The sequence below is a fragment of the Hemiscyllium ocellatum genome, chromosome 7 (genome assembly GCF_020745735.1).
Source record: "Hemiscyllium ocellatum isolate sHemOce1 chromosome 7, sHemOce1.pat.X.cur, whole genome shotgun sequence".
NCBI lineage: Eukaryota > Metazoa > Chordata > Chondrichthyes > Orectolobiformes > Hemiscylliidae > Hemiscyllium > Hemiscyllium ocellatum.
The window spans coordinates 18,748,105-19,901,537 of NC_083407.1; the positions used below are offsets into that span (position 1 = coordinate 18,748,105).

A 1,153,433-nucleotide genomic window follows, 5' to 3' on the forward strand; every position below is an offset into this window, starting at 1 on the left:
GACGGATTAGAGGAAGGAGTTGTAAATAGTTGTTAGTTAATTATTATTTGTTATACTTTAAGAAATAAAGTTGTTAATTTTTACTTTAAGTAGTTCTTGGTCTCTTAAGTTTTCACAGATAACTGCATGGGATAAATCTTTGTTGTGTTGCTGGGTTAAAATAAGCAGAGGGGTTTATCTGGTATCATAACAGTCGGTGTGAACTTGTTGGGCTGAAAGGCCTGTTTCCACACTGTAGGGATTCTATGAATTCTATTCTATGAATAATACCAACATGGATAAATGGAAAGGATTATGGACATGAATTAAAACAATCCAAAAAGTAAAAGGTGGTTGATATGAAAGATGGTTGTCCAGTATTGCTGCATCCCCAGTTAGCGTAGGCAAAGCCAAAAGGAAAAGGAAGGAAAGCTTGTAGGAGATAGTGAGCTTTAAAAAATAATGAGAAGAAAGTTCTTGAGGAGGACAAATATCAGAGCATAGTGTATTTTCCAGAGGATTGGTTTTCTGACAGACCACTTAATTCTGCTCAAAAAAGGGCAGATAAATGTTTGCACCAAAGGGAGAATTACATATCTGGGAAAAAGCAATGCCATGAGGTTAGTTTTGGATTTCTCCAGCAATATAAAACAACAGATGACACTTTTAAAAAGGTGTCAGGAACCTGACCCCACTGGTCTCTGTGATTCCACCCTTACTGAAGTCTAACAGGAGGTGAACAAAATAGGGAACTCCTCTGCCTCTGCTATCCTGGCTAAGGACTGAAGGGCAGAACAGATGTGCAGCAGTCCCAGTCAGAGGGGCGACAGCACCAGATAGCTGGCAACAACATTAGGTAATGTGGCTGATACAGAGGAACATGAGGATGGCAAAAAAATGGAGGCTCTCTCAGGTGCCTGCAGAGAATTTGAAAATAAAGAATAGCCACATCTGTATGCTTTAATTCATTCATAGAATATAGACATCGCTGGTTGGGCCAGCATTTTGTTGTCTATGCCTTTGTGAAGGTGTTGGTGAGCTGCCTTCTTGAATTCTGCATTTCATTTACTTCAGGTACATTTGCAGTGCTGTTCAGGTCAGACTTCCTGCATTTTGACCGAGTGACAATGAAGTACTGTGACATATTTCCAAGTCAGATGGTTCACAGTTTGGAGAAGAAGTTGTAGGTGGTGGATGGCGTTCCAATGTGTCATTTGTCCTTGTCACTCTGGATGGGCATGGTTGGGGGGTTGAAAGCTACTGTTGAAAGAACTTTGGGAAATGTCTGCTGTGCATCCTGCAATAGTACACACTGCTGCTACTGAGCATCAGTGGTGAAGTGAATGAATGTTTGTGGATGTGGTGCCACTTAAGTGGGCCAGTTTGTCCTGGATGGTGTGAAGTTTCATGAGTGTTGTTGGAGTAGCATCTGCCCAGAGAAGTGGAGAATATTACATCACACTTCTGATTTGTGTCGTGTAGATGGTTTTTGGGAGTCAGGAGATGAATTAATTTCTTCAGGATTTTAAGCCTCTGACCTATACTTGTAGCCATTTTATTCATATGACTAGCCCAGTTCAGATTCTGGTCAATGACAACCTACAATGTTGATCCTGGGGATTTCAGCAATTATAATTACATTGAGTACCAAGGGGTGAGATTTAGACTCTTGTTTTTTGGAGTTTGTAATTTTTTAGTGCATGTGTGGCACAAATATTTCTTGAAACTTGTTTCCCATGTCTGATATTGCTCAGGTCTTGCTGCATTCAGACATGGACTATTCCAGTATCTGAAGAGTCATGAATGGATAATCTTCCGAAACAATCACCAACAAATATGCCCACCTCTGACTTTGTGACAAAAGGAAGGACACCTGCCAGAAGCTAAGAAAAAACAAGGATGGATGTTGTGAAACTTGAAAGGGTTCAGAAAAGATTTACAAGGATGTTGCCAGGATTGGAGGGTTTAAGCTATAGGGAGAGGCTGAATAGGCTGGAGTTGTTTTCCCTGGAGCATCGGAGGTGGAGGGGTGACCTTATAGAGGTTTATAAAATCATGAGGGGCATGGATAGGTTGAATAGACAAGGTCTTTTCCCTGGAGTGGGAGAGTCCAGAACTGGAGGGCATAGGTTTAGGGTGAGAAGCAAAAGGGATCTAAGGGGCAACTTTTTCACACAGAAGGTGGAACGTGTATGAAATGAGCTGCCAGAGGAAGTGGTGGAGGCTGGTACAATTACAGCATTTAAAAGGCATCTAGTTGAGTATATGAACAGAAAGGGTTTAGAGGGATATGGGCCAAATGCTGGCAAATTAGTTTAGTATGTCTGGTTGACCGGAATGAGTTGGACAAAAGGGTCTGTTTCTATGCTGTACACCTTGACAACTCTGATGCTAAATGCAACAAAAATACAAATGGACTTTCAATTAACAGTTAGGCTGAATTCCAACTCAGTGACTCAGTGGCTAAAGCCAACTATGGTAATCTCTGTTGATTACCTTTTGTTAAACATTCTATGTCATGTAAGAGTTGTGCCTCAGCTAGGATAGCAAATAGGAGCATAGGAAAGGGAAGGAAAGCTTCAATATTCCTTCTTGTTACAAATCAAATATTACCATATACTGGGAGTCTATGGCAGTCAAATGCAATTGGCCAGCTCATTCATAGTTGAGGCTCAATCTTGAGGAAAGATCTCATTATCAAGATACAGAAAGGCCGTAGTATCTGTGGAACCATCTTCCAGCATTAGGCAGAATCTTCTGGATTCTCTCTTTGATCAATATTAAAGTAAGCAAGGATAATACATCTTAACAGTTGATATTTATCATGACTCAATCCTATTTACAGAATCACAGAGTCCCTACAGTGTGGAAGTAGGTCATTTGGTCTATCAAGTCTACACCAACCATCCCCCTACCCTATCCCTGTAACCCTGCATTTCCCATGGCTAACTGACCTAACCTGTACATCCCTGGACACTATGGGCAATTAAGGACAGCCAATTCACTTAATCTGCATATCTTTGGACTTTAATAGGAAACCCAGAGCGCCTGGAGGAAACCCACACAGACCCTGGGAGAATGTGCAAACTCCATTAAGACAATCACCCAAGGTACAATTAAACCCATGTCCCTGGCACTGTGAGGCAGCAGTGCTAATTACTGAGCCACTATACGGCCCGTTTACGTGAAGAAAAACAGAAATGCTGGGAAACACTTAGCAGAGCATAAAGAAAAGAACAGAGTTAATGCTTTAGGTTGGTGACCTTCCATCAGAACTATAGCATTTCATCAGAAATTGCTATTTAGGCACATCTGGCTAATCCTGCTCGGAAAGGCAATAAAGGCAGTAATTTTATTTGTGCTATTTATATCGACACAGAAGCTCAGTGTTAAAATTCAATTCTATTCTGTGGCACTTAAGCACACTTGTGCTGTTGAATTATTTATTATTTAATTAATTTAATTTCCAGCATGCTTCTACCTTGACTTTAGCAATTACAACCAAGTACCAAGCAAGAAACAATTGAATATGGCAGTAGAATTTTAAAGTCGCTGAAGATGGCAAGAAACAGGATAAAACAAACAAAAAGCAATCTAAAAATAGTAACACTGCTTGAAAAGAACATAAAAACTAGGAGCAGGTGTAGGTGCCTCATCCCCTTGAACCTGCTCCACCATTTATGGGGTATTTGTTTTTTGGAAGTTGTTAAGTCATCGTTGCCTACATGTTGATTGCCATGAATCACGATACCTTTTGGTTCTTGAGTTCTGCAAGGACCAGACTCTGAAGTGCTAACTGAAAATGATGCAATGTGATGGTGCTTTCGCTACTTCAAAGAGTTGTTCGCAATGGAATAACCAATTACTAAAGTACAATTTGCTGAGAATAGATTCGCTTCAGAAAACCTCAGGATATTGATGGGCGGGGTGGGGGGGGGGGGTTCCTTTTGGAGATGGTCATTATTTATCACTCAAAAGACTCGAGTGTAACTAACCACTTAAGAGAACAAACATGGATATTATCCAGGTCTTATGACAAAGACCTGAACTGTTCAATGTTTCAGAGTCTGACTGGCCGTGAATTGTATTGTACATTGCACAGTCATCAGCAAATATCCCCACTCTTGACTTTCTAATGGAGGGAAGGTCATGATGAAGTGGCTGAAGACACTAAATTTTGAGGAATTCCTGCATAGTTATTATGGAGCTGGAATGACTGACATGCAAGAATCTCAACCACCTTTCTTTGTGCTCTGTATGAGTCCAACCAATGAAATGTTTTCCCTTTGGTTCCCATTGATGTCAAGGGTGGACAATGTCTCCTCGCTTCTGGAATTAAGTTCGTTTGTTCATGTTTGAACCGAAGCTGCAATGAGGCCAGGAGCTGAGTGGTCTTGGCTGAACCCAAATTGGGCATCTATGAGCTGATTATTGTGCAGCAAAAGCCATTTGATAGAACTGTTGATGACGGCTTCCATGCCTTTGCTGATGATCAAGAATAGATTAACTGAATGGCAATCAGTTGGGTTGGAATTATCCTGCTTCATGTGGAATAGACATCCTTGTACAATTTTCCACATTGCTGGCCAATGCCAGTGTTGAAACTGAAGATAACATTATCTGTGGGTGACATTGCACACCTACTTTGTTGCAACTTGGCAGTTCTGTATCACTGTCATTAGTTAGGATTTCTACAGTTTTCTCCATCCACCCAAAAGTCCAACCCTACAGTTGATGAGGGACAGTAAATGCTTGTGGCACTTGTGAGTTGTTACGGATATACAAATCATGACAGCCACCTGAGTAGTGCATATACCTGAAACATTTCTTTCCCATGACCATAGAGCAGCTCTCTGTTCAGAGAGTGGAGCCCTTTACTAATAGATCTTGCTGCTGATCACAGGGAGCTCTCAATGCCATGTTGCAGTCAATTTTCCCATTTATATGCATAAACCATGCAAAAGCAGCATATCTTGTAGCTGTAGCAGTCTGTCAGTCAGTCATGTATCTTATAAATAAGGTACTTGTGTCCTCTCTGATGCCTTTGTGGGTAGCTGGCAGTATTCCACTCAGGTGGAAGCTTTGGAGAGGGTGCAGAAGAGGTTTACCAGGATGGCTGCGTGGAATAGAGGGTATGAGAACTAATAAAACCAGAGTTGTTTTCTCTGGAGCAGCGGAACCCGAGGGGTGTCTTACTAGAAGTCGATAAAATTGTGTGATGCATAGATAGGATTGACAGTCAGAATATTTTCCCTCGAGTCAAATATAGAATTTGAGGAGGCATGAATTTAAGGTGAGGGGGGAGAAGTTCAAAGGAAATGTGAGGTGTAGGTTTTTTACACAGACAGTGGTAGGAGTCTGGAATGCACTGCCAAGGGTGGTGGTGGAGGCAGAAAAGATAGGAGGTAAAAACTGCAGATGCTGGAAACCAGATTCTGGATCAGTGGTGCTGGAAGAGCACAGCAGTTCAGGCAGCATCCAAGGAGCAGCGAAATCGACGTTTCGGGCAAAAGCCCTTCATCAGAAATAAAGGCAGTGAGCCTGAAGCGTGGAGAGATAAGCTAGGGTGGGGGTGAGGTGAAAGTAGCATAGAGTACAATGGGTGAGTGGGGGAGGGGATGAATGTGATAGTTCAGGGAGGAGAGGGTGGAGTGGATAGGTGGAAAAGAAGCTGGGCAGGTAGGAGAAGTCCGGACAAGTCATGATGCAGAAAAGAAAGGGACATTCAAGGGACTTTTAGATAAGCACATGAATATGCATGGAATGGAGGATAGGGGCCAAGAGCAGGCAGGAGGGATTAGATAAATTTGTTATCATGTTCAGCACAAAAGCTTGGGCTGATGGGCCAGTTCCTGTGCTGTACTGTTCTTTTTTTCTTTGATCTATGCTGCATTCTGCATCACAACACAAGGCAGTATGGCATTATTTTTTGTGAGGTTCTTTCCAATAGTACTTCCTAACTTCTAATCTCAACCAACTAGTAAGACAAGGGTAACATATGCCATATCACTGCCTCCAAGTTTCCTTCAAATTACACACTGTCTGACTTGGAACTATTTTGCTGTTGCCAGGTGAACATTTGGTCAAAATCTTGGAATTCCTGAGCTAGGCACATCATGGGAATAACACCACCACACTGACTGTCATAGTTCAAAATTGTGGCTCACCACCACTTTATCAAAGGCAATAATTGTAAGTCAGGCTAACAACACTCCCTTAACATAAATGATTCCAAAACAAAATCAAAACAAAACCTTGCAATCAATTCTTCAAATGGTGACAATATGGAGTGCTACTGTATAATCATGCAATATTTCAACACAAACAATTCAACAGCTTTTGTGTAATTATACAATTCAGAATTACATCTTAAATTCTGCCATTATTGGGGCTATATTCAAAATCTACGATGCCATTTCAAAGCTTTTCATTTCAAATTGTTGTAATCAAACCAAATTGTAACAAAGCTGTACTAAATATTATGAAATTGCAGCATTATACTTCAATGCCAGTGTCTTACAGTAATAGTTATTTCTATTTGTGTAACCATCAAACAGAATAAAAAGGAGGCATTCTCTATAATTTTATGGTATTATTCACAATGGTAGCAGTCTGCATAAACATGCCTCATATATACTTTCAGTATTGTTGATCCTCAAATTTCTTCATAACATGCAGTAGATTTTAGTGACTGCTCCAGTCAGTTTGCTGACTGTATATTCAAACCTACGCATTCTGGTTTCATGTGCTTGAAATGTAAGTTTAAATTCAACAGCACCAATACAGAATCAGAAAGTAAAATGGAAATGCTTGAAATTCATTAGTAAACTTCCAAAGGAATCTGCCGCATTAGAAACACACCATTCAGCCCATATGAATAATTGTATTCCACATATTCCCTTCTTACTTCATCTCACCCAATATCGTCTCACCTCTGGGACGATGGCTCGAGAGACACGGTTCAAATCCCACCATATTGGGAAATATAAATTCAATAAATAGCTGGGGTTAAAAAGTAGATGAATAACAACCATGTAGATATTGTCAATTGGCGTGAAAAAAAAACCTGTTTTACTAATGCTGTTTAGGGAAGAAGATCTGCTTTCCATGTCCATAGTGCCCTATATGTGAGTCCAATCCCACAGCAACGTGACTGGCGCTGAACCGTGAATTTTAACTGGCTCTGAAATGGCCTAACAAATCATTCAATTGTATTAAACTTTAACAGAAACAAAACAAGGGTTTGACATCAGGTGATTCCATCCAGCTAGTCCAACACCATTCTTTTGCATATTTTGTCCCACTGTTATGGACCAGGTCAGGCCAGTTCACAATAGTTTAAGAAGATAGCCTGGACAATAACTTTTCTTACTTTAGAAGTGGATGTGAAGTGAGTGTTCCAAATATGATGCAACTGGTCAAACCACTCAATATCAAGTAAAACATAATTTATTTAAATACTAATAGTTAAAATACAAATAAAAAAAAGGAATTTAGAATAACTCAACTAATGGAAAACTTAGCCAAATAATACGTACAGTACCTATTCCCAATTAACTGTTCCAATATAGTAACATTCCATAAACACACCCTTGACAAAAAGGTAAAATCATAAACAGATTCTTACATCTAGAGAGATTTAAGAGGAAGTCACAGTTCAGAATCATTGACTGAAGCTTTAACCCTTCTGGGACCCAAACAGTTTCTAACTGCTGCAGCTAAAAACAAACTAGAAAGCTTGATCTGAAAGAACTGCCACAACTGTTTTAAAAAAAAACTAAAGGTCCCTTAAATTATTGACTTAGACCAGTTCCAGGAGACATTTTTACATCTTTGCCTTTACAACCATTCTTTGAAAAACCCAAGACAAAATAACTTTTTTAAAAAAAAAGTGACAGCATTGTGACGCCAATGGTGGGTTGTACTCAATAAATGTGACAGTATTGTGGTGTTAATTGAGAGTTGCCCTTGGCTTTCTCACCACCAACTCCAAACTTCTTAAAGTCTCATGTCATCAGGTCAAGTATGGGCAAAGAAACCTCCTGGCAATTAAAATATATTATGTCATGGGGAACAGCATTTAGGGGAAGCACTGAAGGTGGAAAGGACACAGAATGGACTCCAGGTGGGCAACTTCAATATTGATAAGATGATAAGATGTAGGAGCAGAAGTAGGGCCATTCAGCCCATTGAACTTGTTCCACTATTTAATGAGATCATCACCCTCAACATCACTTTCCCCATAACTCTTGATTCTCTAACAGATTAAAATCTGTCTGTCGTGGCTTTGACTATATTCAATTGCCCAGCCCTGACAGTCCTCATTGGTAAAGAATTCCGGAGCTTCACTGCCACTAAGAGAAGAACTTCCTCCTCCTCTCTGTATTAAATGTGCGGCCCCTATTTCTGAGATTATACCCTGCAGTCCTAGACTCTCCTACAAGAGGACAACCATTCCAAATCTAGTTCTCAAAACTTCTGGTATACTTGTATGTTTCAATAAGGTCCCTCATTCTTCAAATGTCTGATGAGTACAAGCCCCAACCTACTTAACCTCTGCCCGTAAGGAAATACCTTCATTCAAGAAATAAAATGAGCGAACATTCTCTGGACTGCATCGAATACCAATATATTTTTCATTGGATAAATTGTTAACAGTATTCCAGCTATGGTCTGACTGGTATCTTGTACAGTTTTAACAAGGCTTCTCTATTTTTATACTTAACTTCCTTTGAAATAAAGGCCAACATTCCATTTGCCAGCCCTGGTAAACTTATATACAAGCTGTAGTGATGATACTGAGGTCAGCCAGGTGGGCCTCAGAGGATATGATTCCCAAACAGGGAGCCTTGGCTGACAGATAAGAATAGGAGTGTCAGATACCCTGACACGCTGAGAGTTGGCTCCGAGGAAGTTGGATTAGTGTTAAGGATTTTCCATATGTAAATAAAGGGTGACTTGGTAATCGGATACCAACATCTGTGGAGATATTTCGCGAGCTTCTTAGTGATTCATGCACAAAGGCTGCCAATCATTTTGCACAAGGGCTTTCTGCTGTTATTGTCAATTTAAAATGGCAGCAATAAGCCTCAACATGACTGTAGCCTGTCTCTGCCTCTGGTGCTAACATCACAAGTGGAAAAAAAATTTCAAATCAAGGACAGTAGGCATAGGCCAAATAAGTACAGGCTAGTTTGTCTGACATCAGTGGTATGGGAATTATTGGATAAAATTCCGAGGAACAGGACTATTCAACACTTAGAAATGCATGGATTGATCAGGGACAATCAGCACAGAGTTACTGGAGGAAGACCATGTCTGACTAATTTAAATGAGATTTTTTTTGAAAAGGTGACTAAATGCATTGAAGATCCCTGAAGGTGTCAACACAGATAGATAGATTGGGGAGGAAAGAGTATGGGATGCTTGCCTTCATGAGCTGGGAAGTAGAATATGGAAGCATATTTGCTGTGACTTACATGGATTTCAGTAGCTTTTGGCCAGGTTCCACATGGAAAGCTGGTCTAAATGTTAAGGGACCATGGGATCCAAGGCAAGATGGTTTCTGGATCCAAAATGAGCTTCCAAATAGGAAGGAAAGGATGATGGGAGAGTTGGTTTTTTTTGTTTATGGAAGCATGTGACCAGCAGTGGACCAGAAGTGGATTACAGACATTAGTGCTAAGGGGCCCTTGCTGTTTGTTGTGTACATTAACAACTGGGATATGAATATGGAAGGCACAATTGGTAAGTTAGCAGGTGACATGGAAATTGGTGGTATTGTTGATAGTGAGGAGGATGGTCTCAGGCTACAGTCTGATATTGATCAATGGTAAATTAGGTGGAATTTAATCCTAACAAAAAAGTTGATGCGTTTTGGGCTTTCCAATAAGAGAAGGATAATAGAATCCACAGGAGTGCTGATGAACAAAAGAGGTTGGTATAGAAGTCTGTAGATCCCTGAAGGTGTCAGCACAGATAGATTGGGGAGGAAAGAGTATGGGATGCTTGCCTTCATGAGCTGGGAAGTAGAATATGGAAGCATATTTGATGTGATTTTAAACACCTTGGTTAGGCCACAGGTGGAATATTGTGTGCAGTTCTGGTCACCACACTAACAAAATAACATGATTGCACTGAAGAGGGTACAGAGGACATTCACCAAGATGTTGCCTGGGATGGAAAATCTCAGTTATGAGGAGAGACTGGATAGGCTGAGTTTGTTTTCCCTGGTGCAGAAGAGACTGAAAAGGGATCAGATTATATTAGATTAGATTACTTACAGTGTGGAAACAGGCCCTTCAGCCCAACAAGTCCACACCGATCGGCCGAAGCGCAAACCACCCAGACCCATTCCCTTACATTTACCCCTTCACCTAATACTATGGGCAATTTAGTTTGGCCAATTCACCTAACCTGCACATTTTTGGATTGTGGGAGGAAACCAGAGCACCTGGAGGAAACCCACACAGACACAGGGAGAGCGTGCAAACTCCACACAGAGAGTCGCCTGAGGCGGGAATTGAACCCAGGTCTCTGGCGCTGTGAGGCAGCAGTGCTAACCACTGTGCCAAAATTATAAGATAATAGTCCAACAGGTTTATTTGGAAGCACTAGTTTTCGGATCGCTATTCTTTCATCCAAAAGCTAGTGCTTCCAAATAAACCTGTTGGACAAAACGTGTGATTTTTAACTTTGTAAACCCCAGTCCAAAACCAGCGTCTCCAAATCAAAATTGTGGGAGGCACAGATCGGGAAGATTTTTCCTATGGTAGATGTGTCTGAGACCTGAGGGCTTAAGTTTCAGTGAGGAATGGTTTAGGAAGGATCTGAAGGTGTCAGAAATATGGAATGTGCTGCCTGAGAGGGTGGTGGTAGCACCTGTACTCTCGCAACATTTAGGAAGCATCAGAATGACCACTTAAAATGCCAGGGCAACAGGTTATGGACTAAGTGAGGATAAATGGGATGAATGTAGTTTAATATTTGTTGGTCAGTAAAAAAAATGTTGAGCCGAATTGCCATTTTAATGCTGTATGACTATAGCATTCCAGGAGGAATGCATGGCATTTCTCTGCTAAGTTTATCTGAAAGCAAATGAGTTTTAATGATCTAAGCAGTAGTTTCTAGATTTGCATTCAGAGTTATTAGCTCATTTGATGAGAGCTTCATATTTTACACTTTAACTATTATTATGACTTCATGACGCACCTGGCAGAACAATAAGGTGGCTGATTCACATTGTGTAGTAATCTATGCACTCAATTGTCTACTGTTCTGTACTAACACAAAAATGTAAGCAGATATGACAAACAGAAACATTTGTGTCAACACAGTTGTGCATTGCGTCTTTTTAACAAGGAGCTCAAGGTGTCAGGTTTGACTAGGATACTGATTGCTGATGAGTCAGGCATAGATTTGGAACTGTTGCAGATTTCTGTTTTAACCATTTTATAAGGATATGCCAGGGTCTTTGCAGGCTCAAGCACACAAGTGTTGGCTGAAATATATCTATACTGCAGTGTAACTCAGGATGGAGCAATAATGGTCTTCATAAAGCACAGGAATGGTAGCTATATTCAACTCCAAAACTGCCTCAAAATAATGAGAACCCTGTGGCAGCCAGTCGTAGAGTCATAGAGATGTACAACACGGAAACAGACCCTTCGGTCCAACTTGTCCATGCTGACCAGATATCCTAAATTAATCCAGTCCCACTTGCCAGCATTTGGCCCAAATCCCACTAAACCCTTCCTATTCATATACACAACTTTATGGAGTTCAGCAAGGGGTTCAATAAAGTTCCTCATGGGAGACTGGTTAGCAAGGCTAGGGCTCATGGAATACAGGGAGAGCTAGCCATTTGGATACAGAACTGGCTTGTAGGTAAAAGACAGAGGATGGTGATGGAGGGTTACTTTTCAGGCTGGAGGCCTGTGATCAGCAGTGTCCCGCAAAGATCAGTACGAAGTCTACTGCATTTCATCACTGATAGAAATGATTTGGATGTGAATGTAGGAGGTATAGTTAGTAAGTTTGCAGATGACACTAAAGTTGGAGGTGTAGTGGACAGTGAAGAAGGATACCTCAGATTACAATGGGGTCTTGATCAGATGGGCCAATGGGCTGAGAAGTGGCAGATGGATTGTAATTTAGATAAATGCAAAGTGCTGCCGTTTGGAAAAGCAAATCTTAGCAGGACTTATACACTTAATGGTAAGATTCTAGGAGTGTTGAGGAACAAAGAGGCCTTAGAGTACAGGTTCATAGCTCCTTAAAAGTAGAGTCTCAGGTAGATAGGATAGTGAAAAAAGATTTGGTATACTTTCTATTATTGGTCAGAGCATTGAGGAAAGGAGTTGGGAGGTCATGTTGCGGCTGTACAGGACATTGGTTAGGCCACTTTTGGAATATTGCATGCAATTCTGGTCTCCATCCTTTCAGAAAGATGGAGCAAAACTTGAAAGGGCACAGAAAAGATTTACAAGAATGTTGACAGGGTTGGAGGATTTGAGCAAGAGGGTGATTCTGAAAAGGCTGGGGCTGTTTTCCCTCTACTGTTGGAGACTGAGGGGTGACTTTTATAGATGTATATAAAATCATGAGGGGCATGGATAGGATAAACAGACAAGGTCTTTTTCCTGGGGTGTGGGAGTCCAGAATTAGAGGGCATAAGTCGAGGGTGAGAGGGGAAAGGGACCTCAGGGGCAACTTTTTCACATAGAAGGTGGCACATGTATGGAATGGCTACCAGAGAAAGTGGTGGAATCTAGTACAATTACAGCATTTAAAAGGCATCTGGATAGGTATACAAATAGGAAAGGTTTGGAGCAATATGGACCGGGTGCTGGCAGGTGGGAATAGATTGGGTTTGAATATCTGTTCGGCCTGGAAGGATTGGATCAAAGGGTCTGTTTCTGTGCTGTACATCTCTATTACCATCTGATTCTCACTACTGTAATTGTACCACCCTCCACCACTTCCTCTGGCAGCTCATTCTATATACGCACCACCCTCTGTGTGAAAAGGTGCCCCTTCGGTCCCTGTTAAATCTCTCCCCTCTCACCTTAAGCCTCTAATTCTAGACTCACCCAGCCCAAGGAAATTCCCCTGTCTCTTCAATCTATCCATGCCCCTCAGTATTTTATAAATCTCTTTATAGTCATTCTTTAGTCTCCAAAGCTCCAGGAAAAATAACCTCAGCCTATTCACCGTCTCTCGATAGCTCAAACCCTCCAGTCCTGGCAACATCCCTGTAAATCTTTTCTGAACCCTTTCAAGTTTCAGAATTTCCTTCTTATTGCAGGGAAGCAATCATCCCAACATCCACAATCAAGGCTGCATTAGAACATTATTTCAATGGGCCACCGCACACTGCAGTACAGAGGAACTATGAAAAGCAAAGGAAAATCACCTTTTCAGTGTATTCAAAAAGAACAGGTACTCAATGAACACAGTCCACCAATTTCTCAGCAACAAACCCCAGCAAGCAGACAAAACACATCCAGAAACCCTAGCCACTTTCCCCTAAATCAAAGACATCTCAGAAATGACTGCCAGACTACTCAGACCTCTTGGCATCATGGTAGCCCACAAACCCGCCAACACACTAAAACAGCAGCTAATAAACCTGAAAGACCCTATAGAGACAACAATCAAAACTAATGTCATTTAAAAAATACCTTGCAAGAACTATAACAAGCATGACATTGGACAAACAGGCAGAAAACTAGCCACCAGGATAATGAACATCAACTCGCCACAAAAAGACATGACCCTCTCTCACTAGTATCATCACATATGGATGAGGAAGGTCATCACTTTGATTGGGATGACACATCCATCCTAGGACAAGCCAAACATAGACATGCACAAAAATTCCTAGAAGCCTGGCATTCCAACCAGAATGCTATCAACAAGCACATTGACTTGGATCCCATTTACCACCCCTGAGAAAAAGAACACAGGAAATGACATTACCAACCCAAGGAAACCAAAACACATAAATACAAAGAGGGCCATGCCACCAGTGCCTCATCCGAAGGCTCACTGATAATGTTAACTAGTATGATGACAAAACATCTGAAAATGAACCTTTCAGCTTAGCGAGCAAACTTACATCCAGAACCTCAACCTGAGCTAAATCTTCTCAAAAGCATAGTTAATGATTTGGATCCATGGTTCTTGTAATTTATGCTTATCTCAAGTGGGACGTTGGCCTGTGAGTAAAATCTATTTACAATCATTGCCTTAATAGTTGAGATGGCACTGTGGCTCAGTGTTTAGCAATGCTGCCTCACAGCACCAGGGTCCTGGGTTCAATTCCAGCCTCAGATGACTGCCTGTAAGGAATTTGCATGTTCTCTCTGTGTCTGGGTGGGTTTCCTCTGGGTGCTCTGGTTTCCTGCCACAATCCAAAGAGTGCATGTCAGATGAATTGGCCATGCTAAATTTCCAATAATGTTTGGTGTATTAGTCAGGGGTAAATATGGGTCTGGGTGGGTTACTCTTTGGAGGGGCGGTGTGGACTTGTTGGGCCGAAGAGAGAGTCTAATCTATAATGAAATTCTTATGATCAACATGCTGGGGGTAATCATTGACCAGAAACTGATTTGGAATAACCACATCAACATTGTAGCTACAAGAGCACATTAAGAGTTAGGAATCCTGCAGCGAGTCACTGACCTCCTGACTCCCCAAAGCCTGTTCATTGCCTACAAGACACAAATCAGGAATATGATGGAATACCCCCATGTTCCTGGATGAGTGCTGCTCCAGCAACATTGAAGGTACTTGACACCAACCAGGACAAAGCAACCTTCTTGGTTGCAAAACATTCACTGATATCCACCCCCCTCTACTACTGACGCTTAGTCGCAACAGTGCGTACCATTCACAAGATGCAGTGCAGAAATTCATGAAGTCTCCATATATAGCACTTTCCAAAATCAAAAGCATTTCCATCTAGAAGGACAAAGGCCCCAGCCTAATGATGGAACATCACCACCTGCAAGCCAATCACCAGCCTGACTCAGAAATATATTGCTGCTCCTTCAGTTTCACGAGGTCAAAATTCTAGAACTCCTTACCTATTGGCATTGTGGGTCTAACTACAACAAAAGGAGTGGAGTAGATTAAAAAGACAGCTCACCAGCACCTTCTCAGGGTGACTAGAGATGCCAACAAATGCTGACCCAGCCAATCATGCCCACAGTCAATGAGTGAGTAAAATAATAAAAATTAATTGTTGAGCTCTTAGGCTGATGCTTGTGAGGATTTAAGTTAAGACTGGGCTAATTCATTTTGCCACAGGATCATAATAGTTTTCAGAGATTAACATGTTCGTTTGGTTTAGCCTTGGTTTCATTATTCTTCTCAGTTTCCTTTCCCACAAATCCCTACCAATGTGTTAATAAAAATGAATTGTGAACTATACAACAGATAAGCTTTGGGAGATTATGGTTGACCTTAAAGCTGGTGACATCATTGTCCAAATGTTTAATATTCCCATACTAGATCCAGTTTTGCATTCCATCAAAAGAGCAGAAGAATTTGGTCTGTCAAACAGAATTACATTGCATAGAGTAATGTCTATCTGATTATCTGTTTCCTCTGAAGATGTGGGGAGACACCATTTTACAGATGAGATAAAATTGAAAGGTTAACTGATTACTTTGTAAAAACCACTTGATATATAATCACTTGCACATCTCTGTGAATCATCAACACATCAAGCAGAATTTCTACTTTCCTCTGTATTTGTGTAACTTGGAAGTTTTAAATTAGACAGGCTAACCTCTTGATATTCTTACTGGTGACATTTCAAGGCAAAACATATTGAACAGTGATGACAAAAATCTATCTTATGAACAAGAGTCATGGATTTTAGATTTTATCAATTCTATTCAGAACGATAACTTCTCCCTACTGTTAAGAAAGATCTTCATTCACATTTCAGCTTTCTTGGCCGTGGCAACATCCAAATCATTTTACAGTCAATGAACTGTTTTAAAAATACAGTCACTACAGTTACATAGGAATCACAGCTGGTATTTTAGGAACAACAAGATTCCACAAACAATGTGATAGCTGTTTGAAAATATGTTGTTTAAATATGTGGATTGTGATTTAAAAATGCAATTAATTTCAACAAAGTAAGGCAATAGAGGGATTTGAAAATAAGAATGAGTGTTTTAAATTTCAGGCATTGCTAGACTGGGAAGCAATGAAGACCAATTGTCCCAGGGATAATGGATAAACAGGACTTTGTACAGTCTTGGGATAGAGACATGACATCACCACCACCACTTACAAGTTCACATCCAATTCACTCACCAATCTAACTTGGATCTATATCACCGTTTCTTCACTGTCATTGGGTTTAAATCCTAATGTTACTTCCCAAACACACACTGTACCCATGTGGACTGTGCCAGTTCAAGGAAGCAGCTTCTCAAGACCAATTAGAGATAGTCAATAAATGTTGTTCGGACTGATGCTCACATCCCATGAATAAGTAATCAAAAATCAGAGGCTAATTAAGAGTCAGCCATATTGCTATGGATCGGCTACATTAGCTACAGGTAAATCAGATTAGGAAAAGATGGGAAATTTCATTTTTAAAAGGACATAACTGAGCCATAGATGTTTACAGCAATCAATGATAATTTCATGGCAACATTCCATTCAAAATGTATTATTTGGATTAAAATTTACCAGTTAACATGGTGAGATTTGAATCTTTGCCTACCCAGAATAATGGCTTGGTTCTCTGGATTACCAGCCTAGTGACATTTCCACCTTCCCACCATCATAAGGTCAGAAGTAGGGATGTTCACCAATGGTTCATCACCGTTCATGACTCCTCACTTACTAAACCAGTCCATGTTCAAATGCAATTGGCAAGGCCACTTTCAGAATACTGCACTAATTTCTGGTCTACCTGCTGTAGAAAGGATGATGTGGAATTTGAAAGGGTTCAGAAAAGATTTACAAGGATGTTGTCAGGTTTGGAGAGTTTGGACTATGGGGAGAGGCTGATTAGGCTGGGGCTCTTTTTTTCCTGGAGCTTTGGAGGCTGAGGGGTTTCTTTATAGAGGTTAATAAAATCATAAGAAGCATGGATACACTGAATAGCCAAGGTCTTTTCCTCAGGATAGGGAAGTCCAAACTGAATGTTAATGGCTTAAAAAAAGAGGGGAAAGATTTAAAAGGAACCCGAGGGACAACATTTTTATGCAGAGGGTGGTGCGTGTATGGAACAAGCTGCCAGAGGCACATGTGCTGGTGGGTACAGTTACTACATTTAAAAGGCATCTGGATAAGTACATGAATAGGAAGGGTTCAGAGAGATATGGGTCAAATGCTGGCAAATGGGACTAGATCAGTTTGGGATATCTGGTCAGCATGGATGAGTTGGACCAATGCATCTGTAACTGTGCTGTATAACTTTTCGACTCTGTTGCACATAAACAAGATCTGGACAACATCCAGGCTTGGGCTAACAAATAGCAAGTAATATTCATGCCACACAAATGTCAATAATAGATAATCTAACATCCACCCCTCAACAACAATGGTGATACCATCATTGAATACCCTATTATCAGACTTCTAAAATTTTAGATTTTACCATCATGTGTACCCAAATACAGAGGCATAAGAGTACAGGGAAAAGTGTAAAATTTCATGTCACATCTTAGGTATCAAGGTAAAAAAAAGTTACAAAGTAGAAAGAGAAACGAGAATTGAAAAAGGTAAGCACTACTTCATAGAGTAGTAGAAAAATAAAGAAATAGGTAATAGTTTATGCTAAAGTCTTTTGTTGTTTAAGTTAGGAAAATAGAAGGAATGTGTTAAAAGTTCAATAGCCTTTGATGACTCCTCCACTTACCGCGCTCCCTGGGGAGACCTCAGCTGGCTGTACCCACCCACTGCTGCTGGAACAGCTGCCTCTTCAAACTCCCTCGGTAGCTCAGGAACATACCCCCACAAGCAGCTGAGAGACCAAGCCAGGACCTGTCACAAGCCACCGAGAGACCAGGCCGGGGGTGGAGCCAAAATGTGAACACCAAGAGTGGGTAATCACCAAAAAGAGGGAAAAAAGAGAACACAAAGGGGAAAAAAAGAGAAGGAAATGGGAAATAACAAAAGGAGTGGACGAGTTCTGTCTGGAGTATCCTACTGCTATCATTTGACTGGAAGTCAACATCCTGGGAGTTACCATTAATCAGAAACTCAACTGGATTAGTGTATTAAAACAATGGCTACAAGAGCAGGTCAGAGGCTAGAGATACTGCAGTGAATAACTCACCTCCTGACTTCGCAAAACCTGGGCGGAATCTAGTCAGGAGTGTGATAGAATACAATTGACACCAATATGTTTGAGGTCTGGGTATAGGTAGAATGTCCCTTGGTGGGGCAGTGCAGATTCAGTGGGCCAAATGGCCTATTTCTGTGCAGTAGGGATTCTGTGCTTCCACAAAATTGTCTCAGCTGAATAAGAATGATAGAGCATTTGGGTGGAGGAAGATGGAATTTACCTGACAACCCAGGCCAATCCTTTCCCTGTCCTAACTATTAACAAAACCAAATTTTAAAGGACACACTGTAGGTCAGCGATCAAATAGCTTCATGTTTCAGATTAGAAATTTTGAAGTGTTGCATTTTCCCAGAAGCTGATTGACCTTCTGAGCATTTTCAGCAACATATGCTGGATGTAAAATGTTTTAATTGCTTGTCTTTTTAACATTAGTATACAACACAAGTTGTATAATAAAATCATGTTACCCAAGCTTATTTTAAACGTTTGATAATGTCCCACAAGGCTTTACCGAAAGATTATGCCACTTATGAATTGATGTTCTACCATGACATATAAGCAATTCCTGCATTAGTTTGCCTTAAATAAGTAAATGCTTTTTTTTAAAATAAGCTAGTACCTATTCTGAATTATCCCTTTGAAAAGTAAATGTTTTTGAAGGAAAATTTTGAATCCTAATAGATTAGCATATACATTAAATAAGTGTAATGAAGTTGATCAGATAATTTTTACTTCTGATCAATTCACATGATATAAGTATCACTGGTGAGGCTAACATTTGTTGCCCATCCCCAGCTAGTTTTCGAGAATGAGGAGGGGAGAAGCAAGTTTAAGATATGTTCCTAGTACTGTTAAAGAGTGACTTTCAGTATTTTGGCAATTTTATAGAATCTTAGAATTCCTACATTGTGGTAACAGGCTATTCAACCCATTGAGTTTGCACTGACCCTCTGAAGGACATCCCATCCAGACCAGCACCTTGACCCTATCCCCATTACCACACATTTACCATGGTTAATCCACGTAGCCTGCACATCTCTGGAAACTACGGGTCAATTTAGTATGGTCAATCCACTTAACCTTGGAGGAAATAATGATATATTTCCAAATCAGGATGGTAAGTGACTTAGAAGTAAAAGTGAACAGTACTGGTGTGTCAATGTGCCTACTGCCCCTTGTCCTTCTAATACAAAAGGGATTGTGAGTTTAGGAGATGCTTTTGAAGGAACTCTGGTGAATTCCAGCAATGTATTTTGTGGCTGGTACATGCTGTTCCCACTGTGCACCAGTGTGGAGATAGTTTGTTCAAACTGGTGGAAAGGGTGCCAATCAAATGGATTAGGTTTGACCTGAAAGCTTTTTAATAAGTGCGAAAGAGGAAAACCAGGCAATTGCAGACCAGTTAGATTAACATCTGCATTGGGAAAATTGTCTAAAATCAAGGATGGGATAACTGATCACCTTGAAAACTTTCAGTTAATCAGGGACAGGCAGCACGACTTCATGACAGGTGGATCATGCCTGACAAAACTCATTGAATTTTTTGACAAAGTGACTGAGTTAAAGAGCAGGGAAATGGCTATCTATGGACTTCCAGAATGCATTTGATAAAGTTCCCCATAAGAGACTGTTAAATAAGGCAGAAGCCCATGGAATTGAAGGCAAATTACTGATATGGTTGTCAAATTGGCTGAGGGGAGGGTTCTCAACAGGTGGGTTCTCAAATTGGCAGGGTGTGACCAATAGTTTCTCACATGATCTGTGTTAGGGCATTAATTAGTGTTGAGTTCAAACTTTGTGCACCTTGTATTCAGCCATAGTATTGTATTCCTCGCTCTGGTCTGTTACCCCTTATGCACTTTGTATGGTATGATCTTCATGTGTTGCATGCAAACCAAAACTTTTCACTGTGCCTAAGTACTTGTGACAATTATAAATCATATCAAATTAAATCAATTATTCACAATATTTGTCAACAACATGGATAAAGATATATGAGATCATCTATTCAAACTTATTGATGACACAAAGTTGGAAGGCATTGTAAGCAGTGCAAATGATAGCATAAAATTACAAAGGGATATTGACAGACTAGTTGCATGGTCAAAATTGTGGCAGATGGAGTTCAATGGCAGCAAGTGTGAGGTTATCCATTTTGATCTTAAAAAAGGATAAATTAGAATACTTTCTAGATGGCATGAAGATATTTTCTAAACAACCTATCCGGAGATATTTTTACACACCATTCGAATAGGTGGGACATGAATTTGGATCTCGTGGCTCAGAGATAGGAACACTACCATGGATCCATAGTGCCCCTACATGTTAATTTCAGTGGATGTCCACACAGACTTGAGGGTTCAGGGACAGTGATCTTTAAAATGCCAACTTGGCCATTGCATTGACATGGCTGAACCAAGGCAGATTGTTGGTCATCATCACTCCCAGGATCCTGAAGCTCTCCACCATGTCTAGCTCAGCACCATTGATGCAAGCAGGGATATGCCCTCCACCATGCTTCCTGAAGTTAATGCCAACTCCTTCATTTTGCTGAATTTGATGAAGAAAATGCTGTCTTTATACCAAGAGATTCCATCTCTTTCCTGTATTGCCTCGTTTCTGTATGAGATCTGACCTACAATGGTGGTGTCGTTAGCAAACTTGTAAATGGAGTTGGGTGGAATTTGGTCACACAGTCATGGGCCAACAAGGAGTAGAGTAGGGGCTGAGTTTGCAGCCCTATGGGGTAACGGGATTGAAGATTATGGTGGAGGAGTTGTCACCTATTCTTGCTGATTGTGAACTAAGGGTCAGGAAGTCAAGGATCCAGTTACAGAGGAGAGAAACCTAGGTGTTGGATAAGTTTGTTTGGAATTATGGTGTTGAAGGTGGATTGAGGTCAATAAGTAGGAGCCTGACATAGGTATCTTTGTTATCCAGATGTTCCAGAATGAGTGTAGGGCCAAGGAGATGGTGTCTGCTGGGATGTGGTGCACCGATAGTCGAATTGCAAAAGATCAAGACAATTTGGTCAGCTAGAGTTGATGTGAGCCAAGACTAACCTTTTGAATAATTATGGAGGTCAGCGACATGAAGCTGTAGCCAGTAAGGCAGACTGCACAATTTTTCTTTGGCACTGGGTGATAATGGCCTTCTTGAAGCAGGTGGGGACTTCAGATCATAGTAAGGTGATGTTAAAGATACAAAACCAGACATTTCTGGAAAAGCTCAGCAAGTCAGGCAGCATCTGTGAAGAGGAGTGACGAAGGGTCTCCAGACCCAAAACACTGATTCTGATTTCTCTTCACAGAGGCTTCCTGACCTGCTGAGCTTTTCCAGCGACTTCTGCTTTTGTTTGAGATTGATAGCATCCGCAGTTCTTCTGATTTTTATTAAGGGATTAAGGATGTCTGTGAATACTCCCACCTTCTGGTCCGCCCTGAATTTGATACATGGCCTAGGACCCTACCTGGGAAAAAGTGAGTACTGCAGATGCTGGAGATCAGAATCAAAGAGCGTGGCGCTGGAAAGGCACAGCTGGTCAGGCAGCATCTGCGGAGCAGGAGAATCCATGTTTTGGATATAAGCCCATCATCAGGAAAGCAGGAAGAGTCAGTTCTGTAGGCAGTCATTCTTGATGAAGGGCTTATGCCTGAAACATCAATTCTCCTGCTCCTTAGATGCTGCCTTTTTCAGCAGCACATTCTCGAATCTGATCTCCAGCATCTGCAGTCCTCACTTTCTCCTGGAGGTGAGTGAATCAGTGTTTTGCAAACTTCCAATTTTTTAATATCAGATATGAAACTGAGAAAACTGTTTGTTGAGTTGATGGATTCTACATTCGATATAGAATAGTAGACATCCTCCACACGTTTGGGAAAGGGAGGCCTTGAGCTGGGTTACACCAGAAATGTTGACTTCTCCATCTCCTGGTGCTGCCTGAGTTGCTGGGTTCTTCCAACTTCCTGTTTGTCTACCTTGGAATTAAGCAGTTTCTTTGTTGCAAACCGGACTTGAGGGGCTGAATGGCCTATGTTCTCAAGCATTGGTGGATCTGTCCTTTTCCAAATAAGAGTAAGGTATTCCATCATACTCCTAGTCTTCTGTATAGTAAAAACTCTTTGTGAAGTTAGGAAGTGAACCATACATCACAGAATTAGTCCGCTTCTTTTATTTGTATCTGCAGTTTTCATGTACTGCCCCAGATTAGTTTCTGGTCAACAAGAACTGTGATGATATTAATTATGGAAAATTCAAGGAGAGGTGATATGATCCTACCTAATAGGAAATAGTAATTATCTGTTATTTGAATGGCACTAATGTTACATCCTATTCTTCAGCCCAAATTGTTCAGGTCTTGTTTCATGAGAGTCCTTGAATCCGACAGTGCAAAAATAGGCCTTTCAGCCCATTGAGTATGCATTGACATTCAAAAAAGCATTCCACCCAGACCCATTCCCATAAACCCATGTTTACCATGGCTAATCCACCGAGTCTGCATATCCTTCAATTTTATGGGGCAATTTAGCATGGCCAATCCACCTCACCTGCAAATCTTGGACTGTGGGGGAAAACTGGAGCACCTAGAGGGAACCCTTGCAGACATGGGGAGAATGTGCAAATGCTTCAGTGGCAGCCACTCAAGGCTAGGGTAGGACCCAACTTCCTGGCACTCTGAGGCAGCATTGCTAACCACTGTGCTACCTTACTGCCCTATTGTCCAGATTACTTTTTCATCAGAAGAATTATGGATGGTACTGCATACTGAGCAATCAATGATAAGCATCCTCTCTTTGGATTTCATTTTACAGGGAGGTCATTGACAAAACAATTGTTGCTGATATTGTCTTAAGGCACTCCTACATCAGTGCTTAACAGCTACAACAATCTCTTTTGTCATAGTCAATGAGGAGTTTGCTCTGATCCCCATTATCTTCAACGTATTAGCATTGCCTGATGGTACTCTCAGTGAAATTGTGCTTTGCCATTAAGAGCATTCATTTCTGGCATTCTGATAATTTACCTTTTATTTAGGTCAAAGCCTAAATGAAAGGTAAAAGAAAATTAGCTCTAAACCTAAGAGATTCCAGCAGAACACAAATTTGATAAGTAGTTTATCGATCAGTATTGATAACACTGTTGCTGAACAATCACACATTTGCTGATTAAAGAGAGTAGACGAACTGGATTTGTCGAATATGTTTTGTGAACAGGACATAGCCAAGTGATTTTGGCTAATAGATCATCCATAGATTCCAGTTTTCTAGCTGTGCTGGAACAGCTTGGCTAGAAGACCGAGGAGACATTTACACCATTACAACTGGGATTGTCAGAGTCATAGAGTCGTAGAGATGTACAGCATGGAAACGGACCAACCTGTCCATGCCGACCAGATATCCCAATCTAGTCCCACCCGCCAGCACCTGGCTCATATCCCTCCAAACCCTTCCTATTAATATACCCATCCAAATGCCTCTTAAATGTTGCAATTGTTCCAGCCTCCACCACATCCTCTGGCAGCTCATTCCATACATGTATCACACTCTGTGTGAAAAAGTTGCCCCGTAGGTCTCTTTTATATCTTTCCCCTCTCACCATAAACCTATGCCCTCTAGTTCTGGACTCCCCGATCCCCGAGAAAAGACTTTGTTTATTTATTCTATCCATGCCCCTCATAATTTTGTAAACCTCTATAAGGTCACCCCTCAGCCTCTGATGCTCCAGGGAAAACAGCCCCAGCCTGTGCAGCCTCTCCCTGTAGCTCAAATCCTCCAACCCTGGCAACATCCTTGTAAATCTTTTGTGAACCCTTTCAAGTTTCACAACATCTTTCTGATAGAAAGGAGACCAGAACTGCACGCAATATTCCAACAGTAGCCTAACAAATGTCCTGTACAGCTGCAACAAGACCTCCCAACTCCTGTACTCAATACTCTGACCAATAAAGAGATATTAAACTGAAGTCCTTCTTGCTGTCTCAGATTGACATAAAATTATTTGTGGGATTCATCAAAGAGGAGTCAGAGAGTTCTCCTCTGGTGTACTTGTATAACATCAACCTTAAATTAATAACTATAATCAGATTAGCTATTCATTTACACATTGCTGTGCATAATTTAGTTGCCTAGTTGCATATAAAGTACCTCATTGAGTGTAAAGTACTTTGAAATGTTTTGATGTTATTAAAAGCACTTTTCTTTCTTCAGTCAGAAATTAAATTAGACTTGAAAATATCCTGATTGCCCTTATATATGCCACCATTCAAAGGAGAACAGGTAATCTTTACTTGCATCTTGAACAACATTCATACCAACATTCGCAAAACAGATAAACTAATCATTTATTTTGTTTTGTTGTTGTATTTTGCATCGAAAACAATAGTGACTGTTCTTCAGAAATAATTATTGGCTGTTAATAATTTGTTACCTCCAGCATACAAAGAATCTGCGAGATGCAGTGCTTTTTAAATACAAGAACCTTTCTTCTCTCCATTGCAATCTTTAAGTTAATGTTAAATCTATTTCATGTATCTTAAAAGATTTACTTCTCTAAATTTTTAACATGTGCAATCATTCAATTATCTTCTATGTGCGACATACCAAGCTAAGCCATTTTGGAGGACAGATGGGAACATGGCAGATTGGAGTTGTATCACTTGACCACTCATCCTGATGCCCAGGCGAATTGTCTGGTGAAATGGAATTAAATCCCACCAGGGCGATTGGTGGAATTTCAATTCAATTAATAAAGCTGGAATATGCAGCTAGTTGCAGTGATAATGACCATGGCAACTATCGTTGGTTTCAATAAAACCCATTTGCTTTAGTAGAAGTAGATAGGTTCTTGCTTAGTAAGGAGATCAATGTTTACAGGCAGAAGGCAGCAGAACAAAGAACAAAGAAATTTACAGCCCAGGAACAGGGCTTTCTGTTTAAACCTATCGCCCAATTCCTCAGGAACTGTATCCCTCTGCTCCCCACCTACTCATTCATCTGTCCAGATGCACCTTAAATGAATCTACCATGCTTGCCTCAACTACCTCTGCTGGCAACGTGTTCCAGGCACCTACCACCCTCTGTGTAAGATACTTTCCACGTGTATTCCCCTTAAACGTTTCTCCTCTCACCTTGAATGAGTGACCTCTCGTTATTGAATCCTTCACCCTGGGAAAATGCTTATCTCTATCCACCCTGTCTATGATTTTGTAGGCCTCAATCAGATCCCCCCCCATCTCCTTTTTTCTCATGAAAACAATCCCCATCTACTCAACCTCTCTTCATAGTTAGCACCTTCCATACCTGGCAACATCCATACCTTCTCTGCACTCTTTCCGAAGCGCCCACATCCTTTTGGTAATGTGGCAACCAGAACTGTACACAGTATTCTAAATGTGGCTGAACCAAAGTCTTGTATAATTTTGACATGATCTGCTAGCTATTATACTCAATACCCCGTCTAATGAAGGCAAGCATACCATATGCCTTCTTGACCACTCTACCCACCTGTGCAGCCATCTTCAGGGTACAATAGACCTGAATTCCCAGATCTCTCTGCTCATCAACTTTTCCCAAGTTCTTCCGTTTGCAGTATAGCTCTCTCTAGAATTAGCTGCAAATGTGTTGCTGGTCAAAGCACAGCAGGTTAGGCAGCATCTCAGGAATAGAGAATTCGACGTTTCGAGCATAAGCCCTTCATCAGGAATAAGAGAGAGAGAGCCAAGCAGGCTGAGATAAAAGGTAGGGAGGAGGGACTAGGGGGAGGGGCGATGGAGGTGGGATAGGTGGAAGGAGGTCAAGGTGAGGGTGATAGGCCGGAGTGGGGTGGGGGCGGAGAGGTCAGGAAGAGGATTGCAGGTTAGGAGGGCGGTGCTGAGTTGAGGGAACCGACTGAGACAAGGTGGGGGGAGGGGAAATGAGGAAGCTGGAGAAATCTGAATTCATACCTTGTGGTTGGAGGGTTCCCAGGCGGAAGATGAGGCGCTCCTCCTCCAGCCGTCGTGTAGTTGTGTTCTGCCGGTGGAGGAGTCCAAGGACTTGCATGTCCTCGGTGGAGTGGGAGGGGGAGTTAAAGTGTTGAGCCACGGGGTGATTGGGTTGGTTGGTTCGGGCGGCCCAGAGGTGTTCTCTGAAGCGTTCCGCAAGTAAGCGGCCTGTCTCACCAATATAGAGGAGGCCACATCGGGTGCAGCGGATGCAATAGATGATGTGTGTGGAGGTACAGGTGAACTTGTGGCGGACCTTCCAAAATGCATCACCTCACATTTGCCCAGATTGAACTCCATCTGCCACTTCTCCACTTGACTCTCCAGTCTATCTATATTCTCCTGTATTCTTTGACAGTCCCCTATGCTTTCTGTTACTCCACCAATCTTCGTGTCATTGGCAAACTTGCTGATCATACCAACAGTGCCCTCTTCCAGATCATTTATTATATCACAAACAACAGTGGCCTCAGAACAGATCACTATGGATCATTGGTCACATTTCTCCATTTTGAGAAACTCTCTTCAACTACTGCTCTCTGTCTCCTGTTGCTCAACCAGTTCTTTATCCACCTAGCTAGAACACCCTGCACACCATGTGACTTCACTTTCCCCATTAGTTTATCATGGGGAACCTTATCAAACATCTTACGAAAGTCAATGTACATGACAGCTACAACCCTTCCTTCATCTATCAACCTGGAACTAGGTCACTTCCTCAAAGAACTCTAATAAGTTGGTGAGGCTCAATCTCCCCCGCACAAAACCATGTTGCCTATCACTGATAAGCCCATTCCCTTCCAAATATAAATAGGTCCTATCCCTCAATACCTTCTCCAGCAACTCTCCCACTACTGATGTCAGGCTCACTGCTCTGTAGTTACCTGGAATATCCCTATTACCTTTCTTGAACAGGGGGATAGCATTAGCAGCTCTCTAGTCCTCCGGCATTTCACCTGTATTTGAGGATGCTACAAAGATATCTGTCAGGGCGCCAGCTTTTTCCTCTCACGCCTTCCTCAGTATCCTGGGAAAGATCCTATCAGGTCCCAGGGATTTGTCCATCTTAATATCCTTTAGCCTCCCAAACACATCCTCCCTCCTTATGTCAATATGTTCCAGAGTAAACAAACTTCTATCTCTCATCTCAACATTCATCATGTCCCTCTCCTCAGTGAACACTGATGCAAAGTAATCGTTGAGAATCTCACCCATTTTCTCAGGTTTGACATACAACCTTCCTTCCTTATCCTTTAGTGGACCAAACCTTTCTCTACTTACCCTCTTTCTTCTTATATATGTATAAAGCCTTGGGATTCTCCTTAATGCTGCTTGCTAACGTTATTTCATAACCACTTTTAGCCCACTTGATTCCTCATTTAAGATTGGTCCTACTCTCCCAATATTCCTCAAATGCCTTAGCTGACTGGAACTTAATTATGCTTCCCTTTCCCTCTTGGCTAGTCATACGGTTTCTCCTGTCATCCACGGTTCACGAATCTTGCTTTAACTATCCCCTGCTTTCAAAGGGCCATGCCTATCCTGTACGATCTTCAACCTATCTTTGAAAACTTCCCACATATCAAATGTCAACTTCCCTTCAAATAGCTGCCCCCAATCCACATTTCTCAGCTCCTGCCGAATTTTGATCTAATTGGCCTTGGCCCAGTTTAGTACTCTTCCCTTCGGACCACTTTCATCTTTGTCTACGAGTATTCTAAAACTTACAAAATTGTGGGCACTATGCCCAAAGAAATCCCCCACTGCAACTTCTACCACCTGGCCTGGCTGATTCCCTAACATTAGGTCCAATACGGCCCCTTACCCAGTTTGACCATTGACATACTGCTCTAGAAAACTTTCCTGGACACTCCTTACAAATTCTGCCCCATCCAGCCCTCTGTCACTAAGTGTATCCCACTCAATGTTGGAAAAATTAAAATCTCCCATCACCACCTCCCTGATGCCTCTACATCTTTCCATAATCTGTTTACCTATTTGTTCTTCTACCTCACACTCACTGTTGGGAGGCCTGTAATACAGCCCCAACAGTGTAACTGCACTCTTTTTGTTTCTCAGCTCCACCCATAATGCCTCACTGCTCAAGCCCTCCATTGTGTCCTCATTTAGCACGGCCGTGATATCATCCCTGACCACCAATGCAACTCCTTTCCCTCCTTTTACTTCCCTCCCTGTCCTGTCTGAAGCATCTATATCCTGCAGCACTTAGTTGCCAATCATGCCCTTCCTTCAACCAAGTCTCTGTGGTTGCAATAACATCATACCTCCAGGCACCAATCCAAACCCTAAGTTCATCTGCCTTTCTCACTACACTCCTTGCATTAAAGCAGATACACTTCAGGCCACCAGTTCCTTTGTGTTCATCTGCTCTCTGCCTATTCTTCCCCTTGGTAATGCTAACTTCATAATCCTGTTCCTTACAGTCTCTAGCTTCCACCTCACTGTCTACTAGTCCTCTCTTCTGGTTACCAACCCCCTGCTACATTCGTTTAAACCCTCCCCAACAGCAGTCGCAAAAACTCCCCCAAGGACATTAGTTCTAGTCTGATTTAGGTGTAGACCATACAATTTGTAATAGCCCCACCTTCCTAGAACTAGTCCCAAAGTCCCACAAATCTGAACCCCTCTCTCCTACACCATCCCTCAAGCCACATGCTCATCCTGCCTATTTTTAAATTTCTACCCTGGCTAGCACATGGCACTGGTAGCAATCCCGAGATCACTACCTTTGATTTCCTCCTCGATAACTTCTCTCCTACCTGTCTGAATTCTGCTTTCAGGACCTCATCTCATATTTTACTTATATCATTGGTGTTTATATTCACCAAGATAACTGGCTGTTCACCCTTCCCTTTCAGAATGCTCTGCAGCCGATCAGTGACATCCCTGATCTGAACACCTGGGAAGCAATATACCATCCGGGAGTCCCATTTTCAGCCACAGAACCGGCTATCTACTCCCCTTACAATAGAATCCCCTATGACTATGGCCATACGAGTCTTTTGCCCACCCTTCTGTGCAGCAGAGCCACCATGGTGCCATGATCTTGGCAACTGCTGCCCTCCCCTGGTGACCCATCTCCCCTAATAGTATCCAAAACGGTGTACCGGTTTTGGAGGGAGCTGACCGCAGCGTACACCTGCACTGCCTTCCTACTCTTTCTCTACCTTTTGGCCACCCACATATTGTCTTCCTCAGCAATTTTAACCTGCGGTGTTACCAGTTCACTAAACTTGCTATCCATTGCCTCCTCAGCATCGCAGATGCTCCACAGTGAGTCCATCCGCAGCTCCAGAGCCGTCATGCAGTAAATCAAGAGCTGCAGCTGGACACACTTCTTGCAAGTGTAAGAGACACGAATGTCAGACACATTCCTCAGCTCCCACATCAAGCAAGAGGCACATGCTATGGGTCTGAGGTCCCCTGCCATTGTAACCTTAGCTTTAACTCAACTAACTAATATCAAACAATGTACTTAAATATATAAAAGAAAATGGGATTGAGAAATGTATCAGCCCTTATAAAATGACAGAGCAGACACAGCCAGCCAAATGGTCTAATTCTGTCCTCTGTCTCTGGTCTAATGCCTTTCAGGGAGAAAGAATGACATTTTCATCTGTTTTTACCTATGTGTGACTCCACATCAACAGCAATGCCCTATGAAATGGCTTAGGAAGCTAAATCCGTTCCAAGGGCAATTAGGACTGAATGATAAATGCTGACATTTTCTAGCATCACTCATATCCCATAAAATGATACTGTTTTTAGCAATAAGTAAAGCACATTTCTATGTGCCTTGGGTCATAAGATTTGGAAAGAGCTGATTTCCTTTCCTAAAAGTAAGGGTAAAGCATTAGATTAACCTTATTGATAATTGGATGGTCTCATATTTACCATTATTGACATTAGCTTTTAATTCCAGGATGCTTGAACTGGCTGAGTTTAAATTCCATCTCTGGTCTGGTTGGAATTGAACTCATTCATCTAAGTGACAAATCCAGAAATATATCCATTATTGTACATGCCCTGCAACCCCCATTTATACATTTGTTTGTTAGACAGTGTAGTTGTAAGATGAATAGCTTACCAAGATGTAATTATCAACTTGTGTATATCATTTTAAAAAAATATTTCATGGAATGTAGTGGAGAAGGTGGTGGTGGAGCTGCCTTCTTGAGCCACTGGAATCCATTTGGTACAAATACATTCACTTGGAGAAAATTCCAGGATTTGACTTAGGACCATTAAGGAAAGGTGATAGAATTCCAATTTTATTAATGTATAGTGTGGAAGGAAAATTATAGGTGATAGGGATCCAACACATCTGCTGCCCTTCTTGATGGTCCAGATCCTGGGCTATTGAAGAACCCTGAGTGTGTTATTGTAATACACCTTATAAATGGTAAACTATGCTCTGTGTATCAGTGGTGAATATAATGAACTTTGAAGATTGTGGATGTTGTGCCACTCAAGGAGGATGTTTAGTCATGGATATTGTCAATTTCTTTAGTGTTGTTCAGGCTGCATCTTGGCAAGTGGAGAAAATTCCATTATGCTCCTGAGTTGTGCCTTATAGATGGTGGACAGGCATTAGTGTGACGGGAGCTAAGTTGCTTGTCATAAAATTCCAGCCTGTGCCCTCCTCTTGTAGCCACATTATGCAAATAGATAATCCAGTTCACTTTGTGGTTAATGGTAACCCCAAGAAGGTTGATGGTGCAGGAATCAGAGATGGTCCAGCCAATGAATGTTGAAGGGTGATAGTTTTGTTCTTCTGTTGGAAATACTCATTGTCTGGTGCTTGTGTGGCATGACTATTACTCAACACTTTTCAGCCCAAACCTGTGCTTTATTTAAGTCATCCTGCATAACAGAGACTGCCTCAGCATCGGAGGATTCACAAATGGTGCCAAACATTTTGCAATCATCATTAAACACCCTGAATTTTGATTTCAAATAGGAAGGAATCTTTGATTTGATTTGATTTATTATTGTCATGTGTACCAAGATACAGTGAAAACTATTACTTTGCACGCTAACCTGACAAATCCGAACAGAATGCAGAATATTGTGTTACAACTACAGAGAAGATGCAGAGAAAGATCTAGTATCTGAGGGGTCCATTCAGAAGCTTGATAACAGTTGTCCTTGACTCTGTCGGTATGGGTTTTCAAACTTCTGCCCAATAGAAGAGGGGGAAAGAGAGTATTGTTGATGTGGGAGGGGTGTCTAATTATGGTAGTTACTTTCCCTTGTTCATAGCCAGCTGAAACAATTGATTTGCTTTTATTCTTGCGTGGATTGCAGACATTATTGATTAAGCCCACATTTATTTACCATTCCAAATTGGTTCTGGATTATTTGCTCAGTGATATTACTACATAGAGTCATAGAATCATACAACATGGAAACAGACCTTTTTGCCCATATGGTCCACACCGACCATGTTGCCAAACTAAATTAGTCCCACTTGCCTGTGTTTGGTCCATATCCCTCCAAACCTTTCCTATTCATGGACTTGTCTAAATGTCTTGTAAACATTGTCACTGTACCTGCATCCAACACTTTCTCTGTCAGTTCATTCCATACATGAACATTGTCTACGTAAAAAAGTTGTTCCTCGTGTCCTTTATAAATTTTTCTCTTTTCACGTTAAAAGTATGCCCCAATCTTGAACTACCCCACTGTAGGGGAAAGACCCTTGTCATTCATCTTATCTCCGCTCCTCAAGATTTCGTAAACTTTTACAAAGCCATCCCTCAACTTCTTACACTCCAGTGAAAAAAGGCCCAGCCTATCAAATCTCTCCTTATCACTCAAACCCACTGTTGATGGTAACATCCTGATCAATCCTTTCTGAACTCTCTTCTGCTTGATAATACTTTTCCTATAACAGGGTGCGCAGAACTGCACATAGTACTCCAGAAAAGGCCTCACTGACGTCCAGTACAACCTCAACATGACATCCCAACTCCCGTACTCAAAGGTCTGAGCAAAGAAGGCAAGCACGCTGAACATCTTCTTAACTACCCTGTCTGCCTGTGATACAAGTTTCACAGGATTATGTACCTGAACCCCCAGCTGACTGTGTTCTGCAACACAACCGAGGGTCTTATTATTAATTATATAAATCCTGCTCTGGTTTGTTTTACCAAAATGCAACTCCTCACGTTTATGCAAATTAAGCTTCATCTGCCACTCCACAGTTCAACATAATTCACCAAACTAATTGGTCAGTTTAAATTGTGCAGAATGAGTTGAAAATTTTATAGGTCAAAAAGGTTTGTCACCTTTGTGTCTCTTGTACAGCCAATATGTATATGGAAACAAAATCCCTGTGAACAAAATTCCTATCATACATATACAACAGCTCATTGCTTTCTCAGTAGTGTTGTGACTATTTTTTTAAACTTGCTTTAGAGTCATAGAGGTGTACAGCATGGAAATCGACTCTTCGGTCCAACCCGTCCATGTCGACCAGATATCCCAACCAAATTTAGTCCCGCCTGCCAGCACCTGCCCCATATCCCTCCAAACCCTTCCTATTCATATACCCATCCAAATGCCTCTTAAATGTTGCAATTGTACCAGCCTCCACCACATCCTCTGGCAGCTCATTCCATACACATACCACCCACTGTATGAAAACGTTGCCCCTTAGGTCTCTTTTATATCTTTCCCCTCTCACCCTAAATCTATGCTCTCTAGTTCTGGACTCCCCCACTCCAGGGAAAAGTCTCTGTCTATGTATCCTATCCATGCCCCTCTTAATTTTGTAAACCTCTATAAGGTCACCCCATAGCCTCCAATGCTCCAGGGAAAACAGTCCTAGCCTGTTCAGCCTCTCCCTGTAGCACAGATCCACCAACCCTGGCAACATCCTTGTAAATCTCTTCTAAACCCTTTCAAGTTTCACAACATCGTTCCGAAAGGAAGGAGATCAGAATTGCACTCAATATTCCAACAGTGGCCTAACCAATGTCCTGTAAAACCACAACATGACCTGCCAACTCGTGTACTTAATACACTGACCAATAAAGGAAATCATACCAAATGCCTTCTTCACTATCCTATCTACCTGCGACTCCACTTTCAAGAAGCTATGAACTTGCACTCCAAGGTCTTTTTGATCAGCAACATTCCTTAGGACCTTACCATTAAGTGTATAAGTCCTGCTAAGATTTGCTTTCCCAAAATGTAGCACCTCGCGTTTATCAGAATTAAATCCATCTGCCACTTCCCAGCCCATTGGCCCATTTGGTCCAGATCCTGTTGTAATCTGAGGTAACCCTCTTCGCTGTCCACTACACCTCCAATTTTGGTGTCATCTACAAACTTACTAACTATACCTCTTATGCTCACATCCAAATCATTTATGTAAATGACAAAAAGTAGAGGGCCCAGCACCAATCCTTGTGGCACTCTACTGCTCACAGGCCTCCAGTCTGAAAAATAACCCTCCACCACCACCCTCTGTCTTCTACCTTTGAGCCAGTTCTGTATCCAAATGGCTAGTTCTCCCTGTATTCCATGAGATCTAAGCTTGCTAATCCGTTTCCCATGGGGAACCTTGTCGAATGCCTTATTGAAGTCCATATAGATCACATCTACTGCTCTGCCCTCATCAATCTTCTTTGTTACTTCATCAAAAAACTCAATCAAGTTTGTAAGACTTTGTGGAAGCTTTGTGGATGTAATACATTTGGCTTTTCAGAAGGCATCTGATGTGTTGCCACATATTAGTCCACCTAATGAGACAAAAGCCCATGGCACTTTGAGTAGTATATAAGCATGTTAAAGGATTGGCTAGCTAATGGAAGATGGAGAGTTGGGATCAAGTTGGCATGTTCAGGATGGCAAACTGTAATCACTAGAGTGCAACAGAAACTAGAGCTGTGACTACAATTACTTACAATGTATATTCATGATTTAGACAAGGAAACATTCCTGATGAAGGGCTTATGCCCGAAACGTCGAATTTCCTATTCCTTGGATACTGCCTAACCTGCTGTCCTTTAACCAGCAACACATTTTCAGCTTAGACAAGGAAACAGCCAAGTTTGCAGATGAGACAAACATAATTGGGAAGACAATTGGTGATAATGACACAAAGAGGTTAAGTGAAAGGATAAGAACTTGATCGATGGAGTACAATGTGGTAAATTGTGAAGTATGTACTTTGGCAGGAAGAATGGAGGAGTTGAATATCTTTTAAATGGAGAAAGACTACAGAAAGCTACAACACACCAGGATTTGGGAATCCTTGTACATAACTCACAAAGCTAGCATGCAAGATCAGCAGATAATAGGTAAAGTAAATAGAATGTTGGCCTTCATTTCAAAAGGGAACAGAGATAAAACTAAGGAGGTCTTGTGAAAAATATTCTTGGCTTGGCTGGAATACTGAGAACAGTTTTGAATTCCTTACCTAACACAAGATACATAGGCATTGGAGGCAGTTCAGAGAAGGTTCACTTGGTTGATCCAAGGTATGAAGGTACTGCCTCATGAAGAGACATTGAGTAGGTCAGGCCTGTACTTATTGGAGTTGAGAAGAATATGACATGACTTTACTGAAACATACAAAATTGTTAGGGGATTTGACAGGATAGATACAGAAAAGTTGCTTCCCCATGTGAGAGATTCTAGATCCAGGCGGCATAATCTCGGAATGAGGCATCACCTATTTAAGACAGAGGGTTTTCTCTCTGAGGATAGTGATTTTGTGGATTTCTTTCACTGCAGAAGACTGTCATGGTTGGGTCATTCGTATGTTCAAAGTTGAGACAGGCAGATTTTTAATTAGTAAAGGAATCAAGAGTTATGGGGAAAAAGCAGGAGAGTTGAGTTAAAGATTATCAGATCAATCGTGATCTCATCAAATGGCAGAGAAGACTCAATGGGCTGGATCACCTGTTTCTGCTCCTGGAGTTTGTGGTCTTTCAAATAAAACTGCTTAATGGCAGGTACAATGGATACATGCTTGGACTTTTCAGAATAGTGTGCACTTTGTTGATAAAGTCATGCTTGCTAACAATGACCATTCCAAACTCTTAATCAGGTTTAGTGATATGTCCATAATGCAGTCAGATAGTCAAGTAACATATAAAAATTGGACAGGTCATTTGGAATCCCACAATGTGCTCACATTTGATCAACTCAGTGCACCTTCAAGGATTCACTGTCTTCTGTAGACACTGTTTTGTTGTCGGGTAGTTGGGAGCAGAGAACCTCAAACGCAGCAAAATCTGTTCCCTTTGATTTGGAATGAAGGCACACCAGTCATAACCAGGCATAACTTCTTGTTTTCAAACAGTACATGGTCAAAGAAAATTACTACGTGTTCAGTAGCATTGTTAACTGAGTTACCAAACTGCTTCTAATTAAGTGAGTCTTTGTGCATGCCTGTTTTAAATGGATACTGTTTCAGGTGTAGTTGTCTATTAACACAACAAAGAACAGGTGTGAATCAAATTATAAAAATATAGAAATTGGCACTCGTCAAACCATTTCAGCATAAGGTAAAATGTAAATTAGTTATCCTATTACCAATCTAATCAATCTCATCTCACTTAAACATCGATTCAATCATATGGCTGTATCTCAGTTCATCACTACTTATATATTTACAAGTTAAAGTTGACAAAACCTTGGGCTGAACAGGATTTTGAACAAAATCAGTAGAAAACGCATCTGTTTATAAATTACAGGGCAACCCCTGTATCTGCGGAATTGGTTTCCATGGTTTCAGTTACCCGCAGTTTATCGTGGCCCAAACATATTATACAAATATTCCAGAACCAGGGACCAGGAGTCTGCCGGGAAGGTATGTTTCTCATTTAAGTGGTTTGCACCCACCCATAGTTTTGGGCTTCCACAGTAGGTCTTGAAACATAACTCCCTCCCTCCTCCCGCGGGTACAGGGGTCTACTGTACTTGGAGTTTAAAGCTGCAAGTATTCCATCTATGCATTTTACACTGATGTGGCTTCCTCATTATTGAAGATAGGGACATATATGGAGCTGCCTCCTCCTCCTGTCATTTGCTAAATTGTCCACCATGATTTACATCTAGATTCAACAGAGCTTAGATTTGAAAAATTTATTGAAGACTCACATAACTCAGTCCATCACTTGCTGCACTTGCTGTTTGCAATGCAAGTAGCCCTGTATTACAGCTTCATTAGGTGGACAGTTCACTTTTAGGTCCTGGTATGACCGTCTACACTCTTCATTGAGTAAGGGTTGCTTTCCTGCCTTGATGGTGATGATCAAATGGACGATACACCACTTTATTGTTCTCATTTAATTGCTGCCTTCTCTATTTCCAATATCAAGATATGCAAAGAATCTGAATTTCTTTGACCCAATTATAGGCAACCTACCAATCAGCATCGGAAGTACTGACGGTGTGGAAAGACGTCATTTAGCCTATCGAGTCTGGATCAACGGTCCGAAAAGCATCCCACCAAGATCCACCAACCCACCTCCGTAATACTGAATTTACTATGGCTAATCTCCCTGGCCTACGCACTACAGACAATTTAGCATGGCTAAGTCACCTAACCTGCACTTCTTTGGTCTGTGGGAGGAAACCAGAGCATTGAGCAGAAACCCACACAGACACGCGGAGAATGTGCAAACTGCATACAGTCACCCAAGGCTGGAATCAAATCCAGGTCCCTGGTGCTGTGAGGCAGCGGTGTTAACCACTGAGCTACCATTCCACCCCCGAATGTTTGATCAAATAAAATAGCCTCACCGTTTTGGAATTTGCTTACATGAATTACAATACAGTTTGCAACAAGCAACCAGGCATGGAGTTTGAGAGCCAGTGTGACACTTGAGACTGTCACAAGGGTACGATTTTCTGCAAAGGTTGGTTTAATTTCAAATAGATTATCTCAGTTGAACGAGTTCTGTTGATTTATTGCATGTGTGGACCCATGTGTTAAGCCCAGTAATGATCATAACAAAATTGCTTCACTGAAAAGGTTATAGATGTCATATTCTTTTGTTTTCATCTTATTAGTTTAATCGTAAATGTAAGAGATAACTTGTAGATGTAAAATACAAGGAGAAGGACAACTGTTTAAATTTACACTTGATCACTTTGAATCCAGGATGAGTGTTAACATGACATTGGATATTCCTTTTTTTTACAAAAGAGTTGTAAAATTTTCACACAAGGAGGTACTTCAAGAAGTTGTAACACAGAACACTTTTACAAAGCACTTTTATAAATATATGTAAGGCTGCAGCAGTTGTTTTAAATTCAGCATCATAGCACTTCAGTCACATTATAGAAACAAAAAAAAGGTTTTGATTCTTATAAATTAGTCTGTTGTTGGTTTTAAATGTTGCTGATCGTATCTACTAAAGACACACTGAATAATAAAAGGGAAGATTATATGTTCAAATGAAAGGGTTTAATTAGAAAACTACCTACTCAGAATGGACTACTGTGCTCACTATCTCTGGACCATATTATGAACAAACACATCTTTTATAACAATGTCACATTTATTTGCAGGATGTTAGTATTTGGGGAAAGGAACACTTCCCATTTTGGAAACCCAGTATTAGCATCAAGCAGACTCCGTTCAAGTATAAGATCATTCAGTTTAGGATCAGGGTGCTTTTGCTCTGGCAAAAGCACTGTGTAAAGTAGACTGTTCCTGCAAAGGTGAGATTTTCAAGAAGAAATCCTTATACTGTCTACAACGCAGCATCTCTGGTAAGATTGCTAGTCTACTACCAAGAGGAACAGAGCAGCTTTGTGTTACGCAATCTGTGTTGATACAAACAAAAAGCAGTATTGTTTATTCAAACTGTATGGTGGTCCATTTGCTGTGGTCTTACAGACTACAAGTTGAGCTATGAATGAAATACATGCCAAACAGATCCATGTTTGCCTGAGGCTATTTAGGTCACAATGCACTTTATAAACTTGGTGATCTAAACTTCTTTTGTTTTGCCTGTTCCAAAGTCAAATTTATAGGAAATTAGAATCTGTCTCCCTTCATCTCTCTTGTGCAAACCACAGTCCCTGGTGTATCCCTGTACAATTACAAGTGTGTGCAAAAATATTGCAAAACCAACTTAAGCACAGGAGGAAGAAATCAACTGACTCCTCGTGGATGTAATGAATGGAACTGATCACTGAATAAAAAAAGATGATTTCTATCAAAGTTGCATTATTTAGTCAATATTGAAGTTCCACTAATCAGAATCTTGAGTGAATCTGATTTAGTTTGAACTTTTTTCTATATCACTTAACTGCTTCAGTGGACATGTGCCCCATCTTTCCCCAGCCAGATTTTAAATAATGCTATTGAAATAAATGGAATATCTGCTTCGGGCCACTTAAAGTAAAAGATTTCACCTTTTGATAGCTGTTTATAAACATTTTTCGAATTCGATAGAATTTGTATATCTATTCTGCTAAGCTCATCCACAGTTAACAGAAAACAACAAATTCTGCCCCATCTGATCATGAAAACCAGTCCTATGCCATGTATAGTACTTTGTGCTAACTTTTGGCCATTTTGGCTGCAGAGTCTATTGTTAACTCATTGTACAGTCAGTGAGTCCCAGCTGTTAGTGTTATTAATCTTCTGCTGTAACTGAGGTAATGAGAAGGGCTTGTATCACTGTCAGATGAAATATTCCTTCTTGCCTTCACTAATGGAGTCCTGATAATTGGCATTGTTCTTCAGGGTGGTGTCAGTATTTTCAGCATACTCAACCCCCTTTGTTTCGTTGGTGCGATACGTGCCTTTGTGCCTGTACAACAGGCGTCCTGTTACAGCAACGATGCAGAGGATGACAAAGATCACGATTGCTATAATACCTGTGGGTGAGAAAAAGAACTGAGTTTGAATAAGAGAGTGAGGAGTAGACCCTGCAGTAGCAGCATCAAGTTACAATGACTTTCCAGCATCTGCGGTCCTCATTATCTCCAAAATGAAAAGTAAAGCCAGCAATCAATGGGATAAATAATCCCCTGAATTCTTTCTGCATCATCTTCATTACTACCAATATTTGTACCATCGGCAAACCTACAAAAATAACAAATACGAGTTCTGATGAAAAGTCACCAAACTTGAAACATTAATTCTGCTTTCTGTCACATGCTGACAGACCTGCTGAGTTTCTACAGCAATTTCTGTTTGTCTTTCAGATTTTCAGCGTCTGAAGTTCTTTGTTTTATCGCAAATATGATTATTGGGCCCACAGTCAAATCATTGTGAACAGTTGTGGCCCAAGCACCAATTACTTTGGCATCCCACTGGGCACAACCTGCTAACCTGAGAATGACACATTTACTCTGAATCTCTCCTTTCTGTCAGTCAATTAATCCTCAATCAATATTGCCTCCAATTCTATGTGCTTTACTAACCTGTTTACTAATTTGTCTGGGATTTTAGCAGAAGCTTTCTTCCTAAATATACTACATTTCTGAGGTCCCCACTATCAACTCTGCTAGTAACATCCTCATAAAACACTATGAAGGCAGTCAAATATGATTAACCTTTCATATATCCTCCTGAATTTCTCCAGCAATTTCAATTTGTTTTTCAAATTAACATTTCAACTCCCCCTCCCACTCTATCAAGGTGGTGGGCAGCACGGTGGCACAGTGGTTAGCACTGCTGCCTCACAGCGCTTGAGACCCGGGTTCAATTCCCGACTCAGGCGACTAACTGTGTGGAGATTGCACATTCTCCCCATGTCTGCGTGGGTTTCCTCCGGGTGCTCCGGTTTCCTCCCACAGTCCAAAGATGTGCGGGTCAGGTGAATTGGCCATGCTAAATTGCCCGTAGTGTTAGGTAAGGGGTAAATGTAGGGGTATGGGTGGGTTGCGCTTTGGTGGGTCGGTGTGGACTTGTTGGGCCGAAGGGCCTGTTTCCACAATGTAAGTAATCTAATCTAATCTAATCTAATATATCATCTCAGTTATGCAGGTCCTGGGCCTCCTCAAATGCCACATCCTAACCATCGACACCTGCAGGAAGAACGCCTCATCTTCTGACTAAGGACCCTCCAACCCTAGGGCATCAATGCGGATTTCACCATTTTCCTCATTTTTCCACCCCCCCCCCCACCTTATCCCAGTTCCAACCTTCTAACTTTGCACTGCCCTCATGACCTGTCCTACCTGTCCATCTTCCTTCCCACCTATCCACTCCATCCTCCTCTCTAATCTATCCCGATTACCCCCACCTCCATCTACGTATCACACTTTCAGCTACCTTTCCCCCAGCCCCTCCCTCCTCCCCTTTATCTCACTATCCCCTCGGCTCCCAGCCTCATTCCTGATGAAGGGTTTTTGCCTGAAACATTGATTCTCCTGCTCCTCGGATGTTGCCTGACCTGTGGGCTTTTCCAGTACCACACTCTTGACCCTGCACTTATCCATGTTGACTCTGTCCAATTAAACAATCATGTTTCTAAGGATCCAGTAATCATATTATTTATATGGACTTCCAGCTACTTATGTCAGACTAACATGTCTGTCATTCCTCATGTTCTTTCTCCTTCCTTTCTTAATCATTTGCAACCTTCCAACCTGCTGTAGATTTACTAGAATTCTGAAAGGTGATCACCACTGCATTCTTGTGGCTATCACTTTCAATATTCCAGGGTGAAGCTCATCAGGTGAACTGAACCCTCCTCTGACAACTCAGTGTATTCAGCCATTTACTATGTGAGAAAAATTGGCCATTGTCCCAATTTACAGCCAGATAGTTGGGAAATTCATGGAATCACAAAAACCCTACAGCGCAAAAAGAGGCCATTCAGCCATTCAACTCCACACTGACCCTCTGAAGAACATCTAAGTCATACTCAGTCCCTACCCTCACCCTGCAACCCTGCATTTACCAAGGATAATTCACATAGTCTGCCTACCCTGGACATTATAGATAATTTAACATGGCTAATCCACCTAACCTCCACATTTTTGGTCTGTTGGAGAAAACCGAACCATTGGCAGAAACCCATGCAAGTAAGGGGAGAACGTTCAAACTCCACACAGACAGTCACGCAAGGTTCAAATTGAACCCAAGTTCCTGTGACTGTGAGGCAGCAATGCAAACCACTGAGCCAGCATGCCACCCCACTTGCCAGACTGATGAAATAAATGATTAGTCAATCACTGGTAGGTTGACTTTAATAAGCCAATTGTTGCTAAGTCCCAGCACCATGAACCAACTGACCAATGAGCTATTGTAAAGTTAGGTCTGCATTCTTGGGATTGAACTGTAGCAGGTCTATTAAAGAGAAATGTATAGAAGGGGTAGTAAGAGAGGACACCTTCTTTAACCTTTCTACTCAAGTTCTAGACCCCCCTTGATCTGATGTAACAATGACATAATGTCTTGTAGAAATGCTCAGTAATGTTTCTGAGATAAAATGCATAATTACTCCTGTAGTCTACTTAATCAGCCACTGAGCCACCATCCGATACTTAAGAGTTATCAAATTTCTGTGCAGTAACCATTTCTGGGTCTCAATCTCAGGTTTTAAATCTTCATCCTTGCTTTTGAATTTTTCACATCTCTTCCCACGATTTTCTTCAGTACAATGACCATCCTGGAGATCTGTGCTTCTCTAATTCTGTCTTCCTCTGCCTATGTGATTTCTATCACTCCATCTTTGGCACTCAGCCTTCAGCTGCCAAGGTCTTTAAGGACTAAATTTCTTTCATAAATCTTTTTGTTGTGAAGCCATGAGGAGAAATTTCTTCAAGCAGAGACTGGTGAGCTTTCTGAAATTACTTCCACAAAAAGTGGTTGAGGCCAAAATATTGAATGATTTCAAAAAGGAGATAGAAATAATTATAGAGTTAAAGGGACCAACAGGTGTGGGAAGAAAGCAGGAACAGGGTACCAAATAGGAGGATCAGCCATTTATGTACTAAAAGGCTGAGGTGGCTTGAAGGGCTGAATGGCCTACTTCTGTTGCTATTTTCTATGTTGCTCTATAGGACTGAAGTAAATTGTTCATTGAGGTCAGTGCCCATGTTTTCTGAGTTTGCACAATGATTATCTCGATGGTATTACTGGGCCCTACTTTTCACCCTAATTACTTTCCTACTCTTTATATATTTATAACAACCATTTGGGTTTTTCTTTAGTTCAGTTTAGTGCTTTCTCATACACTGCCTTTCCTTTCCTACTTCTGTTTTTAGGTTTCCCCGCACTTTTAATACTTTTCTAGGGACTCTGGTCTCTTGGGTTAACTCTAAAGCTAACTCTAATCCCATTTTATCTGCCATAAATTTCTCTCATCATCTTAATCCTGACCTTCATACCCCTTAACAAGCAGGGGTGTCCAGTCTTATTGCTGCATTCTTTCACTATTTCCTCTTTGAATGACTCCCACTGATCTGACAATTTTACCTGCAAGTAGTTGCTCCTAATCCAATAGGGACAGACTGCATGCCTTCAATGTACCCTCGATCATTATATCATGCCGATGTTGCTGTGTAAATCACGTAGCATGTACCTCCTTAATACTTCGCTTCATCACGTGTTTATTTCGCTTTTGAACTCCCAACCACATAAAAGCTTGTTGCAACACCATTTCCCAACTGAGGTGCTGCTTATGTGCATAATCGTCTTGTGGGACCAGAGGGAGAACCCATCCAGATGCACACATCAGTCAGTCACCATAAAATAATGACATACACATGACAGAAACAGCAGGTAGTTCTGCTCTCTCAGCTTCAGAGGCAGGAGATAGCGATTAGCGACAAGTAATCGAATTGAAGCGTTGTCAGAAATGGAAGAGAGAACAGAAGCAAGAGCCAAATTATCAGTTGAAGAGAGAAAGTGATAATAATTATCCAGTGCCCTCTTTAATGCTTCTGTGGGATCAGCCTCCAACATATTTCCAGGCAATGCATTCCACATCCCAACCACTCACTGAGTGAGAAAAAGATTTCCTCACTTTATCTTTGCTTCCTTTGCAGGTCATTTCAAATAAACAACCTCTTGTTCTTATTCCTTTCATAAGCAGGAACATTCACTCCTTATCTACGCTATCAAGCCCACTTATGATTTTGAAAATCTCTGTTAGATCTCCTCTCAGCCTTCCTCTCAGCAAGGAGAATAGTCCTAATTTCTTCAGATCTATCCTCATAACTGAACTTTCTCATATCTGGTACCATTCTTGTAAGCCTTTTCTGCACTCTCTCCAATCTTTCCTACAACATAACACTCAGATCTGTATAAAATACTCCACTTGCGGTCTAGCAATTGCCTTTTACAAGTTCAGCATCATCTCTTTGCTCTTGCACTCTATGCTCCAATTAATAAAGCCAAGGAGACTGTCAACTTTACTCACTGCAGCTCTATGTGTTTTATTGCTATCAATATCTCTGCATGTATACCACTTGGTCCCTTCACCCTTGCACCCTTTTACAATTGTACCCGTTATTTTATCTTGTCTTTCAATATATACACTTCCTCCACAGGGCACCACCTCATATTTCTATGCATTAAAATCATCTGCCTTCAATCTGCCCACTCCACCAACTTGTCAATATCCTGATAGAGTTTATGCTGTCCTCCTCACAGTAAACAATTTGTACTTGCAGAATTACATTTTACTTCGCTCAAAATCTGCATGAATTCTTGTAAGATTCAGCAATTCCATTTTTTAGATTAGAATCAGTCTGACATTGTGGCACAGACAGCCTCAAACAGGCAAGCTTACACCTTCAATACACTATCTGGGCTGACATGACACCAATTGTTAAAGTTCACTTGAAAATGTAACTTTTAAAAAAAGTTTTGCGATTTACATATGAAAGAACTGAAACCAACATGGTCATTCTAAAAGATAAGATTCTTAACAAACAATCCAGGTCTTTTCCAAAATGTAATTTCAATTACATCACACTGTAAACTTTTGCTATAAATTCTGTGTCTTACAATTTTATTCTCCACAACTATCTGATGAAGGAGCAGTGCTCTGAAAGCTAATGCTTCCAAATAAACCCATTGGACAATAATCTGGTATTAGGTAAAAACAATGACTGCAGATGCTGGAAACCAGATTCTGGATCAGTGGTGCTGGAAGAGCACAGCAGTTCAGGCAGCAGCCAACGAGCAGCGAAATCGACGTTTCGGGCAAAAACCCTTCCTGATGAAGGGCTTTTGCCCGAAACGTCGATTTCGCTGCTCGTTGGATGCTGCCTGAACTGCTGTGCTCTTCCAGCACCACTGATCCAGAATATTCTGGTATTGTGTGATTTTTGACTAGGATTCAGTACGTTTGCTTTGAAGCTTTAGATCTTACAGTAGTTCCTTTCAATTTCGTTGTCTTTTTCTTTTTATTATTGTCATAAAGCTCGTCCCTTTTTTACTCTAAAAGCTGTTGCTTGACTCAAGGAGATTCTGTCCTTGATTTTTTTCAGAGGGGCAATAAACCAGGCCGGGCTCCGATCAGTCTGGTTTGGTACAGAGATGGAAAGGATTTTGAGAGTCCTTTGGTTTTTAGGTAAACAGATGAGACTTCAGGCCAAAGTGGTCATGTTTTAGAAGTGATGTGTATAATGAAGGCCAGTGGTCAGCTCTCTAGCTGATCAGTTTAGTTCAGACCTGAATGGTGAGGAGTTCAAAAGGGAGTTGTGTGGAAACTCTCTCTCTCTCTCTTTCTGCCCTTCAACTTCAAGGGGGAGTTTGCTTATTGGGACTGTTGTGTATATTCAGAACAGCATAATGAAGTCTAGTTTGGATAGACTGAGTTCTATAGGGTTTCTGTATTCTGTTCTTTGTGTTTCATGGTTTAATTTTGTGATTAAATTTTCGTCTGCTTTAAAATTTAGTAGTCAACCTAGCTAAGTTACTCCAGGTAATTTTCACTGTACGCTTACCGAAACAAATTGCAAAGTTATGGTCTGGGTTTCCTGCTTAAAAATGTTTTGAGTGGTTTGGCCTAGTCCATACATTATACAAGACTAACTTGGCAGATTCCTTGCAATAACTATGCTTCTTAATGACAAAGCAGCCTAAATATTGACTGGCAATTAAGGTGGAATTAGCATTCTGAGAACAGTTTAAGTGATCGAAGAAGAGGGCAACATGGTTTGTCATAAAATAGCCTTTTCAATGTTTCACATAACTCAAAGTAAACAAAAAAAGTCCGATTAAGTTATTCTGGTCATTCTTAAACATTTATGGAGATGTACAAATGCATGCCTAATTTAAAAATATGTGGCTCATGCACATTTTCGGAAAGGAAAGGTGTAACATCATCAATACAGTGAAACATGTTAAGACAATTTGCAACAGAGGTCATCAAACAAAATTTGATTTAAGAACCATAGAATCAGATATTAGAAGAAGTAACCAGACGCTTATTCAAGGAGGAAAGTTTTAAATTTGTAATGGTGGAGCCTTGAAAATCAAGGATATGCAAGAGACTAGAATTGGAGGATCACAGAGATTTTAGAGGATTTAAGCACTGATGGAGGTTACAGAGATAGAGAGGGCAAGATAATGGAGGGATTTTACAACAACAATCTAAAATTTATAAAATGGGAATGTTATAGTCCAGTAGCCATTTCAAACACTTACCTCCAATGACTGCTGAGTCACCTCTGACTGAATTTTTTAATGGTTGACCCACATCTATCGTCCCAGAATGATCTGCAATTAAATTTAAAAAGAATCAAAGTCAGAATTATCAGCTGATAATGCATTATAATATATTTATTGATATTTTTGTATGTTCTGCATCTGTGTTGTATAATCTTTTCTATTCATTCGTGGGATATGGGCATCCAATGCCAGCAATTATTGCCCATCATATGGTGATGAACTGCTTTCTTGAGCCACTGAAGTACTTGGTGTATAAGGATACCCACAGTGTTACTAGGGAGTGCCAGGATCTCGACCCAGTGACAATGAAGGAAAAGAAGGATATAGTTCCAAGTCAGGATGGTATGTGTTTCGAAGCAGATGTTGCTGCAGGTGAGATTAGTAAGTATCTGCGACCCTTATTCTTGAGGTGGTAGAGTTCATGGTTTTGGAAGATGCTTTTGGAGGAAACTTGCTAAGTTACCTCAGTATATTTTGTAGATGATACAAGTGTGTGTAGTTGATGGTGAAGGGTGTTAGGTGCGAACCAGGCAAGATAACTTTCTTTTGAATGGTGTTGAGCTCTTTGAGTGTTGTTAGATCTGCATCATCTAAGCAAATGGAGAATATACCATCAGACTTCCGACTTGTGCCTTGTAAATTGTGGACAGTTCTAATCCATTCTCATAACACAGTATTTGTATGGAAGATCCAGTTCAGTCTCTAGTCAATCGTAACCAAATGTTGATCATTAGGGCCTTCAGTCATGAATATGCCATTGAATATCAATGATCAGGGTCTACTTTGTTGGAGATGTTGTTGCCTGATGTAATTGTTACTTGCTACCTAGCAGCGCAAGCCTGAATATTGCTTAGGCCTTACTGCACATGGATGTGGATTGGTTCAGTTAAATGCTAATAGCTTTATTGATGCAGTCCTCCATCTGTTCATTTTTCACTTGCATTTGAACTGCAGCTTACCTACATATGGATCCAGAAGAGGAAACTGACCACTAAATATGATCAAATTAACTGCCTGTCCCTCACATTATTTCCCAGTAGTTTGTTTCGTCAGACACGTCCTGGAAGGTACAAGCCTGATCTTAAATTCCATTAAAATCCTTAACCTTTAAAAAGGAACTGAGCAACCTATACTCTGAAAGCTCATGTCAACCTGTGAGCATTTGTCCAATAAAGTAAAATAATGAAAGAGACAAAAGTTGTTCTGGACAAAGATATGTAGATCCTTGGAAATTTTTGCAACGTTACAGGGTGAAATGTCTATTTGTTCCAAAATTTAGAATTCATTGATGATTTGAAGGAAAGATGCCAATCAGTGGAAGTAAAATTTAAATTGGATTTTTTTCTTTGGAGGTGGGTGGATGTGGGATGGGGAGGTGGAATTAAGAATTGTGCTTTTCATTGATCCTTTCCCAATCTGGCAGCTGAGTCTCAACCCATATCTTTTTTGGCAATAATCCACTCTCATGAACACCCTCAGAAGAGGAAATCTCTGCCATATTTTGCAACCTTACCTCGCAAATTGACACCTTAACTATGCCAGCTGTTAGCATCGTTCTTCACCCTGACTATTATAATTAGAAAAATGCTTGTAAATCTCCAAACTCCTGCTTGATCAATGCTAAATGTTCCCATCACGTGGATCTTGGCATTTATACAAGGATTATAGACCTGTGATTCTCAAATACCATTTTTAGAAGTTGTGAACACCGCTTATCATTTGTAACACTTGAAGTAGTTCACTAAACATTTAAGAGAGGAGATTAATATATTGTATAATAGCATAAAGTGTTCTGAGTAATTGCAATATCAAGGACTTTATCCATTAACATAAGCTCTCAAGTTTCCATAACAGTTTACTTTGTTAGAACAAAATACTGATGAAATATCACCGTTGACAGGTGATCTTCCATGCATTTTAAGTGAAAACAAGAATCTATTTCAAAGCTTAGTACACTTGTGCATATACAAGAATCTAGCAAATGATGTAGTAAATGTACCACTCAATCCAGACTTTCTAAACTCCCTGCAAAAGATGTTTTGAACAATATGCATAAACTCCTTTGTTTTCTGGAATTGCTTGTTTTTCTCTTTTTTAATAAATTCAAGCAGCCCAGTTGCTGAACATAAAAATTTTAGATTAAAATGAAAGATAAATAAATAGATAAAAGATCCAATGTCCTGAAAAGCTGCAAGCATTTGAAAGGTACTCAGGAGTGCAAACAATTGAAATTCAGATAATCAACATTCTACACTATATATGTTTCAGTCCACACCAGGATATGAAATGTTGAAAAGCATTCATCCAAATAAAGCAGTTTGCAACAAAGCAATGGAGGTGTTCATCACTGGCTTCAAGGAAAGGCACAATTAAAGTCAAAACTCATGACAGGATGGGGATTTTAATGTTAATTTGAATCTAGCACCAAGTGAAATAGATCTTCCAGCCTTTCATGATAGTGAGGCCAAAAAGCAGAGTGAATAGCCAATTGCACTGAAGGATTTTCACAGATCAGTATGTTGAAAGCATTGATTATCTTTCAGCTTCTAACAGAACACTGCAGAAAGAAAATCAAGATTGAGACACACATATGGGATGAAGAGAGAAGACAAAATATCATAAAGAAATGCAAGGTTGTCATTTTGCTTTAAGTGTGCATTTCTCTACCATCATGGAGAAATTTCATATTCCATAAAGACCATGTGTCAAAGCAGCACAAGTAAGCCATTCGGCCCATTGAGTCTCCTTCATCATGCAATGTGATCATGGCCGATCTGATAATCCTAAATATAAAACTGACTTTCAGGGCCAAAGAGATTTTCTTGCAATAATTGCGAATTTAGTATATGGTTTAAACCCAGTGATATCTCCAGCAACAGATGTAGTTTTCCAAGAGGTTTTACAACCAGAGAAATTATGAAAAAGCAGAAGTTCTCATGTTCAATGATTTTGAATTGCTTACAAAGTGAATAACACCAACACTAAAACCCTTAGAGAAGCACAATTCACTACAAACAATTCCTATACTTCTTCATTCACTTGCACATGTGGACTCCAGACAAGCTATGACAGTCAATGCTGACAGTTTCACCATCTACTCCTTGTATTCTCATTAATATATCCAAATTCAATCAAATCAACCATCGTATCCTAAATTCCATGAAGTACAACTGTTGTTTGTTAATCTTTCTTTGTGATTTGACCCTTGAATTCCAGACACTATAGAAAATTGAAAGACTATGTTCATGGTACTGCATCTTCCAGGAGACAACTGCTACATTGTGTAATCAAGGTTGAAACTAGCCTGAGTCTTCAACTGAATGATTGGAGAACCCCTCACTATCATAACATCCGAAGTGGGGATGTGCGATGATTACACAGATACCATTCACATCACCTCAGATAGTGAAGTTTATGTGGCACGTAATAAGATCTGGACAACATTCAGTCTTGGGTTTATAAACATCTCAATACAATTGCACCATGTAGGTGCTAGATAGCGACCAGCTCTAACTTCAGCGAGTCTAATCTATCTCTCTTGAATGTTGAACACTATAATTCTTGCTAGAGGCCCACCATTGACACTTGGGAGCTATGATTAATGACAACCTTAACTGGACAACCTGATAAATATTGGGGCTACATGACCTCATCAGAAATTGAGAGTATTTCACTCCTAACTTGATCCATCGAGTCTGCACTGACCCTCCAGACAGCATACCACCCAGACCTCTATCCGATCCCCATTACCCTACATTTATCATGGCTAATCCACCTAACCTACACCACCCTGGAAACTATGAACAATTTAGCATAGCCAATTCACCTAATCTGCACATCTCTGTATTGTGGGAGGGATTTGGAACACCTGGGGAAAATCCGCACAAACGGGAGAATGAACAAACTCCAAACTGACAGCTCCTGAGGCTGGAATCAAGTCCAGATCCTGGCACTGGGAGGTAATAGAAACCAGTGAGTCACCACATTGTCCTCCATCAGCAAGAAGTATAAGGGAACATACATTTGGGAAAAACTCAACTGCAGGTTATTCTTCAAGTTATATCCCATCATGAACTGGAAATACATTCACATTCATTCAGCGTCACTGCGTCAAAGTCCCGTAGTTCCTTCTTAGTTCACAGTGGGACTACCTGCATGAGACGGACTGCAATAGTTTAAAAAGTAGGTCCACTACCACCTTCTTCAGAGCAATTAGGGATGGATATCAAATTCTGTCCCCACCAAAAATGGCCACGTTGATTTAAGTAAGCGAAAAGTTGCATAGATGTTGTATCTCTCAATTATTGCTTATGGTACCAAATTCCACAGTCAAACCATTTGCTGGATAAGGAGCATACTCCTTAATTCCCTGTGGGATTAGCAATGATTATTTATAGTTATGACTATTTATCTAAAAGGAATACACAATGGAAGAGATATAAATTAGTTCTTGACCTTTCCTTCACTGTCAGTTTCTGCAGGTATCAGGATGAAATCTGTGTTCCAAAAGTGAGAATGCGTCTGCAAACTGACCCACCCAGTCAAAGGAAATAGCCCTATTAGTGGAAATAAAAAATAACTTGGGGTGAGTACAGGAAACAGCAAAGATTGTGCATTATGTTTCGGGTCTCTGCCACATCTGGCAGAGAGGGCACAATCCATATCTTTTCTGGCAGCAGTCTCCTCACATACATCATCAGGTTTTGTTGCCACTAGTTTACATCTCAGATAGGATAATTCTTCACCCAAAGTAGCTTTCTTTTTTGGGAAACTTTCATAAATCTATGAATTCCATTTGGATCAACACTAGATGTTCCACTCAGGTGGATCTTGATACAGGGATGTTGGCTGATGATTCTTAAAGACCATTTTATAACTGTGAACACTTAACCATCTGTAGCATTTGAAGTAGTTCATCACACATTTAAAGAGAAGAAATTAACAAATTGCATAATGAGCTAGGGTAGTCTGAGTAATCGTAATTTCAAGGTCTTTATTGATTCCAATCAGGTACCGCTTTTGCATATTCTGGGAGTAATGTCGCTGTTCCTAATAGGTAGGTGACCTTTCAAACATTACAAATGAAAATAAGAATTCATTTCAGAGCTTGATACATTTGTGAATGAACAGAAATCTCACAAATGATGTAGTCAATATACCAATCAATTTCATGCATTTAGAATCTGTGGAGATGACAAAACCAGGCCTGTGCATAGTTAACTTCAAAATCGAGTGGCGAGCAACAATGGATGAGAGCCTCTCATCAACCAAAAGTGAATGTGTCTGCTTTTGAATGCTAATACAGAGTGCAGACAATTGAGAGTTTCTACATTCCTGGCAATAGATGCTTTGAACAAAATCTATGGACTCTTTTGTTTCATTTGACTTAATCATTATATCCCTTTTTTTCTTAAATTTTGAAAGGTCATTTTGTCTTGACTGAAATTTAATATCAGATAGCCCTGAAACATGCAAGCATTCTAGAAGATACTAAGGACTGCAAGTAATGTAGACTCAATGTTCTATGGCATATAGTACTCAATCAATCTCATCACTTTTAACCTTGGTTTGCAGCAAGACAATGACATACATTACGCATCACAGCAAAGGGTACATACAAAAATCTAATCATCAACAGCTGGCAATTTTCCCCTTGCATTTTGTTAATGTGAATCTAGTGCTAAGTCAAAGGAATTTCCAACACTCTATGTGTTTATGAAGTAGGGGAAGCAGTGAATTGCATTCAACAATTTTCACAGGCAGCAAGTGTGTAAGTTGAAAGTCTTGATTATCCTTTACTTTGCAATTTCTTTCACAGAGAACAAAATAAAGATTTGGGCATTATGTGGAGGTGAGTGTTTTTAATAGTATTGTCATTGAACTAGTAATTCAGAAACTCAGAAAATGTCCAGCAGAACCAATATCATGGCCAACAGAAAAACTTGAATTCAAATAAAGTTTGGAATTAAAATTCTAGTTGACACCATGTAACTATTGTCATTTGTTGTAAAAATCCATCTGGTTCACTGATGTCCTTTAAGGAAGAAAACTGCTATCAACACCTGGTCTACATGTGATCAAGACCCACAACAATGTGGTTAAGTCTTAACTGACCACTGAAATGGTCTAGAAAGCCACTCAGTTGTATCAATATACCAAAATGTCTCAGAAAAAGAACAGAATCAACAGAACCAGCTGACATCATCCGGGACATTGGTATTGACAACAGTGGGGAGGTAATGACCTATGGTATTATCACTGGACAGTTAGTCCAGAGACACAGGTAATGTTTTGGGGACCCAGGTTTAACTCTCACCAAGGCAGATGGTGGAATTTGAATTCAGTAAAATTAGATTAGATTACTTACAGTGTGGAAACAGGCCCTTCGGCCCAACAAGTCCACACCGACCTGCCGAAGCGCAACCCACCCATACCCCTACATTTACCCCTTACCTAACACTACGGGCAATTTAGCGTGGCCAATTCACCTGACCCGCACATCTTTGGACTGTGGGAGGAAACCGGAGCAAACCCACGCAGACACGGGGAGAACGTGCAAACTCCACACAGTCAGTCGCCTGAGTCGGGAATTGAACCCGGGTCTCAGGCACTGTGAGGCAGCAGTGCTAACCACTGTGCCACCGTAAAATCTGGAAGTAAGAGTCTAATGATGACCATGAATCCAGCGTCGACTGTTGGAAAATCCCATCTGGTTCACTAATGGCCTTTAGGGAAGGAATTTGCCCTCCATACCCAATCTAGCCTACATGTGACTCCACACCCATAGCAATTCTGGCTTGACCAGCAGTGCCCTCAACCCATGAATGAATTTTTTAAAAACTCAGCCCTGTCAACCCTCCAAAGTCCTCCTTATCAAAATAGTGTGACTGTTATCAAAATTGGGAGAAGTGTCTCATAGACTAGTCAAGCAACATCCTGAAATAGTCATATTCCAAGAATTATACGGGGTTAGGTTTAGGATGTCCCCAACAATACCCTGAACATCCCTGGATATGTTCTATCCCACTGAACACCCAGCCAATAGACGTGGTAGAATAATGGTATCCAGTTGAAAAGGGGATTGCCCTGGGATTCCTTAACATTGACTTTAGGCTACATGAGGTATTAGGGCATTAGGGCAAACATGGTTGAGGAAACCCTCTGCTGCCTAGCATGTATCACCTTCACACAGTTGATGAGCCAGTTCACTGTGATGGATAGCACTTGGAAGGAACACTGAGGACAGGAAGGGTGCAGTGTATTTTCAGGTTTAGGATTCCATCACCAAGAGTGGTTTGACAGCACCACCACTAATCAAGTCCTAAATGGCATAGTTGCAGGAGTGGTCGGAGTCATATCTGGCACATAGAAAGGCGGTTGCAGTTGTTGGAGGTCAATCATTTTAGCTCCAGAATTGGTAAGGCATAGAAGGGTTATGCCCTTAATGTCAACTCTCTTGCTCCTCAGCTGCTTCCTGACCTGCTGTGCTTTTTCCAATGCCGCTTTATCAACTCTAACTCTCCAGCATCTGTAGTCCTCACTGTCTCCATCTCAGCTCCAAGCTAGCTCCTCAGGAGTTCCTCAGGGTAGGGTCCTAGGCCCAGTTGCTTCCTCAATGACATTCGATTCATCTTCAGGTCAGAAGTGGAAACGTTCACCAACAATTTTACAATCTTTAGCACCATTCATGAAGCATCCAGTGCCAAAGCAGTCCATGTTCAAATTCAACAAGACCTGGACAATATCCAGGCTTGGGCTGACAAGAGGCAAGTAACATTCCTGCCACACAAATGCCAGGCTATGACCGTCACCAATAAAAGACAACCTTATTGACATTCAATGGTATTACCAGCAATAAATCCCCACTACCAACATCCTTGTGGTTATCATTGATCAGAAACTCAACTGGAGTCACCACATACATACAGTGGCTACAACAGCAGGTCAGAGGCTAGCAGTACTGTGGTGAGTAACTCACCTTCTGACTCCTCAAAGCTTTTCCACCATCAACAAGGTTCAAGTCAGGAGTGGGATGAAATACTCCCCAATTGCCTGGATCGATGTTGCTCCAACTACACTCAAAAAGCTTGACAACATTCAAGACTAAGCAGCCCACCTGATTGACACTACATCCACAAGCATCTTGTCCCTCCACCCTCAAACTTAGTAGCAGCAGTGTGTACTGTCTACAAGATGCACTGCAGAAACTCACCAAAGATCCTTGGAAGCATCTTCCAAACCCATAACCACTTCCATAGAAGTGCTAGGCATTGTCCACCACCAACATGAAAGAATCTAAATCTGCTTCTTCTGAATTTAACAACAGTACCATCACTGAATCTCACGCTATCAATTCCCTGATTGTTTCTTAACTGGCCAGCCTTACAATTATCGTCATTACAAGACATGGTCAGACGCTGGGCGTAACTCATCTCCTAACTTTCCAAAATCAGTTCATCATCTACAAGGCATAAGTGAGAGGTTGTCTGGATGGGTGCAGCTCAGAGAAGATTCAAGTATTTTGATATAATTTGTAACAAACCAGTCCACTTCAAGAGCACCATCTTAAATATTTATTCTCTTGATCATTGGTACATGGTGGCAGTTGTATGTGCTGTGGGTAAGACTCAATGTAGCAACTCAGCAATCCTTGGTTTACAGTGAACCTGTACTCCTCACAATCTAAAAGGTCAAAGGCAATAGAGATCTGGAAACACCGCTACCTGCAGATTTCTCTTCAAGCCATATTCCATCTTATCTTGGCAATATAATATTATTCTTTTGCTGTCAGTGGATCAAAAACCTTTACCTCTCTCTCCAACATCACTATTTGTCTTCTAACACTGGATGGGCCACAGCACATCATGTTTATCCCTACCACCTCAAGGGATTTCAGAAAGAGGAAAGAACAGATGACCTTGTCAATGATGTTCATGCAGAATGAAAAAAAATGCATCTATGCTATTTCTTTCAACAACTCCTGTGGCAGCAGGTTCAACAATGTTATCACTCACTGGGTGAAAATGTGTCTCTTTGATTCCCTTTCAGATTTTATTTACTATTATTGTTTCACTTTTGCTGTTTTACATTTATAACTTTTCTTGCAAGTGAAAATAGCTCCATATTTGCCCTACTAAACTGTTAGATAATCATGCCTTCAGAGTATCCATGAAAGTAAGAGTTTGCCCTCAGTTAGTGGTAGCTAGAATTATGCAATTTATAAGATCTTTTTGATCTATATGTTTTCATTTATAAGATTGCTAGATTTTGAAAATGAAGCTATAAATATAGGATGAAAGTCACATAGTCTATGACTGTAATAATGAGTACACTCAATTTGATTTGATTTGATTTATTGTTGTCACATGTATCTGAGTACAGTGAAAATTTTTATTTTGCAAGCAGGACAGGCAGTTTATAACAAACAAGGACAGATAAATGCTAGGGCATTTAGACAGAGCAAGACCTATAAGGTGGTTGCTGCACAAGAAGTGCACAAAAGCAAGATCAACTTTAGATTTGAAGTTAGATCAGCAGTCTAACAACAGCGGGAAGACACTATTCTTGAACCTGTTGCTATGAATGTTCAAGCTTCTGTATCTTCGGTGTAGAAAAGAGTTGCACTAGAAAAGCACAGCAGATCAGGTAGCATCTGAGGACCAGCAGAGTCGATGTTTTGGGGGACATAAGCCCTTCATCAGGACATTCCTGAAATGTGGACTCTCCTGCTCTTCAAACTCTGCCTGACCTGCTATGCTTTTCCAGTGCCACACTTTTTGAATCTGATTCTCCAGCATCAGCAGTCCTCACTTTCTCCTTCTGTATCTTCTGCCTGATGGAAGAGGTCGGAAGAGAGCATGAGGGGTGTCTTTGATGATTTTGGCAGCCTTTCTGCAGTAAATGGAGTCCATGGATGGGAGGTTGGTTTTTGTGATGGTCTGGGTTGTGCCCAACTTCCGCGTACACAACCATCCTGGTTGGGTGGTTTAACATTTAGTGACCTGAGGAAAGTTTGGATTGTTTTATTGAGAGGAAGGTGTAATGTTTATGCTCAGGATCCAGGTCAGTGATTAGGAGAAGTCCTAGAAAGTTGCTATCATATTAATATGCAAACAACTGTGTTGAAAATTACCACATTATTTCTCCAGTGAAAAATAGTCAGGATCAAGGATAATTAGCTTTGAATCGAAGTTGGAATTTTAATTAATGCGTTCTCTGTTGCTTAGGGAAGAAGGTAAAGGAAACTATTTTGAGATCAGATTACAAGCTTTTCTTTAACCTCAATGTTATCATAGATGGGCAGCAGTTGCAATTTTGTCTCTCGAGGTGTGGTAGCCAACTGAGAGGGAGGGGTAAGTGATAGAACCAGCCAAGTCCGCATCTCAAGCTGAGAAAATTCAATCCTACATCCCTGCTGGAGCCAGCTTCGGGAGATGCAAAATCTCCAATATAAAATGGTACATGCTGTGTATGAATTGAAAAGGGCCCGAAAGGATTAATACTCAATTGAGTGCACTAGCACCATCCATTGTGATGACAACAATTGAATATCATCAGAGCAAAGCAGGAGCTGGCCAGAGATAGACCTCAGGCTAGTTTGCATCACTGTGGGTCATAGTCATGTGCTTTATAAATAGTTCCACTAATACAATAAACGCCATACTGCTTACTCAACATGACTCTTCTAGTTATCTTCATCCACACAACAGGACTGGAAGGAACTAACACATAAAATAGGAAGCCAGCAGTTAACATGAGGCATGCCCTTTCTGACCCAGATTAGACAATCTGGCTAAATGTATCAGACACCAATAAATTGCAAAAAAAAAGTTTTAGTATTTTCCATTTGTTTCTTTCTCATGCAGGACAATTTGCAAATCAAGCAATTTTTTTTTCCATAACATAATCACAATCTGTGAAATGGTTAATTTTGAAATGATTTTGAGAGTCCCCATGTCATTTGGTATGACAAATAATTTGCAGTAATAACAATTTTTGATTTTTCTCTAATGGTAAACTGTACACGTTCTTCATAGTATTCCCACTAAGCTGGGGAGCATTCCCAAAGATCCCTGTGAAGATCTTACATGAGTCATCCCCTTTAAGTTACATCGCACTCATGTTCACACAAAAATAAATCAAAGGAGGTGCTGTGTTCTTCAATCAGTTCCCAATGGATTCTGGAGAACAAAACAGTTAAGAAATTTTAGTTGCTAACCCTTGATGCTCCTTTGCTGGCACTGTCTTTGGGCACTGTTCTGCTGTGACAGCAGCATTGGGCAGGAGACTTTGATTTGACATCAAAACATCAGATAGAGGTAAATCTAATCACAATTCTATGATCAGTGAGCTTTGCAGAGTTTACAAATTCGCTTGACGAATTCAGGAGTTTACGAAAATGAAAGGATTTAGAGTTATCAATTGGGGAAGTTAGAACAGAATCTTAAAATTAAAGCTGGGTGATTTAGGATTGAAATGAGGAAACACATTATCCGCAAAAAATACAATGAAAACGCAGGACTCTCACCTCCAAACGGTTACGCATGCTGGTGAACTGAAATCTTCAAAATGAAGGCTTTTCCAATCTTTTGTTCAGTAATGATCATGGAACAAGGTGGAAAAGTGGGGTTGAGGAATAGATCTGCTGTGATTTAATTATTTGAAGAATGGTTTTATAGTGTTGGTTAGGGTATGTTGCTATGTGCAGAATTTTAGCTTCACTGAATGCTTGCAAATGCACATTTTCCAAGAAGGATAACTGCAAGTTATTTAGGGGCACTTTTCCTTTACTTAATATGTTGAATGAACCCTACTTTTTCTTGTTGAAACCAGTTACTCCAGTAAATCTGTGAGATTTCAGCTCGACAGATACAAATGCAGAAAGTCTCCAAATTACGAATGGAGCCTTTAAGATGCTTATGCAAGTATGACATGGTTCAGAAACCAACTCCAGATAATTGAATAAAACAAAGAACTGCAGATGCTAGAGTCACAGAGATGTACAGCACAGAAACAGACCCTTTGTTCCAACTCATCCATGCCGACCAGATATCCCAAACCTCTCTCATCCCACCTGCCTGCACCTAGCCCATATCCCTCCAAACCCTTCCTATTCATATACCCATCCAGGTGCCTTTCAAATGTTGCAATTGTACTAAACACCACCACTTCCTCTGGCAGCTCATTCCACACACGTACCACGCTCTGCGTGAAAAAAATGCCCCTTAGGTCTCTTTTATATCTTTCCTGTCTCACCCGAAACCTATGCCCTCTAGTTCTGCACTTCCCCATCCCAGGGGAACATGATCTCCCAACTCCTGTACTCAATAATCTGAGCAATAAAGGAAAGCATACCAAAAGCCTTCATCACTATCCTATCGACCTGTGACTCTATTTTTAAGGAGCTATGAACCTGCACTCCAAGGAGTCTTTGTTCAGCAACACTCCACAGGACCTTACCATTAGGTGTATAAGCCCTACTAAGATTTGCTTTCCCAAAATGCAGCACCTCGCATTTATCTAAATTAACCCCCACCTGCCACTCCTCGACCCACCGGCCCATCTAATCAAGATCCTGTTGTAATCCGAGGTAACCTTCTTTGCTGTCCACTACACCTCCAATTTTGTTGTCATCTGCAAACTTACTAACTATATCTCTTATGCTCACATCCAAATCATTCATATAAGTGATGAAAAGTAGTGGACCCAGCACCGATCCTTTTGGCACTCCACTAATCACAGACCTCCAGTTTGAAAAACAACCCTCCACAACCACTTTCTGTCTTCTACCTTTTAGCCAGTTCTGTATTCAAATCGCTAGTTCTCCCTGTATTCCATGAGACCTAACCTTGCTAACCAGTCTCACATGGGGAACCTTGTCAAAAGCCTTACTGAAGTCTATATAGATCATGTTTACTGGTCTGCCCTCATCAACCCTCTTTGCTACTTCTTCTAAAAACTCAATCAAGTTTGTGAGACATGACTTCCCACGCACAAAGCCATGTTGACTATCCTTAATCAGTCCTTGCCTTTCCAAATACATGTACATCCTGTCCCTCAAGATTCCCTCCAACACCTTGCCCACCACTGAAGCCAGGCTCCCTGGTCTATAGTTCCCTGGTTTGTCCTTACAATCTTTCTTAAACAGTGGCATCCACGTTAGCCAACCTCCAGTCTTCCAGCACATCACCTGTGACTATTGATGATACAAATATCTCAGCAAGAGGCCCAGTAATCACTTCCCTAGCTTCCCACAGAATTATAGGGCACACCTGATTAGGTCCTGGTGAATTATCCACTTTTATGTGTTTCAAGACATCCATCACTTCCTCCTCTGTAATATGGACATTTTTCAAGATGTCATCATCTATTTCCCTACATGCTATATTTTCCATGTCCTTTTCCACAGTAAACACCAATGCAAAATATTCATTTACTATCTCCCCTACTTTCTGTGGCTCCACACAACTAAAGAAATTAAGGGTTTGGTTAAGAAAAAGAAGGAAGCACATGTCAGGTATAGACAGGATAGATCGAGTGAATCCTCAGAAAAGTATAAAGGCAGTAGGAGGTACCTAAGAGGTAAATCAGGAGGGCAAAACGTTGATATGAGATAGCTTTGTCGAATAGGGTTATGGAGAATTCAAAGGGTTTTTACAAATACATTAAGGACAAAAGGGTAATTATGCAGAGAATAGGGCCCCTCAAAAGATCACAGCTGCAAATGTGTTGCTGGTCAAAGCACAGCAGGTTAGGCAGCATCTCAGGAATAGAGAATTCGACGTTTGAAGGGCTTATGCTCGAAACGTCGAATTCTCTATTCCTGAGATGCTGCCTAACCTGCTGTGCTTTGACCAGCAACACATTTGCAGCTGTGATCTTTTGAGGGGCCCTATTCTCTGCATAATTACCCTTTTGTCCTTAATGTATTTGTAAAAACCCTTTGAATTCTCCATAACCCTATTCGACAAAGCTATCTCATATCAACGTTTTGCCCTCCTGATTTACCTCTTAGGTACCTCCTACTGCCTTTATACTTTTCTGAGGATTCACTCGATCTATCCTGTCTATACCTGACATGTGCTTCCTTCTTTTTCTTAACCAAACCCTTAATTTCTTTAGTCATCCAGCATTCTCTATTCCTAAGACCAGGGTTGGGTGGGATTGGGGGCAGCGGGGGAGGAGCTGTTGAATGGAGTTGAGGGGGAATGAGGAGGGTAGGGTTGGAAGGAGTTGGGGAGCAGGCGGGGGGCGGGTTTGGACAGGGTTGGGGGCAGAGTTGTACGGGGTTGGTGGACGGTGTTGGATGTGGTTGTGGTGGGCGGGGACAGGTTTGGACGGGTTTGGGGTGAGTGGAGGGCTGAATTGGAGTTGGGAGCGGGCAGGCACATGGGTGTGCTATGCTGCTGCCATGTCTCCTAAATAGGGAGCACACTTAACTGACAACTCTGAGCCCCAGAGGAAAGGCATTGAATCGATTAACCGAATAATCAATTATCTGAACAAAATAGTGCCTGCCCATCTTGTTTGGATAATTGGGGTTCATCTGTATTAGGGGATATTTAGTAAAATCTCAATAAGGTGATCATCCCTTTCTTATTTCTCAGTTCTCAGTTCCACACAAATAACTTGCTGAGATATTTGTATCATCGATAGTCACAGGTGAGGTGCTGAAAGACTGGAGGTTGGCAAACATGGTGCCACTGTTTAAGAAGGGCGGTAAAGACAAGCCAGGGAACTATAGACCAGTAAGCCTAAGTTGTTGGAGGGAATCCTGAGGGACTGGATGTACATGTATTTGAAAAGGCAAGGACTAATTTGGGATAGTCAACATGGCTTTGTCCTTAGGAAATCATATCTCACAAAATTGATTGAGTTTTTGAAGCAGTAACAAAGAAGATTGATGAGGGCAGAGCAGTAGATGTGATCTATATGGACTTAAGTAAGGTGTTCAACAAGGTTCCCCATGGAAGACTGATTAGCAAGCTTAGATCCCATAGAATACAGGGAGAACTAGCCATTTGGAGACAGAACTGGCTCAAAGGAAGAAGACAGAGGGTGGTGGTGGAGGGTTGTTTTTCAGACTGGAGGCCTGTGACCAGTGGAGTGCCACAAGGATCGGTACTGGGCCCTCTACTTTTTGTCATTTACATAAATGATTTGGACGTGAGCATAAGTGGTAAAGTTAGTAAGTTTGCAGATGACACCAAAATTGGAGGTGTAGTGGACAGCAAAGAGGGTTACCTCAGATTACAACAGGATCTGGACCAGATGGACCAATGGGCTAAGAAGTGGCAGATGGAGTTTAATTCAGATGAATGCAAGGTGCTGCACTTTGGGAAAGCAAATCTTAACAGGACTTATACACGTAATGGTAAAGTCCTAGGGAGTGTTGCTGAACAAAGAGACCTTGGAGTGCAGGTTCATAGCTCCTTGAAAGTGGAGTCGCAGGTAGATAGGATAGTGAAGAAAGCATTTGGTATGTTTTCCTTTATTGGTCAGAGTATTGAGTACAGGAGTTGGGACGTCATGTTGCGGCTGTACAAGACATTGGTTAGGCCACTTTTGGCATATTGCGTGCAATTGTGGTCTCCTTCCTATCGGAAAGATGTTGTGAAACTTGAAAGGGTTCTGAATAGATTTACAAGGATGTTGCCAGGGTTGGAGGATCTGAGCTACAGGAAGAGGCTGAACAGACTGGGGCTGTTTTCCCTGGAGCATCAGAGGCTGAGAGGTGATCTTATAGAGGTTTACAAAATTATGTGGGGCATGGATAGGATAAATAGGCAAAGTCTTTTCCCTGGGGTTGGGGAGTCCAGAACTAGAGGGCATAGGTTTAGGGTGAGAGGGGAGAGATATAAAAGAGACCTAAGGAGCAACTTTTTCACGCAGAGGGTGGTATGTGTATGGAATGAGCTGCCAGAGGAAGTGGTGGAGGCTGGTACAATTGCAACATTTAAGAGGTATTTAGATGGGTATATGAATAGGAAGAGTTTGGAGGGATATTAGCTGGGTGCTGACAGGTGGGACTAGATTGGGTTGGGATATCTGGTTGGCATGGACTGACGGGTCTGTTTCCATGCTGTACATCTCTTTGACTCGATAACTTCCCTGGATGTATTTCTGGGAATATCCTCCATCAGTATAGCTATAATGCTGTCTCTTATCAAAAATGCCAATGTCCCCCTCTCGTGCCTCCCTTTCTGTACTTCCTATCACATTTGAGATCTGAAGCAAAAACAGAAATTGCTGGAGAAAGTCATCAGCTCTGGCAGCATCTATGGGGAGAATGCACAGCTTTCATTTTGTGTTCAGATAATTAAGTGTTTTGTGTGCTTTTTCCTCTATTAAAGTTTGTTTTAAGATGTTGCACACATGAGGTTTGACCATTTGATTTCTATGACCTTCAACCCCCCAGTACTCTGCTATCATGTGTCATTAGTAAGAGCAAGTCCAATTCTCCAATCACCCCTTTGCTCCCATGGTCAAGCAAGTCTTCATTTTCAAATGCTTTTAAGGCCTTGCTCCTCCCAATCTCTGTAATCTCCTTTAGTTCAACAGCCCTCTGAGATACCTGTGCTCCTCTAATTCCGACTTCTTAAGCATCTCTGACTTTACTTGCTGCCCCATTGGCCATGCCTTCAGTTACTTTAGGTCTAAGCTGTGGAATACCAACCCTACCTTGCTTTTTTTCATCTTGCTCCAGACTTTTAAGACATTATCTAAAACCTACCTCTTTGGCTAAGCTTGTGGTCATCTGATTAATATTTCTTTATATAGCGTATTGTCATAACCTGCTTTACAATGCTCTTGTGAAGTTTCTTGGGATGTCTTTTCCTTCAGGAATAATACCCTGAAAGTTAAATGATGCCCAAAGACTTACAATGTGCAGTTCATGATCATGTTTGGCGAGATAATGCAATGGTTTTCCAATGCTTTCTGTGATTGAAATAATTCTTCAGAGGCTGGCATCCTATCACCAATCATTCTTTACTGAGACATATATACCCTTTGATAATACCATTGCCTGCTACTGAGTCAAGCATTCAAGGACTCATTCATGACATTCATCCTTCTATATCAGTCAGGTCTCTCTGATTGGACCAGATTAACAGCCCCAATCAGGGAACTGTTATTTTATGATATCCAGCTAGCTGACCTCATTACAATCACGGCAGTGAGTTTCATGACTGCGCAGGAATCTTTCCTAGTCTTGCCACCCATCACTGACATACTTTGGAAGGATTTATAAATTGATAATTAATATGTTTAGCGACATTACGAACACACTTCCTTTGACCTTAAGTCCTGGAGTGACAATTGACCATAGACCTTCTGGATTTGAGACCATTTTATCACAAGACATTCAGATTTTGATTAAAGGTGCTATATTGATAATTTCCATGTATTATTTTCACAGTTGTCCTGACAGATTGGAAGAACTGCTGGGGAACCTCATCCCACATTGCCAGGTGACTAGCATTGTCTTGCTGTGGAGCTATTAAAATCTGTGTGGTAACTGCAAGAGGATCTTTAGATAACAGGAAATTTAAAATTTTGGAGTTTAAGGTCTTTTATTGGTGAACAAAAGAGAACTCCAATAAAAGAATCTCATCTGTGTAATTCCATGCATAAAGCTCAACTGTGAAATATTGTTTTATATGGATGTTTCATTCCCCATATAAGAGGTGAAAAACAATGATCCATTTCAGTCAGGAAAGCATATGTGCAACATATCATGTTGCATTCCTGACATTGTCAACCATCCTTAAGGCCAGACAAAAAAACTTGGATTGTCAAATTTTCACTTCCAGCTGAAAGTAATACATTAGTTAATTATTTCTTTGATTCTCCAGTTGCCTTTCTTTTTGCAAGACTTCAGTAAGTTAACAAGCTTATTTTCAAAAGTTGCATGTGTTAATGAATCTTGGATTAATTATAAATGTTATCAGTTTCAAATTCTTCGTCCTTAGTCGATGGTGTCGGGTATTATAAAGGGGAACAGGCTGCGTGGGTGGACTTTTGTGCATCAAAACTCCTACATCCATAGAGAGGCCAAGATGTAATTACAAAACAACTTTGCAAATGACTAATTACTTTTCAATGAAGAGTTTAGTTTATGAACAAGTTCACTTGGTGCCTGTTTCGACAAAGTCTTCTAATTACTGCTGTCATATAATTCTGCCTGTTTAGTCTGGCACATCACTGATGGACAAGACTCTATAACACTACTTCAAATATTTCAGAAAAAGACAACTTTGCTGCTTTTGTCTATGGCGTTGATTTGATTCTCTCATGGGTGTGTGCATTGCTGGCTGGACCAGCATTTATTGCTTGTCCCTAGTTGCCGTTGAGAAGGTGGTGGTGAGCTGCCTTCTTGAATGCTGGAGTCCATGTGTAGTAGGTAGACCTACACTGCCATTAGGAAAGGAATTCCAGGATTTTCACCCAATGAAAAAAAATGAAGAACTATGGATGCTAGAAATCAGAAACAAAATCAGAAATTGCTGGAAAAACGCAGCAGGTTAGGCAGCATCTGTGGAGAGAAATAAAGAGTTAACGTTTCAGGTCCAGTGACCTTTCCTTAGAACTCTTCAGTTTTTCTGGCAATTTCTAATTTTGTTTCTTAACCCAATGACACCAGGGAATGACATTTTATTTCCAAGTCAGAATAGTGAGTGGCTTGGAGGAGAATTTGCAGATGGTGGTGCTCCTATGTATCCATTGTCCTTCTAGATGAAAATGGCCATGGATCTGGAAGGTGCTGTCTAAGGATCTTTGGGGATTTTCTACAGTGTATTTGTAAATAGTCTGCACTGCTGCTATTGAGTGGTGGAGTTACTGAATGTGTATGTGATGCCAAATCAGGCAGATTGCATTGTCCTGGATAGTGTCAAGCTTCTTGAGTGTTGTTGAAGGTGCACTCATCCAGGAAAATGGGGAGCGTTCCATCATACTCATGACTTGCATCTTGTATATGGTGGGCAGGTTTTGGGGAGTCAGGGGGTGCGTTACTCGCTGCAAGACTCCTAGCCTCTGACCTGCTCCTACAGCCAATGTGATTATATGGTGAGTCTAGTTAAGTTTCTGATCAATGGCAACTCCCAGCACATTGGTAGTGGTGAATTCAGTGATGGTGACAACATGGAATATCAAGGGCCAGAGGTTCAATTGTCTCTTTTGGAGATGGTCATTACCTGGCTTTCTGTTTGCTTTATTTTAAGTCTGGGATGTGCAATAAATTCAAAAGGCAAATGACGCAGGGTGTCTGGAGTTTCAGGCTCGAAATAACGCTTCGGGAATATTCCTGAAATCACTGTTCCAGAAATCAATATTGAATGCATTCTCTATATTGTCATGTTAACAGTCTCATTAACAGCACAATGAGGTGAAACAAGAAAGAAAGAATTTTTTACAGTATTATCAGAGTGTCTTTTACGTGTGGCAGCAGGTCTGGAGTGCAAATATAGTTAACGTTTTGAGTCCAGTGACCCTTATTCAGTTTACTCTATTTTCTCTCCACAGATGCTACCAAACCTGCTGAATTTCTCCAGCAACTTCTGCTTTTGTTTGCTTCAGATTGTCAGCATCCAGTGCTTTGCTTTAATTGTTTGCCCTAAGTTGGCTCAGAAATTTGAGCATGCCTGTTCAATTAAGGTTTAGATCATTGTGCCCAGCGCACAGGAAGAGATTGCAGTCTGAGGATGGGTGATTTGTCATACAAAGTGATGCCAATAGCACGGATTCAGTTCCTATACCAGTTGAAGTCACCATGGAAGTGCCCTTCTCCAACCTTGCCACCACTCCTTCCTCACCTAAGGTGTGACAACACTTATGTTAAACTGGCATCCTGTCATCTCTGTCTAAAATCAGAGAGCAGTCTGTGGTCTTCTATAATCATAAAACATTTCACTTTCACACCTGAGGTTGCTCAGTACTAATAGCTGACAGTCCTCAAGGGGGAGCTAAGTAGCTCTCTATTTCTCTTCATCATCTCACACAATAGGCACTAAGAATAGGCATCTCGGAGGACTAGGAGATAGGACTGCAGGTGTTGGAGAGTCAGAGTTGATCAAGTGTGGCACTGGAGAAAGCACAGCAGGTCAGGCTGCATCCGAGGCAGCAAGACAGTTGATGTTCAGGCAGCATCCTTCTGCTGTGAAGCGTCTTCCAAGGATGCCCATGTTGAAGAAGTTCTCCTCCACCCTCTACAAAGATCTCAGCAAGTCTCCCTCCCACTGCAACCCTGGTCACCTCAGAGCACCACCACAGGTTGGAAAACAAGCATGCAGGATGGCAACTGAGGTTTTGCATGAGTACACTGATCTATTTTCTTTTTCCGAACATAGAAATGATAAATTGTTACTGTTGTGCTGTATTACTCTTGTGATGGAGTAAGAGTGAGACCCCAAGGTTTGATGTCAAAGAAGAGAAACTAATGGTGTTTGTAAGAAGTGTGGCAAGTCTTTGTTGACTAGTGTTAAATGGCTCAATGTTCACAACTATGTACAGAGAATAGGAAGATATGACATCTTACTTGGAGCCCTACATATTCAGGTTCGAGTTCTGTGTGGTTTGACATTATAATTGCATGGCTTGATTTGCAACTGTTTGTTTAGTAACTATACTCAGAGGAAAGGGCTGTTTGGTAAAAGCTTCCCATCAAAACCTTGATATGAGGAGCTGAGGGACCATTGCATCTCTACTTTCTTTTACTCTTCTTGTGCCATTATAGAGTCATCGAATCATTTGGCACGGAAACAGACACTTTGGTCCAACCAGTCCATGCCGACCATAATCCCAAACTGAACTAGTCCCACCTGCCTGCTCCTAGCCCATATGCCTCCAAACCTTTCCTATTGAAGCACCTATACAAATATCTTTTGAATGTTATAATTGTGCCCACATCCACCACTTCCTCAGGAAGTTCATTTCACATGCAAACCACTCTCTGTGTAAAAATTGCATCTCTCATAGCTTTTTTTAAATCTTTCTCCTCTCACTTTAAAAATGTGTCCCCCTGGTCTTGAAATCACCCATCCTAGGGCAAAGAAAATTACCATTAACTCTATCTATGTCTCTCACTATTCTTAAACTTCTATCAGGTAACCTCTCAACCTTCTACGCTCCAGTGTAAAAAGGCTCAGCCTATCCAGCCTTTCTTTATAACTCAAACCTTCCATACCCAGCAACACCTGGTAAATTTCTTTTGAACTCTCTCCAGCTTAGTAACATTCTTTCTATAAATGGGCGACAAGAATTGGACACAGTATTCACTGTCTAATTAATGGTTAGCTCTGTACTTGTGCATGGTATCCTGACTGAACTATCAGAGTCGAGATGGGGATATCCTTGTTGTCCACCTTCTAATTTCACAGTTTGTTTGAAATAAAGAAGGCATTGATGATTGGCACAGGTTGAATGGACAGATGCTGTCAGACCTATGCTGGACCTGCAGAAAGCACGACTGTGAGGGCAAAGCAGCTTCATGTTGAGGGAATGGATTCAATTGCGATGAGTTGGTATTAGGGAGCTTGGAAAAGGATAGTTTTACAGCCATTAGATCTGTACCTGGGACAGTGTGGCACATCACGATGGTGAAGAAGATGTACATATTCCTCCTGATGGCCTCCATGATACCAAAAACAAAGAAGTTGGTGTCACCTAAAGCAGACCAAAAAGAACCATGTGGCATAAAAGTTGAGGGACATGATGCCCATGACAGACAAAAGCAGTGCTGCCATTATGTCCTAGTTTTCAGGCTGTATAATTCTGTGACAGGCTTCTTGGTGAAGTGATGATACCTCCTCCAGTGTTCCTGAGTAGAAGTTGTACTGAAATAATCTCTCTTTATAGGACAATGCTTTGAGCAAAGGGATTCTCTATAGACAAAATCAATTCCCAGACAGCTGCAGTACTGCAGAAAACAGTAACAAATTATGAAGTGATGATAAATAATAAACTAGAAATGACAATATAAGTACAACATGCTTCCTTTATGTAGCACCGGCGAGAGGGCCTTCATGCCAGTTACTGATTTGACTTTTTATGAGGATAGCACATAGAGAGTGAAACGCTGTGACAAACAAACATGAGGCAAAAAGGTCCTGTACTATTTCAGGACCTTAATTTGCATGATACAGGCAGGGGAGTTGGAGTTAAGGATCATCAGAGCAACTGTGATCTCATCGAATGTTGGAACAGACTCGTTGGGCTGAATAGCCTGCTTCCGTTCTTGTCTTATGGTCTTATGAATACAGAGTTCTGAATGCTGTTATTGACCTTAATGCCGGTTACTAGATCAGTCTGTTCAGGTCTAAATTGCAGATGGCACCCTTACAACCAAGGTTTTGATTGGTAGATCATCTGGCATCTGGAATATGGATTCTGCACAATCAGATTTACAATCCATTCTATTTACTGGGTCTCAAGAAATACCTACAAACATCATTATAGCCATTTGTACAGCAGAGTTTGCACTTAATTTTCAGGATACTTTCATAAAAAATATGAATTTTACAGATGTTGAAGTCTAGAGTTTATTTTGAATAATGTGACTTTTTTCAATTGCTTTAAGAATGTGCAAGAATCATTGCTGCAAGTACAGAACCTTGCTACTTTCCCTGGCAGCCTGGAAGAACATTCAGTAGAAAGAATCTTAGTCTCCAAAATATCTCACATAAACGCATATGAATTATCATAGAATCCCTATAGTGTGCAAGAAGGCCATTCAGCCCATTGAGTCCACACCCCCCCCCCCCGCAAAGCATTCCACTCAGCACCTGTAACATTGCATTTCCTATGTCCAATCCACCTAATCTGTACATCCCTAGACACTGTGGGAAATTTAGCATGGCCAATCCACATACCTACACATCTTTGGATTGTGGGAGGAAATCCACTCAGACATGGGACAAATGTGCAGACTCCACACAGATGGAGTGTGGTTGGAATCCATCCTAGGTCCCTGGTGCTGTGAGGCAGCAATGCTAACCATTGAACCACCATGCTGCCTAATGATGAGCAGAAGTATGCCATTTGGCTCTTCAAGCTGGCTCTGTCTTTCAGTAAGTTTATGACTGATCTCCTTGAGCACTAACTATCCTTGATAGCCTCCAATTCCCCCATCTACCTTGAATCTATTTGTTTCCAACTTAAAGATATTCAAGAACTTGCCTCTACAACATTCTGAGGTACAGACTTCCAAAGTTGCATAATCTCTAACTGAAAAAAGTGAATCCCCTTTTTGTAACCCCTAATTTTAAAACAGTATCCCCTATTTCTGGGTTCGTTCCCAAGACTAAACATCCTTTGCACATCCACCACGTGAAGTACATTCAGGAGCTTATAAATTTCAATCAAAACAACCCCTACTCTTTTGTTGTGGTTGTTTCTGCTGCAGTTTGGAATTATTGCCTCTTATAGATCTGCTGTCAGGGGATGTCACACCTGTCTGTCTCAGGTGATCCGCACAATGCCACTGTAGCTACTCTTCAACAACTCTGTGGCATCCATTATCCACCTATATCAAGTCTGACTCCTCTTTCCCTGGCCACTTTGACTTCTAGAAGGTTAGTTACTGATCTTAGGCATGATGGTCATTGCTTTCTCTCCACAGATGCTGCCAGAACTGCTGAGTTTCTCCTGTAATTTTTGTTTATGTTTCAGATTTCCAGCATCCGCAGTTCTTTGTTGTACAATTACTTATCCTCTTGATTGATTGAAATTATACTCTCTTCATTGGTAAAACAGATTACGTTTCTTCCTAGGGGCCAGTAAGATGAAGTGTGTATGAGTCAGTAATCCATGTATTCTTATTTGCAGTCCATGACCTTAACATAAAATTCCATTTTGACTTAAATTTGAAGCCTATTTTTATGTGAATTTATAATCAAACAGCCAAAAATTAAGCTTTAAACTATTTTGCTACTTCTGTGTTGAAAATGATTGCATTCATTTATCCCATTGTTAAAACTCAAAGAAGCGCACTTTTAGTTTATGAATTAACTTGTCAAAATAGAGTTGTAAGAATAGATGCCTTATAAAAGTTGACTTTGGCAAATGTACCATTCCTGATCACTAATGGCTGTTCACATCTGTATTTACTCAATTGCTGTTCCCTTCCTCAATATTTTGTCATGATCTGAAGTATTTATTTCTTCCACTACTGTAAGGTTATCTACTGTACAACATATTATGAACTGTATTTATAGATAACCCACACAAAGGGCTGGCAGCAGAATTCTCTGCCCTCATGTCTCGCCCTTCACTACTCTCAGAAGCTAAGACCATGAACAGTGAAGCTCCTAAATTATTGACCTTACTCATGGGTTGAATTGCAAAGATAGCAAGAAAGGAAAAAAAGAGCAATTTGCATTTATATCGTGCCTTTAATATGACTAAATGCCTCAAGGCACTTCACAGGAGTGCTATCAGACAAAATTGGAAACCGAGTCACAAAAGATTATGTTAGGCCAGATGAATACAATCTGTTCAAAGAGGTTGGTTTCTAAGTTTAAAATGAGGAATTAAATATGGAGAGGTAGGCAAGATCAATGAGGAAATTCCACAGCGACCATTAGTTTAAGGCTAATTTTTGGGTGACTCAACCTCAAGGGTTTCAGTCCACGAAAATTTCCACTGAGGTGAGTTGTCTTTTTGCTAACATCACTAGCAAAGGTAGCATTTCTATGCTTCCTTAATTGCCCTTGCAATGAGTTGTTTGCTTGACCTATTCAGAGGCCAGTTAAGAGTCAAACACATTGCTGTTGGTCTGGACCCCAATGTAAGAAAGAGCAGACAAGGATGGCAGATTTCTTTCTCTAAAGGACAGCAGTGAACTAGATGGGTTTCCACAATAATCAATGATAGTTTCATGGTCACCATCACTGAAACCAGCTTTTGATTTAAGATTCATAATTTGGATGAAATTGTACCAGTTGCTCTGGTGGAATTTGAAACCAGATCCCAGACCATTAGCCGAGACATCTGCATTACTCATCCATTTCTTATTCTGCACAAACACTGATACATTTTATAAAGAAATGTAAAATAATCTTTTTGACGCTAATATTATAAATAATCCGGAGTATAAATTCACACTCACAGCACATATACATAGTCAGGGTTGATACCAAATAATTATCTGTAAAATTGTGCCATTCCTTTTAGAATTGGCCTCTCTTAGTGTATTTTTTTTTTCCAGTCTCTGTATTAATTTGGCTCATTACAAAATGATTTGTTCTCAGAGCTAAGCAATGGGAATTTCACAATAGAGCCAATGATTATTTTACCTGTAAGAACTTAAACCATTAATGATTAACGATTTTGATCTCTCTTCCATATACTCTGTCTGAAATTGTTTCTCAAGAGGTTCAAGCAGTGATTTAGTTCTGTGTACTAATTTGCTCTCAAGGCTTTAACCTGAGGCTATATTTAGGTACACCAAAAAAAATTGCAACGGAAATTTAATTAATGTTTGAACTTGCCCAATTTCCACAAAAAATCATTCAATATAATGCACAAGGGATAGTTAGCACAGGTGAAATAGTATATTTATAGCATGCTGGCAGCAGCCAGTCATAACCCAAGTTTGTACTGAAATTCCTCCAAACTTTTTGCCTCTTGTTCACATCAAGCAACAAAGTACTTCTGCCAATTGTTCTGTTTTCTAAAAGGGCTACTTACATTTATCATTATAATTGATATCTATGTTGATGCCCTTCATTTCCTCTCATTCTACCACCAACAAATCGAACTGTATCTCATGTGCAGGCTTAATCTTTGGGCCCCAGCACATTTCTCCCAATTCCAGCTTCATATGACAATATTCACTGGATTTGTCTTTATTGGATCTCCACGGTGACAGTTCTGATCTTTGTTCAATCTTAGAAAAAAAGACTGAGAGTCATTCAGTCATCAAGATGCACAGCATGGAAACAGACCCTTTGGTTTGACTTGCCCATGCTGATCAGATATTTTAAAGTAATCTAGTCTCATTTGCTCCATATCCCTCTGAACCCTACTCATTCATACACCCCTCCAGTTGCCTTTTACATATTGTAATTGCATCAGCCTCCACCAATTCCTCTGGCAGTTTCATACATCCTCTCCATGAAAATGTTGTCCCTTCTGGACATGATTGGATAATGACTGGCTACTGCAGGCATGTTTTAAATATCCCATTTGAACCTGTGCTAACTATCCCTTGTGCATTATATTGAATAGTTTAGTGTGGGAATTAACCAAGTTCAGACATTAATTAAATTTCTGTTGCAATATTTCCCCTCTCACCTTGCATTCACGTTGTGCATTTCTTGACTGATCAACGTTTCAAACTGCTTTTCAGCCACATACTTTTGAAGTGTAGTCATCGTAATTCAGGAAACACAAAAAAGCCAGTTTGCAGACAGTAAGCTCTTAAATTCAGCTGTGTGATAATGGCTAGATAATCCGCTTTTGTGTGATGTTGGCGTGAGAGTTTGAGAGGTCGCAGTCTAAGAACTTAGGGGAAATTATTTGAGACTGAGATGAGGAGAAATTTATTCACCTGGAGATGGTGAGCCTATGGAATTTCATGGCAATTGAGGCCAAAACTGTGAATGGTTTCAAGAAGGAGTTAGATATCATACTTTGGGCTAAAGGGATGAAAGAATATGAGGAGAAAGCAGGAACAGAGTAATGATTCAGTTGATAGCAACAATCATTTGGTTGAGAGGGGGACAAGACTGGCAACTTAACATTTCCGAATTTAGATGTTTCAAATGAGATAGAAAGGGATGTAAAATAGGTGGGGGAGTTGCATCACCGATAAAGGAAAATATCACAACTGTACCCCTGGAGCTCACCTTGAAGGGCTAATCCAATAAGGCCATATGGGTCAAGGTTGGGAATAGGAACAGTCAAATCACTTTGATGCAATTAAACTAGAGGGTCACAACAGGTAGCAGGAGTTAGACGGATAGACATGTGGACAGATGTGGGGCAGCATGGTGTTTCAGTGGTTAGCATTGCTGCCTCACACCACAGGGTCCCAGGTTCAATTCCAGCCTTGGGTGACTGTCTGTGTGGAGTTTGCGCATTCTCCCCATGTCTGCCTGGGTTTCCTCCCACAGTCCAAAGATGTGCAGGGCAGGTGAATTGGCCATGCTAAATTGCACATAGTGTTAGGAGCATCATTCAGAGGGAAATGGGTCTGAGTGGGTTACTCTTCAGAGGGTCAGTGTGGCCTTTTTGGGCTGAAGGGCCTGTTTCCACAATGTAGGGAGACTAATCTAACATACAGGGGACCTCAATTATCTGAATGTCGATTATCCATACAGGATCGCAAGCTCGAAATGCTTGGCTAAACTGTATTTTCCGGCATTTGATTATCTGAACAAAATACTCCCCATCTATGTCATTCAGATAATCGAAGTAGTGGTGCTGAATTTTAACTGCCCCTATATTGACTTAGATTTGTTAGGGAGGAATTTGTTGGATGTGTCCAAGATACAAATAGTCCACCGAGGGAAGAGATCATTCACGACCTGCTATTGGCGAAGGAGCCTGTCCAAGTAATCGAAGTTTCAGTGGGGGAGAAGTTTGGAAGCAGTGACCATAATTCTGTAATAGGGTTACTTATGGAAGAGGATCAAGTTAGTCCTTGGGGGAAAAGTACTAAATATGGGGGAAGGATAAGTATAACAATGTTAGGCAGGAACCGGAGAATGTAGTTTTGGGGGTCAGCTGTTACAGGACAAATTCATATTTAGCATGTGGGAATCTATTAAATGCCATTTGATTAGAGTTCAGGACCAGCATGTTCCTGTGAAAATGAAGGGTAAGGATGGCAAGGTTCAGAAATCTTGGATGACAAAAGAAATTGAGAGCTTAGTCAAAAAGGAAAATGAGGCATATGGAAAGTTTAGGAAACTGAAGACAGAAGCATCCCACCCATCCTCCTCCTCTAACCAAAATAAAGGTTCTGTGTGCCGGATTGGTAAGATTGCGAGTTTTTCTTTCAATAGTCTCTTTGAGAATACAAAGTGGGAATGGATGTTAGGGCAGTTGAATACTCCTCCTGTCAAATGTGAGAAGTAATAGGCACCACTAGTGTCCCCACTGACTTCATCTGTGGGAAGTGCACCCCACTCCAGCTCCTGCATTAGGGAACTAGAGCTGGAGCTGGATGAACTTCGGATAATTCAGCAAGCTGAGGAAGTAATTGAAAGGAGTAACAGGGAGGTAGTCATACCTCAGATACAGGAAAAAGGAAGATGGGTTAAAGTCAGGGGACTGAAAGGGAACAGGCAGACAGTGGAGGATCCTCTGTGGCTGTTCCTCTCAATAACAAGTATACTGGTTTGGATATTGTTGGGCGGGATGACTTACCAGGAGTATAGGTCTCTGGCATAGAAGCGAGGGGGGGAAGAGGAGTAGAGTATTAGTCATTGGTGACTCAATAATTAGGGGGATAGATCGGAGTTTCTGTGGGATCGAGGGAGACTCATGGCTGACGTGTTGCCTCCAAGGTGTCAGGGTCCATGATGTCTCAGATTATTAAGGAGGGAGGGAGAGTAGCCCCAACTTGTGGTCCACATTGGCACCAGTAACATAGGTAGGAAAATGGATGGGGATTTAAGGCAGAAATTCAAGGAGATAGGGTGGAAGCTTAGAGCTAGAACAAACAGTTGTTATTTATAGTTTGTTACCCGTGTCATGTGCTAGTGAGGAGGGTAATAGAGGGAGAGAGGAGTTGAACATGTGGCTTCTGCGCACGAATGATTGTCTGTGTAAAAATGTTGCCCTTCATGTTCTTTTTATTTTCTCCTCCCAACTTAAAAATATGCCCCCGGTTTTGCACTCCCCAACCCAAGGGAAAAGATGCTTGTTAATCACCTTAATTGTGCCACTCATGATTTTAAAATCCTTGATAAGAACTCCCCTCAACCTTCCACACTCCAGTGAAAAAAAAAATTCCAGCCTTTCCGGCCTATTTTTATAACTCAAACCCTCCATTTCCAGGAATGTCTTGTTTTTTTCTCTCTGAACCCTCTCCAATTTAATAATATCTTTCCGGTAGCAGGGTGACCAGAACTGCGCACTGTGCTCCTTGCTGAATGGTGAGTTTCAAGAGGGGCATATTGATATTCTGGAGTACATCAATATAAAAAAGGAGGTGGCGTTGGGTGGTCAGAAAACCATTAAGGTAGACAAGTTTAAGTGCATTTAAGTCGTCATTGGACAGGCAAATGGACATACATGGAATAGTGTAGGCGGGATGGGCTTAAGATTAGTATGACATGGCGGTGCAACATTGAGGGCCGAAGGGCCTGTACTGTGCTGTAATGTTCTATGTTCTATGTTCCAAATCCCCAGGACCTGATGGGATCTGTTCCAGAATGCTGAGGCAGGCAGGTGAGGAAATTGCTGGGACTTTGTATGAAACCTTCCTATCTTCTACAGTCACAAATGAGGTCCCAGAGGGCCAGTGTAGAGCCAACATTATTCCTTTGTTTCATAGGACATCGAACTTAGAACCAGGAGAAAGTGAGGACTGCAGATGCTGGAGATTAGAGTCAAGATTAGAGTGGTGCTGGAAAAGCACAGCAGGGCAGGCAGTATCCAAAGAGCAGGAAAATAGACGTTTCGGGAAAAGCAATCTGATGGAGGGCTTTTGCCTGAAATGTTGATTTTCCTGTCCCTCAGATGCTGCCTGATCTGCTGTGCTTTTCCAGCACTACTCTAATTTTCACATAGAGCTTAGAACTGTACAGCACAGAAATAGGCCTTTCAGTCCATGATGTTGTGCCAAACAGGAAATAAAACTAATCTCTTCTGCCTGCCCTTGGTCCATACTCTTTCATTCCTTACATATTCATGTGCTTATTTAAGTTTCTTAAATGCCCCTATCGTTTCTGCCTCTACCACCACCCTTGGCAGCATGTTCCACATTTCTACCACTCCCTGTGTAAAAAACTTGCTTCCCACATCTCCTTTGAATTTTCCTTTCTCATCTTAAATGTATGCTTCCCTAATTGTAGACATTTGTTTCTAAAAGGTGACAGGGATAATCTAGGAAATTACAGGCTACTGAGCCTTATGTCAGTTTTTGGGAAATTACTGGAGAAGGGTCTTGAGGATAGGATCTACTCATATTTGGAAAAAAATATAGACTTTAGCAATAGGCAACATGGCTTTGTGTGAGGAAGGTCATGTTTCACAAACTTGATTGAGTTTCTTAAGGCAGGTGACAATGGTGATTGATGAGGATTATTGCTTACCTTGATTTTAGCAATGCCTTTGACAAGGTTCTTCATGGCAGGCTGATACAAAAGGTAAAGTCACATGGGATCCATGATGAGCTGGTAAGATGGATACACAACTGGTCAGAGAAGAGACAGAGTAGCAGTGATCGGGTGTTTTTCTAATTGTGACCAGTGATGTTCTGCAGGGATCAGGGCTAAGACCCTGTTTATTTGTAATATATATATAAACGATTTGGAGGAGAATGTGGGCAGCCTGATTAGTAAATTTGTGGAAGGTAAAAGATTGGGGGAGCAGCAGATATTGATGAAGATTATCAAAGGATATAGCAAGATATCAATAGACTGGAGACTTGGTCAGAGGCGTGGCAGATTGCGTTTAATCTGGGCTACTGCGAGGTGGTGTATTTTGAAAGATTTAACACAGGAGGTAAGTGTACAGTGAATGGCAGAACCCTTAGCAGCATCAACATGCAGAGATATCTCAGCATACAGATTCACAGTTCCCTGAGAGTGGCAGCACAAGTGGATAAAGAAGGAATATGGCATGCTTAACTTCATCACTCAATGCATAGAGTATAAAAATTGCAAGTCATTTTGGAGCTGTATAGAAAATTAATTAGGCCACATTGAAAATTGCATACAGTTCTGGCTACTACACTAGCAGAAGGATGTGGAGGCTTTCGAGAGGGGACGGAAAGAGTTTAGCAGAATGTTGCCTGATTTGGGCGGAATTAGCTATGAGAAGAGATTGGACAAAGTTGATTTGTTTTCAGTTGAAAGTAAAAGGATGAGGGGTGGCCTGATAGAAGTTTACAAAATTATGAAGTGCATGGGAAGAATAGATAGTCTGAGTCCTTATCACAAATTGGAAATGTCAATTATGAGGAAAAATATGTTTAATGTAAAAGGGGGTAAGTTTAAACAGGATGTGAGAGACATGGTTTCTACACAGAGAGCTGTAAGTGCCTGGAATGCAGAGATACAATAACAACATTTAAGAGGCATCTTGACAGAATAGACAGAGAATGGAGAGATATGGACAGAGTAGAGGCAAAAATGTTTTAGTTTAGAAGGGCATCATGTGTTGGTACAGCCTTGGTTGTCTGAAGGGCCTGTTCCTGTGCTGTACTGTTCTTTGTTCTTTGAACGACAGAGCAGGCTTGAAGGGATGAATAACCCACTGCCAAATTTCTATATTAATTCACAAAAATTTAAAATTTCTGCTCCACACTTCATTCCTGGCCTTCAGCTCTTTGCACATCTTCGTCTACCTTTGCTTGAGCACATGTTCAGGCTTAAGCAATTGAACACAGTAAATATCAACAGTAGGGAGCCTGGTATAAACATAGACAATTGAATAAAGCATAAGTTCGAAACCCATCCTTAAAACTTGTGAAATTTAAATTCAATTAATGAGTCTGGAACATAAAGCAAGTCTCAGTGAAACTATTATTGATAATTATTGAAACTCGGATGGTTCACTGCATTTTGAAGGACAGGTGAGTCATTTCTTGTTTCCTGATCAATATATATCTCTCAGCGAAAATCACAACCACAGAGTAAGTAGTCATTGTCCCAGTTTTGTTTTTGTAAGCTTGCTATGTATAGCACGGCTGTCATTTTCCAACTTTATGACATTGACCATATTTTATCAGTTGCAAATCCTTTGGGACAGCTGATGGTCATGGAAAACTCCGATCAAATACAAGATGTGTTAGAATGTGACTTGACCACACGTGCAGTTGCTGTTATTTGTTTGGAAGTAGAAATCAGAAACGTTTCTGGTCACATTTAAATCTTGGTGAAGCATTTTATCTCAGAATGTTTCTCACACTAGGAACATTGGACAACGCCATTATTAGTCCTTTTCATGAAAAATTGGATCACTATTTAAAGCAGAAGCATCTATGCAGAAAGAAGAGCAGAAGAATTAGTTTCAGAATAAAAACCACAAAAAATTATGTGACCTTCTTCTGTGGTCTAAACCCATTTGGTTTAGCATGGGTGGTTTCCTGAAAGACTAACATTATTTCTGCTCTCTTAAGCTTATTTTTTCATTTAATAATCAGAGAATTTGATTGAGTTTAATGTCCTTTACTGAGAATAATATATTGGAGGACTGACTATTTTTAATGGAGGGAGATGGTGGCAAAATGTTTATATCGCTGAACTAGCAATCCAGCAATGGTGTTGACAATAAACCCAACTGTTATGGCAACTTAAATGAATTCTGTTAAACTTGTGAAAATATACTTGCAATGTGAATGGAAGATTGCACTAATTAGCCTATACTCAGTCTATAATTGCAATTGAGGAAGCTGTTGTGTGCACTGATAGAACAGGAAAGCCCTAGTTCAACTCTCTCCTGCTCCAGAGGTATGTCTAAATATGTTGATTGAACTTTACTCAATTATCACAGTTCATATTTCAATTGTGAAAATGAATGTAAAATTATACAGCTGAGTGATGATGGAGGCACAGCGATCAAGGTTCACGACCTTGCTGTGCTGAGCAAAAAATCTACAGAATCCCTGTGGAAATAGGCCATTCAGCCCAACAAGTCCACACTAACTATTCAAACAGCATCCCACACAGACTGAACCTCCTACCCTACCCATGCATTTCCATGGCTAATCCACCTAACTGCACACGTTTGGACTGTGAGAGGAAACCAAAGCACCAAGAGGGAGTCCACACAGACATGGAGAGAATGTGCAAACTCCACACAAATAGTTGCCTGAGACTAGAATTGAACCCAGGTCATTGGCACTGTGAGGCAGCATTGCTAACCACTGAGCCACTATGTTGTGTTGCTGGGTTATGCTTCTATTGAAATTAAATAGACTGAAAAACTGGATGGCTTCTATAACAGACAGGCAATTTTCACCCTCATTTTAATAGCAAACAGCTTCATAATAATGTTCCTTTCTTCCAAAGGATGTAATGAAGAAGAAAGTGAAAAGATAAAAAATAATCTTAAAAGATTATTAAATTTCAGGTCAAAGAAAATTACAGATAATTAAATACAACCAGGTGACTGTCGAGAGATTGAAGTCATATTTTCATAATAAATATTTGTTATAAAGTGCATCTGTTTACGTTGACACAAAGATCTCATAGGGTTTCATTTTAATATTCAGTGTACATATATGCTTGGTCTTTCAGTTTTTGGAAAAAAGAAATCGTTCAAATCAAATATTTTACTTGAATAAAGAAAAATAGTACTTCTGGGAGATTAAAGCATCTAGTTTTATTTCACCATTGCATGTACACATATCTCTGATTATTAAGAGTTGTAAAATTTCAGGCAAGATCAATGCAGTGCTTTTACTTTTGCGAACAATATTGCTTCATATCTTCGGCAAGCTGACCAAGTTTTACATGCTCACTCTACGTAAACAGTCAAACTGGAAGCAACGTTTTGCAATATATTTTCATGAATAAAGCAAGGAAGCTGCACTGACCCTGAATAAATCATCCATTATGACTCAGCTAGAGTGAATGTGGACAAAGTTAAAAATCACACAACAATAGATTATAGTCCAACGGGTTTATTTGGAGGCAACATCAGATGGAATATGGCATTCTGCATACTAGGATGGATATGAATGCCCTAAACTGGGAGAAGAAGAGATTTACTAGTATGGTGCCAGGAATGAGGAACCTCAACTATTTTTAGCGACTACAAAAACTGGGATTGTTCTACAGAAAAGGTAAAGGAGACGTTGATGGGAGATTTTGGATTTATGACTATATCTGTGGCCTGAAGATGACATCTGAGATATTCAGATTCATTCATATTCTAGATTTTGTATCAATCCTTTTACCCTGATTTTTTACATTGTCTGATGACGAATCCATGCGGCAGCTGAAAGATAAAAAGCCTATTTCTATCATTTATTAAAATACTCTTAATTAAAGTCAATCCAGTCTTTTTTCTGACTTTAATTTCTAAATAAACACAGCATGATGCAATTTAGTTCTGATAAAAAGTCATCTCAATCTAAAGCATTGGGCAGAATTTCCCCAATCTCTGCATGTTCTAGCATCTCATTATTTTCTAATCTGCCTTCATTTATATCTTTCCAAGTAGCAGAGAAAAACTCGACTGTAACAAAGGATTGTACCTAGGTACCTCTGTACTGAAAATGGTGCTGTCAGGAGCAACTTATAAACTTTTCACAATAGTCATTTGAGCACATGTGACAATAAAGCGAATTCAGTAAAGCTAATTCAATTTCATAGGTGATATATCAACAGTATCATAACATCTGTTGCATAATAACCTGCATACAATGTCTAGATCAAAGACTGTGCTTTTTAAAAGGTGAAGGCAAGCGCAGTATATCTGAAAGATTTAGCATGGTGCACCCTTCCCAGTCCTCACAACAGATATCTGTGACATCATTCAATGCAGGTACAAAGGAGGTGATCAAATGCCTCAGTTATTACACCACTTAATTATTGGTACACCTGTATTTACTGACCTCTGGCTGGTTTGTGTTGTCATGAGGCTTGTACTTCAGAGTTTGTTTTGCGCATTGGAGAGATTAGATTATTTGTAGTGCTTCGCCTGTTTTCTCCTTACCTAAGTGTGACTGCTCTCTGATACTGGCAGGTTTTAGAAAAATCCTTTCTTTATACTATGATCCATAACACTCTTCTCTGCAAGCCCATCTCTCACTTGTACAGACTATTCCAACCTTTCTTCACAGTTTCTTATAAACGGTGGCTGATATCACTGACACATTACACTGCACATTACCATATAAATATTACGTCCAACATCATTGTAATATGTCTCCAAATTCCTACTCATCTAAGTTACAAAGACTCTTTCAATATAGTGACACAGACACAACATATCTCATGGCTACCTTTTGTTTAAGATACTATGGATCAAATGGGGATAATTTTAGGACACTCATGGAAAGGAATGGTAGTGAAATTACTTGGTCAAAAATCACAACACACCAGGTTAATATCCAACAGGTTAATTTGAAAATACCAGCTTTTGGAGTGCTGCTCCTTCATCGGGTGTCAGGTCGGACTATAACATGGTTTGGTATGATTTTTAACTTTGTCCACCCCAGTTCAACACCTGCACCTCCACATCCTGAAATTATTTGGTTAGACAAGTTCAGGAAAATAAGTGTTTTAAAGATGAGAAGTGAAGACACATTAGGTTTGTTATCTCATAGAGTCATAAAGTCATAGAGATGTTCAACATGGAAACCGACACTTCGGTCCAAACCTGTCCATGCCGACCAGATATCCCAACCCAATCTAGTCCCACCTGCCAGCACCCAGCCCATATCCCTCCGAACTCTTACTATTCATATACCCATCCAAATGCCTCTTAAATGTTGCAATTGTACCAGCCTCCACCACTTCCTCTGGCAGCTCATTCCATACATGTACCGCCTTCTGCATGAAAAAGTTGCCCTTTAGGTCTCTTTTATATCTTTCCCCTCTCACTCTAAACCTATGCCCTCTACATTTGGACTCCCCAACACCAGGGAAAAGACTTTGTCTATTTACCCTATCCAAGCCCCTCATAATTTTGTAAATCTCTATAAGATCACCCTTCAGCCTCCGATGCTCTGGGGAAAACAGACCCTGCTCACCAAAATTTCAAATCTGTCTAAAGGAACTGGAAATATCAAAGGTAACAAATCCAGGCTTTGACTTCTTAATTGAGTATCTAAAACCAGAGGTCATCAACATGAGAAAGTCACCAAGAATTCATAGAAGAAATTTCTTTACTAAGAGTATTGAGAATGTAGAATTCCCAACACAGGCATGAGGAGGCTCAAATAGAATATATGAATAGGTGTTCTCAGCAAGGTCACTGGACCCGAAACGTTAACTCTGATTTATCTTCATAGACCTGCTGAGCTTTTCCAGCAATTTCTGTTTTTGTTTCTGATTTACAGCACCAGCAGTTCTTTCAGTTTGTATCAGAATAGGTGTACTAGACCAAATATGCTCTATATTTTGTGCAATTCTACACAGTGTCAAATTTGAAAAGTTACGGTACACTTGGCTGATGGGCTTTTGAAGATTAAAGTTGAAGGAAAGTTACAAATTGACAGAAAATGAGTAAGGCAAAGCTTTATTGCTTTCCCTACGAAATCCATTTCTTTCTTTTGAATCAAAAAATGTCTTCATTTTGTGATAGGTTCTAAAGTACATTGGTCTAAAAGAAATTCTGAAACTGTTAACAAAATATACATGAGGTACATCTCATATCATCATTAAGTCAAAGAGATACAGCAGAGCTTGTTCCTTGTAGTAATATGTGTAAATCTTTGAGCTATGGTGCCTTGATGCTGAAAAAAATAAATCTATTTGCACTACAGAAAATGGTCCACAGAAGCAGCTTACTCAATGATGCAGTTAAATGGTTTCATTGCTGGTTGTGGCCTTATAATACATTTCACTAATGCTGAATTAAACTTTCAGTCTTGGGCAGGCAAAATGAATAGATATTTAAAGTGATCCGATATTTCAAATAGCAACATTTCACGAATTAAAAAATGGCAAAATCATTCTTACTCGATGATTTTTAACTTAATGATCCTACTGGCTGTCAAACATACTGACAATGTTCTATCTAGTAGCATCAGTAACTAACGCAAAAAAATGACTTAGTCATCATAAAATGTGAATGCATTAATAATCTAATAAATTAGAAAAAAATGCCCATTTTGAAAAGAAATCAGCCCTCAAATAATTTATTTACTGGCTAGAGTCTTGAAGAAGATGCACTCAAGCTGTTAGGAGGAAGTAACTGACCAAAATATATAACTATTTATTTCAAAACGATAATGACTGATTGGCTGTTTCATCTCTATATATTGTGAATAGATATTGAAAAAGAAATTAAGATCATACAGCTTGATAAAACTAAAAGGGACATTATTCCTGTAAGATAGAATTCCATGCTCAGCAAATAATGGGAAAGATGTAGAACAACAAATTTTCCAGGAAATTATAGAGTTGCAAAAACAATAGCATTGTTAAAATGGGATACTGCAATTATCTTCATGCAGACTGTGATACCAACTCTGTAAAGAACAGTGAAGATGGACAAGTTTATGAAGTGTGCAATCAGGAATTTTCTGATCTGGAAAGTAGCATGAAAATCTGAAGAGTATAGAAAGGGGCCAGTTGACCCATCGAGTCTGTACTGATTCCCTCCAAAAACTATCCTATCCAAAACCACCCCATCCCTGTAATCCTGCATTTAGAACGGCTAACCCACTTCACCTTCACATCCCTGGACACTACATGGCCAATCCACCTAACCTGCAAATCTTTGGACTGTGAGAGGAAACTTGAGCACCCAGCAGAATCCCACATAGGCATGGGGAGAACATGCAAGCTCCACAAAGACAGTCACCCGAGGCAGGAATCAAACTTGGGTGGGCAATGATTCCACTATCACTCACATTGCTGCGGTCTATTCATGTGAAATGGTGGGTCGAGTTGACCAAGTGACAGTACAAGAACTTCGAGGGGACAGTGATAATTGTATCATAAGGTTTGGTTAGCTATGAAAGAAAGACAAGGAGCAATTTAGGACAAGAATAATTACTTGGGGATGGACCAATTTCAGCGGGGCAAGAACATATTCAGCCTAAGCAAACTGGAATTGAAAAATTAGCAGGCAAAACCATAATGGAACAACGGGGTGCCTTTAACAAAGAGGTAGCTGTCAAGGTAAATTCCCACAAAAGGCAAATCAATTTAGAGATGTCAGAATGACAAAAGAGAGAAAGGCCAAGATGAAGCAGAAATAGAGTCCATGGAACAGATTTCAGGTTGAAAATATAATTGAAAGTCAGCTTAAATATAGAAAGTTCAGAGGAAAAATGAAAACACGATGACAGAAGCAAAGAGAGAATAATATGAACAGACTGACAGCTATTACAAAAGGGAATCCAAAGGTCTTATATAAGGACATAAATATTCAAATGTTAGACAAAGAAGGAGTGGTGTCAATTTGAATGTAAAAGTGAGATCTACTCACGAGGCAAAAGGCATGGTTGATGGACTTAATGTATTAAACTTTGCATTGATCTTTACCAGAGAAACAGATTCTGCTAAGGCCACTGTGAGAGAGGAGCTACTAAATGAGCTAAGAATTGACAAACAGGAGAAAGGCTGACTGAAGTTAAAGTTGATAACATACCAGGACTGGATGATATGTATCCCAAGATACCAAGATCCTTAGAGGTAGTGCCAGAGGACTGTAGAATTGCAAATATCACAAACAGCCAACTCCTGCTTCTAAGTTGAATGTTCATCTGGCCCAATATGCAGTAAATGATGGGAAACAGAGAAGTGACAGGCCTTTGTTTTTCACGCTGGAGGAAAATGAATGGTGGGGTTCCAGAATGATCAGTGTGAACTTCACTTTTTTCATCAAGATCAGTGGTAGACTTAGGAATTCCCATCACAATTTCAAAATATGTGATTGTCATAAATCCTGGAAACACCATGAACTGTGAAAATGATAGCGATAGACTTCAAAAGGACATGGACAAACAGATGAGCAGGAGCATAGCAGATATAATACGTTCCAGGAAAGAGTGAAATTATACATTGTGGAAACAAGGTGGAGGATAGACAACATGAAATCGAGGAATATAATTCTAAAACTAGTGTTAGAGCAGTGTAATCTGGCCACATGGAATATTATATATTGTAAGTCTTCTGAGGAGGAGCGATCAGTAACCCTTCTTGAACTTTTTCCTATCTTGATACTGTTTTTGACAGATTTCTTGACAGTTTTTCCAAACCCAGCTGTCCCAAAAATCTGGAACACGTTGTCTATCAGGGAGCTCCATTACAGTGCTCCCTTAGGGGGCATGGGCCAGGAGTGCGGGGTGAATATAGGTATTCACTTTACAAGTTTCAAAATTATTGTGCCATTCCCATCTGAATTCCTTATGCCATAGAAATATATATATAAAAGAGTAGAGGAGGCTATTCAGCCCAGTGAATCTGCTTCATCAATCAACATGGTCATGGCTGATCCTCTATCTCAACATGATTCATGTGCTCTCTTTGGATTGTCTGTGACTCCTTTAGCCTCTAGAAATCCATTTCTGTCTTAAATACATTTAGTGACTTGGCCTCCATAGAATTCAGTGGTACAAAATTCTACAGGTTCCCCAACCAGGCAAAAAGAAATCTCTCCTCAATCCAGTCCAAAATGGCCCATCCTGAGACCATGACCATTGTCTTGGATTGCTGGCTGTGGGGAGTCATCATTTCTTCATCCAGGCTGTCCAGTCCTGTCAACATGTTATCATTTCACTGAGACCCCACTCATTTTTCAAACTCCATTAAACACAGACCCAGGCTGTATATATGACACATATGCAATCCCAAGAGTCAGTCTAGTGAAGCTTTTCTGTCCTTGATTTACAGCAAGTATATACTTTATTAGGTAAGAGGGCTGAAACTGACATTATCAGATTGGATGGATCTTAATGCAGTCTCAAACCTCTCAGAGCTATTGTCATATATAATACAGCATGGTAGGTGGATGATGCACAAGTTTGTAGTCAGATGGTCATGATGCTAGTCACATGATCCTTTGGGGTCATATGAGGGTAGACATTAGGTCAGGAGAGAGTTAGTTGGCTGGCCAGCATTGTAGTTAGTAGTCAGGACATTGTTTAAAGCTGTGAGGGGGGACAGTTGTGGTAAGGGTAGAAATCAGAAGGAGGACTGGGCTTGAAAGGTAGTTGAAGGCATCAGTTGGGATTCTGGGTTAGTTAGGGGAATGAAGATGGCATGGTGATTGCATTATCTTGGGATAGACAAGGTGTCAGTGTGAGTGAGCGGGGTGTTGAATCTATAGCTATCCAGGAGTTTGACTGGATTTTAATCTGCCTAATGTTCAGGATAGGTGTTCAGGAAAGTCTTCAACTCTAAATCAGAATCAGAGATATTCAGAGGAGGTCCTGGAAAGAATCATCAGAAGTTGAAACATTCCAGGCAATTGCCATGTAGGTCAGCAGATCAGGACCTCCTTATCGTCTGTGAGAGCCTTAGATTTTGGGAATTATGGATATTACACTTTAGGTAGTGGGAAAAGTCATGAGAGAGGCAACAGAAAATATTAGTCAAACCAGGGATCTAGGGATGAGGGACTTTATTTATGAGGATACCATGGAGAAGCTGGAGTGATCTCCTTAGAAAAGTGCTTTGGGAGGAGATGTGATATTGGCTCAAACTCAGGTGGTGAGGATTGAGTAGTCATCAAGAAAATGTTCTCCCTCCCTGAAAGAGCTAAGAACATCAATTTAAAGTGATTCGCAATAGAACCAAAGGCCGCAAGACAAAATATGTTTTACCTAACAAGTGTTTGGATTGGAAATGGACTACCTGAGAAGTATATGGAGGTCAATTCAACTAAGATTTTCGAAAGGATTATTTTCTGACAAAAGATGGCAGTGGGAAATGGGCAGGAAATGAGATGAGGTAAAAACAATGACTGCAGATGCTGGAAACCAGATTCTGGATTAGAGTGGTGCTGGAAAAGCACAGCAGTTCAGGCAGCGTCTGAGGAGCAGGAAAATCGACATTTCGGGCAAAAGCCCTTCATCAGGGGAGACTAGCTGTGCTACTCTTGTAAAGGGTTGGTACAGAGCAAAAGGCTGAATGGTTGCTTTCAGAACTGTATGCATTTGATAGGTCTTTGATACATTAATCAAAAAATAATATACAGATCTACTTAACATATGGAGATCAGCTAATTCTTTCCTTCATACAGCATCCAGGGGAATTTAAATCAAATGCACCATTACTAACATTGTCAATGATATACTTCAAGTTTGAAGCCAAAAGGAAGATGTAACATGAAGAAAAAATATGGAGTAAAATATAAGCATTTGTTATCTCCTTTGAGAGAATGAAGATTATTCATTTTTATAACTTCAATAATTCGAGTGAAATATACAGTTTTCCTATGATCCTGACTGGTGGCTTTAGTCAGGACTCTAGTTCTAATATTGAACTATTTCTACAATTTTAGCAGCAGAAAATATGATTGAATAATGAAACATTCATTTAATTTTGGCATCTTAAAGAACAGACAGCTGTCACTATTCCTTTGTCACAACAATGATTTTCTAACAGGTTCATTAATAAGTTTAAGAGTGGGAGGAATTTAGGCAATTGTGGAATGATCTAACACAAAAGGAGCCTCTGCAGATCATTGTTGAAAAGTGTGACGTTGGAAAAGCACAACAGGTCAGGCAACATCCGAGGAGGAGAGTCGACATTTCAGGCATAAGCCCTTCATCAGGAATGCCCGAAACATCGACTCTTCTGCTCCTCGGATGCTGCCTGACCTGCTGTGCTTTTCCAGCGTCACACTTTTCCACTCTGATCTCCAGCATCTGTAGTCGTCACTTTCTTTAGATTTCTGTCAACCACAGAATTTTGTGAAAATGGCAATTAGAGTTAGTTTCCTTTGTTGCTAATGGGTAGTAAATAAGTAGAGATTTAGTCAACTTTCTCATTACAGTCACTAAAGGTTGGGTTTTCTCTATATGTAGTTTACAGGGAGGTAGTGATGGTGGTGTCATGCTGATATCACTGGGCTAGCTATCCATGACCACAAGCCAGTGTTCTGGGGCTTGGATTCAAATCGAAATTTGAATGCAATAAAACCTGGAATTAAAGAACAACCATTAATGACTGCTGTAAATACTCATCTGCCCTTCCAGGAAGGAACTCTGCTCTCTTTACCGGGTCTGGACTCTATGTGACTCCAGTTCCACAGCAGTTTGGCTAAATCTTAACTGCTTTTTCGGCAGTTAGAAACAGACAAAAAATGCTGGGCTTGCCCAATAATACCCACATCCAATGAATGAATGAAAAGAGTTAAAAGTATTGAACACCATAAACACACTTAAACATAGATTTGAAACTAATTGCCTAATGCAAAAACATTCAAACAATCATGGTGTGCAGCCAAAGGTTTCTCCTGTGTTCTTTGAAGTGTTAACCTACTCTTCACACCCACTGTTCTTACCCAATATAAAAAAACTCGGTTCTAAGCCAGTTGAAATGTAGGCAATGTTATTGAGACCCAAACTGCTATTTTTTGGTGGAGACCTTTAGCGGCACGGTGGCACAGTGGTTAGCACTGCTGCCTCACAGCGCCAGGGACCTGGGTTCAATTCCCACCTCAGGTGACTGACTGTGTGGAGTTTGCACGTTCTCCCCGTGTCTGTGTGGGTTTCCTCCGGGTGCTCCGGTTTCCTCCCACAGTCCAAAGATGTGCGGGTCAGGTGAATTGACCATGCTAAATTGCCCGTAGTGTTAGGTAAGGGGTATATGTAGGGGTATGGGTGGATTGCGCTTCGGCGGGTCGGTGTGGACTTGTTGGGCCGAAGGGCCTGTTTCCACACTGTAAGTAATCTATTCTAAAAATGAGTAATGGATGTAGCAGTCAATATTGCCGCAATCTGAAAGAAGCTTTAAGCTTCTACTGTGTATGGCAGATGCAGAAGTCTAAAAATTGCTGCCACAACTCTGCTGTTAGCTTTACAAAAAAAAATGGTAAATGGCATTTCACTCTTTGCTTTGTATTTGACATGCATTGATGGTATGAAATTGCTGTATTTAGACACTGCTGGATTGAATCCTGTAAGATCCTGAGTGGTCTGAACAGGTTGGATATGGAGATAATGCTTCCTGAAGTGGGAGAATCAGAAGGGATCTCCAGAAGGGAACAAAGTAGTATAATTTGTAAATGACACATAATAGCCTGACTTGTTTTGTATAATCACAACAATGCTCCAATACAATCAGTACATTTCTGAGCAATATTGTTCTTTTTCCTCTCTAGGTCATTGAACAAAAACAAACTATTTCAAGCAAAGATTAGGGATTGGGGAAAACAGAGTCGTTGAATATTTTTAACAGTCAGGTGGACAGATTGCTGTTAATCAAGTAGGTGAAAAGCTCGCAGGGGCAAAAAGGAATGTGGAACTAAGGTTAAAATCAAGTTTTCCAGAAGCTGACCAGACTCGGATAACAGTCTCTCATAAATAAGAAGAAACTATTAGAAACTCCAGTAATTGCTTTAGAGAGAGTCCAGAGGAGATTTAGAAAAATGCAGCCAGGGCTTGATAATTTCAGCAGTGAGGAATGAATCAAAGGATCAGGGTTACCTCCTTAGAATAGAGAAGGTTGAGGAATGACTTAATTCATGTAGAAACTAATGAGGGGATTGGATAGAGTGGGACCTGATTCACATAGCAGAGAGATTAATTCTGTGTTCAACACATTCAAGTGATTAGTAGAAGGATTTGAGGAAATGTGGGGAAAATCATTCATCTTCTAAAGGATAGTGAGTGTCTTGAATTTAGAGGGATTTGTATCCACACCTGAAGTTCTGTAATCTCTGAGGCTTCGAATTCAGGTATTGGACAATAGGATTAGAATGGGTATTGAGACCTTGACTTCCCTATCTCCTGATGCTGCCTGGCTTGCTGTGTTTTTCCAGCCTCCTGCTTGTCTACTTGGATTCCAGCATCCGCAGATTTGTTTTGGTTCTGTCTCGTTTATTCAGCCGGTGCAGACATGCTGGGCTGAATGGTCTCTTTTTGCGCTGTAACTTCCAGCATAGTCAAGGGCAGTCATGCCCTTGGTTATAATACTGAAGCCAAGTGTCTTGGGGCTACACAAATTCATTATGAAAAGGTCTAAAAGGGTAGACATAGTGAAGATGGGAGTTTCTAAGATGAGGATCATAAATAAAATATAATAAATACACAATGAAATCAGGATGACCTTCTTCACTCAGAAATAAGAATGTGAAAGTGTAGCAGCTGTGGTGAATGGCAAAAATGAATTGCAGTAGAAACTAAATATATGTTTATTTATTCACAATATATGCTCACAGGGCCACATTCCTTAATTTCCCCTGAGAAGGCAGTAATGATTAAAGTTAGATAATACATATTATCATTCACTACCATTTGGTAATTTGGAATTTTAAAGTAAAGGCAGAAGGAAGTTCCAGTTCTGTTACTTTTTTAAAGGTCAGGAAGTCATTTTGAACAGTAACCTAATACTTTATTTCCAAGAAGTTTTGAGATCTGCTGAAATGCCTGACAGGACACCTTAGGATGGTTACAGTTGAAATTATTTTATTCGTGACATGATGGCACAGTGGTTAGCTTTGCTGCTTTACACCACTGGGGACCTGGGGTCAATTCCAACCTCAGCTGAATGTCTGTGTGGAGTTTGCACATTCTCCCTGTGTCTGCGTGGGTTTCTTCCAGGTGCTTCAGTTTCCTCCCACAATCCAAAGATGTGCAGGTCAGGTGAATTCGCCAAGCTAAATTGTCCATAGTGTTCAGGGATGTGGAGGTCAGGGGTAAATATAAGGTGGGTGAATGGGTTCAGTTGGGTTGCTGCTCAAAGGGTAGGTGTGGACTTATTGGGCTGAAGGGCCTGTTTTCACACCATGGGGATTCTAAATTCTAAGATCAGAAGCAATTAATTTAGTTCAGAATCAGAATATCCTTTGTTGTCACTTGTACTCCAGTATAAAAGTATCCTGTCCTACCTGTCCATCTTCCTTCCCATCTATCTGCTCCACCCTCTCCACCAACCTATCACTATTACGCCCCACCTGCATCTACCTATCACCTGCCCAGCCACCTTCACCCAGCCCCTCACCCATCTCACTTTATCTCTCAGCCCCCTTCCTCCTCCATATTCCTGATGGAGTGCTTACACCCAAAATGTCAAATTTCCTGCTCCTCAGATGCTGCTCTCCTGAGCTTTTCCAGTGCCACATTTTGTCAATTTGGATGCTCCAGCCTTACTTTCTCCATAAAAGTTTGGGAGTACAGTGAAAAATTTTACAATGAAAGCTTCACTGCAACAGTTTGTCTTTGGCAGGAGAATCAAGTTTTTGGTTTGAGGCAACTCGTCACTCAAGCAGAAGGATGTACTCTTTGTAAAGGATGTACTGTAGGTGATGCTTCAAGCTCGGAGAGTTTGTACAGAAGTCTTTGAGTTGTGGGAGCTGAAAAGAGGCTCAAGCCATCAGAACAGAAAAGAATGATTATAACAGCAGACTCAAAAAAATGTAAAACTGTTGCAATAATCCACTGAGGAGAGCAGTTAACCGTCACTCCCTCACCACCCGACACCTGGAGGAAGAATGCCTCATCTTCTGCCTCGGAACACTTCAACCCCAGGGCATCAATGTAGACTTCACCAGTTTCCTCATTTTCCCTCCCCCCACTTTCCCCAGTTCCAACCTTCCAGCTCAGCACCATCCTCATGACCTGTCCTACCTGCCAATCTTCCTTCCCACCTATCTGCTCCACCCTCCTCTCTGACCTATCACCTTCAACCCCATCTCCATCCACCTATTGTACTCTTTGTTACCTTCTCTCCAGCCCCACACCCCTCTCCAGCCCCACCCCCCTCCCATTTATCTCAAGCCCCGGAGGCTCCCTGTTTTCATTCCTGATAAGTGCTTTTGCCCGAAAGGTTGATTTTTCTGCTCCTTGGATGCTTCCTGACCTGCAGTGCTTTTCCAGCACCACTCTAATCTAGACTCTGATTTCCAGCATCTGCAGTCCTCACTTTTGTCTCAGTCAGTTAAGTAATACATTTAAAAATTAGAGTGCTATTTCTCTGGGATTTGATGATTTCTATTGCTGTGAAATACTTTGAAATTTGCTTTGCTACTTATGTTAAAATCTTTCTAAAGTGTATAGGTTTGTTTTTTTATATATCTTTTATGGAATATGCTTATGTTCTGTTGTTAAATGTTATTTGCACCCTTGTGTGAATATATTTCAGTGATGGACTAGCACAGTAACCTACTGAAATAAAAATTAAATTATCATGCATCAAGTCAGGATTTATTCTGGGATCTGACTTCTAGTGCATCATCAGCTCCAATCATATAACGCTGGTGAAAAATCTCCTTAAACACTTTGTGGCTTGCTACACCCCATCAAAGGCAGGTATTTGTCAAAACGTTGCTGAGTCTGACATCGCATACAGGTCAGACTAAGTAAGGATGGAAAATCTCCCCAAAAGGATTGGTGAACCAAATATTTTTTCTTTGACTTCTCTCTGGTGAGAATTGCTTCGTATTTTCTGCCATCTTTTAGTAGTGTTTCAATGTCTTGACCTTTTCTTTCCTTGTTAAAGGATCTTTTTTGAAAGCAAAGCCAACAATTGAAGGTACAAGTTTCTATTATTGATCCAGACAGTTCATTCTCTGAAAAATCACAGTCATCACCCTTGTGTGGCACTTGATGACAAACTGATCAATCTTGATGCTGTGAACTGTAAGGCACCAGCTCTAGTCATTGAATTCTCAAGTATACTTTTACACGTTGATTTTACAGTGTGCCATAGGTGAGCAAGATATCTCTCATCTGATACAGAGATGACTAAAGTGTCAACTCTGTGTGACACCCTCTTTCCAATGACTACTTTTACTGTTTACTTATCTGGTTTCATATGAACACAAACTATTAGCAGAAGTAGATCACTCAGCCCTTCAAACCTGCTCCATCTTTCAATAAGACCATGGCTGCTGCTGCTTCTGTTCTGATTTCACATTCCTGTCTACCTTCAATAATCTTCGATTCCCTTGTCTACATGTCTATCTACTTCTGCCTTAGAAGTATTTAATGATCTTACTTGCAATGCCTTCAAAAACAGAGTATTCCAAAGTTGCACAACCCTTTGAGAGAAAGTATTTTCTCATCTCCGTCCTGAAAGGATGACTCCTGATTTTAAAACAGTGCTGCAAAGTTCTAGGATCACCAAAAAAGATGATAGAATCCCCACAGTGCAGATAGAGGCCATTCTGCTCAATGGGTCTGCACCAACCCTCCAAAGATCATCAAACCGTATCCTAACCCAATTACCTTCCATGTGGCTTTCATCCTATAGCTAATCCATCTAACCTGGACATCCCTGAACACTGTAGGACAATTTAGCAAAGCAAGTCTACCGAACCTGCACATCTCTGGGAGGCAACCAGTGCACCCGGAGGAAACCCACACAGACACAGTGCAAGCTCCACACAGGCAATCATTTGAGGATAGAATCAAATCTGGGTCCCTGGTGCTGGGCGGCAGCAGTGCCACCACTGGAAATATACTATCCACATTCCACCTTTTTGAGGCATTCCACAATCTTAGTCACTTTAATTGAATCATCCCTCATTCTTTTAAGCTATATTTTAACAATAAAACAGATGCAATAAAGCAAAATAAACAACAATGATCTATTTACTCATAACAAAAATTCCAAGACATGGTAAAATTATAATACCATTAATCCAAAAACAGTGGTTTACAAGTTTCAAGAAAAGAAAACCACATTCCTTGTATAGTTCCTAATGGCATTCCATGTACAGTATTCACACTAGAATCCCTTTCTACATCACTTCGACAGTTTCAAGGTAATTGTGACTTTAGCTCCTGGAGTAGAACCTCTGCTGTTTATTACAGAAGCCATTATTCATCTAAGCTTAAACAAAATCAACTTCAAGTCCTCTTCAGGGTTTAATGCCAACTTCCTGTCTGGGACCATTATTAACTCCTCACTCTAAAGTAATCTGGGTTCAATACACTGTCTCCTTCTCAGGAACAGTGCTACGGACATACATTTCCATGCAAAGATCTCTTTCTCTTCTAGGGTCTTTTCCCGAAACTTCAGCAAAATCCCCAGTCAAGAAAGTTCAATCAAAAATTTTGAGACAATTTTCTGCCTAAAATCCAAAAGTAAACAAAACTTTCTAGGCTGTTGTGGTTCTGCTCGCCGAGCTGGAAGTTTTTGCTGCAAACGTTTCGTTCCCTGGCTAGGGAACATCATCAGTGCTGTTGGAGCCTTGTGTGAAACGCTGCTTTGATGTTTCTTCCGGTATTTATATTGGTTTGTTCTTGCCGCTTCCGGGTGTCAGTTTCAGCTGCAGTGATTTGTATGTGGGGTCCAGGTCGATGTGTCTGATGGAGTTTGGGGATGAATGCCATGCTTCTAGGAATTCTCTGGCTGTTCTCTGTCTGGCTTGTCCTATGATAGTGGTGTTTTCCCAGTCAAATTCATGTTGCTGGTTGTCTGAGTGTATGGCTACTAGAGATAGCTGGTCGTGTCGTTTTGTGGCTAGCTGATGTTCATGGATGCGGATTGTTAGCTGTCTTCTGGTTTGTCCTATATAGTGTTTTGTGCAGTCCTTGCATGGTATTTTGTAAACTACGTTAGTTTGGCTCATGCTGGGTATTGGGTCCTTTGTTCTAGTGAGTTGTTGTCTGAGCGTGGATGTTGGCTTGTGGGCTGTTTATGAGTCCTAAGGGTCGCAGTAGTCTGGCTGTCAGTTCTGAGATGCTCCTGACGTATGGTAGAGTGGCTAGTCCTTTTGGTTGTGGCATGTCCTCGTTCCTCGGTCTATCTCTTAGGCATCTGGTGATAAAGTTGCGTGGGTATCCGTTTTTGGCGAATACCTTGTATAGGTGTTCCTCTTCCTCTTTTTGCAGTTCTGGTGTACTGCAGTGTGTTGTGGCCCTTTTGAATAGTGTCCTGATGCAGATTCATTTGTGTGTGTTGGGGTGGTTACTTTCATAGTTTAAGACTTGGTCTGTGTGTGTTGGTTTCCTGTGTACCCTTGTGGTGAATTCTCAGTTGGGTGTTCTCTCTACTAACACGTCCAGGAATGGGAGTTGGCTATCCTTTTCCTCTTCTCGTGTGAATCACACTCACAGGAATCTGATTCACATGAGAAGAGGAAAAGGATAGCCAACTCCCATTCCTGGACGTGTTAGTAGAGAGAACACCCAACGGAGAATTCACCACAAGGGTACACAGGAAACCAACACACACAGACCAAGTCTTTAAACTATGAAAGTAACCACCCCAACACACACAAACGAAGCTGCATCAGGACACTATCCAAAAGGGCCACAACACACTGCAGTACACCAGAACTGCAAAAAGAGGAAGAGGAACATCTATACAAGGTATTCGCCAAAAACGGATACCCACGCAACTTTATCACCAGATGCCTAAGAGATAGACTGAGGAACGAGGACATGCCACAACCAAAAGGACTAGCCACTCTACCATACGTCAGGAGCGTCTCAGAACTGACAGCCAGACTACTGCGACCCTTAGGACTCATAAACAGCCCACAAGCCAACATCCACGCTCAGACAACAACTCACTAGAACAAAGGACCCAATACCCAGCATGAGCCAAACTAACGTAGTTTACAAAATACCATGCAAGGACTGCACAAAACACTATATAGGACAAACCAGAAGACAGCTAACAATCCGCATCCATGAACATCAGCTAGCCACAAAACGACACGACCAGCTATCTCTAGTAGCCATACACTCAGACAACCAGCAACATGAATTTGACTGGGAAAACACCACTATCATAGGACAAGCCAGACAGAGAACAGCCAGAGAATTCCTAGAAGCATGGCATTCATCCCCAAACTCCATCAACAGACACATTGACCTGGACACCATATACAAACCACTACAGCTGAAACTGACACCCAGAAACGGCAAGAACATCCATCAACAGACACATCGACCTGGACCCCACATACAAATCACTGCAGCTGAAACTGACACCCGGAAGCGGCAAGAACAAACCAATATAAATACCGGAAGAAACATCAAAGCAGCGCTTCACACGAGGCTCCAACAGCACTGATGATGTTCCCTAGCCAGGGAACGAAACGTTTGCAGCAAAAACTTCCAGGTCGGCGAGCAGAACCACAACAACGGATACCCGAGCTACAAATCTTCAATCAGATTTTAAACATTTTAGGCTGTCATAGTAGCCCTCACACAAACTATTTTACAGAAATCACCATTGTTACAAAGACGTTTACAAGTTAATTATTTTCAGATAAACAGAAAACCTATATGATACTAATTCAAAACCCAAGTCTAAAATAAGTCATATTAAAATATGTATCAATCAGGCAGTTTAATACGACACCATCCAATTACACATTATGCAGTGTTCTATAACTTACTCCTGATTAGTTCCAGAACAGGCTTTTCTAAGAAATTATCTTGATAGCATGCTTTGAGGGCACTATCATATCTACTATTGCCAATAATATTTTTACAGCTTTCATGCAGATTAAAGTCATTCACAATTATTGTCATGTCTTTATCATAAGCACCCTTTTTTTCGTATAACTTTTCCTACACTATGGCTTCTATTTGGGTGCCTAAGATCACTCCCACTGCAGAATTTTTTCTCCTGCTTTTCCTCAGCTCCATCCAGACCAATACTACATCTTGACATCCTGAACCAACATCAACACTATTTCACCAATGCAATCATTGATTAACAAGCAGACCTATTTTCTCCTTGAATGTCACGTGCTCCTCAACAGTGAGCTCAAACAGTTGGATAGCTGGTTTGTCAAGCAATGTGATGTCAACATTGTGGGTCCAATTTGGTAAGAGACACTACACGTGCAGTGTTTCAGGTTTAGTCATGCCTGAATACATTAGTTCATTTACCCAGCAGTCCCCATGTTCGCTCCTGTTCAGCCTTCGGGTCGCTGATTCATGAATTAAGTATTTTATATTCAAATTTACCTTCCTGACTGGCCCATCATTTGTTAGAAAGCAGACCTCTCCCTCTTTCCTTCTTCAATGTCATATACTCCAACATTGTGGATCCAATTCCCACAGCAGCTGAGGTTACTAGGAAGGACTCTCCTTCTTGACCTTGTCCTCATCTGAGGCATGGTAACCTTCAAGTTAAACCACAATCAGTTGTCCCAATCTAATCAGACAGCAGGCCTATGATCTGGCAAGATTGCGGTCACTTTACACTTCAATATTCAAAATCCAATTCTTATTGTCTTTCAGCCACATCTACAGAATGACTATAACATCATATTTATTCACTTCAAAGTACAGTATCAATTATTTAATTAATTATGGATGTAATGTGCATTCAGATACTGAGCTGTAAGTGTATTTTATTTGTTATCTTTATTGCATCTAGCATTGACTGTTGGTATCATCTTGTATGTTTTTCTTTCGTTTTCTTCTTGACATTCTCTGACCTTCATGTTCCATGCTACAACTAAATCAGAAAATGGAGCTTCATCCTTTGGTTCAAAACATTCAAGTTGTTTAGGATGTTTGTTGGCTTCTAATTCATTCTGTGAATGCACCTGCGATTTTACAAATTGTCAATGTCTGGGGTTTGATTACTTTCTTTAAAAAGAAACTCTGCCATGTGCTGTTTTTCGCTACTGCTCAAGTTTAACATTTTTTCTGTTATCAGCTGTTCCTGTGGCAATTCACTTTTCTGGTTATATGTACAATTTCTGATGCCATGCTTCTGCAAGATGCAAAGGACACTGGGTGATGTACACATTCTGATCCTTGACTTATTATTTATATCAAGCTCTTAAAACAACACAGCAGTTAATACACTTACAGGAAAGTAATTATAATGGCAGTTTTTTGCTTAAATTCCAGACTTAGTAAGTTAATAACAGGGGTGGCATGGTGGCTCAGTGGTTAGCACTGCTGCCTCACAACGCCAGGGACCCGGGTGTGAATGTAGAGTTTGCACATTCTTCCCGTATCTGTGTCGGTTTCCTCTGGGTGCTCCGGTTTCCTCCCACAGTCCAAAAGATGTGCAAGTTAGGTGAATTGGCCATTGGAAATTGTCTGTTGTGTGAGGAGCATTAGTCAGGGGTAAAGGTAGGGGTATAGGTCTGGGTGGGTTACTCTTCGGAGGGTTGGTGTGAACTTGTTGAGCCAAATGGCCTGTTTCCACACTGTAAGGAATCTATTCTAATCTAATCTAATCTAAAATCTCCAGTCACAATGAAGGGCTTCGAGTCCATTGTCATGAGGGGTAGCATGGTAGCTCAGTGGTTAGCGCTGCTGTCTCATAGTACCAGAGACCTGGGCTTGATTCCAGCCTTGAGTGACTATCTGTATGGAGTTTGCATATTCTGCCCATGTCTGTAAGTTTCCTCCCACAATTCAAAGGTGTGTAGGTTAGTTGAACTGGTCATGCTAAATTAACTATAATGTTGAGGGATGTGTAGGTTAGGTGCATTAGTCAGGGGTAAATATTGGGTAGGGGAATGGGTCTGGGTGGGTTACACTTTTGGAGGGTTGGTGTGGACTTGTTGGGCCAAAAGGGCCTGTTTCCATACAGGGATTCTACGATTCTATTACATCCATTGTTCAGGCCTGTTAATTAGTAACACAATCAGTATGATATAGTTCCCAGTAAGCAAGGAATGGAAAAACATGTTAATAGGGTTAATGTGGGTTGTAGTTTACATGCAACAACAGCACAAATCTATGCAGTGGAAAGCTGAATATCCTTGTACTATAAATTCTTTGTAGTAGTATATTAGATTACTTACAATGTGGAAACAAGTCCACACCGACCCACCGAAGCACACCCACCCAGACCCATTCCCCTACACCTAACACTAGGGGCAATTTAGCATGGTCAATTCACCTAACCTGCACATTTTTGGACTGTGGGAGGAAACCCACTCAGACAAGGGGAGAATATGCAAACTCCACACAGTCAGTCACCTGAGGCAGGAATTGAACTCTGGTCTCTGACACTGTGAGGCAGCAATGCTAACCACTGTGCCACCATGTCACCCACAAATATGTTTAGGATTTTCATTTGCTTTACAATCATCTTGCAGCATGTTTCTGTGGCACTATTAAAAACAAAACAGGGAGGGAGTTATCCATAGTATCCTAGTCAATATTTAGTCTTCTTCCAAGACTACAAAGGTAGATTATTTCCTCAATGTCATTTTTTTGTTTTATTTTGAGTCCTAGCTGAATTAGCACAGTGATATTTTTTAAAGCACTTTGTGATCTCTTTGGAAGACATTATATAAATGCAAGTTTTCCTTTGTATTAAAGGTATAATATAAGAAATAAAGAATTAAAAATGGTGGATTTTGATTTATATCATCTGCCATGTCAGTTTATGCATATTTCTAGATCTCAATAACATAAAGGGGAAAAAAACCTGATTAAGTATTGAAGAAAAGTATTCAGATATGACCTATTTAGGAAGGAAATAAATTAAATCAATTTACTGACCACAATATTATTTATGTACACACTCTTGATAAGATGGCCACTGTCTGATAGAGGTACAAAATCTGATCCATTTGTCATACTGCTGCCAATAAAACAGTCCATTTCATAAGCTTGCTACATATGTATAATAAATGGCTGTCATCTCATGGCCTACAAATTAAATTTAGCTATTTCCTCATCACATTTCTCTGTTCTATAGATTACGGTTGCAATAAGAAGCAGATATGTCTTCAGGTTACTGCATCATAAAAATAAGTCAAAGGTTACATTGAAAATACTGTTAGACATTATTGTGTGTGTGTGTGTGTGTGTGTCCCACTTCCTTGATGTTCAGTTTAGGCAGGTACCAGCTCACATTGCCAAAATTGTGTTGCATCTATACTCAACTCAACAGATTCACCCCAACATGTGGGAATGGACAAATACAAAGCCTGGATTGGAAGCTGTATAAACATTGGATAATATGTTTTAACCTAACTTGAACATATTTACTAGGCTTGTCTTTTTGTTTCAAAGGGAAAGGGATGATTTGAGTTTCAAGCATTGTTGGGTTATAGAATTCTCAATTTGATAAGCTGGTGCAAGTTGATTTCACAGGTGGTTTTAAAACAAGTCAAATAGGTTCTTGAGAATGAAAAAAAGAGGGATAACAGACAAAACAGACAGTGGAGATTTACAAGAATTATCCTTGGAATGGTAGGTCTAACATACGATGAACGGCTGAGGATCCTTGGATTGTATTCGTAGAATTCAGAAGGTTGAGGGGAGATCTAATAGAAACTTACAAGATAATGATGGCTTAGAAAGGGTGGATGCTGGGAAATTGTTTCAGTCAGGCGGGGATACTAGGACTTGTGGGCACAGCTTTAGAATTAGAGGGGGTCACTTTAAAACGGAAATGAGGAGACATTTCTTCAGCTGGAGAGTAGTGGGTCTGTGGAATTCACTGCCACAGAGCGCAGTAGAGGCCGGGACATTAAATGTCTTCAAGGCAGAGATTGGTAAATTCTTAATCTCACAAGGAATTAAGGGGTGCGGGGAGAGTGTGGGTAAGTGGCATTGAAATGCCAATCAGCTATGATTAAATGGCAGAGTAGACCCAATGGACCAAATGGCCTTTCTTCCACTCCTATGTCTTATGGTTTTATGGTCTAAAATGTGAGAACTTAGGATTAAGCCCAACTGCTCTTTCTAAGAACCAACACAAGCATGGTTGGCTGAATGGTCTCCTGTGCTACATGTTCTATTAAACTATTCAATCATTAATGCAGCCTGGAGACTCATAATGAGGTCAAGTTGATCACTGAAACATTTGCTTCTTAAAAATTTGATGTTCTAAGTATAAAGGCACATTATATGCTTTCAATCATTCATTTTTCTAATTTAAGTGGATTCAAAAGATATGCTTTGTTCCTGTCTTATCAGAAAACTGGGAACAAGTAAGAAAACAAAAATGCAAGCTATCTCATTTTGTGTGATATTATCCCAGTTTTAAAAGTTAGGCAAAGCAAATTTTATTAATGCTGCCTGTTGCTGCTTTAATGTAGAGGTGCCGTTGCTGGACTAGGATGAACAAAGTCAGAAATTGCATGACACCAGGTTATAGTCCAACAGGTTTATTTGAAATCACAAGCTTTCAGAGAGCTGTTCCTTCATCAGGTGAAGTGCTCTTCATCTGATGAAGGCAAAGTGTTCCAAAAGCTTGCGAATTCAAATAAACCTGTTGGACTATAACCTGGTGTCATGCGACTTCTGACTTTATTGCTGCTTTACATATTTGTAAAATACAAACTAATTTAAATTGTAATGATTCTGTACTGCAAGATAAACCTGGTGCTCCAGTCACAGGCTTCAAAAACACGTTATTTCATTCATCTCTTGATGATAGAAATGCTGGGTAGACATTTGTGGGGAGATAAACCAATTGAATATCTCTGTCTCCATAATATGTTCGATATTAGCATAGACAATTCTGAATAGAACGATACCCAAAAACAGAGCAAAAGTGAGATGCTGGAGATCAAAGTCAAGATTAGAGTGGTGCTGGAAAAGCACAACAGGTCAGGCAGCATGCGGGGAGCAGGGCTGCTGAAGGGCTTTTGCCCGAAATGTCAATTTTACTGCTCTTTGGATGCTGCCTGACCTGCTGTGCTTTTCCAGCACCACTCTAATCTTGACTCTGATACCCAAAAACGATTGCTCATCATGCATAGTGACAATGCCACACCAAACCCATTCTGCAAGTGCACAGCAAAGAATTCACAGTACATCTGATTAGATTTTTCGTTGTCACAAATGTGTCATCAATGCTCTTCAGCTACTCATTGTAGCAAAAACAATATTATGTTCTGTTGTATCAGTCTTCGTACGTCATAATTTAAATTCAATTTCCTTGCCTCTTCATCCTTAACAAAGAGAAGTATTTTTATTGCTATTGTTTGGATACACAGCTTGATAGCTGTAATATTTTAAAGTATTCATATTCTTCAGTTTTAATCATTTTTGTTGCTTTAGAAAATAGTCTTGTCAGTAATGAAGAATAAAACAGATGTACTTTTAAATATTTCAAATTCATAAAGCTGAATAGTGATAGTATTATTAAACAAAAATATTCACACATAAGTCATGTGTAAGGAATTTCAGTGAAATTGCCAAAATTTAGATTTTTCAAAGGAGACAAATACGTGTGTATCGTGCATAATTATAATTAGAAATTGGCCTTTTCTTAAATATTCTGAGATATACCACCATAGTGAAGAGTCTGAGCTCCCTCGAGGTTGGTAGAATTCCTGACTGAATCAGAAGGCTACGGGTTTAGGTTCCCCTTCCTATGGAGTAAACATGCAAAGCTGATATTTATTTTGGGCTGTGGAAGTGTTAGGTAAATAGAGATGACACAATCGTCATATGTGTCGGCAAAGTTCCACTGTCTGGTCAGAAGGATGTAAAAAGAATCCTGAGTGATATTAAAAGAAGGTTGGCGAGTTCCCCACATCATGCCAATACTCTTCACAAAGCAATGTCAATTGCACAGACAAAAAGACTGAATTTTCATTCATTTGCATCTTGTGAAATGTTGCCAATTGCAAATTGGCTGTTCTCTTTATAACATGTATTGGAAACAATATAAGATATCACCATTTACAAACCTCATCAACAATATTCCCAGAAACTACAGATCTGAGTTTATGAAGATATCCCATGAGATTTCAAAGTCTGTCTCCTTGATCTTCCAGATCTGACAATTTTCACATATTATATATTCCCATTCCTTTCTTTTCCCCAAAATCAATTTATCTCAAACCTATCCACAGTAAATTTCGTCCATCATTTGTTCAACTATCATTGTAACTTGCTGTATACTCCTGTAGTGTTTTACAATTGGGTTTTTATGACAATCCAATAAGGTCACTTTTATCAATATCAGCTTTACTATGTACAAACTGAATTTGCTATTTCAAACTCGTGGAAATAAAACTCATGTTATGGGGATTAATAGTCTATGCCTCTGGAAAATATTTATATTTGAAAACTTACTAACATCTGTGTGACGCAAAATATACTGTACAGGAATTGCACACACAGTATAATCAATATAGTTTTCTTTCTTTCCATTGACTTCAGTGAAAAGTAAAATTGGGCAGGTTTTATGGTGTCTGGTGTTGAGACTGAGTGAGTTCTGCAGAAAGAATCATACCAATCTCAAAACATTAATGCCATTTCCCCCTCCTTGGATGCAGCCAGAATTGCTGAGTTTCTCCAGCATTCTGAATGACAACTGCCTGTTTTGCATATGTATCATGTTTAATTTCACTGTGTTTATGCCTAATCCTTCTATGGGATGAAGAAATTTCCAAAGTAAGTCATCAAACAATGCAAATTCAAAGTGAAACATGATGACCAGAAGGACCCCAGTGTGCAAAGCAGCACAATGGCTCAGTGGTTAGCACTGCTGCCTCACAATGTCAGGGTTCGATTCCAGCCTGGACTGACTGTGTGGAGTTTACACAGTTGCCTCCAAGTGCTCTGGTTTCCTGCCACAGTCCAAAATGTGCCAGTTGGTTGAACTGAACATGCTTAATTGCCCTGCAGTGAACAGGGATGCATGGGAGAGGTGGATTAGCCATGGGAAATGTACTTCACATGGATAGGATGGGATGGTGTTAGGGGGTTTGATGCAGACTCAATGGGCTGAATGCCCTCATTCCACACTGTAGGGGTTCTATGTTTAAAAGAAAAGAAAACAAAGAACTGTGGAGGCTGTAAATCAGAAATTGCTAAATAAAAAAGCTCGACAGGTCTGGCAGCACCTATGTTCTGAAGGAAGATCATGGAATGTTAAGTTTGCTTTCTCTCCACAGACTGTGACAGACTTGCTGAGTTTTTTTTACAGGAATTCGGAGATTCTATTCATTTTGCCTCCACTTAAAAAGTTGAATGACCATTGACACCATGCTGTCAAATTGCATCAAGATTCCCCACTCAGGATTATGACAGAGTGATTGCAGTAGTACATTGTCTGCCAAGCAAAATTCTTTTTTGTTTACAAAACCAAGTTTTGACAACATAAGTGAGGTCCCTGGTGGTGTTATATAACCTCAGATTTGATATCAATTTTTGGAAATCTTACTGGCAGGCAGGCAGGCAATGCCATGGGCATTATCTGTTTGCACAATCAAACTTTGATTTAATGTTTTGAGGAGATAGGGAGAGGAGACAAATGCAATGCCTTGCTTATTATACTCGGCTGTGACATTTTTTTCTCTGCCGGTGACATGTAGATTACATCCTTCATTGTCTGTTTTATGAGGCCCAAGTTTTGTCTTATACTTTATTTGCCAATGACACAGATTGGAGATACAGTAAGCAGTCTAGACAGCAGCATAAAATTATTGAGAGATATTGATAGACTGTGAGTGGGTGAAACCGAGACAGATGAATTTTAATGTTAAGGATGAAGTCATCCATTTTGTGTGGAAAAATAAGAGAAATCTAGATCTTATTGACTTGAAGAAAAGGAAGAAACAGTGGGACTATTAACATGTAGTTTATAAAATAAAATAATCAAATCAACTAATAGACAATTCCATTTTAGCAAGAGGGTTAGAAAATGAAAGTGCTTTTTTTGCAGTAGGTTTGCTAAACACCAGTCAGAAATCAGCAACCATATTAGTACAGCACCTGAGAAAGTGGTGGCACGGTGGCACAGTGGTTAGCACTGCTGCCTCAGTGCCAGAGACCCGGGTTCAATTCCAGCCTCAGGCGACTGACTGTGTGGAGTTTGCACATTCTCCTCGTGTCTGCGTGGGTTTCCTCCGGGTGCTCCGGTTTCCTCCCACAGTCCAAAGATGTGCGGGTCAGGTGAATTGGCCATGCTAAATTGCCTGTAGTGTTAGGTAAGGGGTAAATGTAGAGGTATGGGTGGGTTGCGCTTCGGTGGGTCGGTGTGGACTTTTGGGCCGAAGGGCCTGTTTCCACACTGTAATTAATCTAATCAAAAAAAGAATCTATTAGCATTTGACTGAGTGCACAAGTGATTCATCAGAATGTTAATTGATTTCTCTTGTGTTTTAAGTCAATATTACTGCCTGCACTTTGAGAAACTGATCAGGAGTACAAGTGCAGGTTACTGCATATGACGATGCTGCCCCTTTATTTTGCCCGCGATCTTTTTCAAGAGGGCTCGTAAAGGCAGAGGCGCCGATACGTCTGATCTGGCTACTTAGATTATGGCTAACAGATTCTGCCTAAAGGAAAAAAGCTTTTTGGTTTGGCTTTTTTTAAAAACACTTGTACAATGAAAGAATAGTGGCTAGTTCTCCCCAGTCAGAGATTTTTCTCGTTTGTTTTAGTTTGAAGCTGTTGGTCAAAGAAAGCTGCTGGGGGAAAAGTTTCCCTTACTCAACAGAGGTTTTCTGGCTGACTCTCTCTTTTACATCTCTCTCTCCTGTAAGAACCTTTATTTGAATTTGCCTTTTTGCCAAGGGGTGTGTTTATGGGGATGTTGCAAGAACAGCTCTTTGTTCAGTTGCGTTGTTGTGTCGCTTCAGTTTTCAAATTGTAATGTTAGTTGAAACTTTGTTTTCTGTTGTTCATGTGTAAAATTAAATTCTGTTTTGGTTCAAGCTGAGTGGTTGGGCTAGCTGCATCATGCCTGGAACATCCACTTCGCATCTGCCTAAAACAACTCGAAAAGTTAGAGTCTGCGCTACCTTAAAATGTTTTGAGGGAAGTCTGGCCTGGTTCGTAACAGTACACATACACCAATACTGAGGCTGCTTGCTTGTTAACTCTCAGTAAGGATCTTTACTGTCTTATTCCTTCCTGCAGAGTCAGGACCCTCTTGTAAAACTGGTGAGGATCTGAATGTCAGGCAGCACACCATTTGTTTTCAGTCATTCTACCCTACTGTGCGCTGACCTCTACCACAAAGAGAGAAGCAGGTATTACTGCAGCTGAAAGTGGGTGGAACAGCTTTTACCATCTGTGCAGGTGGGTAGTGTCTGAGCAGGCAGTGCAGAGGTCATACAGGAATAATGGTGTGAAGGTTTTGTGGTTGAAGCGAGTGACAGGACATATTGCATGTGATAGTGAGCATGGTAAAGCATGAGACTTGGTGCACTAATCAAGATAGAGTGAATGGGAAGTTTTGGGAGAGCCTGGTAACACTTATCCTGGCAGAGTGGAGCAGGGCATTGACCTTCTTCCAACAGTACTGCAAATTCTTCCAGAATCAGCTCTAACATTGGTACCATTTTTGGACTGGTATGGCATGGTCTAGTGTGGTGTTCCTGGGAGAGGAGGAAGTCCTGCACTGGCATCACCTTGTCTAGCAGGGTTACCAGATTCCTGCCCGCAAAGTGGGATGACAATATCCTTCTGTCTGCCACATCCTAGGCAAATGTTAGGACCATATACGGCAGCTCCAGCCTTGCCCGGGTGCACTGTGGGCTTTCAAAGAGGGCACAATGAATGCTGGTCTTTGGGTGGATATTTATTGAGTAATGGGGCAGGATCATGATAAGATGGAGTGGAAATCAGATGTGAGACATGTCACAGGGGCATGGAAAACAATAAATTAAGCTACCTTGGGAAGATACATTGAAAGAATACACTCAACTTCACAACCACAGACCCTCCAAAAACCACAAGGCAACTTGGACCTGGTCAATAAAACATTAGATTTATCCCTATGATTCAATGATTGTACATCAGGAAACATCTATGGAGAAAGAAACACAGTTAACATTTCAGTTCTTTAAGTTCCATGAATTATAATATCACAGATGCTGCCTAACCAGCTAATGCTTCTCAGTGTCATAATATGGCATAGATTCCAGACTTGAAGGCAATTGGACAGCACTATGAAATGTGAACTTTTGATATAAAAGTTCCTATCGTGCCTTCAAGTATCCTTACTGTGTCATGGAATCAGTGTAGTCAGTCAATTATTTTTTCGACAGTGACATTAGAATCATAGAATTCCTACAGTATGGAAGCAGGCCCTTCAGCTGAACAAGTCCACACTGATCCTCCAAACAGTAATCCACCCAGACCTATTCCCTGAATCTATTATTCTCCGTTTACCCCTGACCAATGCACTGAACCTGCATATCCCTGAACACTATGGGTAATTTAGCACGGCCAGTTCACATAACCTGCACACCTTTGGATTGTGGAAGGAAACTGGACCACCCAAAGGAAACCCACACAGACACAGGGAGAATGTACAAACTCCACACACAGTTGCCTGCACTTGGAATCGAACCCAGGTCCCTGGCACTGCTAATCACTGAGTCACCATGTCATCATTAGTAAGTACAGAACTCAGACTGTGCACGTAAGTTCATAATATTGTAGCTTTTTTTAAGTAGCCAGCATTGTAAATAAACTTCAAGTTATCTGACTCACAACAGTCTGACTGTTTGTGGTCTATATAACATAGGTGAATGTGTAGTAAACCAGAAACTGCATCGCCCAGCATTTTTAGTTTTCAGATTTTCAACATCCTCAATATTTTGCTTTTGGCAATTCTTGCAATGAAGGAAGGTACAAAAAATACAATATGCAAATTATTAAATGTGTGACTACCAGGGGTGAAGAAAGGAGGCTGCTTGGGCATATTGAAATTGTTCTTTTCTTAAAATTTATTCACATGAATGTCATTTTTTGTGAACTTAGAGCCAGAGGGTGGTGAATGCTAATATAATTTGGCCTGTTCTTTGTCACTGACCCAATATATTATTCATGCCCATTTACATTAACTATTCCTGCTTTGAAGAAGGCAATGAAGGTTTCGTCTGTGATGTTATTGATCCATAGTTATGGCATGTGTGCTCAAATGTTCCATCCTAATGCTTATATATAAAGTGAGGAGGAAAATCTGTGGAGGCTACCCTATCATATCTGATTTGTTGAATGGAAAATCTGTAGAAATTTCACTAAATTTGTGTAGACATCACATCTGTCTAAACTTTAGTTTTGTGCTTGTAGTTTCAAGAGCACTGCACTGATTTAAGTGCACACTGTAGGCTCATAATCAAGTGCAGTTTTGTAAGAAATGCTGGACTGTCTGAAGGGACATTGTTATGTGACTACATTAAAACATAATGTGGATGTAAAACAAAATCTCATGGCACTATTTGAAGAGCAGGGAAACCTCCTGAGGTCTTGGCCAATATTTGTTCCCCAACTAACATGACAGAAACAAATTATGTGGTCATTATTATTTAAATTATTTTAAGCATGCTGATTCACATTGAAGTGAAAAATTTATTCAGTAATAATTCTGCATGCTTGGAGACTCAGCTAAAATGTAATTTATTATGGTGGGTTATCTCGGATATATATGGTTTAAAATTTGGACTGTAAGCTTCTTTGAAATGGAATAACATATGGAAATTTCCTTAGTATTCCATCATGGGATGTGTCCATCACTGACAAGATCAGCATTTATTGTTTACCCTTAACATTCCAGAAGGCAATTTTGGTAAGCCTACTCATTAATCAATGGTGAAGCTATTCTGATTATTAAGAAAGGACTCCCAGGATTTTTATCCAGCAACACTGAGAAAACGGCCTGATGTGCATGAACTTCTACTCCTTAAACTTCCAGGTGATTGTATCATGGCTTGAAGAGATTTGATGAGTTGCTGCTCACTCCTGTTCATGTTCACTCCTGCCATTGTGCCTCAGTGTGGAGAATATGAGTATTAAGATAATGGTTGGACTGCTGATCAAAGGGCTTAGTTGACTTGGTTTTCATCAGGCTTCTTGAGTATTGTTGGTGTTATACTCATTCAGGGAAATAGAGAATGTTCCATCATAGGCCTAACTATCAGGAATAGAGGAACATGGAGGGGTAGAAAGATGTGCAAAATTTGTTGGTAGCTGAATAAGAACTAAGGCTTTGGCCCAAGAGGATTCAGAGAGCAGTGGCTCAGTAAAAAGTACAGGTATGCTCAGGTAAAGTCCTTTTAACTTTCTTTTAAGTTTTACAGCAGTTAAGATGGCAAATTGGACAGTCGCATGTTCCTCCTGCAGAATGTGGAAGCTCAGGGAGACTTCCATTGTCCCTGATGACTATACCTGTGGGAATTGCACCCAGCTGCAGTTCCTGGGAGATGGTGTTAGGGAGCTGAAGCTAGACCTGGGGCTGGATGCATTCAGGATCATCCGAGGTGAAAGTGAGGACTGCAGATGTTGGAGATCAGAGCTGAAAAATGTGTTTCTGGAAAAGCTCAGCAGTTCAGGCAGCATCCAAGGAGCAGGAGAATCGACGTTTCAGGCATAAGCCCTTCTTCAGGAATGAGCCCTTCCTGAAGAAGAACCTATGCCCAAAACGTCGATTCTCCTGCTCTTTGGATGCTGCCTGACCTGCTGCACTTTTCCAGGATCATCCGAGATGCTGAGAACTTCCTAGATAAGAGTTTTAGTCAGATGGTGACACCCAAGGTGCAGGCAGAGAGTAGCTGAGTGACCACCAATAGAGGCAAAGGGAGTAGGCAGAGAGTGCAGGAATTCCTGCCGCCATTCCCCTGAAAAATAAGTATACCGTTTTGGAAATTGTTGGTGGAGGGAATGACCGTTAAGGGGAAAGCAGCTTGGTGGCACTATAAGACCATAAGACCACTATGACTGACTCTGGGGCACAGCGGGAAAGGGTAAAGGTAAACAGGACCTTAATGATAGGATACTTGATAGTTAGGGGGACAGATAGGAGATTCTGTGGTTGCACATGGGAATCCAGGATGGTGTTTTGCCTCCCAGGTGCTAGGGTCCAGGATGTCTCAGAGGCTGCAGAACATTCTCAAGGGGGAGGGGGAGCAGCCAGATGTTATTGTGCATGTTGGCACAAATGACATAGGTAGAAATAGGGATGACATCCTGCAGAGTGATTATAGAGAGCTAGGAGAAAAGTTAAAAACCAGGAGCTCATTGGTGATAATCTTTGGATTACTTCCAGTGCCACGTGCCAGCAGAATATGGCAGACAAATGTGTGGCTAAAGAATTGGTGTATGGGGCAGTGATTCAGAATTTTAGATCATTGGAATCCTTTCTGTGGCATAGATAACCCGTTCAAGAAGGATGGGTTGCACCTGAACTAGAATAGATTAGATTCCCTACAGTGCGGAAACAGGCCCAACCAGTCCATACCGACCCTCCGAAAAGTAACCCACCCAGACTCATTCCCCTCTGACTGATGCACCTAACACTATGGGCAATTTCCCATGGCCAATTCACCTAACCTGCACATCTTTGGACTGTGGGAGGAAACCCAAATAGACTCGGAGAATGTGCAAACTCCACACACACAGTCGCCCAAGGCTGGAATCAAACCTGGGACCCTGGTGCTATGAGGCAGCAGTGCTAACCACTGAGCCACCGTGCCACCCAGTAGAGGGAGAACCACTACCTTGGTGGCTAAATTTGCTTGTGCTGCAAATGATGGTTTAAAAGATTGGCGGGGGTGGGGGGAGATTTGCAACAGCAGGGAGGCAAGTGAGAGGCTCAAAAGAGATTCAGTAATCAGAAATAGTAAGTTGAAGAGACAGGTCAGGATGGAATAAGACAGGGAGCAAGGAATGCCTGTTAGATTAAACTGCATTTGCTTCAATGTAAGAGGGCTGACAGGTAAGGCTGATGAACATAAGAAGTAGGAGCAGGAGTAGGCCATCTGCCCCCTTGAGCCTGCTCTTCCATTCAATAAGACCACAGCTGATCTTTTCGTGAACTCAGTTCCGCTTACCAGCACTCTCACTGTATCATTTAATTCCTTTGTTGTTCAAAAAAAAATGTCTCTTAGCTTTAAGAATGTTTACTGAAGTAGCTTCAACCACTTCACTGTGCAAAGAATTCCATAGATTCACAACCCTCTGGGTGAAGAAGTTCCTTCTCAATTCAGTCCTAAATCTGGGCCCTCTAATCTTGAGGCTCTGCCCTATTGTCCTAGTTTCACCCTGCAGTGGAAACATCCTCTCTACTTCTATCTTATCTATTCCCTTCATAATCTTATATGTTTCAATCACCCTTCTGAATTCCAATGAATATAGAACATTACACAGAACATAGAACATAGAACATAACAACGCAGTACAGGCCCTTCAGCCCTCAATTTTGTGTCAATCTATGAAACCAACCGGAAGCCCATCAAACCTATTCTATTCCATTATCATCCATTTGTTTATCCAATAACCATTTAAATGACCTTAAAGTTTGGGAGAAGATTTGTAGTTCGGGTGCTCGTTGTTGTGGTTCTGTTCACCGAGCTGGGAGTTTGTGTTGCAAACACTTCGTCCCCTTGCTAGGTGACACCCTCAGTGCATGGGAGCCTCCTGTGAAGCTTCACAGGAGGCTCCCAAGCACTGAGGATGTCACCTAGCAAGGGGATGAAACGTTTGCAACACAAACTCCCAGCTCGGCGAACAGAACCACAACAAATGATCTTAAAATTGACTCTACTACCTTGCCGGCATGACATTCCATGACCTTACTACTCTGAATAAAGCTTATACTCTCTGAGAATAATCCCAATCTACTCAGTGTCTCCTGACGAAACAACTCGCTCAACTCCAGAATCAACCGAGTGAATCTCCTCTGCACTCCTCTTGTGTCAGTACATTCTTTCTCCAGTAAGGAGACTAAAACTGCACCTTAGACAGCTGCAATAGAACCTTCCTCCTTTTAAACTCAATCCTTTTAGCAATGAAGGACAAAATTCCATTTATCTTCTTAATTACCTGTTGCACCTGCAGACCAACCTTCCGTGATTCATTCACAAGAAAACCCAGGTCCGCCTGCATAGCAACATGCTGCAATTTTTTACCATTCAGGTAATAAGCCTTTTTACTGTTTCTCCTACCAAAATGGATGACTTTACATGCATTAACATTGTATTCCATTTGCCAGATCTTTGTCCATTTAAAGTGTTTATGTTCTTCTGCAAAGTTTCACGATCCTTTGCACATTTTGCTCTGCCATTCATGTTAGTGTCATCTGCAAACTTTAATACATAACACACGGTCCCCAACTCCAAATCATCAATACAAATTGTGAATAATTGTGGTCCCAACACAGATCCCTGAGGCACACCACTAGTTACTGAGTGCTAACCCGAATAGCACTCATTTATGGAGAAAGTGAGGACTGCAGATGCTGGAGATCAGAGCTGAATATGTGTTGCTGGAAAAGCGCAGCATCCAAGGAGCAGGAGAGTCGATGTTTCGGACATGAGCCCTTCTTCAGAAATGAGGAAAGAACCCCGAAACATCGACTCTCCTGCTCCTTGGATGCTGCCTGACCTGCTGCGCTTTTCCAGCAACACATTTCCAGCTAGTACATTTATCCAGACTCTTTACTTCCTGTTAGTTAACCAATCCTCTACCTATGCTAATACTTTACTCGTAACGCCATACATCTTTTTCTTATGCAGCAGCCTCTTGTGCAGCACCTTTCGAAGTTCTTTTGGAAATCCAGGTACACTGCATTCAGTGGGTCCCCATTATCCACCTTATTCGTAATGTTTCATAGAATTCCAAAGGATTTGTTAAGCATGACCTGCCCTTCATGAAACTGTGCTGCGTCTGCCCAATAGGACAATTTTTATTGAGACACCTTGCTGTTTTTTCCTTGATAACAGACTCAAGCATCTTTCATACTGCAAACGTTAAGCTAACCAGTCTATAATTCCCCATCTTTTGTCTACCTCCCTTTTTAAACAGTGACATCACATTTGCTGTTTTCCAATCTGTTAGAACTGCCTCAGAGTCCAGTGAATTTTGAAAACTTACCTCAAGTGCAATTGCTATTTCTCCCACTATCTCTTTTAGTACCCTAAGATGCATTCAATCAGGGCCAGGAGACTTGTCTACCCTTAGCTCCATTAGCTTGCCCAACACTACCTCTTCTGTAATAATGATTGTTTCTGGGTCTAGATTACTTACAGTGTGGAAACAGGCCCTTCGGCCCAACAAGTCCACACCGACCCGCCGAAGCGCAACCCACCCATACCCCTACATTTACCCCTTACCTAACACTACGGGCAATTTAGCATGGCCAATTCACCTGACCCGCACATCTTTGGACTGTGGGAGGAAACCGGAGCACCCGGAGGAAACCCACGCAGACACGGGGAGAACGTGCAAACTCCACACAGTCAGTCGCCTGAGGTGGGAATTGAACCCAGGTCCCTGGCGCTGTGAGGCAGCAGTGCTAACCACTGTGCCACCGTGCCGCCCCCTCACCTACCTTCGTCTCTTTGTCAATTACTGGCATGTTATGAGTGTCTTCCACTGTGAAGACCAATACAAAAGACCTGTTAAATGCCTCAGCCATTTCACCATATCCCATAACCTAATGCCCATTCTCATCCTCTGAATGTTTACTTTAGCCACTCTTTGTTATTTTATATATTGACAGAAAACTTTGCTGTCTTTATATTCTGGACATGGGTAGGTACGTGGGACTGGGATATTATAGCCATTACAGAAACACGGCTATGGGAGGGACAGGACTGGCAGCTTAATATGCCAGGATACAGGTGCTTTTGGTGGTACAGAGTTGGTGGAAGGCACGGCGGTGGGGGTGTTGCATTTTTGATTAAGGCGAGTATCACGGCAGTAGTCAGAGATGATGTAATTGAAGGACATCCAGTGAGGCTTTGTGGGTGGAGCTTAGAAATAAGAAAGGGATGGTAGCATTATTGTGGTTGTACCAAAAGTCAACAAGAATTAGAGGAACAGATATGCAGGGAGATTGGGAAGACTTGCAAGAGCAATAGGGTTGTCATAGTAGGAAATTTTAATTTTCCTAATATAGACTGGGACTACCTGAGCCTGAAAGGCATAGATGGGATGGAATTTGTTAAGTGCATTCAGAAAAGTTTCCTCAAGTGAGAGGGTCCCACTTGTGAAGGGGCAAAACCTGACATACTCTTGGGAAATAGGGCAGAACAGCTGACTGAGGTGATAGTGGGGGACACTGTCCACACCAACCCTCTGAAGAGTAATGCCCCCGCCATTTACCCTTGACTAATGCATCTTACACTATGGGCAATTTAGCATGGCCAATTCACCTGGCCATTACATCTTTGGATTGTGAGCCAAGAAACTGGTGCACCCATAGGAAACCCACGGGGAGAATATGCAAACTCCACACAGACAATCACCTGAGGTGGGAATTGAACCTGAGTCCTTGGTGCTGCAAGGCAGTAGTGCTAGCCACTGAGCCACTGTGCCACACCTTAGAGGGTGTTGGACATATTGGCATGTATGAAGGTGGATAAATCTCCAGATCCTGAGCAGGTATATCCAAGAACACTGCAAGAGGCAAGAGAAGCAATTGTGGGGCCCTAGCTGATACGTTTGCATCAATTTGCCTCAGGTGAAGTCCTGGAAGACTGGACAGTAGCTAATGTTGTGCCCTTATTCAAGAAGAGCTGCAAAGAAAAGTTTGGGAACTATAGATCATTAAGCCCAACATCTACAGTGGGTAAGTTACTTGAGAAGATTCTGAAGGGTAAGATATACATGCATTTCAAAAGGTATGATTTGATTAGGAGTAGTCAGCATGTGTATGGGAGATTATGCCTCACAAATTAGTTAGAGCTCTTTGATGAAGTGACCAGGAAGTTTGACGATGGTAGGGCAGTAAGTGTAGTCTCTACGGATTTCAGTAACGCATTTGGTAAGGTTCCACATAGTCGGCTGCTCTGGAAGGTCAGGTCACATGGAATCTGGGGGCAGCTGGTAAATTGGATACACAATTGGTTTGATGGTAGGAAGGAGAGGGAATAGTAAAAGGACGTTTGTTGGACTGGAGGCCTGTGACTAGTGGAGTGCCTCAGGGGCCAATGCTGGGCCCAGTACAGTCTGCTTTCCATAGCAATGATTTGGATGAGAATGTACAAGGCATGATTCAGAAGTTTGCTGATGACACTAAAATAGGTGGTATTGTGGACAGTGGGGAAGGTTCTCAGAAATTGCAGCCGGACCTTGATCACCTGGGGAAGTGAGCCAAGAAATGGCAAATGGAATTTAGTAGAGATGAATAGGAGGCCTTCCATTTTCGATAGTCAAATCAAGGCAGGAGTTTAATCGTGAATGGTAGGGCCTTAGAGTGTAGTGGAACAGGTTCACAATTTTCAGAAAATGGAGTCACAGGTAAACAGGGCAGTGAAGAAGACTTTTGGCACATTGGCCCTCAGCAGTCAGGGCATGGAGAATAGAAATTTGGAAGTCATGTTGCAGTTGTACAGGACATTGGTAAAACCACACTTGGAATATTATGTTGGTTTTGGTCACCTTGCTATAGGAAGGATGTTATTAATCTGGAAAGAGTGCAGAAGCAATTTATAAGGATGTTGCTTGGACTCAGTGGTCTGAGTTATAGGGAAAGGTTGGAAAAGCTAGGACTTTTTTCTTTAGAGCACAGCCGAATGAGGGAGGATTTTATAGAGGGGTACAAGGTCATGAGAGGCATGGATAGGTGAATGCCTAGGGTTGGGGAATCAAGGACTAGATTAGATTACTTACAGTGTGGAAACAGGCCCTTCAGCCCAACAAGTCCACACCGACCCACCAAAGCGCAACCCACCCATACCCCTACATTTACCCCTTACCTAACACTACAGGCAATTTAGCATGGCCAATTCACCTGACCCGCACATCTTTGGACTGTGGGAGGAAACCGGAGCACCCGGAGGAAACCCACGCAGACACAGGGAGAATGTGCAAACTCCACACAGTCAGTCGCCTGAGGCAGGAATTGAACCCTGGTCTCTGGCGTTGTGAGGCAGCAGTGCTAACCACTGTGCCACCGTGCCGCCCAAAAGACTAGAGGACAGCAGTTTAAGGTATGAGGGGAAAGAATAAAATGGAACCCGAGGGGCAACTTTTTTTACACAGAAGGTTGTATGCATATGGAATGAGCTGCCAGTAGAAGTGGTTGAGGCAGGTACATTGACAACATTTAAAAGGCAAATGGACAAATACATGGATAGGACTAGATTAGAAGGAAATGATCCATGTGCAGGGAAATGGGGTTAGCGCAGATGGACATTTTGTTCGGCATGAACCAGTTTGGGCCAAAGGGCCTGTTTCTGTGCTGTGGGACTCTATGATTCTATGACTCTATGACTATATTAATATGATGATTAAGGTACTGGATGAGTAACCCAGAGTCCCAAATTCATAATAAAAGCAGAAACCAACCAAGCACTGAACGATGTGTGCATCAGTTGGGAGAAAGTTGGGAGGATTGCTTGAGTTTGGTGGTAAGGAGCTTCCAACATCAAGAACAGAAATTTTAGCCAGATTCTGTATGGTGAGATCTAGTGCATGTCAGGGACTTCTCTGCATTAGCATGCATTAATATCATCATGCTTCATTCATATGTAGTTTTCCATTGTCTCACACCCACATAGGAACTAGGTGGTAAGAATTCCTGACTTGAAAGTCAGAGTTCGCTCCTGCAGACTTTCATAAGTAACCAACATACCTGGGCATGCTTCATGGGCAGTGGCTGCATGTACCCCTCTCCAACCCAACATCCAGTTGCCTGGTGGCAAAGCAGAGTGCAAATTCCCTCTGTCCCTCATAATGGGATTAATTGACAGGAACTGTGCAGGGCACCTGTAGACTGCCAATGCTTAACCAGGTGCATGGCTGGGCTTTAAAGATGGTTTCAATGGCAGTGATCCTGAAAGTTCTGGGCAGAGGTCAACACATTCTGTCTCATAGAGAGAAACTCTCTATGAATCTGACTAAAACCTATACTTAGACAATTTCTGATAGGATATAGCCATTGTAATTGAAATTTCAAATAGAGCTGGGTATTTGAAATGAACTTAACACAATAAATATGGAATGAAAAGCTTGTGTTATTAATTATGATCACGGAACAACTGGTTTGTCTTGAAAAACCCAACTAACTGATTGACAGGTGTCATTTGGGAAGGAAACTTGCTGTCCTTATCTACTGCTCCTCCAGATTCATAGATATGTGGTGAATTCTTAATTGCCCTCTGAAATAGTCTCACAAGACAATTATTTGAGCATTCTTTTGTCAAATGTACACTTTCTGAGAAAGCAGAAAAGTTTACAAAGAGGAGAAATGGGGGTTTAGCAAAAAGGTTTTGTGTTAGAAAGATGGCAGTCTCGTATATAGTTCCATACAACATAAAATGAACGTGCACATATTTTCATAATTGGCCAATTAATACTGAGATAGTCGAGGTATACCAGATGATTGGTAAATCATAGTTGAATATTTGATTCCAAATCATTACCTTCAAATTATTGGTTGTTCTTATTTAAGTTACCTGTTAGAGAGTATGATGTGGTGATTGCTGTTGATTCACTCCTGAGGGCAGATCCACAACTTGATTCAACAAAACGCCCTTTTATGGAGACTAAAGGAGAACCTGAATTTTGTAACGCAACTTTCAGAGGAGTAATCCCATTGAACTGGACTGCTGACAGGCAGCCAACGAAGCCTTCTGTGTTCGCTCTGTGTGTCTCTTTATCTAGATTATCACTGTCTGCAACATGAATTAAACATCATGTGAAATTAGTCAGTTGCAGGACATGATAAAAGTCGACAACAAGTTAATTAAATGCAAATTAACACTTATAACTGCCCACACATTATGGATTGCAATCAGCTACAGCATTCGTTAAAATACATTTTGTTTACCCATATGATCCTCCTACATATAACGAAGCTAGAAGTTGCAAAGATTTAAATAAATACTATCTTAACAGTCAGTATTGTTAACCATTCCTTAAACTATTCATGCACAGCATCAACCCTTGCATTGATTCATTTCACGTCCTAAGTGCAAAGTGCAGCGAGAAATTGATTGTTAATTAGACTTAAGGAGGAATAGAAAATGTTGAAGTCAATTTTTCACAGGCTGCAGTCCCTTAATTGTAAATTCATCAGAATTTTAATCAAATTTGCTTGTGTGTCATTCTAACTTTCTCAATGACACTCTGAGGCCATTGGCAAGAAAAGCTCATTACTATCAAGAGAGCATTTATCATCAGGTTTACGACCAGAAGATCAATATTGAAAGCCATACATTCTTGAGGAATCTAACACTGCTCCTTAAATGTGCAAAAATTAGGAGCCCTGAGACCACACTTGACTGTACTTAGATTTCCAGTTTGCCCTCCGTAAGGTAGCCTTTTAACTGTCTGTCTATGAACACATCACCATAACCTGAAACACTAACTGTTACTCTCTCCAAAACTGTAGTCTGGTCTGCTGAGTAGTTTCAGAATTTTCGCTGATTATCACATATTTCCAGCAAATGCAATATTTTGCTTGTGGAAGAAAGATTTGGAACAATTATTTAGCCTAACAAAACTTATCAAATGGCATTTACCATGTGTCTTGGATCACAGGATGTATCCAAGCGGTTCTTTTGAGTTAAATGCAGTCTAAAGAAGACTTGCTAACATTAATTTACTCAGATAGGAACATTTGTTGAGTAATAATAAGAGATGAAAAAGGAAGAAAAACAAAGGACTGAAATATGAACAACTGAAGTAATATAAAAGATGAAAAAGGAAAGATGAGACAGCAATGAGCTTCACATCCTTCTGCAGTTTGGGAGCCTTCGATTGACAGCTGCTCTAAAAGCTTAGGTTTGTTCCTAGCACCGTTCGTGATCCCAGTCAGAGGTGAAGTCCAAAAATGTGGAACAAAACTTTCTCTTATTCAGTGTAACAAACAGCCAGCACAGAAAAACTGATACAGGAAACAAGCTGCTTACGAGTATAGAAAACAAGTTTAGATTGTGCCATTTGTGGCACGTACAGGAATGTTCATAGGACTCATTCAAGGTCATGCAGATGTTGAATATCACCAACATTTTCAGCCCAACCTATACACGATGGGAAGGTGTCAGGACCTAGTCAGCATTTACCAAGGTAAATTGGACTTCATAGTAAAAGCACAACTTGTTGTTGACAGAAAGCAGGATACTACAGCTCTAAAAACAACAGTGAATCCACCACTATCAATATCCTGGGGGTTACCATTGATCAGAAATCTGGGGGTTTACCAGATAAACGGAGTGGCGAAAAGAGCAGGTCAGAGGTTTGGAATACTACAGCAAGTAACTTACCATCTGACTCCACAAAGCCCACAGGCACAAGTCAGGAGTGTGACAGAATATTTCCCATTTGCTTGGATGGGTAGAGCTGCATCAACCCTCAAGAAACTTGACACTATCCAGAACAAAGCAGCCCGTTTGATTGGCACCACATCCACTTCCTCCACCACCGATACTCAGTGTGTACTATCTGCAAGATGCATGGCTGAAATTCACTAAATATCCTGAAACAGCACCTTCTGAACCCATGACCACTTCCTTCTTGAAGAACAAGAGCAGCAGATACATGGGCCTTCCATCATCTGCAAGTTCTCCTCTAAGCCATTCATCATCCTGACTTGGAAATATTTTACCATTCCTTTGGTGTTGCTGGGTCTAAATCTTGGACTTCCCTCCTTTAAGAGTATTGTGGATTAATCTACAGCACGTGGACTGAAGCAGTTCAAGGAGGCAGTTCACCAACCTCTCATGAGGAGCCAGGCATGGACAATAAATGAAGGCCCATTTCCCACAAGTGAAGATTTACAAGGATATTGCCAGGGTTGGAGGGATTGAGCTTTAGGGACAGGCTGAATAGGCTGGGGCTGTTTTCGCTGGAGTGTTGGAGGCTGAGGGATGATGTCATAGAGGTTTATAGAATCATCAGGTATTTTCCATGAGGTGGCGGCATCCAAAACTAGAATACATAGGTTTAAGATGAGAGTGGAAAGATTTAAAAGGGACTTAAGGGACAACTTTTTCATGCAGACGGTGGTGCGTGTTTGGAATTAACTACCAGAGGAAGTAGGGAAGCTGCTACAATATTTAAGCATCTGAATAGGAAGGGTTTAGAGGGGTCAAGTGCTGGCAAATGGGACTAGGTTAATTTAGGATATCTGGTTGGCATGGATGAGTTGGACTGAAGGGTCTGTTTTCATACTGTACATCTCTATGATTCTGTAATAAAAAAAATTAGCTCATTTATCACAGGGAAAATATTGAAAGATTAGATTACTTACAGGAAACAGGCCCTTCGGCCCAACAAGTCCACACCGACCTGCAACCCATCCATACCCCTAACCTAACACTACGGGCAATTTAGCATGGCCAATTCACCTGACCCGCACATCTTTGGACTGTGGGAGGAAACCGGAGCACCCGGAGGAAACCCACGCAGACACGGGGAGAACGTGCAAACTCCACACAGTCAGTCGCCTGAGTCGGAATTGAACCTGGGTCTCGGACGCTGTGAGGCAACAGTGCTAACCACTGTGCCACCGTGCTGCCCACATAAAGCTTTTATAAAATATTTATAAAAGGGCATTTGAAAAGTGCAAGGTAATCAGGCAAAGGTAACATAGTTTTCTGAATGGGTAATCATATTTAACCAATTTGTTGGCATTCTTTGAGGATGTAACGTGTTTTGAATGAAGGGAAACCAGTATGTGTACTGTGCTTAGATTTCCAGCAGGTAGTTGTTAAAGCGCCACATAAAAGATTATTGCATAAATAAAAGGTCAGGATGGAGAATATTGACATGGATAGAAGGTTGGCTGGCTGACAGGAAGCAGACAGTTGATATAAATTAGTCTTATTCAGGTTAGCAAGGTTAATGAATAGTTTACCACATGGATCAGTGGTAATCCTTGGACATTAATAGTTTGCCATTTATCTAAATTACTTGCATGAGGGTAGTCGATCTGCAGAATTCTTTCCTGCTGAGGACGGGAGAGAGAAGGTCGCAAAGTGCTTTAAAGATGGAAAGAGAATTTTTTTAATCAATACAGGAATCAAGGGTATTGGGGAAAGGCAGGAAAGTGGCATCAATTGAATGGCAGAGCAAAAAGATAAGCCAAATGGCCTACTTCCATTCTAAAGTCTCATCATCTTAAGAAATGGACTAAAGGCATAGTTGCCAGTTTTGCTGGTGACACACAGATGGGTCAGGAAGTAACAGCAAATTTTTGTGGATGCTGGAAACTGTACTGGAAACAATAAATGCTGGAGATCCCAGCGGGTCAGGCAACATCCATGCAAAGAATGTAAGCTCTTGTTTCGAGTCTCAATGATTCTTGATCGGAGCTAAAGTGAGGTGTGGAGTGGGCAGCATTTGTGCAGTGGTGGGAGGGGTTAGAGTGCTGGATGGGAAAAGATGTTGATAGTTCAGATTAAGTGATCAGAATGTGCGAAAGGCAGAGCAAACATGTGTCAAACTGCCAGACATAAAAGAACAATCAGTCCTGCTGGGGTGACGGAAAGGGAAAGAGGGTGAAAGAGAAGGTAACAAGTAAAGCTAAAAGAAAGGGAAGGAATGGGTTCACAAGTTGAAGGTGTTGAATGCAATATTGAGCACAGAAGGTTGTAAATTGACTAGTTTGAAGCTGAGATGTTGCTCCTCTGGTTTGTGCTATGCTTCGCTGGAATATTGCTGCATGCCAAGGACAGATAAGTGGGCATGTGAGCAAGATGCTGTGTTATAATGACCAGCCATGGGAAAGTTGGTTTCACTGATAAGGCTATTAAAAGCTATAGAGAGGTTAAGCGAGTGGACAAAAATCTGGCTCATGGAATTGGATGTGGGAAAATATTAAATTGTCCATTTTGGCATGAAAAATCAGCTTGGGGCTGTAGAGCTGTGAGATAGAGAGGGACGTGGGTGACCTAGTTTGTGAATCTCAAAAGGCTAGTATGCAGGATATCTTCAAGTAATTATTGTGAGGGGAATTTAGTACAAAAGTAGAAATATTATTCAACATGACACAGGGCGTTGGTGAAATCATATCTGATGTACTGCACATGGTATTAGTGACCTTATTTAAGGAAGGATATGAATGTAATCAAAAGTGGAATGGCTGGATTGTCTCAAAAGGAAAGGCTAGACAGGCTAGGTGTTTCAAAGAATGAAAGATGATTTGAGTAAAACATTTAAGATTCTGAGTGGTGGAAATGGATATAATTTTCTTCTTTTTTGAGAATCTAGAACACGAGGTCACAGTTTAAAATGAGATGTCACCCAATTAAGTCAGATGATTTTTTTTTCTCTGACAGAGGGTGAATTTTTGATTATCTTTTCCTTAGAAGGCAGTGGAAACATAGTCCTTGGTTATTTTTAAAGTGGAAGTACACAAATTTTTATTAAGCAAGTGACTGAAAGTGACTGATTAAGCAAGGGAATGTGGAGTAATCGGATAACCACAAACATATTAAAGGGAGGAAACTCAAGGGGCTGAGTGGTTGATTTCTGTTCCAAACCTATACACATTTGTACATGTAATTTTATACATTTATATATAAATTTGGAGGTATAGTTAATACTAAGGTATAAGTTACAAAATAAAAGTTTATATTAAAATAAACTTACAGAATGGGTGTGAGTAGGCACATAAGAGGAACTGCATGTTGGAATGAAGGAAAAGGAAGCTATATGTTATTTCAACATTATGACCAAATGTTGGAAAGGAATGAAAGATCCTCACATATGGAAAAAGGAAGATTACTAAAAATGGTGGGCTTAATTTTCTGATGTCCAGATAGTCAACTCTGCAGCATGGAGAACCTGTGGAATCCCCAACACAGTAGATGCTGAGGGAATTGCCCATAAACTGAATTTAACAACTGGCAATGCCCTTGCCTTGGAAATCTCTGCAAGTGCCCATTTAAATCAGCCAGCTAAGTGGGTTCTGCTGCAGTGAAGTTAAATGCCTTGGAAAAGTTGGACAATTAAAAACTCAGTGTGATTTCTGGGTTACTTCTTTTATGTTGATACCCCCAGCTTGCCATGTACACTTCCAACTACACTTTCCACAAACTTCTTGGAACACCTGGATCCTGACCAGACAATCCTGCACGCCCCCCCTTCCACCCCCCACCCACACTCTGCTAGTTTCCTAACTCCCAGAACCCAACATGCTTCTCCTCCACTGGATACGGATCTATAATCTTCACTCAGCACTCCATCCCCTATCTGAAAGCCTTATGTCTTGAAACTTGAACCATCTAATCCCCTACCCACCTGGCACTCTGTCCATCCAGCATCCTGCCCATCTGGCACCCTCACTTCACATATCTTAGATACATTCCTATCACCGTTAAATTAGTGGCTGCCTGTGTTGTTGGACATTTAATTAACAGAATGCATTAAATAAACCCACTGGAAAATGGCACAGCTTGACATCCCAGATGACCCTCAAACAAAGGGATTTGTTTGATTTAATGAATAGTCTTTCTGGAGAAGCCAAGATAAAAAATTTCCAACCAGGAATGCGGAGCTCTTTCTTAACAGAGAAAAAAGTAGAAGCAGAGTGGCAATATGATTGTCATTGTGATTCATTGGAAAATAAAGTCCAGTGTGGTGGCTAAGAAGCCCACAAATAATGCAAATAAGCAGAAAGGGTATTTTGCAAGGAAAAAGAATTGAAAAGCCATGTAATTATGTTTAGACCGAATTAAACATTGATTCGACCACAATTGGAATATTGTGTGCAGTTGTCATATCAATATTGTCTACAAAAACATCAGAAGGTATACAAAAGAACCACAAGGCTGACAGCAAAACTACAAGAATATCCTCATCAGAAAAGGCTGCACATGTTCTTGTACAGAAATTGAAAGCTTGGTGATTGATCCCATAGAAGTCTTTATGATCATGAAATGGCTTTATAGGATAGAACCAGATAAGTGTTTCCAATTATGAAAGACTCCAGAATCAAAGTAGATGAGTAAAGATTGTCATCAATGGGGAAACTTAGGACAAACTGTTTCATATATAGAATGGCAGCAAATCGTTACCACAAACATGAACGGTTCAATAGAATCAGTTCATTTAATGGGAAACTAGATAAGTTGTATCAGAAAAAATGAATAGTAAAATATGCTGATAGAAGTACATGAATAAAGGTAGGAGAAGGCTTATACAGGGCCAACAGAAATCTGTTCAGCTGGATGGTGTGTTTTAATGTTGCAGACCCAATGCAATTGGAAAAGTTAATTATGAATTTAGATAGCAGAGATCCTGCTGTATACTAGGTGCTATGTACAGGAAATTTTGTTGACCATTAAAATGATGCTTGTCAAAACTTAACTGTTACACTAGTTGCACTGGCATTAGGGGGATGGTTACCTCAGTTGGCTGGATGAGTGGTTTACGTGTAGAGTGAAGTTGACAGTATTGAATCAATTCCCTCACTGAATGAGGTTACCCATTAAAGGTACCACCTTTTCGTCCTCTCCCCTTACCTGATCCTTAGGTTAAACTACCACCAATCATTTCTCTCCCTAATGACAGAACAGCCCTATCTTCTGATAAAACTAAGATGACGTACCAAATTTTACCTTTGCTACCATTAACGTAGAATTGAAGGAGAAAATTGTGAGAATAAACTCATTTTAAGTTCATCCTAATGTAAATTTAGAACAGTTTATTGGAGAAGCCACTGGAATGGGCCTAATATTTTGTCTTAAGCCCAATTTGACACCATCCAAATGCCTGATTATAACTGTATGAATGACTTGATTTTGAAATAATTAAAATCTTACTCATTGTAATAAGGTGATATGAAGTCTCATGTCAATGTAAATGTAATGTCTGGTTTCCAATATCCAAACTCACAATAAGTCCCAATCAATCATCACTTCTGGATTCACTGATCCACGCTGACTCACGGTCTGACTCAAAACTTCCATTGCTAGATTGAAATCCCTCCATATCCTTCCCCTTCCCCATCCCTGTAACCTCAGTGCCACAAGTGCTCTGCACTCTTTCATTAATGGTCTCTTGGTAGTCATGCTTTCAGTAGAGTCTGAGATTTGATCATTACGTTTCCTCCCTTTCTTGACTTCCTTTTTTATATTAAGATTTAAAACATATTTCTTTGTTCAATTAGGATAAGACTCCTTGGTTTTGCTGTGTGGAAGATTCCACCCTCGCCATTTCTGTGCCCAATAGTGTCATGAGGTCCACTACATGTACAGCACGGGTGCAGTTTCTGAATCAGATCATGCCTCACAAACATTATTGAGCTCTTTGAGAATGTAACAAAACACATTGATAAAAATGGAGCAGTGGATGTGGTGTACATGGATTTTAGCTAGGCGTTTGATAAGGTTTCCCATGGTTGGCTCATTCAGTAGTATGGAGGCATGGGATACAATGTAACGTGACTGTCTGGATAAAGAATTGGCTGGTCCATTGAAGACAAAGGCGATAATAGATGGAAGGTATTCAGCCTGGAGCTTGGTGACCAGTGGTGTTCTGCAGGCATCGGTTCTGGGACCTTTGCTCTTTGTGATTTTTATAAATGACTTAGATGAGGAAGGATTGGTTAATAAGTTTGCTGATGAAACAAAGGTTGGTGGAGTAGATAGTTGGTGTAGAGGGCTGTTGTAGATTGTAACAGGACATAGACAGGATGCAGAACTGGGCTGATAAGTGGCAGATGGAATTCAACCTGGAAAAGTGTGACATGATTAATTTTGAAAGGTTGAATTTGAATGGAGAATACAGGGTTAAAGGCAGGATTCTTGGCAGAATGGGGGAACAGAGGGATCTTGCGGTCCATGTCCATAGGTTTCTCAAAGTGGCCGCCCAAGTTGGTAGGGTTGTCAAGAAGGCATATGGTGTGTTGGATTTCATTAGCAGGGGGATTGAGTTTAAGAGCTGTGGGATTATGTTGCAGCTCTCTAAAGCCCTGGTTAGACCACATTTAGAATATTGTGTTCAATATAGGTCACCTCATTATAGGAAGGATGTGGAAGCTCTAGAGCAGGTACAGAGGAGATTTACCAGAATCCTGCTTGGACTGGAGGGCATGTCTTATGAAGAAAGGCTGAGGGAACTAGGACATTTCTTATTGGAGTGAGAAAGGATGAGATGTGACTTGATAGAGGTGTATAAGATGATGAGAGACATAGATAGAGTGGATAACCAGAGACTTTTTCCCAAGGTGGAAATGGATATCATGAGGGGTCATAATTTTAAGGTAGTTGGTGGAAGGTTTAGGGGAGATGTCAGAGGTCAGTTCATGGAATGTCGGCAGTGGTAGTAGAGTCAGATATATTAGGGACATTTAAGCAACTCTTGGAAAGGCACATGGAAGATAGTACAATGAAGGGTACATAGGTTATTCTGATCTTCAAGCAGGATAAAAAGTCAGCACAACATCATGGGCAAAAGAGCCTGTACTGATCTATGTTCTATGAATCCATTCAAGTCAGAATGAGGTTCAAGCATCATTTCATTGAACCCCACTACCCATTCAGTTAACAGATACAACCAGAAGCTCAACCAACTCACTCCAAAGGAGTTTTAGATTGCGACATCATCAGGCATCTTGTAGTCCAAAGCTGTGAGTACTGATGCTGGATGCTCGCATTTTATTGCATGGTTGACCAAGCATTGCAAATCACTAGTTATTGATATATGTTAGAAAGATATGCAAGTTGATATTGAGCCTGTTATCAATATGCATTTCTTGTCCATCAATTCTGGAAAAAGACTTGAACATCAAGTTTCAGCATAAGGGCTTAAAAAAAAACTACCCACTGCACCACAGGAACACCAAAACACCGTGTATGTTGCTATTGCTTTTTATGTCATGACCGTGAGTTTGTCTTCTTTACAAAACAGCTTCCAATCACTGAATGAAGGTTGAATAGTTTCTCCATTACATCGATATTGTAGTACTGAAGAAAATGAATGGGTAATTGCAAGAACCTAGAGGACAATTCAGTGACTGTCACAAGGTAACAACACATTGTGGTGATTAAGTCATTTCACAGAAAATATCCAGAATGCTTGAATGATTCCAAACCACAGAAAAACTCAAAACTCTGGAAAACTGAAATGAGAATAGAAATTGTTGTTGTATTTGTGTCACAGTTTATCAACCTTGAAATATGTTACATCTTTGAAATGCATTTCAACCTGCAGTATTCTGTATGATATAAATGGAATTTGGGGGTGGGTGCAATTTTCTGCTGTTTGAAGTGAGTTATTTTGTACAGTGAGGGAAGGTGGTTCGATGTCATCACAACTGAATCCTGTGATTTGAAGTGAGGTGGTATTAAACTTTCATTTTACTGCAGTGATGTTGGATTTTGTTTCTCGATGTATTATAGGACAATATTGTACTTTGTACACATTTTAGAATGTAATGCTCAGGGAGAAATAAGAGCTTTTTCCATCGCTGAGAGAAAATCTCAAAGAATGATGAAAAACTATACCACTGGAATAAATAGAAATTAGGACTGGGGTAATAGTTCCAGTCATCAGCACTGCATCACAACAAACTCAAAATGAACAATCAGTGCTTCTGATATTTGCTCTTTGTTGCAAGCGTATCAATCAATCAGAAGGATTTATGATAAAAATGCTCGGGTCAGGGATGTCACTGATCAGCTGCAGAGCATTCTAAAAGGGGAGGGTGAACAGCCAGTTGTCTTGGTGCATATAGGTACCAACGATACAAGTAGAAAGCGAGATGAGGTCCTGAAAGAAGAATTCAGGGAGCTGTGAGAGAAGTTAAAGGGGAGGGCCTCAAAGGTTGTGATCTCAGGATTACTACCAGTGCCATGTGCTGGCCAGCATAGAAATGAAAAAATAAGCAGGATGAACATGTGGCTTGAGATGGTGTAAAAGGGAGGGGTTCAGATTTGTTGGACATTGGGACCGGTTCTGGGGAAGGTGGGACTATTACAAGAGACAGTCTACATCTGAACCATCCTTGGGGGAGTTTTTGCCACTGCTGTTGGGGAGGTTTTAAACTAATATGACAGGGGGCTGGGAACCAGAAGAGAAAACAAGTAGGAAGCAATGTGGTGATTGGAGACTGTAAGAATTATGAAGATAACATTAATAAAGGGAAGAATAGGCAGAGAGTAAGTGAGCGCAAAAGAACTGGTGGCCTGAAATGCATCTACTTTAATGCAAGGAGTATAGTGTGTAAAGCAGATGAACTTAGAGCTTGGATTGGTGCCTGGGAGTGTGACATTATTGCCATCACAGAGACTTGGCTGAAGGAAGGGCATGATGAGCGGCAACTAAATGTTCCAGGATATAGAAGCTTCAGACAGGACAGTGAGTGAAGTAAAAGAAGGGGTGGACTTGCATTGCTGGTCAGGGAAGATATCACGGCTGTGCTACAGGAGGACACTATGGCGATCTTGGGTTGTGAGGCATTATGTGTGGAGCTGGGAAATACGAATGGTGCAATTACATTGTCGGGGCTGTATTACAGACTTCCCAACAGTGAGCGTGAGATAGAAGAACAGATAGGTAAACAGATTATGGAAAGATGTAGAGGCAATAGGGTAGTGGTGATGGGAGACTTTAATTTTCCCAATATTGACTGGGCTACACTTAGCGTCAGAGGTCTGGATAGGGTAGAATTTGTAAGAAGTGTCCAGGAGAGTTTTCTAGAGCAGTATGTCAATAGTCCGACGAGGGAAGGGGCCATATTGGACCTGGTACTGGGGAACAAGCCAGACAAGTGGTAGATGTTGCAGTGGGGGATTTCTTTGGGAACAGTGGCTACAATTCTGTAAGCTTTAGAACACTTGTGGATAAAGAGAGTGGTCCTAAGGGAAGAGAACTAAACTGAGCCAAGGCCAATTATATCAAAATTAGGCAGGAGCTGGGAAATTTGGATTGGATTACAGCTATTTGAAGGGAAGTCCACATTTGAGATGTGGGAGGCTTTCAAAGATAAGTTAACGGTAGTGCAGGATAGGCATGTCCAGTTGAAGGCAAAAGATAGGAAGGGCAAGATTCATGAACTGTGGATGATAGGAGAAATTGTACGACTAGCCAAGAGGAAGAGAAAAGCGTTCTGTTCTTAACTGCCTTGACCTTAATGGGTCCTGGATGAATATCAGAAGAGTAGGACGAGTCTTAAGCAAGGAATCAAGTGGGCTAAAAGGGGTCATGAAATAGCTTTAGCGAGCAGAATTCAGGAAAATCTCAAGCATTTTATTCTTCCATAAGAAGCAAGCAGGTAACTAGAGAAAGGATTGGTCCACTAAAAGGTAATGAAGGAAGGCTGTGTGCCGAACCTGAGAGAATGGGTGAGATTATGAATGATTACTTTGCATCAGTGTTCACTGAGGAGAAGAACATGATGAATCTTGAGATTAGAGAAAGAACTTTGATTAGTCTGGATCACAATGGCATTAGTAGGGAAGATGTGTTGGATAGGCTAGAGGTTATTAAGGTGGACAAATCCCCAGAAATGGATGGGATCTATCCCAGGTTACTGAGGGAGGCAAGAGAGGAAATAGCTGGGGCCCTGACAGATATTTTTGTGGCATCCTTAAATACAGGTGAGGTGCCGGTGGACTGGAAGTTTTCTCATGTTGTCCCCCTGCACAAGAAGGTAGTAGGGATATTCTGGGTAACTACAGACCAGTGAGCCTGACGTCAGTGGTGGGGAAGTTGCTGGTGAGGATACTGAGAGATAGGATCTATTTATATTTAGAAAAGAATGGGCTTATCAATGATAGTCAACATGGTTTTGTGCAGGGGAGATCATACCTTACCAATTTAATAGAGTTCTTCAAGTAAGTGACCAAGTTGTTAGATGAAGGAAGGGCTGTTGATGTCATATACATGGACTTTAGTAGGCATTTGATAAGGTTCCCCATTGTAGACTAATGGAGAAGGTTAAGTCATATGGTGTGCAGGGTATTCTAGCTAGGAGGATAAAGAACTGGTTGAGCAACAGGAGACAGTAGTAGTTGAAGGGTGTTTCTTGAAATGAAAGAAAGGTGACCAGTGGTGTTCCACAGGGGTCAGTTTTGGGGTCACTGTTGTTTGTAATATACATAAGTGATCTAGAACAGGGCACTGTTGGTACGACCAGCAAGTTTGCAAATGACACAAAAATTGGTGGAGTAGCAGAAAGCATAAGGGCCTATCAGAGAATACAGGAGGATATAGATAGACTGGAGAGTTGGGCGGAAAGGTGGCAGATGGTTTTCAATCCAGACAAAAGTGAGGTGATGCATTTAGACAAGGCTAATTCTGGAGCAAAATTATACAATAAATGGAAGAGCCTTGGGAAAGGTTGTTGGACAGAGAGATCTGGGAGTGCAGGTCCGTTGTACCCTGAAGATTGCTGAACAGGTGGATAGAGTGGTCAAAAAGGCATATGGTATGCTTGCCTTCATTGGACGTGGTATTGAGTATAAGAGCTGGCAAGTCACGTTAAAATTATACAAGGCATTGTTTCGGCCACATTTAGAATACTGTGTACAGTTCTGGACGCCACGTTACCAAAAGGATGTGGACACTTTGGAGAGGGTGGAGAAAGTGAAGACTGCAGATGCTGGAGATCAGAGCTGAAAATGTGTTGCTGGAAAAGCGCAGCAGGTCAGGCAGCACCCAAGGAACAGGAGAATGGATGTTTCGGGCATAAGCCCAAAGAAGGGCTTATGCCCAAAACGTCGATTCTCCTGTTCTTTGGATGCTGCCTGACCCACATTGGAGAGGGTGCAGAGAAGGTTTACGAGGATGTTGCCTGGTATGGAAGGTGCTCGCTATGAAGAGACGTTGAGTAGGTTAGGTTTATTTTCACTAGAAAAAAGGAGATTAAGGGGGGACCTGATTGAGGTTTACAAAATCATGACAGGGTGGATAGAGACGAGCTTTTTCCCAGGTGAAGGATTCAATAACCAGAGGACATGCTTTCAAGATGAGAGGTGGAAAGTTTAAGGGGGATACATGCGGCAAGTACTTCACACAGAGGGTGGTGGGTGTCTGGAACGCTTTGCCAGCAGAGGTGGTAGAGGCAGGCACGGTAGATTCATTTAAGATGCGTCTGGACAGATGCATGAGTCGGTGGGGAGCAGAGGGATACAAATGCTTAGGAATTGACTGACAGGTTTGGACAGTACATTTGGATTGGCTCAGGCTTGGAGGACCAAAGGGCCTGTTCCTGGGCTGTAAATTTTCTTTGTTCTTTGTTCTAATTCTTTATTGAAGGATAAAACGAAATACAATGTCTATTCGAGCTAAGTATAATACATGGGATGGCTACCATTGCACTTTAAACTGCCAGGAGAAAATGAGGACTGCAGATGCTGGAGATCAGAGCTGAAAATGTGTTGCTGGAAAAGCGCAGCAGGTCAGGAAGCATCCAAGGAGCAGGAGAATCGACATTTCGGCATGAGCCCTTCTTCAGGAAGAAGGGCTCCTGAGCCATTCCTGAAGAAGAGCTCATGCCTGAAACGTCGATTCTCCTGCTCCTTGGATGCTGTCTGACCTGCTGCGCTTTTCCAGCAACACATTTTCAACTTTAAACTGCCAACAAATCTTATCTGTAGCTCCCCTAACTCCCAACCTCAGTCTCAAAGAAGGGTTACAGCCGAAACATTGACTTCTCCACCTCCCTGATGTTGCCTGGCTTGCTGTGTTCAGGAATGTGTAGGTTAGGTGTATTAGTCAGGGGTAAAATATAGGATAGTATGGTTGGGAAATGGGTCTGGATGGGTTACTTTTTGGAAGGGCGATGTGGACTTGCTGGGCTGAAAGGCTTGTTTCCACACTGTAGGGATTCTATGGTGTTCTTCCAGCCTCCTGCTTGTCTACCTTGGATTCCAGCATCTGTAGTTTTATTTTGTCTCTAACAAATCATGGGACTAGTTGTCATCATCTTTAGCAATCACTCATTAATACGAATGTGATTGTTCACCTAAGAAATTCTGTGTCACTGGGCATTCGTTCTGTGGCTCCTTGCATGGTTGATCAGCCCAAATCTGAAGCTGAGTCTCTGACAATAGGTTTGACCGGTGTTTCCAGGAAGTGGAATTGGTCCTGAGCCTTGAGATCACTGGTGTCCCTTTCCCTTGTTCACTTATTAGACTTTCTCTTGCTGAGAAGTCTCAAAAGAATTATGTCCCTTCATACAAGTCACAACCTCATCAAGATACATGCACCTCAGACCACAACAGCATTATTCTGTTTCAGTTGGACCAAAGTTCTCTTATATATTGATGGAAAACACTTTTGAAAATTGTCAGTTAATGAAATTCTAGACAGACTGGATTAAAAAGTTAAGACCATAACACCTATTCTGAGTAAGAGGCACGAGTATCACATGAACATCCTCTGGAGGTTAGGTGTTTGCCTCTGAATTCCCTGACTCTGACCTGTTACAGTAGCGACAGTAGTTATGTAGCTGGTCCAGCACATATCAGGTTGATGGTAGAAGCAAATGTGGGCCCTTCAGCCCATTGAGTCTGAGTCACCATTCAATGAGGTCATGGTCGATCAGATAATCCTAAACTCAGCAAGGGAGGCCTAGTGGTATTATCGCTAGACTGTTAATCCAGAGACCCAGGTCATGTTTTGGGGACCTGTGTTCAAATCCTGCCATGGCAGATGGTGGAATTTGAATTCAACCAAAACCTGGAATTAAAAGTCTAACGATGACCATGAATCCATTTTTGGGAAAAACCAGCAGGTTCATTAATGTCCTTCAGGGAAGAAAGTTGCCATCCTTACTTGGTGTGGCCTATATGTTACTCCAGTAATGTGGTTGACTCTTAACTGCCCTCTGGGCAATTAGGGCTGGACAATAAATGTTGGCCTAGCCAATGATGTTCTCATCCCATGAATGAATAAAAAATCTTAACTTTCCTGCTTTTCCCCCATAATGTTTGATTCCCTTACAGATTAAAAGTCTATCTCAGCCTTGTCAACTCTTTGAGATAAAGCATTTCATACGTTTGCTACCTTTTAAAAGAAGAAATTCCTTCTCATCACTATCTAAAATGGGGGACCCTTAAGCTATGTGGTCACAGATTCTCCCAAAAGGGGAAACAACCTTTCTACGTCTGATCATATTAGATTCCCTACAGTATGGAAACAGGTCATCTGGCCCAACAGGTTCACACCGACCTCCAAAGAGTAACCGACCCAGACCCATTTCCATATAACGCACCTAACATTATGGGCAATTTAGCATGGCCAATTTACCTGACCTTCACATCTTTGGACTGTGGGAGAAAACCGACGCAAACACGGGGACAATGTGCAAACTCCACACAGACATAAGAAGTTTGAATGATTGGAAAGATCACTACTCATTTTTCTAAACTCCAATGTGTTTTGGACTAGGCCAGACCACTCAAAAGATTCTTGAGCAGGCAACCCACAGACCATAACTATGCAATTTGTTTCGGTAAGTGTACAGTGAAAGTTACCCGGAGTAAGTTAACTAGGTTGACTACTAGATTTTAGAACAAACAGAAATTTATTCACAAAATTACACAATGAAACACAAAGAACAGAATAAAGAACCCCTACTGAACTCAGTCAATCCAAACTAGGACCTAATTACTGCTGTTCCGAATATACACAAAGGTCCTAATAAGCAATCCTCTTAAAGACCAGTTTAAAAAAAGGAACAGCTGCTGACAGGTGAAACTAGAAGGGCAGAAAGAGAAAGAGTTTCCACACAGGTCACTGTTAAACTCTCAACTAGTTCTGAACTGAACTGCTAGAGAGCTGACCACTCCCCTTTCATGACATAGGTCACTTCTAAAACATGACCACTTTGGCGTAAAGTCTCATCTGTTTACATATAAGCAAAAAGGTCTCTCAATGCCCTTTAATCTCTGTACCAAACCAGACTAATCTGTACCGGGAGCAGTTTATGACCCCTCTGGAAAAAAAAAGCAAGGACACAGTATCCTTGAGAATAAGAATAGCTTTTAGAAAATAAGGGACCAGCTTTGTGACAAATGAGTATGATCCTATCGGAGATAACTTCTCTTCATAAGACAGTCCCTTCACAACACAGTATCAGCTAAGTGAACCTTCTCTGGATTGCCTCCAATGCCAATATATCTTTTCTTGAAGATATCATATGGGGATGATGTGTCTAGCTTGAGTGCTACCTGACTTTAGTAGTCCTCAGTTAAAGTGCTGTCCAATGGTGTCAGCATGGGAAAGCTCTGCAGCTGCTACTGCTGTGGCACACTGTAGGGTTCACATGTGTAGTCGGTGGTCATCTTTCCTTTTAATTCACATTGAGTGCAAGCAATGAATAGCACCACAATAGACAGAAAATAGATGTGATACCTTGAGATATTGTGAAGTTCTTCCAATTGTTAGACTAGCTAATTTTATGCTTGTGTAAGAATGTGTCAGGATGAAACTAGATGAAGTTGAATTTCCTCTTCAATCACGTGGTAATCATGTCTCTTATTCAGAATGTATTTGACCCCTTCTTCTTTTCCCTCACCTCTTTTTCTTCCAAATGTTAGACTGTGTTGACTCCACCTCAACATTAATAGACTTTGCCTGGGAGAATCAACATGTTTAATTCCAACTACATGATGCCATATAGAGCTAAGGGGCAACATTCTTGCTGATCTGTGGGAGCACTTCTGTAGAAGATGTTATGGACCATACCATACCTCTTAAAACATATTAAGATGATAACCTAGACCCCAACCTTTTCATATTTTTAAAAATAAATGTAAGGCATTCTGTTCTGGATGCCTTCAATTGGTCAACATATTAGGCTTGATGCAAAGCACACTTCATTTTTACACTGTAGTTTAAATACAAAGAAAGAAGAACTGGAATAATTTAACTCAATTGGAACATTTAACAGAATAATAGATTATTTAACTACAAAACAACGTCAGCTCCAACATTATAACATCCCATAAACACACCCTTGGCAAAGGTAAATTCAATAAAATAGATTGTCTCGTATGCAATTCTAGCAGCAGGAAGAGAACCCCAACTTTTAGCTGTAACAGAGAGAGGAATAAGAGCTTCCATATCCACCTTCATGACTCCAGCAACTGCTGAAAGCTGAAACTAAAATCTTGGTTCTGTGGGAGCTTGGCCCCATCCCTTCAAGCTGCTTCTATTGTTCCAACTTCATTAAAAAAAAAACTAGCTGGAGTCAGAGTGGACAGCTCATCTCCAAATTTTCAACACTTGCTTTTAAAAAAAGTGACAGAACAAATCCTTCTTAAAGACACATCTCATAGCAGACACCTGTGATTGATTCAAAATTGTCATTCGTTTGGTCTCCCAAATGGTCCAAGATGAAAAAACTAGTTGAGATGAGAGTTCTGTTTTCCTCAAGACAAACATTTGTGAGCAATACTCATTCTGTTGCCATGGATTCCTGCAAGAAAGATCCAACTGTAACATCCACTTTGGTATTAATAGATGTCTGCAAAGTCCTTCAAGCTTTCCAGTTTGTTGCAGATGCTCTCAGGCATGTAATCCATTGAACTCACCTATTGATGGAATACAGAAACTGTCCTTATTTAGAATCACCTCTGTTCTCTTCAGTAGAGTTATGACATTAACTTGTCTTTTTGTGATCTGATTCCTCGGGGATCCTTTCCAATTCCAATCCACTGCAGTTCAATCAGATGTCCAATCGCCTTGTTGGCATGCCAGTTGTAAAATGGCAGATCTTAGAGGTTGGCTTGATGAATAGGAGTTAAATGTGCCATCAGGTCGTCACATTAAGCAAGTGACTTATTTGGTGAAAGAAAGAAAAGATGCACTAACACGTTTCTAGATGATCTCCAAAGCTCTTTGTTAATGATATCAATGCCTCTTCCATGGGTCTCATTGTTTTCTGCATGGTAGAACCTCCTCCCTGCCCTGTTCTCCAAGATGAGGTGAGGGAAACTAATATGTGTCTAGTTTAAGAGTTTTTGAGATGACCACAGCAGCTCAGCATCAATTCCCAACAAGTGTGCGTAGTTATCTCAAACAGCAGATAATAAAGCAGGCATATAGAATTTTGGCATTTATTGTGAATGGAATATATAAGCACTTGGGAGTATAATGTCCAATTTTGATATTCTTACTTGAAAAGGGTTGTAGTTGTACTGGAGGCAGTTCAGTGGAAGTTTCACTAGATTTTTTTCCAAACATGAAGAACTTGGCTAACAAAGAGCGATTGAGCAGTTTAGGCCACCCTCTTGTGGAGTTTAGCAGACGAGAGGAAATCTACTTGAGTTAAGTAACTAAAGAGGGAATTGACAAAGTAGGTTTGGAAAGATGATTCCTCGTGTGGGGCAATCTGGAAGGAGAGGATAAGGGGTAGCAGATTTAAAACAAAGGTAAGGACACATCACTTCTCATTGTGAATTTGGAATTCACTATTTTAGACTGCAGTGGAAGCTAGAACATTTAAGGAGGAGATAGACAGATTTTTAATTAATAATGGATTGAATAGTAATGGAGAACAAGCAGGAGAGTGGAGTTGAGGCTTAGATTAAATCAACCGTGATGATATTAAATGGCAGTGCAGGCTCGAGACATGAAATTGCCTCCTCTTATTTCTAGTACTTATGTCCTTATGTACACACTCCTAGCAGGATTCAGGCCACAACAGACATTGTTAATTGAGATGAATATTATTCAATTTTAGGCATCTACAAAAATATATGTGTACCTCCGTGACTGTGAACCTTATTTTTTTGTAAGGTTACCAAGGGTAAGAATATTTGAACTACACTATCTAGGTTTGCTCAGCTTCTGTTCTTAAATACATTCAAAATAAATTAAGTTAAATCAGAAATTTAGTATGATGTTGTCCAACTGGATTGGAAACTGCAGCTTTCATTGTGAATCTGCTCATAGTTGCTTGCTTTAATTCTCTGATTTTAATACTTTTGGGGATAAGAACATACAGAAACATCAAATCCTCTCAGAGTTTTGAACTCAAGTGTTATCTGCAAAGTCTCTTTAAAGCGCCTACAGCTTAAAGAGCAGACAACAGCAAAGATTGCCATAGCTGTACCAACTGAAAGGCATCACACATAGGAACAAGAACATGGAGAATTTGGAAGAGAAGTAAACTTAAAAAGAAAAGTAAGCTTGTTTTCAATCCGCTTGAATTGTCAAGTTTTGGGATGAAACAATATTGACTATAAGGTGTCCAAAAAAAACCCTTTAAAAATGACAATTCAACTGTGAGGAATGTCCCCATTTTGAGCCATAACGATGTTTCATGTGGAATGTAACGATGTGTTTAGATACAGCAACACTGTAAGACCATTCATTAAATCTGTGATTATACGAACACCCCTCAGGATGTGTGTTACTTGCCTCTGGATCCCCAAACCATGACCTCTTACAGCAGCCATAGTATTTGTATAGCTGGTCCAGTTCAGTATTGAATAAAAATCTGGAACAACTCCACATGCTGGAAATTAGAAACAAAAAACAGAAATTGTTGGAAAAGCTCAGCAAGTCTGGCAGCATCTGTGGAGAGAAATTACAGTTAACATATAGGTCCAGTGACACTTCTGATTTGTCTCCACAGATGCTACCACACCTGCTGACCTTTTCCAACAAATTCTGTTTTTGGTTCCAATTCAATATTGGGCTGACAGTCATCCTCATGGTGTTAATAGTGGTGTCATACTGACACTGGCTTATCACATTCATGACTGAGAGTGAGGAATGGGGGAAACTGCAAAGGTAGAGCTGGATTGATACATGGGAGACAAGGTTTTTCCAAGGACGGCCAACTATTATACAATACATTAAGACTTAATCAAGAAGAAACATGAATGAATTATCACAAGTGGTGTAACTTTGAAATAAAAACAAAAATGATGCAGTTATAGAAGTACTTGATGCAACTGGAATCTTTACTGAGTTAGTTGATCTCATTGTAACATAGCAATCCTCAAAGTTGCGTAAGCATTTAGGGGGAGGTGATGAGGACTAAGATCAGCCAGTATTCCTACTCCTGATGATGACAAAATGACTTCATCCAGAAAGTCCCTGTGTGCATTTTTATCAGCGTTAAAAATCACACGCCAGGTCATAGTCCAACAGGTTTATTTGGTAAGCACTAGCTTTCAGAGCACTGTTCCCTTATCAGGCAGCTATCTGATGAAGGAGCAGAGTTCTGAAAGCTAGTGCTTCCAAATAAACCTGTTGGACTATAACTTGGTGATGTATGATTTTTAACTTTGTCTACTCCAGTCCAACACTGGCTTCTCCACATCATTTTAATCAGGAGAAGGCTGGGTCTTACCTGTCCCCATCTGTCTTCCTGCTCAAATTCAAGCTCTGTTTACATGTACATTTGAAAATACTGTGAATCACAAGATACAAGGAATTGTAGCAGAAATGGGCATTTGGCCCATTGAACTATCACCACCATTTAATACATTCATGGCTGATCTTGGATATGTTTATTCAGTCCCAGGATCCAACAAGCCAGTGGAAGAGGTGGAATGGAGGTGAACAAGCAACCCAGAAGAAAATGTATTTTATATTAATGACATCAGGAATAAGAACAGAACAGACCAATTTTCCTTACCCAGAGAGGGTGGTGAAGGCAGGTAGTCTCACAACTTTAAAGCTGCAAATGTGTTGCTGGTCAAAGCACAGCAGGCCAGGCAGCATCTCAGGAATAGAGAATTCGACGTTTCGAGCATAAGCCCTTCATCAGGAATAATTCCTGATGAATAATTCCTGATGAAGGGCTTATGCTCGAAACGTCGAATTCTCTATTCCTGAGATGCTGCCTGGCCTGCTGTGCTTTGACCAGCAACACATTTGCAGCTGTGATCTCCAGCATCTGCAGACCTCATTTTTTACTCACAACTTTAAAGACCCATCTGGATGAGCGCTTAAAATGCCAGTTCATAATAGGCTACAGACCAAGTGCAGGTAAATGGGATCAGTGTAGTTTGGTGCTTGCTGGTCAGCACAGGAGTGGTGTACCAAAGGGCATGTTTCTTTGCTGTATGGTTCTATGACTTCATGAAAAAGTAGATAATTTTACCCCTCAAGCCTGCTTCACTGTTCAGTATGGTCAGGGCTTATCTGCCAGTTCAAATCCACTAGCCTGCCTACTCTCATGTTCTGTGATACCTTGAAAGAGCAAAAATCAACTAATCTTAGTCATGAATAAAGCTACTGACACAGCATCCACATCCCACTGACAGTGGCAATTCCAAACACTCGCGTCCTGCCAGTCAGACAATGACTCAGATGAGGAGAAATCTTTTCATTTTGTCTGAATCATTTGAGGATGTATTGAGTGGGGACCCAGAGGCTGCATGATCTAGACATTGAAAGAAAATTTCCTTGTGTAGGCCAGTCCAGCGCTTGGGACCTCTGTTTTAAAATTAGGAGTTGAATTTTCAGGACAGAGATGAAAAGAAATATTTTCTCTCAGAGAATTGAGCGACTTTGGAACTCTCTGACTCAAAGTAGTAAAGGTGGGGCCAGTGAATATTTTAAAATCAGAGGTGGATAAATTCATGGGGTCAAGAGTGTGGTGCTGGAAAGGCACAGCTGGTCAAGCAGCAGGAGAATCGACGTTTCGAGCATAACACTTCATCAGGAATGAGGCCAATCCACCTCCCACATCTACTGCATCCGTTGCTCTCGATGTAGTTTCCTCTACATTGGGGAGACAGGACGTCAACTCACAGAGCATTTCAGGGATCATCTCTGGGACACACGCACCCAACAACATCACCGGTCTGTGTCTGACCACCTCAACTCCCCCTCCCACTCCGCCAAGGACATGCAAGTCCTGGGCCATTCCGACCTTAGCTCCTGCCTTCAGACCCTCCAACCACATGGCATTAATGTCAATTTCACCAGTTTCCTTATCTCCCCTCCTCCCCCCCAACTCATCCCAGATCCAGGCCTCCAAACTGGCACTACCCTCTTGAAATGTCCCACCTGTCCATCTTCCTTCCCACCTATGCACTCCACCCTATGCTCTGACCTATCACCATCACCCTCTACCTTCATCTACCTATCGCCCTCCCACCTATCTGCCCCCAGCCCCATCCTGTCTTCTATTTGTCTCTCACATCCCCCTTCCACTGCCTCCCCACTTCCACATTCCTAACGAAGGGCTTATTTCTGAAACGTTGATTCTCCTGCTCCGCAGATGGTGCCTGACCTGCTGTGCTTTTCCAACACCACACTTTTCGACTCTGATCTCCAGCATCTGCAGTCCTCACTTTCTCCAAGTGGATAAATTCTTGTTTGACAAGGGAATCAAGAATTATCAGGGTAAAGCAAGCATTATTTTAAATATAAGCAGATCAGCTACAATCTTATTGAATGGCAAAGTAATCTTGAGAGCTCAACAGTCTATTTCTGCTGCTATTTTGGATATTTGTATGTTCATAATTGATTGCCCCTTTATCTTCAGACTATTCTGCCTTGTTCTAAACTTCCCAATCGGGGAAGACAACCTCTCATTATTCACTTCGTCAAGCCCCTCCACTATCTTTTATGGCTTCAGTCAGGTCAACGTCTCATCTTTTTCAAAAATTGGTTCACAGGATGTGGGTGTCACTGCCTGAGCCAGCATTTATTACCCAATCCAAATCACCCAGACGGCAGTTAAGAATCAACCACATTGCTGTGAATGTCGAGTCACATGTAGGTAAGGATGATGGTTCTCTTCCCTAAAGAACATTAGTGAACCAGAGGAGTGTGTTGTCCAACAATCAATGATGGATTCATGGTCATTGTTAGACCTTTAATTCCAGCTTTCTATTGAATTCAAACATCACCATCTGCCATTGTGGGATTCAAACCCGAGACATTATTTGGATCTCTGGATTAACAGTTCTGTGATAACACCACTAGGCCATTGCCTCGCCTGATATGACAATCATCTCTTCCCAGAACTAATCCAGGGAACATTGGCTGTACTTTCCAAAGCAAGTATATTCTTCTTTAAGTAAGAAACAAAAACTGTGCACGGTATTCCAAGAGTGTTCTCACAACATTCTAGACAATTGTAGCAAGACATTGCTTTTGGATTCCAAATAATAAAAGCCAACATGTTAATTGATTGCCGTACTTGCATGCTAACCTTCTGTATTTCTTATACAATTTCAAGCAGGTTATTCTGAACATCAATATTTAAATGTTTTATGCTTTTTAAAACAGTATTGTTTTTCTGTTCCCACCCCAAAGTGAACAACTTCATGCTTCCCCACATTATATTCCACCTGTCATCTTGTTGAGCACTCACTTATTCTGTCTACCTCTCCAACCCTTTGTGGCCAGCTCACAACCTACACATGGCGGCACGGTGGGCGGCACGGTGGCACAGTGGTTAGCACTGCTGCCTCACAGTGCCTGTAGACCCGGGTTCAATTCCCGACTCAGGCGACTGACTGTGTGGAGTTTGCACGTTCTCCCCGTGTCTGCGTGGGTTTCCTCCGGGTGCTCCGGTTTCCTCCCACAGTCCAAAGATGTGCGGGTCAGGTGAATTGGCCAAGCTAAATTGCCTGTAGTGTTAGGTAAGGGGTAAATGTAGGGGTATGGGTGGGTTGCGCTTCGGCGGGTCGGTGTGGACTTGTTGGGCCGAAGGGCCTGTTTCCACACTGTAAGTCTAATCTAATCTAACATCAAACGTAGATGTATTGCTCGCAATCTCATCATAGTGAAATACCAAAAATTTCAAATTCTGCTCCTGAACACAATATTTCCCATTTTCACTGAGGCAGGAGGAGGGTCAGGCTGGGTTTAGTACATTTTTTTAACGGAGGTCGGTGCCCAATCAAATCACTAGCTGCGCTCACTGAAGTGGGCTTTTTTCTATCCCTGCAGTACAGAACCCAGAGTAAGCACATTGAACCTGCTGATGGCAGGTTGGCACTTGGTTGATCAATTTGGAGGTACCCCCATGAAAATGATTTGGGAGGGTGGGAGCCTGTAGTGGTGTTATATTCCTTGGGAGAGGGTGATATACTATTCTTTGGGATTATTATCAACAGAAAAACAGTGTCTAAAAAGCCCTGGAACTGCAGAGACGTCAAAGCAATGCATAATCTGTCAAGGCCTGTGAAGAAATCTCACGTTTGTCAAGAACGGCAGAGCATTCTGAAAGAGACAGTGAATAATTATGGTGCTGAAGACTTGGCCAAAAAGAAATGTTGCTGCAATGTGAATTTGGAGAGTTAGGGAGCATATTAAAAGGGAAAGATGACTAAAGATGTAAGCTCCAGATTACTTCCACTACCACGTGCAATTGAGTGTAGGAATAGGAAGACAGGTCAGATGAATGCATGGCTAAAGCAATGGTATAGGAGGAAGGGCTTTAGCTTTTTAGATCATTGGGACCTGTACAAGCTGGAAGGTTTGCACCTGAACTGGAATGGGTCCAAGCAGATGAGAAAATCATGGTCATGATGAGCACATGATAGGTCCAGAAAGTTAATTTCTATCTATTTTAATGAAAAGACCTTGACTAATAAGGAAGATGAACTTTTGAGCATTGGGAATATGATATCGTTGCACTCTTTGAGATATGGTTGAAGGAAGGGCAGCAAGCCCAAGCTCAACGAGGTTGAGGGGCGATAGGAGTTTATAACATTATAAATGGCATGGATGGAGTGGAAAGTGAGGCTTTTGCCCAGAGTGGAGGGGTCAATTACTAGGGGAGACAGGTTCAATGTGCGTGAAGGCAAGTGTAAAAGAGATGTGCGAGGCATGTTTTTCACACAGAGTGGGTGAATGCTTGGAACGTGCTGCCAGAGGAGGTGATGAAAACAAACACAATAGCAGCATTCAGGAAACACCTGGACAAAAACACGAATAGGAAGTGAATAGAGGGATACAGAACCTATAAGTGAAGACCATTTAAAATGAAAGAACAAAATGTGTTGGCACAGGCTTGGAGGGCCAAAGGGCCTGTTTCTTTGCTGTATTGTTCTTTGTAACCCTGGATGTCCAGGAATATCAAGACTTTGATAAAGAAAAATAAGGAAACATTTATCACTGACAGAGCATGAAAAAGAGGGGAGGCCTTTCAGAAGAGTGGAGAGAATGTAGGGGGTAGTTACAAAAACATTAGGAGGGTACATGAGTTATTTTGCAATTGGAAGCCTGTGACCAGCAGCGTACCATACGGATCAATGCTGGGACCCTTGTTGTTTGTTATGTATGTTAACAATTTGGATGTGAATGTAGAGAAGGTATAATTAACCAGTTTGTAGATTACATTTGGTGGTGTTGTTGATAGTGAGGAGAATGGTGTCAGTTGACAATGTTATATTGATCAGGTGTGCACAGCAATGATGAATGGGATTTAATCCAAATAATGTGAGGAGATGCATTTTCAAAGATCAAATGAAGGAAGGATATACACAATGCATGGTCAGTCCGAAGAGAATACTGAAGAAAAAAGGGACTTTGGTGTACAAGTTCATAGGTCCATGTAGGTGCCAATACAAATTGACAGGGTGGTGTAGAAGGCACATTAGACATTGGTCTTCATTAGCCAGGGTGAAGAATATAGGAGCAATGAAGTTGTATTACAACTTTTTAAAAGCATTGCTTAGGCCATAAATGGAATATTATCTGTATGTTTGGTAGCCACACTATCAGAAGAATATCGTCAGACTGGAGAGCGTGCAGAGAAGATTCACAAACATAGAAAAAAAAATACAGCGCAGTACAGGCCCTTCGGCCCTCGATGTTGCACCGATCCAAGCCCACCTAACCTACACTAACCCACTTTCCTCCATATGCCTATCCAATGACTGTTTAAATGCCCATAAAGAGGGAGAGTCCACCACTGTTACTGGCAGGGCATTCCATGAACCCACGACTCGCTGAGTAAAGAATCTACCCCTAACTTCAGTCCTATATCTACCACCCCTTAATTTAAAGCTATGCCCCCTCGTAATATCTGACTCCATATGTGGAAAAAGGTTCTCATGGTCAACCCTATCTAAACCCCTATTCATCTTGTACACCTCTATCAAGTCACACCTAAACCTTCTTTTCTCCAATGAAAACAGCCCCAAGTGCCTCAGCCTTTCCTCATACGATCTTCCTACCATACCAGGCAACATCCCGGTAAACCTCCTCTGCACCCGTTCCAGTGCCTCCACATCCTTCCTATAGTATGGCAACCAAAACTGCACACAATACTCCAGATGCAGCCGCACCAGAGTCTAGTTTCTTTGGAGCAGAGGAGGACTGGGGAGGATATTATTGGGGTATACAAAATTATGAGAGCCATAGACAAAGTAGATCATGAGAATATTTTCCCCATAGTGGGTATGTCTAAAACCAGAGGACATTAGTTTAAGGTGAGTAATGAGTTGTTTATTGGAAATCTGAGAAAAAAGAACTTCTCAGAGATGGTTGAAATTTAGAGAGGGTTGCCTAAGAGGATGATGGGACCAGGTACTCTTACAGCATTTGAGAAGCATCTGGATTAGCATCTAAAATGCCAGGGCACAGTAGGCAATGGGCCGAATGCAGGTAAATTGGTTTAATGCAATTTGGTGTTTGTTGCTGGACATGATGATGGGCCGAAGGGCCTGTTACTGTGCTGTATGACTCTATGACTGCAACTATCAAGAAGTAACAATTCTGTCAAAAGCTGACAAATTTGTTTATGAATTAAAGTGCTTTTATCCCTAAAATATACTGTATAATATTGAACTTTATGTAACTGAGCTTTGTTTCTTCTATGTGCATGTGTATTTGTAGATAAAAAGATGAGTTGACAATGGGAAGTGAAGTGGGAAAGGGTAGAATGATTGGCTGCTGACAGCTGAACTGTACTGGCATGTACTGTACCAGGGCAAACAGGTAGGAGCTGTTAGGTAATATGGGTTTGCATGGATCAGGAATGGGGAGAGAGCATGAGGGCTTAAGGAATTCCCCATATGGTATATTTCAGTTTTAATATTTGGACACAGTGCAGGATCACCAAGGCAGGTCACCCATTCGGCCCATCTCAGAACCTAATAAAATCCTCAGTGTTTGCTGATGTTGCTGGCCTGATTTTCAATCCTGTCTGACTTTTCCTGCACCAGATTGTGGGGGGTCATTTCTAAAGGCTGGATTCACATGGACCATCTCTGCACACCTGACTAATGAACAAGAAGAGGGCCGAAGATATGAATATAAATCCTAAATAGCTGTGACCCCAACACCGACCCTATTGCATTCCACTAATTATAGCCTATCTACATGACTTGTTTATCATTACTCTCTGCTTCCTCCACCTGAACCATTTCTCCAAGCTTGCTTATACATAGTCAAACTCCAACTTGCAAACTGACCTTTTATGTAGCATCTTAAGTATTGTATCCGGAAGCAAAGTACACAACATCTATTGGTTCCCTTTTAACTATGCCACTAGTTATAACCTCAAAAATAATGAATTCATTTCTCATGCTCTTTCACAAAAGCATGGTGTTGTCTGATCATGCTGTGATATTCTTATAATTAAGACTGCTTTAAAAATTCATTCCAGCACTTTTCCAGATTTTTCTCTGGATGTCAGCTAATCCATGTTATTTTTCTCATTCTGGGATGTAAGAAAATATTGGACAGTTACAGAAACAGTGGACCATCGCTTATAATCCTTTAAGTTTCTCCAATGTTTTTTCTTTGCTTATACAAATATCTTCAGTTCCTGACTCTAACTCGTCTCTTCGTGACCCTCTATTTTTGGTTTGCAACTTGTTCCAATTGTTCCTAATGCAAAGATGGACTGAAGTATTAGTTCAAAGTCTCAGCTTTTTCTTCATCCCCAATGATAATTCCTATTGTCTTGACGTCTAAGATCAAAATTTACTTTAGCTACTCTCCTTTCTATAAGCCTATAAAAGCTCTTACAATCCGTTTTGACATTTATGGCAAGTTAAGTTCCACATTCCTCTTCTTTCCTCCATTTTTTAATTGACTTTGCGGTCACCCTTTGCTGGTTTCTGAATTATCCAAATCTTTAGTTTTACTTCAATTCTTAACTACATTATAAACTTCTTCCTTTAGTTAAATTGTTTCCTTAACTTCTTCAGTAAGCCTGGAATGAGTCTGTCTTGCTAAGTTTTTAAAATAATCATTAATGTACTTGTTGAACATTTTGAACAGTTTCTTTAATTGTTTCCCTCTGTCTATTTATTGTCATATCTTTTACTTTATTTACCAACCCAATCTTAGGCTGTTTTCTCTCAAGCCTAAATAAATGATGTTGTTTAAGGTTAAGGTTCTTGTTTGACATTGGAGTATGCTTTCAAACTTAAAATGGAATTCCATTTTGTTATGATCATTTTTTCCAAGAGGATCTTTTACAATAAGATAACAAATTAATGCTGACTTGGTGGAAAATATTGGATCTAAAATATATTTAGCCTGTACTACCTTCGCAATTGATTTATCCAATCTATACGAAGATTAAAGTTATCACATTGTCTTTGTTACAATACATATCACAGAGATTGCTGAACTACTTATGTCACATAAATGTTTTAAATCAATGTTTGAAACATGATTGCGGAGATTTCTATCATGTAAGAATTCCCCTGCCATCCCTCCACTTCTCAAAGACCTTCTTTAATTGATGGCAACCAAAGCCAATTTCATTTGAAAGAAATTCATGAGAACATGTCTCTGAATGACCTTAGTTAGATGCTATAGAAGTTCTTCAATTTCAAGGTTAGATGGAGGCAACATCAATCTGATTTCACATTTGGCTGAGATTTGATGCATGTTGTACCCACTAATTCATTCTTCTGAGTGTAATTTAAGAATTTGATCATTAATTGAAGTAACAAAGAATAAGCCAAATGACTAACAATATTGCTGTTCCTATTGATTTTTACACGTTACAGCTGGTTATGTTCTCATTAGCAGATTGTCTTCTGGTTTAACACTCACGAGGACTGAAGTGAATTGGAACAATTTAAACCACAAAAAAAAAATGAAATACCAGTCCTCGAAGCTTAAGAAGATTCCAGCCCTCACAAATTGTGGATGTGAGCTTATTAAGCCCTTGAACTGCTCTCAATTGAATTGAGAATGTTCAAGAGTGTAATTGCATTTCTATGAAAACTCCCCCAGCATACAAGAGACATCAATCCCATTTGCTCAATGTTAGGTGTTAACTTACAAGAAGAGTGCAAGCGCTCAGATATATTGTGAATAACAACTTGTCATTTAAGCTATGCTGAAAAATGTGTTGCTGGAAAAGTGCAGCAGGTCAGGCAGCATGCAAGGAGCAGGAGAATCGACGTTTCGGGCATACGCCCTTATAGTTGATTTAAGCTAGTGCCACTGTATCCTAATGTAGATATTGGGCTGGATCTTACAGGAAATCATCTTGGTGTTATTTTTAATGCAATTCTCTCCATGAGGCTGAGTGGGTTCTCTCATACGATTGTTGCCAACTCATTGATGATGCACCATGTCCCAGTGGCACCCCTCCAGCCCAATTCTCCCATTCACCAAGTCATATGTGTTTACAGTTGTTGGGATCCCTTGTGACAGAACCATGGACAAAAGGCTGTTGTGCATCTGGACAAACACAGGCAGTCTGGAGCTGCCCTACACAATTGGACCCAATTTCTCCAGGCATGAAAGACAAAGGGAAATTGGAGTCTTGCTTTGCAGATAGTGTTCTGGAATAATTGGTGGAAAGTGTGGTACAGAGGAGAGCAGTCCTCATTCCCCAAGACTGGCAGAGCATGTTAAGACACCACAGCCCACCAGCTTGATCTAAGGTTGCTACTCTCAGGAGTCAGTAGTCTCAGTCATCTGGAGAAATGCCCAACAGTGTTGGTTGAAGGTCAGGGTAAGTGCCACAATCCCCGCTCTGATACATCTCACTCACTCTGCCTTTGCATCTGCAAGAACCGCTCACCGAGTCTCATGTTCTACAACTCTCTGTATTGCATACAACATCTTCCCTGTTGCAGTTCTGTTCGCCGAGCTGGAACATCTTCCCTCATTCTCTAGCAACAGTCCCAACCTCCAAACCTGGCGTACTGTATGTGCTGCCTACTTGTTCAGAACATCTGACCAACTTTCCCTCCACATCTTTCAGCACAAACAGCTGTGCCACACACTTACCAGCACACTCAGTCCCTTCCTTTCTGTCATTCCAATAGAAAATGGCTCAACAAAAGGACACCAACAGTCATAAAAACAAAGAACTGAAGATGCTGAAAATCAATGACAAAAGCAGAAATGGCTGGAAAACCTCAGCAAGTCTGGCATCACCTGTGGAGTGAAAGCAGAGTTAATGTTTCCATTGCAGTGACCCTCCTTCAGAACAGAAAGAGCAAGGCAGGTGATGGACTACCCAACGTTTTAACCATAATGCCAAAGAATCCCCATAGTGCAGAAAGAGGCTATTTGGTCCATTGAGTCTGCATTGACCCTCCAAAGAACATCCCACTCTATCCCCGTAACCCCGCCTTTACTATGGTTAATCCACAGAGAATTATATACATCACAGTAGAGGGGGACTTCATATTAATAGGTTTAAGTAATAATGAGGATAATAATGAGCGATAACCCCTATTAATAGGCATCTTGCTCCTCACTTGCAAGAATCTCACCTTGATATCCAGACTTAGTTGGACTTTATAGTCTCAATAATGGGAATTGCTTCTGACTCCTGATTTTCCAAAATTCCTGCTGTAGTTAAGTTACTCGAAAAATTCTGTTGACAACTCATTTTTCTAATAGGTGTTTCCAGAGATTATGGAAGTAAATAAGTCACAGCTGGTTTGTATATCTAGAAACATTTCACCTCTGGCCAGTCACATAATTTATCCATTGTTGATTGGATGATTAGACTCATAAACATACAGATAGGTGTAAATGTAACTGTGATAAGTTTGCCGTCTTGCAAAAATGTCTATGAATAATCAATATGATGACAATTTAAAGAACTGCTTAAGGCACTGCTAGGAATTTTTAATGACTGCCTGTGGATACACTGAACACAGCAGAATCACATGTGTTTTAAAGACTCCTGCACAAAAACAAAGTATATGGGGATTTAATTCCAATGTGATCAAAGAACATCTGAGGAGGAAATCACTTTCTCCTGTGGTAAGGTTCTCGTTTAAACAGAGCAGACAAAGTAATGATGAAGATATATATCTCTATTACTGAAAGAACCTGTTCAGATATGAGCCTGGATTTTTCAACAATGCAGTTTGAGGGAAATGTCAATACTGAGAAAACTGCTGACATCAATATTGTCTACCAAAGCTCTTGAAATAGCAGTCAGGGTAGAGAGAACTGCCAGGTAAGCTAGTGCATTACAGATCAATAGGTTCAAGTGAATAGCTGCTCAACCTGCTTTTTTTTATGTTTTGTTGGGCCATCAGCATCACTGGATAGTCTAGCACTCATTTGTTATCTCTAAATGTCCCTTGAAAAGGTTGTGATGAATCATCTTCATGAACAGTTGTAACCTGGGGACATCCACATTGCTGTGGTGAGGGAGCTCCAGGATTTTCTTCAGCCACAATGAAGGGCCAGGGATATAGTTGGGATGGTGTGTGTCTTGATGGAGGACTTGCAGGTGAATGTGCTTCCATACATCTTCTGTCTTTGTCTTTCCTGGTGCGAGAACTCACTTGTTTGCAAAGTGGTATCAATAAAGGTTTGGTGAGTTGCTATATTTTGTGCATTGCACACTCTGGTGCTGCTATGGACCGAGGGTGGAGGGAGATAATATTCAGGATAATGGATAGATTGCATTCCAGTCAGATTCTTTGTTCTGCAAGGGATGAACACCTTGAATGTTGGTGAAGGTGCAGTGCAAATGGAGGGGATTCTACTATAATCCTCAGTTGTGCATTGAAGAATGCAGAAGGGGTTTGGGAAGCCTGAAAGTTGGTCAGTCATCACTTCTAACCTATTTCTGGATTAGTGGTGCTGGAAGAGCACAGCAGTTCAGGCAGCATCCCAGACTTCTAACCTATTGTTGAGCCACAGTATATAAACAGTTTGTCCAGTTGAGTTTCTCATCATCGGCAACCTCCAGGAAGTTGAAAGTGGGGTATTAAGCAATGGCAATGCTGTTGAATCTCAACGGAGATGATTAGACTTTGTCTTGCTGGAGACAGAGCCTGACATCGAGGATTATGCAAGGGCTCAATAACTGTAGGGGCCTGCTCTGCTCAAATTGAGTGTATGGGGCCACTGTGCTTGACTCAGGGGTTAGGAGTGGGCCAGAGTCTTAGGCCAGGTGTAACAACTTGACCTGGGATTTTTGTCCCTGGCCATGGCTAAAAATTGGCAATTGTCTAACATTAATGTTACTAATCAGTACAAGTCTGAAAGTTATGCAGATCTTGCTGTAGTTGCACATGATTGGATTGAGATTCAGGGATGCAAATCAAATAGTACTGAACAACGTTTAGTGCCGGAAGAATTGGTGAGAGCATTAATGAGTGCCTTGCATCAGTATTCACCAAGGAGAAGGACATGGATGATTGTAAGTTGAGAAAAAGCTATGTTGATATTCTGGGTCATGTTGATATTAAGATGGAGGAGCTGTTGGGTGTTTTGAAACCATTAAGGTAACTAAATCCCAAGCCTGCTGGGACCTATCCCAGGTTATTGACGGAGGCAAGGGAGGAGACAGCTGGGTCCTTGACAGAGACCTTTGTATCCTTTAGCCACAGACAAGGTTCCAGAAAACTGGAGAATAGCTAATATTGTTCCTTTGTTCACAAAGGGCAAAAGGGATAATTCAGGAAATTATAGGCTAGAGAGTCTTACATCAGTGGTAGAGAAATTATTATAGAAGATTTTTATGGACAGGGCTTACTCACATTTGGAAAATAATGGTCTTATTAGGGATAATCAGTAGGGGTTTTTTTGCTGGTAAGTCTTATCTCACAAATTTGATTGAGTTTTTTGAGGAAGTGACAAAGATGAATGATGAGGGTAGAACAGTGGATGTATAGTAGGCTGAATTAAAAGACTAAGTCACATGGGATCCATGGTGAGTTGGTAAGTTGGATAGAAAATTTGGCTTAGTCATAGAAGACAGAAGATAGTTGTGGAGTATTTTTCTGACTGAAGGCCTGTGATCAGTGGTGTACTTCAAGGATCAGTGCTGGGACCTCTGTTGTTTGTTTTATATATTGCTATGTAGGTGTTCTGATTATCAAATTTACAAACAACATTAAAATTGGTGGAGTTATTAAAGGATACAGAAGGACATAGATCATTGGAAATTGGACAGAGAAATGGCAGATGGAGTTTAATCTGAACAAGTGTCAGGTGATGCATTTTGGGAGTTTAAATACAAGAATACACAGTAAATGGCAGGATCCTGAGAAACACTGAAATACAGAGGAATCTTGGAGTGCAAGACCACAGTTCCCTGAAAGTAACAATACAAATGGATAAAGTGGTACAATGGGCATTTGACATGCTTGCCTTCATTGGTCAAGGCATTGAGTGTAGAAGTAGGCAGGTTATGTTGCAGCTGAATAAAACTTTAGTTAGGCATCTTTTGGAGCACTGTGTGCAGCTCCAGTCACAATACAGGAAGCATGTGCATGCTTTGGAGAGGGTGCAAAAGAAGTTGAGATATCGGACTAAGCCCCACTCTCTGCAACTGGATCCTCAGTTTCCTGACCCACAGGCCACAATCAATGAAGATTGGGAATGATATTTCATTCTCACTAACACTCAACACTGGAGCCCCTCAGGAGTGCAAATTCAGCCCCCAACTGTACTCACTGTATACCCATGACTGCATTGCCAAATACCAGACTAATGCCATTTATAAGTTCACTGATGACACCATCACAGTCAGTCGAATTCAGATGATGATGAAACAGACTACAGACAGGAGGCTGAAGACCTGGAAAAATGGTGCACTGAGAACAACCTAGCTCTCAATGACAGCAAAACCAAGGAACTCATTATCGACTTTTGGTGGGATGTTACTCATACCCACCTATACATTAACAACACAGAGGTGGAATGAGTGGAAAGTGTTAAGCTCCTGGGAGTGGTCATCAACAACAAGCTTTCTTGGACTCTTCATGTGGATGCACTGGTTGCAAAGGCCCAACAACGTTTCTTCTTCCTCAGACAACTGAGGAAATTTGGCATGATGGTGAATACCCTTGCCAACTTTTATAGGTGCACCATCGAGAGCATTCTGTCTGGATGTATCACTACCTGGTATGGCATTTGTACCATTCAAGATCAGTGACGGCGACAAAGAGTGGTGAACTCAGCCCAGACAATCACAGAGGCCAACCTCCCATCTATAGAATCCATCTACCAGGCCCGCTGTTAAGGAAAGGCCGCCAGCATTCTCAAAGATCCATCCCACCCTGGCAATGTTTTTCTACAACCTTCATCAGGGACAAGGTACAGAAGCCTGAACACACACACACACACACACCAGCTGGTTTCATAACAGTTTTTACCCTACTGTTGTTAGAATACTGAATGAACTCACAAACTCTTAGCATTCGCCTGTACCTGTGTTTTTGTTTTTGCCACTGTTTACCTATTATTTACCTATCTATGCTATTTAATTATGTGATCTGTTTGTATTGCTCACACGACAAAGCTTTTCACTGTGCCTTGGTATACGTGACAATAAATTCAACTCAGTTCAATTCAATTCAAAACTAACCATTCTCTTGTGTGCATCCTTTTTATCCATATTTGGATCAAGGCTGTAATGAAATTAGAAGTGGTGTGTCATTTGACAATGCATAAGTGGTCGATGATCGCACTACTAATAACAACTTGTATTACTTTGCCAATGACATTGCTATATTGATGGGATGGGATGGTAATTGGTTAAATTTGATGTGTCATTTTCTTTTAATGGAGAGCAGATGCCACACTTAGAAGTCAGTTTGCAGCTATGCAGGAAATACTTGACCAGGTATGTGCCTAGTTCAGCAGCAAATCTTTAGTGCTGTTATTAGGATTTTTTTCAGGCTCCATAATCTTTGCTGTTTCCAGTGTTGTCAGCCATCTCTTGACGTCAAATCAACTTAGGTGAAGACCGTCGGCTGTCATGATGGAGATGTCAGGAGAAAGTCAAGAGGAATTATCTAGTCAGCATTTCTGCACTAATATAACGGGTTCATTTATCAGTTTCTATCAGTATCACTCATAATTCACAACTGAAGGATTTCAGAACTTTGATCTGATCCATTAGTTGAGAGATCATTTAGCTCTGCCTATCATGAGCTACTTTCACTGTTCTATACACAAGTAGTCTTGTATTGTAGCTTCCCAAGGTGAAATATCATGTATAAGTGTGCTTGGTAGAGCTCCTTGCTTTCCTACTTGTTCTGAATTGATTATGTTTAGAATGGTAGCAATGTAATACAACATGATGGGTCAAAGCAAATTACTGTGGATGCTGTAAATCTGGAACTAACTCAGAAAATGCTGAAAATACTCAGCAGATCCGGCAGCATCCATGGAGAGAGAAACTACATTAACATTGTGAGTTTGGTATGAGAACAGAAAGATGTTAGAGAATAGCTTCTTTTGTGTATGTTTAACTGAGGCAGAGGAGAAACAAAAAGTGTACTGTTTTGGTGCAAAAGACAAAGGGCTTGTTAATGGAAGAGAAGGGAGAAAAAGATATTTAAATTGATGTAAAGTGTGAAAGAAAGATAGTAGTCTCCTCTTCAACAGAATGACCTGTGATCTCACTGTGAAGACTTTATCTGTGCAATGTCTGTTCTTTCTAACCAATACAAATATATTTGTGAGACATAGATTGGCGAGGATAAGGTCATAGAATCCCTACAGTGTGGAAACAGTCCATTTGGCCAAACAAGATCACACCGACCCTTCAAAGACTATCCCATCCAGACCCATTCCTCTACGCTATACATTTCCCCTGACTAATGCACCTAACCTGCACATCTCTGAATGCTATGGGCAATTTAGCACAGCCAATCCACCTAACCCACACATCTTTGAATTGTGGAAGGAAACCGAAGCACCCAGAGGAAACCCAAGCACCACACAGTTGCCCGAGACTGGGATTGAATCCCAGTCCCTGGTGCTGTGAGGCAGCAGTATTAACCACAGAGCCACTGTGCCACTCAAAGAGAATCTTCCATTTTTGTAGTTCTTTCACCACAAATCACATTCTAGTTTAGCCAATACATCCTGCATTCCCCACTCAGTCAGCAGATGAAACTTTAAGCTACCCTTGTTGATGGACAATAAAGTCATCCAAACATTACATATTCCATGCCCCTGCTACTCTCAGATTTTCTTCCAAGTGGAGTTCAACATAAAAGAGGAAGGGCAGAAGATGGTAAATCGATGAAATTCTCTGAACATCTATTTCTAATAGATACTTTTATTGAAAATTTAACATGTTTTTACAAACTTACAAAATAAAAACACAAATACAAACATTAATATACAATTAATATTAAATAAATAATAAACAAAACCTATCAAACAAAAAAGATGAAGAGAAAAAGAGAAAACAAAACTCAACTAACTTCTAATCCGACCTATACCTATCCAGAGCTTATAATAAAATATCTTACATTACTCAAGAGAAAAAAAGGATAACATAGTAATTAAATAGTAAAGTACATACTCTGAATGAATTAACATCAAGTCATAATAAAACCCATATTCATGTGGGATTCCTCCCCCAGGGGTCCCCAGACCAGCCAGAACCACTACCACAACTAGATGAAAACCTTGGACAAAATGGCCAAAATATCTGTATCTATATAATTCAGGAAGGTCTGCCATATTTTATAGAATAATTCAGATTTTTGGTGCACCATATTTGTAAGGAAGTCAAAGGGAATACATTCCATGATTAACCTGTGCCAATTTGTAAGTCCTGGAGGGTCCTCAGCCACCCAGTTTACTAAGATATTTTTCTTTGCACAAAAGGAGAGAATGGAAAATAATTTCCTCCTGCGTACATCCAGAGAAGGCAAACTCAAAGCCCAGGAGAAGAGATCCTGGATCTCCTCTAATTTCTGTTCCCAAGATTTCTGTCAGGATTTGCTACTCTGACCCAGTATTTGCGGATCTTATGACATGTCCATAAGCAGTGTGTGAGTGCCCACCTCTATTTTACATTTGGGACACATTGGAGATGCTCCTGCCCTAAATTTTGCCAATCGTTCTGGTGTATGGAGTATCTTTAACTGAATGACCTCGGTTCTATTACAGATGGAGATTTTTCTGGGATGACATCTGGGAAAATGCCACATTTCTGTGGATATTTCCAACCCCAATTCCTGATCCCATGTTCTAAGAAAACGTTCCATGTCTTCTGACACTTCATTATGTAATAAACGATTGAGTGCTGACTGAGGGTAAACCCATTGGTCACAACGCTCTACATTCTCTGTCTGATTTATAAAGGCTATCTACTAACGTATGTAATCTACTATCTACTAACTTCTTCTGTATGTAATCTCGAATTTGGAAGTATCGAAAGATGTTTCCATTAGGTCATCCAAATTCTGATGCAGCTGTTCAAATGACATCAAGACCCCCTCAGCAAACAGATCCCCTAAACAGGAGATACCTCTGGACCTCCAGGATTTAAATGTGGTATCTGTGAGACCCGGTTGAAAACCCCATGCCCCCACTATAGGAGTATAAGAGGAGGTTTTATGTGAATTACCCTCGTTTTGCCGCATTATCTTTCAAGCTTTAATTGTGTTTAATACTATAGGGTTTTTATAATGGTCCATAATGACTTTCATCTTATCTAAAAATAAGAAGTTAATAAGAGGACACTTTACTTGAAAAGCCTCAATGTCCAGCCAGACTGATTGCGGGTCAGGTGAGACCCAATAGGCTATATAGCTTAATAGGGAACTCAGCTGATAATTCCTAAAATCTGGAAAGTCCAGCCCTCCCCTTGGTTGGAGATCCAAGATGGCGGCGACCCAGCAAGTCTGAATCTGTAGTGCTCTGCCCAAGACTCAGGCAAAGTGGGCTGCCCGCCTCCACCATTCAAAATAACTTTTATTCAATAGAGTTAGTCATTTTGCATCAAACTTGAGTAGTTTGGTGCTTTGTTAAAGTGACCAAGCGAAAGAATGCCCTCAGCTCTCAGCAGGCAGGAACTCCTCCCCCACCCTCCCCAGCGACAGCAGAGGCGTTCGCAGCTGCCCCGGGGAACTTACCTACGGTGGCGAGCCTTGTTGCAGTAATTAACAAGCTGGAAGAGAAGATTGCTGTCTTCATAGAGGAGTCCAGGGGCAGGTAGGAATCACTGTCAATTGCGCTGCAAAAGCACGACCAAGATATTGAAAAAAATCAAACATCAAGTTGGAGGGGCAGAGCTAAAGGCTGTGACCTTCGAGGCTGCTGTAGAATCGGCCGTGGGTTGGGTCCGGACGCTCGAACAGCAAGTCCGGACCTTAGAAGATCACATCGACGATCTTGAGGACGCGTGGTCCTGTTCCGGCTTCAGTATTATAGGGAGAAGCAAATGCTCCTGGAAGCATCCAGAACCCTCAGGAAAGATCCCCAGGCCATGACACGTAAGGGATCTAGGATTATGCTGTTTGTGTTTTTCCCCAGCTTTGGTCCGCAAGAGGAGGGTGTTTGATGAAACAAAGAAGCGTCTAAGGGATTTAAACATTCAGTACTCCCTGCGCTACCCAGCGACGTTACGTTTTAACCACGAAGGTTCCGTCTATAACTTTGGATCTCCGGAGAAGGCCAAGGAATTTTTGGACTCTCTTAAATAGATTGTAAGAATTAATCCATGTGGTTATTGATGCTGTTCTGCACCATATCCACGCCCCCTCCCCCCCCCCCCCCCCCCCACACTCCTGTTTACCCTTGTTTAATCCCCCTTATTTCCTTTATTGTTTAATATCATCTCTGGGGGGGTAGGGAGAAGTGGGGGGGGGGGGGGGGGGGCTTATTTGTTTTCCACTATGCGATTCTTTTTTTTATATATAGGCTGGGCAGTTTAGTTGATTCAGGTTGTCTTGTCCTACCTTATTTCTTTCTTTTAGAGCGGGGTTTTTCCCTCTTTTTTTGTGTTATTATACTTAATTATTACCTGCTGATACTGTAACTTTACAATTTTATGTTTATACGTGGTATTAACATTACTAAATGCATCTAGGTGTTGGTGTGGGTGGGGGAGGGTAGGGTAGGTAACTTTAGCTTCATAGTACACTTGAATTTTTCTATTTTATTATGGGGTGCCTGGGTCAAGGGTGGGGCATTGGTTGGGAGAGGATACGATGGGTTTTTGGATAGGAAGTGATGCCCCCTGGAAGCAAGAGGGAGAATCTCCTTTTAAATATGTTTTTTTTATTTAGGAATTTTCTTTTATTATATTGGCGTGAATGTATTAAAGAATCTCTATTTTTGTGAATTTTCTTTGGTCTATACTTGGGGTGTTTTGGATGGGGTTCTTCCTCCCGGGGGGTCTCGGACTTGCCTAGATGATTATGGTTAGTCATTCTATTTAAATGGTGCACCTGGAATGTCAAAGGGAGTAATCTGCCAATTAAAAGGAAGAAAATACTATCAAACCTCAAAAAAGAAAGGATTGATATAACTCTCTCTTACAGGAGACAAATTTACTGAATAACGAGCACTTGAAATTACAACAGGGTGGATTTGATCAGGCCTTCTTTTCATCTCTCAGTTCAAAAAGTAGGGGAGTAGTCATTCTCATTTGGAAGAATCTCCCTTTCAAAATCTTAAGTCGGATAAAAGATGAATCTGGATAGTACATACTGATTATAACCCTTATAAATGGAGAGGAATATGGGATTTTGAATCTTTATTGTCTCCCGGTGCATCCTTTCAAATTTATAATGGAAGCTTTTTCCAAACTGATGTCTCTTGGAGTTCATCACACAAATATAGGGGGAGATTTTAATTGCATTATGGACCCGGAGATAGACAGGATTCCCAAGAGTACTGCGGGTATATCCCCCAGATCCAGGCAATTGGCAGCTTTGAATAAAGAGCTAGGATTAGTAGATGTGTTGAGGTGCCCCCACTCGCAAGGCAGAGGTTTCCTTTTCATTCTAATCCACAGAAGTGTCACATTAAAATTGATGTGTTTTTTGCCCCCTCAACGTTTTTGAATTCCATATTATCCTGCAAAGTAGGTAATATAATAATTTCTGATCACGCTGCAGTGTATATGGAAATCAAGACTCGGAACAATGAGACGGCCTCCCGACATTGGCGTATGGATTCTTTCTTAATGGAGGATAGTAAATTCAGAAAATATTTCTCTCAAGCATTCAAAACTTTTTGGAAATTAATTCAGGTATGGATAGTAACCCGTGAATGATGTGGGAGACCATTAAGGGCTTGCGTGCGAGGTCTGATCATTTTAAACTCGGCAACCCAGAAAAAACTGAAGGGAGAACATCAGTGTCTACTTGAGGCTCGATTTAAAGGTAGCTGAGACAGCGTATGTTGATAGGCCCTCTGTTGCTAAATTACAAAGGATTATGGCCCTTAGGACAGCCCTGAATACCGCGCTGACCCAAACGGCAAAGAGGGAAATATTATTTGCAAAGCAAAGATTAGATGAATTTAACGATAAGTCTGGTAAACAACGTTTCTTGCAAGGGAAAAAAGAACCCTCAAGCTATCATGTCCATCAGGGAAAGCGCTGGTACTCTGACTCACGATCATAAAAGGATCAACACAATCTTCAGAAAGTTTTACTCTGATTTGTATGAATCGAAAGATTGTGAAAATAGACCCAGGAAGATGGAGTCCTTTTTTAAAAGCCTGGCCTTTCCGGACTTAACCCCAGAACAGGTGTCGGTTCTGAATGCTCCCCTAACAACCCAGGAAGTATTTGACGCAATTAGGCAGCTTCAGAGCGGTCCAAATGGATTTCTGGTTGAATTCGACAAAGAGTTTACAGGAGTATTAGCTGGTCAACTGATGGACATGTACAACTACTCGCATAGTCAGGGCTGCCTTCCGCCTTCGTTCAGAGAAGCGAATATCTCTCTCATTCTCAAAAAAGGAAAGGACCCAGAAGATTGTGCATCATACAGACCAATATCTTTCTAAATGTAAATTTTAAAATTCCTTCTAAAACATTAGCATTGAGGCTGTAGAGGGTAATACCATGTATCATAAAAGAGGACCAGATGTGGTTCATCAAGGGCTGTAGATTATCTAAAAATATTAGACAGGTTTTGAATGTGATTCAAGTCTGAAATCAGGAAAGAATACCAGGAATAGTAGTCTCGTTGGACACGGAGAAGGCATTTGACAGGGTTGAATGGTCATACGTGTTCTATACACTGGATATGGCACCACTAAACGTCAAAAGGTTGAAGGTCAATGTTGACTCCCATTGGCAATGCCTACCTGCCTGTATGCCACTGTGCTACAATAGTTGTGCCTTTTGTCACAAAGCTGGTTCCTTTTTTTTCGAAAAGCTGTTCCTTTTATCAAGGATACTGTGTCCTTGGTTGTCTTTTTCAGAGGGGTCAGAAACAACTCCTGGCTCCGAGGTGACTAGTTTGGTACCGAGAAGTAAAAGGATATTGAAAGGACTTTTGTTTATATGTAAACAGATGGGACTTCAGGCCAAAGTAGTCATGCTTTAGAAGTGACCTTTGTAATGAAAGGGGAGTGGTCAGCTTTGGAAGCAAAAGTTAAGTTAGAAGTTTAGCAGGGGACAGTGTGAACAACTGCAAAAACTCTCTCCCCTTCGGGCTCTTCTAACTGCAGCGTGTAAGGATTTGTTTCATTTTTACTGTTTTTTTAAGGAGGTTTGCTGATTGGGACTGTTGTTTATACTGGATGTAAGTTTGCTCGCTGAGCTGGAAGGTTCATTTTTAGACGTTTCATCACCATACTAGGTAACATCATCAGTGAGCCTCCTCTGATGCACTGGTGGTATGGCCTGCTTTTTATTTATATGTTTAGGCTTCCTTGGGTTGGTGATGTCATTTCCTGTTCTTTTTCTCAGGGAGTGGTAAATGGGATCCAAGTCAATATGTTAGTTGATAGAGTTCCAGCTGGAATGCCATGCTTCTAGGAATTCTAACGTTTGTCTCTGTTAGGCTTGTCCAAGGATGGATTTGTTGTCCCAGTAGAAGTGGTGTCCTTCCTAATCTGTAGTGTTTTGGACTACATTGGACAAATAGGCAGAACACTAGCCACCAGGATATCTGAACATCAATTAGCCACAAAAAGACACAACCGACTCTCACTAGTATCTTTACATGCAGATGAGGAAGGACACCTTTTCAACTGGGACAACACATCCATCCTTGTCAAGCCAACCAAAGACATGTGTGAGAATTCCTAGAAGCATGGCACTCCAGCTGGGACTCTGCCAACTTGAATCCCATTTACCACTCCTTGAGAAAAAGAACAGGAAATGACATCACCACCACAAGGAAACATAAACACATAAATAGAAAGCATACCACCAGTGCTTCAACGGAGGCTCACTGATGATGTTACCTAGTATGGTGATGAAAAGTCTGAAAGCAAAGCTTTCAGCTCAGTGAGCATCCTTACATCTAGAACCTCAATCTGAGCTACAAATCTTCTCAAAACTCGCTAATTGATGTGTATATTCAGAGTAGCATAAATAAGTCTAGTTTGGATAGACTGATTTCTGTAGGGGTTCTTTGTTCTGTCCTTTGTGTTTCATTGTATAATTTTGTGAATAAATCTTGTCTGTTTTAAAACCTGGGCACTAACCGAAACAAATTGCAAAGTTATGATCTGGGCTGTTTGCTAAAGAATGTTTTTAGTGGTCTGGTCTAGTCCATAACACTTTTGACAATATAGCATGTCTATTCTTCTAATTGACAGGATATACACACAGATATTAATGGCAATGTCTAGGAAATTGCCTTCAGGTATGATTTGGTGAGCATGACTGTGTCAAGCTGCTCCTTGACTCGTTTTTAAAGACAGCTATCCCAATTTTGTTTCAAGTAATAAGGTGTTAGTAAGCTTGTTTATATTATTTACCAATATACTACTCAAAGAAGTTTTTGACATTTTCACAATATCATGACAATCCAGAGAAGCCGTTGGTGTCTGAATCTGTGATCATGAACTTGGTAACTCAGCAGCTAAAATCAGTTTCAATGATGATACTGATACCCATAACTCCTGAAAGATTGGCAACATAATCCATTTTTTCCCCTTGGGTCATGCTCATTGAACCTCAAATTACCTGCAATGGGAAAATGCCTGAACATTTGAGCAATGGATGCAGGTAGCTGTATCGTGCTTGGTACCATGCAGTAAATTGTCGAGTGGTATCCTCCTCAAACAGCATGCTGCACTCAGACTTAAAGGATGTTTCTCCTGCTACGTAAATAAATAACTTGATGAAAATATGGGAGGCATGGCTAGTAAGTTTACAGTTAGCACCAAAATTGGTGATATAGTGGACAGTGAAGAAATTTATCTAAGAGTACAAAGAGATCTTGATCACAAGGGCCAATGGGCTGAGAAGTGGCAGATGGAGTTTAATTTTGATAAATGCGAGATGTTGAGTTTTGGTAAGGCAGGACTTACACAATGGTAGGGCCTTGGAGATTGTTGTTGAACAGACAGAGCTCGGGGTGTGGGTTAATAGTTCCTTGAAAGCTGCAGGGTGATGAAGAAGGCATTTGTTATGCTTACCTTCATTGGTCAGAGCACCAAGCACAGGAATTGGGACATCATGTTGCAGTACAAGACATTGGTGAGGCCACTCTTGTAATACTAAGTACAATTCTGTTCACCCTACTATAGGAAGAATGTTGTTTAACTAGAAATGGCACAGATAAGATTGACATAGATGTTGTCCAGATTGGAGAGTTTGAATTAGATGAGTTTGAGTTATATATTGGAGATACTGGGACTTTTTTCACTGGAATGTTGGAGGCTGAGAGGTGGCCTTATAAAAGTTTATAAAATTATGAGAAAGGAGGTTTAGATTACATTCAATTCCTTACAGTGTGGAAACAGGCCTTTTGGCCCAACCAGCCAGACAAACCCCCCAAAGAGTAACCCATCCAGACCCATTTCTTTCTGACTAATGCACTGAGCACTAAGGGCAATGTAGCATGGTGAATTCACCTGACCTGGAATGTGGGAGGAAACCGGAGCAACCAGAGGAAACCCGCACAAACTCTGCACAGTCGCCCGAGGCTAGAATCAAACCTGGTTGAGCAGTAGATGTGGTCTATGTGGACTTCAGCAAGGCATTTGATAGAGTTTGCTATGGTAGGCTCATTCATAAAGTTAGGAAGTATGGGATACAGGGAGATTTGGCTATCCAGATTCAGAATTGGCTGGCTGACAAATGGCAAAGAGTGATTGTAGATGGAAAGTATTCTGCCTGGAGGTCAGTGTTGGTCCCACAGGCCTCTGTTCTTGGGCCTCTGCTCTTTGTAGTTTTTATAAATGACTTGGATGAGGAGGTTGAGGGGTGGGATAGTAAATTTGCCGATGATACAAAGGTTGGAGGTGTTATTGATAATATAGAGGGCTACTGCAGGCTGCAGCGTGACATAGACAGGTTGCAGAGCTGGGCTGAGAAATGGCAGATGGAGTTCAACCTGGATAAATGTGAAGAGATGCATTTTGAAAGGTCAAACTCGAATGCTTAATATTGGATTAAAGACAGAATTTTTGGCAGTGTGGAGGAACAGAGGGATCTGGGGTTGCAAGTACATAGATCCCTCAAAGTTGCCACCTATCTGGATAGGGTTGTTCAGAAAGTATATGGTGTTTTGGCTTTCATTAGCCAAAAGTACAATTTGGGGATCGAGTTTATGAGCCACAAGGTTTTGCTGCAGCTCTACAAGTCCCTGGTGAGACCACACTTGGAATATTGTGTCCAGTTCTGATTGCCCTACTATAGGAAAGATACAGAGGCTTTGGAGAGGGTGCAAAGAAGGTTTGCCAGGATGCTGCCTGGATTGGAGCAGGTTGAATAAGCTTGGACTTTTCTCTCCGGAGAGAAGGGGAAGAGAGGAGACCCGATTGAGGTGTACAAAGTAATGAGAGGACCAAATAGCCAGAGACTTTTCCCCAGGGCAAGATTGACTGGTACGAAAAGTCAGAGTTTGAAGATATTAGGAGGAAGGTATAAAGGAGACATCAGAGGTAGGTTCTTTACGCAGAGAGTTGTGAATGCATGGAATACATTGCCATTGAGGTGGTGGAAATGAATTAATTGGGGACATTTAAGTGACTGCTGGTCATGCACATGGATAGCAGTGAATAGAGGGGTGCGTAGGTTAAGTTATTATATTTTATATTAGGATTAAACCTTGGCACAACATCGTGGGCCAAAGGCCCTGTTCTGTGCTGAATGGCCAAGGTCTTTGTTCAAACGTTGGGGAGCCCAAAACTAGATGGCATAGGTTTCTGGTGAGAGGGAAAAGATTAAAAAGGGATCCGGGGCACTTTTTTCACAGTGTTCATGTATGGAATAAGCTGGCAAAGTGGTGGAGGTGGTTACAATTACAAGACTTTAAAGATATTTGGATAGGGACTTGAATATGTAAGATTTAGAAGGACATGACATGAGCCAAACACAGGCAATTGGGACTAGTTATGTTTGGGACACCTGGTTAGCTTGGACGAGTTGGACCAAAGAGTCCATTTCCATGCTGTATGATTCTGACTCCATGACAAGACATTCATATTGTCACATGCAAATACATATGATTAATTTTGTATAGGCAAAAGAAATTTGCACATGCTTTGCACCGTTTTCAAAACTGGAGATCGCAGAAACAGACAATCTCTGCTACAGTGGCAACACTTTGACCAATCAGAATCTGCCTGCTTGTCTGAGCATTAAGATTGACAGTTAACTCTTCTTACACATTCTAACGTCAATGTTGCTCCAACCAATTAGTGCCATCTTCTCATGTTATAGAAAAGTGTTTCTATTTTCAGTTCTGTTTCTTGCATTGTACTCTGAAGGAAGAAAGATGAAAATAAGCAACTTCTTCTATGTGTTTTGCAATGTTTAAGTTCTGTAGTACCAAGCAATTATTTATCGCATAATTCTGGTTTGTTGATAACTTTATGTTTATGCCTCTGGCGAAATTACAGATGGTGTGTATTGTAGCAGGAAGAGAGTGTTGATCTGTTTGCGTTGGTGCACCTCACTTATATATTCTATTCAATGAATACCCAAGTTTAATGTGATTTTGATTTTTTTGGTGGGATGTGGGCATTGTTGGCTGGCCAGTATTTATTGCTCATCTCCAGTTTCCCTTGAGAAGGTAATGGTGAGCTGCCTTTTGAACCATTGTAATCCATTAGACTCAGCATGTCAGTCAGACCTTTTGGGGATATTTTCACATTTGTGTTTTTAATTCTGACATGCTAAGGCTGTGCAGACCTTTGTTCCTACTTGCTAAGGAAATGTTCACGGCATGATGTTTTGCATCAGTCACAAGCAAATCTGGAAGCCATAGCTATGAACACTGTTTGAATATTTTGCACTCTTTTAGGAGTTCTGCTGTGGCACAATTTATTCGAGGATAATTTATGGATATTCTGACAATATATTTTGACCTTCCATTGTTTACTGGTAATCTGACACATATCCTGATCGCTTGCCATTCTCAAGTGAGCTAAACTAGACAGTGATTTGTCTGCTTATTAGCAAGCTGTGTTTTCAACACCCTTTGACACAATAACAAAGACATTAAAGGTTGTCTCATGGGCTTCAGTATGATTTATGACTGTCAATCATGATTCTACCTGTAGATTAACTTGCTGACTGTTCAAGTACAATATGGCTCATCAACATATTGTTTTCTGTCACCATGTCATGATGATGATAATGGACTGGGAATCAATTATGCATCAGGGTTTAATTAACACTGTAGATTTAACACAGTAAAATGCACCACAAGTTATGAAGCAGATATTGCAGCAAACCAGCGGAGTTCTTTCTCTGTGTAGCATTGAGTCACACAGTGGATTGACTGCTAAGAAGAGTCCCTTCCCACTGCCTTAACCTCGGTCCCCCCAATCCCCCAACTATTTATCTCTCAGCCCCCTTCCCCCTCTAAATTCCTGATGAAGGGCTTATGCTCAAAACATTGACTGTCCAGTTTTTTGGAAGCTGCCTGATATGCTGTGCTTTTCCAGCACCACTCTTTTTCACTTTGTACATATATAGCAACTGGAGTCCTTAAAAATGAACTTTCTTTAATGCAATGAGGTTTTAGTTCAGCTTGTCAATGACAATGAGTCATCTTGCCCAACGTTGCAATTCTTCTCAATCAAAATGTGTTCTTCATTTTTCTTCCTTACTTCTGCATCCATAGTCAAGTGGGAAAACTGAGAGCGCTGCATTAAGGTCTTTTGTGTGGATTCTGACACTGTAACAGAAATCAGTTGCAATTGGCATGGTCTTACCAAGTTCATTAAATAACCTGCAGGACATCTGATGATTTCTTCATTGGAAGAAAGTTGCACAGTCATTTTGACACTTTCAAACTTGACGTGAAGAAGTCCATGTCAAAAAGAAAATTTGGAAATGCCTGCTTGTTAACTGTCGAGGTGTTAATTAACAGAAAATTAGAGCTGTACTGTTTTTAGTTTCAGTGGATAGAGTGCTGTTGAACTGGTGTGGGGCAATTTACAGTCTTGCATCAATCAACTGCTTACGATGTATATTGATGTATTGTGGGACTTAGTATTAAATAACCATGATAGCTCCTCAGACATCTTCAGATGCTTTGCCTAATCAAACATATCATGAGTCAGCCACTCGTTTTCAATTTTGGTGTGAACTCTTGAGGTTATTTTCTGAAGGAAGTTGTGAATCATAACAGCGCCCAAACTAAACTTGTGAAGTTCTGCTGTTTATGACATTGGCTTCAGTGTTAACACTGCTTGAAAATATTCACAAATGTCAGGGAAATCTCCAAGTCATTTGATCACTATGAGCAGACATATTTTTTGTTTTAATTCAAGTGTTGATATAAATAATCTTTTCACGGTGTCCCTGATGTTAAATAGATCAAGGTCAGAGAGTGAAGTCCATAATAAGACATGTTTTTTTTATTTAATGGGAGGTTTTCTTTAAAATTCATTCTTGGGACTTGGGCATCTCTGTCATTTATTGCTCATCCCTAATTGCCCCAGAGGGCAATTGAGAGTCACCCACATCACTTTGGGTCTGGAGTCACATGTAGGCTAGATGAGGTAAGAATGGCAGTTTCCTTCCCTAAAGGACATTAGTGAACCAGATGGGTTTTTCTGATAATTGGCAATGGTTTGGTGGTCATCATCAGACTTGTAATACCTGTTTTTTTTTCACTGAATTCAAAATCCACCATTTACTGTGACAGGATTCAACCCAGGTCCCCAAAATATTACCTGGGTCTCTGGATTAACAGTTCAGTGATTATACCACTGGGTCTTTCCCTCACCGATATCAGCCTCCTGATCATTCTCAATGTCTCAGTTGAGCCTCTTCATATGTGATCATAAAGAAAATACCCATTACTGTTTATGTAACAAACCATCAACAACTGGATGATTTTTTTTTTACATTTCTTTCATGAGATGCGAGTGCTGCTGGAAAGGCTAGCATTTAATGACCTTAGCAGGATGGTGGAGTTGCACTTTTATGGATTCACTGAGAGGTTTGTTGGATCATTCCAGAGATCAGTTAAGAAGCAGTCACATTGCTGCAGGCCTGGAGTTATGTACAGATAAAGACAACAGATAGGCTTCACCAAACAGAAACAGTAAACCAGGTGGATTTTTTTTCCCAATAATCTGTTAGTTTCCTGCTCATCATGACTGATACTTGCTTTATTTCCTAGAATTATGTCACTGGATTTATAATACGAAATTGTCATGATAGCAGTTGAATTTGTATGTCTGGATGCACTAATACACCGCTATTTGTTTCTGAATTCAATCACGGGATGTGGGCATCATTGTATAGATCAGCATTTATTGCCCATGTCTATTAAGAATCACACGCATTGCTGTGTGTCTGGAGTCACAAGTCGGCCAGACCGAGATAAGGATGAAAGAGTTCATTCCCTGAAGGACATTTCTGAACCAGGTTACAATCAACAATGTTTCATGGTCTCCATTAGACTGGCTTTTTATTGAATTAAAATGTCACTACCTGCCCTGGGAGGATTTGAATGCATTAGCCTGGGGTTCTAGATTACTAGTCTGCTGACATTACCATTACATTATCATCTCCCCATAAGGAGTACTTCTGCATTTATAACATAAAAGCTGCACCTTTTTAAAAAAATGTAATTATAAGATGTATCTATTGACTTTTTTCCTGGTTTAAGATGTTAATCAGGCATTATATTGAAGATCATTATTGTGCACATTGTAAATTCAAAAGTACATTGTGAGTTGAATATTATCTGTCCATCCGATGGGAGTAAACATGACAACAGTTTTTTGCTTCTGTTTGACAGATTATACTAGCATACCTAGAAGTTTCAGCAGCTTGTTATCATGCTCCTCTTCTTTAAGATATTCCTTCAGAATAATTGCTGTATGTGATGCTGATGCCTTTCTCTGTCTTGTGACCCAGTTTTCTTAATTATGCTTCTCCGAACATGGGGAGCATGCTGTACGTGACTTCCTTACTCAAGCAAGGACAGTCATAGTAACCACCGGAAAATTAGTTTCACATATCGTAGGTGGATAAAAGTTTAGAAATAAGAATCAAACTTGGCAAAGCCTGAGTTAATTAGGAGAATCAACATAGATTTGTAATTTGATCAAATTGACCAATTGGTCATCTGATGAATATGACTGAATACTTCTAATGAACAGGAAAGATTGATGCCCTCTATACAAAATCTAAGTAATTTTTAAAGTAGCATTTAAAAGCTTGGTTCGCAAAATTGAGACTTGTGACATATAAGGCAAGATTGGATCAACTAGACTTGTATTCACTGGGATTTAGAAGAATAAGGAGAGATTTCACAGAAACATATAAAATCCTGATGGGACTGAAGAGGCTAGGTGTGGGCAGAATGTTCCCAACATTAGGGAAGTCAGAACTAGGGGTCACAGTCTAAGGATAAGGGGTAATCCATTCAGGACTGAGGTGAGGAAAAAAACTCTCTAATCAGTTGTGAACCTGTGAAATTCTTTCTCACAGGAAGCTGTTGGGACCGGTTCATTAGATATATTCAAGAGGGAGTTGAACGTGGCTATTGTGGCTAAAGGGGTCAAGGGGTATGTAAAGAAAGTGGGAATGAGATACTGAGATTGTGTGATCAGCCATGACCTTATTGAATGGTGGTGCAGGCTCCACCACCTATTTTCTATGTTCCTACATAGCAGAGCCAGTGTTACGTTGATGAATTGAGAAAAATACAATGGCTTAAGGAAAGAGAACAGTGAGCCATGGTGTATGATTTTTCTTCAGTCAGTAGAATGGTAGATTGCGTTTTCCAAAGAGTCAGTGCGAAGGTGACTATACAGAGCAAAATTTGCTAATGATACATAATTTGAAGGAAAGGCCATACAATGAAGATGATACAAATTATTTACAACAGGTTAGAGATAGGCTAACAGAATAGGCAAATAAATGGCAAAGGAGAAAGTGAGGACCGATGAAGGACTTGTGCCTAAAAATACAGATTCTCCTGCTCTTCAGGTGCTCTTGAAATAAATGGCAAATGCAATTTGAATTGGAAAGTATGAGGCGATGAATTTTCTAGAGAGGGTGAACATAGAACATTACAGCGCAGTACAGGCCCTTTGGACCTCGATGTTGCACCAGCCTGTAAAACCAATCTGAAGTCCATCTAACCAACACTATCCCATTATCATCCATGTGTTTATCCAAACATCCTTTAAATGCCCTTAAAGTTAGTGAGTCTACTGCTGTTGCAAGGAGTCATGGAGCCATACAGCACAGAAACAGACCCTTCAGTCCAACCAGTCCACGCTGACAATATTCTGAAACTAAATTAGTCCCACCTGCCTAAACTTGGACCATATCTGTCCAAACCTTTCCTATTCAAGATCTTATCCAAATGCCTTTTAAACATTGTAACTATACCTACATCCATCACTTTCTCTGGCAGTTCATTCCACACACAAACTGCTGTCTATGCAAAAACAAAAGTTCCACCTCATGTCCTTTTTAATGGGGGTCACTTGACACATAATGGCACAATTCTAAATCAAGCGTAGGGACAGAGGGACCTTGGAATCCATGAACACTTAACCTTGAAGTTGGAAAGCCATGCTGAGAGAGTAATTTGCAATGTCTCCAGGACGTCAGGCCTCTTAGATAGAAATATTGAGCACAAAAGCTGAGTAATCAAAATAATCATCTTGAATGTCTCCATTGAACCTGCTTCTACCACATTTCCAAGCAGTGCAGTCCATACCCTGTGTACTCACTGAGTGAAAAAGATTTTCCTCACTTCATCCTTGCTTCTTTCGCTTCAAATAAGTATGTAAACTAGCTTACATACTTATCATCAACTGCTGAAAATGTGTTGCTGGTCAAAGCACAGCAGGCCAGGCAGCATCTCAGGAATAGGGAATTCGACGTTTCGAGCATAAGCCCTTCATGAGGAATGCATTCCTGATGAAGGGTTTATGCTCGAAACGTCGAATTCCCTATTCCTGAGATGCTGCCTGGCCTGCTGTGCTTTGACCAGCAACACATTTGCAGCTGTGATCTCCAGCATCTGCAGACCTCATTTTTTATTTATACTTATCACCAACCTGAACTACAAATCTTCTCAAAAATAACTATCACTTCAAATCTATGCTCTCTTGTTCTTGTTCCTTCTCCGAGCAGCAACAGTTTCGCTCTATCGACTCATCCCAGCTTGCTTATGATGTTGAAAACCTCTATCAGACTTCCATTTAGCCCTCTTCTCTCCAAGGAGATACCTTTCAACTTGTTTGCCTATCCTCATCCCTGCAGTTCTCAACCTTCAACCATTTTTGTAAACAGTTTCTGCACTCTCTCCAATGGTTTCACATCCTGACTATAATGTGCAGTGAATCACTTTGGCAGAAAGAGTAGAGGATTTGCATGTTATTTAAATGGATAAACACCGCAGTAAGCTGCAGCAGTGTAGGATTGCAAAACTCACAAAAAGCTAACATCCAAGATCAGCTAATAAACAGCTAAAGCTGTTGTATTTGCAGTTGTGGATTAAATTTTAAAATTTAAAGCTGATGGGGAAGGCAAATAGAATTTTAAACTTTAATTCAAAGGGAATGGAGAATAAAATAGGAAGGTTTTGCTAAAACAGTACAAGGCACTTAATCGGACCACATCTGGAATATTGTGAATGGTTTGTTAGCTGTTTATCGAAGGAAAGATATACCGGCATTGGAGGCAATTCAGAGAAGGTTCATTAGGTTGATCCTGGTTCTGGAAGGTTTCTAATGAGGAGAGTTTGAGTAAATAGAGTCTGTAATCAAGTGGACCTCACAGCCTCACAGTAAAGTGGTAACCCTTTAGAACAGAGATGAGGAGGAAAGTTCTTCAGCCGGAGAGTGGTGAATCAATAGAACTCATTGCTATAGAAAGCAATGGAGGCAAGTCATTGAGTATCTTTAACACAAAGACAGATAGGTTCTTGATTAGTGAGGAGATAAAGGGTTATGGAGAGAAGGGAGGATAATGAGGTTGAGGAACATATCAACCATGCCCGCATGGTGGAGCAAACTTGATGGGCCAAATGGCCTAATTCTGCTCATACATCTTACAGTCTTATGAGACTTATTGATGTTTAGAAAGATGTGAGGCATCCTTTTTGAAAATTTAAGATTCTAAGGGGACATGACATGGTAGATGCAGCCTGGTTGTTTCCCCTTGTGGGTCAGTCAAAGACCTGAGGACATAAATATCAGACTATGGAGTCACCTATTTAAGACAGATGCGGAGGAATTAGCTCTCCCACAGGGTAGTGATCAATAAAATTCTTTACCACAGAGGGCTGTTGAGGCTGGGTAATTAAGCATATTCAAAGCTAAGATTGACAGGTTTTTTAATCAGTCAGAGAGTTCAGGGCTATGGAGAAAAAGGCAGGAAAGTGGATTTGAAGAATATCAGATCGGTCGTGATCTCACTGAATAGTGGGGCAGACATGTTGGACCAAATGGCATATTTCTGCTCTTATGTCTTATGGTCTTCAAGTCTCACTGGTTGAAAGCATGGCACCAATGGTGGAGCAGTTAAAACGAAGGTCAAGAAATGGACTAACATTTGCACCACTGCAATGCTGGATGGCAGTTCCCTCCAAGTGTTTGGTACAGTTAGTTCTTCTCTAATGCAATGGTTGTCTTCTTGTGCAACTCTGCATTATAGGAAAATCACACTTTAGAAATAGTGCTTAAAGTGTTGGTAATGTAATCGTATTACAGCCAACACATGTTTTAAAAGTTTGTGCTTTACAAATTGCGTCCGCAATTCGTCTATCACATTACAGTGAATTCACATTGAGGAAATGTGCAGAACGACCTGTACTTCTCTATCAGTCTGAGCAGCTATAATTAAAGTACCACCAATATCTATGTAGTTCATCACTCAAAGTGCCTGCACATATTTAAGATGGCAAAACCATTTTTTAATTTTTATTTTCATTTGCCATGGGGAGCATTGGATTGCCTGACACAATGGAACCAATCTCTTCCTCCATTAGAGACTCACTTTACTTGTTGATGTCAACATTCAATGCCAAAGGTTCTTCTTTGTGGCAGATTCTGCCATACAGAAGGTTCAGCCCAGCTTTTGCAAAGCAAATCATCTCGGCCCCTGTCTTTCAACATGTATGCCTTAGCCCAGCACCTCACTGAAGGTAATCCTCATTCCCTTCACCACTGAGCTATAGACAGTCAATTTATTTCTTGCCCATATATTCACAAACACACCACTCGCCAGTGCGCACCATTAAGTACGCAATGATTAATCAATTTGTACGTTAACATCCCATGCTAATAGATCTGCTGATGGAATAAGCTAAACTCATGAATCACTGCAGTCTGACAATCTCTTATAAAGTATTAGAATTTGCTTGGTAAGTGTACAGAAATCTTGCTGCCATGAGAAGTGGAGGAATTATTCAACTGAAAAGCCAAGAGCTTTTTGAATATTTCATTCTGTCTTCCTGACACAAGGGCAAAAAAAATGAAGGTGGGATATTCATTTTATTTTACATACTCTTGTCCAACTGAAGACAGCAGAAAATAAATTTACATATTAGAAAGCACAGCTTTAGAATGATTATTTTTTAAATTAATTGTGCCTTGGAACTAGTTTAAGTGTGTATGATGTCTCTATTTATCACATTCCCAGGTAGATACCTGCTGCTTGCATTAACTATGCCGCATTTAAATTTGATTTATTTATAGAATGAATGGCAACTTAAAATAATGAAAAAAGAAACCCTGTGCCTTTTCTACCTGTGTTGACAGTAATTAAATTTGTTTAAGAATTGTCTTGGGAGGCTTAAAGTAGCAGCAGGTATAATACCAGAAGTCTTGTCATGTTAAGAGAAAGCAAGGCTTTGCATTAAGTCTAACTGTTCCATGACATTTTTTCTTTTAGTTGACAGTAACAGGTTAATATAATTGTTTCAAACATCAGAAGATAAACAGCTGATTTACTAAGCTTGTCATCGTGGCTATCCACTTTTTCCCTTCTTTCCACACTGTCCCTCCTCCTACACACACGCTCACCACAGCCATGGAAAGACAGGTGAAAAACAAACTAAAATCTAGCCTCAGCGAGCTAATGTAAGAACTGTGATGTGTAGATTCATTTTAACATTAGGTCTGAGGTATGGTAGTGATTTCACTGCATTTGTTTAGGTGAGCAATATACAGTGTTGAAACAAGTAGTGCAGCTCTCAAAGATACTGGTTGAACTGGTCAATAGTGAACCCTTGAGATTGTTGGTGAGGGACAATTACAAGTCATGGTGCCAGTGAAGACAGGGGCTACAGGTCAAACCTTTATTTGGAGGAGACGGTCATTGCTGAGCATGCAACAGCTCCCATCATAATTTCTAACTCTCAGGAAGTACTGCAGATCTTCGGAGCTTGGTACACCAAGAAAAATTATATAGCTCCTTCTTGAAGCAAAGCAAAATACAGCTGGAAATATGAAAAAAAATGGAAGACATTGGAGAAACTCAATAGATCTGGCAGCATCTGCATAGATAGAAGCAGAGTTCCTATCTCGAGGCCAGTATGAATATACAACAGTAAAGCACGGGAAGTGACCCATCGGCCCACCATGTCTGTGCTGGCCAGGATATTATTCAATACTAATCCCATTTTCCTGCACGTGATTTGTATCCCACTATTTCCTGTCTGTTCACATGCCCATTGAATGTTTCTTAAATGTTATTATTGTATCTGCTTCTACCATCTTCCCTAGCAGTGGGTTCCAGGCACCTACCACACTCTGAGGAAAAAAAACATGCCTTGCATATTTCCTTTAGACTTTACCACTCTCCCTTTACACCAGAGTCCCTAGTATTTGACATTTCCATCACAGGAAATGGACTCCAATTATTCACTCTGCCCATGCCTCTCATAATTTCATGAGCTTCTAGCAGGTCACCCGTCAGCCTCCAACCTTTTCTTTTTTGTGAGGCAGCATCCTAATAAACCTCTTCTACACCCAATGAAGACAAGCATGCCATAAGCCTTCTTTGCCATCTTCTCCATTCTTGTTGCCAATTCCAGGGAGCTATGCAATTGCACCCCAAGATCCCACAGAATAGCAATAGTAATTGGATCCTGCCATTTACTGAATACTTTCCTCTTGCATTCAAACTGCATCACTTTATGATCCTCTGGATTAAACTCCATCTGTCATTTCTCCACCCAACTTTCCGACCAATCCATATCCTGCTGTATCCTTTGACTATCTTCCCCACTGTCCACAACTCCACCAATTTTCATGTCTTCTGCAAATCTACTAATCAGACCACCTACATCTTCATCCAAATCAATTGTATAGATTACAAATAACAGGGATCTTTGCACTGATCCCTGTGGAAAACCACTGACCAGAGACCTCCAGTCAGAAAACACTGCCACAACTGCCCTCTACCTTCTGTGACTGAGCCAGTTTTGTATTCAAATTATCAATTCATTGTGGATTCCCTGCAACTTAATCATCTGAGCCAGCATACCATGAGGGAACTTGTCAAGTGCTTCAGGCAAAGCCCAAGTAGAACAATATCCGCTGCCCTACTTTCACCAATCATCTTTCATCATTTCCTCAAAAGAATAAACAAAAAAACCTCTTGATTCCCTTGATAATTAAAACATTGTTCTAAAGAAGAATCATGCAGGGCTTGAAACATCAAGTCATTCTCTCTCCACAGATGTTGCCAGGCCTGTTCAATATCATGGCATCATAGAATCCCCAAAGTGTGGAAACAGGCCCTTTGGCCCAAAAGATGCACAACGACCCCCCTGAAGAGTAACCAGTTCCATCTTTGTTTAATCTCAGTACACCAACTTTGTAATATATCATTTAATTGGAGGCAGTTCAGAGCAGGTTCACTTGGATGGTCCACATAACAACATAGGGATTGTCTTCTGAGCAAAAGTTAAACATGTTGGGGCCATACTCACTGGAGTTTAGGTGAGCAAGTGGTACTCTCATTGAAACATGTAGGATTCTTAAGGGGCTTGACAGGGTAAATGTTGAGAGGATGTTTGCTCTCATGGGAGAGACTAGGACCAGAGGGCATGGTCATAGAATAAAAGGGCACCAATTCAAAACAAAGATGAGGAGGAATTTATTTTCTCAGAGGGTTAAGAGCCTTAGTAACTCTTTGCCATAGATAGCTGTGGAGGTAGGGTCCTTGTGTTTATTAAAGCTGAGAAAGATTGATTGAACAGTCAGAGAGTCAAGGGTTATGGGAACAAGGCAAGCAAGTGGATATGAGGAATGTCAAATCATCCATGATCCCACTGAAGGGGGCTCAAGGAATCAAAGGCCTACTTCTGTTCCTATTTTCTCTGGTCTTATGGTCTTTATGGATGATTAGACAGGCACACTCAGGGTGTTTCAATGGGGACACAAGACACCTTTCTCATTTAAATCTTTCCTGATACTCTTCATTTCACAAATTCACTTTAAAGATGCTAACACATTTGTCCAACACAGGTAACTGTTCAAGGTAACTGTTACATCGCATTCAACATTCCACTGCTCTTTGTGTCAGATGTTCCTTTTCACAGAATTCACCCAAGCTTAAGCATCTGTCGACAATGCAGAGTAAAAATAATTAATAATACTTTTCCACTCATGGTAGTTTCTGACTAGGAGTAAAGGAGTTATATCATTAATGGTATCAGATCTCAGGAAACTTCAGTTAAGATGTTCTCACTTATTATTCACCCCATATAGTTATTTTCAACACAGCCTGTTAATGTTCACCTTAATCAGTGTGGACCTCATCTCTGACAAACAGTAGTAGTACAAATATCTAACAACATAGCTGAGTCCATAGGCGCAAACTCATATTTAAGCATAGAGATTAATGGAACTATACAGCACAGGAAGAGGACATCCGTTCACTATGACTCTGACTCCACTTTCAAAGAGCTATTCAAATAGCTCCTCATCTCATTATCATGGAGATGCTCTCATTTTGAAATACTTATCCCATTCTATTTTGAAAATTGTGACTGAATCTGCATCCATCATACTTTCAGGAAATGCAATCTGGGTCAAATACAATGCTGGAATCAAGGTAAAGAGAATTGTTCACTTGCTTACCCACAATCTTGCCCAGAGTGAGAGATCTAACAGAATTAAATGTGAGATCCATATCTGAAGGGAGGCTATACTCCACAGTTGTGAATTGATCAATCTGTAAATACAAAGTAGAAATTTGAAAGGTCACATTATTTCCTGTTATACACTCTCAGTTTATGCTGTATTTTTAGCATTGGTCAACTTATGTATTCAGACAATAGGTTTTGAAGGAGGAATCATTTCCACACAGTTACAAGTACTTTGAAATGAAACCAAACATGGTAAGAAATTAGTTCATCTATTTCTCCCTGAGTTTGGTCAATTTTAGGTGCAGTAACTCTGTAACAATATCAGATCACCTGTGGTTAAAATTGCAAACTATTTACATGGTCAAACTATACAGGTCTGGGAGTCAACAAGTTTTGGATTGATTTCAGGCAGGGTGCTCTGAGAAATACTAAATAAAAACCAAAAGAACTGTGGATGCTGTAAATCAGAAACAAAAACAGAAATTGCTGGAAAAGCTCAAAAAGTTAACATTTTGAGTCCGGTGACTTTTCCTCCAAACTGAGTTCTGAGGAAGGCTCACCAGACCTGAAACATTAACTTTGATTTCTCCTCATAGATGTTACCAGACCGCCTGAAGATTTTTCAGCAACTTCTGTTTTTGCTCTGGGAAATATGGGTGGTCTCAGTTGCGAACTGTAACTTAGCAGTTTCACAAATAGTTTGAAGATTCAAAGTCCCTCTCTCGACACCAGAGTACAGAAACCTAATTTAACACTCTAGTGTGGAGTCAAAGGGGTTGGATTCTGAATCACTGATGGGGATAGGGTCAGGTGTGAGTGTTTTTGAAAAGAGCATTCTCAAACAGGATGACAGTCTTTTTTATGTATTTGTGATGCACTGCAATTTTCAAAGGTGGGGAAGGAAGCAAACTGATAACTTGCATACCTCCAATTAACTGGTGTTTGAAATAACTCCACCAAAGCTGGTATCTCCCTTTTATTTACACATGAACAGCCCTTGACTTCAGTCCTATCTCATTCCGCATCAGGTATCAGAGTGTTTCTTTCTATTAATCTATTAATCTATTATTTCAAATAAACCTGTTCAGCAAAATTATGATGCAGGGCACCCTGATTGGATAAGGTTAACAGCCCCAGTCAAAGAGCCCATACTCTATGATGTCCAACTGGCTGACCTCCTTACAATCACTACAGTGGTTAAAAGCTTGTTGAAGAGCTTGTTAACAGGCTGGAGAAAGCCAGAATCTAGGAGACCTTCGTTCAAGTTCTACCTGTTCTGGAAGTGCATTAAAAAATATCCAGACAGAGTGATTAAATTAATTAAGGACAGGAAGATCACATGATTGGGATGTTATAGAATGTAGTGGGGAGACATGTCTACTGGGACGGCTGATTTGAAATCTCAAAGGAAAGAAATTCAAATGAGCCAGCATGATGTTTCTCTTGTTTGAGAAGTTTGGGTGAAGTTCCTTATTAGTGAGTAATTGAGCCATGAAACCCTCTGCTGTCCTGCTCCAGGCAACAGCTATTCCTTTCATTGGCTGCCATGTGAAAATTGACCACTGACCATAAGACCATAAGGGTCATCGAGGGCCAAAGGGCCTGTACTGTGTTGTACTGTTCTAAGACATAGGAGCAGCAATTAGGCCATTTGTCCCATCAGATTTGCTCCGCCATTCAATCATGGCTGACAAGTTTCTCAACCCCATTCTCCCACCGTCTCCCTGTAACCTGTGATCCCCTCATGGAACTGCTTCTCACCTCTCGGCCTTGCCAATTGGTTGCCAAGCCACTTCGAGCTATTTCGTACCAAAATCACATTATTCCACTGTTGTTGATGCAAGGTGGGGTCAGAATCCAGCAGTTATTTGAATATTGGGTTCTTGGCCCTGGATAGAAAACTCAGCATGGTCCCACCCCTCCCTTGCATCCATCTGCCCTTACACATGGACAAAAAACAGAGCTCAACCCACAATTGTATTTGATAAAATGATAAACATAGATGCTAAAATCAGAGGGGGAATAGGTCATTCATCTCTCCAAGCCTGTTCCATCAGTCAATATGATCATGGCTGATCATCCAACTCACTTTCTCCCCAGACCCTTGATCCGTTGAGTCCCAAGAACTATATCCAATTTTCTTTCAAAAACACTCAAGGTTTGACTTCAACCATATTCTGTGGTAGATGGTTCCACAGGCTCACCACTCTCTGGGTGAAGAAATTACTCCTTATATCAATCCTAAGTTTACACTTGGGCCTGAATGTTTCTGTTGATTAGGAAATGATCTTTGAGCATAGTGTCATAGAAAACAGTACGCTAATATGCACAATAGTGTTTTGCTGTGAAGAAATATAAATCACTTCTTGAAACCTTAAATCCTTAACGACAACAAAAACAGAAAAACTCAGCAGGTCTTGCAGCATCTGTGGAGAGAAAGCAGAGTTAACATTTTGGGTCCAGTGACTCTTCTTCAGAACTGAATGTAGCTGGGAAAAGATTGGAATATCTGCTGAAGAAGGAGTGGGGAAAGGATGAGGAATAAACAACAGGTGGCGATGGAGCCCAGAGAGTGAGACAGAAACAGTTGAACAGTTAAAGGGCAAAGGTCAGTTTGAGAAAAATCAGTAGCTGTTAATTTGGACTATTCGGCACTGAGTAGCAGACCATGTGATGACAAAGCCTGATGTCTAGAAGTTGGAGTAAGGACACGGAAGAAGCTGATCAGTCCCTAAAATGACTCAACTCAATATTGAGTCCTGATCGTTGCAGAGTTTGCAGCAGCAAAATGAGATGTTGTTCTTCCAGCTTGTACAGAGCTTCACTGCAGCATTGTACCAAGCCTGAGACAGAGACTAAATTAGATTAGATTAGATTTTAGATTACTTACACTGTGGAAACAGGCCCTTCGGCCCAACAAGTCCACACCAACCCACTGAAGCACAACCCACCCAGACCCATTCCCCTACATTTACCCCTTCACCTCACACTACGGGCAATTTAGCATGGCCAATTCACCTAACCCGCACATTTTTGGACCGTGGGAGGAAACCGGAGCACCCGGAGGAAACCCACGCAGACACTGTGGAGAATGTGCAAACTCCACACAGTCACCTGAGATGTTGGCCAGCAATCACAACCGTATCATTTTGACCAGATCTGCCTATCAGAGGGAGCTGTTCTCTCCTCGTTTACTTGAAAACAAGTATTGTAACTTGTAGCTGAACTGTCTGCTCTATGCCCAGCAGTATAACATGCTTTTTTCTTAAAGTCGACAAGAGAAGCATGAGTGGATGGAGTCAAGTTCACAAAGATTCAGGGTTTGCAGATTGTGCTTTCAGTTGGTGAAGTTAAAAGTTTGGAAGAGGTCACAGCTCTCTCTGTGCAAAAGAATATGTTCTCTCCTTAGTGTTGGGTTCACGTTTTCATTTCTATTTGCCTTTGCTCAGGGTGTTCATGGGCAGCTGTTATATTGGAACAGCCGATCAGTAGCAGTTTATATCTGTATGTTATTTTGTTCAGCATTTTGATAGAACTACACTTAATCCAACTCTTACTTTTTATTTTTATTTTGTATGTGATTTAACTGTAGTGTAAGAATAATGTGTGTTTTGTTTAAAGCCTCATATTTTTCACCAACCAAATCACATCTGGAATGCAACACCTTACACTTGTCGTTAAATAGGTAAAAGTTAGCATCTCAGACTATCTCCTTGACATATTTTGAGGGGGTTTGGTTTGGTTCACAAGTGAGAGACAACAGGAAACTTAGGGTTAGTTCTGCAGATACAACTTAAGTGTTCTGCAAAGCAGTCGCCTAGTGTGCATTTCATCTCCCCAATCTTGAGCAGATTCAATGCATCAGCCTTGGAGCTGGTGTCAGATGAAACTCAATTGCCTTACTCTTGCCACTTTCTCAGAAAGTTGGGGACTGAGTTCCCACCCCAAGAGTTGGATTCAATCCAGGCGATGGGCATCTCCTCCCCCTTCCTGGGGAGCTGGTGAAAGCCCAAGTCACCTCCTGTGGAAAGTGCCAGTTGGGCAGTGACAGGCCTTTTCCCTGAGATTGGAGTACCTAAGGGCTTCCAGTCATTCAGAAGTTGGCATCTATGCATAGCAGATAGTGCCAAGGAGCAGTGTAACCTCTAGCAATACAGCCACACAACAGAACCAAGATCAGCATGGAGCCCAAGTCAGGTAAGTGAGAGTTAGATAGGAGCTACAGAAAACAGCGCAGCAGAGTTGGCACCTTGGGCAGAGGGGTGATAGCCCCACCATCCCTGCCAAGTGATCATTTGCCGAGTTAAAAGTTGTCAACAAGACTTTCTGCCCCGTATATAATTGCAGCAAAGGCAGGTAAACAAAGTGGACTCCATACTCCAACCTCTCGCACAATTGCATGCCAGCTTCACTTCCAGACATGCATCGGTGAGTGGGAAGGACATCAGGTTCCTCGCCAGGACTTCAACACAACAGGACTTCTAAACCAACATTCTGGTGGGAAATGTAGCTTTATCAGACATGTGTTTCTTTTCTGGGGAAGGTTAAGTAGATAAGAGCAGAGGAATTATCCACAATTTCTGACACATTTTCTCTGCACAATCAACTCACAAAAACAGATTAGGTGAAAGTGTGGACTGCAGATGCTGGAGATTAGTGTCGAGAGTGTAGTGCTTTTGCCCAAAGCATTGAATATCCTGCTCCTCAGATGCTGCTTGACCTGCTGTGCTTTTCCAGCATCACACTTATGACTCACAAAAACATTGTCTATTCATCATCTATTTGCTTTTTTTGTGGGAGTTTATGGTGTGCAAATTTACTGCTGGGTTTCTTATTTGACAACAAAGACTAAATTTCACAGGTAAGTCGTTGGTCGCATAATGACTGAAGGAATCCTGAGGTTGTGCAACGGGCAAGCCTTTCTTCTTCTAATTTCCTCCCCTTTCCTGATGATTAGAAGCAAACAGGAAAATCAAGAAGTAATTTGATCTCGGGACAGGTAGAAACGGGTCACTTACTGCTCGATATGGGCTGTCCTCAGATTGTGAGCAGATTCTGTTCTGAAGTTCATTTGCAAGTTGATTTGTACACAAGTCAGAAGACAATGCAGGACAATATTAAATAGCCATTTGTATGTGTAGTAAACACATTGCTGCCCTGTACGGGGATCATGTTCATAAGCACAAGCGTTCATAAATGGAGGACTCCCTATATATATATTTTTAACCTTTTATAGTTTCAGGTAGTGGTAAAAAATGTAGATCATTGGCACTCATCATGCTATACATTTATGAGAGCATTTGTTGTAGCACAAGTTTGGTTTAATTTCCTTAATAATTTTTAAAACTCTGCTTAAAATCTTTGCACAATTTCTCTGCTGGGCTATTTAAACATAGCAATTATTTCCAAAAGATTAATAACTGTATTTAAGTCCCCCACGCAGGAGTCCATGCCAAACTGTTAATTGGTTGTGAACAAAAGTGCAATCAAGAAAAACACTGGTTAGACCAACAGGCAATTTGTTGAAGATAAAATATTGCATTTCACAACAGATCAGGCTACTTTGTAATACTTAAGATTATGTAAAACAAGGTATTCTGTTATCTGGTTTTACTGGTGGATTAGTCATGGAAGTTTTCCTGCTTAATCTTTCACTGAAATTCCGTGAAATTTTCCATTATTTTCTTGTGAAAAATTGAGTCGAGAAACTGATGAGATGTAACAACAATAATTAGACTGGTTCAGTATTTCTTTCTGAATAAGTTATTGTGCGGTACCCACTGGTCATGGTCAGAGTTATTCCCTTCTTTAAAGTTATGCTGCTGGCTGCCCATCAAGTATGAAAAGTGTCAGGATGACTGCTCAATCAAACAAGCCTGACAAGTCTATAAATATTTAGCTCTCGCTGTCACTACACAAAAAAATGTTGAATACCCACACTGAGTAAATTAGTGTCCACTTCCAATGAGGTGTATCTTCCTTTTTATTAAACTATTTTTCTAATGAACCTGTTCAGCGATGTTAACACCCAGGTGGGACTTGAATCTAGGTCTCTCAGTTCCAGGGTAGGGACACCACCAGTGTGTCAGAAGATCCCTCATAAGGTCTGTCTTGCCTGTTTTTCTTCACTCAACCGTGATGGCCAGTATCATTTGAGCACCTCGTAGCTACATTGTTCCAAATGGGAAGGCAGGGAATGAGTCTCTCATTTGGAGAATTTAGAGGCACACATCTCGATTGGTGGGTGGCTAATTTTTAAGAAAGGCTGTAAGGAGAAGCCTGGGAACTATAGGCCTGTGAGTCTGACATCATTGGTGGTTAAGTTATTGGAGCTGCTTCTGAAAGTTAGGATTTACATGCATTTAGAGAGGCAGGGACCAATGAGGGATAGTGAGTATGGTTTTGTGCAAGGAAAGCTGTGTCTCAAAACTTGATTGAGTTTTTTGAGGAAGTAACCAAAAGGATTGATGAGAGCAGAGTGTTAGATATTGTTTACATGGATGTTAATGAAGCCTTTGTTAAGGTTCCACATAGTAGAATAATCAGTATAGTCAGATCATGTGGGATTCAGGGAAAGCTTGACAATTGGATAGAAAATTGGCTTGATGGTAGGAGACGAGGTAGTGGTAAAAGGGCTGTTTTTCCGATTAGAGGCCTGTGACCAGCTGTGTACCACAGGGATTGGTACTCAGTCCTCTTTTGTTTATCATTTATATGAATGATTTGGATATAAGAATGTAGGAGGCATGCTTAAGAAGTTTATGGATGACACTGAAATTGGATGTACAGTGGACAGTGAAGAAGGTTGTCTAGGATTACAAAGAGATCTTGATTAATTACATCAATGGGCTGAGAGTGGCAGATGAAGACCAATTTGGATAAATGTGAGGCACTGGATTTTAGTAAAACAAACAAAAGAGGACTTATACAATTAATGGTAGGGTCCTGGGTAGTTTTGTAGAACAGAGAGCTAGGAGTTCAGGTACATAATTTTTTTGAAAGTTGCATCACAGGCAGAGCAGGTGGTTAAGAAAGTGTTTAGTTTCACTTTCCTTCATTGCTCAGACCTTTCATTAGAGCAGTTGGGAAGTCATGTTGAGGTTGTAGAGAATGTTGGTGAAGCCTCCTCTGGAGTACAGAGGAATCTCAATTATCTGACATTTGATTATCTGAATATTAGATTATCCAACAAGGTCCCAATGCTTAACTAAACTATATTATCCGGAATTCGATTATCCGGAATTCAATTAACCAAATGAAATACTCCCGCCCGTGTCCTTTGAATAATCGATGTTCCTCTGTATTGTAAAAAGTTCTTCTCTCGCTGTTTAGAAAGGATATTATTAAATTGGAAAGAGTTCAGAAAATATTTATCAGGATGTTGCTGGGAACAGAGGGTGTGAGTTATAAAAATAGGCTGGGACCTTTTCACATGGAAGCATAGAATGTTGAAGGGTAACATTACAGAGGTTAATAAAATCATGAGGGGCATAGACAAGGTGAACAGCAAGGGTCTTTTACCTAGATGGGGGAGGTCAAAACTAGAGGCTAGATTTTTAAGGTGAGAGAAGAAAGGTTTAAAAAGGGCATGAGGAGCAACATTTTTCTACAGAGAATGGTTCATGTGTGAAATGTACTGCCAGGGTAAGTGGTGGATGCAGGTACAGTTACAATATTTAAATGACATTTGGATAAGTACATGAGTAAGAAAGATTTGGAGTGTTACGGGCCAAGTGCTGGCAAATGGGATTAGTTTGGGAACATGGTCGGCATGTATGGTATGTTCCCATGCTATAAGACTCCATGACTCCTCATGGTTTCCATGGATATTTTTGATAGAGTGCAGATTTAACCCTCCCAGAGGATTAATCTGCTGTCTCCATCTGTCAGATACAATTTCAGATAAAGCTTCATTTCATTCAGTAGCCACTAAGAAGGCCTTCCAAGAACTCTGCACCTGCACCATTAACTCCATCCCTTTTTCCTGGCAACATTCTCCAGTAGAAACAAATTAGCAGGTCAAAGGCTGGGAGTGAGTATCCCACTTTCTGTCTCCCAAAAGCCTGTCCAGCTTCTGCATAAGTCAGGAATATTATGGAATATTCCCCACTTGGCTGAGTGATATTATCGCTAGATTGTTAATCCAGAGACCCAGGTAACATTCTGGGGACCTGGGTTTAAATTTCACTATGGCAAATGTTGGAATTTGAATTCAATGAAAAGTATCTGGAATTAAGAGTCTAATTAATCTATTATCAATTATGGGGAAAAGTCCATCTATTTCACTAATGCCCTTTAGGGAAAGAAACTTCCGTTCTTACCTGGTCAGAGACAGAAAAGCTGCAGATGCTGGAATGCAAGGTAGATAAACAGGAGGCTTGAAGATCACAACAAGGCAGGGTGCATCAGGAGGTGGAGAAGTCGATGTTTCAGGTGTAACCCTTCTCCATCTCCTGATGCAGCCTGGCATGCTGTGTTCTTCCAGCCTCCTGCTTGTCATCCTTCCCTGGTCTGCCCTACATGTGGCTGCAGACCCACAGGCAATGTGGTTGACTCTTAACTGCCCTATGGCATTTAGGTATGGGCAATAAATGCTAGCCTAGCAAGTGATGTCATCATCTGTGAATAATATTTTTTTTAAAAACTGGCCTGGTTGAGAGCAGCTCAAACAACACTTAAGAGGCTTGGCACCACCTTAGGCAAAATACTCCACTTGATTTGCACTGCATGTGCAAACATTAACTCCTTTCACAACTGATGTTCAGCAGTAGCAATGTGTACCATCTACAAGGTGTACTGCAGAAATTACTAAGGGTCCCAAGACAGCACCTCCCAAATCCATGACCATTATCATTGAGATGATATGTCTCCTGTGTGAATAAAAAATAAATTCACAACTGTACCATCACCTTCACCTTTGATACTACATTCACTTTTAAAGGCATTAACTCATTCCTTTCGCACACTGGTATGGTTCTCATCTCTGCTCACTTAAGTCCAAGTGATGCAGATTTGTAGCAATATTGCAGACATCTGTATTTTTTAAAAATACATTTCATGGGATGTGGACTTGTTTAACCGAGTTCAGAATTAGGGGCTAGTTCCTCTTGAGAAAATGATGATAAACTATTCATCATCAATAGTTTAGTTGTTAGAAAAGCACTATCAATGTTACTCTCACCTGAAGTACAGAGAGAGGGTGCAAAATATGATGCATTAAGATACAGAGAAAACATAAAATACAGTGCGGCCAAAGTCAAAGGGGAGTAGTAAATAAATGCGTACAGAAATGAGATCTTTGTATAAAGGATGTGCAATCACGGAAAAATGAACAGCTGCCACAATGAAGCTAAATGAGAATTAATCCAAAACCTACAAGATAAAAGAAAACAAAATGGAGGCTGATGTTCTGGTTGGAAAGTTTTGAACTCAATGTTGAGTTCAGAGGGCGGTAAAGTTCTGAATGAAAAGATGAGGTGGTGTCACATGAGTTTATATTGAGCTTTATTAGAAAATTGCCTGCCCCCACCCAAGTCCTTGCGACATCATCAGATTAGGCAGAACTCAATGAAGTCTCCGATGTTAACTCTTTCAGATCCATTACTTTATACAATGAGATAAACATGAGAAGAAAGTGGAGAATGAGAATGACAGGCAAATGGAAATTCAGGTTAATACTGCAGGCCAAATGCTAAAGTAAAAGCAACCCAAAGAATTTTATGGATGTGTTGTCACTGAAGATTGAGACCATCCAAACAGCTGCACCTGCTATTTCATTACCTTTTTAGTAACTCATCAGATCAACTATCTTGATGCCTCCACTGTTGCAAAGTTATCAGATTGTTTTGGAATATTCAGGGCTAGCTGAACAGAAATTTCCTCCAACTAAATATTGGGGAGACTGAAAATATTTTTGGTTCACTGCTGCAAAATCTGAATCCTAGTCACCAGCTCCTTCCTTGGCAACAGTCTGAGGTTAACTCTGTTTGTTCAGCACAACAGTGTCACATTTGATTCTAGGATTAACTTCTAATCTCATATTCATTACTCACTAAAATCACCAATTATCACCTGAGTAACATGGCACAACATCACCCTGTCTCAGATTAGTTGCTGCTAAAACCCTCACTGTTTTTGTCTTTGTAACCTATATTCAACTATTCCACTGCACTCCTGGCTGCCTCACATGTTCTATCCTCCAAAAGCTTGAGATCATCTAAAACCTCACTGCCTATGCTTTAAAGAATTCCCACAGTGTGGAAACAGGCCTTTTGGCTCAACATGTCCACACCAATTCTCTAAAGAGCATCCCACCCACACGCCTCCCCTATAATCCTATATTTCCCATGGCTAATGCACCTAACTTACACATCCCTGAACACTATGGGCAACTTAGCATGGCCAATCCTCTTACCTTGCATACCTTCAGACTGTGGGAGAAACCTGGAGCACCTGGAGGAAACCTACACCGGCATAGAGAGAACATGCAAACTCCACACAGACAGTCACTCAAGGCTGAAATCAAACCAGGATCCCTGATGCTGTGAGGTAGCAGTGCTAACCATTGAGCCACTGTGCTGCCTTTTAGTTTGCTGCAAAACCTGTTTCCCTCTTAGACCCGTGTTCACTGATCAACATTGGCTCCTGGTTAAATAATGCCTTGACTTTAAAATTCTCTTCCATATTTTCATGACTTCCCTCCCTCTATATCTCTTTGTCATGCTCCAGCCCCTACATTCCTCTGATCCAGCCTCTTGTGTATCTACAATTCTAATTGCTCCACTATTGGTGGCCAAACCTTTAACTGATTTACCCCAAGCTTTGGAGTAATGTCTGTCCACTGCTCCTCTTCTCTACTTTATTTCTTCCTTTTGAGACAATCCTGAAAACCTAGTTCTTTGATCAAGTTTTACAACACCTCACCTAATATCACTTTACAGGGCCCAATGGCACAATTTTGCTTTGTTCAGTGGTTATGAAGCACTTTGAGAGATTTTATTACATTCATGGCACTATCTCATATAAATTGTTTTTGTTGCTGTTGTAAAGATGCCCCCACCACCCATCCCTTTGTTTTCCCTTACCATTTCTCAGGGCTAGCTGAACAGAAATTTCCTCCAACTAAATGTTGGGGAGACTGAAAATAATTTTGGTTCACTGCTGCAAAATCTGAATCCTAGTCACCAGCTCCTTCCTTGGCAATAGTCTGAGGTTAACTCTGTTTGTTCAGCACAACAGTGTCACATTTGATTCTAGGATTAACTTCTAATCTCATATTCATTACTCACTAAAATCACCAATTATCACCTTCTTTTGTGCATGAGAGCAACTTTCTGTTCACTCAAACATATTCCCACCAAATTTCCCATCATCCAACATCCCCTTGTTTCCTTCTTCAGGTATTGTCAGTTAAACTTGCAACCAGCACCCCTACCTGAAACCCAATCCCCTTTGCAACTGTGGTTCAATCTGAGTCATGGCAATTTTTTTTTAGCTGGCTGCATGGGTCATTACTTGCAGCGGTTAATACTTACAAATACAAAGAAAATATCATGGTGATTTGGTGGTGGGAAAGTTGTTCAGCTGCGTGTTTGAAAAAAACTTGCAAAGCTTTTTTTTAAAAAGCATACAGGGCTCTTATGGCATAGTTGTAATTTCCCTACTTCTAGAACATTGAACATAGAAAAGTACAGCTCAGAGCAGGCCCTTTGGCCCACGATGTTGTGTCGAGGTTTAATCCTAATGTAAAATATAGTAACAACCTACGCACCTCTCAACTCACGGCTATCTGTGTTCATGTCCAGCAGTCGCTTTAATGTCCCCAGTGACTCTGCTTCCACCACCACCACTGGTAATGCATTCCATGCATTCACAACTCTGTGTAAAAAAACCTATCTCTGACGTCTCCTTTACACCTTCCTACTAATATCTTCAAACTATGACTTCTCGTACCAGTCAATCCTGCCCTGGGGAAAAGTCTCTGGCTATTGACTCTATCTATTCCTCTCATTATTTTGTACACCTCAATCAGGTCTCCCCTCTTCCTCCTTCTCTCCAGAGAGAAAAGTCCGAACCTATTCAACCTTTCTTCATAAGGCAAGCCCTCCAGTCCAGACAGCATCCCGGTAAAGATAATCAGAGGGTTAGATAGGGTGGACATGAGTGCTTTTTTCCAAGTATGGGGATGGCAAACATGAGGGGACACAACTTTAAAGTGAGGGGAGATAGGTATAAGATAGATGTCAGAGGTAGTTTCTTTACTCAGAGAGTAGTAAGGGTATGGAATGCTTTGCCTGCAACGGTAGTAGATTCGCCAAGTTTAAATGCATTTAAGTTGTCATTGGACAGGCATATGGACGTACATGGATTAGTGTAGGTGGGATGGGCTTCAGGTTAGTATGACAGGGCAGCGTAACATCGAGGGCCGAAGGGCCTGTACTGCGCTGTAATGTTCTATGTTCTATGTTCTAATCCTTCTTTACACCCTCTCCAAAGCCTCTGTATCTTTCCTATAGTAGGGCAATCAGAACTGGACACAATATTCCAAGTCTGGCCTCACCAGAGACTTTTAGAGCTGTGGCAAAACCTCACTGCTCTTAAACTCTATCCCCTGTTGATGAAAGCCAAAACATCATATGCTTTCTTAATAACCCTCTCCACTTGGGTGGCAACTTAGAGGGATCTATGTACTTGTACACCCAGATCCCTCTGTTCCTCCACATTGCCAAGGATCCTGTCTTTAATCCTATAATCAGCATTCGAGTTCGATCTTCCAAAATGCATCACTTTGCATTTATCCAGGTGGAACTCCATCAGCCATTTCTCAGCCCAACTCTGCATCCTGTCTATGTCGCACTGCAGCCTGCAGTAGCCCTCTATACTACCGATGACACCTCCAACCTTTGCAGATGACACAAATTTACTAACCCACCCCTCAACCTCCTCATCGAAGTCATTTATAAAAATTACAAATGAGCGAGAAAACCCAAGTTGAAGACTCTAGAGACGTGTAATAACATCTCTGAGCAGGCTGATTTATAAAAAAAAGCGGACCCTGATGAACATCTGATACTATAATTCCCCCACCACTCCATTTTGATTTAACTCCTTCCCCATCTCCCCACCTCTCCCTCACTTTTGATTACTTGCAGTTCCCATAACGCATTTTGCATGTAAGTATCATAATTGGCTACATGGGTGATTTGCTGGAAAAGCACAGCTGGTCAGGCAGCGTCCGAGGAGCAGGGGATTCGACGTTTCAAATATAAGCCGTTCATCAGGAATGCTTTTCCAGCACCACGCTCTTCCACTCTGATCTCCAGCATTTGCAGTCCTCACTTTCTCCTGCATGGGTGATTTAGTGGCGTTAGTTAATAGTGGGGAATAAAGTCATGGTGATTTGGTGGTGGGAAAGAAAAACATTCAGTTGCGTGGATATGCAAAAAAAGCAGACCCAATGGAAGGCACTCTTGGTGCATAGTAGGGTTCTTACTTCTAAATCAGGAGACCCAGGTTCAAGTCTCAATTCAAGCTTTGTAATAATATCTCTGAGCAGGTTAATTACAAATGAGCTTACTCAGAAAATAAGATAAAGCAGATGTAGGGAAGGTCTGCAGAAATGTCTGCCCTGATTTGGGACTTGTCTATACACGTCAGTACAAATGGCTCTATTTTTGGTGTTCAACAATAAATTATGTTCCTTTCCTGTTGGGCTTCCTGAGTTATTTCACCCATCTGGGACAGAGATAGGGAGCATTTGTTTTCTTTCAGAGGGTTGTGCAACTTTGGAACTCTGCCTCAGAAGTGACAAGGTTGTTAAATATTTTTAAGACCGAAGATTCTTGTGTGGTAGGGGAATGGAGGGTTTTTAGGAATCGATGAGAATATGCAATTTGAAAGTAACAGGCCAGCCATGGTCCTGTTGAGTCATGGAGCAATCTTGAGGGGTTGAATGGTCAACCTCTGCTCCTATAGTGTGAGCTTGTAGGTTCTACACAAAGCCAGGAGAGTTTCTCCTCCTGCTCCCATATTAACTTTGATATCCATTGAGAATCTATCCTTGCACCCACTAATTCTCACTTACAAGAACACCATCGGAAGGCACAACATTAGTTCTCACATATATGCTGAGCAGGACAGCTCTACGTCACTACCTATACTGTATTTAAGTTATCCAAGTGCTTGTCTGAATTTACATCATTCATGAACAGAAATATCTATTAAATCATAGAATCCCTACTGTGTGGAAAGAGACTATTACACTGATCCTCCAAACATCACTCCACTCAGACTCACTCCATCACTTCCTATGACTAATCCACCGAGCCTGCACATCCCTGAACACTATTGGCAATTTAGCATGGCCAAGCCACCTGACTTAAGCAACTTTGGACTGTGAGAGGAAACTGGAGCACCGAGAGGAAACCCACGTAGACACAGGGAGAACATACAAACTCCACACAGACAGTCAAGATCACAAGGCTGGAATGAAACCCAGGTCCCTGGCATTGTGAGGCAACATGCTAACTACTGTGCTACTGGTCCAAATCCATTAAATGTGATATCCAGAAATATGCTCATCAGTTCCTGCTACAAACTTCAGACTTATCTCTTCGGCCTACCTGTCATTCCAACAACCACAAGAGGCATTTTTGTTTCATTTGCTTGGAGGTTGGTGGTGTTTTGTGGAGTACATTTGTGGAGTAAAGCAATATATGACACTTGATACCATTCATTCTTACTTGCACATATGTCAGTTTATACCTTTTGATGATCATTAATTCTGAAGGAGCTGGAGCATCTCTGTATGTTATCACTGTAACAAGCATCATTGAAGTGATGCTTCCCACAAGCATGGTAGAAATAACAGATGACTAGCAATTTCAGTAAGCCAGGCTGTTTAGATTTCAATGGGGAGAAAATGCAGACAGAATTCAGGTGACTATAGGCATGATAACTATAATGGTGGGAAATTATACAGTGCAGGCGACTGCAGGTAGTGTCATTAGCCTAGACACCCTCAGGACATAGCAAGTCAAGTCAGGAGAAATGCAAGTACTCAGCATCAGCACCTACACCAATTAAACTGGAGTCACTGTCCTCATTATTTAAACATTAGTTTGACAAAGCCATGGGGAAACTTTTACCTAACAGCTTTCAGGAACATTTTTTCCTGATCTATCTCAAAAGACCCAGAACCTCCATGGCAAACAGAAATGTAACAGCAACTAACAAAAGCAGGATGACATTCTGTCAGGATGTGGAACAAGCAACATGCAGGACCTCTGAATACCCTCTTGCAAACTGAGGCACACTCTCTATAAGGATACATCAAGTGACATTGTCTGAAGTGCTTTGGTTTAGAGAACACTTTCCAAATTAGATGTGTCAACATTCATTTCAATTATTTCAGGTTAGAAAATCGGACTGGTAGTCCTCAACAACATCCAGCGTTGGAAACCTCTTTTTTTAATCCACAGAAAATCAGTCTCCCTATTAATTCATTCCCTAAACCTTAACTTTGCTTTTCAAAACCTTCAATGTGTTTGACACATCTGGTACAATTGTATATAGTTTATATTTAATATAATATCAAATGTCCTATATTCAGCCTTAAAGATCAAATCTTTGTGTTGAACCTCAAGAGTTGGGAAAGATATTTAATGGATACTTTGCATCAGTGTTTACTGGGGAGAAAGAATTGGAGGCCAGACAACTGAGGGACATAAATGTTGATGTTTTAAAAACAATTCACATTACAGAAGAGGAAGTACTGGAATTCTTAAAAAATCTAAAACTGGAACACCTCAGAATGTTATGGGAAGTTAAGGAAGAAATTGCAGGGTTCCTTGCAGAAATATTTGCATCATCTATAACTAAGGGTGAGGTGTGGCATGATTGAATCATGGCTAATGTTGTGACTTTCTTGAAGAAGGATGTAAGGAGAAGCCTTTCAATGGTGGGTAAGTTAGAGTCATAGAGTCATAGAGATGTACAGCATGGAAACAGACCTTTCGGTCCAACCCGTCCACACAGACCAGATATCCCAACCCAGTCCAGTCCCACCTGCTAGCATCCGGCCCATATCCCTTCAAACCCTTCCTATTCATATACCGATCCAAATGCCTCTTAAATGTTGCAATTGTACCAGCCTCCACCACTTCCTCTGGCAGCTCATTCCATACATGTACCACCCTCTGTGTGAAAAGGTTGCCCCTTAGGTCTCTTTTATATCTTTCCCCTCTCACCCTAAGTCTATGCCCTCTAGTTCTGGACTCCCCGACCCCAGGGAAAAGACTTTGCCTATTAGTTCTATCCATGCCCCTCATAATTTTGTAAACCTCTATAAGGTCACCCCTCAGCCTCCAACGCTCCAGGGAAAACAGCCCCAGCCTGTTCAGCCTCTCCCTGTAACTCAGATCCTCCAACCCTGGCAACGTCCTTGTAAATCTTTTCTGAATCCTTTCAGGTTTCACAACATCTTTCCGATAGTAAAGAGACCAGAATTGCATGCAATATTCCAACAGTGGCCAAACCAATGTCCTGTACAGTCGTAATATGACCTCCCAATTCCTGTACTCAGTACTCTGACCAAACGCCTTCTTCACTATCCTATCTACCTGTGATTCCACTTTCAAGGAGCTATGAAGCTGCATTCCAAGGTCTCTTTGTTTAGCAACATTCCCTAGTTGTTGGAAATGATTCTGAAAGATAGGATTTATATACATTTGGAGAGGCAAGGAATGATTAGTGATAGTCAGCATGATTTTGTGTGAGAGAATTTGTGCATCACAAACTTGATTGAAGTTTTTGCGGAACTAGCCAACACGATTGATGAGGGCAGAGCGGTGGATATTGTTTACTTGGACTTTTGTAAAGCCTATGACAAGGTTCCACATGATAGACTAATTAGTAAAGTCAGATCACATGGGATTCAGAATGAACTTGCAAATTGGATGCAAAATTGGCTTAGTGTCAAGAGACGGAGAGTGATGGTGGATAGTTGTTTTTCAGACAGGAGGCCTGTGACCCACAATGTTTAACAGTGGTCAGTGCTGGATCACTTTTCATTGTCATTTATGTAAATGATTTAGATGATAATATAGAAGGCATGGCTAGTAAGTTTACAAATGACACTAAGATTGGTTGTGTAGTGAAAAAGATTATCTAATATTACAAAGAGATCTTGATCAATTGGTCAATGGACTGAACTGTGGCAGATGGAGTTTTTGAACAAACAAACAATGGCATCATTTACACAATTAATGATAGGGCCTTGGGTAGTGTTGTAGAACAGAGAGAACATAATTCTTTGAAGTTTGCATCACATATAGTTCGGAGATTAAGAAGGCATTTAGCACACTTGCCTTCATTGCTCAGAGTTTTGACTATAGGAGTTGGGACATTATGTGGAGGTTGTACAGGACATTGGTGAGGCCTCTTTTGGAGTACTATGTCGAGTTCTGGCCTCTCTGTTATAGAAAGATATTACAGAGGAACCCCAATTATCTGAACATCAGTTATCCAAATTTTGGATCATCCGAAGAAAATCTCAAAGTCCCAAGAGAAACATTACATCAAAGACATGTTTCCACCAGCGGGTCAGATGGGGGGAGGGGGCCTGGAAGACAGTCATATGGTAGGTGGGGGCAGACGGGGAAGCGGTGTTGGGGTTGGAGGGCAGATGGGGGCTGGCTGGGGGCGGTGTTGGATGGAGTTGTAGGCGGATGGGCGGTAAATGGGTGGGCTGTGATGGATTGGGTTGGGGGGCGGACAGGGATTGGATGGGGATAGATGGGGGGTGAAGGGGGGGTGGTGTTGGATGAGGTTTGGGGGTCGGGGGGGAGGGGCTCGCATGTGGTATGCTGCTGCCTAGTCTCATGAAAGGGGAATGGACTTAACAGAAAACTCCGAGCCCCAGAGGAAAGGCATTGAATCTATTAACCAAATAACCAATTATCCAAACAAAATAGTGTCTGCCCATCTTGTTCAGATTTTGAGGATCCTTTGTATTAAGCTGGAGAGGGTTTAGAACAGAATACCAAGATGTTGTTTGGGAATGGAAGGTTTGAGTTATAAGGAGAGGCTGGATAGGCTGGGAGATGTTTCACCTGAGCTTAGGAGTTTAAGGGTGACCTTATAGGGGTTTATAAAATCATGAGGAGTATTGATAAGGAGTCTTTTCTTGAAGATATGCGATTTCAAGACCTGGGGGCCATAATTTTAAGCTGAAAGGACAACGATTTTAAAAAGATATGGGGCAAATTTTTAAACAGAGCATGATTTGTGTGCAGAATGAACTTCCAGAGAAAGTGGTGGAAGTAGGTACAGTTACAACATTGAAAAGACACTTCCATAAGTACATGAATGAGAAATGGAGGGATATGGGCCAAATGAAGGCAGACAAGACAATGTTAGTTTGGGATTATGATTGGTATGAACTGGTGGGACCGAAGGGTCTGTTTCTGTGATGTACAACTCTAAGACTCTATATTATTCCAAAGTGTAAATTAGTTAAAAGTTCTCCATCAAAAACTGGATAAATGGATTAGATTAGATTAGACTTACAGTGTGGAAACAGGCCCTTCGGCCCAACAAGTCCACACCGACCCGTCGAAGCGTAACCCACCCATACCCCTACATTTACCCCTTACCTAACACTACGGGCAATTTAGCATGGCCAATTCACCTGACCCGCACATCTTTGGACTGTGGGAGGAAACCGGAGCACCCGGAGGAAACCCACGCAGACACGGGGAGAACGTTCAAACTCCACACAGTCAGTCGCCTGAGTCGGGAATTGAACCCGGGTCTCAGTCACTGTGAGGCAGCAGTGCTAACCACTGTGCCACCGTGCCGCCCCATTAATTGCCCATTTTCTCAATTGGTAATATTCGTAAACATTTTGTGTAGGTAAATATCCTCGCCCATTTTAAGATAGTTCTTTCTATCAGTGTGGTGCTAAAGTGGGTGGGGATGTGTTGATTCAAATCCTCGCTCCTGCTTATCCGACGAAATTTGAACAGTTGTTCTTCTGCTGTTAATTAAAAGGACTGCTTGACCTTGAAGTGAGCAGCTGACCACTTATCTGAGCCGTTATGATGATAGGCTGTTTCCAATTCTATAAGATCACCTGACACTAATCCGTTTCAGTTCCTCTGCTGCTGAAATCTTCAGCCTTGTCTTTGTTACTCTTAAACTCAACCTTTTCAATGTTCTCACTGCCACTCTCCCATGTTCTACTCTTGAGGTAATCCCAGAATTTGCTACCTGTGTCCTTACTCATTGTGTGTTGCTGGAAAGGCGCAGCAGGTCAGGCAGCATCCAAGGAGCAGGAGAATCGACGTTTCGGGCATGAGCCCTTCTTCAGGAGAAGGGCTCATGCCCGAAACATCAATACTCCTGCTCCTTGGATGCTGCCTGACCTGCTGCTCCTTTCCAGCAACACAATTTCAGCTCTGATCTCCAGCATCTGCAGTCCTCACTTTCTCCTTACTCATAATATCAATCCCAATGTACCTATCATTTCTATACTCATAATATCAATTCCAATTCACCGATCATTTCTATACTCATTGATTTACATTAGCTCCAGCTCAAGCAATATATTGATTTTACAATCTTCATACTTGCTTTCAAATCCTTCCAAGACCCCATTTTTTTTTTCAAAATGGATCTATTTCATCTATTAATGTCCTTTTGAGCATTTCACTTTTAAACATTATTCCTACACAGTCTGTGCCTTGATCTACTTTGCATATTCCTCACCTAAAGCTCTCCATTTCTCCACATTTTTTCCCTTCTTTAAAGTGCTCCATGAAATCTATTTCCTTATCGAGCTTTTTGACATATGACCTAATATCACCTTATGTTGCCGAGTGTCAAAATTAATTTAATAAGTTCCTATGAAGTTCCTTAGGACTTTCATGATGTTAAAGGTGCTGTACAGTACACAGTATTATTGTTGAATACAATGTGAAAATTAGGCAGGAAGATGGGGAAAATTCAAACTCCAGTATTAGCTTGCAATGCACTCAGTCTACCTGTCTTCACACGTCTGCACTTCACCACCCTGCTCCCACCCCACTCCCTATATATGCGGCTATGGTTACTGGCCCCAGTCCTGAAGAATGGTTACACTAAAACGCTGACTTCTCCACCTCCTGATGCTGCATGGCTTCCCGCGTTCTTCCAGCCTCCTGCTTGTCTGCAATGCATTCAGGGTATGCAGAGGAAAGTTGTGGGCCTGAAATAGTTTGTTCCATTACCTGATAACTGGTTCTAAGATCTCCTTAAATCCCTGTCTCCCTGCTTCACTCATCAGTTTTCAACAGTTCCTTAAAACCTACAGCTTTAATCGAAATGTAGATCCTGTAGTCTTAATATCTGTACATGGCTCAGTGTCAAATATCATGTGATAAAACCTATGCAAAGTGTCTGAGGATGTTTTCTTACATTGGAGATGCTTAACAATGCAAGTTCTTGTCACTGGTGTTCCAGCAACTTCCATTCTCAAACTTCTGATTTTCAAATGTTCTAATTTCTAAACAATCACAGAGATTGTCAAAGTAATGCCAATTTATTGGAACTTTACTTGTTGTACTCTTAACCAATCATAAGAAACTGGACTGATAATATTCATACTCATGAATGTAGAATTTTTAAAACCAGTCTGTGATGAATTTAAACCTACAGTCAACAGAATAGAGTATTACTGTATTCTTTACACTAACCCATTGGGCAAGTCATGACAAAGGAATACATCTCCATCTAGTGGCAGCTGCTGTTCCTGCATGATAGCATCATGAGAGGCCACGCAGTTTGTTGCATTTCTTCATTCTGGTGTATAAAGTAATCAAGAAATTGCTGAGGCCAGTATCACTGCTCCTCAACAGCTGATGGAGCAGTAAATTCAGTACACAGAAGTATCTGAAATGCTGCCGGAATCATAATTATAAATGTGTCTCAGACTCCAGCTGGCTGCTGTTTTACCAAATATTGGGTATATCTTCCATCTCTTTTAGATGGATGGGGAGTGGCATAGTGGTAATGGCATAGACTAGTAAACCAGAACACCACCATGGTAGGCAGTAAGATTTGTATTCAATAAACATGTGGAATTAAAAGCTAACATCAGATAACAATTTTCGATTGCCGAGGAACCAATCTGGTTTTCTAATGACCTTCAGAAAAGGTAATCTGCCCGCTTTATCTGGTCTGGACTACATCCACAAAAATGTAGTTCATTGAGTAACTGAGGATGGGCAATATATGCTAACCTAACCAGCAATGTTCACATCCCATGGACAAAGAAAAAATAAATGCTTTCTCTTAGGAATCTATAGGGGTTTAGATAGGGTTGACCATGAGAACCTTTTTCCACATATGGAGTCAGCTATTATGAGGGGGCATAGCTTTAAATTAAGGGGTGGTAGGTATAGAACAGATGTTAGGGGTAGATTCTTTACTCGGCGAGTCGTGAATTCATGGAATGCCCTGCCAGTAGCAGAGGTGGACTCTCCCTCTTTATGGGCATTTAAACGGGCATTGGATAGGCATATAGAGGATAGTGGGCTAGTGTAGGTTAGGTGGGCTTGGATCGGCACAACATCGAGGGCCAAAGGGCCTGTACTGCGCTGTATTTTTCTATGTTCTATGTTCTACATTCTATGAATGGAAAGAAGAATGACTGAGGATATACTATAGGTATTCTGTACTTTAGAAGAACATGACGGTGGTGGTATACTTATAATGTTACTGGTCTAATAATCCAAACCCTGGTCATGAGGTGAAATCCCCTCATGACAGATGGAAACATTTGATTTTAATATAAATCTGGAATCAAAAGGGAGCCTAAAGATGACCTTCTAATCACTGTTGTCAAAGAATCAGAGAGATGTACAGCACAGAAATAGATCCTTCGGTCCAACTTTTGCAAATGTTTGCAAAAATGAAATTGATTACAGTTGTGCCAACTGAACAAAAAAATTTAAGGGAGAGTCAGGGTGGTACTTCACTGAAGGCTTGAGTATTTTTGAGGTTATTGCTGAGGTTTTAAAAAAAGTATGACATTTCAGATAAAACCATTTGAAGTAGCTTTTGTATGATAGTTCTCAGTTCTCATTTTTTGTATATGTAACAAAGTTTGACATTTGTTTGTCCAAAGTACAACAGCAGCCTCTTCCGAACATGTTCATTGATTGACCACAATGGAAGCGAATTGCTAAAATAAAACCTCTGGCCTATCAAGGGCGGCACGGTGGCACAGTGGTTAGCACTGCTGCCTCACAGCACCTGTAGACCCGGGTTCAATTCCCGACTCAGGCGACTGACTGTGTGGAGTTTGCACGTTCTCCCCGTGTCTGCGTGGGTTTCCTCCGGGTGCTCTGGTTTCCTCCCACAGTCACAAAGATGTGCGGGTCAGGTGAATTGGCCAAGCTAAATTGCCCGTAGTGTTAGGTAAGGGGTAAATGTAGGGGTATGGGTGGGTTGTGCTTCGGCGGGTCGGTGTGGACTTGTTGGGCCGAAGGGCCTGTTTCCACACTGTAAGTCTAATCTAATCAAAAGTTTTGCTTTGGGATCTAACTTACCCACTTTTGCAATATACAGGAATGCTAACGGCAAGATCAAAACTCATTGAACTTAAGAAAGATCAATGAATCTTTAAAAATAGTATGTGGATGTTGCCTGCACATCTTTGGATGGGGGAGGAAATTAGAGCACATGGAGGAAATCCACACAGACACAGGGAGAATGTGCAAACTCCACACAAGAAGTTGCCCGAGGTTCGAATTGAACCCAGTGTTGTGAGGTGGATGCGAGCATAACAGGTACAGTTAGTAAGTTTGCAGATGATACCAAAATTGGAGGTGTAGTGGACAGCGAAGAGGGTTACCTTAGATTACAACAGGTACTGGACCAGATGGGCCAATGGACTGATGGAGTTTAATTCAGATCAATGCGAGGTGCTGCATTTTGGGAAAGCAAATCTTAGCAGGACTTATACACTTAATGGTAAGGTCCTAGAGAGTGTTGCTGAACAAAGAGACCTTGGAGTGCGGGTTCATAGCTCCTTGAAAGTGGAGTTGCAGGCAGATAGGATAGTGAAGAAGACGTTTGGTATGCTTTCCTTTATTGGTCAGAGTATTGAGTACAGGAGTTGTGAGGTCATGTTGCGGCTGTACAGGACTTTGGTTTGGCCACTGTTGGAAAATTGCGTGCAATTCTGGTCTCCTTCCTATCGAAAAGATGTTGTGAAACTTGAAAGGGTTCAGAAAGGATTTACAAGGATGTTGCCAGGGTTGGAGGAGTTGAGCTATAAGAAGAGGCTGAACAAACTGGGGCTATTTTCCCTGGAGCGTCGGAGGCTGAGGGGTGACCTTCTAGAAGTTTACAAAATTATGAGGGGCATGGATAGGATAAATAGACAAAGTCTTTTACCCCGGGGTTGGGAAGTCCAGAACTAGAGGGCATAGGTTTAGATTGAGAGGGGAAAGATATAAAAGAGAGCTGAGGGGCAACTTTTTCACACAGGGTGGTACGTGTTTGGAATGAGCTGCCAGAGGATGTGGTGGAGGCTGGTACAATTGCAACATTTAAGAGGCATTTGGATCGGTATATGAATAGGAAGGGTTTGGAGGATATGGGCTGGGTGCTGGCAGGTGGGACTAGATTGGGTTGGGATATCTGGTAGGCATGGACAGGTTGGACTGAAGGGTCTGTTTCCATGCTGTACATCCCTATGACTCTATGAGGGACATAGCTTTAAACTGAGAGGTGATAGATTTAGGGCAGATAATAGTGGTTGTTTCTTTACTCAGAGTAGTAAGGGTGTGGAACAGCCTGCTGCAGCAGTCGTAGTCTCACCGATATTAAGGGCATTTAAATGGACATTGGACATACTTATGGATAATAATGGAATGGTGTATGTTAGATGGGCTGAGATTAATTTCACAGGTTAGCCCAACATTGAGGGCCAAAGCGCATGTACTGCACTGTAACGTTCTATGTTCTGTGTTCATGTCAGTCTGCTCTATCTTCCTCACTGTCTGAACCACTGTTCAGCATCAACATTCTAACAAGTCCTTTGTGAATTAGTCTCTTAGAGACATGGTGTATTTGTTGCGTCCTGTGCAGATCTATCTGATATGAAGGCATGAGAAGGCAATCTACCAGGACTAAGCTCTCACAAGCACTTACAAATCAACTGAGACATATATTAATGTTTGTACAGCAAGGGCTTCTCAGCTCAATTCTTTAAGTCTCCTACAATGATGACCTTGCCTCCTGGCCAAATATTTAATCGTAATGTCAAGCTTACAAAATATGTCAACCAGCACAATCTCTGTTTGTTATAAACAATTGAACATTAATAGACAGTGGTACTTATGCTAGGTGACAGGAAACATAAGAGAAGAATAGACCCGATATGGTCTTAGAGAAGGAATCAAACTGGACAGATGACAACCTAGGAACTAGAAATGACAACAGCATTTCTCAGCCTTACAAAATCATCCCAGGTTTTATCTAAGTATTTGCACAAAATTGCAGGAGGTATCCCACAGACCGTCAGGATGTTGCTTGACCAATCAAATGTCCATGTAATTGTTCAAACTGAGACTGGAGGAATGCACCATCACTCAATCTGACTAGTTCTTGAGTCATAACGTTTCCCAGTGAATGAGATGGTTAATTATCAGCCCCCTTCCCCCTCCCCAGTCCTGCATGAAATGTTGGCTTTCTTGCTTCTTGGATGCTGCCTGACCTAGTGTGCTTTCTCCAGAATCACACTTTATCGACTCTGAATCTCCACCATCTGCAGTCCTCACTATCTCCTAATTAAATACGCCGTCAATCACAGTTTTAAACAACACAATCTATCAACTCGGTTTCTTAATAAATACAAAATAATTAGTTCATTATCAGAACAAAAATGTTCAACTAAAATGCAAGTGGCTAAAATAGACAGTCAATGATATCACTCAAAATGTGCAACACACGCACACACAGATCTAAACAAGAAGGTTATAGAGAATGCGCGGAAATAACGAGTTTTGAAAAATGTCCATATTACAGAGGAGAAGGTGCTGGATTTTGATGAGAACCTAGGAGGTATAGAACATAGAACAATACAGCGCAGAACAAGCCCTTCGGTCCTCAATGTTTTGCCAACCTGTGAACTATTCTCAGCTCGTCCTTCTACACTATCCTATCATCATCCATGTGCTTATCCAAAAATGTGCTTATAGTTAGTAAGTTTGCAGATGACACCAAAATTGGAGGTGTATTGAATAGCGAAGAAATTTACCTCGTAGCATAATGGGGTTTTAATCAAATGGGCCAATGTGCCAAGGAGTGACAGATGGAGTTTATTTTAGATAAATGTAAAGTGCTGCAATTTGGAAACGAAAATTAGATCAGAACTTAGGCACTTAATGGTAAGGTCCTCGGGAGTGTTACTGAATTAAGAGACCTTGGAGTGCAGGTTCATAGTTCCTTGAAAGTGGAGTTGCAGGTAGACAGGATAGTGAAATAGGTGTTTTAAAGGTCAGTGCATTGAGTATGGGAGTTGGGAGGTCATGTTGCAGCTGTACAGGACATTGGTTTGGCCACTGTTGGTTCTGGTGTGGTTCTGGGTCTCCCTACGACAGGAAGGGTGTTGTGAAACTTTAAGGAGTTCAGAAAAGATCTACAAAGGTGTTGCCAGAGTTGGACGGTTTGATCGATAGGGCGAGGCTGAATAGGCTGGGGCTATTTTCCCTGGAATGTCAGAGGCAGAGAGGTGACCTTTCGAAGTTTATAAAATCATCAGGGGCATGGATAAAGTGAATAGACAAGGTCTTTTCTCTGAGGTGGGGGAATCCAAAGTCAAAGGGTATAAATTTAAGGGGAGGGGACGACAACATTTTCACGCAGAGGGTGGTACATGTATGGAAGAGCTGCCAGAGGAAGTGGTGGAGACGGGTATATGGATGAGTATATGGATAGGTATATGGATAGGAAGGGTTTAGAAGGATATGGGCCAAGTGCTGGCAACTGGGACTAGATTAATTTCGGATATCTGGTCAGCATGGACGAGTTGGACTGAAGGGTCTGTTTCTGTGCTGTAGTGCTCTGTGACTCCATCAGCTGGACAGTCCCTCCTCACAGTTTTCTTGTTCCCCAACTAATTCCAGATACCAAAGCATTCTCCATCCAGTTCCTATTTGAACATATTCAGCAAGGGTTTATAAGAACAAGTACCTAATCTCAGTCATTTGATTTCTCAGAAGTCTTGTGAAAGAAAACTCCAATATCCACACTGACCTTTGAATGACAACTTTTAAAAAAACCACTTCAGATACTCCAACTAATCATAAAATAAGCCATTCTTTTCACAACCTTTTGAAATATAAGTCCTCCAAGAAAGATTAAATATGATGTGTCAATGTCCCTGGCATTGTTATCAACCTCTTAGCTGTCTCTTCTCCTACCAAAAGAACCAGGAGAGGCGGTAACACAGCCTCATATAGTTGGGAGTGATTTGCCCTGGGAGTCCTTACATTTTACTCTAGACCTCATTAAACCATATGGCATACGGTAAAATCTGAGCAAGGAAATTTTTAGCTGCTTATCACTCCCCCTACCCTTTTGGCTGATGAATCAGTACTCCTCCATATTTAACACCAATTAGAATATACACTAGATATGGCAAGGACATAGAATGTACTCTGGATGGATGAATGTGCTCTGGATGGATGAATGTACTCTTGATTTCAAGGCCTATTACAAAGAATGGCTCAGTAGCACCATGACTAACTAAGCTACCTGAATTCAAAAAGGCATACCTCATAGAGTAGCTCTGTGGCAGATGGAAAGAGGACCAACAAATGAGAAAAATCTTCTTGACCATGAACTCACCAATCTCCCTGTCATAGATACATCTCTTCATGACAGTATCAGTAGGAGTGTACATTCTGGAGATGAAGTTTTTCTCCAATGTGCTGTTTGGAACTATTACCATGGTCATTGAGAAAGATTGCAAACAGATGGTACAATTCAAAACTGAGCACAAAGAGTTTTGTGGGCCATCATCAACTATAGATTTAAATCCAAACACAAGCTTTAACCTTATGGCCTGGCAAATCCCCTACTTGACCATTACCATCAAACTGATGAGCCAACAATGGTTTAATATAAAGCTCTAGGAGTGAATGCCAGGAGCAGCACAAAACAAACTTGAAAATGAGGCATCTAGCTGGGAAGTTACGTTAGAGTATTTGTGTGCCAAACAACAGAGGCAGCAAGTCAATCACATCTAAGTTTTGCAGTCCTGCCATAAGCATTTGTGAGTAGTGCTGGGCACTTAAACAACTATTATGAGGGAGAGAAGGCTCAGTATAGAACTAAGTCCCAGCACATCAGTGTAAAACATAAGGTGAAGCATATGAATCTACATTCAGCCAAAAGTGCTATGTGGATGATACATCAAAGTCTGCTCCAAGGATCCAAGCATCACAGATGTCGGTCTTCAACAAATTTGACTCATTCCATTTAATATCAAAAATGGCTGGAGGCATTGGATACTGCAATAGCGTTGGGTCCTCATAATACTCTGGCAATAATACTGAGTACTGGTGCTCCAAAACTAGTCATGCTCCATATCGACATGTTCTAGTGCAACATCATCACTGCTATCGATCAGGCAATGAGAAAATTTGTGGGCCTCCTCTGCCGCTAAACTCTAGCCACCTGATGCCTGGATGAAGGATGCCTCATCTTCCGCCTTGGAACCCTCCAACCACACAGGATCAAAGTGGATTTCATCAGTTTCCTCATTTCCCCTCCCCCACCTTATCCCAGTTCCAACTCTCCAACTCAGCACCACCTTCATGAACTGTCCTACCTGTCCATCTTCCTTCCCACATATCTAATCCACTCTCCTCTCTGACCTATCACCTTCACCTCACTTATACCTACCTATCGCATTCCCAGCTACCTTCCCCCAACCCCAGCCCCCTCTCGTTTATCTCTCAGCCCCCTTGAGCCACCTCCTCACTCCTGACAAAAAGCTTATGCTTGAAACATCCACTCTCCTGCTGTTCGGATGCTGCCTGACCTCCTGTGCTTTTCCAGCACCTCACCCTTCAATTCTGATCTCCAGCATCTGCAGTCATCGCTTTCTTCTGATTGTCTAAATAGGTCATGTTCATAAAAGCTGTACAAATCAAAGTGTTATTGGTGTACATTCAATTATCAGCAAAGTAATGGAAGAGGTTGTTGATAATGCGATCAACCAGTACTTGCTCGTACCTCACTGATGCTCAACTTATGTTCAACCAGGGCCCTCACCTTAGGCTTGATCTAATCTGGACAAAAAGGCAGAACTCCAGAGCTGAGATATTGTTCTTGACATCAAGACTGCATAAGACCTGAATATGGCAATCAGGTGGCTTCACAAACCATGAGTCCATCAGAATTGAGGAAAAACTCTTCATTGGTTAGTATCCTACCTAGTTGTTGGAGGTCACTCATCTCAGTCTCAGGACCTCATTGCAGGAGTTCCCAAAAGTAGTGCCTGAGACCTGACTATTCTCAGCTGCTTTATCAGTGATTTTCCTTCCACTGTATGATCAGAAGTGAGATTGTTCACTGATAAATGCCCAGCACCATCTGTGACTCCTTAGATATTCAGTCCATGCCCATATACAGCAAGAGCTGGATAATATCCAGACTTGTGTTATTAAGTTGCAAGTATATTTTGCAAGATACAAATGCTGGGTAATAACTGTCCCCAAGAAGAGATAATTTAACTATTTATCCTTGACCGTTAACGACATTAACAGATGGATACCTACATGTATCTTTTAAAAAATTAACTAAAATCAGCTAATTGTCTCAGTCTCACCTTTGTCTCAGAAATTTGTGGACTCAAGTCCACTTCTGGAGTTGTATTTAATCCAGGTAATGGGCATCTTACACAGTGCTTCAAGGTCCTCCTTTGGGGAGACCGTAGTGTATTAAAATAAACATAAAATGCCAAATACATTCCCAGAGGCTTGACATCATTTCCGACAGAGCATCCCATTTCACTGACACCCCATCCACGAAATTCAGCATTCACTTACTTCAAAACCAATACAGTGTGTAGTCAATCCATCAATACGTTTCAGTGTAACTTGCTATGACCTGTTTGCACTGCTCGCAAAGCAAAGCTTTTCATTGTACTGGGTGCATGTGACTACAATAAATCAATCAAAGTGTTTTCCCTTTGCTGGCGAATTGTCCTCATGAGTGCAAGCTAAATTGTGTATTCATTTTCTGTGGTACATAATTTACTCAAGCAAATGTGAATTGAGCTGTTCTCGTTCACAGGACACCCTGACTCAACCTCAGCATTCGATGTAATCACTTCCAGCAAAGATCTCTGGCTAAGAGAAGGGATTGCAGCTATAACTTAATCAATTTACTACTGCAATAAACTAGCTACAGTCATGCTTGTATTCCTAGACGGTCAGAGGAGGACAGTCATGCGGCAATTCAGGTAACCATTTATGTGTTGAAACACTGGGTTCCTCTATAGAACAGCAAAAGCACACAAGACCTAAAGAAGTAAGATTGCTTTGCAGGTCACTGTCCCTTTGCAGACAACTTGAAATGGCCTTGTCAGCTGTTTTGATTTTCCAAGTGCTGAAGATGGAGATTTTAAGATGAACTCAATCCCATGACTATCATCTTCAGAACAGAAACAACATTAAGATAGATTGCTAAACCTCATCAACACTGATCCAAAAGGGCAACTGAGTCCAGTTAACTTTGTTGGATTTTAAATTGTTTAATCCATCCTTTCACTCTGTACTCTGGTGTGTGTGTGTGTGTGTGTGTGTGTTCTACCTCTGAGAGAGAGGTCAAGAGACTGAAAGAGAAAATGAGAGAAAGAGGAATAGATAGTGAGAGAGAAAGAAAGGAAGAAAATCAGAAAAGGTATTATTTATCTTGGATCAAATAAATAGCATTCTATTTTCTTTTAAGAAACTCCTGAAAGCCTAGAACTAATGAAAGCCTAGAACCAAACAGCTAAACACTCACTGATCACTGATTTGGTGCTTTTAAACAAAGCCCTGTTGTTGTCAAATGAGGAGTATGAAATGTGACTATACTGTGGTTTTAAGAAATTTATTTTGTACTTTTTTTACGAAGAGAGGTTCAGACAGAGATGAAGAATGGTCTGTTCCAAGCCAGTAAAGTGAACAGTTTGTGAGACCTTGGGTTTTGTTTTAATATAAGTTTGGAAAAATAGAGGTGGCATTAATGGGTGGGGTGAGGCTCCCACAAAACCAAGGTTTTAGTTTAGCTTTTAATAGTGGTTGGAATTTTGAAGCATGATTGTGTAAGCCACCATACCTCCCTCTCTCGGTTACAGCATTGCATGTGAGTCAATCTGTTTTACTGAATTTTTCTTTGTTAAGGGTGGGATAATGGGATATTATTATATTGGAATAGTTGATTTTTAGTAATTAAATAATCTTATTTTTCTGTTAGGTTTTCCACTAAAAATATACCAACTCTTCTTTTTTTTTGTTTGTATTTTTTACTGTATTGTAAGAGGTGTGTAGGTGTGTTTTGCTTCAAGCCTGGTACTGTGACCTTACGAATTATATTTTGAATCCAGCGACTGAGAGGTGCCTTTAAATAAGAGTTAGAGTCTTGGCTATTTTCTTGATAAGGTTCCCCATGGTAGGCTCATTCATAAAGTCAGCAAATATGGGATACAGGGAGATTCGCCCTATTATAGGAAAGATACAGAGGCTTTGGAGAGGGTGCAAAGAAGATTTACCAGGATGCTGCCTGGGCTGGAGGGCTTGCCTTATGAAAAAAGGTTGAATAAGCTCAGACTTTTCTCTCTGGAGAGAAGGAGGAAGAGAGGAGACTGATCGAGGTATACAAGATAATGAGTGGAATAGATAGACTCAATAGCCAGAGACTGTTCCCCAGGGCAGGATTGACTGGTACGAGAAGCCATAGTTTGAAGATATTAGGAGGAAGATATAAAAGAGACATCAGAGGTAGGTTCCTTACGCAGAGAGTTGTGAATACATGGAATGCGTTGCCAGCGGTGGTGGTGGAAGCAGAGTCATTGGGACATTTAAGTGACTTCTGGACATGCACATGGATAGCAGTGAGTTGAGGGGTGCATAGGTTAAGTAATTATATTTTACATTAGGATTAAACCTCGGCGCAACATTGTGAGCCAAAGGACCTGTTCTGTGCTGTACTTTTCTATGTTCTATGTTGTATTTGAAGGGGATTTGGTCTGGTCCACAACAAGAAAGACAGAGGTCTTACTAATCCTGCTCATTTGGCCGTAACCTCAGAGCTGCACAGAAAAGCTCAGGAAAACCAAGACTGACTAAGAATTGAAAATTGAGTTCACTCAGAGGATTTAGAAATAATTTTTAAAAGCTGATGTAAAGAAGTTGCATTCTAGTGAACACCCACCACTACTCTGTCAAGTCTCCACCCACACATATTGTACTGTTATTCAACAAATTCAGAATTAGCCAATTTTGTCTCCATAAAATTTTGTATTCCTTAGATCAAAGGATGAAGCTTAAATGATTGGCAAAATAACCTGAGGACTCTGAAGTGTTTTTTTCTTTGAGGTCTGCAAAACAGGAACAAGAAAATGTTAAAGGAAATGAAAATAAATTATGGAAATAAAATAGCAAGAAACATAGAACAGATTCCAAATGCTTGTGTCAGTGTGTAAAATGGCAATATTAGCGAAGATAAATGTGAAAAAAAAACAATAGGGATTAGAGAAATGGCAGGGAAGCTAAATCAGTTCTTTGTGCTTGTATTCACAGAGGAAGGCATAAAAACTCTGCATGAAACAATTAAGATCTCAGTGTCCAGAGAGATTGTGGAAGAAAAATAAATTAGTATTAGTAGCATAATCATTTCAGAGAAATTAATGGGATAGACAATTGACAAATCCCCACCACTGGCTGACCTTCATTCTAGAGTTTTGATAGAGCTGGTGCCAGAGATAGTGAATGTATCGGCAAACACCTTTCACAATTCAATTAATTTTGCAATCGTACCTACAGTTTCAAAGGCTGAAAACGTAACTGTACCATTTACAAAAGGAGGGAGAGAGGTAAGGGGAACTGGAATTCCAATAGCCTGATGCCAGGAGTAGGAAGAATAGCAGAATTCTTTTTCGTTCATTCATGGGAAGTGGATGTTGCTGGTTGGGCCATAATTTACTACTCATCCCTAGTTGACTTCGACAATTAAATCACTGATATAGATTGTTAAATCCCTGGACCCAAGTGTTGTTCCCTGCAGCACCCCTCTTCCAACCTGAGCATAACCCATTTGTTGATATTCTCTGTCGATCCTCAAATCATGCTAGTGTATGACTCCCAATCCCATATAGTAAACTTGTTTATAAACTTATCGAAAGCATTCTGAAAATTATAGTTGTCCTGGAGAAGATCGTGGTGAGCTCAAACAAAAACAGTCCATTTTATGTAACTAACACACAATGCTATAAGAGAGGGAGGTCTAGGATTTGGACCCAATGACAACAAAGGAACAGAAATGTATTTCTGAGTTTGGATGATGAGTGAGATCATGAGGATGAAGGGGGAACCAGTGGTTATGTATTTGAATTCTTACAATACTTTTGGCAGAGGAGAAAAAAGTGGGGACTGCAGATGCTGGAGATCAGAATCGAAAAGTCTGGTGCTGGAAAAGCACGGCAGGTCAGGCATCATCTGAAAAGCTAAAGAATAGACCTTTTGGGCATAAGCCTCCTGATGAAGGGCTTATGCCTGAAAGACCGATCCTCCTGCTCCTCAGATGCTGCCTGACCTGCCGTGCTTTTCCAGCACCACACTTTTTGACTTTTGGCAGAGGAGGTTTAACAAGGTGATGCACGTGAGAATGCTGAATAAGAAAAGAGCCGATAATAGTCAGGGCAAGGTACTGGCATGGAGAGAGGATTGGTGAACTAACAGATAACAGAGAGTGGGGATAAAAGAGTCTTCTTTAGAATGACAGCCAGTGACTAGTGGTATTCCACAGGCATCAATGTTGGGACCACAACTATTCTTGTTATGCATTAATGATATGGACAAAGGAACTGAGGCTATTGCTTCTATATTTGCAGGTAACACATAGATAGGTGGAGGGACTGGTCTTGTGAAGGAAGCAGGAAGGCTGCAGACTGGGAAAATGGTCAAAGAAGTGGCAGATGGAATACAACGTGGGAAAGAGTGAGGTTATGCACTTTGGTTTAAAAAATAGAGGTGTAGATTATTTTTAAATGGTGAAATAGCTATTAGGAAGGCAAATGCAATGATAGCATTTACTTCAAGAGGGTTAGAATACAAGAGCAGAGATGCATTGCTGAGGCTGAGTAAGGCTATAGTCAGACCACATTGTGAGCAGCTTTGGGCACTGTATCTAAGGAAGGGTATGCTGGCATGGAGGGGGTCCAGAGAAGGTTTACAAGAATGATCCCAAGGATAAAGAATTTGTCTTATGAGGGGTGGTTGAGGACTCTGGGTCTACACTCAATGAAGTTTAGAAGGATGAGGTGGGGGAGGATCTCATTTAAAATTACAGAATGCTGAGAGACTTGGACAGAGTTGATGTGGAGAAGATGTTTCCACCAGTAGGACAGACTGGCACCTGAAGCACAGTCTGAAAGTGAAGGGACAGCATTGTCAAACTGAGGCGAGGGAAAATTTCTTCAGCAAGACGATTGTGGAACTCATACTGTGTGTATACAAGACAGGTGTATATATAATTTATTGATAGGTAAGGGATCAAGGGTTAGAAGAAGGCAGGAGAATGGGATTGAGAAACATATCAGCCATGATTGAATAGCGGAGCAGACATGATGGCTGAATGGCCTAATTCTGCCCGTATATCTTTATGGTCTCATGATTTTGTGGTCAGAATTAAGAGATGCCAATTTAAGACTGATATGAGGTGGAATTTATTCTCTCAGAGGTTTGTGGCCCTTTGGAACCCTTTACCACAAACAGCTGTAGAAGCAGAGGCCTTGACTATATTTAAGACTGAGATAGATAGATTCTTGTTCAGTGGGGGAATCAAGAGTTATGGGGGAAAGGCAGGAAAGGAGATGTTAGAAATGTCAGATTGGTCCTGATTCTATTGAATGGCAGTGCAGGAGCCAAACGGCCTTGTCCTGTTCCTATTTTTTATGATCCTTTGGTGTTACAGTCTCGAGCTCCATTTGTTTGAGTGGCACAGATTCAATGGAAGCAGGCTTTTCTTTATTGGAACTCCTATCAGGTACAATAATGGCCAGGTTAACCTGCAGCCTGTTAAGTTTGTGGCTGACCTTCTGTTGCTGGTGATGGAGCCTTTTGGTTGCTATTTCAGAGTGGTCATTAGAAAATTTCAGCCTGTTTATCTTCCAACCAGCCCAAAATGTGACTCATTACTGTGGGAAGCCCTCAGGAAATCCAACAATAAGGCAATTGTCGTAATTGCCAATTTTAAATCTTTAAATCTGACAGAGATATTTTTAAGCAAAGGTATGAAGGGGTATGAATCAAAGTTAAGTATATAGAGTGAGGTCACATGTCAGCCATAATATATAATTGAATGGTGGAAAGTGTTTGAGGGGCTGAATGGCGTCCTCCTGTTCCTATGCTCCTCTGTCCCAATGAAAACTAATAGATTAAATCTGCCATTTTATCCCTTCCTGGCTCTGCCAGTGAAATGAGCAGTCCCCAGGTGTCTCAAAACAGAAAAACCATGAGCTGTCATAAAATCCTTTTAATTAGATGAAAGGTGCAAAGTTATTCATATAAATAGCACTGGAATGACATTTAAGTACTCTATAATGTTGCAAATATTTTCTAGTTGCCAACTCTTGTGATAACATTCATAAACTTGCATTTTAAATTTGAACTGCCATCATTTCATGTGTTAGAACAACACCTCCTGCTCCACCTCCGTTCAGGAATGTTTCCTTTCCCAACAAAAATTGGCATCCCCATGAGAGATTATGGAATTACATTTACAATTCCTACATCAAGTTCATGAATAAATATTGTGGTAGGAATAATGGCCTGAGACCTGAGCTTCGGTAGACTTTGCTGATCATAGCTATTCTATAATAGAGCTATTACCGTTGGTAAATACTCGCTGGTTGCTGTTATCTAACCAATCAGTATCAGTTCACAACTTGCCTCTTTGGCTCCCGAGTTCTACACTGATTTCTGACATGAGATCTCATCAAAAGCTTTTCAAAAGTCAAGGTGTACCAGACCAATTATATTACCACTATTATTTAGCACTTTCACATTCTCAAATGTTCTCAAGAAACTTGCTTGGCATATTCCACCTACATACTGCAACGCCTTGAATTTATGAGCATAATTCTCATTAAGTCTGAAATGTTTTCATTCTGTAATAACATAATTGTAGTGCACATTTTAGATATCAGGCAAACAGGAGTATAATTTCAAGGAACATGGTCCTCACCTTTTCAAACCTGAAATAACAAGTTCATTTTCAGCCTTCTGCTGCTGTCTGTAATCAACAAACCATGAAAGGTATGCCCAAGGCTCTTTATTTTTCAGTTTAATTCTTTCAAAGTATGCCTGAATGAATATTTGGGCTGTTGAATATCCATCTCTAAAAACATAATTACCTTATTGTATCTAAAGGTACTCATGCTATTCAAATCATACTTCTCATCTACTGAAGTCAGTGGCTTTTAAGCATTTCTTGGAGGATGGCCACCTAGAAGTATTGGCACACCTCCAGAACTCCAGATTCACAGCTTTTCAAAGGAACACATGAGCTACCATTCTTCTATGTACTTTTATTTGTGTACATGACTCCATTAGAGTGTGATAATAATAACTTATACTCATGTGAAATAAAATGATCCAAACAGATCAGTGCAGTGTTATAATGCAACATTAAATTTTGAATCCTATCGAAAGCTATTACATTAGATGACCAAAAATCTTGGCCAAGGAAGCAGGTTGTTATTATGGTCTCAGTTGAGTCCAGTAACATTTTTTTAAGAAGAGACATGAAATCCCAGTTATTTACTGAAAGACTCATGCCACAAACTTTCACACTCTAAAACGTTTACTTTTACTATACAAGAGCCAATCAAAACAATCAGGAAACATTATGTTGGTTAACCACCTATATTTGCAAGCTAAGAATCAATGCAATTTAATTATGAATTAACTGAAAAATTGTGGTTGATTATAAATTATAACGTTGCCATTGAATGACAAAACAACTAAAACAGATCTCAACACTTAATTCGGCAGTCTACTCACATATATATCATCAATCTCAGTCACAAAGTCTTTCAAAGCTATGTTTTCTTTGAAATGAATTTCAGTTTCTCAGTTTTGAGGGCTTAGCCAAATCTCCAGCAAACAACATTGCAGGAATGGACTGAATTTCACTGGTATGATTTTCACAAATGATCCATGTCTGCTGAAGCTCAGCAACTCTCCTCGGTATGGTATGATCCACCTGTGTTACCTTAAAATAAAAGAAATAGCTGCAGCAACTGTGTATTTGTCTTCTGTCATCGTCTGAATTTAACCTCTGTATTCTTCAGGATGCATGGACTAGAACACGAGGATAATTCTCATCATCTCAGCCCTGATGGCCTGGTGTCTTTCTTACATCATTTCAATCATTTCCATCACTCTAGTTTTGGGTTCCAACTTCAGTTTCAGTCTGAACTGAATGGAGGAAAAAAAATCTGCAGAAAACTGCAACAGAAGGGGACTTGGGGATGCTTGTGCATGAAATACAGAAAGCTAGCACACAGATGCAGCAAGTAATCAGGAAGAATTGAGTCAGGATGTAAGAGTAGGACAGTCTTATTGCAACTATACAAGATACTGGGGAGACTATATCTCGAGTGCTGTGAGCAGTTTTGGTCCCCTAATTTAAGGAAAGATATTATTTCATTGAAAGCAGTTCAGAGCAGATTCACTCGGATGATCCCCAGTATGGAGGGATTGTCTTAACAGCAAAGGTTAATTAGTTTGGGAATCTACTCACTGGAGTTTAGAAGAATGTTTTCAAGAGCTTGGAGCCAGGTTACTGAAGGAACAGCCACTAAAGACCGATCAACTCAAGTTGAGGATGAACAGCATCTGAGGTAAGTCCACCAATAAATAAAAATAAATTGTGAACAGTTTGGGTGCCACATTATAGGAAGAATGGGAACACTTTGGAGAGAGAGTTGCAAAAGCAGTTAACAGGAATTGTTCCAGGAATAAAGAACTTCAGTTATGACCATAGATTGAAGAAGTTGGGACTGTTTTACTTGAAGGGAAGAAGGCTAAGAGGAGAACTGACAGGGGTTTTCAAAATCATGAGTAGGTGGATAAAGTAGAGAGGGAGAAACTGTTCCAAGTGCTGGATGTCTTGAAACGGTTAAAGGTGGATAAATCCCCAGGACCTGATCAGGGGTACACGAGAACTCTGTGGGAAGCAAGAGAAGTGATTGCTGGGCCTCCTGCTGAGATATGTGTATCATCGGTAACGAACCGGGACAAGTGATGGGCTTGTTAGTGGGTGAGCATTTTGGTGATGGTGACCACAATTCTGTGATTTTCATCTTGGTTATGGAGAGAGATAGGTGCGTGCAACAGGGTAGGTTTTACAATTGGGGGAAGGGTAAATACGATGCTGCAAGACAGAATCTGGGGAGCATAAGTTGGGGGCATAGGCTTTCAGGGAAGGATGTCATTGAAATGTGGAACTTTTTCAAGGAACAGATACGACGTGTCCTTGATATGTATGTACCTGTCAGGCAGGAAAGAGATGGTCGTGTGAGGGAACCTTGGTTGACGAGGGAGGTTGAATGTCTAGTAAAGAGGAAGAAGGAGACTTACATAAGGTTGAGGAAACCAGGTTCAGACAGAGCATTGGAGGGATACAGGATAGCCCGGAGGGAGCTGAAGGAAGGGATTAGGAGAGCTAAGGAAGGGCATGAAAAATCTTTGGCAGGTAGGATCAAGGCTAACCCCAAGGCCTTTTATGCGTATGTGAGAAACATGAGAATGATGAGAACGAGGGTAGGTCCGATCAAGGACAGTAGTGGGAGACTGTGTATTGAGTCAGAAGAGACAGGAGAGGTCTTGAATGGTTACTTTTCTTCAGTATTTACAAATGAGGGGGGCTGTATTGTTGAAGAGGAGAGTATGAAACGGACTGGTAAGCTAGAGGAGATACTTGTTAGGAAGGAAGATGTATTGGGCATTTTGAAAAACTTGAGGATAGACAAGTCCCCTGGGCCTGACGGGATATATCCTAGGATTATGTGAGAATCAAGAGAGGAAATTGCAGAGCCGTTGGCAATGATCTTTTCGTCTTCACTGTCAACAGAGGTGGTACCAGGGGACTGGAGAGTGGTGAATGCTGTGCCCCTGTTCAAAAAAGGGAATAGGGCTAACCCTGGGAATTACAGGCCAGTTAGTCTTACTTCGGTGGTAGGCAAAGTAATGGAAAGGGTACTGCGGGTTAGGATTTATGAGTATCTGGAAAGACACGGATTTGTGAGGGTTAGGTCTTGCCTTACAAGTCTTATTGAATTCTTTGAGGAGGTGACCAAGCATGTGGATGAGGGTAGAGCAGTATATGTAGTGTACATGGATTTTAGTAAGGGATTTGACAAGGTTCCCCATGGTAGGCTTATGCTGAAAGTCAGGAGGCATGGGATAGTGGGAAATTTGGCCAGTTGGATAGAGAATTGGCTTACCGGTCGAAGTCAGAGTGGTGGTAGATGATAAATATTCAACCTGGAGCCCAGTTACAAGTGGAGTTCCGCAGGGATCTGTTCTGGGTCCTCTGCTGTTCGTAATTTTTATTAATGACTTGGAAGACGGAGTCGAAATGTGGGTCAGTAAATTTGCAAACGATACGAAGATTGGTGGAGTTGTGGATAGTGAGGAGGGCTGTTGTCGACTGCAAAGGGACTTAGATATGATGCAGAGCTGGGCTGAGGAGTGGCAGGTGGAATTCAACCCTGTCAAGTGTGAGGTTGTCCGTTTTGGAAGGACAAATAAGAATGCGGAATACAGGGATAACGGTAGGGTTCTTAGTAAGGTGGAGGAGCATAGGGATCTAGGGGTCTATGTTCATAGCTCTTTGAAAGTTGCCACTCAGGTGGATAGAGCTTGTAAGAAGGCTTATGGTGTAATAACGTTCATTAGCAGAGGGATTGAATTCAAGAGTCGTGAGGTGATGCTGCAGCTGTACAGGACCTTGGTCAGGCCACATTTGGAGTACTATGTGCAGTTCTGGTCACCTCACTTTAGGAAAGATGTGGAAGCCTTGGAGAGGGTGCAGAGGAGATTTACCAGTATGTTGCCTGGAATGGAGAATAGGTCAAATGAGGATAGGTTGAGAGTGCTAGGCCTTTTCTCATTGGAACGGCGAAGGATGCGGGGTGACTTGATAGAGGTTTATAAGATGATCAGGGGAATAGATAGAATAGACAGTCAGAGACTTTTTCCCCGGGTACAACAGAGTGTTACAAGGGGACATAAATTTCAGGTGAAGGGTGGAAGGTTTAGGGGGGATGTCAGGGGTAGGTTCTTTACCCAGAGAGTGATGGGGGCATGGAATGCGCAGCCTGTGGGAGTGGCAGAGTCAGAATCATTGGTTACCTTTAAGTGGCAATTGGATTGGTACATGAATAGATGCTTAAGCTAGGACAAATGTTCGATACAACATCATGGGCCGAAGGGCCTGTTCTGTGCTGTACTGTTCTATGTTCTATGTTCTATTGATAGTTACAGGTGAAGTGCCAGAAGACTGGAGGTTGGCAAACGTCCTTACCACCCTTCTTAAACAGTGGCACCACAAGCCAGGAAACAATAGACCGGTGAGCCTGACCTTGGTGGTGGGCAAATTGTTGAGGGAATCCTGAGGGACAGGATGTACATGTATTTGGAAAGGCAAAGACTGACTTGGGATAGTCAACATGGCTTTGCGCGTGGAAAACCATGTCTCACAAACTTGATTGAGTTTTTTCAAGAAGTAACAAAGAAGATTGATGAGGGCAGAGCAATAGATGTGACCTATATAGACTTCAGTAAGGTGTTTGATACGGTTCCCCATGGAAGGCTGATTAGCAAGGTTAGATCTCTTGGAATACAGGGAGAGCTAGCCATTTGGATACAGAACTGGCTCAAAGGTAGAAGACAGAGGGTGGTGGTGGAGGGTTGTTTTTCAGACTGGAGGCCTGTGACCAGTGGAGTGCCACAAGGATTGGTGCTGGGCCCTCTACTTTTTGTCATTTACATAAATGATTTGGATGTGAGCATAAGCGGTACAGTTAGTAAGTTTACAGATGACACCAAAATTGGAGGTGTAGTGGACAGTGAAGAGGGTCACCTCAGATTCCAACAGGATCTGGACCAGATGGACCAATGGGTTGAGAAGTGGCAGATGGAGTTTAATTCAGATAAATGCGAAGTGCTGCATTTTGGGAAAGCAAATCTTAGCAGGACTTATTCACTTAATTGTAAAGACCGAGGGAGTGTTGCTGAACAAAGAGACCTTGGAGTGCAGGTTCATAGCTCCTTGAAAGTGGAGTCGCAGGTAGATAGGATAGTGAAGAAGGCGTTTGGTATGCTTTCCTTTATTGGCCAGAGTATTGAGTACAGGAGTTGTGAGGTCATGCTGCAGCTGTACAGGACATTGGTTAGGCCACTGTTGGAATACTGCGTGCAATTCTTGTCTCCTTCCTATCGGAAAGATGTTGTGAAACTTGAAAGGATTCAGAAAAGATTTACAAGGATGTTGCCAGGGTTGGAGGATCTGAGCTACAGGGAGAGGCTGAACAGACTGGGGCTGTTTTTCCTGGAGAGTCGGAGGCTAAGGGGTGACCTTATAGAGGTTAACAAAATTATGAGGCGCATAGATAGAATAAATAGGCAAAGTCTTTTCCCTGGGCTGGGGGAGTTCAGAACTAGAGGCCATAGGTTTGGGGTGAGAGGGGAAAGATATAAAAGAGACCTAAGGGCAAACTTTTTCACGCAGAGTGTGGTACGTGTATGGAATGAGCTGCCAGAGGATGTGGTGGAGGCTGGTACAATTGCAACATTTAAGAGGCATTTGGATGGGTATACGAATAGGATGGGTTTGGAGGGGTATTGACCGGGTGCTGGCAGGTGGGAGTAGATTGGGTTGGGATATCTGGTCGGCATGGATGGGTTGGACCGAAGGGTTTGTTTCCATGCTGTACATGTCTATGACTCTAAGAAGGCACAGTTTTAGTGTGATCTCCGACTGAAGCAAGAATGAAGAAAACATTTCCACTCAATGAGTAGTTAGGGTGAGGAATGGGCCACTTGGAAGTCTGGTGCTGGCAGCTCAACTGAGGCATTCAAGAAGGCACCAGATGAATATGTGAATAAAAATAATGTCCACGCGTCTGGGGAAAAATATCAGCAGCTTTGCATTAGGTGCTGATGCTCATTTAACAAGCACAGCGTTGTCTTTCTGCGGCAAAAGAATTCTGCGATTCTGTGATGTACAGAAATCTGATGTCTATTAGATCATCTAGTCTATAACTACACAATGAAGTTCTCAGTCCAAACACCTTCCCTCAAAACAAAGATGTGCAAGTGAGGTGAATTGAGCATGTTAAATTGCCCATTGTGTTTAGGGGTGTGCTAGTTAGGGGTAAAGGTAAAACAATGACTGCAGATGCTGGAAACCAGATTCTGGATTAGTGGTGCTGGAAGAGCACAGCAGTTCAGGCAGCGTCCAACGAGCAGCGAAATCGACGTTAGGGGTAAATGTAGAGTAATTGGGTAGGGGAATGGGTTTGCGTGGGATACTCTTCAGAGGGTCAGTGTGGACTTATTAGTCCAAAGGGCATGTTTCCACACTGTGAAACTAGTACACTGTGCTTTTATTCATTGTCACTGAGTATTGAACATCCCAATTAAAATAAATCACAGCAGCTACAGGATAGCATTCTGGTTTTAATAATTCACACTAGTCTTTGAGCTGTACAAGCAATATCAAACTAAATCAAGTCTCTCCCATTAATTACCTTACTTCAGAAAAGTGGTATAATTAGACTTTGCATTCTAAAAGAGCCATGATTTGATGAATTATTAAGCATTTTTTCACTCCAGTGACTTAAATACCAGAATCTGCTCACAGGGCTTTCTCAGTCATACGGCTTTCTTGCTACAGATGCACATCTAATTATGCCATCATGGTTCTCTGAACTAGCACAGCCACATAGAATTAGTAGTGGAGCTGTTCAATGTATTATCCCACAGCTCTTCAAATTTAAAAAGTAGAACATGTTTCCAATACTTCTCCATACAGTTACTATGCGCTAGTAGAACTTATTATCGTGCATTTTTTAAAAAAAATACATTGACAGAATGAGTGTGTCGCTGGCTAGGCCAACATTTATTGACCATCCCTAATTGCCCAGAGGACAGTTTAAAGTCACCCACATTGCTATGAGTCTGGAGTCACATGTCAGCCAGAACAGGTAAGAATAGCAGTTACTTCCCAAAATGACATCAGTGAACTCGGTGTGTTGTTTTCCCCAACTATCAGCAATGGTTTCATGGGTCATCATTAGACACTTGATTCTAGATTTTTATTGGATTTAAAATTTACCACCTGCCATGGTGGGATTTGAACACAGGTTCCAAGAACATGATCTGGATCTCTAGATTAATCACTCAGCAATAATATCCACCAGGCCAATGCTTCCCCATAATGAATGTCAGAAAACTCTAACTCATTTCCATCCTCCATACAATGGATGATTATTCTCATATGAACAATCATCTCCACATTAAGCATCAAGGCTAGGGATCTAATCTGGGCTCTTTCTTGTCTGTGAGGTTTAGAGATTGTGGTCTTTCCTCTGAACCTTCATGAGAGTCTCTTTTTGTGTCTTTTCTAACACTATGTAGCATGGCTACAGCATGCAAGCAGCTAAAGGTAACTGTCACAATGACAAATGTCTTGGCAAGACAATTTTGGCTGTTGCTGAAAGCACAAAGACTGTGAGATTGAATATTTGGGCACAAAGTGGTAAAATATGAGCTTTTCTACAATTTAATCATTGCTTGGATCAACAAGTCTGGATCAGCAGGTACTGGTTAATTCTATTTCTGAAGTTCAGATCACAAAGAACTCCTGGCAAGCTGCCCAAGAAAAATTTTGATTGCCTTAAAGAGAAAAGGAGTGGAAGAAAAACAAGCACTTGTATTTTTATGACGTATTTCACAACCTCACTATATCACAAAGCATAAATTCTCTGGATGTAATTACTTTGAATGCACTGACTCATATATTCAACTAACTATATTCACTGACTATATTCAAGATTATTACATAGCCTAAACCTTTAGGATCTGGAATTTATACAGCATTTATATTATATACATGGCCACAGAGTTGCTCCTATGAAATTAAGTACTATTTTATAAGTAAACTACTTAATGCTGTATATTACCTGAATGTAGATGGCTTGCCCTTCTCGATCGATCTTGACACTATGAACCTGGCCATTTGCCCAGTTTCTGGTGTCAATACTCAAGAAAACAGGATCGTTATCGCCGTCCAGTTTGTATCTTATTTGAAAACTCCCTGGAAGGAAAGAATTGATCGATTTTAATTGGAGAGATATAATCTGGTTAAGAAGCTAAACATAGGTCAAAATTCAAATATCAGATGTGTACTTGTATTCAGAAAAATATAATTTTGTAAAAGTAACACATTCAAGTATTCAGGTTAGTCCTAATGTGAAAATTCTACTATGTCTAACACTATAAGTTAGTTAGATTTTGTATTTGTCATTTATTTTCATCTGTGTGTTTATATTTTCTATACAAATGATACTTCACACTAATAGCCTACCATTCAATATTAATGTGTTCAAAAGTAAAATGCTCAATTAGCTCAGCAGATTTATTATGCTGTGGAATGTAACGCAGTGTAATTGTATCTACCTCTTTAAAGTATGGGATTCACAACAAAATATCTACTTCTCATCTGTCTCAGGAAGACAAAAGTAGAATCGTTAGGGATGCCTCAAGACAGAGCAATATTTTTAACATTTTTTTAAGTGCTTGTAAGTTTGAAATAATTGGTGTAAATTAGTACAGCATGGAAATCCCAATGTGATCCAGGTTTGGGTGCTCAAAAGTTCAAGAAGGTTCAAAATCATGCTGCTTGAGAGTTTGTCCTTTTTTTTGGAAACAATACACAAATGCAAAGATATAAAATGGACTTTTAATTACTTGTGCATCATTTTCCCCTCTCTCATCTCATCAATGGAATGTACAAATGTATAGCTAATAGTATCTAACAAAGTTCAGGAAGGATGTGATTGAGAGTTGAGTTGCACTACTAAAAGGGAAATTCTTAGAAGTGTCTTTGTTGGGGACAACTTTTTGGAAAAGTATGTTTTAAGATTAATCTGCAAAATCAGCTCTCTCAGAGGATGGGGACTCAAGTCATATTGCCATATTCTTAACAGGCCATAGGTCTTCTCTTTCATTGGAAAGGGGCAATTGGTAGTGATTTAACTGGAGGATTGCCACACCTCAGGGGAAGGGAGAGGTTGAGAAGGAAATTCCTTCATGGTAACCTCAGGAGGTGTGTGATTTGAACCCATGCTGTCGGCATCACATGACTTTGCAAACCAACCGTGCAGCCAACTGAACTGACCATCCAGGGAATGTAGTTCTCAATGAACTGCAAAACTTCAAAAATTGCTGGCCAATTTACAGCATTCGGGAACTTTCCTTATACAAAAAACAGCTCATCGATTGCCTTCCCTTGAGCTTGCTGATTTTGTATGTTAATTTTCCATGAAACCAATAAAGACTATTACAAGTCAGAATTAGTGTGGCAAATACCCTGCTAATTATGCCAAAAAACCCTCTCCTTCACAGAGAAAGGGAACAATTTAATCTCAGAGTAGGCTAAGAGGCTGGCACAACATTGAAGGCCGAAGGGCATGTACTGTGTTGTTAGATTAGATCCTCCACAGTGTGGAAACAGGCCCAACAAGTCCACACCAACCCTCTGAAGAGCAACCCACCCAAACCAATTCCCATATATTTACCCCTGACTAATGCATCTAACACTATGGGCAATTTAGCATGGCCAATTCACCTAACCTGCACATCTTTGAACTGTGGGAGGAAACCAGAGACAACCCATGCAGACACAGGGAAAATGTGCAAACTCCACATAGACAGCTGGCCGAGATGGGAATTGAACCCGGGTCCCTGGTGCTGTGAGGCAGCGTGTTAACCACCGAGCCACTGTGCCGCTCTAAGTGTTCTAAGTTCTATGTTCTTTAAAGCTGTTAGATCTCCTGACTGCAAGGAGCAAGTTATTCTTATGTCATTAAATAGTCATATGTTAATCATTAAAAGGCTGTAGGTTAGATAGATTTTTGATCAAAATGTGAGTAGTTTCTGGAGGACAGGTGTGAAAGTGGAAAGAGACCACAAGCAGATGAATTATTGAGTGGCATAGCAAGCTCATGTGGCTGAATGGCCTACTCTTGCTCCTATTCCTTACCAATAACAACTTTAAGGTTACTTTTAAATTAAATTTAGAGGGTTCAATTTCTTCACACAGTTAGGAAAAGTGCCTATGATTGAAATATGCGCCATCTAGAAACCAGACTGGCAGAGGTACTAATGCATTGGCACAGCAATGATGTAACATCCAGGAATGCAACCAACCTGACAATATAACACTCAACTGTGAAAAACACATCAGCCAAACATCCTGTGAGGCAGCTGGTGACACCACTTGCTGTCAACAACTTAACATAAAAAGTGTTGCATAACATTAAGTAGAAGCAGGCTAGTTGGCATTTGAATTGCTTCTTGTATAGATGGACAAAAAAGCATGCCTTATGACTAAGTAAAAGTCAACATCACCTGAAGTAACTCAATGTGCTGAAACTTGGTGCTTTGGAAATATAAGACTTCAATTAAACTTGTTTTAAAGAATTTGATCATTTATTCTTCCTTTTCTTGGATTAAAAACCTATTAAATGTCTAATACTAGGGGGCATGCATTCAAGGTGAGAAGGGGAATGGTCAAAGGAGATGTGAGGGGGGTACGTTTTTTACATAGAGAGCGGTAGGAGTGTGGAACAGGCCGACAGGGGTGTTGGTGGAGGCAGATACAACAGGGGCAATTAAAGGTACTTTTAGATAAGCACATGAATATGCAAGAAATGGAGGGATATGAACCAAGGGTAGGCAGAAGGGATTAGTTTAATTTGGTGTCATATTTGGCACAGCATCATGAACTGAAGCGTTAATTCCTGTGCTGTATTATTCAAGGTTCTTTGTATTAGGATTAAATTCTGATGTTTTTGGACCTGTGAAGTATGATTTTAAGAACATAGAACTTTACGATATTCATTTCATCGTATCCATAATATAAAGTAGAAATGAACTAATTGAGAGGATTTTGCATCAATCTGTCAGGCCATATTTAACATATCAATACTATGATGGAAAACAGATATTGCAAAATTACACAGCAATAAGAGAAGAGTTAGAGACAAGAATGCAGAGAATAGTATGACTGACAAATCATTCAGAATCAACTGTGTTTCAATGTTAACATTTACACCTCTGAGTCAGAAGATTGTGGATTTATTTCCCAGTGATACCAAAGCTAAGCGAACACTTCAATTGTGGTGATACAATTAAAAACAAAGACCTTGGATGCTGGAAATCTGATATAAAAAGAGAAAGTGTCAAAAAAAAACCTCAGCAGGTCAGGCAGCATCTGTGGATAAAGAATGAATGCCTCAGGACATTGATCTTACATCCTGGACAAAGATAGAAGTGAAAGAGTGTTTTTGGACCAGTGGAAGAGAGGACATTGCAGGAAGAACAAAGAAGAACACTTTGCCAACAAAAAAAATTCCCTGAAGTTTTTATTTTGCCCTCAACATGACAATTCGTGCGGATACCAATGTAAATGGGAACATGCTTACACTGTATCTGAAGAGAGAGAGAAAGACAGAGAGAGACCATAAGATGATAAAACTTTAAGCTGTAGGGGTAGGAGTAGGCCCATTGAGTGCATTCAGTCTGCTCTATCATTTAAAGAGATCATAGCTAACCTAATAATCCTCAACTCCATGTTCCTGCCTTTTCCCTGTAACTCTTAATACCACAAGTGCTTATAAATTTGTTTACCTCATCCATGAATGCATTTAAGACCCCAGTTCTCGACAGCCCTCTATAGTTTGCCTGGATTGGAATGGAACGAGTTTCCTACTGAAGATGTGTCCAGTCCATCAGGAAAGATACATTATTGGACCTGGTTCTTAGAACTGATGTGGGCCAAGTAGATTAAGTACCAGTGGGAAATATTTAAGAGACAGTGCTCACTGCGTGATACGGTTCATACTGGCGTTGGAGAATAAGATCAATAAACCAAAGTTAAGAAAAATCAATTGGCAGAGAGCTGACCTCAGGGGCTAGACAGAGTTGAATATGATAGATTAGAATAGACTGTTGGGAGAAGATCAGTAACTGAACAATGAGCCATCTTCAAAAAGCATATTGGGAGTAATGAGGAATTTGTAACAGGAACAGTATGTGATGGATAACAGTTATAGGAAGGGGGGAAAAGTCTCAGATACAGTCACATAGATGGGTTAACTCCAGGAAGGGTAAGAGAGGTGGCACTTCGGGCAGGAGTCTTTTGTGGATATACCCATTTCAAACAGGTATGCTGTTTTGGAAAATGTAGGGGTGGTGGATTCTCAGGGGAATGTAGCACAAACTGCCAGGTTTCTGGTATTGAGACTGGCTCTAATGCAATGAGGGGTACGTTGGCTTCCAAGAAATCAATTGTGTTAGAGGATTCTTAGCCAGAGGTACAGACAAATGTTTCTGTGGCCAACAGCGAAAAAGCAGAATGGTTGTTGCTTCCCTGGTGCCAGGATCAAGGATGTCTCAGAGAGGGTGCAGAATGTTCTCACAGGAGAGAGGGGCCAACAAGAGGTCATGGTCCACATTGGAACCAATGATATAGGAAGGGAAAAGGTTGGGATTCTGAAGGGAGATTACAGAGAGTTAGTCAGAAATATAAAAAAAGAAGTCCTCTAGAGTAGTAATATCTGGATTACTCCCAGTGCTACAAGCTAGTCAGGGCAGGAATAGGAGGATAGAGCAGATGAATGCATGGCTGAGGAGCTGATGTATGGGAGAAGGATTCACATTTTTGGATCATGTGAATCTCTTTTGGGGTAGAAGTGACCTTCACAAGAAGGACAGATTGCACCTAAATTGGAAGGGGACTAATATACTGGCAGGGAAATTTGCTAGAGCTGCTCGGGAGGATTTAAACTAGTAAGGTGGGGGGGGGGGGGGGGTGGGACCCAGGGAGATAATGAGGAAATAGATCAATCTGAGACTGGTACAGTTGAGAACAGAAGCGAGTCAAACAGTCAGGGCAGGCAGGGACAAGGTAGGACTAATAAATTAAACTGCATTTATTTCAATGCAAGGGGCCTAACAGGGAAGGCAGATGAACTCAGGACATGGTAAGGAACATGGGACTGGGATATCATAGCAATTACAGAAACATGGCTCAGGGATGGGCAGGACTGGCAGCTTAATGTTCCAGGATACAAATGCTACAGGAAGGATAGAAAGGGAGGCAACAGAGGTGGGGTGGGGGGGGAGTGCATTTTTGATAAGGGATAGCATTACAGTTGTGCTGAGAGAGGATATTCCCAGAAATGCATCCAGAGAAGTTATTTGGCTGTAACTGAGAAATAAGAAAGGGATGATCATCTTGTTGGGATTGTATTATAAACCCCCCAATACTCGGAGGGAAATTGAGAAACAAACTTGTAAGGAGATCTCAGCTATCTGTAAGAATAATACGGTGGGTATGGTAGGGGATTTAAACTTTCCAAACATTGACTGGGACTGCCATTGTGTTTAGATGGAGAGGAATTTCTTAAGTGCGTACAAGACAACTTTCTGATGCAGTATGTGGAAGGTGCAAAACGTGACCTACTCTTGGGAAATAAGGCAGGGCAGGTGACTGAGGTGTCAGTGGGGGAGCACTTTGGGGCCAGCGACCATAATTCTATTCGTTTTAAAATAGTGATGGAAAAGGATAGACCAGATCTAAAAGTTGCAGTTCTAAACTGGAGAATTTTGAAGGTATTAGGCAAGAACTTTCGAAAGCTGATTGGAGGCAGATGTCCGCAGGTAAAGGGATGGCTGGAAAATGGGAAGTTTTCAGAAATGAGATGACGAGAATCCAGAGAAACTATATTCCTGTCAGGGTGAAAGGAAAGGATGGTAGGTATAGGGAATGCTGGATGACTAAAGAAATTGAGGGTTTGGTTAAGAAAAAGAAGGAAGCATATGCAAGGTATAGACAGGATAGATCAAGTGAATCCTTAGAAAAGTATAAAGGAAGTACGAGTATACTTAAGAGGGAAATCAGGAGGGCAAAAAGGGTATATGAGATAATTTGGGCAAATAGAATTAAGGAGAATCCAAAGGGTTTTTGCAAATACGTTAAGGACCAAAGGGTAACTAGGTAGACAATAGGGCCACTCAAAGATTAGCAAGGCGGCCTTTGTGTGGAGCAGCAGGAAATGGGGGAGATACTAAATGAGTATTTTGATTAGATTCCCTACAGTGTGGAAACAGGTCCTTCGGCCCAGCAAGTCCACAGCAACCCTCCAAAGAGTAACCCACCCAAACCCATTCCCCTACATTTACCCCTTCACCTAACACTACGGGCAATTTAGCATGGCCAATTCACCTGACCTGCACATCTTTGGACTGGGGAAGAGACCAAAGCACGCAGAGGAAACCCACACAGACACAGGGGGAATATGCAAACTCCACACAGACAGTTGCCCGAGGCAGGAATTGAAACCGGGTCTATAGAGCTGTGAGGCAGGAGTGCTAACCACTGTGCCACCGTGCCACCCCATTTTGTATCAGTACTTACAGTGAAAAAGGATATGGAACATATAGACTGTACGGAAATAGATGGTGACATCTTGCAAAATGTCCAGATTACAGAGGAGGAAGTGATGGATATATCAAAATGGGTAAAGGTGGATAAATCCCCTGGAGCTGATCAGGTGTACCTGGGAACTCTGTGGGAAGCAAGGGAAGTAATAGCTGGGCCTCTTGCTGAGATATTTGTGTCATCGATAGTCATAGGTGAGGTGCCAGAAGACTGGAGGTTGGCAAACGTGGTGCCACTGTTTAAGAAGGGTGGTAAGGACAAGCCAGGGAACAATAGACTGGTGAGCCTGACCTCGGTGGTGAGCAAGTTGTTGCAGGGAATCCTGAGGGACAGGGTATACATATATTTGGAAAGGCAAGGAGTGATTAGGGATCGTCGACATGGCTTTGTGCGTGGGAAATCATGTCTCACAAACTTGATTGAGTTTTTTCAAGAAGTAACAAAGAAGATTGATGAGGGCAGAGCAGTAGATGTGATCTACATGGACTTCAGTAAGGTTTCAACATGGGAGGATGATTAGCAAGGTTAGATCTCATGGAATACAAGGAGATCTAGCCATTTGGATACAGAACTGGCTCAAAGGTAGAAGACAGAGGGTGGTGGTGGAGGGTTGTTTTTCAGACTGGAGGCCTGTGACCAGTGGAGTGCCACAAGGATTGGTGCTGGGTCCTCTACATTTTGTCATTTACATAAATGATTTGGATGTGAGCGTAAGGGGTACAGTTAGAAAGTTTGCAGATGACACCAAAATTGGAGGTGTAGTGGACAGTGAAGAGGGTTACCTCAGATTACAACAGGATCTGGACCAGATGGACCAATGGGCTGAGAAGTGGCAGATGGAGTTTAATTCAGATAAATGCAAAGTGCTGCATTTTGGGAAAGCAAATCTTAGCAGGACTTATACACTTAATGGTAAGGTCTTAGGGAGTGTTGCTGAACAAGTGACCTTGGAGTGCAGGTTCATAGCTCCTTGAAAGTGGAGTCGCAGATAGATAGGATAATGAAGAAGGCATTTGGTATGCTTTCTTTTATTGGTCAGAGTATTGAGTACAGGAGTTGAGAGATCATGTTGCGACTGTACTGGACATTGCTTCGGCCAATGTTGGAATATTGCATGCAATTCTGGTCTCCTTCTTATCGGAAAGATGTTGTGAAACTTGAAAGAGTTCAGAAAAGATTTACAAGGATGTTGCCAGGGTTGGAGGGTTTGAGCTATCAGGAGAGGCTGAATAGGCTGGCACTGGTTTCCCTGGAGTGTCAGAGGCTGAGGGGTGACCTTATAGAGGTTGACAAAATTATCAGGGGCATGGGTAAGGTAAATAGGCAAAGTCTTTTCCTTGGGGTCGGGGAGAACTAGAGGGCATAGGTTTAGGGTGAGAGGGGAAAGATATAAAAGAGACCTAAGGGGCAACTCTTTCATGCAGAGGTTGGTACGTGTATGGAATGAGCTGTCAGGGGAAGTGGTGGAGGCTGGTACAATTGCAACATTTAAGAGGCATTTGGATGGGTATATGAATAGGAAGGGTTTGGAGGGATATGGGCCAGGTGCTGGCAGGTGGGACTAGATTGAGTTGGGATATCTGGTTGGCATGGACAGGTTGGACCGAAGGATCTGTTTCCATGCTGTACATCTCTATGACTCTATTTGAGTACATTGAGGTAGATTTTGCATCATGCAAAAGGTAGGACAAACAAATCCAGAAATTCTTGGATAACAAGGGAGGTAGAAATTAGCACTGGAAAGGAGAGGTGTGCTTATGACAAGTGTAAGGCAGGAATACAATTTAGAATCCAAAGAAATGCTAAAGGCTGAAAAGCGAATAGGAAAATCAAAGAGGAGCTGTGACAAAGGTCTAGTAGCTAACATGAAGGGAAACCGCAAATTATTCTCAACATATAAACAGCAACAGTGGTTCAAGGAGGAGGAAAGTCGATATCAGAAACCAAAGGGAGAATTTACAGACAGAAGCAGGGGAAGGATCAAGAGTAGAGTGCTGCTGGAAAAGCACAGCAGGTGAGGCACATTCAAGGAGCAGGGTAATTGACATTTCGGGCAGGAGCTCTTCATTGTTTTCCTGATGAAGGGCTCCTGCCCAAAACGTCGACTCTCCTGCTCTCCGAATGCTGCCTGACCTGCTGTGCTTTTCCAGCACCACGCTAATCTTGACTCTGATCTCCAGCATCTGGAGTCCTCACTTTCGCCTGGAAACAGGGGTAGGGTTGAGTTATTTAGGGAATGCTTTGCACCTGTCTTTACGAAAGTGCTGCTCGGGTCATAGTGACAGCGAAAGGAAGTCTGTCATGAAAGATCAAAATTAAGAAGGGATAGATTGCTGTTTTTTAAAATTAACAAGGAACCAAGACTGGATGAGATGCTTTGAATGATTTTGGAGAAAGTAAGGAAATGCAGACTGTTATGGGTCAGGCCAGGAGCCTCAAAACCTTTCAAGAAAGTAGCCCAGATGCTGACTTTGCTAATTGTTTTAAGCAGGTGTAATGCAGATATTCCAGGAGAGAATCAGCTGGTCAAACCATGAGTTTTAAACATAACAGATGTGTTTATAAGATTACCAAATGACATACAAATAGAAAACAGAATACTGAATACTTTTCCTGTCCAAAAATCCAACAGACTATCCCAACTTAATGATGTTTTTCCAAATACTTACAACAATCCCGATAAAGACCCTTGGCATAAAAGGTAAAGTCAAACCCAAGTTCTTACAGGATAGAAGTCAGAGAGAGAGTACCAGCCTGGACCTGCTTCTCAGTCCAGCAGCTTTCCCACACTACTACTAAAAAACAAACCAGAGAGAAGCTGAGCTGGGAGAACTGACCACACCCCTTTCATTGTACTTGGCCCTAAAACCCTTCAACCCTCAGACTTTTTGGAGTCTGTCATTTACAAACTCCCCGAAAGGAAAAACTAAGGACAGCATAACCATGTTAAAGTAGCAGATGTTTTACAAGACAAATTGTCCATAATCGTAAATCCTTCCCTGGATTCTGGAAGGAGGACCGTTGAATGCCGAAAGACTACCAACATTATGTCCTTGCTTAAATACTGGTTGTAAAGATAATCCAAGTAATTATAGAGTGTTCGTTTAACCCTAGTAAAGGAGGACATTTTGGAAACCATAATTTGGGATAGAATCAGTCTTCAAATGGAAAAAGGTGTAATGATTAGTGTAAGTCAGCTTGGATTTCTAAAAGACAAATCATGCTTTAGTAACTTGTGGCATTTCTTGATATAGTAATGGATAAGCACCGTGATGTGTAGTATTCATAGATTTCCATAAGGAATTTGATACACAGCCTCACAAAAGACTTGTGAGGAAAGCTGTGTGTCATGATATAAGAAACAGTGGCAACATGGATATAAATATGTCCAAGCGATAGAAACACAGCAATGGTCAATGAATATTTTTCTGATTGGATGAAGGTTCGTAACAGAGTTGCCCAGAAGTTGATGTTGAGAGAACTACTTTTCCTTGCTTGTATTAGTGATCTGGCTCAATGGTTAGCGTTGCTGCTTTATAGCACCTGGGACCCGGATTCTATTCCAACCTTGGGTGATTGTCTATGTGGAGTTGGCACATTTTCCTCATGTCCTCCAGGTACTCTGATTTCCTCCCACAGTCCAAAGCTGTGCATGTTGGGTGGATTGGCCATGGCAAATGCAGTATGTCAGGGATAGGGTAGGATTGTGGGTCTAGGTGGGATGCTGTTCAGAGGGTTAATGGACTGAATGGCCTGCTTCCAAGCTATAGGGATTTTTTAATGATTTGCTGTGCTGGGGACAATTTCCACATTTACAGATGACACTACACTTGGAAGAATAGTTAACTGTGAGGAGGATCGTGTAGAACTGCAAAAAACACTGAGCAGTTGGTGGAGTGGGCGGATAGGTGGCAGATGAAGTTCAATGCAAAGAAGTGAGGTGTTATGCATTGATCAGAAGTTCATTGAAAGACAATATAAAATTGGACGTACAATTCTAAAGTGTGTGCAAGACCAGAGAGCCCTGACTGTCTTTATTTTTAACGTTTAATAACATGCCAGATCCATGAGTCAGTTCTTGCACTGGCCCTCCTCATCTAACAACCTCTTCCACTTTACCAAGATCTTTAATTCAGTCCACATTCCCTCAACTGAAAATCTAACACCCAGGCAGCCACTTACTGCAGGTCCTGGGCCTCCTCCACCGCCGCTCCCTCACCATCCGACGCCTGGAGGAAAAATGCCTCATTTTCCACATCAGAACACTTCAACTCCATGGCATCAATGTGGATTTCACCAGTTCCCTCATTTCCCCTTCCCTCATCTCACCCCAGCTCCAGTCTTCCAGCTCAGCACTGCCCTCCTGACCTATCCTACCTGCCTATCTTCCTTTCCACCTATCCACTCCACCTTCCTCTCTAACCTATCACCTTCTTCCCCACCCCATTCACCTATTGTACTCTTTGCTACATTCCCCCACCCTCCTCTCTGACCTATCACCTCCATCCCCACCCCATTCACCTATTGTACTCTATGCTACTTTCTCCCCACCCTCACCCCCCTCTCATTTATCTCTCCACTCTGCAGGCACCCTGCCTCTATTCCTAATGAAGGGCTTTTGCCCAAAACATCAATTTTCCTGCTCCTCAGATGCTGCCTGACCTGCTGTGCTTTTCCAGCACCACTCTAATCTAGCCACTTATAAAAGTTGAGTTTGCAGCATTCAGAATATCCCAATTTCTTCTCACTGGACCCCATAGTGAACATCTGGTCCTATACTTAACACTTGTTTACAAGTTGGGATTGCTTCAGATATGCCAACATAACACATATGATACTTTCTGTCGGAGCTCATTAATTAATCAATCACTTTGTCTGAAGTCCAGAAAACCACCATGAAACAATGCCTACACATGGCAGAAAAGACATTTCTATCCCTTAGACTCAAATCTTACTTAGCTCTTATTTCGATTTACTGTTTGAGTAATGCTCCAAAGAGAGAGTGGATTAACAATGAAGCAATAGGAGCATGCTGATCAGGAAACCAACTTGGTTCCCTACTTAGGAGCTGGGATCTCTAACAAGAAGGTTCCTGGTGTACCTAACTCGAAAAATGACAAATTATTTGAGAGAAGGTGACTGGGGTGGGAAGTCATTACACCAATGGATGTGACTCAACCAGTCAAAAGAATGTCTTACTACCTACCAACATGGAAAGGCATAAGGTCATCAGACCCCAAGAGCCTTCTACTGACACCAGAAACCAGTCAGTTCCTTTGTTCCTGGCAAGAGAATCTCTTAAATATACTAAGCATGCACTGGCACCAGAAATACCCGAATAAAAAAACCATAGCCCCACACACAATCAAAGTAAAATAAAGAGCTATGAATACAAAGAGAACAAAGAACAAAGAAAATTTACAGCCCAGGAACAGGCCCTTCTGCCCTCCAAGCCTGTGCCAATCCAAATGTACTGTCTAAACCTGTCGGTCAATTACTAAACATTTGTATCCCTCTACTCCTCACCGACTCATGTATTTATCCAGACACATCTTAAGTGAACCTACCATGCCTGCCTCTACCACCTCTGCTAGCAACCCGTTCCAAACACCTGCCACCTTCTGTGTGAAGTACTTGCCATGTGTATCCTCCTTAAACTCCCCACCTCTCACCTGGAAAGCATTACCTCTCGTTATTGAATCCTTCACCCTGGGAAAAAGCTTGTCGCTATCCGTCATGTCCACCCTTCATGATTTTGTAAACCTCAATCAGGTCCCCCCTCAAGCCCTATACCCTTCATGATTTTAGCAACCTCAATTAGGTCCCCCCCTCAATAAATGTTGAAGATCTATTAAAAAAAACAGAAATTGCTGGAAAAAACTCAGCAGGTCTGGCAACATCTGTGGAGAGAAGGCAGAGATAATGTTTCGAGTCCAGTGACCCTTCCTCAGAATTGAATTCTGAAAAAAGGTCTCTGGACTCAAAATGCCAACTCTGCTCCCTTTCCAGAGAAGCTGCCAGACCTGCTGAGTTTCTCCAGCAATTTCTGTTTTTGTTATGCAGTTAAGATTTTGGCTACTAAATGAGTTTGCATTCCAGAGCTTATTGGGCACAGACAGATAACATTTTGTAAATCATGGGTACACAGCACAATATTTCCATCTGTTTAACATTCAATAGCTAATATTAGGACTGAAGGAATGGTCCTTTTAATTCTAAACATTTCAGGGGATGGCTTGGAATAAGCTGTCAGCAGATATTGCCATGAATGGAGGGTTTGAAATATAAAAATAGACTGGAAAGGCTGGCGATCTTTTCATTGGGCTATGGGAGGTTGAAGTGTGGCTTTATTGAGGTTTATAAAATCATGACGGGTATAGATAAGGTGAATGACAAGGGTCTTTTCGTTATGGTGGGTGAGTTCAAAACGAAGGGGCATGTTTGTATGGTGAGAGGAGAAAGATTTAAAGGGGATGTAAGGGACAACTTTAATACACAGAGAGTGATTTGTGTGTGGAATGAACCGCCAGAGAAAGTGATGGATGCAGGTACAGTTATGCTTAAAAGACATTTGGATAAGTTCATGAATAGGAAAGTTTGGAGGTATAGTGATTGGAATTGGGTGGATCCTGCTGATTACGAGATCCTTGATTAGGGTTGTTAACCTGGGCCAATCAGGGAGCCCTGGCTGACCAATACAAACAGGGGATACAAAGGTTTTATAAAATTAAAATAAATGTGCATTCATAAGAAACTGCAGGACCTGTATTTGCCAGTCTTGCACTGAAGCAAGAACTGATGTAAAACTTGATTGGTTGTTGAAATAAAAAACAATTTAAAAGAAAATACATTTATATCATCCCAGCTAAATGTATGGTTCCTTTTTTTTTAATCTGTTGGAAAAAAAACAAAAAAACAAACAAACAGGGGATTTAGAATCCGCTCAGTTGGAGGGACTGACTCCGAGCTGGTGGGTCACAGCCAGTGTATGCTCACAAGTAAATAAAGGGTGACTTGGTGACGGGATCCCGGCCTCTCAGCAGTTATTTCAGAAGGGATATGGGCCAAGGGCAGGCAGATGGGATTAGTTTAGTTTGAGAACATGGTTGGTATGGACTGTTTGGAGCAAAGGGTCTGTTTTCATGCTGTATGACTCTGCTACTCTGTGACAGGAATGGAGAGTTGAATTGGGAAAACAAAAATTGCTGAAAGAAGAAATACTGAATGAGTCAACCCTCACGAGCCTAAACTAAAAGAAAAACTATAATAAATGCTCCAAATTCAAAATGTAGATGATCTTTCTTAAAATCAAAATATTGTGTTTATTTTATAGTTTACATGGGTGATCTTCAAATTCTTTTGTTCTTCAAAGCTATTCTGTGAGAAAATCAAGAAATCTTGTCTTTGTCAATATTCAACTCATTATAATTCATAAAATGCAGCTTGCATGCAGTTTGTGAAAGGGCACTTGAAAATACTTTGACACCAACTAGCTGTGCTGACCAGAAAATTGACAGTAATTTCTAGGTTTGAATGTCTTGTAAAATGCAACAAGTCAGAACATTTATTTGGAATTATACTACATAACTATCAGAGAAGATATCACATATCAAATAGATCATGAACACATGGATTTCTGATCTCACATTGTGATGTTCTTGTCGGTTGCACAATCCAGTAAACTCTCTAAGCAAAAAGGTCAATATTTGCATATTATGCACTGCAGAATTAGGAACAAAAATTCCACAACAAAACCCCTTTTGGGTTTGTTTAGCTCAGTTGGCTGAACAAGTGGCTTGTTCAGATGCAGAGTGATGCTATGGTTACCGTTACAACTCTCCTTCTCAACGTCACCCTTCACCTGAAGCATGGAGAACCTCAGGTTAAACCAACACCTGAGAGTCTGTCTCTCTTTGTCCAATAAGAGAACAGAGCTATTGTCTGGTAGGACTATGCCAATTTTACCTTTAAAACATTATTATGTAAAGCAACTGATTATCTTAAAGAGGACAGTTGTGTTAAAAAGAAATGGATACTCACAATGAACGTTCTGAGTTATATGTGTATTGGTGAAGTGAAAATTTGGATGTATAATTATTGCCTACAAAGTGAAACAGAGCAATCTTTGTTGTTGAAACTTTGAGGGAAATATATTTTGCCAGCTTTCACAAGTATTGGCACCTAACCTCTCTACAGTTAGCCCTGCCTCAGCTGAGGGCCACACTCTCTCAGAATTGCAAAGGACCCACTCTATACTACATCCTCAGGAGAATTCATACTCTCAACAAACAGTATTTCAATTCCATCTCAAACATCAAAACTGTAATTACAACAAGCTTTTATCCACCCACCTCCATAACCAGCGCTCCTCAAACATTCCAGAAGATTCCCCCGGCCTCGGAAATGCCATTAGCCATGCGGCTGATGCAGCTTCCACCCCCACGCTGATTGATGATGTCACTTCCGCCCCCATCACGGCCACTCCCAAAGCCACTTCCGGCCCTCACATCATCGCTGATGCCACACGTTCAGTGACTTCCGCCACCTCTACTACCGTGTCTGCCACCACTCCCGCTCCCACCAGCGCCACTCACCTGCATTCAGCTGACACGCCCCCCCACAGACCCCACTGTCACTATCCCCACCCCCCAGAACCCTGAGGGAAACATTACCCCTGCTCGTGACTCCACCCTCATTCCCCCCACCATCACACCCACTCCAGGTACTGGCTCCGACCCCACTCCCAGCTCCACACCCACACCAGATCCCAGCTCCCAGCCCTGCCGAGTTTTCACCATCCCTCCAGACCTTCCCCTCACTGAGGATGAACGATCAGTCCTCAGCAAAGGACTCACCTTCATCCCCCTCCGTCCACGCATCAATGAATTTAATATACGCCGTGACATCGAACAATTCTTCCGTCGCCTCCGCCTCCGAGCTTACTTTGACAATCAGGATTCCCGCCCACCTTCCGAGGACCCCTTCGCCCATCTCCAACACACTGCATCCACCTGGACACCCCGCGCTGGCCTATTACCTGCCCTCGGCCTCTTCATTTCCAACTGCCGCTGGGACATTAACCGCCTCAACCTGTCTACCCCCTCCCCCACTCTAACGTCTCACCCACACAACGCGCAGCTCTCCAATCCCTCTGCTCCAATCCCAACCTCACCATCAAGCCAGCAGATAAAGGGGGTGCACTGGTAGTCTGGTGCACTGACCTCTACACCGCTGAAGCTAAACGCCAACTCGAGGACACCTCTTCCTACTGCCTCCTAGACCATGACCCCACCCCCCATCACCAAACCATCATCTCCCAGACCATACAGAACCTCATCACCTCAGGAGATCTCCCACCCACAGCTTCTAACCTCATAGTCCGGGAACCCCGCACTGCCTGGTTCTACCTCCTTCCCAAGATCCACAAGCCTGACCACCCTGGCCAACCCATTGTCTCAGCATGCTCCTGCCCCACTGAACTCATCTCTACCTACCTCGACACTGTCCTATCCCCCCTAGTCCAGGAACTCCCCACATATGTTCGAGACACCACTAATGCTCTCCACCTCCTCCAAGACTTCCGTTTCCCCGGCCCACAACGCCTCATCTTCACCATGGATATCCAATCCCTCTACACCTCCATCCGCCATGACCAGGGCCTCCAAGCCCTCCATTTTTTCCTCTCCAGACGTCCACAATAGTACCCTTCCACCGACACTCTCATTCGTTTGGCCGAACTGGTCCTTACCCTTAACAATTTCTCCTTTGAATCCTCCCACTTCTTCCAGACCAAAGGGGGAGCCATGTGCACACGTATGGGCCCCAGCTATGCCTGTCTCTTTGTTGGCTACTTAGAACAGTTGATCTTCTGTAATTACACTGGCACTACTCCCCACCTCTTCCTCTGCTACATTGATGACTGCATTGGCGCCACCTCGTGCTCCCGTGAGGAGGTTGAGCAACTCATTAACTTCACCAACATATTCCACCCTGACCTTAAATTTACCTGGACCATCTCTGACACTTCCCTCCCCTTCCTGGACCTCTCCATCTCCATTAATGATGACCGTCTTGACACTGACATTTTTTACAAACCCACCGACTCCCACAGCTTCCTGGATTACACCTCTTCCCACCCTATCTCTTGCAAAAATGCCATCCCGTATTCCCAATTCCTCTGCCTCCGCCATATCTGCTCCCGGGAGGACCAGTTCCACCATAGAACACACCAGATGGCCTCCTTCTTTAGAGACCACAATTTCCCTTCCCACCTGGTTAAAGATGCCCTCCAACGCATCTCGTTCACATCCCGCACCTCTGCCCTCAGACCACACCCCTCCAACCGTAACAAGGACAGAACTCCCCTGGTGCTCACCTTCCACCCTACCAACCTTCCACATAAACCAAATCATCCGCCACCTCCAAAAAGACCCCACCACCAGGGATATATTTCCCTCCCCACCCCTTTCCGCCTTCCGCAAAGACCGTTCCCTCTGTGACTACCTGGTCAGGTCCATGCCCCCCTACGACCCACCCTCCCATCCTGGCACTTTCTCCTGCCACTGCAGAAACTGTAAAACCTGTGCCCATACCTCCTCCCTCACCTCTATCCAAGGCCCTAAAGGAGCCTTCCACATCCATCAAAGTTTTACCTGCACATCCATTAATTTCATTTATTGTATCTGTTGCTCCCGATGCGGTCTCCTCTACATTGGGGAGACTGGGCGCCTCCTAGCAGAGCGCTTTAGAGAACATCTCCGAGATACCCCCTCCAATCAAATACACCGCCCCGTGGCCCAACATTTCAACTCCCCCTCCCACTCTGCCGAGGACATGGAGGTCCTGGGCCTCCTTCACTGCCGCTCCCTCAACACCAGACGCCTGGAGGAAGAACGCCACATCTTCCGCCTCGGAACATTTCAACCCCAGGGCATTAATGTAGACTTCAACAGCTTCCTCATTTCCCCTTCCCCCACCTCATCCTAGTTTCAAACTTCCAGCTCAGCACTGTCACCACGACTTGTCCGGACTTGTCCAACCTGCCTATCTTCTTTTCCACCTATCCACTCCACCCTCTCCTCCCTGACCTATTATCGCCTTCATCTCCTCCCCGACTCATCCATTGTACTCTATGCTACTTTCTCCCCACCCCACCCTCCTCTAGCTTATCTCTCCATGCTTCCAGCTCACTGCCTTTATTCCTGATGAAGGGCTTTTGCCTGAAATGTCGATTTCGCTGCTCATTGGATGCTGCCTGAACTGCTGTGCTCTTCCAGCACCACTGATCCAGAATCTGGTTTCCAGCATCTGCAGTCATTGTTTTTACCTACACGGCTGTTTTACACAACTCTGGAGCAGTTGGCTGTGGAACTCAGGCACCCTGGACCAGAAGTAGGGACGCTACCACTGTGTGACAAGAGCCCATAAAAATGGCATTGGAATCAGAGGTGAACACAGAGCATTCACCAGGCTTGTAACAGATTTGAATGGAGGAAGAATTAAGTTCTGTTATGCGAACTCGGTTTTGTCTTCTTCAGGAAAAGAAACATTTTTGCTTGCAATTGGTGTTCACATTATTAAAATTAACTCATCTCAAATGGACGCTCTTCCTTGCACAAATTCATACTTCCAGACAGATTTAGATGAACATAAGTTGGAAGTCATAAACAGCATTATCAAGTAGAAGTAGTCAAAAGGCTTCGCGTGGAGTTATTGATGGGTAGATCATTACTGACGAATGATGTTAAATTATTTTAAGTTGTTCTCTGATCAGATATTAATTGTTATGCCATGGCTGAAGGCAGGTCCTTGGCCAATTGCTTTTTTTTTTCTGATCTGTTTTCTTGGCATCAATTGTCAGTACTGGTTTGTTATTACCTTGTGCAGTTTGAGGGAATCAGTTCCATATCTACCTCAACTGGAATGGAGATCAAACCCAAACTGTTGGTGCTATTTTAAACTGCAGGTTAGCCTCATACACAAATCAGATTGGGTGATACTAATGCATTCTGCTATATTAACACATTCAGAAGCATTACCTTATCATATGTCATATGTGGCTCAATGATTAACACTGCTACCTCACAGCACCAGGGACTCAGGTTTGATTCCACCTTCAGGTGGCTGTCTGTGTGGAATTTGCATGTTCCTCCCATGTCTATGCAGGTTTCTTCTGGGTGATCTCTGGGTGCTTTGTGGATTGGCTGTGCTAAATTGCCCATACAGTTCACAGATGTGCAGGCCAGGTGGATTATCAATGGGAAATGCAGTGGTTACAGGGATAGGGTTTGGTGGTGGGAAGGCTAATTCTGGGTAGGATGCTTTTTGGAGGGTCGGTGTGGACTCAATGGATCAAATGACCTGCTTCTAAGGTGTAGGGACTCCATTAAAATTATAGTTGTGAAACTAACAGTGTCTTCTAACATTGACTCACACAATAGAAATGGGAAAATCAAGCATTTCTGTCAGCACTTCCCTTTTGTTCCACAGGATTCATTGTTAAAGTGCCTAGTTAGAAGCCTCTAGCTATCCTTTGAATTTATGCCAACATCCACATTTATTCTAAGTTGACCTTTCTAAATTGCTGTGAAAACTGCTGCAATTTTTTTTTGAATGAAGTCCAATTGGATTTGTAACATTGTATTAAATAATATTTACTGAGTGAACAGCCTCTATAGTTTGGAAAAACTGTCAAGTCTTTTTGTTGTGATAAACACATAAAACATAGAACATTACAGCGCAGTACAGGCCCTTTGGACCTCAATGTTACACCGACCTGTGAAAATGATCTGATGCCCATCTAACCTACAACGTTCCATTAGTATCCATATGTGTGTCCAATGCCAATTTAAATGTCATTAATCTCATCAAGCCTACTACTGTTGCAGGCTGGCTGTTCCACGCGCTTACAACTCTGAGTGAAAAAACTACCCCAGATATCTGTCCTAAATCTATTACCCCTCAATTTAAGCTATGTTCACCATCCAAGGAAAAATGCTGTTACTGTCCACCCTACCTAACCCTCCGATTATCTTATACGTCTCGATTAAGTCATTTCGCAATCTTCTTCTCTCCAATGAAAACAGCTTCAGTTCCCTCAGTATTTCCTCATTAGACCTTCCTGCCATACCAGGCATCATCCTAGTAAATCTCCTCCAAACCCTTTCCAAAGCTTCCACATCCTTCCTATAATGTGGTGACCAGAACTGCAGGCAATACTCCAGGTGCGGTCTTACCAGTGTCTTGTACAGCTGAAGCATGACCTCATGGCTCCCAAACTTAATCTCCCTACCAATAAATGCCAACAAACCATATGCCTTCTTAACAACCCTATAAAACTGGGTGGCAACTTTCAGGGATTTATGCACCAGGACACTGAGATCTCCCTGCTCATCTACTACACTGTCAAGAATTTTACCATGAGCCCAGTACTCTGCATTCCTGTTACTTCTTCCAAAGTGAACTATCTCTCAATTTTCTGTGTTAAACTCCTTTTGCCACTGCACAGCCCATCTCTGCATTTTATCTATGTCCCCTTGTAAATCACAACATCCTTTGGCACTATCCACAGCTCTGCTCACCTAAGTATCATCTGCAAATTTACTAACCCATCCTTCTATGCCACATCCAGATCATTTGTAAAAATGACTAACAGCAGTAGTCCCACAACAGATCCTGTGGCACAACACTGGCAACTGCGCTCCAGGATGAATATTTCCCATTAACCAGCACATTTTGTCTTCTTTCAGCTAGCCAATTTCTGACCGAATTGCTAAATGACCTTCAAACCCAAAACTCCATATTTTGTGCAACAGCTTACCATGTGGAACCTTGTCAAACACCTTATTGAAGTCCATATCCACCACATCAACCGTTTTACCTTCATCCACCTGTTTTGTGACCTTCTTGAAGAACTCAATAAGGTTAGTGAGGCATGACCTATCACTTATAAAACTGTGTTGACTATCCTTATTCCTTCCCAGATAATTATAAATCCAATCTCTTCTAACCTTTTCCAACACCTCACCACAACCGAAGTAAAACTCACTGGCCTTTAATTACCCCTTCTTAAAGCGACCTTGTAAACCTATCCCTGACCTCACCATCCTCAACATTCTGTACAGTGGTCTGAAATGGCTACAACATCAAAATCCTAGATACCAAACCATGCTGCAAGTTCATCCACCTTATTTCCGATTTTCCTTGAATTGAAGTACACACATTTCAAACCAACATCCTGATTACCAGTGACCTCTCGCGACCTTGTAAACCTAACCCTGACATCACTACCCTGAACCTCCTGTACATTGATTATTAAAAAAATTTAAGATGTTGTTATGGATTTTCCAATGGCTGGAGAAGTGTTTATGCAGGGTAAATGGGATTTGCACATGGAAAGCTAATAATAGCAGACTGAAGGGACCGTCAGGAAATTACACATAGGAATTCCTCAATATTAGAACCCTCAGAATACTCTGAATGGCTACATTCAATTGAAAGTAAGAAAATAGTTACTCAGGAAAAGTTAGACTATGAGCTACCAAACCTAACTCCTGAGTAACTCTTTAACTGACTCCCAACTTACCTTGCACAAATCCAACTACAGTATTCCTTCCCCTGACCCTCTGTATGACAGAAGTCCTACCCTAACAACCCCATCTTCCTCAGGATTTAACATACCCTGCCACCATTTGCAACTTCTCAGAAGACCCAGGACCAGACAATACCCTCCAGATTTTAGGCTTCCCTAACTTCTTTTCCTACCATCAAATCCAACATCCTTTCCCCACATCCTTTCTCCCCGTGTCTGTGTGGATTTCTTCCGGGTACTCCGGTTTCCTCCCACAGCCACAAAGATGTGCGGGTCAGGTGAATTGGCCATGCTAAATTGCCCATAGTGTTAGATAAGAGGTAAATGTAGGGGTATGGATGGGTTGCACTTCGGCGGGTCGGTGTGGACTTGTTGGGCCGAAGGGCCTGTTTCACACTGTAAATAATCTAATCTAATCTAATAGACCCTCCCTTTTCTAGCCTGCCACCAGAGCTATGCTGCCCCCACTCTAGCCCAGATACTTCCTTCTCTGTTGCTGATCCCAATTCCCTTTTTCCTAATTTGGAGCTGACAATCCCTTTCCCTGCGAATGAACTGGACATCCTCTGCCCCACCCACTGCAGACTTGACAGTCTTTTCCCAACACATGATCCAAACCCTCAACTCCCTGCTGCAACTATTAACATTCTCTGCTCCCAACCCCTGAACTTGGCCCTCTTCCCCTGCTTCTGACCCAACATATCCTCCATTCATCACCTGACTTGATCCCTCTTGGCCCAGATTTGACATGCTTCACCTGTCATCACACCCAATGTCTCCTGGGACCTGACAGCACCCAAGACTCAACACTCTTCCGGAATCTGAATTCCCTCACCTGCCTGTAATCTGACATTCCCTCTCCAGACCCTATATTTATGACTAACCTGAAATAACTCCACAGAAGCCAGTATCCCATCACCAAATCATTCTTTATTTACATGCATACAGTACACTGCTGGGGCCAGCCTCAGAGCCAGTCCCGAGAATGAGGAGGCTCTCTGAATTCCTCTTTATATCTGTCCCCCAGGGCTTCCTGATTGGCTCAGGATAACAACCCTAATCAAGGATCTCATAGTTAATGAAATCCAATCACTGCACCACCCTAAACACTTTGACAATCTAATGCTACTCCCTCCCCATTTGAAAGTAGGTCTTAATGTGGTTGTGATTCTGGATGCAACGGTGATTTCAGAATGCAGCAGTGGTGTTTCCACTCAGAGAGCACATTCAGAACCAAAGTATGGCTCCACATTTCTGAAGGAGTTCTTATTGGAATCCCCTGTGAGAAATGTGATGCTTTCTCATTGTGTAAAAGAGAAGGAGCTGGGTGGTTATCTGCGTGAGAAACAATGACCCATTGCTTCGAATGATTCTTTTACCTTTCAAGTTCAATTTTAATCCCACCTGTATGCTTAAAAAGTGAAGGATAAATTTGTGCATTTAACGTCCTCTTTTCCTGTTTGAGAATTCTTCAAAGTAATTGGTTACTTAGGCCAGTATTGAAGAAGGGCCACTTGACTTGAAAGGGTAATTCTGCTTTCTCTTCAAAAATACTGCCAGAGCTGCTAAGTTTCTTCAGTAATTTCTGTTTTTCTTTGTTTCAGATCCTCAACATTTCCATTTCTAGATGTAGTTATGCTCACTGTGCTGGAAGGTTCATGTCCAGACGTTTCGTTAACCTACCAGGTAACATCTTCAGTGGGCCTCCAGGAAGCTCACTGAAGATGTTACCTGGTAGGGTGACAAAACGTCTGGAAATGAACCTTCTAGCTCAGTGAGCAAACTTACATTCAGGATCTCAACTTGAGCTACAAATCTTCTCAAAATTCGCTCTTTCCATTTCTTTATTTAAGTGGCTACTGAGGCTGCTTATCCATATCACTATAGCTGGACACTGACATAATAGAATGCAGATAAATTGTTGACCATAGTTCAATGGGTAAAGAAAAACACAGCAGGTTAGGCAGCATTCGAGGAGCAGGCAAATCAACATTTCAGGCATAAGCCCTTCATCAGGAAGGGCTTATGCCCAAAACGTCATTGCTGTGCTTTTCCAGCACCACACTTTTCAACTCTGACTCTCCAGCATCTGCAGTCCTCACTTTCTCTTAAACCAGTGGGGCATTATGATGTCAGTAATTCTTCATATGCTACAATTTTGTAAAGTTAATTAAGTTGCAATCGCCTTGTCTTGGTTGCATGTCAAATTAACATCAGCAAAGAAGGAATCCACATCAAAGTTGTTAGCAATGAAAATTCTCACTTTGCCAACTGCCACAGAATACCTGGGACATTTTGATGAAAAATAAATAAACGGCTGTGTTGATGGTGATAGCCTCGCACACAGCTGCTGGTTCCATCGTCACCTTAGGTCCCACATTCGTATCCGGATGATGTTAACTTGCTTAAAAATGCTTCCACAGCCCTAGAGTTTCACTTATAACATAGTGAGAGTGCTGCAAATTGGGAAAACAAACTTCTTCTCTGTGAAATCCAACAAAGCCACTTGAGTGACAGAAAGAACCTGAACAGTAACGACATCCAAATAAAATTACATTCTGATAATGCAGAATTCCCTCTAAACTTCACAGAACTATCAGCACATCACTTATCCTTTTCAGAAACAATTTTACTAATTGGTAATGTCCTTGCCTCTGAATTATGTGGATTCAAGTCCAACTCTAGGACCTTAAGATAAAAATCAAGACTGACACTTCAGTGTAGTCTAGAAGGCATGGTGTAACATTTAAAGAAAGGGATCTGGGAATTACGCTTGGTGTATTCCCCAAAACATTAAGTCAATGCAGTGAAACTCTACAGAGATTCAAAGATCTGAAAGGTGCTTTTTAATAACTGCAAGTTCTGACTTTCTTGATAAAATTTAAACTATATCAAAGAACATCTCTTAGTGTCTAGTGAGTAAAGTACATAATATTCACAGTAATAAAGTGTTTACAATTCTGTTTTTCTTTAGCATGCCCTTTTCCATATCACTGCAATCTCTTCCAACTGTTCAGCCTTGTAAGAAACCTGTGCTCTTCTAATTCTGGCCTCTTAAGCATATCTGAATGTCATCAATGGTTGTGCCTTCATCTGCCAACGCATTTCAAACATTGCTCCTCAACATCCTTTTCCTCCTTCAAAAGACAGCTAAAAACTGACCTCTTTGACCAAGCTTTTGATCACCTGCCCTGATTTCTCCTTACATGACTCAGTATCTATTTTGGCTTACGATGTGTCTTGGAAATGCTGTAAGGCAATGTTTTCCTTTGTTAATAGCACTACATCAAGACAAGTTACTATTGCTGATTTGTTTAAGAATATGTCATCCTCACTTTTTTTGTTATCATGTGCAGTGGACAAAGTTGAAAGTAACACAACACCAGGTTATAGTCCAACAGGTTTATTTGGAAGTACCAGCTTTTTTTTTGCTGTGTAGCCTTATCCTCAGTGAGAATTTCAAACTGACTCAGAGTAGGAATGGAATGAGTACTTGACAGTCAGCTACAATCCACTAACAATTTCTTGAGCTGCCATGAAAAGGGTGAATAAAAATTGATCGCTGTGGAATGCTGAATTATTGAGTTGTACAGATGGAATTCCCTGGTGTTTGAAAAGTGACACAATGTCTATTTATTCTGTAAGCTTGACAACCTCACTCAGCTTGATGGGTCATGTTCAAGCCTTCAGCTGGTGTTTTAACACCTTCATTTTAACACTTCAGTTGAAGCATGTGGTTGAAGCTTGGCTGAAATTCTGAGTATCGCATTAATTGCAATTCAAAAGTTTTCTTTGATCAGGTTGAAATTTTCTCTGGAATGCTGTTCCTCAAAATGTGTGGAAGACCTTGCTTTGTAGCCTTGTTGGCATATACCTGATATATAAACTTCCACAGTACTGTCAGTGTACCTGACGCCATGCATTGCAGCAATTCATTAAGGTAGTTCACCACCACTTTCTGAGTGATTATTATGGATAGGCAATAAACAATAGTCAGCAATCTCCACCTCTTATGAGTGAGTGCAAAATAATCCTGACTAAACTACTGCCACCAATTCTTCTTATTGATATTATTCTAAAGTTACTGATATCATGAATGTCAATTTTAATGAGTATTATGGAGGGTGTCTATCCATAAGCCAGAGCATAATTTCTCAAATTATCTCCCCAAGTTTGCCTCATGACCAATACATCACACTTCCACACTGCTCCGTTAGTCACATTCTCCCACTTACGACAGATGGAAGCAATGACCACACCCAGGCCCTTCTGGGACTCCTGGTCCCCGTCTTTATTAAAGTCAAGCCATGCATATGGTCAAGACCTAGTGATCTGTAATTTCCCTGCAAAGCTCCCATCCATTGCCCCCAACGCATTGGACAGAGGGAAATTGGGTCTCTGTTTTGCTGATGGAGGCCTGCAAGTTCTGTTGGATGCGGGGATGGAAAGTTGCATGTGAGTCCTGTAGCATGCCTGAGATGCTGCTGACTGATGGGACACCAGAGCAAGTGGCGTGATAAAATCAGCAGACTGGTTATCCCGACTTTCAGCTCAGGAATTATTGCAATCTCTATGGCAGATAAAAGAGTGGGAAACTGGATCTAAAGGAGATGAGGTAACATCGTTATGGGAATGTTAAGACATCCAAATAGGCCCCTCAACCCTCACTAGTAAGAATCCCATCTCACTATTCAGCACAGTTGGAAATTGTGCCATTTTGCTTCCAACTTTGGGAAGCTCCTTGCTAGAAATCGCAAGTAATCCTCCCAATGGTTTTGCCATTGCCATCTCTGCTCAGAGTGGGAAGATTCCACCCAGTGTCTGAGCTAAGATTAGCAAACAATGTTTATTCTTCAGAGTTTGTAGGAATAGGGTGGGTTGATCAAATAATAGAGGAAGCAGCAATAGAATTCCTAAATTGTGAAGTTGATTAAACAGCAGCAATTGTATGTTAGTGAGCCAAGGGTTACTTCCTGAAAGCAAATTGGAGCATGTGTGAACACGGAGGGTGCAATTTATCCCATTTTCAATGAAGGCGTTTGGTCAAGAGACAAATGTGACACACAGTGCACAATGGCATTTTTCTGATGCAATGTTCCACTCTTCACTGATTTAGTTCTGCATCTGGGGTCCTCAACAACCGTCTCATGCAACTGAGGGGCAGGAAAGGCTGAAGAATTCATCACTGCCAGCAGCTTACGACCTTTATATCATTGGTCAGAGTCATGTCTGAAGTCTACCTGCAAACGTGAGGACTACAGATGCTGGAAATCAAAGTCTAGATTACAGTGGTGCTGGAAAAGCACAGCAGGTCAGGCAGCATATGAGGAGCTGGAAATTCAATGTTTCAGGGAAAAGCCTTTCATCAGGAATGAAGGCAGGGACCCTCCAGGATGGAGATGTAAATGGGAGGGGGGTGGGGCTGGAGATAAGGTAGCAAAGAGTACAATAGGTGGATGGAGGTGGGGATGAAGATGAAAGGTCAGGGAGGAGGGTGGAGCGGATAGGTGGGAAGGAGAATTGGCAGGTAGGACAGGTCATGAGGATGGTGCTGAGCTGGAACATTGGAACGGAATAAGATGGGGTTGGGGAAGTTCTCCTCCTCTCTCTATAAGAATCTCAGTGAATCTCTTTCTCACTGCAAACCCCAGTTCAATACCTCTGCTGTGAAGCTCTTCAACCATGTACTGAACAGACCCACCTCAGAACACTTCAACCCCAGGGCATCAATGTGGACTTCACCAGTTTTCTCATTTCCCCTCCCGCACCTTACCCAGTTCCATACTTCCACCATTCCCATGACCTGTCCTACCTGCCAAACTTCCTTCCCACCTATCCGCTCCACCCTCCTCTCTGACCTATCACCTTCATCCCAACCCCCATCCACCTACTGTACTCTATGCTACCTTCTCCCTAGCCCCACCCCACTCCCATTTATCTCTTCACCCCGGAGGCTCCTTGCCTTCATTCCTGATGAAGGGCTTTTGCCCGAAACATCGATTTTCCTGCTCCTCATATGCTGCCTGACCTGCTGTGCTTTTCCAGCACCACTCTAATCTAGACTCTGATTTCCAGCATCTGCAGTCCTCACTTTTGCCTAGTTGATTTTAACCTTACTGCAAATCCTATTGCAAGGATGCCTCCCTTGAAGAAGTTCTCCTTGTCTCTTGACAGGAATCTCAGTGAGTCTCTCTCTCACTGCAACCCCTCTGCCCTGAAGCTCTTCAACCATATACTGAAACAGACCCACCTCAGAACACTTCAACCCCAGGGCATCAATGTGGACTTCAAGAGTTTCCTCATTTCCCCTCCCTCCACCTTACCCCAGCTCAGCACCATCCTCATGACTGTCCTACGTGACAATTTTCCTTCCCACCTATCTGCTCCACCCTCCTCTCTGACCTATCACCTCCATTCTCACCCCCATCCACCTATTGTACTCTTTGCTACCTACACAGTGCCCACCTCATCCTCCCAAACTGTGAAACCTTCCAGCCTGCTCACTCACTGGCAACACATCATCATCTCTCCTGCATCTTCACCACCATTAAATCCTCACCCCCCAATTGTATAAATCCCAAACATCATGCACTTGATCTGCAGGACTGACCCTGGGCTTATCCTGAGGCAAGGACATAAAACTGCAGACTCCAGTAGGTCCATGTGTCTGATTGGAACATGGCCAACCCATTGGACCAGACTCAGAAAAGACCCTTGCCTACTTTGTTGCTCCTGACTGACTGTAATCTCCCTTGACTCCACAAAGGCATCTTCACTTTCAGACATGGACATTTGGCTCAAGAACTATGTTTGTCATCGATGTAGCGCACTGTTATACAGCAACATGGCCAGCTCATTTACTGCTTTGTGCTCCGCACTGTGACACGCTGCTTGTCTGTTCCTCCGCACTAAAACACAATGCAAGCCACGCAGGTCAGCATCTTCCAAGGACACAGGAATGTGAATGAGCTCTATGAGATGAAGCAAAAAGCCAGAGGATGCATCCTGTCTCCGTGCGTGACATACATGCGTGTCTTTAACAAGGGTAGAATTCCCCCAGTCCTCACCTTCCACCCAACTAATCTCTGGATACAGTGCATTATCATCCAACATTTCTGCCACCTACAGTCAGACCCCTCCACCAAGGATATATTTCCTACTCGAACCCTATCTGCATTCATCAGATACCATTCCCTCTGTGACTCCCTTGTTAGGTCCATGCCCCCACCGAGACACCCTCCACACTCAGCACCTTCGCTTGCCACCACATGATGTGTAAAACCTGCGCCCACACCTCCCCCTCATCTCTGTCCAAGGCCCCAAAGGATCTTTTCACATCTGGCAGAGATTTCCCTGCACATCTATCCACCTCATTTACTGTGTCCGCCGTTCTCGATGTGGTCTCCTCTACATCGGGGAGACAGGATTCCAACTCGTAGAGTGCTTCAGCGAACATCTCTGGGACACACACCAAACAACCTGACCATCCTGTGACCGACCACTTCAACTCCCCAATCCAACTCCACCAAAAACATTCAAACTGTGGGCCTCCTCCACTGTCAAATCAAAGTCGCTTGAGCACTGGAGACCTGTCAATGAACATTCGTTCACTAGTTTCCAAGCCTCCCCTCCCCCCCCCATCTCATCCCAGATTCACCCCTTCAACTTGGCACTGCCCTCTTGACCTGTCCTACCTGTCAATCTTCCTTCCCACCTATCCACTCCACCTCCCTCCCACCTATCACAATTACCCCCACACCTGCATCTACCTATTGCCTCCGCAACTACCTTCTCCCGCTCTCAGCCCGACTCCTCTATTTATCTCTCAGCCCCCTTCCTCCTCCACATTCCTGATGAAGGTCTAATGCCCAAAATGTCAACTCTCCCACTCCTCAGATGTTGCCTGACCTGCTGTGCTTTTCCAGCTTCATTCCTTTCGACTCCGCGCACAGAGCAGCCTGGCTGAAACATGTAAATCCTAGGTGCCTGTGAGCTGCAAAGTGGCTGAAGTATTGTGGGAGTTGAACAAGGAGCAGTCGTGATGAAATACTGAGGTTGGTCACTGGACTCAAAACAGTAACTCTGTTCTTCTGTGTTTACAGATGCTGCCAGGGTAGCTGTGTTTCTCCAGCAATTTCCACTTTTATTTTCCATTTCCGGCATCCACAATTCTTTGTTTCATTTTATTGGCTATTTGCACCATGTAGTTTAGAATCATAGAGTCATACAGTATGGAAGCAGACCCTTTGGTCCAACCAGTCCATGCTGATTATAACCCTAAAGTAAACTAGTCCCGTCCGTCTGAGTTTGGTGCTTATCCTTCCAAACATTTCTTACTAACATACTTATCTAAATGTCTTTTCAATGTTGTAACTGTACCCATATCCACCACTTCTTTGGAGGTTCATTCTGCACAAGAACCACTTTCTGTGTAAAAAAAATTGCCCCTCATGTCTTTTTTAAATCTTTCTCCTCTGACCTTAAAAGCATGTCCATAAAATCTTCCATCCTAGGGAAAAAACACTCACCCTTCACTTGACGAAAGTGATGAGAATTGGAAACAGTTTGTAAATAAGACCAATTGCGCTATTTGTGAAGTACAAATTCATGGAAGTAAGTTACTCACCACTCAATAGTGAGATTGTGAAGTTTCTATTTACAGCTTAAGGCAAAATTAGGGATTTTTTTTCTTCTTGACATTCAGAGAGAGAGAGAGAAAGGTTTTGAGTCTAGATGACTCTTCATCAGAGCTGACATGAAGTGTGGAGGGGGCAGTGTTTATGTAATAGACTTGGGGAGGAGGTGGTTAGAGTGCTGCTTCCGTGAATCACAGTGGAAACTGGAGAAGCAACATCACAGCTTCAGATTAGGTACTCCACAACCCTCTAGGCTCAATATTGAGTTCAATATCTTCAAACTGTGAACCCATTTTTTTCCTTTCTTTTAGCTTTACTTGTTACATTCTCTCATCATAAAGTGTGGCATTGGAAAAGCACAGCAGGTCAGACAGCATCCAAGGAGCAAGACAATCGATGTTTCAGACATAAGCCCTTCATCAGGAATGTTGCATTCTCTGTCACCTTGTCTTCTCTTCCATCCTCCCCTCCCCCACCACCCCCCACCCCACCCCCACTCCAATGGTACTGTCTGTCCTTTCCATTCCAGTCTGGTACTTAGGCACACCATTGTTCTGCCATTCTCCCATTCTGATCACTTTATCTGAAACATCGGCATCCTTTCTCCACACTCCACATCAACTCCAATGAAGTGTCATCTAGACTTGAAACATTAGCTTGCTCTCTCTCTCCATGGATGCTGCCTCACCCGTTGTGATCACAAGCATTTTTTTTTTGTTTTCAGAGGGATGGAGTTAGTGGATGGAAAGGGAGAAGTATTTATGTTGAGGACCAACATAAATACTTAATCTTCCTGATGGAAAAAAATTTCCCTCATCAAATATTGGCCGTGGGACAGGCAAACTGACAGCTTAGAGACAAAGGAAGGATTAAGAAGGTGAAGGTGAGATAGAGCTCAGTTTTACCAGTATGCACATGGAAAAACATTGGGGGAGCTTGAATCTTAAGTTCTACTGCATTACAAAGAGTAAAGTGGCAAAATTCTCGGCAAATTACAAGATTAATACTGTATTGTAGACGTCGATTAATATCTGTACCTTCACAAGAAAATAGTCAAAACAATCTCAAGACTTTGACTGAAAAGTGTGAATGTATTTACATAGTATCTTGAAACTTCTATGTTGGATATGCTGAAGATTTTGCTTTAATGTTATTAATGTTTGCTTACGGCATAAGTGTAAAACCTCCAGCAATTTGCATTAGATTGCAAAATAATAATTTGATTCATGCTACTAAATAATTCAACTCTTTTATTAGCCTTTAATAGAGATTATTTAGTGCTTATGTTTAAATGTAGTAGTGAAATCCAATAACCAGACATTTCTTTAAGCTTTACACAAAGTTTGAAAATGGCAATAGGTTTATTGGCAAGATGTTGACTGCAATAATAAAAGGAAAATTCACAGCAATATTTTGGCACTGGCAGAAATAACATTTTAAATTAAATTTTGTCAGGATACTGGCTTGAAATAATAATATAGTTGTTTTAATATATGTAAACTAAAGAAAAAAAATTGATGATGATTGATTAGGTTTTGTTTTAATACCTTAACATTCAACAATGCCATGTAAAGGGTTAGATTCTGTATAAATTTTGTATAATTCTACATGATTTTGAAAAAGAGTACAGAAATGTCACTAATTAATTCTGTACTGCGATACTGAACAGTGAACCTTCACATTTGCCAGGGTGCCGGGGAATAACTCAGGTGGCTGGCATTTTTTTTTACTTAAAATGTCACACTTTAATTGTTTATAAGCTCAAACATGAATGGAACATATCAGCTTCTTTGAATCTGTTAGATATATGTCTGAACATCCAAATCTAGAAAGCAAGCATTCAGTTCGCTTGCTGTCTCATGCACCTCTCTTGGTATCCATGGAAATGTGCACAGTAGATTCATAGAAGTACATAATTCAGACGAGGCCCTTCAGCCCATTGAGTTTGCACTGACAGAAATGCTCTAAATCTGCATTAGTCCCACTTTCTAGCACTTGGTCCAGAGCCTTGGATGACAGGATAATTTAAGTGCTCACACCTTCTAAAGGTTGTGAGGTTTTCTACCTCAACTATCATCCCAGGCAGGATATCCCAGATTCCCTCCATCTCTGGGTGAAAAAGGTTTTCCTCAAATCTCCTCCTAAACCTCCTCCCTTTCATCCTAAAGCAAAGTGTCTTATTACTGACCCACAACCAAAGGAACAGCTGATTTCTATTCACCTTGTCTGTGTCCCTCATTATCTTATACATCTCAATCTGGGACTCTCTCAGCCTTCTCAGCCGAGCTTATCCAGCCTCATAGCTAAACTGTTCCACCCCCGGCAACACCCTGGTGAATATCCTCTGCACCCTTTGCAGGTCAATTACATCCTTACTATAGAGCAGTGACCAGACTTTTAGATTAGATTAGATTACTTACAGTGTGGAAACAGGCCCTTCGGCCCAACAAGTCCACACCGACCCGCCAAAGCGCAACCCACCCATACCCCTACATTTACCCCTTACCTAACACTGCGGGTAATTTAGCATGGCCAATTCACCTGACCCACACATCTTTGTGACTGTGGGAGGAAACCGGAGCACCTGGAGGAAACCTACGTAGACACGGGGAGAACGTGCAAACTCCACACAATCAGTCGCCTGAGTCGGGAATTGAACCCGGGTCTCAGGCGCTGTGAGGCAGCAGTGCTAACCACTGTGCCACCGTGCCGCCCACTCACAGAGGAAAGATGTTGTTAAACTTGAGAGGATGTGGAAAAGATTTCCAAGTATGTTGCTGAAACTGGAGGGCTTGAGCTACAGGGAGAGGCTGAATAGGCTGGGGCTTTTCTCCCTGGAATGTTGGAGACTGAGTGGTGACATTATAAAGGTTTATAAAATCATGGGAACATGGATAGGGTCTTTTTCCTAGAGTGGGGAAGTTCAAAACTAGAAGATGGGGGTTTAAAATGGGATGGGAAAGATTTTAAAATTACCTTTGGGGTAACGTTTCCATGCAGAGGATGGTGCATGTGTGGAATGAATTACCAGAGGAAGTAGTGGAGGTGAGTACAATTACAACACTTAAATGGCATCTGGATAGGTATATGAATAGGAAGAGTTTAGAGGGAAATGGGCCCAATGCTGACAAATGGGCCTATGTCAAATTGGGAATTCTAGTCAGTGTGGATGTGTTGGACTGAGAGGTCTGTTTCTGTGCTGCATGACTCTGTGACTCTATGTTCTGAATTAATCCATAAATGCTCAAAAGCAGTAGTTTTAGCTGTGTGTGTGAAGAAAGAAATTTTCGAGTAAAAAATGAGGTCTGCAGATGCTGGAGATCACAGCTGCAAATGTGTTGCTGGTCAAAGCACAGCAGGTTAGGCAGCATCTCAGGAATAGAGAATTCGACGTTTCGAGCATAAGCCCTTCATCAGGAAACGTCGAATTCTCTATTCCTGAGATGCTGCCTAACCTGCTGTGCTTTGACCAGCAACACATTTGCAGCAGAAGAAAGAAATTTCAATTGCTTAATTTTTTTCCACACAATGGAACTGATTACTTGTAATGTTGTTCGAGGCAAAACCCATCGTGACATTTGAAAAATATTTAGATGTGCACTTGTGATGCGAAAGCATACAAGGCCAAATGCTGCAAAATGGCATTAGAATAGTTAGGTAGTTGTTTCTGACCAATCCAGATCTGATGGGCCGAGAAACCTTTTACTGTTCTGCAGATCTCCCTGACTTTAATAGCTCCTTCGGGACTGGAGTGATTATACAGAATGGGTATTACATGAATGGCCATCTGCCAATGTGAAGATGGGCCAATGACCAACATTCCCGCAGCTGTATGCATGCACAATAGCTCCGACGGTCCACAAACCAGCATGCTGAAGTGCATTGTGTCATTGCCTTCATGCTCTAGAGGTCACTGCTGTGTACGGACCTCAGAGGTGCAGGTTGAAGTCAAAAAAAATCAGAGGGAGCAATCCCATGATGCCAGAGGAGAAGATAGCCCACTGAGGCATCTGCATTGCGCCACTGACCTCAGCGCTTTATGTCACATGATCTTGTCAGCAGCAGTGCATACATAGATGACCTACACTGAAAATCAGTGCGATGTTCCAAAGTTATGTGTTCACCACTCACTCCCATTCAGCCAAACTCCTCTAGAAGCAGGCAAGACTGTCACTTGAATCTTACATTGTAGTTAATATTAATCAAGACACAATCAAAATATCATACCATATGCCAAAAATGTGCTTTATCTAAAAGGAACCGGCGATGTGCTAACACACCATTCTGAACGAAATGAAGCTTTCAAGGAGAATTGTAGAATTTGTGATGTGAGAACAAGAGCAACATTCCTCTTCGACTGTACCAGTACACAGGTGGGGCCAGGGATGTATGTGTGTGGTTTTGTCATCGCTGGACATAATGCAAGTAGAATCCTCACAGTAATGAAAGAGGCCATTCAGCTCATTGAGCCTGCTCTGACCTACCTCATCTCCTTAATCCCAAACAGGGATTTTTCCACAGTTGATCCACATAACCTGCACATCCCTGGACACTGCAGGGCTACGTTTAGCACATTTAACTCGTCTAACATGGGGAGAAACCTCACACAGTCACCTCGGGCATTGACCTTTAATGGAAGATTGCATAAAGGTGGTCTTTATTCCTGAGAATTTAGAAGCGTGGAGGGGGATCTCATTCTCCATTTAAAGGACATTGGGTCTTTGGAATCCTCTCATCCAGAAATCTATGAAAAGTCACTGATTGAGAACACTTTTGAGCAATAAAGAAATGAAGGATGGTAGCAACTGTGCCACCTGCTGAGGCAAATGATCGTGTGGTCATATTAAATGGCAGAGCAGGCTGAAAAGTCCCAGCAATGCTCTTCCCTACTTTGTTCTGATGTTTGATTACATGGTGTATTAAAGGGTTGCATTGTCAAGTGCATTTGTTTGCAGTCTGATGGACCTTAACGGCCAACGTGGCAAAATTTATCAGAGAAGTGGAAATACTTATACGCTTCGCATGGAACACTGCAGCAGCTGAGGACATGCACACAGAAAGTTATGTGTGACCTTAACCAAGTAACATTGATCAGATAATCTTTTTTTTTTGTGATGTTGATTGAGTGGTGCATATTGCCCAAATAGTTCACAAGGGATAATTCCACTGCTCTTCCATGGGATCTATTTGAATTAACAGATGTGATCTCAGCTTAAAGTTTCATCCCAAAGATGGATTTTTGAGCGTGGTCAGATTAATTTCAATTGTTGCCATTTGTAACAAGTGATGTAGAGCCATAGAGGTCTACAATACACAAAAAGGCACTTCAGCCCATCACATTTGCGCAGTCAAAAACAACCCCTAACTACAATTGGTTCCCAATTGTTACTGAGTTAAGACGAGGTAAAAACAATGACTGCAGATGCTGGAAACCAGATTCTGGATCAGTGGTGCTGGAAGAGCACAGCAGTTCAGGCAGCATCCAAAGTGCAGCGAAATCGACGTTTCGGGCAAAAGCCCTTCATCAGGGCTTTTGCCCGAAACGTCGATTCTGCTGCATTTTGGATGCTGCCTGAACTGCTGTGCTCTTCCAGCACCACTGATCCAGAACTGAGTTAAGACGGTCAGGCAACATGATTTAGGTGCACACGTAGCTTTGCTGAAGGTGTGCAGCACTGCTTATCTCTGTGCTACGAGGAGCAAGAGGAGGAAGAGTAAATATTGTATGTCAGACAGTTAACATTGCATGGCCAACACTGCTCAATCCAAGCAACTCAACAGAGATCGACTTAACTGCATTGCTTTGAGGAATCGTGTCTGTACGGGGCTGCAATTCACAAGGGGGTGGGGGGGGGGGTATGCCACGTGCTGCAATTTGACATCCAGCCAAATCCTCACAGCAATGCCAGAGGCTTTCAAGGTCATCACAGCCTTCAGCTTGCATGCCTCAGGCTCTTTCCTGTTATGTCACAGAAGACATCCATCAGCAACGCATTGATGTATGAAGTGTATAACTGGTTCACTGTAGCAACATGGGAATACAAGGGTATTTTGAGGCATCAGGCATCACAGGTGTTAAAATGACCCCAATCTTTTCTTTAAAGCCAAATTCTGCTGGCACAGTATCACGGGGTTTGTTATTGTAATTCCAAATTAATTTTGCAAAAGGAGAAGGGGGAAACTAAAAACATGAGACCTGGAGTCAACAACAACCTCTGATCCCAAGGAACCTGACTCCAGATGAAAAGCTAAAGATTTCCCCAGAACTGACTGATTTACAACACAAAGGTCAGTTCTGCTTTAACGTGGTAGTTCCATTCTCATGTGTTATCATAAAATCATGTAATAGCCACACAAGTTGTGAATAGAATTTAATGCTTGCATTGAGTGTCTAAAAACCAACAGGAGCCCCATGTATTCATGTCTGGGGAATGCCCACCATATTGGCACTTAAGTGACTAACATTGTACCTTCCATGGGATTATAGACCTGGAGAGCAGAAAGAACAAAACCCATCCCCCACCCCAAATGGGGGCGCCAGTTAATCAGAGCCCACAGCTCTCTGGTGCCACTTTGGGAATGGTGGCAGCTGCCAGTATTGCAACTCTCAGTGGTACAGGATCAAAGAAGGACTGACGGCCAATGGTGCGTGAGGGCAGAGGGGAGGTTGTGGGATGGGGTTTGATGCAGTGCAGTCATAGTCACAGGCAGGGATGTTGAATTCTTGTAGCCCTCTCTTTCTGATACCAGGTCCTTTGATCCAACCTTTGAAGAACAGACTTCTCAGCAACCAGCAATTAAACTTGACATGGTTTGGTTTGTGTGGTTTTTGTCTGGCAATTCTTTCACATATTGCTGGTACCGGCATCGTCACAACCCTTCAGAACCTTTTATGTTTCATAGGACAATCTTCTCATCCCAGGGACGTCTCTGATGAATCGTCACTGTACAGGGTAAAAATAATGACTGCAGATGCTGGTAACCAGATTCTGGATTAGTGGTACTGGAAGAGCACAGCAGTTCAGGCAGCATCCGAGGAGCAGTAAAATCGACGTTTCAGGCAAAAGCCCTTCATCAGGAATAAAGGCAGAGAGCCGGAAGTGTGGAGAGATAAGCTAGAGGAGGGTGGGGGTGGGGAGAAAGTAGCATAGAGTACAATAGGTGAGTTGGGGAGGGGATAAAGATGATAGGTCGGGGGCGGTGGGAGGGTGGGGTGGATAGGTGAAAAAGAAGATAGGCAGGTCGGACAAGTCATGGGGACAGTGCTGAGCTGGAAGTTTGGAATTAGGGTGAGGTGGGGGAAGGGGAAATGAGGAAACTGTTGAAGTCCACATTGATGCCCTGGGGTTGAAATGTTCCAAGGCAGAAGATGAGGCGTTCTTCCTCCAGGCATCTGGTGGTGAAGGAGGCCCAGGACCTCCATGTCCTTGGCAGAGTGGGAGGGGGCGTTGAAATGTTGGGCCACAGGGCAGTGTGGTTGATTGGTGCGGGTGTCCCGGAGATGTTCCCTAAAGCGCTCTGCTAGGAGGTGTCCAGTCTCCCCAATGTAGAAGAGACCGCATCGGGAGCAACGAATACAATAAATGATATTAATGGATGTGCAGGTAAAACTTTGATGGATGTAGAAGGCTCCTTTAGGGCCTTGGATGGAGGTGAGGGAGGAGGTGTGGGTGCAGGTTCCAGTGGGTACAGTGCAAGTATATCCAACTGGAAGGTCAGACTCAGCAGAGGTGGTGGCACAGTGGCATGAAATTGGGAAGCAGTTGCCTTAGGAGTCATTGACTCTGGACCTCACAAAGTCTCAAGACTTCAGGTTAAACTTGGGCAAAGGAACCTCCAGCTAACAGCCATGTACCAGCCTCCCTTGGCTGATGAATCGGTTCTCCTCCATGTTGATTAGTAGTTGGATGAAGCGCTGAGGGTGGAAAAAGTGCAAATGTACTCTGGGTGGGGGATTTCATTTGCAACCTCCAAGAATGGCTCAGCTGCAGTACTAATGATTGAGCTGGTTGGGTCCTAAAGACATAGCTGTTAGACTGGGACTGCAGCAGGTGGTGAGGGAACTAACAAGAGGGAAAGATATATCTGACATTATCCTTGCCAATCAGCCGGCTGCATCGGTCCATGATGGAATCAGAAAGAGTGACCCACTGCACAGTCCATGTGGAGACAAAGTCCTGCCTTCACATTGAGAATAACTTCCCTTGTGTTTTGTGACACTATCACTGGGCTAAAAGGAACAGATTTTGAATGTGGCTTGAAATCCAAGACTGGGCATCTATGAGGCACTTTTGGGGCTATCAACAGCAGCAGAATTGTACTCCAATACAATCAGTAACCTCATGGCCTGGCATATCCCCTATGCAAACATCACCAGCAAGCCAAAGGATCAACTCTGATTCAAAGGAGAGTGCCAGAGGGCATGCCAGGACAGCACTAGGCATACCTGAAAATGAGGTATCAACTTGGTGAAGCTACCAAATAGGACTATTTGCATGCAAAACAGATAAGCAGCAAGCGATAGGCAGAGTTAAACAATCCCAAAACTAATGGATCAGATCTGAGCTCTGCAGTCTTGCCATATCCAGTCATGAATGGTGGTGGACAATCAAACAACTCACTGGAGGACGAGGCTTCACAAATATCCCCAGCATCAATAAGGAAGGGCCCAGCACATCAGTGCAAGAGGTAAGGCTGGAGCTTTTGCAGCACTCTTCAGCCAGTAGTGCTGAGTGGATAATTTATCTCAGCCTCTTCCAGTGGTCCCCAGCACTATAGATACTAGTTTTCAGCCAATTCAATTCACTCCATGTGATATCAAGAAATGGAGGCACTGGATACTGTGAAGGCTATGGGTCCTGATGTCTTCCTGGCAATAATATTGAGGTCTTATGCTCCAGAAGTTGCTGCTCACTTCGCCAAGCTGATCCAGTACAGTTACAACACTGGCATCTCCCCGACAATGCGGAAAATTACCCAGGTCTGGCCTGTACATAAAAAATAGGACAAATCCAACCCAGTCAATTATCGCCCTATCAGTCTACTCTCGATCATCAGTAAAGTAATGGAAGGTGTTGTCAACTGTGCTATCCAGCAGCACCTGCCCATCAATAACCTGCTCAGTCATGCCCAGTTTTGGTTCTGCTAGGGCCACTCAGCTCCTGACTGTATTACAGCCTTGATTCAAACAGGGACAAAAGAGATGAATTTCAGAGGTGAGGTTGACATCAAGGCCTCATGTAATTAAGTGTGGCATCAAGAAGCCCTAGTAAAGCTGGAATCAAGAGGTACCCAGGGGCAAACTCTCTATCAGTTGGAGTCATACTTGGCTCATAGAAAGATGGTTATGATTGTTGGAGGTCAGTCATCCCAGCTCCAGCACATCTCAGGAGTTCCTCAGTTTAGTGTCCCAGGTTCAACCATCTTCAAATGCTTCACTAATAATGTTCCTTCTATCATAAAGTCAGAAGTGAGAAAGTTCACTAATGACTGCATAATGTTCAGCACTTTTTCTGACTCCTCAGATACTGAAGCAGTGCATATCCAAATGCAACAAGTTCTGGACCATATCCAGGTTTGGGCTGACAAGTGACAAGTAACAGTCATGCCAAGCACTCTAATCACTGTCCCTTGATATGGCAATGATGCTACCATCACTAAATCCCCAATATTAATATCCTTGGGATTACCATTGACCAGAAGCTCAACTGGATTCACCAAACAAATACAGTAGCAATAAAAGAAGGTCAGAGGCGAGGAATGCTGTGGTGAGTAACTCACCTCCTGACTCCTAAAGACTGTCCAGCATCTAAAAGGCATAGGTCAGGAGTGAGGTGGAATATTCTCCACTTGACTAGATGCGTGTAGCTCCAACAACACTCAACAAGCTTCTCATCACAACAAAGTAACCCAAAGGCACAACATCCACAAGCAATCACTCCCTCCACCACCAATGCTCAGTGGCAGCAGTGTGTTATATCTGCCAGATGCACTGTAGAAATTCACCAAACAGCACCTTCCAAACCCATGACCACATCCATCTAGAAAGACAAGGACAGATACGGGAAAACCATCACCATCTGCTCCAAGCCATCCATCATCCTGTCTTGGAAATATATTGAGTTCCTTTATTGTTACTGGGTCAAAATCCTGGAATTCCTTCCATAAGGATCAATCTATAGCAAATGAATTGCAGTGATTCAAGAAGGCAGCTTACCATCACCTTCTCAAGGGCAACAAGGAATGGGGCATTAATTGCTGGCCGAGCCGGTGATCCCCATGATAGAATTTTTTAAAATCCTCTGGAGATCCAGAGTGTAAACAGTGATCCAGGTGTGGTCTCATCAAAGCCATGTAAACTTGTACTAAGACCTCTTCCTTCCTGTACTCCAATCTGTTGACATTAAAAATTAATGTGACATCTTTTTAGTTGCTTGCAACAATTGCAGCCGACCTTCTGTTTAAGCACACCCAAGTTCCTCTGAAATCCCACATTGACATATTGGATGTCTTTTAAAAATGCTCTTTTGGTAAACCAACGCAGACACGATGGTCTGAATGGTCTCCTTCTGCACTCTCACAGTTCTGTCATACTCTGATATTCTGCTTTGGCATTTTTTGACCAAAATAAATCACTTCACACTCCTTTACATTCTATTCTGTCAGCCACCTTGGTGCCTCTCGGTTAACTTATCTAGGCTTTTTTGTGATCTCTTTGAGTCCTCCTCACAGTCTGCTTGCCCTGAGCATCTTGCAATTTGTACAGGCTAAAAGACGGAGAAGGGAGGTTGAAGGTCTGTGCCTGAATGGAATGCCATTCAGCAGTTGTGGCTTTTAATGCGCATAGGTGCAGACAGGCTTACTAGTACAGAGAAGGAGGATTGACCATGCTTTGGTCAACTCATTCCCAACTTCACAAATCATTGCTTGAGCAGTAAGCTGGATAATGTATGAAGTCTCACTTAAACTCATATCTGCTGTTCATCTAAGGTTAGCTTCAAATTCTCAAACATATAGTCCATGGGAGTTTCCAGTTTATTACAGCACTGTTTGCAACTGCAAACCAGTTTCTCACTTCACTTTTGGGCAACTTATACTAACATAGGAAGGTTTTGCATTTGTTCCAAATGACACCATTCCTCGGATGGTTCCCTGCTCACAAGAAACCTTGTGGTTTGCTATGGGCCCCAAGAATAATTTTGCGTCTCTGTCCATCATGACTGTGACCATCAGGAGAATCAAGAGGATCAATACTTGATTCCAGCTGCAATTATACTCTGTTTTATCTTTAGATATTCCAAACTGTTTACCCTTCACTCCTCCCTACAACATCTTGACACCAAGAACAGCTACCTAAGAATCCTACTCATTGACTACACTTCAGCTTTCAACACTATTATCCCTGCAAGACTGATTACTAAACTTAGTGATAGATAGAACATAAAACATAGAACAGTACAGCACAGAACAGGCCCTTCAGCCCACGATGTTATGCTGACCATTGATCCTCATGTATGCACCCTCAAATTTCTGTGACCATATGCATGTCCAGCAGTCTCTTAAATGTCCCCAATGACCTTGCTTCCACAACTGCTGCTGGCAACGCATTCCATGCTCTCACAACTCTCTGTGTAAAGAACCCGCCTTTGACATCCCCTTTATACTTTCCTCCAACCAGCTTAAAACTATGGCCACTCGTGTTAGCCATTTCTGCCCTGGGAAATAGTCTCTGGCTATCGACTCTATCAATGCCTCTCATTATCTTGTATACTTCAATTAGGTCCTCTCTCCTCCTCCTTTTCTCCAATGAAAAAAGTCCGAGCTCAGTCAACCTCTCTTCATAAGGTAAGCCCTCCATTCCAAGCAGCATCCTGGTAAACCTCCTCTGAACCCTCTCCAAAGCATCCACATCTTTCCTATAATAGGGAAACCAGAACAGGACACAATATTCCAAGTGCGGTCTAACCAAAGTTTTATAGCGCTGCAACAAGATCTCATGACTCTTAAACACAATCCCCTTGTTGGTGAAAGTCAAAACACCATATGCTTTCTTAACAACCCTGTCCATTTGGGTGGCCATTTTAAGGGATCTATATACCTGCACACCAATATCCCTCTGTTCCTCCACACTGCCAGAATCCTATCCTTAATCCTGTACTCAACTTTCAAATTCGACCTTCCAAAATGCATCACCTTGCATTTATCCAGGTGGAACTCCATCTGCCACTTCTCAGCCCATCTCTGCATCCTGTCAATGTCACGCTGCAGCCTACAACAAGCCTCTATACTGTCAACGACACCTCCAACTTTTGTGTCATCTGCAAACTTGCTGACCCATCCTTCAATCCCCTCATCCAAGTCATCAATAAAAATTACAAACAGTAGAGGCCCAAGGACAGAGCCCTGTGGAATACCACTCACCACTGACCTCCAGGCAGAATATTTTCCTTCTACTAACACTCGCTGTCTTCTGTTGGCCAGCTAATTCTGTATCCAGACCGCTAAGTTCCCCAGTATCCCATTCCTCCTGACCTTCTGAATGAGCCTACCATGGGGAACCTTATCAAATGCCTTGCTGAAGTCCATATACACCACATCCACAGCTCGACCCTCATCAACATTTCTAGTCACATCCTCAAAGAACTCATTAAGGTTTGTGAGGCATGACCTGCCCCTCACAAAGCCGTGTTGACTGCATTTAAACAAGCCATGCTCTTCCAGATGATCATAAATCCTATCCCTCAGAATCCTTTCTAACACCTTGCAGATGATAGGTGTGAGATTTACTGGTCTGTAATTGCCGGAGATTTCCCTATTTCCTTTCTTGAAGAGAGGAATTACATTTGCCTCTCTCCAGTCCTCAGGTATGACTCCAGTGGAGAGCGAGGATGCAAAGATCTTCACAAGTGGCAAAGCAATTGCATTTCTCGTTTCCAAAGCGGCCGAGGACAAATCTGGTCCGGGCCTGGCGACTTGTCAATCTTAATGTTTGACAAAATTTTCAGCACATCAGCTTCCTCTATCTCTATCCACTCTTTGCAAATGGATCCTCAGTTTCCTGGCTCACAGGCCACAATCAGTGAAGATTGGGGCAATATTTCATCCTCATAACACTCACCACCCGAGCCCCCCAGGGGTGTGTACTCAGCCCCCTACTGTACTTACTGTATACCCATGACTGCATCGCCAAATACCAGACTAATGCCATCTACAAATTTGCTGATGACACCACCATTGTCGGTCGAATCCCAGATGGCGATGAAACAGATTACAGATGGGAAGTGGAAGACCTGGAAAAATGGTGAACTGAGAACAACCTAGCTCTCCATGCTGGCAAAACTAAGGAACTCAGTGACTTTCGGCAGGATGTTACCCATGTTCCCCTACACATTAGCAGCACAGAAGTGGAACAAGTGGAGAGTGTCAAGCTCCTGGGAGTGGTCATCCACAACAAGCTTTCTTGGACTCTTCATGTGGATGCACTGGTTACAAAAGCCCAACAACGTCTCTTCTTCCTCAGGTAGCTGAAGAAATTTGGCATGACGGAGAATACCCTTGCCAACTTTTATACGTGTGCCATGGAGAGTATTCTATCTGAATGTATCATTACATGGTATGACAACTGTACCATTCAAGATCAGAGACAGTTACAGAGAGTGGTAAATGTGGCCTGGACAATGACAAAAGCCAACTTCCCACCTATAGAACCAATCTACCAGGCCCGCTGTGAGGAAAGGCTGCCAGCATTCTCAAAGATCCATCCTGCCCTGGCAACGTTTGTCTACAACCTCTACCATTGGGGAGAAGGTGCAGAAGCCTGAACACACACACACACCAGCTGGTTTCATAACAGCTTCTACCCTACTGTTGTTAGAATACTGAATGGACTCACAAAGTCTTAGCATTCGCCTGTACCTGTGTTTTTGTTTTTGCCGCTGTTTACCTATTATTTATTTACCAATGCAACTTAACTCTGTGATCTGCCTGTATTGCTCACAAGACAAAGCTTTTCATTGTGCCTCAGCACACATGGCAATAAATTCAATTCAACTCAATACAATTCAATATTTCAAAATGAGAGAAAAATAGAAGACCTCAAGTGAATATGCTGCATACAAAAGCTATGGTTTATGACACCTCTTAAAGATTGCAGACATGAGACAACTTCAGTCAAGCTTTTCCTCTAAAACAACATTCATTGGGATTTAGAACATTACGAGTCACCGGGCTGTACATAAGTCATAACTTTGTGTGACAGAACATAGAAACATAGAAATTTGGAACAGGAGTCGATCATTCAGCCCTTTGAGCCTGCTCTGCCATTCACTAAGATCACAGCTGATCATTCAACTCAGCACCCTGTTCCTGCTTTCTCCCCTTATTCTTTGATCCCTTTAGACCTAAGATCAATACTCAGCTCGTACTTGGATCCATTCAATGTTTTTGCCTCAACTGCTTTCTATGGCAGAGAATTCCATGGGTTCACCATTCTCTCGGTGAAGAAATTTCTCCTCGTCTCAGTCCTAAATAGCCCACGTCCTTAGTCTGTGACTCCCCTGGTCTGGATTCCCTATCTGCAGGGGTATCCTCCTGCACTTACTCTGTCTAGTCCTGTTAAAATTATGTGGGTTTCTATGAAATCTTTTATTCATTCCAAATTCCAGTGAATATAGTCCTAACCAATCCAATCTCTTTTCGTCCGTCAGTCCTGTCATTCCAAGAATCAGTCTGATTAACCTTTATTATACTATCTCCATAGACAGAACACCCTTCCTTAGATAAGGAGACCAAAATTGTACAAAATACATGAGGTGTGGTGTTACCTAGAGCCTATACAATTACAGCAAGAAGTCCCTGTTCCTGTACTTTAGCCCTCTTGCTATGAAAGCCAACATACCATTTGCATCTTTCATCACCTGCTGCAGTTGAATTTTTACTTTCAGCGGCTGTGAATAAGGAAACCCAGGTTTCATTGGACCTTTCCCTTTCCCAACCTATCACAATTCAGATATTAATCTGCCTTCCTGTTTTTGCTACCAGGTGGATAACCTCATATTTATCCACATTGTACATCTTCTGCCATGTATTTTCCCACTCATTTAACTTGTTCAAATCACGGTGTAGCATCTCTGCATCCTCTGCTCAGTTGACTGTTTTACCCAGTTTTCTATCATTTGCAAACTTGGAGACATTACATTGAGTACCCTCATCTAAATCATTCATGTATATTATGAATATCTGGGGTCGAAGCATTGAACACTGTAGTATCCCATTAATCAATGGCTGCCACTCAACAAATGACCCATTCATTCCTAAACTTGAAGAACAAGTTTATTTGGCTTATAAAACTGCACCAATGTATTTTCTCCATGGAAACACGACCAAAATATTACTTGCCTACTCCAGTTCAGTCTCATAAAAGTATCTTATGTCACTGTTGTGTAGTTTGCCCATGCACAAGGCATCTGAATGGAATAGTTGAACATTAGCGTAATGAATGGGAAGAATCAAACAGCTGTCTGAAGAGGAACATTTATGAGAATATAGGAACAGGAGTGGACCATTTAGCCTTTCAATTCTGTATGGCTATTCAATAACATTACAGCTAAATCCATAATTGGTCCATAGTCCCAAGATATATTCAGCTAACAGAAGTTTATCATTGTGAATTCTAAAGTTAACAATTAATTTCTCATCAATTGCAATTTGTGGAACAGTGTTACAATTTTACAATCATCCTTTGTTTCCTGATGTCTCTCTTTAAAGATCTGGCATCAAAGGTAATCTGATGTCTAACCGCCCAACTCATACAAATCAGCAACTGCTATCTTCACACATTGACAGCTTTTCATCTCATACAACTACACAGGCAACTGTTGGATCTAAACTTCTCTGGATCACATGTTTTTGCTTTGTGAGATGTTAAGCTGAATATAGTAGAGCTCATGGCTGATCCAACTTTCTTTTGTACTCATCCATGGGATGTAAGCTGGCCAGGCCAACATTACTGCTGATTCCTAGTTGCACTTGAGGAAATGGTGGTGAACTGCTGCAATTCATTTGACATAGATAGATCACAATGTGATTAGTGAGAGATTTCAGTGTTTTTGAACTAGTGACACTGAAGGAATGGAGATACATTTCCAAATCTGAATCCAGGTTGTTGGAAGGTGACTTTTAGATGGTGGTATCCCTATGTGACTATTGCCTTTATCTTTCTGGATGATAGTAATCATGAGATTGAAAGGTTCTGTCTAAGGAGCCTTGGTGAACTTGTACTGCCACTACTGAAGAGTGTGGATGTGGTGCCAACCAAGCAGGCTGCTTTGTCCTGGAGTCTGTGCTCTGTTCTCACAACCTAAGTAGATATAAGATGCAACACAGAGGTCAGAGAAAGAGAGAACTTATAGCTTTTAGATATACAGACAATCCCAAAAGCTTCACAATGTAGTCACTGGTAATGAGTATATTATGGGAAAATACAGCACACAATTTGAGTAAAACTAAATCCCATAACTGGAGGTGTGATAAAAGACCAAATAATCTGGTATGAGAGATAATTACAAGCCAAGCCACCACAAAATCTCCCCTGTACATCTTCAATTCATATCATCTTCATTCACCCTGATAATCCAGGTTTGTTTATAGTCATAGAGTCATTGAATGTACAGCATGGAAACAGACCCTTTGATCCAACCTGTCCATGCCAACCAGATATCCCAACCCAACCTAGTCCCACCTGCTAGCACCCAGCCCATATCCCTCCAAATCCTTCCTATTCATATACCCATCCAAATGCATATCAGTGGAATTCCAATAAGTCTGCTCCCAAAGTTCTAGCAGGATAAGCACAAAATCAATGCAGCACATGCAAAATCTGCCCATGGACTGAAAAACTCCTCATGCAATTGTACCAGCCTCCACCACATCCTCTGGCAGCTCATTCCATACACATACCACCCTCTGTGTGAAAAAGTTGCCACTTAGGTCTCTTTTATATCTTTCCCTCTCACCCAAAACCTATGCCTTCTAGTTCTGGACTCCCCCAACCCAAGGAAAAGACTTTGCCTATTTACGCTATCCATGCCCCTCATAATTTTGTAAACCTCTGTAAGGTTACCCCTCAGCCTCCGATGCTCCAGGGAAAACAGCCCCAGCCTGTTCAACCTCTCCCTATAGCTCAAATCCTCCAACTCTGGCAACATCCTAGGAAATATTTTTTGAACCCTTTCAAGTTTCACAACATCTTTCCAATAGAAAGGAGATCAAAATTGCATGCAATATTCCAACAGTGGCCTAACCAATGTCCTGTACAGCCACAACATGTCCTCCCAACTCCTGTACTCAATACTCTGACCAATAAAGGAGAGCATACCAAACACCTTCTTCACTATCCTATCTACCTGTGACTCCACTTTCAAGGAGGTATGAACCTGCACTCCAAGGTCTCTTTATTCAGCAACACTCCCTAGGACCTTACCATTAAGTGTATAAGTCCTGCTAAGAGTTGATAAAGTGCACTACTGAGAGTGCAGCCCACCCTTTGTACTTTATCCACGTGGTAAACTCGGTTACACATTCAGGTCTCTGGTGTATCTTGAAGCTTTAATTTTCTGATTGAAGTTTAATTGTTTCCTGCCTTTGCTGCAGCAAAACTTCCATTTGAAGCATTTTCAAGCATATGATGTTGTCATTGCCATTCTAAAGTTTTGAAGTGATTATTGATATTTGCAACTACAAATATTGCAGTTTCCTTCTTTGTTGCAGAGTACAGAATGTACAGTCAGCAAATGTCCAGATTGTGCTTCTATGTGTAGCATATCAGGGGAATTCCAATAAGTCTGCTCTCAAAGCTCTAGCAGGATAAGCAAAAATCAATGTGGTGCATGCAAAATCTGCCCATGGACTGGAAAATTCCTCATGGAATAGCTGGGAAAAGAAGCCGACTGCTTGGTTGGCTGGAATATATTATGCTGGAAGTTATATCCTACTGGGTAGCTGGACTATAATTAACGGATACCCGAGCTACAAATCTTCAATCAGATTTTAAAGGACTATAATTAAGATTGTAAACCATAAGAAGGGTCACTGAACCTAAAACATTGACTCCGCTCTCTGTCTCCACAGATGCTGCCAGACCTGCTAAGTTTCTCCAGCTATTTTTGATTCTGTTCCCAGCATCCTAAGTTCTTTGCTTCTTGATGTTCAGAGTCTTGTACAGTTTAGCACGAATTCTCTGTTTTGAGAATTCAAAACATTCATTTGCCTTCCCTATTCTCTGCTAATTTTTTATGCTAGCTTTTTTTGTGATTAATTCATGAGATCTCCAAAATCCCTCTATCGCAATAGCTTTTACCACATAAATAATATTCAGCTCCTTTAATCTTACTGCTGAAATGCATTTTTCCACATTATATTCCATCTGTCAAGTTTTTGCTCACTCACTTAACCTGTATACAGTTCCTCTACAAATTCTTCGGATCATCCTTGCCACTTAACCTTACATTTGTGTCATTCACACAATTGACCTTACTATATTCACTTAATGTGTATGTTTGATGCCAGCAGTTGTTCAGTGCATATCACTTTTGGTTCTGAGTCAAAAGGCTGCAGCGCAATTTGTATTCCAAAAATATATGCTCAGATGTCAGTGCAGTACTGAAGGAATGCTACCCTCCAGGAGATGCTGTCTGTTGGATAAATCCCCCTTGGCAAAAGTGAGGACTGCAGATGCTGGAAACCAGAGTTTTGATTAGAGTGGTGCTGGAAAAGCACAGCAGGTCAGACAGCATCCGTGGGGCAGGAAAATCGATGTTTCGGGCCCTTCATCAAGAATGGAGGCAGGGAGTCTCCACGGTAGAGAGATATGTGGGGGGATTAAATCCCCCCTCCCAGTTCAGGCAGCTGTGACAATTTGAAGATGAAGAAGGGTGTTATCTGGCCATTATCTATCCTCCAATAAACATTACAAAAGCAGTTTTCCTGGTCATTGTCACAATTCTGTTTCCGAGAGTTTGCTGTGTGCAGATTGGCTGCTGCACTTCTCACATTGCAATAGTTGCTACATTTCAAAATACTTCATTGGTTTTGAAGTTCTTTAAGATATCTGATGGATATGAAAGGGGCTATATGTAGGTCTGCTTTTAATAGAAAGAAAGCTCATCAGCAAATTATATCTGTTATACCCATGTTAAGATGTAATAGTATGAATGAATTGTGTTAGCCTTTTAAAAAGTGTCACTCTTAAGCACAAAGGTATACAGGAAAGCCACACACACAGACCAAGTCCTGAACTATGAAAGCAACCACCCCAACACACACAAAAGAAGTTGCATTAAGACACTATTCAAAAGGGCCACAACACACTGCAGCACACCTGAACTGCAAAAAGAGGAAGAAGAAGACCTATACAATGTATTCGCCAAAAACGGATACCCGCGCAATTTCATCAACAGATGCCTAAGGGAAAGACAACGGAAGGAGGACATGCCACAACCCAAAGGACTAGCCACACTACCATACATCTAGAGCATTTCCGAACTGACAGCCAGACTACTGCGACCACTAGGACTCATAACAGCACACAAACCAACAGCCACTCTCAGACAATAACTCACCAGAATGAAGGACCCGATACCCAGCATGAGCGAAACCAATGTAGTGTACAAAATCCCATGCAAGGACTGCACAAAACACTACATAGGACAAACAAGAAGACAGCTAACGATCCGCATCCATGAACACCAACTAGCCACGAAACAACACGACCAGCTATCCTTAGTAGCCACACACGCAGATGACAAGCAACATGAGTTCAACTAGGACAACACTACGATTATAGGGCAAGCCAAACAGAGAACAGCCAGGGAGTTCCTAGAGGCATGGCACTCATCCACAGATTCTATCAACAAACACATTGACCTGGACCCAATATACCGGCCACTGCAGTGGACAGCTGGAACTGACAGCCGGAAGCGGCAGAGACAAACCACTATAAATGCCGAAGGAAACATCACAGAAGCGCTTCACAGGAGGCTCCCAAGCACTGAGGATGTCACCTAGACAGGGGACGAAACGTCTGCAACACACATTCCCAGCTCGGCGAACAGCAACGAGCACCCGAGCTACAAATCTTCTCCCAAACTTTGAGTATCACTCAGGATAAAATCATCCCACCATATACAGAGTAAGAACTTCTCACTTTACAAGTTGGCAAGAATCTGCATTTTCTTCAATCTAGCAACATAAACTTGGTTATTGTACAGTTTAGCAAAAATTCTCTGTTTTGAGAATTCAAAACATTCATTTGCCTTCCCTATTCTCTGCTGAATTTTTATGCTAGCTTTTTTTGTGATTTATTCATGAGGGCTCCAAAATCCCTCTGTCACAGTAGCTTTCACCACATAAATAATATTCAGCTCCTCTAAGTTTATTGCTGAAATGCCTTTTTCTACATTATATTCCATCTGTCAAGTTTTTTGCTCACTCATTGAACCTGTATACAGTTCCTCTACAGACTCTTCCTTAGACTACAATAAACTTAGACATCTCCTTACGATTAAGCCTCAAAGTCATCTTGGTAATTCCTGAGCAGTTATTATCCTTGGCTCTCACTCCACTTCTTGCTCCTCAAACAGACGTTTCTGCAATACTGGACATTTCCTTGACAGGTATGATAATGAACAGGGTGCCCGCTTTATTCTTGTATGGCTCATCAGCAAAATATCAGTAAGGTACCTGTTTGGACTGAACAGCACCACCAGCCATCCTCTTCCGCTCCCTTGCTAACAGGGAGGAGCAGTCAAGATGTTCAATCACAACCTGAATGGCTGCCAGCTTAAAATCTGTCCCTGTGTTTTGTTGCGTTCAAAAGCTTTTCAAATATGATGCAAATTATGCCCATGAAATATTGTCAGTTGTTATTCTCTCCTTGTCAGAGCAATCTGTATTAATCACAACAATCTCACTTCAAATGCTGAGCTTGCCCTGAATCCAATTCGGCAGGACGTGAATTAGTCCAGGACACCCAACCCCCTAGGTCTTGCATGAAAAGCTTTATTGAAGTTCCAAGTGAACTGCATCTATTTAATTACATACCTGAAGTGGCTTAATTATCTCGTCAAAGAGTTCTGGTGGATTTGTAAGTATGATTTGCCAACTCTAAAGTCATGTTGATTATACTCTATGATAGCAGCATTCTTTAAATATTTATTGCCTTGAATGACTGCAAGCATTATGTCCACGATGAATATGAAGCTAGTTAGCCTGTAATTAGGTGATAATATGGTTTACATTCCAATATAAACTCGCTAATAAGTGTACAAGAAGTATCTCTTTGCAATAATTACTTCCATCTGTAATTAAGATTGAGCTTCACTTTTGAGGGCAGCACGGTAGCTAGCACTGCTGCCTCACAGCACCAGGTATCCAGGATCAATGTCACCTTCAGGTGACTGTCTGTGTGGAGCTTGCACTTTAGTCTGTGTGAGTTTCCTCTAGGTGCTCAAGTTTTCTCCCACTGTCCAAAGATATGCAGGTTAGGGTGGATTGCCCATGCGAAATTGCCCATAGTGTCCAGGGATGTGTAAGGTATGTAAACTGGACATTGGAAATGTCCAGTTCTGATAATCCTCAACTCCATTTTCCTGCGTTTTCCCCATAATCCTTGATTCCCTTACAGATAACTCAATGTCTCAGTCTTCAATATATTTAATCTGCTGTTACTAGCCCTCTCTGGTAAAGGATTCCACAGATTCACGATCCTGTAGGGTTACAGGGCAAGGGTAGGGGAGTGGGATTGAATGGGATTCTCTTTGTCAAGGTGATGTGGAATTGATGGGCTGAATGGCATGCTTCCACACTGCAGGGATTCCATGTCTCTGCCAGAAAGCAGACAAAGAACAGTCATGATGAACTCAAAACATTAACTCTGTACATTCCACTCCATAAATGCTGACAGACCTGTTGAGTCTCTTCAGTACTGTTTATTTTTATTATAATAGAACAATCAATCTGATGAAACTGATGAAAGGTCAACCCTCTTGAAATCTTGGGCCAGGTTTTCTTAGAGTAAAAAGTGAGGTCTGCAGATGCTGGAGATCAGAGCTGAAAATGTGTTGCTGGTTAAAGTGCAGCAGGTCAGGCAGCATCCAAGGAACAGGAAATTCGACGTTTCGGAAGGGCTTATGCCCGAAACGTCGAATTTCCTGTTCCTTGGATGCTGCCTGACCTGCTGGGCTTTAACCAGCAACACATTTTCAGCCCAGGTTTTCTTAGCCCTGGGGTGCAAGTCTGGAGGGCCAGGAAAATTGTACAGAGATAGGTGATCAGGTTGAATAAGTACAGTGCCTTAATGGTGAAGTTTCCCCATGACAGACTGTGTACGTCAGACAGTTTGAAACATCACTAGAAATTCAAACACTTAAGGTGTTGATCAGGGTGTTTTTTGGGGGGGCTGTTGGCATCTGGAACATTGAGAGTGAGCTCCAAGGACCATTGAGGGACAGATATAAAGTTCATTCTTTGTTGGACTACAGAAGAATGAAAGGCAACATATTGAAACGTGCGAGATTCTTAAAGGATATAAAAACTGAAAGAACAGCAGATGCTGGAGATGAGAAACAACAATAGAAATTGCTGGAGAAGCTCAGCAACTCTGGTGGAGAGACATCAGAGTTAATATTGTGGGTCTAATGATCTTCATCAGATTCTTAAAGGATTTGAGAAGGTAAAAAGGTCGTTTTCCCTTGTGGGACTGTCCAGGACCAAAGGACACAGTCCTAGATTAAGGGGTTTAACACTAAAGATGGAGATGAGATATAATTGTTTTATTCAGAGGATCGTGGATCTGTGGAATCCTTTACCAGAGAGGGCTATTAACAGCACATTAAATATATTGAAGACTGAGATATTTAGAGTTATCAGTAAGGGAATCAAGGATTATGGGGAAAACGCAGGAAAATGGAGTTGAGGATTATCAGATCAGTCATGATTTTATTGAATAGAGGAGCAGACTCGATGGGCTGAATGGCCTAGTCCTGCTCCTATGTCATATTCTCTTTAAGGAAGCCTAAACACTTCACTCAGAGAGCTTTATCCTCTATCCCAGTGGGGCTTTTCACATTCAGTCTTGTGATCTTTTTTTACTTTTATATGCCTTACCAAGAGAGCCTTCAATTCCAGACTACCTTCTGCAGCCGTGCCCACCTCTCCTCGTGGGGCTGCCAAGATTGTGAGCTGACAGCTCTCTATTTCACAGGCTGCATATGAGAATATTCTGGTCAAACTACATCCTGATAATATAAATCTGCCATTTATTCTATGGCAAGGATCATTTACTCAATGCTCTGAATTCAAGACCTGCTCCATACTGCATGGTTAGAGATGCCCATTTTAGACATTAAACCATAGCCTCATCAAGCTGCTTTGTTGAATGTAAAAACAGTGCTGTTTTCAAAAAGCAGGGGAGTTATCCTCAGTGTCCTAGCCACATTCATTCTTTAATCACCATGACAATGAAACAAATTCTTCAGAAACCGAATGGCGGTAGAGGGAACAAAAGATGAACTTTCTCTTAACATCATCTCAATTATTTCTTTATATAATTCATGTCATTAAAATGGCACCAGATTACGGCGAGTTATACATTTTCCACTGGACTTTCATAAATACAAGCGACAATAGACTCATGGAGTTGTACAGCAAGGAAACAGCTTCTTTGGTTCAACTTCCCCACGCCGATCAGATAGCCTAAATTAATCTAGTACCATTTGGCCCATATCCCTCTAAACCCTTCCTATTCATGTACCCATTCAGATGCCTTTTAAATGTTGTAACTGTAGCAGCGTCCACCACTTCCTCTTGCAGCTCATTCCATACATGCACCACCCTCTGTGTGAAAATGTTGCCCCTCAGATCCCTTTTAAATCATTCCCCTCTCACCTTGAACCTATGCCCTCTAGTTTGGACTCCCCTAACCCAGGGAAAAGACCTTGACTATTCACCCTGTCCATGAACTTCATGAATTTATAAACCTCGATATGGTCAAACGTCAGCCTCCGATGCTCCAGGGAAAATAGCCCCAGCCTATCCAGCCTCTCCCGATAGCTCAAACCTTCCAATTCTGGCAACAATCTTGTAAATTACCATTTTGATCTTTTCTATTCTGGAAGTCTGTGGTGCACAAATGGACTTCTGCATTTCCTGCACTACAGTACTGACCATGCTTCAAAAAATGCTTTGGCTGCAAAGTGCCTTGTGGCATCCAGTAGTCGTAAGAAGTATTATATCTCTGCATGACTTTTTGTTTTGGACACATTTCCTAATGCCTGTTTTGAGATGCAAACAAAATGAGGGGAAAAGAGTGATTTCTTGGGTCAGGTCTGGCTCACATAGAGCCATAGAGTCACAGAGATGTACAGCATAGAAACAGACCCTGTGGTTCAACTCTAGTCCCATTTGCCAGCACGTGGCCCATATCCCCTTATACCCTTCCTATTCATATACCCAACCAGATGCCTTTTAAGTGTTGCAATTGTACTAGCCTCCACCATTTTCTCTGGCAGCTCATTACATACACTCACCACCCTCTGTGTGAAAAGGTTCCCCTTAGGTCTCTTTTATATCTTTCCCCTCTCACCCTAAACCTATGCCCTCTAGTTCTAGACTCCCCTACCCAGGAAAAGACCTTGCCTATTTATTCTATCCATGCCCCTCATGATTTTATAAACCTCTATGAAGTTACCCCTCAGCCTCCCACACTCCATGGCAAACAGCCCCAGCCTGTTCAGCCTCTCCTAATAGCTCAAATCCTCCAACCCTGGCAACATCCTTGTAAATCTTTTCTGAACCCTTTCAAGTTTCATAATATCCTTATGATTGAAAGGAGTCCAGAATTGCATGCAAAATTCCAAACGTGGCCTAACCAATGCCCTGTATAGGTCACAACATGACCTCCCAACTCCTATATGCATAGCTCCCAAGTCTGTGAAGCTTCTTGGCATATTCTTACAATGTTAAAGGTGTTATTTAAATACAAGTTGCTGTTATTGCTGTGAACAAGTTTACAACGCATCTGATATGGGCATTTAAATGTGGTCAAGGGTACAAGTCTCACTGTCAATCAAAGTAAGGGGCAGAAATGTCATTCTTATTGAATTACTACAGGTACACGTGACTTGAAAATCTACCACTACAGAGAAAGAGCAACAAACTATTTGAAACGAATTGACAGTGGGTTGGGAATGAAGTTCAAACAGGAGAAAGTGTTCAGTGCTACAGGGGTAGGGGTAGGGGTAGGGGTAGGGGTAGGGGTAGGGGTAGGGGTAGGGGTAGGGGTAGGGGTAGGGGTAGGGGTAGGGGTAGGGGTAGGGGTAGGGGTAGCCTAGTGGTGTTATCAGCAGGCTATTCAGCCAGGGACACAGCTAATGCTTTGGGGACCTGGGTTCAAATCCTGCCATGTCAGATGGTGCGACTGCGATTCATTAAAAATCTAGAAGGAAGAGTTTAATGATAGTCATGAATCTGTTGTTGATTGTCAGGAAAAACCCATTGCTCACAGATGTTGTTTAAGAAAGGAAACCACCATTCTTATTTAGTTTGGCCTACATGTGACTCCAGAACCAAGCAAGTTGACTCTTAACTGCCTTTTAAGGAATTTAGCATTGGGCAGGAAATGCTGGCCTAGCCAGTGAATGAATGAAAGAAAATTAAACCCATATTATTGGCTTGCTTTGCTCATTTTGCGATAACATGCTCTGCCTGGCATTTTACACAAAAGGAAAGTAAACAAAGGAAACCTTGGGTAGTTAGAGAGGTTTTATTCACTGCAGATGCAGAAGTTTGAATTGCATGAGCTAAAGTAAGTAACCATTGTTTCCACAGGTAGCATTCTCTGCAGGCTTGAATAAATATCTGCTGTTTAGGTGAAAATATTCTTATTGATGGAAATACATTCCATAAAAAACTGTGGCATAGCATGGAAACTAATTTTTATGAAGATATATCTTGGAGGTACCAGTATTGGACTGGGGTGGACAAAATTAAAGATCACACAACACCAGGTTACAGACCAACAGGTTTATTTGGAAGTACTAGCTTTCAGGGTGCTGCTCCTTCAATGAACGGTGGTGGCACAACCACCTGATGAAGGAACAGCTTTGAAAGCTAGTGCTTTCAAATAAACCTGTTGGACTATAACATGGCATTGTGTGATGTTTAACTTTATGAAGTTAAAAAGACTGAAAATATAGACAAACTGAAGTTAAACTTTACAAGTTGAAAAGACGCATATTAGTGTGCTAGTTGTCAAAAGGACAAAGCAACCTGTTGAACCAGAAAAAATATGATTATATTTCCTTGGACTTCATAAGACAGAGACCTTTCTGATCTGGATAGTTCATCACTAAAATTTAGAGAGCACTTACACACTAAGTCAGTGGTTGGACAGCTTGGAAAATCTGAAGTAAAGCCATCTAGAATTCAATTTTCTCGTGTTTAACTTTTAAAAAGAAATGGATCACATGCAAACTTTTGATACAGTCTTACTCTCATCAACATATGCAGAGAAACACTTTTGAAATGCATTAGTGCATTGTTCCAAACCATTCATTAGCATATCAGTGTATCGGACTTACCATTTCTCGACAGAGTTACAGCCAAATATTCCCCATTAAGAGAACTAACATAAAGGAGAATACAAGGTGCATGTGTAGTTCGAAAACTGAATGCAATATTCTCCTTCAAGAGAGTGATATCAGAGGATGTGAAAGATGAAGGACCACTTAAATTCTTGACAATGGTGGAAGATCCATCTAGTGTGTAGATCAGTGATGTTCCAGGCTCAAAGAGTGCAGAAATCTCTGAAAATAAACAGAAGACCCCACAAAAACTTGTCAGGTCACATGTATTCAAGTACATGACAATAAAATCTAAATCTAAAATCTAATCTAAATCTAAATCAATACAACTCAGGCTGATGACATATCAAATACATGAACAAGAAACAAATTGTGTTTGTACAATTATAATTTAGACGAGGTTAGATCAATCAAAAACAAATTGTGTGTTCAATTGACGCTCTTTGGAGTTAAAGCATAACACATACACTGATCAAATATTTTACGTTAATTTAGTTTGTGTGCCTTATAAGGTGTTTCAAATCAAACATTTTTGGACAGATGCATGTTTGTTTTAGGGAAATGATCTATAACTGCAGACACCATGAGTTATTGGAATCAAAAACTGAAGGCAGCTTTCTTGAAGTTGCAGATAAAAAGAAAGATGGACAATGTTTGCCAAGTGCACAGGTAAAATATGGAATAAACATGAGACTGTGACAACAATTGAGCAGATGCTAATTTGACAGCAGCCTCTCCAGCCTGAAATGTTTGGAATAACATTTCTAGAAATTGAAAGGTTCTGGGTTGGAGCATGACATCAGAATGTCTGAGCAAAAGTATGTGAACCAGATAAAAATATGAACCTGAGACATAAAACAGTGATTAATTAAATTTTTAATTTATTCATCCACTGATCAGTTGCCAAATTCAATGGAACTGAAAATAAAATAAAAGGTTTTGTTTACCCTTTCAGCATTTTGGTTTGTTTCCCTGTTTTCCATTTTCAGTGCTATTTGGAGAATGCAATCTGCCTTTCAAATGTGTCCCAGAATTATTCAATCAGGAATATTATTCAAATAGTTGCTTGATATGGAAAATCTTGAATGTTGTTGCAAAAAGAGGCAAGCAAACAAAGATTTTGTCATGCACTTTTCAGGACAGTTTCAAGAATGTTAGATGTTAAAGGGAGTTACTCATATACTGCATGATAATGAGGTACTGACTGGTCAGCAAGTTAATCATGTATTGCCATGGAGACTGATTTCATTTATGTCAAAGTAGGCAGAATCTGACTGCTTTAGTGACTACTAATGTACATAAAGATTACTTATGAATAAAATATATTTTTGAAATTGTAAAAAAACACTCAGCTAACATCACTGAAGTTACATCTAAACAGGAACAGAACTAACATCCTCATAGGGTGGTTTGCTGATGTTGTTGGGGTGGATTTCAACTAGACTGGCAGTGGGTGGGATCTGGGCAAGCTGTTCAGAGAGGAGGGAAGCTCAAATGCCACCAGAAGTTAAAATGGGAGTAAATGAGTATAGAAGGCAGAAGTTATTCTACGTAGATAGGAAATAAGTAAATTTAGCAAGGCCTTTTGGAATATATTTTAATGCAAGGAGTTTGAGGATTGAGAGGGATGAGGTGAGAGCATGGATGGGCACCTGGGAGTATGAAATCATTGCTGGAATTGAGTCTTTGATGGAAGATAAGCAGGATTGGTAAAGGTCCTGGTGATTGTGTATTCAGATGAAATAGAATGGGAGATTGAGGTGGGGGGTGGGAGTATTGCAATATTGATCAAGGAATCAATTATAATAATGAGAAGGAATGATATTTGGGAGAATCATTAAAGGGGGTCATATAGACAGAAGTAAAATCACAAAAGGGCAAACATGATGTCAACTGTGATTCAATCAGGGGTGATAGAAGATCAAATATGTAATCAGATTTCAGAGAAGTATAAGAATAATGAGGCAGTAACAGTTGGGTATTTTAACTACCCAAATATTAACTGAGATAGTTTCAGTGTGCAACGGAAAGAAGAAACAAAATGTTTAAATTGCAACTGGGCAGAATCCTTTTTTAAGCCAAAATGCAGAAACCCAAATAAGGGAGGAAGCAGTTCTGGACTGAATATTCAGAAATAAGCCCAGGCAGGTTTAAAGATATCAGTGATGAAGCATTTCAGAAATTGTGACCATAACTCAATTGGCTTTAGGAGAGTTATGGTAAAGCATAAGGAGAGGTGAGGAATAAAATTTCTAAACTGGAAAAGGCAACTTTTGCCAAATAATCTTCAATTTGACCCAAGTGAACTATGTCTATTTGGATACAGAACCGGCTTGAGGGTGGAAGACAGAGGGTGGTGATAGAGTTTTGCACTTCAGAATGGCCTGTGACCAGCAGTGTGCCACAAGGATCAGTGCTGGGTCCATTGTTTTTCATCATTGATCAAAATTATTTGGATGAGAACACAGGAGGTATGGTTAGTAAGTTAGTAAGTTTGCAGATGACACCAAAATTGGAGTTGTAGTGGACAGTGAAGAAGGTTACTTCAGAGTACAACAGGATCTTTATCAGATGGGCCAATTTGGCCAAGAAGTGGCAGATGGATTTTAATTTAGATCAATGTGAGGTGCTGCATTTTGGAAGGGCAAATCAGAGCAGGATTTATACACTTAATGGTAAGGTCTTGGAGAATGCTGCTGAACAAAGAGACCTTGAAGTGCAGGTTCAAAGTTGAAAGTGGACCGCAGACAGATAGGATAGTGAGGGAGGTATTTGGTATGCATGCCTTTATTGATCGGTGCCTCTATTATTTCCTTGATTACTATTTAGATCTTTATATATTTATGAACACTTTTTGTGTTATCCTCTTTTTAACTTCCCAATTCATTCTCATGCACTGGCTTTCCTGATTTCCTATCTTAAGCTCCCCCTGTACTTTTTATCCTCCTCTAGGGACCCTGCCAAGCTGACCACTCAGTATCTGGCAAAGGCTTTCTGTTTTAGTTATAGGAACTGGGAGGTCATATTGCAGCTGTACAGAACATTACTTAGGCCACTATTGGAATGTCACATGCAATGGGAATCAGTTTCGTTTAGTTGACTGGATTGTTGGCTTGCAAAGCAGTGTGACGCTAATAGTGAGGGTTCACTTTCCATCACTTGGTCACCATGAAGGTCTCCTTCTCAACCTCAGAGTAAATCTCTAATGAGAGAGTAGTCCCTATGGTCTAGTAAAACTATGGCAACAAAAGATTAAACCACATGCAATTCTGGTCTCTGAGGTAGAAGAAGGTTGTTGTAAAACTTGAAAGGGTTCAGAAAAGGTTTTTGAAGGATTTTGTTAAGGTTGGAGGGTTTGAGCTATTGGAAGAGGCTGAATAGATGGGGCCTATTTTCCCTGGTGTGTCAGGAGGATGAGGGGTGACCTTAGAGAGGTTTATAAAATTATGAAGGGCATGGATAGGATAAATAGACAAAGTCTTTTCCCTGGGGTGGGTGAGTCCAAAACGAGAGGGCATAGGTTTAGGGTGAGATGGGAAAGATATAAAAGAGACCTAAGGGGCAACTTTTTCATGCAGAGGGTGGTGCGTGTATGGAATGAGCTGACAGAGGAAGTGGTGGAGGCTGGTACATTTACAACATTTAAAAGGCATCTAGATGGGTATATGAATAGGAAGGGTTTAGAAGGATATGGGCCAAATGCTGGCAAAGGGGACTAGATTTATTTAGGGTATCTGGTCAGCATGGACGAGTTGGACTGAAGGATCTATTTCCGTGCTGTACATCTCTCTGACTCTATGAGATACCTGCAGAAATAAACTGTAACAGAGACATTAGGGAGGCATGAAAGAAGGGCATAATGAGAGTTAAGGGGCAAATGTGTTCCCACAAAGACAAATGGTCAGGACAAGACTGAAGAACCCTGGATGTGAAAGAACATAAGGGTTAGTATTAACTAGAATAGAAAACCTATGTCAGATACTGAGTGGTCAGTTTGGCAGGGTCCTTAGAGGAGTATCTCCCATCCACCGCCTCCAACCTCATAGTCCCATAACCCCGTACCGCCCGTTTCTACCTCCTGCCCAAAATCCACAAACCTGACTGCCCCGGCCGACCCTTTGTCTCAGCCTTCTCCTGCCCCACCGAACTCATCTCCGTGTACCTCGACACGGTTCTGTCCCCTTTAGTCCAAGAACCCCCACCTACGTTCGGGACACCACCCACGCCCTCGACCTCCTCCATGATTTTTGCTTCCCCGGTCCCCAACGCCTTATCTTCACTATGGACATCCAGTCCCTGTACACCTCCATCCCCCATCATGAAGGACTCAAAGCCCTCCGCTTCTTCCTTTTCCGCCGCACCAACCAGTACCCTTCCACTGACACCCTCCTTCGACTGACTGAACTGGTCCTCAGTCTGAATAACTTCTCTTTCCAATCCTCCCACTTCCTCCAAACTAAAGGAGTTGCCATGGGCACCCGCATGGGCCCCAGCTATGCCTGTCTCTTCGTAGGATATGTGGAACAGTCCATCTTCCGCAACTACACTGGCACCACCCCCCCACCTTTTCCTCCGCTACATCGATGACTGTATCAGCACTGCCTCGTGCTCCCACGAGGAGGTTGAACAGTTCATCAACTTTACCAACACCTTCCATCCCGACCTCAAATTCACCTGGACTGTCTCAGACTCCTCCCTCCCCTTCCTAGACCTTTCCATTTCTATCTCGGGCGACCGAATCAACACAGACATCTACTATAAACCGACTGACTCCTACAGCTACCTCGACTACACCTCCTCCCATCCTCCCCCCTGTAAAAATGCCATCCCATATTACCAATTCCTTCGCCTCCACCGCATCTGCTCCCAGGAGGACCAGTTCCAATACCGTACAGCCCAGATGGCCTCCTTTTTCAAGGACCGCAGACTCCCCCCAGACGTGATCGACGATGCCCTCCACTGCATCTCCTCCACTTCCCGCTCCTCCGCCCTTGAGCCCCGCCCCTCCAACCGCCACCAAGACAGAACCCCACTGGTTCTCACCTACCACCCCACCAACCTCCGTATACAGCATATCATCCGCCGTCATTTCCCCACCTCCAAACGGACCCCACCACCAGGGATATATTTCCCTCCCCTCCCCTGTCAGCGTTCCGCAAAGACCACTCCCTTCGTGACTCCCTCGTCAGGTCCACACCCCCCACCAACCCAACCTCCACTCCCGGCACCTTCCCCTGCAACCGCAGGAAATGTAAAACTTGCACCCACACCTCCTCCCTTCCTTCTCTCCAAGGCCCCAAGGGATCCTTCCATATCCGCCACAAATTCACCTGCACCTCCACACACATCATCTATTGCATCTGCTGCACCCAATGTGGCCTCCTCTATATTGGGGAGACAGGCCGCCTACTTGCGGAATGCTTCAGGGAACACCTCTGGGACGCCCGGACCAACCAACCCAACCACCCCGTGGCTCAACACTTTAACTCTCCCTCCCACTCCACCGAGGACATGCAGGTCCTTGGATTCCTCCATCGGCATAACATAACATGACGGTTGGAGGAAGAGCGCCTCATCTTCCGCCTGGGAACCGTCCAACCACAAGGGATGAACTCAGATTTCTCCAGTTTCCTCATTTCCCCTCCCCCCACCTTGTCTCAGTCGATTCCCTCGAACTCAGCACCGCCCTCCTAACCTGCAATCTTCTTCCTGACCTCTCCACCCCCACCCTACTCCGGCCTATCACCCTCACCTTGACCTCCTTCCACCTATCACATCGCCATCGCCCCTCCCCCAAGTCCCTCCTCCCTACCTTTTATCTTAGCCTGCCTGGCACACTCTCCTCATTCCTGATGAAGTGCTCTGGCCCGAAACGTCGAATTTCCTGTTCCTTGGATGCTGCCTGACCTGCTGTGCTTTAACCAGCAACACATTTTCAGCCTTAGAGGAGTATAAAAGGTACAGGGGGACCTTAAGATAGGAAATCAGGAAAGCAAAGCCAGTGCATGAAAATAAATTGGTAAGTTGAAAAGAGGACAACACAAAAGGTGTTTATAAATATATAAAGATCTAGAGAGTAACTAAGGATAGAGAAGAGGCCATTAGGGACCATAGAGGTAATGTATGCATGGAGTAGGCACACATTTGCATAGATGTCAATGAGTATTTTGTTTTGATCATCACAACAGAAAAAGAAAATGCAGGGATAGACATGAGGGTAAGCAGAGAAGAGCGGCACGGTGGCACAGTGGTTAGCACTGCTGTCTCACAGCGCCAGGGACCTGGGTTCAATTACCGCCTCAGGCGATTGACTGTGTGGAGTTTGCACGTTCTCCCCGTGTCTGCGTGGGTTTCCTCCGGGTGCTCCGGTTTCCTCCCACAGACCAAAGATGTGCGGGTCAGGTGAATTGGCCATGCTAAATTGCCTGTAGTGTTAGGTAAGGGGTATATGCATTGTCATATATATATATGACATATATATATACCATATGTAGGGGTATGGGTGGGTTGCGCTTCGGCGGGTCGGTGTGGACTTGTTGGGCCGAAGGGCCTGTTTCCACACTGTAAGTAATCTGATTAACGGCTTTAGCAAACTAAAACATTGTTAGATCTTTAGGCCCAGATATGGTGAATCTCATGCTATTAAAGAAGGCAAGGAAAGACATAATAGGGACCATGGGAGTAATTTTCAAATCCTCCATGGTTACATGTAAAATGCTAGAGGATGAGATAATATTGTTAATATTGTCACATTATCAAAAGAAAAAGGAAGGGACAGCTCAGGAAAATACAGGGAGATCATTCAAATTTCAGTGTTTTGAATGTAATTAGTAAGAATTCTGAGGGACAGAGGTATCTGCACTTTAAGAGCCAAAGAACAATCAGGGATAGTCAGCATGAAATTCTTAAAGAAAGGTGGTGTTTAACAAATTGGATTGAATTTTTTGAGGAGGAAATCAGGAGAATTAATGAAGATTCTGCATTTGTGTAATGATTTGACAAAGCGTTTGATAAGGTTCCTTGTGACAGACTTGTCAAGAAATGGGTTCCAACACAAAATGGCACACTGGATCCAAAATTGGCTGTGAGACAGGAAGCAGAAGCTGATGGTCGGGGATGATTATGTGACCAGAGGTTGGTTTCCAGTGGGGCTCCACAGGGCTCGGTGCTGGGACAATGTTGATTGTGGTGTTCATTAATAATTTGGACTCAACTGTAGGGGGAATGATCAAAATGTTAACAGTTGACAGGAAAATTGGTAGGGTGGTAAAAAGTAATGAGCATTGCTATCAACATCAAGGGACTGGTCAAGTGGTCAGAGCAGAAACAAATGGAATTCAGCTTGGACTGGAAAATTGTAAGGAAATACACTTGGTGAGGCAAATGATTATCCAATGAAAGATAGAATCCTGGAAAGTAGAGATAATCAGAGGGACCTAAGCATGCACATGGATAGCAGTGAATTGAGGGGTGCGTAGGTTAAGTTATTATATTTTACATTAGGATTTAACCTCGGCACAACATCGTGGGCCAAAGGGCCCATCCTGTGCTGTACATTTCTATGTTCTATGTTCTATGTATATCCAAAGACACCCGAAGGTAGCAAGATAGATAGATAAGGTGATTAAGAAGGTCATGCGATTTATATTTTTATTAGCTAAAGCAGAGAATACAGGAGCAGGGAGGTGATGCTAGCACTATACAAAATGGTAGTTAGGCCACCACTGCACTACTGCATGCAGTCCTATTCACCATATTATAAGAATGATGTGACTGCAGTAGAAAGGGTGTGAAGGAGATTTAGCAGGAGGTCTGGAGGTCCTGAGTTATGATAAAAAATTGTATAGACTTCCAACTGCCAAGCCTGAAGGTGGGACTTTACAGAGGAGTATAAGATCATGAGGGACATTTGGTTGTATAAGCAAGCACTTTTTCCATTTATAGAGGGTTCAATAACAAGAAGGCATAGATTTGATGTAAGAGGTAGAAGGCCGAGAGGAGTGTTGAGGAAACTGTTTATTAGGTAATGATGAAGTTGCTGATTAGGTCCTGATGAAGGGCTTTTGCTCAAAACGTTGATTTTGCTGCTCCTCGAATGCTGCCTGACCTGCTGTGCTTTTCCAGCACCACTCTAATCTAGAAACTGTTTATTACCAGGGAATAGTGGAAGTTTGGAACTTACTGCCTGAAAGAGAGATTGTGGTGAAGGACAATAGGAAGTAAAGTCATTTAAATAAATTGTGGTACACATCTCTTTAGAGAACATATATTGAATGTTCCTCATAAAATAGGCTCTATGTCAAAAACTCTTGCACATTTTTGCAGTATTTAGCAATTCACATGTTTCTATAGCCTCAAGGATTATGAGTCAAAGGCTGGAAAGTGGAATTAGAGTAGACATATCTCTGTTGATCAGCACAGCACAATGGGCTGAGTGGTTGTAAACATTTATCAGTCGAATTAAAAATAAAATTATTCAACATAAATATATATTGTTCATTGTGCTTGTTTAAAAAGAATAGCCTCTAAGATTTAGACCTGGTGTGATTATGAGAACTTTTTTCCTAGCTAGCTGACTTAATTCTAACATTATAACATGTTATTCTGTGAATAAAGGTAATAATAAACATAAGAACATGCTTTCCATTGTAACCACACACCATTGCACAATGTATTACATTATTTGTCTCAGAAGTTTGATTAGAACATAGAACATAGAACAATACAGCACAGAACAGGCCCTTCGGCCCACGATGTTGTGCCGAACATTTGTCCTAGCTTAAGCACCCATCCATGGACCTATCCAATTGCTGCTAAAAGGTAACCAATGATTCTGACTCTGCCACTCCCACAGGCAGCGCATTCCATGCCCCCACCACTCTCTGGGTAAAGAACCTACTCTTGACATTCCCCCTATACCTCCCACCCTCCACCTTAAATTTATGTTCCCTTGTAACACTCTGTTGTACCCGGGGAAAAAGTCTCTGACTGTCTACTCTATCTATTCCCCTGATCATCTTATAAACCTCTATCAAGTCACCCCTCCTCCTTCGCCGTTCCAATGAGAAAAGGCCTAGCACTCTCAACCGATCCTCGTACGACCTATTCTCCATTCCAGGCAACATACTGGTAAATCTCCTCTGCACCCTCTCCAAAGCTTCCACATCTTTCCTAAAGTGAGGCGACCAGAACTGCACACAGTACTCCAAATGTGGCCTTACCAAGGTCCTGTACAGCTGCAACATCACCTCGTGATTCTTGAATTCAATCCCTCTGCTAATGAATGCTAATACACCATAGGCCTTCTTACAAGCTCTATCCACCTGAGTGGCAACTTTCAAAGAGCTATGAACATAGACCCCAAGATCCCTCTGCTCCTCCTCCACCTTACTAAGAACCCTACTGTTAACCCTGTATTCTGCATTCTTATTTGTCCTTCCAAAATGGACAAGCTCACACTTGACAGGATTGAACTCCAATTTCCACTCCGCAGCCCAGCCCTGCATCATATCTAAGTCCCTTTGCAGCCGACAACTGCCCTCTTCACGATCCACAACTCCACCAATCTTCGTATCGTCTGCAAATTTACTGACCCACACTTCGACTCCCTCTTCCAAGTCATTAATAAAAATTACAAACAGCAGAGGACCCAGAACAGATCCCTGCAGAACTCCACTTGTAACTGGTCTCCAGGCTGAATATTTACCATCTACCACCACTCTCTGACTTCGACCGGTTAGCCAGTTCTCTATCCAACTGGCCAAATTTCCCACTATCCGATGCCTCCTGACTTTAAGCATAAGCCTAACATGGGGAACCTATCAAATGCCTTACTAAAATCCATCTACACTACATCCACTGCTCTACCCTCATCTACATACTTGGTCACCTCCTCAAAGAATTCAATAAGACTTGTAAGGCAAGACCTACCCTTCACAAATCCATGCTGGCTGTCCCTAATCAAGCCGTGTCTTTCCAGATACTAATAAATCCTATCCCTCAGTACCCTTTCCATTACTTTGCCTACCCACCGAAGAAAGACGAACTGGCCTGTAATTCCCGGGGTTATCCCTATTCCCTTTTTGAACAGGAGCACAACATTCGCCACTCTCCAGTCCCCTGATATCACCCCCGTTGACAGTGAAGACGAAAAGATCATTGCCAACGGCTCTGCAATTTCCTCTCTTGCTTCCCACATAATCCTAGGATATATCCCATCAGGCCCGGGGGACTTGTCTATCCTCAAGTTGTTCAAAATGCCCAACACATCTTTCTTCCTAACAAGTATCTCTTCGAGCTTACCAGTCCATTTCATACTCTCCTCTTCAACAATACGGTTCCTCTCATTTGTAAATAGTGAAGAAAAGTACTCACTCAAGACCTCTCCTGTCTCTTCCGACTCAATACACAGTCTCCCACTACTGTCCTTGATCGGACCTACCCTTGTTCTCGTCATTCTCATGTTTCTCACATACACATAAAAGGCCTTGGGGTTATCCTTGATCCTACCCGCCAAAGATTTTTTATGCCCACTCTTAGCTCTCCTAATCCCTTCCTTCAGCTTCCTCCTGGCTATCCTGTATACCTCCAATGCTGTGTCTGAACCTTGTTTCCTCAACCTTATGTAAGTCTCCTTCTTCCTCTTTACTAGACATTCAACCTCCCTCATCAACCAAGGTTCCCTCTCACGACCATCTCTTTCCTGCCTAACAGGTACATATATATCAAGGACACATCGTATCGGTTCCTTGAAAAAGTTCCACATTTCAACGACATCCTTCCCTGACAGCCTATGCTCCCAACTTATGCTCCTCAGATCCTGTCTTGCGGCATCATATTTACTCTTCCCCCAATTGTAAAACCTACCCTGTTACACACACCTATCTCTCTCCATAACCAAGGTGAAAGTCACAGAATTGTGATCACCATCACCAAAATGCTCACCCACTAATAAGCCCATCACTTGTCCCGGTTTGTTACCAAGTATCAAATCCAATATGGCCTCCCCTCTAGTCGGACAATCTACATACTGAGTTAGAAAAGCTTCCTGGACACACTGCACAAACACCACCCCGTCCAATCTACTTGATCTTAAGAGTTTCCAATCAATATTTGGGAAGTTAAAATCGCCCATGATTACTAACCTGCACCTTTCCAAAATCTGTTTCCCTATCTGTTTCTCCACATCTCTGCTGCTATTGGGGGGCCTATAGTAAACACCCAACAAGGTGACTGCTCCTTTCCTATTTCTAACTTCAGCCCATACTACCTCCAAAGGCAGATCCCCCTCGAACTGCCTTTCTGCAGCCATTACACCATTTCTAATTAGCAACGCCAACCCCCTCCTTTTTTACCACCCTCCCTAATCTTACAGAAACATCTGTAACCAGGAACCTCCAACAACCATTCCTGTCCCTCTTCTATCCACGTTTCCGTGATGGCCACAACATCGTAGTCCCAAGTACCGATCCACGCTTAAGTTCACCCACCTTATTTCTGATACTCCTTGCGCTGAAGTATACATACTTGTCTGTGTCCGCAAGTATTCCCTGTCAGTGCTACCTTCCTTCATCATTGTTTAACCAGAAGGTTTTTGTCAATTGTAAATTAAGGGGTAAGTATTTGTACAGCTGAATATCTCATACAGACTTTATAGGTTTCACTCGATTGTGCAGGGACAGTGGGAATCTTGACTGAAACTACTCCATGCTTGCAAATTTACAACCTCCTTCCATATATATCTTTAAATTATAGTGAAGGACGATAGGAAGCAAAGCAATTTAAATAAATTATAGTGCACATCACTTTAGAGAATATGTATGCAATTTCCCTCCTAAGAGAGGAAATTTTAAATGTATTTCCTCAGATGTGGCCCTTGCTGTTAAAATAGACTGGGACCTGTTGGATGCATGGAGGTTGTGTGAAGAAAATTGCCTAAAGCAACCTTGAAGCATTATGTTTTCCATCCCAATGTGTGTAAAATTATAATTAATGATAAAAGATACATGTAATATAAATGTACTTTGTTGCTTTATATCATAGAAGTTCAAATGAAGTTTGTGAAAAGAAAATATCAGAAGGCCTTGTCACATCATTAGCCAGAGGCATCATTTCAGTGTCAATAAATATTCATATTATTGTTAATTGATGCTTGTTGTAGCATTTGTTCATGCAATGTAATATTTAACTAACTGTTAATGTGACATGAGCTTTTTACCCAGGATCTATTGATGAAAATAATATAACCCTACATGAATTTAAATGGACTTCCATGTGGGTTTTGATAAAGCAGAATGCAGTTGCTTTGTTTATTTTATTATTTAATTTCAGAACAGCATCTTGCTGGAACAAAGTCACTTTTTGAATAACTTTAACATCAACATAAGCATGTGTTTATTTTTTTTCTCTGGTACACTGCATGCTATCTCCAGAAATTAATACTCATTTGGTCACAAAGGAGCCAGCCCTGGAATATTACAATACCGCTCAGCAATGTGGAAAAATGTCAAAATGTGTGGTGCTGGAAAAGCACAGCTGGTCAGGCAGCATCCGAGCAGCAGGAGACTCAACATTTCAAGCATGAGCTCATGCCTGAAACGTCGATTCTCCTGCTCCTTTGTGCTTTTCCAGCACCACACCTTTTGATCTGATCTCCAGCATCTGAAGTCCTCACTTTTTCCCTTCCGATGTGGAAAAATGCCCAGGTACATTCTGTAGATTAATAAAACCAGGCAAATCCAACCTGGTCAATTGGCACACTGTGAGTCTATTGTTGGTCAAAGGTAAAGTGATGGAGAAAGTCAGTGACAGTGCTCTCAAGTGGCTCTTGTTCAGTCATGATCCACACACTGACACTTAATTTAGTTTCCACAGGTCCACTCAGCTCCTCACCTCATATTCAAAAATAAAAACTGAAATCCATAGGTCAGTATGAATGATTAGCCTTATCATGCGGCAAGATGGCACAGTGGTTAGCACTGCTGCCTCAAAGCACCAGGGTCCCACGTTCAATTCCAGCCTTGGGTGACTGTCTCTGTGGAGTTTGAATATTGTCCCTGTGTCTGTGTGGGTTTCCTCTGGGTGCTCCAGTTTTCTTCCACAATCCAAAGATGTGCAGGTCAGGTGAATTGGCCATGTTAAATTGCCCATAAGGGTTAGGTGCACTAGTTAGAGGGAAATGGGTCTGGGTGGGTTACTCTTCAGAGGGTCAGTGTGGACTAGTTGGGCCGAAGGGCCTGTTTCCATACTGTAGGTAATCTATTCTTACAGGATGTCAAGGTGGCATTTGACTGAGTATGGGGTCAAGAAGCCTGAGGAAAACTGGAGTCACCGGAATCAGGGGGAAATCTCTCTGTTGGTTGGAGTCACATTTGCACAAAGGTAGCTGGTTATTGAACGTCAATCAGCTCAGCGCTAGGGAATCACTACGTAGGTTCCTCAGGATAGTACCTTGTGCCCAACTATCATCATTTAAATGTTATCTTCTTAAAGGTTCCCACATCTAGACATTGATTCACGATTTCTTGACGGTCCATGAACATGAGTCCTTGGGAACTAGGAAAGTTGTGGAGGTGCTGGGAATGGCCTAAATCGGGCAGTGGAGCCAGACAGCAAGCTCTAACATTCTCCTGTGTCCGCACACATCAGAGGTGCGGAAATGCTGGTGAAAATCTTACACTCGATGCTACCCCCACTCTGTTTATAATTGATCACGAGGTCTCCTAGACTCTGCACAAATTTGGCCAAATAATTTCCTTATGTGGATCAGTGACATGGTCTATTTTATCTGTGTTTAAACCAGATAGTAGGAAGAGTAGCTGGAAGAAATGGGACATAAAATCTAGCCCCATGTTTCATTATTCGTTCCAATAAATCTTTGCTCTGTTCACATTTGGTTGATTTGAATTTTCTATTTTACTCTCCTCTCTCCATATCCAAATTGCTATTGTTTTCTCTTATGTAACATCCCCTTCTTGCTGTTTCTCGTTACTTATCTTCCTTCTCCCTTCATTCTAAAGTTAAATAATTAATCATTTGTTAGCACAGAATTTTAGTATGAAGGAAAAATGCTGCATTTTCTCAAATACTTTTGTCTTGTACTCATTAGTACAATTTGCAATTTAAGGAGAAAAACCACAATCTTGCGATATGAGAGGAGCGCACTGATTAGTTAGAATCATAGAATCCCTACAGTGTGGAAAGAGGCTATTTGGTCCATCGAGTCTGCATCAACCCTCTGAAAAGCAACACATCCACACCCAACTCCTATCCCTGCATTTACCATAGCTAATCCGTCAGCCTGCACATTCCCTGGCTACTAAGGGGCAATTTAGCATGTCAAAACCAGCTAACCTGCAGACACAGTCATAGCCATACAATTGTAGTGTCATACAGTATGGAAATAGACCCTTCAATTCAGCCAGTCCATGCAGACCATAATCCCAAATTAAACTTGTCCCACCTGCCTGTGCTTGGCCCATATCCATCCAAACATTTCTTGTTCATGGACTTGGCTATTCTTGTATTTAAATGTTTTAAATGTTGTAATTGTATCCACATCCACCACTTCCTCTGGAAGTTGAGTTCACACAATAACCACTCTCTGTGAAAAAAAATGCCCCTTGTGTCTTTTTAAAATCTTTCTCCTCTCATCTTAAAAATATGCCCCGGTCTTGAAATCCCCCACTACAGGGAAAAGACAATTGCCATTCATTGATATCTTTAGACTGTGAGAAGAAACCAGAGCACCCAGCATAACCCCACACAGACCCAGGGAGATCATGCAAACTCCATACAGACAGTCGCCCAAGGCTAGAATCAAACTCGTGTCCCTGGTGCTGTAACGCAGCAATGCTAACCACTGTGTCACCATGCTGAAGATAGCTAGAAGGCTAATGGAAAATCTGACACATAGTCAGCCAGTCAAAAAGAACCAACAAAATCACAGAGCAGTCAGGAAAGAAAGTTTCAACAAATGTTGTTGTGGTTCAGAAGCACTACTATTGGGAGGGGGGGTTACCAAAACATATATTTTTGTGATGATCAATTTCTTCACATCAGAGAGAATCTAGACACCTGGATTTCATATTATTTTTGTTTGTAGGGTGCTGGCATAAAGGTTAAGCCAGCATTTATTTTCATTCCTAACTGATTGATTGATTGATTGATTGATTGATTGATTATTGTCAAATGTACTGAGATATAGTGAAAAGTGTTGTTATGTGTGCTATTCAGGCAGATCACACCAAACAAAGTGCATCAGGGTAGCAGAACAGAGCCCTCGAAACAATTTGTAGCATATACTGAAGATGGTCCATTATTAATTCTTTTTAAGAATTCATGTTAAAACATAGTGGACTGGGGACCGTTTGTTTAAACTTGTTTTATTTTAATTTGAAGGTGCCAGTGTTGGACTGGGGTGGAGAAGTTTAGAGTCACATATCACCAGGTTGTAGTCTAACAGCATTATTTAAATCACAAGCTTTTGGATAAGCAGTGCTCTGAAAGTTTGTGATTTCAAATAAACCTGTTGGACTATAGCCTGGTGTTGTGTGACTTCTAGCCCTGTTTTATTTTAAACAAAGGACAGTGGCTCAGTGGTTAGCACCACTGCCTCAAAGCACCGAGAACCTGGGTTTGATTCCAGCCTTGGGTGACTGTCTGTGCGGAGTTTGCACATTCTCCCTGTGTCTGTCTGGGTTTCCTTTGGGTGCTCTGGTTTCCTTCCACAGTCCAAAGATATGCAGGCCAGGTGAATTGGCCATGCTAAATTGTCCATAATGTTCAACAATATGTAGGTTAGGTACATTAGTCAGGGATAAATGTAAGGGGGGGGTGGTGTTACTCTTCAGAGGGTTGGTGCGGACTTGTTGGGCTGAAGGGCTTGTTTTCACACTGTCAGGATTCTAAGACATTTAATACATAGCAACAGGTCAGGCAGCATGCGAGGAGCAGAAGAATTGACATTTTGGGCATCAGCCCTTCAAGAGGGCTGTAGCACCATTCCAATATTAACCGGAAACGCAGAGAGTATAGAAAGGGACACTCAGCATCATTAAGGGAAAAAGTACTGAACAAACTATTGGGATTGAAGCAAGTAAGTCCCCAGGTCCTGATGACCTACCTAAGGTCTTAAAGGAAGTGGCAGCAATTGTGGATCTAATAACTATAACATTCCAAAATTTCCTGGATCTGGGAAAAGGATTGAAGAAGTGTTAATATGTTTATTTAAAAAGGTAGGCAGAAAATAGGGAACTAGAGACTAGTTAACTTAATGCGTTATTTGGAAGTTGTTAGAATCTATGATTAAGGAGGCAATAACAGGACATTTGGAAAGCCAAAACACAATCCATCAGAGTCAGTAGTTATTTTTATGAACTGTAGGTGACTGTTTAACAAGTTTGTTAGAATTCTTTGAAGATGTAACAAGGAAGGTGGATAATGAAAATTCCATAGATGTGGTGTATCTGGACCTCCATTTGTGAAGGATTCACACAAAAGGTTAACACACAAGGTAAGATCGCATGGAGTTAGAGCTAACTTATTTGCTTAGACTGAAGATTTGTGAACCAACAGAAAGCAGAGAGTTAGGACAAATGGGTGTGTGCGTGCGTGTGTCTGTGTTTTGGGGGTATGGAGAGGGGAAGGTGAGAAAGAGGCTGAAACATAATCAGTGAAAACTGTTGAAGCACTGATTTATCAAACTTCATCCAGTATCTATTGTCAGCCAAAAACAAAATTTTATACCTGTGAAAACACCGTACTGGTCATAATTTCTATGAATCCAACAGATTGGATGAATTGCAAGAAGTCAGAAGGCACTTTCATTGAAAATTAGTTAGACTTTGCTAGTAACGCATCCAGATGTACTGGATCTTCCAGGCACAGTTAATACAGAAAATTCATAGTGTGGGGAACAGAAGCCCAGGAAAGGGTCTGCATGACTTTTCAGCCATAATCAGTTTTAATTCTTTAGACGAAAGATACACCCAACAGCAGAAAGATGGAACAGAGTGTTATTGCTAAGTGTGAATCCTAATTTTCAGGGCCTGCACGTTTACTTATCAGATTTATGTATCTGAAAATGTGTTGCTGGTTAAAGTGCAGCAGGTCAGGCAGCATCCAAGGAACAGGAAATTCGACGTTTCGGGCATAAGCCCTTCATCAGGATTCCTGATGAAGGGCTTATGCCCGAAACGTCGAATTTCCTGTTCCTTGGATGCTGCCTGACCTGCTGCGCTTTAACCAGCAACACATTTTCAGCTCTGATCTCCAGCATCTGCAGACCTCACTTTTTCCTCGAAGATTTATGTATTTATCAAATATGTCCTGTCTTCACAGTATGTTAATAATTTTGTTGCCTATTAAATAAAGCGTGTTTTTAAAAATTCTAAACATAGCATAGATTAAGTACATAAGTAGCCAATTCAGTAACGAGGTGTTTAAGTTTATGCTGTGACCAGTTGAGAAATAGGTTAAGAGAGAGACAACACATGCCTCAAAAATCAGTTGTAACATGAAACATGACTATTAAAGAAAAGTCTTCCCATTATTTTATTTGAATAAGGAAAAAGCAGGACATGTTTACTTACCTTTTTTACAGAATGGCCCATCATAAGCAGAGTGACTACAGTTGCATGAATAACCATTGTACTTCTCTATACATCTCCCTCCATTGTGACACAGGTTACCATAACTGCTACAATGTCCCAGGCATCCTGGCTTCACCCCAGGGGTAATTTTGGCTCTTTCCTCAAGATCGAGGGTGACTCCATTTAACCTTAAAGAGCGAATACATCCAAGGAATCCTTTCTGCCTTGAGGCAGTTCCACCTGAAAATAAATGAACTAATTGTAAATAAATTAAAAGAGGGATGAAATCTGAAAAGCTCATGTCCTATTCCCTTTGTTTGAGGAGTAGACATTGTTAACAGTCAATGAATACTTAGGAAAAGAAAGCTCTTTAAAAATAAATGCATGGGAAGACAACATTCTTGGTTCACATAGTGTAATTCTTTTTGCTACCATGATTAGTGCAAAACTAATCAAAGTAAACACATGAATTCACCCAATGTATAAAACCAATTCTCATGCAATTGTATCTAATAAGTAACATGTTCTTGTTCCAGCTTTTCATCTATTAGGGTAATCAGGCAGTGGCTAAATGTCACCTACAGTATATTTTGAAATAAACATTTTGCATGAAATGTGTAATGTATAGCTTTTTAGTCATCGGTCAAATTATGCAATAGAATATAAAGTACTCATATTTGTTAATTGGAGGACTGTCAAGTGATAAAAATACTGCAAAAATATTTATTTTAAAAAAGTTCTCTTGAGCAAGAGAACTGGAAATAATTATTGCAAGTAAAAGATAAAAGATTAAGTTCACACATACAACATTCCTGTGAATTATTTTAATATATTTGTCAACCCATTGATTACAAATTATTTAGCCAGATCTTAAAATAGCAGCTAGCAGAGGGTCACGTGAATGTCTTAAATGTCTTTGCACCCTTATACCAGTAACAAACTAACGTTGACCTGTACTTTTTAGAAACAACTATTTGTTGAGGGAGTGGGGTAATGTTAAACATTACAATAACATCTTCTATGAACATCTTTAAAGACTTTCCATTGCTTTTGTCCTTCCAATTGTTCTTTAATAGGGTTTGGAGAAGGAACAGTTTGGCAAGCTACTGCAAGAACTCCTCATTGTCCGAATGACCTGAGGAGATTATTAAGGAAGACCGAAGTTTCAACTCCAGACCAAAATGGGTTTTGGTTAGGTGAGAAGAGGGAGAGTAAGAAAACACACTGACTGGACTAAACTTCAGGTCTTGGGTGTTTTAACCCTCAGATTACACTGAAATGGCACCAGTTCACTTTCCACCAGAACAGGCAAATAGATAATTCAGAAGACTTCCTGGCAAGTGAGGTTTGGGTCCACATCTCAGTAACTGGTGGAAATGGGTCCTTGAATCAATGAATCACAGAATTGTTATGGGGCAGATAAAGGCTATTCTGTCTATCATGTCTGCACTGGTTCTCTGTGCATCATAATTAGCCTCATTGTCACCTTCCTTCATTTTATCTCTAACTCTCCACATTATTTCAATTCAAATAATCATTTCATGCCCTCTCGAGAGCCCCAACTGAATCTGCTGTCACCACATTTCCAGGGAGTGCATTCTAGATTGGCATTACTCACTAAGTGAAGAACACTTTTCTCATCTCCAATTTGCTCATTCTGCAAAACATTTAAAAATTGTAGCCTCTAGTTCTTAATCTTCCCATATGTTGAACTGTTTATCCCAATCTCCTCAATACAGATGTGTCCTGATTTTCAAAACATCCATCAGATCTCCTTTTTGCTTTCTCCTCTCCAAGGAAAGTAACCTCCAATCTATCCTCATAACAAAGATTGTCATCATGAACGATTTTTGAAAATCTCTTCTGTATTCTCTAAAATGCATTCACAGCCTTCTTAAAGTGGGCTGCAAAGAACAAATACAGTATTCAGCTCTGATGAAGAGTCATCTAGGCCTGAAACGTTAGCTTGCTCTATCTCTATGAATGCTGTCAGACCTGCTGTGATCACCAGCTTTTTTTGTTTTCAGTACAGATTCCAGCATCTGCAGTAATTTGCTCTTCCACTACTCAAGCTGATGTCTGATGATTATCCTATATAAATTCAGAATATCTTCTCTGCTTTGTACCATCTGCTCTTACTAAGAATCCTTGATACTTTAGTAATTGCTCTCTTTATCTGCCTTGCTATCTTTGATGTCTTAAGCACATAAACACCTATGTCTCTCTGTTCCTGCACCCCCTTCAGAATAGTACTCCTTATTTTGTACAGTCTTTCTGTAAGGAGTTAAAAATCACACATCACAAGGTTATAGTCCAACATGTTTATTTGGACTATATTTTTGCTCCTTCATTAGGTAGCTGTGGAGCAGCTGATGAAGGAGCAACATTCCAAAAGCTAGTACTTCCAAATAAACCGGTTTAACTATAAGCTGGTGATGTGTGATTTTTAAGTTTCCTACTCCAGTCCAAAACCCGCATTTCCACATCATTTCTGTAAGGAAGCATTTCTGTCTGGCACCATTCCACACTAACTTGACTGAAATCAGTAACTTGGTCTGTAACCTAATGTACTGATGAGGCACAACACCACCTGAAGTAGCAATCCATAATTGCATGTGTAATCATAATGGTCGTAGAGATAAAGTTGATTCAATTAATTGTACCTCCCAACATAAAGACACTACTGTAAAACTTAAAAAGCACCATCACTTCTATTTTTACACTACATCTGCAAACAGTGGCATGCTTGAAAAAATTGGATCCAATAATATTTAAGCCACAATGCTTCAATTTTAATAACATTTAAAAGTATAGTGTTAAAAGCCTCCACAGAATTGCAGGAATAACAAACTATGCATTGAAAGAAGTAATAGTACCTTAAGAAAAAAGCTCAATTCCCTTTCTGTTTTGTTGATGTATGCAGGTATTTATAAAGCTTAAGAAAGGCAATAAAACTGAACAGCTAAAGCTCAGTGATTAATGCACTCTATTATAAATACTAGTTGCAATAATCCCTTCAGGCATCCAGTGCTTTACAAAATATACTTCAACTATTTACTTCTCTGAGGCATTGTACTTTCAGCTCCTTTTTTTGACATCGTTTGACCTTAAATAAAGCTGTATAAATGATGTATTTTTTAAAGTAAGTATGTCATTATAAAAATACAATTGCAGATTAGTTTATTTTGTTGATTTGCAAATAAGCCTCTTATGCAGCTTTACTGCATTGAGTTAGTACTGTGATATATTATCAGGATGCAAGCTGGTGATTTTTTTTGCCAGCAGATATCAGTTGAATAGATAGCGAAAGAAAACAGTATCACTTGTGTTAACCTTGTCAACTCTACAGGGGCTTTGCTTCTTTCAGATGCAATGCATTCATGTTAATTAAGTAAATTCCCATCGTTTGAAATTTCTTATCTGGAGTATCCACTTCAGAGGATAAAACATGAAAAATATCATGCTGAATAAAACAATCTATCTGAAAACATGCTTTGAATAAAGGGGTAGTGTTGGACTACTCTGAGAACCGCTAAGTTTACAATGGGAAAGCTCTTGAATATAGATAAGCAATTGGGAGAGTAGTTTGAACTAAAATTGAAGAAACAGTGCTGTTATTTTAGGCATTTGCACTGTGATCTCAAAGGCTCAGAAGATAAAACTTTATATGTTTAAAGATAGATATGCCAAAACTTCGTTTTGCCACTTAGAATGAGACTGATGTATACCTACAGGACCGTGGTGGCATGGAGGCAGTGCCACTACATTTGTAATCCAGAACCCCAAGCTAGGGTCATGAATGCAATTGGAAAAAGGGGTTTTGTGGTCCTGATGTCAAGACAGGCTTCACAGGACATCTTAGAGACAAAACAAAACTGCAGATGTTGGAATCCAAAGTATAGACAGGAGATTAGAAGAATACAGCAAACCAGGCAGCACCAGGAGGTGGAGATCATGTTCCAGGTGCAAGCCTTCTTCAGGACTGGGGTGGGTGTAGGGGGAGCTGCGGATAAATGGGATGGCGGAGGCAGGGTGGTGAAGTGGGGATAGGTGAAGACAGATAGAGGGTATGACAGGGTTGGTCAATGGGAGGAATGAATCTGGTTGGTGGCAGAGAGGGGTTGGGAAGGGAAGGGTTGGGAAGGGGGTCAGGGGTGGGAAGAGAGGTTATTTGTAATGGGACAACTCAATGTTGAGTCTTCCGGGCTGTAGGTTGCCTTTAATTTGTGGTTTGGTTCATTATGGCAAAAGAAGAGGCCAAGGGTGGACATTTTGGAAAAGGAGTGCGAAGGGGAATTAAAGTGGGTGGTGACTCAGAGGTCCAGCGGCCCTGTTGGCCTGGCTGAGATGCTCAGTGAACCGTTCCCTAAGTTTATGTTCGGTCTCTCTGCTGTAGAGAAGACCACAGTGGACATATCTGATTCAGCAAACTAAGTTGGAAGAGAGGCAGGTGAACCTCTGTCTCACCTGGAAGGCCTGTTTGGGGCTCTGCATGGAGATGAGGGAGGTGGTACACCAGTAGGTTTTGCATTATTTCCGGTTGCAGGGGAAGGTACCTGGGGGTTCAAGGGGGTGGGTGGGGAGAGTGGCGTAAACCAAGAATTGTTGAAGAGAACAGTCCTTGCGGACTGCAGAGAGAGGTGGGGAGGGGAAATTGTTCTTAGTGGTGGGGTCTAGTTGGAGTTGGCAGAAGTATTTAAGGATGATGCGTTGGATGCAGAGACTGGTGGATAAGGGCAACTCTGTCTTTATTGCATGGGGGGGGGATTTAGAGTAATAGAATGGGGAATGGAAGTGGTGCAGTGGAGGGTTATCTGGATGACAGACGGCAGAAAAACATGTTGTTCAAAATAGATGGATATCTGGGATGATTGGGAGTGGAATGTCTCCTCGTCCAAGCAGATGCAGCAGAGGCGTAGGAATTGGGTTTTGTCAAAGAAGAAGGCATGGCTCTAGGGCAAGTAAAAAACTCCCAACCTCCCTCTGAGGACCCCTTCACCCACATCCAACCTTCCTCCTCCACTTGTTCACTCCTGCCAGCTTTGTTGCCCCCAGATCTCTTCATGGCTGACTGCCATGGCTGACATCGACCACGTAAATTTCTCTGCCCACCACCCCACACACACCAACCTCAGCCCCTCCAAACGTGTAGTGGTCCCCTATCTCCACACCAATCCCCAGTTCACTATCAAACCCACTGATAAAGGTGAGGCAGTGGTAGTCTGAAGAACGGACCTCTGTTGTAGAGGCCATGCACCAACTCTCCAACACTAAGTTCTACCTCCCCCTTGCCCACGACCCCACCACGACCCATCAGGCCGAAATCACTCACACTGTCCATGCCCTCATAGTCTACGGTGATTTCCCCTCCATTGTCTCCAAACTCATATCTCCCAGACCTGGACGACCCGGTTCTACCTGCTCTCCAGGATCCACAATTTCAACTGTCCTGGCTGATTGCTCTTGCCCCACTGAACTTATCGCATCCTGCATCAACTTTATCCTCTCCCCCATGGTTCAGAGACTTCACACTTATATCCGCGATACCAACCACGCCCTCGATCTGCACGTCCGTTTCCCTGGCCCCCCAGTGCTTTATCTTCACTACCGACGTGCAGTTCTTATACATGTCCATATCCAACAAGGGTGGCCTCCAGACCCACCGCTTCTTCCTCTCCAATAGATCCATCCAGTCCCCCTTCACCAATACCCTACACCGCCTCCCCAAAGTGGTCCTCACCCTTATAAATTTTTCCTTTAGCTCCTCCCATTTCCTCCAAATCAAAGGGGTGGCCATGGGCACCTGGATCTGTCCCAGCAATACCTGCCTCTTTGTCGAGCAGTCCATCTTCAGTGCCTACAGAGGCACTGTGCCCTAACTCTTCTACATGGATGATTGCATCAGTGCAATGTCCTACACCCAGGGCTGATCTGGAATAATTCATTGACTTCACTCACAACGTCCATCCCACCCTCCAAATTCACTAGTTCCATCTCAGACACCACCCTCCCCTTTCATGATCTTTCCATTTCCACCTCCGGAAACAGTCTCCAGATGGACCTTTACTACATACCCACAGACTACACCTCCTCCCACACAGTATCCTGGAATAACTCCATCACATTCTCCCAATTCCTCCTCCTCTGCCACATCTGCTCGGACGAGGAGACATTTCACTCCAAAGCATTCTAGATAGCCACCTATTTTGAACAACGTGTTTTTCCTCCCTCTGTCATCTAGTGCACCACCTCCATTCCTCATTCCACTGCTCTAAGCCCACCCCCTTCAAACGCAATAAAGACAGAGACTCCTTGTCCTCACCTACCACCCCACTAGTCTCTGCATCCAACGCATCATTCTTAAACATATCAGCCAACTCCAATTAGACCTCACCACCAAGAACATCTTCCCCTCCCCACCCCTCTCTGCCTTCCACAAGGACCATTCCATTTGATAGTCCTTGGTTTGCGCCACTCTCCCCACCAACCCCCAAACTCCTGGTATCTTCCCCCACAACCGAAAAAGATGTCAAACCTGGCTTGCTGTGTTCTTCCAGCCTCCTGCCTGTCACAGGACATCTTAGCTGATATTTCCAAAGTTATCACTTTGGTGACAATAATCACTCAGGTCCACTTTGTTCAAGTGCAGGGAAGATTCCTCCTGATGCAAACGTTGCCGATTGTCACAAAACCTCATTGTGCTTTGAGGAAGGAAATCTGCCGTCCTTACCTGTTCTGACTGAGATATTATTTCAAGTGCACAGTAATATGGTTGAAACTTAACCAGCCTCAGGGCAGTACGGATGGGCAATAAATGATAGCCAAGCTAACTACAATCACATCCTGTGAATGAATTTTTAAAAATAGCTAAAAGGAGCAGTTTATATATTCACCATAGTGTTTGAATATTGGGATACTTTGTTTAGAAATGCATAGGCTGTAGACCACTCAGGATAACATGTACATTTCCCATTTCACTGTCAAAAACATCATCTTACTTACTCCTAATGAAAAGGTGGCAGAGCTCACCTGCTCGCCAGTTCCTTTTCATTTTTCTTTCTTTCTTTTATTCTTTGCAGTGGCTTTTCTCCCCTCATTCTACCTGGAGAATGGATGAAGATGATGGAGTCACGGCTGGACCCCACGCAGGAGCAGACCACATGGACCAAGTCCCGGAGTGGGCAGCAGAGTGAACATGGGCCAAGTCCCGGAGTGGCAGCAGAGTGAGGGTGGACCAAGTTCCGGAGTGGCAGCAGAGTGAGCATGGGCCGAGTCCTGGAGTGACAGCAGAGTGAGCGTGGGCCGAGTCATGGAGTGGCAGCAGAGTGAGGGTGGGCCAAGTCCCGGAGTGGCAGCAGAGTCAGCATGGGCCAAGTCCCGGAGTGACAGCAAAGTGAGCGTGGGCCAGTCCGGGACTTGGCAGCAGAGTGAGCATGGGCCAAGTCCCGGAGTGACAGCAGAGTCAGCATGGGCCAAGTCCTGGAGTGACAGCAAAGTGAGCGTGGGCCAGTCCGGGACTTGGCAGCAGAGTGAGCATGGGCCAAGTCCCGGAGTGACAGCAGAGTGAGGGTGGGCCAAGTCCTGGAGTGACAGCAGAGTGAGCGTGGGCCAAGTCATGGAGTGGCAGCAGAGTGAGGGTGGGCCAAGTCCCAGAGTGGCAGCAGAGTGAGCGTGGGCCGATTTCGGAAGCGTGGAAAAGAGCAAGTCGCAGCCAGAGCAGGCGGCAGCAGAACGAGTCCTGCACAGAGGCCAACGTGTGGAGGAAGCGTGATCTCATGTTCTGAAGCCCAGCAGGCATTGACTCGTGTTAGAAGGGACTATAATCTGAGTACTTTGTATTCACTTTTCATTCTCATTCTGGACATTTAAAGGGTATATTCCCATGCTAATCTCTTTTTATTATTTCAATTCTGTAACAACACTTATCTAGGTACCCTGGACCTAAGATGGCTTCCAGAGACGACATTACAAACTCTTCACTGCACTCATTCAAGTGGTCAAGAATCCACCACTGCTTTAACAATATTTAAGACTGGTTAAATGTTGCAAAGAGATGATTTTTGCTATTCAGGTGATGCGTTTGGGGTATCATATAATTGTCAAGAGGTCAGAAACCCAGGCAGAATCTTGCTGGGATAACGATTCAAGTGACGAGCTTTCTCTAAGTTCCCAGGAGGGAGATATTTCTCTCTCTGCAGGGTGTCAAGGTATTCAAGGGCTGTATCATTGGAAAACTAAATGACGAAAAATGTGATGCTCTTCAGCTAAAAAATTTGCAAGGCTCAGCTGTTGGTACTGGATCTCAAAAGATTTCTTTGAAAGGGATAACGTATCCTGATACGTTAATCTTTTAATTGGATAGTTATTAACAGCCTTTGCATGGTAAGTAAGGGAGATATTAACTGAATTCACACAATTGTACCTTGCTGAATTGTTTTTGTGGATAGTGTATTCATCCTGTAACTCAATTAGGACCGTCTGTTGAGAATTACTGTGCAGGAAACTGTTTTAGATTTATAAAGTTTAGAGGTAGAAAATTACCAAGGAAAGCACTTGAAAGTCAAGTAGTCACATGGGGGGTGGGGAGCGGGTGGGGGGTGGGCAGGGTTAGAGGGTCGGATTTGCTGTTGCAGGCAATCTGAGGCTGTAAATATTGAAAAAGCATATTGAATAAAACAGTGGTAATGTGGGAATTATAAGTAACTAGGAAAGAAAATAATACAGAAAACTGAGAAATAGTGCTGAATTTTCATTGCGGAGATGGGAAGCTTGTGTGAGGACAAGTTCCACATTCCAATACTCCACCTCCAATAGTAAGTGGCACCGTGGCACAGTGGTTAGCACTGCTGCCTCACAGCACCAGAGACCTGGGTTCAATTCCTGCCTCAGGCGACTGACTGTGTGGAGTTTGCACATTCTCCCTCTGTCTGCATGGGTTTCCTCCCACAGTCCAAAAATGTGCAGAATGGGTGAATTGGCCATGCTAAATTGCTTGTAGTGTTAGGTGAAGGGGTTGGTGTGGACTTGTTGGGCCGAAGGGCCTATTTCCACACTGTAAGTAATCTAATCCAATGTCTGTTCCAGATGTGCCTTAAAGGATTGGCCAGATATGTTCAAGCAGGTGGACTGCAATAGTTGAAGACAAAGGCTGCTCACCCCCACCTTCTCAAAGGCAACTAGGATAAGAAATAAATACTGGCTAACCAGCAATGCCTACATCCCACAAATGAATATTAAAGAAAGGGAGACCATCCAGCACTCATAGATTGGCAGCCTTGCTGCCTGAAGCAGGAGTTGGTTATCTGAATGTGGAGAAGGAGAGAGGGGAGGCCATGTAAGTCTTTTTAAAATCATTTTACAAATGTCCTCATCAACCTGGCTTTGATCTCCAGAGCTGCCAATCCCCCATTTGTCTAGCAGCTTGGCCTGAAGACTATCACGTGTGTGGGGATATCTTGCAGTTACAATACAGCACAGAGACAGGCCACTGAGATGATTACTATAGCAGCCAGAAGCTGATATCACTGGTACATCATCGATACCTGGTTTAAGCAGCATTAGAGGAAACATTCCACTTGAAGTCACATGAAGATATGAAAAGGAGCCAAATAGGTTGAATCATGGCTAAATAGAGATAATTAAACAGCATAGAAATAGTACTGTGCACAGTTTCAAATATAAGATAATCAGTGATAAGTCCATTAGAGAATTCAGGAGAAATGTTTTGACCAACAGAATGAGTGGACTGTGGACCTTTACTGCAGGAGATTGATTCATTCATAAGAACATGCAATGATCACATGAGGGACCAAGAAGTAGATTGATATCCTAATAAGTTTCAATAAAGTAGATTGAGTGAGCACAATAGAGCACAACCACTGGTCTATACCTAGAGACTGAATGGTCTGTTTCTGTATTGCAATTTCTGCCTCACTTTCTACAGATTAGTTTACGACCTCCTGCAATGACTACCATACTGCTGCCGTCCTCTTAGGTTAGGAGTTATAGAAGAACACCTGTGACATTCATCCTCGTGACTCCATCTTGCAATAACACGGTTTAGTAATTTGCAAACCAACAGGTTTTAGTACCTTTGTCAATACTCTGTGGACTGAACCAGGGTGGAAATGTCAAATAGATCAAGGGGATCTTCAGGAATTCAGTAATAGTGATGTCAGCAGTAGACAGGCAGGAGGCTGAAAGAACACAGCAAGCCAGGCAGCATCAGGAGGTGGAGAAGTCAACAGTTTGGGTGAAACCCTTCTTCAGGACTAAAAAAGGGTTACATCTGAACCATCGACTTCTTCACTTCCTGATGCTGCCTGGATTGCTGTGTTGTTCCCGCCTCCTGCCTGTCGACTTCAGATTGCAGCATTTGCAGTTTTTTCTGTCTCTATAGTGATGTCAGCAAGCAAGGTAAGCAACCAATAACACTGAAGTATTCTCAAACCTGCAGGCAGATAGGTCCTCATCAGCACTGACAAGAAGGGCTGAAGGGTTTCTTCCTGTACTATTCTATGTTCTAGGTTCATGATGATTCCTTGTTGCCTTCCCATCCTTTTCCACTCTGATCTGATAACATGGAGGGTGAATAAGGTCCTCACTAGCCTGCCCATTCTCAGGCCTATTAAGTCACTTACATGGCCTTATGAGGTTTGCAGTAGTAAGTCCATGGACTAGTAACACAACTCCAGGCTAACATTCTGGGTAAAATAAAAACACAAAGAACTGCAGATGCTAGAGGTGAAACAAAAACAAATTTCTGGAGAAACTCACCAGATCTGGCAGCATCTGTGGGGAGAAAGCAAGATTTAACAATTGAGCCCAGTGTCTCTTCATCCAAAACTAAAAGCAAACAGCTAACCTGATGGTGACCATGCAACCACTGTCAATTGCTATAAACACCCAACTGGTTCACTAACATTCTGGAGAGCAGGCATTCTGGTGTCCTTACCTGATCAGGCCTACATAGACCCACAACAATGCAGTTCACTCTTAACAGCCTTCTGAAAATTCTCAATTAACCACTCAGTACAAAGCTAATTAGGGATGGGCACCCGTTGACACCCAGATCCCATGGATGATTTTTTTAAAAATAATACATGAGGTGTTAGATGAAGAGTGTGATAGAGGCAGATTGAATTATAAATTTCAAAAGGGGTTCATATGGTTATCTATAAAAAGAATACAGAGCCTTGGGAAAGGGGCAGAGGAGGGGTATTAAAACATAGAAACAAAGAAAATAGGTGCAGGAGTAGGCCATTTGGCCCTTTGATCATGGTTGATCATGCTCTCACTTTCACTTTATACCCCTTCAGCTGCAAGGGCCACATCCAGTTCTCTCTCAAATCTATCAAATGAACCGGCCCCAATTGCTTTTCGTGTTAGAGAATTCCACAGGCTTACAACTCACAACTCTTCATCATCTCCATCTTGAATGGCTTACCCCTTATCCTTAGATTGTGACCTGTAGTTCTGGATTTCTCCAACATTGGGAACATTCTTCCTGTATCTAGCCTGGTCAGTCCCATCAGGATTTTATGTGTTTCTAAGAGATCCCCTCTCATTCTTCTAAATTCCAATGAGTACAAGCCCAGTTGATCCATACGTTTGCATGCCATTCCAGGACATGCAGGTCCTGGGCTTCCTCCACCGCTGCTCCCTCACCACCCAACACCTCATCTTCTGCCTCAGAACATTTCAACCCCAGGGCATCAATGTGGACTTCACTAGTTTCCTCATTTCCCCTATCCCCACATCACCCCAGTTCCAACCTTCCAGTGCAACACCGCCGTCATGACCTGTCCTACCTGCCTATCTTCCTTTCCACCTATCCATTCCACCCTCCTCTCTGACCTATCACCTTCATCCCCACCTATTCACCTATTATACTCTCTGCTACTTTCTCCCCAACCCTGCCCCCCTCTCATTTATCTCTCCACTCTGCAGGCACCCTGGCTCTATTCCTGATGATGGGCTTTTGCCCGAAACATTGATTTTCCTGCTCCTTGGATGCTGCCTGACCTGCTGTGCTTTTCCAGTACCACTCTAATCCCAGAAATCAGTCTGATGAATCTTTGCTCAACTGCCTCAATAGCACGAATGTCTTTCCTCACACTAAGAAACCAAAACTGCACAAAATATTCAAGGTATAGCTATACCAAGGTCCAGTATAACTGTAGCAAGACATTGCTACTCCTATGCACAAATCCTCTAGCTATGAAGGCCACCATGCCATTAGCCTTCTTTACTGCCTACTGCACCTGCATGCAAACCTTAAGTGACTGTTCCACTATGACACACAGGTTTGTTGCATCTTACCTTTTCCTAAACTGCCACTATTCAGATAATAATTCGCCTTCCTGTTTTTGTCACCAAAGTGGATTATGTCACATTTACTGACATTATATTATATTTGAGGAGAAAGTGAGGACTGCAGATGCTGGAGATCAGACCTGAAAATGTGTTGCAGGAAAAGCGCAATAGGTCAGGCAGCATCTAAAGAGCAGGAGAATCGACATTTCTGGCATGAGCCCTTCTTCAGGAATGAGGAAAGTGTGTCCAGCAGGCTAAGATAAAAGGTAGGGAGGAGGGACTTGGGGGAGGGGCATTGGAAATGCGATAGGTGGAAGGAGAGCAAGGTGAGGGTGATAGGCTGAAGTGGGGGTGGGGGCGGAGAGGTCAGGAAGAAGATTGCAGGTAAGGAAGGCGGTGCTGAGTTCGAGGGTTGGGACTGAGACAAGGTGGGGCGAGGGGAAATGAGGAAACTGGAGAAATCCATGTTCATGAGGAAACTGGAGAAATCTAAGTTCATTATATTGTATTTGCCAAGTATTTGCCCATTCAGCTAGTCTGTCATGCTCACAGAGAGCAGGTACAAAGTAACAGGCTGAATGTATGCCCTGAGTGTTCCATGTTTCTATAATACTAACAATCAAAATAACTGAACAAGCACCTAAGAGAGAGTAATTTGAAGACGTAAGGGAAAAGGACATGTGACATATCAGTTAGCTCTTTCAAATCCCACATGATAAGTGAAAGGGGCTCTCCATCTGCCCTCCATGACACTACAAATGACACTACAATTTGAAATGATCAGACTCCTACAGATTGGAGTCCAAGGTTTTCCCCCCATTCCTTCTACAGCAACAGCTTCAGCCTTCATGAGGTATTTTTCACTGGTGCTTTGGATTTCTGTTACATGGGCACCATGAAAAGCACCACTGTCAATACCACACATTCAATGCTATGTTGCTCCACCATGCACAACCTTATAGACATGTGTAATAGTCACCTCATCCAAAACTGATGTCTGACTGGAAAATGTATCAATTCCCTGATAGTATCCATCTTCTAAGTACAAGGCTCCATGACCTCTTGTTCCACTCTGTCTCATCTTTTAATAAACTTCTAATTTGAGCTGTACCAGCAGTTCAGACATAAGTCTGAAGTGAGCTATTCATTGAATCCTAAATGCATCAATCTGACCCTGTTGGTGCTGAGCTGAGCTAGAAATGAGTCTGGATCAGAGAAGAAATACAATACTAAAGCCATGAATCTTCTGATAGCTCACCTTAAGCTGTCAGTCCAACTAAAGGTCAGTTTACAAATGTCATGGGGAAATAAAAACATAGTCCAAAAATTTAATTTTCATGGGAAATCATGTCTCACAAACTTGATTGAGGTTTTTGAAGAAGTAACAAAGAGGATTGATGAGGGCAGAGCAGTAGATGTGATTGAGTGCCACAAGAATCGGTGCTGGGTCCTCCACTTTTTGTCATTTACACAAATGATTTGGATGTGAGCATAAAATGTACAGTTAGTAAGTTTGCATATGACACCAAAATTGGAGGTGTAGTGGACAGTGAAGAAGGTTACCTCAGATTACAAAGAATCTTGATCAGATGGGCCAATGGGCTGAGAAGTGACAGATGGAGTTTAATTTAGATAAATGTGAGGTGCTGAATTTTGGGAAAGCAATTCTTAGCAGGACTTTTATAATTAATAGTAAGGTCCTCGGGTGTGTGGTTAAACAAAGAGATCCTGGCGTGCAGGTTCATAGCTCCTTGAAAGTAGAGTCGCAGGTAGATAGGATAGTGAAGAAGGTGTTTGGTATGCTTTCCTTTATTGGTCAGAGTATTGAGAATAGGAGTTGGGAGGTCATTTTGCAGCTGTACAGTATTTTAATTAGGCCAGTTTTGGAATATTGCGTATAATTCTAGACTCCTTCCTATCGGAAGGATGTTCTGAAACTTGAAATGGTTCAGAAAAGATTTACAAGGATGTTGCCAGGGTTGGAGGATTTGAGCGAGAGGGAGAGGCTGAACAGGCTGGGGCTGTTTTCCCTGGAGGGTTGGAGGTTGAGGGGTGACCTTATTGAGGTTTACAAAGTTTTGAGGGGCATGGATAGGGTAAATAGGCAAAGTCTTTTCCCTGCGGTCAGGGTGTCCAGAACGAGAAGGCATAGGTTTAGGGTGAGAGAGGAAAGATATAAAAGAGACCTACAGGGCAACTTTTTCACACAGTGGGTGGTACATGTATGGAATGAGCTACCAGAGGAAGTGGTGGAGGCTGGTACAATTGCAACATTTAAGAGGCATTTGGATGGGTAAATGAATAGGAAGGGTTTGGAGGGAAAGGGGCCAGGTGTTGGCAGGTGGGCTATCTGGTTGGCATGGACGGGTTGGACCAAAGGGTCTGTTTTCATGCTGTACGTTCCTATGACTCTATGACTCTAAAACATGAAGATTCTTGGAATCCCAGGTCATAAATATGGGGATTGGCTGATGTGTCTCAGTCATTCAGCATCTCATGGCATCCAATTCCAAATCCAAAGGAATCACATCATAATGAAAGCAACAATAGATTGCAATTACTTAATGCTTTCAGAATATAACTGGATATAAATAGTACATTTCATGGTCATTGCACGTCCAAATTGCTTTACAACCAGGAAATTACTTTCAAAGTGGAGTTATTGTTATGATGTACAAAACATGGTAATAAATCTGTTCAGAGCTAGCTTCCATAAATGGTAAAGTGTTAATGATCAGACAACCTGATGTTTCTTATGTTAATAACAGATTAATATGAGCTAAGGAGAGCCCTGTTGTGGTGCAGTGGTAGTGTCCCTACCCCTGGACTGGGAGGTTTGGTCCAAATGCAATCTGCACTAGTGGTGTGTTCTAATATGTTTGAACAGACTGATTAGAAAAATAGGTTACTTTTTTTGAAAGGTGGCTGAGAGACAGGGGAGAAACCTTTCTTTCAAATACCAGACAGGGTAGATGGAGCCCCAGTTTAATATCTCATCCAAAATGCAACTTTCCCAACAATGCGGCACTCTTTCCTTACTGCACAAGAAATATCAGCTTTGATTTGTAGGCTCAACTTCGGGAATGGGACATCAGCTTTGTTACTCAGTGCTGAGAGTGGTACCAGCTGAGTCACAGGTTGAACATGTAAATTCACAGGAGTTTAGTTAAAAACATATACTACACCATTACATCGACAGTGCAGGTGGATAAATGTGGGGGACAAGCAAATATCCCCTTGCAACGTCTATTTATGATTGCTGACCTCTATCAGGTAGAAAGCATGTGATATGATAATTATATCTGAGGGACAATGGATTCAAATACTGATATGTCCTTGATTAGAATAGTTTGTATTTGTCAAGGTAGACTAATTCAATAATATGAAACAGGTTGAGAGGTAAGCATATTTATGCTTGTGTGTTATGGAATATAGGAATAGATTAATCATTATGCTTCTTTATCCAGAGAAACGTGGGCTGACTATATAATATGGGAGTTCATGCTGGGAGTGAGGACACGTTTTACACTCATGCATCAAGTTTCTGACTGAGACTGAAGCATTGGCTTATAAACAGCAGATAAGATGTTGCACTGATTTTTTTTACTGAGGATTGAGTAGATCTTCACCTTAGCCTAAATGGGACCTGAGCCCCATTTCCAGAGTTCTGCCAAAGCTGATGCTTGTTATCTTTGCAAGTTTGCAATTTGCAGATCCACTGGTCATGGATGGAGCTGCAATTGTTAAAGTGCAGACATCCTGAAACAGACTCCATGCCTATTAGTTGGATCCCACAACATGATTTCTGGGCTTTACACTTTTCATGATTGGGTCAATATTTACCAGAGTCATGCGAGAGGCAGGGTAACATTTGCTGAGGTAAGAATTAGGAGAAAAAAAGACATCAGTATGTTATTTGAATGGAGAGAGATTGGCAGTTGGATCTTGGTATTCAATTCCATGAAGCAGATAGGATGGAATTTTTTCTTCCTTGGAGGGAGCAAGGAAAGGGGACAGAAGGGAAAACAGTTTGGCAATTCGCTTTGGAGAGGCACTTATCTCTTCTACTCAGCTCTGCAATTAAGTATGAATTGAGAAGCTCCATGATGACCATCTCAACTCACCAGTAATTAAGCCACTGAAGCAGTCAATTAATTGGTCACTCAAGGGACTCAACACATCACTCCCTGATCATGTACTTCCTTGCAAGTGAGAAAGGTGACTAATTTCTCATCTGTAAAGTTATGGAGGGTTGCCCGCTAGGTTAGGGGTCAATCCAATGGCCCCAAACTGAAGCAGTCATGTTCAAATGCATCAGGACCTGCACAATATTGAGGTTTGGACTGAAAAATGGCAAATAGCATTCATGCCACTCAATTGTCAAGCAATGAACATCTCTAACAAGAGAAAATCTAATCATCGCCCCTTAACGTTGAATGGCAGCAACATCACTGGATCCCCTACTATCAACATGCTGGTGATACCAATGTCCAGAAACTGAACTGGACTATCCATGAAGAAGAGCTTATGCCCGATTCGTCGATTCTCCTGTTCCTTAGATGCTGCCTGACCTGCTGCGCTTTTCCAGCAACACATTTTCAGCTCAGTATCCATGTAATACTGTCGCAACAAAAGTAAGTCAGTGAGTAACTCATCTTCTGACTCCATAAAGCCTGTGTACCATCTATAAAATATAGTCAAGAGTGTGATAGAATACTCCCTACTTGCCTGGACAGTGCAGTTAAAAACGTGTATGAAATTTAACTGGCACCAAATCCATGAAACATTCAGTCTTTCTGTCACCAATGCTCAATAGGAAATGTGTGTATCATTAAGCATCTGCAGTTTTGGTTTCCTATTTGGAAAACCAATATAATATATTTGGAGCAATTCAGAGAATGTGCACTTCTCATTCTGGGTTGAAATGGTTACCTCAGGAAGAAAAGTTGAAGATGTTAGGTTTAAATTCATGGGAGTTAAAAAGAATAAGAAATGATATTATTGAAATGTATAAGCTCTTGAGAAGGTAAGAAAGAGTAAATACCCAGAGGATGTTTCCACTTTTGGGTTGGACTAAATCTATGAGGACATAGTCGAAGATTAAGAGGTCTCCCTTTGAAACCAGAGATGAGGAAATATTTTTGTTTCCCTCAGAGGGTTGTTAGAGTGTGAATATCTCTTGCCTTACAGTAGTAGAGAAAGGCTCTTTACAGGTAATTCTGTAAAGGCTGAATTAGACAGATTGTTGACAGAGATGGGATGAGTGCAGACAAGAAAGAGGATTAGATTCCCCACAGTGTGGAAACAGACTCTTTGGCCCAACAGGTCCATAGCAATCCTCCAAAGGGTAACCCACCCAGACCCATTTCCCTCTGACTAATGCACCTAACACCATGTGCAATTTAGCATGGCCAATTCACTTTACCTGCAACATCTTGACAGTGGGAGGAAACCGGAGCATCCGGAGGAAACCCACACAGACACAGGGAGAATGTGTAAACTCTACACAGACAGTCGCCGAAGGCTGGAATCAAGCCTGGGTCCCTGGTGCTGTGAGGTGATACTGCTAACCACTGAGTCACCGTGCCGCCCAGAGTGGAGCTGATATCACAACCAGATCAGCTGTGATTATACTCAAATGTGGAGTAGGCTCGAAAGACAAAGTATCGTAATCCTGCTCCTACTTCACAGGTACCTATAGTCTTATCTCAGCAGATAATCCATTGGTAAGACTCCCTGCTTGTAAAAAAAATGATTAAGCAATTCCACAGTGTCTCACCAAAACAGAGGCCAGTGTTAAAAAATAGTCAAATAAGAGCAAAATGCCATGTATGCTAGAAATCTGAAATTTAAAAAAAGGAAGTATTGGATAAATTCAGCAGGTCTGGCTGTATCTATGACAATAAAACCAGAAGATCTGAAGATATGGGAGCAGAATTAGGCCATTCAAGCCACTGAGTCTACACCATTTGATCATAGCTGATAAGTTTTTCAATCCCACTCTCCTGCCTTCTCCCCATAACCCTTGATCTCCTTACCAATCTGTCCTTGTCTTAAATACGCACAAAAACTTAGTCTCTGTAGCCCTCTATGGCAATGAGTTCCAAAGATTAGCCACCCTCATCCTCAGTTCTAAAGGGATATTCCTACCCTCTGAGGTTGTACACTTGGGTAGTGTGGGGAGAGAGAACTAGAGGTAATGTTATAATGGACACGAAGCGTTCACTCAGTTTCTCTCGCCACAGATGCTGCCAGACCTGTTGAGTTTCTCCAACACTTTAGTTTTTTTTTAGTATTTTATGTTTCATTGACTTTATAACTGTGCTATTTGAGTGCTCACTGGATCAATGCAACCAGTTTAGATTAGCTTTGAACTGTGTCTAGTGATACTATCGATAGGATCCATAATTAGCTTATTTAAATCATTAAACCTAAAGATTTTTAACACGATCTACCTTAATGTTGCACACATAACACGCAAAGGTGTCTCACTCTGCTTTGAAGATTCTTTTGTACATACTATCACACATGCTTCAATCACACTATAGATAGAGTATCTTCAGGAATAGCATCTCTTTCCATTTCTCTGTTGATGCCTTTGAATTCCGACAAATTCCAGGCCTGCTTCACTTTCGTGTCTACAACCTGTACAGTGTTAATATATTTTATAGATAGGTACTTAGCTTTCACAGATATATTGGTAATATCCACCCCTTTTTTAAATCACAATTTGTTATTCTTCCACTGCCTCTATGTGGTTTAACTACATGGATGCATTTCCAGCTTGCACTGTTGGTCACTTGCAGAAAACTATCTTGAAGCTCAGTGTCAAAGCCTGGAAACGGACCCACTAATCCAATTCATCCATGCTGACCAGATATCCCAATCTGACCTAGCCCCATTTGCCAGCATTGGCCCATATTCCTCTAAACCCTTCCTATTCATGTACCAATCCAGATGTCTTTTAAATATTGTTATTGTACCTGCCTCCACCACCTTCTCTGGCAGCTCATTCCATGCACTGTTTGAAAAGATTACCCTTCAGGTCCCTTTTAAATCTTTACCTTCTCACTTTAAACCTATGTCCTCTAGTTTTGGACTCACCCACCCAAAAAAAACTATGGATATTTACCCTATCCATCCCCCTTACGATTTTATAAACCTCTATAACGTCACCCCTCAGCCTCCAATGATCCAAAGAAAATAGCCTCAGCCTATTCAGCCTCTCCCTATAGCTCAAACCATCCAACCCTGGCAACATCCCTGTAAATCTTTTCTGAATACTTGCAAGTTTCACAACATCTTTCCTATAGCAGGGAGACCAGAATTGCATGCAGTATTCTAATAGTGGCCTAACCAATGTCCTGTACAGCTGCAACAAGACGTCCCAACTCCTGTACTCGATACTCTGACCAATAAAGGCAAGCATACCAAATGCCTTCTTCACTATCCTATCTACTTGCGACCCCACTTTCAAGGAGCTATGAACTGCACTCCAACGTCTCTTTATGCAGCAATACTCCCTCGGACCTTACCATTAAGGACATAAGTCCTACCCTGATTTGCCTTTCTAAAATGCAGCATCTTACATTTATCTAAATTAAACTCCATCTGCCATTCCTCAGCCCATTGGCCCATCTAATCAAGATCCCGTTATAATGTGAGGTAACCTTCTTCGCTGTCCATTGCACCTCCAATTTTAATGTTCATTTACAAACTTACTAACCATACTCCTATGTTCAATGCTAAATCATTTATATAAATGACAAAATGTCAGCGATCCAGCACCGATCCTTGTGGCACACCACTGGTCACAGGCCTTCAGTGTGAAAAGCAACCCCCCACCATCACTCTCTGTTTTCTACTTGTGAGCCCATTCGGTATCCAAATTGATAGTTCTCCCTGTATTCCATGTGATCTAACCTTGCTAACCAGGTAAAATCAATGACTGCAGATGCTGGAAACCAGATTCTGGATTAGTGGTGCTGGAAGAGCACAGCAGTTCAGGCAGCATCCGAGGAGCAGTAAAATCGATGTTTCAGGCAAAAGCCCTTCATCAGGAATAAAGGCAGAGAGCCTGAAGCGTGGAGAAATAAGCTAGAGGAGGGTGGGGGTGGGGAGAAAGTAGCATAGAGTACAGTAGGTGAGTGGGGGAGGGGATGAAAGTGATAAGTCGGGGGCGGAGGGAGGGTGGAGTGGATAGGTGGAAAAGAAGATAGGCAGGTAGGACAAGCCATGGGGACAGTGCTGAGCTGGAAGTTTGGAACCTTGCTAACCAGTCTACCATGAGGAATCTTGTCAAATGCCTTATTGAAGCCCAAAGGGCTCACATCCACACTCCGACCTCATTAATACTGTTTGTTACTTCTTCAAAAAAGTGAATAAATTTAGTGAAGCAAAGTTTCCCATGCACAAAGCACAGTGCCATGTTGATTATACCTAATCAGTCCTTGCCCTTCCAAATACATATAAATCTTGTCCCTCAGGATTCCCTCCAACAACTTGCCCACCACCAATATCAGATACACCAGACTATAGTTGCTTGGTTTTTCCTTAACATATTTCTTAAATAATGGCATCACATTATCCAACCACCAGTCTTCCAGCTCCTCGCCTGTGGTTATTGACCATACAAATATCTCACCAAGGAGCACAGCAATCACTTCCCTAGCTTCCCACACAGTTCTCGGTACATCTGGTTAGATGTAACATCCAACTTTATGTTGTTTTTAAGATGTCCAGCACCTCCTCCTCTGTGATATGGACATTTTTCAAGATGTTGCTATCTATTTCCCCATGTTGTCTGTCTTCCATATCCTTCTCCAGAGTAAACACTGATGCAAAATACTCCTTTAGTATCTCCTCCATCTCCTGTGGTTCCACACATCTGTGACCTTGCTGATCTGAGAAGCAGGAGAGTCAATATTTCGGAGATGAGCTTTTCATCAAGAATGAAGATTCCTGATGAGGAGCTCATGCTCAAAACATTAACTTTCCTGCTCCTCGGATGCTGCCTGATCGGCTGTGTTTTTCCAGCACCACACCTTTTGACTCTGATCTCCAGCATCTGCAGTCATCACTTTCTCCTAATCTTTAAGGGGCCATATTCTATCCCTTGGTACTCTTTTGTCCTTCGTGTATTTGTAGAATCCTTTTGGATTCTCCTTGATCCTATTTGCCAAAGCTATCTCATTTCCTGTCCTTGCCTTCCTGATTTCCCTCTTCAGTATACTGCTTAGCTTTCCAAATCCATGTGAGTCCTGCTCCTCAGAATCCCTGTAACAACTTACTCATCACGAATGTCAGGTTCACTCATCTACAATTTCCTGACTTTGTCTTTATAGCCTTTCTGAAGTGATGACATCACAGTAGCTAACCCCCAGTCTTCCAGCATCTCACCCAGGGTGTCGATGCTATAAATATCTCAGCAATCTATTCCCTAGCTTCCTGCAAAGTTCTGGGAAACACCTGATCAGGTCCCGGGGATTTATCCGCCTTTACGTCACTATAAAAAGTAAAGCATTGTAAAATAATCCTTTCAAGCCTTGAATAATGCTGAAAGTGAGACATTTTCCAAAGTTTATTGTCTTGTACTCATCAGAACAAATGCAATTGTGATGAGTTTCTAACAAAATTAACAATTTTTACTGCAGGAAAATATTTCGACAACATGTTTCTTCAAATCCCAAATTTTGGAACAATTGACCTAATTCTATGTACGCCACTGTGAATTGCTCTGAAGACTGTAACACCATAAGAAATAGAGACAGGAGTAGGCCATTCAGCCCCTCGAACTTGCCTGCCATTTAATAGTATCAAGTTAAACAATATGGCAGTGGAAAAGCACAGCAGTTCGGGCAGCATCCGAGGAGCAGGAGAGTCAACATTTTGAGCATAAGCCCTTCATCAGGAAAGTTGGATTGGGGGGTTGTGAAGGGGGCTGAGAGATAAATGAGAGAAGTGGTGGGGTTGAAGGGTGGTAACCAGGAAGGTGATAGGTAGATGCAGGTGGGAGTGATTGTGACAGGTCGTGGGGAGAGTGGAATGGAGAGGTAGGAAGGAAGATAGTTAGGTAGGACAGCTTATGAGGGTGGTGCTAAGTTGGAGAGTTGGATCTGGGATGAGGTGGGGGGGAGGGGAGATTTGGAAACTAGTGAAGTCGACATTGACACTGTTGTGATTGGAAGGTCCCAAGGCAGAAGATGAGGCGTTCTTCCTCCAGGCATCGGTGGCTTGGATTTGGCAATGGAGGAGGCCCAGGACTTGCATGTCCTTGGTGGAGTGGGAAGGGGGAGTTGGAGTGGTCAGCCACAGTGGGGTGGGGTTGTTGGGTGTGTGTGTCCCAGAGATGTTCCCTGAAATGACAGAATGCCAACTCACTCAGCCTTAAACATATAAAAGAAATTTATATCTCTATGTAACAAGGCGCTCAAAAGATTCACAATCCTGAGAGAAGACATTCCTCCTCATCTCTCTCATAAATTAGTGCCCTCTTTATTCTGAGATGATACCCCCGGTCCTAGATTCTCCCATGAAGTGAAACAACCTCTCAGCATTTACCCTGTCAAGTCCTTTAAGAGTCCGAAAGATAAGTAAATGCTTCTAAGTGGGAAAATCTGTTCCCTTTAAGTTTCACAAGTCAATAAGAAGTAAGTTATTCCTCAATCATGTTCAATTCAAAGGCTTTCACACAAAGACTTTAAAACCATTCTTTGAACTATTATTGCTAACAAGTGTAGCTGCACCCATGCAACATTGATTCCCTAGTTATTTTTATCATGATGCTCCTAATCTTATAAAATATACAGCGCAATCAAACTTTTGAATCATGTCATTAGAAAATTCTTCGTATATGTTACTTGTTCAAAAGCCATTAGCATGTTTTATTCAAGAATGAAAACTCTGCTGTCATTGCACCATGAAAATTGATTCACTCAAGTGTTTTGCATGTGAGAGTCAATTTGCATTGAGTACACTTTCCAGATTAATGCATTTATTTTTCCTGAAGAATTAATAGGACACCCTACAGCACACAAATAGGTCTAAGATTTATTCAAAAGGACAATGCATGACAATTCAAAATATGATATATGAAAAAAAATCTCCTATCTCAAAAGATTGTTCATGTAGTGTTAGGGAATGAGGAAGTGCAGGATATAATTAGTATCTATCAAGAGTTAAAAATCACACATCACCAGGTTATAGTCCAACAGGTTTAATTGGAAGCACTTGCTTTTGGAGCGCTGCTCCTTCATCAGGTGGTTGTGGTCATGACTGTCAAGAGTTGATATGGTGACACGAGGGACAAATGGGACAAATTTGATAAATTTGTCCTTCTGCATGTGGTCTAATTGTATAGATCTATAACCTAATTAAAACAAAAGTGAAACGAGGCACTGCCGAGAATGAGGAGTTGTGAATGAAAGGGACATTTCAGTTCTTTCATATGGAGAGAAAGTGATGGATAGAGCCCAGCTGAAGTAATCAAGATCTTGGCAATCCAGTACTCACAAGAATAATTATTTGAGAATGTTGAAGATAATTAAAAACAATTCCTGTTTATTTTTGGGGTTCAGGCAAAGTATGTATGTGTTTGGATCCGCAGGTTGTGTTTTGCAAGGTCTCCCTCAGGATCACATCATCACAACAGATTCACCTTCAACACAGCTGTACAGGAGAGCTAGTCCACACTCCCACTCCTTGTCCAAATTTCAGTAATTATAGGAGAAAGTGAGGACTGTAGATGCTGGAGATCAGAACTGAAAAATGTGTTGCTGGAAAAGCGCAGCAGATCAGGCAGCATCCAAGGAGCAGGGGAATCGATGTTTCAGGCATAAGCCTTCTTCAGGAATCCCTGAAACTCGACCAGCACAAAGCACTGTGCATATATAAATAAAGGGTGACTCGGTGACAGGATATCGGCCTCTGTGGAATTACTTTTAACTCACCACAGCTGACTGCACATTTGGTGCCTGAAATTGGCCTGCAATGTTTAAGTAAGCCACAAGATTAACTTTGTGTCTCACTTTGCAAATTAAATCGCTCAGCTTGAACACCAGTAGGAGTTATTGAATATTGCAATGTGCAGAAGATATGAGAGGACATATCATCTGGAGTTACAGTGACTCAGGCTCCAGTTCATAGAATCCCTACAGTGTGGAAACAGGTCATTCAGACCCTCACCACCCCTCCAAAGAGCAGCCCACCAAGACCTATCCCATTCTGTAACCCCACATTTCCCATGTGCTAACCTCTACATCCCTGGACTCTACAGACAATTTAGCATGGCCAATGATTTGATGATAGCTGAATAAAAGCAAAAAAAAAATTAAGTCCATATTCATTCACATAACTCTTTTGAAATAAATACTGGCAAAGTAACAGTCCTCAGTTCTGCTTTGAATCAGTTTTTCCTGGATTGGTCTTCATTGCTGTGACCTTCAAAGTCTTCCTAAGTGTTACAGCCCAAGAATAAGCAATCATCAGAAAATGGCATTTCATTCCACCATTGTGCTTGCCTTCCAAGGAAACAGCAAGAGAACAAATATGACTTATACTTTGTCCAAGAGAATCAAAAATTGGAGATTAATTCATTCAAAAGAAATATGTGCAGGGATGAAGGGGTGTAAACGGTTAATTGTTTATGATTAAATATTAATTACAAATAGGAGTAACAGAAAAGAATTTGAGAAAAGTTGTAAAGTAAATAGAATTAGACCTGTACTCTAGTGACATTTCCTAAATCAATGCAAAAGGAACTTGAAGGGATGCTGAATCACGTGGGTGACATGATGGTTCAGTGGTTAGTGCTGCTGCCTCACAGTCCCAGGGGCCTAGGCTCGATTCCAATCTCGGGTGACTGTCTGTGTGGAGTTTGCACATTCTTCCCCTGTCTGTGTGGGCTTCCTCTGGGTGCTCTAGTTTCCTTCCATCATCCAAAGATGTACAGGTTAAGTGGATTAGCCATGCTAAATTGTCTGTAGCGTCCAGGGATGTAGAGGTTGGATGGTTAACACTTGGGAAATGTGGGGTTACAGAATGGGATAGATCTTGGTGGGCTGCTCTTTGGAGGGGCGGTGAGGGTCTGAATGACGTGTTTCTATGAACTGGAGCCTGACTCACTGTAGCTCCAAATGATAAGTCCTCTCATATCTTCTGTACATTGCAATGCTCAATGACTCCTACTGGTGTTCAAGACAGCAAATCTCAAATTACCTTTAACATTTCGGTCGAAGCATTCCGTGAACCAAATTTTCAAACAACAGTAAGAGTTTTGTGGTCACCATTACTATGATTAGTTTTTTTATTCCAGATATAACTCATTGAATTAAAGTTTCATGAGCTGCACCAGTGATATTACCAGTATGCCACAGTGACTCATAGTGACTTGGATGAATCAGTCACATGCTATCATTTATACTAACACTGCAGTGATCCAAGCTCCAGTTAATAGAATCTCTACACTGTGGAAACAGTCCATTCGGCCCCTTATGACCACACTGCCCCTCCAAAGAGCAGCCCACCAACACCTACCCGAGAAACATATCAATTGCATCTTACAGAAGACTGGTGTTTCTTTGGGAGAGTGCAGATTCAGATACTGAGTACAGATTTGAGAAGTAACCATTTTACTCCTTTTAGTTCTCCTCATAAAATCTTTAGTGTGTGGAAGCAGGCCTTTCAGCCCATCAATTCATCACGTCCATAATAACTCTCTGAAAAGCATCCCACCCACCTCCCTACCCTGTAGCCCTTGATTCCCCATGGGTAACCCATCTAGCCTGCATATCCCTGAACACTATAGGGCAATTTAGCATGGCCATTCCACTTAACCTGCACACCTTTCAACTATGGGAGGAAACTGGAGCACCCAAAGGAAACCCACGCAGACACTGGGACAATATGCAGACTCCACACAGACAGTCGCCCGAGGTCCTGGCGCTGCGAGGCAACAGTGCAAACCAAGGGGGCAGTGCACGCCACAACAGCCTCATAAACAGTCAGTATCTCATCCACAAATAATCCTTTCAAGATAAACCTTTCAAATTGCAACCAAGCTGAAATAATTCAGGAACTCATCCATTTAAAGTGAGTTCACATAACCTTCAGGCAAAGTCTGCATACTGATACTTGGTTAGGTGCTCATGATGCATTATGTAACTGTCACCTGATTAAGTACTTCATCTAAAATGGTTTCCACGTATTTATAAACCAAAATTAATTCTGATTGAGCTTCACTAGTTTGCAAAGTGGCATGGGAATTTGGTAAGCCAACAGAAAGCAATTTGTCTGAAGCTTGATTGAGATGGAAAATGTGCTTTCTCAAAGCCAGTATGGATAGAGAAATTTATAATCAAATTGAGAAAAGAACCTGAAACTCCTGTCTGTGTAAATCTGCTGTGCGACTGCTGTTTTCTTTTGGCGCAGCAGCTTTTATTACAATCAGCATCTGGAAATTACTGCTTTAGGGGAAGCATTTCACTTAATGCATTGAAGGAATTTAGTTCAAAAGTCCATCCAGAAATCAGGCGTCATTTTCGTCAAAGGTCACGAAGAGTTTCTCTCCATGAGGCAGTGAGTTTTTCACACTGTCACCTCAAGCTCAATTTACTAACTGTTGTACCATGCCGCTATGGCACCAGGTTCATTCAGTTCTAGCCCAATTTTCCCACTTGCTCAAGACAGAAGTACTCATGATTGTCAGGATATCCAAGAATCCCTAACACTGGTGCCAGATTTAAAAGACTGCTGTGCCCGGCAAAGTGCTGTCATGCTGAACTATGCCCTGCAAGGTTCACGACATTCATCCCAGATGTGGGTAAATGAGGAGTAATTGGCATCTCATTACATGAATAGAGATCTGGAGGTCCTGGTGGAAGCAAAGGTGCAAAGTAGTACCATCTACATCTCCAGGACAGGCAGAGGAGGCCATGACACCAGACACTGGAAGCCTGGTATGAGGTCACAACCCAAGTTTTCCACCACCAAAAACTACTGCCTCACACCCACTCCATCTCTGCTACTGTACCCACCTCCCAGCAGGGTTCATGCTCTCCCACTCTCACTGTTGCCTGCAACATCATTCACTCACCGTCAGTCCCCCAAACACTAGCACTATTATCCCTTCATGACCTCTGCTCTTCCTCACCCTGGACACCCCACCATTTTTTCTCCATTTGCACCAGTACCAACAGATGTGCCACTCACTTTTATCTCACTCAACCCCTCCCTTTCCCTTATTCTAGGTCAAAAGAGATACAACAAATGCCCAATGATCAGCTCATCATCACCTCTAAGAAGAGCACTTTGGACTTTAGTAGTGAGAACCAGAATTGGTCCTTTGCAGATACAGAAACATGCATTTCTTGGCAACCGTTTAAGAAGAATTACCCATTGCTGTGCTACTCTTCCATTATCCCAACCATGAATGGATTGTTAACGTGTCATTACATCTACCCCTTGCTCACAATGCATTACTGAGCATCAATGGTAAGAGAATGAAGACCCTTAACTTCGTCCATGGTGCATCTTCCCCACAAACAGACAGGACAGAGCCAGTAAGGTCCCAGCTTGAGGAGGAATTGCATGCAGGTCCCAAAAGGTCTCCTCTCAATGTGCCTGAGAGATGAATTGAGAGTGGGTTGCTGGAAATGCATAGCAGGTCAGGCAGCATCCAAGGAGCAGGAGAATTGATGTTTCAGGCAAAAGCCCTTCGTCAGGAATGACTGAGAGATAGCTGAGCCTCCTACCTCCACCTCGCCTGTCAACCACGATCTTGTGGAAGATCAATTTGAAGAGAACGCACCTACCTCATTGTGCACTTCTTATTTACAATGGAAGGAAACAGCAGTCGCTCCTCAAGCACTGAGTTTCAGGCTCAGCCTCTTTGTATTCATGGAATTTACACATTCCCTTATGGGTGACCATCCCCATTAACAGTAGATGCTTCCCCAAGTCCCTAACCAACCTACCTATCTAAGTCCTCATCTCACCACTTTATTACCCCCCACCTCTTGGGGTATCAAGTAAACATACCAGATCTATGAACACAAATGCCACCCAATGAAGTCAGTCTGTGACTGACAGTTGACGGCACCTCCATTTCACATTGCACCTTACCATTCAAAGCTCTATTGTCTCACCCATCCTTAGAAATTCAGTTCACCTGCATGCTTATAATATCCTTTGCATCTGAGCATGTTACCTCCAATCCCCACAATGATGTTCCCCAGCTTCCCTCCTGCAGCAGTGGTGTCTGATAATATCCAGGACTGACCGTGACACACCCTCTTCAGGCAGCCCAGAATGATAAGCGAACCGCATCCTGATCTTACCCATCCATTTTGCCTCCCCCCATCCACTCCACACACACACACACACACACACACACACACACACACACACTCAGTGGTTAGCACTGCTGCCCACAAGTTCGATTCCAGGTGCGGGTGACTGTCTGTGTGGAGTTTGCACATTCGCCCTGAGATTGCGTGGGTTTCCTCCCACAATCCAGTGTTAGGTGCATTAGTCAGGGGTAAATACAGTGTAGGGGAATGGGTCTGCAGAGGGCCAGTGTGGACTTGTTGGGTAAGTGGCCTGTTTCCATAATCTAGGGAATCAAATCAAATCACATACACACTTCTGATGAAGGGCTTGTGCCTGAAATGTCGATTCTCATGCTCCTCAGAAGCTGCCTGACTTACTGTGCTTTTCCAGTGCTGAAAATGCATTGCTAGAAAAGCGCAGCAGGTCAGGCAGCATCCAAGGAGCTCTTCTTCAGGCTCATGCCCAAAACGTCGATTCTCCTGCTCCTTGGATGCTGTCTGACCTGCTGCGCTTTTCCAGCAACACATTTTCAGCTCTGATCTCCAGCATCTGCAGTCCTCACTTTCTCCGTGCTTTTCCAGTGTCACACTTTTCGACACAGCATCCTGACTCATATCAACATCTCTTTAAATCTCTTCCTATAACTCCTTGGCCAAGTTGCACTGGGCTGACTGTGGCCCATTTCCTGGAATGTGGAGGCATAGACTCCCTGACTTTCACTGAAATGAGTGAATGACTGACCTTATCTAAGGCACTGGACTGACATTAGAGACTGTCCTTGACTTACTGCACCAAGACCTCCTGACAGAACAATGTCTCCATTGACTTTACTGAGGACTGCTTCTTGGACAGTCTACCTTACTGGCATAGCTACTCAGCTGGTGCACATGTACACAGTTGGCACAAGCTATAGGTATGTGATTGACATAGTACTACATGACTTTAAATTTTGGCTGAAGTGGCAAAGCAAAAAAGGCAAGGCAAGGCTGCTTCGATGTCAAAGTAGGCACAAAGTGAGTGAGGATCCCTGAGGTGCAGCTGGGTGCAATCTATAAGCTGGGTGATTGTGTGCACAAAGTGTCTTGGCAGCAGCCTTTCAGTGAGAGGGGTCAGTGTGCTGTCAAGTGCAGCATTGAAGTGGAACAGCACACTGCAAATCAATCAAAGATGCATCATCAGTGTGTGGAGAGGTTGGTACATATTGGATGCCAGTGCCCATAGACATTGGGTTCATGCAGCCACTGCCTTGGTGCCAGACATCAAAGATAGAAGTACACTGGAGCAAGTAGTGACTAGAAGTTACCAGCTAACAACCCTGACTTTCAGGTCATGATTTCTCAGTACCTAGTTTTTATCGGGTCTCTGGGAGAATGAGAAATCGAGTATCAATGAAGCATAATTAGGTAATGAGGGTGATAATGAACAATAACGTATGTAAATAGTTCTCTCATCACTCACTAGTGAGAGTTTCATCATGCTGTCAAACACTTGGCTGAAAAATGGGACTTCTTGGTCTCAACATTGAGAAACATTGCTGAGCACCTTACCTAATGTTTCGAGCTTTCTCGTCATAGCAACGTCATTCTAAGGCTGAGAAGATTCCATTCCAAGTGTTGCTTTGAAACATAACTTTAAAATGCAACCTTTGATGGGAATGCTTGGATTATTTTGTCCTAGATTTATTAATGTAATTTATTGCAGCACTTGTGTTTGGTTTTCACCTAATGTTGTCAGTAGCAAGAGTGAAAAAGCACACATTGAGGTAGATCAGAGCCCAAGAGTCAACATAGACAATAAACACAGTGTAAGACAAATTGTGGCAAATTATCACACATTCTTAATTCTTGAACTGAGTGCCTTGTTAGAACCTTTTCAGGCAGTTAAGAGCTAACTACATAGCTGTGGGACTGGAGTCACATGAAGGCCAGATTAGGTAGGAATGACAGATTTCTTTTAAAAATGGAAATTAGTGAATGAGATGGGATCTCAAAACAATCGTTAGAAAGTCACCATGGCAATAGGCTTTGATTTCAGATTTTTATTGAATTCAAATATTACCATTTGCTTTTGGGGTTTCAAACCCAGAACATTATGTGTGGGTGTCAGTTAGCTCAGTTGACTGGATGGTTGGTTTACAACACTGAGTGCTACCAACATTGTGGGTTCAATTCCTGCATTGACTGAGGTTCTTTCTCAACCTCTCCATTTGCATGGTGCACCATAGATTTAACCACCACTACTGAGAGATTGGCTTGGTTTGTCTGCAGTGACTTTGCTTTTAGTCTGGAATCCCAGATTGCTTGCACCATGACAGAAACACTGATGGTTTTAATGTAGAAGCCATGGCAGCCTGTCTGCACACAGCAGACTCCCACAAACAGAAATGGAATCAAATGATTTAAGGATGTTGGTTGGGAGATATATAACAAAGACAACAGGGAGAACTGTTTTACTCTCCTTCGAATTGTTGCTAAGGAATCTTAGATCAGATCTGGACAACGAGAAGGTAGAATATTTTATATGAAATTATCCTGCTGGAAAGCTAAAATATTTGACTTCCTATAAAGAAGGAAACATAGTAGTCAATTTGTACACAGCAAGCAAACTAGAATGCACTATTTTCAGATAATGATGTTAATTGAAGGACTGGGATTATTGACTTAGGCTCTAGATTCCAACTCTTCCTCCATATCGAGCCATGAGATCTTTTACATTCACCCAAATGGGCATTAGTTTAACATCTCACCTGAAAGATGGAACCTCCATCAGTTCAGCACTTCCTTGCGACTGTAATGGAGTGTCAGACTTGGTATTGACAAATGAGTCTCTGGAATTAGACTTGAATTAAGGACTTTCTGATTCAGGCATAAGTGTGATATTAGCTGTCTGATACCCTTACAGAACTGCACTCCATAAATGCAGCTTTAATCTTTGTTCTTTGTCCTTATCCCCTAGGGATGGAAGCCAATTGTAGTGTTACTGGTACAACCCTAATTATGATAAATGAACTTATTATCCTTCTGAAATATGATCTAGGGACTTTTCTTTAGGGTCACTACACCTAAAGGAACTAAATCAGTCAGTTCCTTCTCTTGTGCACTATTTTATAATCCGTGCTGAAAACAAATTGAAAATGAACAAAAAAAATTATATTTGTCAGTTGAGATGTTGCCGTTAAGTAACTAGCAAAGTTTGTTTTATCAACTTACAAAAGTAGACAGTCACTCTACAGCAGACAGTAAGATAATGGGGATCTGCTGCCACCGATCCCACAGTGTTTCAATATGAGTGAATGTCTTTAAAAAGAGCTGAAAGACAGCCCTGTATCAAACTTTTAACACTGGTGCCATTTTATTTATTTTCCTGTCATTGGCATCAAATCATAAGACAATGACATTTATATAATTTATATTGCGGGTCAATCAGAGTCCAAGTTACTGTGCATTACATAGATCTCATAATCTGGAGTGATAGAAAGAAGAAACCTCAACATTATTTCTATCAAATGTTTGACCAAGAATCTCTGCTCTGCTCTTACTGGCAGCCATTGGCATGTGTGTTGGAAGCATCTGAAGGTGAACACAACGTATTTGGCTGTGTAGTGAATACATTAACCCATGCCATTAACCCTTGCTTGGGACTGAAAACCAGAACACTTGAGTCAGGGCCAGGAATGTTGACTACTGCATCACGGAAACATGTTTAAGACTCTGTGTGGAGTTTGCACGTTCTCCCCATGTCTGCGTAGGTTTCCTCCGGGTGCTCCAGTTTCCTCCCACAGTCCAAAGATGTGAGGGTCAGGTGAATTGGCTATGCTAAATTGCCCGTAGTGTTAGGTAAGGGGTAAATGTAGGGGTATGGGTGGGTTGTGCTTTAGTGGGTCGGTGTGGACTTGTTGGGCCGAAGGGCCTTTTCCACACTGTAAGTAATCTAATCTAAAACTAATTAATTGTTATTTTACCTTTTTGTCTCACATTCTAAATAATGCAGGTAATTTCTGTGGGAAATTATTATTTTTAACGTATTAAAAATCTAATACCTATACATGTGTGCACACATATACATGGAAACAGTTCTATACTAATGTATTTTTGAGAGATAAAAAGCCAAATATGTGATTCTATTTTCTATTCTCGAAATGTTGTCTTATTTCTCCATATGTTTTCCTTACCAAGATTTTCTTTTAAATTACTTCAGGCATTTCAATTAAATTGTCAAATAATGCAAAGCAACCCAGATGCCTTTTCTTTCATGATTTGCTCTGTACCCCACTAATGACAGCTTCTCAGTGTGAGCAAATTTCTGTTCAAAGATTGATTGCTCTGTTATGATTAAAAATTGCATAACAATTAGATCAAACATCAATTGTACGTCAGCATGTGGCACTTTATTAAGAAGTCAAATATAATTGACCACAGTCTTGTGTCCTGCAGTGAAGATACCTACTTTACACATATATGTTAATAAATGTCAAATACATTGAACTAAGACAGAAGTCAAACAAGTACGGTGTGTGACTTCTCTGCCATCCAACAGCTCTCTCAGGAGAAGCTCTTTATTTATTTCATCAAGTAAGTTTTTATTCATAAGTTAAATGTACTATAGCATAACAGTTTTCTCTCTTTAGATTTTATGCAGGATGTTAATGATTACAACTATTTTAGAATTGAATATCATCCACATATTTAGTTACTGAAAGAATCATTGAGCATCCAATGTTCAATCATATGGCAAAGTGCAGTCTAAATGGGATAGAGTATGTCTTTCGAAAAATTTATATGCTCAAAATCCGATTACCTGTGACTTTAATCATCTTGTAAGGGAATACAAATTGATTAATTAGTTTCAGGCTACAAGAAGTAATAAAGTTTCATCTTCTTCCCACTCTGAAACCAATTTAATCACACATTCATGAGTCAGCCATTACACTCCAGAAACAGCCCATTAGTAAACAGCCAGCAAGAACAACCCATTGCCTTGAAACATTAATTTTCTTGATGGTATTTCTTATTGCAGCTCATTTTCTAGGTTTAAATGCAGGCTGGGACCATTGCTTTGTCTGCCTGTTTGCAGACAGAGCCCAAACATGTTCTTTTTTAGAGTATTCTAACATCTCAGTCTGCACATGTCATAAGAGTACCAATGATAAATTGTTTAACTGTATGGGACAATTTGTATCATGTGTGAAATATAATGTAAATAAGAGTATGTTGAATTATTCTATGTATGTTTCTAAGTGTTATTAATAATATCAAAATCCATAATAAAAATTCCAATAATTCATCAATTGACTGCAGTCATACATCATTGAATGGTACATAACTATGTGTAGGGATAAACCATTTGCCTCACATCAGGGAATCAATGTTAATTAAATAAAGGAAATGAACCAGTTTGATCTTTTAAGCAAATGATATCAACACTGCAAACCAATTTTGTCACCAGGGAGTTCAACTCCACTATTTTTAAACACATCCAGCAGGTAACCAATAACAGTTCCAGAAATAGCTCAAAATATCCGTTTCTTATGACCCAGCGGCCACATTTCAAACAGAAGCTTTATGCGTTTCCAATAGCTGGACAAAATAAATTGCAAAAATATTTGCCTCTGAGCATCTTCAGAGAATGAAAAGCATTGAAGTGTATAGGGAACATTTTCCCTAAATGGCTATGAAGCTCCTATTGCTATTACCGAAGGTAGCATTTGGGATTGTGGGGGCGGGGGAAGGGAGGTTGGTAGCAATATCTGAAGAATTATTATGAAGCCCTGATGACTCTACATAAAGAACCCAACCTGTAAAACCAGGTTAATGCAAAAACTTAGACAAGAGCTCCTTGATCCTGGAGTTGCTGAGATCTTCAGCCACATGCAGCTGCTTTCTTGTCTCCCCATTATTATGGAGACTGAAGTGTTTAGATAGAATTGTATTTGTATCAGTTACAGTTTGTCTAGACAAAAAAAATCAAGGAAACATCTTCTCCAAATTTGTTGCACTTCAAATCTTGGGAAATTTTGAAAATTAAGATAATACTTTATACTCAAAATAAAGTGAATACGATTTGTTGGTGATCTGACAAAGAAACCCTTTATTTATATTCATAATTCTACTTCATAAATATTTAAAACAACCAAAAGGAAGTAAGACCATAAGATGTAGAAGTAAAATTAGATCATTGGGTAAATTGAGTCCACTGCACTATACAATGACATCTTGGTTGATATGATAATCATCAACTGAAAATGTGTTGCTGGAAAAGCGCAGTAGGTCAGGCAGCATCCAAGGAGCAGGAGAGTTGATGTTTCGGGCATGAGCCCTTCTTCAGGAAGGGCTCACGCCCGAAACGTCAACTCTCATGCTACTTGGATGCTGCCTGACCTGCTGTGCTTTCCAGCGACACATTTTCAGCTCTGATCTCCAGCATCTGCAGTCCTCCCTTTCTCCTGATAATCCTCAACTCCACTTTCCTGCTTTATTTCCATAACCCTTGAATCACTTAATGATTAGAAACCTATCTATCTCAATACCCAGCCTCGACAAGCATCTGCAGTAAAAATATTCCACAAATTCACTACTCTTTAAGGGCATAAAATACCTCTTGGTTTCTGTGATGCCTTTGGTCAAATATTGATGTCTAAGTTTCATTTAGTATGAAGTTGGTCAAAGATTAGTTCAATTCATTGCTCAATCAGTTCACTCAGGATAAATATTTTGTATTGCTCATCAAGATCAGTGTAAAATAAATAATAAAAAAGTGGTAATAACATATTTGTGGTTCAAGTAGGTCTAAGCTATGAGAAAGCTTGGAGTCAATGAGGCAAAGCCTGCTCTTTTATACTTTCACTTGCTGAAGATGGTCGGAGGTAAATATTTTTCAATTTGTTCAGCATGACTGTTGGGAAAAGCATAAAGTTCCTGTTTGTAATATGGCCCCTAGGTCACAGGGAAATAGGTTATTTAAAACTATTTCTGGAAATATTATTAGTTTCCTATTGAATGGATGGTAAGCTGTGAATAAAGGCAGCAAACACATACAGCCATTTGCAAAGAAGAGTGATTGATGCTCGCTCAGCTTTTTATGAAAGATTTCAGCGGTGAAAAGGACCCAAGATGTCTCGGTAGCTTGTTAGCTGCATTAGTTTAGACTGAAGCAAGAAGTTACCTGAGCTGTGAGGGGGATTGAAGCCAGGATACTGGGCATCATTCTGCACCACACTGCTCTAAACTGAACTAATCAGCCCCTGATAAAAATAAATTTCTTGCATTTATATGGCATCTTTTCTGGCATTGGGTCGTCCCAACTTTCTTTACAGCCAATGAAGTACTTTTGATATGTCACTGCAATTTTAATGTGGATTTAGTCGTCAATTTGATCACCACAAGCTCCCTCTGGCAACATCAGAAACACGACTTTTGTGACATTGGTTGAGAGATTAATATTAGTGAAGTGACCAAGACTATTCTTCAAATTGAGCTCTGGGAACTTTGACATTTAAAAGAGGATAGACTAAGCCCTAATCTTTCAAATGTCTTACATTTGGATTTTTAACTTAAATGGTTGAAAATGTTACTCGAATGCAGTAGCTAGCACATGCTCAGATTTGCACATTTCTGGAACCAAATTGGAGATTCATATGTGCACTGTTGGTGAGCTCGCACATTAAGAACAATGCATTCTAATACACTGCCTGAAGGTACCAGGACTGATCGACCCACAGGAGATTTGAATTTGCTGGTTGAAAGAGTGAGTGTGCAAAGCCTTTCTCCCATAAATAAGATTAAGGCAATGAGTCTTTGCCTATTGCTTGCCAATTGCAGCAATTTCTTAACCCACAGACTAACTTAATCTCAGTGCATTTACATCAGTGGGTGCAAATTTTCTGCGTCCTTAGGGGCTCCAGTGAGTCACAATGCACTGCTCTGGTAATTTGATGATCAACACCAGCAACTGAGCTGGAGGCAACAAAGTTCTGATATTTGCTCACTTCTTCAAATGAGAGTAGGTCTAATGTCCCAAATGAGTGCATCATATGTCCCAAGATCAATAGTGGGAAATAGTTTTGGGGAAGAATCACAGAATCCCTGCAGTGTGGATGCAGGCCATTCAGCCCATCAAATCCATACCAGCCTTCTGAAGAGCATCCCACACAGATCCGACCCCCTACTCTACCTCTGTAACCCCAATGAATAATAATCCACCTAACTGCACATCTTTGGATTGTAGGAAGAAACCGGAGCACCCAGAGGAAACACGCAAACGTGAGGACAATGTGTAAATTCCACACAGCCAATCGCCCAAGGGTGCAATCTAAGCCGGGTCCCTGGAACTGTGAGGCAGGAGTGCTAACCACTGAGCCACTGTGCCACCAACTGTTTTTTTTTCTGATCTTCCTAACTTAGTACCTAATATGTTCAATTAAATTAAAAATTTGAAAATTTATTTGGGGCCTATGATTTCTGGATTTTAGAAGAATGAAATGTCACCTCATGGTACAAAATTCCTGAAGGGCTTGTGAGGGAAGGTACTGAGGGGTCCTGATATAATTGCCTTTCCACTGACTGAAGTGTCTGAAGTAAGGGACGTAGTCTCAGAACAAGGGGTTGGAGAATTCGCTTCATTTACAGTGATATATATTTTTGGAATTCTCTCACTTAGAAGGGCAAAAGAAATGTTAGGTCATTGAACAAGATGGAAATCAAGCAATTTTGGAATAATGCAGAAGTAAAGAGTTGAAGTTGGCAACTAACCATGATCTTACTGAATGACAGAATAGACTTACATGAAGGGCCCTGTGACCTATTCCTGCTTCTATTTCTTATGTTCTTGCACAGCACCCTTCCTGATAAATCCTGATCAGCTTGTAAAGTGTCTTCTGAAGTGCAGTCATGGCTGTGAACTGGGGAAATGAAATACTCCAATTTGAAAACAAACAGCAATGACATAGAGGACGAATAATTTATTTCAGTAACATTGGTTGAAGAAATTGGGAGAGCTTCCCTGTATTTCCCTAAGCATATGCCGACACATTCTGGCTTAAGGATATCTGATACCAGTAACTGACACCATCGGACGTGTGTGGATTTATGTAGGTGGCCATTTTTATGTCCATCTTTTTTGTGCCTGGACCAATTATTCCAACATCATAAGTAAATACAGTTGCACTGCTAATGCTCTGCAACTAGGTGTCACCATCACATTTGGAAAATAACGTACTATGTAGCAGTTATAAAGAATTTCTAAAGACTGATCATTAAAAGTTGACTAACATTTTAAAATAGCAACTGCATCACAACTCCTATATAATGGGCTACGAAATATTGAACACATTATTTAAAATAGATTAGTAGCATTGTCAGAATTATAGTCACTCGCCAAGTGCTGTATTGTAGGGGATAAAGCTGTCCACCTGATATAATGGTCTTTACATTCAGCATCCAGCTGTCAGATTTTCTTTTCTACTGCTGTGGTCTCTTTTTAAATGTCTTTCTATCTTTAACATGCATATTTGCTGCTTGATCCTTCTAGTCATCTATCAAATGGACTTTAAATTGACTCCATGTGTGTCAATATCTGGGACTCTTCCCTGGAGAGTTAAACAGCTCCTTCAGCAATACACTTCAATCTTTCTCACCCAAGAGAACTTAAGGCCTTTGTGAAATAATGTTTGTCGAAAAGCTGATTGAACTTTAAATGTTCTGTGTGTACTTTGATCACAAATTATAATCAGATGTAGTGTCATCAGCAGTGCACAAAATCTATTAGATAGCAGATTGGATGGGCCTTACCAAAAAAAATTGCAAATGAGCAATGGGCCAAATTCTATAAAGAGTCCCACAAAGTGTAGCTTTCTTTAATATAACTTACAATCAATAAGAAGTTTGCATGATATCCCACATATTGAGATCAATTGGAAGAACCATTTATTTGCATAGTGGCGGCTCTAGTGACAGTGAGTAGATTTACATTGATTTTCCTGAGAATTCTGCACCATGGGTTGATGTGTGCAGAGCTTCTATACTGTTTTTCATTGATATCTCTTAAGGACTGTTTGAGCAAGTGGCCATAAGGCTGCATATAGTCACTTGAAACAATGCTGTGCATGCCCATGCACAGTTCTCCCCTAGCGGGGCAGAAACTCCTTGGTGCCCTGATCTGTGCCCAACTCTGGCACAGAATAGCCAACTTGGGATTAAATTCATCCTTGGGCCTTATCAGAATGAATCAGGCCAATTACAACCATCAATCAGGACCCAGAGCTCTACCACACAATCTTTCAGCCAAAATCACAATGAGTAATGAGCTGACTATACCTGGGACAGAAGCAGGATCATAACACCCTTCGCTTGAAGGAATAATGCTCCTTGAACAAAGAAACTTGGATGAATTTGTCGTTGAATGTCACCAGAAGAATAAGAATACTTCAGACAAATTGCAAAGTTCCTTTCAAATTTTACAAATTCCACTTCCAAACCTTGAAAAAATTACATTCAACAAAGTCTGCTGACATGGGCATATTACATATTCAAAATGGTGGCGAGGTATAGTGATTGTAATGAGGCCAGCTCAACTCATAGAATATGAGTTCCCTCACTGGGGCTGTTAACCTGGTCCAATCAGGGAGCCCTGGCTGACAGAAACAAACAGGAATGAGAGACATCCTCACACTCTGAGAGCTGGATCTGAAGAGGCAGTATCAGACTCAAGGACTCTTCATATGCAAATAAAGGATGGCTTGGCGACAGGATACTGGCCTCTATGGAGTAATTTCAGTGGTGATGAGAATAAAGCACATTTCTGAAGAAATTCACTTGCAACAATTGTCTTTAGATGTGGTAAGCATTTCTTGCCTCATGCCATTATTTCAGAACCTTGACTCATATGACCCTGCTGTCAAAGACTGGACCCAGTATGTGGAAAGAATGCACTATTTTTTCAGGGCAAATAATGCTGGGGCAAATGAAAGGCAATGAGTAATTCTCCTGACAACATGCGGACCCGTTTTTCTCGTTTTATTAGAAGCCTGACTCTCTCTGAGGCACCAGATACTAAAACCTTTCAAGAGTTGACAGATTTAGTTAAGAAATATTATGACCCCAAGCATCCTATAATCTGATACGCTATCAGTTTTAATCAGCAACTGAAGGACCAGGGGAACTGGTGTTGGGATTTTTGACTAGGTTAAGATGACTGGCAGAGGCCTGTAACTTATCCCTTAATACGATGCTGAAGGAGCATTTGATATGAGGGATTAATGATTTAATCATGCAAAAGTCCCACTAGCCAAAGCCCAACTAGACTTCAAACAGACACTACACCTGCTTTATCATTAGAAAATGTGGAAAGTGGAATATACGAGTTGCAGGGTATTCCAATGGATATGAACACCCTTGCCAGTCTGACTGAACTTAGGGAACACCACTTGAGTGCAAGCATTTGCATAGCCTCACTCAGGACATACCCTATTCAGAGGGACTCTAGGTTGGCCCACAGTATAATCCCAAAATAAAACTGCGCCTCTGCCAAATGGTTAAAATTTTCTTAAGGATCCAGACTGGCATGCCACTACGGTTGCAGTTGGTATGCAGATTCAAGACAGGAACACAATCCTACCAGACCTAAATTGAGTAAGATAACGCATTAGCTGGTATTGAGGAGAATGCATACCCTGGAAAGGCCACCTACATCTTGGTTAGAACAGTTAATTTGCTTAGCAACAGAACAAATCAATATAAATGACTGGTTAAATACTTATCCGGTTCTATTGGAGGCCAATTCTATCATGCCCATATCAGTGACTTCAGAAGCAGTCTCTAACAAAGTTAAAAATCACACAACAACAGGTTATAGTCCAAGAGGTTTAATAGGAAGCACACTAGTTTTTGGAGCGTTTCTCCTTCATCAGCTGATAGTGGAGGGCTCAATCCTAACACACAGAATTGATAGCAAAAATTTACAGTGTGATGTAACTGAAATTATACATTAAAAAATTGATTTTCTGTTAAGTCTTTCATCTGTTTGAATACCATGATAGTTTCACTTCTTTCATGGTATTCAAACAGATGAAAGACTTAACAGACAATCAATTTTTCAATGTGTAATTTCAGTTACATCACGCTGCAAATTTTTGCTATAAATTCTGTGTGTTACGATCGAGCCCTTCACTATCGCCTGATGAAGGAACAACGCTCCAAAAGCTAGTGTGCTTCCAATTAAACCTGTTGGACTATAACCTGGTGCTGTGTGATTTTTAGCTTTGTACACCCCAACAGTCCAACACTAGCAACTCCAAATCAAGTGTCTAAAAAAGTTTGCTCTGGACTGTTTGCATAAGACCTCAGCTAAACTGAGAACCCAAACCAAGGAACCTTTACAGATTCAAGGTACAACCTCAGTTCTGGCCTCTTATGAAAGCAGCAACCTGGTTCAGTTACCATTGATTGTAGTAAAAAGCTCAGGCCTAATCAAATTGGTTGAGGGAGATTCACTGGATTGACTCAGCATTTTTCAATTAGAAAATAGCTGCCTGAGTGAAGTCCTAATGACAAACAAGGTCTTCCAGGAAGGTTTTGGGATTATCAGAGGAGCCAAGGCCACATTACATGTTGACCAGGAAGCAGCTCCATGATTCTGCAAGGTCTGCCCATTGCCACTTGCCCTCCAGGTAAACGTAGATGCAGAAATCAGAAGTCTAACACGTGAAGTCAAACCAGTCCAATTTGTGGAATGGCCAGCACCAGTTAGACTGATTTGAAGCTTGATCATTTGGCTTAGAGTTGTGGCAATTTTAAACAAATGGTAAACCACTTTTCACAGCTGGACATGTTCTCAATCCCTTGGATAGAAGAGTTATATGTGAAGCTGGCAGGGGTGCTGTCCTTCACAAAGGTGAACATGAGTCATGTGTGTTTTCTATTGCATTTAGATGAAGACTCCCAAAATTATACTGCAATTAATACCCATTATATATTGTACCATTTTACGAGGCTGCCATTTGGGGTATTGTCAACTTGTTCAATATTCTTATGGATAATTAAGAACATTTTACTAGGTCTACTCAAGTTTCTTGGGTTGGTAAATTATTATGGAATGTTCATACATAGCCTGGTCTCCAGCTTGGCACCTTTGCATTAACTCTTAAAGTAAGTCAGCCTTAGAAATGATCATGTAGCCAAACCAAAGCTTTCAGTCAAATGAAGAAACAGCACTCATTCTCTCAGGTTTGGCATGTTATGATTCCAAGCAAGATCTGGTATTGACATACAATGCCTCTCCAGGTGGCATCAGTGTCGTATTAAGACCATAAGACCGTAAGACATAGGAGTGGAAGTAAGGTCATTCGGCCCATCGAGTCCACTCCGCCATTCAATCATGGCTGATGGGCATTTCAACTCCACTTACCCGCATTCTCCCCGTAGCCCTTAATTCCTGTGACATCAAGAATTAGTTCATAGGTAGACCAATGGAGAGCAATGGCCAAAACGCAGGACTTTGGCTAATGCAGACCGAACATACGCCCAAATTGAGACAGGAGGATTGGTGATCATATTTGGCAGCAGTAGGAACCAACAATATCTTAATGCACAAAAAAAATTGTGAAAATAGCAGACTATAACCCCCTACTATGGCTGCTTAATGAGGACATAGCTTCAGACTGAATGTAGTGGGGAGCTCTAGTTGTAAATGCCTCTAATTACAAGTTGAAACTGTCCAGGTGAGCAAGTAGAGAATATGGATGAATTGAACTAACTCCCATTGGCGGATACATCACTGGTTTTAATGTAATATAATGGTTTCAAAACATACATCAAAACACTTTCCTGTCATAGCTGATGACATCAGACTTTGGACGCTGAAAGCTGTAGCCCTGGCAAAACTGAAGCAGCTGGGGGGTGATGGGGAATCAAAGGGCTGCCACAACCACAAAGTGAAACCTTTTTGGGACTGGAGAGACTGGGTAACAGTAGATGATGGCATATTATTATGGGCAACAAGAGTAATTGCTCTTAAAAAACGTTGCTGCCAGATACTAACTGAACTCCTCCAGGGTCATCCAGGGGTCTCCAAAATGAAGTTGTTGGTGAGATGTTATGTTTGGTGGCCAGGCATGAAAGCAGACATTGCCACATTGGTGGGGCTGGACTTAGAGGGCCAACAAAGACAAAAATTACTGCCAGCAGCACCCCCACATTCGTGGAAATAGCCAGGTAAACCCTGAACTCAGTTACACAGCGACTATTTAGGTCCTTTCATAGAATCAATATTCTTAGAGATTGTGGACACCCATTCTACAAGAATGATGCCAGGGTTGGAAGATTTGAGCTGCACGGAGAGGCTGAACAGGCTGGGATTGTTTTCCCTGGACCATCAGAGGCTGAGGGGTGACCTTATAGAGATTTACAAAATTATGAGGGGCAGGGATAGGATAATAGGCAAAGTATTTTCCCAGGGGTTGGCGAGTCCAGGGAAATAGAGGGCATAGGTTTAGGGTGAGAGGGGAAAGATATAAAAGAGACCTATGTGGCAACTTTTTCACACAGAAGGTGGTATGTGTGTGGAATGAGCTGCCAGAGAAAGAGGTGGAGGCTGGCACAATTGAAACATTTAAGACGCATTTGGATGGGTATATGAATAGGAATGGTTTGGAGGGATATGGGCCAGGTGCTGGCAGGTGGGACTAGATTGGGTTGGGATATCTGGTCGGCATGGACGGATTGGACCGAAGGATTTGTTTCCATGCTGTACATCTCAATGACTCTATGACTCTATGACTGGGCAAGCGTAGATTCCATTTGCCCAACACTGGGACCACGATAGAAAAACTGCGTGCATCTTCTCAGTACACAGAAGTGTTGGTCATAGATAATGGGCCATTGTTTACCAGCATAGTACTTGTGTATTTCTGAAAGTTGGATGGAATTCAACTTATAGGGAGAGCTCCACACAATCCATCATCCAATGGTTTAGCAGAAAGAACAGTCTAAACTTTGAAGGCAGTCTTGAAGGAACAGCCGGACTGGACCACAGTAACAGCCCCAATCAGTGAGCCCTGGCTGGCAGACGGAAAGAGGAGTGGCAGAGATTCTGACAGTCTAGCTGCTAACTCTGATGAGACAGTGCCAGAGTCAAAGACTTTCCACAAAGGGAGACTTGGTAATGGGCTACCGGTCTGCATGGAATTATTTCACAGAGACGAATCCCCAAGCCTTGCACCATTCCAACTTGGCAAAAGCAAAAAATTCAGGAATCACAGCACTCAGGTGAAAGCCTGGTTTAACACTCTGATGTGACATCAATATTTTAATTAAGAAAATGGGGAAGCCCATATCGCACTGTAAACACCAGAAAAGAAAAATTACTGGAACTAAGTAAAGTTACAGAAAGTTAGATATTGAAGGTTACTGAGTGTTAAATACTTGTTATAATTTCTGAGAAGTTTTCTTGTGGGCTGGAAACACCACAGATGCTCCACTTACTTTGGGAATGGCCCTTTTGGGAATGGTCCTTTCAGCCTCCTCACTCCTATTCCCCTCCACCTGTCCTCTTCTTCACCCCACTAGCATCCCTTTGCACTAAATTTGTGCTTGGCAACCACTCATTGGGACTTCTGTGGCTTTTGGCCCAGAGAAAGTTCCTGCTCCTGCTTCTTGGCCATTGAAGACCAAATAAGAGTTAAAATAACCCAGGTCTCATGTTCAAAGTTCACAAATACGCCGGCCAGCCTTGCATCCCAACTCACTGTGAATTAAAGTCAGGCGTGATCATAATGCACCCAACCTGAACTTCATGAGTATTCTTCTTCACTCACAAGGTGTGAGCTTTACTGGCTGGGCCAGCATTTATTGTCTATCTTTAGTTGCCTGAGAGAAGATAGTGGCCAGCTCCCATCTTGAACTGCTGCACTTCATTTGGTGTGGGTAGATCCTTCATGCCATCAGTGAGGATGTTCCAGGAATTTGACCCAGCAATATTAAGGAACGGTGATATATTTCTAAGTCTGAATGGTAAGCAACCTGGAGGAGTGTTCTCATGTATCTGTTGCCCTTGAGCTTCCAGATGGAAGTGTTTGGAAGGTGCTGATTAAGGAGCCTTGGTCAATTTTCACAGTGCAATGCAGTCTAGGGTGATTTCTGCTGAAAACCATACAGACCACTCAATCTATTGGACCCTTTGCTAGTCCAACTAACGCCTATAGCCTAAACAATTAATATTGTATAGATTTGTTTGCATTACAATGCACAGCTGCATCACAAAACAATGATTGCATTTTTAAAAAAAGTTTTTTATCGATACATTTTAATTTAGTTTTTTTTAGTGTTTGTGCTTTGCTTGAAGTTAAATCTATGCAACAAAATTAGGTTTATGTAAAATCATTATTATCACTAAGTCAACAATCTTGTTGGATCACTTGTAGCCAATATTCACTAGAGGCAGACAATGAAAAAAAATCTATTCACGGACAACATCAGAAACTGATGGCACTATTTGTTAATCAATGATCACCATTTAAGCAGTGAAAATGGAATTTGTTTTCGTCTGTGTGATGTACAAAGCAATTTTGAGGGAATATCCTCTCAAGGGAACTGATTTACATGGGTGTTTGTGTTAGCTCTTGTTTGTGTTAGCTCAATACCTAGAACATGAATGGATGGAGCAAACGTCGATGGTGTTGATCCTCACCTATTTTTGATTTAAATCTGTGAACAAATGAAATCGGAGCAACCATACACCTGGAGGCTGCTCCTGCCATGATCTTATTGAATGGTGATCTGTTATTTGATTGATTAATTTACTTATTGTTAGGTGCACCAAAGTACAGTGAAAAGCATTGTTCACATGCAATGCAGACAGATCATAGAATGTACAGATCAAAAATACAGGTTACATTGTACAGGGCATGCACTAGGTGAGATCGATGTTCACAAGATCAGTATTATTTGAGGCTAGAGAGTTTATTCAGCAGTCTAATAATGTTTGTGTGTTGAAATCCACTTTCTCATCTACCCCCCAAAAACCTTAATACCCTGCCACATAAGAATGTACCGATTTTTGCTTTAAAAGTGCTAATGTCTTGTTTGCACTGCTTTCTCAGACAGTGAATTCCAAAGAGGTATAACCATCTGAGAGAAAAACACATTTCTCCTCATCTCCATCCTGAAAGTAAGATGCTTAATTTTAAAACAGTGCTCCCTAGTTCTGGATTGTCCTATCAGTGGAAACATCCTTTCTGTATCCACCATGTCAAGACCATTCAGAGTTATACATACCACAATTACGTTACCTCTCACTTTTCTAATATCCAGTGGAACAAGCCCAGTCTATCCAACCTATCTTGAGAACACAACCCACTTATTCCAGATATCAATCAAGTAAACCTCCCAAGAAACTTTTCTAATGCATTTACATCCTTATTTAAGTAAATAAGGAGACCAAAAACTGCACACAGTATTCTTGATGTGGTCTCCCCAATGCCCTGTTTAACTGAAGTCTGATGTCCTCACTTTCATGTTCAATTCCTTTTGTAATGAACAGTAGCATCCCAAAAGCTCTCTTCATTGTGCGTTGCACCTGCATACATGAGAGATAGGTTTCATTGGAAAGCAATAGCATTTATTGTCAATTCCTCGTTGCACTTGAACTAATTGATCACTGAGGACAATTCAGAGGGTAGTTGTTAGGCAGCTATAAACCAGGTAAGGATGAAAGATTCCGTCTACAAAGACTATTAGCAAACTAGATGAGTTTTCCAGGACAATCGACAGTTTCACAGGCACCAGTACTGAGACTATCTTTTAATTACAGACTTATGAATGGAGTTTAAGTCACATAGTGGGTTTTGAACATTTGCCCCCAAAGTGTCAGCATAGGGTTCTGGATTACTTGTCTTGTGACAATCATGAGAAGCAGGGCTTCTGTGACAGGTCTAAGAATTTGAGTAATGCTTTCCGCTGTCTTAGTATCCTCAGCTCTTACCTATGCCTCCAAATAGTGTATAAGGTACTCCAGAGAGCAACCTACCCAACTTAGGGTGAGTGTTTCAACAGTTGGTAGAGTACATTACCCTTCCAGAATGAAAACGCAAGGCTTTTCATTTTTGCAATAAAAGCAAATTACTGCAGATGCTGGAATCTGAAACCAAAAGAGAAAATGCTGGACAATCTCAGCAGGTCTAGCAGCATCTGTAAGGAGAGAAAAGAGCTGACATTTCAAGTCTAACTGACCCTTTGCCAAAGTTAAAAAAGGGGGAAATAGGGAGGTATTTATACTAGGCTACGAGAAGGTGAGTCATGGCTCCAGAAGCAAAGGTAGCAATGAAGTGGTAATAATGACAGTGCATGGAGAGATTATAGGGAGAGGAGCAGTGAATGACCAAGGCTGAAGCCAGTGCTACGTGACAAAATATGTGGGGGATGGAGGGGATGGGTGAAGCAGAGGCAAAATGGAAAATAGGGGAGCAGAATGAAAACAGAGTGGTCGAGATGGGATAATCATCTGTAGTTGTTGAATTCAATGTTGAGACCGGCAGGCTGTAACATGCCTAGTCGGAAGATGAGATGCTGTTCCTGATTGTGTACAGGTCCCGGATCTTCCTGTGGCTTGTCACTTCAACACATTATCCTGCTCCCATACCCACATGTCTGTCCTTGGCCTGCTGCAATGTTCCAGTGAAGCTCAACGCAAACTGGAGGAACAGCATCTCACCTTCCGAGTAGGCACGTTACAGCCTGCTGGTCTCAACATTGAATTCAACAACTTCAGATGATTATCCCATCTCGACCTCTCTGTTTTCATTCTGCTCCATAATTTTATTTCATTTATTTTAATTCCCCCTTTTTTAAATACAATTTTTCACTGTTCTGTACCTCTTATTTCTTGATTGTCTCTCTTTCTCTTGCTCCCCACTCTCTCATCATCTTTTTCCTCTCCTCTTGCCTCTTTGCTACCCTTCTCCCCTGTTTTCCATTTTGCCTCTGCTTCACCCATCCCCTCCATCCCCCACATATTTTGTCACATAGCACTGGCTTCAGCCTTGGTCATTCACAGCTCCTCTCCCTATAATCACTCCATGCACTTTCATTATCATCTCTTTATTGCTACCTTTGCTTCTGGAGCCAAGACTCACCTTCTCTCAGCCTAGTATAAATACCTCGGGTAAAAAATGAGGTCTGCAGATGCTGGAGATCACAGTTGAAAATGTGTTGCAGGTTAAAGCACAGCAGGTCAGGCAGCATCCAAGGAATAGGAAATTCAACGTTTCGGGCATAAACCCTTCATCAGGAATGAGGAAAGTGTGTCCAGCAGGCTAAGATAAAAGGTAGGGAGGAGGGACTTGGGGGAGGGGCGATGGAGATGTGATAGGTGGAAGGAGGTCAAGGTGAGGGTGATAGGCCGGAGTGGGATGGGGGCGGAGAGGTTAGGAAGAAGATTGCAGGTTAGGAGGGCGGTGCTGAGTTCGAGGGAACCGACTGAGACAAGGTGGGGGGAGGGGAAATGAGGAAACTGGAGAAATCTGAGTTCATCCCTTGTGGTTGGAGGGTTACCAGGCGGAAGATGAGGCGCTCTTCCTCCAACCGTCGAGTTGTTATGTTTTGCCGGTGGAGGAGTCCAAGGACCTGCATGTCCTCGGTGGAGTGGGAGGGAGAGTTAAAATGTTGAGCCATGGGGTGGTTGGGTTGGTTGGTCCGGGCGTCCCTGAGGTGTTCTCTGAAGCGTTCCGCAAGTAAGCGGCCCGTCTCCCCAATGTAGAGGAGGCCACATCGGGTGCAGCGGATGCAATAGATGATGTGTGTGGAGGTACAGGTGAACTTGTGGCGGATATGGAAGGATCCCTTGGGGCCTTGGAGGGAAGTGAGGGAGGAGGTGTGGGCGCAAGTTTTACATTTCCTGCGGTTGCAGGGGAAGGTGCCGGGAGTGGAGGTTGGGTTGGTGGGGGGGTGTGGACCTGACGAGGGAGTCACGAAGGGAGTGGTCTTTGCGGAACGCTGATAGGGGAGGGGAGGGAAATATATCCCTGGTGGTGGGGTCCGTTTGGAGGTGGCGGAAATGAGGGCGGATGATACGTTGTATGCGGAGGTTGGTGGGGTGGTAGGTGAGAACCAGTGGGGTTCTGTCTTGGTGGTGGTTGGAGGAGCGGGGCTCAAGGGCGGAGGAGCGGGAAGTGGAGGAGATGCGGTGGATGGCATCATCGATCACGTTTGGGGGGAATCTGCGGTCCTTGAAGAAGGAGGCCATCTGGGCTGTGCGGTGTTGGAACTGGTCCTCCTGGGAGCAGATGCGGCGGAGACGAAGGAATTGGGAATATGGGATGGAGTTTTTGCAGGGGGCAGGATGGGAGGAGGTGTAGTCCAGATAGCTGTGTGAGTCAGTCGGTTTATAGTTGATGTCTGTGTTGAGTCGGTCGCCTGAGATAGAAATGGAAAGGTCTAGGAAGGGGAGGGAGGAGTCTGAGACAGTCCAGGTGAATTTTAGGTCGGGATGGAAGGTGTTAGTAAAGTTGATGAACTGTTCAACCTCCTCGTGGGAGCACGAGGCAGCGCCGATACAGTCATCGATGTAGCGGAGGAAAAGGTGGGGGGTGGTGCCAGTGTAGTTGCGGAAGATGGACTGTTCCACATAGCCTACGAAGAGACAGGCATAGCTGGAGCCCATGCGGGTGCCCATGGCAACTCCTTTAGTTTGGAGGAAGTGGGAGGATTGAAAAGAGAAGTTATTCAGGGTGAGGACCAGTTCAGTCAGTCGAAGGAGGGTGTCAGTGGAAGGGTACTGGTTGGTGCGGCGGGAAAGGAAGAAGCGGAGGGCTTTGAGTCCTTCGTGATGGGGGATGGAGGTGTACAGGGACTGGATGTCCATCATGAAAATAATGCGTTGGGGACCGGGGAAGCGAAAATCCTGGAGGAGGTGGAGGGCGTGGGTGGTGTCCCGAACGTAGGTGGGAAGTTCTTGGACTAAAGGGGACAGAACCGTGTCATGGTATGCGGAGATGAGTTCGGTGGGGCAGGAGCAGGCTGAGACAATGGGTCAGCCGGGGCATTCAGGTTTGTGGATTTTGGGCAGGAGGTAGAAACGGGTGGTGCGGGGTTGTGGGACTATGAGGTTGGAGGCGGTGGATGGTCGAATGAGGGTGTCAAGGAGTTTAACTTCTCTTTTCAATCCTCCCACTTCCTCCAAACTAAAGGAGTTGCCATGGGCACCCACATGGGCCCCAGCTATGCCTGTCTCTTCGTAGGATATGTAGAACAGTCCATTTTCCACAACTACACTGGCACCACCCCCCACCTTTTCCTCCGTTACATCGATGACTGTATCGGCGCTGCCTCGTGCTCCCACGAGGAGGTTGAACAGTTCATCAACTTTACTAACACCTTCCATCCTGACCTCAAATTCACCTGGACTGTCTCAGACTCCTCCCTCCCCTTCCTAGACCTTTCCATTTCTATCTCAGGCGACCGACTCAACACAGACATCAACTATAAACCGACTGACTCCCACAGCTATCTGGACTACACCTCCTCCCACCCTGCCCCCTGCAAAAACTCCATCCCATATTCCCAATTCCTTCGTCTCCGCCGCATCTGCTCCCAGGAGGACCAGTTCCAACACCGCACATCCCAGATGGCCTCCTTCTTCAAGGACCGCAGATTCCCCCCAAACGTGATCGACGATGCCCTCCACCGCATCTCCTCCACTTCCCGCTCCTCCGCCCTTGAGCCCCGCTCCTCCAACCGCCACCAAGACAGAACCCCACTGGTTCTCACCTACCACCCCACCAACCTCCGTATACAACGTATCATTCGCCGTCATTTCCGCCACCTCCAAACGGACCCCACCACCAGGGATATATTTCCCTCCCCTCCCCTATCAGCGTTCTGCAAAGACCACTCCCTTCGTGACTCCCTCGTCAGGTCCACACCCCCCACCAACCCAACCTCTACTCCCGGCACCTTCCCCTGCAACCGCAGGAAATGTAAAACTTGCGCCCACACCTCCTCCCTCACTTCCCTCCAAGGCCCCAAGGGATCCTTCCATATCCGCCACAAGTTCACCTGTACCTCCACACACATCATCTATTGCATCTGCTGCACCCGATGTGGCCTCCTCTACATTGGGGAGACGGGCCGCTTACTTGCGGAACACCTCAGGGACGCCCGGACCAACCAACCCAACCACCCCGTGGCTCAACACTTTAACTCTCCCTCCCACTCCACCGAGGACATGCAGGTCCTTGGACTCCTCCACCGGCAAAACATAACAACACGACGGTTGGAGGAAGAGCGCCTCATCTTCCGCCTGGTAACCCTCCAACCACAAGGAATGAACTCAGATTTCTCCAGTTTCCTCATTTCCCCTCCCCCCACCTTGTCTCAGTCGGTTCCCTCAACTCAGCACCGCCCTCCTAACCTGCAATCTTCTTCCTAACCTCTCCGCCCCCATCCCACTCCGGCCTATCACCCTCACCTTGACCTCCTTCCACCTATCACATCTCCATCGCCCCTCCCCCATGTCCCTCCTCCCTACCTTTTATCTTAGCCTGCTGGACACACTTTCCTCATTCCTGATGAATGGTTTATGCCCGAAACGTCGAATTTCCTATTCCTTGGATGCTGCCTGACCTGCTCTGCTTAAACCAGCAACACATTTTCAACTAGTATAAATACCTCCCTATTTCCCCCTTTTTAACTTTTACAAAGGGTCAGTTAGACTCAAAATATCAGCTCTTTTCTCTCCTTACAGATGCTGCCAGACCTGCTGAGATTTTCCAGCATTTTCTCTTTTGGTTTTTAATTTTTATGTCTTTTTCAAATTGTGAACTAAAATGAGAAAAGCTGCTTTAAGGAATTGCTGAATGTTTTAAAAAGCAAATAAACTGGCAAGTATCATATTAAACAACACTTTGAACAAGCAGTAATTGAAGGTTGGGCTGTAGACAAAACAGAGCTTTGGGAGTTATGTGTAGAGATAAAAGTGGATAAGAACAAGAAGTTGATTAACTATAGAATCACAGACAAGGCAGAAGTCTGATTCCTGATGAAGGGCTCCTGCCAGAAACATCAATTTTCCTGCTCCATGGATGCTGCCTGACCTGCTATGCTTTTCCAGCACCACTCTAATCTTGATATAGAATCATACAGTCATACAGCACATATATTCCACAACCACCTGATGAAGGAGCATCGCTCCAAAAGCTTGTGTTTTCAAATAAACCTGTTGGACTATAACCTGATGTTGTGTGATTTTTAACTTTGTACATCCCAGTCTAACACCAGCATCTCCAAATCAAGAATGAGAAATTTAAATTCTGAGGAAAGGTTGAAGAATCAGGGGCTTTTCTCCTTTGAAAGAAGGGTGAAAGGAGATTTGACTGAGGTTTTCAGATCACAAGCTAGCTGGATAAAGTAGATCAGAAGAAGCTGCTCTTGCTCATAAAAAAAGGGCACAGATTTAAAATAAGACATAAACAAAACAAGAATGATGAAGCATTGTTTTCCAAACAGTGAGTAGTTGGGGTATGGAATACCCTTATTTCCATGACTAATCACCATGATAACCAACTGGAACAAATAAAAATGTGATCTATTAAGCCAGGCTTCATTCTGAAATTTGACCTGTTCAATATTGCCACCAGTTGAAAACATTCAAGAGACATACTATGTCAGTTTATGTTTCAGAGATATGCTCATACATTAGACTGTACACAGCACATAACCCGAGAATACAAAAAGCGCACACTCCCTCTTACCTCACATCACTTGAGGTATGACATGCTATTGGAAACATGTTGCTTTATTTAACTTAATATATTAATGTTAGCCCAGACACAGATGTGCCTGATAATGTTTCTACATAATAGTAATAACTGTCTATTAGATTCTTTAATACCACAATATCTATGTCCAGATCCTTGTGTTACTGGAAATAATAAAATCAATACTGCAACAGGTCAAATATCCTGGAGACAAATGCACACCAACTGGGGAGAGAATTGATTGTCAGCTTTTGCTCAGACAATCTGCCAGTGCTTAACAACTTAAGATAAAAGAGTTTCAAGTGCTTGCAGTTTCTGCTACTGATTCTTTGAAGAGTCTACATGATTGACACTTAATCATTTTTCAAAATTCTATCGTCACTTATGATTCATTGGTTCCATTGTATGGATCTGAAGTGTCATACCTTAGAATGGAGGGTATCAGGATCTTGGGTGAGGTGAATAGAGAGCCACAGCTTGGCATAGAGATTATGAGGGACCATAAACCATAAATCCTTCAAAGCTGACCTGACTCCATGAAAACTGCAGAGCACAATACAATGCTCATTCCCACAGTGGAACAAGCTAAGCCGGAAGTGCTGGGTGTGAGGTCGTGCTGTGAAACATCCTGCTGAAACTTCAACAGTGAACTGGTAGAAATTAGGAAATCAGGGAGTGAGATCAGGAATCCTGGAATCAGATCCTGCCTGCCATTTTCTCACCTCTATGAAACGCCATGAAAATGCAGCTCCTAATAACCCCAGGAACTACTAGGAGGCCACAAAAATGTTTTTGTAATTGTAGATTCAAACAAAATCTTAATATTTTTATGCTTTATGGCTGAACAGTACAGATTGTGTGCATAGTTTTGAGCTGGTACTCCCTGTTTACATAGGGCCACATTCCCAGTTACTTCACTTATTGTCACCCTTAAATTACTCAACATTTTATCTGTTAAATTTTAATCCATGCATTAATCATTCCCAGAGTGTGATGTATTTAATGTGGGAATACTGCAATATGGCAACAAATATTAAAACCATTAACGTTAGCTCTTTATGTAAATTGTCAGTGTTATTTTTGGTCAGATACACACAAGTTCATTTCTTGGTTATCACTTGTTACGACAATTAACTTGGGTCAGTGACCTACATGTGCTCACCTTTTATACTGTACATTCTTAAACAGTCTAAATCATGCAAAGAAAAAACATGGTCTTCTGAATTGAATGGACCTTGACATCGATATGTCACTGTCAGAAAGGATGACAGGCCAATAGCAAACAATGAGCTCCTACCGACAAACAGCTGACTACTGAGCTGCAACTGGATATGTCCGTCAGAGGGGGCCTCTTGAGCTTTCCTTGGCAGGTGATCCACTTGAAGGGAGGCCTCTCTGATGTTTCGTTCTGCTTCAACATAATGCCACTGATTGTCGTTCAAATGCGTAGGTGATTTCACAGTCACCTCAAATGGTCCATTACCCACATCAAATGAAAGAACCACCTCAGATGGAGCTGAAAAAGAAATCACACAGCATGCAAACAAAGGTAACTAGCTTTGACCTGAAGAGAAGGTTCCTGAACTGGACAGAATAATGTATTTATGTTTCTTTTCTGACAAAATGCAATTAGGCCCCACTGTATTAACAATGACCCATCCTTGGAAAATAGCAGAAGAAATAGATTTATTTTTCATGTCTAATTTGGGTCACTTCACATAACACAAATAGAACCTGAGCGGAATATGTTATGAATGGAGAGTTAATTTTAATTTATTTTCTCCTAGTAATCTTTTAGAGGGCCAAATATTTTTGTGTATAAAAACATGTATTTTTTCGGTGAGCAGAGAAAGAGTGAATTCTTCTCTGTTCAACTTGCTGGGTTAGTCACAAAAAAAAGGTTTAAGTTCTTTTTGCATAAGGTTATGCTTCTGTTGATTAAAAAATGTAGCTTGCAACTTTGCTGTGAGCAGTATGGAGGCAATCAATAAGATTTTCTCGAGTCAAAGATCAACTTTATTCGCAACTAAACCAAGAAAAGTAATTGAAAAATACAACATTAAGTAAACACTTCCATAAGCTTGGGCACACATGCAGATGTACAATATAAAACGAGAAACAACATATTCTTGAGGGTTCTTTATTTGTCTTAGAGATCTAAAGTTTTAATTTGAAGCCACTGTGGTTTAGGCTGACCATGTTTGCACAATCAAGCATCAAAGATAAAAATCACACACCAGGTTATAGTCCAACAGGTTTATTTAGAAGCACTAGCTTTTGGAGCACGGCTCCTTCATCAGGTGGTTGTGGAGATTAAGAACAGAATTTATAGCCAAAGGAGTCCAGTGTCATGGAGATGTGATACAGTTAATAATCTTAGATTAAAACTTTCATCTTTTATACTGGGATATGCTGGTTTCTGTTATTTGATATGTAAATCTTTTTTAAAATTACATTCTGAAGATAGCTCAACTTTTTAAACAATAGGTGCGAAGTCTGTCTGTGCTCCAATGCTATGTCAGACTGACAAACCCGTGATATAGTTTTACAGAGTTCTACGTGGAGTCATGCTGTTCTTGAGCAGAATAAAATAGAATTCTGCAAAAACAAATTTAGTCCATAAGCTCATATGTGTGCGCATCTAGGAGTGACAGATTGTGTGTGATAGAGTGTGTGTGTGTGTGTGTGTGTGTGTGTGTGTGTGTGATGAACCTAAAGTCCTGGTTGAGGCTATCAGCTTCTGCTCAGCCACTCTGCATTGCCGCTTGTCCCATGTTCCGGACCAGTGAAGTTTTCACCTACTAGGAGGGAACACTCCTGCCTGGTGATTGCTGTGTGGTGCCCTTTCACCTGTTGACATAGCATCTGTTCAGACTGGCCAATGTACCATACTTTGGGGAAACCTCGCCTGCAGCAGATGAGATAGATCACATTGGTCAATTCACATGCATACTCGCCGCGTACATGGTGGGCGATGTCCCCACGTCTGAAGGTGTTGCCCGTGTCAATACTCTGACACGTCATGGAGTGGTTGTTGTGGCAGAGTTGCACACTGTTTTCCTGAAGTCTGGTCAGTTTGCTATAAATCATGATCTGCTAAAGGTTTGGTGATTGTTTAAAGGCGAGAAGAGGAATCGTGGGGAAGGTCTTGGCGAGGTGTACATCCTAAGAGATAATATGTTGCAGGCTGCGAAGAATCTGGCATAGTCTTTCAGCTCCTGGGGAGTACTGGACAATGAAGGATATCTTGTCTGTTCCAGCCTGTGCATATCTCCTGAGGAAGTCATTCTGGTTTCTTGCTATGGCAAGTTGGAACTGGCAGTTGTTGAGGTGAGCATCATACCCCGTTCTTATGAGGGCATCCTTGAGCATTTTCAAGTGTCTGTCACGTTTCTCCTTATCTGAACAGATCCTGTGTATGCAGAGGGCTTGAACATAGGGGATGGCTGTTTTAATATGTTTGGGTGGAAACCATAGAAGTGTAGCATTGTGAGGTTATCTGTGGGTTTGCGGTAGAGTGAGGTGCTGACAGGTCCATCCTTGATAGAGATGCATGTGCCCAAATATGAGACAGATATTGAAGAGCAATTGATGGTAAGTCTGATGGTGGGATGAAACTTGTTGATATCACTGTGTAGTTCTTTCAGTGACTCCTCGCCTTGGGTCCAGAGGACAATAATGGCATCAAAATATTTGGTGTACATAGTTGGTTGGAGGTCCTGTGCAGAAAAAAAATTCTCATTCAAACTTTTGCATGAAGGTATTGGCATATTGGGGTGCAAATTTGGTCCACATGGCTGTTCCGTGTGTTTGGATGAAAAACTGGTTGCCAAAGGTGACAATGTTGTGGCCGAGGATGAAGCGGATGATTTGTAGGATGATACTTGGAGATTGTTGTTGGTACTGAGTACTGAGGCTGTTGCAGCGATGCCCTCATTGTGGAAGATGCTAGTGTAGAGTGCTTTAACATTCACTGTGATGAGGAATGTTCTCAATTCAACTGGTCTGTGGGTGCTGAGTTTCTGTAAGAAATCTGAAGTTTCAGGACAGAGGCTGGGGAATCCCCTGAACAATGGGTTTCAAGATGCCTTTGACATAGTCTGAGAGGTTCTCACACAGCATCCCATTGCCTGATACGATGAGACGTCCTGATGTGCTGGCTTTGTGTATCTTTGGAAGGCAGTAGAAGTTGCCTACGTGAGAAGTATGTGGGATGAGGGCACTTAGGGAATTCTGAAGGACTGGATCAAAAGTCCTGATCAATGTTTTGAGTTCACGGGTGTGTTCTTTGGTTGAATCAGCTGGGAGTTGCCTGTAGTGTTCCCGGTTGTTTAGTTGTCGGTACACTTCCATAATCTGTTCTATCCTGAACGACATTGGCTCCTCCTTTATCTGCTGATTTGATGACAATGTTGTGAGTTATTTTGAGAACATGGCTGACATTGCATTGTGATTGGACATGTTTTGTTCTATCTTGTGGGTGCAGCTGATGAATCTGGCATTCACATATTTCCTGACGGTTTGAGCATATATGTCAAGCCCAGGATATGGGGACCAAATTTGCACCCCAATATGCCAACATCTTCATGCACAAGTTCGAACAAGACTCCTTTGCTGCACAGGACCTCCAACTAACACTGTACACCAGATATATTGACAACATTTTCTTCCTCTGAAGCTATGGTGAGGAGTAACTGAAATAACTACACAGTGATATCAACAGGTTTCATTCCACCATCAGACTTACCATAGATTACTCTTTAGTATCTGTCTCATTCTTGGACACATGCATCTCCATTAAGGATGGGCACCTCAGCACCTCACTCTACCGCAAACCCACAGATAACATCAAAATGCTACACCTCTCTAGCTACCATCTGAAACAGCCATCCCCTATGGACAAGCCCTCTGCATACACAGGATCTGTTTGGATGAAGAAGACCATGACAGATACTTGAAAGTGCACAAGGATGCCCTCATAAGAATGGGGTATGATGCTCAACTCATCGACTGCCAGTTCCAACGTACCATAGCGAGAAACCATAATGACCTCCTCAGGAGACAGGCTGCAACCGACAGGGTACGCTTCGTTGTCCAGTACTTCCCGGGAGCAGAGAAACTACGCCAAGTTCTTCGCAACATGCAACACATTATCAATGAGGATGAACACCTCACCAAGACCTTTCCCATGTCTCCTCTTCTCACCTTCAAACAACCGCCAAACTTTAAACAGATCATGATTCGAAGCAAACTGCACAGCCTTCAGGACAACAACACCATACAAACCCTGCCACAGCAGCTGCTGCAAGACATGTCAGAGTATCAACACGGATACAACCATTACACATGGGAAGACCTCCCACCACATATGCGGTAGGTACTCATGTGGCTTGACCAAAGTGGTCTATCTCATACACTGCAGGCAAGGATGCCTTGAGACATGACACATTGACAATACCAAGCAGATGCTGTAACAACGGATGAATGAGCGCTGCACAACAATCATCTCTCAGTCGGGGAACCCTTCAGTGATCTGGGACATTCAGCCTCGGACCTTCAGATGACCATCCTCCAAAGCGGACTTTGGTACAAGCAACAACACAGAGTTGCTGAGCAGAAGCTGATAGCAAAGTTCGGTATCCATGGGAATAGTCTCAACCGGGACCGTGGCTCACTGTACAATGCACACGCACACACACACTTACATGCTCACAAACCCACACAGACCCTCCCTCATACACAAGCTCTCTCTCACATGCACACATACCCTCCCACACTCACACTTACACATGCACCCTCCACAGATACCCCAGCACACTGACACACACGCTTAACCAAGCTTACTCACACACATACATACAAACACACTCTATCACGTGCACTCACATCCATCCGCACACACTCATATGCACACCCAATCTGTCACTCCTACATGTGCACACATATAAGGTTATGCAATGAATTTGGTTTTGCACAATTACATTTTATTTTGCTCAAAAACTGCACGAGTCCATGTTAAACTCTGCAAAACTGTGCAGAGGGTTTGTCAGTCTGGCATTACATTGGGGTGCAAACAGACTTCACACCTATTGTTTAAAAAGCTGAGTGAACTTGAGAATGTAATTTGAAAGAAATTCTGAGATTTACATATCAACAGAACAGAAACCAGCATATCCCATTATAAAAGATGAAAGTTTTAATCTAAGATTGTTTACTGTATCACATCTCCACGACATTGGATGCCTTTGGCTATAAGTTCTGTGAGCACGATCTTAACCTCCACAACCACCTGATGAAGGAGCATTGCTTCAAAAGCTAGTACTTCCAAATAAACCTGTTAGATTATAACCTGGTGTTGTGTGATTTTTATGTGGATGACACCTTTGTAATCATTAAAAACACAGAAATAGAAAACACACACCGGATTATCAATGCCACACTCACAGGAATCCGATTCACTAGAGAGGAAGAGAAGGACAACCAACTCCCATTCCTAGACGTGATGGTACAGAGAAAATCGAACAGAGAATTCACCACAAAAGGTATACAGGAAAGCTACACACACAGACCAAGTCCTGAACGACGAAAGCAACCATCCCAACACACACAAAAGAAGTCGCATCAAGACACTGTTCAAAAGGGCCACAACACACTGCAGCACACCTGAAGTGCAAAAAGAGGAAAAGAACATCTCTACAATGTATTCGCTAAAAACGGATACCCCTGCAATTTCATCAACAGATGCTTAAGGGAAAGACAACGGAAGGAGGACATGCCACAACCCAAAGGATAGCCATGTTACCATACATCATGAACATTTCTGAACTGACAGCCACACTACTACGACTAATAAGATTCATAACAACACACAAACCAACAGCCACTCTCAGACAACAACTCACCAGGACAAAGGACCCGATACCCAGCATGAGCAAAACCAATGTAGTGTACAAAATCCCATGCAAGGACTGCACAAAACACTACGTAGGACAAACATGTAGACAGCTAACGATCAGTATCCATGAACACCAACTAGCCACGAAACGACACGACCAGCTATCCTTAGTAGCCACACACACAGATGACAAACAACATGAGTTCGACTGGGACAATACTACTATTATAGGACAAGCCAAACAGAGAACAGCCAGGGAATTCCTAGAGGCATGGCACTCATCCACAGATTCTATCAACAAACACATTGACCTGGACCCAATATACCGGCCACTGCAGCGGACAGCTGGAACTGACAACCGGAAGTGGCAGAGACAAACCGCTATAAATGCCGGAGGAAATAACACAGAAGCACTTCACAGGGGCCTCCCAAGCACTGAGGATGTCACCAAGACAGGGGACGAAACATCTGCAACACAAATTCCCAGCTCGGCAAACAGAACCGCAACGATTTTTAACTTTGTCCACCCCAGTCCAACACTGACACCTCCAAGTCAAAGCATCAGAGAGAGTGAGAGAGAGAGGGAGAGAGAGAGAGAGAGAGAGAGTCATTATACTTAACGTCACTGCACATTCTTGGATGTTACTCCATATTCCTGGATGTATCTCCTCTGTAGCAAAAACTACAGGCCTGTAATCAATGCTTCTGATGGGTTGAGAATGTCATAATTGGGTGTTGGCCCACAATGGAGTTATTCCATTTCTGCAACATATTCCAATGCCAGAGTTCCCTGTGATCCTTTGAAATTGATGGTGGGGATGGTGGATCATGGGGGGGTGGGGGTAAGGTAGTTCGGGAGGGGAGGGAATGATGTCAATCTCCCTTTTTGTGGAACAAATTTCAGAATTAGGTCTTCAAGTAGTTCTTGTCCTCCAGGCAGAGACAATTGACATTCTCACGATGACATGTACATTCCAAGCAAATCACTTTTTTTCGCATGTAAATAATGATATAACCTGGATGTAGGTTTGCTCGCTAAGCTGGAAGGTTTGTTTTCAGACATTTTGTCACCGTACTAGGTAATATCATTAGTGAGCTTCCAGATGAAGCACTGGTGGTTGGCCCACTTTCTATTAATGTGTTTAGGTTTCCTTGGTTGTTTTTGTCATTTCCTATGGGACCTCATTTCCTGTGGTGATGTTATTTCCTGTTCTGTTTCTGAAACATCTGAAAATGAACCTTTCAGCTCAGCGAGCAAACCTATATCCAGATCCTCAACCTGAGCTACAAATCTTCTCAAAACTCGCTAATGATATAACCTTTATAGAGCCGGGTCAATTTAAATGCCCCATCTCGTTTCTCTTTTAACCTCAAAGTCTGAATCTTTGAAGTTAACCGACGAAACTTTAAAGATGAATAGATTACATTAGATTACTTACAGTGTAGAAACAGGCCCTTCGGCCCAACAAGCCCACACTGACCCGCCACCCACCCATACCCCTACATTTTACCTCTGTCCCTAACACTATGGGCAATTTAGCATGGCCAATTCACCTGACCCGCACATGTTTGGACTGTGGGAGGAAACCGGAGCACCCGGAGGAAACCCATGCAGACACGGGGAGAACGTGCAAATTCCACACAGTCAGTCGCCTGAGGCGGGAATTGAACCCGGATCTCTGGCGCTGTGAGGCAGCAGTTCCACTGTGCTACTGTGCCGCCCACGATAGACTGCATTTTATCAGCATGACAACATTGTAACAAAAGGCATTGTTGGCAAAGCTGGTATTTGTGAGCCATGGCTGAGATGCCTTGAGAGAGTGGTGGTCAGTTGCTTCTTGAATATAACCAAATGGTCTGTTTGGTCACATCAGAGACAACAAATACCCTGAAAGTTCTGGAATCCAAAGTAGACAAGCAGGAGGCTGGAAGAGCACAGCAAACCAGGCCGCACCAGGAGATGCACAAGTCAACGTTTCTGGTGTAACCCTTCTTCAGGACGGTGGATGGGTGTGGGGGGAGCATCTCAGCTGGGTCCGCAGGGGCTGACCGCACCTCCCAGTCACGGCCTATTTCAATTGCCCCAACCACTCCCTTTCCGACATGACCATCCTTGGCCTCCTCCATTGCCAAAACAAACCACAGCTTCTATTGGAGGAATAACACCTTACCTTCAGCCTGGGCACCCTACAGCCTGGTGGATTCAACACTGAGTTCTCCAATTTCAAATAGCCTTCCTCCCCTCCACCCGACTCCCTTTCCAGCCCCTCCCTCTCGCTTCCACTGCTGCCTGCCACCAAACAAATTCATTCCTCCTATTGGCCAACCTAGCCATGCCCTCTACCAGTCTTCACCTATCCCCACTTCACCATCCAGCATTACACCGTCCCCCCCAGCTCCACCTTTATCTACAGCTCCCCCTACGCTCAACCCTAGTCCTGAAGAAGGGTTACCTCTGAAACGGTGACTCTTGATGCTGCCTGGCTTGCTATGTCCTTGCAGCCTCCTGCCTAGTTACATCAGAGAGCAGTTAAGATTCAAGAACTCTATTTGCGGAACAGGGATAATGTATTGGCAAACAGGATAAGGATATCATTCCCTGATGAGTGTCAATGAATCATTTTAGCTTTTTGGAGAATCTAAAAGCTTTGTTATCTTAATATTTCTTTATTTTCAATTTTTTGAGCTCACATGCCCTATTGCTGTGATGGGATTTTAATATACATTCTTCCAGTTATTTCCTCCAATAGACTGTTGTATACAATATAAACTGTATTTTGGCCCAGATTTCCAATGGTTGGATACTCATTTCTACAGCAACGACGGGAACTGTGGCTCAGGATCCTGTAAATCACTGATGTACCAGATTCCGAGGGAATTGACCTGGAAGTTGAAGATTCCGCTGGGTAATTCCATTGCACTTGCAACCTTCCAAAAGTGTCCGTTTAAATCAGAAAATTTGGAGTTAAGTAGTTATTACAAACTTGGTCTAACTCTTGCACTGACTTGTCAATGTACCACAAAAATCCCAATTAAACCTCCTCCAGCTAACTTAACTTACCTCAGAGCCTGACCTGAAACCTGTCCTTAATGCCTAGAAATCCCCAGAACATGACATCCACTATTCCAATGCCAGCACCCACCCATCACCAGAACTGACATCCCCGTGATCAAATTCTACCCTCTAGGAACCAACAGCTCACCTCAACTCCAGCACTTTAAGCTCCTGTCTCTTAACCATGCTCTCTAAACCCTGCCAACAGACTCAATACCTACACCCCTCCCCATGGCTGGATACAATAATACCACTGCCCATCACCTCCTCTCCCAATGCCCCAGGACTCTACACTCCTCTTTCTACCTGGAATCAGACATTCCACTTTCCGGCTGGCGCCGGAAAGCTCTTGCCTCTGCCTACTAGACCCTACCCACCTCCACACCACCCTCAACCCTCCCTTCACCCCTCCCCATCCTGCGACACATCAACTACTCTCCCCACCCAGGACTAGCCACCCACCCCATCCCCAACACAGCACTGTCAACTCATCATTGGACCTGATATTTCTTGCCCACCCAACCTTACCCTAAAAACTCCATCACATACATAGCCTCCTTTCCACTTCACACCCTGGGACCCTTACCTACCTGGTGCACCAGCTCCATACACCCCAACCTCCCTGGATTTCAGACACCTAGCATTCTATCTGCCTGGCACCATTAATACTAGGCACTCTGCTTACCCAGCATCCTGCCCTCCTGGCAACCTAACCTCTTGCTTACCATTACATATTCATCTATCCAAAGGAGCTGTTGGATTGGCTGTCTGTGATACTAGTCTTTAAAATCACAGAGCACATTGGCTGACTGCTGTGAGAAAGTGCCTGTAGTTTTCCTTCCCTTACATATCCTCCCCCATCAGGGACTGCTCAGATTTAAAATATGCTCCATGATTCTGAATGAACTTTGATTGAAATCTCCCCAACAGAAATGCAGAGCTCTTTCTGAATATAAGAAAAGGAGACAAGAGACAATTTGAGTACAATTACCAGCCCTCAGAAAACCCAGCTCAGTTTTGCATTGATGGGAACAATGCATAGAATTCTTCTTCTCTACTTTAAAAGGCATATATTGCGAAAATATATTTTACTCCCCCTGTACACAAGGTTACAACACACCTCCATGGACAGGCGAGACTTGAACCTGGATCTCCTGGTAGAGAGATGAGAATGTTGTTATAGTACTACAGAAGCCTTTAGAAGGCTCATCATGCTCTTTATTTGATTAAACTGGGGTTTAAATTGCCCTTAACTGCATTTCATTCCTTTAGAACAGACTTATGAACAATGATATGACTCTGAATTGGATTTATAGACTTAATTAACAGCTTTTAATAGGGCTCAGCATGATTTCAGAGTTGGTTGAGAATACATCACAACAGATCACTGCCCAACCTATATAGGCTTCACACAATAGCAGCTCTGGGGAACATGCGGTCAAATCCCACCAGTAAATACAATTTTGAAACCACAGTTATTCAATCTGCAATGTAAAGTTAGTCTCAGACCATGAAGCTATTTGTCATACAAACCCAGCTGATCTTTAGGGAAGATAACCTGTCATCCTTACCTATCCTGGCCAACTTATGACTTCAGACTCACAACTAAATGTGGTCGACTGTCAACTGCCCTCTGAAATGGCCAAAGGAACCATTTAATGAGGGACAGGTAACAAACACAGGCATTGTCAGTAATACCTACTTACTGTGAAAAAAATAAAATGGAAAATGACCTCTCAGAGGAAGCGTGAGATGGCTGTCAAGTGCCTCTAATTCATACCCCAAGATGTGATAACATGTCCGGGAAAGTAGGAGAAGGATTTGATTAAAAAAGCTCAGTTTGAAACTTTATTCCATCCTGTTATTTATTCTCATATGGGTACCTGTCAACAATTGAATATAGAACATAGAACATAGACCATAGAATGTTACAGTGCAGTACAGGCCCTTTGGCCCTTGATGTTGCACAGACCTGTGAAAACAATCTGATGTCCTCCTAACCTACACCATTCCATTATCCATTCATATGTCCAATGGCCATTTAAATGCCCTTAATGTCAGTGGGTCTACTACTGTTTCAGGCAGGCCGTTCCATGCACCTATTACTCTATGAGTAAAGAAACTACACCTGATATCTGACCTAAATCTATCATCTGTCAGTTTAAAGCTATGTCCCCTCGTGTTAGCCTTCACCATCTGAGGAAAAAGCCTTTCATTGTCCACCCTATCTAACCCTCTGATTATCTTACATGTCTCAATGAAGTCACCTTTCATGTTTCTTCTCTCCAATGAAAACAGCCTCAGTTCTCTCAGCCTTTCCTCATGAGACCTTCCTTCTATACCAGGCAACATCCTAGTAAATCTCCTCTGAATCCTTTCCAAAGCTTCCCCATCCTTTCAATAATGCAGTGAACAGAACTGTATGCAAGACTCCAGGTGTAGCCTAACCAGTGTCTTGTATAGCTGAAGCATGACACCGTTGCTCTGAAACTCAATCCCCCTACCAATTAACGCCAACACACCACATGCCTCCTTAACAACCCTATCAGCATGGGTGGCACCTTTCAGAGATTTATGCACCTGGACACTGAGATCTCTCTGTTCATCTACACTGCCAAAAATTTTACCATTAGCCCAGTACACTGCTTTCCTGTTGCTTCTTCCGAAGTGAACTACCTTTTCACATTAAACTCTATTTGCCACTTCTCAGCCTAGCTCTGCATTTTATCTATGTCCTCCTGTAACCCACAACATCCTTCAGCACAATCCTCAACTCTGCCTACTTTAGTGTCATCCTCAAATTTACTAATCCATCCTTCTACGTTCATATCTAGATCATTTATAAAAATGACAAACAGCAGTGGCCCCAAAACAGATCCTTATGGGATACCACTGGTAACTGAGCTCCAGGATGAACATTTCCCATCAATCACCATCCTCTGTCTTCTTTCAGCTAGCCAATTTTTGATTCAAATTGCTAAATCACCTTCAATCTTGAAACTTCATATTTTATGCAATAGCCTACCGTGTGGAAGCTTGTCAAATGCCTTACTGAAATCCATATACACCACATCAACCACCTTAACTTCATCCATCTGTTTTGTCACCTTTTCAAAGAACTCAGTAAGATTAGTGAGACACAACCTATCCTTCACAAAACCATGTTGACTACACCTAATCAAATTATTTCTTTCCCGATGATTAGAAATTCTATCTCTTTTAACCTTTTCCAAGACCTTATCCACAACAGAAGTGAGGCTCACTGGCCTATAATTACCAGGGTTGTCCCGACTCACCTCCTTAAACAAGGGAACGACATTTGCTATCCTCCAGTCTTCTGGCACTACTCCTGTCGATAATGATGACATAAAGATCAAAGCCAAAGACTCTGCAATCTCCTCCCTAGCTTCTCAGAGAATCCTAGGATAAATCCCATTAGGCCCAGGGGTCTTATTTATTTTCAGATCTTCCAAAATTGCTAAAACGTCCTCTTTGTCAGCCTCAATCCCATCTAATCTAGTAGCCTGTATCTCCATCTTCTCACTAACATTGCCTTTTTCCAATGTGAATACTGATGAAAATTATTCATTAAGTGCTTCCCCTATGTAGTCAGATTCCACACACAACTTTCCACTACTATCTTTGATTGGCTTTAATCTTAATTTGGTCATTCTTTTATTCCTGATATACATATAGAAGGCCTTATGGCTTTCCTTGATCCTATCCGCCAACAACTTCTATGTCTCTCCTGGCTCTTCTTTGTTCTCTCTTGAGATCTTTTCTGGCTAACCTATAACTCTCAAGCCCCCTAACCAAGCCTTCATGCCTCATCCTCACATAAGCCTTCATCTTCCTCTTGCCAAGAGCTTCAACTTCTTTAGTAAAACATGGCTCCCTCTCTCGACAACAACTTCCCTGCTTGATTCGTATATACTTATCAAGGACATGCAGTGGCTGTTCCTAGAATAAGCTCTACATTTCAAGTGTGTCCATCCTCTGCAGTTTCCTTCCCCAACCTATGCATCCTAAATCTTGCCTAATTGCATCATAATTGCCTTCCCCGCAGTTTTACCTCTTTCACTGCAGTATATACTTATCCCTGCTCATTGCTATTGTAAACATAACTAAATTACAGTCACTATCGCCAAAGTGCTCACCTACCTCCAAATCTAATACCTGGCTGGGTTCATTCCCCAGTACCAAATCCAATATGGCATCTCTCCTTGTTGGCCTGTCTACATACTGTGTCAGAAATCCCTCCTGCACACATTGAACAAAAACTGACCCATCTGAACTACTTGAACTATAGTATTCCCAGTCAATATTGGGGAAGTTAAAGTCCCCCATCACAACTACACTGTTACTCTTGTTTCTTTTGAAAATCATGTTTGCTGTCCTTTCCTCTCCATCCCTGGAACAATTTAGACACCTATCGAAAACTCCCAACAGGGTGCCGTCTCCTTTCCTGTTTCTAACCTCAGCCCAAACTACCTCAGTGGATGAGTTCTCCAACGTTATGTCAGTTGCTGTAAAACTTGATTAACAATACTACCCCCTCCCCTCCCTTTTGCCATCATCTCTGTTCTTGTTTAAGCATATAAATCCTGGAATCTGCAACAACTATTTCTGTCCCTTCTCTAGCCATGTCTCTGAAATGGCCACAACATCGAACCAGGTACCAACCCATATTGTAAGTTCACCTACTTTATTCTAATGCTCCTGGCATTGAAGTACACACATTTCAAACCAACATCCTGATTGCTGGTGCTCTCTTGCGACTTTGTAAACCTATCCCTGCCCTCACTACCCTCAATCTCCCTGTACACTGGAATGACAATTCAGGTTCTCATCCCCCTGCTGCATTAGTTGAAACCCCCGAGGAGCATTAGCAAATATCCCCCCCAGGATATTGGTACCCATCCGGTTCAGGTAAAGACCATCCTATTTGTAGAGGTCCCACCTTCCCCTGAAAGAACACCAATTATCCAAGAATCCAAAACCCTCCATCTTGCACCATCCTACAGCCAAGTGTTCAGCTCTGCTCTCTCCCTGTTCCTTGCTTCACTAGCATGTGGCACAGGCAACAAGCCAGAGATAACAACTCTGTTTGTTCTAGCTCTAAGCCTCCACCCTAGTTCCCTAATTGTTGCCTTCAATCCTCCTCACCTTTCTTCCTACTTATGCAAGCTTTCTGATACTGTGAATACTGATACTTTCTGATGCATTCCTATTCATTTTGCCTTACTCCTGTATGAAGACAGTTTTAACAAGGCTAAAGACTGTACTTTTCTACATTCAACATCCCACATAAATGCCTCCTTACTTACAGTTCAGCTCAATTCTTATGAAGTCCTTAATTCCAAGATTCTCCAGGAAAACGCCTGAGGAAGCTGTCGTTTTGAAGAAAAATGAAATATCCGCACTGAGCTCACCGTGGAAGGTGGGGAAGTGGAGATAGAAAGATTCAGTGTTGAATGATGCCGCATTCCAGTAATGTCCTGGACAAGCAAAAAAGAAGTTTAAAATTTGGGGATTTTAAATAAATATTTAATTATGACTTGGAAGCTGTTTTAATTGTTTGCTTGCTCCTGTTCTCTTCTCTCCTAAACCGAACCTTTCACATCTTTAGGATGTCTTAAAGCATGTTGCAACCCATGAAGTTCTTGTTTCTTTTGAAGTGTGGTTACTGTTGTAATGTAAGAAACTATTGTAAAGGATTTAAAGGGGACAGTGTGGGAAGTGAAGTTCGGGTGGTAGAGCAGCTAAATCTTACTGAATGACAAAGCAGGTGTGAAAAATTCAAGGTGAGAGACAAAAAAAAAATTGCAGATGTTGGAATCCAAAGTAGACAAGCAGGAGGTTGGGAGAACACAGCAAGGCAGGCAGCATCAGGAGGTGGAGAAGTCAATGTTTCCGGTGTAACCCTGAAATGTTGACTTTTCCACCTCCGGATACTGACTGGCTTGATGTGAAAAATCCAAGGCCTTTTCCTACCCTGTTCTTACCTTTTTATGGAACACAGTATCCAAATTACACAGCATTTTCTTATGGCCCTTGATTACAGGGAAAGCTTCAAAACAAACATTGTCTTTCACTGACAAAAATAGAAATTGCTGGGAAAGCTCACAGGTCTGGCAGCATCTTTAGAGAGGAATCAGAGTTAACATTTCTGGTTGAGTGACCCATCCTCAGAACCACTTCCTAGTTTGGGGAAGGGTCACTCGACCGGAAAGGTTAACTCAGAACTCAGCCCCAGATGCTGCCAGACCTGCTGCGCTTTTCCAGCAATCTCTGTTTTTGTCTCTGATTTACAGCATCCACAATTCTTTCAGTTTTTATTGTCTTCTCCTGCATCGCTAACGTGATCTGAAATTTTAAAGACAGACCAAGCTACAAAGTTGGATAACAAGTCTTCTTATCACCTTTTCTCGACATTTCGGTGAGCAATTTCCCCTGCACTGCACCTTTGACCTCCTGCTGAGAAAATTATACTACTGACTCTCCTTATCATTTCAGTCATCTGGTATGGAGCAAACATTGACAGAGTTCTGTTTTCAGCTGCTAGCAATGTTTAACCACTTCGAATGGCTTTCCTATTTCACAATGAAGTCATTTGTATTCATGTAACTACTTTGCACCCACAAGCCCTAAGCCCTCACCTTGCTGTGTTGTTCTTGCTCAGCAGGAAAGTGCTGCACACATCTGAATGACCAGTCACTTATTCTCTCTGAGGCTGCAGGAAGATCTGTGTGATACTCATGGGAAGAGGGCTAAAATCAGAGGGGAAATGGCTAATCTCCATCTTCACTAGCTTATAGGAGGACACCACTGGCTTCAAGAGGATAGGCAGATCAAGAATCTGTACTGTTGGCAAGGCAACAATTTGCCCACCTATTGCTTGCACCATTTATCCTCCTTTGAGCGCTCAACCTGGCACTGAAGTGTGTTGGCAACCAGCTGCTGCTGTCTCGCATTTCTCTGCCAATTGACCTTTTATCTTGCTAGGTATTTCTTCACTGGCTGTAGCAATCAGGTATTCCAACCAAAACACTCCTTGTGTGCATTCAGCGCCAGTCTCAGAGAAATCCAGCACTGATGTATCCAAGTGTGAGGTACATAACAGTGAAAGACAAATGATACAAGGTGGCACACAATAAATCATAGGATTCTCGAAAGCATAAAGAGTGACAGATGAACCTTGTCAACACATCCCTGAAGGAAGTTGGATAGAGAAGATGGTCAAGAAGGCATATGTGATGCTTTCATTCACTGGCCAAAGCCTTGATGATAAGAGGAGGAGTTTATGCCATTACTGTAGAGAATTCTAATTAGGGCACAGCCAGAATAATGCCTACTGTTCTGGTCACAACATCACAGAAAGGTTGTGATAGCACAAGAGGATACGGTTTACAAGGATGCTTCCAAAGATGAAGGATTTTAGTTAATTAGTAAAGGCTGGGGTTGTTTTCCCTTAAACTGAAAAAATGAGATTTAATCGACACACATGGAATTCTGACAAACCTAATTAAAGTCAATCAGAAGGACATAATTCCTTTGACTGAGATATCAATCGCCATCATCACCATCATCATTGAATCATACAATCCCTACAATGTGAAAGCAGGCCATTCGGCCCATCGAGTTCACACTGCCCCTTCAAAGAGCATACCACCAGCCCCACATCCCCACCCAGCATTTCCCATGGCTAATCCACTCAGCTTGCACATCCCTGGACACCATGGGCAACTTTGCATAGCCAGTCTACCTAGCATGCATGTCTCTGGACTCCAATGATCCCTTGCAATACTAATGAAGAGGCATAGATATAAAGAAATTCATCATAAGATTAAAAGAAGGTTCAGTAGCAACTTTTAACTCTCACAATGATGGTGTCTAGAACTCACTGATAAATCGGGTAATGGAGGCAGAAACTCTAAACACTTGAAGCTCTATAACTTTCAAGACTCCAGGCAAAAGTAGAAGATGGGATTAGCTGGGCAGCAGCTCGGACAGGAAGGTTAATGTGCTGTAAGTTTTGTAAAATTCTGTGTTTATAATCAATGATGACATTTGAACACTTTGGATTGTTATCCTGTTATAGGTACAAAGTGTTGAATACTTTCTTCATGCTTAATTATATGTAGCAAAATATATTCAGAGTTTGAAAAATAGATACTGATAAGAAGCAATAGGACAAGTTCAGTTTTAGAGACGTTATCAAACAGGAAATTAACATGAGGCATTGTTGACTACTATCAACAGTTTATGAACTGTCATGAATCTGTAACAAAAACTGAAATTGCTGGAAAAGCTCAGCAAGTCTGGCAGCATCTGTGGAGAGAAATCAGAGTTAATGTTTCAGGTCCAGTGACTCTTCCTCAGTACTGATGGTAACTAGGCAAAAGATAGTCTTTGTACAGAGGATCAGGTGGGGCCAGGGAGAGGAGAAAAACATTGGTGGAGATAATCCCAAAGAGAGAGAAAGGTAGTTGGACAGATAAAGGATGGATGAAGGTCAGCCTGGGAGAATGGATAGATACTAATGAGAATGAATAATGGGGTGGGTATAACAGCAGTCAAGAGTGTGTTGCTAGAAAAGCACAGCAGGTCAGGCAGCATCTGAGGAGCAGCAAAATTGATATTTCGGGCAAAAGCCCTTCATCAGGAAAGAGTCTGGGAGTCTCAGGGTGGAGAGATAAATGAGAGTGGGGGTGGGGCTCGGGGGAAGGTAGTTGAGAGTGCAATAGGTGGATGGAGGTATGGGTAAAGGTGATAAATCAGAGTGGAGGGTGGAGTGGATAGGTGGGAAGGAAGATGGACAGGTGGGACAAGTCATTAGGATGATGCTGAGCTGGAAGTTTGGAACTGGGGTAAGGGGTGGGGGAGGATAGTGAGAAAACTGATGAAGTCCACATTGATGCCATGAGGTTGGAGTGTCCCGAGGGGGAAAATGAGGTGTTCTTCCTCCAGGCATCAGGTGGTAAGGGAATGGCGATGGAGGAAGCCCAGGGCCTGCTTGTCCTTGGTAGAGTGGGAGGGGGAGTTCACGGGACACCACACCAATCATCCCCACCGCCCCGTGGCAAAACACTTCAATTCCCACTCCCACTCTGCCAAGGACACACAGGTCCTGGGCCTTCGCCTTGCCACCCCCTAACCACCCAATGCCTGGAGGAAGAACACCTCATCTTTCGCCTAGGGACCCTCTAACCCCATGGTATCAGTACGGACTTCATTAGTTTCCTCATTTCAGTTCCAACCTTCCAGATCAGCACCATCCTCATGACCCATCCCATCAGTCCAGCTTCCTTCCCACCTATCTACTCCACCCTTCCCTCTGACCAATCACCTTTACACCCACCTCGATCCACCTATCTCGCTCTCAGCTACCTCCCCGCGAGCTCACCCCCCTCATATTTATATCTCAACCCCCGATGCTGCCAGCATCATTCCTGATGAAGAGCTTTTGCCCGAAACTTCAATTTTCCTGCTCCTCGGACGCTGCATGATCTGCTGTCCTTTTCCAGCACCACATCCTTGACCCGAGGCTCCAGCATCTGCAGTAGTCACTTTCGCCCTGTGTATAATAGCAGACCATGTCACAGCAAGGCCTGGTTTGTGGGGTTGGAAATAAAAATTGTTGAACTTGATTTTGAGTCCAGAAGGCTATAGAGTTCTCAAGCAGAAGATGAGGTGCTATTCTTCAAGCTTGCACTGAGCAATGCTGGAGCACTGCAGCAAGCCTGAGACAGAGATGTTGACCAGGGAACAGGGCGGTGTATTGAAGTGGCAGGTGACTGGAATCTCAGGGTCATTTTTGGCTGACAGAATCTAGGAGGTGTTCTGTGAAGTGATCACCCAGTCTGTGCTTTGTTTCCCCAATGTAGAGGAAACAACACGGTGAGCAGTGAATCCAGTAGACTTAATTGAGTGAAGTGCTGATTCACTTGGAAAGTGTGTTTGGGGCATTGGATGGTGAGGAGGGAGGAAGTAAACAGGCAGATGTTTTACAATCTGCAACTGCATAGCAAATGCAATGGGAGCATGAGGATGTGTTGGGAGTAAAGGAGGAGTGGACCATGGTGTCCCAGAGGGAACAGTCCTTGTGGACAACTGACAATGAAGGGGAGGGGAATATATGTCTGGTGGAGGCATCCGTGGAAGGTAACGGAAACGGCAGCTTATGATCCTCTGGATGTGGATGCTGGTGGGATGGTAGGTGAGGACAAGGGATACCCTATCACCATTATGGGAGGGAGGAGAGGGGTGAGGGCTGAAGTGCAGAAGATGGGTCAAAAACTGCTGAGGGCCCTGTCAATTATTGCGCTGGGAAATCCTCGGTTGAGGAAGAACATAGACATTTTGGAAGCTCCCTTTGTTGAAGTTGGCATCATCAGAACAGAATCTGTTCCGGAAATAAAAATTGAGACTTACTGTCACCATAGCAACGAAGTGGTCCAACCCTATAGGCAGCTTCTGAATGTGTTCTGTCTGTGTCCCCAATAACAATCTGCGTTACAGGTAAATCATCTTTGTACGAAAGATGTCCTGTGTCATTAGCCCTGCCAATAAGTAGAATGGGACAAATATATTTCAATTAAAGATACATCAATATCAATAACACAAGCGGGATCAGATTTAGCAGTGACTGTAAAAATAGTGAAACAGAAGAGTCACTTATTACAGAAATGATCTGACATTCATTGTCATTGTCCTGAATGTAAGTTAATATCTTCCAATTTTTTTGAACAAGAGACAAAACATCAAAAACATGACAGTAAGTTCAAAATATACCTACCTTCCCTTGTATTTGTTATGGCCTGTGTGTTGATAAAACAACATAAATGCAGACAGTGTAAATAAAATAATGAGTTTCGAGATCTGTATTTTTATGGATTGGACCATGCAGTTGTAGACTTTAAAATGCATTTAAAGACAAGTTAGAAGTAAGACTTTTTAGTAACTTTCACAATTAAAAACATGTATACTTTCCAATCTTAGTTAAATGAGGTACTGAGTAATCTTTGCGTAAAGAAATACAAAAGTATATCTCAGATAAAAAGAAAGATGAGTTCTTCTGAACGGGTTGAGAGTTGCATCAATAAAGGTTGAGATATAACTGATTTTATAAATTAATTTATGAATATGTTTATTCACATACTATAGACATTTACCTAATGATATATCTATTTATTAATGCCCCAGATTTGAGCTATAGTGCGAGGCTGAATAGACTGGGACTATTTTCCCTAGGCTGAGGGGTGACCTTTTAGAGGCTTATAAAGTCATGAAGGACATAGGTAGTGTGAATAAACAAGGTATCTTTCCCAGGGGTGGGAGAATCCAAAACTAGAGAGAATTGGTTTAAGGTTTGAAAGGAAATATTAAAAAGAGATCTAAGGGGCAACATTTTCATGCAGAGGGTGATGCATATATGGAATAACTGACAGAGGAAGTGGTGGAGGCTGGTACAATTCCAACATTTCAAGGCATCTGGACAGGTATATGAATAGGAAGGGTTTGGCGGGATATGGGCCAAATGCTGACAAATGGGACAAGATTTATTTAGGATATCTGGTCGGCAAGGATGGATAGAACTGAAGGGTCTGTTTCTGTGCTGTATATCTCGCTAACTTGATGACTCCGATAGAATAATAATTAAGTCATATGCAGAAAATTAAGTAGAAGTTGAAATGGCATAAACAAACTTTTTAAACAGTGGTTTTAAAAATAAAGGGACTTTTTTGTAATCATAATGGAGAAATTTAATATTTCACAAATATGAAATTAGCTTTTCAGGGCTATGCAGTTATTGTTTGGTAATAATTGTGAACCTGTTGCACTTTTAGAATCCCAGTTGCATGTCATTCAACACCATGTGTTTTCAAGATTTTCAGAAAGAATTGCAGCATAAGAGGGCAAGTTTTTCTTGTTAGTTCAATGATTACAAATTGATCACAAACCTGGGTGTTTACCAGAACAATTTATGAGAAGGTTAAAATTCCTGTTAGAAAATTCTAGATTTTCAGGTTTAATGATACACCTGCAGGCTCCATGCGTTTCTCTCAATTTCAATACTGCACTGAAGACAAACTATGACAGTTTGTTGTGGTCACGATTGTTAAATTCTGAACTGCTAACCTGAATAAACAAAGATGTCTTATTTAGTGGAATTACCTGAACTTTCTGGAAAACAGTTGTACACCCACTTGTTAATTTGTTAATACCCGAGCTGGAAGTGATTTGAGTTGCTGTGAACTTCCAGCATGTAGACCAGGCCTCACCTTTGCTTCACATAAAAACAAAATACTGCAGATACTGGAAAGCTGGAGCAAAAAGGAGAAACTCAGCAGCTGTAGCAGAATCTGAGCAGAGAAAAAAAATGATTTGCCTCTTTTTAAGAACTGAACCAGTTCAGAAGAAGAGCACAGCAGACCAAAAACTCTAACTCTGCTTCTCTCTGAATATCGGTTTGCTCGCTGATCTGGAAGGTTCATTTCCCGACGTTTCATCACCCTACTAGGTAACATCTTCAGTGGGCCTCCAGGCGAAGCACTGCTGCTGATTACTGCTTTCTATTTATATGCTTGGGTTTCTTTAGGTTTGTGATGTCATTTCCTGTTCTTTTTTCTCAGAGGGTGGTAGATGGGGTCTAACTCGATGTGTTTGTTGATAGAGTTCTGGTTGGAATGCCATGTTTCTAAGAATTCTCATGCATGTCTCTGTTTGGCTTGTCCTTCCTAGGATGGCGAAACGTCTGGAAATGAATCTTCCACTCAGCGAGCAAACCTACATCCAGAACCTCAACCTGAGCTACAAATCTTTTCAAAACATGCTCTGCTTCTCTCTCTAAAGATGTTGACAGACTTATCGAGTTTCTCCAGCCTTCCTGAATTTATTCCTATCATCTACTTTTTAAAATAGTTTTCTTTTCATATTTTGCAGATCTTCTTTATATTTGATTTGAGTTAGGGTGACACAGTGGCTCAAGAGTTCGTACTGCTGCCTCCCAGTGACAGGGACTCTGGTTCAATTCCATCATTGAGTGACTGTCTGTGTGGATTTTGCACATTCTCCCCGTGTCTGTGTGAGTGTCCTCTGGGTGCTCTAGTTTCCTGTCACAATCCAAAAGATATGTAGGTTAGGTGAATTGACCACGCTAAATTCCCCTTAATATCCAGGGATATGTAGGCTAGATGGATTAACCACAGGAAATGCAGGGTAAGGGGGATAGGATCTGGATGGGATGCTCCTCAGAGGATTTATGCATACTCGATGGGCTGAATGGGCTGCTTCCACACTGTAGGGATTCTAAGATAATTACATTGAAATTTAGGTTAAGCACTACAAAATTCTCACTAATTTGTATTAACTTCTGACTTTTGAATCTCACTAAACATATTGAACATCATAGAAGCATACAGCATAATAAAAGACCATTTGGTCAACTGTGTCTTTGGCAGTTCTTTGAAAAATATTACCCATTGGTTTCACTTTTACCTTGCAATCCTGTCAATTTCTCACATTTAAGCACATTCTCAATTTGTTTTTGAAAGCTACTGAGGAATTTGCTTCCGAAAACGTAACAGGCGCTGCATTGAAGGTCATAACAACTAGAGATGCTAGGTTAAGAGTAGATTTACTAGACCTGTACAAAATTAAACACAAATAGAAATTACTCTGGGGTTTGGCAGAGTAGGTAAGGAAGGAAATACTGTTTTCACTGGCAGGAGGGTCAATAACAAGAGAACAAGGATTTAAGATAATTGGCAATAAATCCAGTGGGGATTTTCTTTTTATTTTGGCTCCATTTCCTGTCTGGTTAGATTGAGGTTTCTCCTGTGCTAATTAAGATACTGTCAACAATTTGGCTACCTTTGTTTAAAGGTAAAATATATATATCCTGACAGAATTTGCTTATCTACCGATTGGAAAAATGAAATTCTGTTTCAAGTGTCACAACAGAGGTGTGACAGACAGGAAGAGTGACATGTTTTCCCAATAGCATTCCTCTTGATGAGCCCTAGGGGACTTCATACAAGTCATTTGCGATACATTATTTATCATCAGGGTTACTTATGGAATAAGTCAATTTGTGTTTTTGTTGCAGACAATTGTCAGGGTGCAAGTGATATTTTCAGCTGAATTTTCTTGATTTAAAGGGTTCAGCAATGACTCTGTGGTGACCTATAGGTCAGAAGATTTCAGGTTCAAGCCCCACAAACTCAAGAACAAAACCCAAGATGACACTGAGGGATTCCATCACAACTAAGCTGAGGGTTGGATTTTGCTTCTCTTTTCCAACCTCCACCACTGAATGTTTATAATGGAGTAGGTAAAGAGCTCGTAAAATTCGGAGACTGGCAAGGAAGTGTTCTCACTCATTATTTTTTCTGCTGTGCAGATCTCCAAGGTCCATATGTGGCAGCAGCTCCCAAGTAGCATTGGGACATCGAACCAGCATATGTGGAACCTTCCAGCAGCTGCACAGCTACAGAACGATGCCACTGTACAGCTACAGGGAATATGGATGAAAGTCCATCTTCTGCCCACCCTCTGCCAATCTGTCCGTATAATGCAAAAATTGGGTTGGTGCTAACATTGGTAGCCCCAACACCATTTTAAAACACTCAGTTAAGCTTCCTATTGTGTAAGGGGATGAAGAGCCTGGAGCAATCCTGTGGCAATGTTCACAAAGTGGCAAATCACTGGTTATAAATATCACAGTGTGGGCACAGCTGGTACTTTCTGAATGAAGCATGTGGCAAGGCATACTAAAATGTCAGAGGAGACTAAATTGGCTGTATGGCCTACTTCTCCTCCTTCATCTTATTGTTTAATGGTCTTAATGTGTGATTCTCAAGAACAGCCACAGACATGAGCAATCAGAGTCGTTCAGCACAGAAACAGATCCTTCAGTCCAACTTATCCATGCTGACCAGATGTCCAAAATTAATCTTGTCCCATTCAGAAGATAAATAAGATATTACATTGTATAATTATAAGTCAGAGCCTCATGTATGTTTATCATGTATAATATTAGTTAGTACAAAATACAATAAATAGTGTTGCCTTCTCATCAAGTCTGGATGCAATCTAACAGTGTGGTACCAATCATATGACAACACTTGATACCCACCAACAATATTTAACCAATAAAAATATTGCATTCAAGCCAATGGATTCAATTGTTAAGCTGCCTATACCATAATAATTAGCATGGGAATTGACAGTTTTCTTAAAGTATGAATACATAAAAGGGAGGAGAAATGCAACAAACTTGATGGATTGCCCTGCGTGTTATCCTCCTCCTGCTCCTCCCCAACCAACCCAAACCCACCACTCCCTCGACTGTCTCAATCCACCAAAACTAAGGGAGTCACTTGACTTCAGGAAATATTGAAATTCCTCCCATCGTGTCTGCAGTGTTGGCAGCTCCCTCTGTTCAGTGTTGCTCAGATTCTGGAGCTGCAGGCCAATTTGGTTGCCCAATCACTCTCGAGAGCAGGAATCCCTTGCGTTGAGGGGCAGAAGTCCCACAACTTGTGCTTTCAACTCACAGTCTGGTTCCAGGACAGGTTTCTTTCAGGTGCAATGGCTGCTGGCCAACTTTTGCAACAGCAGGAGTGAGCAACTGGACTGCCTGACATCCAGCCCTAAGTTAATTAAATGCTGTCTTTCATATTAAATGTTGCACCAAGACCCAGTCCAACCTTTGAAGTAAATTAAAATACGCCTTTGCACTGCTTCAAAGGACAGCAGCAGACTTCTCTCCAGTGTTGCAATCAAAACTCATAACCAGCAAATACCACTTAAAACCACATTCAGAGAATCAGCACAGTGCTGTTTTGGGTACCAAGCTGTCTGCAAATGATGTATATTCCAACAATGATCACTTTCCAAAACTGTGACATTGATTGGACAATGCTTTGATATATCCTGAGGGTTTGAACGGTGCTATGTAAATGCAAGATTTCTTTATGTTAGTGCGTATGTCGTTTGATTAAAAGGGACAGATGGGTAGCTATTGTATTGCATAATTTGGTGGAAATGCTGGAGATATTGCTTATAAATTAAGAAAAATGAAACAAATAATTTATGGTACAAAAATATACAACCACATAACAGTTTTGAGTTGGACTTGGCTATTTGGCCCATTGCACCCACTCCATCAATAAGTAAGATCATGGCTGATCTGACTGTAGTCTCCAATTCACTTTTCTGCCTGCCTCCATAATTCTGGACACATCTGTTGATTAGAATTACACTCAAACAGTTTCAAATATATTCAATGACCCAGTCTACACTACTCTCTGTGGAAGAGAATTCTAATAACTATCAGCCATTTGAGAGAACATAAGAAAACTCCTCATCTCATTCTTAAATGGGAGATTGCAATGAATTAATGCCTTTCTAAGCTATGTTCGAGGGAATGCAGTGGTAAGTCAGTGAGGAGGATTGGACACTGTTTGTTACAGCAATGAGCATGGATCCAGGCTGTGTTGCAAGCCTGGTGTCAGCTTTAGAATATCTGCTCAGAGCTGAAGAGGAATTTTCAGTGGGAAGGGGATGATCTATTGATCATGGTCATGAAGCTAGCAACAAGATAAACAGGACAAATAAGGAGATTCTGTGCAGTCAGTAGGTAGTGATAGATGCCAAATTAAGACACAACCTCAAAAGTCGTGATTTGTGCACTATTATTGAAATCATGAGTACATGGGCATAGAACCATTCAGTTTGAAGAGACAAATGTGTGGTTCAAAGACTGATGTAGCAAACAAAATCGGAAATTGTTCAGAGACTCAGCGGGTCTGAAAGCATCTATGGGGAGAAAGCACAATTAAGGTTTCATATCTAGTGGTTTAAAAGGAATCTGGCTAGGTATATAAATAGGAAGGTTTAGATGGATATGGGCCAAATGCTGGAAAGTGGGGCTAGATTAATTTAGAATATCTGGTTGATATGGATGAGTTGGACCAAAGGGTCTGTTACCATGCTGTGCAGCTGTATGACTCTAAACCCTCCTTCAGAACCCTTGTGGGAGTGTTATACAGGCCCCTGACAGTAAGCACACGATTGGAGCCTATTTACTTGGTCTGCCTGTGTTGATTTTCTATCTTTTTAATAATAGATGCTGGTATTTTCACTGTGGCAGACGCAAGACTAGCAAGCATGCTGTTTCGTGCTTTTGGACACTTTCCTTGAATTACGTTTGTAATTTTCCAATCTGCCAGTAGGGAAAATTAATTAGGAATTGAATTTTTTTTAAAAAATGAAAAAGAAGATAAAATTAGAAGTTCAAATATTGTAGAATTTTTTAATACAGTGAATGAATGTGAAATACATTATATAATGTAATGAAACATATTAATATATACTGATTGGATTGCTGTAGTAGTCTCAGCAATAACAAAAAAATTCCTTGGGGTTGGAATGATAGGGTTAAAGCAATGTAGAATATCCCAAATCATGAAAAATATAAAACATTGCCAAATTAATTAAAATAATTCATTATTAATGAGTAAAATCATTAAACATAATGCAATCAAAGCAATTTTTGAACATCATTTAATATAAAAATTATTTGTCATATCTCATTCAATAAATGATCATTCAAAATCAGGACTTTCTTGAACAGTGCACTTGTTCCAGTAGGCATCTAACCCATTATTCATCCAATTTTACTTGACCATGTCTGAATCAGATAATTTAGTTAAATATTTAGCATATTACATGTCATTATATATTAATCATAATACTAAAATAACTACTTAATAAATTTCATTGAAATATTACATGTTAAAACTATTTTGTATAGAATTTAATTGAGTTAAATGCATAATTAATTTCATGTTACTTAGTATGTTATTAATATGGTCAACCAACTAATTTAACTTAGGAAAAATCAAAAACATGACTTTTAAAGTTAACTGGAAGACAAAAAATGCTTGGAATGTATTCAAACCTGGCTATTAAATTATTTTAATCACAAAGCTTTATCAGCAACATGATTATGAAGTATGTTGAGCAAGGGGAGGCATGGTGACTCAGTGGTTAGCACTGCTGCCTCAAAGTGTCAGGGTCCCAGGTTGATTCCAGCCTTGGACGACTGTCTGTGTGGAGTTTGCACATTCTCCCTGTGTCTGCTGGGTTTCCTCTGGGTGCTCCGGTTTCCTTCAGTTGAATTGGCCATGCTAAATTGCCCATAGTGCTAGGTGTATTAGTCAGAGGGAAATGGGTCTGGGTGGGTTACTCTTCAGCAGGTTGGTGTGGACTGGTTGGGCTGAAGGGCCTGTTTCTGCACTGTAGGTAATCTAATCTAATCAAAAACAAATTTCCATTGAAAAATAGAAAGAAATATTTTGTAATTACTCAGAAACTGCTCCTGCTCAGACAAGTGGGGCTTGGGTTCAATTTTGACTGTGCTGTAAGGATTATGAACCTTATACAACTCAATCCAGTAATAGAACCATGTTGATCCTCAGAGACATAATTTATCATAGGGCAGATATTAATTTTTATCTCCGGCATCAATGAATTACAGGCACTCATTTTACTCTCAAAACACGACCACCAAATTCTGGTTCTGCAGTGCACTTCCTTCAGGGACTTGTCTAAATTGCTCAGACCACTTTGTGAGAAACTGAGATAATTAATCATTGGTAGAGTATATTATAGGGAATACGACTGAGGAGACACCGAGAGACATGACAATGAATGCGGCAGTCAACTGTTGACATTTTAACAAGCCACAGCTCCACATGAGGATATTCATTTCTCTGGAAAATGAAGGTCACGACACATGTACCCACAGCAGGATAGAGAGATTGTCACAATTGTGCTCAATTCCTCTCTGGCACTTAGGAGAGAATTGCACAGTAATTCTGTCATTGTTTCCTATTTGGCAATTATCAACTCTTGAAGTGAACATTTCAAAAAACCTGGATTGCTTATCATATTTTGAAATCCTATTTCAGTATCAGCAATGTACAAAGTTCCACCATCAACATTCCCCAGTAAAGAAAAACTCTTCGATCTTCTCACTCCACTCTAATTGAAAACTGTTTTCATGCTTGATCCCAGAGGTAATGGGTGAGATAGGGATATATGATATACACAGAACTCAGACAGTAAAACAGGCCATCTACTCTTACAAGGCGCTACCATATATATATATACATACATAGAATCATAGAGTTATACAGCATGGAAAAAAAGACTCCTCAGTTCAAGTAGTCCAGCTGACCATGTTTCCAAATTAAGTTAGTCCCACTTGTCTGCACTTGGCCCATATCCCTCCAAACATTCTCCTATTCATTTACTTAGCCAAATAACTTTTAAATGTTGTCATTGTACCTAAATCCACCACTTCCTCTGGCAGTTCATTCCACCCATGAATCACTCTCTGCATAAAAACGTTGCCTCTCATGTCCTTTTTAAAGCTTTCTGCTCTCACCATAAAAATATGTAATCTAATTTGAACTTCGCCACCTGAGGGATAAAGATCCCTGCTATTCACTTTTATCTATGCCCTTCATGATTGGGGCACCGCAGTTTATGTTGCATACTTACGTCTTCACTCCCTGGAAAGACCCACCAAACGTCTATTCCTTTCAATTCAGAAAGAAAGAATGAATGATGGTGGGGAAATGGATAGTTCTGCGGGATTCATGAGATGAACACTAAGGACTCTATTGATTTTTTTGATCAAGTCAATCAAAATGAGGTAACAGTTTTGTACAGCAGTGAGTGGTAGTTGTTCTGATTCAGAGCTCAATAAAGTTTGCACATTGAAGAATGGAGCAAATATTATGGTAGAGATTAAAGGTATAATGTTGGTTATGCATATCTATGTGTTTTCCCTGGGCTAGGTGGTCATTTGGGTTACCACCTAATGAAGTTGCGCTTCACCCTTCATTCATACCCCACAGGGAGCTTTCTGTACTTAAGACTGGAAAGTTTTCCATCCAGTCCATTTTCCAATGAAAATATTCTAGTTGACACATATAAATGTCTGATGGGCTTGACGGGGCACAGACTGAGTTTGTTTTTCCCCTGGGCTGGGGAATCTAGAACATGACAGCATAGCCTCAAGATAAGTGGCTGACCATTGAGAATGTGAATGTGCAGAATTGTTTTTTCTACAAGGGATTATGAATCTTTGAAATTCACTATCTGAGATGATTGGGTACACCATCATTGACTATATTTAAGGTGAAGACCAATAGAATCTTAATATGTTAGGGAATCAAGGAATTTGGAGAGTGAACAGGGACATGAAGTTGAAGCCACAATCATATTGCACAGACTCAATGGACCATATGGTCTACTCCTGTCCCTATTTCTTATGTGCTGTGTTCATATTAGATACATTTATAACTCTAAGGCTGTCACAACATATCTTATCACATTTGTCGTTTCAATGTTAAGACATGGACAAGTTATTAAATTTGCAATTACATGTCTAAGTAGTGATTGTGCCAATGCAATGCTGGTTAATCTGCCTGTATTGTTCACAAGACAAAGTATTTCACTGCACCTCAGTACATGTGACAATAAATTCAATTTAATTCAAATATATATCCCAGTGACTGGCTAATTGAATCAAGTATGTCCCTGTGTTTTTTTTCCCAAATAGGCAGAGTTCAAACCATGTTCAACCATCTTGTACTTGCAAAAGTCAAAGCACAACATCTACTGTTAAGTGTGATTCCAAGAGGTGCCCAAATTGGACAGCACTTGCTGAATAACCCAAAGTAGGATAATAGCTACACTAACAACTAATTTATAATAATCAGTTCAGCTTTCAATGTGGTTCATATACACTTAATAAAAGTGACATACATTCATAGACAAGGATTTGTGATAGCAAACAAAGAAATACGTTCAAGACTTCTGCTTATTTGAATTACATGGGAACCTATATTTCTCCATTGCTTTCTCCATGGTGATAATTTGACAAGCTAGAGTTGACTTCCTAACCAAGCGAGATTCTTTTCTTCAGTAGCATGAATTGTTCTTTTTATATGAAATTTGAGATTCTTTCATTAGTTCTGAGGCATGCAAGTTTTGACAACATGTCTCTCCCTCCAGTAATACATTTAAGAGTTATTGTCACTCAAGCAAAACACAATAAGCTGCAGTTATTTTCTCAAATTAAAGTCTAACTTACCATTTATCACTATCAGCGTCACAGTTGCAGTCATAGTTTGTATCTAAACAGTCCCCTGCCAATCCACAGGCACATTTTTGAACTCCTGGCGATGAACCGCCCCAGTAAACTTGCTTTTCATTGGCTCCCCCGATCCACCATGTGAATGGTACACCATCTGAGGGACATACAGTAACAGCCACTATTAGGCATGTTGTGGACTGAAAGTTTTGTTAAGCATTTGCTTCAAGTCATTTTAAAAAGCTAGTTATTCTGAAGATTATTCTGATTTTATCTCTTTTTCAAATCAACATAGGAAAGTGAAATAACTTGAGAAAAGCCCTCTGATCAACTTAAAAGTTCATTTAGCAGAAACAATACAAGGCCACCTCAAGAAATAATTTGATACAGTATTGGTATCACTTCACAGTCTCTCTAATTTTGATGCAAGGTGAAACTTCTAGAAAAGACTTCAAACCATTTTGTAGTTTTTAGTGCTGTGAAGGACCCAAGCCGAAATCACCATTTTAAAACTCACAAGCACTCAGTTGCTGTTGTGTAGACCTCTGTATAAATGTTAACCACTTCCCATGAGAATGATGAACAGCAGCAAAAGCTCAGTGTTCCTCAAACATCTTTTTTTGTGAAAATGAAAGTGACTATGATATGAGTTGTGTCATTTATAAATATTTTAACATCATTTATTTTAGAGTTTGGATTTTTAACAAGTGGCATGCGAATTTGGTCTACGTCTTGAATGGATTTAATGATTATCTTGTAAGTTTCTGGGAACCGATGTGGATTTCTTTAAACACACAGTATAAGGGAGAGAGAGACTCTATGGAGTGCAATGTTTTTTTTTAATTGGGTGAGTTATACATACAAACAAGATAAACAGTGCAGAGTTGAAAATGCGTTGCTGGTTAAAACACAGCAGGTCAGGCAGCATCCAAGGAACAGGAAATTCGACGTTTCGGGCATAAGCCCTTCATCAGGAATGAGGAGAGGGTGGCAGGCAGGTTAAGATAAAAGGTAGGGAGGAGGGACTTGGGGGAGGGGCGATGGAGATGTGATAGGTGGAAGGAGGTCAAGGTGAGGGTGATAGGCCGGAGTGGGGTGGGGGCGGAGAGGTCAGGAAGAAGATTGCAGGTTAGGAGGGCGGTGCTGAGTTGAGGGAACCGACTGAGACAAGGTGGGGGGAGGGGAAATGAGGAAACTGGAGAAATCCGAGTTCATCCCTTGTGGTTGGAGGGTTCCCAGGCGGAAGATGAGGCGTTCTTCCTCCAACCGTCGTGTTGTTATGTTTTGCCGGTGGAGGAGTCCAAGGACCTGCATGTCCTCGGTGGAGTGGGAGGGAGAGTTAAAGTGTTGAGCCACGGGGTGGTTGGGTTGGTTGGTCCGGGCGTCCCTGAGGTGTTCTCTGAAGCGTTCCGCAAGTAAGCGGCCCATCTCCCCAGTGTAGAGGAGGCCACATCGGGTGCAGCGGATGCAATAGATGATGTGTGTGGAGGTACAGGTGAACTTGTGGCGGATATGGAACGATCCCTTGGGGCCTTGGAGGGATGTGAGGGAGGAGGTGTGGGCGCAAGTTTTACATTTCCTGCGGTTGCAGGGGAAGGTGCCGGGAGTGGAGGTTGGGTTGGTGGGGGGTGTGGACCTGACGAGGGAGTCACAAAGGGAGTGGTCTTTGCAGAACGCTGATAGGGGAGGGGAGGGAAATATATCCCTGGTGGTGGGGTCCGTTTGGAGGTGGCGGAAATGACGGCGGATGATACGCTGTATACGGAGGTTGTTGGGGTGGTAGGTGAGAACCAGTGGGGTTCTGTCTTGGTGGCAGTTGGAGGAGCGGGGCTCAAGGGCGGAGGAGCGGGAAGTGGAGGAGATGCGGTGGAGGGCATCGTCGACCACGTTTGGGGGGAATCTGCGGTCCTTGAAGAAGGAGGCCATCTGGGCTGTGCGGTGTTGGAACTGGTCCTCCTGGGAGCAGATGCGGCGGAGTCGAAGGAATTGGGAATATGGGATGGAGTTTTTACAGGGGGCAGGGTGGGAGGAGGTGTAGTCCAGATAGCTGTGGGAGTCAGTCGGTTTATGGTAGATGTCCGTGTTGAGTCGGAGAGTGTCAGATTCGCATTAGAAGTTCCCAGGTTTTTTTTTGCTTGGGGTAACAGTCATAGCTGAAAGAAAGCCATTTGTCGGTCTCCCCACATCAGAACCCCTCCCTTTCAGGAGTTCCTGTGGTCCAACCATTCAACAGATTATGGATCATTCTCAGCACTCTTCAAAGATCGGCACGGTGGTTAGCACTGCTGCCTCACAGCACCAGGGTCCCAGGTTCATTTCCTGCCTCAGGCAACTGTCTGTGTGGAGTTTGCAGATTCTCCCCTTGTCTGCGTGGGTTTCCTCCCGCAGTCAAAGATGTGCAGATCAGTGAATTGGCCATGCTAAATTGTCCGTAGTATTAGGTATTTTTGTCAGAGGTAAGTAAGTGCGGGTGGGTTAATCTTTGGAGGCGGTGTGGACTTGTTGGGCTGAAGGACCTGTTTCCACACTGTAGGGAATCTAACCTAATCGGGAAAACTATCGCAGAGGCAAGTCTGCCAATAATTCATTAAAACCAAACAAACTACAGGTGCTGTAAATCTGAGACAAACATAGAAATTCCTGGAAAAGCTCAGCAGATCTGGTAGTATCTGTGCAGAGAAATCAGAGTTAACGTTTCTGGTCCAGTGACCCTTCCTGAGGACTCAATCCAAAATGTTGACTTTGAATTCTCTGCACAGATGCTGCCTGACTGGTTAAGCTTTTCTAGCAATTTCTATGCTTCTGTCTGCCAACAGTTCACTATGAGAAATCTGCCATTATCATGATCCTCATCACACTACATATGCAAGAAATAATGTTTTGAAAAGAGTTCATTCACGGAACGTGGGCATTGCTGGATAAACCTGCATTTATTGCTCATCCTTGCTTTTGCTTCTCTTTTACATTCAACCACGTCTTCCATATTTTCAGAACTGCATTGTCATAACTTGTGACAGGTTTGTGCCAAAGCCAACGTACAGGCATTCAGGACTGTCGAAGGATTTTAATATTGGTTAATTAAACCAACCAGATTAGAAGATACCTGTGAAGTGCAAACTGAATTCTTAGTTTCTAATGGGAGCAGGCATGAATGCAGCCAAACACAGAATTTGTAACCTTGGCCATTCACCCACAGGAGGAATGGGATGGGTTTGGGGGAATTGGGGCGACCTTCCTGTGAACTACAGTTAGGCAATTAATGCACTTCAGGTTAACTGTCTAAGACAGTTTCCTGTAAGCACCAGGGAACAGTTCTTCTACCCTGAGGCAACGTTCTAGGGGCAGCGCTGAGGGCGTATGTGGGAGAGAACAAGACAGTCTCAGAGACCCTTGCTGTTTGCCTGAATACAACTGGAAATGCAGGGCATCCTGCAGATGAGTTTCTCTACTCTCCCATTCCCAACTTCCAGCAATAATGCCCTGGCTGCAAAAGCCTTACAGAAATAGAGTCCAAAAGACAGCACAGCAGAAGGTCATTCGGCCCATTGAGTTGGTGCTGGTCAAAAACAAGCAATTAACCAATCTAATCCCAATACTTATTCCATTTTGAATTCGACATTTGAAGAGACGACGGCTCCATCTTGGGGGATTCTCTCTCTCTCATCAGTTAAAATGACAGCACTAAAACTGGGATATGTGTTTGTCATATCGGAGCCAATTTTCAGGTATCAGTTAAATCAGTTAGTGTCATTTCCAAGTTTATCGTTGCTTCTATAATGAAAAGCCTCCTAGTTATCCTCCATCTACCCATTATTCTTAATTAGATGTCAAGCCTGTCCTCTGGCTATTAATGAACCAGTGTGGGTTCATTAGCTATATTTCTGACTCACACATACAGTCCAGGCTCCCCACTTCTCCCATTCAAATATCATGTTAGGCTGTGACAGCACATTGCGAGCATTCTATCTTCTCTCTCAGTGGTGAAATCAATTCGAAGATTTTTTAAAAAATTATTCTTTTTACTTTAGGACGTATGAACAAGGAACAAAATAGGCCACCTGACCCTTCAAGCCTCTTTCACTATGCAATAAGATCACAGCTGATTGGGTTTCAACCTCACCTCGACATTCCTGCCTATCTCCAAAAAACTTTTATCTCCTTGATAATCGTTCTACCTCTGATTTGAGAAGCATGTAAAAATTCAGCATCCCTGCCTTTTGAGGAAGGGAGCTTCAAAGACCCACAACCTTCTGAGACAAAAGAAATGTCTCTGTATTAAGTGGCCACTTATTTTTCAACTAAGTTACTTTCTTAGCTCTATATTTTCCCACAAGAGGAACATCCTTTCCATATCCAGCTGCTGTAGTCCCCTCATGATCTTATATGATTCAAATAAGTCACCTTGGAGTATTCTAAACTGCAGGGAATGCAGACCCAGTCTGTCTAGCCTTTCCTCATATGCCAATCTACTCGTTCCAGGTTTTTTTTGATCCAGCCTGGAATCCCCTGCTGGAATACTCTCCATCAGAATCTAAAAACATTAGCCTGGTTGCTGTGACTTATGCACAAATGCTAAGTAGGCAGCACAGTGGCACAGTGGTTAGCACTGCTGCCTCACAGCGCCAGAGACCCGGGTTCAATTCCTGCCTCAGGTGACTGACTGTGTGGAGTTTGCACATTCTCCCCGTGTCTGCGTGGGTTTCCTCTGGGTGGTCTGGTTTCCTCCCACAGTCCAAAGATGTGCAGGTCAGGTGAATTGGCCATGCTAAATTGCCAGTAGTGTTAGGTGCAGGGGTAAATGTAGTGGAATGGGTGGGGCAGGTCGGTGTGGACTTGTTGGGCCGAAGAGCCTGTTTCCACACAGTAAGTAATCTAAGCTATATCTGGAGATCCTGGTTTGATTATTTGTGCAGAGCAAACTCAGCTTGGAACAAAATGACAATAGGAGCACTGCACTTAGTTTTAATACCAAAGAGGGAAAATTAACAATGTAATAAGTATGAGTTGTAAAATCCTTCCATCCAGCTAGCTTGGAATGCAATATTTTCACGGAGATACTTGCAGACAGTTGAAATATTTTTCGTGTATACAATGTGCATAGTTCTTCACAGATCCAAAAACATTTGTCAATCTCAGACTAGTAGTTGCAGAATCTGAGCAATGGTACAGATGATGAGAAATGTCAACAGACAGAAGACAAAGACCTTTGCTTGAAGATAGTGGTTGTGTTTCTTTCAACATGTGGGACTGTAAGTGCTGCAATTATAGCCACTACAAGCTTGGAATTAGGGTAGTTTGCTGCTGCCATCCTCTTTTCTTGCCTTGATTTAACAGCCCATTTGGTTAATAGTGAGAGAGGAAAGTCTTAACACGAAGACAATTTCTTGTCTGAAACATGGTGCAATTTGTTGCAAAATAGCAATCAGTATGAGGTAGACATTATTACTAACGCTGAGGCGGCATGGTGGATCAGTGGTTAGCATTGCTACCTCACAGCGCCAAGGACCTGGGTTCGATTCCAGATTTAGGACACTGCCTGTGTGGAGTTTGTGTGGGCTTTCTCTGTGTACTCTGGTTTCCTCCCACAATCCAAAGATGTGTAGGCTCAGTGGATTGGCCATTGGAAATGCAGGATTATAGGGTATGGGGGTGGGATGCTCTTCAGAGGGTTGGTGTGGACAGAATGGGCTGAATGGCCTGCTTCTACACTGTAGGAAGACTATTGCAAGCCATTTGAATAAAGGTCTTCACCATATAAGGTCCTTGGAGGATCGAAATGTTGTCCTTATAATTTTACAGTTCCTGATGCTGTCTTCAATTAGGCGGAGCTCTCTCCAACTCCTTCAAACCTGTTGCTCTATATAACATAGAATCATTCATTTTCTCCAAATATTAAAGGTCTCTGATTATATTCATAGATGCTCACAATGCCCCAGGTTATTTCTCATTACATCCAGCTGAACGTTCCCTTCCAATTATATTCCTCACAGCCTGAGGACAAATGTCAGTGGTTTGAAGGTGACCTCAACAAAGATTCCTTACACCACTATGTTCTGGAGGTAAATTGGTGCATGGGTCAAGAATTGTACTCTCACTGCATTGTCACTTGAAACCAAAAATAAATCAGAAAAGTAAAAAAGTATCAGCAAAGCAATATTCTAAATTTTTTGTAACTAAAGAAGTACTAATTCTCTTTTAATTTGAACATCTGTTCTGTGCATTAATTCAGCTTCTCATTATTAACTGAAGTAAAATCCTTTTGACTCAGTAATTTGTTTTAACTCGAAGTTGGGCATTGTTGAGAGATCCATCTGCCTACATGTCCTTGAGAAGGTACTGGGATTCTACCGCTGGACTCATGACCATCCATGTGACAAAGATGCTCCCACAATGTTGTGAAGGAGTGACAATGAAGGAACTGCAATAAAAGTTCACCTGAGGAAAATGTGTGACTCAGAGATGAATTTAGTGGCAATGTTGATAATGCACCGTTATCCTTGTTCTTCAAGGAGGAATTGAGGGCTCTGACATCTGAGGTCTCAGCCATCAATGGTGGAGTAAAATGAAATCAAGAATGCTTAAAGAGACTAGATTAAAGGTTTGCAAGGGTTATGAAGACATTATGTTCGACTGTTATGCACAGGGGAATCGATGGCCTAGTAGCATGATTGCTAGACTGTTAATCCAGAGACAAGAGTATGTTGCTGGAAAAAGCACAGCTGGCCAGGCAGCATCTAAAGAGCAGGAGAATCAATGTTTCAGGCATAAGCCCTGCACCGGGAATGAGGCTTGTGGGTTGGGGGCTGAGAGATAAATCTGAGAGGGGGGGGGGGCTGAGTGGAAGATGCAATAGTTAGATAAAGGTGGGGGAGAAGGTGATAGATCAGAGATGGGGGGTGGAGATGGGAAAGATGATGGACAGGTCAAGAGGGCAGTGTCTTGGGACTGGGATAAGGTGAGGGAGGAGAAATGAAGAAACTGGTGAAATCCCATGTGGTTGCAGGGTCCCAAGGCAGAAGATGAGGCTTTCTTCCTCCAGGCATCAAGTGGTTATGTTTTGATGCAGGAGGAGGCCCAGTACTTGCATGCCCTTGGTGAAGTGGGAGGGGGAGTTCAGCCACAGGGTGATGTGGTTGGTTGGTGCTGGTGTGCCAGAGATGCTCTCTGAAATGTTCCACAAGTTGGTGTCCTATCTCCCTGAAGTTTAGGAGACCACATCAGGTACAGAGGATATAGTAGCTGACAATTGTGGAGGGTTAGGTAAATTTCTGTCAGATGTGGAAGGATTCTTTGTGACCTTGGACAGAGGTGAGGAGGGAGGTGTGGGCGTAGGTTTTGCACTTCCTATGGTGGCAGGGGAAGGTGCTGGGAGTGGGGTGTGGGTTGGTAGGGGGCGTCGATCTGAGAAGTGAGTTGCAGAGGGAAATGTCTCCCTGAAACACTAATAGGGGTGGGGAGGGAAATATATCCCTAGTAGTGGAGTCTGTTTGTAGGTGGCAGAAGTGGTGGAGGGATGAAATGATACATACAGAGGTTGGTGGGGTTCCTTCCACATCTGAACACTTCAACTTATGCCTTACCATCTGCCTTGTGACCCTGCAACCACATGGGATTAATGTGGATTTCACCAGTTTCCTCACTTCCCTTCCCCCCACCTTATCCCAGTGCCATGTGTCCAACTTGACACTGCCCTCTTGACCTGTCCAACTTATTTCCCATCTATCCGCTCCACCCTCCTCTCCAACCTATCACCTTCTCCCCCACCTTCATCTACCTATTTGCACTCTCAGCTACCTTCCCCCCCCAGCACCACCCCCTCCCATTCATCTTCCAGCCCGCCGGCCCACAAGCTTAATTCCTGATGAAGGGTTTATGCCCAAAACATTGACTCTTGTGCTCCTCGGATGCTGCCTGACCCGCTGTGCTGTTCCTGCACCACACTCTCGACTCTGATCTCCAGCATCTGCAGTGTTCACTTTCTCCTTCTCTCTGTTAACCTAGAGATCCAGATAAAGTTCTGGGGATCTGGGTTTGATTCTTGCCATTGCAGTTGGTGGAATTTGAATTCAATAAATGCCCTGAATTAGGAATCTTGTGGTGACTTTATGTCCATTGTCAACTGTTGGAAAAACCCATTTGGTTCACTAATGTCCTTCAGCGAAGGACGTCTGTCATCCTTACCCAGTCTGGCCTACATGTGACTCCAGACCCATAGCAATGTGGTTAACTCTCAACTGCCCTCTGGACAATTAGGGATGGGCAATAAGTGCTGCCTAGCCAGTGACACGCTCACCCCGTGAATGATTAATGAAAGAAGAGTAAGTTGTAGGAATAGGAAAAAAAGCATGAAAGGGCTGAAATCAAAGATGAATTTTAAATCACCACATTGCAGGACCTTGAAGACTGGAATGAAATATTAGCAAAGTCCTATCAGTGAGTCTAGTTATTGTATGACATTATTCTAGTCAAATATCTAATAAGTTTCCAGATTGTGTCAGTTGAAGGGTCAATAATGGGAAGGCATAATTTTAAATTAAAAGGCAGAAAATTTAGAGAGGATGTGAGGGCAAATATTTTCACCCAGAATATCTGGGAGGGTGGTTGAGGTACAACCTTTAAAAATTACTTGGACGAGTACTTGAAATGTTATAACATTTAAGGCTGTAAGCCGACTGCTAGAAAGTCAGAGTAGTGTTGGTTTGGTGTATTTTAGGTGGGAGCATTCAATAGGCCAAAGGCCTCTGTATCGTACGATTATGTAATTCTATAATTTATCTACAGTGTCAAAGCACTTATTTGTATTGGAAATGGTTAGTATTTTACGGGGATGTATTATCTGACCCCCCCCCCCCCCGCCACCAGCAACAAAAAATCTGCAATACCCCAAACAGAAACCCTCACTCAATATCAACGGGCATCCTGGCAGACCCAATGTGTGTGCATCTGTGTGTGTATATGTGTACATGTTTCTGTGTGGCCTATGTGAACATGTGTGTGCACACATGTATGTGTTTATGCATGTGTTCATGCATGTGGGGGGGGGTGCGTGTGGACACATGCATGCATCTGTGTGCATTTGTATATATGTGAGTGTGTGTGTGTGTTCATGCTTGTGTGTATATATGTATTGTGATGTGTCAGTGTCTGTGTGCACATGTCCAACTGAGTGTGTACCTATGTGGATGCATGTGTGTATGTGTGATCACATGCACATGCATGTGTGTATGTGCATGTGTGTGTGTGTGTATGTCTGTCGGCGTGTGAATGTGACCCTTTGTGTACCAAGAATCCTGAAAGAAGATTATTCCACCCACCTCTTTCTGTCTGACAGCAGCCTACATAGTGAAAGTGACTGTGAGTCTGCCTTGTTTCAGTCTTTCTCTTTAATTGGTCATTCTAGGATCTTAATAGGCCCAAGAGCACACAGGCTGCCAGGCGCCTTCCCCATTCACCGTAATGTGTGCAAGGAGAGTGGGCAAGTCATTTGTTCTATTTGACACCATTCCCCTGACACCTCCCCCCCCCCATAGACTTCAATTTTGACAGGCAGCCTGTCTCAAAGACCTGAAGTGTTTTATGATATTTCAAAGTCCCTCTGTAAGTGCAATTCTCACTTTGATCTTTTACAAGGTTCAGTATTTCTTAGCATGGCTTGAAATTACATTCAAGCATGAATAATGAGAATTGGGCAAACTCATTAATCCCTTTGAGTGTGCTCCATTCATCTTTTTTGTTTAATTTTGTCTTAAATTTGAAGCACTCCCCCCCCACCCCCACAAAACAATGCATTTTATTGTGGTCTTTTACTTCACGCAAGGGATCTCTTCTCTGCACAGAAAGGTTAATGAGAGAGTGTAATATGGCACATTGCAGTTAGGCTATTTGCCCTTGTGGTATGGAGGAAATAAATAGATAAATAGATAGCAAGATCAAAGAGACTCACATCAAAGAATCGATTCGCTGTTGCTTATTATTTTGGATTAACATGCTACCTAGAAATGAGAACATTCAAGATAACTTCCACTTTTAGCATGAAGCAATTTTTAGTGTTCAGTGTTCTCATATTCTCAAAGCGAATTTAGCTAAGCCCACGCATTTCTCAACACAATTTGCAAATATTGTTTTCATGTAAGTAAAAGGCATATAGTTTAAAACTTTGAAACAACTGTTAAAGATGGGGCAAAGGTAAAAACAACTAAAGAGACACAACAATTGGATAGATTTCATTAAGTTCCACATGAAGTCCAAAAACACTCATTATATCTTTCTCACATTCCTATGATGTACGGTGAGCAGAAGAGAGAAAGGTAGGTGATCTGTTAATAAAACATCAATATGACTGATTTCCCCATGTTAGAATACTCAAATAAGAAGACTGTTCAAAAAAACTCAGGCACTCTAATTTTGAAAGAAGTTGAATGAGAAAAGGGGTGATTATTGCAGAAAGAAGATTAAATGGAATAGAAAATGTTAGCTGCATCACTGCAGTAAAACATTAATATTTTTTATGTCAAAAATATTATTTACTGATATAAAATCTCTTTGTATGTATACATTGTCACAAACGCAGTTCGGTTCTGTACAGTTGCATATCAAGCAAACAAACAAAACATTGGTCTTTGACTCTATCCAAAAAAAAATGTTAAAATGTAATTGAAGAACAAGAGTTCATAATGATAAACTGGAAAAGTAAGTTTGGGGTTAACATCAGGAATCGCTTATAGTACGAGGAGTGTGATGGAAACTGAGGAGGAATTTTTCCAGAAGGAGAAGGGAAATGTTGATGACTTTCCCTGATGGCAAGCTGGTGGGAATCCAGAGAAGGAAATATAAGGAGATGGCCAATTAAGGAGAGTGGACTGGCATTACACTCTGTTGGAGCTCTGACTGGGTCAACGGCACTACAGTGCAACCTCATCAGTGCCAGCACGAGTTAGCTGCTGCTGAGGCAACAAGGAAAATGTCAAGGTATCTCCATTTTGATACAAAAGAAACAGTTTCAGTTCTTTCCCATCGTTAAACATCTTACAAAAAGCTAAAGAGATCAGCAAGAACAGAGCTGATGATTCTGGAAGAGGCTTTAATGCACACAGCGAAAATAAATACTTAAGTACTTAATGTAACTCAAGATTAGAGTTGCTCACTCTTAAACAGGAAGCAATCTAATTCACAGAAAAGGATGAGGGGATAGTAAAAAAAATCAATCGGTAGACTTCAGAGTAAATTTTTTGAAACCATTTACAGAATTGGAAAGGCAAAAAGCGGTGTATCATATAACAATAAGATCAGAAGGGAAACCAATATGCTTACATACAGCCAGAAAATGTCCACACATTTCACTTCCAAAGGTTAAGAGAGATTACCTTAATGGTCAGACAAGGAGACACTTCACCAGTAAATGAGCCAATAAATTAGAGTTCAGGAAAGGTATTGATTCCAATGTCAAACCATTCTGCAAAAATACATGTTGGTTTCACACAACAAAATAAAGCTGTGAAAGGAGAAGTTATTGTTATCAGTAGATGAAGATTTAAGGAAAGTTCTAATGTTCCCTAAATCCACACCCACAGAGGAGTTTGGCAAATAATACAAACAGTCCAAGCTTCCCTCAACTTCCATTACACCATTTGGAACATTCTGTTTTAACAGGTTACTATTTGGGGTAACATCAATGCTGGAGAATTTTCAAAGAATACTGACAAATCTTTTTAGAGGACTTGTACAGGATTATTTGCCACATAGGTGGCGTGTTCATACATGGTGTTATGCTTCACTGAAAACCAAGTCCCTCTATACCTGGATTCAAAGGAGAAGTTAAAAACTTTATAAATGTGCACCAAAATCCCTGATTTGCCAATCGTTTTGACCCAAGTTGACAGAGAAAGGACAGTTCCTTCATTCTGAGAGGTCTAATGGGTTTTGCCCAAACATTCACATTTACAAGCTTTTCAGCTACCCGAGAACCAATCATTTAGATGTTGGCAGGCAGAGGCCTTTATCATTGACAACTAGTCATCATTCTCCAGACCAATCAGCTACTGGTTTCTGGCTGAATCTTCCTTTCATATGCATTCCTGGCCCCACTTCATCTGCAATAACCACCCCACTGCTTGAGCAAGCAGCAATGTAAACAGAACTTACAATGAGTAAGAGCTAACAAGCTTTTTTCTTAAAAATTTGTTTTCAGCCCCATTCAAGCCAAAGCTAGACAGACAAACACACGTAGTTAAAGGATAGATAAAATAAAATAACAAAACTGGCCAGATTATTTAAATAGCTTTGATGCTGTGTTGCTTTATAGGCAAAGATGTGGACTTGAGCTGTTTTTCTGGAACCGCTGATCAGGGTCATTAATACTTTCAATTTAGCTATTTGAGCTTCCACAAGTTGGTGTGGGAGTTTTCAAATTTCCATGTTGCATTATCAGCAGCCATAAGACCATAAGACAAAGGAGCAGAAATTAGACCATTCATCCCATCGAGTCTGCTCTGCCACTTAATCCATGGGTGATAAGTCTGTCAACCCCATTCTCCGGCTTTCTCCCTGTAACCCTTGATCCCTTTGATATTCAAGAACTTATCTATCTCAATCTTAAATGCACTCAATGAAGATCATCTCCACCAGAAACCACAGTTCAAATACAACTCCAACTTTGGTTCCACCCTGAGAGACTGACTGTCCTTTCCAAGGCTTCAATTATGATGCAACATCTGTTTGAACACCTCTTTAGTCTTTGTAGAAACCAATTCTCTGGTACTGACTCTTATTAATAGCCAACTTCTGCACTCTGTTTAACGATAGTGCTTTTTTTTGGGTCACTGTGTCTGTCGGAACCTTCTTAATCAAGAATCAGCCTGTAATTAGCTTCCAAGCCTGGCATCACAAACAAAACCTTGTTTTGTGTGTTCTTTTCGGACCAGAAACTGTTTTTAAAAGGTTCCTAAGTCATCTGTAGCTCCAAACCAAAATTGCTTTTTAAAAAAATGAAAAATCAGTAAGGGTTCTAACTCCATGTCAGTAGAAACTATAAATCCATCAGTCTCTATCTGGAATTTACTAAATTGCAGAGCTTCTATCATACTCTGGGGTAGAGAATTCCAAAGGGTCAACATTCTGTAAATTAAAAGGTCCTTCCTCATCTTAGTTCGTTATAATCTTCTACACCACAGGCACCATTGCTGAATTAATTGAATTTTGAAATCTGGTCACCAAATGCAGCCACTAACTCAGTTACCATTCCAGTGAGAATATCAACAGGTCATGAGGATATGTCAAATGTCAATCCCATTCATTTCTCTGATACAATAGTTTTCACGATATTAATTTGTTTCAGTTCCACACTCCATAGAATCTGGGATTTTAATTATTTTGGCAAGTTTTCCTGTGTTAACCTCTGTGAACCACACACAAAATTCTTATTTAGCTTCTCTATCTTTTATCTACTTCTGAATATAAATTCCTCTCTCTGTCCCTGTAATGGATCTCGATATGTATTTTCTATTATTTTCCTTTTAACACACCCATAAAGGTGTTTGAAATCCATTCATTATGTTTCTTGCGATGTTACATTCAGGTTCTGTGCTCTTTTTCTTCATCAATTTCTGGATCCCCCTTTGTTAAATTCTAAAATTCTCCAAATTCTCAGGGTTACAGCTTATTTTAGCACATGTTAATCCTCCTCCTCAAAGACTATCTTTAACCTCCCTTGTTCACCCTGTTTGTGTTTTATGTCATGCATTTTTGTCTTAAAATATACTTGCTGAAAACAAAGCGTCAAATCTTTAAAGACCAGCCATTCCCTATCCACTATCAAACATCATAACATATTTTTAAAATTCACCACAATCCACTTCATCCTCATAGCTTCATCACTCTTTTTGAAAAATTCTAACATACCATGGTCTCTATTCTCTGAAGATGTTTTTTCACAGCAAGATTATCATCTAATCCTTTCTCATTGCATAATGTGTCCTAAATGTTTCCTCAACATATTGTTTCAGAAAATAATGTCAAAGACATTCCAAGAATTCCTCTTCCATAGCATTAACTTCACCCAATCTATAGGTAGATTGAAGAGGTGCATTAATATTGCACATCCCTTGCTACTTGTGTATCTAATTTCCTAATTCTACATTTTCATTATGATTTCGTGACCTATAAATCATGCCCATTAAGTCTTACCAACCCTTCCTGTTTCTTAGCTCCGAACTCACAGATTGTATATCCTAGTCTTCCAATCAGAAATTCTCTCTTTCAATAATAAGCTGATCCCATCCCTTATTATCAGCATGGCCCTGCCTCCTTTTCCATTTTCTTTATCCCTTCTAAATGTTGAATGATCTTGAATGATCTCTGACCTCACACCTTTAATGCATTGCCTGAGCTGAGATGTCACCTTTTCTTTATATAAAACTTTAAGTTATCTTGAGAATGTGACTTAAAATAAGTTCTGGAATTTACATATTAATGAATAGAAACCTATAATGCATTTGAAAAGATGAAAGATTTAACAACAGTCTAAGTTTAAGTATATAATTTTACTTGCATGGCACTGTAATCTTTTGCTATAAATTCTGTGTCTTGTGGTCCTGCTTTACGACCACCTAATGAAGGAGCAGCGCTCCGAAACTTAGTACAGTGGTGACCCCAGAATCCGAACGCCCTATTGTTCGAACAATTTGGAATCCGAACAATTATTTCGAGAATATTTTGCCCTAAAATCCAAACACATTTTCAGAATCCAAACACCATGTTCAGGTTGCGCATTGTTTGTTCAGTTCGTTCTGGGAAGTAGTCGTGAAAGCATCTCTCATGTGTCCATCACTAGTTTACTCGTGTTTTCACTTTGATTTGTGCTTTTTTTTAAATTATCACCCTTGTGCATTCACCATGGCACCCAAGAAGAGCAATGAAGCAAATAAGTGCATTCACCATAAGCACTCCTCACTAAGATAAATGAAGTTATTTTCATGTTAGTACATTTATTTCTTGCTTTTATTATTATTACTTGATATTTAGGTCATTTACTCAACTTATTTTACCTTAACTATGTGTATTTCCAGTTAAAAGTGTCTTGAACATGTTTCATTTTTGGGTCCAGAAACGGATTAATTCACTTTCCATTATTTCTGATGGGGACAATAGTTTCGGAATCCAAACTTTTCACAATCCAAACAGTCTCCTGGAATGAATTAAATTTGGATTCCGAGGCACCACTGTATTTCTGAATAAACCTGTTGGACTATAACCTGGTGTTGTGTGATTTTTAACCATTTGAGAAGCATCTGGATGAATACTGTAAGTACCAAGGTATAGAAGGCTATGGACCAAATCCAATTAAATGGGATTAGTATAGTTTCATATTTGTTGATTTGAATAGACATGGTCGGCCATCAGGCCTGTTTTCAGACTGTATGACTCTATGTCTCCATAACTCTCAGATAGATTGAAGAAAGTGGCACTTTTCTTTAGGGAAGGAAGACTGAGCGGAGAGCTCATGGTGGTTTCCAAATCATGAGTGAGCTTAGATTAAGTAGGGTGAAACTGTTTCCACTTGTAAAAGGAATAAGAAAGAGAGAGAAAGATTTAAAGTGATTTGCAACAAGGCAATGGTGATGTGAGGGGAAAAAAAATCACAGTGAATTGTCCAGGCATGGAATTTGCTGCCTGGAAGTGTAATGGAGGTAGATTCAATTGAGGTATTCAAGAGGGTATTGGATTTTTTTTTGGATAGTAATCATGTGCAAGAATATGGGGAAAAGCAAGAGATTGACACTAGATAGTAGAACCAGTGCAGGCATGATTAACCTCCTTCTGCACTGTGATAACTGTGATTCTGCGATAGCAGTAGATTATGACTCAAATGTAGATAGAAGTGAAATCCTTCCATGGTCACAAATCAGAAGCAGTGATAAGATCATTGAAATAAATATTTGCCAGACCATGGGATTACTGATAATGTGCTATCAGATAACAGCCTACAATTCTCAAACATAGAGTTTCAAAAGTTTACAGAACCATTTAGACTTTCTTACTTAAGTTAATCAAAGTTTTCTTGGGCTAATGGAGAAGCTGAGAGAGGCAAATGAAATGTAAAGGGATTATTGAAAAAGAATAGGAATTTTCAGCTTGCACTCCTGAGTTCCAGGCTCTCACCCTTGCAGAATAGATTGGCTTTATGTGAATTATGAACAGGAACAAAGTTACAAACAAGCATACATCGCCTTTCACATGCATTGACGTCACAGGTAGAAGATACAAACTTAGAATAAGCATGAGAAAGAGAGGTAACATCTTGCAGTATCAGATGAATCACTGTGCTAGAGTTCAGAGGAAAGAAAAAATCACATTTTCAACAGAGAGACCAGCTTTGAATCAGAAATCAATTGAGATTTGGAGAAAGAGTGGACGAATTACCACACCCAATTATTTACACTGTTCAGATGGAACAGAGTACAGTCAGAAGAAATGGAAGAGCTTTGACTGCAAGTGAGTAAGAAACTGAAAACCAGAAACCAGCAAATAAAAATGAAAGAAGAAACACTGAAGCAGATGATGTTGAAACATCTTCTAAATCCACTGGACCTTGTTCAACAGCATTCAGAGGACCAATGGCAGAACAAGAACAGTATATTCCCGACAAACAACAGAAGAATGAAACATGATAGACTAGTGAAGACACCGCAATGCTGAGTGGAATAAGAAAATATGTGAATCACATTAAGCTGAAAGAAAAGTGAGAACAAAAAGAAAACATGGAGAAGGAAAATAAAAATGATATATGTCCAAGCAAGCAAAGGAAGTTAAATTCCCTACAAAATGTTAAAATACTAATTATGTTCAGAATAGCTAGGAGGCTGCAACATTGGTCCTCCAAGAATGCCACAGATCATTGATGTCTGAACAGAGATGCAGTATAGTGGACTATGTTGGATTAAGTTTCTTAAAAGGATACTTGTGTGTTAAATCATGGAAAGAAGTGACTCATGATCTGAGAAACAGTGATTTTATGGAAAGAAACTCACGCAGCTGATTATTCTCAAAACTGTAAATCTGTTATGTTGCATTTTTTAATCTAGTAGTCTTTGAGAATTATTGAAACAACTCCAAGCAATATGATAATATGGAGTCTAGATGGTTAAAATGGCCTTTTTGCATCTTAGTTTAAATGTTTTCAGTGGATATCTTAGTTAGCGATGCAATGGAAATGGAGTAGCAGCATCTTGAAAATGCTGAAAACTGTGGTCCTGGGCTATCATTACAGCAGCAACCATCTTCTCCTAAACTCTCTGTCTGGGTCAGGCACAAATCTACTGAAACTAGGTTCATTTTGACTCTGATTTATTATTACTTTGGATATGAATAATTCTTTATCATCAGTTTGTTTATTCACCTCAGTGTCATATTCTTTGATATCTTTGCCTATAAAAAAAATTACCAATACATGATAATGCCACCACCTGTGAGTTTCTCTCCAAGCCACTCACAGTCCTGACTTGGAAATAGACTACACTGTCACCATGTCATAATCTAGGAATTCTCTCCCTAAGAGCATTGTGGGTCAAATTGATTGGAATGATTCAAAAAGATAGCTCACCACCACCTTCTCTAGGGCAACTAGGGATGGACAACAAATGCTGGCCAGAGACAGCCACATCCAATGAATGAGTTCAAAAAAGTCAGTGTTCAATGAAAAAAAAATATATAGTAATTGACCCTTTGGGATATGCTAAAATAATGTCCTTGCTTTTGTTTTATTGATTTTATGTCTTAATTGAGCAAAGACACTGGACATTGTGCTGTGCACAAGCCCACTGATCAGCTCAAGCCATCACTCTTAAGAACATGATATATCTCAGAACTCAACAAATTACCACATGACATAATACAAGTTGTTAGGGGGAAGGGAAATAAAATGCATTTATCTGGCATTTTCCAGAAAACCAGGAAAACTCACTTGCTTTTCTTCAAATAATACCATAATATCTTTTTTTTTGATTCTTCGAATAGTTAAAGCACATAACAGTTGAATACTCCCTAGATACTTCCCAGTGTGTCAGGAGAATTCCCCTGCATTTTCTCAAATTGTAACCAAACATGCAGCATTGAGGGAAACTGCAATTTCGGCTTAATAGCTCACTCAGAACATATCACATTCAAGAGTGAAGCATTCCCTCCATGGCAAGATGGCTTGTATTTTCAAAAATCCAGAGTAGTACTTAAACCATAGGACTCAGAGTTGAAAGTATTACCAATGAATCATGGTTGACATTTCCATAGTAAAGCAGTTATTGGTCCAGAATTTGATGCAAAACTAATGATGAATTCATTTGACATGAAGTTATCAATGTGCAAGCAATCCAGCAACTATGCCAAAGTACAAAAAAATTGGAAGTTGCAAATTGTCACAGATTGCTATCCAGAGACATATGTGATGCAGCCAGCTTGGAATTGTTAAATTATCAATTTATGCCACAGTTTCCAAGGTTTTGGAATAAAGTGCCTATAATGTGGAATCAGGCCATTCAGACCATCAAATCCACACCAACTTCCCAAACAGCATCCCACCCTGATGTACCCCACCACCTTATCCTGTACCCCTGTATTAGTCATTGCTAATGCACCTGTCCTACACATCCCTGAACACTCTGGACAATTTAGCATGGACTTTCCACCTAACCTGCACATCTTTGGACTGTGGGAGGAAACTGGAGTATTGGAGAGGATCCACTTAGATAGGGAGGAACGTGTAAACTCCATAAGGACAGTTGCCTGAGGGTGGAATTGAATCCTCAGCAGTAGTGCAAACCCCTGAGCCAAATTGTCACCATTTTAAGACCATAAGACCATAAGACATAGGAGTGGAAGTAAGGCCATTCAGCCCATCGAGTCCACTCCACCATTCAATCATGGCTGATGGGCATTTCAACTTACCAGCATTCTCCCCGTAGCCCTCAATTCCTCGAGACAACAAGCATCTATCAATCTCGGCCTTGAAGACATTTAGCATCCCGGCCTCCACTGCACTCCGTGGCAATGAATTCCACAGACCCACCACCCTCTGGCTGAAGAAATGTCTCCGCATTTCTGTTCTGAATTGACCCCCTCTAATTCTAAGTCTGTGTCCACGGGTCCTAGCCTCCTCGCCTAATGGAAACAATTTCCTAGCGTCCACCCTTTCCAAGCCATGTATTATCTTCTACGTCTCTATTAAGTCTCCCCTTAATCTTCTAAACTCCAATGAATACAATCCCAAATGCTAGTGGCAATCATGTCATTTGCTTTGGTTATTATTTCAACAAATTACAAGTTTCAGCAAAACTTGACTTGTACCCTTTGTAGGACAAGACTTTATCACATACTAAAATGGGAACAAAGGAATTTCCTTTGCTGGTACTGGGTTCAGGTGTAAAAGGGATATGGAGCAAGAGGGCACTATGCTGCATGTGTCCAAAACTTTAGTTAGGCCACATTTGAAATGTTGCATTCTGTTCTGATCGCCACACTACCAAAAAGATGTGGATATTTTGGAGAGGGTGCAGAGAAGGTTTACTAGGATGTCGCTTGGTCTGGAGGGTGTTAGTTATAAGCAGTGATTGGATAAACTCGGATTGTTTTCACTGGAAAAATGAAGGTTCAAGGGCGACCTGATAGAGGTGTACAAAATTATGCGAGGCTTGGAGAAGTGGATGGTCAGAGGTTTTTCCTAGAATGGTAAGGTCAACTACAAGATGGCACAGGTTCAAGCTAAGAGGAAGAAGGTTTTAGGGGAGAAGTGCAAGGAAAATGTTTTCGCATAAAGTGGTGGGTGCCTGGAACGCACTGATTGGAGCAGGCATGTTAGCAATGTTTAAGGCATACCTTGATAGACACAAACAGAAGGTAAACAGAGGAATAGAAATGCCTTAGGCAATAAGTAGCAGATCTAAGTAGGGAATAAGAATTCACACAGACTTGGTGGGCTGAAAGGCCTGTACCTGTGTTGTATTATTGTAAAACAAGTTGAGAAGCCCCAATCTGTTTAAATTGCAGCGCAGGCTGGGAGTAGGCGTATTGAAAGATCCAGTTCTGCTCCTAGTGTTCTGAACAAACTGCTCAGTTTGCATTATGTGTGGCTAATATTGATACTTTATAGCATCTGCTGTTATGATGTACCATCAGGGAGCAGAAATCTCCACTACCTAACAATCAAGGAATTTGGTCATTAAACTTAATAGCAACACATATGTTGTAGCCAGACCCAATGCACAGTGCTGATCATGTTAGGATAAACTAGCCCAGATATGGGACAAAAAAGGCTGCAAACAACTGATGTAATAAGGAAGGGGCTAAAAGGTTAAATTGCTTGGCATGTGACTTAATGGGGATTTGTTTCCTCATTAGTGCCAAGGTTACAATAACCTAGGAGGAATTAATATATCAAGGTTGGTATTTATACTTACGTGGGACCACAGGACATCAAAATGCCTTGTGGAACAATTAATTACATTATACAATGATTTTCCCAATGGTCACATTTCCAAATATATGTTTTAATCTTTATCTCTACTGTTCTTTCTGCAAGGAATGATATCTTTTTTTTATTAGATTATACCTGAAGGATTGCTCGCCAGTTTTGTTTCAGTAAATTCTCCATACAGAATGAGAAGTAGGTGAATTACAAACACAAAGTTTTGAATATACTCAGGATGTTAGGCATCATCGTGAAGAGCGATAGCCTTCCAGTCATCGTCAGATCGCCAGAATTGGACAAGTACAGACACATGACTGGTTTTAAGTGGGTCAAAGTGTGATGCTGGAAAAGCAGAGCAGGTCAAGCAGCATCTGAGGAGCAGGAGAATCGATGTTTCAGGCAAAAACCCTTCACCAGGAATGAGGCTGGGAGCCTCGGGGATGGATAGAAAAATGGAAGAGTGGTGGGGCTAGGGGGAAGGTAGCTGAGAGTGCGATAGGTGGACGGAGGTGGGGGTAATGGCGATAGGTTGGAGGGGAGGGTGAAGCGGATAGGTGAGAAGGAAGATGGACAGATGGGACAGGTCATGAGGACAGTGCTGAGCTGGAAGGTTGGAACTGAGGTAAGGTGGGGGGAGGGAATGAGGAAACTGGTGAAATCCACATTGATGCCATGGGGTTGGAGGATCCCGAGGCAGAAGATGAGGCGTTATTCCTCTTTCGCACTCTCAGCTGCCTTCTTCCTACCCCCATTCCCTTCCCATTTATCTCTCCACCCCCCAGGCTCCCAGCCTCATTCCTGATGAAGGGCTTTTGCCCGAATCGTCAATTTTCCTGCTCCACGGATGCTGCCTGACCTGCTGTGCTTTTCCCAGCACCATACTCATGACTCTAATCTCCAGCATCTGCAGTCCTCACTTTTGCCTGGTTTTAAATGGTGCAGAGACAAGGGAAATGGAGTAGGGCAGGCCTCAGCTGCCAAAGCTGCCTAATTCATCAAGATAAAAGGAAAATAATGTTGATGTTGCAAATCTTAAGCAAACACAGAGAGTGCTGGCGAAATTGAGTAGGTCTGATAGCAACCAGTGCATCCCTTTATTGCGATGCAAGTTTGTGGTCATGACTCTATGATTCCCATTTTTAAACCCACCAGACCCTTTTTTAGTTGCATGTTATCCTACTACCATCTTGCTTTGTCTTTCATCATCACCCTTTTGCTCTATCCTCAGTCTTCCACCATGCAAGCATACTCCCTTTACTTTATTCCCCCCTTCTTCTTTTTTCCTGTCTCCATAATTGCCTAAAACCTGTTACCTCTCAAAATTTCTTTGGCTCTGCTAAGAAGTTCATTGACCTGAAATATCCGCGGAAGGTTGTGGCACTGCCCACTGGCTGAAAAGTTGGTCTATGCTGCACCCAAGAAGCCACAAATTAGTTTTACAACTACCAGGCCTTGAGGTCACCCCTTCTGGCCCATAGGGGCAGCATGTTTCACTCACACCCCACTACCCCTGAACCCTGCAGGAGCTGCCAGCTATCAGAAAACCAGCAGCTCTCCAGACCCAGCAGTGCTGGGATTGCAGTCAGTCCCCGACTAACACCATAGAGGAGGCCAGATGGCAAGGTAAGTTGAGATGGCTGCACCAAAATTAGTCAGGCAGGTGGCAGTGACATTGGGTGTTCATGATGTGGGTTTTTATATTCAGTGAATCTACCAACACCAGTGACACCAGGAGGAGGCAGCATGGGAGTGGCCAATTCTTCCAAGGAATATGGGTGCGACTAGTTGGGTTGACATATATTATCCATTTCAAGTCACCCTCGAGAAGACTTAGGGTGGCACGGTGGCTCAGTGGTTAGCACTGCTACCTCACAACCCCAGAGACCAGGGGTTGATTCCAGCCTCTGGTGACTGTGTGGTGTTTGCACATTCTCACATATCTGCATGGGTTTACTCCAGGTAGTCTAGTTTTCTCCTGCAACCCAAAGATGTGCAGGTTAGGTGAACTGGCCATGCTAAGTTGCCCATAGTGTTGGGGGATGTGTTGGCTGGGTGCATTAGTCGGGGTAAAGATAGTATAATAGAGTAGGGAATGGCTCTGGGTGGGTTACTCTATGGAGGGTCAGTGTGGACTTGTTGGACCAAACGACCTGTTTCCACACTGTAGGGATTCTATGTAAAATTCTAAGATGGTGTTGAGCTGCGTTCTTCAAGAGTTGTGTTCCATATGGAGTAGGTGCTGAGTGCTAACCTGCCACCCTATTTTATATCCCTTATTATCATCTTCCTCCTGGGGATGAAGTGTGAACTCAAGCGATGGGCTCTGATTTCTCACCACAAATGCTGCCTGACGTGCTGGGTATATCAAGCAGTGTGTGGAAACTTTGTTTTATAATTCAGGTCTCCATCACCCGTACTGGGCATTTCTTTTATTCATTTGTGGGATGTGGCCATCGCTGGCTGGCCAGAATTTATTGCCCATTCTTAGTTGTCCTTGAGAAGGTGGTGACAAACTGCCATCTTGAATTGCTGCAGTCTACGTGCTGTAAGTTGACCCACAATGCCGTTAGGGAGGGAATTGCAGGATTTTGACACACTGAGTTGACCCCCTGACTTAACTGTAATGGTTTAATTGGGGATATGCCGGGCTATAAGATTGCAGATTGTGCTGGAGCACAATTCTGTTGTGACTGATGGCCCACAGCGCTTCATGGAAGCTAAGTCTTGAGTTGATAGATCTGCTCAAAGTCTGTCCCATTTAGAACAGTAATAGTGCCACAGAACACAAAACAGGTTATTTTCAATGTGAAGTTGGGACTTCATCTCCACAATGACTGTGTGGTGGGCACTCTTACCAATATGGTCATGAATAGATGCATTTGTACTTGTCAGATTGGTAAGCATGAGGTCAAGTATGTTTTTCCCTCTTGTTGGTTTCTTCATCGCCTATCATAGTCCCAGTTCCTTTCAGACCCAACCAGTTCATTCAGTAGTACTGCTGTTGAGCAACTCTTGCTGGTGGACATAGAAATCCCCCACTCAGAGTATACTTTATGGCATTACCATCCTCTGTGCTTCCTCTACGCATTGTTCAATATGGAGGATTATGGATTCTTCAGCCAAGGGAAGACAGTACATGGTATTCAGCAAGAGGTTTCCTTACCAATGTTTAAGCTGATGCTGAGATTTCATAGCACTTGATTTCATTTTGGACATCATGGGTTTGGTTTGGATAGTTTAGTAAGCATTGAATTTAAGGGAAGAAATGTGTTTTATTATTAATTCCATGGAACTGCCTATCCCCCCCAGGCACAATAATCCACAGAAAATCTTTCTTTGAGTTATTTCCTGTGGGGTATTAAGGCAGGAATAGTAATTTAGTGAAAGTATGAACACATAGCGTCATGGAGAAGTACAGCATGGAAACAAACTCTGCAGTCCAACCCGTCCATGCCGACAAGATATTCCAACCCAATCTAGTCCCAACTGCCAGCACCCAGCTCATATCCCTCCAAACCCTTCCTATTCATATACCCATCCAAATGCCTCTTAAATGCTGCAGTTGTACCAGTCTCCACCACATCCTCTGGCAGCTCATTCCATATACGTACCACTCTCTGCATGAAAATGATGCCCCTTAGGTCTCCTTTATATCATTCCCATCTCACCCTCAACCTATGCCCTCTAGTTCTGCACTCCCCCACCCCAGGAAAAGGACTTTTCTATTTATCCTATCCATGCCCCTCATAATTTTGTAAACCTCTAAAAGGTCACCCCTCAGCCTCCGAGGCACCAGGGAAAACAGCCCCAGCCTGTTCAGCCTCTCCCTGTAGCTCAGATCCTCCAACCCTGGCAACATCCTTGTAGATCTTTTCTGAACCCTTTCAAGTTTCACAACATCTTTCCAATAGGAAGGAGACCAGAATTGCATACAATATTCGAACAGCAGCCTAACCAATGTCCTGTACAGACACAACATGACCTCCCAACTCCGCTACTCAATACTCTGACCAGTAAAGGAAAGCATGCCAAACGCCTTCTTCACTATTCTATCTACCTGCGACTCCACTTTCAAGGAGCTATGAACCTGCACTCCAAGGTCTCTTTGTTCAGCAACACTCCCTAGGACCTTACCATTAAGTGTATAAGTCCTGCTGAGATTTGCTTTCCCAAAATGCAGCACCTCGCACTTATCAGAATTAAACTCCATCTGCCACTTCTCAGCCCATTGACCCATCTGGTCCAGATCCTGTTGTAATCTGAGGTAACCCTTTTGCTGTCCACTACACCTCCAAATTTTGGTGTCATCTGCAAACTTACTAACTGTAACTCTTATGCTCGCATCAAATCATTTATGTAAATGACAAAAAGTAGAGGACCCAGCAACCGATCCTTGTGGCACTCCACTGGTCACAGGCCTCCAGTTTGAAAAACAACCCTCCACCTCCACCCTCTGTCTTCCACCTTTGAGCCAGTTCTGTATCCAAATGGCTAGTTCTCCCTGTATTCCATGAGATATAACCTTGCTAATCAGTCTCCCATGGGAAACTTTGTCGAATGCCTTACTGAAATCCATATAGATCACATCTATTGCTCTGCCCTCATCATTTTTCTTTGTTACTTCTTTAAAAAACTCAATTAAGTTTGTGAGACATGATTTCCCATGCACAAAGCCATGTTGACTATCCCAAATCAGTCCTTGCCTTTCCAAATACATGTACATCCTGTCACTCAGCATTCCCTCCAACAACTTGCTCACCACCGAGGTCAGGCTCACCGGTCTATGGTTTCCTGGCTTGTCTTTACCGCCCTTCTTAAACAGTGGCACCACGTTTGCCAACTTCCAGTCTTCTGGCACCTCATCTGTGACTATCGATGATACAAATATAGCAGCAAGAGGCCCAGCAATCACTTCTCTAGCGTCCCACAGAGTCTTCGGGTACACCTGATCAGGTCCTGGGGATTTATCCACCTTAACCGTTTCAAGACATCCAGTACTTCCTCCTCTGTAATCTGGACATTTTGCAAGATGTCACCATCTACTTCCCTACAGTCTATATCTTCCATATCCTTTTCCACAGTAAATACTGATGCAAAATATTCCTTTAGTATCTCCCCCATTTTCTATTGCTCCACACAAAGGCTGCCTTGCTGATCTTTGAGGGGCCCTATTCTCTCCCTAGTTACCCTTTTGTCCTTAATGTATTTGTAAAAACCTTTTGGATTCTTCTTAATCCTATTTGCCAAAGCCATCTAATGTCCCTGTTTTGCTCTCCTGATTTCCCTCTTAAGTATATTCTTACTTTCTTTATACTCTTCTAAGGATTCACTCGATCTATCCTGTCTATACCTGACATATGCTTCCTTCTTTTTCTTAACCAAACCCTCAATTTCTTTAGTCATCCAGCATTCCCTGTACCTACCAGCCTTCTCTTTCACCCTGACAAGAATATACTTTTTCTGGATTCTTGTTATCTCATTTCTGAAGGCTTCTAATTTTCCAACCATCCCTTTACCTGCAAACATCTGCCTCCAATCAGCTTTCAAAAGTTTTTGCCTAATACCGTCAAAATTGGCCTTTCTCCAATTTAGAACTTCAACTTTTAGATCTGGTCTACCCTTTTCCATCACTATTTTAAAACGAATAGAATTATGGTCGCTGGTCCCAAAGTGCTCCCCCACTGACACCTCAGTCACCTGCCCTGCCTTATCTCTCAAGAGTAAGTCACGTTTTGCACCTTCTCTAGTAGGTACATCCACATACTGAATCAGAAAATTGTCTTGTACACACTTAAGAAACTCCTCTCCATCTAAACCTTTAACACTATGGCAGTCCCAGTTGATGTTTGGAAAGTTAAAATCCCTTACCATAACTACCCTATTATTCTTACAGATAGCTGAGATCTCCTTACAAATTTGTTTCTCAATTTCCCTCTGACTATCAGGGGGTCTATAATACAATCCCAATAAGATGATCATCCCTTTCTTATTTCTCAGTTCTACCCAAATAACTTCCCTGGATGAATTTCCAGGAATATCCTCCCTCAGCACAGCAGTAATGCTATGCCTTATCAAAAATGCCACTCCCCCTCCTCTCTTGCCTCCCTTTCTATCGTTCCTGTAGCATTTGTATCCAGGAACAGAGAACTCTGTTTTGTTCAATAATAGGACGTGGGCGTCGCTGGCTGGGCCAGCATTTTGTGCCCATACCTAAGTTCCCAGAGGTCTGCTAAGAGTCAACAACATTGCTGTGGTTCTGGAGTCACATGTCAGGCAGACCAGATCAGGATGTCAGTTTCCTTCCCTAAAGGACATTAGTGAATCAGATGGGTTTTTCTGACAATTGTCAATGGATTCATGGTCATCATTAAACTCTTAATTCCAGATTTATTTTTCATTTTTGAATTAAATTCTGCCACAGCTGGATTTGAACTTGGATCCTCAGACTTCTAACTTTAATGTCTAACTGCTTGCCATTTGAAATCATCCTACTCAATAGGACATTGCAAGGTTTTAAGATTGTAAGGTTTGCACATGATAACTTGTGGATTGATTGCAATTGGATGCATACAATCAGCGTTTGGATCACAACTTACAAACTCTGGGATTCAAATGAATGGGTCTACCTTACCCACCTAGATGCTTCCAGTTTCCAATTTGATAACCAATACACAAATTCGAAGTGGGGGACTTGGCAGTGGGCTAAGGGTGAGAGAGTAAGACATTAGAACAGAAGAGTCTAAACTCAAATTACAACCCACTCCCAGGTTTTGCTTTCATTATACCACATAAAGAACAGGTGAAAACATTTGAAGTTTCACTCCCCTGAGCTCCTCTAACCTCCAATCTTACTTAATTGTCCCTTTGACATGTATACAACCTTGATGTGGATGAATCCTGCTCAGTAGACACAATGTGATTGTGGTCTGAAATTCAATCTAGTCACACTGTGTGAAATGCTAACATCTCAGCTTAGACTTCACCTGGATCATTCAAACCTTTTAGAAGTAGCAAGCCGAGAGGAACAAATGCTGACAAATAGCATACTGAAGAAGAAAAGCTGTTTATTTGTTTAAGTGAAGCCTCTACTTTTAGATGGTTATTGATATTTTACAAAGGAGTGCGTTTAAGAAAACAAAACGCAGAAAATTGATTCCACTGACTTGCAATCAATGGAGCTCGGTTCCAAAAGCATGCCTGTGATGACAAGATTAAAAGCTCCATTGCACTTATTCCTTGCTCTGTTTCGTAATCAAATGAAATCAAGTCAAGCTACAAGCCCTTCAACACAACCTTGAACTTAAAGCACTTTAAAATATGTTGTGCAATTTGTGCTGAAGGATTATGGTTAACAACATAAATACTTAGCTGCACTTTCTTTACTTGTGAAGGGAATATCACATTGCTTGGAAGACCAACATTTATTGCCCATTCCACCTGATATGAGAGAACCAGTCAGCCACCTTCCTGAAGCAGCACAGGAAACGCCATGTTGTGTGGGAGTGGAATACAGGATTTTGATTCAGCATATAGGATTGTAGAAATTTATGGCAGTGATTTGCTCCACGGCAAGATTCATGACTGTGTAGCCACATTTCGTACATGCACCATCCAGAATGTTTGCTGACAACAACACTTGGCCAGATCTCAAACAATCATGAATCAGAATACAGGAAGGAGGTAGAGTGCTTCGTGTCATGGTACAATGATAACAATTTCTCTCTCAATGTCAGCAAAACTGAAGAACTGATCATTGACTTCAGGAGGAAAGTAGGAGGACATGCAACAGAGTTGAGGCAGAGAGGTTCGAGAATGTCAAGTTCCTAGGAATGACAATCACCAACAATCTGTCCTGGACCTCCCATGTAGGTACGGCGGTCAGAAAGGCACAACACTTCTTCTTTGTCAGGAGGCTGAGGAAATTCAGCAAATCCATCAAGACCCTCACTGACTTTTACGGATGCGACATAGAAAGTATTCTAACTCATCTCTAATGTATCAAAAGCATCCAAAGGTCCAAACAAATCACATCCACTTGCCCCACTTCATCAACTCTATTAGATACATCCTCAAAGGATCACAGTAGTTTTGTCAAGTACATTTTTCTTTTCATAAATCTATGATGACTCTTTTCAATTCTATTTTCTATTTTCCAGTGGTCAGCCATTAATTGTTTTACTTTGGAATCTGAGTAAAAAGTGAGGTCTGCAGATGCTGGAGATCAGAGCTGAAAATGTGTTGCTGGTTAAAGCACAGCAGGTCAGGCAGCATCCAAGGAACAGGAAATTTGACGTTTCGGGCCAGAGCCCTTCATCAGGAATGAGGAGAGGGTGCCAGGCAGACTAAGATAAAAGGTAGGGAGGAGGGACTTGGGGGAGGGGCGATGGAGATGTGATAGGTGGAAGGAGGTCAAGGTGAGGGTGATAGGCCAGAGTGGGGTGGGGGCGGAGAGGTCAGGAAGAGGATTGCAGGTTTCTCCAGATTCTTCAGAACTCAGATTTCTCCAGTTTCCTCATTTCCCCTCCCCCTACCTTGTCTCAGTCGATTCCCTTGAACTCAGCACCGCCCTCCTAACCTGCAATCCTCTTCCTGACCTCTCCGCCCCCATCACACTCTGACCTATCACCCTCACCTTGACCTCCTTCCACCTATCACATCTCCATCGCCCCTCCCCCAAGTCCCTCCTTCCTACCTTCTATCTTAGCCTGCCTGGCACCCTCTCCTCATTCCTGATGAAGGGCTCTGGCCCGAAATGTCGAATTTCCTGTTCCTTGGATGCTGCCTGACCTGCTGTGCTTTAACCAGCAACACATTTTCAGCTTACTTTGGACTCTGGCATGATACCCATTACCGACATCAGGCTGACTTATCGATAATTCCTGGCTTTCTTTCTGTCTGCGCTCTTAAATAGAGAGGTCACATTAGCTCCACTCCAAATTGTAGGAACTGTTAAATTTTAAAGAATCTTGGAAGATAACCACCATCTATTTTTTCTAGGGCTATCTCCTTAAGTACTTTGGGGTGTAGATTATCAGGTATTTGGTTTTATTGATCTTGAATCCAATCAACTTCGCCAACACCATTCCCTTACTAATCCAAATTTCCTTCTGTACTGTCTCTCACTAAACCCAGTATTCCCCAACATGTTATTGAAATCCAATAAAATGTAGCAGCTGTGTCAAGCAGAAGGAGGGATTGTTTTTAAGTTAGATAGTGAGAATCTTTTCCCTTTGGCAGATGTGTCTAAGATCAGAGAGTATACGTTTAAGGGAGGAGGAAATGGTTTAAAGGGAACCCAGAAAAGACTTTTTCACCCAAAAGGTGGTAGATGTATGGTACGTGCTGTCTGAGAGAGTGGTGGAGGCAACTACTCTCTCAACATTTAAGAAACATCTGATGAGCATTTAAAATGCCAGAAGATAGTGGGCTATGGATCAAGTGAAGGTAAATGGGATCAGTATAGTTTGGCATTGACATGGTGGCTGAAGGGTCTGTCTCCATGCTGTATGACTGTATGCTTCCATGTAGTTTAATGCATTATTGTTCCACAAAATAATGCAAACTCTCAACCTTTGAACACAGATATATAATATTCTCTGGAGCCTAAAAGGTTGTGCAATGACAGAATAGAGGTTTATAACATCACAAGAGGCATAGATAAGATAAATGTCAAAGGTCTTTTCCCAGGAGTGGGGGAATTCAAAATGAGAGAACACATTTTTAAGGTGAGAGGGCAAAGATCTGAAAAGATCATGAGAGCCAAATATTTTACGTGGAGAGAGGCTCATTTGTGGATTGAGCTACCACAGAAAGTGGTGGATGCCAAAGTTTAAAAGATATTTAGATAAGTAAATGAATAGAAAATGTTTGGAGGAATTTGGGTCAAATGCAGGCAGGTGGAACTAGCTTAGTTTGAGAACATGGTCAGCATGGACTGGTTGGACCAAATAGTCTGCTTCCGTGCTGTATGACTCAATGACTCTCATCTAAAGATGTGCAGTTTCGGTGGATTAACAATATTAATTTGCCTATAGTGTCCAGGGGATGGATTCACCCCTTGCTGTGGTTCTAGAATCACATAGAAGAAAGTGAGCATGGCAGACGTGGGTGGGTCAGAAACGAAAAGTGTGGCACTGGAAATAAACAGCAGGTCAGGCAGGACCCGGGAGCAGGAGAGTTGATATTTTGGGCATATATTCAGGAATGATGAAGGACTTAAGCCCAAAATGTCGACTCTCCTGCTTCCAAAAGCTTGCAGACCTGCTGTGCTTTTCCAGCATCACAGTTTTTGAGTCCAGAGTCACATGTAGTCCAGACTAGGTAATGAAGGCAGTTTCCTTCCCTAAACGACATCAGTGAACTAGATGGGTTTTACCAGGCAATCAATCAATTCATGATCATCATTAACTCTTAATTCAAGATTTTTAATGAACTCACGTTCCACCATGGCAGGATTCAAACTTAAGTCATAGATTCATAGAATCCCTACAGTGTGGAATTCAGCCCAACAAGTCCACACCAACTCTCTGAAGAGTAACCCACCCAGACTCACTTCCTGAACTCATTACTCTACATTTCCCCTGACCAATGCACATAGCCTACACATCCCTAAATGCTGTGGTAATTTTGCATGGCCAATTCAACTAACCTGCACATCTTTGGATTGTGGGAGGAAACCAAAGCACAAGCAGACACTGGGAGAATGTGCAAACTCCACACAGGTAGTAGCCCGAGGATGGAATTGAACCCGGGTCCATAAGACCTTAAGACCATAAGACATAGGAGTAGAAGTAAGGCCATTTCGCCCATTGTGTCCACGCCACCATTTAATCATGGCTGATGGGCATTTCAACTCCACGTACTCGCACTCTCCCTGTAGCCCATAATTCCTTGCGAGATCAGAATTTATCAATCTCTGCCTTGAAGGCATTTAATGTCCCGGTCTCCACTGCACTCTGTGACACCACTCTCTGGCTGAAGAAATGTCTCCTCATTTCCATTCTAAATTGACCTGCTCTCAGTCTAAGGCTGTACCGACGGATCCTAGTCTCCCTGCCCTAATGGAAACAAATTCCCAGCAGCCACCCTTTATAAGCCATGCATTATCTTGTAAGTTTCTATTAGATCAACCTTCTAAACTCTAATAAATACAATCACGGGATCCTCAGCTGTTCGTCGCACATTAGGCAAATGCAGGGTCCCTGGCGCTGTGAGGCAATAGTGCTAACCACTGAGCCACCAAGTCCCCAGACTATTACCTGGGTCTCTGGATAAACAATCCAGTGATAATACCATGAGACCATCACCTCCTCTATCACTGCTACGTCACCAAAATTACATGAGTGGTTGCATGCTCTGATTTATAGGGGCAGATACCTCTAAGCATCAAAGAAGCATAATTTACAACCTAGCACATCCACCCCTTGCAAAAGTGGTGAAAGACAGGTTTTGTAGAAGTTTGGGGTTTGCCCTCACTCAGATTTTAGTGCAGCTTGAGAGGTTTTTTTTTATCTGTGCAAACATTTAAGCTACATAGTGACATAGATGTTTAGGAATTTATTTAGTTTTAAGATGAAAAAACCTTCAATATCTTAGGTATTTCCATTTTATTGTTATTTGTCAACTTGTTACAGGTTGAAGGCGAAATTTCACCTGTAGTCATTTCATGTTTCATTATATGTGCCAATTAAAACAAGAAGGTAATTTCACATATCATAGAGATGTAAACCACTGACAATTTGCAAAGTTATGGACATGAGAAGCACTGAACTTGTTGACCTCATCTTTCATGCGTACAGATGGCAGAGAGAAGGTTACCACTGAAGTGCAGGGAGAAAGGGAAAATCATAACCTGATCTGACAACAATGATTTTAACCATATGTCATAGTTTATGACTGGTGTTTTATTATTAAACTGCTAATATTCTGCATCAGCAAAGCACTTGGAATGAATCCAGCTGTTGAGATATAGTTTGCAACTGTTTCTGTTGACCTTATGTTGAAACATAGGGTTATTACCATTAACTAATGGCACATCTCCAACTGTCTCTACTTTTACCCTTGAAAAGTAATTAAAGGACAATGTCAATATCAATGAAACATTAAAAAATTTGTGCAATGTCTTTAGGCATTTGTTGAAAACATGCCAAGCATCACTTGTGTTCCATTCAAGCACAAATCAAAGAGAGAGCAAGGAAATGAATTATCTTCAGCTATTTGATTTAGTGTATGAAGATCAATAAAGGACTTTAGGTCTTTAATATAGCTTCAAGTTGAATGTTTCTAAAATAACCAGAGTGAATGCTTTCAATACTGTTGGCTATTGAACTAATCCTTCTTGATCTCTCTGGATGAAAGCAGCAAGGCCTCAGACGAAGCATTGACAATGCCACCAGCTCAAAGACTCAGTAATAATGTTAGCTATTGATACTGTGGGAGCAGAATCTGGTTAGCACCTTTGTGCAACAGCTCTGTAACTGGCCAAAGAAGGAATACTCCAGGTTGCTGGCACTCAGGGGTCTGCTGGAGAACGGGCACCTCTTCAAGCCTAGGTATGAAAGGACCCTGTGGAGTGGACAGTTGGCAATTTCATCCGGAGGAGCAGACAGGCATATGGAACACATTGGCCCTCAACTGCCCAGATGCTGTAGCAATATAACAAATCATGATCTGTCTGCCTCCATAGACAGGTTTGTAGCTGCCATGAACAGCCTGATCAGCACCCTTACACACACACCTGCACACCACCATCCTAGCAAATCATCCCCAAGATTGAAGACATGGTGGAAACGAGATGGTGCCAGGAGGCACCCAACCAGAGAGGGAGTAACACTCTAAACAGGACACTCTAGAGGTGGCTGCTCCCTCTGCTGTGCCAGGCACTCTCCTTGGAAGTTCACAGTGAGGATGGTCAACTTATTTCTGGAATGACATGGTCGGTATGTCTGGAGATTCAGTACCCTCCCCATTTCACTCAACCAATACTTCAGAGCCAACAGGCTCCCTTTACCCCAGCTGCAGAACCATGGAGTGTACTAAAATGTAAAGTGAGAGATAGGAGGAAGAAGACAGACTGAGGGCACTTTGGTGACATGGGTAACAATGCCTTGTAAATTATTCAATATTTCAGTATACATGTAGGCAGTTTGACCGAATATTTAGTTTTAGAGTCGTACAGCCATAGAGATATACAGCACAGAAACAAATCCTTCTGTCCAATTTGTCCATGCCGACCAGATATTCCAATCCAATCTAGTCCCGCCTGCCAGCACCCGGACCATATCCCTCCAAACCCTTCTTGTTCATATACCCATCCAAATGCCTTTTAAATGTTGCAATTGTACCAGCCTCCACCACTTCCTCTGGCAGCTCATTCCATACACATACCACCCTCTGTGTGAAAAGGTTGCCCCTGAGGTCTCTTTTATATCTTTCCCCTCTCACCTGAAACCTATACCCTCTAGTTCTGCACTCCCCCACCCCAGGGAAAAGACTTCGTCTATTTATCCTATCCATGCTCCTCATGATTATATAAACCTCTATAAGCTCGCCCCTCAGCCTCTGACACTCCAGTGAAAACAGCCCGAGCCTATTCAGCCTCTCCCTATAGCTCAAACCCTCCAACCCTGGCAACATCCTTGTAAACCTTTTCTGAACCCTTTCAGGTTTCACAACATCTTTCCGATAGGAAGGAGACCAGAATTGCACGCTATATTCCAAAAGTGGCCTAATCAATGTCCCAAACAGCCACAACATGAATTCCTAACTCCTATTAGACTTCAGAAACTAAGTTCAAAATTGAGAATATGAAAGAGGTCAAACAAATTGGTATATGTTCAAAGGGGAGTTTCAACAAGATTCCAGAGCCCAGTTTCGAGAATGACAAAGAGCAAAGATTGCAGATTGTAGAAAAGACTGAGAGGTTCCATGCGCAAGATTGGGCAAGTGGTCTATTTTATTCTGACTGTCATCAACATTGCCATCACTTTGTTTCCACAGGTGATGCAGATCAGGTAGGAAATGAGAGTTGAGGATTATCAGAGCAGCCGTGATCCTATCAAACGCTCGAGCCGACTTTGGTTACTACAACTTATGGCCTAATGGCAAGGCAACTGTTGTGATAATTTTTTCAAAACTGCACAATATGCATTTGCATGATTTCTAGGATAGAGGAGCTTATGAGAGGAAAATGTTTTCCCTGCTAGCCTGAGACAAACACAGATTGAAGAAATTGTGTTAAATTAATAAACCATGGACAAAAATTTAAGTTTTGGCAATACTTCATTTGCAAATATGTTAACACAACCAAGTTTAACAAGCTCAAAAACAAAAAAAAACACTGCTCCACAGGGAGTTCGATATGCACAGTTAATTACCAGCCAAATATTTCCTTTGTATATTTATGGTTATTTCTCTTCTATAGCTCATAACAAAAATTTTCTCCAATATGCTCTTTCAACATGACAAGCTGTCAACTGGGAAGCCAAATGTTACCTTTCAGTTATTTGCATGTTTATGTAAACATATGTTTCCTTTCTTTTTGAGAGAGAAATTCTCAAGGGGACACACTTTACTCAAAGCACATCACATTTTCTGCATTTTAAGCCCAGCAACAAATATTTCAACACTAGGCAAAGAACTGTGGGTGCTGGAAATCTGAAACAGAAACAGAAACAGAAAAAGCTGGAGAAACTCAGCAAGTCTGACAGCATCTGTGGAGAGAAAGCTGAATCAACATTTCAAACCCAGTGACCCTTCCTCAGAACAAATATTTGATGTCTAAATTTAACACGTAAATAACCTAAGAACTTTTACGAGCAGTGTGATATGCTTAAGGATATTTACAATGTCAACACTTGTCTGGTATTAGATAGAAAAGTAAAAGGTTCATATTCAATTCAATTTTAATCATAAGGACCGCATTGAGTTCGAGAATCAGACAATTGTTACAGTGCAGAAGGTCTTTTGGCCCACTATATCTGCACCACATTCTAACTTATTGCCAGTCACCTGTCTCTCCACCAAAATCGTGACAATTTAAGTAATCATCTGCTACCACTACACTTCCAATCAGTGCATTTCAGACCTTAACAACTCACTTTATGAGAATGATATGGACGTGCTGGTGGTGGACTGGGGTGTACAAAGTTCAAAATCACACAACACCAGGTTATAGTCAACAGGTTTATTACAATTGTATTAATTGCACTCCATAGCCACCTGATGAAGGAGCAGCGCTCAGAAAGCTAGTGCTTCCAAATAAACCTGCTGGGCTATAAACTGGGGTTGTGTGATTTTTAACTTTATGAGAAAGTTGTTTCTCACCTCGCATTCACTTATTTCGCGAAACATTTTGAAACTATTCTGAAGTTCTGAAGAAGACTCACTGGACTCAAAACATTAACTCTGATTTCTCTCCATGCAAACTGTTAGACCTGCTGAGATTTTCCAGCAATTTCTGTTTTTGTTTCCTGAGTTCCAGCATCCACAGTACTTTCAGTTTTCATATTTTAAAACTGTGGTCTGGTTCTCAATCCTATTGTAAGCTGAAACAGTTTCTCTCTATCTACAGTGTCCTGATCATGATTTTGAAAACGTCTATCAATCTCTTCTCAACCTTCATTCAATGGAAAATAGTCCTGACTTCTCCAATCTTTCCTCACAACTGGAATGTCCTGGAACCATTCTCTCACATTTTCTCAGCATTGACTCCAATGCATTCACAACCAGTCTAAAGTGTAACTCTGTATTTCAGAGAAAAGGGTTACCCATTTAAGACAGTGATGATGAGGAATGTTTTCTCTAAGAAAGTAGACCATAAGACCATAAGACATAGGAGCAAAAATTAGGTGATTCAGCCCATTGAGTCTGCTGCACCATTCAATCATGGCTGATAGGTTTGTCAATGCTTTTTCCCGCTTTTTCCCTGTAACCTTTGATCCCCTTGGCATTCAAGAAGCTATCTATCTCTGTTTTAAATATACTCAATGACCTGGCCTCCACAGTCTTCTGTGGCAATGAATTCCACTGATTTACCACTCTCTGACTAAAGATTTCACCTTATCTCCGTTTTAAAGGCTGTGCCTCGGTCTTTGTCTCTCCTTCAATGGAAAACATCTTCCTAATGTCACTCTGTCCAGACTGTTCAGTATTTTATCAGTTTTAACCAGATCCCCTCTCATCCTTCTAAATTCCTGTTGCAGGACCTCATTTCTTTTTTGACCTGTTTTGTTGGTACCAATGTGACCAAGACTACTGAGTGTTTACCTTCTCCCTTCCGAATGCGCTGCAGCCACTCTGAGATATTCCCAACCCTGGCACCAGGGAAGCAACAAACCATTCAAGAGTCTTGCTCACTGTCACAGAACCACCTGTCAGTTCTCCTTTATAATTGAGTCCCCTATGACTACAGCTCTCTCAGGCTATTTTCCTCTCCTGCTGTATGACAGAGCTCGCCATTGTGTTACAAACTTGGCTATTGCTGCTTTCCCCTGAGAGGCCATCCCCACTCAACAGTATCCCAAATGGTGTATCTGGTGGATGTAGGCACTTCAGCAATGTTTAAAGTGCATGTTGATTGACGCATGAACTGGAGATGAATAGAAGAATAGAACCACGTACAGGCAATAAGTAGCAGATCTAAATAAAGTGGCGTGGTGGCTCAGTGGTTAGCGCTGTTGCCTCACAGTGCCAAGGATCTGGGTTTGATTCCACACTCGGGTGACTGTCTCCATGGAGTTTGTACATTCTCCCTGTATCTGTGTGGGTCTCTGCCGGGTGCTCCTGTTTTCTCCAACTGTCCAAAGATGTGCAGATTAAGTGATTAAGTGACTTAGTTACCCATAGTGTTCAGGGATGTGTAGGTTAGGTACATTAGCCATGGGAAATGCAGGGCTATTGGATAAGGGGGTGGGTCTGGATGGGATGCTCTTTGGAGGGCTAGTATGGAATTATTGGGGCAAATAGCCTGTCTCCTATACTGTAGGAATTTTAAGAAGGATTATGAATCAGCACAAACTTGGTGGGCAGAAGGTGTGCTGTATTGAATTGCATTGCATTGTTTGAGAAAGGTATGTCTACAGAGGACTCATGTACTATTTGCCCATGCCTTTCACTTCCCTGGTAGTCTTCCAACACTTCTCTGCCTGTGTAGCCACTAACATGTGATGTGATCAGCTTGCTTGATGTGGTATCCACAACATCCTCAGCACCATAGATGCTCCATAGTGAGTCCACCTGCAACTTCAGCTGCTCCATATGATCAATCAGGACCTGCAGCTGGACACACGTCCTCCATTGAAAGTGTCCCTGTTTCCTCACATATTGCAGGAGAATTTCATGTGGCCATGTTCTCCTGCCATTGTGATCCTTTCGAACGACAAGCAACAAACTAGGAGTTAATTACTCAACCGGACTTAGGTATCAACAGGACTTTAAGCAACATGACACTGCGTTCTTCAAAAGGTGTGTAGGTTCTCTGTGACCAATGTTAAATTCCACCAATTATTTCATGATGACATCTTCAGAACTGGCAAACGATGAAAACATAACTGCTGTTAAGCATGTACTGGGGCTGAGAAAGTGGTGGGAGAACAGAAATCTGTTATGGTGGAGGGCAAAATGAAATAAGTAGTATGAATACGGTGGCTCAGTGGTTAGCACTGCTGCCTTACATTGCCAGGGACCTGGGTTTGATTCCAACCACGGGCGACTCTCTGTGTGGAGTTTGCACATTCTCCCTGTGTCTGCATGGATTTCCTCCAGGTGCTCCAGTTTCCTCCCACAGTCCAAAGATGGGCAGGTTAGGTGGATTGCCATGCTAAATTGCCCATAGTGTCCAGGGATGTGTAAGTCAAGCGGATTTGCCATGGTTTTCAAGGATCGGATAATGGGGTGAGTCTGTGTGGGATGCTCTTCGGAGAGTCTGTGTGGGTTTGTGGGCTGAAAGATCTGTTTCCACTGTAGGGATTTTGTGGGATAGATTATATGGCCTGTTGAGTCAGCTCCATTTTCAATTCAGTCAAGGCTGTTCTTCCAATTTGACTCCATTTGCACAGCCATTTTCACAAAGATTTGTGTCCATGATTTAAAAGATGATTATGATTTGGACTTTTTCTTTCATTCAGGTAAAATGGAGGAATGGAGTGGGTCATCTGATCTGCTCTAAATTCTGCCCGATACCAGCCCTTTGTGGCTTGATTACGATTGCGAGAGGGTTTCCTTAGGTTTTAAGCAATTGAATTCTACATGCCATATTACACAGGTGACAACAGATGCAGGAGCAGCTGGACTGAAAATGAACAGACCTTCAGTATTCAGGTTTTGTACAGGCAGAGACAAAGAGAACAGTCGCGTGGAGACTGAAAAGGCTGCAGCTGGCATAGTTAGCAAAAAGAAGGCAGCTGGAAGTTTCCTGAAAGCTACCAGGCAGAATGGAGGAATGAGGATGGTTTCTGGTTGAAGTGAAGAACCGCTGGGAACCAAGAGACTGTGCAAGGTTTGCTATGGTGAGACCAGGAGGAGAAAATATTCTAAAGTGAATCTCACTGCTGGTAGGCATTTTAGAGTTTCCCCAAAAACTGAAGGAAGCAACTTTTGATGGTCATATGACATTACTATTTGGTGAAATGGAGAGACAGGGACTTACTGGAGTTGGGAGTTGTTTTCTATGAAGACATTAATCCTGTGGGGAAGGTGCTGTAATGTGTATGTATGCAGCATGAGTTATTTGTCATGTTAAAGGATTAATATGTGTTGCCTTTTCTGTAGTATGGAATATTAGTTGTTTAATAAGTAATAAGAACTGCATCAACTCATTTTCCCTGAATAGGGTGAGAGAGTCCTATAGCATGGTGACAAACCTTTTGGCCTAAACTAGTCTGTGACGACCAGCATGTCCATCCACGTTAACCCTATTTGCCTGCATTTGGCCTATAAACCTTTCCTATCCATGTGTTTGTCCAAATGCTTTATAGAATGTTTAATTAATGATGATTTTAGTTGATCTGTTTCAATAAAAGACTTAAAACTTGAAATACTATCATGAAATTTCTCCATGTTGGTCACTCAAAGTTCAACTTCCTTGTTTCTCTTGATTTTTGAGAAATTAAAAATCTGTTTATGAAATTGTACATCAGTCCTTTTGTCATTGCATCACTCCTGCTTTCTACTCTATCATAAACAATTTATTTTGGTAATTATTTTTCCACACCTCTCTTTTCCCTGTATCAACACATGGTTAAAATCTGTAGAGTCTCTAAATTTCTCTTGTTCTTATGGAAAGCCATAGAATCCCTACAGTGCAGAAAGAGGCCTTTCAGTTCATTGAGTTTGCGCTGGTTCCATGAAGAGCATCCCACCCAGATTCAGCTCCCCCTACTCGATCCCCAAAATGCCTACATTTACCATGGCTAACCTTCCTTGCCTACACATCCCAGGACACTATGGGACAATTTATCATGGCCAATGCACCTAACCTAATCTTTGGACTGTGGGAGGAAACCAGTGCACCCAGTGAAAAAACACACAGACTCTACACAGTTACCTCAGGTTCCTGGTGCAATGAGGTAACAGTGCTAACCACTGAGCCACTGGGTCGATACAGGAGGAAAATCATTTTCATGAAGTATGAAACATTTTTCTCCCCACAGATCCTGCCTGGCCTGTTGCATTTTTATTACTCCTTCAGACTTTTGCATTTGTAATATTATCATTTTTGTACTAGGAGCATGGGTTATGCACTTGCACAGACCATTTACGAATTTGGGCAATCCCAAGGGAAATATGTTTCCAAAAGAAATGTGAAGCAAATCTGTAGAATTACTGAGAATTTTACAAAATGTTGATTAATAATATAGTACTTTAATATGACTGAGAAACAAAGACATGGTACCAAAGCTTTTCATCTTGCCTCATCAGATTAAAAGCAAGGATGCCAAATTTCAAACAATCTATACAGGAGGAAAGGGAATGAATTCAATGGCAAGTTGCTAACTGACAGATTGCCTTGGAAAAAACAATGGAGATCTTTGGACGTCCAATCTCCAAGAATTTTATAATGCAAAAATGTTCATGTGACCCAACAGGTTCACAATGGTGTTTATACTTTACTTATATCTCCTCTCACTCATCTTCATCTCACCCTATCAGAATATTCTTCTATCATTTTCTCCTGCATGTACTAACTACCCTTAGTTGATGTGAATGCATGGCTTAAATGATAGACATGCATAAATGGTCCTGGAGATGGTGTGCATAAGAGACACTGGAGTGTTTTCCTGTACAATGTTCCTATGCAATATATCATGTTTCTATATTATAAATTAAGTTGAAATTAAAGATGGGATGATTTAAAAAAAAGACTGACTTGCTTCTTCCAGGTTTCTCATCATGAAGTCCACAATCAGCAAGGGATAAATTTAGAAGAGGTACAATACGTCCCTATGATTGCACTGGCTTTATTTCAGCTCATCTCAAACAAAGATGGTGGACCAGAGGCTTACCCTTTGTTGCATTAGTTTATAATGATTTATTGGTTTCTAAAAATTGTTTATTGTTCAAGTAGAGGATTTCTAATATCATTATCATGTAGAACATTTTTACTACTTCAGTGATTTGGTTCACTTTGGGATTTCAAACAAATTATACCATTTCAAACTGTTCTCTCCAATATGCTTAAGACTTGGGGCAAATGGGTGAATGACAAATTTAAAGGTATGATAATAACATTCATGCAGCTTGTACAATGTTCTATGTTACAAGTACTGGGCATCTAATTCACTTCAATGTAGAAACATGGTGCCTTCAAGCTGTGGCATAATTTCTTTCACAAAATGTGAATTAAGTTTTCCATGCAAGCTAAAATGACAGAACTTCATTCAGAATACAGGTTCATCCAGCTATGCTCATTTTCTTAAAAAAAGGAAAATAGTTTGAAACTGCACCCTGTGGATGTGAAAGGAAAAAAAGAAACACAGCCTTGCTGGCAGTATGTTTTCAAGAACAGTTAGGGGTGAGTCAGTGATTGTCACATTCCAAGATCCCAAAGGAGATGGTATCGATTAGGCTAACATCTCGGAGAGGTAGATGAGTATTCCTGTTTTGATACTGGTTTTTAATTGGCTGTTGTTGTAACAGGCAAAAGTGAGGACTGCAGATGCTGGAAACCAGAGTTTAGATTCGAGTGGTTCTGGAAAAGCACAGCAGGTCAGGCAGCATCCGAGGAGCAGGAAAATCGACATTTCGGGTAAAAGTTCTTCATCAGGAATACCTCTGTTATTGTAAAATCCCACCTGGGACTTCACACTGCACGCACATAGGCTTGAAACCTGATTCCTTAGGGGCACTTGTGGTGCAGCGGTAGTCTCCATACCCCTGAGTTCAAGACCCTACTCTAGTGATGTTTAATTGCATCTCTGAACAGTTTAATGGTAAATATCTGAGACCTGATTCCTGAGTCTCAGGTTTAATTCGCCATTAGTTATCTCACTGTAATGAGAGAGATATGGTCCTCTCCATGGTCCTTTGGGACTATGTCTACTTTACCTTGGCTATTGGTCAACATCTAAATTTCAGAACTAGCTAAGAACAATTCATTTGTTTTCTATCTAAAAGGTGTTTGAGACATGCAATCTAAAAGTAATATACCTACCACTGATAAATACAAATAATAGAATCTTGCCTATTTTCTTTTTCTTCATGCTTAATGCCCCCACAGATTTACATTTGTAAGATAAGATACATTCAGAACATGACATTGTCATATCTACTCAGCATCAAGAAATCTACGAGAGAAAATAATTTAACTTACAGTTCATTTCATGTTTCTGAAGAATACAGAATCCACAGTATCTCTGATTATCACACTGAATCATGTGGTGCCTACAGAGTTGCATTATGGCCACTCACTGAAAGATCACATCAGCTAATTCTGCTCTCCTGTCTTTTGCCCGTAGACCTGAAGAGAAATAAAGAATACAGATCTATGTGGAAAAAAGCCAGGGAGCAGAACTAGCTGATGTATTCTTGGAGCGAGCGGCTGGGTTGAGAAGGTGAGTCCAAAGAACAAAGAACAATTCAGCACAGGAACAGGCCCTTCAGCCCTCCAAGCCTGTGCTGACACATTTTGCCCTTTCATACTAAAACTGTCTTCACTTACAGGATCCATCCATATCCTATTCCTTTCCTTTCCAATCCTTTCCTATTCACATATTCGCTGAAAATGTGTTGCTGGAAAAGCGCAGCAGGTCAGGCAGCATCCAAGGAGCAGGAGAATCGACATTTTGGGTATGAGCCCTTCTTCAGGAATCAGGAGGGCGCTTTTCCAGCAACACATTTTCAACTCTGATCTTCAGCATCTGCAGTCCTCACTTTCTCCTATTCACATATTGGTCCAGGTGCTTCTTGAATGCTGCCATTGTGTTTGCTTCCACCACCTCCTCTGGGCAATGCATTCCAGGCATTCAATATCCTTTGTATTAAAGATCTACCTCACACATCTCTTTTAAATGTCCCCTCTCATACCTTGAACGTGTGTCCCCTTGTAATTCACCTCTCCACCCTGGGAAAATGCCTCATGCTGTCCATTCTATCCATGCCACTCACAATCCTTTAAACATCTATTAGGCCACCCTTCAACTTCTTGTGTTCCAGCGGAAACACACTCAGTCTAGTCAATCTTTCTTCATACCTAAAATCCCCCATACCAGGCAACATCCTAGGCCCAACAATCCTCAGCTCCTTCATCAATGACCTGCCCATAAGGTCAGAAGTGGGGATGTTTACTGATGATTGCACAGTGTTCAGCAACATTCACAACTCCCCAGATACTGAAGCAGTCCATTCTCAAATGCAACAAGATCTGGACAATATCCAGGCGTGGTCTGACAATTCCTGAAGAAGGGCTTCTGCCAGAAGCGTCGAATTTCCTGCTCCTCAGATGCTGCCTGACCTGCTGTGACTTTCAGGCACCACTCTGATCTAGACTCTGATTTCCAGCATCTACCATCCTCACTTTTCCCACTTCAACCGCAGGGCATCAATGTGGACTTCACCAGTTTGGCCAAAGAGGATACAAAGATGTCTGTCAATGCTCCAGCAATTTGTTCTCTTGCTTCCCTCAATATTCTGGAACAGATCCTGTCAAGACCTGGGGACTTATGTACTTAATTCTTTGTAAGACACACACCACCTCTTCCTTTTTTATAGTAACTTGGCTTAGAAGTTCAACACTTCCTTCCCTGAGATCATCCTCCACCAATTCCTTCCCCAAGATGACCTTAGCTTATATGGGAACTGAACTCTCATCACTCGGCCTGACAATCTAGTCAACTGAGTTAACAAGGGAATAATGGCAATTCAATATTGACACAATTTTTCTATTTTCAATATTACTAATCATACCACTTTTTCATTGATTTAATGAAATATATGCTCAGCTGCAGTGGAAGCATTCGCCGGTCAGGTTCAGAAAAACCCTAAGTTCCAACCTCCTTTGCATTGATTTGACCACAGAATGTAGGCTTGCATCTGAACACAATACTGACAGAATGCTGCAGTATCAAATATATCAAACATGAATCATTCAATTAAAACATTATACTGAGAGCTTGACTCAGGGGTGACATGGTGGCTCCGTGGTTAGCACTGCTGTTTCAAAGCATCAGGAGCCTGGGTTCAGTTCCAGCCTCAGATGAGTATCTGCATGAATTTGCACCTTCGGCCCGTGTCTGTGTGGGTTTCCTCCCACAATCCAAAGATGTGTAGGTTAGGTGAATTGGACATGCCAAATTGCCCATAGTGTTCAGGGATGTGTGTGTTAGGTGCATTAGTCAGGGGTAAATGTAGGGCAATAGCAGAGGGGGAATGGGTCTGGGTGGGTTACTCTTTGGAGGGTTAGTGTGGATTTGTTGGGCCAAAGGGCCTATCTCCACACTGTAGGGATTCTATTCGACCTGCTTATAAATGAACTTAAAAGATACTGCAGCATTTATTTCATAAAATGTTGATCTTCCCAATATCAACTCCACATTATTAAAATAGATTAGGAAAGAAAACTGGTATGTCAAGGGCATTCAGGATTGAAAGGTATATGTGTGACCCAAGCTTTATGTGCCATTGATATTACTGCAGGAGGCAACATTGGCTTCCTGCCCCACAAAATGAAGTTCCTCCATGTTGCTTAGTCAGTTACTGCAATGCTGTTTCTAGGATTTTGCTTAGGTTAAATTGATTAATTTGTTGACAAAGCTATAGTGATTTTAATACAAACTATCATGGATGTTGGAAATCTGAAACAAAAACAAATTTCTACTCAACAGAACTGTTCTGAAGAAGTCAATATTAACACTGTATTTTGTGCACAGGAGCTGCCAGGCATGTTTATACAGCCATAGTGTCACAGGGCACTCAAACAAAACCCTTCAGTTCAACTCATCCATGCTGACCAGGTTACCTAAACTAAACTAGTCGCAGTTGCCAGTGTTTGGCCTAAATCCCTCTAAATTTTTCCGAATTATGTACCTGTCAAGATGTCTTTTCAATATTGTAGTTGTACCTGCATCTACCATTTACTATGCCTACCTTGGATTCCAGCATCTGCAGTTTCTTTGTCTCTACCATTTACTCTGGCAGTGCATTCCATATATGCACTAAATTTTGAGTGAAAAAGTTGTCCCTTTTTAAACTTTCTCCTCAACCTTAAAACTCTGCCCTCTAGTTTTGAATTTTCCTACCACAAGATAAAGATTTTTGCAATTCAGCTAATCAACGCCCCTCATGATTTTATAAACTTTAATAAATTTCTGTCGCATTTTCTGGTATTATAATGGTAATTTATTCCAGGAAGCATTTCTATCCTTTGAACCTCAACATATAATATGGAAGAGCAGACATAAATTTCCTCGACAAGGTTAACCAAAAACTAAATATCAATGTGCCTTGCATTTATACGATGTGTTTTGCAGAATAATTATAATTTACATATGTAGAAAAAGCAGTGAATAGCCACAGGTGAGATATCAGTTGAGCCACAATTGACAAAGAAGGGATTGAGAAGGCTTTGAAAGGTTGGTCAAAAACAGATGAAGCCAGAAGATTCCTGGACAGTATTGAATGCTATGTGCACTCTTATATGCCTTGTGAATGCCTTGTCAACCAAAAAAAATGGATACTAAATTCAAATGGACTGAGGGCTAATAGATATTTGGCAAACACAAGAATGGGAGGTAAGCAGGGTGGGCTGAATTGGTGTTCTTTGCTGTAGCCATTCTTTTATTGCACTCTTCCAGCATGGAAAAAACCCTATTGACAAACATTGCTTTTAAAATGCTTTCCCTTTTCCTTCCAGAACATTTGTTTCTTCACTTCTTGTTTGGAATCAACCTTTTGGCAACGAACTTTAACGTTCTATTATTTCAATGAGGAGGACAATGTGAATGCAAGTTGTTAAAACTCGCAGTGTGCAATCTTGCCATTAAGAAGAAATGTAAAGAAAAATTGATTCAGATTTTTTTCAATTCCCTATGTGTCAAAGGAAAGAAGAACACATGTTGCAAAGCTGGAATTTACAACTGATGAAATAAGGAAAAGGTAATTAGATAATTAGCTATAGAACACAAAGGACAATAGACATTTCTTTCTGTTTTAGATTAGATTAGATTACTTACAGTGTGGAAACAGGCCCTTTGGCCCAACAAGTCCACACTGACCCGCCGAAGCGCAACCCACCCATACCCCTACATTTTACCCCTTACCTAACACTACGGGCAATTTGGCATGGCCAATTCACCTGACCCGCACATCTTTGGACTGAGGGAGGAAACCGGAGCACCCGGAGGAAACCCACGCAGACACGGGGAGAACGTGCAAACTCCACACAGTCAGTCGCCTGAGGCGGGAATTGAACCCGGGTCTCTGGTGCTGTGAGGCAGCAGTGCTAACCACTGTGCCACCGTGCCACCCACAAAGGGAATTTTCTCTTTAGGAAGAGAAATTTCGCTATATAGCTTTAGGAACAATTGATGTGGAAAACAAAAGCAACAGAATATTCAAAATATCAGCCACAAGAGTAATTTAAACTCCAAGAGTAATTTACATGGAGTACATTTTAACTAAATCTCAAGTAAAATAGTCTAAATAATTGCTTTTTGTAACCCTGGTTCCCTGCAGGGAATAATTGCTGCTCTTGAAATCTTTAATGATTTCAAATTATTTAATCTTAACTGCGTTTGCATCCAACTAATGATGCAATTGGATAGGGGGAATGCAGTAACAGATTGAAAAAAATAGCCTGGAGTTGGGCTAATCCATTGTCAGATCTTTGCTTACATCATTTGCACATGGTAGGGGACATTTTGACTTTTTGTTTGCATAAAATGAAGTGGTAGCGATTTGATAGTCTGTTTTCTACCTCTAAATTGAAAGCCAGTATTAAAGTCATAATTTATCACTCAACCATCTTCTTTCTCGAAGCTTTGTTTTTTTCTTCTCTCCACTCAATTCTTCTAGTAACTCACTACACTGTATTCCATAATACTCTCTCAGAGCATAAAATGTAGACAGTTAGTGCTACATTTTAAGGTCTTTGAGGCCTCTAAGACCTCCTTAATATCATTTGCAAAATGCATGCATACTTTTGGAGTGAGGTGTGGCTGATGCAAAAATGTATCAATGAGTACTGCATCAGCTATTTGGGTGATCTGTGCACCATGGTTCAAGACAAGCATTGTGGCAAAGTGCTAACACACATATAGTAAATGACTGCTGAGGGTGTGCAGAACAGGAAAACATGGCATCATCAGTATGCAATGCTAATTACTTGCTAGCGCTGTCATTTTGGAAGCTCAATATTCAAGATTGCACCTTTGAAAAAGAAGCAAGAACACCTCCATGCTATGTTTTAAGGGGGTAGTTAACTGCTTAATGCTTAGTTGCAGCTGACTTTGTTGGACTCTTGCTTCAATTTTGTAAGCGCTTGATCCCATCGATAGTTGACTAAAGTTTCAAAATATACAATGAATGATGTGGCTGGTGTGGAAGGAGTTTTCACTGCCTTAAAGGCTTCTCCTCAAACTGTCTATTGCTAGATATAGCTGGGCAATTAGCAATACCTCTTGGAATATAGTTTGGAGAATGAACAGCAATGTCACAAATCCGGATAAGTTGCTGGAAGAGACAGGAGGATAAATGGGGAGAACACTATCCATGACACTGTGTGGGGGCTCCTCATACAATTCTACTTACTGAACCTCAGTGAGGTTCAATATGCGTGACATTTACTCTTAGAAAATGATATCTTCCATTTTCTGTAGTCACAACATTAACCACAGAACAGCATAAGGAATATACTATCAATGACCATGGTGATGACCATACAACGAAGCCAGTCAATACCCATTGTCCTGCCAATAGTCCATTGTAATATTTGATCACCATAAAAAATAAAAGTGTGGCTATTAGGTGACAAAAACTATCATAACAGCACAACTATAACTCTGATGTACAATCCACATAGACCTTAAACTATCTGTCGTTAACTGAGTTGCAAAATAGACAATGAATGATGTAGCAAGTGTGGAAGAAGTTTTGTTTTTGCGTTAAAAGGTTCTACTCAAACTAGTTTGACTGAACAATTAGCAATGCCTCTTGTAAGATACCTTGGAGAATGAACATTGTCCTGCCAAAAGTCCACAACATTGTTATACAAATTTTTAAACAAAATTATTCTGCACTGCCGACTAAAGTCAGTAATTCACAGCTGGTGAAGTTGCTTGATGAATGTTAATCTTCTGAGTTTTGCCTGTCCTTGTCATCACTATCATGGCTGGTGCAGGGCTGCTAACCATCCATCAGAAAAAGATAGCCGCGAGTCTTGGAGATTGGACTCAAAATGAATGTTGTGTTTCTGAGGGAGGGTAGCCAGTTCCTGCTCCATGTACTCACAGGAAACTGTATGGAGACAGTGAAAGCCTCCTTTCACAGGTACATATGGAGACAGTGAAAGCCTCCTTTCACAGGTACATATGGAGACAGTGAAAGTCTCCTTTCACGGGTACATGGATAGGAAAGATTTAGAAGATATGAGCCTAGTCCAGACATTCCCTCGATGGTTGTGGTTTGTCCCTGCACGGCAAAAGCCAAAGTTTCAATGCTGTCATCAGGCATTGGTTGGCTGCCAAAGCTGCTGCAGTCGAAACAATAATACCAGCCATTAGGCACTGCCTGGGTTCCCGATGTACAAATAGACTTAGCCACAACCTCTTTGTTACAAAGGATGAGATTCCAGGTTCCACATAAGATCCTAAACCAAGTAAATACTGAATTTCTGGCTTTTACACATTGTCCTCAGGCTTTCTTGCAGACTAACCATTGCACCAAGCATTGTGCTGCAGTCACCCATCATTAGTCTTCTGTAAGCTGTCCTACTGATGTGCCAGTCAGACTCCTTTGCAGCAGAATTCCTGCTGGCATTTGTGTTTCCTTGACCCTGGTCCTGCTGGTAGGCTGCACTCACACAGTGTCTTACATCGTGGATGTCCTACCTTCTAAATTCCACACAGCATCAAATTTAAGATGGTACCTGTCATTGTAAAAATCAAGTGAAAGTGTTTCTTCATCCTTATTGTCTTCTTGTGCAGCTAGGTGAGAGTGTGGGTGAGAGATAGAAGGAATGTGAGAAATTTGATTAAATATAAGACTAGTTTTATGGTTTCATGACTCCTGATAGCCACAGTAACAGCAGTGATCAGTCAAATAATGGCCAGGAACAGCTCCTCCTATCAGAATTATGATATATAGGCTTTCATTGGCTCCTATTGCCTTCTGTTGGTGTGTCCACTTATCTTGCAAGAACGTATCAATGAGTACCACACAATCTATTTGGGTGATGGTTAAATACACAGCATTGTGTTCAAGTTATGAAAAGTGCTTTCAATGTAGTTTGCAGCTGTGGCATATCTGTGAGGATACAGACAGTTCATGATTACCTGGGAAATGTTAGGAAGTGAGTGATGAGGCGTGGTGTTTCATCAATGGCTGAGGCTTGTAGTGCATGGGTTAGGTTATAGCATTCGAAGATGTGTTCACTGATATTGGCCACTTGAGATCAATGGACTACTTACAACATTGAATTCAGCTCCTCGAGTCTTGATTCTTTTGTCAGGTCTGTGCTCCCACTGTCTTCAGAGCGTGTATTCTGAAGGTCTCTAGCTCATGATGGGGACAGGACATCTCTCCTCTTTACCTCTCCTCCAGCAAAGCCTCCAGTCCTGGATCTGAAAATGTAGGGGCAGCACTGTGGCTCAGTGGTTAGCACTGCTGCCTCACAATGCCAGGGACACAGGTTCTATTCCAGCCTCGGGTGACTGTCTGTGTGGAGTTTGCACGTTCTCCCTGTGTCTGTGTGGGTTTCCTCTGGCTGCTCCAGTTTCCTTCCACAAACCAAAGATGTGCAGATTTGGTGAACTGGCCATTCTAAATGGTCCACAGTGTTAGGTGCATTAGTCAGAGGGAAATTGGTCAGGGTGGGTTACTATGGAGAGTCGGTGTGGACTTGTAGGGCCAAAGGGTCTGTTTCCACACTGCAGGGAATCTAATCTAAAAAAAAAACTCTTTCCCATCTTGTGTAGTTATTCAATGTTTCCCAGGTCTAGTTCATCTCTCACACAGAGTCTGCACCAGCCACAATGCAGCTCTTCATTAAGAGGTGTAGCCTATCTCATGACTTGCTTTAATTCTTCAAGGCACTCACTGTACTGACCTCCTGCTCAGTTGTCTTGCCAACCAACAGCATTGATAGAGTTGGCTGGAATCTGTTATAATTGAAATACAATATCTAGCACAATGTTGTCATGTTGCAAACAATTATGTGCATTCCCATTCCTTAGCGAACAAGTCTAGGCCCCTCCGTCTCTACATTTTTATTCATTCCAACTCCAGCTGATCATTTGATTCAATCTAAAAATTCAAAGGCAGGAAGAACATTCAAAGATAAAAGTACACAACATGAAACAAAAGCAAATTTAGTAAGATAAAAAGGGAACTTCTAAAAAAAACAAATTGGAATGAGAAATTGGCAGATAAAACAGTAGATGAACAATGAAATATATTCAAACAGGAGAATATATTGAACATGGCCCAGGCTCCCACATGTAATTGCAATGCAGCAGAATTGACTTCTCCAGATGAGTGGAGAATTTAAATTTCAAATCAGGCTAAAAGACACAAACCAAATCTGGCAGTACTTAAGGAAAAGAAAATTAAGTGCAGCGGATGAAGAGGAAAAAGTTAAAAGGGAGATTAAAGGATTATGAAGGGTTTGAAGAAAGCTTGGCCAAAAATATAAAAGGAAATAGTGAAAGATCTCGTAAATGCAAAATATGCTAAAAAAAAAAGCGAATAATCGGTAAGACCATCTGGAGACAAAAACATCATCTCATTCAGGATAATGAAATACTTTACCAAATGAATACTTTACCTCAGGTTTATCACAAGACTGGTTCACAAGAATTAAACAATTCAAAAGGAGATGGAGTCAGTACAAAGGATAAGCTAACGAACAATAGCATTTGCTGGAATTCAAAAAAGGAACACAATGCAGTGTTATAGCTACACTACAAAAGGAATGTGATGAAATTCTGTATAGAAGGCTATTATGTACCTATAGGTGCATCTGGTAAGTAATGGCCAGTATGTGCATGATGAACATACAGCATTGAATTTTTTGTGGTTGGCACTCATTCAAATACAGTCAGTGAGTTGCCAGCATGTTCTCTAGAAGCAACTTATCAATTTGCAGAAGGGATATTCTAATTTGAGTGCAAAGCATGGGAGACACAAAGAAGCATTATTGTGAAAATAACAAGCATTCAATGCAGAAACTTGCCCATGAGATTGCATTCATATTGAAGATGGGAAACCAGGAAAGACTGTTTGGAAGACATCACTTTAACAGCCCTTGATTTGACAGCAGTTTAGACTGCTTTAACAATTGCTTTTAGTGATTGCTTATAGCATGTACAGGTAGTTGATAAAACCAGTAACTGATGGTAGAGGGTGAGCAGAGGCAGAAATGGCACGGACCTAAATGATGTCACTTAACCCCAAAATACTGGAGAGAGAGGAATTCATAATAGCACTTGAAAAGAAAATCAATAAATATTTGAAAAGAGAATAAAAGTAGAACTGTAGGAGAATGAGGTTACATGAATAGCATCTTCAGACTGCCAGCACAGATATATGAGATAAAATATCCACCCTGTCATCATTATTGATCTGCCTTATACAGGTTTCAGACCAATTTTCCTTCACTAAGCCTTTCATTCTTTTTTTTTCTTCAATTCTCCCCATGATCTCTTTTTCATCCATGGATTCAAAAGCATCATTCTTTTCCTCCCTCTTGGCTTCTTTCCTCACATTCAGTTTACTTCCACCTCTCTGATGATCTCAGTTCACACTCAATCTAACTGATTTGCCTTTTCCCTAAAAGGATAAATCAATCATTGCCAACATCTCTTCCTTATTTTTCTTGTCTATTGACCTCATTTTCTCTTGGCATTATTGACTCTTGAGAAAGTTGTCCTTTGTTTCCTTCATAAAATGTGTTTTATTGAGAATACATGATAGAAATCATCTCTCTATCAGACTCGTTGCTATTATTTTATGGCCTCTGTTCCATTGTCTACTTAATATCCACTTTCTACTCTTCAACAGAACATTTCTGTTGTACATCTAAATCTCACCTTTTTTGGCACATCTGCCATCTTTTGTTATTATTCTTTGCAATGCATTAACATTCTCTTTCATATACCCTTCACTAGCATTCCGAGACACTTCATAGCTTTGGGTGTTACTAATGATTCTTGTGAAAAGTCCCAAGGATTCATGTTGGCTGGAGGGACTGTTGGTCATGGATTTACAAGCCTCAATGATGTCCCCTGCCTTGCAATTGATATACACACAAGTTGTACAAGGTAATGCTTCTGAAGAGGTAAATGTTGCTGTTATGTTTGATCCACCATTTCACTGAGATCATACAAAGTCACTACATTTCGACAAAGAGTTCCACTCAAGATTTTGGAGGGATCAGATGTATCTGTACCAGCTCCCCTGTGCTCTCAGTAATTAAAAATACTGATCAAACACAGTTGTACTTATTGCTAATAAGCAATAAACCTTCTTGATATCTTAGAACAGTGCCTCTTCTGTTAGCATTCTATGGTTCTGTATTCTCTACCACTAATGCCTACATTGGCCCAAAACAAAGGAAACACAAAGGAAGATAAGTTATAGAGTCATAGAGCCGTAGGATATAAAGCACAGAAATAGACACTTCTGTCAACTTGTCCATGCCAACCAGATATTCTATATAAATGTAGTCCTATTTACCAGCACTTGGCCCATATCCTTGTAAACCATTCCTACTCGTGTAAAAAATGAGGTCTGCAGATGCTGGAGATCACAGCTGCAAATGTGTTGCTGGTCAAAGCACAGCAGGTTAGGCAGCATCTCAGGAATAGAGAATTCGACGTTTCGAGCATAAGCCCTTCAGCCATTCCTACTCATCAACATGTGCAAATGCCTTTTAAATGTTGGAATTGTATCAGGCTCCACCAGTTCCCCAGCAGCTCATTCCGTACATGCAGGATCCTCTGTATGAAAATGTTGCCCCTTACATCCCTTTTAAATCTTTCCCCTCTCACCTTAAATCTATGCCCTCTAATTTTGGACTCCCCAACTCCAGGAAAAAGACCTTGGCTACTCGCCCCTATCCATGCCCCTCATAATTTTATAAAGCTCTATGAGGTCACCCCTCAGACTCCGATACTCCAGCGAAAATCACCCCAAGCTATTCAGCCTTTTCTGATAGATCAAACCCTCCAACCCTGACAACGCCTTTGCAGATCTTTTCTGAACCCTTTCAGGTTTCCCAACATCCTTCCTATGACAAGGAGACCAGAATTGCACATAATGTTCCAAAAGTAGCCTATCTGATGTCCTGTACAGCCACAACATGACCTCCCAACTCCTGTACTCAATGCACTGACCAATAAAGGCAAGCATACCCTATCTACCTGCAACTTCACTTACAAGGAACTATAAACCTGCACTCTAAATTCCCTTTGTTCAGCAGCACAGCAGGCTTTCTCAAACTCACTACCAAATACTTGTAAAGGTGGAAAATTCTACAGTAGTGGTAACAAACAATGAAATACAAAAGCACAATGGCTCTTGTGATGGAAGGCATTCAATAACATTCTGACATCAATGAGATGATAATCTTTTGGATATAGGTCATTCGTGTACTCAGGTGACATGTTGTGGAATGACAGACTCTCGCACTTCTCTGTCTTTGAATAACTGTTGCCTCTTGGTTTCAGCATGCTGGCTGGCCTGAATTCTTTTGTTTGTTCTCAGAATGCTCCTCTGACTTATCATTCAAATGTGTGACACCATCCTGGAAATCCTCTTCTGCTGGGGTCTTTCTTCATTGGATGTTATGAGGGCAGCAACGTGACAATTAGTGAGACTACAGGTGAGCCATATTATCATGGGTTTTCTACATGATTCATGCATCCAAATCTCATTATGGATAGACCAGTGGTCGATTCAATGATGGCCCTGGTACATGTGCTGCTCTCACCGTCACACAGCTCAGCATCTGCCCTCAGGTTGTTGTGATTCTGTTCGCCGAGCTGGGAATTTGTGTTGCAGACGTTTTGTCCCCTGTCTAGGTGACATCCTCAGTGCTTGGGATCCTCCTGTGAAGTGCTTCTGTGTTGTTTCCTCCGGCATTTATAGTGGTTTGTCTCTGCAGCTTCCAGTTGTCAGTTCCAGCTGTCCGCTGCAGTGGCCGGTATATTGGGTCCAGGTCGATGTGTTTGATGATAGAATCTGTGGATGAGTGCCATGCCTCTAGGAATTCCCTGGCTGTTCTCTATTTGGCTTGTCCTATAATAGTAGTGTTGTCCCAGTCGAATTCATGTTGTTTGTCATCTTTGTGTGTGACTACTAAGGATAGCTGGTCAAGTCGTTTCATGGCTAGTTGGTGTTCATGGATACTGGTCGTTAGCTGTCTTCCTGTTTGTTCTATGCAGTGTTTTGTGCAGTCCTTGTATGGGATTTTGTACACTACGTTGGTTTTGCTCATGCTGGGTATCGGGTCTTTTGTCCTGGTGAGTTGTTGTCTGAGAGTGGCTGTTGGTTTGCATGCTATTATGAATCCTAATGGTCATAGTAGTCTGACTGTCAGTCCAGAAATGTTTTTGATATATGGTAACGTGGCTAGTCCTTTGGGTTGTGGCATGTCCTCATTCCGTTGTCTTTGCCTTAGGACCCGATACCCAGCATGAATAAAACCAATGCAGTGTACAAAATCCCATCAAGGACTGCACAAAATACTACATAGGACGAACAGGAAGACAGCTAACGATCCGTATCCATGAACACCAACTAGCCACGAAACGATACGACCAGCTATCCTTAGTAGCCACCCACACAGATGAAAAGCAACATGAGTTCGACTGGGACAACAATACTATTATAGGACAAGCCAAATAGAGAACAGCCAGGGAATTCCTAGATGCATGGCACTCATCCACAGATTCTATCAACAAACACATCGACCTGGACCCAACATACCGGCCACTGCAGCGGACAGCTGGAATGGACAACCGGAAGCGGCAGAGACAGATCACTATATATGCTGGAGGAAACAACACAGAAGCGCTTCACAAGGAGGCTCCCAAGCACTGAAGATGTCACCTAGACAGGGGACGAAACATCAGCAACACAAATTCCCAGCTCAGCGAACAGAACCACAACAATGAGCACCCGAGCTACAAATCTTCTCACAAACTTTGATCTGCCCTCAGGCTTCTCATACATACCGTGAGGCATCTCTTCAACATGTAGTCCTGTTTTACTTCCTTATGAGACATAGGCATGGCTGGTCAGACCAGCATTTATTGTTACCACCAGTTGCCTTTGAGAAGGTGGTGATGAGCTGCTTTCTTGAACAACAGCATTTTGTGTGTTGCAAGTAACCCCACAGTGCCATCAGGGAAGGAACCCCAGGATTTTGGCCCAGCGACAGTGAAAGAACAGTGATACTTTTCAAGCCAGGGTGCTGAGTGGCTTGGAGAGGAACATGCAGGTGGTGCTGTTAGACTAGATTAGATTCCTTACAGTGTAGAAACTGCCCTTCGGCCCAACAATCTATACCGACACTGCAAAGAGCAACTCACCCAGATCCATTTCCCTCTGACTAATGCACCTAAAACTATGGGCAATTTAGCATGGCCAATTCACCATACCTGTACATCTTTGGATTATGGGAGGAAACCGGAGCACTTGGAGGAAACCCCGCAGACACAGGGAGAATGCGCAAATTCCACACAGTCACCCGAGGCTGGAATCGAACCTGGAACTCTGGTGCTGTGAGCCACCGCGCCAAGCCATTGTTACCAAAAGCATCTCTCCAAAAGTTGTGATGTATCAAAAAACTGTCGTGCTGGAAGTATTGAGGAATCCACATGTTATGACAACTCCTGGGATAATGTTTACTATATAATCATCTTTCTCTGATCACTCACCATTTGGATACTTAGTGTGAAATCCTTTGCAGTGTACAACTTGTCATGACTCACTGGTATAATTTACTACAAATCAAGGCCCACTGTGTCTGAAGTAGCCACATATAGAGTCATAGAGATGTACAGCATGGAAACAGACCTTCGGTGCAATCCGTCCATGCCGACCAGATATCCCAACCCAATCTAGTCCCACCTGCCAGCACTCGGCCCATATCCCTCCAAAACCTTCCTATTCATATTAAAAGATGCAATTGTATCAGCCTCCGTCACTTCCTCTGGCAGCTCATTCCATACACATATCACCCTCTGCATGAAAAAGTTGCCCCTTCGGTCTCTTTTATATCTTTCCCCTCTCACCCTAAACCTATGCCCTCTAGTTCTGGACTCCCCCAACCCAGGGAAAAGACTTTGCCTATTTACCCTATCCATGCCCCTCATAATTTTGTAAACCTCTATAAGGTCACCCCTCAGCCTCCGATGCTCCAGGGAAAACAGCCCCAACCTGTTCAGCCTCTCCCTGTAGCTCAAATCCTCCAATCCTGGCAACATCCTGGTAAATCTTTTCTGAACCCTTTCAAGTTTCACAACATCTTTCCGATAGGAAGGAGACCAGAATTGCATGCAATATTCCAACAATGGCCTAACCAATGTCCTGTATAGCTGCAACATGACCTCCCAACTACTCAGTGAAATTACTACAAATCTCAATTTGTCTCTGACTCACTGCTAGTTAGGGTAAAAGCGAACCACACCAAGATTTCTTCAGTAATAATAATGCAACTCTTATTTTTTCATGTGAGACTCAACTTTACTAAGAACACTAAAAGAACAGGTTTACTAATTCACATAACTTAAAATTTACCCTTTAAGTTAAAAAAAATCCTCCCAGACATTCATCCACAGTCAGACCACAAAACGTAGACTGAATACAAGTATTATAAATGGAAGGGGGAAGAATTAGTCAGCGGAACACAGTCATGCATTACTAGTCCAAAATTACAAAGCTGGGTGAGTTGATTCTGCAATCCTTTTACTTTCTTTAATAACAATTTGGCGCCTTTTGTGCAGTGACTATCAGTCTGTTATTCGCTGGTTGTTTGCTTGGAAATGGAGACTTCCTTGTTTAAGTTAGGATGATGAAATGATAGATCAGTATCTGTGATTATCATTTCCACCTGTTTTAACAAAAAAGTGGGGAGACAAATTTTGCAGAGAAAGGCGAAAGAGAAAGATTGATGCAACTAACATTTGGAGCTCACCTTGCTTTTCTCTGACACCCCTCAGAGGTTCTAAGATGAAGTGCCATCTAAACAAATAGAGGCTTGAAGATATGCAGAAGTCTCCCAAACCTAGTTAGGCCAATTTGCTCTTCCAGCACCACTGATCCAGAATCTGGTTTCCAGCATCTGCAGTCATTGTTTTTACCCCTACCAATTTATCTAGACTCAATGTCTTTGAAAAGTAGCATATTGCTGCATACAAACCAGTTGGCTTTGCTTATCTTTTCAAAGCTACAGAAACAATTCTGTGTACACGATCTCTTTTCCCAAACGTCTCCATTATTCAAAATTTCAGCCCACAGTCCAAAAAGTAAAAAGATGTGGTGTCTTACAGAATGCCCCGACTAGCTTGCACCTTCAAGACAATACATATGCAATCTATCACACATTCGACATAATGAGCTTCTGGCTCAAACATTCGGATGTTACCCACAGCACCACATGACCTCAGAGAATCAGTTCTTTGTTGCTTTGTTTAGCTAATTAATCAGTTAACCGTGAAAATGCCTAATTGGCTTATAACTGTGGCACAAATTGAAGATCACTGTTTTCTTGTCAAAATAAACTTGGACTGCACGATATTACTATCACGTCAAAGTCCAAAAGTGCTATGGGAGAAAAATAAACATTGATTAATTACAACTGCACAGTTGTTAAAAGGTCACTGATCATTATGGTAAGTGTTTGTCTGAGTGATTGCAATGGCACATGAGACTGCCTTAAGCCATTTGGGCTTTTCGAAACTTGCTACACCATGCTATTCCCTCTAGTGTCAGCAGGAATAATCTTTATGTATCTTTCCCTCTGCTAGTTCATTAACTTTGTTCAGTGTTCCATTTTGTTTTAATGTTCATCTCCTCAGAGAAACACTAATAAGAAAGTTTAAGTCCAATATTACCTTTTACCACTGAATCCTCACTATCAAAATCTCAGAGATTATCTTTGATCAGAAAATGAACTAGGCTCACCATATAAATAAAGCGATGACAACAGCAGGTCAGAGGTTAGGAATCCAACTCACCTCCTGTCTCCCCAAAGCTTGTCCACCACTAATTGGGCACATGTCAGGAGTGTAATGGAATACTCCCACTTGCCTGAATTAGTGAGTTCCAATACTCAAGAAGTTTGACGCCATCCAGGAGGAAACAGCCCTGTTGATTGGCATCATATCCACAACATCCTCTCCCTTCAGCACTGAAACTCAGTCACAGCAGTGTGTACTGTCCACAAGATGCACTGAAGAAATATTCCAACTTCTTTAGACAGTACATACCAAGCGCATGACTATGAACACCTAGAAGGATAAACCTAGCACATCTCGGGGAATATCACTACCTACAAGGTTCCCTTCTAGCCACTGGACAATTAAGGATGGGCAATAAATGTTGATCTAGCTAGTGATGCTCACGTATTGTAAATGATAAAAAAGATTGATAGCCAACACATCAGATCTAAACTGTTCAGACCTACTACCAAAATGGTGGTGAATGTCTCACAAGAGGAGGAAGGGGAGGAGTCTCAATAAGTGTCCCCCATCCTCAATGAACTATATAAAGGATAAGGCTGAACCATTTGCAACAATCTTCAGCCAGAAATGTGTAGTGGCTGATCGATCTTGGTGTCCTCCAATGATCCCCATCTTCACAGATGCGAGTCTTCAATACATTTCAAGTGTCAAGAAATGTCAAAAGGCACTGTACTTTGCAAAAACAATGGCACCGAATATATTCTGGCAATAATACCGAAGACTTATACTCCAGAACTTGCTGCACCCCAGTGAAGATATTCCAATACAATACTGTTATTTCTCCAACCAAGAGGATGATTATCCAGTTATGCCAAGAACAGAAAAAGCAAGACAAATCCACCGAGCCAATAACTGCCCGTTAGCCTGCCCGACATCATCAGGAAAGGGATTTCAAGGGTTGTCAATAATCTGCTCAGTGTCACTCACTTTCAGTTCTGCCTTGTCCATTCAACTCCTGGACTCATTCCTTAGTCATGGTTATTTTATTCCAGGCAGTCATTGTTATTTTGAATCCTTCTATTCTCCACCTTCACTCCCAGACATAGAGACTTGCTTTTCATGCGTTATCCGTTTATGAGCAAATGGAATTAGCTGCATCACTTAGAGTCGTAGAGATGTACAGCACAGAAACAGAACCTTTGGTCCAACTCATCCATGCCGACCAGATATCCCAACCCAATCTAGTCCCACCTGCTATCACCTGGCCCATATCCCTCCAAACCCTTCCTATTCATATACCCATCTAAATGCCTTTTAAATGTTGCAATTATACTAGCTCCACCACTTCCTCTGGCAGCTCATTCCTTATATGTGTCATCCTCTGAGTGAAAAAGTTGCCCCTGAGGTCTCTTTTATATCTTTCCCCTCTCACTCTAAACCTATGCCCTCTAGTTCTGGACTCCCCGACCCCAGGGAAAAGACTTTGTCTATTTATCCTATCCATGCCCCTCATGATTTTATAAACCTCTATCAGGTCACCCCTCAGCCTCCAATGCTCCCGGGAAAACAGCCCTAGTCTATTCAACCTCTCCCTGTAGCTCAAATCCTTCAAACCTGGCAACATCCTTCTAAATCTTTTCTGAGCCATTTCAAGTTTCACAACATCTTTCTGATAGGAAGGAGACCAGAATTGCATGCAATATTCCAACAGTGGCCTAACCACTGCCCTGTACAGCTGCAACATGACCTCCCAACTCCTCAATACTCTGACCAAGAAAGGAAAGCATACCAAATGCATTCTTCACTATCCTATCTACCTGCAACTCCACTTTTAAGGAGTTATGAACCTGCACTCCAAGGTCTCTTTGTTAAGCAACACTCGCTAGCATTAAGTGTATATGTCCTGCTAAGATTTGCTTTCCCAAAATGCAGCACCTCATATTTATCTAAATTATAATCCAACTGCCACTTCTCAGCCCATTGGTCCATCTGATCAAGATCCCTTTGTAAGCTGAGGTAACCTTCTTTGCTGACCACTACACCTCCAATTTTGATATCATCTGCAAACTTACTAATATACCTCTTATGTTCACATCCAAATCACTTATATACATGATGAAAAGTACTGGACCCAGCACCAATCCTTGAGGCAATTCACTGGTCACAGGCCTTCAGTCTGAAAAACAACCCTCCACCACCACCACCCTCTGTCTTCTACCTTTGAGCCAGTTCTGTATCCAAATGGCTAGTTCACCCTGTATTCCGTGAGATCCAACCTTGCTCACCAGTCTCCCATGGGGAACCTTGTCAAACAGCTTACTGAAGTCCATATAGATCACATCTACTGCTCTGCCCTCACCAATCCTCTTTGTTACTTCTTCAAAAAACTCAATCAAGTTTGTGAGACATGATTTCCCACACACAAAGCCATGTTAACTATCCCTAAACAATCCTTGTCTTTCCAAATACATGTGCATCCTGTCCCTCAGGATTCCCTACAACAACTTGCCCACCACCGACATCAGGCTCACTGGTGTACAGTTCCCTGGCTTGTCCTTACCATCTTTCTTAAACAGTGGCACTTAGTGATTAATTACTCAGCATCATGTGCAATACAATCTGGTAGCCTTAAAATCCCCACTTTTATCATCAAACATAAGCCCCATTTTCAAACACTCTATGTAGCTTCAGCTAGCACTTACTGTATCATTTATCATTGGGCACAACACATGAAATCATATTTTCATCAGCACCAGGTACTCTCTGCATTGATCAACTTACATCAACAAGAAAATTGTTTGAATTTATTTCATTCAGTTAATGACTTTCTGCGTAGTTTCAGTTAATTTGGATCATAATTTTCTAAATGGTCTGAGTTAATACTGACAACAAGCAGTAGGGGTAAAGACATCTCAATGACTTTGTAGATATAAGACAGATAATTGTTCCAAGACAGGTCTCTACTCAATTAAAATCATTCCTCTAGAAAGGAGAAGGAACAGGAAGCATATTACTTTCCTTGAGAAATTAGCTTCGCGATCAATAGCATGAAAGGAAGAAAGTAAATTAAATCAGAGTGGTCGTTTATCTGGTCATGCCGGTCAGAATGACGGCTGTTTGATTTTGAAACAAAAGATAAAAATGTGTGCAGAAAGATTCTGTCCTGTCCTCCCTCTGAAGTGCTGAAAAGGTAGGTTGATAGTGACAGGCTTTCCCTCTTTAATCCTCTCTTGCTAAAAAAAAGCAACTTATCTGAGGAATATTATATTGGCTCATATCTAGAAGCTGATAATTACAAGGGAATGTCATGCGTAAAACAAAAAGACGTGAGATGGTAGCACTACACATATCGAGACGCTCACTTCTCTTCACAGTTGCTGCAAGATCTGCTGAGTTTTTCCAGCAATTTCTGTTGCGATCGTGCAATGCAAGTCCCACAGGGCTCTTCCTTCATTTTTTCTTTAAAAAATTAATAATTGCATTGGTTAAATGCATCTGATATGCGTTTGGTAACTTATTCCAGAGTTAGTAATAGTGAAATTCTTAGGTAATATAGTTGCCACAAACCTATTTATATTGCTTATTATGAACTTGATTATTTTAAACTTTACTTTTTGAAGCAGCAGATATTACATTTTATCCCTTAAAATGTCTTATGAATTAAAATGGAAAATTCTTGAATTTATGCTAAAATGTCACGATGACGCTTTTATACCATATCTAATTTTTGTTGTTATGTGGTTGAAGTATCTGCTTACTTGTCCACTCAGTGCATAGATTTTCTGGTTGGTAGGTAAGTCCACTGGAATAGTTAATGCTAAGTCAAGCACAAGTACACCAATGACCTGCAGCAAATTTATTCAATCCCTTGATTCACACAGTGAATCTGGCCTTAAATGTTTAACCATGATTACACTCCTCAAGGGTAATTTAATCACTCATGGCCCATTAGCCTTTCATGTCTCATAGGTCTCTCCCTTCGCTCGAAGCGATTGGATACTCCACAAAATCTTTCAACCTGATTTGATAAATTCATTGGCAGTAGAATATGAAAACTAAAAATCCAAGGCAGGCGATAGGCAAGAGAAACACTTCTTCTAGGCTGCAGGGTGCAAATGCCAATTGGTGAGCCAATACAATTCCCAGCATTGACTATGGTTTCAGAAGTTACCTTGTAGGTCCACGCAGAAGAAAATAAAATCAAAGAGAATGCAGGGGTGGTGGTAGAATTGTGACAAAAAAGAAGCAGTACTTTGAAGGGCTTATGCTCGAAACGTCGAATTCTCTATTCCTGAGATGCTGCCTAACCTGCTGTGCTTTGACCAGCAACACATTTGGCTGTGATCTCCAGCATCTGCAGACCTCATTTTTTACCTGATGTAATATGCTGCCTTTCTTTCTTGTCACCTAGCAAGGCCATAAGACATTGAAGCAGAAATAGGCCATTCAGCCCATTGAGCCTTACCCTTCACTCAACGAGATGATGGCTGATCCAATAATACTGAAATCTGCTTTCTTGCCTTTTCCCCATAACCCTTCCTGATTATAAATCTATCTACCTCAGCCTTGTTTATATTTAACAAGCCACCCTCTCCCAGTAAAGATTTCTACAGATTACAGAAGAAATTCCTCCTAATTTCTGTCTTAAATGGGGCTCCCTTAATCTGAGATTGTGTCATTTACTCCTGGACTCTCCCACAAGGTGAAACAACCTCTCTGCACCTACTCTGTCAGGTTCCTGAAGAATCTTGTATGCTACAATAATGTCTCTTTTCATCCTTCTAAATACCAATGAGTACAGGTCCAACCTGTTCAATCTCTCCTCAAAAGGAAATCCCTCCATACCCAGGATACACCTAGCAAACCTTCTCTGCACTACCTGTCACGCCAATGCAACTTTACTGCAAGAAGGAATTAAAATTGTTCATCACAGTCCAAATGCAATCCAATTACTGCCTTTTAGAGTTTTCAGAATATTTTCTAATTTTTATATTCAATCCCCTTTGAAACAAAGACTACCCTTCTATTTGCCTTCCCTATAATGGCATATATTGGATTCACACACGTGTAATGACTCAATTTATTCTGAGCCACAAAATGTCAGAATTTTGACATTGAAACAACTCTTTCCATGTTTGGGTCTGGACAGATTGGATTATTTGAGTAGTGTACAAACGGGAAATTTGTATGTCAAGGATTGATAATGAAATATGATTTTTTTCACTGCTTCATTGAAATTAACTAATGAAAGTGAAGCAGGCTGTGTTTTACAAATATACAATATTCCGGGTGGCACAGTGGCTCAGTGCTATTTCACAGCGCCAGGGTTTGATTCCAGCCTCAGGTCATTGTGTGTATGGAGTTTGCATATTCTCCCTATGAGTGCATGGATTTCTCTGGGCGCTTCGGTTTCATCCCACAATCCAAAGATGTGCAGGTTAGGTGAATTGACTATGCTAAAATGTCCATAATATCCAGGGATGTATAGACTAGGGGGATTAGCCATGGGAAATGCAGGTTACATGCTGAGTCTGGATGGGTCAATGTGGACTTGGGCTAAATAGTCTGCTTTCACACTGTAACAATTCTATGATTTTTCTACCTGTTTCTCATTTAAATACTGTGATTATGTAACCTCTACACTCAGCCACAATAATAAGGAAATCATATTTCATTTTGTCTCTTCTGGTCTCTGAGAATGAGCTCACTTTATTCAATTAAGAAACAAGCATCTTCTCAGGTTTTATTTTGTATGTATGTTTGATTCAGTCTTCATGGTTGAGCAAAGGGACTCGTGTTTAAATTTCCTTTAAACCTGTCAAATTTAGAAAATTACTTCACAGTCTGTCTCGTTCAAAACTGGAGAAGTTGCCTGGAGGCAGAAGAGAGAAATAAGTCAGACAGGCTCTCTGTAAAATCAGTAACAGACCACCATGTGAGAGTAAAGATTCAAGGAACTGAATGCAGTTGTTTTGAAGTAACTACTACTGTTTATTTGTGAAATGTATTTTTCTATCCATTGAAAGTTTTAAATATGTTGTTCACTTAAGCCATTCAACATTGAGCACAGCTGCATGGCAGTTTACACCAAAAGTCTCATTCCAATGAAGTGCTTATTCCGACACCTCGCACAGACCAGAAAATATACCCATACAATCCCTGTGCAGTCACCAGTGCTCACTGTCTGATTTGTGATCGTGCTACAAATTCCATAAAATATCAGGTAGGCTAAAACTTAAATTTTAGTGTTGCAAAGGTAGGTTCAATTGAGGCATTCAAGAGACCAATATCTGACAATTTAGATATAAATAATTCACGGGGTTACAGGGAAAGGGCATAGGATGGTACTAAGTCATGATGCTCATTCAGAGACCCTGCGCAAACAAAATGAGTGAAATGCACCAGAAAAATTCTGTGATTCCATATAATATTCTTACTGCATTGATAATGTCCCACTAATACCACGTTGCAAAGCCATTAGTACCTGCAATCACCCCAGCTTATATGCTTGGTGGTAACACAGTGTAATCGCTGGGTTAGCAGTCCAGAATCCCAGTTTAATGTTGTGAGGAGATAGATTCAAATCCAGGAGGTGAAGTTCAAAACCATCTTCCTTTTAAATCTGAAATGATAAGTGCGGGTGGTTTGGTTGTTATGGGGAAGTTGGGGCAAAGTCCAAAGACTGCTGACAAAGTGAAAAATGTCCAAATCTGCAGATAATGGCAATGGCATCTGTATTAAAAATAACTTTTATTTTCCCACTCTCAAAAGTAAGATGTTAGCCATGTCATGTTTTATAAACAGTGATACTTTAAGTTCTCATAAAAACCCATCTGGTTCGCTAATGTCCTTTAGTAAAGAAAATCTGCCATCCTAGCAACCGGGTGAATCCAGACTCACATCAATGTGATTAATTCTTCTAACTGCCCTCCTCTGGCAGTTAGGGATGGGTAATAAATGCTGGCCCAGCCAGGAACACCCACCTCCTGTGAATGAATAATAAATGAAACTTTCACAATGTCCTTGAACTTCAGTGACAAACAGATATTTGTTCAATCGTTGTTTAAAGACTTAACTGAAAAGATATAGCTTTAATAGATGGGAACTATTTCTTAATTGGAAGGTTTTTTTGTCTGATCTTATGCCAACTTTGCATTTTTTTTTTCCTTTAACAATATCAGTTTAAATGAGTTAAGTTACCAAGAAAGCTTGACTTGATGTCATGGAACTCACACATGTTTGTCCTGGACAGTTATTACACATGGATAAATTGTACATAACCAGATTTGCAAAGATGAAACTCACATTTTATCAATGATATTGCTCTTTTTCCAAATTCAGCATTTTTGTCACTTTTCAGTTCATAGATAGGCACGCATTTCACCCCACAGCTTCCCACAATCATTGATCATTCAACAGTTCCAGATTAGGGTAGCAATCTCGCTCCAATGAAATCACCGACATGAATCAATAGGTTGCTATGCAATATCACTTTTATGTTTAGCACTATATAATAATTTTCAAATGTCAATACTAACTTAGAAATGGGTTTATTTTAATGTACCAGAGTGACCACGTATTAACATTGTCATTCAATACAATTTCTCACTTATCAAGTTGTCATGCAGAAGCTTGATTGTTCTCAACACAAAGTGTATAAGATTGTTAAATTTTTGAACTGTTTTGTTAATTTAAGGTAAAAGGAGTGGCTTGGTTGTTATGGGGACAGTTGGGACATCGTCCAAAGACTGCTGACAAAGTGAAAGATGTTCAAATCTGCAGACAATAGCAATGGTTTCTGTATTAATAATAACTTTATTTTCTAAGTCTCAAAGGGAGATGTTATAAACATCAGGTTTTATAAACATTTCTACTTTAAGCTTTAATTTCAAGCAAGAATGGAATTGGGGTACTTAAAGAGAATTGATTAGCATTCCTGATGAAGGACTTATGCCTGAAACATCAATTCTCCTGTTCCTTGGATGCTGTCTGACCTGCTGTGCTTTTCCAGCACCACACTCTCAACTCTGATCTCCAGCATCTGCAGTCCTCACTTTCTCCTCAATAGCATTTCTACTTGGATACAAGGCACATGTGATTCACATTGCCTTAGATGTGGGACTTCAGAGGGAAAGAGTCTCTACACTCCCTTTGTAACATTGAGTTACATTAAGGACAGGGTCAGCCCCTATGAGGAGAGATTCCTGGACCTCCCTGGAAAAGACTGGGACTGCTCTTGCTGAGAAATCCATGACTTGGAGATGCCGGTGTTGGACTGGGGTGTACAAAATTAAAATTCACACAATGCCAGGTTATAGTCCAACAGGTTTATTTAGAAACACTAGCTTTTGGGGCACTGCCCCTGATGAAGGAGCAATGCTCCAAAAGCTAGTGCTTCCAAATAAACCTGTTAGACTATAACCTGGTGTTGTGTGATTTTTTAACTGTGTATTACATCCTCTCTTCAATGCACTGCAACTCCCACCATTACCTTGCTTTCAGTGTCACTCACTGAACATCATTTCTAACCACTGAAAACCACAAGGAACCCACCACCTCCTCAACCTCCGAGGTCATGGGAAGAAGCATCAACAATACTGTCCCACACACCCCATAACAGCTCAGATACTGAACACCTTATTGGGAACGTTGGGCTGAGGAAGATTGGATGCACAATCTGATTAGCAACTCAATTTGACAGCTTCGGACATGGCTGAGAAAGAAATGTCACTGGACACTGGAACTCAGGGGACTGTCTGAGATCAGCCAGCTGCTCAGGCCAAGCAGCGGAAAACCTTGCAGTGTCAGCAATCATATCTACATGCAGAGGGAGGAAGAGGAGAGGCAGACAGGTATATAGGACACTATGGCCCTCATTGATACATCAGGCTAGATGCAGGGAAGATGCTTTCCCTCGTTGGGAAGTCTAAGGAGGATACAGTCTCAGGACATTGTAGACCATTTGGGACTGGGATAAGGAAACATTGCTTCACTCAGAGGGTGGTCAATATGTGGAATTCTCTATCACAGAAGGCTGTGAAGGGGACGCCACGTCACTGAACGTATTCAAGGTAGAGATAGATTTCTTTTTAGATTTTAATTATAAATATCCTTGAAGAGTGGATGAAGTTTACTTCGGCATCGTGATCTAATTTCATGCACATAAAAGACTCTGGCCATCACATGATTTATAGGTATCAAGAAAAGTTTTGGGTAGGTGCAGCATATTACATTTGTTACAGAGTCTGATAGTTTGTCATGCTTCCCCATTAAGGGGTATGGAGAAAGAAAGAATATAGTATTAAAATAAAGGATCAGCTTTGATCATTTTGAATGGCAGAGTAGGTTCAAAGGACTGAAAGGCCTACTCCTGCTCCTAGTTTCTATGTTCGAAGAATATATGCAGCTGTATTTTACAGGTCTAGTGATAGTTGATCCCATTGACAAGGTATTTCACAGAACAAACATGTTCAGTTTGTCCACCAGAAGTCAGAAAGAGCCAAAACTTCTCTGGAAGATCAGCTCAAGGTAAGAATTAATCTCAGGATGAACATACTCCAACTCATTTCATGTAGACAGCAATCCAAGAACCCATTGACCACTTTATCAGAAGACGCCACAGCAAAAGGCATGCATGTGACTTTCTAAAGAGCAGCTGTCAGAAAGGCTCATTGGGTTAGTCATCATTTCCATATCAATTAACTCTTTAAGGAGGATCCTTTGGGCAAATAGGCATAGCAGTGATACACCATTTGCAAGTCTGAAGCCATAATGGCAGGCCCAGAACAATAACAGATTTTCGTTGCAGCCTTCAGTCTTGATACAGTCAGGGAAGCATTATAAACCATCAAATACTATAATAAATGTAATTTGCTGCACCTACCTGAAACTTTCCTTGATATTTATAAATCATGTGATGCCAAGAGACTTTCTTTATGTGCAGGGAATTAGATCAAGATGCCTAAACAAACTTTATCCACCCATCAATAATATTTATGACTAAACTATTAATTTGTGTTTCCTACATTGTGGGTGAGGGTAATTTTGATTTCTGATTTGATGTATTAATGTCGTATGTACCAAAATACAGTGAAAAGTATTGTTTTGCAAGCAGATGCAGAGTAAGATCAACTCTAATGTATGAAAGGTCTATTCATGAGTCTGCTAACAGCGGGGAAGAAGTTGATTTTGAATCTGTTGGTACATGTTTTCAAACTTTCAGACCTTCCCCACAATGGAAGGGGGTGGAAGAGATTTGAATGGTAAAATTGGCCCCAAATGAGTTTGACCACCCTGCTGCAAGAACCTTGTGCTACCCTCTTTCACCAACAGCAAACATTGAATCTGGCTTAATTTATAAATGTCCTATGACAGCTAAATCAAAGCAGGGTTAGCAACATTAATTCCAATCAATCATCTATACCCTTCACTTAGCCCACTAGCCCAAACCTATTCTAACGTACCACCTGGCCTAGTTCTGAACCTGAATCATTCTCCAATTCATCTCCCATCAAAGGCCTTCTCTGAGCTTAGGAGCAAATTACTATAGATGCTGGAATCTGTACTGAAAGCAAAAAACAGTGCTGGAGATTCCAGTGAGACAGGCAGCATCCATGGAGAGAAAGAGTAAGCTTTTTTTTAGTTTACTTGAAGCTTCATCATGAGCTCTCATAAAGAGTCCTCTTGACTCAAAACATTAGCTTGCTGTCTCTCTAAGGATGCTGTGTGTCCTACTTGGATCTCCAGCATTTATTGTTTTCTGTTTCTTTCAGCTTATATTGTTCATAAACCAACCTCCTGCTTCCTCAATCTGGTCACACTAGACAGTTGGTTACCCACCTTCCAATCCTGGACCTATGGTAGCTGATGTTGTTTCCTCTCAGGTACCAGCATCCTCTGCTTCAAGCCTTCTCAAAAAGGTTTGACCTCTCTCTCTCTTCCAATTTGCTGCCTCATCTCTAAACTCACTTTCTTGACCAACGTGCTGAAATATTTATTTCTTCTCAGAACACTGCCCAATTTTTCCAGACATTTCATAAATGAATACCTCTAATTATTTTTACTAGGCCAGGGGGTACTTTATAATAGGTTTGGGCTAGTGGGCTAGGTGAAGGGCATAGGTGATTGATTGGAATTAATGTTGCTACGCTGTTTTGATTGAGCTGTCCTAAGACATTTATAAATTAAGACAGATCCAATGTTTGCTAATGGGGTAAAGGGGCAGCACAAGATTCATGCAGCAGAGTGGCCAAACTCATTGGGGGCCATTTTTACTGTTCAAATCTTTTCCATTTCCATCTATCATGGAGAAGGTCTAAAAGTTTGAAAACACGTAGCAGCAGATTCTTCCCCACTGTTATTAGACTCATGAACAAAGGAACAATGGCTCTTTACAAAGTTACAAATGGCATCCTGTGCAACCCCAATAAAGGTAAGCAATCACTCCCCACCCTTCTTGACCTGTCTCCAGCATTTGACCTGCTTAACGACACTATTCCTGTCCACTGCTCATGCCTGCTGCCTAGCTGCATGGGACTGCATTTACTCTGTTCTTATCCATCTAATCCTAGCCAAAGACCCTGTCTATTACCTTAGATATTCCCCATCGATCTGGACTTGCAAACCACAACTAGCACTCCACCTCATACCATTCCCCTCAGTCTTTCATTTACCCCCTGTTTGTCACGACACCTAATTCCAACTTAACATGAATACTCTCAACCCTGCTCCATCTCTAAATTAGACAGGCAAGCAGCTGGAAGAACACAGCAAGCCAGGCAGTATCAGGAATGGATGTTTCAGGCTTGTCCCTGCTTCAGGACTGGGTTGAGTGTAGAGGGAGCTGCAGATAAAGGCGGTGGCAGGGGCAGTGTGGAATTGGGACAAGGGAAGATAGGTAGAGGGTACGAGCTGGTTGTTCAATGGGAAGAATGAATCCAGTGGTGGCAGGGAGCAGTGGCAGAGAGAAGTGGGGCTGGGAAGGGAGCTGAGGGGATGGGTAGGGAGGTTATTTGAAATTGGAGAACTCAATGTTGAGTCTTCTGGACTGAAGGGTTCGAGGTGAAAGATAAGGTGTTGTTCCTCCAATAGGAGCTGTGGTTTCTTTTGGCAATGAAGGAGGCCAACAATGGTCATGTCAGAAAGGGAGTGGTTGCGGGAATTGAAATGGGCAGTGACTGGAAGGTCCGGTTGGCCCCTGCGGACTTGACTGCGATGCTTGGTGAGCCGTTCCTTAAGTTTACATTCGGTCTCCCCAATGGAGAGAAGACCACACTGGGAGCACCTGATGCAGTAAACTAGTTTGGAAGATCTCTAAATTGGCAGATAAGTGGTTTGATATCAAAAGCAGAAATTTCCTCTGAATGAATGTTGGGAAATTCAATCTAACTGTCAACAGTCCTTGCCTCAAGCTCTATTTCCTCGAAACTTACTTCTTTGACCAACCATTCGATTGCATGTTCTAATATTTCCTGATGGCTGTTGTGGTAATGGCACTAAACTAGTATCCAGAATCCAGGGTAATGTTCTGGGGCCACAGATTTGAATTCCCACTACAGATGATGACTTGACTTCAGTAAAAAGCTGGATGAATGGAAAGCATGTAACAATTTTCATAAAGACTCAGCTCGTTCATTGATGTCCTTCAATGGAGGACATCTGTCACTCTTAGCTGGTCTGGCCAACCCTTGACTCCAGACCCATAGCAATGTGGTTGACTATTAACTCTCCAGTGAGAAATAAATGTTCATCAGTCAGTGACACCCACATCCCATGAATGAATATAAAGAAAATTGGCTCAGTGACATATTTATTGAATGTCCTTTATTGTCACTTGTACTCCAGTACAGGAGTACAGTGAGTTTGACAATCCTCTTGCGGAGTAGCTTGGGATGTACTCCTATTTACAAGCATTATATAAGTACAATTTACAATTTTGTTGTCATATATTACTACGATTGATTATAATTATATATAATAACGTAGTCCAATAATATAAGTTACTTCTATAATAATATAAGCTGACACATTTCCCTAAATCACAAAATCAGACATTTTCATGGCTTTGAGATCCATTTAAACTATTACATCTAATCTTGTTAAAATTAAAAGCAAGGTGTCATATTCATAAGTCAGGAAAAAAAATGATCGTGTTGAAAAGACAAGTGTCAGAAAAACTGACCAAATAATTGGAGGAAGAAAATATAATTGATTTTGACAACCAAAATAATTAAAGGCAATTAGCTCAGATGAAAGATTCCAACTATTAACTATACTACAAAACTGCTACAAGAAAAGAAATAGACAGGCAGCTCAACAATGAAAGAAACAAAGTATCATCCAATCTTGAAATGTCTCCAACCAGCTTCAGAGTAAACCACATTATCAAACCCAGGTGGACCATATGACAGTGATTCATTAAAAATATTCTTTTTCTTGTAGGTTTTAGCTTTAATGGATTAGAATTTCTTTGCGAATTATTTTAAATTTCAACTGGTTGCATTCCTAAGCCAATGGCTAAACACTGAACTATCCAAGCAGAAATACAGCAGCAAATAACAATCAAGTCACCATTTATTATACATGTACCAGCCTTGCACTGTGGTTTGTCTGTCAAAACTGAACAAGCTTTTGTAAGTAACTGTTGCAGGCTCTTTGCATATCATTGTTCTGTGAGTAAAGCTAAAGTTTTCACACCAAATCATTTTTGTCTTTTACACTGTATTGCCGTGGAGCTGGATTAACTACTGAGACTTGTATGGCGATTGTTATTCTTTTTACATAATTTAATTTTCTTTACCACCCAGTGGTGCCGTAGGTGACTAGGATTGATTTCCAATCATACTTTGTAAAATGTAAGAACTGAAAGAACTGGGGACGCAGGAGATCAGAAACGAAAACAGAAATTTCTGTTTTTATTTGCAAAATGTAATTGTTCTCCATTGATTGTACTTTACTGGAAAAATAATCTTCCTTTTATCAGTAGAAATTATAATTGTTGCTGAAATCCTACACATTCATAGATTCATACAACGCAGTAAAGGTCCTTCAGCCCATCGAGTCTGCACCAATGTTATTATCACTAAAAGTGGGCTAATCCCAATTTCTGGCATTTATCCTGTATCTTTGAATGTTATGAGATTTGAAGTACTCATCCACATATCTTTTAAAGTTTGTAAGGTTTCCAGCCTCCACAACCTTCCCAGGCAATGCAATCCAGATTCCCACTGCTAAATGAAAAAAACAATTCCCAAATCCCCTCTGAATCTCCTGCCCCTTTTTCCCAAACCACGCACCCTTGTGATTGATGCCTTGACCAAGGGGAACAGCTGTTTTCTATTCACCCTGTCCATATCCCTCAGAAGCATATACACCTCAGTCATGCCCCCCCAAGACGATTCTCGTCATTTCCGTTTCTTTAAGAACACTTTGTTTGCATTGTTGTTTGTAGACGCAGTAGACTTTGCTTGCGTTTAACTATGCTTATTTTTTAAAAGTCTAAGCAATAAATTTCTCCTTGCTTTCAACTCATCAATTGAAGCACTGATATTCTAATTGTTAATATGGATGCACCAGAATGGTAAGTTATGCAAATACAGCTTTCATGCCTTTCAAATGGAGGCCTTGGTCTGGTCACTGTATTAATGCAGGTCATATGGAAGTTTGGGGGTGAATCTACAGGGATTACAATAAAACAAGCAGTAGACCAAGCTATTGTGACCACAGTAAATCTCATATGCAAGCCTGTGACTGGAAAGGAAATGCATAACACATTTAATCAAACTGGATTTGTCATTTTAGATGTGTCAAAATAGCTAGCACTCATTTAATATCTCGTTGTAAACCAACAAATACTTTTCACTCAATAATTTGCTCATTTCTTATGCTCTCGTGCTATCAAGATTTGTTTTAAGGCAATTATTATGTATCATTTGGAAAGGTTCCCAGTTTCACGGGATAACACTGCAGGACATGACATTCCAGTGTCAAATAGAAGTAATGTCTTTTGACTGAAGCTAATTTTAATATAGGCATCACTTAATCATGTCAATGAGAAGAAAGAGATTGACTTTTAAACCTCAATGCTCCAACATAATTAGTTTTATAATTTGTGGTGCTGGTACCTACTTGGCGTGTTTAAAAGGCGTGACTTCCTGCAGTGGTAGGCCACTTTCTGCTCACAATAGTCCATGCTGTTAATCATGGCTCGAAGCTGTTCCATGCTGGCATTGTAGTTTAGCTGCACTACGTAGGGCTTCTCTACATTCGAACCTCTCACGTTGGTTAGCTCAGTATTGTTGTGCTGAATCACCGTCCAGGTTTTATCTTCTGATGGTGTTTAAGGAAGAAAATACATTCATTAGAGCTCTCAGAACACATGGCTGAGGCATACAGAAACTTGACTTTTAATGGAGCATTTGCTCCACTGCTGTTTCTCTTCGGAGGGTCAGTATGAACTTGTTGGGCCGAAGGGCCTGTTTCCACACCGTAGGGAATCTAATCTAATCTCATCTATGCATTTCCTGTAATGAACATTCGATCTTTACGATGAACAGTAATAGCTCAGATTCTGTGGTGGTAATAACAGTGAAAGTCATCATTGTCAGCATGACTCCAATGAAACAGACAGCAACTATTGGAATGCATAAGTGAATAAACTAACACAGAAAGTGTGTATAGTTCAAGGCAGGAAACAGAAATCTATTTCACAGTTTCATTGTAATAGAAGCAGGAGTAGGCCATTTGGCCCATCAAGCCTGCTCTGCCATGGTTTGATCTATCCATCGTCTCAGCCCCCCCTACCTGCATTATCCCCATAACTCTTAATTCCTCTACCATGCAAAAACCCAACCAACTGTGTCTTGAATATATATAATGAAATTGTCTTTAATGTTTCCTTGGGCATAAAATTCCATAGATTCACTACTCTCTGGGAAAAGCAGTTCCTCCTCATCTCTGTCCTAAATCTACTCCCCCAATCTTGAGACCATGTCACCTAGTTCTGGTCTCATCCACCAGCGGAAACAACCTGCCTGCCTCTATCTTATCTATCCCTTCCATAATATATGTTTCAATAAGATCCCCTCTCATTCTTCTAAATTCTAGAGAGTACAGTCCAAGGCAGCTCAACTTCTCTTCATAGGGTGACCCCTTCATCTCCGGAATCAACCTGGTGAATCTCCTCCTTCCTCAAGAGACCAGAACTGCGCACAATTCTCAGTGCAGTGTTCATTGAACTTGCAGATATTGCTGCCGTGGCCACATTTCAAGGTAAAAGAGTGAGATAGCATGGTCAGCTTTCAAAGAGGAGACAGCAGGAGGTGCACTGACCACCTGACTGTCTATCTATATCTTATGGAAACCAAATAGGCCACAGATTGAGCATTAACTCTTTTTTTTTAACTATTACTGTTGTGTATTTATGGCAGTCAATCAAAATCTAATTATTTGGGCAAATTCCGAGTTTTGAGTCATTGATGCCTAGAGTGAACTTTTGAAACCGACAGAGCGAGGTTTATATTTGGTGGAAAGAGCCTACAACCTGCAAGTCCTGGTTGGTTGCCACTAATTGCTACCATATTTCATCAGTGTTGACTATTTGACCCCAGTAATGATTGGATGAGCTGCATTCAAAACCTTGGATTTTTCTCATGAGTAAAATACATTGAGAAAGATAAAGTTTTGAGACAAGAAGTAATTAAATCTTAATAGGCTACACCTTAGTATTGATTTTCCAAAGTATAAGAAAGGAAGGAGAAATTGTTCTGAAAAAAATGTCTTTGATGCTGTTTATAAGAGACAAAAAAAACCTTCAGATTCAGGAATCCAAAATAGACAGGCAGGCACCTGGAAGACCACAGCAAGCCAGGCAGCAGCAGGAGGTGGAAAAGTCTACGTTTTGGGTGTAACCCTTTTTCAGGACCCTGAAGAAGGGTTATACCTGAAACATTGACTTCTCTACCTCCTGATGGTGCCTGACTTACTGTGGTCTTCCAGCCTCCTGTCTATCTAATTCTGTTTGTAAAACAGAAAATCAGGCCCTATGTGGTGTAATTGTGCAGTTATTATATGAAGCACTAAAGTTTTGGAAGAAATCTGATGAGAACAAATTTAAACATTCCTTAAGACCTACTATCAGAAGGAGATTATTTCTGCAAACCAGCAAACAGTTGTGATCAAAAACTCAGATCTAAACGTAAGACAAAATGAAAATCTGGAAAACAGAAAACTTTGGAAATGCACAATGTGACAAGCAACAATTGAAAGAAAAAGTAAAGATTAATCGAGCATTATTCAGTGATCCTTCCTCCCAAAGGATTCAGGAATTTTTGATGCTGCATGGTAACATCTCGAATCATGTTCCCTGTGAGTGTAGCTTCCTTTGGGACTGCAGTATTATCTCTGATATTGTAATGGAGAACTATTGAAGAGTTACCCTTCTCCCCACCCTCTGCTCAACAACATAATTCTTGTTTCTCCCTTCAAAAGCTGATTGACTTGTTATGCATGCCTTTCATTGTGTGTTTTTGCTTGAATTATCATCTTCCATAAAACTGATTTTTGCTTTGCTAACATTCAGAGTAAAGAATAAAAGTGTTTGGTGGGTGGAGGAAAATATTTTGTTTGTTTCATATGTGTTTTTGACTTCTTGTAGGCTCTCATTTATTGTTTCCTCAAAGCAAAAGTAATGTGAAGCAGCTTACCTGTCATGTTACAGTATACCAGGAGCGGTCCCACTGGACCACTGCCATCTGGATCAATGAAGAAGAAACCTGATGTATTCCCAGTGTGTTTGTAAGCTTCACATGACTGTTCATGCACCGCTGAAATAAGACAAACAAAATAAGCAGAATCTTTTAGTCCAGGTTTTTTTACAATGTTATGAAACCGTGATTATAATGCAGGGAAGCATCCTGGAGCATATCAGAAGAAAAATGCTAATGGAAATTGGAAATCTGAAATAAGAATATAAGATGTTGGAAACCCTCTGCATGTGCGGCAGCATCTGCCAAAGAGACACAAAGTTAATGAGCAGGAACTTCCTGTGCGTTTCAGAATCCTTACATTGGAACCCAATGCCAGCAACTACTGAAGGCCGAAGCTGAAGGGATGTGTCCTCTTCATTAGCACATTTCCATGCTGTTATAGATGCTGTGTGAACTTCCAATGCTGCTGGCCCAACGATAGGGAGGCTGTTTTACAGACACTAGATTAGCGTGGTGCTGGAAAAGCACAGCAAGTCAGGCAGCAACCAAGGAGCAGGAAAATCAATATTTCGGGCAAAAGCCCTTCATCAGGAATGAAGGCAGGGAGCCTCCAGGGTGGAGAGATAAATGGGAGGGGGGTGGGGCTGGGGAGAAGGTAGCAAAGAGTACAATAGGTGCATGGGGGTGGGGATGAAGGTGATAGGTCGGAGAGGAGTGTGGAGCAGATAGGTGGGAACAAAGATTGACAGGTATGGCAGGTCATGAGGACAGTGCTGAGCTGGAAGGTTGCAACTGGGGTAAGGTGGCGAGAGGGAAAATGAGGGATCTGGTGAAGCCCACATCAATGGCCTGGGATTGAAGTATTCCAAGGCGAAAGATGAGGCATTCTTCCCCCAGACATCGGGTGGTGAGGGAGTGGCAGTGGAGGAGGCCCAGGCCCTGCATTTCCTCGGCAGAGTGGGAGGGGGAGTTGAAATGTTGGGCCACTGGGTGTGGGGTTGATTGGTATGGGTGTCCCAGAGATGTTCCCTAAAGAGAAGGCATCTAGTTTCCCCAATGTAGAGGAGAGTGCATCGGGAGCACCGCCTCAAAAATAGCATTGGTGGACATGCAGGTGAAACTTTGATGGATGTGGAAGGATCCTTTGGGGCCTTGCATGGAGGTGGGGGGTAGTTTGGGCGCAGATTTTGAAATTCCTGCGGTGCAGGGGAAGGTGCTGGAACCTCACTAGGAGAGATGGTACAACATAGGAAGGTAGTTGATGTTGAGAGAATGTCCAAATAAAGGCACAGAAATTTGAACCACAAAATCAGAGGGGTCAAACTCACAGATCCCTAAGATCCATGGGAAATCTTTGGGTTTGGCATGCGGATGCCACCCTTTGTGCAATGTCAACCGTTCACCCACTATCTTTGTGAGATGGAGTGAATGGGTGTGATGTACACCCCCCCTCTCCCCCAGCTTTCTGCATGCAAACCACCCCAACTGCAAGCACTTGCTCAATTTGATACTTTAGTTGTTTAAAATAGAAGCCCTTCTCTATCCAGCAGGCAATCGAGCTGCACTCGACCTGCCTCAATAATGGGAAAGCATTGTGGAGATATCGGTGATAATAGGAACACATTGTCCAATCATCCCTAACTCCCAAGCCACCCTGAGTCAGAGCTTATTATCCCAGAGCTGAAACTTCAACCTAATGTCTCAAGATAATGAACTTTTGCCTGTCTGTTTGGAGAACAAAATATTTTTCATTGTCCTTCGGTCATGTGTCAGGATTAAAGTTTTGATGGCTAAAGCCATCGAAAGGAATGGGGAAAAAGCAGTTGCAAGATTCTGAGTTGGATGATCAGCCATGATCATATGGAATGATGAACCAGGCTCCAAGGGTAATATGGCCCACTCCTGTCTCCACTTTCTATGTTCCTATCATTAGCATTTCCAATCAAAAAATTAAATGCATTCAGCAGAAAGGAAAACCAATTTACCCCTAAGGGAGAACAGAATAACCGTATTCTGAATAATGAAGAGTCTTGAACAAGTTAATAGGGAAAGATTACTTGGGGTTTTCAAGTCAGCAGTGAGGAATTACATATTGAAAATGATTTACAAGTGAGTTTTAAAGATGACCAAGGATCAACTTATTTATGCAGAAGATTTTTCGAGAATGAAATTAACTGACTGAGGTAGAGAAACCGTTGTCCTGGGATTAAGTATTTGAACAAAGATATCAGTAATGGAAGAGCAAAGGATCATGAGATTCATTTTGAATTGTTTTAGCTCAGCTAGGATGAACCAAATGGCTTTCTGTGTTAGAACTGCCAATGGCTCACCAAGCCAGTGATGTACAAGCTCCGTGGACAAATATGAAGAAGAAAAGGGATAGCATAGGAATTTGTGTGTGGAGTCTGAGAAGGTAGGGGAAGCCCTAAATAAGTTTTTTTTGCTTCTGTCTTTACGAAAGAAACAAATTTTGTAGTGAATGAAGCCTTTGAAGAGCAAGCGTGCATGCTGGAATGGATAGAGATAGAGGAAGCTGATGTGCTGAAAGTTTTGTCAAACATTAAGATTGACAAGTCGCCAGGCCCGGACCAGATTTGTCCTCGGCTGCTTTGGGAAACAAGAAATGCAATTGCTCCGCCACTTGCGAAGATCTTTGCATCCTCGCTCTCCACTGGAGTCATACCTTAGGATTGGAGAGAGGCAAATGTAATTCCTCTCTTCAAGAAAGGAAATAGGGAAATCCCCAGCAATTACAGACCAGTAAGTCTCACACCTATCATCTGCAAGGTGTTAGAAAGGAATCTGAAGGATAGAATTTATGACCATCTAGAAGAGCATGGCTTGATTAAATACAGTCAACACGGCTTTGTGAGGGGCAGGTCATGCTTCACAAACCTTATTGAATTCTTTGAGGATGTAACTAGAAAAGTTGATGAGGGTTGAGCTGTGGATGTGGTGTATATGGACTTCAGCAAGGCTTTTGATAAGGTTACCCATAGTAGGCTCATTCAGAAGGTCAGGAGGAAAGGGATACAGGGGAAACTTAGCTGTCTGGATACAGAATTGGCTGGCCAACAGAAGACAGCGAGTGTTGGTAGATGGAAAATATTCTGCCTGGAGGTCTGTGATGAGTGGTGTTCCACAGGGCTCTGTCCTTGGGCCTCCACTGTTTGTAATTTTTATTAATGACTTGGATGAGGGGATTGAAGGATGGGTTGGCAAGTTTGCAGAGGACACAAAGGTTGGAGGTGTTGTTGACAGTATAGAGGGCTGTTGTAGGCTGCAGCGGGACATTGACAGGATGCAGAGATGGGCTGAGAGGTGACAGATGGAGTTCCACCTGGATAAATGCGAGGTGATGCATTTTGGAAGGTTGAATTTTAAATCTGAGTATAGGATTAAGGATAGGATTCTTGGCAGTGTGGAGGAACAGAGGAATTTTGGTGTGCAGGTACATAGATCCCTTAAAATGGCCACCCAAGTGGACAGAGTTGTTAAGAAAACATATGGTGTTTTGGCTTTTATTAACAGGGAGATTGAGTTTAAGAGTCGTGAGATCTTGTTGCAGCTCTATAAAACTTTGGTTAGACTGCACTTGGAATACTGCATCCAGTTCTGGTCGCCCTATTATAGGAGAGATGTGGATGCTTTGGAGAGGGTTCAGAGGAGGTTTGCCAGGATGCTGCCTGGACTGGAGGGCTTATCTTATGAAGAGAGGTTGACTGAGCTCGGACTTTTCTAATTGAAGAAAAGGAGGAGGAGAGGGGACCTAATTGAAGTATACAAGATAATGAGAGGCATAGACAGAGTTGATAGCCAGAGACTATTCCCAGGGCAGAAATGGCTAACATGAGGGGTCATAGTTTTAAGTTGGTTGGAGGAAAGTATAGAGGGGATGCCAGAGGCGGGTTCTTTACACAGAGAGTTGTGAGAGCATGGAATGCATTACCAGCAGCAGTTGTGGAAGCAAGGTCATTGGGGACATTTAAGAGACTACTGGACATGCATATGGTCACAGAAATTTGAGGGTACATACATGAGGTTCAGTGGTCGGCATAACATCGTGGGCTGAAGGGCCTGTTCTATGCTGTACTGTTCTATGTTCTATGTTCTAAAAGTTACAAGTTGGAGAAAGAGAGGTGAGTGCTTGCAAGGTAAGGGAAGGGGCGCATATGGCAATGGTAGGGTAAGGGAGGAATTGGAGGTGGGGAAAATCAAGGGCAAAATAGTTGACTGTTCTTGAAATCCATATGAACCTACATATATAATAAAATACAAATTAGGAGCAGAAGCTCTTCAGTATTTAGCTCCTTCAGTATTTCTAACATTTGATAAGGTCTGATTTAATTGTAGCCTCAACTAATTTACCACATTATGTGAGAAAGTGTTTCCTTCTCATCCCATCTTAGATGAAAGACTCCTTATTTTGAAATATTGTCTGCTCGTTCTAATATTGCCCACAAAGGGAAACAATCTTTCAACATTCATTTCAACAAGGTCTTGAATGTTTCAACATGATCACCTCTCATTTTTCTAAACTCTAATCTGTCAAGAGCCAACCCACCCAGCCTTTCTTTCTAAGGTCATCTGAACCTTCTCCCAACTACATCTAATACAAAGATAAACTTTCTTAAGTAAGAGCACTTAAAACTGGTCACAGGAATCCAGATGTGGCCTCACCAATGCCCTGTAAAACTTAAGCAAAACTTCCTTGTTTCTAATACAGCAAACTCTATTTTAACTGGCATCGTGTCAACCAACATACTTCATAAACCAGCAAGTATTCTATTCCTCAAATACCTCAATCTAACGTGATGTTCAAGTATTTCAATAAAGCTGTGAATAAAGTATGACAGTGATGTGTATACCCCCTGCATTATGTTTCTATTACTTACTGTGTGGTTTTACATTGATTTTAGGAGCTATGTTGATGTTTTATAAGATTCTTTGAGGGATGTTAATGTCTCAAAGTTTCACTAGGTCAGGATTTACGGGGGTTAAGCATACCTCTCGATTATCCAGATTATTTGATCAACTGGTGCACTCCACCTGGTCCCATGGGTGCCAGCTAATAAAAAGTTCCATTCCCCTTGCAACAGGAACATCCCATGTGCGCCCCTAATCTCTTGCTGTATCTGATTCATAACCTTTTGTGAGCCATGTTTCTGGAGACCCAGATCCCTCTGACTTGCAACCTCTCTCTATTTAAATAATATATGGCCTCTCTACTCTCCCTGCCAATGTGCACAAATTTACATTTGCCGACATGTAGTAACTGATAAATTGAAGTTACTGATGGAGGTCAGAAGCAAATAGACTGTGACTAATGAGAGAATTTCATGCTGTCACACAAGAAAAAAAAACACGATAATCAGAAATGTTTGTATGAAACAAGTGAATCAAACTGTGACTAGATTAGAGGGCACACAGTCAAAATGATCAGCCTCAAGAAAATAAAACTAGATGTACTGGATGTGGGAGAGGAATTTCTATTCATTAACTCCCTCACAAAAAAATTGATTTGGCACGGATTCAGTGATTTCTGGCCTAGAAAAAGATACCCGAACACCCACAATAGTTTTATTTATGTATTCACAGGAATGAAAGAGGGACAGCTGTCTGCCAATGCTCAGTAATGGAGATGTGGAGATGGATGAATATTCTTGAAGGTGTGTTTGATTTTGTTCAACCATCAAGGAATACTTAAACAGAACTTTTCCTCAGAGGAGTTAATAGGCCATGAAGAGTTCATAATGGAGTTAATTATAGGCTTAATGAGATAAGCAGCCTGTCTTACTCATACCTCCTTACAGTTATAGAAAGTTACACATCGGTATGCTGAACACTACAATAACCAAACATGTTTCTTCAAACAAACAAATAGAACTATAACTTTAAAATAAATTGCCAAGAGTAGGCTGTCTTGGTTTGGCAGTGGCCTGTTAAAAATGAATTATTCACAAACAAGAAAAGGTTCACATTTCTCTACTCACAATTGTGGCAGGTAGCTCCTTTATAGTCTGTTCCTGTACAGTCACAGTAAAAGGTACTCCAAGACTGTGAGCATACTCCGCCATGCTCACAGTAATTTGGCAAACATCTAGTGCACAAAAAAGAAAGTTGACTTAGTAGATATACTTGAATAACAACAACTTCCCTTAGTATTGCACTTTAACACAGCAAACAGTTCCCAAGGTACCTCAGGAGATTTATTGGACTTTAGTTTGAAACGCTAAAGAGACATTAAGAGTAATGACAAAAAGTTTGGTTTAAAAGAACAACTCACAAAAAAGAAAGAGACAGAGAGAGCTTTTAGGAGGAAGTTTCAGAGCTTAGGACCTTGGTAGCAAACGACACGGACACCAATAAATTTGGGAAGTATCCCAACACAATCGATTATAAACAGAACTCACCCGCGAGAATGCAAACTAGTGCTCAGATTGCTTTCAAATAAAGGGAAAAGAAGGGTCAATTTTAAATTGTTGTTCAGACAGGGATGGTCAGTTGCCATGAAGAAAGCAGTATGTGATTATCAAAGCAGCAAAAGTCTAATTTATTTTTATGATTGGGCTCCAACAGCACACAATATATGTGAGTGCTAAAAAGCTAGATAGATGGGGAGACCAGGATGTTTATCATTCCTGAGAAGCCTGTCAGTGTTTAGCTGGAGGACGAATGATGGGAGTGGAAGAGTGGTTGATGGGATGCACTTCCCAATGGGGAAGGGGACTGGCTGAACAGTTAAACTGGACCAGGAGCCAGAAACAGAGCAGAATGTTTCTGTGGGTCTGGACAATCACATAGGTTCACCTTGGCTCCATGAAAATGAGAATAAAAAGAATGGCCAGTTTTAGAGTTCCCAGCATTGATCTCTTTCAGCACCCATTCTTTTGTACTTATTCTATCATGGGGTATGGATGTCTCTGGCAAGACCAGAAATTACTGACCATCTGTAATTACTTTTAAACCAAGAAGCTTGCTAGGCCATTTACAGCAGTGTCATTGAGTCATATAGCACAGATACAGAACCTTCAGTCCAATCAGTCCATGCTGACCATAATCCCAAACTAAACTCACCCGTCTATGCTTGTTCCCTGTCCCTCCAAACACTTCCTATTCATGTACTCATCCAAATGTCTTTTAAATGTTGTAACTGTACTCACATCTACCACTTCCACTGGCAATTCATTCCACACACAAACCAAGTAAAAAGGTTGCTCCTTATATCTTTTTAAAATCTTTCTCCTTTCACCTTAAAAATATTCCCAATAGTTTTGAAATCCCCCATTCTAGGGAAAAGATACTTATCATTCACCTTATCTATACTCCTCATGATTTTATAAATTTCTATAAGAGTACCCCTCAACCTCTTATGCTCCAGTGAAAAAAGTCCCAGCCTATCCAGTCTCTTCCCATAACTCAAACCCTGCATTGCGGGCAACATCTTGGTAAATTTCTTCTGAACCCTCTCCAGCTTAACACTATCCTTCCTACAACACGGTGACCAGAACTGGATACAAAACCCCAGAAGAAGCCTCATATATGATGCAAATTTCAAAGAAATGTGTATCTGAATCCCGAGGTGTCTCAATTCTACAATGTTACCCAAGGCCCTAATTTTAATTGTATAAATCTTGCCCTTGCTTGTTTTACTAAACTGCAATACCTTGTACTTATCCAGATTAATTGCATAGAACAGGAAAAGTCAACCATGTTGCTATGGGTCTGGAGTCACTTGTAGGCCAGACCAGACGAAGATGGCAGATTTCTTTCCCCTAAGGCATACCTATGAGGCAGATGGGTTTTTACAACAATCACTGATAGCTTCATGGTCACTATTACTGAGATGAGCTTTATGTTACAGATTTTTATGAACTGAATTCAAATTTCACCAACTATTATGGTATGACTTCCTTTTTCTTTATCACGTCTGACCATTCCCAGGTTTTGAAATAAAAGAAATGAACCATGAAACTTGTTGTTAAACAGACGGTGCTACAAACTCACAGTGAGCTGTCCAGCACCTGAAAGGGAAAGATAAGGTAATGTTTTACTCTGACACTTTGTTCGAACTAAATATGCAAATAGGCCTTCAGTTTCACTGTCTGTTTGGTAAATTATGTTGGCATGTGTCGTATTTGTCCAGAGCAATGAAGCGTTTACGAATTACGTGCTTTGATTCAGAATTAAAGAATAGATGCCTAATTATCAGAGAAATGGCTCTTGCTAATAAAATCTGTTTGTCAACTTATGATTAGTTGTGTGTAATTGTTCATGAAATACCATTATATACATGTCAAGCAGCTTTCATTGCATTGTACTTGACAGATCTTTTCACTTGTTAGTGTTGCTGCATTCCAAGAGGTGCTGGTTCATGTAAAACATTGTATTGAATTTAATGAGCACTTTCTTTTGGCTCCGATCCTCAAGCACTCCAGAGGACCCAGAAGAGAAGCTATTGCTGGAAATCTCTTGATAGATTACAGCGGAAATAGGCAAAGACAATCTCACTAAGCTGACGAATAGATGTGTGCATTCAAGGAAGGCTGTAAACTCTATTGTCTGGTCACTGACTCCATCCCTCTTACAGGCCTCTGCTTGAGAGTCAAGGGGACTGAAACCAGTGATTTAACCCCACTGCAGAGCCATTGATCAGATATCCACACCATCTCTAGACTAATTACATTCAATTTCATGACATCGACAGACGTGGTCCCTGTCACAGCTCAATTGTTACTAAGAACCCCATCCATGGAGTTGTTACTGATAAACAATCAACAACACATTCCTGGATGGTCTCCCATCTTCCAACCTTGCAGACTTCCACTTATCCAGAATTAAAGAATAGATGCCTAATTATCAGAGAAATGGCTCTTGCTAATAAAATCTGTTTGTCAACTTATGATTAGTTGTGTGTAATTGTTCATGAAATACCATTATATACATGTCAAGCAGCTTTCATTGCATTGTACTTGACAGATCTTTTCACTTGTTAGTGTTGCTGCATTCCAAGAGGTGCTGGTTCATGTAAAACATTGTATTGAATTTGTACAAAGCACAGTGGCCCACTTTCCAAACTTGCAGCAGATCCTATCCTTCCTCAGTAACATACCTGCTCACTTACTTTAGTTAGAGACAGAAAACTGCAGATGCTGGAATCCAAAGTAGCCAGGCAGGAGGCTGGATGAACACAGCAAGCCAGGCAGCATCAGGAAGTGCAGCAGTCAACGTTTTAGGTGTAACCCTTCTGACCTACATTGCCTCCCAGTCCAGCAATGCACTCTTTTACCTTAAGTTTTCAAATCCCTCACTGTCTGACCCCTTAAGTCTGTAACGTCATCTAACTTGATAATCGACTGACATATCTGTGCTCATTAAATTCTGGCCTATGGTGTGTCTGCAATTTTTAAGGGCTTTACCGTTTGTCCATAAATTTAAAAACGTAGGGTTTGTAATAACTCAAGTATCCAGCAGATGGTGCTTATTCAGAATTTTATTTTACACAAGAAAGGGTGACGAGCAAAGCACCTCGTCTTTTGTTTCTGGTCTAGTTCCCTGTGATTGCATAATTACTGAGTAACAAAATGTGGACCCACCTTAATATATCTGAACTGCGTATTTATTAACTTCTAAAAGATTACATTGAAAATTTAACCTTAAGTTTAATTTATTTTTCTTAAACCTTTCCCCAAGCAGCATGTTAACTGCACTTCTAGCTTGTCAACAATTTTCATCAGTGCCTCAAGATTCTTTTCTTGCCCAAGTTATTTATAGGACTGATTTTCCACTTTTAAAGGGGAAACCTGTATAATGTCTGCAGTTGAGTAATTTTTGTCTTGTTTTATGTTTTTAAATGTCCTGTCTTTATTTTGAAACATTTCCTTATTTCTAAATAATTTAAAGTAAAGAATAAAATCCAATGCTGGAAATCTGAACCAGAAACAGAAATTGCTGGGAAATCTCAGCAAGTCTGGTAGCATCTGTGGGGAGACATCAGAGTTAATGTTTTGAGACCAGTGACCTTTCTTCAGAACAGAACGTTTAGAAGAAAGGTCACTGGACCCAAAGCATTAACTCTGATGTTCTGTCCACAGATGCTACCAGACTTGCTGAGATGTTCCTGCAATTTCTGTTTCTGTTTCAGATTTCCAGCCTTGGATTTTATTCTTTACTTTAAATTATTTAGAAATGGCGTCAATAAGGAAATGTGAGGACTGCAGATGCTGGAGATCAGAGCTAAAATGTGTTGCTGGAAAAGCGCAGCAGGTCAGGCAGCATCCAAGGAGCAGGAAAATCGATGTTTCGGGCATGAGCCCTTCTTCAGGAATGAGGAATAAGGAAATATGCTGGGTTCAAGTCTGTTAACTGTTAGCAACAACAGCTTGCTTTCATAGAGTGCCATTAATGCATTAAAATTCCCGAGGATGCTTTATAGACACATTATAACTCAAAACATGACACCCAGCACATAAGGGGTTATTAGTGTGGTATAATGCATTATTTTGGATCCAGTGAGACACTCGTCTTACATACGTATTTTGAGAAAAGATCTGCCATCCTGCCTACCCACAGCATGGCCACACAGAAAGCAGAAATCAAGCCTGTCCAAACAATACAAGAAACACCCAGAATGCCTCACCATTGACCAAACAAGCTGACAAGGGAAACCAGTCATGACCATAGTCACTCGCAGACCGGAGAATGCACTTCCCGAGACAAACTAACAATAAGCTTCCTGGACCTGATCAACACAGCTGTCCCTAAGCCCTAAGGGCAGTCTTGTACCCCAGTGATACCAAAGCCATACAAAACACAGATCAGATGGACAGGCACCAGAATACCTCACTCACACGAGAGAAACAGTGGAAATACCTGACTGCTTTAAAAGGGACAATCTCACTTACCCTCAAAGAGAGATGGAATCTCCTGTTCCCATTAAAAACTGATGCTGCCAGGATGTGACATTGTATCTACAATCAGAACATTCTTCTGATAACAACTCTGTGATTATCATCATCGTAACTGGATGACTTAATTATCAAATACGATGTACTTTCCCTATTTTTAATTAGCATCATTGTACAAGATTTCTATAAAACCAACTTGCTCCTCAGCTCGGGGAAGAGAGTTTCGGTTACCTGGACAGACTGTCTGTGCTGTTTCAGCTCAGTCAATTTCTCTTCCGTGATACCGCTATGTTAATAAACTGTTTGTTAATTTCACTTCAGTCTGTGTTTTGTGATCTCTGCTTTATTGGGCTAATTTCTTTGACACCTTCACAGGAATTCACACAACACCACATATTTTTTGGGGGCTGCTTTATAATGTAATGTAGGCTAATCAATTGATTTTCATTCATACTCATTTAAAAAATATCTTGGGAAGAGAAATCACATCAACATCAGTTTTGCCATTATTATTTTCATTGATTTTGTGTTCAGATGATATCAGTATATATAGTTTTATGCATCTGCAGGCTCATTTTGTTCTCTGTATTAATTTAACTTTACCAAGGATATGATAGTGAGCACAGATAAATGAAGGGACAGGTTTTGTACAGTATCCAAGGAAGCAAGCACGCAAGCTAGTTAGGCAGAAAAGTGAAGGAGGAATTTCCAGAGCTTATGGATTATGTACCTGAAGGCAAGGCCACCAAACAGTGTAGCAATTAAAATCAGGGAAACTGAAGAGGCCAGAATTAAAATGAAAATATCCCCGAGGATAATGGAGCTAAAGAAGATTAGACAGATCAGGAAGTGATGAAGTCATGCAGGGATTTGAAAATAAGGATAAGCATTTTAAAATTCAGTAATAATGAGGTATATTAATATTCTTAACTATCACATGCGATCTCACAAATCAAGTGATTTTATGTCAGAAATAAAAATGTGAATACTGCCACAAAAAGACATGTTGCTTTTGATTTTCATTATGCACATCGGGACAAATGCAAGAACACCAAATTATACTACATGAGGAAAAGGTACAGTTTGTTGAAAATAGACTCAGATTGACTGAGGAACTGCCATGAAGAAAGCAAAGGGGAACGACAGACACCTCAAACTAGCAGGAAATTCACAACATGCAGTAGACTTGAACAGGCTGTTTCTCCTGGAGCATCAGAGGCTGAGGGATGACCTTATTGAGGTTTATAAAATCATAAGGGACATGGGTAGGGTAAATAGACAAGGTCTTTTCCCTGGGGTAGGGGAAATCAGAACTAGAGGGCATACGTTTAAGATTTAAAAGGGACCCAAGGGGCAACTTTTTCACGCAGATGGTGGTGTGTGCATGCGGAATGAGCTGCCAGAAGAAGTGGTGGAAGCTGGTACAATTGCAACATTTAAAAGGCATCTGGATGGGTAAGTGAATCAGAAGTGTTTAGAGGGATATGGGCCAAATGATGGCAAATGGGACTAGATTAATTTAGGATATCTGGTCAGCATGGACCGATGGCTCTGTTGCCATGCTGTACATCTCTATTACACTATAATGACTCTATTCATTTTTTTTTCCAAGAATTAAACCCCTGTTTTATGAAGGTATGCATTTTCTAACGAGTAAATGAGTCACAGTAACAGCTTGATAACAAATTTAAAACAATCGGTCAAGCCTGTGAAATGATTCATTGACATTTAGGAGTCTGGTCTATGTAATCAAAAGGAATATGTAGGGCCATCTGCCCTTTTGACTTACTTAGGAGCATAGTTATTGCTGCCAGAGTGGATCAATCACAAAATTACAAGAGTACAAAAAAAAGGCCATTCACCCCATTGTTTCTGCACTAACTCCAAGAATGTGTCATGGCCTAGTGCCATCTAATGGCCGCTTTAATGCCTCAGTTGAACTTGGCACTGCCACACCTCTAGGGAGTGTATTCCAGATCCCAAGCTCTCGATGTGTAAAAAACAGACATATTTTCACTCCTTTATTTTTTATTCTTTCATGAGTGAGAACAGTTTCTCCCTGTCTATTGTGCCTTAAACCCTCATGATTTTGGAAATGTCTAATCAATTAACCTTCTCCTCTTGAAGGAAAACAATCCCAAATTCTCCAGTGTATCTTTATAAAGGGAGCTGGGTTCGATTCCATCCTTGGGCAACTATCTGTGTGGAGTTTGAACGTTCTCCCCGTGCCTGCATGAGTTTCCTCCGGGTGCTTTGGTTTCATCCCACAGTCCAAAGATGTGCAGGTTAGGTGGATTAGCCATATTAAACTGCCCATCCTGTCCAGGGATATGCAGGCTAGGTGGGTTAGCCGTGGGAAATGTAGGGTTACATGGAGAGGGTAAGGGGGTGGATCTGGGTGGGATGCTCTTGGAGGGTCAGTGTGAACACAATGGGCCAAATGGCCTGCTTCTGCACTATCGTGATTCTGTTCTAAAAAAAAGAGTTTTCCCATCCTGTGGAATCTGTCTTGAAAACATTTCTGTCTTCATATCTTTTGCAAAGTGCATTCCCAGAACTGTGCACTATACTAGAGCTGAGAGACCAACTGATGTTTTATACTCGTTGAGCATTACTTCCCTCCTCTATGCCATTATTAATAAAATCTAGGAACTGTATACTTTATAAACCACTTCTTCACAATCAGAGTCAACTTGCCAATGAATCAGTGTCTTTTTCTCCTGCAATAGAAATTGTGATTGTTTAAATGTTGAAAAATCACACACCAGGTTAAAGTCCAATTGGTTTATGTGGAAGCACGAGCTTTCAGAACGCTGCTCCTTCATCAAGCAGCTACCTGATGAAGGAGCAGTTCTTCCAAATAAACCTGTTGGACTATAAGCTTGTGTTGTGTGGTTTTTAACTTTGTCCACCCCAGTCCAACACTGGCTCCTCCACATCATGTTTGAACTTTGGCATTCTTGCATTTCTCCTGATGGGTGCAAGATGAACAGCTTCAAAACATGTCTATCATTTAGGACATGCACATCATCTATTGGATTGCATGTACTTTCTTGAAACTGCATTCATTCAGCCACTAATTCCTTCTGCCTTCGGTACAACTAGCTGAATTACTAGGCAGAGTTAGTGTTCAGCTCAGAATCATTGCTAAAACAGAAAAAAGAATGGTCTTTAATACATTTTTTTAAAAAAATCATTTTGATTAAAATTACATTTGAACCTGGTTTCTTCATTTTCTTCAACTTAGGTATTAATAATCACTTGGAATCTGCCTCATGATTAACTTTCTTCCCATAATCCTCCAACAAATCCTTTCTATTCACAGAAGAACAATATCTGATTTCTCTTATCCTTCTCCTAATGCTTTGTCTCATTTGTGTGAGCTTAGTTCTTTTTTCATTCTTCCCTTTCCGATGGAGAAAATCCTTGTGTCTCAAAACATATGTTTCATTTCACAAGTTTTCTCACATAATTCTGTTTGTCACGTATTTAATATTCTGATCGCGTAGAAAGACCTGAGTCTGCAAGTTCCCATGCGAGACAGAAACTATCATAACTTGGGACAACATCTCTGTTCCTTTACTGTCACTGGATCAAAATCCCTTCGTAACAACATCGTGGATGGACTTACCTAGCTTAGACTGCATTGGTTCAAGTAGACAACATTCTTTAGATCTGTGAATGCTGAACTAGCCACATCCCATGAAAGAATTTCAAAAACAATTTACAAATTCTCATCATTGAACCATGACATAATAAGGTGCTCTTATCATCTTATCTTCTCAATGTAAACTCATATTGAATGTTACAAAAAAAATGCATTGCACAGATGAGACCATTCAGCCCTGCATAATTGTTACTAGAAAGGTAGTCTTTATCAATACTTACAATGTATACCAACCGTCCGGAGATGATTGGTAACTCGAACATTTTTTTTAAATTTAAAGAACTAAAAATATAAATACACGAGTTGGACCGAAGGGTCTGTTTCTGTGCTGTACGTCTCTATGACTCTATGATTCTAATACCATTAGAAGGCATGTAAACATCTTTAATCTAAAGTTCACCTGAATATACATCAGTCATTATAGTCAGGTGGCAGAAGGCCTTGATATGTTCCTTGAAATTATATTTCAGATTAGTTATCACAGTGGGTAGTAGCATTTTAACATAGACAGCATTGTAGCTGAGCATGATGTCGGCTTCAGCTAATTTCAGCACATCCCCACTTTGCAATAGGAATAGTGAGTAGTAAAGAAAGATACTGACCTTAACCCAGTTTTGTGTTGTTAGTCTTGTGGACATTAATACCAATTATTGTTGTTGCCTTCCTTTGAGATTAGATAATGGTTACATATTTGTTGCATGATATAGACTTAATTAATTCATTGCCATTGTACCTGGATGTTCTTACATTTGAGTACATGTAATAGTTGCATTGAAATGAGAGCTTCTAACAAATGAAATTTTTTGGTTTTTTTGATAGTATGTGTGCAATGCACGACACATTGAGGTAATTAACGATACAAACAAGGAAGATTTCAGACAAAAACAGACATTGTTGTAGAAACTCTGCAGGTCTTCAGAACCCTGAAGAAGGATCACAGGGCCAGAAACATTGATTTTGATTTCTCTCCACAGATACTGCCAGGCCCACTAAGCTTCTCCAACAATTTCTGTTTTTGTTTCAAATTTCCAACATCCACAGTTCTTTGTTTTATTTTGTTGTTGAAGGAAGATCCCAGATCTGATCTTGGTTGTAGTAACCATTATCTGATCTCAAAGGAAGGCAACAACAATAATTGGTGTTCATGTCCAAAAGACTGACAACACAAAACTGGGTTAAGGTCAGTATCTTTCTTTACTACTCACTATTCCTATTGCAAAGTGGGGATGTGCTGAAATTAGCTGAGGCCGACATCATGCTCAGCTACAATGCTGTCCATGTTAAAATGCTACCACCCACAGTGATAACTAATCTGAAATATAATTTCATGTTACATACTTGACTAGGGAACTGGACAGAGCTGATATTAGCATGTCTGCTGGTTCCTCATAATGAGGATGACATGTGCTTATGGCAGGAATCTGTGTGTGAAATCTTTTGATACAGGGTGGATATTAGTTTGCAGCTACAATTCAGTTCTGGTTGACAGAAACATCTCTTACGTGTACCACCTGCCATCGATACACTGGCGGGACTTAACAAAGATAATCAACTTGTTTGTTATGTGATGACTCACAATTCGTGATCCACAAATCACGACACAAACCTGAGCTTAATTGTCCAGAGGGAGAGATACTAACAGCGTGTTAGAGGACCTGATAATAGAATACTACTGTAATGAAAGCTCCATGTCAAATAATATTCTGGACTCAGTGGCACAGTAGCAATGTCATGGAATCAGTAATTCATAATCCCAGGCTTATGATCTCGTGACATGGTTTAAAATCCCACCAACACAGCTGGTCAGAATTCAGTGCAGAGGGAATAAAAAGAGCTTTAATTAAAGTTTACTGCAGAAAGTAAAATCTCCAGAGTGAGAGTTGAGCAGGAGAGGATAAAAGGCACAGATGGAGAGGCTTACTTACAGTGAGACCAAAGGTAGAGTGATGTGACAAACCACACTGTGCATAAATGCTTTGAAAGCAGCTGTTGTTTCAGTCGAATTGGTGAATATTTCCATTGGTTAAAGTAAGATTAAGGTAAATAGCATAAAGAGTCATAGAGCTGTACAGCCTGGTCCAACTTGTCCATGCTCACCGGGTTACCTCAATTCAGCTTGTCTTATTTTCCCAGCACCTGGCCTATATCCCTCTAAACCCTTACTATTCATATACCCTTCCAGAAGCCTTTTAAATGTTCTAAATTTCCCCACCTCCATTACTTTCTCTGGCAGTTCAATTCCTACACACACCACCCTATGTGACAAAGTTGTTCCGTAGGTCCCTTTTAAAGCTTTCGCCTCTCACCTTAAACTTATGTCCTCTAGTTTTGGACTCCCCTACCCTAGGGAAATGAAGTTGGCTAGTTATCCTATCTGTGCCCCTCATGATTTTATAAACCTCCATTAGGTCACCTCTCAGACTCCCATGTTCCATGGAAAACAGCCCCAGCCCATTCAGCCTCTCCCTATAACTCAAACCCTCCAACACCAGTAACATCCTTGCAAATCTTTTCTGAACCTTTTCATATTTAATGGCATCTTTACTATAGCAAGAAGACCAGAACTGAATACATTCAAATCTTATCCCCTATACTCAAAGCACTGACCAAAAAAGGTAAGCATACTAAATGCCTTCTTCACTACCCTGACTACCCGTGCCTCTACTTTCAAGGAACAATGAACCTGTACTCCAAAATCTCTTTGGTTGGCAACATGCCCAGGACCTTACCATCAAGTTTATAAGTCCTGCCCCGATTTGCCCTACCAAAATGTAGCATTTCATATTTATCCAAATTAAGCTCCATCTACCACACTTTGGCCCATCAGCCCATCAGATCAAAATCCCATTGTACTCTGAGGTAACCTTCTTCGCTTTCCACTGCACCTCCAAATAAGGCAAGGAGTTTGTGTTTAATTCGCTATTATTTTTCACCTCTCTTTTTATAAAAATGCTGAAGTGTAAGATTGACAGCTAAAACAATTACAATAAAGGGCAAAAACTAGGGATCCAAATTAATGAAACATGTTGCTGCTGCAGCATGTAGGCATGTTGAATACCATAGCGATCAAAGGCAAGCACATCTGATGATGAAGGGCTTTTTGCTCTTCGGATTCTGCCTGACCTGCTGTACTTTTTCAGCACCAGTCTCATCTTGACTCTGGCCTCCAGCATCTGCAGTCCTCACTTTTGCCAAGCACAACTGTAGTCAAACCATAACATATAGGAACAGAAGTAAGTGATTCAGTCAATATTTTTAACAGCTGGAGGAGTTTTGAATCAAAGTTGAGGAGCCGGAGTCTGAGCTGCAAATATGACACCACATCTGGGAAGTTACCTGGACACTTTGCTCCAGGAAGCAGTCACAACTCTTAGATTAGATCATTAAAATGTGGTCTACGATCAAGGCAAAAAAGGCGGTGTCTGTAAAAAAAGCTGGTATCGAGACCAGGGATTATCATTTGAGCGGCCTTAGCCTGTGTAACAATCTAACAGTAATAAGATTTTTGCAAGCTGGGGATTATGGTAGAGACTGCAAGGATGATGAGGAAACTAACTACGGCCACCATGGTAGAGAGAGAGTCTTGCAAGTCAGGTTAGAAAATAATGATGGGGACAATATAATTAAGCTGTTCTCTGCAGCCATGTGTGTTTGTGTTGAAAGGTCTATCGCCTAGTTGATGCCAGATTTAAAATACATTAAGGACAAAAGGGTAACTAGGGAGAGAATAGGATCCCTCAAAAGATCAGCAAGGTGGCCTTTGTGTGCAGCCACAGGAGATGGAGGAGATATTAAACGAGTATTTTGCATCAGTGTTTACTGTGGAAAAGGACAGGGAAGATATGGAATGTAGGGAAATAGATGGTAACATCTTGAAAAATGTCCATGTTACAGTGGAGGAAGTCTTGAAACACATAAAAGTGGATAAATCCCCAGGACCTGATCAGATGTACCTTAAAACTCTGTAGGAAGCTTGGGAAGTGATTACGGGTCCCCTTGCTGAGATAGTTGTTTCATTGACAGTCACAGGTGAGGTACAGGATGTACATGTATTTTGAAATGTAAGGACTGATTAGGGATAGTCAACATGGCTTTGTGCCTAGGGAATAATGTCTCACAAACTCGATTGAGTTTTTTGAAGAAGTAACAAAGAGTATTGATGAGGGCAGAGTAGTTGATGGGATCTATATGGACTTCCGTAAGGCATTCGACAAGATTCCCCATGGGAGACTGGTGAGCAAGGTTAGATCTCATGGAATACAGGGAGAACAGAATTTGGATACAGAACTGGCTTAAAGATAGAAGACAGAGGGTGGTGGTGTAGGGTTATTTTTCAGACTGGAGGCCTGTAACCAGAAGGGTGCCACAAGGATCGGTGCTGGGTCTACTACTTTGTATCAATGATTTGGTTGTGAGCATAAGAGGTACAGTTAGTAAGCTTGCAGATAACAACAAAATTAGAGGCGTCATGGACAGCGAAGAAGGTTACCTCAGATTACAAAGGGATCTTCATCAGATGGGACAATGCGCTGAGAAATGGGAAAGCAAATCTTAGCAGGACTTAAACACTGAATGGAAAAGACCTTGGAGTGCAGGTTCATAACTCATTGAATGTGGAATCACAGATAGATAGTGAAGAAGGCATTTGGTATGCTTTCCTTTATTGGTCAGAGTACAGGAATTGGGAGGTCATGTTGCGGCTGTACAGGACATTGGTTAGGCCGTTTTTGGAATAATGCATGCAATTCGGGTCTCTTTCCTATCGAAGGATGTTGTGAAACTTGAATGTGCAGAAAAGATTTACAATGATGTTGCCAGGGTTGGAGGATTTGAACTATAGGGTCAGGTTGAATAGGCTGGGACTGTTTTCTCTGAAGCATAGGAGGCTTAGGGGTGACCTTATAGAGGTTTACAAAATTATGAGCGGCATGGATATGATAAATAGACAAAGTCTTTTCCCCGGAGTGGGTGAGTCCAGAACGAGAGGTTTAGGGTGAGAGGGGAAAGATATAAAAGAGACCTAAGGAGCAACTTTTTCACACAGAAGATGGTACGCGTGTGGAATGAGCTCCAAAAGAAGTGATGGAGGCTAGTACAATTGCAACATTTAAAAGGTATCTGGATGAGTATATGAATAGGAAGGGCTTGGAGGGATATGGGCCGGGTGCTGGCAGGTGGGGCTAGATTTTTTTGAGATATCTGGTCGGCATGGATGAGTTGAACTGAAGGGTCTGTTTCTGTGCTGTATACCTCTATGACTCTATGACTGGAGAAAACTCAGAGTGGAAGGCAAGGAATCCAGTTTTCATACACCATATTGGTACCAAAAACTTTGATAAGACCAGAAAGAAGTTCACCTGAAAGAATTTGAATAGGTAGGAGTTAGAAAGCAGAACCTCTAAGATAATAATTCTTCGACTACTACCTGACCCAATGGGCAAGCAGGTATAGGATAAATAAAGTCAAACAGATAAATATATACCTTAAAAGTTGTGGCAAATGGGAAAATTTTCAGTTTGAGGGGCACTGGCACCAGTACTGATTTGATTTAATTGGTAATTGTCATATGTACCAGGATACTGTGAAAAGTGTTGTTTTGCATGCAATATAGGCAATCATAGCTTACATAATTAAATCAGGTAATAGAACAGAATGTAGAATACTGTGCTACAGCTACAGGGAAGTTGCAAAGAAAGATCAACTCCGATATATGAGAGATACGTTCATAAGTCTGATAACAGAAGGGTAGAAGCTATTCTTGAATTTGTTGGTATGTTTTCAAACTTTTGTATCTTTTGCCTGATGGAAGTGGGGTTGGAAGAGAGTATAACCAGGATAGGAGAGATCGTTGATTGTGTCAGCTGCTTTCCCGAGGCAACAGGAAGTACAGACAAGTCAATGGAAGGAAATGGTTTGCATGATGGACTGGGCTGCCTTCATAAATCTCTGTAATTTCTTGTAGTCTTGCCATTCCAAGTCATGATGTATCCAGAAAGGATACTTTCTATGGTACATCTATAAAAATTCTTAACAGTCATTGTAGATTTGCTGTATTTCCTTAGGCGTCTGAGGAAGTAATGGCATTGGTATGCTTTCTTGCCTGTAGTATCATCATGGACATGACATATAAAACATAGAACATAGAAAAGTAAACACAGAACAGACCCTTTGGCCCATGATGTTGTGCCAAGACTTAATCCTAACGTAAAATACAATAACTTAACCTGTACACCCCTCAATACACTACTATCCATGTGCATGTCCAGCAGTCACTTAAATGTCCCCAGTGACTCTGCTTCCACCAGCACAGCTGGCAACGCATTCCATGCATTCACAACTCTCTGCATAAAGAACCTACCTCTGACATCTCCTTTATACCTTACTCCTAATATTTTCAAGCTATGACTCCTTGTACCAGTCAATCCTGCCCTGGAGAAAAGTCTCTGGCTGTTGACTCTAAGTATTCCACTCATTTGTGGGCGACATTCACTCCGAGGAACTTGAAGCTCTTGACCATCTCCACCTCAGCACCACTAAAACAGACAGGGGCATGTCTTTTACTCCACTTCCTGAAGTCAATGACTAACTCCTTCCCTTTGCTGACATTAAGGGAGAGATTACACCATGCCACTAAGCTCTCTATCTCTTGCCTGTAGTCTGTCTCATTGTTGTTTGAGATTCAACCCATTGCAGTGGTGTCATCAGTAAATTTGTAAAATGCGCTATATTGATAGGATTGATTTCACTTGACCCATGCTGGAACCAGTGTAAGAATGAATTGAAATATTAGGGCTATCGAGAGAGATTTAAACTAATTGAAGGGGGAGTGGGGTGGAAGAGTGGAAATGTCGGCTTTCATAGCAAAAGGATATGGCAGTATTACAGGGTTAAAAATGAGGTGCTGGAAAAGCACAGCAGGTCAGGTATCATCTGAGGAGTAGGAGAATCGATGTTTCAGGCATAAGCTCTTCATCAAGAATTACAGGACAGCATTTTGGATAAAGATACCAAAGTGGCAAAATTAATAGCTCTTTATTTCAATTCATATAGCATTCGGAACAAAATAAATAGATGAACAGGAAAAATATTAAATAATCAAGGGGTCCAATGGGCTGGGAAAATAAATACACTAAGCATTGCTGGAGAAAGAAAAATATGGAAACTAATATGCTAAAAAGACTGAACCTAATGAATTGTATCCTATGATATTAAAGGAAGCAGCTACAGTGAAAATAGGGAAATTGGAAAAATCTTCGCAGAATCATTATATTCTGGAAATGTCTCAGATGCTTTGGAAAATGTGAATGTAACACCTGCACTCGGAAAGGATAGAGGTGAAAAACAGTCAATGATAGATAGTTAGTTTGACATCTTGGGAAAAATTTAGAACCCATTATAAAGGATGTAATCACTGAACAGTTAGAAATACATAATTCAATCAAATAGAGTCAACTTGGTTTTAATGAAGCGAAAATCATGCCTGACAAACTTATTAGAATTTGTTGAGGCGATAACAAGCAGGATAGATTAAAGGAATCCAGCAGATATAATATATTTGGATTTCTACAAGGCATTTGAAAAGGTACCACCACCTGAAACTCTGTAATCAGATAACAACCCATAGTATAGGAGTAATAAGCTCAAGCGGGTAGAGGATTAGCTAATTAATAAAGGCAGAAAGACTAGGAGCCAGTCAATTGAGTTTTTCAGAGGGTATTATGTCATGAGGCCCAGTGTATTTTCTCGAAACACCTTACCAAACACAACTTGATAATTAAATACCTCACTCCTATGGGATCCCTTTCATTCAATTTCAGTCCATTTTACCATACATCATTCCCAGAGCAATTTAGAAATATGGGGACATCAGGCCATTCAGCCCCACAAGCTATTCCAATATTCAATGAGAACGTGACTGATCTCCACATACCTGTTTTGAGCCATATCCCTTATTACCTCTGGCCAACAAAAAATTATTGATCTCAGATTTACGATTAATAACTGATCCAGTATCCACTGCCATTTGTGGAAGAGACCTCCAAATCTCTAGCACCAATTATGTGTCAGATCACTTCCTAACATCTCCCACGATCAGTCTGGTCCTAGTTTTTCGGTTATGCGCCCAGGTTGAGAATCTCCAAACAGTGGAAATAGGGGGCAAAAGGGGAGATTTTATTTGTTTTATGTTTTATTTTATTTTGTATTTTTCCGTTAATATCCTGAAGACTTTGATCAGATGACCAATTAAACTTCTAAATTCTAGAGAAAACTGGTCTGATTTGAATAATCCCTACTTGCCACTTAATAACTCTCACCAACAATAGATTCACTTAGATATCACTAATCTTCCACACTCTGTGCTTCCTTTTTGCTTGCTTGAGGTACCTGTTCACCAGCACAAACAGGAATAGCTATAACAATCCCTTTTATTTCACTTAATGCATGTCCTTCTCTCATTCCATGAGAAAAACAGCACAAAAGATGATAGAGTCAAGATGAGTGTTGAGCTGCCTTATAGTCAGTTCCTCACTCCTTGCTCATACATTAGAGTTGATTTTTCACTGCACCTTCTCTGTAGCTGTAACACTATGTTCTGTATTCTGTTCCAATATCCTGATGTATTTATGTAAGATATGATTGGTCTGGTTAACAATGATCCAGTTTTGGATACTGTTTGGGGGAGATGGCTCATCAGGGGAGGGCACCAGTTGCCAAGATCATGGTACTATGGCAGGCATTGCTGTTCAGAAGGGCAGGAAAAAGACTCGTACGACTATAGTCATAGGGGATTCTATTGTAAGGGGAGTAGATAGGTGGTTCTGTGGCTGAAAACAGGATTCCTGGATGGTTTGTTTCCTCCCAGGTGCTCAGGTCAGGGATGTCACTGATCAGCTGAAGAGCATTCTGAAAGAGGAGGGTAAACAGCCAGTTGTGTTGGTGCATGTAGGCACCAACGATATAAGTAAAAAAAAAACAAGATGAGGTCCTGTAAGCAGAATTCAAGGAGCTAGGAGAGAAGTTAAAAAGGAGGACTTCAAAGGTAGTGATCTTGGGATTACTACCAGTGCCACGTGCTAGCCAGCGAGGAAATGAAAAAAAAGGCAGGATTAACACATGGCTTGACGGATGGTGTAGGAGGGAGGGGTTCAGATTTGATGGACATTGGGACTGCTTCTGGGGAAGGTGGGACTATTACAAAAGAACTGGTGGCCTGAAGTGCATCTACATTTATACAAAGAGTATGGTGGATAGGGCAGATGAACTTAGGGCTTGGATTGGTGCCTGGGAGTATGACGCTATTGCAATCACTGAGACTTGGTTGAAGGAAGGGCATGATTGGCAACTAAATGTTCCAGGATATAGATGCTTCAGACAGGACAGGGAGGAAAGTAAAAGAGGGGGAGGAGTTGCATTGCTGGTCAGGAATGATATCACAGCTGTGCTAAAGGAGGACACTATGGAGGGCTCGAGTAGTGAGGCATTATGGGTGGAGCTGAGAAATAAGAAGGGTGCAGTTACATTGTTGGGGCTGTATTACAGGCCTCACAACAGTGAGCGTGAGGTAGAGGAACAAATAGGTAAACAGATTATGGGAAGATGTAGAGACAACAGGGTAGTGGTGATGGGAGATTTTAATTTTCCCAACATTGACTGGGATACACTTAGCATCAGAGGTCTGGATGAAGTAGAATTTGTACGAAGCGTCCAGGAGAATTTTCTAGAGAAGTATGTCAATAGTCCAACGAGGGAAGGGGCCATATTTGACCTGGTACTGGGAAACGAGCCAGGACAAGTAGTAGAAGTTGCAGTGGGGTATTTCTTTGGGAACAGTGGCCACATTTTTGTAAGTTTTAGAATACTCATAGACAAAGATAAGAGTGGTCCAAAGGGAAGAGTACTAAACTGAGCCAAGGCCAATTATATCAAAATTAGGCAGGGGCTTGGAAATGTGGATTGGACACAGCTATTTGAAGGAAAATCCACTTTTGATATGTGGGAGGCTTTCAAAGATAGGTCAAAGAAGTGCAGGATAGGCATGTCCTGTTGAAAGCAAAGGATAGGAAGGGCAAGATTTGTGAACCATAGATGACAGGAGAAACCGTGCGACTAGCCAAGAGGAAAAGGAAAGCATACATAAGGTCTAGGCAGCTCAGAACAGAATGGGACCTGGAAGAGTATCAGAAGAGTAGGACCAGTCTTAAATGAGGAATCAAGCAGGCTAAAGGGGTCATGAAATAGCTTTAGTGAGCAGAATTAAGGAGAATCCCAAAGCCTTTTATTCTTATATAAGAAGCAACGGGTAACTAGAGAAAGGATTGGTCCACTAAAGGATAAGGAAGGAAGGAAGGCTGTAAGTTAAACCTGAGAGAATGGGTGAGATTCTGAATGATGACTTTGCATCAGTGTTCACTGAGGAGAGGGACATGATGAATGTTGAGATTAGAGATAGAAGCTTGATTGCTCTGGATCATGTTGACATAAGTAGGGAAGATGTGTTGGGTAGGCTAGAGGTTATTAAGGTGGACAAATCCCCAGGACTGTTTGGGATCTATCCCAGGTTGCTGAGGGAGGCAAGAGAGGAAATAGCTGGGGCTTTGATAGATATCTTTGTAGCATCCTTAAACATAGGCGAGGTGCCGGAGGACTAGAAGGTTGCTCATGTTGTCCCCCTGTACAAGAAGGGTAGTAGGGATATTCTAGGAAACTACAGACCAGTGAGCCTGACATCAGCAGTGGGAAAGTTGCTGAAAAAGGCACTGAGGGATAAAATCTATTTATATTTAGAAAAGAATGGGCTTATCAGTGACTGACAACATGGTTTTGTGCGGGGGAGATTGAGCCTTACCAACTTAATAGAGTTCTTTGAGGAAGTGACCAAGTTGATAGATGAAGGAAGAACTGTAGACATCATATGCATGGACTTTCGTAAGATGTTTGATAAGGTTCCCCATGGTAGACTAATACAGAAAGTGAAGTCACATGGTGTGCAGGGTGTACTAGCTAGGTGGATAAAGAACTGGTTGAGTAACAGGAGACTGAGAATAGTAGTTGAAGGGAGTTTCTTGAAATGGAGAAAGGTGATCAATGATCCACAGGGATCAGTATTGGGGCCATTGTTGTTTGTGTTATACATAAATGATCTAAAAGAGGTTACTGTTGGTATGATCAGCAAGTTTGCAGATGACATAAAGATTGGTGGAGTAGCAGAAAGCATAGGGGACTGTCAAAGAATAACAGGAGAACATAGATAGACTGGAGAGTTGGGCAGAGAAGTGGCAGATGGAGTTCAATCCAGGCAAATGTAAGGTGATGCATTTTGGAAGTCTAATTTTAGAGCGAATTATACAGTAAATGGAAGAGCCTTGGGAAAAGTTGATGAGCAGAGATATCTGGGAGTTTAGGTCCATTGTACCCTGAAGGTTGCCGCACAGGTGGATAGAGTGATCAAGAAGGCATATAGTATGCTTGGCTTAATTTGACGGGGTATTGAGTATAAGAGCTGGCAAGTCATGTTAAAATTGTACACGACATTGGTTCATCCGCATTTAGACTACTGTGTACAGTTATGGTTGCCACATTACCAAAAGGATGTGGACACTTTGGAGAGGGTGCGGGGAAGGTTTACGAGGATGTTGCCTGGTATGGAAGGTGCTAGCTATGAAGAGAGGTTGAGTAGGTTAGGTTTATTTTCATTAGAAAAAAGGAGATTGAGGGGGGACCTGATTGAGGTTTACAAAATCATGAAGGGTATAGACAGGGTGGATAGAGATAAGCTTTTTCCCACGGTGAAGGATTCAATAACAAGAGGTCATGCTTTCAAGGTGAGATGTGAAAAGTTTACGTGGGATACACACGGCAAGTACTTTACACAGAGGGTGGTCGGTGCCTCGAACGTGTTGCCAGCAGAGATAGTAGAGGCAGGTACGGTAGATTCATTTAAGATGCGTCTGGACAGATGCATGAGTAGGTGGGAGCAGAGGGATACAGATGCTGAGGAATTCGGCGACAGGTTTAGGCAGTAGGTTTGGATCAGCTGAGGCTTGGAGGGCTGAAGGGCCTGTTCCTGGGCTGTAAATTTTCTTTGTTCTTTGTTCTAATAAACCAAACAACAAAAATCCTGAATTTGATTGTATCAATTGGCTGACTGACTTTTGCCAAATCCCTGGACTGGTATCGGAGGCTGTGATATGTGGGGATAGTGCAGCATGATGGTGTTGAAATCAAGGTCTCATTGAATGACAAAGTAGGCTGGGGGGTCAAATGGTTGACTTCTACTCTTATTTTACATGCTTGTACCTTTATAATCAGCACAATAGCCATGAAATAAAAGCAGAAAGTGATGGACAAGCACAGCAGATCTGGCAGCACTTGTGGAGAGTGAAACAGAATTAATATTTTGAGGTTGACATGATACTTCAGGAAAATTTGGCAATGATCTCATTTAATAGTAGAACAGACTGCTGGGACTGAATGGTCTACTCCTATTCCTAATTTTTATATTACTATGACTTCTCAATAACTAATTTCTTCCACTTGTTTTGATGTTTATATAAATCATGGAGTACTATAAGATGGCCATTTTTTGCATCATACCCATGTGGGCTTGCTGGAAGGCCTACCAATTAGTTTCATTCTTTTCCGTTTCCTAAATAATCTTTGAAATTTGTGCCCCTTTGTGTATTCATCCAGTTTGGTTTTAAAAGCTATGACACTCCATCCTTGGTGCTGGCCAGTTCACTGTGGATCTGCCCTCTTGGGAGATTAGCACAAGATCCCGTTGTTTTTTTCTCATTACCTCATTTGTTCTGATCACATAGTCCTTCACGATACATAGAAGAATTACTTTGGAGTGGTATTTATGTTTTTTTTTGTTATCCACAAGGAGTCTGTGCCTCTATTCCACCCACCCCCACCTCACCCCCTCCTACTGATAACATGGACTTTGGAGCTCTTCCTAGTCCCCTTTTAAGCAGTGAGAAAGTGATAATAACCTCCTCATCTCTTTTGCAGTTCCTTTGCTGAATTTGTAATAAATATTTGTAAACGTGGAGTCAAATCTGGAGAGAATATGCAGGAAATTAATGCAACTGAATTAAATCAAGAAAGCAAAAGCCTGAAATGTGTGACCTTGAAAAACTGTAATCACTCCAAAGATTCTGCAATCCAGGGGAATAGCAATTTGCTTTAATGCTTAAACCCAAGAGGACACGAGAAACAGCTGCAGACTGAGTCTCATAGGGCTGGGATGGATCAGGATGCAACTAACAAAGGCAATGATTCACTTGGAACACAGCTGGGCATGATCTGCAGAAACAGCTATTCTAACATTGCCCTATGTGGAGCATCCTGATTAGCAGATTGAAGTAGATCTGTTCCTTAGTGAGGGAGGAAGATAAAAACTGTGAGAAATGTCTCTTAAAGATGCAGCTGGTCATAACTTAAAAAAAAGTTGGCAGACTGCTGGAGATCTGGGGAGTTTTAAGCAGACTTGGAATTCCAATCTCATTTGAAAGTTTGTTAACTTTGCTTCAGAACTACAGACTCTAAAATTCAGGGAATGTTAGTTACCTGCTGAGTAACCACCTGCCACATTTATTATATTTTATGAATATGTTGATGTTGGACTTTATAGAGAGAGTTCTTACTATCCACTCGGAGACTAAAGACACTTGGGAAGGAAAGAAGGAAATATATGCCTTTGAATAGCACATTTCACACACCCAGGCTAACGATTCACAATCATTTAAGTGTTTTATGTTTGGTCACTGTTACTTTAAAAGAATTGTTCGGATTCATGGTTCTAAAGGTTGGGAGCAGCAAATCCATACAGGGATCATTTTACAGAAAGATAAGGTTAAATAATTTATTTAGCCATCTTCATCCAGAGATGTCAAGTGAAAGATCCATCACAGTCTTTTCCTGGAGCCACTAACAATGCAATTGAATTAACTCCACATGATATTAAGAAAGAACTGAAGATATTGAATACCGCAAAGGCTATGGTCCAGCTACATTACTGTACCCATGTGCTTCAGAACTAACCACAGCCCTGATAACAGTGGTATCTAGCTAACAACCTGGAACATTACACAGATGTGTTCTGTGCACAAAAAGCTGGACAAATTCTACAAGGCCAATTACAGTTCTATCAGTCTAATCTCAATCATCAGCAAAATGAGGAAGGGAGTCATTTAGAGTGCTGAGAAATGGCATTTGCAAATTAATCGCCTTCTCACTCACAATCAATCTGGATTCTTTCAAGGCTATTTAACTCCTGATTGAATTGCAGCTTTGGTCTAAGCATGGACAAAACAGCTAACCTCCAGAGGGAAGGTGACAGCAAAAGACCTTGACATCAAGAAAGTACTCAGTAAGTACACCATCTGCAAAATTAGACAGTGAGAAGCTGTGGAAACTCAATCATTGAGCATGTTTATGATGTGGAGATGCCGAAGTTGGACGAGGGTGGACAAAGTCAGGAATCACACAATACCAGGTTTAGTCCAACAGGTTTTATTTGAAATCACAAGCTTTCTGAATGCTCCCCTTCATCAGGTGAAGTGAAGAAGAGCAGTGTTCTGAAAGTTCATGATTTCAAATAAACCTGTTGGACTATAATCTGGTGCTGTGTGACTTCAGACATTGAGGGATTGATTGATTTCTGGAGACTAATACCACCAAACGATATTGAGATAATGGCATTGAAGTAGATGATCACTTATTATCTAAGTGAATGGTGGAGCTGATTCACACAGCCTATTTCTGTTTTTATTTTCTGAATTCTTTTTGTGAACGTTTTCGTCATCCTTCCCTAGCTGCTTGAGCGAGTTATGGTGAGTTGCCTTCTTGAATCAATGCGGACCATAATGTCATCAGAAATTTGACCCAACCATAATGAAGGAACAACAATATATTTAAGTCAGGATGCTATTATGATGCGGAGGTCGAACCCCTCTGCTAATTAAAACTAAAACATCCAGAAAAGCTTGCCTCGCCTCGTAATCCACTAAACGTGTGAATGAGTCAGTGAAAGAAAACCCTGATTTCCACTGTTCAAAGAAACAATACCAATTTATTTTCCTAACAGTGAATACTCAACAAAAACTTTTCACAAACCTGAGCTCCCTCTTTCTTAACTAATCACTGTCTGACCCTAACTGTATTAAAATGCTGCTCCAATAACACAATTATTAAACATTAACTTTATCTCTCAAAGTCCATATAGTCTCTTCTGCTGTCTTCCTTCCAGACTCCAAATCTACTGTTTCCTTCCACCCTTCTGACTCTGCTGTCTTCTCCCTGTGTTTTCGTCTTACTTTTTACTGCAAATATTTTTAGCGATCAAATACTTTGGTACCTTTTAAATAGATGATGCCTTCTTTGAGATTTCTATTGACAGCAAGATGTTTATTTCTTCACATGGCAGTTGGGTCTGACTAATTTTCAAAATGCTCTTCCTTTTTTACCCCAAGACAAGTACCCTTTCATTGATCTGATGTTGTCAATACAATCAAATTCAATTCAATTGTTTTATGGTATCCTGGACATAATTTAAATTAATTGGTGAATCTGGTTGCCTTAACATCTAAACACAACCCCAAACCAATTGTTATATCTTATCAATGCTCAGCGGTCTCTGCACCTGTCAGCTACTCACAGACACATGTGCTGTCACAATCTCTCAGTTCAGAAACAAAACTTTCTGTTTTAAAGTGACCATACACTCTTTCAACTTCAGAACAATTGTGAGTGGCATTGAGAGACATTTATAGGTGCTGGTGCTGGTGTGCTGATGTATCCACTACCATTCCTTCGAGATGGAAATGATAATGAGTTTGCAAAATGTTGTCTAGGAGCCTTGGTGAATTTCTGCAGTGCATCTTGTAGGTAGTATAGACTGCATGTCAGGGTGGAGGGAGTGGATACTTGTTGATGTGGTGGCAATGTTTTTGCATGTTATTATAGCTGCACTCATCTAGTCAAGTGCTGAATATTTCATCACACTCTTGATTTGTGACTTGTATTTGGAGGACAGGCTCTGACAAGGCAGGAAGTTTGTTGCTCCCTCAAGGATTCCTAGCCTCTGGTCTGTTTTTTTTTGTCACCCTATTTACATGGCTAATCAAATTCAGTTGCTGGCCAATGCAATCCACAGCATGCTGGTAATGGGTGATTCAGTGATGGTAACATCATTGAATGTCAAGGAATGATGGTTAGATTCTTTGTTATTGGAAACGGTCAATGCATTGCATGTGTGTGGCAGAAATGTTATTCGCCACTTTTCAGACAGGCCTGGATATTCTCCATGTTTTATTGTACTGGAACACTTACTGCCTCAAATCTGAAGAGTTGCAAATGGTGCTGAGCTCTCCACAACTTCACCATGGAACCAATTTCCATGAGAAACTTACCCTAAATCAAAGGGGGAAATTATTCATCCCATTCTTTAGCAGCCAATCAGCAAATTCAATGCTTTACAACTTCAGAATGTGGAACTGTAATTACAGTCAAAAATTCATTGAATCATACAAGGCCTTTAACTCAACGTGTCCATGCTGACCGAGTTTCCGAAACTGAACTAATCCCATTTGTCTGTGCTTGGCCCAAATCTCTCTAAACCTTTCCCATTCTACTACCTGTCCAAATGTCTTTGCAATGTTATAAGTTAACCTGTCTCTACCTCTTCCTTTGGCAGCTCATTCCATATATACACCATCCTCTGCATGAAAACGTTGCCCCTCAGATCCATTTTAAATCTTTCCCCTCTCATCTTAAATTAATGCTGTCTAGTTTCTGGCTCGCCTGCCTTGAGGCAAAAACCTTACCTATCCCCCTCATGATTTTATAAACCTCTATAAGATCACTGCTCATCCTCCTACACTCCAGCCTATGCAGCATCTCCTTATAACTCAAACCTTCCAGTCTCAGTAATCTCCTTGTAAATCTTTTCTGCTTCCTTTCCGGTTTAATAATATCCTTCCTATAGTAGGGTGACCAGAATTGTATGCAGTGCTCCAAATGTCACTTTAGCAACGTACAGCTGTAATATGATGTTCCCAACTCCTGTACTCAAGGCTCTAATTGATAAAGATAAGCATGCCAAATGCCGTCTTCATCATCCTGTCTACCGCTGATATCACTTTCATAAGACTATGTACCTGCACCCGAGGTCTCTCTCTTTGACAATACTCCCTATAGGCTTCTACCATGAACTGTGTAAGTCCTGCCTTGGTTTGTCTTACCAAAATGCAATGCATCGCATTTATCTGAATTAAACTCCGCTTACTATTCCTCTGCCCACTGGCCCAGTTGTTCAAGATCCCACTGTACTCTGACATAGCTTCCTTCACTGTCCACTTAACCACCAATTTTGATGTCATCTCCAAAGTTACTAACCATGCCTCCGATATTCTCATCTTAAATGTTTATATAAGTGATGAACAAAAATGGATCCAGTACTCACCCTTGCACAGACTGCTGGTCGCAGGTCTCCAGTCTGAAGATGCAACTCTCTATCGTCACCCTCTGTTACTTACTGTCACATCAAATTTGTATCCAATTAGCTGGCTTTTCCTGGATCCCATGTGATCTAACCTTACTAAACAGTCTGCCATGCAGAACCTTGTCAAAGGCCTTGCTAAAGGTTATATAGACATCTGTCTTCATAGTCACTTCTTCAAAAAATTTAATAAAATTTTTGAGACAAAATTGTCCATTCATAAAGCCTTGCTGACTATCCTTAATCAGTTCTTGCCTTCCCAAATGCATGGAGATCCTGGCTCTTAGAATCTCCGCCATCATCTCACCCATCTCACAGACATTAGGCTCACTGTTCTGTAGTTCTCTGGCTTTTCTTTGCAGCCTTTCTTAATAATGCAATTAATTTTTGTGTAATTGAGGGTCCCAATAACTTATCGCTTGACAGTAACGCATCAGCTAAGAGGCAGTCATCCTGATTAAGAAATGTTGAATGATTTAACCAAGAGTAATTTATTGAATCATCACACCTACAGTAATATAAATGTAAATGTACATTACCAGTAAAAATCTGCACTCTACTAAAGATTAAGCGTAAGAAGTCAATATCAAGGAAAAATTGAGTGCACAGAATGATCTGCTGACTTAATCATGCAGAAAACAAGATGTGCTTATGGTCAATTTATGGGAATTATTTGTAAAGATGTGGAAACCCAGATGTTTTAGTTAATGCAAAAGAAAAAATTATCTATTTCCAAAGCTGGGAATAAATTTTTGAAAATAAAGATCCTGCAAATATTAAGAATATAATGTTGGTGACTGGTATCACACTGACAGATCTGGAAAAGGACAGCCACTGGTGGAAAAATGAGAGCTTCCCTTTTGATCAAAGAAAACTGGATAAAGGTAGATATATTGGAGGCTGGCTGTCATGGGATCCTGTGTCCAATGTCGCAAGCTGGTCACTGATTTTTGTCATTTACATAAATGATTTGGATGCAAGCATAAGAGATACAGTTAGTAAATTTGCAGGTGACACCAAAATTGGAGGTGTAGTGGACAGTGATGAGGGTTACCTCAGATTACAACAGGATCTGGACCAGATGGGCCAACGGGCTGAGAAATGGCAAATGGAGTTCAATTCAGATAAATGTGAGGTGCTGCATTTTGGGAAAGCAAGTCTTAGCAGGACTTATACACTTAATGGTAAGGTCCTAGGGAGTGTTGCTGAATGAAAAGACCTTGGAGTGCAGGCTCAAAACTCCTTGAAAGTGGAGTCACAGATAGATAGGATAGTGAAGAAGGTGTTTGGTATGCTTTCCTTTATTGGTCAGAGTATTGAGTACAGGAGTTGGGAGGTCATATTGCGGCTGTATAGACAGTGGTTAGGCCGCTGTTGGAATATTGCATGCAATTCTGGTCTCCTTCCTATCAGAAAGATGTTGTGAAGCTTGGAAGGGTTCAGAAAAGATTTACAAGGATGTTGCCAGGGTTGGAGGACTTGAGCTACAGGGAGAGGCTATACAGACTGGGACTGTTTTCCCTGGAGCATCAGAGGTTGAGGGGTGACCTTGTAGAGGTTTACAAAATTATAAGGGGCATGGATATGATAAATAGGCAAAGTCTTTTCCCTGGGGTTGGGGAGTCTAGACTAGAGGGCATAGGTTTAGGGTGAGAAGAGAAAGATATAAAAGAGACCAATGGGGCAACTTTTTCACACAGAGTGTGGTACGTGTATGGAATGAGCTGCCAGAGGAAGTGATGGAGGCTGGGACAATTGCAACAGTTAAGAGGCATTTGGATCGGTATATTAATATGAAGGGTTTGGAGGGATAAGGGCCGGTGCTGACTGATGGGACAAGATTGGGTTGGGATATCTGGTCGGCATGGTTGTGTTGGACCGAAGGGTCTGTTTCTATGCTGTACATCTCTATGACTCTATAACTCTTACATACTGCCAAGCTGAGCCTGAATGACTGATGTACATCCTATGGGTACCAGTTTGGCAAAAACAGATGGGTCTTGACAAAGGGATTAGGTGGGTAAAGCGTATGATGTGCCAGCAGCAGTTGTGTCTTGAGGAATGGCAGCATGTAAGGGAGGGGTATTTGCCTCTAAACACCCATATCCTCCAAGCTGAAACAGTGTGGATGTGTGAGAGACACATTCAGGAGGATCCAACCTGTGACTGAGGAATACTGGCTTTTTTGGGGGCCAAGTCTATCATTGTCTGGAGACTCATTCTCCTCTTCTGCTTGCAGGAGGAAAGGGTCGACAATACTCTTCATGCGCAAAATGAGTTGCATATCTCTGACCATTAGCAATTTGCCTGAATACAGGTCCTGGGCTTGTTGACTAAGGATTGGTTAACTTAGCAGTGCTGGTTTGAAATTACTGTCCACTCTCAGTGGCAGGGAAAGGAAATAAGTCCCAAATCTACCTCAGCTGGAATGGGACATATCCACACTGTCAACATTATTCCACACATTAACTACTTCATCGACTGAGCTAACCAGACTCCACATTCGTCGGCACAATGTCAGAGGTATCTTATTAGCCTCAAAGTATTTTTTGGATGCACAGAAATGCAATAGTGTTCTACATTAAAAAATGATGAATTATGCCATCATCAACAAATGACCCTATGTCTGACCTTATGATGGGCGGAAGGTCACTGACAAAGCAGCTGAAGATGGGTAGACCTAGGTAACCACCCTGAGCAGCACCAGCTGAGACATGCTTGGACTGTGACAACTGACCTCCAACAACAACAATCTTCCTTTGTGCTTGGTATGACTCCAATCATTCTAGAACTTTCCCGCAGATTGCCACTATTACTCGAGCTCCTTCATGCCATATTCAATCAAATGCTGACATGACATCAAGGATATGCACTGTCACTTCATTTCTGAAGTTCATTTTTTTTGTCCTTGTTTGAACCAAGGCTGCAATGTGATTAGGAGCTTGGTGGTCTTGGTTGAACCCAAACTGAACATGCGATCCCTTTACTATTGCCACTTGAAAGCAGTGTTGACAACCATTTTCATCACTTTGTTGATGATCAAGGCTGACTAAGACATTGGTAATTAGACTGAACAACAACCTTCCCCACCCATTCAAACACCGTAACCCTGTATTTACCTGCTAATCTACCTATTCCAATTGTCCTCATTGGATGTGCCCTGCTTTTGTGCAAGGACATACTTGGTCAATTTTCCAAATTTCTGAGTAGATGCCAATTCTTTACCTGAACTGGAAAAAAATGGCTAGGGCTGCAGCGAATGTTGAATCACAAGTTTACAGTACTATATTTGGAATGTTGTCAGGGCCCATAACATGTGTAGTATTCACTTCAACTAATTATTGACAGCACGTGGAGTGAATTGAATTGTTTAAAGATTGCCATCTGTAATGCCAGGAGTAAATTTTGGTGCAGTGCAGAAAGAGTGCTGTATTGTCTTTGGTGCCAACTTCATCCCAATGCATATTTTGGAAGTGCAGAAACTTTTATCTAAACCATTGCAATGAGGTCAATTCTTCCCCATCTAACCTCCTGTTGTAATAACCACTATGAACAAAAGTAAAAAGAAAATATAAGAATTGCATACAGAAACAAAATGACTTGGGAGCTTCTGTTTTCTTTGAGACCACAGATCATTATAAGGGTAGCTAGATTGACAGAGAAACTTTATAGCATGGCAGACTTGGATCATTACTGCCATATAAGCCACTGGGAGTACATTGACGTCTTTATTGTGCTGGCAGACTGCTGTTTCAGTTGAAGGCATTTCATTTGAAGACAGCAGGGGAAATCGGCCTATTGTACAAGAAGCTGTTTGCATCTAAGCTCAGCCGAAAAAAAAATCATTGTTTTGCCAGTACAGTATTTTGAACACAAACTGATGCTGCAGGTTAGCAGTGAGGGAGTGCTGCACAGTCAGATGTCTTTTGGATGAGACATTAAACTGAAGTTCTGTGTAACTCTCAATCACACACACACACAAAAAAAATTGCTATCGTACCATCTTGAAAACAAACTGGAGAGCTCTTCTTACATCCTGACCAATAATGACCACAACAATACTAAACTCAATATGAATAAATAGGAAACGGGAAGGTTCTGAGATAATTGGATAGAATTGTGAAGAGACTGAGAAGCACACTTTCAGTCTGTTCACATGTAGTAAGTCAAAGAATGAAACTGTCCAAGCATTACCTCGATTGTATTAATGTCCTTTAGTGGATAGAAATAATGAAGACATTTATTAATGTTTGCTAATTATAACTGCTAGTTAAACTCACAATACATGAACCTCTGTTGTTGTGTATCAACAAAAAAATCCAATACTACAAGTATCTATTGGAATAGATTAGATCTATACACATTGGAGCTTAGAAGAAATAGAGGTTGTCTCATTGAAACATGTAAAGTCCGGAAAGATTTAACTTAATTAAAGCTGAGAGGATGAAATTCTAATCAGTGCCAGAAACACTAATTCACTTCTGTTAATAAATAGTAAAGACCAATCCAGGAAACATTGCAACCAGTAGTGTCATCAGCATGGAGATCCTGCCCCTATCAAATTCACTATTAAGGGGGCTATAAGAACTACATATCATATCATAAGTTGTGACGTTGTTATGATCCTCATGGGGATCAGTAACCTTAGAGAACCAAACTTCCCATGACAATTTATTGAAAAAATCTTGATGGATAAGGTTTCACCCTTTAAATTTTTTGCTGTAACAACGAAACTGAAATAAATATAGATTAAACATATATGCACAGGCAAACTGCATTCTGTAGAAATTATAAACTAACCTTTAAATACATGAAATGAAAACATCGATCTCACAAATTATTTCAAGTACCCTTTCACCTCACTGGCCTTGCTGTAAAGTTGCAGGAAACTGGTCTTTGCAGACAGAGTCTAATTTAATATATTTATTCAGGGTCTTTCTGGAGTTTAATGCATAGCTTTAATCACCCTCTATTCGGAAGGACATTCAGGAAATTGCATTGGATGCAATTCAAAGAAGGATCACTAGATCTTGGGATGAGGCGCTGGGCAGGTTAGACCTATACTCGTTGGATCTCCGAAGAATAAGAGGTCAGCTTATTGAAACACTGAATGTCCAGAGGGAGCTTAACATTATTGATGAAATTCTGACCAGAAACACTCATTCTCATTTATTGAGAAATGGTGAAGACCAAGCCAGGAAACATCGCAGCCAACAGTGACATCAGAGGAGATCCAGTCACCTATTTCCGTAGTTAGTGAGCCCTGTTATGTAGTTGAAATGTCTGACATCAACTTTGACATTTACTGTGAAAAGTGAAGCTGTAACCTAGGTGTGGGGGTATAAGCTGGGTAAGCAGGTAAGGTGGCACGTGGGTAAGTGCTCAGGTTGAAAGATGAGGGAGCTGTTAGGGTGTCAACTGGATGTTTGTATTTGATGGGATGGAGATGGGATAGGGTGCCAAGTGAGTTAGGGTATTAAGGTGCCAGCCTGAATGAAGAAACCAGTTTTTTAAAAAAGTAATACTGAGAGATGAATATACTGGTTGCACTGGGCTTTCATTTTGAAGCAGACTAGACAAGTCACACCAGCATGTCTCAATTACTGATTTTTCCATCTGCAAGATGAGTTGAGATGTACAGGGTGCCAGGTGGTTGGCAGCTGGGTAAGAATTAAGGGTGGCAATCAAGTGAGGTCGGGTAGGGAGGCATATGGATATGAGGGTAGGATGCTGCTGTGATTGTAATGAGGTCGGCCAGGTGGACCACATAGAATATGAGTTCCCTGACTGGGTCTGTTAATTCGAGCTGACAGATATAAAGGGGAGTGTCAGAGATTCTGGCACTCTGACAACTGACTCGAGAGAGGCAATACGATAATCAGAGACTGCTCATGTGTAAATAACTGGTGACTTAGTGACAGGATACTGGCCTCTGTGGAGTTATTTCAGGGGTCAGCTAAGTAATTGAGTGCTTAGGCTAGATCAAAGGATTAGGTCGAGGGACGAGGTCAATTTGGGGGCTGTATCAACTTGGAGTGGAAGAGCTGTTTGTTAGAAACTGGAACTTACGAAGGAGGGAGCACATCGGTAGTTAAGACAAGGTCAGGGTGTGAGTGGGGTGGGGTCAGGGATTGTTCAAGGAGTGTCATGAGTTGCAATGTGCAATTGGGACTTTAATGGTGAACCGAGGGTTTAGTTTAATAGTTACCCAGGATTTATACATTTTTAAACCATTAACTTTCTCTGTGCAACTATTGAGCCTTACGTGAATCATAGCTTTTCAAAATATCTGACTCTAAGCAACATTTCAGCGAGCTTTAGAAATTTAAATTTGCCGTGCAGTTTCCACAGTCAACTGCATTGGGATTTCTGCACAGTCCCAATGAAAAACTACAAACTACACTGCAGAAACGATTATTGGGCCATTGAAATTTCTGGGTAACTGTTTCTTCTTCTGGTGGATTTCAGAGTGGGGGGTCGGTTTTCAAAATAAGTGGTCACACCTTTAACATGGAGATGACAAGGGGAATTTCTTCCCTCAGAGAGCAATTGATCTTTGGAATTACCTACTGCAGAGAATGATGGAGTGTGAATATACTGAAATGTTGATCCTCCAAGGAGTCATGGCTTATGAGGTAGCTTGGCAGCAAAGTGGAGTAATCAGGTCAAACTTGAACTAATTGAATGGAGGACAACATTTGATTGGTAGGGTGGCTGACACCTCCACCTACTTCTTACAATCTTGCACTCTTGTGTTCTAGAGCAATATTTCACAACACAAATCTAGATGTCTCAATCTTTTGCATTAGTTTTTAACATATTGAAGGACAGCTTTGACCTCACAAACTGGCCATGGTGCCCAGGTCAAACTGCATCAAAGTGGCATGTTCCCACTCACTTGTGCCCATTGTTGGCCTCTATTCAATCTTTTAAAGGAAATTTTATTTTGGTGCAAAAGCACTATTGGCAACATTATTTTAAAAATATATAATTTACTGGGTAAGTGATCAGGGGACATCAACCAAACGAGCACATAATTATTTTTGTCAACATGTTTAGTTATTCAAAAATGCATTATTAACAGGTGTAGTAAACACATAATTTGTGATGAAAGTACTTTCAGTAGCATTAATAAAAAACAATGCTCAGACCTTCCAATTAGATGACAGTTTTTGTAGCAACACATCCTGAAAAACATGTTATGGGGTTTCTTGGATGATCTGACACACAGTCAGCCAGAAATTCCCCAGGAAGTTTAACTTTCCAAAGGATAATTATTCCTTGAATGGGAACCTCTCAAACAGTCTCCAACTGACATAGGAACAGAGCATCATAGTAACAGGGATAAGCTATTTAGCTCGCCAGATTTAGCCCTTCCTGATGAAGGGCTCTTGCCCGAAACATCGATTTTCCTGCTCCTCAGATGCTGCCTGACCTGCTGTGCTTTTCCAACACCACACTGATTTAAACTCTAGTTTCCAGTATCTGCAGTCCTCACTTTTACCCATTTAACCCCTCATGGCTGTTCTCCCATTCACTGAGAATACAGATGAGCTGTGGTCTAGCCTTTGTCCCTTATCCATCTCAACCTTAATATCTAAACAAAAGTTGCGTTATCTCAGATTTATAATTAATAATCGAGCTATCATCTCTTTGTGGAAGAGATTCCAACTGTAAAATGTTCTTTCTCCCAGCACAGTCTGCTTGAGGGACTCTAATGCTGAACTTTTTTTTATTTCTTTATTTTTCTAATTTATTGTGAAAATCCTGTACCCAGGTACCTTGTACCAAAGATGGCATAATTGCTGGTGTTTTTGTAAACTTTTCACTGGACTCATATGAGCTCATGTGACAATAAACATAATTCTAATTCAATGTTAACATCTTTCTGGAATGGTCTGGTGCTAACTCTTTGAGTTAGGAGTGGAGGCTTCACAGAGATCTGATTCTTTTACCTAGATAGTATCCAGCAATGGGTTGATGGACAAAAATATCTTCTAACTCCTGAGTAACTCTATAAATGACTGAACTGCTTATGTGACTTGCTGTCAAATTTTGTTTGACAGTATCTCCTGTAATGCAGCTATATTGAAGACATAACCTTCAGGCGGTACGGTGGCTCAATGGTTAGCACTGCTGCCTCACAGCACCAGGGCCCAGGTTCAATTCCAGCCTTGGGCGACTGTCTGTGTGGAGTTTTCACATTCTCCCCATGTCTGTATGGGTTTCCTCCCACTGTCAAAAGATGTGCAGGTCAGCTGAATTGGCCATGCTAAATTGCCCACAGTGTTAGATGCATTAGTCAGAGGGAAATGGGTGTGGGTGGGTGACTCTTCGAAAGGTTGGTGTTGACTGGTTAGGCCAAGGGGCCTATTTCCACACTGGAGGGAATCTAATCTATAGTCAAAATGTTGCACCATGTGACAAGAATTAATGTATGCTAGTAACTGAACCATGAAACAATAAAAATGCTTTTTTGTCTGATTGAGGTTATTCAAGTGTTTTATACCTTTAAACAATCTCATTGTGCATTGTGACTCCATGATGTGTTTTGAAATAGAATGGCAACAGTGTTTACTAATAATTGTGTATGTACGCAACAGGGAATCTTTGAAGAACTCATTCATCTTGTTTCTTATTCACATTGTTTTTTTTCTGTCATATTCCATGTGTGCACATTGCTTTCATGCAGGAATATTCTGTGAAATAATGGGACGTGGCGAAGAATTATTATTAATGAATATGATTTCAAAAGAATATGATGTGGACAACATTCAAATTACAAGATTATTTATGCTATTTGTATTGATATAAGCTAATCACTTAGGGACAATTGGCACCAGAACTTTACTATATTCTTCCATGCCAAATAATATATTCTCTACACCTAATATCCCTGGCCATTTCCAAATGTTATTAACAGTGACTGTTGATGAATTATGGCTAGTCTGCTTTGAAAACTGACATTCCTTTGATCTAGATTCAAACAAACTGAATTAATCACACACATAACTTTCACAGGATTCTTCCTGAGTGGAAAATCCAAGGTGACAGAATGATTTTTGTATCCTATATATTGCGCTAAAATTGAAAAAAAAATATAAGGGGCAGGGCAGGTGGAGCGGGTGGTGGGGGGAGAAGGGAGGAGTTGGTTAACACCATGCACACTGTTTCCCATTTTGATTAAACCCTTTTTCTTCACAGGATCTTGATGAAGCCCATTGTAGTCGGCACAAAACTGATCCACTCCAACAGCCTGAGTTGCTCTGGCAACTATAATACTTAAGCTGTAGTGTGCAGCTATGAAAATACATGGATGGTAGAGGCTCCAAATTTCTTTCCATCAACTCTTCTGCACTTACTGCCTGCGTGTTGAAAGGATTGATAGCTGAATACTGAATCTACAAAAGTAGAAATTGCTGGAGAAATTCATGGATAAAAAGGAAAGTTAATGTTTCAGACCTGTAACCCTTCTTCAGAGTGAGTCACTGCATTTGAAACATTATCTCTGTTTTCTCTCCACATATGCAACCAGACCTGCTAATTTTCTCCAATGATTTACATTTTTTTTTGTTTCAGATCTTAAGCATCTGTAGCACTTTGTTTGAGAAAAGTGGATACTCAACATATCTGGATATGTTATGAGTACACCTTCTTGGTCACTAAATCCTTGAATGGGACTTCAACACAGAGCACTTGCGATAAAGCTGAAGTGGCTGCACTATAAGAACAATAAAGTTTTTTTTTATTTGTGCAGATATCAGTGTGCATTTGCTGACAGGTCAAGGAAAAGTGCAAAGCAATTTACAAGATTGCTTAAAACATGGTCCCAGAGCAAAGTGTTATAAAGATGAGGATGTATCTTTAAGTGTTCTCAATAAGGCAAAAATGAATGTAACATTGGATTGAACAACTCGAGTAATGCATTGCCGAGAGACAAAAACAAATTTGAATCTGGCCAATCAGTTTAAATTACATCCTGATAAAAATACCAATTTCCGATCAAGTTTGAATTGAGTATATTGACAATCTTAAATGCCAGTGACACAATCCGATGCTCTGGTGTATAAGACTGGGGGAAATTGAACCGTTGAGAGGAGAACTGCCACAAGCTAACATATAAATAGACTGTTTGAAAATAGCTACCTCTTAAAAGTACCTTTTTTGATCAGTAACCTGTAAAGCCGAAATTCCTAACCAGAAGAAAAGAAGACACAGGAAGATCTGAAGACAATCCTGAAGAAGGGCTTATGCCCGAAACGTCAAATTTCCTGTTCCTTGGATGCTGCCTGACCTGCTGCGCTTTTCCAGCAACACATTTTCAGCAAGAACCTATAGCTGCCTGGTTTTGAGGTAAGAAGTGGGTTTTTTTTGTAAATTTTCATTGGGAGTTTTATCGGACTAGTATTATAGAAGAGAAGCTAAAATATAGAGTAGAGAAAGAAATTGTAAATAATGGTTAGTTAATTATTTTCTGTATACTTTAAGAAAAAAAGTTGTTACTTTAAATAATTCTTGGTCACTTGAGTTTTACAGATTACTGCACAGGATAAATCTTTTCTGTGTTACTGGTTTTAAATTAAGCAGGAGGACTTACCCCATGTTGTAACAGTTTGGGGGCTCGTCCAGAATCTGAACTGGTTTAGACAGATTTGAATAGATTTGGGGGAGTACGGAAAATCCCAGCAGATTTAAACACTTGCAGGTTAGTGTCCTAGATTTTTAAATTAAACATAGGTGAGACAATTTGCTTACTTTTGGTGACTTGTGATTGATTAAATTAAAATTGAGAGAAGTGGCTCATAAAATTGCTGAAGAGGTTCTGGGATTTGAATATGATACTCAAATTTGGCAAGAAAGTTTAGAAGAACAGAAAAAAGGCGATACTTTTAGAATTAGCAAAGAAGTTGGATTTGGATTTAACCAAAGACAAAAGTAAAGCTGAAATTGTAAGGGAATTACTCAATCACTTAAGTATATCAGAGAAACAGGCAAGTGCAGTAGAGGTAGAAAATCTTAGATTACAATTGTGGAAAATGTCATGAGAAGAGAAACAAAGTGAATGAGAAAGAGAAAGAGAGACAGAAGGGGGGGGTGGAGAGAGAGACACTGTTCTTGGCTGAGCAAAGAGAGAGAGAGAAGAAAGGGAGAGAGAAATAAATAAAGAATATGAACATGAGGAGTTGTGACTTAGTCAGCAAAGTCAAGTTAACAGGATGGACATTAAGAGAGGTGGTAGTGATATATATATATATAATTATGTCAAAACTCGGCCACATTTTGATGAGAAAGGTGTTGAAGCTTTTTAAAATTTCATTTGAAAAATTGGCTGAGCAGATGGAGTGTTCCAAGGATTTATGGGTAATGCTAGTTCAGCCTAAATTGGGAGACAGTGCTAGTGAGGAATTTGCCGCATTGTCAGATGAGATGTCAAGAGATTATGAAAAAGTTAAACAGGCGATTTTAAGTGCTTATGAATTGGCACCAAAAGCATATAGGCAGTAATTCAGATGCACAGAGAAGAGCCAGGTCAGACCTATGTTCGAAGGAGTTAAACATAATCAATTTGATCAATGGATGCGCGCTTTGAAAATAGATAGGACATTTGAGGCTCTAAGAGAGATTATTCTGCTGGAGAAGTTTAAAAACTCACTTCCAGAGATGGTAAGAATTCATGTAGTGGAACGGAAAGTTCAGGAAGTGAGAAGAGCAGCAGAATAAGCAGATGTGTACATGATGCAAAAGACAAGCTTCCAGCCAGAATTTCATCCTGTGAGGGAGAAGGGGAGATCCTACACTATTAAACCAAGAATAGAGAGCACTGGTAAGATTTTACCACAGGATAATAAAGAAAGCCCAAGAGCATGGAAAGGAGGTGAAAGGCCTCAGGTGTTTCCACTGTGATAAAGTGGGACACGTAAAGACACTGTGCTGGTCATTAATGAAAGGCGCTGTGGGAAAAGATGTGGTAAAAGAAGCTAAGCATTAGTGAAGGTAGTAAAGGAAACCCCAAGAAGAGCCAAGGAGCTGCAGGAAAGTGCACAGCCTAGGCACAGGCTGGGTATCGAGTTAGTACCCGATCTCTACAAAGAATTCGCCTCAGTGGGTAAAGTTTACTCAAAAAGAACAGGGACAGGACAGGAAGTTATAATTCTGAGAGATACAGGATCTAAACAGTTGCTGATAGTACGGGATGAGTGAATGTGCACTCTTTCTGATCTGTTACCCAAGAGTGTGGTAATTTGTGGGATAGATGGACAAACATTTAGCATTCCACTATGTAGGATCAGGTCGGAGTGTCAACTTAAGACTGGGGATGTTACAGTGGGAATGATTGACAGAGTGTCAGTTCCAGGAATTCAGTATTTTCTTGGGAATGATTTGGCAAGTTCCAAGGTGGGAGAGACACCTCTTGTTGTGGAGAAGCCCAAGGAAAACCAAGAAACTGAGGAGTTAAAACAGAAATATCCTGGTATTTTCCCAACCTTGTGGTAACCAGATCCCACTATCATAAGTCACAGCACCAAACTGAAAAGTAAAGAGAAAGATGAAAGAGTTGAGGTTCAGTTAGCGGTTACCCTGTTTGATGTAATGGTGTAGGAAAAATCTGAACAGACCCTTTCAGGAGGCTAGGCAGCAGCAGACAACAACCCCACCTGCCTCCACCCTGCCTCCTGCCTGCACCACAACCCGCCCCCATCCCATCTGCCCCTACACCGCCCCCACATGCCCCCCAACTATGTCCCCACTTCTTCCCGCCCCCAGTCCCGTCTGCCCCCATCCCACCCCAACCCCATCTGCCCCCACCCTGCCCCCCAACCTCGCTCGTCCCCACCCCCACCCACCTGCCAACTCCAACCCTGTCCGCCCCCCACCCTGCTCCCTGCCCACCCCCACCACGCACTCCTGCCAGCCCCCAATCCCACATGCCCCAACCCTGTCCACCCACCCCCAATCCCATCCACCCCCATCCCGCCCACCATAACCCCATCCACACTCCCACCCATCCCAACCCCTATGTAGAATTCCAGGGAAAGTGTGGTGGGAGAGAGAGAGGGCGGGAGATCAGCCATTTGGAGACGGTGCTTGGACTGTCCAGGACTGTTCTCAGCATCATTTCAGTGAGCTGAGTTCATTTTTAATCATTGTACATGTAAACAAAAGACACGATCAGGGTTGAAACAGCTCTTTGACGTAATGTTTCTATCGGGACTTTGAAATCTCCTTTGGATAATCCAAAATTCGGATAATTGATATTCGGATAATCAAGGTTCCTCTGTATACATGAATGCAAACTCTGAAAAGGAGACAGAGAACATTCCGGAGGATTATTATCTGAAAGACAGCATCTTCAGACTGAAATTGAGACCACAGCAGGTTAGTGCAGTGGAGAAATGGTCCAAAGTACACCAGATTGTGTTGACTGTAGCATAAGAACAGGAAGTATTATGGGTAGCACATGAACTGCCTCTAGGAGGTCACCTAGGGGTACAAAAGATGCAGGCTAAGGTACAAAAACATTTTTATTGGCCTGGAATGCACAAGGATGTGGTTAACCTTTGCTGTACATGTCATACATGCCAAAAGGTAGGTAAGCCACAGGCAATAATAAAACCAGCACCTTTGTTTCTAATTTCCGCATTTGAAGGATCTTTCACGTGGGTTATAATTGATTGTGTAGGTCCCTTCCCGAGAAGTGGGAACCAGTACTTGTTAACCATACTGGATGTGTCTACCAGATCTTCGGAGGCAATTCCATCATGGAGTATCAAGGCAAAAAAGGTGGTAGAGGAGTTAATAGCCTTCTTCACATGGTATGGGCTACGCAGAGAGATTCAGTTGGAACAAGGGTCACATTTTACTGCGAGGCTGTTTAAGAAGGTTATGGACAACTTAGGTATATAGCACTTTAAATCTAGTGCGTAACATCCTGAATCTCAAGCAGCTTTAGAAAGGCACCTTATTTGTATTGTTTGCCATTAGAGATACCCCAAATGCATCTAATCAGTATGCTCCCTTTGAGTTAATAGTTAGGCATGAAGTGAGAGGCCTTTTGAGGTTAATTTTTTAAAAATTGACAGGACCAAAGTCAAAGTTGTCATAATTAGATTTTATATCGGAGGTGAGGGAGAGATTAATTGAATAGATGAGTTAGCTAAGCAGCACCTAAAGAGGGCACAGTGTAGTATGAAGCAGGTGGCAGATAAAAACTCTGAGACTTGGGTGTTTTCCCGAGGGGATAACATATTAGTACAAGGTTTAGTGGTCTCCGGTTTCCTCCCCCAATCCAAAAATGTGCAGGTTAGGTGAAATGGCCATGCTAAGTTGCCCGTAGTGTTAGGTGAAGAGGTAAATGTAGGGGATTGAGTCTGGGTGGGTTGTGCTTCAGTAAGTCAGTGTGGACTTGTTGGGCCGAAGGGCCTGTTTCCACAATGTAAGTAATCTAATCTAAAAAAAATTGAGAAAAAGCTGAATCAGATGAGTTATTTAGTGAAGATGCCAGATAGAAAAAAATGTATCGGGTATGTCATGTGAACATCCTGAAACTGTATTATACTAGAGAGAAAGGAATAAGAAACAGGTGTTAGTTACTGCCCTGCAGAGTGAGGAATCAAATCCAGCTGATATAGATTTTGAGGTGCCTCAAAATAGATTAAAAATGAAGAAGTCCTTGAGGAGTGGGATAGGTTAGTAAGCTATCTGTCTCAAGAACATAGAACACAGCTGAAAGATTCATTACAACAGTACAAAGACATATGTAAGAATCATGTGGGGAGGACTAATGCTATTGTACATGAAGTAGACGTAGGAATACTGCTCCAATGAAACAACATCCCTATCGGCTTAATCCTCTCAGAGCCAGACAGGTCCAGGTGGAGGTGGAGGCCATGTTCAAGGAGGACATCATCAAACCAAGCCAGGGCGAGTGGAGTTTGCCGATCGTCTTAGGTCCCAAACCGGACGGCTCTCAATGATTCTGCGTGGATTATCAGAAGGTCAACACTGTTACAAAATTGGACTCATACCAATTCCTAGATTAGAGGAGTGTATTGAGAAAGTTGGACAACCAGTTACATCATCAAGTTGAACTTAATGCGTGGTTATTGGCAGATATCTTTATCAGAGATGACAAAAGAAATTTCTGCATTTGTAAACCCAGATGGGCTATATCAGTTTAAAGCGATAGCCTTTGGAATGAAGAACGTGCCCGTCACATTCCAAAGACTCATGAACATAGTTGGGTTAACAAACTGTCCAATCTATTTGGATGATGTAGCGATCTTTAGTAAGTCCTGGAAAGATCACATGGTACAGTTGGCAGAGCTCTTTGAACAACTCCAAGAAGCAAAACTGATGATAAACTTAAATAAAACAGAATTCACAAAGGCAGAGGTGATGTTCTTGGGACATAACATCAGCCATAGAAGGTTGACTCCATGGAACACAAAGATGAAGCCCATGGAGGAATTTCTATGCCCAACCTTGAAGAAAGAGATGCTTCGATTCTTAGGACTCAGTGGATTCTATTGGAAGTTTGTTCCAAACTTCAGCAGTGTAGTGGCGCCGTTGACCATATTGCTGAAGAACAATACAAAGTTTCAGTGGACAAAACCATACCAGGAGGCATTCAACCATTTGAAATCAATATTAACCACCAAACCAGTTTCAGCTACCAAACTTTTCAAAACCTTTTCAAATCACCATAGGTGCTAGTGACATTGGAGTTGGAGCTGCACTCCTACAGGAAGTTGAGGATGGGATTAAACTACCAGTTGGTTACTTTTAGAAGAAAATCAACATCCACCAGAGGAAATACTCCACAATTGAAAAGGAACTGTTGAGTTTGAAACTGGCCTTACAGCATTTTAATGTGTATGTCACAATGTGTCGGAAACAATTGTGTACACTGACCACAATCCGCTTACATTCTCAAGATGTATTAAATATAAGAATATGAGACTATTTCACTGGAGTCTTATGCTACAGAATTTTAATTTAGAAATCATACATGTTGCAGGTCAGAATAATGTAATCTGCCAGATGTGTTATGGCGGATTTCACTGATAGAGTATAGATGAGATTTATCTTTATTTAATGTTTCATGTATACATATATATGTATATAAGGGAGGAAGTTAAGTTAGGGTAATGTATTTGAAAATTAGAGAAAATAAATGAGGCCATCTTTTCATTATGATGATTCATTTTTTTCTTAAGGGGGGAGGTGTTACAAAGATATAGCTGTACCTTTAAGAGAGTTAAAAGCAGCAGAACTACTGGCGAGCACTAAGTGTTCTCAATAAGGCAACAATGTACATGGCACTGGGTTAAACAACTCGAGTAATGCGTTGCCGAGGGACATAAACAAATTTGAATCCAGCCAATAAGTTTAAATTATACCCTGATAAAAATGCCAATTTCCAATCAAATTTGAATTGAGTATATTGACTATCTTAAAAGCCAATGACACAATCTGATCCCCTGGGGTATAAGACCAGGGCGGGGGGAAGGGGAGGTAAAATTGAACAGTTGAGAGGAAAACTGCCACTGCCCAGCATGTAAACAGACTGCTTACAAATCAGTTTTAAAAGTACCTTTTCGATCAGTAACCTGTAAAGCAGAAATCCCTAATGAGAAGGAAAGAAGGCACAGAAAGATACGAAAGCAAGAACCTATTGCTGCCTGGTTTTGAGATAAGAACTTTTTCGTAAATTTTAGTTGGGAGTTTTATCGAACTAGTATTATAAACGAGAAGCTAAAAGATAGGTTAGAGAAAGAAATTGTAAATAATGGTTCATTAATTATTCTCTGTTATACTTTAAGAAATACTGTTGTTAATTTTTACTTTAAATAGTTCTTGGCCATTCGATTTTTATAGGTTACTGCATGGGATAACTCTTTTCTGTGTTGCTGGTTTTGAATCAAGCAAGAGCGTTTACCCTGTATTGTAACAAAAGCCAAGAGTAAATGTTATCCTTTGCAACAATATTTAAAAGCAAAAAATAAAAACCTGCATTTATAGCTGAAGTCCTTAGAGTTTACTTTTAAAAGCAGATAAATTCAGATCATTGCAATTTCCATAACTTACTTCATAAGTCTGCTCCTTTCAAAGAGGCTTGAATTCAATGCCCAGATTTTCAATTCTATTCCCTACATTTATTCCTGGACAACCCCAGGCTATGGTTGATTAATTAAGTGTCAAACTGAGGGCAGTTACATATGGAGTGGAATTTGTGTTCAGCGAGATCTGAATACTCTGACCAGAAATCAATTCACTGATCACCCTTAACCTTGTGAGACTATGCCATCATCCCCATTCCCTGTGGAGTGAACTCAAGCCAGTCTCACCAGAAATACAAGCCAATGTATGCAGAGCCTCTGCCAAGTCCCAAAGAAGCCCTGATCATTTTTCATGGGCGCATTGAGTACCTTTTTTTAAAAAAAGCTGATTACTATCCAAACATGTTAATTTTCAAGCTGCAATTCCTTCAACTACATACAGTACAAAGAAGGAAAACAAATTTGACATACTCCAATCATTGGGTATAATACTGTTCTGAACTTGCATTGGAGGTTTGACTTAAACTGATAAACTTAGTCAAACATAAACCCTTTGAGAAATGAAATGTTTGAAAATAAATCTCCCAGTATGTTTGTGAAGTTATGATACAAAGCAGCCTCAGTAACACTTAACCAAAGACACTATACACATGGGAAAGAAAGAATCACAGTTGTTATTTATCTTGAGATTTACAGCAGGTAATCCTTATTTCAACACAAATTTTCTTATTATATCTTAGCTCCGATGATAATCAGTGTGCAATGTGTTAATGATCTCATTTAGCAAACACAGACAGAAATTTCAAAACAAACTCAGCAGATCAGGCAGCATCTTTGGAGAGAAGGGAGAGTTCACATTTCGAGTCTAGTCAGCCTTCTTCAGATCGGTTCGGACCAGTGAGGAAGAACTTCTTCACCCAAAACGTTGTAGATTTGTGAAATTCCCTGCTCACTGATGCAGTTGAGGCTACCTCGTTGAATGTTTTTAAGGCAAAGTTTGATACATTTTTGGGCACTAAAGGAATTAGGGATCATGGTGAGCAGGCGGCTGAGTGGACTTGAGACCATGAAAAAATCAGCCATGATCTTATTGAATGGTGGAGCAGGCTCAAAGTGTCAGATAGCCAACTCCTGCTCCTGTTTCTCATGCTCCTATGTTCTCATGTAAGTGCCACTGGCTGTTCCCATTCTTTGTAAGTCCAATGTTGGGCATTCTTTGGTAAAGAGAGAATCCAAAAACATGACTGTGTGCATAGAATTATTTTTGTTTATACACAAAATCCATATGACTCATACATGTGCATCAGCATATTTTAAAATAGTCAGGAGAGCAATAGAAAAAGCATTGTTAGTATAAAAGAAGTACTGTGAGTTTGCATATCTATAAATATATACTGTATACAAGGGGCTAACAAATAGCTAAGGTAATTCCTCGCTTTATAAAGAAAGATGAACATATTAAGGTAAACATCAATGAGTTAGCTTAGTGTCGTGATGGAAAAGGTGTAGGATTCTTTACTCAAAATTGGATTTCAACAGCATCAAGAAGCAAGATCAAGTGTTGTCAGCATGGATATTCAAAACAGACGATTTAGTGATATTCTTGAATGGATCTATGTTTCACTAGCATGCTATATCATGTTGTGTATCTTTAACTTCCTTCGAACTGAACAGTCCCTGGCGTGGCTATTTCAGACAATCGTTACGAAGAGTGAGTGCAGTCACAGGTGGGTCAGAGTTGGATAGCCAATTTCCTTCATTAACTTATAATAATGAATTCCATGGATTTCTCATCCTGTTAATGATAGTTTAATGGTCACAGTTACTGAGACTGGCTTTCAATTTCAGCTTAAATATAATGTCAAATGTGAAGTAAAAGCATGTAACAGCACAAAGATGGGTGGCAAGTTAGAAGATTAAAATATTAATAAGGAGGGAAATGAAGTAGCCTACCAGTGAAAGCTAACTAGAAATAGAAAAACAAAAGATAAGAAGAGTTTCTACAGTAATTGGAAGAAAAAAATAATTAACATAGTAAAGCTGGTCCTACAGAAAGTGATTCTGGGGAATTAATAAAGGATTTTGCATTGGTTTGGATATTAGAGGACACAAGTAACATTTCAAAGGTAGATGTTAATCAGGAACTGGAAGGGAGAGTGGTATTCAGGAAAATTATAAACACCTGGGAAGTGATCCTGAGCAAAATATTGGAATTGCTAGATGACAAGTCTGACAAGTTCCTGGGTACTAATGGACTTTATTCTGTTATTGTGAGCCTTTGGAACTCTCTTTCTCAAAAGGCAGTGAATGCAAAGGTCTGATTTTTTTTTAAGGCAGTGGTAGATAGATTCTTGATAGGCAAGGAACTGAAAGACCATCAGAGGAAGGAGAGAATATGGAATAATCAGATCAGCCCTGAACTTCTGCAATGGCACAGCAGATAAGAGTGGCTGATTGACCAAAACCAGCTCCAAATTCATGTTGACATGAATGTAAAGTTTATAAATACCTGTGTGACAAAGGAATATAAGAATGTATCAACAGGATTAGATTACAAGATTTGATAGGTACTGTGATCGAAACATATCAATAGAAGTAGACCATTCAGCCCCTTAAACCTGTTTCATGAATTAAGGAAACTATGACTGATCTATGACCTAATTCAACATACATTCCTTTAGCCCATATTCCTTAGTACCTTCACTTAACAAAACGTCTGATTATCTCAGATTTAAAATTAATATTTGGTTAATTGGCCCAAATCATTATTTCTGTGCTGTGCATTCTCTCTAGATTAATTTGAGCCATTCAAGCCTGATCTGCATTTTGCTACTTCCTTGGAAGAATACAATAAAATCCTGTGTAAGCAGTAAAGCATATCAACAGACAACTGATCCACATATTTTAGTTACTGACTCATCTAGTTCTGTCAGATGAGTCAGCAGACTTAAAGCATCCTTCTACAGATCTTTAAAATAAGGCTCCAATAATGGCTGAAATGGATACAAAGTTATCCCACATAGCCTATAATGACATTTCCCTCTACTTAAAACAAATAGAACGGTTGGCACATTTTGACATTTCAAAATTTGCCAAGATGACACAAGTGGGTGAGTTCAGGAGCTGGCAATGCTCAGTATCAAGATGGTGGGTGGGAGGCATATAGTAGCATGTTACTTTGTCGCATTACATGTTAACAATGTGACTACTGAATGAAACAGAGAGCTTTTTGTGCCAGTCCATAGTTAGTCCTACTTGAGATGCAACAGTGTTGGACGTAGTCATAAGCAATGAAGCCAGTTCAAATGGTTGAAGTTTCAGTGTTCGAGCAGTTTGATTAAGTCATTCTGGAAAAGGATAAGTATAGTGCAGAAATCAAATGTTTTAACTGAAAGGAAGGCCAATTATAAGATTATTAGACAGGATCTGACAAACATAGACTGGGAGCAGTTACTTATAGGTAAGTCTGCATTTAGAAAGTGGAAGTCTTTGAAAAGTGTTATTGTGAGAGTTCAGCATGTTCCTTTCAGAGTAAGTGACAAGGGCAGCAAGTCCAGGGAACCCTGGATGTCAAGGGATATCAAGAGTTTGTAAAGAAAAAGGAAGCATATGACAGTTACAACGTATTAAAAAATCAAACTTCAAAAGTATAGAGAGTGGAGACAATTTATTAAAAAGGAAATTAGAAAGGCAAAGGGAAGCAGTGAAATATCTTTGAGTGCTTCTCATCTGTATTCACAGAGGAGAAAGATATTGCAGTTGTGGATTTCAGTGATGATGGTGATGTTCCAGAAGATATTAAGGTTATTGGGGAGGAGGCATTACGCATTTTAACAGGCATACACCTGCACAAATCCCAGGGCTAAATGCGATATGTCCCAGGCCACTAGAGAAAGCAAGGGAGGAGATTGCCAGATGACAAGAAAATAGTTAATGTGGCTCCTTTGCTCAAGAAAGGCAGCAGCAATAGGCCAGATAGTCTGAAGGCTGGTTAAAATAATGTCCGTGGTAATGAAATTATTGGAAAAAATCTGAAAGGCAGGAATTGATCAGAGATACATTTGTTAGATGCAGATCCTGTCTGACTAATTTAATTAGTTTTTTTTTAAAAGGTGATTAGATATATTGAGGGTAGTGCAGTTGATGTTGTCTACATAGACTTCAATAAGGTCGCATCAATGTGGACTTCAACAGTTTCTTCATTTCCCCTTTCTCCACCTCACCCTAGTTCCAAACTTCCAGCTCAGCACTGTCCCCATGACTTGTCCGGACTAGTCCTACCTGCCTATCTTCTTTTCCATCTATCCACTCCACGCTCTCCTCCCTGACCTATCACTTTCATCCCCTCCCCCATTCACCTATTGTACTCTATGCTACTTTCTTCCCACCCTCACCCTCCTCCAGCTTATCTCTCTATGCTTCAGGCTCTCTGCCTTTATTCCTGATTAAGATCTTTTTGCCCGAAATGTCGATTTTACTGCTCCTTGGATGTTGCCTGAACTGCTGTGCTCTTCTAGCACCATTAATCCAGAATCTGGAATCTGCCGTCATTGTTTTTACTTCAATAAGGTCGTTGGCAAGGTCACACATGGGAGATTGGTCCAAACGGTAAGAGCTCATGGAATCGAAGACAAGTTGGCAAAGGATGATGATAGAAGATTATTTTTGTGATTGGAAGCCTGTGACCAGTGGTGTACCACAGGGATCAGTACTGGTACCACTGCTGGTTAATATATACATTAACAACTTGGATGAGAAAGTAGAAGATATAATTTGTGAGTTTGCTGGTGGCAAAGGTTGGTGGTGATATTGGTTACTAAGGAGGATGGTCTCAGGCTACAGTCTGAATTGGTAAATTGGGGAGGACACTGGCAGATGGAATTTAATCCCAATTAACAATATGCATTTTGGGAGGTCTAATAAAAGAAGTTAAAAATCAAACAACACGAGGTTATAGTCCAAAAGGTTCATTTGGAAGCACTAGCTTTATGAGCACTGTTCCTCCATCAGGTGGTTGTGGAGTAAAATTATTCCAACCACCTGATGAAGGAGCAGCACTCCAAAGGCTAGTGCTTCCAAATAAACCTGTTGGACTATAACCTGGTGTTGTGTGATTTTTAACATTGCACACCCCAGCCCAACATCGGCTCCTCCACATCATAATAAAAGAAGGATATACACAATGAATGATGGGTCCCCAGGAAGTACTGAGGAACAAATAGAAGATTGATGAGGGCAGAGCAGTAGATGTGATCTATATGGACTTCAGTAAGGCGTTCGACAAGGTTCCCCATGGGAGACTGATTAGCAAGGTTAGATCTCATGGAATACAGGGAGAACTAGCCATTTGGATACAGAACTGGCTCAAAGGTAGAAGACAGAGGGTGGTGGTGGAGAGTCATTTTTCAGATTGGAGGCCTGTGACCAGTGGAGTGCCACAAGGATCTGTGCTGAGCCCTCTACTTTTTGTCATTTACATAAATGATTTGGATGTGAGCATAAAAGGTATAGTTAGTAAGTTTGCAGGTGACACCAAAATTGGAGGTGTAGTGGACAGCGAAGAGGGTTACCTCAGATTACAACAGGATCTTGACCAGATGGGCCAATGGGCTGAGAAGTGGCAGATGGAGTTTAATTCTGATAAATGGGAGGTGTTGCATTTTGGGAAAGCAAATCTTAGCAGGACTTATACACTTAATGGTAAGGTCCTAGGGAGTGTTGCTGAACGAAGAGACCTTGGAGTGCAGGTTCATAGCTCCTTGAAAGTGGAGTCACAGGGAGATAGGATAGTGAATAAGGCATTTGGCATGCTTTCCTTTATTGGTCAGAGTATTGAGTACAGGAGTTGGGAGGTCATGTTGCGACTGCACAGGACATTAGTTAGGCCACTGTTGGAATATTGCATGCAATTCTGGTCTCCTTCCTATCGGAAAGATGTTGGGAAACTTGAAAGGGTTCAGAAAAGATTTACAAGGATGTTGAGAGGGATGGAGGATCTGAGCTATAGGCAGAGGCTGAACAGGCTGGGGCTGTTTTCCCTGGAGCGTCAGAGGCTGAGGGGTGACCTTATGGAGGTTTACAAAATTATGAGGGGCATGGATAGGATAAATAGGCAAAGTCTTTTCCCTGGGGTTGGGGAATCCAGAATGAGAGGGCATAGGTTTAGGGTGAGAGGGGAAAGATATAAAAGAGACCTAAGTGGCAACTTTTTCACGCAGAGGGTGGTATGTGTTTGGAATGAGCTGTCTGAGGAAGTGGTGGAGGCTGGTACAATTGCAACATTTAAGAGGCATTTGGATGGGTATATGAATAGGAAGGGTTTGGAGGGATATGGGCCGGCTGCTGGCAGGTGGGACTAGAATGGGTTGGGATATCTGGTCGGCATGGACGGGTTGGACTGAAGGGTCTGTTTCCATGCTGTACATCTCTATGACTCTATGACTCTATAAGTCTATAAATCCCTGAATCTGTCTGCAGAAGTAGACAGAAGGCACAAGCGAAGAAGGCACAAGGAAAAGAAACTGTGATCTCTCTGAGGTTTACTCCTTCTTATGTAAGAGTCAAGCAGTGCAATCCATCTCGAATGAAGGTTAGATGCTCAGAAGGTTTAAAAGGGTAATTGACAAATCCAAAACAATCCTTGCTGCAGTTCCATTCTTATTGGAAGAAAACACCTCTTCATAATGCTGCAATGTACTTTCCCATTGACCATATATTTTGAAATGTATCCATGGTTCTAATGAAGGAAATACAGCAAAGATTTGTAGAAAGCACATAGCTGATAATCTGTTTTAATCATAGAATCCCTACAGTATAGAAGCAGGCCATTTAGCCCATCGAGTCTACACTGGCCCTCCAAAGATCATCCCACCCTGAGCACCCTCACTTGTCTTAACTTGACAAAATATGAAATGCCAAAATGTGTACAAAAAAATTACTTCTATGTCCAAAGGACAAGCATGTGAACCAAGTAGTCTTGTCCTCAGTTTCTTTGCACTTGTCATATACTATTAATGGTTAAAGTCCGGTCTTTGACTTAGATTTCAATCTTGAGCTGATGCTGCACTTCACTGTGGTGCTTTTTTGTGTTACTCAATTGTTTTTAACCAGAGCAATGTACAGTTGTCTAGGCCACATGTGTCATGAAATATAGTTACCTGTCTACAATACCGCACAAGTCTAGTTGAAGGTCACTAAAGTTTCCGAGCAAGCCTTGCTGAACCAGAATGAGATCTGCTGGTTGATTGTCTATGAAGATGAGTCGCATGCAGCCATGGAAAGCACCAAAGGGATTTGAACATCCAGCATTTCTGACAGTTTCAGGGCAGCCTTAGAAAGAGAACACATGCATAAAAATTAGCTAAGAATATCATAAGTGAAGACATGCTCAGTGTGCGACAGTAGTCATACATCAAAGACCATGGAATAAGTCATTATTTACTTTTGCATTTGGCAACAAAAACAATCAAGAAACTATCCCTGTAGGTTTCTTTATTGTAATGAGTCCAATTTAAGTAAGAGATAATGATACTCCATTATGATTTCTTGACAATTTCTATTAAAGTCGGTCACGAAGGCATTTAATGGAAAAAGTAAAAGAACAATCAGTATCATACATTTTAAAGTTGGCTGAGTTCAACCAGGAGAAAGGGAGGACTGCAGATGCTGGAGTATCGGAGGCGAGAGTGCAGTGCTGGAAAAGCACAGCAGGTCAGGCAGCATCAGAGCAATGGGAGAATCGACGTTTCAAGCATAAGCCCTTCATCAAGAATGGAGGAGCCATTCTCTAGAACAGAGTGAATGAAGGTACAGTTTCCTTTAATATATTCAAAACCTGAATACATCAGAAAGTTGGCTGAGTGTTCAGTTGCATCATGAACATCATTACTCAATATTTCATAACTTGAATATTGCTGAAAAAATATATGTGTTGCTGAAATTATCACAATGCACTCATCAGGATACGTACAAGAGTGCCACATTTTCAAACAGGCACAACAATTTTCTAGGAGAAAAGGGTATTGATTTACTTGGAGTATTGACTCTAGCCAAATCCTTGCCGGAGAACGTACAGGTTTCCATATGCATACATATCACGTTATATGTTATGCGTATAGATCACATTATATGTTATGCATATAGATCATGCTGTATATCATGCATATAAATCTTGTTATATGTTTGCATATAGATCGTGTTATATGCTATATAAAAATATTTAGAAATGAGTGAACGAAGGTACGGTTTCGTTAATGCATTCAAAAGTATGAACCGGTTTTATAGAAGAAATGCAGACATCTATTGTCAAGAGATGTAAAGGGGTAAGAGACCAAGAGGAGGCTGTTTTAAAGAGTCCACTATGCATGATGGAACTAATGGCTTCCTTCTATGCTTCTGCATGAAGCAAGTTGCATACCTTTGTCTGCAAATACTGAATGGAAAAAAAAAGAGACAATTATTTTAACAAATCTCAAGAGAGGCTAGAGATTATCACAATAGAGCCCAAAAAAAACATGGATGCTCTCCCTATAGAGATGCTGAGCATTTTCATATTTGGACTTTTTTAAAATCAGAGATGATTACATACTTCTCTCCCAGCCCACTGCATGGATTAGTGGATATATGAAAAGATCCCTAGTGGAAATAATGCATTCTAGATCAGCCAGAGTCTGAACAAAAGATAAATATCCAAAAAGGATAAGCATTGACAGAATACTTTTTAGAAATGTGATGTGATAGGACAAATGCAGTGTCACTACAACAATGTATCGGCTAGATGTGAATAATGAAGTGAGAGAATTATTGATTTTATTGCATCTTCTTGGAGTAATGCATTGTAAATCAAGCCTGAGAATTCTGAATTGTCACAAAAATTGAAGATTTAATCAGAGAATGCAGAATTCCAGCAATTTTTCCTATCTTTTTAGACCCAGGTTAAGAGAAAGCATCCACCAGTTATCTGATCTATTGGTTAAAAGGCTTAGCTTACCACAAGTGGTAAAGGAAGTGTTCCTCCTGACAGCTTACAAGCAGGAGTTGAAACGAGAGGACCCAGGATAGAAAGTAGTACAGTGCTGGTCTGAGGCTGTGGAGAGCCTCACCGATACTGCTCGAAATCAGTGAATTCCCCAATTTACCTATCTTTTTAGACCCAGATTAAGAGAAAGCATAGACCAGCTTTCTGTATTTAAGAATGACAATGACTGATTGTCACTACATATACACAGATATGAAGTGTTGCAATGTAACTCCATTTGTTTAAACTCTAAATCTGTTATAAATCTTTCTATGTGAACATATGAAGACAAGCACATACCAAATTTATTTTTGGTGGAGGGCAAAACTGGGAAAGTATTTCGATTGCCTCTGTTCACAATGCTTTCTATCTTGGCTTGAGCAGAATGCCTGTGGTGCAGTGTCATCTGCTCGGGCAATCCCTGATGCATCAGTTCCAGCTGTCCTGCTGTAGACATCAGATCAGCCTTGAGAGTAAACACAAGGAAAGTGACTGGCCCAGACAGAGTCCCGGCTGTGCACTCTGATCCCGTGCAGATCAGCTGTGCAGATTGGTGACGTGGTGCAGTGAGGACAACCTCTCTCTCAATGTCAGCAAAACTAAAGACTGGTCAAAACTAGGAAGAAAGGGTGATGAAATGCTCCTGCCTACATCAATGGATCTGAGGTCAAGAACATTAAGTTGCAGGGAGTGACAATAACCAATAATTTGTCCTGGACCTCCCACGTAGATGCGACAATCAATAAAACACAACAATGCCTCTCTTTCTTCAGGAGGCATAGGATTTTCAGCATGTCTATAAAGACCCTCACCAGCCTTTACAGCTGCACCACAGAAAGCATTTTATCTGCATGAATAATGGCTTGGAAATGAATTGTTCTGCTCAGGTTCATAAGAAACTACAGAAAGTGGTGCACAGAGCTCAGATCATCATGAAAGCCAACTTCCCATCCATGGACTACATCTACATCTCCCGTTGCCATGGAAAGGCTGCCAACATCTTCAAAAACTCCTCTAGTTCGGGTAATATTCTCTTGCAACCTCTTCCATCAGGCAGAGGATTCAGAAGCTTGAACACATGTACCAACAGGTTCCTGAATAGCTTCTTCTCCTCTGTTATTATACTGCTGAATGGACCTAGCTAACTTCAAATCGAATGTTGAGCCTGCTTTTGTGCATCTACTGACGGGGTGTAACGTGACAACAATAAATTAAATCAAATCAAGAAAACAAACAGCCCTTATTCAAGATTTAGTTTTTTTTTGGACAGAAACACCATCTGGAGTTTCAAAGGTTTCTAGTGATCTCATTCAGATCCACAAACTGTTCAGCTAGCTGGCAAACAATTGGATAGTTTTTGACAAGCAGGACGGCTTTGACATTGACAATCGTCTATCATTTCACAGACCAATTAGATACTTGTTGCCAGCTGGACCTGCCATTGTACTACCCCAAATCTGTTTGCATTAATCTGCCTCATTGCTCATACAAGCAACAGTGTTAGCAGCACATCCAATATGTGCTGGTAGCCTACTTTTAAAAAGTGCAGCAACCACTTCTACAATCTTTGGTTTCTAAAGCCGTCCTTTTCCCGTTGCAGTCCACAATCAATAATACAGAAACATTTTTTAAAAGTGGGGGGGCACAGTGGCAAGTGGTTAGCACTGCTGCCTCACAGCGCCAGAGACCCAGGTTCAATCCATTCCCCATTACTCTACATTTGTCCCTGACGAATGCACCGAACCTACACATTCCTGAACACTATGGGCAATTTATCATGGTCAATTCATCTAAACTTCACATCTATAGGGCTGCACGGTGACACAGTGGTTAGCACTGCTGCATCACAGCACCAGAGGCCCAGGTTCAATTCCCGCCTCAGGCAACTGCCTGTGTGGAGTTTGCACATTCTCCCCGTGTCTGTGTGGGTTTCCTCTGGGTGCTCCGGTTTCCTTCCACAGTCCAAAAATGTGCAGGTTAGGTGAACTGGCCATGCTAAATTGCCTGCAGTGTTAGGTGAAAGGGTAAATGTAGGGGAATGGGTCTGGGTGGGTTGCTCTTCGGAGGGTCAGTGTGGACATGTTGGGTTGAAGGGCCTGTTTCCACACTGTAAGTAATCTAAGTAAAAGCAGTCGTCTTCATACTTCTTAAAATCTTATATTGGATAAGGAAGCCACTCTGCCCATTATGTTTGTGCGGGTTCTTTGAAAGATATATCCAATTTTGTTAAATAGTCCAGCATTTTTCCAAATGTCTCCAAATTAGTTTGCTTCAACTGCATTTTGAAAGTTCCTGTGAAAATATGCTTAAATCACTCTTTCAGCAAGCTGAACCCTTTTCAGATCATATGAAAAGGAAATCTGCTGACTTCTTGAATATTTAAATAATGGAAGACAGGAATTGAATTAGTCCTGGGGTTTAAGAAAACTCTTTAGTGAACTTCCCTTTAGATCAATAGATAAATGGATTTAGCTAGTCTGCATATGTCTGTAGCAAGAGTAGAGTCTTTTCTGATGTGAATTTTATGGAGGGACTCAATTGGATGTTGTTGATTCACAAGATTGTAAAGCAATAACATATTAAATAAAATTAATAATAAGCATAATTGATAAATGTGGAGCAAGGGATCTGTCTTACCTCCAAAATAATAACTGTTTCCTGAATTAATCTGCACAGTTGAATGAACCGTTGATGCAGCATCATTGTCCAGTGTGATACTGACATGATTCCTTCTTGCATTGAAATGAATGCAATGCCACTGCCCATCATTCAAGTGCTTACCTGAAAAATGTAAGTGAGGTCATCATAAAATTGAAGATACTAACGTGAGTAGAATTACTATGATAAATGGCCACACTACCCCTCGCACTGAGGTTATGCAGTTGCATTGTCACCATTTGTGATTTTTAAATTTGTGATCTGGATCGTCAACATATTTTCAGCATAACAGAGGATCAGTAATTTAGCTTTGAAAGTTTTATAGTCATGAATTGACTCTGAGCTACTGCATATAGATTCCATCTAATACACATGAGAAAACTTAAATGATTTAATTTCAACAAAGATGTTTTGGTATCCACGGCTCTGTGCTAATACAACATTAGTAACAAACACATAAGTGTATAAACTAATAGCATCTGAGTCCTATTTTACCAAAGGCCATAGCCAATCCCAAAAAAATCACAATTGCTACAATAGATGTGCTCTTTCTGTTTCTGCCAAGCAAAAATAACTTAGTGACAGTGTTTAAAATATAAAGTGAATTACATTTATGTCCAATCAGCCCCGCCACACATTATCTGCTTTCTCAATTCCCTACCTCACCCTGACTCCATCCACCATCTAGATGATCTTTGTAGACCGAGGTCTGTTCAAGCAATGTATTGAGTGCTACCTTGTAAATGGGTTAACATAAAGGTTTTGCTTAGAACAGTGCCAAGAATTTGGTCATTAAAATAGCAGTAGGTGCTTTGCAGTTAAATACATAAATCAGGTTGCCTGACATAAATAGAACATGAGCACATAGGGAATGGAGGCAGTAATAGGGTATTTGGCCCCTTGAGCGAGCTCTACCATTCAACAATATTATGACTAACTTTTACCTTAACTCCACCTTCCTGTAGTACTCTCATATCCTTTGATTTAGTCAGATTTTGGGTCATTGATTACATGTGGATGAGTACTGGTACCAGCTACAATGACAGTGTTGGTGGGAAGAGGTAGGCAGCATGAGCAATGCACCTACCCAATGCAAGAGCCCACATATCACAGCAATAGATTGTCATCCAAGAGGGGGAGCCATGGAGCAAGAATAGGCAGTGAGTACAAACTTACCCAAAGTCTCGACCAAAACGTTATACCCAGATATTGAATATCATTCAATTTCCTTTTCTTTTCGGATATGTGGCCCAGAATATGACCTAAGTCTATGTGTGTATGTAGAAATCTTGAAGTCTATTGGAAGTATATTTGCTAGAATCATTAGGTAAGAACATAGCAAAAGTATTCCACCAACTCTGCCATTTTAAGTGGAACATAGCTGCCCTGAACCACAAGCTCATTGATCCTTTGCCTTAATTCATATTCAATGACCCAATTGCTTCCACTCTTAAAAATTTCAATTGACGCATCATCAAAATTTCAATTGACGCAGTTGACACATTTTGAGAATAGTAATTCTAGAATTTGGTTCTCCTGTCTGTTAGGAACTGTTTCCTGACTTCATTCCTGAATGATCCAACTCTAAATTTAAAATGTCTTCCCATATCATTTCTGGTATCTTTTCCTTCATTCTTTCATAGGACGTGGGCATCATTGGCAAGGCCTGCATCTGTCGCCCATCCCTAATTGCCCTTGAAATGAATTGCTTGCTCGGCCATTTCAGCGGGTGGTCAAGAGTCAACCACATTGCTGTGGTGTGGAGTCACATCAAGGTCAGACCAGTTAAGGGTGGTTAATTTCCTGAAAGATATTTGTAAACTAGATGGGTTTTCATGGCCCTGGTGGGAATTGAACATGTGTTCACAAATTTAAGAGCTTCGACCCTCAGATCACATGTCCAATGACATTATCACTATGCCACCAACCCCTTAGAAGGGCTGACAAGAAAAAAATACATACCTACTTAAATGGAATTTACCACCAAAAAACTGAAGGGGTCAAACTCCAATAAATCCATGTCCCCTTCAGATTCTCAGAAGGGAGGCAGATCAGAGGGCCTTCTCATGGACATGCACTTACTGCCTCAGTTTACAGCCTACTTCACTATCACCTCTTTCAGCTCCCTGACTGTCACCCTGCTTATTAAATACCCATTGCAGGATAGATCTCCTCCAAGTGAATATCTGAAAACCTGGAGACAGTAGTTTTGGCCCTGTCACAAATTATGTTTCCCAATCACCGAATTGATCCCACATTCTGGCAACAGTCTGGCACTAAACAAGATGATTTGCAATCTCGCTTTCATACTTGACTCTGAAATGAATACATCACATCATCTGCTGATTTCTGATAAGAATGTCAATTTCTATCTCCAGACCGTCACCCATCTCTGTCCCCCTTCAGCTCATCTGATGCTGAAACTCTCATCCACTTGTTAAATGTAGCCGTGGTTATTCGAATAAACCTCTGTCTAACCTATAACAACCCACTTCTGTGGACAAGAGGTTCTTTAAAATTCTATTTTCTTCATCATAAGAAGTCCCATTTATTTGGTTAAGCATTGTTTAGATTTTAAAACACTCACCCTACTTCTCAAATTCCTTTGTGGCTCCACTCCCTATTTCAAAACTCTTCTTCCAGTCTACAATCCACTGGAATATCTATCCTCTTCCAGGTCTGAACCCACGAGCATTCTTAATATTAAATATTCGACGTTCAGTGACCATGTCTTCAGTTCTGAAAGTTCTAAACTCTGAAATTCCAAAGCTAAATTTGTACACCTCTCTCTTTTATTGTCTTTTATTTGAAGCTCAAAGCTTATCGATTTAATCATTTTCCCAAGCATTATCTTAAAAATCTAGGCATTAAATTGTTTGATGATGCACCTCTATAGTACTTTGGGATGTTCAAGGTTCTGTATTAAAAGTCAATTGTTAGTCTTACTTTTTTTGTCACAGGAATATTGGCTGCTGATCAATAGATTGAATTTAAATACAATCTCAAAAGATTGACATAATCTTGGAAGGCTTATACACAGCAAAATGATGGGGATTGGAAATATTGGGCTGACATTTATGCTTTTTATTATACTTTCTAAAGTTCTAATTTACAACATAAAAGGTGAAACGTAATTTGTGAATATTTTTGTCTGAGACACCCATCAAGTTTTGTATATTTGACTTTACAGCTGTACTCTTGCATCTGAATATGTAACATGCGCATCAAACTATTGCCTGAAAATAAAAATCAAATCCACAAGAAGGGGACAAAAAAATTCAGGCATTGTGATATGTATTCTATCTCCGATTGACTGTCAGTCAAAAGTTAACCCATTTAGAACACCTTGACACTGAGATCTTTTTCTGACACTAACAAAAGTGCAGTTCAAAGGAATACAGAGAATACATTACAGATCTGACCCTAGTGCTCACAGGAAGGTGAAAACCATCCCATGACTAATGTATGCTCCACGTTTCAAGTTCAGCAATTGAAATTGTGCAAAACCAGTGACAGTGTTACTTCTGACAACACTATCAGGGAGAATGTTGCTGAAAACGTGATCTGGAGGCAAATTCGCCCAAGGCTTTTGGAAGAGAATTGGATCAATATCTGAAGATGAAAACATTTGCAGAAAATAGGAGAAAGGCATGAGGTAAATTGCTCTTAAAGAGAGTTAGCACTTACAATAGGCTGAATGGACTACTTCTGTTCTGTAGCTATTTTATTCTACATAACGCCAGAAGTTAATCTTGATCTTCTTCTGCTGGCATTTTGTTGTTGATTTTTCCAGGTTGATGCAGGACAACTAAACGCATCAACAACAACTTTACTGTTTTTGTTGTATTTGACCCTGAGAGAGGAAAACAAAGTAACAAGGCAGGGAGGTGCAGGGATGGAATTCCAAAGCTTGGGACCAAAGGAACAGCAGGCATAGCCACCAATGAAGCCTTGATACTCAAGAGGTTAGTAGGGGAGGGTCACAGAGAGTTGTAGGACTTGAAGAGGATTTTCTTTCATGGGATTTCAGGGTTGCTGGGTAGGCCATTGCATACTTCTCAACTCTAATTGTTCCAGAGAAGAACATGGTCAGCGACCTTATTTAACTACTATAGTGTAGTACACCCACAGTGTTATTTGTGAATATTGTAGCAAGAGATGAGGGACGGATCTGAAAGCAAAGATGAGAATTTTAGAATAAATTGTTTCTCCGGTAGCCAATAATCTTTGTGTATTGAGATAACTTGGTGTCAGTTAGGACATGGGCGGCAGAGTTTTGGATGACCCATAAGTTTACAGAGTTTTGAATGCCAGGGACTGCATTGGATTATAGTCAAGCTTCGAGATAACAAACACGTGAATGAAGATTTCAGCAGTAAATGAGTTGAGCCAGGGATGAAGTTGGGCAATATTGTAGAGGTAGAAATAGGTAGCATTAGCCATGGCACAGATATCAGGTAGGAAATTGATCTTTGGGTCTAACTTGACACTAAAATTGTGAACTACTTTTAATGCTCCTTGAAAACTACATCCTTAATGTTCTGCTACAATGAAGATTTTTATCTCCTCAACTTTGTTGTTTTTTTCTTCTTATTGAAGGAGCTGTCTAGCTGAAGTGCAATAAATCCTCTACATTATGCTGAAGGAGGTTTGTAAAAGCATTGACATAACATGCTTATTAGAAAGTAGGCATTGCTTGTGACAGGGTCAGACAGAAACATGATTGACCCTGGTGCTTTTTCAATTACCAGCCTCCTTATCTAACCGCCAACCTGACATGTGTCTCCCCAACCTTGAACTGTCCTCCTCAATCATGTATTCAACTTTTTTCCCATGTCAAAATTAATCAGTTGATTCACTAAATAGTTGCAGAAAGATCCTAATGAAATAATAAAGTCCATTGTAGACATTTGGTTGTAAATAAATATCATCTGACATAATGTAGTATTAGTTTTGGTGTACACAATAGGTGATCTCACCATGGCTATTAAACTAATTTAACAGCATCATGCAATACCTATTGTTAATTTGACAGAAGGACACTGTGAGGATGATAACATAGATTTCACTGACCACCTCAGTCCTCATTAAGATGTTGTGCAATTTGCACTGTATGTACGTAGTGACAGCAAATGCATATTTGGTGGAAGATATTTAAATATCTTGTATTATATTTGCTACTCAGGTAAACATTATTTTTCGATCTGTAGAATAGAGAGGTCGAAGAATTTCTCCTGCCTCTGGGTGAATGATATTATTCTGTTTCATAATTTCATACAGGAGGTGGAATTATAGAGTCAGAGAGTCATACAACATGGAAACAGTAGGGTTCTTAGTAAGGTGGAGGAGTAGAGGGATCTTGGGGTCTTCGTTGATAGCTCTTTGAAAGTTGCCACTGAGGTGGATAGAGCTTGTAAGAAGGTCTATGGTGTATTAGCGTTCATTAGCAGAGGGATTGAATTCAAGAGTCTTGAGGTGATGTTGCAGCTGTACAGGACCTTGGTAAGGCCACATTTGGAGTACTGTGTGCAGTTCTGGTTGCCTCATTTTAGGAAATATGTGGAAGCTTTGGAGAGGGTGCAGAGGAGATTTGCCAGGATGTTGCCTGGAATGGAGAATAGGTTGTACGAGGATAGGTTGAGAGTGTTAGGCCTTTTCTCATTAGAACGGAGAAGGATGAAAGGTGACTTGGTAGAGGTTTATAAGATGATCGGGGAATAGATAGTGTAGTCAGTCAGAGACTTTTTCCCCGGGTACAACAGAGTGTTACAAGGGGACATAAAGTTAAGGTGAAGAGTGGAAGGTATGGGGGGATGTCAGGGGTAGGTTCTTTACCCAGAGAGTAGTGGGGGCATGGAATGCGCTGCCTGTGGGAGTGGCAGAGTCAGAATCATTGGTGACCTTTCAACGGCAAATGGATAAGTACGTGGATAGGTGCTTAAGCTAGGACAAATGTTCGGCACAACATCGTGGGCCGAAGGGCCTGTTCTGTGCTGTATTGTTCTATGTTCTATGTTCAATGGAAACAGACCCTTTGGTCCACCACATTCCGACCGACCACATTCCTCAGCTAAACTCGTCCCACCTGCCTGGATTTGGCCCATACTCCCCTAAACCTTTTTTTATTCATGTACTTATCTAAATGTCTTTTAACTTGTCCAAATGTCTATTTTATCAATAATCTCACAGGATAGAAAAGTCCTGAGCAACAATGTAGAATAATTGAACAACATAGGTCATCAATGTCAGTGAGAAGTGTTGAAGCCCTCGAGTGTCTCTGGGGCATACAATGTTTCAGAAGCCAAAGGGCAAGTGCTGAAACGGTTACAATTGTATCTGCACTTCCTTGATCAGCAAGTCAGAAGTCATGGCTGATTGCTGCTTCCCACTGGTAATGCAACTTTCTCAAATTATTTCAATGTCTTAAAAAAACTAATTGAAATTACCAAGATAGGTTAGGTCAGTAGACAAGAGTACAAAAGTGAAGCAAATGGAAAACACTCTTGAGAATCATGAACAGTGTGAAACAAGATACTGATTCACGAAGAGTTCGGTATACACTTCTTTCCTGGCAATTTAATCCCACAAAGTCTGCTCACCAAAAGATTAATAAGTAATTAAATGAATGAGCTCCAAACATGCTTCCGCTGTCTTTTTATAAGATAATGATTGATAATAAAGTTTTGACTAACCAGCCCAGCCCATCCAAATGGCTTATGAAAGTGTATAGCATGAGCAGGAATAGGCTATTCAGCTCCTCCAGTCTGTTCTACCAATTGAATGAATTGCCTGTACCAGTGACTACAACTCAAAGATACTAATAAGATTTGGTATATCATGAAAGGTGTTCTAAATATGTAAGTTTTGCCTCTCTTTGAATAAACCTGCAATTTCTTTATTCGTTCAAGGTTATGGGCGTTGCTGACTAGGTCAGCATTTATTGCCATTACATAATTGCCCGGAGAGGAAGTCACATGCAAGTGAGAGCAAGGTGAGGATGGTAGGTTTGCTTCCTTGAAGGGTATGAGTGAACCAGATGTGTTTTCGTAACAATCTACAAGGGTCAGCACAGCATTGGGGGAATTGAATGTCCTCCACTGATTCTCTATGGATAATTAATCACAAACCCATCAATTCAGTTTAGGAAAGTAACTAAAAAAGATTAATAATGACAAAACACAAAGCAATTCTGTTGCTGATACAACATAACTATTGTGACTTCTCTGGTGCCAACACAATATATTATAAATGACCATTCACATCAGTAACATTTTCCCCAGGGTTGACACCGGAATAAAATCTACGATAATCTGTGATTCTATTCTATGATTCAAAATGTCAACCTGATAGATTATATGTTGATACAAATTCTTTGTTGTGTGAATAATGAGAGCTTTTATCTGTTTAAATCTTGCAAGCTGCTGGTACAGACTGCATTGGACTATGTTGCATTTCCGAGTGGGAAAATCTGCAGTTGTTCACTTTGGCAGGAGGAACAAAAAAAGCAGAATCTTCTTAAACAGCAATCATCTGCAGAATGCTGAGGTGCAGTGGGACTTAGGCGTTCTTGTACACAAGTTAGAAAGTTGCACAAGTTACAAATTGCAAAGATAGCACATAATCACAAAGGCTCAAGAGAAGGTTCAACTATCCCTTAATGTAAGAGGCATTGAACATAAAAGTATGGATCTTGTGCTTCAGCTATACAGGGCACATCTTGAATACTGTGTGCAGTTTGGTTTCCTTCTTTAAGGAAGAATTGCACCTGAAATAACTCCATGAAGGTCAGTAGCCCATCACCAATTCACTCTTTATTTCCACATCCATAGTACGTGGCACCGATCCAGTTAGTTCAGAGCTGGCTCCTACAGTGAACAGAACCCCTGACACTTCCATTTATATCTATCAGCCATGGGTCCCTGACTGTACCAGGCTATTAGCCCCAGTCAAGGACATCATATTTTTTGAGATCCACCTGACTGACCTTGTTCTAATCAATAAGCTGTTCTGAGGAGGCTTACTGGGTTGATAATTGTTTTACAAGGATCGGTGGGACAGGGCTAGGGTTTTAGAAGAGTGGATGGTGATCTGATTGATCTTGACAAGGTTGACATGATTCAGTCCAGAAGTAGGGTACACTGTTTTCAAATTGGGGGTCGCCTTTCAGAACAGAGATGAGGAGGGTTTTTTTTCTCTCTCAGATGTTTGTGCAACTCAGGAACTTGTTGCCTCAGAAGATGTGGAGGCAAGATCACCGAACAGTGTTAAGCCCAAGGTTGATAGATACTTGTTAGACAAAGGAACCAAGTTTACGGGGGTAGATGGGAAAGTGTCAATTGAATCAGACACAAATCAGCCATGACCTGATTTTGTATGTTCATATTTTCATAAGAGACCTTCAGTTCAGACTGTTCCAATCCAGTTCCTAGTGGTTCAGCTAAATATTGCATGTCTATCCAGATGCGACTTTGAAGTGTTCCCAACTGAAATACTCATAAATAACTTTAGTTCCTAGCTATAACATATAACAAAATGTATGCAGCAATATATAACATCCACCAGCTGTGAGTAAATGCGAAAAACTTAGATTGTATTATTGATCTTAATTTTCCAGAAAATATTGGTACATGGTACTATCTTAACTCAAGGATTGAATTAATTATTTCCTGTGGAATTGTCAATCAAATTGTGTTGTACACTGTGAATTTACAGTCTTTCTCCACAAGCTTTATATGATGGTGCATTAGTGCTGATGAAGGGCTTTTGCCTGAAAGATTGATTTTCCTGTTCCTGTGCGTGACCGGCTGTGCTTTTTTCAGCACTACTCTAATGCAGACACAGTTAGTGCATTACATTTGAACTAATTGTATCTGCAAATATATTTTTTAAAAATCTAATTACTCTCTGAGGTGTGAGAGAAACAGAAAAATTAAGTGGGAAAACATAAATTCCATTAGCAAATATGGAAAAGGATGATAGTAATATTATGAAAGAAAGCAGTTTTGAATGTCTTTTCAGTCTTGGAATAGTTACAATAATTTAGAGTTGGATTAACTGAGAATGGAGTAGAGATGTGTAAGATGCAACTTTAATCAATTTCTGAGTGACAAACTGGGATTCAATCCATTCACAAACTTTGCAAGAGGAATAAAACAGGTGATGGTGAGCTACCATGATATTTTGCACCACACTGGGTTTTAAATTTCTCACAATTATGTTGATGAAACCAAAGATTTTCAGACTTCTGGTACAGCAACACAGCACTGTAATCAGAATTGTGAACTTTGAGACTATGATTTATTTGCTAGCTTAAATTCAGAAGATAATTGTGAGAAGAGTAGCAGTACTTCATTTTGTGGTACTCAGACCTTAAAAGCTCCCCTCACATCATTTCATTGCCACTATAGTGATTTTAGCAATGTTACTTATCATTTCTCAACCTAATGTTCACACTTGATGTTGTGACAGCTGCCAGTAAAAATATCTGCTTTGCACCATATTTTCACTCTGCATGTAGACTTACATACAGCACATTCCATCATAGAAACTAGGACTATGAGCAGGACATTCAGCCCCATGTGGCTGTTCAACCATTGAATAAGAACTGCTGCTTTGTGCTATGTTTGCACACACTACATACACACATCCACATTGCTGGATGTTTGACATCATCAAGCAAGGAACATGGATGACACAATGCCAAGTTGATTCCATCCCCACATTTTCCAGCTGGGGACAGATGAATATTATGACTATCGTTAAGGAGCACAACATTTTCTGCAGAAATCCACAAATCCACGAGGTGAAAAATAATTCCAAAATCTTGACTTCCTCTTTTGTGGGAGTGACAATTTTTATGCATCTTTGAGATTTGTGGTGTGATTTCGACACTTCAAACAAAATCAGAGCTGTCAGCTCATGTGTCACTACTTTAAGAGTTGTGTGTGCTAAAAAGCCAAGGCCAGGATAACACCAAATGATCAGCAGACATGAGGAGTTCACACAGTAGCAGAAGGCTGAGACAGGTGGTGGCATAAGGATGATTTCTCTGGTGTAGGAAGCCAACACGCAGGTTAATGTTGGTTCAAATTCCACCTCCACAAATGGTGAAACTTTAACTCACTAAAAATTGAATTCATTTAATTCTGGAAATTAGAAGCTCACCTAGTGGTGACCATGTAACTATTGTCAATTGTTGTACAAAGTCATCTGGTTCAATAATGTACTTTAGGGAAAGAAATTTGCTGTCCTTACCTGATCTGACCATTCACAGCAATGTGGTTGACCATTAATTGCCCTCTGGGCAATTAGGGATAGCCATAAATGTTGGTCCATCCAGTGATATCTACATCCCACAAAGAGATATTGTAAAAAAGGAACGATTTGTGCCTAAGTTACTTTCTCACTGTTGCTTATCAGTTTGAATCTTGATTGAACCTGCTTGAGGTGTGCAAGCAAATTGAACCTACCACTTATTAAGCAAGTATAAGAATGGCGTCTCTATTTTAAGGAAAACCATAAAAGGATAGAAAATCTGCCTGACAGTTCAAAATTTCTTTGCAAAAGCTAGTCTTTCAGTTCCAAAAGACTGGCTAATCAATTTGGATCACATCAAGAAGTCTTGACACCAAACCTGGCAAGTTCTTCCCTATTCCCCAGTGTTTGGCATCACTGATACCTCCCTCTCCCCATGTATTATTTGGCAAACAATGAGCAAACAATTTGAAATATCTGTTGTATAATAGGTGCTTGTATGGGCTTGTATACGCTTGAGTTTAGAAGGCTAAGAGGGGATCTGATTGAGACGTATAAGATTATTAAAGGATTGGACACTCTGGAGGCAGGAAGCAAGTTTCCGCTGATGAGTGAGTCCCGAACGAGAGGACACAGTTTAAAAATAAGGGGTAAGCCACTTAGAACAGAGTTGAGGAGAAACTTCTTCACCCAGAGAATGGTAGGTGTATGGAATGCTCTGCCCCAGAAGACTGTGGAGGCCAAGTCTCTGGATACTTTCAATAAAGAGTTGGATAGCGCTCTTAAGGATAGTGGAGTCAAGGGTTATGGGGATAAGGCAGGAACAGGATACTGATTGAGGATGATCAGCCATGATCATAATGAATGGTGGTGCTGGCTTGAAGGGCAGAATGACTACTCCTGCACCTATTGTCTATTGTCTCTTGCCTTTTTTTGTCAGTTTGAGAGAGCAATAAGTAGAAAATAATCAACTTTTTATAAAAAGGTATTCGATGTAATGTTGTATTATTTTCACAATAAACATATATCACAAATTTGCTTTCCTTTATTTTTCATAGGATATGGACAAGCAGAGAAAATGCAACTTTTAAAAGAAGTAATACTTGGAAATGAACACACTGGTCATTCTCAACCTCCATTTTTGAAGTGTACTGTCTCTGCTATTTGCCAGTTTTACTGATATTTCCTTCTGGTCATTGCCAGTTAGACCAGCACTTATTGCCCATTCCTAATTTCCCTTCAACCAAACAGTTACTTTGAGAGGATAGTTAAGAGTTAACCACATTGCTGAGTGTCTGGAGTTGCATGGAGGTAAAGATGAAAGATTTCCTTCCCTGTAGAGCATTATTAATATAACCATTGCCAACTTATGTGGTTACATGGTCATCATTATTATTATTCCAGATGAAAAATGAAATCACATATCACCATTTGCCCTGGTTGTATTTGAACACATATCCCCCAACAATAGCTTGATCTTCTGGATGTTTTATGGAAGGGTGAAGCTGGTTTCTATGACCATTGGTGAGGTTTGTGTACAGTGGCAGAGTAAGTGTCAGTGTGAGAAAGCAGAGTAGCTAGTCCTACCTAACCTACAAAGTGCAGAATATCATTGACCTTTTCCCTGTACTGTTGTGAATTTTGTCTGACCCTGGTGGCAGCAGGGACTCAGGCCGCTATTCATGTCAGGTTTGATGCCTTGGCTGCTTCTGGTGGTCTGGTAGGTAGAGAGTGGCCCACCTCTCAACCATCCTATCAACCAGGACCTCCTATTTGTAAAGACAGGTGCCAACTTCCCTTTCTGAGATGTTTCAGTTCCCTGAGAGGCTACTTGCAGCATCTGAAGTGACATGTGGTTGGGCCTTAAAGATGAAGAATTCCTGACTCAATATGTAGATAGGCCGACTAGAGAAGGAGCCATATGGATTTGGTGCTTGGCAACCAACCATGCCAGGTTATCATAGAATCCCTAAGAATCAGAAAACCCCGACAATGTGGAAACAGGCCCTTTGCCCAACAAGTCTACACCAACCCTCCAAAGAGTAACCCACTGGGACCCAATCCCCTCCCCTATATTAATGTTTAACTAATGCACCTAACCTACACATCCCTGAACACTATGGGCAATTTAGCACGGCCAATTCACCTAACCTGCACATCTTTGGATTGTGGGAGGAAACCGGTGCAATTGGAGGAAATCCAAGCATACACGGGGAGAATGTGCAAACAGTTGCTCGAGACTAGAATTGAACCCGGGACCCTGGCGCTGTGAGGCAGCAGTGCTAATCACTGAGCCACTATGTCGCCCTATCAGAAATCTCAGTGGGAGAGCATTTCGGTGATAGTGATCACAATTCTCTGACCTTTACTATAGTCATGGAGAGGGATAGGAGCAGATGGTATGGGAAAGTATTCAATTGGGGGAGGAGAATCACAATGCTATTAGGCAGGAACTGTGGAGCATAACTTAGGAACAGATATTTCAGGGAAATGCACAACAGAAATGTGCAGGATGTTTAGGGAGTGTTTGCTGTGAGTGCTGCATAGGTTTGTCCCACTGAGGCAGGGAAGAGATGGTAGGTTGAAGGAACCTTGGGTGACAAGGAAGTGGAACATATAGTCAAGAGGAAGAAGGAAGCTTATGTAAGGTTGAAATAGCAAAAATCAGACAGGGCTCTAGAGGTTTACAAGGTAGCCAGCAAAGAACTGAAGAATGGACTTAGGAAAGCTAGAAGGGGACATGGAAAAGCTTTAGCTGGTATGATTAAGGAAAACCCTAAGGTATTCTACACTTATGTGAGGAACAAGAAGATGGCCAGAATGGGGGTAGGACAGTTCAGGGATAGGAGAAGAAACTTGTGCCTGGAATCTGAGGAAGTAGGGGAGGTCCTCAATGAATAATTTGCTTCGGTATTCACTAGTGAGAGGGAACTTGTCATTTTTGAGGACAGCGTGAAACAGGCTGATATGTTAGAACAGGTTGATGTTAAGAAGGAGGATGTGCTGGAAATTTTGAAAAACATGAGGATAAATAAGTCCCCTGGGCCAGACGGGATATACCCAAGGTTGCTACAGGAAGCAATGGAAGAGATTACTGCAACTTTGGCAATGATTTTTGTGTCCTCACTGTCTCTGGAGCATAGCCAGATGATTGGAGGCTGGCAAATGTTAATCCCTTGTTCAAGGAAAGAAATTGGGATAACCCTGTGAATTATAAACCAGTCAGTCTTATGTCAGTGGTGGGCAAATTAATGGAGAAGATTCTGAGATACAGGATTTATGATTATTTGGAAAAGCATAGTTTGATTAGAAATAGTCGACATGGCTTTGTGAGGAATAGGTCATGCCTCACAAGCCTTATAGAACATAGAACATAGAAAGATACAGCGCAGTACAGGCCCTTCAGCCCTCGATGTTGCGCCGACCGAATCCTACCTAACCTACACTAGCCCAATAACTTCCAAATGCCTATCCAATGCCCGCTTAAATGACCATAAAGATGGAGAGTTCACCACTGCTACTGGCAGGGCATTCCATGAACTCACAACCCGCTGTGTAAAGAATCTACCCCTAACATCTGTCCTATACCTACCACCCCTTAATTTAAAGCTATGTCCCCTAGTAACACCTGACTCCATTAGCGGTAAAAGGTTCTCAGTGTTGACCCTATCTAAACCCCTAATCATCTTATACACCTCTATCAAATCTCCCCTAAACCTTCTCTTCTCCAATGAGAACAGCCCCAAGTGCCTCAGCCTTTCCTCATAAGATTTTCCTACCATTCCAGGCAACATCCTGGTAAACCTCCTCTGCACTCGTTCCAATGCCTCCACATCCTTCCTATAGTATGGCGACCAAAACTGCACACAATACTCCAGATGAGGCCGCACCAGAGTCTTATACAGTTGCAACATGACCTCAGGACTCCGGAACTCAATTCCTCTACCAATAAAGCCCAGTACACCATATGCCTTCCTCACAGCACTATTTACCTGGGTGGCAACTTTCAGAGATCTGTGTACATGGACACCAAGATCCCTCTGCTCATCCACACTACCAAGTAGCCTACCATTAGCCCAGTAATCCACCTTCTTGTTACTCCTACCAAAATGAATGACTTCACACTTAGCTACATTGAATTCCATTTGCCACATTTCTGCCCAGCTCTGCAACTTATCTATATCCCGCTGTAACCTACCACTTCCTTCCTCACTATCCACAACTCCACCGACTTTTGTGTCATCCGCAAACTTGCTTACCCAGCTTTCAAGCCCTTCCTCTAGATCATTTATAAAGATAACAAAAAGCAATGGTCCCAAAACAGATCCTTGTGGTACACCGCTAGTAACTGCACTCCAAGATGAACATAGTCCATCAACTACTACCCTCTGTCTCCTTCCAGCCAGCCAATTCCTAATCCAAACCTCTAATGTATCCTCAATGCCATACCTCCGTAGTTTTAGCATTAGCCTACCATGGGGAACCTTATCGAACGCCTTACTAAAATCCATATACACAACATCTACTGCTTTACCCTCGTCCACTTCCTTAGTCACCTTCTCAAAGAATTCAATAAGGTTTGTGAGGCACGACCTGCCCTTCACAAAACCATGCTGGCTATCCTTGATCACGTTATTCCTATCCAGATGTTCATAAATCTTATCCCTTACCATTCTCTCTAAGACTTTGCCCACCACTGAAGTCAGACTCACTGGCCTATAGTTACTAGGGCTATCCCTACTCCCTTTCTTGAACAAACCTTATTGAATTATTGAATTATTGAATTTTTTGAGGATGTGACAAAATACATTGCTGAAGGTAGAGCAGTGAGTGTGGGGTACATGGATTTTAGCAATACATTTGATCAGGTTCCCCATGGCAGGCTCATTCAGAAAGTAAGGAGGCATGCGATACAGAGAAATTTGACTGTCTGGACATAGAATTGGTTGGACCAAAGAAGATAGAAGGTGGTAATACTTGTAAAGTATACAACCTGGATCTTGATGACCAGTGGTATTCTACATGGATCTGTTCTGGGACCTCTGCTCTTTGTGATTTTTATAAATGACTTGGAAGTGGAAGGGTGGGTTAGTAAGTTTGCTGATGACACAAAGGTTGGTGGAGTTGTGGATAGTGTGGAGGGCTATTGTAGATTGTGACAGGACATTGATAGGATGCAGAACTAGGCTGATAAGTGGCAGATGGAATTCAATCTGGAAAAGTGTAAAATCATTCACTTTGGAAGGTTGACTATAAATGCAGATTAGAGGGTTAAAGGCAGGATTCTTGGCAGTGTGGAGGAACAGAGGGATCGTGGGGCCCATATCCATAGATCCCTCAAAGTTGCCACCTGAGCTGATAGGGTTGTAAAGAAGGCATATGGTGTGTTGGCTTTCATTATCAGGGGGATTAAGTTTAAGAACCACAAGGTTATGCTGCAGCTCTATAAAGCCCTGGTTAGACCACACTTGGAATATTGTGTTCCGATCTGGTCACATCATTAGAGGAAGGATGTGGAGGAAACTTTAGGGAGGGTGTATAGGAGATGTACCAGGATGCTACCTGGACTGGAGGACATGTCTTATGAAGAAAGGTTGAGGGAGCTGGGGTTTTTCTATTGGAATGAACAAGGATGAGGGATGACTTGACGGAGGTGGACAAGATGATGAGAGGCATAGATAGAGTGGATAGCCAGAGACATTTTCCCAGGGCAGAAATGGCTATCATGAGGGGGCATAATTCTAAGGTAACTGGAGGAAGATTTAGAAGGGATGTCAGAGGCAGGTTCTTTACGTAGAGAGTGGTGGGTGCATGGAATGCACTGCCAGCAGTGGTAGTGGAGTCAGGCGGCATTAGGGACATTTAAGCAATTGTTGGATAGGCAATTAGATGATAGTAAAATAAAGGGTATGTAGGTTAGTTTGAGCTTAGAGTAAGATTAAAGGTAAGCACAACATGGAAAGTTGAAAGGCCTACTCTGTGCTATACTATTCGATGTTCTATGCTTTCTGACACCTGCAGCTTATACACTAGCAGCCATGGAAGGTTTACTTCTGCTGCTGCATGACGGATGCCAATGAAGTTGATTGCACAGTTAATGAGGCAAGAAAGACAATGTGAATAATGTTGTGAGCAATAACAGAACACTGTCCATGAAATTCCCTTAAAATAACACTTCAGCTGAAAAATGGGCACTACCAGACCTTTGCGCTTTTTTCCGAGATTAGGACTTAAACCTATAACCTTGTGGCATCAGAAGCAAGAACGAAACTAACTGAACAAAACACTTTCTACAGCTGCTTTTCAATGCCTAGTACATAAAACAATTCAATATAATATTCAAGAATTCCAGAATATCAGCCAAGATGAGTTGCTAGCAATCTTGACACGAGAGATTGCATTTTGGTGACTGATTTCTTGGTAATTGTTTTTAATGACTGATTTGGTTTTACTCATCAGTTACAGACTTTTTCATGAATTTCAGTGAGATATGTGTGTACAGCAGGCCATGTCAACAATAAAGTGATAGCTAAGGTCATAACAAACCAAGTCATCCATCTGGGAATGTTTTGACTGGAAACTAATGTTCACTATTGATCCACCTCAGTGTTTTCACTCACTGCTCTGCCTCTTGGCTTTGTTTATTTTACACCTGCTGAAAATAAGAAATTAAAATTCAGGCATGTGCTTCCCATTAAATCACAGCTGAATCTCAAAAATGTGCCATATCAAAGGACTATGAGGAGCATACATTTTGAATCAATGTTAATAATGTGTGGGGACTTACAAGATTGTATCACCAATACCTCAGTCCAACTCAAGTATTACAATTTATGACATATGACCAGCTAAAGACTCTAATAGCACAAGGGATGGTGATTAGCTCGTCTCTTATTTGCTTTGAAAGGTGTGGCACTGTAAAAGCACAGCAGGTCAGGCAGCAACCAAGGAGCAGAGGAATTGACGTTTTGGGCATAAGCTCTTATCAAGAATGTGGATGACTATCTCCTATTGGCGATGATCATTGCCTGGCATTTGAGTAACATTCATGTTACACAAATGTTAGGCTAAAACAATTACCTGAAGAAGGGCTTATGCCCAAAATGTCGAATTTCCTGTTCCTTGGATGCTGCCTGACCTGCTGCGCTTTTCCAGCAACACATTTTCAGCTCTGATCTCCAGCATCTGCAGACCTCACTTTCTCCTAAAACAATTACCAATCAGAAACAATCTAACTACCAACTCTTGCCATTCAATGATGCTACCATCACTGAATCCCCCACTATCAACATCCTGGGGATTATCCTTGGCCAGAAACTCAACTGGACTCACTACATAAACGCAATGGCTACAAGAGCAGGTCAGAGGCAAGGACTACTGCGACAAGTAACTTAGCTCCTGTCTTTCCAAAGCCTGTCCAACATCTACAAGGTACAAGTCCGGAGTGTGATGGAATACTCCCCACTTGCCTGGATGAGTGCTGCTCCAACAACATTCAAGAAGTTTGACACAATCCAGGACAAAGCAGCCCACTTGATGGCACTACATCCATAGGCATCCACTCCTTCCAAGACTGGCACTCAGTAGCAGCAGTGTATGCTATCTACAAGATGCACTGCAGAAATTCATCAAAGATCCTCAGACAGCACCATCCAATTCCACGACCATTTCCGTCTTGAAGGACAAGGGCAGCGGATACATGGGAACACCGCCATCTTCAAGTTCCCCTCCAAGCCACTCACAATCCTGACTTGAAAATGTATCATCGTTCCTTCACTGTCACTGGTTCAAAATCCTGGAATTCCCTCCCTAATGGCATTGTGGGTCAATGCACAGCAGGTGGACTGCAGTGGTTCAAAAAGGCAGATCACCACCACCTTCTCAAGGGCACGGAGGGATGGGCAATAAATGTTGGCCAGCCAGCAATGGCCACATCCGACAAATGTATAAAATAAAACTCAAAGTTTGGAGACAGGAACGGACTATCAAACCTTCTTCACCATTGAACACAGTCGTTTCTTATTTTCAGCTTCAATCCCAGTTTCCCAGCCACTCCTCAAATCTCTGATCTGCTGAGAGACCAACTTGTACATCTTACCCAAGCCTTAAATATATTTAACGATAGAGCATCAATGCCCTCAATGCATACAGAGTTGCAAAAATACATAACCCCTTCAACTAAAGAAATTGCTCCTTATCTCAATCCCAAGTGATCATCCCTTTCTTCTGAGACTGTGCCCTCATCTTTTGATTCCCCAGACGCGAGAACCAACTTTCAACATCAACCTCTACAAAATCTTTAATGTTTCAGTGGGATTGCCTCTCATTCTTTGAATCACCAAAGAGAATGGGCTCAATTTGCTCAGCCAGTCATCAACAACTCTATCGCTCCAGGGGCCATCCCTTTATTTAATAAAACCCTGGTTGGGGGGGGGGTGGATTTTCGCACAGCCCACCACAAAAGTAAGTCAAGTGTGTCAAGGATTCATAGAAATTGGCCGTTAGCCCTCACAACATATCCTCAGGGCAAAGAAGTCAATTCTGGGCCTTGCAGTTTGGCCTTTGCTGTTAAAGCAATATGCCTGGCACCCATTATATGTTGAATATGGACAGGACCCACTCCAAATTTCTTTCATACATGAATATTTTAAATGGTCATCCGAAAAGTTGATGCTTTTGTATTGAGAGATAAAGTGTGCGCACAACAGTTAGTTTTCCAGTTGGGTTAACTAGATAGCAATTGAGATGGCTTGCCCCCATCTCCATCACTGCAATACTGGAGACAATTATAACAGCTGCCTGAAGTGAAATCTGCTCATACAACACTGAGCAGGTGTTGAACCTGGAATCCACCTGCTCTGTGTGTACATGAGTTTACATCGCATCGAGCTCATTAAATGCAATTTAATTGTCAGATATGAAACAGTTGGAACATTCAAATTGCTCTTTACTTGGAGTAGATGGAAAATTGACCTTAATATGAATTGCCAATGGACTACTCAGTACTTTTGTATCTGTTATAATTAATACTGCCATCTGGAGTCTTGCTCACCAGTTCAACTAAGATTTTGACAGTGTCACCAACAGTTGGTTGAAGTAGCATTATGCGATAAATATTACCAAAATTAGAAATGTGTAGTAATCCATTTCCAGTTTTAAAATAAAGAATATTTGCATTTTTACAGTCATCCATTGTCTTCGGGTGTTCCCAAACAACTTGTAGCCATGTAAGAGATTTTGCAATGTAGTCACTATTGTAATATTAGCAATGAAACAAGCACAGCAAGCTCGCATAATGAAAACAAAACCCTTCAGAATGACTGATTTAACGATGTTCATGTATCTATGACTCTATGACCCATGACCAGTTCTTGTTCTCCAGCAGAATGTTATTTGAGGATGTGTTGGACTGGATTCTCATCTTTGAGACCAGGGTGGGTGTTGGAAAAGAATTCCCCAATCTCCCTGTTTCAAGAAGAAAGTAGCTCTGGACATGGTCTCCATTAGCAGTGATGTGGGCTGTTATGGTTGTTTAAAGGGTTTTTATTGAGGACAATGAAATCAGTCAGACCCTCTTGTCCTCACCTCTCATACAGTTTCACTCTCTCACCTCCACACATTGCCTAAGCTCCACCTTAGTTGCCTCATGCCTCTCCACAGACTCCCATATCCCCTCCCAAGTGTATATTGATATATGGGCTGAAAATGTGTTGCTGGTTAAAGCACAGCAGGTTAGGCAGCATCCAAGGAACAGGAAATTCAACGTTTCGGGCCAGAGCCCTTCATCAGGAATGAGGAGAATGTGTTCTCCTCATTCCTGATGAAGGGCTCTGGCCCGAAACGTCAAATTTCCTGTTCCTTGGATGCTGCCTAACCTGCTGTGCTTTAACTAGCAACACATTTTCAACTCTGATCTCCAGCATCTGCAGACCTCATTTTTTACTTGAATATATTGATATATGTCAGAGCACAGACATCTGTTAGAGTCTTGGAACAGCTGAGTCCAAAAGCAAGCATTGTCTGATTGATATTTCCCAATCACCGATCTATTTCACTAACTTTTTTACACGAGATAAAGAAATTTCAAATGCTTGCAGCTTTTGCTATTTACGCCTTGTCTTAAGTAGCCTGGATGGTTGACACCTTTAATGTCCTGTATTGAAAGGAGTCTTTCTTTTAAGAAATTGTGTGACTGAATGAATAATTTTAATCAAGGTCTTGTCTTAAAAAAAGTTCTTGTTGTTATATTTGGATTCATTCATTCTATTCATAAGGTAAACAGATTTGCCACAGGTGGGCATAGTGGGTTTGAGGACCATAATATGGGTGGGCACAGTTCAGTATGAGGGCCCACGGAGGGGCGGGGAGATTGGTGGGCAGACATAGCTTGACAGTGGGGTAATGGGATCCTTCAACCCTACCTTTCAAAACATTCACTCAGCCAGACTGCAGTTCACAACAGCTCTGATAATCATGAACAACAAATATTTGAAAGGCCTGCAAGGCTCTATGAAAATTATGGGAGGACGAGGCTATGCATACCTCCTCAATGCAGCTCTTCAGCCAATTATGCTGGAAAAGGGGCTGACTGCCTGAACTTGAAAGCCTACACCCTTAAAAGGCACTGCTAAAATCAAAAACCCTGGGAATTAGATCAGGAATCCTGGTGTCAGGTCTTACTCTCCATTTTCACATTTTCACAGTGTTTCCCTGACTCCGTGAATACCCAGTCCTTAGTGTACAAGTTCAACATCTCAGCTTAAAGATAGCACTTGCAACATTTCACCATTCCCTTTGTATTGCTCAGGAACATCTGTCCTGATTTTGAAGCAACTTTCAAAGAAACTTAAGATCCGAACAGCAACTGCAATAATTGAATAGTAAACGAGAAAGACACACACACACCAACAAAATTACAATCACAAGGAAGAAGCTTTATTCCCTTTACTTACAAAGATATGGTGAGGTCAATTATGCAACATCTTTTGCTGAACTAGATAACCGAAAGATCAATTTTAAAACATCTTGAGTTTGCACGAGTCAGCTGCTCACTGAACAAATTTGCTGAGGCATGAGGGGAGAGTTTTGAGTTATGTTTCATGAACATGAATAAAGTGCAATAACAACAATAATTTTGAGAGTTATCGGTTGGTTTGTCTCTCTTGCAGAACAATGATAAACTATCAATCGTTATAACCATGTAATGCAATTCTCCAACATTTTGGTATTTATCTGTCCAAACAGAGAATGAAAAATCAAATTCATGTTGCAAACTGACAGTAAAACCAAAAAAAAAGGTTCTTTTAAGGTTAGATGTCAAAAAACCCTACAAATTGCATTTTGAGTTAAGAGTCAAATACACAAACATCTATCACTATTTGTATTACAGGTATTCCAGACTGGAATCAAATCTTTTATGATAGATCCCACTTTTAACATTTCTATCCTTCCAATTTTAGCTCAAGACAAATGGGAAACTGTATCCACACTAAGATAGCAGCTACATCTACCAACTTAGAAAACATTCATTTCAACCTCATTTTGGATCATTCTATCAAAGTTGGAATATGTCTCCAATGTAAGTCCTCTAGGAATGACCAGATTTAAGTATTTGGCTTTACAATGAAAGCAGCAAGCAATGCAAAGTATAATTTAAAAAGCTAACTATAATTTATATACATGATTTAGATGTGAACAATGGAGATATGGTTAGTAACTTTGCAGATGACACCAAAATTGGTGATGTAATGGACAGCGAAGAAGGTTACCTCAGAGTGCAACAGGATCTTGATCAATAGGCCGAGGAGGTGGCAGATGGAGTTTAATTTAGATAAATGTGAGGCACTGCATTTTGGAAAGGCAAATCAGGGCAGGACTTATACAATTAATGGTAAGGTCCTGGAAATATTGCTTAATAAGGAGACCTTGTAGTGCAGGTTCATAGTTCATTGAAAGTGGAACCCCAGGCGGAAAGAATAGTGAAGAAGGTTGTGCTTGTCTTTATTGGTCAATATTTTGAGTACAGGAGATCGGAGGTCATGCTGCGACTGTACAGGACATTAGTTAGGCCACTATTGGGCTACTGTAGGCAACTCTGGTCTCCTTGCTACATGAAAACTGTTATGAAACTTGAAAGAGCTCAGAAAAGATTTACAAGGATGTTGCCAGGGTTGTAGGGTTTGAGCTGTAGGGAGAGGCTGAACAGGTTGGGACTGTTTTCCCTGGAGGATTAGAGTCTGAAGGGTGACCTTATAGAGGTTTATAAAATCCTGAGGGGCACAGATGGGATAAATAGACAATGTCGTATTCGCTGGGATGGGGGAGATCAGAACTAGAGGACATAGATTTAAAGTAAGAGGGGAAAGACTTGAAACAGATATAAGGGGCATTTTTTTTTCATGCAGAGAGTGGTGCGTGTATGAAATGAGCTGCTAGAGGAAGTGGTGGAGGCTGGTACTATTTCAACATTTAAAAGGCATCTGGATGTGTATATGAACAGTAAGGGTTTAGAGGGATATGGGCCAAATGCTGGCAAATAGAACTAGAGTCATAGAGATGCACAGCAAGGAAACAGGCCCAACTCATCCGAGCTGACCAGGTATCCCAACCCAATCTAGTCCCACCTGCCAGTACCTTTAGGTCTCTCTTATATCTTTCTCCTCTCACTCTAAACCCATGACATCTAGTTCTGGACTCCCCACCCCAGGGAAAATACAATGTCTATCCATGCCCCTCATAATTTTATAAACCTCTATAAGGTCACCCTTCAGACTCCGATCCTCCAGGGAAAACAGCCCCAACTTGTTCAGCCTCTCCCTACAGCTCAAACATGACTGTATGGTCAATGGTAAGCAATTCTATGGACAAACCTTCGTCTTCGTTGGAGAGAAGAAGTTTGAGAGGTGACTTAATAAAGACATATAAGATAATCAGAGGGTTAGATAGGGTGGACAAGGAGAGCCTTTTTCCAAGTATGGTGACGACGAGCACGAGGGGTCATAGCTTTAAATTGAGGGGTGATAGATATAGGATAGATGTCAAACGTAGTTCCTTACTCAGAGAATAGTAAGGGTATGGAATGCTTTGCCTGCAATGGTAGTAGATTCGCCAACTTTAAGAACATTTAAGTCATCATTGGACAAGCATATGGATGTACATGGAATAGTGTAGGTTAGATGGGCTTCAGATTGGTATAGCAGTTTGGCACTGAAGGACCTGTACTGTGCTGTAGTGTTCTATGTTCTATGTTCTCTGGCCTCATGAATGTTTACCTAACACCCTTATCTGAATCCTTGTGCTTTCACAATGCATCTTATTCAATCATTTTCCAATACTGACCATTCCATCTATTATTCAATCCTCCTCTCTGCTCGCAGGATGGGGAACTGTCCTTACTGTCTGAATCTGTCTGTCCATAGGAATTTAATGGAATCTCTTCCATGCTTATTGTGTTTTTTTTAAGTCAACTATTCAAAATCTATAACTATGAATATCTGGGAAACTTAAATAAAGTAAATCTAGATATTGTTGTAAAATAAAGTAGATCTCAGACTTTAAATCAGTGTGAATGGAATTCTACCAGCAGACTGAAGGGTGTACTTATCCAGCTCTCTCTGTGTAAACAACTGCAGCTGTGTATTTGCACCAGGTCCCCTTGTGTACTCACTGTAAGATCCTTTGTGTGCTATCTTAATCTTCTTACCTTGAACATATTCTGTCTACAAAGCTACATTTGTCCTAACTTACAATTTACTTTAATACCACATTAAACAAGCTGTTGCTTCAGCTAATAAACAAATTCTCCACCATTTTATGTCAACAAAAACTCATAGGCAGCCATTTTTACTTCACTTCAGTCAGGGAAGCCCCAGTGTGGGTGAGAAAATAAAATTCCCCATGCCGAGAAAAGAAATTCCAATTTTTCCCTTAAGGTTTAAAAGGCTAGATGACAATCTCATTCGGAATCATGTATTATTATCTCATTATTAATTGTGTTTGCCTCGTTTCTATGCTGGTTGCTATTCATCCAGGATCCATTGGGAAAAGAAACAGTGGTGATTCCCAACTTGAAAGTCAGAGTGGTTACCAGGGATGCAGTTTGCTGGTCTCTCCTTGGGGCCTCCAGGCTGGCTATTACTCCCCAACATCTCAAGGCGTACTCCATGGGCATTGACCACCTCCGGCCTCTATCCACAGAAGTAAGCACTGGCAAAATTCTGCATAGGGAAATGATCTTCATGCTGTTCCATCACATTTATTTTAACTTCTCCATAGAGGCTCAAAATCTACTTCTCTCATTTTTGCATGCAGTATATTCTCTTCCCCATCCCATTCCCCCACAAATATATGATATTCCTGCCCTCTGCATTTCCTACAAACATACTTTGGGCACTATGTTGATGTAGCACAGTACCATACAACAATATGAATGCCCCCTTGACTGTGTCATGTTGGCAAATGTGACAAGTTGCCTAGCCTAATGTCTGCGCTGTAAAGCAAGGTAAGACCGAAGTGCAGTGAGCTTCCAGCTAAGTGCAAGTTGAATGAGCACTAATGTAAAGCACAACGTTTAAAGTGTGTAAGGTGGCTGGGTGATCCAGCACATGAAGAGGCCTAGCTGCAGCATTGTAATGAAAGAACTCAGCAAGCTTCAGTATTAAAGGAGCTGAATTGTATTTTCAGTTTAGTCACGATGTGCCATGATGATGCTAAGACTGGTGTTTTAGATTAGATTAGATTCCCTTCAGTGTGCAAACAGGCCCTTCGGCCCAACCACTCCACACTGACCCTCTGAAGAGTAACCCATCCAGACCCATTTCCCTCTGATTAATGCACCTAATGCTATGGGCAATTTAGCATAACCAATTCACCTGACCTGCACACCTTTGGATTATGGGAGGAAACTGGAGCATGCGGAGGAAACACACGCAGACACAGGGAGAACGTGCAAACTCCATTCAGACAGTTGCCTGAGGCTGGAATCAAACCCACATTGCTGGTGCTGTGAGGCAGCAGTGTTAACCAGCATGCCGCCCCTGGCTCATTTACCTGCTGCACCATTGTTGCACGTTCCTTGGGACCATGACAAATATGCTGAGCCAGGTGGCTAAATGAAACCAGGCCAGCAGGGTCTGGTGTCACGGCCTGAAATTGGCAGTCCTGAGGAAACAGGGTGGCTCACCTCATCCAGTCCAGCAGGACCTTCAAGTCCCTGTCTGTGAAGAAGGGGACCAATTTGGCATTACGACCTGTCTCCTTTGCAAAAATGGTGGAGAAACACACTGTTCAGGCAAGTCGCTGGCTTGCCACATGTGATATGGTGACCAGCTGAAGTTCAGAGATGGCCGGAGGTTCCTGCCACTGGCAAACACTTCCGCCTCTGCTGACTGCAAAGTTGTGCGAGAGGATTCATTGTGGAGGGAGGATTCATAATTAACGTGAGGTGAACCCCAGAGAATTGCCTGAGGAAAGGGATTCGGCTCCCAGAGGAAAACCCGACATGCAGCTCCCTGAAAATGTCACTTAGCCATAATATGGGAAAATTCAACTCACACTGTCTACACAAAGGACTGGTAAGGAAGAAAGAACCAGTGAATTCTGGAACAGAGAGCTGCTTTGAAACAACTATAGCCCCATAGCAGATAGTTGAAGCTGCAAAGTAATTTATCTTCACATAAACTTTAATGTATTTTTTCTTCCAGCTTCTCGCTAATAATGTATCCCACCACCCCCTGCTCCGTCCCTCGCCTAAAGCTTTGTTTTCACTATGGGATTTGGGATTTGGTAAAAGGTGGTAACCCTAACTCTATCATTTGATTTTGTTGCTGTCAACAGAACCCACAGAAGGGCAGCTCCCGTGATGTCTATTTGAGAATTTAATGATTTTCTGTAATGCTCTGATGAGCTGAAGTGCAGCAGCTTTGAAATTCCAGATGGTGCAAGGTTTCCTTGCGACATCTGACTCCGTCATGAACAAATGAGACAAGAATTTGATCTCAACAAACTCCTCAAACAGCAGAGTGAAGGTTATAAATTGCACAACACATGTCTCAAAAAGACAAAGCAGCACTAACTTTTATTTTAACTTAATAAAATAACACAGGTAATAAAGGAAGGCAAAATGTCTGGCTACCACAAGGGAACAATTCATAAACATGTTTCATATCCATTTTAATGGATTATTATTAACAGATGTTTCAGCTGGGGAGTGGTTTTGTTGCTGTGAAACTAAGCTGTGCTCACATTATGGGAATTGCCATAAAGTTGTCACACTTAGAATTAAAGTATTTGTCATCTCTTCCTCGGTTCATTTATTACACTCTATTGATGTTTTTAGTGCAGTTTTAGTTATTGATATTGTGCAAAAAAGCAAGTAGAACTGCTTTGTCCTCAACTCAGCCTGAATTAAACACCCCAGAATAGAAACTGAACATAATAAAATGATAACAATGGGGTCCAATTTTGGAAATCAATATCCTGGACCCCAAGAAAATCCTAAAGACTTTTGACCTGAGATCATTTGTGCCTTGCCAAAAGTAGGGCAGTAGCACAATGAAAATGTAAAAGCAGGTGTTGGAAATACTGTTTTATTCCCCTTCTTCCCTCAATTGACCTGGGAATTTTTGCAAAGAGATGGCAAAAGTATCAGCCCTAATAATTCAAGCTAATGTTAGGATGATATTTATTGGAATTTAGAAGAATGAGGAGTGGAAGAATCTCATGGAAGCCCTCAAAATTCTAACCGGACTAAACAGAATAATTGTAGGAAGACTGTTCCCAGTGACCCAGAGAATCCATAACCAGGGGTCACAGTTTAAGGATACAGGGTGGGCCATTTAGTACTGAGATGAGGAGACACTTCTTCACCGAGAGACAGTAAGCTTTCAGAATTCTATGCCACAGAAATCAGCTGATGCCAAAACATTGAATCTTTTCAAGAAGCAGTTAGACATTGTTCTTCCAGCTAAAGATATCAAATGGTACAACAGTGTAAGACAAGGATTTAGAAGGATGTTGCCAGGATTAGAGTATTTGAGCTATAGGGAGAGGCTGAACAGGCCGGGGCTGTTTTCCCTGGAGCGTCGGAGGCTGAGGGATGACTTTATAGAGATTTTAAAAATCATAAGGGGCATGGATAGGATAAATAGACAAAGTCTCTTCCCTGGGGTGGGGGAGTCCAGAACTAGAGGGCATAGGTTTAGGGTGAGAGGGGAAAGATATAAAAGGGTTCTAAGGGGCAACTTTTTAATGCAGAGGGTGGTGCGTGTTTGGAATGAACTGCCAAAGGAAGTGACAGAGGCTGGTACAATTACAGCATTTAAAAGGCAGCTGGTTGGGTATAAAAATAGGAGCAGTTTAGAGAGATATGGGCCAAGTGCTGGCAAGTAGGACTTGATTAATTTAGGATGTCTGGTCAGCATGGATACGTTGGACCAAAGGGTCTGTTTCTGTGCTGTATATTTCTATGACTCTTTGACTCTATGACAGGGGTGAGGCCACATCTGGAGTATTGTGTGCAGTTTTGATGATCACATTACAGGAAGGATATAACTGCTCTGGGGATGGTTCAGAGAAGATTTATGAGAATGTTGCTAGGGCTGGAGAATTGTGGCTACGAGGAGAGATTGGAGAGGTTGGGGTTGTTTTCCTTGGAACAGAGGAGGCTGAGGGGCGGTGTGCTGGAGGTTTACAAAATTGTCAGGGGTAAAGATAGAGTAGACAGGAGGAATCTGTTATCCCTGATAGAGAGTTCAAAAACCAGGGATCAGAAATTAAAACTAGGTGGCAGAAGGATTAGAGGGCTTGGGAGGAGAAACATTTTTATGCAGAGGGTGGTGGGGTGGGTGGTATTCGCTGCCTGAGTTAGTGTTGGAGGTAGAAACCCTAAACTCTTTTAAAAAGCACCTAGATCAACACCGTAAGAACTGTAAACTGCAGAACTATGGGCTGTGTGCAGGAAGATGGGATTAGAAAGGACATTTGGGTATCTTTGAGTCAGCATGGACAATATGGGCTGAATGGCTCCCTTTTGTGTTGTAACATTTTCGTGGTTCTATGGCTTGAAGAGAAAGTGGGAACAGGATGGTGAGTTGGATGATCAGGATGATCATGTTGATTGGAGCAGCTTTGAAAGGCCAAATGGCTTAAATCTGTTTCTATTTTCTATTTTTATGTAATCTGGGTTCTTCGGTAAAAAGGGCTGACAACTCTCTAGGATATTACTGTAGTGTCTATAAATCGAAAATTACTCCCTAGGAAATTGCTAAAATCAATTGGGCACTGATTGTTTGATTGTTCGATTGATCGAATCAGGTTTGGGAAAAAGAGATGGCGCCTTTAAAAACAAATATTGTGTGGAACTCCTTTCTTGATTCACTTTGAAAAATTATTAACATTAAAAGTTATGAATCCAGAATTTTAAAAGTCTGCCACTCAATTAAGTAATTAGGAAGTTGTTTCAAATTGGTTTAGGAAGACAGGGCATCACAAAAGAAACCTGAATGGTGGGAACATGAAGGCAGAGGTCATGTGATGGAACTGTCAGATATCCAGTGATAATTAACTAGATAGCGTTTCTACTTTGGATGCAAGTGCTGATGCAGTGACAAAATGCATCCATTTTATAAAGTTCATTTATCCCCTGTGTATTTGCTCAAATGTATTTTCATATTGGATGACATGGTGGCTCAATGGTTAGCACTGCTGTCTCACAGCACCAAGTTCAATTCCACCCTCAGGTGACTGTGTGGAGTGTGCACATTCTTGCCATGTCTGCATGGATTTCCTCCAGATGCTCCGGTTTCCTCCCAGACTTCAACGATGTGCAGGTTAGGTGGATTGGTCATGTTATATTGCCCTGTTCATTTCAGGCATGTTCAGGCTGGATGAATTAGCCATTAGAAATGCAAGATTATGGGGATGGGGTGGGTCTGGGTGGGTTGCTCTTCAGACACTTGGGCCAAATAGCCTCTCTCTGCACTGTAGGGACTCCATGATAAACTGTCCTGATGTGTGCAAAACAGAAAGCTTAGGCAAAACCGAGGCTGTACAGGATATTAGTGATGCCACTTCTGGAATACTGCATTCAATTCTGGTTTCCATTCTATAGGAAGGATGTTGTGAAACTTGAAAAGGTTCAGAAAAGATTTACAAGGATGTTGCCAGGGTTATAGGGTTTGAGCAATAGGGAGAGGCTGAATAGACTGTGGGTATTTGCCCTGGAGCATCAGAGGCTGAAGGGTGACGTTATAGAGGTTTATAAAATCATGAGGGGCGTGGATAGGGTGAGTAGATGAATTACTTTTTCCAAGATGGGGAAGACCAAAGCTAGAAAGTGAGAGGGAAAGATTTTAAAGGGATCTATGGGGTAACAGAGGGTGTATGGAATGAGCTGTCAGAGGAATTGATGGAGGCTGGTACAATTGCAACATTTATAAGGCATCTGGATGGGAATATGAATAGGAAGGATTTCAAGCAATATGGGCCAAATACTGGAAAATGGGACTAGATTACTTTGGGATATCTGGTCAGCATGGATGCGTTGGCCATAATGGTCCACTTCCATGCTGTAAAACTCTATGATTTTAAATGTCTCCCTTCTTAGCAACATTCTTTTTTTTCTGATAAAATATGCCTGACATTTCAATTCCATCCTTTCTCAGTTTAATTATTTTACAAATCTCAGGATTACATGTACATAGAGTAACTGAAACATTAGGAGAATGGATTTTTGAAGTAAGTGGCTACTTTGATATAAACGTTCTGTGTTGCTGTGGGAATGTAGATGCCTGGCTTTCTACCAGCACAGTAGTTTAAAAGTTTTCTCACAGTTTATTAACCACACATACACAGGAAGTTCTCCATTTTGTTTTGCAGCTTCAGTCGATAGAGTAATTGTGGAAACTGTCAATGCTGATTCCCCCAAGCTGGGGAATGTGGCCAATTGGCATTGTCAGCTGCCTTGGCAATGTTTTTGAAAAACTAGTGAAAAGGATGGCGGAAATATGAACCAAGCACAAAAACTGAAAATTTGTCATCTTTTGTGTAGTAATGCTAGTTTCATCCAGACTGTGCCAAAATAACCTTTACAAATGAACAGACAAAACCAGCTGCTGAGGCTAATTTCACTGTCTGCTGGAGAAAGCTGGAGAAACATCAAAGAAGGATCATCTAAGGCTAATTGCTTTTGTGAGGAGGTAAAGCAAATAGATCTAGTCTGGAATCCATTAGAACAATATGAGCGACTGATAATCTGGCTCCAAAGTTGCACTGGCTTGCAAGGGGAATTCAATGACTATTCACGTGGGGTAACTTGCTGAGAATATGCCAATGCCCATTAGCACTGTCCCCTGCAAGTTTTCAACTACTTGATAAACTGTTGACAAAGTTACCAGTCACTGGTAAGAAGATCTGATTTTACATTTCTCAATTGGGAATCTACCTTTATTCTATTCTGTGGAGCTGCTGGATTTTGGTTAAAACTCCCAACTGGTTCATGAATGAATTTATTGGGAAGAGGCTGTTGTTAGTCACTATCTATCGTTACAGACCCAGACCAAACCCCTTCAAAACATATTAAGGAGATAGCCTGGACCCTAATATCTTCTTATTTTAAAGGAGAGTACCAGGCATTGTTTTCCAGATGCAATTTGATTGGTCAAGCTACCAGATTTGAAGCAAAACATGCTATATTCACACATGATAGCTAAAATTCAACAAAAAAAGCAATTAGAATAACAACTTTATTGGAAAACTGAACTGAATAGTAGATTATTTCATGACTGAACAGTAATGGTTCCAATATATTAACACGCCATAATAATACCATCGGCAAAAGGCAAATCCAGTAAAACAGATTGTCTCACATGCAATTCTAGCAGCAGAAAATGAACTCTCAGCTTTTGGTTGTAATCAAGAGAGGAGAAAACAGCTTTCACATCTAGCCTCAAGACCTGAGCAGCTGTTAGTGAAAAACTAAAAGTAAAAATCCTGAGGCTGTGGGAGCTTGCCCCACCCATTCTGGCTGCTTCTATTGTTCCTTCTTTAAAAAAAAACAGGACCTCACAAGCTGTTTTCTTTATGGGATTGCAATAGACAGCTCTACACCTATGCCTTAAAACCCTCTGAAGTGGCTTGTTAAGATCATCTCTTTGTGTGAAACTGGTGCTGATGGTCTCAAAAGATGGTTTACTATTAATTTCCAGACCAATTTGGAGTGGGTAATAAATTTCTGCTTTATCAACAATGCTCATACGTTAAAAATGAGCTTTTTTGAGAAAGAATCCATTATACTCTGTGATCGGTATCTCTGATTTTGAGAAGCATTTATGTAAATAACAGAAATTTCAGAATAGGTAGAGGTCAATACGAAACATGCTGAATAAAGCTGACACACTGTGGTATGGAGGGGATTTTATCATCAGCTCTGTGTGATCAAAGGTAGCATCAAAATTAATGCCTTAGACTCGTCTCATGTTTCAGGTTAGGGTAAGGGTAATTGCTTTGTTTCTTTTCTGTTGCACCAACAAGGAAAAGTGCACACTGCCATCACCAATTTTCTGATATAAAAGGGCAAACCATAGCAGAAATCCTGAGCATTGTGCTATCTCCATCATTTATAAGCATGACAGATAAGTGAAGCTGTTATCACAGCATCAGATTCAGTGTGTAGTCAGAATCCATCATTTTTTAAAGTAGGATACGATAGGAAATTTAATTATCTACACCAGTTTACTCACAAAAAAACTATAGAATTGATTAGATTAGATTCTCTACAGTGTGGAAACAGGACCTTCAGCCCAACAAGTCCACACCGACCCTCCGTATAGCAACCCACCCAGACCCATTCCCCCCAACTAATGCACCTAACACTATGGGCAATTTAGCATGGCCAATTCACTTAACCTGCACATCTTTGGACTGTGGGAGGACACCCACGCAGACATGGGGAGAATGTGCAAACTCCACACAGACAGTTGTCCTGGGCGGGAATTGAACCCGGGTCCCTGATGTTGTGAGGCAGCAGTTTTAACCTCTGAGCCGCTGTGGTGGCTCTGAAGATCACTAAAACAATCCCAAAGAAGAGACATTTATTACTGATGTGTTCTGGCATTTTTCCACATTCCCTTTTGATTTCTTTCTGTGTTTGACTGACAACTGTTTATTGCAATCCCTAAATAAACGTCATGAAGTGCAAAATGGGAGATCATCAGGAACTAATTCCACACCCGAACCTTCCAGCTCTCCCACCTATCTTTCCACCAAAGTAAATGTCTCTCTTTTACTAAAAGGACTTGTTCTTCTCTCCCTGCAAATGTCTCACCAATGTTTGGAACTCAATGCAATGGGAGACCAAATCTGTAGCAATGACTTCATGGCAGCAGCTGATAGTTCTCCATGCCTTTCATCTCTGAACATAACATGTAATCTATAACAAATAGTCATATTTAGCACATGGCCAAGGAACTAGTGCAGGGGACACAGTTTCAGGTTCTTAGATCATTGGGACATCTTCTGGAGCAGGAGTGACCTGTACAAGAGGGTTAAGTTGCACCTAAACTGGAAGGGAACCAATATCCTCTTAGGAAGGTTCACTAGTGCTACTCAGGAGGATTTAAACTAGTGTGGGAGGGGGCTGGGAGCCAAAGCAGCAGGTCAGCAAGCAGAGAGATTGAGGGAAGGCAGATGTTAGGACCAGTAAGTCAGAAAGGAAGGACAGGAAGAGAAAGGTCAATGAACACACTGGTGCTAATGGACTAAAGTATGTTTATTTCAACGCAGGGAGTATTGTAGATAAGGCAAATGAGCTTCGAGCCTGGATCAGTGCATGGAATCAAGATGTTGTGACCATTCCAGAGACTTGGCTGAGAGAGGGACAGAACTGACTGCTCAGCATTCCAGAGTTTTGTTGTTTTTGACAAGGTAGAGGAAGGTAAAAGAGGTGGAGGGATTGCATTATTCATCAGGGAGAATATCATATCTACACTGAAGGACTCATCCACTGATGCAATATAGATACAGTTCAAAAATAAGATGGATGTATTCACTCTGATAGCATTATGCAATATCTCCCCTTAACAGCCACCGAGACATTGAGGAGCAAATACGTAGGGCGGATTATAGAAACATGCAATAACAGCAGGATTGTCATAATGGGTGACTTTAATTTCCTGAATATTAACTAGAACTCCTTTACAGCATGAGGCTTTGATGGAGCAGAAGTGGTTAAGTGCAATGAAGAGGGTTTCTTGAAACAGTATGTGGATCATTCAATTACAGGAGGGGCCATACTGGACCTTGTATTGGCTAATGAGCCAGGCCAGATGATTGACTTTTTGGTGGGAGAGCATTTTGGAAACTGTGATTACAATTCCTTAAGTTTTAAAATAGTCATGTATTAGAATAAGTCAAGATATTGTGGTGGGGTAGTAAATTGGGGGAGCGCAAATTATGTTAGTTTTAGGCAGGAGCTAGGGAGTGGCAATTGGGGGAAGCTGTTATTGGGCAATTTCAAATTTGGCATGTGAGAATTGTTTAGACCAACTGATCAAAGTTCAGGACCACCATGTTCCAATAAGGAGGAAGGGCAAGGATGGCAAGGCATCCTTGAAAATGAGGGACGTTGCAAATTTAGTCAAAAGGCAAAATAGCACATATAAAGTTTAGGAAGGTAAAATCAGACAGGGTCCATGAGGAATATAAAGAAACCAGGAAAGAATTCAAGAAGGGAATTAGGAGAGTAAGAAGGGTCCATGAAATGACCTTGGCAAGTAGGGTTAAAAAAAAATCCCAGGGCATTCTACACATACATTAAAAATAGGGGGATAATTCGGGAGAAGGTAGGACCAGTCAAGGATGAAGGAGGGTACTTGTGCTTGGAGTAAGAGGATATGGACAAAACCTTAAATGAGTACTTTGCATTGGTATTCACTCAGGAGAAGGATATGAAGGATAGTGAGGTAATGTGTAGCATGCTAATATGCCTGGGCATTTTGAGATCAAGAAAGATGTGGTGGAGAACATTAAGGGCCCAATGATATCTACCCCAGGTTATTGAGAGAGGCAGAGGAGATTGCTGTGGCCTTGTCCAAGATCTCTTGTATCCTCACTAGCCACTAGAGAGGTCCCGCAGGACTGATGAGTCGCTAATATTGTTCCTCTGTTCAAGAAGAATAATAGGTATAATCCTAGAAACTGTAGATCGGTGAGTCTCACATTGGTGGTTGAGAAGCTATTGAAAAGAACTCTTAGGGAATAGAATTTACATGCATTTGGAAAAGCATGGGCCTAATTAGCATAAACCACTGAAGGGCTTATACTCAAAACATTGATTCTCCTGCTCCTCAGATGCTGCCTGACCTGCTGTGCTTTTCCAGTGCCACACTTTTCAACTCTAATTAGGGACAGTCAGCATGGCTTTGTGCAGGGAAGGTCATGTCTTTCCAACTTCAATGAATTTTTCAAGGAGGTGATGGTTATCGATGAGGGTAGAGCAGTGGATATTGTTTACATAGATTTTAGTAAGGCTGATGACAAAGTCCCTCATGGTAGGCTCATCTAGAAGATGAAGATGCATTGGATACATGATGACTTGGCCACGTGGATTCTGAATTGGCTTGCCATAGAAGACAGAGAGTAGTGGTGAAACAGTGCCTTTCAGGCTGGAGGTCTGTGACTATTGGTGTTCTGCAGGGTTCTGTACTGGGACTCCTGCTGTTTGTGATATCTATAAATGACTTGGATGAAAATGTAGATGGGTGGATTAGTAATTTTGCAGACGCTATAATGATCAGTGGAACTGTGGACAGTGTAGAAGATTGTCAAAGGATACAGTGGGATATAGATCAGTTGCAGGTATGGGTGAAGAAATGGCAGACGGACTTTAATCAAGGTAAATGTGAGGTACTGCACTTTGGAACATCAAATGTTAAGGAAAGGTATACAGTTACTGGCAGGACTCTGAGCAGCATTGATGTATAGAAGGATCTTGGGATTCACGTCCATAGCTCGCTGAAAGTGTCCATGCAAATAGATAGGGTGGTAATGAAAGCATATGGCATGCTTGCCATTATTGGTCAGGTGAATTGTGGACAAGAGTCGAGACATCATTTTGCAGCTTTATAAGATGTTGGTTAGACTACAAATTGGTACTGCGTTCAGTTCTGGTCGCCACACTACAGGAAGGATGTGAAAGCTTTAGATTAGATTCCCTACAGTGTGGAAACAGGCCCTTTGGGGCCAACCAGTCCACACCAACCGTCCGAAGAGTAACCCACCCAGAGCCACTTCCCTCTGATTAATGCACCTAACACTATGAGCAATTCAGCATTGCCAATTCACTAAACCGGCACATCGTTGGACTGTGAGAGGAAACCGAAGCACCTGGAGGAAACTCACACAGATGCGGGGCAAATGTGCAAACTCCACATAGACAGTTGCACAAGGCTGGAATCGAACCAGGGACCCTGAGCCACCATGCCGACAGGGTGCAGAAGAGGTTTATCAGATTGTTGTCTTAATTAGAGGATATGAACTATAAGGAGAGGCTAGAAAAACTCAGATTGTTTTCTCTGGAGTGGCAAACACTGAGGGGAGATAGAAGAGTCTAAAATCATGAGATGCATAGATAGGGCTGACGGCCAGAATCTTTTCCCAAGAGTTGAAATACCTTATACTAGAAGGCATGCATTTCAGGTGAGGAGAGGGGGGTGTTCAAAGGAGATGTGAGGGGGCACCTTTTCAACACAGAATGTGGTAGGAGTCTGGAATGCACTACCATGGTGATGGTGGAGGCAGGTATGGTGGATAAATATATGAATATGCAAAGAATGGAGGGATAGGACCAAGCGTAGCAGAAGGGATGTTTGGCACAACATTATGGGCTGAAGGGCCCCTTTCTGTGCTGTACTATCCTATGTTCTATATTCTAAAAGATGGGCATGGTTGTTAGAGGCCATTAGTCACAGTCTCAGGGCATCAGGAATTTCCTCGGGTCTTAGATACAGATATATTAAGCTGCTTCAAAGATTATCTTCCTTCTGTAAGGTCAGAGTGGAGATGCCCTCTGATGATTGCACAATGTTCAGTACTATTCATACTTAAATCGTCCATGTCTATATTCAACAGGATCTGGACATTATTCTGGGTTGGGTTGCTAAGTGGCAATTAACATTTACACTGCATTAGTTGGATGAAATGACCATCCACAACAAGAGAGAATTCAACTCTTGGTATTCAGCAACATTAACATCTGAATCCCCAATTATCCTGAGAGTTGCAAATTCGAAAGTAAACTGGACTAGACATACAAAATAATATGGCTATAAAAGAGAATCACAGTCAGATAATTCTGAGGTGAAGAACTCACCTATTGACACCTCAAAGCCTGTCCAGCATCTACAAGGCTCAAATCAGTAGGGAACACTCCCCAGCTAGCTAGATGAGTACAGCTTCAACAACACACAGGAATATCATTCAGGATAATAGACCGGCTTGATTCTCATCCCATCCAACAACTTTAACATTCACTTCCTGGACGACTGACATGTAGCATTATGCTCTGTCTGCAAGATCTACTGTAATAACTCACCAAGGTCCCTTAGACAACACTTCCAAACCCATAAAATCTCCCATCTGGAAGGAGAAAGGCAGTAGATGTATGGGGACACCACCACCTGCAAGTCCTCCACCAAGTTTCACACCATCCTGAGTTGGAAATGTACCACTGTTTCTTTTGTGTTGCTTCGTCAATTTGCTACCCCAACAGCATTGTGGGTATTCTTAAACCAAATAGTTCAAGAAGGCAGCTCACTACCACTTTCTCAAAGGAGTAAGACCCTCCCTGGCACCATAGTACATGCCTCCATCTTCAAAAACACCTCCACAACATAACCCCCAAATTGCCATCACAGCACAACCTCATTTATTCTTGAGCTTTGCCCAATTACCTTTGAGTCTCAGGGCTTTGAGATTAACCTTCTGAGCTTGAACCTGCTCTCATCATAAGCATTCTGGACTTATGCTTTTCCAACATTGACCGTGGCTGCTTACTCCAGTGCCCTTCCCATGTTCTCGAAGGGAGACTTTAGTCCTGTTAAATTCTTCCCCTCCTGTCTCCGACAGTCAGCAGGAGCTGTCTCTCAGAGCATTTTCTTCTGCTTCTCCTGACCTCACCGAGATGTCTTGCCTTATTTTGGGAAAGCAACACCACACGAGCTATCCCACAATCAAAGGAGCAGTGCTTGATTCTGTTGAGCCCTTGGAGATATTGTCTTAGAGATCAAAAAACACATGTCCATCTCTGTCAGTAACAGTGGATGGAAGTTATTTCAATCTGAAACTCAATTTACTTCCAAGTGCCCTCCAAATCTGTTTTAATATCTCTAAATATAATTCTTTATGGCTATCTTGTCCATTCTGCAGTTAGAAACTGAAGATTATTCACAGAAGTGTAAACTATGCAAAATAACAGCTATTTTGGTTTGAGAGATGAGTTGAAGGATAGTTGACAGGCAATGTCCCCTACCCATAACACTGAATGGAGGAAATAGAGTCTATTGACTTTATTTTAGAAGACAAAGAGTGCATATAATTGAATTTCAGCCACAATGTTTACTTGCAGTGAACTTGCAAACATCTGTGAGAGACTATTCTATGTAACAACTGAACTGACAGTTTGTTTGTGAAAATCTGGTGACCTGATCCAATAAACTGGAAACATAGGAACAGTAATAGGCCATTCAGTCCATCAGGCCTGCACTGCCATTCAATATGATTGTGGCTGATCAAATTTTTCCATGCCTGGGTGTAAGTTTGCTGGCTGAGCTGGAAGGTTTCTTTTCAGACGTTTCATCACAACATGAGGTAACATCATCAGTGAGCCTCCGCTGAAGTACTGGTGATATGGCCCTCTTTTAATTGATATAGTTATGTTTCCTTGGGTTGGTGTTGTCATTTCGTGTGGTGATTTTGTTTTCCTGTTCTTTTTCTTCAGGGTGGTAAATGGGATCCAAGTCAATGTTTTTGTCGATAGAGTTCCAATTGGAGTGCCATTCTTCTAGAAATTCTTGTGTGTGCCTCTGTTTGCCTTATATCTGGATGGATGTGTAGTCCCAGTCGAAGTGGCATTCTTCCTCACCTGTATGTAAAGATACTAGTGAGAGTGGGCCATGTCTTTTTGTGGCTATTTGATGTTCATGTATCCTGGTGGCTAGTTTTCTGCCTGTTTGTCCAATGCAGTGTTTGTTACAATGTTTGTTGCCACTTCGACTAGGACAACACATCCATCCTAGGACAAGCCAAACAGAGACATGCACGAGAATTCCTAGAAGAAATGCATAAATTAAAAGTGGGCCATACCACCAGCGCTTCACAGGAGGCTCACTGACGATGTTACGCTGTATCATGATGAAACGTTTGAAAATGAACCTTCCAGCTCAGCGAACAAACTTACATCCAGAACCTCACACTGAGCTACAAACCTTCTCAACACTCATTCTTCAATGATTTTTACCCACCCTCTCACCAATGATAATAATAGAATATTAATAGCAACAGAATAAAAATACAGCAATAATAAAAGCCAAAAGAATTATGAATGCTGTATGTCAGAAACAAAAGCAGGAAGGGTCACATGACCTGAAAGGTTAACTCTGTTTCCTCTCCACAGATGCTGCCAGACTTGCTGAGCTTTTCCAGAAAATTTTACTTTTGTTAGAACCATAACAACGTTCCATGTGTCATCTAGATATATCCTTCCAACATGGAAACATATCCTTCAGTCCAAAACATCCACACCAACTGGATATCCTAAATTAATCTAGTCCCATTTGCCAACACTTGGCCCATATCTTTCTAAACCCTTCCCATCTATCTACCCATCCAGATGTTTTTTTCAATGTCAAAATTGTACGAGCCTCTACCACTTCCTCTGGCAGCTCAGTGAGTCTTGCATCAGGAAAAGTGAGATATTTCCATTGAGATGTTGCTACCTAGGCCCTGTGAATATCAAAGACGTCATAGCAATATATGAAGAAGAACAGGGAATTCTCCTGTTATCCTGGTCACCATTCTCTTGAAACTCAAAACAAATTAAGTGGTATTTTTCTCTCTTCCTGTTGGTGGGACCTTGCTGTGAGGAAATTAACTGCTGTCACAACATCAACTACATTTCAAAATTAATGGGATGTGAATCATTTGGGAGTTCTTGGGATCATGATAAGTTACTAAATAATGCAAGTAAGTTTCTTTTTTGAATAGGTTAAGCAGCTAGGCAATTTAATTGTGGAAATGTTACTGATAACATTTGAATGTGCTCAAATGACACTGCTGTCACTGCCAACGTCCTCAATGGCAAATCTTGTTACTGAACCTACACTGAAACATATCATGGATGAGCTTGATGAGAGGAGGTAAATGTAGTGAATGTTTACTGTACTAAAACAAATGTAGCCTTCAATAAAACTCAATCAAAGAAAAAATACAGGGAACATACAAACGTATGATGCATGAACAAGAACTGGCACTCCCCACTTCAAGCATTCACTCCCATTTTATTATGTCCCGACTGGTCTGATTATAGAGAAACCTCGATTATCCGAAGGACACAGGCAGGGAGTATTTTGTTTGGTTAATTGAATGCAAGATAATTGAATGTCACATAACACAGTTAGCCAAGCATTGGGACACTTCGATCCTGTTCGCATAATCTGAGGTTTGGTTAATGGAAGGCTGGATGAGCGAGGCTCCTCTATATTTCACATTCCCAGCCACACATGGTAATCTTTTATCACCCCCATCTTTCTTGTCAAGAATCTATCTATTTCTGCACTGATTTTTCCACTGCCATGCCTCAGCCAAACAAAACTAACCAATCAGTACCCTTTTCTTTGCTACTACAAATTGTAGCGACTGTTTCAAATTTGGCATTCTTGCTTTTATCCTGATGAATACCCAAAAAAAAATCTTCAGGAATGTGTGTGTCTCTTTTCATGAAAGTCAAGAACTGATGCAGATTACTTGCTTGGAATTTAGATTGTGATCATTTTGAACACAAATTGTGGAGTTGTAGTTTTGTTCAATCCTAGTAAAAAGATAACATCATCAGGTTAACTCAAAATCTAAAGGAAAACCACAGAACAAAAAGTGTTCAATGTGTTCATAACTTTTCTTTAAAATTATTACTCATAGGTGTGGGTGTCGCAGGCTGGGCCAGCATTTACTGCCCATCCCTAGTTGCCCTGGAGAAGAGTAGCTGTGGAATTGAACTATGTTCTTGACCTGCAACAGCTCACAAAGGTAGACTGACAAAGCCCTTAGGGAGGGAAATCGTATTTTTCTACACTTCCACTTTAAACTGTAACAGAAAATGTAAGTTTGCATTATCATTTGTGTTGAAGGATCACGTACAGTTCACTGTAAAATATGGTAAGTCCACATTTGGCTCTCTAGAACAGGAATATTGGTCTCATTTGTGACTAAATAGCAGTTCTTTTGCCTGAATCAAAAGATGGTGGGGACATGTTCCAATTCAGTAATTCAAGCACATGATCCAGGTTAACTGTCTGACACAGTATTGAGTGTTTGCTGCCCCACAGCAGGTGTCATCCATCAAAGGAGATGGTAAACAGAGACCTACACTCTCTTTCAGACAAATGTAAATATCTTATGGTACTCTTTCAAAGAAAAGCAGGGAAAATTCTCCCCAGTGACCTGACCAATACTGTTGTTTAGTAAGCATTACTAAAAAGGCAGCATCCCTGTGCTGTTTAGGGGACATTTCTGTGTGCAGGTTGGCTGCTATGTTAGAATTAGAATTCCTAGAGTGTGGAAACAGGCCCTTTGGCCCAAGAAGTCAACACCGCCTCTTCGAAGAGTATCCCAATCAGTTCCCCTGACTAATGCATCTAACCTACATATCTTTGGACCATGTGAGAAAATTGGAGCAACTGGAGGAAACCAATGGGGAGAATGTGCAAGCTCCAAACAGACAGTCGCCCAAGGCTGGAATCGAAGCCAGGTCCCTGGCTCTGAGGCAGCACTGCTAATCCTTGAGCCACCATAGCAACCCCTATGTTATCACAAAGTGACAATATTTCTATCTGTCTGAAACTTGTTGATCTTCCAGGATAAGGAGTTGACCTTGGCTGAGTGTTGTAGGCTGGCACACTCCAGGGTCCAGGACTATGTGCTGAGGGAAATGCTAAAGCTTGATCCAACTGCCACAAAGGGGCAGTGGGGAATGACCACCATCTGAGGCCTTCCTGCAGAACAGTCTCTCCTCAGTTATCAGACTCTCCCATTACTTGAGTCATAAAGTCATAGAGACGTACAGAATGGAAACAGACCCTTCGGTCCAACCCATCCATGCCGACCAGATATCCCAACCCAATCTAGTCCCACCTGCCAGCACCCGGCCCATATCCCTCCAAACCCTTCCTATTCATATACCCATCCAAATGCCTCTTAAATGTTGCAATTGTACCAGCCTCCACCACTTCCTCTGGCAATTCATTCCATACACGTACCACCCCCTGCATGAAAAAGTTGCTCCTTAGGTCTCTTTTATATCTTTCCCCTGTCACCCTCAACCCATGCATACAAATGCCTTCTTCACTATCCTATCTACCTGTGACTCCACTTTCAAGGAGCTATGAACCTGCACTCCAAGGTCTCTTTGTTCAGCAACACTCCCTTGGACCTTACCATTAAGTATATAAGTCCTGCTAAGATTTGCTTTCCCAAAATGCAGCACCTCGCATTTATCTGAATTAACCTCCATCTGTCACTTCTCAGCCCATTGGCCCAGCTGGTCAAGATCCTGTTGTAATCTGAGGTAACCCTCTTCACTGTCCACTACACCTCCAATTTTGGTGCCATCTGCAAACTTACTAACTGTACCTCTTATGCTCGCATCCAAATCAATTATGTAAATGACAAAAAGTAGAGGGCCCAGCACCGATCCTTGTAGCACACTACTGGTCACAGGCCTCCAGTTTGAAAAACAACCCTCCACCACCACCCTCTGTCTTCTACCTTTGAGCCAGTTCTGTATTCAAATGGCTAATTCTCCCTGTATTCCATGAGATCTAACGTTGCTAATCAGTCTCCCATGGGGAATCTTGTTGAACACCTTACTGAAGTCCATATAGATCACATCTATTGCTCTGCCCTCATCAATCCTCTTTGTTACTTCTTCAAAAAACTCAATCAAGTTTGTGAGTCATGGTTTCCCACGCACAAAGTTATGTTGACTATCCCTAATCAGTCCAAATACATGTACATCCTGTCCCTGAGGACTCCCCCCCAACAACTTGCCCACCAGCGAGGTCAGGCTCACCAGTCTATAGTTCCCTGGTTTGCCCTTACCACCCTTCTTAAACAGTGGCACCACGTTTGCCAACCTCCAGTCTGCCAGCACCTCACCTGTGACTATCGATGATACAAATATCTCAGCAAGAGGCCCAGCAATCACTTCTCTGGCTTCCCATAGAGTTCTTGGTTACACCTGATCAGGTCCTGGGGATTTATCCACCTTTACCTTTACAAGACATCCAGCACTTCCTCCTCTGTAATCTGGACATTTTGCAAGATGTCATCATCTATTTCCCTACAGTCAATATCTTCCATATCCTTTTCCACAGTAAATGCTGATGTAAAATATTCATTTAGTATCTCCCCCATTTTCTGTGGCTCCACACAAAGGCCGCCTTGCTGATGTTTGAGGAGCCCTATTCTCTCCCTAGTTACCCATTTGTTCTTAATATGTTTGTAAAAACCCTTTGGATTCTCCTTAATTCTATTTGCCAAAGCTATCTCATGTCCCCTTTTTGCCCTCCTGATTTCCCTCTTAAGTATATCCAACTTCCTTTATACCCTTCTAAGGATTCACTCGATCTATCCTTTCTATACCTGACATATGCTTCCTTCTTTTTCTTAACCAAACCCACAATTTCTTTAGTCATCCAACTTTCCTTATACCTACCAGCCTTCCCTTTCACCCTGACAGGAATGTACTTTCTCTGGATTTTTGTTATCTCATTTCTGAAGGCTTTCCATTTTCCAGCCATCCTTTTACCTGCGAACATCAGCCTCCAGTGAGCTTTTGAAAATTCTTGCCTAATATCGTCAAAATTGGCCTTTCTCCAATTTACAGCTTCAACTTTTAGATCTGGTTGATCCTTTTCCATCACTATTTTAAAGTGAATAGAATTATGGTCGCTGGCCCCAAAGTGCTACCTCACTAACACCTCAGTCACCTGCCCTGCCTTATTTCCCAAGTTATTCACGTGCATGTAAATATAGTCTTTATGTGTAAGTGAGGTCTTTGATTTGTTTAAATAGAGTCAAACCCCAATATTTGTTTATTTCCTTGATGTCATGTTACAGATTTGTCCTGCATTTGTGACTATTTTTAAGTACAAAGATTTTTTTATGAATAATTTTTATGAATATATCTTTGAAATTAAAAAAATCCATCTATCTTTATTAACTATGGGGTGCCCTGAAGATCAGAAAGGTGATACATAAATGCATGTTTTTACTTCTATATAGCTCATGGTATTTCCCATATGAGCATGTTTTTGGTGTTGATAGACCTGATACCAGATGGCTGAATGTTAGTTTTGCTCAGAGCCAGAATTCCTTTGGGATCCCAGCATATATGGTTGAGGTAGAAAATACAAGCTTATCTGATACTTAGCTCTCTGTGCAGATGATGCAAGTTGTGTTCATGATTGACAGTCTAGATCTCCCAAATTAACGCCCCAAATTCCAGGCATTGAAGCTGTGGGGTTCTCTGATAAGTAGCTCTCAAACCTTCACAAAACTCATTTTCTGCAAAGTACTGAAGCATTAATGTAAAACCCATTGACATTTTCACAACCCCTCGGAAGAAAAATAAATTGTCTGCTAAAATGCTTTCCTGAAACCTTGGAGATTTGTCTGACTTTCGGTTTCAATATTTCTCCTCTCACTGAACATGAAGTAATCAACTGTTGCAATTACCTGTAGCAATGTCAGTTTGGGTCCTTGACAGTTTCAGAATGGCTATTTTCAGCTTTCCATCACTTAGATGAATCTGTAGAGTTCCAGATGCTTCACGAAGTTCACTGTGCAGCAAGAGACCATCCTTGTTCCAAGTGCGGAATTGGAAACTGATAGACAGTCCATCCAGTTGAGATGGGCCAGGCAGCAACAAGTAACTGCTGGAACTCATGAATGTGACTGGAATGATATGTGGCTCTGAACATGTAAAAGTTACATTGCCCTAAAGAAATATGAAGAGAAAAATAAACATATAGTAATGGTTGAACATATGTTTAGGATCAAAAGCTTATTGAGTAAATAGATTCCTTGCAAGTCAAAGCTAAATGAAAATGACAAGTTTTTTTTATTAAGCCAGTAAGTTCAATGAGATTGATATGGAATAGCTCTACCGGAAACAATATGGCAAAGGAGCCATATTCCTACTCACTCATGAGAGAGACAACTGGTGGTGATTTTACCAGCAGTCACCACGCCTCAGGCAAGAGGAGAGGTTGAGAAGGAGAGTCCTTCATGGTAACCTCAGCTAGTGCAGGAATTTAACCCATGCTGTTGGTGTCACTTTGCATTGCAGACTGACTATACAGTCAAGTGAACTATTTAGCCCAATATGTAGTCGCCTAAATGTGCCATATTGCTGCATAGCGACAACATTGCTGCTTGCCTCCATTTTTTTCTGGGCTGTTCAAAGTAGCGTTTCACTCCATATAAAATGAAGCTTTATTTCAAGTTGTTAATTGAGATTACCATTATGTACCTGTGACCTTTCAACTCAACTGTTTAAGTACTTGTCACCAGGACCATGCTTTTAACTTCCAACCTCTGCTAGTCCTTTTGTACCTGGACAGTTGAGCCATTTGGCAGCATACTGGAAGTATGGACATGTTTCCCAATACTCAAAATATGTTGGGCCTTTCACTCATCTCGTCCACAAAAAAGTCATACCCGGATTAAAATTTATCTCTGACATGTGCACCAAATTGCGAACAAAATTGTACATCACACACACGTTATCAAATCATGATTGTTGCAGAAATGGGAAATGTCCTTCCATTACAGACTTAACCTGATATAACTTACCAAACGACACACTTAAATAATTATCCAGTATTGATGCAGGCTAGATTCAACCCAACCGACAACTGAGCATGTATTTTAAAAGTACTGTTTAGAAAATAAGTGTGGAATAGCACTGCAAATAACACATCAAATGTTTATTCTTTCATGGGATGTGGATACGACTGGAAATGTCAGATTTTGTTGCTCACCCCTAAATGCCATTGAAAGGAATATCTTGGCAGGCTATTTCAGAGAGTACTTAGGAATCAATCTCATTGCTGAGGACTCTGGAGTCACATGTGGTCATACCAGGTAAGGGCGATGGATTTCCTACCTTAAAGGGCTTTTAATAAAACAGATTCGATTGCTACTGAAATGACTGATTGTTTCATTTCTGAGGCTAGCTTTCAATTCCAGACTTTCCATGAACTAAAAATACATTTTACCATTTGTCATGTGGAACTTACATAAGGGTCCCTGGAGATCTAGCTTGACTCTCTGGATTACTTTTCCTAATTTATTAACACTATTTCGCCATCTCCATAATTCTGGTAATGGTCACACAAAATTAATTGAGAATATCTAACTTTAAATCCTCAAGAAATTGTACAACATATTTGTTGTAGTGGTCTTCTATGCATTTGATAGCACATACAAAGCTCCATTAACATCTTTCATTGGTACAAGTAATGTTTGGTATTTCCTAATGCCAAAATATCTGTCCTTTAATGTCACAGTTCTAAGAAGTTAAAATAGGTCTTAAACATTGCTGGAACCTGTAACTATTATCTTCTCATTCATAAATCACCATTTAACACATTTTAATCCCCTAAAATACTTAATCCCTGACATAAACTAATGTTTTTATTCACTGATCCGCATTAAAAACAGCAGACCTTTTAAAGAGCTTTCAACTAATCCTACAACCTGTTGATAATGATATAGTTTAGGAATCATCTGCCAGTAAACCAGTAAAAGCAGGATCTGTTGGATATTGGAGTGTGACTTCCGGATGTGCAATGGCCACCAGCATCATTTGGATAAGCCTTGGAGGTTTTATGGGTCTGTCAAAGCCTAAGTCAATATCTCCCAGACCAACCAGCATTGACCATTTAGAAAGCCAATGGAAACAAATGCACGAAAATTCCATCACCTCCAAGTTTCTCTTCATGTGTCTTCAAGAGGTTAGTCATAGCTCACATCAAGTCTAGCCTAAGGAGAAAGTGAGGACTGTAGATTCTGGAGATCAGAGCTGAAAAATGTATGCTGGAAAAGCGCAGCAGGTCAGGCAGCATCAAAGGAGCAGGAGAATCGATGTTTCGGGCATAAGCCTTCTTCAGAAGGGGTTATGCCCAAAACGTCGATTCGCCTGCTCCTTTGATGCTGCCTGACCTGCTGCGCTTTCCCAACAACACATTTTTCAGCTCAAGTCTAGCCTCCCAGTCTGCCTCAACACCTTGAAATTTGAATACAGGTGTAACACGTCCATGGCAGACACTATCTCCCTACCTCTACAGTCATCTCTGGAACATCTGGATAATAAGGATAGCTACGTCAGGTTTCTACTTATTGACTATAGTTCAACCTGCAAAACTATAATCCCAATCAAACTGCTTTCCAAACTAATTAATAGGTCTCAGCTCTGCCTTCTACAACTAAATCCTCAGCTTCCTGACCCATAGACTGCAGTCGATGAAGACAGACAATAGCACCTCCTCCACGATAATCCTCATCACTGGTGCCCCAGAACGATGCATACTCAGCCCCCTACTGTACTCTCTGTACACCCACAACTGCGAGGCCAAATTTCATCCAAAGACCCTCTGCAAGTTTGCTGAAGACACCCCCATTGTAGGCCAGATATCAAATCATGATGGGTCAGAAAAAGGAAGGAGATAGAATACTCGGTGTCTTGACGCGAAGATAGCAATCTCTTCCTCAATGTCAGCAAAACTAAAGAACTGATCATTGACTTCAGAAAGAAAGGAGGAGGACACGTCCCTTTCAACATCAATGGAGCTGAGATGGAGATGGTCGAGAGTGTCAAGTTCCAAGGAGTGAGAATAACTAATAATCTGTCTTAGACCTCCCATGTAGATGCAATGGTCAAGAAGGCACAACAACGTCTCTTCTTCCTCAGAAAATTCAGCAAATCCATAAGGGCCTTCACCAACTTTTACAGATACACCATAGAAAGCATTCTATTTGGGTGCATCACATCATGGTATGGTGACTGTTCTTCCCAGGACTGTAAGAAATTACAGACACAGCCTAGATAATCATGCAAGCCAACGTTCCATCCGTGGACCCCATCTACATGTCTTGTTCCCATGGAAAGGCTGACAACATCCTCAAAGACCCCTTCCATCCCAGTAATACTCTGCTCCAACCTCTTCCATCAAGCAGAAGATACAGAAGCTTGAACACATGTACCAACAGGTTCAAGAACAGCTTCTTCCTTGCTGAATAGACCTCTCTAATTTCAAACTTAATGTTGATATTGCTTTTGTGCACCTCCTACACCACTATAACCTTGTGTGCCTCACTCTGCCTAAAACCCTATGATCTGTATGCCCTGTATGTTATGATCTGCCTAAACTGCATGTCAAACAAACGTTACACTAAACTTAGGTACAACAATAAATCAAATCAAATGTCTTCCCTAAGATGCATTTCAATGTTCCTTCATTGCATCTGGTTAGAAACTCCACATAACAGCAGTGTGGGTAGAGACACTGCAGAGATTCAAAAGACATAGCAAATCACCACCTTCTTAATTACAACTAAGGATGGACAATAGATGGCCTTTCCAAATATGTCCACATCCCAAGAATGGAAGAAAGCATCACCACTTCAGGTAAAGGTTATGGGGCCAATGAGGAAATCTGGGATAATACATCCAATGTAAAATTCATGAATCTAATAGGTGAATTAAAAATACATGATTAATTTTTTAAAAGTAATTTGACAATCCGTTTAACACCATTCAATTTGTTTCACGTTATTGAGAAAGTCTTTCGGAACCAAGAATTTTATTTCTAAATATTTTCAGTATGATTGATACCTGATGTAGAATTGAAAAGAACATTCTGTCTTGGAGTGCTATGTTGAAGAAGTCTATAACATTGTCAGCTCACACATATTTATGGAGTTGCCTGTCACAGTGTCCCAGTGATTGATTGCCCTGGGAATTGTAAATCTAACTTCTTATTACTTCTGTGGTGTTGTTCTTTGGAATTAATAGCAAAGTCAGAGTGCTTACTCTATTTAAGAAAATGCCAACTTAATGCTCTATTTAAATTTCTTTGATTAATAGTGGTGCAGGATTTCCGTGGAAATTGGCAATTGGAGAAAATTAGAAGATGAAATAGTAGATTAATTTGATGTCTCAAGTGTACAGGACAGTTTTATTTTGGTTTGGCATTTTTTTTTATACTCAGGCAGGTGAGCAACATCAGGGTTAGCAGTTGAAATATGTTTCCATTTAGCTCCTACTGAGCCAAGACAGGAAAAGTTAGATGCAGAATAAAGCTTCCTAGAATCTACACTTCAATATGCCCTTCCCAATCTCTGAGAACAGGAACACTATCAACATATAATCCCAGGTTCCTAAATGCCAATGACTTGTGAGGGAAAGGAGAATAGGTGATAATTGAAGGGTTTTTAAGAGGAAGCTGATCCTCCACCGCCTTTCAAGAGTAAGATCTATTATACAAACAATATTGAGTCAAAGAGCACAGAAACAGACCCTTTGGTTCAACTCACCCATGCTGACCAGGTTTCCCAAACTAAACTAGTGTTGTTTACCTGCATTTGGCCCATATCCCTCTATTACTTTCCTATTCATGCACCTATCCAAATGACTTAAATGTAACTGTACCTGCGTCTTCGACTGCCTCTGGCAGTTTATTCCACATACAAATCATCATTCTGTGCGAAAGTATTTCCCCTCAGTTCCCTTTTAAATCTTTCACCTTTCAGCTTAAAACTATGCCCTCTAGTTTTGAACTCCACCACCCTAGAGAAAAAACCTTTGCTATTGACCCTAACTATGCCCCACATGATTTTACAAACCTGTATCCTGCATTGAACACCAGAACGAAGCTTGTTCCCTGGCAGTGATCCATTGTTAACAGATTTTTCTACAGCTTTTATTAATATTGAATGTTAATATTGAATATTAAACCAAATTATTTGTAGAATCACAGGAAGAGTTCTTTCCTGGTGGCGATAATGGCCAGATGGTGGAAAAAAGGAGCCCATTGAATGAGAAACACACCAGGCTACCACTCGACCATCAATGTCAAAACTCATAAACCCATTGCTACAACCATACTGGACAGTGTTCTATCCAAACATGACACACACTCTGGGTACCTTGAGATGGACAGATGCCTCACAAACCAACTAGTCCCACTCTCAATTGCCTTTCGCCCTGTGATCCATGTAACTCTGTAAGGCTATAAGAAATAGGAACACAAATTCAGCCCTTGAGGGGAAAGTGAGGACTGCAGATATTGGAGATCAGAGTCAAGAGTGTTGCTGGAAAAGCACAGCAGATCAGGCAGTATCCGAGGAGCAGGAGAATCGACGTTTCAGGCCAGAGCTCTTCATCAGGAATCATTAGGAAAGTCCTGATGAAAGTCTCTGGCCTGAAACGTCACATTCAGCTCTTGATCTGCTCCACTATTGAATATCCTCACGGCTGATCTGACATTCATCAGATCCATTTTCTTGCATCTTTCCCCATAACTTTGATTTCCCAATTGATCAAGAATCTATCTACCTCAGCCTTAGCTATACACAGATTCAGCCATCAGGGCTCTCTGTGGCAAAGAGTTCCATGGACTCACAATTCTCAGAGACAAGAAACTCTTCTTCATCTGAATGCTATAACATTGTTCTTGGTGACGTCTTTATCCAAGTTGTATTTTGAAATTTATTATTTTACCTACATTTACCTTCTAGAGCAGTTTATTTTATTGTACTAATTCAGGACATGAAGAAATTATTCTTATTTTAAACAAAGATGAGCAGTTTAACATTAAACCATTACTGGAAAAGTGGGAATTTAGAATAGTTGAGGTTATAATTCTCAATTTTTCCAATGGCTATATTTACCAGACACAGTTTGGCGAGAGGGATTAAAAGTATAATCATCATTGTCATACAAAAAATCAGGGCCTCTCTCTCATTACAGAGAAAAGAGATAACTGCTGGTGGTTTAACTTGAAGGCCTTCATGGTGACCTCAGCCAGTGCAGGATTTGAACTCACGCTCTTGGCATCACTCTGCTTTATGAGAGGGAATAAGGATGACAAAACAATTCTTTAAGTGGATCCTCTGAACATCTGACAGTGGGCCTAACTGGGACAGCAGCAAGAGATCAGGCAGCATCCAAGGAACAGGAGAATCGACGTTTCGGGCATAAGCCCTTCTTCAGGCTTATGCCCGAAATGTCAATTCTCCTGCTCCTTGGATGCTGCCTGACCTGCTGCGCTTTTCCAGCAACATATTTTCAACTCTGATCTCCAGCATCTGCAGTCCTCACTTTCTCCTCCACAACAGCAAGAGAGTAATGAGATAAAGAGATAAAATGTAATAGACTACTATTTGAGCATTAACGATCACTAAGATCTCCACTGACACATGCACAGATTGCACCATGGAGGGCGCAGAGGAGATTCAGCAGGATGTTCCCTGGGCTGAGTGTTCTAGCCATGATGAAAACATTGATTGGGAGGGCAGGGTGGGTGCAAACTTCCCTCTAAGCTGCATGTCCATGCAGCCACTCAGAAGTTCCTCCAAATTGGCATGCCGACACATTGAAGGCTGATTTCTGAAAATCATGCTGCGGATGAACCTTATAAGTCCATGCACTGAAAGGAAACTGACAGTGAGTATTAGACTGGAGTTGTTTTCCTTAGAGGGGAGATTTCTTTGAGGTGTTAAACAAAAAATCCAAACAAAAAGTGGTGTTTCAATACATAATGCTATAAAGAGAATGGAAATAAAAACAGAATAGAAATAAAGATTTTCCCAATAGTAAAAAGCAATCGAGCAACATTAAAATAAAGCATTGTTGATAAGGGCCATAGAAGTGCCATAGAGTTCTTGAAGAGAATGGACACAACTTAGATGATCAAATCAATATTTCTGGTGATTGGGGACAAAATAAATGGAAGTTTTCTAAGATCTCTCATGTTCCACCAAAGGCCTCCTCCACTGAGCATTGTTACCATTTTTGAAAAATTGATAAACTGCCAGACCCAGAGGAAATATATGTCAAGCTGATGAGAAAAAGCATGGCAATCCCACCAGAGGACTGTGAACATTGTGCCAATTTGTCAAAAGGGGGAAAGGTAATTGAAATAACTCCACCAAGGCTAGTATCCTGTCACCAAGTCACCTTTTATTTACACATGAACAGTCCTTGACTGTCGCACTGCCTCATACAAAGTCAGGTATCAGAGTGTCAGCCATGGCTCCCAGATTACTCAAATTCTACGAGGTCCAATTCGCTAACCTTGTTACATTCATGACATCCTTCTATCCCTCCTCCTCTAAGTCCACAGACATCGGCTGGCCCTTTATCTTGGAGAGCCACCTCGGGTGTTTCAGCACCAGAGCTGAAAATTTGTTGCTGGAAAAGCGCAGCAGGTCAGGCAGTATCCAAGGAACAGGAAATTCGACATTTCGGGCATTAGCCCTTCGAAGACATCTGCAGACCTCACTTTCTCCTCAAAGAGAATTTTCAACTCTGATACTCCAGCATCTTCAGACCTCACTTTCCCCTGTTTCAGCACCAGGTCAGGTTCCTCTAACTCAGCATCTGAGATGGATTGCGTGTAATGCATGGGAGCCAGCCTCTTGTACTAGGAATTCCTCAGTAGAATTTCACTCTCTTCTTCTAGCAGCCAAGGCAGTGAGGTGGCTACTTCCATCATGTCCATCTCTGATTCTGAGGAATTGGCAAAATTTGATGGAGAGTGTGGATTCACACATTCTGGCAGCATTTTCAAAGCTCACTCCGGACAGGGCATGTTTTTCCCCTGCAATGTTGCTAATTCACGGCTTTCATATTATCCAGATGCTTGTTCACACCTACCCAAAGCTTACACATCACTGGTCCTGACCTCACCTTGACCATACCACTTCTTTATGTGGGGTCATTTTCATGAGTCTTACACCAAGGTTCATCCCCTGTATCAAATTCTTGATGAAGGGCTTTTGCCCAAAACCTCGATTTTCCTGCTCCTTAGATGCTGCCTGCTCTGGTGTGCTTTTCTAGCACCACACTCTCAACTCTGTATCAAACCATCTTCTGTCTGGTACTGGAGGGCCTGATGCCATTTCACTCTCCCTCCCAAGTCCAGGAAGATCAGATTTAACTTGGTACGGAGTCTTCTCCCCATTAGCAACTCTGCCAGTGCTATTCTTGTAGTTGCATTTGGGTTGGCCCTAGAATGAAACAAGAATCATAACTGCTTGGTATCTAGCGACGCTGTAGGCTGTTTCTCCCAGCTAACCTTTGGACTGGTCTTTCTGTCAGGCTATTGGATGAGGGCTGGTATGTAGCTGTCCTTATGTGTTGAATCCCAAGAAATAACCAAATTCCCTGATGGTTAAAAATGGTCTGTTATCCATAAGCAACACTTGCGGGACTCTGTGAGTTGCAAAAGATGCACGCAGTTTTTCTATTATCATCCCAGTATTTCAAGAATGGACACTATGCATGCCCAACCACTTTGAGTAGGTGTCTATAATGACTAAGAACATTAAGTTCATGAAAGAACCCGTGTAGTCAATGTAGAACTGAGGTCCAAGGCTTACAATGATCATTGCTGGAAAAGCACAGCAGGTCAGGCAGCATCCAATGAGCAGGAGAATCGACGTTTCGGGCATAAGCCCTTCTTCAGGAATGAGGAAGGTGTGCCAAGTAGGCTAAGATAAAAGGTAGGGAGGATCATGATGGGGGATGGAGGTGTATAGGGACTGGATGTCCATGGTGAAGATACAGCGCTGGGGGCCGGGGAAATGAAAATCATGGAGGAGATGGAGGGCGTGTGTGGTGTCCTGAACGTAGGTGGGGAGTTCTTGGCCTCAAAGACCTCTGCTTCTTCCTTTCCCACTGACTCAACCAATACCCTTCCACTGATACCCTCCTTCGACTGACTGAACTGGTCCTCACTCTGAACAACCTTGAGGATAAGAAAATCTCGGGAGTATATGGACATGAACACCTGAAGATATATTAGGCCTTATATATTGTAATATAACTCACAGGAAAACGTGGTACCAGTTCAGTCAGTCGAAGGAGAGTGTCAGTGGAAAGGTACTGTTTGGTATCGAAGGAGGGTGTCAGTGGAAGTACTGCTTGGTATCGAAGGAGGGTGTCAGTGGAAGGGTACTGTTTGGTATCAAAGGAAGGTCTCACTCTGAACAACTTCTATTTCCAATTCTCCCACTTTCTCCAAACCAGCCTGACCTGCTGCGCTTTTCCAGCAACACATTTTTCAGCTCTGATCTCCAGCATCTGCTGTCCTCACTTTCTCCTTACAATGGTCATTCCCATGAATGTGAGAGACCTGCTGGCAGTAATTTTTGTCCTTGTTGACATTCTGGGTACTGCCCCACCAATGCAGCTGTGTCTGCATCCAGGTCTGGCCACTAGACATAATCTTTTGGCAACATCTTCATGTTGAAGATTCCTGGATGGCGCTGATGGAGTTCAGCCAGCATTTGATGGTGAGCTATGTTCGGGACAATCACTCTTGTTCCTCTGGTGTAAGCTGGTCTCTCCGGATCCAATTTTACCAGTGACCATTCCTCTGTTCCTCCATCAATACCAGGTTTTTCAGTTTAAAAAGGAATGGAAATTTCAGCTAAAACTGGGAGTGAGTTCATAAAATTTAATATCATTACAGACTCTTCCACAGGGGCAGCACTGGTTGTGCATCTGTTAATGGGAGCCAGCTGAATGCATCTGCATTCGCTATTCAACCTCCCAGATGGTGGTCTAACTTGTAAGCATTTAGTAATGGAGACCACTGCTGGATGCAGCCCAAAGCTATGAGTGGCACTGCATTGTTCTCTTAAAGCAGACAAGGAAAGGGTTTGTAATCTGTGATTATCACAAACTTTCATTGATAAAGGTATTGGTGGAACATCCAAAATGACCACTAATCCATCTTTTTCTCTTTGGATGAAATTACACTCTACATTAGCCAAAGTCCTGGATGCATAAGCTACTGGGCCAACCCAGAGTCCCTCTGATCAGGATATGACCTGAGTGAGGCTTTGCAATTGTCTGCACTCAAATAGTGCTTCCCAAGTACAATCGAACTGGCATGGGTGTCCAATTTCATTAGTATACCTTGAATACATTAGAACTTGTATGGTCCACTCGCCACATTTTCCAATGTTAAAGCCAACTGTAGCACGCCTGTTTGACATTCAGTTGGGCTTCAGCTGGCAGGCGTTTTGCATCGATACATCATTAATCCTGCATACCAGATGGTCTCTTGCATCTCATTACAGGTCAAACCAAATCCACAGGCTTCTGCCAGTCATCTTAACCTAGTCAAAAATCCTTTTACGGATTCCCCTGGTTCTTGAATTGCCAAGTAAAAGTAATTGCATCTCCAAATTATAAAAAGTTTGTGGTCATAACATTTCTTAATATGTCCAGCAATTCTTGGAAAGTTTGAATATCTGTTGCCTGAGAGAAAGTTAGGCTCTTAATGACAGAAAAAGCTGCAGCTCCACTGGGTTTCAGGATAATTATTTATTGTCTTTGAACTCCCATAATGTGCTTGCCTGGAAAAGTAGTACATTCTTTCCACATGCTGGGGTCAGTTCTCAACAGCAGGATTGATTGAGTCAAGCTTCTCAAATAAATGCATGATGAAAGAAGTGCTTCCCCCAACTCAAAGCCGACCATTGTAAGCAAGTTTCTTCAGGATCATGCTTTACTCTTATCACCACTGAAATAATTCCACAGAGGGCAGTATCTCATCACCATAGAATATAGAACATTACAGCGCAGTACAGACCCTTCAGCCCTCGCTGTTGCGCTGACCTGTGAAACCAATCTGAATACCTTCTCACCTACACTATTCCATTTTCATCCATATGTCTATCTAATGACCATTTAACTACCCTTAAATTTGGTGAGTCTACTACTGTTAAGTCACCCTTTATTTATACATGGATAGTCCTTGACGAAATACTGCCTCATACAAAATCAAGTTCCAGAATGTCAGCATCTCAAGACACTCAACCTGTCCATGTCAACCAGGACTCCCTGATTAGAGCAGATTAACAGCACTAATCAGGGAACTCATATGCTACGAGGTCAAGCTGGTTGACCTCATTACAATCACTAGATGAATAGGGCATGTGGTTATGAACGGAACCTCGGTGGCGGGCATATTTTTCAGAAAATTTCTGAGGACAGTATTATTTTCTTTAGAATGACACAGATCAGTCAAGGGCAGTCAACATGGCTTTGTTAAGGGAAGCTTGTGTCTGACGAACTTGAATTATCATTGAATTGTAGAATGGTTGTTGCAAAGCCATTTGGAACATTAAGGCCCTGCTAGCTCTCAAGAGCCCCATCGCATAATATCGAAACCATCCATGGAACTGAACCCTCTCATTTCTGGAGCCAATTAGGCCTCTCCATTTCTCTCAGGGAATTTGTTACAAAACCATGTGCTTGGCAGAGTGCACAAAAATAAAGCCTCACTGTTTGCTCACAGTTGAATAATCATGCCACTTGACTGGGCACCATTAAAAACACCCTCCTACCTAAAATCATAAGTATTAATAATTTTACTCATATAGGAAAGACCTGTCAGTCTAAGTGCTAAGTTTTTTTAAGCAATCAATAAAAATTAATGCCTGACAACTATTGAGTTTGATGAATGATATTCTCCTCATTGTGACATGATCCTTTTACAAATTACTTTAAATGAATTAGAATCAGGTGACTTTGTTACAGGCATATGTTCCATCCCAAAACTGATTTGAAAACTTAGCTTGTCTCCTCCACTGCCTCAGCCTAACACTGTTCAAACCCTTATCCATACATATATTATCTCTGGGCTCAAATGTTCCCATGCTTTCCTGGCCAACCTCCCATATTCTATCCTCCATAATCTGAAGCATTTCCAAAATTCTGTTGTCATTTTCAGAGTTTAATTAAACCCTGTGCACTTATTACCACCGTGTTCACTTACATTGGCTCCTAAACCACCAATCCTACAGTGAGCTCCTTCACCCCTCTCTATTTGTGTAACCATATTCAGTCCTAAAACCCTTCAAGAACACTGCTTTGTTCCAGCACTAAACCATTGTGAATACCCCAGTTCACTTGACCCACCACTATCAGTCACATTTTCAGCTGCCGAGATGTGTTGTCTAGTCCCCTCCTACCATCCCTGCACCTTGCAGATGTGTAGTCAGTGTTGTGATGTAGGCAATCCATCAGCCACTTTACACAGTAAGCTGCCATAGCCAGCAATGAGATAATGTCCTGATAACCTGTTCTAATAATGTTGCTTGAGAGATAAATATTGGCCAGGACACCAAAGAAGAGCTTCCCTGCCCTTTGTTCCAATTATTACCATGTGATCTTTTCCATCCATGACAAGACCTCAATTCAATATAACAACCAAAAATTGCCATCTTCCCTGGTAGACTCCATTAGAATATCACACGAATACTCAAGGTCAGAGAATGGGATTAGAAAACACAATGTTCTAATACCCAAGTGAGATGGCTAACAAGTGGAACCTCTTTCATATTCTACATTTTATCAAATGCATACCTGCTTTGTGCTTCAGGTCTTTCAGTCATGTTTTACTAAAGGGCAGTGTGCATGAGACTTTGAAAGATTCGATATTTAATCCCAATATCCCACAGCTTTATTTATTGGATGAACACGTTGCCATTCTTACCATAATGTGTATCTGAGGTTTATGCCTCTTTGCCAGATCAATGATATTCATTCCATTGTAATATAGATTTTCAATGCAGCCATGAAAGTTCTTCCTCCGAAAAGTCACTGATTTTCCTGGAATTGGGATTCCTCCAAAACTGAGCTTTAGTCGCAAAAAAAAGAAAAAAATAATGATTAGTGCAGCATTTCTTCATAGGATCATATAGTAATAATAAGGGCACAGGACACTGTTCAGGCTACAGGTGTTAAAAACATTCTGGCAATAGACTTGAAAATATGTGCTTCGGAACTAGTCATGCCCTGAGCAAATCTGTTCCAATACAGTTCCAATTCCAATTCGTGTGGACTGACAATGTGAAAACTTGCCTGTGTCACTCAAAAAGTATTTTAAACACCTCTCAATCATCATCAAAGAATGGAAGTAGTTGCTGAGAGTGCAATAAAGCCACACTTCCAAAAAAAAACCTCTTCATTGACACTTAGTTGGAGTTCTGCCAGGACCACTTGGATACTTTCCTTATGACAATTTTGGTCCTAACAACTATGACAAATTTGGGATTACGTTCAGCATGGACTGATTAAACTGACAAGTCTGTTTCCATGACTCTATGACCCTACAACAGAAGAATTGAACCCTGGAGATGAATTATGATATCAAGGAGCTCAAGGAAAACTTGAAATTGGGGTCAAAATTATCTGCTAGCTGGAGTAATACCCAACACAAAGCAAGATAGTTAAGGACATTGGTGGTAATTCTCCTCAGTCCCAGGACATCCCTGCAGTTGTTCCTCAGGGTAGTGTCTAAAGTCCAACCATCTACTGCTGCTTCATCAATAGCTTTCTCTCCACCATAACTTCAGAAAGGGGGTGGTTGCTGACTGTTGCACAATGGTCAGCACCATTTACTCAGATGTGAAGTCCTGCGTGAAGATGTGAGCAACATCCAGGCTTGGGCTGATAGGTGACAGACATTACATTTCAACAAGGAAGAAAAATTCCAAGTAATGTACTGTCTATTGTTGCTAACTGGAAGGATTACAGTTGGAATCAAGCTTCAACGAAAAGCATGTAGCTTAGCAAAGATTGACAGTAGGTCAGAAAATTGGAAAGAACACTAAAAAAACTAAGAGATTTTAAGTGTAAGTATATATTAGAGTTTAAAAGAAAACTAGCCAGAAACAGAACAACAAAAAGAGCTTAGATCCTAAAACTGCAAGATGTAGAAGCAATACGCCCTTTGGCACATTATGTCTGCTCCATCATTCAATGGGGTCAGGCTGGTCTGGTAATCTTCTAATCCACTCTTTTGCAGGGACACTTCGCAGACAGACACAACACTCAGTACATGAAACTGACCAGGCTGTACCTGAAGGCAACTAGCTGGCTCTCTCAGCACTCACTTACTTAGCACCAATCTTTACGAACATACCATAAATGATTTGATTTGGAGATGCAGATGTTGGACTGGGGTGTGCAAAGTTAAAAATCACACAATACCAGGTTATAGTAAAACAGGTTTAATTGGAAGCACACTAGCTTTCGGAGCGACGCTCCTTCATCAGGTAGTTGTGGACCACTTGATGAAGGAGCAGCACTCTGAAAGCTAGTGTGCTTCCAATTAAACCTGTTGGACTATAACCTGGTGTTAGAACATAGAAAAATACAGCTAGGAAAGGCCCATCAGACCTCGATGTAGCACCGATCCAAGCCCACCTAACCTACACTAGCCCACTATCCTCCATTTGCCTATCCAATGCCTGTTTAAATGCCCATAAAGAGGGAGAGTTCACCACTGCTACTGGCAGGGCATTCCATGAACTCACGACTCGCTGAGTAAAGAATCTACCCTTAACATCTGTCCTATACCAACCACCCCTTAATTTAAAGCTATGCCCCCTCGTAATATCTGACTCCATACGTGGAAAAAGGTTCTCATGGTCAACCCTTTCTAAACCCCTAATCATCTTGTACACCTCTATCAAGTCACCCCTAAACCTTCTTTTCTCCAATGAAAACAGGCCCAAGTGCTTCAGGCTTTCCTCATACGATCTTCCTACCATACCAGGCAACATCCTGGTAAACTTCCTTTGCACCCGTTCTAGTGCCTCCACATCCTTCTTATAGTATGGCGACCAAAACTGCACACAATACTCCAGATGCGACCGCACCAGAGTCTTATACAACTGCAACATGACCTCAGGACTCCGGAACTCAATTCCTCTACCAATAAAAGCCAGTACGCCATATGCCTTCTTCACAGCACTATTTACCTGGGTAGCAACTTTCAGAGATCTGTGTACATGGACACCAAGATCCCTCTGCTTATCCACACTACCAAGTATCTGACCATTAGCCCAGTACTCCATCTTCTTGTTACTCTTACCAAAGTGAATCACTTCACACATACCTACATTGAACTCCATTTGCCACCTTTCTGCCCAGCTCTGCAGCTTATCTATATCCCACTGTAACCTGCCACATCCTTCCTCACTGTCAACAACTCCATCGACTTTCGTATCACCCACAAACTTGCTCACCCAAACTTCTAGCCCCTCCTCCAGGTCATTTATAAAAGTGACAAACAGCAATGGTCCCAAAACAGATCCTTGCAGAACACCGCTGGTAACTGCACTCCAAGATGAGCCTTTACCATCAACTACTACCCTCTGTCTTCATCCAGCCAGCCAATTCCTAATCCAAACCTCCAACTCACCCTCAATGCCATACCTCCATATTTTTTGCAGTAGCCTACCGTGGGGAACCTTATCAAACGCCTTACTAAAATCCATATACACCACATCTACCACTTTACCCTCGTCCACTTACTTAGACACCTTCTCAAAGAATTCAATAAGGTTTGTGAGCACGACCTGCCCTTCACAAAACCATGCTGACTATCCTTGATCACATTATTCCTATCCGGATGTTCATAAATCCTATTCCTCACAATTCTCTCTAAGACTTTGCCCACAACAGAGGTAAGAGTCACCGGCCTATAGTTACTGGGGTTATCCCTACTCCCCTTCTTGAACAAGGGAACCGCATTTGCTATCCTCCAGTCTTCTGGCACTATTCCTGTAGACAACGAGGACATAAAAATCAAGACCAATGGCTCTGCAATCTCCTCCCTTGCTTCCCAGAGAATCCTAGGATAAATGCCATCAGGTCCAGGGGACTTATCTATATTCACCCTTTCCAGAATTTCCAACACCTCTTCCCTACATATCTCAAAGCCATCCATTCTAATTAATTGTGACTCAATATTCACATCGGCAACAATGTCCTGTTCCTGAGTGAATACTGATGAAAAGTATTCATTCAGTGTCTCCCCAATTTCTTCAGCCTTCACACGCAACTTCCCACTACTATCCTTGACTGGACCTATTCCTACCCTAGTCATTCTTTAATTCCTGACATACCTATAGAAAGCCTTTGGGTTTTCCCTAATCCTAACAACCAAGGACTTTTCATGTCCCCTCCTTGCTGCTCTTAGCTCTCTCTTTAGATCCTTCCTGGCTACCTTATAACTCTCAATCGCCGCAATTGAACCTTCACACCTCATCTTTACATAGGCCGCCCTCTTCCCTTTAACAAGGGATTCTACTTCCTTACTAAACCACGGCTCCCTCACACAACCCTTTCCTCCCTGCCTGACAGGTACATACTTATCAAGGACACTCAATAGTTGCTCCTTGAACAAGCTCCACGTATTGATTGCACCCTTCCCTTGAAGCCTACTTTTCCAAGCCACGCATCCTAAGTCATGCCTCACCGCATCATAATTTCCCTGGCCCCAGCTATAACTCTTGCCCTGTAGTGCACACTTATCCCTCTCCATCACTAGAGTAAAAGTCACCGAATTGTGGTCACTGTCCCCAAAGTGCTCACCTACCCCCAATTCTAACACCTGACCTGGTTCGTTACCCAGAACCAAATCCAGTATGGCCTCACCTCTTGTTGGCCTGTCTCCATATTGTGTCAGGAAACCCTCCTGCACACATTGGACAAACACCGACCCATCTAACATACTCGAGCTATAGCTTTCCCAGTCAATATCTGGAAAGTTAAAGTCCTCCATAACAACTACCCTATTACTTTCACTCTTCTCCTGAATCATCCTCGCAATCCTTTCTTCTACATCTCTAGGACTATTAGGAGGCCTGTAGAAAACTCCTAACAGGGTGACCTCACCTTTCCTATTTCTAACCTCAGCCCAAACTACCTCAGATGGCGAGTCTTCATCCATCGTCCTTTCCACTGCTGTAATATTATCTTTGACAAGCCATGCCACACCTTCCCCTCTTTTACCCCCACCTCTGACCCTTCTAAAACATTTAAACCTTGGAACCTGCAACAGCCAATCCTGTCCCTGTTCTACCCGTGTCTCCGTAATAGCCACAACATCGAAATCCCAAGTACCAACCCACGCTGCAAGTTCACCTACCTTATTTCGTATACTTCTCGCATTGAAGTATACACACTTCAAGCCACCTTCCTGTTTACAGGCACCCTCCTTTGAGATTGATGCCATGTTCATAACCTCCCTACACTCCAGGTCCTGCACCCTAAAGCTACAGTCTAGGTTCCCGTGCCCCTGCAGAGTTAGTTTAAAACCCCCGAAAGAGCATGAGCAAACCTCCCCCCAAAGATACTTGTGCCCCTCAGGTTCAGGTGTACACCATCCTGTTTATAGAGGTCCCACCTTTCCCAGAAAGAACCCCAGTTATCCAGAAACTGGAATCCCTTCCTCCTGCACCATCCCTGTAGCCACGCATTTAACTGCTCTCTCTCCCTATTCCTCGACTCTATCGCATGGCACAGGTAACAAACCAGAGACAACAACTCTGTTTGTTCTTACTCTGAGCTTCCAACCTAGCTCCCTGAAAGCCTGCCTAACATCCTCACCCCTCTTCCTACCTATATCGTTGGTGCCAATGTGGACCACGACCTCGGGCTGCTCCCCCTCCCCTTTAAGGACCCGGAAAACATGATCAGAGACATCACGTACCCTTGCACCTGGGAGGCAACATAATAAACGTGAGTCTTTCTCGCCCCCACAAAACCGCCTATCTGTGCCCCGAATTATCGAGTCTCCAATAACTATTGCTTTGCTCTTCTCCTGAAGAAGGGCTTATGCCCGAAACGTCAAATTTCCTGTTCCTTGGATGCTGCCTGACCTGCTGCGCTTTTCCAGCAACACATTTTCAGCTCTGATCTCCAGCATCTGCAGACCTCACTTTCTCCTCTTCTCCACCCTTCCCTTCTGAGCAATGGGATTAGGCTCCGTGTGATTTTTAACTAAATAAATGATTTGCCTTGCCATGCTGTGCTATGCCTCTTAGCACCTTGTTGTTTAAGCCAGAGGCAAAGTTTAACACTTAGTGGTTAGAGGTGCCCTTCAACACACACACACACACACAGACACACACACACCTCGTTATATTTGTTGGTGTTCAATGGTCAGTTCTGCATAGTGAGCACAAGCATTCAGGGGAATCATATATCAACAGTTGTAGAGCTGCTAATACTGTAGTCAGGCATCTGGTCCATCATGTTTAGGGGTGGTTCATCGAAGTTAATCAGAGATGTGCAGAGAATGCAATCTTGGGAATCCTTCCATCCTTCTTTGAGGGATCAAGTGGATGCTGTATGGGCAGCCAGGGATCAATGGATAGTAGCTGTAGGGAGGGTCAACATTTGGAGTGGGGGGGGTGTAATCAGGTGCATTTGTAGAAATGGGAATTGGGAGTGATGGGTGAAACTCAAGGTGAATGGGGGAAAGTGGAACATCAAATGGCATGGTAGGCTACAGGTTGGGGGGAGCATTGTGCTTTATTTACTGTGACCACCACCATGGCTTCCAGGGCAAGGTGTAATCCTAATATTCAGGCAGCAGGGGAAGGCAATTATTGTCATGCTTTGGGGACATGATGAAATGGGCTGTTAGGGTAGAGCAAGGTAACAGTAGACATGTAAACTGGGGGGGGGCTACCTGGTAACCAGCTGGGCATGGTGTTGATAGCGTCCACCGTGAGCTACTTTCCTAGCCAGTCCTGTCCCTTCTCTGGATGTGAAAAGCTACTCGAAAATGGCTGGAACAACACCACTCAGGATGGGTGAAGTAAGTGCCCATTTGAGGATTGAAAATATAGGATTCAGATTCAGTGGATGCCACAGTATTGTGTCAACAAAATATGAAGCAGCCGTGTGCAAAGTGAAAGCACATTGTGTTTGCAATCATGGCATTGCCTATTTGCTAGGGGTGCAGAGTGGGGCTCTGAGGAGTTAGATGCTGATGAAAAGTGATTTGTTACACTATCATTGGTGACTGCAAATTGTACTTGGGCATCTCAATAATGTGGAAGTTATCAACAGTGACAACACAAGAGAGGACCTCTAGCTGAAGGGGCATCACTATTCAACCAACTTCGTGCGTGTGCCACAAAGTTTTAATTCCTCATTTGTCATATGATGGTCTGTGCTGAAGTGCAAAGTTCAATATGGGTCTAGGATTGAAAGGGTGACATAGTGCTGCAGGCACTCCCTTTATCTGCTTCCAACAGGTCTCAGTCTGGTGAAGTGTGCTCAGCCCTCATCTGCAGAGTTCTGCGGTCTGAGAAAGTATTTTGCACCATCTGTGCCTAATTTGAATCTTTTCTACTGAGAGTGACAGGTCGTGTTGTTGGTTGCTGTGGATGCAGGAGGAGATTAGCTGGCAGCAAGCAGCAGATCCCCATGGAGGACGAAGAGCAACAAGCTCCTATCTACATTCACACACGAAAAATCAGACTAGCATATACCAAAAGCACAGACTAGTTTAAGTTCCTGTGTTCAGGATAGGAAGGAGAAACATAAGCATCTGGAATCTTTTTTGATATACACTGGATCTCTCCAAGTTGGGATACAGGTGATTCTGGTGCAGGTAGCAAACAGTTTCCAGGAATGAACTGAAAATGTGTTGCTGGAAAAACGCAGCAGGTCAGGCAGCATCCAAGGAGCAGGAGAATCGACGTTTCAGGCACAAGCTCTTCTTCAGTTCTGAAACGTTCTGCAAGTAGGCGGCCTGTCTCCCCAATATAGAGGAGGCCACATCGGGCGCAGCGGATGCAGTAAATGATGTGTGTGGTGGTGCAGGCGAATTTGTGGCGGATATGGAAGGATCCCTTGGGGCCTTGGAGGGAAGTAAGGGGGGGAGTTTGGGCGCAAGTTTTGCATTTCTTGCGGTTGCAGGGAAAGGTGCTGGGAGTGGAGGTTGGGTTGATGGGGGGTGTGGACCTGACAAGGGAGCCATGGAGGAAGTGGTCTTTTTGGAACGCTGATAGGGAAGGGGAGGGAAATATATCCCTGGTGGTGGGGTCCGTTTGGATGTCCGTTTGGAATTTCAGAGAACACCTCTGGGACACCTGGACCAACCAACCCAACCATCTCGTGGCTCAACACTTCAACTCCCCCTCCCACTCCACCAAGGACATGCAGGTCCATGGACTCCTCCATCGCCAGACCATAGCAACACGACGGCTGGAGGAAGAACACCTCATCTTCCGCCGAGGAACCCTCCAACCACAAGGGATGAACTCAATATTTCTCTAGTTTCCTCATTTCCCCTCCCCCCACCTTGTCTCAGTCCCAACCCTCGAACACAACACCACCTTTCTAACCTGCAATCTTCTTCCTGACCTCTTCGCCCCTACCCCCACTCCGGCCTATCACCCTCACCTTGACCTCCTTCCACCTATCGCATTTCCAACACCCCTCCCCCAAGTCCCTCCTCCCTACCTTTTATCTTAGCCTGCTGGACACACTTTCCTCATTCCTGAAGAAGGGCTCATGCTCGAAACATCGATTCTCCTGCTCCTTGGATGCTGCCTGACCTGCTGCGCTTTTCCAGCAACACATTTTCAGCTCTGATCTCCAGCATCTGCAGTCCTCTCTTTCTCCAGGAATGAGGTAAATTGAATTGAAGCCAGGATGTGAGGTAATGCATCAATAGGTCCTATAAGTAGGATTTGTTAGGTTTCCAATTATACTAAACAAATGTGGCAGAATTCTCAATTAGGAAATATTGAGCTGTTTTTGTTGTGCTTCCTGACTGCTAAAGCTTATTTTCAATTGTACATGTTAACTAATTGTAACTGTGTATGTTGAACTAAAACTAACTAGTTTAGAACTAATTGAAAATAATAAATTCTTTACCCAGTCTTATTTCTCACAATTCTAGGACCATTATTTTGCTGTAAGTGCTGGTTTGAAAGTGGGACCACATGAGATAGACATATGCAGAGAACAGGTCCACATATAGACTCAGGCTGAAGTCATCCATAGGACGAGGGAAATTTAAATTATCTGTTATTCATTATTGAAATATCAAGTGAATTTTTGATCACCATGGTTGGCCAAATCCGTTGTCTCTCTTTTATTGTCAGCAGGCTTTTAAGCGAGGGTTAAAAATAACTGCTTTAATTTAAACTCTGATCTTGCAATTGCTATAAAGCCAATGGGGCGTAAGATTCCCTCCAGGTGACACAACTTACTTCTATAAATTAAATTCACTGGACTCACAATTAAAGTTGTACTCATGTGAAAGAAAAACCACTTGACATCCAGCAGATGGTAGAGGACAAGTGGGCTGTATTTGAACAACAAAGAAATTGCAATATTAAGTAACAAAGCATCGATTGGGACACCACAGGAATATTAAGTCCAGATCTGGTTACCATATGTTTGGAAGGGATGTCAGGTTCCTTGAGAGGGTGAAGATCAGATTGATCAGTCCCAGTGTTCAGAGATTTTAGCTGCAGGGTTAGGTTGGAGAAGTTGGGGCTGTTCTTATTGTTAGGAGACTTGGGGAAATAAGGGAAATTTATTTTCCTATTACCTGATGGTACAACGGCGATGGGACTTAACCATTTGGGCTAGAGATGAAAGGAGGAGTGAGGGACACCTTCTTCCACAACACATGGTATTGATTTGGAACTCACTCCCACTGAGTGTGGTGGCAACAGAGAAATAAATGATTTTAAAAGGGTGTAGGATGGATATTTGAGGGGGTATAGTTACAGCGTACAGGAATAGAGTGGGGGAAATGGGACATTTTTTAAAAAATTATTCATTAACAGTATGAGGTGTCACTGGCTAAACCAGCAATTATTGTTCATCTCTAATTGTTCAGAAGTCACTTAAGAGACAACCACACTGCTGTGAGCTTGCAGCCATGTAGTCCAGACCAGGTAAGAATAGCAGTTTCATTCCCTAAAGGACATCAATGAACAGGGTGGATTTTTCCAACAGTGGCTTCTAGCTCATCATACAGCTCTTAATTCCAAATTTTTATTGAATTCAGGTTCCACCATCAGCCACTGCAGGATTTGAACCCAGGTCCTCAGAAATTAACTGAATTTCTAAATTAATAGTCTAGCCATATAATGACAAAGCCATTGACTCTTCAGGATAGAGTGGATTGTCAACACAGACTCGATAGGCTGATTTCCCTCCCTCTGTGCCATAATGACTCCAATACCAATGTTATTTAATTCCAGCTCAGAAGTAAGTCACTCGTGCCAGTATGCTACTGGGCATGCTCCACATGAATTTCCTTCCATTCCCCCTTCATTGAACCTTCATCAATATGTCATTCTATTCATCACTTCATCCTGTTCTTATTTTGCTTCTTCTTAAATGAATCAATTCTTCTTTTTTCAGTGACTCCTCGTGAAAAAGAATTTCATATTCTGACCACTCGCTGGGTGTATTATTTCCCCTGAAATCTTTGCCCGATTTATTAATGGGAATTTTTGCTATGATCTCACCTGCAAAAGCAATCAAGCATTGAAACATGCCCTTCCAAAGTTTGACTCATCTTCTTGTCAGTTACAAGTCTCACCTCGTAATCAATATCCAGGTAATCAAAATCTCCTTTGGTTCGAAAGTGCTGTGTGTGCTGATCCACGGTAAAGTTCACTTGCTTGTTGTAGCGCTCAATGGTAATGGAGTGCCAGTGCTGATCGTCCAGCAGACTCCCCAGTGTCACTGAGGTGTGACTACTGATGGAATGCAACTTGGTGTCACCTGAAACATGAAAGGTCCTGTTTTGAGTTACATGTTCCCAAATCAATAAATCACCCAACAAATCAAAGGAGCCACATGAAATTATTGCCTTCGACAGGGAAACCAGCTGAGATATTTAGTAAAATATATGAACTGTTAAATCAATGCAGAAAACTAGCTTGAAATTTTTCAACTGGTGACTATCCACTTGAAACACTGAATTTTACAGGAGGACAGAGACCAAGCGTATGATCAAAAATCCTCAGAACGTAGGAGGAGGCATTTCAGGGTCTGTATAGCTCTTTAAAAACGCTATTTGATTAGACCCCCAACCTCATCTTTTTTTGAAAGTTCCACTGTTGTTGCCTTTTTTCAGTTATCATTTCATTCCCCTTTGCAAGTTGCTATTTTTGCTGCTTCCAGTATCACTGCATTCTTGTGTCATAATTTAATGGAAAAAATATTGCATCTCCACTCCAGCTCATTTGCCAATTATCTTGAATTGATATTCTCTGGATATGGGCCAGCAGTGCAAATAGTTTCTCTCTTAATACTCTCATAATTTTCAACGTCTCAATTAAATCATGTTAAAACTCTCTGCAAGAAAGAGATTAATCAAAATTTCTCAAGTCTCTTCATTCACCAAACTACTTTGTACCTGAAATAATTCTGGCAAATCATTTTCATACCCTTCTGCAAGGATCTAACATCATTCATACGTTTTGGTGTTCAGTATTTCGATACAATAATCTTGTTAAAACCTAAACCAAAAGCTCATTACAGTTTTAATTCATTTCCTTCTTGTTTTCCAAGACTCTATATATAATGCAGCAGATTGCAATTTTTTAATAGTTTTGCCATTTCTGCCAGCACCTTCAAAGATCTTGGTATACGAGACTATTGTCCATCAAACCCCTCCCACGTAAAATTTCAGCATGCAGCTTACTTTAGAGGGCCCCTTGTGATCCAGTGGTAGTGTCCCTACTTCTAAGCTAGGTATCTCAGGTTCAAGTCCCACCTGTTCCAGAAGTATGTCAGAGTATCTTTAAGCTAGTTGATTTGAAAATATCTATAGTTTGTTTCATTTCTTCACATTCTTTCTTCCTTCCAAAATTCATCACCACATATCTGGCCAGTCTTTTGGACATCTGCTTTTATCTGCTTTACCTTTCTCACTGTCTTTTCTCAATGCTGTCATTATCCATAGTCCATTTTGAAGCTATCATGAGTTGTACAGTAAACACTGGGCAGAATTTATTGCCCCTGCAGGAAATGGGATTGATGGTATCGGGGCCATTTGATCAACCACAAAGGTTTACTGTGTTTCGCTGCCTTCCTGACTGTCTCCCAATCCTGTGGACAGGAAGGGGGTGCAGTAACCACACAAGGCCCACTTCAGACTTCATCCCAATGCCAGCTGCAGATAGGAAACCCATCACTTGAGGGAGCACATCAAACAACTCACCTCATCTAGGAACATGGGATGGAATTGGATTTGCAGTAGTGTCAGACCTTTGCCTTTCCTTTCAAAACCCCAACCTCCCCTCTGCCCCTTTCTTGCTGCCTGCATCCTTGACTACACTCACTTCTCTTCAGTGTCCATCCCTGGATGCAGTACCAGCAGTGACCACTTCTCCCAGTGGCACTGCAGTTATTAGGGGGCTGCAAGCATCTAAAGGGGCTGCAGTTCTGAGGAGCCCACCCTGCCTGGTATTTAATCTGATGGGAATCCTGATGTTGTCATATAGATCAGGCTGGACCAGACCCCCTCAAAATATTTTAAGAAGGTAGCGTGGACCCTAATTTTGCTTATTTTAAAGACAAATGTAAAGTGCTGTGTTCTAGATGCAATGCAACTCATCAACTTATTCAGCATAAAGCAAAATTTATTTAAATACTGTAGTTAAATACAACAAAAGAAAGAAGAACTTAAATTAACTTGACTCTATTGGAAAACTTAACGGAATAATAAATACAGTAACTATTACTGATTAACTGTTCCAGTATAGTAAAGTCCCATAAACACATTCCTTGGCAAAATTCAGAAAATAGATTTCTCTTGCAAACGGCATGGTGGCTCAGTGGTTAGCACTGCTGCCTCACAGCACCAGCATCCCAGCTTTGATTCCAACCTTGGGTGACTGTCTGTGTGGAGTTTGCACATTCTCCGGGTGCTCCGGTTTCCTCCCACAGTCCAAAGATGTGCAAGTCAAGTGAATTGGCCATGCTAAATTGCCCAGAGGGTTAGCTGCATTAGTCAGAAGGAAATGGGTCTGGGTAGGTTGGTGTGGACTTGTTGGGCTGAAGAGCCTGTTTTTACATTGCAGGGTGTCTAATCTAATCTAAAAAAAAGAAGAAAAAACATCAAGAGAAAATTCAGAGACTATTTGTCAGGAGTCACTTATTGCAGCTCCAAGCCTATTGAGACTCCAATAGCAATTGCTGAATCTAAAAGCTAAAATACTGAAAAAAACTAGAAATCCTGGTCTGTGAGATCTGGTCACACCCATCCAGGCCTCACAAGTTGTTTATCTTCGCAATCACCTGTCCTCTAAACTCTCTCTAAAGAAGGCTAGGACACAGCAGACCTCTTAAACCCCAGCATCGTCACACTGTTTAGCTATGTGTCTACTGCCTTGAACTTGCGTGTATCTTCATAAGAAAAGGCATTCTGGTTTCTCCAGCCAGTGTGCTGCCCACTATCACCTGTTTTAATTTCTGCCATTTTTCCTAATTTGGGCACTTCATGTCCTAACAGCTAGCTACGTAAAAATAAAAGATTTTCCAGTCTTTTCCTTCACTGTTTTGATCAGGATATCACATTAATTTGTCTCAATCTATCGTATTATGACTTACAATTTTGAACTTTAACCTATTATTCTCTGTCCAATGTAGAGTTTACATAATGCATTTTCTAAACATGCTCTCCAAGCTTTGGGTACACATATAAAATAGTTCCTTGCCATCCACAACCTGTTTTGACGATTGTACAGGTGCATAATCCTTTATCCGAAATGCTTGGGACCAGCTGGTTTTCAGAATTCAGAATTTTTTGCATTTCAAAATAAGTGGCAGTTTGATGGTGAAATTTTAAAAAATCTTTCCAAAGAACAAACTTACTGTGAGTAAAACGGGCCCTGAAACAAAATTGAGGCCTGCCAGTTAAGGGCCATACCCCCACACGTCGCATCTGCGTGATACGCATTGGGTGGGTATCGACTTGGGTTAACTGTTTACACCTGGAAGTGTGTTGCTGGAAAAGCGCAGCAGGTCAGGCAGCATCCAAGGAGCAGAAGAATCGACATTTTGGGCATGAGCCCTTCTTCCTGAAGAAGGGCTCATGCCCGAAACGTTGATTCTCCTGCTCCTTGGATGCTGCCTGACTTGCTGCGCTTTTCCAGCAACACATTTTCAGCTCTGATCTCCAGCATCTGCAGTCCCCACTTTCTCCTTAACTGTTTACACGCCAAACAACCTTGTTAATGAGAAAAAATCCTTCACAAAAAAACTTTCGGACTTTGGAGCTTTTCGGATTTTGAGATTTCAGATAAAAGGTTATCTACCTGTTTTGAGATTCCGGTTTGCCTGAAAATGCTGCTTCAGTTTGATTTGGACAGGTTGAGTGTATGGCCAAATGCATGGCAGATGAATTATAATTTGTTTTATTGACCCGTGATGTGGGTGTCTCTGGCTGGGCCAGCATTTATTGCTCATCCCTCATTGTCCTTGTGAAATTGATGGGGTGGCTTAATGGTTAGCACCGCTGCCTCACAGTGCCAGGGACCCAGGTTTGATTCCAGCCTTGGGTGACTGTCTGTGTGGAGTTTCTACATTCTTCCCATGTCTGTATGGGTTTTCTCCCACAGTCCAAAGATGTGCAGTTTTGGTGACTATGCAGGTTAGGTTAGGTTAGGTTGCTATGCTAAATTATCCATAGTGTTCAGGGATGTGTAACTGATTTGCATTAGTCAGGGGTAAATGTAGGTGAATGGTGTTGGATGGGTTACTCTTCACAGGGTCGGTGTGGAGTTGTTGGGCCAAATGGCCCGTTTCCACTATGTAGGGAGTCTACAATGATGGTGAGCTGTCTTCTTGAACTGCTGCAGTCAAATAGGCTGTAGGTTCACTCCCAATGCCTTGAGGGAGGAAATTCCAAGATTTTGACTGAGTGATAGCGAAGGAACAGTGATACATTTCCAAATCAGGAAGTGAGTGGTTTGGAGCGGAACTTGCAGGTAGTGGTGCTCCCATGATAAAACCTGGGTCGCGATTCTGCTAGAGGAGTATGAACAGCTAGGAGTTAAATTAAAAAGCAGAAGCAAAAGCTAATAATCTCTGGATTACTACCTGTGCCATGAGCTAATTGGCACAAGGTCAGTAAGAATAAGCAGGTAAATGTGTGGCTCAAATATTGGTATGGGAGAAATGGGTTTGAATTCATGGGAGCTGAAAATGTGTTGCTGGAAAAGCGCAGCAGGTCAGGCAGCATCCAAGGAACAGGAAATTCGATGTTTCGGCCATAAGCCCTTCATTTTCATTTGATCTCTAGCATCTGCAGACCTCATTTTCTCCTTGAGTTCAGGGGACATTGACAACTGTACTGGGGAAGAAGGGACCTGTTCCGATGAGACTGTCTTCATCTGAACCATGCTGGGACCAGAGTCTTAGATTAGATTTAGATTATTTAGATTACTTACAGTGTGGAAACAGTTCCTTCAGCCCAGCAAGTCCACACCGACCCTCCGAAGACCAATCCACCCAGACCCATTCCCCTACATTTACCCCTTCACCTAACACTAAAGGCAATTTAACATGGCTAACTCACCTAACCTGCACATTTTTGGACTGTGAGAGGAAACTGGAGCACCCAGAAGAAACCCACACAGACACAGGGAGAATGTGCAAACGCCACATAGACAGTTGCCCGAGGCGGGAATTGAACCCGGGTCTCTGGCACTATGAGGTTCTAGTGAATCACATAACGAGGGCTGCAGACAGGGCTTCAAGTTAAATTGGAGGGGGGAGGGGTCTAAGTTAAAGGAAAAATTAGAAAACCTGAATTAAGGGAGGAGGTAAGAGTTCAGAATTCAGGAGAGGTTATTAAAATCTCCAGCACAGGCACAAATAGGACACAGTGTATGGAAAGGGCTATCAATCAAAGTTCAAGCACACTGGATAAACGAATGATAATGAGAAGACGGGCGGTTAATGCAGGACTGAAGGTATTATATCCGAATGCACTCAGTGTAGGGAGTGAGCTTGTGGCACAGAGTGAAGTTGACAGGTATGATGTGGTGGGCATCATGGAGATGTAGTTGCAAGAAGATCAGGATTGGGAGCTGAATATTCAAGGATATACATCTGATTGAAAAGATAGGCAGGTGGGCAGAGTGTGTGGGGTTGCCCTATTAGTAGGAAATGAAATTAAATCAATAGTAAGAAACAAACTAGGATCAGATAGTGTCGAATCTGTGTGGGTAGATTTGAGGAACAGCAAAGGTTAAAAAAAAGTCATAGTTGGAGTTACGTACAGGCCTCCGAATAGGACAGTGATCATGGGGGATTTCAATATGCAGGTAGACTGGGAAAATCAGGTTGGTAGTGGACTGTAAGAAAAGCGATTTGTGGAATGTCTATGAGATGGCTTTTTTGGAGCAGCTTGTGGTGGAGCCCACGAGGGAACAGGGAACTCTGGATTTAGTGTTGTGCAATGAGGCAGACTTGTTAAAGGAGTTTAAGGTAAAGGAACCCTTCGGAACTTGAATTTACAGTGCAATTTGAGAGGGAGAAGGTCAGAGGTAACAGTACTACAGGTGAATAAAGGCAACTACAGAGGCTGGGTAAAACTGACTGGGAGAGGATGTGATGCCTGTAGATGCTGGAGATCAGAGTCAAAAAGTATGGTACTGGAAAAGCACAGTCAGTCAGGCAGCATCCGGGGAGCAGGTGAGTTGACGTATTGAGCATAAGCTCTTCATCGGGAATGATGAAGACCTATTCCTAATGAAGAGCTTATGCGCGAAACGTCGATTCTCCTGCTCCTTGGATGCTTCCTGGCCAGCTGTGCTTTTTCAGCACCACATTTTTTGACTGGGAGAGGAGCCTAGCAGGAAGGACAGTGGAACAGCAATGACAGGAGTTTCTGGGAGTAATTCAGGAGTCACGACAGAGATTCATCCCAAGGAAAAAGAAGCATGATACAGGGAGAATGAGGCAATCGTGGCTGACCAGGGAAGCCAGGGATACCATAAAGGTAAAAGAGAGAGCATATAATGTGGTGAAGGGCAGTGAGAAACCAAAGGATTGGGAAGCTTACAAAGACCAATAAAAAAAGAAATAAGGAGGGAGAAGATTAAATATGAGCGTAAGCTAGCCAGTAATACAATGGAAGACTGTAAGAGTCTGTTTCGATATTTAAAAGGCAAAACGAGAGGCAAAAGTGGACATTGGGTGACTGGAAAGTGATGCAGGATAAAAAGTTATGGGGAACAAAGAAACGGCTGAGGAAATGACTAATTACTTTGTGTCATCTTCACGATGGAAGAGATGAATAACATACCAAAAATTCAAGAGGGTGAGGGGACAGAGCTGAGTATGGTGACCTTTAGCAAGAAGAAGCTGCTAGAAAAATTGAATGGACTGAAGCTGGGTAAGTCATCTGGACCAGACTGATTACACCTGAGTGTTCTCAGGGAGACAGCTGAAGAGATATTGGAGGCTTTAGAGGTGATGTTTTAGGAATCGCTAGATTCAGGGAGGGTCCCCAGAGGACTGGAAAAACACTTAGGTGACACCCCTGTTTAAAAAGGGAGTAAGGCAAAAGACTGAAAATTTCAGATCAATTATTCTAATCTCGGTTTTGGGTAAGATCCTGGAAGCCATTATGAAGGATGAGATTTCTGAATACTTGGAAGTATTTGGTAAAATGGGACAAAGTCAGCACATGGGTTCATAAAAGGGAGGTCATGACTGACAAATCTGTTGGAATTTCTTGAGGAAGTAATGAGCAGGTTGGACCAAGGAGAGCCTATGGATGTTATCTACCTGGGCTTCAACAAGGCCTTTGACAAGGTGCTGTACAGGAGGCTACTGAGTAACTTAAGGGCCCATGGTATCAGAGACAAGGTGCTAGCATGAAAGAAAACTTGGCTGTCTGGCGGAAAGCAGAGAGTGGGGAAAAAAGGGTCCTTCTCAGGATGGCAGCCAGTGACAAGTGGTGTTCCACAAGGCTGTGTTGGGATCACAACCTTTTACTTCAGACATTAACAATCTAGATAAAGGAACTGAGTGCATCCTGGCTAAGTTTGCAGATGATACAATAATAGGTAGAGGGACAGGTAGCATTGAGGAGTCTACAGAAGGATTTGTTCAGGTTAGGAAAGTGGGCAAAGAATTGTGAATAATGTGGGATAGTGTGAGCTCATGCACTTTGATCAGAAGAATAGAGGTATGGATTATTTTCTAAAGGGGAGAAAATTCAGAAGTCTGAAGCACAAAGAGACTTGGGAGTTCTAGTCCTGGATTCTCTCAAGGTAAACATGCAGGTTGAGTCAGTAGTTAGGAAGGCAAATGCAATGACCACATTTATTTTGAGAGGACTTGAATATAAAAGCAGGCTTGTACTTCTGAGGCTCTATAAGGCTCTGGTCAAATCACATTTGGAATATTGTGCACAGTTTTGGGTCCCATATCTCAGGAAGGATGTACAGACCCTGGAGCATGTTCAGAGGAGGTTCATGAGAATCGTCCCAGAAATGAAAAGTTTAACATATGAGGAACGTTTGAGCATTCTGGTTTATACTTGATGGAGTTCAGAAGGATTAGGGGAATCTAATTGAAACTTACAGAATACTGAATGGCCTGGACAGATGGGATGTTGGGAAGATGCTTCCAGTGGTAGGAGAGACTAAGACCCGAGGGCCTTGCCTTAGAGTAAAGAAAAGACTTTTTAGAATGGAGATAAGGAGAAACTTCTTCAGCCAGAGACTGGTGAATCTATGGAATTCATTGCCACAGAAGACTGTAAAGGCCAGATCACTGAGTATATTTAGGTTAGATAAATAGGTTCTTGAGTACCAAGGGGATCAAGAGGAAAAAGTGGGAAAATGGGATTGAAAATCTTATCTGCCATGATTGAATGGCAGAGCAGATGGGTTGAATGGCATAATTCCTGCTCCTTTGTCTAGTGGTCTTATGGTCTTATGTTTCAGCTGCCTATGTCCTTCAAGATGGAAGTGGTTAAGGGTTTGGATGGTGGATAAATATGAGGTTATCCACTTTGGTATCAAAATCAAGAAGGTGACTATTACCTGAATAGCAATAGATTGGGACAAGTGGAGGTTCAAATAGACCTGGATATCCATGTACTGAAGGTAAGCATGCAGGAGTAACAGACAGTGAATAAGGAAAATGCCATGTTATTCTTCATCATGAGAGGATACAAGTAGAAGAGCAGGATGTCTTGCTACAATTGTACAAGGCCTTGGTGAGACCCCACTCAGAGTATTGTGTGCACAATTCAGTCTCTTTATCTGAGAAAGGAAGGTGATGAGGACGGAGTGCAACAAAGGTTTACCAGACTGATTCTTGGGATGGCAAAATCGATGTATGTACAGAAACTGGACCATACTTATAGAGTTTAGAATAATGAGGGTGGAATCTCAGAGAATAAAGTATTAACACAACTATAAGGGTAAATGAAGGTTGGATGTTTCCAAGGTCCAATACCAATCACAGTCTAAGAGTACAGGGTAGGCCAATTGAACTGAGATGAGGAGAAAATTCTTCAACCAGAGAATGGTGAGCTCATGGAATTGTCTGTTACAGAAAGTGTTTGAGGCCAAAACAATGAATGTCTTCGAGAAGGTGATAGATATAATTCCTGGGACTAAAGGGATGAAAGGGTAGGTCAAAAATGAGAACAGGGTACTAGGTAGGGGTAACCAACCTCGATCATGACCGAACAGGCTCAAAGGTATGATTGGTCTACTCTTGTTCCTATTTTTAATTATTCTTAGTGATGGTTTGTCACTTTGCAGATGCATCCTGTACATTTCCATAAATTTGGGTTTGAATATTATCCATCAGGCTTACTTTCCACCAACATAAGTGAACTTAACCAATGACAAAAATGAGCTCCTCGACAGACAATGAGTAGTGCTAACCCAACTGCACCCTTACCATCATTACCTTCAGCGCTTTCTCAAGGACTGATTCTATATACTTCCACTTCTCCAATCATATATTGCATTTGTGGGTATTATTGGACCATAGTTCATTACTGTTGCTAGTTTAGGTATTTAAATGCTTACCTAAATTGATCTGCAATGAAAGTTTGCCTTTCTTTAGCTCCAGTGTAATACGATCTCCTCGTTGTCCTTCTCCATGCAACATAACTCCATCACTTTGCATTGTCTTGAATTTCAAGGAAATTATGTCCTTGACCGTGCTCATGCTCTTCTGATGGAACCTGTAGAGTAGTGAACTTCTGCCATCAAAGTCGGCGACATCAGATTCTACAGGGGATGAAAAAATATTAACATCACATTTTGAAAAATTCTTCACTGTCTCATAACAAAATTGAGATTAAATTTCCATATGTAATCAGTCACCATAACTTGAGCTGAAAAATCCAGATAAGCCCTGGAGAAACAGCATGAAATACAACCATTTGTATCTCCAGTATAAGTTATAGAAAATTACTTGGAGAACACTTGCAATAAACCATCTCTGAGCATCAGAAATTATTAATTTATTTCCATTGACAGCATCCTGATACATGATCACAATGAGATTCATACACCTTCAGTAACCTCACTCCTCCCCCAGTTCAGATTTGAATATATTGCCAGATAATAGCCATCTCCAACAAGAGAGAATCTAAACACCTCCCACTGGCATTCAATGGCGTTACCATCACCAGATTGCCCCACTGTTAACATCCCATTAACTGTAAACTGAATTGACCAGCCATATAAATGTAGTGGCTGCCTCAGCAGATCACAGCTGGGAATTTTGGGTGAGTAACTCACCTGATTCCCTGATGCCTCTCCACCAGATACAAGATAAAAGCGCGTTGAAATATTCTCCTCCTGCCTGAATGTGCTGCTCCGGCAACATTTAAGTTTGATATTTTTGAGGACAAAGCAGCCTGCTTGGTTGGCACAGCAGCAGCCAGCCACCCTAAATTCACAATGTTGCACTGAGAAGGACAAGGTAGAAGATGCATGGGTTTACCACCACTTACAGTGTCCTTGCAAGCCATAAACTATCCTGATTTAGAACTATATCATCATTTCCTCACAGTCACTGTGCTAAGATCTGGCTCAGTGAGCAGCACAGGTGGACATGCCAGGAAAACCATGAGTTGTTCCAAAATGAGAAGTCAACCTGGTGAAGCTGCAACACAGGATTGCTTGCATTAAACATAGTGTAAGCAGCTTACAATACATAGTACTAAGTACTTGCTCAATTAATGGATCAGACCTCTGCTCAGGAGTCCTGCCACATCCTGCCTTGAATGATGGTGGAAAATTAAACAACTCACAACAGGAGAAAAGTCCACAAATGTTGCAATTCTCAATCAGGGGCTTGCATGACATTACTGTGCAAAGGTAAGGCTGAAGTATTCATATCTATCTTCAGCCAGAAATCCAAAATGAAACATCCATCTTGGCATCTTCCTGAGGTACTGTGTATCACAGATTGGCTTCAGCTAATTCAATTCACTTCACGTAATGTCAAGAAATGACTGATGACACTGGATTTGGTAAAACAACGAGTCCTGACAACATTCTGGTCATAGTACTGAAGATTTCGACTCCACACTAGTTGCACTCCTAACCAAGCCATTTATGAACAGTCACGTAATTTACTAATCAATGTTGATATTTACCCAGGTACGTCCTGTCCGCAAAAAGTAGGACAAATCCAACCCAGCCACTTCAATGCACCTTCAAACATCAGCACACTGAAGAAAGAGATCAGTACCAACCAGCATTTGCTCAACAATGAGTTACCATTGATATTCAAACTGAGTTCCATGAGAGTCATTCTGGCTCTGACCTCATTATGTCCCAAGCCTAAAATTGAACAAAAAAAAACAAGTGAAGTGAGGGTGACTGCCCTTGACATCAAGACTGCATTTAATTGAGTGTTGCATTGAAGATTTCTAGCAAAACTTGGGAATCAGGAATAAAAATGCAACAAGTGGAATCAAAGTAAGATGGCTGTCATTATTCGAGGACAATCATCTCAAACACAAGACGGCACTTCAGGAATATCTCAGGGTAACATCTGAGGCCCAGACATCTTCAGTTACATCGTCAATGACCTTCCCTTCATCATAAGGTCAGAAATGAGGATGTTTGCTGATAATTGCACAATGATAAGCGTCATTTGTGAATCATTAGAACTTGAAGCAGTCCACATCCAAATGCAGCAAGACCTGAAGAATATCAAGATTTGTGCTGACAAATAGCAAATAACACGAACACCACAATTTAACAACGCCATTTTTATTTTACTGGAGAAGTAACATTATCACTTGATCCAGCTGCTATTGATGTAGAAAACACACCAACCTAATTTCCATGTACAATTATATCAATGTAAGATCCTTTAGCAAGTACGGCTCAACCTGACCTTGCAGAAGCCAACAATTGGAAGGAAAGCTCTCCAACTTTATCTCAAGTGCTTCAATATCTATTCAGAGACTTGTCTTATCCACTAAATGCCACAGATGAATCAAGTCAAAGACTTTGAATGATATGGGAAAACATGTATCGCAAACATTGCAAGAAGCAGCAATCTAAGTAACTTATTTGAGAATGTACACTCCAATTAATTGGAGTTTATGATGATGAGAAAAGCTTGGGAAAATGTACAGAGTAAGGGCTTTAGAACCCTGGACCAAACTTGCAATGATGCCACACAGTTGCTCTCCATTACTTTCTGACGGCCCTTGAGAAGGTGAGTATGAGCTATCTTGTTGAGCCGCTGCAGTCCATGTGCTGTAGGGAAAAGCAAAATGCCATTTGGTATAGAATTCCAAGCTATTTACCTAGCAATGCTGAAGGAATGGTGATATATTTCGTAAAGAAGGGTTACGCCTGAAACGTTGACTTCTCCACCTCCTGATACTATCTGGCTTGCTATATTCTTCCAGCCTCCTGCGATTTATTTCCAAATCAGGATGGTGAGTTGCTTGGAGGTAAACTTGCAGGTAATGGTATTCCCATGGATCCCACGCCCTTATCCCTCTACATGAAAATGGTCATGAACTTGGAAGGTACTGTCTAAGGATCTTTGTCACATTTCTGCACTGTATCTTGTAGATTGCACATACTGCTGCTTTAGACCAGGTTTTCATGGACTGATAGACAGACAGGCATCAACGTATGTAAGAAAAGGAAGGAATTATTAAGATATTTTTTGTGTAATGTGATGCCATCTGTGAAATTGTTTTCCATAATCTCGAATTATTATCAATGAATGCTCATTGTGGAAAGCAATATATATTCATTTGATTTGAGCCTTCAAAATATTATTTTTCTTCAGTGTGAGTTTGCATGCATCCTTAATAACTGTCAGCATTAATGGAACTAAAATACTGAAGAAATACAAGTGAATCAGCCTTGCATGCTTCTGATTGTAAGGAAAATATATTGTTATTTTCAAAATAGTTTATTTCACTCACTCTTATTATGCAAAAAACTGACTGCATAAGTTTTATTTGCTGCAGTTTTGTTTCTTTGAAGCTATTCAACTTGAACTCTCTTTTAGGAAATTGACTTGTATGTAAAAAGTAAAGTTGCTACAGTCTTACCAGACCAAAGGGCTGGGCTGAGAAATTGGTGTTGGTTTAACCTGAAGGTCACCGCACCTCAGGTGAAGGGAGAGGTTGAGGATGACAGCACTACACGGTAAGCTTAGCTGGTGTGGGAATTGAACCACACTGTTGGCATCCCTCTGCATACAACCAACCCTTACTTATGTGAATCTTAAACTCTTAATTACCTCAGTAGCTTTTAAGTGGTACAAGAATTTTTTTTTTAAGAATATCCCAGTGACAAATAAAACATGGAATTATATTCCATCAACTTCCAATATAAGTTCATAGAGGTATAGTTCATAAGTTTTGCAGATAACACCAAAATTGGAGGTGTAGTGGACAGCCGGAGAACGTTACTTCAGAGATTTTTCGTCAGTATTTACAATGGAAAAGAGCAATAGTGAGAATATGGAGATTAGATGAGATTGAGGTTGTCAAAGAGGAGGTTTTGATCATAGTGGTGCTTGAAAAGCATAGCAGGTCAGGCAGCATCCGAGGAGCAGGAAAATCGACACTTCGGGCAAAAGCCCTTCCTGCTCCTCGGATGCTGCCTGACCTGTGCTTTTCCAGCACCACTCTGATCTAAACTCTGGTTTCCAGCATCTGCTATCCTGACTTTTGCCAAAGAGGAAGTTTTAGCAATTTTGGAAGATTGGAAAATAGATAAGACCCATGGGCCAGATGGGATTTATCATCGGATTCTCTGGGAAGCCAGGGAGGAAATTTCAGAGCCTTTGGCTTTGATCTTTATGTCGTCATTGTCAACAGGAGTAGTGCCAGAAGAGTGGAGGAGAGCAAATGTTATTCCCTTGTTTAAGAAGGGGAATTGGGACAACCCTTGTAATTATAGGCCGGTGAGTCTTACTTTGCTATGGGTAAGGTGTTGGAACATTTTATAAGAGATAGAATTTATAATCATCTGGAAAGGAATAATTTCATTACGGATAGTCAACACAGTTTTGAGAAGGATAGGTCATGTCTCACTAACCTTATTGAGTTCTTCCAGAAGGTGACAAAACAGGTGGATGAAGGTAAGGCAGTTGATTTGGCGTTTTGTATTTCAGTAAGGCATTTGATAAGGTTCCACACAGTAGGCTATTGCATAAAATGTGAAGTTTCAGGACTGAATGTGATTTAGTGGTTTGGATCAGAAATTAGCTAGCTGAAAGAAGACAGAAGGTGGTGGTTGATGGGAAATGTTCATCCTGGAGCACAGTTACCAGTGGTGTGCCGCAGGGACCTGTCTTGGAGCCACTGTCATTTGTCATTTTCATAAATGATCTGGATGTGGGTGTAGAAGGATGGGTTAGTAAATTAGCAGATGACACTAAGGTAGGCAGAGTTGTGGATATGCCAAAGAATATTGTGAGTTGCAAAGGATAAGATGCAGAGCTAGGCTGCGAAATGGCAAATGGAGTTCAATACAAAGTGAGGTATTTCACTTCGGAAGAAGGAACAGGAATGCAGAGTACTGGGCTAATGGTAACATTCTTGGGAGTGTAGATGAACAGAGAGATCTCGGTGTATAAATCACTAAACGTTGCCACCCAGGGTGATAGGGTTGTTAAGAAGGCATATGGTGTGTTGACATTTATTGGTAGGGGGATTGAGTTTTGGAGCCACGAGGTCATGCTTCAGCTGAAATAGTGCAAGCAGTTCTGGTCACCGCATTATAGGAAGAATGTGGAAGCTTTGGAAAGGGTTCAGAGGAGATTTACTAGGATGGTGCCTGTTATGAAAGGAAGGTCTTACAAGGAAAGGCTGAGGGAACTGAGACTGTCTTTGTTGGACGGAAAAAGATTGAGAGGTGACTTAATCCAGACGGACAAGATAATCAGAGGGTTAAATAGGATGGACAGTGAGAGCCTTTTTCCTCAGATGGTGAAGGCTAACATGAGAGACCTAGATTTGAATTGAGAGGTGATAGTTTTCGGACAGATATTAGGGGTAGTTTATTTACTCAGAGAGTAGTAGGGGCCTGGAACGGCCTGTCTGCAACAGTAGTAGACTCACTGACATTAAGGGCATTTAAATGGGCATTGGACATACATATGCATGATAATGGAACATTATAGATTAGATGGGTATCAAATTATTTTCACAGGTCGGCGAAACATCGAGGGCTGAAGGGCCTGTACTTCGCTGTAACATTCTCTGTTCTGTGTATATAGCGATCTTGCTCAGATGGGGCAAAGGGCCGAGTTGTGTCAGTTGGAATTTAATTTAGACAACTGTGCGATGCTGCATTTTGGAAAGGCAAATCAGAGCAGGACTTATGCACTTAATGGTTAGGTTCTGTAGAGCGTTGCTGAACATAGAGACCTTGGAGTGCAGGTTCGCAGTACCTTGAAAGTGGAGTCGAAGGTAGACTTTCTTCTTTTTATTGATCAGAGCATTGAGTATAGGAGTTGGAATATAATGTTGTGGCTGTACAGGACATTAGTTAAACCACTTTTTGAATACTGTGTGCAATTCTGGTCTCCCTGCTATAGAAAGGATGTTGTGAAACTTAAAAGGGTTCAGAAAAGATTTGCAAGGATTTTGCCAGGGTTGAAATGTTTGAGCTATAGAGAGAAGCTGAATAGGCTGAGGCTGTTTTCCCTGGAGCATCACGGGTTGAGGGGTGACCTTATGAAGGTTTATAAATACATGAGGGTCACGGATAGTGTAAATAGATGGTCTTTTCCCTGGGTTGGGAAAGTCCAAAACTAGAGGACATAGGTTTAAGGTGAGAAGGGAATGATTTAAAATGAACCTAAGGGGCAGAGGGTGGTGTGTGTATGGAATAAGTTGCCGGAGGAAGTGGTGGAGGCTGGTACACTTACAACATTGAATAGGCACCTGTATGGGTATATGAATACAACGGGTTTAGAGAGATATGGGCCAAGTGCTGGCAAACAGGACTAGATTAATTTAGGGTAACTGTTCGACATGGACAAGTTGGACCGAAGGATCTGTTTCCATGCTCTACATCTCAATGACTCTATTACTCTGAAATCTTGAAGCCATTGATTCTAAGTTATTGTAATTAGTTTTGAGCAGGTAACCTAACAGACCATCAGAACAGAGAAGTAATAAACTTTTTAACACATGTATTGCCTTGACAGAGGTACTACACCCCTGATGAAAGGAAATGTTTCATACTTCTTTCCTATTCTCAACTACAATCAGTTTCCAGTCTGCAACTTTCTCTGTGATGAGCTAAGTGTCAAGTTTCAGGTGTATGACCAGAGAGTAGGCCAGGCAAAATCTGATGGCCAACTTTCCTTGGGTTCTGTAGGCAGGTAAAAACATCATTTGTAAAGCGCAAAGGGTGAACTGATAAAAGTGCAAGACAATACAAAATAACTCCATAAAATACTTTGGGCAAACATATGAGAGCTATTAGTTCAGATTACACTATTTAATCAGAAACCTTTACACTGGCCAAATAGCAGTAAAGTCTCTGTTTAATAAATCGTTTATTTTTTGTATTTGATTTTTTTTTGTTTTAGATTATATATTTCACACTGTAAAGCTGTTCAAAAAATTAAATGTAACAGTAAGTGAAACTTTCTATAAAATTTCTGACTTGTTCATGACCCAAACTTTTGAGTAAGCTAATTCCATAAGACATTTTCCGTTCAAATACTACATTGTTGCTTTCTGTCTCCATAACGTCACTTCCTCCCTATTCCCTATTCAAGTGCAATCCTTCCAGGAGAAGCTGCAATTTACTTGGACATCTTTCACTTTAGTATAATGTATTTGCTGCCCTCAATGCAGTCTCCTCTATATCTAAGTGCAGATGAGGTGACGGCTTTGCAGGACTTCACCATTCATTTCAGCAGATTGACTCCTCAGCTACCAGCCATTTGTCATTTTAATTCTCAGTTCTACGCTGGTTTTGACCTCTCTACCTCTGGCCTCTTGAACTGCTCACTCAAGCTCACCATAGAACTGAGGAACAGCTTTGCATGTTTTGATTCGGCACATAGCAACCTTCCATATTCTATACTGGGTTCAATTCTATCAGATAATAATTTCCACTCTTATTTTTATTTATTGTTTTTGTGTGGCAGTCATCTGTTATTTTCAAATTCATACTATTTCTTTTGATTTCATTTTATTTGCCAAGTCCTCTTGTGCCTAGGTTCATCATCTCAGTTCTCATTTAATCAGTTCTATCTTCCACGCAATTACTTTTGCCACTCCCACTCTCGCTGTCTCTGTGTTTCCTTAAAATTGGAGTAGATTTAGCCTGTGCCTTTGCCTTTGATGAGATGATAGCAGCCTGTAATATTAACTTTGCTTCTCATTCCACATTTTACTTAGTGTGTCATCAAGACAATCGGAATCAGAGGGAAATCTCACTGCTGCTTGGAGTCAAAGGAAGATGATAAGGTAGTTTGAGGTCAGTCATCTCAGTTTCAGGATATCCCTCCTGGCATTTTTCAAGGTAGTGCCCTCGGACCAAATATGCTCGGATGCTTCATCTGTAACTTTCCCTCCATTATAAAGTCAGAAATGGGGATGGCCACTGATGACTGAAGAGTGTTCACCACCTTTTATGACTCAGATAATGAAGCTGTCCAGATCTAAATGTAGCAAGGCTTGGATAATAGCAAGGCCTGGATAATATCCAGGTTTGGATTGACAAGTGGTATGAAACATTTGTGCTCCACAAGTGCCAGGTGATGAACTACTCCACTAAAAGAAAATTTCACCTTTTTCACAATGAATAACATTATTCACTGATATCATTGAATTCTCCATAATTAACATTCTGAGGGTTAACATTGACTAGAAATTCAACTGGATTAGTTATACAAGTACTGTGATCACAAGGGCAGATCATGGGTTAGGAATCCCACAACGGGTAACTCATCTCCGGTAGCATTCTAGAAGGTGCAAGTCAGGTGTGTGATGAAATTTTCTTTTATTGGAGTAGTTCATTGCCTGGCACTTGTGTGGCACAAATGTTACTTACCACTTGTCAATCCAAACCTGGATATTATCCAGGTGTTGCTGTATTTAGATATGGATAGCTTCATTTAGGTGGTGAACACTCTGCAGTCATCAGTATCCATCCCCATTTCTGACCTTACCTTGGAGGGATGGTCACAGGTGAAGCAACAGAGCATATTTAGTCCGAGAGCACTGCCTGTCTAGATGGGTGTAGTTCTAACAATCATCAAAAAGCTTAACACCATCCAGGACAAAGCTGCACCACACCCCCAAACATTCACTCCCTCCACCACAGAGGCTTAGTAGCAGCAGTGTGTACTATCTATAAGTTTCATCAAGGCTTCTTCGACAAACCCATGACCTCTACCTACTAGAAAGACCAAGGACAGCAGATACATGGGAACACCACCACTTGCAGGTTTTACTCCAAGTCGCTCCCCATCCTGACTTGGAAATAAGTGTCAAAATCCAGGTCAATGCAGACCTCCATCAAATAAATTGCAACAGTTCAAGAAGGCAGCTCACCCTCATTCCTAAAGGTAATTGAAGATGGGGATTAAATGCTAGCCCAGACAATGACAAATGCACCTGATGAATGAACAAAAAAAAGAAATTTAATCCGGTCTGAGTGCTATGATTAGATCTGCAATCATGTAAGTGAATATGAACAAGCTTTATTTAACTTTCATCTTGTTTTGCCTTTATCAGGATCACGTTGATAGTATATTCTGTAAATATCAAAGTGCCCATCCAGAAGAAGACCTGCCCCTTATTTTTGAAGCCAAAAGTAGATGGATAAGAATAAACATTTAAGAAGTCATTGTTCCTTCAGTGTCACTGGGTTGAAATTCTGGAACTCCCTCACTAATAACACTGTCAGCCTTCCTCCAGCATTTGGGCTTCAGCAGTTCAAGTAAGTAACTCACCATCAATGTTTCAAGGGCAACCTGAGACAGGGGCAATAAATGTTGGCCCAGCCATCAAACACCTGCAGCCCATGAATGATCTTTCTTTTCAAATCAGATCATGAAATGCTATCAGATTTGCACCTCACAATGATCCAGATGGATTTTGACACCAATCAATAATAGTTTCATGGTCACCAAGACAAGCTTTCAGTTCCAGGTTTATGAATTGAATTTTAAATTCCACCAGCTGTTGTGACAGGATTTGAAACCCTGTATGCAGAGCTTTAGCCCAAACCTCTGGATTACTGGTTCAGAACACCACCTTCCACCCTTGCATTACAGTATTGACTCCAGTTGAGAAGTGCCTCAATGGTGCTGAAACAACTTGGGATGTTCTGCCGTCTGACTAGGCAGTGTGTAACCATGATTTTCAATAAAGATACCTAATTATTTTGATACCTTATAAGGTCATGATGGCTGAGCTATTAATCTTAATCACTGTCCTTCACCTTTGAAGGTCAGATTTTAATCCGTTCGGGGATAGGAGATGAATGTCTCCTCTCACTGACAGCTGTTCAGATTCCAAAACAATAACTGGAAGCATCTATGAGTCAATGCCAAGTCTGCAATGACCTTCTGTCCATATAATCTGTCCGTCTCAGGTCTTCAGAGAGTGAATGGTTTGATATGTGATGATGTAGACTGAGAAAGCACAAAAGACAAAATCTGATTAGCTGCATTCCTGGCTGGAGAAGGTGCATAGCATAGTGACATTAAAAGAGATAGGAGAAAAAATATTCAATATTTGACAAAGTAATTAATCACTCTCAGCACTAATAAGAAGAATGGATAATTAATGAGGAGATAAATTCATGGACTCAGGACTCAATGAAGAAGTAAAGAAAGCTCACCAACAAATGATGTGACTCAACTGACTGATTTTTTTTCCCCTTCTTAAGAAATCAATAGAGACTGTCTATCTACTCTATTTATTTTATCATAGCAATTTGTATGCTGACTGTGGATAGATCCACTTTGAACATACCTCAATATGTGAAGATAATTATGTTTTTTCTCTTGAAATATCTGTATGCTGACTCTAAGGTTGCATAGCAAAGTTTTTGATACAAACAGCAGGAAAATGCATCTTATAAAAATATTCTGACAATCAGGGAATTGTTGAAATAATAATAAATATAAATATTTAATCGAATCAGTACTTGAAAAAGAATCACTGTAAAAGCATGCTTTGCACCATTTTTAATGGACATGACTCTCAATATTACCCAGTCATGTCCATTAAAAATGGCGCAAAGCATGCTTTTACAGTGATCTCTTTCAAGTACTGATTCGATTAAATATTTATATTTATTGAGAGTCCTGTTATATCTCATTTGGGAGGACATTAAGTGTCAATCGGGCTCTTAATTGGGTAATAAAGATCCCAAACTGTATTTGGACTTATTGTGGAGCATTGGTAGTGTCCCTACCTCTGAGGTTGGCGACCTGGGTTCAAGTGCTATCTGCTCCAGAGATGTGTCATAACAGTTCAAATTCAAAACAAAATCTATAGCACTAAGATTGTGCCTCTTGGGTTCAGTGGTAGTGTCCTTACCTCTGAGCCAGAATAACCAGGTTCAAGCCCTACCTGTTCAAAAGGTTTGTAATAACATCTCTGAACAGGTTCAAGAAAATATCTGCAAAGCTGAGAATTTTGTTAGGCATGGATACTAAGGACTACAGGACAAAGGTAGATGGATTAAAGATACAGGTCAGCAATGATTCATTTGAATGGCATAACCCTGTTCCATCCTTTGACTAACTGTACTACTTCCTCCCTTGGTGGACACATTGATTTAATATTGCTTCCCTCAGTGCTAGCTGATAGGCAGAATTCATTATGAGCTTGAAACTTTTTTTTCCCTGAAGGTTTAGGGCAGGATATTGACAGAAGTACTTTCTCTTTTTATTTTGAACACTCTGCAGTAACCATAGAAGATCACAGAATGAAAGCAGGACATTCAGCCCATCAAGTCTACACTGACCCTCCAAAGACCAGTCAGACTCACCTCCCCCCATACTCCTTTAACCCTGCATTTCCCAGAGCTAACTCACCTGGCCTGCACGTTATGAGCAATTTGGCATGCCCAATCTACCTAACCTGCACAGGTTTGGACTGTGGAAAGAAATTGGAGCACATGAGGAGGATCCCTGCAGCCATGTGCAACCTCCACACAGACAGTTGCTTGAGGATGGAATTGAACCCAGATCCTGGGTGCTGTAAGGCAGCAGTGCTAACCACTGAGCCACTATGCCACCCATGGTTCTAATGTTTCTGTTTTGGATTCTGCAACCAGGGTGTGAATTGTACTCAAACTTACATCGATTTTCCAAAGGGAAGTTATGGCTCAAGTTTTCAATCAAAGTCAATTAACTACAGTAATCAAAAAAGTAAATTTTATCATGACCCAGTGCAATCAGGCAACATTTTCAAACATCATTGGTGGTCTTCACCCTCACTTTAAGAAATGAAAGGTTAATAATAACAGTAACTCATTCAGAAAATATGTTGAAAACCAAAGACTGAATTGCAATGCAGCTTATGTAAAAAAATGCAACAGATGTGCTTATTCTAATGTAGATATATTTGAAAATGGATTCAACACACTAAATAAGCATTTTAATAAGTGTCCAGTTCATTACCTGTCATGTAACCAGATTATAAGTAACAAAGTATTACTTCAAAAATCTAGAATGAGATATTTAATAGTTTCATCAGTATGCACTGACATTTTCTCAGGAAAATAAATGTCTTGGGTGGAATCATAAAGGTGCCTAAACAAACTTCAGTCAGGAATGTGGTAGAATCATGTGTGAAGCTGAGAGAGGACTATCTCAATATCAGAAACAACTTGCTGCATCTTGCAACTAAGTTCCAGCCATCGATGCAAGATTCTGGCAATACAGCAAGTGACATATTAAGGGGGATTTTTCCTTATTCCTTATGTCTTTAACAACAGATCTCATTTTATTAATGTGCAGCTTTGATATACCATCTGCCACACATAAACTTGACACAAAGAATTCTCAACATGGAAGACAGAGCAGATAGCTGACAACTTAAGTTCAAGATTTGCTTCAAATAACCACAGTATTGGACATGAGGCACAAATAACTCATGGGCATGAATCACAAAAACTCTATGCCAACATGCATTGGCATCCAACATGTGCCAGCCTCCTAGAGGCAGATCTATGATTTACTTCTAGTTTTCTTCTGCACATCAGTATTGCACCCCAGGCTATATGGCAACTATCACTGTGAGGCTCCTGCAAAGACAATTTATGCCCAGAAAATATTTATGCCTGTAGATTAGACCAAACTGCAACACTCACTCACTCACTACTACTCATTCAATACCAAACTGAATGTTCACAGCATCCTTATTTTGCCTTGCCTTGTCTTGTCTTCTTGTGCCTCATTCCTCAATCAGAGATAACAGGCTCACAGTATTGATGTACTGTGTGGCAGTACTGTGCCTGTAAGAGAGGTGTTCTTTGCAGGTACCCTTGCAGAGGGGTATTGTCACGGTCCTGCTGAAATGTCTCCTTCAAAAAGGCAGTTAGTAAACAGCTTTTGAGTTCTCCCTGGGTGTTTTTATTTTAAATGAGACAAACAAATCATGAGTGGGCTGGATTCATACAAACTCAGGAAGGCTTCTAGTTTTGCTTTCAGTTACTGAAGGTTTCTGCTGGCTGCAGAGCTAAAAACTTGAGTTCCAGGCTGCCAGACTGAAGTCTTAGATAAGAGGCTTCCTGATAAATATCACAAGGGGCAGATTGTTTCTTTGCTCTGGTCTGGAGAGCGACAGCACATGAGAATGTTAACCGTTTTGCTGATTTGAAAAATGTCATGCTGGAAAAACACAGCAGTCCAGGCAACATCTGAGGAGCAGGAGAATCGATGTTTCGGGTATAAACCCTTCTTCAGCATCTGCAGTCCTCACATTCTCCTGTTTTGCTGATTTGCATTTTTAATAAAGTGGATGTTTATGGTGTGCAGCTTATATTGGGGGAGTTGATGATTGTTGGTTAAATAATATATTATGTTGTTAAGTATTACAATAGTCAAAATTCTGCCATTTCATCTTTCTTTGTGCATTTTAACTGATGTAAGAATAAAATGTGTTTTGATTAAAGCCTAGTGACAGACTAATTGAATCACATCTGGAACACAGCACTTGTTTCTAAATAAACATAAAAGTTGGGGTCTAGGCTATCTCCTAACAATATTTTGTGGATGCCTGGTCTGGACTATAACAATTGCCACATCATTTAGTACAGAGAGAAATGTCAAAAGCTTGTGATGATTGAGTCCTCAGATAAGTCAGGGGATTTATTTTTAATTTAGGGGTTCCAACACAGTAAACAGGATTCAAGAGGCTTGGGCACTATCAGTCAGATGTTGGAGAGCAGTCAGAGTCAGGATTCTCTCCTCATAAGTCTTGACTCTTTCTGCTTTATTCTGATGATATGGATATGCCGTTATTGGATCAGTTTGGACAAAAAGTCGGAAGTCAGACATTACCAGGTTATAGTCCAACTGGTTTATTTTTGTTTACTATAATTTGGTGTCATGTGACTTGCGACTTTGCCCTATTCTGGGCTGTGTTCCTCCTGCAATGAGAGAGCAAGGCAGATATTAAGAGAGATGAAAATAGGTAATACAGATATTATTGTTGGTGCAGATAGGGAAGTATCCCAAGCAAGTGAGTAGGCTGCAGAGGGGGCACACAGGGAGGCACAGGATTGGGATGGGTGAGGGAAGTGAGGGAAGATGTTGCAGGCAATGGTGAAAGTGAAAGAGCATGAGCCTTGCTGAGAGATGGGTACAGTAGCTGAAATACAGTGAGTGTGAGGTATTGGAGAGAAGATGGTGACATTATGGTAGTGTGGAGAAGGACATTGAGTTTCCTCCTAAATGGTAATGCATTCTCCCAGAAGTCTCAAACGGCACTAACCCAGGTGGAAACTTCAGATTAGACAGAAGTAGTCTGGTGTCATGGCCTCCTTTGCTGATCTTGGGGGATGAGGCTATCCCACTTCTACACCACTCCATGAAAGAGCAACTCCAGGTACCTATGGACACAGGAAGCCATGAATAACCCCTTGACTGCCACGCCCAGGGCTAGAGTCAAGGGCAGCTCCAGAATTAACAGTTCTTATCCTTGTGCATAAAAGCCTTGTAAATGTAGTATCAGTGCGAGGATTGGTGGACCGTCCCAGGATATCCCAGCTGTGGGAAGTGGCTGTGGAACACTGAGTGTTAGAATAGGCTAGAATCAGATGAGAGAACTGGCACTCAACCAAAAAAAATGAGATTGAGCTCTTAATACTTTTTACCTGATAAATTGTGCCAATGTTATAGGAACTGATGAAAAATTACTTACTCTTCAAGTTGTGAAAAAGAATGAAAATAATGAACAGAATTGATTTGATTTGGGACAGTTTTCAAAAATGAATTGGCTTCCAGTACTTTTAAAACCAGTGCAAAGGATGGAGGTAGTTTGGCTTGGGCTTGCTGTAACTTCTGCTTGAAATTCCTTGATGTTTTGCACTGATTTGGCTGACTTCCAGTGAATTGCAATAGAAACTCTAATCCACTCTCTCCAATTTCAGAATGCTTGATAATAACATGCATTGCCCAAAGTGGAAAAAGAGATCCATTGGCCCAGCACTAAAGACTCATGACCTGTGCACAAACTTCATTAATTTTTCAAACCGTAATTTGTTTTCAGATAGCACAGAAATGAGGGCAGGATATTTTTATTCACAGAAATAATGAACAGTGCTGGCATTTGAGGATTTGCACTTCAAGCAGAGAAATAAGCCTCAGATATATTGTTTGTTCATTATTTTTTGAGTGCAGGCATTATTCAGAGTAAGGCGTCAGGTAAGAAGTGGATAGTCACAGTGTTACTGATTTGCAATCCAATTTCAGAAAATGGCTACTTGCTGAATATTAATTAGTATTGCAGCAGTTCCTAGCTCACCCTTAGGAGAAATTAAAACTCCTGAGGATGCCAGAACTACACATACAGAACTGAATCCTCTCTGTTATCATGATAACACTTAAGATCTGTAAATGAATAATTCCATGATGCACTTTTAAAACATGTTTCTCATTTCTGATTACGTGCAATAACTAAAGACAAGCATGTAATAGATCCCCCTTTCATTTGCTTCCATCACATTCTCTTTCATTTCACCTTTCTGCTGCTCATTCCTCTTTCTGTAAACGTTTGCTTCCATCATAATCCTAGAACCTGCCTTTTTTGATTCACCCACTCAATTCTGACATCAACACCTCCAAAAGCAGAAAATTGCTGGCAGCACAAACTACCAGTTGGCCTCACAGCATGTTTAATTTGCAAGTACTACAGGCTATCTTCACATGCAGCCCCCCATTTTGTATATGCAGAGTTATGCTTCTACAGCACCTTTTCCATTAAGGAAGGGTGACGGAAATTGCCAGTTCCTGAAGCATTCCCAGTGGCAATGGCCTCACCATTCAGAGTCAATCCGCACGGCCTGACATTAATCAGCTTGCTGGAGGTTAATAGATTGAGCTGCATGTCTATGCCAACCATGCTCTAAGCAAGTAGACCCCTTTTCTCATGCTGCGTAAATTGGGTACCCTTTCTAAGTCTAGTTTCTCGCATCCCAGACCTGATGAGTGTAAGATTTTATTTTGTATCTTTTTTATCATAAAATTTAAATTCTAAAACAGGTGATCAACCTGCCATTGGTGCAATATACAAAATGGGCCCAGCTCATTATAAAGTTTTGAAATTGTCATCAACTTTCTAAATAAAATGCTTGACGTAAAGCTGCTGTTTGGAAAGTGCTGGTGATAAATTGCCGTCAGTAAAGCTGACCAAATAGCACGAATGTTATCTGCGAAACTGGATAAATTGCAGCTGGTTGACCTCACACAATGTTAACTTAGCCCTCAAACTCACATTTTCAGGCAGAACTTTGAGGCCAAACTTTCCCGAACAGTCTGACGTGTTCAAGCAGAAACTTAGAACGGTTTGTGAAGGTTTGTAGATCAGGTTGAGGTTAAGGGTGTAGGTTTGCTCACTGAGCTGTAGGTTTGATATGCAGACATTTCATTACTTGGCTAGGTAACATCATCAGTGGCGACCTCCAAGTGAAGCGAAGCTGTTGTCTCCTGCTTTCTATTTATATCTTTCTCCTGGATGGGGTTCCTGGGGCGTGTGGTGATGTCATTTCCTGTTCGTTTTCTGAGAGGTTGATAGATGGTATCTAGATCTATGTGTTTGTTTATGGCATTGTGATTGGAGTGCCATTCCTCTAGGAATTCTCTGGCATGTCTTTGCTTAGCCTGTCCCAGGATAGATGTGCTGTCCCAGTCGAAAAGGTGTTTTTTTTCATCCGTGTGTAGGGCTACGAGGGAGAGCGTGTCTTTTTGTGGCTAGCTGGTGTTCGTGTACCTGGTGGCTAACTTTCTTCCTGTTTGTCCTACGTAGTGTTTGTGGCAGTCCTTGCATGGAATTTTGTAAATGACATTAGTTTTGTCCATGGTTGTACTGGGTCTGTTAAGTTTGTTAGTTTTTGTTTGGGAGGATTGGTGGGTTTGTGTGCTCTTAGGATTCCGAGGGGTCTTAGTAGTCTGAATGTCATTTCTGAAACTTCATTGATGTATGGTAAGGCATAAAGTTCACCGAGGAGGAAGAAACCGACAACAAACTCGCATTCATGGATGTCACAGTCCTTGGGGGGCGGTTTGCTAGTGCTCTTTGGGGGGGGTTTAAACTAACTCTGCAGGGGCATGGGAACCTAGACTGTAGCTTTAGGGTGCAGGACCTGGAATGTAACGAGGTTAGGAACATGGCATCAATCTCGAAGGATGGTGCCTATAAACAGGAAAGTGGCTTGAAGTGTGTATACTTCAATGCAAGAAGTATACACACTTTTGAGTGGGAGCAGCGGCTGAGTAAAAACGAACCCAGGAGACTACAGCTAAGGCAGGAAAGTTTGTTTTAAAATTACTTACCTGTAACGGGCAGCGGTGTTTTTTTTCTCTCTTTCTTCACAGAAAGAGCGGGAGCAGCAGGGGAAGTGACGGCTGCCAGAGGGGCAGCCGGGAAGGAAAGCAGTGAGTATACAACTCAGGAAGGCGGCTAAACCCGAGATTCTACACCTGTAGTATCTCCCACCCACCCTCCTCCTCTAACCTTCTTAACTACACTGGGTTTTTTTAAGGTAAGGATTTTTTATTTCTTTCCCAGTGACTGGTTAAAAATGTACTTTGTTTTTGTGTGTGTGTGTATATATATATATAAATTCTTTTTTAGGGAAAGACTATAGCAGAGAGGTATCAGAAAGTATTCTAACTCAAACTTGTACAAAGTAACTAAGTAATTAACTAACTAAGCAGAGATGGCTGGGCAGGTGATGTGCTGTAGCTGTATGATGTGGGAGCTGGCTGATCCCATTGTGAACGGCAGTGACCACATCTGCAGCAAGTGCTGGTTGCTGGAAGAACTCCGGATCAGAGTTGATGATCTGGAATCTGAGCTTCAAACACTGCGGCATATCTGGGAGGGGGAGAGTTACCTGGACGCTTTGTTTCAGGAGGCAGTCACACTTGGAAGATTAAGTAATTCACATTCAGCTAGTGATCAGGGACATCAGAGTGTGACTGTAAGTGAGGCAGGTAGGGGGAACCTGAGTTCAGGAATGGAGGAGCTTCAGCCCTTGACCTTGTCCAACAGATACGAGATTCTTGCTCCCTGTTCGGATGAGGAAAAGGGCTCTGGACAGGATAAGCCAACTGACCAAGGCACCATGGTACAGAAGGCCATTCAAGAGGGGGGAGCTAATAGACAAGTAGTGGTGATAGGGGATTCTCTAATTAGGGGGACAGATAGTATCCTTTGCAAGCTGGATCGGGAGTCTCGCATGGTGCGTTGCCTGCCCGGTGCCAGGGTGCGGGACATCTCCGACCGGCTTGAAAGGATATTGGAGTGGGAGGGGGAGGATCCAGTTGTTGTGGTCCACGTTGGTACTAACAACATAGGCAAGACTAGGGTGGAGGACCTGTTTGGGGATTACGAAGCACTAGGCAGGAAATTGAAGCACAGGTCCTCAAGGGTCATAATCTCCAGATTACTGCCTGAACCACGTGCCAATTGCCATAGGGACAAGAAAATTAGGCAAGTAAACACGTGGCTAAGGGATTGGTGTGGGAAAGAGGGATTCCACTTCATGGAGCATTGGCATCAGTTTTGGAACAGGGGGCATCTGTACCGTTGGGACGGTCTCCACCTGAACCGATCAGGTACCAATGTTCTAGTGAAGAGGATAAATAGGGTGGTCAGTAGGACTTTAAACTTCTGAGTTGGGGGGAAGGGAAAGTGAAAGCGACAGGGAGTATGGCGTTAAATGGAAAGATAAGCAGCAGGATAGCATGTGTCCAGGCGGATTTAAAATTGAGGCAGACTGGGAATGCAGAAAAAAGCAAGGATAACTTAGGACATCTTATGACTTCCAATATCTCTAATGATAAGAAAGTTAGCGTTAAGGCACTTTACCTGAATGCTCGTAGCATTCATAACAAAGCAGATGAACTAATGGCACAGATAATAGTGAATGATTATGATGTGGTAGGCATCACAGAGATTTGGTTACAGGGGGGTCAGGACTGGCAGTTAAACCTCCAAGGATTTTCAGCTTATCGAAAAGACGGAGGTGGGCAGAGGGGGTGGGGTTGCCTTGTTGGTTAAGAATAAAATTAAATCTATGACATTGAATGACATAGCGTCGGATGATGTGGAGTCTGTATGGGCGGAATTGGGGAACCACAAAGGCAAAAAAAAACATAATTGGATGTTGTGTACAGACCTCCTAACAGTGGTCAGGACCAGGGACGCAACATGTACCGGGAAATAGAGAAGGCATGTCAGAAAGGCAAGATCACATTGATCATGGGAGACTTCAATATGCAGGTGGACTGGGTAACTAATGTTGCTAGTGGATCCAAAGAAAGGGAATGCATGGAATGCTTACAGGATGGCTTTTGGAACAGCTTGTTATGGACCCCACAAGGGAGCAAGCTATTCTGGACCTAGTGCTTTGCAATGAACCACACTCTATAAAAGATCTTCAAGTAAGGGAACCCTTAGGAAGTAGTGATCATAATATGGTAGAGTTCAGTCTGGAGTTTGAAAGAGAGAAGGCAAAATCGGATGTAATGGTGTTACAGTTAAATAAAGGTAATTATGAGGGCATGAGAGAGGAACTGACAAAAATAGACTGGAAGCAGAGGCTAGCGGGGAAGACAGTAGAGCAAAAATGGCAGGAGTTTGTGGGTATAATTGAGGACACTATACAGATGTTCATCCCCAAGAAAAGAAAGATTATCCAGGGAGGGATTAGACAACCATAGCTGACAAAGGAAGTCAGGAAATGTATTAAAGAAAAAGAGAGATCCTATAAAGTGGCCAAGAACAGTGGGAAATCAGAAGATTGGGAAGGCTACAAAAACAAACAGAGGATAACAAAGAGAGTAATAAGAAATAAGAGGATCAAATATGAAAGTAGGCTGGTCAGTAATATTAGAAATGATAGTAAAAGTTTCTTTCAGTACATAAGAAACAAACAACAGGCAAAAGTAGACATTGGGCCACTTCAAACTGATGCAGGAAGCCTAGTGATGGGAGATAAGGAAATAGAAGGAGAACTTAACAAGTACTTTGCATCAGTTTTCACAGTGGAAGACATGAGTAATATCCCAACAATTAAAGGGAATCCTGGGACCTGAGTTGAGTATGGTTGCCATTACAAAAGATATAGTGCTAGAAAAGTTAAAAAGTCTTAAAATAGATAAATCTCCTGGCCCCAATGGGATACACCCTAGAGTTCTGAGAGAGGTGGCTGAGGAAATAGCGGAGAAATTAGTTGAGATCTTTCAAGAATCACTGGAGTCAGGAAAGGTCCCGGATGATTGGAAGATGGCTGTTGTAACCCCTTTGTTCAAGAAAGGATCAAGACAAAAGATGGAAAATTATAGGCCAATTAGCCTAACCTCGGTTGTTGGTAGAATTCTAGAATCCATCATTAAGAATGAGGTTTCTAAATTCTTAGAAGAGCAGAGTCTGATTAGAACAAGTCAACATGGATTTAGTAAGGGGAGGTCATGCCTGACAAACCTGTTGGAATTCTTTGAAGAGGTGACAAGTAGGTTAGACCAGGGAAACCCAGTGGATATGGTCTATCTAGACTTTCAAAAGGCCTTTGATAAGGTGCCACACGGGAGGCTGCTGAGCAAGGTGAGGGCCCATGGTGTTTGAGGTGAGCTACTGGGATGGATTGAGGATTGACTGTCTGACAGAAGGCAGAGAGTTGGGACAAAAGGTTCTTTTTCAGAATGGCAGCCGGTGACGAGCGGAGTCCTGCAGGGTTCAGTGTTGGGGCCACAGTTGTTCGCATTATATATTAATGATTTGGATGAAGGGACTGGGGGCATTCTAGCGAAGTTTGCAGATGATACGAAGTTAGGTGGACAGGCACGTAGTGCTGAGGAAGTGGGGAGGCTACAGAAGGATCCAGACAGTTTGGGAGAGTGGTCCAGGAAATAGCTGATGGAATTGAACGTGAGCAAATGTGAGCACTTTGGCAAAAAGAATAAAAGCATAGACTACTTTCTAAATGGTGAGAAAATTAGTAAAGCCAAAGTATAAAGGGATCTAGGAGTGCTAGTCAAGGATTCTCTAAAGGTAAACTTGCAGGTTGAGTCCATGATTAAGAAAGCGAATGCAATGTTGTCACTTATCTCAAGAGGGTTGGAATATAAAAGCAGCAATGTGCTACTGAGACTTTATAAAGCTCTGGTTAGGCCCCATTTGGAGTACTGTGTCCAGTTTTGGTCCCCACATCTCAGGAAGGACATACTGGCACTGGAATGTGTCCAGCGAAGATTCACACGGATGATCCCTGGAATGGTAAGTCTAACATACGAGGAACGGCTGAGGATCCTGGGATTGTATTCATTGGAGTTTAGAAGATTAAGGTGAGACTTAATAGAGACGTAGAAGATAATATGTGGCTTGGAAAGGGTGGACGCTAGGAAATTGTTTCCATTAGGCGAGGAGACTAGGACCCGTGGACACAGCCTTAGAATAAGATGGGGTCAATTCAGAACAGAAATGCGGAGACATTTCTTCAGCCAGAGGGTGGTGGGCCTGTGGAATTCATTGCCATGGAGTGCAGTGGAGGCCGGGACGCTAAATGTCTTCAAGGCAGAGATTGATAGATTCTTGTTGTCTCAAGGAATTAAGGGCTACGGGGAGAACACTGGTAAGTGGAGTTGAGATGCCCATCAGCCATGATTGAATGGCGGAGTGGACTCGATGGGCCGAATGGCCTTACTTCCACTCCTATGTCTTATGGTCTTATGGTCTTATGGAAATAAGGTAGGTGAACTTGCAGCGTGGGTTGGTACCTGGGATTTCGATGTTGTGGCTATTACGGAGACATGGGTAGAACAGGGACAGGATTGGCTGTTGCAGGTTCCAGGGTTTAAATGTTTTAGTAGGGTCAGAGGTGGGGGTAAAAGAGGGGGAGGTGTGGCATTGCTTGTCAAAGATAGTATTACAGTGGTGGAAAGGACAATGGATGAAGACTCACCATCTGAGGTAGTTTGGGCTGAGGTTAGAAATAAGAAAGATGAGGTAACCCTGTTAGGAGTTTTCTACAGGCCTCCCAATAGTCCGAGAGACGTAGAAGAAAGGATTATGAGGATGATTCAGGAGAAGAGTGAAAGTAATAGGGTGGTTGTTATGGAGGACTTTAACTTTCCAGATATTGACTGGGAAAGCTATAGCTCGAGTATGTTAGATGGGTCGGTGTTTATCCAATGTGTGCAGGAGGGTTTCCTGACACAATATGTAGACAGGCCAACAAGAGGTGAGGCCATACTGGATTTGGTTCTGGGTAACGAACCAGGCCAGGTATTAGAATTGGAGGTAGATGAACACTTTGGAGACAGTGACCACAATTTGATGACTTTTACTCTAGTGATGGAGAGAGATAAGTGTGCACTGCAGGACAAGAGTTATAGCTGGGGGCAGGGAAATTATGATGTGGTGAGGCATGACTTAGGATGCGTGGCTTGGAAAAGTAGGCTTCAAGGGAAGGGCGCAATCGATATGTGGAGCTTGTTCAAGGAGCAACTATTGAGTGTCCTTGATAAGTATGTACCTGTCAGGCAGGGAGTAAAGGGTCATGTGAGGGAGCCGTGGTTTAATAAGGAATTGGAATCCCTCGTTAAAGGGAAGAGGGCGGCCTATGTAAAGATGAGGCGTGAAGGTTCGATTGGGGCGATTGAGAATTATAAAGTAGCCAGGAAGGATCTGAAGAGAGAGCTAAGAGCAGCAAGGAGGGGACATGAAAAGTCCTTGGTTGTTAGGATTAGGGAAAACCCAAAGGCTTTCTATAGGTATGTCAGGAATAAAAGAATGACTAGTGTAGGAATAGGTCCAGTCAAGGATAGTAGTGGGAAGTTGCGTGTGGAGGCTGAAGAGATTGGGGAGACACTGAATGAATACTTTTCGTCAATATTCACTCAGGAACAGGACATTGTTGCCAATGTGAATATTGAGTCACAATTAATTAGAATGGATGCCTTTGAGGTATATAGGGAAGAGGTGTTGGAAATTCTGGAAAAGGTGAAAATAGATAAGTCCCCTGGGCCTGATGGCATTTATTCTAGGATTCTCTGGGAAGTAAGGAAGGAGATTGCAGAGACATTGGTCTTGATTTTTATGTCCTCGCTGTTTACAGGAATAGTGCCAGAAGACTGGAGGATAGCAAATGTGGTTCCCTTGTTCAAGAAGGGGAATAGGGATAACCCTAGTAACTATAGGCCGGTGTGTGGGCAAAGTCTTCAACAGAATTGTAAGGGATAGGATTTATGAACATCTGGATAGGAATAATGTGATCAAGGATAGTCAGCATGGTTTTGTGAACGGCAGGTTGTGCCTCACAAACCTTATTGAATTCCTTGAGAAGGTGACTAAGGAGGTGGATGAGAGTAAAGCAGTAGATATGGTGTATATGGATTTTAGTAAGGCATTTGATAAGGTTCCCCATGGTAGGCTACTGCAAAAAATATGGAGGTATGGCATTGAGGGTGCGTTGGAGGGTTGGATTAGGAATTGGCTGGCTGGAAGAAGACAGAGGGTAGTAGTTGATGGTAAAGGTTCACCTTGGAGTGCAGTTTCCAACAGTGTTCTGCAAGGATCTGTTTTGGGACCATTGCTGTTTGTCATTTTTATAAATGACCTGGAGGAGGGGCTAGAAGTTTGGGTGAGCAAGTTTGCGGATGATACGAAAGTCGGTGGAGTTGTTGACAGTGAGGAAGGATATGGCGGGTTACAGCGGGATATAGATAAGCTGCAGAGCTGGGCAGAAAGGTGGCAAATGGAGTTCAATGTAGGTAAGTGTGAAGTGATTCACTTTGGTAAGAGTAACAAGAAGATGGAGTACTGGGCTAATGCTTGGATTCTTGGAAGTGTGGATGAGCAGTGGGATCTTGGTGTCCATGTACACAGATCTCTGAAAGTTGCCACCCAGGTAAATAGTGCTGTGAAGAAGGCATATGGCATACTGGCTTTTATTGGTAGAGGAATTGAGTTCCGGAGTCCTGAGGTCATGTTGCAGTTGTATAAGACTCTGGTGCGGCCGCATCTGGAGTATTGTGTGCAGTTTTGGTCGCCATACTATAGGAAGGATGTGGAGGCACTGGAACGGGTGCAAAGGAGGTTTACCAGGATGTTGCCTGGTATGGTAGGAAGATCGTATGAGGAAAGGCTGAGGCACTTGGGGCTGTCTTCATTGGAGAAAAGAAGGTTTAGGAGTGACTTGATAGAGGTGTACAAGATGATTAGGGGTTTAGATAGGGTTGACCATGAGAACCTTTTTCCACGTATGGAGTCAGCTATTACGAGGCGGCATAGCTTTAAATTAAGGGGTGACAGATGTTAGGAGTAGATTCTTTACTCAGCAGTAGCAGTGGTGGACTCTCCTTCTTTATGGGCATTTAAACTGGCATTGGATAGGCATATGGAGGATAGTGGGCTCGTGTAGGTTAGGTGGGCTTGGATCGGTGCAACATCGAGGGCCAAAGGGCCTGTACTGCACTGTATTTTTCTATGTTCTATGTTCTAGAAAGGACAACGGAGAACTACAAACCTGCGTATACAGAAAACCAACAAACACTGACCAAATACTTAACTACACCAGCAACCATCCCAACACACACAAATGAAGCTGAATCAGAACACTATTCCAACGAGCCACCACGCACTGCAGTGCAGACGACCTTTGGAAAACAGATGAGAACCACCTATACAACGTATTCAAGAAGAACGGATACTCAAAAAATACAGTCCGCAGATTCCTCAAGAACAAACCAAGACAAGCAGACCAAACACAGCCAGAACCCCTAACCACTTGACCATTGATCAAAGAAGTGTCAGAAATGACAGCTAGACTACTAAGACCCCTCGGAATCCTAGTAGCACACAAACCCACCAACACTCTCAAACAAAAACTAACAAACTTAAAAGACCCAGTACATCCCATGGACAAAACCAACGTTGTCTACAAAATTCCATGCAAGGACTGCCACAAACACTACATTGGACAAAAAGGAAGAAAGTTAGCCACCAGGATACACGAACACCAGCTAGCCACATAAAAGACACGGCCCTCTCTCCCTCCTGGCCCTACACATGGATGAAAAAAAAAACACCATTTCGACTGGGACAGCACATCTATCCTGGGACAGGCTAAGCAAAGACATGCCAGAGAATTCCTAGAGGCCTGGCACTTCAACCACAACACCATAAACAAACACATAGATCTAGATACCATCTATCAACCCCTCAGAAAATGAACAGGAAATGACATCATCACAAACCCCAGGAACCCCATCCAGGACAAACATATAAATAGAAAGTAGGAGACAACAGCTTCGCTTCACTTGGAGGTCGCCACTGATGATGTTACCTCGCCAGGTAATGAAACATCTGGATATCAAACCTACAGCTCAGCGAGCAAACCTACACCCCATAAACTTAGAAATAATATGAACCTAATTTTTAAAACATTGATTCATGGGAAATGGGCATCAGTAACAAGGCCAGCATTTATGTATTTATTGTCCATCCCTAACTGCCCAGAGGGAAGTTAAGAGTCAATCATATTGTTGTGAACTGGGAGTCACATGAAAGCCAGCCCACATAAGGGCAGTAGATTTCCGTCCCTCAAGGAAATTTGGGTGGCACCGTGGCACAGTGGTTAGCACTGCTGCCTCACAGCGCAGAGACCTCGGTTCAATTCCTGCCTCAGGTGATGTGTCTGCGTGGGTTTCCACCAGGTGCTCCAGTTTCCTCCCACAATCCAAAAATGTGCTGGTTAGATGAATTGGCCATGCTAAATTGCCCGTAGTGTTAGGTGTAGGGGAACAGGTCTGGGTGAGTGGCGGGTCGGTGTGGACTTGTTGGGCCGAAAGGCCTGTTTCCACTCTGTAAGTAATCTAATCTAGTGAAGTAGATTGTTTTTCGCAACAATCAGCAGTGATTTCATCATTCGGGCAGTTATATTTTTTGAAATTGAATTCAAATTTCACATCTTTCATATCAAACTTATATCCTCAGAACTTTTGCCTAGCATTCAGCCGTCAACAGATTATTTAAATTGATCAGACAAAAATCACCCAAAAGTACATTATTTATCAATATTCTATATCACACTTTTCTCAATTTATTACTCGTACATTATAATTCCCAGGTGTTAAAAACGTTGGATAAGGTAAATAACATTTTATTTTATCTGTATTGTTTTAGATGGTGAATTTTATCCTTTTGTTGAGTGTTGGTCTCAACACTGTTACAGCAAACCTGAAAACATGTTCTATTGACGAGCTTTGGCATTCATTACTCTGTTCAGCTCCAGAAAAAAAACTTGAGACAATGATAGAGTTTGATGTTCTGATTAGATGGTTTTGAATATTGCTGGCTAATTTATCTTGCAACATTGTTCTTTCTGCACATCCATTGATGTTGTCAGGAGTCAATTGAACCGTTGGCATTTACTTATCTTTTCAATTCCAGACATCATCCAAATGAAATTAAGACATCAATTTTTGTGAAGACAGATCACTTGAACTTTTTACAGTGGGTTTTAATGAGTGATTGAATTAACCCCCTGCAGTGTAAAGTTTACTCCACTGGATTGACAAATTATTTAAATTGATCAGACAAAAATCACCCAAAAGTACATGATTTATCAATATTCTATATCACACTTTTCTCAATTTATTACTCGTACATTATAATTCCCAGGTGTTAAAAACATTGGATAAGGTAAATAACATTTTATTTTATTCCAATAATGTTAATTCATATTGAGGAGTTAATGTACAAGAACTAAATATTATATCTTGCACTGAAAAAGATTAATGTGTTGACTCAGAGCAGGCAGCCATTATTGACTGTTATAGAGTTATAGAGATGTACAGCATAGAAACAGACCCTTCAGTCCAACCCATCCATGCCAACCAGATATCCCAACCCAATCTAGTCCCACTTGCCAGCACCCGGCCCATATCCCTCTAAACCCTTCTTATTCATATACCCATCCAAATGCCTCTTAAATGTTGCAATTGTACCAGCCTCCACCACAACCTCTGACAGCTCATTTCATACACGTACCACCCGCTGCATGAAAAAGTTGCCCCTTAGTTCTCTTTTATATCTTTCCCCTCTGATCCTGTGCCCTCTAGTTCTGGACTCCCCAACCCCAGGGGAGTTTACCCTATCCATGCCCCTCATAATTTTATAAACCTCTATAAGGTCACCCTTCAGCCTCAGACGCTCCAGGGAAAACAGCCCCAGCCTGTTCAGCCTCTCCCTGTAGCTCAGTTCCTCCAGCCCTGGCAACATCCTTGTAAGTCTTTTCCGAACTCTGTCATGTTTCACAACATCTTTCCAATAGGAAGGAGACCTGAATTGCACGTAATATTCCAACAGTGGCCTAACCAATGTCCTGTATAGCCATAACATGACGTCCCAACTCCTGTACTCAATACTCTGACTGTTATTTACACCTTCTCCAGTAAACAGAAAGATCAGTTCTACAACATACTGTGTTTGATCCTATTTTTTAAAAAAGTCCTTTAGATTAAAAAGTGGATTATTTCCCAGTTGCAATATGAGTAAACCATTGTCAAGAATACCTAAAATTAACAGGCTGGGCTGCATACTTCCATTTACTGTAATCACAACCAAAGCATATCTGATCAATACTTTGGAGTAATTCAAATAAAAAAAAACACTTTGTTCAATGTGTTTCACAGAAATCTAATCATTAAGCAAGAATTAATGAAAGTATTGCTTTTTTTCTTCCTATTTACTTTCAATTAAGCCAACTGGCTTCTTTATTTTTCTGTGAATTTCCCCTGCATTTCCATGAACTTGACTCTTCTCTCTCAATTTCTCTGACTGTGTAAAATCTGAACTTTGACTGTCTACCAACCCCACTCAACTTTTGGGAATGTGACATTGACTAATTGATCTTAATTAAAGACTTTGATTCACTCTGCTCTCAGGTGGATTAGACATAACCAGCAAACATTTGATTTCATTTGTTCCTGATTTTCACTGGACTTTCAGAGAAATCTGGACTTTGGGAGGTTTCTCGTACTTTGTCAGATATTCTCTTTCAAAAAAATTAACTGCCTAACATTGACGCAGCGTCTCTCTAGTCGGCTCTCACGTTGTGAATCTAAATGTGAATTTGTACAGTGAAATTTGAGGAGGCAAAACAGAATATGACTACTCCTAACCTGAAATGCACCCAGTTGATTCTAGTTGGGAAACTGATTAATTTCATTGGGTAGTGATATCTTCAGAAAAGACAGGACGTGAAATTTGATCTGGAAGATACTCAGATTTTCTCTGTGCACTATAATCAAATAATTTATTGTGTATAAGCACAGTGAGTGAAATCTGCCTTATAGTACAGACCATTGTTAAAATGCGACATCTTTGAGCTTTTTAATTTGCGGCCATTCTGATCATATATTCAGCACAAGTCAGGCAGAACAGCTGGAAACGAGTTAAAGACTTTGGAAGAATCTCATTGACATAGTGGTAATGGATATGGGTTTGCTCGATGAGCTGGAAGGTTCATTTCCAGACGTCTCATCACCCTACTAGTTAATATCTTCAGTAGGCCTCCAGGTGAAGCACTGTTCATGATTCCTGCTTTCTATTTATATGTTTGGCTTTCTTTGGGTCGGTGATGTAATTTCCTGTGGTGATGTAATTTTCTGTTCTTTTTCTCAGGGGGTTGGTAGATGGGGTCTAATCAGATGTATTTGTTGATAGAGTTCTGGTTGGAATGCCATGCTTCGAGGAATGCTCGTGCATATCTCTGTTTGGCTTGTCCTAGGATCGATGTGTTCTCCCAGTCGCAGTGTTGTCCTTCCTTATCTGTGTGTGAGATTATGAGTGAGAAGGGGTCATGTCGTTTTGTGGCTATTGGTGTTCATGTATCCTGGTAGCTAGTTTTCTGCCTGTTCGTCCAATGTACTGTTTGTTACAGTTCTTGCACAGTATTTTGTAAATGACATTAGTTTTACTTCTTGTCTGTATAGGATCTGCTGTTTTAATGTGAGCCTGTGGGCTACCATGATGACAAGGAGTCTGAGTAGTCTGGCAATCATTTCCGAGATGCCTTTGATACAGGGGAGTGTGGCTAGGATATGTTCTGTCTGCTTGTTTAGGTTTGTTGCTGAGAAATTGGCAGATTGTGTTCATTGTTTACAAAATACCGTGGTAGCTGGCTTTCTGCCTGTTTGTCCAATGTAGCGTTTGTTACAGTTCTTGCATGGTATTTTGTAAACCGCCAATCTGGGTTTAATGCTCTTTGGAGAGTCGGTGTGGACGCGATGAGCTGAATGACCTGCTTCCATACTGTAGGGATTCTACACTCTTACCCACCTCAATACTCCTAAGCCACAAATCTTGCACAGGCTGTTCTCTGCCTACTCTCACTCAGGGCACCGGTACAGCTTTCCCCCAGTTGTGTTACCATTTAGAGCTGTACCACTCACTTACATCTCACTCAATCCCTCCCTTTCCCTCATTCCAGGAAATAACAACCCACAGTAGAGCAGTAAAAGCCAAGATGGGGTGTCAGATTTTTCCTTCTCACCCCCATGAGAAAAGGATCTTGACACTGATTGACCCAAGCTGCCAAATGGCTGTTCCTAAGCCCCTGGTCTGATATCTGAGGCTGCCATTGACTAGTGGGCTGACTACGTGTCCTGGGATAAGGTTGTGGCCTCGCTGAAGGATGTCTCCTTTGACTTGACTGAGGATGACTCTCTTTCTCATAACGCAACATGTCCAACCTCTTGATTGCTCCCTCTGACAACCGTGTCAGACTGCCTGGCTGTGTGTCTGCACTAAACGGAAAGGCAATACAGCAGTGCTGCGAACCTTTAAACTCTGGTCGGCATGGGGGTGGGGCAAAGTGTGCAAAGGCACCGCAGGGCAAGGATGCTGTGAATAGCCAAGTAGGGGGCTAAATAAATGAGCATTAAGAAAACGAGCAAGCAACCCTGAGACACAACTTGGTCCAATCCATGAGCTGGGTTTCTGTCCCTGCAATAAACTGCCTTGTAGCAGCATTGAAATGAAAGATGCTGGTGCACTCCAAAGTGCAGCATTACAGCATCCTTGAAATGGATTGGTGCCTTGACGGTGTGGAGAGACTTGCATTTGTTGGATGCCAACATCTGTGAACATAGAGTGCATGTGACTCCTGACAATGGAGCATGCCTCTGAGATTTTGACACGCTCCACTTAAACTCCAGTCAATTCAAACCTCATCTTACTCAGAGCTGTATAAAGGGTGGCCTAGTGGATGAATCACAGAAGATTAATAAGCTAGTAATTAGGAAAGCTAATAGAACAATTTTACTTATTGCAAAGTGAACTGAACCCAAAGGTAGGAACATTGCTCATATTATACAGGACATTGGTGAAATGCTCATCTAGATTACAGTGTTCAGTGTTGGTCAGCTTATTTAATGGTGTAAATGCATGTGGAACAGTCAAGAGAACATTTATCAGGCTAATACCCGGAATGGGGGAATTATCTTATCAAGAAACCTTAAACAGACTAGGTTTGTATCACTACAATAACAAGAAGTGAAGTGATTGAAACAAATAAGATTCTGAAGAGTCTTAACAGGGTTAGATGTGGAGACATTACCTCCTCTTATAGCAGAATCTAGAACTAGCAGTCACTTTAGGGGCAAACACATAAATAATAGTTGTTGTGGTGCTATTTTATCAACAGCTCCCTATTCCTATGTAAAATATGTTAAATGTTTACACATTCTGCATTGCAATTGATGAGCATCTGTCCTCCCTCCCTATCCTTTCAGCACACTGATGTCTGCTGCTAGGATTTATTCCTACTAGTGAAAGTTCCTTTGTACCAATATGCAGTTGTTTGGCAGATGTTAAAGTTTTATTGATCACAATTCTGAACTCTTCAGTTAGAATAACCATACTATTTACTTTGGGAGAGAAAATTGATTGTTGTTATAACATGTTGTTTTATCAAAAGACTTTAATGAAAAATATTGACAAAATAACAAAGGCATTACAACAAAATAATCGGAAACCGCTAGAAATCAGGTATCATAACAAACTCAGCTCAACGCCTTTCCTCACAGTTGGCATAATAAACCTATTTTGCATTGTTCTGCAATATGAGATTTAAATGGTGAATTTACTTTGAATGATTGTTTGTTGCAGGAATGTAGGAAATCAGAATAAAAAGGCTATTCCAGATTGAATGCTTCCTGAAATAAAAGCGGAAATTGCTGGAGAAACTTCAGAAAGCGAATCTGAAGACAGGTCACTGGATCCGAAACATTAATTCTGCTTTCTCTCCACAGATACTCTCAGACCTGTTGAGTTTCTCTAGCAATTGTGGGTGGCACGGTGGCATTAGCAGGTGGCACGGTGGCACAGTGGTTAGCACTGCTGCCTCACAGCGCCAGAGACCCAGGTTCAATTCCCGCCTCAGGCGATTGACTGTGTGGAGTTTGCACGTTCTCCCCATGTCTGCGTGGGTTTCCTCCGGGTGCTCCGGTTTCCTCCCACAATCCAAAGATGTGTGGGTCAGGTGAATTGGCCATGCTAAATTGCCCGTAGTGTTAGGCAAGGGGTAAATGTAGGGGTATGGGTGGGTTGCGCTTTGGCGGGTTGGTGTGGACTTGTTGGGCCGAAGGGCCTGTTTCCACACTGTAAGTAATCTAATCAATTTCAATTTATGTTTCAAATTTCCAGCACCCACAAATCTTTGTTTTAATTTAATGCCTTCTGCCCTGCTTTTCTATCTTCCTCAAGTTGTTACCTGATTTTAGGATTCAGTTCCACAGGCAATGCTAATCCTCCAGTGCATTATTGAAAGACATATTGGTAGATTTCAAGCTAACTAGTAAACCACATGAGCAAGATGACGAATTTGTTTAAACAGAAGAGACTGGGGATAAAACTTTGAGCTGCATTTATTCAATTCTCGTCCCACATATTAATAGCTCCCCATTTAGGAGCAATGTAAAATTCCTACAATGTGGCCATTTGGCCCATCAAGACCACATCAACCCTTCAAAGAGCAACCCACCACCCTACCTTATCCCTGTAACCCTGTGTTTCCCATGGCCAATTCACCTAATTCTGCACATCTTTGGATTGTGGGAGGAAACCAGAGCACCCATAGAAAACCTATGCACACACGGATAGAATATTCAAACTCCACATAGGCAGTAATCCAAGGGTGAAATTGAACCTGGGTCCCTAGTGCTGTGAGGAAGTAGGTGCTAACCACTGTGCTACCATGCCACCCTATGTAAAATATGCAAAATACTAAGTGATATCTGTTATGACGTGGCAGTGAACCCCTCTGTTAATTAAACTGAACACCCAGAAAAACTCACCTCACCTCATAATCAGTTAAAATGAGACACAGATACAAAGAAATTAGTTTCAATTTATTCTTTAACTCTGAAAGTGAACAACAAATTTTAGCAGGATTTATACACTTAATGGTAAGATCCTAGAGAGTGTTGCTGAACAGAGACCTTGGAGTACAGGGTCATAGCTCCTTGAAAGTGGAGTCACAGGTAGATAGGATAGTGAAGAAGGTGTTTGGTATGCTTTCCTTTTTTCATCAACGTATTGAGTACAGGAGTTGGGAGGTCATGTTGCGGCTCTACAGAACATTGGTTAGGACACTGTTGGAATATTGCGTGCAATTCTATCGGAAAAATGTTGTGAAACTTGAAAGGATTCAGAAAAGATTTACAAGGATGTTGCCACAATTGGAGGATTTGAGCTATAGGGAGAGGTTGAATAGGTTGGGACTGTTTTCCCTGGAGCGTCGGAGGCTGAGGGGTGACCTTATAGCGGTTTACAAAATCATGAGGGCATGGATAGGATAAATAGACAAAGTCTCTTCCCTGGGGTCGGGGAGTCCAGAACTAGAGGTTTAGGGTGAGAGGGGAAAGATATAAAAAAAGACCTACAGGGCAACTTGTTCACACAGAGGCGGTACATATATGGAATGAGCTGCAAGAGGAAATAATGGAAGCTGGTACAATTGCAACATTTAAAAGGCATTTGGATGGTATATGAATAGGAAGGGTTTGGAGGGATATGGGCCAGGTGCTGGCAGGTGGGACTAGATTGGGTTGGCATATCTGGTCGGCATGGACAATTTAGACCGATGGGTTTGTTTCCATGCTGTACATCTCTATGACTCTATGACTCTATAACTATTCAAAACTCTAAGTCCCCCTTTCTCTTAACTGCTTATTACCTGCCTCCAACTCTATTACAATAAACTGTTCCAATAAAACATTTATTAAAATTGCATCAACTTAATTTCAAAATCATACCGCAGCTGTCATCTCTGATATCTTTCCTCTTCTTGCTGAAGATCTCTCTGGGTCATCTCCTTTCCTTTACCATGAATATGTTTCATATAATCAAGTACCTTTGATAGAATGTGTGTCAATGTCTTGGGTTTCTCTTGATGGCAGTTAATCTCTTTGATTTTCAACTGCCTGCCTTCATTATATCCCCAACATCAGATCATCTCATTGGTTCGATGTTGGTAAAACAATAAATTCAAACACGATTAGGTTTTAGTATCCTGGGGCATAATTTGAACTGTTTGGTTAAACATGAATTGTTGTCAAAACTGCAACCAACTCAGGTATCCATTTCACAGCCAAATCTTACAAATTTTCAATTTTGAGACTGTTATCTCGTCATATCGCAGATGCTTGTAAGCTCTCAGTGCAGGACAGCATTCACTCTCTCTTAAAGGTACAGTACACACATTTAACGTCATAACATATCTTTCTCAAGTATGTTCTCCATGAAGCATGATTCAGCAACTATCAGGAAAAGGAACTTTGTCTATTGTATCCCCTCCCTAGTTCTTACAACTAATTGTGATAACAACACTCTTTCTTTTCTGAAATTAGTTAATCACTACATAGATAAAAAAAAAACTTGTACCTTGGTGCTGTTTTGAGGTCTTACAGTGAAAGCTTACCATGTTGGTTCTATCAAGGAATGAAGGAATTTGGAAAGGATGTGGAGTAGTAGAATTGAGGCAAGAGTTAAATTAAAATTGTGTTTAAACACTATGTATATAGTCTAATGAGGTATGAATATATTAGTACTGATGATGCTAATCTGCCATCATCAGAGCAGAGCAAAGCAGAAAATAATGTATGAAAGAAATTCGAAAAGAAGCAGAACAGACATTCTAAGGCAGAGTGGGCTAAATTTGGTACCATGTCTACCACAAAATAAATAGCTTACCATATTACAGAGAGTGACAGGGCTTTATTCAAAATTGACAGAAAGCTAGAGATGTAAAGAACAGTCTAGAAAATCATGCAACATTTGCTACAGGGATTCACAAATATTTTCCCATCTGATCTGATTTTTGAGGTTTGAACATTGTTATGATCTCTTAGCAATGAGGGGAAGACCAATAAAATGCAGGAGAAGGGGGATGGTCAGCTATCACTGCCTCAGAACTCACAACTTGCGACTCCGCTTTGAAAAGGCCCACTTTCTGAGTAAGGTATGGACCCCGAGCACCCTGAGAAACAAAGAACTCATAGAATCCATGAAGGGAAACCAGACAGTTTTTGCCTGTGAGAGAAGTATAATCTATCACCATAGTTGCTGTAGACTCAGGCATGGTTATCATAGAGCTCTCAAAATGGTATGACCTACTCCTGCTCCTCTTCCTTATATTCTTAACCACAAAATGACTTTTAATTAATAATTCATTGTAGAACCCATTCTTTATTGCATTCATTGAGGAAACTGTACATGAGCAGTTTGTCTAGAAAATGTTGTTGGTTTGATATTGAGCAATTATTTGATAGTTACCATTGGTTTCTGAGCATGAGAAAGAAAATTACTTAATACATGTTTTTACTGATTTGGAAAAATAACTAGTATATTGATCTAATGCATTTCATTTCATTCCTTTCCCAAAGAGCAATTGACATGAAGCCCCAATCTTATAACGGGAACAATCTATCTTTAAGTCCCTGGACCATGTTCTACTCAACTGTCCATTTTCACACGGATGATCCCTGGAATGATTGGTCTAACATACAAGGAATGGCTGAGGATCCTGGGATTGTATTCATTGGAATTTAGAAGATTAAGGGGAGATTTAATAGAAACTTACAAGATAATACAGGGCTTGGAAAGGGTGGACACTAGCAAATTGTTTCCGTTAGGAGAGGAGACTAGAACGCGTGGACACAGCCTTAGAATTAGAGGGGGTCAATTCAGAGGCGGAGACATTTCTTCAGCCAGAGAGTGGTGGGCCTGTGGAATTCAATGCCTCAGAGTGCAGTGGAGACCGGGGCGCTGAATGTCTTCAAGGCAGAGATTGATAAATTCTTGATGTCACAAGGAATTAAGGGCTATGGGGAGAATGCTGGTAAGTGGAATTGAAATGTCCATCGGCCATGATTGAATGGTGGAGTGGACTCGATGGGCCGAATGGCCTTACTTCCACTCCTATGTCTTATGGTCTTATGGTCTTATATTATACGGATCACTTTATATTCTACATCACATTCTACACAGAAATCTATCATCCTCAATATTGAAACTTTAAATCGACCCAACATGATTAGCTTAAAGGAAGATCCATTTCCAAGTTTTTACCTCTGATTTTGTGAAAGAATCCTTCCTGATATCATTCCTAAATGGCATGGCACACATTTCATTTTGAGAGGACACCCTTGGAAAATCTTGAGCAAGCCTGTGGGATATTGATAAGTGTCAGGTGCACATTGCTAGATTCAGGAACATTTGGAAAACTTGCCACGTTGCATTAATCATACATCAGATCATGATGGAAGAAGTGACACACAACCGATTTCCCCATCAAATTGCACATGATATTTGTGATTGGAAAATTCTTCAGAAATTTTTTTCAGTTCTCAAATAGTGTTGGAAAGATGGCAGATATGAAGCTACATCTAACTAATCTGGTGATTTTCCAGCAGAAAATAAAACAGTAATAAAATGGTCCATTTAACAATGGCAACACCTTGAAATGAAGCACATTCTAAATATTCTGAGGAAGGGTCACTTAACTTAAAATGTTAACTCCAATTTCACTCCACAGATGCTGCCAGACCTGCTGAGCCTTTACAGAAATTTCTGGGTTTTTTTGTTTCTGATTTACAGTATGTGTAATTCTTTCAGGTTTTATTCAACAACTTGAAATTACTTTGTTAGCTGTGGCTGATTCTCACTTCTGAGATTGCAGGTTCAAGCCTCCTCCAGGAGTTGAGCACAGAAATGTGACATGATACTTCAGTGCTTGACAAAGGGAATGCATCAGAGATGCCATTTTGTGAATGAAATGTTAAACTGAGGACCAGGCTCACTTCTCAGTTGAATGTAAAAGATGTGAAATCGACACTTTGAAGTAGAGTGAGGGAGTTCTCCTCAGTGTCTTGATCAATGTTAGTGGGCGGTACGGTGGCACAGTGGTTAGCACTGCTGCCTCACAGCACCAGATCCCAGGTTCATTTCCTGCCTCAGGCGACTGACTGTGTGGAGTTTGCACATTCTCCTTGTGTCTGCGTGGGTTTCTTCCGGGTGCTCCGGTTTCCTCCCACAGTCCAAAAATGTGCAGGTTAGGTGAATTGGCCATGCTAAATTGCCCATAGTGTTAGGTGAAGGGGTAAATGTAGGGGAATGGGTCTGGGTTGGTGTGGACTTGTTGGGCTGAAGGGCCTGTTTCTGCACTATAAGTAATCTAATCTAATCTTATTCCTCGCATTAACCACCATGTTCTGGCTGTAGAGCAAGCCAGACTAATTCCTGGCAGCAGAACTGACATACAAAATGAAATTGGAATGGTTAAGATGATATTCACTGGTGTTTTGAAGAATGAGAGAAGAATCTCTTTAAACCTATAAAATTCTGACCTGACTAGACAGAATAAATGCAGGAAGGATGTTCCCAATGACTGGGGAATCCAGAACAAAGGGTCACAGTCTAAAAATACAGGGCTATTTAGGATTGAGATGAGAAGAAATATTTCACCATGTTGGAATATTGCATGCAATTCTGGTCTCCTTCCTATCGGAAAGATGTTGTGAAACTTGAAAGAGTTCAGAAAAGATTTACAAGGATGTTGTCAGGGTTGGAGGATTTGAGCTGTAGAGAGAGGCTGAACAGGCTGGGGCTGTTTCCCTGGGGCATCGGAGGCTGACGGGTGACCTTATAGAGGTTCATAAAATCACGAGGGGCATGGATAGAGTAAATATACAAAGCCTTTTCCCTGGCATCGGGGACTCTCGAACTAGAGGGCATAGGTTTAAGGTGAGAGGGGCAAGATATAAAAGAGACCTAAGGGCAACTTTTTCACACAGAGGATGGTACGTGTATGGAATTAGCTGCCAGAGGAAGTGGTGGAAGCTGGTACAACTGCAACATTTAAGAGGCATTTGGATGGGTATATGAATAGGAAGGTTTTGGAGGGATATGAGCCGGGTGCTGGCAGGTGAGATTAGATTGGGTTGGGATATCTGGTTGGCATGGATGGGTTGGACTGAAGGATCTGTTTCCATTCTGTACATCTCTATGATTCAGAAAGCAGTAAGCCTGTAGAATTTTCTGCCACATAAGCAAGTTGATGCCAAAATATTGAATATTTTCAAGAAGGGTTTGGATATAGTTCTCAGTGCTAAAAAGGGTCAAAGGGTATAGGGAGAAAACAGGAGCGGCTAACTGTGATAAGTGATGATCATAATGAATTGTGAAGTAGGCCCATAGTGCTGAATGGCTCACTCATATTCCTATTTTCCATATTTCTATTAATTATTTACATTGTAAACCCCATGTCAGCCTTGCCTCTTGCATGACAATGTTTCATTCCATGGCGGTCAACTCTGATATATCTCAGGATGCCCACTGTGCCATCGGGCAATCTCTCCCACATCTGGTGCAGAGGAAGACAGTGGGCTGAGAAGGTGCACAGTTGTATGGTCTCCATTGTCTATTTCAATGCCAATTTCCATATCTGCTCAATTCTCCCAATGGTCTCCCAAACAGTCCTCCAATTGTCATGATTTGTCAGTGACTATCACCCAATCATCAGCATCAATATCCACCTTTTCAAATCTCACTTGCTTCTGTCCTTGCAAAGAAGGAATAGAAGCCTAGGAGGTCATGATCTGGTTACCAATTCATTACACAGCATATCTTTGAGTATGGAGCAATCATCCATCAAATGAACATGACTGAACACTATAATATGAAAAATATATGCCATTATGATTTCCTATGTACTAACAGAGCAGTGAGGTGAAAATAGATCAGACATTTACATTGCATTGTTTAGCCTTGATGATTTACAGTCTTTGTGAATAATCAACTAAGCCAGAAAGAACAAACCAAACCAAAGAATAATTATTCAGTCAGTCCTGATTCTTTTCATGTAAAGCTTTGCTTTGAGACTTCCTTCTGTCGTTATAATTTAATATGGTCACTTATGCGAAGGGGAGTTGAATAATATTTACTGATTTCAGTAGATCTGTGCCAAAGCTGAAAGAAAAATTGCAATTCCCCTGAAACCACAGAGGGAAAATGAAAAGAATCACGAGGTGGTCCATGAAGGCAGCCGTCAACTTGCATGATAATTATAAAATGCCCATAAATCACAACAGCTCCAACTGCTGATAGTGTATAGCAGACTCAGAAAATATCAACCTGAACATGACAATTGCAGCAAAGAAGCAACCTCTCCAGAGGAAAGTCATTTACATTATTGATCACAATTTGCTCTGATTACCATCTGTAAGCATACTTTGATAAATTGAACCTGATATATTTCTTCGGAACTTTCACTTGCCTGTGGCAGGTCCATTTGAAAAAAAAATGCATAAGACACGCATTAAAGAATATATTTAGGATTTTAAGATTATGCCCCAGTATAGCGATGGCTTTCTGATTTGAAATTAACCTCAATAATAGTGACCATGAAACCACTGTTGATTGTCTTTAATACCTTCCCAGTTCAGTAAACATTCTGGGGACCTGGGTTTGAATCCCACCATGGGTTCCACAAAAAGATCAGCCATGATCTTATTGAATGGCGGAGCAGGCTCAAGGGGCCAGGTAGCTTACTCCTGCTCCTATTTCCTATGTTCTTATGGCAGAAGCATTCAATAATAATCTGGAATTAAGAATCTACTGATGGCCATTAACCATTGCTGATTGTGGGAAAAACACATCTGTTTCACTAATATCCTGCAGGGAAGGAAATCTGCCATCCTTGCCTGATCAGGCCTTCATGTGACTCGTGACCCACAGCAATGTGGTTGACTCTCAAGTGTCCTCTGAAATTGCCTTGCAAGCCACTCAGTTGAAAGGCAGCCAGGGAGAGACAATAAATGCTTGCCATCCAACAACACTCACGTCCATTGAGCAGATTAAAAGAATGTCATTGAAGGAAGTAAACCTGCCATCCTTTCCAGGTCTGGTCTGCATTTGACACCAGAGTCACAGCAATATGGCTGACACTTCACTATCCTCTGAAATCATCAAGCTACCCACTTAATTCAAATATAATTCAGGATGCTGGCTTCATTGGGAATACCCAAAGTAAAAATAAATTGAGGCATAAGGCAAGGCGAGAACACTGAACAACTATTCTGTGATTCTATTCCCTAAGGAAGTAGATGCTGACAAATTACCGGTAGAAGCAGAGGTGACAAGGTGAAAATTGATTGGCAAGATATGCTGCAAAATCTTGTGTTAGAAACATATTTTTACGTTTAAGGACTACATGAAAAAAAATTGGAAGACTTGGTGTGCTTAGTTTCTGGATTCAAAAGGTTTGCCATGTGATTTTATCAAGGAATTAAGTCAAGAGCTTAACGTGTTCCATAAGGTACCTGTTGTTTATAGAAAAAGAATCAAGTGACTTGAAGAAAAAGCAAGCAAAGCTTTCAAGAAAATGAGATGTGGGATTTAATTAATGACTAGAAAATTTTGTAAAGACTGTAGGGCCTTTATATGGACAGTTGCCTAACAATACTTTCTTGCTTTATCTTTGTATTTTACAGATAAAAGTAGTCAGTAAAAAAGATATCCCAGAGGCTGTAAGTCTCCCATTTTCTCATTAGAGGCTTTTGAGAATCTAATACAGCTTTCAAATGCCAATATTTCTGACTACCTTGTGAAACCTGAAAAACTGGACTCTGACCACTTTCTGAAGACTCCGATCCACATTTGACTGCAATCAGAACTGAAGATCTTCCATTAACCCATGGCTGGCAGCAATTTGATTAAATAAACAGGAAATCTGATAGACCATGAAGACTATCCTTTGTTTTCAAACCCTTTCCTGGGAGGAATATTTTTTGTTGCCCTCTTATTAAAACCATCATCTCTGCAGACCCTATTGTCTTATTGCATTATTACTTCTAGGAATAATGGAGATACAGTTCCAACTGCAGATCATAGCTTAGATGTTAAACAGTGTTTATTATTTGCTGAAGACTGAGTTTTCATTTTTATAAATAGGTCAGAAGTCACACAACATCAGGTTATAGTCAACAGGTGTATCTGAAATCACAAGCTTTTGGAGCACTGTAAAGTCACTTCACCTGATGAAGGAGCAGGGCTCTGAAAGCTTGTAATTTCAAATAAACCTGTTGGACTATACAAAAACAGAGATTGCTCAAAAAGCTCATCAGGTCTAGCAGCATCTGTGAAGAAAATCAGAGTTAACTTTTCAGGTCCAGTGACCCTTCCTCAGAACTGACACTCCTGATGAAGGGCTTATGTCTGAAACATCGATTTTCCTGCTCCTCGGATGCTGCCTAACCAACTGTGCTTTTCCAGCACCACACTTTTTGACTCTAATCTCTAGCATCTGCAGTCCTCATTTTCTCCTTCCTCAAAACTGTTGGACTATAATCTGGTGTCGTCTGATTTCTGATCTTGTTCCCCACCCCCCCCCGGCCCAACACTGGCACCTACATGTTATATTAGATAGATGCATTTTAAGTATATTAGAAGCCTGGTGAAAGTTTCTTTTCTTCTGGATTATAGTACACAAAGGAAGTAATTGTCCATTTCAGTGATTGAATCAACACATTTATACTAATGGTGTAACTGGTAGAGTATGTGACTTCATTATCAATGCATTTCTCCTAGCACAGTTATAACACTGGCTGCAGTAACAGTCAATTGGCTGGACCAGATATCACAGAACTGTAGTTAGACAAGTGGGATTCACTTGCTCATGAAGAACTGGAAAGACTGTCCTAGTAACTACAGATCAGTCTGTTTAACATTCACAGAAGGTTCAGAGGACAAAAATCAATAGGTACTTGGAGGGGTTTGAGTTAATTAAGAAGAGTTAGCATGGATTTCTGAAAAAAATACAGAACTTGCCTGACTGATTCAATTTCATTTCTCTCAGAAGTAATGGAGAAGATTGATGCAGGGAATGCAACAAATGATATTTATAAAGGTTTAAAGACAGTGTTTGACAATGCACCACATAAAAGACTTATTGACAAAATTGAGGCTCAAAGAATAGGACAGTCAGCATCGGCTTGAATAAGTAATTGGCTTAAGGAGAGGAGACAATGAGTCATGGTAAATAGCTGTTCTTCAGACTGTACAGTGGTAGACAGTGATGCTCCCCAAGGGTTAATGTGGGATCTATATAAATGTCCCATCTAGCGGAATACAGAGCAAAACTTCAAAGTTTGCTGATGATCACAAGCCTGTAGGAGTGACAAACATGGAGGATCATTTCAATTGACCAAAGCAGGGCATAAATCGACCAGCAAAAAGGGCACACCTTCCTATGATTCCTAAATCTTGCCTAATCACATCATAATTGCCTTCCCCCCAGCAATGACTCTTGCCCTGTGTTATGTGCCTATCCCTTTCCATCGCTAAAGTAAACATAACCAAATAGTGGTCACTATCACCAAAGTGCTCATCTACCTCCAAATCTAACACCTGGCCAGGTTCATTACCCAGTACCAAATCCAATGTGGCTTTGCCCCTTTTGGCCTATCTGCATACTCATTCAGGAAGCCCTGCTGCACACACTGGACAAAAACTGATCCATCTAAAGTACTTGAACTATAGCATTTCCAATCAATATTTGGAAGTATAAAGTCTCCCATAACAACTACCCTGTGAACAAGGGGACTGCAATTGCTTGAAAACAACTGTTAACTTGGCCCTCTGGTCCTAGACTCTCAGCATTTACCCTGTTAAGCCTCTTAAGATTCTGATTCTGTTTCAATGAGATCAACTTTCATTCTTCTAAACTTCAGTAAGTAGATTAGCAACTTGTTTAAACTTTGCTCATAAGGCAAACCCTTGATAACAGAGACCATCTTCGTGAACCTTCTCTGAACTGCCTCCAATGAAATGATGCATTTTCTCAAATAACGTAACCAAACCTTACAGAGTTGCAGTAAGACTTCCCTATTTTTATATGCCAAATCCCTTGAAATAAAGGCCAACATTCACTTAGCCTTCCTGATTAGTTGCTGCACCGGTATGCTTGCTTTCTGTGTTTTGTGCAAAAGTATCCCTAAGTCCCTTTGTGTTGCAGTGTTCTGCAATTTTCTCCATTTTAATAGTACTTTGTTTTTGTTTGCTCTTCCTTCCAAAATGAACAATTTCACATTTTCCCACAAGTGGCAGCTTTTTGCTTACTTTCTTATCCTATCAATATCTCTAAACTGTTTGTGTCCTCTCATACATGACATGACATGAATCTTTGTGTCATCAGCTAATTTCATTATAGTACATTTACTTTGGTTGCAGCCCTAGCACTGATCCCTGTGGAACCCGACTGGCCACAGGTCACCTACTTGAAAAAGAACGCCTCATCCCCACTTGCCAATTTCTATACATTTGCCAATTCTCTATCCATGCCAATATACTACCTCCAACACATAAAGGTTATGAGGCATGTTGTTGAATGCTTTCTGGAATTCCAAATATGACACATCCACCAGTTCCCGTCTATCCACTCTGCTTGAGATTTCCTCATAAAGTTCTAATTAATTAGTCAGAAATGATTTCCCTTTCCTAAAGCCATGCCGGTTCTGCTTGATTAGATTATGATCTTTGAAATAATATTCCTTCATAATTAATTCCAATATATTTTCAACAATTAATGCTGGATGAAACTTCCTACAGTCTCCCTACTTTTTTCCTTCCTCTGTTTATCAGTTCCTGTGGATTGGAGGGTGGCTAATGTTGTACCACTTTTTAAGAAAGGTGGGAGAGAGAAAGCAGGAAATTATAGACCAGTTAGTCTGACCTCAGTGGTGGGAAAGATGCTGGAGTCTATTATAAAGGATGAAATTACGACACATCTGGATAGGAGTAACAGGATAGGTCAGAGTCAGCATGGATTTATGAAGGGGAAATCATGCTTGACTAATCTTCTGGAATTTTTTGAGGATGTAACTCTGAAGATGGATGAGGGAGATCCAGTAGTTGTAGTGTACCTGGACTTTCAGAAAGCTTTTGATAAAGTCCCACATAGGAGGTTAATGAGCAAAATTAGGGCAAAGTACTGACTTGGATTGAAAGTTGGTTGGCTGACAGGAAACAAAGAGTAGTGATAAACGGCTCCATTTTGGAATGGTAGGCAGTGACCAGTGGGGTACCGCAGGAATCAGTACTGGGACCGCAGCTTTTTACAATATATATTAATGATATAGAAGATGGTATTAGTAATAACATTAGCAAATTTGCTGATGATACAAAGCTGGGTGGCAGGGTGAAATGTGATGAGGATGCTAGGAGATTACAGGATGACCTGGACAGGTTAGGTGAGTGGTCAGATGCATGGAAGATGCAGATTAATGTGGATAAATGTACAGTTATCCACTTTGGTGGCAAGAACAGGAAGGTAGATTACTACTTAAATGGAATCAATTTAGGTAAGGGGACAGTACAAAGAGATCTGGGGGTTCTTGTACACCAGTTAATGAAGGTAAGCATGCAGGTATAGCAGGTAGTAAAGAAGGCTAATAGCATGCTGGCATTCATAACAAGAGGGATTGAGTATAGAAGCAAAGAGGTTCTTCTGCAGCTGTACAGGGCCCTGGTGAGACCACACCTGGAGTATTGTGTGCAGTTCTGGTCTCCAGATTTGAGGAAAGACATTCTGGCTATTGAGGGAGTGCAGCGTAGGTTCACGAGGTCAATTCCTGGAATGGTGGGACTACCTTACGCTGAAAGACTGGAGCGACTGGGCTTGGATACCCTTGAGTTTAGAAGACTAAGAGGGGATCTGATTGAGACATATAAGATTATTAAAGAATTGGACATTCTGGAGGCAGGAAACATATTTCTGCTGATGGGTGAGTGACCAGCAACACATCTGCAGCCAAACCAGAGGACTCAGCTTAAAAATACGGGGTAGACCATTTAGGACAGAGATGAGGAGAAACTTCCTCACCCAGAGAGTGGTGGCTGTGTGGAATGCTCTGCCCTAGAGGGCAATGGAGGCCCAGTGTCTGGATTCATTTAACAAAGAGTTGGATAGAGTTCTCCAGGATAGTGGAATCAAGGGTCATGGAGATAAGGCAGGAACAGGATACTGATTAAGGATGATCAGCCATGATCATATTGAATGGTGATGCAGGCTCGAAGGGCAGAATGGCCTACTCCTGCACCTATTGTTTATTGTCTATTGTCTATTGTCAATAGAGGTGTCATCATGGCAACTTTTCAGTCCTCTGGTACTTCTCCAGAATCCAAGGATTTTTGCAAAATTACAAACAATACATCCACTGTCTCTGTAGCTATCTCTTTTAGGATCGTGTGTACTGAGTGACAGAAACCTATGCCCTCGTTTTCAGCTGCAGCTAAATTTGTGCTCCTATCCACCAGCCAGTTAGTGAATCTGGCAGGCTCCCAAGTAGGAATCCATGAATGTTTCTTGTACTGAGATCCTGTGGTTAAAAGCAATAGGGTTTCCACATAAAACTAAGTAACTGTGCCAGGGTCGAAGCTCCTGATATTCAAAGGTAATGTTGATACTTCCAAAATAGCTCACTAATACGTGACAGCATTAGTAAAACTTATCATGATAAGTCAACTTTACAGTTGCTTTATATTAGCGTACACTTGGATGAAAACTGACCCTATTCGTATTGAGTGACAATTTAAAATGCAGCGGGTTGGGTAAATTATAAATCAGCAGGCCAGAATGTAGCTTGAATAGCAGATGAATCTCCCCACTCTGCATAATTTTCTACATCTCCACTGCACCCTTCAAAGCTTTGACTGTTGTATTTCATGTTGAGAACTGCCGAACATTTATTGTAGGTTTTGGATCTGAATGTTACTCTTCATTCCTACGAAAAATATTCATTCCAGGTCTTGAAATTATCCATGGCAAGCTCTGGTCATGCTCATTCTGTTTTCGACGCTCAGTATGTTGGAAAATGTTCACAAGAAAATGGGAGGCCCATTAGGTATAAGATCCACAGAAATAATTTGGGCTGTGGCTACCATATTTCCAAAATCCATCTGATCCATTCCTACTCCCATGATGTAAACCCCCTTCAGCCCAAGCAAAGTCTTACTTTTAACATTGTCATCCTTACTTTCAAGATCTGGCCCCAATCCACCTCTGTAACCTGCCTAAGCCCCATAATTCTCTGAGATATTTGCACTTCTCTAAATTTAGTGTCTTGTCCACCTCCATATTTTAATTGCTCCATCATCGATGGCTATAGATAATAGGACATATAAAATAGAACAGTATGCACAGTACAGACACTTCTGCTCTCGGTGTTGTGCTGATCTTTAATCCGACTCTAAGATTAAACTAACCTACACACCCTTCATTTTACTGTCAGCCATGTGCCTACCCAAGAGTATCTGACTCTATTAACACCACTGGCATTCCACATGCCCACCACTCTCTATGTAAAGCTAGGTGGTGGTTAGTATGCCATCAGTTGCCTTGCCTCAAAATTCTGGAATATTCTAGTCACTCTGTTATTGGAAGGATGTTATTAATCTGGAGAGGGATCAGAAGAGATTTCCCAGGGTGTTGCCAGGAATGGAAGGTTTGAGTTATAAAAAGAGGCTGGATAGGTTGGGACTTTTTCACTACAGTGTAGGAGGTTAAGTGATAACCTTATGGGGGTTAAAAATAATGAGGGATATAGATAAGATGTATGGGAGGAGTCTTTTCCCTCGGGTGGGGGATTTCAAGATGAGAGGGTGTACATATAGAGGAGAGGAGAAAGCTATATAAAAAGAGATATGAGGGACAATTTTTTTAACACAAAGAATGAACTTCCAGAGGAAGTAGTGGATGTGGATATAGTTACAACATTTAAAAGACATTTTGATAAGTGCAGGACTAAGAAATGTTTGGATTGACACAAAACAACTGGAAGCAGGTGGGACTGGTTAAGCTTGGGATCATAGTGTCATGGACTGGTTAGACTGAAGGGTCTCTTTCTGTGCAGTATGATTCCGTGACTCACCTTTGTCTCCCTACCTAGCTCTCCTCCTAAAACTTAACACCACAGAATTATAGAAGCCAGAAGTTATAGAAGCTCAGCAGGTCTGGCAGCAACCGTGGAGAGAAAACAGAGTTAATGTTTCCGATCCAGGAACCCTTCGTCAGAACACAAGACACTGGAGAAGGGTAAGTGGACCTGAACTGTTACCTCTGCTTTCTCTCAAGAGATCTTGCCAGATCTGTTGAGATTTTCCAGCAATTTCTGATTTTGGTTCTCATTAAAACTTATCTTTCAATCGGAGTCTTTACATTCTGACATACTGTCATATTTCATTTTATGATGTTGCAGTGAGTGACATTTGGAGACACTTAATCCTGACTGAGGCATTCTAAGGGGAGAATTTTATCCCTTTGTTACTGTCATGGAGTTGTTGAGACATCGAGTATAGTTTGGACCAAAACAGTTGTTTAGTTTATGAAAATGTGAAGTTTATCAAGGTGAGGATAATCAAATAGGTTTGGTGAGGTCTATTGCTCTAACCAGAAGACAGACCATATCCGCATTTTATCAGCCATACACCCAGAAATTAAAATTCCCCTATGGAATGTTCCTCTTGGAATATTACTTGGAAGTTTGTGATTAACATATTAAAGCAATACCAAGAGCTCACAGGTTCCGATTTATGCAAACTAATTATAAAGGTATATTCTGTAAATTTGTGCCAAATTGTTCTGCAAACACGTGACAATCAAAAATATTTATGTCCTTTTAGAAAGAAGCTATGTCATCTCTACTCAATTTGTCTGACAATTAACTCTAGTACAGTTGTTCCCATCTAATTTATTTTAAAGATCCCTTACCAATAGATTAATAATCAAAGTACACCTCAGTTCCCTTGTGTGAAACTCCTGCAGCTCATCTTTACCTTTTCAAGGGCAACCAGGGATGTGTTGGGATCCATTATTAAGGTTAAGCAGTGTAAGAAACTTTATTGTTAGGTAGTGCTCACGTAAGGTAGTATTAGCAAGTCTGGAACTTGTTAGCTTCACTAGACAACAGTAAGCCATTATGTTACACTAAGAACAGACTGAAAAGCTGATGGCATAGCCTGAAGAGGCCCCAGGGAGGGTGAGAGATAACAGGACATTAGAACCGTGTTAGATTGCATGTAGCTCATACTGAGGTAACAGAATGTTATCAGCTTTGGGACCAATCCCATAAGAGTATACCGTATCCTACCAAATAAGGACCGGTAGCACTGGGATGCGAGGGGCTAAAAAGCTAGACAAAGAGAACAATAGATTAGAAGGCGCTTTCTCCAGTGAGCTGTAAACACCTCACTGTATTTTTTGTGTACGTCTCTCTCTCATTAAACCAGCTTATATTTTGAATCAGATCCAGTGTTTCTCTCCTTCAAACAAACACGGGGACGGTAGCCCGTCCTAACAGATGGGAAATCAATGCTGGCCTAGCCCACAATGCCCACGTCCATGAATGATAAAGAAAAATGTAACGGGTCTGAGGAAGTACCTTTTAAGCAAAGGCTAAACAGATTTGGACTCTACTCACTGGACGTCAGAAAAAGAAGAAGTGATCTCATTGAAACATAAGGGATCCTTAAGGGGCTTGACAGGGTAAATGTTGACGAGGTGGTTTTCCTCATGGCAGAGTCTAGGATCAAAGGGCATAGTCGCTGAATAAAGAGGTGCCAATTTAAAACTGACATGAGGAGGAATTTCTTCTCTCAGAGGGTTGTGAGTCCATGGAAGTCCTTGTCACAGACAGCTGTCAGGGGAGGGTCCTTCTGTATAATTAAGGCTGGGATAGATTTGTGATCAGTGGGGGAATCAAAGCTTATGCAGAAAGGGCAGAAAAGTGGATGTGAGGAATGTCAGATCCTCCGTGATCTTTTTGAATAATGGAGCAGGATCAAGGAACCTAATGGCATACTCATGTTGCTATTTCTTATGGTCTTACAGTCTTAAAATTAATCTGGTCTAAGTACTAAAATGAAGTCTGCAATCAAGTAAAAACACATGAATAAGCTTTATTGAATATAACAGTATTTAGATCAGACAGGGCCAGAGTAATCTCCACTGTGACCTGTTACACTTGGGTTGACTTTCATTTTATTTTGCCATCATCAGGGCATCCCATCATCGCTAATTATCTTACTGTCCATCTAGAAGAAGACCTGCCTCTTAATTTTGAGGACAGCAGCAGATGCATAAGAAGAAGCATTAATACAAAGATGACCAGCGTGAGATCTTACCTAATTTAATTCAGATTGGCTCAAATCTTCCGAAAGCACCAACTTGGTGCATTCACACTTTCTTTTTTACCCCACATCTGTTCCCATATTTCTGACTGCAACTTCTAGCATTGGACTCAGCAAGGTCCAATGCATCTTTAATCCAGCCCCAAACACAGATCAGGTTAAATGCTAGAAACTTACAGATTGGACAGTCAGTGGTTAGTACTGCTGCCTCAGTGCTGGGATCCAGGCTCGATTCCAGTTTTGGATGACTGTCTATGTTAGAGGTTACACGTTCTCCCCATGTCCGTGTGCATTTCCAACGGGTGCTCCAGTTTCCTCCCACAGTCCAAGGATGTGCAGGTTAGGTATAATGTCCAGGGATGCGCAGGCTCAGTTGGTTAGCCTGGTAAAAGTGGGGTTGTTGGATTAAAGAGATAGGGTGGGGGTGTGGAATGTGTGTGGGATGCCCTTTGAAGGACTGGTGCAAATTCGATGAGCTAAGTGGCCTCTATCTACACTGTAGAGATTCTACGACACTCTGAGTGTAATTGGGTTGGGTCTGGGGGAAGAAGGGTCAGGCAAGGGCTGAAGCAGATGGACGGGAATTTGTTGTATGGAGGAGGGTGCCGGCAGAGTCAGGTTATGTTAAGTCCAGGGCAAAAAGGAAAGTTGGTTGTCCATGAATAGCCGATGCCAATATAGTAATTCATGGTCAGCGAGGAACTGGCTATGGGAGCAGTTTTATACCTAGACATGACTTACAGCCGTTTTTACATCTCTAACTTAAAGTCAGTTTGTTGGAACCCTCCAAAGTCTCCAACTCACACTCAGAGCCAGAAACTTTTACAGAATTAACCAGAAACTGGATAATTTTCCACCGGAAATTCAAACTTCCTGGGCAATTAGCGCATAGTCAATGCATTGGAACTTTGCAAAGTCAAATGCTTCAGCACGTATATTAATTGATGGGTTATCTTTCTCCCCCCGTTCAATGTACAATATAGTATTACACTATTACTGCCTCTTTCTGGGACAAGAGCTAGAGGGCAGTGGAAATAGTGAATTGCCAGCCCAAATATGGCTCCTGTGACTGCTTTGATGGAACACACAGGATTGGTAATTATATGCACTGCAGGCTATTCCTTGGGAGGGTTTTTGATCTAGAAATATAACTCTCTGATCATTATATGGTATTTTATGAACCTAACAGCAGAAAATGATACCACTGCCAAGTCTCATCATTTTTTAATCAATTCATTATACATGGAAAAGGGAAAAATTGAACTAATTTGCTAAGTCTGAAATGCCTTTTTAGAGCAAGTTCAGTTTCTGATTATTCAGAGACTGGAAGGTCTGGGTTATTGTTGGCGATGTCAGTAAGATTTGAAGATTATGAAGCCATTGAATGTACAAATTGTAAAGCAACATTATCTGCAATGTTCAGAGCAAAAATGAATTAAATCATCAAATTTGGGAAGAAAATGTTCACAAGATTGTTAAAAGACAGCATTTTAGTCTGACACCAGCTGTTCCATATTGCTAAATGTTCTTCGTTTATTTCTTTAATGGTTGAAAGAAATAAGTCATGTCAGATGAAACAATTACAGATTGTATATGAACAGGCAGCTTTTCATGACTTAGCAATTTTATATACCCTATTATGCAGGAAGCTTTAGAAAAGTAGTACTGAGACTGATGGATGATAGCATCTGTGATAAAAATAGAAAATACTGGAAAAACTCAGCAGCTATCCATAACAGTTGTTTTAAATCTCAACCTGGCTTCTTTAATGAAGAATATGTTCACCTATTAACATCAACTGTCACTGTAAGTTGCCCCGAAGAAGATGGCCTCAAAATGTTGCAGATCTGATTAAAACAAAGAAGTGCAGATGTTGGAAATCTGAAATAAAAACAGTAATTGCTTGTGACTTAGTAACTGGACTTGAAACATTAACTCTGCTGCTGCCACTTCATCTGCCTGATGAAGGTGTCAGTGATGCAAGGACAAAGGGAATAGTAATGGGAAAATATAGCAACATCTCCCAAGGAGGTGTGACTGGCAGAATGATGAACAGTTGCCATGGAATAGAGGAGAAAGAGGAAACTATGGAAGCCACACAAAATATGCAAATGTAGAGTCAAAATGGTTATGGTCTGAAGTTAGGTAAAAACAAGGTCTGCAGATGCTGTAAACCAGATTCTAGATGAGAGTGGAGCTGGAAAAGCACAGCAGGTCAGGCAGCATCCGAGGAGCAGGAAAACCGACGTTTCAGGCAAAAGCCCTTCATCATGAATAGAACCTCTATTCCTGATGAAGGACTTTTGCCCAAAATGTCGATTTTCCTGCCCTTCAGATGCTGCCTGACTGGTTGTGCTTTTCCAGCTCCACTCTAATCTAAAAACTACTGTCAGATCTGTTGAACTTCGCCAGTAATTTCTTTTTTTTAACCCAGATTTGAATGGCCCTTGAAATGTCAGGGGAATTGAATGAGTTGTGGGGAAAAGGTGGAAAAGATCAGAGGCTAGTCAGCTTTGATGGGAGAGAATGGTGGGCAGACACAAGCTACAGAATACCACTTCTTTCTTCAGTTTCTAAAAAGAGTGTTGAACAGCAATACACATTATGGTGTAAAATTGGGGTTGCAAACAATCCCATGAGTTTGAAGAAGAGTTGGACTGGACTTGGAGCATTTTAAACGGTTGAGTTTTATAGGGGCCTGTATGATGTAACCGATAGCAAGAAATGTGGTGAACTCACATTAGAAGCCCAGTGAGGCCTATCTCGAAATCAAGAACACAGGGGGCACGATGGCACAGTGGTTAGCACTGCTGCCTCACAGCGCCTGAGACCCGGATTCAATTCCCGACTCAGGCGACTGACTGTGTGGAGTTTGCACGTTCTCCCCGTGTCTGCGTGGGTTTCCTCCGGGTGCTCCGGTTTCCTCCCACAGTCCAAAGATGCGGGTCAGGTGAATTGGCCATGCTAAATTGCCCGTAGTGTTAGGTTAGGGGGTATGGGTGGGTTGCGCTTCGGCAGGTCGGTGTGGACTTGTTGGGCCGAAGGGCCTGTTTCCACGCTGTAAGTAATCTAATCTAATCTAAACAAATCATTGCATTTCTTCACTTGTTATCGAGCCAAGATTCTCACAGCAACATGTTCCTGATTATGGAGGATTATTCTGTGTTAATGAATCTAATAGATCTTTATTAGATACCTTTCTATCATACCATTAACAACAAGCAATCCAAATGTTGACAATTCTCAGCATGGAGGTCCAAGTAGCTATCTGGTGTCTTCAGCTCATCACTTGCTCCAAAGGACCTTCATATTGGAGACCAGGCAATAACATCTCAGGGCAGATCTATATAGAGACCAGTCAATCCATGTCGACAGATATTAATCCTGGTATATCCCATCAGTGACAAGTTGTTCTGGGTATACAGATAAGGTTGCCATAATCATACCAGACCATAGCCCTACTGTCTCATCAGAAAGAGACAACTTATATGAGAGTTTAACCTGAGAGTCAACATGGACATCTATTTCAAACCCACTGACCTCCACAGCTATCAGGACTATACCTCCACTCATACCCCTCCTTTAAAAATGTTATCCCTTACTCCCAATTCCACCGTTTCTGCTGCATCTGCTCACAGGAGGACCAATTCCACTCCAGAACATCCCAGATGGCCTCCTACTTCAAGGGCCGCAATTTCCCATCCTAACTCATCCACTTCCCACACCTTCACCCTTGAACCCCATCCATCCAACCACAACAATGACTGGAGCCTCCTGGCCCTCATCTTCCACTCCACCAACCTCTGGAAACAACAAATCATTCTCCATCGTTTCTGCCACCTACAATCAGAGACATAACACCAGAGACATGTTTCCACCCCTATCAGCATTCTGAAAAGACCTTTCTCTCTACGACTTTGTCGTTAGCTCCACACTCCAACCACCAACCCACCTCCACTCCTGGCACCTTCCCTTGCCGGCACAAGAGGTGTAAAAACCTGCACCCACATCGCCCCCTCACGTCTATCCAAGGCCCCAAAGGATCCTTTCACATCTGACAGAGAATTTCCTGCATATCCAAACACCTGATGTGCTGTATCCAGTGCTCTCAATGTGATCTCCTCTACATTGGGGAGACAGGATGCCAATTTGCCGCAAAGTTTCAGAGAACATCTTTGGAACACATGCACCGATCAATACCACCGCCTTGTGGCCAAATACTTCAACTCCCCCTCCCACTCCACCAAGGAAATGCAAGTCCTGGGCCTTCTCCACCACCAAATCCTAGCCACCTGATGCCTGGAGGAAAACATCGCAGCTTCAGCTTTCAGAACCTCGAACCACATGGGATTAATGTTCAATTCAGTTCCCCCGTCTCCCCACCCCACATCAAACATAGATTCAACCCTCCAACTTGGCATCGCCCTTTGAAACTATCCTACCTATCTATCTTCGGAACAGCACCTCCTATATCTACATCGTGCACAATTAGATTAGTACGTTTATTTCTGCATATCTCTCCACGTGATTGCTGGGCCTCTTGCTGAGATATTTGTATCATCGATAGTAACAGGTGAGATGCCAGAAGACTGGAGGTTGGCTAACGTGGTGCCACTGTTTAAGAAGGGTGGTAAGGACAAGCCAGGGAACTATAGCCCAGTGAACCTGACATCGTTGGTGGGCAAGTTGTTGGAAGGAATCCTGAGGGACAGGATGTATGTATATTTGGAAGGTCAAGGACTGATTAGAGTTAGTCAATGTGGCTTTGTGCATGGGAAATCATGTCTCACAAACTTGATTGAGTTCTTTGAAGAAGTAACAAAGAGGATTGATGAGGGCAGAGCGGTAGATGTGATTTATATGGACTTCAGTAAGGCGTTTGACAAGGTTCCCCGTGGGAGATTAGTTAGCAAGGTTAGATCTCATGGAATACAGAGAGAACTAGCCATTTGGATTCAGAACTGGTCAAAGATAGAAGACAGAGGATGGTGGTAAAGGGTTCGTTTTCAGACTGGAGGCCTGTGACCAGTGGATTGACACAAGGATTGGTGTTGGATCCACTACTTTTCGTCATTTATATAAATGATTTGGATGTGAGCATAACAGGAACAGTTAGTAAGTTTTTCATGCAGAGGGTGGTACTTGTATGGAATGAGCTGCCAGCGGAAGTGGCGGAGGCTAGTACAGTTGCAACGTTTAAAAGGCCTTTGGATGGATAATTAAAAGGAAGGGTTTGGAAGGATATGGGCCGGATGCTGGCAGGTGGGATTCGATTGAGTTGGGATATCTGGTCGGCATAGATGAGTTGGACTGAAGGATCTGTTTCTATGCTGTACATTTTTATGCCTCTATGACTCTATAAGTCATTGATAAATAAAGGTACCTTTAAGAGAGCTGCTCTCCGGGCTGTCTGCAATATGTTGGTGGCTTGGCAGTTGTCCAACTGTTCAATTTTTCCTGGTCTTATACTCCAAAGCTTCGGATCATTTAATTGGTTTTAATATTGTCAAAATACTAAATTTGAACTTGATGAAGGTTAGTATCTTGGGGCATAATTTAAGCTGATTGGCCAAATTTGATTTTTTTTGTCTCATAGCAACTCAGGTACTGCTAGCTGCAGGACCAAATGTTACTTGCAAATTCTCCAGCACTCTGTGTTCTTGCTAAGTCCTTCAACTCTCTTAAAGGTACACTACCCCTTATATCTTCAAAACAATGCTATGCTTTACCACCTCGCAGCTTAATAGTTATCTGAAAATTCATAGTGTAAAAAGTGAGGTCTGCAGATGCTGGAGATCAGAGCTGAAAATGTGTTGCTGGTTAAAGCGCAGCAGGTCAGGCAGCGTCCAAGGAACAGGAAATTCGACAGGAATCCTGATGAAGGGCTTTTGCCGAAAACGTCGAATTTCCTGTTCCTTGGATGCTGCCTGACCTGCTGCGCTTTAACCTGAAAATTCATAGTTGATTGAAAACTCCAAGTGATCCTAAAGTGATCAATTGCTTGATGTGGGAATTAAATGCAAATTTTGTTTTCTCTAAGGGATTAAACACTCGCGTTTGTGTCTTTGTTTTATAAGGAATTCAACATTGAAGAGATTTGAGTGTTATCAATGAACGGGATTTATTTAAATACAGTCAAGTCTGCAAGGGACATTTTAAAATTTATTTTATTTCATCTCACCATAGCTCCTGAGGTCTTCCATTGTTGGATGCTGGGTGAAACGGCATAGTCAATATAAGGAGAACGGGTGTTGGATGCGGACTTGAGTTGGCATGAGGGCATAGATGATATATAGGATCATGGGGCGTGACAGAAGAACATAGGTTGAGATGAAAATGAGTAGGGGTCAGAAGACATTAGTGAATCAGATTGAGAAACCTGAAATTAAGAACATTCTAGATTTTTGAGCTTGTGATTTATTTGCAAAATCGATTCTTTTATTTTCATTTCTTTCAAATTTCTCTTTCTTCCCAAAGATGGTAAATTTTTGCCAGTGCATTGTCATGGTTGGGCACACTTCCACAGCTCCAACCCATTTACCTCCAGCAAGCATTTGTTATTTATGCTTATGCATTCTGTCATCAGTCTGTATGATTCTGAGTACTAATACAATACAGTTTAATCCTGTTCACTTCCTCATAACACTTAAACTTGAAGTTAAGGCTCTCATTGCTGGTTAATGTCCCTCTTTCACAGCTGTTGGTACTGAGGTCAAATATCACAGCATTAGCGTAGATTGGTATCAGACCTGGGATATATGAAGTGGTTACTCACTAACCTGAGAGCAAAAACTAACTTTTCCATCTTTAAATAATACGCTGTATGCTTGTTCTGAATTTGAAGAGCAGAATTTTAAAGTACACTTAAGTTCCGTTCTCAACAAAAAAGTTTGTACCTATGACTTAAACTAAGAAATGACAATCATCTTTCGAGTAAAAAAAAGCAGTTCGGCATTCATGATTCAAAATGCCAAGCATCCCCGGGGGATTCAGATCGATGAAGAGTCAAAAATGAGAAGAGAATAATAGGAGCAAAGCAGATCGAAGGAATGATTTGTAATTCACAAAACTGGCTATTCCAAGGATAGCAATTGGAGATATAAAATGAGGGCAATCAGTGTTCTTTTGTGCACATTTGCAAGTCACTTTTTACAGTGTGATTATTCTTATGAAAACGAAATAACTTAAAAATTGAAAGTAAACGTGTAAATCAGTGAATGTCACTGAGCTTTGTAAAGAAGTACATCTCTGATGCAGCCAATATTCTGTCTCAGGCTGAATTCATTTTGAAGTCTGCAGCTGCACCTTTATAATCTCTAATTCTAACATGCCTGGAGCTGCATCTTAAGTTTTCTTGGCTAAACACAAGTTGTGTCTGTTGGAGGGATTCTCACCACGAGATCTGGTGAGATCTCATGCAATTTGGACAGCATGGTAGCTCTGTAGTTAGCGTTGCTGCCTCACAGTGCCAGGGTCCTGAATTTGATTCCAGCCTTGGATGACTGTCTGGATAGAGTTTCTATGTTTTCCCTGTGTCCGCATGGGTTTCCTTCCACAATTCAAAGATGTGCAGGTTAGGTTGATTGGCCATGGTAAATTGCCCCGTACAGTTCATAGGCATGCAGGCTAGCTGGATTAGTTATGGGAAATGCAGGGTTACAGGGATGGGGTGGATTTGCATGAGAGTGGACTCGATGGGCTAAATGGTCTGCATTCACATTGTAGGGATTCTATGATTTTATTAAACTCACCTTATTTACCACCATCTCTGGCCCAATATTATCTTGCAGATCCAATTTTATCTGCATCTCACAACGAGCTATGTCTGGTGCAGTTCGGCACTTACCAGGTGTCCAGTAATAAAGCAGTATGCTTAGAGCCTGCAGTGTATTTTAAAGGACGCCGTGCACCTGGATGAGTAAACTGGCACTGAAAAGCTGCCCTGCTCAATGATGAACAGAGTCTGAAGATGGTAGAAAAGGGCAGGATAGAGTCACACAGGTAGAACCTGGACGTTCTGGGGATGAGATGGTACAAAAGAGGGGTGTCCTATGCCTGAAGGACCAGTGGATGAGATCATGCCACCTTACCCTGGCAGCCGAGTACAAGATCACCACACAGAACAGTGCTGTGTTAGCTCTGTGGAGAAACAGCTAACAGTTCCTAAACAAGGTCAGACCCGTTCACCACTCTACCAGCCTCTTCGATCTACTAGCTCACTCTCCCATTACCTCTGCTGCTTCATTCACTTACCACAAAGGCTCATGCTCGACCAACCTCACTGTGGCCTGCAACATTGTTCCTGATCCATTCGCATGCCTCACTCAAAACTTCCACAACTCCAATCCTGCACAGCTTCTGCTCTGCCTTCTCAATCCTTTGAGGCACCTTGGGGCACCTTTTGACCACTTGTTCTCGCACTGTCAGCTGTGCCACCTACTTTCGGCACACTCAATTCCACCCTTTCTCTCAGCTAGAGTAGGGTAGGAAGGGTCTGGGTGGATGGGGAAGTACCTAACATTTCAAACCTCAACTCTTACGGGGCAGGAGGGAAGGGGGTTTCTGATTCTTGCAGGGAAAGACAAGGATTGCTCTTGTGGAATATCCCACCAACTGAGTAAGTCCCACTTTTCACTCTTTTGCAACTCTCACAGTATCCATGATACCAGTATAATTCATTTCACACCATTTCCAACCAATGACCATGACGTATTTTCTCTCCTTGTCTTAGAGGTACTGCTGGGGCACCCATCACTTCCATATAGCAGTGACTGGCACTACCAGAAGCTGACTCCTTGATCACTGAGGGCAAGAGGGTCAAGGTTTAGATTACTTACAGTGTGGAAACAGGCCCTTCGGCCCAACAAGTCCACACCGACCCACCGAAGCGCATCCCACCCATACCCCTACATTTACCCCTTACCTAACACTACGGGCAATTTAGCATAGCCAATTCACCTGACCCGCACATCTTTGTGACTGTGGGAGGAAACCGGAGCACCCGGAGGAAACTCACGCAGACACGGGGAGGACGTGCAAACTCCACACAGTCAGTCACCTGAGTCGGGAATTGAACCCGAGAGATAAAACATTTTCAAGGCTTCCCCCTTCACCCTCAAGGGTTCAGATGCAGATGCCTCAGTGTGAGTTGCTAGCCTGAGAAGGTTTGCAAGTGAAATCTGGTGAATGCCTCACTGTGACCACTCATCCACTAGCTGAGGAAGAAATGTTGACAATTGGAGAGGTGCTAGAGACCAGGCTTCTGCTCAGCCCCAGGGAACAGCAGATGAAGTAGTGTCAGCAATCACAGACTTCATCCACATGCATGGTGAGGAACAGGAACAGTACAGACAGGGATGTGGGACATAATGGCCCTCACAACTCAGAAGCTGCGCAAGTGCAGCAACTCTTGCAAATGCCTGAAGCTTCTTGTCGCTATGGAGAACCAGACCTAGGACATACAGGGTCTGCTGCAGACACTGCCCTCTCCTGCCTCCACTACTGATCCTCAGGATTTGAAGGCAAGACAACTGTACTGTTGAGAATCTGACATGTGCTCTATCGGGTCCTTTCCTGACAAGGAGGCAGGGCAGTTCCAGGGAATACCCAGTGGTGTCAGAATTACACACAGGTCTCTCAGAATTCTCCATTCAGGACATTCCAGAGGTAACTGGACCCTCCATTTTGCCCCTACCTCTCCCCTTCCAACTGCTGGGACTGCATGCCAAGGACAGTCCTCTTTTCTGAGGGTCTACCTGGCAAAAACCTCGAGGGACAGCAAGATCCTTCTATGCACAAATAAAAAAAATTGAGGTAATCCAAAACTCCACAGCCCATATCTGAACTCTTTCTTTCTTTCCTGGGATTTGAGTGTCACTGGTGAAGCCATTCTTTTTGTTGCCCATTCCTAATTGTCCTTGAATGGAGCAGCTTGCAAGGGCATTTCAGAGAACAGTTAATAGTTAACCACATTTCGGTGGATCTGGAGCCAAGTGCAGACCATGTAAGGATGCCAGATTTCCTTTCATAAATAGTATCAATGAACGCGATCTGCTTTATGTTTGCAGCAGATAGATGGTTACCATTAGCGCTCAATTCCAGAATTAATAATTGACTTAGAATTCTACCAGCTGCCAGATTGGACCTTCAACTCAGTTGTCCAGTGCATTAGCATGGACCTCTGAATTAGTAGGTCTTGTGGCCTCATTCCTGATGAAGGGCATTTGCCCAAAACATTGAGTTTCCTGCTCCTTGGCACCTGCTGTGTTTTTCCAACATCACACTCTCGACTCTGATCTCCAGGATTTGCAGTCCTCACTTTCGCCCAGTGATATTACACTTTGTAACACCTCCTCTTTAATAAATTCCATTCACCCGTCACACCAGGCTTGTTTACTTACATGGTGAAAGCAATTCTCTTGCTCCTTGGATGCGGCCTGACCTGTTGTGTGCTTTTTTCGACCTTTGTTCACTTACATGACTTCTTTCTTAAGCTATGTAGCAATTTGGAAATGTTCATCCATGTTTTCAAAATCCTCCCTGCCTCTGTAATTTCCACAAGCCACCAGGCTCTCCAAAATATCTGTGCTGCTGTAACCTTGTGCATCCCCTGAATTTAATTGGTCTTAAGTTACTTCACCACACGTTTCCACCTCTTTGCCTTGCATTTTCCTCTCAAAAATGCTCCTTAAAAGCTACCTTCGTGAACAAGCGTTTGGTCATCTCGCTCATATCTCCTTGAGTAGTTTGGTGCCATATCTGGTTTCCTAATGAGAAGCACCTTATTGCGTTGAAAGCTCTCTATAAATACAAGTTCTAATTGTGCAACCTGCTTTCACATTGAAGTTATGAAACTGTGTGGAGACCAGCACGAAGCACAGTTGGACATCTTATAAACAGCTACACAGATGTTTCAGTCCACACACAGCAACACGGGTGAATTGGCAAGTGCGCTGCTACTGAACACAGGAGGAGAAAGAGGAGAACAAACAGTCATGGAGATCAAGAAACAAATATCACCTCCCGCCATTACATCCACAGGCATAACGTAAACTGACAGAAAATGGCAACCTTAATCTCACCAATAAACAGAGTGTCAGGAGACTGGGACTCAAGAAGAAAGCTGTAAGTGATAAGCAACAACATTATGTCTGGCTGATGGTGCGTATGATAATAACACCCAACCGTTCTTTATTTAAAGCCACAGTTTTCTTCCAGGCAACAAAAGGGCAGCAAGAATTTTAGTTTGTTCATTGTGCAGGTATAATGCAAGTTTCAGATGTGCTGTCTCAATGTATCCATGGATACTTTTAAATCAATATTGATGTCTAGCATGAAGAAGAAAGGCACTGGATTTTCTGGAATGCGCAATAACCATTAGTACATCCACATGGATTTTTAAACATCCAGGGACAGCACTGTTGAGTTCCTGTGGAGAATGGGAGTTTTGAGTTACAGATGTGAAGTTGAACTGGAATGTTAACGTCCCGAGCTGGAATTACTTCAGCTGAAATACCCAGCACTGGAGGGGAAGCTGGGAATAGAGGAATGCAGATCAAGAGTAGGCATTGTACCTATCTTGTAGGCTGACAACCTGTTCAGCCATTCAATAAAATTATTGCTGATAAATTCATAGCTTTATAGAGTCATAGAGGTTTTACAAAATGGAAGAAGTTCAATTTCAAGAAGGAGAACTCCATTGTTTCTGCACCTATCATCAAACATCCATCTGTTCTGATCTCATTTTCCAGCATGTGGATGATAGCCTTCTATGCTATGGCGGTTCAAGTGCCCATCCAAATAGTTACGAAATAATTCTTTAAGAATTCCAGCCTTGACTGACCTTTCAGGCAGTGAGTTCCTGATCTACACCATAATGCCAACACTCTCCTTAGCCTCATAATTTTGGATGACCAAAATACAACAATCTCAGATTTAACATGAATTATTGACCCAGTGTTAATGGTCATTAGTGGAAGAGAGCTTCTAATCTTTTGTTTAAGGAATAATTTCCTAATCTAACTCTTGAGAGGTGGGGCTCTAAATTTTAGACTATATCCCCCAGTCCTAGATTCCCTAGCCAATAGACATACTTTATCTCCCTACCTCTTTGTCTCAATATCTTCAAAACCTCCACCTAACATTTGCCAGTTGTCAAACCTCTTTGCCAGCAACATCATACCATGGTCTATTTGACTGCACTTAACGGTTAGTCTAATTAGACATCATACAGTTACTATGAGAAATGAAGGGAGTTAGCATGCAAAATGCATAAAATCACATCTACAATATTGAGCAGTGTGATGGTATGTTGAAGTAGTATTCAAAGACCAAATGGGCAATTCATTAGTGTCTGCAGATAATGGAGACATGAAGAGACAACAAGCAAGAGGTTACACATAAATTCACACATTAGACATGCTTGGAAAGATATTTAATGTTTAAAAATATTGGAAGTAAAGTCCAGCACTAAAGTATTTCAGTTCTGAAGAAGAGTCACTGAACTTGAAACATTAACCCTGCTTTCTTTTCACAGATGTTGCCAAACCTGCTGAGTTTCTCTAGTAATTTCAGTTTTTGTTTCAAATTTCCAACATCTGCAATCATTTCCTTCATAAAAATATTTCAAGTTTGCTCTATGTGACAGCAGACAATAGGATAAACAACCACTGATATTTGTGTCAAACAGTTGTATTTCTAATGTACATTATTCAGACCAATTCACAAATGGAATCTGAAAGTAAAAACCTTAAATGATACGGCTAACAAAGATTGAGAGTTGTCCATAATTAGACAGATAAATGACAAACAATTGCAATGTTTTTAGCTGATTCAAAGATTTGATGTCAAACCATTTACATGCAGTCTAAGGTCACAAATTTGTATTTTCACCAAAAGTATACATTGGCAAATATTTGCTTGAAGGAAGAATAGAACTACAAGGCTATTGAATTAAACAATAGATAAAATAGTTGTACCTTTATCAAAGATTCAGCACAGGCATGGTGGGCTGATAACAATCTCCTGTGCTTATCATTCCAGAACTCAAATCATTGTTCCTTAGAAAAGAATGGCTGTCATATACAACACAAAGCTTAGATGGAAGTCAGCAGGATTTGCTTCACAGAGCACATATTAAGTTCCACAGGTAATAGGGAAGGCAAATGGAATGGAAAAAAAACAGCTTTTTCATGGAAGGTACTCAGCACCAACTTTAAAGGCAAAGGAAACACTTACCACACTTTTAGAAGAGACCATCACACACACCCCAACCATCATCAATCACATTACCAACGAAAACATCATGAAGCTAGTGGACCTCTGCCTCACCACCCACTTCATGTTCAACAACATAATCTACAAACAAACCAACGGCACACCCATGGGATCTCCACTATCAGGATTCATAGCAGAAGCAGAAATGCAAAGATGAGAACAAACAGCCCTACCAATCATCAAACCTAAAATCTGGGTCCACTACGTCGATGACACCTTTGTCATCACAAAACGAAACAAGATAGAAGAGACATTTTACACCATCAACAACACTGTCACAGGTATAAAGTTCACCAAGGAGGAAGAAACCGACAACAAACTCGCATTCCTGGACATCACAGTTGAAAGAACGGACAACGGAGAACTACAAACCTGCATATACAGAAAACCGACAAACACTGACCAAATACTTAACTACACCACCAACCATCCCAACACACACAAACGAGGCTGTATCAGAACACTATTCCAATGAGCCACATCACATTGCAGTGCAGACGAACTTCAGAAAACAGAGGAGAACCATCTATACAATGTATTTAAGAAGAACGAATACTCAAAAAAATACAGTCCGCAGATTCCTCAAGAACAAACCAAGACAAGTAGACCAAACAAAGCCAGAAACCCTAACCACCTTACCATATATCAAAGAAATTTCAGAAATCACAGCCAGACCCCTCGGAATCCTAGTAGCACACAAACCCACCAGCACTCTCATACAAAAACTAACAAACTTAAAAGACCCAGTACATCCCATGGACAAAACCAACGTCGTCTACAAAATTCCATGCAAGGACTGCCACAAACACTACATAGGACAAACAGGAAGAAAGTTAGCCACCAGGATACACAAACACCAGCTAGCCACATAAAAGACACAACCCTCTCTCCCTCATGGCCCTACACATGGAGGAAAAAAAACACCATTTCGACTGGGACAACACATCTATCCTGGGACAGGCTAAGCAAAGACATGCCAGAGAATTCCTAGAGGCCTGGCACTCCACCCGCAATGCCATAAACAAACACATAGATCTAGATACCATCTATCAACCACTCAGAAAACGAACAGGAAATTACATCACCACAAACCCCAGGAACCCCATCCAGGACAAACATATAAATAGAAAGCAGGAGACAACAGCTTAGCTTCACTTGGAGATCACCACTGATGATGTTACCTAGCCAGGTAATGAAACTTCTGAATATCAAACTACAGCTCAGCAAGCAAACCTACACCCTAAACCTCAACCTGAGCTACAAACTTTCACAAACCTTGCAACAACCAACTTTAAAGTCAATCAGGTATTCATCTCCTTGCAGCACATGATGTAGATTATTTATGATTAACTAACATTAAGCACTAAGGGTTGGATTTTCTGCAAACTGCCATTGAGCATCATGCAACATAACAGCATCTGCAGGAACAAAATCAGGCAGGCAGCTGGGTGACAAGCTCAATATTATATCACTGTTGGATGCACATTGCTGCTTGATAAACCAACCCCCAGTTGTGAGTACAGATGCCATTATTCTTAGAAAAGCTGAGTTTTTGCTTCTGCTGTTTTGAACTCGTCATCAAATTTTGGTTACATTTCAGTTTGCATGCACCCATGTTGAATTGCCAGAGGAAAAATGTGAACATTACAAGTGTTTGCTAGGAATATGGCAGAGAAATCCTCAAGCTCACCATTCTCCATATGAAAATATTTTTCCTCATCTTTGGCTTAAACAGCCTACCCCGTATTCTTCGACTGTGAACCCTGGTTCCCTACTTCCCAAACAATAAGAATATCCTTCCTATATTTACCTTGTCTCGATCTGTTAGCATTTCATAGGTTTCTATGAGAATCCCCCATCATTTTTCTAAACTCCAGTGAATATACTCCTAACCAATTTAACCTCTATTTATACATCAGTCCTGCCTTCCCAGGAATCAGTCCGATCAACTATAGGGAATTAAAAAAAAACTCAAGATGTTTCTTTTTATGTGTATTAATGTTTCATTCTTTGCAATAATTTCAACTTACATTTCCATCCTGGTTGAAACCACCTACCATTTCCCAAGCCTTTGTCAGATAATTTAGAGAACTTAACTGTAAATATCTTTCTCTAAGTGCTGTCCCAACCTTTTCCTTTGAAAGCTTCAATCATAGGGTTGAACTTTCTTGACATTTTGCATTTCCCTTTCTGTTTTATGACAATGGGTGGGTGGCACGGTGGCACAGTGGTTAGCATTGCTGCCTCACAATGCCACAGACCTGGGTTCAATTCCTGCCTCAAGTGTGTGGAGTTTGCACATTCTCCCTATGTCTTCATGGATTTCCTCCCACAGTGCAAAATTTTGCAGGTTGGGTGAATAGAGCATGCTAAATTGCCTGTAGCGTTAGGTGTATGGGAAAGTGGGTTGATGTGAACTTGTTGGGCTGAAGGGCTTGTTTCCACACTGTAAGTAATCCAACCTAGCGAATGATAATATTTTATTGTCAATCTCGATCCAGGCCATAGAAAGCAAGATCACTTTCTTTATGCATCGAGTTTAGAGTTTAGTAACTACTCAGTCTTACAGCTCATCTCACAGACTAGCCTCAACTGTTCCCCTTCTATATCAATCCCATCAATTAATTAATCGATTTACATCAATTATTGTTTTAACTTAATGTTTTATTCACAAGTTTAAATGTACATTCAGAATTGAATTGCAATTTCTGGAAACTGGTGCACTTATACTCTTATATAGAACATAGAACATAGAAAGATACAGCGCAGTACAGGCCCTTCGGCCCTCGATGTTGCGCCGACCGAATCCTACCTAACCTACACTAGCCCAATAACTTCCAAATGCCTATCCAATGCCCGCTTAAATGACCATAAAGAAGGAGAGTTCACCACTGCTACTGGCAGGGCATTCCATGAACTCACAACCCGCTGTGTAAAGAATCTACCCCTAAGATCTGTCCTATACCTACCACCCCTTAATTTAAAGCTGTGTCCCCTAGTAACACCTGACTCCATTAGCGGTAAAAGGTTCTCAGTGTCGACCTTATCTAAACCCCTAATCATCTTATACACCTCTATCAAATCTCCCCTAAACCTTCTCTTCTCCAATGAGAACAGCCCCAAGTGCCTCAGCCTTTCCTCATAAGATTTTCCTACCATTCCAGGCAACATCCTGGTAGACCTCCTCTGCACTCGTTCCAATGCCTCCACATCCTTCCTATAGTATGGCGACCAAAACTGCACACAATACTCCAGATGAGGCCGCACCAGAGTCTTATACAGTTGCAACATGACCTCAGGACTCCGGAACGCAATTCCTCTACCAATAAAGCCCAGTACACCATATGCCTTCCTCACAGCACTATTTACCTGGGTGGCAACTTTCAGAGATCTGTGTACATGGACACCAAGATCCCTCTGCTCATCCACACTACCAAGTAGCCTACCATTAGCCCAGTAATCCATCATCTTGTTACTCCTACCAAAGTGAATGACTTCACACTTAGCTACATTGAATTCCATTTGCCACCTTTCTGCCCAGCTCTGCAACTTATCTATATCCCGCTGTAACCTACCACTTCCTTCCTCACTATCCACAACTCCACCGACTTTTGTGTCATCCGCAAACTTGCTTACCCAGCTTTCAAGCCCTTCCTCTAGATCATTTATAAAGATAACAAAAAGCAATGGTCCCAAAACAGATCCTTGTGGTACACCGCTAGTAACTGCACTCCAAGATGAACTTAGTCCATCAACTACTACCCTCTGTCTCCTTCCAGCCAGCCAATTCCTAATCCAAACCTCTAATGTATCCTCAATGCCATACCTCCGTAGTTTTAGCATTAGCCTACCATGGGGAACCTTATCGAACGCCTTACTAAAATCCATATACACAACATCTACTGCTTTACCCTCGTCCACTTCCTTAGTCACCTTCTCAAAGAACTCAATAAGGTTTGTGAGGCACGACCTGCCCTTCACAAAACCATGCTGGCTATCCTTGATCACGTTATTCCTATCCAGATGTTCATAAATCTTATCCCTTACCATTCTCTCTAAGACTTTGCCCACCACTGAAGTCAGACTCATTGGCCTATAGTTACTAGGGCTATCCCTACTCCCTTTCTTGAACAAGGGGACCACATTCGCTATCCTCCAGTCCTCTGGTACTATTCCCGTTGACAATGACGACATAAAAATCCAGGCCAATGGCTCTGCTATCTCCTCCCTAGCTTCCCATAGGATCCTAGGGTAAATGCCATCAGGCCCAGGAGACTTATCTATTTTCATCCTCTCCAATATTCCCAGAACCTCTTCCCTGCATATTTCCAGGCCATCCATTCTAATCATTTGTGACTCCATATTCACGTCAGCAACAGTGTCCTGTTCCTGAGTGAATACTGATGAAAAGTATTGATTTAGTGTCTCTCCAATCTCCTCCGCCTCCACACACAACTTCCCACTACTATCCTTGACTGGACCGATACCTACCCTAGCCATCCTTTTATTCCTGACATACCTATAGAAAGCCTTTGGGTTTTCCCTAATCCTACCAGCTAAAGACTTTTCATGTCCCCTTCTCGCTTCTCTTAGCTCTCTCTTTAGATTCTTCCTGGCTACCTTATAACTCTCTATCGCCCCAACTGAACCTTCACGCCTCATCTTTACATATGCCTTCTTCCCTTTCACAAGGGATTCCAATTCCTTACTAAACCACGGCTGCCTCACAAGGCCCTTTACACCATGCCTGACTGGTACATACTTATCGAGGACACGTAGTAGCTGCTCCTTGAACAATCCCCACATCTCATTAGTGTTCTTCTCTTGAAGCCTGTTTTTCCAATCCACACATCCTAAGTCATGCCTCACTGCATCATAATTTCCCTGCCCCCAGCTATAACTCTTGCCCTGCGGCGCACACTTATCCCTCTCCATCACTAAAGTAAAAGTCACCGAGTTGTGGTCACTGTCCCCGAAGTGCTCACCTACCTCCAAGTCTAACACCTGGCCTGGTTCATTACCTAGAACCAAATCCAGTATAGCCTCACCTCTTGTTGGCCTGTCTACATATTGTGTCAGGAAACCCTCCTGCACACATTGGACAAACACCGACCCATCTAATGAACTCGAGCTATAGCTCTCCCAGTCAATATCTGGGAAGTTAAAGTCCCCCATAACAACCACCCTGCTACCTTCACTCTTTTCCTGAATCATCCTCGCAATATTATCCTCTACTTCTCTAGGACTATTAGGAGGCCTGTAGAAAACACCTAACAGGGTGACCTCACCTTTCCTATTTCTAACCTCAGCCCAAACTACCTCAGATGGCAAGTCCTCTTCCATCGTCCATTCCACTGCTGTAATACTATCTTTGACAAGTAATGCCACACCTCCCCCTTTTTTACCCCCATGTCTGATCCTACTAAAACATTTAAACCCTGGAACCTGCAACAGCCATTCTTGTCCCTGTTCTACCCACGTCTCTGTGGGTAGCCAAAAAGATCCAATTACTTCTTCTTCCTGCCCTGGGTCCGATAGTTTATAGTTGATCACGTGTGTACGGATTTGTCTGTTTGTTCATTTCAAGATGATTGAATGGTGGAGTAAGCTCAAGAGACTGAGTTGAGAGATTTCTGCTTAAAATCTATGATCTTATTATGTTATGATAGAATTTTTAAAACATAGCCCTCGCATTGAAGATGTTGATGCAGTTTGATGCTGAATTCCAACCTGCCTTTCATTTGTCCAGAACCCACTCCCAATTAAAATCCTGCCTACACATTCGGAGTGCTGATTTATTCAAAATTATTTCAATGTAAATGCAAGTTCCTTTTAGACGTTTTAGCCACAAAACTGTAAGAAGTGCCAGACCATTGATTTGAATTATTAGTTATTCTGATAAAAGTTTGCTTTTGAGGTGAATTAACATAAATCAGTTATGTTTCATGACTGTAGGCTCTTGCAGTAAAGCTGATAAAGATTCTTACTTAATGTTCACCAAACTTCATTATAAGACACATCTAATCATGTGTTGTCTGATGCAATGACTATCATTGAATTAACTTTTAATAAGATTGTCCCCAGGACTGCTCATTTAAATCTTTGTAGTGTTGAACTACAAAGCGACAGTGTTCCTCATTTCAGTTTAGCTTAGCCAAACAATAACAGTGTTTGAGAATTGCACTTTTGAAACAGACTCCTTTGTACTTACTGTATGAACAGCCATAAACTTCAACTCTCATCCCTATTCTGCCATGCGGATTCCACTCAAGAGGAACAAAGCGAAGTAGTCTTGCTTTAATGGAGTGCTGCAGCTTGTGTCGCACAACACCATCTGCATTGGCATTCCCTGTGAAAGCCTATGGAAGAAAAAGATAGATAAAAATCTAGGTAAGAAAGCAATAATAGTCTGCTACTGATTTGAATGAGCAAGATCAAAATGAAACTAAATATTTGCAATGGATCTTGAAATCTCCTTCTACGAATCCATGTCAAAAGAATGCTGTACCAACCAGCTCTTGGCAATTAGATATTAGAAGGACCATCAACTTAGTCCTTTATGTGGGTATATGTCCTAGTTAGTGCTTTGTCCTGTGTGAATTAGTAAATGGGAATCGGGCAATTCACTGTGCTAGTTGGAATCACATTGGAGATTGGAAATGATTGTGATTGTTCCAAATACTCAACTCTACCCAGGATATCACAACAGGATTTGCTCAGGTTAATACCCAACATCTTCAACTGTTTTAAGAATGCTCTTCCTTCTATCATTACGTCTAAAATAAGGACACTTAATTTTTTTTATTTTTCTGCAACATTCACAACTCCTCAGACATAGAAGGAATCCACATCCTCAAATAATGACATCTGGACTACTTAGAGACTTGGCCTTATAGGTAATAAGCATTATTTGTGCCACATATATGCCAGACAATAATCATCCCCATCCAGAGAGAATTTAACTATCTCTCCTTGACATTCAACAGTGAGTGCCATTGAATTCCGCACATTCTGTGGTCATCATTGACCAGAAACCTAACTAGACTAGCCATGTGAATGCTAGAGTTCAAGTAGAATATCTCCTGTGTGGAAACAGGCCCTGTGACCCAACAAGCCCACACTGACCCTCCAAAGAGTGCCCCACCCAATCCATTCCCCATTACTCGACATTTGTCCCTGACGAATGCACCAAACCTACACATTCCTGAACACTATGGGCAATTTATCATGGCCAATTCATCTAAACTTCACATCTATAGGGCCGCATGGTGGCGCAGTGGTTAGTACTGCTGCATCACAGCACCAGAGACCGGGTTCAATTCCCGCCTCAGGCAACTGCCTGTGTGGAGTTTGCACATTCTCCCCGTGTCTGCATGGGTTTCCTCCAGCTGCTCTGGTTTCCTCCCACCGTCCAAAAACGTGCAGGTTAAGTGAATTGGCTATGCTAAATTGCCTGTAGTGTTGGGGGAATGGGTCTGGATGGGTTGTGGGTTGGTGTGGACTTGTTGGGCCAAAGGGCCTGTTTCCACACTGTAAAGTAATCTAATCTTTGGATTGTGGGAGGAAACCAGAGCACCCGGATGAAACCCGTGCAGACATGGGGAGAATGTGCAAACTCCTCACAGACAGTCGCCCAATGCTGGAATCGAACCCAGGTCCCGTGCTATGAGGCAGCAGTGCTAAGCACTGAGCCAACGTGCTGTCCACTCTATAGTAACTCACTTCTTGATTCCCTAACTTCTGTGTACCATCTGTTAGGTACAAGTCAAAGATGTAATGGAATACTCATCAGTTTCCATGCAAGAAGCTCAACATCAATATGGCAGGATAACGCACTCTACTTACTTGACATCCTATTTACCACCTTAAGTATTTGAAAATTCTGCAATTTCTGACCTAACAAAAATCTAAGTTTACCTCTACTACATGTTTACTGCAGTTGATGAAGTTGACTCACCACCAGGTTATTAAGGACAATTAGGGACCAGAAATAAATGTTGTTCTTGCCAGAGATGCCCACAACTTACAAAAGAAGGGAAAGTTGTGTGTGCTTGGATTATTAGACAGGGTTAGTCCTGGGACTGATACCTCAATGAAGGGTAAAGCTTATTTTCACGCATAGAGTTCTATGACAGTCAACATGATGAGATACTTGCAAATTCATCGTAAGTTTGTCTTAAACTTCATATTTGGCCATCAAAGCTTAGTGGTACACACACATGGTTTACTCAGACAACATAGGCAGCTCTGTTATAGAATATTGGCTAATAATAAATGATTATATAAAAGGAGTTGCTTCAAAATTGACGTTTTCTTCATTATTCTGCAATTTGTTTGCTTTTGAAGGGAAGTAAGGGGCCCCGTTGACATTTAGTTCTCCATTTATTATCGGTGCAATGTTTCAGTAACCAAGGTTCTTTTTACAGGAAAGACTTCCCAAGATCAGTTTCATAACATAAAAATACAACAAATAACTCCAGGCTTTGTAGACTTGGTTCAGCCAAGGTTCAATCCTGATATGTGCTGAATGTCAGTGATGGACCACTTTCAGCTGGCCTCAATATCACCACCCTGAAAGGAGGAAGACTAGTTAGAAAAGAAGGTAGTTGTAATTGTTGTGAAAGTGATTTTTGAGAAGATTTGTAGCTCAGGTTGGTGATAAGTATGTAACTTATCTCGCTGAGCTGGAAGATTTGTTTTCAGTCACTTCGTCACCATACTAGGCAACGTCATCAACAAGAGTCTCCGGTGAAGTGCTCATAATATGTCCCACCTCTCTAATTATACGTCTTGATTTCTTAAGGTCCAAGACCTATAAATAGAGTGGCTGGACATACCATCAGTGCTTCACCGGAGACTCTCACTGATGATGTTACCTTGTCTGGTGACAAAACATCTGAAAACAAATCTTCAGCAAGCTAACTTATATACCTGTGGTGAAAGTGTTAGTGAAATTGGATTTGAGACAGATCAGCAGCCAATTCTCTACAGTGGTATAATGCTAAGTTTCTTTTTCCTATTTCCTTGGAAAATAATGTTAATATTTTCAAATTTAAACCAAAGTCCAGGACCTCCAATTGCAACAAAACTGTTCTGACTGACACAGTCTCAGGAGAAAACACTCACTTATTAGCCCATCCATCTTATAGCCAGTCTGCCCATCCCCTGGACCCTCTGTCACAGTGAGTTGATACAATCTCAATGCAATATAGGGACAGTGAGGCTGCACATCCTCATTATTCTGGTGGAGGGCTTTCATAGTTAATGGTCACGCTCTGGGGATTGTTGTTGAATACCAAGCCTGTGGGGTGTAGATACATAATTCCTGAAAGTGGCATAACAGATAGACAGGATGGTGAAGAAGGCATTTGACATGCTTGCCTTCATTGCTCACAGCACTGATACAAAACTCGGGGTATCACATTGTGGTTGTACAGCACAATGGTGAGGCCACTTTTGTAGTACTGCACATAGTTCTGGTCCATAAGACCATAAGACCATAAGACAGAGGAGTGGAAGTAAGGCCATTCGGCCCATCGAGTCTACTCTGCCATTCAATCATGGCTGATGGGCATTTCAACTTCACTTACCAGAATTCTCCCCATAGCCCTTAATTCCTTGTGACATCAAGAATTTATCAATCTCTGCCTTGAAGACATTTAGCGTTCTGGTCACTCTGCTATTGGAAGGATATTATTAACTTGTAAATGGAGTGAAGTAACACCACAGAGTATAAGTTTCCGGTCACCATGTCATCCTTTAATTACATGTGAAGAGTCTGTGACACTGATCCAGTTCCCTCAGAGCCAGCTGTCAGAATGAACAGGATGTCTGATATTCCTTGTCTTAACTGTCAGCCAAGGCTCCCTGATTAGATCAGATTAACAGCCCCAGTGAGGGAACTGATATTCCATGATGTCTACCTAGCTGACCTCGTTACAATCATTACAGGGTGCAGAAAAGATTTAAAAGGTTGTTACTGGGGTGGAAGGCTTTAGTTACAAGGAGAGGATTTTGTTTTTCCCTGGAGCAGAGGAGGTTGAGGGGAGACCTGATAGAGGTTTAAGGTGAGGGGGAAAGATTTAAAAGGGACCTGGGAGACAACATTTTCACATAGAAGATGGTGCACATTTGGAATGAACTGCCAGAGGAAGTGGTAGATGTAGGTACAGTTCAAACATGCAAAAAACCTTTGGAAAGGTACATGATTAAGAAAGGTTTAGGGAGATATGAGCTAAATACAAGCTCATGGTGCCAGTTTAGTTTGGGAAACGAAGTTGGTATGGAGGAGTTGGACCAATGGGTCTGTTTCCATGTTGCATGCCTCTATGACACTATGACCTAAGTCTGCATCTTAAATAAAGAAGTCAGCATAGGGATTTAAACAGCAATTAAAAAGAAACTTTTTGTAGTATTTTTAAGGTGCAACATACTTTTTACAATAAAAACATTTTGAGTTTTATTCACTAACTGTAAATGTAGTGAACATTTTAATGTCTTTTACCAATTCTTTGACATTTTGTTCACCATTTATTGTCTGTGTAATGTTTCAGCAACAATGTTTTTTTTACAGGAGAGACTTCCCAAGATCAGTTGGTAACATAAAAATAACAACAAATAACTCCAGGTTTTGCAGACTTGGTGGAGCCGAGGTTCAATCCTGATTCGTGCCTAATGGCACTTCTTTTTAATAATTCTGAGCACAATTATGTTTAATGATTGTCAGTGAATGAGTGTGGTTGAGGAAGGTAAATAGATAGGATGGCTAATTGACAGGTGCCCAGGACGTTAAGGAAGAAGTTTGGGAGGGTAGCAAAGAGACAGGTAAGTGAATGGTTAGCAAAGGAACATGTGAGTTAATGGTTAACATGCAGGTAAGTAAGTAAATGGGACTGAGAGGGTGTCAGATGAGAGAGTAGGGCCAACTGGGTAGGACCCAGTTTGGGTCAGGGGATGCTGTTGATTGGATATATCCACTCAGTAGGGGTAAAGATTAGACTCCCTACAATATGGAAACAGCCCTTTGGCCCAACAAGTCCACACCAATCCTCTGAAGAGTAACCCACCCAGATTCATTTCCCTACATTAATCCCTGACGAACACACCTAACACTATGCGAAAGTGAGGACTGCAGATGCTGGAGATTAGATTCAAGAATGTGGTGCTAGAAATGTAAAGTAGGTCAGGCAGCATCTAAGGAGCAGGGAAATCAACATTTTGGGCAAAAGCCTTTCATCAGGAATGAGGCTGGGTACCTCAGGGGTGGAGCGATAAATGGGAAGGGTTGGGGCTGCGGAAGGTGCAATGGGTGGATGGGGGCAATGGTGATAGATTGGAGAGGAGGGTGGAGCGGGTAGGTGGGAAGGAGGATGGACAGGTAGGATAATTCAAGAGGGCGGTGCTGAGCTGGAAGGGTGGAACTGGGGTAAGGTGGGGGGAGGGGTATTGAGGAAACTGGTGAAATCCACATTGATGCCCTAGGGTTGAAGGTGTTCTTCCTTCAGGTGCAGGTGGTAAGGGAGCGGCGGTGGAGGAGGCCCAGGACCTGCATGTCCTTGGGAGAGTGGGAGGGGGAGTTGAAGTGTTTGGTCACGGGGCGGTGGGGTTGATTGGTGTAGGTGTCCTGAGGAAGCGCTCTGCGAGTAGGCATCCTGTCTCCCCAATGCAAAAGAGATCGTATCAGGAGCAACAGATACAGAAAATGACATGTGGAAGGACAAGTGAAACTTTGACGGATGTGGAAGGCTCCTTTGGGTCCTTGGACGGTGGTGAAGGGGGAGGTGTGGGACATTCCCCGCTACATTTCCACCCACCCCCCAACCCCTCCCATTTATCTCTCCACACTGGAGGCTCCCAGCCTCATTCCTGATGAAGGGCTTTTAACTGAAATGTCAATTTTCCTGCTCCTCGGATGCTGCCTGACATGCTGTGCTTTTCCAGCACCACACACCTAACACTATGGACAATATAGCATGACCAATTCACCTTACCCGAGCATCTTTTGAAATATGGGAGGAAACCCACGCAGACAGGGGGTTGGGGGAATCTGGTTGGGTATGAAGTTGTCTCAGGTCAGAAAACGTTGGCAAAACTGTGTGGAGAGTCAGAATCTGGTCAGGGTATCACGGGGGCTGTCAAGAGAGGAGGGTGAGGTCATCGGGTGAATGTCATGGGAGCAGAATCAGCCTGATTACTAGTGAGTTCCCAGACTGTGATATACAGCCGCATAGTTACATTCATAACAGATTTTAATTCCTTAAACTTTTCCTGGAAAAGGCTCCAGGTAATTACCAAAGCCTGCTGCAATCTCCAAGTCTAACACAGAGTTGGAGACATTTTCGGAGGATTTGTGTTGCCATATATTTGCCCCTTGGAAGTTTAAACTTTGTAGTAATTTCCATGTGGTCAGGTGGTTCATGGACTTCAACATGGACCTGTTGCATAACTCCACTCTGTACTGCTGCAATGACTAGTTTCCAACTAAAAGAGCTGGGTCCAAGTAAAGCTGACAGCAAGATGAGAAAATTTGTCTCCAAAAGATGTTTAAAATATCTTTCTGTGAACTTTTGTGTCAATGAGTTTGGGTATGGTGATAATCCACTGATATAGCCCCTGTTCATGTCCGTGACTTCTTGTACCAGGTTTTGGGTCACACATCAGTGCCTCAGGATTCAGGATAGATTAATTTAATGAAGAGTCTTGCTGCCTATCAGAATTCGATTCCATCCTGCTGTAAATCATATTATTGGGATTCAAGTGTGAATTGTACCAACTCAGCTATGATAGTGTCTGTTCTATTATTGTATGGATTGCACACTTACAGGCGGTGCACGATTAAGACAGTTGGATAATATCATGTGATATTCCAGAATAGAGATCATTATGTTTACCTTCACAGTGCAGTGCAAAAGAATCAGTGCTGTGTATGATAAGTTAGTCATACAATGTAACTGTGAGATCAATTAGCATAAATCCTTGACTATGTATAAATCTCAGATCTTATAACAGTGAAAATAGATAGCGTTATTAATAAACTTCAAGATGTCAGACTCAACAAAATTAGTCTTACTGGTACATGTGCAAGGGCTATCCAGTTGTGAAGCAGTCAGGCCTGATCACTTTGGCAATGTTCAACTCAAGAAATCACGTTTCGGGCAAAAGCCCTTCATCAGGAATAAAGGCAGTGAGCCTGAAGCGTGGAGAGATAAGCTAGAGGAGGGTGGGGTTGGGGAGAAAGTAGCATAGAGTACAATGGGTGAGTGGGGGAGGAGATGAAGGTGATAGGTCAGGGAGGAGAGGGTGGAGTGGATAGGTGGAAAAGGAGCTAGGCAATCAACCACACCGCCCCGTGTCCCAACATTTCAACTTCCCCTTCCACTCTACCGAAGACATGGATGTCCTGGGCCTCCTTCACCGCTGCTCCCTCACCACCAGATGCCTAGAGGAAGAACGTCTCATCTTCCGCCTCGGAACACTTCAACCCCAGGGCATCAATGTGGACTTCAACAGCTTCCTCATTTCCCCTTCCCCCACCTCATCCTAGTTTCAAACTTCCAGCTCAGCACTGTCCCCATGACTTGTCCGGATTTGTCCGACTTGCCTAGTTCCTTTTCCACCTATCCACTCCACCCTCTCCTCCCTGACCTATCACCTTCATCTCCTCCCCCACTCACCCATTGTACTCTATGCTACTCTCTCCCCACCCCCACCCTCCCCTAGCTTATCTCTCCACGCTTCAGGCTCACTGCCTTTATTCCTGATGGAGGGCTTTTGCCAGAAACGTCAATTTCACTGCTCATTGGATGCTGCCTGAACTGCTGCGCTCTTCCAGCACCACTGATCCAGAATCTGGTTTCCAGCATCTGCAGTCATTGTTTTTACCTCAAGAAATCACATCAAACTTCAACAGAAAAGAGAGAAAAAGGACTTGATCATTTCATCTCTGGATGAAAAGTCAAAATGACCTTAAATTTTACCACTGTTTCCCTCCATAGAGAGACTGATCTGCTGAACATTTTGTGTTTTTTTTTCATTTTATGTCAGTTTCCAGCACATTTTGCTTTTGGTATAAAGCAGATCAGAATTCATTTGGACATGCATATTAGTAGAATACCTCATGGAACAACTCATTGTCAAATGCACTCACATTATATTGTCATTCGGTTAAACAATTTTCCAGTCACACAGAATAGAGTACATCAAATGAAAACATCCTTTTTTTTAATCACAAAAGGAATGCAGGTGAAAAGAGAAAATCAGTGACAATTGAAGAGAAACCAAAGATTTTTTAAACTGTGGAATCAGTTCAAATTTCTATCTATGCAGAGAACTTTGTTTTAAGCTATCTTTTAATTGTCACCAGTTTAGTTACACTTCCCCAGCCTCACCATCTTTGCCATATAAATACATTGCAACAGTCTGAGATGTAAAAGGTTGAATTCCATGTGCATATCCCTAGGAAACAAAACATAATTGGGTATAAAGTACAGACCTACTCTAAGACATTGTGAAAACTTGACTACAAATGTGTTCTATGCATAATTGAAAGATATGCAAAATTTATTTTATATTCAGCAATCAATTTGTGCCCTCAACACACCTCAGTTCATTACAATGGCTCCACCCTCAGGCTAGAGAAATACACAGGCAAATCTTTTGCAATTAGGATGGTCCAAAAAAAGGATGTAAAATTAAACCTGAATTTCAGACACAGAGTAATACATAACCAAGTTCTTTATTGCATTATTGCCGTTTTGTGAACATTTCCAGAAAAGTAATTATCCTCACTGAAACTGAGTTTCACTGACAGCATTTTTACGACATTTGTACAAGTCATATTAAAAAAAATTAAAAGCTTTTACATTATTAGTTCTTAAATATGTTGTGCTTAATGTGCATGAATGATATCCTTCACATTATTTGAAAAGTTCAGTGCTTTACTTCAACTGATGCTGCTTGGCATTATTTCTTTTTATTAACAGCCATTTTTTCATACAAGTGAACATCAATGAAATTTTCAGGAAATCTGTGTACAAACAAATTGAGGAACAAATATTGGGCTGGTTGCCACAGAGAACTCACATATTCATCTTAGAAATGATTGCTTGAGATATTTTCTGCCTAGCAGAATGTGAAGAGTGAGCCATCATTTAAAAGGACATAAAACAGATAGTATCTACTCTGAGTACCTGATTTACCACACCATTAAGATTAGCAAGGCCAGAAACTAATTGAAGAGCATTGTTCTCTTATAATTGACCGATAATTTTCATCACATGTCAACATGAATGGCGGTTTCAATGGTCCAGGTTAGATTACAAGAAAACTATATGCTTGATCTTGCAAATGCATCCCACTTTTTATGTTAGATATTATTACCATTCAAAGGAGTAGGATTATCTTCAAACATCTCTTGGCTAAGATACAAGAGAAACGATTCAACAAGATCCTTCATGATATCAATCATGACACAATATCCTTCATGATAGCAATCGTTTTTAAGCTTATGAGTCAATATTAAATCAAGAGTAAGTGTGTGAATATTGTTGATCTTCTCTTGCTTTAGGAATTCTGTCAAATACAAAATCAGAGCTTGAATTGGAAAAATAGCCTCTGCATGCATCAAAATCAGACCTTGAAAGGGGAAAATGGCCTCCCCATGCATCATAATGTTTGTATGATGCTGACAATATGACTTCAGGGTGAAAATTAGTCATACATCAATATGATGTGCTGGCTCAGATACTCATTGTAGAAACTACCTGATTTGTTTCCCTTTATTTGGAAGGACCTATCTTCTCACTCTGCTAAGCAGAACTGACCACATGAGGCAATTTTGGAACAAGTATAGGTGAGTACTCCTTGGAATCCTAGCCAACGTCTATCCCTTACTCCATTTTATTAAAAAATATAGAAATCATGAGAAATGAGAAATCAGGACCCCTAGATAGTTTAATTACAGCATGTATTTTCAAGAATAAAAGGTTATGCAACAAAAAAAACGACTTATCGTGTAAATTGTGAGCAATGTAATCTGATGTAAAGGCTTGCATGGATTATCTCCAACCTTGAGGGAGACCCAGGATGTCACACCTGACAGGAAGTTTCAAAAAGAAAGGCTTAAAAGGGGGAAATATACTTGAATCAGAGTTGTAATCTATGAGTTACTTCAGTCAGTGAACATGATGGGAGAAATGAGAGTATTCTGGGCAAGTGACATGCTTAAGTTATTCCAACAAGAAGACGCAAGAACAAGAGTTTGGACATTCCAATGGGTGAAGGTGTTTGCTGTGAAGGTCACAACTAAGTAAATCCGAAATTAGCTCTCTGCTCGACATAAAACGAAAGGAGGTCTCTCTATTTCTTGGATGCCAGAAGCAAGTGAAACTGCAGTCAAAAGGAAGCACGTCAAAGGACTTGCAACTGACCTGAAAAGCTAAATGTTTTGAAATCAACTACCAACATCAATGTCTAAAACCTGAAATACTGACCACAGCATCTTGTTTTCTACTCTTCATAGACCCACACACTGATCACTGATCTTTTATCTTTTTTAGACTTAACTTTTGTTTCTGAACTGTGTGGATATGTGTTGCTGTGCAAACTTTAATTCTCATGTTTACTAACCAATAATGTAAAAAAAAGCTTAGTTAAACATGGCTCTTCAAAAGTATAAATTGAATTAGTCTGGGAGACACGTATCCACAGGGAAGGGATCCCTTGTAAATTAACCTTGATGTGACCAACTGTGAAGGGCAGGTGAATTTAGAAAAGGGAGCCAGTTCATCCCTCCTCACTCACAACCGTGACATTTTGACATACCTCATCTGGAATCGGAATGAATTGGGGAACCTCAAACAGGAACTGGTCATTGCAATATAGATCTTGGTCTTCACAGATTGTCCATCATATTTCCTACATGATAACAGCTATCATATCTCAAAAGTCCTTTATTTCCTGTGAGGCATGATGGGACATATTGAGGCCATTAAAGGTGTCATATAAATGCAGGTTTCCTTGTATGTTTTGAAATGTAAATTGGATAGCTGCCATCAATGAATGACCAATTCTCACCTAAATTTTAGATCCAGATAGCAAATTGAAAATCCACACTTTTTTTTCCTGAATTTTATATTTATCTTTTTCTCTTTCACTATTTGCATTCTCTTTTTGGGCCCTTGGCTACAGACGTTCTTCTTGGAGTTTGGACTTATGGTTAGGAATGGCAAATCATAAAATCCTTACAATGCAAAAAGAGGCCATTCAGCCCAACGAGTCTGCACTGATCCTCCAAAGTACATTCCACCCAGACCCAGCCCCTACCTTATCCCCGTAACTTCACAGTTACCAATGATTAACCCACCTTGCCTACAATCCCTATCACTATGAGAAATTTAGCAAGGCCAGTTCATCTAAGCTGCATATCTTTGGACTATAGGAGGAAACCGGAGCACCTGGATAAAACCATACAGACACGGGAAGAATATACAAACTACATATGGCCACCCAAATCTTAAATTGAATCCAGGAGGTGGGGGTGGGGGGGTCCCGGCTGCTATAAGGCAGCAGTGTTAACCACACAGCTACCTTGCCATAATTTGTAAAAATTAAATTATCGTAGTTGTTCATCGCTTGTCAGGAATTATCAAAGCCCTTCAAAATTCAGTGGTGTCTGCTTAGAGAGAGATGCAAGGTCAGTTTGTGCAGCAACGTCTTGGGGTTTTCATAAGGATATAAGTTTTGTCTTTGCTTACGTCCTCTTTCAGATGGAATAGATTGCTAATAGATCATCTGAAGAGGTCCATTCATAGGCAAAGGTAAAATCGCCATAGTCCTAGCAGACCATAGGGATGGTCTCTCATTAGAAAGCGACAACTGGTGGTGGTTTAACATGAGGGTCACCACACCTTGGACGAATGGAGAGATTGAGAAGGAGACTCTTTCATGGTAGTCTGAGCCAGTGTGGGAATTGAACCTCACTCTACATCACAAACCAGCTGTCTGCCCAACTGAACTAACCAAATCCCAAGTCCATTCACAAAACAACATAACTCGCTAAAGTGCAGTTAATGGACAGCCAATTTCAACCAACCCACTCATTTGGAAAAAGCATTCTCTCCATCCTCTCCCTACCCCAACCCATCACCCACCTCCACATTGAATTGTTTCAGTTTCACTGCTATATTCAGTGCCACATGTCACAAAAACAATCACTGTGATGCATGGAATGTCAAAGTGCTTAAGTTTGTTTGAATTTATGTCATTCTTCTGCTTATATTAAAACACTGCTAATTCTTAATTCCATAAAAAAGAATTACTGTTTCAATGTGAACAAGGGACCACAGATTGCAAGTTTCATTATATCAATATCTGGCAAAGTTCCAAAGTATTACTTACCAAAAAATAAGGGGTTCCTGTGAGATAAAACAATATTAGTTTTAAGCAGTCTAGATTATTGAGAAAAAAATCCAGTTCCAGAAGATTTATACAATACCTAATTAGAGTGTTGTGATTTATTCATTGTGATCTATAACTATAATCACAAAAATGTTTGCAAAGACTGTGGTTTAACTTGTATTTAATGTGTTCAGCTATTAATAAGACATTAAAGGTCATGTACAAACAGTTTATCTGTGATTTATGTGGAATGTGGGTTATGAAAATATTGAATGTATTCATCATAAAATAAATGAGATTTTTTTTAATTCTTTAATGTAATACACTAATAGGTTGTATCAGACAATTGTGGTGATTTTTTTTCTCTGAATTCTTCATAATAGTGCCTCACTAATGCAACTACAAAACTATTGCCTTAAATTCTATGCAACGCTCAGAGAAATGCCTGCATTGCTTGCAAAATTGATTTTGAGCTAGTTTTAAAATGTTTAATTTTCACTTTATAAGTATAAGCAATCAATTCACCTGTTGGATTGGCAGCTTGCCTAAATGCAGACTGCAGTTTGAGGAAGGGATACAACCATAAATTTTATTGCAGGGCCTTAAAAATGCCCACTGTACACAAAACAGGAGAAATAGAAACTGCCAGAAATATACGACATTGGCATCTGAAAGGGAAAGATTACAAGGTTAACTTTTATTTGTAACACTTTGGCACCAAATGTTAAATCAACATTTTTCAGATGTTGTTTTAAGTTTCTCTTTTTGATGATGTTTGAATTTTCTGTTTTTTTTTTGTATTTTGTCATATTCCAACATCTCCTTCATAAGGGTAAGTTTATTGAGATCATGTTCCATTCTGTGATGCAGAGTTCACTATTCTGCAGCTGAGATGGAGACTTTATGTTAAAATCACGGGGGTGGGGGGTGCTGAAGATAATCAACACCAGAGCTTGAAACATGTTCGAGAACAAATCGGAAGCCCTTTTTTACAACCACACTGGAATTTATTTCCATTGACCAAGAAGATATTGCCTAGACGTTTAAATGTGAAATCAAGTAAAATCAACAGTGAAACCAGAAAATAAATTTCATTGCAAGTTTGAAACATCATTTCACAAATTTCAATAGTTAAAGATAAAATATGGTAATGTCAGGTGAAAAATCAACTGTGAGTCTCTTCATATGTGTTTTGCAATGTTTGCAAGACTTATTAGTCCGCCTGAAAATTTAACCACTGTTGCATAAAGAACAGAGTAAGTACAAGAATTCAAAGTCACTTCAAAATAGAAATCATTTTCAGATAAATGGATAAAGAATGGGTATAAATTACCCGGCATGCCAAAATCTATTTTTAAAAGTTACTTTAATTGTTGTGATTTATCCTTGGAGAAATGAAAGCTATTTCAGTCCAATACAATAGAAAAGAAGCTGTACCCACAGCACTAGGACCAGTGGCAACAGATCAATGCCTTGGCCTTATGAATTAATATGCCTAATTGCTCAGTTTCAGATTCTTCTCATAAACCTGAAGATGGTGTATCATTCTAAGCTGAGAGATACAAATTATATAATTATATCCCATTACTGATAACGCAGTGTAATACAATATCTCAGAGATTAGAAACAAATGAATTTCAGCTGGAGTCATGTAAATCTTCTGCTGTTTACTTTCAAAGCTTGGGAAAAATGCTATTTTGGACTTGCACACATTGCTTGGTTCCTTGATGGGAAATGTTCATCCTGGAGCTCAATTATGAGTGATATACCGCAAGGATCTGTTTTGGGTCCATTGCCGTTTGTCATTTTTATAAATGATCTGGTTGAGGGCATAGAAGGATAGGTTCGTCAATTTGCAGATGACCATTAAGCTCACTGGAGTTGTGGATAGCAACGAAGGATGTTGTAGGTTACAGAGAGACATAGATAAGCTGGACTGAGAGGTGGCAAATGGAGTTTAATGCAGAAAAGTATTGATTAGATTCCCTACAGTGTGGAAACAGGCCCTTCAGCCCAATCAGTCCACACCAACCCTCCGAAAAGTAACACACCCACACTCATTTCCCTCTGACTGATGCACCTAAAGCTATGGGCAATTTAAACAGCCAATTCACCTGATCTGCACATCTTTGGACTACGGGAGAAAACCCATGCAGATACAGGGAGAATGTGCAAACTCCACACAGACAGTTGTCCAAGGCAGGAATCAAACCTAGGACCTGGTGCTATGAGGCAGCAGTGCTAAACACTGAGCCACCGTGCTGATCCACTTTGGAAGGGGTAACAGGAATCCAGAGTACCGGACAAATGGTAAGATTCTTGGCAGTGCAGACGAACAGAGAGATCTCAGTGTCCAGATACATAGATCCCTGAAAGTTGCCATTCAGGTTGATAGGGCAGTTAAGAAGGCATGTGGTATGTTAGCTTTTGTTGGTAGAGGGATCGATTTTTGGAATCATGAGTTAATGCTGCAGCCGTACAAAACTGGTGCGGCCACACTTGGAGTATTGCATGCAGGAAGGATGTGGAAGCTTTGGAAAGGGTTCAGAGGAGATTTACTCGGATGTTGCCTGGAATGAAGGGAAAGTCTTATGAGGAAAGATTGAGGGACTTGAGGCTGATTTTGTGAGGGAAAAGGAGGTTGAGAGGTGGCTTAATTGAGGCATATGAGATATTCAGAGGGTTAGATCAAGTAGACAGTGAGATCCTTTTTCCGAGGATGGTGATTGCTAGCATAAGAGGACATAGCTTTAAACAGAGGGGTGATAGACATAGAACAGATATCAGAGGTAGTTTCTTTACTCAAGAGTAGTAGGGGCATGGAATGCACTGCCTGCAACAGTAGTAGACTCGCCAACTTTACAGGCATTCAAATGGTCATTGGATAGGCATATGGCCGAGAATGGAATAGTGTAGGTTAGATGGGCTTCAGATTGGTTTTACAGGTCAGTGCAACATTGAGGACTGAAGGGCCTGTACTGTGCTGTAATGTTCTATGTTCTATTTTTATTCTTCTGCATTCTCATTGAGGTGTATAATAAGTAGACAGTCTTTTGCACCACCTCTACCTGCATTTTAGCGTATTCCACTCAAACAAAAATTTCTGCCTACAGAGGTAATACTACAGAGATCAGGTAAATTAATTCTGAAATAACATGGCAGAAGTGAACCTACTAGCAAAGTAAAATGAGTCTTAAGACCTAAGCAAGCTATATTTAGTACATTTAAGTCATCATTGGACAATCATATGGACATACATGGAATAGTGTAGGTTAAATGGGCTTCTGATTGGTATGACAAGTCGGCGCAACATCAAGGGCCGAAGGGCCTGTACTCTGCTGTAATGTTCTATGTTCTATGTTCTATTTTCCCATCAGATTGGAAGTAATGAATGGCATGGAGTCATTATAAAGCAATAATCTCATCTCTCAGTTTAAATGACATCTCAAACAGTGAGAGCTAAGTTTTGAGTGTTTTATCACTGCCATCCAAAACCAGACATAAGATTGCAACCTTGAAACAAATTTAGTGCACCTTTTCTTTTCTGGTAATTATATATATATTATTTTAAAAATTGTGTCATTCAACAAGCTTCATTCTGATTTGTCTGCACAGGATTGTAAAAAATCTAATGTCACTCTACTATTCAAAAAAAGGGCAAGAGATGATGGGGAACTACAAGCCAATTAGCCTGACATCAGTAATTGGGAACATACAAATGTCCACGAAACATCAAACAATAAAAATTAGGAGAAAGAGTCGAGCATCTTTGACCACTGTGCCCATTCCTCCTGTCATCATGATCATGGCTAATCTCCAATCTCAAATGCTAATCCTGCTCTTACACGATGCTGCTTGACACTTTTGTGTTCAAGGATTCTAATATTTTATTTCATGAATATGTTCAGTGACTTGGCTTTCACAGCCTTCTGCGGTAGTGAACCCATAGGTTCGCTAAATTCTGAATGAAGAAATTTCTCCTCAGTTCATACTGAAATTGCCAATCACATATCCTAAGACTGTAACCCCTTGTTCCGGACTTCCCACTCAGAGGAAACAACATCCCTGCAGGCAATCTGTCCACTCCTGTCAGAATCTTATACATTACAGTGAGATTCCCTCTCATTTTTCCCAGTGAATATAGGCATAGTTGACCAAACCTCTCCTCATACAACAAACCTGCCATCCCAGGAATCAGTCTTGTGAATCATCACTGCAAGACCTCAATGGCAAATACATCCTTTTTCAGTAAAGAGATCGAAACTGCACACAATTTTCTCGGTGCAATCTCACCAAGATCCTGGGCTCCTGCAGTAACACTTCCTTCTCCTGTCTGATGCCTGGTGCACTTGGTTGATTTGTACAGCAATCTTTCCTAATTGATCATTATTTATTAATATTCGGTCATTCTGTTTTTCCATACAACAAGGACGACTTCCCATTTAGCCACATTATATTGCATGCCCCATTTATTGTGCATGAAATGTGACTGGGTCAAAATCCTGGAGGACATTTGGGAGCTAATTAGGACACAAGGACCACAGCAGTTCAGGAAGGCAGCTCACCACCACCTTCTCAAGGGCAACTAGAGACTGGGGCAATAAATGCTCGCCCAGCGATGCCAACATCCCATGATTGAATTAAAGAAACTCAACTTGCCTCAATTGCCCTGAAATCTCTTTCTCTTCTGCACACTACTCAATCTCCAAACTAATTTTGCATAATCAGCAAACTTTAAAATTCAATTCCCTCATCCAAACAGTTGATATATATTGTGAACAGATGGTAACCAAACACTGATCCCTATGGTACACCAGTTGTCACGGCTCTCCACGCTGAAAATGGCCCATATATTTGTACTCTCTGTTCTTGTCTGCTAATCAATTCTCAGTCCACATCAGTTCATTATTATTTGCAAAATAATTTCTCCTGTGGGACCTGATTAAAAGCTTTTTTTCTAAAAATGGAAATATACCATAAGCACTGGTTTTCTTTCAACTATTCGATTAGCTTTATTCTCATAAGCCCAGTGGATTTGTCAAATACAATTTCCCTTTAATAAATCCACACTGACTTTGTGTAATATAGTTGCTATTTTCAAATTGCTCTGTTGTCATGTTTTAATATCATAGACCAGCATTTTCCCGACTATAGGTATTAGCAAAAGAGTCTGTATTTTCCAATTTTCTGCCTCCCTCCTTACTTCCACAGTTGTGTGACATTTGCCACTCTCCAGAATCTACAGAACTTTGGAAGATGACAATTAAGGCTTTCATTCTTTCCATAACAATGTTCTTTAGTACCTGAGATGCAGGTTATCAGGCCTTAACAATATGAATTCCCTTCAATCTCTCCTTCCTGAAAGACCCTTGCTTCCTTGTATTTTTGGGGAGTTTATCATGCAGTTCTTTTTTCAAGACAAAAATGTAATAGTTTGCTCTGCCAGTTCTTTGTTTTCCATTATGATTTTTCCTCTTTCAGACAGTAAGACTTCTTCTTTTGTCTTAACTAATCTTGAGCTTGTTACATGTTTACAGAAGCTCGTACAGTTTGCTTTTATCTTCCTTAAAATATTATTCTCTACTCTATTTTTCCTCTCTCAATCAACCTTTGGTCTCCTTTTGCTCAATTCTAAATTGCTTCCAAGCCTCAGAATTGGTATGTTATAGCAAATTCATAGAATTGCTCTTCCGATTTAATAATGTCCTTAATTTCTCTTGTTAACCCCAGTGCCTCTTCCAACATTGTGAAAAGGAATTTATAACTGCTACAATACATTCATTCATTTATTAAAAGTTAACTACTGCCTATCCACTGCCATGCATTTTAATGAAATTACTGAGTCTATCACACCAAACCAACCCTGCTTGTTTCAAAATTTTCTTTGTTTAGAGGGTCCATTTTTTTGGATTGAGCTATTTCACATTTTAGCTAAATAAAGAATTCTATCTTTATTTTGTTCAGTTTTTCCTCAAGGACTTCTTATAGTAAAACTATCAATTAATTACTTCTCATTGCATAAAACATCAAATCTAGGATAGAATAACCTAGACTGAATTGGTTCTTCATTACATCAGTCTCAAAATCCATTTTGTTTACACTCCAAGAGTGTAACTTCCACAATATTATTGCTAATGTGGCTGGCACAGTCAATGTGTAGAAGGAAATTATCCATGATTACATTAGCACCCATTCTGCAAGCATCTCTAATTTCTTATTTAATGCCATCGTCTACTTCCTCACTACAGTTTGGCAACCTGCAGACAACTCCCAGTATTATTTGTCACTCCTTGTTAACTCGTGTGTTTGAGATGAGTACAGAAATCTCTCTTTTTCTCCGTCTGAAATGGTCTACTGTGTGTCCTGATACCATAGTCCATTGTTCTGTCTCCCCTGACCAAGGAAGCATCATCCCTGCATCCACCCTGTCCAGCCCAGTCGGAATTTTTATGCTTCAATGAGATTACCTTTTGAGGTTAGGGATAGATGTTTGATTACTCTAGATAAAGTAGGCAGAAGGAGGGAGGAAGCATTGGGTATTCTAGAAGACATTAAAGTGGACAAGTGTGCAGGTCCAATGGGATCTATCCCAGCTGACTGAGGGAAGCAAGAGAGGAAATAGCTGGGGCCTGAACAGATATCTTTGCAGCTTCCTTGAACACAGGTGGGGTCATGGAGGACTGGGGAATTGTTAATGTTGTCCCTTGTTTAAGAAGGGTAGCAGGGATAATCCAGGTAATTATAGACCAGTGAGCCAGACATCAGTGGGAGGGTATATGCTGGAGAAGATACTAAGGGATAGGATCTATTTATATTTGGAAGAAATGGGCTTATCAGTGATAGGCAGCGTGGTTTTGAGCTGGGAAGGTCATGCCTTGCCAACTTAATAGACTTCATTAAGGAAGTGACAAAGTTAATTGATGAGGGAAGGGCTGTAGGTGTCATGTACATGGATTTCAGTAAGGCATTTGATAAGGTTCCCCATGGTAGGCTGATGAAGAAAGTGAAGTTGCATGTGATCCAGGGTGTACTAGCTAGATGGATAAAAACTGGCTGGGCAACAGGAGACAGAGAATAGTAGTAGAAGGGAGTTTCTCAAAATGGAGAACTGTGAACAGTGTTAGTCTACAGGGATTCGTGTTGGGACCACTGTTGTTTGTGATGTACATAAATGATCAGGAGGAAGGTATAGGTGATCTGATTAGCAAGTTTACCAATGACACCAAGATTGTCGGATTAGCAGGTAGTGAAGGGGACTGTCAGGGAATGCAGCAGAATACAGATAGATTGGAAAGTTGGGTGGAGAAATGGCAGATACAGTTCCATCTGGACAAATGCGAGGTGATGCATTTTGGAAGATCTAATTCAAGAGCAAACTATATGCTAAATGGAAAAACCTTGAGGAAAATTGATGTACAAAGAATTCTGGATGTTCATCTCCATTGTACCCTGAAGGTGGCAACCTAGGTCAGTAGAGTAGTCAAGAGGGCATACAGTCATCTGACAGGGTACTGAGTACGAGAGTTGGTACGTCATGTTACAGTTATATAGGACTTTGATTCAGCCACATTTGGAATACTGCAAACAGTTCTGGTCACCACATTACCAAAAGGAAATGGATGCTTTGGAGACGGTGCAAAGGCTGCTCACCAGGATGTTGCCTGGTATGGAGGGCACTAGCTGTGAAGAGAGGTTGAGTAGATTAGGATTATTTTTATTAGAAAGATGGATGCTGAGGGGAGACCTGATTGAGGTCTATAAAATCATGAGAGGTATAGACAGGGTGGATAGCAAGAAAGTATTTCCCAGAGTGGGGGACTCAATTACTCAGGGTCACAAGTTAAAAGTGAGAAGGGAAAAAGTTAAAGAAGATATGCATGGAAAGTTCTTTACGCAGAGGGTGGTGGGTACCGGGAATGCGATGCGAGCAGAGGTGGTAGATATGGGCACAATAGCATCATTTAAGATGCATCTAGGCAGATATGGGCAGAGAGCAGATGGATACAAATGCTTAGAAAATAGGCGACAGGTTTAGAAAGAGGATCTGGATTGGCACCTGCTTGGAGGGCTGAAGGGCCTGTTCCTGCGTTCTTTGTTCTTTCTTTCTTGCTACCATTGAATGCTGCATTTTAATTTATGTTCTTGCTCCCTATATTCTGCTGCCAGGTCCCCATTTAGAATCAGAGAGATACACAGCATGGAAACAGACCTTTCGGTCCAACTTGTCCATACTGACCAGACAGATATCCCAACCTAATCTAGGCCCACTTGCCAGCACCCAACTCATATCCCCCCAAACCATTTCTATTCATATACCCATCCAGATGCCTTTTAAATGCAGTTATTCAAGCCTCTACCACTTCCTCTGGCAGCTCGTTCTATACACACACCACCCTCTTTGTGAAAATGTTGCCTCTGAGGTTTCTTTTATATCTTTCCCCTCTCACCCGAAACCTATGCTCTCTAGTTTTGGACACTCTCACCCCAGCGAAAAGACTTTGTCTATTTATCTTCTCCATGCATTCCATGGTTTTATAAACCTCTATAAGGTCACCCCTCAGCCTCTGACACTCCAGGGAAAACAACCCCAGCCTATTCAGCCTGTCTCTATTCCTGAAACCTTCCAAACCTGACAACATCCTTGTAAATCCTTTCTGAACCTTTTAAAGTTTCACAATATCTTCCTGATAGGAAGGAGACCAGAATTGCATGCAATATTCCAATATTGACCTAACCAATATCCTGTACAGCCACAACATGACCTCCCAATTCCTCTACCTGATGCTCTGACCAATAAAAGAAAGCACACCAAACACCTTCTTCACCATCCTATTCACTATTCACTAACTGTGACTCTACTTTCAAAGAGCTATGAATCTGCACTCCAAGGTCTCTTTGCTCAGCAACAGTCCATCAGACCATACCATTAAGTGTATAAGTCCTGATAAGATGGAAAGATGTAAAGGCAATAGGGTAGTGGTGACGGGGATGCACTTAGTGTTAGAGGTCTGGATGGGACAGAATTTATAAGAAGCGCCCAGGAGAGTTTTCTAGAGCAGTATATCAATAGTCCAACTAGGGAAGGGGTCAAATTGGACCTGGTTTTGTAATAAGCCAGGCCAGTTGGTAAAAGTTGTGGTGGAGGATTTCTTTGGGAACAGCGACCACAATTCCATAAGTTTTAAAATACTCGTCAACAAAGGTGAGAGTGGTCCTGAGGGAAGGGCACTAAACTGGGCCAAGGCCAATTGTATCAAAATTAGGCAGGAGCTGGGAAATGTGGATTGGACACAGCTATTTGAAGGGAAGTCCACATATGTGGAAAGCTTTCAAATATAGGTTAAAGATGGTGCAGCATAGAAATGTCCCACTGAAAGCAAAGGACAGGAAAAGCAAGATTTGTGAACCATGGATGACAGGAGAAATTGCGCAACTAGCCAAGAGAAAAAGGGAAGGTACATTAGTGTCCAGGCAGCTAAGAACAGAACAGGCCCTGGAGAAATAGCTAGAGATAGGACTTGTCTTAAATGAGTAATCAAGTGAGTTAGTAGGGGTCATGAAATAGCTTCAGTGAGCAGAATTAAGGAGAATTCCAAAGCCTTTTATTTTTATATAAGAAGCAAGCAGGTAACTAATGAAAGGATTGGTCCACTAAAGGATAATGAAGGAAGGCTGTGTGTCGAACCTGAGAGAATGGGTGAGATTCTGAATAATTATTTTACATCAATGTTCACTGAGGAGAGGAACATAATGTAATCTTGAGATTAGGGATAGAGGTTTGATTAGTGTGGATCACATTGACATAAGTAGGGAAGATGTGTTGGGTTGGCTGAAGGTTATTAAAGTGGACAAATATCCAGGACCAGATGGATCTATCTCAGGGTGCTGAGGGAGACAAGAGAGGAAATAGCTGAGGCTCTGACAGATACCTTTGTAGCATCCTTAAAGACAGTGAGGTGCCGGAGGACTACAGGGTTGCTCATGGGTTCCCCTGTACAAGAAAGGTCATAGGGGTTTTTTGGGGTAACTACAGACCAGTGAGCCTGATCTCTGTGGTGGGAAAGCTGCTGGAGAAGGTGCTAAGGGAAAAAAAATTACCAACTTAATAAAGTTCTTTGAGGAAATGACCAAATTGATAGATGAAGGAAGGGCTGTTGATATCATAAACATGGACTTTAGTAAGGCGTTTGATAAGGCTCCCCATAGTGAACTAATGGAGAAAGTGAAGTCACGTGGTGCACAGAGTGTTCTAGCTGGGTGGATAAAGAACTGGTAGAGACAGAGAGTAGTAGTTGAAGTGAGTTTCTCGAAATAGAAAAAGGTGACCAGTGGTGTTCCACAGGGATCAGTGCTGGGACCAGTGTTGTTTGTGATATACATAAATGATATGGAAGAGGGCACTGTTAATATGATCAGCATGTTTGCAGATGACACAAAGATTGGTGAAGTAGCAGAAAGCATAGAGGACTGTCAAAGAATACAGGAGGATATAGATAGACTGGACAGTTGGACGGAGAAAGGGCAGATGAAGTTCAATCCAGGCAAATGTGAAGTGATACATTTTGGGAAGTCTAATTCTCGAGCGAATTATACAGTAAATGGAAGAGCCTTGGGAAAAGTTGATGAGCAGAGAGATCTGGGAGTTCAGGTCCATTGTCCCCTGAAGGTTGCTGCACAGATGGATAGAATGGTCAAGAAGGCATATGGTATGCTTGCCTTCATCGGACTGAGTTTTGAATATAAGTACTAATTGTACACGACATGAGTTTGGCCACATCTAGAATATTGTGTACAGTTCTGGTGGCCACATTATGTGGATGCTTTGGAGAGAATGCAGAGAAGTTTTATGAGGATGTTGCCTGATATGGAAGGTGCTAGCTATGAAGGGAGGTTGAGTAGGTTAGGTTTGTTTTCATTAGAAAAAAAGGTGATTGAGGGGGGACCTGACTGAGGTTTACAAAATCATGAAGAGTATAGACAGGGTGGATAGAGACAAGCTTTTTCCCAGGGTGAAGGATTCAGTAATGAGAAGTCACGCTTTTAAAGTGAGAGGTGGAAAGTTTAAGGGGAGATACACACGGCAAGTACTTTAAACAGAGGGTAGGAAGTGCCTGGAACGCATTGCCAGCAGAGGTAATAGAGACAGGCATGGTAGTTTTATTTAAGATGTGTCTGGACAGGTGCATGAGTAGGTGGGGAGCAGAGGGATGCTTAGGAATTGGGCGGTGGGTTAAGACAGTAGATTTGGATCGGCTCAGGCTTGGAGGGCCGAAGGGCCTGTTCCTGGGCTTTAAATTTTCTTTGTTCTTTGTTTGTTGCATTTGCTTTCCCAAAATGCAACACCACACATGTATCTAAATGAAAATCCATCTGCCACTTCTTAGCCCATTGGCCCATCTGATCAAGATCCTGCTGTAAACTAAGGTAACCTTCTGCGTTGTCCACTACACCTCCAATTTTGGTGTCATTTTGGTGGTGGAGGTTTGGTTTTCAGACTGGAGGCCTGTGACCAGTGGAATGCCACAAGGATTGGTGCTGGGTCCTCTACTTTTTGTCATTTACATAAATGATTTGGATGCGAGCGTAAGAGGTACAGTTAGTAAGTTTGCAGATGACACCAAAATTGGAGGTGTAGTGGACAGCGAAGAGGGTTACCTCAGATTACAACTGGATCTTGAACAGGTGGGCCAATGGGGTGAGAAGTGGCAGATGGAGTTTAATTCAGATAAATGCAAGGTGCTGCATTTTGGGAAAGCAAATCTTAGCAGGACTTATACACTTAATTGTAAGGTCCTTGGGAGTGTTGCTGAACAAAGAGACCTTGAAGTGCAAATTCATAGATCCTTGAAAGTGGAGTCACAGGTGGATAGGATAGTGAAGAAGGCGTTTGGTACGCTTTCCTGTATTGGTCAGAATATTGAGTATAGGGGTTGGAAGGTCATGTTGTGGCTGTTCAGGACATTGGTTAGGAATGTTGAAATATTGTGTGCAATTCTGGTCTCCTTCCTATCGGAAAGATGTTGTGAAACTTGAGAGGGTTCAGAATTGATTTACAAGGATGCTGCCAGGATTAGAGGATTTGAACTATGGAGAGAGGCTGAACAGGCTGGGGCTGTTTTCCCTTGAGCGTTGGAGGCTGAGAGGTGGACCTTATAGAAGTTTACAAAATTATGACGGGCATGGAAAGGGTAAATAGACAAAGCCACTCTAGGTACCATGGACTCAGTCCTCCCTGCATTCACCTGAGTTTCTGTTTCCCCCCTAACTGTATCCAGAATGTGAAAATATGTTATAAAAGAGAGATAGCTATCATTATCAGCATTGTGATCACAGACCCCTTAGAAAATATTGATGTGATAATGCCAAAACAACAAAGATCTATGGAAGGGAAACCATTTTTAAGATTTATTGAAGCTTTCTTTTTGAGCCTGTAACTAATAGGGTAGATAACTGAAAACCAGTGAGCAAAGTATATTTTCATTTACAAAAAGAAACATTGCTTTTACAAAAAAAATGTTCAGGGGCTGCAAACAAAATGTTTCCTTCTTAATATAAGTTTGCGGATTTGGGGTAATATATTTTGCATAACCCGCATATCTTTTTTTATAGAGTCACAGAGATGTGCAGCATGGAAACAGACCCTAGGTTCCGACCCTGTCATGCCAACCAGATATTCCAATCCAATCCAATCCCACCCGCCAGCACCCAGGCCGTATCTCTCCAAACCCTTCCTATTCACATACCCATAGCCATATATGCCTTTTAAATGTTGCAATTGTAATAGTCTCCACCATCTCCTCTGGCAGCTCATTCCATACACATACCACCCTTTTTTAAAATCAAAATTTTAGTTAACTGTTATGATACAAAGACTAGAAATAAACAGGTTATTTCAGCTTGCAGAACTTTTACTAGCCAAGCATCACAACTATTAAACCTCTGATTAAGTGTCACCTAGACAGGTCTGGATGGGTTACTCTTCAGAGGGTTGGTGTGGACTAGTTGAGCCGAAGGGCCTGTTTACACACTGCAGGGAATGTAATCTAATCTAATCTAGACTCAAAATGTTAGTTTGCTCTCTCTCCATGGATGCTTCCTGACCCACTCTGATTTCCAGCACTGTTTGTTAACAGCACAGGTTCCAGCTTATGCAGTAACTTGCTCCCACAATGACTGGTCTTCAGGAATTTATTATTTACAATCCATATCAATGAGTTAAATCAGCGGGCCCATTGCAGCATGTTGAAATTTATTGATGTTAGCTGGGAAAGTAAACTGTGTGGAAAGTACTTCAAAAGGATATTGGTAGATTCTGAACACATGTCACTGGAACTGAAACATTAACTCTGCTTATCCACCATGGATGGTGCCAGACCTGCTGAGTTTTTCCAGCAACTTCTGATTTTGATTCTGAAGTCCAGCATCTGACAATGGCAAGAATGCCTGGAATAAATTTGTGAGGGAGTTCCACGAGTCCATTCTCCAGAGCTAGATTAGCTAGCCTAATACTTAATTCAGAAAAGGAGCAAGCAACCACAGAAACAGTATATGTGCAGACCTGAGATACTGCAGACTCGTATCTCAGTGTGCAGGCAGCAGTATTGATTTAAAGCATAAGATAAAGGAAAGCACCGGAGCACTGGACTGGCTCCAAAGCTGAAGAGATTTTCTAGTGATGAAACAGCGAGTCTAGATTTGCTGGAGTTTAGAATGATTTTGTTTTTGTTCATTAGTACTTGCACTACAGTTTATGCCAGTATCCATTGCCCAAGTGATGAGTCGAACCATGACATTCTCAAGGCCTTTACTTGCATAGATGCTGAAAGGATCTTTCCCCTCCCCCATCCCCCCAGGTTAGACAATCCTAAACTAAGGGTTACAATCTCAGAATATTGGATCAGCCATTTCAGAAAGAGTTAAGTGCTATTTCTTCATTGAAAGAATTGTGGACTGAGGAATTCTCTACCCTGTGAGCCTGAGAGGAACAGTCATAAAGTATTTGAGTCCACAGATTGACAGATTTGGATGCTAGTGAAAACCACAGATAAAAAGGTCATGCGAGGAGGTGAATTTTCTTCATGTGATGCGAAAAGTCACTTTCTTTAAGCCCTTACTTTTAAACCATGTGAGTATAACACAGACACAGACACACAGACACACACACACACACACACACACACCATGAATCTCCAAAGCCCTTGCTCATTGACCCACCTTAAACGTCATTGATGTTGTTGGCTCAGTAATATACCTTGGACCTAATTGCTACCGATGAACTATTGAACTCTCTCTTCAACAATGGCTAAGACTGGTTTTCAATCCTGGCTTTGTTGGGATTTGTTATTGGAATTTGAATTCCATCAGCTGGGTCTTTAATAGGCAGAATATGATGACGGGAGATCCACAGGGGTCTGTGGTGGGGGTCTCAGATTTTTACAATGCACATCAATCACTTAGATGAGGGGAGTGAAGTCTTGGTATCTAGACTCACAGACAACACCAAGATAGGTAGGAAAGTAGATTGTGAAGGAGGTATATGGAAGTTGCAGAAATGTATAGCTAGGTTGAGTGAGTGGGCAAAATCCTGGCACATGAAGTTTAGTGTGGAAAAATGTGAAGCTGTTCATTTTGACAAGAAGAATAAAAAGTATTACTTAAATGGAGAATAATTGCTGAATTTCTAGATGCAGATGGATTTAGGTGTTCTGGTGCATTCACCACAAGACTGTTGGTATCCAGGTACAGTACATAATCAAGAATGCTTTATTAACAGAGCAATTTAACATAAAAGGAAGGATATTATACCTTATTTATATAGAGCATTGGTGAGACAACATCGTGTATCCTTGGTACAGTTTTGGTCTCCCTATTTAAGGAAGGACATAAATGCATCAGAGTTTAGATGAGAGTGGTGCTGGAAAAGCACAGCAGGTCAATCTGAGGAGTAGGAAAATCAACATTTTGGGCAAAAGCCCTTCATCAATCCAGTCATGATGCTAGACATGTAAACCCAGGCCTCCAGACAATTAGGCTGAGGAAATCTCTTCAAAGCATTGGGACATGTAAAAGAAATGTAGAACAAGACCATTTGTCTCCTTGAGCCTTCTCTGCCATTCAATAACATCATGGCTGATCGGTTTGCATTTCAGATTCTCATCTACTCTCAATATCCCTTGGTGCTTCTACCTAACCAGAAGCTGCACATCTCTGTCTTAAAAATATTCAGTGACCCCCACCTCCATCCTGTTTGTGGCAGAGAGTTTCAAAGTAGCATGACATTCAGAGAAAAAAGAAAATCTTTTCATCTCTTTCCCGAAAAGCCAAGCCTAAATTTTAAAACTGTTTTCTGCTCTCCCAACCACAGTTCTGGAATCACCCACTAGGGGAAACATCCTTTCCATGTCCACTTTTTCAAGACCATCTAGTATCTATTGGAGTACAATCATTACCTCACACTCTTCTAAACTCCAGGGAAAACAAACCCAGCCTTTCCAACCTATCCTCATTAGACAACTCACTCATTCGGGGTAACAATCTAGTTAACCTCTTTTGAATCAACTCTGACGCATTTATAGGCAAAAGTGAGGACTGCAGATGATGGAAACCAGAGTTTAGATCAGAGTGGTGCTGGAAAAGCACAGCAGGTCAGGCAGCATCCGAGGAGCAGGGAAATCAACATTTCAGGCAAAAGCCCTTCATCAGGATTCATGTCCTACAGTGGCATGTCTCTTGCACTATTTGGAACAGAGCCGCCAGCTTATCAGAATGGCTTGAAGCTCCTATGATTATTCCCTGTCCCTAACAGGTGGCAGTCTCAAATGTCACAAATGAAGGCTAACCCTTCTGTGCTTGTTACTGCAGAGCTGCTGGTTGCTAATTGACTTTTAGATTGGGTGTGGGGACATGACCGGACTCCCTAAGTCTGATTAGGACTCTGAAAATATTGATAGAAACTGAAATTTTGCCTTCAAACTCAGACTAAACTATATTCAATAATGAAAAAAATTCTTAAACATTATTTCATTATTCATCTTTTTCTCTAAAGACTCGAAAACCAAGAGTGAGAATTATAAAATTATGAAGAGGATTGCTTGGATATTCTTAAAGAGAGGTACTTTCACCCTGCATGGGAGAATGCAAAAATAAGGATTATCCAATAGTCACAACAAATACAGCAAATAAAATGAACTAATTCATCCTGAAAGGCAGGAAAGCAGGAAATGTGTTAAGCAACTTGCCCTCTTTAGGTCCATGGATGCCCTTGACTGGACAATGAAGAGGACTGAACAGACTCATTCTGCCACTACTCCAATTTTTCAGTCTATGCAGCAGAGAGAGACCTGCAGTCTAGCAACTTTGATGGTGTGGATTGCTGTCTGGCTGGAGGTGGTGGCAAGATGGGAGGGTGATGGTGTTCATCTTTGGAAAATATCCCTGTACCCATTTGGGCCAATCCAATGTTCCTCTCCCCACCCCTAAGATGACACACACTCTACATTTTCTCTGCCTCCTTCCTTGGCTTCTTTGACCGATACTCCCAACCTTTCTAACCCTCCTCACTGGGGTCTCCCAGCATCACCCACCAAAAGCCCCTGGATTTTCTGAATTACTTTCACTTTCACTTCTTTGTGTGGCTGGTTATCGACATTGGAGTGGTACTATTGGCACATCAGTGGCACATCTCTTGCACTATTTGGAACAACAGAGTTGTTAGCTTATGAGAATGGCTTGAAGCTCCTATGAGTATTCCCTTTCACTGATGGGTGGCAGTCTCAAATGTCACAAATGAAGGCTAACCCTTCTGTGCTTGTTACTGCAGGGCTGCTGGTTGCTAATTGACTTTTAGATTGGGTGTGGGGACATGAATACATCTCCATTTAAAATCTACTTAAGAAATTTGATTGCATTTGAGTCATTGAGTGTACTTATTACAGAGATAAGTGGTATCTTGATGGTAAGGGGATCAAGGGTAGTGAAGAAGGCAAGAGCATGGGGCTGAGGAACATATCAGTCATAACCAAATGGCCAAATGGCTGAATGTTGTTCCTATATCTTACGGTCTTACAGAAATTGTGAATTTACTGGGTACAGCAAATTTTGTTTTAATCAACATCTTATCAACTAGCACTCTTGATAAACTGGCAAAAATTATCCACCTCCAATTCAGGAGGCTGTAGAGGATATTGGTGGAATACAATCTGATTGTTCTTCTGTAGGAAAGACGTTATTAAAACTAGAGATGGTGTAGAAAATACTTTAAAAGATGTTGCTGGGAATAGAGGGTTTGAGCTACAGAGAAAGGTTGAATAAGCTGGGGCCTTTTTTTCCTTGAAGCATCAGAGACTGAGGGTGACCTTGTAGAGGTTTATCAAATAACAAGGGAATAGATAGGGTGAATAGCCAAGGTCATTTTCCTGGGTTGGGGGAGGCCAAATCTAGAGGGCATAGGTTTAAAGTGAAAGGGCAAAAAGCTGAGGGGTAACTTTTTCATGCAGAGGGTAGTGTATGTGTGGAATGTGCTTCCAGAGAAAGTGATATATGCGGGTACAATTAAATGTATGCGGATACATTTAAAAGGCATCTGGATGGGTATATGAACAAGGAAAGTTCAAAGGAATATAGGCCAAATGCTGGTAAATGGGATTAGTTCAGATTGAGATGTCTAGTCACTGCAGATGAGTTGGACTTAAGGGTCTGTTTCCATGCTCAATGACTCTATGACTGGAATATTTGATCAACTAGCACATTTCAGGTCCTATAGGTGCTGGTTAATAAGAAATCTGCTGTAGTTAAATGGGGAAGAAAGGTACAAAATAATATTTAGATCACATTAGATGAAGCTAGCTGCAAAGACTCACAGTGGCTCAGTGGTCAGCACTGCTGGCTTATAGCACCAAGAGACCCTAGTTTGATTCCACCCTTGGGCGACTGTCTATGTGCACATTCTCCCCGTGTCTGTGTGGGTTTCCTCTGTGTGCGTCGGTTTCCTCCCACAGTCCAAAGATGTGCAGGTTAGGTGGATTGACCATAGGAAAATGTGGGGTCACAGGGATAGAGAGGGGGTCTGGGTTGGATGCTCCCCAGGAGGTTGATGTGGACTCAATGGGCTGAATAGCTTGTTTTGCATTGTAGAGATTCCATGACTAGTCTGGAATTTATGAACCAATTAGGCTAAGTAACCTATTTTTGTGATGTTAATTATATGATTCGATGTGGATACTGATTCACCCCTATGTTATCTGTAATAGTCTAACAAGAAAAATCTTATTATTGATTTGAACCCTAAAGAAATGTAAAGGGATTTTTTTTCCCCTCTTTATTCATTCAGGTGATAAGGGCATCACTGGCTGGGCAGCATTTTTTGCCCATCCCTAATTGCACAGAGGGCATTTCAGAATCAACCACATCACTGTGGGTCTGGAATCACATGTAGGTCAGATCAGGTAAGGATGGCAGTTTCCTTTCCTAAAGGACATTAGTGAATCAGATGGTTTCTCCCCTTAATCGACATTGGATTCATGGTCATAAGACCCTTAATTCCAGATTTTTTGCTATTATATTCAAATTCCACCATCTGCCATGGCTGGATTCAAACCCAGAACTTTATCTGAGTCTCAGGACTAACAGTCCAGCAATAATACCACCAGGCCGTTGCATTGTTACAAAAATGACCTACCTGTTCTATTCGTCATGAGTACCTCATCAACATGTGGCCATGGGTTTCTCTGACTCCCACGAATTGGGGTCAGATGATAAATAATAACTTCACTGTAAATATTGAGCACCATCAATCCAGAAAAGACCTGAAGTCAATATCATTTTAATTTAGATTTCTTATAAAAGGCCATGAGATGTGAAATACTGATTTATGCATGCATTCTGCTGCAGGTTCACACACCTGCTTCCCCAGCTCATGATCTGTTAGAGATTACACTGAACAAGAGATTGGAAGATTACATTCTCCCAAGGGAAGGAGAACTAGATCAGGTTTGCTTCACATGACTCTCACCTCAAAGAGACATCTAAAAAAATGGGTTGTACAAAGAAAAAATTGATGTGAAAAGCAATTAATCATTTTAAAATTAACTATGTAGCATATAGGTTGTGCCTGTTTACATGATTCGAAAAGTAATCGGCATACCAAACACTACTAAATAATCAAAAAGCAAAAGAAGGATTTATTTTTTAACAGTTGTTAAGGAGAGCATTAAATATACTTGACTGGCATTTTTAATACCTTGTAATAACCTATCCCTTAATGGAAGATATTTTTCAGTGCCTATGTTTATTACCTGTGCAAGATGAAGAGCTGATAGTAAAGAGGATTGAAGCTTTGCTTGCTGGCACTTATACTTCATATGTTTTTTTGAGTGGTTTTGAGAAGGGAAGAGAAGAAGTGCTGAATGGGTGTTCTTTTGTCTGGCTTGAACATTTCAAAGACTTTCCAGTGTGATTACATGGCTCACTGCTTGAATATCAAGTGACATCCTGGATGGATAAGCACAGAGGGATTGTGGGAGATATAAAGAGTCATGGACAATGCATGGGGTATGGGCTAAGAGCTGGAGGGTCTAAAAACTTATGTAAACAACTGAGCTAATGCCCCAATGAATAAAGGCAGGCCTTCTAATCTGCTGGCCTTACCATCAATCTGCCTCCATTACCTCCCCAAGACATAGACAGGAACACCAATTGAGGGAAAGCAACAAATCACTTGAATTAAAATATGATCATCTACATCACTGCTGCAGCTACTCACATATTCCTTCATATTGCCATCAGAGAAAAACCTATCAATCTCAATTTCAACAATTTGAATCAACCTTATATCTAAGCCATTTGTAGGAGATAGCTGATGATTCCTTCTCATCTGTGTATGAAAAAGTGTTTCATGATTTGACACTTAAATGGATTACTGCTAATTTCAAGATAGTTCAAGATTATGTAATTGGGTTCCAATACTAAACTATACTGATCAAATGTTCCAAACAGAAACTATAAAAGTTTCAGCATTTTATAAAGGAATTCCTCTGGGAAACAGGAAGCAGCCAGGCTTCTGCAGGGAAAATAACTAAAGAATTAAAAGATTCTCTAAAGAATCTTGTCCAAAGGCCAAACCAATCCAAACATGCTCCACTTGAGTCTCCTCCCATTATTCCTTACTTGATTCTGATCAGCATGTCCTGATGGAAACATAGGGCAGAAAATCTAGGACTGGCACTATAAGGTGGCAAGTCAACAGTAATGATTCTTCAAAGGAAGGCCTGCTGTTATCTTCCTCCAATCAGGCAACTCAAAAGGCAGCAACAGACCTTTCTCCAAAATCAGGGGCCCAGGCCAGAGGTCATGCCAGCCAATCAGAGGCTGGCAGACCTTGAACTTAGCAGCACCACCAAGAGGGCTTTGGCTGCTCCTGGAAGTGCAACTAGGACCATGAGGACAAAAATTATTTTTGGGATGAGGAGTTGGAATTAGTTAGTGTGGTTTCTGTGGTATTGGTTCACAGGAAGTGGGTGGCCTGGAAGCAAGAGGCAGGAAGAAAAGTTGTGTGTGTGTGGGGGGGGGGGAGGTTGCAGAGGTGGTGGTGAAGCCCACCACTGGTTCACAAGTCAGGTCAGTCACCTCTTAATTGTCCAACTGGGAGCTGGGATAATTGCAGCCCAGATGGGAATATATTCTCGAGTGGTCATTAAGTGGTCACTAATGGATGACTTGACAGCTGGTTGGGAAGGTCAATCATAGGCTTTCCATACACACACAAAACCACCCTCCCCCAACAACCCCCACCCTTTTCCCAACCTCTGCATGTAAATCAGGCAGGGCAGAAAGGTGACATGGTGCCAGGACACTTCCTTCCTGTCTTGTCTGAGTTCGGGACACTCCATTTCTTTTGAGTCCACCGATGCTGCATGATCCTCTGAGTTTCACCAGAACTTGTGCTCTTGCTTCAGCTTAGCCTTTTATTTTTTTCCCTTTTTTATGTTCATCTAGGTTCCTCTTAGTTGCATCTACAGATTCAGTTATGTTTTACATGTCAGACGCCTCCACTGGTTCTGTGATCAAAGCAGCAGTAAATGAACAAATGTAATATTGGAAGTAGAGGATAACATCTTAGTCAATCCAGCAAAAAATGGAATTTGAAAGCTCTAAACCAAATCAAATCCCCTTGATCTGCTGTATAAATTATGCATCAGATTCTCTGAACATACAGTCAATCAAAGAGATATACAGCACTGCAAAGACTGGACTGTCAAGGGATAAAACTTAAGCATTTTCAAGATATGGCAGATGAATCACCCAACAGCAAATGTTTGACAATGGAGTTTGAATAACAGATGAATCTTGCAAAGGGCAGTTAAGAAGAATTAACGATTCCATCCATTCTCTGAAAGTATACCAAACGTATTTTACTCAAGGGAAAATGCATAACTTCCTGCCAGGTCTATTCACAACCTGCAAATTCTGATTACATAATGATTGCATATCCTTCCAGAATGTAACTAAGATAATTAAATACTGACTGAAGACTTCATTACTTCAGCTCAGCTATATCTTTCCATAGTAATAATGCCCAATGTTATAACATGAAAAGTAAATGTGCCTGACTATACATTGCTTAGAATTCAGGTTTACAAGCTGCATTCAAAAGGGAACTGATTTTATATTGGTGGGTGATCCAATTCATGCTTGGTCTTTTATATTACTTCAATGAGAAGAATTCATATAGTAAGGAGTTGAGCATTTTTTTTTGGTGCAAGGCTGTGGTCACTGCAAAGACCAGTGATTAATTGTAGTGAGTAAAAGCTAAAAGTCCCCAGAGTCCTAAAGGGCCATAGGGCTGCTCACTCATTAGTGAGACATGACTGGTGGAGGCTTAACCTAAGGGTTATCAGGCCTCAAGCAAGGGACAAGATCGAGAAGGTTGGACCTTCAATGTAAAGTACATTACACTGAAACATCCTTTTCCTGAAACATCTTCACCAGTTTAGTGAAAACGATACATGTCTGCCTGCTATGGGATTGTTAGAAAATAACATTTGACACTAAGCTGTACAAAGAGATATTAGGGGAACTGAACAAAAGTTTAGATAAAGTGGTCAGTGTTAAGGAGTAAGTTGAAGGAGAGTGGAGAGAGACAAAGAGATGAAGAGGCAGAGGTAGGAAATTATTAAAGTCAGGACTTTGTCAGTAGATGGCACAACTACCAAATGGAGGGTAATTGAAATCTAGGATACAGATTCAAACAATGAAAAGGTCTCCAGGGTTTCAGAGTTGTCAGTGAAAGTTAAAGAGAGAGAGGTCTCTGAGGACAGTGCAAATAATGAGAATTTTAGACTTGAGGTGCTACCAAACATTATTTTCCACTTGTCTGGATGCCTGTAATTCCAACAATACTCAAGAATCTCAACAACATAAAAGACATATGCAGTCCATTTGATTGGCATCTCACCAATCACTTTTAACATCCACTCCCTTCATCACCAATGCACAGTCGCAGTAGTGTGTACCATCCTCAAGATGCACTGCAGAAACTTAACACAGCACCTTCACCAAAATCGACCAAACCTGCAACCACTACCATGTAGAAAGAGAAGAGCAGCAGATGCAAAAGAATGCTTCCACCTGTAAGTTCCTCTCCATGACACACACCACCCTGACTTAAAACTATATAGTTGTTGCTTCAGTGTTTTTTTTCAAAATCCTGAAATTTTCTTTCAAACAGCACTGTGGGGATCTGTGCACCTCAAGCGCTGTGGCATTCAAGAGGTAGTTCATTACTACCTTCTCCAGGACAATTGGAGATGCACAATAATTGCTGGCCCGGCCAGCAACACAACACCTCAAGAATGAATATTAAACGAAGAACCCAATGCTGGGCAGCAATCATTGTTGCTATAAGTGAAGGTGACTTGTTGTATGTAAGGATACGTGCAGCAGAATTTAGGATAAGATCATATTTACGTGTGCTGGAAGATGGGAGACCAGCCAGGAGACCAAGGGAATAGTCTAGTCCAGAGAGAACAAGTCATTGACAAAGGTGAATATCCAGCTTGCTATCACCAGACATGACCTATTAAATTATCATATCTTTTTCTTAACTGAGAATCTTTAAAGTGACAATAGTCATGTGATTCTAAGCCCAGGACATGAGTAAGGCTCAAATTGGATCCAGGACCCACTGACATCCTTACACTCTCTCTCATCCAAATTCCTGTAACAAATTGATTCTATATTCTTAGTTTCTCTACCTCAAACATACCTGCTCTGATGATGTCACCATCTACATCGATATGCTTTCCTTTGTCTTTGACTCAGGATTCTGCTCCACCGTAGAAATTGACCAGGCTAATTTCCTAATTGGGTATCCCTTGTCCACACCATTAGCTTCTGTAGTGAATGGAGTATCTTCAACTATTACCACTTCTATCCCTATTTCTTTTACATCAGTGGAATACTGTGGTGTGTAACTCACCAAAGCCTATCCACCATCTAGAAGACACAAGTTAGGAGTATGAGGGAACACTCCTCACTTGCCTGAATGAAGCAACTCCATACAGTCAAGAAGCTTGACACCATCCAGAACTAAGCAGCACGCTTGATTGGCAGCACATCCACAAGTAGCCACTCTCTCCATCATTGACGGACAGCAGCACCAGTGTGTACTATGTACAAGATGCGCTGCAGAAATTCACCAGAGATCCTCAGACAGAACCTTCCAAACACATGACAACTTCTGGGACAATACATCCATCCTAGGACAAGCTGAACAGAGACACGGAAGAGAATTCTGAGAGGCATGGCATTCCCACCGGAACTCTATCAATAAACACATTGACGTGGATCCCAATTTTTCACCCCCTGAGAAAAAGAACAGAAAATGATGTCACCACAGGAAATTATGTCACCAATCCAAGGAAACCTAAACACATAAATTGAAAGCGGGCCATGCCATCAGTGCTTCATCCAGAGGCTCACTGATGATGTTCCTAGCATGGTGATGAAACGTCTGAAAATGAACCTTCCAGCTAGCGAGCAAACCTACGTCCGTGACAACTTCTGTTTAGAAGGATTATGACAACAGATACATAGGAACACCACCACCTTCAAGATCCCCTCCAAGTCACTCATCATCCTGACTTGGAAATATATTGCTGTTCCTTCATTGTCACTGGGTCAAAATTGTGGAATTCCCTCCCTAACCACATTGTGGGCTAACCCACAGCAGGTAGACTGTAGCGGTTTAAGAAGGCAGCTCACCATCACCTTCCCCACGGCAACTAGGGGGAACGGACAATAAATGCTGGCCAACCAGCAATGCTCACAGCCGACAGATGGATAAGAGAAACAAAATCAATGCAAAGGGACAATACCCTCTGTGATATCCTGATCCACTCTCGTATAATGACTATTCTGCAGTTGCCCCGACAATGAAGCATTACTGGGCTATTGCTTCCAATCCAACTTATACTTTGACTTCCGCCCTTCCCAAGACTAAAGCAGCAAATGCACCTTCCAGGTGAAACAGTAGTTTCCATGCACTCCTTTTAAACATTGTGGAGCATCCATGAAGCTGAGAGAATCACATATAGAGAGGTGGTCACATTGCAGATTAAGATGTCACATGCAGAAAGGGAATGGGTGACCACTAGGCAGAGTAAAAGGATTAGGCAAGCAGTGCAGGAACTACTTCCCTGAAAAAACAAGCATACTGCTTTGGATGTTGCGGGAAATGGCTCCTGAGGATGACATATTACCTCTCAGGTTCTACGGTCATGGTTGTCTCAGAGTAGCTACAGGATATCTTGGGGAAGGAAGGTGAACAGCCAATGGGCATAGGTAGAAAAAAGAGATGAGATCCTAAATGCAGAATATAGGGAGTGAGCAAGCAAGCTGAAAAGTAGGACCACAAAGGTAATGATCTCAGTGCCAGGTATAAGTCAGAGGAGAAATAGCAGAGTTCATTGGGGAAACACATGGCTAAGCACATGATGTGAGGGGAAGTGTTTCAGATTCATTGGTGCCAGTTCTGGGGAAGGTGGGAGCAGCACTAAATGAATGGATTAGACCTGGGGAGGAACTGCACTGATGCCCAAGGGGGTAGTATTTGTTAGATTGATTGGGGAGAGCTTAAACTAAATTGATAGGGGGATAGGAATCTTTTCAAGGGATCAGAGGAAGGCGAACCAAGAATTAAAAAAAGGACAAGAATAAAAAAAAGGAATGTTTGACTCACTGGTCTGCAGTTCCCTGTTTTCTCTCTACCTCAATTTTTAACAAGTGGGGTTAAATCAGCTATCTTCCAATCTGTTGGAACTGTTCCAAAGTCTAAAAAACCTTGAAAAATGACATCCAATGCACCCACAATTTCTTGGGTCACTTCCTTGAGTACTCTGGGATGTAGGCTATCAGATCCTGGGGATTTATCAGCTTTCAATCCCATTAATTTCTGCAAAACTGTTTCTCTACTGATATATTGCTTCAGTTCCTCTCCCTGACAAAACCCTATGTTCCTCATCCTTTGTAGTATGTTATTCATATCCTCCTTTGTGAAGACAGAAATGATGTATGAGTATGGTGTATGATGTATGAATGAGCACATCAGCCATTTCTTTGTTCCCCTCAAATAGGAAATTGGACTATTCAAATTCTTCAAGGATGTAGCTAGTAGAATTGATCAGGGGAAGGAGACCCCCTGTAATGGCTAATAGGGCAAGCAGCATCTGTGGAACTGGACCCAATGAAGAAGCAGGGAAGAAGGGAAATTGAAATAAACATACTAGGATATAAAATCTCACCTATTGTTGCCTATCGTGTTCTGCTGCTCTATTGAAAACAGATATAAAATTGTTGTGTGTATCATGTATTTCCTGGCATTGCACTGTGCAATACTTCACGTGGGAGACTTTTTAAATATGGAGTCATTGCCTACTTAGTCCAAGAAACATACTTTCACGCTAACGGAAAAATCAGCTTTGTTCTAAGTCTATGAATTTCTGCATGATTACATAAGATAACATTAGTTCCCTAAGACATGACAGCTGCACTTGAGTAGTTGTAGAATTCCATCTATTATCAATAAATTATAATAATGACCAACACCAAAGAAACTGATTTATAAATATGACATATTTAAATTTAGATGCATTCAGACACAAAGCAAATATTCAGTATCTGTAGATTCTATTTTTTTATTATCTTATGCATGCCTGAAGTGATATTTGAGCTTTTTAAATAATTTAGATTTCTCAGTATTGATCTAATTTAAACTGAACCACGTATGTCCAAGTTACTAGCAGTACAGTCATTGCTCTTATTATGCAGGAATTCTTAACTGTTGGACAAACTTAATCTTGATCATGATGACATCTCTCCTCTCGTATTTTCGATGCAAGTTTGAAAATGCAAGAGATTAACGGATGAAGTTTACATTGTGAAAGGAAACCAAACAAAATGTTTCTAAAGAAGCTAATTAGCTAGCCACCAAAAAACATTCAAAGTTCATTAGTTGAGAATATAAACTATAAATATTGGCAGTGTGATTGTTCTCTGCTCTCTTCTCTGAGAATTCGCTGTTCTCTGTGGAGATACTTGCAGCTGTCATTGTTCTCAAAACCACCTTTGTTTAGATATTCCCATAATAGTTAGCAACACAGCCACACAGAGAAGAATAGAGATCTGTGTGTAAAATGTTACTGTTCCCTGAAAAGTGAATGTTATTACAAGATGCACGAGGGGACAGTTAGTACTACCATCAAACCATCTTTCAATCAGGTTGTTCATTCAGTCTGTCCATTTTGTTTAAGAGTCTGTAACCTGTGATCAGTGTGCCATATGTTAAACATTCGCATGCGTTGGCTGTCTTGCAGTTTGCAACACCCGAAGGATGTAAAATGTGTTTTCTGACACACACACACACACACACACACACACACACACACACACACACACACACACACACACACACACACACACACACACACCCTCTCTCTCACTGGCATTCAACAGCAGCATAGTGTTGCCTCATCCATTTGGTGTTTTACCCAAGTCAGCAGTTTGTTTTATTCTAACAGTAATCATCCAGCAAGTCCTTCCAACATTCCCATGGCAAGAAGAAGTGAAGGAGAGACATTGCTGGTTTCCAGCCTTGTTGGAGAGATGTCGCTCAAACTAAAGCTACTTGTCTCACTCTATCAGAGGGAGATATTTATAGTTGATTGCATACCATGGCTAATTATGGATAATTCCATAGTCAAAGATAGTGCATACATGTCACATTCATGAAGAGTAAACATGACGAGAGAGAGAACTTACTCAAATTCAACATGATAGAACAATACAGAATTAATAGCACAGAAACAGGCCATTCAAGCAATTGATCAGGGTTGGTGTATACACTTCACTCAAATATCTTCCATCCTTACTTCATCAAAACCTACACTATGAGTAGAACTGACTAGAGAGAATAGTTTTCCAAAATTACCAATTGTCAGAAATGAGCTATGACTTCATCAATATTTCATGTGCCACTCTTATACTGCTTCTGTTAAAGTGAATAGCATCCTTTGTACCTGGAAGATACGTAGCTTTACTCTCTAACAGCCAACAAGGAGTGGACATTTTGGACATAAAATGTGAAAACCATCATATTTGCATTGTAATTGATTCAAATGCAGCACTGTTTCAGATTACCATGAAAGTATAAGCTATGTACCTACACAAAAATTCAAAGTATATTCACAAAGCATTCACAGAGCTGAATGGTCCCTTTTGCCTGCTGCTGTTCCTTGAAAATATGTTCTGAAGCTCGGTATATTTTAATTTAATTTGTGAATGAAGTAATTAATTAATCAACAGTCATTAAATTGGTCCATCTTTTAAAATGGAAAATAGTTCAAATAAATGAATTTGAGAACATTAAACCACTGATAAATGTTTTTCAGAAATATGTTAGATTGTCTTGTCAGTAAGGACATGAGAAATGGATGAAAAATAGGATCTGCGGCTTCATAATGAAATGTAGTTAGATAATAGTAATTCTGCTTATAATATTCCATTCAAAACTGCATCCAGAATCATAGAGTAGGTACAGCACAGAATTAGGTCATTCAGCCCATCATATCCATGACTATGATGGTACTTTGCAAGAGAAACTTAATCTCATTCACTTTTTTCCTTCAGGAGTATCAATCTCTTTATGTTTCCTTTTGTAAAGAGCACCATTGAATATTCAATGCTGCAGTTTCTTGTCACTCAATTGTAGAAGATACTGACATCAGCACGGTTGCAAGGTTTACAGCTTCCACAATTGTATGCAAATTGCTGCAGGCAAGGGGTGAGGTGTTGTGGGGTATTAGAGGTGTGGATCAGGGTGTCATGAAGGGAACAATTCCCACAGAATGCTGACAGGTGAGTTGATGACAGCATATTGTAGAACGTGGTGGAAATGGCAAGGCAAAAATGTTTGAATATAGAAGCTGTTAGCATAGAAATGAGAATCAGGAAGGGAACGAGTGGGCTGAAGCATGGAAAATTGGTTGGACAAAATTGGGAGTATTATCCACTACAGTAGGGGAAAGGTTGAGGGAGAGAAAGGAAGACATGTCAGAAACATCACTGTGGAAAATGCCTCATCAGACACAGACAGAGAAACTGGAAGAATGGATTGAAGTCCTTACAGGAAGCAAAACATAAAGAAATATAGTCCATTTACTGTTTTATTGAATAGTAGTAGACAGCCTAGCCCCAGAAATAACAAAATGAGATGTCAAGGAGCAGAAGGGAGGAGTCAGAAGTAGAGTGGGTGAAGGTGAGCAGTTATAAACTGGAACCAAAGTTGGTGAATTTTTCCAATTCCAGATGAGAGCAGGATATGGCACTGATGCAGTCATTAACATGTGATGTAAAAGGTAGTGGAGGGGACCCCAGCAGGATTGTAAAAGAAAATGTTCCACAAGTTGCTCAAAAAGTCATACCTAACCAGGACCCATGTGGCTACCTTTAGCCACATTTCAGAACATCGCTGTTTAGAACTGGCTCAAAGGTAAAAGACAGAGGGTGAGGTGGTGGGTTGTTTTTCAGACTGGAGGCCTGTGACTAGTGGAGTGCAACAAGGATTGGTGCTGGGTCCACTACTTTTTGCTATTTACATAAAGTAAGCATAAGAGGTACAGTTAGTAAGTTTGCAGATGACATCAAAATTGGGGATGTAGTGGACAGCGAAGAGGGTTACCTCAGATTACAACAGGATCTTGACCAGATGGGCCAATGGGCAGAGAAGTGACAGATGGAGTTTATTTCAGATAAATGCGAGGTGCTGCATTTTGGGAAAGCAAATCTTAGATTAGATTAGATTAGACTTACAGTGTGGAAACAGGCCCTTCGGCCCAACAAGTCCACACCGACCCGCCGAAGCGCAACCCACCCATATCCCTACATTCACCCCTTACCTAACACTACGGGCAATTTAGCATGGCCAATTCACCTGACCCGCACATCTTCGGACTGTGGGAGGAAACCGGAGCACCCGGAGGAAACCCACGCAGACACGGGGAGAATGTGCAAACTCCACACAGTCTGTCGCCTGAGTCGGGAATTGAACCCGTGTCTCCTGCGCTGTGAGGCAGCAGTGTATTAGTAGGACTTATACACTTAATGGTAATGTCCTAGGGAGTGTTGCTGAACAAAGAGACCTTGGAGTGCAGGTTCATAGCTCCTTGAAAATGGAGTCAAAGGTAGATAGGATAGTGAAGAAAGCATTTGGTATGCTTTTGTTTATTGGTCAGAGTATTGAGTACAGGAGTTGGGAGGTCACGTTGCAGCTGTACAGGACATTGGTTAGGCCACTTTTGGAATATTGTGTGCATCCTGGTCCTTCCTAGCGGAAAGATGTTGTGAAACTTGAAAGGGTTCAGAAAAGATCTACAAGGATGTTGCCAGGGTTGGATTTGAGCTATAGGGAGAGGCTGAACAGGCTGGGGCTGTTTTCCCTGGAGCATCAGAGTTTGAGGGATGACCTTATAGAGGTTTATAAAATATTGAGCGGCATGGATATGATAAATAGACAAAGTCTTTTCCCTGCGGTTGGGGAGTCCAGAACTAGAGGGCATAGGTTTAGGGTGAGATGGGAAAGATGTAAAAGATACCTAAGGGGCAACATTTTCACACAGAGGCTGGTACATGTATGGAATTAGCTGCCAGAGGAAATGGAGGAGGCTGGTAGAATGGTAACATTTAAAAGGCATTTGGATGGGTATATGAATAGGAAGGGTTTGGAGGGATATGGGCCAGGTGCTGGCAGGTGGGGCTAGATTGGGTTGGGATATCTAGTTGGCATGGACAGGTTGGACAGAAAGGTCTGTTTCCATGCTGTACATGTCAATGACGCTATGAATCTAGTCCACAAGAAACACCCCAATGTCTAATCACTTGCCATTTTTAATACAGCATTCCACTCCCAAGCTCACATTTTTAACATTGGCCTGCTGTAGTGTTCCATTGAGGATTAATGTCAGCTGGAGGAATAGAACCTAGTTTTTCCACTTAAGCTTTTTACAGATTTCTGGACTCAACATGCAGTCAACAATGTCAGACATTGGTTTCTGTCCTCCATTTTGTTTTCCTCTCTCCTTCAATGTATTACTTCTAAGGTTTTGTTTTGATGTGTACTCTGCTTTTATTTTAATTAGTGGGATGTGGAGGTCGCTGTCCTTCTGGATGGAAGCAGTCTTAGAGTTATAGAGTCACAGAGCTGTACAGTATGGAACTAGACCCTTTGGTCCAACTTGTCCGTGCTGACCAGATATCCTAAATTAATCTAGTCCTATTTGCCAGCATTTGGTCCATGTTCTTCTAAATTCTTGTTAATCATATATGCAGATGCCTTTTAATTATTGTAATTGCACCAGCCTCCATCACTTCCTCTGGCAGCTCATTCCATACACACACCACCATCTGCATGAAAAAGTTGCCCTTCAGTCCCTTTTAAATCTTTCCCCTCTCACCTTAAACTTACTGTCTGGTTTTGGACTCCCCCACCCAGAGAAAAAACCTGGGTTATTCACCCTATCCATGCCTCTCGTGATTTTACAAACGTCTATAAAGTCACCCCTCAGCCTCTGACACTCAATGGAAAATAACCCCAGCCTATTTAGCCTCTCCCTGTGACTCGAACTCTCCAACGCTGGCAACATCCTTGTCAATCTTTACTGAACTCGCTCAAGTTTCACAAAATCCTTCATATAGCAGGGAGAGAAGAATTTAATGCAGTATTCCAGAAGTGGCCTCACCAATACCCTGTATAGCTGCAACATGACCTCCAAGTTCCTATATTCAATGCACTGAACTGTAAAGGCAAACTAATCAAACACTTTCTTCACTATCCTGTCTACCTGGGACTCCACTTTCAAGGAACTATGAACTTGTACTTCAAGGTCTCTTTGTTCAGCAACAGTCCCCAGGGGTTTGGAATTTGCTTTCTGAGGATCTTTGGTGAATTGCTGCATACATCTTGCAGGTATTACACACTGCTGCTACCGAGAATACGTAATGGAGGGAGTGGATGCTTGTTGATGTGGTGCCAATTGATTGGGCTGCTTTATCCTGGATGGTGTCAAACTTCTTGAGTGTTGTTGGAGCTGCACTCATCCAGGCAAGTGAGCAGTATTCCATCATACTCCTGACTTGTGACTTTTGGATGATGGACATGCTTTGGGGAGTCAGGAAGTAAGTCACTCACCACAGTATCCCTAGCCTCTGACCTGCTCTTGCAGCTATTGTGTTTATGTGGCAAGTCCAGTTGAGTTTCTGGTCAGTTGTAATTCCCAGGATGTTGATATTAGGCGGTTCAGTGATGGTAGCACCATTGACTGTCAAGGGGTGGTCATTAGACTGTCTCTTCTCGATGATGGTCATTGCCTATCATTTGTATGGTGTATGTGTTACTCGCCAAGTGTCAGCCCAAGTCTGGACATTGTCTAGATCTTTTTGCATTTGAACATGGACTGCTTCAGTATCTGAGGAGTTGCGAATGGTGCTGAATATTGTATGATCATCAACAAACATCCCCACTTCTATCCTTATGATGGAATGATAGAAGAAACAAAACTTAGGAGTAAATAATCCTGGATAATGAAGTCAGGCATGGTGAAAATGATCGATGGGGTGGCAACAAAATGGACTGCTTTGTTCTGAATGGCACTGAGCATTTTACTTGTGAAAGATGCTGTCATAGTATCTTCTCTCCGCTATCACTCCTTTAGTCATTAGTTTTGTGGTGCTTTTGATCACCGTGAGCGGCACGGTGGCACAGTGGTTAGCACTGCTGCCTCACAGCGCCTGTAGACCCGGGTTCAATTCCCGACTCAGGCGACTGACTGTGTGGAGTTTGCACGTTCTCCCCGTGTCTGTGTGGGTTTCCTCCGGGTGCTCCGGTTTCCTCCCACAGTCACAAAGATGTGCGGGTCAGGTGAATTGGCCAAGCTAAATTGCCCGTAGTGTTAGGTAAGGGGTAAATGTAGGGGTATGGGTGGGTTGCGCTTCGGCGGGTCGGTGTGGACTTGTTGGGCCGAAGGGCCTGTTTCCACACTGTAAGTCTAATCTAATCTCCCTCACCCTTGTACCTTCCGATAACACTCCCTTCAGTTTCCTTTCTTCTTCCAAAAATTCTATGACAGTATAAAACTTGTCATTTTTCTGGATCTCTCTTCAGTTCCAAAGAAAGATCAAAATGGACTTGAAAAAGTTTTGTTCTCCAGAAAAGCTGCCAAACCAACTGAATTTCTCCAATGATAATTTGATTGCAAACCTCCGAAGTGCAAATAGCTTAGATGGAGTAGATTTTGTCAGGTGTGTACAGAAAGGATTCCTGACTCAATATGTAGATAGGCTGTCTGGAGATGAAGCTATATTGGATTTGGTGCTTGGCAATAAGCCAGGTCAGGTGTCAGATCTCACAGTGGAAGAGCATTTTGGTGACAGCGATCACAACTCTCCGACCTTTACTTTGTCATGGAGAGGGATAGGAGCAGATGGCATGGGAAAATATTTTATTTGAGAGGGGGAATTACAATGTTATTAGGCAGGAACTGTGGAGCATAAATTTGGAACAGATATTCCCAGGGAAATGCAGAACACAAATGTGGAGGTTGTTTAGGGAGCACTTGCTGCAAGTGCTGCATAGGTTTGTTCCACTGAGGCAAAGAAGAGATGGTAGGGTGAAGGAATCTTGGGTAACAAGGGATCTGGAATATTTTGTCAAGAGGAAGAAGGAAGTATACTTAATGTTAAAGAAGCAAGGATCAGACAGGGCTCCAGAGGGTAGCCACAAAGAAACTAAAGAATGGACTTAGGAAAGCTAGAAGAAGGAATGAAAAAGTCTTGACAGGTAGGATTAAGGAAAACCCTGAGGTGTTCTACACTTATGTGAAGAACAAGAGGATGGTCAGAGTGGGGATAGGGCAGATCAAGGATAGTGGAGGGAACTTGTGCCTGGAGTCAGAGGAGGGAGGGAAGGCCCTTAATGAATACTTTGCTTCAATATTCACTAGTGAGAGGGACCTTGTCATTTGTGAGGACAGCATGAAACAGGCTGATTTGCGAGAATAGGTTGTTGTTATGAAGAAGGATGTGCTGAAAATTTCAAAAAACGTGAGAATAGATACGTCCCCTGGGCCAGATGGGATATATGCAAGATTACTACATGAAGTGAGGGAATAGATTGCTGCACCTTTGGTGATGGTCTTTGCGTCCTCACTGTCCACTGGAGTAGCATCAGATGATTGGAGGGTGGCAAATGTTATTCCCTTGTTCAAGAAAGTGAATAGGGATAATCTTGAAAATTACTGACCAGTCAGTTTTATGTCATTTTATAATGGGCAAATTATTGGAGAGGATTCTGACAGACAGGATTTATGATTATTTGGAAACGCACAGTTTGATTAGAGATAGTCAGCATAGCTTTGTGACAAGTAGGTCATGCCTCACAAGCCTTACTGAATTCTTAAAGGATGTGACAAAACACATTGATGAAGGTAGAGCAGTGAGTGTGGTGTACTTGGATTTTAGCAAGGCATTTGATAAGGTTCCCGATAGTAGGCTCATTTAGAAAGTAAGGAGGCATGCGATACAGGGAAAATTGTCTATCTGGATACAGAATTGGCTGGACCAAAGAAGACAGGGGGTGATAGTAGATTGAGAGTATTCAGCCTGGAGCTGGTATTCTGCAGAGCTCTGTTCTGGGACTTGTGCTCTTTGAGATTTTCATAAGCGACATAGATGAGCAAGTGGAAAGTGGGATAGTAAGTTTGCCAATGACATGAAGGTTGGTGGAGTTACAGATATTGTGGAGGGCTGTTGTAGATTGCGGTGGGACATTGACTGCTTGCAGAACTGGGCTGATAAATGGCGGATGGAGTTCAGCCTGGAAAAGTGTGAATTTATTTTGGAAGGTCGAATTTGAATGCAGAATACTGGGTTAAAGGCAAGATTCTTGGCAGTGTGATCAGAACTGTTAGGATATGATGTGAAGGAACAGAGGGATCTTGGGGTCTGCATTCACAGATGCCACCCAAGTTGGCAGGGCTGTGAAGAAAGCGTATGCTGTGTTGGATTTCATAAGCAGGGGGATTGAGTTTAAGAGCCACGAGGTTATGCTGCAGTTCTATAAACCCCTAGTCAGACCACACTTGTGTTAAGTTTTGATCACCTCATTATAGGAAGGACTTCGAAGCTTCAGAGAGGGTACAGGGGAGATTTACCAGGATGCGGCCTGGACTGGAGGGTATGTCTTATGAAGAAAGGTTGAGGGAGCTAGGGCTTTTCTCATTGGTTTGAAGAAAGATGAGAGGTGACTTGATAGAGGTGTACAAGATGATGAGAGATATAGATAGAGTGGAAAGCCGGAGACTTCTTCCACGAGTAGAAATGACTATCACGAGGGAACATAATTTTAAGGTGATTGGATAAAGGTTTAAGGGAGGTAGGTTTGTTACACAAAAAGTGGTGGAGTGTGGATTGCACTGCCGGCATGGTAGTAGAGTCAGATACGTTAGTCACATTTAAGTGACTCTTCGATAGGCACATGGATGATAGTAAAATGAAAGGTATGTAGGTTAGTCTGATCTTAGAGTAGGTTAAAAGGTCGACATTGAGGGTCAAAGGTGCTGTACTGTGCTATGTTCTATGATGTTCTGTCTTTATTTTAGATTTCTCACCTCTAGAGTATTTTATGCTTGCAAATGTTAGGTTCTATCTCAACGGCACATGCTGTACTTACTATGGGTATAATTATTGTATTTTAACATTTTTACATCTTCATTGTAGATTAATTCATGTGTACAATAAAGACAAATATTTTGGAAAAGATCCTACTTCTCTCTGATTGTCACAGTCTGCACCTAAAATATATTACGCATCAAGGATGTAAATACTTTTCTCTCCAAATCATTAGAAATTAATCAATGCCAGTAGTTGATTTTGTGCATGTGCATGTGTCTGTCTGTCAATCTATCTGAATTGCTGTCTGAGTGCAGTTAAAATTTCAGCTCCTTAAAAAAAACTCACAATGCACATGAAACAAAATTACAAATAAATAATCTTGGATAATGAAGTCAGGCTGTAGCAACAGATGGTCTGCAGTGATTTACAATGTAATAATCAAATCAAGTGTTTTTTTATCAAAATGGAGAAAGAAGCTGAAGAATGAAGCAAGTAAAATAGCAGATAGATTTTTCGTTTTACATTTAGTTTTAAATATTTGTATTTTGCTTTTAGTTGCCAATCAATTTTCATTGAGTGTGCCAGTGTGTTAAACCGGGAGCTTCAGAAAATATTCTTCTCCCACTTGATCTGGAATTATTACCTAACCATTCAGTAGGACACACCAGCCTAACATTACATGCATTACTTGCTACATTGCTATCCTGCAACTCATGGGTCACTGGATAATAATGTTCATGATTAGACAGATTCACATAGAAAACTATATTCTTACATGGGATATGGGCATCACTGTGCAGGCCAGAATTTGTTGTCCATCCCTAGTTACTCTTGGTGAGGTGTCTTCTTGAATGGTTGCAGTCCATGTGGTGTAGGAACACTCACAGTTTTGTAGGCGGTTTGAACCAGTGAATTGAATGAATAGTAATTCCTTTACAAAATCAGAATTGCATTTGTCTTGGAGGGAACCTCCAGGTGATGGTATTTGTTGCCCCTTATCTTTCTAGGTGGTTTGGAAGGTGACATTTAAAGAGCCTTAGTGACTTGTTGTGAATGGTAGACATCAGTGGTAAAGGGAGTGCATGTTGAAGATGATGGATGGGTGTCAATTAAATGGACTGCCTTGTCCTGAATGGCATTGAACTTTTCAGTTGCTACAGCTGCTCTCATTAAGTCAAGTGAAAAGCCTTTCCTCATATGCCTGATTTGTGCATTGTAGGCGGTGGGCAAGTTTCGATTAGTCAAGAAATTCTTCCCCAATTGCAGAATTCCCAATCTTTTGCAGACACCATTCCTTTAGACACAGCATTTATATTGTTTGTGCATTTCAGTTTCTGGTCAGTGGTAGGTTCACATCCCACCCCAATATTTATAGTAGGGACTTCAGAAATAGTACTACTATTGAATTTCAAGAGGAGATGGTTAGTTGTTTGGATGGTCATTGTCTGGCATTTGTTTGGGCTGAATGTTACTTGCCATTTCTCAACATAAATCTGAACCTTTACCAGGTCTTTCAGCACATGGACAAAAACTGCTTCAGGTTATGAGAAATTGTGAATGGTGTTGTAAATTATGCACTCATCAGCATACATTCCAAATTCTGACCTTACAGTGGAGGGTAGGTTATTGATGAAGCAGCTGAAGATGTTTGGGCCTCAGATATTACCCTGAAGATGTCCTGGGTCCAGATGTTTGGCTGCCAACAATGACAACTATTTTCCATTGAGACAGCTCCCCCACCCTTCCTGCTAAATCCCACTGAGATCAATTTTACAGGGGTTCCTTGATGCCAAATATCATTAGATACTGTACTCTCACTTCACCTTCACTGTAACCCATTTTAAGAATCCACCTTTTATATATATATATATATATATATATATATATATATCATAATAAGATCAGGACAAAGGATAGCAGGAGACAATTGTTTCCACCTTCAAGTCTGTTCCAACTTAATTTGGCAAAAGTGAGGACTGCAGATGCTGGAAACCAGAGTCTAGATTAGAGTGGTGCAGGAAAAGCACAGCAGGTCAGACAGTATCCGAGGAGCAGGAAAATCAATGTTTCAGGTAAAAGCCCTTCATCAAGAATTTGGTCTTGCCTGCTTTGCAATGTAACTCTATATGCCATCAAAAAGGCATACAGGAGAGGCACTGATTCTCTTCACTTTAACTTAATTGCCCTTACATAAAATTATTCAATGTAGTTAGTTACAAAGCAAGGCTGACCTATTTTCTGCCAAACATTCTTACCATTAACGCCTCATCACTCCTCAACTACCATAAACACTCCCTTTGTCTCCTGCTCTAAGCAACTACATCATCTTAATCCACCTTCCCATTTATCAAAAGAAAACATAATTTTCCGGCACACTTCAGTTCCAGAGAAGAGTCCGTTTGGAATTGAAGCATTAACTCTGTTCCTCTCTCCCCACAGTTGTTGTAAGCTCTGTTGAGTTTCTCCAACACATCTCATCTTTAGATCTCCAGCATCTGCAGAATTTTGCTTTTATAAGAAGATGTGATAGTCATTTCTGACTTCGTCAGCCTGTGACAATTGCCCCATAGCATGGTTTGCTGATCACCTCTTTTGTGTAAGTACTTTGCATGGAAGTCAATGCAAAATGATTAAAATAGCTTGATCTCAGTACTTGTGAAGAAACATTAGCTGTAGTTGGGTAAGTTCCACTGTGCCCTCAAGGTCTCTTGGAATTCCATTTCTTAGTAATTAGTTTCACAACTGATATTAAATTCAATGCCCTGAAGTCACTTTGTTTCTCATTTCTAACGCACCATAATTATCTTTAGTTTCTTGCTCTACTTATTGTAAAACTTTACATTGCAAAATATTGGAAGCAGCATGCGATAAACCAGTCTAAGTGCTCCCAAACTAAGGGTTCAGATCTAAGCTCCTTAATCATGGCATACCCAGTTGTGAATGGTTCTGAGCTCTTCAACAACTCAATGGAGGTAGAGGCACCACAAGTGCCACCCCCACCCTGAATTATGTGGGAGACAAGCGTGATTGTGTAAGACACAAAGCTAGAACTTTGATAACCATCTTTCAAGCTGAAGTGCTGAGTGAAAGATCCACCTCAACCTCCTACTGCAGTCTCCAGCCTGCCAATTGTCATTTTTCAGCCAATTTTATTCATGCCAAGCAGCAGGAGGTAAAGATAAAAGCAATGTATACAATGGCTTTGGGCCCCAACATCATTCCAGCTGTGATGCTCATGACTTGTGCTCAGAACTAGCTGTGCTCCTAACTAAGTATTTACAGACTAAATACAACACTGGCTTCCAGCTGACATTATGGAAAATAGACTATCTGTGCCCTGTCCACAAACAGCAAGGCAAATCCAACCTAAATAGTGACCAGTACATCAATTTATCAATCAGTCCACTTGATTGATACTTTACCTAACACCTTAAATAAACATCCCCTTGATTCCACTGCACTTTAGATGTTGCCTGAACTGCTGTTCTCTTCCAGCACCACTAAGCCAGAATCTGGTTTCCAGCATTTGCAGTCATTGTTTTTACCTCCCCTTCACTACTGACAGAGCGTGATTGCAGAGTGCAACATTTTCAAAACACAGTGAAGCAACTGAGCAAGCTCCCTTCAACAACAGCTTCCAAACTTGTGCTCTCACCCTCCTAAAGGATGAGGGAAGCATAGGGAAACCCGATGTACCCTTCCAAGTTATCTTGGCTTGCAATAACTTATTTCCTTCACTGTTGCTGAGTCAAAACGATTTCCTAATAGCACTGAGTCAAGTGCCTAAAATGTATAAAAGAATAAAATCTCAGACCACCAAATGATCAATTTGACTGAATGACTGCTACTCAGGATAGAAGTAATTCATATCAGGTTCATTCAGGACAAGAAAATAAACTTCACTTTTATATTACATTTAACTTTAATAAGAGCAGCGAAAATAATAGATTTCTATTTTATGCAACTCAAATTACACCCCATCAAAATCCAAAACATCACTTGCACTTTGTCATAATTAAAACAGATAAAACAAAAATGGTTTAACCAATACTATGAGTAGAAAAAATAATGTGTTTAAAGGTAGACAAAATTCCAAAGCTCAGACCACAAAGCAAGAAGTTACTTTTCTCCTGGACTTACAATTTTCCATTCAGACTGTATCATCTCTAAGGTGACATCCTTCAATTCAAAGGCTGATTGGGTGAACTTAGGTTTTTTTTGTGTGTGAATCATTTCTTTTAAACTTTCTCAGATTTTCTACATTTTGCTCCACATGGAGAGAAGGAGAGGGGGATACTTTTTGTCTGTAAACTCTGCATGTTTCTACGCTGCTGTTCCTGGAGCTTTAAGCTTCTCATGCCTTGGAGTTCAATCAATCGGGGGCACTTGTCAGGCAGAATTTCCGTAACTTGAAAGATTCTCAGGCTGTTCAGTCTCAAATTCTCCCTCCTACTGTTTTGATAAAGCAATGCTGTATCGCACAAATCACCAATATGTGATTCTTGAAATACAACTTGCAAAATTTTACTGTATTGTTTTTCAGTTACAATAATCCAACTTCCATTTCAGTTTATCTTCCTTAACTATGAAAAAAAAATTGAACTCTTACAGGACAAAACATCTCATGTCTAGTAATACAATTTAACAACTTTACAGAAAGACAATCGTGAAATTATTGGACATTTTTGGTAGAAAGTGGCCACATATTCTCCTATACACAGTCTATCACTGTTTCACTGGCAAACAATAAAAGCCCAAGAGACTGCACTTCACCTTTCAATTGTGCATCAATTGTTTGTTCAACAATTTCAGACCATTATATAGATTAGAGTGGCACTGGAAAAGCACAGCAGTTCAGGCAACATCCGATGAACAGGAAAATTGACGTTTCGGGCAAAAGCCCTTCATCAGGAATAGAGCCTCTACTCCTGACGAAGGGCTTTAGCCCAAAACACCGATTTTCCTGTTCCTCGGATGCTGCCTGACCTGCTGTGCTTTTCCAGCATCACTCTAATCTAGAAGCTGGTTTCCAGCATCTGCAGTCCTTGTTTTTACCTAACTTCAGACCATAACCATTTTGACTCTGCATTTGCATATTTTGCACTGCTTCCTTAGTTTCCTCTTTCTCTTCTATTCCATGGCAACTGTTCATCATTCTGCCAGTCACACCTCCTTGGGAGATGTTGCTACATTTTCCCATTACTATTCCCTTTGTCCTTGCATCACTAACACCTTTGACATCAACTTGCTGCTGTCTTCCATGTGATTCCAAACATTCCCTTTTGTTTGCTTTCTAAATTGATAATAGATAGAGTCTTGCTAGACATGGGAATCAAAGCTTTTCGGGGGAAGGTGGGAGTGTGGTGTATGGAGTCAGTTGCTCACACAAATCAGTTGAGCTTGTTGGATGGCACATCGGCTTCCAGGGGTCAAATGGCCTACAGGTAATATTATCGCTAGACTACTAATCCAAGGAGCTGAAAATGTGTTACTGGAAAAGCGCAGCAGGTCAGGCAGCATCCAAGGAGCAGGAGAATTGACGTTTTGGGCATGAACCCTTCTTCAGGAAGGCACATGCCCGAAACGTCGATTCTCCTGCTCCTTGGATGCTGCCTGTCCTGCTGTGCTTTTCCAGCAATACATTTTCAACTCTGATCTCCAGCATCTGCAGTCCTCACTTTCTCCTACTAATCCAAAGACCCAGGTGTAGTGACTGGAATGAAGTTGACCAAGTAAATCTTGTTGAGTATGAGATCCCTGATTGGGCTGTCAACCTAGGCCAACCAGGGAGCCCTGGCTGTTGGATATAAACAGGAGTTTCAGAGAGCTTCTTCTCTCTAAGGACTTGCACTGAGCTAGATGGGCAGAGTTCATGTACTGGGGTTGGGTAAATAAGAGGTGACTTGTTGACATGGTGACCAGCCACTGTGCAGTTGTTTCAGTGACCATGAAAATAAACAGTGTGGTCCTGAAGAAAGATCCCTTGTAACAGTTGTCTTTGAGTTGGGGTAAGCATTTCTGGCATAATGCCTTTATTTGGGAGGCTTGACTCATCCGATCCTGCCATCGAAGACTGAGCCCAGCAGAAAGAATGCGGGCATTCCGGGCAAATGACATCTTACAATTGTGGACCCACAGCACTTTTGGTTATTAAGAGCCTAACTCTCCCCGAGGCACCAGACACAAAACCTTTCAGGAGTTGACAGGTTCAGTTAAGGAATATTATGACCCCAAGCATCCTCTTATTCTGAGACACTGTCAGTTTCATTTAGCAGTCCAAGAACCAGGGGAATCCATGTCAGGATTTTGATGAGGTTAAGATGACTGGCAGAGGCATGAGATTTTATGTCAACCCTGACTGAGATGCTGAGAGACCATTTGGTATGTGGGATTAATATGCAAAAGTGCCAACTAGCTGAAGTCCAATTGGACTTCAAACTAGCATTGCAACAGCTTTGTAATTATAAAATGTGGCTAATGGAGCATTGGAGTGATAGGATATCCCCCAAAAAAGTGGACACCCTCAGCTGTCCGACTGAGCTTGGGGACCACTTGAGTGTAGGCAATCGCAGGGCCTCTCGCATGACATAATCCCCAAACAAAACCAAGCCTCAGTCAAAGGCTAAAATGTTCATCAGGTCTGGGCCACAAGCCTCTGTAGTTACTGACAGAATGTAGAGTCAAGACATCAAACGCATCCTATGAGGCCTGACTTCAGTAAATGAACTAATTCTCCAGGAGAATGCACACCCTGGCAAGTCCACCTACATGTGGCTTGGAACAGTTAAATTGCTTAGCAACATGCAAATCAAAACAAATCAAAATAAATATCTGGTTAAATGGAGGTTGATATTGGAACAGTTGTATCAGTGATTGCTGAACCAGTCTTTAACACGATGGAAAGAAGAAGGCGAAGAGGGGATTTCATAGAGGCATACAAGATGACCAGAGAATTAGATAGGGTCGACAGTGAAAGTCTTTTTCCTGGGATGATGATGTCAGCTTGTACGAGGGGGCATAACTGCAAATTGAGGGGTAATAGATTTAAGACAGATGTCAGAGGCAGGGTCTTTACGCAGAGAGTGGTAAGGACATGGAATGCCATACTTGCCAAAGTAGTTAACTCAGCTACATTAGGGAGATTTAAACAATCCTTGGACAAGCACATGGATGACTTTGGGATAGTGTAGGGGGACAAGCTGAGAATAGTTCAACATCGAGGGCCGAAGTCTTGTTCTGCGCTGTATTGTTCTATGTTCTATGTTGATAATGGAGGACTCAGTGATGGAATTGCTGTTGAATGTCAAGGGGTGGTGTTTTGATTTTTTTATTGGAGATGGTCGTTGTCTGGTATTTGTGTGGTGTGCATGTTACTTGCCACTTGTCAGCCCAAGTCTGGATATTGCCTATATCTTGCATTTAAACATGGACTGCTTCAGTATCTGAGGAATCTTAAATGATGCTGAATACTGCAATCATTGGCGAACATTCCCATTGCTGACATTATGATGAATGGACGGTCACTAATGAAGCAGCTGAAGATGGCTGGACCTAGGACACTACCCTGAGGAACTCCTTGGCACTGCTTCTTTTTCACTGATACCATCTGAACTTTGGTGCATTTTCTGTTTCCATATCTGATTTTCAGCTCTGCAGTACTTTGCTTCAGCAATTACTCAAAAAACTGGACCAATTAAATGATCGTTGTGAAGTTGAAAGGACAGTGATTGAATGCATGGTGGCACATTATAACTTTTTCATCACTTGATCGTATACTTCTTCTAACAAACACTGTACTCTTGTTATATTTCAGTACATTTATCAATGGAAAAATTAGTGCAGCTCTCAAGAGTGCAGCTGTCCTCCTTAAATGCCAAAAGTCTAATTCTGCTAAATAGAACATAAAATTATTGACTATCCCTACACAATTTCAGACCTGAGTCATAATAAATATTTTTCCCTCTGATCGCTCCCTGACAACAGCAGTACTTACGCATGTCCAAAACACAAGTAACCTGCTTCAAACTAATTAATGAAAGGTTCTACATCGTCCTCTTTATCAGGACCTTGCGGAATTAAGAAGCCAGCATTCCTGCAAATAACTGTCTATCAGGTTCAAGGACGGTATTTGTTCAGCTTAAGAGTAACGATTTGCAAATTCCAAAAAAAATGAAACTTACATTTGCACCTCGCAAGTGTATTGACGAGCTGTCAAAGTTAAAGAGCGAATGTTGTTAATATTGATTAGTCTTTACTGCTAGCATTAATGGTGTTATTCTTACAGTAAAACATTTACTTGTATGATGAAAGGCGTCTGTCTGCATTTGGAGGCTATATCAGTCGTACGAGTGGGAGCTGATAGCTCACTGTGTAAGGATCAATCTGGAAGACCAATTTGCAGATCATTGAAATTAAAAATGAAAATGCTGGAAATACAGAGCAGGCCAGTTATCATTTCTCAGGATTATGGTGCTCTGGGTATGTACCTGAAGATTTTAATTTCAGATCACTGCATAATTCCAGAGCAGATTAATGTTCTCACTGTCTGTGTACTGATAAATCAAGTATAAAATAACCTTTATTTTAAACTCCATTATCTACTTGCAGTTTTAAAAAGCCATTTGTGGAACATGGACATTGCAGGCTCATACAGCATTTTATTGCCTGTTCTTAGTTGCCATTGAGAAGATAATGGTGAGCTGTCATCTTGAACCACCAAAGTCCATCTTCTGGAGGTAAGCCCACAATGCCATTATTGAAGGAATTCCATGATTTTGACCCAACAATGCTGAAGGTACAACGCTATATTTCCAAGTCAGAATGATGAGTAGCTCAGAGGTTGATGTTGCTCCAATGTATCAGCTGCACTTGTCCTTCTGGATGGTAGTGATCATTCGTGGATTTGGACGATGCTGTCTAAAGAACTTTGGCAAATTTCTGCTGTGCATCTTGATAAAAGAATACCTACTTTCAAGTTTATGTATCAGCAAATGATTTTGCATGGTAGATGGAACCTTGCTGGTATATGTGAGAACCAGCCTGAATGTAGATGGTTCAGAGAAACAAGGAAAACGACATACGCAATACAAAGAGACAGAATGAGCAGAAACTCACAGCTTACATGAAAGGGAATTAATTAATTGTCTCTTCACATATAAATGGTACAAGAGAGGAATGAAATCACACTGGGAATTTGTGTGAAGATGCAGAGAGTATGAGATGAATTTTAAATGAATATTTCATCTCTGTATTCACAAAGGAAAGGGATGATGTGGACAGAGTAATCCAAGAGGAACAGTATGAAATATTCAACAAAACAATTATAACAAGAGAGGAAGTGTTAGAGGAGTTAGAATCTTTGAAAATGGATAAGTCGCCAGGGCCAGTTGGATTGTTCCCTAGGATGTTGAAACAGGTCAGGGAGGAAATAGCAGATGGTCTGGGGATTATTTTTCAATCTTCAGTCGACACAGGTGAGGTGCTACAGGACTAGATGAATGTAATATGGTTCTGTTTTTAAAAAGCATACAAAGGAAATGTCAAACAATTATAGACCAGTTTAGATTCCCTACTGTGTGGCCCTTCGGCCCAACAAGTACACACCAACTCTCCGAAGAGTAACCTACCCAGATCCATTTCCCTCTGACTAATGCACCTAACACTATGGACAATTTTGCATGGACAATTACCTGACCTGCACATCTTTGGACTGTGGGAAGAAACTGGAGCACCCGGAGGAAACCCACACAGACAATTGCCCAAGGCTGGAATCGAACCTGGGACCCTGTGAGGTAGCAGTGCTAACCACTGAGTCACCATGCTGCCAAGTTAGTCTTACTTTGGTGGTGGGTGTTCAGTTGCTGCTGCTTTTCTTCATACGTGTTAGTGACTTGAACTTGAGGTGTACAGTTCCAATATTCAAGCTGAAATGAGGAATAACAATGTGAAACGAGAAATGAAGAGGGCTAAAAGGGTCATGAAATATCCCTAGCGAGCAGGGTTAAGGAAAATCCCAAAGCCTTTTATTCATATATAAGGAGCAAGAAGGTAACTAGAGAAAGGGTTGGCCCACCAAAGAACAAAGGAAGTAAGATATGCGTGGAGTCAGAGAAAATGGGTTAGATTCTTACTTTGCATCAGTATTCGCTAAGGAGAGGGACATAACTGATGTTGAGGTTAGGGATAGTTCTTTGATTAACCTAGGTCAAGTTGCATAAGGCTAGAGGAATTGTTGGGTATTCTAAAAAGGCATTAAGGTGGATAGGTCCCCAGGACCAGTTAGAATCTATCCCAGGTTACTGAGGGAAGTGAGAGAGGAAATAGCTGGGACTTTAACAGATATCTTTGCAGCATCCTTTAAAACAGGGGAGTTCCCAGAGGACTGGAGAATTGCTAATGTTCTCCCCTTGTTTAAGAAGTGTAGCAGGGATAATCTAAGTAATTATATAGACCAATGAGCCTGACATCAGTGGTAGGGAAGCTACTAGAGAAGATAATAAGGATTGGATCTATTACATTTGGAAGAAAATGGGCTTATCAGTGATAGACAGAATGGTTTTTGTGCAGGGAAGGTCATGTCTTACAAACCTAATAGAATTCTTTGAAGAGGTGACAAAGTTGATTGATGGGTGAAGGGATGTAGATGTCATATACATGGACTTTAGTAAGGCATTTGATAAGGTTCGCCGTGGTAGGCTGATGAAGAAGGTGAAGTTGCATGGGGTCCAGGGTGTTCCAGCTCGATGGGTAGAGAACTAGTTGGGCAACAGGAGACAGAGAGGAGTAGTGGAAGGGAGCCTCTCAAAATGTAGACCTATGACCAATGGTGTCCACAGGGTCCACTGGGTCCAGTGTTGTTTGTGATACACATAAAACATTTGGAGGAAGGTGTAGGTTGCTCCATTAACAAATTTGGTGGAGGAGCAGATAATAAGAGGGACTGTCAGAAAATACAGCAAAATATAGATGGATTGGAGAGTTCGGCAAAGAATTGGTAGATGAAGTCAAATGCGAGGTGATATGTTTTGGAAGATGCAATTCCAGAATGAGCTATACAGTAAATGGAAAAGTTCTGGGGAAAATTGGTACTGAGAGATCTGGGAGTTCAGGTCCATTGTTCCTTAACATTGTCAATCGAGTGATCAAGGAGACATATGGCATGTTTTCCTTGATCGGATGAGATATTGAGCACAAGAGTTGGCAGGTCATGTTACAATTGTACAAGACATTGGTTCTGGTAACCAGGATGTTGCCTGGCATGGAGGATGCTAGCTATAAGGAGAGGTTGAGTAGATTAGGATTATTTCCATTGCAAAGAAGACGGTTAAGGGGGGATCTGATTGAGGCCAACAAAATCATACTTTTTCCCAGAGTGGAGGATTCAATTACAAGGGGTCATGAGTTCAACGTGAGGGGGGAAAGGTTTAGGGGAGATATACGTAGAAAGTTCTTTATGCAGAGGGTGGTACGTGCCTGGAATGCGTTGCCAGCCAAGATGGTAGTGGCGGGAATGATTGTGTCATTTAAGATGCATTTAGAAAGATGCACGGATGGGTAGGGAGCAAAGCGATACAGACCCTTAGAAAATAGACAGCAGATTTTGATAGAGGATATAAATCAGCATAGGCTTGGAGGGCCGAAGGGCCTGTTCCTGTGTTGTAATATTCATTGTTCTTTGCTCTTTATATCAAAATTTGCATGAACCCATTGTAAACAGTTAAGAGGAAACTGTTAGAATTCAATAGTACCTGAACATTTTGCAGATGAAGCTTAACACAGAAAATTATAAAGTCATTCATTTCATCAGGAATAATAAGAGTCAACAAAAAAATTACAATGCTAAAGCAGGAGTGGGGAGTACAGGGACATAACACTGTAGGTATATGTGCACAGATCTTTGACTGTGGATTGGCAGGTTGAGTTAGTAGTTAAAAAGACACAATCCCTGAGCATTGTAAATACAGGTGCATTGTACAAAAGCAAAGAAGTCATACTGCCCCTTTGTGAAAGATCGCTTACCCTCAATTGGAGTATTGTGCTCAATTCTGGAGATTTCAATGTAAGAAGAAAATGAACATTTTAGAAAAAGCACAAGAGAGGATTGACAACAATGGTTCCAGAAGAGAGGGACTTCTGTTACATAGACAGATTGGAGAAGCCTGTGTTTTCTCTTGGAGAAAAGAAGATCGAAAAGAAAGTTGATAAAGGGGTTCAAAGTTCAAAACAAAGTTGAAAAAGAGAAATTGTTCAAACTGTTCTCATTGACTAAATGCCAGCAACCAGAGGGGACTGATTTAAAGTCAGTGACATCAGAACAAAAGTTGACATGAGGAAAACGTAACTGCATGATGAATAGTTAGAATTTAAAATAAACTGCCCAAGAATTAGGGTGTAGGTTTGCTCGCTGAGCTGTAGGTTTGATACCCAGACGTTTCATTACCTGGCTAGGTAACACCATCAATAGCGACCTCCATGTGAAGCGAAGCTGTTGTCTCCTGTTTTCTATTTATATCTTTCTCCTGGATGGGGTTCCTGGGGTTGACAGGAAATGACATCATCACAAACCCCAGGAACCCCATCCAGGAGAAAGAAATAAATAGAAAACAGGAGACAACAGCTTCGCTTCACCTGGAGGTCGTCACTGATGATGTTACCTAGCCAGGTAATGAAACGTCTGGATATCAACCTACAACTCAGTGAGCAAATCTACACCCTAAACCTCAATCTGAGCTACATACCTTCACAAACCTTGCCTAATAATTTGATGGAGGCAAGGTATTCAATCATGGCTTTCAAAAGGGAATTAGATAATCCATTGAATAGAATACATTTGGAGGGCTATCATGAAATAGTGGGGAGTGGTAATCACCACATTGTTTCCACAGAGAACCAACATACACTCGACAGACCTAATAGTCTCCTTTTTGTTTTACAACAATCGAAGATGCTCTAATTCAGTGTAGGACACTAATGTGGTAAGCCATAAAGAGATTTCAAATTGTTGTCCAGATGTAAAACTGATACATTGGATCTACCACAGAAGCCACTTGATTTACATTGCCATTGCACTTTCTGTAAAAGTTTTGTCATGTTAAAGCAGAGTGAAAGCCAATTTGGCCCAATTTGTCTTTTCTGGTAAGAAGGTGTTGAACATATATTTGCCAATTAATAAAACTGATTTGAAAACATGGATTGGGGAGAACTAAAGCTAAGAAGGTTATTGTACTAAACAGAGATACTTGCACAGAAAATTGAAAGATAATAATTCTGCCAATCATCCCTGTAGGTGATTGAGTGTACTGGCCTGTTGGAGATAGTATGATCAATTGGAGATCTCTTTATTTGAATGATTCACAGGAGGAACATGTCGTTAATGGTGTAACCCATATTTCAGCTAGAGTTATGGATAATGTGTTCTGGAAGGACTAAGACTGATTAGTACTAACATTGTAGCTCCACAACAGTGCATTTATCATCCCTTGTATGTGTCCATGTGCCTCAGGAACAATAAGATATTTCCAATGCATGGTCATAGAGCGTCATAGAGGTGTACAGCATGTAAACAGACCATGAGGTCCAATCGATCCATGCCGAACAGGTATCCTGAATTAGTCTAGTCCGATTTGCCAGAACTTGGCCCATATCCATCTAAACCCATCCTATTCATGTGCCCATTCAGATGCCTTTTAAATGTTCCAATTGTCCCAGCCTCCACTACCTCCTGTGACAGCTTATTCCATACATGCACCACCCTCTGCATGAAAAAGTTCATTGGTCTTTTCTGGATAATACATCAGCCAATTCACTCAAGGTATGGTCATATAAAGAGAAACAATATGAATTATCTGCCAGTTTGTTTTTCTGCATCACAGAAATAAAAGAAAATTTTTAACTTCATTTTGGGAAGGCAGTTTAATGTCTTTTCAAATGAATGCACCTCACAATACTACTCTGCAGTAAAACAAAGAAGTGCTGATGCTGGAGATTTGAAACATACAAGAACAGAAGTTCTGAAGGGTCATTAGACTCAAAACATTAACTGTGTTTCTCTCTCTGCACGGGTGCTGCCAGACTTGTTGAGTTTCTTCTGAAATTTCTCGGTGTGTGCTACTTTTCTGAAATATCTGCTCAGATCATAAGCTCTGAAGCTGGACTTAACTTCATCGATACCAAAGACAATAATGTTATCCATCACCCAATGTTGACACCAAATGGTCACTTTGTTCAAGGTTTGCACCAAAACCCCTTCATTGTCCTGGTGCAGTTTTCCCATCCTTTATCATGTCAGCTCAGTTATTCTGCCTGCACGCCCAACCATTTTCCATCTCAATGTCTGCTTTTCCTGACTCCCTACAACAGTTTCCTCCTGTTCATTATCTCTTCATCAACCCCCACACCTTGCAGCAACCAACCAGAGTACTTGCTTCTAGATGCTAGCGGTTCAATAATAATAACAGCATATTGCATTTATAAAATGCCTTTAACATAGTAAAGCATCTCACAGTGCTACACAGATAGGTTATTGAACAAAATTTGAAGCTGAGCCAGGTAATAAGATAATTAGACTGCTGACCAAAACCTCAGTCAAAGTGGTAGGTTTTAAGGAACCTCTTTAAGAATGAAACTTAGACAGAGAAATGGGGAATTTTGGGGAGAATATTTCAAAGTTTCAGGCCTTGGCTGGTGAACACATGATCCAGAACAATGATGCAATTAAATTCTGATATGTGCGGACGGCCATAATTGGAGGAGCACAGATATATCTGATCGTTGTGGAGCATGCACTGTGATTGACTTTAACTGCCCCAGAGGCAATTAGGAATGGGCAGTAAATGCTGGTCCAGCCAGCAACATGCACATCTTCTGTATTACTAAATAAAATGAATAAGATACAGATTTAGGGATGGTCAAAGCAAGAACAGGATTCAAAAATAAGATTTTGAAAATTGAGACATTATTGAACGGGGAGCCATATGCAGGTCAGTCAGCCCATAGATGACAGCAGTGATTCAGCAAATTCCTCATGTCGGCAAAAATGAGGACTGCAGATGCTGGAGATTAGAGTCAAGATTAGAGTGGTGCTGGAAACACACAGCAGGTCAGGCAGGCAGCATCCGAGGAATAGAAAAATTGACGTTTCGGACTTCTGCCTGAAACATCGATTTTCCAGATTCCTCATGTCGCCTGAAGTTCTGAAGAAAGAGTCATGCGGGACCTGAAAAGCTAACTTTCTTTCCATCTCCGCTGTATTTTCCCAGCATGTTCTATGTCTGTTCTACATTTCCAGAGGTTGCCTCTTGCTAGTTTATTAGTCCTCCCTTTTGTCTAGCAATTTTTCCTCAGCTCACATGACTGGTGCTTTTCCTGCATCCATGCACACTACAGAAACCGAATCAATCTATTTGCCTGTTCATCAGCACTTGCATTTCCCTTTTTTTGCCCTTCCTTCTCCCAAACATCAATGAACTGAAATTAACTAAAGCCACTGCATCTTAGCTAGTCCAGTTCCACAAAGGTACGATCCGACTTACAATAGATTTCATCTTAGACCTTTAACCTTCAACTTTTCACATGATCATGAGCATCAACAATTTAACCAATATTCTTTAAATCTAGCATTTTCTTTAGTGCTCCCTTCTATTGAGAAGTCAAACTTGTTCAGGTTTTGATGAAAGCCCTTTCATTGCAAAGATTTTTCTTTGTGCTTAAAAAGTCAAAGGATTTCAGGATTGAATGACATATTGTTCCAAGTTCTATGGCCAATGTCACCTTCATTCACCTCTAGAACACTTTGTCTGTAAAGGATGTGACAACACTCTTTGATGATGGAAGAACAAAGGCATTTTTTTAAAAAAAAATCATGCCTTGTGCAGTCTCCTCCATACTGTGAGGTTTCAGTGTTTCTGTATTGGAAAATATTTGGTAGAGACACAATTGTCTACATGGGCAAAAAAATGAATGTGTGTGCCATTGGTGTGGACAACTGATTATACAAGAGCAAAAGCACACTGTTGGTTTGATGTGTTTCCAGCATCTCCATATGACCGCAGTCTTGGTTGAAATTTAAATGGGTGGGAAAATGGACAGGTAAACTTTAAAAAATTGAATCTTACACCCTGAGAAAGAAACCATTTGACCCAACCTGTCTGTCTTGGAAATTTGTAAAAGATGTCCAACTAAATCCCAGACCCCAGTCTCCAGGGAGCACATGGTGGCATTAATCATTGCACATCTCATATTTTTCTCACCGTCTACCCTTAACAGTTTTATCCATTTCAAAGAGATTACCTCTCAGTCTTTACACTAGAAAATGACTGAAACTGCAAGCAATACTCAGAGTGCCTCACCAGCACCCTATACAGCAGCAGCATAACCTCCCCGCTTTTTAAACTCCATCCCTCTAGCAATTAAGGACAAAATGCCATTTGCCTTCTTATTTACCTGATGCACCTGCCAACTAACTGTATGTGATTCATGCACAAGGACACCCAGATCCCTCTGTAAAGCAAAAAGCTGCAATTTTTTTATTGTTCACATAATTATTCCTACCAAATATCTTATATAATACTGCCATTGCCAATTCTAACTGATTGTCACCGATAACAACTGCACGTTTTAAAGAAAAATGTGAAAAGGAGTTTGAAATTGCATGCAAATTTTAATAAAAGAAGCTAACAAATGCCCTGTCTAAGAAGCTAACAAATGCCCTGTCTAAACAATGGGATAAGCTATAGCAATTCAACTTGTTTGATCTTGTTTTATTTGGCTGCCAGATGGAAGAGAACAAAAGTGAATTGGAATTTCCAAGTAGAATTAAATTTTGTGATATTTTATTTACTTTTTAAAGTATAATGTTCAGTGGGTGTAATTCTTTTATCCATTTTCATGCAATGTATTAATCATGCACTCATAATTTATACAAGCTTACTTGTTTATTGGATTAAAGAAAGGTACTAGCCCAATTACAATCACATATACAAATGCATATGTTTTTGTTATCATTTAATCAGCAAATTGTCATTTAAAAATCTTCATTCTCTGGAACTTAAAAGGTGAAGACTGACATCAACACGAAAAGCACAAAATCAGTAGCGGTAAGAGCTGCTTAAAATTATCACAGAAGAAGACACCATGGAATGGGACAATATAGAAGGAAGCCATTTGGACCATTGAGACTATACTGGTTCTGTCAAAGATCAGTTCAGTAAGTCACCCACCTACTCTTTCCCCCATTAAGAGGCAATATAATTTAAGTGTTGCCATTTTAATGATGAGTTTGCAACAGCAGGGGCTTCACAGGTATGTATTCATGTTTGAAGGTGACAGGACAAGTTGCTGATGTGTGTTTCGGGATGTGGTGGCTTAATGGCAACATCACTGGGCTAGGTTCAAATCTCACCATGATTTAACTTCTCTTAATGAATGATCAATTTGACAGCTAGTCACAGTGATACAGCCACCAACTTACATTAAGTGGTCCACAAGGGAAACAAATCTGCCATCCTTACCTGGTTTGGGTGATGTGTGACTCCAGCCACACAGCAATGTCTTAGTTGCCCTCTGAGATGGCCTTGCAAGGCAATCAATTCAAGGCGATGTATTTAGGGATGGGCTACAAATGCTGGCCTTGCCAATGACGTCCCATGAAAGGAAAACATGAGTCATTCTAATATTGATATCCAAAACAAGGAAGGGAGTGGAGTTGATGAGTGAAGCCTTGAGCTGTTTGTCTCTAGCTCAACTTGTCTCTAAACAGTTGGTATCCCATGTTCTATTCTGGACACCATCTGACAGGAAGAATACAAAGGCCTTCAAGAGAGTACAGAGAAGGTTTGCTCAGGACTTTACCAGGAATAACAACTTTATTGAATTAGCAATTCAAGAAGAGGTGTTCTCCACAGAGCCCAGAAGGTTAAAGGGACACGATATTATGAGGAAAACTTTTGATGCAACAAATAGAGACAAACTATTTCTTTTAGCGAGTGCTCGGTCACCATTGCTTAACAAATTAAATTATGGAAGATCACTCTCAGAACACAGAACAATTGGATGCATTTTTGAAGTTATGAGGAAAAGATGGGCATGGATCACACTTCCAAACAGTCAGCACAGACATGTTGGGTGAATGGCCTCTGCTACTCCAGTAAAACTGCATAAACAATATCAGCAGAATTGAGTAGATTGTGATTCCAACAAAGAACACTGCCTCAGGAAAGCCCAGATCATGGCACTCCACTGTATTTGCTAGTTTTTCTTTCTTCACAGAAACAATTATCCTGTCAATTCACCACACACTGTTGCACCTCATTTCATTATATTTGAGTCACAAGACATACTGCTGGTAGAGTCAAAAGCTTAACATGCAAACGTTGAAAAACCCAACAACTGAGACCTTGTACTATGCAGTTATAGAGCATCAGAAATGAGTTTAACTTCACTCATGACCATAACTGATGTTCCTTTAGTAATTCCGAAGGCAACTATTCTCTCATTTGAGCACAGTGGCCATGTTATATCTCACTATGGTGCCTCAATTAATAAGAAGCTCTTTTTTTGTTCACTCTATTATGAAAGGGAGGAACGGAGAACTTACCTTCCATAAGATGAAGCTAAACTTCATTCATTAGACCTCAAAAAGCTCATTCTTTCCTGTTCAAAAGGCATTAATTATCAGTCATATCTGAATCAGGGCACTTTGCTTGTGTTTTGCATCTGTTTGGGTCTCAGACTGTCTAACTTCCATGAAGTCAGATGTTTACATGGCCAAGTTACATTGTTTGTTAACCAGGGTGGTGGGTTTTACCTAAGGGTCAGCGCAGCTCAGGTATCAATGCTGGAATCAAACTTGGGTCCCTGGAACTGTAAGACAGTAGTGCTAACCATTGAACCACCATTCCACCCTGCAAGAAATTCCCTTTCATCTCAGTGTTAAATTGACACCTATTTATTCTGAGACTACGCCCTCTAGTCTGGGACTCTCCCATGAGGGAAAATACCATCTCAGCACTTACCCTGTCAAGCCCCTTAAGAATCCGAAAAGTCTCAATGAAATCAGCTCTCATTCTTCTAAACCCCAATAAATAGAGTATGTGGGCGGCATGATGGCACAGTGGTTAGCACTGCTGCCTCACAGCGCCAGAGACCTGGGTTCAGTTCCCGCCTCAGGCAACTGTCTGTGTGGAGTTTGCACATTCTCCCGTATCTGTGTGGGTTTCCTCTGGATGCTCTGGTTTCCTCCACAGTCCAAAAATGTGCAGGTTAGGTGAGTTGGCCTGTAGTGTTAGGTGAAGGGGTAAATGTAGGGGAATGGGTCTGGATGGGTTGCTCTTTGGAGTGTCGGTGTGGACTTGTTGGGCCGAAGGGCCTGTTTACATACTGTAAGTAATCTAATCTAATCAACCTGCTTAACCTTTGCTCATAAGACAATTCCTCCATACATGGGATCATCCGAGTGAACCTCCTCTGCACAGCTTTGAATGAAATGATAGCTTTCTTAAATAAAGGGACTAAAACTGCTAACAGTGTTCCAGATGTGGTCTTACCAGCATCTTGTACAACTGCAGTAATATTTTCCTACTCTTATACTCCAACTTCCTTGAAATGAAGGCCAACATTCCATTAGCCTTCCTAATTACTTGCTGCACCTGTGTGCTAGCTTTCTATGTTTCATACACAAATACTTCCTAGTCTCTTTGTGTGGCACCTTTCTGCAGATTTTCTCCATTTAAATAAAACCCTGTTCGTTTGATTTGATTTAATTTGATTTGATTTGATTTGATTGATTTATTGTCACATGCACTCAAATACCATGAAAAGATTTTTTTACAAGCAATACAGGCAGATCATAGTACATAAGGATGTACAGATCGTGCGTGAGGCAAGAACAACATTATTAGCATTGTTTGAAGTTAAAGAATCCATTCATCAGTCTAATAACAGCCGGAAAGAAGCTGTTCCTAAACCTGCAGCTATGTGTGTTCAGGTATGTATCTTCTGCCTGATGGAAGGGGTTGTAGGAGATCATTACTGGGCTGCGATTGGTCTTTAATGATGTGGGCAGTGATTCCACGACACTGAACCATGTAAGTGGAGTCCATGGATGGAAGGTTGGCTGCCGTGATGGTCTGGACTGTGCACACAATCTTCTGTAGTTTCTTATGGTCTTGGGCAGTGCGGTTGCCACCCCAGGCTGTCATGCACTTGGACAGTATGCTATCAATGTTTTCACTTCCAAAATGAACAACTTTACATTTTCCCATTTTATACTCTATTTACCAACTTTTGCCGACATATGTTCAATATCTGCCAGTAAACTGTTTGTATCCCTCTCATAATTTGCCTTTCCACCTATTTTTAATGTTGTCTGAAAATTTCACAATAGTGATTTTGTTTTCTTCTTCCAAGTCTCCCTCCTCACTTTTGTGTTTTGGAAATAAACATTCATGGTTTTGTTTGTATTTGTCCAATTGTTTGCCTGTAGGTGATATTCTTCTACTAGACAATGACAAGACATGGCCGAACAATGACTCAATAGGATTAGGTAGTGTTGACCTATACAGTGTCTCGATGAAATGTAGTTAGGGAGGGATGATGTGTGGTGTGGTAAAGTGGTTAAACACCAACTAGTGTGAGAGAATGGGATTGTATGTGCCAGTATTAGCCAAGTTATCTATTTGCCATAGGCAACATTGCTTTGTGGCTATTGTACCGCGACTTTGCTATTGAGGGGCAACATCACCTGGCCAAAGCTTATATTGGTGTATGCTTTCAAAGATGGTGCAATGCAAGGAATGCCTGTCTTTGGGTAGATGTCTGCAGGATAGCAAGTTATTGTGGGAAGGCCATATGTGGTAACGTGATGAAAACCAGACATAAGCGACACCATATGGGACAAGGTAATCAATAAATGTGGCAACTTTGGTAAGATATGGCACTAGACTTTACAGCTACAAACCCGCCAAAACAGCTTGACTCATCCCAAAGTTCGCCAAAAAAATGATTCATCTCCAAGATTATTTGTCAAAACATTCCATTAAAATGAGAGGGCTCTGTATTAATTCAAACATGTTGACTTTGCATGGACATGACATAGATCTGTACCCTTTTGAAGCCACAGTGATGGGTAATATTACTGAAGAAAGATACTTGTTTCACAATGGTTTAGGTCCATGAAGCTTTCAGTTTTGTTTTGTTGAAGGCGGAAGCTCTCTACAGATGAATCAACCCATAAATGAACATTCCTCTGTTCATTTTCTTGATGGTGAGGATGAGGAGCTCAAGCAACTGACAATCTGGAGAAACCTCCAGGAACTTCAGTGACCAGCTTCTTACAGAGTCTAAGATGTGTCAATTTACACAAATTCCCCACAAGAAAATAGGAGCAGAGGGCCTTACAGACACAGCCCAAGAGTTGGCAACAGAGTTTCACATTGAAATTGTGAACCCCAGAGTAGCAGTGAGTAGCAGAGAGTAATCACTTACTTTTGGCTGTGATGATTGTTCACATTCAGGAATGTTTTCACAATGCTTCATCATTTTAATCGACAATGTAACAAATGCAGAGAATTTATGGATGGTTAAAGCTTTGAGTTGGAGTATGTACACTGGAATACATCAAGTCAGTTGAATATGCCCACCACCTGTCAGAAATTGGTGAAGGGATTGCAGAGAGATTCAGACATAAAGGGATTGAGACAGGTTGGAGGTTGCTAGAGTCATGGAGTCATAGAGATGTACAGCATGGAAACAGACCCTTCGGTCCAACCCATCCATGCCGACCAGATATCCCAACCCAATCTAGTCCCACCTGCCCATATCCCTCCAAACCCTTCCTATTCATATACCCATCCAAATGCCTCTTAAATGTTGCAATTGTACCAACCTCCACCACTTCCTCTGGCAACTCATTCCATACACTCACCACCCTCTGCAGGAAAACTTTACCCCTTAGGTCTCTTTTATATCTTTCCCTTCTCACCCTAAACCTATGCCCTCTAGTTCTGGACTTCCTGACACCAGGGAAAATACTTTGCCTATTTATTCTATCCATGCCCCTCATAATTTTGTAAACCTCTATAAAGTCACCCCTCAGCCTCCGACATAAGACCATAAGACATACGAGCAGAAATTGGGCCATTCAGCCTATCAAGTCTGCTCAACCATTCAATCATGGCTGATAAATTTCACAACTCCATTCTGTTTTCTCCCCGTAACCCGGAATCTGGTGCCCCCATGAGAAAGACTGTTTAGGTGATGAATAGTGAAAGTATGATAAGAATTATGGTTAATGATCATATGGTGAAATCAGGGCCAGGTATACAGAGGATGGCAGCCAGAAGATAGACCTAGTAGGTATTCCTGTGTCACTTCCATTACACGTTGTAGGGGCACTGACTTGATGAAAAATGGGACTTCCACCTCTCAGTGGGATGAGGTTCAAACCTCTGGAGCTGCCAACTAATGTGTGACCCTGGCAGTGCCATAACTAAGTAATGAGACCTGATGGAACTGTAACCAATCCCAAACAAAGCGAATCAGATCCATATCCAGGGTCACAAGAGACATTGGGTGGGGAGGATTTAGTCACCCTTTGAGAAGGGAGGGAAGCAGGGAGGGGAGGTAGGGATGCCAGTGTTGGAAGGGTGAATTTTAAAGTACAAGTGGGGAGGAAGGAAAGGAGTTCACTATCATCTGTGCGGTTAGGAGGGGATGTTCTCTTGATGCTCAAAGGGGACCCTCTGAAGATGGTACCTGCCCCACCTCTCACACAGTCTTAAAAACTCTCCTGAAAGCAATCAACTGGCCAACTGCATTATGACAAAGAAAGGGTAATATTACAATCAATTAAGCTTTTAACAAGCTCAATTGACCCTCAATTATTTTATTACGTACGCTTGGCAGGCTGCCAATTTCAGTGCCCACCCACCACGATGATACTTTAAATCAAACATGCTATTAGCCAGTTCACTGTGACCGGGAATCATTGTCCTAGCTAATCTGCTATCATGATCATTGCAAAACAGACCTTATTTTCACACTGCTACTCTTAGGGAGACTTCAAATATGCATTAAAAGGATTACATTAAAATGTACAAGACCACAAAATTGCAATGAGTTGGCTTGAATAGAAAGCATGTATTCATATGAGAATGACGATTGACTATGTGATTCTTAGTGCAAACATAGCTAATACGGAGTAAACACCGTCAAACAAGCTAATCAAGTTACTTCCTCAGACTGCTGTCCCTTTATTCTCACTGCATTGGCTTTATTTCTAAAAAGTAGCAATTTAGATTTTTAAAAATTTGACTAAAACATATGCTGAAAACTAGTGACTAACATAATTATGTGAAATTCACAACACTTCACAAATTGGTTTGCCATTTCACACACCTTGGCAGGTTGTAAGGAAAAAAGCTTGATTAGTTCAAGTCTAAATATTTAGAGTACCTCTGCTCTGTTCAAATTGATTCTGTAAGTTGCAACTCTCAACTTCATATCATAAGAAGAGATTTATTAAAGATTTCAAAATTATTTGTGATAGAGTGAATTCGGAAGAAGTGTTTCCATTGGCAGAAGTGTCATAATAGAACATAAATATTCTCATTGCCAATTGAAGAGATAAAATGAGATTTCTTTTTAGTGCAGTGAGATGTTATAATCTGGAATGTGGCTGAAAAGGTAGTGGAAACAAACTCAATAATAAGTTGCAAAAAGTATATATACCTGAAATGGGAGAAATTCAGTGTCAAGGGCAGGGATCAAGAGCATTGGGTTATGATTAGAGAGTTATTTCAATGAGGCAGTATAGGCACACTAGACTGAATCGCTTCCTTTGTGCGGTAAGACTCTTTGATTCTAGCAAGTCTTACAAGTGTTTAAAAAGAATTCTGACAGGCTTCTGTTGACACTGCCTTTCAAACATATCTGGTTACGTCATTGTGGAACTTCATAAAGTAGTTGGTGCTTTTATACAATTTGGCAATAAGACACTCATCTCAATGTTGAATTAAGGTCTGCATTTACTTAAAGTGGCTATTGAAAGAAATAAGACACTGCTTGATTCACCCAGGAGCATGGACCTTTGCAAATTGAGTGTCAGCCTTCTCACTGAAAAATCTCTTAAATGAGAGCTTAGGCCCATGCACCTTCAAAAAGAACATCAGTCACAATAATGGTATAAGACACGCATAACCTCAATCTGTCACAAATACACTACATTACTAGTCGAGTTATAGAGTCATACATTCGATGATAGATTAGCAACTCAATGTATGAAGCTCCCATTTGATCCTTTGAAATGGTGCCACACAAACTTTCACATGCACTGGGAAAGCAAACGGAGATTTGATTTAAAGTCTCCCCCAAAATACAGGAGATCTGACTGCATAGCACTCATTCGGTGGTGATCTAAACTCATAAGATAATCTAAAATAAAAGTAAAATTCTACGGAATATGATGATCAGAAATAAAAACAGGAAGTGCTGGAGAATCTTAGTAAGTCTGCCAGCATCTGTGGACAGAGAAACAGAATTAACAGTTTCTCAACTTGATTCTTTTTGGAACTGGAAGGTCGTCTAAATTAACTTTTCTCTTTCTTATTAGTTTACTTGGAAGCTTAACCTAATGAGTGGTAAGTAGCATGCATCCACACATGTGCCAAACAATAACTACCTCTAACAAATGACAATTAGTTAAAACAATTTAATCATCTCCCCTTGACATTCACCTGGTGTCACCATCACTGAGCATCCCACTATCAAAATCCCAATGTTCAGAAACTGAAGTGAAACAGCAATATAATGACTGCAACAACAGACAAAATGTCAGTGGTGGGATTGCTGTAGTGTGCAATACTCCAACTAACTGTCCAGTACCCATAAAGCACAAGTCAGGAATGTGACAGTAACATAGAAACATGGGAATTAGAGGTGGGAGTAAACCATGTGGTCCTTTGATCCTGATCAGTCATTCAATATGATCATGGCTGATTGTCAACGTCAGCTGCTTTCTCTTATTGCTTTTAAAATTTAAAAATGTATCTATCTTTTTCTTGCTTGACCCACCTTTCCTTACCTAGTTTGTTTTAAATAGGCAATATTCCACATTCGCCTGGATGAGTGCAGCTCCAAGAACACTCAAAAAGCTCAGGAACAATGAGGTAATTGATTTTTATTAAATTCGTTCACAGGATGTGGCATTGCTGATTATGGGAAGCAATGATAGTTACATGGTCACCATTAGCTTTTAAATTACAGGTTTTCCTTAACTGAACTCAAATTTCGCCACCTGTCTTGGTGAAATTTGAACCCATGCCCTCAGAACATGAACTAGGGTTCTGGATTGACTGCCCATTGATGTTACCATTTCACCTCTACCTCCCCTTTAATTAACACCTCAAACATTATTTTCCTCCATTACTGACATGGTGCCATCTACAAATTGCACTGCAACAACTCCCCGAGTCTTCTTCTAAAGCACCTGACAAGACCTTAGTCTCTACTTTTCAGGGGGACAAGGGAAACAGTGCATAGGAACACAACCACCTGCATGTTGCCCCCTAAAAGTGACACGTCATCCTGACCTGGACCTATTTTGTTGTTCCCTCACTGTCACCAACTTAAAATCAAGGAGCTCCCTTTGTCAGAACACTGTGGTATACCTCCACCACACACACTGCAGGAGATCGTAAAGGCATCTTTATGAGGGCAATTAAGGATGGGTAATTAATCCTGGCCTTGCCAGCAATGCCCACAACCTTTGAAACAGTAAATTAATCAAACTAAATGAGTTTGAATTTGTATCCTGTCCTTACGCCAACTTAGGGCATTCAAATTGTTTCAGACTGAGAATGTGCCGATATGTAATGGAGAAAATTCCCTAGCCAAATTCTGTACATAACAAGAGATAATTAAGAGCCATCACGGCATCTTAGTGTATTCAGCAGCCAGACTTACAAAGATAAAGAAAAAATAGGTGACAGCTTTGCTGCTTAAGATGTAAGTGTCTGAAAGGAGACAGTTAGGACTGCAGATGCTGGAAGCCGGAGTCAATAGATGTGGAACTGGAAAAGCGCAGCAGGTCAGATAGGATCAGAGGAGCAGGAAGAAGGATTTTGGCCCAAAACATTGACTTTTCTGCTTTTCTGACGCTGTCTGACCTGTTGTGCTTTTCCAGCTCCACATCAAGTGTCTGAAAGGGTTAATATTGATTACATCCACTATAATGACATCATATGGACTTTCAAGCCAAATAGCCTTGAAACCCAAAGGAGTCTGACCAAACTTTGACGGCCTCTTCACAATCTCTGAAACAATGTTTCTCCATGTCGATGGAACTTGTAACTAGTTGCGAACATGCAATAAGCTATTTTTTGTTTGATAAAGGCTATCTTCTCATGAAATTGGTAAGTGTTTCCTCTCCCATGCAGGGAACAAGTAGGCCATGGATATAAAAACTGAAAATAAAAAATGCTGGAGATCACAGCAGGTTAGGCAGTATCCATTCGATACTGCCTGACCTGCTGTGATCTCCAGCATTTTGTGTTTTCAGTTCAGGTTCCAACATCTGCAATAATTTGCTCGTAGGCCCTGAATATATCTGCACTTAAACAGGTTGGTGACACCAAGTGTACAACATGAGAATTTCTTAACTTGGTTTCACTGCACAGACAACATGATAAGCAACAGTTTGAAACCTTCACTCCCAGTGAAAGTTATCTGCTCACAAACCAACCAACAGCAAAAAAAGCTGAAGACTAAATAACCTTACAGCAGAAACCCCCATAACAAGATTTAACAAGGAAGAAATCCAATCGATGTTGAAAGCATCTACAAAGAGATGTGCTGTAGCGGGAGAGTTAGGAAACCACTGAAGAAGGAGCATTAGTGGCTTCAAAGCTGCATCACAAGGCGGCAGTCTGAAGGAACAGTCCTCCGTCAGAGTTAGATTGCAGAGCAAATGGTCATCGGAGGATGTGTGAGTAATGTTCAAATTGCCGGTGGACAAAAAGTAAGTTTTGAAAAAGTGCAGCAAGGCACTGCCACAACAGCAGGCACCATGAGGCACAATCACAGCAAGGAAAATCAAAGGCATTGAAAGCAATTTAAACTGAAGCTACAGAAATGGGGACATTGCAAAACCAGAATGAAGTGCCAAAGGTGCAGATTAGAAATCTAAGCAGCCTGACCAAATAGAATACGAAAAATTGGACTTTATCACTGCTAATGAAAAGACAAGAATCCTTCCATGTAATAAAGACACTTTATTCATTTTGCTTGGAGGACTTATGTTTGCAGGATTTCAAATTCTGTGGATGTTTTTTTTTAAAAGGTGCATTTGAAAATTCACTGTGGTCGTTGGATTTTTTTTCCCAAACAAGACTTCCTAAAAATCACTGATTGCAATGCTGTGGACCCTGCAGGTTTGGATCTTTTCAGTTTTCAGACATGTAGATAAAGAACATTCAACCAATGTTTTATAACTGAGAATTCTCACTCTTGTCTTCAAACATTCCAAAAAAATTAACAATGTTAAACAGCAAAGGCTAAAAAGCTGCTTTAAAAGGGAGTTCTCTGATTGTCTTTATAGTTTGGGGAAGCTCAATACTGAAGACAGCAGCACAAGGACAAAAATGTTAATTATGTTTTGATACACCCAGGGAGGCACCACATCCTTTAATTAAACAAATTGAAAACAAATTGCAGAGAGAACCTAAATGAGCACCATTTCCTCTGTTACAAAACCAACCAAGTGGTCCTCAGGTTCATTGCTGAACCAAAATCTGATGATTCCATCTGAATTTGTTTTATCCTTACGCCATTCAACATTATCATGTTGACAGAAATTGTATCTCTACAACTGATGAGAATTTAGCCACACTATCCAAAAGTACCAACCTCAAAAATGGATTGTGGTCGATGCCATCAATCAAGTCATTGAGTTTACAACATTCATTATTCCATTTGGGAGCTCTTCCTTCAGCAGTCTATCATTTGGGTACCGTCTTGGGCTGGGCCCAAAACTTTTTCAGTGGATTATGTTAAATAACTTAGAAGGTCTTAGAGTCATAGGGGTGTACAGGGAAACAGACCCCTCGGTCCAACTCGGCCATGCTGACCAGATATCCTAAATTAGCCTCGTTCCATTTGCCAGCATTTGGACTATATCTCTCTAAACCCTTCCCATTCATATATCCATCCAAAAGTCTTTTAAATGTTGTAATTATTCCAGCCTCCACCATTTCCTCTGGCAGCTTGTTCCATACATGTACCACCCTCTGCGTGAAACCGTTGCGCCTGAGGTCCCTTTTAAATCTTGCCCCTCTTACCTTAAAGCTATGCCCTCTAGTTCTGGACTTCCCTACCACAGGGAAAAGACCTTGTCTATTCACCCTATCCATGCCCTTCATGATTTTATAAACCTCAATTAGGTCACGCCTCAGCCTCTGATGCTCCAGGAAAGACAGCCCCAGCCTATTTACCCTCTGTCTACAGCTCCAACCCTCCAACCCTGGCAACATCCTTGTAAATCTTTTCTGAGCCCTTTCAAGTTTCACAGCACCCTTCTGATACGAGGGAGACCAGAATTGCTTCGAGGGATCATATGCTACATAGATGGCATGGATACATATGAAAACAGATGAGGGACATGAACAGACAATGCTTACAGAAGGGCTCACCCTTAATGATACCAGTGTGAATTCTCCAATTTTTATTTTATTCATCCATAGAATGTAGACATTATTGGTTCAACCAGCATTTCAAAATGTCGATTCTCCTGCTCTTTGGATGCTGCCTGACCTGAAACACATTTTCAACATGAGCATTTATGGATCATCCCCTATGCCCTAGAACTGAACAGCTTGCTAGGCCATTTCAAAGAGCAGGTAAGAGTCAACAACATTGTTGTGGGTTTGGAATCAAAATTAGGTCAGACTAGGTAAGGGATGGACGATTTCCTTTCCTAATGGACATTAGTGAACCAGATGAGTATTTAAAACAATCAACAATGGTGAAACGGCCCCAATAGGTTGTCTGCTTTTTGTTCCAGATTTTTCTTTAATTGAATTCAGATTGCACCACCTGCCAGCATGGGATTCAAACCCAGGTCCCCAGACCTTACCACCACACCATAGCCTCTCCATCCCTTTTTGAAATGCATCCTTTGGTGAGAACATGAAAAGCGAAATGGATCACAAACATCAAGCCTTTATACAGGATGAGTAGAAACTAGCAGGGAAGCCTCCAAAGATAGAGATTTTGGCTCCCACTCATTAAGTGCACCAATGAAACAGTACACGTGCAGGAAAAACTGCAGAAAATAGCAATGCACTCTTGAGAATTTCAGCCAATGGCCTCAGTAGTTATGATATGGAGCTTGTTTACAAAATTAAATCATGAACTCAGTCCATGGTGACCCAATGGCCAGCAAACGTCAATCAGCACTACCAAATATGACAGTAAATGAAAAGGAATATCTCACCATCTGCTGACATAGCATCATTGAATCCCTACAATGTGGAAACAGGCCAGTTGGCCCAACATGTCCACACCAACCCTCCGAGCACCAACCAAGACCCATTCCCCTGTTCTATTACTCTACATTTCCACAGAACGATGCACCTAACCTACACATCCCTGAACACTATGGGCAATTTAGCATGGCCAATTTACATAACCTACACATCTTTGGACTGTGGGAGGAAACCAGAGCACCCAGTGGAAACCTACGCAGACAAGGGAAGAGTATGCAAACTCCACACAGACAGTCGCCTGAGACTGGAATAAAACCCGGGTGCCTGGCGCTGTAAGGCAGCAGTGCAATGTGTTGTCAAATTTTTACCCAGACAACAGGCCTAGTGCAAAACTGAAAGAACTGTAGATGCTAGAAATCAGAAACAAAAACAGAAACTTCTGGGAAAACTCAGTAATTCTGGCAGCATCTGTGGAGAGAAAGCAGAGTTAATGTTGCGAGTCCAGTTCCCCTTCTTCACACAGATATAAAATCATGAGGAGCATGGATTGGGTAAATACCCAAGGTCTTGTTCCCAGTGAGGCCAGAACTAGAAGGCATAGGTTTATGGTGAGAAGGGAATGATTTAAAGAGGACCTGAACAGCTACGTTTTCACAGAGAGAGTGATTCATGTATAGGAATTCATACATGGGATGCAGAGCTGGGTTGAGAGCTGGTAAATAGAGTTTAAAGTGGACAAGTGTGAGGTGATACACTTTGGACAGAGTAATCAGAATGCAAAGTACTGGGCTAATGGTAAGATTCGTGGGAGTGCAGATGAGCAGAGAGACCTAGGCGTCCATGTACACAGATCCCTGAAAGTTGCCACCCAAATTGACAGGATTGTTAAGAAGGCATACAGTGTTTTGGCCTTTATTACATCCTTTGGTAAAAACATGATCAGAGGGATTGAGTTCCGGAACCAGGAGGTTATGCTGCAGCTGTACAAAACTCTGGTACATCCACACTTGGAGTATTGTGGACAGTTCTGGTCACAGCATTATAAGAAGGATGTGGAAGCTTTGGAAAGGGTGCAGAGGAGATGTTGCCTGGTATGGAAGGAATGTCTTACTAGGAAAGGCTGAAGGCCTTGAGGCTGTTCTCGTTAGAGAGAAGAAGGTTGAGAGTGACTTAATAGAGACATACAAGATAACCGGAGGGTTAGATAGGGTAGATAGGGAGAGCCTTTTTCCAAGTATGGGGATGGCAAACATGAGGGGACACAACTTTAAAGTGAGGGGAGGTATAAGACAGATGTCAGAGGTAGTTTCTTTACTCAGAGATAGTAAGGGTATGGAATGATTTGCCTGTAACGGTAGTAGATTCGCCAAGTTTAAGTGCATTTAAGTCATCATTGGATAGGCATTGGACTTAATGGAATAGTGAAGATGGGATGGGCTTCAGATTAGTATGACAGGGCGGAGCAACGTTGAGAGCCGAAGGGCCTGTACTGCGCTGTAATGTTCTATGTTCTATGTTCTACGTGTGTGGAACGAGCTACCAGAGAAGTGCTGGAGGCGGGTGCAATGACTACATTTCAAAGGCATCTGGATGTATACATCAATAGAAATAGAGGGATATTGTCAAATGCTGGCAAATGGGACGAAATCAGTTTAGGTAACCCAGTCATGTAAAAAACTAGGAAAAGAACATTAAAGGAAGAGAACTGAATATTCAATGAAGAATGGGAATTGCAGTATTACGTAGTTGCTGTGAAAGAAAAAATGATGCATTTGCTCTGCAATTCCATAACTGCAACAGTCAGGAAATACGATGCATATCAGCATTATCAACTCATAAGGACCAGAAATATGCTAAACTGGAAGGAGAACACCGAAAGTCTGCACTTAAGAAAATGACAGAGCAAAAGCAGCAGCAGCAAGTATTTGAAACAGTGTCAGGACAAGGGACTGACATCACTGAAGCAAGTTTAAAAAATAGCATATATACTTGGATAAAAAAATAAGCCATTCAGTGATGTGAAAACCATAAAAGAACGCATTGTTGAAGTTGTAGGATGAAGGGCCATGACTGATCAACAAAACAAATATCCCCTTAATGTAATAGAAAAACTTGATACAATATGCCAAAGTAAAGACATTTATTATTCGATTACCTTGGATGAATCTATTGACATTACTGACTCAGTGCAGGTGTTGTTTTTGATTTGGGTTATAACTGTGAATTTTCATTGTCACAACGAGTTACTGGCTTTGGGACCCTTATGGTGAGGACACGTGGAATTAACATCTTCGTTGTCTTCAAAGAAAAATGCAGTGAAACGAAACTGAATTTATGTAATTTCATAAGTGTATGCACAGACAATGCACCATCCATTACAGGAAAACATGAAGGATTTGTCTGTTACTACAAAAAGCATTGCCAGATCCAGATAAGATTACTTACAGTGTGGAAACAGGCCCTTTGGCCCAACAAGTCCACACCGACCCGCTGAAGCGAAACCCACCCATACCCCTAACCTAACACTATGGGCAATTTAGCATGGCCAATTCACCTGACCCACACATCTTTGGACTGTGGGAGGAAACTGGAGCACCTGGGGGAAACCCACGCAGACACAGGGAGAACGTGTAAACTCCACACAGTCAGTTGCCTGAGTCGGGAACTGAACCCGGGTCTCAGGCACTGTGAGGCAGCAGTGCTAACCACTGTGCCACCATGCTGCCCAATTTCCTTTCATTGTTGTTTTGCATCAACAGAACCTAAGTGACAAATCTACTGTTTTAAGTGGCACATTTTAAAAAATTATAGATATTGTAAACTACATTCGAGCAAATGCATCACAGCATTGCCAATGTAGTAACATGCTTCAGTTGATGATGAAACAGTCAGTGAGGATCTGCCATGTCATTCTACAGTGTGCTAGTTGTCACAAGGACAAGTACTTGTAAAACTTTTAACTTTGTGAAAACCATCATAAGATATTTTTGAAGAACTGAATGAACCATGTGAATTGTCGAAAGAGGATTTCTGCAAAAATGATGTATTTTTGTGTGATGAAATGTTAAAGCAAAATGATCTTTTTTTTGCAAGGTAAAACTAAATCTATATATGAGATGTGGTTAAAAATCCAGGCATTTCGGTAAAAACTAACTTTTTTCAAAATTCCCCTTCTCCAATTGGAACTTTCAGCTGAACACTTTCCCAAACTGGCAAAGGTACTTAATGAAAAGGATACAAACAAAACATTAGGGAAATGCACTATGAAAGAATACACAGCTCTTCTAGACTCACTGATTGCAGAATCCAATGAAAGGTTTGCAGATTTTGAGAAACAGTCTGAAACTCGCTTTTCGACCACACCTTGTTGATGCCTCCAAAGTACCTGATGACTTACAGATGGAATTGATTGAGCTTTCAGAAGATAATATTCTGACGGTCTCTATTTGGTGCTAAGAAGGATCCCATTGAAATATGGAAAAATGCCGTTGATAATCCACTTCTACGTCAAGATGCTTGTCGAATGCTGTCTTCTTTAGCACAACCTACTGTTTTGAATCAACATTGTCATATGTGACACAAATTAAAACATGCTTGAGATCTCAGAAGACAGATATTCACTTGGAGGACCAATTACAGCTTCAATCAATGATGTTGGAACCAACTATTCAACTCTTATCTTGCAATAAGTGATCACAAAAAAGTAAATGGTTTGCTATCTAACTTATTCACTTATTGTTAGTTCTAATTGCCAATTTTCCAAAGAAATAAATGTGTCTTTGCTGAATTTTTACTTTGTTTTAAGTCCTCATACAATAGCAGACTTTAAGTGAAATTAGTAAACAGAAATATGACATTTTGTTGTATATGTTAAATTCTCAGCATGCTGCCTAATAGGGTCTTGCTTAAATAAAATGTAGCTTATCAATGTAAAAAGGTTCCCCACCCCGGTTGAAGATATCAGGTTGGTGTGGACCAGTTGGACCAGAAAGTCTATGCTGTATAACTCGGTGATTCCATGTTAACTTTCAAAACATTAATGCTGCTTTCTCTAAACAGATTCTGCCAGACCTGCAGAGTTTTTCCAGCAATTTCTGTTTTTGCTAAAGGCCTGGTTAGTTGACTGTGAAAACATATTTTAAATATTGTCAGCATTTTACATGTGCATGATGAACAACTGATTTTTCCAGCTTTTTAAGAAAATGTCCCGGAGAAGCCATACCAGGGGAGCATTAAGTGCAGAATCAAAGCTCTATCAAAGGTCCTTTGGCTAGAGGTCTCTTAGGATATTGAAGATCTCATAAACAACTATTAAACTTGCACTATTCACAGACCAGAGCAAAGTCAAAATCACACAACACCAAGTTATAGTCCAACAGGTTTAGTCGGAAGTATTAGCTTTCGGAGTACTGCCCCTTCATCAAATAGCTGTGAAGCAGGAGCATAAGACATAGAATTTATAGCAAAAGATCACAGGGTCATGCATGTAACTGAAATGATATATTGAACAATCCTCGATTGCTGTTAAGTCTTTCATCTTTTAGAATGGGTTGCAGGTTTTGGTTCATTAATATGTAAATCTCAGAACTTCTTTCAAATCAGATTCTTGAGATAACTTAAGCTTTTATTTAAAAAATGGTGACATCTCAGCTCAGACGATGCATTAAAGGTGTGAGGGTAGAATCTGTCTGTATCCCAATCTTGGTTCTATGTCCAAAGTAGGAATTTATAAAATGTAACATGGATTGACTGCCTGCATTGACTGCCTGCAGATATGAAGGAGATGTGCTCTGAAAGCTAATACTTCCAAATAAACCTGTGGATTATAACCTGATTTTTAACTCTGTTCACCCCAGTCTAATCCCAGCACCTCACATGACAAACCGGAGCAGTAAGAGTTGCTGAAATCCATCATTTGTCCCTCAGGACCATGGGAATATTTGGAGACAATCCTTTCAGTTCTTGAGGGGCAGTCTTTTACCTTACCTATGTCAATTATTTCTCCCAATGGACAGTGGTTACGAAGCTGCCTACCTTGACTACAAAAGCACATATCAGAGCCTTGCATGAGATATTTAGAGCAATGGTATTCCTGAGGGGTTTGTTTTAAGTCAGTAGATTGCAGCTGGTCAAGAACGCTTTCAACAAATTGAAAATGTCAGAGGCTCACTGAGCTGTCAGCAATTGAATAGAAAGCTCAGTGCGGAGTTAAGCCAGTCAAGTTCCTTTTAAAGAAAAATAGTGACTTTGAGACAGCATCATTAAATTAGAAATCCATCCAGTTCAATGTGATTTCACACCATCAGAATCACTGAACTCTCAGCTTCCTTTCCAAACAAACACGTCCATTCTATATTTATATCTATGAGACCATTGAGATGTATGTAAGATGGAGCAATGCCAACCTGTTCAGCCGGCCACACACTAACGTGAAATGAATGACACATTTGGACCAAGAGCAAGGTATGCATAAGGGAATTTATGATGTGGAGGTGCCGGTGTTGGACTGGGTTAGACAAGGTCAAAGTCACATGACATCAGGTTACAGTCCAATAATTTATTTGAAAACACTAAGTTTCAGAGCACAGCTCCTTCATCGGGTGCTAATGACAGAGGAAGACCTTAGACTCAGAGTTTATGAGGAAAAGATTAAAGGGTCATACAACTCAGACGAATAAATCAAACACACCTAAGATGGCTCTTAAATCTTTAATCAGTTAGAATAGAGGTGCAGATCACTAAAGAATGGTCATTGGAACCAAAACATTAACTCTGATTTCTCTCCACAGATCCTGCCAGACCTGCTGAGTTTTTACAGCAATTTCTGGTTTTGTTTCTGATTTCAGGCATCTGCAATACTTTTTTTTTTTGGGTTCAGCGTACAGTAATTCAAGGAAGTGGAGACCTGCAGAGTGAATGTGTACAGCCAGAGGAATCATTGGAAAGGATGAAAGGATCCTCATCCCACTGCAAACGAATTACTGCTTGTTTGGAATGAACTCACTGAGGAACTCAGATTTTTCTGCTCCTTGGATGCTGCCTGAACTGCTGTGCTCTTCCAGCACCACTAATCCAGAATCTGGTTTCCAGCATCTGCAGTCATTGTTTTTACCTCACTGAGGAATCTGACAACACAAGCAACATACACATCTCAAACTATCAGGAAAGTCAGCAGTTTTCAATTCAGCCCTTCAAATTTGAAGAGTGCATTCTGGTTGAATAGTGAAAGCTCTGAATTTGTGCCATCAGTGATGTGCCATGGGATATGGCAGTGGTAAATGTGGATTCTTTAAGAGGCAACACCAGGAAGGTGGCATCTGCAGCTGTTGCACGACTCGTGTCCTGGTGATGACCCAGCCTGCCACAGGAGCCAGGGACTCTTGATTGCAGGGCAAGCATCAGTGCAGTGGGTCCAGCGGTGAAGGAAAGGTGACTAAAGTGGAGCGATTCCTGCGTTGGGTGGATCCAGCGTTAACAACAGCGAGGTGGTGGAGATCTCCCTTGAGGCTTGGAGTCAGCATAGACTGAATCCGGAAGAACTGAACTTCTTACTTCTTTATTTTTCTAATTTATTCCTATAACCTATAATACTGGACTATTTATTTCTTTACTTTTTTTATTATTGTTTCCTAATAATTTGAACTTAATTATCTGTACCTAGGTACCTTTGTACTTAAGCTAACTCTGTAACGTGGCGACTGTAAACTTTTCACTGCGCTCATTTGAGTACATTTGTCAATAAAGCTATTTCAATTCAAAATTTGAATTCAATGCAATGATATCTTAGGATCTCAAAAGAGTAATAACTAACAAACAGGTCCTTCTCATGGTCTCTGTGACAATCTCTACCATATTATTGTAGCTAGTCACTAATATGCAATAGACATTGTCCTGTTTAATGTAATAGTATCTTCTCATTGGAAAATCAAATAGTTTTCCTTTTCTATAGTAGATGAAGCAACCTCTACAGCTCCCTGCACTTAAAGCTGTTGAAGGCTGCAAACCTTCCAGATGGTGAGGTGCAGACTTAGCTGCACATACAACAAGAATCACATGGAAGGGCAATTTTCATCTTTGCACTTCACATTTCATAGCCTAAGGCACCTGCATATAATAATAGGAAAGGTTGCTTCAATCCATTTTTGAGAATGACTATTATTTATGAAACTACTCTTCTTTCGAGTTCTGGAGAAGAGTCACTGGACCCCAAAAAGTAACTTTGCTTCCTCTCCACAGATGCTGCCAGACCAGCTGTGTTTTTCCAGCAGTTTATGATTTTGTGTCTGAGTTCCAGCATCCACAGTTATTTGTTTCTTTTCTTTCAGGTGTTTCATGGAATTTTATGTGAATACTTAAGCACAACAATCATTGGGGCCTTTGGTTCAGTATTTCTTCTATTGCAGTTCCAGCAGTGCAACTTATAAATGTCAACCCAGAGTACATGTCAAATCATGACAAACAGATTGAAGATATCATTCCCAAGTAGATTGTTAGAGTGTGACTGACTGAGCGCAACATATATCACAACATATTCACTCAAAGTAGTGGCTTTCACATACTAAAGATATCCCAAGTCATTTTGAATCAGTTTTAACTGCACCCCAAATGACAGGATTGAGGATAGGAGGGGAACAAATAAAATAGGTGGAATTAATTTACCTAATTAGAGACAAAACAAATTGCAGATGCTGGAATCCAAGGTAGAAAACAGGAGGCTGGAAGAACACAGCAAGCCAGCCAGCATCAGGAGTTGAAATCTTGGGTGCAACCCTTCTTCAGGACTGGGGGTGGGTAGAAGGGGAGCTGCAGATAAAGGGGAGCTGCAGATAAAGGGGATGGGGAGGATAGGATGGTGAGGTGGGGATAGGTGAACACAGGTAGAGGGCATGACCTAGTTGGACGATGGGAGGAATGAATCCGATTAGTGGTGAGAAGTAAGGGTCTATGAGAGGGATGGAAGGGAGGGGGAGGGGCTGGGAAGGGAGCTGATGGATGGGAAGGGAGGTTATTTGAAATTGGAGAACTCAGTGTTGAGTCCTCTGGGCTGTAGGCTTCCCAGGCAGAAGATGAGGTGTTGTTCCTTCAATTTGCCATCTGATTTGCTCACAACCTCACCGCTTTTCCATCAGCTTCCCCATTTTCATCAGGTTCAACTGATAAAATTAAGCTGAGGCCTGAGGAATTATTCCTCTCAGTCAAACCCTGCCTGAAGACCAGATTCTGAATCAGATGCTACATTTATTTTCAGGTTGCTCTGATCTATATTTGTTTACATCACATTTCACCCGTACACAGACCAGGCTATTTAACAGTCACTGGAAGCATGATTGCTAGCCATTTTTAAAGATTAATTATAATCTCTACCTGTGTTCACCTATTCCCACCTCACCAATCTGCTCCCTCCCCACTCTCTTTACCAGCAGCTCCCCTTACACTCACCCACAGTCCTAAAGAAAGCTTACATCCGAAACGTCGAATGCTGATGGTGCCTGGCTTGTTGTGTTCTTCGAGCCTCCTGCTTGTCTACCTCGGATTGTAGCATCTGCATTTTTCTTTGTCTCTAGCCAGATAAATTAACTCCAGCTATTTTATTTGTTCCCCTCCCGCTCTCAAACCTGTAAGGTCTTACAGCAATTTTACAATTTAACGTCATGTTGGTATGATAACAGTGACATACCTGCAGGGGAGATGATGGAGTCTTGGTATTATCACTGGACAATTAATCCCCAGACTCTGGTAAAGTTTTGGGGACATGGGCTCAAACCATTACATGGTAGATGGTGGAGTTTGAATTTAATAAAGATCTGTAATTGAGTCTAATGATAACTGTGAAATTGTTGGGGAAAATACCAACTGGTTCACTACTAACCTCCAGAGAAGGAATGTGTTGTCTTACCTAGGCTGGCCTACATGTGACCCTAGATCCACAAGAATGTGGGTGACTTGTCACTGCCCTCACTGAGGCATTTGGGGATGGATAATAATTGATGTGCTAGCCAATGACATCCGCAATCCCATGCATGAATTTAAAAAAAAGGTCTTTTCTAAGAATTCTCCGGTCCTTTAGTGGACAGGAGAGTTGTTGATAGTTAACTGACTAGTTTATTTCAAGCTGTGTATGCAACTGGAGTGATCCCACATTGATGATGTCATTAATTATTGGGAATATACAGCAGGAATCAATTTTAGCGACTATGATAGCTGAATCAGCCCCATCCGAAGTTGCCACCCGAATCAGCACGGTGTCCCTTCCTAAGTGAATTGTGGGTTTACTTACAGTACAAGGACTGCAGCAATTTGATAAGGCAGTCCAGCACCTCATTCTCAGTGGCAGCTAGGAACTCAGCAATAAATGCTGACTCAATCAGTGACACTCACATTCTGTAAATGAATAACACAAAAACATTATTTTGTTTGAATGCCTCATTCTGTGCTTGTTTCTTTTTTACTCATAACTCCTTTTTGCCAAAGTGTATGATTCCTCTCTTTCCTGAGTCACCTGGCTTCCAGTTATTGGATGATGTTAGACCATAATCTCTCTTTTCAAAATGGCGACAGAGTAGCAGTGCTGTGTTCAGGCTTCTGGCCCAGGTCCTGTCTGCTTCCACCTGCTTTCTTTGTTTCTTTCTGTTTTCTTCTTACTTTTGCTCTTTTTCTTTTTTTTTGTCTTTCAACTCATTTATTGACGTCTTGGACAGGCTGAGAGTGGGCCCAGTCTCCTGAACATGTGTGGCAGCAGTGACACCCGGTGATTGGTGGGGTCTATCGATGGAACATATCCTCGGAGGAGGCTGACCAAAACTCCAGCCCAGGGTGTGGCCCAGGGAGATAAGACTTCTATATCTAAATGGTTTCCTTTTCTTTTGGAGAAGAACTTTAAGATCTGGACATTTTTCTTTTCCTTTTGGCTCTGTTTCTTTTATTTCATCGCTTGTTTGTTTGAATTCTGGTTTTGCATTCTATATTTTAAGATGGCGCCAGAGATTGGCAGCTTCGTCCACTTTTCACCATACCCCTGTATTCCTGTACTTTAGTAAAATCTAATTTCAGTGCCATTCTGAAACATCCCCGAGGAAGCACAATATTGCAGCCATGATTTAATTTTCTCTTTACCTCTGCCCTATTCTTGTTCAGCTCCAATAAATCATTTAAGGGTCATAATTTCCCACATGCAGAGCTGGTGTAATTTGCTAAAATAAGAAATAACAACACCAAGTCCAGTTTAACAGAATGGAATATTACTTCAGATCATTTCTAGACTGCATAATTTTATATAATGACAGAAAATAAGGCTAGGAGAAAGGATTACTGACAGTCAGATGTTAACTTGCATCAACAAGACACATCATTGACTGGGTATTCTAGAATGTTGACACCACGAGAAAAAGTGACTTGGGCCATCAAGTTTATAGCCATGATTCTCTCCTTGAACTACATGTTCTGCTTACTCACCATAAGCTTCCATGTTTCTATTTTTCAAGGAATCCTGTTTAGACATATGCCCTTTCATTAACAGCTCATTCATCAATCCAAAACATTTTCATCAGTATTAAATCTTAATAATCTTGAGGAACTTTATTATGTTGCCCCTTTAGTCCTCCCACTCCACCGAGGACATGCAGGTCCTTGGACTCCTCCACCGGCAAAACATAACAATACGACGGTTGGAGGAAGAGCGCCTCATCTTTCGCCTGGGAATCCTCCAACCACAAGGGATGAACTCAGATTTCTCCAGTTTCCTCATTTCCCCTCCCCCCACCTTGTTTCAGTCGGTTTCCTCAACTCAGCACCGCCCTCCTAACCTGCAATCTTCTTCCTAACCTCTCCGCCCCCACCCCACTCCAGCCTTTCACCCTCACCTTGACCTCCTTCCACCTATCACATCTCCATCGCCCCTCCCCCAAGTCCCTCCTCCCTACCTTTTATCTTAGCCTGCCTGGCACCCTCTCCTCATTCCTGATGAAGGGCTTATGCCCGAAACGTCGAATTTCCTATTCCTTGGATGCTGCCTGACCTGCTGTGCTTTAACCAGCAACACATTTTCAACTGTGATCTCCAGCATCTGCAGACCTCATTTTTTACCTGAAGGACAGAATTGTTAACTTCAACAATCTTCTACTAAGCTGCAACATTTTTTTTTCCTCCATTATCAATGAATACATGAATGCAAGTTCACCTCATCCATGGTTACACATCTTCCACGTGTTATGGATCAAAGCAAGCCGCCTCCCTATATAGACCCTGAACCCTAACTTTTTTCTTATTTTAAAGTTGTGCAAGATTTCAATTGCAATTTGATTGGTCAAACAACTATATCTGAAGGAAAACACACTTCGTTCATCCGCTATAGTTAAAATACAATAAAAGAAAGAAGAAATTGGAATAACTTAACTCTACTGGAAAACTTAACACAATATTAGATTATTTAATGACTAAACAGTAACTGTTCCAATATAGTAACATCCCATAAGCACATCTTTGAGAAAGGCAAATTTAGTAAAACAGGTGGTCTCACGTGAAACTCCAGTAACAGGAAGAGAATCCCCAGCTTTTAGCTGTAACAGAGAGTAGCAAAATCAGCTTCTACTTCTTCAAGACCCTGCAGCAACTGCAACTGAAAAATTAAAAAACTAAAAATCCTGTCTCAGTGAGAGTTTGCCCTACCAATTCAGGGTGTTTCTGTCATTCCTACTTTTAAAAAAATCCCAAGGCATCACACGCTGTTTAAATTGTTTCAATTGACAGATTGATGTCTCTGCCTTAAAACCTCTCTTTAAAAGATAGGACAAAATACACCTCTTAAAGCTATAGTATCATCATATACATAATAGAAGTCACAAATCTACTGAATATTCCAATTTATAATATCTGTGATTCAGCCAAATTCTTTCTTTTATTGAGGAAAGTGGGTGTTGCTGGTTGGTCAACATTTATTTCCCATCCTGAGTTGTCCTTGCGAATGTGGATGCCATGATGGCTCGGTGGTTTGTACTGCTATCTCACAGAGCAAGGGATCCAGGTTCAATTCCACCCTTGGATGACTGTTTGTATGAAGCTAACAATAAGCCACGATCACACTCCTGTCTGCATTGTCATTCACTTCTTGCCTCTCCACCTTTAACAAGGCACAAGTGATCTGTGTGACAGAATACCCACCATTTGCATTGATGGGTGCAGCTCCAACAACACTCAAGAAGCTTGACACCATCCAGGACAAAGCAGCCCACTTGATTGGCACTGCACCTACTCCATCCATTACTGACACTCAGTGACAAGATGCACTGCAGAAATCCACCAAGTCTCCTTAGACAGCATTTTCCAAACCCATGACCACAGAGTCATGGAGATGTACAGCACAGAAATAAACCCTTCAGTCCACGCTGACCAGATATTATAGAATTCCTATAGTGTGGAAGCAGGCCATTTGATCCAACAAGTCCACACCATGCTCCAAAGAGTAACCCACCCAGATCCATTTCCCTACCCTATTACCCTACATTGGCAAGACCAAACAGAGGCTAAGGCAACGGATGAATGGACACCGCAGAACAATCAACAGACAGAAGTGTTCCCTCCTAGTTGGAGAACACTTCAGCAGTCCGGGATATTAGACCTCGGACCTTCGGATGACCATCCTCCAAGGTGGACTTTGGGACAAGCAACAATGAAAAGTAGCTGAGCACAGGCTGATAGCCAAGTTTTGTACCCATGGGAATGGCCTAAACTGGGACCTTGGGTTCATATCACACTACAGGTGACTCCATTGCACTATACACACATACAGACAGATGAACACAAACAGATAGACAGACAAACACACACACATACACACACTCTCACAGACCCATGCTCATACACTCATACATATAGTCCCACACACAGCCTCTCACAGACTTACACCCCTTTACATTCACACTGACACACATACACACACCATCTCAGAGACACTCATAATGTGCCCCCCTGCTACAACACTTCCCCCCCACCCCCAACACACACTCACATGCACGCATACACGTATAGGTTGATGGGGTGAATTTGTACTTGTAGAAGTACATTTTACTTTGCTCAAAAACTACATGAATCCATGTAAGATTCTGAAAATCCATTTGTTAGATTAGAATCAGTCTGACCATTGTGGCACAGACAGCCTCACAGCGAGTTAATACCTTCAATACCGTATCTGGGCCAACATGACACCAATTGTTTAAGTGCAGTTGAGAATGCAACTTTTAAACAAAAGTTTTGCGATTTACATTTGAAAGAACCGAAACCAACATGGTCATTCTAAAAGATGAGAGACTTGACAAACGACCAGGTTTTTCTCAGTACATAATTTCTGTTATATCACACTGAAAACTTTTGCTCTAAATTCTGTGTCTTGCAATCTTATTCTCCACAATCACCTGTTGAAGGAGCAGCGCTCTGAAAGCTAGTACTTCCAAAAAAACCTTTTGGATTATAACCTGGTGTTGTGTGATTTTTAACTTGGTTACCCCTGATTAATGCACCAAACTTACACATCCCTGAATGCGATGGGCAATTTATCATGACCAATTCACCTAATCTGCACAGCTTTGGACTGTGCGAAGAAGCCCATGTAGACACTGGGCGAACGTGCAAACTCCACACAGACAGTCGCCGAGGCTGGAATCAAACCTGGGTCCCTAGTGCAGTGAGGTAGCAGTGCTAATCATTGAGCTACCATGCCGCCCATGAATCTTACCTGGACTTCCTGCATGGCACGTGAGAATTCTACCATTAAACCACCAATATAACTTTACTGAACCACCAATATCCCAACACAATCTAGTCCCATTTGCCAGCACTTGCCCATATCACTATAAACCCTTCCAATTCATATACCCATTCAGATGTCTTTTAAATGTTGTAATTGTGCCAGACTCCACCACTTGCTCTGGCAGCTTATTCCATACATGCAGCACCCTCTGTGCGAAAATGTTTCTGTTTAGGCCCCTTTTAATTTTTTTCTCCACTCACTTTAAACCTATGCCCTCTAGTTCTGAAAACCCCACCCTATCCATGCCCCTAATGATTTTATAAACCTCTATATGGTCACCCCTTATCCTCCAACACTCCAGGAAAAACAGCCGGAGCCTGTTCAACCTTTCCATGTAGCTCAAACCCTCCAACCCTGGCAACATCCTTGCAAATCTTTTACAACATAAAACATAGGAAAGTACAGCACACATAGGAAAGTACAGCAAAACATAGGAAAGTGCAGACCCTTTGGCCCAAGATGTTGTGCTGAGGATTAATCTAAATAAAATAATCTAACCTGTGCACCCTTCAATTCACTACTATCCATGTGCATGTCCAGCAGTTGCTTAAATGTCCCTAATGAATCTGTTTCCACCACCACAGCTGATAATGCATTCAATGCGTTCACAACTCTCTGCGTCATCCACCTCTGACATCCCCTCTATACCTTCCTACTAACACCTTAAAACTATGACCCCTCATGGCAGTCAATCCTGTCCTGGGGAAAAGTCTCTGGCTGTCAACTCTATCCATGTCTCTCATTACCTTGTACACCTCGATTACGTCATCTCTCTTCTTCCTTCTCTCCAAAGAGAAAAGTCCAAGCTCAGTTAACCTCTCCTCGTAAGACAAGCCCTCCAGTCCAGGCAGCATCCTGGTAAACCTCCTTTGCATCATCTCCAAAGCCTCTGTATCTTTCCTATAATAGAGCAACCAGACTTGGATACAATATTCCAAGTGTGGTCTCACCAGGGTTTTGTAGAGCTGCAGCAAAACCTTGCTGCTCTTCAACTCAATCCCCCTGCTAATGGAAAGCCAAAACATCATATGCGTTCTTAACCACCCTATCCACTGGGGTGGCAACTTTAAGGGATCTATGCACTTGAACACCAAGATCCCGCGGTTCCTCCACACTGCCAAGAATCCTGTCTTTAGTCCTACATTCAGCATTCAAGTTCAACTTTCAAAATGCATCATTTCACATTTATCCAGGTTGAACTCCATCTGGCATTTCTCAGCCCAGCTCTGCATCCTGTCAATGAACAGATCCCTGCAGGGTACCAATCACCACTGACGTCCAGGCAGAATAACTTCCATCTCCAACCACTCTCTGCCTTCTGTCAACCAATTCTAAACCAGACAGCCAAATCTCCATGTACCCCATACCTCCTGACTTTATGAATGATCCTACCCTGGGGAACCTTTTCAAATGCCTTGCTGAAGTCCATCTACACTATATCCACTGCTCAACCTTCATCAACCTGTCCTGTCACCTCCTCAAAGAACTCAGTAAGATTTGTGAGGCATGTCCTGCCCCTCACAAAGCCATGCTGACTGCCTTAAATAGCTATGCTTTTCCAAATAGTCATGAATCCTATCCCTCAGAATCCTTTCGAATATCTTGCTGACCACAGAATTAAGACCAACTGGTCTGCAATTGTCAGGGATTTCCCTATTACCCTTTTGAAAAGAGGAACAATATTCGCCTGCCTCCAATCCTCCGGTACAACTCCTGTGAAGAGTGAGGAAGCAAAGATCTTCGCCAGTGGCTTAGCAACCTTCCTTCTCACTTCCTGGAGCAACCGAGGATAAATCTGATCTGGCACTGGGAACTTAACAATCTTAGAGTTTGCTAAAATTTCCAGCACATCAACTTCCTCAATCTCGAACCGTTCAAGCCAGTTTCCCCACTTCTCAAAGTTCCCATTCACAGCAAGGAGCCTTTCCTTCATGAAAACCAAAGCAAAAACCTCATTCAGGGCTTCCCCTATCTGCTCAAACTCCATGCACAAATTCTCTACCCTATCCCTGATCAGTCCTACCTCTCCCTGATCATTCTCTTATTCCTCACGTATGAATAAAATGCCTTTGGATTCTCCCTATTCCTTCCTGCCAACCCTTTTTTGTGCCTCATCCTTGCTCTCCTCAGTCCATTTCTGAGCATTTTCCTAGTAAACCTGTAATCCTCTAAAGCTGTGCTTCCTCCACCTTACGTAAGCTATCTTCTTCCTTTTGATGAGTAGCTCCTCTGTTCTTGTCAATCCAAGGCTCCTTAATCTTACCCCTTCTTACCTATCTCAGAGGAACAAATTTATGCATCACTCGCAACAACTGCTCCTTAAACAGTCTTCACTTGTCTGTTGTGCCCTTTCTGTGTAATAATTGCTCCTAGTCTGTACTTCTCAACTCCTAGCTGATGGCATCATCATTTCTTTTTCCCTTATTAAATATTTTCCCATGGTAACTGCTCATTTCCCTCTCCATGGCTGTAGTAAATGTGAGGCAGTTGTAGTCACTGTCATGCTTTTCTGAACCCTTTCAGGTTTCACAACATCTTTCCAATTAGAGAGAGCCCAGAACTCCACACAATATTCCAAAATGGCCTAACCAATGTCCTATACAGCCACATCATGACTTTCCAACTAATATGCTCAATATTACCACCTAGAAAGACAAGGGTTACATAGGTGTGGGAACACCACCACTTGCAAGTTTCCCTCCAAGCCACTCGCCATCCTGACTTGGAAATATATCGCCATTCCTTCACTGTCACTGTCAAAATGGTGAAATATCCTCTCTAAAGGCTTTGCAGGTCAACCTACAACACATTGACTGCAGCAGTTCAAGAAGGCAATGTTCTCAAGGGCAAAAGGGAAGCAATGGCCAAGTGGTATGATCACTGGATTGTCTGACTTGTCCACTATTACCATCAGCTGGGATCCTTACATAATTTAATATTTTATACAATAAACACGAGGAAATGAGCTATTTCTAGGATTCAGCAGAGTGAAAATGAACAGTTTACAGATTAAATAAACAAAAAGAAACAGAGACTACATGCAGACTGGGCGCCTGTTTTCACTCTGTAGGAATGATCCTGATATCCAAGTTGCTTGAAAGTTCAATAAACCAAATTTTTCTCATGCTGACATTTTCATCTTGGGCTTGCTGCAACATTCCAATAATGCACACCACAATCTTAAGGTCCAACACCTCATTTTCCTTTTAAGCACTTTGTAGCCCTGAGGTCTCAGCGTTTAATTCCATAACTTCAGAAACTGACTGCAGTATGTCTTCTTCATTTTCATTACATTCCTTCACCACCTCCCTCACTGCCTTCCTCACCACCTCCAATGGTCTTGCCGTGTTTGTGGCTTGCTTACTTTAGTATTAGTAGAAATTATCCATTCTTTTCCTTTCATTCCTTAAATTGTACCTATTCTACATTTCTATGTCTTTGTCACCACCATTAATAGTCCCTTAGCCTTTTGCTCTGGACCTCTGTACCATCTAATTTCTTGATTCTCCTGTTTCTGCCAAAAGTATATATAAACAACATTCCAACATCTTTCAATTCTGAACCCATTCCAAACTCAAAGATTTAGCTTAATTTTTCTCTCCACAAATGCCACAAGACCTGCTGAGTTTCTCCAGCACGCTGTATGCTTGCTTCAGATTTCCAGCATCCATAATATTTTACATTGATTATAGTATTAAATAAGTATTTCCATCAGGATGCAGCTGAGAAAACAGCTTGTCTCTAGAGGGAGATATGAAGAATATAAGACAAACAGAAAGACCGAGAGAGGAAGGAAACTAAATGAAAGCAGAGATTTATAGGAAGGGAGCTTAGAATTTTTGCCCTTCGGCAATAGCTCATAATATTTTAGAAATGTGTGAAATAATTTCATAAAACTATCTTTATATAACTTAAGGAAATATTGACATTTTGAGCCATCCTTAAAGTAATCTATGCTTATCTGTTCATTAGGTAAAATGTTCTCTTCATTACATACACATTATATAAAAAAATACTCAATTGACTGTGAAGTGCTGTGAGACATCCGGAAGTCACGAAAGGGAAGAATATGGATTCAAGGCTTTCTTTTTCACATTATGCAATGGAAATATAAAATACCAAAACATTATGGAAGGGCTATTTACTTCAATCCATGCAGAGTAGCAATTTGCCGTCTCAAGTAAATAAATAAATTGCAATTAAATATCAAGAGCTCACCATAAATCAAATACAGTAACTGTTGGTGCCAATCTGAATGATAGAAACTAATTTTAATTCTCTCTGTAAAGAAAGACAAATTGTATTGCATTGTAAAATGAAAGCCGCTAAAGCTGGGAAATCCATATGTTCAAGTAATTGTTTGATTTTCAATTGGACAGAGTATGCACTGTAATCTTGATAAACTAAAATAAATGACGTTTGTGATATGAATTACAGGCATTTTAACTTTTGATCTCATTACATTTGATATCATAACTTTACAATCATCATTTTCCTCAATTGATATGTTTGAAATTCGTTAAATTTGACACATCTTGAATGTGATCACCACACTCGGAACACTCCACAGACTATTCAGAAAATAGATGTGCTGAATTAGCCATGGCAAATGCAGGGATAGGTTCAGAGGTTGGGTCTGGGTGTGATGCTCTTTGCAGGGTTGCTGTGGATTCGATGGGCCTGCTCCCACACTGTAGGGATTCTATGATGATTCTATGAACATAGATCTGTACATGTACATACCATGGCATGTGATATTCAGTGTCATCCATTGAAGTCTTGCATGTATTTCGAAAGTTGGAAAACCAAAATTGCTCAGTCATTCCAGCATGCCTGTGTTACTGGTTTGAGTGAGACTCACAAGTTTGGATAAGTCAATGTAGCTGGAGGGAAATCAGTTTGGGGCAGAAGGAATTCAACACTCATTTGCTACAATAAAATACTTCAAGCCATGCAATGCCAATTAATACTGGGTTTACAGTCAAGCCCAGAAACTCAACAAGGTGATGTGAAATTTGAAACATGATCTTCACTTTATGGTTTTGAATGATTCTTTTACATTGGACTGTTGAAGCACTGGAGTCAAAAAAACATCTACCTTGTAATTTTAACATTGTCCAGCTAACAATGAATGTCAGAGGCAAAAGGAAAGTTCTATCCGTCACAATAAAGCTTCACCTTGCAAGTGCAAAAAATTCAAAATAAAAGCAAATTACTACGGATGCTGGAATCTGAAACCAAAAGAGAAAATGCTGGAAAATCTCAGCAGGAGAGAAAAGAGCTGACGTTTTGAGTGTAACTAACCCTTTGTCAAAGCTAAAAAAAAAGGGAGAAACAGGGAGGTATTTATACTAGGCTGAGAGAAAGTGAGTCATGGCTCCAGAAGCAAAGGTAGCAATAAAGAGGTGATAATGACAGTGCATGGAGAGATTATAGGGATATTAGGATCCACGAATGACCAAGACCGAAGCCAGTGCTGTGACAAAATATGTGGGGGATTGGGGGGATGGGTGAAGCATAAACAAAATGGAAAACAGGGGAGAAGGGTAGCAAAGGGGGAAGAAAAAATTTATAATGAGCTAACTATATGACATTCTGATTGTATTTTGGAAACTTCTGTGGAAGAAATACAGCACCTGTCATCTGCTGCTAGAATGTCAATTCTTAACAAGATTATGATTGAGTTGGCATGATGAAAACCATTGGTTCTTAAGCCAGAATCCCATTTCCTGTTGCTTCAGCTGCACCTTGAAATTCACAAATCAGGCCAAAATTACACTGGCAGTTCAATTTTCTCCTACTGGTGAAACTCTCTCAAACTTTAAGAATTTAAGACTTTAAATTGTAGGGGAATAAGTAGGTCATTCAGTCCATCATATCCACTCCAACATTTTATGACTGTATGGCTGATATTCCAGTCCACAATTCCACTTTCCTGCCTTAATTCCCTTACTAATTAAAAATCTATCTATTTCTGCCTTGAATACACTTAATGACCTGCCTTCAACAGTATTCTGGGTAAAGAATTCACCACCTTCTGAGAAAAAAACGATTCTTCCTGAATGGATGATGACTTATTGTCATTTATACTTGACAAAAATACAATACGGTAAAAAACAGTGAAAAGCTTCAATTGTCGTCATAATCTGGTGCCATTCGAATCCTTCAAGGATAAAAAGAATAAAAAGACAAATCTGAAAGAAAGTCCATCTTCATTCCACAATGGGTCCCAAGCCCTGAGCCAGCCAACCAATGATACCAGCACTGTCAACTGCGGTGAACCCAATGACATCAGAGTCGCCACTGTTCAGGTGCCACCTCTTCATCACTGGGCCCACCCTGCCGATGGACGCCGCTGATGCCAGGTCCCATGCTGGCACCACACTAGCACCATGACCAGAAGCCCCCAGCTCCACTGCCGCCCATTAACTTGCCAAAACCTGGAGTGGCTGCTCCAAGCCTATCACCATCAGGAGCTGCCCCATCGCCATGCCGATAACCAGGAGTCACTGCTCTGGGCCTACCACTGGAGTCCCTGGCATTGCCTCCAGGCCATGTCACCACTTAACCAAGAGTCCCATTCCGGCTACTCCCCTCCGCTATGCCACCCCCTCTGCCACTGCCGTCAGGAGGAAGACAAAGAAAGAAAGGAGATATAAAATGAATAATGAAAAAAGGGAGGAAGCAGCTGGACCCAAGAGCCTGAACGCTGTCTGTCTTGCCGGTGATGCCATCTTGGAGAGAGCTGTGAATGTGCCTCATTGCTGTCTTAAGTGGGTGACTCTTCATTCTGAGACTATGCCTCCTAGTCCTGGACTCTCCCATGAAGCAAACCTCTCCACATCTACCCTGTCAAATTCCAAAAGGATCTTACATAATCTGACAAGTGTCCTCTCATTCTTCTGAACTCAGGTGACTACAAGCCTAACCTACACAATCTGTCTTCAGAAGAAAAGCCATCCATATCCATGATCAACTTTGTGAACCATTTCTGCCTCCCTTTAATCATGGGGTGAAGGGACCAAAGCTATTCACAGTATTCTAGCTGTGGTCTGGCTAGTGACCTTTATGGTTTAAGACATTCTTCTCCATAATTTTATTCCATTCCCTTTGAAATAAAGATAAACATTTCATTTGCCTTCCCTATTACCCACTGAACTTTGATGCTAGCTTTTTGTGATTCATGCTTAAGGACTCACAAATTCCTCTCTGCTGCAACTTTCAGCAGCCTCTCCCCATTTAAAGAATATTCAGTTCTATTTTTTCTGCCAAAGTTCATAATCTCACATTTTCCACCTTATATTCCAAGTTGCCATCCTCATTACTTGTTCATTCATCTATTTTTGTGTCATCCACAAACTTTATGATAATACATCCAAATTATTATTATCTATTGTAAATAACTGTAGCCCCAGCATGATCCCTGCGGCATTCCAATATTTGTAAGTTGCCATTCTGAAAATGCCCTCTTTATTCCAATTCTCTTCCATTAGTTAGCCAATCCTATAGCCATGCTAATATACTACTCCAAAAAGCATCCACATTTGTCTTATCAAGCAGCCATATGGGTAATAACTTATCAAGTGTCTTCCAGAAATCCAAATTTATTACATCTGCTGGTTCCCCTTTATCTATCAGGAGAAAGTGAGGACTGCAGATGCTGGAGATCAGAGCTGAAAATGTGTTGCTGGAAAAGCGCAGCAGGTCAGGCAGCATCCAAGAAGCAGGAGAATCGACGTTTCGGGCATGAGCCCTTCTTCAGGAATTCCTGAAGAAGGGCTCATGCCTGAAACATCAATTCTCCTGTTTCTTGGATGCTGCCTGACCTGCTGTGCTTTTCCAGCAATACATTTTCAGCCCCTTTATCTATCATACTTGTTGACTTTTCAAAGCCCTGTAATCAATTTTTCAGGCAAGGTTTTCTTTTCATGAAGCCATGATGACCTGAATCAGCCACCCAATTCGGCCCAATCAGCCAACCCTCCCAATCAGTAACCCACCCAGACCCATCTCCCTCTGACTAATTCACCTAATCCTAAGACCATAAGACCATAAGACATTGGAGTGTAAGTAAGGCCATTCAGCCCATCGAGTCCACTCCGCCATTCAATCATGGCTTTTGGGCATTTCAACTCCACTTACCCGCATTCTCCCCGTAGCCCTTAATTCCTTGTGACATCAAGAATTTATCAATCTCTGCCTTGAAGTAATTTAGCTTCCCGGCCTCCACTGCACTCCGCGGCAAAGAATTCCACAGGCCCACCACCCTCTGGCTGAAGAAATGTCTCCGCATTTCTGTTCTGAATTTACCCCCTCTAATTCTAAGGCTGTGTCCACGGATCCTAGTCTCCTCGCCTAAGGGAAACAACTTCCTAGCGTCCACCCTTTCCAAGTCATGTATTATCTTGTAAGTTTCTATTATATCTCCCTTTAATCTTCTAAATTCAAATGAATACAATCCCAGGATCCTCAGCTGTTCCTGGCATGTTAGACCTACCATTCCAGGGATCATCCGTGTGAATCTCCGCTGGACACGCTCCAGTGCCAGTATGTCCTTCCTGAGGTGTGGGGACCAAAACTGGACACAGTACTCCAAATGAGGCCTAATCAGAGCTTTATAAAGTCTCAGTAGCACAATGGTGCTTTTATATTCCAACCCTCTTGAGATGAATGACAACATTGCATTCGCTTTCTTAATCACGGACTCAACCTGCATGTTTACCTTGAGAGAATCCTCGACTAGCACTCCCAGATCTCTTTGTACTTTGGCTTTGTGAATTTTCTCACCGTTTAGAAAGTAGTCCATGCTTGTATTCTTTTTACCAAAGTGCAAGACCTCGTATTTGCTCATATTGAATTCCATCAGCCATTTCCTGGACCACTCTCCCAAACTGTCTAGATCCTTCTGCAGTCTCCCCACTTCCTCAGTATTACCTGCCTGTCCATCTAACTTTGTATCATCGGCAAACTTCACTCGAATGTCCCCAGTCCCTTCATCCAGATCATTAATATATAACGTGACCAGCTGCGGCCCCAACACTGAACCCTGCGGGACACCGCTTGTCATTCCGAAAAAGAACCTTTTATCCCAACTCTCTGCCTTCTGTCAGACAGCCAATCCTCAATCCATACCAGTAGCCCACCTCGAACACCATGGGCCCTCACCTTACTCAGCAGCCTCCCGTGTGGCACCTTATCAAAGGCCTTTTGGAAGTCTAGATAGACCACATCCACTGGGTTTCCCTGGTCTAACCTACATGTCACCTCTTCAAAGAATTACCCTGTGGGCAATTTAGTGTGGCCAATTCACCTGACCCGCACATCTTTGGACTGTGGGAGGAAACTCACGCAGGCATGGGGTGAATGTGCAAACTCCACACAGACAGTCACCCAAGATTGGATTGAACCTGGGACCCTGGCGCTGTGAGGCAGCAGTGCTAACCACTGAGGCACCGTGCTCCCCCAAACATAATTTATAATAGATTTCAGGATTTTAACAATGATTGATATTACACTAACTGGCCTGTAGTTATCTGTTTTTTTTTTGTCACCCACCATCTCCTTTTTGAATAAGGGTGTTACATTGGGTTTTCCAGAAGCTGAGGATTCTGGATGATTTCTACCAGTGTGCCAACAATTTCTGCAGATGCTTTAACTAAAATTCGAAGAATCAACCTGTCTAGTCCAGGGATCTTATTGGCCTTTAGCTGTATTAACTTCCCTTGTAATCTTTCTTCCAGTGATAGTTATTGTGTTTATTTTCTGCCACCCCTCCTTTAAACATTGATTGTTCTGCAATTTTGGAATGGTATTAGTATCCTCTACAGGGAAGACTAATGCAACATATTTATTCAACTCTTTTGCCATTTCCTGACTCCACATTATCATTTCCCTCGCCTCGTTCTCTAAGAAGCCAATGTTCAACATTGCCTTTCTCTTCCTTTGTATATGTTTAAAGAAACTATATTTTTTATGTTACTTGCTAATTTGCCTGCATAGTTTGTTTTCTCCTTCTTTATTTCTTTTGCTAGCTTTTGAAACCTCCAGTCCTCTAGTTTATGACTAATATTTGCCACGTTGCATGGTTTGTTTGCTCTTGTTTCGACATTTTATTGTCTTTAACTTCCCTGATTAACTATTGTCAGTTTATCCCTTTCCACAAATCTTTCTTCCTCATTAGATTTTATCACTGCTATAACCACAAATTATTTTTGACCATTTGCTGAGGTGGATGGGGAGTTGCTGGCACGAAATTAAAAAGGCAGAGGGTAAAGTCATTCTTTCCAACTGGACCTTACGGCTGCTTTTCCATTCAAGAGACAGATGACTGGTGGTGATTTAACCTGAGGGTCATCAGGCCTTAAGCAAGGGGAGAGGTTAATAAGTGTGATATAGGAACAAAGGAATTAGGAGTGGGAGCAGGCAATTCAGTCCTTTGAGTCCATACCACCATTTAATATGATCATGATTTGAAGACGCCTGTGTTGGACTGGGGTGTACAAAGTTAAAAATGACACAATATCAGGTTATTGTCCAAAGGGTTTACTTGGAAGCAGTAGCTTTCAGAGTGCTGCTCCTTCTTTAGGTGGCTGATCTTATCCTGGCCTCAACTCCACTTTCCTTCCTGCTCCCCATTGTCCTTTTTCCCCATTTTCATCAGAAACATTTCTATTTCTTTTTTAAATCTGTTGATTAATTCTGCCTCCACTGCACTCTGGCTCAGTGAGTTCCACAAATTCCTCTGAGAGTAGTAGTTTATCCACGTCTCAGTTTGAACATATCTCCTCTCACTCTATATCTATGGCGTCTTGTTCTAGACTGTGTCCCAGGAGGTGGAATATCAGTTCAGTGTCCACCTTATCAATCCCCTTCAATATTTTATATATATCAGTCAGATGCTTCCTCATTCTTCTGAACTCCAGTAAGTACAAACCCAAACTATTCAATTGTTCCACACATGACAGCCCTTTCATCGTTGGAATCAACCTGGTTAACCTCCTCTGAACTGCCTCCAGTGTCACCACATCCTTCTTCAAGTAAGGAGACCAAAACTGGACACAGTACCAGATGTCAAGGTTAGAGTGGTGCTGCAAAAGCACAGCAGGTCAGGCAACATCCACGGAGCAGGAATATAGACGCTTCAGGCAGGAGTACCAGATGTGATCTTATCAACACCTTTTAAAATTGTAACACTACTTTTTTATTTTTATACTCCCAGTCTTTTTGTAATAAATGCCAGGATTCCATTTGTCTTTCTTATTACATGTTGCACCTGCACACCCACTTTCTGTTAGTCGTGCACAAAGACACCCAGATCCTTCTGCACTTTGAAACTGCTTCTCATTTAAATAATAAATTGCCATTCTATTGTTCCAGCCAATATGGACAACTTCGCACTTATTCACATTAAACTCCATCTGCCAGATTCAGACCCATTCACTTAGTCTATCAATATCCATCTGTAAACGTTTTATCTCCTCCTCATTGCCTACCTTCCCAAATGTTTTCGTCCCTGCTTGCACATCATTTATATAGAGCATACATAGTTACAATTCAAGAACTGAACCCTGCGGCATCCCACTTGTTACAGTAACCTTCATGGTAACCTCAGCTGGCGTGAGAATTAAAAAGTCACACACAAACATGGACCTGACCCTGAAGTATAACAGCAACCACTCAAACACACACAGCAGAAGCTTGCATTAAGACTCTGTTCAAAAGGGCTACAACACACTGCAGGGCACTCCCAATCTGCAAAGAAAGGAAGAAGAACACCTCTACAAAGTCTTTGCCAAGAATGGATATCCCCACAACTTCATCTGCAGATGCCTGGCAAACAACGCAACAAGGACATGCTATGACCAAACACACTAACCACTCTACCTTATACAAAATATGTTTCAGAACTTTCAGCCATACATCTCCAACCACTCAGGTTCATGACAGCCCATAACGGACAGCCACACTCAGACAACAACTCACCAGAACAAAAGACCCAAAATCCATCATGCGCAGGACAAATGTGGTGGGCAAGATTCCATGCAGGGACTGCATGACACACTATACAGGACAAACAGGCAGACAACTAATGATCCACATTCATGAACATCAACTAACCACTAAACGCCACGACTAGTTTTCCTTAGTATTTATACACACAGGCGACAAGGACTGCAAATTCGACTGGGACAACACAGCAATAATAGGACAAGCCCAACAAAGGACAGCCAGAGAATTTCCAGAAGCTTGGACTTATCCATGGATACCATCAATAAACACATAGACCTAGTATACTGGCCACTACAACAAACAACTGGAACTGGCAACTGGAACAAAACCAAATAAATTCCAGAAGACACAGTACAGCAGTGCTTCACAGGAGGCTCCACGGCACTGAGGATATCATCTAGGAAGGGGACAAAACATCTGCAAACCAACGTTCCAGATTGGTGAACATGCCCTCAACTACTGCAATTCAGCCCATAGCTATTGGTATCACTCTGCAAGGAAAACCAGTCACCTAGCCAAATGTGCTAACCAATCCCTGACTGGAAAATAAATCCTGGTTGCAATAGTGAGATCTCCAAATCCTAACTAGTAGACCATCTGGAAATTAAAATATACAACTCTTAAGCCCATCCATCTATGAAAAATCCCAAAATATGGTAGGTGGATGGTTGCAAAACTGGGCAGCCAACCAACTATTTTTAAATCAGTACTTAAAACCAATTGACAGAATATTACTCCACTCACAATACAATGCAGTGATGTGGGCAGTCAGAAGGGAGTGTCTTAAACACAGGAAGAGGGGTGTTCATCATTTGGTGGGTGCCATGTACACATAAAGTGCCTTGATTGATTGATAAATTTATTGTTGTCACTTAAACCGAGATACAGTGAAAAATGTTTTGCATACTAAATGGTCAGACTGCACCATGCCAAGTGGATCAGGGTAGCAGAACAGAGTGCACAATACAGTGTTAGAGCTACAAAGAAGGTGCAGAGAGAGAGAGATAGAGAGATCAGAATTAACATTTGAGAGGTTTGTTCAAAAGTCTGCTAAGAGCAGGGAAGACGCTGTTCCTGAATCAGTGTAATCAAACTTTTATATCTTCTGCCCAACAGAAGGAGATGGAAGACAGTATAACTGAATATCTTTGATTATGGTAATTGTTGCTTTCCAAAGGCAACTGGAAGTATAGATGGAGTCAATGGATGGAAGGCTAGTTTGAGTGATGGACTGAGCTGTGCTCACAACTCTCTGTAGCTTCTGGTGGTGTTGGGAAGAGTAGTTGCCAAACCACGTTGTGATGTATCCAGATGGGATGCTTTCTAATGGAGCAGCTATAAAAATTGATCTACCCTCCACAAGCTGGAAACCCACACTTTTCTGCTCCCCCAATCCTTCCTGTTTGACCTCCAAGCCCAGTCTTTCCAATGCTTTAAATCCAGGCCAGAGTCTCTTCCACTCGCTGCTATCGATACAACCAACAGTTTCAAACTCACTAGATAAATATTCTTGTTGCAGCTCCATCCAGCAACAATTCATTGCCAAACACAAATACTTTCAAGCTCTATGAATATACATAAGATATTCAAAATGGAAAGTTGAGTGCTTCATGGATAATAAGATGTGATAAAAAGATTAGCAGCTTTAAAGATGAAAACACTCAAAAAATGAAATTTCCATTTATGTTATTATATCTAATGGGAAATAACAATGCAATGATTGCAGTTCAAGCTAAACACATTGCTTTTAAAATCTTGTAAAATCATTGTGTTTTATCATGACTCTCGATCCTTCCACTAACAATAACAAAGTGGCTGACAAGAAAGTCACGTGTTATAATTGGGGTGTTCAAAATAATTTCCATGGAATACATAATTACGTATAATTGCAAGCTGTTGATTTTGCTTTTCTGAGGACAGCTTATCAAGAAAGTTCTGATGATTTTATCATGTTGTGTTCATTGCTGTCGAGGATAATTAATCTATTTTCTGCTGGATAAATTGAGGGAGAAATTAGTCTGCATTTCAGGTCATAAAACCACATATTGATTAAGTAGTGGGATGTTTTTGTCGAATTGCTACAAGTATTTGTTGTATTTCCAAATTAAGATGTGGAGGTATTGGACTGGGGTGGATCAAGTTAAAAATCACACAACACCAAGTTACAGTCAACAGTTTATTTGGAAGTACTAGCTTTTGGAGCTCTGCTCCTTCATCAGGTAGCTGTAGAGCAGGATCATAAGACACAGAATTTAGAGTGAAAGATTACAGTGTCATGCAACTGAAACAATGTATTGGACAAACCAAGATAGCTGTTAAGTTTTTCATCTTTTAGAATGGGTTGCAAGTTTTGGTTCATTCATATCTAAATTCCTGAAGTTTATTCAAATCACATTCCTGAGATAACCTAAGGCTTTATGAAAAAAGGTGACATCCCAGCTCAGATAATGCATTAAAAGTGTAGGGTTAGAGTCTGTCTGTATCCCAGTCTTGAGTCAGACTGATTCTATTTCTAAAGTAGGAATTTATAAATGTCACATGGATTGACTGCCTGCATTGACTGTCTGCAGATTGTACACTTTTGAGCAAAATGTAATGTATCTGTAAATACTATTCTGCAAATGCAAATTCACCCTATAGAGTTATATGTGTGTGTTTGCATGAGAGAGAGTTTGCGATTGTGTTCATGTGAGGGTGTGAGTGTGAGTGAGTGTGAGAGAGTGTGTGTTTGTGTGCTTTGTAGACTGTGTGTGTGAGTGTGATGGAGTATCAGCCTGTGAGAGGGTGTGTGCATGGGTGTGAGTGTGAGGGGTGCATGTGTGTGTGTGAGGGAGAGGGTCTGTGTGAGTGTGTGAGTATATAAGAGTGTGTGTGTGTGTGTGTGTGTGTGTGTATACGTGTGTGCATTGTGTATGTATATCGTGAACTGGGGTCACCTGTAGTGTGATATGAGCTTAAGGTACCAATTGAGGCCATCTTCATGGGTACCAAACTTGGCTATTAGCCTCTGCTCAGCCACTCTGCATTGTCGCATACCCCAAAGTCTGCCTTGGAGGATGATCACCTGAAGATCTAAGGCAAAGGTCCCTGACTAGTTAAGTGTTTCCTGACTGAGAGGGAACATCCCTGTCAAGATTAGAGTTGTGCTGGAAAAGCACAGTAGGCCTAGCAGCATCCGAGGAGCTGAAAAATCGACATCTTGGGCAAAAGTCCTTCATCAGGAACATCATTGTCTGGAGATTGTTGCATGGTGTCCATTCATGTAACAATGCAAAGTGGCCGAGCAGAGGCTAATCACCAAGTTGGGTACCCATGAGGATGGCCTTGGGTTCATACCACAACACAAGTGATCCCACTACACTGTATACTTTATACACTATACAAGCACACAGACACACACATTCCTACATACTCACACACTCATGCAGACCCTTGCTCATACACACACTCTTTCTCATGCACACACACACATACATTTCCCACACTCACTCTCACGTGCACACTCTCTCACAGGCTTATATGCCATCTCACTCACACACATCCATGAAGCACACACTCTCTCACACAGATTCACACACACACACTCTATAAACACGCTTGCACTCTCTCTCTCTCTCTCGCATGCACACAAATATGTTTAGGGGTGAATTTGCATTTGCAGAAACATCCTATTTTGCTCAAAAAAGGGCACAATCTGCAGACAGTCAATGCAGGCAGTGAATCAATGTAACATTTTGCAAATTCCTACTTTGGAAATAGAACCAGTCTGACTCAGGATTGGGATACAGACAGACTCTAACCTCAAACCTTTAGTGCATCATCTGAACTGAGATGTCACTTTTCTTTCATAAAACCTTAAGTTATCCCAGGAATGTGACTTGAAAGAAGTTCTGGGATTTACATATTAATGAACCAAAACTTGCAACCCATTGATCACCCCATGACTGGAGCATGCATTGGATCTCCTATCTTCAAGATTCTTCACCAGCCCCACACACATAAACTGAAATCCTGATGAAAGCCTTTTGCCCAAAACATCGATTTTCCTGCTCTTTGGATGCTGCCTGACCTGCTGTGCTTTTCCAGCACCACTCTAATCTTGACTCTAATCCCCAATATCTGCAGTACCCACTTCCGCCCTACATCTGTATAACGTTACAGCAATTATCAGATTATTTCTGGATTGTTTATTTGAGAGGGAAACAAAGTCAATGCTTCAGGGAAGGTCTCAGAGAGGCTGTATATACAGTAATGTCTGCAGTTTTGGTGGGAGTTGGGGGTGCAGTCTTATATCCTTCCAGCTAGATCCCAGTGTCCATCCAATCTGTCTTACAGAGGGGTACACAGCTAAGATGAAAGCAACTCATGATGTTTCTGGTGCTGCTAGAGTAATTAGCAGTGATGTGCTCTCAGCAGAGGTAGACAGTGAAGATCATTCTTATCTCTCTGAAGACTGACAGCAGGTAAGTGTAGCTAAAGGTAGAAACGTGATTGTCACTTAAGGGCCTACCAAGTATTTGGCCATCACCAATCATTCAGTGTTAGCACTCTCTAAGAGATAAAGTGCTTTGAACAGCAATCTCAGACCTGATCATAGCTGGTGTTCTCCAGGCCTCCCCTAGCAAGAAGTCGCTGCAAGAAATTGGGAAAAATTCTTCAGAAATTCAATGCCAATTTCTTCGTGCTGCTCAGCAGCACAGTTTGAATTCTGGCCCCTGGGAAGCACATCTTTGATGGTTGATGCTCCTTTCCTTTCACTAATGTTGTTCTATCTATTATCATTGACCTCCTATGGGAGTCTTATAGCCTTAGGGATGGTTGCAATGGAATTGGATGAAGATGACTCATTGAGGACATGAAGGACATTTGTATTACAAAGTTGTTATTGAAAACATGAGCATGAAATGTAAAGTGATTACTGCAGATGTCAGAAAGTCAAGAATAATTTATGTGACTCAAGGGACTCAAGGGATTACAAAACAGAACCTCACTCATGGAAATCAATTGCATTAAAATTGCAATCATAAACAGTGCTTTTAATTACCCTGCATTACGTACTCAACCAGCCTGATGAGTCTCTGGCAAAGTGTTTTATTCTTCATAAATGGAACTGCTTAGTATTCATGACCAAGGCCAGGTGTGCCATTCTTGTATGATATTTCAAGGTTGACACGTACAGGTCTGGTATTTGCATGTTGTTAACTGAACAGTGGATTTCCCTGATGGGAGAGAGAAAATTTCAGCAGTTTGAATCCAAGATGCCCTCCTGTTGCTATTGTTATTCTTTGACAGAAAATTTTGCTACGTTCGTTTCAACATAACTAATGTTGCACAGTTTAATAAATCTGTATTGACATAAAGCGGGATCTGAGAGTAGTAACACAGATGGATAAGGTGGTCAAGATGGCAGACAGTACACTTGATTTGATTGGTGGGGCCAAACAATATAAAAGTTGGCCAGCTATGTTACAATTGTACAAAACTTTAGTGAGGCCATATTTGGAATATTGTTTGCAGAACTGGTCGCTACACTATCAGAAGGAGGTGAATGCTTTGGAGAAAGTGCACAGATTTATCAGAGTGCTGCCTGGTTTGGAGGGTTTTAGTCATGAGGAGAGGCTGGATAAATTCAGATTGTTTTCATCGGAAAGATGGAAGCTGAGGGGCGACCTAATAGATGTCTACAAAATTATGAGAGACATTAATAGGGTGGGTAGTCAGAGGCTTTATACCAGAGTGGAAAATGTCAACTACAAGACAGCACAGGTTCAAGGTGAGAGGAGAAATGTTTAGGGGAGAAGTGCAGGGAAAATGTTTTACACAAAAGGTGGTGGGTGACTGGAATGCACTGCCAGTGGAGTTGGTGGATGCTAGCACATTAGCAACGTTTAAAGCATATATCTTGATAGACACATGAACAGGTGGAAAACAGAGGAACAGAAACCAGGCAGGGGCAATAACTAGCGGGTCTAAATCAGCGCAGACTTGGTGGGCCAAAGTGCCTATTCCTGTGCAGTATTGCATGATTGTATTGTATTGCATGCTGTGTTCCAGCCTTTCTCTCGTCATTTTAAAATCACATTATCAATTGCTGTAATTGTATGATGCCTGAGGAAATTGAGGAAACATGTTTAATCATATACCAGTGAATGGCTTGGCTCTTATCAAGTACATGAAATCTTTTCTGTGGTCAAAAACCATTTTCACAGGTAGAGACAGAAGACTGCTTTCGGGAAGAGTTGCTGCACAGTGACAGCTTTAAATGAGTTGTGGTCTTTGTGTCAGAAGGTTATTGTTGCGATATTGCTTTGTAGTCCATTTGCTTAATAGACTGATTAACATATTGCTGATAATATAAATGATTTGGTATACATTGTCACAGGAAACTATTGTTGTGAACTTGTGATGCAGTTTTTGGAACATAAATGACCAGTGGCTAACACATCCCAGAATCCTTTCATTCTTAATGACAGAGATGTTTGTTCACATAGCTAATCGTTTTATAATCTTTGGTGACTTTGAGACATCTCAATATGGAAATCAGATTGTGTACTGCTAGATACAAGCAGCAACAACAGCTTCTCTGGTAAGACCTGGGCACACCCATCACCACAGACAGATGTTGACACCCAACATTTGCCAACCCCTTACAACCATCACGGTACCTCTGCAATGCATTTGCAGGCTGCTTAGGAAGCAACTAAATTTGAAAAGCTGTTGCTAGGACACTTTGCACACAGTGACAAACACCCCGCTACTTGAATCATAGAATTTTACAGGACAGAAGGAGCCATTTGACCCATCTTCCAAAAGACCTACCCAACTATCCCATTCTCCAGTCCCATTCCATACTTTCTGAATTCATCACTTTCAAATATTAATCCAGCTCTGTTTGGAAACCTCCTATGAAATGCACTTTCATTACTCTCCCAGGCTGTGCCTTCCAAACTCTAATGATTCTCTGAGTGAAGGCGTTTCTCATCATCTCACCCCAGCTGTCTTTTTGACAATCTTGAAACTGTGACTCCAAGTTACTGACATACCAACTAGGAGAAACAGAATATCCCTCTTTATCCTGTCAAAATTGTTCATAATTTTGAACACTTTTAAATCTTCCTTGCTCCAAGGAGAATAAGCACAATCTCTTAAATCTTTACTTGCATTTAAAATCCCTCATTCCTGGTGTCATTCCAGTAAATCTCCTTTCCATTCTGTCCAGAATTTTAACATCTTTCCATAAATAAGGTGTAGAGAATTGAGCACAATACTCTAAATGTGGTCTGACCAATGGTTTGTAAGGTATAGCATCACTTCCTTGTTTTTGCATTTTATGTCTGTATTTATAAACCCAGGAAACATTCAAGCCTTCTTAACAAGTGTTTCAACTTTCCAGGTCACTTTCAGAGAATCATGCTTGTGAACCTTGTGATCCTTTTGTTCCTGTCCACCCCTCATTGAGCCTATATTTTCTCTCCGCGTTTCTTCTACCTCACATTTCTCTGCATTGAAATTGATCTGTCAGGTGTCTATCCATTTCGTCATCTTGCCAATGTCTCTTTGATGTCATTCAGAATCCTCCTCATGATTCACTATTTTCCATTGTTTAGTATCATCTTAAAATTTAGAATTTTTGCCCTCAACACCCCATCACTAAATTGTTTATATAAATCAGAAAAAAGCAAATGTTACAATATCGATCTCTGAGAATGCCATTTTCAACTTGTCTCCAATCTGAAAAATGCCCATCGATAGCGTCCCTCTGTTTTGTATCTTTTAGATAACTTCTAATCCATGCTGCCAAGGACCCATCAATCCCAAATATTTCTAACTACTAACCAACTTGCTTTGTGGAACTGTATCAAATGTTTTCTGAATGTCCAAAAATACAACATCCACTGCTCTGCCCTTATCCACTGCCTGTGTCATCTTTTCAATGAACTTGTCTGACAAATTCACTTATGACCTACCCTTGACAAAGCCATGCTGACTGTCTAGGATTAACATATTTTCTCTAAGTGTATATTTACTTCATCCCATATTATGGCGTCCATCAGTTTTCCCATTATTGATGTCAAGGTGTTAAGTGTGTAGATTCCTGAGTTATCCCTTGTCTGTTTTTAAACAACAATGTCACATTGCAATCCTCCAATACCCCAGAACTAATCCTGTGTTCAGACAGGCCTGAAAAATGTTTGTCAGTGGCTCTGCAATTTACGCCCTTACCTCTCTCCACAATCTAGTATCCTATCCAAGCCTGGTGACTTCTCTAACTGCAGTACTGACAGTCTTTTTAGCACCTCGACTTTTCAATCACTCTAGTAATTAGTTGCTCAACACCCACATTTTCAACTGTGCCATTGTCACCATCTTCTAATTTGGTAAAGACAGAAGCAAAGTATTCATTTCTTATCTCTGCAATAGCCTTTGTTGCAGTAGGTAGTTTACCAGCTTGTTCCTTATCTTTCACTCGTCTTTTAATATTAATATGCTTGAAGAACATTTTATTATTTGTTTTAGCACAGTTTGCCATCCTTTCCACATGCTTTCTCTTAGCCTGAATTTTTCCAGCCTCGAGTCTCTCCTGCATTTGACATACTCTTCCTGATTTTTATCCTTTTATTATTCTGGTTTGTCTGTTTTTACTTCCTTATTTTCTCATCAATATCCTTAGTCATCCAGGGAACTCGAGCTTTGGATAAATTCATGGCTGAACCAAGCAATATCTCAAGGGAGCTCAATCTCTCCTTCTCTCTCTCTCTTTATTTTCATGTTCACTCATTTAGTGTCAACCTGCCCTCTCACAGCAGTGACGTATTGCCAATTAGTGTAGCCACACAACCAGCCTTGTTGGTCAGCAGCCCACGGTCAAGGGGCATACATGATGCCGTATGGTAGTGTGATATCAATCTCACACTGCCACTACATGCCAGCAGCTTACCCGGCAAACACATGACATGTTCTTGTTTGATTCACTCCTAGGATGTGGGCATCTCTGTCTATGCCAGTATTTATTGTCCATCCCTCATCACATGTAGGCCAGACCAGGTAAAGATGGCAGTTTCATTCCCTGAAGGATCCATGGATTTTTCCTGACAATTGACAATTCCATCACCTGCCATAGTGGGATCTGCACTCAGGTCCCTCAGACATTAACTGAGTTTCTGGATTAACAGTTTGTCAATAAGACCACTAGGCCACCGTCTCCCCAAATTGTGTGAATGTGGAGCAACAAAGTAGTCACCTTTCAAAGCCTGAGGGGAGTAGTCTGCATTGAAGTCCATGGAAGCACCCATCAATCAGAGGATCCCAGTGGAGTAAATCAAAGGCAGCCTCCAATGCAGTCCAAGGGATTGGCCATGATCAGGTGTCCAGTCCAGTTGATCCCTGTCAGGAGGTCCACACATTTACAGTCAAGGAAGTGGGTCATATTAGGCCCATAAGAGACAGTTTAGGAGGAAAGGTCAGGGGCCGCCAGATGAGGTTTCAGGAATGTGGGCCACAATCACTGGACCAGGTCTGTCAGTTGAAACTAAAGGGAAAGGAAGGGTAGTGAGGGGGCCAGTTTAGCTGCCATAGGAAGGAGACTAGGGAACCTGGGATTGGGGTCTGCAGGCTGAGGCAAAAGGGATTGACAATTGTGGAGGGCACAGAAGTATTTGTACACTGGGATATGGTGAAGCATGGATGGGGCAAGTGATGGTCATGCAGGAGGTGGATATGACCACATTGATCAATCTAAATGACATGGAAGAAATGTGGGGCCAAAACAAGTAAGTTTGTGAGTGACACGAAAATTGGACAGGGGGTTGACAATGAGGAAGAAAGTATTAGGTTACAGAAGGATAGAGACAGATTGATCAAACGGACAGATCAGTGGCAAATGGAATTTAACCCTGAAAAGTGTGAGGTGAAGCACTTCAGAAGAAGTAACAACACAAGAGAGTACTCAATGAATGGCAGGACACTGGGAAGCTCAGAGGAACAGAGGAATCTTGGGGTACTTGAATAAGGGAGGTTAATAGGGGAGTTCAAAAGGCATACTGGACATTTGCCTTCATTTTTCATGCCATAGATTATAAAAGCAGAGAGGTTATGTTGGACCGGTACAGGATTTTGGGGAGAACAGAGCTGGAGTACTGTGCGCAATTCTGGTCACTGGACTAAGGAAATCTGTGACTGCATTGGAATGGGTACAGAGGCAATTCACCAGGATGTTGCCTGGGATGGAGACTTCAGTGTGAAGAGAGTCCAGAGAGAAGGCTGAGAGGGGATCAGATTGAGGTGCATAAGATTATAAAGGCCATGGACAGACGGAATAGTTAAACGGTCAATAACAAGGGGCTATAATTTTAAGGTGAAAGGCAGAAGAACGAGAGGGGTTTTGAAGGACAAAAAAAATCATTCAGAGAATGGTGTGAATCTGAGAAGCACTGCCTGGGATGATAGTCGAGGTAGGGAAACCTCACAACTGTTAAAAAGTAATTGGATCAGCACTTGAAATTCAAGGCAACAAGCCAGTATTGGAAAGTGGATTACCGTAGGTTTAGAATAGATTTAAAGTAGTTTTTTTTGTCAGTGTAGACTTGATGGGCTGAAAGGTTTAGGATTGCTTCTGCTATCTCTGATGTTTGGGGGCCAGGCTATTGGAGGTGGCGAATCAGATGGGGTGTGACCGGCCAAGCAACCATTGGTGTTCATAAGGGTGGTGGAGTGATATGGATATCTCAGCTCAAGCGATGGCATGGTCAAGGAAGTGCCAGTAAAAAGAAAGGCCTGTGAATGCTGTAAATCAGAGACAAAAACAGAAATTGCTGGAAAATCTCAGCAATCTGGCAGCATCTGTGGAGAGAAATCACTGTTTACGTTTTGGATCAAGTGACCCTTCCTCACAACAGTTCTGAGGATGTACAAAGTTAAAAATCACACAACACCAGGTTATAGTCCAACAGGTTTAATTGGAAGCACACTAGCTTTCGGAGCGACGCTCCTTCATCAGGCACAATCACCTGGTGTTGTGTGATTTTTAACTTTGCACACCCCAGTCCAACACCAGCATCTCCAAATCATGTTCTGAGGGTGGGTCATGTTGGTCAGCATGAAGGGCTGATCACCATTCTCCATCTCAGAATCACAGAAATTGATACAGTGCAGAAGGAGGTCAATTGGCTGCTCTCCTCCTCTCAGATACCCATTTCTCTTCCAATCCCCCTGCATTTTAACTCTCTAGCCATCATATCTTTCTATCTAATCTCATGCATTCCTTTTCTCCTTTCTGATCGTTCCTTCACTGTCACTCACTTCATCATATTGCTGCTCTCTGTCCCCACAGATGATGGCTCCCACAAATTTCAATTACTCCTGATACACTGCTTCCTGATTTTGTCCTATTTTGTTACATTACACATCCATCTCAACACTGGCATCTTCTTCTCAGCTGATCCTTTGTCTCTTCTTGAAGTTCCCCAAGTTTATGTCACTATATCAAAGGCCAGTCTCACAACTGTCTTGTCGATTCAGCTTTCAATTTCAGCATTTTTTACTGCATGACACTCTTTTCATTTCCTTTAGGTACCCCACAATGCTCATCTGTTGTTTTAAATTCCATTTCTATACATCCATCTCTTGCCTCTATTGATACCAGAGTTTTTAAATCACTCACTTTTATTAAGTCTTCACCCATATCAGTTATGGAACCAGTGCAACTCCCTTCCCAGGGTTCAAACTAGCAGTCCTTACATTGGGTCTTTGTTCCACAGATCTTCTTACCCCTGCCTTCTGGTGTTGTTCCCCAAATATTTGCTCATGTTCTTATCATTCACATCCCTAGCCATCTGAGGTTGAAGTCTCCAGGCAGGATCTGTTTGCCATTTTCAGGGGACTCAGTTTAGATTCCATCTTTCATCATTCTTGGTGCCTCAAGTGTGGGAGTGAATTCACTATTGACCGTGATATGCTGATCCTACATTAAGGGAAGAAAGGTAGTGACGAGGAACTTATTTGTCCCACAACGGGAGTTTGACTGCAGGATATTTGAACTACGAGACAACGATAGATTTAGAAGGGGCTAAGGCTTCTCAATAACAAAGTTATGAGGGGCATGGATAGGATAAATAGACAAAGTAATTTCCCTGGGGTGGGGCAGCACAGAACTAGGGGGCATAGGTTTAGGGTGAGATGAGAAAGATATAAAAAAGACCTAAGGAGCAACTTTTTAACGCAGAGGGTGGTAAGTGTATGGAATGAGCTGTCAGAGGAAGTGGTGGAGTTTAAAATCTGATTGAAGATTTGTAGCTCGGGTATCCGTTGTTGTGGTTCTGCTCGCCGAGCTGGAAGTTTTTGCTGCAAACGTTTCGTTCCCTGGCTAGGGAACATCATCAGTGCAGTGGGAGCCTCGTGTGAAGCGCTGCTTTGATGTTTCTTCCGGTATTTATATTAGTTTGTTCTTGCCGCTTCCGGGTGTCAGTTTCAGCTGCAGTGATTTGTATCTGGGGTCCAGGTCGATGTGTCTGTTGATGGATGTTCTTACCGTTTCCGGGTGTCAGTTTCAGCTGTAGTGGTTTGTATATGGTGTCCAGGTCAATGTGTCTATTGATGGAGTTTGGGGATGAATGCCATGCTTCTAGGAATTCTCTGGCTGTTCTCTGTCTGGCTTGTCCTATGATAGTGGTGTTTTCCCAGTCAAATTCATGTTGCTGGTTGTCTGAGTGTATGGCTACTAGAGATAGCTGGTCGTGTCGTTTTGTGGCTAGCTGATGTTCGTGGATGCGGATTGCGAACCACAACAACGGATACCCGAGCTACAAATCTTCAATCAGATTTTAAACACTTACGGGCGAGAAACGCTGAAACAAGCCAGGAGATGGGAATCCTGCGCTAACTGCCTCAGCGCAACATATGAACAACTCCGGTTCCTCCACGAATGCCGAAAAAATCAAATCCTTCCACAATGTGTCAAGTACAGACCTCCAGTAAATCTCTAGTAGCCATACACTCAGACAACCAGCAACATGAATTTGACTGGGAAAACACCTCTATCATAGGACAAGCCAGACAGAGAACAGCCAGAGAATTCTTAGAAGCATGGCATTCATCCCCAAACTCCATCAATAGACACATTGACCTGGACACCATATACAAACCACTACAGCTGAAACTGACACCCGGAAACGGCAAGAACATCCATCAACAGACACATTGACCTGGACCCCAGATACAAATCACTGCAGCTGAAACTGACACCCGGAAGCGGCAAGAACAAACTAATATAAATACTGGAAGAAACATCAAAGCAGCGCTTCACACGAGGCTCCCACCGCACTGATGATGTGCCCTAGCCAGGGAACGAAACGTTTGCAGCAAAAACTTCCAGCTCGGCGAGCAGAACCACAACAGAAGTGGTGGAGGCTGGTACAATTGCAATACTTAAAAGCATTTGGATGGGTATATGAATAGGGAGAGTTTGGAGGGATATGGGCTGGGTGCTGGCAGGTAGGACTAGATTGGGTTGGGATATCTGGTCGGCATGGATGGATTGGACCAAAGGGTCTGTTTCCATTCTCTTCATCTCTATGACTCTATGACTCTAATTGCACTGGTGGAGCAAGGATAATAGACTGAAGAAGAGACTGTGGATGTCAACTCGATCGGCAAGACAGAGATAGAAATTGATTCTTCAAGTATAGCCAGAATGTTCCAAAGCAGGAACCTCTTCTGAATGTCAAGGTGAACTTACACAACTGAAGCCAAGCTTGAAGTAAATCATATTTATGAAGATATTTTCCAAATCCCATAGATCAAGAGAAAGAAAACTCAGATTCTGGAAGATGAACTATTTTCTTTTAATGTAGACCAGTGAAGAAACATTATCTTGATGTCCAATGATGTTTAGGAAATAGGAAACCAACTTCAAAGTATATCTACAGTCAGATCTTAATCAGAGTTCACAAAGTTATTCAGGGACCTTTGAATCATCAGGCAGGATGCACTGAAATAGGTTCAGTATTTTTATCTATAATATTGACATATTACAGAGCATGTCAATATGGTTTCACTCTATCTGACATAATGTGGTCTTGGACTACAAGTGGACACTAACAACATTACGGTGATACAGAAGATATAACCCCAGGGCAAAGCTTTTTTTTACTGGTAGCAATGAGCAACAAAAATTTAGTGACCTTTACATGTTTGTTTGGTAAAATAGCAATTTTTAATTTAGTTTTAATAAAGTAATATTTACAAAGCATTTTTCACAACTTCAGAATGTCCCAAAGCTTTTTGTAGCTAATCAAGCTCTTTTAAAGAAGCATTGTAGTACAGGCAAAGTCAGTGATGTTGCTCCATACAGCAAAAAAAACCTGAACATGTCTTTCTGCTGTCAGCAAGTGAAATGGTTTCAGCACTTCTGCGTCTGCTACCTCTGGATGCTTCATTGTATTGGATAAATAAAACTGAAAGCATCTATGAGGAAACTAATAATGTGTTCATTCAAGAAGACAGAGTGTTTTCTACTGTACTTCTTATAAATGTACTGCTGAGCTTAGAGTGCAGTAAAATTGTAAGCAGTCAACTTCATTCCCTGTCAATCTAGAGATGTTTGCTATTCATGAAGAATAGGAGGTGAAGACTGGAGATCAGAGTCAAAAAAATGTGGTGCTGGAAAAGCACAGCCAGTCAGGTAGCATCTGAGGAGCAGGAGAATCAACATTTGGAGTATAAACTCTTCTTGATGAAGGGCTTACGTCCGAAACGTGGACTCTCCTGCTCCTCAGATGTTGCCTGACTAGCTGTCTTTTCCAGCACCACACTTTTTGACTATTTATGAATAGTGTCTAAACAAAGTAGTATGGATGAATTTAATGTGGGTTGGGCATGCTAGGGGAATTGTATGTGTGAAAACTGGTAGAAAAGTCAGATCCTCTGATTTTGGCTTGATTGAGTCATTACATTCCTCCTTTTGGATTTTGCATGGCTGGGCTCCACCCCAGAAGGATAAAACAACAAAACTGACAAAGAGACTTATTTGTCCAACATCGCTTGGTACTCTTCGCTAATTCATTAAAAAGATGTGGTCATCTCAAATCTTTCATTCGTGACAACATCTTGGAAAATATTTTCTGAACCCTCTCCAGGTTAACAATATCCTTCTTAATATAGTAAAAAAATCACACAACACCAGGTTATAGTCCAACAGGTTTAATTAGAAGCACACTAGCTTTCGGAGCGATGCTCCTTCATCAGGTGATGAAGTCTGATGAAGGAGCGTCGCTCCGAAAGCTAGTGTGCTTCCAATTAAACCTGTTGGACTATAACCTGGTGTTGTGTGATTTTTAACTTTGTACACCCCAGTCCAACACCGGCATCTCCAAATCATGACTTCTCAATATAGGCCGACCAGAACTCGACACAGCACTTCAGAAGAGGTTTCACCAATATCCTGTATATGACATCCCAAGTGCTACACTCAAAGGTATTGAAAGCAAGCATGCTAAACGCCTCTGAACCACCCTGTCTACATGTGACACAAACTTTAACGAATTATGAAACTGAACCCCTCAATCTCTATGTCCTCCAACACTACCCAAGGCCCCATTTTTAATTGTAAAAGTCCTGCCATTGTTGGTTTTGCCAAAATGCAATACCTCACATTTATCCAAAATAAACTCCATCTGCCACTCTTACACACATTAACCCAATTGAGATCAAGATCACTTTGTAATCTCATATAACCTTCTTCACTGTCCACTATACCACCACTTATGTTATCATCTGCAAACTTACTAATTATGCTTTCTATATTCTCAACTAAATCATTCACATAAATGACAAAAGCAGACTCAGCACTGATTGCTGTTGAGCACTGCTCAATGGAAGGAAGGCTGGCCTACATGAGGTACTGGGCTGTGTGCATGACTCTCTGTAGTTTCATACGGTCTTGGGAAGAGCAGTCATCATAAACCATACTGTGATGCATCCAGATAGGATGATTTATATGGCACATCCTTAAAAAGTGGTACAAGTCCTTGCAGACATGCTGAATTTCCTTAGCTTCCTGAGGAAGTAGAGATGTTGCTGTGCCTTTTTGGCTGTTGCATCAATGTGGGTGGACCAGGACAGATTGTTAGTGATCATCATTCCCAGAAATGAGCACTCTTGGCCATCTCCACCTCAGCGCCATTGATGGCCTCCACTCTGTTTCCTGAACTCAGTGACCAGCTCCTTCGTTTTGCTGATGTTGATGGAGAGTTTTTATCTTTCCATCATGTTGCTAAGCACTCAATCCCTTTCCTGGATTCTGTCTCATCGCTGTTTGAGATCCAATCTAGAATGAAGCTGTCACCAGCAAACCTGTAAATCTAATTAGGGTGGAATTAGCTGCATAGTCTTGCATTTTTAAGGAATATACTAGAGAGGTGAGTATGCAGCCTTGAGGAGTGCCCAGTGTTGAGGATTATGGTGGAGGACATGTTGTCACCTATTCTTACTTATTGTGGTCTATTGGTCAGGAAGTTGAGGATTCAGTTATAGAGGAGAGCTGAGAACAGATCTCGAAGGTTAATTCTTTGGAATTATAGTGCTGAAGACAGAACTGTTGACAATAAGTAGGAGCCTGACGGAGGTATCATTGTGATCCAGATTTTCCAGGGCTGAGTGTAGCACCAGGGACATGTGGCAAATTGCAAAGGATCAAGGCAATTTGGTCAGCTGGAGTTGAAGTGAGTCACGACTAACCTCCTGAAGCACTTCATTATTATGGAGATCAGAGCCACAAGCTGGTAGTCATTGAGGCACGCTGCATGATTTCTCTTTTACAGTGGTGGTCTTTGCAAAGCAGGTAGAGACTTCGGAATATAATAAGGAGAGATGTCTGTGAATACCTCCACCAGCTGGTCCACATACAGCCAGGGAGTCTATCTAGGCCAGTCGCCTACCGTGGGTCCAGTCTTAAGAAGACTGATTTAACATCTGCAGTGGTGACGGTGGGTACAGTTCATCCAAGGCTGATGGGATAGGTGACATTGTTTCACTGACATTCTGTTCAAACAGGCATAGAATGCAATGAGCTTCTTGGGTAGGGATGTACTATTGTCTGTAATTCTGTTCAACTTTGCTTCAAGTGGGAACCTGAACTCAAAACATTTTACTCCAAAGTAAGAATACTACATACTGTGTAAGGGTCTTAGGAACCTGGAACAGAACTTAACATTAATATATCTTAAATACTACATCTTTGAAGTCTGAAGACAGCTCTTGACTTTGTTTTCTCTTTGACTACCATTGGAAATCCAAGCTCTGAGTGTATCATCAAAGCACATGATGGAAGATAGTAGCAGCTATGAAATACACTGCCTACAAAATCAAGGCAACAGAATAAATCGAGAAACAGCACTAAGGTCATTTGAAGAGAAGAATTCAGAAAGTCTTTTTTTTTCAATAAGTCATGACACCAAAAGTGGAGGTGTAGTGGAGAGTGAAGAAGATTACTTCAGATTACAACAGGATCTTGATCAGATGGGCCAATGGCCTGAGAAATGGCAGATGGAGTTTAATTGAGATAAATGCGAGGTGTTGTATTTTGGGAAAGCAAATCTTCGCAGAACTTATACACTAAATGGTAAGGTCCTAGGGAGTGTTGCTGAACAAAGAGACCTTGGAGTGCAGGTTCATAGCTCCTTGAAAGTTGAGTCATAGTTGGATAAGATAGTGAAGAAGGTGTTTGGTATGCTTTCCTTTATTGGTCAGTGTACTGAGTACAGGAGTTGGGAGGTCATCTTGTGGTTGTACAGGGCATTAGTTAGGCCACTTTTGGAATATTGCGTGCAGTTCTGGTCATCGAAAGGATAATGTGAAAATTGAAAGCGTTCAGAAAAGATTTACATGGAAGTTGCCAGGGTTGGAGGATTTGAGCTATAGAGAGAGGTTGAATAGGCTGGGGCTGTTTTCCCAGAAGCATCAGAGGCTGAGGCATGAGGGGTGACCATGTAGATGTTGATAAAACTATGAGGGGCATGGATAGGATAAATAGACAAAGTCTCTTCCCCGGGTTCAGGGTGTCCAGAACTAGAGGACATAGGTTTAGGGTGAGAGGGGAAAGATACAGTGGCTCAGTGGTTAGCACTGCTGCCTCACAGCGCCAGGGACCCGGGTTTGATTCCATCCCTGGGTGACTGTCTGTGTGGAGTTTGCACATTCTCCCTTTGTCTGCGTGGGTTTCCTCCCATAATCCAAAGATATGCAGGTCAGGTGAAATGGCCATGCTAAATTGTCCATAGTGTTAGGTGCATTAGCCAGGGTTAAATGTAGTTGAATGGGTCTGGGTGGGCTACTCTTTGGAGGGTCAGTCTGGACCTGTTGGGCCAAAGGGCCTGTTTCCATACTGTAGGGAATCTAATCTAAACCTAAGAGGCAACGTTTTCACACAGAGGGTGGTGTATGTAAGAGGAAATGGTGGAGGCTGGTACAATTGCAACATTTAAAAGGCATCTGGATGGGTATACGAATAGGAAGGGTTTGGAGGGATATGGGCCAGTTGCTGGCAGGTGGGACTAGATTGCGTCGAGATATCTGGTCGGCGTGGATGAGTTGGACCGAAGGGTCTGTTTCCATTCTCTACATTTCTATGACACTCTGGCTCTAAGTCTTCAATATACATTTTAAGAACACTTAGCAGCCAGAATAGCCTCAGAGCTGAACAGCTGCTAGAGTCATAGAGTCATAGAGATGTACAGCACTGAAACAGAACCTTCGGTCCAACTCATTCATTCCATGGTCTCTTTGTTCAGCAACACTCCCCAGGACCTTACCATTAAGTGTATATGTTCTGCTAAGATTTGCTTTCCCAAAATGCAGCACCTCGCATTTACCTAAATTAAACTCCATCTGCCACTTCTCAGCTCATTGGCCTGGCTGATCAAGATCCCATTGTAATCTGAGATAACCTTCCCTGCTGTCCACTACACCTCCAATTTTGGTGTCATCTGCAAACTTACTAACTATATCTCTTATGCTCACGTCCAAATCATTTATGTAAATGACAAAAAGTAGAGGATCCAGCACCAATTCTTGTGGCACTCCACTGGTCACAGACTGGATTCCAGTCTGAAAAACAACCCCACATCACCACCCTCTGTCTTCTACCTTTGAGCCAGTACTGTATCCAAATAGCTAGTTCTCCCTGTATTCTGTGAGATCTAACCTTGCTAATCAATCTCTCATGGGGAACCTTGTTGAACACCTTAGTGAAGTCCATATAGATCACTGTCCACCAGTCTGCCCTCATCAATCCTCAAAAAACTCAATCAAGCTTGTGAGACATGATTTCTCAGGCACAAAGTTGACTATCCCTAATAGTCCTTGCCTTTCCAAATACACGTACATCCAGTCCCTTAGGATTCCCTCCAACAACTTGCTCACCATTGATGTCAGACTCACTGTTCTATAGTTCTCTGGCTTGTCCTTACCACCTTTCTTAAATAGTGGCACCACGCTAGCCAATGTCCAGTCTTTCGGCACCTCACCTGTTACTATTCAATTCCTCCAAGAAACCTTCAGAATATCATACATTTTGTAAAGCCTTTTACAGTCAGTAATAAGGGAACCCTTTTAAAAAGCTGTGGGAGCTTTAAAAGCCCATTACCAGTGAAGGGGAGAAATATGAGTCATATACACGTGAAAAGAGATTGATTATCAAAGACCTAAGAAGAGTCAATCCCTTGAGGGAAGGGACAAAAGAGTTTGATTTAAAAAAATATCTAACAGTGAGTGAACCAATTTATGAACTATGTACTTGATGACAAAGTTAACAACAGCAAATTAAACTATTTCTTCAGGAACAAACTTAATCAACATCAATTGAAAAAAAAAACAAAAATTGCTGTTGCATTTCAAAATATAAAAGCTCTAGCAATGAAGTTTGTGAAATATTTGTAATTTTGAATGCTTGAATGACAAATTAAATATTTTACTTGGTAATTCAAAAGTTTGTACTTTAATGAATAAACTGATTCTGAAGACATGGTGTGACATTTGGTGTGAAATTATCTCAGACACAGAAAAAGATATCACATGTCTGATGTCACAGCAGTCATCTTTGATACAGTCAAATACAATCTGAATCACTGTGCAAATTTAAGTTTCTATCCACAGTTCTTTTAGAAATTTTTCAACCATCTTGGAAAAGGAATACTTTAATTCATCTCTATTGGTCAAGGAAAACCAATCTTCACACTGTAAACTATATTTAAAACTGTAGAAACATTAACTTTCAATTATGATAATAAAGATTCAAGACTAAATATCCTGAGCAGAGAATGCAACAAGGCAACAAAATGAGTGTCACAAAAGGAGCTCAAAATCCTAACATTCATCCTCAAAATCAAGAAAATGATCAATAACATGGAGTGTCTATGAACAATCAGCCAAAACCACAGCATTGGCCTCTACCAATCTTTCCCACAAAAAAACAAATCAAGGTATCAGATCCATTTGATAGATCAGAAAATTGGCAGATGTGGAAAACTGAATTGCCAAGATTTCAAAGAGCTTCAGTATTGTACATTAAATCAAATGCAGAACAGGTTAGAACACTTCTCTACTACATAAGAAGAGCATCAGCTTTTACAGTAACAACGGATAGATGAGAAATATTCTGTTTTGCACTTCCAAAACAGGTTTCCATCATTATTTCATTTTAAGGCAATTAAGACACTGTTGACATCATGCTTCAAAAGATATCAACTTCCAAAAATTCCATATAGTTTCAGTAACAATCAGTCTGTACTATTTGAACCACTCAGCTGTAGAAACTTCTAACAAGCTGATATGGAACAGAATTGTTCTTCATTGCTCAGATAAATGAGTCACTAAACTTCTTTAATCAAAGGACGATCTACCAATGAAATGAGCAGTACCCCTACAGTGGATACATGATCTGGAAAACTGTTCATTATGCAGCAAAGGTCAATTGAATGCAAACCATTTGATACAGTGTGCTGACTACTTAAAACAAAACAACAAAAATCATTGAAATTACCTGAAGTGGTCTTATACTTAGGTATAGACTTTCCTGATCTATCTACTGATACAAATTAATCAAGTTAATGACTTGGGATGGGAAGGACAGACAGTAAATGTGAAAAAGATGAAACTAGATGGATATGATGAAGAGCCACAATGGGATCTGGATCAGATGGGCCAATTGGCCAAGGAGCAGCAGATGGAGTTTAATTTAGATGAATGTGAGATGCTGCATTTTGAAGGCAAATCAGGGCAGGACTTACACACCTAATGGTAAGGCCCTTGGGAGTGTTGGTGAACAAAGAGATCTTGGAGTGCAGGTTCATTGTTCATTGAAAGTGGAGTCACAGGTAGATAGGATAGTGAATAAGGCATTTGGTATGCTTACGTTTATTGGTCAGTGCATTGAGTATAAGAGTTGGGAGGCCATATTGTGGCTGTACAAAATATTGCATGCAATTCTTGTCTCCTTCCTATCAGAAGGATGTTGTGAAACTTGAAAGGGTTCAGAAAAAAAGTACAAGGATATTGCCAGGTTAGCGGGCTTAAGCTAAAGGGAGAGGCTGAATAGGCTGGGGCTATTTTCCCTGAAGCATTGGAGGCTGAAGGGTAACCTTATAGAGGTTTACAAAATCATGAGATTCATGGACATTCATGGAAATGTCTTTTTCCTGAAGTGGGGGAGTACAAAATTAGAGGGCATGGGTTTAAGGTGAGAGAGGAAAGATTTAAAAGGGACCTAGAGGGCAACGTTTTCATGCAGAGTAGTGCATTTATGGAATGAGCTGCCAGAAAATTTGGTGGAAGCTGGTACAATTACCCCAAGATTTAAATGGCATCTGGATGGTAAATGAATAAGAAGGGTTTAGAGGGATATGGGCCAAATGCTGGCAAAAGGCGGATACCTATTCAGGATAGCAAGCTGGCATGGAATGTGTTGGACAGAAGAGTCTGTTTCTATGAGTCTACACTTCACTTGGGTATGTGCACAATACCAATCAATGGTAATGATTGCAAATTTTTTTTGAGAAGATTTGTAGCTCAGATTGTGGTTCAGGTTGTAAGTTTGTTCACTGAACTGGTAGATTTGTGCTCAAATGCTTCGTCACCATGCTAGGTAACATCATCAGTGAGCCTCCGTTGACATGCTGGTGTTCTATTGCCTTATGTGTCTTGGTCTGTTGTGGTAGGTGATATCACTTCTGGTTCTTTTTTTGAGAGATTGGTAAATGGGGTCCAAATTAATATGTTTGTTGATGGCATTCTGGCTTGAATGCCAGGCCTCTAGGAATTTCTGTGTGTGTATTCGCTTAGCCTGTCCTATAATGGATGTATTGTTGCAGTAAAACTGGTATTCCTCTTCATCTGTACGTGAGGCTACTGGTGGTAGTTGGTCATATCATTTGGTGGCTAGTTGGTGCTCATGTATCCTGGTGACTAGTTTCCTGCCTATCTGTCCAATATAATGTTTGTTGCAGTCCATGCAGGGTATTTTGCATGACATTTGTTTTGTTGGTTGTTGGTACAGGATCCTTTCAATAAATCAAGTGCTGTTGGTGAGTTTGTGGGCTACCATGATGCCAAGGGGCCAGAGTAGTCTGCTCGTGATCTGTGAGATGTCTTTGATGTATGGTAGTGAGGCTAGAGTCTCTTATCTCTTCTTGTTTAGGTTTGTTGTATAAGGATCGGCGGATTGTGCTTATCGGGTACCCATTGCTCTTGAATACATTGTGGAGTGTTTTTCTTTGGCCTCTTGTCGTTTCTGGGTGCTGCAATGTGGTGTGACTCATTTGAATAATGCCTGATGCAGCTCCGTTTGTGGGTGTTGGGATGATTGCTCCTGTAGTTGAGTATCTGGTCTGTGTATGTCACTTTCTTTTGTCATAATGAAACAGAACAAACTAGAAGAAACTCACTAACACATAACCAACATCCTTACTGGTATAACATCACCAAAGAGGAAGAGAACAACAGACTCCTTTCCAAGATGGCACAGTAGAACAAACAGCCAATGGAGAGCTGCAGACCAGCATCTACAGGAAAGCGACACACACAGACCAGACACTCAACTGCAGGAGCAATCATCCCAACACCCACAAACAGAGCTGCATAAGGACAGCATTCAAATGAGCAACACTACACTGTAGCAACCAGAAGCTGGAAGAAGCAGAAGAAAATGATCTCTACAACGTATTCAAGAACCATGAGTACCTAATAAGCACAATTCACTGATTCTTATGCAACAAACCTAAACAAGAAGATGCTACACGCCCAGAGATTCGAGCCACCCTATCATACATTAGAGATATCTAAGAGTTGACTATCAGACTACTCCAGCCCCTTGGCATCATGGTAACCCACAAACCCACCACCACACTGAAACAGCTGTTGATGAATCTAAAGGACCCTGTACCAAAAACCAGCAGAACGAATGTCACATACAAAATACCCTGCAAGGACTGCAACAAACATTGCAGTGGGTATATGGGCATGAAACTAGCCACCAAATGGCATGACCAATTATCACTGGTATCATTTCACATAGACGAAGTGGGCACTAGGTCGACTGGGACAATACATACATCTTGGGACAGGCTAAACAAAGACATGTACAGGAAATCATAGATACTTGGCATTCAAACTGGAACTCCATCAACAAGCACATCGATTTGGACCCCACTTACCAACCTCTCAAAAAAAAACAGAAGTGATATCTCCCACCTTAACAGACCAAGACACATAAATTGAAAGCAAGAGAGAACACCAACATTTCAATGGAGGCTCACTGATGATGTTACCTAGCATGGTTACAAAACGTCTGAAAACAAATCTGCCAACTCAGTGAGCAAACTTACAACATGGTGATGATTGATTGATTCATTCATAAAGGCTTGGTGACGACTGTTGTGTAACAGCCTTAGGATCTGGGAGCAGCTTTGCAATGATGTCACAGAGCTTCACATCACTGGATATAAACAGAGTGACATGCACAGTTAGTTCGATGAGTAACAGAAACAGAAATTACTGGGAAAGCTCAATAAGTCTGGCATCATCTGTGGAGAGAAAGCAGACTTAATGTTTTGGGTCCAGAGACCCTTCTTCAGAACTGATTGTAGTTAGATGAGTGTTGTCAGGGAAAAGAAAGAAACATATGAACATAAAAATGTAAAGACGTACATTAGTCCTGACTTCATGTAAGCATATGTCAGATTCTGGTACATCTCTGATTACCAAGTACAGCAGTATTCATCATTAATGTCTAATAAATATTGTTATTTAAAGTTTTAGCCTGAAGTCAATTATACTGCATAATAAGAAATGGCAAAATTAAAAACATTTTCTTTCATTATGTAAATAGCATGATGGAACATTTGGCATTCTGCATAGTGAGAAAAGGATTCCCAACCTGTGATTATGTGATGCAAAGTAATTATGTGCAGTTTGCCATTGGTTATGAGCAATAATTGTGGGTGATAACAGCATGGATTTGAACTTTCCCTCTGACTAATGTACCTAACACTATGGGCAATTGAGCATGGCCAATTCACCTGAACTGCACAGTGGCAGGAAGCCGGAGCATCCCCACGCAGACACAGGGTGAATGTGCAAACTCCACACAGACAGTTGTCCAAGGTTGGAATCTAACCTGGGATCCTGGTGCTGTGAGACAGCAATGCTAACCACTGAGTCACAATGCTGCAGCAATTAGGCAGGAGATTAAAAAAAAGATTCTTGAGGATAGCAATATCTGGATTACTCCATGTGGTAGTGAGAGTAGGTATATAAGGTTAGAGCAGATGAATGCATGGCTGACGAGCTGGGGGCACGGATTTACATTTTTGGATCATTGGAATCTACTCTGGGTTGAATTGACCTGAATACAAAGGTCGGTTTGTACTTGAATTGGAACGAGGCCTTGTTCTTGCCTGTCTTGACTATTTGACTTGCTTCTTTTCTAAACTGTACCAGCAATTCAATATATTTGCTTCTTATACTCCTGTACTACCTGCCTACCTTGATTATTTGACCTGGCCTAGAGGTAACCCACCTACCTGACTATATCTGTTGTTTTTCTACCTTCCTTAAACTGTCATTCATCACACCCTCAGTTCCCATCAATTCCTCACTGCCTCTAACTGCTGCTCCAATCGATCCATGTGATCCAATTGGATTTGCGACCAAACATAATTTGTAAAGACATAATCCTCAGAAACATTGAAGTTCTTCCTAATCTCCCACATTGGACAGCAAGAGTAAATCACTCCACTGAAGGCAATCACTGCATCTAATCTATAGACCTAGAAAATAACACAGCTTTACGCCTCTAAAAACACTTGCTCTAGGATAACCTGGGCGGCACGGTGACACAGTGGCCAGCACTGCTGCCTCACAGTGCCAGAGACCCGAGTTCAATTCCCGCCTCAAGCAACTGTCTGTGTGGAGTTTGCACATTCTCCCCGTGTCTGCGTGGTTTCCTCTGGGTGCTCCGGTTTCCTCCCACAATTCAAGAATGTGCAGGTTAGGTGATTTGACCATGCTAAATTGCCTGTAGTGTTAGGTGAAGGGGGGAATGGGGGTAGGTGGGTTGCTCTTTGGAGGGTCGGTGTGGACTTGTTGGGCCAAAGGGCCTGTTTCCACACTGTAAGTAATCTAATCTAATCGTAACACATATGCTTTATATTTTATAAAAAAGAGACAGATCTCATTAAAGAATTAAAAATACATTCTCCCTACTCACTATTATATATTTATAAATAAAAGATTAAGATCTATAAGTTTTAAAAACAAACATTTAATTCCTTCAGGCTCTGAAATCTTGACACTCTCAACTGTGAGCCCTTCTACAATGAGGTCTGTTCCAAGGTTAGAGCTGAAAATGTGTTGCTGGTTAAAGCACAGCAGGTTAGGCAGCATCCAAGGAACAGGAAATTCGATGTTTCGGGCCAGAGCCCTTCATCAGGAATGAGGAGAGTGTGCCAGGCAGGCTAAGATAAAAGGTAGGGAGGAGGGACTTGGGGGAGGCGCGATGGAGATGTGATAGGTGGAAGGAGGTCAAGGTGAGGGTGATAGGCCGGAGTGGGGTGGGGGCGGAGAGGTCAGGAAGAAGATTGCAGGTTAGGAGGGCGGTGCTGAGTTGAGGGAACCGACTGAGACAAGATGGGGGGAGGGGAAATGAGGAAACTGGAGAAATCTGAGTTCATTCCTTGTGGCTGGAGGGTTCCCAGGCGGAAGATGAGGCGCTCTTCCTCCAACCGTCGTGTTGTTATGTTCTGCCGGTGGAGGAGTCCAAGGACCTGCATGTCTTCGGTGGAGTGGGAGGGAGAGTTAAAGTGTTGAGCCACGGGGTGGTTGGGTTGGTTGGTCCGGGCGTCCCAGAGGTGTTCCCTGAAGCGTTCCGCAAGTAGGCGGCCCGTCTCCCCAATATAGAGGAGGCCACATCGGGTGCAGCGGATGCAATAGATGATGTGTGTGGAGGTGCAGGTGAATTTGTGGCGGATATGGAAGGATCCCATGGGGCCTTGGAGAGAAGTAAGGGGGGAGGTGTGGGCACAAGTTTTACGTTTCCTGCAGTTGCAGGGGAAGGTGCCGGGGGTGGAGGTTGGGTTGGTGGGGGGTGTGGACCTGACGAGGGAGTCACGAAGGGAGTGGTCTTTGTGGAATGCTGATAGGGGAGGGGAGGGAAATATATCCCTGGTGATGGGGTCCATTTGGAGGTGGCGGAAATGACGGCGGATGATACGCTGTATACGGAGGTTGGTGGGGTGGTAGGTGACAACCAGTGGGGTTCTGTCCTGGTGGCGGTTGGAGGGGTGGGGCTCAAGGGCGGAGGAGCGGAAAGTGGAGGAGATGCGGTGGAGGGCATCGTCGATCACGTCTGGGGGGAATCTGCGGTCCTTGAAGAAGGAGGCCATCTGGGCTGTATGGTATTGGAACTGGTCCTCCTGGGAGCAGATGCGGTGGAGACGAAGGAATTGGGAATATGGGATGGCGTTTTTACAGGGGGCAGGGTGGGAGGAGGTGTAGTCCAGGTAGCTGTGGGAGTCAGTCGGTTTATAGTAGATGTCTGTGTTGAGTCGGTCGCCCGAGATAGAAATGGAAAGGTCTAGGAAGGGGAGGGAGGAGTCTGAGACAGTCCAGGTGAATTTGAGGTCGGGATGGAAGGTGTTGGTAAAGTTGATGAACTGTTCAACCTCCTCGTGGGAGCACGAGGCAGCGCCAATACAGTCATCGATGCAGCGGAGGAAAAGGTGGGGGGTGGTGCCAGCGTAGTTGCTGAAGATGGACTGTTCCACATATCCTACGAAGAGACAGGCATAGCTGGGGCCCATGCGGGTGCCCATGGCAACTCCTTTAGTTTGGAGGAAGTGGGAGGATTGAAAAGAGAAGTTATTCAGGGTGAGGACCAGTTCAGTCAGTCGAAGGAGGGTGTCAGTGGAAGGGTACTGGTTGGTGCGGCGGGAAAGGAAGAAGCGGAGGGCTTTGAGTCCTTCGTGATGGGGGATGGAGGTGTACAGGGACTGGATGTCCATCGTGAAGATAAGGCGTTGGGGACCGGGGAAGCGAAAATCATGGAGGAGGTGGAGGGTCCAAGGTTAGCTGTGAAGTTTCACTTTGTTTGTTTTTCTTGGATTGAACTCAATTTCCAGAGATGCTTGTACTTTCACAGTCAATCAACTGTGAAAGTTCACTGCTTGGTTTTAATCTTTTGTTTCGATTAAATCTCGAGGTATTTTCCGACTTCCCACATGGTCTCTCCAAATATCCTGCTGTCTCTTCTTCCTTCCATTTAAAGCATCTTGTTTTTCAAAAAAACAAAGCAAATCCTTAAACAATCAGCAATTACTGCTCCAAGACTTTGAGGAAATCAGCTTCAGCACTACAAATAAAACTCAATAAACGGAACAGCTCTTACAGCCAAAATTCTCTTCTCATCCAGCATATTTTTACTGAATTTCATTTGACTTAGGTTCCTTCGTTGCAGCTTCTTGTTGCCAACTAAGACATTTCAGGAGTGACATTTGTGCATCTGAAGGTAATATCAACTAGTACATCATTCTATACCAGCATTAATCACATCTTTCCACAGAGAAATAGCATGGTGAGCAACATTGTGATGTCTATTTACAATTCTTCCCATTCAGGTGCAAAATATTGGCCATGTGCTGGAAAAGTTGACACTTGCTCAGCAACAGGAGAAAGTGAGGACTGCAGATGCTGGAGATCAGAGTTGAGAGTGTGGTGCTGGAAAAGCACAGCAGGTCAGGCAGCATCCAAGGAGCAAGAGAATTGATGTTTTAGGTGTAAGCCCTTCATCGTAATCTGCTAACTGATGTTTGGATTTCACCAAGGCCATTGTATTCCTGATCTCATTCCAGCCCTTGCCCATTTTAATGGACAGGATTAGTGACTTGAGAGAATGGGAAGCTATGCTTATATAAAGGAATAAGTATTTGAAATGTTTGTTTACATTTACATTGAAGCATTTGAGTGACATATTTGATCCAAGAGATTAGTTGAAGCATGTTGAATTTGTTTTCTATTAATCTTAAAGGTTTTTTTCAATAGTAATATCATTTATAGACAGAACTGTATTTCTCGTCACAAACATCTCTAATGTCACAGTCATTGAGTCATAAAGAAGTACAGCATAGAAACAGACCCTTCAATCCAACTCATCCATGCCAACCAGATATCCCAACCCAATCTAGCTCCATTTGCCAGCACCCTACATATTCATATACCCATCCAGATACTTTTTAAATAATGCATTTGTATCAGCCTCCACCACTTTCTCTGGCAAACCATCCCACACACACACCACCCTCTGCATGAAAATGTTGCCTCTTAGGTCTCTTTTATATCTTTCCCCTCTCACCCTAAACTTATGTCCTATAGTTCTGGACTCCCACACCCTAGGGAAGAAACTTTGTCTATTTACCCTAACCATTCCCCTCATGATTTTATAAACCTCTTTAAGGTCCACCCTCAGCCTCTGATGCTTCAGTGAAAACAGTCCCAGCCCATTCAACCTCTCCCTTTAGCTCAACTCCCCCAACCCTGGCAATTTCCTTGTAAATATTCTCTGAACTCTTTCAAGTTTAACAACATCCTTCCGATAGGAAGGAAACCAGAATTGTACGCAATATTCCAAAAGTGGCCTAACCAATGTCCTGTACAATTGCAACTCCTTACTGAATACTCTGACTACTAAAAGAAAGCATACCAAATGTATTTTTCACTATTCTATCTACCTGTGACTCTACTTTCAGAGCTATGAACCTGGACTCCAAGGTCTCTTTGTTCAGCAACACTCCCCACTACCTTACCATTAAGTGTATATGTCCTGCTAAGACTTGCTTTCCCAAAAAGCAGCACCTAGCATTAATCTAACTTCAACTCCATCTGACATTCCTCAGCCCATTGGCCCATCTGATCAAGATCCTATTGTAATCTGAGGTAACCTTCTTTGCTATCCATGACACCTCAAATTTTAGTGTCATCTGCAAACTTACTAACTATACCTCTTATGCTCACATCCAAATCATTTACATAAATGACGAAAAGTAGTGGACCCAGCACCGATCTTTGTGGCACTCCACTGGTCATAGGCTTCCAGACTGAAAAACAACCCTCTACCACCACCCTCTGTCTTCTACCTCTGAGCCAGTTCTGTATCCAAATGGCTAGTTCTCCCTATATTTCGTGAGATATAACCTTGCTAACCAGTGTCCCATGGAGAATCTTGTCAAATGCCTTACTGAAGTCCACATCAATCATGTCTACTGCTCCGCCCTCATCAATCCTCTTTGTGACTTCTTCAAAAAACTCAATCAAGTTTGTGAGACATAATTTTCCAGGCACGAAGCCATGTTGACTATCCATAATCAGTCCCTGCCTTTCCAAATACATGTACATCCCGTCCCTCAGGATTCCCTCCAACAACTTGCCTACCACCGACATCAGATGCACTGGTCTATACCTCTCTGGCTTGTCCTTACCATCTTTCTTAAATAGTGGCACCATGTTAGCCAACCTCCAGTCTTCCGGCACCTCATCTGTGACTATCGATGAAATAAATATCTCAGCAAGAGGCCCAGTAATCACTTCCCTAGCTCCTCACAGAGTTCTCGGGTACACCTGATCATGTCCTGGGGATTTATCCAGTTTTATGTGTTTCAGTGTACATGTGTTGGATAGTAGGTGAGTTGATACTTAGATGAAAGACAAAAGGTTGGAGATAGGGGATATTAATTGATACTGAGATGGCATAGGTGCTCCAAGTGGCCATGGAGATCAATGGGTGTTTAGGGAGTATGAGTGCCCATGAAAGATGGTTATAAGACCATAAGACCGAGGAGCAGAAATTAGGCCTTTTGGCCCATCGAGTCTGCTCCACCATTCAATCATGGATGATGGGTTATTCAACTCCATTTTTCTGCTTTCTCCCCATAACCTTTGAGTCCCTTGGCAATCAAGAGCCGATCTATCTCTGTTTTAAATATACTTAGTGACCTAGTCTGCACAGCATTCTCTGGCCATGAATTCCATAGATTCACCACTCTCTGGCTAAAGAATTTTCTCCTTATCTCCATTCTGAAGAGTCTTCTCTTTATTCTAAGGCTGTGCCCTCAGGTCCTTGTCGCTCCTGCCAATGGAAACATCTTTCCAACGTCACTCTGTGCAGGCCATTCAATATGCTGTAAGTTTCAATAGAATTCCACCTCATCCTTCTAAACTCCACTGAGTGATGTCCCAGATTCCTCAAACGTTCCTCATATGTTAAGCCTTTCATTTCTGGGATCAATCTAATGAATCTATTCTGGACCCACTCCAAAGTCAATACATTCTTCTTGAGGTATGGAGCCCACAACTGCTCAGAGTTCTCTAAATATGTTCTGAGCAGAGCTTTATAAAGCCTCAGAAATACAGCCCAGCTTTTATATTCTAGTCTTCTCGAGATGCATGACAACGTTGTATTTGCCTTCCTAACTAGCGATTCAACCTGTAAGTTTACCTTGATCGAATTCTGAACTAAAATTCCCAAGTCCCTTTGCATTTCAGATTTATCAATTATCTCCCCATTTAAAAAATAAGGATGTGGGCATGTATGCTAGGAGGGACCAAGGGAAATAAGTAGATGTGCATCAGGTGCCCTCCATTAAGTTCAATGAAGAAATCCTCTGAAATATGAACATTTAGCCTACAAGGGAACTGTCTCTCATCTAATACTGACATTGATGAGGAAATCCAATATTGCAGCTAATCTTTCAAATGGATGAAATTTTTTGATAACCATGACATCCATGTTGATGCCAAAATCAAATAAATGGAGGTCATCCTCCCAACTTCCGATATGGCTCTGAAACTTCAAGTCCATATAAATGCCATCTTTAGACCCTTGAGACAGGCTTCGAGACAGGTTCTCTGCATCAGCTGGGAGGACAGGTGGACTTGTATTAGTGTCTCTGAAGCAATGAACAAAATCAGCATTGAGACCATGGTCATCTGAAACCACGAGGCTGACCATGTGCATCTGGATGTCTCAGTTCCAGCTACCAAAGCCAGCTCAAGGAAGGCACTCAAATGTGATGAGGACCAAGGAAGTATTTCAAAACTGCCCCCAATGAAGGCTTCCCTCAAGAAATGCACTAGTGATGCCAATGCATGACAGACCCTGGTTCAGGAGAAACCAACTTGGAGGAAATTCCTGAATTCTGAACATCAAAAGTTCAGATCACAAAGAGAAAAGTTATTCATCTCCAAGACCTTTTGATTTTGCAATGATAGTACATATTGTCTGTTGGGTGATTACTGATCCTTGAATTCAGTGTTGATCAGATGAACTTAGGTCTTTGCTCACATAAATGTTTGAAGCTTTCTTGCTATTTTCTGTCTTTTTGGAGAGAGTGAGAAAGTTGGATGCTTTCTGCCTGCAGGTTTTAGATCTTTTTTTTCCACTGTCAGCTGCTTTTGACATTTATATCTGTTTAACACACTGTAGCTCAACTAACCAGAATGCTGTCATCAGGCAGAATTTCGTTAGCTTGAAATATTCTCAGTGCCAAATTCAAACTCAGATTCGCCTTCTGAATGCTTCCAAAAAGCAACATTATGACCCAACAATGGGCAATGTTTGATTTTCAAGTCACCAAATATTCAATTCAAAAAATGAAAATTACGTGGTCCCTCACACATTAAATGCTGGTTTTGCCAGTAATCCTTATAATCCTGAAAATTAATATAGTACCTTTCTAGATATTATCACGAAGCTCTCTCTTTAATCGATTAAATTTTCTTTAACATTAATTGTAATGTTATTACAACTGGATGTAAAATGTTTCCGTTCTAGATTTCTTTCCAATCACTGATAAATAATCTGTAAGTATTCAAATTGTAATGTAGAAAATGATTTCAATTCTTCAAAAAACTCATTTGGGTTATCTCAAAGTAAGAGACAATGAGGTCTGCAAATGCTGGAGATCATAGTCGAGAGGATGTTGCTGAGAAAGCACAGCAGGCCAAGTAGCATCCGAGGAACAGGAAAATCAACATTTCGGGTCTGATTAAGGGCTCCGGCCCAAAATGTTGATTTTCCTGCTTCTCGGATGCTGCCTGACCCACTGTGCTTATCTCAAAGTAGCCCTTGTTTCCATTAACTTTGGAGCTTTCTTCTTCAAACCTAGCAGAAGCAGAGTGTTTAAATATTTTTAAGGCAGAGGTAGCTCCTAGCTAACCAAGGGGGTGAAAGTATATTGGGGCTAGTTGGGATTGTAGAGTAATCAGATAATCTATAATCTTACTAAATGGCAAAACAGGGCAACTGAAGGACTAGTACCTATTCTGAATTGAAAGTTCCCGAAAAAAAAAGATCAAAGCCACTTAATTGTTCCTCAAAAATTAAATTCTTACCATCTGGAGTCACCTTTATGACTCATTTTTCTATTCAATTGCAATCCTGTGATTAGATGAACAAGCCTAATCACAACATCACAAAGAAGATCTGAACAATGCCGTGAGCATGAACAATGCTATTTTACAGAAAAAAAACTCTCTATATACGAATCTAATCTAATCTAAAATCTCTGCTAATATAGTCTGGCAACTATTTTATCTATTTAATTCAACTTTGACATCTGCATTCTTCCCATCAGTTTTCCTCTAAAAACTCTAAATCACTTTCCTCATCACTCTAATGCATTAACATGGAAATCAAAACAAATATGGTACTGAGGTAAGGTAAAGTCATCATAGCCCCATTCTCCTGTTTGAAGGAGATGACTGGTGGTGAGTTTAGCTTGAGGATCACCACACCTCCAGTGAGGGGAGACATTGAGAAAGTAAAATTGCTATGGTAACCTCAGCCAATGTAAGAATTGAACCCGCACCCCACTAGCATTACTATACATGGCAAATCAGCTATCCAACCAACCGAGCTAATAACAAGGGCAAGGCTAACGACCATGTCAAGGTCCACAGAAGGCACAGGAGAGTTAAATCTAAAAGAAGAGTAGAGAATGGCTGAGGCAGAATGAAGAGCATACTAGAAATGTATTCTAACTGAAACCATGCAGTAGAATAAACATACCCGATGTCACTCAGAAAGATTAAAAGCAGATAGATGTTTCCACGTGCACAAGAACTGCAAACAGCAAAAACTCTGGCATGAATTTTCCTGTGGGCTTTGGAAACCATCATCGCGGTGTGTTAGGATTCAGACCACATGAGGAATGGTCACTTGCCTGTGATATTTCCCAAATCGGCCAGTTGGTAGACAGTGAGTGGGCTGGTAAAGGATGGTGTATGGATGCTCAAATTTGAGGTCATTTAACACTCGGCTCACTTTTCAGGTAATTGAGAAAGAGAAGTCCAAAATGCAGCCATCTTCACTCTTCAACCTTTCTTAACTGAAACAAAATGTGGTTTCAGCAGCCAAGCCAAGCCATCCATCTGAAAGCTTCGGGTGGTTGAAAGTAGGTGGGAATGGCCTGAAGCCCTGCCCATCCCATCCTATTCTCCACTGGGAGGAGGTGCCAGGAAACTGAGCAGTTCCCAAATGCTTGGGTGAGATAGTGAGGCTTACTGAAAAATGCCAATCAGACTCTAAAGATTGACCTATCTTTATTCTAGTCAACACCCAACATTCCTGGACAGGTACCCTTGTAGTGACCCTCTCCCATTTCCTTGAAATTACCAATGGGGGAGGATTAAGCCAGCAAATCAGCATATTGTTGGTGCCCTAAACTTACATGCCCACCCATATTCATGCCCGCCCCTTTCAGAGCCTACCAATTCAGACTTAAAGGACATTTAATTTGAAAAGTTCCATTGCAATATGTAAATTTGTGTACACCTACTGCTAACTTCAGCAATGCTTTCTTTGACAGATGGCACATCAAACTGAGCATTGTAAAAACAAATCTTTGTCACACAAACTAACACCCTAAATCTTTATTTTGAATTAAATCCTATGTAATTTTGGCAATTTGCTTTTCTAAGAAGATCCAGAAGCCCCTGTGCCCATCTGGAAAAATTAGTAATACATTCCTTTGAGATTTTTTAAAAGCTGGAGATAAATCTCACTTGAAGAGCTCACTGTCTGTTGTAGGTTCTGATGTAGAGGTGCAGCTGTTGGACTGGGATGGACAATGTCAGAAGTCACATGACACCAGGTTATAGTCCAACAAGTTTATGCAAAATCACAAGTTTTTGGGGGTTGCCCACAATATATTTGGGCAGCGGCTGGTCAGGTGATGTGTTGTAGCTGTATATTGTGGGAGCTGGTGAACACCATTGTGAACAGCAGTGATCACATCTGCACCAAGTGTTGGTTGCTGGAAGAACTCGAGCTTAGAGTTGATGATCTGGAATCTGAACTTCAAACACTGCAGCACATCTGGGAGGGGAGAGTTCTGTTTCAGGAGGCAGTCACACCTGTTGGATTAAGTAATTCAAATTCAGTTAATGATCAGGGATAACAGGATATGATTGCAAGCGAGACAGGTAGGGGGATCCTGAGTTCAGGAGTAGAAGAGTCTCAGCTTTTGACCTAATTCAACGAGTATGAGATTTTTGCTCCCTGTGTAGATGAGGAAAAGGGCTGCAGGGAGAATGAGCCAACTGACCATAGCACCATGGTGCAGAACGCCATTCAAGAGAGGGGAGCAAAAAGACAAGTGGTAGTGAAAGGGGATCATATAATTAGGGGGAACAGAGAGTATCCTTTGCAAGCCAGGAAGGGAGTCCTGTATGGCGTGCTGCCTGTCCGGTGCCAGGGTGCAGGACATCTCTGATTGGCTTGAAAGATACTAGAGTTGGGGGTAGATCCAGTTGGGTCCATGTTGGGAACTAACAACATAGCTGAAAAGTGCAGCAGGTCAGGCAGCATCAAAGGAGCAGGAGAATCGACGTTTCGGGAATAAGCCCTTCTTCAGGAACAACATAGGCAAGGGTAGGATGGAGGATGTGTTTGGGGATTATTGAGCACTAGGAACAAAATTAAGGAACACATCCTCAAGGATCATAATCTCCAGATTACTGTCTGAGCCATGTGAAAGTTGGCCTAGGGACAAGAAATTTGGGGAAGTAAAAATGTGGCTAAGGGAATGGTGAAGGAAACAGGCGTTCCATTTCAAGGGGCATTGGAATAAGTTTTGGAACGGGGGGATATGTACCGGTGGGACGATCTCCACCCAAACCAATCTGGAACCAGTGTTCTGGCGAAAAAGATAAAGAGGGTGGTCATTCGGACTTTAAGCTTATTGGTCGGGAGAAAGGGAACCAGAAAGCTACAGGAAGTATGGTGATAAATAAAAAGGTAAGCAGCAAGTTAGCATGTATGCAGGAGAGTTTCAGTTCAAGGCAGACTATGAAAGAAGCAAAAATGAAGGATAACTCAGGAGATATTAGAGCTGTTATGTATCATGACGGTAAGAAAGCAGGACGGTAAGAAAGCTGGAAGAAAAGCACTTTATCTGAATGATCGCAGCATTCGTAACAAGGTTGATGAGTTAAAAGTGCAAATCATCATGAACAAATATGATTTGATAGCCATCAGGGAGACACAGTTGGAGAATGGTCATGGCTGGGAATTAAATATCCAGGGGTACCAGACTATTCGGAAGGACAGGCAAGAACGCAAAGGAGGTGGTGTAGCTCTGATTTTCAAGGATAACATCAGGACAGTACTGAGATATGGTGTAGGTTATATGGAACATGAGGTCCAATCCATTTGGGTGGAAATTAGGAATTCCAAGAAGAAAATGTCATTGATAAGCGTAGTCTATAGGCCACCAAATAATGACATCACATTGGGGTGGACAATAAACAAGGAAATAACTAATGCCTGCAAAAATGGTACGGCTATTATCATGGGGATTTAATCTACATGTAGATTAGTCGAACCAGCTCAGGTCAGGGTAGCCTTGAGGAGGAGTTCATTAGTGCATCTGTGATCGTCTTTTTGAACAGTCTGTAATGGAACCGACGAGGGAGCAAGCTATCCTTGATCCGGCCCTGTGTAATGAAACAGGAATAATTAATGATGTCAGAGTCAAGGATCCTCTTGGAAGGAGTGATCACAGTATTGTTGAATTTAAAGTACAGCTGGATAGTTTGGAGATAGGGTCCTGTGCTTGAATAAGGGAGACTATGACAGAATGAGGGAGGACCTGACTAAAGTAGATTGGAAACAGCAACTTTAAGGTGTGACAGTTGATGAGCTGTGGAGGACCTTCAAATAAATTTTTCAAAGTGCTCAGCAGTGAGAAGGAAGGACTGTCAGAGGAGGGGATAGCCTGCCTTGTTTATCTTTGACTCCAACGTCAGAGGAGCGGAACTCTGTCATTGGTGTCAAAGGAAATATGACAGGTTATCAAAGTGAAAGAGAAGTCATACAATGTGGCCAGAAACAGCAGGAATCTAGAAGCTTAGGAAAACTTTAAAGGTGAACAGAAAGCCACAAAAAGAGCTATAAAGAAAAGTAAGACAGAGTATGAGAAAAAAAAAACTAACATAGATTATAAAGACAGCAAACATTTCTATAAATATGTTAAACAAAGAAGAATGGCTAAAGTAAATGTTGGTCTTTTAAAGGATGAGAAGAGGCAGTTAGTATGGAATATGATGAAATGGCTGAGGCATTGAACAGGTACTTTGCATCAGTCTTCACAGTGGAGAACACTAGTAACATGCCCAGTAAATGAAGAAGAGACAAAGGTAAACAATTATTATTACAGAAGAGCTAGTGTTGAGTAAGCTAATGGATCTAAGGATAGATAAGTCTCCTGGCCCTAGTGGAATGCATCCCAGTGTAATAGAAGAGATGGCAGGAGAAATAGCAGGTGGACTATGGTGAGTTCTTTTAATACCAGTTTTGAAGCTTGGCTGTAGAATGGATGGCCTTTGTGTATTCTTGGACTTTTGTTTATTTTAGACAGTTTGTAACCCAGCATGGTAAAAATGAGTCCTCAATTGTTTGTTGGAAATTGTGGATTTTTAAACATTTTTCAGGGAGGCACCCTGGACTGAATGAGAGAAGCCTTCTGTTTCAATTAACTTTGGACAGTGTTTCAGTCTTGAATAAGATGGCTATATAGAGCAGCACTCCCTCAAAATAAAGGATATAATGAGTTAGGTCATTCAAGGAAAGAGAAAGCATTAGTTCCAGACCAGATTAAAACCTAGAAGTGATCATTTAAACTGAGTGCAATGGAGCTCAAGTGCATGTTAGCACCAGGAAGAAGCTATCTCAGTTGCAGTTTAAAAGTTGAAATGAATCAAACCTACTGAAGCGTTAGATTGAGGGATATTGGTGTGAGGATGATACGAAAGGTGTTTTGTGAACTGTACCAGGGGTGTCTAAGGTACTATACAAAAGTTGTTTTGTATCTTTTCAATGTATGAAGGAGTGTTGATGGTATTACACTTTTACTTTGAGTTTAAAATCTTTGAATTTGTGTTACATGTCAATAGTTCAGCCAATTCCATTTTATTTTCATTCCTTGAGTATTAACCATTCATTCCATCATTAAAGCAAAGTCTGCATTTATGAAATGATCTGTGTAAAGGTACATGGTTTAGAACATTGTGTGAAATAACAATCCAAGCCTTGAGAAAGAAATGAATTTATGAAGGGGTAAAAAGAAATTCAAAACAGGAAATTTTCTTTTGGGAATACCTATAGCAGTGCTCCATTAACACTGCCATCAGCTAAAAAAATCAAAATATGAACGCTCCATTATCTGACAGCTTGGAAATCCATTTAATTCATTAGCTTCATTGATATGTACAGTTCTCAGGGGTTCTGAGGAAGGGTCACTGGATCCAAAAGTTAACTCTGATTTCTGTTCACAGGTGCTGCCAGACCTGCTGAGCTTTTCCAGCAACTTCTGTTTTTGTTTCTATTTATCTCAACTCCTGCCAAATTTCATGGAGGACATAACCAGCCAGGATGAACTCACAGATCGAGTAATGTTGATGAAGTAAGCAACCTCATTAACACACTTAAATGAAGTAATTAGTCACCTGCATAGCCCATTTCCTTCCCCACTGCCTTTCCCTGGACTTGCCTCCATTAAGTCCAGAAGTAGGCAAGTTGGGGTTGGCTTTGAGTGTTATGATATTATTGAGCTGAATTCACCCATTTTTAAGGGGTTAAAAGTCCACTCCACTCCTCCACCCCTTACTTCCACATGTTTGACATGGTGAAAGTATCACTATAAGACATTGGCTCTGAAGCTGAACATTGGAACAGAATTTTATACATGTCACGGTTTGTAACTTGGCTGAGACAAGTTGGGGAAATATTTTTCTGTGTTCAACACTGACTAAACGCGGACATATATTTGAAACAAATATGTTGTATTAACAATTGGAGTAAAGGCTGCAAATTGATATGGCATTGAAAGGTTGCCTGTGGTCTACTTTGAGCAGGAATGACTGTTCTTTCATGTTCACACAATCCCAGTATGAATGTGGGAAAACCCAAATTCAATGCATAATTCCTTCTTTTTCTGACTTTGATCAAAGCACACAACACTGTCTTCAATGAATGTGAGGAAAAACAGCAGGGTAGATTTTGATTTTGTACTGTACTGAAATATCAATGATAGCAAGTTGGTAACCTGTTTTGAATGCTGAAGTTAAAAGAATGAAATTCTACTCTCCCCTGCAGATGGTTATCAGACACTTTGAAATAAAGGAAAGGCACAATAGCGCAGATACTGGATATCTGTAGTGTAAAAGAAAAATAAAGTGCTGGAGAGACTCATCAGGTTTGGTAGCAACTGTGGAGAGAAAAAATCAGAGGCTCTGACTTTCATTCCCAGGTTTGGTGAGCAGAGGTGGGAAATTCCCCAGCTCCATGAACCTAACCTTTAACAATGTGGGCTGCAGCCCCTGTTTCTGGTCTGAGAGTGTTGGGCAAGACTGACAGTTAAGAGATGTGACCCTGAAAGCGCTGAGATGGCTGCAAATTCCCTGAGGTCAGATGGCACGAAGCCAACACTGTATCCAAAAATCAAAAAAGGACTCAATTTGTAATATTTCTCCAGTCCTCACCGCTCACCTCCCTATATTCAGCATACCCTGTCCTTGCCACCTAATGGCCTCTACCCATTCCCCCATACATCTTCATAGCCCATATTACCTTAATCCCCTCTACTATCTCCTTGATCTCTCATACCTCTATACCAACATAATCCCAACTTCTGCCCACCAGCCTACTCCCCACCAGGACAGCTCATCTAATATACACAAGTAACCAGATACACAGAGAGAAAAAAAATTATGCTACTAAAATTTCCACATTGTTCTAAATTCTATTGAGAAAAGCATACTCATTCACAAAATAAAATACATTTTTATGGGACTCATCTGTTTTCATGATGCTTGAAAGTGCCAGATACTTCTCAATACTTCCTGACACTTGTTGACAGCTCTTGACTTGTCTTTTCTTGACCTTCTTAACACATCTTGGACAGTGGACAGTTGGTCAGTTTCTACAGTTTTGGGCACTTTTTTAGACAGAAAATTCTCTGAAGTTAACAGTCCCAAAGGGCAAATGTGAACTATCTCTGACACCCACACAGAAAAGGTACCAATATGTGCAATTCCCTCCTGCCAAAGGAGTACAGACCTCAAACACAAGGTGTCTTTGGACCATATCCACAGGGCTACCCCAGCCCTACAAAAAGATAACCTCATAATCCAAAATGAATTAGACTTAGAATCCCTACAGTGTGGAAACAGGCCCTTTGGCTCAACAAGTCCACACCGACCCTCCGAAGAGTAACCTACCTAGACCCATTCACCTACACTATATTTACCCCTGACTAATGCATCTAACCTGCATACCCAAGGATACTATGGGCAATTTAGTATGGCCAGTTCACCTAACCTGCACATTTTTGGATTTAGGGAGGAAACCAGAGCACCCGGAGGAAACCCACGCAGACATGGGGAGAATATGCAAACTCCACACAGACAGTTGCCCGAGGCTGGAATCAAACCCAGGTCCCTGGCGCTGTGAGGCAGCAGTGCTTACCATTGAGCAGAGACTCCAAAATCTGGTTTGAGTGGGGGCAGATGGTCATTTAAATGACATACATCAACAATAATGACAAATACTGGGTTTGGGATAGGGTTTAGGATTTTGGACATCTGGCATTTTTGGCACAATGGAGTGACTCTCCATTGAGGCAAAAATCTGGACTTCATTTAACACTTCAAGTCCAAGATGACTTTTCTTTCTAGTTCAATCTGCAAGTGTCATTATGGACTCAAAATAGGCAAGAGGAGGTTTCCCAGCAAGTTCTGCTTTAATATTGTTTATCAGATGCAGTTCCTTGGCAACACATAAGCTGTCTATTGACAGAGCACCATTCTGTAATTCTTTCAAAGAAAAGGCAGTTGGAAGAAGACTTGATTATTTACTGTAACCTTGATTTCTGAAATTTGTCAGTTGCTTTTGGCATATAAACAATGATGCCAGGACAGTTTTCTTTGTTCTTACTGAGTTCCACCTCATGGCATCAAAAGTCAACCATGAAGTATGAGTCCAGGCTGACATGTAGGCTGTAACTGAGTAAAGATAGCACATCCCAACAGGAAAGGACGTAAGTAAATTTGCTGTATTCTCACAGCAGCCTTGCAATGGTCTTTTTCTTTTCAGCCCAGATTTAGTGAATTCAATTTCACAACCTGAATTAACGACCCAATAGATTGCTGGCTCAATTCCTTATTCATTGGACTGTTGTTCTTATTTTTCAAATGACCTTCAAGGTTGAAATGAAAGAATTGCTTCTGCCTTGAAATAAAAAAAAAAGCCAAACTGTTATCCTGGAATACAAATCTAACCTCCACTCAGTCAAAATTACACAATAACTTTGACACTTTTATTCATCAGAAGTAAACAGAAACAAATAAAAATAAATGTTAAAAAAAATCGTCAGTTGATTTTTGCAATGAATATTAGTGCATTGAGTCTCCTTATAGAGAGTTTTCCTTCCACAGATGGTATGTAGGGTGTACTCTTGCAAGTCTGGTCTTGCCAACAGCAACACATACTGTTCTGCAAAGGTCCGTGTCATTTGCTGGCATTGGCATTGGAGCAATGGTTTATGGGGTCAAGGATAAAGAGGGGAATGTTATGTTCATGCTAGCGGGTGTCTCTTTTGTAGGGTGTATGCAGAGGGGCATGTAAAATCTAATGGATGGCCATCTCACTGCTTTCCCATCCATTCCCCCAAGGGTTCATGAAATAGCACTGAAATATACAGCCTACCGTCATTTCCAGTAGCAATTAATAGATAATTGAGCTTTCTAATAAAGCAATGGAACCAAATAATACTCTGCTCACATGTTGTTGGTGTTGGGTAGGGGGACAGACAGATGGAAGTGGGTAGGCCATTTATTTAAACTGATCTGGTTAAAAAATTGGGAAGGAACACACCATTATTGATGTGACCATGAATGCCCCTTGCTTTCTCAAACCCTTGCGTAAGGCATGGTGACCCTTGGGTTCAACTGACTGCAAGTAACTTCTCTCGTTAATGAGAGATCAGCAGAATCCCCTCTAAGGCAATGAGGTAGATACTAAATGAATATTTTGCATCAGTATTTACTGTGGAAAAGGATATGGAAGATATAGAATGTAGGGAAATAGATGGTGACATCTTGCTAAATGTCCAGATTACAGAGGAGGAAGTGCTGGATGTCTTGAAACGGTTAAATGTGGATAAATCCCCAGGACCTGATTGGGTGTACCTGAGAACTCTGTGGGAAGCTAGAGAAGTGATTGCTGGGCCTCTTTCTGAGATATTTGTATCATCGATAGTCACAGGTGAGGTGCCGGAAGACTGGAGATTGGCAAACGTGCTGCCATTTTTTAAGAAGGGCGGTAAGGACAAGCCAGGGAACTATAGACTACTGAGCCTGACCTCAGTGGTGGGCAAGTTGTTGGAGAGAATCATGAGGAACAGTATGTCCATGTATTTGGAAAGTCAAGGACTGATTCAGGATAGTCAACATGGCTTTGTGTGTGGGAAATCATGTTTCACAAACTTGATTGAGTTTTTTGATGAAGTAGCCAAGAGGATTCATGAGGGCAGAGCAGTAGATGTGATCTATATGGACTTCAGTAAGGCATTCTACAAGGTTCCACATGGGAGACTGATTAGCAAGGTTAGATCTCATGAAATACAGGGAGAACTAGCCATTTGGACACAGAACTGGCTCAAAGGTAGAAGACAGAGGGTGGTGTTGGAGGGTTATTTTTCAGATTGGAGGCCTGTGACCAGTGGAGTGCCACAAGGATCAGTGCTGGGCCCTCTACTTTTTGTCATTTACACCAATGATTTGGATGCATGCATAAGAGGTACAGTTAGTAAGTTTGCAGATGACACCAAAATTGGAGGTGTAGTGGACAGGGAAGAGGGTTACCTCAGATTACAACAGGATCTTGACCAGATGGGCCAATGGGCTGAGAAGTGGCAGGTGGAGTTTAATTCAGATAAATGCAAGGTACTGCATTTTGGGAAAGCAAATCTTAGCAGGACTTATACACTTAATGGTAAGGTCCTGGGGAGTGTTGCTGAACAAAGAGACCTTGGAATGCAGGTTCATAGCTCCTTGAAAGTGGAGTCTCAGGTAGATAGGATAGTGAAGAAGGTGTTTGGTATGCTTTTCTTTATTGGTCAGAGTATTGAGTAGAGGAGTTAGGAGATCATTTTGGGGCTGTACGGGACATTGGTTAGACCACTGTTGGAATATTGCGTGCAATTCTGGTCTCCTTCCTATCGGAAAGATGTTGTGAAACTTGAAAGGGTTTACAAAAGATTTACAAGGATGTTGCCAGGTTTGGAGGATCTGAGCTATAGGGAGAGGCTGAACAGGCTGGGGCTGTTTTCCCTGGAGCATCGGAGGCTGAGGGGTGACATTATAGAGGTTTACAAAATTATGAGGGGCATGCATAGAATAAATAGGCAAAATCTTTTCCCTGGGGTCAGGGAGTCCAGAACTAGAGGGCATAGGTTTAGGGTGAGAGGGGAGAGATATAAAAGAGACCTAAGGGGCAACTTTTTCACCAGAGGGTGGTATGTGCACGGAATGAACTGCCAGAGGAAGTGGTGGAGGCTGGTACAATTGCAACATTTAAGAGGCATTTGGATGTGTATATGAATAGGAAGGGTTTGGAGTGATATGGGCCGGGTGCTGGCAGGTGAGACTAGATTGGGTTGGGATATCTGGTCGGCATGGATGGGTTGGACTGAAAGGTCTGTTTTCATGCTGTACATCTCTATGACTCTATGACTCTATGACCTTCACATCCTTCAAGTGGTGACCTCAGGGTAACAGGGGCTACTCCCCACCAAAAGCTTTCACAACCCAACTTGAAAGGTGATAAGATCAACCTCCCCCCACCCACCTCACCCTCCCAATCCCCGCAACCTCCCTACTTAGTCATCCCATCTGGACTCTAATCCTTTCACAACCTAATTTCCCAGGGCTGAACTGAGTTTGGGATCCATTGTTTTTCTTCTTGGATCCTCTTCACAGTCCCAGCAGTGTCCCTTATGAATTCTGTGGCTACTGCAGGCACCCACCAGAATGTCAAATTGTCCATCTGCTCTCGAGGTAGGACTTCTTCTCATTGAGGGAAGAGGCCTCACTCTCTCCTCCTTTAAGCCAACATCTGCTTCTTATGTTTCCATTGGTGAGTGAAACTAGGATGAGAGGGCACTGCCTCAAAATTTGGGGGAGCAGATTTAGGACTGAATTGAGAAGGAACTTCTTCACCCAGCAGGTTGTGAATCTGTGGAATTTCCTGCCCAGTGAAGGAGTTGAGGTTTTCTCATTGAATGCTTTTAAAGCTAAATGGATAATTTTTTGAACAAGAAAGGAATTAAGGGTAATGGTGAGAGGGAGGGTCAGTGAAGCTGAGGCCACGAATAGATCATCCATGACCTTATTGGATGGTGGAGCAGGCTTGAACGGTTAGGTGGCCCACGCCTGCTCCTAGTTCTTCTGTTCTTTTGCTCTTATTGCTATGGGGTGGCCTTTTGGTTTTAAAGATAGTCAGTTTGAAACCAACCACTATACTGTGGTGGGGTTGGATTGATGGTTGAGTAATACATAGCATCTTGTCCATTAAAAATTCAGCCTACAGAATGTTAAAGTGCAGCAACAATGATAAAATTGGGAACCATTTTTGACCAAAGACAATAAATTACAAAGTTGAAATGGAGGTTAAAAATAACAGGGTATTTTTATACATGGAAGTAAAATTATTAATTATTCTAACAATTGTGTGAGCTAATTGCATTACAGATTGTTCTTACTTCACAATTAGAATTTTCATTTTGATCTAACATTTTATACTGAGAAATTGAAAATAACTGTGTAAAAGAGCATACCCAAATACTGTCTTCCTGACGATATTGCTTCCAGTTCCTTCCAGTATCACTGAACATCAGCAGGTAACTTATAACCCAGTCTGAACTACCATATCGACCTTGAGTTGCTATGGCAGTAATCTCTGTCCTCTCACCGAGATCTAACTGCAACCATTGGTGTTTATTTGATTCCAGTGGGGACCAGCCACCTGCTCCTGAAATACAATGTTTTTGAAAGCAATTGGTAACATTGGGTTATTGACTTCAAGTAGTCAAGAAGTTCAAATTATGCATAATATTTAATAAACCAGCATGTTTTACATTCAAATCATATTCCAATTAATAGAAGGCAATAGATACATTAATTTCAGAAGATTTGTAAAGAAGACCTGATTATAATTTGTGAATTAATTGTGCAAGTGTAACAAATGCTTGCACATTCAGTGGTTGAAGACAAGTTAAGTAAATTGGCTCTATATTCACTGGAGTTCAGAAGAATTGAAAGGGATCTCGTAGAAAATTCTGAATAGGCTTGATAGGGTGGATGCTAAAAGGTTTTCTCCTGCTGGCTGTGAAATTGAAAGTGGAGGGGTGGGGCGTAGTCACAGGATAAGAGGCTAATCACTCAAAAGTGAAATGAGAAGTTACTTCACTCGAAGGGTTGTGGAATACTTAGAAATCCCGACCTCAGAGTATTATTGGATGCTCCATCACTGAATACACTTCAGGCAGACAGCTTCTAGGTCTCTTAGGGAGTGAAGGCATAAGGATTGTGGGCAGGAAAGAACAGTTGGAACCCAATATAAGCAATGATCAAAATGATAGGGTGAGCAAGCTCAATGACTTCTAGCCTTGCTCTTATTTTTTGTGCTAAGGCAAATAGGTTCAATGCAGTTAGGGGAATTGAGATAAATACATGAAGGAAACAGTCATTGAAGCACATGATGATTGGGTGAAGTGCAGTAGAGAGCAAAGAGGCTCATGGGGAGCATAAGCAATGGCATATATCTGCAGAGTCAGACCTATTTTTGTGAACTTACATTCACATAATGTGTTTTTCCTTCCAAATGTGCAGCTGAAATGTTAAAGATGGTCACACAGCTGGGACATTACAATTCATAGAAACGCAGAATCCCTACAGTGTGGTAGCAGGCCATTTGATCCATCGAGTCTTCACTGGCTCTCCAAACAGCATCACACCCAGATCCATCCTATCCCTGAAACCCTGCATTTCCCATGGTTATTCACCAAGCCTGCACACCCGCGGATATTATAGGACAACTTAGCATGGCTCATACTCCTAATCTTCACACCTTTGAGAGGAAAGCAGAACAACAATAGGAAACCAATACACACATGGGGAGAATATGCAAATGCCACACAGGCAGTCACCCGAGGCTGGAATCAAACCCTGGACCCTGGTGTTGTGTGACAGCAGTGCCAATCAGTGTGCCACTATGCTGCCCCAATTAGCTCTAGTGTCCTGGGTAAGGAAGAGAAGATTTGGATCAATTTCCCTCCAATCACAATGATTTGAACTCTGACAAATTAGAATGAAGTCAATAAAGAGTGTATTTTTAATTCATTTGTGGGCTGTGGGTGTCGCTGGCTGGCCAGCATTTATTGCTATCCCTAGTTGCCCTTGAGAAGGTGAAGGAGAGCTGCCCTCTTGAACTGCTGGAGCCCACTTGCTGTGGGTTGACCCACAATGCCATTAGGGAGGGAATTCCAGGGTTTTGACTGAGCAACAGTTAAAGGAACAGTAATATATTTCCTAGTCAGGATTGTGAGTGGCTTGAGGGGAACTTGAAGGTGGCAGTGTTCTCTTATATCTGCTGCCCTTGTCCTTCTAGATTGAAGGACAAAAAATAGTTATAATTGGTTTGCTTGACAGGAATTATATTCCAGCACCAAGACAGACCAACATAAATAGGGAGAAAAGCAACCATGCTGTTATGGAGAGTTTCATTGACATAAAACTGATATTAAGTGTCAAATGAACAGGAAGTGGTGAGGAATTGGGAGTTGCTACGCAAAATTGAGCAGTACAAACAAAAAGCAGAGGAAATGAAGCAGAGACATTTGCATCAATGTAATGGCAGCGAGAGGTATAACGATTCTGAGAGAACCATATGGGTCTTAGTACATATATTCCACACCTTTATTTCAAATGTGATTTTATCGCACATGTTTAGAAATGCAATGTGTGCAATTGTTCTCTCACAGGATTAAGACATTGCTGGCTAATCTGCTCTGGAAAGGGTAGTAGTGAACTATGATTAGATTAGATTACTTACAGTGTGGAAACAGGCCCTTTGGCCCAACAAGTCCAAAGCGACCCTCCGAAAAGCAACCCACCCAGACCTATTCCCCTACATTTACCCCTTCACCTAACACTTTGAGCAATTTAGCATGGCCAATTCATCTAACCAGCACATCTTCGGACTGTGGGAGGAAATCTGCGCAGACACAGGGAGAATGTGCAAACTCCACACATACAGTTGCCTGAGGCAGGAATTGAACCCAGGTCCCGGCGCTATGAGGCAGCTGTGCTAACCATTGTGCCACCATGCTGCCCAAGAACTATCTTCTTGAGCCACTTCTAGTCCATGTGTTTTAAGTATACACACACGTGTTAATAGAAAGGGAATTCCCAGACATTGACCCAGCGACAGTGAATGAACTGTGAGGTAGTTCCGAGTCAGGATGACATACAGCTTGAAGGGGCACTTGCAAGTGGTGATAAATGGAACTAACTGGTACTGGATTAGTGGTGCTGGAAGAGCACAGCTGTCCAGGCAGCATCCAAAGAGCAGCGAAATCGACATTTCGGGCAAAAGCCCTTCATCATGAATAAAGGCAGAGAGCCTGAAGATGGAGAGATAAGCTAGAGGAGGGTGGGAGTGGGGAGAAAGTAGCATAGAGTACAATAGGTTAGTGGGGGAGGGGATGAAGGTAATAAGTCAGGGAGAAGAGAGTGGAGTGGATAGGTGGACAAGGAGCTCGGCAGGTAGGACAAGTCCGGACAAGTCAGGGGGACAGTGCTGAACTGGAAGTTTGGAACGAGGGTGAGGTGGGGGAAGGGGAAATGAGGAAACTGTTGAAGTCCACAACTTCAACCCCAGGGCATCAATGTGAACTTCAACATTTTCCTCATTTCCCCTTCCCCCACCTCACCCTAGTTCCAAACTTCCAGCTCAGCACTGTCCCCATGACTTGTCCTACCTGCCAAGCTTCTTTTTCACCTATCCACTCCACTCTCTTCTCCCTGACCTATCACCTTCATCCCCTCCCCCACTCACCTATTGTACTCTATGCTACTTTCTCCCCACTCCCACCCTCCTCTAGCCTATCTCTTCACGCTTCAGGCTCTCTGCCTTTATTCCTGATGAAGGGTTTTTGCCCGAAACGTCGATTTCACTGCTCCTCGGATGCTGCCTGAACTGCTGTGCTCTTCCAGCACCATTAATCCAGAATCTGGTTTCCAGCATCTGCAGTCATTGTTTGTACCTCATTTATCTGGTACCTTTGTCTTTCTCACTTGGAGAGGTCACAGATTTAAAAGGTGTTGCTGATATAATCATGGGATGAGAGGGTTGTCCAATGAGGGGAGGGGAGAAAAATGGGTCTAAGGACCCTTCAGTTTAGAAGAATGGCAAGATAATAGCTTATTTTCCCTGGCTGGAGAGACCAAAATATCTCAGATAAGCAGTCAATCATTTATGACTGAAATGAGGAGAAATTTCTTCACTCAGAGGGTTCACAGTCTTTGAAATTGTCCACCCAAGAATATTATGATGCAGAGGTGCTGATTGAAATGAGATGGACAAATTCAGTGATGAAGGAGCAGCATTCTGAAAGCTTGTGATTTCAAATAAACCTGTTGGACTATAACTTGGTGTCTTGTGACTTCTGATAAGAATACTGTGGATGTTATGCCATTGAACGTATCCTGAGACTCATCTATTTTTGAACTTAAAAGGAATCCAACAATATGGGAATAAAACAGGAAAGTGGATTTGAGGTTGAAGATCAGTCATGATATTACTGAGAGACAGATCTTCATATGCTTTCCTCTTGTTCTGATCTCTGATGCATACGGTGTTCGAGCAATTAAATCACTAGCAAAGGATCTTGGTGCAGAGAATAATCTTGTAAGGAAAGCTTTTGTTTCTGTTTGTTCATGGTGTTTGGACATCATGGACTAGGCTTGCATTTATTGCTTATCCCTAATTCCCCCAGAGAAAGTGGTAATGAATTGCCTTTTTGAATTGCGGCAACTATCAGGATTGGTACCATCATTTATCAGCAAGCAATCAAATGTATTTTTGCCAGTGGATCTATTCTTTCATGCAGAGCAAAGTGTAGTAACATGCATGACTCCCAATGCTTTGTCCTCCTAACAGGTGCTTGTGGGCAGAAATTGAAATTCTGAAATGTTGCAAAATCTCAGGATCATCCATCAATAACGCCAGTGACTATAAAAAGGGAGGTGTAGTTAGAGGGCAACAAGTGTAACAAATGATGGCGTGGCGTATGCGTTCAAAGTTAAAAGAACATTGACTGAAAGCCTCAGGCAAATTAAGGATATTGGTTGGACAATAGGCCAAGGAAAGTCAGAAGAGCGTTTAATGACTTCCATTTATTTTATTTTGTTGATTTCACATTGGCGATTATCCTACTACCGTTTGTGAAAATGCTGACATGCCTCACTCATTTTTCTAAGAAATTATTCTCAGAATGAGGGAGTTGCTGGTGAGACTAACATTTACTGCCTGCCTCTAATTGCCCAGAGGATAGTTAAGAGTCAACCACATTGCTGAGAGTTTGGAGTCACATGTAGGCCAGACCAGGTCAGGAAGGCCGTTTCCTTCTTGAAAGGACATTAGTGAACCAGATGGGTTGTTCCTGACCATCATCAATGGATGCACAGTCATTGCTGGTCTCTTAATTCTAGACTTACCAAATTCAAATTTTCCACCATTTGCAATGATGGGATTCAAGCCCAGGAGTCCAGAAAATAATATTGCTAAGCCATTGCCTCCCTGTTATTGCAAAGTATTATTCAAGGGAGTAATGCAATACTGACTGTGTGCAAAATACATCTCTGAGACAGAAGCAGGATTAAACATTGGCAAGGTTTCCAGATTGCAATACTTCATCGGTGTAAATGAGAAAACTGGACTGTGTTTTTTTATATATATATATAAATTATGCTATCAGTTCTTGTGCTTTTCTCTCAGTTCACAACCTTTCAAATCATTATTTTCGAAGTGCGGTGACTCATCTTAATGGACCACTGTGCCTAATTTGCATTAACAAATTCAGAAATTTAAAATGGTCAAACTTGAAGGTGAAACACAAATGTGTTTGGTTGAATTTGAAAAGTTAGCCTGCAGCCGAGAAAATTTACAAGTGGCTGGAACAGTTGCAAATGAAATTTACCACAGATGATGCAAAAATACATGCATATTGGAAGAGTTACCAACTTTACATTCTCTACAGAGGATCAAATTGAAAGGATTGAGAGATATTACAGATTCTGCGTTTAATTTGTACAATCACCACGAGCCAAGGATTAACAGAGTGGAGCAGCTGAAGGTCCAAGAACAGCTTTGAGGAAGGGTCACTGGATACGGAATGTTAACTCGGATTTCACAGATGCCACCAGATCTGCTGAGCTTTTTCCAGGAATTTCAGTTTCTGTTTCTGATTTACAGCAATCGTTCTTTCAGTTGAGACAGAGATGTGGGACAGGGAACAAGATGGTGTGTTGAAGTTGCAGACAACTGGAAACTCAGGGTTTTCTTTCCCAACAGAAAAGTTAGATTTTTCCAGGTTTGATATGAGATAACTGTTGAAGATCCCATGGATTTATTTTAAAATAATTTTTAAAAACAGGTAAACTCCAAATATCAGTTCAAAGAACAAAAAGCAGAAATATCGCCTTCCCTTTAAATGAGGACTGAATGGTGCCAAGGATCCTGGGCACAAATGAACAAATCATAAGAAGCAGAGTTGCAGATCAGCAAAGTGATTAAAGGTATTGTGAAAGCATTGGAATTTATTTATGAAACTAAAGACTTCAGATGTTCTCAAGCTATGTTAACTCAAAGTCAAGAGTGTGGTGCTGGAAAGGCACAGCAGGTCAGGCAGCATCTGAGGGGCAGGAGAATTGACATTTTGGGTATAAGCCCTTCATGCCCAAAACATCAATTCTCCTGCTCCTTAGATGCTGCCTGACCTGCTGTGTCTTTCCAGCATCACACTCTCAACTCTGATCTCCAGCATCTGCAGTCCTCACTTTCTCCTTATGTTAAACTCATACAGAATCCAAGGGAGGCCACGTTTAAAATCCTGGCCTCCTCAAAGACATGGGGTAAAGAAACTTTACAAGGGTGGCACCAAATCTAAGAGATTATAGGCATTTGATAAGATTGAATTCATTAGGGACTAGAAAAGGAGCAAACTAAGGAAGGCCAGATCGTGATCTTTAAAATTCTGAATGGATCAGCAAAATAGACATGGAGAGAACATTTCCACTTGCGGGAGAATGACAGATGATAAATATTACAGTTACCAATAAATCCATTAAGGAGGTAAAGAAAATTCACTTGCAGTAGTGAGAAAGCAAAGCTCACTGCAACATAATGTTTTTTGGGTGAATATTTCAGATGTTTTCTAAATGACACCATAAAATTACATGAGAGAAAGGCAAATTGACAAATATGAAAGGTTGGGAAGAGACAAATGGAATGGAAGGAAATGAGTGGGGTGCAAGTATCAATTCAAAATAGTTGAGGCAAATGGATTAATTTTCAAGAATTCATTCCTGGGGGTGGGGCGACATTAGCTTTATTGCCTAGCGAGCAGTCAGAAATCTATTACTTTGCTGTGGGACTGGAGTCACATGTAGACCAGATCAGGCAACAACAGCAGATTTCCTTTCCTGAAGGACATTCATGAACTAACTGGGTTTTACAACAAACGATAGTGGTTGCCATGGGCTAGATTTTATTGATTTTTATTTACTGCTTTTTGAACTTCACCTTCTGCAAATATAGGATTCTAGTCTATATCCTGGAACATTAGTCTGTGTTCTGGATCACCAGTCCAGGGATATTACTGATAGGGTCAAGGCACACTCATAGAAACTAGTGAAAAAAAAGAATTACGATGGAGGTGATAAGATTCTTTCCGGATGCTTGGATAGAAAGTTATCCTTCATTGCTTGCATCTCATGGTGTTCTCCCATTGTTACATAAGGAAATGCTACAGGGATTCTGCATTAATAGTCACACTGTTTCTATACAGTGCTGCCTCAGGCAAGAACATTGATCCTGCTATTTTTGCAAGAAAACGCAAAAGTGAGGCGCAAATATAAATTGCTGAGATACATAGACAGGTTAAAGAAGTGTAGTGACAAAGTATAATATGGAGAAAAGTAAGGATATCCACTATGGCAGTCAGAATAGACAGTAGACAAGCAGGAGACTGGAAGAACAAAGCAAGCTAGGCAGCATCAGGAAGTGGAGAGTCAACGCTTCAGGTATAACCCTTCTTCAGGGTTTACTTTGGATTCTAGAATCTGCAGGGGGTTTTTTTTGTCTCAGAGTCATAAGTCATAGAGACTTACAGCACGAAAACAGAACCTTCGGTCCAACTCATTCATGCTGACCAGATTTCCCAACCCAATTTAGTCACACCTACCAGCACCCAGCCCATATCACTCCAATCCCTTTTCCCATTTATATACCCAGCCAAATGTTTTTCAAATGTTACAATTTTACAAGCCTCCACCACATCCTCTGGCAGCTCATTCCATATCCGTACCACCCTCTGCGTGAAAACGTTGTCCCTTAGGTCTCTTTTATATATTTCCCCTCTCACCCTAAACCTATGCCCTCTAGTTCTGGACTCCCCCACTCCAGAGAAAAGACTTTGTTTATTTACCCTATCCATGTCCCTCATGATTTTGTAAACCTCTGTCAGGTCACCCCTCAGCCTCTGATGCTCCAGGGAAAACAGCCCGGGCCTGTCCAGCCTCTCCTTAGAGCTCAAATCTTCCAACCGTGGCAGCATCCTTGTAAGTCTTTTATGAACTCTTTCAAGTTTCACAACATCTTTCCAATAGGAAGGAGACCAGAATTGCATGCAATATTCCAACAATGGCCTAACCAATGTCCTGTACAGCCGCAGCATGACCTCCCAACACCTGTACTCAATACTCTGACCAATAAAGGAAAGCATACCAAATGTCTTCTCCACTATCCTATCTACCTGAGACTCCACTTTCAAGGAGCTATGAACCTGTACTCCAAGGTCTCTTTGTTCAGCAACACACCCAGGACCTTACTATTAAGAGTATAAGTCCTGCTAAGATTTGCTTTCCCAAAATGCAGTACCTCACATTTAGCTGAATTAAACTCCATTTGCCGCTTCACAGTCCATTGGCCCATCTTGTCAAGATCCTGTTGTAATCTGAGGTAACCTTCTTCGCTGTCCACCACACCTCCAATTTTGGTGTCATCTGCAAACTTACTAGCTATACCTACTATGCTCACATTCAAATCATTGATATAAATGATGAAAAGTAGTGGACCCATCACTGATCTTGTGGCACTCCACTGGTCACAGGCCTCCAGTCTGAATAACAACCCTCCATCACCACCCTCTGTCTTCTACCTTTGAGTCAGTTCTGTATCCAAATGGCTAGTTCCCTCTGTATTCCGTGAGATCTAACCTAACTGACCAGCATCCCATTGCTAGCTCTGTTGAACGCCTTACTGAAATCCATATAGACCACTCTATCTTCGTCAATCCTCTTTGTTACTTCTTCAAAAAAACTCAATCAAGTTTGTGAGACATGATTTCCCATGCAAAAAAGCTATGTTGACTATCCCTAATCAGTCCTTGCCTTTCCAGTCAAAATTGAAAAGTGAAATATTTTTTAAACGAGTTTGAAATGTTACATTTTGATGTTCAGACATGCTTATACAAGAATACAAAGTTAGCACATGGGTACCACGATGAATCTTGACAGCAATTTGCATGTTTAAATTAGAATCCCTACTTTGTGGAAGCAGGCTCATCAAGGCATACCAACACTCTCAAGAACATCCCACCCAATCCCCATAATCCTGCACCTACCATGGTGTATCCACCTAACCTGCTCATCCCTGGACAGTTTAGTATGGCCAATCAACATAACCTGCACATGTTTGGACTGTGGGAGGAAACTAAAACACCTAATGTAAACCCATGGAGACAAAGGGAGAACATCCAAACTCCACCAGACAGTTGCTAATGCCAGGATCAAAACCGGTTCCCTGGGTCTGTGAGGCAGCAGTGCTAACCACGGAGTCACCATGCCACATTGCTGACTTGTATTCGAAGAAAATTGTCGAACAGGGATAAAGAAATCTTTCTAGAGGGAGGCCAGATGGCCTCCTTCTTCAAGGACCGCAGATTCCCCCCAGACGTGATCGACGATGCCTTCCACCGCATCTCCTCCACTTCCCGCTCCTCCGCCCTTGAGCCCCGCCCCTCCAACTGCCATCAAGACAGAACTCCACTGGTTCTCACCTACCACCCCACCAACCTCCGTATACAGCGTATCATCCGTCGTCATTTCCGCCAACTCCAAACGGACCCCACCACCAGGGATATATTTCCCTCCCCTCCCCTATCAGCGTTCCGCAAAGACCACTCCCTTCGTGACTCCCTCGTCAGGTCCACACGCCCCACCAACCCAACCTCCACTCCCGGCACCTTCCCCTGCAACCGCAGGAAATGCAAAACTTGTGCCCACACCTCCTCCCTTACTTCTCTCCAAGGCCCCAAGGGATCCTTCCATATCCGCCACAAATTCACCTGCACCTCCACTCACATCATCTATTGCATCCGCTGCACCCGAAGTGGCCTCCTCTATATTGGGGAGACAGGCCGCCTACTTGCAGAACGCTTCTGGGAACACCTCTGGGACGCCCGAACCAACCAACCCAACCACCCCATGGATCAACACTTTAACTCTCCCTCCCACTCCACCGAAGACATGCAGGTCCTTGGACTCCTCCATCGCATAACAACACGACGGTTGGAGGAAGAGCGCCTCATCTTCCGCCTGGGAACCCTCCAGCCACAAGGGATGAACTCGGATTTCTCCAGTTTCCTCATTTCCCCTCCCCCCACCTTGTCTCAGTCGATTTCCTTGAACTCAGCACCACCCTCCTAACCTGCAATCCTCTTCCTGACCTCTCCGCCCCCACCCCACTCCAGCCTATCACCCTCACCTTGACCTCCTTCCACCTATCACATCTCCATCGCCCCTCCCCCAAGGCCCTCCTCCCTACCTTTTATCTTAGCCTGTCTGGCACCCTCTCCTCATTCCTGATAAAGGGCTCTGGCCTGATACGTTGAATTTCCTGTTCCTTGGATGCTGCCTAACCTGCTGTGCTTTAACCAGTAACACATTTTCAGCTCAATAAAGAAATCTTTCTCCAATTCTATTGAACGTTGAGACTATATGAAGAGCTAACGCTTGAAACATCAACTCTCCTAATCCTCGGATGCTGCTTGCCCAGCTGTGTTTTTCCAGCACTACTCCTGACAAAATGAACATATGACAACAGTAAGCCACTCAGTCCTTTGAGCCTGCTTAGGTATTCAATAAGATCATGACTAATCTGATTTTGCCATCAATTCTACATTCTTACATAACCATAATAACGTTTCAGACCACATCTGGAGTATTATGTGTAGTTTTGGGCTCCACATCTAAGGAAGATTATGATCAGTCTGCTAGTGTTACAGTGAAATTTCACTGGATTGGAATCAGAAGGGTGGCCTATACAGAAAACCTCAGGTAATTGGGCTTGTGCTTTATTGAGCTTACAATGGTGAGGAATGATTTCAGTGGAACATACAAACTTCTGGAGGGCATTAACTGAGTTAAAAGTGAAAGGGTCTCTCCCTTGGCTGGGAAACCTGGAACATAGGGTGACAGACTCGTGATAAAATTGCAGTCAGTTAAGACTGAAATGAGGAGAAACTTATTTCCTTTGAGAGTTATGAATCCTTGGTATTCTCTACACCAGAGCACAGTGGATCCTCCTTCATCAGATATATTCAAGCCTCATGCTTTATCTTGTGCTTTAAGCAAATACTGATACTCCACATTGAGCTACTTGTCTGGAGTATCTCTGGGTTATAAACATCTACATGTACACTGTCCCTGAGGCTGCTTGGTCCTTATCTTTACTTACAGCTCTTCAATTCCTTATGTACAATGAAACTCAATTATGTTTATCTCTACAAAGTAAATCGTCAACTAGAGCTCTCTAATGTAATGTCTAAAACTTTTCTCTTTATATGTTCAGTTTTCACTGTTGTCTTCACACTATTTTAAAATAATTCATGGGATGTGAATGTTGCTAGCAGAGTTTGCATTTATTGCCCATCCCTGGACACCATTTGAGAAAGTGGAGATGAGCTGCCTTTTTGAAATGCTGCCATTGACTTGGCGTAGACACACTGACTTCAGGACAGCATTTCTGGACTTTGACCCAGTGACACTGAAGGGAGAGTTTTATCTTCCAAAGTCAGGATAACAGTGGCTTGGTCAGGAAATTGCAGACATTGGTGCTCCCACTTATCTGTTTTCCCTGTCCTTTGAACTGGTACTGGTCATGTCTTTGGAAAAAATGGCCGAAGGAGCCTTGGTGAGTTAGTGCAGAGCAACTTGTAGATGGTACACACTGCTATTACTGAGGGTCAGTGATTGAGGGAGTGAATGTTTTTAGATGCAAGATGGCTGCTTTGCCCTGACTGGCATCAAACTTCTTAATGGTTATGATGCCTCACCCAGAGATGTTGGGAGTATTCCATCACAATCTTGACCTAAGTTTTTTAGATGGTAGACAAGCTCTGGTGATTCAGGAAGTGAGTCACTCACTGCAGGATTTCTTGACTCTGAATTGCCCTTGTAGCTATTGTATTAATATGGTGAATATAGTTCTGTTTCTGGTCAGTTGTAGCCCCCCAGAATGTTGATAATGAGAGATTCAGTGATGGCGATGCCATTGAATGTCAAGGGGTGACGATTAGATTGTCTATTGTTAATGATAATCATTGTGTTATGTGAATTTTAACTGTCACTTGTCAGCCCAAACTATGGATAGTGTCCAGGTCTTGCTGCACGTGGACATGGACTGATTCAGCATCTGAGGAAATACGAATAGTGCCAAACATTGTGCAAGTATGAGCAAACATCCCTACTTCTGGTCATTGATGAAGGAGTTGAATATGGTTGGACCTAGGATACTATCCTGATGATCTCCTGCAGAGATGTCCTGGAGCTGAGCTGACTGGCCTTAACAAATTCAACCATCTTCCTATGTGTCAGGTATGATTCCACACAAAGCAGAATGTTCTCCCCCCTGATTCCCATTGGCTCAGGGTCTCCTTGATGCTACACATGGTCGAATGCAGCCTTGATGTTCAGGGCTACAACTCTCACCTCATCTCTTTTGTTCATTTTTGAACAAAAGCTGTAATGAGGTCAAGAGCTATAGGGCCTAAGCTTTAGTGAGTAGGTTACTGCTAGATAAGTGCTTGATGGCACTGTGCTTGATAGCACTATCAATGACACCTTCCATCATTTTACTGATGATCGAGGTCCTGCTTTTTATGAACAGGACATACCTAGCAAATTTATATATTGTTGAGAGATGCTCATATTGTAGCTGTACTAGAACAGCTTGCCTTGGGTGTGGTAAGTTCTGGAGCACAAATCTTCAGGACTATTGATGGCTTGTTATCAGAACGTTATCTGGATTGCAGTATCCAGTGTCTCTGACATTTTCTTGTGGAGTGAATCGTAGTGGTTAAAGACTGCTGTGGTGGGATTTGAACCCGGTTGTCAGGAACATTACTGGGGTGTGTGGATTACTAATCCAGTGACAATCCTCGAGAACATTGTCTCCCTTCTCTTACTGATATCAGAGTCATGTGATCCATTACACTGTCATGATTTACATGAATCTCACTATATTGCAACCAGAGTGGATAGATTTTAGATATTTCAGCCAATTGAGATGTATGGAGAGTGGAGAGGAAGGTGAAGTTGAAGCAGAATATCAGCCATGACAGTCATTCGACCGCTGTTACTATTTTTTTACCTTTTTTAATATCCTTACATTTATTTTTAAATTCATTTACAGCGTGAGGGTGTCACTGCATGGGCCAGTATTAATTACCTATCCTTTGTTGCCCAGAGGGCAGTTAAGAATGAACAGCATTGCTGTGGGCCTGGAGTCACATGTCGTTCAGACCAGGTAAAGAAGGCAGTTTTCTTCAAGAAAGGGAATGAGTGAACCAGATTTTGTTTTCCCCAACAAACAACAATTGCCATTATTAGAGATTTTCATTGAATTTACATTCCATCATCTGCTGCGGCAGGATTTGAACCCAGGTACCCAAGACATCATCTGGGTCTCTGGATTAACAGTCCCGTGATTATGCCAGTATGTCATCGCCTCCCTCCTCTTCAAGTTATATCATATGCATTTTTAATTTTCATATGAGCTAAAGGAATAGGAAGATGGGATCAAGGTTAAAATCGTACTCTTCAAGTATGAAAATGGTCTTTTCTCAGTGATAATGACTGGATGGATTTGTAAAAGCTCAGTTTAAAATGCAGCCAGATATTATGAGTAAGGTATCTCATGTTGGGTTTTGTACAATTGTGAACAACATGCCTTTTTTCAGCAAAATTTTTAAAAATATGTGAAAACAAAGACAGAAGGAGAAGAACGGCACCATCATTATTATGTTTGCTAAAGGTTTTTTTTTAATTTTGAGAAAGGACTGTGGAGAGAATCATCCACTGCCTGAACTTCTAAAATGAATAGTTTGAAGTGCAAGTTATAGCATCTGACCTTTCACACTCATCAAACTGATGAAAATGAATATGTCTTTTCATTGTTATTCAAGACCAGCAGCATAAACATGAATAGCCTGCATCTTACCATCGCGTCTGTTGAGCTTTGCAAAGCCAGGGCTGTGACTGCTAGACAACTCTGAGGAAGAATCGAACACCGACTGAGGCAAATCAGACACTAAGTGATCATCGCAGTCATCTGCCAGACAAAGAAAAGCATTAAATTTAAATCAATTAGCTGCGCAATATGTTTCTGCCATTTGCAAGTACAGCAGAGAATCTTAACAAAGCCTTTAGAGCCCTCGATGGCTGTTAAGCTAAAATCGCTGACATATTGCAAATCAAAAATCTGTTCAGTCTATTAGATTATGAGCACATAAATAGCTCTCGCACATTCTAAAACAATTTATACATCTGTCTGTTTGCATAGTTTTATAATTTTTAAAAAAATTTTTCAACTCCTTCTTAAGTACCCATCACTGCCACTGTATCCACCCAAATGAAGGATCCATCTGTGGCCGGTTAGCAGTTCATTGCCAAATAAATCATGCAACTTGTCAATATAAGGTAAACAAGAACTGATGAGATTCAATTCATCTTCCTCTTAGTTCCCTCACTGAAGTGTCCATGTCTCAAACTAATGCCTCCCTTTAAGCAGCCCAACTGGGATAGAGAATGCACTACATGAAATTGGGAGCTTTGTCATTACTACACTATAGCTTAACATAGTAATTGAATAAGATGCTAAACCAACAGAACAAGCCTAAAGCGTTTCTTAGCTTAAATGAATAAAGTAAACAGCAATAGCAGGAATGAAGAAATAAAAAATGATTGCCTATCCAACTGTTGATTAGAGATGCACTACAAGAAAATGCACCCATTGACAGGTGTCTCAAACTATTATCCAGGTAGTTCCCATAACATAGAAAAGTTTGCACTGGGAAAATTGCAAACGCTCATTAGCCTAATATACACTCAGGGAGTCCATTAATAACAACGTTTGGAAGTACTGATGTTCATCTGATCATAAATATTCACTATACTCTCAGCTTCTGTCATGACAGATGGTTTCTAGTGTACACATTCATTCAATGAGTAACAGTTTATAAACAAATTATCCTGATTTATTTCATCTGTAAAATTATTCTAAATTGTGCATCCAGTGAAGTAAAAAACATTAAGGAAAGCGTAAATGTTGCTATCTTAGCAAGCACGGACTATCAATATTCAACTTCCATCATCTGATAAAACTTTCTTGGACTAAAGTAACTGCTAAAAAGAACAAACATTGAACGAAAATTGTTACTGTGGTTGCATGACTAGATTGAGCCAACTTAGTGGAGGCTGGTACAATTACTGCATTTAAAAGGCATCTGGATGGGTATATGAATAGGAAGTCTTTAGAGGGATATGGGCCAAATCCTGGCAAATGGGACTAAACTAGGATAACTGGTTGGCATGAAAGAGTTGGACCAAATGGTCTGTTTCCGTGCTGTACATCTTTATGACTTTATGACTCTCTGGAACCATCAGGAAACAAGGAACAGTCTGAGTTCAAATTATCATCATTTTAAAAGGAATTGAAACTCAGATCCATTTCTTCTGGTTCATTCATACCTTTCTTGAACTTACACATTGGGATGAAAGTCACCTCCATGTCATCAAGTTTGAAACAAAACAATGCTACAAATCACTGGAATCCATAGAAGAACCTTGGTTCAGGCAACAGCTTTTGAGTAGCAAATATTAAAAAAAATGCCGGAAGAAAATGAAAAAGTGAATTGAAAGCAACGAGAAGCTCAAAGCTCAATCGCACTGTCTCTCTAAACCTTGCAGTTACTGGCAAGGAGAAAGAAATTTGTAAAAACAGCAATTCACCAAGTACTGAAGGTTATCTGCAAGCATTAACAATACTGAAGAAACAACAGCTAAAGAGTTGTGACTCCAATTATCTTCACAACTAAAAGACTCCAAGAACTGTAAAAGACAATAGCCTTTATCCTTTTGCTGTGCCAAGTACCCTTCCCTATTCATTTTAGCTTATTACTTACGTTTGCCTGTGTATTTGACAATTGCTGAATAAAATCTGAAACAACTGCAGGGGCTGTAAATGAGAAACAACAACAGAAATTGCTGGAAAAGCTTAGTAGGTCTGGCAGCATCTGTGGAGAGCAGAGTTAATGTTTTGGGTCAAGTGACCCTTCCTCAGAACTGGGCCCCAACTCTGAGGAAAGGTCACCTGACCTGAGATGTTAACTCTGATTTTGAGGATTTCTAAGATTCACCAGTTTGAGTATAAACCATTACCTCATGAACGGTGATCTTAGCAAATTCCACACAGAGAAATAGAACTTTTCTTCTAAATATGTATGTGGACTATTTTAATCATTAAATTCATTTGCTTTTTTTAGAGTCGTTCAGGGATGTCACTGGCTAGGCTTTTTAATAGCATGGCGTTAAAAGTCATGCAGGAGATCTGCACCAGTGTAGGAACTTTGTCAAGGTTCATGAGCTGCTTCTTGTGTTGGAGGGCGCATAAGTCCGGGTAAGCCTTGCTGCATGGAGCCATCTTGCCCCATAACCATTTCATGGCTTTCAAGTCTTTCATTAATTTCAGGTTGGCCTTCCACCCCAGTGAAGAGGAACATTCTCATCTAGCAGATTCACGCAATCTGAACACCAGCATTCTCTTATTCCAGAAGCCAGTTCCCAACACTGAGAAACCAGGAGCTCCACCTGAGAGATAAGCATAAGGTCGCACCAATGGTAGACTGGCAGACCCAGGAAAAGTTGGGTGTGCTGCTGCAGTTTGGATTGACAAGGTAATGTCGACTGGAAATGCCAGGAAGGGAGGCAGAGGTGCAGGGTCCTGACCAGGATGAATGCCCAAACCTAAACCCTGCATCCAACAAACTGACCATGATATTGCCGGACTTTACTCAATCATTTTCAAAACACAGAATAGTCTGAAAAGCCTGACATAGTAGATGATTAGAATGATGCTTCCTTTGGTAAGAAAATCCAGAACTAAGATGTACACTTCAGGGGTTCTTTCATTTAAAATGGAGCTGAAAAGGCATTCCTTCTCTGAGTGTAACTAACTATTGGAATTCTCTACCCGAGAAAGTGCAATGGACACTGATCAATGAATACATTCAAAGCTGAATTAGATTTTTGATTGATAATGGAGTGAACAGTTATGGAGGACCAGTAGAAAAATAGAGTTGAGACCACAATCTATGTTGCTACTGAATAGCAGTACAAGCTTGATGGGCTGGATGGCCTATCCCTACTCCTATTATGATTAGTGCTGTGTAACCAAATAATGCCAACAATCTGAGTAGAATTTGCCAGTGGTCTGCATTCCTCCTGTACCATCAAGAACATGTCATGAACCTGCCAGTGGTTTCCTGGTGGCAAAATGGAGTATGTGGCTGCAGCCAGCATTCCAGGCCTGGCCTTAAGAGACATTGCCCACCCAACTGGCCACAACTGCATTTTCCCTCCAGGATGCTGGCAGTGCACTACAATGTGGAGGCATCATCCCTCTTTCCCCACTGCAACAACTTTGCCTGTGCTGGAGGGCTGTTGTTGACTCTTTAGCTTTGAGAACTTGTCATGCTCTCCTTCAATAGATGGAGAGAGTGCAATTTGGGGAAGATCATTAACTGGACTCGATACAACATGAGGTCAGCACCTATGTGGGTCAATTGATGATGATCGATTCTGACAATGGATTCTTGCTCCAAATCCCAAAACTTTGCTCAAAAGTGTCCCAAATTGTAGTCAGTGTCATAAAAAAAGAGCTTTCACATTGAAAGAGTCCCAAACTCTATTTTATTAAATTTGAACATAAATGGGCCAATTTAATCAGGACCAAGCACATTTGTTTTTATTGTTTCTTTGGATATATAGGCATTTGCTGATTACTCTTAAACTGAATGGTTTTCTGGGCCTTTTCCCAGGGCAGTTAAGAATATTGCTATGAGTCTGGAGTCACCTATAGGTCATCCCAGGTAAGGATGGTATAGTTCCTTCCTTGGATGGGGCTTTATGAAAAATCAGCAATAGCTTTATGGTCACCATGACTGAAATGAACTTTCAATTAAATATTAAATTTGAATTTAAATTAAAACAAGAAAATCAGGAATTGAAATCTGAAGCAATTCTGAAGAAAGGTCACTCGACCGGAAACATTAACTCTGCTTTCTTTCCACAGATGCATGCCAGACCTGCTGCCTTTTTCCAACAATTTGAATTGTTTTCTGAGATCTCATAAGATGGCCATGAAATGATCAAGTACAGATCATCAAACAAGTGGAACCTCCCTACAGTTTTGAAATATATTGATTATGGATTTTTTGTGGATTATATATTGAACGCTCAGTTCTACAAACTCAAGATGTACTTTTCAGAATGATTGAGTGCATTCCTTGATTTAGTCAATGGGAATTTCATTTTATAGGATCATCTGTTACTGTAGTAACTCCCGTATTTTTAAGTGAATAGACTCTTCCCCAAAGGTTTTACCAATGTACAATCACAAAAAAAAAATTACAGGAGGAAAAACCCAATGAGCTGCTTTAATCTAGTTTTAATTTTCCAGTTGAAATGGCACTGAATCACAGAACACTATTAATTAGTGTGAAACTACCTAGGGAAGTATGATAAACAATAATTACTCTTAGTGTTTGAGTACTGCCACTTATTTATCACAGCATTATAATTTCTTTGAAAAATATTCATTAATATCAACACAACGATATCTACTCTATTCCATCATATAAGGAACTGAGTGAATGTATTGATGAGAGCTAAATCACAGATGACTGTGTGATATTTTGTTTGAGTCAACATGATCATGCTCCAAGCCTTATCTTTTTGATTAACCTCAGTGCCATATACTTAACTGTCTCATCATATCTTGTAAACCCTTCTTTCAATCTGCTGAACCAATTTACACTGCAGCTTTTTTCTGTTAAATTTGAAGATCCAACAGCCATTGTTAAATCTAACTTCCATTTTTTAAACGTGCCTCCTCCCTACACTCCATCCTCTTTACAATATTTGAAATGTTTATCAGAAACACATTGGAAGAAGCTGTCATTTGCAACAAATAAAGGTGAGGGTAAATGGTAAACCATCCTTAAATGGAGGAGCTGAGATCAGCTTCTTGCGGTCTTCCCAAATTATCATAATCTTAAATTTTATTTATGTTAACTTTAATTCTCCTCTTCTCAAAAATGAAGTCTAATTTCCTTTGTCTTTCTTTCCAGCATAGGTCTTGATGTATAAAATTTTCTTAGATATTTTTCACTTCCAAAGTCTGACTCTCTGTTATAAATTGTTTGAAGTGAATACATGCTCCAGCTTAGGATCTTATCCAGCAATAAAATATGCTTTGATAAATAATTTGTTCCAATGTTAATGCAATGCAACAGCTCGTTTATTTTTAATGTAGCCATGAGATCATCCAAAATTCAGCAAAAAAGCAAATCCTCCTCAGGCTTTACCTTGGTTAAATTGGCACCTCAATAATTCAACTCTCATCCTCACTTTCAAATCTTTCCATGATAACTGCCCTCCCTCTCTATGATATTTCCTTCAATTCCACAGTCCATATGATATTAGCACTCATCAAATTGTGACTTGTTGAACATATCTGATTTTAATAGTTCATCATTTCGCTACGCCAGGAGCAGCATTGGCCTCAAGCTCTGGAATTCATCTCCTGTCGCATTCCTGCTTTTGTATGGGAGCTCAGAACCAGAGCAATGAGGGTTAAACATTTAGATGGCTCCCATTTAAGAAGGAGGTGAGAAGATTTCTTTTTTACTTAGGAGTGTTGTTAGTCAGTGGAATTGTCCACTCAGAGAACAGTCAAGGATGAATCATTGAATGCATGCATAAGATTTTTCATTGATGAGGGAGCTGCTGATTCTACTGGACAGGAAAGTGGAGTTGAGTCCACACCAAGATCAGTTATGATGTTATCAATTTGGCAGATCAAGATAGAGAGGTCTAATTCTTATATTCTCATGTTTTAAGGCAGTCCTTCACTCCTATCTCCACAGTCAAGCTCTTGGCCATCTGACCTAATACCTCCTTGCTGAATGTTAAATCTCCACCCTTTTATACATCAGTAAAATGTTGGAAAGATATATTACTGTTCCTTCAATGTCATGTGGACAAAATCCTGAAATTTCCTACCTAATGGCATCATGGATCTACCTACAGCACATGGACTGCAATAATTCAAGATGGCAGGTGACCACCACCTTCACAAGGGCAACTAGGGATGGGAAAAAAAATGCTTCATTAGCTAGCTACACCCAAACCACACGAATGAAGGCAAAGCTTGGAATGTTTCATTATCAAAAGACAAATAAATGCAACTGGTGATTAAATAGGTTTATCAACAATCATCTTTTGATTTCTTACTAACAAGCAGATAATTTCACAGCCATCAACTGGCCCAATTATCTTAAGTTCCTAAACCTTCTGAATCTGGCTTCACTTTTCCCCCTCAATTCAGAACATGGTTGGACACTTAACAGTCTGGCTTGTAAGATGGATAAAAAGAGAGGAGGTATAACAGTCTAGGTCAGAGATAGTATCATTATCCTTGAACAAGATGTTGTTCCTGAATTAGAATCTATATGGTCTCCATACTTGAGAAAGGATGCATTGGTTCTGGAAGGCGAACAGAGGAAGCTCGCTAGGTTGATTCTGGAGTTGAGAGGGTTGGCTTAGGAGGACAGATTGAGTCATTTGGGATGATAATTATTTGAATTTAGAATAATGAGTAGGGCATCTGATAGAAACATGTGAATTCATTGAGGGAATAGATAAGATAGAAGCAGGGAGGTTGTTTCCACTGGCAGGTGAAACTAGAATGAGGGGGTATAGCCTCAAAATAAGGGGAAGCAGATTTAAGACTGAGTTGAGGAGGAACTTCGTCGGCTCAAAGGGTGAATCTGTGAGATTCACTGCCCAGTGAAGCAGTTGAGGCTACCTTGTTGAATGTTTTTAAGGCAAAACTAAATCGATTTTTGAAAAGTAAATAAATTAAGGGTTATTGTAAGCATGTGGGGAAGTGGAACTGAGTCCACAAAAACATCAGCCATGATCTTATAGAAGCTGCCAGAGGAAGTGGTGGAGGCTGGTACAATTGCAACATTTAAAAGGCATTTGGAGGGATATGGGCCAGGTGCTGGCAGGTGGGGCTTGATTGGGCTGGGATATCTGGTTGGCATGGACGGGTTGGACCAAAGGGTCTGGTTCCATGCTGTACATGACTCTATGACTCTATGACTGAGCAGACTGGATGGGCCAGGTGGCCTTCTCCTGCTCCTATTTCTTATGCTCCTATTGTTGGAGATTAGAAACCAGAAGGGAGCAGTGACCTTGTTGAGTTTCATTATAAAGTTAAAAATCACACAACACCAGGTTATAGTCCAACAGGTTTATTTGGAAGCACTAGCATTACCTTAATCAGGTAGCTATCTTACATCATGATTTTATTACAGACTTCCAAATACTGGGAAGGAAGCAGAAGAAAGCATTTTTGGCAGTTTATGGAAACCTATAGTAGGGTTGTGATAGTGATTTCAATTCATGCTGGCCTAACCAGAGATGCCATCTATTTATGAATTAATGAAAAAAACACTCCAGATGTTGCCAGACCCAGATACATCCCAGATTAGTGACAGAGGTAATCGAGACAATTGCAGAGCCATTAACAGAAGTTTTCTCAGCTTCTCTGAACACACGACTCATCGCAGGGAACTGCAGGATTGCACATAAAGCCATAAAGATGCACAGCACGGAAACAGACCCAACTTATCCATGTCGACCAGCTATCCTAAATTAATCTAGTCCCATTTGCCAGCACTTGGCCCATATCACTTAAAAACCTCTCCTATTCATATATGCATCCAGATGTTTAAATGTTGTAATTGGACCGGCCTCCAACACTTCCTCTGGCAGCTCACTCCATACACGTACCACCCTCTGTGTGAAAACGTTGCCCATTGGATCCCTTTTAAATCTTTCCCCTCTCACCTTAAACCTACGTCCTCCAGTCCCAGACTCGGCCACCCCAGGGAATAGACCTTGTCTATTTACCCTATTCATGCCCTTCATGATTTTATAAACCTCCTTAAGGTCAAAATGTATTACTATTGTTTAAGGAAGGGGCAAAGGAGAACCCAGGAAACAGACGTGTCAGCTTGACATCAATCATGAGAAAACTGATGCAAGCATAATTGAGATAAAATAAATAAACACTGAGAGAAAAATAAGTTTTAGATTAGATTAGATTACTTACAGTGTGGAAACAGGCTCTTCGGCCCTACAAGTCCACACCGACCCACCGAAGCACAACCCACCCATACCCCTACATTTACCCCTTACCTAACACTATGGGCAATTTAGCATGGCCAATTCACCTGACCCACACATCTTGGACTGTGGGAGGAAACCGGAGCACCCGGAGGAAACCCACGCAGACACAGGAAGAACGTGCAAACTCCACACAGTCAGTTGCCTGAGGCGGGAATTGAACCCGGGTCTCTGGCGCTGTGAGGCAGCAGTGCTAACCAGTAATGCTGGACAGACAACATGGCTTTGTTAAGAAAGAGTCACATCTGACAAATTTAATTGACAAGATGATGGGCAATGAATGAGGGTAGTATTGTGAATGTTGTATATTTGGACTTTCAGAAAGTATTAGATATGGTACCAGATTGGTTAGCAGTTAGAAAAGCTTGGGATCAATGGGTCCTTGGCAGCATGGATTAGAAATTAGCTAACAGAAAACAGGGTTTAGGAATAGATGGGTATTTCTGAGATCGGAGAAGAGTTGAAAGCAGAGTTCTCTTGGGATCCAGGTTGGGAGCCTTGATTTTTCTAATTTCTACAAACAATTTGGAGATAGGTGTTCAGTGAAAAATCTCTAAATTTGCAGATGATGTTAAGTTAAAGAGAATAGTGAATTGTGAGGATGATGCTGAGCAAGCATCAGAACAGCATTGAAAAGTTGGCCAAATGGGCAGACATTTAGCAGATGAATTTCAATGTAGAGAAATCTGAGATAATGTATTTTGGTTGAAGAAATATTGAGAGATAATATAGGCTCAATGGTATAACTTTGAAGGGGGGGGGGGGCAAGAGCAGAAAGACCTTGGAGTTGAAGCACTTAATTCTCTGAAAGTGGCCAGGCAAGTTGAAACAGTTGTTAAAAGTGCTTATAGGATCATTAGTTTTATAAATAGAAGCATAAAGTACAAAACAGGGAAATGATGCTTCATCTCTACAAATCAGATCACATTTGGAGTATTGCATTCAGTTCTGGGCACCTTATTTAAATAAGGATATTAAAGAAATAGAGAGAATGCAAAAGAGATTTGCTAGAAAGATACCAGGAATGAGGAATCTGAGATAAAAGGAAAGATTAAGATATTTGGCTTATTCTCCTTGTAACAAAGATGATTAAGAGGTAATCTTGTTAGGGTGTTCTAAAGTATGAACAATTTTGACAGAGTAAAGAAGAATATTCTGTTGCCACCAGTTGGTATGTCAGTAACTAGGGCTCACAATTTTAAGATTATCAGCAAGAGAGCTAAGAGTGAGATGAGGAGAAATTTCTTAACTCAAAAATTTGTTAGGATTTGGAATCATGCTGTCTGGGAGAGTGATGGAAGTGAATTCTATAGGAGGTTTCAAAAGTGAGCTGGATATATATTTGAAAGCAATGAATTTAGAGGGCTATGGAGATCAGGCTGGAGGATGGGACTAGCTGGGTATCTCTTTCAGGAGCTAGTACCAACATGATAGGTCAAATGACCTCCTTTTGTCCTGGAACATTCTATGATTCTGAATAAGTTACAGATATTTTGGGATCATCCCTGAAAATCAATAGTTTGATTATTATGTCCCTTTACCAAATTGATTTTCATGTTTAACACTTCCAAAAGGGTTGTATAATTTATCTAGCAGGCTTCATTCAGTGCACACACTAATGAAAGAAAAATGTTGACAAGGAAAAAAAATATTCTATATTATTAAACAAAGAACTAGGTTTACAATTATTAATGACATGTCTCATTAGGTTCTCAATGAAAATGTCCATGTGACCTGAGTGTAGCATGGTCTCATGCTCCATTTTACCTCAGAAATGTGAATCATGACACTCTCCTGGAAGCATGCTCCTCTGTTGTAAACTAGTCGCTTAATACTAGTCCAAACACTTATGTGCCTGAGGAATGTAATGCTTGTACATAATAGTTATTTGTAATAAACATCTGTTAGATTCTTCAATACAATATTATCCATACACAGTTTCTTATGTGAGGGGAAATAATATAAGCATTGCTGCATCAGGTAAAGCAGCCTAGTGAAAGCAAATTCACACAATGCTGTAAATGACTAGTTGACAAGTTTGGCTAACACCCCCCATCAGCATTCGGCATTAACAACAATAACAACATGCATTTATGTAGCATGTTGAAAGTAGTAACATATGTTCAATTTCCTAGATCATTCATGTCTCAGTTCTAAAAATACCCATACTGCATCAATAGTCTATGCATTTTAAAACTCCAAACAGCTGCCTTTCTCTCCCCTTCTTGTTTCATTGCAATTTCTCAACTTCTCTCAACTTCTGCCTTGAATTCATATTTATTCCTGTCCAATATTGAAATCCCTATAGATGTGGAACTAGGTTTCACACTGAGGATAGCTCCCTGCTCCTCAGTATAAAATTCATGGCCATGTCCTCCTGCATTAAGCCAGCTCACCCCACACTGCTTGTTCAATTTGATAAATTAGCATGAGACTGTGTCTGCATCTATTGCATTGAGGACAACTGGAGGTCACCTCACCGCTCTGCACACCAGCAGTGTCAAGCAAGAATGGTGTCAGGGCTACAGCTAGCTCCCTTGCTTAGGCCAAGGAAATGATGGACCTGGAAATTTAGATAAGTCCAAGATCATACGTTGGACAGAGCAGAGAGGGAGGTTGGTGGGGGGGAAGGTGAAACTATGTGCAGTGAGTGGGGGAAAGAGGTTTGGGGAGCTTGGTGCCTCTAACTTACAAAAGAAACTTGGAAGATGAAAAACTCACACTACTGCCTAGCAGCTGTGGGGTTCAGTCTATCAGGTCTGTGTTAGTTCCAGGACTGTCCTTCCACCCATGATATCAGAGCAGTGGCAGGGAGGTACACTTGTGTGGGCATTACCGATTTGTGAGCTTCAATTGAACATGGGTGAATGGCTGACCTGATTATAGTCTGAATGGGTGGTCCTGCGGTGGGCATTGTGCTAATTCCAATATCCCCTCATTTAAGAGTGTTCACCTATCTGTATTCCTGCTAATAAAAATGTCAAGTAAAGAATCTTGTGTCGAATTCATGCCTGAACAGTTAACTATTTTGATCTCCCTTCTCCCACACCACACTTTCACCATTGGTGGCCAAGCCAGTTCACCTTTACTCTTTTCAAATCTCTCAACTATACCATTTCTTTCTCACTGTAAGTGTAAGTAATCTAATCAATTTTCACAAATTCCTGTCTTTCCAAACAGGTTTATCAGTACCTCACCTCACTGCTCCATGACGGCTATTACATTGACTGTTTTTTTTTCTCCAAATACCTGCCACCCTACCCAGCTCCTCCTATGCTCTGACGGAATTCCAATATTGAAGGTGTTGTCCCTGCACCCTGCAGTTGCATCCTGTTCATGTCTGGTCATGGGCCTGTCTAGGAACAGAGAGCTTAGCCTCAGAATAAAGGGGAACCAATTTAAGACTGAGATGAGGAGGAATTCCTTCCTCAGAGCGTTGTGAGTCTTTGAACCTCCTCTGCCTCAGGCAGCTGTGGAGGCAGAGAACTGGTGAATATTTAAGGCTGAGATAAATAAATTCTTGCTCAGTAGGGAAATCAAGCATCACAGGGAAAAGGCAGGAAATTGAAAGTGAGGAATGTCAGATCAGTCATAGAGCCATAGAGATGTACAGCATGGAAACAAACCCTTCAGTCCAACTTGTCTATGCAGATCAAATATCCAAAATTAATCAAGTTCCATTTCACAGCATTCAGCCCATATCCCTCTGATCCCTTCCTCATCAGACACCCATTTCGATGCTTCTTAAATGTTGTAATTGTACAAGCCCTCACCACTTCTTCTGGCAGCTCATTCCATTCACACACCAATCTCAGCATGAAAACGTTGTCCCTTAGGTCCCTTTGAAATCTTTCTCCTCTGATTTTAAACATATGCCCTCTAGTCTAGACTTCTCCACAGAAAAGACCCTATCTATTTCATAAATCAACTAAATGATGGCTCAGGTTTGAGGGGCAGAACAGCCTATTTCGGACAGTCTTATGGATACTTTACCGCTGTATTGTACAAATGCGTTGTTTAAGCTGTGAATACAAAACAATAACACAAGCATAAGATTATCAAGTTGAAAGATTCAAAGATTTTCTGCTCACGGTGTTGTGGGATACAGTTCCTGCTTATGGTAGGAAATATGAATTCCAGACTTCACCAATCTATTTAGTCTTTTTTTTAATTGCAGGCCCTGTGGTAGATAATGGTCCCTAAGATGTTGAGTTCATTCAAATAGCACAGCAAAAGAAGCCACATAACTTGTAAAATTTAACTCATAAAGAGAAATGGCAAGATTTTGCATATATATATAATGCCTTTCAAAACCTCAGTGTCCCAAAGCACTTTGCAACCAGTTAAGTGTTTTTAATGAGGTTATCATTGTAATTGGAGAAACATAGTTGCTAATTTTGATGTAGCAGAATCTTACAAACAACTGTGGAGAGACTAGAACTAGGGAACACAGTTTAAAAATAACAGATCTCCCATTTAAGACTGAAATGAGGAGAATATTCTGCTCAGAGATATACATTTGTGGAACTCTCTATCCCAGAGAATGGTAATGGCAGGATCACTGAATATTATGAAGGACGTAGGTAGACTCTTGATTAAAAAATGAGTCAAAAGGAATTGGGGAAACAGGAAAGTGATGTTAAGGCCACAATTAGATCTGCACAATCTTATTGCATGGCACAGCTGGCTGAAGGTGTCAAAAGGCTTAGTTAAGTTCTTTAATGGGTTGTGGGCATCATTGGCTCAGCCATCCCTTGTGCAATTAGGCATGAATTGCTCATTCCTAATTGTACTGAGAAAGTGGAGATAAACTGTTCTTGAACTGCTGAATATTTTGGGATGGGATTGGGGTGGGGTGTTGTGGGGAGGCATCTATTGCAGTTGGGAAGGAGTTCCAGGATTTTGGCTCAAAGTCCTCCAACTCAGTTTCTTCTGAGTGAGGGTGCCCTCTGCATTAACATCCATGTTGCATTTCTGAAGGAAACCTTCAGGGAGTCTTTGAAATGTTTCTTGATCTTCATCTCATTCAAGTGCAATTCTTGAGATGGGTGAAGATAGATTTCCTTTGGTAATTTGAACTCAGTTATCCTAAGCCCATAGCTGAACCAGATGAGTTGGTTTTGGATAATTGTGGCCTGGTGTTGTTAGCTACTTCAAGAATGTTGAGGTTAATATGCCTTTCTTCCCAGCTGATGAGGAACATCTGTCTCAAACAGCATTAACAGCACTTCTCCAAGGCATTGAGTTGCTGTCTATGTGTAGTCCCATATAGAAGCATATAGAAATGTCAGAAGGACTAGTATCTTATTCACAAGGAACACAGTTTCAGTACGGGTGTTGCAGTGGAAGATTCTCATCCATCATCATTGAAAGATTGCATGCAGTGTTGGATCTCTGTATCAAAGTCATCTTTAGATGGGGAGGTGATGGCCCCATGGCATTATTGCAGGTCTGTTAACCCAGAGACCCAGATAATGTCTGGGGACCCATGTTCAAATCCCCCCATGGCAAATGGTGGAATTTGAATTCAATAAATATCTGGAATTAAAAGTCTAATGATGACCATGAAATTGGATTGATTGTTGGTAAAACAAAAACTCATCTGGCTCATAATAACCTTTAGAAAAGGAAACTGCCATCCTTACTTCACCTTTCCATACCCACAGCAATGAAGTTGACTCTTAACTGCCCTCTGGGCAATTAGAGATGGGCAATAAATGTTGCCTGACCAGTGGTGCCCTCATCCCACGAATGAATAAAGGAAAAGAAAAGATGAAAGGTGTAGTTTCCAGTTAAAAGAAATGCTTCACATTTGGGAGGATTTTTCTGTTGAGATTAATGCAATGATTGCCTGAACTTGCCTTGTAATGGACTGGTAAAGGAGTCCTTTAGGTAGACAATATTTGAGACGTATCTTTTAACATGAGAATGCTGTTACACATCAGCAGACACAAGGTCCTGCTGGACAGAAGGTGGATCCAGTTTCAGGAACAAGGAAGCCTCAACAACTAGGCATCTCCCTGCTACTGCAGCCTTCACCTGCCATTGTAACCATTAATATCACACAAAGATCTTACACCTGAATTGCCAATGAGACCGTAAGACTTTAATATACTGAAGCAGAATTAGACCATTCTGCCCATCAAGACTGCTCTGCCATTTGATCATGGCTGATGTATTTCTCAACTACATTCTCTTACCTTCTCCCTGCAACCCTTGATGCTTTACTTATCAAGAACCAATCTATTTCTGACTTAAATACACTCAATGACTTGATTTCCACTGTCTTCTATAGCAATGAGTACCACAGATTGGTTGAAGAAATTGTTTCTCATCTCAGTTGTAAAGTGTCATTCTTTCACTCTGTGCCCATGGGTCCTAGTCTCTCCTAGTAGAGGAAACATCTTCTCCACATGCTCTCTATAGCGGTGTGTATACAGACCTTGCAGTATTCTATCATTTTCAATCAAATGGGAAACACGGAAATTGCAGAGGCTCAAACCAATATTTTGTTTCTGTTTTCATAGTGGAAGATAATAATTTCTTCCCAAAATCTGCAGTCACTACAGAAGAACTTGTGAAAATACTATATCTCGGGAGAAGGTATTAAGCAAACTGATGGGACTAAAAGCAGCAAAGTCCCTTTGGATGGATGTTGTTTTGAATCCCTACAAGAAGTAGGACATTCAGCCCATTAACTTCTCACCGACCCTACCCAGACCCACCCCCCCCCCACTATTCTATTCCTGTAACCTTGCATTTCCCATGACTAATCCACCTGGCCTGCATATCCCTGAACACTATGAGCAATTTAGCATGGCTTATCCAACTAACCTGCACATCTTTGGACTGTGGGAGGAAACCGGAGTATCCAGAGGAAACCCAGACAGAAAAGGTAGAATATGTAAATTCCATAGTCACATGAGAATGGAATCAAACCTGGGTCCTTCGCTCTGTGAGGCAGCAGTGCAATAGTTATGATGCATTAGTTAGGATTTTACAAGCTTTCCTGGATTCTGGAAAGGAACCAGTGGTTTGAAAACATGCTAATGTGACACCCTTATTCAAAAAATAAGATAGGCAAAATGTGGAAAGTTATGGACCAGTTAGCTTGATCTCTGGAGTGGAGAAGTTTCCAGAGTCAATCATGAAGGAGAAGATAACTGAATACTTGGAAAAACAAAGCTGAATTCATTGGTGTCAGCACAGTTTCACGAAGGTCAGGCCATACTTGACAAACTTGCTGGAATTCTTTGAGGATATAACCAGCAAGATAGATAATGGGGATCTAGTGGATGCGGTATACCTAGACATCCAGAAGGCATTAACAGGGTGTTGCATAAAATACTGATCTAGAAGGTCAGATCTAAATCTAATGGGGCTAAAGGTAGAGTATTGGTTTGGATAAAGAGTTGGCTGACTAATAGAAAGCAGAGGTCGGGATAAATGGGCCCTTCTCAGGATGGTGAACTGTACCTAGTGGGGTGCTGCAAGCTTCAGCTCTCAGATCTCAACTGTTTATAATTCTGCATAAATGATCTGCTATCAAAATTGGATAGGTACATAGATGGGTGCTTAATCTAGGATAGATGTTCGGCACAACATCGTGGGCCGAAGGGCCTGTTCTGTGCTGTATTGTTCTATGTTCTATGTTCTATGTTCTATGTTCTTTCAAGAACAGAGTGCAACATTGTGAAATACATGGATGATAATAGGTGGGAAATATTGATAGTGGCTAAGATTCTGACAGATTGAGTTTAATGCGGTGGTTGTAAGTGCGTAGTTGGCCAGAAAAACACAAGAGCACATTATTATTCAAGTAGAAGCAGATTCAAAGTGCATCAGTGCAGAGGGATCTGGGTGTCTTTGTGTGTGAATCACAGAAAGTGGGTGTGCAGGTGCAGCATATAATAAGAAAGAAAATTGGAATCCTGGCATTTATTGCAAAAGGACTGGATTATCAAAGTAAAAAAAGTGTTGTTACATTTACATAAGGTGCTGGTGAGACCACACCTGGAATATTGTGTCCAGTTTTGGTCTTCTTACTTGAGGAAGGATGTGATGGTATTGGACAGAGTTCAAAGGATGTTCATCAGGTTGATTCTAACGATGAAAGGGCTGTCTTATCAGGAACAGATGAATGGTTTATGCTGGAGTTCAGAAGAATGAGGGGGATCTGATTGATGTATATAAAATGTGAAAGGCGATTGATAAGGTGATACATTCAAAACTGTGATGTGGAGAAACTACTTCTCTCAGAGATTGAATCTGTGGAACTTGCTGCCCCTCAATGCAGTAGAGGCAGAATCAATCAACAGATTCAAGAAAGAAGTAGATATGTTTGTGATGAAAATGTGCAAAATGTGCTGCAGGGAGCATGCAGAAAAGTGAAGTTGAGACCAGGATAACATTAGCCATGATCCTGTTAAATGGTGGAGCAGGCTCCAGGGCTGAATGGTCTCTTTCTGCTCCTAATTCCAATGGAAAAGATCTTACCTCATTCTTCTAAACTCTTATCAAGTGCAGACCCAGAGTCCTCATATGACAAGCCCTTCATCCCTGGGATCATTCTTGTAAATGACCTCTGGACCCCTTCTAAGGTTATCATATCTCTCCTGAGATTCGGAGCCTGCAACTGTTCACATTATTCCAAATGTAGTCTGATCAGAGCCTTATACAGCCTCAGCTTCTGCTGTTGTAATCTAGTCCTTTTGAGGACTGTTTTGGATTACAGATTGTCTAGTTCTTCCCCTCCAACCTTACCATAATAGGTCATCCTCCCAGAAGTTGAGATTTCCTGCTGGCCTTGCTCTCGAGATGAGTGGAACACCCAAATCTCTCCACTGCAGCAAGGTGCAAGGTGAGGGATAAACTATTGGGCAGAGCACAGGGGAGAAAGGCCCTGCTCCTCATTGAAAGATGCAGTGGGATTCCTACATGTATCCAAGAGATCAAACAGCATCTTCCTTTAAAATCTGATCAGAAAGGCAGCAACCTGTCAATGCAGTATTACTCTGGGAGACTCAGCCTTGACTATTTGGAGTTTTAAGTCTCTATAATGGGGTTTTAATGACAAATCTTCTGACTTAGTGTTAACCACTAAAGCAGAACTTTAGTGAATCGGCAGTTTGGAGCTTTGTTTCAAGTTATCTGAGGAGCTGAATTCTTTGCACTTAGCTTGGACGATTTAATGAGTCAGAACGAGTTTACAATAGTGCTGGGCTTTGGAAGAATACAGCTTGAAAGCTTTAAATATCTACTTCCATTGAACCACTTAAAGGCAATTTTATACTTACCATTTGTATCCTATTAATTGCCAACCAAGTATATTCGAAATAAAATTAAACAATCCATCTTAAACAGCTGAAGAATTGTACTGACTTAAAACATGATCACCCTGCCATTTCCATAATTGATCACAGGTCACCCTGTTTACTGATTAAATACTTAGCACCAGTCAGATGTCATAATAATCTGTGAAGTTATTCAAAAGCAACTCAAAAGGCAAATGTTGAGGATATACTTGGTTTGAAAATATTTGTTTTTGCCGCCATATGCTTAAACAGGTTCTGCGAACTCACTGTAGAGAAAACAAAATAATTTTCACTCAGACCTAGTGTGATACATGCACAAAGTGTGTTTCAATGTACTTGAAAAATTGACTAATGGCATTTATGGTGTATTAGGAGAGGGGCTATGGCAGAGGAATGTAGAGATTTGGATCCTGACATAAAGGGGAGCATTAATTACATCCACAGTAAATGTCATTAACTCAGAAACTCCATTCATCAATAAATACCTGTCTGCCTTTCATCAATAATTGCATCATGTATCTATTAAAAAAACAATTAAACAAGAAGCATAACAATAAAATCATGTGAGCTAAAGCAAAGTGCTGATGATAAATTTTCCTCATTGTCACCCAATAATTGCATCACATTTTCCTCCTATTGACAGTCCTTCTGAAACAAGCTGAAGGGAACCTCATTTGCATTGTTTAATTGAATGCACACAGAGCATTAGGATTATTATTTTGGCCTTAAACATAAAAAGCAGTACATCAAATCATTAACTGTGAGATTAAGATATTTTAGAGTTTAGTTAATACCTTCCTGTAGTATCTTCTTTGCAATCAAGATGCATAAATCAATAGGTTCAGTGAAAATAATTGTGGAAAATGCAGCACACACATCAGTGGCAATGATTTGTTTTTATTATGAAACATTGCTGATCGAATTTCCACTTCATGTCACAATTTTAAATAAAATCAAAACAAATGAACTGCCATTTAGTTTCTTGTTTCCATGTTGTAGTGCCTTTCTTTCTGGGTTTGGGTGAGGAGCGAAGCTTTGGTTTGGGTTTTGCAGCACTGGGTCACAACAGAGGCTGGCATCAATTAAAGTGGTCAAGCTTGCAACTTTGGGAGTTTTTCAGAATGGAAGGCTAATCTCCAGGGCATCAATGCCAGCCCAAATAAATTGCAAGGGTTCCCTTGTCCCCTGTTATATTTGCAAGGTAAAGTCACCATAGTCCTGTTGGATCTTGGGGTTTAACTGTTGGGTTACCTACACCTCAGGTTAGAGAATGGATTGAGAAAGACAGTCGTTCGTGGTAACCTCAGCCCAATGCAGGAAGTGAACCCAGGTTGTTGGCAATACTCTGCATCACAAACCAGCCATCCAGCCAACCAAGCTAACTGACCCCCTGGTAGTGTTCAAGGATTAGTTACTGGATGATGATGCATCAAGTTTCACATCACCTCCATTATATCTGCCCTCCTGTCATAACTGACAGAAGACAGCTATGCTCATCTGTCTTTTTTTTTGATTGTCATGTTCCAGTATTTGCTGAACTTTCAGGCAATTCTGTAAAAGTTTGAACAAAGACAGACTGTTAACTTGGTTCCCTCAAATCAGCAGGCCTTTGGCAGTATCGGCTGTATACTGTCTTGAGATTCAAAATTAACTGTGGACATTTTTAGCCAACAGAGGAATTCACATATCATATTTGTTTAAGGATGGACCATAAACAAAAAAATTCCAGGCAAGTCATTTTTCTGTTCACTATGGACAAAAGATATTGAATCTTAATGTACGTGAGATGAATGTGAATGGGTACTCTTTGAACTCTCACTGAAGTGCGATGTTCCCTCTGAACCCAGCCTGAATAAGTGTCGAATGACAACGCAGATAGTTATCAAACAAACCATGTGCTTAGTTGGTAAAAGGACTTGCAACAGGTCATGTGGGCAAGACAGAGCTTCAGTTGTCTTGCTGTAAAATAGCAAGAAACAACTCTGCTAAGACAGAGACCGTAAGAAAGCCATCAAACCAGCTGCAGTCAACTATTGAAGATAACAAATGGCAACACCTTAAAAGTGAGAAAAGGACTCTCCCCAATCCATTCTATCTTCAAGTTTACCAGTGTAAAAAAATCACCAATTAAGTCAATCACTGGAAGAGGAGCCTCCAAAAATATCTCCATCCTCAATAATGGGGGAGCTGTTCTTTCAGCACCCCCAAAGCCAAAATCCTGGAACTCCCACCCAAATAGCATTATGGGTCTACCCACGTCAGCTCTCCACCACCTTCTCAAGGACAATGAGGGATGGGAATAAATGCTGGCCCAGTCATCGACATCCATATCCTATGGATGACTGAAGAAGAGTCTCCTGCCAATTTAACTTAAAAAGCCACGCAGCTTACTGAATTTTGGGCTCATCATGACATTGAATTTTTTTTCTAACTCCTAAGTCTCCACGTTCACTTCTTTGGGCAGGATCCCCAGCTCCCCTATTACAATGATCCCTTCATCCGGCATCAGTATTACCCCTCCGCTAGCACCCCAATCCCTTGGCCTCTTACCTGACCTCAGTCGCTTTCTTGAAAACTGCTGACAGGCATTGGCCATCTCAACTTTTCTGCTCCTCTCACCCACTCAAACCTGTCCCCTCCTGAAATTGCCACACTTCACTCTCTTGGGTACAACCCAATCTTATATCAAATCAGCCAACACAGGCCAACCTGTTGTAGTCTGTTGCACTGATCCTAAACCTGCGGAGCTCAACACCAGCTCTTGGACACTTCTACTGACCACTACCAGGACCATGACCCCACATCTGAACATCAAGCCATTGTTGCCAGAACTGTCACTGACCTCTGGAGATCTCCCCCCTCTACCCTACCCCCCATACCTTCCAACCCCCTCCAACATTAGAGTCTCCCAATCCCAGGCAGCCCACTTCTACCTCCTTCCCAAAATCCACAAACCAGCCTGTCCTGGTAGGCCCATCATATCAGTCTGTCCCTGCCTCACCAAGCTCATTTTCTCCTACTTTGACTCCAACCTCTCTCCACTTGTTCTGGCCCTGCCCACCTACATCCACAATTCCTCTGATTCCCACTGCTATATTGACGATTTCCAGTTGTTACAACACAGCAACAAACCCTCCTGTTAATGAAACCAAACACCCAGAAAACCTCGAGTGACAGAGAACTCCTAAATTCAACTATTTAAAAAATTAAAATCAATTATTCTTTAACTCTAAAAGTGAACATTAAACAACTATTCACAACTCTGAGCCCCCCTTTCTCTTAACTGCTTATTACCTGCCCCCAACTCTAAAGCAATACACTGTTCCAATAAAACACTTATTAAAATAACACCAACTTAATTTCAAAACCACACAGCAGTTGTCAACTTTGGTGTCTGTCTTCTTCCAGCTGAAGAGCTCTCTGAGTCATCTTTTAATTTTTACTGTGAATGTTTTATACTGAAACGTACCTTTGATAGAGAGTGTTTCCTAATTTCTTGGATCTGTGTTGATGGCAGTTGCTCTGTCTGATTTTCAAAATGCCTATCTTTTTTATATCCCCAACATTGGATCGCCTCATTGATTTGATGTTGGCAAAACAATAAATTCAAACTCGATTGGGTTTTAGTATCCTGGGACACAATCTATGCTTGATTAAATCTGAATTGTTGTCAAAACAGCAACCAACTCCATTTCACAGCTAAATGTTACATATTTTCAATTTTCAGTACACTCTGAGACTGCCATATCATCACATATACAGGTGATGTAAGCTTTCAGTTCCAAACAGCATTCACTCTCTCTTAAAGGTACAGAATACATCTTCAACTTCATAACACAGTGCTCTGGGCCTAATTGCTTCCTGTTCACCATGGACGTCCGATCCCTCTATCTCTCCAATCCCCACCTGAATGGGCTGAGATCTCTCGGCTTCTTCCTTGACCGTACACTCCTCAGCCACCACCACTGTCCTCCGCCTGGTTGAATTTATTATCTCCTTCAATTAATTTTGCATCTGGTTATGGGACAATCATTGTTCTACACTGGCATCTCCCCTCCCCTCCCCTCCCATAATCTTCCTTCAGTACATTGCCACGACATGGAAAACTTTGTTCATTTTGCTTCCATCTTATCCTCTCGATAACTTTCACATCATCCATTGCTGACAATTCCCTTCTTTTCCTTGACCTCTCCATCTCCAATTCAGGGAATAAATTGTTCACTGCCATCCACTACAAAGCCACTGACTCCCCCCAGCTAACTTAATTGCAGCTCTTCACATCCCATGTTCTGCAAGGATTCCTTCCCATTCTCCCAGTTCCTTTGTCAACGTTGCTTCTGTTCAGATGATGCCACCTTCCAAAACAGCTCTGCTGACATGGCTTGCATAACCATGGTTTCCTGCTCAATGTGGTTGACAGGGAGAAAGTGAGGACAGCAGATGCTGGAGATCAGAGCTGAAAATGTGTTGCTGAAAAACGCAGCAGGTCAGGCAGCATCCAAGGAGCAGGAGAGTCAATGTTTCGGGCATGAGCCCTTCTTCAGGAATCCTGCCCGAAACGTCGACTCTCCTGCTCCTTGGATGCTGCCTGACCTGCTGCGCTTTTCCAGCAATATATTTTCAGCTCTCAACCACATTCCACCTATCACTCATGCTTCTGCCCTTGCCCCTTCCTATCACTCACAACATTGTGATCAGGTCCCCCATATCGTCACTTTTCACCCCACCAGCCTCCGCATTCAAAAGATCATTCTCCACCATTTCAGGCAAATCCAGCAGAACGCCACCACCAAACACATCTTCTCCTCACTCCCCCTAGTCCATTCCACAACCAGGAACACTACATCCCCCTTACCACAGTATCTTCTCATGTAACCGTAGAAGGTACAATACCTCCCCCATCACCTCCAACCTGCTCACCACCCAAGGCCCTAAACAGTCTTTCCAAGTGAAGCATCATTTCACCTGTACCTCTTCCAATCTTGTGTATTGTATTCACTGCACTCAGTATAGCCTTCTCTAAATTGAAGAAACCAAACATAGACTGCTTTGCGGAACACCTTCGTTCTGTGCGGAAGCATGAGCCTGGCCTTCCTGTAGCCAGTCATTTAACACAGTGTCCTGCTTGCATGCTCACTTGTCAATTCTCAACATACTCCTGTGAATCACAGTGCAAACAGGAGAAACAACATCTCATCTTCAGACTAGGTACTTTATAGCCTTCTGGACTTAATATTAAGTTTAACACCTTTAAATTGTGAACCAACACCTAATTCTTTCCTTTCTGTTAGATTGTTATATTTGCTGTCAGCATGTCATCTCTCTCCTCCCCCATCCCAGTGGGACTATCTTCCCTTTCATGTCTGGCAGGAGTCACACCCTTGTTCTGCCATTCTCACATGCCGATCACTCAGTTTGTACTATTAACGCATTTTCTCCATCAGCACTCTATCTCCCATCTCTGCTACACCTACTTCCCCTCCTCCACCAACTATTGCATTAATGCTGCCCCCTTCCACACTTCACTCCAGCTCTGATGAAAAGTCATCGAGACGCGAAAACGTTAGCTTGCTCTCTCTCCATGGATGTTGTCTGACTCGTTGTGATCTCCGAATTTGTTGATTTCAGCTTTGTCAAGATCTTTTTCCCAAGTGAATTGTCAATTAAATTAAGGAACTATCGCAAGCAAGATTGAGATAATTATACATTGTAATCATGTTGGACTGAATCTTACATTTTGAGTAAGTGTGAGTTGAGGAGGACTTTTAGAGGGATTTCCACCGTAAAGCTGATTGAGATTTCTCATTATTTATTTACCTGTTGGTACCTACATCCCATCTAAACACACCCTGTAAGTCTACATGGCACTGTTTCCATTTCCCATGGGATACTCACTTTCTCCCTCATGTCTACATGGGTTTTCACTAGGTGGGTGGAAATGGGAATACAGTCTAAAGATGTGCAATTTAGGTGGATTGGCCATGCTAAATTGTCCATAGTGTCCAGTGATATACAGGTTGGGTGCGTAGCCATGCTAAAATCCCGATGTGGGGCTATGAAGAATGGATGGAATGTGGGTCTGGTTGGAATATTGTCCAGAAGTCAGTATAACCTTGATGGGACAAAGGGCCTCTTCCTGAACTGTATGGATTCTATGAGAAAATGTTTGGTGACAATGAGATGGTGTTTGGATTTTTCATCCTGTGTGCGTGGACTATGTACCAGAAGAATGGGTCGAAACATTTCCATCATCCCAAATTCCCAAAGGATAAATGAATCATCATGGCAAGTGCCAGGGTAGTAAGTGAAGATGTGTCAATAACCATAATAAAAGCAAAATACCACAAATGCCTTTGATCTAAAATAAAAAAATAGAAAGCACTGAAAATTTCAGCAGGTCTTACTGCAAGAAATATAGACTACACAGTGAGAGACGAGTGGAGGAAGAAATAAGGTATGGATGGATAGACCAACCAGCTCTGAGACCAGGTGTGATGTCATGCAGCCAAATGGGGACTGTGTTTGGTCAGGATTTCAAAACTTTAAATTGAAAGATGAACATTTGGTTAGTGTTTGCATTTGTAGACTTCATTTCTGACGTTTCTGAGAAATAGCTTGTTAGGTTTTTACAGTAAGTTGTCATACATTTTCTAACGATAAAATTGATTGTTGCATTACAGGATAGCAGATCAGAAGAGTCAAGTGGAGTGCACATTCTACAATATGTAGTAAGCAATAGACACACTGCACGTTTCAGACAAAAACATCTGCAGGAAATGTCACCGGCTGTACAAGCTTGAGATCCCAGCTTCAATATGCGACCAGTGGCTCATGAAATAACTCCACAGAGGCTGCATCCTGTTACCAAAACAACCTTTATTTACCCATAAAGAGCCTTTGGCTCTAGTACAGGTTGTTCTGTTATCACGTGCGTTTCATTAATGCAAATTTGCTATAATGCGATTGATGAATTGGGGACGTCGTTACTAAAGCGCAAACTTTTAAAACATGCAATGGCTTTTACACTTTAACCACTGTTTCTAAAGTGCGGGGTTGCAGAAGAACGCAGCCATCGCATTATAGAGCTATCTGCATGGCCTCTTCAAAGTCAGCTCTCAGAGTGCCAGAATCTCTAACACTGCTCTTTTTATCTGTCAACCAGGGCTCCCTGATTGGACCAGATTACAGTCCCAATGAGGGAACTCATATTCTATGAGGTCCAGTTGGCTGAGCTCCCTACGATCACTGCAACTAGAGTCACTGTTATGTATCTGTGAGGCAGAGATTAGATGGATGGCATGTATTGGGAGGTAGTCATACAACAGGCAATAAGACCATAAGGCATGGGAGCAGAATTCAGACATTTGGCCCATCAAGTGTGGTCCACCATTTGATTTTCAACACAGGCTAGAAGCACACAGCAGAGACGAAAGAAAACACCACAAAGAAGTCTAAGAAAACCGGGCAGGTAGTGCAGTCGTCCTGTGCTTATTATTGAGTATTCCACTTTGGACAGAAATGAGGATGTTGGTTCCTCAGGGGAATGCAGTTGAAGCCAAACCCATGGCACCACAAATTACTCTAGTGCACAGAGGAGAAGGAATAGAACAGAAAATCAATAGTTAAAAGGGATCCCATTGTCAGGGTATCAGACAAATGTTTCTGTGGCATGCAACTTAACTTGGGGATAAAGGATATCATGCAGCTGGACATCCTTCTGGGAGAGGGGAATCAGCCAGAGCTTGTGGTCTGCATTGGTACCGGTGAATTAAGTAGGAAGAGGGATGATGTCCTGAAGGCAGATTTCAGGGAGTTCTGAAAAATTAAAAAGCAGGACCTTAAGAGCAATGAATGCAGGGTTACTCCCAGTTTAATGTACACATGAGCATAAGAACACAAGAATTTATTGATTGATTGAATATGTGGCTGGAGAACTGTAATAGGAGAGAGGGCATCAGATTTTTAAATAATTGGATATGGTTCTGGGTATATCAAACCTGTACAAGCTGAGCAGGTTACCAGTGAACAGGACTGGGACTGATATTTTCACAGGGATGGATTTGAACTAGCTTCTCAGGGCCTGAAGAGTAACACAAATTGGAAATTAGTAAAGATGGAAACAGGAAGTTGAAAAGATGCTAGGGAAACTGGAAGCCAGGAGAAACAAAGGCAAGCATTGAGCACGCTTTGAAAATGATCCATTAATATTCCATTCCATTTCAAACAACTGTAGCAAACCACATTTGGAAGAGACAATGTATTCCAGAGATTGGCACTTCACTGCAAATTAAATAATTTCTGGTGTCTAACTTGACCTTGTAGTTTGTACGGATGCCCACTTGGTTTCAGCTCTACTCTTAACTGAGTTTCTTTTTATCCTGTTGCCTGCCTGTTGTCCTCCAATTGATTATATTAGATTACTTACAGTGTGGAAACAGGCCCTTTGGCCCAACAAGTCCACACTGACCCACCGAAGCAACCCACCCAAACCCCTACATTTACCCCTTTACCTAACACTACAGGCAATGTATTCTGGCCAATTCACCTGACCTGCACATTTTTGGACTGTGGGAGGAAACCTGGAGGAAACCCACGCAGAGACGGGGAGAACGTGCAAACTCCACACAGTCAGTCGCCTGAGTCGGGAATTGAACCCGGGTCTCTGGCGCTGTGAGGCAGCAGTGCTAACCACTGTGCCACCGTGCCGCCCACAAGGTATCATAAGTTTCATGAGCCTATAAATTGAATCTTCAAACTGACTGCATTAAACTAGGATGAACAAACAGTTTGTCAACCATCAAGACTGGGCAATCTGGGCAGTCCAGCATAGAGTCAATGCAGAACCAATGAAGCAAAGGAGGAAGCAATCATTAGTGTTGGGAAACGGATGGCAGCAGTGGGTGGGTGGGGATGTGATGGTAAGTGATGGAGAGAACCATATGGGACAAATGAGAATTTAATAGGTCAGAGCCCTTTTTTTGTCAGCTGTGGTCCAATGAGCTTTATGTCAGAATGCCGAGAGTTCAAGTACTATTCTGGAACATGAATACAATAGTCACTGCAGACTCTGTAACACAAGTATCCAGGGATCATTGCATTGTTAATGGTGGTACATCTTTAATTTTATGTACATCAGCAAAAAGAAACTGATGAAAGGTACCACAAGATAGGTAGTCTGCAATATTCAGTCATCCAAATAAGAGGTTTTCAAGAGTTCTCCAAGACTGTAAGTATGCAAACACATTTGAATGAGCTTTGATTCAAGTTAATAGTAAACCTGGATGAGTCACATTCTAGAGTGAAAACTGGCTTGTTGGACCTTAAGGTTTTTGTTACAATTTGGTTACCATGGAGGTAAGTCACTGAACATATTCTTAAAAGGCTGCTAATGTTCTTTTGACAAAATAACATCAGTTTGTTAGACAGACAACTATAAAAAACTACATATATAAAAAGACAATTTGAAAAGATCTTAATGTAAGCAGCAAAAAGAAAGCCTCAACCTCTTTTCCCAGCAACATCCTTGACAGATACTCAAACTCAATGAAATATCACAGCTACATTCACTCCAATTTCTTTTTCAACTGGAAAATACACTCATATTCCCTTTTGGTGAATTTCTGTACTAACCCAATGAATTCTGAGAAAATGCTCAGGGATTTTCTAAGCCATGACTACTTGGACTGTTAAAACAGATGAAGTCATGCTCTGATGACTTGGAAAGTGCTAAATCTAAACAACACATCTGCCAATATGTATCCTTTCCCCTGAACAGGACCTCTCCATTTGTGTCTCTCTGAGTTGTAAATATTTAATTAGTAAAGAGTATGCCAATTACCTTCAAAGATAGCTTACTTGGGCAATTCGCTTAAGACACATGACTTCTTCGAAAAGTTGTTCTGACCTAACTACCAGCAAAACTGAGTTTCTGACCACTTAAGAAAAAGACAAGTCACCGTTGCAAACTGAAAATCAAATACACTTTTACCTTTCCTTTATTATCCAAGAACCCAAAGAGTAATAACACATTATAAACATTTATTGCAAATACTGTAGTTGGAGTGTATGTGCTCAGTGGTAAGGAAAGAAAGCACAAGGGCAATTTTTGGATAAGAATTTAAACTGATATTCCTTCTCTAGTGCTGGTTGTATGTAAAAGATCTCATGGCACTATACTGAAAATAATTAAGTAAGTAATCAATAGCATCCCAGCCAACAAATATTCCCCAGTCAACATTTCAAAAGTAGATGATCTATTTAGCGTCAAATCCTGATGAGTCAGGAGGTCCAGACACATACATTTGTGCTAAACAGAACTCCAAGATAGTAAAAGAGGATCCTTTGCCACTCGATACCAAATGTGCTCTCTGTCAAAAACAAGGTAAAAACACAGTGACACAACAAATATGTGGAAAATACCTTTATTTTTCAAATTATTCATCAGTTACAATGGCCTGACCTTGCACAGCAAAAGGCTTTGAAAAATACTGTGAGTTAGGCTTGGAAACAAATCAGTCACTTGTTTTTAAATGTGCTGTGAACAGTATGCTATTTGGATAAAACAAAACAAAATTGACTTCAAACACTGAGGTTTAATAAATCTTTAACTACCTTTGATTTTTTTTTATTCTGCTAAGTGAAATTATACTACCCTTTAAATGATTTTCTTAATGAGTATGTGAACTGAGGCCACAGCGGTGGAGGTTGAATGGCTCATTGTAGCTGCTATATAAATGCAAGGCGCTTTGCATTTGTCAGTGAACATGTCACTGAATTCAAATAAGAAATCAACCTCACAAAGACTTTGGCATGGCAATTTACAAACTGTATGCTGGTATATTTCCCCTGGTTGAGAAGTCTAGAACCAGGGGTCACAATCTCAAGATGCAGAACAGGCCATTTAGGACTGAGGTGTGGAAACATTTCTTCACTTAGGTAGTGGTCAACCTATAGAATTCACTACTGCAGAAGGCTATGAAGTCTGAATGACTGAGCATATTTGAGAGAGCAGGAATATGGTGTTGAGACAAAGGATCAGCCGTGATCATATTGAATGGTGGAGCAGACTTGAAGGCCGAGTAGTGTATTCCTGTTCCTGGTTTTTATAAGCTGACTGGGTCTGCTGCTCCTACCTGACTGTCCAGAAGTAAGCTTCTAAGTGCCCACACTGGTAGGTCTGCATATCTTTCATCACTATCATTACATTTAATTGCTGTTATTTCTCTTAATTGATTTACTTGAAGGCTGTCACAACATTTTCTTTTATTTTTATAAATGAATATAATTTTGCTGTTCATTGTTCTTGGATGTATAATCAGTTCAGGTGTATTAATGCTGACTTCTTCAGTTACTTATTAAAATGTTTTCTTTTTCGAATTTGTGTATATTTTTAATTGCTTTCTAAGACTGTAAGAAATTGGAACAGGAGCGGGCCATTCAACCCCTTGAGACTGCTCTGCCATTTATTAGGATGATGCTAATTCCTCATGCCCACATTCCTGCCCTTTCCCTGTAACACTGGCATGTCTCAACAGGCTGGATACAGGGATGCTGCTTTCTCTGGCAGAGGTCAGAACAAGACGGCACAGTCGTAGGATGCAAGGTAGGCCATTGTGGACTGAAATGAGGAGAAAATGCTTCACTCAGAGATGGTGAACCTGTGGAATCATCCACCACAAACAGGTGTGAATGCAGAATTGCTGATTATATTTAAGAAATAAAATGATGGATTTCTAGAATCTAAAAGTATAAAAGGATATGCAGGAATGTGGGAGACAGAGGATCATTTATGCAAACATTGACCAGTGGAGCAGACTCAATCAATTGAACAGCCTACCCCATTCCCATTTTCTATATTTCCATTTCTTTAAGATCATAAGAAATAGGAACCTGAAGTAGGCCACTCAGCCCCTCAAACCTCCTCCAACATTCAATAGGATTGTGTCTGATGTGACACCTGTTACGTCCACTTTCCTTCCTTAACCCCGTAACCCTTAATTCCATGACTGATCAAAGATCTACCTATCTCAGCCTTAAATATACACAATGACTATACCCCCACATCATACCCTCTCGGTATTAAGGAGTTCCAAAGACTTACAATCCTTTGAGAGAAGAAATTTCTCCTCATCTCAGTCTTAAATTGGTGTCCCTTAATTCTGAAGAGGAATTTTTTTTAAAAGCTTTGCATTGAAGCAGTTTTGTTTCTTTATTGAATAATCTTAACATATATGTTCTTATTTTCTTTTTCCAGAAATATAATTCACAAAGTTGAAAAGCGACATAATATTTCAAATTATCCTCCAACTTCTGTGTCAAAATTATTTTAATTTGTTTAAAGATTGTTGAAATGCTTTAAAATGAAAGATGCGTTTTTCTCTCAGATGGAAGATAGATTGTTATTTTGTGTCATTTTCACCTTCTGAATGATTTTAACAAAATGCACAATTTGCACCCATTCTCCTCCTGAGATTTTTGCACTGCTTTTGATTTTTAGTGTGGCATCATGCTGATAGAGATGTAGAGTCATACAGCACGGAAACAGACCCATCGATCCAACTTTCCATGCCAAACATTCCAATCTGACCTCACCCCATTTGCCAGCACTTGGCCCACATCCCTCGAAACCCTTCCTAATCATAAACCCTTCCAGATGCCTTTTAAATGTTATAATTGTACCTGCCTCCGTCACTTTCTCTGGCAGCTCATTCTGAACACACCACCCTCTGTGTGAAAATGTTACCCCTCAGTTCCTTTTTAAATCTTTCCCCTCTCACCTTAAACCCCTTTAGTTGTAAACTCCCTCACCCTAAGAAAAAGACTTTGACTATTCGTCCCACCAGGCAAAAGTGAGGACTGCAGATGCTGGAAATCAGAGTCTAGATTAGAGAGGTGCTTGAAAAGCACAGCAGGTCAGCAGCATCCAAGAAGCAGGAAAATTGATGGTTCGGGCAAAAGCCCTTCATCAGGAATGGCTTTTGTCCGAAATGTTGATTTTCCTGCTCTTCGAATGCTGCCTGACTGGCTGTGCTTTTCCAGTACCACTCTAATCTATTCATCCCACCATATAAAATCATGCACCTCAAGATTTTATAAACTTCTACACGGTCACTCTTCAGCCTCCAATACTCCAGGGAAAACAACCCCAGCCTATTCAGCCTCTCCCTATAACTCCAACCCTACAGACTCAGCAACATCTTTGTAAATATTTTCTGCACCATCTCAAGTTTAACAGTATCCTTCTGCGAGAAGGACAATCAAAATTTTAAACAGTATTCCAGAAGTAGCCTCACCATTGTCTTGTACAAGCACAAATGATGTCCCAACTCCTATACTCAATGCTCTGACCCATGAAGGCAAACATGCCAAATGTCTTCTTCATTACCCTGTTGACCTGTGATGCCACTTTCAAGGAACTATGCACAATGGTCTCTTTGTTCAGCAAAATTTCCCAGACACCCTATCATTAAGTGCATAAGTCTTGCCCTGATTTGCCCAACTAAAATGTAACACCTCACATTTATCTAAATTAAAGCCCATCTGCTACTCCTCAGCCCATTGGCCCATCTGCCCCATTGTACTCTGAGATAAACTTCTTCGCTGTCCACTACACCTCCAATTTTGCTGTTGTCCACAAACTTACTAACCATACCTCCTACACTCACATCCAAATCATTTATGTAAGTGATGAAAAGCAGTGGACCAAGCAGTGATCTTTGCGGCACACTAATGGTCACAGGCACCCCGTCCGAAAACAACTCTCCACCCCCATTTTTGATCTCCTACCTTCAAGCCAATTTTGTATCTAATTGGCTAATACCCTCTGGATGCCATGCGATCTAACTTTGCCCACCAGTCCACCATGTGGAACTTTGTCAGACGACTTGCTGAAGTCGATATAGACAACGCCTACTACTCTTCTGTCATCAGTCTTCTTTGTCGCTTCTTCAAAAAACTCTATCAATTTAGTCAGCCATGATTTCCCATGCACAAAACCATGCTGACAATCCTAAATCAGTCCTTGCCTTTATAAATGTGTGTATATCTTGTCCCTCAGAATAGAGGTTTCAGAAGAGATTTACCAGCATGTTGCTGGGTTTAAGTTATAAAGAAAGGCCAGATTAGCTAGGACTTTTTTTCACTGCAGTGTAGGAGGTTGAGAGGTGACCTTGTAAAGGTTTATAAAATCATGATGGGTATAGATAGGTTTAATGGTAGGTGCCTTTTCACGAGGATGAGGGATTTCAAGACTAGGGGTTGCATTTGTAAGATGAGAGGAGAGAGATTTAAAAAAAGATGTGAGAGATGTGAAACAGCCGGTGTTTGCATGTGGAATGAACCTCCTGAGGAAGCGGCAGATGTAGGCACAGCTACAACATTTAAAAGACACTTAAATAATTACATGAATAAGGACAGTTTGGAGGAATATGGGAGAAGAGCAGGCAGGTGGGACAAGTTTAGTTTATGTTCGGCATGGACTGGTTGGACCAAAGGGTCTGTTTACATGCTGTATGACTCTATGACTCTACACATCACATGGATCAAGCTATAGTTGGTCTATAGTTCCCTGGCTTTTCCTATCCATCTTTCTTAGATAATGGCATCATATTAACCAGTCTCCTTTCGGCACTTTACCTGTGACTACCGATAATGCAAATATCTCAGCAAGGGGTCCAGTAATTTCTTCCCTAGTTTCCCACAAAATTCTGTGACATACCTGATCAGTTCCTGGGGATCTATCCACCCTTATACATTTTAGGACATCCAGCACCTCCTCTTCTGGTAATATGGACACTTTTTAAGATATCACTATTTATTTCTCCAAGTTCTCTAGCTTCTGGAAAATGTTGCATCCTTTCATCTGAACAATAAAAAAAGCTTCAAATACTGAGATTTAAAAAACTTGCTTCTGCCTTTTTAAAATTCTTATTAACCAAATTATACTGCTTTTGGAATCATTTTCTTTACAAGTTCCTTTATTGCAAAGGTTTCTTTTTGAACAGTTTTTCCTGACAATTTTAAATTTGCTTAATATCGCAATTTCACCTTCTGTTATATTCTCAGCTTTAGATTTCTTCCTGAATTATAAAAGCTATTACCCTCCCTCTCCAGGACTGAACTTACTTTAGCTGTATGATATCTACAGCTGTATCCCAACTTTATAATTCAGATATTTTCATTTGCTGCACCAATAAGTCTTGTAAATAAAAGCTTTTTAAATATTTTCATAATTTCTAGCTGTTATAAGCTTCAATGAGCAGGTTTAATACTGCTATTGTTTTTGTAGTGTTTTTAAGAGTCAGCTCCTGCATTCAGAGAATGAGTGACCGTGTGCTCTTCAGTTGCTGAACATTTGAAGATACTCTCACAGTTTTCTGTTTTCTTTTCTCAGATGGCTGTGATTTTTTATGGAATTCAAAATTTGCTTTCATAATATCATCACTGCATGCTTATTTTATGGTACTGTGTTGCCTGACATTGCTACTATCTTGGATAGGTTCGGCTAAAAGGAATCCTCTGTTCTAACCGCTGCCAGCATCTTGGATATGTTGGTTTCTGCTAGAAGCATCATTTCCAACAACGCTTCTTGCTAATACCAGTTGAAGCTACAGGTACCATGTGGGGAAAGATGCCCTCAGCAAGAGAGATTCAATCTTGAAGAATAATCAATAATTTCTTACATGCTATTAATTGCTAGTTACATTATATTTGAGATACATGGCAGTCTCACAAGAGTATCAGGGTCAACTTAAGATTAAGTACATTATTACTTTAGTCAGATGCTGTAAATATATACAAAAATCACTGAAGCATTATACAGATTCTGATGAACACACACGGAGCTGGTTGGACACATGGAGAATATTGAGCTTTGCCCAAGAACAGTCCCTTATATCTTGTTGGGCAGAGCTTAATTCCTGATATCAATTTATCCTTTCAGATTTCAGCTGCAGGCAGTAACTTTTAACTGTAAGCATCCGTGGCCTTGCAGCAGCAAATTACACCCACCTGGATACTCTCACATCATCTCCCTTCACTTGGATACCTGACATACTTCTCTAAATCAACAGAGCGAGAGTTCAACATGAAGTGTATTGACCCTTAAGTATGTTGATAGATTTGAGTTTTCTCTTACTTCAAAAAAGATCACTTATATTGGGAAGAAGGGGCTCAGTTAATTGAAGTAAGACTTACCCTGATGCTCAGAAATATTTTATAATAAGATCACTTCATGATAATACACAAATGTATTGGAGAAAGTCAAGATGTACTGGAATCGTTCATCAGAAAACCTGCATTGATCTATAGTTTCAACAAGATCGAGCCTTATTCTTCTGTTCTAACCAGGCATCATTCTATTCCTGGACCATGAAATTGAAAGTGAGAAACTTTGACAGATTTGCCAAAGGCAGTTTGGTGAACATTTGAAGTGTTGCACAAGTCTTTTCAAACATTTTGAACATGATGACCAAGGGGTACTGATGACTTGTGAGTGGACAATCGGCTTTTATCTGTTTGTAGATAATTATAATCTTTGCTGCTCAGCTATGGAAAAAATGCAATAATTGATATTGAAGAATCTGCATAGAACTTGTTCATGAATAATTATTTCTCATGAGACTATTGTTTTTCACATAAAACAAAGTTGAAACTATATTTCGCACATAGACAAATTAGGAACAGGAGTGGGTGAGCCAGCATTTGAGCATGCTTTATTTCAATAAAATATGATTCAATTGTACCCTCAATCCACATTCATGCCATCACCCTGCTTGCCAAGAAGCTACCTCAAATATAAAAATATTCAAGGGTTCCATGTTTCACATCATGGTGATGGAGCCTTCTATTCCTCTCCAGCCCTGGGTAGATATCCCATTTTCCCATATAGGATGGGCCTCACAATCATCTGGACTCCTGATCTTTGTGCAGAGAAAGGTGTCAATTTCCTTCATTATAATGTTCCCAACTACCACTACCTTCCTTCTTACTGCCCCTCTTTGAAAGGTTTCCTTTACCACTATGCCATAGTCAGCTCGCTCCTTCACCCTGTAGCCCTCCCTTTCATCTAGGTAAGTTGGAAAAACCTCAAGCCTGGTGGAGAATTGCGAAGACCGAGGCTCATGGACCCTTGCCCCTTGCTACAAAGAATCCAGATAACTTTCCCTCTCCCTAACGCATCGCAATGTCTTGAGTTTAGCCACTAGCTTCTGAGCTAATGTTGCTTGAAGTTCAAACAATTGCCGCAGACATGTTTGCTTTGCATTGAACTGGCATTCAGGAACTCCCGTATGCTGGAACTGTGATACATCACTGTCCTGCTGTCCTTAATGTGTTCTAAGGAACTGTGAGTTATTTTATTGAATTTGATGTTTGTTTATACTGTGACAGGGCTATGGCTTTAAAAGATATATTGTGCCTTTCTCTCTTACAGAGGGGCGTTGTCATAGTGGTACCAAAATGTATTCTTTCGACAGGCAGTTGGTAAACAGCTTTGAGTTCTCCCTGGTTGTTTTGTTTTAAGACAAAAGAATCACGAGTGGACAGGGTCCGGCTCACATGGATCTTTTGGATTTTGCTTTTAATTAATCGGTGGTTTTTGCTGGAGATCTCTGCTGTTAGAGTGAAGTCTTAGACAGCAAGGGTGTTTCCTTTCTTCCCAGTGGTGGAATATGAATAAAACAGAGCCCTTGTCAACAAATCACAATGCCTAAGCGATCAAAAAATGTGAAGAGGAGGGCAGGAAATAAATCAAAATAGAATCGGAATGGGAGATAAAACACTCTACACCCCGTGGTGCCCACCTGTCCCTGAAAACTCGAGGGCGTTAGTAGACACCATGTGCTCCTCCTCCAGGGCACCTGGCACAGATGTAGGTGCAGGAGAAGACAGGTAATTGGCCATAGTGACTCCCTCCACGGTGTGATGCCTGAATCTGTTTATGGCCAGTTTGGCCAGGCCCAGGAGCAGACCCTCGAGGAAGTCCTCTGACTTGCCCTCCTCCTCTGTACTGGGTGCCCAAACATCAGGAGCATGGGGCTGAAGTGTAACCAAAAACATAAAATAAGATCCTTAAGGAAACCAAAAAGGGAGTGCCAAAAAGGGAGTGCAGATGCCCACACCCCATATATACAGGATCCATGGACTCCACAGCACCACGGAACAAGCAGTTGAGCTGGGAGTCCGTGAACCCCGGTTGCAGAGAACTGGTGCATGCAACACCTCCATCCTAGATCCCTGAGGGAAATGTGGAGGACTCCCGCATTGAGAGCACTCCACTGGGGATCCCCACCACCCAGCAGTAAATGGGCATCCCAAGGTGTGTCCGGGTGGTGGATTAGGGAGAACAGGTGGATGGTGTGCAGCAGCAGCCAATACAGGCCCCGCCATTGTACGTCCCTGAAGGGGACAAAACTAAAATTCCAGAGGCGGCTCAGGTTGTGGTGCATAGGTTCCCGCAGGAGGTACGGGACCCTGGGGCCAATGTGAAATTCCATCTGGGTAGGGGTACACATGGATGGGATTCCACTGCACACCTGAATATCCTCCAACTGCACAATCTCGGGTCCGAGCACTGCCATTGTAAGGCATTGGAGGCGGTGGCTTCGAACCGGATGTCTACCACTGCCCTGTTGGCTAAATCCTGCAGCAGCATCCAGGGACGTTGCCTATATTATGACAACTAAAGATTAGCAGTTCAATGATACATTACCTTTTGAGTATTCCAATTGAGTAAAGTCATGCCAGTTCTTCTTTTAGTTGTATCTTAATTTTGTCGTAAGAGTTAAGTGTGTTTTGATTAAAAATTAGTGGTGGAGCATTCGATTCATATGTGGAACACAGCACCTTACACTGACATTTCAAAAAAAATAAAGGTTAATAAAAAAAAGGTTAAGGTCTAGGCTATCTCAATAATTCTCTTTGGGGGGTTTAGTTTGGTCCACAACAATGTGAAGTTTAGGAAAATGCAAAAACAACAAAACATCTTTCCCTGTCCCTGACCATCTTAATCATTTAACTCTGACACTCAATTACACGTGGCAGTCAAGTGTAAAGTCAAACTCAGTTGGTTAGTTCTATATGCACCTAAGACAACATGCCTCACTGATTGACTGAATGAAGATGCAGGTACAGCTGCATCTTAATTGAGCTGCTCTTTTACTGGTAGCCATGTTCAAGACCTGTTAATGGTTGGCTACCACAGAATTTAAACTGTTGATTCCAATTTAATGCTTGCAAAAAAAAACAAAATCAGGTTTGCTTCAAAATCAAAAAAGTACTTCAATAACTAGTGAGTGGATACACACAGACCTCATTGCATTAAAAGATTTTTAAGCTGCGAAGTTAATGATCTTTTCTCTCCACACATGCTGCCAGACTTAATATTAGAAGTCACACAGCATCAGTTTATAGTCTAACAGGTTTATTTGCAATCACAAGATTTTGGAGCACTGCTCCCTTGTCAGGAGAAGTCACTTGTGATTTCAAACCTGTTGGACTATAACCTAGTGGATTGTGACTTCAACTTTGTCCACCACAATCCAACACTGGCACTTCCACATCAAGACTTAATAGAGTCATAGAATCCTACAGCACAGAGACAGGCCCTTTGGACCAAACTGGTCCATGCCAACCAAAGTGTCCATCAATGCTAACCCCATTTCCCTGCAGTTGGCCATAAATTTCTAAACCTTCCCTATCCATGCATTTGTCCAAATGTCTTTCAAATGTTGATAATGTACCCACCTCAACCACTTCCACTGGCAGCTCATTCCATTTTATACAGCCTCTGTGTAAAAAGGTTGCTCTGCAGGTTCCCTTTTATTCTTTCCCCTCTAACCTTAAGTGATGACCTCTAGACCTCGATTTCCCAACCCTGGGAAAAAGACTGAGTGCATTCACTCTATCTATGCCTCTCATGATCGTATACATTTGTATAAGATATTCCTTCACTCTCTTAGGCTCGAAAGAAAAAATTCTAGTTTGTGCAACCTCTCCCTATAACTCATACACTTGAGTCCTGGCAACATCCTTGTAATTTTTTTTTGGCATTCTTTCCAGTTTAATAACATCATTCCTATAGCAAGGTGACCAAAATTGAATACAATATACCAAGTGCAGCCTCACTAAAGTCCAATACAACTACAACATAACTTCCCAACTCAGTGCCTTGACTGATAAAGGCCAGTATGCCAAAAGCCTTCTTCACTGCCCTGTCTGCGCTGTCTACCTAGAATAGCAAACATTACAGCTCAGTACAGGCCCTTTGGCCCTCAATGTTGTGCAGACCTGTGAAACCAATCTGAAGCCCATCTAACCTACACGATTCCATTTTCATCCATATGTTTATCCAATGACCATTTAAATGGCCTTAAAGTTGGCGAGTCTATCACTGTTACAGGCAAGGTTTTCCACGCCCCTACTACTCTGAGTAAAGAAACTACCTCTGACCTCTGTCCGATTTCTATCACCCCTCAGTTTAAAAATATGCCCCTTCATGCTAGCCATTACCATCCATAGAAAAAGGCTTTCACTGTCCACTCTACCAAACCCTCTGATTATATTATAGGCCTCAATTAAGTCACCTCTCAAGCTTCTACTCTCTATTGAAGACAGCCTCAAGTCCCTCAGCCTTTCCTGATAAGACCTTCCCTCCATATCAGGCAGCATCCTAGTAAATCTCTTATGCACCCTTTCCATTGCTTCCACATCCTTTCTATAATGCGGTGACCAGAACTGGATGCAATACTCCAAGTGCAGATGCACCAGAGTTTTGTACAGCCGAATAATAAGAATGCAATCTGTGACTCCACTTTCAGAGAACCGTGCACCTGAACTCCAAGATCGCTCTATTCCACTACACTCCTTAAGGCCCTACTATTCACCATGAAACTCCTACCTTGATTTAACTTTTCAAAATGCACGGTGGCACAGTGGTTAGCACTGCTGCCTCACAGTGCCAGACACCCAGGTTCAATTCCCACCTCAGGTGACTGACTGTGTGGAGTTTGCACATTCTCCCCGCATCTGCGTGGGTTTCCTCCGGATGCTCCGGTTTCCTCCCATGGTCACAAAAATGTGCAGGTTAGGTGAATTGGCCATGCTAAATTGCCCCTAGTGTTAGGGGCAGGGGTAAATGTTGAGGAATGGGTCTGGATGGGTTGCGCTTTGGCAGATCAGTGTGGACTTGTTGGGCCGAAGGGCCTGTTTCCACACTGTAAGTTATCTAAACTTCACACTTCTCTACATTAAAGTCCATTTGCCATTTCTCGGTCCACTTCCCCAGCTGTTCAAGGTCCTGCTGCAAACTCTGACAACTTCCTATTTTAATGTTGAGCATTTCCAGCTCTTTTTGTTATTCAAACAGATTTTTAACATCCTCAGTACTTTCCATTTGCTTTGGGTTTGATCAAATTTTGGCTGACAGTGTTGGACCACATTGTTCGATACATGAATGCCTAGTCATGAGTTCCACATACCTTTGAACAAACTTGGTCTTACATTTGTCTTGGGGACAAGACGTGCAACTGAAACCTTCGCAAAAGTTTCACATTACAGATTATTGGCTTTTGACATCAAGATGGAAATGAGTTATGTCATGTTCTAACACATTGCTGTCGCAAATACCATATTAAATACAAGCCTTCCTTTCACATTTCAGAGTACTGGTGGAAAAGGCGTAGCATTGAAACCATTTTAAAAGCAAAATGTATTTTTAAATTCACTTAGGCAGCTGCGGATGTCACTGGCAGCATTTTGTGACCACCCCAGCTGCCCAAGTTACTGAATGAATTAGGGTTGAATCAGCACAACAGAGTGCGGTGTTTGGTAGATCATATCAGAGGACAGTTAAGGGTTGACCACATTGTTGAGGGTCTAAGTTAACATTGTCCAGACTGAATAGGGACAGCAGATTTCCTTTGCACAAGGACATAAGTGAGTTATATGGAAAACAAAAAACATTTTTTTTACATCATGACACTAAAGGACCGCAGTGTGTTGATTTCAAAGAAACAAACTTTTTTCTTTGCAAAATTATTATCTTAGGTTACCTAAGAGCACAATTGGATCTTGACTAACTGGGCCAATAGGCTGAGGAATGAAGTTTAATTTAGGTAATTGTCTGCTGTTGCATTTTGATAAGATGAACGACAGCAGGATTTACACAGTTAATGTTAGGGCCATGGGGAGTCTTGTCAAACAGAGAGATATAGGGCTGTAGGTACATAGTTCCTTGAAAGTGATATCATAGGTAGTCAGGGTGACGAAGAAGGATTTGGCATCTTTGCTTTTATTGGTCAGAACGCTGAGTACACAAGTTGGGACGTTATGTTCTGGCTGTACAAGACATTGCTAGGTCATATTTGGAGTACTACATACAGTTCTCGTTGCCCTGCTGTTGGGAGGATGTTACTAAACTGAAGAGAGCACATAAAAGATTTACAAGGATGTTACCAAGACTGGAGGGTTTGAATTAAAGGAGAGGCTGGATAGGCTGGGACTTAAGTCCCTGGAGTGTAGGAGGCTGAGAGGTGACCTTATAGAGGTTTATAACATTATGAGGAGCAGCGATAAGATTAATAGCCAAGGTTTATTCCCCAGGGTAGGGGAGTCCAAAACTAGAAGGCACAAGTTTAAGGTAAGTGGGGAAAGATTTTAAAAGGACCCGAGGGGCAATGTTTTCACACAGATGGTGTTGTGTTTATGGAATGAGCTGCTAGAAGAAGTGTTAGAGGTGAGTACAATTACAACATTTCAAAGACATTTAGACAGATCCATGTATAGAAAAGTTTAGAGGGATATGGGCCTGACTCTGCGAGTGCAGAAGGAGACCATTCAGCCATTGTTATGTGCACTGGCTGGTGTTTTCTTATATTTCTTTTGCTTCTTTTATCAATGATTTTACACCTGTCTTTCTTGATCCTTTCATAAATGAGATTTGTTTCTACATATCTGCTCTGTTCAGACCCCATATGACTTTGAATGCTTTAATAGAATCTCCTCTTAGACTTCTTTTGTCAAAAGAAAACAATCCTACCTTCTCAACGTATCACCATAGCAAAGTCCCTCATCCCTGAATCTATTCTAAATAATCTTTTCTGCACTGTCTCCATAGCCTTCACATCCTCCCAAATGTGTGGAAGTTAAACCATAATGAGACTGATCTAGGGTCCTATACAAAATCAATATAACTTCTTTGCATTTGTATTATATGCCCCTATTAATAAAGCCAAGGATGCTGTATTCTTTATTAACCACTCTCCCAATATGTCCATCCACATTTAATGATTTCTTCATACAGTTACCTATGTCCACTTGCTCCTGCATCACATTTAGAATTGTGCCCTTTAGGTTATTTGATGCATTAGTAGCAAGGCAGCATTTATTCACAATCCTTCATTGGACTAAGCAGAACTCTCTGAGGAAGGGTCACTCAAACCAAAAAGTTAATCCTGATTTCTCTCTACAGATGCTGCCAGACTTGCTGAGTTTTTCCAGCTATTTCTGTTCTTGCTCTTCAAATAAACTCATGCAGATTCACTGAGCTGAACTGCTGCACCATCCTATAGTTCCACAATGTATAGGATTTCATTGTTGTGACAAATGCAAATATTTAATTAGGGTTCGTGCTGGTATGTTGCAAATAGTCAGACTCCAATTTCAAAAGAAAGTATCTGTCCGACTTGCTTTTGACAATATGAATGGCATTGGGAATATTGCGTTTCTTGCTGATCTCATCCTCCTATGAAGAGATGGTGATAATGGATGTTCTCTTTGCTTGGGGACAAATCTGCTGGAGATCATGGTTGCAGGGTGTTATTCAGGCACACTTACACATAATCTTACACAGTTCTTTCATGGTAAACTGTCTGCTGTTAACCAAATTAATAAACTCACTGGGGTTAAATTCTGACTTTTGAAAGCCTGACCAGCAGAAAGTTTTTGAATCTGAAAGAAAGAGGAAGAAATGCTAATGCTTAGGTTTCGTTAAGGTGTGAACACTGTGAAACTGTCCCACACGCTGAGGCTCCTTCTTCAGATGGGATGTTAAACGGCAAACCTCTCTGTCCTCACAAGTGTACGTAAAGATCACATGACACAAAACAATGGAAGGGGAAGGCTTTCCCTTTCGGCTTGTGGCCAACGTTTAGTCCTCAGACACACTGACTTTAATACCCAGATAACCTGAACTTTTTTTTTCTCATTGTGGAAGCTTGCTGTGCACAAAGCCCCTTCAGAAATTGAGAATGGGCCCACATTTTGGGAGAAGATTTGTAGCTCGGGTGCTCGTTGTTGTGGTTCTGTTCGCCGAGCTGGGAGTTTTTGTTGCAAACGCTTCGTCCCCTTTCTAGGTGACATCCTCAGTGCTTGGGAGCCTCCAGTGAAGCGCTTCACAGGAGGCTCCCAAGCACTGAGGATGTCACCTAGAAAGGGGACGAAATGTTTGCAACAAAAACTTCCAGCTTGGTGAACAGAACCACAACAATGGGCCCACATATTAGATAATAAATTTATGAGACCAATGTACCTTTATGAGGTAATAAACTGCTGATTTTCATTGTAACAGACTGGACAGAACTAAGTTGAAGACAGGCATCTGTTAGAAGGGAAAGGAATAATTAAAAAGCCCTAAAATGGTATTTTTGGTGGAGGAATAGGCATTTTCATTTTAAGAGTGCTTTCTTTTGTTTTATGCATACTGGGATAAACGTATCTCTTATTAGCAGTCCTTTCTCTCTCACCAGACAGCAGGAAGAAAAATGGAACATGTGCAGTAACTGTGATGATAATCCAGAAGATGCTGGCAGGCCATGAATAGAAACCCTGAGATACAGCAAGTAGCAAGTCAAGATGAAGGATAATAGAACTGCCAAAGGCCTCAAAAACATTCATGGTATACAACTGATTTAAATTCACAGCTTATGAATGTGAAAGTCCAGCAAGATACAGAAAAACAGCAAGAACTCAATTGGATTTTGGGCAAATGCTTAAGCTGTTTCAGATACGTGCAAGGGACTGCAGGTCCACTTTAACAAGACAGCAACTAAGGGCAAACATTTCGGAAATGAAAAACTGAATCTGTTTGCAGCAACAGCGTGTCTCTGATTCACTCTGGAGTTTCAATCAAACGAGAATGATTTCTTATTCTAAGATGATTTCATTAAAGCTGCTTTTTTTAGGAACACCCTCCTCTGTCAAAAGATTTTGCAGCATTTCAGAGCTGAATGCATGCTTCACCATGGAATGATTTTCCAACGTAGAGTGAAAATGACTTTCAAAGTTTAGAAAGTTCACCCCTTCAGCCCTCTGACTCATTCCCGAGGAACTCTGGTTAAGTTTTGAGTTCGGGTCACTGGATCCAAAACGTCAACTCTGCTTTGTCTCTGCAGGCGTATTGAGTTCAGCAATTTCTGTTTTTGTTTCTGATTTCCAGCATCCGCAGTTCTTTCAGGTTTTTTTTTTGTAAATGTGAAATTTCCCACTTCATTATGAAAAGCAGAATGGTAGAGTATTATTTAAATAGTAGTGACAAATTACTGCAGATGCTGGAATCTATACTGAAAACAAAATGTGCTGGAGATCACAGGGGATCAGGCAGCATTCAATGCAGACAGGCCAAGCTAATGTCTCGAGTCTATAATTGAGGAGTCGAATACAGGAAAAAGCAAGTCTTACTGATACTTTACGAGAGATTGGTGAGATGACAGCTGCAATTGTATGCAGTTTCAGATATCTGTACCTGAGAAAAGATATACATGCCATAAAGGAATGAAGTGGAAAGGCTGGTTTGTCGTAGGGGCAGAGTTTGCGTTGATTAGGCCAATGTTCCCCGGACTTTCAAAAAAATGAAAGGAGAATTCACTGAATTATACAAAATCCTGACACAGCTGAACAGAATGGGTACAAGGATGCTGCTTCCCCTGGCAGGGGTCCAGAACAGGACAGCACAATCACAAGGTGTAGGGTAGGTCATTTTGAACTGAGCTAAGGAGAAAATTCTTCAGTTACAGGCTGTTAGAATATGGAATTCTTTATCACAAAAAGGAGGCAAAATCACTGATTATATTTAAGAAATAAATGTGGGCGGCACGGTGGCACAGTGATTAGCACTGCTACCTCACAGCGCCAGAAACCCGGGTTCAATTCCCGCCTCAGGCAACTCTGTGTGGAGTTTGCATATTCTCCCCATGTCTGCTCCGGGTGCTCCGGTTTCCTCCCACAATCCAAAAATGTGCAGGTTAGGTGAATTAGCATGGCATAGTCATGCTAAATTGTTTGTAATGTTAGGTGAAGGGGTAAATGTAAGGATGGGTAAATGTAAGGCCTGGGTGGGTTGCACTTCGGCGGGCCGGTGTGGACTTGTTGGGCCGAAGGGCCTGTTTACACACTGTAAGTAATCAAATCAAATCAATATGGGATTTCTGGAAGGTAAAGGGGTGTGAAGGGAATGTGGGAAAATGCATTGGGACAGAGGATCAGTCATGGTCATGTTGAGTGTCGGAGTAGACTCGATGGACCGAATAGCCTGCCTTTGCTTCTATTCTCTATGCTTCTATTACTTTAACTTCAAACTAATGACTGAAATGGTGCAATCACTATTACAATAAAAGTAACTTGCACTAATATAGTGCCTCTAACATAATAAAACATCACAAGATGATTCACAGGAGCACCATTGAAAAAGGCCTAACACAAGCCACCAAAGGACTTGTTTGGACAAATATCCAAATATTTGGTTGAAGAGGAAGGTTTGAAGGGGCTTTGCAAAAGAGGAGAGAGTTAGGGAGAGATTATTTGACAGATAAATGCATGGCTATCAACGCTGGAGAGAATTATAGTCCAGTGTACGCAGGAAGCCAGGAGTGGAGCAACACTATAGTCTTTGAGAGCTATCGGGACAGAATTTATTCTGTAATCAACTTGTTATGACATCTGGAACAGATGAGACTTAAGCCCAGGCCTGCCAGCTCAGAGATGGGGTCATTCCCACTATGCCACAAGAGCCTTGAGAGGGATGGAGTTTTTTTTGTTTATTTAACCTACATTTTTCTAATAACCTGTTGATAAATGCTATTACACACTAAATAAAAACCAAAAGAACTGTGGACACTGGAAACAAGAAACAAATACAGAAATAGCTGGAAGAGAATTCAGCAGGTCTGGCAGCACCTGCAGAGACAAAGCAGAGTTGACATTTTGGATCCAGTGAGTCTGCGTCAGCACTTGTGTAGCAGATAGGGAGCAGGGAGGGAGTAAGAATAAATGATAGATGGATATAGAGCCCAAACAGAAGAACAGTTGGACATAAAAAGGAGTGGATAGTGATCAGGCTAAGAGGGTGAATAGCCATTCAGGAGGACTGTTAGTGGATAACAATGGGTTGTGTGTAATAGCAGACCATGTGATAACAATGCCTAGTGTGTGGTGGTTGGGGTAAGGCCTTGGGACAACCCAAACCTGAAAACCGTTGAACTCAATATTGAATCCAGGAGGCTATACAATTCCTGCTTGGGTACAGTCCCCATTAAAGCGATTCATCCTCCTAAATAGATTATAATTTGCTCCTTTGTTTGTCCAACTGTTTGGGAGTAGTGTGCAGAGATATTTTAGGAAAGTTTGTGCAGAAGTCAGTTTTAAGTTGTGTTATAGTATTAATTAATTCTCTCTCCTCTCCAAGGCAGGAATACCCTGATGACCATCACTATGGTAATGGCATAGGCACATGCAATGCATGTTAGGTATGTTCTCCTGTGATTTAGGTCTTTAATCTGTACGTAGCCAGTGTTTCAAACACCAGCCCTCTTCTCATCCCTGTGGGGACTAATTTTGAGGTGTTTTAAAGATACTTTAATCAACCTATTCAGTTCTGCTAGTACATGGGACTGAAGCACACAAGACTTGAACCCAGGTCACCTGACTTAGAGACAAGGACAATACCATTGCACACAGCCTTAAGGCTTTTTATATGTTTGTGCTAAGTTAGTTGAACAGATGTAAGCTCATTATGTAAAAGAGTATAAAAAAATAATTTGGTGCTGTTAACACTTTTTAATTTTACTTTTGATGGTGGACTGAATTGGGAAAGCAATTCTGTTAAAACAAAGGACTTAAAAATTAAGTTACTGAAACTCACTGTAAATTATGTTTACACTGTTGCCTTATAAGGACTGGGCATGTGTGTAAGAGGAGACAGCATGGCTCCAGAGCGTTTACAAAGTGAGATTCAGTCGGCAGCAAGTCATTGATTTGGTTTCTGTAATTGTGACCAGTCAGAGAAACCGAATATCATCGGCCTGATATCAATTCTCTGACTGGTTCCTGGGTAATTGGGTGAGAACAATACAGAAAGAAACCCTCGGCTCTCTGGCAGAGGGACAGTCTCTTTTTCTCTCTCTCTCTTTTTTTCTCTCTCCAGTAAAATGCCTGAAGCTAAAGAACACCAGTTGTTACCTTCCACCAGTTGCCATTTAGCTAATCGGTTATGGATTTTATAATTTATGAATTAGGTGGCTCTGTGCCTTTTGTGAAGAAGTGAAGGTACCTGAAGGAAAAGAGCAGAAAATAAAGATCAAGGGAACAAAAGGAACACTCCAGTTCTTTTTTCTCTCCACTGTTTTGGGTTTTGGCTCTGTATCTGTATGTGTGTTCCAGGATGGCAGGGGAGGGGAGGACAGAGAGGGGATAGAGTTTTAAACCCCTTCTAAACAGTTTTTATGTGAAAATTTCAAAGTTAGAATATATTTATTTGTCATAAATATTAATTCTTGTTAAGGTTAGAAACTCAATCCATGTTTTTTGTTAACCTTGGTCTATCAGTCACGCAAATTAGCAGCTTTGCGTATTTTGATCGTATTTTTAACTTTTGTGATTACTCCAGAAATAGCAGGGCGTTACATTCAGCAGGCTGCCTGAGTGAAGTGTAGAAACGTAAACAACATACACTAATGCATGCATAATTTCCTGGCTCTGAACTTTGTTCGGTTAAAATTATTGACTGGTTATCATACTGTTAAAAAGGCTAAGCTGCTCATATTTCAGCGATGGATGGATTGAGCTCTTTCCAAGAGCAGATATAATCTTACACATAAGCAAGGCTGTGTAGTAAAAATACAAATTGATTCAATCAATCATCATGAATCGTTGGTTCCAAGTTTAGGGCGGCATGGTGGCTCAGTGGTTAACTCTGCTGCCTCACAGCGCCAGGGACCCAGGTTCGATTCACCCTGGGGTGACTGTCTGTGTGGAGTTTGCAAATTCTCCCCGTGTCTGTGTGGGTTTCCTCAGGTTTCCTCCCACAGTCTGAAGATGTGCAGGTTAGGTGAATTGGCCAAGCTAAATTGTTCAGGGATGTGTAGGTGAGGTGCGTGAGACAGGGGTAAATATAGAGCAATAGGGGAAAGGAATAGGTTTAGGTGAGTTACTCCTCAGAGGGTCAGTGTGGACTTGTTGTGCCAAATGGCCTGTTTCTACACTATAGGGATTCTATAACGATGTAATAAAACAGTAGCGACAGTAGGCAGTCTCACAGTGCCCATTAGAAACTAAGACTGGCACTTCCCATGATATTCTGGCTGAGGCATGAGTAGCATTGTCGCCAACTTTCTGATAAGCCAGCTCATGAGGCCTTGCCAGTGAAATGGGTGTGCAAAGCCAACCCCTACAGCTAACCATTCCAGAGACAAGTTAGAGTCAACAAAATATAAGGAAATTTCAAGTATTAAGAGATGAGAAAATATTGTGCATTTTTTTTCCCCAGGAAAACACCCATGTGGCTAATGAAACATTAACAAGCAAGGCATGTTGAGGGCAACGAAGTCATCTAAAAAGTCAAGGGGAGGGCGAAACAGAGAAGGAGATGACTGAATCAAAATGGAGTTGGAGGGGGAAATAAAGCACTCTGTTCCATGTGGTGCCCAGCTCTCCCTAAAGGCATTCATAGCATTAGTGGGCATGTGTGCTCGCTGTCCAAGGACACCCAGGCTCGAATATTACTGCAGAAGAGGAGCAGGCAGTCTGCAGAAATGAACTCCTCCACAGCCCGCTGCCTGGACCTGTTTATTAAAGCCCATTATACGACTCTGTTCTCTGCAAAGCAGTCCAGCGAAGTTGCTCACAGAGTTTCTGTGGGAGGATCTACCGCAGGTCAGCCCAGGGGTGAAAATATTTTAATCTCTCTGTCATATGGTTCCAAGACATTCCAAATAATCACACCTTTAGACACAAAGATTGTATTTCTTAGATCTCACCAAGTGCTGCGGGCTGATACATTGTTGCTTTGCAGCTTAACTGCATGCAGCACTGAGTTACATGACACTCTGGATACCTGGACTTGGCTGCTGTCTCAGTCACTGCAGAATAAGTGGTGAGATACCCATTCTGAGGCTTAGGAAGATGGTCCACTGTATCTGCTGCAGCCAAGCACCTCTGAGTTTGTACGTTCTCCCTGTGCCTGTGGGGGTGTCCGCCAGGTGCTCCACTTCCTTCTCATAGTCCAAGGATGTCCACGTTAGGTGTGTTAACCATGGAAAATGGAGGTCAACGGGGATAGAGTAAGGTGTGGATCTGAGTGGGATGCTCTTTAGAGGGTTGGTTTGGAATCAATGGGCTATATGGCCTGCTTTCACAATGTAGAGATTCTATGATTCTATGCACGTTGGGCTGTCCACCTGACTGAAGACCTGACTGGGGAATGACCGTGTGCCTGCCTGATCCGAGTCTGGAAGCTCTAGTATTTGGCAGCACAGCTGGAAAGACTGTGGCTGCTGCCAGTACAACACCTCCTGGATTCAGAAGCAATTCAAAGGAAAAGGCAAGTCTGGTTGGGGATGTGGGAGGAGGTTGGGGTGGTGATGTCTGGCACGATGGAGATGGGGATGGGGGTTGCCCTATGGGACTGAAGCAAGGTTTTGGTTCAAGGCACTTGGAGACCACCACTTCTGGGCACATCGTGTCCTTAGTTATGCACAATATGGTACTGACCTCTACAGTCTACACCCCAGCCAATGGCAGCTTACACAGTTTCTGTTGGCAGTATGTCACCAGCATCATCAGGAGCTTGGAAAGTTAAACTCAAGGCAGGAAGAGAGCCTTAAGTGACCATTCATTGACCACTTAAGGGTCTGAAGTGGTGGTGAGACTGGAAGGCTGGCTGTGGGCCTTCCTGCTCAGAACTCACTATTTGGTGAAGGTGCCTGATCTAGACCTGATGCCAACCCTCCTTGTTTTCACACCCTCCGTCCTGTGACACCACAAAGTTCCATCCGTGATTCCAAACACACACTGGAATAATACAATATAACACTCACCAGTGGAAAACCCAATAGTTTGGATGGAATTTCGCCCAATATGCCACTCAACATTACTTCACAACAGGAAGGAAAGGTGGCCACCCGATCCCATCCCGACTGGAGGATGGGGTTAAAATTGACCTTAAATGTTTTGACCGAGGGTTTCAAAGTAAAAAGACTGTAGTTACTGGGGAGTACCAGGGATTTCAACACTGGAAAGATCGAGACAATGGAGAGATTTGAACATCTGTATATTACACATATTCCATTGGTGCAACGGGGCGCAATAGACATAGAGCTAGGATACATTGAATAACTTGTTCACAGACCTGACACTGGTGCATTGAGCCCTGGAGGTAAATATCCTCAAGCCAGCAGTATATGACATTCAGGATTCCACAGGCAAGGCACGAATGAACAAAAACACTGCTGCATATTTGTGCAATACTGGTCTCCCTCCTATCGGGAGGATGTTGTGAAACTTGAAAGGGTTCAGAAAAGATTTACAAGGATGTTACCAGGGTTGGAGGATTCGAGCTATGGGGAGAAGGTAAATAGGCCGAAGCTGATTTTCCTGGAGCATTGGAGATTGAGGGGTGACCTTACAGAGGTTTATAAAATCATGAGGGGCATGTATAGGGTATATAGACTAGCTTTTTTTTCCCTGGGGTGGGGGAGTCCAGAAGTAGAGGCCATAGGTTTATGGTGAGATGTGAAAGGTATAAAAGGAACCTGAGGGGCAACTTTTTCACACATAGGATGGTGTGTGTATGGAATGAGGTGCCAGAGGAAGTGTTGGAGGCTGGTATAATTACAGCATTTAAAAGGTATCCTGATGAGTAGATGAATAGGAAGGGTTAAGATGGATGTGGACCAAGTGCTGGCAAATGGGACTAGATTAATTTAGGATATCTAATTGGCATGGATGAGTTGGACCGAAGGATCTGTTTCTGTGCTGTACATCTCTATGACTCTATGACTGTATATTTAATTTTAGATATTTCAGGTTTCTCAATCCCACTGGGATAGTACGGTGGCTCAGTGGTTAACATGCTGCTCACACTGACAGGGACCCGGGTTTGATTCCAGCCTCAGGTGAGTGCCTGTGTGGAGCTTGCACATTCTCACCATGTCTGCATGAGTTTGCTCTGCTTCTCTCCCGCAGTCCAATGATCTGGCCATGGTAAATTTCCCACAGTTTCCAGATTTGTGGAGGGGTACAGTGGGGTGGACTGCTCTTCGGAGGGTCAATGTGGATTTGATGAGCCGATTGGCCTGCTTTTATACTGCAGGGATTCTTTTTCAAACGTTCTGCACCTACCCTTGTTAATTTTGAGAGGCAGCAGTGAGGAAGTCACGAGTAATATCCCCAAACGTGATGACATTTCGTGAACTGGAATGTAATTCTGTGAATGTGCTATGGGTTTCATCAGAAAATGTGCTTACATAACTTGAAATTATATTCATTTCCTGTATTCACTAAGCAAACAGAAGACAGCTGAATATTTACCTTGATCGTTTCTCCTGAGCCTGGAAAGTTTTTTTTTAATATTCATTGGAATCCAAATTAATTTAGAATGGTAGAATTGATTCTGGAATGTGGATATGGAATTAATGTTGCTATTATGGTATTGGCACAGAACGGGACAATAAAATTATCAACATAAACTGAGTTGAAAACAAATTCATGCAAATACAATATCAGGCAGTTTATGCTGATTATTAATGTTGTGTTGTCACTGTTTTTGAACTCCTGTGTTTAGAAGTCAGCAAAAAAATGCTTATCGCTCAAAATAGTGATTCATGTCTCATCTTTCCTTCCGGGTGTCAGTAATTGATTTTGGCAAACTGATGTAATTGAGAACAGTGCCATGAGTTAAACATATTTCTTCTTCTGATACTCATTATCAGGAATATGTAATCTTATCAACAACACTGGGGAAGAAAGAGCTTTGATCAAGGGAAGGACGGAAGGGAAAGGGAACATACACATTGAGTCATAGAGATGTACAGCACAGAAACAAACTCTTCGGTCCAACATGTCCATGTTGACCAGATATCCTAAATAAATTTTGTCCCATTTGCCAGCATTTGGCTCATATCCCTCTAAACCCTTCCTATTCTTATACCCAATCAATTGCCTTTAAAATATTGTAATTGTATCGGCCTCCAACATTTCCTCTGACAACTTATTCCATACTCAAACCGACCTCTGTGTGAAAATGTTGCTCCTTACGTCCATCTTAAAATTTTCTCCTCTCACCTGAAACCTATGCTCTCTTGTTTTTGACTCCCTTATCCTCAGTAAATGGATATTCACTCTATTAACTATTCACCTTTTCTATGCTCCTCGTGATTTTATAAACTTCTACAAGGTCACTTCTCAGCCTTGATGCTCCAAGGAAAACAACCCAAGCCTACTCAGCCTCTCCTTATTGCTCAAAACCTTCCATCCTGGCAACCTCCTTGTAAATCTTTTCTGAACCCTTTCAGGTTTTATAACATCTTTTCTCTAGCAGGGAGACTAGAATTGAATGCTGTATTCCAAAAGTAGCCTAACCAATGTCCTGTATAGCTGCAACATGACCTCCCAACTCCTATACTCAATACTCTTCTATTTCATCTTCTCTCCCTACCCCCCATTGCTTTTTTAGTTATTCTCTTCTGCTTTGACAGGCTTCCCAATCCTTTGGCTTTCCACTAATCTGCCACACACACTGTCCCTGACCTCCCCCATCAGCCATGGTTGTCTCATCCTCCTCTTAATATGTTTCTTCTTCCTTATGATTAATTTATGCTGTGCTTTGCAAATTATTCCCAGCAACTCCTGCAATTGCTGCTTCATCACTTTTCCTGTGAGATTCCCCTTCCAGTTAGGCAAAAGTGAGGACTGCAGATGATGGAAATCAGAGTTTAGATCAGAGTGGTGCTAGAAAAGCACAGCAGGTCAGGCAGCATCTGAGGAGGAGATGTTTCGGGCAAAAGCCCTTCATCAGTTATTCTGACCTTATCTCGCCCTATTTGACAGTACTTGGCCAATATCCTTCTGAAATCTTCTTATTCACATACCCATCCAAATGCCTTTTAAATATTGTAATTGTGACAGCCTCCACCACTTCCTCTGGCAGTTCATTCCTTATACGCACCACCCTCTGTGTGATAAATGGGCCTCTGACGTAAATCTATCCCCTCTCACCCTCAATCTATGCCCTCTAGTTCTCGACTCCCCCACCCCAGGGAAAATACCTTGGCTTTTACCTGGGGAGGGGGTATCATGGCCCTCATGATTTTATAAACCTCTATAAGGTCACACCTTAGCCTCCTACACCCAAGGATGAGGGGAATCTGATAAATACTTACAGAATACTGAGAGGGCTGCATAGAGTGGGCATGGAGAACATGTTTGCACTGGTAAGAGGGGCTAGGACACAAGAGCATAGGCTCAGAGTGAAGGGAATACCCTTTAGAACTGAGATGAGGAAGAATTTCTTCAGCCACACTGTGGTTAATCTATGGAACTCATTGCCACAGAGGTCTGTGGAAGCCAAGTTAATGAGTGTATTCAAACCATAGAAAGATAAGTTCTTAATTCATCAGGGGATCAAGGATCATGGGGAGAAGGCAGGAGAACAGGGATAAGAAACGTATCAGCCATGACCAAATGACAGAGCAGACATGATGGGCCGATTGGCCTTATTCTACTCCTATGTCTTATGGTTTATGGTCTAATAACAACAAAATACCTTAAGTCACATTCACAACTGTGCCTCTTACTTCACCAGCTTATGGAGCAGATCTTCCTGCTTCCAGATAAACAGAGAAAATTGGCACTACAGATGTCCTGGCACAATTCTCATGAGAATCGCATGGGAAACGTAAACTTCCTATGAGCAATTATCCAGATTCTTTAACCCTCCAAAAAGGTTTCTGGCTCAGAATTCTGAGGGTTCCATGTTGATAATGTGATAATTACTCACGGAAAGGGAGAAGGATTGAAACCTGTTCAAAAGTGGCAAAGTCATCTTCATTCCAGAGGGCTGCTGTCTCTTAAGAGACAGATGACTGGTGGTGAGTTTAGCCGGAGGGTCACCACACCTTGGCTAAGGGGCAAGGTCGAGAAGGCAGAGCCTTCATGGTGAATTTTGCCTTCGCAGTAATTGAAGGCATACGTCACTCGAATCGCAAAACAGCCATCCAGCCAACTGAGCTAACCAATCCCCAAAACCTACACACTTTCCTCACCCACCTTTTTGACTTAAACATTTATGTATTGATCATACCCTCAAACTAAGACAGTGTGAAATTCTGGAACATTTAAACTTTACCAGATTGCTGTAGCTAATGTAAAAAGGGTTTGCACTTCATCAAGATTTGCTAGTTTTCTGCAAGGGAGAGTCCAGGGAGTGGTCAGAATCCAAAATCTGGCCTGAAAAGATGCTGCCAGGTTAGTGTATAATTTTCCTGTAATTAACATCAGTCAGACCTGCTGTAATACTGAACAGAAAATTAGGGCCAATATTTAATTTTCTATGTCATTCATCCCTGAGGCTAACTGTAACTCTGTCGCCTTCTTGTCTTTGACACATTCATAGGTTGTGTGTGTGTGTCAAAGGCTGGGCCAATGTTCATTGCCCAGAGGGCAGTTAAGAGTCAATCACATTGCTATGGGTCTAGAGTCAAAAGTAGGCCAGACCAGGTAAGGACTGCAGTTTTCTTCCCTGAAGGACAGTTATGAAGCAGGTTGGATATCCCCCCCGGAAACAGCAATGGTTACTCAGTCATCATTAGACTTTTAATTCCAGATTTGTACTGATTTAAAATTCTGCCATTTTCTGTAATGTGATACAAAGCTGGGTCTCCAGAACTTTGGGTGGGTTTCAGAATTTTTAAAAAATCTATTGATAATACCACTAGACCATTGCCTCCAGTAAATGCAAACAAATGTATAAACTTACAGCCACAGAGTTCTATAAATTCCACCAATGCATGTTTTAGGGCAAAGAACAAAGAGCATGGTGGCATAGTGGTTAGCACTGCTGCCTCACAGGACCAGAGACCTAGGTTCAATTCCCACCTCAGGTGTCTGACTGTGTGGAGTTTGCACATTCTCCCTGTGTCTGCGTGGGTTTGATCCAGTTTTTTCCCACAGTCCAAAATGTGCAGGTTAGGTGAATTGGCCATGCTAAATTGTCCATAGCGTTAGGTGTATAGGAATGGGTCTGGGTGGGTTGCGGGTCGCTGTGGACTTGTTGGGCAGAAGGGCCTGTTTCCACACTGTAAGTAATCTAAAAACAACATAGCACAGAAACAGGCACTTCAGCCCTTCAACTCTGCGCTGACACATTTTGCCCTTCCATATTAAAACTGTCTTCACTTACAGGATTTATATCCCTCTATTCTCTTCCTATTCATCTACAAGTCCACGTGCTTCTTGAATGCTGCCATTGTGTCTGCTTCCACTGCCTCATCTGGCAACACATTCCAGGCACTCCCCACCCTTTGTGTGAAAACTGTACCTCACACATCTCTTTTAAATACCCCCCTCGAGCCTTGAACCTGTGTCCCCGAGTAATTGACTCCTCCGTCCTGGGAAAAAGCCTCATCCTTTCCACTCTATTCATGCCATTCACAATCTTATAAACTTCTATCAGGTCACCCCCTCAACCACCTGCATTCCAGTGAAAGCAAACCCAGACTATCCAACGTTTCCTCATAGCTAAAATCCCCCATACCAGCAACATCCTCCAAAATGTCCACATCCTTCTGGTAACATGGTGACCAGAACTGTATGCAATATTCCAAGTTTGGCCAAACTAAAATTCTATCAAGCTGCAGCATAACTTGTCTATCCTTACACTCAATGCCCCTTTCAATGAAGGCAAGCACACTATAGGCCTTTTTTACTGCCTTATCTATCTGCCCTGTCACCTTCAGTGATCTGTGGACTTGCACACCCAGATCCCTCTGCATATCAATACTCCTAAGGGTTCTACCATTCACTGCATGATTTCCACCTGCACCTGACCTTCCAAAGTGCATCACTTCATGATCGTCTGGATTAAACTCCATAAGCCATTTTTCTGCCCATGCCTCCAACTGATCTATTACCTGTTGTATCCTCTGACAATCCTCCTCACTATCCACAACTTTACCAATCTTTGCATTGTTGGCAAACGTACTAATTAGACCAACTACATTTCCCTCCAAATCCTCAATCCTAGCTTCTCTGATATTGAGGTCTGTGCCTTCTGGTTTTTACACTTCACATTTTGGAGTTTCCTCCTTAAATTAGGAAGAGGTGGTGACTTAGTGGCAATGCCATTAGACTATTAGACCTGACACTCGTGCTAATACTACGGGAACACAAGTTCAAATTTCACCATGCAGCCAGTGGAACTTCAATTTAAATAATATATGAAATTGAAAGCTCGTGCCAAAATTGAAAGCTCCTACCATTGGTAATTGCCATCAAACTATCATCAATTGTTCAAGGTTTGTGCAAAGATTTGTAGCTCGGGTGCTGGAAGTTTTTGTTGCAAACATTTCGTCCCCTGGCTAGGAGACATCATCAGTGCTCTGGAGCCTCCTGCGAAGCGCTTCTTTGATGTTTATTCGGTATTTATAGTGGTCTGTCCTTGCCGCTTCCAGGTGTCAGTTTCAGCTGTCCGCTGTAGTGGTTGGTATATTGGGTCCAGGTCGATGTGTTTGTTGATGGAGTTTGTGGGTGAATGCCATGCCTCTAGGAATTCCCTGGCTGTTCTCTGTCTGGCTTGCCCTATGATAGTAGTGTTTTCCCAGTCGAATTCATGTTGCTTGTTGTCTGAGTGTGTGGCTACTAGGGATAGCTGGTCGTGTCGTTTCGTGGCTAGTTGATGTTCATGTATGCGGATTGTTAGCTGTCTTCCTGTTTGTCCTATATAGTGTTTTGTGCAGTCTTTGCATGGTATTTTGTAAACTACATTAGTTTTGCTCATGTTGGGTATTGGCTCCTTTGTTCTAGTAAGTTGTTGTCTGAGCGTGGCTGTTGGTTTGTGTGCAATATGAGTCCTAAGGGTTCTGTTCGCCGAGCTGGAAGTTTTTGTTGCAAACATTTCGTCCCCTGGCATACTTAAACCACTGGACTTGTGCCTCACTACACACTTTACATTCAACAATCAGATATACGAACAAATCAACGGAACACCCGTGGGATCACCAATCTCGGGACTCATAGCAGAGGCAGTTATGCAAAGGTTAGAACAAACAGCCCTACCACAAATTCAACCCAAACTCTGGGTCAGATATGTCGATGACACGTTTGTAATCATCAAAAACACGGAAATAGAAAAAACACACCGGATCATCAACGCCACACTCACAGGAATCCGATTCACGAGAGAAGAAGAAAAGGATAGCCAACTCCCATTCCTAGACGTGATAGTACAGAGAACACCGAACGGAGAATTCACCACAAGGGTACACAGGAAAACAACACACACAGACCAAGTCCTAAACTATGAAAGTAACCACCACAATACACACAAACGAAGCTGCATCAGGACACTATTCAAAAGAGCTACAACACACTGCAGTACACCAGAACTGCGAAAAGAGGAAGAGGAACACCTATACAAGGTATTCGCCAAAAACGGATAACTGCGCAACTTTATCAACAGATGCCTAAGAGATAGACCACGGAACGAGGACATGCCACAACCAAAAGGACTAGCCACACTACCATACATCAGGAGCGTTTCAGAACTGACAGCCAGACTACTGCGACCCTTAGGACTCATAACGGCACACAAACCAACAGCCATGCTCAGACAACAAGCAACATGAATTCGACTGGGAAAACACTACTACCATAGGGCATGCCAGACAGAGAACAGCCAGGGAATTCCTAGAGGCATGGCATTCATCCACAAACTCCATCAACAAACACATCGACCTGGACCCAATATACCAATCACTACAGCGGACAGCTGAAACTGACACCCGGAAGCGGCAAGGACAGACCACTATAAATACCGGAAGAAACATCAAAGAAGCGCTTTGCAGGAGGCTCCAGAGCACTGATGATGTCTCCTAGCCAGGGGACGAAACGTTTGCGACAAAAACTTCCAGCTCGGCGAACAGAACCATATCATCAATTGTCACATAAATCCACCTGGTTCACAAAAGCCCTTCAGGGAAGGAAATCTGCCATCGTCACCTGGTCTGGCCTACACATGACTCCAGACCCACAGCAATGTGCTGGACTCTTAAATGCCCTCTGAAGTGGTCTAGTAAAACATTTAGTTCAAGAGCAATTAAGAATGAGCAAGAAATGCTGTTCTTGCCAGCAACACTCACATCCCATGAAAGGAAACATTGAAAAAAAAGTACTTTATCGTTTTGAGATGCTCCTTAAAGCATAACTCTGTGACAAAACTTTTATTTACCTATCTTAAAAATCTTATATGACTTGGTGTACAACATGATTCAGAAACACTCCTGCAAAACACCTTGGTAGTTATAACAAAGCTGCTATATAAAGGCAAATTGTTGTTTTTTTTTAATATTCACGAGGAGCTAGTTTGAATCAAGTGAACCTTATTCAGTTGGCAACTTCACTTGAGGTGCAGTATGTTTTCAGCACCAGATTAAAATTTCCACTTAAAACAAAGCTACAGTAAAATTGCACATGTTGAATTGCAAAAGATCACCCATAAGTTTTTGACAGCCAGAACTTGGATGTAGAATATAGTATAGAATATCCTTTATTGTCATGTGAAACATTTTTACAATGGCTGCCTCCATTGGTGCCATCTTAGGTACAAGTACCTTGGTACAATTCTTGGTACAAGAGACAATTGAAAGGGAAAAGTACTAGCATTACCTACAGCATGTAAAAATTATGTTACAGGTAAGATAGTTCTAACAGAGTTAAAGGATTTATGTTACAGTCCAGTAATGAGTTTCAAATAACAGCTCTGCACGTGGTCTGACCACCCACGCCAGGCACAGTCCAATTGTCCCGCTCCTCTCCAGCTTCCAGTCCACTCCCCACCGGCACTCAGCTGTAAAATTAAGACCAAATGATAGCACAGTAACAGAGTAAATACTCTCTGCTTGTCTGGATGAGTGCAGCTCCAACAACACTCAAGGACCTTGGCATCATCCAGGACAAAGTAGGCTGCTTAACTGGCAACCATCCAACACCTTCAACATCCACTCCTTTCATCAATGAAGCACAGTGGCAGCAGTTTGTATTATCTACAAGACATGCTGCAGTAACTTATCAAAACTGCGTGGACAGCACCTTCCAAATCAGCAACCTTTACCACCTTAAAGGACAAGGGGAGCAGCTACATGGGAACAGCACCACCTTCAAGTTTCCTTGTAATCCACACACCATCTTGAGTTGGAACTATCTCACTGTTCCTTCACTGTTGATAGGCCAATATCCTGGAATTCTTTACTATCAGCACTGTGAGTGTCCTGATACATGAAGGACTGCAACAGTTGAGGAAACAGATTTAGCCACACGGGAAATTTTCTGTTCAAACATGACCTGACTCCTCTATGATAGTTGCTTTGATTCATGACAAGTGTACGCAGGTTCAGTCCAGAAATTCAACTTGTCATAGCATTTTGTCAGTAGATCTCCAATTCTGCCAGCAGGAATATTTAATAACTTTACTACAATCAGAGTTTCCAGTGATCTGAATAGGTTATTTCGCATTGTGACTATAAGCCTGAAATATAGAGATGGGTAATTTTCAGCGTTATGGCCAAAAGGGTTTAACTGCATTGCAGGCAGTTCAGAGACGTTTTACTTGATTAAGTACTCGAGTTCGAGTCATGGTTTGTTTACTGAGAAGAGAGTGAACTGTTTAGGCTGATACTCACTGAAGATTAGAAAAATGAGAGATCTAATAGGGGTACATAAGATGCTAAAGGGAATTGACAAAGTAGACATAGAGCAAATGTTTCTCCTTGAGCAATCCAGAATGAGAGGTTATAGTTTTAGGCTAAAGGGTGGCAGATTTGAATGGAAGTGAAGAAGAATTACTTCTCTCAAAGAGAGCAGCAGATACTGAATAACTTTAATGAGGATATACACAGTTGTTCAGTTAGTAATTCAGTTAGTGGGCGGCACGGTGGCACAGTGGTTAGCACTGCTGCCTCACAGCGCCAGAGACCCGGGTTCAATTCCCCCCTCAGGCGACTATGTGGAGTTTGCATGTTCTCCCCATGTCTGCGTGGGTTTCCTCCGGGTGCTCCGGTTTCCTCCCACATTCCAAAGATGTGCGGGTTAGGTGAATTGGCCATGCTAAATTGTCCATAGTGTTAGGTAAGGGGTAAATGTAGGGGTATGGGTGGGTTGCGCTTCGGCGGGTCGGTGTGGACTTGTTGGGCCGAAGGGCCTGTTTCCACACTGTAAGTAATCTAAAATCTAAAAATCTAATCAGTTAAATAGTTATAGAGACCAGGCAGGAATGTGGAGTTGAAGCTGAAATGAGATTAGCCATGATTGTATAAGAGTCATACAGCATGGGAACAGACCCTTCAGTCCAACTGGTCCATGCAGACCAATTTTCCCAAACTAAACTAGTCCCATTTGCCCTATTTCGCTCATATCCTTCTAAGGCCTTCCTGTTCATGTAACTGTCCAAATGTCTTTAACTGTACCTGTATCTACCACTCCTCTGGCAGCTTGTTCCATACACGTCCACCATCTGCATGAAAAAGTTACTGCTCAGATCTCTTTTAAATCTTTCATCTCTTACCATAAAGCTATGCTCTTCAGTTTTGGACTCCCCTACGCTTATAAAAGACCTTGTCTATTTACCCTATCCATGCCCCTCATGATTTTATAAACGTGTATAAGGTCACCCCCCAGTCTAGCCTATTCAGCCTCTCCCTATAGATCAGATCCTTGAATTCTGGCAACATCCTTGTAATTTTCTTTTTGAACCCTTTCAAGTTTAACATTATTCCTATATCAGGGAGACCAGAATTGAATGCAGTATTCTAAAAGTGGCCTCACCAATGTCCTGTGCATTCACGACTCCTTGCGTCAATGCACTGACTAATGAAGGCAAGCATGCCAAATGCCTTCGTTATCTTCCAGTCCATCTGCAACTCCACTTCCATGAAAATTTTAGATCGATTTGTTCAGCAACACTCATGGCCATACGATTAAGTGTAAAAGTCCTGCCCTGGTTTTCCTTACCAAAATGCAACAGCTCACTCTTATCTAAATTAAAGTCCATCTGCCCCTCGGTCTGTTGGCCCATTTGATCAAGGTCCTGTTTTACTCAGAGATAACCTTCTTCAGTGACCATTACACCTCCAATTTTTGTGTGATCTCCAAACTTACTAAATATGTCTTGTATATTCAAATCCAAGTCATTTATATAAAGGACAAAAAGCAGTGGACCCAGCACTGTTCCTTGTGAGATGCTGCTAGTTACAGGCCTACAGTCTGAAAAACACCCTCCACCACCACTACCTTCAAACCAGTTTTGTTTCCAATTGGCTAGTTCCCCCTTTATTCCATGTGAATTAACTTTACAAACCAGTCTGCCATGTAGACCTTGTCAAATGCCTTGCTGAAGTCCATACAAACAACATATATTGTTCTGCGTTCATCAATCTTCCCTGTCACTGCTTCAAAAAACTCAATCAAGTTAGTGAGAGATGATTTCCCATGTACAGAGCCATGCTGACTATCCCGAATTCATTCTTCCTCCACTGAACCCATGTAGATCCAATCCCTCAGATTCCACTCCAATAACTTACACACCACTGACATAAGGGTCACAAGTCTATAGTTCCTCGGCTCTTCTTTAAAGCTTTTCTGAAATAATGGTACCACATGAGAAAAGTTGCAGTCTTCAGGGACCTCATCCCTAGCTATCAACGATACAAATATTTCATCAAGGGACCCAGCAATCTATTGCTTAGCTTTTCATGAAGTTCTGAGATATATCATCGAATTATACAATCCTTACAGAATGGAAGCAGGCCATTCAGCCCATTGACTGTCTGAAGGGCATCCCATCCAGACTGACCACCCACCCTACTCTATCCCTTTAACTCTGCATTTCCCATAGCCAATCTACCGAGCCTGCACAATTCTGAACACTATGGGCAATTTACTATGGCCAGCATCCAAAGTGCAGCAAAATCGACGTTTCGGGCAAAAGCCCTTCATCAGAAATAAAGGCAGTGAGCCTGAAGCGTGGAGAGATAAGCTAGAGGAGGGTAGGGGTGGGGAGAAAGTAGCATAGAGTACAATGGGTGAGTGGGCGAGGGGATGAAGGTGATAGGTCAGGGAGGAGAAGGTGGAGTGGATAGGTGGAAAAGGAGCTAGGCAGGTCGGACAAGTCTGGACAAGTCATGGGGACAGTGCTGAGCTGGAAGTTTGGAACTAGGGTGAGGTGGGGGAAGGGGAAATGAGGAAACTGTTGAAGTCCACATTGATTCCCTAGGGTTGAAGTGTTCCGAGGTGGAAGATGAGGCGTTCTTCCTCCAGGCATCTAGTGGTGAGGGAGCGGCGGTGAAGGAGGCCCAGGACCTCCATGTCCTCGTCAGAATGGGAGGGGGAGTTGAAATGTTGGGCCACGGGGCGGTGTGGTTGATTGGTGCGGGTGTCCCGGAGATGTTCCCTAAAGCGCTCTGCTAGGAGGCGCCCAGTCTCCCCAATGTAGAGGAGACCGCGTCGGAAGCAACGGATACAATAAATGATATTAGTGGATGTGCAGGTAAAACTTTGATGGATGTGGAAGACTCCTTTAGGGCCTTGGATAGAGGTGAGGGAGGAGATGTGGGCACAGGTTTTACAGTTCCTGCGGTGGCAGGGGCAAGTGCCAGGATGGGAGGGTGGGTTGTAGGGGGCGTGAACCTGACCAGGTAGTCACGGAGGGAACGGTCTTTGCGGAAAGTGGAAAGGGGTGGGTTTGGATGCTGCCTGAACTGCTGTGCTCTTCCAGCACCACTAATCCAGAATCTGGTTTCCAGCATCTGCAGTCATTGTTTTTACCTAATTTACTATGGCCAATCTACCTAACCTGCACATCTTTGGACTGTGGCAAGAAATCAAACACTCGGAGGTAAGTGAGGAGAATGTGCAATCTCCACACAGACAGACACCTGAGACTGGAACCATAGAGTCATAGGGTCATAGAGATGTAAAGCATAGAAACAGACCCTTTGCTTCAACTCTTCCATTCCGACCAGATATCCCAACCCAATCTGGTCCCACCTGCCAGCACCTGGCCCATATCCCTCCAAACCCTTTTCACATACCCATCCAGATGCCTTTTAAATGTTGCAATTGTACTAGCCTCCACCACTTCCTCTGGCAGTTCATTCCATACACGCACCACCCTCTGCACAAAAAAGGTGCCCCTTATTCTCTTTTATATCTTTCTCCTCTCACCATAAACCTATACCCTCTAGTTCTGGACTCCCCCACCCCAGGAAAAGGTCTTGTCTATCTACCCTATTCATGCCCCTCATAATTTCATAAACATCTGTAAGGTCACCCCTCAGTCTCCAACGCTCCAGGGAAAACAGTCCCAGCCTATTCAGCCTCTCCCGATAGCTCAGATCTTTCAAACTTGCCAACATCCTTGTAAATCTATTCAGAACCTTTTCAAGTTTCACAATATCCTTCCAATAGGAAGGAGACCAAAATTGCATGCAATATTCCAACAGTGGCCTAATCAATGTCCTGTACAGCTGCAACATGACCTTCCAACTCCTGTACTCAATACTCTGACCAATAAACGAAAGCATACCAAATGCCTTTTTCACTATCCTCTCTACCTGTGACTCCACTTTCAAGGAGCTATGAACCTGCACTCCAAGATCTCTTTGTTCAGCAACACTCCCTAGGACCTTATTATTAACTGTACAAGTCCTGCTAAGATTTGATTTTCCAAAATGCAGCTCCTCGCATTTATCTAAACTATTCGCCATCTGCCACTTCTCAGCCCATTGGCCCATCTGATCAAGATCCCGTTGTAATCTGAGGTGACCTTCTTCGCTGTCCACTACACCTCCAATTTTGGTGTCATCTGCAAACTATATCACTTTTGCTCCTAGGTTCCTATGGCTGTGAGGCAGCAGTGCTAACCACGTAGTCACCATGCCACCTCTGAACATCTACCACTCTACTCTCATCTACCTTTGTCCATTTATTCTCAAAAAAACTCAATTGAGTTTTTGAGGCATGATTTATCACGCATAAAGCCATGCTGACTGTCCCTAATCAGTTTTTGCCTCTCCAAGTGCATGTACATCCTATCTCACACCAAATCCCTCCCAAACAACAACTTACCCACCACTGACATCAGACTCACTGGTCTATAGTTCCCAGACTTCTTACAGCCTATCTTAAATACAAGCATGACATTAGCCACCCTCCAGTCCTCCAGCAGCTCAACAGTATTGAATGATGGGCAGGCTGAAGAGTATGAATTGCCAACTCCTGCTCCTAATTCTTCTGTCCTTAAATGGTGGGGTGGGTGTGGAATGATGCAACTCAACTCATTCAAAGAGAACCCACCACAGCAGGCCACGAGACTCTTCATTGCCCTCAATTTCTGTGATTAAAGCAATCTCTTCTCACCCTTATACACAGCGTTTGGATAAAGTACTGTATCACCATTCCAATTACCTAAACTGCTCCCAGATTTCAACTAAAGAAAAATCATTTTGTGTAATTAGTATTCAGATGAGATGCAAGCGAACAAGCTGAACAGAAGACAGCAGTCAGGAGGGATTGTCAGTATCACTACAGACTGATAGGTATCTACATGCTGCATTTTGCATAAATAAAAAGAAATGGCAGGCAATTGAAGAGTGTTTAACATTGCCTGTTCCAAGCTCATCAGCATCCGAGCCTGTTAGGAATTACTACTTCTCACATCACCTCCAGACCCTGCTTGACCCTGCAAATCCTCAAACCAGATTAGCAACTTTGCAAAAGACTCAACATTTCAATCTCTCAATGTTTCAGAGATTTACAAATAGAACTGGACATCTTACTTTAGCAAGACCTTGTAACAGAGGCAAGTGTCCACCCTTATCACATTTTTCTTTCATTCATTTATGGAACATTAGCATTATTGACAAAGCATGTATTGCTCACCATTAATTGCCTTTCAGAAGGTGGTGTTGAGCTAACTTTTTGAACCTATGCAGTCGTTTGTTGTAGATAAACCAACAATGCAGTTATGGAGGAAGTTTCAGGATTTTGACTTGGCAACCCTGAAGGAATGGTGATTTATTTCCAAGTCAGGATGGTGAATGCCTTGGAGAGAAACATGCAAGTGGTGTTCCCTTGTACTTCCTGCTCTCGCCTTTCTAGACGGTAATGGTTATCTGCTTGGAAGGTGTTGTTAAGGAAAATTGATGAGTAATCCATTGGAGTCCTGATTTGTAGGTGGTGGGTGGGCTTTGGAGAGTCAGGTAATGAGTTACACACTGCAGCGTTCCCAGTCTCCGACCTGCTCTTGTTAGCGTGGCTCAGTTTCTGGTCCATTATGCTATCCAAAATGATGACAGTGGAGCATTCAGTGATAGTATTGCTGAAGGCATGCCAAGAGGAGTTATGAATAGTGCTAGACATTGTGCATTCATTGGGAAATGCTTCCAACTTTGACCTTATGTTGGAGAGAAGGACATTTTTGAAACAGCTGAAGATGGTTGGGACTTTGATGCTACCCTGAGCAACTCTTGACTTTCTTAAGAAGAGACAAATAGGGCCTGAAACATAATCTCTGTTTCTCCCTCCACAGATTCTGTCAGACCTGCTGAGTTTCTCCAGCCACTTTCTGTTTTTCTTTCAGATTTCCAGCATTCACAGTATCTTGCTTTTATTCTACAGCGATGCACTGGCAATGAGTTGATTGCAACAATCTTTCTTTGTACTCAGTATGACTCCAATCAGCAGCTTTTGCCCAGATTTCCTCTGACTCGGGTTTATATGGCTCCTTGATGTCACATTCAGTTAAATATTTCTTGATGTCATTTTCAATTCATCTCTTGAGTTCTTCACTTATACATATGTTTGCACTAATGCTGTAACCAGTTCAAAAGCTGAGTGGGTCCAACAGAACCAAACTGAGTACATTTATTTTTGTGTAAATGTTGTGTAAAGCATCAGTCCCAAATAGACTGATGAGCAATCATTTACTGGATTGGCTTTATCCTGACTTTGGAGAACATGACATAACAGGGAAATCTTCCACATTGCTGTGTTGATTCCAGTGTTTTAACTCTACTGGATCAGCTTAGCTAGGAGTACTACTAGTTGCTTAGTGCAGATCTTTAGTCCTCCTGCAACAATGTCCTGAATGTTCTCAGATTCCATAGCCAGAACAATATCCAGTGCTTTCAGACATTTCTTGATATCCCATTGAGTTAATGAAGTTGGCTGGAAACTGACATCTGTGATGTTACCAACCTCAGGAGGATTGAGAAATGGATTAACAAAGTAACACTATTAGCTGAAGTCGCTTACCAATGCTGCGGCCTTGTCTTTTGTACTGATGATTGAGGATCCACATATTTATGGAGCCTCCTCCTCCAGTAAGGTTTTCATTGTCACCACCATTCACAACTCAATCAGACAGGATGCAGAACTTAAACTCAATCCAGGAAGGGTTTGGAGGGATATGGGCCGGGTGCTGTCAGGTGGGACTAGATTGGGTTGGGATATCTGGTCAGCATGGACGGGGTGGACCGAAGGGTCTGTTTCCGTACTGTACATTTCTATGACTCTATGACTCTATTAGTTGGAGGATCACTTAATTCTGCCTGCTGCCAGGAATCTGGATTTCAGTCTTTGCTGCTTCTTTTGCTTGGCATACAAGCTGTTCTGCACGATATCTGAACCAGGATAACACCCTATGTTTAGGTCAACCAGGTGCTGCTCCTGGCAAGCCTTCTTCCACTCTTCATTGTAGCGTGTTGCTCCCCTTGTTTGACTGTAATGGTTTGTATGGGGAACTCACAGGAATGGATGTGGCATGTTTGAGACATTGTCGGTCATGACTGAACAAGGTTGACTATGTCAGGCTGAGACTTGGTTTGTCTGTGGGACAGTTCTCCCACCTTTGGCACAAGTTGCCTGATATTAGCGAGAAGGCACTTGTAGGGTGGACAAAGCTCTTCCTCCTCATGGAAATATCATAGGAACAGTAGAATGAGCAGGAGAGCACCTTCTGTAAGAAATATCGCCCAAACCCTTTAGTTTACCCAACATCAACTGCACTGTATGATGCAGGCACACATACATGTTGCACCAAAACTAACTGTAAATGCAAGTTCACCATTGTTCCCTGTGATGATTTGTTGTCATTGGAAAAACATGTATGCTGAATATCCATATTTCTGTGAAGTTTCTGACAATCTTCAGTTTGCACAGTTGATCTCATTTACAGTCAGAAGATTGTGCGGTTATAATCTACATCACAGATTTAGGCATGCAATCTGGACTGACATGTGCAGTACATTTCTGAGGGATTACTGAAGAAGAGCTGGGGTTTTATCCACATTATTTGTCCTTCAACCAAATCAGACTGTTGACTGTCAGATCTTTTTGAGCAAGATACCCCACAAGATTCACAAATCTTCTCCTCTAAAGCAGCTGCCAGGTATGTTCCTATTTTTGGGCAGCCCCTCAGGATTCAGGATAACTTGCTTCAACTCCACTACAATAGGTTTTCGGAGAGTCCAATCAGTCCAATGCATGGTCTTTGGACTCTGATACACAAAAGGTATGTGGTGCTTTAAGGATTGGGTTACTAGGTTATTTGGAGGCTTGTGCTATCCCTCAAATGCCTCAACTTTGCCTCTAGGTCTCCCAAGAAAAGTCTCTCAATGTTTTTGATGCCTTACTGAATGAACCAACTCTAACAAAATGGAATCATCCATTTTGGTTGATCACAAGCAAAAGACTCCACTGAATCAATCATATATTTGGCCTTTTTAGGAATGCTCAGATAACATCATTAAAGTTGGCATCTTGGGAGTGTCCTACCATGACTGAATTCTGAGTACAGCTATTGATTCAGCTGTCAGGTATACGAATGACATCTAATTCAGCAGAGCTGGTTTTGAATGATTAGCACCTCAGTGCTAATCTATGTTATCAATGGTGCAAACATTCATTGCCTACAATCCCTACTTAAGACATGGTCAGGATTTCAGGAATCTGTCATCCAAAGTCTCAGCTGTCATTGGCTGATCCGGATCCTGGAAGTTTCCATTCCAATGGCTATTAATCTTGATTTGGAGATGCTGGTGTTGAACTGGGGTGTACAAAGATAAAAATCACACACCAAGTTATCGTCCAACAGGTTTATTTGGAAGCACTAGCTTTTTAACTTGTGATTTTTAACTTGGTTATTAATCTTTGCAGGTACAAAGGTCCCATGTTTTATCGCCACTCTGCACTAAATTGTCTGGCATCAGTCAGGACAACCATGTGGAATTTTGACTAAGTCTCAGAAACTTAGTCTTGGGGTTAAAATTCTAGTCAAAAGTTTTGTCAACAAAAGCAATTTATTCAATAATTTCCAATGCAATTTGAATGTCAGGCAGACAAAGACAGGGTTGGTTCACTATTGCTAAGTGTCTTGAATATTGTCATCTGTTAAGGCTCAGACAGGACTAATGAAGGCTTGAGTGAAGTGTTGTCTGAGAGTATATCCAATGAAGCAGTCAACAATAAAGCATTTGCTGCAGCATGTCTCATTTGTCAGCTCTTTTGCTTCATTCTTCTGCTTAAATATTTTTCATGACAAAATTTAATAAATATGAACTGAAAACAGCACAATGATGCCAAAGGAGCATCTGGAAGCATCTCATAAACCATGAAGACTTAAAGATAGAAAAAAACAATAGAAAAGAAATAGGGTGAATATGAGACAAATTAGATACAAAAAATATAGAGTGGAAATAAACCATTGGATCATGACAGTGAGTGAAATTGGCATTAAAAAAGTAGTCAGATTTTTTTAAAGCTTATATTTTATATTAAATTTTCTCATTACAATTCTACAAATTGTAAGAATGAAGATTCAGAGTTTAAATAGATTCCTTCCTGCTGAAGAGGTTGATTGAGCTGGCAGGATCAAACTCTGCTCATTAAAAAGTTTCTTAAGCTGTTAAGTGGCAGCTGTAACTTCTGTTCAATTGGTATTTCATGCAGAAGTGTGTCAGTGGTCATACTCTCGCTTGTGCCACCAGGTTCCGTATTCATGTTTCCTCACGGACCCAAATGTAAAAATCAAGGCTGAGAATCTAGTGCATTCTGGGGGATTGTTGTATGGTCGGACAGCCACATCCCTAGTCAAGCTGTTTCAGTACAGCTATAGCATGTGCATCTACTCGACAATGTGAAAAACTGTCCTGGTATGTCCTGTACATTAAAAGCATGACCAAACCAATCAGACCAATTACCACACAAATAGTATACCCTTGTTTGCCAGTGAAGTGATGTAGTGTGTCTTCTTGATATCAAGAAGCACTTGCTCAGGAATGATCTGCTCACAGACGTTCAGTTTGAGTTCAGCCATGTAACTCATGATCACATTACAGCCTTAGTTCAAACATGAAAAAAGAGCTGAATTCCAGATATGAAATGAGACTGATTGCCCTTGACTGAGTGTGGCATCAAGGAGCACTGAGAGACTAAAGTCAATGGGAAGGCAAGGGAAACTCTCTGTTAGTTGCAATTATATTTGGCACATGAGAGGGTGGCTAAGGTCAGTCTTCTCAGCTCCAGGACCTCTCTACAAGAGTTCTTCAGGGGAATGTCCTTGGTTCAACTATCTTCAGCTGTTTCATCGATTAACCTCATTCCATTAAAAGAACAGAAGTGAGGATGTTCATCGATGATTACACAATATCCAGCAGCATTTATCAGCTCATCAAATTTGAAACAATTCATGTCCAAATGCAGGAAGAACTGGACAATATCCGTGTTTGAGCTGACAAGTTGCAAAGGACATTCACCCCACGCACATTTCAACCATTTCAAAAAGAGAGATTCTAATAATTACATTATTACATAATTCAAATACATTATTGTCACTGAATCTGCCACTATCAACATCTGAGTGGTCACCATTGACCAAAAGCTGAATTGGACAAATCACATAAATACAAGAACATGTCAGAAGTTAGAAATTATGCAGTGAGTAATTCACCTCCTGACTCCTCATTATCTGTCCACTATCGATAAGGCACAAGTCTGGAGTGTGATGGAATACTCCACACTTACTTGGATAAGTGCAGCTTCAACAACACTCAAGAGACTGCTCACCATCCAGGTCAAAGCGACCCGTTCGATTGACACAAAATCCACTCTCTCCACCACCTGCCCTCAGTTGCAGCAGAGTGTACTATCTACAAGATGCCCTGCAGAAACTCACCTTCATCGGCATCTTATTTAGATTAGATTAGATTAGATTAGATTAGATTAGATTACTTACAGTGTGGAAACAGGCCCTTCGATCCAACAAGTCCACACCGACCCGCTGAAGCGCAACCCACCCATACCCCTACATTTACCTCTTACCTAACACTACGGACAATTTAGCATGGCCAATTCATCTTCCAAACCCAGAACCAATTCCATCTAGAAAGTTGAAGGCAGATACATCGGAACACCAACATTTGCAAATTCTCCTCCAAGCCACTCATCATCTGGACTTGGAAATATGCTGTCACTCCTTCAGTGTCACTGGGTTAAGATCCTGGAATGCCCTCTCGAACAGCATTGTGGGTCTACCAACGTTAAATGGACTACAACAGTTCAAGAAGATAGCTGATCATGGCTTCGCCAGTGACAACTTGGGGTGGGCAATAAATTGCTAGTGACTCCCACAACCCATGAGTAAATTTTTAAAATGCGTTTCAGATTAAATATTAAATCTTCTGCACTGCCAGGTGGACATGTAAGGGCCAATGCCATGTTTTCATATAAAAAGTGTCCTGGTCAATATATATCCTTCAGTCAACAACAAAAAATGAATAACCTGGTCATTATCAACTTGCTGTGTATTTGCTCTTGCTGTGTCTGAATTAGCTGCAGATTTCAATGTTACAACAGTGACCACATTTCAAAAGTACTTTAATTGTTAAAAATTACTTTGTTACATCTGATGGCCATGAAAAGTGCTGCATAACTGCAAGTCTGTCCTTCAAGTGGGAGAAACTGAGGACTGTAGATGCTGGAGATCAGAGTCGAGAGTGTGGTGCTGGAAAAGCACAGCAGGTCAGGCAGCATCCAAGGAGCAGGAGAAAAGATCTTTTGGGCATAAGCCCTTCCTGATGAAGGGCTTATGCTCAAAACGTCGATTCTCCTGCTTCTTGGATGCTGCCTGACCAGCTGTGCTTTTTCAGCACTGCACTCTCGACTCTGTCTTTCAAGTGCCTAAATTGATTAAACCAATAGGGAGGTTGAACACCATTAAGTTGTTCTACAAGACTAACAATGGAGAAGCTCAAATTAACCAGCAAGTAAAGGTGATTCACAACTTGGAGAATAAAGCTTCCTCATTACATTTCACAGAATAAAATATATGCTAGTAAGTAATATATGCATTCAAGTTTGGCACGAATCTCAGAAGCAGAGAAATAAAAACAGAACACATAAGCAAACGAAAAGAAGATCAGTATTAGTTCCTGACCACAGGCCAAACCTTTCTTAGTATATGTAGACTATTCACTGCTTCAGAGAGCTCCTCACTTATTTTTGCAATAAACTTAGCTACCACGGTTCCTGAGATTATCTACACTTGACTGCATAGCACTGACGAGTAATTTAACAAGAAGGCTTTGCAACAAATCACTAGATACTGCTCCTCTACCAATAAATAATTAGATAAAAAGTAAAAAATGTTTGATGAAAAACGTAATCAATTTTAAGTTATAGGAAACTCTGAAGATGTGAAATGGAATATATATATTTTTCCTCTGATATTCAGAATCTTGACTTGAATAAGGAATGTGAGCTTTTTTTCATATGTTTTGCAGTGAATATTATTTTGGTCTGAAGTCTGTGCATCACTACGATTCGGCGAATGTTCTCTACCATTGTATGACTTTCAGACAGCATTTATATATCTATTTGTGTGTGTGTGTGTGTGTGTGTGTGTGTGTGTGTGTGTGTGTGTGTGTGTGTGTGTGTGTGTGTGTGTGTGTACAGAACTAATTATACGTAACATAAAATTCCATGCAGTTTGTGGTTATATGAAAATCAGTAGGCATTTGTAATGCTTGTTAGATAATAGTTAATATCTATTAGGTAATAGCTTGTGAACTAAAACACCAATCCTGTTTTTTTTTTCTCTCCGTAGGTAGTGTCAGACTAGTTTTGATTAACCAGCATATTATGCTTTTATTGTAACATTTGTAAATATCTAAGACCTCACAAACAGCAATGACATACTGTTGGCATTCTCTAAGTGAGCTTTTGCACTCCCTCACAGAAGGACTTGAAATCCTCCATGGCATATTAACAATTTGAAACTATTTTGAAAGCTCTTCTAACAATTGGTAACTGAATCAAATACCACATGGAAAAATTGCATATTCTACAGGCATCACCTTGCATTTTTATCGTTTCTGCCATTGGCCAGCATAATAGACAATTTCTTGTGGAGAAATGTTAAGTAAGTAATGATTTGACAATAGTTTTTGAAAAGAATTACTAATTCAAGGTACTTTAAGGAACTTTCACCCATGTTTGAACATTGATAAAACCCCTAATTTAGACTTTTCCTGGACCACTCCATCCTGACTATTGATTTTGTCTTGTAAACATGTGCCATTGGGGCTGCTTATTGACTTTTACCAGCTGTAGCTGCAGAAACCAAGCTTGAGATTTGGCTTGCACATTACTTTATTCCTGAGGAATTTTTACATCATCTTCCATCTGTCCAGCAACCGAGATGTAGACTTTCCACCATTCTACTTTGGACAGATTTGATGATCCTGCCCAATGTTATTATGTGTTAACGTTCATTGTTTTATTCATCCACTAAGTACTTTCACCTTTTAATTGAGTCCAGCAATAGCCAGTGTCCAGGTAAAAGTTCCCCTAAGAAACAGAGTGAGACTCTGCACCGTCCCAACTGGAAGTATGATACCTGCAATACTGTGTGAAGTAGTTGCATTGGTAGTGACAGCATAGGTCAGAAACATGAAAAGGTAGGAATTGATTCCACCAACGTGCACCTTGGGGGGGGTCTGCTCACTGTTTCAAAATGCTAAAGGGCTTCACTCACCATCTGCAGCCACGTGGGCAGCGCAGTCCACTTATGAAAATAGAAGTGAATAGCAAAATGGGCTCTGGAATTGGATAAGAAATTATCCTCAACTTGGTGGCTTCCCCTAGTTTTATGAAGGGCCATTCGAATGCATATTTTCCTCTAGATTCCAACTTGACAGTGATCTCTCTTCTATGTGTAATTGGGAAGGATTGGGGTACTCCTCTCTATACGATATCAGACATGCATAGGCTACTCCTTCCCCTCTCCACGGTTTCCCCGATGCATCAATGACCTGAAGATGGATCACAATCCCTTCCAGCTACAAACCTATCCTTTCGCCCATTCCTTTTCCACTTGCTAGAATGGCAACAGTGATAGATTCAATGGTACAGCTGGAACACTTCACAGAAATATGATCCAAGATCCAATTTTAGTGGTAGAAAAGAATCACAAAAAACACAGCTTTCAAGTTCATTGGATAATAAAGAAGGCAAATGCAATGTTAGCCTTTATTTCCAAGGGAATGCAGAGGAAAAAAATTGGGACATTTTGCTAAAACTATACAAGGCACTAGTCAGACCATAGCTGGAAAACTGTGAATGGTTTTGGATTCCTATCTAAGGAAATATATACTGGTATTGCAAGCAGTCCAGAGAGCACTTGCCAGGCTGATCCCAGGTATGGAGGGCCTGTCCAATGAGGAGAGGTTGGGTTGATTGAGCTAGTATGAAAGGAAACCTTATTTAAAAATACAATGTTCTCTGGTGATTTGTTAGGTTGGTGCAGAAAGGTTTATTTTCCCTTGTGGGAGGGTCTTGGACCGGAAGGTATAATCTCATAATAAGGGGTTGCCATTTAAGACAGAGAGAAAGAGGGGTTTCTTCTCTCAGAGGGTTATGAATCCTGGGAATTCTTTACTGCAGGGGACTGTTGAGGCTGGACCATTAGACATATGCAAGGCTGAGACTGACAGATCTTTAATCAGGATGAGAATCAAGGGTTATGGGGCAAAGGCAGGAAGGTAGAGTTAAGGATTATCACATCAGCCACTGAGGAAGTGAGGACTGCAGATGATGGAGAGTCAGAATTGAAAAGCACAGCTGGTCAGGCAGCATCCAAGGAGCAGGACAGTCGACGTTTTCAACATTCCTATTAAAGGGTTTATGCCAAACATCAACTCTCCTGCTGCTCGGATGCTGCCTGACCTGCTGTGATTTTCCAGTGCCACCTTTTTTTACGCATATTTCAGTGGATGGTGGAGCAGATTTAATAGGCTGAATGGCCTACTTTTGTTCCTACATATTTTGGTCTTATGGACCTCACCATCTTTCACAAGGATGGAAAAAAGAAAGACTTGCATTTATCTAGCGTCTTTCTTATTCTCAGCATGATGATGACAATGCCCATACCAACATGTAATTATATAGTGCATGGCACCATAACTCCCAACACCTGGGCTGAAAGGATGGCACAGTTGGTAGTGAGCCACAACCACCCAAGCAAGATCACTCAGCCACCAGCCAATGAACAGAATTGCCACAGGAGGTAATCACATACCAGGTATAGCCGCATGGAATGGGGCTACTGGTGTCATTTTCATGAGACAAACACACCAGTACTCACTGTAATAGGCCAGGGAATGTGAGCATTGGTGTGGACTGTGAAGATGCTGAATTGCAAAATCAAAGAAAGTTTCCACAAGTCATTTTGCCAGATGGAGGGAGTATTCTAAGAGTGAAGGACACATTGAGAAGTGAAGCTCAGCACTTTAGGCTGCCGTTTATCTTTGCCTGATTGTACTTTTCTCAATTGATATAATTCCAATGGAAGTCACCTCCCTGACCTCAATGCAGATCTTTGAAGCAGCTTTAAAGCCATCAGGTTTCACAAGGTGTGTTTGTGCACTCAAGAGAGGTCCCATAATTAAATTTGAAAATTAAAACTTAATCGCTGTCAGAAAGCTGATTAATTACTTTAAGAAGCTCTCTAATGAATTTAATTACCTTTCTACCACAAACAGGCACGATTTACAAATCAACCTTCCCACTTTCATCTTGATTGCGAATGTTTCCTCACTTTTGTTTCCAAGAGGGAGTTATGCAATTTGCTGATGTGCCCAGCGACTATCTTTTACACTGCCACAGAATATATTATACCCAACATCTTTAATGTAATAAAACATTCCAACTTTGCAGAAGCATAATAAAAGAAAGTTTAACACTGAGCCAAAAGATGATCTGAGGAAAGATTGCTTGGAGTATTGTACAGTTTTGATCTCCATATCTAAGAAAAAAATATACGTGCCGTAGAGGAACAAAGGTCTAACAGGCTGATTCTAGGGATTCGCAGTTTGTTATACAAAGAGACACTGGGTTGATGGGGTGGATATTCTCTGACATTTCAAGAAATGAGAGGGGATCTGAATGAAAAGTATAAAATTCTGCTCGGGTTGGCCGGATTGGATGCAGGGACGATGTTTCTCTGGTGTGACTCCAGATCTAGTGGTCATGGACCCAAGATGCAGAGAAAGCCATTTCAGACTGAGATGAGGAGAAATGCCTTCATTCGGGGATGGTGAACCTGTGGAACTCTCTTCCACAGAAGACTATTTAAGCCTAGTCATTGAATACGTTTTAAGTGGTTATGTAAGAAGTTAAAGGGTACGAGGAGAGTATGGAATCATGTAGTTGAGGTACAGCATCAGCCATGATCATGTGAATGGTAGAATGAACTCAATAGGCTGAATTCCCTTTTTCATTCACCCCTGAAATGTGGGCAATGCTGGCTGGAACAGCATTTACTGCCCATTCTCAGTTGCTCTTGAACTATTGCAATCCATCTGGTGTAGGTAGACCCACAACACCATCAGGGGGAGATTTCCGAAACTTTGACCCAGTGATAGTGGAGGAATTGCAATATATTTCCAAGTCGAAATGATGACAGGCTATGAGGGAACATGGAAGTATTGGTGCTCTTCTGTATCTGCTGCCAATGTTCTCCTAGATGTCAGTGTCTGCAGGTTTGGAAGGTGTTCTTCAAAAAGCCTTGGTGAGTTGTTGCAAATAGAAACTATACATTGCTGATCGATAGTGAAGTAAATATTTGTGGATGTGGTGCCAATCAAGCAACCTGATTTGCCCTGGATGAAGTCAAGCTTCTTGAGTTTTTTTGGAGCAACGCAAATGAGGAGTATTCCATTAAACTCTTAACTTGAGTTTTGTAGATGGTAAACAGGCTTTGGGGAGTCAGGAGGTGAGTTATTCACTGCAGGATTCCTAAGCTTTGACCTGCTCTTGTATGCTTTGTACTTATATGGTCCAGTTCAATTTCTATTCAGTGGCCTCTTCCTGTTCCTATCTTTGATGTCTACATATTCTATAGCCAATTTGGAGGTATAGATTTGAAGAAAGATCTTAAAAGAGGAGCAAAAATTAGAGACGTACATGCAGGAACTCATGAAATGGAAGTCATTGGTAGCTAAAATCAGTACGACTGATGGTGGCACAATCAAAATTGAGAATGCTCAAGGGAAGCAGAATTGGTGGAATAAGGATAGAAAACATAAGAAATAAGACTGTCTAATTCAGCTGACTGATCATGGTTCACCTTTGCATTCAACTCCAGAAGCACCCCCGATTCTCCATATCCTTAGACACTCTGAGAGGTGAAAATGTGTTGCTGGAAAAGCGCAGCAGGTCAGGCAGCATCCAAGGAACAGGAAATTCGACGTTTCGGGCATAAGCCCTTCATCAGGAATCCTAATGAAGGGCTTATGCCCGAAACGTCGAATTTCCTGTTCCTTGGATGCTGCCTGACCTGCTGCGCTTTTCCAGCAACACATTTTCAGCTCTGATCTCCAGCATCTGCAGTCCTCACTTTCTCCACTCTGAGAGGTCCAGAGAATATCTGTCTCAGTTTTAAGTATATTTAATGATGGAGTATTTATATCCCACTGGAGGAGCAAATTCCAAGGATCCACAAGCCTTTTTAAGAAATTGCTCCATATCTCACGCTGAAATGATTAACCTTTTATTCTGAGGTTCTGTGTATTTGTTCTAGATTTCCCAGCCCAGGGAAACAATCTTGAAAATTTCCTTCAGAATCTTGTACCTTTCAGTAAGATTCTCGTTCTCCTAAATTCTAGTGAATATCAATATTGTGTAATTAGTGTTTTATCCCAGGGCCCATTTTAGTGAATTTTTGCAGTATTGCCTCCAAAGCAAGGATATCTATCAAAAGGGAAATACAACAGAGGGTTTTAAAAACAATTGTGGAAATTCTAAATTCAAGGTAATGATCAGCAAGGAACCAATGTCCATCAGCGAGCAGGGTGGTGATGACTAAATAGAGTAACAGACCTGTACAGCATGGAAACAGCCCCCTTGTGCATGTTGACCAGAAATCCTAAATAAATATAGTCCCATTTGCCAGCATTTGGCCCATATCCCTCTGAACTCTTCCTATTCATATATCCATCCAGATGCCTTTGAAATGCTGTAACTGTACCAGCGTCCACCACTTCTCTTCCCACTCTCTGTGTGAAAAAGTTGCCCCTTAAGTCCCTTCTAAATCTTTCCCCTCTCACTTTAAACCAATGCCCTCTAGATTTGAACTCCACTACCCCACCCCCCACCCCCCCAAGTGGAAAAGACTGTAACTATTTACTCTATTCATACCCTGCATGATTTTATCAACCTCTAGAAGGTCTCCTCTCAGCCTCCAGTGCTCCAGGGAAAATAGCTTCAGCCTATTCAGCCTCTTCCTACTGCTCAACTCCTCCAAGCCTCGAAACATCATTGTAAATCTTTTCTGAACACTTTAAAGTTTTGCAACTTCCTTCCTATATCAGGGAGATGAGAATTGCATTCAGTATTCCAATAATGGCTGAACCAATGTTTTCTACAGCCACAACATGTCCTCCCAATTCCTATACTCAATGCATGGTTCAACAAAGGCAAGTGTACCAAACACCTTCTTCACTATCCTGTCTACCTGCGGTTCCACTATCAAGGAACTATGAACCTGCCCTCCAAAATCTCTTTGTTCAACAACATTCCTCATTAATTGTACAATTACCATTAATTGTGTAAGTCCTGACCTGATTTGCTTTTCCAAAACGCAGCACCTCCCTTTTATCTAAATTAAACTCCATCTGCCACTCCTTGGCCCATTGGCCCAAATAATCAAAGTCCTGTTGTACTCTGAGGTAATTTTCTTCTCTGTCCACTATACCTCCAATTATAATGTCATCTGCAAACTTACTAACCATAACTCTTATGTTCTCATCCAAATCATTTATATGAATGATGAAAAGTAGTGGATCCAGCATTGATCCTTGTGGTACACCACTGGTCACAGTCCTCCAGTCTGAAAAGCATCCTCTGTCTTCTACCTTCCAGTCAGTTCCATATACAAATAGCTAGTTTTTCCTGTTTATGGAACTTGCGAAAGTCAAAATTAGGACAGGAGTTTCAGATGACCTCATTCTTAAGGAGGGCTAATGTGAAACACCAGCCATCAGATCACTAAAATATCCAAGTCTGCAGGTTATAAAGGAATGAATGAATTGAGACAGGGGAAGAATAGAACAATTTTCAATTTATAATCAACAAAGTACTTTCAAGAGTAGTCACTGAAGTAATATTGGAAATTAAACAGCACATCCTCATATGCCTGAAAATGGTTGCATCTAAATATTTAAACCAAGTTTTGTCAGATATCAAAACAGAATCTTTCATTTTTTCATATGGAGAGGTTATGCATGGTATCTAATTTCTCAGTGCAGCGCAGTTATTATGTTAAGTAGATATATGGCATTATGGCATTGATTTCGCTGCTCGTTGGATGCTGTCTGAACTGTTGTGCTCTTCCAGCACCACTGATCCAGAATCTGGTTTCCAGCATCTGCAGTCATTGTTTTTACCTAGATGGCATTGTATATAATTTCTTGCTTTCTCTTTTAGATTTTTGCCTTACTGACATGTTTATGACTTTGGTCTCAGCACATGCCCAACAGTACGTTGATATTTGTATACATCCTGCATTTTGTGCAAAGCACATTTGCATAGAGTAAGCACGCACCAGATGTGATTAACATCTGTTATTTGTTGCTTGCCAATATGGAAGTAGGAAACAAAAGCTTTGAATGCTATTCAGTTTAAAGAGCAGAGCTGCAGTTTTGATATGAGGAGGTTAATTTAGTGAGTGAAAGAGAGAAAAGGAGCTTGCATATGGCAACTTTCACAACCTTAAAATGTTCCAAAGTGCTTTATAGCCTGTAAATGCTTTTGAAGTATCATCATAGTTTTAATGAAGGGATGACCCTTTCAATATTAATGAGCTTTAATAATAATCTACAATTCCAATTAACATTCTTTCCACAGACAACGTTACAAACTATATTGATAAACCCGTAACCACAATTGATTTTCTTGATTTATCCTTTCTTGACCAATTATATCCCCCTTGTAATGGGTATATTCAAGTCTTTTATTTGTCATTGATATTGCTCATTTATGCATCAAAGACATTCAGCATTTCCATCAATCATGCATTCCTGTTTTCATTCATTTTACTTCCTAGTAACAGTGGAAATCCACTACAAAGCCGGGAGCCAACTTTTGTAAATACACGTTGGTCCATATTATACACAAGAATAGCACTGTGGCTTTTAACACTGGCTGCATTATGGAGAAAATCATCAGCAATTTCCACCACTTAAACATGTGCAATAAAACATGAAAACTGATGGTAAAGTTGTCCTGTTTCTTCATCGCTCACTCACTAAAAGGTTCAGGACTGAAGTGATTGAAGGATTTGACATGGTGATCCTCATAGATTAAGCACAGATGAAAAGGTTGTGACTATCCATTCAAGTACATTTGAATATTTAACACAATTGCATGTTTTAATTACTACCAGCTTTTCTGGTCCAGCAAATTTATATTTACAAGCCTGGAGTCCTATTCCTCCAATTTCAAATGATTTATTTTAAATTTATTTGTGTGACTTTTCTGTTCCATTATTTCTCTTCCTTAATCTCGTCTTTATTGCCCTCTCTTCAATTTGCTTTTGTCTATATTAATTGAATTAAGAGTTACAATTTATAATTTCCTAATTTTGATTTTATAACTGGAATTTATCATTATGCTCAGAGCTCTGATGATGGGCCTAAACCTGATTGGTGGAACAGACACCTTTCTATCTACCCTTTTCAAACAAGGCACAGAGTTTCTGACAAGGGCAATGCGCTGAAAGAAAATCTCAAAATACTGGAAACATTCATGCAAATGCCCATGAATGTAGGTAGCTGAAAGCATAATCCTCTCCTCAATTGCTTGTCAAATCAAAGCTGAATAACAGCTTATTAACAATGTTGACACTGTTACCTTGGTTCTAAACTTGTTGCATTCACTGACCAAGGAATTGCAAGCATTGGAGACTGAGAATTGAAGAAAGAAAGTTGAAGAATTGTATTGTTTCAAAGTCAACATTATCATTGATCAAAATTGAAGTGAAGAGAGGCCAAGAAAGATGGAATTTCAGAACTCCATCCCAATTACTGAGGCCACTGTCCAGACTGATGTTTCATTTTACACTGATTAATTCCATGCTCAAACCATTAGGCGACTGTATTACTTTGCTCTTATTCATCCTTTCAAATGTTTGTTTTCATTACTTGTAAATCAAGGAAATGGCTGAAGCAATCAGTGTGTGGACTGCTTAATCTCTCATCACAAACGATTTGAGCTACCAACCAGTGGATCGATATACCCACTGCCAAACAATTTGTATTTCATTTATACCAGCTCGCCTTGATTCTCCTGCAATAATCACAGGGGCATATTAGCACAAGTAAACATGAACTGTGGTATTTAGAAGTGAAATAAACAATCATGTCACTGTTTGTGGTAAATTGTATAACACTCCTGCTGCTTTTTTCAAAAGTGAAGATTTGTTTCCTGGCCTGTTTGATCACTACTGTGGCCCGCAATTTTGCCTGTGATCTGCATTTTAGATAGAGGAACCTCCCAGGGGAGTCCTTCAATCAACTATTTTAATAATTACTTTTAATTGAGTGCATCCATCTGGGTAAGTAATTGGATTCATCCCTTGACATAAACTGAAGATGTTTTCTTTTCCCCCATACAATTCCAGTTTAAAAACAAATTAAGTTCCATTCTTAGTTCATACAGTTGAGATAAGCATTTCTCACAAGTCCACATTATCTCTTAGAGGGAGAAAAAGTGGATTCAGTTGGTAAAACAACCCTTTTGCATATATCTTTCTTTTAATCAACACATTAGCTATTCACTCTGTTTTTCAACAACGGTGCAGATTGAACCAGTAAACAAACTCAAAGTGATAAGAAGACATGTCATGAATATTACCAAGCAAAATGGAAAGAAGTATCCTGCTGGCCTCCAATACTCTGTATGTGGATCCCTTTCTGTCTCCGTATACAGTGATGTTTTAACTAGAGTCCATGCATCTTTGGTTAAATCTCTAGTGTGAATATTTATGGTGTGAATTAATTGTATCAGCAAAAGCACAAGGTAAAAGTACAAATTGGACAAAGAACATGGAAAGGCATAAAAGAAACATTAGTGAAAAGAAAAGTAAGTAGGACAATGATGACAAGGAGATTATTTTTGTTTGAATAATTCAGCAAAATAGTAATAACTCAACAAAATTATTTGTACCTTTACCCAAAAATAAACATTAGATAGGTTGTTAAGGCTATCTGGAAATGCATTTATTTTCCTTCCATTCAAATTTTAGCCTACAATGTACAAAACTGCACATTTAAACAGCATCTTTAACATAATGAAATTCATCAAAGCATTTCACAGAAGCAAAAATTCAAGACAGGCAAAACCAGAAGAGTTGGAGGATAATGATCCAATGCAAGAAGAAAGAGTTAGGCTTCGTGAAGCCTGTTGGCAGAGGGAAGAGGCAAGTTAAAAACAATGACTGCAGATGCTGGAAACCAGATTCTGGATTAGTGATGCTGGAAGAGCACAGCAGTTCAGGCAGCATCCAAGGAGCAGCAAAATCGACATTTCGGGTAAAAGCCCTTCACTGCCCGAAATGTCGATTTCGCTGCTCCTTGGATGCTGCCTGAACTGCTGTGCTCTTCCAGCACCACTGATCCAGAAAGAGGGAAGAGGCAGCAGAGTATGGTAGAATGATTGAAAAAGAAACATACCATAATATTTACCCATGGCGACTGAAGACACATCGATAAAAAGGAACAGGAAATAGTTTGGAGAAGTAAAGAAGGTGATAAACTGTGGGTTGATTTGTCAATGGGGACAAGGATTTTGAAACTTGGAGCAATGTGGACTTGACGTATTTTAAAGAAGAATGGGTAATACAGAACAAGCTTTATGATAGGTTATGATCTGTGCATGAGTTGTTCGTTGAATGGAATTCGGGGCCATCAGCTATGTAAATCTAGGACGTGATGGATGAGTGATCTTCGGAAGTGAGGTAAATGCTGTGGGGGAAATGATGCCGAGTTCAAATAGAAACCAACACTGATAATGCACTAGATATAGAATTTGAAACTCAGTTTAAGTGAAACAGGACAATGAGATTAGACATTCTGAATCAACGATGAGCAAGTAGCAAAGAATGGAATCAGAGATTTGCGTGCAGAGATGCTGCCAGATAATGAACAGATTGGCTTATTTATTTTTATTTCAACTTTAAGGTGAGGAGCCATTTGTGCTGTTCTTGGAATTATAATGTCAGGCCCAGTTGATTTTATGTATGTCAATGTTATTGAATCGTCGCATTTAAACAAAGAAAAGAAGCTATTGACATTTTTGAGCAACGTATGAAAAGATAAATGCAAACACAGAAGACATCTTGAATCATAACACTTTGCAGAGCAAGAATTTAAAATAAAACCTGGTCAAATTCTGTGATTCAGTGAATGAAGATGAAAATCTAGCCTTGAATATCCATTAATATTTATTATTCAAGAGAGCTTATTAAGCAGAAATGTCAACGAAGCTTCAACAATGAAGTGCCACTGAAGTTACCGAAAGTGGATTTAAGTTAATTCATTAATAAGCTGGATGATCCTTTTTTTTACAGGAGCTCCTTTTTGTAAAATAAGATGCTTTCTGGTGCTTCAACTTTACACTCGTTGATTTTAGGGATCATCGAATTTTATCCTTCAGACCAGAGTAGCAACATCACCCAGAAATATAGATGCCTGATGCACATTTCAATGATTAAAAATATGAATGCAAACCGTGGTTTAGAGACTCAACACGAAGATAGAGCAGTTCAAAGACCACAAAGGAGCAAAAGGAAATCATGAAACAAAGACACACATGCATGTCCAAGTGCATGTACAGGTAAAAAGAGGGACGTGTTTTTGCAGTCAGAATTTAGAGTGCTAGTTGGGAATAGAAATAGCAATCTCTTGATTGCTCCCAGTACCTGGTGTACATAAGAATAGAAATAGAAGGGTAAAACAGATGTGCTCAGGCCAGATGGGTTGTACCAAAACCAAACATGGAATAATTTCCTTGGAGTGAGATCAGTTAATAAGATAAGATGGTAAAAAGACGTATGGTATGCGTGCTTTCAACATTCATGGTGCTGAGTAAAAAAGTTGGCAAGTCATATTGGAGTTGTGTAAAACTTCAGTTAAACCATATTTGGAAAGTGTTGTATGCAGTTCTGGTCACCACACTATAGGAAGGATGTGGAGATTTCAGAAAGGCTGCAAAACAGGTTAATCAAAATGTTGCCTGGATTAGAGTGTATTAGCTATAAGGAGCATCTGAGGCTGAGGGACAACTTAATAGAAACATACACATTTATGGGAGGCAAGGATAGCATGGATAATCAGAAACTTTTTTCCCAAGGTGGAAACTTTAAATTGTAGGGGCTATAGGTTTAAGGTGAGAGGGGGAAAATTTAAAAATGTGCAACAAAAGCTTTTTGTACAAGGATGGTAGGTGCCTGCAACATATTATGAAGGAAAGTGGTAGAAGCAGATGCAATAGTAATATTTAAGAGGCATTTAGACAGAAACATGAAGAGGCAAGGGAAAGAGGGATGAGGGCCGGTGGGATTAGTTTATATTAGCGCAGTACCTGTTCCAATGCCATATTGTTTTATGATTTTGGGAATGGCTCAAATTAATTTAGCCAGAGATAATACCAGAGAGGAATTCAAATGAACATGGAGTACTGGGAAAGACAGATAGCACTAGAGTAGGAAATAGTAAGAGCATTGTTAACCATGTGTGAACTTGTCATGTGAACATACAGGCTTTAGAATCGCAAAAAAAACTTTTCTGGTTCTCGGCCTTACAATAGCAACAACTCTTCTTATTACTTAGGGCACTTTAAAAGGAGACTTAACAAACAAAATTCGATACAGAACTCCGTAATGAGATACTTGGACATGTGATGAAAAGATCAGTCAGAGAGGCAGTTTAAATGGTTGTGAAGTTATTGCAAATTGAACAGTTTGAAAAAGCTATTACAGAGTTTAGGACTTAGTTGCTTGAAGGCACTGCTGTCAATGGTGGGCCAGTAAAAAGAGAGAAAATTCAAGATATCAGAGTTGCAAAGTACCAAGCCAGCACGCATGGGGCAAGAAAGGTTGGGGTGAGAACACAAGAGAAGGATAGATTGGTATGGAGAGGATGTTTGTTGAAGGAAGAATGCTGCAAGATATTCCTTATGAACTTGCCATAGAATGGTATGGTGCATGCGTGCCATTACATCTCATATCCATCTGTAAACCAGTGTTTTGGAATCATCACAAAGTGTAGTTAAGACATCCCTATCTTCAAATGTAACAACAAATTATAGATACATGCCTACAGTTGTCATGAAATATCCCAAGGTTCCCACTGTTCCCAAATATCCCACAAGACCATTATTAGACAAACTTTACCATAAAATTTCATCAAATATCTGCCTAATTCAAACTTGAATATATTCAATAACATTCCTTCACTGTCCTCTGGAGAACTGTAAAATTAACTACCCTTTGAGAGAAAAACGCACTCCGCATTTCAAAATTAATGGGAGACCTCAAATTTCTAAGTTGCTCCCCCCTTGTTCTAGCGTCCCTGATCAGGGGAAGCATCCTCTCAGCTTTAACCCTGTCAGGTCTCCTCAGGATTTTATCTTTCAATAAGATCACCTCTCATTCTTCTAATGAGTACAGGCTCGACCTGTCCAACATCTCCACATTAGTTAACTCTTCTGAAGAGTTCAGAAAATAATAAAACAGCACAAGAAACCCTCAAATAGGTCTACACAACTTATTCATTCTGCTTTTCATCAAATATCACAGTGGTTCTTGAGTGGGCTTTGAAGCCACTGATCAGTTTTGTTCACAAACAATTATTTAGTTTTACCTAATCTGAGAATGACTTCTAAAGTTCATAGAATGTAATGTGCCAGCAAAATATCAGCTAAAAATTGATCGCAGTGATTGCATTTCATTGCTGGTTAAACATCAGTCAAACATTCATTGAATTACTCTAACCACCATTCATGAAGTAAATCTACTGGAAGTATTTTCTTATCTAATTCAAAATGTATAAAGGAATGCTTTTATATTTCAAAACTAAATGTTGACCTTCTTAACTCAATTCTTATGCTTTAATTCCAATTGTGTATCCCATGGTCTACACATTCCTAGCAACTGCAGATCTGAATTAATCAGCAACCAAAGTTTAAATCTCCTCCCTCTGCTGTTCAGTATTCTAAACCTGGTTCATGTGAGTAAAATTCATGGAATGAGATAAAATGCTTACAGAAGGAACTCAAATGTACAGCTGATGGTAGAAGTGAAAACAGTCATATTGACCCGAAATAAGGCATTATGTTGAAACTGCGCTTGAGACAAATTGTTTGGAATGATTGCAGGGGAGTTCCTGAGTACTTGACCACACTACTACAAGGTGGTATTGCGTGGTAAAAGTTACAAAATGCATGAAAAAAAACCTTTTTTATTATTGTCACTTGACGTAAGCAGAGTTAATTTCGTAACATTTTAATCTGCTACTGTGATCTTACTCAACCACAGCAGAATTAAACATGTGACATTATGCAGGAATGTTATGCTTGTTATAAAATTAAGCAGTGAATTAATGTTTTGAATGACAGCTGAAAGTATTCATCTGTCTTATGATTTGTTGCTGGTCAGCGTGGATCATTGTATCATTCTGGAGTTCTTCAGACTTTATGTTGTTGAATCTTTAAGTTGAAGTATTTGAATGGTACTTTCCAATAAAGAGAAGAAAAGAAATTAAAGGACCATGGGCAGCGAGTCCGTCCAGTGTTTTTAATCATTCAAAGGACTTACACTTTGCTGGCTGAGCCAGGGTTTATTGCCCATCTCTAGTTGCCCTTGAGAAGTGATGGTGAACTGTCTCTCGAACCGCTGCAATCCATGTCCTGTAGGTAAACTGACAATGACATCAGGGAGGGAGCTCCAGGATTTTCACCCAGTGCCATTTACGGAATAGCAATATATTTCCATTCAGGATGGTGAGTGGCTTAGAGGAAAGTATACAGATGATAGTGTACTCATGTAGGTGGGGTCCTTGTCCATCTGGGTGGGAGTGAGTTTAAAAGCTGTTTTCTAAAGAGCTTTGGTGAATTTCTTGTACCTTGCGCATAGTACATACTGCTGTTAATGAGTGTCAGTGATATAAGGACAGAATGTTTGTGGATGTGATGCCAATCAGTGAGCTGCTTTGTCTTGGATGGTGTCAAGTTTCTTGAAGACTTTTGGCAGTCCTCCAGTATTCTACCATACTCCTGACTTGGGTTTGTCAATGGTAAATAATAAAGAGTGGAGATACTTGCTGCACGATTCATAACCTCTGACCTTCTCTTAAAACCACAATGTTTAGATGATTATTCCAATTCAACTTTGGTCAATTGCAACCCGCAGGATATGATAGTGAGGGAGTCAGTGATGCCAATGCCACTGAATGTCAAGGAATGATGTTTTGTTCTGTCTTGTTCATTTCCTGGAATTTGTGAGACACAAATATTACTTGTCACTTATCAGCCCAAGCCTAGATATTGTTGAGGTCTTGATGCAGTTAGACATGGACTTCTTTGGCATCTGAGGAATCACAAATGGAGTTGAAGATCATGCAGTCAGTGAACATCCCTTCTGATCTTATGATGGAGGGAAGGTCATTGATGAAGCATCTGAGAATGGCCGGGCTAATAACCCTATCCTGAGGAACTCCTACAGAGATGTTCTGGAGCTGAGATGACTGACCTCCAACAATCACAACTATCTTTATTTGACTCCAACCAGCAGGGATACTTCCCCCCCATTCCCATTGACTCCAGTTTTGCTTCACCTCCTTGACATCACACTCAGTCAAATGCAGCTTTAGTATTGAGGACAGTCACTGTCATCTCACCACAGGAATTCAGCACTTTTAATGTGAACAAGGCTGTAACAAGGTCAGGAGCTGAACAACTCTTGTAGAACCCAAAATGAGCATCAGTGAGCAGGTTATTGTCAAGCAAGTACTGCTTGATTGCATTCTTGATGACCCCTTCCATGACTGAAGTGATGATTGTGGATAGAATGATGAGATGGTGATTTGCTGGGTTGAATGTGTCCTGATTTTTGTCAGCAAGACATATCTGGGCAACTTTCAATGCAGTCATGTAGATGTTAGTGTTGTAGCTGTACAACAATAGTTTGGGAAGGGGTGCACCGATTGTTGGTCTGTAAGCATTCATAATAATGCAGAATTTTAATAAGACTTTCAAAGAAATCCCACATTGTAGGGTCATCAATATAGTTAAAACGCATGGGATCCATGGTGACCTGACAATATCGATTCTGAATTGGCTTGCCCATAGAAGGCAAAGGGTAGTGGTGGAAGGATGTTTTTTCTGGCTGAAGTTCCGTGACTACTGGTGTTCCACAGGAATCCATACTGGGACATCTGCTGTTTGTGATTATATATAAATGACCTGGATGAAAAGGTAGGTGGGTGGGTTAGTAAGTTTGCAGATGATACAAAGAATAGTGGAGTTGTAGATAATGTAGAAGGTCGTCAAAGGATACAAAGAGCTATAGATCACTGGCAGATATAGGTGGAGAAATGGAAGGAGTTTAATCCAAGTATGAGCTTTGGCACTTTGGGAGATCAAATGTTCAGGAAGAGTATACAGTTAATGGTAGAACCCTGAACAGCGTTGATGTAAAGAGGGATCTCGGGGTTAAAGTCCACAGCTTCCCAAAAGTGGTCAAACAAGTGGATAGGGTGGTAAAGAAGGTGAATAGCATGCTTGCCTTTATTGTTTAGGGAACTGAGTACAAGTCAGGATGTCATGTTGTAGCTTTATAAGACTTTGGTTAGACCACACTTACAGTCTTGTGTTCAATTGTGGTCATCACATTACAAGAAGGATGTGGCAGAGGTTTGTCAGGATGCTGACTGGATTAGAGCGTATAAATGAGAAGGAGAGGCTAGAAAAACTCAGGGTGTTTTCTCGAGTAGTAGAGGCCAAATGGAGACTTGATAGAAGTCTATAAAAGTTTGAAATACGCAGATAGGGTTTACAGTCAGAATCTGTTTCCCAGAGTTGAAATGTCTAAAGCTAGGGGGCATGCATTTAAGGTGAGAGGGAGGAAGTTCAAAGAAGAGGTGAGGGGCAAGTTTTTCACACAGAGAGTGGTAGGAGTCTGGAACGTGCTGCCAGGAGTGGTGGTGGAGGGACATTTTGGACATCATGCCTGCACTGGTCATCAAGCAACTATCTACTCAAATCCTGCACTTGGCCAGTAGTGTTGTATGCCAAGACACTCCAAATGATCATCTAAATACTTCCTCAATGTTGTGAGGGTTCACGTCTCTCCCAGCCTTTCAGGCAGTTAATTACAGATATTTTTGATCCTCTGACTGAAAAAATCTTTCCTCACATCCTCTCTCACGCTCCTGCTCCCCAGCTTTCTCCTTCAGATTATTTGACCCTCTACCAAGTGACAAAGGTTTCTTCTGTGCACCCTATCTGTGCCCTTCATATTTTTTTACACCTCAATGGGATCTCCTCCTCAGCCTTCTCTGCTCTAAGGAAAATAACCCAAACCTATGTAGTTTCTTTTCATAGCTGAATTGCTCCAGCTCAGGCAATATCCTGATGAATCTCCTCTGCATCGTCTCAAATGCAATCACATCCTCCCAATAGTGTGGCAATCAGAATTGCATACAATAGCCCAGCTGTGACCTAACTAATATTGTATACAGTTTCAGCATAACCTCCCTGCTCTTGTATTCAACAAGAATAGGCCCTGCCTATAATGGGAATGGTGACAGGATTTGTCCTGATAAATATGAAGTTGGCTGATGGACAGACTTCCTGACCCCCATTTCCCAATGTGACCATTTTAGTGGATGTGGGCTCAGCACCCAGGAAGATCATCCACTGTCCTGAAAAAAGCAGCATCCTTCAGGTAGAATTTGTACAATACCATTCTACATCTTGATCCCTTTTGCATTCACTCCCACTGAGGCATAACAAAACTCTCAAACATCATTCACCAATGTCAATTGCCAACTCTACTCTTGCAATGTCTTTGAAACTATATTTTGACATTTTTTATGGAAGTTCTTTTGTGTATCTTGCCTGACTCAGTGATGATGACCAAATGACTGATAGTTCTTTGTATCCATTGTTTGCCTTCAGCTGGATTTTGAGCTCAGTAAAAGTGCTCAACCCTTTTCTTGGAAAAGGTTGTCACAAAGATGGGAGATATCTGTGGTGCATCTCTTCCCATGTCCAGATGGTACTGAGTAAAGGGATTGTCCAAGGAATGGAATAGCAGTGATGTTAGCAAGCAGCCAATCAAATTGAAGTGTTCACACACAGCAGCAAAGCAGAAAGTCATAAGCACTTCTTTTGCTTTATTTAAAATTTCAAACAGTGAAAGGAATTATAATTGGATTAAGAAATATGTGAAATAGGGATGCACAAACTTTTAAAATAAGACTTTTTTAAAACAATGAATGCTTTTATCATATGGAATAATTTGACACAAAATGGAACATTGGCTTTTCAGGCCCTGTGAAAGTGTTTAAAAGTAATGAGTTAGTATTCTTTCATTGAACGTGGGCATCGCTGAAAGACTGGTACTTATTGCTCATCCCTAATTATCCTTGAGAACGGGGTGGCAAGCCATCACCTTGAACTGTTGCACTCCATCCAAGTACACTTACAGAACTGCTTTGAAAAGGGAGTTCCAGGATTTAATTTTGATTAAAGAAATGGTGGTATAATTCCAAACCAATTGATGTGTGTGTGGCTTGGAAGGCAATTTGCCAGTGTACCTGTAATCTGATGCCCTTGTTCTTTTCAGTGGTACAAGTTTGGGTTTGGAAGGACCCTTTGTGACTTACTGCAGTGTGTCTTGAATACAGTAAATTCTGTTGTTGCTATGTGTCAGTGGTAGAAGAATGAATGCCAAAGATGTAAGATGAATTGCCAAATAAGTAGGCTGCTTTGGCCTGGCTGTTGTTGAGCTTCTTGAATGGTATTCCTGCTGTTTTCATATGTGAAGAACATTCCATCACACTCCTGACTTGGGCCTTATGAGTAGTGGACAGGCTTTGGGGAGTCCAAAGGTGGGTTTCTCACCTCAGTATTCCGAGCATTGGATCTGTGTTTGCAGTCACAGCATTTACTTGACTAGCCCTTTCAACTTATAGTCAATGGTAAACCACAGGATGTTGATAGAGGGTTAGCCAGTGATGCTCATGTCACTGAATGTCAAGAGGGAATGGTTAATTTTGCTCTCTTGTTGGAAATGGCCATTGTGCAGCATAAATATTGTGAGTCCAGTTTCACCTTATTCAACAAGGTCTAACATTTTCAACGATTTTCCAGTCACAATAACTGAAATAAGACCATAAGACATAGGAGTGGAAGTAAGGCCATTCGGCCCATCGAGTCCACTCTGCCATTCAATCATGGCTGATGGGCATTTCAACTCCACTTGCCCGCATTCTCCCCGTAGCCCTTAATTCCTTGTGACATCAAGAATTTTTCAATCTAAAGTGCAAGAGCAAGTTCTTTGAACAGAATGTGTTTCCTCTGTTTGCAGTCTGGGGCTGCTTTAAAAGTGCATGTAGTGGACAAGCATCAGATCACAGCAAACAGCTGCAAGACTTCTAGGTTATTCTATATTATTTCTGTAATTACTGATTCTTTTAGATTCAGTAATATTTTGTGATGTTTAGATCAGAGTTTCTAAATGGTATAAGTTGAAGTTAAAATCTGTCCTCCGAACAGACTGTCCCCTTACACACCACAAGTTACACCTGCCCAGGCCATGCACTCCTCACCATCTTTCCCCAAGCTCCTGTTTAGTCATGACTGAAAGGCAGTGGACAGCCAAGGTCAGCTCTATCTCCACCTGTAGTAGCTTGTTCATGAGCTCTGCATGCTTGTTCCACCAGCATTTAAATTGGACCTTGTGGTTAAAATTACCATGGACTCTGTTGGTGGGAAATCATCTCATCAAAACATTTTCCCTTTGGAATGCCAGTGTGAATTGAAATCCATGTCCCTGAGCAAGCAAGGTTGTTAAATGCAAAATTTGAAGAAAATTTTCCAATCGAAAATGATTGGGTGACTCTTGGTATTTCTTGCATTATGGCACAATGCAAAAAATAAAATAGCATACAGCTGAGTTTTATCATTAAGGACATTACATAAAAATGCCTTCTCTTGCTCTGATTGCATATAATGTACCTGGCAATAATTCCACTAATTAGTATAAACAGCACTAGCTCACTGATCTCACTGAAACTAAAATATGCAGTGTATTAAAGTTGCTCATTATGTTTCCTTTTATAACATGACAATAAACTTCTTCCATAAAAGTCATCCTTTATCTAATTATAGAATCCCTACAGTTTGGAAAGAGGCCATTCAGCTAATCAAGTCTGAATAAACCCTCTGAACAGTATCCCACACAGACCCAACCCCCGACATTTCCCATGGCCAATCCATCTAACCTGGACTTCCCTGGACACTATAGCATGATTTAGCATGGCCAATCCACTTACCTTGTTTGTCTTTGGACTGTGTGAGGAAACCGGAACACTGGAGGAAACCATGCAGGCACAGGGACAATGTACAGACTCCACATAGACAGTCTCCCAAGGATGAAATCAAACCCAGATCCTTGACACTGTTAACCAGCAGTGCCAACCACTGAGCCACCATGCCACCCATTATGTATTACATTCTGATAAAGCTTTTGCATGGAACATATTTTATTAATTTCTCTTCCTCCATGTCCCCCAACCAAATTTCTTCCCTTCTTTTCTGATTTACTTTCAAGACTATCTTTCATATAAGAGGGCAGATGTGCAGTGTTGACTCAACTGTTAGTGATCTTTGTTCTGTGTCCGGAGGTAGAAGTTTAAATCCCAGCAGAAGAGATTTGAACTGCACTTTCAGAGATGCTGTCTTCAGATGCAATATTAATCTGTGCCCTTTTGTGCGGCATATAAGATGCTGTTTTTTTTCTGTATTTCATGGTATATAGATGTTGTTGGCAAGACTAGCTTTGGTCGTCTAAACCCAAATTTCTCTTCTGCAGAAAAATAATATCTGGCCCATATTTATCCCTCAACCACCATCAGGAAAACAGAGTAGTCAGACATTATCACATTAATGTTTGAGGAATCTTGCTGTGCACAACTTAGAACATAGAACATAGAAAAATACAGCGCAGTACAGGCCATTTGGCCCTCGATGTTGCGCCGATCCAAGCCCACCTAACCTACACTAGCCCACTATCCTCCATATGCCTATCCAATGCCCATTTAAATGCCCATAAAGAGGGAAAGTCCACCACTGCTACTGGCAGGGCATTCCATGAACTCACAACTCGCTGAGTAATGAATCTACCCCTAACATCTGTCTTATACCTACCACCCCTTAATTTAAAGCTATGCCCCCTCGTAATAGCTGACTCCAAACGTGGAAAAAGGTTCTCATGGTTAACCCTATCTAAACCCCTAATCATCTTGTATACCTCTATCAAGTCACCCCTAAACCTTCTTTTCTCCAATGAAAACAGCCCCAAGTGCCTCAGCCTTTCCTCATACGATCTTCCTACCATACCAGGCAACATCCTCTGCACCTGTTCCAGTGCCTCCACATCCTTCCTATAATATGGTGACCAAAACTGCACACAATACTCCAGATGCGGCCGTACCAGACTCTTATACAACGGCTACATGACCTCAGGACTCTGGAACTCAATTCCTCTACCAATAAAAGCCAGTATGCCATATGCATTCTTCACAGCATTATTTACCTGGGTGGCAACTTTCAGAGATCTGTGTACATGGACACAAGATCCCTCTGCTCATCCACACTACCAAGTATCTGCCAATTAGCTCAGTACCCCATCTTCTTGTTAGTCTTACTAAAGTGAATCATTTCACACTTACCTACATTGAACTCCATTTGCCACCTTTCTGCCCAGCTCTGCAGCTTATCTATATCCTGCTGTAACCTGCCACATCCTTCCTCACTGTCAACAACTCCACCGACTTTCGTATCATCCGCAAACTTGCTCACCCAACCTTCTAGCCCCTCCTCCAGGTCATTTATAAAAATGACAAACAGCAATGGGCCCAAAACAGATCCTTGCGGAACACCGCTAGTAACTGCACTCCAAGATGAACCTTTACCATCAACTACAACCCTCTGTCTTCTTCCAGCCAGCCAATTCCTAATCCAAACCTCCAACGCACCCTCAATGCCATACCTCTGTATTTTTTGCAGTAGCCTACCATGGAGAACCTTATCAAATACCTTACTAAAATCCATATATGCCACATCTACCACTTTACCCTCGTCCACCTCCTTAGTCACCTTCTCAAAAAATTCAATAAGGTTTGCCATTACAAAACCACGTTGACTATCCTTGATCACATTATTCCTATTCAGATGTTCATAAATCCTATCCCTTACAATTCTCTTGAAGACTTTGCCCACAACCAAAGTGAGACTCACCGGCCTATAGTTACTAGGGTTATCCATACTCCCCTTCTTGAACAAGGGAACCACATTTGCTATCCTCCAGTCTTCTGGCACTATTCCTGTAAACAGCGAGGACATAAAAATCAAGGCCAATGGCTCTGCAATCTCCTCCCTTTCTTCCCAGAGAATCCTGGGATAAATGCCATCAGGCCCAGGGGACTTACCTATTTTCACCCTTTCCAGAATTTCCAACACCTCTTCCCTACATACCTCAAAGCCTTCCATTCTAATTAATTGTGACTCAATATTCACATCGGCAATAATGTCCTGTTCCTGAATGAATACTGACAAAAAGTATTCATTCAGTGTCTCCCCAATCTCTTCAGCCTCCACACGCAACTTCCCACTACTATCCTCGATTGGACCTATTCCTACCCTAGTCATTCTTTTATTCCTGACATACCTATAGAAATCCTTTGGGTTTTCCCTAATCCTACCAACCAAGGACTTTTCATGTCCCCTCCTTGCTGCTCTTAGCTCTCTCTTTAGATCCTTCCTGGCTACCTTATAACTCTCAATCGTCCTAATTGAACCTTCACGCCTCGTCTTTACATAGGCAGCCCTCTTCCCTTTAACAAGGGATTCCAATTCCTTATTAAACCATGGCTCCCTCACACGACCCTTTCTTCCCTGCCTGACAGATACACACTTATCAAGGACACTCAATAGTTGCTCCTTGAACAAGCTCCACAAAGTCCCCAAAGTGCTTCCCTACCTCCAATTCTAACACCTGGCCTGGTTCGTTACCCAGAACCAAATCCAGTATGGCCTCACCTCTTGTTGGCCTGTCTACATATTGTGTCAGGAAACCCTCCTGCACACATTGGACAAATACCGACCCATCTAACGTACTTGAGCTATAGCTTTCTCAGTCAATATCTGGAAAGTTAAAGTCCCCCATAACAACCACCCTATTACTTTCACTCTTCTCCTGAATCATCCTCGCAATCCTTTCTTCTACATCTCTAGGACTATTAGGAGGCCTGTAGGAAACTCCTAACAGGGTGACCTCACCTTTCCTATTTCTAACCTCAGCCCTTTCCACCGCTGTAATACTATCTTTGACAAGCAATGCCACACCTCCCCCTCTTTTACCCCCACCTCTGGCCCGACTAAAACATTTAAACCCTGGAACCTGCAACAGCCAATCCTGTCCCTGTTCTACCCATGTCTCCGTAATAGCCACAACATCAAAATCCCAGGTACCAACCCACGCTGCAAGTTCACCTACCTTATTTCGTATATTTCTCGCACTGAAGTATACACACTTCAAGCCACCTTCCTGTTTACAGGCACCCTCCTTCGAAATTGATGTCATGTTCCTAACCTCCCTACACTCCAGGTCCTGCACCCTAAAGCTACAGTCTAGGTTCCCATGCCCCTGCAGAGTTAGTTTAAACCTCCTCGAAGAGCACTAGCAAACCTCCCCCCAAGGATACTGGTGCCCCTCAGGTTCAGGTATAGACCATCCTGTTTATAGAGGTCGCATCTTCCCCAGAAAGAACCCCTCCTGCACCATCCCTGCAGCCACGCATTTAACTGCTCTCTCTCCCTATTCCTCGACTCTCCAACACATGGCATGGGTAACAAACCAGAGACAACTCTGTTTGTTCTAACTCTGAGCTTCCAACCTAGCTCCCTGAAAGCCTGCCTAACATCCTCATCCCTCTTCCTACCTATGTCGTTGGTGCCAATGTGGACCATGACTTTGGGCCGCTTCCCCTCCCCCTAAAGGACACATAAAACTCGATCAGAGACGTCACGTACCCTTGCACCTGGGAGGCAACATACCAAACGTGAGTCTCTCTCACCCCCACAAAACCGCCTATCTGTGCCCCGAACTATCGAGTCCCCAATAACTATTGCTCTGCTCTTCTCCACCCTTCCCTTCTGAGCAACGGGGACAGGGTCCGAGCCAGAGGCCTGAACCCCATTGCTTACCCCTGGTAAGCCGTCCCCCCCACAAGTATCCAAAACGGTATACTTGTTCTTCAGGGGAACGGCCGCAGGGGGTCCCTGCATTGGCTGCTTCCACCCAGTCCCCCTCACTGTCACCCATCTGTCTGCAATCTTTGGAGTTACTACTTCCCTAAAGCTCCGATCTATGACCCCCTCTGCCTCCCGAATGATCCTAAGTTCATCCAACTCCAGCTCCAGTTCCCTAACATGGTCTTGGAGGAGCTGGAGATGGGTGCACTTCCTGCAAGTGTAATCAGCAGGGATGGCCATGGCATCCTTCACCTCAAACCTGTTGCAAGAGGAACATTGCACTGCTTTCACTGCCATCCCTCTAAAAGTAACCATTAAAAAAAATGGCAGCTACATTTCCTAAATTACAGCAATGACTGCACTTCAAAAGTGTCTCATTGGCTACAAAGCACATAGGGACATTTTCAGATCCAGAAAGGCACTGTGCAAATGTTAGACTTTCACTTTAGCTACTTTCGGAATCACCTTAACTGTAAACCATAGTATGGTTAGAGAACAGAAGGAAATGATTTGGACAATTGTGTCTCTTTCTACAAGCTCAATTCATCAATTGCCAGGATACTGCACACTTTTCCACCTTACATATGAGGACTAATTACCTTTGAAATACTACGATTGAGCACAGATGAGTGAGTGGAGCTAAAATGCCGATTTATAATAATCAAATTGAATAATGAAAAAGACATGAGGGGCTGAATGACCTCATTTCTATCATGGGACAGCATGTAAGATAATGTTGTGCAGTCACTATGTACAAAACAATGAAAAGATTTTTACTTGTAAGCATATAGTAATACATTTACATCAAGCAAATTAGAAAAAGAAACAGAAAATAATCAAAGTCAGAGACAAGATGGGTGGATTGACTCATTTTTGGACTGCAAATTTTGTGTAATTGTGTAAATTCACAGCACATACTGATGGAAACTTAACTTTGATATTTTATCTGACTCCAACTGTTCAATTTGGAGTCACAGTGATGATATATAATCTGTTTGTTCTCTGCAGAGCAGAAAAATGATTTGGCACATTATATGCCTATAGATCTTTCCATGCTCAGTAAGGGTGACCATAATATTCCTCCTACACAACCAGATTCTTTCAATTCTGAACATTGATATGCTCAGATTATTCAGTTGTAACTAGCAAAAGACTACGGAGATGATTTAACTGTTTAGTACCCAAAAAAATCAGCAACTAATTACATAGTTGACCTTGAAAAGATCACAGGCTATCTCATCCCACGATATTTCTATTATAACACTGCCTGCAGTTTGCAAATGATGTTGTACTCACCTTATGAAGCTAGGCTATTCATTTTTCTCAAGCTGTACTTGGCAACAATAGAAAACCCTTGCACTCTGTTTCTCTATGTCAGGCACTTTCCCAAGCAGCCTATTGTATTCACCAAGAATCGCTACTGACTGGTGAGCATTCACCATGTTCCTACCAGATTTATGCAGAAGTTCTAACTAAGAATTGTTCAAAATAACCAGTCAAAAATATCCATACATCTGACATGCATTAAATCTCCAAATTTCTTGATAGAATTAATGAGTTTGGAGAAGATTTCTGGATTTAAGTTTGCTCAGCGAGCTGGACGATTCATTTCCAGACATTTTGTCACCATACATAACATCATCAGTAAGCTTCTGGTGAAGCACTGGTGGTATGGCATGCTTTTTATTTATGTGTTTAGGTTTCCTTGAGTTGGTGTAGTCATTTTCTATAGTGATGTCATTTCCTGTTCTTTTTCTCAGTAGGCGGTAAATGGGATCCAGGTCAATGTGTTTGTTGATATAGTTCCGGTTGGAGTGCCATGCTGCTAGGAATTCTCATGCATGTCTCTGTTTGACTTGTCCTAGGATGGATGTAGTGTCCCAGTCGAAGCAATGTCCTTCCTCATCTGTATGTAAGGATATTAGAGACAGAGTGTCATGTCTTCCAAGTTATTTTGTATATTACATTTGTTTTGCTCGTTGTCTGTATAGGGTCTTCAAGTTCATTAGCTGCTGTTTTAATGTGTTGATGGGTTTGTGGGCTACCGTGATGCCAAGAGGTCTGATTGGTCTCACAGTCATTTCTGAGATATCTTTGATGTAGGGGAGAGTGGCCAGGGTTTCTGGATGTGTCATGTCTGCTTGTTTGCTGAGAAATCAGTGGACTATGTTCATTGGGTGCCCATTTTTTTGAATACACAATACAGATGATTTTCCTCTGCTCTTCATAGTTCCTTTGTGCTGCAGTGAGTGGTGGCTTGTTCAAATAATGTTCTAATGCAGCTTCATTTATGGATGTTGGGACGATTGGTTCTGTAGTTTAATATTTGTTCCGTGTGTGTTGCTTTCCTGTAGCCAAACAGAGACACGCACGAAAATTCCTCGAAATATGGCATTCCAACTGGAACTCTGTCAACAAACACATTGACCTGGATGCCATTTACTACCCCCTGAGAAAAAGAGCAGGAAATGACATCACCACATGAAATGATATCACTACAGGAAATTACATCACCAATTTCATCATAAAAAGTCAGCCATGCCACCAGTGCTTCACCGGAGGTTCACTGATGATGTTACTTAGCATGGTGATGAAACATCTGAAAACAAACCTTCCAGCTCAGCAAGCAAACTTACATCCAGTATTGATAGAATCTTCTCGCTTTCTTCCTAGTGGGATCATTTATGGCTTGGGAATCCTACTGTAAGATTTACATGCCTCTTGGTTGCTCCTTTCTCAAAGCAAGCTAATTATCGTGCAGTGTCCAGGTTCACCAACTGATTCACAGGGGTGGGCAAGAGCACATGCCTGAAAGAACAATATAATATCTACTGAGCAGGATCAGCAATTGCAACAATGCTTGTAGGAAACACTCCATTGTGAAGACTTTCCCTTTGTTTCCAATTGACTTTAATCTAAGCAGGTCTCAATCAAAACCCACTTGGTCACATCTTGCCTCACCAGCAGTCATTTTCACTTCACCACTGGAATTCACCACTTTTTAAAAGTGATTTCAAATTTACAGCAAAGAAAGTGGCCATTTGGCCCATCATGTCTGTGCTGATTCCCTGCAAAAGAAATTCACCTTTTGCTTTGCTCCTGCCGTTTACTGATAGCCCTGCCCTCATTTTCCCCTTTTCAGATAATGATCCAATTGTCCTTTGAATGCAGTGATTAAACCTACCTCCATTAGGATTATACCCATCCACTTCTCAGGGAAAGCTTTCCAAATTCTAACAACTCACTGTGAGAAAATAAATAATTTTCACATTGCATCGCCCATTCACAGATGGGAATAATCTATTCTCAATGTTCTCTCTTCCAAAGAAAGAAGTTCCAGCTTCACTAAACTATCTACCAAATTGAATTTCTTCATCCCTGGGAGCAATCTTGTAAATCTTTTCTGCACTCTCTCAAACACCTTTACATTCTTCCTCTACTGGAACTATTAGTCCATTGAAGGCCAAACCAGTCTTTTATACCAGTTGAAAATATTCTAAGCCTAGTATCCCATAAGTTTTATTGACCACAGAATCCACCTACTTGCCACCTTCAATGATTGATAAAAGTATAACACTCATCCCTCTGCTCCTACACACTACAGAATTGTAGCAATTATTTTGTAGTGTCTTTTCATGTTCTGCTTACCAAAATGAAATCACTTCACACATCCCTGCATTAAATTCAACTTGTCACTTGTCCTCACATATCCCCAATGTTTCTGAGTACAAAGAACAAAGAAGAACAAAAAAAATTCCAGCACAGGAACAGGTCTTCAGCCCAACAAGCCTGCGCCAATTCAGATCCTGTATCTAAACCTGTCACCTATTTTCCAAGAATCTGTATCCCTCTACTCCCTGCTCATTCAAATATCTGTCTAGATACATCTTAAATGATGCTATCATGCTTACCACTACCACCTCCACCAGCAAAGTGTTTCAGGTACTCTCCACCCTCTATGTAAAGTATTTTCCATGCATATTACCCTTATGTTTAGAATTCTGACAGTACTAGATAGGATGTTCCTGATGACTGGGGAGTCTAGAAACAGGTGTTACAGTCCAATGTAATGGAGTGGGCCACTTAAAACTGAAATGAGGAGAAATCAGTCAGTCAAGTGATGGAAGGTGTCATCAACAGTGCTATTGAGAGCATCTACTCAACAATATCCTGTTCAGTGATGCCCAGTTTGAGTACGTCAGGGCCAGTCAGCTCCTCACCTCATGAGACAAAAATTCCAGAGGTTTCATCAGAGTGACAGCCATTGAAATCAAGTCACTGTGTGGGCGGCATGGTGGCACAGCGATTAGCACTGCTGCCTCACAGCGCCAGAGACCGGGGTTCAACTCCCGACTCAGGCGACTGTGTAGAGTTTGCACATTCTCCTCGTGTCTGTGTGGGTTTCCTCCGGGTGCTCCGGTTTCCTCCCACAGTCCAAAGATGTGCAGGTCAGGTGAATTGGCCATGCTAAATTGCCCGTAGTGTTGGGTAAATGTAGGGGAATGGGTGGGTTGCGCTTTGGCGGGTCGGTGTGGACTTGTTGGGCCAAAGGGCCTGTTTTCACACTGTAAGTAATCTAATTTAATGTGACATTCAACTGAGAATGACATCAAAGAGTCAAGAGTGTGGTGCTGGAAAAACACAGCAGGTCAGGCAGCATCCAAGGAGCAGGAGAATTGACGCATAAACCTTTCAGCTTGACTCTGATCTCCAGCATTTGCAGTCCTCACTTTCTCCCATCAAGGACCCCGAGCAATGGAATCACTACTGATTGAAGTCATACTTGGGTCACAGGAAGACAGCTGTGGTTGTTGGAAACTAGGTCTTCTCAGTTCCAGGACATTTATGCAGGAGTTGCTCAGGGTAGTGTCCTAGGTCTAACCACCTTCAACCGTTTCATCAATGATTGTCACGCCATCATAAGGTGGGGAATCATCAGAAGTGAGGTTGTTCGCTGATGATCGCACAATGTTCAGTATCATTTGCGACTCCTCGGATAGTAAAACTGTTTATGTTCAAATACAACAACATCTGGACAGTCAGGTTAGACTGGCAAGTAACTATCATACCACAGAAATGCCAGTCAATGACCATCTTCAATCAGAGGCAAATCTAACCACCACTCCTTGACATTTAATGCTATTACCATCACTGAATCTCCCATTATCAACATTCTTGGGGTTACCATTGATCAGAAATTCAACTGGATTTGCCAAATAAACACAGTGGCTACAGGAATTTTTCAGAGGCTAGGAATCCTGTGGCAAGAAACTCATGCCCTGGCTCTCCAAAGCCTGTCCATCGTCTACAAGGTGGGAGGGTGATGAAATACTTTCCCACTTGCCTGCACAGGTGAAGCTCCGACAATATCCAAGAAGTTTGACATCATCCAGGACAAAACAACCCAATTGATTGGCACCACATCCACAAGTATCCAACTCCTCCACTACCAATGCTCACAGTGGCAGCAGTGTTTATAAATGACAAGAAACTGCAGAAATTTATGAAAGATCCTTAAACAGTGCCTTCCAAACACACAGACTCTTTCATCTAGAAGGAAAAGGACAACAGGTATATGGGAACACCACTACCTGCAGGTTCCCTTCCAAGCCACTCACCATTCTGACTTGGAAACATATTGTCATTCCTTCACTGTCGCTGGGCCAAAAACCTGGAAATCCCTCCTGAATGATATTCTGGGTCAACCCAAAGCATATGGATGCAGCAGTTCAAGAAGGCAGGTCACCACCAACTTCTTCAGGAGCAAGTAGGGGACAACGCAATAAATGCTGGCCAGCCGGTGATGCAATGTCCCACGAATGAATTAAAAAACTCTTTACCCAGAGAATGGTGATCCTGTGGAGCTCTTTTCCTTTAAAAAGCAACTAAGGCCAGAAGTCTGAATATTTTCATGAAGGAATTAAACATGTCTTTAGTGCTAAAGGGATCAAAGGGCTAAAGCTGGAACAGGGTACTGAGTAGGAAGATCAGCCATTTGCATGCTGAATAGTGGAGCAGGCTCAAAGGAACTACTTGTGTGCCAATTTTCTACCTAAGTTGCTTTATCAAATGCCTTTGGAAGTCTGTGTGCAATACATCAACAGCATTGATCTCCTAAAGCTTCTCTGTTACTTCATCAAACACTCAAGCAAGTTACTTAAAGGCAATTTGTCCTTCATAAATCCATGCTGCCTTTCCTCAATTAACCTCTCGACTTTGTTTACCTGTACAGATTCAGCCTCATCTGAAGCGTATTTCCAGTACTTCATGTTGTTCTAGTGTAGTTTGGGTGTAGGGTTAAGCAGAGCCTCGCTCCAGCAGAATGTTACAAAATTTAGTTTGTGATTTTTTTTGCTATCCTGCATTGCTTCTGAAAGCTTGTTTAAATTTCCACAAGAATTGTTTTGGTTTCCAGAATACAGAATACGTACTAATTTTGAATAAGCTAGAAAAATTAATATCAATCTGGTCACAGGACCGCACAAGAAAAAGTAAACTGGATGAATACATTTTCCAGCTGAAGAAAACCTCTCCACGTGAAAGATTGGAATCGACAACTCACTCTGAAATAGATAGGGCATATTCTCTGGCGCTTTGCATTTTGGGTTATCCTACCTACCATTATACGATGTGATCATAAAATATATTCTACTAAATTCAGTTCAGGAGAATCGTGTTTGGAACAGACAATATGAAAGAGAGACAATAAGTAATAGATAAAGAGAACGCAAACCGAATTCCCGGTGCGAATTCCAGGGCTGACGAAAATCTATGTATATCTCAGCAAACAACAACCGATTTCCGTTCCCACTCTGGTAAAACTAAGACATTTGTAGTGATTATTTTTGTAAAATAACAAAATGATATTGATCGATCGAATTCATTATTGCTTGAGTTCCCTGCACCCCAGTCCCTGAAGTGTAAACAATTTGATCACCCTATCAAACACGGACAATGCGAAGTACATTTTTACCTTGACTGTGAACAATATATTCCAGAAAATTTAATTCCCATTCCATATACTCTCCGGCCAATCCCAGAAGACTGACTGTCTTATTACCAGCATGACGTCCAGTGTGTGTCGGCATGGAGTATAACTTCACAGCCAGTTTGCATATTACTTAAAACAACGCCCTGGGCAAAATTAGCACATTAAATTTCAGGGTAAAAGTACAATAGATCCCAGAAATCAGAAATAATCCGAAATAACGACAGAAAATGATATAAATTCCAAGCAAGTCAGACAGCTGCTATGTGGAAATAAACGAAGTTGACTTCTTAGGTCAGTGACTTCATTAATTGATTTATTATTTTAATTAAAAAATGAGGTCTGCAGATGCTGGAGATCACAGCTGCAAATGTGTTGCTGGTCAAAGCACAGCAGGCCAGGCAGCATCTCAGGAATAGAGAATTTCCTGAGATGCTGCCTGGCCTGCTGTGCTTTGACCAGCAACACATTTGCAGTTATTATTTTAATTGTTGGTTATATGTGGTTTTATGGAAATATTAGGATTTTTTAAAAAAGAATTTGAAGTAGTCTGTGTGCGTGTGGATTTGGAGGAAGTACCTCAACTAAATTCTCATCTCCACTTCGACCCACTCCTGGAGATTTGATTATGTGATATTTACTAGCATGGTATTTGATCATGTGGCATTCTGGATCCAGAACAAGCCCTCTCCACCACCACACTGCAGTGACAGCAAGTGTGTACCATTTACAAGGTGTATTGCACCTTCAGTATCACAAAGGCAGCAAAGAACAAAGAAAATTACAGAATAGGAACTAGCCCTTTGGTTCTCCAAGCTTGCGCCATTACAGATTCTCTATCTAAACCTGTCACGTATTTGCTAAAGATTTGTCTGTCTAGATACATCTTAAATGATACTATCATGCCCGCCTCTACCATCTCCACTAGCAATGCATTCCAGGCACCCACCACTCTCTGCATAAAAAAACTTTCCATACATATCTCCCTTTTTCCCCAGTAATTGAGTCCCCCACTCTGAGAAAAAAAAGCTTCTTGCTATCCACTCTATCTATACCTCTCATGATTTTGTAGACCACAATCAGGTCCCCTCTCAACCTCTGTCTTTCTAATGAAAATAATGCTCATCTAAACAATTTCTCTTCACAGCTAGCACCCTCCATACCAGGCAACATCCTCGTAAACCTCCTCTGCACCTCTCCAAAGCATCCACATCTGTTTCGTAATGTGTTTGGTAATGTGATGACCAGAACTGTATGCAGTATTCCAAATGTGGCCAAACCAAAGTCCTATACAAATATAACATGACCTGCCCACTCTTGTCCTCAATACCCTGTCTGATGAAGACAAGTATACCATATGCCTTCTTGACCACTCTATTGTCCTGCATTGTTATCTTCAGGGAACAATGGACCTGAACACCCAGATCTCTCTGTATATTGATTTTCCCCAGGGCTTTTCAATTACTATATAGTTCGCTCTTGAATTGGATCTTCCAAAATGCATCAGCTCTTATTTGCCCAGATTGAACTCCATCTGCCATTTGTCTGCCCACTCTACAATCTATCTATATTTTGCTGCATTCTCTGACAGTCCCCTTCACTATCTGCTACTCCACCAATCTTAGTGTCATCTGCAAACTTACAAGGGAATGTCAAGGGAATACCACCAGCAGCAAATTCTTCTCAAAACCACGCACCATCCTGACTTGGCACTGTAAAACTGTACCTTCATTGTTGCTAGGTCAAAATCTCAGAGCTCATTTCCTAACAGCACCACCTCCCCACCATTACTGCACCCACACCATAGATTTATGTAAAATAGACAGCTCACCACCACCTTCACAACTGCAATTAAATGAACAATAAATGATGGTCAAGACTGGAGCTGCCATATCCCATGAAAGAAAGCAAGATTAATGAGAGAGACCAAATGGATTCCACAAATACATTAAGGAAAAATAGGTAACTAGGGAGAGAACCAGGCCCCTTAAAGATCAGTAAGGCTGTCTATGTATGGAACCACAGGAAATAGAGAGAATATAAAATGAGTATTTTGTATCAGTGTTTACTGTGGAGAAGGATATGGAAGATAGCAAACGTGGGGAAATAAATAGTGTCTTCTTGAAAAATGTCCATATCACAGAGTAGGAGGTGCTGGATGACTTAAAATGCATAAAGGTGGATACATCCCCAGGACCTGATCAAGTGTATCCTAGAACTCTTTGGGAAGCTAGGGAAGTGATTGCTGGGGCCCTTGTTGAGATATTTGTATCATCAATAACCACAGGTGAGGTGCTGGAAGACTGGAGGTTGTCTCCCTTGGAGTCAATATTGAAGAAATGTGTGAATGAAAAGCCAAGTGACTATAGGCTGGTGAACCTGACATTGGTGGTAGGCAAGTTGTTAGAGGGAACGCTGGGAGACAGGATTTACATGTACTTTGAAAGGCAAGGACTAACTAGAGATAGCCAACATGGTTTTGTGCATGGGAAATTGTGTCTCACTAACTTTATTGTGTTTGATGAGGACAGGGTGGTTGGAGTGTAGGAGCTGCACTTTGGTGGGTCAGTGTGGACTTGTTGGGCCGAAGGGCCTGTTTCCACACTGTAAGTAATCTAATCTAATATGGACTTCAGTAAGGTGATCAACAATGTTTCTCACAGTAGACTGGTTAGCAAGGTTAGATCACACAGAATAGGGGGATAATTAGCTTTTTGGATACAGAACTGGCTCAAAGATAGATGACAGAGTGTGGTGATGGAAGGTTGCTTTTCAGATTGGAGACCTGCAACCAGTGGTGTGCCACAAGGATCAGTGCTGAGTCCACTGCTTTTTGTCATTTATATAAATGATTTGGATTTGAACATAGGGGGTTTGGTTAATAAGCTTGCAATTTACACCAAATTGGAGGTGTAGTGGACAGCAGAGAATTTTACTTTAGAGCACAACAGGATCTTGTTCAGCTGGGCCAATCGGCTGAGGAATGGCAGATGGAGTTTAGTTTAGATATATGTGAAGTACTGCATCTTGGAAAGGCAAATCAGGACACGACTTATACACTTAATGGTAAGAACCTGGGGAGTGTTGCTGAAGAGATACTTGGAGTGCAGGTTCATAGTTCCTTGAAAGTAGAGTTGTAGGTGGATAGGAGAGTGAAGAAGGCATTTGGTATGCTTGGCTTTATTGGTTCTTGAATTGAGTGTAGGAGTTGGGGTGTCATGTTGCAGCAGGACAGGACATTGGTTAGGCCACTATCAGAAGACTGTGTGCAATTCTGGTCTCCGTGCTATAGAAAGGGTGTTGTGAAATTTGAACAGGTTTAGAAAAGATTTACAAGGATGTTACCAGGGTTAGGGGATTTGAGCTATAGTGAGAGGCTGCATAGACTTGGGGCTATTTTCCCTGGAGCATTGGAGGCTGAGGGTGACCTTATAGAAGTTCGTAAAATCATGCAGGACATGGACAGGTTGAATAGTCAAGGTCTTTTCCCTGGGGTAGGGGAGTCCAGAACTAGAGGACATAGGTTTAAGTTGAGAAGGGAAAGATTTAAAAGAGATATAAGGGGCAACGTTTTCATGCAAAAGGTGGTGTGTGTATGGAATGAGTTGCCAGATGAAATGGTGGAGGCTCGTACAATTACAACTTTTAACTGGATGAGTATATGGATTGGAAGGATTGAGAGGGATATAGACCAAATGCTGGCAAATGGAATTAGATTTAACTAGAATACCTGGTCAATGTGGATAAGTTAGATCAAAGGGTCTCTTTCCTTACTCTATATCTCTATGACTCGAACTAAAAATTAAACACTGCGCATGGATTGCTTCACCACATGGCAATGGACTGTGTAGCATGTTATTATTATTTGGCAATATTATTGCATTCACCTTTGTTGAGTGTAATGCTTTCTTAACACAGCATGGCTATGGACTGAATATGGATCTATGTCATTTCTGAAGTGAACGTAGTCTATTCTGGCAGTATCCATTCATGCATGACTGTCTCTTCCACAGCTGGCACAGAAAGATAATATTGGCCTGACTTTTCTTTCCTTCTAGCAGACTCTCTTTTCTACCATCTTTTAAATTCCATTCTTCTCTGCGTTTCCTGTCTACATTCTGACTAGTTATCTCCAGGAACTCCAGTCAGCAGCAAAAATTCACCATGCATCAACTCCAATCAGTTATATCTGAGCTCTTGTTTGCAGGCGTCTTTATATTCCAAACATGGGTAAACTTTGGCTTCATGCCAAAAGTCCTTTCAAGTTGAAATATCTGTAAAGTTTGCAATAGACTGCACACTGTAATAACAAGAAAGTAAACAAAAACCAAATATGTAAACCTAATTCATTTCACCGACTCTCCTCAAAGGTTCAGTTTCAGGGAGATAAGTCACAAAGCTATCTAAATATTAAAAAAATCAACGTATCGACAGTGATCATCGCAACTCAAAGTGAACTCTTCCTTCAGCCAATTTCTGTTATTCCAACCTAGAGATTCTTTTACTCTCTCACATACTCATATTCTATTTGAATGTCATTATTTCAGTCCTACCCATTTGTGTGTATCTCTCTCCCTTGTCCAGTTTCCGTGCTTATCTTTTCCTCCAGGGTGGCACAGTGGCTCAGTGGTTTGCACTGCTGCCTCACAGCACCAGGGACTGGGTTCGATTCCTGCCTCATATGACTATATGTGTGGAGTTTGCATATTCTCCCTGTGTCTGTCTGGGTTTCCTCTAGGTGTTCTGGTTTCCTCCCATAACCTAAAGATGTGCAGGTCAGATGAATTATTCATGCTAAATTGCCAGTTGGGGTAAATATAGGGTAGGGTAATGGGTCTGGTTGGGTAACTCTTTGGAGGGTCGGTGTGGACTTGTTGGGCCGAAGGACCTGTTTGCATACTCTAGGGAATCTTAACCACCCACTGCATAGTGATTCTCCCTTTGCTCCATCCCATTAGTTTGCTTAACAGTATCTCTCACTTCTTACCTGCAGTTTGTGTTGATTTCTCAGGACTCTCTTACCTTCTATTCTATTTTCCTTATGGACGGACCAACAGGGGTCACCACAGCCAGTCTTCTGCATATATGTAGAAATCAGCATTGCAGAAATTGATCATCTATTCAGATATATTCCAGTCAAAACAAGTAGACTTTGGCACCATATCTTGAACTTTGGACCTCCCCACCTTGCTGTGAGTTCTTTACATTCAAAAACAGCTGTTCAGTCCAACTGAAAACAAATGCAATAATTGCAATCCTCCAACCATGGCCTCTGGCTACATTTTTCAGCTGCTGGTTCTCCTACCTGTCAGCTGACTGGCTAGTCAACCTGACCGGCTGTCGGGCATGAAACAATTGCTGTTAAATTCAGCAGGAGTTTCCCATTCCTGAGATTTCTAATTCAGAACCTCTTCCACCCAACCTTTGGCTCCCACATCAAACAGCTCTTTAAATATTTGTACCTGCATGTCTGTAGATTATTGGTGCAAAACATCACTTGTAGATCAATTTCTGAGATTTTTGTTCTTCATTGTTTTCACCACCATCATAATGCCATGCCAAACAAAAACACACTGGAAATAATTCATTTCAAAACTCACATTTTTAGAAAGAAAATTTAGAGCCCAAACATTAGAAAAACACAACAGCAGGACTAACCAATTCTGATGTTTTGCTTATGCAACTTGGAACCAGAAATAACAAGTGTTTTTACCATTTAAACATTGAACACAGATTTGATTTTTATATCTATATATAAATTATCTATATGCTGTACATAGAACCTGGTTACATACTATACACATTAGTGCAGTCATCTCTGTATCAGTCAGAGAAATGGTTCATTGCTCACTCTGCAGCAATTCTTTGAAGTCTTGCTTGATATCTTTTGACTCAACATCACAGAAACAGAGTGTCAGCTGTCATACACCAACAGAAGCATTGATATCATGGTAGCAGCATTTCACAGCATCCTTCTCCAACTAAACACACATTTTAATTTGCACCTTCTAAGTGCTAAGAAGGATGAAGAAAAAGAAAGTAAAAGTGGCAATGAAAGGCAGTGAAATCCAAATTATTGACTTACTGAAATTGTATTTTGCCATGTAATTTGGATAAAAATGTCAAATTAATTTGAAACTCACAGCACAGTTCTAATGTGTATTTTGCATTGCTCCAAGGCATCAATCAGAAAGATCCAATATGATTGAAGTGCAAATGACAACGGCTGAGGTTTGGGTGTCAACCTTGTAATCTCACATTAATGTGTGGTGCGTTTACTTCCTCACAGCTTGACTTTGTGACTGGTACAGTGTAATGTGAACTTCAACACTGTAAAAGGTTCAAAAATAATCCATGAAGATTTTATTGTTTGGCATTGATAAAAAACATAGTCAGTCGTCAGTGAAAAAAAGAGTATTTTCTTGTGATGCACCCCAAAATCTAGAGTCTAGAAACTTTTGTTGCCAAAATTAGTGTAATACGACTTAACGACTGGACTTTGTGACATAAATGGCAAAGTAAAACTGGTAGCAAATTCTGAATTCAGTAATAGTGCTGGCCAAAGGGAAATCTATAAGCTGTCATCTATACCACAAAATCCAGACATTAAGTCGTATTGCACTAATTTTGGCAACAGCAGTTTCAAGTGATGTTTTGCTCCAATAATCTACAGACATAGAGGTCCAAATATTGACAGAGCTGTTTGAGCTATTAGTGATTCTACACTTCCACTGTTGAGTTTTTTCATTCCAAACTTCCACACCCTCCTGGCTGCCAGCAATTAGAAATTTTTGAACTAACAAAACATTCATTCTTGTAGTCTTATTATTCGAAATTAGCATATTAGGAAAATGTATACATCCTTGAATGAGGTGTAACAGGGTCTTAGTGACATATTAACTTCACACTTATTATTAAACAGCTTTTGCTGTCACAGAAAGTGTAATTTAGCATATTAAAAATCAAATTTCTCCAATATTATAAGAAATGTTATATTTAAGAGCAAATACATCTTTAATCATGTATGATGTTTTAGCTTCTGTCTTAACTGTAAGTGGAATTGAATAATTGATTGTGATATTCAGAATTTGTTAAATCCTTTCTCGATCTTCTCTACCCCTGCAACTGCCCGACTCCATACTCCAGTTCCTGTACATATGAGAAAACACACAAACACCGTATGAGCATATAAAGTAGGAGCAGAACAAGGCTCTGTAAGATCACAGCTGATTTGTTTCCATTTCAAATTCTACATTCGCATCTACTCCCAACAATCTTTAATTCCCCTTGCCAACAAGAATCTATCTGGTTCTATCTTTGTGACCTATCTATTTAATTCCAAAGAAGATTAATTGGACTCAGCATGTTAATTCTGTGTCTCTCTACACAGTTGATGCCAGAGCTGCTGAGTTTGTCCAGCACTTTTTGATGTTATTCAATAATTTATTCCCCCGTGTTAATAATATTCATGATGTGGAGGTGCCTGTGTTGGAGTGTGGTGGACAAAGTTAAAAATCACACAACACCAGGTTATCATCCATTCAGTATCTTATACACTTCAATCAAGTCACTCCTCAGCCTTCTAAATGCTAGTTGATGCAAGTCCAGTTTGTCCAACCTTATAAGTGAACAGACTTATTTCAGGTATTAATCTAGTAAACTTCTAACTGCCTCCAATGTACCAACATTATTTCTTAAGTAAGGAGAATGCACACAGGGTATTCATGATGTGGTTCTCACCAATCCCCTATAGGACTGAAGGTAACATCCTTACTTGCACATTTAATTCCTCTCATCATAAAATAAAGCATCCCATTTGCCTTTTTGATTAGATGCTATATCTGCATACTAAATAGATTTTTTGTGACATGCAATGGAACACCTAAATCCCTTTGCAGCTCAGTAGTCTGCAGTCACTCTCTGTTTAACTAATACCCTACATTTTATACTTCCCACCAAAGTGAGCAATTTCACATTTTCCCACTCGATATTCCCATCTGCAAAGTTTGGCCCACTCACTCAACCCATCCAGATCTGTCTGCAATTTCCTTATGCCTTCAGCCTTATGCCTTGATTTTCCTAGTTTATATGTAGACTAAAGTCACCCATGTTTATGTTGTCCCTTTATCAAAGCACTAGTATTTGTTATTTGTATACTTTGTCCAACATTGTAATTTCTGTTAAGTGTTTAGACCATTGTATTAGATCAATCCCACTAGCAACTTCTTTCCCAACCTATTCCACATCTCTAACCAAACTTATTCTATATAGAAATCTACTGAATCAAGGTAATATCTAATTATTGCACAAATGCAGGTTATTATTATCTCACTTGCTATTTTTCTTGAAAGTCACATATGGGACACTTGTCAAGCATCATGAAAACAACTGTATGAATAACAAATAACTGAAAGCAGCGTTGTAGAACATTTAAAACCAAGGGGGTGTACTGATGCAGTTTATTACTGGCAACAAGAAGTTGATTGTTCTATGGACTAGTGCCCAATATCAATGACTTCAACATTTTTACTTGCCAATAACTGTGATTGGTTCTGAGGTAACTGAAGCTTGAAGCTAGAAACAATTTACAGAGATACAGAGATGCTCAGTTCTTCCCCAGCTCAGGCATAGTCTTAAAAACAGAATTTTTTGGAGAAACTCAGCAGATCTCACAGCATCTGTGAAAGGAAAGCAAAGTTAAAATTTTGGGTCCACTAACCCTTCTTCAGAACTGTTTTATTTTCTGATTTTCAGCAAGTAGAATACTTTATTTTTGTTAAGAATTGGTCTCTCCATTCTCTGCAGTCAAAACTCCAGTGTAAACCTAAAGAAAATTGGTTTACCTTTCCTGCAACAGTTGTGATACGCTATAACTGATATGTCACCTATGAGGGAGCCACTCACCTTGCATCTCTCACCAACCAGTGGATGTATCCAGAGAAACATGACTGAAGCAATGTGCTGGCCAGCAGCAGAGTCATAAGGACAATTTCAACACTAGATCCTGACAAGAAATACTACTGAATTGCCTTCCAGTTTTCCTCCTTGTCCATGACCTACTTCCCCTGTCTGTTTGTCTCCATGAATGTGGCAATGAGGACCTTATAAGGAAATTCAAATTTTATTATTGATGGTCTCTTACTGTTTATCTGTAATAAACAGTGATTTTTGCTCAGTGCAGAAAATTGTTTCCTGCTTTCTATCAATCTGAATTTGGAACGTCAAGTAAACTATGGACTTTTTCCTCCTTCTTAAAATTATTTAAATTTTGTGCTAATTCCAGGAAGAGCAGGGCTTAATTTCTCATTACCTAACATTACCTCAATTAGTAGTAACAATTTCTACCCAATTGTTTTACAGTTCACAAAAGCACTATCCTTAGCATGGTTCAGACGTAGACTGTTCCAATGGAACAGCCCCCTCATTCCCCAATACTGATGCTGGTGGTCCAACATCCAGAATGTATGTCTTGAAAACCAGTCTGTAAATTGGCACAGATAGGGTGAATAGTCAAAGTCTTTTTTCCCCAGGCTATGGGGTCCAAAACTACAGGGCAAAGGTTTAAGGTGAGAAGGGAGAGATTTAAATGGGACCTGAGGGACAACTTTTTCATGCAGAGGGTGGTGCATGTAAGGAACAAGCTGGCAGAGGAAGTGGAGGATGTGGGTACAATTATATAATTTAAAATGCATCTGGCTAGGCATTAATAGAAATGGTTTAGAGGGATAAATGCTGACAAATGGGACTATATCAGTTTAGGATATCTGGTCAATATGGATGAGTTGGAATGAAGGGTCTGTTTTCATGCTGTTTAACTATATGTTTCAGTAATAATCCAGAGATTAGAAACTTTGAGTCTAAGTTTTTACTTTCGTTCTTAGCTCCTTACACTCTTAATACCACCTATGTCTCTGATACTTACATGGACTGATGCCATTGAATCCTTACTTTCTCACTGCAAGTTCCTGTCCAGGCATGAGCGGATGTACCAACCTCTGGCATTTGACAGGCCACACAGTCATCTGGGCTCTAGCTCTTTGTTCTGGAAATCCCTGTGACTGTATTCCTCCCTACTACTACTACATTCCTTTTTGCACTCCTCACTTGCATAACTTCCTGTACCATGGTGACATTGTTACTTATCAGACCTGAAGCATCCTGTTCTCATCCAAAAAGAATGAGAGAACCTCAAATCTATTGGACAATTGCAGAGGCTGACATTCCTATTAGCTTGCTCTCTGGATCCCCTTACCTGTCTCACTCACATTTATATCCTGTTGTCTCTGACCACTGACTAAACCAGAAAACCTTAGCCGAACAAAGAATCCTGGTATCTTTTAACACTCCCTGGTGCATTGCAGTGAAATTAGTTCAGCCTCCTCCTCATAAACTCTGAGCCAAAGCTACTTGAACTTTAGTTATCACAGATATGCTTTCCACAGAACCTAACAGCATTTAGGAGCACTCAGGTACTGCAGCTTTGAACATCCACCATTATTTACTGACATTATTCACTTATTTATGTCATTTTATGTATATTTCATTATTTTTAGAATGAATTTATTTGCTATATTAAAATTCAAGAGTGGTACAGATCTTACTCACTTATCAAATGTTCAATAAAAACTAGTTCCTTTCGATTGTACAGGAAGAACCGATTACAATCAACACAAATGTATTTATCTATGGATCTGGCTGTCTGTTAAGAAGTCATTTTCTCACTTGCTTCCCTTAGTGATACTGATACATCAACTCCTCTCAGTGTTACTGATTGCCTGACTAGAGGTCGTCACCTTACCTGCCTCTCTTGGTGATACTGACTACCTGACCCAAGGCCATCTTTTCATCCGTTACTCAATGGTTTTGCCCAATGGTTTTGAGCAAAATATATCAGCAGGGGCACTGAGGGCTGAAGGGCTTGCTCCATCTTGTTATTTGCTCTTTGTGTAAGTCAGTTTTCAGCCTTCCCTTTTGACTCATCTAACCTTCAGTCATCTGGAGCCTGAGCTCTACAATTGTATTTTTTAATCTTCTCAATTTTCTTCCTCCACCTCCTCCATTATGATCTTCCTTGACAGTTAACCTCTTTGACCAGTTTCTTGGTAAATTCACCTGGTTTGACTCCACCATTTTATGTGCTCATTCTTCTGCAGAGCACCTTAGAATGTTCTCCTATTGTAAAATAAGCATTGTTTTCATCAAGTTCAAAATTCTTCTTCATCCTTGCTTATTTAAATCTTCAATTTTTTCCATCATGAAAAATTTCTTGGTCCTATACCATTCTCTCCATCTTACCCATTACTATGATCTCCATTCTGGACATGGCTGTCTGACATCGTCATCATCTCCTTTTCTAACATACCTTTCTCTCCACTTTTGGCCAATTTTTTTGTTTATTTTCTCCTTTAAAAAGTTCCCTTAAAACCTCCCTTTGGTTCTTTCTTGCAAACTAACCTGGCCACAATCCTTCCATTTATAATGTTACTTACGTATATCTCAAACTTACCACTCTCCATGGTCCTGAAACACAGATTTCCATTTTAATTGTGCTCTCTCCAAAACTAATATTGCACTGTTAAATTTGCTGTATGATTCTTTGCCCATCTGTCTCTCCTTCATTATCCCAAAGGTTACTACCCACCCTTTAATGGCATACTGATGTGAACACTTGTTCAAACATAATAAATGGAAAATTCATACATGCTCTTTACTTTCCATCAACACCCCCATGTCTTCAGTCTTAATTCTATTAACATTTTTAGGAAGTACTTCAAGTAGACGTAAGAACTAATGAGTCATTACACTCTGTTTACCTCAAGCTCAATCTCTTCATGCAGATCATTCCTATTGCTTTTTTGTATAACCTTTGGTTATTGGCTATTTTTGTCCTTCATTTTCTCAATGTACATCTCACCTTCCTCTTTGTCCTGTTCAGCCTCTACTAGTGCCTCTGTCTAACTTGACAATTCTAAACTTTAAGTTTTGTGAATCTCATAATAACCTCATCCAACACTGATTTTGTGATTCCCTCCTGATTTATAAACACATAAAATATTCAATTCCTCTGACATTCTCCTTATCCCTGAAACAATTTCTCCTCCCCCACTGAAAGCCACTATGCTGTGGTCTTCTGGGACTGTCTCTCACCCACTCCCTCTCACATCACCCTCTCTTCAAAAACATCCCCTTCAACAATTATCTAAGTTTCTCTTCCATACTCTGTTTTGAATTTCCCCTTTCTCAAATTCTTATTATTTCCCTCATGCAACTGAGCCCTTTATTGTAAAAAGCCCAAGTTACCATCCTGAAGATCAGACATTGTTCTCAGAGGGTGAGTTGAACTATAATGGGTAATATGAAAAGAGATTGACAGGGGCCAGTTGGGCTTAGTGGTCCATTCTATGCAGTAACATTTATGAGTCATGCTAGCTAAGTATAAATCATTGTTTTATGAAACAAAAAATGTTTCATGCTGTCTTTTTAGTCTGGAACTCTGACACCATACTGTCAGTTGTGCAGTAAACCTGTGAGCACAATGTGATGAACATAACATTACTTGAATGTGAGTATGAATCTGTATCCAGTGAGCTAACTGTAGTGCACCATCGTCACATTATCTGCCTGTAACCCTCCCAACATGATGAGGTTGAAATAGCATCAGTTGTAGTTATTAACCTGAGATACCTTGGTTTTAATTGTGCAGATCAATTCAGGTACATACAACCAGTTTTGCTTTTTAACACCTCCAGACCAACTTTTAATCATGTCATTAACTTGCTGCACTTAGAAACAAAACCTCCTGCAGAAGGCAAATGTATGTTTCTGACAATCTAATTTTTTAGCATTGTTTATATTCTCCTATTGGGGCCAATTTCTTTCTCCCTTCTCCCTTCTTTCCCTTTTAGATTGCAACCTCACTGTTGAGGTGTTGTTGTAAACCTGACAGATACCTTAATTCAAGCCACCACCCTGCAGGCAAAGGCAAAATACTGCAGACATTGGAAATCTGGAATAGAACAGAAAATGCAAGGAGTACTCAGCAGGTGAGGCACGATCTGTAAAAAGGAAAAAAAAAATCAGTTAATGCCTGACCTGCTTAGTATTTCCAGCAGTTTCTATTTTTCTTTCAGCTATCATTGATGTTTGACCCTAAACAGTGATTCTATCAAACATTTAAGAGGACACATCAAAGTGCAGTCTAACCTTTGCCCAATATATCCCTACATGGGTTCTTTCAGTAGGAATGGCTGTCTACAACCAGGAATGGGGAAAAAAAACCTACTCCTTCTTAGACAGAGAGTGCTTGGCAATCCAACATTTTTTTAACAGCACACATTCACTGAGGAGGGAAATCTGAAATAGAATCTAAACCCTTTCCATATCAAATTGCACAGCTATTCATAGTCTTGTGCATGGGAATCTGTTTATTTTCCAAATAGATATTGATAGCTGCAATAATTTTAAGTTTATCACATATCTACTCTCTTACATCCTCACCCAAGCCCACCCACCTTTTTATTTCCTGCGCACAAATAAGCATATCCAATTTTGCTGAATTAAGTTAAAGTATTGCCCTACCTACACAGTTGTAGATTCATGACTTGAATTCCTGACTTGGTTTAATCATTTCCTAATTGTTATTTCACAGACTTTAAAATTCTCTCTACTTTAGTTGTAACTTAAAGGCCATGAATAAAGAAGAGCAATGTTAAAAATGAATGTATAGAAGGAATATGATATTGGATGAATTGACAAAAGCATAGTTAGATAATAACATAGTTTAAATTACTCTATATCATTTAAACTATATGTTATTATCTAACTATGCTTTTTCTGACTTCAGAACAGACTCAGAATACAGTATATTAAATAAATATGCTACTGTAGCAATTTTAAAAAATGTTAAATCTGACTCAGGAATACAATATTGCCACAAACTTGATAAACCTGAAGGCATGATGAAGGGCTTATGCCCGAAACGTCGAATTTCCTGTTCCTTGGATGCTGCCTGACCTGCTGCACTTTTCCAGCAACACATTTTCAAACCTGAAGGCATGCCCAGAATGAAGACTGGAGGAGGTTCCACATTGTTTGGCTTTAGTCGGTTCAAGTGCCTGATGAAAGATTGACTCTCAATTTCTTTTGACACATTTTCAACGTTGTGCACAGTTTTGCACTGAAGCAAGTAAGGCAGTATAACTGCAGTCTATGAATGACTAGCTATCATCCAAACAAATGAAAAACTAAGAATTTTTCAGCTAAGAAATGGCACCAACCCCATGACTAATGAGCCTGCAGTCAGTACTTGCTTTAAAATCATAGTATTCAAAAGAGGCCCTTTGGCCCATTGTGTCTGCACTGACTTTTGTGATATCCTCAGGATAATAGGGAACTTTTTGATGTGCCAATATTTTCTTATGCATATCTTAAGCAGACGGCAAGACAGCCTGAGTTATGGTATCAATCGGTAACTTAACTCCATGCAGCTCTACCCTTCGTCTGTAGGGTGGCACAGTGGCTAGCACTGCTGCCTCATAGCACCAGGGTCCCAGGTTCGATACCAGCCTTGGGCGACTGCCTGCGTGGAGTTTGTACTTTTTCCCCCGTGGGTTTCCTCCCACATTCTAAAGATGCACAGGTCACGTGAATTAGCCATCCTAAATTGCCCATAGTGTTAGGTGCAGAGGCAGGGTGGGTTACTCTTCGGAGGGTCGGTGTGGACTTGTTGGCCCGAAGGGCCTGTTGCCACACTGTAGGGAAGCTAATCATAAACACACAAATAACATTTATATTAAGGCAGTATGGATATCTTTTTCCATTCTGCAAGCGAATGAATAGAGCTCTCCGGGCCTCATTTAATGAAACTTACTGAGGATTGTTCAAATCGGGTTAAAAGTAATTTCGTAATATTTGTTCAGCCTTTTTAGTGACGAGAAGCACTTTCCCTGCCGATTAAAGTTAGAACATTATCGCGTCGTGTTAAAAATGGCTTTTTGCCAATAGTAACAATGTTTGTAACAAAGATCATATTTAACAGCATAAGTATGTTTTGGGATCAGCCAGTGTATACAGCACCTGACTTAAACCCTACACACAGCGACGTTGCTAACTAGTTTCCGTATGCACAAAGCACCTTTGAGACACTAGCATCAACTATTCTAATGAGTGGCTGTTAAAGTCCAATTCTATTCCCAAACACTGATCTGGTTCCAGATCCAGACACAAGAGTATTGAGGTTATGTTGCATAACCTACATGGAAAGGTAACAATAAAGCTAAACTTGCAGCAAATGGGTAGGATTTGCCCAATAAAAACTTACCCACTCTGGATACGTTATTTTTGGCATTCTAGGCTACAGACTTGAGCAAACTAGGTTCTAAAAGTACTTTGTATCTATGTCGAGTGTCACTGGTCTATTCACGTTGCAGTAGTGCGTGTCTTAAATTCACATTATCATATTAAAAATAGAATGACCACTCTGCAGTACGATGGGAATAGTTCTCGGGGCATTACCTAAGGAAGCCCTATCAGTCAGTTGTTAAAAATGCTCTGTACATCCTCTCTACCAATTCTTCTGCAAATGCACTTTCTCAATTCCCCCTCCCCCACACCCGTCTTTTCTCAATAATAGTAAAGGGGAACTGTTTACTTACAAGAGTGGACTGTTGTCAAGAAAATCCAGAGGCTGATGAAGGAGAGGGAAAAGGAGACGCGTTTGCTACCGGCGTCCGAGTCCATTTTTTTTGTGTGTGTGGAAGCAATTAGATCTTTCAGAGGGCCGAGCTCAGAACTGGTGCTCTCTCGCTGCACTTTTCACCACGTCAATGCACATTGTGCTGTGACTCTGTCTCGCTCTCTCCTTTCCCTATTGCCTGCTCCTCCTTCCCTTCGCTTTTAAACCAGCCGTTCCCGCAACTCTCGCCGCCGCACAACACGTTTTCCTGCGTCCGGCTATTTTTGCACTGGGAAATCCAGACGTAAGAACGGAGGAGTCGATATGTGTGTGTGTGTGTGAGAGAGAGAGAGGGAGAGGGACTGGGAGAGGGAAGGAGCCGCGCTACGACTTGGTGGACCGAGCTCACAAGGAGGTGCTGCACAACGGCTCGTTCCTTCTTGACAGTTCACAAAGATTTGACTGCAATTTATATAGTATGCCTGGTAGCATTTATTCACTTCCAACCCCGTATCACAATCATGTGTGGAAGGGGTGGCACTACATAAATGCTGTTTTCTGCTCACATCCTAACCCACTTTCCTTCAGCGCCGAGCGACCCGAGGAAAGTCAAAACATGATTTACAATTGTCTGTCTGTCTATTTCCGCAATTGCACCGCGCTCTTGCTAATAAATGTGACTGTTAGTTTGATCAATATAGAATGTTGTTACTGTAGTTGCTCCTTCCAGATGTGTTTTGAGTATGGAGAGGGGATGCTGAGGACGTATCAACGCTCGTTGCAACTGTTCCTTTTAACAACATTTCACAATGCGATGCTTTTTTTAAAAAAAAACTTTATTTCGAAAAAAAAAGCAGAAGTTCCATTCCGCAGCACTTCAATGATTGCAAACATTTCGTCTGAACATACCATAATACTTCTCAGCACCAACCTGGAAAATAATAGCAATGAGAATGACAATCTTGCTTCAATATGTATTGCAAAAGTCAATCTCCGTCGCCTCAGCAAAGTGTTGCGATTGATTTTTTGTTGTTGTTGTCTCTGTTTGTAGTCGGTTCGGTTTTGGTTATTCAGCGTTTTTGTTGTTTCCCCTCACATCACCCCACTCCCCCCCGCCCGCCAAGAAAACATGATTGTCCATCCAGTCATAATAGACATAAACGAGACTGGCTAAGACACAGCCAGCTGGTTACACTGGATCCGTCCGGTCTACTCCTCTGAATCAGCGCAAGTGTTAAAACCTCCCTGCTCACCATCCCCTCCCGACAACTTCCCCTTACCCCTAAACACACTCACACACACACGAACACACACACACACCTCTTGTCAGTCCCTCTGTAAAAATAAGCATCCTCCAGTTGCTTAAATACACTTGCAGTCAGTCCCTTTTTCTCTCCGACCAGATTGTTGGTCGTTGACGTCTTTGCTGTCTATTTTTCACAGAAAGCTGGAAAGCCTTAATCACTGAAGATGTACATTTACTTTTTTAAAAAAAATTAAGACATCATGGAGTAGAAACATTTGAAAAGAAACAGGAACAGCTAGTATTCTGTTCTCATTTTCATGCCATACCCTTTGATCCCTTTAACCCTAAAAACTATACCTACATCCTTCTTGAAGACATTCAGTGTTTTGGCCTCAACTGGGTGTTTGGAGAAAGCAAGATTATGGCATTGAGATAGAGGATCAGCCATGATCATAGAGAGTTAGAGAGCTATATAGCATGAAAACAGATGTTTGGGTCCAACACGCCCGAAACTGATCTAGTCCTATTTACAGTCATAGAGCTGAATACCATGGAAACAAACCCTTCAGTCCAACTTGTCCCTATGACCTGATATCCTAAACTAATCTAGTCCCATTTGTCAGCATCTGGCCCATATCCCTCTAAACCCTTCCTGTTCATGAGCCCACCCAGATCCCTTTTAAATGTTGTAATTGTACATGCGCCTCAAACACTTCCTCTGGCAATTGGTTCCATACACGCATCACTCTCTGCTTGAAAAAGTTGCCACTTAGGTCCCTTTTAAATCTTTCCCCTCTTATCTTAAACCTATGCTGTCTAGTCTTGGAGTCCTCTACTGCAGGAGAGAAAAAACTTGGCTATTCATTTTATCCTTACCCCTCATGATTTTATAAACCTCTATAAGGTCACCACTCAGCCTTCGATGATCCAAGGAAAAAGCCTCAGCATATTCAGCCTCTCCCTTGAGCTCAAACCTTCCAATCCCAACGCATCTTTGTAAGTCTTTTCTGAACCCTTTCAAGTGTAACATTATCTGTCCTATTAGCAAGGATGTAGAATTGAAAACAGTATTCTCAAAGTGACCTTACCAATATCCTGTACATCCATACGATGTCCTAATTCTTACACTTGATGCACTGACCAATGAAGGTGAGCATTCAAAATGCATTCAAAACACCTTGTCTACCTATGACTCACTTTCAAGGAACAATGCACCCGCACCCTATGGTCTCTTTATTCAGCAACACTTGCCAGCACCATACCATGAAGTGTATCAGACCTACTCTTGTTTGCCTTACTAAAATTCAACACCTCACATTTATCTAAATTCAACTCCATCTGTGACTCGTCATCCCATCGGCCCATCTGAACAAGATCATGTTGTACTCTAAGATGACCTTCTTTACTGTCCACCACTCTACCATTGGTGTCATCTGCAAACTTACTAGCCATTTCTCTTCTAAATCATTTATATAAATGATGAAAAACAGTGGACCCAGCATTAACATTTGAGACACACCTCTGGTCACAGGCCTCCAGTCCAAAAAATAACCTCTCACCACCACCCTCTGTCTCCTACCTTCAAGCTAATTTTGTGTCTAATTGCCTAGCTCCCCTTTGACTCCATGTGATCTAAACATGCTGAACAGTCTACCATGCAGAACCTTGTTGAATACCTTGCTGAAGTTCATATAGACAACATCTATTCCTCTGCCTCCGTCAATCTTCTTCATCACTTCTTTTAAAAACTCAATCAATTTAGTAAGAAATAATTTCCAAAGCACAAAGCCACATTGACTATCTCTAATCAGTCCTTGCCTTTCCAAATGCATGTCAATCCTGTCCCTTAGAATTCCCTCCAACAACTTGCCCACCACTGATGTCAGGGTCACCGGTCTATAATTCCTTGGCTTTTCCTTACCACTTTTGAAAAATAATGGCAACAAGTTAGCCACACTTCTGTCTTCTGGCACATCACCTGTGTCTGTTGTTAATCCAAATATCTCAGCAAGGATCCCAACAATTTCTTTCCTAGCTTCCCACAAAGTTCTGATCAGGTCCCAGAGATTTATCTATATTTATGCATTTTAAGATCTCCAACATCTCCTCTTATGTTAAATGGGCATTTTAGCTTCCATGTCCTTTTCCCCATTTAATAGTGACATAAAATATTTGTTTCTTATTTCACACAGCTTCCGTGTTTCCACTATGGTGATAATATAGCTTTAAGAGGTGTATTTGGTTTTTATTTTTATGACGAATGGTTGAGACAGAGGTACTCAGCAGCCTGCTTCAAAACCCATACAGTAAATAGCTTTTAAAACCTTGGGGTTCTTTTTAAAATTCCAAACAGTAGAAGCAATCTGAACGGGTGGGGTCAAACTCCCACAGAGCAAGGAATTTCAGTTTAGTTTTTCAGGAGCAGTTGTTGGGGTCTTGAAATTGGGTTTCCTGATACTTGCTGTCTCAGAATTCTCTGTTGATGCATTTTTTTTTCCCTGCTAGACTGGAGAATTGCATGTGAAACAATCTATTTTACTGAGCTTGCCTTTGCCAAGGGTGTGTTTGTAGGATGTTATCACATTGGAACAGGCACTGTTCAGTATTTAAATAATCCACTACTCTGATAAATTTTCCAGTAGAGTTAATTTGTTCCAATTCCTTCTTTCTTTTATTGCATTTTAACTATTCATAAAGTGTGTTTTGCTTCAAGGCTGGTAGTTTGACCAAACAAATTGCAATCAGAGTGCAATGGCTGGGATTTGGACAAAACATGTAAACCACGCTGAGTTTTCTGAAAAAAAAGTCAGAATGGTCACAAGTCCTCAACTCTCCATTATCTCAATATATAGTCATAGATTCATAGAGGAATTTAGCATGGAAGCCGGCCCTTTGGCCCAACTTGTCTATGCCAAACAGTTTTCACAATTAATCTAGTCCCATTTGCCTGCATTTGGTCGATATCCTTTCATCCCTTTCTCAACCATGTACCTGTCCAAATGTATCTTAAATGGCAAAATTGTACTCGCCTCCACCAGCTCATTCCAGATACTCACCACCCTCTGTATGAAAAAAATTGACCTTCTGGACCCTTTGTGTCTCTCCCCTCTCACCTTCAATCCATGACCTCTAGTTTTAGACTGTCCTACCATGGAGAATAGCTATTGGCTATCTATCTTATCTCTGCCTCTCATAGACCACTATAAGGTCACCTCAGTCTGCAGTGCTGTGGGGGAGAAAAGTCTTGTCTCTCCGTTGATGTTGTCAGATTTATTGAGCATTTCCAGTACTTGCTGTTTTTATTTCATAAACACATGGCCACCTCATTTGTTTATATAACAAGTCACAGCAGTTTAAAACAATTTGCATCTACATAGCTTTTTGAGCTTAACTTTTATAAATAATTAATAAGTCCCAAGGGGAATTAACAAACAAACATGCTCACAAACAGCATAAAGATGTATTAGTGATTGATGATCAAGTGTTTTGTTAAAAAACAGAGTTTTTGGAAACAACCTAAAATAACAGACTTGCATTAATGTGGCATCTTACATGACCTGTAATATCTCCAAGCACCTTGAGATCAATGAAGTAATGTGCATCAAATATGCAACGAAGATTCACTGGACTAAGTGATGGCAAGATTGCCTTCTGAGGAGAGATTGAGGAGATTGAGCCTGTATTCTCTAGAGTTCAGAAACATGAGAGAAGTCTTAACTAAAGCATGCAAAATGTTCACAGAGATCGATAGGGCATAGGCAGAAAGGCTGTTTCCCCTGGTCTGGATGTCGAGAGCCAAAGGTCGCAGTCTCAAAATTGTCGTATGTCATTTCAAGGCTGAGATGAGTTTCTCCACTCAGAGAATGGAGGATCTTAAGAGCTTTCTACTCTAGAAGGCTCTGGAATGGCTAAATATGTTCCAGACAGAGATCAATTGGCTTCTGGATACTCAATATATCAAAGGTCCAGGGGATAATGCAGAAAATAGCATTAGGTATCATCTAGTTGAATGGTAGAACAGATTCAATGAGCAAAATGGACTCAGCTTGCTTTGATGTCCTTTGCATCTATAGAGGAATTGCAGTGGCCTGTTTGCATATAATTACAAACAACGTGATAGTGATCAGATCAGAATGTTTTTGTGATGTTGAATGGCCAAGACACTGAGATCGAATCCCTGCTCTTCAGTGGAATATTGTCATGAGGCAGAAATTTCCTGTCCCTTATTTACAGATATAATATTCACCCAGTGGCTTTCCCTCCCCACATGGACACGCTTCACCGTGTAATTTTATATGGGGATAGGAGGGGAGGGGGAGGTGGGAGACTGATGGTGGTCTTCCCAACTTTGCTTTAATTTTGAGGCTAGCAGGAGAAAGAGGTGGATGGAAGTCTAGGTCAGGTCTTTGGCAGGAAGTTTGAAGTTTCCCTTTAAGATTCCCCTTTTCCTATCTGGCGTCCCTCCTGAAGATGTGTCATCTATGGGTGTTTCCACCATTCTCCCACGTCTAAATTCCTGGGTGTCAACATTCCCCCCTCCACACCAACAGACCCTCCCTCACTTTCCACATCTGGAACACTAAGATTTATAACTTGGAATTAATTGTTTTCCCCACACTCGTACTGCTGTTGATGGGAATACAGAGCTGCTAGGTAATTAGTTGGCCGGCATCTACCTGAGGCAACCCTTCAGTTAGGGTGAGGGGACATAATTCCTGTCTTTAGTCAATTACCGTTCTCCAGAGTGAAGCTGTGCCTGTTGAAATCAGCAGTGATTGCTCAGTACAACACTAGATATGCCAGAGTGATGCAGGATTGATGGAATATGTGAAAATGGCCAATTATTTCTGAGGCCCAATGCATCTGTTACAAAAAGACCATTGAAGCCTGGCAAACAGCCAAGCTGCAGAGCTGTGCCATTTACAGCAAAACAATCTGTGTGACCTTGTACAGCTGGCCAGTACAGGGGGAATAATGGACAACAGCAGCTAAATTTGGCGAGAACCAAAGTTGAGAGGACTGCATTTGGGTTGAAAGACTCATTTTCTTATCGTTATTTCTACATTAGCTGCACTTCTAGCTTTTTTTTCTTGGAATCCTTTTTGCTTGGATGGAGGATTTCAAGACTAGGGGACATTTTTTAAGGAGAGAGATTTTAAAAAAGACATGAGGGGCAAATTCTTTACACAGAAGGCAGTTCGCCTGTCCAATGAACTTCCTGAGGAAGTGCTGGGATGTGGGCACAGTTACGATGTTTAAAATACACTTAGATAAATACATGAATAGAAAAGGATTGGTGGGATGTGGACCAGGACCAGGCGGGTGGGATTAGTTTAGTTTGGGATTATGTTCAGCATGGACTGGTTGGAACAAAGAGTCTGTTTCTATTCTGTATGACTGTATGTGTTTGTGAGGACTTCCAAAGGTTCAAGGTGTGTTTATGCAGCCCATTTTTTTAACACATACTTTTATTGATAAAGGGAAATTTAAAAATTTCATTAAACCAGAAATAATGCAAATCAAATCAATGAGAAAAGGCCAGAACTACCCTCATATACATAAATAAATGGCTCAGCATGAGGAAACAATAACTCTCGGTCATCAAGAGCGTTAATTTGCACATTTTCGTATGTTCATAATTCATCCTCTCAGGGTGTTAGATTCATTAAACACGACCATCATGGCTATATAAAAGCCTTTATTGGTGTGATAGGTGAGTCTATGTCCAGGAAATCCAAAAAGGGCTGCCATGTCTTATAAAAGTTCTCAGTGTTTTGGTGTACCAGACTTGTAAGAAAATCCAGAGGAATATGCTCCATGACTAACTTACACCAACCCAACAGACCCGGGGGTTTTTCAGACACCCAACATAGCAAAATTTTTCTCCTTGAGCAGAAAGCAAGGATATTGAGAAGTGTTTTTCTTAGGCGCATCTAAAGGAAGTACACTGGGAGGCCCAGGATAAGAGAGACCATGTTCATCTCCATTCTGTCCCCAAGATCCTCTCTATTTCACCTACCACAGTGAACTAGTATGTTCAGAACCTGTGGCAGGACCAAAGGCAATGAGTGAGAGTGCCCCTACTCGTTGTGCATTTGGAACATGTTGAGGATACTCTTACTTTGAATTTTGAAAGGCCATCTATGGCCATTCAGACACTGTGGAGAATTTTCAACTGTTACAAATTAAGATCTTTCTTGCATTTTTCGAAATATTCTCCCATGTCACAGAAGACATCTCGACTCCTAGCTCTCTCTTCCTGACCTTATAAAGCTGCTTGGTCTCTTCCAAGGGGCCACCTCCAACAGGTAATAGACTGCTGTCAGAGCGTGTGTTCTTAGCTATAAGCACCCTCTTCTCTGTGTCAGATCTATAATGATTGGTTAGAAGTGTAGTTGGTTTTTGGATGAAATCTCTGATTTGGAAAAATTGAAAGCGATATCTGATAGGTAGTTTGTACTTCTGAGTTAATCGATCAAAGGCCATCATTGTTTGTCCTCAAATAATTCACCCAGGAAACACATTTCTAGCTTCCCAGAGATAAAAACTCAGAATTTATTGTCCCTGTTTGGAAGCCTGGTATGCCAATTATAGGAGTAAGAAATAATGTTTTGGTTACATTGCCCTTCATGCTTTAATGGTATTAATATTTATAGGAGTATGGCAATATTCCTTAACTGTCCTTATTTTGCCCAAGAACAGCAGACTAATGAGGGGGCACTTTGCCTCAGAAGTTCTGATGTCCAACTATATTGAAGCAGAGTCCTCACAAGTCCAGTCACTCACATAAGATAAGAGAGAGCATAATTGGCAGTTTGTAATATCTAGGAAGTCTACTCCCCCCAGTCTGTGGGTAGTTGTAATTTGGTTAGTTTGATAAGGGGTCATTCATGTTGCCAGATGAAAGATCTAAGTCAGCCATTCAGTCTCCTGAATGTCTTTCTAGTGAAGATTAAAGGAAGTATTCGCATCAGGTATAATAGGCGAGGGAGAACATTCATCATACTAATGACTATCCGGCCTAGCCAGGATATTGGAAATGCCTGCCCCGCCCCCATCTTCAGAAGTCTTGTTTGATTTTGTCAAATAAGTGGGTAAAGTCAGCTTTAAATATCTGATCAAAGATGGGAGTGATAAATATACCTAGGTAAAGGAAATCTCCCATTACCTTGGTAAAGGAAATCAAGGTCGGTCCTCAAAGTCAGGTATTTTTTGGAGACCTCCCCCCCCACCTCCCGCTTCTAGAGAGATCACTAATCCCTGTACTGCTTGTTGTTGGTACGCTTGGATCATATTGAGCAATCTCCTAACATTGTTGGAAGTTCTGCGGCCCTTTATAAAGCTGTACAGTCCTCTTTGATAATGGAGAGCAGCACAGTTCCAGCCTTAGTGCAAGGGTCTTAGACAGGATTTTAAAATTGACACCTAAAAGTGAGATGGGCCTGTAGGAGACATAGTCCTCTGGGGTCTTCCTTTTCTTAAGAATACAAGAGATATTAGCCTCCCTTAAGGATGATGACTCTACAAGTAATTAAACATGTTGAGCATTGGCCCTGACAGTATAAATTCTTTATGAAATTCATTAGGAAATCCATCAGGACGAGGTGCCTTTCCACTTTGAAGCTGCTTCACAGCCTCCTGCACTTCCTGCACTAATAATTGGGCGTTATGGAAAGATGTTTGTTCGGGGGTTAAACCTGAAAGATCCAGGTCCTTAAAAAAAACTTCATCCTAACCCACCCATTTTCATCATATTCAGGTTGGTATAATTCAGAATAAAATCTCTAAAGTGCAGTGTTTATCTTTTTAGAGTCACAGGTAAGAGATCCTGTTCCTTCCCCAATCAAGGCATGGCTTGGGGCACACTTTTTTTCCTGGCAAGATATGCTAAGTATTTGCCTGATTTATTGCCATGCTCAAACAACCTTTGTTTTGCAAAAGTAAGTTCCCTCTTGGCTGTCTGTGTAAGCATGGAGTTCAGCATAAACCAAAGCACTGTGACCCTCTGTAACTTAGTCACAGAGGGCCTATTGAAGTATCCTGCCTTGGCTGCACTCAACCCTACTTCAAGCAAGCACTACTGCTCTTCCTTCTGCTGCTTCTTACTTGCAGAGTAGGAAGTAATTATCCCTGGGGTCATTTTTAGTGATTTCCCAAAGAATGGACAGGTTGCTGCCCAAATCTGAGTTACTGGCTAGGAAAGCTCTGAATTCATTGGAAAAACACTCAGTCCCTCCCTAAGAATGAGGGAACCATTTTCCAGTGTTCTGAACCTGTTACATTGCCCTTAATCTTAACCAATAAGTATACATCTGCATGATCAGAGCTGTTAATATTCCCAAATGTGCAGGATGTCATCAAATCCAGGGTCCTGCAGGGGTTAGGAAGAACGCGATCTTGGTGTGGCACCTGTGTGTGGGTTGCAGAACGTAAAATCCCTGCCTGTGAAATGGAGGTGCCTCCAAACATCCACCAGTCCTAGTCCTACATGCAGATCCACAATTGTTTAGATTGGAAAGATTAGGAACCTTTGTGCACTCTATCTACCGTGGGGTCCATAAGATAGTTAAAATCCCCTCAAGATAATGTGTCAGGATGTCAGATTAATGAGGTTGGAAAATACAAGCAGCAGGACTTTAAAGGGGTGGGCCAGGGGACAGTAAACATTTAAAATACCGTATTCTTCTCCATACATATAGGCTTTGAGAATTATAAATTTCCCATACATGTCTTTAATACAATCCAGTAAATTAAACGGGAGATTCTTCCTCACAAGCATGACCACTCCCCTACTCCTAGTGTTGAAAGATGAGCAATAACACTCTGTAGAGGCATTTGGATTCCAGAGAGGAAGAACTCAAATCATAAATCACTGAGCCTCACTGAAAGTAAATCCACAGAACACTAAAATTACAAAGGCTAAAACAACTACTACAATTACCAGACCTTCAAAACATAGAAAGCCATATGCAACAGGAACCAAAAAACAAAACAAAGTACGAAGTGCCAATGGCGCTGAATAGGGGAGCTGACCGCCCCCTACCAGCCCCCACCCCACCCAAAGGGAATACCTAAAACCTAAAACCCTGTCTTCTGCCCCGTTGGCAATATGTCAACCAGGACAGTTGAATACAAAAACTGGGCTTGAACTGCCCTTAGATAAGCATCTAGCCATTGCAAATACCTTCCTTACTTTTTCTAGCTAGAGTCACAGACACAAGCAAAAAGAAAAATTACATTGGAGTTAACAAAGGAGTGAAAATTGAGTACTCTATCCATCCCCAAGTACAATTTAATGCTGGTTAGTACCACAGAATTGAAAAAAACAAACAATATTTTCTTTAAAACAAACATTATTGTCTGTGTCCATTACATCGTCCAGGCTAATTTAACATATCCACAAGAGATTTTGCTTTCTCTGGAGAATCGAATGAATGTCTGGATACATTGAATGTAAACCAAAGCAGTGCTGGGTACCTGAAAGAGTATTGGATCCTGTGTTCTCTTAATCTTCTCTTAACACCTTAGATTATAACAGGATCTTGATCAGATGGGCCAATGGGCTGAGAAGTGGCAGATGGAGTTTAATTCAGATAAATGAGAGGTGCTGTTTGGGAAAGCAAATCTTAGCAGGACTTACACACTTAATGGTAATGTTCTTGACAGTGTTGCTGAATGAAGAGATCTTGGAGTGCAAGTTCATAGCTCATTGTAAGTGGATTTGCAGGTAGATAGGATAGTGAAGAAGGCATTTGGTATGCTTTCTATTATTGGTCAGAGTATTGAGTACAGGAGTTGGGAGGTCATGTTGCAGCTGTACAGGACATTGGTTAGGCCACTGTTGGAATACTGTGTGCAATTCTGGTCTCCTTGCTATAGGAAAGATGTTGTGAAACTTGAAAGGGTTCAGAAAAGATTTACAAGGATGCTGCCAGGATTGGAGGATTTGAACTATATGGAGAGGCTGAACAGGCTGGGACTATTTTCCCTGGAGCGTAGGAGGCTGAGGGGTGACCTTATAGAGATTTACAAAATTATGAGGGGCATGGATTGGATAGATAAACAAAGTCTTTTTCCCTGTGGTCGGGGAGTCCAGAACTAGAGGACATAGGTTTAGGGTGACAGGGGAAAGATATAAAAGGGACCTAAGGGGCAACTTTTTCACGCAGAGGGTAATATGTGCATGGAATGAGCTGCCAGAGAATGTGGTGGAGGCTAGTAGAATTGCAGCATTTAAAAGGCATTTGGATGGGTATGTGAATAGTAAGGGTTTGGAGGGATATGGGCCGGGTGCTGGCAGGTGGGACTAGATTGGGTTAGGATATCTGGTTGGCATGGATGGGTTGAACCGAAGGGTCTGTTTCCATGCTGAACATCTCTGTGGCTCTTTGACTCGAAGTTATGGGTCTGCTTTTCAAGGGCTTGGATTCAATCTTTGGATGAATCGATCGTGGTTTCTGCCATTATGGTTCGGCGCTTGACATCATCCGCTCTCTCCTTGAGGTCCTCAAGCTGCTGATTATATTTTTGAAATATGGTGGAGAGCAGATCCAATTTACTGTTCAACCTTTCTTCGATCTTTTCTTGCATCTTTGCGATCTCCGCGATAAGAACCTGGTGAGTAATCGGGTCGCTCGGACTGGTGGCCACAGGCGAACTCGATCCTCCAATGAATGCCCTACGTTTTGGGACTTACTCAAATTTTTTCCATTTTTATGTCATTTCCATTCAACAAAAAAGTGATTGATGGCTATTTCAGTGTTTACATTTAGTGAAGTGGTTTGAGTAGGGTGGGCTAAAGCACCGTTTTGCTTGTGGTGTGGTGCAGAGTCCAGAAAAGCAGTCCGTTCAGATAGCCACCATCTTAGATCCCCCGTAGTAATGTTCTTTTCATGATGAGAATCAGATTTTTACAATTATATCTTTGATAATAGAAGCCAGAAATTTTGTGACTTGCTGTCAATAGCTAAGTTTTTATACCACCTTCCTTGATCTAAAACCAATCCTTGGCTTTTTTCCTGCAACAGGTGAGTTTTTGCAGTGATCTCCTTGGCAGTAGTATTGTTTGTCCTTGACAATAGACTCATTCAACCTGTGCTGCTGAAGCACATTAGTACTTCCTCTAGATTGACTAAATTGCCATCCTGCTCTTTTGGTCTCTGATTGTGTACAGACAAGATTTCCACAGAAATTTAGAACAATGATTGCACCATAAATTGGAATGTGTTAAAAAAAAGACAGACTTGAGTGCTTGGTACTTCAGTGTAACAAAATGATTGAAACTTTATTTTTCTTAATTTTCCACTGACACCATTCAGGTCAATGTACATTTTGTTGTGCAGATTTATTTATACCTTTGATTCTGAAGTGAAGTTAGATATTGCCCCAGCCATAAATTATGGTCAAATTTGACATGAGGTGATTGACTCCAAGTGTGTCATTATGTCTTGGAATTACTTCGTTCATTTAAAACTGCAGAAGCCTGTAATTTTGAGGAACCTTATTTGATCTTATGTTTAGGTGGAAGCTACAGAAGCAACTTGTTTTTGCTCAGAACCAACCAAAATGAGAAGAATGCATTTTTTCAATTTCACAAAGCTGGAGTTTGTGTATTTGTGTCATTGACCAACTCTGATAATTTTAGTTTAATCACCAGCCAAGGAGACAGAACTTGATAGCAAAAGGCAAAGATTAAAAGAGTAAATAAACAAATCTCACATTATTAAAATTTATCTCTAACATATCTTTCTAATGGAATGTATTTTCAACACATATCTTAACTCTTGCATGGAAAAGGAAACTGTGTAAATGTTTCCTCTAAAAATCAAGAAAGAACAAAATTTTAATTTTGAATATAATCACTAACATTTCCAAACCATATTAAATTGTAAGTTATAGTTTAAGCAAAGGTAGGGATTTATTTGGTTTAGTTATTTTTAAAGAAGCATTTGAATGGTCTTATATTTTGAAGGGTTTAGTCATGGCAAGAGAACTCAAAGCTGTGGTTTGCTCCTCTTGCTCCATGTGTGAAGCTGGGCAGATTTCCAGTGCCTGGAGCCAGTATGAATGCACTGTGACCAGCTGCAGCACCTGGAAGCTTGGATTTTCAGAGCTAGAATGGCAGCTGGGCATTACTAGGGAGAGAGGTCAAAGAGGAGCATTGAGTTCTGCGTTTAGCCACACCACCGATCTTTATTCAGAGCTCTTTTACCATGCAGCAGGGAATAGGTTCCTGTAACAGTGTCCAGGGAACCTTCTGGCCCTCCCAGGCAAGTACAGCATTTTTACACATTTTGCATTACAATGATTATGTGCAACATGAATGTCATTGTTAGCCATGCCCACCAATCTCTATGTCCAAAACTATAAACGTATGATCAATGATGGATAACCCTATGGACTGTGTAGCCTCTCCCATGATCTCATGATGCTTATCAGGCATTGTTATTAACAGGCCTTGGAATCTTACAATGTACTCCATTAATTTTTATTCCTATGTTAACTGTTATGCTCTTTTTCAGACATTTCCCAGACTTTCTTATTTCTCAACAATGTTTGAATTCTGTTATTCATTGAATTCATTGCTATCCTTATCAAATTCTGTTACTCATCTTATATTTTCCACTGTATTATTATAGAAGTTACAATGCTAATTCCTACTAATTGCTGTAAAATTCATACTATCAGTTCTAATGTAAGGTTAATTATATATAAATTTATATGGTAACACACAATGTTTGAATTCTTCAGCCAATGACTTGTGAGCGGTTTCTGCCCAACCTAACCTTGGAAGGTTAGGTAAACATTGCCCCTCTATCCTGTAAATGCAACTATGACTTCTTCTATTCATGTGCTGTGTGCAAGTGTTTTAAATTGTAGATTGCTTCTGTGATGAAATTTTCTGTCCTTACTTGAAATGCATCTATACAAACTCCTTTACTTAATAAGACAACATCTATTCAAATTCTATTAATAAGCTTAAAATTTAATCACTTCCAAAATCAGTAAGCTTCTTTGAACTCCTATGGTTTTACAAAATATTTTCTCATTCCCCTTTTAGCTTATGTCCTTCCTACCTTGATCCTTGGATGTATAAATTTATTTGAGCTGTCTCCAACTTTGGTGTTTGGATTTGCTTATTTACCATTGTTTAATTTCTCGAAGTCAAGCTGGTGTCCTTGAGAGGTTGTCTGTTTTCCCCACTTGTCATTCATTCCCTCTCACTGACTGCTTGGGAACTCCCCTCTTCTATCTATCATCCTTTGTCTAATGGGATTCAGCCAAATGTCTTAAAGTTAACGATGATTGCATTTCCTAATTTCTCAATACTCAATAACCTAACACATTTTTATTATTGTGAGATCATACTTTGCTTCAAAGTCTTGTTACAACCTTCAGGTTGTCCATTCCTAGATATTGAGACATTCCTGATGAAAACCTTATGTCCAAATCATTAACTCTCTTGCTCCTCGGATGCTGCCTGATCTGCTGTGTTTTTCCAACACCACTTTTCGACTCTTGACTCTCCAGCATCTTCAAGTTTCAAGACATCTCCAATCAGTCTGCCTCTTACAGACATCTGCAGTTGTAGACTAGTACACCACTCCTTGTATTTTAAGTTGTTAGATTCTTTGTTCAAAATTGACCTTATTACCTTGTACTTATTTTCTTTTCAAGGCCACCAAAGCGAACTTGTGATCTCACTCTAATGTTGAAACAGACATGCTAATTCTGTCATTGCAGCTAAAAATGGCTGCCATATTTATGCCAACTGGCAGCCATATTGTGCTACCTCTGACCATGTGTCCCAATAGGGACATTGTGGAGCATCCGCAAGTCTGAAAGCATTGTGGATAGTACTTTCAGAGATGGTCACACTGCGGAAGAAGGGCCCTGAAGAAGGAAGGGAATGGATGGCCATCAGGTAGTCCAGAGGCAACAGGCAGGTGGTTCAGGAGTCCCTGGGATCCACTCACAAATCGATATTCCATATTGGAGGCTGATGAGGATACTGGGTCCTTCAGGGGTTGCAAACAGAGCCAAACCATCAACACCACAAGCAGCCAAAAAGAACTGGAGGAGAGGATGAGAGGAAGAGCAATAGTAACAGGGGATTCTACAGCCAGGGGGACAGATAGGCATTACTGCAGCCATCAATGAGGCTGCAGGATGGTGGGTTCCTTTCCTGATGCTAAGATCTCAAATATCACTGAATGGCTGCAGGGATCTGAGTGAGAGGATAGTAGTACATGCTGGTACCATTGACATAGGCAGAAAGGAGCTTGAGGGAAGAATTCAGAGAGCTAGGCAATATACTAAAAAGCAGGATTTCTCAAGTTGTAATATCAAGATTACTCCCAGTGCCACATTCTAGCAAGCATAGAAATAGGAGAATAAGGCAGATGAATGTGTGGCTTAACAGTTAGTGCAGGAGAGAGGGTTTCAATTCATGGATACCAGGACCATTTCTGAGAAAGGTAGGACCTATAAAAACGTAATGGTCAAATTCTGAACCAAAGTGAGGCTAATGTTCTTACAGGGTGGCTTGCTAGTGCTGTTGGGAGGAGTTTAACCTAATTAGCAGGGGGAGGGGACACAGGCTGTTAGCAGAATAAGGGCACAGAATCACACAGTAAAAAACCAAGTCTGAGGGAGTTTGGTTGTAATAAGTTTTGAGGGAATAATACAAGCCACAATGGTTTTTACTTTAATGCTAGGAGTTAAGAACAATGGTTGACATGTAAAAGTGTGATATAGTAGCCATCACAGACATGTGGTTGAGGGATTGGCAACTCAACATTCTGGGATATAGAGTCTTCAGGTGAGACAGAGGAAGGAGTAAAAGAGGAGGAAGCATTGCATTATTAGTTAAGGAGTCAGTTACGGCAATAAGGAAAGATAATATCTGGGAGGGGGCATTGAATGAAGTCTGGGGGCAAAGCTTAGGAATAAAAAAGGAGCAGCCACATTGCTATGGTTTCATTATTGACACCTACAGAGTTGGAGGGAAATTGAGATGCAAATTTGTGTACAATATGTAGAAGGTCCAACAAGGGATGGAGCTGCTCTGGACGTATTTCAGGGGAACGAAGTTGGACATTTGGTTGAGATGATGGCAGGGGAGCATTTTAGTGATAGCAATCATAACATAGTACAATTTAAACTTATTATGATCAAAGAAATTGACAAAAAGGTTTCAGTATTGGACTGAGGAAGAGCAGATTTTAGTAAAATAAGGCAGGACCTGGTAAAGGTAAACTGGGAACACTGTTCATGTGGAAATTGTCAGAAGAGCAGGGGAGAGCATTAAAAAAAGAAATGGGGAGACTATAAGCCCAATATTTTCCCTCTAAGATGATAGGAAGGAGTAAAAAGCCCAAGGAACCATGGATGATCAGAGATATTCTGGATACAATGAGAAGCAAGAGAGAGAATTTTAGATAGGAGAACAAATCAGAGATGTATTAGTGGAGTACAGAAAGTACAAAAAGGAGCTTAAGAAAGCAATTAGGAAAGTGAATGCTGATATGAGAAAGTTCTGTCTAGTTAACTCAGGGAAAATCCCAAGATATTCTATCAGTAAAACTGGAAAGAGAATGACCAAGGAAAGAGTAGAGACTGGTAGGGTGCGACACGGTGGCTCAGTGATTAGCACTGTTGTCTTATGGTGCCAGGGACCCAGGTTCAATTCCAATCTCAGGGGAGTTTGCACATTCCCTCTGGGTGCTTCAATTTCCTCCCATAATCCAAAGATGTGTAGGCTAAGTGGATTAGTCATGGGAAATGCAGGGTCACATGGGTAAGGTAGGGGACTGGGTCTGAGTGGGATCTCTTCAGAGGGTCAGTGTGGACTCGATGAGCTGAATGGCCTACTTGCACACTGTTGTGATTCTATGAGGCCCATTAGGGATCAAGGGGGCAATCTGTAGGTGGAATCAGATGACATTGGTCGAGTGTTGAGCCAATACTTTACATTCATCTTCACCCAAAAGAATGAGGTCTAAGGCATAGAACCCAGGGGGAAAGCTACAATGTGCTTGAGCAAATTAACTTAAGGAAGGACAAGGTATTAGGTGTGATGGCACACTTAAAAGTGGATAATTCTTCAATCTGGGTGAATTATGTCTCCGGATACTGTGGGAGGCAAGGGAGGAAATTGCAGGGCATTGACTCAAAAGTTTAATTCTTCTCTGACCATGGAAGTTGTCAAAGGACTGGGGAACAGCTAAAGTGATTCTGATAATTCAGAAGGGTTGTAGAGATAAGGCAAAGAACTACAATCCAGTGGGTCTCATATGAATGGTAGGGAAATGATTGGAGAAAATTCTGAAGGAGAGCAACTATTTCTATGTGGAGAGACAAGGCTTGCTCAGGAATAGTCAACATGGCTTTGTCAGAAGAATGCCAGGTCGAACAAATTTGATTGAATTTTGTTGAGGAGGTGAGTAGATGTGTAGATGAGGTTAGTGAAGTTTGATGTGATTATTTGGTTTTCAGCAAAGCCTTTGACAAGGTCCCATATAGGAGATTAATCAAGAAAGCAAATGCACATGGGAAACAGGGTATTTTGATAAAGTGGACTCAGAATGGGCTCAGTTATAGGAGACAGAGTGATGAGTGAAGGCTGCTTCAGTGATTGGAAGCCAGTGTCTAGTGAATGCCACAGGGGTCTGTGCTGGGTCCCCTATTATTCACGGTGGGCGGCACGGTGGCACAGTGGTTAGCACTGCTGCTTCACAGCGCCAGAGACCCGGGTTCAATTACCAACTCAGGCGACTGACTGTGTGGAGTTTGCACCGGGTGCTCTGGTTTCCTCCCACAGTCCAAAGATGTGCAGGTCAGGTGAATTAGCCATGCTAAATTGTCTGTAGTGTTAGGTAAGGGGCAAATGTATGGGTGGGTTTCACTTCGGCGGGTCGGTGTGGACTTGTTGGGCTGAAGAGCCTGTTTCCACACTGTAAGTAATCTAATTTATACAAATGACATTGATGTCTGTGTATTTTTGGGAGTGGGGGGATGTGCAGGTTGGTATTTGATTGGTATGTTTACATATGACACGACGAGTGAGGTTCAGTGTTTTGGGCTACAAGAAGATGTAAGTGGGATTGACAACATGAGCAGTTAAATGGTAGATGGAAATTAACCCGAGAAAGTGTGAAGTGATATACCTTGGAAGGAGTATTTTGACAAGGAAGCAGTAAATGAATGGGATGGAATGAGGAAGTTCTGCAGAACAAAGGGGCCTTGCGGTGGTTTTGTCCATAGATCTCTGAAGGCAGAAAAGTATGTTAGTTGGGTGGTGATAAAGACATATGTGACACTTACTTGCTCAATTCTCCTGCTGCCTGACCTGCTGTGCTTTTGCAGCACCATACTTGCATTTATCGATCAAGACATAGATTACAAAAGCAGGTAAGTCAAGAGTTGTATAGAACTTTGTTGAGATCGCAGCTTGAATATTGGAATAGAGTTCTAGTCACCTCACTCTAGGAAGATTGTAATTGCACTGGAAGGTGGTGCAGTGGTGTTTCATCAGGATGCTGCCTGGGATGGAAAATTTAAGTAATGAGGAAAGGTCAGATAGGCTTGGGTTATTTTTGCTGGAGCAGCAAAAGCTGAGGGGCAATCTGATTGAGGTGTATTAGTTTATGAGAGGCAAGGACAGGATAGACAAGGAGCAGCTATTCCCCTTAGTTGAAGTGTCAGTAATGAGGGGACACAGGTTCAAGGTGAGGGATAGGCCGTTTATGGGAAATATCAGGAAAAGATTTTTACCCAGGGGATGGTGCGGGTCTGGAATGCACTATCTGAGAGGGTTTGAGAAACAAATTGCTCCACATACTTTAGAAAGTACTTGAATTTGTACTTGGCACGCTATAACATTCAAGGCTATGGGCCTTGAATCATTCAAGATTAGGTTAAAAGTCATATGTTTTTCATGTGTCAGCACAGACTCCATTGACTGAAGGGCCTATCCGGCACTGTATGATTCCACGATTCCAAATGTAAACTTTAATATTTTTTATCACGGGTTTTATACAATTGGAGTTTTAGGAACAGAAAAAGGCCTTGATCTCACGAGGCCATGGAATATGCCAGTATCTTTGGTTAAACAATGACATCCATATATTGAGTTTCAGAATCATAGAATCATAGAATCCTTGCAATGTGGAAACAGGCCAATCAGCCCTACACTGATCCTCAGAAGAATAACTCACTCAGACCCATTCTTCTACGACTCTACCTTTATACCTAACTAATGCACCAAATCTACAAAGAACACTACAGCGCAGTACAGGCCATTCGGGCCTCGACGTTGCGCTGACCTGTCATACCAATCTGAAGACTATCTAACCTACACTATTCCATGTACGTCCATATGCTTGTCCAATAATGACTTAAATGTACATAAAGTTGGTGAATCTACTACCGTTGCAGGCAAAGCATTCCATATCCTTACTACTCTCTGAGTAAAGAAACTACCTCTGACATATGTCCTATATATATCACCCCTCAATTTAAAGCTATGGCCCCTCGTGTTCATCATCACCATACTTAGAAAAAGGCTCTCCCTGTCCACCCTATCTAACCCTCTGATTATCTTATATGTCTCTATTAAGTCGCCTGTGAACCTTCTTCTCTCCAATGAAAACAGCCTCAAGTCCCTCAGCCTTTCCTCGTAAGACCTTCCCTTCACACCAGGCAACATCCTAATAAATCTGCCCTGCACCCTTTTCAAAGTTTCCACATCCTTCTTATAATGTGGTGACCAGAACTGTACACAATACTCCAAGTGCAGCCGCACCAGAGTTTTGTACAGTTGTAACACAACCTCCTGGTTCCGGAACTCGATCCCTCTATTAATGAAAGCTAAAACACTGTATGCCTTCTTAATAACCTGTCAACCTGGGTGGCAACTTTCAAGGATCTGTGTACCTGGACACCGAGATCTCTCTGCTCATCTACCCTACCAAGAATCTTACCATTAGCCCAGTACTTTGCATTCCGGTTACTCCGACCAAAGTGAATCACCTCACACTTGTCCGCATTAAACACCATTTGCCACCTTTCAACCCAGCTCTGCAGCTTGTCTATGTCTCTCTGTAACCTACAACATCCCTCGTCACTATTCACAACTCCATCGACCTTAGTGTCATCTGCAAATTTACTAACCCACCCTTCTACGCCCTCATCCAGGTCGTTTATAAGAATGACAAACAGCAGTGGACCCAACACTGACCCTTGCGGTACACCACTGGTAACTGGACTCCAGGATGAACATTTCCCATCAACCACCACCCTCTGTCTTCTTTCAGCAAGCCAATTACTGATCCAAACTGCTATATCTCCTACAATCCCATTCCTCCCGCCTTTTGTCCAATAGCCTACTGTGGGGAGCCTTATCGAATGCCTTGCTGAAATCCATATACACCACATCAACCAGTTTACTCTCATCTACTTGTTTGGTCACCTTCATAAAGAACTCAATAAGGTTTGTGAGGCACGACCTACCCTTCACAAAACCGTGCTGACTATCCCTAATCAAATTATTCTTTTCTAGATGATTATAAATCCTATCTCTTATAACCTTTTCCAACACTTTACCAACAGCTTTTCCTTGAATAACCTCTACGTTTCCAATATGCCCATCCCCTGCAGTTTCCTTCCCCATCCTATGCTTCCTAAATCTTGCCTAATCGCATCGTAATTGCCTTTCCCTCAGCTGTAACTCTTGCCCAGTGGTATACACCTATCCCTTTCCATCACTAAAGTAAACATAACAGAATTGTGATCGCTATCACCAAAGTGCTCACCTACTTTCAAGTCTAACACCTGACCGGGCTCATTACCCACTACTAAATCTAATGGGGCTTCGCCCCTTGTTGGCCTGTCTACATCCTGTGTCAGGAAGCCCTCCTGCACACACTGGACAAAAACTGACCCATCTATAGTACTCACAGTATAGTGTTCCCAGTCAATGTTTGGAAAGTTGAAGTCGCCCATGACAACTACCCTGTCTCTCTCACTCCTATCGAGAATCATCTTTGCTATCCTTTCCTCTACATCTCTGGAACTTTCGGAGGCCGATAGAAAACTCCCAACAGGGTGACCTCTCCTTTCCTGTTTCTAACTTCAGCCCATACTACCTCAATTGACGAGTCCCAAACATCCTTTCCGCAACTATAATACTGTCCTTGACCAACTATGCCACACCTCCTCCTCTTTTACTATCTTCTCTGTTCTTACTGAAACATCTAAATCCTGGAACCTGCAACAACCATTTCTGCCCCTGGTCTAACCATGTCTCCGAAACGACCACAACATCGAAGTCCCAGGTACCAACCCTTGCTGCACGTTTATCCACCTTTTTCCAGATGCTCCTGGCATTGAAGTAGACATACTTCAAACCAACTACTTGCTTGCTGGTGCCATCTTGCGTCCCTGAAACTTGATTTCGGACCTCCCTACTCTCAACCTTTTCTACACTCGAGCTACAATTTTGGTTCCCATCCCCCTGCTGGATTAGTTTAAACCCACCCCACTAGCCTTCGCGAATTCCCCCCCCCCCCCAGGATATTGGTACCCCTCTGGTTCAGATGAAGACCATCCTGCTTGTAGAGGTCCCACCTACCCCAGAAAGAGCCCCAATTATCCAAGAATCCAAAACCCTCCCTCCTGCACCATCCATCCTTGTAGCCACGTATTCAACTCCTCTCTCTCCCTACTCCTTGCCTCACTAGCATGTGGCATGGGCAACAAACTAGAGTCAACAACACTGTTCATCCTAGCTCTAAGCTTCCAACCTAGCTCCCTGAATTTCTGCCTTAAATCCCCATCTCTTTTCCCACCTATGTTGTTGATGCTTATGTGGATCACAACTTGGGGCTGATCCCCCTCCCCCTTAAGAATCCCCAAAACACGATCAGAGACATCACGAACCCTGGCACCTGGGAGGCAACACACCAACCGTGAGTCTCTCTCGTCCCCACTGAACCTCCTATCTGTCCCCCTAAGTATGGAGTCCGCAGTGACTACTGCTCTGCTCCTCTTCCCCTTTCCCTTCTGAGCAGCAGGGACAGACTCTGTACCAGAGCCCTGTACCCCATTGCTTTCCCCTACACATCCCTGAAACTATGGACAATTTCAGCATGGTCAATTCAGCTAATCTGCACATCTTTGGATTGTGAGAGGAAGCTGGAGCATCTAGAGGAAACCCACAAAAAGGTATTTAACTATAAGAGTATAAGATTAACTGTGAAAATTTTGGATGCATACCAAGAGTGAAGCCACTGTAATCTTTGATCTTAATATAGTACACATTTCTTTTTTACTAGAAGTCATCAAATAACTCCTCTACTTTTCAAATATAGGTCACGCAGGAACAAGAATAGGTCATTCAGCCTTCAAGCCATTCCATCATTAAATTAGATTCTGGTTAGCTGTAAGTCAACCCCAGTTACCAACTTTTGTTCTTTATCCCTTATAGTTGTGCCAACAGAAATCTATTAATCTCAGTCTCCAAAATATAAATCGACTCTACATCCCCCGCCTCAGTTATTTGAAGAAGAGTTCCAGATTTGCGCTATTTGAAACAAGTACATCCTGATTATACTTCTAAATGAATGAACTCTAATCATAACACTCTGGGGTGGGTTGTTGGTCTGCACCTCATGGATTAAAATGTGACCTTTCATTATTTTAAATAACTCACCACTCCAAACAGGCACAAGAGAAGCTGCGTGAGGACCATGTTTAAAAGGGCTACAACACACTGCAGCACTCCCAATATGCAATGGGAAGAAAAAGAACAAGTCTTTGCCAAAAACGGATATCCTGGCAACTTCACCCATAGATGCCTGGCTGACAATCAACATGACGAGGACATGTCACGACCCAACACACTAACCACTCTACCTTATATAAAAACATCTCAGAATTGATAGCCAGACTCCTCCGTCCATTTAGATTCATGACAGCCACATTCAGCCAGCTCATTAGAACAAAAAACCCGATACCCATCATTTTCAGGACAGATGTTGTGTACAGGATTTCATGCAGAGACTGCATGAAACACTCTACAGGACAAACAGGCAGACAACTAGCGATCCGCATTCATGAACATCCACTAGCCACTAAACCAGCTGATCCTAGTATCTATACACACAGACAACAAGGACCACAAATTTGACTGGGACAACACAACAATAATAGGACAAGCCAAACAGAGGACAGCCAGAGAATTCCTTGAAGCTTGGCACTCATTCATGAATTCCAAAAATAACAAACTGACTTCAACCCAACATACTGACCATTTCAATGAACCACCAGGACCGGCAACTGGAAGCAGTGGGAGTGAAACCAATTAAATTCCAACTGACATAGCAATGCTTCACCATGGCACTGAGAATGTCACCAAGAAAGGGGACAACATGTCTGTACATCAAATTCCCAACTCAGCTAACATACCCATAACTACTGCAAACGGCACCTGAGCGGCAAATCTTTACACAAACCTTGAATTCGATATTCCATCTCTCAAACTTTTAAATACATGGAAATGCAAGCCAGACTTGTAGCCTGCCATCAAAATTTAATTTCAGCCCAGGTATCCTCCTGGTGGCAATGCATTCTACACAAACGATGTACATATACAGATATTCTGAGGTCAGTACCCAAAAGTAGGTACAGTGCTTGAGGGGGCAAACAGAATGCTATGTGGGCGGCACAGTGGCACAGTGGTTAGCACTGCTGCCTCACAGCGCCTGAGACCCGGGTTCAATTCCCGCCTCAGGCGACTGACTGTGTGGAGTTTGAACGTTCTCCCCGTGTCTGCGTGGGTTTCCTCTGGGTGCTCCAGTTTCCTCCCAGAGTCCAAAGATGTGCGGGTCAGGTGAATTGGCCATGCTAAATTATCCGTAGTGTTAGGTAGGGGTAAATGTAGGGGTATGGGTGGGTTACGCTTCGGCGGGTAGGTGTGGACTTGTTGGGCCAAAGGGCCTGTTTCCACGCTGGAAGTAATCTAATCTAATCTAGAAGCACTACTTCCACACTCTCCAATTCCATTGTCCTGAAGATAAAGGACAATGTTTTCAATTGCCTTTTTGGTTACTCTTTGGATGAAATTCTATGACTCTTCTCAGGAGTGGGTTGCAATATGAGTGATTCATACAATTGAGAGGAACAAGTGTGTAGGTGTCATGATCATTGTCTACCTACCTTTGCCACCACCAGGGGGTGTGTTGGTTGCATGTCCCAACCTTAGAGTAAAAAATGAGGTCTGCAGATGCTGGAGATCACAGCTGCAAATGTGTTGCTGGTCAAAGCACAGCAGGTTAGGCAGCATCTCAGGAATAGAGAATTCGACGTTTCGAGCATAAGCCCTTCATCAGGAGGGCTTATGCTCGAAACGTCGAATTCTCTATTCCTGAGATGCTGCCTAACCTGCTGTGCTTTGACCAGCAACACATTTGCAGCTGTCCCAACCTTAGGTCAAATGAGATATTTAATTCATGGACATTTTTGATTTACCATGGTGGAACAGTTAAAGAGGCAGCTGTAATTGCAGTCAACAGAGCACCAACAACAGTAAGAACAACAGCCTGCATCTCTAAAGCAGTGGTAGTGTAAATGAATGATCAGAAGCTCAACTCAGACTCAAACATAATATGATACAGAGAGAATTGTTGCTCTTATACTCTGGCAGACTGACCTCTACATTGTAGAGGCTGAGTGACAGCTGTCAGATACCTCCATTCCATTCTCCAGTTCCTCCATCTCTGTCGCATATGCTCCGAAGATGCCAACTTCGACAAGGGAACCTTCAAAATGTCCACCTTCATCCTCAACTGAGGATTCCCCAGCACTATTGTCAACAGGGTTCTCAACCGGGTCCAACCCATTTCCTGCACTTCCACCCTCAACCCCTCTCTTCCCTTCTGCAACAGCAATAGGGTTCATCTTGCCCTTCGCTATGATCCCACCAGCATCCACATGCAGAAAATCATTAGCCACCACATCTGCCACTCCAGCAAGCTGCCAATACCAGACACATATTTTCCTCACCTCCTTTGTATGCTTCTGCAAGGACCATTCCCTCCGGGATGCCCTGCTCCACTTTTCCTTCACTCCTAACTTCTTCAATCAGCCCCACAGCACCTTCCCCTGCAATTGTTGGAGGTATAACACTTGCCAATTTACCTCCTCCCTTCTGAGTATCCAAGGGCCCAAATGTACCTTCCAAATGAAGTAGCACTTACTCTGGAGAAACATTGGAGAAATGAAGCATAGGCTGGGTGACTGATTCTCTGTGCACCTATATTCTGCCCACAAAAATGACCTTGATTTCCGGTTGTCTGCCACTTCAACTCACCACCCTTTTTACTGGCCAACATTTCTGTCTCAGGCTTGCTACAGTGCTCCAGTGAAGTTTATCGTAAGCTGGAAAAACTGCACCTCTTTTCAGCTTGACGTCCCTGCAACCTTCAGGACTTAATATTGATTTCAATGACTTCAGGGTCTGAACTCTCCTATGTCCTATCCTCCACCCTTACACACCAGGCCTTGTACTTTTGCCTGAAACGTTGATTTTCTTGGTCCTCAGATGCTGCCTGACCTGCTGTGCTTTTCCAGCATCACACTCTCGATTGCTATCTCCAGCATGTGTAGTCGACACTTTCACTTTGTAATTCCATAGTCTGCTATTGACCATAATCCATTGTTAACCACTGACAGTCTCAATTAATAGCTATTCAACTTCATTATCCATTCCCTTCTCTGTCCAACTACTCTCTCTCTTTGGGCTGTATCCCCACCTATTGTTTACTCCTCACTTTCTCCCCCACCCTATTCTTCCCCATAAAAAATCCACATTTTCCTGGCTACCATCAGTTCTGGGAAAGCATCACAGGACCCTGAGTGGTAACTCTGATTTCTCTTTGCAGATACTGCCAGTCTTGCTGAGCGTTTCCAGCGATTTCTGTTTTGTCGGATTTACAGCATCTGCAATTCTTCCAGTTTTTTAATTAAAATGACAGAACTGCTTTTGTGAATCTCCTGTGGCCTCACTCATATACAAAGAATGTGATCCTCTGACTGCAAATGATTTTGCAGAAGGAAAGTATGACGACTGAGAAGACAGGCAGAAGTAATGGATGGAAGACTGCAGTCTACCAAAGTAATCATATTTGGTTGTAAGGTGAAGCATTACAGAAAATATGTTCATCACATTGGGAGATGTAGGAGTTGGGCACTTTGAACAATATGTACTACGACTCCAGTGTGGTGTGAGGTGTGATTTCAAAAGCTTTGCAATGTGTTTTTTGAGATTTCACAAGATCTTAAACGAGTGGTTTAAATTACAGTCTAGCTGTGCTTATGTCTATCTGGGTACTTTCAGCTAGGAAAGCAATCTCGGTTTATGTAACAAAGCATCCAAGGAGAGAACTCTGTCGCCAGTGTACCTTGATGTCATTGCAAGGGACCACCGGCTGTATGTCAGAGTCAGCTGCAGTGAAGAAGCATTTTACAGCTCTTACATAATGCTTTGACATACCTGGAAATACTTAATCTATCTCCCTGAGATTTTCTTCACATTATTTCCTTGAAGTGTAGAACCCATTTGGTGTGAAAAAGTTTCAAAAGTGTGAAAAAGTTAAATAACAAAAAGCAGAATCACAGTCAAATACATTTGTGTTGAATGTTCATAGATTAGATTAGATTAGATATTTACAGTGTGGAAACAGGTCCTTCGGCCTAACAAGTCCACACCGACCTGCCGAAGCGCCACCCACCCAGACCCATTCCCCTACATTTACCCCATGCCCCTAACACTACAGGCAATTTAAACTGGCCAATTCACCTAACCTGTACATTTTTGGACTGTGGGAGGAAACCAGAGCACCCAGAGGAAACCCACGCAGACACGGGAGAACGTGTTAACTCCACACAGTCAGTCGCCTGAGGCTGAGGTGTGTTGGGGTTGATCCAAATGTGGGGGTACCACCTTTTGTGTGATTGGCCAGGGCACCTATTCGTAGACATAAAGTCATGCAGCATGGAAGCAGACCTTTTGATCCAACAAGTCCATACCAAACATAATCCCAAGCTAAATTAGTCCCACCAGCTTGATCCTGGCCTGTACCCCTTCAAATCTTTCTTTTTCATGTACTTATCCAAATTCTTTTAAACTTTGTAATTGTACCACATCTATCAATTACCTTTGGTCTATTTTGTAGGAGTTGGCTTCTGGGGGTTAAGGCAGCAGGAGGGGGTAGGGGTGGAATCTTTCAATGGCAAACTGAGAATTAGTCTAATTCAAGTGCACATCTAGATAACAATTTCCGAGCTAGAAGATGGTTGTATCCAAACGTTTGCACAATTCCAGATCTAACTTCAGGCTTAAGAGTTTCTTGGAGGCAATTAAATATTAAGCACAATGTTGTGTCCTCAGGACCATGTTATTTTCAGTTAATTGACACATTGAAGAAATGTCACTGTTCTTGCAAATGTTAATGTTAAATAAATGTTAATGATAATTGTTAAATGTTATTAGCAGTAATCCCTTGTCAAAAAAATTATATTGTTTAATCCTTCATTTGTTAGAGTGCAATGTGGTTTGAGGATCCAGTTTTGCAGATTAGAGAGTAGATTTAATTGCACTGCATTTTGGTTCATGTACAAAAAGTACCAAGACTTCTAATAGTTGTAAGCATGGGAACAAAAGATTATTAGTATTAAAACATGTGTATATCTAATATGTCACGAAATGCAGAGGTGTATGGATAGTAATTCATAAAAAATATCAGACTTCTAACTTTTCTCATCCTGCAGAATGTTAACTATACTGAGATCCTTACTAGCTTACCACAAATGCCTTAAAAAAAAAGAAGCTTCATCAACCTCTCTTAGTGGTTTCTCACCTTCAAGCATTGCTTTCATTTTTAATTTGTATTTTCTGGTGGATTTATTAAAGCAGATGGATATAATTTTTGTTTGTGGAGCTTTTTTAATATCAGGATCAGTGTCAAGCATGCTAGGAATACTTGCACGCTAGGACAGAGTTAGAACCTCAAACACAGGCACAAAATGGATAGATGTAGACCAACTGCATGGATTGACATCCTATATCTGGAATATATTTCAAAGATATATGACTTGAGGTCTAAATATTTGTCAATTTTTATGCCTCTTTAGTACATTATTGAGAATGATGATGCCTGCTTTAGGCCACCTTGCCCATTTTAATTGTTGCAGAGTGGAGATGGCCCATAACAGTTCTGCTCGTGATTCAAAACCAATTAATAGGTAATTTCCACGCAAAAATAATTTTTAAGTGGTGACATTCATGTTTTACTTTGAACGTCTGTGATAGTGCAGACTCACAAGATCTGTAAGCTGTTTACCCTTCCTTAACCATTGAACAAATAACCAGCATATCTCCTTGTGGTAGAAACTTGAGTTGTATTTCTTGGAAGGAAATTCCTGATGAAGGGCTTATGCCCAAAACGTTGAATTTCCTGTTCCTTGGATGCTGCCTGACCTGCTGTGCTTTTCCAGCAACACATTTTCAGCTCTGATCTCCAGCATCTGCAGACCTCACTTTTTCCTCGAAGATTTTAACCTACTTCGAATCCTCTTGCAAGGATGCCTTCCTTAAAGAAGCTCTCTTCCTCCATCTACAAGGATTTCAGTGAGTCCCTCTCTCACTGCACACCCCCAGGTCATCTCCTCTGCACAGAAGCTCTTCAGCCACGTTCTCAAACAGACTCGCTACCCACAGCCACATCTCCTTCCTCAGCACCTGCCTACGGAACCGACTGATCCCACACGGACTCCAGACTACGTTCCGACCAACAAAATTTGGACCCAACCAGGACAACCTGTACCTACAACAAATCCGAAGCCTCCAGCAACAGACCTCCCTCCAGATCCTCCGCTCCACCCTTGCAGCCATGCGACGCTACCTACATTCCCTGCAGTCAGCCCTAGCCCAGCTCAGGACAACACTCTCACAAACTTGTAAAGGACCCCTACTGTTCTTCATCTACAGAAGAATCCATACGCTAAACAAACAGTTCTTCCTAGCCATATCAGAAATTAAAGACAGTAAGTACCAAAACTTTCATGTACTTATTCCCACACTCGTGGTTCCTCAACTGTTCCAGAATCTTCCATCGGCCTCTGTAATCAGTCGGACGCCATTAACCACGCGGCCGCTACAGCGCCCGCTGCACCGACCGCCGCCGCCGACCGTGACGTCACTTCCGCCCCCACCGACCACGCAGCCTCCGCGATCGCCGCCCAGACAACCGCCCTGGCGATCGCCAGCCTCATTCCTGATGAAAGGCTTGTGCCCGAAACATCGAATTTCCTGTTCCTTGGATGCTGCCTGACCTGCTGCGCTTTTCCAGCAACACATTTTCAGCTTGTATTTCTTGGAAGGCTGACAAGAAGGAACAGAGGAAAATGATTCTAGAGCACAAAATGGCTAGATGGCTTTCAGTACAGGAGGAAATAATTGATTGTTTGATTGATTTCTGTTGTTACATGGACTGAGATGCAGTGAAAAGTGTTGTTTTGTGTGCTGTACAGGCAGATCTTATCATTCAAAGTGCATCAGGGTAGCAGAACAGAGCACAGAATACAGTGTTACAGCTGCACAGAAGATGCAGAGAGAGAGAGATCAGAATTAACATTTGAGAGATCCATTTAAAAGTTAAGTAACAGCGGGGAAGAAGCTGTTCTTCAATCTATGTGTACATGTATGCAAACTTTTATATAGTGTGCCTGATGGAAGTCCTTGATTATGTTGGTTGCTTTTCCGAGGTAGTGGGAAATGTAGTTGGAGTCAATGGATAGAAGGCTGGTTTGCGTGATGACTGGGGTGTGTTCATGACTCTCTGTAGTTTCTTACAGTCTTGGGAAGAGCTGGTGTCATACCACACTATTATGCATCAGTTAGATAGGAGTTCTTGTGGGCATGTTAAAATTCTTTAAGCTCCTGAGGACCCAGAGATATTGCTTTGCATTCTTGACCATTGCGTCAATGTGAATGTTAGTGATCATCACTCCAAGCAAATTGATGGTCTTGAGAGATTGTTGTTCTTACACAATTCCACTAAACACTCAATCTCTGTCCTGCGTTCAGTCTCGTTTTTTTAGAATTCTGACTGATGGAAGTGGTGATATCAGTAAATTTGTAAATCATATTGGGGTGGAATTTGGACACAGAGTCATGAATGTAAAAGGAGTAGGGGACTGAGTGTGCAGCCTTGCAGGGAACCAGCATTGAGGATTGTGGTGAAGGAGATGTGGTCACCTATTCTGACTGGTTGTGATCTATGAGTAAGGAAGTCGAGGGCAACTGAGATCTTGATCTTGGAGTTTAGAGATGAATTTGTTTGGAATTGTGATGTTTAAGGCAGAATTTAGTCAATAAATAGGAGCCCAACATAGGTACCCTTGTTATCCAGATATTCCAGAGATGAGTATAGGGCCAGAGAGATGGTGACTGCTGTGGACCCATTAAACCAATAGGCAATTAGTGGGATCAAGGCAATTGGTAGGCTGGCTTTGATGTGAGCCATGGTTAGCTTCTTGAAGCACTTCAAGTTTATGGAGGTCAGAACCATCGAGCATTAGTCAATGAGGCATGACGCATGATTTTTCTTTGACACCACAATGATGGTGCTCTTCTTTAATCAAGTGGGGGCTTCAGATCATAGTGAGAACATGACCAGATGAAACAGGATACAGTTTAGCCCACTCAGGCCACTCAAGCTTGATCTGCTGTTCAACCAAATTAAGGCAGATTTAATTACTTCACATACCACCACTAGCCTTTCACTTTCTTAGGATTAAGAATACTTGTACCTTAAAAATATTCAAAGACTTTGCTGCCACCATTCTTCAAGGAAGGGAATTCCAAAGACTCAATACTACCTAAAATAAAGTCATTTCTCAGTTTTAACTCCTTATTATTAAACCATGACCTCTAGTTCTAGGTTTTTCCCAAAGAAGAAATATCCTTTCTCCTACACCCTGTCAAGACCGTGCAGGATTTTATACGTTTCAATCATCAAGTCATAGAATCATAGAGATGTACAGCATGGAAACAGACCCTTCGGTACAACCTGTCCACGCCGACCAGATATCCCAACCCAATCTAGTACCCCCTGCCAGCACCCGGCCCATATCCCTCCAAACGCTTTCTATTCATAAACCCATCCAGTGCCTCTTAAATGTTGCAATTGTACCAGGCTCCACCACATCCTCTGGCAGCTCATTCCATACACATACCACCCTCTGCATGAACAAGTTGCCCCTTAGGTCTCTTTAATATCTTTCCCCTCTCACCCTAAACCTATGCCTTCTAGTTCTGGACTCCCCGACCCCAGGGAAAAGACTTTGTCTATTTATCGTATCTATGCCCCTCATAATTTTGTAAACCTCTATTAGGTCACCCCTCAGCCTCCGACGCTCCAGAGAAAACAGCCCCAGCCTATTCAGCTCTCTCTATAGCTCAAATCCTCCAACCCTGGCAACATCCTTGAAAATCTTTTCTGAACCCCTCTGGTGAACCTCCTCAGCACCCTCTCCAAAGCATCTACATCCTTTTGTAATGTGGCAACCAGAACTGTAAACGGTATTCCAAATGCTGCCGAACCAAAGTGCTACACGTCTACAATATGACCTGCCAACTCTTGTATTCAATACCTCGTCCATGAAGGAAAGCATACCATATGCATCCTCGACCACTTTACTGACCTGCGTTGCCACCTTCAGGGAACAATGGACCTGAACATCCAGAGCTCTCTGTACGTCAATTTTCTCCAGGACTTTATCATGTACTGTATAGTTCACTCTTGAAATGGATCTTCCAAAATGCATCACCTTGCATTTGCCCGGATTGAACTCCATCTGCCATTTCTCTACCCATTTCTCCAATCTATCTTTATTCTGCTGTATTCTTTGACTGTCCCCTTCACTAAATGCTACTCCATCAATCTTGGTGTCATCTGCAAACTTGCTAATTAGGCGACCGATACCTTCCTTCAAATAATTTATAAGTTGTCCCAGCACAAATCCCTCTGGAACACCACTGGTCACAGGTCTCCATTTTGAGAAACTCCCTTTCACTACTATTCTCTGTCTGCTGTTGCCTCGCCAGTTCTCTATCTATCTAGCTAGAACACCCTGGACCCCAAGCAACTTTACCTTCTCCATCAGCCTATCATGGGGAACCTTATCAAATGTCTTCCTAAAAGCCATGTATATGACATCTACAGCACTTCCCCCATCAACCAACTTTGTCACCTCCTTAAAGAATTCTGTTATTCGCAAAAAACGATTACTGCCCATTACTGATAAGCCCATGTTCTTCCAGATGGAATATATCCTGTCCCTCAGTATCTTCTCCAGCAATTTCCCTACCACTTATATCAGACTCGGTCTATAATTACCTGGAGTATCCCATAAATTTAACTTTACTATGAGATATTGCATTGTAGGAGTGAGTGCTACAACAATCTCATAGTTTAAATTGAAGGCGTATGACATACATTAAGATCATGTTTGTTTCAATTAACTTCTCGCGGAAGCACTAAAATGTCTCATTGGAAAGCTCAAACAGAACCTCTAAAAATGAATGCAATTAATTCATGTCATCTCTTACTAACCTGTCCAATCCAAGTAATTGTCTGGAAAACTTTCTCTGGACATTTTCCAAATCTATTTACATAGAACATAGAACATAAAATATTACAACGCAGTACAGGCCCTTCACCCTTCAATGTTGTGCCCACCTATGAAAATAATCTGATATCCATCTAACCTGCACTGTTCCATTATTATCCATATATATCTCCAATGCCCACTTAAATGCACTGATCATCGGCGAGTCTATTACTGTTGCAGCATGGCCTTGTGGCTCCAAAACTTAATCCCCCTACCAATAAATGCCAACACACCATATGCCTTCTTAACAACCCTATCAACCTAGATGGCAACTTTCAGGGATTTATGCACCTGGCCACAGAGTTCTCTCTATTCATCTACATGGCCAAGAATTTTACCATTAGCCCAGTAGTCTGCATTTCTGTTATTTCTTCTGAAGTGAACTACCTCACACTTTTCAGCATTAAACACCATTTGCCACTTCTCCATCCAGCTCTGCATTCTTACCTATGTCAGTCTGTAACCCACAACATCCTTCAGCACGATCCACAACTCTGCTGACCTTAGTGTCATCCACAAATTTACTAACCCATCCTTTGACACCCACATCCAGATCATTTATAAAAATGAGAAACAGCAGTGGCTCCAAAACAGATCCTTGTGACACACAGCCTTTCAATTTGTAGGCCCTATTCACCATGGATGTGCAATCTCTTTACACCTCCATCCCACACCAAGACGGCTTGAAAGCTCTTCACTTCTTTCTTGAAAAGAAGCCTGAACAATCTCCATCCACCACCACTCTCCTCTGCCTGGCTGAACTTTTCTCTCTCTCAACACCCTCTCCTTCAATTCATCCCACTTTCTCCAAATCAATGTTGTAGCAATGGGTACCTGCGTGTATCCTAGCTATGCCTGCCTTTTCATGGGGTATGTGGAACATGTCTTGTTCCAGGCCTATCCGGGTACCCTCCCACAAGTGCGTTGTTCGTACATCGATGACTATTTCGGTGCGGCTTCATGCTCTCATCGTGACCTGGAAAAATTCATAAACTTCGCTTCCAGTTTCTATCCCTCCATCATCTTCACCTGGTCCATCTCCGACACTTGCCTTCCTTTCCTTGATCTTTCTCCATTTCCGGCAATAGTCTATTCACTAATATCCATTACAAGCCCACTGACTCCCACAGCTCTCTGGATTACGGCTCTTCTCACCCTATGTCCTGTAAGGACGCTATCCCTTTCTCTCAGCTCCTTCGCCTCTGCTGCATTTGTTCCAATGAGGCCACTTTCCAAAGTGATGCTGTTAATATGTGCTCCTTCTTCTCCGACCGTGGCTTCCCACCTACAGTTGTTGACAGGGCTCTCGACAACGTGGGCGGCACGGTGGCACAGTGGTTAGCACTGCTGCCTCACAGCGCCAGAGAGCCTGGTTCAATTCCCAACTCAGGCGACTGATTGTGTGGAGTTTGCACATTCTCCCTGTGTCTGCGTGTGGTTCCTCCGGGTGCTCTGGTTTCCTCCCACAGTCCAAAGATGTGCGGGTCAGGTGAATTGGCCACGCTAAATTGCCCATAGTGTTAGGTAAGGGGTAAATGTAGGGGCATGGGTGGGTTGCGCTTCGGCGGGTCAGTGTGGACTTGTTGGGCCGAAGGGCCTGTTTCCACACTGTAAGTAATCTAATCTAATCAAAACATGCGGTCCATCTCCCGCACCACAACCCTCACCCCCTCCCTCCACTCCCAGAACAAGAAGAGGGTCCCTCTTGTTCTCACCTTTCACCCCACCAGCCTTCACATGCAAAGAATAATCCTCCACCATTTTCGCCAGCTCCAACATGACGCCACATGCATCTATCCCTTCCCTCCCCCTGTCTGCATTCCGCAGAGATCATTCCCTCCGGGACAACCTAGTTCCCTCCTCCATTACACCTAACACCTCTTCCATCACACACAGCACCATACCATGCAATCACAGAAGGTGCATCCCCTGCCCCTTTACCTCTTCCATGCTTACTATCCAAGGCCCCAAAAACTCATTTCCGATTAAGCAGCATTTCACTTATACCTCTTTCAATTTGGGCTATTGCATTCGTTGCTCCCAATGTGGTCTCCTCTATATCAGAGAGACAAAATGCTGACTGGGTGATCGCTTTGCTGAGCACCTTCGGTCTGTAAGCAATCAGGTCCCGGACCTTCCTGTGGCTTGCCACTTCAACACACAATCCTGTTCCCATACCCACATGTCTGTCCTTGGCCTGCTGCAATGTTCCAGTGAAGCTCAATGCAAACTGGAGGAACAGCATCTCATCTTCGGACTAGTCACGTTACAGCCTGCCGGTCTCAACATTGAATTCAACAACTTCAAATGATTATCCCATCTCGACCCCTCTGTTTTCATTCTGCTCCGGAATTTTATTTCATTTATTTTATTTATCTTTTTGTAATTTTTTTTTACTGTTCTGTACCTCTTACTTCTCGATTGTTTCTCTTTCTCTTGCTCCCCACTCTCTCAACACCTGTTTCCTCTCCTCTTCCCCCTTTGCTACCCTCCTCTCCTATTTTCCATTTTGCCTCTGCTTCACCCATCCCCTCCATCCCCCACATATTTTGTCACCTAGCACTAGCTTTGGTCATTCACAGCTCCTAATCTCCCTATAATCACTCCATGCACTGTCATTATCGCCTCTTTATTGCTACCTTTGCTTCTGGAGCCATGACTCACCTTCTCTGAGCCTCGTATAATACATCCCTATTTCTCCCTCTTTTTAGCTTTGACAAAGGGTCAGTTAGATTCGAAACGTCAGCTCTTTTCTCTCCTTACAGATGCTGCCAGACCTGCTGAGATTCTCCAGCATTTTCTCTTTTGGGTCCTTGTGACACACCACTGGTAACTGGGCTCCAGGATGAATATTTCCCATCAACCACCAATCTCTGTCTTCTTTCAGCTAACCAATTTCTGATCCAAACTGCTAAATCACCTTTAGTCCCAAAACTCCATATTTTGTGCAATAGTCTACGTGTGGAACCTTATGAAACACCTTACTGAAGTTCATACGCACCATATCAACCACTTTACATTCTCCCATCTGTTTTGTCACTTTTTCAAATAACTCAATACCCTTCACAAATCATGTTGATTATCCCTAATCAAATCATTCCTTTCCAAATGATTATAAATCCTGTCTCTTATAACATTTTCCAACACCTTACCCACAACCAAAGTAAGGTCCATTGCCTATTATGACAGGTAGTCCTGACTCCCCTTCTTAAACAAGGTAACAACATTTGCTATCCTCCAGTCTTCTGGGACTAGTCCTGTCGACAATGATGACATAAAGATCAAAGCCAAAGTCTCTGCAATCTCCTCCCTGGCTTCCCAGAGAATCCTAGGACAAATCTCATCCAGCCCAAGGATCTTATATATTTTCAGATCTTCCAAAATTGCTGGAAATTTCTCTTTGTCAACCTTAATCTCATCCAATCTAGTAGCCTGTATCTCCGTATTCTCACTAACATTGACCTTTTCCAATGTGAATACTGATGGAAATTATTAATTAAATGCTTCCCCTGTGTCCTCAAATTCCACACACAACTTTCCACTAGTATCTTTGATTGGGTCTCATCTTATGCTAGTCATTCTTTTATTACTGACAGACCTGTAGAAGGCCTTAGGGTTTTCCTTGATTCTATCTGCCAACCGCTTCTCATGTCCCTTTCTGGCTCTTCTTTGCCCTCTCTTCTGATCTTTCCTGGCTAACTTATAAATCTCAAGCCTTCCCGCCTCATCTTCTTCTTCCTCTTGAGAAGAGCTTCAACTTCTTTAGTAAACCATGGTTCCCTCTCCCAACCACTACTTCCCTGCTTGATAAGTGTACACTTATCATGGAACCTCAGTAGTTGTTCCTTGAATAAGCTCCACATTTCAAGTGTGTCCATCCTCTGCAGTTTCCTTCCCCATCCTATGCATCCTAAATCTTACCTAATAGCATCATAGTTGCCTTTCCCCTTGTGGGATACACCTATCCCTGCCCATTGTTATTATAAACATAAACGAATTGTGGTCACTATCGCCAAAGTGCTCACCTACCTCCAAATCTAACACCTGGCTGGCTTCATTCCCAGTATCAAATCCAATATGGCATCTCCCCTTGTTGGCCTGTCTACATACTGAATCAGAAAACCCTCCTGCACACATTGAACAAAAACTGATCCATCTAAATTACTTGAACTATATGTAGTTCAGTCAATATTGGGGAAGTTAAAGTCCCCCATAACAACTATCCTGTTATTCTCACTCCTATCGAGAATCATCTCTGCTATCCTTTCCTCTCCATCCCTGGAACAACTGAGACACCGATAGAAAACTCCCAACAGGTTGACCTCTCCTTTCCTGTTTTTAACCTCAGCCCAAACTACGTCAGTGGATGAGTCCTCAAATGTTATCCTCAGCTGCTGTAACGCTTGATTAACAGTACCATCCTCTCCCCCACCACCACCCCCGCCCCCCAAACTTTTACCATCTTCTTTGTTCTTACTGAAATCCAGAATCTAAATCCCAGAATCTTCAACAACCATCCCTTTCCCTCCTCCAGCCCTGTGTCTGAAATGGTCACAACATCGTCATCCCAGGTACCAACCCATGCTACAAGTTCACCCACTGTATTCCAGAGGCTCCTGGCATTGAAACACACACATTTCAAACCAACATCCTGATTGCTGGTGCTCTCTTGTGACCTTGTAAACCTATCACTGACCTCACTACCCTCAACCTCCCTGTACATTGGAACTACAATTCAGGTTCCCATCCCCCTGCTGCATTAGTTTAAACTCCCCTGAAGAACATTCGGAAATTTTCCCCCCCCCAGGATATTGGTTGCCCTCTGGTTCAGGTGAAGACCAGCCAGTGCGTAGAGGTCCCACCTTCCCCAGAAAGAGCCACAACGATCCAAGAATCCCAAAAACTCTCTTGCCACATATTCCCTTCCACTATCTCCCTGTTCCTCACTTCACTAGTATATGACACAAACAATAAACCAGAGATAACAACTCTGTTTGTTCTAACAATAAGCTTCAACCCTAGCTTCCTGAATTTCTGCTCTAGATCCCTAATTTTCTTCCTACTTATGTCATTGGTGCCTATATGGACCTTGATGTTGGGCTGTTCCCCCTCCCCCTCAAGGAACTCAAAAACATAATCCAAGACCTCATGTACTCTGGCACCTGGGAGCAACACATCAATCATGAGTCTCTCCCGGTCCCATAAAACCTCCTATCTGTGCCCTTAACTATGGAGTCCCCAACGACTAAAGCTCTGCTCCTCTTTTCCCTTCCCTTCTGAGCAGTAGCTACAGACCCTGCGCCAGAGACCTGTGTGCCATTGTTTACCCTGGTAAGTCATCCTCCCCAACAGCTTCCAAAAAGGTACCTTTGTTGTTGAGGGGACCAACCACAGGAGATCCCTTCACTGTCTGCCAGTTCCCTTTCCAACCCCTGACCCAAAGATGTAGAGGAAAGGATAGCAGTTCCAGCGATGTAGAGGAAAGGATAGCAAAGATGATTCTCAATAGGAGTGAGAGAGACAGGGTAGTTGTCATGGGCGACTTCAACTTTCCAAATATTAACTGGAAACACTATAGTACGAGTACTATAGATGGGTCAGTGAGTGTGCAGGAGGGCTTCATGACACAGTATGTAGACAGGCCAACAAGGGGCAAAGCCCCATTAGATTTGGTACTGGGTAATGAGCCTGGCCAGGTATTAGACTTGGAAGTAGGTGAGCACTTTGGTGATAGCGATCACAATTCTGTTATGTGTACTTTAGTGATAGAAAGGGATAGGTGTATACCACTGGGCAAGAGTTACAGCTGGGGGAAAGGCAATTACGATGCGATTAGGCAAGATTTAGGAAGCATAGGATGGGGAAGGAAACTGCAGGGGATAGGCACCTTAGAAATATGGAGCTTATTCAAGGAAAAGCTCCTGAGTGTCCTAGATAAGTAGGTACCTGTCAGGCAGGGAGGAAGCTGTAGACTGCGGGAGCCATGATTTATGAAGGAAGTGGAATCTCTGGTCAAGAAGAAGAAGGCTTATGTTAGGATGAGATGTGAAGACTCAGTTAGGGCACTTGAGGGTTACAAGGTAGCCAGGAAAGACTTAAAGAGAGACTCAGAAGAGCCAGGAGGAGACATGAGAAATTGTTGGCTGTTAGGATCAGGGTAAACTCTAAGGCTTTCTACAGGTATTTAAGGATAAAAAGAATGGTGAGAGTAAGATTAGGACCAATCAAGGATAGTAGTGGGAAGTTGTGTGTGGAATCAGAGGAGATAGGGGAAGCACTAAATGAATATTTTTCAACAGTATTCACTCAAGAAAACGACAATGCTGTCGAGGAGAACACTGAGATACAGGCTACTAGACTAGATGGGATTGAGGTTCACAAGGAGGAGGTATTAGAAATCCTGCAGAGTGTGAAAATAGATAAGTCTCCTGGGCCGGATGGGATTTATCCTACGATCCTCTGGGAAGCCAGGGAGGAGATTGCCGAGCCTTTGACATTGATCTTTACATCGTCATTGTCTACAGTCATAGTGCCAGAACACTGGAGGATAGCAAATGTGGTTCCCCTGTTCAAGATGGGGAGTAGAGACAACCCTGGTAATTATAGACCAGTGAGCCTTACTTCAGTTGTTGATAAAGTGTTGGAAAAGGTTATAAGAGATAGGATTTATAATCATCTAGAAAAGAATTATAATGATTATAATGGTTATAATGATGAGGATAGTCAGTATGGTTTTGTGAAGGGTAGGTCGTGCCTCACAAACCTTATTGATTTCTTTGAGAAGGTGACCAAACAGGTAGATGAGAGTAAACTGGTTGATGTGGTGTATATGGATTTCAGCAAGGCATTCGATCAGGTTCCCCACAGTAGACTATTGGGAAAATGGGATTGTGGGAGATATAGCAGTTTGGATCAGTAATTAGCTTGCTGAAAGAAGGCAGAGGGTGGTGGTTGATGGGAAATGTTCATCTTGGAGTCCAGTTGCCAGTGGTGTACCGCAAGGGTCAGTGTTGGGTCCACTGCTGTTTGTCATTCTTATAAACAACCTGGATGAGGGCGTAGAAGAGTAGGCTAGTAAATTTGCAGATGACCCTAAGGTCGGTGGAGTTATGGTTAGTGACGAAGGATGCTGTAGGTTACAGAGAGACATAGGTAAGCTGCAGAGCTGGGCTGAGAGGTGGCAAATGGAGTTTAATATGGACAAGTGTGAGGTGATTCACTTTGGTCAGAGTAACCAGAATGCAAAGTACTGGGCTAATGGTATGATCCTTGGTAGTGTAGATGAGCAGAGAGATCTCGGTGTCCAGGTACACAGATTCTTGAAAGTTGCCACCCAGGTTGACAGGTTATTAAGAAGGCATACAGTGTTTTAGCTTTCATTAATAGAGGAATCGAGTTCCAGAACCATGAGGTTGTGCTACAGCTGTACAAAACTCTAGTGCAGCCGCACTTGGAGTATTGTGTACAGTTCTGGTCACCACATTATAAGAAGAATGTGGAAGCTTTGGAAAGGGTGCAGAGGAGAGTTAGATTAGATTAGACTTACAGTGTGGAAACAGGCCCTTCGGCCCAACTAGTCCACACCGACCCGCCGAAGCGCAACCCACCCATTGCCCCTACATTTACCCCTTACCTAACACTACGGGCAATTTATCATGGCCAATTCACCTGACCCGCACATCTTTGGACTGTGGGAGGAAACCGGAGCACCCGGAGGAAACCCACGCAGACACAGGGAGAACGTGCAAACTCCACACAGTCTGTCGCCTGAGTCGGGAATTGAACCCAGGTCTGAGGTGCTGTGAGGCAGCAGTGCTAACCACTGTGCCACCGTGCCGCCCTTACTGTGCCACCGTGCCGCCCGAGAGTTACTAGGATGTCGCCTGGTATGGAGAGAAGGTCTTATGAGGAAAGGCTGAGGGACTTGAGGCTGTTTTCGTTGGAGAGAAGAAGGTTCACAGGTGACTTAATAGAGACATATAAGATAATCAGAGGGTTAGATGGGGGACAGGGAGAGCCTTTTTCCAAGTATGGTGACGGCAAATATGAGGGGCCATAGCTTTAAATTGAGGGGTGATAGATTATAGGACAGATGTCAGAGGTAATTTCTTTACTCAAAGAGTAGTAAGGATATGGAATGCTTTGTCTGCAACAGTAGTAGATTCGCCAACTTTAAGTGCATTTAAGTCATCATTGGACAAGCATATGGACGTACATGGAATAGTGTAGGTTAAATGGGCTTCAGATTGGTATGACTGGTTGGCACAACATCGAGGGCCGAAGGGCCTGTACTGCGCTGTAAGGTTCTATGTTCTATGTTCTATGTTAACTCATTTACCTTCTTCACATGGTTGTGGAGCAACTTCCTTCCTGTAACTCCATTCAATAACCCCCTCTCCCTCCTGAATGATCCAAAACTCATCCAGCTCCAGCTCAGTCTCCTAACACAGTTCTTGAGAAGCTCGATTTGGGTGCACTTCCTACATACTGCAGGAGGAACATTCAGTTGCCCTAACCTGCATTATCACTATTCTAAATTCCTAAACAGACTGCTGAAAAAATGAAACATAAAAGAAATCACTTGTCACCTTACCAACTGATGCACAGAATTTCTTTCTTGGTCAGAGGAGGAAGATGGTTAGGAGACACTACCTGAGTAATGTTTGTGGTAAAACAACCACCCAAATATGTAACCTCGTGACCTTGCCAACTGCCTTCAGGAACTGAAAAACCCCCAACCTGAAAGTAAGTAATTTAAACTGATTACTCATGGATCCCAACAGGCTCTGCTGCTTCCTGGTGACCTCGTGACCTCTCTGACTGTCTCCTGAAAGTCTTTCCTTCCACACGAGATCAATATTGTAACAGTCTTCCAAATGTATAACTGAAGCATAACCTCCTTGTGCTTATCTTGAATTCTCCTTCAATAAATTTTAACATTTTAAGAATAATAACATTCTATCAGCTTTCCTAACAACTTGCTTTACCTGCATACTACCCTTTTGAATTTTAAGGTCTGGGACACATAATTGCCTCTATGTTTTTGAGCTTTTCAATCCCTTACAGTTTGGATAATATGCTTTCTTTGCACTTATCCTGCAAAATAAGTTAAAAATCACACAACACCAGGTTACAGTCCTACAGGTTTATTTGGAAGCACTAGATTTCAGAGCACTGCTTCTTTATAACAGCTACCTGAGGAAGCAGCAGTGCTGCAAAAGCTAGCGATTCCAAATAAACCTATTAGACTATAAGCTGGTGTTGTGTGATTTTTAATTTCAACCACTTCAGTCCAACACCGGCTCCTCCACATCATGCCTGCCAAAATAGACAGTGACACATTTTCCTATACAATATTCCATTTGTCAGATCTTTGGTCACCCAATTAATGTTTTCCTTTGTAGCTACCTTGTGTACTCTTTACAAATTACTTTCCTATCTATCATTGTGTCATCTGTGATTTTAATAACCATACCTTCAGCTTCTTTATTCAAATCATGTATACAAAGTTTGAGGCTCCAAAACTGATCTCGTGGCATGCCACTTATTACCTCTTACCAAATATGAAATACCAGATTTATGACTCTTGCCTGTTTCTTGTTATCTAGCCAATCTTCTATCCATGTCAGTATGTTACTCTGTCTACAATGAGATATTATTTTCTGCTATAACCTTTGAAGCAGCAGTTTATCAAATACTTTCTGGTAATCTAAGCATGCTACTTCCATTAGGTCCCCCATTAAGCACAACACTTCCTCAAAAACTTCAATAGATTTGTTCAGCATAACTTCTCTTACATTAATACACATTGACTGTACTTGCAATAATGTCTTTAATAGTAGCTTGTAACATCTTAACTTATGACAAATTACAGTCCAGTTACATGATCTGTAATTTCTTGTTCACAATTCCCTTGCTTTTCTGAACAAAAAAAAAATTGCATTCACTTTTTTAATTTAAATAGATTCTTCTCTGAATCCAGGGAATTTTGTAAAGTTAAAACCAATGCATCTACCCTCTCACTAACCATTTCTTTTAAAACCCTCAGATGAAATCCATCAGAATGCAAGGACTTACTCGTCTCCAACAATTTGCTTTGGAATTTTCTTTGTATAATATTCTTATATCCACTCCTGTAAAGTCAATGTAAATATCTATTCAATTAATCTGTCATATTCTTGTTTATAACTCTTTTTTGTATGTCTGTAGAAACTCAGCTCTTTTGGATTTCTTTTCAGTATTAACTGCAGTAACTAAACAGAACATATTCTTGTTACTGTTCCTATTACATGTAGCATAGACCTTTGAAAGCATTCCTAAAAGTAATCACACTACTGCTCACTACAAGTCATTTCTCAGATTTCCAAGACCAGTGCAGATATTGGAACTTCTGATAGTGGAGTATCTTTTGATCCATGACACAACACGAATAGATGTCGTAACTTTGAAACAAATTAAATCATTTCATATTCTACATGTGTGTTTCGCAAGCACCAGTTCTTGCTTTGTTATAGCTCTGTTTCTGTGATATATGACTCGACAACCCTATGTGCTCTGAAAGGTATGTTGCTACACAAGGGTGCTTCAACTGATGTTGTTCTTCAAAATGAATGTATAGCTCTGTGAGTGCAGGCTACCTGATACTTCAGAGCCCCAATTTGGTGAGATATACAAAATCTGTTTTATGAATTGTTGGCTGCCTGGTGCCAGCTAGATTATGTGTACTGATCTACCTGTTCAGTCAAGTGAAATCATTTGTAGAATTCACAAAAGCTCCCAGTGCAGCTTTGGAATGGTGCTGGAAGCAAAAGAAGTGGAGGAAGGAAAATAGAAAAATCCCAGCAAGCAACTAGCACAGTGGCTCAGTCGTTAGCACTGCTGCCTCACAGTGCCAGGGACCTGAGTTTGATTCTCGCCTTGGATGACTGTCTGTGTGTAGATTACACATTCTCCCTGAGTATACATTCTCTGGGTGCTCAGTCCAAAGATTTGCAGGTTAGGTAGATTGTCCATGCCAAATTGCCCATAGACTTGGAAGATGTGTAGGCAAGGTGGATTAGCCATGGGAAATGTAGAGTTACAGGGATGGGGTGGATCTGGGAGGAATGCTCTTCAAAGGTCAGTGCAGATCTTATGGGTTGCATGGCCCATTTCTACACTGTTCTACAACATTTAAAATGCTGCTACTTTACAATGTCTGAATCTGAGGATATTATTTCACCTCTTCTTGTGCTGTCTTCTTTAAGTATTCTGTCATGAGGATAGGTTATTAGGCACCGTGAATGCTAACCATTATTCAGCATCTGTATTAACTGATTTGTGCTATCTCTTCTTCTCTCTGATTAGATACTTACAGTGTGGAAACAGGCCTTCGGCCCAACAAGTCCACACCAACACGCAACCCACCCAGACCCATTCCCCTACATTTACCCCTTCACCTAGCACTGCGGGCAATTTAGAATGGCCAATTCACCTAACCCGCACATTTCTGGATTGTGGAAGGAAACCGGAGCACACAGAGGAAACCCACACAGACACGGGGAGAATGTGCAAACTTCACACAGAGTCGCCTGAGGCGGGAATTGAACCCGGGTCTCTGGCCTGTAAAGCAGCAGTGCTAACCACTGTACCACTGTGCCACCACTCTGCCTCCCAGAAGAGTCAGGAAAATAGAAGGTAGTACTAATTCAGGAAATCTCCATCAAAGGTAACAATCAGGAGGTGGAGTCTTTTGGCTGTTTATCTACCTCATAACTGTGGGCAATTTCAGTGCCAATCCTGTAGATTGTAATTGACATAGTGATAAACTAAGTCAATGCAAATTGATGGTCTTGTTCCATATTATGTAATGCCTTTGTCAATTGAGCAAAGGAAATAATTATTCACCCTGTGAAAAACACTACATTTCTTCAATTCCCTTGAATCAGCAAAGCATTCGGTGAACTTTTACCTGAAGGAAATTAATTTAAAATTTTAATATGGTGGGTAGATTGAAATAATGTAGAAACGAACTTAAAGGAATAATTAAGAATTTGAGTCAGTGTAATGATTGGAACTAGGGCCAAGTGGATCTCGTTAACAATGAAATGTTCGATTGTGGTTCTTAACCTGGGCCAGTCAGGGAAGCTTGGCTGATATATACAAACAGGAGATTCAGAAGGTCTCCTGAGCCTGGGATCTCGCTTTGGGGTGGCTAGTCAGAGACCATGTACTGTACACATGTAAATAAAAGGTAACTTGTTGACGGGATATTGGCCTCTGCAATTATTTCAGTCAGTAAATTGGGAGAAGGAATCAATGAAAGATTGGATACATGAAATTAACTTACTTTGCACACTGTGTACTTTGAAATGAGATTTGTGAAGGCCATGAACACAGCAAAGAGGAACTTGGACTGATGTTCTCACCAGAGATCAAAACACTGACGTTCATAGAACATAGAACATAGAAAAATACAGCGCAGTACAGGCCCTTTGGCCCTCGATGTTGCACCGATCCAAGCCCACCTAACTACACTAGCCCACTATCCTCCATATGTCTATGCAATGCCCGTTTAAATGCCCATAAAGAGGGAGAGTCCACCACTGCTACTGGCAGGGCATTCCATGAACTCACGACTCGCTGAGTAAAGAATCTACCCCTAACATCTCTCCAATACCTACCTCCCCTTAATTTAAAGCTATGCCGCCTCGTAATAGCTGACTCCATACGTGGAAAAAGGTTCTCATGGTCAACCCTATCTAAACCCCTAATCATCTTGTACACCTCTATCAAGTCACCCCTAAACCTTCTTTTCTCCAATGAAAACAGCCCCAAGTGCCTCAGCCTTTCCTCATACGATCTTCCTACCATACCAGGCAACACCCTGGTAAACCTCCTCCGCACCCGTTCCAGTGCCTCCACATCCTTCCTATAGTATGGTGACCAAAACTGAACGCAATACTCCAGATGCGGCCGCACCAGAGTCTTATACAACTGCAACATGACCTCAGGACTCCGGAACTCAATTCATCTACCAATAAAAGCCAGTACGCCATATGCTTTCTTCACAGCATTATTTACCTGGCAACTTTCAGAGATCTGTGTGCATGGACACCAAGATCCCTCTGCTCATCCACACTGCCAAGTATCCGACCATTAGCCCAGTACTCCATCTTCTTGTTACTCTTATCAAAGTGAATCACTTCACACTTACCTACATTGAACTCCATTTGCCACCTTTCTACCCAGCTCTGCAGCTTATCTATATCCCGCTGTAACCTGCTACATTCTTCCTCACTGTCAACAACTCCACCGACTTTCGTATCATCTGCAAACTTGCTCACCCAACCTTCTAGCCCCTCCTCCAGGTCATTTATAAAAATGACAAACAGATCCTTGCGGAACACCGCTAGTAACTGCATCCAAGATGAACCTTTACCATCAACTATTACCCTCTGTCTTCTTCCAGCCAACCAATTCCTAATCCAAACCTCCAACTTACCCTCAATGCCATACCTCCGTATTTTTTGCAGTAGCCTACCATGGGGAACCTTATCAAACGCCTTACTAAAATCCATATACACCACATCTACCACTTTACCCTCATCCACCTCCTTAGTCACCTTCTCAAAGAATTCAATAAGGTTTGTGAGGCATGACCTATCCTTGATCACATTATTCCTATCCAGATGTTCATAAATCCAATCCCTTATAATTCTCTCTAAGACTTTGCCCACAACAGAATTGAGACTCACCGGCCTATAGTTACTAGGGTTATCCCTACTCCCCTTCTTGAACAAGGGAACCACATTTGCTATCCTCCAGTCTTCTGGCACTATTCCTGTAAACAACGAGGACATAAAAATCAAGGCCAATGGCTCTGCAATCTCCTCCCTTGCTTCCCAGAGAATCCTGGGATAAATGGCATCAGGCCCAGGGGACTTATCTATTTTAACCCTTTCCAGAATTTCCAACACCTCTTCCCTACATACCTCAAAGCCATCCATTCTAATTAATTGTGACTCAATATTCACATCGGCAACAATGTCCTGTTCCTGAATGAATACTGATGAAAAGTATTCATTCAGTATCTCCCCAATCTCTTCAGCCTCCACACGCAACTTCCCAGTACTATCCTTGACTAGACCTATTCCTACCCTAGTCATTCTTTTATTCTTGACATACCTATAGAAAGCCTTTGGGTTTTCCCTAATCCTACCAACCAAGGACTTTTCATGTCCCCTCCTTGCTGCTCTTAGCTCTCTCTTTAGATCCTTCCTGGCTACCTTATCGCCTCAATTGCGCCAATTGAACCTTCACGCCTCATCTTTACATAGGCCGCCCTCTTCCCCTTAACAAGGGATTCCAATTCCTTATTAAACCACGGCTCCCTCACACGACTCTTTCCTCCCTGTCTGACAGGTACATACTTATCAAGGACACTCAATAGTTGCTCCTTGAACAAGCTCCACATATCGATTGCGCCCTTCCCTTGAAGCCTACTTTTCCAAGCCACGCATCCTAAGTCATGCCTCACCGCGTCATAATTTCCCTGCCCCCAGCTATAACTCTTGCCCTCCAGTGCACACTTATCCCTCTCCATCACTAGAGTAAAAGTCACCGAATTGTGGTCACTGTCCCCAAAGTGCTCACCTACCCCCAATTCTAACACCTGGCCTGGTTCGTTACCCAGAACTAAATCCAGTATGGCCTCACCTGTTGTTGGCCTGTCTACGTATTGTGTCAGAAAACCCTCCTGCATGCATTGGACAAACACCGACCCATCTAACGTACTCGAGCTATAGCTTTACCAGTCAATATCTGGAAAGTTGAAGTCCCCCATAACAACCACCCTATTACTTTCACTATTCTCCTGAATCATCCTTGCAATCCTTTCTTCTATGTCTCTGAGACTATTAGGAGGCCTGCAGAAAAAACCTAACAGGGTTACCTCACCTTTCCTATTTCTAAGCTCAGCTCAAACTGCCTCAAATGGCGAGTCTTCATCCATCATCCTTTCCACCGCTGTAATACTATCTTTGACAAGCAATGCCACACCTCCCCCTCTTTTACCCCCACCTCTGACCCTACTAAAACATTTAAACCCTGGAACTTGCAACAGCCAATCCTGTCCCTGTTCTACCCATGTCTCTGTAATAGCCACAACATCGAAATCCAAGGTACCAACCCACGCTGCAAGTTCACCTACCTTATTTTGTATACTTCTCGCATTGAAGTATACACACTTCAAGCCACCTTCCTGTTTACAGGCACCCTCCTTCGAGATTGATGCCATGTTCCTAACCTCCCTACACTCCAGGTCCTGCACCCTAAACCTGCAGTCTACGTTTCCACACCCCTGCAAAGTTAGTTTAACCCCCCCACCCACCCAAAGAGCACTAGCAAATCTCCCCCCAAGGATACTGGTGCCCCTCAGGTTTGGGTGTAGACCATCCTGTTTATAGAGGTCCCACCTTCCCCAGAAAGAACCGCAGTTACCCAGATACCAGATAACTTGCTAGCTATCAAACTGCTTAAGTTTTCAGCTGACCAAATGAGAAACATAATGATGTCCGAAAATAAGTAAATTGCACTCCCCTAATTAGTCTTATTTGGTTACTGAAATGTTCTTTCATGAGCATCTTAATTGAGTAATTACAATACTGATGATCAAAAATGTTACATTGATGTTAGCCATGACTGACCTTAACAAGTTATCCTTCTCCCAGTGCTGATCATAGAGTTATAAAATCATCGAAATGTACCGCACAGAAACAGACCCTTTGGTTCAACCTGTTCATGCCGATCAGATATCCCAACCCAATCTCATCGCACCCAACATATCCCTCCAAACCCTTCCTATTCATATACCCGTCCAAATGCCTTTTAAGTGTTGCAATTGTACTAGCTTCCACCACGTCCTCTGGTAGATCACTCCATATACATACCGCCCTCTGTGTGAAAAAGCTGGCCCTTATATCTCTTTCATGTCTTTCCCCTTCACCCTAAACCTATGCCCTCTAGTTCTGGACTCTCCCACCCCAGGGAAGAGACTTTGCCTGTTTATCCTATCCATAGCTCTCATGATTATGTAAACCTCTTTAAGACCACCCCTCAGTCTCTGACACTCCAAGAAAACAGCCCCAGCCAGTTCAGCCTCTCCCTACAGTAAAAATACTGGCAACATCCTTGTAAATCTTTTCTGAACTCTTTCAAGATTCACAACATCTTTTGTTGATCAATTTGAGGAAATTTTCTACAATAACCCTAACATTAGCTTTAGTGTTGCATTTTTCCATAATCCGCCCTCCTAACCTGCAATCCTCTTCCTGACCTCTCCGCCCCCACCCCACTCCGGCCTATCACCCTCACCTTGACCTCCTTCCACCTATCCCACCTCCATCGCCCCTCCCCCTAGTCCCTCCTCCCTACCCTTTATCTTAGCCTGCTTGGCTCTCTCTCTCTCTTATTCCTGATGAAGGGCTTATGCTCGAAACGTCGAATTCTCTATTCCTGAGATGCTGCCTGGCCTGCTGTGCTTTGAGCAGCAACACAGGATCTCCAGCATCTGCAGACCTCATTTTTTTTCCATAATCTGCTTATCTAGATGATCATGCAGATATTTTCTGATCAACCTATTCCCAAGATGGTTATCACATATATCTGGAGCAAGTGATATTTGAACCTTGATTTCCTGGGTCCAAGGTAGGAATATTACCACTCCAATGCAACATTATCTTCGGTTAATTTCTCATAATTCCTTGCTTAGATTTGACTGTGTTCAGTGTATAAATTTGGAAAGTTTAATAAACATTTTAAGATTACAAAGGGATCTTGATCAAGTTGCTCATTGAGTTGAAAAAATAGAAGGTAGAGTACAATTTGAATAAATGTGAAGCATTGCATTTTGGTACACTAAACAGAGGCAGTACTTACATAATTAATGGTTGGTTTTTGGGCAATGTTGTAGAACAGAAGGACCTAAGAGTTCAGCTACATAATTCTTTGGAATTTGTGTCACATATAGACAGGGGAGTTAAAAAGGAGTTGAGCATGCTTGATTTAATTGCTCAGTCCTCTGAATATCAGAGTCATGTTGAGGTTACAAGAGACCTCTTCTGGCCTACTGGTTCTGGTTGCTCAGTTATAAGAAAGGTATTATTAAGCTGAAGGGCATTCAGAAGAGATTTACAAGATGTTGTTAGGAATGGAAGGTTTGAATTATAAAGAAAGGCTAGATAGACTGGAACTTTATCACTGGAGCACAGGAGGTTGAGAGACCACCCTTATAGAATTTTACATAAATCATGAGGGGTATAAAGAGGGTTAATAGTGGGTATCTCCCCTAGAATGGGGAATTTCAAAACTAGGGGACCATATTTTAAGTGTGAGAAAGTGAGATTTAAGAAAGACACGAGGGGCAAATTTTTTACACAGTCGGTTGTTCATGTGTGGAATGAACTTTCTGCAGAAGTGGTGGAAGTGGGCACAGTTACAACATTTAAAAGACACTTAGATAAGGACAGGTACAGGAAAGGGTTAGAGGGATATGGGCCAGGAACAGACAGGTGCGACTAGTTTAGTTTGAGATTATGTTTAGCATGCACTGGTTGGAAAGAAGAGTCTGTTTCTGTGATGTATGAATCTATGACTCTTTGTGCCCTGAAAGGTATATAGCTACATAAGGGCATAAAATGGGTTCAACTGATGCTGTTCTTCAAAATTAATGTTAGATATTTGTAAGCGTTGCCAAGGTTGGGATTAAATTGTGAGGTTTCCTGGAGAATGTACAAGAATGAATAAGGACAATGACTACTCCATTGCTTTCATACTACAATCTCCTGCCTGCAAACCCTGATACATAACTACCTCCACGCTCTCACTTTGCCTATTTGTGGGTAAGTGTTTTTCCACTTTCTCTATTTCCTTCACAATATAAGTTGAATAGAAATATAATATACTTATGCTCTGAGGTAGACTGTCTTTTAAATACTGTAGGAATGTCAGCCACGCAAGTCCATGTTTAAGTGAGATGCTAATGAAGTAGTAATGGTGAGACAGCATAATGCTTAGGGTCAGCTGAAATAGCTCAGTTGGAAGTATGTTAGAGTGAATCTCTTGAGAAGGCTCTGATGACACAGTGATGCTATGCCTAACTCTGAGCCAGCAGACCTGGGTTCAGGTCCCACTTGCTTCAGAGATGTATCATAACATCCCTGAACGGTTTGCTTTGAAGATGTCTACTGTCCTTTAGTCAAGTTAATGGTTGTTTTGTTCAATTCTAACATAAACCCACCCACTCTGCTTTCTACCCCCTGGTAACCATTAGAAATCAGATGTATAACTTCAATTCCTGAATATTTCTGTACAGTACTATGAAAGACCTGCCCGTCAAGGAAGGTTGAAAAAGGTGATTTTGACTTTCTGAACAGGTCATGATTAAAAATGCTTTCGTCACATTTAATACTTAGAGCTAGATTTTCATCATCAAGATAAGAGCTCAAAAGTGGGGAAATTTCCTAACTTGGCAGATATGCTGCCCCATGAGAATCAGCGCCCCACAATAATGGGGGTGAGTTGCAAGTTGAAGGGAGGTACAGATGTAGATTAGATTAGATTACTTACAGTATGGAAACAGGCCCTTCAGCCCAACAAGTCCACACCGACCCGCCGAAGTGCAACCCATTCATACCCCTACACCTAACACTACGGGCAATTTAGCATGGCCAGTTCACCTGACCTGCACATATTTGTGAATGTGGGAGGAAATCTGAGCAGATACAGGGAGAATATGCAAACTCCACACAGTCAGTAGCCTGAAGCGGGAGTTGAACCCGGGTCTCTGATGCTGTGAGGCAGCAATGCAAACCATTGTGCCACCATGCCACCCACTAGGAGCAGAATCAAGCCATGTCTGCTGATTTTGGAAGTATTTAAAAGGTGAAGGTGGGGTCTGATGAAGACGAAGTGGACCACGTTTCGGGCCTATACTAGAAGTGAAGCCTGCTAAGTTCTTGTTCTGTGATGTCATATCCATTGAGAAATTGGTGCACTCCTCCATCTGAACAAAGTAAGCATCATTGACGATGTGGGAGTGCAATATATCAGCGGAGAAGGGCTCCTGTGCCACAGTTTGTTCTGACCGCTTTCCTATCTCTTATTTTTTACTCCTCTCTTTTCTATTTTTAAGTTACTTACCCTGTCCTGAGTTTGGACAACATCGGCGAGAGACCGGCTCACTAAGCCCAAGCAGTCTCGAACTGGGACCAGGCTGTAGACTTTGGGCCGGCCCACTGTGAACTTTGAGCAGGTCCAGGAGGGAGGACAGTGAGTCCCCACTTGCTTTTCTGGAGCAAGCATATGACCTGGAATCAGCAGCTGCTACATTGGCGAGACAACGTCAGTGAGATAAGCTCAGCAGAAAAGATGGCGTCTGAGGACCGACAACATGTTTGTTGGTTGGGTTTGGCACTGGGGCCAGTGAAGCAGTGGTGGAAGGGCATCATGACAACATTGATGGCTCTGGCCCAGTGGTGAGAGAGACAACACTAATGTTGGTGGGTCTGGTGCAGGAGATGGCAAAGTGGTAGCAGAGGAGTAGGGGCCCAATGGCAAAGTTGACGCATGAGATTCGGCAATTTTGATATTGGCTGCTTCTGATGTAGACGGCGGTGAAGTGATGTTGGAGAGGTGGCAGCACAAATGTTGTTAATGGTGATGAGCTGGCTCAGGACAGGTGGGTTGCCTTCAGGCTATATCTTTCTACTTTTCCACATATGTAATTTATTCAAAATGGCGCCATTCCATGGTGACAAATGAAGCTTTTCACTGTATCTTAACAGAAAGCAAAATCAGGTGGTAATAACCCAGTTCATGGCTGATTAAGAAATGTCCACCTCAGACCCTGAAGAAAGCCAGCTCTCCGAGAATTGAGATGAATGGTAAAATTGAATCGAACAGCAGGGTATGAGTTGATTGGTTGTGCTGCAAGATCTCTCCTTCTGTGTTTATTTCTTTTGAAATCCAAGCTTTCACCTGTGTGACCCATTTCTTGTAGCAGTGTAACTTTTTCTGAAACAGTATACACTCTGCAAAATTATTGACTTTTCCACCTCCTTCCTACTGTTCTCTGCCCTGCATATCCTGACATATTACCACCACTGCTCTCTCTCTCTCTCTCTCTCTCTCTCTCTCTCTAAGATCTACATGTGACGAAGTGTTTCATCTATTTTTTCTTCTTCCTTCGGAACATATACTTCAATCAGCAAGTGTGGCATTCTGCCCACTCTCTCACCTGACTATCTGAAGTGAGGAATAATCCTGAGAGACCAACATCTCCTATTTCTATTCCATAATTCCCTACCTCCCATGGTTTGCAATGCACTACCATCACAGAGGCAGGGCTTCTTTTGTTTAAAATGTTAATTTGCAGAGCTCTGCAATGAGATCTTTCAGATATTTTTACATCTTCACTGTAAATTTATGACTCCCATACTGCAGTTTAAGGCATTTGGAACTTCACAACTGTGTTTGTTTGACCTCAGTTTTATTTTCAAATGATCCAGTCGATTCTTGTTTCAGGCCTGCGTGATTCATGCCCTGTCCCTTTCTCCTACTGGCAAAAAGTGCCATATGATTCCACATCACCTAATATTTTTAAAAGACTCTAGACTTAGCCATACTGCAGCTGAAAATGTGTTGCTGGTTAAAGCACAGCAGGTCAGGCAGCATCCAAGGAACAGGAAATTCGACATTTCGGGCCAGAGCCCTTCATCAGGAATGAAGGGCTCTGGCCCGAAACGTCGAATTTCCTGTTCCTTGGATGCTGCCTGACCTGCTGTGCTTTAACCAGCAACACATTTTCAGCTCTGATCTCCAGCATCTGCAGACTTCACTTTTTACTTAGCCATACTGCACACAAATTCAATCCCTTTGACTTTCTAGAGAGTAAAGCCCAGTGAAATCGTTGCAAAAAATGTTTGTTAAATATAGTGCTGTGTACAAACCTAGACTAATACATTTTAGGAAACCATGTATTAAGCATCTCCCTTATACTATGAGTTGAGCAATTATTCAAGAAAATAGCCTGTGAATACCATCCTCTATTTTGATTATACCTGCTTCCCCACCTTGCTACTTCAGTATATTGTTTGAAAGTATTTGCTCTGAGCAAAGTTGACCTGTTTACTGCTGTTAACAGCTACCATTAAACTCTATTTTTTATCTGTATCTCTCCTCTGCTGTAATGAACACTCTTATTGCTTTTTGCTCTGGATTCCTTACCCTCTGTTCCCCTTGCACCTCCTTCACCTTTGAGCACAGCATATGAACCATGATTTCCAAGAACCCTTCAGTTCCAAAGAAAAGTCATATTGTACTTGAAACATTAGCTCTGTTTCTGTCTCCACAAATGTTGCCAGGCTTGCTGAGTTTCTCTAGCAGATTCTGTTTTTGTTTCTGGAATGAATTGTTGTCTGAAAATTATGTGTTTTTTTTTCCCCTGTGTGCTGCAGTGGTACGCTGAAATACCAGTGAGGTCCCTCATTAGATTCAAATTCCTGCTATTAACCAGAAAGACATCAGGAGACTTTGTCGAGACACTGGTGTCGGCAAATCTATGCAATAAATTGTTGCTCACACTAATCATACCTTTTATCTCATGTTTTGATTGCTTTTCAAAAATCTCATCTGTGAAATGCACTATACAGTATTGTTTGAATCTGTCAGGAGATTCCCGGTTTGTCCTGCATTATCTGAAACATAGCATCAGTCCCTTGGTTGAAGGAAGTTTTGAAAATACTTCCAGAAAAGGAGAGAAATTAGGAGAAAGGTTTGTTACAGTGATTCAATATTCATAAACAGCTAGAACTAATCATTATGTGAGCATCCACCCTGGGTATCACATTCAATGTTACCTGACAACCATGTTCTGAGGAGGAACGGGCTGAATCCTATATGGGTCTGATTGAGATGGGATAGGATAGGAATCTGTGGCAGAATTGAACAAGAAGTCCAGTGAGGCCTGAAATAATCCACAGAGATTGGTATTCCATTACCAAGTCACCCTTTAGTCCACATGCATAATATTTGACACTGATTGGGCTTCCACAGAGCCAGGTCTCAGAGTGAACTAAAATCCTGGCGCTCGTGTTTATCTTCTTTTGATGTGTGTCTGAAATAACTCCACAGAGACCGGTATCCTGTCACCAAGTCCCCCTTTATTTACCCATGGAGAGTGTCTGACACAGACCCAGCTCCTTCAAACTCAACTCCCTCAGAGTGAGCAGAACCTCTGACACTCCTGTTTATATTTTTTTTGAAGCGCTTATTTTTTTTCCCCAGCACCCATGTTGTGTGCGTGTAGGTGTGAGTCACAGGGAAAGACACAAGGTGCAAGAATCTTTATTCAGTTTCCACCACCAGGAAGAAAAGGAACAACCGAGTGGCCCGTGATAAGCAGTGCCCTTCACATCAATGCTGTGTGATCAAACAGTGAAGGGAGGGCAGGGATTAAATCAAAATAGAGTTGGAGGGGGAAATAATGCACTCCACTCCTCACAGCGCCCACCTCTCCCTGAACAACTCCAGGGTGTCGGTGGATACTGCGTGCTCCTTTTCCAGAGACACCTGGGCTCAATCGTAACCACAGAAGAGGGGCAGGCAGTCGGCCTAACGACCCCCTCCATGGGCAACTGCCTGGACCTGTTTATGGTCAGTTTGGCGCTCGTGTTTTTTTTCTTTTAAACACCCACACTACCGCCTAAGTGCGGTAGTGCTTATATTTTTCCCCCAGCACCCATGGTGTGTGTGTACAGGTGTGAACCACAGTGAAAGGCACAAGGTGCACAAATCATTATTCAAATTTCCACCACCAGGAAGAAAAGAAACACCCGAGTGGCCAATGACAATCAGTGCACTTCACATCAAAGGGCAATGCTGTGTGATCAAACAGTGAAGGGGAGGGCAGGGATTAAATCAAAATAGAGTTGGAGGGGGAAATGATGCACTCCACTCCCTGCAGCGCCCACCTCTCCCTGAACAACTCCAGGGTGTTGGTGGACACCGCGTGCTCCTTCTCCAAGGACACCCGGGCCCTAACGTAACCGCGGAAGAGGGGCAGGCAGTCGGCCCTAATGACCCCCTCCACGGTCCACTGCCTGGACCTGTTTATAGCCAGTTTGGCGCTCATGTTTATTTTTCTTTTCTTTTCTAGAGTGTGAGGATGTCTGGCATTCTTTTTCTTTCTTTTTATCCCCCACACTACTGCCTAACTGCGGTAGTGCTTATTTTTTCCCAGCACCTATGTTGTGTGTGTGCAGGTGTGAGACACAGTGAGAGACACAAGGTGTACGAATCTCTATACAATTTCCACCACCAGGAAGAAAGGAAACACCCGTGTGGCCAGTGCCAAGCAGTGCCCTTCACAAAAGGCAATGCTGTGTGATCAAACAGTGAAAGGGAGGGCAGGGAGTAAATCAAAATAGAGTTGGAGGGGGACACAATGCACTCCACTCCCTGTGGTGCCCACCTCTCCCTGAACAACTCCAGGGTGTTGGCGGAGACTGCGTGCTCCTTCTCCAAAGACACATGGGCTCTAACATAACCACGGAAGAGGGGCAGGCAGTAGGCCCTAACTACCCCCTCCACGGCCCGCTGCCTGATACCTGTTTATTGCCAGTTTGGCGCTCGTGTTTATCTTATTTTTTGTGATCAAACAGTGAAGGGGAGAATCCCCCGTTTATTTTTTTCTTCTTTTTCTTTTTTTTTTAAACCCCACACTACCGCCTAACTGCAGAAGCGCTTATTTTACCCCTAGCACCCATGGTGTGTGCGTGCATGTGTGAGACACAGTGAGAAGACACAAAGTGCACAAACCTTTATTCAATTTCCACCACCAGGAAGATAGGAAAACACCCAGGTGGCCAGTGACAAGCAGTGTCCTTCACATCAAAGGGCAATGCTGTGTGATCAAACAGTGACGACGAGAATCTCCTGTTTTTTTTAGTGAAGGGGAGGGCAGGGACTAAATCAAAATAGAGTTGGAGGGGGAAACAATGCACTCCACTCCCTACGGTGACCACCTCTCCCTGAACAACTCCAGGGTGTTGGTGGAGACTGCATGCTCCTTCTTCAAGGACACCCGGGCTCTAACGTAACCGCGGAAGAGGGGCAGGCAGTCGGCCCTAATGATCCCCTCCACGACCCACTGCCTGGACCTGTTTATGGCCAGTTTGGCGTTCGTGTTTATATCTGTCAGCTGGGGCTCCCTGATTGGACCAGATTAACAGCCATATTCAGAGACCTCATTACAATCACTGCCGGCCTATCTCACAGTTGCAAGTATTTTGTTCCATCCTGTATGGTTTTGACAAGTGGTATAATTTGTTCCCTGCCAGGCAGCAGCAACTTGCCAGTTCAAAGGAATTATTGCTTGCTAAATACCTTGCTAATGGTCTAATATACCTTATTAAAAGATAGGTTTTGATCTTAAAAAGTATACAGAACAAGCTAAACAGAGCAGAGTCGGATTAGAACAAGTCAACATGGATTTAGTAAGGAGGTGTCATGCCTGACAAACCTGTTGGAATTCTTTGAAGAGGTGACAAGTAGGTTAGACCAGGGAAACCCAGTGGATGTGGTCTATCTAGACTTCCAAAAGGCCTTGGATAAGGTGCCACACGGGAGGCTGCTGAGCAAGGTGAGGGCCCATGGTGTTCGAGGTGAGCTACTGGTATGGATTGAGGATTGGCTGTCTGACAGAAGGCAGAGAGTTGGAATAAAAGGCTCTTTTTCGGAATGGCAGCCGGTGACAAGCGGTGTCCCGCAGGGTTCAGTATTGGGGCCGCAGCTGTTCACATTATATAGTAATGATCTGGATGAAGGGACTGGGGGCATTCTAGCAAAGTTTGCCGATGATACAAAGTTAGGTGGACAGGCAGGTAGTACTGAGGAAGTGGGGAGGCTGCAGAAGGATCTAGTCAGTTTGGGAGAGTTGTCCAGGAAATGGCTGATGGAATTCAATGTGAGCAAATGCAGGGCCTTGCACTTTGGAAAAAAGAATAAAAGCATAGACTACTTTCTAAGTGGTGAGAAATTTCGTAAAGCCAAAGTATAAAGGGATCTGGGAGTGCAAGTCGAGGATTCTCTAAAGGTAAACATGCAGGTTGAGTCCATGATTAAGAAAGCAAATGCAATGTTGTCTCTTATCTCAAGAGGGTTGGAATATAAAAGCACCGTTGTGCTACTGAGACTTTATAAAGCTCTGGTTAGGCCCCATTTGGAGTACTGTGTCCAGTTTTGGTCCCCACATCTCCGGAAGGACATACTGGCACTGGAGCATGTCCAGCGGAGATTCACACGGATGATCCCATGAATGTTAGGTCAAATATACGAGGAACAGCTGAGGATCCTGGGATTGTATTCATTGGCGTTCAGAAGATTAAGGGGAGATTTAATAGAAACTTACAAGGTAATACATGTCTTGTAAAGGGTGGACGCTAGGAAATTGTTTCCGTTAGGCGACGAGACTAGGACCCGTGGACACAGCCTTAGAATTAGAGGGGGTCAATCAGAACAGAAATCCGGAGGCATTTCTTCAGCCACAGAGTGGTGGGCCTGTGGAATTCATTGCCGCAGAGTGCAGTGGAGGCCGGGAAGCTAAATGTCTTCAAGGCAGAGATTGATAAATTCTTGATGTCGCAAGGATTTAAGGGCTACGGGGAGAATGCTGGTAAGTGGAGTTGAAATGCCCATTAGCCATGATTGAAGGTCAGAGTGGATTCAATGGGCCGAATGGCCTTACTTCCACTCCTATGTCTTAGGTCTTGTCAATAAAACTCTGGAAATCCCATGCAGGCACATGGTACATGCTGTTCACCACCTCTGCCAGTCTACCTCCTCATTACACAAGGTTAAACAGAGCATGATCTACAGGAACGCGCCACATATACTGGCATCCTGTCTTTTGTCAAGCCCTGATACGCATCATAAATCCTCTGCAGTATACTTATTGGTCATTCAGAATGCATAGACATAACAACGCACATACCATCCTCCGCATGAAAAGATTGCCCATTAGGTCCCTTTAAATCTTTCCTCTCACCTTAAACCCATGCCCTCTAGGCTTGGATTCCTGTGCCCCGGGAAAAATGCACCTCATGATTTTATGAACCTCTATCAGGTCCCCCCCACCCTACCCCCCCCATCCCCCCGACTCCTCAACCCCCCCCAACCTCCGACACTCCAGGAAAATAACCCCAGCCACTACTTAAAACTCAAACCCTCCAATTCTGGCAACATCCTTGTTGTGACAATGCTGCTCTTTTAACAATGTTAGGTTGCCCTTGGCTTTTTTTTCAGCAAGATTGTAAAATACACAGACTCCAAAAAAGTCAAAGTTTGAAGGGTTTTAGGTCATAGTTGTTAAATACAGTCTCAGGCGAAAGGCTTTCAAGTTTGAATAAAACACTCGTACAATGAAAGGGGAGTGGCCAGTTCTCCTAGCTCAGCCATACTCTGCTTTGATTTGGTTTTTACCAATGAATTTGGCTATGCATAGAACGTAGTCAGGCAGTTGTGAAGCTGCTGGACATAAAGCAGCAGGTCCATGCTGGTCCTCTCTGTCTGATTTCTGTCCCGCAAGACCCTGTGTTTGATCTTACCTTTAGTGTCACGGGGTATTTATGGGAATTGTTGCAAGTATTAAGTTGGTATAGTCTGTTGGGTTTTCGGATGAGTTACATTATTCGGTATTCTCTTCTCTTTTGTTTGCGTTTCATTCAGTAATCTTTTAAATAAACTCTGTTTTGTTTAGAACTAAGTGGTTTGACCAGCTGCATCCCTCCTGGAATATCAGTGTTACATCTGCTTAAAACAATGAACAAAGTTAGGGTCTGGGCTACTTTCTTGAAATGCTTTGAGGGGGGTCTGACCTGTTCCATAACATTGTAAAATGTTTCTGAACCCTGTCAAGTTTAGCAATGGCTTTCCAATAGCAGAGAGACCAGAACAGTATTACAAAAGTAGTCTAACCATTGTCCTATATAGCACAATATGACATCCCAGCTCCTACATGCAATACACTGACCAATAAAGGAACGCATACCAAATGTCATCTTCACTATTCTATCTACCTGTGACTGTGCTTTCGATAAACAATGAACCTGCACTCCAAGGTCTTTGTTCAACAACACTCCCCAGGACCTTACCATTAAGTGTACAAGTTCTACCCTGATTTATCTTGCCAAAATGTAGTATCTAACATTTATGTGGATTAAATCCCATCTGCCAGTCCTCAGTCTCAATCCAGTCAAGGGTGTGCTGCTATCTCCAAGGGGATCCAAGTACCATTTATCAGCTTTGACAAAGGATCAGTTAGACTCGAAACATCAGCTCTTTTCTCTCCTCACAGCTGCTGCCAGATCTGCTGAGATGTTCCAGCATTTTCTCTTTTGGTTACCATTTATCATGGATGCAGTTGGCACACAGTCAAGGGGTTGACTGAAGATCTATTATCTATTTGGTGGTCTGGGAAGGGGGAAGGAGGGTGAGGGCTAGGTCAGTCCATTGATCATTCAGCAGGATGTAAAGTCTACAGATAGCAGAGAGAATAGGTTGGGGGAAGTCAAGATTGCAAAGGGACAACAGAGGTGTTTGCAGAGATTAAGGGATTCTGAATGAGGATTAAGGGAAGGGATATCTCCAAATGTATGGAGATGTGCAGAACAACATGGCAGGGCATTGTAGACTATATAAGGGAGGTCTGTTGGAAGTGACCACCACCATGGGCTCCACCATGAGTGGATATCATGCAGATATATTTCAATGTGGTGGGTATCAACATGAGGTAGAAATGAGTTATCAGGTAGTGTGAGGTAAAAAAAGGACATGGGGACTCAGTGAGGGGATCTGGTGACAACATGAAGTATGATGCCAATAGTGACCACATCAAGCTACATTCCCTGCTATCACTTGCCATTCTCTTGAAAATGGCTCAGACCACATCCAGGAAGTAGAGCCCAATGTCAGTTTCAGATCCACGTTTACTGGACACTGGGACATTGAAGGAGTAAATACATTAAGCAAACCAATTTCAAACTCCAGCTCCATTTAATTTGCAATCATTTCATTGGCCATTTGCTTTGCATGCAGAGTGGAGATGCTGAGGTGGGGCAGATGCTGATCGAAGGTGATTTTCATCATGCTGTTGTTGCTAAAAAAATTCAATATCAGCACCTCAATGGTGGTGAAGTCAACAGCAACGCCTTAAGAAGGGACTAATGTCAGCCAAAGATGAACTACTTTTTGTGCAATTTTCAAAAGGGCTGTGGGAGGTGCAGACCAGTGCCTCGTTATCTGTCACATAAAGTGTAGCAATGATCTATACTAACATAGTGAGATGGTGACTGTGAGGATTCAGGATGGGAAAGGGTTTGAAGCAAAGTAGGCACTCCCTTAAACTGCTTTTGTGGTTGTGTATGTATACAAAGACTTTTTATGAATCAAGTATATTTTTGAAATAAAAAGTGGCACTCCCTTTTGGTTTCATCTGTTGGTCACTAAACCAGCATGGCATTTTCAACACATTACTGCACAATTTGATGCTGCAGCTGAAGAACTCATAATTAAAGAGTGGCACATCTCACTGTATGGAGAACTGTACTCAACCCTCATCCATCGGACATTACAGTGATGATTCTATTGAGATCTAAAATCCTATTTTATTCCTTGCACTCCCAATGTAGGTCATTTTCACTGAGAATCCTGTGCCCAGATACTGGTGGGATATGGGTTGCTGTCACTATCTCCCTCCTGAAGACCAGGGTTGGCCTCTTACCAGGACTGACCTCCTCTGAGGAAAAAGTTACAATTGTAGGATTGCTCAGGATGCTTGAGACCCACTGACGACACAACAGCTCTTTACCCCACTTGGTTTCTTGTGGATGAGCAAGGTGCAGTGCAACACAGGTCTCGTATGGCTCATTGAATTGGAATGTTCAAAGTTGGAGAGACACAAGTGGGAGACCACCTTTCCTGGGGCCTATGAAGGTGACAGCCACTTTGAACGTCTATGTCACCAGCTCATTCCAGCAAGCGATGGTGACTTGCAGGGTATTTCTCAGTTATGCACGCACATAAACATCAGGATGCTGACTAATCACATCTAGATCAAGACCACACCGGTTTGTTTAGTTCCCCAAGATGAGGTGAGTACTGTAATCCAGGCAGTCGATTCCTGGAGCATAGTTGGCATCTTCCAAGTGTAGGGTGTTGTATATATCATATATGTGATGGGGAGTTCTGAAGAAGGGTTTATGCTCAAAATGTCGATTCTCCTGCTCCTTGGATGCTGCTTGACCTGCTGCGCTTTTCCAGCAATGTTCTGGGGACTACGGTTTGAATCCTGCCATGGCAGATGGTGGAATTTAAATTCAATATAAATGTAAAATTAAAAACCTAATGATCAATCTGAATCTATTTTTGATTGTCATTAAAAAAAATCTGGTTCACTAATGTCCTATCGGAAAAGAAGTCGCCCTCCTTATTTGGCATACATATGACTCCAGACCCACAACACTGTGGTTGGCTCTTAAGTGTCCTGTGGGCAATAAATGCCCAGCTGGTGACACTCTCATCCCAAAAATGAACTCAAAATAAAAATACATATGGCACAGGGAGGGCCACATCACAAACCTGCAGACCTCCTCAGCAGGAAGGGGTTCCAATCATTAATGTTCAGGTGATCTGTGATCACCATTACCACTTCCTGGAGGTGCGTGCCTGCTCACTGGCATCTGTCACAACTCCTACATCCAGGTGCATTCTCGTGTAAGGCCTGTTTGAGGTCCAAGGTGCTTTATGATGCTGATTATTAAGGGACAAAGGACTGCCACTGGACCATGACATCATTGTGCACCATAACCGACATGGAGTCCAGCTACAATGTTATCAACGCATTGACCAGAGTTGTGATGGAGCAGATGTTACAGCTTCTGAAAATTGGTTTGTTATGTAGACCAGTCTTTGCTGGGCAGAATGATGTGGAGGGGCTGCAATAGAGTCTGCAATACAGTGTGCTGCATCACTCTGGCATTCTGTGCTCTGCACTATTAAAATGGGTACTGAAACTAAATTGACATGCTGGGAGCTGATGAACTGAAGGAATAGGAATTGTTTTCTGAGGAGGAGACTGACGAATTAGGGAGGAGAAAACTGGCCTTGTCCGTGACAGACGTCAGCTGTGAGAGATGCTAAAAAGCCCCCAGTTCAGGAGAGGGTGCAGACCATCATGGAATGTGAAAAACTCATTGGTTACAATTCCAGCAGCTGGTTAGATATTTCTCAGTTATGCACGCACATAAGCATCAGGATGCTGACCAATCGCATCTAGATCAAGACCACACTGATTTGTTTAGTTGCTATTAAGCATCGTTGGAACAGATCAGTAGAGTCTAGACTGCCTGATCTAGAGGTAACTGAAAAATGTGTTGCTGGAAAAGCGCAGCAGGTCATACAGCATTCAAGGAGCAGGAGAATCAACATTTCGGGCATAAGCCCTTCTTCACGAATGCCCGAAACGTCGATTCTCCTGCTCCTTGGATGCTGCCTGACCTGCTGCACTTTTCCAGCAACACATTTTTCAGTTCTGATCTCCAGCATCTGCAGTCCTCACTTTCTCCTAGTTAATCCAGAGGTAGGGACACTATCATTGCACCTCAAGCACCCATTTTATTGTATTTGAGACATTTCACGCATCTCTTAATTGACACAAAGTTACTCCTGGTGTCCTGATTGATCAGGAACAATGCGACTTTTATAAATTATTTTTTATGGTTTGCACTCTTTTTACTTTACAAGACAATTGTGAAATTTAATGTCCTAATCCTCATTTCTTGCAGTTAACACCATCTGTTCGAAGAAATAATTTTTTCATTGAATTGTTTTCCAGTTGTAATGAGCTAATGGTTTTGTGTGAAACCTATTAAGAAAGAATTAGAAACAAGTAATTGCTAATTCATGCTCTTCACCCTTCAGCACATTTGAGAACAAATGATGATAGCAAACAATCGTTGTTACTGTTCAAATTTAAATTGTGCAAATGGACTTGCTTCTGTCAACATTAAATTTTAATTTGTAGTGGATGTAATTAATTGCCTTGCATTTGAATGCCACAACAGAATAAAATATGACTTGACTGAAACGATGAATGGACATTTGCACATATATTAATGTTATGCAGATGTTTGAAAGATTACAGCTATATTTTGTAACTAAAATAGACAAAATGAGAAAGCAAATGCAAGGAGGATATAGACAGATTTTTAATTAATAATGGGTTGAACGCTAATGGAAAGTAGGCAAAACAGTGGAGTCGAGGCCGAGATGAGATCAATCATGATCATATTAAATGATAGAGCAGGTTTGAAGTGCTGAATTGCCTACTCCTAGTTCTTACATTAAGCGTAAAATAGCGCAATGCAAAAAGTAACAAATGTGGCAGGAAATGCTCTTTCTTTTTACTGCATTCACTGTATGCTGCCATTCATTGCAACCATTCAATTTTAAAGCTAACATAAGCAGATTGACTGTCCACCAGTTGTCAGTAATTCGTGACCTGTGCTAGGAATGTACAAGAGGGAAGTGAGAGTATGGTTGATAATGGGGAGGGAGAGGTTTTGGAAGGGGTAAGTAACAAATAGTTCCTTTAAAACATGAAGATGCTTTGAATAAGATCATTCCCCAACTGGAAAATTGGGGAAATCATTTAAAATTGCAAATTAAAGAATGCATTCAGTAGATAATAATCTATTTCTAATTCAACATTTGTGATCAGATGGTGTTCTGGTGCCAGCCCTAGGGTTCTGTGGCTATGTAAGGTGATTTGTGTTAAAAGTTACTTTTATTCTGGACCACGTGCTCTGCTGAAAGCGCTCCGTACACTAGTACTAACAGCAACATAAGAAAAGAATCAATGAGCTTCCAGGCAAATCGGCCCAAAATGGCTATCTTAGCATCAACAGCTAATGGAATTAAAATTGTGAGTGGAGTTTTGGAATGCTGTAATGGCAGAAAATACAGCAGGAGAAAATGTTGTCCTTTTTTTGTCAGAGTTAATGGACTTGGTAGTGGACCATCAGCAGACAGTACTTAGATGAATGAGATTTATGAAAAATGAGAACATATAATATTATGCCTAGAAGGAAATAGTTCAGAGAACCAAACTGATCCCCCAAAGTTAACATTCTGTTCATAATATTATAGCAAACCAAGAACTGAGGATGCCACCAAACAAGTGAATGCAAACAGTGTATTGCATAATGTCTATAAATCAATAATGATGGCAAGATGTTACTCTACAAGTATTTATTTAGTTCTGACGAGCTATTTGTAAAGTATTTACAGTTACTTATAAATTTCTTTTGATCATTTATGGGATGTGGGTGCCACTGGCTGGGCCAGCATTTATTGCCCATTCCTGGTGCCCTTGAGAAGTTGGTGATGAGCTGACTTCATGAACCAATGTAGTCCATGTGCTGTAGGTTGCCCCACCATGCTCTTAGGGAGGAAATTCCAAGATTTTGACCAAGCAACAGTGAAGGAACAGTGAAATATTTCCAAGTCAGGATGATGAATGACTTGGAAGGGGACTTGAAAACGGTGGTGATCCCATGTTTCTGCTGTCCTTGTCCTTCTGGATTGTGGTGGTTGTGGCTTTGGAAGGTGTTGTCTAAGGATCTTTGGTGAATTTCTGCAGTGCATTTTGTCGATAATATAGCATTTTAAAAATAAAATTGGAAAGGGAGAAGACAGAAATGTCATGCATATGTGAATTGTACAGCTAATCGATGAAGAGAGACTGCATGAGTTATAAATGATCAGATGTGGTTGGGTGATTTGTGCCACTTTGCCACCAATCTCATAAAGTGGAAGCTTGTCCTCAACCACTCTGTCAGATCATGAAATTGTTGTGTAGATTAACAATTAACGTCACTGTCGAAGATAGAACTGGTATTTAACAGGGGGAGCTTCATGAGAACATTCACTACGTTGCAATGTCTGTGAACCTCCCTATAGCAAAGAAAGAGAAGAACTGAAACACTGAAATTTATACAAGCAATAAATTGAAGGGGAGTTTTTTTAATGGATTACATTTTACAGTTTGTTCCTATTGGTCATAGAACCATACAGAACAGAAACGGATCCTTTGGTCCAACCAGTCCATGTCGAACATAACCTCAAATTAAACTAGTCCCACTTGTCTGCTCCTGGCCCATATCCGTCCAAACCATTCCTATTCATGTACTTATCTAAGTGTCTTTTAGACATTGTAACTGTGCCTACATCCACCACTTCCTCAAGAAAGTCATTCCACACCCACCCTCTGTGTAAAAAACTTGTTATTCATGTCTTTTTTAAATCTTTCTCCTCTCACCTTAAAAATATATCCCCGAGTCTTGCAATTCCCTCACCCTCGGGAAAAGACAAATCCCATTAACCCTATCTATACCCCTCTTGATTTTATAAACCTTGATAGAATCACCCTTCAATCTCCTATGCTCTTGGTGTCTTGTTATCTCTTTCCATATCAGTCTTGACTTCAATATGCAACTCTCTTCAGCACTTTTTCTGTCTCTGTCTAAATTCTGATGGGTATCCTGGTCAACACCTGAGCAGACATTATGTACCTTTAATGCTACAGAAAACTATATTTCAGCCTCAGTAAGTGTGAAACACCTAAATATACACAGAAACACAGCAGCTAGGAGCAGGAGTAAGCCAATCAGCCCTTTGAGTCTGTTCTGTAATTTAATATGGTCATGGTTGACTCTCTATCACAACACCATATCCCTGCTTTCTCCCATAAACCTTGATGACTTTAATATCTAAAAATACATTTTATCTCCTTCTTGAATGCAGTGACTTGACCTCCACAGCCTTCTACGAAAAAAGATTCCACAGGTTCATTACCCTTTAAGTGAACAATTTATAATTCATGCCAGTCTTAAATGTTCTACCCATATCCTGAGACTGCATCCTCGGAGTTTAGACTCATGAACTAAAGGAAGCATTCCCTCTGCACCTCGTCTGTCCAGCCTCTTTAAAATTTCACACATTTCAATTAGAACATCCTCTCATTCTTCTCTCCAGTGATTACAGGACCACTCAGAGGATCTTTCCTCATAGGACAGTCTTACCATCCTCAGTATCAGCATGGGGATCCTCTGCTGCACTCTCTGTTTGGAAAGTCTAACCTTTCTTAGGTAGGGAGACCAAAACTGCAAGCAATGGTCTCACCAAGGCACTGTATAACTGTGTTTGCACATCACTACTTCTGAAGTCAAATCTTCAAACAACAATTTTATGTATCCTGGATTCCTGTGATGAAAGCACTTTCCCATCTGTCTGCCATCCAGATCCCATCCTTTAATGATTGGGGACAGCTCTATTTTCTGTACCTGGCTTCTCATTTCTCTCCAGTTTGTTGCAAAGATATATACCTCACTCTAATCTCTCTTTGCTCTATGTAAATTTTCAGCCTGTCTGAATTTATAGTCATTTGTACTACCTCATAATTGTCAGCCAGAATTGCTGCCAGCTAGGCACTACAAATCTCTGTTCCTTTATATGCATCTGAATTGTATACCTCTTTGTGAGGAGTTACCCTTTGTAAATAGTTTATAGTAAATAGTAATAGTAAATAAGTACAATAGTCGAAAGTGATCTGCTTAAATCAATCCATTTCTATATATGGATGTAAGTTAGCTCGCTGAGCTGGAAGGCTTGTTTCCAGATGTTTCGCCACCATGATGAGGTAACATCATCAGTGAGAGCCTTCGGCGAAGTGCCGGTGGTATAAATAGAGAGGTGGGACATACCATCAGTGCTTCATCAGAGGCTATCACTGATGATGTTACTTAGTCATGGTGACAAAACGTCTGAAAACAAACCTTCCAGTTCAGCGAGCTAACTTACATCCATATCATCAACCTCAGCCACACATCCTCTCAAAAGTTCCCATATATGTTTAATAAGGCAATTTTCAATGAGTACAGAAGTTTTTACTTGTATGCCTCTGGTACTAACTGGTACACATTTGAAGTAACTGATTTTTTCTGCCTCAGAGTCAGAGGCATCTCCCAGGCAAGACGGTGTAAATCTCATGAGATTTCTGGGTCAGATTACATTAGCAGCCACTGTTGGGCTAGTCATATTAACTGCTGTGTGCACTACTCAAAAAAGATGAAAAATGTCTCTATATCTTTTTCATCAAATTTAGACATCAATGGGTGAACAAGAAATGTTTGGTCCTGAAGACTATGTTAAGTGAGGTTCCCTCACTAGAGCCATCATAAATGGAATTCTCCCATCTCAGCTCGATCTGTTCCAGCTTAAACACATTTCTCTTTCCCTTCCCTGAAATCCTCTTGCTTGTTTCCTTTCCTGCTTCTCCCCTTCCATTTCAGCAATTGTCTCTCCCTTATAATGTGGAATTCCAGTTCTATTCTTTGCTGCTCTGAACTTGACCAACCTGTTTCATCACCTAACTCACCAACTCTAGCTATTATGCCATCTAGTTTGCAATTTTTATCTTTCCAGCTTTCTGGCAGAAACTAATTTTCAGTGCCTGGCTATCGATTTTAATTTTTCCAGAGACAATACCTGTTTGATTTATTGTTGTCACATGTCATAGAGTCTTAGAGTCATAGAGATGGGTGGCACGGTGGCACAGTGGTTAGCACTGCTGCCTCACAGCGCCAGAGACCCGGGTTCAATTCCCGCCTCAGGCGACTGACTGTGTGGAGTTTGCACATTCTGCCCGTGTCTGCGTGGGTTTGCTCCGGTTTCCTCCCACAGTCTAAAAATGTGCAGGTTAGATGAATTGGCCATGTTAAATTGCCTGTAGTGTTAGGTGAAGGGGTAAATGTAAGGGAATGGGTCTGGGTGAGTTGCGCTTTGGTGGGTCGGTGTGGACTTGTTGGGCCGAAGGGCCTGTTTCCACATTGCAAGTAATCTAATCTAATCTAAGAGATGTACAGCACAGAAACAAACTCTTCAGTCCAAGTCGTCCATGCCAACCACATATCCTAACTTAATCTAGTCCCATTTGCCAGCACTTGGCCCATATCCTTCTAAACCCTTCACATTCACATGTTCATCCAGATGCCTTTTTAATGCTATAATTGTACCAGTCTTCACCACTTCCTCAGGCAGTTCATTCCATACATGCTCCACCCTCTGCGTGAAAATGTTGTCCTTTTGGTCCCTTTTATATCTGTCCCCTCTCACCTGAAACCTATGCCCTCAACCCAGGGAAAAGACCTTGTCTACTTATCCTATCCATGCCCCTCATGATGTTATAAACCTCGATATCATCCCTCAGCTTCAAAAGCTCCAGAGAAAACAGTCCCAGCCTATTCAGCCTTTCCCTATAGGTCAAACCCTCCATCCATGGCAACGTCCTCGTAAATCCTTTCTGAACCGTCTCAGCTGTCACAACATCCTTCCAATAGGAAGGAGACCGAATTGCCCACAATATTCGAAAAGTGGCCTAACTAATGTCCTGTATGTACTAAGATTCAGTGAAATGTGTTGTTTTTCACTGTATTTCAGTACATGTGACAACAATAAATGAAACTCAAACTTGTTGGACTATAACTTGGTGTTGTGTGATCTTTAACTTTCCAACACCAGCGCCTCCACGTCATGGCCTTTTTTTTTGCAAGTTATCTCATCCAGCTCACATCAGCATCTGATGTAGACATCTTAGCACTTTCACATTACAGACAAATAAATACCTTCCTGCAATTTCTCTTCTTTTTAAACAGGTTTTCAAGTACTAATATATATCCCTCCCATTACTTTGCTGTTTGCCTTTGGGACAATACTGGATTCCATAGCTCCATTTTATTACAGCCATGAGGAAAGGTGAAATGGTTCTCTTCTTTTTAAATTCCACCCATCCTCACAATTTCAATGATAAAGATTATTAATTCATTTTGGCTTGCAGATACACAACACTTCAAGTAAAACCTTGTGTGAGCTAAAATTAAGGAAACAACTGCAAGGTTTCATTGAGAGAAAGAATCAGGATTTTTGTTTGCTTTCCAACTGAGAAAGAACTAACAATGCAATGTAAGGGACAAACACAAACACAGGAATAAAATTTAAGAAAGGGTGAGTGACTTGTCCAAAAACGGAAGATCAATACATTATATCAACATATAACTAGAAATTTAAGAGGAGCAAATGTACAGATGAATGAGCAGCTAAAGGCATGCAAATGAAGTATAATGTGGATAAATTGTTACAAAAATAGGTAGGCAAATTATGATCTGAATAGTGATACACTGGGAAAGGGAGTGTGCGAGAGGGTGTTGAACATCAGTTTAGATTACTTACAATGTGGAAACAGGCCCTTCGGCCCAACAAGTCCACACCGACCCGCCGAAGCACAACCCACCCATACCCCTACATTTACCCCTTTTACCTAACACTATGGGCAATTTAGCATGGCCAATTCACCTGACCCGCACATCTTTGGACTGTGGGAGGAAACCGGAGCACCCGGAGGAAACCCACGCAGACACGGGGGAATGTGCAAACTCCACACAGTCAGTCGGGAACTGAACCCGGGTCTCTGGCGCTGTGAGGCAGCAGTGCTAACCACTGTGCCACCGTGCCGCACACATGGACTCTGGGACTAGTACAGCTGGGAAAGAAAAATATTCAAGAGAATGCTGAAAGGAAATATGCAGGCGTGGCCAGGCTGTAGAGAAGACATTGAGTATGAGAGGATTCAAGTACAGAGCAGGGATGTCTTGCTGCTAGTTCATATTGGTGAGACCACAACTGGAGTATTGTCTGCATTTTTAGTATCCTCCCCTGAGGAAGGGTCTTCTGGTTATGGATGGAATGCAATGAAAGTTTACTAAAACTGATTCCTGAAATGGAAGAACTGACATACGAAGAGCGACTGGTCGATTAGGGCTTTAGTCACTCACGTTTAAAAGAATAAGAAGGGGAATCTCATGGAAACCTATAAAAATTCTAACAGATCTTGACAGGGTGAATTCAGGAAGGATGTTCCTAATGGAATCCCTCGACAGAACCAAGGGTCACCGTCAACATTCCCTCTCATTATCATCCAGCGCCGATAACAACATTGTCCCCTAATTGCAGAAGACACTGTCACACATGGACTCTGGGACTAGTTCAGCTGGGAAAGAAAAATATTCAAGAGAATGCTGGACACAGTTAAAGGATATGATAGCTAAAGGATATGATATTGGTCATTTAGGGCTAATATGAGGAAAGCGTTCTTCTCTCAGAGTGGTGAGCCTGTAGCATTCTTTGCTACAAAACAGTTGAGACAAAACTATCAAATGTTATAAAGGAGTAGTCAGATACAGTTAAGATAAAATATAGAACTGCAGATGCTGGAGATCTGAACCAAAAACCGAAGTTGCTGGAGAAACTCTGACAGATTGTGATGCAGAGTCACCAGAATTAAAACATTAACTTGGCTTTCTTCCCATAGATGTTTCCAGACCTGAAAATGTGTTGCTGGAAATGCGCAGCAGGTCAGGCAGCATCCAAGGAACAGAGTTTCTCCAGCAGTTTCCATTTTTGTTTGAATAGATATAGTTCTTAGGACTAAAGGGATCAATGAGTATGTGTGGAAAGGGGGAGAAGAGTTGGATCACAAGCCATGATCATATTGAATCACAGAATAAGTTCAAAGGGCTGAATGGCCTACTCTTGTTTCTTTGGTGAAAGTGAGGACTGCAGATGCTAGTGATCAGAGTCAAGATTACAGTGGTGCTGGAAAAGCACAGCAAGTCAAGCAGCATCTGAAGAACAGGAAAATCGATGTTTCGGGCAAAAGCTCTTCATCAGGAATGACGAAATTTGCCCATAATGTCGCTTTTCCTGTTCCTCAGATATTGCTTGACCTGTTGTGCTTTTCCAGCACTGCTCTACTCATATTTCTGTCACAGGGCACTTCATAAAGTTCATTTTAATCAGAGATTCAATGTGGTTTTGTGTCAAAGAAATCACGTTTAACCAATTTATTGGATTTTTTTCTAGAAATATCATGTTGTGGACAAAGAAGAAACAGTGAATGGATTTTAAGAAAACAGCTGATAAGATGCCACATCAAATGATTTTGTGGAAAAATGATTGTGGTTTAAAAGTGACATATTGGTATGGATCGAGGACTGGCTAACAAACAGGAAACAGAAATCTTGAATGGATCACATCAGAACATAGGACAGTAAAGCACAGGAACAGGCCCTTCAGACCACGCTGTTGTGCTGAACATGGCACCAAATGAAACTAATCCCTTCTGCCTGCTCCTCATCCATATCCCTCCATTCCTCGCATATTCATGTGGTTATCTAAAAGTCCTTTAAATGCCCTTTCTGTATCTGCGTCTGCCACCATCCCTAGCAGTGTATTCCAGTCTCCCACCAATTTCTGTGTAAAAACCTGCCCTCACATCTCCTTCAAACTTTCTGCCCTCACTTAAAATGCATGTTCCTTAGTAATAGACATTTAAGCTCTGGGGAAAAGATTCAGACCATCAAACTTGTCTATGCATCTTATAATTTTATAAACTTCTATCAAGTCTCCCCCTCAGCCTCCAATGCTCATGAGAAAACAACCTGAGTTTTTCTCGTCTTTCTTGATAGCTCATACCCTCTAATCCAGGCAGCATCCTGTTAAACCTCTTCTACACCCTCTCTAAAGCCTCCACATCCTTTTTGTAATGTGACAACCAGAATTGAACACAATGTTCTAACTATGTCCTAACCAAAGTCTTATAAAACTGCAAGATGATATCTTGACTTGTGAACCCAGTTCCCTAACCAATAAAGACAAAAATGTCAAATGCCTTCTTTACCACCCTATCCACTTCTGTGGCCCCTTTTGGGGAGCTATGGACTTAAACCCCAAGATCCCTCTGCACATCAATGCTTTTCAGAATCCTGCCATTAAGTGTATACTCTGCCTTAACATTTGCTCTTCCAAAGTGCAGCACCTCACACTCGTCTGGTTTGAACTCCATCTGCCTTTATTCCCATCATATCTGCAACTGATTTATATCCTGCAGTATCCTTTGACGAACCTTCTACACTATTCACAACTCCACTGATCGTTGTATCATCTACAAACTTACTGACCAACCCATTTACATTTTTATGGTTGTTAACTCTGCAAATGATGTAAACATTGGGAAGAAAGTTAAGTTGTGAAAAGATCAAAAAAATATACAAGGGATATAAATTGTTTAAGTGAATGGGTAATTAGAGAGTAATGTGGGAATTGTGAAGTTGTTCATCTTTGCTGGAAGAATTTAAAAGCGTGTTTTCTAAATGGTGAGGGAATTCCAAGCTCTGATAAAGAGGGATCTAAGAGCTTTTGTGTATGAATCACAAGATTATATGCAATATGATGAATGATTTTATATTAATTTATTTTTGAGTATGGATTTTAAATGAGTGGCATATGGGCATTGGCCTAGCCTTGTGAAGGAATAAATAATTACTTGAGCTTGTGTATCCAGAAACATGATTTTAAAATAGTGTGTGTACCATATCTCTAATAGATTTTTATTTATGTTTCAGAATTCATGACAAGGGACAGAAAACATTGAATGCTGATAGCAAGAAAAATAAGATGCTGGAGAAACTCAGCAGGTCTTGAAAATTCTGTAGAGAGAAAAATAGCTAACCATCGGTCTTTGTTCAGGTTTTGAATGTTATTGGAATGCTTTTGGCTTTACAGTAATCAAGGACTACAGCAACCCATTTGTTTTGTGTGTAGAACTTGCAAACCCACTGCAGACTCACTGTCAGGCAGAATCACAACACTGTGTACACATGAGTTTTGAGAAGATTTGTAGCCCAAGTTGAAATTGATGTAAGTTTGCTCGCTGAACTGGAAGGTTCATTTTCAGAAGTTTTGTCACATACTAGGTAACATAATCAGTGAGCCTCCGATGTAGTGCTAATGCTATGTCCTGCTTTCTATTTATGTGCTCAGGTTTCCTTGGATTGGCAATTTCATTTCCTGTGTTGGTGATGTCATTTCCTGTTTTTTTCTCTCAGAAGGTAAGACAAACCAGGGCAGGACTTATACAGTTGATGGTAGTGCCCTGAAGAGTGTTGCTGAACAAAGCAATGGGTGGCATGGTGGCTCAGTGGTTAGCACTGCTGCCTCACAGTGCCAGGACCTGTGTTCAATTCCAGCCTCAGGTGACTGTCTGTGTGGAGTTTGCACATTCTCCCTGTGTCTGCGTGGGTTTACTCTGGCTTCTCCGGTTTCCTCCCACAATTCAAAGATGTGCAGGTTAGGTGAATAGGTCATGCTAAATTGCCCATATGTTCAGGGATGTGTAAGTTAGGTGCTTAGTCAGGGTAAATATAAGATAATAGCATAGGAGAATGGGTCTGTTTGGGTTACGTTTTGGAGGGTCAGTGTGGAATTGATGTGCTGAAGGGCCTGTTTCAACACTGTAGAGATTCTAATAAACAAAAGAGACCGAGGGGTGCAGGTGCAAAATTCCTTGAAAGCGGAGTTGCAGGTAGACAGTGATGAGGATGATGTTTGGCATGCTTGCTTTATTTAATCAGTGCATTCAGCACAGGAGTTGGGACTTCATGTTGCAGCTCTACAAGACATTTGTGAGGCCACTTTTCACATACTGTGTTCAACTCTGGAAGAATGTTGGTAAACTTGAAATATTTCGGAGAAGATTTACAAGAATTATGCCAGGATTGGAAACTTCAAGCTATCGGGAGAGGTTGAATAGGCTGGGGCTTTATCCGTGGAGTACCAGAGGCAGAGGGGATGATCTTATAAAAGTTTATAAAATCAGGAAAGATATGGATATTTGTGAGAGCCAAAGTCTTTTCCCTGAGTGGGGGAGCCCAAAACTAGAGGGCATAGATTTAAGGTGTGAGGGGAAAGATTTAAAAGGGACCTGAGGAGCAACTTTTTCATGAAGAGTGTGGTGTGGGTTGGAATGAGCTGCCCGAGGAAGTGGTGGAGGCGGGTACAATTACAACATTTATAAGGCATCGGGATGAGTACATGAATTGGAAGAGGTTAGAGGGATATGGGCCAAATGCTGACAAATGGAAATAGATCAGTTTTGGATATCTGGTCAGCATAGATGAGTTGGTCTGAAGGATCTGTTTCCTTTCTGTATAACTCTATGACAGTGATGCTATAAAATGGACCAGCCTATGTCCACAGACTCAGAGCAGAAGGGATGCAGTGATTGTAATGAAGTCAGCCAGGTAGATGACATAAACTTTGAAATTCCTGATCGAGGCTGTTAATTCAATCCATCAGGGACCCTCAGGTGACAAATAAAAAGGGGAATGCCAGACACTATGACACTCTGAGAGCTGGCTCTGGGGGAGCTGGACCAGTGTCAAGGAATTTCCACGTCCAAATAAAAAGTGAATTGGTAATGGGATATTTCTCCACCATTAGCAGTCATAAATGCAGCATCCTAAACTCTGGACATCCCTTCTGAAATATCTCCATCACTACAACTTTTTCCTCCTTTATATATTCCTTAACACCTATTGTTTCCAAACCTTTGTGTCAGTGAACTCAATGTCAGCTCCTGTGACTCAATTAAACTTTGTTAGATAGTGATGATGTAGAGATGCTGATGTTGGTCACTTTACCTGATGAAGGAGCAGCGTTCCAAAAGCTTGTAATTTCAAATAAACCTGTTGGACTATAACCTGGTGTTGTGTGACTTCTAACACTGTTTGATAATGCTCTTGAGTAGCATCTTCACTACATTAAGTGTATTATATAAATTCAAAATGTATTTGATGATATTATTGTGATGATTGTGGCATGTCCAGATAATTCACCCTGAAGTGGTATTATGCTTCTATGACGATCTGCTGATGAAGGCTGCCAGTGAATGATGCCATTTGCACCATTCACCCCGTCTTTACTTTTCGTTCCAAAGTCATAAAAAAGAAACAAACACTGGCAAAGCTGATTATCCTATAAACTCTGCAGTAGTTGCTATAGTGCCTCTATTTCAACTGAGATTAAAACTGAGGGCTGACAGTGAGCACAGTATTTCAGCATGAAGTGGAGAGCACTGTCTAGTTCTGGCAATTCTGCAGCAATTAGGCCCTAATTGCTTAGTGGGAGTTGACATTGCCAAGTTAAATTTCGCTGCTCTGTACTGAGTTCAGCGACAATGTCAGTGATTGTAGGCTTGAAATCAAGAGTGGAGGACAGGGCTCCTGTGGGCATCCATCAGGGATCAGTCCTAACTGATAATGTTGATCAGTGAGCTTGATAAAGACATCATGCAGTAATTTTATGAATTTGCAGTCCCAATGAGAAGTCTTGCCCATTAATTTTAATGTCCGGAAAAATTGTCAGCAGCAATTTCAGATGCTCAGTGTGTGTTGCTGATAGATACAAATCCTCACTAAGCTGTCTGCCACTGACCAGTGCAAACTTCAGTTGAATTATTCAGGTCAGGTTTCAGGCCAGACTAGCACCTGGCAAATGGAGGGAATAGTCAGTTAAGTGTGCACAGCTGCAGCTCTTAAAAGATTCCTTCTCCATCTTGTATGAAGACTGAGATATTTCTTTGTTATATCTAATCCTGCTGCAATCATTATAACCTGATAATTATCTGCATATTCCCCATAATTGTTTATTCACCTATTTATGGCTCCATAAGGGAAAACTTTGTTTGAAGCTTGTTAATTTTAGTTTTAGTTTATGCAAACAGCCTCAATGTGTTCCATCTGAGGTATTTGTACTTCTCAGCAATATTGTCCCAGTTCAACTCAATTTTGATGATAGTTTAGTCAGACACTGAGTGGTACCAGCTCTCATGAGCAAGGTTAAATTGAGTTCCATTTGGCTGTTAACATACTCTAATGGCATTTCAAAGCGAGCAACAGTGAGTTCTGTAAGTATCTAGTACAAGCTGTAATCTTAAACTGCTCTCCCCTGTCTCCTTTAATTTCCCTTCCAACAATACATAAGGAGCTCATAAATGCACTACCATTAAGACTTCCTGTTCAGCTGCCTTTGTCTTTGAGGATTCCACCATCTTCCTGCCTCAACTTAGCAGTTTTATTAACTGGCACATGAGACGCAGATGAGGGTGACCTTCTTCCACTGTCAAAGTGAGTCCTTCAGTAGCTGTACAGGCTGATGTGACTGCTACAAGCTCTGTTACACTTGGGGAGGAAGGTGGTCATGGAAAGGGTTGGGTGGAGCACTGGTGTGGCAGTGCACGCCTTTCACTGCGATCATCTGGCTTCCACTTTTTCTGACAGCAAGTCTTGAGGTGCTCAATGCCTTTCTGGATGCTCCTCCTCCATTTGGAAACTGTCCCAACTGTTTGGAAGCTGGGAGTGCAGCACCTGCTTGGAAGTCTTGGGTTGGTCATGCAGATGACGTGCCCAGCCCATCGTAGCCGATTAAGGGTGGTCAGTGCCTCAATAATGCGGATATTGGCCTGGTTGAGGATGTTGGTGTTGGTGTGTCTTTCACAGGATCTTGTGCAGGCAGCATTGGTGCTACTGCTCCAGCACCTTGAGATGTCATCTGTAGACTAGGAGTGTTGCCGGTTGATCAAATATTCTGGTTGATCAAGAGGTCCACATAACCAATGTGAAACACACAGTTATGAGTTGGAAATGTAATACAGGAGTTACACAGATCACTGTTATACTTTACTTACAGCATAAATCACTTCAATAATAATGGACCTTTTCCTTAAATAAAATTTAATAACAAAAAGCCTACTCACTCGTACCCTCTGACTGCTCGGATGTCGATAATACAGATAATACTGATTGCGCTAATACAGTAAACTTCCAGCTTTTCAGGTATTAGATTAGATAACCTACAATGTGGAAACAGGCCCTTTGGCCCAATCAGTCCACACCAATCCTCTGAAGAGTAACCCACCCAGACCTATTTCCCTCTGACTAATGCACCTAACATTATGGGCTATTTAGCATGGCCAATTCACCTGCACATTTTTGTGACAGTGGGAGGAAATCGGAGCACCCGAAAGAAACCCACACAGTCATGGAGAGAATGTGCAAACTCCACACAGACAGTTGCCTGAGGCTGGAATTGAAACTGAGACCCTGGTGCTGTGAGGCAGCAATGCTAACCACTGAGCCACCGTGCAAATCATTTTTTCTGGTTTATTGTGAGTGTTCGTTCATAAGGTGTCAGTAAAAACAAAGTTTGCTGTCCCTCTATTTTCTCTCCTATCTTTCCAATGCTCTCTCTGGGGTGATCATCTGCAAAATATCCACCTTTCATTCTCTCGGTGCTAGTCAGACAAAATTCTTGACCACCTAACTAGCCTTTGCAATCCCCAGACAAGCTGAATTTATGAGTGCATATAACATATTCATATGCTACTGTCCTTTTATTTGTCTGTGCAAAAACTGTAAACGTTTCCTCAAAAATATGACTTCTGTGCTTGCAAACCAATATCCCATCCCAGTCCTGCTTTGTCATCATACTTCTGGAATTTGTTCTGAACACTCAAGACATGCCTACCTTTCTATCGCTTTCATGATTTGAATTTGTCTAATCAGGTTTTTATCCCTAACAGTTCTGAAATGGCCCTATGTGAAGTCATAAATGACATCCAGTGAAATTGTGAAAAGTGTGAAAGTGAACTATCTCTCTTTATTTTTCCTTGACCTCTTTGTAATGCTTGACACAGTTGACTGCACCCTCTTCCTTTTGTGCCTCACTCCCATTGTCCAGCTGACTGTGTGATTAAATTCTTGTCTATTCAGTCATTGCTAAAGAATCATCTGCAATGGCTTTCTAATAACTGCAACCACAGAGGTTACATACTCTTAGCACATATAATATTATCCTGTCTAATGGAACACTACTCAACCCTGAGGTCCGGCAAAGCATAACATTGTTCAGTGTGGGATCATCACATGTTGAAAAAGCCTTCAAACAATTCTTAGTGTCATTTATTTTATTGAAGAGCAGAAAAGCAAAGAAACAGCAAACAAAAACGTTACATTCATTTTTGGGAATAAAAAGGGAATGGTTGCCTTTCAAACAACAAGTAGTTTAACGTCAGAGAATGATGAGCTCACCCAACTCACCTCGATTGGAAGCAGATTCAATTAAAGCCTCTCCGATCTGTTGCACCTGATGCTGCAATGCTGTAATGTGCAGAAGGTGCTGAGTTTTTTCCTGCTTAAAGTCTTTAACTTCCTCCTCAGAATACAGTTGACTCTTTCACAGCTCTTCAGAGTCCTTCATATCTCCTCTTTACTTGCTCCAATTATGCAGAACATAGCTTGCAAGGATTCTATGGCACACTCTGTCTGGAATACAGTGTAAAAGCCCAACTCACCCCAAACAGATCCAAGGAACTGAATCTTATTTTCAGGAAGTCTATTGTTTATTTTACAATGGCCCATATTGAAAGATAGTAAATTGTCTTGGCCTGCTCCTACCCCATTGAATCGTCTCGGCCTGCTCCTGCCCCACTGAACCACAAGCCTGACTATCCTGTCCTGGCCAACCCATTGCATCGGCCTATCCTGGTTGGCCTATCCTGGCCAACCCATTGCATCGGCTTGCTCCTGCCCCACCAAACTCATCTCAACATACCTCAATATTGTTCTATCCTCCCGGTCCAGAAACTTCCCACATATGTTTGGGACACCACCCATGCTCTTCACCTCCTCCAAGAGTTTTGTTTCCCCGGCCCCCAGCGCCTTATCGTCACCATGGGCATCCAGTCTCTATACACCTCTGTCCGTCATGACCAGGGCCTCCAATCCCTCTGTTTCATCCTCACCCAACGCCCCCACCAGTACCCTTCCACTGACACTCTAATTCGTTTGGCTGAACCGGTCCTCACCCTCTATAGTTTCTCCTTCGAATCCCCCAATTCCTCCAGACCAAAGGGGTAACCATGGGCATCCGCTTGGGCCCCAGCTATGTCTGTCTCTTTGTCGGCTACATGGAACAGTCCATCTTCCATAGTTACACCGGCACCACTCCCCACCTTTTCCTCCGCTACATTGATGACTGCATTGGTGCCACCTCATCCTCTCACAATAAAGTTAAGCAGTTCATCGACTTCACCAACACATTCCACCCCAACCTTAACTTCACCTGGACCATCTCAGACACCTTCCTCTCCTATCTGGACCTCTCCATCTCCATCAATGGGATCTGACACAACACAAGTGTATTCTACAAATCCACTGACTCCCACAGCTACTTGGACTACACCTCCTCCCACCCTGCCTCCTGTAAACATGCTATCCCATATTACCAATTCCTCCGCCTCCATCACATCTGCTCCCAGGAGGACCAGTTCCACCAAAGAACACACCAGATGGCCTCCTTCTTTAAAGACTGTAATTTCCCCTACCACATAGTTGGTGGTTGATGCCCTCCAGCGCATCTCATCCACTTCCCGCACCTTTGCCCTCGAACCCCACCCCTCCAACTACAATAAGGACAGAACCTCACCCTCCACGGTCCTCATCTTCCAGCCCACCAACCTCCACATACATCACATCATCCTCTGCCATTTCTGCCACATACAAACGGACCCCACTACCAGAGATATATTTTTCTCCCCACCATTATCCACTTTCCATAAAGACCATTTCCTCCACGACTCCCTCGTTAGGTCCACGACCCCACCAACCCATTCTCCCCTCCCAGCACCTTCCCCTACTACCACTGGAATTGCAAAACCTGTGCTCAAACCTCCACCCTCACCCCCGTTCAAGGCTTCAAAAGAGCCTTCCACATCCATCAAAGTTTCACCTGCACTTCCACACATGTCATTTATTGTATCCGTTGCTCCTGATGCAGTCACCTCAACATTGGTGAGACAGGACATTTACTCACAGAGTGCTCCAGAGAATATCTCCGGAACACCGGCACCAACTAACCCCACCGGCAGCAACTAACCCCACACTTTAACTCCCCCTCCCACTCCACCAAGGACACACAGATTTTGAGCCTCCTCCATTGCCATGCCTTAACAACCCAAAGCCTGGAGGAAGAACACCTCACCTTCCACCTCAGTTCCCACCAATCCAATGGTATCAATGTGAACTTAGCCAGTTTCCTCATTCCGCTCCCCCCCCCCCCCAACTTTATCCCAGTTCCAACCTTCCAACTTGGTACTGCCCTCATGACCTGTCTCACCTGTCCATCTTCCTTTCCACCTATCTGCTCCACCCTCCTTTTTGACCTATCACCTTTACCCCCATCTCCATTCATCTATCGCACTCTCAGCTACCTTCTCCCCCGTCCTCCCTGCCTCATTTGTCTCTCCACCCTCTAGGCTCCCAGCCTCACTACTGTTGAAGGGCTTTTGTCTAAAACGTAGATTCTCCTGCTCCTCAGATGCTGCCTGACCTGCTGTGCTTTTCCAGCAACACACTCTCGACTCTGATCGCCAGCATCTGCAGACCTCACTTTTGCCTGGATCAGGTCTACATTTGGTGTCAGTAATGTATCAATTATCAACCAGGTTTGCAAAGGTTAGACCAGGTCTCCCAGTAATCATCTCTGTAAGGTGTCTGGCCCTTGAAATAATTCAAAACATGAGAGTTTGCAACGATATAGACAACATTGCAATTTTCAAGGTACCCAGCATCGACTGCAAAGTGTAGCATTAATGATCAAGGATGACTTGTACATTTTTGGAATAGAACCATTTTCTTTGACTGAAGGCTGTTGTGTTATGATAGGACACTGTCAACACACTGTTGTACAATCCATAGCACCCAACACATGGGGAAGCCAGCTCTGTTAGGAAGGTTTACTGCATGATTGTAGCATGGGGAAATAAGATGAAGTGGTGGGACCTGGCACAAATTGAATCTATAATTGCCTTGACATATCTCTGGGCTAAGGATTACAAGATCTGTCAAAGATCTCTATTGAACTCTCAAAGCAGCCAGGAGGTAGACTCTGGACCTCCTTTGAACCCTGAAGGACATACTGAAATGACATCCTCACATGGAGGTTGGTCAGCTACTGCTGGCGGGTTAATGCTGGTTTGCTGACTTACCTATCTGTCCTCAATCTCTATCTGTGCCCTTATTGTTCCATGACTGTAGTGACAATAAGGAGAAGGTGAGGACTGCAAATGCTGGAGAGTCAAGAGTCAAAATGTGTGCTGCTGGAAAAGCACAGCATGTCAGGCAACATTCGAGGAACAGGAGAGTCGATGTTTCAGGCATTAGCCTTTGATCAGGAATGTTTTGATGAAGGGCTTATGTCTGTAACATCGATTCTCCTGCTCCTCAGATGCTGCCTAACTTGCTGTGCTTTTCCAGCACCATACTTTTTGACACAGTGATGATAAGCCTTCGTCTGGCTGGATCCAGCAGTCACAGATCCAAGAAACCTAACTGTGGAATATCAAACACATCAGGTCCTTAATAATGTAAGCAGTTAGCATTTACATTTCACACAAATGACAGATCGGAATAATGGGACATGAAGGTTCATGTGTACATAGTCTTTTGACATCGTAGTCCATGCTGCGCAAATACAGTAGGAGACTGAATGTGGTATGATGACTGGAACCCTGTTTTCTCCACCCACCATATCATCCAAGGAAGGCAGAATTGAAAATAAGAGAATGTTGTCAAATGTTCAAGGTGCAAGGAAATCAGCTCCACAATTAGTGCAGCTAAAAAACCTCAACTTGTCTTTGTAAATAGTAGCCTAACAGTGACCCTTTTAAAGTCACCTGGAATTATTTCTGCTTAACAGAGATGACTCTGTTCAATCTACAATGTCCAATGATATGGTCAAGAATGCTTGTGGCCAGGGTTTGTGTTTAACCACAGTTGGTTACTGCCTATGTTGTCATGTGTACAATTCTATAATTACACATGTTTTAAACATGCAGTATGTAAGTGTCTGATATAATTGTCCCTTGAAGGGCCTCATGTTGATCATGAATTGTGGTCAAAGTGAGTTGCAGATACATCATGAGCCTGTACTTGTCCAATATTTTCCTCCTTAGATGAAAGCATCAGACAGTCATTGTGCATGGAGAATGCTATGAAATGTTGGAGAATACTGACCAAGATGGAAGCCCACTGGAGATATGACCGAGCTGCAACCTTCGGGTACACACTCGGAACTTTAAGTTGGGATTTTTTGCCATCTACCCTTTCTCTACTGTCATGAGAAAGTAACAAACTGCACATAAGTAAAGTGAAATTAGGCAGTAATGAAATGTTATTACATGCAAATAGGCCTCTTTTTGCATATTAGCAAGATTCTCAACTCACCTCAACCTTGGTTAGACAATCAATTTCTTTTCTTGGATGTTGAAAACATAAATTTTCAAACATTGCCATATTATCCCAATTGATTCACCACTGCCTATGTCATAGAGTCATACAACACAGAAACAGACCCTTTGATCCAAAAGTCTATGTGAACCATAATCCCAAACTGAAGCAGCCCCACCTGTAAGACCATAAAACATAGGAGCAGAAATTAGATATTCAGCCCATCAAGTCTGCCCCACCATTCAAATTCATACTCTCAACAAACAGTATTTCAATACCATCTCAAACATCAAAAATTGTAAGTACAACAAACTTTTATCTACCCACCTCCACAACCAGCACTCCTCAAACATTCCATAAAATTCCCCTGAGCTCCCTCTCACTGAGGACGAACAATCAGTCCTCATCAAAAGCCTCGCCTTTATCCCCCTCCGACCATGCATCAATGAATTTAATATATGTCTTGACATCGAACACTTCTTCCGCCACCTCCGCCTCCGAGCTTACTTTTACAATCAGGACTCTCACCCACCTTCTGAGAACCCCTTTGCCCACCTCCAAAACACTCCATCCACTTGGACACCCGTGCTGGCCTATTACCTGCCCTCAACCTCTTCATTTCCAACTGCCGCCGGGAAATTAACTGCCTCAACCTGTCTACCCCCCTCCCCCACTCCGACCTCTCACCCTCACAACGCGCAGCCCTCCAATCCCTCTGCTCCAATCCTGACCTCACCATCAAGCCAGTGGATAAAGGGGGTGCAGTGGTAGTCTGGCACACTGACCTCTACACCTCTGAAACCAGACGCCAACTCGACAACACCGTCTCCTACCGCCCCCTCGACAATGACCTCACCCCCCCATCACCAAACTATCATCTCCCAGACTATACAGAACCTCATCACCTCAGGAGATCTCCCACACACAGCTTCCAACCTCATAGTCCGGGAACACTGCACCATCCGATTCTACTTCCTGCACAAGATCCACAAGCCTGACCACCCCAGCCGACCCATTGTCTCAGCAAGCTCCTGCCCTACCGAACTCATCTCTACCTACCTCACGGAACAGGAAATTTGACGTTTCGGGCATAAGCCCTTTCTTGATGAAGGGCTTATGCCTGAAACGTCGAATTTCCTGTTCCTTGGATGCTGCCTGACCTGCTGCGCTTTTCCAGCAACACATTTTCAGCTCTGATCTCCAGCATCTGCAGACCTCACTTTCTCCTCTACCTACCTCAACACTGTCCTATCCACCCTAGTCCAGAAACTCCCCAAATACATTCAATATACCACCCATGCCCTCTACCTTCTTCAAGACTTCTGTTTCCCTGACCCCAATGCCTCATCTTCACCATGGATATTCAATCCCTCTGCACCTCCATCTGTCATAACCAGGGCATCCAAGCCCTCCATTTCTTCCTCTTCTGACGTCCCCAACAGTACCCTTCAACTAACACTCTCATTCGTTTGGCTGAACTGGTCCTCACCCTTAACAATTTCTCCTTTGAATCCTCCCACTTCCTCCAGACCAAAGGGGTAGTCATGGGCACCCACATGGAGCCCAGCTATGCCTGTCTCTTTGTTGGCTGCGTAGAACAGTCCATCTTCCGTAATTACACCTGCACCACTCCCCACCTCTTCCTCCGCTACATTGATGACTGCATTGGTGCCACCTCGTGCTCCCATGAGGAGGTTGAACAATTCATCAACTTCATCAACACATTCCACCCTGAGCTTAAATTCATCTGGACCATCTCTGACACCCCCCTCCCCTTCTTGGACCACTCCATCCTCATTAATGATGACCGACTTGACAGTGACATTTTTTACAAACCCACTGACTCCCACAGCTACCTGGATTACACCTCTTCCTACCCTACCTCCTGCAAAAATGCCATCCATATTCCCAATTACTCCGTCTCCTTCATATCTGCTCCCAGGAGGACCAGTTCCACCACAGAACACACCAGATGGCCTCCTTCTTTAGGGGCCGCAATTTCCCTTCCCACATGGCTACAGATGCCCTCCAAACCATCTTGTCCACATTCTGCACCTCCACCCTTGAACCCCACCCCTCCAACTGTAACAAGGACAGAACCCCCTGGTGCTCACCTTCCACCCTACCAACCTTTGCATAAACCACATCATCCCATGACATTTCCACCACCTCCAAACGGATCCCACCACCAGGGAGATATTTCCCTCCCCTTTCCGCTTTCCGGAAAGACCGTTCCCTCCTTGACTACCTGGCCAGGTCCATGCCCCCCCCTTCAACCCACCCTCCCATCCTGGCACCTTCCCCTGCCACCGCAGGAACTGTAAAACCTGCACGCACACCTCCTCCCTCACCTCCATCCAAGGCCCCAAAGGAGCCTTCCACATCCATCAAAGTTTTACCTGCACATCCACCAATATCATTTATTGTATTCGTTGCTCCCGATGCGGTTTCCTCTACATTGAGGAGACTGGACGCCTCCGAGCAGAGTGCTTTAGGGAACATCTCCGGGATACTCACACCAATCAACTCCACTGCCCTGTGGCCCAACATGTCAACTCCCCCTCCCACTCTGCCGAGGACATGCAGGTCCTGGGCCTCCACCACCGCCAGTCCCTCACCACACGATGCCTGGAGAAAGAATCTTCCACCTCGGAACACTTCAACCCCAGGGCATCAGTGTGGACTTCACTAGTTTCCTCATTTCCCTTTCTGCCTTCTCACCCCAGGTCCAACCTTGCAGCTCAGTACCGTCCCCATGACCTATCCTACCTGCCTATCTTCCTTTCCACCTATCCACTCCACCCTCCTCTCTGACCTATCACCTCCATCCCCACCCGCATTCACCCATTGTACTCTTTGTTACCTTCCCCCACCCTCCTCTTTGACGTATCACCTCCATCCCCATCCCCATCCCCATCCCCATCGTCCCTTATTCTACTTTCTCCCCACCCCCACCCCCCTCTCATTAATCTCTCCACTCTGCAGGTATCCTGCCTCTATTCCTGATGAAGGGCTTTTGCCCAAAACATCGATTTTCCTTCTCCTCGGATGCTGCCTGACCTGCTGTGCTTTTCCAGCATCTCTCTCACCTAGACTCTGGTTTCCAACATCTGAAGTCCTTGTTTTTACCCTCAAAAGTTTCTCAACTCCATTTTCCTGCTTTCTCCCCATAATCCTTGATCTCCTTGACAATCAAGAACCTATCTATTTCCCTCTTAAATATATTCAATAACCTGGCCTCTGCAGCTGCCTGCTTCTAGCGCATATCTCTCCAAACATTTCTTCTTCAGGTATTTACCAAAATTATTTTATAAGTGTTGTAACTGTATCCACATTTATCACTTCCTCTGGAAGTTCATTCTCTGTGTAAAGAAGTTACCCTTCATGTTTTTTTTTTATCTTTCTCCTCTCAACTTAAAATTACGCCCGCTAGTCTTTGATTACCCCACCTCAAGGAAAAGATACCTGCCATTCACCTTACCTATACCCTTCATGATTTTAGAAACTCTTATAAATCATCTCTCAGCCTCCGACACTCCTGTGAAAAAAGTCTGGCTCGGTGGTTAGCACTGCTGCTCACAGCACCAGGGATCCAGGTTCGATTCCACCCCTGAGCAACAGCCTGTGTGGAGTTGGCACACTCTCCCTGCGTCTGCATGGATTTCCTCCGGGTGCCCCAATTTCCTCCCACAGTCCAAGGATGTGCAGGTTAGGTGGATTGGCCATGCTAAAATTGCCCATATTGTCCAGGGATGTGTAGGATCGTTGAACTCGCAATGGAAAATGCAGAGTTACAGGGATAGGTAGAGGGTGAGCATCTGGGTGGGATGTTCTTTAGAAGGATCATGTGGACATGATGGACCAAATGACCTGCTTCCACACTATAAGGACTCTATGATCCAGCCTCTCCTTATAACTCAAATCCTCCATTCCTGGCAGCATTCTGGTAAGTCTCTTCTAAACTCTCTCCAGCTTAATAATATCCTTCCTATAACAGGGATGACCAGAACTGGACACATTACTCTAGAAAAGGCCTCATCAACATCTTGTACAACCTCAACATGATTTCCTAACTCCTAAAGTTGAAGGTCTGAGCAGTGAATGCAAGTATGTTGATTGTTGAAGGGCTTTGAAAATTCAGGCCAAAGTAATTCTGATATCTTTGCAGAACAGAAGCAAGAGATGAGTCAACTCATTGAAGTCCAAGTGCCAACTACTCAATTCATCAGACTCATTTGACTCTTCCCAGACATGTTGATCTGTTCCTGGGAACAGTTATGAACTCCAGAATTGTGTATTGAGATGTTGATGAGTTCTATGATGTAACTCATAATTGGAGGCCATCTGCTTCAACAAATAATATAGCTCCATATCTGCCTTCCCACAAAACTAGGCCTCATCGAATTATGGCATCTTATCATGGTAATGCAAGAGCTATAGTTGGCATATTGTGGGCAGAGTCAATACTCTTCTGGTATCATTCTGCATCTCTATTCCTGATCAACAAGAAACAAAAAGAGAAGAGAAGCCATTAAAAGCTTGCACCATTTCTGCAGAATTTGCTTTGCTGCTGGTACCTTCAGATATCTGATGTAAGATTCAGCACAAATATTAATTGTCATTCCATATGGATGACCTTACATATTAAAATGTACAGTGACATAGTCAACCACATACCATCTTGCAGTCAATTTAGTACAATTGCCAAATCTGGATGACCACTCAACACAAGGTTGAGTATATGTCCTGAGATTGATTGCATCCTCACAAGCCCCGTTGCATGCTGTAACAGGTCCTCCATTGGGAAGATTACCTACAAGTTATGCAACCCATGAGAGTAATTTCTAGCCTTGTTTACTTGACACTACTTCACTTATTCAATCTGATCTATGTTTCTGTTATAATTCTTTCTTTCCATCTCTTTAAATTGGTTCCAATACAACTTAATTATTCCGGTTGCTGTTTCAACTTTTAACCTTACCCTTGTATTGGGGTTGACAGAATTACGCATGTGAGCGTGGGATGTATTGCATAGAATTAGGCAGAGAAAAAAAAACTGATAATGCATTATACAATCATTTAATGGTAGCAGACAAAGAAAGAACAACATCCTGCTGAGTTGTTATTGCATTTTGAAGCCCCCCCATTGTCAATTCACTTACCAGAGCATCGCATCACTGGTCAAGAATTTTAAAGACACTCTAATAGAGTTTTCCTAATAAAGTGAAACAATTTCCCTCAAAGAGAATGCAACAATATTTTTGACGATGAAGAAAATATCATTAGACAGGAACTTGTAAATTGAATGTTTTTGAGTTTCACATACATGACATTGCTCACATTGATCTGTTAGTTACTTAACACAAATGCTACTATGTAGTTTATTTCTCTTGTGTCTGTTAGGAATCCATGTATCTGTCACTAAACAAAAATAAATCTGTGAGGAATATTGTTTTAAGAGAGAATTTGTGACTAGAAAATTACTTCTAACTGAATTGATGTACTTTCAGATTGTGATGTTTTAAAAGCAACCAACTTGCCATAAAATGTAAATATAAATAGACAAATGGATAAAATAATTGTTGAAATGACAGTGAATGTGTGGATGACAAGCAGAGAAGAGAAATGTGCTGAATGAAAAATCAAGTTGCAATTTGTAAATCAGTGTGAAGCTAATACTTAGACTATAAAAGAATGTCTACAACAGTAAATTGACTTCAATTATGGTATATTTCCATTTAGATTGGTATATAAAGTTCTAATGTAAGCCAATATGAGACATTTGCGTAAAGTAGATTAATTCTAATGTTTAGTCCAAGTTAACATCATTTTAACCGACAATAAATTATCAATTTCAAGATGTGCAGGAAATTAGAACACCTTGTTCTGTTAATGTGAAATTTCTTTTCATGCAGTAGCATTTTACTCCACTTAATATTTAGATTAATTAGCCACTTGTTAATTAAGTGTCACAGCTAATTGAATGAAGGAGCTTCACTCGTGCGACCCCAATACATTTTCTAACAGGAGATTGCTGCAGCATAACACTAAACAGGGAATGCTTTCTACTCATTCCAAGCGTACTGACCTGAAATAGAAATTGCAGTTGATGTGCTATCCAGACTACATGTAACAAGTAGTAAAAATATTTCAAGATAATTTATTCCAAATGCTCCATCCATCTAACAGGACATGGTGGATAGCTAATTTAAACACCAGAAGATATTCAATCTAGTTCAAGTGTGAAAATATGCATTGTTGTAGGTGCAATGAGATGCTAACTACCTATTACCAGAGCACAAATATTCATGCAAACATTAAATAGCCCAGAGTGTTTCTCCTCCATCTTTAGCAGCTCAGGGTCACTCTTTATTCCTTCCCTTTATATTCCATGGCTTGTATTCTGGATGATTTTCCTGGATTTTTCTTTGACATGGCAGGTTGTCATTCTGATTCATAATGCTGACCAGTAAAATTGCATACATGCTATTTCTTTTACTTGCAAGTGAAAATAAAGTTGCCATAGTCCTGCCAGACCATAAAGCTGCTCTCTCAATAAGGTGAGATGGTGGTGATGATTTAACTCTGATGATCATCACATCTTAGGAGGCAATGGGACAGGTTGAGAAGAAGAAGCCATCATGGTAACCTCAGCCAGTGCAGGAATTGAACCCCTGCTGACATTATCTTTCATTGCAAATCAACTGGCCAGCCAGTAGATTCTCCAACTATCAACCAGCTATTTAAACCATCAGAACTGTCATCTTAACTCACCAGGATTGTCTGGAATGGGCTCAAATCCTTATAAATTTGACGTTTCAGGCACAAGCCCTTCATCAGGAATGAAGAAAGTGTGTCCTTTGGAATTTCCTGTTCCTTGGATGCTGCCTGACCTGCTGCGCTTTAACCAGCAACACATTTTCAGCTCTGATCTCCAGCATCTGCAGACCTCACTTTTTACTCAAAACCTTATAAACACCAGTGAAACTTCACCAATCAAATGAAATCCAGAACGTCCAGTTTCTAGATAATTGGAAAGTAGACACATGAGCTGAGATAATCCAGTTATCATTGGAAGTCCAGTGTATTTATTCCATAGAAATTGCATAGGAAACTTGAATCTTTGATGGGCATTTAGAAGTTTAGAAGACTGAGGGGGGATCTGATTGAGACATATAAGATTATTGAAGGATTGGACACTCTGGAGGCAGGAAACATGTTTCTGCTGATGGGTGAGTGCTGAACCAGAGGACACTGCTCAAAAATACGGGGTAGACCATTTAGAACAGAGATGAGGAGAAACTTCTTCACCCAGAGAGTGGAGGCTGTGTGGAATGCTCTGTCCCAGAGGGCAGTGGAGGCCCAGTCTCTGGATTCATTTAAGAAAGAGTTGGATAGAGCTCTCAAGGATAGTGGAATCAAGGGTTATTGCAATAAGGCAGGAACAGGATACTGATTAAGGATGATTAGCCTTGATTATATTGAATGGTGGTGCAGGCTCGAAGGGCAGAATGGCCTACTCCTGCACCTATTGTCTATTGTCTATTCTATTGTCTATTTCCCCTGCTTCCCCAGACCCACCAAAAAGACCTTCAAGTCTAACTTTCCAGAGTTAGAATTGGAGTCTTTGGACAGTACTACTTTACCTATTAGTGAGTCTTGAGAAGATTTGTAGTTCAGGGTGATGTTCTGGATGCAGTTTTGCTCGCTGAGCTACAAGGTTCATTTTCAGACGTTTCGTCACCATACTAGGTAACATCATCAATGAGCCTCCGCTTAAAGCACTGGTGGCATGGCCCACTTTCTATTTATGTGATTAAGTTTCCTTGGGTTGGTGGTGTCATTTCCTGTGGTGATGTCACTTCCTGTTCTTTTTCTCAGAGTGGTAAATGGGATCCAAGTGTTTGTTGATAGAGTTCCGGTTGGAATGCCATGCTTCTAGGAATTCTTGTGTGTGTCTCTGGTTAGCTTGTCCTAACATGGATGTGTTGTCCCAGTCGAAGTGGTGTCCTTCCTCATCTGTATAAGGATACTAGTTTACCTATGTTGATAGTTACCCAGGAAATGCTAAATTTAAAAATCTATGCTCAGCCTGCTGGATTTTTAAAATTCTTTTCCCTCTAATGACTCTAAACCGATCTGATTAGCTCAACTGCCAACCTCATGCATCTTGAACCTCTGACCCACTTTGAACCCTACCCACTGGCCACGCTACAAAGTTGCCACACTACTCACCTGCCACTCTACTAGCCTGCCAACCCACCCTGAGTTACCCACCCCTTCTCTCATCCAAACCACCTACAACCCAATTACTTCATACCTTACACACCTAGAGATCACAGTCTTACACCACCCACCCCACATGCTTATCTAACCCATCCCACACATTTACAAATCTATACATTCAACCATTCACTCATACATCAACACACTGAAAAGCTGTTCAAATGTACCAGACTGTCTCAGTGTTTCATGATGACTGGCCAGAATATGGCAGCTGATGCTGTTGAAAGAGAAAATGACATGTTTTCCCTCAATGATCCAACACTACTTGTTTGATTTGAGATACTGATAACCTGCAATGAATAAATGACTTATAAATAAAGGCACCCATTTTAGAAGATAACTTAAAATTGAATATTATGTTCAGTATGAGGGAGAGAAGTATAAACCTCAGAATAGTATTTAAACTTAATAAAGGGAATTGTATGGCTAAAGTGAACTTAGAAATTAGGTCATTGAATAAGTCGGTAGAGATACAATGGTAGACATTTCAAGACATATTTTAGAATACACTGAAAATGTGGATAATAGTGAGAAAAGACTGCTAGAGAAGGACATACCATCCCTGGCTAACTAAACCTATTAAAGCTTCAAATTAAATGAAAGGATATTGTTCTGTAAAGATTAAGTAAAAAAAAATGAATAGAATATCAAGAAAAGCAAAGAATGACTAAAATAGTATTGATGTGGAATTACCGATATTGGACTGAGGTGGATAAAGCTTTTGCCCAAAATGTTGATTCTCCTGCTCATCAGATGCTGCCTGACCTGTTGTGCTTTTCCAGTAAAAAAATGAGGTCTGCAGATGCTGGAGATCACAGCTGAAAATGTGTTGCTGGTCAAAGCACAGCAGGCCAGGCAGCATCTCAGGAACAGGGAATTCGACGTTTCGAGCATAAGCCCTTCATCAGGAATGAGAGAGAGTAGCCAAGCAGGCTAAGATAAAAGGTAGGGAGGAGGGACTTGGGGGAGGGGCGATGGAGGTGGGATAGGTGGAAGGAGGTCAAGGTGAGGGTGATAGGCCGGAGTGGGGTGGGGGCGGAGAGGTCAGGAAGGAGATTGCAGGTTAGGAGGGCAGTGCTGAGTTGAGGGAACCGACTGAGACAAGGTGGGGGGAGGGGAAATGAGGAAACTGGAGAAATCTGAATTCATACCTTGTGGTTGGAGGGTTCCCAGGCGGAAGATGAGGCGGTCCTCCTCCAGCCGTCGTGTTGTTATGTTCTGCCGGTGGAGGAGTCCAAGGACCTGCATGTCCTCGGTGGAGTGGGAGGGGGAGTTAAAGTGTTGAGCCACAGGGTGGTTGGGTTGGTTGGTCCGGGCGGCCCAGAGGTGTTCTCTGAAGCGTTCCGCAAGTAAGCGGCCTGTCTCCCCAATATAGAGGAGGCCACATCGGGTGCAGCGGATGCAATAGATGATGTGTGTGGAGGTACAGGTGAACTTGTGGCGGATATGGAAGGATCCCTTGGGGCCTTGGAGGGAAGTGAGTGTGGAGGTGTGGGCGCAAGTTTTACATTTCCTGCGGTCGCAGGGGAAAGTGCCGGGGGTGGAGGTTGGGTTGGTGGGGGGTGTGGATCTGACGAGGGAGTTACGAAGGGAGTGGTCCTTGCGGAACGCTGATAGGGGAGGGGAGGGAAATATATCCTTGGTGGTGGGGTCCGTTTGGAGGTGGCGGAAATGACGGCGGATGATACGTTGTATGCGGAGGTTGGTGGGGTGGTAGGTGAGAACCAGTGGGGTTCTGTCTTGGTGGCGGTTGGAGGAGCGGGGCTCAAGGGTGGAGGAGCGGGAAGTGGAGGAGATGCGGTGGAGGGCATTGTCGATCACGTCCGGGGGGAATCTGCGGTCCTTGAAGAAGGAGGCCATCTGGGCTGTGTGGTGTTGGAACTGGTCCTCCTGGGAGCAGATGCGGCGGAGACGAAGGAATTGGGAATATGGGATGGAGTTTTTGCAGGGGGCAGGGTGGGAGGAGGTGTAGTCCAGGTAGCTGTGGGAGTCAGTCGGTTTATAGTAGATGCCTGTGTTGAGTCGGTCGCCCGAGATAGAGATGGAAAGGTCTAGGAAGGGGAGGGAGGAGTCTGAGACAGTCCAGGTGAATTTAAGGTTGGGATGGAAGGTGTTAGTAAAGTTGATGAACTGTTCAACTTCCTCGTGGGAGCACGAGGCAGCGCCGATACAGCGCCAATGCTTTTCCAGCACAACACACTCGACTCAGATCTCCACATCTGCAGTCCTCACTTTCTTCTGAACAAAGTTAAAAATCACATAAGACCAGGTTGTCATCCAACAGGTTTATTTGGAAGTCCTTGCTTTCGGAGCACTGCTCCTTCATCAGATGGCTGTGGAGCAGTATCAAAAGACACAGAATTTATAACAAAAGATCACAGTGCCATGCAACTGAAACAATATATTCAACAAACCTAGATTGCTGCTGAGTCTTTCATCTTTTAGAATGAGTTGCCAGGTTTCAGTTCATTAATACCTAAATCAGATAAGATATTTTAAGTCACACTCTCGAAATAACTTCAGGTTTTATGAAAAAACAGTGATATCTCAGCTCAGACAATGTATTAAACTGCCAAGCCGTAAACAAACCATTGTTTGCTGCGAACTGCCCAGCCTCATGGACAATATCGACTACAACACTGTATAACCCTGTCACTGCAAGCTGCGTCAGTGTGTTAACATGGATACCACCATTACAGGTGGAGACACCACCCACCATGTATGCGGCAGGTACTCATACGAGTCGGCCAATGTTGTCTATCTCATATGCTGCAGGCAAGGAATAGGGTACATTGGCGAGACCAAGCAAATGACATGACAACAGCTGAATGGACACTGTGCAACAATCGCCAAACAAGGATGTTCTCTTCCAGCTGGGGAACACTTCAGCAGTCAGGAACATTTGGCCTTGGATCTGCGGGTGAACTCAGGTAGACGCTTTCTCATACCCATGCTCACACACACACACACACACACACACACACACACACACACACACACACACACACACACACACACACACACACACACCCAACTCACACCCCATGCACATACTCTCTCACAGGCTTATGCTCCATCACATTCATGTACACAAGCAAACAGACACTCTTGCATATACACATACACATGCACACACACACACACACACACACACACACACACACACACACACACAGTCTGTCTCTCTCTTTCTCTCTCTCCCTCACATGCATGCACACACACATATGAGTCTATGGGGTGAATTTACATTTGCAGAATTGTAATTGCAGATACATGCTATTTTGCTCAAAAAGCACATAATCTGCAGGCAGTCAATCCATGTAATTTTTTAAAATCCTAATTTGGAAACAGAACCAGTCTGACTCAAGATTGGGATACAAACAGACTCTAATCTCACAACTTGATTGCATTGTCTGGGTGGAGATGTCACTTTTTTTTATAAAACCTTAAGTTTTCTCGAGAATGTCACTTAAAAGACGTTCTGGGATTTACATATTAATGAACCAATATCTGTAACCCATTCGAAAAGATGAAAGACTTAACAACAATTTGTTCAATATTTCATTTCAGTTGCACTGTGGTCTTTTGCTATAAATTCTGTGCCTTATGATCCTGCTCCACTGCTAACTGATGAAGGAGCAGTGCTCAGAAAGCTAGTACTTACAAATAAACCTCCTGGAATATAACCTGATATTGTGTGATGTTTAAAACATTAAGAAGGAGAAAAATAATTGAGTATAAGAGAAAGCTTGCTGGAACTTGAAAAGATTGATAGTAAGTTTTTCCGATGCATAAAATAGAAAAGACTGAGTAAAGTGACTGTTTGTCTTCTATGGAGTGAGTTTGGGGAATTAATAAAGTAAAGAAATGGTGAATGAATTAAACTGATATTTTACATCTATCATCACTGTAAATATTGTCTAAGTAGTTATGAACCAAGTGGTGAAAGGTAGGGAAGAACTTCAAGTTCTTCCATTCGCCAAAGAAAAGGTGCTGAGCAAACTAAAAGCTGACTTTTATCCATAGAACATTTTATAAATTCCTACTTTGGAAATAGAACTAGTCTGACTCAAGATTGTGGTACATACAGACTCTATCCTGGTGGATTTCAACTTGAAAGAAATGGTTGCTGAAAAAGTAGATTCATTGATTTTAATTTTATATTCGAGAAGAGTTTATTTATATTGGAAAATAGAGAATGTAACTCATCCATTCATGAGAAAGGGGAGACAAGAAGCATGAAACCATAGGGCGGTTAGCTGTCATGGAGAAAATACTAGAATCGTTTATTAAAGAAATCATAACAGGACACTTAGCAATCTCAATGCAATCAAACAATATAGCTATGATTTTATGAAAAGTAAGTCCTGTTCCTAACATTTTGGTTTCTTGAAAAAACAGCAAGCAATGTGAATAACATCAGTGGTTCAAATAAAATGCAGAAAATATGAATTTGTCCACTATGGAAGGACTCTTAAAGAACAGCATGTTATTGGAGTGACACTGCAGAACCCACATGTACAGAGGGATCTGGGTGTGCTGTAACAAGAATCACATATTATTTTGTCGGTACAGCAAGTGATTAGAACGACAATGAAATGTTGTTGTTTCTTGTAAGTGGAATGCATTATAAAAGGAGGGTGGTGTTGCTATAGTTACACAAGGATTTGGCAGCACAGCATCTGAACAATTTGTTATTTTTATTTAAAAAAGAATATCAATGTTTTAGAAACAGCTCAGAGATAGTTTCTCTTGTCTGATAATTATGGTGGGAATGGGGTCATCTTATCAGAAATGGTTGAGCAGACCGTGCTTGCAGCCATTTGAGTTCAGGAGAAAAGGAGGGCATTATGTTGAGACATTTAAGATTCCTTGTTTCTAGGAGACATGTCAAGATTTTATAATAATATACACCTATATTCTTTTCTTCAGATACATCAGGAAACTCTTTATTTCCTCTTGCACTGCAATTGCTTCCTTAGAAGGATGGCAAAAGTGAGGACTGCAGATGCTGGAAACCAAAGTCTAGATTAGAGTGGTACTGAAAGAGCACAGTAGGTCAGGCAGCATCCGAGGAGCAGGAAGATTGACATTTCGGGCAGAAGCCCATCACCAGGAAAACTTTTAAGGATGGCAACCAAGCAATCAGACTGATTTTGATGCCTTTCCAATAAATAATAGTACCTGTTTTCTGGGCAAACTCATGTAGTGCTTAAGATCTGAAGTTGTTGAACTCAGTGTTGGGTCTGGAAGGTTGTTAAGGAAGTATTCAATAGAATCATCCTTCTTTGAGTTTCTATTCAGCATCTTTGAAAGTTCAGCACTTGAGTCCAAGGGCAGAGAGTTCAGAGTGAGAGTGGAATGAATACATTAAATAGCAAACAAATTCAAGCGCAGGACGATGCATGAAGGCTGAATGGAGGTATTCAGCAAAATGTTGGGTTTAGGTCTTAAATGGGTGAGGATAGGAGGGAGGAAATTAATTGGATATAATCAAGCATTATGTCAACTGTAGTGGAGGGACTTTCTCAGATTTAAGTTATTGAGTGAATGTCAATCCCCCAAGTTAAAAAAAAACGATACCCTCCTCATTTGCTGAATTTAATTTGGTTATGTGGTCTGTACAGGAGACACTGTTCATTAATATACATCATTTGCATCCCTCCACATATACATCAGTGTTTTATAATGAGGCTCCAAAATGGAAGTTTGTCACACAGGAATCATGGCCTGCGCTGATCTGGAAATATTCTCATCGTGGCAGTGAAAAGCCTGCTGTTTGACAAATAGGTTTTGTCACAAAGAATTTGTTAAGGACTCCTTTGTTGCTTGTCAATCCTCAGTTTTGATGATAAAATACCCAGAATCAATATAGGATACTTTGAACAGTTGCAACAGAAACAGGAAACCTGGGAGAATAAAATAGAATAGAGGAAGCGGAGGGTGAGGAAATATTGTTGTTTGAATGTACAATTATTTAAGTATGTGATTTAGGAGCAGGAGTAGGCCATTCACCCCTACAATCTGCTGTGAACATCAATGGTTGATTGGATTCCAACCTTAAATCACATCTCTCTTTATACCTTACTTAACAAGAATCTATCTAACTCTACCTTAAAAATAATTCAAGGTATCCATCCACTTTTTCAAGAAGAGGTTACTAAATACTCTCAACCCTTTGAATGAATTATTTTTGCATCATTTCTGTTTTAAATGGCAACCTTCTTTTTTTAAGTGACCCATAGTTTAGATTCTTTCACTCTATATCTATTCTTTCAAAACCCCTCAGGATCCTATATAATTAATCAGTCTCTTGTTCTTCTAGACTGTCCAAACTTCATTGATAAGACAATTCCCATTCCAAGTATCTACCCACCAAACCTTCTCTGAATTGCCTCCTAAGTATTTACATCCTTTCTTAAATAAGGTGACCACTACTGTAAACAGTACTCAATATGTGGTCTTAACAGTGCCCTGTATATCAGAAATATTACCTTCCTATTTTATATTCAATTCCACTCATGACAAATATTAACACCTTGTGGTTTTTCTAATTACTTGCGCACCTGCATACTAACATTTGGCAAAGTGGGCGGCACAGTGGCTCAGGGGTTAGCACTGCTGCCTCACAGCACCAGGGACCCGGGTTTGATTCACACCTCCAGCAACAGTCTGTGTGTAGTTTGCACGTTCCCCTCATGTCTGTGTGGGTTTCCTCCGGGTGCTCTGGTTTCCTCCCACAATCCAAAGATGTGCAGGTCAGGTGAATTGGCCATGCTAAATTGCCCATAGTGGTAGGTGCATTAGTCAGTGGAATGGCTCTGGGTGGGTTATTCTTCGGAGGATCAGTGTGGACTTGTTGGGCCAAAGGGCCTGTTTTCATACTGTAGGGAATCTAATCTAATTCATGTATTAGGACACCCAGGTCCTCCTATGGGCGGCACGGTGGCACAGTGGTTAGCACTGCTGCCTCACAGCGCCTGAAGACCCGGGTTCAATTCCCGACTCAGGCGACTGACTGTGTGGAGTTTGCACGTTCTCCCCGTGTCTGCGTGGGTTTCCTCCGGGTGCTCCGGTTTCCTCCCACAGTCCAAAGATGTGCGGGTCAGGTGAATTGGCCATGCTAAATTGCCCGTAGTGTTAGGTAAGGGGTAATGTAGGGGTATGGGTGGGTTTCGCTTCGGCGGGTCGGTGTGGACTTGTTGGGCCGAAGGGCCTGTTTCCACACTGTAAGTCTAATCTAATCTACATCTTAAAGCTCTGAAATCAGTACAGAAAAGCCTTCCCTGAGCTGTTTCTAACACATTGACATCCTTTCCTAAATAAAGAAACCAAAATTGTATGGATGCATAATCCTTGGATAACTGAAGCAATGTCACCCTTCACTTCACCTGCAATAAACAAAATAATTCCATTTTCATTCTTCCTACCAAAGTAGACAATTTCACATTTTCCCTTATTGTAGTCTATTTGCCCATTCACTTAACCTACTGATATATTTTTGTAGCCTCCTTATGGCCTTTTCAGAATTTACTTTCCTACCTATCTTTAGCAGTGCATCCACAAATGTAGCAACCAGACTGTTACCTGGGATCATTGAATCATTTGTTGTCATGTGTATTCAATCCAAAATACAATGCAAGTGTGTATCGTTGCCAAATGTAGGGATCATTCACATTAACTTCAAATAAAATTATTATAAAAAAACTTAAAGAGATTCCAACTTTTTCTTCACCGCTGCTTACCAGCCCATGCCAGGCCACAACCAGGGACCCACTCCCCGCATAAGCAAAGGTCCTGCTCCAGGGTTCATAGACCAATGGAGTGAATCAGTGGCCGTGCTGCCTCTGAAGACGCCACCATCTTTCCAGACCCCATCGAAGCTGCCTTCCCATCAAAGAGCTCTGTTTGTCAGGTATTTTCGAGAAAAAAGAAGGGGATGAAGAAAAAGAAGAAAGAACGGAAAAAGAAAGCAGATAAAGAGGACGAGCCCAGGCACAGGAGCCCGGACACTGCCTACTCTGTCGCCTTAGTGTTGAAATAAAATGGTCGGCTATATGAATTGTAAACAGTTGAATTCCCAGCATTGAACCCTGTAGCACATCATGCCGCATCTTGCCGAACAGAAAAAGACCCATTTATGTCCATTCTGTTTGCAGTTAGCCAACTAATATTCAATTATATTCTATGAACTATTTTTATTTCCTACACCATGAGGTGGAACAGCCTTTCTTGCAGCTCCTTATCAAATGCCTTCTGAAAACCAAGGTGCATTGGTAAACCTTTATTCATAACTTGTATGACCTACTCCATTACATTGTTCAAACACAATTTTCCTTTCACAAAGCCATGCGTGTTGTGGAAATGAATGACTTCACTGTGGATATTTTGATAACGTGTGCCTAAAATTGGAAGAGAAGCCAAGAAAGAGAGAAGATGGATCAAGTGAAAGAAGGAAGGGTGAAAATTGTGAACTAGTATTATGAATCTTTACAGTTTGGGGACGGAACCAAGATGCAACACGGATATAGTCAACAATGTGCTGGAAAAAGAGCTGAGTAAAGGACTCATTGTGGATGAGGGTTTCCAAAGGGTTGTGAATCTGGAATTCCCTGCTCAGTGAAGCAGTCGAGGCTATCTTGGGACCAGAGTGAGGGCTTTGGCCTTCATGTTTATTTTCTATGTCTGATTCTCAAGGATCTTCAGGCCATAGACTCAGCCTGCATGATTATGCCCTCTCTCCTCCCGAGATACCTCTAACAGTAAGACTGCCAACATCATCCCAGTGATTTTTTTAAAAAATTCATTCACTGGATGAGGGTGTCACTGGCTCGGTCAACATTTATTGCCCAGAGGCCAGTATAAGAGTCAATCATATTACTGTGTACCTGGAGTCACATGTTGGCCAGACCAGGTAAGGATGGCAGCTTTCTTCCCTGAGACATTAGTGAACTAGGGTGGGTTTTCTTGACAATGGATTCATGGTCTTCATTAGACTCTAATCCCAGATGTCTATTGAATTCAAATTCCACCATCAGGTGTGACATGATTTGAACCCGCTTCCCAGAGCATTATCTGGGTATTTGGATTAACAGTTCAGCAATAATGCCTCTAGGCCATCACTTTCTCTAACCAAGGATCCAGCTCTCTTTCTTGATGCTCCATTTGTGTAGTTCTTACTTGCAGACAGCAGCAACTTCCTTCTACTTACTGCATCTCCTATTTCAGAGGAATAAGTTGCCTTTTAAAAGAGCCAGGATTTCAATGGGAACAGGCACAGGCAGGTCGTGAGTCACAAACTCCATATCAGAAAAGTGGTCTGAATGAATTTTTAGCCATATGTACTTGGTCTATATAAAGTGAACTTCTATTAATCCATTTAATGAGTCTACTGGCAAGCTGTTGAGAAGAATTGTGAAGGTAGTGTCTGTCTCTATTCTCCTAAATTGCTGTCAAGCTGACGAACATCCTAGTACGCTGATATAATTATAGACACTACCAACTCATCTAACCTTTATCTACATCTGGAGAGGATTGTGATGTTCAGATCAGTGCTAATGCAATTGTCATATTCCTATCTCCACCACCATGGAAACAATGCAAAAGGTTAAAAGGGGCCTCATGACTGCTCTAGATAGCAAGTGAAATAGCTCATTACCATTAGATTTAATTAAGACTGATATTAATTAAAAGTATAAATGATGACATTGACAAGCGAATCTTCCAGATTGCAGATGAAAGGGCATGTGGGTTATTTTCAAACAGTTCTTAGAAGCAGCTTTTATCTTTTCTCTATCACATCATCAAGCATGAATACATTACAAATTTCACCAGAGGATGAATATTTCTGCAAATAAAAGCAATCAAACTAATGAGAATTCACACTCTTCAGCAGCCTCAACTACCTTTTTTTACGCACTTGAGTGTTTTCCTATTCTCCATGGTAGTGAACAGTGATAAATGCTTTGTGCACACATAAGTTTACATCTTCGGAGAATGTACTTGTATGTGCTGTTTCAGTCGATGCAAGTGACAACCATGCAGAGCCTAAATCTGATTCTTTATGGGGACCCCCACTCCTAACAAGTGATAACAATTTACACACTCTGCATATTCCTTTATAATTAGGCAGCAGTGAAGAACTCTTCAGATGATGGACAAACAAAAGCTTTATTTCGTTGTAGTTGGTAATATACATGCTCATTTTAACATGAGCAGCCGGATCAATATTCAAATTGTATTGGTTCTCCCAATCCCAATCCTGGTAATCTGATAGTATCATTAGTGAAGGTTAACGTGACTTGATTTATCATATTTACACAATTGGCTTAGAACAGAGAATGGTCAACCTGATTATACCATCATTTGTATTGGGAAAACATTGGTGCAAAGATTACAAAGACGCTGTGTTATTTATAAGCATGAGCACTGGCATCTGACTGTTAAACTGCAGAGTTATTTCAATATCATTTTCATAGCAGTTCAAATGTAAGTAAAAGTAGTAAAGGAGCCAAGAGACCAGCTTCTGTATTTCTGTAATTTTGAAAGGTACTCATGCCTTTTCCTGCTCAAATATTTTGGAGATGCATTTTCTACACTACCTTAGATTTGCAGAGGTACCATAGAATCATTGAATCGCAACCATGTGGAACAGGCCATTTGATCCATTGAATCCATATTTACCCTCTGACAGCATGCTACCCAGTTCAACCCCTCTACCCTATCCCTGTAACCCTGCATTTCCCATGGCTAATGCACCTAGTTTGCACATCCCTAGACACTTTGAGCAGTTTTTCATTGGCCAATCCATCTAACCTGCACATCTTTGGACGATGGGATCAAACCGTAGCACTCAGAGGAAACCCATGCAGGTATATATGCCCTCTCTGAAAGCAATTTTCCAAAATGTTTTATCTCCTGAAATAACCCTATAATTCCATCTCTAATCTTATGCTTCTCCCAGAAAGGCAATTACTTCACTCATAGGGGTGAAGAAGGGGACTGAATGGTGTTGACGTAGGGAATGAATGGAGAACATTACATGCACACATTGCACTGTGTCCCTAATGGCCTCCTCCTGATCTGCTTGTATCCTTGTATATGTCTTTCAGTACTGTTGCACTTCTTTAGCCTGCTTCTCAAGACTAATTCATTGCCTGTGTGAAAAATTACTTAATCAAATGCGAGCACACGAAATGAGAAGAGTAAGCCAATTTGGCCATCAAGCCTCATCACTTTTCATAGCTGATCTTATGTCTCAGTTTTGCTTTTCTGACTATTTCCCATAACCCTTGACTCTCTGAGACCTAAAGTCTAGAAATCCCAGACTTAAATATATTTAATAATGGTTCATCCATAATCATCTCAAATAAAGGATTCCAAAGATCCTTAATCCTTTTGGGTGAAGTTGATTATCCTTCCCTTGTATTCTAAATAATCAGCCCTTTATCCTGAAAATGTGCAGTGCCCTGACTCGTAGAAATAAACTGTCAGTGTTGATCATCCCAAACTCCTTCAGAATCATGTAGCCCTCAATGAAATCACCTCTCATTCTTCTAAACTCCAGTCAATAAAGGTTCAATTTATTCATCCATTTCATCACAGGACAAGCCACTCATTTCGGGAATAAATTCATTGAACATATTTGATGCATGTTCTAGGACAGGACCCCACAAATTACCATGCACCATCCCGAATGATATGCTTATTCCTATTCTCTGCCTTGTAATTTAAGCAATTTTCAATCCGCTTTTATGTAATTGTGTATTGAAACACACTGAAATTGCTGTAGAAATTCAGCAGCTCTGAAAGTATCCACAGAGAGAAAGCAGAGTTAATATTTCAGGCCCAGAGGCTCTTCAGAATGTCTTCAGCTGTTGAACACAATCCTTTTGAGTGTCTAAGATGAGGCGATGCTGAACAATGAAAAAGAATTAATGGATAAGAAATAATGAAAGTGTAGCATTCTCCATTAGCTTACGGTGAGCAATATGAAATTTTTATCTCTTGTCTCTTTGTTCACCCCTACACATGTAATCACAAAAATAGCATGTGTAAAGCAAGCTCTGCCAGTAAGCTCTTCTGGAGCTATTATAGTAACATTAATCATTCTAGGCCTGTCAACATTGCCCCAGGGTCATGATAAGATACAACCCTCCCACTATGTTGTATCCCACTTGCTGACCTTTGCAAGGAGCAACACAACTGTATACATTTTGAAAGGTACAGGTGTTGAGCTTGATGAGAAAGCACTTGATGTCACACAGGGTTTTGGTGAGTAGGAACCTGCTGTGGTGCCAAAGGAGGACAAAGAACATTCTGTCAATCCTGAGTATTCCATTTGAGCAACATAGCAATACAGGGACGCAGGGCAGCTGTGAAAAGTTCCACTTACTATAATGTAGGAAAAATAAACTCAGTCAGTTCTTTCATATATCTATAGGCACAAACATCGATAAGGATTATGATGATATCTACAATAAGTGAACCTACCATTCAAGGAAGGAAGAAGAGGGAGAATAGAGAACTGCAGACCTGTTAGTTTGACATCAACAGTAATAGAATTGGTGGAATCTGTTATAAGGCTGAGAAAACAGAACTTTTAGCAAAGAATGGTGAAGTTGGACAGAGTCAACAAGGATTTATGAAAAAGAAATCATATTTGACAAACCTATTGCTAATTCGGGGACAGACAAAGAGGAACCGGTGCTGGTGGTGCATCTGAATTTTCAGAAAGCTGTTGACACAGTCATAGAACATAAAATATTACAGCTCAGTACAGTCCCTTCAGCTCTCGATGTTGCACTAATCTGTGAAACCGATCTGAAGCCACGCTACACCATTTTCATCCAAATGTTTATCCAGCGGCCATTTAAATACCAGGAGACCGGTAAATAAAAACAGAACAGATGGGGTCTTGGAAATTACACAAAAGCGGATTGAAAATTGTTTAAGTTAAAAGGCATAAGCATGTCATTCAGGATGGCGCACAGTAATTCGTGGGGTACTTCAAGGGTCGGTCTTAAAATCACAATCTGTGTAAATAATTTGGATATGGGGAACTGTTACAATATTTCCAAATTTGCTGATGACACCAAAGTGGGTGGAAACTTATTCGTGAGGAAAATGCAAGAGAGCTTCAAGTGTACATAAATAGGGGAAGTAGATAGGCTAAAACATGACAGATGAAATAGATTGTGACTAAGTATGAACAGTTTTCATTTTGTTAGAAAAACAGAAAAGCAGAGTGTTCTTCTTAAACGGAGAGACTTCGGGAAGTGCAAATGTTTGAAGGGACCTTGTTCACAAATGACAAAAAGTTCACAAATTAGGAAAGCAAATGCAACATTGGCTTTTATAGGAAGGGGATTTGAACATTGAAGTCAAGATGTCTTGCTGCAGTTGTATAGAGCCTTGGCGAGACCTCACCTAGAATATTGTGGACAGTTTTGGGCCCCTATCTAAGAAAGGATGTAATTGCGTAACAAAGAAGTTTGACAAGATTAATCCCTGCAATGGTGGGATTGCCTGATAGAGCCATGCTGTCATACAGTCACAGGGTCATAGATTCTTACAGCACAGACACAAGCCCTTTGGTTCAAACTGGTCCATGCTGACCAAAATACCTATCTACGCTAACCCCAGTTCCCTGTACTTGGACCATATCCTTTAAAGCTTTACTATCCATGTACTTGTCCAAATGTCTTTTAAATATTATAATGCACCTGCCTCAACCACTTCTGCTGGCAGCTCATTCCATTTGTGTACCACTTCTGCTTAAAAAGATTCCTCCTCAGGTTCCCATTTATTCTTTCCCCTCTTACCTTAAACTGATGTCTTCTTGTCCTCGATTTCCAAACCCTGGCGAAAAAAAACTGAATGTATTCATTCTATCCATGCCTCTCATGATCTTACACACTTCTATGAGATTCCCCCCTCAGTCTCCTACATTCAAAAGAAAAAATAGTCTTGGCTTGTCCAACCCTCATTATAACTCAGTCCCTTGAATCCTGGCAATATCCTTGTAAATGACTTCTGCACTCTTTACAGTTTAATAACATCCTTCCAATTAGCAAGCTGACCTGAACTGAACAAAATACCCCAAGTGCGGCATCACCAATGTCCTGTATAACTGCAACATAACTTCCCAATTTCTATCATCAATGTCCTGACTGATGAAGGCTAGTGTGTCAAAAGCCTTCCTCACTGCCCTGTCTACCTGTGACTTCACTTTCAGAGAACTGTCCACCTAAACTCCTAGGTCCCTCTGTTCCACTACACTCCTTAAGGCCCTACCATTCACCATGAAACTCCTACCTTGAGTTAACTTTACAAAATGCAAGACCTCACACTTATCTATATGAAACTCCATTTGCCAATTCTCGGCTCACTTCCCTAGCTGATTAGGATCCTGTTATAATTTCTGACATCCTTCCTCACTGTCCATAATATTGCCTATTTTAATGTTGCCTGCAAATTACTAATCATGCCTTGTACACTCTCATCCAAATCATTGATATAGATACAAACAGTAGTAAGCCCAGTACTGACCTCCGAGGCGCTCCGCTATTCACAGGCATAACAAATTTGTGAGGCATGATTTCCCATGTACATAATAAGGAGCGATTGAGGAAAATTGTTCTGCATTGCGTTAATTCTGTTATTATGTCAAACGGTCTTATGAAGGGTGATTTAATTAAGATTTCTAAATTGTCTGAACCACACTTCTTAAACAGTGGCACCACGTTAGCCAACCTCCAGTCTTCCAGCACCTCGCCTGTGACTATTGATGATACAAATAACTCAGCAAGAGGCCCAGCAATCACTTCCCCACCTTCTCTCAAAGTTCCAAGGTACACCTGATTAAGTCCTGGGGATTTATCCACTTTTATGTGTTTCAAGATATCCAGCATTTCCTCCTCTGTAATATGGACATTGTTCAAGATGTCACCATCTATTTCCCTACATTCTATATCTTCCATGTCCTTTTCCACAGTAAACACTATTACAAAATACTCGTTTAGAATCTCCCCCATCTCCTGCAGTTCCACACAAAGGCCGCCTTGCTGATCTATGAAGGGCCCAATTCTCTCCCTAGTTACCATTTTGTCCTTAATGTATTTGTAAAAACCCTTTGGATTCTCCTTAACTCTATTTGCCAAAGCTATTTCATGTTCCCTTTTTGCCCTCCTGATTTCCCTCTTACGTATACTCCTACTGCATTTATACTCTTCTGAGGGTTCACTCGATTGATCCTGTCTATACCTGACATATGCTTCCTTCTTTTTCTTAATCAAACCTTCAATTTCTTTAGTCATTCAGCATTCCATGCACCTACCAGCCTTTCCTTTCAGGGATATATTGTCTCTAGACTCTCGTTATCTCATTTCTGAAAGCTTCTAATTTTCCAGCCATCCCTTTACCTGCGAACATCTGCCCCCAATCAGCTTTTGAAAGTTATTACCTAATACCGTCAAAATTAGCCTTCCTCCAATTTGGAACTTCAACTTTTAATCTGATCCATCCTTTTCCATCTCTATTTTAAAACTATTAGAATTATGGTTGCTGGCCCCAAAGTGGTCCCCACTGACACCTCAGTCACCTGCCCTGTCTTATTTCCCAAGAGTAGGTCAAGTTTTGCACCTTCTCCAGTAGGTACGTCCACACATTCAATCAGAAAATTTTCTTGTACACAATGAACAAATTCCTCTCCACCTCAACTTTTAACACTATGGCAGTCCAGTTTATGTTTGGAAAGTTAAAATCCCCTACCATAACCACCCTATTATTCTTACAGATAATTGAAATCTCCTTACAAATTTGTTTCTCAATTTCCCTCTAACTATTAGGGGATCTGTAATACAATCCCAATAAGGTGATCACCTCTTTCTGATTTCTCAGTTCAACCCAAATAACTTCCCTGTATGTATTTTTGGAAATATCCTCCCTCAGTACAGCTGTAATGCTATCCCTTATCAAAAATGCCACTCCTCCTCCTCTCTTGCCTCCCTTTCTATCCTTCCTGTAGCATTTGTATCCTGGAGCATTAAGCTGCCAGTCCCATCTACCCCTGAGCCATGTTTCTGTAATTGCTATGATATCCCAGTCCCATGTTCCAAACCATGCCCTGAGTTCATCTGTCTTCCCTGTTAGGCCCCTTGCATAGGACCATAAAACGTCAGAGCAGAAGTTGGCCATTCAGCCCATCAAGTCTGATCAACCATTGATTAAGATCATAGCAGGTCTGATAATGCTCAACTCCACTTTCTTGCTTTTCCCCAATATGGTCTGATTCCCTTCCTGCTTAAAATCTGTCTATCTCTGTCCTGAATATGTTTAATGACATAGCCTCAGAATCCATGAAGGTTCAGTCAGGCATCCTTAAGTCTGTGGGAGAAGGATAATCCATAGGCCATGGTAGGATTACTACAGACTTTACTCAAAGCACAAACCATTTTTAAATACCATTCCTTCAATTTCCTCTGTCCCTCAAATTTCATTTCCAGATTGACTGATTGCCTAATAGATTTTGTCACCTCTATTGACAATAGATAAAAGGACAATCCTATAGAACTGAGATGAGGAGGAATTTATTCATTGGTGATTTGCCATTTTCTTGACCATTTATCTTGACTGCATGAGGGTTGAATAGCTCATTTGGCTGGAGAGCTAGAGTGACACCACCTGCATAGTTTAACTTCCCACACTAACGGAGGTTACCATGCAAGTCCCTTCTTCTCAACTTCCCCTCTCACCTGAAGTGTGGTGACCCTTAGGTTAAGCCAACATCAGTTATGTCTCTCTGTCTCTCTCTCTCTCTCTCTCTCTTTCTCTCTCTTTCTCTCTCCTTTTCAAATAAGAAAGTAGTGTTATCAGTCATTAAACATGAGAACATAAGAACTAGGAGCAGGAGTAGGCTGTCTGGCCCTTCGAGCCTCCTCTGCCACTCAATCAGATCTTGGCTGATCTTTACGAGGATTCAGCTCTACTTATCAGTGTTTTCACCACATCACTTAATTCCTTTGTTTTTCAAAGAAGTATCTATCTTAGCATTAAAAGCAATTATTGAAGTAGCAACGCTTCCCTGGGCAAGGACTTCCATAGATTAACAAACCTCTGGGTGAAGAAGTTCCTTCACAGTTTAGTTCTAAACCTATTTCCTCCAATTTTGAGGCCATGTCCTCTTTTCCTTGTCTCACCTACCAGTGGAAACATTCTATTTCTATTTTATCGATTCCCGTCATAATTTTATATGTTTCTGTAAGATCCTCCCCCCCACCCCCCCACTTTCTTCTGAATTCCAATGAACATAATCCCACTCTACTCAGCCTCTCCTCATAAGCCAACCCCCTCAACTGCGGAATCAACCTAGTGAACCTCCTCTGCACCCCCTCCAGTGCCAGTACATCCTTTTTTAAATAAGGAGAATAAATCTGCACGCCAGGTGTGGCCGCACCAGCACCTTGAACAGTTGCATCATTACCTCTCTGCTTTTAAACTTAACCTCTTTACCAAAAATGGACAAAATTCCATTTGCCTTCCTAATGACTTGTTTACCTGCAGACCAACATTTTCTGCAATTCATGCACAAGGACACGCAGGTCCCTCTGTAATTCAGCAAGCTGCAACTTTTTATCATTCAGGTAATAATCTGTTTTGCTGTGACTCCTGGCAAAATGTATGACTTCACATTTACTAACATTGTATTCCATCTGCCAGACCTTTGCCCACTCACTCACCATATCTATGTTCCTCTGAAAAGTTTCACAGTCATCTGCACACTTTGCCCTGCCACTCATCTTAGTGTCATTGGCAAATTTTGACTTGGTCCCCAACTCCAAGTTATCTGTATAAATTGTAAATAATTGTGGTCTCAACACCGATCCCTGAGGCACATCACTAGTCACTGATTACCAGCCCGAATAGCTGTCATTTATCCTCACTCTTTGCTTCCTGTCAGTCAACCAATCTTCTATTCACGCTAATACTTTACCCCTAACACCATGCATCCTTATCTCATGCAGCAGCCTCATGTGCAGCACCTTGTCTAAGGCCTTTTGGAAATCTAGGTACACCACATTCACTGGGTCGCCGTTGTCCACATTGCTTGAAATGTCTTCTTAGAATTCCAAAAGATTTGTGAAGCATGATCTGCTGTCATGAACCCATGTGACAACAGCGACTTTACCATATATACCCCTTGAATTGTCATTACAACTTAATTTGTGAGACTTGCTATCAGCAAATATTAACTAAGTATGGAATGTCAGGAACATTCCTGCAAATTCACGTGGTACATGGGAAATAGGAAGTTATTGTTACTGAGCGTAATTGATGAAGATTCTTTCTTCATTGTGAGACTTAAGATGGAATGTGTCAGCAAAAAAATTGCATACATGAATCATAGCTGAGAAAAATGAAAACTATTCATTATTATACATTGACAATTTGATATGAGGATTGTAAAATAACATTATGACAACTGGATAGCCTGTTTTAAGACTTCTAATGCATCAATTAACTCAGACCTATGCCACAAATTGCAATTTTTTTTCAAAAGAAATAATTGCTCCCCAGTTTATTTCTATTGAACTAATGCCTCCTGTGCAGACTTGCATGAATGCGGTCAGAGTAAATCATTTCTAACACTAAAATCTTTTGTTGACCTATTCTAATGCACAAGTTAAAAAAAAAATGTCCTGCATACCCATCAAGTGTTTTCAATCATGAAGCCAGTATGAGACCTGGGAAGCTGAAATAGCTTGGAAGTGGTTTGGGTGAAGCAATTTGTGTCAATAATATCACACAATATGTTTCACTGCAAGAAAAATATGTCATAATTTGATAGGAACAGTTTCAAGAGCCACACTGATTGGCATTTTAAAAGGTCCATTCTTTTTTCTAAATTGGGATGATTTATAGAATAGGGCTGGAGAACAAAAGAGCTAATCATTTTTTTGTGTGTGTGTTTAGAAATTGCAAGAGGTGTCTTATTTTAAAGTTGTTTTGTTTCATTGCATCTGTCTGTCTTGCAGTGAGGCAACACTGACTGAGATGTTTCAGGGATTTTTGACACTGAGCTGTCAGTATTTGCAGCCTTTATTCCTTATCTGAAACTGACCACACTATAAAGATTTTGGAAAGCATAGATTGGCGTGGAAATTCTGAAAAAAAGCAGCCTGTCACTTGGGTTTCTAACACAGGCTACACTGTGGAATCCACCACTTTTCCCCCTCATCACCATCCCAGAGCCAACGATCATTGACATGTGCTTTGTGGTGAGCAATTCCCTGTCATATAGCTGTAAGAAACTACATCAAAACATTGTATTCAATCAGTAGTTCTTAGCATTTTAAAAGCAACTTGAATAATAAATACAGCATTTTTAAATAACAGATTGGTCCATTGACTATTTAAACATAATTTTAGATTCGTGGGATTTTTAAAACATTATTCATTTTGTGGGATGTGGGTGTCACTGGTTGGCCAGCATTTATTGCCTGTCCATGCTTCTATGTGAGTGGGGACTATTCTATAACACTCTTGACTTGTGCCTTGTAGATGGTGGACTGGCTTTGGGGAATCAGGAGGTGAGTTATTCACTGCAGACTCCCTGCCTCTGAACCGCACTTGTAGCCACTGCATTTTTGTGGTGCGTCCATTTGAGTTTCTTATCACTGATAACTCCTAGAATGTTGACAGTGGGGGATTTAGTGATGGTAACACCATTGAATATCAAAGGGCGGTGGTTAGATTGTCTCTTACTGGTGATGGTGTAGCCTGGCATTTGTGTGGCGCAAATGTTACTTGCCACTTGTTAGCCCAAGACTGGATGTCTTTGGACACGGACTGCTTCGGTGTCTGAAGAGTTACAAATGGTGCCTAACTTGTGCGATCATTGGTGAACAACCCCACTTCTGACATTATAATGGAAGGAAAGTCATTGATGAAGCAGCTGAAGAGTGTTGGGCCTAGGACACTTGCCTGGGGAACTCCTCAGAGATGTCCTGAAGCTGAGATGACTGACCTCCAACAACCACAACCATCTTCCTATGTGCCAGGTCTGGCTCTAACTAGTGAAGAATTTGCCCTGATACCCATTGATTCCAGATTTACTAGTACACCTTGATTTTATACATTTAAATGCAGCCTTAATGTCAAGCACTGTCATTCTCACCTCACCTCTGGAATTCAGCTCTTTTGTTCATGTTGAACCAAGACTTTAATGAGATCTGAAGTTGAGTGGCCCTGGCAGAACCCAAACTGGGCATCACTGAGCAGGTTATTGCTGAGCAGGTACTTGTTGATAGCAGTGTTGATGACATCATCCATCAATTTACTGATGATTGAGAGTAGACTGAAGGGGCAGTAATTGCCCAGGTTGATTTGTCCTGCCTTTTATGTGCAGGACATACTTGAGTAATTTTCCAAGTTGTCGTTAGATGCCAGTGTTATAACTGAGTTGGAATGGCTTGGCTAGGAGAGTGGCAAGTTCTGAGAGCAAGTCTTCAGCACTCTTACCGGAATGTTGTCTGGCAACATAGCCTTTGCAGTATCCAGTATCTCCAACCATTTCTTAATATCAAGTAGAGTAAATCAAATTGGCTGAAGGCTGGTATCTGTAATGTTGGGAACTACTGGAGGGAGCCGAGATGGATCATCCATTCAGCATTTCTGGCTGAAGGTTGCTATGAAAGCTTCAGCCTTATCTTTTGCATTCATATGCTGCGTTCTTCTATCATTGAGGATGCAGATAATTGTGGAGATTTTTCCTCTAGTGAGTTGCTTAATCATCCACCACCATTTACTACTGGACGTAGCAGGACAGTAGAGCTTAGATCCCGATTGGTTGGTTGTGGGATCACTTGCTCTTATCATTTGCTCCTTACGCTGTTTGGCAAGCAAATAGTCTGTTTGTTGGCTTCACCACGTTGACATCTCATCTGCAGGTGTGCCTGGTACTGCTACTTACATGTCCCTCTGCACTCTCCATTGAACCAGGGTTGATCCCCTGCCTTGATGGTAAAGGCTGAGTCAATGATATGATGAGCCATGAGGTTACAGATTGTGCTGGAGTACAAGTTTGCTCCTGTTAATGGCTCACACCATCTTATGGATGCCCAGTCTTGAGTTTCTAAGTCTGATCTTGCATTTAACATGGTGATAGTGCCACACAACACAATGGAGGTTATTCTCAATGTAAAGGTGGGACTTTGTCTTCACAAGGACAGTGTGGTGGTCGCTCCTACCGATACTGTCATGAACAGATACATCTTCAGCTGACAGATTGGTGAGGATGAGGTCAAGTATGTTCTTCCTTCTTGTTGGTTCCCTCATGACCTGTGGCAGATCCAGTCTAGTAGCTATGTCCTTTAGGACCCAACCAGTTCAATCAGTAGTACTGCAGCCACATACTACGATGGTATGTGCTGATCAGCAGGAGGTTCCCTTGTTCATATTTTAACATAAGAGCATGAAACTTCCTGGGGTCCAGAGTCAATGTTGAGGACTCCATCAACAGCTCCTCTCGACTGTATACCACTGTGTCACCATCTCTGCTGAGTCTGAGCTGCTGGTGGGACAGAGATGGTGATGGCAATGTCTGGGACATTGTTGGTAAGATATAATTCCATGAGCATGATTATGTCAGACTGTCCTTAACCAGTCCGTGAATCAGCTCTCCCAATTTGTACACTAGTCCCTAGATGTTAATGAGGAGGACTTTGCAGGATTGGGAGGGCTATTTCTGCCGTTGTTTTTTATGGCGCCTAAACCGTTGATAAGTGATCCATTCAATTTCATTTCTGTTGTTATACGTCACCATTAAGTTGACTGTCAGGTTTCTTGAATGATTATTTTTAAATGAAAGTATATTTTTGAGGTTTTTTTCTGCTTCTCCATTCACCTCATATGTTTTCAAGTTTGTTTATTTAATTCTACATCAAAATTCTAACTTGATTTCAGTGCTTTTCATGTCCTGGTTGAATGTCTGTCAGAATTCCTTGCAATGATTGGTTTCTTGGGTAGTTTGATGACATGTGATATCTCCACGCTGGAAATCTCATTAAAAAACTATGCAATTGCACTATAAAGTAATGAGATGATGTTTTCCTTACTGCTAACATTAAACCTTTAATCATGGCCTTTTTAGCAGTTAGTGCCCTTGTTTCACGAGTTAAGTACAGGAGTAGGAATATCATGTTACTATGTTCAATACTTTGGCAAGGCTACATTTGAAATACTGTGTTCAGTTCTGATCGTGCTGCTATAGGGAGGATATAATTAAACTGGAAAGGGTGCAAAAACGATGTTACCGAAACTGGAGGGTTTGCATTATAAGGAGAGGCTGGATAAGTTGAGACTTTATTCCTTCAATTGTAGGAGGCTGAGGGGTGACGTTGTAGAGATTTATAAAAATGAAGGGCATGAAAAAGCTGAATAGCCAAAGCCAATTCCCGAGTGTAGGGGAGTCCATATCTATACAGTGTAGGTTTAAAATGTGAAGGGAAAGATTTAAAAGGAACCTGAGGGGCAACCATTTTACACAAAGGGTTGTGCATGTATGGAATAAGCTGCCAGAGGAAATGATAGTGGTGTGTATAATTCTAACTCTTCAAATACATTTGTACATGTACGTAAATAGGGATATGGGCCAAACACAGGCAAATGGGACTAGTTCAGTTTAAGAAACTTGGTTAGCACAGACGAGTTGGACCAAAGGGTTTGTTTCTGTGCTGTATGACTCTACGACTCTATAAAATCAAAAAGGCAAGTCACAGTTATGTGGAACAAAAGAGGAGCTGAATGGAACAGAAGTGACATACATTCTACAACCAGCCAACTTAGAAGGTTCAGATTCAAGAAAGTTATAAAGAAGCAAATAAAATAATCCAGCATTTTCTTCTAAGTAACTCACAGGCAGAGTGTTACTTATTACAGTGTGTCTACTCCAATGTTAGGTTTTATTTCAACATCAGTCCTGGGAGACAGATGTTTTAATGCCAGCTGTTTCATGTTGTCTTTCAGCACAACAGTTAAGTACATTTTCTGTTAATTCAATTGTATTAATCTTTGTAGGTGAGGAAAGGTTATTGTGATGGGGGAGGAAAAGAAACACAATAGGATGCTTTTGGCTCTTCCTGCAGGAAGAAACTGAGCAGGTGGTCAACTAATACCAGTTACCCAATCCTCCTCCAATCTTGTTGCCTTCTTGTGGTTGCAGTTATAACCTGCCAAGCATAGTTCATATGAGGGCTGTGTGTTCTAATTCTACTCCAGGGTAGTGTGTAATTCTGGTGTCCCTCCTACTGGAAGGAGGTGAAACTTGAAAGCGTGCAGAAAAGATTTACAAGGATGTTGCCAGGGTTGGAGGATTTGAGCTACAAGAAGAGGCTGAATAGGCTGGGACAGTTTTCCTTGGATAATCAGAGGTTGAGGGGTGACCTTATAGATGTTTCTAAAATCATGAGGGGCATGGTTAGGATAAATAGACAAGGTCTTTTTCCCTGGGGTGAGAGAGTCCAGAACTAGATGGCAAAGGTTTAGGGTGAAAGGGGAAAGATATAAAAGAGACCTAAGGGACAACTTTTTTGTCAGAATGTGGTGCATTTTTGAAGTGGCCTGCCAGAGGAAGTGGTGGAGGATGGTATAATTACAATATTTAAAAGACATCTGGATGGGTATATGAATATGAATATGGGCCAAGTGCTGGCAAATGGGACTAGATTAATTTAGGATATCTGATCAGCATGGACGAGTTGGACCAAAGGGTCTGTTTCTGTGCTGTGTAATCTATGTCTCTATGACTTCAGCACAGAGTTCAGCTGACATGAAAGGAGCTCTGAGGTGCTGGCTTTCTGATGAATTTCTTCAACTTTGATTCTAATTTCTTGCTCATTTGAATGCAAAATAACAGGAAAAGACCAACACGTCATCTTTAGTGCTCAGGCTAATATTCATTCCTCAATCACAATCACTGGTAAGCAGAATACTGCATCTGTTTATGGGTGCTTACTGTGAGCAGGTTAGCTGTGCAAAGCAACAGTGTCTACATTTCAAAAGTGGATAAAAAGTGCTTTGAGGCATCTATGGTCATGAAGGTTGCTTAAAAAATGCATTCACTCTTTTTGTCCTCTAAGCAAGCAGGAGAGATATCCAAGCGAAGCCAAGGGGCTCCTGTGTTACATGAGTTTATTTGGCTATAGAGACATTATCTGCCCAAACTTTTGTACAATTTCAGCTCAAATCTTTTGCAATCAGTGAATCTGATGACAGAAGAAGACTAGAAAAGGAAGAAATATCACTTTTTTTTTGTTTCGTTGCAGGACCGGAGGAATCTGGCTTCCATCTGACCACCATTCCTTCCTGATGATCCTCCTAAGTACTAAATGTCGGTCTCAACCCACGGTCTCCTAATGCCTCAAGCACCCAACAAGATTTGAGAGAAACATCATTATCACAGGATATTAAGGATGTAAAATTGTAGAAAGTATCATAGTTACATTTAAGGTGCTGCCAGGTGAGTTGCTGAGATACAAACCAATGCAGGCAAAAATCAACAATGTTGGATGAAGAGGGATGTGATTTGGCTTGTGAGGAGAATCTCACTTTAAATTCCAAATATTGCAAGTTAAGTGAATGAACTATGGAACAATTGATGACCTTTAATTTGTTTATATGCAAGTTAATTTGTTTTTAATGTATAATTAATGCATTATTCTCTGAAGGTGACCAGGCAAGTTCGAATAGTGGTTAAAATGTTTTACAGGGTTCCTTAGATTTATCAATAGAGTGACAGTGTATAAAAGCAAAGAAGTGATGCTACACCTCTGTAAGTCATCGGTCACACCACATTCAGATTATTGTGTTCAGTTCTCGACACATTACTGAAGGATACTGAAGGGAAAGCCGTGCAGAAAGTGCAAAGGAGATTTACTAGAATGAAAAGAGGAATGAGAGATGTTAGGAACAGGGAAAGATTAAGCAAAATAGGCTTATTCTCCTTGGAGCAGAGAAGTTTAAGAGTTGACGTTATTGAGGTGTTCTAAAATTATGAACAATTTTGACAGGGTGAAGAAGGCTATTTTGTTTTCACTTGTTGGTATATCAGTAACTAGGGGTCACAATTGCAAGATTGTCAGGAAGTGCTCGGAGCAAGATGACAAGAACTCCTTTACTCAGAGAATTGTTAGGATTTGGAATACTCTCCCTGGTAGAATGGTGGAGGCAGATTCCACAGGATGTTTCAAAGTCAACTGGATGCATATTTGAAAGCTACAGAAATAAGGCTGGAGAGTTAGATTTAGCTCGGGTAGCTCTTTCAGGAGCCACGACAGGCACAATGTGTCAAATTGGTCTCCTGAAACATAAAGTTCCATGATTCTATGAATGGTAGTGCAGACAGGAACAAGAAAAGTGAAATAAACTCACAGTAAAAGGCTGTGTATTAGCCTTTTTGAACTTATTTACTGAAACTTTCTAACCATTGTAAAATTACAGTCAAAAAATGCTGGAATACTTCTCAAAGATACTTGATTAACAGAGGAAATAAGTTGTAACATTTTTACATACGGTGGCACCATATGTTAAACATAAAAGCAAAATGCTCCAGATGCTGGGAGTCTGTAATAAAAATGCAAAGTCTTGGAAATACACAGCAGGTCCATCAACATCTGTGGACAGAGAACAATATTGAGACAAGAATCACTGAACCACTGTCAGTTTGGATGAAAAGTTGTCTTAAAGACAAAACAGTAAGTCATGGTAAATCAGGTTCAAAATGAAGGATGCGAGTTAAGGGTGTTCTTCAATAATCACTGCTTGTGCCATTGTGTTTTTACATGTATAAATTACTTTGATATTCAAATTTGTTGATTGTTATCAACAAACAAAGGACAAATTCAACTGACTGTCACAGTTTGGAAACAGGCCTTTCGGCCCAACAAGTCCACACCAACCCACCAAACAGTAACTCACCCAGACCCAATTCCCTCTGACTAATGTACCTAACACTATGGGCAATTTAGCATGGCCAATTCACCTGACCTGCACATCTTTGGACTGTGGGAGGAAATCGGAGCATCTGGAGGAAACCCATGCAGACACGAGGAGATTACAATTTTACAGAAGAGGTAAAGCGGGGCATGAAACAACAAAAAGTTGTATCCATAAAACACCTTTAAGATAATAAAATGGCGCTAGGCAATTTCCAGGAGGATTAAAAAGCAAAATATGCCACAGAACCACATAACGAGATATCAGCTCAGATGACCAGAGAAAACGGTTTTAAGAAGTGCCTTAAATGAAGTAAGTGAAATCAAGAAAGTGGGATATAGGGAAAATGAGAATATGAGAGCTTAGGGCCTAGGCAACAAAAGAAATTGCCATTAATATGACCCTAAATAGATACAAATAGGTCTAAGACAACTCTGACAGGAGGAATGCACTGCTGTTGAACACCCTCCAATCCACAAGTTATACCAAAAATGTAAATATTTTATTTCATCACTATAATGGTCAATTTGTTACCGTTTCTTACTGTTACCTAGAACAAGAAATGACTTACATCAGGAACCTTCAATAACCTCAACAATAACCCATTTATTAAAATAAACTTAGAGTCAGAGTCAGAAAGATATACAGCATGGAAATAGACTCTTCGGCCCAACTCACCCATGCCGACCAGATATCCCAACCTAATCTAGTCCCACTTGCTAGCACCCAGCCCATATCCCTCCAAACCCTTCCTATTCATATACCCATCCAGATGCCTTTTACATATTGCAATTGTACCAGCCTCTATCACATCCTTTGGGTTTTTTTAAAAGAAAATGCGCATGGGAAAGCATCCATAGAATCAAGTATCTGATCTACAATGACTATAAAAAAAGGTCCAGTTGACTTCCTGTCATCATGATTGCAATGCTGGTAGCTATAAAAATGATGGGATGTTCAAATTATACTTCTCCTCAGGTGATAATTTGAAATCCAGACATTTTACACGACAGAGTCAGAGAGTCATGGAAATGTGCAGCACAGAAACAGAAGTTCCAGTCCAACTCATACATGTTGACGAGATATCCTAAATAAATCTACTCCCATTTGCTAGTACTTGGCCCATGTCTTTCCAAACCCTTCCTAATTATATATCCATCCAGATGCCTTTTAACTGTTGTAATTGTACCATCCTTCACCACTTTCTCTGGCAGCACATTCCATACAGTTGCCCCTTTTAAATCCTTCCCCTCTCTCCATAAACTTAGGCCCTCTAGTTTTGGGCTGCCCCACAGGAAAAGGCCTTGGCTTTGCAATTGATATTGCTTTGGGTTTTTTTCTGATATTGTTTTCAGAGACTGGCCTTGTCAATTGCGACATCTTTCTTCCAGTGACCCAAACAATTTCTTGAAAAACACAGCAACGGCAGTCCAGAGGTAAGTGCAAGACATCCTTAAGCTCAGGGGATATTTGCTACAAGTTTAGGTTGAACAAGCCAGAGTTGTTCATTTTGCAACAAAGGAAATTGAAGAGAGATTTGATGCATTATCTTATGACATGTTTAGAAAAGAAAACGTGATTGCATTAGCTGAGTAAGAGGACTAAAATACATAGTTTTAATATTTTTGCATGACATATGGGTCTGATTCAATTTTTCTACAGACTCAGTATGAGCTCAATGGGCTAATGACCTCCGCCTTTGTAACTCGATAACTCTATATGTCCAGTTGGCAGATACAAAACCCTATTATTTTTTTCTGCGCCTTTCATTCAAGTTTAACTAGAATGTACAGCTGCTGATTCAAGTTGAAAATGTTCAACCTTTTTTCTATGAATTTTGCCTGTAGGTTATGCATCCCCGCTTTTAGTCTATTTGCTCTAAAGACTGTTGACAATTCAATTTCTCCAGAGAGCTCACTAAATGCCTGTGAATACCAGAGAGACCAGCTGTTCAAGTATGACTGAGCTGCTGTTACTAGAAAGCTGGCTATCTGGTTAAAAGCAAATTACTGCGGATGCTGGAATCTGAAACCAAAAAAGAGAAAATGCTGGAAAATCTCAGCAAGTCTGGCAGCATCTGTAAGGAGAGAAAAGAGCTGACGTTTCGAGTCTAACTGGCCCTTTGTCAAAGCTTTGACAAAGGGCCAGTTACATGTGAAACGTCAGCTCTTTTTTCTCCTTACAGATGCTGCCAGACTTGCTGAGATTTTCCAGCATTTTCTCTGTTTTGGCTATCTGGTTAGTCATGCATTCACATGAGTTTGTCAGAAATGGGTCTCGGGTAAGAGTTATAAAAGTATTCTATTCATCCAAATGAAGACTATTTATGAGAGAAATCATTCAGGTTTTTCAGTTTAGATATGACATTTTTTTTTGGTATATTTTGCACTGTCACCTGTTGTACCTGAACATAATGAGCATTTGTGCAGCTTTTTAGAATGGTAACAAATATAAATTTCAATTTGAGAGCATACTGTCACTTACAAAAGCATCATAATGAAAGTTTGGCATACTTGTAATTTTAACAGATATGAATACTACTTTATTCTGCATTTTTTAAAAATTTAGTTATGGTTACAATTCATTCATTTGTGTTTATCATTACAGAAGAAAAGAAACTAGTTTTCTTATTCTATCTTTTCCCCATGTGTCTATCTATGCTTAAAATAAAACAAAGTTGGGTAGTGAAGTGTTTCTTTTACTGGATTAACAATCCATGGCCATATCTTCATGATTCCAAGACAACGAGTATGCTGTGAACCTGAATTGAATCATTCCGATCTGTTGTGAGCTGCCACCTGAAATGTCACAACTTCAGTGTTTATTGCAACACTTAAACTAATGTTCATCAGGCTAAGAAACTTTCAACGCCCTTCTTTAATTTAACTCATAAACATCTGTCATCTTCCGACATTATGAGGTCGATCCTTTGAGGTGAATTCGGTTCTTCTATCCTATCTGAGATGAGCAAGACAGTGGTGAAAAAGGCTGCAGTTGCATAAGGCAATCATTGCACTAACCTAAATTTCATCCCAGCCTGCAGCTGAATGTCCCTTCCTCACCTACTGTTTGCAGATGTTGGTGAGAGAGGGAGCTGGTTGGGGAACATCATGGCTGTTCCCTAAAATGGAATTGGGAATGGCCTTTAATAATCTACATCAGGAGAAGTAGCTTAGAAGGGGGCCACTCTCACACAGACATTTTATGGTTTAATTTGTGCTGAGACAAAGCTGTCAGTGGGCAATACTTTTTTGGAGTCTTCATATTTTGAGCCTCTTAGCTCTTTACTGCTACCAATATCTTCTGAGGAGACTATAGCCTGTGAGAATACTACCAGGAATATTCTGTCACTGGAGAAAAAAAAATGACCCTGAGAAATTGGTCAGGATTTATAGTAGGATTAGGCTGACCAGCAAAAGTGAAATGCTTTAAGAGAAGGCTTCGGAAATATAATGAAGCTTATTCAGAACAGTTATTTATATTCACTTTTTCTTTCTGACAGTGCTCAAGCTATCAATGCAGCTACAAAGGTTATTTCCAATGTGCCCTCAAGTAACTCTTACTTACTTAAAATGTTATGTTTTCCAAATGGAATTAGACTGAAAGGTGCACTATTTGCAATGTCACCTCATGCAAAGACCACATGCCCAATTCCCTAAGCTACTTTCAGAAATTAGTGAAAAGCCAGAAAGCATTAACACTTACACCTCAACTATTGAAAGTTTCAGTTATAATGATGAGGTAAGTCACATGGTCAGTTTTGCCTAACTTCTAACCTGGGCTAAAGCATGAGCAAGTGTTTGCCTCAGCATGAAGACAGCAGGTTAAAAAAAAGATGAGAACCAGATGCACAATCTTGCGGTTGAGGAAGGCTGACCAATAAGATGGAATGAAAAATACATCAGCCATACTGCAGCTTCCTGGCTGCTTCAGACAGGCAATGTCCTCAGTCCTGTAATCTCTACAAACAGATATTAATGAACCTTTCTCGGGTCTTAAGATTTAGAGGGACAATGCTTATAGTGCCAATGGACTTCTGAAGGTGACCAAAATTCTTTATGTCATTGTGCCAACTGCATAAAGAAATCTGAATAATATCAATCAGTCTTCAATATTAAACTTCTGTTAATGAGAATTCAACAAGACAATTTGGAGTGGCAGATTTCTATATTTGTGCATTCTGAAGCAGTAAGAGCTAGTAGCACATGTGTTCCATGTACGTTTTTTATCCCAAAGTTCAAAAAGCCATAAATTGTAGTTCATGCCCAAATTTGCATCAATCTTGGAAATGCTTATTGGTTAAACACATAAACAATTTGCAATGATGGCAATATCTTCACCTGCAAATTTGCTGTTCAATTTACTGTTCAACTGGAATCTTGGCATGACATATGTTCATTCTATTTCAATCAATACAACCCATTCTTTTTGAAACAGAACACTGGAGCTCTCGAACTCTCATTTTTCTAAAACTGCAATTGTGCTGGCTTTTCCTTCTATTTTTGTAATGTAAATATTCTCCACCAAATCCAGATCGAACAGAGTTTCAACTTTTGCATGTTCAGTCCTCTTCTGTATGGATTATACAACACACCATGATGACAATTTATCACATGAACACAATGTCAAATTTGAATAAGGCAGTGTGTTTAGATGAAAAGTAAGTATCTATTACATTTATTTTCTCAACATCATTCATAAGCGTTCTTGCAAATGTTTGTACAATGATTCACTGGTGCATTGTCGCTGAGTTTAATCGGAGTATACTGAAATTTGTACAACTGCTTTTAATGTAATATTGTTTGCATGTCCAGGTTATCTAAGCCTGCTTCACAGAAATTCTGCTGCTTCTTAGTTGTTGTTTGTCTTACAGCATTATGTTGCTTTTGTCACTTTTGAACCTATTTATCTCAGCCCACATTACTTCACAATCTGCCATTTATTGAAATTATGCTTGTATTTCTGGCATCTTATGTTGTGCAGTATTCAATTGCATCTATTCAGTTGCTATATCTGTATAGATCTTATTGAATAGCATCCGTACAACATTGAATGAAATCTCTTCTGCTGCCAGGTCCTTTTGCACCTGGGAAATTGAAGTTTACAGCAATTTCAATGCATGAAGTCTAGACAGCTGCAAAAATAATACACATTGCTTTGATGCCAATATTTATCATTTAATTTTGATTTTCTGTGTCTTGAGCTTTTGTAAAGCTTGACCGGACCTCTCGACTAGAAGAAAATACTAAGTTGCCTGAACTTGTTCCTTTTAGTTTTTCGCCACATTCTTAGACAGTGGTCAGAAAATCATTCCTTCCTTGTCTCATTCTTATCTTTTATCTTATCCCTTATGAGAATGGATAGTCTGGGATCTGGTGCAACATAGAGTTACCTATACTCTGTAAGTGGAAAGTCATTCAATTTAAACACATTCACTTCCAGCAGGAATTCTATCTACTCTTTGAAAGTCTGCTGTGAGGAAGGCAGGATTTTCTGTGCTGAAAGAAATCAAATAGCTTTTTTTAGAGAGAGAGAGATTGAAAGATAACTGCCTGAATATGAAGTTCAGGGGAAGAAACAGATCACAAGAATCACTCTCTAACACAAGAAAAGGCTGCTGACGGAGAAGTGAAAGCCTAAAAAGTAAAAATGGTCAATAAAGTTTCTGGGTAAGTGATGATGCAGAATCTGAAACCCATGTGATAGTTGATGAAGTAGTGTTTGGATTTTTTTAATGATAAACCCTAACAGCTAATTATTCAAAAATGTCCCAACTCATGGCACTGGTTAAACTTTATATAGTGCAAATTCAACCTAATACAATATTATGTTTGAGCAGTACTTTACGAGATATAATTAAACCACACTATTTATTCCTTGGATGAAAGAGATGTTAAAAAGTGCCTTGATGTAACAGCCAAGGTTTGACGAGGTTGATGTGAAGAGGTGGTTTTCCCCTAATGGAAGAATCTCGGACCAGAGGGCAAAATTTCAGAGTAAGAGGTTGCTATTAAAGATGGAAATGAGGAAGACATTTCTTCTCTCAGAGGTCTGTGATTCGGTGGAATTCTTTACTACAGATTGCTGTTGAGGCTGGATTATCAGTTATATTCAAGGCTGAAATAAACAGTTTTTAAATCAGTAAGGGAATCAAAGGTTATGGGTGTTATGGACAAGACCGGACCCCCTCAAAATATATTAAGAAGGTAGACTAAACCGTAACTTTTCTTATTTTAAAGGTAAATGGGAAGTGTGGCATTCCAAATGCAATTTGATTGGTCAAACTATTTGATGTTAAGCAAAACACAATTTATTCAAACACTGCAGTTAAAATACAATAGTAAAGAACTTGGGGTAACTTAACTCTATTTGAAATAATAACAGAATGATGCATTATTTTAATATCAATATTATTATTAAATCCATGGGCAGTGTTGCTGAACAAAGAGACCTCCGAATGCAGGTTCATAGTTCCATGAAAGCAGGGTCACAGATAGACAGGATAGTGAAGAAGCTGTTTGTTCTGCTTTCCTTTATTGGTCAGTGCATCGCATATAGGAGGTGCGAAGTCATGTTGTGGCTGTACAGAACATTGATTAAGGCACTTTTGGAATACCGCTTGCAATTCTGGTCTCCCTGCTACAGGAAGGATGTTGTGAAACTGGAAAAGGTTCAGAAAAGATTTACAAGGATGTTACCAGGGTTGAAGGATGTGGGAAATAGGGAGAAGCGAATAGGCTCGGATATTTCTCTTGAAGTTTCGGAGGTTCAGGAGTGACCTTGTAGAAGTTTATAAAATCATGAGGGGCATAGATAGGGTGAATAGCCCACTTCTTTTCCCCAGGGTAACGTGATAACATAGGTTTAATGTAAGAGGGGAAAGACTTCAAAGGGCCCTAAGGGGCAACTTTTTCGCGCAGATGGTAGTGCATTTATGGAATGAGCTGCCAGAGGGAGTGATGGAGGCTGGTAAAATAACAACACTTAAAAGACATCTGGATGGATGTATGCATAGGAAGGGTTCAGAGTGATATGGACCAAATGAACCAAATGGGACTTTATTAATTTAGGATATCTGGTTGCCACAGATGCGCTGGACCAAAGGGTCTGTTTCTGTGCTGTACAGCTCTATGACTCTGTGATTCTATAACTGTTCCAGTACAGCAACATTCCATTAATGCACCCTTGGCAAAAAGGCAAATGCTGTCTCACATTCAGTTCTCCAATCCAGGAGGAAGGAACTTCGAAAGAAAATTCTGAGACAGAGAATATAGCAGCCAGGAGAGATTCACTGTCTTCCAATCCTGTTGAGACCCCAGCAACAATTACCAAAAGCTAACTAAAAATCCTGGTTCTGTCAGAACTCAACCACATTCACTCAGGCTGCTTCAATTGTTCCAACTTTTAAAGCAAAAATGCCCCAAGGCCTCACAATTTGTTTAGCTTCCCATTGACTGCTCATCACCTGTCCCCCAATCTCTTTCTCTAAAAGAAACAAGGGCAAAACAGAGCTTGTAAAACCACAGCATCATCACAGAGGATAAGGCAGGAGAATGGAACTCAGGATAATCAGACCAGCTGTAATTTCATTGAAAGGCATAGATTGAATAGGCCGAAAGTCGAAGGTCTACTTCTGCTCCTACCTCTTATGGTCATATAAAACTGATGGCAGGTCCTCTGAGTGACCACTGCAGTTTTCTATGCCTTCTCCCTATTTGGAATCCCTTGTTTTACCCTCTGTATTGCAGATTCTATGGTATAGGTCAGGTGGGATGTAAGACACTGCACATCCCAAAACTATTCACCAACCTGAAAACATGGGTGTGAAGATACATAAAAATCCTTCCATTACATAAAATTACTAAATTTCACTGTATTAAACATTTACCTACAACCACCACATTATTGCCCAGTTACAGAAAAATCACACACACCTAACGTCCTGGTTTTGTTCAGAATTTGGACCAATAACCTCTGGAATATCTTGTTTCCTACTGCAAAGGTTGCTATCAGAGCAGCCGTGGCAATATGAAGGGCCCTCTTTTATCCTGATTTAGATGATGTCAGGGCCAAGTGAGACCTCAAGTGAGAACCCCTCTTTTTCCAAGACAAGGTTCACTGCAAAAGATAATTTTGAATTTACTTAACAATTCAGTAAGTGTATAAGTATCTGGGTGCATTAACTATGAAACAGAAATACACAAAGTTTCTTGCAAGTTTTAAAAGAAAAATAATTTAGTATTTATTATACTTAACACCCAAACTATGAAAATAATGAAAACATTCAAACTCACATATGCATCCAAGAAACTTACAAAAGATAGAGACACACACATACACAAACAAACACACACACTCAAAATTAGGGAGGCACATTAAATTGCAAAAGAAAACCAAAGATATACAGATACATTGATGTCTTGGTTTGGAGCTGTTTCTAGATTTTGTGTCAAAATAACTTGAAATATTAATAGGCAATCTCTATCTATTCCTCCAAAGTGAACAGCTGTTCAGTTTACCTTAAAGGAGCAGCTTGCAACATTTGACTAGTTAAAATACAGTTAGGGTGCACAGTTGCAGAATGGCTGGAATGAGATTAAAATAAACAATGGGTCTTCTTTTATTGTTATGCACTCATGGTCTCTTTGCTTCTTCTAATTTTGGCCTTGGAAAAACAGCTTCTTCAAAGGTAAAGGGTTAGCTTGTCCATCACATGACCACTATTCACAAACTGGTCCATTACCAATTATAGTCACAGCATACTGGGGTTCCTTCAACCTGGAATATTGTTTAAAGTGAGTCAGTTGGAAGTTGTAACTAGAGAGGCACATGTTGGAAATGGCCTTTCCTAAGTGTAACAGTACAAACATAAAAACATAGAATTTAGGAGCAGGAGGAGGACATTCAGCCCTTCAAGCCTGCCCTGTCATTCAATAACATCATCGCTGATCATCCAAGCTTGTGCGCAGTTCTCACTTTCTTCCCATCCCCTTTGACCTCTTAATCCCAACAAATATGGATAGGAAAGGTTTAGAGGGATACCAACCAAATGCTGGCAAATGGGACTAGATAAATTTAGGATATCTGGTAGCAACATGGATGAGTTGGACCAAAGGGTCTCTTTCAGTGCTGTACAGCTTTATGACTCTCTGGATGAAGAAATATCTCCTTGTTAAATCATAGAGTCCCTGCAGTGTGGAGGCAAGCCATTTGACCCATCTAGTCCACACTGACCCTCCAAACAGCATACTACCCATACCACCTCTATGTGCATTTCTCTTAGCCACTCCACCTAACCTGCATATCCATGGTTATTCTGGGCAATTTAGCATGGCCAAATCACCTAACGTGCACATCTTTGGACAAAGAGAGAAATCTGGAGCACTCAGAAGAAACTCGTGCAGACACGAGGCGAATATGCGAACTCCACACAGACAATCGCCAGAGGGTGGAATCAAACCCAGGTCCCTTGTGCTGTGAGGCAGCAGTGCTGACCACTGAGCCACCATGTTGCCATCTCAGTCCCAAACAGCCTACCCCTTTTCCTTAAACTGTGATCCCTGGATCTGAACTCCCTGGATATGATGGACATCTTTTGTATGTTTCCCTGTTAGAATTTTACAGGTTTCTATGAGATCTACTCTCATCCTTCTAAATGCTTGTAACCATTGTCCTAGCCGGTGCAACCTCCCATCATGTGGAAGTCCCGCCATTTTAAGGGTCAGGAATCACACTTATAGTCAAAGACTGCTAACTCGTTGATTATCATTTATCACAACACTTGCTAATAATGACTAAGAAGTAGCATTGCTTTGAAGCCTAAGCATGAAGTTAATCCGTAACTTTGCCTTCTCCTCAACCAGCCTGTCTGAAACCCATACATGTAGTGTGGCATCAATAAAGAGGATGTACAGTCATTGCACAGAACATCAAATACAGAAAATGTTTATCTCTCCCACTGTGATTGTACATAAGCTTAATGAGTCTTCAATTCTACTTGGCATTGATATATTGTATCATCGAACAAGAGATTAATCTGGTTGACATGCCTGCCTAAACTCCTTAGAACCACTAGAACAGCTTCTGTTTATTATGTTCATACAAACTTTTAAGGAAAATATGGATAATGTGCAATAAAAAACACCAAGAGGAAGAAATAAGTTAATAACAGTTTGTCCTACATCAAACCATATGAGGTATACAGGATAATGAGTGGAATAGATAGAGTCAATAGCCAGAGACATTTCCCCAGGACAGGATTGACTGGTACGAAGGGTCATAGTTTTAAGATATTAGGAGAAAGGTATAGAGGAGACGTCAGAGGAAGGTTCTTTACGCAGAGAGTTGTGAATGCATTACGAGCTGTGATGGTGGAAACAGCGTCATTAGTGACATTTAAGTGACTGCTGGACATGCACATGGATAGCAGTGAGTTGAGGGGTGTGTAGGTTATCATATTTTATGTTAGGATTAAACAGTGTGGGCCAAAGGGCCTGTTCTGTGCTGTAATTTTCTATGTTCTAGGTTCTAAGTCTGCCCCATCATTCAGTAAAAAGAAGGTTGAACTGATTGTAATCTCAAATTTATATTGTCACCTCCCCATGAATGACCTTCCATTCCCATGCTTCACAAGAATCTACCTACCTCTGTCTTAAAAAATATTTAAGGATCTCTCAGGGTCTTATCTTTCAATTGAGTCATCTTTTCCTCATCTGAACCCCAGCAGATACAAGCCTAGTCTGTTCAGCCTTTCCTTACAAGATCTCCTCCCCTATCCCAGATACTAGTCTAGTAACTCTGCACTGAATTGCCTCCAATGGATGTACTGCTTTAAATAATGTGATCCATACAATTCATTGTGCACCAGATATATTATCTCCAGTAACGTGTGTAACTTAAATATGCCCTCCTTATTTGTTCAGTTCCACTCTCAATAACTTTTAAAATTACTCCCTGTTACCGACATGAACATTTTATAATCTATACACTTGGACACCCTGATCCCTTTGCATCTCAGAGCTTTATCCTACCATTTGGCATTCCCAGAGTAACCCACCATCCATACATGCTGAAAGACTGGCATCCCTGGCAGCCATGCCATCTGTAAAAGAAAAATGTACACCTGGATAAGCATTGGAAAATCTAGCATTGTCCTTCACTAGCGCATCAACCACAAAGTTACTACGCGATGATGGCTGACACTCCCTCGCACATACTACACCATCGTCTCACTCTCACCACTGTTTAACCAGCAGGCAACACTGTTTACCCGTTATTAGCTACAACCCTCATAAGTACCATCTTCTAAGTCATTTATCCTCTGTCCAAGATGCCAACTATAGACCCACACCTTGACATTGTCCAGTAAAGGAACCTTACATGTAGCCAAGAAATGGGACAATTTTAAAGTAGAGCTTTGACTTGCATCCAGGAAAAGTGAACACAAACAAAATGAATAAAGATTAATGCTCACCCTACAATGCAAACCAAAGTATACTATCATGACCAATGGCTATTTTACATTTCATGATGGTCTGATGCATCCCACTGTCATCTATTGGAACTTGGCAACATTCAGCTGACTGACTTATAGTACCTAATACAGCTCAAGTCTCTCAGGTATAGGTAAACCTCCATTCGCCTTTACCCTGATCCTCCTCCTTGGAAGACTGCTCCTGTTCCCTCAGTTTCTCAGCATCCAGGACATCACCTCTGTGATAACCCCTACAAAGCCCATGGAAAAGCACTAATAAATCTCTTTGTGGAGCTCATTGAGTCTGAGTTCCTTTGTAACAGGCAATGGCCTACCAAACTGGAACTCATCAGCTGAGCCCTTTTATAAAGCAGAGTTTGGGATGAGTCTGAAGAAATGTCTGTCCCAGACTGAGACTTGCCTATATACACCACATGTAGTGGCTCTATTTTGGTATTCAACAATAAACAATGTTCCTTTCCAGTCAGACTTCCTGAGTTATTCCAATCTCAATGTCTGTTCAAGTTATGCAGAACAAGATAAAGCAGGATATTGCAGCACACTCTGTCCAGAATATATTGGAGAGACCCCTTAGACTGGCCTGGCCAGTGAGGCCATATCTTCTGCAGAACTTTTTGTCTAAGATAGCCTAGAGACCTGGCTTATGCAGGTGTGGCATTAAACCTGTGCTCCATATTAGTCAGGTGCCATGGTCCTAGTGAGTATTCCTTGTCCCCAGTAAGCAGCTTTGTAAGGCATCTGAACTTCCAAACACTCCAGCTACATGCTCCAGAATGGAGTAGTCATGGCAGTTGCCAGCATAGAGGGCACACACCTCCAGGGATTAGTAACAGTGATTACAGATCTCTTGAACGTTAATCAAATGAAGCCCCTTCTCACTGATGAATTCTGCAGTGTGGCGATCGGGCCCTTTTTCAGTGTCACGTACGTGCAGTCAATGGCACCCTGCATCTAGGGAAAGCCAGCTATATTCCCACATCCTATAGCCCGGGCTACAGCACTGACATCATCATGGAAAGCAAAAAGAAAGCATGTGATCTTGCACATATAGCATCAGCAAATATTCTGCTGCATTTCAGAGAATCCTTATGCTACAGGTAGAGGCCATTCAGCCTGTTGAGTCTGCACTGACCCTCTGAAGAGCACCACACCCTATTCCCATAACTCTGCATTTACTATGGCTAATCCACCTGACCTGCATACCCCTGGACCATACAAGGCAATTTAGCATGGTCAGTCCACCTAACCTGCACATTTTTGGACTGTTGGAGTAAAACAGAGCACCCGGAGGAAACTCACACAGACACAGGGAAATTGTCTGTGTGGAGTTTGCAAAGTCACCTGAGGCTGGAATTGAACCCGGTCTCCTGGTGCTGTGAGGCAGAAGTGCAAACCGCTGAGTCACAGTGTCACCTTCTACCATATATACAGGATGGAGAGATCCCACAAAGGCCATTGCTCCTCAGAAAAAAAATCAGGTACATTGATGTTCATTGCAGCTGACGCATTCACAGTCACTAAGACAGGATGGCCATCCATTCCTTCATGTCGCAGTTGATGTTCCAGCAGTTGGAATAGTTCATGACAGTGTCTCTAGAGATACCCAACCTGCAATGATATTGCAGTGCTTATCTGGAGAAGTGGCATTCAGGATGAAAGACTCTGGTCTTCCTGCACCTGCTAAGGAGACCTTCAACTGTATTTTCCTCATGGGCAGGCTATTCGCTATCTCATGGAGGTTGCTGCTGATCCTGGGTGTGCTGGTGCATTTGTTCCATCTCCATCTCCCTCCATCTTTGTTACTTAATGCGTGCTGTGGCTGGATCCATTGGTCACACTTACAATATATTTATCGGGGGACCTGTATGAAACATAACAGGTTCTTTGTAACATCTTTATACAACTATAAGATCATACAATAAAAAAGAATAGGAATAGGCTGTTTGACCTTTTGAGTTTGCTCTGCCATTCAATTGATTCATGGCTAATCCAACATTCCTCACATCCAGTTTCCTGTCTTTTCCCTGTGTCCCTTGATTCTCCTCCTGATCAAGAATCTATCTTTCTCAGCCTTAAATATACACATGGTTTTTGTTCCACAGTTCTCTGTGGCAAGCAGTTCCAAAGACTCACAACCCTCTGAGAGAACAAATTCTTCCTCATCTCAGTTTTAAATTGGCACCCCTTTATTCTGCTCCTAGACTCTTCTATGAGGGGAAATATTCTCTCAGCATTCACCCTGTCAAATGCCTTAAGAATCCTGCATCAACAAGATCACCGCTCATTCTTCTAACTCTCACGCAAATCACTCACAAAAAATTGTTTAACATATGCCTCCATACAGTAGAACATGGAGCAATCTGACAAGGGAGACTATAGAAAGCCTTTGTATTACCCGTTGACTTTGGATCTTATTCTGATGACTGCAGAAACAGTCAAGTTGCAAAGCAGGAGTAAAAGGATGCAAGTGTTACATGAGTACTGATACATTATGCTCTCGACACCACATCACCCAAAAGTGGCATCATTGCACATGAGGATATGCTGCAGAATGCTTACAGTTCAAGGTGAGAAACATTAGCTCTATATCACTATGTAGTCTGTGCGATTTTGCGTTGTCTTTGTGTTTTGTGGCTCACAGGTGCTACTATTACAGATGACTACAATTTGTACAGTACAAGAGCATGATAGATGTAACTGACCCTTGAAGGGCTTTCTATCACACAGCAGCAGAGCTTACGTGTTAGTATACAGAATTAAATCATTGATTCCACCTTCTCTTGATGTGGTTACAGTCAACCTCCATTTTAAGTTTGCCTTTAGGAGTTGAGGGATTAGTTTGGAAAATCTCTGTTGCACACCCTCTATTGGGAAGAATATCCTTCCTGAGACAAGGAGATAAAAGCTATACTCCGCAAGACATCTTTACTTCTGTACTCAAATCCCCTCATAATGAAGGTCAAAATATCATTTGCCTTCTTACTTGCTTGTTGCACTTGCTGTTAACTTTAACAGCTCATGAACATGAACACCCCACACTCATTTCACATGAACACTTCTTAACATCTCCCCATTTAAGAAATAACACATATTTCTGTTTTTCTTTAAAACAAAATGGTAACTTCCCCCTTACTCACATTATATTCAATTTACCAGGTTCCTGCTTATTCATTTCACCTGTTAAAGTCAAACGTTGTGGTGCTAGAAAAGCACAGCTGCAAATGTGTTGCTGGTCAAAGCACAGCAGGTTAGGCAGCATCTCAGGAATAGAGAATTCGACGTTTCGAGCATAAGCCCTTCATCAGGAATTATTCCTGATGAAGGGCTTATGCTCGAAACGTCGAATTCTCTATTCCTGAGATGCTGCCTAACCTGCTGTGCTTTGACCAGCAACACATTTGCAGCTGTGATCTCCAGCATCTGCAGACCTCATTTTTTACTGCTAGAAAAGCACAGCCAGTCCGGCAGAATCCAAGGAGCAGGAGCTTCGGCGTTTCGAGCAAAAGCTCTTCATCAGGAATTCCTCTGAATTCCAGCATCGGCAGACCTCACTTTCTCCTATTCATTTCACCTGTCCACTTTACTTGAAACCATTTTGCAGCTTCCTCACAATTTACACACCCATCTAGTTTTGTGTGTTCAACAAGTTTAGAAATATTGCAGCTGATCTCCATAACCAAAACAACCATATGAGTTATCAGGAGCTGTAGGCCGACCATGAATTCTTGCAGTACCCCAGATAAACAGCCTACCATCTTGACAATGGCCTGAATATTCCTACTCTCTGCTTTCTGTATGCTCATCAATTCTCAATTCAGACTATTGCCTCAAATTCCATGCTCTCAAAAATTGTTTGCTAAACTCCTGTGTCTGACCTTATCAAGAGCTTTCTGAAAATCTGCATTATTGTATTACTTTACTTACTTTATTGCACATTTTGAAAGCAACACCTGTAGAGCTAGAGCTGATCCCTGTCGCAGAAACCAATTTCTTTAATAATTGGTTTTCACCAAAAGTATTAGAGTTGATAGTAATACTGTCACATTTTACCATCCTTTATAGAGATTAAATCAGGCTTAAAATCACACACTGGATCTGTTCCACTAAGCAGTTTCTTATTATGTTGGATATTCATGATCAATTTGCCAATATTAGATATTTATCATGAGTAAAATCAGATATTTATATATCAAATGAAACCAGAAAATACTGGAAACATTCAGTTGGGCCAGCAGCTTGTTTTTATTCGTTCTTTTTATTCATGCGATGAGGGCATCGTTGGTTAAGGCCAGAATTTATTGCCTGTCCCTAGTTGCCCATGAGAATGTGGTGGGAAGTTGTCTTCTTGAACCACTGGCATCCATTTGATGTTGATTGACACGTGATGCCATTAGGGAGGGAGTTCACTAAACCAACTGGAGGAACAGGATATGTTTGCAAATAACAATGGTGAGTGCCTCTGAGGAAACTTCCGGATGATGGTGTTCCAAAATATCTGCCGCCCTTGTCCTTCAAGACGGTAGAGGTCATTGATTTGCGAGGTGATGTCTCAGAAGCCTAGATGAAATCCCACAGCGCACCTTGTAAAGGGTACACATGGCTAAATCAGCAGTGGAAGAAGTGAATGTTTGTGGATTAAATGGGATGTTTTATCTTGAATGCTATCAAATGTCTTAAGCATTGTTGGAGCTGCATTCATCCAGGCAACTTGCATTTTGTTGACGTTAGACAGATTTAAGGCACCAGAAGGTGAGTTAACTACTTAAGTATTCCTTGCTGCTGATCTGTTCTAATAAACATTGTGTTTCTATCTAGTTCTGAAGAAGACTAACTGAACCTGAAATGCTCATGATTTCTCTCCACAGATGCCACCAGAACTTCAGAGCTTTTCCAGCAATTTCTGTTTTTATTCCTGATCTCCAGGATCCAGAGGTCTTTTGGTTTTTTACTGTATTTGTATGGCTAGCCCAGTTCAGTTTCTAGTCAACAGTAACTCTCTGGATGTTGACAGTGGGGTATTCAGTGAGGGTAATGCCATTGAAGGTCAAAAGTCAGGTGTTAGATTCCTTCTTGTTGCAGAGAATGTCAAACTTACATCTAGCAAAGAACATTGATTTTTTATGACAATCAACAACTAGGCTAGGCTATAATTCTGAATTTCATTCAATCATGTTTCTTCACTTGCTGTTGTGGAATATAAATCCATAACCATTAGTATAGGTCTCTGGATTACTACTCCAGTGACATGACCTCTCTGCCACTGCCTTCCCTGAATTGTGTCAATGTACGTGTTGGTCATCAACCTGAAATGTTAACTTGGTTTTGTTCTCTGTGCTAAAGGGGATAGATTTTGAACAGATCTAGCCACTTCATTGCCTGGCATATTCCCCATACTACCATCACCATCAACCCAAAAATCAGCCCTGGTTCAATGAAGTATGCAGCATCAGGCTTACGTAAAAATGAGGTGTCAGCCCGGTGATGTTACAAAACAGGACTTTTGTTCCAAATGGCATAAACAGCATGTTATAGACGAGCAAAGATATTTCACAACCAATGGACCACAACTAAGTTCCGTAGCTCTCCCACATTCAGTTGTGATGTGAAGGAAATTAAACAACTCACTGCATGAGGAGTCTTTACAAAAATCACCAGCTGGGAGCCCAAACATCAGTGTAAAAGGAAAAGTTGCAGCATTTGTAATAAGCTTCAGCAAAAAGCACTGAATAGATGATACATCTCAGGTCCTTCGGTGGTATTATTGCTGGACTGTTAATCCAGAGACCCAGGTTTCTGGGGACCCAGGTTTGAGTCCCACTGTGGCAGATGGTGGAATTTTAATTCAATAAAAATCTGAAATTAAGCATCTAATGATGACCACAAATCCATTGTCAATTGTAGGAAAAAATACCTATCTGGTTATGCTAATATCTTTAGGGAAGAAAACTGTCAATCTTATCTGTTCTAGTTTACATGTGACTCTGGACTCACAGCAATGGGCACATCCCATTAATGCATTAAGAAAAACCTTTGGTCTGATCAGTTGGTTGTGGGATTGCTTGGCAATGTTTCATTCTTTGCTGCCTTTGCTGCTCGGCATGTCAAATAGTCCTGTGTTCTTTCTTCACGAAGCTGGTCCTCATTTGGAGCTAGACACATGCTGCAATTGGCTCACTCTCCTGTACTCCTCAGTGAACATGGTGGATATGCTGACTTGATGGTAATGGCGCTGTTGGGGAATGTGAGCTCTAAGGTTACAGATTTCAGTTGACTGCTGCTGTTGAGAGCCCAGCTTTGAGTTGTTAGAATGAGAACAGAAAGTGCTGGAGAAACACAACAGCTCTAGCAGCAATGATGAGATTAGGAGAGTTAACATTTTGAGTTCAATATGACTCAACTTCAGAACCAGATGAAATTTTGCAACAATTTACATATTTTAAAAAATCATTACCAACGTTTTAATTCCAAATTTATTAATTCAATTCATATTCCACATCTGTATTTGTGGAAACCATTGGCCCAAGCCCATGAATTTCTGGGCTAATGACTGTATCATGAACTGAATGGGACCATTGCTAATTTATTGTCATTACCCCATTAATTTGCCGAGAGGTGCGAGGGAGGAGCGAAGGACTTCGGGAAAGGTGAGTCTACTGTTTAAAAGACTTACCTCAGGCTTTGGTGCCTCCATTTGCCGAGAGGTGCAAGGGAAGAGCGAAAGTCTTCTGGCACTGTGGCTCAGAAGGGAAGTGGTGGTGGGGGGGGGAATAGAAAAGCACCAGCGGGAGACTCAATGGGGAGATGGATTGACAGGAGATTTTGTGGTCAGGAATGAGACACTCGGAAGGCATGTTGCCTCCCTGGTGCCAGGGCCCATGATGTCACCAATCGGGTTTCTGAAGGGGGAGGATGAGCAGCCAGAAATCATAGTACATATTGGCACCAATGATATAGCCAGGAAAGGGATTGAGGATCTGAAAAGTGACTACAGAGAGTTAGGTTGAAAGCTGAAGAGCAGGACGAGTAGAGTAGTGACCTTAGGTTTGCTACCGGTGCCACGAGATAGTGAGATGAGGAACAGTCAGCGAATGAAGCCTAACACATGGTTGTGAGGCTGGTGCAGGAGGGAGGGCTTCAGATACCTTTACCATTGGGATACCTTCTGTGGAAGGTGGGACCTGTACATGAAGGACAGATTGCACCTGAAATCTGGAGGGGTTCAGGCGGGAGATTTGCTTGTGTGATTCCAGAGGGTTTAAACTAGTTTGGCAGGGGGTGGGAATCAGAACCACATGTCTGCAAGGGGGTCAGTTGCAGACAGGGCAGTGACAAGATATATTGAATCTATCAGGAAGGTTTCTCATGCAATGACACAAAGGAATCGGTTAAAGTGTGTCTGCTTTAATGCAAGGAGTGTCCAAAATAAGAGTGACAAACTTAGAGCATAGATCAGTACTTGGGGCTATGATGTTGTGGCCATAACAGGGACGTGGATTTCACAGGGGCAGGAATGGTTGTTTGATGTTCCAGGGTTTAAAGCGTTTAGAAAGAACAGGGAAGCTGGAAAAAGAGGAGAGGGTGTAGCATTGCTAATCAGAGAGTGCATCACATCTACAGAAATGAAAGTTGTTAAGGAAGGTTTGTCTTCTGAGTCAGTATGGGTGGAAGTTAGGAACAGCAAGGGAACAGCCACCACATTGAGGGTTATCTACAGACCATCTAATAGCAGTAGAAAGATTGAAAATTTCATAGGCAGGCAGATTCTGGAAAAATGCTAAAGTAGCAGGGTTGTTGTTATGGGTGGTTTCAACTTTCCCAATATCGACTGGAACCTCCAAAGTGCAGATGGTTTGGATGGAGCCGTTTTTGTCAGGTGTGTTCAGGAGGGTTTCCTTACTCAGTATGTAGAAAGACCAACAAGGGGAGAGGCCATTTTGATTAGATTAGATTAGATTACTTACAGTGTGGAAACAGGCCCTTTGGCCCAACAAGTCCACACCGACCCGCCAAAGCACAACCCACCCAGACCCATTGCCCTACATTTACCCCTTCACCTAACACTATGGGCACTTTAGCATGGCCAATTCACCTAACCCGCGCATTTTTGGACTGTGGGAGGAAACCGGAGCACCCGGAGGAAGCCTACGCAGACACAGGCAGAATGTGCAAACTCCACACAGACAGTTGCCTGAGGCGGGAATTGAACCCGGGTCTCTGGTGCTGTGAGGCAGCAGTGCTAACCACTGTGCCCCCATACGTTTTGGATGTGGTGCTCGGCAATGAACCAGGACAGGCATTAGATCTTGCAGTGGGAGAACACTTTGGTGAAAGTGATCACAACTGCCTCACATTTAGCATAGCCTTGGAGAGGGAAAGGTGCAGTTTCTGACAGAAGATATTTAATTGGGGAAAAGGAAATTATGACGCTATCAGACAGGAGTTAGGAAGTATAGACTGGGAGCAATTGTTCCACAGAAAGGACACAGCTGACATGTGGAGACTAAGGAGCAGTTGTTGTGAGTGATGCACACATTTGTCCCACTGAGATAGGTAAGAAGGGGTAAGATTAAGGAACCTTAGATAATGAGAACAGAGGAACTTCTCGTCAAAAGGAAGAAAGCAGCTTACGTAAGATGCAGGAAGCAAGGATCCAGCACAGCTTTAGCCGATTACAGGCTTGCTAGAAAGGAGCTCAGAAATGGACTGAGGAGAGCCAGGAGGGGGCACGAAAAAGGCTTGGCAAGAAGGATTAGGCAGAACCCAAAGGCATTTTACTCAAACGTGAGGAATAAGGGAATGATCAGGGAGAAGGTAGGGCCGATCAGGGATAGCGGAGGGAACTTGTGCGTGAAGTCTGAGCAGATAGGGGAAGCCCTAAATGTGTTTTTTGCTTCGGTTTTCACCACGGAAAGGGAACTTGTGGTAAATGAAAACTTAGAGGAGCTGGGATATACTCTTGACCAGATCAAGATTGATGAAGTTGATGTGCTAGAAATTTTAGAAAACACTAAGATTAATAAGTCCCCAGGGCCAGACCAGATTTATCCTAGGCTGCTCTGGGAAGTGAGAAAGGAGGTTGCTAAGCTGCTGGCGAGGATATTTGCCTCCTCACTCTCTACAGGAGTCATACCAGAGGATTGGAAGGAGGCGAATGTTGTTCCACTTTTCAAGAATGGTAATAGGGAAATCCCTGGCAATTATTGGCCAGTCAGTCTTACATCTGTGGTCTGCAAAGTTGTGGAAAGAATTCTGAGGGATATGATTTATGACTATTTGGCAAAGCATAGTGTAATTAAAGGCAGTCAGCATGGCTTTGTGAGGGGCAGGTCATGCCCCACAAATTGTATTGAGTTCTTTGATGAGGTGTCAAGACAGGTCAATGACGGTCGAGCAGTGGATGTGGTGTGTGTGGATTTCAGCATGGCATTTGATAGGGATCCCCATGGTAGGCTCATTCATGAAGTCAGGAAGTATGGGATACAGGGAGATTTGGCTATCTGGATTCAGAATTGGCTGGCTGACAAGAGGCAGAGTGTGGTTGTAGATAGAAAGTATTCTGCCTGGAGGTCAGTGTTGAGTGGGGTTCCACAGGGCTCTGTTCTTGGGCCACTGCTCTTTGTAGTTTTTATAAGTGACTTGAATGAGGAGGTTGAGGGGTGGGTTAGTACATTTACAGATGGCACAAAGTTTGGAGGTGCCAACGATAGTATCGAGGGTTACTGCAGGCTACAGCACGACATGGACAGGATGCAGACCTGAGCTAAGAAATAGCAGTTGGAGTTCAACCTGGATAAATGTGAAGTGATGCATTTTGGAAGGTGGAACTTGAATGCTGAATATAGGATTAAAGACAGGATTCTTGGCAGTATGGAGGAACAGAGAGATCTGGGTGTGCAAGTACATAGAACCCTCAAAGTTGCCACCCAAGTGGATAGGGTTGTTAAGAAAGCGTATGGTGTTTTGGCCTTCATTAACAGAGGTATCAAGTTTAAGAGCCATGAGGTTTGCTGCAGTTCTATAAGTCCCTGATGATATTGTGTCCAGTTCTGGTCACCCTACTATAGGAAACATACAGAGGATTTGGAAAGTGTGCAAAGAAGGTTCACCAGGATGCTGCTTGGACTGGAGGGATTCTCTTATGAAGAAAGGTTCAATAAGCTTGGACTTTTCTCTCTGGAGAGAAGGAGGAAGAGAAGGAGGAAGAGAGACGACCTGATCGAGGTGTACAAAATTATGTGAAGAATAGATAGAGTCAATAGCCAGAGACTATTCTCCAGGGCAGGATTGACTGGTATGCGGAGCCATAGTTTGAAGATATTGGGAGGAAAGTATAAAGGAGACACCAGAGGTAGGTTCTTTACACAGAGAGTTGTGAATGCATGGAATGCATTGCCAGCTGAGGTGGCGGAAGTGAAGTCACTGGGGACATTTAAGCGACTGCTGGACATGCACATGGATAGCAGTGAGTTGAGGGGTGTGTAGGTTAAGTTACTATATTTTACATTTGATTATGTTTCGGCACAACATCGTGGGCCAAAGGGCCTGTTCTGTGCTGTACTTTTCTATGTTCTATGTTCTAATTATTCTTCTTCTGCTTGTTCCTTGTCCTTTTCCATAATAAGCATAAATTTTATGATAGCTTGTGAACTGTCCCTGAAATGTTTCATGACTCGCACCTGGATATTCTGTTTAGGACTCAAATGAAGATAAATTTCTTCATTCAAAATCTAGGGGATTGTGGATGCTTTGCCACTGAATATATTTAAAATTGGAGTAAATCCAGCTTTAGCATCTTGGGAAATGATGAGCTGAGGGGAATGAACAGGAAAATGAAGTGGAAGTTAAAGCTGAAGAGTGATCATGGTGCAGCAGAATTGATTGATTGTGTGATCTCCTGTTCCTATTTATCATGCTTTCACTTGGGACGGAATATAAGCATTGGCTGTGACAGTGACAATCACACTCAAAAATAGACGTTAAAAAAAAACATTGTGTCGTGTGTCTTGCCAAGAAATATGCATAAGATTGAATGTGATCAAGATGTGATCTTGTTGTGTTGATAATGATGAAGTCTCTGTAGGCAAACTGCATGGAGAGATTACATCTGTGGTAGTTGATTGGATTTCTGGTAATGAAAAAGTCTAATTCTTGGGCAGGGTCTTGAGCAGTTGAGCACAAGAACTCTTGGTTTAGAGGGACTCAGGTATAACCAAATCCTTTTTTACTTTCCACTCTTTCCTTCAGCAGCCTTACACTCTTTGTTTCAAATTAACTTGATTTCCTAGTCGTTGTATACCAACGATCTCTGTCAGCAGCTTCCTGTTAGTCAGGAAATGCTATCTTTTCAGTCCATTGCTCACTGGAGCTCCATTCCACATGAAGCATTGCTTCGGAATTTTGGAATCATCCATGTGTAGCACACATCCTTGCTCATGTTGTAAGAGAATTCATGCAATTTTGGACAGATCGGCACTGTTAAGGATTTTATGTCAGATCGTAGGCAGCATTGATAGAAGTACTTCACAGTAACTATGTGGGTTTTCTGTACAGAATTCATCCTTTCTACCCATTCAAAAGGGTGAAGGTTGGAAGCACTCTATAAATCAGAGTTTTGAGAGAGATGTATAGTGAATAGCTTCACAGATATTAAGAGCTGGCCAAAAAGAGCAGTTGATCTTGAATGGTCAATTGTCTGTTGATAGTTGTAGGTCATGCTACCTATAGAGCTGAACTATTTTATTGCATTGAATATGGTTGTGTAAATGTTGATCCACAATAGATCCGCAATGTGGGTACAGCATTTCTGTTTTCTTCAGGCGACAGTGAGGCCCAAGGCATTTGTTGCCTCTCAGAAACAATTTACAATCAGTGGCATTGGTTCTTTCATGGGTATGAGTATTTTAAATCTGACAAAAAAGCTTTTGGATTAGTTAAAGTATGTAGCAATATTCCACAAGGCTGATTTACATTATAATTTAAGTGCAAAATATCTGTCTATAAAAGTTATATTCAATTGGAAATGGGAATACTGTGAGATCTGTTGTCTTTTCATTGCATTGTAAATGTGACATGGAAAATTTAAATACAGTAATTTGTATAGCTTTGAACAAAGAGAAGTAACCTGCTATTTCAGAGCCTAGAAGCTGCTGTCATTTCATGACCGAATTACATGGTAGAACTTGAAATGATAGTGATAAAATATTGAACCCAATTTTTCATTGCTGTGTAAAATGACCAGTAGAGTCCTGCGTATAGCTATGATGATAACAACAGGAGTGCATTTGAATTGCTGAATGTTATGATGTTGTCATTTTATCGTTGTGTTTTAGTCTGAAAGCTTTAAAGCTTAAAATCCTCATTAAAGAGCAATTATAAAATCCTATCCTGACTTATATCTGCTTCTTTTGTTCTGATAATTCACCCACAATTTTAACCTTACGTTTCCTCTCCAGAAAATCCAGCCCACATTTCAATTACTGCTACAGACTAGTCATAGTTTGCCAACTTGCGTTACGACACCTTATACTCTATGCAGTCTATGGTGATAACAATGCGTTTTTTTTGTGGAGAGTTAGGTATGGTTTTGTGTGGAACTTGGTTTTTAATTGTTTGGGATGCATCTGAATGCCCCTAAGATATTTCCAAAAGCGCTTTACTTATGGATGCTTGGTGATTTATACTCTATCACTGCCCCATCGTAATTAATGGTCCTTGGTTATCTCATTGTTCACACTGCATCATGTTTTACGACTAGACTCTGAGCCAAAGCTTTGATTTTTCTTTTTTTAATTTTCTAAAAATTTATGAGAGAGACAAAGTGTTTTAGTTACTGCTGATGAAATATAGTGGATATGAGCACTTGGCTGATCTTTATTTGAGCTTGCATGGAATACAGAGAAATACTTGGATCGATTGCATCTATTTTATTCATAGTTATATTTATGTCTATGTCTTGCAATTCATGGCTGGAAGCTTGGAGGAGAAAGAATAAGAGATGCATAAAATCTAAAGCTGTAGTCAGAATTCTCCATTGGAAACGTGGAGGTTTGGTGAAGTAGGGGCAAGAGAGTCTAAAACTCGAGGGCATAGGTTTAAGGTGAGAGGGGAGAGATACAAAAGGGTCTAGAGGGGCAATGTTTTCACGCAGAAGTTGGCAAGGGTCTATAATGGGCTGCCAGAGGTTGTGATGGAAACAAGTACAATTTTGCAACTTTGTCACTTGAATAGGTGCATGGATGGAATAGATACGGAGGGATATGGACCAAATGCAGGAAAATGAAAACTCGATTAATTGTGAAAACTGGGTGGGATGAACAAATTTGGCCAAAGAGCCTGTTTCCATGCTGTAAACCTCTATGTCTGCATAAGTAAGAGATAGTTGTACAAAAACTGTAAAATTAGAAAAAAAAGCAAACAAGAAGCAATAAGAAGAATCAGCAGCTGAGCTTTGAATACTGAATTAAATACTGAATTATCTGTCTTTATCAAGGAAGGAAATGTTGCATGAATCATGGTCAAATAAGTTCAGACTCTGAAAGAGTTGAAAATTGATAAGCAGGAGGGATTAGTTAGGTGAAATATCTTCACAGAGGCCGATATCACATCATCAAGACACCCTTCATTTACATACGGAGAGTCCTTTCCATTGATCCAACTTCTTCAGAGTGAGCAGAACCTATAAGACCATAGACATAGGAGTGGAAGTAAGGCCATTCAGCTCATCGAGTCCACTCTGCCATTCAATCATAGCTGATGGGCATTTCAACGCCACTTAACCACATTTTCCCCGTATTCCTTAATACCTCGTGAGATTAAGAATTCATCAATCTCCACCATGAAGACATTTAACGTCCCGGCCTCCACTGCGTTCCGTGGCAATGAATTCCATAGGCCTACTACTCTCTGACTGAAGAAATGTCTCCTCATTTCTGTTCTAAATTGACCCCCCTCTACTTCTAAGACTGTGCCCACAGGTCCTAGTATTCCTGCCTGACGGAAACAAATTCCCAGCATCCACCCAGCATCCATGCATTATCTTATAGGTTTCTATTAGATCTCCCCTCAACCTACCATTCCAGGGATCATCTGTGTGAATCTCCACTGGAGATGCTCCAATGCTATTATCTCCTTCCTAAGGTGAGGGGCCCAAAAGTGGACACAGTATTCTAAATCGGGCCTGATCAGAGTTTTATAAAGTCTCAGTAGTACATCAGTTCTTTTACATTTCAACCTTTTTGAGATAACTGATAACATTACATTTGCTTTCTTAATCTGCAAGTCAACCTTTAGAGAATCCTGGACTAGCATTCCCAGATCCCTTTGTACTGTGGCTTTACGAATTTTCTCACCATTTAAAAAATAGTCCGCCCCTGTATTCTTTTTTCCGAAGTGCAAGACCTCGCATTTGCTCAAATTGAATTTCATCAGCCATCAGAACCTTTGATACTCCTGTTTATATCTGTCAGCCAGGCCTCCTTGAATGGACCAGATTACCATTCCCAATCAGGGAACTTGTATTCTATGAGGCACGAAAACAGAAATTGCTGGAAAAGGTCAGCAGGTCTGGCAGCATCTGTGAAGAGAAATCAGAGTTAACGTTTCGGGTCCAGTGACCCTTCTTCAGAAGGTAAGGGACTGGGTATTTATCCAGCTGTGAAAAATAGTTTACTGTTTGCTAAAAGTTCCCATAAAGGTAAACCAATGTGTCAGGCTTCACAATCACTACGACCCGTGCTGCCCATTCTGCAGATTGGACTGTTTCACTGATGATTCCTTTGCTTTCCAAACCTTCTGATTTCTGTCTTTACTTTTGCCCGTGAGGCAAATGGCACTGTATAGGCACTGAATAAATGGCCTTGCAGAATTGTGGAATCGCTTCTGAGTCAACATCCAAGGTGGCCTTAGCTCCTTAGATAGGCCCTAAACCTTCCTGAAAAGTCGAGATATGTAATTAGGACTTCACTCAGGTAGCCATTTTGTAATCAATAAATGTCGAGCCAATCGAGGTGAATCTTTCTCAACCAACTGTTCTAAGCCAGATGCAGGTGGACTTTCCAGGGTATGCACTCTCCTGGATATCGGCCTGTGAGTTCTTTACTCAATTAAGGGCTAGTGGGGTTCTTGCTATCTTGAGTCTGGATACCACTACAATGGACCCGGATCTAGAAAACAATTTTAACCATTTGGTCAAGACTTGGCTTTGTTTGCGGTTTTGCAGTGGGCTGACTGAGAGTCTGTCTGTTCAGGATGTGACTTGAGTGAGGCTATGACAATTGCCAGCACTCATGTGGTGTTCCCCAAGCTCAGACAAACTAGCAAAGGTGTCCACTTCCACTGAAATACCGTGCAACTCAAATGCTCCACTTGCTGCATTTTCCAATGATAAACTCAGGTGTAGTGTCTGTTTGAAGTCCAGTTGGGCTGCAGCTGGTTGGCACTTTTGCATGGTGATATCATTAACCTCACATACCAAATGGTCTGTCAGCATCTCATTATGGGTTAAACCAAAGTCACTTCCAGTCATCTTAATTCAGTCAAAAATCCCGATACAGATTCCACTGGTTCTTCAAATTGCCGAGTAAAACCAATAGAGTCAGAATTAGAGGAATATTCCTGAACCAAATTCATCAACTCTTGAAATGCTTTAATATCAGGTGCCTCGGGGAAAGTTAGGGTCCTAATAATCCAAAAATCTGCAAGTCCATAAGCTGTCAGGAAAATTACTCATTGCTTTTCATCTCCCCAGAAGAAAGAGTGCATTCTTCCCATATACTAGGTCCAGTCTTTGATGACAGAATCAAATGAGTCAAGCTTCCCAAGTTACAGCATGATGCCAGAAATGGTTACCCCAATTCAACGACAACTGTTATGAGCAAATTTCTTCAGAACCATGTTTTCCTCTTATCATCACTGAGAGCCCACCTAACCTGCACATCTTTGGACTGTGGGAGGAAACCCACACAGACACAGGCCGAATGTACAAACTCCACACAAACAGTTTCCTGAGGCTGGAATCGAATGTGGGTTCCTGATGTTGTGAGGCAGTGGTACTAACGGCTGAGATGAGTGGGCATAATAACTCTTAAAGGGTGAATAAGTTGTGTACAACTGATACCATCTGAAATATTTTACATTCAGCTCTTTAAATTAAAAAAAGCTGCAGTTTATCAGTGAGAGTTTAAAATCAGACTCTGCAGGAATGCCTTGATTGACCAACTTAAATTCAAAGTAAAAATATTTAACCAAATTGTGATGTTTAAATAGAGCTTATTGTTACACTTCACCAAAAGCTATCATTGAGTCAGCATGAATGTTTGGCTATGTTTCAAAAGCTACAGTTATCTCAATGGAGTTTCTGAGTTCACAGTATGCTTGACCACTTAACAGACTAATAACAAATTAACTGTCATTTATTTGGAATATGAATAGAAAATCTGTTTGTTTTTGATAGGAATTCACCCACTGAATTGATTTTCTGAATGGGTGTTTTTTTCTCTCGTTATCTAGTGTGTAGGAATGAGAGCCACATTAAATGTTAGATTTATTTTTAAATGTCGATATAGCTCCTGTGGCCTGTCCAGCATGGATACCAAATGACAGGCACTGGAAACAGCATGCAGGATATGAAGGGGCACAAGAAATGGATGGGGGTGAAGGGATATGAGGAAGGAGGGCTGAAAGACCTAATTGCTAAAATGTTTGGAATGAAGCCTCATAGCTTTCCTGCTCATCAGCACATGCTCCATTTTCCATTCACCATTCCCAACATCATGTGAGAAACTATGCCTTTTGGTGCACTTTTTACAAAGGTGAATTTGGTATGTCAGGCAATTAAAATCTGATTGAATATTTGTAGCTCGGGTATCCGTTGTTGTGGTTCTGCTCGCCGAGCTGGAAGTTTTTGCTGCAAACGTTTCGTTCCCTGGCTAGGGAACATCATCAGTGCTGTTGGAGCCTCGTGTGAAGCGCTGCTTTGATGTTTCTTCCGGTATTTATATTGGTTTGTTCTTGCCGCTTCCGGGTGTCAGTTTCAGCTGCAGTGATTTGTATGTGAGGTCCAGGTCGATGTGTCTGTTGATGGATGTTCTTGCCGTTTCCGGGTGTCAGTTTCAGCTGTAGTGGTTTGTATATGGTGTCCAGGTCAATGTGTCTGTTGATGGAGTTTGGGGAAGAATGCCATGCTTCCAGGAATTCTCTGGCTGTTCTCTGTCTGGCTCATAGGACAAGCCAGACAGAGAACAGCCAGAGAATTCCTAGAAGCATGGCATTCATCCCCAAACTCCATCAACAGACACATTGACCTGGACACCATATACAAACCACTACAGCTGAAACTGACACCCGGAAACGGCAAGAACATCCATCAACAGACACATCGACCTGGACCTCACATACAAATCACTGCAGCTGAAACTGACACCCGGAAGCGGCAAGAACAAACCAATATAAATACCGGAAGAAACATCAAAGCAGCGCTTCACACGAGGCTCCAACAGCACTGATGATGTTCCCTAGCCAGGGAACGAAACATTTGCAGCAAAAACTTCCAGCTCGGCGAGCAGAACCACAACAATGTCAGGCAATGTTCAAGGTGTCACTTGTATTGATAATCAAAATCCAACTCTCTATCTCTAGAAGGTTAGAATGTGAGAGAATATGAATGTAAGACAGCATATAGTTGACTAAGCCCCTTGAACCAGCTCTACCATTTCATGAAATCATGGCTAATCTGTTGGGGCCAAAATTCAGCTTTTGCATTTTTTAACCCCATCATCTTTGACTCTCATGTAGGTCAAAAATCCACCAAATACAGCATTACCAATGAATGCACCTCTTCTCCTGCACACTGAACATAGAACATAGAGTATTATAGCACAATACAGGCCCTTTAGCCCTCGATGTTGTGCCAACCTGCAAAACCAATCTGAAGCCCAACTAACCTGCATGATTCCATTATCATTCATATGTTTATCCAATGATCATTTAAATGCCCTTAAAGTTGGTGAGCCCACTAATGTTGCAGGCAGGGCATTCCATACCCTTACTACTATGAGTAAAGAATCCACCTCTGACATCTATACTATATCTATCACCCTTCAATTTAAAGTTTTGTCCCCCTCATGCTAGCCATCGCCATCGCCGTCCACCATATCTAATCCTCTGATCATTTTGTATATCTCTATTAAGTCTCTCTAATGAAAACAGCCTCAAGTGTCTCAGCCTTTCCTCATAAGACCTTCCCCCTATACCAGGCAACATCTTGGTAAATCTCCTCTGCACCCTTTCCAATGCTTCTACAACCTTCCTATGATATAGCAACCCGAACTGTACGCAATGCTTCAAGTGCGGCCACACCAGAGTTTTGAACAGTTGCAATATCACCTCATGGCTCCAAAGCTCAATCCCTCTAACACTAAAAGCTAACACACCGTATGCCTCCCTCACAACTGTATCAGAGCTGAAAATGTGTTGCTGGAAAAGCACAGCAGGTCAGGCAGCATCCAAGGAGCAGGAGAATCAACGTTTCGGGCATGAGCCCTTCTTTAGGAAACTCATGTCCGAAAATTCGATTCTCCTGCTCCTTGGATGCTGCCTGACCTGCTGCGCTTTTCCAGCAACACATTTCCAGCTCTGATCTCCAGCATCTGCAGTCTTCACTTTCTCCTCACAACTATATCAACCTGGGTGACAACTTTCAGGAATCTATGCAAATGGACACCAAGATCTCTCTGCTCATCCACATGACCAAGAATTGTACCGTTAGCCGAGTACTCTATATTCCTGCTGCTCCTTCCAAAGTGAATCACCTCAGACTTTTCCGCATTTAACTCTATTTGCCACCTCTCAGCTCAGCTCTACAATTTACCTATGTCCCTCTGTAACATGTAACTTGCAACGTCCTTCCGCATTATCCACAACTCCACCAAGGTTAGTGTCATCAGCAAATTTACTAACCCATCCTTCTATGCCCTCATCCAAGTCTTTTCTAAAAATAACAAACAGAAGTGGCCCCAAAAATGACAACATAAGGATCAAAACCAAAGGCTAGGCAACCTCCTCCCTAGCTTCCCAGAGAATCTGAGGATAAGTCCCATTCAGGACTTATCTATTTTCACACTTTACAGAATTGCTAACACCTCCTCCTCATGAACCTCAATCCAGTCTAGTTTAATAGCCTGCATCTTAGTAACCTTCTCGATTACATTGTCTTTATCCTGTGTGAATATTGACAAAAAATATTCATTTAGCACCTCTCTTATCTCTTTGGACTCCATGCACATCTTCCCACTACTGTCCTTGGCTGGCCCTAATCTTACTCTAGCCATTCTTTTATTCCTGACATTCTTATCAAAAGCTTTAGGGTTTTTTGTTGATCCTACGCACCAAAGATTTCTTATGTACCCTCCTGGCTCTTCTTAGCTCTATCTTTAAGTCCTTCCTGGCTAACTTGTATCTCTTAAGCACCTTTGCTGAGCCTTCACATCTCATCTTTACATAAGCCTCCTCCTTCTTCTTTTGTAAACCATGGTTCCCTCGCTTGACCACTTCCTCACTGCCTGACAGGTACACGCTTATCAAAGACATGCAGTAGTTGTTCCTTGAACAAGCTCCATACTTCAGTTGTGGCCATCCCCTGTAGTTTCCCTCCCCATTCGATGCATCCTAAATCTTGCCCAATCACCTCATAATTGCCTTTTTGCCAGCTATAACTCTTGGCTTGCAGTACGTACCTATCCCTTTCCATCGCTAATGTAAACGTAACCGAATTGTGGTCACTATCATCAACGTGCTCACCTACCTCCAAATCTAACATCTGACCTAGATTATTACCTAGTACCAACTGCAATATGCTTCACTCTTGTTGGCCTATCTACATACTGTATCAGGAAACCCTCCTGCGCACATTGGACAACAACTTACCCATCTAAAGTACTTGAACTATAGCATTTTCAATCAATATTTAGAAAGTTAAATTCCCCCAAAACAACTATCTTGTTACTTTCACTCTTGTCCAGTACCATCTTTGTAATCCTTTCCTCTACATCTCTGGAACTATTCGGAGGCTGACGGAAAACTCCCAACATGCTGACCTCTTCTTTCCTGTTTCTAACTCAGCCCATACTATCTCAGTAGACAAGCCCTCATCAAATGTCCTTTCTGCCACCTTAATACTGTCCTTGACAAACAATGCCACACCTCCCCCTCTTTTATCTCCTTCCCTGACCTTACTGAAACATTTAAATTCTGGAACCTGCAACGGCCATTCCTGTCCCTGCTCTTTCCATGTCTCCAAAATGGCCACAACATCGAAGTCTCAAGTCCCAGCCCATGCTGCAAGTTCACCCATCTTATTCCAGATGCTCCTGGCGTTGAGGTAGACATACTTCAAACCACCTTTCTGCCTGCTCATACAGGAGAAAGTGAGGTCTGCAGATGCTGGAGATCAGAGCTGAAAATGTGTTGCTGGAAAAGCACAGCAGGTCAGGCAGCATCCAAGGAACAGGAGATTCGACATTTCGGGCATAAGCCCTTCTTCAGGAATGCCTGCTAGTACACTCCTGTGAACTTGAAACCTTATTCACGACCTCACTACTTCCAACATCCTGTACACTGGAGCGACAATTCAGATTCCCTTTCCCCTGCTGAATTAGTTTAAACTGTCCCAAATCTCTCCTGCTCCCCCCACCTCCACCCCGGATATTGGCACTCCTCTAGTTCAGGTGTATGCCATCCTGTTTATAGAGGTCTTACCTACCCCAGAATGCACCCTGATTATCCAAGTATCTGAATCCCTCCTCCCTGCCTCATCTCTATAGCCACATGTTCAACTGCTCTTTCCCTATTCCTCAACTCGCTAGCACATGGCATGGGTAAAAAACAACTCTACTTATTCTAGCTGTAACCTTCCTCCCTAGCTCCTTGAATTTCTGCCTTAAACCTCCATCAACTTTACTACCTATGTTGTTGGTGCTCTCCCCTCCCCTTTAAGTATCCCAAAAACATGATCCAAGAATCACAAACCCCGACACATGGGAAGCAACACACCAATTGCGAATCGCTCTCATTCCCACAGATTCTCCTATGTGTCCCCTAACTATGGAGTCCCCAATAACTAATGCTCTACTCCTCTCCCCTCTTCCCTTCTGAGCAACAAGATTAGACTCTGTGCCAGAGACCTCTACCCATAGCTTACCCCAGGTGAAGAGAATTCCACTTCCCCTTTTAGAGAAGAAGTTCCTCCTTATCTTCATCTGATATGGGAGTCACCTTCATTTGAACTTATATCCTCTAGTTCTACTTGCCCTCAAAGAAAGGAAAATCTACTTAACATCTATGCTGTCAAGCATTCTCAGAATCTTGTATGTTTCAATAATATCATTTATAATTCTTCAAAATGCTCACCCTACTCCACCTTTCCTCATAAGACAACCATTTCATCCTAGGAATTAGCATTGTACACCTTCTCTGAACTGTTTCCAAAGCAGGTATGCTCCTCCTTGAGTAAGTTAGCCAAACCTGTACATAGGCTTCAAGCTGTTCTTGTACCACTGTTGCTTCTGATATATATAAATGATTTGGAGGGAGGTGTAGGTTGCCTTATTAGCAAGTTTGCAGATGACGCTAAGATTGGTGGAGTAGCAGATAGTGAAGGAGACTGTCAGAGAATACAGCAGAATATAGACAGATTGGAGAGGTGGGCAGAGAAGTGGCAGATGGAGTTCAATCCGGACAAATGTGAGATGATGCATTTTGGAAGATGATTTCCAGAGTGAACTGTACAGCATAGGGAAAAGTCCTGGGGAAAATTGATGTATGGAGCGATCAAGTCCATTGTTCCCTGAAGGTGGCAACGCAGGTCAGTAGAATGGTCAAGAAGGCACACGGCATGCTTTCCTTCATCAGTCGGGGTATTGAGTACAAGAGTTGGCAGGTCATGTTACAGTTGTATAAGACTTTGGTTTGGCCATATTTGGAATACTGCATACAGTTCTGACCACCACATTACCAAAAATATGTGGATGCTTTGGAGATGGTGCAGAGGAGGTTCACCAGGATGTTGCCTGGTATGGAGGGTGATAGCTATGAGGAGAGGTTGAGTGGAGTAGGATTATTTTCATTGGAAGGAAGTCAGTTGAGGGGGGACATGCTTGAGGTTGACAAAATCATGAAAGGTGGAGGCAGGGTGGATCGCAAGAAACTTTTTCCAGAAGTGAAGGACTCAATTAGAGGGGAAAAGTTGAGAGGAAATATATGCGGAAAGTTCTTTACACAGAGGGTGGTGGGTACCTGGAATGCATTGTCAGTAGAGGTGATAGGGGTGGGAATGATCGCATCATTTAAGATGTATCTAGACACATGCATGAATGGACAGGGAGCAAAGGGAGACAGACCCTCAGAAAATAGGTGACAGATTTAGATGGAGGATCTGGATCAGCGCAGGCTTGGGGGGCCAAAGTGCCTGTTCCTGTGCTGTAATGTTCTTTGTTCTTTGTTCTCACCAATGCCCTGTAGAGTTGCAGAAAATTCCCTACTTTGATAGTTCACCCCTTTACAATAAAGGTCAACATTCCACTTGCCATCCTCACTACTTGCTCTGCCTGCATGCTGACATTTTTGATTCATTAGTTGTGTGCTCAGTGTCAGATTTTATGTGCAATTGCAGTCATAGCTGTAGGTGGCACTGTGATAGGGCTTTTCAGTTTAGAGCGACTTTGACTTTTACAGCTCTGCAAAGCATTTGCAAGCAAGACAATGAACCCTGTAGGTGATCACAGCTGACTTTGTTAAGGTTATTAATTTACTAATAGTTGATTAATTTAGCAACATGCTATTGCAAGGATAAGATCCTATCTTTGGTAATGCAGTAATCTGAGTGATGCTAGAAATCAAGCTGATTGTCTCTATTCCTGAGATGCTGCCTGGCATGCTGTGCTTTGACCAGCAACACATTTGCAGCTGTGATCTCCAGCATCTGCAGACCTCATTTTTTACTGAAACAATCTCTCCCTATCCAAAGAAGTTGAAGGGCTCAGGGAATTCCTTGTCACTAACAGGTAACTAATTTGTGAGCTTCGACCACAAAATCGATTCAATTCCCACCAAGGCAGATGGTGAAATTTGAATTCAACAAAAATCTGGAATATATAGTGGCACCAAAATCAACCATGTAACCACTGTGAATGGTCACTAAAAATCCATATGTTCACTCATGTTCTTCAGGGAGGTAAACTGCCATCTTTACTTGGCATGGTTTTCATGTGACTCCAGGCCTACAGCAATGCAGTTGACCTTTAACTAAAAATTAGACATGGGAAAGAAATGCTGGCTGAACCAGTGACAAGCACATTCCATGTATGAATAAAGAATTTCTATTTTCTATAAAAGATTGAGGAACAAAGCATCAAAGGTGCTGCAGAACAAATTACAATCCAATCATGGTTGAGATAGAACAGTGCAAAACAGTTCTCCTTGCTGTACTAGGCCTAAGGGCCCATTTGGTTAAGAAGGAAGTCTGGAAAGAGCGTCCTCACGGTTGTCACAGGGAAGCAGTCTTGGAAGAGATGTCCTCACAGTCAGTGTCACTGTCAGCATGGATTTATAAAAGGGTGACATTTGTACTTGACAAATTGCCTGAAATGCTTTAAGTGTGGCATTAGTAGAGTTGATCAGGGGAGGCCAGCAGATGCGGCTTATTTGAACTTTCAGAGGGCTTTCAACAAAGTATGATGTAAGAGATTATGTGTAAATTTAAACTGTGAGAGATTGGTGGAAGTGTATTAAAATGGACAGAAAGTTGCTTCGTAAGCAGAAATCAAAGAATAAGAATAAACAGGACTTTCTTCTGAATGGCAGGTAGATACTACAGGAACCAGTTCCATGAATCAAGCTGTAGTAAAAAATGAGGTCTGCAGATGCTGGAGATCACAGCTGCAAATGTGTTGCTGGTCAAAGCACAGCAGGCCAGGCAGCATCTCAGGAATAGAGAATTCGACGTTTCGAGCATAAGCCCTTCATCAGGAATAAGAGAGAGAGAGCCAAGCAGGCTAAGATAAAAGGTAGGGAGGAGGGACTAGGGGGAGGGGCGATGGAGGTGGGATAGGTGGAAGGAGGTCAAGGTGAGGGTGATAGGCCGGAGTGGGGTGGGGGCGGAGAGGTCAGGAAGGAGATTGCAGGTTAGGAGGGCAGTGCTGAGTTGAGGGAACCGACTGAGACAAGGTGGGGGGAGGGGAAATGAGGAAACTGGAGAAATCTGAATTCACACCTTGTGGTTGGAGGGTTCCCAGGCGGAAGATGAGGCGCTCCTCCTCCAGCCGTCGTGTTGTTGTGTTCTGCCGGTGGAGGAGTCCAAGGACCTGCATGTCCTCGGTGGAGTGGGAGGGAGAGTTAAAGTGTTGAGCCACGGGGTGATTGGGTTGGTTGGTTCGGGCGGCCCGGAGGTGTTCTCTGAAGCGTTCCGCAAGTAAGCGGCCTGTCTCACCAATATAGAGGAGGCCACATCGGGTGCAGCGGATGCAATAGATGATGTGTGTGGAGGTACAGGTGAACTTGTGGCGGATATGGAAGGATCCCTTGGGGCCTTGGAGGGAAGTGAGTGTGGAGGTGTGGGCGCAAGTTTTACATTTCCTGCGGTTGCAGGGGAAGGTGCCGGGGGTGGAGGTTGGGTTGGTGGGGGATGTGGATCTGATGAGGGAGTCACGAAGGGAGTGGTCCTTGCGGAACGCTGATAGGGGAGGGCAGGGAAATATATCCTTGGTGGTGGGGTCCGTTTGGAGGTGGTGGAAATGGCGGCGGATGATACATTGTATGCGGAGGTTGGTGGGGTGGTAGGTGAGAACCAGTGGGGTTCTGTCTTGGTGGCGGTTGGAGGAGCGGGGCTCAAGGGCGGAGGAGCGGGAAGTGGAGGAGATGCGGTGGAGGGCATCGTCGATCACATCTGGGGGGAATCTGCGGTCCTTGAAGAAGGAGGCCATCTGGGCTGTGCGGTGTTGGAATTGGTCCTCCTGGGAGCAGATGCAGCGGAGACGAAGGAATTGGGAATATGGGATGGCGTTTTTACAGGGGGCAGGGTGGGAGGAGGTGTAGTCCAGGTAGCTGTGGGAGTCAGTCGGTTTATAATAGATGTCTGTGTTGAGTCGGTCGCCCGAGATAGAAATGGAAAGGTCTAGGAAGGGGAGGGAGGAGTCTGAGACAGTCCAGGTGAATTTCAGGTCGGGATGGAAGGTGTTAGTAAAGTTGATGAACTGTTCAACCTCCTCGTGGGAGCACGAGGCAGCGCCGATACAGTCATCGATGTAGCGGAGGAAAAGGTGGGGGGTGGTGCCAGTGTAGTTGCGGAAGATGGACTGTTCCACATATCCTACGAAGAGGCAGGCAGGCGTTTTTACAGGGGGCAGGTTGGGAGGAGGTGTAGTGCGTTTTTACAGGGGCCATGAATCAAGCTATTCACAATATAGGTTAAGGATTTTGATGAGGAAAGTAAATGTGGTATCTCAAAATTTCACAGATAACACAAAACTGGAACTTAGGGTGAGCTGTGAGGAGAGTGTAGAGATATTACAGAGTGATTTGGACATAGGAACATAAGAATTAGGAGTGGAGATAGGCAAGTCACCCCTTCCAGCTCACTGTGCCATTTAACAGGATCATGGCTGACCTTATCCTAATCTCAACTCCACTTTCCTGTCTGCTCCCCATCGTTTCTTTTTTTGCTGTTTTTCACCAGAAACATACCTATTTCTTTCTTGAATTTGAAATTGATTGTGCCTCCAATACACTCTGGGATAGTGAGTTGCACAGATTCACAACCCTCTGAGAGTAGACTTTCATCATCTTAGATTTGAACCTTTCTTCCCTCACTCTGTTTCTATGATCTCTTGTCCTAGACTGGGTCACAAAGGGGGGGACCAACTGATCAATGTCCATCTTATCAATCTCCTTTAGCATTTTATACACCTCAAGCAGGTTCCCCTCACTTCCCCCACCCACCCACTCCCACTCCCACCACCATAGGTCTGAACTTCAGTGAGTACAAACCAAAGCTATTCAATTGTTCCTCATACGACAGTCCTTTCATCTCTGGAATCAACTGGTGAACCTCCTCTGAACTGTTTCTAGTGCCATCACATCCTTCCTCAAGTCAGGAGACTAAAACTGGACACAATTTTCCAGGTGTGGTCTCACCAACACCTTATATAATTGTAACACTACTTCTTTATTCTTATGATCCAGTCTTTTTACAATAAATGCTAGAATTCCATTTGCCTTTCTTATTATATGCAGCACCTGCACACCCATCTGCCAGATTCTTGTCCATTCCTTTAACCTATTAATATCCATCTGTAAACTCTTTATCTTCTCCTCACTGTCTGCTTTCCCACATATTAGTGTAATCTGCGAATTTTATGTGATACACTCTGTCCCTGCTTCCAGATCATTTATATAGAGATTAAGTAGTTGAGGTCAGAAAACTGAACCCTGCATCACCTGTGAAATTACAGTTTGTCATCCAGAGAAGGACCCATTTATCTCCATTCTCCACTTTTTATCAGTCATCCAAATGTTTACCCAAGCCCATACTGTATCCTTAATTCCCTGGATTTATCCTTTCGGATCAGTCTTTTGTGGGGCACTTCGTAAAATGCCTTCTGGAAGTCTAAATATACCACATCCACTGGATCACCATGATCCACTTACTGCTTACATCCTCAAAGAATTCCAAGTTTGTCAAGCATGACTAGCCCTTCATGAAACTGTTCTGACATCAGTGAATTGAGCTTTGTTTTTTCAAGGGTTCAGTTAATTCCTCTTTTAAAGTTTACGCCAGCAACTTCCCCACTCCAGAGGTCAAACTAAATTGTCTACAGTTTCCCACTTTTTGCCTATCTCCATTTTTAAATAAGGGTGTCACAGCAGCATATTTGTCATCCACTGATATCTTTCCAGAATCATAAAATCTCTATAGTGTGGAAACAGGCACTTCAGCCCAACAAGTCCACACTGACCCGAAGAGTAGCCCACCCAGAGCCATTCACCTACCCTATTACTCTACATTTACCCCTGATTAATGCACCTAACCAACACATCCCTGAACCCTATGGGCAATTTAGCATGGCTAATACACCTTAACTGCACATCTTTGGACTGTGGGAGGAAACTAAAGCAGCTGGAGGAAACCCACGCAGACACGGAGAGAATGTACAAACTCCACACAGACAGTCGCCCGAAGCTGAGCCACCATGCCACCATAATTGTCTCCCAGGATGTGTTAATGGGCCAGCACTTGCTGGGCCAAATAACTTCCATTTTTGCAGTATGTTTTTGGCACACTCCCTCTACCTGCTCTGTGCTCCTTCAACCTGACTAGTATCACACACGAGTGTTGGAAACAACAGAATAGCATTCAGCCCATTGAGGTAGATCATTGGACATCAGCATGGCCGATGTTGGGCTTCAACACCACCTTTTATTTTGCTCACTCATGGGCCTCGCTGGCTGGGCCCAGCATTTATTGCCTGTCCCTGATTGCCCCCTTCAGAAGGTGATGATGAACTGCCTTCTTGAACCACTGCAATCTGCCTGTTGTGGGTTGACCCACAATGCCCTTATGGAGGGAATTCCAGGATATTGACCCAGTGACAGTAAAGGAATGGCAATATATTTTCAAGTCAGGATGGTGAGTGGCTTGGAAGGGAACTTACTGGTGTCTCTATGTATCAGTTGCCTTTGTCCTTCTAGATGGAAATTGTCGTAAGTTGGGAAGGTGCTGTCTAAGAGTAAATTTCTGCAGTGCATTGAAAGATAGGACACACTCTGCTACCGAGCATCGGTGGTGGAGGGAGTGGATGTTTGTGGATGTGGTGCTAATCAAGCAGACTGCTTTGTACTGGATGGTGTCAAGCTTCTTAAGTGTTGGAGCTGCACCCATCCAGGCAAGTGGGGAGTATTCCAGCACACTCCTGACTTGCCTGCTCTCCATCTCCCATGATTCCTGAGACTGCGCCTCTGCCAGACTTAAAAGTATTCAGTAATGGAGTATTCACGCTACTCTCATGAGGACAACTGAATAGGTTCACAGCCCTTTAAATGAAGTTGTTTTTTCATATTACAGTCTTAAAAAATAGGTCAGCTGAACTGAGCCTGTGCTGCCCATGTATTATAACTGAACATCCATCACTGCCTCAAACTCCAAACACCAACCACTCTCTCTGTAATATGCTCAACAGCCAAGTGTCCGCAGTTCCTGGGGGTTGCAAAATCTACTGGTCAGGATCCCTCTGAGGGAAGTAATTTCATAGAATCCCTACACTGTGGAAGGAAGATGTTCAGCCCATCAACTGCACTGACCCTCAAAGAATCTAGGGAATTTTGGAAAATCATAACTAATGCATCCATTATTTCTGCTGCCACCTCCTTTATGACTGTCAGTTGCAGGCCATTAGGCCCCAGGGATTTATCTGCCTTTAACCTCATCAGTTTGCTGAATACCTTTTCCCTAGTTATAGTTCCTCTGTAGTAACTGCAGTTTTTGGAAAGAAATTATTAGTTTCCACTGTGAAAAGAGAGACAAAATATTGGTTTATTGCCTCTGTCATTTCTGAGTTTCCCATTATGACTTTACCAGCAGATGACACCAAAATTGGAGGTGCAGTGCATAGCGAAGAAGGTTATGTCAGAGTACAAAGGGATCTTAATCAAATAGGCCAGTGGGCTGAGGAGTGGCAGATGGAGTTTAATTTAGATAAATGTAAGGTGCTGCATTTTTGGAAAGGCAAATCAGAGCAAGACTTCTACATTTAATGGTAAGGTCATGGGGAGTGTTGCTGAACAAAGAGACCTAGGAGTGCAGGTTCATAGTTCCTTGAAAGTGGAGTCAGAGGTAGGTTGGATAGTGAAGAAGGTGTTTGGTATGCTTTCCATTATTGGACAGAGCATAGAGTATAAGAGTTGGGAGGCATGTTGCAGCTGTACAGGACATTGGTTAGGCCAATGTTGGAATACTATGTGCTATTCTGGTCTCCTTCCTATCAGAAGGGTGTGGTGAAACTTGAAAGGGTTCAGAAAAGATTTACAAGATTATTGTCAGGGTTGGAGGATTTGAGCTATAGGGAGAGGCTAACTAGGGTGGAGCTGTTTCATAGAGGTTTATAAAATCATGAGGGGCATGGATAAGGTAAATAGGCAAGATATTTTCCCTGGGGAGGAGGAGTTCAAAGCTAGAGGACATGGGTTTACGGAGAGAAGGGAAAAATTTAAAAGGAGCAACTTTCCATGCAGAGTGTGGTGTTTGTATGGAATAAGCTGCCAGAGGAAGTGGTAGAAGCTGGTACAATTACATATTTAAAAGGCATCTGGATGGGTATATGATTGTGAAGGGTTTAGAGCTGGCAAATGGGACTGGATTAGGTTAGATATTTGGTCGGCATGGTTGAGTTGGAGTGAAGGGTCTGTTTCTGTGCTGTATACCTCTATGACTCTATTTATGCCATCTAATGGACCAGCATTTACTTTCACTATTTTCTTCCTTTTCATATGTTTAGAGAAGTTTTGATATTGGTGCTTCTATTTTCTGCTAGTTTCCTTTCGTAGTTCATTCTAGCTCTTTTGATTTAGTTTTTAGTAACCCTTTGCTGACCTTTAAAGTTCTTCCAATCCTACAGAATGCCACTACCTTTTGGAGTATGATATGCCCTAGTTTTTGCCTTTATGTTATCCCTAACCTCCTTATTAATCCCTGGATGATTTTTCACCTTTTAAGAATTCCTCTTCCTCTCAGGAATAGACTTTAATTAAGAGGTTAGTGAGTTTTGAGAAGATTTGTAGCTGGGGTTGAGGTTCTGGATGTAGGTTTGCTTGCTGAGCTTGAAGGTTTGCTTTCAGACATTTCCTCACCATACTAGGTAACATCTTCAGTGAGCCTCTGGTCAAGGCACTGTTGATGATTCCTGCTTTTTATTTATATGTTTGGGTTTCTTTGCATTGGTAATGCCATGTACTGTGGTGATGTCATTTCCTATAATGACGTCATTTCCTGTTCTTTTTCTCAGGGGGTGGTAAATCGGGTCGAAGTGAATGTGTTTGTTGATAGAGTTCCATTTGTGTCGTTGAGCTAATCATCCTCAATTGTTTCATTGATGACCTCTGTCCATCATAGATTCAAAAGTGAGGATATTCATTGATTATTACACAATGTTCAGATATATTTGTGAATCATCAGGTGCTGAGATGATCTGTCAATGCTCATGCGCAGCATAATTTTGACAACATTCAAGCTTTTACTGATAAATAACATTTACTCCAGGCAATGACTATCTCGAACAAAAGAGAATCAAACTTTCTTGACATTCGGTGGCATATCATCCCTGACTTCCTCCCTATTAACATCTATAGGGTTACAATTGAACAGAAACATACCAAGACAAGCCATATAAATACAGTGGCTACAAGAACAAATCAGAGACTTGAAATTACAGTTATAGAGTCGTACAATAAGGAAACAGAGTCTTCGGTCCAACTTATCCATGCCAACCGGATATCCTAAATTACAAAGATGATAAATGAGGGCAGGGCCATTGACATAATCAATATGGATTTCAGTAAGGTGTTCAACAAGATTACTCATGGTAGACTGGTTAGCAAGGTTAGATCACATGGAATACTTGGAGAACCAGCCTACGGATACAGAACTGGCTTGAAGGAAGAAGACAGATGGTGTTGGTGGATGGTTGCTTTTCAGACTAGAGGCCTGTGACCGGCAGTGTACCACAAAGATTGGGAATGGGTCCACTGCTTTTTATCATTTATTTAAATTATTTGGACACGAAAGTAGGAGGTATGGTTAGTAAGTTTACAGATGACATCAAAAGTGGATGTATCATAGATAGCAAAGAAAGTTACCATAAGGTACAATGGGATCTTGATCAGATGAGCTAATGACAGATGAAGTTTAATTTCGATAATTGCAAGGTTTTGCATTTGGGAAAGGCATGTCAGGGCAGGAGTTGTACACTTAATGGTAAGGTCCTGGGGTGTGTTACTGAGTGCAGGTTCATAGTTCCTCATAGTGGAGTCCCATTTGCCAGCATTTGGCCCATATTCCTCCAAACCCTACCCATTCAGATGCCTGTTAAGTGTTAATTGTACCAGCCTCCACCACTTCCTCTGGCTGCTCATTCAATCAATGCACCAACCTCTGTGTCAAAAAGTTGTCTCTTAAATCCCTTTTAAATCTTTCCCCTCTCACCTTAACCAGTGCCCCCTAGTTTTGGACTCCCAACCCAGGGAAAAAGAGCTTGGCTACTCAACCTTTCCATGTACCTCACGATTTTATATACCTCAATAAGGTCACCCCTCAGCTTCCAATGCTCCAGGGAAAACAGCCCCAGCCTATTCAGCCTCTCCCTATAGCTCAAACCCTGGTAACATCCTTGTAAATCTCTTTTGAAACCTTGCAAGTTTCACAACATCCTTCCTACAGCAGGGAGACGAGAATTGAATTCAGTATCCCAATAGTGGCCAAACCAATGTCTTGGACAGCTGCAATATAACCTCTCAACTCCTATACTCAATGCACTAACCAATAAAAGTGAGCATACTAAACACCTTCTTCACTATCCTGTCTACCTGGTACTCATTCTGTGAAATCCAAGATGGAGGACGGGAAAATGGTTGCAGCTGTGAGGACTGTTCGCTTTGAGGTATTTTCAGTGTTGGATCTGATTTCCTCAAATTCTAGGAACAGAAATTACTGTTTAATAAGTTGTTGCATTGTTTTTGAACATTGGAAAAAAAGATCAAAGCAATAGATCTTTAAAAAGGAGGAAAAAAGACAAAGCAGGGACAATGTGGAAGATGAAACAAATGGAGGTAACCCTGCACAGCTGTTTGAATTTTGCAGAGAAAAACACATTTCATGTCAATATAAACCCAGTTCACAATCCATACTGCACAAGTCAGGAGCAAGAGGAGATGTTGCCCACTTGACTGGGTGATGGTAGCTCCAACAACACTCAAAAGCTTGTCAACATCCACAAAAGCAGCCTGCTGGATTGGCACTCTGTTGACTATCCTCAATATTCACACCTTGAGACCTGTACATGAAACACGGGTTACACCTGAACTGGAGGGGCACCAACATCCTGGGCAGGAGGTTTGCTGGAGCTCTTCAGGATGGTTTAAACTAGATTGCTTGGGGGAATGGGAACCAGAGTTAAAGATCAGATAATGGAGTAGGTAGTGAACAGCCAGATACAGCGTGCAGTGAATCTGTGAGGAGGGATGGGCACTTGATAGGGCAAAGGTGCAGTCAATGTGATGGGTTGAAGTGTGTCTATTTTAATGTAAGTAGTATCAGGAATAAGGGTGACAAACTCAGAGCATGGATCAGTACTTGGAACTATAATGTTGTGGCCATTACCAAGACTTAGATATCACAGGGGAAGGAATAGTTGTTTGATGTTCCAGGATTTAGATGCATTAAAAAGAATTGGGGGGGGGGGGGAGGTAAAAGAGGTGATGGAGTGGCATTACTAATCAGGGATAGTATCACAGCTACAGAGCCAGTATGGGTAAAAGTCAGAAACAGGAAAGGAGCGGTCACTTTATTGGGAATTTACTACAGACCACACACCCCACAGGAAACGCAACAGAGACATGGAAGAGCAGATTAGGAGGCAGATTTTGGAAAGGTGCAGAAGTAACAGGGTTGTTGTCATGGGCAACTTTGACCTCCCTAATATTCTCTAATAGTAGCTGGTGAAATATTTTAAAAATGGATGGCATGGTGGCTCAGTGGTTAGCACTGCTGCTTCACAGTGCCAAGGGCCAAGGTTCGATTCCCATATCATCTGTGTGGAGTTTGCACTTTCTCCCTGTGTCTGCGTGGATTTCTTCCAGGTGCTCCGATTTCCTCCCACAGTCTAAAGATGTGCAGGTCAGGAGAATCAATCATGCTAAATTGCTCATAGTGTTAGGTGCATTAGTCAAAGATAAATGTAGGAGAATGGGTCTGGGTGGGTTACTCATCAGAGAGTCAGTGTGGGCTTGTTGGGCCAAACGGCCTGTTTCTACACTGGAGGGAATCTAATCTAATCTAATCTAATCTAAATTGATTGGAACCTTCTTAGTTCAAATAGTTTGGATGGGACAGTTTTTTTTTCAGGTGTGTCCAGAAAGGGTCCCTTACTCAATATGTAGATAGAAAAGCGCAGCAGGTCAGGCAGCATCCAAGGAGCAGGAGAATCGGCGTTTTGGGCATGAGCCCTTCTTCTGGAAATCCTGAAGAAGGGCTCATGCCCGAAACATCGATTCTCCTGCTCCTTGGATGCTGCCTGACCTGCTGCGCTTTTCCAGCAACACATTTTCAGCTCTGATCTCCAGCATCTGCAGTCCTCACTTTCTCCTCAATATGTAGATAGGCCAACTAAAGGGAAGCCGATATTGGATTTGGCACTTGGCAATGAACCATGGCAGGTGTCAGATGTCTCAATGGGAGAGCATTTTGGTGATAATGATCACAACTCCCTGACCTTTACGATATGCATGGAGAGTGATAGGAGCAATCGGTATGGGAAAATATTGAACTGGGGGAGGAGGAATTACAATGCTGTTAGGCAGGAACTGGGGTGCCTAAGCTGGGAACAGATGTTCTCAGGGAAATGCATGACAGAAATACAGAGGTTGTTTAGGAAGCACTTGCTGATAGGGCTGGACAGGTTTGTCCCACTAAGGCAAGGAAGAGATGGCAGGTTGAAAGAACCTTGGGTGAGAAGGGATGTGGAACATCTCATGAAGAGGAAGAAGGAAGCTTACTTAAGGTTGAGGAGGCTGAGATCAGACAGGGTTTTAGAGCATGACAAGGTAACCAGGAAGGAACTTAAGAATGGACTTAGGAGAGCTAGAAGGGAGCATTAAAAAGCTTTAGAGGGTAGGATTAAGGAAAATCCCCAAAACATTCTACGCTTATGTGAGTAACAAGAAGATGGCCAGAGTGAGGGTAGGACTGATCAAGGATAGTGGAAGGAACTTGCGCCTGGAGTCAGAGGAGGTGGGGGAGTCCTTAATGAATACTTTGCTTCAATATTCACTACTAAGAGGGATGTTGACATTTCTGAGGACAGCATGAAACAGACTGATATATTAGAAAGATTAATGCTAGGAAGGAGGATGTGCTGAAAATTTTGAAAAACATAAGGATAGATAAATCTCCTGAACCAGATGGGATGTACCCAAAGTTACTACAGGAAGCAGGAGAAGAGATTGCTGTGCCTTTGGTGATGTTTTTTGCATTCTCACTGTCTACTGGAGTGGTGCCAGATGTTTGGAGAGTGGCAAATATTATTTCCTTGTTCAAGAAAGGGCATTAGGGATAATCCGGGGAATTACATACAAGTCAGTCTTAGGTCTGTGGTGGGCAAAGTATTGGAAAGGATGCTGAGAGACAAGATTTATGATTATTTGGAAAACCATAGTTTAATTAGAGATAGTCAGCATGGTTTTGTGAGGGGAAGATCATGCCTCACAAACCTTATTGAATTCTTTGAAAATGTGACAAAACATGTTGATGAAGATAGAGTAGTGGATGTGGTGTACATGGATTTTAGCAAGGCTTTTGATAAGGTTTCCCATGGTAGGGTCATTCAGAAATAAGGAGACATAGGATACAGGAAAATCTGGCTGTCTGGATACAGAATTGGCTGGCCCAGAGAAGACAGAGAGTGATTGTAGATGAAAAGTATTCATCTTGGATCTCGGTGACCAGTGGTGTTCCACAGGGTTCAGTTCTGGAACCTCTGCTCTTTGTGATTTTTATAAAAGACTTGGATAAGGAAGTGGATGAGTAAGTTTGCCAAGGACTTGAAGTCTGGTGGAGTTGTGTATAGTGTGGAGGGCTGTGGTCAGTTGTAGTGGGACATTAACAGAATGCAGACCTGGATTGATAACTGGCAGGTGGAGTTCAGCCTGGAAAAGTGCAAACTCATTCACTTTGGAAGGTCGAATCTGAATGCAGAATACAGAGTTAAAGGCAGGAGTTTTGACAGTGTGGAGGAACTGAGGGATCTTGGGGTCCGTGTTCATAAGATTTCCCAAGTTGCTACCCAAGTTGATAGAGCTGTTAAGAAGGTGTACGGTGTGTTGGCTATCAGTCACAGGGGTTTTGAGTTTAGGAGCCACAGATTATGCTGCAGATCTATACAGCCCTGGTTAGACCACACTTGGAACATTGTGTTTAGTTCTGGTTGCCTCATTATAGGAAGGATGTGGAAACTTCATGGACGGTGCAGAGGGGATTTACCAGGCTGCTGCCTGGTTAGGAGGGCATGTCTTATGAAGAAAGCTTGAGGGAGCTAGGGCTTTGCTCATTGGAGCTTAGAAGGATGAGAGGCGACTTGATAGAGGTATATAAGATGTTGAGAGGCATAGATAGAGTGAGTAGCCAGAGGCCTTTTCCAACAACACATTCTCCCCACGTCAGTGTGAGTTTCCTCCATGTGTTCTGGTTTCCTCCCACAGTCCAACGATTGCAGGTTAGGTGAATTATCCATGCCAAATTGGTTGGAGTGTCCAGAGATGTGTAGGTGAGGTGCATTAGTCAAGGGTAAATATAGAATAATAGGGTAAGAGAACGGGTCTGGGTAGGTTACTCTTCAAAGGGTCAGTATGGACTTCTTGGGCCAATGGGCCTATTTCCATACTGTGGGGATTCTATTCTATATATGACAGAAATATCTATCATGAGGGCATAATTTTAAGGTAATTGCGGGAAGGATGAGGGGAGATGTTAAGGTAGGTTCTTTTCACAGAGATTGGTGGGTGCCTGGAATGCATTGCCAGCAGTGGGAAGAGAGTCAGCGACATTAGGGACACTTAAGATAGTATAATGAAGGGTATGTAGGTTAGTCTGATCTTAGAGTACGGTAAAAAGGCCGGCATAACATTGCGGACCAAAGGGCCTGAACCGTGCTGTACTGTTCTTTGTTCTATGTCTATGGTCTATGATTAGTTAAAGAAAGGATGATATACACTAGTCTTTCTGGTATTCAAAATATATGTTTTTTTTTTGGGACACTAAATTACAACCTAAATACGATATTATATTAATCTCTGCTGTGTGCTGACATAAGAAATTCATTGCACCCAATTTGTGTCAGGTCTAAATTGCAATAATAATTCCAATTCTTCCCTTGGTTTGCAGCCAGGCTTGCCAGATAACAACAGGCAGTGGGAATCTAACTTTAAATTCCATCCTATGCTCAAGAATTCTGAGGCTAAATGTACCACCTGCAAGCTAAAGTTTTAATACCTTCAATGCAGAATGAAAATACAACTGGCAACTTTCTGCTCTGACTGGCAAAACACTATACTTACTGACCAAGCCACAAGAGCAAAACTTCCCAAAGTGAGTGTCAGGACCCCAATTAAGATCACAAGCTGCAATTGTGGGAATTGCGAAGTCAGAGGAAGCAATAGCTACCATGGAACCTTTGAGAGAGATATTATAGCTGGACCTGCGCTTAAACAGGCTTCCCATCTCATAGTTCTCACAGAGATTGTGACAATCCTCCAGCCATGAAATGGGGTCACAGCGGGGAAAAAAGATTGGGAAGGACTGTGTTAGAGTTAGGCTATTTCTCAAAACATGAAATACGACTTCAGATTTTATCTCACCACCAATCTGAAGAATGTTTTTTGTAACAAACAATCACCTCTGCTCTGACATTATAGATATGCTTTTGAAATTTTTTTTTGCAGGAAAAGTAAGAGTGAACTTAGATTTATGTATAACACCTTTCATAACATTAAAAATCACACAACTTCAAGTTATAGTCCAACAGGCTTATCTGGAATCACTAGCTCTTAGACCACTGGTCCTTCATCAGGTGGTTGTGGAGCAGGACCATAAGACACAGAATTTATTGCAAAAGAATACGGTGTCATGCAACTGAAATGATATATTGAACAAATCTAAGCTGGCGTTAAATCTTTCATCTTTTAGAATGGGTTGCAGGTTTTGGGTCATTAATGTGTAAATCCCAGGACTACCTTTAAGCTACATTCTTGAGATAACTTAAGGTTTAATAAAAAAAGGTGACATCTCAGCTCAGACAATGCATTAAAGGTGTAAGGTTAGAGTCTGCCTGTATCCCAATCTTGAGTCAGACTGGTTCTATTCCAATGTAGACACAGCCTGCAGACTGTGTGCTTTTTGAGCAAAATAGAATGTGTGTGTATGAGAGAATGTGTGCATGTGAGTGTGTGAGTGTGAGTGCATGACAGAGAATGTATGTTTGTGCGTACATGCTTGGTAGAGTGTGTGCATGAATGTGACAGAGAATAAACCTATGAGCGGGTGTGGGCATGGGTCAGAGTGTTGGCGGTGAATGTGTGTGTATGAGAGAGGGTCTGCGTGAGTGTGTGAGTATGTAAGAGTGTGTGTGAAAGAGACTGTGTAGTGCAGTGGAGTTACCTGTAGTATGACATGAACCCAAGGTTCTGGTTAAGGCCATCCTCATAGATACCAAACTTGGCTATCAACCTCTGATCAGCCACTCTGTGTTGTTGCGTATCCCGAAGTAGATCCAAGGCCAAATATTACTGACTGCTGGAGTGTTCCCCAACTGGGAGGGAATATCCTTGTCGAGAGTTTGTTGCACAGTATCCATTCATCCGTTGCCGTGGCACCTGCTTGGTCTTGCCAATGTTCCATGCCTCAGGACATCCTTGCCTGCTGTACATGCCATAGACCATGTTGGCCGAGTCACATGAGTACCTGCTGTGTACATGGTGGGTCGTTTCCCCACGTATAATGGTGGTATCCATGTCGACACTCTGACACGTCTTGGTTTCCATATTGACACTCTGACATGTCTCGCAGTGGTTGCCGTGACAGGGTTGTACGGTATTTTGTGGTCAATGTTGTCCTGAAGACTGGGCAGTTCGCTGCGAACAATGGCCTGTTGCAGGTTTGGCGGTTGTTTAATGGCAAGAAGTGGAGGCGTAGGGAATATCTTGGTGAGATGCTCATCCTCATTGACAATGTGTGCTGGCCGCGAAGAACACAGTGTAGTTTCTCCGCTCAGTACTTGACAATGAAGGGTACCCTTTCAATTGCATCCCGTGTCTGTCTCCTGAGGAGATCATTACTGTTTCTCACTGTGGTATGTCGGAACTAGCAATCGATGAGTTGAGCATCGTACCCTGTTCACATGAGGGCGTCCTTCAGCACTTTCAGGTGTCCATTGCATTATTCCTCATCTGAACAGATCCTGTGTATGCATTGGACTTGTCTGTGGGTGATGGCTGTTTTAATATGTTCAGGATGGGAAATGCAGCATCATGAGATTATCCATGAGATTGCGGTAGAGTGAGGTATTGAGGCGCTCGTCCTTGATGGAGATGCGTGTGTCCAAGAATGAGACAGATACTAAAGAGTAGAGATTGATTAGAGTGGTGCTGGAAAAGCACAGTAGGTCAGGCAGCATCCAAGGAGCAGAAAAATATGGTGTATACTGCTGGTTGGAGGTTCTTGCAGCAAAGACGTCTTGTTCAAACTCATACATGAAAATGTTGGCATATTGAGGTGCAAATTTGACCAAATCATTGTCAACATGGATACCACCACTACATATGAGGACACCAACCACCATGTAAGCTGGCAGGTACTCATGTGACTCGGCCAAAGTTGCCTATCACATATGCTGCAGGCAAGCATACCTTAAAGGATGGTACATTGGCAAGACCAAACAAATGCTACAATAATGGGTGAATGGACACTGTGCAACAATCACCAGTCAAGGATGTTTGCTCCCAATCAGGGACATTCGGCCTTGGATCTACGGTTGACCATCTTCCAAGGTGGAATTCGGGATATGCAACAATTGGCGGCACGGTGGCACAGTGGTTAGCACTGCTGCCTCACAGCGCCTGGAGACCCGGGTTCAATTCCCGACTCAGGCGACTAACTGTGTGGAGTTTGCACGTTCTCCCCGTGTCTGCGTGGGTTTCCTCTGGGTGCTCCGGTTTCCTCCCACAGTCCAAAGATGTGCGGGTCAGGTGAATTGGCCAGGATAAATTGCCCGTAGTGTTAGGTAATAGGGGTAAATGTAGGGGTATGGGTGGGTTGCGCTTCGGCGGGTCGGTGTGGACTTGTTGGGCCGAAGGGCCTGTTTCCACACTGTAAGTAATCTAAGTAATCTAATCTAATCTAATCAATTCTGAGTGGTCAAGCAGTGTAGCCAAGTTCAGTAGCCATGAGGATGGCCTCAACTCGGACCCCACGTTCATGTCACACTACAAGTGACTCCACTATGCTAAATATACACACACAAACACATACACACACTCTCACATACTCACACACACACACACACACACACACACAGATGCTCTCTCATACACACACTCTCTCTCATACGCACACATATATACCTCCCACATTCATACCCATGCATATACCTTTCACAGATTTATACTCCATCACACTCACGTACATGCTCTACCAAGCACGCACACACGCAAATACACACTCACGTGTACTCACACTCACATGCGCACACTCACTCTCTCTGTCATGCACACATACACAAGACAATGCGGTAAATTTGCATTTGCAGAATTGTATTTGCAGCTACATTCTATTTTGCTCAAAAAGTACACAGTCCACAGGCAGTCAATCCATATAACATTTTATCAATTCCTACTTTGGAAATAGAACCAGTCTGACTCAAGTTTGGGATATAGACAGACTCTAACCTTACACCTTTAATGGAGGGATCTCAACTATCTGGCACTCGATTATCCGAATTTTGGATTATCCAAACAAGATCGCAAGGTCCTGATGCTTGGCTAAACTATATCATCCGGCATTTGATTATCTGGCATTTGATAAACCAAATGAAATACTCCCCACCTGATTTGTATAATCGAGGTTCCTCTGCATATCATTTCAGTTGCATGACACTGTAATCTTTTGCTATAGATTCTGTGTCTTATGATCCTGCTCCACAGCTACCTTATGAAGGAGCAACACTCTGAAAGCTAGTACTTCTAAATAAACTTGTTGGACTATAGCCTGGTGTTATGTGATTTTTAACTTTGTCTACCCCAGTCCAACACCAGCACCTCCACACCTTTCATTACTTTCACATATCCCATAGCATTCAAAACTACTTTGAAAGATCATCGCCATTGTGAAAAGTTGGAACAAAATAAACTAGATTACAGTAGATTAATGGATAATTAAATACTGGTGTAATACTGGAAATATGACAGTCAATTTATGCACTTTAAATTGTACAAACAGCAATAAAGTAAGAACTAGATAATCCATATAATGATGTTGGTCAAGAGATATATATCACTCAGGAAGAATGATTGAAACACGATGTTTGCATAAACATCTTTTTGAAGTGTTCTTTGAGGACCAACAGATAACTGGAATTATTACACCTTGGTTTCATCTTGAATTTCCACTTTTATGCGATGTGATCATGCATGAAGCTGCCAGTTTTGTTACAATTTTGGATTTCCAGTAAAGCCATGTACAAGCATAATAATCAATTCCAGTGCAAGTGGGTCCATTCTGCAATGCAAACCATCCATCAACACTAGCGAACTCTCATTATTCAAACTTTACTATACTTAAAGAACAACAAAAGCATTTTCTTTTTTTTATTATTTTGACAGCAATAAGAGCAACAATATTCATTTAAGTAAAGTATCTTTAGCAGAAGAAGATATCGTTATAGGAGAACAAACAATCAAAGGTTGTCACTGAGCTGATGAAATGAATAAGATGGTCAAAGAGGTAGGTTTAATGCTTGTCTTTATCATAGTATCCCTACAGTGTGGAAGCAGGCAATTTGGGCCATCAAGTCCACACCCATCCTCTGAAGACCATCCCACCCAGAGCCACTCAATCCCTGTAAATCTGCAGTTCACATGGCTAATCCATCTCGCCTACACATCCCTGGATGCTATGGGCAATTTAACATGACCAATCCACCTAAACTGCACATATTTGGACTGTGAGAGGAAACTGGAGCACCCGGAGAAAAACCCATGCAGACACTGGAGAATGTACAAGATGATTAGGGGTTTAGATAGGGTAGACACTGAGAACCTTTTTCTGTTAATGGAGTCAGCTGTTACTAGGGGACACAGCTTTAAATTAAGGGGTGGTAGGTATAGGACAGATGTTAGGGGTAGATTCTTTACTCAGCGGGTTGTGAGTTCATGGAATGCCCTGCCAGTAGCAGTGGTGAACTCTCCCTCTTTATGGTCATTTAAGCGGGCATTGGATAAGCATATGGAGGTTATTGGGCTAGTGTAGGTTAGGTAGACTTTGGTCGGCGCAACATCGAGGGCCGAAGGGCCTGTACTGCGCTGTATTTTTCTATGTTCTATGTTCTAATGTGCAAATTCCGCACAGACAGTTGCCTGAGGATTGAATTGAACCTTGTCCGTGACCCTGTGAGGCAGTGTGAGTAACCACTGAGTCACTATGCCACCATTTAAAGATGGAAAAGTGATAGAGAGTATGTTTTCAGGGGGTAACTCTAGAGATCAGTGGCTAGCAAAAAGCAAGGAGAATGAGAGACTTATGAATAATCAGGATTGAATTAATAGAGTTCTGCAAGGATTGTAAGGCTGGAGGAAGTATTGTAGAGAGGAATGAGGCCAGGAAGTTTAATAGCAGATGAGAATTTTACTTTTGAAATTTTGGCTGACCAGAGGCCAATATAAGTACATTGTGGACTAAATTTGAAACAAAATGGACTCAATATATGGAAGATTATAGGAAAGTTTGCAACCTATCATCTTGTCCTTGATTATTTCAGAGTTTGTTCTCTATTGTAAGATTTTGTTAAATTGCAGTACAATGAGAATTTTAAGATGTCTCTAAGGAGACAAGACTTACATTTTGTATGCCATGCATCTAGAAAGCTAAACTCCTCAAAGTGAATTGATTGAGCATACTAATCTACTAAAAGGATCCTGCAGTAACAAATTGTACTTTCTTCATTTCTGGTCAGTGTTGTACTTATTAATTTTTGATGAAAAGTTAAAATGTGATACAAATTCTGCAGTACCTATTAGTCACATACATTGTTTTATTCTGTCATTTAGTTTCTGTTTGAATGTGTAATTAACAAGTAATATTAAAGGTACAGAACACAGACCTATGTACGATTTTAAGTCCGATCATGGTTTGCATTGAATAGTCAATAAGCTTTTCCATTAAATAGGTATGACCATCTAGCTCCATTTCAAGGTCAATCATTCTGAGTGATCACATATCCATTTACAATATATTGAGGGAGTAGACCATAAATTAATTAATGTTGACAACCACAACTAATGGAATGTGTTTATTTATTTTTTTCTTTTGCCTATTTTTCTAATCAACTGTTCAGAGATATTGTTACACTAGTGCAGGTGGGACTTTAACCTTAGGTATCCTGATTCACAGATAGAGACTCCAGCTCTGTTCCACAATAGGCTCCCTTATTATTATTTTCATCCTTTTTGAGGCAAATAGATCACAACAGCTGCTTTCTATTCAGGCTTGTTCAAGTTTCTGATGGACTATAAGTGACGTAATCAGATTTCCTAGGAAAGGCAACTGGACAGGCATTTGAAGGGAGCTAATTTAACAGGTTATTCAGGGAACAAATACTGAGCTGTCGGCTGAATTGGACAACATGTTGAAAGAGCCAGTGCAGGTGTAATAGAACAAATCCTGCATTCTCCCCTTCTTTTTTTCTGTAAGGTTGTATCAGGTTAATAATACTTCATGAAGAAATGTCAAAGCAAATGACCTCCAGATAGATATGGAATTCTGTGCACTTCATCTCTATAATGTTAGAGAGAGAGAGACACGCTAAGCTCAAAAAATGAATGACTCAGGAGTTTGCAACTGTGTAGAATCATGGTCAGTAAAGATGTTTATGAGAATGTAGATTTAATTGAGGAACCCATACTGCATCAAAAGCTTTAAGAGCAATGCATTTGGGATTAATAAACACCAATTAAAACTTGAAATTGGATTACAGCCTCTATTTTAAAGACGTTGAGAAAGGCGAACCAAAGAATTATTAAGCACTTAACCTAACATCTGCTGTTGGCAAGTTATTAAAAGTCTGTAATTAAAGGGAGATTGACACTTTGAAAATGTTTAGCTGAAACCCAGGATGGGTTTCGAAAGAGTAGTGAGGTTTGCTGAACCTGATCGAAGTTTTTGAAAAGGTAACTGAAGTGGAGGAAAGGAAACGTTGGGTGTTATTTCCATGGACGTCCAGCAAGCATTAGAAAAATTCTCACATGAGAGACTGCAGGCCAAAGAAGAATTTAAGGCAACAATTGGCCCAATTAGGAAATCAATGGTGTTGTAACTCTGTATGTGTCTCTGGCATTGATTTTTGTAAACCAGTGAATCCATGCTGTGCTGCTTTGCAAGGACTAGTGCTGTCCCCTGATTTGCTGGAAGGCCCAAGCATGAACAGTGCCTTCAATTGGTACTGTAGTCAGTCTAGTTGACTGCCTTCCCCTTGTGGTCAGGAACCATCACTTCCCAAACACCACCTTCATGAAGACTGGAAGCTTCGTAGGAGCAGATCAGGCTCGAGGGGCCAAATGACCTACATCTGTTTCTATTTTGTATGTTTCATATTTTGTACACTGGCAGACGATGCCAGTTAATAACGAGATTTAGTCCTTCTAAGCCTTCATTTCCATGATGAATATTTTGATTGTCTGTTTTATGTACTGTTAGTTGACGGAGGAATTTTTATCAGGAAGATAATGTTAAACTAGAAAACACCTTATCTTTCCACTGGATATTTTTACATACACATGGAACAGTCAGATAGTCTGTTGTCTCAGCTACATAATGAGAATTTTCTAAATCTCTCAAGACCACACTGAGCTTTGAGCTTCATTTCTCCACTCAGTTCTGATTCAGAAGAAATATAAGCCTAAAACCCAAAACATATTTTACACTAAAAATAACCCGATGAGTGATGGAAATAATATTACTGTTTCTCAACTTTTCTGCACAAGTTGAATAAAAATGATCGCGTATGGCCAGAGGTGCACACAAAATAAATGTGAGATGATAGTGTTTACAAAAACAGTTTAATACAGCTGTACCTGTATTAAATCATGGTCAGTACTTTCAAAAAATTATCTGCATTTACAGTGGGCAAAATGGAATTTTTGGAAACTAAAATGCCCTTATTGATTTGCTGAAATTGGATTGCGTTCTCTGCAGAAAGGAACTTCTGGAAGTCTCCTTTCTTGTGAGATGGTCAGGGTAAACAAGAAAACTAATCAACAGAAGATATAGTTAACACAACAGGGATATTATAAGGATGCCCCTAGTCCAGAACAGATGGCCATGAAGTTTTGCTGTCTTGCTTTCCATGCTGCGCTTTCCTCTGACAACTCCCCCACTTAGTCCAATCCAAAACAGCTATGCAAATTTGCGTAGAATATAGAGCACATTTCTGGCACAGTGGTATTGTTGCTAGACTAACAATCCCCAATGCCAGATTAAAGTTCTAGGTACATAGTGTGATGACGCTGTTGCTTTAAGAGGTTATTTTGTTCTGAATTCCTTTTTTTTGAAGAGAGGTTATAAGGCAGAGGTACAGAACTGGTTACTGAACACCTCATGAGTAAACAGTTTAGGAAGCCTTGGGTATTTTTAAGCACCTGAATACACGTGGCCAACTCTCTCAGATCCAGATATCTGCATTTTGGTTTTTCAGTAACGTCAGATGATATTGGGCTCTCAAAAAGTTGAAGGTTTCAGTGAATGCCTCTTGGCTGCTACTCTCTTTGAATCTTCTTTTGATATTTTTTACCTCCTGGATTGAAGAACTGCATGGGAGAACCTGTGGCTGAATTTGCCTTTTTGCCAAGGGATGTGGTAATAGGGTGCTACTGTGTTGGAACAGTTAATTAGAAATAGTTACTGCATCCATTATTCTGTTAAGTTTTCAATCTGTTCAGTTATTCTAAATTCCTCTTTTTTTGGTTGTATTTTAATTGCGTTTAAATAAATTGTGTTTTGCTCAACATTGAGTAGTTTGATCAGGGGTCTAAGCTACCTTCTTAAAATATTTTTGAGGGGGTCCGGTCTGGTCCTTAACAGTACATTTGAATGCTACCATGTGATCATGAAATTTCAATTTATAAAGAACTGGAATAAAATACTAGTCGCTGTCAATTGTTGTAAAAACCCATCAGGTTCCTGTAGGGAAGGAAATCTGCTGCCCATTCTTGTTTGTGCACATATGTAACTCCAGACCCATAGCAATGTGATATATCCTTAACAGCGTACTGAACAAGTTGGGATGGACAATAATGCTGACCTTGCTGGAGACACTCGTATCCCATGAACAAGTGGGGAAAAAAACCCTGCATTGACTTTGTCACATGTTTTCAAGGCAGATTTCGGGTTTCAATTTTATGTACACTTACACATGCCTATGTCATCAGACAAATGCGCAGTTCTTTTAAAAGCAGGTCACTCTCTTCTGCCAGAATATTTAGCCTGAAGCAGTGACATTCTCTTAATTGTCAGCATAATTACTCAGACTGGGTTGGAGAGAAAATGAGGGAGAAGGTAACTAGAGATAAGAGCAGTAAGGAGGAGATAGTGAGGGAAAGAAAAGGTGATTGAGCAATAATGATGAACAATGCCAGCCACTTGCTGGCTCAGGAAAGGACAGTTCAGAAGATCTAGGGAATGGCTGTCCTTCATTCAAAGAATTATTTGCTTTCCAGCCAGTTTTTCCCTGCCAACAACTGGTTTCTCATTAATCACTGCTGACTGAAACGGTTTTCTCCTTTGTCTATAAATTGCATATTGTAAGCATTATTAAGCACAATAACTGCCTTCTCAAACAGCTGAAAACAATTTTACAATATTTCTTCAAAATTCACAATGAATATTCATACTTTGTGACTTATCCCTCCAAAATGTTACATTTCAAATGCAATTTAACACAAATTTTACATTTAGTGACATTACATAAAGATGCCACACAGAATTTATTTTACTCTTATCATCAACAACAGGCTTACTCCATTGTTATATGCCATGGAGTCTGGATGGTTTTTACTATTTTGTAACAATCTACATGAATCTTGGCCTTGAAACTGTGGGAGTGAAAAGCCACCAGACTTTGTTTTTTATTCCCTGCTCTTCATCTGGAAAATATTTTGAACTATGACTTGTTGGAAATGTGAACTGATTAAATGAGTCCTTGGTAAGTGGTGGAACCAACAGTGTATCTACTTAATAAATAAGTATTTTTTATAGATTCACCATAGAAAGCATTCATTCCGGATGCATCATGCCTTGGTATGGCAACTGCTCTGCCCAAGATCATAAGAAATTACAGGGAGCTGTGAACAAAGCCCAGTCCATCACAAAAACTAGCCTTCCATCTATTGACTCTGTCTATACTTCACACTGCCTCGGGAAAACAGTCATAATAATCAAAGACCCCTTCCATCCCGGTTATACTCTCTTCCACACTCTTCCATTCGGCAGGAAGTACAAAAGTTTGAAAATATGTATGAACAGATTCAAGAACAACGTTTCACCCCCGGTATCAGACTTATGAACAGACCTGCCGTATATTAGAGATGATCTTTCTCTGTAGCTGTAACACTATATTCTGCATTCTGTTCTATGATCCTGATGTATTTATGCAAGATGTATTTGCCTGGTAAGCATGCAAAACAATATGTTTCACTGTATCTTGGTACATATGACAATAATAAATCAAACTAAATCAATTTAAGAGTTGAGAAAATTAAACAAAGGAGCACTGCAATACAGGACTGACCTCCCACACTACAGCGCTTGAAACTCAAGATACATGACATGGCCCACAGGAAAGGAAAGCTCACCTCTTGATTTGCTTTAAGGCATTGCTGGATAGAGTGATGGAGATGAGTGTATTCCTTTTCCTCACAATGGATGATGCCACACCATCCGACCAAGTAGGCCTGGATGTACATTTTAGCCTGAGCCTGTGCTATTCCCAGGTAAATTGGAAAGACCAGCAGTATAGGAGAAAAGTCAATGGTCTTACGTGCAAAAAATATGGACCACCGACCTCTATCTGATAACTCACACTCAGAGCTGCTATTTGTTTGCACTCTACCACCATGCACACATCTCATCAAAGCTCATGGATGACTGCCCTAAGTATTGCACGCAGCACGATCACTCACAGGCTCTCAGCCATTACCAGTGAATACTCATTTTTAATCTGCATAAGGTTTTATCCTTCTTTGTCAACCATCACCATCTTTTCTCTCATGCAGACACTAGTAGCATGTAATGAATCTTCATGAAGAAGGAGCACACATCAGAGACCTTAACTCACCGCCACCTCTTAACTTTTAGTACTGGCAAAGCTTTCACCAACTTCTTTCTCCATGGTAACTCTTTCGAGATCAGGCTCAGGAGTCGTACCTGACAAGCAAATCACTGATGCAGTTAGTTAAGGAAGAAGGGCCCAGGTATCTGACAGTCAGAGCATGACAGACAACAGTCATAAGGAGAAGGCGCTGCTGTTGCTGGCCATTAATGGCTTTGTCAGATTGCATGGTGAAGCACAGCAAACAGGTTGTGTCAGAGGTACTCAGTAAGGAGATCAAAGGGTGGAGGAGTACACCAACATTATGGCTGAAAATGTTGCTGGTTAAAGCACAGCAGGTTAGGCAGCATCCAAGGAACAGGAAATTCGACATTTCGGGCCAGAACCCTTCATCAAGAATGAGGAGAGTGTGCCAGGCAGGCTAAGATAAAAAGTAGAGAGGAGGGACTTGGGGGAGGGGCGATGGAGATGTGATAGGTGGAAGGAGGTCAAGGTGAGGGTGATAGGCTGGAGTGGGGTGTGGGCGGAGAGGTCAGGAAGAAGATTGCAGGTTAGGAGGGCGGTGCTGAGTTCGAGGGAATCGACTGAGACAAGGTGGGGGGAAGGGAAATGAGGAAACTGGAGAAATCTGAGTTCATCCCTTGTGGTTGGAGGGTTCCCAGGCAGAAGATGAGGCGCTCTTCCTCCAACTGTCGTGTTGTTATGTTCTGGCGATGGAGGAGTCCAAGGACCTGCATGTCCTCGGTGGAGTGGGAGGGAGAGTTAAAGTGTTGAGCCATGGGGTGGTTGGGTTGGTTGGTCCAGGCATCCCAGAGGTGTTCCCTGAAGCATTCCCTGGGGAGACCTGCCGCCAACTTGCGGAACGCTTCAGGGAACACCTCTGGGACGCCCGGACCAACCAACCCAACCACCCCATGGCTCAACACTTTAACTCTCCCTCCCACTCCACCGAGGACATGCAGGTCCTTGGACTCCTCCATCGCCAGAACATAACAACACGACAGTTGGAGGAAGAGCGCCTCATCTTCCGCCTGGGAACCCTCCAACCACAAGGGATGAACTCAGATTTCTCCAGTTTCCTCATTTCCCCTCCCCCCACCTTGTCTCAGTCGATTCCCTCGAACTCAGCACCGCCCTCCTAACCTGCAATCTTCTTCCTGACCTCTCCGCCCCCACCCCACTCCGGCCTATCACCCTCACCTTGACCTCCTTCCACCTATCACATCTCCATCGCCCCTCCCCCAAGTCCCTCCTCCCTACCTTTTATCTTAGCCTGCCTGTCACACTCTCCTCATTCCTGATGAAGGGCTCTGGCCCGAAACGTCGAATTTCCTGTTCCTTGGATGCTGCCTAACCTGCTGTGCTTTAACCAGCAACACATTTTCAGCTCTGATCTCCAGCATCTGCAGACCTCACTTTTTACTCGAAGACTACACCAACATTATGTTGGCTTTAGCAGGCAAATGGCTGACTGTCCTTCAGTGGCTGCATTGGAGAGACAATTCCAGCATAATGTCCACTGGATATGTGCATCGATCTGCACTCCATCACTCTAGCCATAGGTATTCTGCATTTCTCAGCTCTCAGGAAGATGAGAAGGGGACATGTGATTAGAGCCCCAGCCCCCTACGCCTTATCTTCACCATGGACATCCAGTCCCTATACACCTCCATCCCCCATCATGAAGGCCTCAAAGCCCTCCGCTTTTTCCTTTCCCGCCGAACCAACCAATACCCTTCCACTGACACCCTCCTTCGACTGACGGAACTGGTCTGAACAACTTCTCTTTCCAATCCTCCCACTTCCTCCAAACCAAAGGAGTAGCCAATGGGCACCCGCATGGGCCTCAGCTATGCCTGCCTCATCATTGGATATGTGGAAAAGTTCATCTTCTGCAGCTACACTGGCACCACACCCCACCTTTTCCTTCACTACATCGATGACTGTATCGGCGCTACCTCATGCTCCAACGAGGAGGTTGAACAGTTCATCCACTTTATTAACACCATCCACCCTGACCTCAAATTTACCTGGATCATCTCAGACTCCTCCCTCTCCTTCCTAGACCTCTCCATTTCTATCTCAGACGACCGACTCACACAGACGTTTACTATAAACCGACTGACTCCCACAGCTACCTAGATTACACCTCCTACCACCCTGCCCCCTGTAAAAACGCCATCCCATACTCCCAATTCCTTCGCCTTCGCTGCATCTGGTCCCAGGAGGATCAATTTCAATACCGAACAACCTAGATGGCCTCCTTCTTCAAAGACCGCAATTTCCCCTCAGCCGTGGTTGACGATGCTCTCCACCGCATCTCCTCCACTTCCCACTCCTCCGCCCTTGCACCCCTCCCCTCCAATCCCCACCAGGACAGAACCACACTAGTTCTCACCTACCACCCCACCAACCTCCAGATACATCGTATCATCCTTCGTCATTTCCGCCACCTCCAAACAGACCCCACCACCAAGTATATATTTCCCTCCCCAACCCTATCAGCATTCCGGAAAGACACTCCCTCCGCAACTCCCTTGTCAGATCCACACACACCACCAACCCAACCTCCACTCCCGGCACCTTCCCCTGCAACCGCAAGAAATGCAAAACTTGCGCCCACACCTCCCCTTTCACTTCCCTCCAAGGCCTCAAGGGATCCTTCCATATCTGTCAGAAATTCACTGCACCTCCACACACATCATTTATTGCATCCGCTGCTCATGATGTGGCCTCCTCTATAGTAGGGAGACAGGCTGCCTACTTGCGGAATGTTTCAGAGAACACCTCTGGGACACCCGCACCAACCAACCCAACTGTCCCGTGGACAACACGATGCCTGGAGGAAGAATGCCTCATCTTCCACCTAGGAACCGTCCAACCACAAGGGATGAATGCAGATTTCTCCAGCTTTCTCATTTCCCCTCCCCCCACCATATCTCAGTCCCAACTCCCAGATTCAGTACCGCCCTCTTGACCTGCAATCTTCTTCCTGGCCTCTCCGCCCCCACCCCCTCTCCGGCCTATCACCCTCACCTTAACCTCCTTCCACCTATTGTATTCCCAACATCCCTCCCCCAAGTCCCTCCTCCCTACCTTTTATCTTAGCCTGTTTGGCACACCCTCCTCATTCCTGAAGAAGGGCTTATGCCCGAAATGTCGATTCTCCTGTTCCTTTGATGCTGCCTGACCTGCTGCGCTTTTCCAGCAACACATTTTTAAGCTCTGATCTCCAGCATCTGCAGTCCTCACTTTCTCCTTACCTCAGTGACCCTAGCTTTCAGGATGGTTCCAGCAGTCATCCCAAAAGGAGGAGGAGCAACAGACAGAACACCCAGAAACTTCTTGTGCCACTCCTGAGGTATTCAACCCCATAATCTCTCTCCCTGCCTGTGACCTCAGAGGCTGCAACACCAAGAAAGATGAAGCTGTACCTGGGTAGGAGACTTGATTAGTCCAGGGTCCACTACACCTGAAGGCATCAGTCTATGAACACCTAGGTCCTTCAAGCCAAAAAAGCAGATTCCCTTCAGCCTAGTTGTGGAAGTCAGGACCACACCTAAATTTAGAGGGAACTTAAGTCTACTGCAGATCATGGAACAAATTCAAATTTTGTCCAAACTTCGTATTAAAACAGATCAGCTGCTTTTATCATTATTCTTCATGCTTCCAATATTTTTGAATGCTTTCTGGTTCACTGTGACTGGAGCAAAAAAGTCACGAACTATGGAGTGAATGTGCCACTAAATGATGCAACCTGACTGGAGCCTGACATTCATGTCTATTGGAGGAGCAAGAGGAGATTTAGCCAAAGGTACCAGAGACACAAATTAAATAACAGACAATATTACAAATTGTTATATTAATTCCTGTCCTCTTTTATGTTTGAACATGATTGCATTTCAGTAATGCATGTCTCCTAATGATGTAATAATGCTCTGTTCCCACCAAAAATGTATTTGAATTTAATGTAATTCAGAGAAATGCTTTTGAAATGGCTGTGCACTATAGATCATTATCAGGCCATATGTTCTCCAGTATCCAAACCCGATACATCATCAAATTAAATTAGGCTTTGACTAGACATTATGGCTTACTACGACCCTATGACTGTGACATGCAATACCTTGCTTGAAAGGCCAATTCTGCTTATGATAATTTAAACTTTCTAAACATTATGTCACTGCAATTTAAATTGGCAGTGTGTCCAACTCCTGAGATTTCATTACATATTCAGCTGCCAGGATAATGATTAATGTAGCTAGATTCAAAAAATGATTGAATATGATCAAGTGTTCCACCTTTTCATTTTAATGGTGAGATGATCCACTGTATGTGTATGTGTTGCATAATGTATGCAATGTAGAAAATTTATCACAATAAGTTGACTCTTGGAAATCATTTAGTAACATGTGGTAATGCAAGCTAACAACACAAAAAAACTGGCCTAATGCCCCAGCAACACTGGTTCAAATCCCACCAAAATGCTTCGTAGAATCAAACCCAGTTGAAAGATCTGCATTAAAAAGTTTGCAAGAGCAAGTTATCATGGATTGTTGTGTAAATTCTTTAGGGAATTTATCTTATGGAGAAAGAAATTTGCTGTCCTCAACTCATCCAGCCAAAACGTAACTCTAGACTCACAACACTAATTAATTGGCAAAAATCTACCCTCTGAGATGACCTGGAAAATCATCGGGTTCAAGGCAAACAATTAGGGATGGACAACCAAATCTACTTTTGCCTGCGACACCTATGTCTTACAAAATAATTTAAAATGCAGAAACACTTAAGTAAAAATGTTTGGTTCCCTGCATTTGTTAGCTTCCTGCATATGCTGTAAATTTATCGAATGTACAATGTAAACTTGCTCACATATAGAATTGGGATTTGCATTTGATCAATCAACCCTTTCCTAATATGCAGTGTAAATGTTGTGTTTCTCCATAAATTGATATTCTTAGAAATTGTCCTGATGAGTGCAAGATGAAAATCTTCAACAATTTTTTTTTAGCAACACTTAATTTCTCTCTACCATTTTTAAATGTGAAGCTGTGAGTTGTGATCCATGGTCTAAATAAACTCTCAAGGACAGAGGTAGCAATTTTTTGTCCATTTCTTGTGGATTCTTGGTTTTATTTCTGAATCTTGCATTTCAGTTTGAAATAGCTGCACAGAGGCCAGTATACCAAATCAATCTTTATTTAAATGTGCCTAGTACATGGGTTCTGACCAGCATCCTCAAAGCCAGTGTCTTTATTGAGGAGATCATCTGACACTCCTGTTTATATCTGTCAGCTAGGGCTCCCTGATTGGACTGGGTTAACAGTCTCAATCAAGGATCTCATAGTCAATTAATCCTGGTTCCAATCACTACAAGTTGCAGCAGATTGATAGTTCTATTAAATGAAAGCCACAGAACAAATTTGTTTCACAGACAGCACAGCAGAATTTGAGATACTGCCTACAAATGTTATCCCAGGGAATGGGTGTTATGTACAATTGAAGTTGCTCCCAGCATAGCGGAAACAGCATAGCTTCATTCAAACCTGCAATTTTGACCAGCTGCTACTGTACATGAGATTCTTGTTGAATTGATAGTTTTGATCAAATTATCGAAGGATATGGGAAGCTCATGGATAGAGCTGTTTACAGTGGGTGAGATTTTCTTTTTGCTTGATGCCAGAACTAGATTCTTTGGCAGAGTAGCCATAAAATTAGTGATGGCAAAAGTGAGGACTGCAGATGCTGGAGATTAGAGTTGAGAGAGTGGTGCTGATAAAGCACAGCAGGTCAGGCAGCATCCGAGGAGCAGGAGGATCGACGTTTCAGGCAAAAGCCCTTCTTCAGAAATTCCAGCACCACACTCTTAAAATGAAATTAATGATGTCCATAGGGAAGTTAACAAGCTGACTACGCTGCCTTGGAAGCACAATTATTTTCAATGTTCTCTTCATGAATTCTGCCGGATCTCTTCAGTGTTTCCAGAGGTTACTAAGTTTACTTTCAAATTTCAGCAGCCTGTCATGCACTTTTACTGAGAAGCAGATGGAAAGGAAAGACATGTTTTGGAGTAAAAGAAAATAAGTCCAAAATAACCAAAGAGGCCTGCAGCACAGATATAACTGGATTCAAAGCACATCTGCTTAAATTACCATTTACAACTCCACTTACAAGGAAAATCTGTAGGAAAGGCACCTGATTTTTAATATCATATATAAAATTCTGAAAGACCACAATAAGTGTATTAGCATTTGGATATGGGAAAAAATAGTTGGGATCTACGATCCATGATTTGGCAGTGTAATGATTACATTATTGGATTAGCATCCTGAGGTTAAAGTAAGGACTGCAGATGTTGGAGATCAGAGTCGAGAGTATGGTGCTGGAAAAGCACAGCAGGTCAGGCAGCATCCGAGGAGCAGGAGAATTGACGTTTCAGGCATAAGCCCTTCATCAGGACTCTCTGCTCCTCATGTGTTGCCTGACCTATGGTGCATTTCCAGCACCACATTCTCAACTTAACAATCCCGAGGCCTGGACCTCTTGTTGCATTACTTCATAGATCTCCAAAAGGCACTGTATCTTTAAGACAGCTGGCTGACACCATGGTATCTGATACATGAGTGTAAAGGATCTTCATCTTGTTCTTTTTCATGGTCAGTTCATCAGTAAGTTGGTCAGTCGATCAGTTAAGTAATCAGTCAGTTGGTGAATCAGTTTATGATACTCATTCAGTTAGTCATCCAGTCAGACATATTGATGCTGCTGTTACACTATACACATGTAGTTTGGTTTCTACACATAGTTTATATATGTGAGTTTGAGGTCTCATCTCCGTGTACACAGTTGTTACTAATTTTGCAGACATCTGTCTCATTAATATCCCAAATCTCTGTGGTATATGTCACATTGACTAAGAAATAGAAAATCAAATCATATCATGTGGTGGCAAGAAGACACTTGGAGATGCTGACAGCAAGTGAATACATAGTGTCATTCTGCACAGAAACAGACTCTTCATCCAACCAGACCATACTGACTATAATCCCAAACTTAACTCATGGCACCTGTCTGCACTTTGCCCACATCCCTCCAAACATTTCTTATTCATGTAATTACCAAAATGTCTTTTTAATTAGACCCACATACACCTCTTCCTCAGGAGGTTCATTCCACACAGGAACCACTCGTTGTAAAAAAAAATGCACATGTCTTTTTTAAATCCTTCTTCTCTCATCTTAAAAATATATTCCCTATCTTGAAATCCCCAACCCTAGGGAAAAGACATCTGCCATTCAACATACTTTGCCTGCTCATGATTTCATAAAAGTTTATAAATTCTATAAATTGGGTTAGCGTGGTAGCTCAGTGATTAACACTGCTGCCTCATAGCACCAGGAACCTGGGTTCAATTCCAACCTTGGACAACTGTATGTGTTGAGTTTGTACATTCTCCCTGTGTCTGTGTGGGTTTCCTCTGGGTTCTCCAATTACCTCTCATAGGCCAAAGATGTGTAGGTTAGGTGAATTGGCTATGCTAAATTGCCCATAGTCTTCAGGGATGTGTAGGTTAGGTTGCATTAGTCAGGGGGGAATGGGTCTGGGTGGTTTACTCTTATAGAGGGTCAGTGTGGGCTTGTTAGGCTGTGGGACCTGTTTCCACACTGTCAGGATTCTAATTCTACTCGATATGATACAAAAAACTAGTTGCAGGAAGTTGGTACCAAGGTCTGAAAAGGTGATAGCTGCAGTGGCAGTTGTTAAAATATATTTTCTTAACTGTCACCCAAGATTTGTTTGAGCTTAAAGCTGAGTTTCACATCTAACAATCAAGACTGAAGTCTATAATCTGTACTGAGGCATGTAACAATAACAGAGGAACAATTGAGTGTACACTCTCTCTCAACAGGAGATTGCATTGTGTTTGTGTGTTTTTTTAAATACAGTTTACAATTTGGCAAAGTCATCCCACAATAAACAATTACCCAAAAAATCAAGACAAAACAGACTTTTATTTATCAATTCGGCCTTATTTGTGGCAGGCAAGCAGAATCTACTTGATATCTTGCAATAGCTTTATACTTCCTTTGTTCTTGCTTGATGTGGGAACTTAGGAACATGTCTGACGTTCCTGACTCTTACACTTGCAAGAAGTGTGTCCAGCTGCAGCTCTTGTTTGACCACTCTGGAGCTGCGGATGGACTCACTGTGGAGCATCCAAGATGCTGAGGAGGTTGTGGATAGCACGTTTAGTGAACTGGTCACAACGCAGGTTAGGGTTGCTGAGGGAGACAGTGAATGGGTGACCAAAAGACAGAAGAAGAGTAGGAATGCAGTGCAGGTGTCCTCTGCGGTCATCTCATTCCAAAACAGGTACACCATTTTGGATACTTTTGGGGGAGATGGCTCACCAGGAGAGGGCAGCAGTTGTCAAGATCATGGCACCATGGCGGGCACTGCTGTTCAGAAAGGCGGGAAAAAGACTCGTAGAGCCATCGTCAAAGGGGATTCTATTGTGAGGGGAGTAGATAGACAGTTCTGTGGCCAAAAACGAGACTCCCGGATGGTATGTTGCCTCCCAGGTGCTCGGGTCAGAGATGTCACTGATCGGCTGCAGAGCATTCTAAATGGGGAGGGTGAACAGCCAGTTGCCTTGGGGCATATAAGCACCAACGATATAAGTAGAAAATGAGGTGGGGTCCTGAAAGAAGAATTCAGGGAGCGAGGAGAGATGTTAAAGAGGAGGATCTTTAAGGTAGTGATCTCGGGACGACTACCAGTGCCACGTGCTAGACAGAGTAGAAATGAAAAAATAGGCAGGATGAGCCTGTGGCTTGAGAGATAGTGTAGGAGGGAGGGGTTCAGATTTGTTGGACATTGGGACCAGTTCTGGATAAGGTGGGACCATTACAAAATGGACAGTCGACATCTGAACCAGACTGGAACCAATGTCCTTGGGGGAGTTTTTGCTATTGTTGTTGGGGAGGTTTTAAACTAATGTGTCAGGGACTGGGAACCAGAAGAGAAAACAAGTAGGCTGTGAGGTGGAGACTGGAGACTGTAAGAATCATGAAGATAACATTGACAAAGGGAAGAATAGGCAGGGAGCAGATGAGCGCAAAAGAACTGGTGGCCTGAAATGCATCTACTTTAATACAAGGAGTATAGTGTGCAAGGCAGATGAACTTCGGGCTTGGACTGGTGCATGGGAGTATGACGTTATTGCAATCACTGAGACTTGGTTGAAGGAAGGGCATGATGATTGGCAACTAAGTGTTCCAGGATATAGATGCTTCAGACAGGTCAGAGAGGGAAGTAAAAGGGATGGACAGGAATAATATCACAGCTGTGCTAAAGGAGGACATGATGGAGGTCTTGGGTAGTGAGGCATTATGGGTGGAGCTGAGAAATAAGAAGGGTGCACTTACATTGTTGGGGCTGTATTACAGGCCTCCCAACAGTGAGCGTGAGGTAGAGGAGCAAATAGGTAAACAAAATAAGGAAAGATGTAGAGGCACTAGGGTAGTGGTGATGGGAGATTTTAATTTTCCCAATGTTGATTGGGATACACTTAGTGTCAGAGGTCTGGATAGAGTAGAATTTGTACGAAGCATCCAGGAGAGTTTTCTAGAGCAGTATGTCAAGAGTCCGATGAGGGAAGGGGCCATATTGGACCTGGTACTGGGGAACGAGCCAGGGCAAGTGGTAGATGTGGCGGTGGGAGATTTCTTTAGGAACAATTCTGTAAGTTTTAGACTAATCGTAGATAAAGATGAGAGTGGTCCTTAGGGAAGAGTACGTATGGGCGGCACGGTGGCACAGTGGTTAGCACTGCTGCCTCACAGCGCCAGAGACCCGGGTTCAATTCCTGCCTCAGACGACTGACTGTGTGGAGTTTGTACATTCTCCCCGTGTTGGCGTGGGTTTCCTCCGGGTGCTCCGGTTTCCTCCCACAGTCCAATGATGTGCAGGTCAGGTGAATTGGCCATGCTAAATTGCCCGTAGTGTTAGGTAAGGGGTAAATGTAGGGGTATGGGTGGGTTGTGCTTCGGCAGGTCGGTGTGAACTTGTCAGGCTGAAGGGCCTTTTTCCACACTGTAATGTAATCTAATCTAATTTAAACTGGGCCAAGGCCAATTATATCAAAATTAGGCAGGAGCTTGGAAATGTGGATTGGACACAGCTATTTGAAGGGAAGTCCACATTTGATATGTGGGAGGCTGTTAAAGATAGTGCAGACATGTCCTGTTGAAGGCAAAGGATAGGAAGGACAAGATTCGTGAACCGTGGTTGACAGGAGAAATTGGAAGAGGAAAAGGGAAACGTACCGAGGGTCCAGGCAGCTAAGAACAGAACGGGCCCTGGAGGAATATCAGAAGAGTAGGATAAGTCCTGAAGGGGTCATGAAATAGCTTTAGCAAATTAAATTAAGGAGAGTCTGAGTTACGAAGCAAGCAGGTAACTAGAGAAAAGTTTGGTCCACTAAAGTATAACGAAGGAAGGCTGTGTGTCAAACCTGAGAGAATGGGTGAGATTCTGAATGATTACTTTGCATCAGTGTTTACTGAGGAGACAAACATGATGAATCTTGAGAATAGAGATAAAAATTTGATTAGTCTGGATCACGTTGACATAAGTAGAGAAGATGTGTAAGGTAGGCTAGAGGTTAGTAAGGACCAGATAGGATCTGTCCCAGGTTGCTGAGGGAGACAAGAGATGAAATAGCTGGAGCCCTGACAGATACCTTTGTGGCATCCTTAAATACAGGTGAAGTGATGGAAAACTGGAAGGTTGATCATGTTGTCCCCCTGTACAAGAAGGGTAGTAGGGATATTCCAGGTAACTATAGACCAGTGAGCCTGACGTCGGTGGTGGGAAAGTTGCTGGAGAGGGTACTGAGGGATAGGATCTACTTACATTTTTTAAAAAATGGGCTTATCAGTGATAGGCAAAATGGTTTTGTGTGGGGGAGATCGTGCCTTACCAACTTAATAGAGTTCTTCGAGGAAGTGACCAAGTTGAGAGATGAAGGAAGGGCTGTTGATGTCATGTACATGGACTTTAGTAAGGCATTTGATAAGGTTCCCCATAGCAGATGAATGGAAAAGGTGAAGTCACATGGTGTGCAGAGTGTTCTAGCTAGGTGGATAAAGAACTGGTTAAAGAACTGGTTGACCAACAGGAGACAGAGTGTAGTAGTTGAAGGGAGTTTCTTGAAATGGAGAAAGGTGACCAGTGGTGTTCCACAGGGGTCAGTGTTGGGGCCCCTGTTGTTTGTGATATACATAAATGATCTGGAAGAAGGCACTGTTGGTATGATCAGCAAGTTTGCAGATGACACAAAGATTGGTGGAGTAGCAGAACACATAAGGGACTGTCAAGGAATACAAGAAGATATAGATGGACTAGAGAGTTGGGCAGAAAAGTGGCAAATAGATTTCAATCCACAAAAATGTGAGGTGATGCATTTTGGCAAGACTAATTCTAGAGGGAATTATACAATGAATGGAAGAGTCTTGGGAAAAGTTGATGGGCAGAGAGATCTGGGAGTGCAGGTCCATTGTACCCTGAATGTTGCTTCACAAGTGGATAGAGTGATCAAGAAGGCATATAGTATGCTTGCCTTCATTGGACGGGGTATTGAGTATAAGAGCTGGCAAGTCATGTTAAAATTGTACAAGACATTAGTTCGGCCACACTTAGAATACTGTGTACAGTTCTGGTGGCCACATTACCAAAAGGATGTGGACGCTTTGAAGAGGGTGCGGAGAAGGTTTACAAGGATGTTGCCTGGTATGGAAAGCGCTAGCTATGAAGACAGGTTGAGTTGGTTAGATCTGTTCCATTTAGAAAAAAGGAGATTGTGGGGGGGCCTGATTGAGGTTTACAAAATCATGAAGGGTATAGACAGGGTGGATAGACACAAGCTTTTTCCATAGGTGAAGGATTCAATCATGAGAGGTCGTGCTTTCAAGGTGAGAGATGGAAAGTTTAAGGGGGATACATGCAGCAAGTGGGCGGCACGGTGGCACAGTGGTTAGCACTGCTGCCTCACAGCGCCTGTAGACCCAGGTTCAATTCCTGCCTCAGGCGACTGACTGTGTGGAGTTTGCACGTTCTCCCCATGTCTGCGTGGGTTTCCTCCGGGTGCTCCGGTTTCCTCCCACAGTCACAAAGATGTGCGGGTCAGGTGAATTGGCCAAGCTAAAATTGCCCGTAGTGTTAGGTAAGGGGTAAATGTAGGGGTATGGGTGGGTTGCGCTTCGGCGGGTCGGTGTGGACTTGTTGGGCCGAAGGGCCTGTTTCCACACTGTAAGTCTAATCAAGTACTTCACACAGAGGGTGGTGGGTGACTGGAATGCGATGCCAACAGAGGTGGTAGAGGCAGGCACAGTAAATTCAGTTATGATGCTTCTGGACAGATGCATGAGTTGGTGGTGAGCAGAGGGATACAGATGCTTAGGAATTGGGAGACAGGTTTAGACAGTAAATTTGGATTGACTCAGGTTCAGAGGGCTGAAGGGCCTGTTCCTGGGCTGTAAATTTTCTTTGTTCTTTGTTGTTGTATTGTCAACACAGTCAGTTAAACCCATCAAAGCAGAGTACTGTATTTTGTAACTTTTGCAAGATATGTTTCACAAGTGAACTTTGGTCTAAAATGTACAAGAATTCCAAGTACTTGGTGAAATGAAAAATACATCTCAATTCTACACAACAGCATTTGAAGAAACACTGACCAAGGAACAGTGTCAAAGACATTTCCAAACTCTGTCAATGCATGCAAGCATGTCAACAAAGGCTAAGATGTAACTGCAACTTGCAGCTTCCAGGCAGAGGGCATTATGGTCAACTTGACAGGCCACATAGACACCATCAGAAAAACATAAGGCTTTTACCTCTTTTCAAGTGATACACCCATAAAGCAATGGACAACATGCACCATACACCAAGATTTCCACTTATACAATGTAAATATAAATTGTTTATACAACTTATATAAAGTGTCACAGGAAACTGGTACAATGTGGTGGAGTCCGCACAATAGGCTAACTATTTATAATCTAACCAGCATACTTACATTATCCCTCTTAAATGTCAATGCAGCTCCTCACGATGGACACTTGAAAATTTTTACATCATTGATACAAGAGGACTTTCTATCATTAGTCTTTTAATGATAAGGAGGTACTGGCATGGAACTGGGCTGTCAAAGTCAGAAGTCACATGACACCAGATGTGATTTTTGACTTAGTCTACTAATGTTCTGCCACAACAATTGCTTCCATCAACACAATGAGTAAAAGATCTGCATGAGTTGCACAGATCTGCATATTATAATTTGGGGATAACAAAACTTTCAACTTTATTACTAGTTCTATCAATGTTTAAACTAATCTTTACCTAATAGTTTGGAATGATTGATAACTTTAAAGGATAGCAGTACTACATCTGCAAGATGATGACTCTCTGTGTAAGTATACTGTTGACACTTCACATTAGTTAAAATTGGAATTGGCCTCAAAAGTTGTAGTTAGTGTGATTCTCTGTGAGAAAGTTGTACGAGCAAATATCTATTCTGGCACTGAGCTTGGACTAATGCTTCAGAATGTGGGATTACACTCTTCCAGTGCAGGAATCTCATGTGAGTATTTTGGCTCTGAACAAACAAGTGGATGTAATTCGTTTTCAAAACATAAGTAATGGACTTGCACCAATCAATATGATGCTGAACTTTGTGAATTATGACATTTTGCATCATCGAATCCAAGTGAATTATCTGTTAGCCATGATCTTTTTTTCAGAAGCGGATGGATCACATCATTGTGATTTCATTTGGTAGCCTCTGTATCATAAGTGATTTCACAGTTCTTGAGAAAACCAATCGTGAACGGTACACAAGCCTCCATCGTCCCATGGCGGCGGCAAGTAAATCTAGTTTCGTTTCCAGCAACTCAAAATTCAATGTGAGTCAAATCAATGTTTTTAGATAGATCTACTCTATAAACTGGATTTGACCTTATCTTACCAAAACAGGAACCATATACAAGAGGTAAAAACAATGGCTGCAGATGCTGGAAAACAGATTCTGGATTAGTGGTGCTGGAAGAGCACAGCAGTTCAAGCAGCATCCGAGAGCAGCAAAATTGATGTTTTGGGCAAAAGCCCTTCATCTGGAATAAGGGCAGAGAGCCTGAAGTGTGGAGAGACAAGCTAGAGGAGGGTGGGGGTGGAGAGAAAGTTACATTGAGTAGAATAGGTGAGTGGGGGAGGGGATGAAGGTAATAGGTCAGGGAGGAGAGGGTGGAGTGGATAGGTGGAAAAGGAGCTAGGCAGGTCGGACAAGTCCGGACATGTTATGGGGACCTTGCTGAGCTGGAAGTTTGGAACTGGGGTGAGGTGGGGGAAGGGGAAATGAGGAAACTGTTGAAGTCCACATTGATGCCCTGGGGTTGAAGTGTTCCGAGGCGGAAGATGAGGCATTCTGCCTCCAGGCGTCTGGTGGTGAGGGAGCGGCGGTGAAGGAGGCCCAGGACCTCCATGTCCTTGGCAGAGTGGAAGGGGGAGTTGAAATGTGGTTGATTGGTGTGGGTGTCCCAGAGATGTTCCCTAAAGCGCTCTGCTAGGAGGTGCCCAGTCTCCCCAATGTAGAGGAGACCGCATCGGGAGCAACGGATACAATAAATGATATGAGTGGATGTGCAGGAAAAACTTTGATGGATATGGAAGGCTCCTTTAGAGCCTTGGATAGAGGTGAGGGAGGAGGTGTGGGTGCAGGTTTTACAGTTCCTACAGGGGAAGGTGCCAGGATGGGAGGGTGGGTTGTAGGGGGGGTGTGGACCTGACCAGGTAGTCACGGAGGGAACGATCTTTGCGGAAGGCGGAAAGGGGTGGGGAGGGAAATATATCCCTGGTGGTGGGGTCTTTTTGGAGGTGGCGGAAATGCCGGCGGATGATTTGGTTTATGCGAAGGTTTGTAGGGTGGAAGGTGAGCACCAGGGGTGTTCTGTCCTTGTTACGGTTGGAGGGATGGAGTCTGAGGGCGGAGGTGCGGGATGTGGACGAGATGCGTTGGAGGGCATCTTTAACCACTTGGGAAGGGAAATTGTGGTCTCTAAAGAAGGAGGCCATCTGGTGTGTTCTGTGGTGGAACAGGTCCTCCTGGGAGCAGATACGGCAGAGGCGGAGGAATTGGGAATACAGGATGGCATTTTTGCAAGAGGTAGGGTGGGAAGAGGTGTAATCCAGGTAGCTGTGGGTGTCAGAGATGGTCCAGGTAAATTTGACATCAGGATGGATTGTGTTGGTGAAATTGATGAATTGCTCAATCTCCTCACGAGAGCACGAGGTGGCACCAATGCAGTCATCAATATAGCAGAGGAAGAGGTGGGGAGTGGTGCCGGTGTAATTACGGAAGATCAACTGTTCTATGTAGCCAACAAAGAGACAAGCATAGCTGGGGCCCATACATGTGCCCATGGCTACCCCTTTGGTCTGGAGGAAGTGGGAGGATTCAAAGGAGAAATTGTTAAGGTGAGGACCAGTTCGGCCAAACGAATGAGAGTGTCGGTGGAAGGGTACTGTTGGGGACGTCTGGAGAGGAAAAAATGGAGGGCTTGGAGGCCCTGGTCATGGCTGATGGAGGTGTAGAGGGATTGAATATCCATGGTGAAGATGAGGCGTTGGGGGCCAGGGAAATGGAAGTTTGGAGGAGGTGGAGGGCGTGGGTGGTATATCGAACATATGTGGGGAGTTCCTGGACTAGGGGGAATAGGACAGTGTCGAGGTAGGTAGAGATGAGTTCAGTGGGGCTGGAGCATGCTGAGACAATGGGTCGGCCAGGGTGGTCAGGCTTATGGATCTTGGGAAGGAGGTAGAACTGGGCAGTATGGGGTTCCCGGTCTATGAGGTTGGAAGCTGTGGGTGGGAGATCTCCTGAGGTGATGAGGTTCTGTATGGTCTGGGAGATGATGGTTTGGTGATGGGGGGTAGGGTCATGGTCGAGGGGGCAGTAGGAAGAGGTGTCCTCGAGGGTTGGCATTTGGCTTCAGTGGTGTAGAGATCAGTGTGCCAGACTACCACTGTGCCCCCTTTTTCTGCTGGCTTGATGGTGAGGTTGGGATTGGAGCAGAGGGATTGGAGGGCTGTGTGTTGTGAGGGTGAGAGGTTAGAGTGGGAGAGGGGGGTAGACAGGTTGAGGCGGTTAATGTCCTGGCGGCAGTTCGAAATGAAGAGGTTGAGGGAAGGTAATAGGCCAGCGCAGGGTGTCCAAGTGGATGCAGTGTGTTGGAGGTGGGCGGGAATCCTGATCGTGAAAGTAAGCTTGAAGGCGGAGCTGGCGGAAGAATTGTTCGACATGACGGTGTGTACACTTTAGATGAAGATGCATTCCTGAAAGTCCCCTATTACTGAATGACAAGTCTATTGCATTTGGTTTGAAAGGCATTATGACAGTTCAGGCAAACTACTTCAACATAGAAAAGGAAGTCTCACTCTTTTTTGGGATATGAAGATCTGCACGTCTATTTAACAAGCATTTCATTGTTCACAGCAATCACAGACTGTTGGAAATCATCTGTTAAAAAACTCACAAATGCATCTTCATGGAGACAGTGTTGACTTGAAGATCCAAAGTGGAAGTGGGTATTGCAGATGCTGGAGATTAGAGTCAAGATTAGAGTGTTGCTGGAAAAGCACAGCAGGTCAGGCAGCATCCAAGGAGCAGGAAAATCGATGTTTTGGGCAAAAGCCCTTGAAGATCCAAGGATACAATTCAAAAAGTGCAATACACATCAGGTTCACAGATGACTATTTCTTATGTTCTTAGTTACTCATTCAGTTGGTCAATTAAGCAAACAGCCATTGAGTCAATTTGTAATGGTCAGTTACTTAGTCAGCCAGTCAACTGTGTAAGCATCAGTAAGTCTATCATATCAATATAGGTATTTAGTTCTTAGTAAACTTTCAAATATCTGTCTCAATAAGAACTCAAGTATCTGTGCTATGTGTTATATCAGCTAATAAGTAGAAAGCTTTTACATCAGTCATGATTGATGACATAACATTCAAATTTCACAATGACAACTGGAGAAGTGAATTTGAAAGTATTCAATAAATCTGGAATAAAAAAGGCTTGTATCAGTAATAGCCAACCTTGCAACTACCTGATCATCCAGTTCACACATGTTCTGAGGGTAGGAATTCCAGCACCCCAATCTCGTCTTGTATATTCTTGTGTCCTAACATGCAGCAGTTTGATTGGCTACCCTCTGAAATTGCCCAGCAAGTCATCTGGTTATATTTAAGAAGACGCCTCATTATCATGATCTCAAGGGCAATAAATGCTCACAACAGCCTGGTGATGTAGTGGTAATGTCACTGGGGTTATTATCCAAAGATCCAGGCTAATTCTCTGGGAAACATGAGTTTAAATTCCATCATGGCAAATGGTGGAAATTTTGAATTCAATTTTTAATAAATTTGAAATTGAACACAATTTTCAATAATGGGAGTGCTAACTATCATCAGTTGTCATAAAAACCCAACTGCACCGGGCGGTGGGGAGCCCCAGTGGAGGGCTCTCTACGCGGGAGTCCTCCCCCTTTCTCTCGGGGATCTGGGGTGGAGGGTGCTGCACGCAGCGGTCCCCTGCAACCGCAGATTGCGGTGGTTCACGGACTCCCAGCCCAACTGCTTGTTCTGTGGCGCTGTGGAGTCCGTGGACCATGTGTATATTGGGTGTGGGCGTTTGCACTCCCTTTTTGATTTTCTCAAAAATCTTCTCCTCTGCTTTTGGTTGCACTTCAGTCCCACACTTCTGATCTTCGGGCACCCGGTACAGAGGAGGGAGGGCAGGTCTGAAGACCTCCTCATGGGTCTCCTCCTGGGCCTGGCCAAACTGGCCATAAACAGGTCCAGGCAGCGGGCCGTGGAGAGGGTTGTTAGGGCCGTCTGCCTGCCCCTCTTCCGCGATTACGTTAGGGCCCGGGTGTCCTTGAAGAAGGAGCATGTGGTGTCCACCAACACCCTGGAGTTGTTCAGGGAGAGGTGGGCGCTGCAGGGAGTGGAGTGCATCATTTCCCCCTCCAACTCTATTTTGATTTAGTCCCTGCCCTCCCCTTCACTGTTTGATCACACAGCATTGCCCTTTCATGTGAACGGCACTGCTTGTCTCAGGCCACTTGGGTGTTTCCTTTTTTCCTGGTGGTGGAAATTAAATAAAGATTTGTGCACTTTGTGTCTCTCACTCTGTCTCACACCTGCACACACACCAGGGTGCTGGGGAAAAAAATAAGCACTACTGCAGATAGGCGGTAGTACGGGGGGAAAAGTTAGTAAAGAAAGAAAAACAATAAACAGGAGTGTTTCTATGTGAAGGGCACTGCTTGTCACTGGACTACTCGAGTGTTTTCCTGTCTTGAGCGCTGGATCAGTGTGAGTGTGTGCACGTGTGGAAGGGAAAAAAAAAATAAAAACCCAACTGACTCTTTGAAGAAGACAGCCAACTTTGTCTGGTCTATATGTGATTCCAGAGCCACAGCACTATGTCTGACTCTTAAGCACCCTCTCTACTCAGGTCAAGGGCAATTATGGACAGGTAACAAATACTGACCGTTTAAGTAATGCCCACATCCCACCCAAGAAACATTGACTCCACTTAAAATCATTGACTATTCATAAACATTATAGGTTTTATTTCTATTTTAAAGCCTTTACAGTTCTATTTTATCATCTCTGCACTTTGATCATGATTATTTTAAGTCACTTACCTGGGATTATACTTGTTCTCTCTGATTCCTGATGAAGGGCTTGTGCCCGAAACGTCGAATTTCCTGTTCCTTGGATGCTGCCTGACCTGCTGCACTTTAACCAGCAACACATTTTCAGCTCTCTGAGGTGCTGCCTGTCAAATCTTTTCTCTGTGAAAGGTGGGCACTTAAGTACATTTCTAATTAATTCTGACAATGATGTGGCTATAAACGTGAACAATAGAATTAATGTGACTGAAAAAAACTATCCAAGAAAGATTAACTTACACCATCTATGGCAGAATCCATGTCTTTGTCAATACCAACAATTTAAGATTTACTGGGATAACAGGCAGAAAATGGAATTAAGATCAGCTCAATTCCCCTTGAATGCAAAGCAAACTTATTGGGCCAAACTGCCTACTCCACTCCCATTTCTTATAATCTTATAGTCTGATGACCACTGATCCACTGAAACTCATCCACAAATAGCTTTTTCTGGTTAAAAGATAACAGATCCTCAGTCATGAACATGGGAAGAATGGATAATCGGAACAGCAATTTCGCGTCTCTTGTATCCACCATAGCTGCTCTGTATCATAGAATCCCTACAGTGTGAAAGCAAGCCATTCAACCTATCATGTCAACACCAACCTTCCAAAGAGCATTCCACAAAACCCATCCTATCCCTGTAATCCAGCATTTCCCATGGCTATATGACCTAGCCTGCATATCCCTGGACACTATGGGCAATTTAACATGGCCAATCCACCTAACCTGCACAGTTTTGGACTATGGGAGGAAACCAGAACACCGGGAGGATATCCATGCAGACACAAGTGGAATGTACAAACTCCATACTGACAGTCAGCAAAGGGTGGAGTCAAACCCAGGTTCCTGGTGCTGTGAGGCAGCAGTGTTAACCTTGAAGTCATCATGCCACCCTGTTGTAACTCTATCCATGTACCTTGTTTCTGTACGATACTATCTACTTAATGTCTGTTTTCATACTTTCAATTGACCCCAAAAACTCAGTTCCAGATTTTCACCGCTCTTTGTTTTTGCTGACATTACCTCTAAAGAACAGTTAAGATCTAATTTGGCATTCTTTCCCCTTGTTCTGGATTCCCCAGGGAGAAGAACATATTTCGTCTAGTGTATCAACTCCTTTATATGTTACAAGCAAGAAACTGGAAGGAGGCAGGAATTCTAGTCAAGTGCTGAGAGATGAAACTAAATAAAGAGTGCTTGCATTTTCATTTGTACCAGTGGCATTACTGATAGACCAAGTTCAATAAATCGTGGTAGATTAGAAACATGAAAAAGAGTCATCAAAGCTAGTTACTTAAGTAGAAAAGAGTATATTTTCTCAATGTTTGTTCAGCACATTGGGGTCCTTGTCGTTGCAACAGGAGACGAGGAAATAGGTCCAGAACCACGCAGCAATGAGCATCGCCCTGGAAAATTGTGCAGGAGACCAAAAGTAGTTGTATACAAAGGAACAGAATCAGAGCTTAGGCAAGGCTTGCAGACTCACTGATAAGAACTGTAATGTTGAACTTCTAACTTACTTCTTTATTTTTCTACTTTTTACCCAAGATTTTGTGCCTTATATCTACAATGGCACCACAAACACATGTGGAGTACATGTGACTATAAAACTAATTCTAATTCCAGAACAATTTCAGATAATCAAGGGACAATATCAACGAAGGTATAGGTAGTTTGAAGGTTACAACTGGCCAGGAACAGATCCGGGACTGACATATAAGACTGTAAGATTTAAGAAAGTCGACCATTCAACCCATTGAGTCTGGTCTGCAATTCAGTGAAATTTGGCTGATCTGATGATCCTCGATTCCACTTTCCTGTCTTTTCCCTGGAAGCTTTAAATTTATAACTGATTAAAGATCTGTCTACATTAGTCCTGAATATATAAATATTGTGGTTACGTCAGAAAGTCAGAAGCTAGAAATTCTTTTTAACGTCATCTCTCATATCCCCAGTACTTGTCCACCAACTACAAGGCTGAAGTTAGGTATGTGATGGAATATTCTCCATTTTCTTCGATCTCCATCAATACTTAAGAAGGTCTACAACCAGCTGGGACAAAGCAGCATTTGATTTGCCCTCCAGATATCATCTTCAACATTCACAAACTTCACCACTGACACCATTGACAAAATGTGTGCTGAGAGAATCGTTCACAGCACCTTCCAAACCAACAAAAGATTACAGGCAATGGGTATCCTACCATCTGTAAATTAGTCTCCAAACTGCACACAGGAACAAGAACTATACAGGAACAGGGTTAGGCTCTTCAGCCCTTTGAGTCTGTCCAACTATTCAATGATATCATGGCTGACCTGTGACCTAACTCCAAGTCTTTTGCACATGTCCCCTAATACCTGTGCTTAACAAAAAAAAATCTATCTCAGATTGATTTTTCTTTTTTTGCCACATGTGGAAGTGCTATCACATCTGATTGCACTGAAACACCAGTGATTATTCTTCATCTTTTAAACTCCATCAGTAAATCACTTCAGTTCTCCAAGTGATTAATTTATGTGCAAAGGCCATTAATGACAATGCAGACCATTGAAGGTAGGGAAAGGGTGAGGGGACTAAACAGAGTTGGAAGGGGCTCTATCTCAGATGATCTTTCATGTCTAGAAGTGCTCTTAAACACAAATGATTTTTTTTTCCATCAACAAATCACCCATGATCTTTTATTTATTTACAAATCTCAGGTTTAAAATCAACAGCTAAACTAGCATCACCTACCATTTGTGGGAGACAGTTCTAAATCCCAACTACACTTTGTGTCTGGAAGTGCTTCCTAACATTTGGGTGGCATGGTGGCACAGTGATTAGCACTGCTGCCTCGCAGCGCCAGAGACCTGGGTTCAATTTGCACCTCAGGCAACTGTCTGTGTGGAGTTTGCACATTCTCCCCATGTCTGTGTAGATTTTCTCCAGGTGCTTCGGTTTCTTCCCACAGTCCAAAGATGTGCAGGTTAGGTGAATTGGCCATGCTAAATTGCACGTAGTGTTCAGTGCATTAGTCAGGGATGAATGTAGTGGGATGAGTCTGGGTGGGTTGCTCTTCGGAGCATGATGTGGACTTGTTGGGCTGAAGGGCCTGTTTCCACACTGTAGGGAATCTAATCCAATGTCTCTTGGATGACCCCGACTTCTAGAGTCTCCAACCAGTGGCAATAGTTTATCTATTTCCCTGTCTTTTCTTGTTAATACCTTAAAGACTTTAATCAGATTACCGATTGACCATCTACATTCTTGAAAACAGACTTAATTTTATAATCTCTTCACATGAAATCCAAGAATCATTCTCATAAACCTGCATCCATGGCCAATATATCCTTCCTAAGGTGTGGTGCTCAGATCTGCTCATAGTACTGTAAGTGGGGTCTAACCAGGGTATTCTATAACTGAATTCCCTATTCCTGAGATGCAGCCTAACCTGCTGTGCTTTAACCAGCAACACATATTCAGCTGTGATCTCCAGCATCTGCAGACCTCATTTTTTATTCTATAACTGCGGCATAACTTCTGTGTCTTTACACTCCTGTTCTCCAGATAGACAGAGTAAGAGTCCATTAGCTTTCTTAATTATTTTCTGTACTTTTCATGGCATTTTAAGATCTATGTACCTGAATTCCCAACTCTCTTTGGGCATCCATTGTACTTCACTTTGTTTAGAAAGTACCCTGATCTATCCTTTCTCAGTCCAAATGGATATCACTGTTCTCTCACTGACACTGTCAAAATCCTTGAATTCTATTCCCAAATGTAGTGTTGGTGTGCCTGCAGCCCAAGGCCTACAACATTCAAAAGAGCAGCTCATCACTATCTCTTCAAGAACAATTAGCAATGGGCAATATTGGCACTGGCCTAGCCAGAGATGGCCACATCCTATGAATGAATATTAAAAAGAAATGGAAATAAAAAAAGCCAAAAGGACCAAGTCAGTATATATCTTAACATTGGTGATAACATATTATCAAGATGGAGAACTGTTGAGAGAACAGAATTGTATGAAGAATATCACAGGCATTTGATTCCTATTTCAGTGTTGAGAGAAATCTAATTATTGAGTGACCCTTCCCAAGAACTGAACCTGAAACATTAACTCTGATTTCTGAAATTGCCAGAAAAACTCAGCACTATGGCAGCATCAAAGCTGTTGATTTTTTTTCTAGCAATTTCTGTTCTTTTTCTAATATTCAGCATTTGCAGTACTTTTGTTTTTACTAATTATCGAGTGGATGACCTCAAATAGAAAGAAGCAGAGGCCAGGTGAATACATGTACTTGTTCACAAATGATCTAAGGAAATTGGAACTAACTCAATTTACTCATAGTGACGGTGCAAACATGAAGGGCCGAATGGTCTTCTTCTGAACTGTAGAATTCTGTGGTTCTATGATTTTGAAATCTAAGATTCAACCAAAAGCTTCAGAGTATGACAGTACAGAACAACCACGGTAATCCAAACATCAATTATCCGAATTTTGGATTATCCTGACAAGATCTCAAGATCCCAGTACATGCATTTCAATTGAATTCTATTCTTCATCCATTTAATGCATCATTTTGTAAATTTGAACAGGAATATAGTTGCAAATAGGCTTTAATAAATAATTAACTTCAAATATACATTCAAGATGTGATTAGCAGTTAGGTCTTACACTTTTATAAAAATGCTCTCTGATATTTATTTTCCCAGAGGACAAAGGTTTGTGACTGTGAACACACAACATATGTGCAAACCTGAGCTGTGTGCCCTATCAGCAAGACTTCCTCTCAACATTGACTCACTCTATTTTGCAAACCCAACAATTATTTTTTCCTCATGTCATTCTCCGGAGAGTTAAGTCAAAAAAATGCACTTGCACTTTTCATTTCCGTTGCTTTTTCCTCCCGTTATCCCATGACGACTCTTTTTTTCCAATCAAACCGTCGTTCGATATCTTTCAGCTGACAAGAACATTTAATGTAACTTTCTTTGATGGGGAGAACAACTCGTAGTAAGTTAGCATACATGAAAATAAACAGGAGGAAAACTTGACGGGAGGAAACACGAGGAAAACATTACGCCCTAAGAGAAAATTGATTAGATTAGATTACTTACAGTGTGGAAACAGGCCCTTCGACCCAACAAGTCCACACCGACCTGCCGAAGCGCAACCCACCCATACCCCTACATTTACCCCTTACCTAACACTACGGACAATTTAGCATGGCCAATTCACCTGACCCGCACATCTTTGGACTGTGGGAGGAAACCGGACCACCCGGAGCAAACCCACGCAGACACGGGGAGAACGTGCAAACTCCACACAGTCAGTCGCCTGAGTCGGGAATTGAACCCGGGTCTCCTGTGAGGCAGCAGTGCTAACCACTGTGCCACCGTGCCGCCCACAAATGGTGAGAGGATAGAAACTGAAGTCAGCGAAAAAAAAACTTCTCCCTCTCTCGTGTTCCCTCTGCATTTTGCGCCTCTCTGTCTCTAGGGGCTCGGCAGTCACTGAGGGAGGGACAACACTTGGTTAGCCTGCACGGCAGGACAACACTGAACAGAAATATGCCGGCTGCTGTCAAGGATTGGGATAAAACCATGGATAAGGTCAGTCAAAATTTTCACAGGCTTCAGTCAAACTCTAGCGGCAAAGTGATTTTATTTGTAAAATATTATGATTCTTTAAGCAATATCCAGTGTGTGTACACATTTTATCAATTGAATGAAATAATAAACATGTTTTTTTTTATGCAGTTGTGTTCAGTGTGGCTTCTTTTGTTTACGACCAGATCAGTTATTCAAACAATCAGTTTTCTGAACAAAATACTCCCCGCCCATGTCGTTCAGACAATCGAGGTTGTTCTGTTTTAGTAAAAGTCACAACATTAACCAACAAACTAAATTCAAACTCTGGATTTATGATGACATTCGATCATTAATGGTTCAACAGACTCCCCTTTGGAATGTCATCCCCTTTAGAAAATCTTTTAGAGATATCATAAAATATATTGGAAAGTTTTGAGAATGTTATTTACCAAATGAAGGACATGACATGCTAATACATGGGGCCAGAAAGGAAGAACATGACGAAAATGTACGAACTCTTTAAAAAATTCTTAGGGAATTCAAATCTAATATTGAATGGAAAATGTGAATTTACAAAACTGAGAATAAAGCTTCTTGGACGCATTATTCTAGGCTACAGGAGTTATAATAGTTTAATAGAAGACCAAATCTAATCAAGAATTCCCAACACCACAATAGGTGAAACCTTCACAAACTTTTTGAATCATGATTTACCCTGGCCTCCACTGTTTCCTGACTCATAACCACTTCTGATTGCTAATCTATGATCTCCTTCGTGCCTTCCCCAGTGATCTCCCATTCCTTGATTCTTTGAGATCTCTGTCTCTCTATTTAACTGTCTCCCTCTGTTCACTTTGCTCCCTGATCACAATGGAAATGCAAGCACTCTCTATTTAGTTTCATCTCACAGATAAATTTGCACTGGTAAAAATCAGCTGGATTCCCATGTTATTAGCTGCCTTGTCTCTTCCACGCTCCCACCATTCCCAGTCTTTAAAAATAACAGGGCTGATTGATCTTCATTTTGATTAACAGAATTTAAGTGTAAGTAGTTTTAGGCTTCTTTCATTTCTGTTGGTTATATGTTTCATTTATTTACCATGAAGAGTATTAAGGTCTGGATTATGATACCCCAAGGTGCACTTCTGAATAAATTGTTATTGGGACATACGATAAAAGTTGCTTCAAAAGTGATAAACTGAGAATTACAATGTGACTCTTGGTCCTGAATGTTCAAATTAGAACTGAATTCAATGGTCTTTATGAGAACATTTATAAATAATAAAAAGCTTCATCATTACATTTCTTCAACATTAATTTTGTATTGTAAAACATATCTTTTCATGCTTATTAACCACAGTTCAACTACGCTGAGCTAACAGAGGCAGCAGTTTTTTTACTTGTTCTTTGGACAGTGCAATGAGTAATCTCTTTTACAATTCTATCTTTGTGTCATTTATGAAGTTCATGTTTTAATGAAGATAAACATACAGGATATTAGAAATAACCCACAGTTTGTGCGGACTAAGGTATCTGAAATAACGTTTAGAGATTTGGGATGAGAATAGTTAGGTGGCTGTTTTTGATTGGTTCAGACACAGTGAGATAAAATCCTTTTTTTCTGTGCTGTGGACCTCTCTGACTAAGACTCTAAATATTCTGACCTAAAATAAAACTACAAATGAGGGAAAAAGACAGAAATAAAACTGGCAATGCAGTTGCTCATCATGCTAGTACTTCAAAGAATGTCAAATTTTGCCAGACAGTTTGACATACAGAAAAGACTGAATAAAATAATGTTGTGATAATTCAGGTTGGAACATCAGAAATATATCACACTACTTGCATAATGTAGTGGTAAGTGATATCAGGACTATGTTGAGATGAGAAACAAAAACTGAAATTGCTGGAGAAACTCAGAAGGTCTGGCAGCTTCTGTGGACAGAGAAACGGAGATATTGTTTCAAGTCAGTGACTCTTCTTTAGAATGTTGAGGTTAGCAGTTTGCTGCATGTGGGAGAGGTTCCAGCAATTACCCTTCAACTGACACACTGAAGACATATGACCTGGTCAGTTAGCTCATGAGTGTTAGTTGGATACTGCTGTGTGCACATTGATTAATTGTTTTATTGTTGTCATCTGTGCCAAGGCACAATGAAAAGTGTTGTTTTGTGTACTATGCAAACAGATTGTACTAGACAAAGCACATCAGGGTAACAGAACAGAGTGCAGAATACAGTGTTATGGCCACAGAGAGGGAGCAGAGAGAGCGCGCGAGATCCAGAATTAACATTTGAGAGTCAAGAGTGTGGTGCTGGAAAAGCACAGCAGGTCAGGCAGCATCCAAGTTGCAGGCGAATTGACCTTTCAGACAAGAGCCCTTCATCAGAAATCTATCCTGATGAAGGGCTTATGCCTGAAACAATGATTCTCCTGCTCCTCAGATGCTGCCTGACCTGCTGTGCTTTTCCAGCACCACACTCCCGACTTTGATCTCCAACATCTGCAGACCTCACTTTCTCATAACATTTGAGAGGTTCCTTCAAAAGTCTGATGACAGCAGAAAAGAAGTTGTTCTTGAATCTATTTGTACATGTATTCAAACTTTTATATCTTCTGCCCAAAAGAACAAAAAACAAAGAACAAAGAACATTACAGTGCATGAACAGGCCCTTCAACCCTACAAGGCTGTGCCAATCCAAATCCTCCATCTAAACCTGCTGCCTATTTTCTGAGGTTAAAAATCACACAACACCAGGTTATAGTCCAACCGGTTTAATTAGAAGCACACTAGCTTTCGGAGCGACGCTCCTTCATCAGTCAATCATCTGATGAAGGAGCGTCGCTCCGAAAGCTAGTGTGCTTCCAATTAAACCTGTTGGACTCTAACCTGGTGTTGTGTGATTTTTAACTTTGTACACCCCAATCCAACACCGGCATCTCCAAATCATATTTTCTAAGGGTCTGTTTCCCTTTGCTCCCTGCCCATTCATTTTTTCGTCTAGACACAGCTTAAATGATGCTATCATTCCCACCCTACCACCTCCACTGGCAACACATTCCAGGTACCCACCACCCTCTGCGTAAAGAACTGTCCACGTATATCTCCCCTAAACTTTTCCCCTCTCACTTTGAACTCGTGACCCCTAGTAATTGAGTCCTGCACACTGGGAAAAAGCTTTCTACTGTCCACCCTGCCTACACCTCTCATAATTTTGTAGGCCTCAGTTAGGTCTGCTTCCCCTGACCCTCTTTCTTTCCAATGAAAATAATCCTAATCTACTCAACCTCTCTTCATAGCTAGCACCCTCCATACCAGGCAAGGTCCTGGTGAAACTCCTCTGCACCCTCTCCAAAGCATCTTTTGGTAATGTGGTGACCAGAACTGAACATAGTATTCCAAATGTTGCTGAGCCAAAGTCTTATACAACTGTGACATGATCTGCCAACTCTTGTACTCAATACCCCATCTGATGAAGGAAAGTATGCCTTCTTGACCACTTTAATGTCCTGCATTGCCACCGTCAGGAAATAATGAACCTGAACACCCAGATCTCTTTACTCATCAACTTTCCTCAAGACTTTTCCATTTACAGTATAGTTCACTCTTGAATTGGGTCTTCCAAAATGCATCACCACACATTTGTCCGGATTGCACTCCATCTCCCATTTCTCTGCCCAACTCTCCCAACTATCTATATTCTGCTGTATTCTCTGACCGTCCCCTTCACTATCTGCTACTCCACCAATGTTAGCATCATCTAGAAACTTGCTAATGAGACAATCTACACCTTCCTCCAAATCATTTATGTATATCACAAATAACAGTGGCCCCAGCACGGATCCCTGTGGAACACCACTGGTCACAGTTCTCCATTTTGGGAAGCTCCCTTCCACTACTACTCTCTGTCTCTTGTTGCCCAACCAGTTCTCTATCCATTTAGCTAGAACACCCTGGACCCCATGCAACTTCTTCATCAGCCTACCATGGAGAACTTTATCAAACATTTTACTAAAGTCCATGTATATGACATCTATGTCCCTTCCCTCATGAATCAACTTTGTCAAGTCTTCAAAGAATTCTATTAGGTTTGTAAGACATAACCTTACCTGCACAAAACCATGCTGCCTATCACTGATAACCCGATTTTTTTTTCCCAAATGGGCATATATCCTATCCAAAGTTTGTGAGAAGATTTGTAGCTCGGGTGCTCGTTGTTGTGGTTCTGTTCGCCGAGCTGGGAGTTTTTGTTGCAAACGTTTCGTCCCCTTTCTAGGTGACATCCTCAGTGCTTGGGACAGTGCTCAGTCCCAAGCACTGAGGATGTCACCTAGAAAGGGGACGAAACATTTGCAACAAAAACTCCCAGCTCGGCGAACAGAACCACAACATATATCCTATCCCTCAGTAACTTCCTGTAGCTTTCCTAACATTGACGTCAGGCTCATAGGTCTATAATTACCTGGATTATCCCTGCTACCCTTCTTAAACAAGGGGACAACATTAGCAATTCTCCAGCCTCCCCATGTTCAAGGATGCTACAAAGATATCTTTTAAAGCCTCAGCTATTTCCTTTCTTGCTTCCCTCTGTAACCTGGGATAGATCCCATCTGGACCTGGGACTTGTCCACCTTAATGCTGTTTAGAATATCCACCACTTCCTCCTTCCTTATGCCGACTTGATCTAGATTAATCAAAGATCTGCCCCTAACCTCAACATATGCCATGTCCCTCTCCTCGGTGAATATAGATGCAAAGTTCTCATTAACAATCTCACCCATTTTCTTTGACTCCACGCATATCTTTCGTCCTTTGTCCTTGAGTGGGCCAACCCTTTTCCTCGTTATGCTCTTGTTTCTTAAATATGAATAAAAGGCTTTGGGGGTTTTCTTAACCCTGCTCGCTAAGGATATCTCTCGACCCTTTGAGACTTCTTAATTCCTTGTTTCAGATTGGTCCTACATTCCCGATATTCTTCCAACGCTTTGTCTGTCTTCAGTCGCCGAGACCTTATGTACGCATTCTTTTTCCTCTTAGTTTGTTTCACAATAGGGTGGCACAGTGGCTCAGTGGTTAGCACTGCTGCTTCACAGTTCTAGAGACCTAGGCTCAATTCCAGCCTCGGATGACTGTCTGTGTGGAGCTTGAGGGTCAGTGTGGACTTGTTGGGCTGAAGGGCCTGTTTCCATATTGTAGGGAATTTAATTTCACCAGTCATCCATGGTTCCCTAATCTTGCCATTCATATCCCTCATTTAAACAGGAGCATATCACTCCTGAACATTAATCAATCTCTCTTTTAAAAGCCTCCTACACATTGGATGTGAATTTCCCTTCAAATAGTTGCTTTTAATCTACCTTCCTCAGCTCCTGCTGAATTTTGCTATAGTAAGCACTCTTCCTTTAGGACCACTCTTGTCTTTATCCATGAGTATTCTAAAACTTATGGAATTGTGATCACTATTCCCAAAGTAATCCCCTACTGAAACTTCAACCACCTGGTCAGGCTCATTCCCCAACATGAGGTCCAGTGTGGCCCCTTCCCAAGTTGGAATCTTTACATCCTGCTCTAGAAAACCCTCTGGATGCTCCTTACAAATTCTGCTTCATCCAGACCTCTAACACTAAGTGAATCCCAGTCATTGTTGGGAAAATTAAAATCTCCTATCACCGCCACTCTGTTGCCCCTACATCTTTCTATGATCTCTCTACATATTTGTACTTTTATCTCACGCTCGCTGTTGGGAGGCCTGTAGTATAGCCCCAACATTGTTACCGCACCCTTCCTATTTCTCAGTTCTGCCCACATTGCCTCACTGCTCTTGTCCTCCACAGTGCCCTCTTCAACACAGCTGTGATATCTTTGTTGAGCAGTAATGTAACTCCTCCACCCTTTTTACCGTCTTCTCTGAAGCATTGATACCTGCGATATTTAGTTGCCAATCATGTCCTTCCCTCAACCAAGTCTCAGTAATAGCAATAACATCATACTCCCAGGTACTAATCCAAGCCCTAAGTTCATCTGCTTCACCTACTATACTTGTTGCATTAAAACAAATGCATCTCAGACCACAGTCCCCTTGTGTTCATCATCCGCTCCATGTCTACTCTTCCCCTTAGTCAGGCTGACTTTATTATCTAGTTCCTTACAGGCTTTAGTTACTATCTCCCTCCTGTCCACTAACCTCCTCATTTGGTTCCCATTCCCGTACCACATTAGTTCAAACCCTCTCCAACAGCATTAGCAAAAGCACCAAGAAGGACATTGGTTCCCATCCGGCCCAGGTGTAGACCATCCAATTTGTAATAGTCCCACCTCCCCCAGAACCGGTCCCAATGCCCCAAAAATCTGAACCACCCCTCCCTCCTGCACCATCTCTCAACCCATGCATTCATCCTGCTTATTCTATCATTCCCACTCTGACTAGCATGTGGCACTAGTAGCAATCCTGAGATTACTGCCTCTGAGGTCCTACGTTCTAATTTGGTTCCTAACCCCCTAAATTCTTGTAGGACTTCAACCCATTTTCTTTTACCTATATCATTGGTGCACCATGACAACTGGATGTTCACCCTCCCCCTTGAGAATTTTCTGCAGTCAATCTGAAACATGTCTGACCTGAGCACCTGGCAGGCAACATATCATTTAGGAGTCTCGTTTTTGACCACAGAAACACCTATGTACTCCCCTTACAATTGAATTCCCTTTGACTATAGCCCTTCCACTCTTTTTCCCACCCTTCTGATTAGCAGAGCCAGCCATTGTGCCATGAACTTGGTTACTGCTGCCCTCCCCTGCTGAGCCATCTCCCTCAACAGTATCCAAAACCTGTTTTTGGAGGTAGATGATCGTGGGTAAACCTGCATTGTCTTCCTGCTCTTTCTCTGCCTTTTGGTCACCAAGGAAGTAGGTGGAAGAGAGTTTAACTGTCTAGAGTGGTTTGCTCCACTGGCTGGGAAATGCTTAGAGATGTCTTGACTCCTGAAAGATGCGATATAAACATCAATTTGTTTGGTTGTGTTATAACTCTTGCAAACAGTTGTGTTCATTTAAATAAAACATTGGTTTTAATTGCTACTGATTTGCAATTGATTGGGATACTCTGAAAGTTGAAGCATCTCATTTCCTATGCTATGCTTGAATTCAATGATATGATGCATAGGGTAAGTATGTCTAAGTGTAGGATTTCCTGCTGTAAAATGCATATGATTCAGTGGTAAAATGAGATGTGTGACAGGCAACGGCAGATAATTAATACTTGTAGTTAACAGTTATTTTATTACTCAATTCAGCAAAGCATTAATTTGAGAAACTTTTTAGGATCGGAGTTTTGTGAAATTCTATTTCCTAATCAAATTTTTATCATTAGATCTGGCTTCCCCCATTATTCAAAATTTTCTACCAATAAGGTAAATGCTTCTGTCTCACATTGTCAAGCAGCAGACCTTGACAATCATTCCAGCAAAATCTAGCAGAAATCACAAAGTGCTTCCTGAATGACCTTGGAAACAGAAATACTGAGGTTGAATCTAAGAAACTGAAAAGGCAAATTCTCCATGGCATAGTGGGGTAGCTGACTCAAAAAAGCAGATAAAACTTAGCCATTACGTTAAAAGCCAAAGTCTGCTCAGTCAGGATATGGAGGATATAGTATGGACCTTATTGTAAAAGGCCTTAGGCAAATTTTGGATAATGGCTGTGGTTGCATGAGACACAATTTGCCACCAAGAAGTAAACTTCCCCTTCCATTCAGGACCCTGAAAACAAGAACAGCAGTACATTGCTACAGAACAAAGGAGCCTTGTTCTATATTGAATATTGTTACAACTGAGAGGTCTCGAAAGATTTTAGTGTTTTGGAACTCTCTCTTTAACGTAGGGTAAAATGGAGGAATGCAAGTGACCATGTTTCCTGTTCTGAATTCTGACAGGTAGCCTGAGTGAGTAGAGAGAAGCAAGATATTTACACATGTAAACAATGAGAGGACAGTTGTGTTAATGGTGATTAATTATTTGTTAGTGTCCAAATCTCTATGTTAGGAATACCAATTTTTGCAAACGGTTATGCAATTTCAAGATAGAACAGAATTGGGAATCTAAAATTACCCTTTCTACTGGCTATAATGGTCATATGATCCACATTGACATGGGCCTTGAGAAGGAAAGAGTCCTTGGGAAATCATTGTAGGTTTGGGTTGTAGGTTTTCTGAAAATTATCACTGAGCATTACAAGACCAGTCTTCAAGAATTTGGGAAAGAAAGACACAGGGAGAGATGGTAGCATGTTACACCACATAAGAATTCAAATGGGAACTGCTGCTTGGTTTGAAAAAACAGAATTCAAAAGGATTAAAATAAGGCTATAATGTTAGCCTAGTTTTGGCTAGAGGAAAGGATCTCTCAAGTAACCTTCACCATGAAATTTCATGTATGGGTTAAAATTTATCCATCTGGAAAAGGAAAGAAAGGAAGGAAGCCCACCAGAGCGAAGAGATGGTGGACTGTGTCGAGGAGGAAGAGGGAAAGTTAAGTCTAATTGTAGAGGGAGATTTTTAATAGAGCTACAGCAATAGCAAGTGTTGAAATTTATTTGTTGAAAGTTATCTGTATTACAGGGAACATAATGACCTTGTGCATTAGGAGAGTGTGATTGCAGAATATCTGTGTGGTAATGTTAAAAATCACACAACACCAGGTGGACTGGAAGCCTTGGCCTTGGGCCAATGCTAGATGCTCAAATGACTCAGATACAATGAGTCACTTGCTGCACTCTGACAAAACAAGACAATGCTACAGACACATTTTCCTATTAAACTGTTTCAGGTTTGATATTACTATTGGTTATATACATTTAAACAAAATACCCACCATGTTCCTGTTACATAAAATTCTTGGATAGTAGCCCATCCATCCTGAGACACCTAATGAATATGAGAAGAAGAATCAGATACAACAGCATCTTATAATTGCAGAAAGCAAAGACCAGCAGTAATCATCTACATGCACTTGAAATAATTCATCCTGATAGTGTGCTACCAAGAGAAAACTGCACACATTCCACACACAATGTCACTCTGATGGCAGATAGTGGCTAGAATAGATAACTGATATGAATCATCACAGACCAAAATGTCCATGGTTCACCACACAAGAATGTGAATGCAAGCTTGCACTCATGTTGAAGAAACTGCGTTTGCAAGATTTAAACAAAATTGTTAATCTAGAGACCAGGTCAGAGAGTCATAGAGTCATAGGAACCTGAGTTTAAATCCTGCTAGGGCAGATGGTGCAATTTGAATTCAATTAAAAGCCTAACAACGACCACGAAACCATTGTCAACTGATGAAGGGCTCTTGCCCGAACCATAGATTCTCCTGCTCCTCAGATACTGCCTAACCTTTTGTGCATTTCCAGCACCACATTCTCGACTCTAATCTCCAGCATTTACAGTCCTCACTTTCTCCTGTCAGAAAAGTCCATCTGGTTCACTAATGTCCTTCAGGAAAGGAAACTGCCATTCATACCCGGTCCAGACTACGTGTGACTCCAGAATTGTCCTTGGGTAATTAGTGATGGCAATAAATGCTGGTCTAGCCAGTGACATTCTCATCCCATGAATGAATTTTAGAACAAAGAACAAAGAAAATTTACAGCCCAAGAATAGGCCTTCAGCCCTCCAAGCCTGAGCTGATCCAAATGTACTGTCAAAACCTGTCAGTCAGTTCCTAAGCATCTGTATCCCTCTGCTCCCCACCTACTCATGCATCTGTCCAGACACATCTTAAATGAATTTACCGTGCCTGCCTCTACCATCTCTGCTGGCAAAGCATTCCAAATGCCCGCCACCCTCTGTGTGAAGTACTTGCCATGTGCATCCCCCTTAAACTTTCCACCTCTCACCTTGAAAGCCTAACCTCTCATTATTGAATCCATTACCCTGGGAAAAAGCTTGTCTCTATCCACCCTGTCTATACCCTTCATGATTTTGTAAACCTAAATCAGGTCCCCCCACAATCTCCTTTTTTCTAGTGAAAATAAACCTAACCTGCTTAACCTTTCTTCATAGCTAGCACATTCCATACCAGACAACATCCTCGTAAACCTTCTCTGCACCCTCTCCACCTGCTTTTGGTAATGTGGTGACCAGAACTGTATCCTAAAGGTGGCCGAACCAATGTCTTGTACAATTTTACCATGATTTGCCAGCTCCTATACTCAACACCCTGTCCGATGAAGGCAAGCATACTATATGCCTTCTTGACCACTCTATCCACCTGTGCAGCAGCCTTCAGGATACAATGGACCTGCACTCCCAGATCCCTCTGCCCATCAATTTTTCCAAAGGCTCTTCCATTCATTCCATTTTAAAAAATTCTGTCAGATGTTCCTCACTTTGTCCAGAGGAAGGGATCTCCAGTGAAACCTGCACTGTGAAAATTAATTGCAGACTAGAGTTTACCTGGCTGAGAAGGAAAACAATGGAAATAGTTGAGGGCGAAGAATCAAAGACACTTGCTGAAATGTAGTGAGATAAGATTAGAAATCTGTAGCATGCCTTGAGGATAGGTAGTTCTAAGTGGTGGTATGGCATCTGTGAAGAACTTGGATTCTAACAGTTAAACATTGGTGCTATTGTTGTTTAAATCATTGCAATTCACCAGCTTGAATGATGTTTGTAATGACGCTTGTTGATATTCATTAGAGCTAGCAGGTGATTTACAATTCAGTTGATAAATTGTTTTAGACCTGCACTCAGAGAAGGATCATCAAATAACAGTGACTTTAAGTTAATATTGTTGAACAGCAGAAACTTCTACTAAATTTAATTATCAACATTGGCAATACACATAAAGTTGCAAGCACTTTATTGTTTAATAACTTAAGTATTAAAACTTAAGAATATATCATATATAATTTACCACAATACAGCGGTGTTGCTGCAGCTTATTTGTACATACTCCTTGAAATGCAGGTTAGATAATCTAATTAAAGGAAAACAAGCATACCCTGCTTGAAATACTAGCTAGGGAGCAATTAACAAAACCTAATAATCTTTCTTACCATCATCTTGCTGAAACAGTGCTACTTTGAGAGTGTGGCATTTAAAATCATGTTGGAAAATTCCATTTTCGTTCTTACTTTAAATGCTGCATGCTGCAAATTAACATGTGGAATCAACTAAAAGAGCTTTGGAATCTGTTAATTGTTCCCCAATCAATGACTTTAGAGGTTTAGATTTTTCAGCCAAAGTACAACAAAATTTTAAATAGCATCTGAACACAGCTCCCACGAATGTCTCAACACTACTTCACATGCAATATATTATTACTTGGAGGTTTACTCAGTTACACACTTTGTTACAGAAGTAAGTCATTTTACACAGAGCAAGATCCCATTTCTGGACATGAGAAGAATGACCAAATAATCCGTTCTTTATTTATTGGAAGTCTATTGTAGGAGAAGTAATAGAAGGGAGACTGGGAGATCTCCACACTCCTCTACCCAATGGTCACATTAGCTTCACATTGAGCACCATGAATTGAATCTTTAGTTCAGAACCGAAGAAAAGCTAAAGTGAGTTTGAAGTGTTAGCTTTCTCCACATATACTGTCAGATCTGCTGCATTTCTCCAGCATTTTCTGCATTTGTTTCAGATTTCCAATCTCTGCAGTGCTTTGCTTTGAAAGAATTTGAATCTTCTCTTGAACCTTCAGAAGGTACAATAATTGTTCACTTCCTTGTTGAACTCATTGACTGTTGGTTCGAACTTACACTGATGTGCAGTACAAATGCTTATTGAGCCAAAGAGCTGCTCAGTAATTACTGAATGCTCTGGAGGAAATGAATAAATGGGACATTTGTTTTGCTCCATAAATTTAACTGTAAATGCACCACTGCTTCAGTTGCTGCCTGCTGCTCAGTCAGGCTTCTCCTGCCACAGTTAAAAGGGAGGTGATGGCTTTGCGGTATTATTGCTGGACTATTTATCCAGAGACCTTGGTAATGTGCTTGCTACCCAGGTTTAAATCCCCCAATGACAGATGATGGAATTTGAATTCAATAAGAAATCTGTTAAATTTGACTGTAATGATGACCATAAAAACAATTGTTAACTGTTGAAAAAGTCTATCTGGTTTACCAACATCCTTTAGGGACATTGTTGTCTGTTGTCCTTAACTGGTGTGGCCTACATATGACTCAAGACCCACAACAATGTGCTGACTTTTAATTGTCCTCCAGGCAATTAAGGATGACAATAACTGCTGGCCTAGCCGGAGATGCCTGCATCCTGTGCGTGAATGGAAAAAAACAATTAACGTAGACATTTCTAGGTTGCTTTTAGACTAGGTTCCCACAGTATAGAAACAGGCCCTTCAACCCAACAAGTGCACACTGACCCCCTGAAGAGTAGCCCATCTCCCTACGCTATACTTACACCTGAATAATCCACCTATCAGCTTGGCCAATTCACTTGATTACACATCTTTTGGATTGGGAGAAAACCAGAGCATTCAAAGGAAATCCACACAGGCACGGGGAGAATGTGCAAACTCCACACAGGCACGGGGAGAATGTGCAAACTCCACACAGGCATGGGGAAAATGTGCAAACTCCATACAGGCACGGGGAGAATGTGCAAACTCCACACAGGCACGGGGAGAATGTGCAAACTCCACACAGGCATGGGGAAAATGTGCAAACTCCACAAAGACGGTTGCTCGAGGCTGGAATCGAACCCAAGTCCCTGATGCTATGAGGCAGCAGTGCTAACCACTGTGCCACTATATTTGCTATATTGCTACTAACTCCTTAAGTATCACTAGTTAGTGATCTTGATACTGGGAAGCCTTGTGCTGAGCATTGTCAGTGTACTGTGGCTGGATCTGAGAGATAGGTTGATAAATGTTGAAAGAGTCTTTTGATAGAATGTCAATCATGAAACCTTTTATTTAAATGCAGGTGGTTGCTTCTTGAAGTTGAAACAATGCCAGCTGAGGGTCTCCTACCCTGTATAACAGGTGAGGGTAATGTTTCACCTGAAAAGGCATATTGATTTTCACCATTACAAAGGAATCAGATAAGATTTGAGCTCCAGTGAAATGTGATCTCTATCATGGGAGGTTGTTAGAGAAAATGCAGAGGCATGGGGTTGAGGGTGATTTAGCAGTTTGGATTAGAAACTGGCTTTCTGAAAGAAGGCAGTGAGTAGTGGTTGATGGAAAACATTCAGCCTGGAGTCTGGTTACTAGTGGTGTGCCACAAGGATCTGTTTTGGGACCACTGCTGTTTGTCATTTTTATAAATGACTTTGATGCAGACATAGGTGGATGGATTAGTAAATTTGCAGCTGACACTAAAGTTGATAGAGTAGTGGACAGTTTGGAAGAATTTTGCAGGTTGGAGGGGGACTTGGATAAACTGCAGAATTGGGCTGAGAGGTAGCAAATGGAGTTCAATGCAGCTAAATGTGAGGTGATGCACTTTGGGAAGAATAACAGAAAGGCAGAGTACTGGGTCAATGGAAAGATTCTTGGTAGTGTGGATGTGCAGAGGGATGTTAGACTCCATGTACATAGATCCCTGAAAGTTGCTACCCAGGTTGATAATGCTGTTAAGAAGGCATACAGTGTGTTAGGTTTCATTGGTAGAGGGATTGAGTTCTGGAGCTGCAATATCATGCTGCAACTACACAAAATGCCAGTGCAGTCACAGTTGGAATATTGTGTACAGTCCTGATCGTCATATTTCGGGAAGGATGTGGAAGTATTGGAAAAGGTGGAGAGGAGATTTTCCAGGTTGTTGTCTGGTCTGGAGTGAAGGTCTTATGAGGAAAGGCTGAGAGACTTGGGTCTGTTCTCATTGGAAAGAAGAAGGCAAGGGGGGATTTGATAGAGACATACAAGATGATCAGATAGGGTAGACAGTGAAAGTCTTTTTCCTAGGATGATGACATCAGCTTGTACGAGGAGGGGGTGATAGATTTAAGACAGATGTCAGAGGCAGGTTCTTTACTCAGAGAGTGGTAAGGGCGTGGAATGCCCTACCTGCCAATGTCGTTAACTCAGCCACATTAGGGAGATTTAAACAATTCTTGGATAAACACATGGATGATTTTGGGATAGTGTAGGGGGGGTGAGCTGAGAATAATGCGCAGATCAACGCAACATCGAAGGCTGAAGGATCTGTTCTGCGCTGTATTGTTCTATGTTTTATGGTCTAATAACTGTAATTGTTTCGATCACTTTGGTTTCTGATTTCAAAAGGACTCTAGACGTTATACTTTTGTGGAGCCAAATAATTTCAGCAAAGTAGTTCAGATCATAATGTTGGGCTGAAGAGATATTAACATTTTTTTTGATTTAAGAAGTGCACTTCATTCTTCTAAGACACTTCTTGATGGTTTCTACACTCTGTAAACCTGATGTCATCCAAACCTACACAGCCATGTCCTTAATCACATCAGGATCTGTCACCTGTCTCCCTGTGTTCACAGTTCCTGGTTAAGGAATGTGCTGACAATAAAATGCTGAACCTAGTTTTCAAATTTCTCATGGCTGCCTCCCAGCCCATCCCTATTTCTGGAATCTCCTGTAGTTTCTCAATCTCTGATATATCTAAACTTGACTAATTCTGACCTCATGAAAATCTCTAGATTTGATCCTACACTATTGGTGATCATGCCTTAACTAATCCCACAACCAAACACTGGAGTTTCCTCCCTCTACTTTTCAACCTTTGTACCTCACTTTTG

At 41.6% G+C, this 1,153,433-nt stretch overlaps 1 protein-coding gene across 1 annotated transcript; it reads right to left on the reverse strand.

The window, feature by feature from the left end:
* Positions 1-38,756: 38,756 nt before the first annotated feature.
* Positions 38,757-938,072, reverse strand: LOC132817391 (contactin-associated protein-like 5). Its single transcript, XM_060827811.1, has 24 exons — positions 937,810-938,072; positions 819,915-820,025; positions 805,909-806,102; positions 658,299-658,446; positions 589,938-590,141; positions 580,463-580,647; positions 570,581-570,724; positions 557,520-557,781; positions 513,243-513,386; positions 508,747-508,918; positions 458,449-458,555; positions 452,453-452,572; positions 449,877-450,077; positions 376,464-376,620; positions 365,723-365,850; positions 360,616-360,786; positions 346,636-346,854; positions 292,958-293,197; positions 275,364-275,588; positions 218,960-219,093; positions 175,436-175,529; positions 117,142-117,360; positions 45,892-45,963; positions 38,757-39,155 (listed from the first exon to the last, which is right to left on the reverse strand). The coding sequence occupies exons 1-24, from the start codon at positions 937,892-937,894 to the stop codon at positions 38,959-38,961; spliced, it is 3,933 nt and encodes a 1,310-aa protein (XP_060683794.1). The 5' UTR covers positions 937,895-938,072; the 3' UTR covers positions 38,757-38,958.
* Positions 938,073-1,153,433: the final 215,361 nt, after the last annotated feature.

Excerpts from the sequence above, each read along its gene's own strand:
- LOC132817391 (XM_060827811.1), bottom strand. The coding sequence starts at position 937,894 with ATGGACTCGGACGCCGGTAGCAAACGCGTCTCCTTTTCCCTCTCCTTC. Across the intron at positions 806,103-819,914 it reads AAAGCTCAACAGACGCGATG|GAGCAGGTGGCTGGTCCCCA; the intron begins GTAAGATGCAGG and ends ATTGTATTTCAG. Across the intron at positions 580,648-589,937 it reads TTCATTGCAGATCAATTTAG|GTGACACCAAGTTGCATTCC; the intron begins GTAAGCATTTAA and ends TTCATGTTTCAG.